The sequence below is a fragment of the Geotrypetes seraphini genome, chromosome 3 (genome assembly GCF_902459505.1).
Source record: "Geotrypetes seraphini chromosome 3, aGeoSer1.1, whole genome shotgun sequence".
NCBI classification, from domain to species: Eukaryota; Metazoa; Chordata; class Amphibia; order Gymnophiona; family Dermophiidae; genus Geotrypetes; species Geotrypetes seraphini.
Window position 1 is genome coordinate 344,666,637 of NC_047086.1, and position 816,832 is coordinate 345,483,468.

General features: G+C 42.3%; 4 protein-coding genes across 8 annotated transcripts in view; 2 read left to right on the forward strand and 2 right to left on the reverse strand.

The window, feature by feature from the left end:
• Positions 1–62,478: 62,478 nt before the first annotated feature.
• Positions 62,479–206,228, reverse strand: XDH (xanthine dehydrogenase). The gene is made up of 36 exons (XM_033939065.1): positions 205,947–206,228; positions 185,738–185,795; positions 178,333–178,429; positions 176,614–176,722; positions 171,425–171,551; positions 170,365–170,426; positions 167,280–167,351; positions 162,994–163,080; positions 161,519–161,660; positions 155,931–156,023; positions 152,136–152,287; positions 150,588–150,681; positions 149,695–149,804; positions 139,041–139,225; positions 133,151–133,319; positions 128,895–128,984; positions 126,888–127,057; positions 120,832–120,955; positions 118,402–118,521; positions 115,808–115,904; positions 112,967–113,091; positions 111,928–112,061; positions 107,445–107,532; positions 105,142–105,228; positions 91,486–91,677; positions 81,767–81,912; positions 79,893–79,974; positions 77,660–77,755; positions 74,456–74,584; positions 73,979–74,053; positions 73,034–73,086; positions 71,079–71,193; positions 68,832–68,897; positions 67,627–67,815; positions 65,267–65,434; positions 62,479–63,869 (listed from the first exon to the last, which is right to left on the reverse strand). Exons 1-36 carry the CDS (start codon positions 205,998–206,000, stop codon positions 63,819–63,821), a joined length of 4,008 nt encoding a protein of 1,335 aa, XP_033794956.1. The 5' UTR covers positions 206,001–206,228; the 3' UTR covers positions 62,479–63,818.
• Positions 206,229–236,506: 30,278 nt separating this feature from the next.
• CIAO2B (cytosolic iron-sulfur assembly component 2B) lies at positions 236,507–254,202 on the reverse strand. Of its 4 annotated transcripts, none has more exons than XM_033939682.1 (6): positions 254,184–254,202; positions 253,219–253,365; positions 248,969–249,048; positions 248,607–248,732; positions 246,212–246,257; positions 236,507–237,034 (listed from the first exon to the last, which is right to left on the reverse strand). In XM_033939682.1, the coding sequence occupies exons 2-6, from the start codon at positions 253,343–253,345 to the stop codon at positions 236,937–236,939; spliced, it is 477 nt and encodes a 158-aa protein (XP_033795573.1). In that variant the 5' UTR covers positions 253,346–253,365; positions 254,184–254,202; the 3' UTR covers positions 236,507–236,936. The 4 variants fall into 4 exon arrangements, with proteins under 4 accessions (XP_033795573.1, XP_033795571.1, XP_033795570.1 ...); XM_033939680.1 differs by lacking the exon at positions 254,184–254,202 and adding an exon at positions 253,726–253,795; XM_033939679.1 differs by lacking the exon at positions 254,184–254,202 and adding an exon at positions 253,583–253,719.
• Positions 254,203–279,031: 24,829 nt separating this feature from the next.
• CDC42BPA (CDC42 binding protein kinase alpha) lies at positions 279,032–767,897 on the forward strand. 2 transcript variants are annotated; one of them, XM_033938546.1, is made up of 37 exons: positions 279,034–279,507; positions 403,400–403,491; positions 435,067–435,150; positions 437,189–437,284; positions 456,803–456,951; positions 499,916–500,009; positions 518,021–518,221; positions 523,008–523,256; positions 535,304–535,383; positions 536,870–537,036; positions 541,740–541,862; positions 552,300–552,433; positions 558,250–558,492; positions 559,125–559,235; positions 572,967–573,214; positions 578,871–578,976; positions 584,913–585,037; positions 601,797–601,902; positions 602,547–602,695; positions 615,838–615,929; positions 627,427–627,503; positions 657,569–657,682; positions 660,095–660,175; positions 665,213–665,318; positions 668,272–668,408; positions 678,342–678,481; positions 687,128–687,209; positions 696,654–696,870; positions 697,416–697,478; positions 705,974–706,567; positions 710,117–710,214; positions 711,640–711,724; positions 717,902–718,025; positions 743,625–743,742; positions 760,069–760,186; positions 760,632–760,789; positions 762,462–767,897. In XM_033938546.1, exons 1-37 carry the CDS (start codon positions 279,330–279,332, stop codon positions 762,591–762,593), a joined length of 5,271 nt encoding a protein of 1,756 aa, XP_033794437.1. In that variant the 5' UTR covers positions 279,034–279,329; the 3' UTR covers positions 762,594–767,897. The 2 variants fall into 2 exon arrangements, with proteins under 2 accessions (XP_033794438.1, XP_033794437.1); XM_033938547.1 differs by lacking the exons at positions 743,625–743,742; positions 762,462–767,897 and having other exon boundaries at positions 279,032–279,507; positions 760,632–760,769.
• A 44,249-nt stretch (positions 767,898–812,146) lies between these two features.
• TRERF1 (transcriptional regulating factor 1) overlaps positions 812,147–816,832 on the forward strand; it is a 274,217-nt gene continuing 269,531 nt past the window's right edge. Inside the window, 2 exon segments of the mRNA XM_033937927.1 lie at positions 812,147–812,412; positions 812,776–812,902. The gene's annotated coding sequence lies outside the window, so the exon portion shown is untranslated.

Sequence of the window (816,832 nt, forward strand, 5' to 3'; positions counted from 1 at the left end):
TCTCTGCTATGACCTTGTCCTCCCTGAGTGACCCTTGTCCTCCTTGATGATCTAATGGTCCCACTGATTCCTTCACAGGTTTTCTGATTCTAATATACCTGAAAAATGTATTACTATGAGTTATTGTACCAAGTTTCTCTTCATATTCTTTTTTAGATACAAAGCAGTGAAAAGAAAGCTGTCTTGCTAGTGTAGGGAAATTCTTTTTCCCAGAGAGGGTGGTGGATGCCTGGAATGCCCTCCTGAGGGAGATGGTGGAGATGAAAAAAAGTGTAGGATGAACACAGAAGATCTCTAATTAGAAAATGAATGGTTTAAGGGGAGTGTGTGGCGCAGTGGTTAAAGCTACAGCCTCAGCACCCTGGGGTTGTGGGTTCAAACCCATGCTGCTCCTTGTGACCCTGGGCAAGTCACTTAATCCCCCCATTGCCCCAGGTACATTAGATAGATTGTGAGCCCGCCGGGACAGACAGGGAATAATGCTTGAGTACCTGAATAAATTCATGTAAACCGTTCTGAACTCTCCTGGGAGAACGGTATAGAAAAATTGAATAAATAAAAAAATAAAATAAAACAAACTAAGGCCGGTACTGGGCTGTCTTGCATGGTCTGTGTCCCGCATATGGTAATTTGGTTTAGGATGGGTTGGGTAAGACTTCGACAGAAGCTCCAGTGCTTTGGAACACAAGGGCAGTGCTGGGCAAACTTTACGGTCTGTATTCTGGAAACTATATGATGGTTGGGATAGGCTGGAGCGAGTTTCGGCGGCAACTCGGGTAGTGGGAACCTAATGACAGTACCGAGTAGACTTCTACAGTCTTATTTTCCAGAAATATTAAAGAAAGACAAATTTATTCATGAATGCATAATGTGTGTGCCTATTTGGCAAACTGGATGGACCGTTCCGGTCTTAATCTGCTGCCATTTACTATGTTACTATGATTTAGGAATCAGTATGATTAATACTTCGTTAGCCCCCAAAGGGAAAGCTCCATGCACAACAGCTTCCAAGTATTCTTCTTCTAGAAGACTGCATAAAGTTGAAGGCTTTATTTACCACTTTGGTTTGGGGCTTGTGCCAAAAGATATATGAGAAGACAGGAAGACCTGAATATTTGTACTCTAGAGGAAAGGAGAGACAAAGGAGATATGATACAGACATTTAAATACTTGAAATGCATTAATATAGAAACTAATCTTTTCCGGAGAAGGGAAAATAGTAAAACTAGAAGGCATGACGTGTAGGGTGGTAGACTTAGGAGTAATGTTAGGAAATTATTTTTCAAGAAGAGGGTTGTGGATGCCTGGAATGCCCTCCTGAAGGAGGTGGTGGAGATGAAGTGTGGCGTAATTCAAAAAAAGTGTAGGATGAACACACAGGATCTCTAATTAGAAGGAAGTGACATCAGAGGGAGAGCCGAGGTTGGAGATGCATTGGTTGAAGGTTGCATTGGTGAAGAGTTAAAGAGGTACATGGGGGAAAGGAAGGCATGGGCAGGGGGCAGAGAAGAGGGCAGGGGCGCCACCATGCTGAGCACCACCTACCCTCCTACCCCTGGTAGGCAGTAGAACACTGATACACCTATTGGAGCACTAAACAAGCTGGATTAGTACAGATCAATCCTACACAAATATTTGATGCTAACAGAATACCTGGAAGACTTTCACCACATATAAAATAAATAACCACAAACTGAAAATAGAAATATGTGGACAAAAATTAAACTGAACACTCAAGAGCCCCAACTCTGCATACACTAGAGAAATGTCACCCAGCAGTGCATAAAATTTGATATAGAAGATGTAATTGCTAAAAACTGACATATTCTGTCCCCTCCCCCCTTTTACAAAAGCATAGCGCAGTTTTAGCATCAGCCACGGTGGTAACAGCCCCGATGCTCATAGAATTCCTATGAGCATTTGAGCTGTTACCACCGTAGCCAGCGCTAAAAACCGCACTATGCTTTTGTAAAAAAAAAAAAATAAATAAAAAAAAAAAAGGGTTATATTAAAAATGAACAAAAACTGAAAATAAGGGACAAATTACATTTTTGACTTGTTTTGGGAGGCCAAATCCTCCTTCCCTAAGCCAGTGCAGATAATTATAACCACAGGATACTGTCCTGACATGAAAGTTAGTCAAAATATGTATTTAGTCCAATAAAAAGGTATCACCATTATTGTTTGTTTTTTCTTTTATTTGTATTTATTAACCTTTAAAGTAGACTAACATGGCTAAACACATTAGTTCATCCTAATTTTAAAATACAGGTATTTCTCTACCTTTATTGTCTGGCCATTTAATTGCTCTAATTGTGTTGGTCCCAGTCTGTGGTAACTGCTTTCTTATCTTCTTTTGACTCTCTCTTTAAGGCTGTCCTGTCTATTTGTCATTTTTTCTTTCTTCCTTCTTCATTTCCTCCACTGCCCCAGCTCCAGTATTGTTTTGTTCTTTTTGGCTTGCTTCCATTTATTTTTCCTGCATCTGAATTCATCCTTATTATCCGTTCTTCAATCTCTCACTTTTTACTGTGTTTACCAACAGCTTTCCATCTCTAATCCTCACCCTGGCCACCCCATTCCTCTTCTTTTTCTCCAGTTTTTCACCAACTCTTTCCTCACTCCCCTCGCAGTGCATCATGTCCTGTGTCATTCTCTTCACTGGGTCAAATTAGAAATTCACCCCAAGAAGTATGTACAAAAAGCATCAGCAGAGACATAAGAATGTAAGAACATCCATACTGGGTCAGAACAATCAGTGCTGTAGTGAGAGTAGGAGGCACCTGGGGCAATGGTGCCCCCTACCTCACTCTGTCCATGCCCCTTCCCTGCTTCCCCAACCCCCAGGCTACTTATGCCCTGCCTTCCCCGTACCTCTTTAAATCATTGCCCGCGTGCACAGCTTCTCCAGCCTGCTGCTCGCGTTGGTGTTGGCTTTCCTTCTGACATCACTTCCTGGCCCCGCAACCAGGAAGTGATTTCAGAGGGGAGCCAGGCTGGTGCGAGCAGCAGGCCAAAGAAGTTGCTCATGCTGGTTAAGATTTAAACAGGTATGGGGGAAGGGAGGGTGCGAGCGTGGTATTGGAGAGGAAAGGTATCAGCACCCCCATCAAGATGGCACCAAGGGTGGTCTGACCCCCCCCCCACCCCCCACCTCACTATGCCACTGAGACCAATGATCCATTTAGCCAAGTTTCCTGTTTCCAACAGTGGCCAGTCCAGGTCACAGTACCTGGCAGAAACTCAGGGTTTGTAAAACAAAGGGTGACAATAGTTACCACATTTTATATTTGGTTTAATAAACACAGCCTGCATCTTTTACATACTGTCTACAGTTTTCTCTTTTGTTTTTTGCTTGCTGTTCTTGAATTGCAGACACTGTTGGATTTCCTTGTTGTTTGTCAGAAACCCAAATAGTAGCAACATTCCATGCTACCGATCCAGGGCAAACAATAACATGCTATGGACTTTTCCTCTAGGAACTTGCACAAATCTCTCTACGGAAAAGCCATCTCAAAAACAAAGCTGTTGCGATTGGATTATTATCACAAGCTACTATGATTCCAAATTTTCCCGGAGTCCAGTAAGGCTACTTTTTTTTCTTCCTAATCTTCAGGAGAATAATGAAGACTGAATGCAAGGGATGTTAGAAACAAGGGCTTTGCCCTTAGGTGATTTAATTTTAGACAAGAAATGCTGAGAGGTAGAATGTAAAATCCAATAGACTTGTTTTCCATTGCCTGTATTTCTCCAGCACTTGTATTTTCACTGATTGTTCAGTTCTCTTTTTTTATGAACCACCTAGAACTGTCTGGTGTGGTGGTATATAAGAATAAAGTTATTATTATTATTATTTCTCTGAGCTACAGACTGGCAAGCATGATGGGCCAGGGAAGGGAGGTGTTCACCTGAGAGGAACTGCTGGCTTTTTGTTTCTGCGAAGCTGTCATACTGCAGATCAGAGTTATTTTTGCAGTTTCCTTTTCCTTCCCAGGAATGTCAGTTCTCCCATCCTCCTTCTCAGAGCTGTCATGGCTCTTTTAGGCTAGAGGTAATGAGGCTGACAAAAGGAAGAAAGTGAATGGAAACTAGCATGCTTTCTCCATGAACCTAAAAGCGGGAGAAATGTGCAGTAGGTATCCTCATTCTGCATTCAGAAATTTTCTTCCCATCTGCATTTTCTGGTTCTCTATAAAATTTCTTTTAAAGTTCTTGTTTTCTTTATATAGTCAAAACTATAGGCTACAGAATGAATTTGTGTTCAAATCTGGAAGCTGGTACTGTATGGAGAACCCATCACCAACCCCACAGGCATTAAGGGGGCAATTCTATAACTGGGTGTCTCTAATTAGGTGCCCGGAGGGCAATTAGTAGAAGCCACTTCTATAAAGGACTCTGTACAGCGCTGAATATGTCTGGTAGTGCTATAGAAATAAGTACAGTACTCCGTTCCAGGAACCCCCGCAAATTTTGAAAAACCGTGAATACCAGTTTTTCGCCTGTCAAAAGGCAGAAGAGGCAGGAGAGGGCAGCTGGAGCGCCAGCAAGTGAAGAAAATCACTTGTGGTATGCTACGACCGCCTCTTCCTGTTACTAAAGTAAGGCTACACCAATCAGGAGCTGCTTTGACACACAGCTCCTGATTGGTGTAGCCCGACTTTAGTACAGGAAGAGGCGGTTGGAGAATACCACGAATTAGTGAGTCCGCAAACCTAAAATTTGCGGGGGAACACTGTAGTGCTAGTATTTAATACAAGTGTAATTAGGGTTACCAGATGTCTGGATTTTCGCAGACATGTCCTCCATTTGAGGACATGTCTGGGGGTCCGGACGGCTTTTCAAAACCCGGCACTTTGGGTTTTGAAAAGCTGGGTCGGGCAGGGAGGAAATCCGTGCATGCGCGACCGTCACGCGTTGACAGTGCATGTACGTGTGCTTGCGTGTGACATCACCATGTAGTGTCCGTGCATGCACGGCCGTTACGCATTGACGTCGCACGTGACGTCATTACGTAGTGTCCGTGCATGCGCAGACTTCCTGCCTGACAAGAGCAGGTAGCGGGGGGAGGGGCTAGGACGGGCTTGGGGTGGGATTAGGGCAGGGTGGGTGTAACTAGGTGTTCCTGGGGGTGGGGCTAAGGGGTCCAGATTTTCTGAAAGGAAAATCTGTCAACCCTGATTATAATCCACTATTAATGTGCTTAAAATTTAGGTGTTCATGCTTACATCAGCCATAGTGCCAAATGCTTACTGGCGCCGAAAATCAAAAGAGGGATGGTTATGGATGGAGTTGACATTCGGTACCACTAAGCAGGGTTCTACGTTGAAGACAGGTGCCGGAAATGTAGGCCTGTAAAACCCTGGCCTACATTTAGAAACGTAGAAACATGACGGCAGATAAAGACTGTGTCAAATAAATCAAAGTGTTGGTCTTGTAGTAAAGAGATGGATACTTTGGTCCATTTACTCTTCCAATGTGATTTACTACAGTTCTATTGGCAAAAATTTAGGGATGCCATATATTCACTGATTAATGTTAAAGAGCCGTTGACCATAAATATCATCTTGCATGAGCACGTCAATTACAGATGAACAGGCCAAACGTGTACGAATCTTGCTCATCTTAGCAATTAAAATCATTCTTGCTCACTTGAAGGACTTCTCAAGAGTTGAATGTATGGAATGGTGGAATTTAGTAAGTTTAACTGCTAAGTTTGAAAGAGTGTTTGCGGGAAAAAAGGGGGATGTTTACACATTTTCAAAAAAAGTTGGAATCCTCTCACAAAATATAGTGACATATCCCTTTTAAAATGAATATCATTTTATTTTCTCTTTATGGTAATGTACACTCATGCTGTTAGTTTTTCTTGTGTTAATGTATATATGTTAAGGTTTAGTGTTATCATTTTTTGTATACTAATTTTTGTATCAAATCTGTTTTGCTAATTCATTTGTGTGAACTATTTTGTCACAATTGGTTTATATTTGAAAATGTTAATAAAATTTATTGAACTAAAAAAAAAAAAAAGCATTAAAATCCCAGTCCTGTATTTCTATTTATTAATAGCCTTAGGCATGTTTTGTTGAATTGTTCCAGGTAGGTCAAAGGTTTGCAACCCAGTCCCTGAGACACACCAAACAATTAGGTTTTCAGGATTTCCGCAATGAATATGGATAAGATTGATTTGCATACAGTAGAATCAGTATATACACATTTCTCTCATGCGTAATCATTGGAGATATTCTGAAACCATGATTGGCTGAGTGTGTCCCAAGAACTGGGTTTATAAACACAGGGTAAGGTGATCAGAAAGGGTTGGGCTAGTTACACATTGTTATGGTGAAACCTATGAACCCATCTTATACATGGTAGTGGAGAACCTCACCAGCCTACTAGAGCTGCTTTCTTGCATTTCCCATAACCAATGCTTCTGAAGGTATAAAGGGCTAGATTCATTAACCTGTCTTCCGTGGGCAATCTGTGGCCGATCCCAGCAGGCCCGACAAATTCACAAATTGAAAAAATTCAAATGAGGGCGATTGGAGGAACACCCTCATCTGCCAACACAGATTGCTAGTGTGCGATCCCGCGTATGCGCAGACCATCTGTAGATGGTCTGCGCATGCATCTAAGACTTAAAAAAAAATTTTTTTTAAACTTTTTTGTAGCCCAGCGAGCCCATGGTTTTAACCCGCTTTAAACCCGCAGGTTAAACCACAGGCTCGCAGTGCGGGGAAGGGCAGGAGAAATCTGGGGACGAGCAGGGCAGCGATTTGGGGCAGAGCGGGCAGGAGAGATCGGGGCAGAAAGCAAGGCATGCAGACAGCAGGGCTTCAATGGAGCTGGAGAGTCAGAAAGATGTTTTCAACTAGTCCCCAGCAGTCGCTTCTTGGGTTGATTGGCCAGCCCAGTCGGTTTCAAAAATTTATTTGGTGAATCGCATCCCTGTCTACTTTGTATGCGTTTCCCCTCATTTGCATGCACGGATTGGAAGTGGATCGCAGGAGAGGTTCTCCTAGGACAAGCAGGATGAATCAGCCACATATGGGTGTTGTCCCAACAGCTCCCAATGTGGCTGACTATCCTGTTGTCCACGGAGATCCTACGTTACAGGTAAGTAACTACACTTTAGTGAATCGGGCCGGAGGGAAATCTGGTTGTAAAGGGGTCGCAAACTGATCGGTTTGCTTAGTGAATCTAGCTCAAATTCTCAGTGTAATCCTTAGGCCAGGGGCATAGCTACAGTTGAGCAAGCCTGGCAAAATATCCAGGGCTGCCTGCAGCTGAACCCTCCCTCCTAGGCACTGAGGTTCAGCACCTCCCTGCCTCTTGCACTCAGCTACTTACTCACCCACATAGTTCTCCACATTACAACATCAGAGACAGCGCTATAGGCTGCCTCTCTTGCCAGCAGAACATACCCTCTTCTACATCCTGCAGCACTGATGCAACTTTCTGTGGGTGGAATGCAGCAGAGGAAAGGTCCCACTGGCCAAAGAGGCAGTGTTTAGTGCTGTCTCTGACACTGTAGCTGTGGAGAACATGGTAGGCAGCTGAGCATGGGGAGGGGGGTGCTGGACCTTGGGAGAGGGCCATTTCAGTCCTCCTGCCTAGAGACCACTGAGTTCCAGCTACAACATTGCCTTAGGCACATATTTACCCATTCATATTGAAGCCAAAAAAGCTTGAATATCAGTAGAGCATCACATGTTCTGTCCTCGGTTTGTCTTGCTGCTGGAAGCAGCACATTACTATTAAAATCTAGCCACTGCTTCATCTGCTACCATAGGGGCAGAGGACAGAGTTGATCACCTGGAAGCAATTTGAACCAATGGACCCTGATGCCTAAAACGACTTTCAGCCATTGTATTTTATTTGTTTTCAGCTTTTCCCTTGTTATCATGGTGGAAACTTAGCAGACCCTCCCCAAAGAGTACCTACATACAGCATAGAATAATGTCATTATATTATACATGATCATTATTGATTCCTACCAACTTCATTTTCTTTTAAGATTTCCCAGCCATGGAAATTATAGCATAGCCTGCATAATCTGCCAGCTCTCTTATTTATCCAATGCTTAATGGAGATGTGCATGTGTGGTTATGTCCACATTCCATAAGTTCCTTATAGGGCTGGTGCATGCTAAATTACAGACTAGCCTTTCAAATATTTGCATTAATATATGTGCTAATGCAGGAGAGGAAGAAACAGGCAGACTACAATCTGCCAGAGAAATAGTGTAAATATTGCAATCTAAAGCAGCATCTCATCTCATCTGTGATATCCTTCATAATGCTCTGATGCCGCAGTCCCCATGAAATCATCCAGGACTGCCATTTAAAGTATTTCAAAACCTTTAATGTTTAGTTCAATGTAGGATAAGTCATATCACTCATGCTGAGGATGCTGGGAAGCTGCCCAGATTTTTTGTATAGAAAATATATTGCATGGAATTTTCCACTAGAAAGATAAAATACCTTGAAATTTTGATTTGATTTGAATACTTAATATACCACTAAAAACTGAAGTGCTATAGTGGTTTACAGTTCTAAAAACAGCTCATTATAACAAGTCACAAACTTTAATAACATCTCATTGTGCAACAACAATTATTATTACCGTATATTAATTATATCATCACATCCATAGGACTTACCCTAAATATAATAATCATCTACCGTAATTCCAATTCTCATTATCAAATCCACTCATTAAAAGACCTCAATAAATAGCTGCTACCCATAGCTTTCGTATTGGATAATAACTCGGGGTTAGTCAGCAAGATAATTATTTTCAGTAGTAGAGAAATCGTCTTAATTCTCTCTCTAATGAATTTCAAATGCATTTTTATAGGAATTTCAAATCTAGTTACTCAATAGTATTTCAAACTTGCTTAAAGAAGTCTTCAATGAATATTGTAATAGATATTCAGTTAAAGGTTTAACCCCTAAAAATAAAATCTAAAATGGAAACTATTTACATTTCTCTGTCTATTCTATTACATATCCTAGGAAGAAGTGATCAGTTTTTGTATGGGTTTTTTGTAGAATAGACAGATTTTCTCATTTGTTTCCTTTGAATAAAAGAGGCAATACCATAATGTGCCAGAAAATAGGCACCAGAATGTACACAAAAGGCTAGATTCGGTAAATGGTGCTCAAATTTGGATGGTGAAAAAGTATGCTGAGGGCCAGATTCTATAAATAATGTTTATCTTAGATGTCTACTTTGAGGACACCTAGCAATGCCTAACAAAAATCTGTTCACAACTCAAATTGTGTTGATTAACTTAAATGATATAGTAATTGACCATGCCACTGAAGTTAATTGAAAACCATAGACTGCTTTAATGTCCATAGACTGCTTTAATGCAATCAATGGATTGCAATATCTTTCATTGATCATAAAAACTTTCTTTTTTATATATGATTTTTTATGCCTTAATATAAGAAAATATCTTATTTTTCATTTCAAATATACCATTTTTTTCCCCTTTGACTGAAAATAACTTCTTTTCATCATAATGGCACTTGATGAAATGAACGTCACTATAGGGAGTTTTATGCAGAAACAGCAGTCTACTGCATAGATCACTTATCTTAAAGACGCTGTTTAAATCTCTGCACTCCCAACATATCTCCTCTCACCAATGTGGAGGGAATAGGCTGGGCTCCCATGGTCCTTTTTGCATCCCTCTCTTCACTGGGGCAGCAGCAGTGATTTACACACATCTGTCGCTAACCCCGAAGCCTCCCCTCTGCCACAACTTCCTGTTTCTCTTCCTGGGTGGGACACAGCAGAGGGGAGGCTTCTAGATTAGTGGCAAGCAGCGTTTGGAAATCACTGCCACTGACCCATGAAAAGAGGAACGCAGCCAGGACAACAGGAGCCCATGCCAGCTCTGGGTTAAGGTTCATCACTGCTGGGTGGGCACAGTTCTGCCCAGGCTCACCCAAGGCTAAGCCCCTGCTACAGATGTGTCACATTGATTAGCACTGTTTAATATGGTGTCGATGTAAATTGAACCTAGTTTTAAGAATTTGGCCTGTCTCTCCAACACAGCATCCTTCTTCACATTTTTTTGTATTGAATAATATACACTACATTTGAAGATGCTGAATGTTTTTCCCAGGTGAGTGACTGTGAGGTCCTGTGATAAAAGCTACCTAAATTTAGGAATACAGTGAAAATTGATCTCTCTGTTACTGTCTACAGACAAAGGAGAAAGGAGGAAGTAAGACAGGGAAGGGGTGCTGAAGCAGGAAGGTCAATGAACACAAAGCACACTCATCCATTCTTGCTCTGAACAGGGAATAAAAAACAAGAAAACATGCAAGGGCAGACAATGCTTGTTATCAAGTGGAGTGGATACTGGCTTTCCTCATGGATGCTTCTCCCATCTCATTCCACCCAGGTCTGACGCCCGTCTTAAATCATAAATTACAAAACAAGTCATTCCCAAAAGGAATGGCAATCTGTTCTACCACTTCCAGCAAGCAATTGGACTTCCTGCCCAGCTGATAAGAGATTCCTGTTATTTTTTTATGCTATCTTTTCATAATTGTTCAGCACTATTCTATCTCAACCTCCCTACTCAAAACAAAGGCATTATTCATTTTATTTTGGGTTTTTACTCCTCCCCCATTTGCTAATTCTGACTATCGAGTTTTAGGCATGCAGCAGAAATCTAAACATAGGATGAGAGCGTTTCATGGGAGAGTGGTGGCAAACCAAGTGAAACGTCAGATTGGATGAGTTTAAACATCTTGGAATGTCATCTTTGTACTTACTGACCTAATGACTCCCTGGGCATGTTCTTTGTATATAGAAGTGCTTGACATTTCCTTCATAGCAAGCAAGAATATCCTATAATAAAATAATGGAATAATCTAGCTCCCAGCAAGCCTTGATTTCTAAAACCTAGTAGGTGTATGGTTGCTCTGACTGGAATGCTCAGTATTTCTTTGTAAGCCTACTCATAGTTGTCTCCACTTGGGGGTGGTGGGGTGGGAGAGGTTCCAGTGTGATGTGGGTCAAGGGCCAGTTAGGGTAGAATGCTTCCCAAATTACTAGGAGGCCTTACACAGAGTATTCCTATCTAGATTCTTCACAATATTAATTTATTATTATGGTAAGAAAAGGTCAAGTACCCTGTGATGCTATGATTTGGCAGGTATCCTCTATGGAAGTTGACTCATGCTACAATCTATTCTAAGCAAATATTAACAACCATGAGATCCAAGTTTCTTGTCTATCTTACATTGAAAGTGACATTGTAAGACTCTTCAAGAAACTGACCTATTAAGGTTCCACTCAAAGTGACCTATTAAAATCCCAGACCTGAAGTCATTTGGGGAGTTATAATGTAGCTATCAAACTATCTTCAATCCTTTCCCTTTTTATTTGCTCCTTTCCCTCTTTCCCTGTCCATAATTATTCCTCGCTCTTATCTGATTATATTATTAATGTTTTGTGTTCAACTTGTATGATGTAGCAGCCTATGGGATGTATAACTTTAAAATGTATATGTTTTCATGCCATGCAAATATACTTTTCCGTTGACAAGCAGGATTGAGTCAGGCACACAAATGGATGACTTCCTCCAAAAGCATCGGGAAAGAACTGCTCTTCCCTCCCCCCAAGTCTAGCATACGGTCTCCCTCCCCCTGTCCAGCATCCCTCCCCTCTATCCCAGGTCCACTATCTCTCCCTCCCATCCTGGGTCCAGCAGCAATTCTTTCCCCCTGCCCCCTGCCCCCCAGGTCCAGCTTCTCTTCTCTCTCTTCCTCTTGGGTCAGAATCTCTTTTATGCCCTCCCTTCAGCATGTTCCTTTTCTCTTCTATTTTCTCCCCCTCCCTCCTGTGTAGAATCACCTTTCTTTCTCCCTGCCTCCATACAGCATCAACCCACAATTGGTGTAGAATTGACAAGTTCCCAGGATGGAGATGTGGCAGGTCAGACAAAGGATGACCAATTGACCCCTAATGCGATATGTCAGTTTGGTCTAGTTGTTGTAACAGCACTCAGAGGCTGTGGTTCTGTTTTCCCAAGTAAAATAAGAAGAATTGCAGATGCCATTGGGTGGGTATTCAAGCAGCCCTGATGTAAGTCTCTCCCTCCTCACCCCTCCAAACTTCATCTCTTTCCTCTCTCTCCCTCCCTTCCCCAGTCCAGTATTTCCCTTCAAACCTCTCTCTGTCCTTTCTGCTGTCACTGCTGCTGCCATAATTTTGGACATTAGAGGGGGTGAGATAATTGGGCCACCATGCCACATATATCTGAATTCCTTTCCTGAGCAGATTAAGAATGAGGTAAACATATCGCTGTCTCAGATTCCACTGGAATCAACATCTCTCTTCTTTTTTTAGATCCACTTCTGCCTCGGATTACACCTGCATTGTAGTAGTGATTACACATGAACATCTGAGCAGTTGGTGTACTCTTTGCACCTTACTAGCATCCTTTCTTCAGTTCAAATGTAGTGACAATCATCATTTAAAGGTCATACGGGTAAGACATTATTGCCCCTATTTTAGAAGAATTCCCACATGTAAACAATTTGGCAGACATTTAAAAACCATTTTATATATGGTGATGCTAACCATGTTTACATTGCAATAAGGCAATGGTAAGGGTGGGCAGAGGGAGTGGCTAGAGCAGGCCTATCATATTGACAAGGATTCCCCATCTTATGAGGGAAATCCACTTAGATAGGAGTAAGGCTTGCATTTATATCTGTCCCCAGGCCTGCTTAAGTTCCTGATGTAAGATGCAATTGCCAATACCAAGGTTTGGTTCCCCCCCCCCCACACACACACACAAACACACATCTTACCCCAATCATGTCTCCCAGCTACCAATTTCCCCAAGCTCTTCAGCATTCATGTCCAATCCCCTGAGGTGCCTCTTCCAGGCCAGAAGCCACCCCTATCTGAACCCCCTCCCCCGGGCAACATTGAAACCTTTCTAAGTTCTCCTCCAGCAGAACCCGCCTCCTTCTACATCCCAATCTTATCTGTAGCCTTACTAGGGGCCCCTGATGACTAGCAAGAGCAGGAGCAAGCAAATGTGGATGTCTGTGCCTACAGTATTTAAGTGTGTACGTAAATTAGCCTGTTTTATAATCTGTGCGCTTTCTTGCAAACTGTACCTTACTCTGCCCCTGCAAACACCTACCATCAAAGTATACATCATTACGTGGTGCAGTGGTTAAAGCTAAAGCCTCAGCACCCTGAGGTTGTGGGTTCAAACTCACGCTGCTCCTTGTGACCCTGGGCAAGTCACTTAATCCTCCCCATTGCCCCAGGTACATTAGATAGATTCTTAGCCTTCCAGGACAGATAGGGAAACATGCTTGAATACATGAATGAAAACCGTTCTGAGCTCCCCTGGGGGAACAGTATAGAAAATTGAATGAATTGATAGACATGTGGCCAATAGTATGAAAATTATATTATGTACTTATTCTCCCTGTAACCAAATCAATTTTTTTTGGGGGGGAGGGGGAGTTATTACCCAACTGGTCAGTGGCACTCTAGCTGGCCAAACGGTACATAACAGGCATAGTGAATCTTATGCGGCACTGAATGTTAAATTTATTTCTCTGTTTTTCACTTGAAATAGAACAGCAGCACCCACATCAAATTTCCTGTTGAACTGATAAGAGATTCCTGTTTGATGCCTCCCTCTCTCTCTTTGGGAAGCAAGCGCTGTACTTTGATTGAAATAGCACTCAGCAACAGGATCCACAGATAAGCTGCGTTCAGTTCATTCCCTCTTGGTCTGTGGAAGCAGAAACCCAAAGGAACATGGTTCTTAACACTGATGATTGATCCCCTGCGATATATTTTTAGTCGCAGGACTTCTTTGCATTCCCCCCACCCCTTATCTTTGAGTGTTCTCTTGAGCAAAATAGAATGCGATCGTTTATATTACAATGGAAATAGAGCTGTATCCTGCCTCTCTTTCTGTTTTAGATAGTTATGTCTAGCCAACCACTTCTGCCACAGCTTCCCATAGACACCACAATTGACGTGGGATTGACAAGTTCCCAGGATGGGGATGTGGCAGGTCAGACAAAGGATGACCAATTGACTCCTAATGGGATATATCAGTTTGGTCCAGTTGTTGTAACAGCACTCAAAGGCAGTGGTTCTGTTTTCCCAAGTGAAATAAGAAGAATTGCAGATGCTATTGGGTGGGAATTCAAGCAGCCCCGCTGTTAAGTCACTTTGTAAAGCGAGACCCTCAGGTCACTTGTGCACGCAACTGTTCTGTGGCTTTCTGTTCATTTTGGCGACTAAACAATGTTTGTATATATTGTTCAGTTACTTTTCTGAGAAATAGAATGCAAGTGCAAAAATATTTTAAGCTTTATTCTTTCCTGCTGCACATGGGAATAATTACATTACTAAATAATGGCTACATTATCCTTTGAGCAACTATGCTGTTAGGCAGAACAGCTGCCTTAACAGTTACAAAAATATCTGGAAACACTCTCCATTTGCTGTACATTTTTTTGTAGTTTAGATACCTCACCATGGCTTTCCAGTAGAATACATGGAATCTCCAGGTCCTGCAATACAAGGATTACCACACACCTCAGAGGGGGAGCAAGTACCCGCCTTAAGAATTATTCCTCCAGCGCCTTTGTTCCCTTCAACCAGTTCCTATTCTTTACTCTGTTGTTAGCAGTTTATTTTCACAAAGCCATCACTGGTACCAGAACAAAGGCAGGAACCAGGAAGTAGTATCTCATCCTACTGCTGTTTGGTTCTGATGAGCAGAATGAGCCAATCGGCAGCATGAAGAAGAAATGCAGCAGCCGTGCTTTGAAGGCCCACCAGCAAGCCCCAACAAAGGTGGGTTGAAAACTGGGGAGAGGAGAATGGAAGGTGACAGAGCAAGAACCTTAAGGGAGAGAAGGAAGAGTAAGAATGAAGAGAGAAGGCAAGAAGAGAGATTAGGGGAAGATAAAGTGAGAAAGAGGTCTGAGGATAGAAGGAGAGGTCAGAGAATGTGAAGAGGGAAGTGAAGAACAGAGGAGAATGGAAATGGACCTAGAAAAGGGAGGAAGAGGAGGGAATAGAGAAAGAAAGCACTGTGAATAGGAAAGATGATCCTGGTGTGTGATGGGTGGAGAAATCCAAGAAGATAATGTGGAAAGAAGGTGATGAAGAATGGAACCAAGAGTACAGGAGAATGAGGAGAGAAAGAAGTAGAGGAAGAGAAGACAAGACAAGAACAAGAAGGTATTTGGTAGGCTAAATGAGTAGATGGAAGGGGGACTGAGTACATGGGGGTACTATAGTGTTTAAGTTTATGTTTATTAAAATCTTTATATATCGCATGTACAGCCAAAAAGGATCAAAGCAGTTTACAATATAATTAAATCAAAATTATGAAAAAACTCCATTTCAATCGAAAAGAAAAGAAGAAAAGGACTCAATGAGTGAATGAATCAATGTTGGGGCTACAAGTATGAGTAGATAGCAGTGGCGTATGGTGAGGGTCTTCAGTGGATCCCCAGCCCTGCAATCACAATATCAATTTTTTTTCTTTTAGTTTTTTCTTTTTTTTTGGAGGGGAGATACACTTTTTTAACAGCAATATCTCTTTTTCCCCTCCCTTCCTATCCTTTCCCACCCCTAGCACCCACAGGTCTAGCACTTCTTTCTCCTGTGGTCTTTCAAACCTATCTGCTTTGGTGGTACTGAAATCTTCCTCCCAATGTGCGACGGCGGCCAAGAAGATGCTAGGAATTATTAGAAAAGGAATGGTTAACAAGACTAAGAACGCTATAATACCTCTGTATCACTCAATGGTGCGACCTCACCTTGAGTATTGCGTACAGTTCTGGTCTCCTTATCTCAAAAAAGATATAGTGGCACTAGAAAAGGTTCAAAGAAGAGTGACCAAGATGATAACTGGGATGGAACTCCTCTCGTATGAGGAAAGACTAAAGAGGTTGGGGCTGAGGGGAGATATGATTGAAGTCTACAAAATCCTGAGTGGAGTAGAACGGGTACAAGTGGATCGATTTTTCACTCCATCAAAAATTACAAAGACTAGGGGGACACTCAATGATGTTACAGAGTAATACTTTTAAAACCAACAGGAGGAAATATTTTTTCACTCCGAGACTACTTAAGCTCTGGAATGCATTGCCAGAGGATGTGGTAAGAGCGGTTAATGAAGCTGGTTTTAAGAAAGGTTTGGACAAGTTCCTGGAGGAAAAGTTCATAATTTGCTGTTAAGACAGACATGGGGGAAGCAACTGCTTGCCCTGCATCAGTGGCATGGAATACTGCTATTATTTGGGGTTTGCCAGGTACTTGTGATTTGGATTGGCCTCTGTGAAGACGGGATACAGGGCTGGATGGGCCTTTGGTTTGACCCAGTAAGGCTATTCTTATGTTCTTATGATATTCATCGCTATCACTAATCACCTTAAATAAATAATAATAGTAAATATAATAAAAATTACACTTTCAAAACTGGCTTTAAAAAGTGCTTTAAAGTGAACGCTCAGACCCACAACCAAACCTCTAGTGATTTTTCTGTTGCGTTTGAGACCATCATAGCATGTTCACCGTCTCTGCCACCTGCTTGGATAGAACTACGTTCTAACTAGTTACACCTGAAAACTCTGCATTAATAAGAACATAAGAACATAAGAAGTTGCCTCCGCTGGGTCAGACCAGAGGTCCATCGTGCCCAGCAGTCCACATCCACGGTGGCCCATCAGGCCCATGACCTGTAATGTGATACTTCTCTAAGCCCTTTGATCCCTTTTATCCTTCTATCCATACTCTGCCTAAAACCTATCTCTACTTCTATCTGTATCCCTCAATCCCCCTATCGTTCAGGAATTTATCCAATCCTTCTTTTATTCGAAATCATCCCTGATTGAATTCGAAATCAACCCCGATTGAAAGTTGTTACTTATCTGTTTTGCATGGTGGCAAGGGTACAACTGTGCAACTGCTCCGGGTTAAATTCTAAACTGCTGTCATATTCTCTCCGACCCCCCAACCTAGGTTTCACAATTGGCTTCTTCAGGCGGGGACACGGGTAACAGGACTCCTCCACCCAGCTCATAGACAGCTCCGGCAACGCCATGGGAGGCAGTCTGGCAACCTGGAAATTCAGTGCTGAGGCTGTATCAGGCCACCAGCATTGAATTTTTGGTTTAGGTGCAGGCACTGTAGACATAACCAACCAAGTCAATATTCGTCAGCTGACCAGCTAAGACATAGGGCTCCTTTTACGAAGCCGCATTAGCAATTTAACGCACGCTAAACTGCCAGAGGCGCTAGCCGCTACTGCCTCCTCTTGAGCAGGTGGTAATTTTTCGGCTAGCACGTGATAAAAAGTCGCATGCGATAAAGCCGCTAACATAGCTTCGTAAAAGGAGCCCATAGTGGCCAAAAACAGACCTGCTATTTTAGACAAGTCTATCTAGCTACTAGACTTAGCAGGTCATCCAGTGACTGGGATATTCAGAAGGAAATAGACGACTATCTCCCACTGATTATTGGTGGTTAGCCAGCTTAGCGCTATTTAGCTGGCCAGGAGCTTTTCCTGGCGGCTAAATACCACTGAATGTGGGCAGATGCTGCCTCTTGCCTGCCCAGCGTCCTTCTCTCTGGCATGTCCCATGAAGGGAGAGTAAGAAGTGTTTGACCTGTAAAGGGGAGAACGTAGTGGTGCTGGGTTGGGGGGAGGGGTGAAGGAAGAGGGTACTGATTTATTAGATGCATCATTTAACTTAGGGGTAGGCAATTCCGGTCCTCGAGAGCCGGAGCCAGGTCAGGTTTTCAGGATCTCCACAATGAATATGTACGAGATGGATTTGCATGCACTGCCTCCTTGAGATGCAAATCTATCTCATGCATATTTATTGTGGATATCCTGAAAACCTGACCTGGCTCCGGCTCTCGAGGACCGGAATTGCCTACCCCTGATTTAACTGTTTTCGGTGGTTACCACAAAACTGCCAATAGTAATTTCCTTCACAAAATCTAAGAAATTGAGCCAAATGGAGCATCATGCCTGTGTTTCATCCGTAAGCCAAAATGAATGTTCATTCTGTCTTTGATGTGCCACTTAGTCCATGGATTCCACTTTGGTTGGATCTGCAATGGATTCCTGTCATGTCAAATGTTGTATCTTATGTCACATGAATGGGTACAATCCATTCAGTTTGGGCTGTTCCCTTTCATCTTCCCTTTTCAAAGTGTTTACTCTTCGATGTGTTTCTTTAAATATATCAGATCTATAATATAAATCCCAAACCTTTGTTTTTACTTCCCTGCATTTCTTTTTTTTTTAAACTTAGTATTTATATACTACTTATAGCCTAAGCCAGGGGTGTCCAATGTCGGTCCTCGAGGGCCGCAATCCAGTCGGGTTTTCAGGATTTCCCCAATGAATATGCATGAGATCTATGTGCATGCACTGCTTTCAATGCATATTCATTGGGGAAATCCTGAAAACCCGACTGGATTGCGGCCCTCGAGGACCGACATTGGACACCCCTGGCCTAAGCAGTATACATTTAGGTACTCAAGTATTTCTCCCTATCTGTCACAGTGGGCTCACAATCTGGCTAATATACCTGGGGCAATGGAGTGTTCAGTCACTTGCCCAGGGTCACAAGGAGCAGCCCTGGGCTTGAACCTGCGACCTCAGGATGCTGAGACTGCAGCCTTAACATTCTTTGGAACTTCTTCCTGATTAGCTAGCCACAACAATTCTCCTTAGAGAAAGTGTCTCTGGAGGTAAAGGGAAGGTAATGTCACCTTGTCCCCCCACCACAGGCTGGGAACAGAGCTTTTAGCCCCATAGCCCTACCTCCCTTTACTTGTCTGCTCTATGTGTCAGATGCCACAAGCCTTGTATTAGAGCCACAGCTCTACAATAAAGTACCTAAAAAAAAAACCCCTATCATCAATGAGCATGAAAATTACTGTCACATTAAAATCGCGGCAGTAGTCCACAGCTCATTGATAAATGTCACCTTTTCTGTCAGTACCTCAGCATTTCTCCCCTCCTGCCCCATCCCAATCTGACCCCTGACCAACACTTGGTGTCTAGTGGTACAGTTAAGAACATAAGAATCGCCTTACTGGATCAGACCAATGGTCCATCAAGCCCAGTAGCACGTTCTCACGGTGGCCAATCCAGGTCACTAGTACCTGGCTAAAACCCAAGGTGTAGCAATATTCCATGCTACCAATACAGGGCAAGCTGTGGCTTCCCCCATGTCTTTCTCTATAACAGACTATGGACTTTTCCTCCAGGAACTTGTCTAAACCTTTCTTAAAACCAGCTACGCTATCCGCTCTTACCACATCCTCTGGCAACACATTCCAGAGCTTAACTATTCTCTGAGTGAAAAAAATTTCCTCCTATTGGTTTTAAAAATTTTGCACACTGTTTAGCTGAGGAATGTAAATGAGCCAAGATCTCATTTGCATCTTGCAGCTAAAGTCTTCAAAAATGTGTAATATAACCCACAGGCATTTTCATGCGTTAGTGCATGAGGCTGTGGGTTTGGCTTCTCAGGCTTAATCGTGTTTTGCGCTCTCTAGCAAGCATCTCACCTATGTGCATGCTCTCTGTTTATCGACCTAAAAATTCAGGCCGCAGGAGTGAGAGCCGCGCGGCAAATACTCTGATGCCCATTCAGTCCCTATGAGCGTCGGAGCATTTGCCGCATCGGGCCCACGCTATCAGGCTTAGTAAAAGAAGGGGTTAATGCAGAAATAATGAAGCAGCTGTAAGGGCTGTTTTACAAAGCTGCAGAAAGCACTAACACCCATCAAAAAAATAAAGTACCGTGGGGCACACCGAGGTTTCCCATGGCTATTTTGCCATGCGCACGCACTACCCACGGCTAAAAAATAGTTCTTCTTTTTGGGTATGTCTAGGGGCAGGGAGTAGGTGTATTCTGTGCTAATAGGTTAGTGCAGCTACATTGCTGCAGGCTAACCAATTAGCGCAGGCTTAGCGTGTGACCATTGTTGAAAAATTCTGAAAATTGGCCTTTCTACCCCAGTGGTAAAAATGTCCATAACACACAGGAATGACCTGCGTAAGGGTACATAAAGGCCACTTTTTACTGCTGTTTGATCAAAGGAACCCTTACCCCCCCCCCTTACCCCTTTTACAAAACCACAGCTCAGTTTTTAGCGCCGGACACGGCAATAACAGCTCCGACGCCCATGAACGTCAGAGCTGTTACCGCCATGGCCGGCGCTAAAATCCATGCTACAGTTTTGTAAAATGGGTTGGGGGATTAGTGCGGTTATAGGCTCAATGTACTTCTTATGTTCCCGTATCAGAGGATTGGCGTGTTGGTTGAGTTTGCTTCCACTGACTCCCTGCACAATTTACAAGAAGAGTAATTACAAAAGCTAACTTGTTCTGCATAGTGACTTCCCTCTCCCTGCTCTTTGAATGTGAAAGAGCCGACTCAGCGTTTCAGTAGAAACTCTCAGCTGTAGTCCCACAGGAATACAGTCAGCATGCAAATAACTGGTGCTTGCCCTACCAGAAAGGTTAGGTCTAAGAAGTGAATGTGCCTGGGGGGGGAGGGGGGTTAGGGGGCTGAAAAAGTTAACTCCTGGAACACTGTGCATTTGCTGTGGTTGAGTAAATGGCTCATTGCCCTTCTCTGATGCAACCAAGCAATTACAATATCATGTTGTGTTAATATAACAGAGTTGTCATCTCAGGCTCTTAACACATCCCTAAGTTATGAGTACTAACAAAAGGAAGGGTGTGATGCCGATGGATGGCTCCGCACATGCCTTTTTCCCTGCTTTTTGCTACTGTTCGAGGTGGGCGATTTTGGGCAATTCTTATGTTTTTGTGTTCTTGCATCAGCATTCGGGGTAGTCAGCTGCATATCTCTGAACTCACTCTCATTATAAGGGTTACATCATAACAAAAACAATCACAATCTGAACCGCCTGGCTAAATGTCTCTGCCACAGCATTTCACCTTAAGAGGCATAAGTATCCGGTGGATACTTCCAGGAAGTTAAAAAAAAACAACTCCCCCAAAAACCTTCTGACTTGTTAGTGGCTCAGCACGATTCTGGATCCCTACCTTACATGCTAAAGCAGGGGTAGGGAACTCCGGTCCTCGAGAGCTGTATTCCAGTTGGGTTTTCAGGATTTCTCCAATGAATATGCATTGAAAGCAGTGCATGCAAATAGATCTCATGCATATTCATTGGGGGAAACCTGAAATCCCGACTGGAATACGGCTCTCGAGGACCGGAGTTCCCTACCCCTGTGCTAAAGTGAAGATAAGTCTTTTTTTTTTTAAACTATAAAAAACTAAAAAGTTTCTAATTTTGTATAATCTGTTAAAAAAATGTGTTGACCTAATGAAGAATTAGGTGAAATTCCTTGAGAGGTAACTTTCAAGCTATAATTCCTCAAAGGCTAAACCTGAAAACGTCATCTTAACACCAAAGTGAAATGTTTGAAAAATTGATCAATGGGTCTATTTAATTTAGATTCAGAGGTGGTGCTATTTTGTTTTACCTATTTAATTAATCTGTGCTCTGAGTGAGTCTGTGACATATTATTTTGCGCATTTAAATGCATGCGTAATGCACACGTACTATAAATGTGAGCTCCTGGTTTATAGTATTGTCCTTTATATAAACAAGAGCAACAGCAGGGTGAAGATAAGTAAATCAAAATTAAGGCCTCCACTTACGAAACTGTGATAGCAAAAGCACGGGGAGCTGCTGAATGGAACTTGCTGCTCCCAACGCTCATTGAGTTCCTATGAGCGTTGGGAGCAGTGCGGGTCATTCAGCGCAGCTTCCCGCACTAGAAACTGCTATCGCAGTTTCGTAAAAGAGGGGGTAAGTAAATAAACATTTCAGTACATATTGAGGATTTAAAATTGATAAATTAAAAGAGTTAGGAGGTATGTGAGAGTTGGAACCAGAGGCCGATTGAATTTAGGTTTTGGTTTTGGATTCGGCACCAAAGCTGACCCAAAATCTGGGTTCGGGTTTCAGCAGAAACCTTAATCTGTAGCCCTGCCTCCCCCCAACCCTCTGGTAGACAGTATGTCCTCCCTTGGCTGCCCACCATTCCTCCCTCCTTCCTTCTCAGTAGGCACTCCCTGGACCTACCTTATAAAGGCCCTGGGGGGTGTAGTGGTATCTTAGGGGCAGGAACATCTCACATTGGCTCTGCCTCCTTCCACTGGACTAAACAAATAGTAGCCATGATGTCTTGTGACAACCTCACGAGGCTGCCTTAGGAATCTGCAGCCACCATTTTGGAATTAAGAATGGCATGAGCAGCAGCAACTTGCTCCGGCTTATGCCATTCCTAATTCCAAAATGGCAGTTGGAAGGCTGCCACAGGAAGACACAGCTACCATTTATTTCAGTGCCACAGATGAGGCAGGAGCAATTCGGGATGTTCCTATCCTGAAGACACCACTACACCACCAGGGCCTTTACAAGATAGGCCTGGGGAGGACCTACCAATGGGGGGAGGGGGGGGGAGGGTATGAAGGGTAGAGTAGTGGGTGATCTGGGGGGCAGACATGTTTTCTGTCAGGGGGGTAGGGGAAGACTGGTCTGCAGTAGTGGTGGCAGCAGGGCCATAGTTTCAGTTACGGTTCCAGCCAAAACCAAGACGTAGAGTTCAGCTACGGATTTGGTTTCGGTTTCAGCCTGAATCAAAACCACTGATTTCAGTCAGGCTTATTGGGGAAACTTTATAACTAGACGCTCCCATTTAACACTGCTTGCACAGGTAAATGTACAGAATACTCACACTTTCCAGAATAAGTGGCAGCAAAGTGCTATTCTGTTAAGGGCACACACAAGTGGCAGAATGTGTAAATGTAAGGGAGTGTTCACATAGGCGGAGCATGGAAGGGGCATTTAACGGTGCTACCATTTATGTGCCAACTTACATACAGAATAGTGTAAGTTACATACAACCTTGTCACATTTAAGCACCTGTTACACCAGGTCCTATCAGTGACATAACTGCAGGCACCCTAGATTTTAGGCACTTTGATACTATTGCCCAGGCCCTGATCCTCTCTCCCACTCCTGGAATGGACCAATTCTTCCCCCACCCCCAACCCAGCCTTTCTACCGCCCCTCTCCCCCAACCTACCTTTATGAATCTCTGGTGATCCAGTGGTCAATGGGCAGCAGTGATGCCAACATCCTCCTGCCCATGTTGGAGGCCACTTCAAAATGGCTGCCATGTTCTCTAGACAAGACAACAATTGCCAAATACCTGAAGAGTGCATTAAAATAAATTAAAGAAAATCCTGCCTCCCTATTTTTAACCCAGAATGTTATTGGCATGACTGTTTGGCTCATTGCTGTAGTAAAGGCACTTTTGAGTAGTTCCACAAACATCCTGTTGCCCTCCTGCAACCTAATACTGTCCTCCCAGGATAAGAAGTGAAATAATGAGGGAGTTAATCATAGCTTCTGCCTGGAAAAAATAACAGGAAATAGCATTTCCAAACCTTATCCTCTAGTACCTGCCCATCTCCTCTCAGTAGAAAGACTCTTCCAATCTCTCTTTTCTTATGTAACCATATCTGACTCGCAAGCACTACAACGCCCGACTGCCTCAAGAATTTGGAGTTACAGAGCTTCATTTCAGAAAAGTGACTCTGCAGCCGATAAGAATAATTATTACTGGGCCTGCTCTTCAGAATGGAGTTGTATATTAACTGGCAGCCAGGAAACATATAACTCCAGATCTGTGTATTTTCAGACACTATATAGATGGAGTCCCATTTTGCACAGAAGACAGAGATCAGAATTGAGATGTCCAGGTCAGGACATGCTCAGTTATGATGGTATTTTAGAAAAGGATCTGATAACATTCAACCATTTCTAATGCACTTGCAGGTGTGCACATGTATTCGCTGGCATATGTAGGGGAAGCAGCCATTTTACAAATATACAAGTTGAAAAAATGAATGGCGTGGACCTCGCAGCTTCCAAATGAAGCTGCCTCATTTTACAAACCTCCATGTGTAGTTGCTACCAAGGGGGGAAGTAATCAACAAGGACTGCTGTTAAGAAGTATTATTTTACAGTTATTAGTGACTAGGTTTCATTGCATAAAATGGCATCTGTAAAAAAAAAATATAGCATGAGTTAGTGGCAAAATAATATGTCTTACATAGAAACATAGAAACATAGAAAGTGACGGCAGAAAAAGGCCGAGGCCCATCGAGTCTGCCCACACCACTGACCCACCCCCCTATTTAATCGCTCTCTGATGACCTTTCCCTCGTAGAGATCCGACATGAGCATCCCATCTGATCTTGAAATCCGGCACACTGCTGGCCTCGATCACCTGCACTGGGAGCTTATTCCAGCTGTCAACCACTCTCTCGGTGAAGAAGTATTTCCTGGTGTCGCCATGAAACTTCCCGCCCTTTATTTTCAGCGGGTGTCCTCTTGTGGCGGAGGGTCCCCTAAGAAGGAAAATATCATCTTCTTCCTCGATACGACCAGTGACATACTTAAACGTCTCAATCATGTCTCCTCTCTCCCTACGTTCTTCGAGAGAGTATAGCTGCAATTCTTTCAGCCTTTCTTCGTATGATAGATCTTTAAGCCCCGAGACCATCCTGGTGGCCATTCGCTGTACCGACTCGACTCTCAGCACATCTTTACGGTAATGTGGCCTCCAGAATTGTACGCAGTACTCCAGATGAGGCCTCACCATGGTTCTGTACAAGGGCATTAGGACGTCGGGCTTCCGACTAACAAAGCTTCTCCGGATACAACCCAGCATTTGCCTAGCCCTGGATGAGGCCTTCTCCACTTGATTGGCCGTTTTCATGTCTTCACTGATGATCACCCCCAAATCCCGTTCTGCTGTAGTCTTTGCTAAGGTTTCACCATTTAATGTGTACGTTCTGCACGGATTATTGTTGTCCAGGTGCATGACCTTGCATTTGTTAGCATTGAAGCTAAGCTGCCAGGTCGAGGACCAAAGCTCCAATAAAACCAGGTCTTGCGTCTTGAAGCCCCTGAGTCATGTCTCTTACGAATATGTTGAAAAGGATCGGGCCCAAGACCGAGCCCTGCGGCACCCCAATGGTCACCTCCGACGTTTTAGAGATGGTACCATTAACCACCACCCTCTGAAGTCTTCCACTCAGCCAATCGTGAATCCATGCTGTAAGTGTTTCACCTAATCCCATCGACTTCATCTTGCTTAATAGCCTGCGGTGGGGGATGCTATCAAAGGCTTTGCTGAAGTCCAAGTTCACGACGTCCAGGGATTCTCCCATATCTAGTTTCCTTGTTACCCAGTCAAAGAAACTGATGAGATTGGATTGACAGGACCTACCCTTGGTGAATCCATGTTGGTGGGGATTGCGTAGTTCCTCCTCGTCTAGTATCATGTCTAATTTGCGTTTGATGAGTGTTTCCATGAGTTTACTCACTACCAATGTGAGACTCACCGGTCTGTAATTCGCAGGCTCTGTCCTGCAACCCTTTTTGTGCAGAGGAACGACATTAGCTGTTTTCCAGTCCAATGGCACTATTCCCGTGCTAAGGGACAGATTGAAGAGTACTGATAACGGTTCCGCTAGGACGTCCCTGAGCTCACTAAGCACCCTGGGATGCAGATTGTCCAGCCCCATTGCTTTGTTCACCTTGAGTCTTGATAATTCGTCGTAGACGTCTCCGGAAGTAAACTCAAAATCCCGAAACGGGTCTTCTGAATTTTGCTTTGCCTGCAACTGTGGACCGGACCCCGGTGCCTCGCAGGTGAAAACCGAGCAAAAATATTCATTTAGTAGTTCGGCTTTGTCTGAATCTGATTCTACATACTTCCCATCTGATTTCCTAAGGCGCACTATACCATCAGTGTTTCTTTTTCTGTCACTAATATACCTGAAGAAGGATTTGTCGCCCTTCTTGATGTTCCTTGCTAGGTTTACCTTAGCTTGATGCTTGGCCTCTCTGACTGCCGCTTTCACCGCTGTAGATTTGGCCATGTATTCCAATTTAGCCTCCCTTGTCTCTGACTGTTTGTAGGAAATGAATGCTGATTTCTTTTCTTTAACGAGGTCTGAGATCTCTGCAGTGAACCATTGGGGTCTATTGTTTCTTCGCCGTTTGCTTGCTGATTTTATGTATCGGTTCATTGCTACATGTAAGGTAGATCTCAAGGTTGACCACATATCCTCCACATTATTGGCCACAGGTTGGATTTGTATTGCGTGATGGACGAAATCTCCCATGCATTTGAAGTCAGCGCCTTGAAAGTTGAGTACTCTTGTAGTCGTGCTCGATCTAGTGAAATCTTTCTTGAGGTTGAACCATACCATGTTGTGGTCATTGAAGGCTAACTTATCGCCTACCGAGACCTCCGATACGCTTTCTCCGTTGGTGAGTACCAGGTCCAATATCGCCTGTGCCCTAGTGGGCTCTGATACCAGTTGTTTGAGTTGTGCTCCTTTAATGGTGGATAATAGCCTTCTGCTGGCGCTGGTTGTCGCTGTGAGCGTGTTCCAATCTGCATCCGGCATGTTGAAGTCCCCTAGCAGTACAGTGTCCTCCCTTAAAGTGATATTCTCTATGTCATGGATTAATTCTATGTCTTTGTTTTCTAGCTGTCTTGGTGGTCTGTAAATTACACCAAGATACAGACACTTCTCTTTGCCTCTGGCTAGGTTTACCCAGAGGGATTCTCCGGAGTACTTGACCTCCGTGATTCTTGTAGTTTTAATGTCCTCCCTAGTGTATAGCGCTACCCCTCCTCCTAACTTGCCCTCTCTGTCACGACGAAGTAGGTTGTAACCCGGTATAGCCATGTCCCACCCATGAGAGTCCGTGAACCAACTTTCGGAAATCGCCACCACATCTAAGCATTTATTATCTCGGTCTCCAGTTCCAGGATTTTATTGCCTAAACTGTGTGCATTGACATACATAGCTCTCCATGCCTTGTGATTGCTAGGACCCTGTGGGGAGTTTCCCTTCCGAGTTATTTTGCCCCCTAATGAATTGTTTGCAATGTGAGCATTTATTACGGACTCAGAATTATTTGCAATGTGAGTACTTACCTCGGGCTTGGTATTGTTAGCAAAGTGACCACTTACCTCGGACTCAGAAGTGGAGCTGTGACTCTCCTCCTCAGGATAGTTACCTACTACACAGGAACCATATTGATACCTAACCCAGCTTTAGGGTGAAGCATTCAGTTTATTGTGATGTCATAATGCCTCATTCAACCAATGGAAGAGCCAACTTCATCAGTGATGTCACAATGGCTTTGATAAAATACTATACTTGGCTCACTCATATTACATAATTAATTCAATTTAATACAGAGTTTATATATCGCTAAATCGCCACGCAGGCTTTGAAGCAGTTTACAAACAATCAAATCGAGTTATAATCTAATTAGGTACTTTGAAGTCCCCTCTCTGTCCCAAATGGGCTCACAATCTATAGTACCTAAGAAAAATATGTACTTATATGACAGAGACATATAAAAAAGAAGAAAAAGAGAGGAGAACGTACTTTAGGGAGAACTTCAAAATATTAGTATCAAAGAACCTTCTTTTCCTGCCTCTTTTAAAATATGTGACAGGTCCCGTGTCTAGGAAGTGACGTCAGAGAGAGAGCCAACACGAAGTGGGCAGCAAATTCGTGATACTGCTGGGAAAATTAAAGAGATTCGGGGAAAGTGAAGGGGGGGGGGGGGTAAAGGGAAGGAGTGAGGGGGACAGAGGGAGGAGGAGGGGTCTGAGTGCTGCTAGGAAGCAAAGGGGCTCTACCCTGCAGCTTTTTCATTACCATTTCCTTTTGCTTTAGAACAACCGTGAGTTACTTTTTAAAAAAAATTTACCATGAAACATAAAAATACAGTACTCCCCCGAAATTCACGGGGGGTTCCGTTCCAGGAACCCCAATGAATTTCAAAAAACCGCGTTCCTGTCAAAAGGCAGGGGAGGCAGGAGAAGGAAGCTGGAGCGCCGGCGGGTGAAGAAAATCATTTGCGGTCTGCTCCGACCACCTCATCCTGTAGTAAAGTCGGGCTACACCAATCAGGAGCTGCTTTGACACGTAGCTCCTGATTGGTGTAGCCCGACTTTACTATAGGAAGAAGCGGTCGGGGCAGACCACGAATGAGTGAGTCCGCAATTCGCAAACCGCTAATTTGCGGGGGAACACTGTAGATCAGGGGTGTCCAACCTGTGGCTCCGTGAAGTATTTTGTGTGGCCCCGGTCGAGGACGATGCAGTGTTTTCCTCTGCAGACCCCATGTGTTTACCGTCTTGCTGGCTCCCTCCTCTGTCTTGCTGCAGTGCTTGTGCATTTGTGCGGCCCCAGAAGATTTTTTTTCAGCCAATGCGGCCCAGAGAAACCAAAAGTTTGGACACCCCTGCTGTAGATTAAAGCTGTTCTCAGTTAAGTAGCCTGGTCCCCAGGACACCCCCCATCCAGACACATGTACAAGGTATTCACAATGGGTATACATGAGATGGCTTTGCATACACTGCCTCTGTTACAAGCAGACCTATCTCACACCTATTCATTGCGGTTATTGGGAAAGCTAGACTGGCTGTGTGTGTCCCAAGGTTTGGGCTGCAACCCCCCTGCTTTAGAATAAACTCCCTCTTGTAATAAAATCTTCCCTATTTCTTCATGACCTTTTCCCCTGCTCCTCTCTTGCTACCATGTTAGGACAAACTGAAGTGGCATTAATAAAAATAGACTTTTAGTTTTCATGCACATGAACTCTGGAATTCTGTGCCCTTGGAAATATGCCAGGAACTGAACTTGCTATTGTGTAGGAAATCTATGAAGGCCTAGTTGTTCTTCCAGGCTTTTGGGTGCTATTAAGATAAAGGCGGGAAGTGTGGGGAGGTTATCTCTCTGAGACCTGTTTTGTACCATTGAAAAATGTATTGTTTCCTTGTGCTGTTTTGTTTTACATTAAGCCACTGTGCCCTTTGCTTTAGAGCTGCAATGGATAAAGTACTGTGAAATAAGTTTAGCAGTATTATTCCCACATTAAGAACATAAGAATAGCCTTACTGGGTCAGACCAATGGTCCATCAAGCTCAGTATCCTGTGTTCGTGAAGGCCAATCCAAGTCACAAATACCTGGCAAAAACCCAAATAGTAGCAGCATTCCATGCTACCTTCCCATGTCTGTCTCAACAGGAGACTATGGACTTTTCCTCCAGGAATTTGTCTAAACCTTTTCTAAAACCAGCTACATTAACCGCTCTTACCACATCCTCTGGCAAAGTATTCCAGAGGTTGACTATTCTCTGCGTGAAAAAATATTTCCTCCTATTGGTTTTAAAAGTATTATTCTGTAACTTCATCGAGTGTCCCCTAGTCTTTGTAAATCTTGATGCGATAAAAACTCGATCCACTCAGGATTTTGTAGACTTCAATCATTTCTCCACTCAGCTCTCTCTTTTCCAAGCTGAAGAGCCCTAACCTTTCTAGTCTTTCCTCATACGAGAGGAGCTCCATCCCCTTTATAATCTTGGTCGCTCTTCTTTGAACTTTTTCTAGTGCCACTATATCTTTTTTGAGATAAGGAGACCAGAACTGAACGCAATACTCAAGATGAGGTCGCACCATTGAGCGATGCAGAGGCATGATAACATTTTTAGTCTTGTTAACCATCCCTTTTCTAACAATTCCTAGCATCCTGTTTGCCTTCTTGGCCGCCGCCACACATTGGGCAGAAGGCTTTAGCGTACTGTCTAAAAAGACACCCTGATCCTTTTCTTGAGTGCTGACCCCCAAGGTTGTCCCTAGCATCCGATAACTATGATTTGGATTATTCTTCTCAATGTGCATCACTTTGCATTTGTCCACATTGAATTTCATCTGCCATTTGGACACCCGGTCTTCCAATTTCCTAAGGTCTTCCTGCATTTTCACAGTCTTCATGTGTTTTACCAGCTTTGAACAGTTTAGTGTCATCTGCAAATTTAATCACCTCGCTCATAGTTCCAATTTCCAGATCATTTATAAGTAAGTTAAATAAAAAGCAACAAGCATAAAACAAAAGGAATTGACCCCAAAATATCCACAAAGAAGAAAATCCAGAGAAAACAAAAAAAAAAACTCTGTGGAGTGACGATGTTCCTAAATGGACTTTATTTGAAAGTGTCAAAGTTCCAAAGGTACACTGAAATCATCCACATAAAATAATTCCATCCACATAAAATAATTCCATCCACATAAAAATAAATCATCCACATAAGAGCTTTAAAGACCTAGTCCGCTAGGGATACAGGACCCAACACGGTCCGCGTTTCGACAAAAAGTCTTCTTCAGGGGTCCCTGGGGGTCCTATAAAGGTGAGTACGTGGGAAACAATTGTGTGGTGAGCCGGAAGTGAGACACTGCTTGCATTTGGGTCCTGTATCCCTAGCGGACTAGGTCCTTTAAGGCTCTTATGTGGATGATTTATTTTTATGTGGATGGAATTATTTTATGTGGATGATTTCAGTGTACCTTTGGAACTTTGACACTTTCAAATAAAGTCTATTTAGGAACATTGTCACTCCATAGAGGGTTTTTTTGTTGTTGTTGTTTTCTCTAAGTAAGTTAAATAGCACCAGTCCCAGCACAGATCCGTGCAGCCCACCACTATTTACTCTCCTCCACTGAGAAGAATGGCGATTCAACCCTACCCTCTGTCTTCTGTCTGATAACCAGTTCTTAATCCTCAATTGAACATTGCTTCATATCTCATGGCTCTTTCATTTTCTCAGGAGCCTCTCATGAGGAACTTTGTCAAAACCTTCTGGAAATCTAGGTATCAACTGGCTTGCTGTTATCCACATGTTGATTCATACCTTCAAAGAAGTGAAGTCAGGCTCTCCAAAGGCCCAGAACGCTAAACTCTCCGACAGTACTCCAACGCTCATGGGGATTCTATGAGCATCAGAGCAGTGCCGGAGCATATAGTTCTCTGGGCTGCTGTAGAAACCTCTACCAGGGCTTAGTAAAAGAGGGCCATAGTATAAGGATTAGTCACTAGTCCACTAATAAATACATACAATATGTATATATAGACCCCAGACAACAAAGACATTGGGGTCTAAGATATTTGACTTGAAAGCTATAAAAACCTACTTCTTTACCTAGCCTTATCCCTTAACCTCAAACCTTCCCTATCCTCACTCCACACTTACCTCTGCGGAATACTCCACAGACCGTGACTAGAAGATGTTGATCATTTATGTATAAACGATGCCCGCACACCGGGAAACATGGTGGCCAAAGCATATGTCTCACATGCCAGGCTTGTAAATTAGACAGTCTCCTCTTGCTACTCACCTAAATTGCATCCTCCACTTGATTCTCAAGTCATACCGTAAGCAGGACAACCTGTAACCGAATGCAACGTTTGAAGATTATCCTTATGTAATTTTGTGATCTCGTAACCTTGTAATTTGGTAAAGTCATAACCCTTACTGATAAGCTATAACTTATGTAATGGGAAGAAATACGTAGAAGCTGATAAAGAAAAGGCTGAATTGCTTAACAAATATTTCTGTACTGTGTTCATGGCTGAAGAGCCGGGAGCGAGACCACTTAAGACAAACGCGAATAGGGATGGAGGAGTGGTAGGCCCTGATCGAGTTTCAGAGGGATGTGTTCATGAGGAACTAGATAAATTAAAGGTAGACAAAGCGATAGGGCCGGATGGTGTACATCCAAGGGTGCTGAAGGAACTTAGGGAAATTCTGGAGGCTCTGCTGACTGACCTTTTCAATGCTTCTCTAGAATTGGGAGTGGTACTGGAGGACTGGAGAAGGGCAAATGTGGTCCCTCTCCACAAAAGTGGAAGCAAGGAAGAAGTAGGGAATTGCAGGCTGATAAGTCTGACTTCTGTGGTAAGAAAATTAATGGAAATGCTTTTAAAATAGAGAATGATAAAGTTTCTGGAATCCTTTGTATTACAGGACATGGATTCCTAGATGGCTTCACTAGAGATAGGCAACATGGATTCACTACAGGTAGGTCTTTTGTCAAACAAATCTGATCAATTTCTTTGATTGGGTGACCAGAGAATTGAATGGAAGCACTGCACTAGATGTGGTGTATTTAGATTTTAGCAAAGCCTTTGATGGTGTTCCACACAGACATTTAATAAATTGAGTTTCCTTGGGATGGGCTCCAAAGTGACAGGCTAGGTCAGGAACTGGTTGAGTGGAAGACAACAGAGGGTAGTGGTCAATGGAAGAAATGGATGTTACCAGTGGTGTGCCTCAAGGTTCTGTTCTTGGACCTGTTTTTTTTAACATTTTTATAAATGATATTGCTGAAGGGCTATCAGGTAAGATTTGCCTCTTTGCGGATGATACCAAAATCTGCAATAGAGTAGACACCCCGGATGGTGTGTGAATAACATGAGGAAAGACCTAACGAAGCTTGAAGAAAGGTCTGAAATTTGGCAGCTAAAATTTAATGCTATGAAAGGCAAGGTTATGCATTTGGGCTGCAAAAACCTGAAGTAAAGGTACAGTTTAGGGCAGTGTTCTTCAACGACCGGTCCATGGACAGGTGCTGGTCCACAGAAATTTCCTCAGGCCCAAAACAACGTTCTTCAACCGCTGGTCCACAGTGCAATCGATGCGGCGTTATCTTCGAGCCAGCTCCCTCTTCCTCACTGATTCAGTGCACAAAGCCACGGGCAGTGGCTCCTACGTGCGTCCTGCGCCTGAACCGGAAGCCTTCTTTCTGACGTTGCAATGTCAGAGGGAAGGCTTCCAGATGAGGCGCGGGATGCACAAGGATCTGCTGTCCGCAACTTTGTGCACTGCATCAGTGAGGAAGAGGGAGCAGGCCTGAATATAACACCGGGAGCGACATAAAATAGCCAGGCGAGAGCAGGCTAGAAGGTAAGGCATAGCATGGAGGGAGGGAGACAACAAAGGTAGGGGGGAATTATTTTATTTTTGAATTTTGTGATTGAATTATGTCAATTTTGAGAATTTACATCTGCTGTCAGTGTGCTTTGTGTAGTTTAGTTTTGTGGTTAACCATTATGTGTTGTTAATAAGATTACCGTATTTTCTCGCATATAACGCGCGCGTTATACGTGGTTTTTACGTACCGCGCATACCCTTGCGTGTTATACGCGTGAGCGCGTTGTACAAAATTTTTTTACATAGTTCCCCCCCCTCGATGTCCGATTCACCCCCCCCCGCAGGACCACTCGCACCCCCACCCCGAAGACCGCTCGCACGCACCCGCACCCCCCCCCCGAAGGACCGCTCGCACGCACTCCCACCCGCACCCGCACCCCCACCCTGAAGGACCGCTCGCACCCCCACAGCCTCCCGACCCCCCCCCCCATCATGTAGAAGCTCCTACCGGTGTCCTGCTGCTTCTTCTTGGCGGTCCCGACACCCGACACGATCGGGGCAAGAGGGAGCTCAAGCCCTCTTGCCCCAGCCAACAGCAGCACCCCCGACACGATCGGGGCAAAAGGGAGCCCAAGCCCTCTTGCCCTGCCGACTCCCCAACTCCCCGACAATATCGGGCCAGGAGGGAGCCCAAGTCCTCCTGGCCCTGGCGACCCCCCCCCCCCCGCTAGTTGTTCGGGCCAGGAGGGAGCCCAAACCCTCTTGGCCACGGCGACCCCCTACCCCCACCCCGCACTACATTACAGGCAGGAGGGATCCCAGGCCCTCCTGCCCTCGATGCAAACCCCCCTCCCCCCAACGACCGCCCCCCCCAAGAACCTCCGACCGCTCCCCCAGCCGACCTGCGACCCCCCTAGCCGACCCCCATCCCCCTTCCCCGTACCTTTGTGTAGTTGGCCGGACAGACGGGAGTCAAACTCGCCTGTCCAGCAGGCAGCCAACGACAGAATGAGGCCGGATTGGCCCATCCGTCCCAAAGCTCCGCCTACTGGTGGGGCCTAAGGCGCCTGGGCCAATCAGAATAGGCCCGGGAGCCTTAGGTCCCACCTGGGGTGGTGCCTGAGGCACATGGGCCCAACCCGACCATGTGCCCAAGGCCCCGCCCCCAGGAGGGACCTAAGGCTCCCGTGCCTATTCTGATTGGCCCAGGCGCCTTAGGCCCCACCAGTAGGCAGAGCTTTGGGACGGATGGGCCAATCCGGCCTAATTCCGTCGTTGGCTGCCTGCCGGACAGGCGGGTTTGGCTCCCGTCTGTCCGGCCAACTACACAAAGGTACGGGGAAGGGGGGTAGGGGTGTCGTGGGGGTCAGCCAGGGGGGTCGCGGGTTGGCTTGGGGGGCGGTCGGAGATTCTTGGGGGGGGCGGTCATTGGGGGGAGGGGGGTTTGCGTCGAGGGCAGGAGGGCCTGGGATCCCTCCTGCCCGTAATGTAGTGCGGGGTGGGGGTAGGGGGTCGCCATGGCCAGGAGGGTTTGGGCTCCCTCCTGGCCCGAACAACTAGCGGGGGGGGGGGTTGCCAGGGCCAGGAGGACTTGGGCTCCCTCCTGGCCCGATATTGTCGGGGAGTTGGGGAGTCGGCGGGGCAAGAGGGCTTGGGCTCCCTTTTGCCCCGATCGTGTCGGGGAGTCGAGGGAGCAAGAGGGCTTGAGCTCCCTCTTGCCCCGATCGTGTCGGGGGTGCTGCTGTTGGCTGGGGCAAGAGGGCTTGAGCTCCCTCTTGCCCCGATCGTGTCGGGGAGTCGGGACTGCCAAGAGGAAGCAGCAGGACACCGGTAGGAGCTTCAACATGATGGGAGGGTCGGGAGGCTGTGGGGGTGCGAGCGGTCCTTCAGGGTGGGGGTGCGGGTGCGGGTGGGAGTGCGTGTGAGCGGTCTTTCGGGGTGGGGGTGCGGGTGCGTGCGAGCGGTCCTGCGGGGGGGTGAATCGGACGTCGGGGGGGGGCATCAGGCTTTCAGGGTGGGGACAGGACTTCAAGGGGGAGAGGAGAGTCGGGGCGGGCGAAAGGAGAGTCGGAGTGGCCAGAGGAGAGTCGGGGCGGGCGAAAGGAGAGTCGGGCAGCATGCGCGGTATAGGGGTGTGCGCGGTATATAAAAATTTCTGTACATAAATTTGTGTTTTTCGCGTGCTATACCCGTGTGCGCGTTTTACACGGGTGTGCGTTATCTACGTGAAAATACGGTATATTGTGTGTATCTATGAATAAGACGCTTGCCTGTTGCTCAGATACTTTTGCCTGTTGCTCAGATACTCGCTTAGACTAAGCTCTTTGGCAGGGACACACTGTACAAAACTGTGATTACTAGCAGTGCTAAATGTCCTCCCCCTCTGTAGAAAGGGAGTCAAGAGGTAATTAGGCAAGCTAAAAGATTTAATAATGAATGAAAAAAAAAATAGTGTTACAATTAGTACTATTATGGGGGTGGGGTCTAGGGTGGAGATTGGGTAGAGATGGGCAGGGTGTGGCCCACAACTTAGCCCGGTGTTCTTCAACCGCCGGTTTCACGGACCGATGCCGGTCCACAAAATAATTATTTTATTTCTGCCGGTCCAGAGGTGTAAAAATGTTGAAGAACACTGGTTTAGGGGGTGAAGAGCTTATGTGCACAACAGAAGAACAGGACTTGGGTGTGACTGTATGTGATGATCTTAAGGTGGCCACACAGATTGAAAAGGTGACGGTAAAAGCTAGAAGGATGCTAGGGTGCATAGGAAGAGGTATGGCCAGTAGGAAAAAGGAGGTATTAATGTCCCTATATAAGACTCTGGTGAGATTTCATTTAGAATATTGTGTACATTTCCGGAAACCACAACTTTAAAAAGATATAAAAAGGATGGAGTTGGTCCGGAGGAAGGCTACTAAAATGGTACATGGTCTTCATGTATGGGGACAGACTTAAAGATCTCAATATGTATACTGTGGAGATGAGGTTCACTCCTGTCACGGTATGTGCAAAATTTGCTCTTGCTTGATGACTGGCGCACGTTTCGAATTATATGAGGTGCATGATTAAAACTCAGGCTGAATAATGATTAAATAATATGTTCAGTACATTGATATGATACCTCATAATATATACAAGTATTGGGGACCTTTTGGTATTTTTAATACTTATGATGTGAATCGCCTTAGTTTTGATGTTGACTTTTTGACTAGTCTTACAGTGTAATTTTTTTTTGATTGTTTGATATACAAAATTAATCCATTTGGAGATGTTACTTCGAGAAAGGTCATTTACAATGCCAATCAATCAGAAGACAGGTTTAACATCACCCGGCAGCTTATCATTGTAATTATCATCTTCCTGATTTGATGGCCTCCAGATACTTTTCACTGGTGTAGTTCTGACCTGCCTTTAGGGATAAATGGAGGTCAAAGAGTTATCTCATTAGTCTGTGACAGGCATAAAAAGGAATTAATTAAAGGTAATTAGTGACTGACAAGTAAGTACAGTAAAGTAACTGCTGTTCTGCCAGGCATACTTATTTTTCTGGAAAGGGCTATCCCTCATGATAGCAGAACATGGCCCTATTTCATGAGTTTTCTCTGATGAAGAAAATTTTGATTTGGGGGGATGGGATTGGAAGAGGGGCTCCCCAAGTTTACATTCAAGGTAAAGCTATGTTGAATTGAATATAACTGTTTATTCCAGAGATGCTGTTACCCAGTTCCAGGCTAGAGATTTTGAGCAGTCCTAGATTTCTGACCATAGCATCCTGGTGCATTATGGGATTTGCAGCACCAATTGCAATGGGCAGAACCAGGCACTACAAATCCCACACTGCTTTGGGATGTAAGGTCCCAAAATCTCCAGCCCGGAACTGTATTTATGTATGCATTTATTTATACTGAATATGATTTGAACCTTTTTATTTGATATTTATTTATTATTGTTTTCTAATTTGATTTATATCATATGTTCATTTGACAGTTGTAACTACCTGATGCAGCGTATTTTTAGGTGAAACGTGGCCACATCAGGCATTACTTTAAGTTGTCTGTTGTCATTAAATTATCTTTCAACATATGGGGCTCCTTTTACAAAGGTGCGCTAGCGTTTTTAACGCACGCACTGGATTAGCGCGCGCTATAGCAGGCACTAGCCATACATATACCGCCCACTCAAAAGGAAGCGGTAGTGGCTAGCGTGCGCAGCAAGAGGTGAGAGGTGCCCGGGGCGGTGGTGCCCATCCCCTGCCCTCATCTCCGCCACCCCGATCCCGCCTGCCCCATACCTCGAGTTGAAGTTATTGCTCACAGCAGTCAACAATTTCCTAGGTATGGCACCCAGAAGGTACAGCGGGATTGCTGAAGGGGGCGCAAAGAGCATGTTGTTGACCATCGTGAACAATTTAAACTGGAGGTATGGGGGAAAGGAAGGGGGCGCATGTGTGGAGGGGAGGAATGGGATTGGGAAGAGACGGGGTCGGAGAGGAGGAAGGGTGCCGGCATCCTCACCAACATGGCATCTGGGGTGGACCTCCGCCCTCGCCCTCTCCCTTACTGCACTGCTGTTCAACATAATCGAATTTGGGAGACAAGAAAGCTAAGGGTGGCAACTTCCCTAATCCCTCCTATAGAGTAAAGAATGAAATGGTGAAAAAATTCATCACTGTTCCCGTCCCTGCAAATAACCGCAGGAAACTATCTCCATGTCATTCTAAAAAGAGGGTAAATCTGGACATCTGGTAGCCCTATACCTAATGTGACCATACGTCCCATTTTGAACGGGACTGTCCCGTTTTTAGCTCACCTGTCCCGTTGTCCCCATGCACAGCTTCGGAATGCTGAAATGCCCCGTTTTCAGAAGGAGCGGGACAGGCAAGCTAAACACGGGCCGCTACCGCAGCCTATTTCTCCAAGCCACTACACTACCGCACTACAGAACAGCTTCGTGTAGCAACTGCACAAGCCTCCCCCCACCCGATGTCAGAATTGATGTCGGGGGGGGGGGGTGAGAAAGGCTTGATGATCTGTTAGTGCGGCGGTGGCTTGGAGAAATAGGCGGCGGCTTGGGGGCCTGAGAGAGAGAAAGAAAGACAGAAAGGGGGGGATGGGAGAGAGAAAGAAAGACAGAAAGAAAGAAATATTAGATGCACAGTCAGAAGGAAGTGCAACCAGAGACTCATAAAATCACCAGACAACAAAGGTAGGAAAAATGATTTTATTTTCAATTTAGTGATCAGTTTTGAGAATTTATACTGCTGTCTATATTTTGCACTATATTTAACGGGTTCCGGGGGGGGGGGGGGAACCGGGAGAGGATCCAGGGAGGATCGGGGGGGGAGGGGTCCTGTCCCGTTTTGAGGAAAAAATAAATGGTCATATTACCTATACCAGATGCTACTATTCTAGAAACAAGTATATACTGTTATGTATTATTATTTTTTTTATATCTTTATTCATTTTAAAACATACACAAAGTGCATTAAAAAATGCAACAATTGGTACAATAAAACATCACTTATAACTAATAAATATGAATAAACATATCTTTCCCCCCTTCCCAGATGTGTTTAAAACTCTATTAAAAATGGAATAGTGTTTAATTTGGATGTTTGGGGGCTTGGAGGGGGTCTATGGCCACTGGTGGAATGTGTGTGGGGTCACTACTTAATCCCTTCAGTGGTCATCTAGTCAGTTTGGGTAACTTTTTGACATTTAGACACTAAAACATCCAAGTTCCATCCTGGATGTCTTGCAAAAGGTTTGATTATTGCTGCAAGATGTCCAAGTCTAAACCGCTCCAAAATGCACACAAAACATGCCTCTAACATGCCCCTGTATTAGTTAGATGTGGAGGGAAAACGTCCTGCAAAACATCTAACTTTTTTGTTTTGAAAATAGGCACTTGGACATTTAGCAACTGGGATAGGCACATGGGATCTCTTAGAGAGGGGAAGAGATAATGGTTACTGCCGATGGGCAAACTGGATGGACCATTTGGCCTTTAGCTGCCATCATATTTCTATGTAAAAAGTGCCGAGTTATTCAGGTTTTTGGGACATTTTTCAGTTTTGAAAATAACCCTAAAAATCTTTTCTGATTATTAATCTTCCATGTGCACTTCATAACAGACACAAACAAAAAAACAAAATTAAAATTATTCTTATTCTCAATGAAATGGGCTTCATAGAAACCAAGGAGGAAGTGTCTTCCGCTACCTTGTAGATTTAACCTTATGCTACCCTCTGGTGTCCAAATGGGAAATATGCAGTTGCTATATGCCAGATTTATGTACAGTATATGCTCAGAGGGACTTTTTCAATATGATATCTCTAAATCCAGTTTTGGACTTTTGGAGAAAAATGTCCAAAAGTCCAGTACAGAAAATGACCATTTTCAAACCAGAAAACAACTCATTTTTTGTTTTGAAAATGATCATTTGCTAGATGTTTTGGAACATTTTGCAAAAAAATAAAACCCAAAAGAAAAACACACACACAAACAAGCCATTGGGATGTAGGAGGGGCCAGCATTCTTAGTAGACTGGGCACACAGACATCCCAGCAGAGCAATGGGGCACTTCACATAAAAGGTTCCGGGTACACATCTCACCATAACCCCCTTATATTGTATGGTAAGCCTTCTAAAACTTACTGTACCCATCTGAACATCACAACAATAGCCTTTATGCCTACAGGTGTGAGTTTTGGAGGGCTCATACATCTCACCAGAAGTGTACTAGGTAGACTGGGATATGACTTGGGTATTCATCTTTATAGCCTACTGCAGGAAACACTAGATAGGGTTGCCAGATTGTACTCCAGTAAAATCTGGACCCCTAGACCTACCCCCAGTCCTGCCCAGTCCACCCATCCCTGCTCCATGCCTTAATCCCTCCAGTGGTCATCTAGCAGGTTGAGCACCTTTATGGCACTTATTCATTATTCAAACAGGTCGAAGCCTAAAATGTCCAATTTTTGCCCTGAATGTTTTCTTCGGTGTTCCGTTATTGCAGAAAAACATCCAAATCATAAGCCCTCCCTAGTCCCTCCCACACCACGCCCCCAACATGACCTCTTGAGATTTAGATGCACTGCTATCAAACTGCCTAGAAAAGTGTCTAAAATATGGGTTTCGAAAATAGCGAGTTGGACATTTTAACAAGAAAAACGTCCAAATGCCACTTTATCTCCATTTTTATGTTTCTTAATCATTTGATATCCTGCCATTGTAAAAGGTCAAAGCAGCTTAAAATTTATACATAAAAACAGAGAGAAAGGAACACCAAAATTTCTCTTTTGAAAAGGATCCCCGTAATCTGCTACACTGTCATGACATTCATATGTGGCACTGCATTAAGGCAGTGGTTCCCAACCCTGTCCTGGAGAACCACCAGCCAGTCAGGTTTTTGTGATAGGCAGCCCTAATGAATATGCATAAGAGAGATTTGCATATCATGGAGGTGGCAGGCATACAAATCAGTGCCATGCATATTCATTGGGGCTATCCTGAAAACCTGACTGGCTGGTGGTCCTCCAAGACAGGGTCGGGAACCACTGCATTAAGGAACAGGTATACAGATTGCAGACATTGAATAATATAACAAAAGAGAGGCATTTAACATTTTTGCTAGAGAAGCTTAATCCTTCTAGCAGTGGCGTAGCGAGAGCAAGTGGTGCCTGGGACGGTGGCGCCCCTCCCCCGCCCACTTCTCCACCTCCTGCTCCATCCCAACCCCTCCCTCCCGCCGTGCGCACGCTCCCCCTTACCTACCCCGTACCTTTTTCATTTTCCAGGCGCGTCATGTCAGCTATCCCTCTGACATCACATCCTAGGCACAGGGCCCGGCAGTGACATTAGAGAGAGGTGACACAGACGCACGCGGCAAATTTATAACGCTGCTCGCGCAGGGAAAATTAAAGAGGTGCGAGGGAAGGGGTGCATATACGTGGCAGGGGAGGTTGGAGAGGAGCGGGGGGTGGAGAGATGGATGGGTGCCAGCGACCCCACCAATACCACGCTCGGGGTGGACCGCCCCCTCCCCCTTTACTACGCCACTGCCTCCTAGGCCAATAGCGAGGGAGGACATGGCCTGATGTGCAGCCCTGTGCTTCCTCCTCTTCTTGCCAGGGAGGGAGAGAGAAATTAAGAAGAGCTATCAGCCAGAATTCTGCACAGCAGCTTGAGAATTCTGTGTAGATCACCCAAAGTTAGGCTCCAGGATGACCCACACTAAGCGCAAAGTCTGTGTGGAATGGCTGTTATAGAATATGAGCTCAGCGGGGATCAGCATTTATGCCTGCCATAGGCTGGGGCAAGTGTGCGCATCCACCAATGGCAATTAGGCATGGTAACGTTGGAACTCTATAACATCAAATTATTTATAGGCACCGCAGTGAATATAGTGAAACAACTAACTTAGCGCTGATAATACTCAAGCTGCCATAAACATTCATTTTAACTTTCTTTTTAGCACACCGGGGATCCTCAGAATACCACCCGATCAAGCAGATCAATAAGATCTTTTTTTTTTTTTGTAAATCTTTATTGATTTTTAAACTTTGATAGTGCAATACAAACGGTAAATCATACAAATTGCATAAAAACATACTATTAACTATATAATTATTACATTAAACAATCATTTTCTCCCCTTCTTATCTTCATTATTAAAACAATAATACATATGATATGATTTCAATATTATAATGAAATAATTTAACTCCTCAAAATATGTTTCCCTCCACCCTCCCTGGATGAGCAAGGACTCTAATGGAAAAAGAAAGAAAGAAAGAAACATAACCCTAATTATAATGCAATAAAGTTAGTTAATGGACTCCATACATCATTAAAGGACTTATTGGTCCCCAAACGTTCCGCCATCATCCTTTCATACTTATTCGTAGTACACACAGTTACCCACCAAAAAGTAAAATTAATCCTAGCATGGTTTTTCCAATTATGAGTAATCAGTTGAACCGCTATTCCTGTCAAGATCATGAAAAGGCGACTTTTATATTTATCTAAAGTAGGTTTAACATGAAGTAATGTACCACATATTATCACCTCATATGACAAGGGAATAGATGATTCAAGAATGAGATTTATTTGTCCCCAAATTGACTTCCAGAAACCAAAATATAACAGATGATCCAAAGTCTCTATATTAATATGACAATGCCAGCATCTATTAGATTTAGAATTGTCTATTTTTTGTAAACGAACTGGGGGTCCAAAAAATCCTATACAATAAAAATAACCATGCTTGTCTCATAGATGCTGACGCTGTACATTTCAACCTCCAAGTCCAAATTTGTGGCCAATGAGATACAGAAATATACTGTTTTATCTCAATGCTCCAAATATCTCTAAGACTATTTTTTGGCTTCTTATTTAAAAATTCAGAAATCAATTTGTACCACTGGGCGGCCAGATGCCCTACTAGATCTGTCTGGTAGCAGAGGATCTGCAAGCTGAAATAAATTTTAAAAGTTTTCCATTCAGGGAACCCACTGTGAATAGCCTGCTTCAACTGCAACCACCTATATTGTTGAGACTTTAAAATGCCAAATGATTGTTGCAGCTGTGAAAAATCAAGCAGTTTTCCATTAGACATAAATCATCTAATGTCCGAATACCTGCCTGCATCCAATTCTTCCAGGCGATCCCAGCACCGCCTATTTGAATCTTGGAGTTTAACCATAAGGACTGCAAAGTAGATTTCATTATAGGAATGTCTGTAAGTTCTCTATGTATCCAATAAAATTATGTTGTCCTTAGCATATCTAGGTAATCCGATACTTAGTACATGAGATAGTCGCATAGGGGACATAATTTTCCATTCAAGATATAACCAATCCGGCTCAGGGAGGATCCAATACATCCCTTGACGCATTATAAAGGCTTAATGATACCTATAAAAATTGGGAAAATTTACCCCACCCTCCGCAATTGGTTTTTGTAAAGATACTAAAGCGATTCTTGCTAAGATCAATTAGATCAGTGTGGCAGCATTCCTCACAAGTTCCCCTTTTCTTTGGTCTATATTCTTAATACCTTCTTTCGCGTTTATAAGTTAAATTTATATTTTATATATGAAAAGTGTATATTCATGTTCCATTTTTTCAATCATGTGAATATTATATACCCATATAACAAAGACTTAGCTTAGTCTTACTGTATAACATCACAGATAAATTCTGGGAACACCCCTGACCTGCCCATGCCCCACTGTGGAAATTAGGCACACATGTTATAGGGTGTGAGGCAGATCCACGAGTAACTCCATGCTATCACCAATTGAGCCAATTACTTAGCATATTAGTCTTTGATCTATGCACAAAATTGAGCACTTAACTTTGGGCAATTTATACCAGAAACCGCTCCCTCCTCTCCTACTGTGTATGTAAGGTTTCTATATGGCTCCAGAAAAAGGAGGACGGATTGAGACATCCGTGTTTTTCTTCTATTGCTTTCAGCCAGCGCTAAAAATCACTTTCGCAGTTTTGTAACAGGTGTGGGGGGGGGGGGGGTAATTTGAGAGAGCTTTAGTTCAAGAGAAAAGCTGGTTCACACACGCACTGCTTGCCACGTTGCATGATTTTGATCACAAGAATCCACTGGTTAGGAATTGAAGAGGCAGACAATACAGAAAGAGTATATAGGAGTGAGCTGCGTTTTTTCCGCAGGTCCTGCCACAAATTCACTACTCCTTCTGTAATATAGATAAAATGCCAGTGGGCATCAGTATCAGGAAGTGGGGGGAGGGGAGAGGGAGAACACACATACAAAAAAGTCCAAGTCTTTCACAGTGCAATGTCAATTTCATTTTAATTAACTACCAGAGTGATGCAAGTAATTAATTGTCAGTATGATGCAGGTTTAATCAAGTTGGATGCCCTTGGCACAAAACTGCACACATAGAAAAGCTGCTCAGAGGCCCTTCACAAAGCTTAGAAATACTTCCAAAGCAATGTATTTGAGAATAACACATGTCTGCATGTCTTTTACAACTCGGAACAGCCAGTATTTACTAATCTAAGCTGTCCAAAATTAGCGAACGGTGTACAAGGAAAATTTTCAGTGGGTCAAAACCTGTTTCTCATATTATTTCTTTCCAAAGTTCACCAGCATGTAAACATTTATTTGACAGGTTTTCTTTAACTTTGGACATTACAGAGAAAAAGCATCAGTGAGTGACTGAGTGATACCTGGGTCAGGGGCAGGTCTGACATTGGGGGGGAGGGGGCAAGTACGGCAGCTGCCCTGAGCCCCAAGGCTATGTGGTGGCCCCCTCATGGGCTGGCATGTCTTTCCTTTTCTCTCCATGCCTATCCAACATCACCCTCACCTTCCCTGTCTTGCTGACAAATCCATTTTTGTTCCCAGGGGACCGGCAGCCGAAGCAGCGTCCCCCTTCTGCTGAAGTCCACCCTAACGAAAACAGGAAGTTTTCAGCATTGCGGGTGGACCGCAACAGGAGGAAAGCAAGGAGGGGCCCCTGCCATAGGCAGCACACCAGAATTGTTGCTATGGTTGGCATTATCCTAGGAACAAAAATGGTTTTGTCAGCAAAGATGGACAGGCACAGATAGAAAGGGGAAGACATGCTGACCCAAGGAAACACTCTGGAACAACTGTTTTTTGGTTGGGTTTTTTGGGGGTTTTTTTGGTTTTTTTTTAAATAGAAAGGGAGGGGGCTCAAAGTAATGCCAGACTGGGGGTAGGGAAAGGTGAAGGGAAGATGCACCAGGGCCATCTTACAAAACCTCCAGATACCTGAATTGACATCCCACAAATATGAATGATGGCAAGAAGAACAAAAAAATCTTCCATTTTTGCCTTGGGTCCTTCTAAGATCCAAGGACCAACTTACAAGGGCCCAAAAAATAAAATATCCAGGGGGATGCATCTGTACTGCTGCAAGACACAGGTCCCAACATACCCTACCTAAGCAGAATAGGATCCTGATTTCATTACAGGGCACCTATGTGACTCATCCAAAAAGGTCTCTATTTTAATGATTTTATAAATGTAACACTAAGCAGACTCCCAGAACCAGCCCCTGTAGCACACACACTGACCTTGCGGTTAATGTGTGCATGTCATCTATGTGTGGACCCGCATATTTTACAAAATACACATGCGAATTGCACCTCCATCAAAACTAACCCAGGATTGGCTCAACCATTAGGCATGAGTAGGCAGTCGCCTAGGGCAGCAGCTTCTGGGAGCACCAAAGAGCAGCAAAGCACACGGACCTGTATACAAATGCAAAGAAACAACATGGGGAGGTGGTCAGATTTCAAATAGACCATTTATGCTCAAGGTGGTGTTGGGGATCAAGATTGTTGGGGGGGGGGGAGGTTTTGCAGTCTACATCTTAATGGGAGGGGGGGGGGGGGTTACAGAGCTGAATGTTTGCCTAAGATGCCTTATAGCTATGCATCAACTCTGACTACACCGGAATGCCTACACATTCAGCATAGAGAATGACATGGGGACAAATTTTTCCCTGTCCTTGCGGGAACTCATTTTCCTGTCCCATCCCCACAAGTTCTTTTCCTGTCCCCACCCCATTCCTGCAAGCTCTGTACTCATCTGCACAAGCCTCAAACACTTTAAAATCATAAGTGCTTGAGGCTTGTGCGGTTAAGGAAGAGCTTATAAGAATGGGACAGGGTACAGGGACAGCGACAAAACTTGTGGGGACGGGGGAAAATCTGTCCCCGTGTCATTATCTAATTCAGCACCCCCACAAACTTACATGCACCTGACCTTACCAACTTGCAAAGCACAAAAATCTGTTTGTCATTCCCTCTGTAGGCCCCTGCCCTCCACACCTAAACATACATAGATTCACCATTTGTCCTGTATGTCTGTCATAATTAGATTGTAAGCTCTTTCGTGCAGGGACTGTCTCTTGTGTGTTTAATGTACAGTGCTGCCTATGTCTGGAAGAGCTATAGAAGTAATAAATAGTAGAAGTAGTACATTTACCACAACAGAATCTTATGAAAAGTCTTTTCTGGGTGTGGGCTAGATGATGATGAAAGGGGAGAGACTTCTAAGGTTCGACCATGTCTTGATGGCAGAGATCTCTAGTGGCTCTGCTAAAGTATTGTGACCCTTTTTGCCACCCAGAGTTTTCACAACTGGTGAAAGCTCTCCTTACAAGTGAGATAATAAGAGGAGGAGATTTCATATAGGAGGAAAACCAGAATGGTATATATAGCCAACTTCTTGTTTTCAGCTGGCTAAAAGCCAGTGTGCCAAACAACATAAAAGTTAGAAGTCTTTATTTAATTCTGCCATTTAGGAGAAGGAGTCTCTGGCTATTTTAGCCATTGATCCAGACCAAGATAGGAGTTGCTTAGGACACTGCACTTCACAGTACTGTACTGTATTGTGTAGGTACACTGAGAGCATAAGAGTTCCACTAATCCTGCAAGAAAATAAGTAAGTAGATAACCTCAGAATTTGAAATAAACAGGGCAAGTGTTCTACAGAATTGAGTGCTTGCAGCTTCATCTAAGTCCAGTGACCAGAAATACGTGACATCTGACCAGAAGAGGACCCAGGAGGGTTCAGGCTTCAAGGAAGGAACGCCTGCAACCTGCCTGACACCTGCCTTCAAGGAAGAGGTAACGGGAGAGAAAATGGAGAACCATTGGCTGTCCTCAGCTTAAGAAGAAACACCAATATGAAGATTTGTTTCCTTACTCCAAGGCAGAGGAAATATGAATGGTATTTTAACTATTTTTATATTCAGTTCTCCAGTGATTGGATTATTACCCACCATAAAGATTCTCAGTACAATTTCTTGGTTCAGAACAATCCCTGGACTGGACTTTGGATTTTTAAGTGGAAGTGAGTGGCAGAGCAAATGACCCATGGAGCCAACGACCTCCCAGTCCTAGCTAGTACCATCCCAGAACCTTATAAACCCAAAGGCGGTGGGTCTTAGCTGACCAATGCTGCTGCCCTTGAACTAGGTGCCCCGAGTCTCCCCAGAGAGAAGTCAGTGCTCCTTGAGAACCCACTACACTCTCTTCTCTCACCCATTTCTCCCTCCCCCACTTATCCAAAGCATGAGGGTAGCAGCAGTGATCCTATTTGGGATCCTGGTCTAGAGTTTGGGAATTACCACTCTAGACCTGATAGATAGTGTCTCTGGGGAGAAATGAAGCTTAGCAAATCTGACCCGTTGACTCCCTTTGCCATTTTCTCTGTGTGTCACCTGGGTCAAGTGGTTCTCTCTACTAATTAAATAAATAAATATGTTAATTTTTTTTGTACATTAGGCAATTTGTTTTGCTCCCATACTCCTTATTTACCCAATTATAATGAATGAATGATAACTTCAGGCATTTAATCAGCTGGAGACCATTTTTATTACTATGAGAATGACCTAAGATATGAATAATAAATAAGATGGATGTATTTTTTCAGTTGGAAGGAAATTCTATAATAAGATGGCATGGCATTAGGCTGAAAAGAGGTAGTAATGCAAGGAAGTATTTCTTCACAGGGGCTTGCGAGACATTACATTACATTACAATTTACTTATATACCACAGGACCGTGAAGTTCTTTGCAGTTTACAAAAGAAATTGAACAATGAGATGGATTAACTTAATTATCTAAGTATTTGGTAAACAAATAAGTTTCAGATGTCTCCTAAAATCCAAGTAAGTGTTTGAAGCAGTGACGTACCTAGCTTATGGAGTCCTTCAATTGATTGGAGTCCAAGGGTTGTTTGAGGGTTTTTCCTCTGCTTTATAAAAGAAAAAGAATCATGCATTATATATAATTTTATAGTGTTCTATGCTATTTATGATAATCTAAGGATTTTTGGACCTTGAATACTCATTAAGGGTCTCCACCTATTTTACTCAGTACCTATTTTATGTGATATCCGGGGCCCATCATTTTTTGACCCCCCCCCATCTGTATGAAAAACATGATTTTTAGTAACAATCCACACATCATACAAGAGTGTATCTAGGAAAAGGCAGCATCTTACATACTGCAGTGAGCAGTACAACATGAAATTTGCCTGCCTTTGCTTCAAAACCTTAACAGGTTCATCCCCGATCTACCTGTCACACCACTTTGCATTTCCAGGCACCACTTGCACACGCAATGTCTATCTGTTTGCCTTCCTCTGCCTGAAGGGCTGTATCTACAAGTGTTTCCTTGATAGAATACTGTCATTCGAAGCGGACAAATGGAATAAATGTCTATCCACCCTCATTTCAAATACTCCCTCCTACCAATCCTTCAGGAAATCAATTAAAACCTATCTCTTTGATAAATTTCTCTGACTCCTTCTGCCTTGTCTTATCACTGAAATACTTCTTGTATCTCTGACATATTTCCGATTATACCTAACCTCTCTCGGCTTCCAATGTAATTGAAATATTTTACTAATGTACCTGACAATATTTACTGTAACATTACTGTATATGTACAGTCTCTTCCTCTGTAAACCGCTCTGAAATGCTTGTGGTATTGCGGTATACAAATAAAGTTATTATAATTGAAAAGGATTCAGGTCCCAATTCCTGCCCCATACTTTCTCTGTCTCTGTCATTTGTAAGTCAGGTACCTGGGGACACATCTTAAAGACCAGAAACCATCTTTCAAACATGTCCGTCTTTTATTATGAGTTTCACATATTTATACGAATCAGGTTTGTCAGCATGTGTCAGCATGTGACGTAAATGCAAACCATATATGGATACAGGTCACATGAAACTTTAAACACATCAGCATTTTTCCTAGCTAGAGATTGAAGTCCAAAAGGTAAGAAAAAGCCTTGACCAGCAGAGCTTCTTAACTAAAGCTGTCTGTAAATACGGCTTAACAAAACAATTGAATTCACTTCACTACAACTCTGTTTAAACATTCATGTCAAAGAAAGAAAGACAAACATAGATGTCCTTATACCATCTTCAAAGAAGGGAAAGATAAACAGGGCCTACCTTTGCATCTTTAAACAACATATGCCTAAGGACACTTACTAAAGTTCTGATACGTGTCCGTTCAATTCCCCTCTTACGTCATGTAAATGACGTCACAAATACACAGCATGAGCTGGAAGGGAGTGATACTCTAGGTATGTCTCTCAAGGAGGGGTCTTTTTAGGAGCTGTAATACGAATAACACAGTACATGAGCAGTCAAGACAAGAGTGCAAATAATAAGAGATTATGCATTCAACTAAAGTGCTGATCCCAAGAATTAGATAAATCAGAGTTACATTTGAACTCAGCAAAGAGGTCTGCTAGTTTCTGAATGTCCATAGTAGGCGTGAACCCAGAACACATCATCCCTGTAGACCCAGTTAGAAATGATCCATACAGGGAGAAAAACTAGCAGCAGCGGTGCCAGTAAGAGAATGATAAAGTTGGTAGAATGCTGCAATGAGATCATCATGTTGTTCCACTGGAGGAGGTGAAATCTGCGCAGGGAAGACTTGCTTCTGGGGTTTTAGGTTAACCCTCTTCAAGCGACTTGCGTGGATCCAAACAGGAAACTCCTCAGTGAGTGCAGCGGGCCTGGTCACAGCGATCACAGTAGTGGGAAGGCCAAAGGGGAAATCCGTCTGCTTCCGATCCTTGGAAAGCTGCTGGACAATCACCAGGCTGGAAAAAATGGGTAGGAATCTGTGGAGAGAAAGGAGAAGTGCAAGACACGTTTCTTTGAACAAGCCCTAATATTTCAATTAGCTTTTGGACGTATACCTCCTGTATCAAGGGAAAATCTACCCATGGGGCGGGGAAAGGTCATCCCGTGAGAATCTCAAAGGGAGAGCAGCCAGATGTCTGTGCATACAGAAAGAGATACTTGAAAAGAAATGCTTGAAAAGCATTCCAAATATCATTCAGCAGCTGTACTCCAATGTGATCCAAATAAGAGATAGAAAACAAGAGAAACCATGTTGCCTGTACTAAATGTGGCAACATGTAACAATACCAATTCATTCACTTAGCATAGCCATGGCAAAAGAGAGACAATACTCAGTTACTTAAGGTTCTTAATTGAACAATCCAAAAGGATATGTTTTTGTGTGCTGCATATAACTATTATGCACTTCAGAGAGACCATACTGATGTACTGAATGTATTCAGAAATGTATATTGAATGGATCATATGTAGGGAACACCACGAAATAAACGCTGTATAAAGTAAAACTTTTTCTTATAACCCCTAACTAAACTATATTCAGAATATAAAAGCTATAAGTAAAAGAACATTGCGCAGTTAGGCTAGTAAGAAGTGGAAAAAGAGCTCTAGAAATGGCCAATATTATGTATCCTGGGGTACCCACTAAACTAAGACAAGTAGACATGACACAGACAAAACATAAAGTTTTAAGCGTGGAGCTATTTCTTCATCTGTCAAGTGTGCAGGGCTGAATTTAACTCTGCAAATAAACACATTGATATAAAAAAACCAAAACAACAAATAATGTATATCATAACCATCTCATATTTGGAAAAAGGCATAAAGCTAATGTCTCTTTGGAGCGTCTCTATCTCTGCAGTGATAAAGAGGACCCGTGGAAAACACTAGAAATATCTGTGCCAAAATGGATCTGGGATGGCTATGTATAAATCCGGAAAAAACATTTTAAATTAGCAACATCCTAATTTCAGCTAAAACACTAGAAAGGAATTGTATTTTCCAATTTATTTTCAATTCACAACCGTGCCAGCTGTAATTATTGAGCTATATATCTCTGTATCAAGGAGCAAAAGGTCAAGAATGAAGATATCACTAGCAAGAAGTTAAAATGTCGAGCGAGCACTACGATAACCAATACCATGATATTGGGCAATGAATAAGGGAGAGCTAGCAGCTGGTATCCAGGGTTTCCCCTCTTTGCACCAAAGTCCGTCCAAAAGGGCGGCTTTGGGCACCTGCCAAACGCCAGGCATCAAATTCAGAGGAAGCTGTGAAAAAAGAGAGGAAGAGAATCCTGTTCACCCTTGAGACCCAGAAGCCTATTTAAAAGAAGGGCTTGGACATCGTGAAAAGTATGAAGGGTAATGAGGTGACCTAGGATCAAAGAAGTAACCATCTCTACCACCATAGCACAAGCAGCCAGGGAACTTGAACAGGAGTGACTATAAAAAAGGCAACAGAGCGTAACTTACCGCCATGTTCTCCCTTCATGGTGTTACAATAGTCCCAAACAAAGAGATAAAACATGTGGGCATAAGCAGGAAAACCCAAACTTGAGCTAGAAACCAAAGCACATCTTAAATGTCCAACATTTCATAAGTCCATCTGATAAGAGCAGTCATTTCAGAAACCAGGGTCTGTCTCAAAATCTGGTCATAGAAGGAACAAGCAGAGATCCATTGGCGGCAGTGACCAATCATAGCAAGAAAAGTAAGCATGTCTTTCTTGGTAACTGGGAGGGGCAGATCCAGAATAGCAGCAATGCAGAAAGTGCAGATTTTCCTCTGACCATGAGACAGGACAAAACCCAGGTATTTCACTTCAGATGTACACCAGTGCAGTTTATTTCATGACACCTTGTGACCACACACAGACAATCATTATAAAAGGTATAAACTATCAGCCTGACAGGTCTCCTGAATTATGGAACACAAAAAGTTGTACAAAATGAGAATAGGACCATGAAGGGCAGTGCATGACTTTGTAGAATAGCCTGAAGGGCAATTCTACACTAGGTATACTGTTGCTTAAAGGTGAAGGCAGAAAAAAGAGCTGAAAAGCTTCACCAACAGGGACTAAAATAAAACATTCTTTAGGACAATGATAGAAAAAAATCATTGGCTGCCGATGGAATGGTGGAAGAAACATAAGTGCAATGAGAATTACCAAAACTCTAACAGCCCTAATAATGCCATCAGCTTTGGCAACAAGAGCGATGGGCGTATTATAAGAAGAGATGGTGGTTTTGATAATGCCGGAGAAAAGTCAAGAGACAAGCAGTGGAATCTCACCTTACTGCTTTATAAAACCAAGAATGAGTAACTTCAAAGAAGCACTATAGGGGGTCAGTGGAAGCCCAAACAGAGAAGTCTGGGGGAAGGGACAAAAACATTCATGCACAGACCCTGATAATGAAAGCAAAGAACAGATTAGCTTTGCTCTGCACAAGAAAGAAAACCTCTAAAACGGAATTTTTTCTTTTTCTTGTTTCTTTTTTTTTTAACTACAAGGGAAAGATCTTAGACTGATTCAAACAGCGCATTCAATTCATTCCACATAACAGCATGTCCTACCTCAGTATTAAACATTGGTGACACAGAAAGATGGGAGCTGAAGGAAAAATGTCATACACACACACAGCCGTACAAGTCTCATTTGTCTAGGAGTAAGTGCCTTTATGACTCATTACAAAACCCATATAACAATGCAAAAATATTCGCTTATCTTACCTTATAAGCGAGGTACAGTAATAAGAGACAATAAAATCTTATACTCTATAAAAGTTTTAGCCTTACAAATGACAGAGTGGGCAGGGGGGTTCTATAAATAGTTTCATTCTTTCCGAAAGAATGGCAGCTGCTTATATATTCATGAGGGGCGCTTACCGAAAGTACCCCGAGATTTTTCCCAAAAAAACTCCATAATAGAACCCAAAGCTTGAACTTAAAATAAGGGGTTGGGTACAGGTCACCACTACCCAGTGAGTATTAAAGAACAGAAAAAATTCAGAAATACTCACAAAATATTGGTGATATCATCTGCCCATCGCGGACAAGCCCCCAACTGAAAAGGATTCAGGTCCCAATTCCTGCCCCATACTTTCTCTGTCTCTGTCATTTGTAAGTCAGGTACCTGGGGACACATCTTAAAGACCAGAAACCATCTTTCAAACATGTCCGTCTTTTATTATGAGTTTCACATATTTATACGAATCAGGTTTGTCAGCATGTGTCAGCATGTGACGTAAATGCAAACCATATATGGATACAGGTCACATGAAACTTTAAACACATCAGCATTTTTCCTAGCTAGAGATTGAAGTCCAAAAGGTAAGAAAAAGCCTTGACCAGCAGAGCTTCTTAACTAAAGCTGTCTGTAAATACGGCTTAACAAAACAATTGAATTCACTTCACTACAACTCTGTTTAAACATTCATGTCAAAGAAAGAAAGACAAACATAGATGTCCTTATACCATCTTCAAAGAAGGGAAAGATAAACAGGGCCTACCTTTGCATCTTTAAACAACATATGCCTAAGGACACTTACTAAAGTTCTGATACGTGTCCGTTCAATAATTATTATTATTATTGTAAAACTAAACAAACCAGTTTACAATAGTTTTACAATAATAATAATAATTATAATAACTTTATTTGTATACCGCAATACCACAAGCATTTCAGAGCGGTTTACAGAGGAATGTAATGTAATGTAATGTAATGTAATGTAAACAGAGCGGTTTACAGAGGAAGAGACTGTACATATACAGTAATGTTACAGTAAATATTGTCAGGTACATTAGTAAAATATTTCAATTACATTGGAAGCCGAGAGAGACTAGTACAGATCAATCCTACACAGTCAATCCTAACAGAAAACCATGTTTTTTCGAACACAGAAAACAACTTCGCCTAGTATGGAATATGTAATCACAAACTAACCCCTCCCCCTTTTACAAAACTGTAGTGTGGTTTTTAGCCATGGTGGTAACATCTCAGATGCTCATAGAATTCTGAGTATCAGAACTGTTACCACCACAGCTGTTAAAAAACGCTCTACAGTTTTGTAAAAGAGGAGATAAAATAGAAGTAGATAGACAAAAGTTAAACTGAAGCACCAAGAACTGGACTCTGCATACAATGCAACACCACAGAAACAGCGATGCATCTCCCCTAAAGCAAAAAGAATAAATAAATAGAATTTTTTTCTACCTTGTCGTTTATGCGTTCCTCATCTTCTTGTCACTCTCTTCCTTTCATACACTCTCTGCCCCTTCTATATGGCATCTTCTCTCCTTCTATTCCCCTTCCATCTCTCCTTTCACCCCCATTGGTCTGACATCCATCTTCTTCCCTTCCCTCCTCCAATGGTCTGACATCTCTCTTCTCTCCTCTCCTTCCCTCCCCCACATCCCCATGGTCTGGCATTTCACTCTCTCCTCTCCCATCCCCCCCACTTCCATCAGCATCTGCCCCCTTTCTTTCCCTCCAACCCAATTCCATGCAGTATCTTTCCCCCTTATTACTCTTTCCCCTTTCCCTGTACACCAATTCCATCAGGATCTGCCCCCTTTCTCTCCCTCCGCCACCCTTCCATACAATCCTGACCCCCTTTCTCCCCCTCCACACCCTTCCATACCACCCTGACCCCATTTCTCTCCTTCCACCACCCTGCTATACTCCTTTCTCTCTCCATCCAAATCAGCAAGGTCCCTCGATGACTGCTTCTGCTGCCTCTGCTCCGGAAAAGGTAAGTGATGTCGGAGAGGGGTGGGCCGGCAGATGCAGGGAGTTACGGTAATATCCTGCGATGACTGCGGCTGCCGGTCCACCCCCCTCCGATGTCACTTACCTCTTCTGGAGCAGAGGCGATAGACGCAGTCATCGCGGGACCTTCCTGCACTTCAGCTTGGCTGCCGACTCTGCTCCGGAATAAGTACGGCAGCAGCACTGAAGTGCTGTTTAGAGCAGCGTGGGAAGTTCCGGACCTGGCTGGTGTGCACTTCCTTGGAGCATGCACCCAGGGCGGACCACCCCCCCCTTGGTACGCCACTGGTTTGAAGTCATAATTAAGGTATTTAAATCTATGACCTAGGATGCTGCCTGGTAAGACAAAAGCCGATGGTGGTACTTTTTGAATTTGTATCCTCTTACAGATAGAAAGATAAAAATGGCATGTGAGCATCTAGTATGTTTATTAGTGGTGAATGAGAATGAATTTGTAAGATAATTGGGAGAAAGTCCAAACAGGATTTTGTAACAAAAGCATCCAAACTTAAACTAAATCCGAGCCTCCAGTGGCAACCATTGTAACATGATCATACTTCCTCAGTTCAAAAATCAGCCTGACCGCTGCGTTCTGCATAATGCGTATCCTCTGCAAATTGACCAGAGCTTCCATAATGTGTGGAATCCCTTCCTCACTAGAGCATCCACCTGGTTCCTCATCGTTAGATTCTGGTCCAAGATTACGCCTAAGATCTTTATAACGGGGTCAATTGAATAGATTTTGTTGTTTATAGTCAAAGACATAGCCTTGCAGGGATGGTGCTAGAGGCAGAAACAACACTGGAATTTTAAAATGTTTGGGATAGAGCACAGAGGATCATTGGCTGTGGGGAGATCAAGGAGTCTACAGAGTTTCAACAGGAAATAGGAGGTGGACAGAATAGATGGGATCTGTAATCCTTAATTGCTGTGATATTCTGTGGAGTAAATTTTCAAAGACATACCCTAGCAAAATTCCCCTAAACCAACCACATCCAAGTAATGCGTATATTTTCATATCACATAGATGTCTGAGCTCATGGGAAAAAGGTATTCTGAGGGTGCATTTCAGAGGCAAAGTGTCCCAAAAAAAAAGTGATTTTATCAAATCTCAAATAAACCTGAAACTTGAAACATTTCAATTTCAAAACTGTACTAGTGATATGAACTTTAGACCAGTGTTTCTCAACTCGGTCCTGGAGTACCCAGGTTTTCAAGATATCCACAATGAATATGCATGAAAGAAATTTGCATATAATGGAGGCAGGGTATGCAAATCACATTTATGCAAATTCAATGTGGATTTCCTGAAAACCTGACTGGCATGGGGGTACTCTAGGACCGAATTGAGAAACACTGCTCTAGATCATTGTTTAATATTATGTAAGTCTGGATGCCTGCTTCAAAAGCGCATATTCAGGTACCTGGTATTTTAAACTTGCTGGATTGGTATGGGTTGAAAAGCAGACATGTTCCTCCCCCTCCCCCACTCCTTATGTTTCCTGTCATTGTTTTCTACGTTCCTTGTATTGATGGGGGTCGACTACTTCAGGCTTTGCTTGAATTGAGTACTGCACTAAGGTCTTTTTTTCTCCACCATTTTTGGTTTTAAATAACAAGAGCATGAACCCACTCAGAAGAGAGTAGTGTTGACATTTTGTTGTTGGGGTTTTTTTTTTTAACTCCCTTTTAAAATATTTTGTAAACCGCCTATCATTACGTCTTCAACATACATGCCATCACATTGGGTGCCATTTTATTGAACAGTGTATAGCCTGAATACAGTAGGATCTCTGTTAACCGGAACTCAATGTGATGAGACTCCAAGATTAATAGCCAGGCTTTCCAAACCAGAATTGGCTGCATGTAGATTCTAAAAGATTCAGTGTAAATCGTACTGGGTGCTTGCTTGTATGACATGTAACATCCAAATGATTAGGATAATTTTTTATGTGCTATCATTCACGGATTACAGTGCATTACTGACTGGAGGCAGTGAAGTGATAAAGTTAATGACTTTGCTGGTTCTACAAGTTTTGTGAGATTTGGTCTTGACCCAGATGAAATCCAGTCCTTCCACAGTTTTGCTGTAGATGTCTGATCATAGTTGACTGCTGGGTTCTACTTAATTGCCCTGAGGTTAAAAATAGTAAGAATTCACTGCCAGTTAATGTATACAGCATGAGATTCCTAGGGGATGAGCTGGTTAATTTAAACTTTAGCAAGCTGTAACCTAACTCACCACCATTAGATTAAAGACACATTGGGGAACTGTCCAAAGAAGGGGAGCATGGATCACCCCAGTGGAGGTGCGTTTGATCCTAAATCTGTATTCTGATGTTGAAAAACCATTAGCGGTGTGTACTGAAAGATTTAGTTCAGTTTTTTTAAATTTTTTAGCCAATTTTCCAGTTTGTTTCAGAAATTATTGCACATAATTTTCAGACTCCGGAGCAGCGGGGGGGGGGGGGAGGGAGGAGGGGGGAGGGGGGGGAGGTGTTCTGCTCCAGCCCCTCTCTTCCAAGAAACCTAGAGGGTCCAGGAAAGAGGGGGAGAACCTGGATCAAGGCAAACACTTGTCTCCATAGACTATTCCCTCTTCTCCAGTTATTCCTGCCACTGGACCACCCCTTCCCCTGGCTTCACATTTCCACTTCTTTTTTGTTGTTGTCTACAAATGGGGACAAAAGCATAAATCTTGCTACCCTCTTTATAATCACTAACTCTTATTATGTTTTTCCTTCCTTATATTAAAGTGCCTGTAAACCGTGCCGAGCTCCATCTCTATGGAGAGAATGCGGTATATAAACTTAAGCTTTAGTTTTGTTTAGTTTGGATTCTAATATTCATTGTGTGGTATTGGCAGGGTGTTAATATAATGCAATGCTTGTTGCATACATGTCTGTCTTTAGAAAGATGGGTTTTTGAAAAAGAAAACAAAAAGATGTCTTAACCCCCCCCCCCCCCCCCACTGAAATGAACATTGCTGGAGGAAGTAGAGACCTGGTAATTTACAGTATGGCCAAACAAGAAAGGTAGTTTCTATCCTCTGAAAGGAGGATTAGAAAGTGCTACAATGAGCTTGCTGTATCATCTCTGCAGGGCTGGGATGTGACCTTGGAGGTTGCTTAATGTAAGTGGCATACCTGTAATGTCATGCTTTCCTTTGCATGCCTCTATCATGACTATACCTGACACTGAGCACCTATCCATGTATATAGTATGTTTAGTCTGCACGTGTGAGACCCAGGAAGTGTGCATGCTTACAGCATGTGAGGAGGTACACAGTGTTCTTTTGAACACAGACAGGGGAGAACGTAGCGTTATGCTGCAAAAACATCTTGTACATTTGCTCATAAGTGGTCATGGTTTCTTGCATATTCAAAGAAAAGAGATCTACCCAAATAGCTCTGAAGATGTGAGATAGGAGAAGATCTTAGGATGCACACACCCGACATTCCATCTCAAGACTTTGATTCTTGTTGTGTCTCTGTGGTTTTTTAGATATGTTTTGCAAGAAAAAAAAAAATCAATTTTGTCTTCCTGGTACAAAGAAAACCATGTGAAAACAAGGATGGCAAATGGGCCGTTCAGATCCGAATTTGGGTTCTTTGGACCAGGTGTAGAAAAGTGAGCTTTTGAGTGGCGCTCAGCATTTCCTCTTAGGGAAAGGGTTTTCTTCCTGTTATAGATTTCCCTTTAAGTTTGCATTTTCTGATTGAAAGTAGAATGATAGAGGTCATGTTACACTGTTGCAACAGACATGCAGAGCATCCTAATCACCTAATCCAACATGCATCCTTCTTAAAGGGAGGATTTAACTTTGTGAGATCAACTGAACACTAAAGATGCTTCAACCTCGCATCATTTCTCCTTGACATAATATGAAACAAGTCAGAGGGGGGTAATCTGCTACTAGATATATGCTACACTGTATAGATCAGGGGTCTCAAAGTCCCTCCTTGAGGGCCGCAATCCAGTCAGGTTTTCAGGATTTCCCCAATGAATATGCATTGAAAGCAGTGCATGCACATAGATCTCATGCATATTCATTGGGGAAATCCTGAAAACCCGACTGGATTGCGGCCCTCAAGGAGGGACTTTGAGACCCCTGGTATAGATGATAAAGATCAATTGATTCATCCAATCTGTCCAATTATTCCAGTCTGCACTGCTAAGGATGCTACTTGTTGAAGCTGCTTGCTGAATATTTTTTTTCATTTTTCCAAGTCAGAGTTTATCTTCCTGTCTGAGGTATGTAATCATACAAATTTCCATGTTTAATTCAAAATTAAAGCCCTCCCATCCCCATGCCTTACTTTGTGATCATCTAAACAGCTGCCAGAATTAATGAGGCTGCTGTCAGAACCTCTGGTCATTTATGTATCCATTGCTATCATTAGTCTCACTGGTTTCTGGGTAGTTGTATACCTGATGGGTCCCACCCAGACATCCCAGGTTCGTGGTGTCCCAGGTTAATGCTTCCGTATGTGTGCTTTCTTCTTGTCTTCATCATCTGTCCCCTTGCTTCTCTCAGAGAAGGATAAGAACATAATAATTGCCGCTGCTGGGTCAGATCAGTGGTCCATCGTGCCCAGTAGTCCGCTCACGCGGCGGCTCTCTGGTCAAAGACCAGCATCCTAACTGAGACTAGCCCTACCTGCGTACGTTCTGGTTCAGCAGGAACTTGTCTAACTGTGTCTTGAATCTCTGGAGGGTGTTTTCCCCTATGACAGACTCCGGAAGAGCGGATGATTTGTTTTCAATACCATAACCACCCAAGCACTGTTTTCTGTATCCATCCCAGGCATGCTTGAATTTTGCCACCCTACAGATTTACACCACCTTATTGGTAAATAACTATTCTTCTCATATTTCCTCTAAGTGTTCCTCCTAACAATTTTAGATCATATTTATCCACATTAGATATTGAGGGTGCTGGAAGTATTCAATATGAAACAAAATCCTAGTGAAATCTAACTATTATTAATCTAGCTATCGTATTGTAGAGACTGTAATCTATTGTAATGCCATCGGCTTTGCCCCATTTAGAGGTTAAAATACTGTATGTTCATTACTTTCTCATCGGTTACTGCTATTTAAACATACATAATCATATGTACTATATAAAGTTCCATGTCTGGAATGAGAAGGACCTAACACGGTCCGTGTTTCAGCAAACATAAGCAGCATTGTACATGTTGACATTCAATAGATGGTCCCTTCTCAGAAGAGCTTACAATCTAACTCGGACAGACATACATGACATATAAGGTTAAGGCTGCAGAACCCGAGGTGAGAAGATTTAGGAGTTGAAAGCAGTCTCAAAGAGGTGGGCTTTTAAATGGGCCTTGAACGCTGCCAGAGATGGAGCCCGTCGTAGGGATTCCGGCAGCTTGTTCCAAGCATATGGTGCGGCAAGGTAGAAGGGACGGAGACTGGAGTTGGCAGAGGAAGAGAAGGGCACAGACAGGAGGGACTTACCAGCAAGGGGGAGCTTGCAGGGGTGGGTGGGGAACGTAACAGGAGATAAGGGATACTCTAATTGAGATCATTTTTTTTTACACCTTTTCAGAGTTCTTGTGCAATTCTTTCTTAAATTAGTCGCCGTTATTTTCTATCCAACTCTTGTTACTCTGTTCTGTCTATATGCTCCACCTCTGTTTACATTCTATGCTGTTTAATCTAATCTAATATACAATTTATTAATCGCACTATACCAAAAAGGTTCAGGGCGATTTAGATTCAAAGAGGCCGTAAAATCTACGGGAAAATGCAAATGCAATCAATAATTAAAATATTGTCATAACATGAATATTACAAAAGTAATATAAAGAAGTTTTCACATTTGTACAAAACCTTAAGTAATTGATATCGGTCCTAATGTAAACAGGCAGATTATTCCAAATTGTAATGGCAGCGTAAGCAAAAGAGGAGCTGAGCCGTCGTTTATACCGTACTCCTCGAATCTGTGGAAAATGGAGTAATAGAGTACCACATAATCTAGTGGAAGAATAATGCACATCAGGCAGCATTATAGGGTAAAGACCTGGAACAACTGCTTATGCCTACTACTTACGGGGAATTTAGGAGAAACCTACAAACATATCTGTTCCTGAAGTATTTAGGTAACTGACCTGTACAATCTTAGTCCACAATATCTGATCTCTAGAGCTGTTTATCACTAGCTCTTAACTTTGTTAATTCTTCTCAGTCTGTAGCATCTTTTAATCATTGTAAACCGCATAGAACTTCACGGTCCTGCAGTATATAAACTGTTATTATTATTATTATTAAAAAAAGCAAAATCAGATTATCTGAAGAGTCAATCTATAATATACAATGAACTATGCAAGCTGATTTAAACTTAATTCTACATATTAAGATGCTTTCATTTGTATTGTGTTGACATGGTAAGTAGCATAGTATGCTGTAATGTGTACTGTTATCAGAATATTTTCACTGCTGTAAACGCTCCTTTGAACAGTAGACAGGTCAGGTATTAAAAAAAGGTTATTACTGGCTTAGACGTATTCGTTCAGTCAGTAAGATCTTAGACTTTGACGCCATTCATACATTAATTCATGCCTTTCTAATATCAGGGTTAGATTATTGCAATTCACTATATTGTGGCATCAAGGCAGCACTTTTAGTAGGTTACAGACATTACAAAATTCAGCAGCTAGGATTCTATTCAAGGCTACAGTATGTGATCATATCGCTCCTTTGTTGATAATTGTACACTGGCTACCTATACATTCACACATCTAAATTTAAAATTCTTTGTTTGACTTTTAAAGCTCTACATTACGCAGCTCCATCATACTTGGCTGCTGTAATCATTCCATATAGCCCAATACATACATTATGGACAGCTGACTCTCAGAGACTGGTACTTCCTTCACCCAAAATAGCTCATTATGAATCAATTTGTAATTCTGCCTTTTTCTATGGAACGACCTTCCACAAGTTATTCGAAGTGAACTTTCATTTCCAGATTTTAACCCCCTCTTCTACAAAACTGTGATAGCAGTTTCTAGCGCAGAGAGATGTGCTGAATGGCCCGCGCTGCTCCCGACACTCATAGGAAGTCCATGAGCGTCAGGAGCAGCGCGGGCCATTCAGCGCGGCTCCCCGCACTAGAAACTGTTATCGCAGTTTCGTAGAAGAGGGGGTAGGTCTATGTTGAAAACTCTTTTTTTTTTTTAATAATAATCTTTATTCATTTTAATAGGGGGTAATGGGGATCAGGAAGGGGAGGAAGCACTGAGAATTTAGGCTGCATCTCCAAAATTATATGTATGCTGGCTGATCTATTGAGTGCCAGTGTCCACATAAGTATGCAATCGAAGACATGACAACCTTTTGTGTGGTCCTATCTGAATATTGCTGGCACCCACATAACTGCTGGTTCCTCCCCAATTCTGCTCCCATGCTGCCCTGCCACGGTCCAGTTTTGAAATGGTCGATTAGTACTGATATTTAGCAGCACTGCCCAGATAAGTACCACTGAATATCAGCAGCTGGTCCACTCTGCGTGCTTTAACTGGGAAGAAGCCTCTCCTGCCCAGTTAAAACCCTTTTGAATGGCAGGCCTTCAATTTTTTGAGATAAGAACATAAGCATAGAGGGGGGTGAGGAGTGTGTGGCACAGTGGTTAGAGCTACAGCCTCAGCACCCTGAGGCTGTGGGTTCAAATCCCATGCTGCTTCCTATGACCCTGGGCAAGTCACTTAATCCCCCATTGCTCCAGGTACATTAGATAGACTGTGAACTTGCCAGGATAGATAGGAGAAAATGAATATACACCACTTAGGTTATAAGTGTTATATAAATACTAAAAAAATAAATAAATATCCTACTGGGTCAGATCCATGGTCTATCTAGCCCTGTATCTTGTCTCTTCAGTGGCCAATCCAGATCACAAGCACCTGGCAGAAACCCAAACAGTAGCAATATCCCATGCTACCCATCCCAGGGGAAGCATTAGTCTGTTGTAAAATGATATATTTATATTTGTAGGGTTTTTTTTAGTTTGTGCTACATTATTATGACCGATTTATGGTTGCACTTAATTTTGAGATATTAAAATGAAGCAAAATATCAAATGTACGCATTTCTTTAGTTTTGCTTTATTTCATTTGCTTATAAATTTTTGCTTGACCACATTATGAGATCAAAAGTGTTGAGCTTTAAACAATTAATTTAACAAATTAATATAACAATTTAACAATTAATATAACAAATAAAACATAAAAATAGAATAAACAAATTATCAGAAATGAACCCAGCCACAGAATATTCTACCGGTCTCAGTTTCTGACTCAAATGCCTCCTCACCCCTTTTAAATTTTACAAAGAAAGGGTCTTTTTGTAAGTGTTGTGGATGAACTTTCCAAAGAGAAGGTGACAGAAAAGCAAAAAGAGAATGGTTTGAAGTCTCTAAACATATCTGAGTCTGAGGTAGAATGAATAATAATGAAACGTAAGAAGAGAGGAGGCTTTGCAGGGGCTTATGGTATATGGTTGATTAGTGTGGAGTGAAAGAATCAATACAAGAATCTCAAAATCACCGGAGCCAAGTCATGTGGAGACATAATTTAATCACTAAGCTCTTTCTAACAATTTAACCAATATGATCTAAATGAGCTGCAGTGTTATCCAAGGAAGATCACTGTGCAAAATATTGCAGTAATTGATTTAAGAATTCTTCCCCTACGGTGAACATATCATTGTGATTATTATCACTAGCACATATGCATTTATGAATATTTTTAAATCAAAATGCTGTGCAGAATAAAACAACAGCTTCAGCATATTCAGTGGGAAGGACTGGGAGAGTTATCACATAGATTTCAGAGAAGCACATGCTGTATGAGTAGGCCTTCAGGTCCCACAGCCCAGGGAACCAATTCCAGGGGTGGGCTGAGCGAATACCAAAGATTTTCCTAATTACCAATACAGAGGGAAAGCAGCTGCAGAATGTGAGTGCAATGAGGCTGATATTAAACTAAAATTATCTGGGATGCTTTGAAAATTATCCCCCAAAAATCTTACCTCTAGAATTTCTTGTCTTGCAATCTGGGGCAAAAGTTATCCAGTTAAATGTGGAAAAGGAGAGAAGGTGTACCTGAGGTGCTGATTTCAGTGCTAGCCAGTTAACCTGGTCTGAAACTTAAATGCCTAAAATTATCCAGTTAACTTCAAATAGGTATATTTGGTAGTAAAGATATATTCAGATACATTTTTGAATATCTGGCTAAAATTAACAGGATGGGCCCTGGTTCAATATTAGCCCCAATGAACCTAAACGTCTTCATGAAAATCTGAACATGCTTTCTTCAGTCCTTCTACCACCAACACAACAAAGTCAATGCTGCTAGACTGTTGATTGCAGGTGGTCTCCGACATCTCCAACTATAAAGTCCAGCAATGTTGTCACTCATCTGCTTTCACTACACTCTCACATTCCATGGCTTAAAGGTCCCTGGTTCAGCAGGTGGACACTGTAAGGAAACAAAAAAGTAGGATACAGGTATCGTATTGCAACCAAACTCATAGAGCAAGATTGGATTGGTGTAGTAAGGGGGGAAGGGGAGTAGTTCGCCCCGGGCACCGTCTTAGTGGGGATGCTGGCACACGTCCTCCCCTTCCCCCTCCTTCCCATTCCTCCCCCCCCCCCCACCACGCATGCACCTTCACTTCTCCCCCCCACCGCACCTCTAGCTCCTCGCCAGTGCAACAAATCCAACCAGCTGTTCATGGCAGCGTCGGCTCTCTCTCTGATGTCACTTCTGGATCCTGTGCCTAGGAAATGATGTCAGAGGGAGATCCGACACGGGTAGCAAGTTGGTGATGCTGCTCATGCTAGGAAAGTTAAGGTACTGGGGAAGGGGTGTACATAAGGTGGGGGGGGGGGAGGGCATGGAAGGAGCAGAGCTTTTGAGCACCCCCAATCATTTTGAAAAATTGACTCCTATACCCAGCTTAAGTTAAATGCTAGTGCCAACTTTTAATGTGAATAGCTCATTGCACAGGCTGAATATCTATTCTCATAATACTTACTGTATTATATTTTTTTTCTGATCTTATGCACAACTAAATTTGCTGACTAGCTACTGAAAGGTGTTCTGAGATGGGCACCATATGAAAATCCTAATGTCATTTCTATGTCATAGCTGGAATGTTAGCAGATATATAACTTTTTTTTTATTTTCCAACATGTTATTAAATTTTTTTTAACAAAAATAATATTATATATAAAAACAATAGTACTATAATACATCATAATAAGCTGCATAATTCCCATACAGTATAATGAAAGATTAGTGCCCAATTCCTTACAAAATGCATCTAAAGGAGCCCAAGTCTTATTGAAGCTAGCTACATTATTATGTTTGAATGCTATTATTTCTTCATGCTTTCTTAATACACAGAGATGGTTCCACTATTCACAAAATTTAAGCTTAGAGTTATCCTTCCAGTTACATACTATATGATGAATAGCTAGTGCAAACATGAAATCAAAAATTGTTTTGATTGATGTAGGCAATGAGACATCTGGATTTGAGGAGCGCAGTACAATAGACTTATAAGACAGAGGTATCTTATTAGTCATATGAATTATAGAAAGGATTCTGGACCAAATGTTTGTCCAATAGATTTGTAGGTTAGAGCATGCAGATAGGAGATGCAGAGGGTCCCAGGCTGCTGGCGACAAGACCAGCACAAGTCGGAAGGCGAATGCAACACCCTTGCAATTTTAGTAGGGGTCCAATAAGCTCTATGCATTATAAAATATGCAGATATATACTTTAATATATTCTGGAAATTCAAAGGAAAAATGCATCAGGAAATTGGTGGAAGGAGAGAATCAGAACAGACAAAGAAAGAAATGACATACCAGTTTGGTGAAGTCATCAACACAAGCATTGCGTATCCTTTCTGGCGTCGCTGGGCTATCCAGTCTGAATAATCCTGTCAGGCCAGACTCAGCTCTTGCTGTAGAAATGGCATCTTTGATGGCAAAGAAGATTGAGGCAGATAGGAAGAGAGGAGGCTCTCCAACAGCCTGGGGAAAGAATATAGAGGGTTACACATCTCACCAGAACCCCAGAAGGCTGTTCAGATTGTAAAGCAGGCTTTACAGTTACAGAGGGAGGGCCAGAATATCATCAGTGGATCACCTAAGTCTTTCTTTGGTCCCTCATTTTGCCCAGCAGTTTCCTCTTTGCCCTATGAACATCCATTTCAATCAGAAATGGATCCATGTCATCCATTTCAATCAGAAATATTTATGGTGTCATGAACCTCTATTCACAATTGCCCAGTCTTTTCATCCCGTTTTTTAAACTCCACACCATCTAGTCTAGCCATCATATGGGGCCAGACTATGCCTTTTCTTGGAACCCAGAATGAATGAACCTGAACCCGATCATGAGATGGGAAGAATGATGGCCTAGACTCTATCCTCCCCCTCTCACCCACTCCACCCCAGAAGCTGCGAGTGCTCTCTCTGCAGCATCTCTAGAACCAGAGAGCAGTCATTTCTCCTTTAACAGAGGTTGTGGTAAGAGCAGTTAATATAGCTGGTTTTAAGAAAGGTTTGTACAAGTTCCTGGAGGAAAAGTCAATAGTCTGCCTTTGAGATAGACATGGGGGAAGCCACTGCTTGGACTGTTGCTACTACGGTACTTGGGTTTTTGCCAAGTACTTGTGACTTGGAATGGCAACCGTGAAGACAGGATACTGTGCTAGATATACCATTAGTCTGATCCAGTAAGGTTACTCTTAAGTAGACTCATGGAACAGTAGATATTCAAGTTATTGTGATTTAATGATTAGCTATGGGGGGTAGGAAGAAATGAAGATTCTAAGGACCTATCGGAGGCAATGATGAAAAATAAGCTAAAGATGGCAGAGGAAGATGGGTCAAACTTTTCAAGGAAAATGGAATCCAGAAAACTCAAATACCAAGTAGAATAGGGAATCAGCTTACTGAGTGCTTTACGGGCATGGTGCACTTTTACCCTTAAAATTATCATCTGGTTGCTGGTGTTATACAGTATGGGGCTCATAATTGAAAATTAAATACATCTAAAAACCCGCCCAAGTCGATCTAAAAGACAGGTTGTCCAAGTGCCGATAATTGAAACAGCTTTTTTGGATGTATCCAAGGACATTTTAGGCCTCTGAATCCTGCTTTGTGCCCAGAGCTGACAGGGGCATTTTTGGAGGAGTGCTTAGGGTGGAATGTGAGCCATCCTAGACTTAGTTTTCCTGCAGGGATAATCGAAGGTTTGACGAGACTGCCTAGGCAAAACTTGTACGTTGTGAGTTAGACGATGTAAAGACAGGTATAAGTGCCCAAAATATATCAAAGGTGGCCAGATTACCACTACAGACACAAAGTAAAGACCCACACACACTCCTCCCACTCCACACCCCATTGTACCCCCACAAGTTCAGAATAAAACCATACATACCTGCCTCCAGAACATTAGCACCTGGCATAGGAAAGCTGCAGAGAGGTGGCTTAAGTAGTCTGGGGGGTGGGCTAGTGAACCATAGAGAGGAGGACTCAGGCCCATAAGCCACTCTAACCACTACATTATGGTGGAAAATGTGATCCCACCAAAAAAAAAACCAAACCTTACTGTACTGCCATATAGGTGCCACCTGCAGCCATAAGTGCTATTGGGGTTGTAGACAGATGGGTATAGTGGGTTTTGGGGGGCTCACCATAACCTATAAGGGTGTTCTGGTGAGATGTTTATATGGCACCCTTTGAGAAGTTCACAGCAGTGCCCTGTAATGTGCTCCACTGCTCTGTTGCCATGTCTGGGTTAACAGTCCATCACAATACTGGTCCCTCCCATGTCCAAAAGGTCTTGTTCTGGGCGTTTGGGACTTGGATGAATTTTTGGTCGAGAATGTGGTATAAATATAGACGTAGTGGCGGTCTGGATGATCAAACCTAGATGTACAGATAGACTATTTTCAAAACACGGAATAGTTTAGACCTTCTTTTTCAAGAATGGACATTTTACTGGTGTCGACTTTGGGTGATTGGTGTCCTATGTCCAAATCGGACTTAGACGTTTCTTTTGATTATGGCCCTCAATGTATACACACACATGTGAGACCAGTGATCCAATGTCTGCCTACTTACTGTGTGCCAAATATACGAGGACTATTTTGGTTGCAAAAAAAAAAATGCACACAGTACTACTTGTAAACCAGAAACTCAAACGCTATTTTTACCTTCGAGGAGTAAATGGCTTTGCTGTTTGGATGGTCACGGAGGAGGGACACATTGAACTCTGTGGAAATGTCGGCAAATGCAGGGATCTTGTACATACCAGGTCCCCGCGTATACAGATTACCCTCTGGAGAATAGCGGAGCTCCTCTAAAGTAAACAGACCCAAGCCTTGCACGAATGCTCCTTCTATCTGCAGAACAAACAAAAAAAAGGACACAACTTTTACAAGACAAATCTCTTTTTCTTCTTTTTTCATCCTTCCTTAAAAGGAACTAACAGCAATGTAAACTTAAAACTAGAACGCTGGAGGCTTCTTCACGTGTATGACAAAGAACTGAACAGAAAAGGGCTTGAACAAAATGGCTGCCATTTTAAAGATAGATCTCCTCTCACTCAGATATGTTGAGGCAGCTAAAGCAATAGCAGTTCTAGGCTTTTCATGAACTGTTTGAATTAATTTGCTAAGATTAGCAAAATATCACCATATTTATCACCATAGACACACGGCCCTAATGTAGCTTTTTCCAAAGAATACAAAGTTCAAGGGCATGAGGTCAACATACAAATCTGAAAGATAGAAAAATAGGAAGGAAAATTATGTATTAACTAATGATTTTCTTTCCTGTATTTCTAATAGATCAGACCAGAACTTGTAGGTTATATCCATCGACAAACGGAGACAGAAAAAGAAAGTAGTTCTTTGTAATCTGCCCTTTATGTGTTTTGTGTAGTCATAGAACCTCTGTATTTTAATGACAATTATTTATAGAGTATTCAGCATGTAATATAATCATGCGTTACTCAAATCAAGAAGGCATCAGTGCAATGAAGAAGCATAGCTATTCTAGATAATTGAGAGAGGAACTAGCTTAGCATGCTGATATGAACTTTATACGTGAAGCAAAAGCTACTGAAATTAATATGCAGCTAAATCACAAAATCAGAAACTATTGTAGACCACTGTATTAGAGTTCTACTACCAAGAAGTAACTGACTGCAGCCAATCACAGAGCGGTGCGACCAGGCAGGAAGCGCAAAGGTCGCGCTCCTGCATTGTGCATCGCTCTTCTAAGACACAGGCAGCTGTTCAGGAGAACGCGCTGGACCACCGCCACTAAAAAAGGGACTGGGGGGGGTTACTTTCTGTAACTATGATTACATAGTGAGTAGGGGGATAAGTAATATCGCATGCTAAATCTCACTTACCTGTCCTATATCTATGGCTGGGTTCAGGCTGGTGCCAACATCCATTACAATGTCTGTACGAAGATTCTGCAGAGATTGAAAGAAGGCAGCCATGTTATGAGTGGAAAATGCAATGGATTGCTTTTTCTATTTCTCCAGATCTCATATCATATTTACATGCATTATTTTAATTACAATCTAGGTATGCATGCAAATATATGTACAAAAACAGCCGAAATTTGAAATGATTTTTGGGGGACATTATGATAGGTATATTAGAGCAGTGATTCCCAACCCTGTCTTGGAGGAACACCAGGCCAATCGGGTTTTCAGGCTAGCCCTAATGAATATGCATGAGAGAGATTTGCATATGATGGAAGTGATAGGCATGCAAATTTGCTTCATGCATATTCATTAGGGCTAGCCTGAAAACCCAATTGGCCTGGTGTTCCTCCAGGACAGGGTTGGGAATCACTGTATTAGAGCATATAAGTCTTTCTTCTCTCATCCAACCCTCCTCCCCAATATGTTCCCACAAATTTCATTTACTCCCCCCACCCCTTTTTTACAATGCCGCGTTAGGCTTTTTTATTGCCAGCTGCAGTGGTATTAGTGTAGGAATGTTACACAAAGGAAATACACACACGCAGTCATAGAGTCAAGAAGGAGGCGCTCCACATGAATGGTCTCGCCTCCTTTTTATTGAGAATCATAGCTCCATTAATTACTTAGTTAATGCTCTACAAGGTTATAATTTCATAATGCATTTACAGTGAAGATTAGACCAAGGTAACTTATTGTTTATCTATTTCATGTGCTTCTCAAAGCTACTATTTCACATGACATATGAATATATAATAACAGTACAATAAAGTGATTCCCAATGTGTACATTTCTGATATATTTCCAGTCTTACTATGGCATGTGACAGCCCAAAGGTTATAATGCATACTTCTTAAGCTTTCTTGATTAGCCTTAAGTCAAGGCCTGCTCAGGCAGTCTGATTGTTGCCCATATAAGGGATGCTTAAACAAGATAAGGAATAAGGGTAAATGTGTGTCAGGTTAATATGTAACAGGAAGGGAGGAGGAATGCCTCAGCATTCTGTCACAAGGTGCAAACCTTGTCCTTGCTTAGAATTATACGTGACAGGAGGGAGAGGGAATGAGAAACAGGGCCTCAGATCCAAATACAGACCTAGATCCGTACACAGGGCCTAGGGCAGTGTGCCGACCTGGCCTGGTTCCGAACTGCCTGTGTACTTGACCTTGCCTGTGTTCTGATGCCCTGGATCAGAACTTATCAGACCTCCATCCCTACATATTAGCTCTGACGCTCATAGAATTCCTATGATCGTCAGAGCTAATACCGCCACGGCCAGCAATAATAAAGTCTAACGCATCTTAACTCTTAGGTGTCCCCAATATACCAGGGTTTTCTATGCCTAAAGTTAGGTGCCAATACCAGAGCTTATGTTTGATGAAAGTTATTGATTAACGGGAGGGATATGGGATCTGAATTAGATTTTAATAGGATATTAAGTGTTGTATTTAAGTATAAATTGATGTTATATGTTGTTGCACTTATTGTAAGTTTTAAAAATGAATAAAGAATATTTTTAAAAAAGAACTTAATGGCACTTGATTCGCAAAGAGGCACCTAACTTGAAAACACGCCCATGATCCACTCCTAACCACGTCCACAAGTTGAAATTTTTAAATTTCAGAAATTAGCTCTTGCTACAGTGACTAAGGCATATTATATACCACCAATATGTACTTAAACAACCAATATCTGGAACTTCACTAGATTCCTTAAAACTAGTAATAGAGATTACAAGTAAAGATATGGGAACAACAAACATTTCTGGAAACTTCTATAGAGCAAAAGCTATTCCATTTTAATTGTTTCATTAACTTTGGAAATGGATCATGAATTTATACTGAGAAATTTCTTTCAGAAAGGAGATCCAGTCTATTGTGGCTTAAATATTTGGGCTTTTCCAGATTTGGCTCTGGCCACTCAAAGAAAGAGAAAACAGTTTCTTATCTTACTGTATGTTCCAAAGTACACCAAATTGGGGCTATTTTCCCCCCCTAAAATAACCATATGTAAGTGTATAGTCAAGTATAGAGATTCTAAATTTGTTTTTTTTTTTTTGGGGGGAGAAGGGTTCAATTCATCACAATTGGTATTGTTTCTTGTTAATAAAATGCCTATGTAAAAAAACATATATATATTTTTTTGTTTCTAGTGCATTGCTCAAACCTTGTGATCACCAGTCAAGCAGTCAATCTCAACCTCAGAGCAAGCCACCCCATATGAATAGTAGCTGTATGGACTGCCTTCATTCTTCTCGAAACTGTATCCAATGCCAGGTGTCCTTCATGAGAAAAAGAAACTTACTGTACAGTGCTGTGTCTGATACACAAAAACAAAGCAAAGAGGTGACTAATAACATCTGTTTAACAGCCTAAACATATTTATGACTGCATTGAGTGTTCAAAGGTGGGAGAAGGGAGATATGACAGAGGGGAGGGAAGAGGGGAGATATGATAGTCGTTTAAATACCTACATAATATAAATGTGCATGAGTTAAGTCTCTTTCATTTGAAAGGAAGCTCTGCAATGAGAGGGCATAGGATGAGGTTAAAAGGTGACAGGCTCCGGAGTAATCTGAGGAAATACTTTTTTACGGAAAGGGTGGTAGAAGCGTGGAACAGTCTCCCGGAAGAGGTGGTGGAAACAGAGACTGTGTCTGAATTCAAGAGGGCCTGGGATAGGCAGTGGGATCTCTCGGAGAGAGAAAGAGATAATGGTTACAGTGGATGGGCAGACTAGCTGGGCCATTTGGCCTTTATCTGCTGTCATGTTTCTATGTTTCTAAATAGACTAACATGGCAACCACATTAGTTTACGTTGACAAGATGCAGGCATTGTCATCTAGAAGCAGGGACATTAGATCATCTTTTATTTTATTGTCCATTCATATTAATATTTTAGAAATCAATTTGGCCTCAAATTAATAGGATGTTAGAAAATCCGGTAGCCTTGACATATGATACAATTTTGTTTGGTACTGCAATGAGAGCTCGAAGTCAAATTTCGTCAAATAACAATAAACTTTTATTTATATTGACTGGAGTAGCAGTTCAACAAATTACACATAACTGGAAAAATTGTGACAGATTAAACTATAATTTTTGGTGGAATTCAGTTTGCCATATATATAAGATGGAGCGTACATTTGCAACACAAAAAGGATATATAGATAAGTTCAAGAGGATTTGGGGACCATTAACAGATTTTTGTAATGATTGATTTAATTTTTTTTCCCATAATAAGATAATGGTTAAAGGAGGGAGGGTGGGAGGGGGTAAGGTTTTTATTCTCTTTATCATAAATTATAAATAATTTATCATAACAGATGTTATTTTTATGTGAAACTAACAAAATAAAGGGAGGGAAAAGGATTCATAATTAAATAATAATTGATAAAATCATTAAAGTTTATATGATGTGTAAAATCATAATAAAGATAATATAAGATATGTTTTATATAAAGTATATTATAAAGATATCAAGTGTATTGTTAAAGATAATTTGTATGAAAATTTATGACACTTGTTGTTATATGAAAAAATCAATAAAAACGTTAAAACGTTGACAAGGAAGTGGATTGTGATGAGAGGTTTGGTTGTGGAATATGTCTCAGTTTTCTATATAAAGGGACAAAGGAGTTAAAATAGCAATCAGAAAAATCATTGCCTCTTCTTCAGTGTTTTTTCACAGTGGACCCCTGAAGCCTCCCTTTCTTCTCCAGTTTGCTCCTCATCTCATCTTCAGCTCTGTTTCATGAGTAGGCTGGCTGTTTGTCACCACTCTCTCGTCTCTTGTTTTTCTTGCTCCCATGCCTCACATTCATTCCCCATTTCAGCTCCAGTCTTCTACCTATCTTGTTCTTGCCCCCGCTCTTTGTCTTCAGTTCCCATGCTCTCCAATTTTCTTTATGGCTTTCTGCCCCTTCTGCTTCTTCATCTTACCTTACCTCTGGGTGAGCAGGGGTAGTGGAAGGTGTGGCTCACTGGTAGAGCTGCTGTCAGTGGCATAGCGCATAAATACAAGGGAGCATATAATGGGCGAAGTTGGCCTAACTACAAGTGCATAAATGTAAGCAGAGTAAGGGAAACAAGTGTGACACTGGGTAAACAGGAGTCACTTACTTGTAAAATCCTGTAGCTGACAGACTCACTCTGTCAACATAGGCAGCAGTGACCTGGAAGAACAGAAGAAGAAGAAGAAGCCTTAGTAAACAAGATCAGAAAGGAGTACTCCATGGAACACACAAAATTTCCAAAATCTGCCAGTTTAACGTGATGAGTCACAGCCAGTCAGGTTTTCAGGATACCCAAAATGATTAGTCACATGAGACAGTTCCTTATATTGGGTCTCTAATGAATGTAAATTTATCATATGCATAGTCACTGGAGATATCCTGAAATCCCAAAAGGCTGAGGGTGCCATGGGATAGGCCTGGGAAACCTACCGCTAATACTATTACATTATCCCCCCTTTTTACAAAAGAGTAGCGTGGTTTTTAGTGCCAGCTGTGGCGGTAACAGCTCCAATGCTCATAGATGCCGACGTGAAAAGAGCCCTTAATCTTCCTAGAATGGTTTTATAAGCTCCCAAATAGACATCCCATCAGTCGTAAACATTTTTGGTTTTTGTCGACACATATTTTATATTCATAGCTGATTGACATAGTACACACATATTTAAATTTGTTAAGCTAGGGGAGAGTGCCGGCACATTGGCTCCATCAGTAATGTCACCAGGTAGTGTGGCTGCATTCTCTTGCTGTCTACAGAGAACATTCTCTACAGGTAAGCAACTTCACTTTCTTGGCAAACACCATAGGCAATACAAGATTTTTTTTTCCAATTTTGTGTCAATGGAAAAATGCTTCATACACCTGATTCCAAACAGAAGAAATCAAAGGGTAATCCTGCCCTTGCCTCCTACCAAGTCAACATACATACAGTACAGCAGGGATGGACAAACATGGGTTGACAGTCAGAAAAAGAGATACAGGAAAGTCACAGGAGACAAATACAGTTGCCAGAACTGTAGTGGGCAAACACACAGTTAAGTAAGTAGCAATTTACCCAGTCTTCCCAGGATCCTTTGGGTTTGGAAGATTTGTATGGCTCCAACCTTTGTAAAAGAGTCTGACATGCATTCTGATGAAAAAAAGAGAGAACAATATGTTACTTAAACTTTCTTTGCTTACTTTTTTCTCGAAAATTACCACATTTAACAAAATCAAGCAGATGCATGAAATCTATAGCACTTTTCACTTTTCCATTTTTGCCTTTAGCACAACATAGGAATAAAAAGACATTAATGGGATGATTTGGGTAAAGCTTTATCTATTCTGTAACAGCCATTGAACAGTCTCCAGTGAACTTCAATATGTAGATTCTAGGACCATGATTGGTCTTTATGCACTGGTGTAGCCACAGGGGAAACTTTCCAAGCATTTTAACCAGGCAGGAGCCTCTCCTGTTTGCTTAAATCTTTTGAATATTGACTGCTATGTTTTCCCTTTTCTCACAATATAGGAAGCTTCTGAAGATACGTACGTAAATGGCCATGCCGTTGAGGTCTGAGCTGACGGATGCAGCAGTAGGAGGAGTGTTAGGAACGGTGTTGGTGCTCGTCTCACTGATGTGAATTTTAGAGGTAGGGATTCCCAAGGCTCTGCTGGCAACCTGCAGAATACAAATTACTCTCTGAATAGTCGCTTACGGTTGCATATGCATATTCAGTCTGCACTGTGTGTATTAAAAATAAACCCAACGGCCTCTTGTACTAAACCGAGCTAGAAATGAATATTTTTTTGGGGGGGAGGAATAGACAAGAAATGAACATTTGGGGGGGAATAGACAAGATGAACCAAAAAAGATTCATACTCTCTGTCCTAAAGAAATTCCAGATTCCTTCTCCTGGAGCTATTATTACTGTCAGTTCCTGTTGGCAATTAAAAAAAAAATTCAAACAGATTCAAACAGAGCAAAAGAATAGGACTTACCTTAAATTGCATAGAGTGTCCTGAGCCAGAATTGTGCTCAAAGCAACACTCCCCCAGCACCCCATCCCACCCACTGCACTCAGGCAACCACTCATTGGCTCCATCAATAAAGTCACCATGTAGTGTGGATGCATTCTCTTGCTGTCCTGCTGGCTCAGCTGATCAGGGATTCCCTAGCTGCGATCAGCTGATGGCAAGCTATGAACTATTTAGATTTTTTATTTTGACATTTCTGACAGAGTAGGACAATTGGGTACAACAATTGGTAGGATGAAAATTGGTAGGAATTCCCTCCCGATCAACATAAGAGAAGAAAAATTACTTAGTAAGTTTAAAAGTCTCCTAAAAAGTTGGCTTTTTAAGGATGCTTTTAACTGATTCATTTAAATTTTATTACTTTACAGTGGACTAAGAGTACTGCTAAGTGAAAATTAAGTGGGTAACCTTCCCCAACCTCTCGTTTCATTACCTGAGAGGGGACAGGTTCAGGACGAATATCAGGAAGTTCTGTTTCACGCAGCGAGTGGTGGACACCTGGAATGCTCTCTCAGAGGAAGTAATTGCAGAATCCACCGTTCTAGGATTTAAGGGTAAACTAGATGCACATCTCCTTAAGAGTGGCATAGAGTGATATGGGTAAGGGTAAATTAGATGCACATCTCCCTTGAGAAGCATACAGTGATATGGGAACTAAAACTATACCAGGGTACACCTGGTGGGGCCTCTGCGTGTGCGGATCACTGGACTTGATGGACCCAGAGTCTGATCCGGAGATGGCAATTCTTATGTTTGTTATTTGTTTATGAATTGTATGTAATCCTTTTTTTTTTCCTCCTCCCTTTTTCAAACGTGTTATTTTATTAAAATACAGTGGTACCTTGGATTACAAGCATAATCTGTTCCAGGAGCATGCTCATAATCCAAAATGCTCGTTTATCAAAGCGAGTTTCCCCATAGGAAATAATGGAAACTCGCTTTGATACGTTCCCCCCTCCCCCCCGAGAACCGGCATTGCTCCCCTCGAAGGCCCCCCCTGCGATCAGGCACCCCCCCTGCGATCTGGCACCCCCCCTGCCTCAAACCGGCACCCCACCACCACCACCACCACGATTCAACCCCCCCGACACGATTAGGCACCCCCCCGGCACGATCCGACATCCCCCCCAACACAATTGGGCACCCCCCCCCCCCGCCTCTTCTTACCCTCATCTGGGCACTTGAAGATCGGCCTCCTCGTCTGCTGGGCCTTGAGCATCTGAGCATGCTCAAGGCCTGCGAGTTCATGTTCACGTTCAGAACGTGAACTCGCAGGCCTTGATTGTTTCCAACGGTGGACAACACAGGTCCCAAGTACCTAGCTAGATCCCAAGTAGTAAAACAGATTCTATGCTGCTTATTAGAAAATTCAGGCATTGTTCCTTGCTGTTGGTATCACAATATGCAGTCAATTTTAATGAATCTATTTTTGATATGTTGTCCTCTCCTGGCAGTCACAAATGGCCTTGTAGACCATTACTATGAAGGATTCCAAATAGAATTACAATGGAGGCTACAGAATTGCCTGGAGTATTAAAACTTGGAGAGGTACAATTTATTTTTTTTTGGGGGGGGGAGTGCAGTAATACAAATTTAGAGAGCTCTAGGGAAGAAAAATTGGAGTCTTAATGTGCTTATTCATGTTAATAGAAAAATTTCTTACCATACTGTTAAAACATCACCTGTTTTATTTGTCATGTTTATAACTCACTAAAGATATTCAAATATAATACCAACATTAACTAATTTCTCTGTCCCTCAAATTTTACATACCCCCATTTTAATGTTTAATCATATTATAAAAACCGTGCTTTTTAAATTTCACATAGCATTGCATAAACTTTACTTCCGAAGGGAGACTATTCCCATAATTCCAAATGACTGTAATTTAAGTCCTCTAGAAGCAACACAATAATCCTATTGGAAGGAATGCAATGACCTTGGTGGTTCAAACAATATTCCGTAAATTGGGCACATTCAATGGTGGTCCTGCCCATGCCCCTTCCCTGTGTGCCACACAGGCGTGCACTTAGTTGCTTTATTGCCACTTATGGTGAAAGCGTACATTTGTGCACGAGGGAGATAGTATTCTTTTTTTTTTTTTATCAAATTTTACATTTTATAAATCAAGTATCCACTTGTACAGAAAGTTGAAGAAAAGCAGGAAAATAATACTCATAGGTAAAATACATAATAATCAAATAAAATAAAAATAAATGTTTAGCTTAAATTCAGCTCAAGTCCTCTAAATTAGATCCAAGAAGGATGAGGCAGATATATTAACAAATGCTAACAAATATCAATTCAAATATTAGGAAAACAAGATCCCTTGGCTGGGGAAGGATATCATTTATTCAATTGCACCTCGCTTGATTTCCCTTCATCCAGTCGAGTTCCTGCCAGAAAGGCTGTCAACTGGAATGGTTCAAAGAATACATATTTCTTCATATGGTACTGTATTACACATTTACAAGGGTGTCGTAGGAAAAAAGTCCCTCCAACACCTGGCTTCATCAAAAGAAACTCTCGCCTTCTTCTCTGGGTTTCCCGTGCCAAATCTGGAAACATTAATATTTTATGTCCAAGAAATTCTTTCATTTTATTTCTAAAGTACAATCTAAGCAACCAGTTTTTATCTGGTGCAAGAGCCACCATAAGAAGCAATGTTGCCGGAGATGCAAGCTCTCTATCCGAAAGTTCCAAGATTTCATTTCTCTACCTGAATCATCTTGGTGTGAAGTCCCTGGCCCATTTCAGTTCCACCGTGGGTAAGAAGCACTGAACCATCCGTGTACACATGCACTAGAGCCCCCGCCTATAACAGAGAATATTAAATTCATGATAGTTAGAAAACGTGGGCTTTTGCTGAGCACATGAACTGAGCCCAACTTACCTGAATTTCTAAATATTCTACATATATTTTGATTATTTGCAATTCCCTAAAACCAGAATCGCCCCCACCTCTCTCCCGCCTCCTGGACCTTACACCTGGTGGTCTAGTGGTCTTTCGGGGCAGGAGCGATCTTCTTACACTCCTGCCCCATGCAGATCACTCATACAAAATGGCTGCCGTGAGTTCCCGTTGTAGTCTCAAAAGACTACGGGAACTCATGGCAGCCATTTTGTATGAGTGATCTGCATGGGGCAGGAGCGTAGGAAGATCGCTTCTGCCCCGAAAGAACGCTAGACCACCAGGTAAGGTCCGGGATGCCGGGGGGAAGGCGGGAGGGAGAGAGGGGGGTGGGTCAGAGCCAGCCCAAAAGTTATTCACGAATTTTCAATATTTGTGGGCTGGCTATGCTCCTAACCCCTGTGAATATTGAGGGGGAAGTGTAATTTGCCATATTTACAATAACAAGTGTTAATCCTAACTTTACATATACAGAGGTTCTAGTTTCACTGTACAATTTGTCATCCTTACATACCATGTTGCCCCAAAAATAAGCCCTACCCCAAAAATAAGCCCTAGTTCCTGGCTTCGCCAGCAGCAGTGCTTCCCCCACCCCCTCCCCCTGCTTCCTCCACGGAGCAAATCCCCGCTGACTCTCCCATCTTTCCATCTCTCCCTCCCATCCGAACCCCGCCAACCCTCTGACCGCGAGACCTACTACCTCCCTCCACAGAGCAGCATCGGCAGCACTCTAGAAGGGCTGCTTTGCAGCCTTCTTCCACCGGGGCATTCCCTCTGCCGCATCACTGATGCAACGCGGCACATGGAAGGCCCCAGCAGGAGAAGGCCACAAAGCAGCCTGTTTAGAGTACTGCTGATGCTGCTCTGTAGAGGGAGATTTGTAGGTCTCACGTTTGGCGGGATTCGGATGGAAGGGAGAGATGGAAGGATGGAATGGTCAGCGGTTGGGGGGGGGCTGCTCAAGGCCTAACTAATACTATACCCCATACTATGCCATACCATAAACCAGGGGTGTCCAACCTGCGACCTGAGGACCGCATGCGGCCCCGTGAAGTATTTTGTGCAGCCCCGGTCGAGGGCGATGCAGTGTTTTCCTCTGCTGCCCCCAGGTGTTTACCATTTTGCCGGCTCCCTCCTCTGTCTTGCTGCAGCGTTTGAGCGGCCCCAGAAACATTCTTTTCGTCCAATGCGGCCCAGGGAAGCCAAAAGGTTGGCCATAAACTGTTCCAGACAAAATACCGAACATGTGGTAGACAAAGCATGGCGTATTCAGGTGACGCGTGCCAAGTTTACAAAAATTTCCAACAGAAATTGATTTTATTTTCATTTTTATTTAAAGTTATCACAGTATGGGTCCGGATTTTATTTAACTAAAATCTGATAACCCTATCAGTAATTGTATAGGGCCCCTTTTACAAAGCTGCGTTAGTGATGCTGCTGCAGTAAACGCACCAAAGCCCTCAGGAATTGAATGGGTTTCAGTACATTTACCGCCTTCCTTTAATGCAGGGGTGTCCAATGTCGGTCCTCGAGGGCCGCAATCCAGTCGGGTTTTCAGGATTTCCCCAATGAATATGCATTGAAAGCAGTGCATGCAAATAGATCTCATGCATATTCATTGGGGAAATCCTGAAAACCCGACTGGATTGCGGCCCTCGAGAATCGACATTGGACACCCCTGCTTTAATGTATTCTCTCACTCCTTTCTTTGCCCTGTCCTGTTCAATTGCGTGGTTCTTTTACACCGCTTTGCTTTTTGCTGAAAGGTAGTATAGCAAATGCTTAATAAATTAAACTTTCATAAGCAGCAGCTTCACACCATTTCCTAAATCCTGGGGGAGGGGGGTATATCTTATGTTTTGGTATCATTCCTGATAGTAATGATGGATGGGGGAGGGAATTTTTTTCTTTTGTATAGATACTGATTGATTACAAGTGCTTGGTTGATTATCATTATTTGTATATACATTGTATTGCACTTTTTGTTGCCATTAAAAACTAAATCAAGTTAAAAAAGAAAATAGGAAACAGCTTCACAAACCTGATTCAGAAGAGTAAGTGTGAAGCTGATTCCAAATTTAGTTGGGATAATGGCTATTCCCCTCTTCTTCCAACGTTGTTGCCTAGAAAGAATACAACATGACACCTCATGTTTCCATTACACTCACAGACACGCTAATCAAGGCCCGAGACTGGATCATTAATCTTCATGCTTCATTCATACATGTACACTAAGTAAGAACTTGCCGGGGAATAGAGAACCATGCCTTTTGTGCTAGGCACAAGTCCAAGGGTTATGTGACAGAGTGCATTAAGGGAAAGCTAGCTAGACTGATGAGCCAGGAGGGTGGGGTCCAGCTAGAGCAGTGGTCTCAAACTCAAACCCTTTGCAGGGCCCCATTTTGCATTTGTAGGTACTTGGAGGGCCTCAGAAAAAATAGTTAATGTCTTATTAAAGAAATGACAATTTTGCATGAGGTAAAACTCTTCATAGTTTATAAATCTTTACTTTTGGCTAAGTCTTAATAATATTATAATTTATAGCTAAAGAGACATATGATCAAGAAACTGTTTTATTTTACTTTTGTGATTATGATAAACATAAGAGATAAAAAATAGTACCTGGCGGGCCGCCAGTTTGAGACCACTGAGCTAGAGGGAATGAAAAACCCAGAGTATGAACAAGATGAGCAAGAAGAAAAGTTTTACAGAGTGTATCCAGGAGCCAGGGACTTCAGACCAGAAAGCTGAGGTTGGAAAAGCATTTTAACACTGTGCAAAGTATAATTCTGAAGCTTTGCAGGAGCCAGGTTTCTGTCAAGTGATATTCATTTCAATCCGATCTTCATGTGCAGTAGTAACCTGGTCCAATCAGAGCCCTAAGCCTCTCCCCAGTGCATCCCAGGATGCACCAGGAAAGGAAAGGCCTGCCTTTTGAAGAGGTGGGCCTGCTGGCCGGAAGGGGTAGGCATCCCTCTGGCCGGACTTTGTAAATAAGGTAAGGGGGAACAGGGGGTCGTCAGAGGCATGGGGGATTGTCAGGGCATGATGGTGGTGGTGGGATGGAGTGGGAATCCCTCCTATTGCCGGGGGGTGTCACGGGGGTTGCTTGGTAGCGGCAAAATTTTCTGGCAGGTCTGAGCTGTCAAGCCTTACTTTCCTGTCAATGCCTGAACCAATCAATGCTCAGGCACTGATCAGAAAGTAAGGCTATGACAACTCAGACCTGCATGAAAATTTTGCTTTTAAATGTAGGTTAGGGAATCACCCAATGTTAATAGGGAATTTCCCAGAGTGCTCCTTTAAATAGTAATGACCTTGTTGTAATATATTTGCATGGTAGAGTCAGAGACTGCTAGGAAACTCGGAAAAGACCATGGTAAGCCATTTTGATAATCCGCCACTAAAATATATGAACACTAAACCGGCTGGAACCGGTTTAGCAACCACGTTAAAGTTTTGAGAATTTTCCCCTGAGTTCACTGCTTCTTGAACTCCAGATGCAGCTGAAAAAGACGAGGTTTGCTTGGGGCCAGGGGGACGGAATGGAGTGAGCCCACGGACAGAACGGGACAGGGCTAAGCGTCCTCGTTTTCCAGATGCAAAGTATGGTAACCCTAAGGTAGATCGATGAGAAAATGTAATCTACATGCATTATTGCACACACCAAGGCCTGTCTATTTTTACCTTGCTGAAAGTACACATTTTATTGACTCCGCCCTCATGTATACTTCCTGTTGAGTAGAAACTGGGAAATGTTATAATCAATTTACCCAGCTAATACCTTCTGAAAATCACCCTCAATGTTTCCATGAGGAGCATTCACATGCAAGAGCAGCTCAGTGGCTTTCTTTGAATAGTTTGCCTTCAGTATGCTTTGACTGCTTGCATTCTGAGCAAGTGCTTGGTGCCTACCTGTTGAATTCCTCTATCTCTTTCTTTCTCTGGTGAAACTTTGAACTCATCAGGCATTCTTCCCAACACCTCTGCAAAGTGAAGCCTTCAAGACGTTGGTTGAAATGTGTCAAATCCCCTTCCTCATACAGGTTCAGTTTCCGGACCTGTTCCAGCAATGAAAAATGAAAACCATGAATAATTGATCATAGGAAAAAAACACACGGGATAATTCTATATAGTGCACCATAAACTAGATGTCAGGTAGGCCTAGGATTGCCAGATTTTCCAATCGGAAATTCCAGACCCCCTAGACCCGCCCCCCAGGCCCGCCCAGTTCTGCCCATCCTCGACTTGTAACGCCCTAATCCTGCCCCCGGTCCCGTCCCCCGCTGCCTGCTCTTGTGTGGATTTCCTCCCTGCCCAACGCAATTTGAGGAGGCTTTTCAAAACTCAGACAAAGTGCATTGGAATTGCGCCTCCATAGGTGCCTGCCGGTGTCTAACACCACTCTAGGTGTGGCTAACACCAGAAGTGGCATTAGACACCATAAAGCACCTATGTAGGCGTGATTCATGTCAAAGATAGGCAACAGAAATGTAGGCCTTGAAAACCCTGGCCTATATTTCCAGCACCTACAGTATCTCTTCCGGAAGCGCAATTCTCTAAACGGCGCCGTAGCGTGAATGACACATGATCAGAGCCATTTAGCGAATCCGGCAGTTAGTGCACAAATATGCCGTTATAGAATACTAGTTTATTGCCCCAATTTTTGGTGCCTAAGGTTTAGCGTCCTTTATTGAGCTGACTGCAGTGTATTTCAAAGTTTTCTATATGAAAAATGACATTCCTTGGCACATGCCTACAGATAAGTTACTGTTTTTAAAGAGTATTATCAGTATATGACTATCTAAAACAAAACAAACAAGTTATATGAGATACTGTACAAATTCCTATCTGCAATGGAATCAAGAGGCAAGCATGGCCAACATCAAGGAAATGAAAAAGATGTGATCTTGCAAACACATCATCCTCTCCAGGGATCAATCTTTTTTGCCCTTATTTGGCAGCCTATCCCCTAGCCGTAGTCCCACAAGAAAAGGCACTAGGGGTCATGGGTGCCATTTTGGAACACCTAATAAACTTGAAACTGAAACCTGGGACCACCATGAGCAGGAATGACTAGAATCGCTGCAGCTCTCACCACGGACCCCAGTAATAGGTTCAGGTGGTGGGGAATCTGCCAAAGAGACTCTTAGGGGAATATTTTGATGTTAGAGAGGTCAGTGGGCCTGGTGGTTCATGTTGAGGGAGGGGATGGTTGTCAGGGAGAGCGTTCAGCAAGTACTTACACTTGCCTCAGGGCAGGTGTAAATGCCAATGTCTAGATATTTTTTAAACCAAGGTGGTTTCCTCTTATAAAAACAGGAATATATGTTAATATTGTAGGCCCACCCAAACCAATCCTCTATGCCCTACCTATGCCTCCTTGACATCTAGATAATAAGGAATACAAAAGCATTCTTCCTAAGATAGGTATACTGGGAAATCACATAAGATATAAATGATCACTTTTCAATGAAATTAATTTTAAATTTTGTGTGAAGGTCCTCAGTTTGCACAACTCAAAATCAGGACATAGCAACTTTCTAGAATCTTATTTATATGTGTAGGATAGTCTACACAAATAAAACAGTGTTATTTACAGATGGAAATCCTTCTAAAATAAAGGTTATAGTTAATTAACTTTAGTCAAGTTAATCATACATACAACATAATTTCTTCCCATTCCTTTGCAGAATATTATACAACAGTGCCACCTAGAGGCCATTTCTGTTATTTGTTCTCAAAACGTATTTTATAAAGAAAATACCATACCATACAAGACCCTTGTTAAACTACTATAATGGAACAGCTTCACAATTACTTGTAGTGGAGGAGTGGCCTAGTGGTTAGAGCAGCTGCCTCAGCACCCTAAGTTTGCTTCTCACTTCTTGTGACTCTGGGTAAGTCACTTAACACTTCTTTGCCTCATGTAAACTACATTGATTATGTAAACCACATAGAAAAAGCAGTATATCAAGTCCCACCCCTTTTACACAGGTCAAAACATTCATGCAATACATGATCTTCTTCACCACAGAGTTCTAACAACACCTCTATCTCCCATAACTTGCAAATAAGAAAAGTCCTTATAACTGCAGGCTCTTCTCCCTGGAAATGAAATCTGTTCAGCAGGATGTCATGTAACTCCATCAACACAGGATCATCTGCCATTTGGCAAGGTTAGAACTCCATCTTCAATTTTGGATTTTGGATTACAAGAAGTTAAGTCAAAGATGGAGCTATCTGGATTTTGATAGCAGAAATTTTTGCATTTGCAGGATTTTTCATGTGATGGAACAAGCTTTAAATCGAGCATTTTTTAATTTTGTAATGTTTTGTTGTTGTTTTTTTAATAATTCTTTAATCCTTTTCAAAATTACAATAAGTGTTATATATGTTAAATCACATTAACAATAAATACATCACTTACAAGCTATCATTGGTACATTACATAAACTCTTATCCCTTCCTCCTTCCCACCCCTCCCTACCATATATTCCAATATCTTATAGAATATGTAATAATAAAATATTCCCCCCCCCCATCACTATTAAACTGATAAATTTGGAGCCTGGGTAGATGGCAGGCTAACGGTTGATTTTGTAATGTTGAAAAAATATCTCATGGATAATAGTGCAGAATGATTGTAAAGGGAGCCGTGCAGGAATTTAAAGACACAACATCCATTTAGTGAGCACACGCTCTTTGTATACGAGGGGCCGCTGAAAAGTTCCCAGCCCAACCAAGAAAAGAATGATGAGAAATCATGAAACTTACAAGTTATTACACACTTTTTGTTTCATTTCATACCATTGAAATGAAGTGTCAGGAAAAGTGTGAAATAACTTGTAAGTTTCATGGCTCCACATCATTCTTTTCTTGGTTGGGGCTGAGAACTTTTCAGTGGCCCCTCGTATATATTATAAATTGGTTGGAATGTGAAAGTTGTAATAAATAATCTTTACTGAAGAGTTAACCAGATAGAAAAGAGCCAGTCAATATTCAGGCGGTGGCGGTTGATGGCTGGGCCAAGTGGAGATGCTTCAGGAGGGAGAGAAAAGATGCTACAAACTCTACAAATGCATTCACTCAGCTGCCCCTTCACTTCTTTCCCCCTATGTTCCCCTCACGAGCTCCGCTCAACAGGTAAGTCCCTCCTATCTGCACCCTTTTTTCCTCTGCCAACTGCAGACTCCATCCTTTCTGTATTGTTGCGTCGAATGCCTGGAACAAACAGCCTCAATCCCTACGATGGGCTCCATCTATGTCAGTGTTCAAGTCCAAGTTAAAAGCTCACCTCTTTGAGACTGCTTTCAACTCCTAATACTTCTCACCCTGGGTTCTCCATCCTCAACCCTCTCTGTCTATCCAAGTTAGATTGTAAGCTCTTCTGAGCAGGGACTGTCTATTTAATGTCAAAATGTACAGTGCTGAGTACGCCCTTCAGTGCTATAGAAGTGGGTTTTAAAAAATAAATTTTATTCATTTTCAAACTTACAATAAGTGTGACATACGTTCAAACAAATTAACAATAAATACATCAATTAATAATCATCATTGGTACAAAACATAAACTCTTATCACACCCCCTTCCCCCCTTTCCTACCATATAACCAAATATCTTCTAGAATATGTAATAGTATAATAACCCCCTTCCCCCCTCACTATTGAACTTGTAAATTTAAGGGAAACAATTTCATCTAAACAGTACAATATTTTGTTAATGGCTCCCACACATCTTGAAATTTCCTGAAACACCCCCCGCTGTATTGCACTAAATCTCTCCATTTTATAAACATGACATAAAGAATTCCACCAGAAATTATAATTTAATCTACTCCAATCTTTCCAAGTGTTAAAAAGTAGTAGTAGTGGTAGAGATGCTTCGGCCCGACTGCCAAATTATGCAGATGATGGCCAATATATGTCTGCCCTCAGAATGCTGCTCTCCGGCCCACTTCAAAAATGGCCAACCAGAGCCAATATTTAGTGGCACCGCTTGGTTAGGTGCTGCTGACTATTGGAAGACAGCCCGCTGAGTGCAATTTAAGCAGGCAGGAGCCCTGTCTGCCTGCTTAAATCTCTTTGAATATCCACCAGTTGATGTTTTGATGTGGTGGGGCATTTTCAATATGACATCTAAATCTGATTTTGGACGTTTGGGGGGAAAAAGTCCAAAAATCCAGTAGAGAAAATTGCCATTTTCAAACCAGAAAAACGTCCAACTTTTTGATTCAAAAATAGCCATTCCCTAGATGTGCTTAAAAACATAAGAATAGCCATGACGGAGAAAACTCTCCGGTATGCTAAATCTAGAGCGGCAATGTTGTCCGTGGCAGGGGTACAATTTTGGAACTCCCTCCCTGGTATCCTGAGGACCTGTTCTGACCGTTTACAGTTTAGAAAGATGTTGAAGAAGCTTTTCTCTGAAATTATGTTGGTAGGCATATTTAATAAGAATCCTGAATTGTGATTGCTACACTTTGGGCTCCTTTTACGAGCTTTATCGCATGCAACTTTTTAGCGTGCGCTAACCCCTGCGCTAGCCGAAAAACTACCGCCTGCTCAAGAGGAGGCGGAAGCAGCTAGCGCGGCCGGCAAATTAGTGCACGCTATTACGCTAATGCGGATTCGTAAAAGGAGCACTTTATTTAGTGGAGATGGTTAACGTGTAGATTTGTTGGGCTTTTGACATCATTTTAAGTGAACTAAATTACTATGTAATTGCAATGTAATTTGAATGCATTTTGTAAATGTGCTGTCCTTGAATTACTGTGAATGTTTTAATTGTTAACTGCTTAGTTATAGGCGGTCTAGAAATTTTAGAAATAAATAATAAATAAATAAAATCTAGCCCGGTTTCATGTTTCCAACAGTTGCCAATACAGGTCACAAGTACCTTGCAAAAAAACAAATAGTAGCAACATTCCATGCTACCGATCCTAAGTCAAGTAGTGGCTTCCCCTATGTCTGTCTCAATAGCAAACTATGGACTTTTCCTCCAGGAAATTGTCCAAACCTTTTTTAAACCCATCTACATCAACTGCTGTCACCATATCCTCTAGCAAACAAAACATCCAAATGCCAGTTTATGCCATTTTTAGATGGTTTTCTCTTTTGAAAATGAGCCTCATAATTTCTGAAAAATATTGTCTTTTTAAAGCTGAAAATGATCGTTACTAAGGAAGCCACAACAAAGAAACTAGTGGGAGAAGAGACTGTACACATCAGCCTTAGAAACAGTGAAGTTTATTAAATGGAATCAAGAATTAAAACCTAATACACATATCAGTACAGAGTCCATCTCTTTTGTTTTTGGACGCGACACGGTCCATGTTTCGGCTTCCAAAAAAGCCTGCCTCAGGGGTTAAAATTGTCGATCCAGTAGATGGCGCTGTCTTGCTATCTGCACTAGCACTGTCACTTACAGCCTCTTCTATTAAACAGCGCTAGCAGATTTTAGCACGGTGAGCCGTGCTGAATGGCCCATACTGCTCCCGAAGCTCATACAGTTCCTATGAGTGTCAGGAGCAATGCGGGCCATTCAGCGCGGCCCTCTGCGCTACAAACTGCTAGCGCAGTTTAATAGAAGAGGGGGTTAGTTTCCTGAGCAAGTTTTTCAAGCGTTTTCAGAGCTCCTGTGTTTGTGATCAAACCCGGAGATATCATTTTTCTTTTAGAGATTTTAATCACCACAGTTTCTTTGTTGTGGTTTGCCTGACGTGGGGTTACTTTACCTTGTTTCTGTGGATTGTGTCAACAAGGAAATACAGAGTAGGCAGAGAGTATGCCGACTGCACATTATGTCTCATTCCACACCTTCTAGTTATAGGTCATGTGCTCTCTCATACATGGCTTCCTATTGAAACTGATTTTGATTAAAACATTTTTTTTCCATATAAAGTCAGTCAATATAAAGAATACTTATATACATAAAACTTTAAAAAATACAAAATAAAAAGAAAGGCATAGTTTGATGAATGGAAACAAAAGAGACCTGACTGACATCCCAGCAGAACCATGGGGCACCTTAGGGGTACTGCAGTGAACTTCACATAAAATGCCCCAGGTATACATCTCACCATAACCCCCTTATATTGTATGGTGAGCCTTCCAAATCCCACCCAAAACTATAACAATAATCCTTATGCCTGTAGGTGTCACTTATATGTAGATACAGTAGATTTTTGGTAGGTTTTGGAGGTCTCACATGTTCCACCACAAGTGTACTACTTAGAATGAGATATGGGCCTCAGTCCCTATCTCTATTAGGTACGCCGTCAAAAGCATGCCGGATTTTGGCATGCTGACAATACCGCAATGACATTTGCACACAGGACATATGCCCACCGCCGCTTTTAAGCCTTTCCGTTAGCATACATTTACATTTACAAGTCCTCGTGCTCCTATGGGGTGGGGGTTCAGGGGGGAACCCCACCCCAAGTGCACTGAAAACTCTCGTTCTCCTTTCTGTTTTCGCATCCTCGTGCTCCTATGGGGTGGGGGTTCAGGGGGGAACCCCCCCAAGTACACTGAAAACTCTCGTTCTCCTTTCCGTTTTCGCAACGACCACTAGGCTACTCCAGGAACCTGCTTGCTGCCCTAGTAGGACTTGCCATAACATCTAAAATTGTCATACAGGCTGGCATATATAGTGTTCCCTCATGAATTCGCGGTTCGCGAATCGCAGACTCACTCATTTGCGGTCTGCTCTGACCACCTCTTCCTGTAGTAAAGTCGGGCTACACCAATCAGGAGCTGCGTGTCAAAGCATCTCCTGAATGGTGCAGCCTGACTTTATTACAGGAAGAGGCGGTCGGAGCAGACCGCGAGTGATTTTCTTCACCCGCCGGTGCTCTAGCTGCCCTCTCCTGCCTCCCCTGCCTTTTGACATGCAAAAAATCACATTTGCGGTTTTTCAAAATTTGCGGGGTTTCCTGGAACAGAACACCACGAATCTCAGGGGAGTACTATATTTCGTTTATATGTTTGCACAGTAGGAGGGGTTATTGACCACTGAAGGAATTTGGAGGGGGTCATGCCTTAATCCCTCCAATCAGTGGTGTAGTAAGTGGGCGTGTGGGGGGTGGCTGTACCCGAGCGCCATCATCGTGGGGGCCACGGCACCCCTCCTCCACTCTGCACCCCCACCTCTCCCCATGCCACATGAGCCCCCATTCCCTTCCCCCATACCTCTAGTTGTTCACCGCCACAAGTAACAACTTCAACATGCTCCTCACAACCGCGTTGGCTCCTGCTGACCTCACTTTCCGGATGCCATGCATAGGAAATTATAGAGAGCCGGCGCAGTTGCACGGAACACATTGAAGTTGCAGCACCCCTCCTCCTCTCGGCCCCCCCCCCCCCAGCCTCTTCCCACTCCTCCTGCCACAAACGCACTTCCCCTCCCCTTCCCCCGTACCTCTAGTTGTTCACCGCCGCGAGTAATGACTTCAATGTGCTCCTCACAACCGCGTCGGTTCCCGCTGATGTCACTTACGGATGCCGCGCAAAGGAAGCGAAGTCAGAGGGAGAGGATGCAGTCACAAGGAGCACGTTGAAATTGTTGGTCGCAGAGGTACGGGGGAAGGGAAGGACTCGTGCGCGCATGGCAGGGGGAGTCGGGGAAGGAGCACGGGGCGGGGAGGGATGCCACCGCCCCGGGCACCTTTCACCCTCGCTACGCCACTGCCTCCAATGCTCATCTGGTCAATTTGGACTAGAGAGTTGCAAGGGGACAGAAATCCCACACATCCCCTCCCGTCCCCGCCAGGATCCCCTCTGTCCCCACCCGTCCCCATCAGGATCCTCTTCATCCCCACCTGTCCCCGTCAGGATCCTCTCCTTCCCCATCCATCCACGCAAGGAATTACCTCCACCCCCGCCCGTCCCCATAAAAAGCAGCAATTACTTCTGACAGGATCATCAATTCCAGTTTCTTTTGTATTTGCGCTGCTGTTTTCCTTGTGGAATCTCTTTGGTGGAACCTTTTTTTTGTTTTCTGTTCAGGTAATTGACTTATAAACCCCCTCTTTTACTAAGGCTGATGTGTCCATTATATTATATGGACGAACCCTGCTTCCAAAGCCTTCCATCCCCGTGGGAGTCCCGTGGGCCAGAGGGGAATCCCCATGGGAGTCCCGTGGGTTAGGGGGGAGTCCCGCGGGACCCCCGCAAGACCCGCGGGATTCCCGCAATCCCCGTTCCCGTGCAGACCTCTAGTTTGGACACCTTTTGGCACTTATTCATTATTGAAACAGGTCTAACCACAAATGTCCACATTTTGCCTTGGAGGTTTTCTACAATGTTCCATTACTGCAGAAAAACGTGCAAATCATAAGCCTGCCCAAACCGAGCCTCTAGCACACTCCCTTGACATTTAGATGCACCGCAGACAGCCCAGAAAATCATCAATAAAACGGGTTTTGAAAACAGCAAAGTGGACATTTTGGTGAGAAAAAGGTCCCTCTGCCCTTTTATGCCACTTTTTGGAGGTTTTTCTCTTTTGAAAAGGAGCCCCACAGCCTCTCAACAATATTAGCACTAAATCTCCCCACCCCCTTTTACAAAACCGTAGCACGGTAAGAGCTCCGGCCCTCGTAGGAATTCCTAAGAACGTCGGAGCTGTTACCGCCACGGCCGGTGCTATAAACCATTCTACGCTTTTGTAAAAGGGGGAGGAGTAAATTTTATTTATTTAATGTATTTTCTATCCTGTTCTCCCCAAAGCGCTCAGAATGGGCTACAGGTTAACATACATAATTCAGTGATTATAGATTTGGGAGTACTGTACAGTGGTACCTTGGATTATGAGCATAATCCGTTCCAGGAGCATGCTCGTAATCCAAAATGCTCGTTTATCAAAACAAAGTTCCCCATAGAAAATAGTGGCAACAGCAACGATTTGTTCTAGAACCCGGGGTCTATATCTGTCAGGTGTTGGGTGCTGCAGCACCGTCTCCTCCATCTGCCTTCTCCATCGGCCATCTGAAGAAGAACCCCATTGTGCCGCTTCGGTGGGGGGGTGTCAGCCGCTGGAGAATCCGACAGTGCCACTTCGGGGGGGGAATGCCAGCCGCTGGAGAACCTCACAATACCGCTTCGGGGGGGATGCCAGCTGCCAGAGAATCCCATAGTGCTGCTTCAGGGGGGGGATGCCAGCCGCCGGAGAATCCCACAGTGCCACTTCAGAGGTATGCCTCCTCCATCCGCCGGCCAGCCCTCCACTTCGGATGCCCCCCCCCGCATGCTGGAAAGCCCCCACCCGAGCCCACGCAGCCGAGCGCCACCCCATCTGCGCGCCGCACACAACACGCACAACGCTGATGATTGACGCTGTGCACGTCACACGCAATGCACAGGCGGGACAGCACCCGGCCGCGCAGGCCCAGACAGAGGTCCTCCAACCTGCGGAAGGCACCCGTTGTAGAAGGCTGGCCGGAAGACAGAAGAGGAATCCCCCGAAGCGGCGCTTCCTGGACTGTAAGCGCTCATTGATCGGGGCAGTGCTTGGTTTGCGAGTCAAAAGTTTGCTGAGTGTTTTGCTCGTCTTGCAAAACACTCGCAAACCGGGTTACTCGCAAACCGAGGTACCACTGTATTTTCTTTGGCTGGGTTTTTTGTGTGATATTTACCTCTTCTGCTGGCAGCCCACACGTGACAGCAATGTCACTCATCCAGGACTCCGCAATCAGCATGGCTTGTGGGCTGCCAAATCCACGGAATGCTGTGTTGGAAGGCAGGTTAGTCTTACAGACATAGCCCTCCACTCTGATGTTGGGAATCTTGTACGCATTATCTGCATGGAACAAGGATCTGTCCATAACCTGAGGAACACCAAGCAAAATTAATTTTGTAAAAATATTATTTTATACATCAACACTTGGGGGCTGGATATTCAAAAGGAATTAGTCATATAGCAGCCATCGCTTTAAAGATACGTTCTTTATTTCTGAATTTTTTTAGAGGACTTATACAGACAGTGCAACTGAAAGTTACCTCTGACTGCTCCAACCCTACCATGATAGAGATGGGGCAGTGTTAGGGTTTACCAGACGTCTGGATTTTCCTGAACTATGTCCTCCTTTGTCTGGATTTTGAAAAGCTTCCATAAATCACCGTTAGGCAGGAGGGCATTCGCCTCCTTCCCGACGAGAGCAGGTAGCAGGGGTAGGGCTAGGGCAGGGCTAGGGTGGGATTGGGGCAGGACTGGGGCATAATGGGGCAGGGATGGGTGGAACTGGGCGGGCCTGGGGGACAGATCTAGGGGTCCAGATTTTCCATTTGAAAAATCTGGTAACCCTAGTCAGTGTGAGTGTTCTGCCCTCATATTCACAACAGCACATTCCTGAAAATATGTAAACAATATGCATTGCTGTGAGCTTAGTAAGATGGAGCCCCTCGGGTCCCAGTGTGCTTTGCTGCTGCTGCCCCCCCCCTCCCCTCCCCTCCCTTGGCTGGCACATGCTGTGGAGAAAGTTTAGAGAAGGCATTGTTTCCCAATCTGTTTTTACACGTGGATTTGCTAGCCTCCTAATTTTGCATTTTGCCAATCTTTTATATTTTTTTATTTTTTTTTAATATCTTTATTCATTTTTAAATTAAAATCAGTGCATACAGATATTCATACAATTTACATGAAAAACACTATCATCTTTCAATAATATTCATGAAAAACATTGTTACCCCCTCCCCCCAATCTCAATGTAATAAGTAAACCATACAGTATTTTGTCCATATATATATAATTCAAAAAAACCAATCCCAATATACAAACCCCCTCCCCTCCCTGGATGTGCAACTGATAACCAGAAATAATTAACTATTCAAGTAGAATCAATGAAATTAGTCAATGGGCCTCATGTCAGATTGAACCACTTGCCTTTTTGATCAGAAAATGTCTTCTCCTTTTGGAAACATAAGCATAACGAATTCCACTAGAAGGAGAAATTCAGTCCATGATGTTTTCCAATTTTTTTGTAATCATTTGGATGGCTACCCCAATTTTGCCAATCTTTTAATTGCGAGTCTGTTAGTTGAGTTCAGCTTTAGTGGGAGAGGCTGCAAGACATCTGTGAAAATCCATTCCCAGCATCCCCTGATCTCAGGAAAGCTGGCTGAGTGTCACTTCTGAGACAGAGAGAAATCCTTGAGATCATCTAACTTTAAGTTTGTTATATTTTCTTTAAGTTTATTAAAGAAATAAATCTGTGTAAGAAATCACAGAGACCAGAACTTAGGCTACAAGTTCAGTTTAAGCTGATTGACAATCACTCAGAGTCAGTGAGAGGTCTTTAGTAGTGAGTGCCTTTTGATGATATTGACAGGAGTTGCCATCCAACAAATAACATATAATTGGAAGGATTGTAAAAGGCTGAATTATTGTTTCTGGTGGAATTCAGTTTGTCGCGTGTATAAAATGGAAAGAGCGTTGGCAGTTCAAAAAGGTTATTATAATAAATTTAAGGATGTGTGGGGACCATTATTAAATTATTATAATGAATAATTTTCACTTTTCCCAATTTTAATACACATGTGGATTTGGGGTGGGGGGGATTCTTGGTTTTCCAATATTAATATATATATGAATGACATAAGATATTATTTTCATGTGGTATATTTTAGTTGTATATGAATTTGGGAAGGGGCTGGGGGTTAAATCTTCTTGTTGTAGGATATTGTAGATTTTCAAGTGATGTTGTACTATAATTGTTTAATATTTACTGGACACTTGATGTAAGTTATAAAATGAATAAAGAAATAAAAAAATATATATATATATAGTGAGTGCATTTTGCCCGGCTGTATTTTTTGTGATTGGACTAGATGTCCGGATTTCCGAGGACATGTCCTTCTTTTTGAGGACATGTCTGGGGGCTTTTCAAAACCTGGGACTTTGTCCGGATTTTGAAAAGCTTCCAGCTATCAGCGATGTCGGGACGGCATCTAAGCATGAGCGGATACAATGTGGTGACATCATGGATATGCGCGCATGCGTGTGACATCATCGCATCACTCCAGCACATGCGCAGATGCCCTCCCAACAAGCAAACAGGTTGAGGGGGCGGGGCAGAACTGGGAAGGCCTGGGGGTGGGGCCATGGGTCCAATTTTTCATTCTGGAAAATCTGGTAACCCTGGATTGGACCAAAATGATAGAACTCATTATCAACTGAGATGAGATCATCACGCAATTACCGTATTTTTCGCTCCATAAGACACACTTTTTCTCCCCCCCAAAAAAGTGGGTAGAAAAAAGAGTGCATCCTATGGAGTGAATACCCAAATCCCCCACCCCCATTACATTATTTAGACCACTGCCGCTGCTCACCCTTCGCCTGCCGCCGCTACTGCTGGTTGCTCACTGCCGCTGAAAATAGAGGAAGGGAAAGGCCAGGTGGGTGCAGCCAATTCTGACGTCGGGAGTAAGGCTTCTGGGCCAGCGGCGTGCAATCGCTGCACCCGCCTAGCCCTTCCTAGCATCTCTTTCATTCTGGGTGCCGCACTGCTGAGCCAGGAGTCATCCCCCCCAACTCACTACTGCTGCTGCTGCTTTGTCAACGTGTCCTCACAGCAGCTGGAGGTAATTAAATCTAGCGGGCGGGCGAACAGGCTTGGGAGGGCGGCGGAAGAGGACAGAGCCTGGAAGGTAGTGAGGAGGAAAAGGAGGGAGAGAGGAAGGGACAATTGTTGGGCCTGAGTTGGAGGGGGAGAGGGAAGAGGACCAAGGCTAGAAGGCATTGAGGGGGACATAAGATGGAGGGAGGAAGGGACAATTGTTGGGCCTGAGGAAGGAAAGAAAGAAAGAAATCACCAGACAATAAAGGTAGGAAAAATGATTTTATTTTCAATTCAGTGATCAAAATGTGTCTGCTTTGAGAATTTATATCTGCTGTCTATATTTTGCACTATATTTGTCTATTTTTCTATAGTTGTTATTGAGGTGACATTGCATATTTTAAAAAGTCATCTGCCTTGACATCTGTGCCCTGTCCCTGCCTGCCCTATGCCCTGCCCCTGCCCACCACTAGACCACCAGAGGGGGGACAGGGTACAGAGCCTGGCAGGGAAGGGGTGCAGAGCCTGGCGAGTGCGGGGTTGGGTTCAGAGTCTGGCAGAATGTTTTTTTCTTGTTTTCCTCTTCTAAATCTAGGGTTCATCTTATGGTCAGGTGTGTCTTAAGGAGCAAAAAAGTACGGTATTTAACTTTTAGAAAATCATTGAAGGCCTTTCTTTTTTGGAAGGCACTCCATAATATTCTTTAATTGTTAGGGGGGTATTTTGTTTTCAAATCTGTTTATATTGAAAGACTTATTATGATAACTATAATTTTGGATGTATTGTTTTGTTTATATTTTTGCTTATATGTTACTGAAATATTTAGGATCCCTTTTACAAAGCTACGGTAACGATGCTGCTACACTACATGTACCGAAGCCCCTTTCAGTCCTTATAAGCTTCGGTGTATTTACAGTGGCAGCATCGCTACCACGGCTTTGTAAAAGAGGCTGCCAAACCTGGTCTTGGAGGCACTCCAACCAGTCAGGGTTTTTTTAAGGATATCTACAATGAATTGTCCCGAGGGATGTGCATGCAGTGGAGGCAGTACATGCAAATCTCTCTCATGAACAGTCATTGTGGACATCTTAAAAACCACTGGCTAGGATGCCTCCAGGACCAGCTTCGGAAACCACTGGCCTAGAATTTTAAGATAGTGAGGGCTATAAAAATAAATAGATTCAATTGCTCTCCATATAGCTAAGCAGTTTAAGTTAAGAAAGAGAAATTGCATATGACGTGGTGTATATTCAGCACCAAACAAACAACGAAGGTGACTAATCAATGTTCAATTTCCTTTATTGTTTGAAATGACTCGACACGATCGTGTTTCGGCCCAAAGGGGCCTGCCTAAGGAGTCTGGGTATTGTTGATGAGTCAGTGAAATGAATGTTGAAGATCTTCTAATTCGGATGTTCTAGTAAATTCTGAAACAACCCATTCTGAAGTGAAAGCTGTGCGCCGCTGTCTCTGGTTTCGCGCCACAGACACAGTGGCGCACTGCTTTCACTTCAGAACGGGGTGTTTCAGAATTTACTAGAACATCCGAATTAGAAGATTTTCAACATTCATTTCAGTGACTCATCAACAATACCAAGACTCCTGAGGCAGGCCCCTTTGGGCCGAAACACGATCGTGTCGAGTCATTTCAAACAATAAAGGAAATTGAACATTGATTAGTCACCTTCGTTGTTTGTTTTCTGCTTTCACGTTTGTGAAGGTAGCATCTCCTGTTTCTTGCGGGGTATATTCAGCACCACCACCTATCTGAATAGCAATGTTGAATATAAATGGATTATTTAAATGCCACAGCTATGATAGAATTCTAACTATAAGAACATACACAAAGGGAAAAAACGCATCATATAATCAGCCTTGGCTTAACTATCTACATCACAAAAAATGAATGCATATAGAAACATAATTATCTAAACCTCCCCTTTTTTTTTTTTTTCAAAGATATGGTAGCAGCTACTGTATGGCAAACACTCCGATGCCCATTGAATCCTTATGGGCCTCGGAGCGATTACCATGGACCACCACAATAATTGCCTATGTAAAAGGAGACCTAAGATCTTCCATTGCTGTGCAGATTTTTGTCAAATTTTCTATCTGTCTACCAGCCTCAGCCTTAGAAACATAGAAACATGACGGCAGATAAAGGCCAAGTTGCCCATCCAATCTGCTCATCTGCAGCAACCACTATTCTTGATAAAAATAAAAACAGATTCCACCCCATATATTCCTCTAAAACTGAATTATCATACCAGTTGTTTACAATGAGCTTCAGAGTGATTGTGAATAGAAAATCAAATACATAAACACCATTTACAGTTAACTGTGACTGAAGTGCTACAAACTTCCGTATTACAGTACAAGATAAAGGCTCAGTAATCTGCAGAATTGCAGAAAATCTATGCCCACCCCCATTTTTTTGAATGCTGCTAGAGTTTAAAAAAAAAATGCTTGCCAACGCGTTTGAGTACTATGTTCCCTTCTGAAGGCCATATCTCTGTAAGGATACTGAAGGGCTGGATTGTAGACTTTGTAGGCCCTGGGCACTTTCTGAATCCTCTAAGACAGCTCTTTAGATCTCTTTTTTTGTATCACAATAAATTTTATAAGTGTCTGAATACCACTTACATTGCAGAGAAACAGAGTTAGGCTAAGGCTACCAGATTTGGGCATCCTTGGACTTTGGATGCTAAATAAAGATATGAAATTCAATTTATTACCCTGAGGTTCTGAGTTCAAACTCCACGCTGCTCCCTGTGATCCTGAGGAAGTCACTTAATCCCTGGTACATTAGACAGATTGTGAACCCACTGGGACAGATAGGGAAAATGCTTGAAGTACTTGTATGTGGTTTGAGTGTGGTTGTATAACTACAAAAAGGCGGAATACAAGGCTCAGTCCCTATTTACACGTATGTTATTTGATGACTAATGATTTATCAATGACTAATGATTTATCAAATAAACATGGAAGTGTATATACGCTTTAATATTTGCAGATGTGCTATTATGATAAAAAGGTTTTGTAAAGTTATTCTACTCTATTCATACAGCTTCTAGACTCTGTATATTTGCATTACACTATAACTATCCTTAATTCCAACTCATCCTACAGTAAGTTCTTGGCTGTTCAGATATTGTCTTAATAAAGGTTTTGCAAGATAAGAAAGACACTGGGCCTTTTTAGGAACTGGAATTCTCTGTTTAGTTATCTGCCTAATTACACAGAATGCATTTAATTGAAGCAAATGAGCAAGTTTGATTTAGTAGTAATTTTTCCCATCTTTTGAGTCATCTAAGAATTTGGAGGGGAAGCTAAACCTTTTGCTTTTGGGAGCTTCATAATGAAGCCCTAGGTGGTTGTGAATGAAGGCTCGTCGGAGGTAATTTCATATGGAATCGCCTAGATTCAAGTGGCAAGAACTTGCGGAAACGTGCATATGTATTGCATAATCTGGCTAAGTGTTATTCTATCAGTATACACCAATATTTCATGGCATATATTTTTTTAAAGGCTGTCGCTAAAAAAAAAATACCATCAATGTCTTTTTTCTTATCAGGTGGCTCTTTTGGATAGGGAATTGAAACCTCCGCTATTAAGCTCTGTGTCCTTTTGTCACTTTCGGAAGCCACTGAAGACACATCTGTTTATTAATTAATCAAATGTTGTTTAATTTCTATTATAAGTTTTTTAATTATAAGTTGTTTAATTTCTATTACAAGTTTTTAATACTTGTAAACCGCATTGAACTTATCGGCTATGTAGGTGGGTGGTCACATGGGCAGAATTTAGGCGGAGTGTGAGCAGGTGCACATTGACATACAGTGATTATGAAAGTCTATGGGCTCCTTTTTACTAAGCTGCAGTAGCGTTTTTAGCGCGCGCTAACCCCCGCGCTATGCGGAAAAACTAACGCGAGCTCAATGGAGGCATTAGCGTCTAGCGTGCGCTAAAACCGCTAGCGCAGCTTAGTAAAAGGAGCCCTATAATCTACGCATGTAAACAGTCTAGGTGTTAGCATTTACACCACTACTGTTGGATTAGATTGGATGCACAACTCAATCCTCAAACACCTCAATTCCAGTCACACTATTTCATTTCACAGCGATATTTTATTTTCTTATTCCTTTTTCTTTGATGCAATATCAGTGGGAGGCACTCAATATAACTACTTTCCTTAAAACAGATTTTATATTTCTCATTGCATTCTGGTTTTTCCTGTTGTTTTTTTAATTATTATTTGGATCTTTAGATGGCTGACATGGTGCATGACTCCTGTTCTTCCAGCCTTTATCCTCATTCATCCATTTATCTTATTTTCTTATCATCTGCTAACATTTACTTTCGTTTTCACCATTGATTAGTTTGCTTAATGAAGTGACTTATCTTTAAAACACTGCATTAAAGATTAGTCACTTCAATAAGCATTTACACCAGATATGTATTTGACCTCTTATGCCAGTAGTCTATAAAGAAAAGTAAGCGCTTACATCTCTTCTCCCCCCCCCCCCCCCACCATCCCAGCATCTTAACACCTCCATCATCCCCCTACTGTCCCAGTATCTTTTAATCTCCTCCTCCCTCCTCCCCACCACTATCCTGGAATCTCTTCCACTCCATCCCTGCCCTGCCTCTAAAATCCCAGAATCTATTTCTCTCTTCCTCTTCCCCCACCAGCATCTCTTTCATTCCTCGAGTGAGTATAGCCGCAGTTTATCCTCAAGGATCTCCCGTACGAGGAACGGCTGGATAAACTGCGGCTATACTCACTCGAGGAACGCAGAGAGAGGGGAGACATGATCGAGACGTTCAAATATCTCACAGGCTACGGCCTATCGAGGTAGAAGAAGATATCTTCTTTCTCAAAGGTCCAACGGCAACAAGAAGACATCCATGGAAAATCAGGGGTGGGAAATTGCACGGTGACACCAGGAAATACTTTTTCACCAAGAGAGTGGTTGCATGCAGTGGAATAATCTTCCACTGCAGGTGATCGAGGCAAGCAGCGTGCCTGATTTTAAGAAGAAATGGGATCGTCACGTGGGATCTCTTCACAGAGTTAAGTAGGGGAGGGTCATTGGGGTGGGCAGACTAGTTGGGCCGTGGCCCTTATCTGCCGTCTATTTCTATGTTTCTAAGTGGATCTTTTACCCAAGAACAGAACTTACCATACAATTTACCAGAACAGAAATAAGTCATCGGCCAAGATCTACCTCAGGTAAGGATCCCTGGTTTAAGAAGATCCTCTCCCCAAAATAAGCAGTGTGCAGTTTGGGCCTGATTCTATAAAAGATGCCTACAGTTAGGCACTTAGATCGGCACACCTAGCCGATCTAGGCGCCTAACTTAATTTTTTAATTGGTTCAATTGGCGCTCTTAATTGATCAGCACTATTAAAAGCAACTTTGAAAAAAATGTATTTTCAAGTAGGCACCTAACTAAGCGGCATGTAGACATCTACACTGATGAGCCAACCTGTGCCTACCCGAAAAGTAGGCATAGTTAGAGGTGGAGTTTGGGCATGAAATGAGTTAGGCGCCAGTAGGCGTCTATCTTAGGCACTAGTATTTTAGTCCAAGAAATCCCTGGCCTAATATACCAGTGCTTAAGTTACAGACGCCTACCGATGCCTAATTTGAGTTAGGCGCCGCTAGGCAAGATTCTATAAACAGCACCAAACTTTGAATGATACCCGGTAGGTGCCATTTCCTAGGTGCCTACCAAGTTAGGCGCCATTTAGAGAATCAGGCTCTTTGGGACTAGCTTTAAATATAAAGAAACAGAGACATGTTTAAGTGTCTGGCCAGTTAAAAGGCCAGTTAAAAAAAATGTATGTGATGAGGTGAGAAGAGGTAGCAGAAGTAGGTTGTGACCTTTTTGGTGCTGTTTCTGTGTTCAAAAAGCTGGAAAAAAAAATATCTGTCACCTGTTTAAAGTGAAACTAAGCCCTAAAATTGGGATTTTTATATAATTCATATAAGAACCTCCTTGTTAACACGCTGACCGGCATTATAAGTTACAACAATGAAGGTTATAAGGTTATTTATATATAAAAATTGTGGTTTTATAATTATTTGAGCTCTGCAATACAGTGAGCCTGAAATCTGCAGCTTCAGGAGAGCAGGTATCTGATTGGCTGTACAGGTCATGTGCGGATCTGTTTCCTGGGGAAGGTTCTGGGGATCAAGGCGAAAAAGGGTGAGCTGAAGTGAGTAAGACTGGATGTTTATATGGTGAGTCTCTGTAAAGAATGAGAATTTAAAAAATTATTTTCCATCCCCCCCCCTTTTACTAAGCCGCAGTAGAGGTTTCTACCTCAGCTCGGAGCGCTAAATGTTCTGATGCTGCTCTAACGCTCATAGAATTCCTACGAGCGTCGGAGCATTTAGCACTCTAGTTCATGGTACAAAACTCTACCGCGGCGTAGTGCAAAGGGGGGTATATTTGGTTAAGACTTGAGAGAAATATTAAGTTCAGGAGGGGTAATACTAGAATTTTGTAAAGAATATTTTGTATGCTGAGGTTAATGTAGAAACTGAAATTTGAGTCAGGACTTGTAAATGTTCTGATAGAAAGGGAAATTTTAGTATTATTTAACATTTAGGTCCTTTTGTACTAAGCCACGGAAGAGGTTTCTACTGTAGCCTGGGGCACTAAACATTCCGATGCTCATAGGAGCATTGGAGCAGCGTCGGAGCATTTAGCACTCAGAGCTGTGGTAGAAACCATGGCTTAGTAAAAAGGGGGGGGGGGTAATTTAGGGTTACCAGATTTTCTGTCTGGAAAATCCGGACCCTTAGTCCCACCCCCAAGTCCACCTGGGTCCCACCCATCCCCGCCCTGTCACGCCCCTGATCACGTTCCCCAGCTCCCCCCCACCCCCCCGCTGCCTTCTCTTGTCAGGCAGGACATCCACGCATGCTGCACTTCTTCAAGGGAGTAAACAAGCAGATAGACAAGGACGACCCGGTCGACATTGTATATCTGGACTTTCAGAAGGCGTTCGACAAGGTTCTGCATGAACGACTACTTCGGAAAATTGCGAGCCATGGAATCAAGGAAGAAATGCTCACGTGGATTAAAAACTGGCTAGAGCATAGGAAACAGAGATTGGGGGTAAATGGGCAATACACGGACTGGAAGAGCGTCACCAGTGGGGTGCTGCAGGGCTCGGTGCTTGGACCTGTACTCTTCAACATCTTTATAAACGATCTGGACATAGGTACGACGAGCGAGGTGATTAAATTTGCAGACGACATGAAGTTATTCAGAGTTGTAAAGTCGCAGGGGGATTGCGAAGATCTACAACGTGACATAATCAGGCTCGAGGATTGGGCATCGACATGACAGATGAGGTTCAACGTGAATAAGTGTAAAGTGATGCATGTCGGTATCAAAAATCTCAAGCATGAGTACAGGATGTCCGAGGCGATACTTGGAGAGACCTCCCAGGAAAGGGACTTGGGAGTTCTGATCAACAAGTCGATGAAGCCATCTATACAATGTGCGGCGGCAGCGAAAAGGGTGAACAGAATGCTAGGAATGATAAAGAAGGGGATCACGAACAGATCGGAGAAGGTTATCATGCCGCTGTACCGGGCCATAGTGCACCCTCAACTGGAGTACTGCGTCCAGCACTGGTCGCCGTACATGAAGAAGGACACAGTACTGCTTAAAAGGGTCCAGAGAAGAGCGATTAAGATGGTTAGGGGTTTGGAGGAACTGCCGTACAGCGAAAGATTAGAGAAACTGTGCCTCTTCTCCCTCGAACAGAGGAGATTGAGAGGGGACATGATCGAAACATTCAAGGTACTGAAGGGGATAGACTTAGTGGATAAGGGCAGGTTGTTCAGCCTCTCCAAGGTATGGAGAACGAGAGGGCACTCTCTAAAATTGAAAGGGGATAGATTCCGTACAAACATAAGGAAGTTCTTCTTCACCCAGAGAGTGGTGGAAAAATGGAACGCCCTCCCGGAGGCTGTCATAGGGGAAAACACGCTCCAGGGATTCAAGACAAAGTTAGACAAGTTCCTAGGATGTACGCTGGTAGGGCTAGTCTCAGTTAGGGCGCTGGTCTTTGACCAAAAGGGCCGCTGCTTGAGCGGACTGCTGGGCATGATGGACCACTGGTCTGACCCAGCAGCGGCATCTCTTATGTTCATATGCGCAGATGATCTCCTGCACGAAGGAAAGCTTTTCCAAACCCAGACAAAGTGGCAGGTTTTGAAAAGCCGTCTGGACCCCAAGATATGTCCTCAAAAGGAGGACATGTCTGGGGAAATCCAGACGTCTGGTAAAAGTGATCTTTCAGAGAATTCAACTGAGTGAAGCTGTGTAAATTTTGGGACAATTCCTGAATTCTGATTCTTATATTTGAAAGTGACTTAAGAGATGTAGGGCTCCTTTTACAAAGCCATGGTGGCAAGTCCTGGTGTCTCCGCAGTGCTAAAGTCATTAACAGGCATCTTGAATTTTATACCCGTGGCAGAATTGTTGACATCTTATCCTCACGACTCCTCTGTTGTGCCGCAGCAAATGTGATGCAGCCCATTCAATTCCTAGGGGCTGAGTGGCATTTGTCACACTGGGATTCTTTACCACAGCATTGTAAATGGGGCCCTTAGATATTGTGGCCTACTTTATCTGCTTCTGTAACTTAATCCCTTTTTATGTAGCACATTGAGCACCACCTAAGGTTTCTACGTTCTAGCTTATGTTGGACATGTGGGTTGGAAGTGGGCACCTTTGGAGGTAGAAGAGGATATCTTTTTTCTTAAAGGACCTACGGTGACAAGAGGACATCCGTTGAAACTCTATTGCCCATTTATTATGAATTTCTGGAAATCAATTTGGGACCAAATTAATTGTTTATTAGATAACCCAGTGGCATTATCATATGATAGATACTGTGCTATTTGGTATGGCAATGAGAGAAAAAAGTCAGATTTCTACAAATAATAACAAATTATTACTTATAATGACTGGGGTTGCCATTCAACAAATTACGTATAATTGGAAAAATTGGAGTAGATTAAATTATAATTTCTGGTGGAATTCTTTATGTCATGTTTATAAAATGGAGAGATTTATTGCAATACAGCGGGGATGTTTCAGGAAATTTCAAGATGTGTGGGAGCCATTAACAAAATATTGTAATGTTTAGATGAAATTGTTTCCCTTAAATTTACAAGTTCAATAGTGAGGGGGGAAGGGGGTTATTATACTATTACATATTCTATAAGATATTTGATTATATGGTAGGAAAGGGTGGGAAGGGGGGGTGATAAGAGTTTATGTTTTGTACCAATGATGATTATTAAGTGATGTATTTATTGTTAATTTGTTTGAACGTATGTCACACTTATTGTAAGTTTGAAAATGAATAAAGAATAAAAAAAAAAAAAAAAAGAAACTCAAGGGTGGGAGATTTCATGGTGACACCAGGAAGTACTTCTTCACCGAGAGGGTGGTTGATCATTGGAATAGTCTTCCACTGCAGGTAATTCAGGCCAGTAGCACGCTGGACTTCAAGAGAAAATGGGAAAAGCATGTGGGATCACTTCAGGGGAGAATTTAGGGGCTGGGTCATTAGAGTGGGCAGACTTGTTGGGCCGTGGCCCTTTTCTGCCGTCATCTTCTATGTTTCTCTGTTTCTTTTAAATTACTAAGGGCTCCTTTTACGAAGCCGCGTTAGCGGTTTAACGTGCGTAATAGCGCGCAGTAATTTGCCGGCCACGCTAGCCGCTACCGCCTCCTTTTGAGCAGGCAGTAGTTTTTCGGCTAGCGCAAGGGTTAGCGCGCACTAAAAAGGTACGTGCAATAAAGCCGCTAACGCGGCTTCGTAAAAGGAGCCCTAAAAGTTTAAGAAGGATCTGTTTGTGAAGCCTAATCATTAATTCTGAAAGGAATTGAGCATAATTGTTAAACCAATCTGCCAACTCCTCTACTTTTGTCACACAGACTGAGTTTAAGTTTCTGCATTTTGACTTCTCAGGTAGTTTTTTTGGTTTTTTTTAACATGAAATTATTTATTTATTTAATGTAACACAGTGCAGAACAAACAAACATAAGATACATTTTGTCGATGTTTTTAAAAAAATGGATTCATAGCCATAAATAGAAAAGAAAATTGGAAAATTGGTCATTTTACCCCAGAAGTCATAAGTGGCCTTAGCGCACGGGAACGATCTGTGCAAGGATGCACTATGGCCATGTTTTACCGCTGTTCTGGTAAAAGGATCTCTTAATTTTTTTTTTGTAAATATTTTATTAATTTTCCAAAAAAACTTAACAATGCAATATACATATAACAATCAGAGAATAAAACACAAAACGCAGTTTCATCTTATAAATATATATACAGTCAAACCTCAGTTTACGAGTAACCCGGTTTGCGAGCGTTTTGCAAGACGAACAAAACACTCAGCAAACTTTTGACTCGTAAACCGAGCATTGACTCGATTTGCGAGCCCCCACTCAACCCGACCCGACCGCGGGAACCAACAGTATTGCTCCCCCCATGGCCACTGGCGCTTCTATCGCCTCTTCCCCCCCTCCCCGACTGGCCCTGTCCTTACCCCTGCACCGCCAGTGATAAAAGTGCCTGCCGCCGGTCTGCTGCTGAGCCTTGAGCATCTGCGCAATAATAATAAATCTGCATACATTTTCTCATTCATGTATGCTAACCAGTGCGCATCCCTAACACAGAGGTTGACTTACAGCATGGGAAAGGTCTTGAGAGCAACCGGCATTGCTGTAATGGGTGACATCTAAAGCTACAACTCTCCCGTTCTTCATGAATCCAACCTAGCAAAACATAAAAAGATTGTTTACACGTGTGTTCTCATCCATCAGCAGTTATACTGCACACATTCCTCTACCCCTTCTGCCACCTCATCTCAACATCCACCCCATCATCATGATTCTATTTTTGCTGAAAATGCAACACCAAGCCCTCCCCCTTTGGTGAACAAACATTCTAACCAGGCATTCACAAGTTTATGCTTCTGATGTGGTTAGTATAAATACTATAAGAAACTAAAAGCGAAATTGTTATCTATTAATTAAATATATATATCTCAAAAACCATTAAAGAAGTCAAAATGAGCTGTAGAACATTTTTTTTACTTAAAGAAACAGGGACATCAGATTATGGAGTGAATTTTCCCATTTTGGGATTTCTTCCAAGAGAAAGAAGATTTCTGTTCTCTTACTCCTGTTAACATCACCGGCTTGAACCCATCCTCCCTACCATAGTTAACATTAATTAATTACTTATTTAATATTGATTTTATTAATTAAGTATTTATTCTTTCAATTCATAAATTTCACTATCTAATTTTATTTCATTCTTATTTCATTCTCCAATTAAATAATCTAATATAAAAACTCAATGAATAGGGAATAGGGATTCTTCATTTATCATTTGAAACACTACAATTCATTTCAACACTTGAAACCAACAGACAAACTATGCTATAGATTTAAAGTGCACTGATGCTTTAAAGTGCTTCATAGAAAGTGCTTATATGCTATAAACACTTCAATTCATTCAATTCAGTACTTTTCCATACTTAAAGTAAGAGTTAAGAGAGGTTATTTTAGAATCCTTTTTGTCAATATTCAGCCAGCAGTAATCAGTCTGTGTGTGTGGGGGGGGGAGGGTTAAACGCTGACCATGGCCAGTTAAACTATCCCCAGATATTCAGTGTGCCAGGCCATGTGTGCAGTAGCATAGCGAGGAAGGGTGGCGGCCAGGGAGATGATGCTCAGTGTTGCTGTGCCTTATGCCCCCTCTCCACTCTTCACCACCTTACTGGGCGCCCCACCAGTCGTCCCTGCCCAACCATGCACCCCCCACTTTTCCCCGCTGCATGGTGTGCCCCCCTCCCCTGCTCTCCACCTATCTCTTGAAATGTTTGCCCTCACAAGCAGCACTCTCCACTTGCTGCTCGCACCAACCTCGGCACCCTTTTGATGGCACATTTAAGTGTAATATTGTTAGCAAATGAAAAACAGCAACATAAAATATTTCCTTTTCCTTGGATTATCTGAAAGACAACAGACGGGAAGCAATATGATGCAATTTTCAAAGGCATTTGCCCAGTGCCTAAAAGTATTCTATAGGTTTCACATCACTTTTGCATATGCCATATATACTTGAACATAAACTGAGATTTTTGGGCAAAAAAAATGGCCCCAAAACAGGGTTTTCGTTTTATATTTGAGCCACTTTTAGATGATAGTGCTTTTTTTCCTCCCCTCCCCACCCAATGACCAACAATGCTATTTCCCACCCCTCCAGATGCCTGGCATTGCTATCCTCCACCTCCTTCCCATGACCGGCACTGCTATTCTCCCCCCCCCGATGACCACTACTGCTATCCCCACTGATGACCATTGCTATCATCCTCACTCCCCCCCCCAATGACTGGCACTCCTATCACTGACCTCCTATCCTCCACTACCCGCTCCCCCCCTGCCCCAGCCTGACATTGCACTTACAGTCCTGATGCTCCGAAAGTGGACATCAACGCTCTGTGCTGGGCTGAATGGCCTTGAATGTCTGCGCATTCTCAAGGCCTGCTGGCTCCTGCCTTCTCCAGGATTCTCAAAGGGTGTCCAGCAAGCCTTGAGCATGCGTGGATGCTCAAGGCCCTTCACCAGCCCAGCACAGAGCGTTGGCTTCCGGAGCATCGGGACTGTAAGTGCGCTATCAGTCTGGGGCAGAGAGGAGCGGGCAGTGGAGGATATGAGTACCTAAGATGATGTCCTCCTCTGTATTTTTGCTGCAGTCTACCCCCCTCTGAAGCAACTTCCTGTTTCTGCTTGGGTGGACTGCAGAAAAGGAACAGTACAGAGGAGGCCATAGGCAGCAAGATGAAAGAGATGGTGGCACATGGATGGCGGAAAGGGGAAGAGATGGGACACATGGATAGAGGGAAATGGAGAAGGAGGGAAGAATATGTTAGAGTTGTGTAGGCCTTTGCTTATCTAAAAGCCACTGTCAAAAAGTATTTTACCTTGTAGCGCCCCAGAAAAGGATGTCTACCCCCAGTTATCAACATGTCTTCATCTCTATCTAGCATGCATCTCACAGGGCGGCGAGTCCTGTAACAGAAATCTATAGTAGTTACAAGGCATTATCTCAACCCCAGGCATAAAATGATGAACAGTGGCTCAGTCACCCAAAACAGTTCTGGTGGCCAAACCTACTGGAACTCAAGGCAACAAAATATCAGTGAAACCAACAATCACCCCCAGCACCCAGAATGTAAACTGCCAATATTTTATCTCAGCTGTTGATTTCTTAACATATTTGTTCCACTTGCTGAACCTTATTCTTTTTTATCATTATTATTATTAATTATTATTTTTAAAATTAAATGCAATATACAATTTGGTGCAACAAATACAGTCTAGTCAACAGCACAGAAGAAAGAGAGAGCATAAGATTAAAAAAAATAAACAGTGGCATAGTAAAAGTGTGGGGGGGGTCTACCCGGGTACCATCTTGGTGGGGGCACCAGCACCTCTACAACCCTTTGCTACGGTGCGCCTTTTCTTTCCTCTGACACCCCAGACACCAGGGCCCCGCTTTCCAATCTCCCCAACCCCTCCCACAAAATCCTGGCAGTCTAGTAGGCTGGGGTGGAGGGGTTCGGATCAGACCCCCCCCCAGCTCGAGAACCCTCCACCCCAGACACCACCCCCTTGTACTTTTGTCAAAAATCAGGCAGGAGGGATGCCCATTCCCTCCTGCCTTGAAGGGCCGCCTCTTCATAATGGCGGCCCTTCCCCCTACCAATGCATCCTGGATGTACTGTAAGGGGCCTAATGTCCTGATTGGCTCAGGTGCCTAAGGGCTGCACCACAGAAGCTTGCTGCTCTTTTATTTTTCCCACCAGCCCAACAGATGGCATCAGTGGACCAGGAATGTCGTTGAAGACCTCCTTTTCTCTCTCTCAGGGCACCTCTGGGCTGACCATGACCAGGGATTATCCCTTCCATCCTAGAAGAGTATTTAAACAGGCTCTTCTCGGCTATGCATTTCCACTCTTAGGGACAGATTCTCAAAAGTCGCCAGTAAAATCCGACGAGTCAATGAAGTGGCCATAGTGGGAGCAATTTGACTTTTAAGGGCGATTCTCAGCATAATAGCATGCAATTATATGCACGCTATTTGTATAGAGCATCGCCGATAAAGGGAGGGGGCTGTGCCTGCTACTTGCTCAGAAGAGTAATCACTAGGTATGGGGGGGAGGTGGGGGTTGTCGAGGGACCTCATCGGCCTACCAGAAGGAGGGAGTGGGCATCCCTCCTTCCATTCTTCAACATTATGGTATGGGGGGAACTCAGTGGCAGGAGGGAGTGAGCATCCCTCCTGCCGGCCCTTGGGGGGAGCATCGAATGGCCCTGGGGGGAGATCGGTGGAAGGGAGGAATCAGGGGGTCTTTTTTTTATTGGGGATTTTTTGTTGTGGGGTCTGAGCTGTTAAGCCTTATTTTCTTGTCAGTGCCTGAGCCAATCAGCGCTCAGGTACTGACCAAAAAGTAAGGCTATGAAAGCTCAGACTCTGCCAGAAATTTATGCATGCAAATGTAGTGTAACGAGGTTAGAGAATCACCTGGACAGTTTAGAGAATCGTCCGGAGTGCTTGTTTAATATTAATGACTTCATTGTACTACCATTTTAATATTAATGATCTCGTGCTACATTTGCATAATACAATCGGAGGCTGCTAGGAAGCATGGAAAGGAGCATGGTGAGCCGTTCTGAGAATCAGCTGGTAAAATACTTGGACGCTAAACTGTCTAGGACTAGTTTAACATCTATCATTAAATGCATGGTGAGTTTTGAGAATTTGGCTCTTAGAACTTTTGCTGGGGAGACGGAAAAACCTATGTAGCTTCATCCAAGAGCAGTCACAGAACTCCCAGTTTCTATAGAAATATTCCTTTCCTCTACTGTGGAAAATTCTCAATCCACACTTTTTGCTCTTCAAAGGATGACTCGCTAAACCATAGGCAGCGGAACACTTATTTGTTTGGGGGGGGCCAAAAGCTCTGCCCCCAGACCCCGCCTAAGCTCCACCCCAGACGGCACCCATATAATAATAGTACTAATTGTAATGTCATTGTTTCCATTCATTTTTCATATATACACACGCAATATAATCTTATTAACAACCACAAAATTAAACAACACAAAGCACACTGTATGCTTCTCAACATTCATTCCTACCAGAACACCTGGCCTTGGTCACACAAGCAGAACACAGATAACCCCTATGCAAACACAGGACCACAAATTAACCCCCCTTTTATAAAACCGTAGTGCGGATTTTAGCACCAGCCGTGGCTGTAACAGCTATGAGCATGGGAGCTGTTACCTCCACAGCCGGCACTAAAAACTGCACTATTGTTTTGTAAAAGGGGAGGTAAAAGAACTAATATACACAAATGAAACCCTAAGATACGAAACTCTACATGCATTATAACACCAGAGAAATAGAAAGCAATTAAATTCTTCCTGAACAGTGCAAGATATAGACAGCACATATAAATTCTCAAGACTGACACATTTCAGTCACTAAATTGAAAATAAAATCATATTGCCTACCTTTGTTTTTCTGGTGATTCTATTTTTCTATTATCTTTTCCCAGTCTCTGGTTGCACTTCCTTCTGTATGTGCTCTGTGTTTCCAGGGCCTTCTTATCCATTTGCTGTTTTTCTCAACTTCACTTTCTTCCCTACATCCACCTTTGGCATTAACTTTTAACATTAAACTTTCTTCCATTTTTCTACTTTATTCCATTTTTCTGCTTTCTTCTCAAAATCTACTTTTCCATGTCTTCCCTTTCCATCTATCCATATGTATCATCTTCTCTCTCTTTCTTCACCCCTATTCTCATCTATCCATATGAAAGCATTTCTTCTCTCCCCTTCCCCTCCATCTCTGTGCACCATATCCTCCCTCTCATGATCTGACATCTCTGTCTTGCCCCTTCCCCCCTACTATGGTCTGGCATCTCTCTCCTCTCCCATGGTCTGGCATCTGTCTCTTCTTCTCTCCCTCTTCCCATAGTATAACATCTCTCTCCTTCTCTTCCCTCCTTTCCACAGTCTGGCATATCTCTATCCTCTCCTTCCTGCAGTCTGGCATCTCTCTTTCCCCTCCTTCCCTTCCCTGGCCTGGCATCTCTCTCTCCTTCCCCTTCCAGTGGTCTGACAACTCTCTCTCTCTTTCATCCTTCTCCAGAATCCCACATCTCTCCCTTCTTTGAATCATCTATCTTCCCTCCCAGTGTAATATTTCTCCTTCCCTCCTCTCCACTATCAGGTCCAACAATTCTCCCTCTTTCTTCCTTTCCCCATGTATACCATCTCTCTTTCCCTCCCACTCCTTGCACCTATCTCTTCCCTCCCACACTGGCAGCATCTCACTTTCCTTCCCTTCCCTACACCCCATCCATGCATCTATCCTTTCCAAACCCTCAGTCTGTGCAGCATCTGTAATTCCCAACCCCTTCGCAGTCTGTGCGGCATCTGTCCTTCCCAACCCCCTCTTAGTCCATGCACAATCTGTCCTCCCTGTCTTCCAAACCCCCTATATGCCCGTGGCATATAGTGTAACTGTATACTCTTCCCCCTCCCCAATGGGACCCTGCGGCACAATATCTCTTTTCAGCTCCTGACTCCTCCCCATCTCCTCCCTAGTCACTATTATTTTAAATCTTCAGGCAGCCACAGCATCAACGAGTTCAGCCTTCAGCCTGCCCCAGAACCCTTCATTCAGCAGCAGCCCGCCTAGGTGGGAACAGGAAGTTGCTGCTGAATAAAGACTTTGGGGGCAGGCTGACGGCAGAAGGTTGATCTCGTTGACGATGCAGCTGCCCGAAGATTTTAAATAACAATGACCGGGGAGGAGGTGTGGAAATCTTCAGGCAGCCGAAGCATCAATGAGTTCAGCCTTCTGCCGTCGGCCTGCCCCAGAAGTATTCATTCAGCAGCAACTTCCTGTTCCCGCCTAGGTGGACTGCTGCTGAATGAAGGATTCCAGAGCAGGCTGAAGGCTGAACTCATTGACACTGCGGCTGCCCTAAGATTTAAAAGAACAGAGACCAGGGAGGAGGTGTAGAAAGATGTCATGCCGCAGGGTCCATCTGGGAGGGGGAAGGAGAGGAAGGAAAGAATAACTCATCACACACCGAAAATTTAAAAGTATAGTGGCTAAAAGAGGAGGTAGATAGGGGAGCAGAGCCACTGCCAATTTGGGGGAAGGCCATGGCCCCTGTGCCCTTCCCCTTTCTGACGCCTATGCTCTAAACCATCTCCAACACTTGCAGAGCTGGTGGACACTTCAGAAGACAAAACTGTACTATGGGGATGGGAAGGGATATTCTGGAGTGAGTGGAGTAGAAGGGGAGGGTCTGCAGCAAGTAAGGCTGCAACTGATGTCAGCGATGTGTAAAGAGCAAACCTTTTGTTCCTCGTGAAACTTACTTGTGAGCAGCCAGCGCTACTATAGTTGAAAAAACATTGCATCTAGACTCCTTCCCTCCAAAGCCTCCTCCCATTCTCTTTACTCGAACCACGATTCGGTTGAACGGGACCCCTAAGGTGGCAGCCACAAATGCCTTAAATTAAAAAAAAAAAAGATTCTGAAGATAGCCAATATTATTAAAAACCCAAAAGCATCAGTCAAAGATAATCAGTAACTCTCTTCTTTGTGATTCAGTTTTGGTTTGTGCGATAGCAGCTGCCATGGTGAACAAAATCATGAGACCACAGCCCATGCTCACAGATGTTTCCTGTGGAAGGTGAGAACATGTAATGGGATACCTAATTCAATTATCTGATTATTTGTGTTGCCAACACATTTTCTAGGGGAGCAGTTTCCACCCCAAAATCCTGATTTTCTGTATATCCACAATGAATATTCATGAAGTACATGCTCTACTCTTTCCAGAACAAGCTAATCCATTTCTGGTTCTGCTCAGCGTGGACTTGTGATCTCATTTTTATTCGGCTAATCAGAAATGCACGGGGAAATAATTTTATAACAGAGTAACTAGGTTTTAACAGGGCAGGAAGGTATCTACTTTATAAAGACACACAGGTGCCTATATTTCTTTATAAAATAGTAGCAGAAATCCTGCAGAATTCATGCCTCATTGAAGCCGCAGACATTGCATAAATTGTGACTCTGTCCATACCCCACTTGAACTCCTACCTGAGCATGCCTGAACATGCTGATTTGCATCACACAAATCTTTAGACTTCACCTAATTTTTATAAATCTCATTTATGCATCTAAACAGGCATAAAAAATGTTTCGTAAAGTTGCCTTCATGATGTGCTAGAACCAGGAATGAATGAGTTTATTCTGAAAACCTGAAGCTAATAGGTAACGGTCCTAAACTTCCTTTTACAGGTGCCATCTACTAGACCGTGGAAGGATGGAGCTCCAGAGCCTTTCTCAGTTTGAGTTTCTATTTGGCAAGCAAAGAAATGAGTGGGCCCAGATCATAAAGTGCAGTACCTGTGCCTCTGTTGGGTTCTGTGTGGATACAAAGAGTTCCATCTCTCCATCTTCCCCCTTTGGCACTGCGATGGCACAGTTGGCTTCTAAATAAAAGTGTTCTTGCCCACCAACATGGATTTCTCCTAAAGAACCAAGCGAAGGGTTTTCAGCAGCCTGACCAAACATGAATTTGTCCGATTTGTATCAGAAAGCGGCAACTAAATACTGCTAGCAAAGAATATTGGGGGTCGATATTCAAAGCAATTTCACCAGAAATGGTAAATCTCCTGTTCGGGACTAACTGCTCATTTTCAGCAGCACTTGACGGGTTAGTGGCACTGAAAATGCCCAGTTAATGCCAATCTCAACAGCGGCTATTTGGGAGGCATTCCGAGGTTGAGTCAGCACATGGGCAGTTAAGAACTGATATTCACATAACCAGCCAAGGTAACTGCATAAATAAATTATTTTGGCTCCAATCCTCGCCACCTCTTTGCCACACTAAACACCTTACTCATGGTCCGTCCCCCCTTCACACCCCTCCATCACTCTCCCCACAGACTATGGCTACGTACTTCTACTATAAGGCTCACAAAATTAACTTTGAGTTCTCAACTGAGCCACCTCCCCCAGTCAGCTCTACCAACCCATCCTTGATCCCTGCCACCTTATCTTCCTTTCCTGGAATCACTGAGATGGAAACTGCACATTTTCTTTCCTCCTCCAAACTTACCACCTGTTCCTCTATTCCCATACTCATCCATTATCTCTCCTTCTGTGGTCCCCTTTATCTGCCATATCCTCAGCCTATCACTCTCCACTGCAACTGTGCCCGATGCCTTCAAACATGCCGTTGTTATGCCCAGAGCCAGTTTTAAACATGCTGGGGCCCAGGTCAGAAATTAAGGAGGGGACCCTGATCCCTCAGTACTACCTCATATAACCCACCCCCATATCCCCACCTCCCATTACTACCTCACACAAAACAGCTTTAAATGTCTTTACACATAAAACACAGACCTTTACCAAAGGATCACAAATGGAAATTGAACTGGGAACCCCCAAGAAATTAAACTCAGCAAGTATTACAGCACTGGAGAAATAAAGACAAATATGCACTTCTTTCTGTACGGAACACACAGGAATCCCAGGCCCAGGTCCACCAAAAATTAGCCATTTCCTTTGCTGTGGCTGGCGGGGATCCCAAAACCCTGCCAGTTAAAGACCACCTTCTCCAGTCTGGCAGCCAGTAATCTCCAAGCTCTGCAGAGAGTGGCGGTGTCTTTGAGCTGCCACCAGCTGCAGAGCTTGAAGAGTTCTGGCCGCCGAACTACAGGAAGAGATATTCCTTTGGGAAGTCCACTAACTTCACTGATTCTGCTTATTTTGATAGCTGAGTTTTTATTATTATATATGTTTTATTGTGAGCCGCATAGGCTTTTTAAGTGGATTATCAAGTAATTAATCAATAAAATAATTGCATGCAGTGGATGCAAACAGATCTCATACACATTCACACTGTGGAAATCCTGAAAACCTGGCTGGGCTGTGGATTTCAAGGACTAGATTTGAGGACTCCTGCTGTAAACTAAGCATGTAAATATCAGTCCCAGCATGCCTAACTGTGCCCATCCCTTATGAAAATCCCCCTTTCATTTAAGTACTAGAGGCTGGATTCAGTAAATGGCGCCAAAACCTAGGTGCTGAAAATAATTCTGGGTTGATGAAGACTGTCAACTGAAGACCTCCTCCTCCATTCTGGCAAACCAGAAATCTCCAAGTTTTGCAGCTAGCAGCAGCATACCTGTTCTACCACTGCTGCCCTCCAACCATACATGTTTGGTTTTCATGCATGCCATGGGGCAGAAGCTCTCTGAAATACTGCTGCCAGCTGCAGAACTTAGAAAGATCTGGTCACTAGACCTGAGGAGGAGAAGGAGGTGGTCATTGGCTGTTGAGGCTTGGGGATCCCCAACAGCTACAATATGGGAGATGTTCATTTGAGGGAGCCTAAGCTCAAAGTTAAGTCTGAGCCCTCCTCATGGTCATGCCACTGATAGTGTTCAGTACAAAATGAAGTACTTGCTGAGTTTAATCTATAGAGGGTCCCAATTCAGTTTTGATATTCATATTTCTATTTCTAATTTGTGATCCATTATTCTGTATTTTGTGAAGGTCTGTCTATGTTTTGTATGTGAAGAAGTAATTTAAAGATGTTTTATATGTGGTAGTAATGGTGGGTGGGGAAATTGAGGGAGGGGCCCTGTGCTCCAGCATGTTTGTACCAGTGCTGATTAGGGGTGCTATACACAGTAGAAAATTACTCCTCCCTGGACATAGTAAAAGAGCACCCACTGGCACCCATGGAACTGGCTCCTGTGGAGAGCCCACTGCTCTGTTGATGAGGTAACCAGGTGCAACTTCAAAATCACAGCTGACACTTCCTCCTTGTTAGACTTAGGTTACAAGCCACAGGGAGTGTCAACCATGAGATTTAAAGTCGCTAATTCAAGCGCTTTCTGTCTACAGGAGCTGAGCCTGTCCTACAGTACTCTCCATTCATTTTATGCCACAACTGTGATAAAACGTTGGATCTTGCAGGGCATTTCCTGCTTCTGATCCTGTAAGATCTACATAAGACTGTCAGCCCAAGACATCCAAAGCTCATCCCAAAGAAGAAATGCATGCATAGGTTATACACATCAGTCCCTGACTTCTCTGCTCTGTCTCCCAAATCTCCTGTGCTGGGCAGGCATTTCTTCCTCTTGGATCAGCGAGAGATGACCCCCCTGAAACTGGAGACTCCCACCCAATGCAAGGGACTTGACAGATCAAAAGAGACAAAGACTCCATCCTCACCTTCCATGATGTGGTCAGCTTCTTTAAACCCCTGCTGAACATCCCCTCGCTCGATCTTCTTGGGAGAACTGTAAAAGGACTTCTTCTCTATGGCTTCCTGGGAAAATCAGGTAAGGTATACTCATATTTTAGAAGAAGGCAGGATATCTTGAAGCGATGCATTTTTCTATCCTACTAATTCACTAAACTATACAGATTAGAGAATGACACGGGGACAAATTTTTTCCCATTCCCACAGGAACTCAACTTCCCCGTCCTGCCCTTGTGAGTTTTGTCACTGTCCCTGTCCCATTAACTGCACAAGCTTCAAACACTTATGATTTTAAAGTGTTCAAGGCTTGGGCTGATGAGGACAGAGCTTGCAGGAATGGGGCAAGGACAGAGCCTGCAGGGACCGGATGGGGATAAAGAGATCCCACATGGACAGGGAAATTTTGTTCCTGTGTTATATTTTTTTTTAAATTTAGGAGCTTAAAAGTTATGCTCATATATTTAGGCTTGCCAAGGCTGACATTTAGAAAGACTGAGCTGGCCACTGACCAGTGGGAGGGGACCTAAGGCCCTGATTAGCTCAAAATGGCGTTACAGGGCAGGAATCCCTGAAACCAGCTCAGCTGATGGGTATTTCTCTGCCACGATCAGCTGATGGCAAGTCCTCAATGTGCTATTTATTCCCCCCCCCCCATCTCTGGGTGGTGGGAGGGGGACATGACCACAGGAAAAGTAAGGGGGAGGTCATGCCTTAAACCCTCCAGTGGTCATCTTCTCAGTTTGGTCATCTATGGGGCACTTAGACCTGTTTTATTTTGGTCTACGTCCCGGTGTGTAAGTGCCGCCTAGGATGTCCTGGGAAGGCTTTGATTATTGCTTCAGGATGTCCAGGTGGAAGCCCGCCTGATTCCCGCCCATAACACACCTCCCAACATGCCCCTATGAGCTCTGGACGTACAGCAGCTTAGAAGTACTGCTGGACATCCAGAAAGTTTGTTTTGATTATCGGCACTTGAATGTTCCTGCTATTAGGACGTCCAAGTGCCGACTTAGGCTAGTTTGGGGGCATTTTAAAGTTATTATTATGCCCCTCTACATGTTATATTTTGTACATATTTTATGAACCACGTAGGTTAAAAGCTTTTTAAAAAAAATAAAATAGTATATGTATAATTGTGTAAACCGCTTTGATAGTAACTACAGAAAGCCAGTATATCAAATCCCATTACCTTTCCCTATTCTATTACAGAATCTGGGAGCTTAGATGCTGTTATAGAACCAGCAGTTAAGCACCTCTTCCTGACACTTAATTTGTGGTGCACTTTATAGACCCACATCATAATTGTACTGGTTTTTCCTATTTGTCTTAGAAATATCTCCACAAGTTAGCTTCAATAAAATATACATAAATAGAAAAATATATTATAAAAACTATATCGCTAGTACTTTAAAGTGCTTAAAAAGTGCTTTGAAGTGCTTGTAAAGTGCTCAGTCACAACCAAAAAGTGCAGTAGTACCATCAAAAGTACCAGCGCTGGTTGTAATGAGGGACCATCATTGCACTTAAACGTCCCTCGTTCTGCCCTCGTTCTCCACAGCGCTGCATTACTACATTAATCTACCTCTTCATCCATTTATCAGATAAGTAACGCATGAACTTTATACTATACATTACATTACTTTATCTGTTTGCTTTATGAAATGGAGGGCAGAACAAGGGACGTTTAAGTGCAATGATGGTCCCCCATTACAACCAGCGCTGGTACTTTTGATGGTACTACTGCACTTTTTGGTTGGTGACTGAGCACTTTACAAGCACTTCAAAGCACTTTAAGGCACTTTTTAAGCACTTTAAAGTACTAGCATATAGTTTTTATAATATATTTGTGTATTTATGTATATTTTATTGAAGCTAACTTGTGGAGATATTTCTAAGATTATTGATTAAACACAAGTAATTCCAATATTTACTCCTTAGTTTCTTTAGTATTTTCCTATTTTGTTTCAAGTTCCAACAAAAGGTTTTCATTTTGACATGGGAATAGTGCAGACAATCTCGGAAGCCTCAGGCCCTGAAAGACTCTGGGCTCCTTTTACGAAGCCGCGTTAGTGGCTTTATCGCATGCAACTTTTTAGCACGCGCTAACCCAGGCGCTAGACAAAAAACTACTGCCTGCTCAAGAGGAGGTGGTAGTGGCTAGCCCGGCCGGCAAATTAGCGCGCACTATTATGCACATTAAACCGCTAACGCGGCTTCGTAAAAGGAGCCCTCTATCTCTCCATGCACAAAGGACCCCTGGAAGCCTGGAGAATCACCTATCCCAGGGGTGTCCAACCTGCGGCCCGAGGGCCACATGCGGCCCCGTGAAGTATTTTGTGCGGCCCCGGTCGAGGGCGATGCAGTGTTTTCCTCTACTGCCCCCGGGTGTTTACCATCTTGCTGGCTCCCTCCTCTGTCTTGCTGCAGCTTTTGCACATTTGTGAGGCCCCAGAAAAATTTTTTCGGCCAATGCAGCCCAGGGAAGCCAAAAGATTGGACACCCCTGACCTATCCCAAATCTGCCCCTTAATTCTGCTAGCCCAGAGATAAAAGGGCCACATACCTGTATTGTAATGATGGGAGTCAGCTCTTCATATGTGATCTTCACCACTTTAGCAGCTCTCTGGGCGTGTTCTTTCGTGTCTGCCACAATGCCACCCACAATGTGTCCAACACATACAACCTATTATAGGCATGAAGAGATTCAGTGAGAAATACTGAGATACAATGAAAAAGCAGAGAGGGAAGACAAGAAAAGCAGCTGCAGATGTGATTTGTAGCATGGGGTGGGGGGAGGGCTGGACTCTATCTACTAGTCACAGTTATGATCTTGCTCTTTGATTCAGGAACCGTAAGAGTATTAGTGAGGGCTACATGGGTCGCCTACATGGCCTGGATAGGCCAGGACACTGGAATACAGAATTTATCATATGTTAGCACTCTGGTTTATGAAATCTCTTTATTTATATTTATCTGTATTTACCTGTATTCTCAAAGATCCAAATCTAAACCCCCCTGTGCGAACAGGATTATTCACAAGCAAATAGACCGGGCTTGGTGTTAGCAAAATAGAATATTTATTTATATTCCAAGTGGCAAATAATAGTGCAAATTAGGAATGAGACTTTAGTGCATAGGATGCATAAGGAATACAATTACCCACTATTGTACTGATTACTTGGGAAGCAAAAACACGTTCCTCCAATAGGCTAAGAACTGGCCTCCTGACTAGTTCCCACTATTACACAGAAAAGTTGATATGACCTGCAGGAGAAGTCTTTCTCAGGCAATGTGTGGCCTCTGGCATGATGCAGGAACACTACCCAACATGGTCTGTGTGGGAGAGAGGTTTCTTGGGCAGCAGGAACTCTGCAGGTATTCTGGAGGAGGGTCGAACCCTGTAACAATAGCAGTCTGGGGCCCAGATTAGGGTTACTAGATGTCCAGATTTCCCCGGACATGTCCTCTTTATAAGGACTCTGTGAGAGGTCTGGACAGATTTTCAAACTGGAGAAAATATTTCTTCACACGTGTATTTAAACTCTGGAATTCATTGCCAGAGAATGTGGTGAAATCGGTTAGTTTAGCAGGGTTTAAAAAAGGTTTGAATAATTTCCTAAAAGAGAAGTGATAGGCCATTATTGAAATGGCTTGGGGAAATTCATTGCTTATTCCTAGGATAAGCAGCATAGGATCTGTTTTGCTACTTGGGAACTAGCTAGGTGCTTGGGACCTGGGTTGGCCACTCTTGGAAACAGGATACTGGGCTTGATGGACCTTCGGTCTGTCCTAGTATGGCAATTCTTATGTTCTTATTCTCTTAACATTTAGGGTGTAAGCCCTCCAGAGACAGAAAATACCTTTGAACTAATGAGAAAGAAGTGAACTAAATCTCTCCACCATGTAAGCAAATAGCTTCCAGGTCAGTATTCAAGGCCATTTAACTGGCCACTAGATGATTTTAACATTATAATGGAACTGAGGGACTTGGTCTTTTCTATTTGATAACTTTCATTGATTTTATGTTGTTCATAAGCATTTGAATTTATTGTAATTCCCCATATTAATGCATTGGATTCTTTTATTTTAAATCACCTTGAACTTTACTGGTATTAATACGATAAATAAATTGTAGATTCGATTAGAAATGGCTCCTACCCAGTTAAATTTCCTGTCCAGGAATTAACACCTAAAATTCACATTAATTGGAGTTAATTGAATGTTAGGCCTAACTTGGTAGGCACCTACCAAAAGATGATAGGCACCTAGTCCAAAGCGTCTACCTAAAAGTGGGCATGATTAGGGAGCAGAACGTAGGCATGTTTTGCAGTTAGGGATGTGTGAAGGGTGAGATCAGAAAGCAGAACATGTACAGGATATTGGATTGTTAAATCTATTTGAGCTATTTCCCAGAAAACCTCTGTCCACAATAACACAAATAACGCAATTTTTAAAGGGAAAGCTTGCATGTAACTTCCTTTTGAAAATCTGATACAAGGTACTTGCAGACTTTGTATTTAATGTGGGTTTTGGGGTTTTTTTTTCATTCACAGTAAGTGTCATGCTTCCTGGTAGCTTGATTCATTTGGACCTAAGAGGCTACTGATGCAGGTGGTTTAGCCGAAACACGGTCCGTGTCGAGTCCATGATTTGCCAGACGCTTTTATGATTGACAAGACTGTTTTATGCATGTTTTTCCACAATTGGTTGCTATTAAAGAGGGTTTTGAAAACCAGGCTTGCTCTGCTCTGTTCCATTGGATTCTGTTGGAATTTGTGCAGAGTTGGTTGTCTCCAGACTTTGTATTTAGCCAGCCATTTTCAAAATGTGTCATCCCTCCCCCCACGTTGTATCAATATTCTAGCAGTGGTTGGAACTGGAAGGACCTTGAGTACAGCTATGAAATTCAAACTCATCTCAGAGGATATGCTCACGTCCCACTGTCAAGCTCCTCACCCTCTACCTGTGCAAACACACACAAAGAATGTCTTACCACATCCTCAGCAAACACTGTCTCATCATGTAAAAGACCCGTCACATTCTTCCCAGGAATGTCTTCAGCACAGATGAAACATACAAAGCCCGGCATACGCTGGGCCTCTGAGGTATCAATGGAGCTATGGAGAAAAGGAACAAGGAGCAATGAAAACCAGGGCCATGTGGTTGCAATGAGTTCATAAACAATTTAGCATGGAATGGGGCACTTTTGAGATGAATTGACTTAACAATATATAAAGTGTTATGAAAATAGAAAAAATTCCGTGACAGACAGATACTGCATTAATGCTGTTGGAGGGAGATCACTGTTCTCTCCTGTAGTTACTATGGGCTTGGTTCTATAAATGGCACCCTAGCAACGCCTAACTAAAATCCGCACGAAGCCTAAATCAATTAGCTTAAATGGTGTGGTAATTGACTGCATCATTGAAGTTTGAATAATTAATGCAAAAAATTTAAAATTATAAAAATTAGGCGCGTAATTCAGTGCAGTACCTAGTGATGCCTAAGTGGAGGCGCTTTCTGACACCTAAAAATGCCTACCTGAAAAGTAGACAGAGAAAAGGTGTGATTGATTTAGGTATCGTTAGACATCTGAGTTAGATGCCAGTAAATTAGTCCTGGTTTTATTATCTATTTTATTGAAACACTTTTATCCCGCATATCACAAAATCTATGCGGGTTACAAAATACACATACGTAAATTAATGAACAAACAATTTAAAGACTCATTAATCTTCAAATGAAATAAATTTGTTAAAATAAGCTACTATATATACAAATTTAAAACAAAACCAGAATTATAAAACACATAACACAGAATTTTTTCATCATATATTTCCTAAAGCCTCTCTAAAGAAGTAAGCCTTTAATGACTTACGAAAAGATTAAAACAATGAAATTTGCTAGATATTGCATTCCACATTTGTGGACCTTCTACACTAAAAACCCTTGCACAAATTATAGATTTGGCAATGAACCTCAGAGAGGGAACTCCCAACAAACATTGCGACTCAGAGCGCAATGTACAAGAAGGTATACAGTATATAGTACTATTAAATCAGAAATTGTCTTTGGCAATGACTGCTGAACAGCCTTAAACACCAGCAGCAGGATCTTGAACTGAATCCTCCAGGAAACTGGAAGCCAGTGTAACTTGGTCAACAATAGAGTTACATGTTCTCTGCGAGAGATACCTCCAATTACTCACACCACCACATTTGGGCAGCCCACAGAATAAAGCATTACATTAGCTCAAATGGGGCAACACAAAACATTGCATGACCTGTCGAAAATTCTCAGGGGAAAGCAACCTCCACAACCTTAGCACTAAACAAATCTTTAAAAAAGATTGTTTGTCCCACCAAGGTAATGTGCCCTCGAAAAGACAGAGATGAATCCAACAGTAGTACCCCATAACTTTTGATCTCTTGTTGTATTGGAATCAAAATTCAATCATACACAAAAGCAACAGGGGCTCCTGGAAACCCACAAAATTTTAGGGCTCCTTTTATCAAGCTGCGCTAGAGGGGGTAATGCGCCAGACATTTCATCATGCGCTAACCCCCGCGGCCGGCTAAAAAGCTAACGCCTGCTCAATGCAGGCGTTAGCGGCTAGCACGGCAGGTGGTTTAACGTGCGGTATTACGTGCGTTAAACCCCTACCGCACCTTGATAAAAGGACCCCTTAGTTTTAGAGATATTCAATCGGAATTTGTTCTAGCTCATCCAATCCACAATAGTATCTAAGAGAGAAGACAGTAATAATAATAATAATAGTTTATTTTTATATACTGCCAAGCCATCAGTTCTTGGCGGTTTACACAATAGAAATTACAAGTAATTAAAATACAGATCCAAATAACAGTGTCTTATAAAAGAAACTAGCACAATTCAATGATACTAACTAACAAAATGCAACCCTAACTTATTCAAAGTAAAATATACACAATACATACTATTTATACTAAAATAAGTAAAAAACTATAAACATTATTCCGTAAAAATAATAAAAAATCCGCTTAACATGATAATTTTGAAATCGATTGAATTTTGTATTGTTTAAATAAATAAGTTTTAAGATCTTTCCGAAATTGATAATAAGTAAGGGCTGGAGAAATAAGAGCATTCAAACATGAATTCATTGCTCCTGCTTGAAACGCCAGAGTCCTATCTAAGAATTTCTTAAAGCGGGACCTTGAAAAGAAATTGCAAATCGTCTGCATATAAGTGGTACTAAATTCCCAAACTCATAAATGACTTTCCAATTGGAGCCATAAACAAATTAAACAACATTGCTGATAGCGAGGAACCCTGTGGAACTCCACCGGTCAAATCATAAAAGCCCGTTTACATACATCCTTCAGCAACACAAAAACTTCTCTTGTTTAAAAAAGAATGAGATCATTTCAGCACTGTTCCAGCTAATCCAAATGTGCACAAATGATCCCAAAGTACCATATGATTAACCATATCAAATGCAGCAGCAACGTCAAGCAACACTAATAAATAAAGTTTCCCTTTGTCAAAACCTTTCCTAATCTCATCACAAAGTGATGAGAAGCAATTCAATATTATTGGCTTTACAAAATCCAAATTGGAAATCATCCAAACAACCATGAGTAGTCACACAGTCTTTTAACTGTTGTAGAACCACCTTTTCTAACACTTTGGACATAAACATCAAATTTGTAATAGGTCGAAAATGTTCAACTTTTGAGACATCTCAAGAAGAAATTTTAAGAAGAGGGCGAACAACTGCTCGCTTCAACATATCTGGGACCTGACTGGTTGTTAACGATTGTGAAATGATGACCTGGAGAGATGGCACAATCTCCACTTTCATAGCCTTCAATACACTAATTGAGCATGGGTTTAACAAACAATTAGATGTATTCACTGATTCAATTGCTTGAACCACATCTGACACTTTTGACGGAGCAAGTTCAACCCATGTACCCATACCACCATTGTTAATACCTTCCACCTGTGATAGCAGAACACTCCCCAATGACAGAGCCTTAGATGGAAAATAGTCTACAAATTGATCACAGGTAGGAAACCCAATCTTATTAATTATTGGGGACACCAAAGAGATCACAATTGAAAATACCTCCTTAGATCCTGACAGTCATAACAATGCCTACCTGAAAAGTAGGCAGAGAAAAGGCCTATGACTGGTGTCTATCTCTAGGACGCCTAGTGACACCTAAGCATGCCCAGCAACGCTGGGTGGAATTCTATAAATGGTGCCTAGTGGTTGATTGGCAATTTCACTGAGTGGTACCTTTTATAGACTCAGGCCCTATGACTTGTAAAACAGCTGTCTATATGAAGACATTCATCAGCAGGGCTAAAGAAGAGAATATTTCCCCATGGAAATAATGGTGGATGCATGAAACAACCTCCCAGTAGAGGTAGTGGAAACAAAAGTAGGAGCAAAATTCAGGCAGTACAAGGTGAGCGCAAAGGTTCATTAACCCTTTATTTGGCATTGTTACTCAGAATCAACATGTGTTTTCTATGGCTTTGATGGGAGATCTGCATCTCCAAATGCCTGTTACTTGGCATTTGTGTGTTGCTCTCATTCAAAGTCAAGTTGCATAAAGCAGCCTTTTACCATCTGCCAATTGTCCTGTGTGTCTGTGATAATTAGATTGTAAGCTCTTCTGAGAAGGGACCGTCTCTTACATGTACAATGTTCAGCACTGCATGTGCCTGGTAACACTATAGAAATAATAAATTGTTGTTGTTGTTATCCAATTACATTACATGTCCAGAGGTGTTACAGAGTAGAGCGGGTTGCTTCAGAGGATTGAAATACGGTGTTAGTTAGTCTTCATGGATTTCTTGAATAGCGGGGTTTTTATTTATTTTCTGAAAGTTTTGTAGTCTGGGGTCACGATTAGTAGATTGGAGAGTTGGTGGTCTAGTTTTGCTGCCTGTGTGGCTAGAAGGCCATCGTACAGTTTTTTCCGTTTGATATCTCTGATTGGCAGGTATGTGAATGGTGTCTGGGTTCTCCTGTGTCTGGTTATGGTAGTTTGGATTAGGCGATTATTCAAGTAGGCTGGGCTGTCACCATTTATGGATTTAAATAATAGACAGTAGAATTTAAATAGTATTCTTGCTTGAATTGGGAGCCAGTGTGAGTCATGGTATGCCTTGGTGATGTGGTCGTGTTTTCTTAGTAAATGGATTAGTCTCAGGGCTGTTTGTAGTTGTTTTATCATTGTTGCGGGGCAGGGGAGATATAGGATGTTGCAGTAGTCAAGGAGACCTAGGACTAGGGGCTGGACCATGAGCTGGAATTGTTTTCTGTCGAAGAATTTGTGAACTTGCCTTAGGTTTCGCATGACCGCATATGATTTCTGTATTGTTTTGTTGATTTGTGGTTGCATGGTGCAGCATCTGTCTATTGTCATTCCCAGAAGTTTTAAAGTGGGTTGAATGGGGTATGGGATTGAGTTTATTACTAGGTTTGTTATGGTTGGGGTTTTATTTTTTTCGAGAAGTATGAATTTTGTTTTGTCTGAGTTCAGTTTTAGTTTGTGATCTTTCATCCATGTTGCCACTGTTTCTAGAGTTCTGTGTAGTGTATCTGTCATGGTAGGCGTTGGCTGATCAAAAGGAAGGAGAATGGTGATGCCATCTGCATAGCTATAGGAGGCTAAGCCTATTTTGTCTAGGCAGGTGCCGAGGGATGCAATGTAGAGATTGAAGAGTGTTGAGGATAATGGCGATCCTTGGGGTACACCACAAGGGTTGGACCATGGTTCTGATTTTTCTTTGTTTGTCTTTACTCTGTAGGTCCTGGATTGTAGGAATCCTTGAAACCATGTGTGTACTTTGCCTGTGATTCCTATTGTATCTAGTATTTGTAGCAGGATGTCGTGGTCTACCAGGTCAAAAGCTGCAGTGAGATCTAGTTGAATAATCAGCATTTTTTTGCCTGTGCTGAGGTGTTGTCTAGTTGTGTCCAGAAGGGATCTTAGTAGTGTCTCAATGCTGAAGTTGGTTCTGAATCCAGACTGTGTAGGGTAGAGCAAATTGTGGTTTTCTAGGTAGCTGGTGAGGAGTTTAGCTACGAGGCCTTCCATTAGCTTGACATATAGTGGAATTGAGGCTATGGGTCTGTAGTTGGATAGTTGATCTGTTGCTCCTTTTGGGTCTTTTAAGATAGGGGTGACGTTGATTTCGGAGAAGTCTTGTCGGAAAAGGCCATCTGTGAGCATGGTTTGTATCCATTGCATGAGGAGAGTGTGGAATTTTAGGCTGGAGGTTTTTAATAGGTATGGAGGGCATTGGTTGAGGTCGCAAGCTGCGTGGCTGTATTTTTTTATAGAGTTTATTAAGATCGGACCATTGTATTATGGAGAACTGGGACCAGGTTCTATCTGCTGCAGCTGATTCTTTTTCTGGGGGGGGCATTATGATCTCTTCTAGGTGGGTTGGGGTTCCTGTGAAGTTTGTCCTGGCAGTTGTAATTTTGTTTTTAAAGTATTCAGCTAAAAGGGTGGCTGAAGGGGGAGGGTTGTCGTTTTTGGCTAGGTAGGGTTTGGTGTCTGTGAGTTTTTAGTAATTGGAATAGTTTTTTTATGGCTTGGGCTTCTATGCCTATTTGGTTTGTCTTTCTTTTTTCTTTTAGTTTGTATTGTTGGTTTAGTTTTTTCCATGCTGCTCTTGTGTGTTCTTGATGCATGCAAGCATGCTTCTTGGAGTGGATTCATTTTTCATTTATTGAGGATCTGGTTCATCTACCCACATGATATCAAGGATTTATCTCTAGCTATCTAAATGTCTCAGAAGGTCTGTGCAAGGAGCAGAGGCTGGTTTCCATGTCACTCAATAAACAGAGAGAGGCTGTTGCTGTAATGAGTTTAGCTATTCTTCCTTGATTCAGAGTAAAAGCATTCCTGCTTTCTGGGTGATGCTGAAAAAACACTTAGGCTGACTGCATGGGGAGAGCAACATAAATACTCACTATCTGACCTTATTCTGTAAAGGGGTTTCTGTGGTAGTGAGGATGTTTAGTCATGTAACCACACTTACACTAGTTTGGCATGGGCCTTGGCGCTTGTCACCAGTGCCAGGCAGAGTTCATTCTCAAAGTACGGCATATCATCACAGTAAACAGCCTCGCCACACACTTGCTTTGCAGCAGACACATGCATCAATGGCCGTCCCACCGTGTCCTCTGGAGACTGTCCCACAGGAACTTCCTGTAACAAAACAAGATGAAAGTGTATAGGAGAAAATATATCCTTTCCACAAGACATCCCAAGAAGTTACATGCCCAAAAGTGTTCAAAGTGGTTTACAAACGATTAACCAGCAAAAGTCTGGGAATTACAATCAACTGCACAAATGACCAGAAGCAACAATTGTTAAAATGATGAGGTAGCAATTTTGCAAAGTAAAACATAAAAACCAAAACAGTGTTCAGATGTTTCTGTAATAAAAAGTAAGAACGCTGTGGGCCCAGGGCAGCAATTTGTGAAGAGACCCCAAACTGTATCTTCTTCAGATTTGGGCAGTCTTGGGATCCCCCGTAGCCTGGGGACCCAGAACTGTTGCCTTGCTTAAACCCTCTCAACACCAGTCAATCTGGGGCTTGTGAAAATCACCTCTGCTGCACCCCAACTCTAACTGGTCTGGAGACCAAAGACCAGGCCTTCCACATAGCAGTGCAGAGCAAGGTTTCTCAACAAAGGGAGCAGGGTAAGCATGAAGAGTTGGGCATTTTCATTGCACAGCACAGGGTTTTTTTTCACCTGTGGCTATGGGAAACTGGAAGTCAGCTACTTTATAAGCTGTATATAGGAGGGAGAAGGTATGCGCAGGGAGAAGGTTTCACACCTCCTTTAAGTCCTTCACCATGTGCCTCATACCTATGCCTTGCCTGCTGTTCAACTCAGGTTCAAAGAAGAGAAAGGAAGAAGCAGGAGACCCAACTCCCTAGCTCCGGACTGAGGAATAGAGGCCAAAGAAGGGCAATAAGGTATGCATGCACCAGTGGCATAGCGAGGGTGTGAGGCGCCTGAGGCGGAGGTGCCCCTCTCTCTCATCTCTTTGCCCCCCCACTACTTCCCCGATCTCCCATTGCCGTGTGCACGCCCTCCTTCCCTTCCCCTGTACCTATAGTTGCTCACTGTCGTGAGTAACAAATTCAACATGCTCCTTGCCAACCCGGTGGCTCTCACTCTGACGCCACTTCCTTTGTGCAGCTCCCAGAAGTGATGTCAGCAGAACTGAGGCGGCAGCAAGGAACACCTTGAAGCTGTTGCTCAAAGCGGCGAACAACTAGAGGTATGGGGGAAGGAGGCGCACACATGGTGAAGGAAGCAGTGGGAAGAGGCAGAGGGGACAGAGAGGAGGAGGGGTGCTGGCACCCCACGGTGCCTGGGGTGGACCGCACCCCCCCCCCCCCTTACTACCAGGGAATAGCAAGACAGGGAGGGGAAATGTTTACCTCAGGACTGAAGTGCAAAGGTCAAGGAGGGGTTGTAGTGTAGAGGTCAGCAGAGGCACATAGTGTATTTCAGCAGGAAGCTACAGCTGCTGGAGAGGGGGTAATATACTTCAATATTGAGGTAAAGGGGCTAGAGGAGGAGGGGTAATATACATTAAAGATGAGATGCAGAGATAAAACATGGCATGTGTAAAAATTATAGTATAACATTAGTTCATAGATTATTAAAATTTGATTAAATGCTAAACATAAAATTTAAAACGTTGTACATTAAAATAATACGTGACAATAAAAAAAGGGGAATTAACATCAAAAAATAAACATGACTTACCATAGACCCACTAACTTAACATAGGGTAGGATAGTAAAAAAGAGGAGAGGAGGAAGAACTACATTTTTGAAGAAAAAGAACAAAAAAGGAAAAAAACATCAGAAAAGGGAAGGGGTAAGGTAAAAACGGTAAAATATCAAGAATGGTAAATTACTCATGTTGAAAATTATAGTATAACATTAGTCACTGTTGTGGTGCTAAAATGTCTGGGTATTTTATTAATATTTTTGGATGCAGGTTTTGTCCTTCCTTCTTACCTGAAAGAGTTGGATGCTGGATGGCGAATCCTTATGGAACAGCTCAGTTGCACTTCTATGATTCATGGGAATGTGGTCACTAAGATATTTCTAAATGAAATGGACAATTAAATAAACCTCTTTTCTGCACATTTTCCTTCTATCAGCTTTCTCCCAGACCAAAAGCTATCATTTATTTTCTTCTTCTTGCTTAAATTCACATGTTCCTATGCATATTTTATTGTAAAATAATATTATAATGAGAACACTATTTTAAACTTTATTTATTTATAATTTTAACAATTGACAATAATTACAAGTCAATAAAAGAAACCATACAATGTAAACTGAAATTAAATTAACATTCCAAATTGCTTAAAGGATATCAACTTATACAATGTATAGTTAGTTCACAATTTTTGAGACGAAGCTAAAGAAAAACCTGAAATAAGACAACCAAGAAACTAAGGGGCTCATAATAATAAAAAAAAAAAAGCCTGATCGTCCAAGTACCGATAACCAAAGCTGGTTTTAGACGTATCCAAAACCAGCTTAGGCCTTTCCCCTGCCTCTAAACGCATAGAGCGAAAAGAGACGTTTTTAGAGGAGGGGAAAGGGCGGGCGATGCGCGGGAGGTGGACCGACCTACACCTAGGCGTACAGCAGGTATAACCAAAACATTTGACAGGTTGCCTAGTCGGCACTTATAAGTTTTGACTTAGACCAAGTCAAAACAGGTATAAGTGCCAAAAAAGGGGCCGCTGAGCTGATGGCGGCTGGTGCGATCAGCTCAGTGGCCCGGCAACCTACCCACCCCCCACCGCAACCATCACGGCAGGAGAGATGGCTCATCTCCCCTGCTGTGATGCGATCACCCCTCTACCCAAACTGCCGCGATCCGTGGCAGGAGAGATGCCCAATCTCTCCTGCCGCGGGTTGTGGCAGTTCGGGTAGAGGAATGATATAGCTAGGGCAGTTATAGGTTGGACTTTCAGAAAATTAATATTCCGGAGATTACATCTCCTAACAGAGTTTTCCAACATTTTCTGTTTAAAGTGCAAACTAGCACTGTCCTTGACTCAAATCAGAGCTTGTACTTCTTCTTGCTTAAATTCACATGTTCCTATGCATATTTTATTGTAAAATAATATTATAATGAGAACACTATTTAAAAAAAATACATTGACAAGTTAACTAGCTTGCGTCCAAATCTGTGTCCCCTGTCTCCACTCATGTACAACTTAGGTAATACTGTCAGTTTATGTCTTCTTTAAGGTATGTGCCACAAACGGTGCATTCTATAGGTACCTTTAACTCTGTTTAGTAAATATTCATGGCACGGAGAATATAAAGTGAAGCACAGTTGGCCCAATTTTCAAAGACAGTTGTGCATTCACCATAAAAGCACAACTGGCTTTTCTGTGTATTTACAAATCCTGCACAGTCAATGTCAGGCTGAAAATTTGACTAAATGGCACCTCTCAAGTTATCCAGTTAGTAGGTAATAGTCAGCAGATAACTTTTAAGTTTAGTTTAGGCTGAATAACAAACCTAAATTAAATCTAGATATTTAGGGCCAAATAAACGGCGTCCCGATTGTAGGCGGCCAACTGCTGCCTAACCAGCCAATTGGGACGCACGTGTGTTTTTTTTAAACTTCCCGATGCAGGCCGCCTACATTGGAGGTGCCTCTGGGAGCCTAGGGAGGCGCACAAGCCAACCTAAGGCTAGGCGTGGGCATGGCTTAGCCCGGAAGTAGCCTTAGGCGGCTGTATGCACCCCCCTAGGCCCACAGTAGATGCGTACAAAGTAGGCCATCAAAATGCTGGCCTATATTATAAGCAGACATGGCCGCTGAGTTTATCGTGGCAAGGGATCTCCCTGCACAGATAAGTTTAGTGGCCGCAGCCGCCCGTCTCCCTGTACATCGCCGGCAGGAGTACAAGAGTACAATAGCAAACATGGGTTAAAAAGATTCTCTTTTCAAAATCCGACTAACAAATCAGAAAAATGGAGTAACAAACAGCTGAGTTTTCAACTGCTTCTTAAATTGAAACCAATTTACACGCAGTCGCAATTGGCCCATCAGGGCATTTCACATTTTGACACCAGCAATACAAAAAGTTATCGCTCTAGCTTTTGAGCACTTCTACACGCACCAACATTAGATGTCGGCAGTGCCTGGATAACTTCAAGGTCTACCCAGGATCCACCCCTGGAGCACCCTGGCAATCAGATAGAGCCATGGCAGTCTGCCCTGATATTCTACAGCATTATCTGGATAAGGGCTATTAAAAACCTGGGTATGACATGATGAGCGGCTCTTATCCGGGAAGGAGTTTCTTCTACCTAAATATCAATCCCATGGAAAACTGGGCTACCTGCTCCCTTCTCCAACCTCCAGGTACGATCTACCATATCCAAACCATTTCAGATGGATACTTGTCTAATCTTCTATCAAATCCTCCCTCCCTGCTCCAGTGTAGGATGTTCTAGGACCATATTTTTGTTAGAATACCAGTGAACATTCCCAGTAAATGTCTGATTAAGCTACAAGATATTGAATATTGTTTTTGGGATCCTATACAACTACAACAATTTTTAATTGCAAGAGAAAAGAAATAGAAATGAGATTTGTTTCACCTTGCTGAGAAACATGAGGAGAATTAATATAAATAGTATCCCAGTTTAAGGAATGATTCAGGGTCCATTAAATATGAACCAAGAATTATTATCCTTTGTATTTCTTGAACTTTATTTTATTAGAAATTGTAAGATATACTCCCCATTAATGTGGGCTTGAAAGGAGCTTTGTATGTATGATTTGATTATGTATAGTTTTAATGTGATTTCCTTTTTCTTTTGAATTATTGGATATTGTAATGTATTCAAAATTATAAATTAAAAAAAAAAAATAAAAAAGAATACCAGTGAACAATTCTACTGATGAAGTTCATAGCAGTGGCTTAGTATAGTTAGAGCTGCTGCCTCAGCACCTTGAAGTTATGGGTTTGATCCCAGTGCTACGCCTTGTGACCCTGGCCACGTCACTTGCCCCAAGTACCATAGTTAGATTGTGAGCCCACGAGGATAGATAGGGAGAATACTTAGGGCACCTTTTATGAAGCCGCGCTAGCGGTTTTAGCACACGCAATGGATTAGTGCGCGCTAGCTGAAAATCTACCGCCTGCTCAAAAGGAGGCGGTGGTGGGCTAGCGCACGCGGTAATTTATCGCACGTTAAGGCCCTAGCATGGCTTTGTAAAAGGAGCCCTTAGAATACCTGAATGCTAGTCAATGTAAAACACGTGGAGTGGCATAATCGAAAGGGATGTCTAAGTCCTTTTACGTCCATCTCGCAAGTCGTCCAAAGTTAAAAAGAGCCTAAGACACATTTTCGAAATATACGTCCAAGCCACTAAATCGTCCATCTTTATACCACATTTCTGTCCAACTTTCCGTCCAAGTCCAAAACGCCTAGAACAAGCCTTGTTGGACGTGGGAAGGGTCTGCAAAGTGATGGACTGAACACCCAGACATGCCACCTAAATAGTGGGGTACCTTACAGGGCACTGCTGTGAACTTCACAAAAAGGGTGCCATGTCTTCTCCTCACTACAGCTCCCTTATAGGTGACGGTGAGCCCCCCAAAAACACCTCCAGAATCCCCTAGACCACCCCAATAGCCCTTATGGCTGCAGGAGCCACTTATATGCCAGTACAAAAGGGTTTTGGGGTGTATAGGGTAGTGCACATGTTTAAGTATCAATGCAGTGATTACAGGGGCTTATGGGCATGGGTCCTCCTCTTTATGGGTCCCTAACCCACCCCCAAGACGACTTCAGCTGCCTCTGGTCTGGACGACTAGGCTTTCCTATGCCAGGCAGCCAGGTGATGATGGTCTGGAGGCTGAAATTTAAAGTTGTGAATAAAATTTTTATGGGGGTGGGGGGGTTGGTGATCACTGGGGTAGTGTGTGGCGGTCTGTGTTATGTGTTTTCAGTGCTTATCTGGTGAGTTTAGGTGGGTGTTTGTGACTTAGACCATGTTTTACATGGTCTAAGTCACAACATCCAAGTTCCGTCTAGGCTCTGTTGTTAAACTTTCAGTTATACATACTGTACGACTAAGTTGTAATAATGTGTGTATAGTAATTATTATTATTGTATTGTACGTATTGTTATTAAGAAAATTTAAAAATAATTTAAAATATATTTATACAGTATAATAAAAGTTCTTGAAGCCCCAGAGGATCTGCTGCCAACCACGCACCACTTACTTTGAGATCCAAGGACAATTTCTGCAACACAGTCAGGTAAAACTTGAAGAAGAAACTGAGTGTGAGGGTGTGTCTAAACTCCACCATACCACCAGGGGCCTCAGGGCACAATGACATTTCTTCAGCCAACAGGAGGCAGGCTTTCTGAAGCAACTGTTCATTCCACTCTCTGCATAAAAAAAAAAAAAACCCAAAATGATGGCTAGAAACATACTGTTCTGATTGCACAAACTACACACATACAAATAAGCTGAATGCATGGGAGCACACACAAAGAAATGGTGGATTATGCCACAGGTTCAAAGCTTTTATGCAACAAGATCAATAGGCAAGTCTTTAGTCTTCGTTGCTGCAACACTATGGGCTCCTTTTATGAAAGTGCGTTAGGGCCTTAACGCGCGGAATAGCGTGCTCTAAAATGCCACGCGCACTAGCCGCTACCGCCTCCTCTTGAGCAGGCGGTAGTTTTTTTTGGCTAGCGCGCGCTAATCTGGTACGTGTGCTAAAAAAGCTAGCGCACCTTCGTAAAAGGAGCCCTATATCATTACTCAGCTTAGTTTATAAAAAGGAGAGAACAAAAAACCCAAAAGAGAGACATACAAGAAAGTACAATTCTCCTTGGACGTGAAGGCGTCACGAATGGGAAAAGCAACAACTGCGTGTGTAATGTTATTGGTATATACATCCAGATGACCCCGTCACAAACAACTGGGTCATTTCACTCTCAAGTGGATGTAATTACCTTGAACTCTGATTGTGGAAACTTTGGGCTTTTGTTGTTTCTCCTCACTAAGTTAAAAAAAAAAAAGGTCACTCAATGTAGTTAGGTTTAGGTCTCAGAACAGCAAGTTTGTCTGATTCCTAGAAGGACCACTATTGCACTTATATAGACCTCTGGCAACCAACCTACTCAATTGCAAAATCCATTTCTTTGCTTTACAATAATCTGCAGAAAATGACCCATTATAACAGTCAAAATTTGCTTTTGCTCACACCTTTTATGCCTTGATCACAACTTACTCTGTCATTTGATTTGCACGCACATCTTTTGCTATTATCAGTCACATAAATATTGAAGAACCACTAATGTCAAGTTTCAAGTTTATTTAAATCTTACTATACCGCTTTTATAGTCAAAGCGGTTTCCAATTAATACAAAGTTTTAAAAAGATTTTTAAAAAATAAAATAAAGGGAACAAATTCACAATTACCATACAAACACAACATGATACAGATGGGTAAATGGGGAGGATACATTGCATAAAAGAAAAGAAAGGGAAGATAAAAAACAAAAGAATCATTAATGTAAGGCCTGATGTCTGAGATTTTGAATTAAAAAATTAAGTATAAATCTCAAAAGCATCTCTGAAAAGAAATGTTTTAAGATTAGATTTAAAATTATTGAGATTCTTTTCTTGTCTCAAGGTCAGAGGTAATGTATTCCACAGTGTGGGAACGGTCACAGAGAAGATTGTTTTCCGCGTTGTATCATAAAACAGTTGGCGTACTGAAGGGACCACTAAAAGGTTTTGTTGGGAAGAACGTATGGGATCATATGGGAAGAACATATATGGATCATATGGGATTAACAGCCTATCTATAAAAGTTGGAATGTGATTAGATTGAACTTTAAAAGTAAGAAGTTGTATTTTGAAAGTAATCCTATGTGAAATGGGTAGCCAGTGAGCTTTTCTGAGGAGTGGTGTTACATGGTCTAGTTTTTTTAAAAATGATTTTTATAGCAGTGTTCTGGATGACCTGTAGTCTCCTGATCTCTTTTTGAGTGATGCTCTGATAAAGAGAATTACAATAATCTAAAATTGAAATTACTAAAGAAAGGATAAGAATATTAATTGAATTTGGGCTAAGTAGTGATTTGAGAGATCCAATCATTTTTAGTTTGAAGAAACATTTTTGTACCACAGAGCTGATCTGAGATTTGAAAGCTAGCGAGTTGTCCAGGATCACTCCTAGAATTTTGATATTCGGTACAAATTTGATTGGGATTGAAGAAATGCATATTGGGGAGACAAGAGTTTTATATTGTTCATGAGAAAAAAGAGCATATATTTGGTTTTTGATATATTAAGAGAGAGAAGATTCTGACAAATCCAGTCAGACACAAGATTTAATTTTTGATTAATATTCCGGATTTTGGCACAAGGCACAAGGCTTCATAGCACATTTAAGCTATCTCTAATATTAGGACTCTTGTCCTTTAGATAAGATTATCGCTGAAAAATAGCTGGAAAGCGATGACCACAAATGCTCGCAGTCTAAGCAACAAAGTTCATGATCTGCAAGCCCTAATATTAGAGGCAGATCTAGATATTGTTGCTATCACAGAGACATGGTTCAGTGAATCACATGGATGGGATGCAAACATACCGGGATATAATCTTTTTAGGAAGGACAGAGATGGTCATAAAGGTGGAGGAGTAGCTCTCTATGTAAAGATCAATATCCAAGCGACCGAAATGCAAGGGACCTGGGGAAAGGAAGAAGCGATATGGATTGCTCTGAAAAGAGAAGATGGAACTTCTATCTACGTGGGTGTAGTCTACAGACCTCCGACTCAATCGCAGCAAATTGATAAGGATCTGATTGTGGATATCCAAAAGTTTGGAAGGAAAGAGGAGGTTCTGCTGTTGGGAGATTTCAACCTGCCGGATGCGGACTGGAATGTTCCGACTGCGGAATCGGAAAGAAGTAGGGAGATTGTGGATGCCTTTCAAGAGGCTCTGCTCAGACAAATGGTGACGGAACCCACAAGGGAAAAAGCGATATTGGATCTGGTCCTCACAAATGGAGAGAGTATATCTAATGTTCGAGTGGGTGCTCACCTGGGTAGTAGCGATCATCAAACGGTTTGGTTTGATATAACGGCTAAAGTGGAGAGCGGCCGCACGATACTTAAAGTCCTAGATTTCAAACGTACGGACTTTAATGCAATGGGAAAGTACCTGAAGAAAGAGCTGTTAGGATGGGAGGACATAAGAGAAGTGGAAAGACAGTGGTCTAAGCTGAAAGGAGCGATAAAAATGGCTACGGACCTTTATGTGAAGAAAATCAATAAAAACAAGAGAAAAAGGAAGCCGATATGGTTCTCCAACCTAGTGGCTGAGAAAATAAAGGCGAAAGAGTTGGCGTTCATGAAATATAAAAAAACCCAAGAAGAGGAGAGCAGAAAGGACTACAGGGTGAAACTGAAAGAAGCCAAGAGAGAGATACGTTTAGCGAAGGCACAGGCGGAAGAACAAATGGCTAAAAATGTAAAAAAGGGAGATAAAAATTTTTTCAGATATATTAGTGAAAGGAGGAAGATAAAAAATGGAATTGCTAGGCTAAAAGATGCTGGGAACAAATATGTGGAGAGTGATGAGGAGAAAGCAAATGTGCTAAACAAATACTTCTGTTCTGTGTTCACAGAAGAAAATCCTGGAGAAGGACCGAGATTGTCCGGCAAAGTTACACGAGAAAATGGAGTAGATTCTGCGCCGTTCACGGAGGAGGGTGTTTATGAGCAACTTGAAAAACTGAAGGTGGACAAAGCGATGGGACCAGACGGGATCCATCCCAGGATACTAAGGGAACTCAGAGAGGTTCTGGCGAGTCCTATTAAAGACTTGTTCAACAAATCTCTGGAGACGGGAGTGATTCCTGGGGATTGGAGGAGAGCGGATGTGGTCCCTATTCATAAAAGTGGTCACAGGGATGAAGCAGGAAACTACAGGCCGGTGAGCCTCACTTCAGTTGTTGGAAAAATAATGGAAGTGTTGCTGAAAGAAAGGATAGTGTATTTCCTTGAATCTAATGGGTTACAGGATCCGAGGCAACATGGCTTTACAAAAGGTAAATCGTGCCAAACGAACCTGATTGAATTTTTTGATTGGGTGACCAGAGAGCTGGATCAAGGACATATGCTAGATGTAATTTACTTGGATTTCAGCAAAGCCTTTGATACAGTTCCTCATAGGAGGCTGTTGAACAAACTTGAAGGGCTGAAGTTAGGACCCAAAGTGGTGAACTGGGTCAGAAACTGGCTATCGGACAGACGCCAGAGGGTGGTGGTTAATGGAAGTCGCTCGAAGGAAGGAAAGGTGACTAGTGGAGTCCCTCAGGGTTCGGTGCTGGGGCCAATCCTGTTCAATATGTATGTAAGTGACATTGCTGAAGGGCTAGAAGGAAAAGTGTGCCTTTTTGCAGATGATACCAAGATTTGTAACAGAGTAGACACCGAAGAGGGAGTGGAAAATATGAAAAAGGATCTGCAAAAGTTAGAGGAATGGTCTAATGCCTGGCAACTAAAATTCAATGCAAAGAAATGCAGAGTAATGCATTTGGGGATTAATAATAGGAAGGAACCGTATATGCTGGGAGGAGAGAAGCTGATATGCACGGACGGAGAGAGGGACCTTGGGGTGATAGTGTCCGAAGATCTAAAGGCGAAAAAACAGTGTGATAAGGCAGTGGCTGCTGCCAGAAGGATTCTGGGCTGTATAAAGAGAGGCGTAGTCAGTAGAAGGAAGAAGGTGTTGATGCCCCTGTACAGGTCATTGGTGAGGCCCCACTTGGAGTATTGTGTTCAGTTTTGGAGACCGTATCTGGCGAAAGACGTAAGAAGACTTGAGGCGGTCCAGAGGAGGGCGACGAAAATGATAGGAGGCTTGCGCCAGAAGACGTATGAGGAGAGACTGGAAGACCTGAATATGTATACCCTAGAGGAAAGGAGAGACAGGGGAGATATGATTCAGACGTTCAAATACTTAAAGGGTATTAACGTAGAACAAAATCTTTTCCAGAGAAAGGAAAATGGTAAAACCAGAGGACATAATTTGAGGTTGAGGGGTGGTAGATTCAGGGGCAATGTTAGGAAATTCTACTTTACGGAGAGGGTGGTGGATGCCTGGAATGCGCTCCCGAGAGAGGTGGTGGAGAGTAAAACTGTGACTGAGTTCAAAGAAGCGTGGGATGAACACAGAGGATTTAGAATCAGAAAATAATATTAAATATTGAACTAGGCCAGTAACTGGGCAGACTTGCACGGTCTGTGTCTGTGTATGGCCGTTTGGTGGAGGATGGGCTGGGGAGGGCTTCAATGGCTGGGAGGGTGTAGATGGGCTGGAGTGGGTCTTGACGGAGATTTTGGCAGTTGGAACTCAGGCACAGTACCGGGTAGAGCTTTGGATTCTCGCCCAGAAATAGCTAAGAAGGAAAAAAAAAAAAAATTTAAATTGAATCAGGTTGGGCAGACTGGATGGACCATTCGGGTCTTTATCTGCCGTCATCTACTATGTTACTATGTAATTAAGGGATCCTTTTACAATGTTGGGGTAAGCGGCTGCTGCTGCTGCGATAATCGCTCCGATGTCCATAGGGATTTAATAGACGTTGGAGCATATGCTTTGTAAAAGGGGAGTACATGAATTGACATCTTGGACCGATTGTCTGTTAGATGAAATTTAGCATTGGACTAGTTTCCATTAGACCAATTGTCCCCTACACCAGTGTTTCCCAACCCTGGCCTAGAGGACCACCAGCCAGTCGGGTTTTGGGGATAACCATAATGAATATGCATGAGAGAGATCTGCATATAATGGATGTGACAGGCATGCAAATCTATTCCATGCATTTTCATTAGGTCTATCCTGAAAACCTAACTGGCTGGTGGTCCTCCAGGACAGGGTTGGGAACCACTGCCCTAGACGAATTCTGATTAGACAAATTGCACCAAATTTGGGAAATGTAAGGGACATCTGGTTAATTTTAACCATGACTTTGTCCATGTAAATCAAGATACCTTTACCCAGATCTCCCAAGGCTGACTATTGACCTCTGTGGCATTAACTGTGGTCTGAGATCAGGCTCCACAACTGATGGATTCTCTTACCTCCCAATGAGCTCCTTGCATGTTCTTTTAGCCAGGACGGTTGTAGGAGCCATCCCTCCATAACTCAGGTGCATGTCTTCCACCTGGTGACTGCCATCCTTAAACTTTACCCTCATCCCACAGGTTACTATGGCAATGTCATCCTCACGACGGGAAGCCTGCTTGAAGGCCGAGAAGAACTCCAGCTAGAAAAGAAAGAGAAATAATACCCAGGATCTTGCTGGTGTTCTCATGAAAGATTTTCTCAGTAGATGTTTTTCAGTGGAGTCAGCAATTGTGGGAAGTAAAAATAGCTGAGGTTAAATTACTGTGCTAGAATCCAGAATTAAAATTCCACTTATCCCATCAACAATCCTTGTGACCTTGAGCAAGCTGGGTTTTTTTTTTTTAATTACTTACAATTATTAGATCCTTTACTAGCAAAATACCCAGAGCTGATTACAAAAGTGAATATACAGATTACAAGCAACCAAAAAGGAGATGATCACCTCTGCACAACTAAACACAAGGTCCAATAGAAGAGAGCAGAGCGTGCCAGGTCTTCAAAACCCACTTTATTAGCAACCGAACATAAAATCTTGTCAATCATACAAACATCTAACAGATCATGTAATAGATCATGGACTCCACACGGACCGTGTTTCGGCTACATAGCCTGCATCAGGAGTCCTGCCATGCTAAGTAAAAGGAGAATTAAAAAAAAAAAGAAAGCCAGCAAAATAAGACTGAAATTGAGCTCGGTTGCTAATAAAGTGGGATTTGAAGACTAGGCTCACTTTGCTCTCTTCTACTGGACCTTGTAAACAGATTACAAGACAAGAATATTAATATCAGCCTAAAACCAACATAAATGTATACATATTACTCCTTAACATAGAAAAAAATTAAAATCCAAAATATAAAAAAATTGTAAGATATAAGATGTATTGTTTTAAATAATTTTGTATGTTGACTGTAAACTGCTTAGATTTGTAAGCGGTATATAAAATTTTTAAATAAATAATAATAAAGGACATATAAAGCAACTTATACAACGTCATATGCTTCAATAAAATAACAGTGAATGTGACACCGCCCATGCCCTGTCCCTCTAATGCTTCGCCTATGTAAATGCCACCTTGCATTTATGTGCAATGCCACTTACATGCATATTTAGAGGGGCATAATCGAAAGGAACATCTAAGTCTGTTTTCGTCTAAGTCGCAAGTCATCCAAAGTAAAAAATAGCTTAGGACACATTTTCGATAAATACGTCCACATTTTTTTTTGTTTCGAAAATCGTCTAAGTATACGTCCTGTTGATCTGATCGTCCAAGTCGCTAAATCGTCCATCTTTATACCACATTTTCGTCCAACTTTTCATCCAAGTCAAAAACGCCTAGAACAAGCCCTGTTGGACATGGGAGGGGTCTGCAAAGTGATGGACTGAACACCCACACATGGCACCTAAATAGTAGGGTACCTTACAGGGCACTGCTGTGAACTTCACAAAAAGGGTGCCATGTCTTCTCCTCACTACAGCTCCCTTATAGGTGACGGTGAGCCCCCCAAACCACCTCCAGAATCCCCCTAGACCCACTTATCTACCACCCCGATCTGATCATCCAAGCCACTAAATCGTCCATCTTTATACCACATTTCTGTCCAACTTTCCGTCCAAGTCCAAAACGCCTAGAACAAGCCTTGTTGGACGTGGGAGGGGTCTGCAAAGTGATGGACTGAACACCCAGACATGCCACCTAAATAGTGGGGTACCTTACAGGGTACTGCTGTGAACTTCACAAAAAGGGTGCCATGTCTTCTCCTCACTACAGCTCCCTTATAGGTGACGGTGAGCCCCCCAAAACACCTCCAGAATCCCCTAGACCACCCCAATAGCCCTTATGGCTGCAGGAGCCACTTACATGCCAGTATAAAAGGGTTTTGGGGTATATAGGGGAGTGCATATGTTTCAATATCAATGCAGTGATTACAGGGGCTTATGGGCATGGGTCCTCCTTTCCATGGGTCCCTAACCCACCCCCAAGATAGTTTAAGACGCCTCTGTGCAGCACGACTAGGATTTCCTATGCCAGGCTGCCAGGTGATGATGCTCTGGAGGCATAATTCAGGTTGTGATTAATATTTTTTTGGGGGGTGGGAGGGTGTCGGTGATCACTGGGGTAGTGTGTGGGGGTCTGTATTATGTGTTTGCAGTGCTTATCTGGTCACTTTAGGTGGGTTTTTGTGACTTAGATCATGTTTTAAATAATCTAAGTCACAACGTCCAAGTTCCGTCGATCATGTGCTGTATAACTTTTGGTTATACATGCAGTACGACTAAGTCTAAGCCTGCCCATGTCCTGCCCAAATCCTCCCTCGACACTCCTCCTGAAACGCCCCATTTAACTATAGTCGTTCAGCGGCACTATGAAGGCCTAAGTTGTTTAGAAATATGTCCAAAACTCGTTTTTATTATCGGCACTTGGACGTATTTTGACAATGTTCATCCAAGTGCCGACTTAGGCCGGTTTTTGGACATTTTTCTCTTTCGATTATGAGCCCCTTACTGAATAGCACTAACTTATTTTGCTTGATTCAGTTTATTAATATACCGTTTAACACAGAATGTACTAAAACAATTTACATCTTTATTCCTTTTTATTTCTTTCAACAAGTGTACAATATTATTACAAGTAATTCACATCACTCACTTGACATTCTTAAACAATATTATTATACATGTTTTAATTCCCTCCACCCACCTCCCATCCCCTGCCATATCAACAATATATTTTATCCAAACATATACATACTTAGACTCCCTCCCCCCCCCCCATTTTTACAAATTATCCCCTAAGGAAAAAGAATAAACCTTAATCATTATAATATTCAATTAATGGCCTCCACACCTCCTTAAACCTTTTAAAATATCCCCTCTGTACTGCAAGAAATCTTTCCATCTTATACAAATGACAAACTGAGTTCCACCAAAAACTACAATTCAGTCTAGAACAGTCTTTCCAATTAGTCGTTATTTGTTGAATTCCCACTCCAGTAAGAATCATCAATAATTTGTTGTTTGCTGCAGATATCTGACTTTTGGCCCTCATACACATTCCAAAAACCACTGTGTCGTAGGATAATGCTACATGATTTTCCATCAATATATTAACTTGATCCCAAATTGATATCCAAAATGCCTGAATACATGGACAATAAAATAAAAAATGATCTAAAGTTCCAATTTCAATTTTACAATGCCATCATCTATTAGACTTAGAGCAATCTAATTTTTGTAATCTAGTAGGGGTCCAGAATGCTCTATGCAACAAAAAGAACCATGTTTGCCTAATAGATGCCGACATCGTACCTTTAATTCTCCAAGACCAAATACGTGGCCATTGAGATGCATTAATTTGATGCTTAATCTCAATGCTCCAAATATCTCTTAATCCATTTTTTGGTTTCTTATTCAAATAATTAGATATAATTTTATACCACTTTGCGGCCTGGTGTCCCAGAAAATCTGCCTGGAAACATAAGAATTCTAAGCTGTAATGATCATTTAAAGATTTCCATTCAGGGAACCCCACCTGAATAGCCTGCTTCAATTGCAACTACTTATAACTTTGTTTTTTATTCAGACCATATTTATGTTGCAATTGTGAAAAATCAAGCAGCTTACCATTATCAATTATTTCCGTTAAGGATCTTATACCTGCTTTAATCCAATCCTTCCAGACAACCTTAAACCCGCCTATTTGTATCTTGGAGTTTACCCAAATAGTCTGTTGCTTCGATTTTAAAATAGCATCAGTAGTTAATTTGTCTACAAATCGTAATGTTTTCCAAGTATCCATTAATACTTTATTATCTTTACGTATTCTAGGCACTTTTATACCAAGCAGAAGATCAAGCCTAAGTGGAAAAATAAGTGATCTCTCCACCCATAACCACTCTGGTAGTTGTTCCAAAAGCTCTGGGAGGACCCAATATATACCCTGGCGCATGATATAGACCTGATGATACCTATAAAAATTGGGAAAATTTACCCCACCCTCCTCAATTGGTCTTTGCAAAGACACTAGAGCCATTCTTGCAATTTTTCCCAGCCAAATAAATTTAACCAGAATACTATTTAATTTTTTATAGAAAGACCCCTGAAAAAACACTGGTATCATTCCCAATTGATAGCAAACTACAGGCAAAATCATCATTTTAACAGTTTGAACTCTTCCCCACCATGACAAATGTAAAGGATTCCATTGCTCACACAACTCTGTTACTTTTTGTAATAAAAATTTTTCGTTTATTCTCATTGTCTCTTCGAGTGTTTTATTCAACCAAATACCTAAGTACTTTATACCATCCTCTTTCCAAATAAAAGGGAAAGAATCAAGTATACCTTTTGTACAATGCACATTTAAAGGTAAAATTTCTGATTTAGTCCAATTTATTTTGTATCCTGAGAATTTTCCAAATGTATCTATTACCTCCAGTAGACATGGAATTGTTGTTTCCGGATTCCTCAAATGAAGCAATATATCATCTGCATAAGCAGATACTTTATATTCCACTCCAGCACATGGAATACCCTCTATGTCCTTTGCCTGTTGAATAGCTAACAACAAGGGTTCAAGAACTATATCAAAGAGCAAAGGAGATAATGGACAACCCTGTCTAACTCCCCTCTGCAATTTTAAAAGCATCTGAAAAATTATTATTTATGTATAAACAAGCAGTTGGGGAGCTATACAGTGCTTGAATCATTTGTATAAATCCGGATCCAATACCAAACCACTCCATAGCTTGATACATGAAATTCCATTCTACACGATCAAAAGCCTTCTCAGCATCTAGTGATATTGAAAAAGCCGGATCATTAATTTGTTTTGTTAAATAATACATCTGAAATGCCAGTCTAGTATTATTAGAAGAGTGTCTTTGAGCAACAAATCCAGTTTGATTTATTCCTATTATATGCGGAAGAGCTTTAGCCAATCTTAACGCTAAAATCTTAGCTAATAATTTACCATCTACATTTATTAAAGATATAGGCCTGTAATTTGACACCAATGTTGGATCTTTATTTGGCTTTGGCAAAACAATATTAGAGATTCTGCCATAGTGCCTGATATACAACCTTTATTCAGTTGATCCTGATATAGTTTTAATAAATATGGTAAAAGGGAAATTTGAAATTCTTTATAAAACTCTACTGTAAATCCATCTCCACCTGGAGCGGTCCCAACTCTAAGGGATTTCAATGCCATTTGTAACTCTTTTAATGATATAGGTTTATCTAAACTTCCTTTTATATGATCAGGAACCTTAGGACCTTCAACTAAACTCAAAAAATCCAACCCATCTTTCTCTTTATCTAAATAAGACTCAGAAGAATACAGTGACTTATAATATTTTAAAAATTGTTTTAATATATTTCCAATTTGAGAATGAGAATTTCCTAACTCATCCTTAATTATGCCTATTTTCTCCTTTCTTTTCTTTGCTTTTAAATAATTTGCCAATAATCTTCCAGCCTTATTTGCACTACCATAATACACCGTTTGCTGAGCAAAAATATCTTTCCTTACTAACCCAGAGGAAATTTCATTATATTCACATTTTTTTTTAACAATATTTGAAATGTCTCCTGTTCCCATTTATTAACCAATTTTAATTCCAAATTTTTAATTTCTTTTTCCAAATTTGCAAATTGCTTTCTTATCTGTTTCTTTTTATACGCAGAATATGATATCTAAAACAATTTACAATAAACAATATATACTGTAAAAAAAAAAGTTTACAAATTTTTTTAAAATTTACACAATAAAAAAATCATTAACCCCCCCCCCTCTTTTACTAAACCACAGTAGAGGTATCTACCAGGGCCTGGCGTGCTAAATGCTTCAATGTTGCTCCGACGCTCATAGAATGCTCGAAAAGGAACGCTCACCTTTTTACGAGGCAAAATTTTCCAGCAGATCTGGTAGCTGTTTCTGCATGTGTTGTGTGAGCGTATGTCCTATGCCTATGGTCAGAACGCAGCTGTTGTTAGGTGCAGGACTCACACTCATACAAAACACACACAACAGCTGCATTCATATTGCAGCTGTTTTTTTTAAAAAAACACACACAAAAAAAATAAACTTACTTGCAGCTCTGGCAGATCAGGAACTATACTGGGCCTATGCAGAAGAGCTGTGACTACCACTTAGCTCTTGTGTGCAGGCCCAGGCACAGTTCCTCTCCCCTTTCTCTGGGATAGTCAGCATAAATAGCGCGCATATGGTTTGCATGATATTTGTGCTGAGCATGCCCTAGAAAATTAAAATTGTTCCCAACCTGGCATTTTTTTTACCAGGCTGCAGGAGCATTGTGCATCCTACCCTCAGTGACATTACACTGATTCCGATCATTGCTTTCTTTAGAGGCAAGCAGTTTTGTGCAGTCAGGGCTTTCAGGGGATTTGCCCCACCCCCTAAAAGCCCTGAGGGCACTGCTCTGAATTTGATTGGTTGAGCAGGCAACAGGCAGATGTTACTCAGCCAATCAAATTCAGATCAGTACTGTCAGGGCCTTCATGGAGCCTGCTTTTATTTCATGGAGCCCTGCTTTTATTTTTTTGGAGGGGAGGGGGGCTACTTTTTGTTTAATGCAGTTTGACTGGTTGAGCAGGATGCCTACTTAACAAATGAAACTGCATCAAGCAAAAAGTACACAAAATAAAATGAAATGAAAAAGCAGGGCTGTGGAGCTGGGGATTCACTGAATCCCCTGAAAGCCATTACCGCAAACCACTGGTGGCAAGTTTGCCATTTGAAAAAACAGGTGGTCCCACCAGCAATTAGAAATCTAGATCTCTGTCTCTTTCCTGCTTTTCTGCAGATAAAGCTGAGATTTCAAATTAACCCCCTCTTTTACTAAGGGATCCTTTTACGAAGCTGCGGTAGCGGCTTTAACGTGCGCAACTTTTAATCATGCGCTAACCCCCACGCTAGCTGAAAAACTACAGCCTGCTCAAGAGGAGGCGGTAGTGGCTAGCACATCCAGGGGTTTAGTGCGCACTATCACATGTGTTAAACCGCTACCGCGGCTTCGTAAAAGGAGCCCTAAGGCGCGTTAGCCGTTTTAGCGCGCACTAAACACTAATGCGTCCATAGAATATAATGGACGTGTTAGCATTTAGCGCGCACTAAAACGGTTAGTGCACCTTAATATAAGGACCCCTAAATTAAATTACAAAATATCTCTTCCCCCTTCCCTGTCTCCTCTTTTCCTTGCAGTTAGTACGGTTGCTGTAAAACCTGAACGTGTACTTCATACTTTTAGCCACTTGGTGGAGCGATATCTTCAGCCCAGAGAATTTGCTCAGATTACTCCTAGATTGCTACCTAGGCAAATTCATTTGAAAATTATCCCCATATTGCAGTGGTCTCAAATTCAAACCCTTTGCAGGGCCACATTTTGGATCTGTAGGTACTTGGAGGGCCTCAGAAAAAAATAGATAATGCCTTGTTAATGAAATGAAAATTTTGCATGAGGTAAAACTCTTTATCTATATATATAAAATCGGAGGTATGTATGTGTGTGTGTATGTATGTGTGTGTGTATGTGCCGCGATCACGCAAAAACGGCTTGACCGATTTGAACGAAACTTGGTATGCAGATCCCTCACTACCTGGGATGATATGTTCTGGGGGTCTCGCGGCCCACCTGCACACGTGGGCGGAGCTACAAACATAAAATCAGATTTCACCCATTCATGTCAATGGAAAAAATGTAAAAAGCTGCCATTCTCACAGTAATTCAAAAACGGCTTGACCGATTTGAACGAAACTTGGTATGCAGATCCCTCACTACCTGGGGTGATATGTTCTGGGGGTCTCGCAGCCCACCTGCACACGTGGGCGGAGCTACAAACAGAAAATCAGATTTCACCCATTCATGTCAATAGAAAAAATGTAAAAAGCTGCCATTCTCACAGTAATTCAAAAACGGCTTGACCAATTTGAACGAAACTTGGTATGCAGATCCCTCACTACCTGGGGTGATATGTTCTGGGGGTCTCGCGGCCCACCTGCACACGTGGGCGGAGCTACAAACAGTAAATCAGATTTCACCCATTCATGTCAATGGAAAAAATGTAAAAAGCTGCCATTCTCACTGTAATTCAAAAACGGCTTGACTGATTTGAACAAAACTTGGTATGCAGATCCCTCACTACCTGGGGTGATATGTTCTGGGGGTCTCGCGGCCCACCTGCACACGTGGGCGGAGCTACAAACAGAAAATCAGATTTCACCCATTCATGTCAATGGTAAAAATGTAAAAAGCTGCCATTCTCACAGTAATTCAAAAACGGCTCGACCGATTTGAACGAAACTTGGTATGCAGATCCCTCACTACCTGGGGTGATATGTTCTGGGGGTCTCGCGGCCCACCTGCACACATGGGCGGAGCTACAAACAGAAAATCAGATTTCACCCATTCATGTCAATAGAAAAAATGTAAAAAGCTGCCTTTCTCACTGTAATTCAAAAACGGCTTGACCGATGCGGAGCTACAAACAGAAATTCAGATTTCACCCATTCATGTCAATGGAAAAAATGTAAAAAGCCGCCATTCTCACAGTAATTCAAAAACGGCTTGACCGATTTGAACGAAACTTGGTATGCAGATCCCTCACTACCTGGGGTGATATGTTCTGGGGGTCTCGCGGCCCACAACTCTATGTTGCTTGCTCAAGGGTGGGTTCACCCAAGAATTTATATGTTCTTGCTTCAGGAGGTGAAACTAAAAATGTTGTTTATAATCACGTTTTGCGTTAGTTGTATTGTATTCATTTTGTCAAATATTTCACATTATAATTTGAATATTGTACTTTTTATTAAGCTGTAAAAAAATAATTTCATTCACCACTATAAAGTATCTTTATTTGAATCCATTTTCAGTGTTATTGCTATAATTAAATACCCGTGCAACGCCGGGGCATCAGCTAGTAGTTTATAAATCTTTCCTTTTGGCTAAGTCTTAATAATAATATTGTAATTTATAGCTAAAGAGACATGATCAAGAAACAGTTTTATTTTACTTTTGTGATTATGATAAACATACCGAGGGCCTCAAAATAGTACCTGGTGGGCCGCATGTGGCCGCGGGTTTGAGACCACTGCCATATTGCCTCCAGTCCATTCTGCCTGTATAATTTCAGAAGCACCAAAGAAAGCTCTGAGACTTCTCACTATTTATTTATTATCAAGTTTAAGTTCAATTTATTTATTGTACTGCAAATATAAAACCAAAGGTAAATCTAAGCGGTTTACAATAAAAGTTTAAAATAAATAAATATAAAAATTAAATAGGGTAGGGAATAAAAAACAAAAAACAAAATATAAAATACAGTTAGACAGTCGAACCAACAAAGAAATGTGAGGAAAGGAGGGCGTTGGAAAGTTTCAGGGAAAAGCTAGCATTTTTTCCAAACTTTGTCACTGTGACAGTTGTTAATAAAGTTTGAAACTGCTTTCCTATCCCTGTGGTTTGGCATTTTCTTGGATATTTACCCTCTTGACATAACAAGGCAAATCAGAGTAACCATTACTAATGTTTAAACAAAAGCAAAAATCAAACATTACAAAGCTTTCAAATAAGACAGCAGTGCTATGGAAGTATGCTTAAGGTAACATATGCAGAAAGAATCCTGGGTAAGACTAGTCCAATTACCTGCATGACATCCCTTTATTTTTGAAGTTGGGTTTTAAATCTTTCAACATGTCCTATTTTGAAAAGGTGCAAGTGACTTTGCTTTTCATTTTTTTCCTCTGCCTTATGAATCTGAGCTTAAGGCATTAGATCTGCAAATTGCCCAGAATATCAAATACAGTAAAACCTTAGATTGCAAGTAACTTGGTTTGCAAGTGTTTTGCAAGACAAGCAAAACATTTTATTAAATTTTAACTTGATATGCAAGCAATGTCTTGCAATACAAGTTCATACAATATACACACATCACAACTGAGCCGATGGTTTATCTCTCTCTGACGCTGCAGGAGTGTAGTGACTGTTCTAAATGAGCGAGTTCTTGCAATACAAGTACATATAGTATTATGTATTAAAGGTTGTGGAACAAATCATCAGAATTTCCATTACTTCCAGATTGCTAATAAATATGCTAATACTGGTTCCAATACACATCCCTAAGGCACTCCACTATTTACCCCTTTCTTTGCGGAAAACTGACCATTTAGCCCTATTCTTTGCTTCCAATCTTTAAATCAGACATCACCTCCAATCCCAAGACTTTTGATTTCTGAAGGTATGTCTCAGGAGGGACCTTATCAAATGCCTTCTGAAAATCAAGACGGAGCAGCCATGTTCTGAACCGTGTCACAGATCATATGCAGCAGTGTTTTGCTGTGAATACAATGTCAGATATGACATAACATTCAACGTGGACAATTCAGATCAAGTGTATCAAAACCAGTATCTGCCGTAGTTATGAACATTGTTGCCTCCAGGACTTCAAGCAGGCAGCTTTGAAGAACGTCAAGGTAAAATTACACAACAGATTTGAGGTATGTTTTACGTCTTGAAATATGGTAGAGTTTGTGCATGTGGCATTCAGTTTTCTTTCAAATGCACTGAGTCCCATTTCCAAGCTACACCTCACCTTTCTTGTGTATGGGATCTCGATGGACAGTAGGATTTCCTGAGGCTTTACTAGGGTCTTTCTATATCCCGTAAAGAATGTGTCGTCCATCTGTATAGTCCTTTTGCCTTCTGGAATATAAGAAGAGAGAAGTGGACTTTAAACACCACAGGGATGTTTAAAAATAACATGTATTACAAATTATCCATCAATCTGATTGGCTTACAAGACCATGAGACTACCATGACATTAGGCCCTAACACAACACTTATGATATTATACTTAACCAGTACACTGGTTTGATTTGGGGAGAATAAGGTATTGAGAGAGGAACTAGGGCAGGGGTGGGCAGAATTCAGTCGGGTTTTCAGAATTTCCCCAATGAATATGCATTGAAAGCACTGCATACAAATAGATCTCATGCATAGTAATTGGGGAAATCCTGAAAACCCGACTGGTTTCCGGCCCTCGAGAACTGGAGTTGCCCACCCCTGAACTAGGGCAACTTTAACTGCCTCATTTGTGTTTGAATTAAACCTTAATGCTGTCATGAAGTTTTATTTTTGCAACTCTTAGACCCTGTTTTTAGGTCAAAGAGTTTGGATTTGCCCAGACGTCACTAAAGCAACTCGAGACCGCAGGAAAGCTTTTCGTGCTTTAAAACAGGATACTTTGAGTATTGAGTTATCTTTTTTATTAGCTTTTCTGTGTAAATGTAGAGTCTGCTAAGGGGATACTGAATATTTTTTTTTTTCATCAGAGCAGTTAAAAACCTTTATTGAAATGAAGAGTTATCTGATAGACTGGAATTGTAAATATATATCACAGTACTGGTCAGCATTTATAAAGACACTATCACTACCTCTGTATTGACCCATAACATCTTGTGGTGGAAAGGACAGACCAGGACTCACCATTAGAAATGAAAGTTAGTCGGCTCCCACTTGCAAGAAGCACTGGATTTAGGTCCGAAATTGGACTGGCTGTCATTATATTCCCCCCAATGGCCTGGAAACAATAATTGCAGGTGGGTTATAAGAATAATCGAGAAACGAACAATGTGTGTCAATAGTTGAGTTACGCAATGTCACAGGCAGAGCCGGATTTTCCTATAGGCTAACTAGGCATCAGCCTAGAGGGTCTCAAGATCAAGAGGGGCCTACATTCAAATTGTTAGCAAAATTAAAATTACACTATTCTAAAAACAGTGAACACTAAAATACTGAACCGAAAATAAGGAGAAATTCTACGCATATGACTAATAAACAAACATAAAAATGTATTGGTTAAGATCAACGCGTTCGGCTCATTGGGTCTGTTCGTTTGTATATACTAGATTGCACCAAAGTATAGTTCATACGTTCACTGATTGCTATGGCAAATATTGACGTGCCTTATGCTACTAAGCTCTGGTTTGTTCTTGCATAAATAAAGTGCAGATTGGTGTAGATTGGAACAGACAAACGAACAGACCTATTGATATCCCGACGTTTGGTTATATTCGTGTTACTTCGATAATATGAAACACGTGTTAATGTTATTAGAAAAGATTCTTATTTTAGGATTGCATACACGATCATTTGATTCTCACCTTTTGAGTTCAGTAGGTTCAATACTTTAGTGAAGTGTTTATAGACTATTGAAAATTTTTTTTGTGACAATATCTTCATTTTGCGGAATTCTAAGTAAGTTCTTAACATATGTTTTAATTTGCATATTTTAAAATGTATATTACGTGCTTTATTTTATATTTTCATGATTATATCATAAATAATAAAATCCTAGAGCGCGCACGCGCTGTTGAAATATCGTGAGTTCTGGTGGCGTGAGGTGTGCTTCTGTGTCACTCCTCACGGCACCTGCGCCAGCGACTCATCAAAATTCAGCCGGGGGTGGGGTCCGAATTGCACATGTACTCTAGCTCCGGATTGGATCCCGCTGCTCCAAATAAGTATTCTCGACTTTTTTTTATTTATTATCCATGTCGCATTTTTTATAAAGGTTAGTACCAATAACAACATGTTTCATTTAACATATTGATATATATCACAGTAATGATGTATTTTATTATCTCTCATGTAATTTACAAACTTAAAAATGGGAGGTGAAAGGGCCTCATAAGTGGAATAGCCTAGGGCCTCTTTTCATCTAAATCCGGCCCTGGTCACAGGCTTACAAAATACACTTGTATCAAACTCATAAGCACAGGTTGGCTGAAGGCACGAATACTTTTATCAGTTTATTTATTAACTTCCAGCACTCATGTGCCCAATCCTGCTGAACAAATGAAGCAAGAATTAGACACCCAGTACGAGCTTATTTTGATGCCCTGCCAGCTGAAATCCAGGAAATATTCCAAACATATTTGCAAAACTTAGTTTTGCCACCGGCACAGAAAGGAAGGAGTCTTTTATGGACATGTGGTCCAAAGGCATTTTATGAGAATGGGCAGGAGGGCTTACCGCAACATTTCGGATTTGCTGTCCTGCAAACCAGCGCAGCTGCTCCAGAACAGCTTGAAAGACTTGGGTTTGGTAGGAAGGAAGCTCTGTCACTACTTTTCTCAGCACTTCCCCTACACGGGTCAGGGAGCAGGCAGCGCCAAAGCTAATACCTGGAAGGGAAAGGGAAACAAAATTATCTGATACAGCAGTACCCTCCTTATTTTGCCAGATAAGCTTTAGGCAGGTTGCTTTATTAAAATAAATACTGTTTGGGTCAGAGCCAGGAACAGGAACAATATTTAGTGGGAGGTTAATAGAAATCCATATATTCACCATATTGCATTATATTACATTAACCCCCTCTTCTATTAAACTGCGCTGAATGGCCCGTGCTGCTCCCAATGCTCATAGGAACTCTATGAGCGTCGGGAGCAGCAGCACGGGCCATTCAGTGTGGCACCCCACACTAGAAATAGAGTAGAACAAACTATGGGCCCCTTTTACAAAGCCGCGGTAGAGAGTCCTGGTGCAGCAAATGCGACATAGCCCATAGCAACTGAATGGACTACCTCAGCTTTGCCACACAGGTATCGCTACCCCAGCTTTGCAACAGGGGTAGAGAATGACACGTTGGTTGTTACCTGCGGCTAGCCGCAGGTAACCCACCAAAACAGTAACCAAAAAAAGGGCACCGCGAGATCGGGGACAAGGCCATTCACCGCCCTGTGGAGTGGTGAATGGTTAGCACGCGCAGTGAACGAGCGTTAGATCCGGCAGCCCCCTCTCTCCCGCCGGCTGACCAGCCATTCATCTCCCTCCATCCCTCCTTTTCCCTTACCTTCTTTTGTTGAAACTGGCACCCTTCACACGGTCCAGCAGCTCCCTCCTGCCAGCCAGCCGTGCATTTCCCTCCCTCCCTCCCTCCCTCCCTCCCTTTCCCTTACCTTCTCTTGTTGAAACTGGCAATTTCTATAAGGCTATGTGCTGTATTACAGCCAGAGCCTTGAATTTGCGTCGTGTTGCCTGCTGGAAAAGTCTCCTCCGATGCAACTTCCTGTTTCTGGTTGCTTCGGAGGATACTTTTCTAGTAGGCAACTCGACGCGACTTCAAGGCTTCGGCTGTAATACAGCGTATAGCCTTATAGAAATCGCCAGTTTCAACAAGAGAAGGTAAGGGAAAAGGAGGGAGGGAGGGAAATGCACGGCTGGACGGCAGGAGGGAGCTGCTGGACCGTGTGAAGGGTGCTGGGGGTGGGGGGATGGAGAGGAGAAGACGCTGAAGATGGGGACGGGGCGGTGAAAGGGACAGCGGGGATGGTGACGTGGTGGTGAAGGGGATGGCAGAGACGGGGATGGGGCAGTGAAGGGGACAGCGGGGACGGGGTGGTGAAGAGGATGGTGGTCCGGGGACGGGGCAGTGATGGGGACAGAATTTTTCTCCATGTCATTCTCTAAACAGGGGTCCTTTATTAACAGACTAGACAAAGGCCTTGTCTCTGCTCTATGCCTGCATCAGGGGTCTTTTTCAGCTGCAATAAATGTTCCAGGTCTTTGAACAAAAACAATGAGGGGCATTTTCGAAAGGATGTTTAAATCTGACTTTGGCACGAGCTTGAGTAGCATCTTCTATTTGCTGCTCACACCAACTTCAACTCCCTTCTGACATCACGTCCTGGTCACAGGACTAGGGGATGTTCCTGGGACTCCAATGATACTGTGTTATTTTCAATAATTCCTAAAGGCCTCCTTTTATCAAGCTGCGGTAGAGCTTTTTAGCGCGGGCTGGCGAGGTAAATGCTCCAATGCTCATTCAGTTCCTATGAGCATCGGAGCATTTACTTTCCCCCCTCCCCCCCTTTTTTTTATTTATCCCTTTGGAATATTTTGTAGGAAATGGGTTAATATGTTTTTAGATATGACTTTTATTGTATTATATATTATGTTGATATTGAAAAATAAATAAAATTTCATAGAAAAAATGAATTGTATGAAGCAATAAATTTATTGGGATAAAAATGTTAACAATAGTCGCATTCATTGTGGTTGTGGTACTTTTACTTTTTACTCAAAAAGTATGAAGGCGTCATTTCAAACCCCTGTCATTTCAAACTCCCAAGCAGGGAAGATACATTCTTAGAGGAAGTGTTGACACTGCCCAATAGATGGCATGGTGTGCTTAATCAGTAGGACTTCATATACAAAATGGTGGTGCCCTTAGCTATTTGCACAGTAGAAGAACAGTGAGCAGTCATCAGATTTTTGTGGTTGGAGAGTGTGAAACCTCGTGAAATTCACAGAAGAATGCTGCAACAGTATGGAGATGCCTGTATTGGCGAGAGAAGAGTGTTTAAAAATGGGCGAACATCAATCCTTGATGAGGAAAGCTCCGGTCATCCCAGCACTGCCATCTCTGATGAAAAGGTGGGCTGTGCAGATGCCATTATTTGTGAAAACTTTGTCCAGGTTTTGAAAAGCTTCTTCAAATGGCAGATTTCCTCTCTACCCGACAAGAGCAGGCAGCGAGGGGCGGGGCTAGGGCAGGACTGGGGGCAGGGCTAGGGCATTACAGGGCGGGGATGGTTGGAACTAGGAGGGCCTGGAGGCAGGTCTAGGGGGACCATTGGAAAATCTGGCAACCCTAATTATAGCAGTGCATAGTGAAGTAAAGTTCCTGGAGGGCTCACCATACAATATAAGGGGGTTATGGTAAGAGCTGTGCCTTTTACCTAAAGCATCAGATCCTATTGTCTGACTGGAATTTACTTTAATTTTATACATTTTATTTGTTTTTTAATCCTAATTTAATTTATTCACTCAATACTTGTTGGGATGTTCATATCTTGTCTCTATCTCTGTTTTTATCTTTTCTATCTTTACCATTTTAATAATTGTTTTCTCAGGTAATTTAGCTAGATTGTGAGCCTTCGGGACAGTTAGAGAACTTCCAAGTACCTATCTTTATTTATTTTTATTTTATTGTATCTTTAATGCATCTTTACTATAAACCGCTTTGAACCTCACGGTAAATCGGTATATAAGAAATAAAATTAAATTAAATTACTGTAGTACTCCCTAGATTGGCCAATTGCTCTGCTGAGATGTCTGTATGGCCAGTCAATCAAGAATGTTGGCCCCAGGCATCCCAATGGGTTGTTTTCGTGTGTTTTAACCCAGGATGTTTTATTTTTTCAAGAATGATACTTAAAGAAAGACACTGAGCACAGCATGTCTAGAAAATGGTAATTTTTGAAACAAAAAGAGAGATTTTTTTCTGGCTAAAAAATCGCCATGTTTACCACTCGATTTGTGGACACTTTTCACAACACAACTCAAACTGAAATTAGATTTCATTTTGAAAATGCCCCTCTATATATATGCTTGTTAAATTTTTATAAAACTGCAGAGCGAGAGAGAGAGAATCTGAAGAACCATCGGTGATACCAAGATGGTGAATTATTCCCTAAGATTTAAGGTGAGCATGAACCATCTATGTATAATGGCCAACGACTGGTTATTCTGACCTTGGCCAGCTTCTCATCACCTTTTCCTTTCCCATCCCCTCTCTATGAGATAACACTGAGTTATTATCAGTTTATCTTTTAGTATCACCCTCATGCATACAACAAGTTCTAATCTGTCTGATCTACCCAGGCAATTAAATCATTTGTATAGGGTCACTGATGTTCTCTCAAGCTATGTGAAGTGTTAGGGTGGGAAGGTGAAGGATTTTGTGGAAGGGGAATTTAGCTCATGCCTTTTCTGCAGGTATACAAAGCAAGTTACATTAGGGTACAGTAAGGATCACCTTCTTACCCTCTTCAGTATGCCAAACAGAAGTCAGTTCAGGAATCTTTGCCGGTGCAATAATCACTGGATAAAGCATGTTTTTCTGCTTCATTTCAATACCTTAAAGGTCAACAGAACAGAAATAACATGCAGTGCATACTAAAAGCAGCAATAAAACACAACAAAAGTAGACTTCAGAAACTCCTTATGAATTGTAACAACAATTATATTTATAACAAAAAACAGCAGTGGTCCGATTCCATTAAACCTACAAAGAGAAAACATTAGGGGAGCCTTCCTGGAGCAGCAATTATAGCCCTAAAAGGCAATCGTTCCTCTTTGACAGCAATGCAAAGACATGGGAGTTGGGCTTAATTAGGGGATTTGTTTTTATTTATACATTTTTGTACAAAAAAAAAATGTTCAAGGAAATCTTGAATACAGAAAAGATAATATTACTGAATAATAGAGGAAAAACACAATTCAGTAACAAGGACAATTATCACAACATTACCTCCTCAGTAAATAAAAGAGAGAGGGGGAGAAGTTCTTAGGAAAAATCCTCAGGAGCTGGAGCCCTCAAAGGGAATTAAAAATAAAACAAAAAGATAGAATGAAATGGAACCAATCAGGAGGTTATACCAAATAATGCACATTCAATTAGCATGGAGCAGCAGTAACCACAAAGTCAGAAGATGTGGCCCTACTATCAATAAAACTCTTCAATCACTTAGGCCCGTGGAGGGGAATAATAAATAAAAATGTCTAAATCCCCTTTTGGCCTAAGGCCCTAAACGCAGAAAGTAGCAGCAGAAAAAATGTCCATTCTCAAAAAAAACATCCAAACTGAGAGGGGTTTTTTTGGTTTTTTTTTAGAATGTCCTACCTCTACGTTTAGCGGTTTAATCGCCCAAACCACCACTAAGCAGTGGCGTACCTAGCATGTGTGACACCCGGGGCCCATTATTTTTTTACACCCACCCCCCCATCTGTATGAAAAACATGATTTTTAGTAACAAGCCACACGTCACACATGAGTACCTAGGAAAAGGCAGCATCTTACATATGCAGTGAGCAGTACAACATCAATACACCCATTGTAAAACTAAACAAGCCAGACTAGTACAGATCAATCCTACACCGTCAATCCTAACAGAAAACCATGTCTTTCGAACACACAGAACACAGAAAACACCTTCGCCTAGTATGGAATATGTCATCACAAACTAACCCCTCCCCCTTTTATAAAACTGTAGTGTGGATTTTAGCCACGGTGGTAACAGCTCTGACGCTCATAGATTTCTGAGCATCAGAGTTGCTATCACCACGGCTGGCGCTAAAAAACACTCCACAGTTTTGTAAAAGGGGAGATAAAATAGAAATACATAGACAAAGGTTAAATTGAACCAGCAAGAAGCTGGACTCTGCATGCAATGCAACACCACAGAAACAGTGACACATGTCTCCTAAAGCAATAAATAAATATAAATTTTTTTTTCTACCTTTGTCTTTTGTGGTTTCTGCTTTCCTCATCTTCTTGTTACTCTCTTCCTTCCATCCACTGTCTGCCATCTCTCTGCCCCTTTATGTCATCTTCTCTCCTTCTGTGCCTCTTCCAGAAACTGTATGCTTCCTCCTTCCATCTCTCCTTTCACCCCCATTAGTCTGGCATCTCTCTCCTCTCCTTCCCTTTCCCACACCTCTCCTCTGCAATCCCTTTCCCTTTTTCCCCCTCATTTTCCTTTTAAATTTATTTTCTGCATCCGTCTAGATTACGTTCTTACTACCCTCTCATCAATTTCCTTTTTTACTGTCTACCTACAGCTCGCCACCTCTTTCCCTCACCCCCTCCAGTATTTCCCTAACTCAATCCTTTTCCCCCATCATGTGCCCTCCTTTTATTTATCCCCTCCTTCTATCATGTGCCCTCTTTCTCTACCCCTTCCATCTAGTACCTTCTCCTCTCTGTCCACTTCCATCCAGCGTTTGCTCCCCTCTTTCTCTCCTCCCATTTCCTTCCTGCATTTGCTCCCTTATCTCTCCCATCCAGCATAGGCTCCCCCTCTACCCTCCCCACTACTATCCAATGTCTGCCCTTTCTCTTTCCATCCACCTCTCTTCAATCAGCATCTGCCCCCTTTCTTTCCCTCCAATCCAATTCCATCCAGTATCCTTCCCCCTTATGTCTCTCTCCCCTTTCCCTGTACATCAGTTCCATCAGCACAACCCTTCCATACCACCCTGCCCCCTTTCTCTCCCACCACCACTCTTCCATTCCAGCAGCCTTGCTTCTTTCCCGTTCACTATATACATTTTTAAACCTCGTACACTAGTAAGTTAGCCTCTATACTGCTCCTCCATAATCACATCATCACTTTCATGGCCTCTCCACATGACCATCACCTTCATCCTCCTCTGTACCCTCAACTAGGTTTCCTACAGCTGGCAGGAGTCAGTCAGCAATTTTTCCAACTTGCTCCCTCCTCCTCCTTCTCTTAAGCACTGGAGCTTGGTCAAGATGTTGCCTGCATTTTCAACAAATGTTGAGTCTCGCTCTGCCATACAGCAGGAGTTGGAATAGGGGGGTGGGGTCATAGGATTGCATGGTTCCTGTGGCAAATGTATAAACTGTGATATCATGATCATCTGGAGTGAATTTGTCAACCCAGGATATGGGCAGCACTATTCCTTGAAATTCCATACTTTGTGTGAATCTGATCATGTTGTGTACTGCATTGTCTGTCCCTGCTGATTGATTTATGTAGGGCAAACTTCACATGCACTCAAATTGCGCTTAAATGAACACAGAAGCGCACTGAAGAGGGGGGGTTGTTTCTGCCCCTATGGTGCAGCATTGTGGCACACATGGTCATGATTTTTTTTTCAATTGCAGTGTGTGGTGTTGGACCACATTCCCAGCCATCCACGGGGTGGTAATAGAAGACTCCAGCTCCAGAGAAGAGAACAACGCTGGATTTGTAAGCTACGAGCTGTGCAACCCCACGGATTAAACAGCAACATTGATTGGTTCTATTTTTACTAATTTTCTCAGTTTTGTCTTTTGTTTTTATTCTCTGAGATGCTTTCATGTACGATCAGTTTTTCTACAGTTGTGAATTCTTTGTATTTGACAGTTCTGTGATTGCTGTTATGTCTCCCCCTGCCTTGATTGGCTAGTTTTTTTTCATCCGTGTGACTGGTCACGTGCCATATCACCTGACTGGCCGTGATGTCTTTTAAGTACACTTCCCCTCCGTATTCGTGAATTCCATATCTATGGATTTGCTTATTCGCGGTTTTAAACCCAAAAATTCATTTTCATTTTTCAGGCTATTTTAAGCCCTGTAAGCCCCCCCCCTTAAGCCTTACCTGGTGGTCTAGCGGGTTTTCGGGGCAGGAACGATCTTCCCACGCTCCTGCCCCTTGTAGATCGCTCACAGGAAATGGCTGCCTTGAGCTCCCATAGTCTCTCGAGCCATTTCCTGTGAGTGATCTGCACGGGGCACGAGCGTGGGAAGATCGCTTCTGCCTGAAAACCCGCTAGACCACCAGGTAAGGCTTAAGGGGGGGGGGCTAACAGGGCTTCAAATAGCCAGGGAAGCGGGGGTTAGGGGCAGAACTGGCCCGAATATTATTCGCGGGCCGGCTCTACCCGTAACCCCCGTGAATACGGAGGGGGAAGTGTACTACACTGGTGCCTTTGAAAGTGTGCTAGCAAGCAGGAGTTTTACTCTGTGAATCGTGAGTAAAGGAAAACAGTTTCTGTCCCTTTCGTCTGCAGCAGGTTATCTGAGCATGTTTTGATTATAGTTTTGTATTACTACAGGATAGTCTGGAGCGTTAGTATCACGGCCCTGAAGCAGTGGCTTAAAAGCCACGAAACGATCGTCGGCCTGGCTCTTTTCTAACTAGCCTGTTTTTTACTAGTTAGTTCTGACTATTTTCAGGCTCCCACCTGCCAGTAATAAGTTATATGCAAACATTTTTGCCAGTGATGCTTGAGTGGAAGAGAGTGGGGACGCCTCTCCATGTCTGAGGCTTTTCTGTCGCCTTAAAATACTTTTTCTGGTGTTGGTGTGTACTGACCTAATGGAGTGATTTTTTTTCTAGTATATTGTATATTTTCCCTCCATTCCTCTTTTTTTCTTATTTGTGTTCCGCAGTGGTTAGAGCTACAGCCTCAGCACCCTGAGGTTTTGGATTCAAACCCCATGTTGCTCCTTGTGACTCTGGGCAAGTCACTTAATTTTCCACTGCCGCCAGGACAGATAGAGAAAATGCTTGAAATACCTGTGTGTAAACCACTTTGTAAAACTACAAAAAGGCAGTATACAAGCCCCAATCCCTTTCCCCATACAGTTGAAAAAGTATATGCTCAGTGACCTGAAGACCAGTTGGGGGAACACCCCCACGTGTTTGGTCTCACCATCCAATCATTGCATATTACTTTTAGAATCTTATTTATATTGCAAATATCGATTGCTTTTCAAAGAAGATATGCACAGTTCATGAAAGTATAAAGCTGTTTAGAACTAGCACTTATATTGAAAAGGAGCAACGTAATAGAAGTTTTGCCTATAAAATTTAAGAGACCAATGGTTTCATAATATTTTTAATATCACAGTCAGGTTCCCTGAAGCAGCCCACGAAACATGGTCCATGTTGGGACCCAGGAAGACTTATGAGATAAGTGCTAGTTCTAAACAGCTTTATACTTTCATGAACTGTGCATTTTTTCTTTGAAAAGTGATCAATATTTGCAATATTTGTTTCTATTACTAGATCTCCTGGAAAGGATCCCCCATTTTGGATAGACCTTGATCTCCTGCCCAAATTACAAATCTTAAACCTTCCCCATCCCCAAAGAGCTCAAGGTCTGCCTTGGTGTCTCTCTCTCTCTATCTTAGCTGGGCCATAGGGAAACGCCCAGCCCCCCCTTCCACATGGAGCTTAATAGATCCCCAGGCTCCAACCAGTCTGCCACACAATACCCATAATAACCTGTTCTCATGGCAACCTCTGCCTATCCAGGTGCATGTGGTATAACCCAAACTGCCAAAAAAAGTATCAGTCCTAAAGCCTGGGACTGAGCACAACCGTGATGGTTTTTAAATTGCAGGCAGCCTCAATGCCTGAGGACTGCAACTAGGGTTACCAGATTTCTTCTCCACAATGGCCTGTCCCATTCTTCCCCAGCCCCGCCCTGTTCCACCACCAGCCCTGCCCCATTCTGCTTCTAGCCCCGCCCCCTCATCTCCTTTCCCAAGCTCAGGGCCGTATCTGGAGAGCCACATGTCACTGTGTCACATCTGCACATGCTCAGAGCCCTCCAGACGCGACCCTGAGGATATGCGTGGGTTTTCCCAGACTTCTAATTGCAGCACTCCAATTCCGGTCACCCTCACTTCTCCAACACCAGTTCCAGCAGTCATGGTGAACTCATGCAGTATTTGCACCTTCGACCAGTGAATGAAATTCACACACGGCTACACATTTGTAATTCATGTGATGCAAAATGGTGTGTTAGGCCGAAACTGTGGCAGGGGAGGGCCAATAAGCTATAAAATCCTTCAGAGATGTTCATGTGACTACTCATCTGTTTTTAAATCTCTTACCAACTTCTGTGTTCCCTACTACAAGTTTCGCTTCTAGGTACTGAGCCTTAAGAGCCAATAATTCATTGAGGTCCGAGGGCTGAATCCAAGTGACACGCTCCCCTTTGAAACACAGCCGCTTCAGTGGTATATTCTTTGAGTTCTAGGGAAAGATCAATACAATATACATTACTGGTTCTTTTGCAGGAAACTTATTTCTAACCTACCGCACTAACTATTCATATTTTGGGTTTTCAGTTGTAATGCATCTGGTAAAGATTTGGTTAGCAAGACAGGAAGGCACTTCATCTCTACCCCTTTTCAGTCCTCTCCCCCTAGGAATTCTCTCTGCCTCTACATTCCCAGCCCCTCCCCCTTGTCTATCCTGATCCAGTACTTTTCCCTTGATCATTCTTCCAGCTTTTGAAGGTGTGGCCTATCTCTGGCCCATATTTGACCTCTGTCATGTCTCTGGAACCACCTTTTTCACTTGCATGACAGCATAGCCGCATCTTCTTGCAGCTCATGGTGAGCATGAGCTGTCCTTCAGCTGCTCAGGATTCTAGAACAGTGTCCGCAAACTTTTCGGCACTGGGGCACACTGAACCTGGTGCCGCAGCCGGAAGGCACCCAGAAGTATGCAGATGTTGACGCGATGACATCACGTGCATGCGTGATGTCATCATGTCAACTTCTACGCATGCACTGAGACCCTTAACCCGACCCTTTCCGGTGGGGGAGAAGAGGAGAGGCATCGACGAGGAGGAGAGTTGTCAGCGCCTAAAGGATATGACTCCCTCCTTGCCAGCATCTCCTGGCACATTGCCGCTGCACACAGTTTGCGATACACTGTTCTAGAACATCTGTGCCTGCACTGCAACTTCTGCACTTGCTTGTGGCGCTGGTACAGCTGCTGCAGAGTGGTGATCATTGTTGGGTAGGGTTACTAGACGTCCGGATTTACCCAGACATGTCCTCTTTTTAGAGGACTATCTGGGTGTCCGGACGTATTTTTGAAATCTAGCAGTTCGTCCGGGTTTTCAAGTTTGGAGCTGCATCTGGAAAGCCTTCAAGCATGTGCTAGTGTGGCGTGATGATGTCATTGCATCACATCTGCGCATTCCCGGAGGCCCTGCAGACACGGCTCCAAGCTCGAGGAAAAGAGATTGGAGGGGGGCGGGGCTGGGGCAGAACTGGGCGTGACTTGGATTGAATGTGGCAGGGCCACATGTCCGGGTTTTAGCGTAACAAAATCTGCTAACCCTAGTGTTGGGAAATTTTCTAACCACTCCTGAGCCAAGTGGGGGAGAAGGGGTGAGAGTGAGCATCAAGATATCATGAGCTTACGCACCTCCTGCACTGCTATTCTTACCATGGATAATAACTGCCTGTGAAGGACCAGAGAGCCCTTCCAACAGTAGCGCCTGTGTTACATTTCTGCAAATTAACAAAATTGGGGGGGGGGGAAAGGGTGATGTTAAGATAAATGTACCTACCAATAATTCTGGGGGGAAGATGGGCTCCTGTGTTGGGTCCAGGGGTTGGAATTCAGCTGGATTAAACAAAACAGATGAGACTGGGGACTGTGAAGGAAACAAAAAGTTTTGAGGGTTTTTTTTTCCCTCTCTCTGAAGTATTTACTACCACAATTTCAGTAGAAAAGGACGGCTTTTATGGACTTTGTTTGCTGCGACCTGGCTGTCTTTTTCTGTTATTAATTAACTCATCTTGGTTTGTTGTCCTGCCATCCATTCCACTGTCTTGTTTCAAATTGTGTGGATAATAAACATGAGTAAGGTTCCTAGTGCATTGCCGTGAGTTCCAAAATGTGTCACTTCAGTATGCAATTTTCACCCAAGCAGTCCAACAGCAACTGCTCTTTACCAACAGTGACTTAACATGTCAGTACGATCACAACTTAGTTTCAACTAACTTAAACTGGTGATAGAAATATATTTTAAAAATCCAAATAAGCAGTGACGTAGTAAGGCGAGGGAGGGGCGGTTTTCCCTGAGCGCCATGATGGTGGGGGTGTCGGCACCCCTCCTCCTCTCTGCCCCCTCCGCCTCTTCCCACTCCTCCCCGCTCCTTCCCCCGTACCTCTAGTTGCTCACCGCCACGAGCAACAACTTCAACGTGTTCTTCGCGACCGCGTCAGCTCTCCCGCTGATGTCACTTCTGGTTGCTGCACGTAGGAAGTGGCATCGGAGGGAGATCCGCCGAGATTGTGCGGAGCACGGTGTTACGCACGGCGGTGGACAACTAGAAGTATAGGGGAAGAGGAGGCGTGCCAAAGGCGGGAGGGGGAGGAGTAGGGGGTGGAGACAGGGGAGGGGCGCTTTCGCCCTGGGCACCTCTCACCCTCGCTATGCCACTTCAAACAAGCATAACCCTTCTTTTACATGTAGCAGGAATGGGCACCACAATGTGACTTCCTATGCACACTGGAAGTCAGGAGGAACAATCTGGGTCCTGCTGCAGAAAAGTAAAGTCTGCCAAACTAATATAATGTAAGGGTGACATATTCTGGGGAGATATCCCAATAGCATTATATCCTCAAGAACGGGAAGGAAGTATAAAAACAGAAGTGTTGGGTGAGGTCAAGGCTCTTCCTCATCTAGAGGGAGCCCAATAAAAAACCAAAAATGTACTGGGTGACAGTAGCATCATAAGGGTGAGCAGCGCTCCTCCCCCTTCCCTTCCCTCCCCTTCCCTTCCCCCCCTTCCCTTTTTAACTTCTCTGGCGTGAGCAGCATGCCCACATCGGTGTCGGCTTGTCCTTTGACATCACTTCCTAGACGCGGGTCCCAGAAGTGACATCAGAGAGGGCGCCGATGCCGACGCGGGCAGCAACCTCGTGCTGGGGAAGTAAAACAAAAGTACGGGGAAGGCAAGGGGCGTGCGCACACCAAGGAGAGGAGTCTTGCCCTTAGGAAGACTTGGACCACCCACCTCCATCCCCACCCCCTTCCTACGTCACTGTGTGAAACTAATGTAATGTAAGGCTGATAAGGCGGTATATAAGAATAAAATTATTATTATTATTATTATTATATATTCTAGGAAGATATCCCAATAGCAATATATCCTCAAGAATGGGAAGGAAGTATAAAACCAGAAGTTTAAGGAGAGGTAAAGGCTCTTTCTCATCTAGAGGGAGTCCAATGTACTGGGTGACAGTGGCGTGGTAAGAGTGAGCGGCGCTCCTTCCTTCCCTCTTCTCCACCGCACGCGAGCCTCCTTCCCTTTCCCCGTACCTTTTTAACTTCTCCGGCATAAGCAGCATGCCCACGTCGGTGTCGGCTTGACCTTCGACATCCCAGAAATGACATCAGAGAGAACGCGGGTCCCGGAAATGACATCAGAGAGAGCGCCGATGCTGAGGGGGCAGCAACCTCATGCCAGGGAAGTAAAAAAAGGTACAGGGAAAGGCAAGGGGTGCGCACACTGTGTCAAACTACTGTAATGTAAGGATGAGCAGCGCCCGGAGCAGTGGTGCCCCTTCCTGCCATCTCCCCCGCCACACGCGCGCGCCCTACCCTTTCTCCATACCTTTTTAACTTCTCCGGTGTGAGCAGCATGCCTACGTCAGTGTTGACTCGCCCTTCGATGTTACTTCCTAGGCGTGGGTCCCGGAAGTGACATCAGAGAAAGCACCGATGCCAGCAGCAACCTCACGCTGGGGAAGTAAAAAAGGTACGGGGGAAAGCAAAGGATGTGCGCACGTGGAAAGGAGAGGAGCGGGGGGGGGAGTGGAGGGGTGCCACACCCTTAGGAAGACCGTGCCCAGGTGGACCGCACCCCCTTTACTACGCCACTGCTGAGAGATATTCAGCCTATGGCAGGCAGTGATTTTAAAGCCACTGACAGCCATAGGCGGAATTAGACCTCAGTATTAAATGCCATGCCATCGCTGGTAGACTCAGAAGCACTTGCTTCTTTTTGCCACTGCGGGGCCGTATGATTAGTGCATGCGAACTGAATAGGAAGCAGTAAGTGCGCCCATGTTTTGGGGGTTTTTTTTGCAGGCACCGCACTTTAATGGGAACATTAGTGCATGACCTGCAAATCAAAAAATGACAGAAAAAAAAGCCCTACAAAAGTGCTGCATTAAATCCGGTTTAGAATGCTTGAAAGTCCCAGTTACAAGCCCACCTCTTCGAGACTGCTTTCAACTCCTAACTCCTCTCACCTGGGGTTCTGCATCCCTAACCTTATATGTCATGTCTGTCTGTCCAAGTTAGATTGTAAGCTCTTCTGAGCAGGGACCGTCTATTAAATGTCAAAATGCCTTTCAGCACTATATAAATGATAAATAGTAGTAGTAGTAAAGTCCTATCTTAAACCACATTAAAGCCCAGATTAATAAAAGGGGGGAATTTTAAGTGCCATTTACTGAATTCTCTCCAATATGTGCACCTGCCCCTGTGGTGACCCTTAGCCCCAGCACATCAGGGAACTGCCTACACACATTTGCATCATGTATGGCTAGCACCGATACTGTAAAGTCATGAAGCACGGGATCTCACAGAAAGCAATATAGCCAGGAGACCGAAAATCTGATATTCTGTGTACCTCAGCTAGACCAACTGCATTTCATAGAGACACCTTATCCCCAATGTTCTGGACCAGTGGTTTTCAACCCAGTCCTTGGGGGATCACCTGGCCAGTCAGATTTTCAGGCTAACCAAAATAAATACCTATGAAAGACATTTACATGCAATGGAGGAAGTGCTTGCTAATACATCTCATCCATATTCATGTGGATATCCTGAAAAACCCTACTGGCCAGGTGGTCCATGAGGACTGGGTTGAAAACCACTCTATTAGACAATATACTGTAGTTTCATTGCAAAATCTTGGGCGCAATGCTAGACTGGTTCTGTAAGGCAGGAAATTTTTTTTTCCTAATGGTTGGAGTCAGCTTAATAATTGGCCTACACAATAAACGTCGGCCAGTCAGCCTGTTTCATTTTTGAAAATCCCACATTAAGAACAGTAAGTAAGTTAACTGGGCATTGTGATGGCATCTTAGTATAATTGAGGCATTGTGATGGCATCTTACTATAATCAAAGGAACCCTGCCCTCAAAGAGCCACCTAGTCTAGTTAGATCAGGTTTCATTATCCAGTTTAATCCATAAAGAGGGAGTTATACTGTTTCATGGTGGTACCAATACAAATCAATGTTATAACCAGATTTACAGGTAGAGTAAATGTGAAAGACCAACCTCAGGGAATATTCCTCTTCTGGGATGCCAGAATATTTCCGGCGGGCTTCATAGTGTAGGAGCCATATGGAATCCCTCCTCCAATGCTCTGCTTCCCTCTACCACAGCACTATCACTGGCAGCAGGAAGATAGCATATTTGGGGAGAGATTGGGAACGTGTATTTCTAGTCTCATATCTGCTTCCCTACTTCCTGGGAAACAAACAACTGGGATGGGGTGGAGTGAGTTGCCAGGCCAGGACTGTACATTACTGCCTGCCTGGCCTCTTGCTGTAGTGTGGAGTGAATGACATGAAAGAAAACAGAAGGGAAGAAGAAATAGGAAAAGGAGGGGAAATGCTTGGCACGGCAAGAAGAGAGAAATATAGGAGAAGGGGCAAGGAAGAGAGGGAGAACCCTACTGCGGCCACATTTCCTGGATTCCAGGCACACTCAGCCTTTCTGTCATAGGTGCAGATGTTAAGGTGGCTGGCGTAGCGCCCTATCGGGATAATTTTCTGACCTGCATTTTATTTGGTCTATTCTGGAAGAAGAGGGCACTCTGTCACTCACCGACTGTTCCTTGGTGCTATTCATGCAGCAGCTTTGGTCCTTAGCTTTTTTGCCACAACATCCACTTCCATCCTAGCAAGGAAATAAAAACCCTGTAAATGGACACGTCTGTGCTTCTTCACTGCTTCTCCCACCACTTGTCCTCCAGCATTTCAAAATATTCCCAGATATTCAACACTGGTCACTATCTGGATACTGGTGCTTAATATCCAGATATGCTGTCAATCCAATCTGGAGTTTATCCAGATAACGGTGAGATTCAGCACTGCTTTCCAGACAACTGAATAACTTAAGACTGCGGTTTTGCTATCTTAAGTTATCAAGGTAGTTATCCATAGCTGAACTGACTATCACCACTGTCCGGATAATTTTCTGCTCTGCCCCGTACCGTTCCAGCCGTATCCAGATTGCACCGGGTTGCTGTAATGATTTTCTATGGAATTATCCAGTTAATGCCGCTGAAAAATAATGCACCCAAAATAAGTCACTTGCTGTTTATTCAAACAATTGTTCAATTCTGAATCTTTTTTGGATCTTTTCTACAGTGATCTCCTTAACCTATCATGGATCACCATACAATCTTGTGTATAATTATTTGTGTGGACCTTCTGACTGCAACCGGGCACCACGCCGCCTCAGTTGCTAAATTCTTCGTCAGTCCAAACTTTATTAATTTTTATTCATTATTTTTTTATCTTTTTACTTATATATATAAAATCTTCATTGCTTTTTAATCATCATATTGTATTAATCTTATTAGTCCTATTGACAAGAGGAACCTCACTTATCTTAATAGTGATCAGTTCATCTTTAACCTCCAAGGTTAATAGTGATCAGTTCATCTTTAACCTCCAAGGTTAAAGATGAACTGATCACTATTAAGATAAGTGAGGTTCCTCTTGTCAATAGGACTAATAAGATTAATACAATATGATGATTAAAAAGCAATGAAGATTTTATATATATAAGTAAAAAGATAAAAAAATAATGAATAAAAATTAATAAAGTTTGGACTGACGAAGAATTTAGCAACTGAGGCGGCATGGTGCCCGGTTGCAGTCAGAAGGTCCACACAAATAATTATACACAAGATTGTATGGTGATCCATGATAGGTTAAGGAGATCACTGTAGAAAAGATCCAAAAAAGGCTGAAAAATAATCCATCTCCAGTCAGCAATACTTCAGTATCGAGACATTAGTGTTTTCATCTCTGAACTCCAAAACACAAGAACCACAATAACTACTTGCAGTCATAAGGTAGATTGCATTGGAACACCATACATGATCAAACATAATCTATATATTCAGGTAAATGGCTTTTGACATTACCTGTATGAGGGGCCGCAGAAAGGTTCTCAGCCCAACCAAGAAGAGAATGATGTGGAGCCACTCTTCTTGACACTTTTCATTTCATTTCATATCACTGAAACAAAAAGTGTCAAGAAAATTGTGGGATAAATTTTAAGTTTCGTGGCTCCACATCATTCTCTTCTTGGTTGGGCTGAGAACTTTTCATCGGCCCCTCGTACTACTGCACTATTACACAGCAAGCTAAAACAGCTCAGCATCCTTAAGAGAAGGCACACTTTCTTAATGTCCAACTGGAAATAGTATTACTGTAAATAGCTGAAACCAAAAGCTTCACTGATTTTGTTTTACTGCAAACATATTGAGTCTTTCTGTATCCACTTCTGTTCAACAAATGCCAGATGGATGGATTGTTGAATTAAAAGAAGAAACGAGTGTTGAATTAGCTGACTGAAAGATGGATGTTGATTAACTGACAGATAAAAAGATGAAGCAATTTCCAAGGATGAAAAGTAGGGTAGAGGCTGCTTCCTGAGCCCAAGATGGAGATTTGTGCCTAGGGGAGAGGGGTGTAATAGATTATGTAGCAAAGGAGAATCTCTGGGGATGATCAATAGAATTACGGGTATAACTTGGGCTGACACATGCAGGGGTCAAACGCAGGGCAGACATCCATTAGGCGCAATAGGCACAGTGCCTAGGGCATGAAAATGGTTTGATCGTTTTAAAATCAGAGAGAATAAAAATGAAGTAGAAGTTATTTATTGTCATGCCTTGCCTTTTGGCCTTGAGGTGAGCATGGGGGGGTCGGGGGGGAGGGAGGAGAGTGTGGCACCGTGGTCAGAGCTACAGCCTCAGCACCCTGAGGTCATGGGGTCAAACTCGCACTGCTCCCTGTGACCCTGGGCAAGCCACCCAATCCTCCACTGCCCCAGGTACATTAGTCAGATTGTGAGTCCACCAGGACAGATAGGGAAAATGCTCAAGTAGCTGAATGTAAACCACGTAGGCTATTAGTGGTATATAAATAAAATAAATATACTGTATATATAACAGAATTCAAGTATATAAAATATACATACAATTCAAATTGCATGCATATTTTATAGTCAGGTTATGCTAAACAGCAGCATTAATAACATCTGATATTCCACATTAACTGAGGAATTGTTGAGACTGGAACAGGATCTCGCCGAATGAAGCCAAGCAATGGAAGGCCTCAGCTGACTCCATTTACTGAAGAGAGCCTAAGACCCTTTTGCCACCAGTGTATCTAATTTATTTAAGAAAACTAAAAGAAAACTATTTTGAGATTTATACTGTTTATTTTTAGAAATTAATTCCATGTCGATAGGGGTTGGAGCAGAAGACTAAAGTGCATCTCTGAGAGGGGCATAGGCTGAGCTGTGAGACAGCATGTGATAGAGGTAGGAACAAGAGTGGTACATCTTCTGTCTGTAGTACTGATGTAGCTGTACAGAGTTGATTTCTATTTGTCTGAATAAACTGAAATCATATTGCATGCAGGCTGGCAACGTGGCTCCCTGTGTTGTCTCACCCTGAGTATTAATCTCTCACCTCAGAACTTGGATTGCTCTTCCAGTTTATATTTAGGAATATTTTCTTAACTGCAGTGCTCTACTACCGATAGGATAAAAATTACTATCGGTCCACAGGCATTTTCTGCTTAAATTGAAAGTGAAAGTGGAGACTGTTTATCTTTCCTACATAGAGCCTATACTTCCCAACAGTACCATATGGCGAAAGGCTACTTACTTTTGCAAATGTCCTGTAACCCTCTAGAATGGGTCTGTATCCAGTACAGCGACACAGGTTTCCTGTGTTGTAAATGCAAAATTTTAAAAAGCCTTCAAAATAAGAGGCAAAGCTTTAACTTTCAATTAAAAGCAAACATGAGGTAACTGCAAAAAATCCAAAGCCAGAGAGACATGATCAAGAGCTTAAGAATCATAAGAATTTTAGCCAACAGATTTTTTGCACATACTGTGGTCTTGCTAGTTGCTTCGTGTCCAACCCCTATATATAGAATGTTACAATTCAAGATGACTGACCACCAAGCATGAATCACTGTTACATAGAAATATGGGGCCTTAAATTACACAACAGTCTTACTTGAGAAAAAAAAAGCAGAACTCGTTTTACACATGCTGATATCCAGAGAAAAAATTAAAAAGGAGACCCCAAAGCTCACCAGCATATTGTCTTGCTTCAGCTTTGGACGGTCTTGGAGGCACCCAATAGCAGGGAGGCCCTCCCTGATTGTAACTCCGTAAAACTAACCTTGGAAGAAAAACCGATCTAACAGCATTATCAATCTGAGGCTACAAGGTCAGCTTAGCATCCAAAATTGCTCTTAGGACTCTCAGTTCAGAAAGAATGGGAATTCTTGTCCCAGAAAATTGCATAGCTAAATCCAACAGGCCCACTTTAATTTGGTTAGGATAGGAAGCCTCTGGCTTGCTGCTGTTTCACATCAATTTATTATCAGTCATCTAAATCACGAGCATCTCTAAATACTCAGCTCCCCAGCTCCAAGATTGCATCTTGATTTGGGCCAGCCTCAATGAAAATTGGTCTGATGCAGTTCATTGCATGCATCTTTTTGAATATCAACACTTGTGTCTTTGTGAGATACTTTTGAAGCTGAGGAGCTCAGATTCCCCAACATGATATTTATGAATCAGGAAATGAAGAACACTCACAAAAATCTTATCAGCGGATACAATTTTTTTGTTCCTGTCCCCTCTATAAATAAGAATAGGAGGTATAACGATGGGAAGTGGCGTGTGGTCATGAAATGATCTGCTATGCTTACCTTGGAAAGCATTTTCTATCTCTTCCATAGCAGGCTCAGGATTATTGCGCAATAATGTGTACATGGACATGACAATACCAGGAGTGCAGAAGCCACACTGAGAGCCATGACTCTTTGCTAGTCTCTCCTAAGAGAAAAATGAAATCTCTTAGATCATGCATGGCAGGAAAAACTTTCACTGTTGCACTTAAAATGTTGCTTGCAAGATTTTAAAAAGTGCTGCAAAGTGTCTTCTGCTATATTTGGAACAGATTATGTAATAGTGTTACTCCCTTCCATACGACAAAGTGGACTCTTAGGGTTGAGAATGTATGCCTCAATAAATCCATTTGCCCTGAAGGTGCCACCAGCCTCTGCGCTGCGGTTCTTCTTTCTATGTGACAATAGGTATAGTCTATATGAGGACCATATAGTCTGTCCAGTTTTGGTTTTGGGTTTTTAAAAAAAAATTTATAACAATTTTTATTGAAAGAATCAAGTAAGAAATACAATGAGATAATACAGAAATATATTTATTACAATAAGAATCACAATAATAATATTTCATACATATTTATATCATTCCTCCAAATTAAATTTCCATATGAACTAAACCATTATTTTATATACCCCCTTAATTCCATCCCTTAACCCCCTACCTTCCCTCCAAATGAAATCCCCCACCCTGGATGAAAGCTAACAAAAATAAAGAAATAAAATAAATATCTGGAATGTAATTAGATAACCTAAACTTCATTTTAAATCATTAATAACCAAACTTCTTATTCTTGGTGAAAGATTCTGAATATAAGGATCCCAAACCTCCATAAAAAGACGAGTTTTTCTAGGCAAACGTCGAACTTCCAAACTCTCAAATACAAATAAACGATGTAATTGATTCCTCCAATGCCAGAAACTTGGAGGTTCTTTATGCAGCCAAAATTGCATAATACATTTATGCCCAATCATACATGCTTTTTGAAATAAGTTTAAATGGAAATTTTGAAGGAGTTTTTACAAGTTTATTTAAAATTTGATACATCGCCTATACCAGGGGTAGGCAATTCCGGTCCTCAAGAGCCAGAGCCAGTTCAGGTTTTCAGGATATCCACAATGAATATGTATAAGATGGATCTGCATGCACTGCCTCCTTGAGATGCAAATCTATCTCATGCATATTTATTGTGGATATCCTGAAAACCTGACCTGGCTCCAGCTCTCGAGGACCGGAATTGCCTACCCCTGGCATATATGTATACAGTTTCTAGGCAGTTTACAGCTTAAAATTAGGGGTAACTTTGCAATAACTAATACATTTAAGTACAGTAGACATGACAATAAACTTAGTTGAACAATAGGATAAGAGGGTAGAACTACAATGTTGAATAGAAAAGAAACAATTAGGGCAACAACAAAAGGTATGGTTGAATAAAAGAAAAGCGTTGTCTTAAAAAAAGATCTCCAAAAAAAGGAATAAAAAAAAGTTGCTGATTTCGCCCTAACAAGGATGTTTAGATATTATAAGCATCTTTGAATAAAAATGCTTTTAATTTTGATTTGAACTGTGTCAGTGACTTTTCTTCTCTTATCCCCCAACCCTGAGATATCCTGTCTGTCTGGCCAAATTAGATTGTAAGCTCTTCTGAGCAGGGACCATCTATTGAATGTTAAATGCACAGCACTGTGTACACCTTTCAGCGCTATAGAAATGATAAATAATAGTAGTAGTAATATAGGTAACTAGCAACTTTCTCTCTTCCACTGCCTCCCTCTCTCTCACTCACTCACTCACACACATACATACACATTCTTTCTCTCTCAAATCCCCATCACTTTCCTGTATCCCGAAGTTTGACTTCAACACTGTCCCCTTCCCTAAGACCTGTAGCCAGGCACCAGAGTTATATCCCCATTCAAAAGAGCTGGTGGTGGACTATGTCTGTTTTAGATATGAAACCAAAAAAAACTCTGTGGAATGACGATGTTCCTAAATGGACTTTATTTGAAAATGTCAAAGTTCCAAAGATACACTAATATCATCCACATGAAATAAAATCATCCACATAAAAGTAAAATGAACCACATAAAAACCTTAAAGGACCTAGTCCGCTAGGGATGCAGGACCCAACACGGTCCGCGTTTCGACAAAAAGTCTTCTTCAGGGGTCCCTGGGGGTCCTATAATGATGAATATGTGGGAAAGCTAATATTTATTTATTTATTTGATTTTTTTTTTTTTTAGCCCGTCCTCCCAAAAGAGCCCAGAACGGGTTACAATGAATATATTGGTGCATTAATATTATAAGTAAGAGAGGTACTTAGAAATTCCCTTACTGTCCTGAAGGCTCACAATCTAACTAAAGTACCAGGAAAAATGACAATTAGAAGAGTAATAAAGAAAGAAAAATAGAGATAGAGGAGAAAAATAAGAAAATAAACATTCTAATAAGATTACAATGATCTAAAAGAAAATTTGAAAGGTTAAAAAGAGGGGAGATAGGAATAGATGCAGAGGGAGAACCATCGGTTCTCCCCTGCTGAGCACACACCTGTAGGTCAGCACCAGCCTGCTGTCCTAAGCCCAGACATCAGGAAGTACTGGTGAATAATTGCATTACTGGATATATATATTTTTTTTCTTCTGAATTTGTAAGTCCAGAAACAGGGAATTAGTCTCCTCTCTGCCAGTCTGAGAGAGACAAGATTGCATTGTCTAGAGCAGCGGTGGGAAAACTATAGCATACAAGCCATAGGTAGCCCAGAAATCCATAATCTGTGGTCTGCTCCACACCGGTTTTCAATTGACTCCAGCCCACAGACATATATATAATAAATATTGCTTTGCCAGCATCATTACTCAGAGTTCAGAATATCCATGTTTAATGACACATGAATATTACCAAGCCATTTTTTTAATATTTATATTTTGCAATCATTGTATCATGAATTTCTTGACAAAGGGCAAAACATTCCTCATATACTTACACAGCAAAGAAACCTCTCCTGTCACCAGGAAAGGAAAAAAAAAAAAAAGAGAAAGAAAAAACGCAATTTATGAAGAAGGAGGAAAGGAGAAAATGATGAAGAAAGAACTAGTTAAGCAGGAATTTAATAACTAGTCCTTATAAAAGGAAATTTGTCACCAATCACTTCTGGACTCAATTTTTTTTTAATTTTTTTTTACTGGTATGTATTTTTAAAATATAAAACAAATCAAATAATCTTGAATACAGATTAGAAAATACAAAGTAATATTCATAATCTCCAGCAAGAAAACTAAACATTATTTAGCCCACAATATGAGACCAAAGAAAACAGTAATTTCCTAACGAAAAATTAAAGAATACATGAGAAGCAGCAGAGGAGACTAAACCAACAGCTAGTTCGCTTTATCCTGTGGTAAAGGCCTCAGTTCTAACTATGATCCCATCACCTTCCTTAGCTGCAGTTGTTTGGATTCAAAGAAAATAACAATTTTACCACCAACTGAAACACAGCATTTAGCAGGAAATGTTAATATATGAAGGGGTGCTGAAAAGTTCTCAGCCCAACCAAGAATAATAATAATTATAATAACTTTATTTTTGTATACCGCAATACCACAAAACAGTTCAGAGCAGTTTACAGGAGAAGAGAACTGTACATATGCAATGAAGGTACAGAGAATTAGTTATCAAGTGTATGGTATAAACCAGTGGCAATTACAAAATGATCCAATAACTGTTGCGAGGGGGGTGCAGAAAGGGGAAAGGAAAAATAACCGGGGAAGAGGGGGGGAAGGGTAGGGAGAGAGGCGAGGTTGAGATTAGTAGTTTGGTTGGGAGGGTGGGAGTTAGAGGGTGGTCAAGCAGTCATTCCATTTGCCAGCTTGGAAAGAGAGGGTTTTGTCGAAGAATCTTTAGTAGATGACAATGAGGTGGAGCCATGAAACTTACAAGGCCAAAACATAGAATTTCATTTCTGCAAATTGGCACTTAAGAAAAATAACACTCTTTTCAGCTACAGTGGCAAAACAATGCTCAGAATTTAGGAACTTGGTTGCTTGGACTGAGAACTTTTCATCACCCTCTTGTAAAGATTATTCACAATTCATCAACGCGGCACGCTAAGGGCTCCTTTTACAAAGGGGCGCTAGCGGTTCAACGGGTGTAATAGCACGCACTACACCGCCGGATGCGCTAGCCGCTATCGCCTCCTCTTGAGCAGCTTTGTAGTTTTTGGCCAGCGTGGGGGTTAGCGCGGGATGAAAAGTCACGCACGTTAACCCTGCTAGCGCGCCTTTGTAAAAGGAGCCCTAAATGACACATTCTGGTGGGAATCCCTTTATTATATTTTTTAAAATGGAGCGGTTTATGGCCATTCAGCAGGGAAATTACAAGAAATTTATGGATGTTTGGGGAGCGTTAACTAAATGCTGTAAGGATTGATCACTTTAGATGTCCCTTTAAACATCAGCAATGCGGCAGAGGAACGCCCGGGCGTGAGAAAGCCGCGATGGGGCCTGTGCTGCCAACAATGCGGTTTGTTATAAGGTACTATATTTCAGTCTCGCATTTGAGATTCGGATGGATGGGAGAGATGAAAGGGTCAGCAGGCAGAGGGGGTGCACGGAGGCGGGGGGAGATGGGAAGGATTAAAAATGCTCCGGGGGGGGGGGGATGGGAGGAAGGGAGGGATATTACCTGCAAGGGTTCTGTTGCACAAGGAATGGGAAGGAGGGAGGGATAGAAGCTGCAAGGGTTCTGCTGCACATGTGAGAGGGGTGAGAGGGGAGGAAAGATACTGCACATGTGGGGGAGAGAAAGGAAATAGGAAGAATTGGGGTGGAGGAGAGGAAGGGAGGGAGAGATAATCATTGTACATGGAAAAAAATAAGACCTCCCTGAAAATAAGACCTAGTGCCTTTTTTTGGACCCAAAATTAATATGCCAGTGTCTTATTGTCGGGCAAACACGGTAGTATTCTTACCATAAAATCATTCATGCTGTGCTGATGTGGCACAGAGCTGTCCTACAGATGTGTCATCCTGGTTAGCGCTGTGGTGTTTAATATGTGTGCCGATGCAAATTGACCTAGTCTTAAGCATTTGGCCTGTCTCTTCATCACAGCATCCTTCTTCACATTTTTTAGCACCGATAAATATACATTACATTACACCATCCCTTCCTCCCACATTATACTATGAATTCACAGACATCTTAACTAGCTCACCTGAACAGGATGCAGCCTTGTCTTCGTGCTCCCTATCCCTTCAACAGTTGTCACTGCCATATGATGCAGGGAGCAGATGGAGGCCAAGCAAGCATTGACAGAATAGTGACTGCAGCTACAAGTTAGGGTCCTTAGATCACATTAAACAAGGAGAAAAAAATGGAGGCTACTACAGCAACACATTAATCATAGCATAAGTGGTAGGGTCATTGTAGAAAAGCATGACTCAACACAGTCATAAATCATAGTTCTACTACACAAGACATTAATTAGTCTCTTATATTCAATTGTAACTACAGTGATATGATAAATCATATTTTGTGATCCGAAGCAATGTATCATGCATGAATTTTCAAATTAACTTGTATGAGTGCTAAATTTTATAAAAATATATTAAAACAGGTTCTCTCTGCTCTCTGGACCCAACGTATTTCACAATGAGTAATTCTGTTCACCAGTGAAGTACCTTCTTAGCACTGCTTTACTTCAAACCATGAGTCTTATTTGCAGTAATGTGCTCAGTTGACAGCTGACTGAGGAGCATTTGCTGTTTGAGAATTAATGATTATGATGAACAAAATAGTCTAATACAATAAAACCCCAAAAACATAGAAACTCATGATCAAAAAATAAAAACGTTTAAAACCCATCAGCACTTGGATGTCCTAATTGCCAGGACATCCAAGTGCCGATTTTCAAAGCTGTTTTTCTGGACATCTACTAAGGCATTTTCCCAGCAGTGCATCTCGAGTTCCAGGGGCTGTGTTCTGAGACAGGTATTGGGTGGGATTTGGGCATGATTAACTTGGATATCTTGTAGCAATAATCAAACTTTTTCCAAGATGTCCTGGATGGAAATTAGATGTTTGGAGCTAGACCTGTTTTTGAAGTGTCTAAATGCCAAAAAGATACCCACTGGATACGTGAAGGTATGACACCCTCACACTCCCCCAATGCCATTGACTCCCCTCCCACTCCCAAAAAATCTGAATGAAAGAGTAAATATCTGTCTCTGGATCAGCAGCACCTGCTGTGGGAAAGCCTAGTTGAGCAGCACACAGGTGTCTAAAGTAAGCTGGTGGATGGGCTAGTAAACCATAGAGAGCAGGACCTAGGCTCATAAGCTACTCTAACCACTATATTTATGGTGGAAAATGTGAGCCCACCAAAACCCTACTATACAGCTTTATTGGGGCCACCTGCAATCATAAGGGCTATTGGAGTGGTAGACAGGTGGGTATAGTAGGTTTTAGGGGCTCACTATAAATTATAAGGGGGTTATGATGAGATGTACTTCTGGCACCCTTTATGTGAAGTTCACAGAAGTGCCCTCTAAGGTGTCCCACTGCTCTGTTGTGTGGCCACTCCATCACAGTGATAGCTATACCCATGTCCAAATGGTCTTGGATTTGGATGTTTTCAACTTGCAAGTTTCTGTGGTCAAAAATGGAGAGTAAAGTTAGCCGTCCTAAGGACTGGACATTCTGTTGGCCTAGACGTCCAAGTAGGCGATTTTCAAAAAATATATTTTTGGACCATCTAGTGGTTTGGCTTTCGAAAATGGATATTCTGTACTTTCAACTTTGAAGATTTAGCAGAAAACATCCAAGTCGGGCTTAGATGTCCTTTTCGAAAATGGACCCCCGCGAATTTAACCTTTGGAAGGAAATATTCATAATTGTAGCCAAGAGCAAACCTTTTTCGCGTTGCAAAGGATACAGGATTTTCTTCTCAAAATCATCAAATCTGGATATCATTACAGTGCAGGCCCCACAGCCACCTTCTCCACAGCCCAGCTTTGTTCCTGGCAACCCCACTGGAAGAATAGCAGTTAAGGAAGAAGTTGCAGCAGAGGACCCCACTGTGAGGTCCAAAATTACAGCAGTTGGCAAATGCTAGGAGACAGGTCCATGGAAAGAAGCCATCTACAAATCTACCATCCTATGCAGTTACACCATGGTAGGTCTCATACTATAAGTACATGTCACTCTCTATCTATTTCATGGCATTGTAGCACACACTATTTGGAAAATTCTGATTTTTTATTTTTTTTTTGCTTGATAGAAGGAAAGTTAAGAGAGAGGGAATGAAGCACCTCACTGAAAATTGGGTACAGATGATGTGGTTTATCTTTCATTTTCCAGTGTTAAAAAAGGGAAATTCTGATAATTTTGATATATACTTAAATGGCTCCAGATATGTTTATGTTTATTAAAAACTTGATATACTGCTCATCATAGCCTAATGTGGATACATATCTTAAATGTTAGGATCTAGTAGGGCATCCATTCTAACATGAGCCACATGTTCCATAGAAGTGCTATGCCAAAGAAGTTTATATTAAGACTGAAAACTGCAATCATCAAATCTTAATATTTAGGCAGGAACTCCAAGGGGCTCATAATCGAAAGAGAAAAACGTCCAAAAACCAGCCTAAGTCGGCACTTGGATGAACATTTCCCAAATACGTCCAAGTGCCAATAATAAAACCAGGTTTTGGACGTATTTCTAAACGACCTAGGCCTACATAGTGCCGCTGAACGACCAAAGCTAAAAGGGGCATTTCAGGAGGAGTGTCAAGGGCGGGAGTTGGGCGGGATGTGGGCCAGCTTAGACTTAGTTATACAGCCCACGATCGACGGAACTTGAACGTTGTGACTTAGACCATGTAAAACATGGTCTAAGTCACAAAATTCCACCTAAAGATAAGCACTGCAAACACCAACAGATAAGCACTGCAAACACATAAAACAGACCCATGCACACTACCCCAGTGATCACCAACCCCCCCTAAAAATATTAATCACACCTTTAAAATTCAGCCTCCAGACCATCATCACCCGGCAGCCTGGCATAGGAAAGCCTAGTCGTCCAGCACAGAGGTGGCTTAAGTCATCTTGGGGGTGGTTAGGGACTCATGGAGAGGAGAACCCATGCCTATAAGCCCCTGTAATCACTGCATTGATACTTAAACATGTGCACTCTCCTATACACCCCCCAAACCCTTTTGTACTGGCATATAAGTGGCTCCTGCAGCCATAAGGGCTATTGGGGTGGTAGATAAGTGGGTCTAGGGGATTCTGGAGGTGGTTGGGGGGCTTACCATGACCTATAGGGAGCTGTAGAGAGGAGAAGACAGGGCACCCTTTTTGTGAAGTTCACAGCAGTGCCCTGTAAGGTACCCCACTATTTAGGTGGGTGTTCAGTCCCATCACTTTGCAGACCCCTCCCACATCCAACAGGGTTTGTTCTAGGCATTTTTACTTGGATGAAAAGTTAAACGAAAATGTGGTATAAAGATGGACCCTTTAGCGACTTGGACGATCAGACCAGCAGGATGTATAGCTAGACAATTTTTGAAAGAAAATAAATTTTGGACGTATTTTTCAAAAATGTGTCCTAGGCTGTTGTTTACTTTGGATGACTTGCGACTTAGACGAAAACGGACTTAGACGTCCCTTTCGATTCTACCTATCCAAGTGTCTCACGGTGGCTCTTGGTGAGCAGCACAGTCCTAACATTTAGAGATAGGAATCCATATATACTTACAGCCATATAAATACTTGCCTTTTGAACAGGTTTAGGATATGCTCCTTGGTTGGGTGAATTATCTCCTGAAACTGATTCCCTTACTCAGCTGTCCATCCCGTCCCCAAATGGAATTCACAGTTGTCAGCAGCTTCAATATTTGTTCTTCTCTGATTAAGATTTAGGATCCAGTTTCCTCATGATCAAGCCTTCTGCTTTAAACTTCTGTGCCTCAGAGGGAAGCTATGAATCAGACTGACCTGTTTGGTCAGTTCACTGAAGGTGGGAAACACTTGTCTGCTCCTTAAAACCCCAGGGGAGAGCTGATGAATAGACTGCCTGATCATTTCTCCATTAGTCCCTTGAGTAGGGAGCTAAGGCTCTGGCAAATCCCAGAATGTGGTTCTCTGCTTACTGCTCCTCTACATCCCTTCTTAGCTGGAATCTTTCTAGGAAAAGAAGGACATGGCTCCTCCTTTGTTCTTAGGTTTTATACTTCCTTCCAAAAGCTCAACATAAAATCCTAGTTAATCAGATTCTCTGCCTCCAACTATTACACCGTGATTGGCATCTGTTTGTTGGAACAGGGGTCAGAATGTTCTATCTGCAACTGTAATAAGAAAGCATTTTTGGAAGCCTGCTACACATATTATTGAGTTCCAGCCTACCTTGTTCAGCACTTATTCACCTTTGTAGATTTAACCACCCTCCCCCCCCCCCCTTTTTTTTTTTTTTTTTTTTTTTTTTTAATTAAGCCACGGTAGAGGTTTCTACTGTGGCCTAGGGTACTAAATGCTATGACACTCATAGGAATTCTATGAACATTGGAGCAACTTTGGAGCACTTAGCACTCTGGGCTGTGGTAGAAATCTCTACTGTGGCTTAGTATAAAGGGGGTTATTGAGTTGTCCACGTTTGGTCTCCTGTTTTTTGCACTTTTGCTTAAAGGCCAGTCAGTCAAATGCAGATGTAGTCATGGTGGATCAACCATTTTCCTCCACTTCCTTTGGAGGAGGGGTCAGTATCTCCAAATTGTGTTAGTTTGCATATAGCAGGAGGATAATGAACTTCACTCCTAATCCAGGATATGCTGAGTATGATCTCATTCTTTCAAATGTACTGCTAAAGCTCACCTTAGGGTTGCTTTGCACCAAAGACAGCTTCCTTGTGAAGTTCATGGGAAGTTAGGGTTTTCCAGAAAAACCTTGAAAAACTGTGCAATTTTTTAAAGCCCATCCTGGGGTTGCTCAAAGCCACTGATTATATAAGGCTCCACTTTTCTTAAAATGTGCTATTATTTTTGCTTCATGGAACAATTTGCTTGGTATTATAGCTATAACTTTTATGTTTTCACAATCAGCAATGATACATTGATAAAAAGACATTTTATGCAAAAATTCTAGCAGTATTTTATTACATGAACCTTCAATATCTACACTTTACTGTGGAAAATAACAGAAATGTAACATACTTCTCTAAAAAGAAGGGGTGCTGAAAAGTTCTCAGCCCAACCAAGAAGAGAATGATGTGGACATGATCCAATCAATGATCTGAAACAATGTCAAAACTTAGAATTTTGTTTCTGCTAATTGGTACTTAATAAAGTAAGATAACACTCTTTTCAGCTACAGTGGCAAAATAACGCTCAGAATTTAGAAAATTGGTTGGTTGGGCTAAGAACTTTTCAGTACCCCCTCATATGAACTATACATGTACACTTTGGTATAGTCATCTACCAATGGTGCTCCAAACACTCAAGCATTCAATGTCTTCTTGAGATAGTCAGGATAAAGCCTGCGATGTTGTTCAACTCCTTGCGAGAAGACATTGAATGCTTGAGTGTTTGGAAAGCCATTGATAGATGACTACACCAAAGTATACATGTTTAGCTATTAATTTCTCCCTCCGTATTTGCTGTGATAGGGAATTAACAGAACCGCAAACACTGAAAAACCGCAAATAACTTTTTTATATGTTATTTGCTGTTTTCTATTAAAAAACATCATTTAATATGGCCAGGCTTCTGAAGCGAGTTTGGGACATATGTTTTGGACTTGCCCTGCTATTCAAGTTTTTTGGAATGCTGTTTTTGTCTTTGTGGAGCGCATTTGGAAAATAACCATTCGTCTTTCTCCTTTGCTATTATTTGGGACTGTTCCTCATTTTTTTTCCTCGACTGAGGGGTGCTACTGCTTTTCTGAAATGGACTGTCTTGGTGGCCCTGAAATGTATTTTGATTCATTGGCTTGAAGATACAGCTCCTGATTATTCTTTTTGGCAATGTCGGATGATTACCCTTTTGATGTGGGAAAGGAGAGATGTGTTGGATTTTTCTTCTCTCCCAGGCCGGATTTTTCAACGGACTTGGGAACCCTTCTGGACAACAATGACTCCACTGGCTCGAAGCCGTTTGCTAAACTGTTGAATTTCTTTATTTTGTTTTCCTTTATTTTATGTGGTTACCTGGTTAAATTTTTCTGGGTTGAAGTGTACTTGGAAGGAGGACCCTGGGAGGGAGGGGGGTTATTTATTTTGGGGAGTGGGTTGTGTTGGGTTATTCATAGGTATAGATTTTGCTATTTAAAATACTGAGCTTGCTTGTTTTGCTTGTTACTTACTATTGTTGAGCTCAATAAATATATTTGAATATATGGTGAATCCACGAATAACTGAAACCACGAATATGGAGGGAGAAGTGTATGCTAAATTTCTATTATTTTCCACAATAAAGTGCAAACAATGAAGGTTCATTTAATAAAATATTGATAGATTTTTGCATACAATATATTTTTATCAATATATCATTGCTGGGTATGAAAACATAAAAGTTATAGCTATAAAACTGAGAAATTTGCTCCATTAAACAAAAATAATAGCATATTTTAAGAAAAATTGAGTTTTATGCAATCGGAGACTTTAAGCGACCCCAGGATGGGCAAAATCTGGTAACTCTATCAAAGCATATGGCATTGATAGGATTATTCAGTGTCTTCTGTTGCAGGGTCATCTAGAAGTAGGAAGATCCTTGATTCTCTACAGCAGGGGTGTCAAAGTCCCTCCTCGAGGGCCGCAATCCAGTCAGGTTTTCAGGATTTCCCCAATGAATATGCATGACATCTATTAGCATACAATGAAAGCAGTGCATGCAAATAGATCTCATACATATTCATTGGGGAAATCCTGAAAACCCAACTGGATTACAGCCCTTGAGGAGGAAGAGCTGACACATTCAGGACTGGTTGTGAACTGTTCTAGTAGTATTTTAGAATAGCATTTGCAGCCTTAGGGTCGGATTCTGTAACTGGTGCTGATATCAGCAGCTGCCTTATAAGTTCCTTTTTTTGTACTCTCTTCTTTTCTATACTTCATTGTAGTTCACGTCCAGTCCTTTTGTACCATATTAGTCGGTTTTGTCTTTGTCATTATGTAATTTTGTTGGTATGTAGCCCTTGATTTTATAATATTTTGTATAATCACTTAATATCACGATAGACAATAAATCAAATTATCATTAAACCTGAAACTTTCAGAATCAAGCCTATGTGAAAGATAGGTGTTGGAAATGTAAGCCATGGTTTTCCGGGCCTACATTTCTGGCACCTGTCTTTGCATGAATCACATCTACATAGGTGCTTTAGGCCACCTAATGCCAGTTCTGGCATTGGCCATGCCTACTTTGGCATTTGGTAGCCTAAAGTACCTATATAGGTATGATTCCAGTGCCTTTTATCTAGGTGCTGGTAGGCACTTCTACCTCACCAATTTTTTCCCATTATAAATGGCATTCTTCAATTAACTTAGGTGGTGGTTTTAAAATTTCTCCGTCAGACCCTGTTCTAAATCGCAAGCAGGAAGGCACGTGCATGTGGCAGTACATGTGGAAAGTGCATCGATTTTACAACTCTAAACTTAGAAAATATCAATGGGAAATAAACACTCTTGTACACATGTAAATGCCAACAGTGTACTGTACATGTAAATTGCAAAGTAGTAATTTACACATGTAAGTAGTATCTGCACATATGTGTTTGTCAGCCATTTTGCAAAACTACATGTTTAAATGCTGCTAATGTAGCCCAGAGGCTGCAATGTTTTTTAAATTCTGAGATACGTGGGTCCAATAAACCATGGAGCATTACAGAGGGTACCCTCCTTAATCCCTCTTGAAAAGAGCTGGCTGATATGTATACTTTTGAAATACATATAAGTGTGTGCAGGTGGAAATCCAAATGTTTACATATTATTCCCTTTGTGAAATACATAACACATGCCCCACCCAAGCCCTGGCCACATCATGCCCAAACCACGCTCCATTGCAATTTAAACATACGTATTGAAGATAAAAGCGTGTAAATACTGGCTTTCTAGACTTGGATTTACATGTGTATGCAATATACACGTAAATGCCAGTATTACGAATAAAGCCACACGTAAATGCCAGTATCTATCATAATAAAACCCTAAGCATTCATGTGCACTTACAACTTCGTGATCCCTGCCTCCGTGATATGTAGCTCCATGGCAGTGTTCAACGCGTTCAGCTGGAGCCTGCGGCGGTTTGTGTGCAGTGGACCCTTTTCCCTTTGCTTTAGTTGAGGCAGGTGGCAGCGATTGCAGGCTGGGGGGAGGATGTTTGAAGTGGCGGTAGGCCAGACGGTAGGTAGCAGCAGCAGGGGCCGGTACCGGGGGGGGGGGGCATGCTTTGGCTTCGGTGCTGGAGGGAGGCAGGCAGGCAGGCTCTGGGGCACTAAGGACTTTGGAAGGGGCACTAAGGCCATGAGAAGATGGCACTGAGGGCACTAAGGACATGGGAAGGGGCACTAAGGACATGGTAAGGAAGCACTGAGGGCACTAAGAACATAAGAAGGGGCACTAAGGACATAGAAAGGAGGCATTGGGGGCACTGAGGACATAGGAAGGAAGGAGGGAGGGAATAGAAAGGGAAAAGTGTTGGGCCTGAGTGTATAAAGGGGCCAAGGAGAGAGACAGAAAGAAAGACAGACAGACAGCGGAAAAGGAGAAAGAGAGAGAAAGAAAGAAAGACAGACAAACACATCTACTCTAGCACCCATTAATGTAACGGGCTTAAACACTTGTTACAAATAAAACTCCTATAAGAAAGGCTATTGTGCGTAAGTTGAATCATTGCCCAGATTTCATTATAGAATACTAGCATAACCAAGACATACAGTAGTAATTCAGACTTTTGTGCGGGTAGAATTTTGCAAAGAAAGTACAGGCAAAGATTTGAAAATGTCATGTAAATGGGTACTTTTCCTCTCCTGTCATCTCCTTTCGATGTCACTACAGGCTTGAATTTTCAGACAGCCAATTCATGCAAGTAAAATTACCTTTGCCTGTTTCAATTCCTTTGAAAATTGCCCTCATTCTTTCATTTTAATTTTCTTGCCAAAATCTCAAACTTATTCAGGAGAGTCAACCTGTCACAAACATTAGGTCGTCATTATGTGCCACCTGACTGCTGTTCTCTGCTCAGCATGCTTGGATCTGCTTGGCAAACAGCCCAGTCCAAATTTTGGACATGAAGAGTTGTAAACAGCTAAGAGTTAAGCCTGACGCACACACAGTAAGATACATTTTCTCCTCAGGTATGTCAGCAAAGTCATCTCAGGGTCGGCATTTGTCTCAACCACCTGCAAATAAATAAATAAATCACCTTTGAATCCCTTTTCTTTTTATTTATCGAATTACCCCATCATTCTGCAAATTTACAGCATATGACTGATGTGATCAGGGTAAATTTTCCATAATACTGAATTTCAAGTACAAACAAGACCCGCCCTTTTCCCAAACAGAAGACACATGAACAAATTGTCTTGAAAGATCAATCAGAACAAGAAGACGGAAGAGGCATAGACCCTGTATAGCAGCCATTGGACTGGCCTGGTGGTTAGCAGCTTTGCTATGCACTGTCACATGGAAGGCACAAATTTGATTTATAGGCCTGACTTTCACGCTCCAGAGTGGCCATGGCCAGGGACACTGCAGAGGAGGGGACAGAAAACCAGTGGTGTAATGAAGGTGAGAGGCGCCTGGGGTGGAAGTATCCCTCCCCTGTCCTCTTGTCTGTCCCCCCCACTCCCCCTCACCGTGCGTGTGCCCCGCTTCCCTTCCCCTGTACCCCTGTTCACCACCACAAGTAGCAACTTCAACGTGCTCCTCACAACCCTGGCAGCTCGCCCTCTGACGTCACTTCCTTTGTGCAGCACCCGGAAATGATGTCAGCGGGAGAGCTGACGCGGTCACGAAGGACATGTTGAAATTGTTGCTCACAGCAGTGAACAACTAGAGATATGGGGGAAGGGGGTTGCTCACGTGGCAAGGGGAGGAGTGGGAAGGGGCGGAGGGGGTAGAGAGGAGGAGGGGTGCCGGTGCTCCCCACCAACATGGCGCTTGGTACGTACCGCCTCCTTGCCCCCCCTGACTACGCCACTGCAGAAAAGAGAGTTGGAGCCATTGCTCAAAGATGACACCTACCTGCCTTCTTTTGACCATTCATAATAAACTTTATTCTTGTATACTGCCATACCATTTAGTTCTAAGTGGTTCACATTCTTTTGTGTTTTGGGCTTTTTTAAAAAATTCTTTATTGATTTTCCACATAGTAACAGTACAAAATACAAATATAACAACATATAATATATCAAGAAAAGCACATCCATCTTACAAATTCAAGAGAGACTGAACAGTCCAGTGACAATATATTCTTAGAGAATACAGAGTATAATTGACGTTTAATTTACACATTTTTCAAAAAGATACATTTGCAAAGATTTTCGAACGGTGTAATAAGACTGAGTCTGGGAAATTATTGTACTTAACCAATCGTTCAAGTTACCTGCCCAAAATGGAAACGTTTTATCATGAAATCTTTTATAACGGCAATGTTTTAGTGTAGGATAGGCAAAGAAATTGATTCTTCGAGGTTGAAGCTGTCTAAATATCACAAGAGGCTAGAAATCTTAACAATTCCAGATGAGACACTGACAAATGTATGTCATCACTCCTCTTTACAAGCAATCTGCTCTATATTATGAAGCAAGAAAGCACTCTCCAGTTAGGACTGAAAATTAGGTGGCCACTTTCCCTTGGATTCTATAAATGACACTCAAATTTCCATGCACAGAATTTCATATTATCTTGAGAAGAATTCACCACCAAATTGACCAGTGAGCTAATTAGCACCAGTAATTGGATAATAGCAATCAATTATTTGCATTAATTGGCAACAATTTGGATTTCCACATGCATCGTGCTAAGTGCTATTCTATAAAGATCCGCATGCAAATTTTATACAGCAGAACTCAAAAAGGGATATGGCTATGGGAGATGCATGGGTGGGTCGGGGTGTTCACTAAATTTAAATCTGTGACCCATTTGACTTTTCAGCACTCTGTGATATCAATACAGGACGCTTCTATGTGGAACGCATTGCCTGCTGAGGTCGAGGGATCTTCAAATGTGTTGCTGTTTAGGAAATACTTGAAGAGAGTTTTGTTTCCTTGAAAGTTATTTCTTGATTTTATGTTTGACTCTGTTGCTTTTGTGATTTGTGTTTTGATTTTATTGTGTATGTTTTATTCGATTGTGGGATACTGCAGGTAATAAATTTTTAAATAAATAAAAACATGCACAGTATTACTCCATACCATGGATTTGTGCCTAAATTACATGCCATGGCTTCAGTTGGTATAAATCTTTCTGCCCAAAGTGCTATTCTATAAATGATGCCCAATTTGGAGTATCATTTATAGAAAAGTGCTCTGTGCAAATATTTTTTGGCATCATTTTTCAGCACCATTTACTGAATCTAGTCCTATGTGTAGATCTTACTCTCTGCAGCAGCTTTCTGTTCCCGCGTAGGCAAGACTTGGGGCAGGCCAGAAATAGCAGGCTTACCCCATTGCTGCTTCTGGCTACTCAATGATTCAGTTACAGTAGCCGGACCCATAGAGAAGGTAGGTGGGGGGATTGGGAGCTAGAGAGGTCATGAGGTGAGGCAGTGTTGGAAGAGGGATGGGGGAATGGAGAAACAGCATGGAGGGAGGAGGGCTTGAAAAACAGCATGGAGGGAGGAAGGGCTGAAGAAACAGCATGAAGGTAGGGAGCGAGGGCAGGAGAAACCACAAGGAGGGAGGGAGGGATTGAGAAGCATTATAGAAAGGAGTACTGGAGAAAACATAACATAAGAACATAAGCAGTGCCTCTGCCGGGTCAGACCAGAGGTCCATCCCGCCCAGCAGTCCGCCCCCGCGGCGGCCCAACAGGTCATGACCTGTCTTAATCACCAGAATGGGCCCCCTTGCCCCCTAGGTTTCTCATCGAAGTCCTATCTTCCCATCAATGTCCTAACCCTCCGGCCTTGCACCTGCACGACCTGGTGAGCTGTCTATACTTATGCAACACCCCAGCACCTCCCTCAGTACCCCACGATCCCCTTTTCCCTCAGGAATCTGTCCAATCCCTGTTTGAATCCCTGTACTGTACTCTGCCGGATCACTTCCTCCGGGAGCGCATTCCATTTGTCCACGACCCTTTGGGTGAAGAAAAACTTCCTTGCATTTGATTTGAACCTATCTCCCTTCAGTTTCTCTGAGTGCCCCCTCGTACCTGTCGTCCCTTTTAGTCTGAAGAACCTGTCCCTGTCCACCCTCTCTATGCCCCTAAGTATTTTGAAGGTCTCTATCATATCCCCCCTGAGCCTCCTCTTTTCCAGAGAGAAGAGCCCCAGTTTATCCAGCCTCTCAGCATATGGGCAGTTTTCCAGCCCTCTTACCAGTTTCGTTGCCCTCCTTTGGACTCTCTCAAGAACTGCCATGTCCTTCTTGAGGTGCGGCGACCAATATTGAACGCAGTATTCCAGATGTGGGCGCACCATCGCTCGATACAGCAGCATGATGACTTCCCGCGTCCTGGTTGATATGCCCCTCTTGATGATGCCCAGCATCCTGTTGGCTTTCTTCGAGGCTGCTGCACACTGTGCGGATGGTTTCATGGATGGATCCACTAGCACACCCAAGTCTCTCTCAAGTCTGGTGTCTTCCAGAAATCTCCCCCCCCCATTTTATACTCGAACAACGGGTTCTTTTTCCCTATGTGCATGACCTTGCATTTATCTACGTTAAAGCGCATTTGCCATTTGTTTGCCCAGTCCTCCAGCTTATCGAGGTCCCTTTGCAGTTCCTCACACTCCTCCCTGGTCCTAACTCTGGCGCAGAGCTTGGTATCGTCTGCAAATTTTATAACCTCACACTTTGCCTCCGTTTCCAGGTCATTGATAAATATGTTGAAGAGTAGCGGCCCCAGCACCGATCCCTGCGGCACACCGCTCGTGACTCCCCGCCAGTCAGAATATTGGCCCTTTACTCCGACCCTCTGTAGTCTACCTGACAGCCAGTGCTTGATCCATCTGTGTACATCCCCGCCCACCCCGTGGTTCCACAGCTTCCTAAGCAGCCTTTCATGTGGCACCTTGTCAAAGGCCTTTTGAAAATCGAGGTAAATGATGTCTATGGGTTCCCCTTTGTCCACCTGACTGCTTATTCCCTCAAAGAAGTACAGAAGGTTTGTCAGGCACGACCTTCCCTTACAGAATCCGTGCTGGCTTGTCCGCAGTAGGCCATTTTTCTCGATGTGCTCGCAAATGCTGTCCTTGATCATTGCTTCCACCATCTTCCCTCTAACTGAAGTCAGGCTCACCGGCCTGTAGTTCCCGGAGTCACCTCTCGATCCCTTCTTAAAGATAGGTGTGACATTCGCCAGTTTCCAGTCCTCTGGTACCTCTCCAGTTTTCAAGGATAGGTTGCAAACATGCTGGATTGCGCCCGCTATTTCCTGACTTAGTTCCTTTAGAACCCTTGGGTGGATCCCGTCCGGTCCCGGTGATTTGCCGCTTTTCAGTCTGTCAATCTGCTTGAGGACATCCCCCCGACTTACCTCTATATGCCCCAATCTTTTGGCCTGCTCCCCACTCATGAGCTCCTCTGAGTCCGGTATATTGGATGTGTCCTCGCTCGTGAAGACCGACGAGAAGAACGTGTTCAACCTCTCAGCTACCTCTTTATTCTCCTTAATCACTCCCTTCCTATCCCCATCGTCCAATGGCCCCACCTCCTCTCTCACTGGTTGCTTCCCCTTTACGTAACTGAAGAATGCCTTGAAGTTTTTCGCCTCCCTGGCCAGCCCCTCCTCGTATTTCCCTTTTGCTTTTCTAATCTCTCGGTGGTATTCCTTTTGGCATTTCCTGTGCTCCTGGTGATTTTCCTCCGTTGGATCCCTTTTCCATTTCCGGAAGGACACTTTCTTGTCACTGATTACCTTCTTTACTTCATGTGTCATCCAAACCGGGTCTTTTGACCGCTTGTTCTTGCGGCCTTTCCTGAAACTGGGGATGTACAGTTTTTGCGCTTCCTGCAGTGTGTCCCTGAGAAGGGTCCAGGCGCTCCCTACAGTCTCCATCCTAAAGCCGTTCCTGAGCTTCCTCCCCACCATTTTCCTCATAGCAAAGAGCACTAAATAGGGTAGTACTGGTTGGGAGGGGAGAGACAGAAACAGCAAGAGAGGAAGTTGGAAGGCGAGAGAGGGGCATCCGCAGGGAGGTTGAAGAAGAGAGAAAGAGATATGCACCCACCGGGGAGGAGGATTGGAGGAAGGGAGGAAGAGAGAGAGAGAAGCATTAAAAAAGTACAAAGGATGGGGAGGGGGGACCAAGGAAATAGGTGGCATATGGGTGGGGCTTTGGGTGGTGCGTGGGTGGAAATATGGGTAGATTATGGGCAGAACTATGGGTGGAGTGTGAGCACGGTCATGTGTCCCCTTTTTTTCTTCACAAATATGGTAACCCTAATAAAAATGGAGAGAAAATATATATTTTTCTAGGAAATGCAAGCTGAAAACAGTAATAGCATCATAATTTATCACTGAAAGAGAGGTACTGATGGGGACAGGGGGTGATCGGTTACATTTTGAAAAGTATTACTGATAGTTACAGTTTTAGTGATAGAGTTAGGTATGTTTGGGATTTTGTAGATAAGACAGAAAATGTAGCTGTCTCTATATAAGAGAAACCATCTCATGCATTTTTACTGTGAAGACACTATGATTTTACGATAGACCATAAATTCCATTATCTGGGTTTTCAGGCTGCTTTGAGAAATCAGAAACGAAACCTAACAAAGTTTCATTTACTGGAAAACATGTGATGTTCCTTATTTCGGGAATCTTTCCTATCTCTGTACAGGACACTAATAATGCGCATGTACTATTGATAAGAACTTTGTGGAACGAATAACAAGGACTGCAACACTGCTGACTCCCAATCTAGCTGTGGCGAGTTCTGTGCTACATCTGGATTATCTTCGCGACTTCGTATAGCCATCGGACTGATTTTATAACTCTGTGTTTATGTGTGTTGTTGCTTTCTCGCTTCACCCACTGAATGGAGACAGCCAGGAGTAATTATGTTTTGGAGGGTGATTTATTTCCCCCGGGACTCTGGTGAGCCCCGTCAATCATAAATATAGCCCCCTACTTAGACTTCCATGGAGAGCTTGACAACTGCAAAAAAAGCCGACAAATGTAAAGATATGGAGGAAAAGACAAATTCAGATGACTTGTTCTTTATATGCATGGAGCGGGTTTGCATGCCTGGCACCTCCAGTATATGCAGATCTCTCTCATGCATATTCATTAGGGCTATCCTGAAAACCTGACTGGCCTGGGGGTCCTCCAGGACAGGGTTGGGAACCACTACTTTAGAACACATTTGCAGGGAATCTTTGAAAAAAAAGAGGATCCAAATTGTAAAATACCAGGCCACATCAAACTGCTTCCATTGTCTGTATTTCACATGAAATATCATGAAATGTTCCCTTCAAAACATCTTTTTTTCTCTATTGTGAAAGTACAACTGTAGAATCTTAATTCTATTGGTAAAATGAAAAAAAAAAAGAGAGCAGCAAAGCCATTTGTTTAGTCCCTTCTATTTTTGCTTGTTCCAGTGAGTTCAAAGTCATTCCAGTTTCCACTTTTCCAGCCAAAATTTCTTATCCGGAAGCTAATAGATTTTATATCTGATAGATCACTTAAAGAAATCTGTAGTGTTTCCACCGTATATTAGGCAAAAAGCATTTAGACTGACAGATTCTTAAACTTGGGGGATTTCAATATTCTAAGATTAGAACTTCTAAGATTATTTTCAAAACTTTTCATTATTCCTCACATAGCGGATAAATCAGTTAAAATAGTAGCAATTATTCTTCAAATCACGTTGGTCTCAGGCTTTGGTTTTAGGTTCCTTCTGTCTTCATCGTGGCATGGCTGGCTCCTGAAGGTAAAATAGGTGCAAGAGGAGCTGGGGATGAGATGTCAAGTCTGACACGGGTGCAATTTTTTTTTACAACAGGAGCAAGACTTTTCACCGCTCCCACGGGGCGGTAAAAGGTCTTGTCCCCATTCCTGCGGTAAACCAGTTGCAAATATCTCCATTCCTGCAGATTTACTGCAGTGACCATGGTTTACTGCGGTAAATGAACCCTATGTCATTCTCTAATCCAGATGTTAGACAGATGCCTACACTATATCCGTGCCAGTATCCACATACCTAACAAGACAGAGATGAGTTTTAATTTTTGCATTCATATCTGCTCGATTAGGTATGCAAGCATTGGTGCTGCATATTGCAAGTGCACACACAAATCTGCATCTGCCCCACCTCTGTCCCCAGACTGCCCTGGCACTGCGTATATTGTGCCAGGGTGGTCAAAGCTGATAATCAAAAATGCTACTGAATATCGGTGGCCAGCCCACTCCACATGATTTAACTGAGCAAGAGCCTCTCCTGCCTAGTTACATCATTTTGAATATTGGGCACATTGCATCTGCCTATGGTGGCAGATGGAAAAGAAATGACGCCACCCCCAAACAGCTGCAGCATGCTGTACAAGCAGTGATTCACAGTAACTAACTTAGCAATTTCAGAATTGCACCTTTGAAACACTCCTCTCTCATTTCTCTTCTTAACCACAGACACAAAGAATCTACACAATACTGTACATACACACCTATAGTGCTGTATAGTAACCAAGTAAACGTAGCTAATTACTTGTAAAGAAGAACAGGATAACATTTGTCACTTTTACTGAAGTGCTTGCCAATTTTTTTACTACTTTTACCTAGTTACATTTGATGCTTGCAGTTAAAAGTAAAAGTGGAAGGGAGAAATACCTCAGTAAACCAAATGAAAACTGGGTATGGAATTTTGCAAATCTCATCATGCAAAGTGTTGTTTCATCTTTAATTTTGCTGTTCAGTGAATATAGCCTATAAGAACAGTGGAGTTGCCTGTGTTTGAACTGGTTAGATAAGCAGAGATGAAGCTGAAGCTGGTAGCAATTTTTGATGAACAGACATTGTAGTTGCGATACTTTCACTTTTTAATCTAATCTAATCAGAATTTCTGAATTGCACTTATCTAGTACAGGTTCAAGGCAATTTATAAGATAAGAGGCCCATGCAGTGACATGGGGTAATAATTACATGACATTGTAGAGGAAGGTTACATTGTTCCAAGACGCTTTCCAGAAAAGGTAGGACAGATTTGCTGTTTTGGGGGCTGGACAGGCCAAGGAACAAGGAGATACAATATCATAGAGGAAGATTATACACAGTTGCTGAGAGGAGATAGTTACAGGTTCATCTTTGGATTAAGGGGCATGCAAATGGGAAAAAAGGCCAGGCTAGTTGCCAGTTCCAGGTTTGGAGAATAGGCAGAGTTACTGAATTGAATCAAACAAATATATTTTAAGTCTTTTCCTGAAGGTGAGGTAGTTCAGTTCTGTTCTTATGGGTGTTGGAAGGACATTCCAGGTTCTAGTGGCAGAATACGTAAAAAGGGTGTTGAATATTCATTTATATTTCACTCCCTCGGATGAGGGGATGATCAGCTGGTGGGTGGTGTTAATCATGGTTGAGGTGAAGAACAGATGGATTATCTGTTCTGGTGAGTTGGTGTTTAGTGTATAGTGCACGATGCAGGAAGTTTAAACAAGATTTGAGCATTTATGGGTAGCCAGTGAAGCATGTGGCAGTAAGTAGAGACTGGATTGTATTTTTTTAAGCCGAAGATCAGCCGAAGATTGCAGTGTTCTGAAACAATTGTAACTTGTATGTTTGAGAGAAGGTTATGCCCGCGTAGAGTGAATTGCCGTAGTCTAGTTGTGTTAAGACTACTATTTTGACTAGAGTAATTGTTGTGGAATTAAGGTTTGATCAGTCTCAGTTGTTTAAACTGTAGAAAGTTTTTTACATAGGTTGGAGATTTGAGGTTCATATGAAAGTGTGGAGTCTAGCAGGATTCAAAGCATCTTGGAAGTCTTTTCATCATTTATTGACACACCAAAGGTTAAGGACAGGCTCATGGGAATGGACTGCATGGCACTGTGGAACCATGGTAGTTTGATTTTGGTAGTGTGTAATTTTAGTTTAGTTTGTTGAAGAATGCCCAGGAGTAGACTTTTTTCAATGCATTTGAAAGATTTTGGGGAGGATTCCCTAACATCACTATAGAGTGGAATCAAGAGAAAGATGTCATCTGCATAGGACAGCAGGGTGGCAGGTCAAAACCACGGAAGACAAAGGCGCACGCCGACAACTGAGTGCAGCGCGGAGGCGCACGCCGAAGAAAATAACTGTTTTTAGGGGCTCCAACGGGGGGTGTGTGGGGGGAACCCCCCACTTTACTTTATACAGATCGCGCCGCGTTGTAGGGGTTTGGGGGGGTTGTAGCCCCCCACATTTTACTGAAAACTTCACTTTTTCCCTAAAAACAAGTTCCTGGAGAAAAAGTTCCTGGAGAAAAAGTCCATAGTTTGTTTTTGAGAAAGACATGGGGAAGCCACTGTTTGCCCTGTATCGGTAGCATGGAATATTGCTACACCTTGGGTTTTGACCAGGTACTGGTGACCTGGATTGGCCACCGTGATAACGGGCTACTGGGCTTGATGGACCATTGGTCTGACCCAGTGAAGCTATTCTTATGTTCTTAACAATTGAAACAAGTCATTAAACATCATAAACCTGAAAAAAACTGTGCTATAAGGAAACACAGCCTGCATTAACAGAGGGAGGCGCCTGAGCTAGGGATTCCCAAGACAAAGTGCATAACATATTCAGATGGAACTCTTAGAAAGGCTGGTCAAGAAATCATAAATCCAGCTTACTAGTACTTATTAAGGTAGACAATCGGCGAATCAGCAACTCACAGGTCAGGTTCCAGAAATAAGAGCATAAGAATAGTCCCGCTGGGTCAGACCAACGGTCCATCAAGCCCAGTAGCCCGTTCTCACAGTGGCCAATCCAGGTCACCAGTACCTGGCTAAAACCCAAGGAGCTGCAACATTCCATGCTACCGATCCAGGGCAAGCAGTGGCTTCCCCCATGTCTCTCTCAAAAACAGACTATGGACTTTTCCTCCAGGAACTTGTCCAAACCTTTCTTAAAACTAGCTGCACTATCCGTTCTTACCACATCCTCTGGCAACACATTCCAGAGCTTAACTATTTTCTGAGTGAAAAAAATTTCCTCCTATAGGTTTTAAAAGTATTTCCCTGTAATTTTATTAAGTGTCCCCCAGTCTTTGCAAATTTTTGACAGAGTGAAAAATCGATCCACTTGTACCCGTTCTACTCCACTCAGGATTTTATAGACTTCAATCATATCTCCCCTCAGCCGTATCTTTTCCAAGCTGAAGAGCCCTAACCATTTTAGTCTTTCCTCATATGAGACGAGTTCCATCTCCTTTACCATCTTGGTCTCTCTTCTTTGAACCTTTTCTAGCGCCACTATATCTTTCTTGAGATAAGGAGACCAGAATTGAATGCAATACTCCAGATGAGGTCGCACTATGGAGCAATATAGGGGCATTATGACATACTTAGTCTTGTTAATCATCCCTTTTTTAATAATTCCTAGCATCCTGTTTGCTTTTTTGGCTGCTGCCGCACATTGGAAATAAGGTTTCATCGTATTGTCTACGATGATACCCAGATCCTTTTCTTGGGTGCTAATCCCCAAGGTGAACCCTAGCATCCAGTAACTGTGATTCAGGTTATTCTTCCCAATGTGCATCACTTTGCATTTGTCCACATTAAATTTTATCTGCCATTTTTACACACAGTCTTCCAATTTCCTACGGTCTGCCTGCAATTTTTCACAATCTGCATGCGTTTTAACAACTTTGAACAGTTTAGTGTCATCTGCAAATTTAATAATAATAATTTATTCTTGTAAACCGCCAAAGCCATAATAGTTCGAGGCAGTTTACAATGGGAAGTACTGGACAATCAGTGAAAAAAATACAATACAAATCATCAGAAATACATACTGATAAAAAAGATAAAAAATTAAAACAGTGAATCATTAGGTTATAAATCGATCAAACAACTGTGTTTTTACTAATTTTCTAAAAATAAAATAAGATGGAGCACGCATAATAATATTACCCAACCAGTCATTAATTTTACCTGCCCGAAATGCAAGAGTTCTATCCAGAAATCTTTTAAAGCGACAAGCATTTACTGTTGGGAAAGCAAACATATGGATTCTTCATGTAGGCCTGTTAAAATGGTCTAGAAAAAAAGTGGGAGACCATACCAAATATTGATTTAAAACAGACACAGGAAAATTTAAACAAAACTCTTGCTTCCATCGGTAACCAATATAATTTTTGATAACAGGTAGTAATATGTTTCCATTTTTTCAAACCAAAAATCAGTCAAACTGCTGAATTTTGAATAACTCGAAGTCTTTTCAGTGTTTTCTTATATGTGCCCAAGTAAATAATATTGCAATAGTCAAGCATACTTAACAAAATGATGCTACATCAAAATATTTTTTTAGTTTGGAGTTTCCATAAGACCGAGAAACATTTTCTGACTAGCAAATCTGTATGTTCTTCTAAAGTGAGATACTGGTCCAATGTCATTCCCAAAATTTTTATGGACTCACCTCACTCGTCGTTCCAATTTCCAGATCATTTATAAATAAGTTAAATAGCACCGGTTCCAGTACAGACCCCTAAGGCACTCCACTGTTTACTCTCCTCCATTAAGAAAAATGACTATTTAACCCTACCCTCTGTTTTCTATCCGATAACCAATTCCTAATCCACAACTGAACTTATGCTACCTATCCCATGACACTTTAATTTTCTCAGGAGCCTCTCGTGAGGAACTTTATCAAAAGCTTTCTGAAAATCTAGATACACTATATCAACTGGCTCACCTTTATCCACATGTTTATTCACACCTTCAAAGAAGTCAAGCAAATTGGTGAGGCAAGATCTCCCTCGGCTGAACCCATGCTGACTCTGTCTCATTAAATCATGTTTGTCTACATGTTCTACAATTTTATTTTTTATAATTGTTTCTACCATTATGCTTTACCAGTCTGTAATTTTTCGGATCTTCCCTGGAGCCCTTTTAAAAATTGGCGTAATGTTGGCCACTCTCCAATCTTCAAGTACTACAGACGATTTTAGTGACAAGTTATGGATCACTAACAGCAGGTTAGCAATTTCATGTTTAAGTTCTTTTAGAACCCTGAGATGTATACCATCTGGTCCTGGCAATTTATCACTTTTTAACTTGTCAATTTGGCTCAGTACATTTTCCAGATTCACCGAGATTTACAAGAAAGAAGATTAGCAAACGGTAACAACCGTATCTTTCTTTCTTGTATAATCCCACTCTATTCCTGGACAAGTGGGATGTAACAAAGCAGTCCCATAGTGTCAGGGTGGGACTGATATGCCTGCTGCCAAAACGAAGGAACCAAAAGCAGCATTCTGCTTGGCTGCCACATCGATCCTATATAACTTTGTAAAAGTATGCAAGGAGGACCAGGTAGCACCTCTGAAAATCTCAAGAGAAATCACTGATGACTCTGCCCACGAGGAGGAAACACCTCTAATAGAATGAGCCCTCACAGAAAAAAGGGGCTTCTTTCTGGCAGTAAAATAGGCAGATGAAATAGCCATATGGATCCATCTCAAAATGGTGGCTTTTGAATATGGCCTGCCCTTATGGGCAGGACCCACCAGTTTAAACAGGTGGTTAGATACCTGAAACTCGTTCATGACCTCCAAGTACTGCAACAAAAGTCTGCGCACATCCAGCAACCTCAGAACCTCATGGTTGATTTGAAAACTTGAGACCACCTTCAGGAGAAAGGAGGGAACAGTGCGCAGAATCATGCAGGAATCCATAATCCAAAGATAAAGCCTAAAGCCTGAAGCTAGGAAACCCTGTGGGCTGAAGTTATAGCCACAAGGAAAACTGTCTTAACAGTGAGATTTATTAAGGATGCCTGCTCCAGAGGATCATAGGGCAGACAAGCCAGCAACCGGAGAACTAAATTGAGATTCCAAGGTAGACAGGGTATCCGCAAGGGGGAATGAAGCCATAATGCGCCCCTAAGAAACCTGACAACATCTGGAGGAGTGGCCAAAAAGCCTCTCAGAGGCTTAGGACCAAAACAAGAAAGACTGGCAATCTGAATTCTCAGAGAGCCAACAGCCAGACCCTTTTCCAGCCCGTCTTGAAGGAACACGAGAATCAGAGGTACCAACAGCAAGGTCCTCGTACTTCTAGACACACCAAGATTGATATCATTCTAAGTCTTCGTATAGTAACCAGGGTTAAAAGTTTAAAAGTTACCTGAGTGAGAAAAACAGGGTTTAAAGAAGATTTTAATAGGTTTTTAAAGCAAAGAAAATCTGGAATGTAAGACCTGTGGATTTTTTTCCTATTTTGAGAAGTTTGGTTTGTGTATTTTTTTTGTACTGGTGCAGTTTTGGTATTCTGTTGCTGATCTCCTGCACAGGTTTGCTGTCCTAGTGCAGAGATCAGCATCAGCTGCTTAAACATTCTAACTGTCAGATTTGACAGTTGGGAGGGTGACTTGGATCTGTGTGCAGGTAGTTTGGTTTCTGTGCCTTGTGAGAAGGTAATTATAGCCGGTTTTATTGAATTTTGAATAGGAATTGGAGGTTTTGGTTGAAGTTGAGGTTTGATATATAGATTCTGGTATTTATCCAAGGGTGAAAACATTTATTTCTGGCTGATGTGAAGAATTGTTTTATCTGTGAAACTATTTGATGCTAGAAATAGTCTGTGAGAATCTTCTGGGAAGTGTTTTGAGAGATTCTCTGAGTGACAAATCTGTGGTGCTGATTTTTGGAAAAGATTTTATGAGAGGTCCTGTGACAGATTTCTGTGGAATGTTGTGAGGGAATACTGGTGAAGCAAGGTTGTGAACTGCATTTGAAACCTGATTTCTGGAGAAATTTTCAGTCTCTGTGGAATAAGTCTGTGGTGCTGATTTCTGGAGAAGTTAATGAGATGTCCTGTAACAGATTTCTGTGTAATGTTGTGAGAGACTTAGTGAAGCAAAGTTGTAAAACTGCCTTGGAAATCTTTTTCTGGGAATAATTTCTGTAAAGTATTTGGGAAAAGATTTATATGCATGAAATGTTTAGAGGAAGGATGAGTTTTGTGATTATATATAGGATATTTTGAGGAGGGAAATAGTATAGGGAACATCAATTATCTGGGTTTATTTTCCTAGCATAGAAAGTATTTTAGGCAACTGTGGGGTTATTAGATTTAGGATAGGGTTTTTCTTATTGATTTGGTTTTAGTTAGAGTAGTAGGTTGGTTTCAGGAAGAGAGAGTCTGCTAGCAACAGTGTGCCAACGTGGTACCCCTACACAGAAAGGACAGAAAGCCTCAAATACCCTAACCTGAAAAAAAACAAAGAACTATACATAGGGGAAGTAGAATTTCATTGTCTAGATTTGATATACAGCATTTATTTATTAAATTTTATTTCTATTTTAAATTTTGAATCCTTAGTGCTTCTTTATATCTATTTTGTTTATGGTTTAATTAACATTTTTATTTACAGGTTACATTACATTTTATTATTATACTAGTGTTTAAGCCCGTTACATTAACGGGTGCTAGAATAGATGTGTAGACTTTTAGGACAATGGGTCGCTGAGGCATTTCTTTCTTACTTACTTTATGTTTTTTATCTCTCTTCCTGCCCCCCTTTCTTTCTGTCTCTGTCCCCCTGTGTGTCTCTGTCTCTTCCCTGGCCCCCTGTCTTACTGTCTCTCTCCCTGGCTGTCTATCAGTCTTTCTTTGTTTCTGTATCTTCTCCCTTCGCGAGTGTGGGGCAGTTGTAGGCACACATGGGCACTCCTTCCGGCCACGGACATACGGAACACGCAGGTAGGAGTGCGCATGCGCCGCTTAGGGTTTTATTATCTAGTCATTAAGCCCGTTACATTAACGGGTGCTAGAATATATGTGTGTCTGTCTCCCTCCCACTGACTCTCTCTCTCTCCTTGGCCCCCTTTCTCTGTCTGTCTTTCTGTCCCTCTCCCTGACCCTGTGTCTTTCTTTCTTTTTGTCTCCTTCCCTCCCGCTGTCTGTCTGTCATTTTTTCCCATTTCCCTGTGCAGCAGCATTTCCTTCCCACTTCCCTATGCAGCAGCAACAGCATTTCCCTCCTATCCCCCCCTTTCCTGTGCAGAAGCAGCAGCAGTATTTACCTTCCCCTCCAGGTCCCTGTGTAGCAGTAGCAGCATTTTCCCCCACCCCCATTTCCCTTCTCTTACCGCGATCTGGCCTGCTCCGTTAGGCCCCTCCCCTTCTTTTACTGCGTTGTCCTGCTCGATCTGGCCTGCTCCTAACCCTCCCATCCGACAATCCCACCGCCAACAAACCTCCTGGCTCCAGCCGCGTAGGCAGCACTTTAAACACGCTGCTTCGCAGTCTTCTACTGCCGATTTCCTCTCCCGCATCTGTCTCCAATGATGTCATCAGAGATGCGGCAGAGGAAATTGGCAGTAGAAGGGCGCAAAGCAGCGTGTTTAAAGTGCTGCCTACGCTGCTGGAGCTGTGAGGTTTGTGGAGGGTCAACGGGCGGAGCGGGGCTGCTCTCCACTACTCAGTTGCTGCCACTGGAATGCAAACAGGGCCGCGAGTGTGGGGCAGTTGTAGGTGCGCATGCACACTCCTTCCGGCCATGGACATACAGAACACACAAGTGGGAGTGCGCATGCGCCGCTTATGGTTTTATTATAGAGATAATACACTTCTTCCTTCGTATTCGCTGTGATAGGGGATTAACAGAACTGCAAATACAGAAAAAACACGAATAACTTTTTCATATGTTATTTGCTGTTTTCTAGTAAAAACCATCGTGAATATGGTGAAACCACGAATAACATGGTGGGAGACCTGGCCTGTTCCTTAAGGAGAGGCAAAACACGGTGAAGAAAGTGCTGGAATCAGCGATTTTCTCTGTAAACACTTAGAATCGAGGATTTCTCTATGCAAGCTGATGTAATTTGGTGGGAGGGGCCAGCAAGCTAAAAACTGTGAATAATCAAAACCACAATTGCTGAAACCACGAATACAGAGGGAGAAGTGTATTTTTATGTAATTTACTCCTTCTCATGGGGAAAGGTATCAAATTAACCCTCGGTGTTCACGTCTACAAAATAAATCTTGTTTCAAGAGGGATACCTTTTACCTCAGTCTGAGAAGGAGGGGGTTACAATAGGTTTTCACTGTTGACTTATTTTTCCTGCGCAAGAGAGTAGCTATCATGCCCAAAGAATAACCTCAGCAGACTAAGTCCATGCACTAAAGAGCCAGGCCTTAAGACCAAAGTGGTCCAGATCCTGAAGCACAATCAGGACGGGTCTTAAGCAACCTGGGCCAATCAGAGCATTAGTCTCCTCCCTAGAACATCCCAGATGCACCGGGAAAGGAAGGTCCGCCATTTTGAAGAGGTGAGCCTGCTGACCGGAGGTAGGAGGCATCCTTTCGGTTGGCCTTTGTAAACAAAGTAAGGGGTGGAAGGGGGGTGCTGAGGTACAATGGTGGCAGGGGAGGGAGTGGGCATCTCCCCACTGCTGGGGGGGATGTCAGGGGGGTTGCTGGTGGTAGACATGTGGGTCTAGTAGGTTTTGGGGGGTGTTGGGGTGTTTTGGGGGGCTCACCTTGACCTATAAGGGAGTTATGGTAATATGTTTATGTGGCACCCTTTTTGTAAAGTTTGCAGCAGTGCCCTGTCTGGGGGACCAGTCCATCACTTTGCTGGCCTCTCCCACATCCAAAAGGTCTTGTTCTAGGTGTTTTGAATTTGGACGAATTTTTGGATGAGAATGAGGTATAAAAATAGATGACTTAGCAATCTAGATGATCAAACAGCTGGACATACAGGTAGATGGTTCTCGAAAAAAAAAAATTGGGGGATGTATTTTTTGAGAATGGACTTTAGACACTACTGACTACTGGCTTAGGCCCAAAACGGACTTAGACATATTTTTTTATTATGCCCCTCCACAACCTAGGAGGCAGAGATGTGCTAGTTCTGGGCTGTTGGCCTCTTTGAGCCATATTTCGGTAAAGAAGGCAAAGCCTACGTCTTTAGAGTAGATCAATTCATTGAGCAGCATGAGTTTGTTACAAATCTAGCATTGATGTCTATGCATGGAACTGGAGTAGAGGATCTTTCATGGGTGTAAAGGTTAGTGATTGGGACTTGCAGAAGGTCAGTGCATTTGGTGAGGTTTGTGTTTCTTTTTGTTGGTGGGGCAGTTCCCACAGATGGTTGGTATTTGATAAGGAGTGTGACACATGTGGTCAGTGGAATTATGGGTAGGTGGTTAGATATTTTTATGTGGTTTGGAATTCTTGTGAGCTGACCAATGAGTATGAATGGGATAAAATGGTGCAGGGAGATCATCTCCTAGGTTTTAGACGCCTAGTAGTAAAGTGATTTCATGGACACTAACCTGCACATCTGGTTTTGAGCTGTGGTTTCTTCAGAGGTGGTGCTAGCCCTCTGTTAGGCAGATAGCTTCATGCACTGCTGCAGCTTTGGGGGGGAATTTAGGCAGAGCTTTTGGCTTGGTCCTTCTTGGTCTGCATGAAGATCCACACAAAGAGCCCCTTTGGCAGGGCCCACTGGTGGGAGAGACCCGCCTGTCTGGTGGCCCTTTGACGGGTTGAAGAAGGCCTAATCCTGAAGGGGTGGAGTTTGTTGCCAGCAGGAGCTGGGGCAGTCAGTCTGGTGGGGTAAGAGGGAAGATGGTGGCTCCCTGCCTGCTACCCAGCTGATCGGGAGTGGAGTATTATTTTAGGCCCTTAATTTTTTACTTTTACTTGAGTAAATTTTTAATTTGTTTATAATAAAATTTTTTACTTTTACTTATGTATCAAAATATGCATTTACCTTTACTTTTACTTAAGTATTTTAACCAACACTGCACATATACGAACATGCCCACTCATGCACACACATACAAACATGTGCAGACATATAAACATACAGGCACTGACAAACATACATATATACCAACATGCAGAGTCATACTAACCCATAAAGACACATACAAACACAGAACAGAAATACAGTCAAACCGCAGTTTGTGAGTGTTTTGCAAGACGAGCAAAACAGTCCCGCAATTTGTAACTCATAAAACGAGTGTTGTCTCGATACATGAGCGCGTACGTGTGCAAGCACGTCACACACGCACGTCGATGATCGTGATCCTGGCCAGATCCTGACTTGGCTCAGCAGATTTCCCACCCCAAGCCCCCCAAAATCTGTTTGGGAGAGGGAAAGAAGGATGAAAGCTAATGCAGAAGCACCAGTGCACAGCCTATGTGCACATCTTACACACACAACTTCTCCCTCACACCAGCCAATTTTGGGGATGTGGAACGAATCGTTCGAGTTCCTATTACTTCCTATGGGGAAATCCGCTTTGATATACGAGCGCATTGGATTACGAGCATGCTTCTGGAACGAATTATGCTCGCAAACCAAAGTACCACTGTACACACAAATAAAACAGAAAGAGATAACATTACATAACTTTATTCTTCTATACCGCCACAATCAGACTATTTCTAGGTGGTTTACACTGATGAGAGCTGGACAATCAGCGAAATACAAAATACAAATAGCAAAAGTACAACATATTTCTTAAGAATAGTCAGAGTAAAATTATTGTAATTAATATAATTTCTCTTAGGAAATGAATCTATCAAACAATATAGTCACTCACAAGGATCGGAAAGAATTCTCTAAAAGCTATGCTTTCCCCACCAGTTCTGAACAATGGAAGTTAGAAAGAATTATGCATAACAGATTAAGAAATGTCTGCTTGTCCATTTTTCTGGGGGCAAAATAACTCTCCAAAAATTAAAAAGGGAATAGGTTGAAATTTGGCTTGGGGAAACCCCAGTAAAAAGACATTGAGTTTGGAAAATGGGCCAGATCAAGCTGGGGGTTCCAGACAAATAAGCCTCTTCCTCCAAACCCCCCCCCCCCCCCAGATTCCTCAATGCATTTCTATGGGAGAAGCCGTTCCAGCTCTGCAGCATAGAAACTTTCATGCAGTGAAACACAGTAGAGGTTTCCTCCTTTCGAGCTGCATCTCCCACATTCTCAACTCACCCCAGCTCTCAAATTGCATCCACTCCCAAAACTGCCCTAAACTCATATGGTTTAATTATGAAGCATTGCTGCCTTAAAACATAAAATACTAACAGAGTTTGTGTGGCAAACCCTTCTCTTAATAGTACAAACTACTTTCTTGGGGGCTTACCTTTGCCTCAACAGCACTGCTGCCCTGCAGGAGCAGACGGGTTTTGTTCCGAAGCCTAACATCAACTTCTGAGGCTGGCTGGGGTTTTCACAGCCTCCCAACTGTACCCCCCCCCCCCCCCCCCAGCCTTGTTTGGGGATGCATCCATACCAGGTTTGCCATCTGTGACTTATTGCTCTGATGATAATGGGGGCACTAGATTAATAAGGTGGAAGGAAAAGCTTGGGCTCCTTGTAATGACCAATTCCACATGAGTTAGAATCTGGCTGGCTGGGGTGGAGAGAAGTGTTTGAATTTTTAAAAAAATTAGGTTCAATTATGAGGGGGGAGGGGAGGTAATTTTATTATTACATATTGTACAAGGTATTTGATTATATAATAGGAAGGAGTGGGAAGGGTGGGAGATAAGACAATATCATTTGCACTATTGATGATTATTAAGTGATATACTTATTGTTAATCTGTTTTAACATATTGACACACTTATTGTAAGTTTGAAAATGAATATAGATTAAAAAAAAATTTTTTTTAGAGAAATTGTGGTCGAGTTGGTTAAAGAAGAAATTGATCAATGGGACCAAAAGTCCACCAGCAGCTGCCGCCACTGGAAACCTGCCAAATATGGATGTGCACAAAAAAAAAAAAACCCATCCCCAAAATCACAGCCAATGCAAACCCAACCAAGAGGACTGTTCCCTTTCTGAAATGAACTTACTAATTATTTTTTTTGCCATAGAATAGCCTTGAGGTTTAACAAAACTGTACTTTTACGCTTCACACTGATTCACTGATTGATTTTGGTTTTGGATATTTTTCTTATAAACTGTGCAAAACGCCTGAAGACTGCTGAATTCACTGCTCTCTGCTTTCCACATCAAAACTGTCCCCGTAAAGCCTACGAAAATGTTTTTGCTAATGGGCACAGTTTGAAAGAGGAAACTGAATGCTTTAACTCTTTTGTACAGTCCTGTCACTGTTCTTAGATGTTAACGCTGATCAGGAGAGAGTCAGAGAGCAGAAAAACGGACAAGAAAATGAAATATCTGCAAGTAATACAAAACTGAGCAAAAACACAGCAGCGACATCCATTTACCTTTTTGCCATTCACAAAGAAAACCAGCTCATCGGTGGTCATTTCTGGCACCATCGGTCTAGCAATCCTTCTGCAGTTACCAGAACAGTAGCTCCAAAAATCCTATCCTAGGTGCGTTTGACTTATCAGCCGATTAATAAGGACACCGAGAACAGCTGCTTGGTTGTGTGTGAGATCAGTAATTTATCACATACCTAATAATCTAGAAAATAATCATGATCGTGTAGGTTTGAAGCACCAGTCTCTGATTTCCACCTATAAGAGAATGGGAGCTGTGATCCACCCCTGTTCAGTGTCTGAGCAAAGGGCAGTAAACAGCAGATACTTCAATGGCACTGAAGCATTATGCTCTTCTTTTCTAGAAATCTCATCCTTTCCTGGAATCTTTTAGCCTCTCTTTAAGAATGTTTCTGTTCCCCACAGTCTTCAAAGAATTTTGAGCAAATTTTGCTGAGGGGCAGAGAATAAGGTGTTCTCTTTTACTCTCTCTCATTTCCTTCAGAATCTACAATAACTTTAATACAGTAAAACCTTGGTTTGCCAGCATAATTCGTTCCAGAAGCATGCTTGTAATCCATAACACTCTTATATCAAAGTGAATTTCCCCATAAGAAATAATGGAAACTCAGACGATTCGTTCCACAACCCAAAAACTTTAATGCAAAATACTGTACGTACTTATATTGCAAGACCTCTCTCTTTTAGAACAGTCACTACACTCCTGCAGTGTCAGAGAGAGAACCATTGGCTCAGTTGTGATGATGTAACACTTGTATACTGTATGTACTCGTATCGCAAGACTTTGCTTGTTTAGAACAGACACTACACTCTTGCAGCGTCAGAGAGAGAAGAACCATCGGCTCAGTTGTGACATGTGTATACTGTATGTACTTGTATTGCAAGACATTGCTTGTATATCAAGTTAAAATTTTTAATAAAATGTTTTGCTTGTCTTGCAAAACGCTTGCAAACCAAGTTACTTGCAATCCAAGATTTTACTGTAACCGCTTTCAGGGGATGACATAATCATATACAAACTGGCAATAAAGGTTTATGATTTTTAATATATTGACTTTCTGTGGTACAACCAAAAACAACTTACATATTAAGATATGAGGGGCCATAAGAACATAAGAATAGACTTACTGGGTCAGACCAATGGTCCATCAAGCCCGGTAGCCTGTTCTCACGGAGGCCAATCCAGGTCACTAGTACCTGGCCAAAATCCAAAGGGTAGCAACATTCATGCTACCAATCCAAGGCAGAAACAACAAAATCTCCCAAACCCCTAGAGAAGAAACTGAGATGAGAGGGAGAGACCGCTGGTAGAGAGGATCCACTCAAAAGAGAAATTAATTCAATTAAATATTACTAAAATATATAAGAGAGCCCTCAGTCACACATCCTTCCTCCAGTCTCCCGGAGATAACGGCTGTCACTGGTTTGCACCCAGAAAGGTGTCAACTGTGAAACATCCCCGGGCTCTCTTGTGAATTTTGGTGATAAATAACACAAAAGTGCAAAGGAGTGCATACAAAATCAAAAACACCCTCTCTACTAGTGGTCTCTGCCCCTGATCCAGGGGGGCCAAATGAGGAAAGTTCAAGTGTCCAAATTCAATAATAAAGCCAATGGAAGATACTTAGCTTCTCAAGAAAAAACAGCCAGCGGGTAACCAAGTGTCCTACGGGACTCCGTTTCGGGGGTAGACCCCCTTCTTCAGGAACGGCTGGCTCAAGGCAAGAGCCCCAAAGTCAGCGGGCTGTAGCAGATTGGCAGTGAAAGAAAATGGCCAATCTTTCACTGCCAATCTGCTACAGCCCGCTGACTTTGGGGCTCTTGCCTTGAGCCAGCCGTTCCTGAAGAAGGGGGTCTACCCCCGAAACGGAGTCCCGTAGGACACTTGGTTACCCTCTGGCTGTTTTTTCTTGAGAAGCTAAGTATCTTCCATTGACTTTATTATTGAATTTGGACACTTGAACTTTCCTCATTTGGCCCCCCTGGATCAGGGGCAGAGACCACTAGTAGAGAGGGTGTTTTTGATTTTGTATGCACTCCTTTGCACTTTTGTGTTATTTATCACCAAAATTCACAAGAGAGCTCGGGGATGTTTCACAGTTGACACCTTTCTGGGTGCAAACCAGTGACAGCCGTTATCTCCGGGAGACTGGAGGAAGGCTGTGTGACTGAGGGCTCTTTTATATATTTTAGTAATATTTAATTGAATTAATTTCCCTTTTGAGTGGATCCTCTCTACCAGCGGTCTCTCCCTCTCATCTCAGTTTCTTCTCTAGGGGTTTGGGAGATTTTGTTGTTTCAGTCATATTTTCCTCTCCCATTTTTCGGGTTCATTCAGAACCAATCCAAGGCAAGCAGTAGCTTCACCCATGTCTGCCTTAATAGTAGACTATGGAGAGGTTGTGTTAAAACCAGTTAACGCAGCTGGTTTTAAGACGGGTTCTTGATAGAAAAATCCAGTATACTATTAAGGTAGACATTGGTGAAGCTACTGCTTGCCCTGGATCAGTAGCATGAATGTTGCTACTCTTTGGGTTTTGGCCAGGTACTAATGACCTGGATTGGCCACCATGAGAACGGGCTACTGGGCTTGATGGACTATTGGTCTGACCCAGTAAGGTTATTCTTATGTTCTTATTTTTCCATCAGGAACTTGTCCAAACCCATCTTAAAAACAGCTGCGTTAACTGGTTTTACCACAACCTCTGGCAATGCTTTCCAGAGCTTAACTATTCTCTGAGTGAAAAAAAAAAATTTCCTCCTATTGGTTTTAAAAGTATTTCCCAGTAACTTCATTAAGTGTCCCCTAGTCTTTGTTATGTTTGACAGAGTGAAAAATCGATCCATTTGTACCCGTCTCGTACTCCACTCAGGATTTTGTAGACTTCAATCATATCTCTCCTCAGCCATCTCTTTTCCAAGCTGAAGAGCCCAACCAAGAAAAGAATGATATGGAACCATGCAACTTACTAATTATTCCACACTTTTCTTGATACTTTTCATTTCATAACATTGAAATGAAGTGTCAAGAAAAGTGTAGAATAATTTGTAAATTTTATGGCTCCACATCATTCTCTTCTTGGTTGGGCTGAGAACTTTTCAGTTGCCCCTCGCATTGAGATGTCATAGTGCTTCATTCCACCAATGCCTAAGAGCCAATCTCATTGGTGATGTCACAGTGGCTAGGTTTCCCTATACTTCTGCCCATTTACTAGATCCATTTGCCTCATTGAAATGGAAAATGTCAAGAAAAGTGTGGAATAATTTGTAAATTTCACAGCTCCACATCATTCTCTTCTTGGTTGGGTTCAGAACCTTTCAGCGGCCCCTCGTACTGCAGTTTGATAAAATGGGGTCTTTATTAAATCCTCAGCAAGCAAAGTGTACAGCCTGTTTCAAATGACAGGCAGCCATGTAGAATAGTGGATTATTTCAGAAGTCACTGCAATAGCAAGTTGCTAGAATAGTTCATGGAAAAGACATGTTCAGTATTGCTTAATCTAATCAAATCTACAATTTGTGAGTTGCTCTATGTCTAATTAGGTTCAAGGCGATGTACAATTCAAGTGATAGGTAAAAAAGATTTAAGGAGCAAGGAGGAAAGGGAAAACCAAGGAAGTAAATAGGTTAAATATTAGTTATATGTTAAAACAGAACTATTTGTTATATTTCTGGAGATTTTATTTAGTAAGCCTATAAAAGGAACACACTAGATTTCACATATCATGTAAACATACTTTTGAAATTTTAAGATATAAAATAGAAAGCTGTAAACCCTAATAACAGGCAAGAAAGCAAGCAGGACTAAAACCAGGAATCTGAACTGCTGGTTAGATCTCACATAAAAGAAGCTAGCTGCTTTTTTTGATTCACAGGACGCCTAAGGAAAAGGCAGGTCTTTTTCTCTTTTCCTTCAACAGATACAAAAGCTCTTACAACTGAGATGTCACCAAAGTTGTTGCCCCCTCCCCCACTCCATCAGCCTGTGTCCAGATTGAAAGGTAAGGGACTGGTCCCGTGTGCAAGATGTCTGAAAACTGAATCGTTCACGAACGAAGTGGAAGGCTTGAGACAAGAGGTGGCAAGGCTGAGAGGCATCCGTGGCAATGAGAAGCACGAAGGTGGTTTGAAAGGTGTGGTAAAAAAGCAAATTAAACAATGTAGTCTCCGTTGAGGGTTATACACGTAGCCCAGCGCGTTTCCAGTTTTTTTCCTATCATAGGAAAAAAAACAGCTTCTGAAAAAACTGGAAACGCGCCGGCAACAAGAGGGCATCCGTTGAAAATTAGGGGTGGGAAATTTCAAGGCGACACCAGAAAATATTTCACCACCGAAAGGGTGGTTGATCGCTGGAATGATCTTCCACAACAGGTAATTGAGGCCAGCAGCGTGCCAGATTTTAAGAAAAGATGGGATTGGCATGTGGGATCTCTTCATGGAGGTAGTTAGGGGGTGGACCGTTAGTGTGGGCAGACTAGATGGGCCGTGGCCCTTTTCTGCCATCATGTTCTATGTTTCTATGACTAAGGGCTGCTTTTACTAAGGTGCGCTAGTGTTTTTAGCGCTCGCTAAACCCATGCTATGCGGCTAGAACTAACGCTAGCTCAATGCTGCTGGCATTAGCATCTAGCGCACATAGCAATTTAGCGTGCGCTATTCCACACGTTAATGCCTTAACGTGGCTTAGTAAAAGGAGCCCTAACTGTATAGCCCTCAATGGAGGCTGCATTGTTTAACTTGCTTTTTTTACCAAACGTTTCAAACCACTCTCGTACGTTGATTAAATGCTTCTTCAGGCATCTCCAGTACAGGAGGAAAAGAAACACTGTTGAAAGAGGACTGCTGAAAAAAGGTCACCGGAGCCTGTAGAACCAACACCCTGACTCCACCTTCCCTCATACTGAGGAACCAGTATGCAGCCCTGAAAGGAGGGGAGGCCAGAACATCCCAGCAACAGTAGAAACTGGGCTCAAAATCCTCAAAGTCGCTGAATCAGTGTTGAGCTTTTATTGCCACAGCCGGCAATAAAAAAAACCCCTAATGCTGCTTCATAAGGTGGGGAGGGGTAAATCATTTCAGTGCAACAATATTATTTTTAAAAAAACAAACCAGAAGCAAAATATAAACAGTTATGTTCCATATACTTGAAAAAATGTGACTGCTATACAAGTCATTTATGACCAGAAAGATGAGGTTCTACCTCCAAAAATTTTACAGAAAACTGGATGCATGGAGAGAGGGAGAGTAAGCTGAGAAACACAGAGAAAATGTATAACCTTTTGGAAGACAAAAAGAGGCAAGGTCTGCTTCGGAGGCTAAATCTGAACTTCTAATCTACCGCCCACATTCCCATCTGAGTGAGAGAGGCCTAGAGGAATCCGAAGAGATGCAAAACGATGCAGTCAGCCAGACTTGAGCCATTAAGGTGCTTAGCTTGAGTTTCATTGCCACCCAAACTGTTTCAGTTTGTGATCCAGCCTAAAATGACTTCTCACTGCCTAGTTCATCTTTCCAAAGGGCCAACAACTGACCCCAGCCCCATGTAGTTAGGCCTCTATCAGTAGAGCACTAAAGAAAACAGTTGCTTCAGTTGAAGCACCAACTAGACTGGATAATCAGGGTTGGCCCAATCATTAAGCAACTGTGTTTATCACACATGGGCCTGCTTTGTGGCCCCCATATTTCTACTTCTACTGTCTTATGCAAATAAGGCCTCACAATGCGTCTCTGTAAAGGGCCCCACATCCCTCTGCATCTTCCACAGGCAGCCCCTGGGACAAGCCTACCTTAATTTGTTAGTTAAATTTTATTTTGGGCTTAAAGCTTTCAACTAGAGACTAATTAACTGTTGCTGACGTTAAAAACAAGCCAGAGGTGATCACATGCCCTTATGGACTTTGTTTAAAAAAGTTGTTCTGCCTTGTGCTCAAGTTCATTTCCTGCTGTCAAATTATCTTTTCTGCTAACGTCTAACCTAGACACACATGGTGCAGAGACCTCAAAACTAAGAACATTTTGGAGTTCCTGCTTCCAAGCTGAACAATATAAGGTAATGGAGGCTGGATTTCCCTGCAACTCATCAGTCAGGAGAAGCCCCCTCACATAATTAGAGGACATTCAGCCACTATCCTGATAGCTGTGCAGCTTAAGTTAGAACTGCTTCTTTTCTGGCCTAACTTTATCCTCATAGCCATCCAGATAGTAGTTGAATATTACTGGCTATCCATAGAGTTAGGTGGGACACCCACACTCTGTGTTCGCTCTGCCCCAGCACTGCCCAGAAAGTGCCAAGATGGTCTGTATGAATATTCGGCCACACTATCTACTAGGTTCCATTATAAAATAGGCTCTTACCCCTAAATTCTATAAAGTACATCTATTTATTTAATTTTCTATATCGTTCTTCCAGGAGAGCTCAGAACGGTTTACATGGGTTTATTCAGGTACTCAAGCAGTTTTCCCTATCTGTCCCAGTGGGCTCACAATCTATCTAATGTACCTGGGGCCATGAGGGGATTAAGTGACTTGCCCAGGATCACAAGGAGCAGCACGGGTTTGAACCCACAACCCCAGGGTGCTGAGGCTGTAGCTTTAACCACTGCACCACACTCTCCCCTAAAGTTAGGCAACTACATTGGCATGTCTAGCCAATGTAGTTGCCTAACTTAATTAATAGGCTTAGTCATTGCTGATAATGGGCAATTAACAACTTATATTTGGCATTAATTGGACTTAATTGAAGGTTAGATGCTCAACTTATTTATTCCATTTTTTAGCCCACCCTCTAAAAAGAGCACAGAATGGGTTACAAGTTCACATACACAATATAAGTCAGCAATACAATAGTTATGGTATGGATTACAAATAAGGATAAGACATAAAATACAATATAGGTACAGTATAGACAGCCCCCGAGTTACACATGCCCAACTTAAGTATAACTCTTACTTATGAACGCGGTCACTTCTTCATTTGATTTCATTGAGCAATATTTCCAGTGACCTAGACTCCTCCATTTCTCCTGCAGCAGATTCAGGAATGGTCACATTAAGAACAGTTTGTGGTTGTGCATACTGTTACCTTAAAGGGAACACTGGTAGGGACAGTTCACCCTTCTGTCAACTAGGAGCAGAGGTAAGCAGCAAGAATCTTATAATCTACAAGTTCCGAGTTACATACAAATCCGACTTAAGAACAATTTTTAAAAACATAACTCATTCTTAACCCGGGGTCTGCCTGTGTGAGTTAGCGATATGACAGGTGGAGTGAGGACTTCAATTAAAGATAGGTCAGTTTAACAGTAGAGGCACATACTTTATTATGGTAGCAGAACAGTTTCTATATTCAGTGTGGGAGATCTAACTTTTGAGTTGGATCTTATTTCAGTAGCTTGGTAGGCACCTAGCCCAAAGTGCCTATCTAAAAGTGGGCACAGTTAGACGCAGATCCTGGGTATGTTTTCAGGTTATGTGCCTGTATTTTTTATGTACCAACACTAGATGAAGGCTAATATGTTAAATCTTGGAACTGAAACCACAATCTTCTACACCATCTCCAAGATTGCACCTCTATATGTATTTTCTCTGTTGGTTCCTATTTCACTTCAGGTATTCATAAATATCCTTCATGGACCTCAGAACCACCCTCCTCCAACCATTATCAGTACATCTTCTAAACGGGGAGCTTCTTGGGTGTATATCTCCTCACTGGTCCTGACTTCTAATATACTTTTTTTTAAATACATTTTTTAACTTTTTATAGCTTTGTTGTATTACTTAAGTATGTATTTATCTCAATGAGTAATACAGCGGTAGGACCCGACATGTTTCGCATCCGCTTCGTCAGGGATCCATGCAAAACCGCTAACAGATTAAATTCAGAGCGGGGTGGATGTTAGCGGTTTTGCATGGATCCCTGACGAAGTGGATGCGAAACATGTCGGGTCCTACCGCTGTATTACTCATTGAGATAAATACATACTTAAGTAATACAACAAAGCTATAAAAAGTTAAAAAATTTATTTAAAAAAAAGTATATTAGAAGTCAGGACCAGTGAGGAAATATACACCCAAGAAGTCCCCGTTTAGAAGATGTACTGATAACGGTTGGAGGAGGGTGGTTCTGAGGTCCATGAAGGATATTTATGAATACCTGAAGTGAAATAGGAACCAACAGAGAAAATACATATAGAGGTGCAATCTTGGAGATGGTGTAGAAGATTGTATTTTTTATGTAGGCATCATTGTGCACAGAACATAGGCACACACATTTAGGCCAAGAAAACCCTGGCATAAATAGGGTGCAGCAATAGTTGATTCTATACAGTACATCTAACTTTTATAGAATCGTGCATAGCGCTGCACTAGTCGACACCAATTTTTTAGGTAACATATATAGAATCGGACCCTTACTGCCCACGCAGAATAGTTTGTCTGTAGTCCCACACAAACACAGATTCTATTCCAAATAACAAACAATGGAAATGATTCTCATGAAAACAGCTCTCCAGTAATTTCTTCCCATTGCACTTGTGCCATACTGACATTCTCATTGTGATCTGTGACAAAGAAGCCTTATGAATCTTATCTGCTTTATAATATGACTTGATAATACACTGGGTAGGATAACTTCTCTCCTTTTAGAAACCTACTGATTCTGCATTATCAAAGTCTTCATGTCAGAACTTTTAAAAAACCCAATTTACCTGTAAGCCTGTCTTTTATACTTAAAAGATTAAATTCAACTCAAACAGAATATGAGAAGCAGTCATATGATATGAAGACGAGATTTTTAAAGAAAGGTTATCCCACCCAATTATCCCACAAAGACACATACACACACACACAAACAGAACAGAACAGAAATACACACAAATAAAACAAATACACACACAATGATCGGAAAGAATTCTCTAAGCTGTGCTTTCCCCACCATTTCTGTCCAATGGAAGTTAGAAAGAATTATACATAACAGATTAAGAAATGTCTGTTTGTCTATTTTTCTGGGGGCAAAATAACTCTCTGAAAATTAAAAATAGAATTGGTTGAAATTTGGCATAGGAGAAACCCCAGTATAAAGACATATTGAGTTTGAAAATGGGCCAGATCAAGCTGGGGGTTCCAGAAAAATAAGCCGCCACCTCCAAAAAAGGAAACAAGGTTCCTCATTGCATTTCTATGAGAGAATTGTTATCAATGCTTATTATAAAGAAGATAAGATGTCTAGGGCTTTTTTGATAGAAACCAAAATGCAGAAACAATAAACTACGAGGGCTCTTCAAAAAGTTTCTCCACTGTCATATTTTTGTGAGAAATGGTTGGGGAGGGAGAAGTGGTAAGAGGGCGTGTTAGTAAGACACTGGGAAAAATGTGTGGCAAAACAGAGCAATGATGTGGAAAAGTGATGTAATTTGCATTTGAGATATTTAATAAATAGTGTTTACAAAAATTAAAGTGCGGAAACTTTTTTGAAGATCCCTCATAGTTTGTAGTTTGTGCTTTCCCTGTTTGACAACAGACATTGAGAAGATTCTCAGAAAATGTTGGCATATTGTACAAGGGTTGGATTGTTTGAATGGGAAAGATCTTCTGACTGTACATATCGTCAGTACCACCATCATCATACGATACCACACTTGTAGCTGGCCATTATAAATGTGAACGATATTCTTATTGCTGTTAAATGGAGATACAGTTGTTAAGGATTCCTAATTCTGAATGTTAATAGAAATTATATACCCCCACCCTCTTTTACAAAACCATGCAAGAGGTATTTAACACAGGCTGGCACGCTAAATGCTCTGCGCTGCTCCGACGGTCATATCAGGGTATTATTTACAGTGTTTTAAAAATATTTTTTATGATTTATTTCTCTTGGAGAAACTTCTTCTCAATTACAATTATTATCAAGTTTTGTATTGTTTATAATTTCCTGAAGGACACAGGGGTTGAGGGATACAGATAGAGGTAGAGATAAGGCTAAGGGGATTAAAAGGACTTAGACGCCAGTCACCTTACAGGTCATGGACCTGATGGGCCACCACGGGAGCGGACTGCTGGGTGCGATGGACCTCTGGTCTGACCCAGTGAAGGCAACTTCTTATGTTCTTATATATTTATTTCAATTTTATTATTCTCATTACGGTATTTGTTTATGGTTATACTCTATTAAGAATACGCTAGTTTGATGGTCTCCTCGTGTATGTCTTAATTTATTTCTTCATTTTTATGCATTTGTAAACATGTACCTGAATGTTATTTATGAATCATATGGTTGTTTTACATTGGAATTTAACCCCCCCCCCCTTCTTTTTTATTTTTTTTTTTAAACTAAGCTGTGATAGAGGTTTTTACTGTGACCTGGAGTGCTAAATGCTTCAGTGTTGCTCCAACGCGCACACAATTCCTATGAGCATCGGAGCAGTGTCAAAGCATTTAGCACCCTGGGCGGTGGTGAAAACCTTTATCGCAGCTTAGTAAAAGAGGGCCTTAATTACACTGCACAACAATTTTTTGGTTAAGTCTTGATTCCTGAAAAGTTTTTGGTGATTATGACAGGTACCAACTTGGTATGCTCAAATATGGTTTTGGTTTTACTGCATCACGTAAGAACTATGAGAAATAGACATTTTTATGTTTACTGACAATAAAATATATAGTCAAGTTTACGTTTCGCACAAGCGACTAAATGAAACAGAATTAAAAGTGTTTTGCTCCCGAGTTTCTTTTATATTCAGTGTCTGGTGCATCACGTTGTAGCATCCAACAATAGTCGGCAAGCATTGACGGATTCCAATTGCCCTGGTATCGTTTCTCCATCGTAGCTATGTCTTGATGAAACCTTTCACCGTGCTCGTCACTCACAGCACCGAGATTTGCGGGGAAGAAGTCCAAGTGTGAATGGAGGAAATGAATCTTGAGTGACATATTGCACTTCATTCTCTTGTATGCTTTGAGAAGTTTGTCTACCAGCTGAATGTAGTTTGGGGCTCTGTAATTGCCCAGAAAATTGTCAACAACGTCTTTCAAGGCTTTCCAGCCAATTTTTTCCGGCCCAACTAACAGATCTTCAAATCGCTTGTCACTCATAACATGTCTGATCTGGGGGCCAACAAAAATACCCTCTTTGATCTTGGCATCAGTTATTCTTGGGAACATCTGTCTTAAATAACGAAAACCTTCCCCTTCCTTGTTCATTGCTTTCACAAAATTCTTCATGAGTCCCAGTTTAATGTGAAGAGGAGGCAAAAATATCTTTGTCGGGTCAACAAGCGATTCATGTGCTACATTTTTCTGTCCTGGAACTAACTTTTTACGGAGTGGCCAGTTCTTTCTAGAATAGTGCGACTCTCTGTCTCGGCTGTCCCATTCGCAGATGAAACAGCAGTACTTTGTATAGCCAAGCTGCAGTCCTAGTAACAGAGCAACGACTTTGAGGTCTCCACAGATATTCCAGTTATACCTGGTATACTGGACATACTTTAGTAACATTTCCATATTCTCATATGTTTCTTTCATATGTGCTGCATAGCCAACAGGTACTGAAGGATAAACGTTGCCATTGTGCAACAGAACAGCTTTCAGGCTTAACATTGACGAATCAATGAAAAGACGCCACTCTTCCGGGTTGTGATCACAACCAAAGACCGAGAACAATCCTTCAATGTCACAACAGAAACAGAGACTGTCGACTTGTGCAAAAAATTTGGTTATATCATGATGCCGGTCTCGAAACACAGAAATTTTCGTACCTGGTGATAGCAAACACCATTCCTGCAGTCTCGAACCTAGCAGCTCAGCTTTTGCTTTTGACAGACCCAAATCTCTGACCAAATCGTTCAATTCGGACTGTGTTATCAGATGTGGATCGCCTGATGAGGATGGTTCAAAATCCGGGTCAATGTCACTGTTAGAACCCTGCACTGCAGTTTCTTCATCTGGTTCGTCTAAGGTCCAATCCTCTGGTGGTTTCGGAACTGGAAGACTGTCATCATGTGGCATGGGTCTCATTGCTGAAGGCAGATTAGGATATTCAATTGACTTCTTGTTTTTGGCAGAGAAACCAGACACATTAGTCAAACAGAAATAACAGTCCGTCACATGGTCTTTCTGTTCTCGCCATATCATCGGAACAGCAAATGGCATCGTCTTTCGAGTACCTCTGAGCCAGGCTCTCAGACTAACAGCACATGTCGCACAGCAAATGTGAGGCGCCCATTGCTTGTCTTGATCACCTATTTTGCAGCCAAAATACAGATGATAGGCTTTCTTTACAAGGGCAGTCATCGAACGTCTCTGAGGCGTAAGTGTATATTCCCCACAGATATAGCAGAATGTGTCGCGGCTGTTACGACACCGACGAGACATATTGCCCGACACCAAAACGTCTATAGCATCAAGCTTACTTACTGTTATATTGCTACAGCTACTATACTACTATACTTTACTATACTGATACTATATACACACACGGACTATCTATATTAACCAAATGAGCAGGATCGGTGTATGGAAGCCACCATTATAGCATGGTGAGACAGCGCAAGCTCGTTCAGACCTGCCCAGACATGCCCAGGATGTCATCTTCCATAAAACAGCTTCCAACCTGGCTAGATTTTATGCATGGACATACCCAGGCGGCACAAACCGTTGTTGATAAGACACTTATGGGAGAAAAAATTGTTTGCATCCAAATATAAGAAAAAATCACGACAAAATTGAAGATTTCTCTGAAATGGTACGTGATGGGTAATTTTTGATGTAATATTCATGATCAGCACCCAAAATTCTATAAGAAACACCCAGCAGTGTTCAGGAAGCAAAAACTTTGTTGTGCAGTGTTATTATTTTGAAAAGCTTTGAGCATCCCTTTTCCTTTTTCCTTTTATTTCTTCACATTTTTTTCCTTTTTCCCTCTTTTGATTTTTGTTTTATTTCTTTTAGAAAAAAAATGTCTTAACCCCCCCCCCCCCCACACACACACTTTTTTTTTATTGATCTATTTACTATAGGGGATACTCTATAAATGGCACCAAAACTTAGGGCTTCTTTTACGAAAGTGCGCTAGGGCCTTAACGCGCAGAATAGCAAGCGCTAAATTGCCCCGCACACTAGCTGCTACCACCTCCTTTTGAGCAGGTGGTATATTTTCGGCTAGCGCACATTGTAGCACACGCTAATCCGATGCGTGCAATAAAACTGCTAGTGCACCTTCGTAAAAGGAGCCCTTAGGTGCTGGTAGACACCCTACCAGCACCTTTTAATTGAGAAACACCATTTAAAATGTTCAAAATGGTAAAAATAAAGCACCTACCAGCACCCAAATAAAGGGCACCAGAATTGTGCCTACTAAAGCACTTTACAGTGCTTAATGCCACTATGGGCATAGCTAACACCAGAAGAGAAGTGGCGTAAGCATGATTTATGGCATAGATAGGCATCAGAAATGTAGGCCTGGAAAACCATGGCCTATATTTCCGACACCTATCTTTCACGGAGGCGCAATCCTCTATAGGGCACCATCACATGATTGACATGCGCTCGGCGGCTGCTTTTTAGGTGGCCACTGATATCGGTGCCCTATAGAGAATCCGGGCCTGTATGTAAGAAATGGTATGCATCTATCAAAGAAGGGAAGAAGTGTCTTTGCTGGCAGGCTGGCTAATCTACTGAAGAGGGCTTTAAACTAGAAGTGATGGGGCAGAGTGACCAAAGCTCCCGGGTGAGTATAAGCCCTCAAGTAAGTAAATCACTGAATACCTCTACACAGATGGGAAAAGGGAGAAATGTCTGGAAAGCAGTATACTAACGCTTGAAGAATGGGAAACAAGATTCTTGATCTAGAAGCTGTGATGGAAGAAGAGGGGTTGGATATAGTGGCGATCACGGAGACGTGGTTCACGGAGAACCATGACTGGGATGTAGTTATACCGAGCTATAATCTGTTCAGGAAAGACAGGGAAGGAAGAAAAGGAGGGGGAGTACCGTTATGTGTTAAAGATCATATTAAAGCCACACAATTGCAGGATCTGCAGGGCAAGAGGCACTGTGGATCAATTTGGAAAGAGGGAATGGTGAATATATTTACATTGGTATGATATGCAGGCCTTCTTCACAGACGGAAGAAGTAGATAGAGATTTAATAGTAACATTCAGAATATATCTAAAAAAGGGGAAGTCTTGCTACTAGGTGATTTTAACATGCCGGATGTTGATTGGGGTATCCCTATTGCGGGGCCTTCTAGTAGAAGTAGGGAGATTCTGGATTCTCTACAAGGAGAACTGTTCCAGCAGCGGGATGGGGTCATACTGGACTTAGTACTTATAAATGGGGAAAGTGTTTCTGATGTTACAGTGAGTGATCATCTGGCATCCAGTGATCACTGCATGGTATGGTTTAATATTAAGATGGGTATAGATAGGGCTCATTCAAAAGCAAAGGTGCTAGACTTTTAAAAAATGAACCTTGTTTGGATGGGGGTTTACATCAAGGAATTGTGTGGGTGGAAACATCTGGAAGGAGTGGAAATGCAGTGGGCAAAACTGAAAGGAGCGATTGTAAGGACGACAAACCTTTTTGTGAGGCAAGTAAGTAAAAGTAAGAGGAAAAGAAGGCCACTTTGGTTCTCAAAAGTAGTAGCTGAGAAGGTAAGGAATAAGAAGTTAGCTTTCATAAACTACAAAAGTTCACAAAAATTACAGTGTCCTCAGGTCAAAATGATGCTGTTTTGCAGTAAAAGCAGGATCCCAGGTCTGAAAAAAATTGTCTCAGATGTGAAACTTCCCTCTGTGCTACATCGGGAAATGAAAAGAGAAGCCACTCACTTCTTAGTGCTAATGCAGTGACATCATTGGGGAGAGTCTGTTGGATATGTCAAAAGGTTGGATTATAACAAGATGGCGGCCAGTTAGGTTATCAACTGTGCTGTCTCAGACCTTTCCCCAGTTTTTATTTTTGTTTTCTGTTTCTTTGCTTATATTTTATTTAGTTTTCTTGTTTGATCTTCTGTTTTATTGGGCTTATTTTGATTTATTATTTTGGTTTGGGGCCTCCTCTCGTGTTCTTTTACATCGTGGAATTTGGACTACTGGCTTTCTGATTTGGTTTTGGTCCAACGGTCAAAAGGCCTCCTTCCTACCTGATGTTCCTTGCACCACCAGCGGGTCTGTGCTGTGCCTGGCGGCCGCACCATAATTGGGGAAGCTGGCAGTGGACAGCCGAGAGGGAAGCGGTGCTTGACGTCGGGGAAGGTGGCTGAGACATCAGGAAGAGGTGGCGATTGGGATCTGGAGGCACCATATTTGAGGTACTCAATGTGCACACCAATATCGGCAAGGATGCAGTTCCGGATACTCTACTGGCAAAACAGCATTGGCAGGATGGGAGGTCCACAGAGCAATCTCGCCATGTCTGAAGTCTCACCACCATGGGAGAGGTTGTTGTGCGGGGCTGCATTGGCAAGAGCGAGGACTGGCAGAGAGGTGCAGGGTCCAGACCAGGGAGCGGAGGAATGGAGTCGGTAGGAGATGTGAGGAAGCGGAGCTGATCAGCACAATGGCTGGTGATCTGGCGACTGAAGAATGTCTCTCTATGCCTCGGGGGAGGTGAACTGTGGCTGGTGCGCAGAGGATGCTGGTGGCGGTTGCCCAGCTGAGGCGGCTAAAGCACCAAGGATGATGGGGGCCCAGCTGATGCGGAGTTGAGACCCTCCTGCCTCTTCTACCATTATGTCCTGTTGTTGCCTTGCATATGACTGAGCCTTTATTTAATTGGACCTTTATTTTACTTCAGTTTAATTTTCTCTATTTTTAAAATTTCTAATTTGCTTAAATTTACTTTATTTTTAGTTTTAAAGTAATTTTTGTTTTTGTGGTGAATACTTGTTAGGATTTGTATATATATATCTTGTATCTTTCTTTATCTCCACCTTTCCTATTTGATTATGTTCTATGGAGTTTCTTTCTGTTTTTAATTGTTACATTGTAAACCACTTAGGCCATGAAAATTCAGGAGCGGTATATCAAATTTCTTATAAATATAAACATTATCAAGATGTAGACAAGAATTAAACATGAAACTAATAATCTACATCCTGCTTACAATGCTAACAGCTAATAGTGTAGTAAGGGGGGACCGGGGGGGGGGGGAGAAGTCCACCCAGGCACTGTCTTGGTGAGGGCTCAGGCACCTGTCCTCCTCTCCACCCTCCTGCTCTTTCCCCACTGCCACGATTCCCTTCCCCTGCACCTCTGTAACGTCCCTGGCATGAGCAGCAACCCCCAACTACTGTCGTGCCAGCGTCAGCTCTTCCTCTGACATCACTTCCTGGACCCGCACCTAGGAAGTGACATCATAGGAAGAGCAGGCACTGGTGCGACAGCAGGTTGGGGGTTACTGCTCGTGCCAGAAATGTTATAGAGGTACAGGGGAAGGGAAGCATCATGTGTGCGGCAGGAGGGGGGTGGGGAAGGAGTGTTTGGAGGTGGGGGTGGAGAAGAGGGCGGGGAGGGGTGCCACATAAGAGTTGCCATACGGGGACAGACAAAAAATTCATCAAGCCCAGTATCCTGTTTCCAACAGTGGCCAACCCAGGTCACAAGTACCTGGCAAGATTTCAAAGAGTAAAAAAGGCAAAAGATTTATTCGATTTGAAGAGAAACCAGAGATTAGATCTCAAAGAGTAAAATATATGCTGCTTATCCTTGGAATAAGCAATGGATTTCCCGAAGTTCATCTTACTAATGGCTTATGGACCTTTGTTTTAGGAAATTATCCAAACCTTTTTTTAAATCCTGCTAAGTTAACTGCTTTCACCACATTCTCCAGCAACAAATTCCAGAAGGAAACTTATTTCAAATCCCACTACTGCTTCTTGTGATTCTGGCCAAGTTACTTAATCCTCCTTTCTTCCAGAGATAGGAAAATACTTAGTGCCTAAATATAATTCATCTTGAACTACAACTGAAAAAAAGGTGTGAGCAAAAAACCCTTCCCTTCTGACATTCACACCCTTGTACACTGCAGGGAAACTACTGTGCTTTTCTCAGTGGAGGAAGAAGGCTTGTCATCTTGTGTTTAAGTAAAGAGCTTGTGACGTCTTTAAAAAGTATCCTATTATGAGTCTGAAAGTGAGAGGGAAAGACAGCTGCTGATAAGTTCTCCTCCTGCTGAACTGAACTTTCATAATTGTATTTTTTTATTTCTGTTGGGGAGAGCACCAAACCAAAGTGTTTGTTTTTTGTCACATCATCATTATTTCAAAAAAATACCTCAGTAAATATTTTTGCGTTTCAAACTCCAAAAATTGTGTGGTTTGTGTTCTTAGAGGGAATGGCACAACTCCAGAACCATAAAGGCTTCTAGAAGCTTATCTCGCCCCCTGCTGGAAAAACCTGGGAACCTCAGAGAACAAGATGGCTGTTCAGCAACCAATGTGTTCTGGATTTAGACTACTTGATGCTAATGCCTCATAGTTTGGTGTTATCCTCTCTAATACAGAATGATGTTGGTATCACCCTCTACAGAGTGGCTGAGACCTTACCAGTGGCAGGAAATAACATCACATAACTAGAGTGGAAGAAATTAAAGAATGTCAACAATATTTAAACTTATCCTTCACATCTTGGTGATCACTTTACAGATAACAGCATCTAGGCTGGAATAGAAGAAACCAGAGAGCAGCTGAAAGCTGAACCTTTAGCAAACATTAATTTATTTGTATTAACATGTAATCATGTCCCAAGCTGGGGCTGAACCTTTAGCAAACATTAAATTATTTGTATTAACATGTGAACATGTCCCAAGCTGGTGCTGATGCATAAATAATCTGCCCAGGCATTGTTTGGTCTTGTGTCTGCATTTTCATACCATCGAATACCCTGCAAAATTTTCCAGAATTGAGCAGAGACTGAACACCAGTCTAGAAACATGAGCAATACCAGTGACACCCCATTCCTTTTTTCATCTGTATCTTAAAGCTTGAAATTTTGATGAACATATACATAAATTATCCAAAAAGGGAAATATAATGGCCCCTTTCAAAAGCCACGTTAGGCTTTTTTATCGTCGGCCGTGGTGATATTAACTCCGACGCTCATAGGAATTTTATGAGCGTCAAATTTTTTACTGCCGCGGCCAGTGATAAAAAGCCTAATGTGTCTTCATAAAAGGGGGGGGGGGGGGGAATTAGCTAAAAACATGTTCAGTTTTTCACCAGCACTCTCCAAGACCAATACAGATCTAGTACAGAATGCACACTTGGAAAGCAATCGTAGTTGCCCTAAACCAAATGCAATTTTGCTATTAAATCATTTGGCTGGGGTAACATAGTAACATAGTAGATGACGGCAGATAAAGACCCGAATGGTCCATCCAGTCTGCCCAACCTGATTCAATTTAATTTTTTTTTTTTTTCTTCTTAGCTATTTGTGGTCAAGAATCCAAAGCTTTACCCGATACTGTGCTTGGGTTCCAACTGCCAAAATCTCTGTTAAGACTTACTCCAGCCCATCTACACCCTCCCTGCCATTGAAGCCCTTCCCAGCCCATCCTCCACCAAACGGCCATACACAGACACAGACCGTGCAAGTCTGCCCAGTAACTGGCCTAGTTCAATATTTAATATTATTTTCTGATTCTAAATCTTCTGTGCTCATCCCACGCTTCTTTGAACTCAGTCACAGTTTTACTCTCCACCACCTCTCTCGGGAGAGCATTCCAGGCATCCACTACCCTCTCCGTAAAGTAGAATTTCCTAACATTGCCCCTAAATCTACCACCCCTCAACCTCAAATTATGTCCTCTGGTTTTACCATTTTCCTTTCTCTGGAAAAGATTTTGTTCTACGTTAATACCCTTCAAGTATTTGAACGTCTGAATCATATATCCCAGTGGTCTCAAACTCAAACCCTTTGCAGGGCCACATTTTGGATTTGTAGGTACTTAGAAGGCCTCAGGAAAAAAATAGTTAATGTCTTATTAAAGAAATGACAATTTTGTATGAGGTAAACTCTTTATAGTTTATAAATCTTTCCTTTTGGCTAAGTCTTAATAATAATATTGTCATTTATAGCTAAAGAGACATATGATCAAGAAACTGTTTTATTTTACTTTTGTGATTATGATAGACATACTGAGGGCCTCAAAATAGTACCTGGTGGGCCGCGTGTTTGATACCACTGCCCTAAGTGATTAAAGTAGCAGAGAGAACCAGGGAAGCCTGGTTCAAATTTTACTGGTGCTCCCTTGTGCTGCTATCCCCACATTGTTTCATCTACAAACTTAGGGACCATTTTTCTTAAAGCTTAGCTCATGTTAACAGATACAAAATAAGATGTGCAGCTATAGTAAAAGGGCCCCTTAGATTGTAAGTCATCTGGGGATAGGGAAATTTCTTAGGGGCCAGCTGTGGTAAGCATTAATGCGTGCTTACTGCAGCCAAAAAATTGCTTACTGTGTCCTTCAGTAATTTGGGGAAGTGAATGCGCTACCCATGTGCTAAAGAATTGGAGCAGTATCTCCCATAAATTAAGTAGTTGATGGAAAGCTAAACCAAAAAGATAGGTCTTCAAAAGTGACCTGAATTTTGGATAAATAAGTTCACATCGTAACTCATTTGGGAGAGAATTCCAAAGATGGAACAGAAATAAAAGAAAGCAGACTTATGGGTTGAGGTACAGACAATTGAGTAGATGCTGAATGCAGATAAGGTGTTGGCCTATATGGAGCCAATAATCTCGACAAATAACCTGTTTGATCTGATTGTAACACTTTAAAAGTTAAAGTTAGAATCTTATGCATCAAATGATACAGGAAGCCAATGAAACTTTCAAAAATGGAGAAATGTGATTGTATCTACAAGCATTAACAAGACGTATAATAGCAGTATTTTGTATAGTCTGTAATTTTGTAATAGATATTAATGGTAATCCAGTGTATATAATGTTATAATAAATCAACTAGCAGAGGTGTCCAACCTGCGGCCCAGTGAAGTATTTTGTGCAGCCCCGGTCGAGGGCGTTTACCGTCTTGTCGGCTCCCTCCTCTGTCTTGCTGAGGTGTTTGCATGTTTGTGCAGCCCCAGAAACATTTTTTTCAATCAATGCGGCCCCAGGCCAAAAGGTTGGACACCCCTGATTACTAATGCATAAGATGTGTCTATATAAGGATGAATTGAATGAATCCTACATAAAAATAAAAAACATGATCTTGCTACTGAAGAAAGTTGTGTATGGAATGTAAATGCAGAATCCAGATGTCCACCGAGATACTTCATTGTATTTGAAAGTTGAATAGGTTGAGATCTTAAAAGGGTTGTTATTGATGGTAAATTAAAAGTACCTATAATCCACATCCCAACAGTCTTTTGTGGGTTCAAAACTAGTTTATTCTCGGAAACCCAGTCATCAATCATGTCAAGACATGATTGTAAAGGAGCTAAATTAGAACCATCACGAGTTTAGAGAAAAATGGTCTTAGCACATGGGAATGACCTATGTAAGAGTGTACTAAGACCACTTTTTACTGCTGTTTGGTAAAAGGGCCCATTAGTGGGAAACTGGACATCTAGTAAACTTACAGCAGCTCAACCTTTCTGGAGTCCTCCCCCCCTCCCGCGCACCTATCTGGAGTCCTCCTTCTCCCTCCCTCCTCCACCCCCCTCCCCTGCAGGATCCTGTGCTTGCTCACCTGGCACTTTTATAACACTTCAGCTGTCGCCAGTATCGGTGAACTAAACATGCTGTGTGCAGAGAAAAAGCTTCCAGGTCGTTGAAGGTAGCGTGTTTAATTCACTGAGGCTGATAATGGCCAAAGTGTTACAACAATGGGGGTGAGTAAGCACGGGGGGGGGGGGGGAAGAAAGATGCTGGATTGCGGGGATGGGGAAGAAAGGGAAGGAAACATGCCCTAGAACTCCAGGAGAAGAAAGGGAAGGGGCAGATAAAAATTCCAGACCATGGGAGGAGGGGAAGGAGAAAGATGTCAGACCACAAAGGAAGGAGGAGGGAGGGAAAGATAGAGAGATGCCAGACCACAAAGGGGGAAGAAGGGAAAGGAAGGAGGGGAGAGAGATGCCAGACTATGGGAAATAGAGGATAAAGATCCCAGACCATAAGAGGGGGAAGGGGGAAGACAGATGTCAGACCATAGGAGAGGGAAAGAGAGGGAGGAGATGGTACATAGGGATGGAGGGGAAGGGGAGAGAGAGGGAGGACATGGTGCATAGGGAAGGGAGGAGTGGGGAATGGAAAAAAATGGAAGAAATGCTGTTTATAGATAGTTGGGAAATTTCAAGTTTCAAGTTTATTAGGATTTTATATACCGCCTATCAAGGTTATCTAAGTGGTTTTTACAATCAGGTATAGGGGAGAAGATGGTACACATGGATAGATGGGAAGGGAAGACATGGAAAAGTAGAATGTAGATAGATTTGAGGAGGAAGCAAAAAAATGGAAGAAAGTTGAATGTTAAAAGTTAATGCCAAAGATGGATATAGGACAGAAAATGAAGGAGAGAAAAATAGCATTTGGATAAGAAGACCATGGAAACAGTTAAGAGCACAGACAGAAGGAAGTGAAACCAGAGACTGGGAAAAGATGAGTAGAAAAATCAAATCACCAGACAACAAAGGTAGGAAAAGTGATTTTATTTTCAATTTAGTGATTGAAATGTGTCAGTTTTCAGAATTTACATCTGTTGTCTATATTTTGCACTATTCAGGAAGAAATGTATTTCTTTCTATTTCTCTGAATATGTATTGCATGCTTAGCCTGGCATCTTAGGGTTTCATTTGTGCATATTAGGACTTTTAGTTTGTGGTCCTGTATTTGCAAAGGATTTATCTGTGTTCTGCATGTGTGACCAAGGCCAGGTTTTCTGGTAGGAATGAATGTCATGAAGTGTTATTGGTGTCATTGGCCCAAGTAAGAAGATACGTGCTGGCAGTTTGTCTAGGTTTTGGAAAGCCCCAAGCTCAGGGCCATGTTTGGAGGGCCTCTGCACATGTCGACATGATGACATTGCATGCATGCGCGCATGAGCGTGATGTCATCACATCAACGTCCACACATGCGCGGAGGCCCTCTAGACACGGCCCAGAGCTTGGGGAAGGAAGCACAAATTTCATATGGGGGCAGGGCTCGGGGTAGAATGAGCTGGGGGTGGAATAGGGCAGGGCCATTTGTCCTCTTTTTTTTTTTTTTTTTTTTTTAAAGAGGACATCTGGTAACCCTACTTTAGTGTACCTGAATGTCACACACTTTGATCTGCTAGTGGAAAAGGTATGAGTTTAATCCACATAAATGAAAGCAATCTTTGAGATTCTAGCCAACATGACACCAGAAATATTAGTGTGTGATTAAAACTACGTGGCAGATGGGCCTAATGGCTTAGTGCTGGTAGAGGAAGTGAGTTTGCTTCACAATGCAGGATGGAGCGGAGTTCTGGCTGTTGTATACTAGTGACACCTAATGGCTTGATTTAGGACCCATGCTTGCAGAGTTCCAGCAGGAGCCTCGGGATAAGAACTATTGTAATAACTTGGCTACTTGAGGTAGGAGGTGATATAAAACTAAGGGCTCCTTTTATCAAGCCGCGCTAGCGGGGTTAGCGCACGCGACTTTTAATCACGCGCTAACCCCCGCGCTGGTCAAAAAACTACCGCCTGCTCAAGGCAGGCGTTAGCGGCTAGCGCGGCTGGTGGTTTAACGCGTGCTATTATGCGCATTAAACCGCTAGCGTGGTTTGATAAAAGGAGTCCTAAATGAAAAGTCTCCAGGAACTTGTGAGTGAATATTAATGGCATTGTGCCACAACAAATGTTGCTTCCAATTCAGCTAGAAACTGAATAAACGAAAGAAAACTGCTGGGTCAAAAATAGTAACAGTTGTGTCATTGTCCTGTTATCTTTCTAAATAGCAAATACATGTGTGACGTTTATTTCAGACAGTCTGTGCCTTCTTCAACTGATCCACCTTGATGTCCTATTTGCTTTTTCAAATTCCTTTATGTTAGCACGCCAAAATAGTTCAGCACAATGTGGATCAATGGAACCTCAGAATATTCTTGTTGGAATGTTTGCACGCTTTATCAACACAATATCTATCCTCCATTATATTGCTCAATTTTTAAAGAAAACACATCCAGCAAACCGGAACATCCCATTTCAGTAATATATTAATTGCTGTGTTGTAATGTTTGGAACATTGTGTCCCGTGTGTTTTCATGAAAGTCCTGAGAGCAGGCATCATCTGTTAAGTGGAAAAGTGGAATAAGGTAGAGCCATAGCCTGTGAATCATGGAATCCAGGATTCTAATCCCACGGATGTTCCTTGTGTTTTTGATGTAAGCTCTTCTGAGCAGGTACCATCAATTGAATATATATTAAATGTACAGTACAGTGCTGTGTATGCCTTTCAGCGCTATAGAAATTATAAATAGTAGTAGTGTCTGGAGTGGATGAGTAGCTTAATGGTTAGTGCAGTGGGCTAAGATCCTGAGAAACTGGGTTTAGTTCCCACTGCAGCTTTTTGTGACCCTGTATTACAGAGGATAATGCCCCAGGTATAAGACTTAGATTGTGAGCCCCCTAGGGATAGAAAAGTACCTGCATATGATGTATGCAGTGCTATGTACATCTGGCAGTGCTATAGAAATGATCAATAGTTGTGGCTCTAAAGCTGCAGAATCCCCTCCTTAAACTTCATTCTTCATTGTCTCAGCTACAAACTTGCAACCGACATATCTTCCAGGGCAACTCGTGCACAAAACACACGAAGGTAGGCAGGTACTAGCCTTCTCCGTTCTCTCCCTCCATCGTCATTTTCTCTTCCATGGGTAAGGGCAGCAAGAAGAAAGTGGAGCCGACGACCGCCATCCATTTTGTACAGAGAATGGGCAAAGTTATCGCAGCTAACAGACACAGTTAACAATGCTGGTATCATGCGCAGTTATATACAGTATAGCAATCCTATGATGCTCTATGGCTTCTTGGGCCATGAAGCAGACAATGCAACCACATGATGTCATATACACACGACAAGTGAGCCCAAAAGAAAGGGGGAGGGGTGGGTGCAGCTTACTATTGCTGGCCCTACTAGTTGGAAATTTTTAAAAATGAATGATTTGTGAGCAACGCAGTGCCTTATATTTTTGTGCAGGCAGATTATGGACATGTATCGAACAGAACTTCAACCCACTTTAAACCCGTGTTTTTAACACATATCCTCGCAATGTGCATTCTACAAAATATAACACATGAACGAGTTCTTCTGCATATGTAAAGTTATTTTATAATTTTACTGTTAATTTTAATGGTTGTTTTATGTGGGGTTGTAACCTTGATACTGATATTTCAGTGCAGAAGAGTCAGCAAGGATAGTGAGAAACTGGTCCTAAGCAGTCACTCTTTTTCAGATTGGCAAACCCAGTCAGGATCTCTTCTTCTGCTTTGTGAATCAATCATGGCCTCCTTTTGCATGGAATTTTCCCTCATTAGCATGCTCGGATCGGAGATTGGGTGAAGATTGGAGCACATCGGACAGCAGTTTTGTGAATCAAGTCAGGGAACAAAAATGATCGCAAAACCAGTCACACAGATGTCTAATAATTAAACTGAGTGCCCTCAGGATAGGTCCCAAAGTGACGGGCTGGGTTAAGAACTGGTTGAGTGGAAGGAGACAGAGGATAGTGATCAAAGGAGATTGCTCAGAGGAAAGGGATGTTACCAGTGGCATGCCTCAAGGTTCTGTTCTTGGGCCTATTCTTTTTAACATTTTTATAAAGGATATTGCTGCAGGGCTGTTGGGTAAGATTTGCCTCTTTGCAGATGAAACCAAAATCTGCAATAGAGTAGACACCCAGGATGGTGTGAATAACATGAAGAAATACCTGGCGAAGCTTGAAGAATGGTCTGAAATTTGGCAGCTAAAATTTAATGCTAAGAAATGCAATGTCATGCATTTAGGCTGCAAAAACCCGAGGGAGCGGTTCAGTTTAGGGGGTGAAGAATTTAAGTGCACGATAGAAGAGCGGGACTTGGGTTGATTGTATGTGATGATATTAAGGTGGCCAAACAGGTTGAAAAGGTGATGATGACAGCTAGAAGGATGGTAGGTTGCATAGGGAGAGGTTTGGCCAGTTGGAAAAAGGAGGTATTGATGCCCCTGTATAAGACTTTGGTGAGACCTCATTTAGAATATTGTGTACAATTCTGGAGGCCGCACCTTCAAAAAGATATATAAAGGATAGAGTCAGTCCAGAGGAAGGCTACTAAAATGGTATGTGGTCTTCCTGATAAGGGGAATGGGGATAGACTTAATGATCTCAGACTTAAAGATCTCAAAGTAGGCAGTCAGCAAGCTTCCAGTGCAGGTCATCGAGGCAGACAGCGTGCCAGACTTTAAGAATAAATGGGATACCCATGTGGGATCCCTACGAGGGTCAAGATAAGGAAATTGGGTCATTAGGGCATAGACAGGGGGTGGGTAAGCAGAGTAGTCAGACTTGATGGGCTGTAGCCCTTTTCTGCCATCATCTTCTATGTTTCTATGTTTCTATGAGTGCCCCTCCTCCTCCCCAGTGTGTCACGGCACATAGTTTGTGATATACTGTTTTATCTGCTGAGTTAACTAGGGACTGGTCTGAATATCGGCCAGTGCGTGGTTAACTTCAGGTTACCACACTAACCTGGATAGTCAATACCAGAAGAAAATCCTGGAGAAGGACTGAGATTGTCTGGCAAAGTTACACGAGAAAATGGAGTTGATTCTGCGCCGTTCACGGAGGAGGGTGTTTATGAGCAACTTGAAAAACTGAAGATGGACAAAGCGATGGGACCAGACGGGATCCATCCCAGGATACTAAGGGATCTCAGAGAGATTCTGGCGAGTCCTATTAAAGACTTGTTCAACAAATCTCTGGAGACGGGAGTGATTCCTGGGGATTGGAGGAGAGCGGATGTGGTCCCTATTCATAAAAGTGGTCACAGGGATGAAGCAGGAAACTACAGGCCGGTGAGCCTCACTTCAGTTGTTGGAAAAATAATGGAAGTGTTGCTGAAAGAAAGGATAGTGTACTTCCTTGAATCTAATGGGTTACAGGATCCGAGGCAACATGGCTTTACAAAAGGTAAATCATGCCAAACAAACCTGATTGAATTTTTCGATTGGGTGACCAGAGAGCTGAATCGAGGACATATGCTAGATGTAATTTACTTGGATTTCAGCAAAGCCTTTGATACAGTTCCTCATAGGAGGCTGTTGAACAAACTTGAAGGGCTGAAGTTAGGACCTAAAGTGGTGAACTGGGTCAGAAACTGGCTGTCAGACAGACGCCAGAGGGTGGTGGTTAATGGAAGTCGCTCAAAGGAAGGAAAGTTTCCAAGTTTATCATAAGATTTGATTAATCGCCTATTCCAAATTCTAAGCGATGTACAGCTAAAAATTACAAAGTTAGGGGAAACATACATGACTAACAAAATTATTACTAAACATATTAAAATATCATAAAATACATAACATAATATAACATGACTAAACATAACTAACAAGACTATTTTTACATACAAGATCAAGTAATGGGAAAGTTACGGGAAGAAATACAATTGAATATAAAAGAAACAATTAAGGTTAATAACACATTGGGAAAAGGGGAAGAAATTTATTGTAATTTAAGGAGAGATTAGAAACATAAAGGAATTCAGTTAATCACTGAAAGCGTCTTTAAAAAGGAAGCCCTTAAGTTTGCTCTTAAATTTGTCTAGAACTCTTTCTTCTCTTAGGTAAATTGGCAGGGCATTCCAAGCTTGGGGAGCCATAACCGAGAAAATAGAATGACGTTGTGTACTAATAACTTTTAAAGAAGGAACAATCAATAGATATTGTTCTGTTGACCGTAATACTCTTGAAGTAGTATAAGGAATTAAAACTTTATGAATAAATGATGGGGTTTTGAATAGTATGGATTTGAGAGTGAGCAAACATAATTTATACATTATTCGATAAGCAACTGGTAACCAATGTGCTTTCTCAAGTAAAGGAGTAACATGATCAAATTTCTTAGCTTTCTCAATAAGCTTGATTGAGGCATTTTGAATAATTTGTAAACGTTTGATTTCTTTTTGAGCTACTCCTTTAAATAAGGCATTACAGTAGTCGATCTTGGAAATAACCAAAGAGTGAACCAATATATTCAAGGATTTTGGGCATAAAAATTTTGCCATTGAACGAATTTGACTGAGCCTGTAAAAAGTAGATTTTACAACATAACTAACATGATCGTGGTAGGTTAGTTTTTCATCAAAAATAATTCAGAGAATCCTAATCTTATGAATCAATTTCAAAGAAATGCCATTAATGGTGATTGGGAAAGAAAGAGTACAACTGTCTTTCCAAGGAAAGAGCATAACGTTTGTTTTATCGATGTTTAGGGCCAATCTATTTAATTCAAGCCAGTGATGAATCTGTTCAAGTTTTGTATTAATAGCAGATATTTCAAGGGAACTGTTGGGATCCAAGAAATGTAGAAGCTGTATGTCATCCGCATAAGCGAATACGGTACAACCAATAGATTGACAGAGGGTCATGAGGGGTGCAAGAAAAAATATTAAATAAAAGAGGAGAGAGAATCGATCCCTGCGGAATTCCATATGGAGCTGAAAAACTTTCAGAAGTAGTATTATTGAAGACAACAGTGGAAGAGCGATTGTCAAAAAAGGAATGAAACCAAGAAAGTACTTGATCTGAGGGGATATCAACAGAAGGAAGAATTCTAGTCGCCTGTAGAGGATACAGACAAAAGGGAGGGGTATGGGGAAACTCCCAACAAATAAGTCTAATCTGCTCATAACATGAAATTCCAGAACAAACCTGAAAGAACTGTGCTATAAGGGGATGCAGCCTGTACTAACAGAGGGGGGACATCACAACTAAGGACCCCTAAGGCAAAGTGCGGATGGTACTCTCAGAAAGGCTGGTCAAGAAACCATAAGTCCAGCTTACCAGTACTTATCAAGGCAGCCATTCAGCAACTCCCAGGGTGAGTTCCAGGAACAGAGTGCAGATTTACAAGAAAGAAGATTAGCAAAGGTAAGAATCTAATATTTCATTCTTGTACAATCCCACTCTAATCCTGGTCAAGTGGGAAATAACAGAGCAGTCCTGTAAAGATAGGGTGAAACTGATGAGCCAGCTGCCAGTACGGAAAACCCAAAAACAGAATACTGCTTGGCTGCCACATCAATCACATAAGACTTCATAAAAGTATGTAAGTAGGACCGAGTAGCAGAGGAATGTCTAACTTCTGGAGGGATTCCAAAATAAACCCTATTGGAGTTGATAGCTTGAACAGTCCACGCACAGTGGGGTCCTCCATACGATCCAGAGTGTCATCCAGATCTGGGTCCTGCAACCCTGTGGCTACAGCATCATCACCCACTGTAGAAGTTCCTGTTAGGGAAAGTAAAGGCATAGAAATGGAATCCTGATCATCCGAGTCGTCCACAAGTGGACTGTCCCCCCGACTACACGTTGAACTATTGCTGGGAGCTTGCACTCTTGGAGAGGAAAGCCCCGGTGCTAGTAGGGCTGCCATACCAGATGGATTCATGGGGCCCTTGTTAATCAGATAGGCCTGAAACATCATATTAACAAATTCAGAGGGGACCCCGGCGGACTTTTGCAACTTCCTTCAGGTAGACTGGGACCCAGAACCCCCCAAAGAAATGGGGAGGGGGGGCTAAAGTAGAGGCCTCCTGCCTCCCCTCACATGCTGTGTGGCATGTGGAACATGGATGCTCCTCAGGTCGTCATCTGCTGCAAATTTGGTATGAATCCGAAATATCCTGCCCTGAGGAGTCAATCCCACCTGTTTTTGAACACAAACAAGGTTTTTTAATAATAATAATAATAACTTTATTCTTATATACCGCCATACCCAGCGAGTTCTAGGCGGTTTACATCAATTAGCAAATTTACAACAGTTTGCAATGAAGGGTAGATTTACAACAATTTATCAGAAATGGCAGCTTTGATCGAACTAGACAAGGGAAGTAGAGAGTAGGAAAAAAGGGAAAGAAGGTAAGGTCTAGTGAAGAAGGAGGGGAGCAGGGGTGGGCAGGTGTTATGTGGGGTGAGGGGATAATTAAGGGTCGTGTTTGCTGAATAGGTAAGTTTTGAGTAGTTTTCTGAAGGCAAGGTAAGTGGGGGCCTCGAGTATCATTTGGGCTAGCCATGGGTTCAACTTGGCTGCTTTAAGGCAGAAATAAGCTTTTTATTTTAAATCAGGAATTCCAAGATGGCTACCATGGCAGCAATTTTAGAACCAAAAACAGCCCAAGGAAGCCACAACGAAAAATAAAAAACAGCAATTTTAGAAATCATGTTGGGGGGACCTAGGACTAACCATGAAACCTCCCCCCCCAAAAAAAAACCGTCTTTCAGGCTGTTTGCCTGTTACTCACTGTGCCATGCTGTGTGCTGGGAGCCAAAAGCTGAAACAGCTTATATGGAGATCCTCTGCCTCAACAAACCTGGAAATTGGACTGCCCGTTTCTTCAGACTGCCTCTCAGGTCAATCCCAGCCGGAGACCTTGACCCCCCTCTGGTGCCTGCAGGCAAAAACGGGGGTGGGGGTGGGGGGTGTTGGTGGTGGAACGCAGTCGGCCCCAACTCTCAATAAACCGCCATGGAGCTATGCAGCCTGCACTCAAAACCACTAGCGGACGAACCTGGGGCGAGCTATGCTCCCAAGGGAACTGTCCCTGAGCTCCCAATCTGTGACAGCAGGCTAAGGGGTGCACTGCAAAGCAGCCAACCTCCTTAGAAGCAGACCCTCTACCTCAGAGTGTGTGGTCTCCTGCAGCCAGAGTTGTCCCCCAAGGGGGTCCTCTGCAGCATGAAAATAATCCACGCAAAATTAGCAGCAATTTAAAGCAAAAGAAACATGAGCAGATAAGACAAACTCCTACTGTCTCGCTTGCAGGAAGACAACTGAGGGCAGGTAAGAGAGGAGGAGCAAAAGTATGCAAATGAAGCTTCCTACAAGAGTTTTCACAAGAAGGGATTGACTACCTGAGAGTTCAGGAATAGAATGGGGTTGTACAAGAAATCACTACCTCTAAAAGGATCCAATTTTTCCTACCTACGGCTACACACCATCCATCCTGAGCATGTTCTCCGCTATCAGAGTTAGTCTTGGTTGGTACCTAGATGGGAAAATTCATTTTTTCCAGACCAAACATATGCAGTAGAACCTGCAACATTTAAACTAGGCATTCAGGAAATTCTTTGTGGCATTCTGTATGCAGCGAAATGACACACTTTGTAACATCTGATGGCAACATAGATATAAATCCTGAGTTTTGTATTCCATTGCCATACTGCAGGATCTGAATATGTGGTATACAACTGAATCTTCTATTACACTGTGCACTGAATGTAAATTGCACCTCTGTTAGTGAGCCTGTAGAGTAGATAATGAAATTATTATTTGGGAGGGTCAATCAAATACAAAAAGCCAAATAGATGTGGTTTGTGGAGTCACATATATGTTTTCCAACAATTTTTTATTTTATATGAGGCATAGCTATATATTGTTTAACTTGTTTGCATGTTATTTATGTGCTTGTACACCGTCTTGAGCAGATTTTTCAGTAAAGCTAATCAAGAAATTAATAAATAAAATACAGTTCTTGCACAAAACTATATGGCAAGCACAAATATATAAAATACAGATCAGAAAGTCAGATTCAGATCACATTATTTAAATTACAGAAATTTTATTTCAGACGCACTTTGATGCTGTCTGTCTTGCAGGTTGTCTTCTACAAATGTCGTAATATTAACAATAAGCACATCAGATTTTTAAATGCAGATTTTAAAAATGCATAATCGCAAGTACATAATATTAACTGTCATCACTTACAAAGAGAAACAAAAATCCATCCCTTAAAGAAAAGACCAACACCCATCCACTTCATTAGGATCGAGCAGACAAACACTGGTTGACAACTTCTAATAGGTGAGAGTTCTCTAAAGCAGCTGCAACTCGTTCCTTGTCTGCGAGCTGTTTATTTACTGAAAGGGAAAGTTTAAAAAAACACTAATTAAATTAAATTAACTTAAATCTAAAATAGCGATATGCATTTCAGTACCATGAAGGGGTAGACATTGTGGCCCTGATTCTGTATAGGACCCCCGGGAGAGGTGTCCTATACAGAATCGGGCCTACACTAACCCCGATTCTGTAACCGGCGTCCATGTTACAGATGCCTGTTAGAGAATCAGGTTAATGAGTAGACGCGGCCGCTACACTTATCGCAGCAAGGGATAAGTATAGCGGCCGCCTGTCCAAACGCCAGCAGGAGGGTGCTCAACTCCTCCTGCCGAAACACCCCCCCAAACTCGTAATCGCCAGCAGGAGGGTGCACAACTCCTCCTGCCGGAAAGCCGGACCCCCTCTGGACCCCCCATGCTAACGACCTCCCCCCCAACTAACCTCCCTCCCCAACTAACCTTTAAATGTTGGTCGGCTGGACGGGTCTTGCTACCGTCCAGCCGATAGGCTCACCTCGTTGAAATGAGACGGGCCCGCCCCTTCCCGGCCCATCCCCGCTAAGTCTAAGGTCTGATTGGCCCAGGCTCTAGAAGCCTGGACCAATCAGGCTTTAGGCATAGCGGGTCCGCCCATCCCCACTAACCCTAAGGTGTGATTGGCCCAGGCTCGTAGGCACCGTAGGACAGCAGGCTCATAGGACAGTGCCGGTGATCAGACAGGCGGCCGCGGGCGTTATACTTATTGCGGCAAGGAGATCCCTTGCTGCGATAAGTATAGCGGCCATGTCTACTTACAATGTAAACCAGCATTTTGCTGGCCTACATTTTAAGCGTCTCTTCCTCTACTAGGGAGAAGCGTAGGGCCGCCTAGGTTCGCCTAAGGCCCTTAGGCGAGCTTAGGCGTCTTGCGGGCCTCCCTAGGCTCCCGGAGGCGCCTTCAATATAGGCGGCCTGCCTGGGGAGCATTTTTTTTTTAAACGTGCATCCCGATTGGTTGATTAGACAGTTGTAGAACGTCTACAGCTGCCTAAAATTGGGACGGCACTTTGCAAAATCAGGGCCTGTCTGTTCAAGTCAAATCACTAGAGGTGAGTGACCAGCGACATAGGACACAAGGAGGTTCTTCAGAAATTATTCAAGTAATTTTAAAAATAAGGTATTTATGTATCTTTACTTATCCCACCTTTTACAAAAGCATAGTGCAGTTTTTAGTGCTGGCAGTGGCGGTAACAGTTCCGATGCTCACAGAATTTCTATGAGTGTCTGAGCTGTTACCGTTGTGGCTGGCACTAAAAACCACGCTACGCATTCTAGGCAGATCACAATTCAACATATTTCAGTACACAAACTCACAGGACTCATCACACATATACGAAAATCATAACCTATGAGACTGTCAGTATTGAAACTTTTGCTATCGTCCATGCTCATAACAAATGATATGCCTAATGAAACAATAGAGTTTTTAGTGCAAGCTTAAAAACTCTTTCATATCGTGCAGTGCTCAGACCAAAGTATTGGACCCACTACATAAAAAATTGAAGCCCTATGTTCTTCAAGGTGGATCAATTTATGAGATGATACATCCAACAAAGTGGCTGTCGAAGAACATAATGGGCAGGCAAAATGATGTAGATGGAAAGAAGCTACGCCTAAAGGGGACATCATATTTTGTTATTAAACAGTGATGTTATCATCTAACAAATTCTAAATTCAATAGGAAGCCAATGCAACATTTGCAACGCCAGTGTGATGTGGTCATACCCGAGCTATCACATTCTGCATAATCTGTAAGGACTTCATATAATATTTCGGTATACCTATTAATAATCCATTGCAGTAATCAAAGAGAGGTATGATGGTACTCTGCATATCTCTACAAAAATGATCTCCTGTCAACATTGCCTTCATTCTCCTTACAAATGTTAATTTTTGAAAGATTGTTTTGATTACTTGGATTCAGCACTTACCATGCGTGATCAGGTGAATAAAGTATCACTCCTAACATTTTAATCTTAAATACAAACTGAATCTTTTCCCCATCAATCTCCTAGAACTCAGGAAAGATAATGGATGACTTGACAGAATCATAATTTGTGTCTTGCTCATATTAAGTTTCAGTCGATTAGCTTTCATCCATTGATTTACCATTTTAAAGACATGCTTAGTAAATTTAAAGTCTTGGCATACAGCTGTTCAGTTTTGAAGAAAACCCAGATATAGAAACATAGAAGATGACGGCAGAAAAGGGCTACAGCATAAAATACTATAGGATAGTCCCAAGATACCCAACAAAACATATAAATGGCTTTAGAAAGATATTTAACAGGGAAGCTGACAAAGAAGACCCTTGTGACAATCTAGTTTGAGCTTCCAAAACTGATGTATGATCCTGACCTTTCATCACACAAAAAACTGTTACCAGAGATAGTGATCAGAGATTACATCCTCTCCCATATCACAACCCTGGGGGAATGAAACCTTTTGACTCAAACACCAACATAAAACTTCTGAATAGATGTCATGCCAATAAGGTACAGATGTGTCATGGGGGCGATACATGGGATAAGCACAGAGGCTGGTGTACTGCAATGAGCAAAGGAAATAGACAAAATGGTACAACAGCCTACCATTACTGTTAAATTGTGTTGTTGTTTTTTTAATTCATTCTGTTAAGATGGAAAAAAGGCTTTTCCTGCCAGGTTTGTTAACCCTTTAACTGGCAGATGGTGAAACGGCTGCTTTATGTAACTTGATGTTGAACGAGAGCAACACTGCCAAGTAACAGACATTTGGAGATGCAGATCTCCCATAAGAACCATAGAAACATTATGTTGCTTCTGAGCAACAATGTCAATTAAAGGATTAAACTTGGTAGCTAAGAATGAAACTAATGGCGTTCACTCTTGAAGGGCTCCATTCTATCAGCTAAAAATCCCTGAGGTGGTGAGGTGAAAGGGAGAAAAAAAAAAAAGAGTAGATCACTGCCTAAGGTGGTCAATCCCATCCCACCTGCTTTAAACAAACAAAACAAAAAAAGAATTCAGTCCACTGAATTCTTTAGACCTACCCTCACAAGAACTTGAAGATGGATGTTGTAAAACTGGGCATCCAGAAGATAGTTAAAATTTAATGTGGACAAGTGCAAAAGTAATGCAACCCAAATTATAGCTAAAGGATGCAAGGTTTTATATTAGGAGTCATTATCTAGAAAAAGGATCTAGATGTCATGGTGGATAGTACATTGAAATCCTTTGGTCAGTATACAGCAATAACCAAGAAAGCAGAGAATTTTAGGAATTAATGAAGGCATAGAGAATAAAACAGAGAATATTATAACGCCTTTATAATGCTCCAAGTTGTGACTGCACCTTGAGTACTGTGTGCAATTCTGGTCACCATATCTTAAAGCAGTAGTCTCAAACTCGCGGCCCAGGTGTCACATGCAGCCTGCCAGGTACTATTTTGAGGCCTTCGGTATGTTTATCATAATTACAAAAGTAAAATAAAACAGTTTCTTGATCATATGTCTCTTTAGCTATAAATTACAATATTATTATTAAGACTTAGCCAAAAGGAAGTACAGTGATACCTTGGATTACAAGCATAATCTGTTCCAGGAGCATGCTCATAATCCAAAATGCTCGTTTATCAAGCGAGTTTCCCCATAGGAAATAATGGAAACTTGTTTGATAGGTTCCCACCCTCCACCTCCCCCCCCCCGAGACCAGCAGTGCTGCTTCCACCCCACGAGAACCGGCATTGCTCCCCCTGAAAGCCCCCCCCGCGAACCGACACCCTCTCCCCCTCCGCGATCCGGCACCCCCCGCCACCATCGGGCATCCCCCCCGCCGCGACCTGAGGTCCCCCAACCCACCCGAACCCTCTTCTTACTTCAGTGTAGCCTCCGCACCAGCACCGGCACTAGCACCAGCAAGTCCTGCCGGTGCCCGAAGATCTGCCTCCTATGCTGGGTCTTGAGCATGTGCGCATGCTCAAGGCCTGAGAGTTCTGAGCATGCGCACATGCTCAAGACCCAGCACAGAAGGCAGATCTTCGGGCACCGGCAGGGCTTGCTGGTGCCAGTGCCGGTGCGGAGGCTACACTGAAGTAAGAAGAGGGTTCGGGTGGGTTGGGGGACCTCAGGTCGCGGCGGGGGGGGGGGGTGCCCGATGGCCGGGGGGGTGCCGGTTAGCAGGGGGGGGCGCTCGCAAATCGAGGCTCGCTCGGTTTCCGAGGTGCCAATTTTGCGAATGTTTTGCTCATCTTGCAAAACACTCGCAAACCGGTACACTCGTAAACCGAGGTACCACTGTATTTATAAACTATAAAGAGTTTTACCTCATGCAAAATTATCACTTCTTTAATAAGACATTAACTATTTTTTTTGAGGCCTTCCAAGTACCTACAAATTCTAAATGTGGCCCTGCAAAGGGTTTGAGTTTGAGACTACTGTCTTAAAGATAGAATTAGAAGACGTAGTGAGAATGGAAACTAAAATAAGGAGATGGAAAAAACAAATAAGAGGCTAAAGAGGTTAGGACCCTTCATCTTAAGAAAAAGATGGAGAGGAGGGATAAGATACAAGTCTAAACATTAATGGGAGGAGTGGAACAGGTATATGCAAATTGGTCATTTACTCTTAAAAGTACAAGGCTTAGGAGGCAAGCAAAGAAGCTACTAAGTAATTTCTGGGTTATACGTAGCTCCTTAGTATAAGTCATAGGGACTAAAAATGGTGAAATATTGATAAAGTTGACACACAAGTAGCTCCTTTGTATAAGGCGTGGCAAAATATATGGTGCTGGCGGTTCAAATCTCATTCTGTAATATCTGACTAGTAATTGCTACTTGAGGCTGCCGGTACTTTATTCACACTTAGGCCTTCAAAAGGGGGTATAGGGCCACTGTCACTATCACCCCCCATGCTCCCCGGCTGTGTCATAAAAGAGCCAACCTTGTCCCTCCCCAAACCTGCAGTTTGAGCCCAAGAGTTTACTGCAGGAGAAGGGATTGCCTGACTCAGAGCCCACTATGAGCTCATGAGGAGGAGAAGGAAGAGGAAGGAGCCATGCACATCCCACTCCACACTAGTTTACCTTCTTTCTTCAAGGGTATGGGTGTTTGATTCTCCTCCTCCTTACTGGGCAGTCCTTCTCTTCTGATAATATACACATTTGGGTTTTGTAGGACTGGAGAATTATGGAACATGAAACTGATGACAACAACGTACGTCAGGAAAGAAGAAAAAACTAGAGAATAGTTATCCTCCGGCAATGTGTTTCAGAGCTTGTGGTAAGAGCAGTTATTGTAGCTGGTTTTTAAAAAAGGTTTGGACAAGTTCATGGAGGAAAAGCCCATAGTCTGCTTTGGAGACAGACATGGGGAAAGCCACAGCTTGTCTTGGATCAATAGCATGGAATGTTGCTACTATATGGGTTTTGCCAGGTACTTGTGACCTGGATTGGCCACCATCAGGACGGGCTAAATGGACCATTTGTCTGACTAGAGAATTACATAAGAACGGAGAACAGCGATAAACTGCGGTAAAGAATAAAATTATGGAAAACGTTCTTTAATGGCACAAAATCAGCATGGGTTCAGCCAAGAGAGATCTTGCCTCACCAATCTGCTGCATTTCTTTGAATGTGTGAATAAACATGTGGATAAAGGAGAGCCAGTTGACATAGTATATCTAAACTTTCAGAAAGCTTTTGAAAAAGTTCTTCATGAGAGACTCCTGAGAAAAGGATAGGAGCCTTGTGAATTAGGAACTGGTTATTGGACAGATAACAGAGGGTAGGGTTATATGGCCATTTTTTTTCGATTGAGGAGGGTGAATAGTGGAGTGCCAAGGGAACTGTACTGGAAATTGGAACAAGTGAGGTGATTAAATTTGCAGATGACACTAAACTTCAAAGTTGTTAAAATGCATGCAGATTGTGAAAAAATGCAGGAAGACTGGGCATCCAAAGGACAGATGAACATAAGAACAGCCTTACTGGGTCAGACCAATGGTCCATCAAGCCCATTAGCCCGTTCTCACGGTGGCCAATCCAGGTCACAAATACCTGGCCAAACCCAAGGAGTAGCAATATTCCATGCTTCCTCCATGTCTCTCTCAATAACAGACTATGGACTTTTCCTCCAGGAACTTGTCCAAACCTTTCTTAAAACCAGCTATGCTATCCGCTCTTACCACAACCTCTGGCAATGCGTTCCAGAGCTTACCTATTCTCGGAGGTGACCAGTGGAGTGCCGCAGGGCTCGGTCCTGGGTCCACTCCTTTTCAACATATTCATAGGGGATCTGACTCAAGGGCTTCAAGGTAAAATAACACTATTCGCCGATGACGCCAAACTATGTAATATAGTAAGTGAATGCAATTTACAGAATTATATGGCGCAGGACCTGCTTACATTGGAAAGTTGGTCCTCAACCTGGCAGCTAGGCTTCAATGCTAAGAAATGTAAGGTCATGCACCTCGGAAGCGGAAATCCATGCAGGATGTACTTCTTGAACGGAGAAACTTTAACTAGGACTTCAGCAGAACGAGATTTAGGAGTAATCATCAGTGCAGACATGAAAACTGCCAATCAAGTGGAGAAGGCTTCATCTAAGGCAAGGCAGATATTGGGTTGTATCAATAGAAGTTTCGTCAGCCGAAAGCCTGAAGTCATAATGCCGTTGTACAGGGCCATGGTGAGACTTCATCTGGAGTACTGTGTGCAATTCTGGAGGCCACATTACAGTAAAGATGTGCGCAGAATTGAATCGGTTCAACGGACAGCCACCAGGATGATCTCGGGGCTCAAGGGTCTCTCGTACGAAGAGAGACTGAACAAATTGCAGCTCTACACTCTTGAGGAACGTAGGAAGAGGGGAGACATGATCGAAACATTTAAGTACCTCACGGGACGTGTCGAAGTGGAAGATGATATTTTCTTTCTCAAGGGACCCTCGGCCACAAAAGGGCACCCGCTCAAACTCAGGGGCGGAAAATTTCATGGCGACACCAGAAAGTATTTCTTCACAGAGAGAGTGGTTGATCATTGGAACAAGCTTCCAGTGCAGGTGATCGAGGCAGACAGCGTGCCAGACTTTAAGAATAAATGGGATACCCATGTGGGATCCCTACGAGGGTCAAGATAAGGAAATTGGGTCATTAGGGCATAGACAGGGGGTGGGTAAGCAGAGTGGGCAGACTTGATGGGCTGTAGCCCTTTTCTGCTGTCATCTTCTATGTTTCTATGTTTCTGAGTGAAAAAAAATTTCCTCCTATTAGTTTTAAAAGTATTTCTTTGTAACTTCATCGAGCGTCCCCTAGTCTTTGTAATTTTTGACGGAATGAAAAATCGATCCACTTGTACCCGTTCTACTCCACTCAGGATTTTGTAGACTTCAATCATATCTCCCCTCAGCCGTCTCTTTTCCAAGCTGAAGAGCCCTAACCATTTTAGTCTTTACTCATACGAGAGGAGTTCCATTCCCTTTACCATCTTGGTTGCTCTTCTTTGAACCTTTTCTAGCGCCGCTATATCTTTCTTGAGATAAGGAGACCAAAATTAAACGCAATACTCTAGATGAGATCACACCATGAAGTGATAAAGGGGCATTATTACATTACATTAATGTCTTCTATTCCGCCACTACCTTTCAGTTCAAGGCATGACATTCTTAGTCTTGTTAACCACCCCTTTTCTAATACAGTGGTGCCTCACACAACGAACTTAATTGGTTCCAGGAGCAAGTTTGTTATGTGAAACGTTCGTTATGTGAAACGCGTTTTCCCATAGGAATACATGTAAAAAAAAATAATTCGTTCTGCAGCATAAAATATGCTAAGATGACATAAAAAAGATAAATTTTTTGTTATTATTTTTATTTAGATACATCTAAAAACATACATCTCCCTGTCCTTTTACTTCCACTATCTTCCTATCCCATCTCTATTCCCTTTTGTCCCTCTCCCCATGATCAATCATCTCACCACCTCTCTCTGCCCTCACCCTCAGGGTTCAAGATTGCTTCCACTCTTTTTCCTGTTGTTCTCTCTGCCTGTCACCCTATGATTTAGCATCCCTTCTGCCCTTGTCCAATATTTCCCCTTCTCTCCCTCCCTCTCATCCCCTGCTCCAACATGTGCTTTCAGCGGCCTTCTCCCCCCTTAAGCGTCTTTTCTTCTCCACTCCACCTTTCCTCCCTCCCTGCCTCCACCTTTGTGGCGCTTTTGCACCCGACCGACAACAGAACAGGCCCGGTCGGACAAATCTCCCTGTCCTGTAGCCGCGAATCTAAATTACCTTCTTACAGCAGCTGGAGTATTGAAGCTGCTGTAAGAGGTAATTTAGATTCGCGGCTACAGGGCAGGGAGGTTTGTCGGCCGGGCCTGTTGTCGGTCGATCGGGGGACCTGACCAGCTGTGCACATTCTTCGGGGCGGACCGCCCCCTCCCCCGTCTTTCGTTCGCCATTGCCTTCTTCCTACCTGCCCTGCCGCAGCCGCACACAGCCGAACGGAAGTCTTCCTGATGTCAGCGCTGACGTCGGAGGAAGGGAGGGCTTTGCTTAAGCCCTCCCTCCGACGTCAGCGCTGACATCGGGAAGATTTCCGTTCGGCTGTGTGCTGCGACAGGGCAGGTAAGGAGAAGGAGACTACCCTCGCGGCTCGACCAACCCCGCTGCGATCCAACCCCGCAGGAACCCCGGACTTCGTTGTGTGAAACGAAGTCCGTTGTACGAATCAAGACATAAAGTTCGTTGTGCGCAGCGTTCGCTGTGCGAGGCGTTCGCTGTGCGAGGCACCACTGTAATTCCTAGCATCCTGTTTGCTTTTTTGGCCACCGCCACACATTGAGCAGAAGGTTTCATTGTATCGTCCTGCATCGGCCTTAGCTCCCAACTACTCTTGTCCAACATAATACATCAACAGACATGTTTTGTTTCCATCCTCCTGCTAGGATCTCCTAAAAAAAAAAGTCCCTTTGACGAGTACCCTTCAACACACAAATGTAAGTGCATCCTTCAACTCACCAAATCAGAACTGTGATGGGATTACTCAATTTTATTCTGACAATATTTTCACTATGCTCACTATAATTCAATTAGTTGCCTATATTGTACTACACACCAGACTTGACCACTCTGACCGAGTCAAAACTGCTATTGGTCCATGTACTGGTGTCCTTGATATGCTTACCTGCATGTTCTGAAGCATGTGTCCCTGGTGTTATATGAACATCCACCTGAAATCAAGACTACAGTTAATCTCTGCAGAAAAAAGTAACTTTCACATTTTCTTTGTGGCCATAACCAAGTCACCTAAATATTAGCTAATCTGAAGGGATTGCAAACAAAAACTGCTACAGGACTGAAGGACTTTTTTTATTCTATTACAAATCAATAAGTTTATATTCATTCATTTGCTTTACTATACATCAATAATAGTTTGCCTTCATCAAACACAATGCTGTGGTACCAAAGATTGAAGGTTCATCCAAGGCCATCAAACAAAAAGAAAAAAAAAAAAAAAATGGAACCTTGCCTAGGCCCGATTAATCATAAGGGTATTCCTATCTCCTAGGCCTGTGCACTAAACTAAACTAAACTAAACTAAACTAAATCTTAGGTTTGTATACCGCGCCATCTCCGCAAGTGCAGAGCTCGGCACGGTTTACAGAAGTTAAGAGGAAAGGAACTACAATGAAGGGATAAAGGAGAGGGACTAAGAAGATAGAGAGGGACCGGATGCTAGAGAACGGGAGGTAATTAGATTTTTGAAAAGAGCCAAGTTTTCAAGTGTTTGCGGAAGGATTGGAAGGAGCTTGAATTTCTGAGCGGGGGTGAGAGGTTGTTCCAGAGTTCTGTGGTTCTAAAGGGGAGGGATGTTCCAAGTTTTCCTGCGCGGGATATACCTTTTATAGAGGGGAAAGACAGTTTCAGTTTTTGTGAGGGTCTAGTGGGGTGTGGGTTTGAGGAGTTCCAAAAGAGTGGGATAACGGGAGGAAGGACGCCATGTAGGATCTTGAAGGCTAAGCAGGCACATTTATAGAGGACTCTGGAGTATACTGGGAGCCAGTGAAGCTTGGAGAGGAGTGGGGAGACGTGATCGAACTTGCCTTTTGCGAAAATAAGCTTGGCCGCGGCGTTCTGAATTAGCTGAAGTCTATGGAGGTTTTTCTTAGTTAGGCTTATGTAGATGGAGTTACAGTAGTCCAGTCTAGAAAGGATGATAGACTGTACGAGGACGGCGAAGTGAGAATGATGAAAGCAGGATCTCACTCTCCTCAGCATATGAAGGCTAAAGAAGCATTTTTTTACCAGGGAGTTGAGGTGATCATTGAAGGAGAGAGAGGAGTCTATGACGATGCCTAGGACTTTGCTTGAAAACTCAAGCTGAAGAGTGGGGCCGGATGGTAGTGGGATGGAGGTGGGTAAATGATCTAAAATTGGGCCGAGCCAAAGTAGTTTTGTTTTGGACTCATTCAGTTTCATTTGTACAGATTGGGCCCAGGATTGGAGATTCGTTATACATGTGGATATGTTATCAGCAAGGTTTGAGAGGTTCGAGTCGGTCTCGAGGAGGATGAGGATGTCATCAGCGTAGGAGTAGAGAGTTTCTAGGGGGGATAGATGGAGGAGTTTCAGAGAGGACATGTAGATGTTGAAAAGGATAGGGGAGAGGGGTGAGCCTTGCGGGACTCCACATTTCGGATTCCAGGGGGGGGAAGAGGTACCGTTTGTGTTAACGGTGTAGGAGCGGAAGCGTAGGAATTTCGAGAACCAATCTAGGACTGTGGAGCTTATGCCTATTTCGGAGAGTTGGAAGATTAGGATGTCGTGGTGGACGACGTCGAAGGCTGCGGAGAGGTCGAATTGTAGGAGAACAGCAAATTTGTTGCGAGAATGGAGATTTTGCATCTTAGAGATTAGTGAGGCCAAGAGGGATTCGGTGCTAAAGTTAGGTCTGAAGCCGAATTGGTGGGGTAGGAGAATAGAGAATCTTTCTAGGTAGGATGAGAGTTGGGTGGATATGATGGATTCTAATAACTTGGTTAGGAGAGGGATATTTGCTATAGGGCGGTAGTTTGATGGCATGGAGGGGTCAAGTTCGGCCTTTTTCAGTAGAGGAGTCAATGAAATGTGTCCCATGTTGGGGGAGAAAAGGCCCGATGTTAGGGCAGAGTTTATGAGTTCGGTGAGGGAAGCGATGGCCTGTGTAGGGATATTCTCGAATAGATAGGAGGGGAAAGGATCCAGAGTGCACTTGCAGGTTTTTAGTTTGAGGCAGAGTTTGGAGACTTGCGATTCGGAAACAGGCTCGAAGACGGTCCAAGATCTGTCGGCGGGAATGGGGGTGGATGTAGGTAAGGTAGGGTTGAGGTCAGTAGAGGTCAGGGAATTGTAGGAGACTGTGGGTGGGAAGGAGGATCTTAGGGTGGTAACCTTTTCATTAAAGAAATTTGCGAGGGCATCGGCTGATAGAGACGGTGGGAGCAAGGATGTTGCATCCTGCATATACAAAATATATGCAGGATGCAACAGAATGACTGACATTATAAAAAGGCAGATTCTGCTGTTTAGAACCCTCTCACCTTAAATCTTTCCGGCAGAGATCGTAGCAGTTTCACTTTTATAGAGAGGCCAATTAGTGTAGCCATACTGCAGTGAGGAATCGTGGGAGTGAACTCCACTGCCACTGTACTTTCATCATCATTCACCTGCCAAATTGCACAAGAAAGACACGTCCTTTTATCCTCAGCGAAACAGAAAACGACTAACAGGGGAGCATTCAATTACATCAACTACCTTCTAATTTCTCACTTTACTATTGTTGAATACCACAATCTTTTGGTGCCCCAAGTATATTATACTACATACCACATAAACTTACATCCATTAGGGAATTGAGGTCTTTAGAAACTGAAGTTAAGAAAGTAAAACACACACAACTTACTTTTACTCTAACTTGTTCAACAACATTTAATTCTTCCAAACTAAGAGGATGCTCTGGATCGTTGATTGAACGAATGAGATGTGGAATGTAAAGGAAAATCAATAACAGCAATTGGCAAAATGGAGAATGAGCAGCATTATTAAGTACTACAATGTCTCTTACAGCATGCATAGGATTTGTATTTGTTATCAGATATGCCTCCTTTACCCCTGGATAACAAAGCAATTTATAATTAAAATAAAAAGTAATTCTGCAATATCAAAGATGCAACTCTCGGGATTAGGAAACTGACATTCAAAAGAAAAGTTAAGAAAGTTTAAAATGTAATCCTCAGACAAAATCAGAAGATTCTAGTGGGGAACTTTTCTATTGCTGCTTCCATGGACATCTCTGAAATCCTAAAACTCCACACAGGAAGGAGCAAAACACAAAATCTTGGTTGAGTCAATAGTCAATAATGACAGTGATTGCATTAAAAAAAAAAAAATACTAACTGCTGCCTAAAAAAAAAAAAATCTATATATTGACTGTAAAGATAGGAAATTGTGCTGAATATATGTATAGTTAGATTGTGAGCCTTCGGGACAGTAAGGGAATTTTTCAAGTACCTTTCTTATTTCTAATCTTAATGTATATTCTCTGTAAACCGCTTAGAACCTAACGGATGTAGCGGTATATAAGAAATAAATTACATTACATTACATATATGTATACAGCAGACATTACCACCAGCTTTATGGTGATATTTGCTATTCCCCCAATTGGACCAGCTTGATATACTACCACTGACATAGGTATTAGGTAGTGTACAAAACAATCTCTAATCAAATCATAAAATGACAACAGCATCATCAAGTAATATAACCTAAACTTGACCACAATTTTTACAATAATAATAAAATGTTCTAAACATTCACATAATACAGTAGTCTCGACTAACCAGGACTCTTATACAGCCGGCAAAAAAATCACCTATGTAAAAAAAAAAGTCCCTTGAAGTACCAGCGGCAGTGTCCTGAGCCAAAAATTCTCCCTCCCTCCAGCCCCGAAGTGGCAGAAGCAGGCGGTGATTCAGAGCTGCAAGCTCCCTTGCTCCTTCCCTCCTTCTCTCCCTTCCTTACCCAAGTGTAGCCAGTCAGTAGGAAGCAGCCTCAAAACAGGTTGCTCGCAGCAACTGGCGAGGCCTTTCCTCAAGGATACTGGATAACTAAGATTCTACTGTATTGCTGAAAGATAATTCTTTTTACCAATTTCTGAAAAGCATAATAAGAAAGATCAAGAGAAAAATTGTCCAGCTAAAGATTCCAAAGTGCTGAGCTTGCATAAGAAAACGTTCTCTTTTTCTAATAGATAACAGTCTAACTTCCTGTAGACCAGGTAACTGAGGCAGATTTCTTTGAAAAGAGTGCTACAACCTTAAAAAAAACATACTTAATAAGATTTGTGACAAATATTCAGGTTGATTCAAATTCAAAATTTTAAAAACCAAACATAAAACTTAAAGTCAATACAATTGGAAATTGGTAACCAATGCAGGTGGTAAAGAACTGGAATAATATGCTATTGGCTCCAGTAATATTCTGCATCAGCTGCAAATGCTAGTTTTACTAGATCCTGACAAAAAAAGAATTATAATAATCCAATCTACTAACAATTAAAGTGTGAAAAAGTTTTATGAGATTTTCTTCAAGTCAAAATGGGCTTTAACTGACACAGCATTCGTAAATGATAGAAACAAACTATGACAACATGACTGATCTGTTTAAAACTTAAATTGCTGTCACAATGCACTCCTAGTGTAGTGATTATTTGAGAAAGAGATAAAGGGCCCCTTTTACAAAGCCGTCATAGCGATGCTGTTGAGGTAAGTGCACCGAAGCCTATTCAATTCCTATGGACTTCAGTGCATTTACAATGGCAGCATTGCTTCCGCAGCTTTGTAAAAGGGGCCCAAAATTTGACTGCCAATTCTAAGCAAGAATGCAAGATAGAGAATGACACAGGGACTAATTTTTCCTGTCCTGTCCCAGCAACTTCTTTTCCTGTCCCTGCTCCATTCCTGAAAGCTCTGTTCTCATCTGCACAAGCCTCAAACACTTTAAAATCATAAGTGTTCGAGTTTTGTGCGGTTAAGGCAGAGCTTACAAGAATGGGGCAGGACAGGGACAGAGACAGCAACAAAACTTGTGGGAAGGGACGGGGAAATATTTGTCCCCATGTCAGTTGCAGACAGAAGTCTGTGAATTCTTAAGCAAGCAGAGCTTCAGATTTGCTCCAAGCACTAAGAAATACCCGAAAAGGGGACAAATTATATCAAATTAAAAAATAAAATGGGAAGAGCAGAACAAACACTCCTCCAGGCACGCATGCAGAAGGAAAGAACTGAAGGTGGAGCTAGAGAGCCCAGTGAAGTATAACAGAGGCAGAGTGAAAAATCCGGAGTGGATTCCTTCTGCAGCAGCACGTGGCTACAGGCAGTCCCTGAGTTAAGAATGAGTTACATTTTTAAAGCTGTTAAGGTGGATTTGTACGCAACTTAGAACCTGTAGATTTTAAGATTCTTGCTGCTTATCTCTGTTCCCAGCTGATAAAAGGGCCAACTGTCCCCAGTCCAGTGTTCCCTCTAAGGCAGGGGTGTCAAATGTCTGTCCTCGAGGGCCGCAATCCAGCTGGGTTTTCAGGATTTCCCCACTGTATATGCATGAGATCTATTTGCATGCACTGCTTTCATTGTATGCTAATAGATCTCATGCATATTCACTGGGGAAATCCTGAAAACCCAACTAGATTGCAGCCCTCGAGGACTGACATTTGACACTCCTGCACTAAGGTACAGCATGCACAACCACACACTGTTCTTAATGTGTCCTTGCATCATTCCTAAATCTGCTACCGAAGAAATGTAGGAATCTATGCCACTGGAAATACTGCTCTGTGAAATCAAATGAAGCCGCAATCTCATTCTTAGGTACGAGTCGTACTTAAAATCGATTGTCTGTAACTCGGGGACTCCCTGTATAGCAGTGGTTCCCAAACCTGTCCTGGGGGACCCCCAGCCAGTCAGGTTTTCAAGATATCCCTAATGAATATGCATGAGAGAGATTTGCATATAATGGAAGTGACAGGTATGCAAATCTCTCTCATGCATATTCATTAGGGATATCTTGAAAACCTGACTGGCTAGGAGTCCCCCAGGACAGGTTTGGGAACCACTGCTGTATAGGGAAATTAGCCCTACTGTCTAGGGAGGTGGGAGGGCCCTTTTCTGAGGCTTTTTCCTTCTATTTAACTTGTTGTATGGTCTGTGTTGTTCTGACATTACACAATTTGACATCATGCATTAATCTACGTGAAAGTGTTACTATCTATCATCATTGATTTTTCACAGTATCTGAGTCATTTCACCTATTGAACTGGAACATTCTCTTCTCTTCAAGTGTTATATCAGCAGTTTATCCAAGCATCCTCCAGATATCACTGTAGCTTTTATAGTGATCAGGAGCACAAAGAAAAGGAAGTCAAATCTTCTGGATCTAATATTTTCCACTTTAAAAACCACAAAGGAATCCAGAGGACACTTCAGTATACTGCTAGCAGAGAAAAAGGAGCTGGATCCTCTAGAGCAGTGGTTCCCAACCCTGTCCTGGAGAACCACCAGGCCAATTGGGTTTTCAGGATAGCCCTAATGAATATGCATGGAGCAGATTTGCATGCCTCTCACTTCCATTATATGCAAATCTCTCTCATGCATATTCATTAGGGCTAGCCTGAAAACCCAATTGGCCTGGTGGTCCTCCAGGACAGGGTTGGGAACCACTGCTCTAGATCCCATTCAGAAGATCTGATGCAGCTCTGGCAGCTTGATCAAGAAACAGAGGATGCCTGGGTAAACTTTATTAATATTCTGTAACAGTGACAACAATGTCTAGAACACAAAGTCATAATTTCTGATCTGGAGAAAAGCCTCCATTGACTATTATAGCAAAACTAAAAGCCACATATTGAAGATCTGCCAGTGCTTGGACACAATTTAAGGTGGAATGTGTACACTATGGAAAATACAGCCTTTATCCATTCCCCCCAGAAAGAGAAAGGAAGGGGGAAAAACCCTGATGTGAAATCAGATTAATATAACAGCCAAACAGAAACTGGGCTGAATATCAATTCATAAAATATAACATTTCATGCCTTTTTGTGAAAATACCTCCTGGTTCTCACACAGGCTTTAGGGCTGCACAGGACAAGGATATCAAATATTTCCCGGTCATCTATTTTATCTGGGATGTCTTCATCTTCATCCTGAGCTGTCACCTGCCGGTCCCCAGAGCGCTGGTAAATCAGGGGATTGGCATTCTCCAGCTGGTTGCCTCCCACCATGTTCTCCTGCCAGACCCCTCCTAGAAGAATAAAGCACAGAACAAGGAAAAGGACGGATCCCACGTTTCCTAATGTTAATACCCCTTCCGGTCTTATGCGGATCTTTCAAAAGCCCCTGCAAAGATGCTTTCTATTATCTGCAAGCTTCCAGCTTGCGTTCCCCCTCCCCCTTTTTAAACACAAGACACCTACACAACTCCCACCAAGTCACACGCATTCGCCTGCCCTCAGACTCACAAGCCAAGCACCCTTCTTCAAGCACATTCGGAAACCAGAGGTCTATCACCCTTCCCCTTCCTCGCAGTCCGCGATCCAGTGCCTCTTCCTAAAAATACCCTCCCCCTCCTACCGTCAAAATAAAGCCTAAAATCGCCCACTACCAATCCCGCTGCTCTCCTTGTTCGGTAACCTCCCCCAGACACAACCTCCTTCTCTTGGGATTTGTCCCGCCTTACCGGAAACAGGAAGTTACGTCAGAGAAGGGCGGACCGCTGGAGAATGGGGGGGGGAAAAAAGTTTTGTAACGGAGGAAGGCAAGACAGTGAAGGAAAAAACCTCGGAGCTTGTTGCGGGCGATATCATAAATAAGCTGGAAATAGAGAGCTGCGGGAATGGAAGTATTTCCTGCAGGGTTCACGACGTGCGAGTGTAGGAGCCTCTCCGATATCAACCACGTACCCAGAATCCTTCACAATAGTGTAGCCAGAGAGACAATTTTGGGCAGCATCTCTCTCGTTCCCTTCTTCCCCTTCCTCCCCCCCCCCCCCCTTCCAAGGCTGTGCAGCATTTCTGTTCTCTTTAGGTCGCTGGCAGCGTGTAGGAAATAGAAGTTGCTTACCTGTAATGATAGTTCTTCGTGGTCAGCTACACATGGTTGACATCACGGCATGACGTCACCGACCGGTAGTGACAAGCGCAGAAGAGTCTAAAAAACAAAACAAAACTTGTGTGCGTGTGTCTCTCCTTTCCCGCCTACTATACTTATAGTTACAGTATGAGTTTACCCTGTCCTCTCTCAGTTCTGTGTATAGCTGACAACCGGGAGGGAGGGTGGATTTGTGTGACTGAAGGATTCTATGGAGAACTACCCTTACAGGTAAACAATTCCTGTTACTCCATGAACAGGGAGTCCTATCAGACCTCACAAATGGTAACTCACCAGGTGCAAGGTAACAGATACTGTAAAAATCATGGTAAATTAATGAGTTGTATTCACAGAATAAATTGTTACCTAGAGAGGAAGAGGACATTTTCAGCATTATAGCTATGTGTTGAGGACCGCTCTTCTAGAATTGGAGTCAACGTAAGAAGCTTCATCCAAATAGCTATGTGATGCTGGGTTCTGTTAGGAATCACTGCCCAGGAAAAGGATCTAGGTGACATTGTTGAGGATACATTGAAACCCTCAGTTAAACCTGCGGCGGTGGCTAAGAAAGCAAATAGAATATTAGGAACTAATGTTTAAGCCCTTTACATTAACGGGTGCTAGAGTAGATCCCATCCTATGTCCTTAGTGCCCTCAGTGCCTCCTATGTCCTTAGTGTTCTCAGTGCCTCCGTCCTATGTCCTTAGTGCCCCTTTCTATGTCCTTAGTGCCCTCAGTGCCCCTTCCTATGTCCTTAGTGCCTCTTTCCCATGTCCTTAGTACCCCTTCTTATGTCCTTAGTGCCCCCAGTGCCTCTGTCCTGCCCATAGTGCCCCCAGTGCCTCCTTCCCATGTCCTTATTGCCCCCAGTGCCTGTGTCCTTAGTGCCCCATTGTCTCCATCCTGTGTCCTTAGTGCCCCCAGTGCCTCCTTCCCATGTCCTTATTGCCCCAGTGCCTCTGTCCTGTGTCCTTAGTGCCCTCAGTACTCCTTCCTATGTCCTTAGTGCCCCCAGTGCCTCCTTCCTATGTCCTCCTCACTGCCTTCCAGACACGCACTCCTGATTGGTTAAGGCCCAACTTAGTGCAGGAAGAGGCGGTCGGAGCATACAGCGAGTGATTTCCTGCACTTGCCGGAGCTCCGGCTGCTCTCTCCTGTCTCCCCCATGAAAAACTGTATTCGTGGTTTTTCAAGATTTGAGGGGGTTCCTGGAACGGAACCCCCATGAATATCGGGGGAGTACTGTAGTGGCACTAGAAAAAGTTCAAAGAAGAGCGATCAAGATGATATAGGGGATGGACCTCATCTCATATGAGGACAGACTAAAAAGGTTAGAGCTCTTCAGCTTGGAAAAGAGACAGCTGAGGGGAGATATGATTGAAGTCTACAAAATCCTGAGTGGAGTAGAATGGATACAAGTGGATTGATTTTTCACTCTGTCAAAAATTACAAAGACGAGGACACTCAATGAGGTTAGAGGGAAATACTTTTAAAATCAATATGAGGAAACATTTTTTTCACTCAGAGAATAGTTAAGCTCTGGAACGGTTGCCAGAGGATGTGGTAAGTGCAGCTAATGTAGCTGGTTTTTAAAAAGGTTTGGACAAGTTCCTGGAGGAAAAGTCCATAGTCTGCTGTTGAGACAGATATGGAACGATAGTATGGAATGCTGCTACTATTTGGGTTTTGCAAGGTACTTGTGACTTGAATTGGCCTCCATGAAGACGGAATACAAAGCTAGATGGACCATTGGTCTGCTGAGAGTGTCCTTGAAGGAGGCAGCATGTATATGAGAACAGAATAGTAAAATAAGGCTGAAAATTAAAGAGGTTATGAGAAATTCCATCCAGCACAGAGTACATCTAAAATGACAGTCTTCTGCAATTTGTTTTAACAATAAAGAGCTATCAAACAGTAAGCAGCAAGAAACTTTCAGACCAGAATCAAATTAATGCCTTGGGGATTTGTGTGACCTGACAAGTTTGTGCGGAAGTTAACTTTGAAATAGTGAAAGAGCTCAGAACAAAACAAGAAAAGCAGTGGTTTTTTGACTTAAATGAGAATATTTCAGTGCAACTACGAAAAAAGCAAGTTTTGTGAAGATTTAAATCCAACAGTCTGAGATACTGAGAACAAAAAAGCATTTCCTCTGCCACATTCCAGAGAGCAATTACAGTCTATGATCCACCTTTTGTTCTGTTAATCACCCTTCCTCGGTGACTCAGAGGAAGCAGAGAGGATAGAAATAATAAAAGTATTTTTAATCTTCCAAGCACAGTGAATAAAGGCCCAGATTCACTAAAGATAGCGACTGAATCACTGTTGGCTGATTCTCTGGCCGATTTTCAAACAGCGATTGATTCGCTATCAAGTTTGCATGCAAATGATTTGCATGCAAACTCACCGACTCAATCGCTCAGTGAGTGATTGAGACATGCACATAGCCCTGACAGGAGAAGCAGCATCCTGTCAGGGCTTATGCCAGATTTTTTTTTTAATGGCGTGTATTACACATGCAAAATATCTGCGCAATAAAAAAAAATATGAAAAAGCCTCCCCCTCCAATAAAGCGCCCCTCCCTTCCTGAACTAAAAAAAATGGCAGGAGGAATGCCCACTCCCTCCTGCCACCAGACCCTCCCCCACCAGCGCAAATATGGCAGGAGGAATGCCCACTTCCTCCTGCCATTGCCCCCCCCCCCCGCGCTGAACTGATATGGCAGGAGGGATGCCCATTTCCTCCTACCATTGCCCTCCCCATGCCGAACTGATATGACAGGAGGGATTCCCCTCCTGTGCCAAACTGATATAGCAGGTGGGATGCCCACTCCCTCCTACTATCGGCCCCCCCCCCACACCAAACTGATATGGCAGGAGGGATGGCCACTCCCTTCTACAATCGGGTCCCCTCCGTACCTTTAAGTAGGCAGGAGGGGTGCTCAGTCCTTCATGCTCCGCCGGCTTCTGTCTGCGCAATGCGGGCCTTAGGCCTCTCCCCGGTGTATCATGTGATGCACGGGGAGGGGCCTAAGACCCTGATTGGCTCCTCCCTTGGGAGGGGCCTGAGGCACCTGAACCAATCAGGGACTTCCTTAGGAAGGAGATAAAACATGTTTTTACACTGGCTGGGCAAGGAGTCAACTAAGCGTGTGGAGTGATTAAAGCATTCACATCTGAACAACCCCACAGGATTACAGGAAATGTGTAAAAAACTTGAACAATACTATGGCAGCCTAGATGCTGTAGAAGATTCGCTGTTCAATAAGCTGGATAAGTCCCCAGAGATAACTTCAAGAGCTGGAAGAGCTCCTTATGAGTTAGAGGCAGCGAAGGCTGAGCAGTTCTTCCCAGGTCTCAATCAGATGGATACTGCCAGGGGCATGAAACCCGTCAAAGTCCAAGTTGTCATACGACAGGGAGAAGTGGTCAGAGCATGGTACAAGATATGAAGAAGAAAATCTAGGAAAACATCCTCCCTTTTATGCCTTTGTGGAGTTCATAAGAGGTGTAGCTAAAAGGAAAAACAATTTCTGCTACATGGGTAATTCATCCGAAGCAGCCAAATCAAGACAGCTCCCGTAAAGGGAACCAATCGAGCATTATGAATATGGCAGAAAACCAGTATCAGCATATAACATGGAGGTGTCTCCCTCAGCTTCTCCATTGTACAACCCTTCTCCCACCACAGAGAGAACTGAGGACCCTAACCGACAGTGCCCCATACACATGAAACCTTATCCCCTCAATAAATGTCAAGGGTTCAGAGAAAAAATGAAGGAGTGCAGCGAATTGCTCAGGAGGTGCAGAATCTGTTACAAATGTTGTGCTTCCTCAAGCTACCTTGCCAAAGACTGTAAAACACCAATCAAATGCACAGAGTGTGGCAGTGACCAATATGGCCGGGCCCTATACCCAGATGTTGCAAATCCAAACCCTACCCATGAGTCAAGTCATGGCAGAGAGACAGAGGAAGGGAAAACTGCAACACCCGAAGTCACTCCTAAATGCACAATGGTATGAAGAAGATCAAGAAGGAAGATTCTACACTAAGATATGCCTGTCCTAGATGTACCCCAAAGGGTACATCTAGAAAGATCCAAGGGCCAAGAATCAGTAAAGCAATAATCCAGAGAGAGAAAGAGAAAAGCCAAGGTGGAAGAGGGGGGTTGAACAATGCTCCAGAGAGGGTTGATTTTAACCTACATTATAAGAACATAAGAACTGCCATCTCCGGATCAGACCCAAGGTCCATCGAGTCCAGTGATCCGCACACGCAGAGGCCCAGTCAGGTATACACCTGATGTAGTTTTAGTCACCCATATCCCTCTATGCCTCATAAGGAGATGTGCATCTAATTTGCTTTTGAATCCTAGAACGGTGGATTCCGTAATAACCTCCTCTGGGAGAGCATTCCAGGTGTCCACCACTCGCTGCATGAAGCAGAACTTCCTGACATTTGTCCTGGACTTGTCCCCCCTTAGCTTCAGTCCATGTCCTCTTGTACATGTCACGTAGGACAATGTAAATAATTTTTTTTTTTTGCTCTATTTTGTCGATGCCTTTCAGTATTTTGAAAGTCTCAATCATATTCCCTTGCAGCCTCCTCTTCTCAAGGGAGAACAAGTTCTCCATACCATTTATTAGCTTCGTTGTTTGTCTCTGCACCCTCTCCAGCATTTTTATGTCCTTCTTTAGGTTGGGAGACCAATGTTGGACGCTGTATTCCAAGTGTGGTCTGATCAATACCCTATAAAGCAGCATTATGACTTTCTCCGATCTACTCGTGATTGCTTTCTTTATCATGCCTAACATTCTATTGGCTTTCTTTGCCTCTGTCACGCATTGTGCCGACGGTTTCAGGGTCCTATCTATCAGTACACCCAGGTCCTTTTCTTGTTCGCTCTTACCCAGAGTTGCACCTGACATTCTGTACTCGTATTCCTTGTTCTTACTGCCTAAATGCATTACTTTGCACTTTTCCACATTAAATTTCATCTGCCATTTCTCTGCCCATTTCTCTAACTGACACAAGTCACTCTGGAGTACTTCGCTGTCCTTCTGCGATCTGATTGCCCGGCATAACTTTGTGTCGTCGGCAAACTTGATGTTCCTTTTTCTAGGTCATTTATGAAAATATTAAATAAGATGGGCCCAAGTACCGAGCCCTGGGGCACACCGCTAGTCACTTTTTCCCAGTCCGAAAACTTCCCATTTATGCCCACACTCTGCTTTCTGTTCTCCAGCCATTTGCGTATCCATCTTAGTATATCTCCCTCTATTCCATGGCTTTGTAGTTTCCTGAGAAGTCTTTCATGCAGAACTTTGTCGAACGCTTTTTGGAAGTCCAAGTATATTATCAATATGTTTGTTCACGGTCTCAAAAAATTGAAGTAAATTCGTCAAACATGATTTCCCTTCCCTGAAGCCATGTTGACTGGCTCCCATCAGGTCGTGTGTGTCCAAGTGCCGGACTATGCTATCTTTAATCAGTGTTTCAACTATCTTTCCAGGGACAGACGTAAGACTCACAGGTCTGTAGTTGACCGGTTCTCCCCTTGATCCTTTTTTGAAAATTAGCGTGACGTTCGCTATCTTCCAATCGTCTGGTATCTGACCGGTTCTAATTGACAGGTTGGCAAGTTTATGCAATAGCTCTCCGATTTCAACTTTCAGTTCTTTTAAGACTCTCAGGTGAATTCCATCAGGTCCAGGGGATTTATCTCCCTTAAGTTTGTCAATCTGGTAGTATATCTGGTCCAAGTCCACCTCTACTGTGGTGAGGCTGTCCTCTATTACTCCTTTGAACACTTTCACTACTTCTGGTATGGTTGCGGTGTCCTCCTTCGTAAAGACAGACGCAAAGAAGGAATTTAGTTTGTCAGCAACTTGTTTGTCTTCCTTGATGTACCCTTTTCTTCCCTGGTCATCCAACGGTCCCACCGCCTCTTTTGCGGGTTTTTTTCCTTTTATGTATCTAAAGAAAGGCTTGAAGTTCTTGGCCTCTTGCGCTATTTTCTCCTCGTAATCCTTTATGGCATCTCTCACCGCCTTGTGACATTTCTTCTGCTCCTCCTTGTATTTGTTCTGAGCTTCGGTTGTTTTCGTGCGTTTCCATTCTTTAAAGGAGTCCTTCTTTCCTTTTATGGCTTCCCTCACCTCTCTAGTAAACCATGCCGGTTCTCTTTTGCCTTTATTTTCCCGTCCTTTGGTTATCTGTGGGATGTAGAGGTTTTGTGCTTCCGTGATAGTATTTTTTAGTAGGGACCATGCCTGATCAACCGATCTGATTTTATCCATCCTTTTCTTGAGCCGCTTTTTTACCATGGTTCTCATGCTATCATATCTTTCTTTTTTAAAGTTGAAAGTCGTGGTTAAGGTTTTGGTACGTTTCCCTTTCTCGACGTCTAGTTTAAAGTTGATCACGTTATGATCGCTCATCCCAAGCGGGACCATGACTTCTACTTCTTTTGTCAGACCAGTAATGCCATTTAGGACCAAGTCCAAGGTGGCGTCTCCTCTTGTCGGCTCTCCCACCATTTGTTCTAGGAAGCAGTCCCCCTCTCATTTCCAGGAACTTCGTCTCCTTACCACAGTTTGAGGTTCCCAGGCTCCAATCGATCCCCGGGAAGGTGTAGTCTCCCATGATCATTACATTTCCTGTCTTGCATTATTGTATGATTTCCTCTATCATATCTGAGTCTGTCTCCTCCATCTGTCCTGGGGGGCGATAGTAAAGGCCAATTTTTGTGTCTGCACCATTGCGTCTGGGAATCTTGATCCAGAGGGACTCCAGCTTCTCTTTCCCCTCTGTCTTTAGCTCTCTAACAGATTCTATTCCTTCCTGAACAAATAGGGCAATACCTCCCCTTTCTGCCCTGTTCTATCCCTTCTGTATAGCTTGTATCCCTGAAGTACTGTATCCCATTCATTTTCATCATTCCACCATGTTTCTGTTATGCCAATGATTTCTAAATCGTCACGTCTTGCTATTATCTCCAGTTCTCCCATTTTGTTTCTCAAGCTTCTAGCATTCGTATACATACATTTAAGTTCCCTTTGTGGTCCCTTCATGGACTTTCTAAGTTTCGCAGCCCCTACTGTGTCTTTCGCAGTATCTGTATGTGCTCCTACGTTGTCTCCCTCATTTACTTTGTGGTCTTCACCCCCTATGTCTGGGTAGTTGTCTGTGGATCCTTCTTCGGGGCATTCTGTCACCCAGGCCATCGACTGGAGGTCGACTGTTGGCTTTCCCCTGACCTTTAGTTTAAAGCCTTGTCGATGGCCCTCCTCATGTTGCCTGCCAATACTCTTGCTCCTTCTTTGGTGAGGTGCAATCCAAATTTCCTATAATACCTATTTCTTCCCCAGAATGCTGTCCAGTTGCGCATGAAGTCAAAGCCTTCTTCTTCACACCATCTTCTCATCCAGGCGTTGATCACTCGCAGTTCCTCTTGCCTCTTCTCATCCGCTCTCGGTACCGGGAGAATCTCGAAGACCACCTTCACCTCCCTGACTTTTAGGTTTCTTCCGAGCAAGCGGAACTGGCCCTTCAGTTCTTCCCTGTCATACTTCCATCCGCTCACATCTTTTGTTCCCACGTGGATAAGCACAGCTGTGTCCTCTCCTTCTGTGTAGTCTATGATCCTGGTGATCCTGTTGGCCACATCCTTCACTCTTGCTCCAGGCAGGCAGGTGACAAGTCTATCCTCTCTTCTTCCTGAGGTGTGGCTGTCCACATGTCGTATAATGGAGTCCCCTATGATGATCCCCATCTTCTCTGTTTGGGGATTCCTCGGGGGTCGTAAATCCACATCCATGGTGTAGGGCTGATCTTCTCTCTCCTGAGGTGCCTACCCATGCAGTCTCCCTCTTCCTCTTGGTGAGTGGTCGCCCTCTACCTCCGCTTCAGTCACATTATAAGATTTGTTCTAAAATAGCACCTATTGTTGTTACAATGGTAAGGGAAGGTGTTGTGTGAGGTATGAAAGACTGAAGGAGAAAAGAGAGAGAAACTGTCCCTCACAGATTTGAGTTTCTGTTATTTTCCAGCATCTCTGTGACACCTGGCTTCTGTCTGAAGGAATGGCTCTTGAAGGACACTATGGGGCAAATTCTGTAAAGGACTTCTCAAAGTTAGGCATCGTTTAGATGTCCAGCAGCAGAACACTCAGCATGATTCTATTAAGCATAGATGCACAATAGAGAATTGTGCTCAGCGAATGTAAGCACATCCATATTTACCTTCTGTCCTGGTGGGCTCAAGGGGATTAAGTGACATGCCCAGGGTCACAAAGAGCAGTGAAGGGTTTGAACCCACAACCACAGGGTACTGAGGCTATAGCTCTAACCACTACCACACACTCTCAGATAGTAAACCACGTCAGTTCAAAAGCCAATTATATCCTGCCATGTGAGATGATACCTTAGAACAGTGGTTCCCAACCCTGTCCTGGAGGACCACCAGGCCAATTGGGTTTTCAGGCTAGCCCTAATGAATATGCATGAGAGAGATTTGCATATAATGGAAGTGATAGGCATGCAAATCTGCTCCATGCATATTCATTAGGGCTAGCCTGAAAACCCGATTGGCCTGGTGGTCCTCCAGGACATGGTTGGGAACCACTGCCTTAGGAGATCATAGCCATCTCAGGGTAAAAATAAGTTTCCCTCTGGACCCTGGAAAGGGCAGAATGTAAATGGCAAAGTCCACAACCCATACTCTTTTATGAGACCAAAAAGAAGCTGTCAAGGTATTGGAGGGGGATGTGTGAATTTGAACCCATGACCTGTGGAAGATGGAAGAAGTGCCTTTAATCACTGAGCTACAGGAGGTTCCTATTATTTTTTAGTGACATTCTGCCATCTAAGTGCATATTGATGATGTCACAATGATGTAAAGATTGTGCATCAGACATGTCTACTTGCTCTGAGCCACAGCCATTGTGAGCAGGGACCGGTGGATGATCAAGGAGCAAAAGAGACACTCAGGGAGAATAAGGCTATAGCAGAGAGACTGAATTAATTCTTTGCTTCGGTCTTTATGGAAGATGTATGCAACCTACCTCAACCAGAAATGGTTTTCAAGGGTGATGATGCAGAGAAACCAAAAGAAATCTTGTTTCAATAAAAGCTTTCATTGAAAAAAAAAGAAATCTTGGTGAACCTGGAAGATGTACTAAGCCAAATCGACAAGTTAAAAAGTAACAAATCACTTGTACCGAATGGCATACATCCCAGGATACTAACAGAACTCAAACATGATATTGCTGACCTGCTGTTAGTGATTTGTAACCTGTCGCAAAACTTGTCTATAGATCCTGAAGATTGGAGGGTAGCCAATGTTATTTATGCTGATTTTTAAAAAGGGTTCCAGGGGAGATCCAGGAATTTACAGAACGGTATGCCTGACTTCAGTGCTGGGCAAAATGGTGGAAACAATTATAAAAATTAAAATTGTGGAATACATAGACAAACATGATTTAATGAGATGGAGTCAGCATGGGTTCAGCCGAGGGAGATCTTGCCTCACCAATTTGCTTGACTTCTTTGAAGGTGTGAATAGACATGTGGATAATGGTGAGCCGGTTGATATAGTGCAGGGGTGCCCACACTTTTTGGGCTTGCGAGCTACTTTTAAAATGACCAAGTCAAAATGATCTACCAACAATAAAATTTTAAAAAAACACAACGCACACTGTACGCATAGAAAATGTTAATTATCATTCCTATTCCAGGGTTTTTCAAAGAGGTCAAAGCAGATGACTCTATGCACTATCACCTCAGTAACAACCATACAAAAATAGACAAATATACCCCCCTCCCTTTTTACTAAACCACGATAGCAGTTTTTAGAGCGCAGGGAGCTGCTCTCGACGCTCATAGGCTCCCTGCGCTAAAAAACTCTATTGCGGTTTAGTAAAAGGGGACCTTAGTGTAAAATATAGACAGCAGATATAAATTCAGACACATTTTGATTACTAAATTTAAAATAAAATCATTTTTCCTACCTTGTCTGGTGATTTCATGAGTCTCTGGTTGCACTTTCTTCTTCTGACTGTGCATCCAATCTTTCTTCCTTTCTTTTAGCCTGTTTGCTTCCTCTCCTCCAGACCTCGTTCCCTCCCCCAACTTTTCCTTCCTCTCTCCCTGCCCTTTCTTTCTCTCTGCCTCCCTTTCTTTTTTATCTGTTTCTCTTCTTTCCTTCTGTCTCCCTGCCTGGCCTTTTTCTTTCTTTCTCCCTGCCACTGCCAAGCCACTGCCACTGCCATTGGGGACCAGGACCCAAACCGCCACCAATAACAGGCCCGAAAGCCGACGCCACCCCAAGCTCTCCCTGCTTCGGCTGACCAGCATTCCTCTCCCCGACGTCAATTCTGCCGTCGGGGAGAGGAAGGCTGATTGGCCCAAGATCGCGATCGACCTAATGGGGGAAATGCTGCCAGGTCCTGCCTTCGCGGAAACAGAAAGTAGGCAGGACCCGGCAGCAAGAAGAGCAAATGCTTCACTAACCTGTCTCCTGCCTTAGCCCGTAGCGAACGCTTGCTTCAGGGCTCTCAACATGTGCGTGCCGGCTTCCCTTCTCTCCCCCACCCAGACATAACTTCCGGTTTCGGAGGGAAGAGAAGGGAAGCCGGCACGCACACGTTAGAGCCACGGAGCATAAGTTCGCTATGGGCTGAAATCTCCAAGCCGTTTTTTTTTATGTTCAGCAGCGGCGGCAGCAGCAGATGACAGCTGGGCGGACCGCCCAGCTAAAAGGCCCTAGAGAGAACACTGGAGAGGAAGGCTGATTGGCCCGGTAGATCAGGACGGCAACACGAGTCTATCACGGAGCCCGGGATGGGCTCCGCGATCGACTCGCATTGCCTTCCTGAGCTACTGGTCGATCGCGATCGACGTGTTGGGCACCCCTGATATAGTGTATCTAGATTTTCAGAAAGCTTTTGATAAAGTTCCAAATGAGAGGCTCCTGAGAAAATTAAAGTGTCATGGGATAGGTGGCAAAGTTCAGTTGTGGATTAGGAATTGGTTATCAGATAGAAAACAGGGTAGGGTTAAATGGTAATATATCTGAATGAAAGAGAATAAACAGTGGAGTACTGCAGGGATCTGTACTGGGACCGGTGCTATTTAACTTATTTATAGATTCAAACAGTTTTTTTATTGATGCAAACATCAACGAATACAACATCAAAGCACATCAATAATGCATCAACTATTATAATATAATATACATAATAAAAGACAAATTCCAATTTCAATAAACCCCCACTTTATCTATATGTGTTTGAACCTTTACTATCCCTCTCCACACCCACCCCTCCCCACCCAATAGTACTCTCTACCCAATGATACTCTTAATTTAACTAAATAAAAGCCCACTTAAGAGATCCAACTTAAAATCGCACTACGGCCCTTAGGATGCAAATCTTGCAAATATGAATCCCAAATTTGTATAAATAACATCTTTCGCTTTCTTATAATTCCAGCATTTCTTGCTTCCCAAATGGCCAACTGATGTAATTGGTTCCGCCAATGCCAAAACCTCGGAGGATCAGGGATTGTCCAATATTGTAGTATACATTTTCTAGCCAAGAGACTCATTTTCCTACACAACACCCTATTTCCTTTAGAGCTTCTGACAAATCCAAAATAAAGAAAGAAGGAGAAAAGCGCAATGATCTTCCAATTATTTTTTACATATAATTTATTATTCGCTTCCAAAAGTGCTGAATTATGTGGCAAAACCAAAATGCATGACCTAATTTATGACTCTCCCTCCCACATTTATGACATAAAGGAGTAGGAAGACCACCACTATAAAACAATTGTGTTCGTATATAATAGGCACGTAATGTAACCCTATAATACGTGTTTCTTAATCATGGACATGATGTCACCCCAGGTGTCGCTCTTATAGTACGGGCAACATCCCAATGTCTCAAATTAAGCTGTAATTCTTTCTCCCATTTATCCCGAATTTTCTGATAGTCCTTAACTTATTTATAAATGATCTGGAAATTGGAACGATGAGTGAGGTGATTAAATTTGCAGATTACACTAAACTGTTCAAAGTTGTTAAAACGCATGCGGATTGTGAAAAATTGCAGGCAGACCTTAGGAAACTAGAAGACTGTATGTCCAAGTGGCAGATGAAATTTAATGTGGACAAATGCAAAGTGATGCACATTGGGAAGAATAATCCAAATCACAGTTACCGGATGCTAGGGTCCACCTTGGGGGGTTAGCGCCCAAGAATAAGGATCTTGGTACCATTGTTGACAATATGATGAAATCTACTGCCCAATGTGCAGCGGCAGCCAAAAAAGCAAACAAGATGCTAGGAATTATTTAAAAAAGGATGGTTAACAAGACTAAGAATGTTATAATGCCTCTCTATCACTCTATGGTGTGACCTCATATGGAGTATTGCATTCAATTCTGGTCTCCTTATCTTAAGAAAGATATAGTGGCACTAGAAAAAGTTCAAAGAGCGACCAAGATGATAAAGGGGGGATGGAACCCCTCTCGTAAGAGGAAAGAGGTTAGGGCTCTTCAGCTTGGAAAAGAGACGGCTGAGGGGAGATATGATTGAAGTCTACAAAATCCTGAGTGTGGTAGAATGGGTATAAGTGGATCAATTTTTCATTCCGTCAAAAATTACAAAGACTAGGGGACACTCGATGAAGTTACAGGGAAATACTTTTAAAACTAATAGGAGGAAATTTTTTTTCATTCAGAGAATAGTTAAGCTCTGGAATGCATTGCCAGAGGTTGTGGTAAGAGCAGATGGCTTAGCTGGTTTTAAGAAGGGTTTGGACAATTTCCTGGAGGAAAAGTTCATAGTCTGTTATTGAGAAAGACATGGGGCAAGCCACTGCTTGCCCTGGATCGGTAGCATGGAATGTTGCTACTCTTTGGGTTTTGGCCACGTACTACTGTCCTGGATTTGCCACTGTGAGAACGGGCTACTGGTCTTGATGGACCTTTGGTCTAACCCAGTAAAGCTATTCTTATGTTCTTTGGGAATGAGGTTTAGTATGCAATACATTTTATCATGTGTTTTATGCTTGAGTAAAGCATTATTAAACTTCATTTTCCATTATTAGCAAAACATAGCAACATAATGGCAGATAAAGGCCAAATGGCCCATCTAGTCTGCCCATCCGCAGTAACCATTATCTCTTTCTCTCTCCAAGAGATCCCATGTGCCTATCACAGGCCCTTTTGAATTCAGACACAGTCTCTGTCTCCACCACCTCTTCTGGGAGACTGTTCCATGCATCTACCACCCTTTCTGTAAAAAAGATCCTGAAGGGCATAGAAAAAATAGACAGGGGCAGATTTTTCAAATTAAGGGGCGCCACAAGTACAAGGGGGCACTCGGAGAAATTGAAAGGGGACAGGTTTAGAACAAACGCTAGGAAGTTCTTTTTCACTCAGAGGGTGGTGGATACATGGAACGCGCTTCCAGAGGCTGTTGTAGACAAGAAAACATTAAATGGTTTCAAAGAAGGTTTGGATAGATTCCTAGAAGAAAAAGGGATTGGGGGGTATAGATAGGTATAGACCATTGCTCAGGCAATGGGCCTGATGGGCCGCCGCGGGTGCGGACCGCTGAGCAGGATGGACCTATGGTCTGCCTCAGCGGAGGCAACTTCTTATGTTCTTATGTTCTTATGTTCTTATTACTCCAATGCCCTCTCATTGCAGAGTTTCCTTTCAAATTAAAGACACTCGACTCACGCACATTTACATCACGTAGGTATTTAAACGTCTCCCGCCTTTCCTCCAAAGTATACAATTGAGATCTTTAAGTCTGTCCCCATATGCCTTATGATGAAGACCACAAATCATTTTAGTAGCCTTCCTCTGGATCGACTCCATCCTTTTTATGTTTTTAAAGGTGTAGTCTCCAGAATTGTACACAATATTCTAAATGAGGTCTCACAATATTCTAAATGAGGTCTCACCAAAGTCTTATACAGGGGCATCAATACCTCATTTTTCCTACTAGCCATACCTCTCCCTATGCAACCTAGCATCCTTGTAGATTTCGCCGTCACCTTTTCAACCTGTTTGGCCACCTTAAGATCATCACATACAATCATACCCAAGTCCCGCTCTTCTGTCGTGCACATAAGCTCTTCACTCAGGTTTTTGCAGCCCAAATGCATGACCTTGCATTTCTTAGCATTAAATTTTAGTTGCCAAATTTCAGACCATTCTTCAAGCTTCGCCAGGTCTTTCTTCATGTTATTTACACCATCCAGGGTGTCTACTCTAGTGCAGATTTTGGTATCATCTGCAAAGAGGCAAATCTTATCCGACAACCCTTCAGCAATATCGTTTATAAAAATGTTAAAAAGAACAGTCCCAAGAACAGAACCTTGAGGCACACCACTGGTAACATCTCTTTCCTCAGAGTAATCTACATTGATCACTACCCTCTGTCACCTTCCACTCAACCAGTTCTTGACCCAGCCCGTCACTTTGGGACTCATCCCGAGTGCACTCAGTTTATTTATTAGATGTCTGTGTAGAACACTGTCAAAGGCTTTGATAAAATCTAAATACACCACATCTAGTACACATTCTCTGGTCACCCAGTCAAAGAAATTGATCAGATTTGTCTGTCAAGACCTACTTCAATAGAAGGTTTAGTATGCAATATATAAATATATATTTTCATGTGCTTTGCTTAAATAATGCATTATTAAACATCTTTTTCCATTATTATTACAGAGTCCTCCTCTATACTCCCCCCCCCCCCCAAAATAGAAGCCCCATTCATCTATATGTGGATGCCTCCGGCAAGCCTAAGTGATGCCTAAGTTGCATCCATCTAACTCGCACCCAACTAACGCCCAAAAGTAGACCTGGTTTTGCAATGCCTACATTTTAGGCAAGAATATAGACGCGTTAGGATGCTGAGAAGCATGCAATTCTGTAAATGGATGTCCATATGAAAGCCACACCCACACTAACCCGTTAGGCGCAGCTTTTTCCAAAGGACATCTATGATATTGTGGATGCCTATTTTATGAATTGTGCACAGCCTTTGGATGTCTAACTTTCAATTATTGCTTGTTAAAGTTGTTAATTAGGCTTATTATCCAATTTATTTGGATGCCTAAGTTGCTGGCATCCTTTACAGAATTTTCCCCTGTCTGTCTTAGAACTTGCAGCTGGGGCCATTCTCTACCTTAAGCATTGGACCTTAGAACAGCCTTCTATCGGGGTTCTTTGTTAACCTTAAGCACTGATAATTTTCTAATGTCTTTTCTGAGACTCAATGTCCAGGAGTCCTAAGGTTTATCTGCACTGACATTACCAGGGTCAGATCTGTTTAATATCAATTTCCCATAGGCCTTTGCTGGTTAGGCCAATGGAAAATGCTGATAGCTAGCCTTGTAAGGCTGACAGACTGGATGACAGTGAGCAATGTCTGCCTCGACAGAACCAGAAAGCCAGGCACTAACACATTCTCTACCAGCATTTTGGGCAGTGGATACATCTCCCTATTCAAACCATGTCCCAACCACCTCACCATCAAGAGACTCATGGTTCACATGAGCGGAGCTCTGACTTACCACTTTGCAAAATGATCCCCCCATGGGGGGGACATGGTAGAATGCTTAGGGAACTCAGTGTTTCAGACCACCAAAGATGATGATAAACATAAGAACATAAGAATTGCTGCTGCTGGGTCAGACCAGTGGTCCAGCGTGCCTAGACAACCGCTCCCGCGGTGGCCCTTAGGTCAAAGACCAGTGCCCTAACTGAGTCTAGCCTTACCTGTGTAGGTTCTGCTTCAGCAGGAACTTGTCTAACTTTGTCTTGAATTCCTGGAGGGTGTTTTCCCCTATAACAGCCTCCGGAAGAGTGTTCTAGATTTCTACCACTCTCTGGGTGAAGAAGAACTTCCTTATGTTTGTACGGAATCTATCCCCTTTTAACTTTAGAGAGTGCCCTCTCATTCTCTCCACCTTGGAGAGGGTAAACAACCTGTCTTTATCTACTGAGTCTATTCCCTTCATTATCTTGAATGTTTCGATCATGTCCGCTCTCAGTCTCCTCTTTTCAAGGGAGAAGAGGTCCAGTTTCTCTAATATCTCACTGTACGGCAACTCCTCCAGCCCCTTAACCATTTTAGTCACTCTTCTCTGGACCCTTTTGAGTAGTACTATGTCCTTCTTTTAAGTGAGACCAGCTCCTTATATACCTTATTCAATTGCACATATCATCTGATTTTCATTTTATATACCCATTTAATTATCCCAATGCCACTGATTATCCATCTTGTGTGTCTATATATCTAAACTGCATTTGCCCAACTATGGCTGCCTACTAATGTTTCATTATATTGTACTAACATTGTATCTTAGTTATATATTATGACTGTCTTAATATATTGCCTTTTTAAGATGTTTTTACTTGTGTTGTAGTGACATCATGACTACCACATCTGTTAGCATAAATGTTCTTCCAAGTTGCCTATTATGGTTATAATTTTTATTCTGCTGACAATTTATCATATTTCTCTTATATAACTTAATGTACTGTTGTTTTAATATATATTTCTGATACTTTACTATCTCATTGTTTTTATTAGAATTTAATTTGCCTATCTCCAGTTTTCTTATTGATTGTCTTTTATGTTTATATTTGATCATTTTATTATTGTTATTTTCAGCCAATATAAGTTGTCTGTAGCAAGCTATAACTGTTGTACACTGCCTTGGATGAATCTCTTCATAGAGGTAGTTAATAAATCCCAATAAATAAATAAAAGCAAGAGAGAGGCGCACGTGCTAACTCTATTTTTTAATCTCTGTGTTTTGGAATTTCCAATGCATATCTAATTTTGTAAACGTTCAAATTTCGATTCAGTCTAAATAATAGGTCTCTCTTTTCTTAGAAAATCAATTATTTGAACATTATTTGAACAATATCCGAATTCCTTAACCAACATCCTAAATCAGATAGAGCCCTGGATGATGACCTTTAAACTGAAACTCAATACAGAAAAAACCAAATTCTTCCTGGCATCCCCCAACGAAAAGATAAAAGAAAATACAATTCACTTACAGAGTCGAGAATACAAAATTGACCAAACCATAAAGATACTGGGGGTGACCCTTGACTAGCACCTAACCCTGGAAAATCACACAAACCTATTGTTTAAAAAAAGTATATCAGTGCTATGGAAACTTCGTACTATTAAAAAATTCTTCGACGAAAAGTCCTTCCACTTACTAGTACAATCATCCATCTTAAGCACTCTAGATTACTGTAATATCATATACCTAGGAGCTTATAAAAAAAACCTCAACAAGCTGAGACTAATTCAGAACACCGCGATCCGACTAATCTACGGTTTAAAAAAATAGGAACACATAACCCCTTACTATCAGAAACTCCACTGGTTACCCGTAGAATCCAGAGCCTCTTCAAGTTTGCTTGTATTTGTTACAAAGCTCTCTTTGGGATTCTTCCAGCTTACCTAGTCTCCCAGTTCTCTCTCAATGGTTCCAACAAGAGCACTCGCAGAACAAACCTATTCAATTACCCCTCCCTGAAATCTTACCAATACAAAAAGTTTCTAGATAGAATGTTATCATTCCAGGCAGCTAGACTGAACACATGGCTTGGAAAACCAATACTTAAGGCCACTACATATGCTGACTTTAGAAAATCCCTGAAAACCCGATTGTTTAACAAATTCTAAATTCCCAACCCACCTCATCCTCCCTACGGCCCTCTTCTCTACCTGGCCACCATCCCAATTCAAGATTTGAGACCAACTTATACTCTCTCCACCTTGTATCCCATGTACTGACTAAATGTATCTTTATTGTAAACCGCTTGTATCCTATGTACTGACAAAATGTATCTTTATTGTAAACCGCTTTGAACTTCACGGTATAGCAGTGTATAAGAAATAAATAATAATAATAATAATTTCTTTGGAGCCTTTATACAAAGCTGTGGTAAGCACTAATGTGTGCTTACTGCAGCAAAAAATTACATTCTGAAGCATCCTGTGATAATTTTAGGATGTGGAAATGCTACCTAAGGGCTACAAAAATACTTTTTTGGGGCATTGGAGTCATATTGGGGGTAGAGAGTAGGTGTGTTCTGTACTAAGCAGCGCAACTATATTGCCACACATTAATTGATTAGTGCTTGCTTAGTACGTGAACCCTTACCACCTACATAATGGGCAGTGGTAAGGGCTCATCCGCTAATGGAAAAATTAGCGCATGACCATTAATACAAAAAAAAAATAAAAAATAGGAAACTTTTCCATTTTAACTCAGCAGTAAAAATGGCCTTAGGGCACAGGAAAGACCCACGAAAGGGTCCTCTGAACACTGTACAAGAATTGATGTATTTGTAGATTTGTAAATACATTTATTATTAACCACCTTTTCATGAAGAGAATCACTCAGTGGTTTCACACTACTACTATTTATTATTCCTAAAGCGCTACCAGACACATACAACACTGTACAACAAACATGCAAGAGATGGTCCCTGCTCAAAGAGCTTACAATCTAAATTTGACAGACATACAGGACAAAAGTGATTTAAACATGCAACTCAGGTGGGAAAACACAGAGAGGTAGGGGAGTAACAAGAGAATGACAACAGATATGGGTGCTTTTACAAGCTGGTAGGGTCAGATGTAAATGCAGTTTATGAATTTGAACACCGCAAGCTCACCCAGAGATTTTGGATCAGCGTTTACCTTCAATCTATACAGGCTATTGTTCTTTTTCTGTTTGCAGTTTAATTTGATACCGTGCCAACCTAGGACCCCTGATGAAGGCATGTTAACCGAAACATGGATCGTGTCGGGTCCCTAGGTTTGTTTAAAGGTGGTAACATTAACAACAATCATTAATTGATATAATAAACATAGCCTGCATCTTGTACGTTTGTCTGCAGTTCTTCTTTGTTTTTCCGCATGATGCACAGAGTCAGACAGGATGTTGCAGGCATACAGTGCAGTGAATAATCAGGTATTATTATTATTTTAGATTTATTAACCACCTTTTCATGAAGAGATTCATTCAAAGTAGTTTACAATTCTTTGATTAGTAATCAGGTACTCTTAGGTATTTTCCCTATCTGATCCAGCAGGCTCACAATTTAACCATGGTACCTGGGGCAATAGATTGTTAAGTGACTTTCCCAGAGTCACAAGAGCAGTCTCAGGGTGTTGAGGCAGCAGCTCTAACCACTAAGCCACCTCCCCCACTCCATACTATTTTTTTCCTCTTTGGGTCTTATCAAGTTTTGAATGTTCTATATAAACCATTAAAGACACGGTTTCAAAGAATGCTGGTACAACCCATTCTTTTATACACTTACATTCTTCAAGTTAGAAAAAAAAATCTGTTTAAGTCAACCAAAACCCTAGTTATGACATTACTGAACAAAATCTGCCAAGAAGCACATCTGCCAGATATTTCTCATCTTGAGGAAGAATCCCTGACAGTCTCATATTTCATGACATTTCTGTGTATTATTACTCAAAAAAGTTGGAATTAACTTATTATAACCATATTTTTGACAGCTGCAAGGAAAAGAAGGCTGCCTTAGGATATAAAGTTTTGTTATACAGTATACCAAAATTCTTTGCTAAACAATGTAAGTCATCTTTACTGATATTTTTACTTATTAGATGCATAATTTAAGATCAGCTGAGTAACAGTTTATGTCCACTTAAAATAGATATAAACAGTGAACAGAGACAAAAATTAAACTGAGAAGGGAACCTTTTACTAATATTTTAGTACATGCCAGTGGCATTGCCATGGGTAGGCCTTGCTCCCATCCAAAATTGTGGCACCCTTGTTAATGCTGGCAGGGATCACTAAGCCCCACCAGATGAAATCCTACTCCAGTAGCCTGCAGCACTGTCTATAGGCTATTGTTGCATCAGCTTACCCCTCTCCTGCACATGGAGGAAAGCTGGTTTAGTGGTAGTGGCCCACAGAGAATGCTGCTGGCTGCAGCAAGTTACTACAGGAGTGTACTGGGCTGCTAGAGCAGGATCTCTTTAGCTAGTGGGGCTTGGGGATTCCCTCCAGCTCAGGTATTGATTTGAATTTGGGGTCAAAGGGGAATGGGGGACAAAATAGTGTGTCCCTACTCATATTGGCATGTCTGGCTGTGCCCCTGGTGTGTGCTAACACAGTGTTTTTCAACCTTTTTACACCTATGGACCGGCAGAAATAAAAGAATTATTCTGTGGCCCGCCATCAGTCCGTGGACTGGCGGTTGAAGAACATTGGGCTAAGTCGTGGGCCATACCCTGCCCATCTCTACCCAATCTCCACTCCAGACCCCGCCCCCATAATAGTACTAATTGTAACACTATTTTTTCCATTCATTTTTTACAGATATACAATATAATCTTTTTAACAACACATAATGGTTAACCACAAAATTAAACTACACAAAGCACACTGACAGCAGATGTAAATTCTCAAAATTGAAATAATTAAATCATTAAAAAATAAAATCATTCCCCCCTACCTTTGTTGTCTACCTCCCTCCTTACCTTCTGGCCTGCTCCCACCTGGCCATTTTATACCGCCCCTCCCCCCCCCCCGGTGTTATCTTCAGGCCGGCTCCCTCTTCCTCACTAATGCAGTGCACAAAGCTGCGGGCAGCGGCTCCTTGCGTGTCCTATGCATCATCTGGAAGCCTTCCCTCTGACGTTGTAATGTCAGAGAGAAGGCTTCCAGTTCAGGCGCAGGACGCGCGTAGGAGCAACTGCCTGTGGCTTTGTGCACCGAATCAGTGAGGAAGAGGGAGCTAGCTTGAAGATAACGCCGCATTGATCGCACCATGGACCAGCGGTTGAAGAACACTGTTTTGGGCCTGATGCATGTGCTCCAGCAGGAAATTTCTGTGGACCGGCACTGTCACGGACCGGTGGTTGAAGAACATTGTGCTAACAGACATTCACTTGTACTAGGTACCACATGGCTCATAGGTATAGAATAGGACATGCAGCATTTAGCGTGTGCTAATATACATTAGTAAAAGGGCTTTTATATTGGTTTCCTGGTTCTCATTTGCCGTTATACTCTATAAATGTTTAATTTTTTTTGGGGGGGTTACTTAGGGTCAAAGTTCAAAAAAGCTGAGCCCCTAAATTAGACTCCTAAATTTATGGCCCTTTTACTAATCTGCACTAAAAAATGGCTAGCACTATTTCCATCATGGTGGTAAAATGGCCACATACTAATTTTTCCACATGCTAATGGGAACATTACTGGACAACCTATGAACAACAAAAAGAAAAAGCCCACACAAGGTGCTGCATTCATTCTGGGTTTTGCACACAGTAAAGTCCTGTTTTATAACAAAATGAGCATAGATTATATCGCTCTATGGTAAAAAGGCCCCTTAGTGACAAGACTACTTTTTTAAAAAAGGCCAAGTTAGGAGCATAAATCCCTTTGAATATCAGACCCTTAATTGTTATTGACAAATCATATGGAATGAAAAACAGCGGAGAAAAAATGAACACTTCACAAACATCCTCCATTATCTTCTTAATCCCCCTAACACATATGATTTACGTCTTGGAGAAAAATTAAGATTAAAAACATTAGAAATTGTTTGGCTTTCAGATCACATTCACAATTTTAAACAACTTTCCCATGTGTTGTTTTGGCCCAGCAGTTATTTCCTGATGATATTGGGTTTCCAAGTCAGCTGGATTCACTATATTTTGGGCTATTATTTGCCACGAGCCTTCATTCCCACCTACCTTGTTTTTTTTCCTGTGCATTCCTCTCCTCTAAGCCCAGTGATATTCCCTGGCTAAAGGGCCACTAACTGTGACTCATGCTGGAGCTCTGCTAATGTGGACTATATGGCCACTAGGTCTAATCACTGAGTGATGGTCAAGACTCTTTCTCCAGGAGCTGTGAATGTCACCTCTGTAGCATCCATAGCTGGAGTTATTTATGACATTAAATTTGATCTACTGCCTTACAACCGAAATAGAGTGTAAACTGCTTTGATATACTGTAAGGGCTCCTTTTATCAAACCGCGGTAGAGCTTTTTACCGCAGGTCAGTAAGGTAAATGCTCCAATGCTCATAGGAATTAAATGAGCATCAGAGTATTTACCTCGACAGCCTTAGGTAAAAAGCTTAACCATGGTTTGATAAAAAGGGACCTTAAGGGCCAAATTCTATAAATTGCATCCTGACAGTAGGTGGCGGTAGGTGTCCTACCACTGTCTAACCAGCTAATCAAGATGCACTTTAAAGAACACAAACCATCCTGAGGTAGGTCACTTACACTGTAGGTATTTTTGTGAGCCTAGGGAGATGTGTAGTTGTGTTGCATCAATAAGGGGCGTTCCTTCCAGGATGCTACAGTCCCTACTTTATCTGTATTGTGACTTCACATGGAAGATTGAATTTGATGAAATCTGTTCATAAAGAGTGGAGGTTTTTTTTAAACCTATGAAGCCAAACTGAGTTTTTTTTCTCCACTTCTTTGTAAATGTTTTTGTTCCAATGTGGGTGTATATGTGTGAGCGTTGTACTCAGTAGGGCTGCTTAAGCTGAGTGCTGATAGAATTGAAAAATGAACTTGCACAGCTATTAGCAATTTTTCTTTGAAATTCAGCATAGAACCAGAAGACTGGAGAGTGGCCAACGTGAAGCTGATTTTTAAAAAGGATTCCAGAGATTATCAGGGAAATTATAGACTAGTGAGCCTGATTTTGGTGTCAGGCAAAATGGTAGAGACGATTATAAAGAACAAAATGACAGAGCATATACAAGGGTGTTTCAACCAAAAACTTTTTTTCCCCAATTGAGTAAAGAAGTTGGTGCAATTATATATCTCAAAATATTCAATTTGCTGTTACTTTTTGAAATGCCCTCGTATATAAGCATAGATTAACGAGAGAGAAAGTCAACATTGATTTAGTCAAGGGAAATTTTACCTTCAATCTACTGCATTTCTTTGAAGGGATGAATGAATATTTGGATAAAGGTGAGCCGGTTGATTATTGTGTATTTGGATTTTCAAAAGGCATTTGACAAAGTACCTCATGAAAAACTTCTAAGGAAATCAGAAAGTCATGGGTTAGGAGGTAATGTCCTATTATGGATTAAGAACTGGTTGAAAGAGTAGGTTTTAAATGGTCAATATTCTCAATGGAGAAGAGTAAATAGTGGAGTTTCCCAGGGGTCTGTACTGGGACTGCTGCTTTTTAACATATTTATCAATGATCTAGAGATGGGAATAACTTATGTGTTAATTAAATTTGCTGATGACAAAGTTGTTAAATTCAACCAAGATTGTGAAAAATTGCAAGAGGACCTTGTGAGACTGAGCATCAAAATGGCAGATGACATTTAGGGCTCCTTTTACTAAGCTGTGCTAGCAGTTTTAGCGCACGCTACAATGCTGCGCGCACTAGACGCTAACGCTTCCATAGAGCTGGTGTTAGTTTTTCCGCATAGCGCGGAGGTTAGCACGCGTTAATCTTCAGCTTGCGCTAAAAATGCTACCGCAGCTTAGTAAAAGGAGCCCTTAATGTGAGCAAGTGCAAAGTGATGCATGTGGGAAAGAAAAACTCTAATTATAGCTATTTGATGCAGGGCTCCACATTAGGAGTCATTGCCTAAGAAAAGGATCTAGGTGTCATCATTGAGGTTATGTTGAAACCCTTAGCTTAATGTGCAGCGGCGGCAGCTAAGAAAGCAAATAAAGTGTTAGGAATTATCAGGAAAGGAATGGAAAATAAAGATTATAATGCCCCTTGTATCGCCCCCATGGTATGGCCGCACCTTGAATATTGTGTGCAATTCTGGTCACTGTATCTCAAAAAAGATATAGCAGAATTAGAAAAGGTACAGAGAAGGGTGATGAAAATGATAAAAGGGATGAGATGACTCCCCTATGAGGAAAGGCTAAAGCGGCTAGGGCTCTTGGGTTTTCTGGGCCTAGATTTCAGCTGCCTATCTTAGCTGAATCAGGCGCGATTCTGTAACCAGCGCTGTTGGGTGTTTGACATATGAGAAAACTGGATGGTCACTATAGTTCTTTAGCATTAGATTGGCTTGTCTCCTTTGCATGCCAACCGCTTAGAGAAAAGCTTAAATGGGAGTCTGGTATATTTATGTTTATTTTTTTTTTCCAATGCAGAAAACAATAGCATACATAAGTTTAAAACTCACAATACTGTTAACACAATAACAGTTCAGGCAATGTACACATAAAGACAGGCCATAGGCTCGATCAAGCAGAAAACGCTTTTCATGTTTAAAAACAAGACATTCTTTTGCAATCTCAATCCCCAAAATAGTTTCATTCATGGGGACCGCTAATTAAAGTGCCAGATCCTGTTTAAGTACTATGAGGATAGGCTGAACAGTGAGTGTGGAGCTTGCCCAGGGAGCAGAGCAGAGAAAGCACCTCGCCTCTTTCTTATTCCCCATGAATCACAAGCCATTTTACATATCAATCGCCCTCTCTATACAACTATCCTGTTCCACTTGCAGGACACGCTTGCCCCTCTATCTGCTATGAAGCTTCCTCTCTCCATTCCCAGAACAACAACAACTAAAAAAAATGCTTTCCGCCCTTAGTGACCGCAGCAACGCAGTCTCAGCGCGCGTCCAATCGCTAACGAGATGGGCGGAACTACGGCGGCGCAGAACACCTCCCAGCCCGAAGGGAAAGGGAGCGGAGCGAAGAGACGTTGTATGACGTCAGCCTGCCGGGGACGTGCCAGCGTGCGGCTGCGTTCCCACGTTGAGTTCGCCCTGGACCGGTGCATCGCAGTAGAGGAGGGGTTGCGGCGTAGCCATTACCTTAGCTGCTGCGGCTCTTTGAGTGTCTGCAGTGGCCGTTGCTAGTGGGGCGGCGTGGAGGAGGAGGAAGAAGAGGGGGAGGAGGAGGAAACGGCGGCGAGGGCCGCGGTGGAATGCAACGACTTAGTGATTGGGGTGGTAAAGGGGGGCAACCGAATTTTTGGGGGGGCACTCGCCCCCCGTTGCCCCCCGTAGCGACGCCCCTGCTGTTGAGATTAGTTTTAAATAAATAGTTGTTGAAAGGGTGACCGAAAATGTCTGGGGAGGTTCGTCTGAAACAGCTGGAGCAATTTATTTTGGATGGGCCGGCTAACACAAATGGACAGTGCTTCAGTGTGGAGACCTTGCTGGATATTCTCATCTGTCTTTATGATGAATGCAATAATTCCCCACTGAGACGGGAGAAAAATATCGTGGAGTATGTGGAATGGGGTAAGTCAATTAACCCTGCTGTTATTACTGTCATGATCTTATGTTGCCGTTATTGCATACTCATCATGCCTGCATTTGATTTTGCTAGCGTTTCTTGAGGCGGGCAGGAAGGAGCATTGTTGTATGTAGAGTCTGGCGTTTTCATCCCCAAAAGACGAGTCCAGACCACCAATTGCCAAAAGGAGGTTGGTCAGTGTTATTGGACACTTTCTCGTCTTCTCCAGATTCTTGTTCGTTAGGCCCGGTGTATATGGTTTTCCATTTTCAGTTCCTTGCACGCAGGAGGCAGTGGATGCTGATGGTCAGGAAAGGGATAATGCACGATTTTTATATGAGCAAGTGTACCTGTTGGAATCGAAAAAGATCGTTTAGGAAAACAAGCAACCCTATCCCCCCCCATAATTCGTAAGTGTAAAAATGGCTATTGCAATGCGAAACAGTGCATTTTGATATCCGAGGTCGCCTTGAGTTTATGGGAAACTGTTTAAGAGGCTCCTTCCAGGGACGTCTTCTCTAATGTTTGAGAGAGGTAGTTAAAGCTTATTTCTTTTTCATAGGCTACCAATTAGTATATGATTACGTAAGGAGGTGCAAAGTAAATTGAATGCGGACAATAGTGCAGTGATCTTATTCTGTTCAATTGAACCATAGCTGAGGAGATAAATCAATAGCCCTCGAACACAACTAAGGAACGGTGTGACCTTCAGTCTTAAAAGCCAGAGTTTGAACGATCTAATGCTTTGGGTTTTAATTTAAATATTCAGGAATGGTCATTCATCCCCTGCCGAAGTACTACGTACTACATTCGGAAAGGACATCTAAATAAACTTGCATATTCATCGTCTTAATTTGCTGGACAAAAATAACATTGTTTGGAGAGAGTAGTTCAGTTAAGAGGTTGTATAATTGTGTGGAAAGAGGAATCATCTTCCCATACTGTATTGTGGTCATATTGTTGAATAAACAGCAACATCGTTAACGTCTAATATGCAGTATTTGGCTTCTTAACATTTTTTCTTGGTGGCTAATTCTCTTAAACTATAGTGTTCACTTTTGTATGGAACGTGGCTATGGGTGGGTGGGGTGGCTGTATCTCAGGAATGACACTCCACCATAAATCATAAGTAGTAAGTTTTTAAGGATCATTCTTATGTATGTATGATCGTTGTTTAAGGTGGACACAAGATGACTTTAGAACATTGTCTTTGGAAGTCCTTTGCCATAGCTTTCAGCATTACTCCCAAATGTATTAAAGTAGTCCGATTTAAAAAAAAAAAAAAAGTATCCGCTTTATTTTATTTATCTTTATGTCTGTATATTCGAGTGGACTAATACATCAACTCACGGTATTTTGTTCTTCCGGGCTAGATGCACAAAGCATTAAGACCGTGTGGGTTGCTGTTGGCCGATTTCCAAACAGCGATCCATGCTCAAATGGCTTCCCATGCAAATGAATTGTGTTGGATGTCTGCCCTAATCCCGCCCCACCAGTTGTTGGAAAACCAACTCAACACATGTGCAGAGTATCCTGAACAGCTGAGATCTAGGGGAAGCCCCAAAGCAGCCTCCTGCCGCTCAGCTATTTGGGGCAGGAAGCCTTTAAAAGCAATTGTTTTTAATGGGCACAGATGTGTGTGTGCTACACATGCACATCTGTCCCCATAAAAAAGTGCAAGCCATACCCCCCTGTAATGACCCCAGTACCAAAAAATCGGCAGGAGGGATGCCCACTCCCTGTTGTCACCAGATGCCCCCCCCCCCAAATCTCCCTGTGGCTGTTGATGCAGTAGACAGCAGGAGAGATGCCCAATCCCCTCCTGCTTGCAGGCCTGCCACTCCAAAATGGCAGGCCTTCCCCTCCCTGGTGCATCCTGGGATGTATGGGAAGGGGCCTTAGGCATCTGAGCCAATCGGGGCTTTAGGCCCCTCCCCATGTATCTCAGGATGTACCAGGGAGGGGAAGGCCCATCATTTTGGAGTGGCAGGTCTGCGAGTAGGAGAGACTGGGCATTTCTCCTGCTGTCTACTGCATCAACAGGTATGGGGGAGTTTCAGGGGATGGGGGGCATCCGGTGGAAGGAGGGAATGGGCATCCCCCTTGCCGTGGTTTTGGGTTTTTTTTTAGTAAGGGGAGTGGGGAAGGGGGGGGGAGTCCTGTCAGTTCGATGGGGATGTAAGTTTGGCGGGGGTATATGTCAGTTTGTGATGTTACCAAATGAACACAGTAAAATAACAGCTTTGCTGTGAATCCTAGTCTTCTGTTGTTTGTTACTGGCAGTCAGTGTGGCATGTTACATAGGGCCAGGGCTCACCTAGGTAAATCCCAGAGCTTTTTTTTTTTCCAGTGACTGGAAAATGTTATGTTTTTGAAGTCTGAAAATAGATGTTGAGATTAAAAATTCAATTTTGTTTAATTTTAATATAAAGGCTTATAAATTATAACCCACATTTTAGGCCAAAGGCAGTTTTATGTTGGATAAATTAACAAAAACTGTGCTTATGTGATTTTTCTCTTTTTAAATGTGTTGTCCAAGTGGTCCTTATACTAAGATGCAATAATTAAATTTCCTCCCCTTTTACTAAACCACAATAGTAGTTATTAGCGCAGGGAGCCACGCTGAATGCTCTGTGTTGCTTCCGACGCTCATAGGAACACTGTGAATGTCGGGAGCCACGCGGAGCATTCAGCGCTAATAACTCTATTGCAGTTTGTGTGCTAAATGCTAAGACACCCATAGGAATATAAGGGGTATCTTAGTATTTAGCATGTGCTGATTGTTAGTGTGCACTAAATTGATTAGCACATCTTAGTAAAACCACCTCCTAGAGAAGTTCTCCTATTTTTTTTTTTTTTAACTTGGCCTATGGCAGGGGTGTCCAACCTTTTGGCCACAAAAAATGTTTCTGGGGCCGCGCAAACGCTGTAGCAAGACAGAGGAGGGAGCCAGCAAGACGGTAAACACCCAGGGGCAGCAGCGGAAAACACTGCATCGCCCTTGACTGGGGCCGCACAAAATACTTCACGGGGCCGCAGGTTGGACACCCCTGGCCTATGGTTTAAAATTTTACTGTTTTGTGGAATTTTCATTTGAAGAACTTAAACTGGAATTTCAGGACCCATGACACAATTTTTGCGTTTTTGTGGTGTCAGTTCATTGATATATTATGTGAAAGTAACACTTCTTTTACTAAGCTGCGATATAGCGGTTTTAGCATGTGCTGAATTGCCGCGCGCGCTAGACCTTAACGCCAGCATTGAGCTGGCGTTAGTTCTAGGCTCGTAGCACGCGCTAAAATCCTGAGTGTGCTAAAAACGCTATCACAGCTTAGTAAAAGGAGCCCTATGTAGGGTTTTTGGTTTTTTTGTAAAGCATCATTATTGAAAAAACAAACAACCCACAAACTTTTGGGATAATTTGATAGGCAGGAAAGTGAACAAAATCTCCTCTTTAGTTCTGATATTATTGTGTTTTGTAATTTTTAAGTATAGTTCTTCCTATTTATTTCCTATTGTTTATTATTAAATTAGACTTTTCATATTTGTGCAGTCTTTTTTTTTAACCCCGCTACAAGTTCCTAAAAGAAAAGTTTTTATTATTAAGGTGCACTTGGCAAAATTCACTGCATATTTCTGAGATGAGCCTTATAATTATTTGTGGTTTTTTTTCTCTTTGGGGATCTTGCCAGACATTTGTGATGTAGATTGGCTACTGTTGGAAACAGGGATTCTGTGCTTGATTGATCTTATTACTACTACTACTATTATCACTATTTATTATTTCTATAGTGCTACGAGATTCACGCAGTGCTGTATATTAAACATGCAAGAGACAGCACCTGCTCAAAAGAGCGTAAAATGTAATTATGACAGACATGCAGGACACAGGGTAGATCAGTATATGCTGCTCATGATGAGGGATGCAAAGAGATGAAGAGGTAAAGAGGATAGGGGCTACAGAGGGAATGAGAAAAAGGTATAATGTATTGCAAGTTGGAAGTATTAGGATCTAAACACAGCTTCAAAAAAGTGGGCTTTGCGCATGGATTTGAATACCGCCAGAGATGGAGCCTGGTGTACCAATTCAGGCAGGTTGTTCCAGGCATGTGGCACAGCAAGACAGCAAATCTGCTTTGGGAGTACCTCGTTCAGTAGTGAGGGCTCTTGTGTGTGCTGATCGGCGATTAACTTATAGCGTATTGGCAGAGGAATGCAACATTTCCATTGGTTCATGCCACAGCATTCTAACAGAGAAGTTGGGGATGTTTTGCATTGTGGCAAAAGTTTGTTCCATGGTTGATGACCGACCAGAAGAACAACCACAAAAAACGTGATGACAGTTCTTCCCCAGCCATCTTACTCTCCTGACTTGGCCCCTGCTGACTTCTTGTTTCCTAAACTTAAATCCATGCTGAAAGGAAAACGATTCGATGCCATTTAAGACATAAAGCAAAATTAGACGCAGCAACCTTTGACGATTCCTGAAGATATGTTTTAAGGACTGTTTCCAGAAATGGAAACATTGTTGGGAAAAGTGTATATGTAGGGAATGGTAGTATTTTGAAGGGGACCCAATGGAATAAATTGTAAGATTTTTTAATAAATTTGTTTAAAATCAAACCTGGAACTTTTTGAACAGACTATGGGCTCCTTTGTACAAAGCCGCGCTAGGGCCTTAATGCGCAGAATAGAATGCACTAACTGCTACCGCCTCCTTTTGAGTAGGCGGTAGATTTTCGGCTAGCGTGCACTATAGCGTGCGTTAATCTGGTGCATGCATTAAAAACGCTAGCACACCTTTGTAAAAGGAGCCCTATATATATATATAGCATTTTGGTAGCTCTGTTCTGGGTTATCACATAATTTAACAATTGCCTTTATCGTTTGATTTGCTCTCCTGTATGTAATAAAAAAAAATAAAATTAAATAAAAAAAAAAAAAATAAATAATATATACATACACACTTCAGAACAGACTTAAGCTAGTGCATCTCTTATTAGAGACTTGGGCCAGATAAGCTTTCTCAAACTAAGTACCTTTTTGGATATGGATTATTTGATAGATCTTTTAAAAAATGTGTTTCATGAGTATTAAACTAAACAATATTTGAAGCCTATAAAGAGTTAGGTGAATCACAGGCAGAGTGGCTTGTGTGCAGCTAGTCACCACTTAGGCTTCTGAAGATTATATCCTGCATGAAGATTGTAACTGTGCTGTTTGTAAAGGTGTAGCTGTGCTGTTCATAATTACACATTGAGCGTTGAGCATATGAATAAAGAATTTTGAAGCAGAGTGTATGATTTGGCCATATTCACACATACAATTAGATACAGAACACAGGGTCTGAAGTCTTACATCAGTGGAGTTTCCTTAGTCTTGTTTTCTTTTTCAGACAGTGAGGTATACGTTACATATCTTTATGTTCATTTAAAAAAAAAAAAGATGTTTTATCTTTTATTTGTCTGATTATCTTAGTGGAACACATTTCCAGGTGCTGCCAGAGAGCCTCTTATCAGCTTTCAGTTTTGTGTCTATTTGTGCTTTTGGCTGGTATTGCAGATGTAATTGCATTTGAATGACCTGACTACTTACCACGACTACTATTATTTCTATCAGATGCATGCAGTGCTGTACATTAAGGGCTCCTTTTACAAAGGTGCGCTAGCGGTTTTATTGCACACACTGGATTAGCACGCGCTAGCCAAAATTCTACCGCCTGCTCAAAAGGAGGCGGTAGCGGCTAGCGCGCGCTATTCCACACGTTAAGCCCCCAGCGCACCTTCGAAAAAGGATCCCTAAACACAGAAGAGACAGTCCTTGCTCAAGGAACTTACAATCTAATTTTGACAGATACACAGGACAGAAAGGGTGAATCTATACACGCTGCTCAGGTAGGGAATTAGAAGAGGACTGATGAGGCAGATAGGGTAGAGGTTTATAGAGGGAATGAGGAGCAGATATGGGTGCATTACAAATTGGTTTGGTTAGGACTTAAATGCAGCTTTAAAAAAGTGGGCTTTCAGCATGGATTGAATACTGCCAGAGACTGAGCCTGATGTACCGAGTCAGGCAGGTTGTTCAGGCATATGGTGCAGCAAGGTAGAAGGGGTGAGTCTGGAGTTGGCAGTAGAAGAGAAGAAGGGTACCAACTAGAACAGGGATCTCAAAGTCCTTCCTTGAGGGCCACAATCCAGTCGGGTTTTCAGGATTTCCCCAATGAATATGCATGAGATCTATGTGCATGCACTGCTTTCAATGCATATTCATTGGGGAAATCCTGAAAACCCGACTGGATTGCGGCCCTCAAGGAGGGACTTTGAGATCCCTGAACTAGAAAGACTTACCTGATGAATGGAGTTCCTGGGTTGGAGATAAGAGGAGTGATACTGAGGAGCTGCAGAGTGAATACACTTGTAGGACAATAAGAGGCGTTTGAACTGTGTGCAGAGCGAGGCAGGGAACCAGTGAAGTGACTTGAGGAGAGGGGTAACTTGAGCATAATAACATTGGCAGAATTCTGAACAGACTGAAGTGGCGAGAGACGGCTTAGTGGAAGACCTGTGAGAAGCATGTAGCAGTAGTCCAGGTGAGAGGTGACATTTTTTGACGCACCTTCTTGTCCAGTTTGTCTGTCTTGATTAGATTATAAGCTGTTTTGAGCAGGGGCTCTTCTGTGTTTTGATGTAGTGCTGCGTATGTCGCACTATAGAATTGATTAATAGTAGTAGTAGTAATGTTTGCAACATTAACTTGATGACTTCATGCCTGGTTTAGAGTTGAAATATGGAAATCACATGTAAATTGCAATTTTAGTAATTAGCAGTTTAAATCTTTGTGTTGTATGACATGTAATTCAAGTAACTGCACAAAAATGTGGTCCTGATATGCAAACTTTCAACACTGCCTTGGGTGAATCTCTTCATAAAGGCAGTTAATAAATCCCAATAAATAAAAGTTATAGATAAGTATCGGACTCTTCATAATTTGCCAACATACTAACAATTAAAAGTTGGGGAGGAGTGTAATCTAACCTTAAAAAGCTTTGTAACTGTTATTTTATACTTTCTACTCCCTTTCAGGGGTCAATGCAGAAAGTTACTGTGGGTGAATGCATGTGGTTAGTGATAGGTTTATGAGCAAGTAAAGTAAACCTCTGACCAATGCAAAAACACAGGTGACACGGCAGAGGAGAGGCCCTGCTGGGGGCTGGCCACAAACAACATATTTACAGCACTGCCTCTGTTGACTGGCTGCCACTGCTACTTCGGGAAGATGAAGGAGGAAGGGGGGGCTGGCGGGTCAGGACCACAACCGCTACTGCTTTGAGGCTGGAGGGAGGGGGGGGGGTTGGAGGGTCAGCACCACCACCACCACCACCACAACTGTCACTTAGTGTAAGTAAGGGAGGAAGGGGGAGGGGTTGTCCGGTCAGAACTGCTGCCGCTTTGGGGGCTGGAGGGAGGATGATTTTTTTTTTTTTTTTGAAGGTTGGGCAAGTGTGCCAGTTACTCAAGTCCCGGATAATCAGGATTCTATTGTATTTAGAATTTACTATTATATTTTCTACTAAGTCCAATTTTTTGGACCATTATTACTTGTGCAAAATTAGTCTGTACTTTATACTATTATCAACATTATTCCTTTCCTTCTCTGGCCCCATTTCTTGGTCTAGGAGGCAAAATGAGGTTAAAGCATAATCCCAGGGTCCAAATGTTTAGGAGGAATGCTCTTAGATGTGTTAAGGTAGATTTCTGGCCTCATTAAGTCAACTGCTGGCAGAAAGGTGGGGATCAGAGGAACCACATTGTCTGCAAAGGTCTGTCTAGTCTCCTCACAATCTATATATGGGCTATCTTCCAGTCAACAGGAGCCAATGATTACCAAACCAGCTAGTCAGGATTTTCATATCCACAATGAATATCCATCATAGAGATGCATGCACTACTTCCACTATATACAAATCTCTCTCATGAATGTTTTTTTTCTTTAGTCAGTAACATCATTCTACACAAGGGTGTTATTCCTTCCTACCAGCAGGTGGAAGTGGAGTAAACTGAATTCTGCCAGCAAAAATCACCAGCATAAGCAGAGATGCTCCCTGGGACAATTCTGTATTTTTCTCTACTTTCAGCACATGGTATTCATTGCAAACATATCAGTTTCAAAAACTCCAAAGCTATTAAAGCAGGGTTGCCCAAATGGTTGATTGCGATAGACCAGTAGATTGCAAAGGCAACGCAAGTCGATCGCGTTGCCTTTGCGATCTTTTTCTCCCTGCTGCTTCCCCAAACCAGGCCTGGCGCGTACAAGCGCCGGACTTACAAAACTTCAGCTCCGACATCGATTCTGACATCGGAGAGGAAGTGCTGGGCCAGCCATTCGCTGCCTGGCTGGCCTGGAACTTCCTCCTCGACATTAGAATTGACGTCGGAAGTGAAGTTTTGTGGGCCCGGCACTTGTACGCGCCAGGCCTGGCTCAGGGAAGCAGCAGGGAGAAATCAGTGTGGTGGCTTGGGGGTGGGTGCAAGGAAAGAATTGGGGAAGTGGAGAAATCGGCCCGATGGCTTGGGGGGGGCAGTGGGAGAGAGAAAGAAAGGCAGAAAGAAAGAGGGGGGGCAGAGTGAGAGAGAAAGAAAGGCAGAAAGAAATATTGGCTTTACAGAAGAAGGAAGTGCAACCAGAGACTCATGAAATCACCAGACAAAAAGGTAGGAGAAATGATTTTTTTCATTTTAGTGATCAAAATGTGTCCGTTTTGAGAATTTATATCTGCTGTCTATATTTTACACTGTGGCCCCCTTCTACTAAACCGCAATAGCGGTTTTTAGCGCAGGGAGCCTATGAGCATCGAGAGCAGCGCAGGGCTTTCAGCGCAGCTTCCTGCGCTAAAAACCGCTATCGCGGTTTAGTAAAAGGGGAGGGGGTATATTTGTCAATTTTTGTATAGTTGTTACTGAGGTGACATTGCATATTTTAAAGTCACATGCCTTGACCTCTGATAAAAACCACAAATACAAATGATAATTAACATTTTCTCTGTGTACAATGTGCTTTGTGTTTTTTCATATTTTATTGTTGGTAGATCATTTATGACTTGGTCATTTTAAAAGTAGCTCACAAGCCAAAAAAGTGTGGGCACCCCTGTATTAAAGCTTATAGGACCCAAACTAAATGCAAGAGCTGTGGGGGGTTTTGAAATTTCAGCTTTATTGTTGGTTTGAATTTATAGTAAAAAGATTATTTGGCTTCTCAGCATCAATATATTACCAAGTGCTTTTTCTGTAGATCCTGAAATCCCTCCTATTCAATTTTCAGCTACTTTCCCTTTTAAACACATCCATTAATATGGTGGTACATTCCATTACCCTCAAATGGTAAGACACAAAAGGAGGCTCAGGGAATTCCCTTATAAAATTAGGATATCAAGAATTAAATGCTAATGAAAGCATCACAGTATTAAAGTACGTTAATAAACCATAACTCAAATTTGTCTTTGTATGTATACTGCTGCGTTTTTCTTTCATGGACAATGAAAACAATGCAATCAGAATTAACATGCTAACCTACAAAACCGGCCTTGTCCAAGCTACTCTACTTCCTTCATTTATGGTTCACTTTGTAAGATAAACATTAACAATCTACAGTAAGTGAAATGCAAACTTTCTGGCCATGGCAGTCACAGGACCTCAACCAACTAAGATTTTTTTCCACAGTCCTTTTATGAACGAGGCTCATTGTGTAAAACAGGACTTTCTGGTTGCCTGCATATGTACGGTAGTTGCTTTTTGACTTCTTGCAGACAGCTTTGAAGTGTATTAGTGAAATCATGGTTCTTTTACACATCCAGTTACTGCACATCCGCTATAATAAAACTCTTACCGCACATGCGCAGTTCACACTTCGTGATCCCTGTGTTTGTGATCCGTAGCTCCGTGGCAGACATGCGCAGTGCAGTGCGTGTGCCGGTGCAGCCTGTGGCAGTTTGTAGTGTGTGCAGTGCTTTCCTCAACTTCCTCCAGCTGGAGCTTGCGGCGGTTGTACTATCTATAGAACAAGCCTGCGTCGGACACTTTTCCCTAACTATACAACATTATAAACAAAAAGGTTGGTGGGAGAAGGGGCACGAGAAACAGACAGGCATGGGGCAGAGAGATAGATAGACAGACACACAGAAAGACAGGGGGCCAGGGAGAGAGATAGAAACAACAGAGAGAGAGAGAGAAAAAAAAAAAGACAGTCAGACAAATAGCGGCCAAGGAGAGAGACAGACAGCGGCCAAGGAGAGAGAGTAAGAGAGAGAGAGAGACAGAAAAAAAGACAGACAGATAGTGGCCAAGGAGAGAGACAAAAATAAAGAAAAACAGACAGCGGCCAAGGAGAGAGAGAGACAGAAATAAAGACAGACAGTGGCCAAGGAGAGAGAGAGAGAGAGAAAAAAAAAAGACAAACAGACAGATAGTGGCCAAGGAGAGAGACAAAAATAAAGGAAAACAGACAGCGGAGAGAGACAGAAAGAAAGACATACAGAAAGAAATTAAGAAATGTCTAAGTCTACACATCTATTCTTGCATCCGTGGCGGTTCCTCCACCTGACTAAGGAGCCTGCGATGGCAGTGTGTGTGCGGCGGTTTACCTATCGCTACAAGGAGCCTGCGTCAGACCCTGCCAGAGCTGCTTCAGAAAACTGATTGTATGAGTGGTACAGGGGTCTGCTGGAAAAAAGGGAAAGCAAACAATTTTTGAGACCCGCAGCGCCAACAACAACAACATAAGAAAAAACCCCCAACAACTTAACATTCAGAAAACTGTTTAATGCCTGGAAATCAACCGTACAAAGGATATTAACGCTCACACGATATGTTTTCAGTAGCTTTTGTGATCTATTAAGTCTACACATCTATTCTAGCACCCGTTAATGTAATGGGCTTAAACACTAGTACAAATATTTAAAAAACTGAGCAAGTGCAGCTGCCTTCCTCAGGCTACAAGTCACTAATGTCGATGCACGATCCTATAGCATTAGTGACACATCCTCAGCTTGAATTGTTGGCTTCCAACCCCGCCCCCCTCCCCCCAACACACTTTTAAATCTTTTACTTGGTTCAATTTTGTTTCCTTTCATAAAAGGCAAGGAATTCAAAAGGTCACATGATGCCACGAGCAGGAGCAGAGGCTGATCTGCTCCTCTATTTATCCTTCTCTACTGCCCATTTTGTACATTGCAGAGCATTCGTGGCTTTTGGGTTTGCTTCCTTGAGTTATCCTGGTGTCTGTCTCTTCTCTATGGCAGCTAAATCAGTGAGGAATGACAAGAACAAACCCTGTGGTGGAGAGCCAATGATGGCGGACCATGTGTCTCCTCTGAGTCCTTTCATCAGCTCAGCATGGACCACAAAGATTTTGGCTGAGGTTTGTATGGCAGTTGAAGAGACACTGGAGAAAAAACTCCAGCAACTGCAAGATAAAATTGATACTACCCACGAGTGTTTAGACTCGATGGGCTTAGAAATGGATGCCTATTCACAATCTTCTGTTGAATCTACGTTGCAAGACTACAAACGTTTACAGAAGCAGGTCTCTTTCCTGGATTAGAAGTTGAATGACCTGGAAAACAGGTCCAGGCACAACAACTTGCAGTTGATTGGAATTCCGGAGTCTGTAAAGGAGACTGAGCTTTTGGGACTTTTGGAGGATTTGTTTGATCAACTGTTGCAGCCAGACTCCACTTTGGTTCTGTGAAACTTGAACGTGCGCATAAGACTGGGCCCCTGAAAAGAAGGCTGTGCTTGGCCCTGATTTGCAATTGTCTATGTGTTTAACTTTTTGCACAAACAGGCAATTTTGCAAGCACTGCGACGAGGCAGAGTGTTGGAGCATCAGAATATCAAGATTCTTTGTTTTCAGGACTTCTCTGCATTGGTGGCATCTCATTTTGCACCACTTTGCTCTGAGCTTCACACTCGGAAAATCTCCTGTGCCTTGTACCTGACCCATCAGTGTATTTGCTCAGAGGGGCAAAATCACTGTTTGAAGTCCCTCTGCATGCTACTTCCTCACTATCTCCTCATTAGCTTCTTCCTAAATTTTGTTCTTTTTAAGGAAGAGGTGGTATCTTTGGAAAGCCGAAGTTGTGTTGGATGGTGTAATGCATGATCTGGTATTTTGTCTTTTCTGGTTATACCTCATTTTGGTTGGCAGGGCATATCTTTTATTAGCTTTGTTCAATGCTGTTTATGGTTCTTCGTATTTTATATTTCTTTTTTTTGTCTTTTCCTTCCCTTTATTATTTTCCAGAGTATAGTAGTTATGTGTAATTCCTAGATTTCTGGGATACTTCCCTTATTGGGTTGAGGGGAATGTGGTTTGGGATGTTCTGGTGTTTCAGAATTGGGAAGGGAGGTGCTGGGGGTCAGGGTGGGGAAACACGGGATGGGAGGGATAGGGTGGGAATAGAGAGAGAGTGTGCTTGGTTTTTTTTTTTTTTTTGCGGATGTGTTGAAATGGTTGCGGCAGTATACAGTATATGGTGTGGGTTGGCTAAACTGTGGGTTGAAATCCAAGGGGGGTGTCATAGGCTGGGGTGGCCCCTTTTGTTTTTGGATATCTTATATTTCTCTTGGTGTTTTTGGATCCTGGAAGCCATTGGATAATGGGTCGGTTGGTGTCTTGGAATGTAGGAGGAATTTCTTCCCCCATTTACAGATCCAAAATTCCTCAAGCTCTGCAGAACCATCAAGCCTCTATAGCATTTCTCCAAGAGACCCACCTTGATTCTTTGGAACATGCAAAACTAAAGCGCTGGTGGGTGGGTCTTGTACTGGAAGAGGCTGATGTGCATAAGAAAGCTGGTGTAGGGATCCTAAGTCATAAAAATTTGAATTTTCAATGTCATAAAATTGGTTAAGGATCCTCTGGGCCAGTTTCTGGTGGTCGCTGTCTCTGTTAATAAATGCCCCATGGTGTTCTGTAATGTTTATGATAAAGATTTTTATAAATCTCTGTTATCTCACCTTCTCCTGAGTCACCTTCTTATAGTGACAGCGGGTAATTTTAACATGGTCTGGGACCCTGAGATGGGTCATGTCCCAGGGATCTTGTTCAGGGGTACCTAGGGATGGCTAGGAGTTGCCCCATCTAGCTCACACTTTGGACCTTTTGGACATATGGAGGGTCTTTGCATCCTCAGGAGAGGGACTACACACATCACTCTAGGGCCCATTCCACTCAGACTCGCATTGACTATATTCTACTTTCTAGGGAATTGATGACACTTATGCATGATAGAGTCATAAGCCCATATGAAATTTCAGATCGTGCGACGCTCCGGGTGAACTGGGCTCTTAGCAGTGAGCTTCCTGGGTAGCGTGCTTGGAGGTTTCCTGCAGCTCTGTATACTGACTAAGTTTCAATCTTATTTGATCACCCAATGGAGGGATTATGCTGTTAATAATGAGGGATAAAGGGTGGACCCTGGTTATTTAGGGAGGCAACAAAGGTAGTGCTTTGTGGTAGTATTATCAGTTGTCTGGTATCTACCAATCTCCATGGGTGCCAGATAACTGAGAGTTTACTGTAGGAGGTTGAGGAGGCTGCTGGAGTACCAGATACCAGGTAGTAGCAGTCATTAGTAGAATGGTATTACTAAGAAAAAAAGATGTTCATTTACATCTTGCCTTTCATACAGAATCCCAGCATTTTTTAAAAATAAAATACTTCAGTCACTTAACACGACCATTTATCTGATGAGTAGTTTGACGGCACATTGAATCACCTGGACTTTGTGAAAGGAACAAAGTTAGCAACCGGCTTAAGTTCATTAAGCATTAAGCCAAAACAGCTTAGAAACATAGAAACATAGAAAGATGACGGCAGAAAAGGGCTACAGCCCATCAAGTCTGCCCACTCTACTGACCCACCCCATTAAGTCTGAGTGCATATGACTTAGTTCCTTAGCTCGACCTTCGTAGGGATCCCACGTGGATGTCCCATTTATTCTTAAAGTCGAGCACGCTGGTGGCCTTGATCACCTGCACCGGAAGTCTGTTCCATTGATCCACCACCCTTTCTGTGAAGAAGTACTTCCTGGTGTCACTACTAAATTTCCCTCCTCTAAGTTTAAGCGGGTGCCCCCTTGTGACCGAGGGTCCCTTGGGAACGAATATGTCGTCTTCCAGCTCTACATGACCTGTGACGTATTTAAATGTCTCAATCATGTCACCCCTTTCCCTGCGTTCCTCTAGAGTATAGAGCTGTAATTTGCCCAGTCTTTCTTCGTATGAGAGACCCTTGAGTCCGGAGACCATTCTAGTGGCCATCCGCTGGACCGACTCGGCTCGAAGCACATCTTTACGGTAATGTGGCCTCCAGAATTGCACACAGTATTCCAGATGAGGTCTCACCATGGCTCTATACAGTGGCATTATGACTTCAGGTTTGCGGCTGACGAAGCTTCTCTTGATACATCCCATCATTTGCTTTGCCTTGGACGAGGCCTTCTCTACTTGTTTGGCAGCTTTCATGTCTGCACTGATGATTACTCCCAAGTCCCGTTCTTCTGAAGTCCTAGCTAGTGCTTCTCCATTCAAGGTGTATGTTCTGCATGGATTTCTGCTGCCGAGATGCATGACCTTACACTTCTTAGCGTTGAATCCCAGCTGCCATGTCGAGGACCAGTTTTCCAGCGTGATCAGATCCTGCGTCATATTATCCTTGAGATTGCTTTCACTTACTATGTTACACAGTTTGGCGTCGTCGGCGAACAGTGCTACTTTTCCCTGAAGCCCCCGGGTCAAGTCCCTTATGAATATGTTGAAAAGGGACGGTCCCAGTACTGATCCCTGCGGCACTCCGCTAGTCACCTTCGATGTCTCAGAGAGGGTGCCATTGACCACCACCCTCTGAAGTCTTCCACTCAGCCAATCATTGACCCATGCAGTTAGTTTCTCACCCAACCCCATTGATTTCATCTTGTTTAATAGTCTACGGTGCGGGACACTGTCAAAAGCTTTACTGAAATCCAAGTACACTATGTCCAGAGACTCTCCCGAGTCTAGTTTTCCTGTCACCCAGTCAAAGAAGCTGATGAGATTGGATTGGCATGACCTGCCCCTAGTGAATCCATGTTGACAGGGATCCCTCAGATTTCCCTCATCCAATATCGTGTCTAATTTGTCTTTAAGTAGAATTTCCATGAGTTTACACACTATTGATGTGAGACTTACTGGTCTGTAATTCGCAGCTTGTCTTGATTCACATAATAGATGACGGAAGAAAAACTCATGTTAATTTGTCTTACAGTTCAGTGTGGAAATTAGCTGATTTAATATTTGCTGGCAGGGAAGATACCATAAGGCCAATCTAGTCTGTCCAATAAGTTTGCTTATGATTTGTTACACCACCTATTCTGACAAGCAGGTCACTATTGCTGCTTACTTGAGTTTGCAAGGTAAAGGAAGAGCCCCCATTTCTGTGGATCAGAGGAGAAGATGGTAAGATGTCAGCTCTGTATATTCAAAAAACCACTCTAGATGATACTTATGAATATACTGTATCAATAATGTGTGAAGTGTTAGTAAACTATATGCTCAGAATCATGGAGGAGATAAACGGGGAAAGAACCCCCGACATAACCACCTCACCGCCCAATCATCGCATGAAAAAATATCAACGAAAGACTTATATTTTATCTTTATGTGTTCAAGTACCACAAGGGCTAACAAATCTTTTTTTTTTTTTTTTTGTTTAAATTTTTTTTTTATTCAACAAAATGAAGAACAGTACACAGGCAGAATGCCAACAGCAAACCAACAGTCCCCAACAAAAACACCCCCTCCCCCAACCGAGTGATATAGCATAAAACAAAAACAAAAGAGGAACAGAAAGATCAGGTAAAAAGCAAAACATATCCAAGATTCAAAAAAGCCCCCTCCAGGAGCCATAGCTATGCCAAATACGATGAAAAGAACCACAGGTGTCATTGTTCAAAGCAGTCAGTTTGGACATCAAATAAATTTGATCTACCCTAAGCAAAAGATCAGAACGAGTGGGCAAATAAAGGGCTAACAATTCTTGAACTGTGTACGTCGTTTCTACCAAAAAGAACTCAGCAAACTTATCTTTTAGCTTTCAGGTTCCTTGTGGTACTTGAACACATAAAGATAAAATATAAGTCTTTCGTTGATATTTTTTCATGCGATGATTGGGCGGTGAGGTGGTTATGTCGGGGGTTCTTTCCCCGTTTACCTCCTCCATGATTCTGAGCATATAGTTTACTAACACTTCACACATTATTGATACAGTATATTTATAAGTATCATCTAGAGTGGTTTTTTTGTTTGTACTTGCTTATCTTTACCACTCTTTTTTTTTTTGACAATTCCAAGTTAACCCCCTTTTTTGTATATTTGACGTAGCTCTGTATATTCAGCAAGTGATCACACACATTATATTGTACAGTACTTGGAAATATTTTCCTACTATAAACAGGCTGATATTCAACTTCTGTGGTTATAGCAAAGCTGCCATTCTATGGTTTCAGAGGAGCCAAAGTAATGAGAGAGGAGAACAAAAAAAAAGAAAAGAAAAGGTATTTCAATACTTCACAGATGTTTATAGTTAAGTTTTACATGGTCATCGCAAGTTCACTGTAGCTTTGAGAGATTAATATTGTTTGTCTTAGGTTGCAAGATGTGGTATTTGTGCTTCTATTGATGGGTCTCTAATTTGGTAACAGTACATGCTTGATGGAAGTTGGTTCTGCTTCAAGCTGACAAAGTATAGTGTAGTGTTAGAAAAATACAAGTAAATATGGAGATTCTTGTCTGCCATTCACTGTGATCTTTAGCAAGCTACTTTACTTCTGCTCATGTGGTAGGAGAATTATAACGTTGATGCCTATGCAGTACATTGCAAATTTATTTCATAGATGGACTTACCCACGAGATCCCATAGTGCCCCAAAGTGTTCAAAAGTATCAACATTTTGAGGTTCTATGCCTATTTTTGCCTGAAGCCCTGCTTGTGAAATGGATCTGCAAGTTTTGCACTTTTACACATGAAATTTTACTTTCCTTGGCCTGGATGCACTAAACTCTCCAGTTATCTAATGATTCACTAAAATAATTTGATGGTTTAGCAACGACTTAATTTGCCAACCCGATGTATTCAGTGGTCCACCACATGCTTTTCTGCGCGTTCATACATTCTCTAACGCTGCCATGCAAACTACCTCATTAGTATTATAGCGAGGTCATTTAATATTAAAACTAGCCCACTGATTGATGCTCTTAACATCATTTCACCATTTAGCGATTACCTCAAATGACAGGAGGGGCCTTAGGTATAAGGGCTTTAGGCCCCTTCCCAATACATCCCAGAATGCACCGGGAAGGGGAAGACCCATCATTTTGAAGAGGTGGACCTGCTGGTAGGAGGGAGTGGGCATCTCTCATACCAGATTTTTATGGTGAGGTACATGGGGTGGTTGGGGGGTGCTTGAGCTGGGGGGTCCTGAGCTGACTCTTATCAGAGCCTTCTTTTGGGTACTTGGTGGGGTGATGGGAGAGGGCCTTTATGTTAGTGGGAGGGGTATGTAGGGAGGCCTAGATGCACTACAAAAGACCGGGTTGGCAAGGCAGAAGGGAGGTGGACATCCCTCCTGGCACTCTTATTTTTCGGGTGCTGTTGTTGGGGGAGGCATCCATCATCGACGGGGTGGGGGAGTGGGAGGAAGCACAACTTTTTTTTTTTTAAATGGGGACAGGTATTTGTATGTGTGTGTGTTTGTCCAAGGTGGATCACAAGAGATTCATACATAATAAAACAATCATTATACATACAAACTTCACTAGTAAAACAAAATCTGCTATCAATTGAAACCCAATATTACTGAGTACCATATTTTATATTACAAAATGATGATTTTTTTAAACATTTGCTTAAATTCTTTCAAGTTTGTCAGATTCTGTAAATACACAGGCAGCTTGTCCACTCCAGTGGTTCTGTGTGTGAGAATTTGAATCGGAGAATTGGGCAGCACTACTCTCTGAGCCCCAAGAGCAACCCCTTCTGGCCCACTCGGATCTCTGCCAGCAAGCCTCACTGAGTGAAAGCCTGTGAGCTAAGGCTCAGGGTTGCAGTGGCACAGACATTACATTACATTAGTGATTTCAATTCCGCCATTACCTTGCGGTTCAAGGCGGATTACATAATAAGTTATCTGAACATTTCGGATTACATATGAAGTTATCTGGACATTTTGGATTACATAAGAAGATATCTGGACATTTCCAGAGGTATTAGAGTGGAGCAGGTTGCTACTGGGAAATTAGATGATTCTTTCGGTGTTAGTTTATCTTTTACAATTTCTTGAATAGCTGTGTATTGAATAGCAGGGTTTTTATATCTTTTCTGAAAGTTTTGTAGTCTGGGGTCGTGATCAGTAAACTGGAGAGTTGGTAGTCTAGTTTTACTGTTTGTGTGGCTAGAATCCATTGTACAGTTGGGTTCAGTAAGGGTTAGAATCATGGCCTAAACCCCAGATGTAATAACATAGAAACATAGAATATGACGGCAGAAAAGGGCCGACGGCCCAACAAGTCTGCCCACTTGAGAACCCTCCCTCCAACTAGTCTGCCCACTCAAAGATCCTTCCTTCCTGGAGTATCTATCGATTGAGCATAACTCTGTAGTACTCCCACCTGTTTGTCCCATCGTCCCTTGAAGTCGAGCACGCTACTGGCCTTGACAACCTGGCGGAGAAGATCATTCCATCGATCAATCACCCGTTCGGTGAAGAAGTATTTCCTGGTGTCACCATGAAATCTAACCCCCTTAAGTTTTAGTGAATGCCATCTTGTCGCTGTGGGACCTTTTAGAAAAAAGATTTCCTCCTCCACTTTGATGTGGCCCATGATGTATTTAAATGTTTCTATCATGTCCCCCCTATCTCTGCGCTCTTTGAGAGAATATAAGCGCAGTTTGATCAGGCGTTCTTCATATGGGATGTCTTTAAGTCCTAAGACCATCCTAGTGGCCATTCTCTGTATCGACTCCATTCTCTTCACATCCTTTTGATAATGTGGCCTCCAAAACTGGACACAGTACTCCAGGTGAGGTCTCACCATGGATCTGTATAACAGTAGTATGACTTCCGGCTTTTGGCTGATAAAGCTCCTTCTGATGCAACCCAGCATTTGTCTGGCCTTCGCTGAAGCTTTCTCCACCTGATTAGCAGCTTTCATATCTTCCCGGATGAGAACTCCCAAGTCCCTTTCTGCAGTAAATTTTCACCATTCAAAGTGTATGTTTTGCATGGATTTCCATTCCCAAGGTGCATTACTTTACATTTCTTGGCATTAAAATTTAGTTGCCAAGTACTGGACCATTTTTCCAACACAAGCAGGTCTTGCTCCATAGTGTTGGGCCTGGTTGCATTGTCAGGTTTTGAGGCCCTGCCCACAACGCTGCATAGTTTAGCTGCATAGTCAAGGAACACAACCTGAGGATACAGACTGTGGATGGCACCCCAGGGAGTCCAGCTTGTTTCGAGGAAAACAGTTGCATCAGTCCAACCTACTACATCTGCTGGAAATAGAGAAATATTGATGGGTTCTAGGAAACACCAAGCCCTTCTGCCTCTAATATCACTGGAAGAGTTCAGTATCTCTACCTTTATCTACATATATAGGGATGCAATCCATTGGTCTGGACTGGCCTCACAGGATAAAAAGGAATCCAAGTTCAAAGTGATATGGCAGGGGACATTGTCTTATTGAAAATGACCTCTTCCTTCAAAATTTCACCATGCTAAGCTTCTATTTGGTCCTGCCACATGGTCCCCTCAACAATGGCTTAGGCCATGCATGCTAATTACTCTTCACATCATCACAGGAAGTGGACGGTTGACTGAACTAAACAGTCTTTGTGAACTCTTCTCCAGTATCTACACACCAGTTGAGCACTATCATCAAGGATTTGCATTATGCTCTTATCCAAAAAGATAACCTGTTGAAATACAATAATGACACAACACGATTTCACTATTACTTGAACAGGTGAAATGCATATTAAAAGATTTTAAATTAAGTGTTTTTTTCAAAATGAAGAAATTCTGAAGCTGTGAAACGATTTTAAACACTAATTTCATAAAATTACCTTGGCCCAGTCTTCTGCAGTCCAGGATGAATTATTGGCCCAGGATAATCTTTTATTCTTCATGGCCTCTGTAAGCAACAGCTTTCTACAGGGATGACCTTCATGTTCTCTCCAATCCTGCCACAAGCCCTGAGAACATGTTTTCTTGTTCTGCAGATATATGCTAACCAATATTTGTTCATCCGTGGTACCTGGACAAGGGTTTGCGACCATAGGCAAATATTCTTCATGGCAATAAAATTTCACCTCTCGAAAACTTTTTTTTTTTTAAACACTTGCAAACAGCGATGAGACGTTCAACTTCTGAGCAATTTCATTCTGCATTAAGGTTGTTTCCCCCCAAAAGACCATGAATATCTGACCTTTCTTCTTTAGCCTGATGTTACAATTGTTACCCATTACTAGGAGTCCCACGTTCAAGAATTATTATACAATACAACATTCATTAAAATGACTAGAAAAGGTGTGTAAAATAATACCTTGTACTTAATTAATACAGAGAACACCCAAAAAATGAGGTGTTTCCCTCTATAATATTATTATCCTACAGTATATAATAATTTGCTGCAGTTGTAATTGAACTGGCCTGGACAACCAATGAAAAGATGCAGTAGTCTTCCATCTCAAGTATGCGTGTGTGTACCAAAATATCTTGTGAGACTGCAAAGAGTACTCCTGGCAAATTCTATAAACAATATTTTAAAATTCTGCAATGTGTATTATACTGTTTTTTGTAGAATTCCAATCAAGAAAAGTAAACAGTCTTGAAAAAAAAAAAAAAAAAAAGTTATTATTTGGACTTCTTCAGGTGCCTTACCTCCGTTTTTTTTTTTTTTTTTTGGAAGACCATTTATCTGGCCCTACTTTTCTTCACTCGTTTACCACTGTGAGGTCTGTTGCTTTCCGAGTCGAGAGAGAGAAACCTGTAGAAGGAATAGCGGAACTCCCCTAGACAGCCATACTGGAACAAAAGGCAAGAAAAACCTGCGAGTGGGACATAGCTACTATCCAGAAGGGGCAGAGCCCACTGAATGAAACGTAGAACTGCATTATACAGCAAAAGGTAGGCCTAATATAAAGAAAAAGCTGAAGTAAATGCCATCAGTGTGTCTCCTTACATCACCCTTGAGCCCCTCCGAAGCTGCAGATGTGCACAAGAAGACTGGAGCCAATTAGGAGCAACATAATGACAACAGCCTTGGTGTCCATTTTAACTGGGGCCTGGCCATGCTTTGGTAAGAATAATTCAAAACTCAATAATTCGAGTTCTGTTTGGAATTGGGAAATACGATCATGTATCTGAATTCTATGTTAAGCTATATTGGTTAAAAATAGAGTTTAGGAAACGGTACAAATTGTTGTTGTTAATGTGTATATATATATATATATATATGTGTACGTGGGATGGTACTGAAATACTTGATTGATCATATTTTCTTATATACACTGTCTCGAAGTTTACGTTCAGTCGATGCTGGGGATTTGAATATCCCTACCTTAAAGCAAGTGAGATTGCATATGACTAGAGTTAGTACGTTTTCTTGTGTTGGTCCTGATACTTGGAACAACATCCCGCTTTACATTAAACAGGGAGATTTGAATACTATTGAAACAATATCTTTTTTGTAAAATGAACTATGAGTGATTTGGCTAGAGGCAGTAGGAATTTTTGCGGAAATAAAGCCCTGAACCTCAAATAGCAAGGGTAGCTATCCTAACCAGAACAGCCTCCCTTTTTAGCACAGTTGCTTATATGGAACGAGGGGAGGTCATAATACCAGCTCTAGACTCCAGGGAATAGAAAATCAAGTACTTGGATTACAAGGAAATAAGGTGGCACAAGCATAGGAACTGCCACCCCAATGCAAAATGTACAATGCTGTGTACATCTAGTAGCGCTATAAGAAAAGCAAGGACTCAGGAACACAGAGGCCCAGAGAAAGAAGCACTACTTAAATCCCAGGGAAGAGAAGAACAGTTCCTGGGAGGAGGGAGCACAGTGCATAACCTGAGCAGCAAAGCCCTCCAGAAGAGGGCGTCAAGATGTCTTTAAGGGATGTAGGACAGATTAGGGATAAAATTGCCCCCTACACTATCGTAAGCTAAGGTGCATGCTGGGGACAACATAACCAAAGGTAGAAATGCCTAGAAATGAGCATAAAGGAGGCAAAAGAGAATAAAAAACCCAAATGCCAGAGAAGCCGCCCCGCTGGCCCCCAGAGACGGAAACAGGCCTTACTGCACAACATCCTCTCAGCCGGATGGCCTGTCTGCTCCAAGGAGACCCACATGCCGCCCAAATGAAGGCCAAAAGCGGTGGTCAAAGAATGCCTCCCCATTTTCTCTCTCCTGGCCAAGATAGCTGAGGCTGTAGGGCAAAACACTGAAATGCGTATTCACAACTGAAACCATGGTTTAGCACAGGTCTGTTGAAGTTGCTGTGTGAACTGCATGTTTGAGAGCGTGAATGGTAAAAAAAAAATAAAAAAATAAACCCCATAGATACTGTCATGAAAGATTCATATTTGATAAAACTGGATTAGTATTGAGTAATGATTAGTCAAGCAAGAAGTGATTAAGAAGCTAAATACTTAATTGGATATACCAAAAGATTTAATTGAATATACTAAAAGATTTAATATACCAAACTACTTAATTAAATATACCAGATTTGTTTGTGACTCAAGAATCGAATAAAAAGGTTTATGTTAAGTTATTTCACGGCTGAAGAGTTTAGTGTGTTTTTTTATGCCAAGATGCAGAATATCTTGGCAGCTCTTCCACCTGCTCAGCAAACGAATGATTTTACGGTTGACAACATATTGCCTTGGGAAGAATTTGTGGAAGCTAATCAGAAGCAAATTTCTACTGTTTTATCATCATGTTGGCCCTCAATTTCCTGTGGATAGCTGTTCGCCTGTGAGTTTTAGAGAGTTGAAATCAAGAATTATACCTGTTCTCACAATGATAGTAAATTCAATGTTGAAAGAAGGGATGCTACTCCAGTTGTTGAAAGTAGCAACTGTGCAACCAGTGATTAAGGATTCATAACTGGAGGTTAATTAGATCACAAATTTTAGATCTGTCTCAGTTTTACCTACTCTGGCTAAGACTCTTGAAGAAATTGGATGAACATCAATATGGTTTCTGCAGGGCTCACAGCACAGAGTCTTTATTAATAACGGTGTTAAATTAAATCAGATGCGGCTTTGATAAGGGAACCAGATATTTGATGGTGTTCCTGGATATCTAAGCTGCTTTTCATACTTTAACTCAAATTTACCGTCTTGAACTGAAAAGGTATGACAGGATATAAATAAAGCTATTATTATTATTTTATTGAAAAGACTCGACTGTGGCTTAAGGGGAAAAGTATTGCATTGGTTTGAGTCATTTCTGAAAGATAGAAGGCAAGAAGTGTATGTAAAGGGAAATTTTTTTCAAAATACGTAGGATAATGGTTATAGGGGTGCCGCTGGGTTTGGCGTTATCCAAGATTTTGTTTAATCTGTATTTGCTTCTGCTTTTCAAACTGATTGGATATATGCAGACGATATTCCTTTTTTTTTTAGATAGAGAATTCTATATTGCGGAAGTCAGATTAAATTAAATTTTGGTGTCAATTACTAATTGTATGACTGACAATAATAGGCAGATGATGAAATGTTGCTAAAACCAAAATCTTGCTGATGTCAAAAATGCAGGTTAATGTCTGAATCAACGTGTTCAATACTCAGATGAATATTGTTGAAAGTGCAACCTATTTAGGTATCCTGTTGGATTCTTAGCTGTTTTTGTTCACATGTACAGAATGTAATTAAAAAGACATTTCGAATTGTGAATGTTAAGCAAGCTTTGAGCATGATTTTGAGTATGATTTTAAGAAAGTTGTTCGGACTGTAGTGATTGCAGGGTTGGATCATTGTTAATATTGCATTTTTGGGAATAACAGCAACATGTATGCATGCTTTACAGGTAGCCCAGAATTCCATAATACGATTGTTGTGTCGACTGATAAATTTGAACATATTACTAGACATTTTATAGCAATGTACTGGTTCACTATGGCGTTTTGGGTGAAGTATAAATTATTGCTGATGTTTCATTTGAGCCTGCTGATTGCTGAAGCTTCATTAATCACATGACACCTAAGTACTTAAGGGATTGTTTGATACGCCATGTATCTACAAGACTCGAGATCCTTTACACAGGCAAGCCTGGTTGTCCCTTCTCAGAAAAGTCTGCACTATGAGTCTATAAGGAAATTCATTCGTTTTCAGAAAAAATTAGACTCGCCGATTCATTGATTCATGTTTGTGGCCTGCCCTGCCAGGACCTTTCCTCTGCCGCATCACTGATGATGTCACTGATGACATGGCAGAGGGAAGCCCTAGCAAGGCAGGCCACGATCAACCTGTTCACAGCACTGCCTCTGATGGCTGGTTACTACTACTACTGCTGCTATGGGATGCCTGAAGGTATATCAGATCTCACAGTGAGGGTGGTGGTGGTGGTGGTTGGGATGTGCTGCACAGGGGGATAGGAAGAATCGTTGGACATGGGGTGGAGGAGAAGGGAGAGATGCAACAAAGAGGTAGAAAGGAGTGAGAGGGAGAAATCCTGCATATGGTAGAGGGGAGGGAGGCATGCATGGAGAAGAGAGAGGGAGAGATGTTGGACATAGGGTTGAGGACAGGTGCATGAGGAGAGAGAAAGAAATGTTGAGCTTCATGGAGGGGAATAGAGAGGTTTGACCCAAGGCCAGTGGGAAAGAAACAGAAATGTTGGATATGATAGTGGAAGGGAAGATACAGAGATAGAAGATGAATGATGAGCATGGAGAAAGAAGAAAACATCAAATGGGCAGGAGACTCTGGTGAGTGAGTTAACAGAAGACAAACAGAATCCAGAGCCTGGGACCAACATGATTTGAATAATAAGATGACCAGACAACAAAAGGTAGAAACCATAATTTTATTTTCTATTTTGTGATTACAATATGTCAGATTTGAAATGTGTATCCTGCCAGAGCTGGTGTTAGCGAGCATGAGCTAGGACCTAATGGAGGCAAAGTCTTACATAAGAACATAAGAACATAAGCAGTGCCTCTGCCGGGTCAGACCACAGGTCCATCCCGCCCAGCAGTCCGCCCCCGCGGCGGCCCAACAGGTCATGACCTGCCTGAATCACCAGAAGGGGCCCCCTTGCCCCCTAGGTATCTCATCGAAGTCCTATCTTCCCATCAAAGTCCTAACCCTCCGGCCATTCACCTACAAGACCTGGTGAGCTGTCTATACTTATGCAACACCCCAGCACCTCCCTCAGTATCCCGCGATCCCTTTATCCCTCAGGAATCCGTCCAATCCCTGTTTGAATCCCTGTACCGTACTCTGCCTGATCACTTCCTCCGGTAGCGCATTCCAAGTGTCCACGACCCTTTGGGTGAAAAAAAACTTCCTTGCATTTGTTTTGAACCTATCTCCCTTCAATTTCTCCGAATGCCCCCTCGTATTCGCTGTCCCTTTCAGTTTGAAGAATCTGTCCCTATCCACCCTCTCTATGCCCCTCATGATCTTGAAGGTCTCTATCATATCTCCCCTGAGCCTCCTCTTCTCCAGAGAGAAGAGTCCCAGCCTATCCAACCTCTCGGCGTATGGGCAGTTTTCCAGCCCTCTTACCAGTTTCGTTGCCCTCCTTTGGACTTTCTCAAGAACTGCCATGTCCTTCTTGAGGTGCGGCGACCAATATTGAACGCAGTATTCCAGATGTGGGCGCACCATCGCTCGATACAGCGGCATGATGACTTCCCGCGTCCTGGATGTTATGCCCCTCTTGATGATGCCCAGCATCCTGTTGGCTTTCTTCGAGGCTGCTGCACACTGTGCGGATGGTTTCATGGATGGATCCACTAGCACACCCAAGTCTCTCTCAAGTCCAGTGTCTCCCAGCCGTCCCCCTCCCATTTTGTACTCGAACAACGGGTTCTTTTTCCCTATGTGCATGACCTTGCATTTGTCTACGTTAAAGCGCATTTGCCATTTGTTTGCCCAGTCCTCCAGCTTATCAAGGTCCCTTTGCAAATCCTCACACTCTTCCCTGGTCCTAACTCTGGCGCAGAGTTTGGTATCGTCTGCAAATTTTATAACCTCACACTTTGCCTCCGTTTCCAGGTCATTGATAAATATGTTGAAGAGTAGCGGTCCCAGCACCGATCCCTGTGGCACACCGCTCGTGACTCCCCTCCAGTCAGAATATTGGCCCTTTACTCCGACCCTCTGTAGTCTACCTGACAACCAGTGCTTGATCCATCTGTGTACATCCCCGCCCACCCCGTGGTTCCACAGCTTCCTAAGCAGCCTTTCATGTGGCACCTTGTCAAAGGCCTTTTGAAAGTCGAGGTAAATGATGTCTATGGGTTCCCCTTTGTCCATCTGACTGCTTATTCCCTCAAAGAAGTACAGAAGGTTTGTCAGGCACGACCTTCCCTTGCAGAATCCGTGCTGGCTTGTCCGCAGTAGGCCATTTTTCTCAATGTGCTCGCAAATGCTGTCCTTGATCATTGTTTCCACCATCTTCCCTATAACTGAAGTCAGGCTCACCGGCCTGTAGTTCCCGGGGTCACCTCTCGATCCCTTCTTAAAGATAGGTGTGACATTCGCCAATTTCCAGTCCTCTGGTACCTCTCCAGTTGTCAAGGATAGGTTGCAAACATGCTGGATTGCGCCCGCTATTTCCTGTCTTAGTTCCTTTAGAACCCTTGGGTGGATCCCGTCCGGTCCCGGTGATTTGCCGCTTTTTAACCTGTCAATCTGTTTGAGGACATCCTCCCGACTTACCTCTATATGCCCCAATTTTTCGGCCTGCTCCCCACTCATGAGCTCCTCTGAGTCCGGTATATTGGACGTGTCCTCGCTCGTGAAGACCGACGAGAAGAACGTGTTCAACCTCTCAGCTACCTCTTTATCCTCCTTAATCACTCCCTTCCTATCCCCATCGTCCAATGGCCCCACCGCCTCTCTCACTGGTTGCTTCCCCTTTACGTAACTGAAGAATGCCTTGAAGTTTTTCGCCTCCCTGGCCAGCCCTTCCTCGTATTTCCCTTTTGCTTTTCTAACCTCTCGGTGGCATTCCTTTTGGCATTTCCTGTGCTCCTGGTGGTTTTCCTCCGTTTGATCCCTCTTCCATTTCCGGAAGGACACTTTCTTGTCACTGATTGCCCTCTTTACTTCAGATGTCATCCAAACCGGGTCTTTTGACTGCTTGTTCTTGCGTCCTTTCCTGAAACTGGGAATGTACAATGTTTGCGCTTCCTGCAGGGTGTCCCTGAGAAGGGTCCAAGCGCTTCCTACAGTCTCCATCTTAAAGCCGTTCCTGAGCTTCCTCCCCACCATTTTCCTCATAGCAACATAGTTCCCTTTCCTGATTTTTGTTTTGTTTACATCACAGCACCAGTGTGGGGTTGGAGAGGGCAAAGAGGTGTTGGGGGGGGGGGAGGGGGAGAGGTTGGTGAAAAGACTACAAAAATAAACCTGCAAGGCCGTTAAAAAAATTGCCTGATTGGACAGGAAAAGCAAATCAAATTGAAAAATCAATTCAATAGACCAAATTGAATCAAATCAAATTGAAAATATTTCCCTTAATCAGGCAGCACTACTCCCCAGGTGTCATTTCCAACTGATATCACTTGCAGTGCCCACTCAGACAGAATTATAGCAATTAATCACATCTACAGACTATAGGGAACCAACCTCTGAGCATGAGCCAACTCAGATACAATTACACTGTCTAATCAAACTTACCTGCTATAGGGAACTAATTTATGAAAGTGAGTTCACTCAAATACATCTACAAAACCCATCCAATCTATCTTCTACAGTGAACTAACCAAAATAAGTTGGTATCTCATAATAATTTTCTGCCTATTGTTCAGCACCAGACAAACCAAAGCCTACTCCACCCCTCTCAACAGTAGATCAGATAATCCCTCAGAACACACAGTCCCATCATGGAATCACCCTATGATAAACTGCGCCAACCACATGCAGTGGGTAATCTCAATGCTGGTTGGACCACAGAGACACCGAAAACCACTCCATAATCGCATCACTACACCAAACTCGGACATCCTAATCACAAGTAATCTTTTCACATCAAAATCATGAAATCTGTAACTTTTACCTCACTAGAACTACTAATGGTAGAAATAAACAAGGACTCTTCCCAACATCCATCTGCTGCATATTATTCTACATCCCTCCTGGAAAGTGGCTAGAAATTGAACCATAGTTCTCGGACATGGTATAATATGACTCCACTTTCGTTATAGGAAACCTCAACTTCCACTTAGACTCGACCTCAAACCCTGAAATTCCTCAACCTCTTAAATGAGCTAGACCTCAACCCCTTGTTTCAACAACCCACACACGAAAAGGGCCATCAGTTAGATCTACTCGCCTCTTCCATTTCAGCAAAAAGCACAAACTACCTAAAATTCCCTATTCAAAGTATCTTATTCAGACCATCTACTCCTAAAATTCACCATAGTCTGGAAAGAGATATCATTAACCAAACCAACCTCCCCAAGTAGCCTCTTATTATAGAAACAAAGTAGCCCCTGAAACATAGTGGAATGCAATAGATCACTGTTCTTCAACCGCCAGTCTGCGGACTGGTGCCGGTCCGCAGAAAATTTCTGCCGGTCTGCGCAGGGCCGGCGAGATCGAGTAGGCGGTTAAATTTCCTGCTGACTGCTGGCAGCAGGCTTCTGATTGGCTTAACCACCTCCTCCTTAGGGAGTAGCACCTGGACAGGGTGTCTCCGCAGAGCCCTCACAGACCGCTTTACAGTCACGACTCGGGTTTCTCTTCCGAAGAGCCCAGCTGCAGGAAAGCACAACCACGGCACCGCCATGCTCTCTCGGCAATGAGCTCTGACATCAGGAGCCGATCCCATGCGGTCACGGACGATGACGTCAGTCGACGAGACTAGCTACCATGTGTGTGGCGCCAGAAAATGATTACATTACACACAGGGAATCCTAGAAAATGTGAAATACAATTGCTGTTAATGAAGGTCACGCGAGACTAGCAGCTAAACCGGGCTTTGACCTTTGAGCCCGTCGCTGGCCTGCTGGCGGCAGGCTTCTGATTGGCTACTTTTGTGTTCCCTCCCTTCCTTAATCCTGTTGAGCAAGGATTTTGTGGCTGCTGCTGGGTTTCAGGTAAGTTTGTGGCAGAACAGAAATGTTAGTCCCCCCTTCCTATTTTTCTGTTTTAGTGCTTGCTGTTCGATTAATTTGGTACTAACTGAAGGGGGCTCTATAGCACTGTTCTTCAACTGCCGGTCCACAAAATAATTATTTTATTTCTGCCGGTCCATGGGTGTAAAAAGGTTGAAAAACACTGTAATAGACAACTCATTACTATCCCTCCCCATCCCTGACCAAGACTTCCTGGACCAATGGAAATGATCAGTGAACAAATCCTAAACAAACTAGCCTCACTTAAATGTAGCAAAAGAATCCAAAGATCATCAGAGAAGTGGTTTGACTTGGCACTTACAGTATGTCCCTAAAAAGAGCTTACTGTCAAGTCAAGCGCTATTGGCTTAAACACCTGTCCCCAGAAAACCAGACTAAGTGGCTCCAAAAAATCCTATAATATAAATCACTACTGACACAAAAGAAAGAGTACTACTATAAACAGATCAGCATAGAAGATGATCTTTAATTCAACAAACTGTTCTCAGTATTAGATAACCTAACCAACACAAACAAGATCAGAAATTGCGACAACCCCTCTATTCCAACTAGCTAACTATTTTAAAACAGATTAAATCCACACATGACCAGCTACCCCCCACCAATTCAGCTAGACCAGTGGTCTCAAACTCATGCCCGGGGGCCACATGCGGACCGCCAGGTACTATTTTGAGGCCCTCGGTCTGTTTATCATAATCACAAAAGTAAAATAAAACAGTGTCATGATCATCAGGGCTGTGGAGTCGGTAGATAAATGTTCCGACTCCACTCCTCAGTTTTTTGTACTTCAGACTCCGACTCCAGGTACCCGAAATTTCCTCCGACTCCGACTCCACAGCCCTGGTGATCATATGTCTCTTTAGTTATAAATTACAGGAAAGATTTATAAACTATAAAGAGTTTTACTCATGCAAAATTGTCATTTCTTTAATAAGACATTAACTATTTTTTCTGAGGCCTTCCAAGTACCTACAAATCCAAAATGTGACCCTGCAAAGGGTTTGAGTTTGAGACCACTGAGCTAGACCCACTGCAACAAAACCACCTATGGAAATACCAGCATACAGATCTTTGAATGATTTTGAAGAGATTAAATTCAAAGACACAAAATGGCTCCTCCTAAAATATTCCAAAGCATACTGCAGCCTGGACACCTGCCTGCCTTACCTGATCAAAGCAACCACCCCAACAACTATGGGAAAAAGAACCCAATGGCCTTTTCCCTAAATCAGGAGGAGGAATTATCTTAATGCCCATTCCCAAGAACCCAAAGCTCAGTCCCTCTGATGTGACTAGTTATCAGCTAGTAGCTTCCATCCGCCCACTACATACGGGGAATTCAGGAAACGCCTAAAAACATACCTGTTCCAGAAATACCTAAACAATTGACCCGCTCTCCCTCTCCCTCCCCCCTCCCTATTCCACCTGAACTTATAGCACTGTTATAAATATAATCTGTTATCTTCATCTTATCGTAACTTTACGTTGCTATTTATCCCCAACAGGTCCTGTCGGACATTACCTACTAAAATGTACATATTACATTTTCGCTCAGCAAATTGTATTTCTATACTATTGCCTCCTGAGGTCTCTGATCTCTGTATTTCCTCTGAATATCTACTTATTGTATTTCACTGAATGTCCAGCACTCTTGATTGTAAACCGCCTAGAAGTCGCGAGATTGTGGCGGTATAGAAGAATAAAGTTATTATTATTATTATTATTTATCTATCAAAATGATGGAAGGATATGTCGCAGAACAACTTGAATGCTACTTACAATGCTTCAATATCTTCCAGCTTTCACAATTGTGATTCTGGAAAAATCACAGTACTGAGACTGGTTGCAGCACTAGTAACAAACATACAGCAAAGAACTACTAAGCAAGGGTCACAGCGCAATCATAATCCAATTTAACCTAAGCAGCGCATTTGACCTAGTAGACTTCAATCAATCAATCAGTGATTTTGGATTTACTGGCCAGTCCTCTCCTGGTTCCAAGGCCTCCTAACTACTCGGCACTATGCTGTATGTAAGGATGGTGTAAGGATCCCCACTTTCACTATCAGTGTTCAACCTTCTAATGCAATCTCTGGGAGTCAACCTAACTCTCACACAAATAAAACATTTCACCTATGCAGATGACATAATGATCATGCTACCTGTAATAGCTGCATTAGTCAATACCCTCACCACTGTCAAAAAATGTGTCTACATCATAGAAAACTGGACCTTAACCCACCGCCTCAAACTAAATAAGAACTAGGACCCTCAACTGACCCACGCTATGCTCCAAGAATTACATTAGATGACACAGACTTTCCATTAGAACTAGAATCCCAAATCAGAAGTAGAAATTGATAACCACCTATCCATGTACCATCAATAATAAAACAATCTTTCCTTGTAATGAGAAAGCTAAGATCCATCAGAAAATACTTCGAAACAAGAGATTTTCTGAATTTTAGTGCAATCCCTAATCCTATCTTGAGTAGACTACTGTAATGTAACAATAGTTCTTTTCTCTAAAACATTTCTATCTCATCTACAACTAGCTCAAAATGCAGCAGTAAGCTTCGTATATGGACTATGGAAATCGGAACACCTATAGCCCTACTATATGAAACTATATTGGCTGCCCATAACCGCAAGGACCAAGTTTAAATTAGGCATCCCTGCCTTTAAGATCCTGAAAGGGAATGCCCCCGGACTACCTAACAGAGATGGCCAAACTACTCCAGGGGTACCTCTAATAGATATTCCACTAGAAATCTTTTCCACTTAAAATTCCTAGCATGCAACAATATAAAGTCTACCAGGCAAATTACCTTATCCTTCTAATATAAGTTATCAAAATGCTGGAACCAACTACTGCTTATACTACGATCTTGTGACCACTATTTCAGGTTCAGAAAACTTTTAAAAGTGAATAATCTACTGGAAAATCCAGTGGCATTATCATATGACACTGTGTTATTTGGTATTTCTATGACAGCCAAGAGTCAAATCTCTTCTAATAATAATAATAAACTTTTGCTTATCATGACAGAGGTTGCCATACAGCAAATTATGAAAAATTGGAAAAATTGATATCAGCTGAATTATAATTTTTGGTGGAATTTGTTATGCCAAATCTTTAAAATGGAACTGGTAATAGCTATACAGCAGGGGCATTTTAAGAAATTTAGGAATGTTTGGGAGCCATTAATAAAATATTGTACAGAATGAATATTATTTTCTCCCTTTGTTCATACGCGTCCAGGGTGGGGAGGGAATATTTTATGATTTCTTATGCTTAAGAACAATTGGGTTTAAGGGAGGGTGATATTTGATGTGAGTTAGAATTTGATGGTATATTAAGTGATGTTAAAGTATAAAATGATTGTATCTTATGTTACACTTGTTGAAAGTTTTAAAAATGAATAAAGATTTATATATATATATATATATATATATATATATATATATATATATATATATATATATATATAAAAAAAGAAAACCAAGATAGGGAGCCAACCCTGAAGTAACTGAAATGGTAATTGTAAAAGGCCATTTCTAAACTGTTTATTGGAACTCCTAGGACATAACGATGAGCCAACGATGACCTACTTGAAGTTGTAACTATGTATTTGTAACTATGACCAAACTCTATTCATTCATTCATTTTTTCCCCATCTTCCCAAAGGAGCTCAGAACAGGTTACAACAGGTACATTTAGATAGATTGCTTAGGGTCACAAGGATTAGCGTGGGGTTTGAATGCACAAACCTCAGGGTGCTGAGGCTTTAGCTCTAACCACTACGCCACACTCTCCTACCTGTACTAGCATCTCTATTGAATGTCCATGTTAAACTGTCCATTGTAACTTCCTGGGTAACTGACCCAGTCTCTTGTGATGTAATCCGACCTTGAACTGAATAGGTAAAGATGAAATAGAAAATCTGATTAACTCATAACATTTCTAAATTTGTGAAGGTTTTGGAGGGTGGGTGGATGGAGGTGAGCGTGGGAGGATGGCCACTCTTGGGGGAGGGGTGGTGGTGGTAGTTGCAGCCCTTGGAGATTTCTTATTGACACTTTGTGGCCCTTGAAGTGAAAAAGGTTGGAGACCTTGCCTCAGTGCCTAGAAGTTATTGTAATTAATACATACCTCATTAACCCAGTCACAAGATTTTACCAATTATGAATGGCCCCAAACATGTTGTGTCTTAAGTCAGGATTAGAGGCTTGATTAGTTGACACACTGTAACCTCATGTTAACATTAAAAAGAAGCTCACAAATAGCTCCATTAGTTCAAATATAGCTAAATAGTCACTTATGCCACCTTTTACAAAGCCAAGCTAGCGATTCCCATGCAACAAAGCCCATTCACTTTTTATGAGCTTTATCACATTTGCCATGCATGAATTGCTAGTGTAGCTTTGTAAAAGGAGCCTAAGGTAATCGCCCTAAAGAAGCATTATTACTTTCGTGTAAGTTGTTCTTCTATAAACATTTCTTTTAAAACTTTAAAAACTCCATAGAAACATAGAAATAGACGGCAGATAAGGGCCCACGGCCCATCTAGTCTGCCCACCTTAATGTCCCTCTCCTACCTTTGCCCTGTGAATAGATCCCATGTGCCGATCCCATTTGGCCTTAAAATCAGGCACGCTGCTGGCCTCAATCACCTGTAGTGGAAGACTATTCCAGCGATCAACTACTCTTTCAGTGAAAAAGAATTTCCTGGTGTCACCTCGTAGTTTCCCGCCCCTGATTTTCAACAGATGCCCTCTTGTTGTCGTGGGACCCTTGAAAAAGAAGATATCTTCCTCCGCCTCGATGCGGCCCGTAAGATACTTGAACGTCTCGATCATGTCCCCCCTCTCTCTGCGCTCCTCGAGCGAGTATAGCTGTAATTTGTCAAGCCGTTTTTCGTATGGTAGATCCTTGAGTCCCGAGACCATCCGGGTGGCCATTCTTTGCACCGACTCCAGTCTCAGCACATCCTTGCGATAATGCGGCCTCCAGAATTGCACACAGTATTCCAGGTGGGGCCTCACCATGGATCTATACAATGGCATAATGACTTCCGCCTTACGACTGACGAAACCCCTTCGTTTGCAGCCCATGATTTGTCTTGCCTTGGACGAAGCCTGCTCCACTTGATTGGCAGACTTCATGTCCTCACTGACGATTACCCCCAAGTCTCGTTCTGCTACCGTTTTTGCTAGGATCTCGCCATTAAGGGTATAAGACTTGCATTTTTTGGCATTGAAGTTGAGTTGCCATGTCCTAGACCATCGCTCCAGTAGGAGTAGGTCGTGCATCATGTTGTCGGGCACTGAATCTTCGTCTGTTGTGCATTTGCCCACTACATTACTCAGATCTATAAAAATAAAATCTTGGATCCTGCCTGCAGATAAGGTAAAGTATTATATATATTTTTCTTTGTATTATTTATACTTCCTCCTCCACTGGGTTAATAACAGTAGTCCTAATAATGTGGACTAGAAATATAAGTTTGTGTATGGTATTATTGTTTCCTGGAATTGATTTGTAATTGCTTATTGTTTTTATTTGTTGTAATAAATGAATAATCTTATAAATAAAAAAAAAAAAAAAAAATAATAAAATCTTGGGTATCATAGCCATTCAAAATTTTCAAACCGCCAAAATACATTGAGTACATTGCTATGTATTTTATGGTGATGGGACAATCGCGCACCAGACACCATAGCGCCGACAATCGAGCGCTGGCAATTCAGCGCAAGACACAAGCGCACCGCAGGAAAACTTAGTTTTAAAGAGCTCCAACGGGGGGTGTGGGGGGAATCCCCCCACTTTACTGCATACTGTTCACACTGCTGTTGGGGGGGGGCATGGGTGTGCAAAAAAATCAGAAAAAGTTATGTTTTCTCTATAATAGAGGGTTCCAACCCCCCACCCCCACCCAACAGCAGCGCGAGCACTATGCAGTAAAGTGGTGGTGGGGGGGATTCCCCACTCACACCCCACTTCGGAGCTCTTTAAAACTAAGTTTTCCCGCGGCACGCTGGTGTCTTGCGCTGAATTGCCTGCCCTCCATTGTTGGCGCGCTGGTGTCTCGCGCGCGATTGACTATGAACCGTACTTTATATACATCTTATTGTAACCCACCTAGAACAGTGGATTTTATTGTAAATATTAAATAAAAAAAATTAAATATGTTGTACATAAATCTCTGATTACTGTCCTTTACTGCTTACAGCTTATAAGCTTATAACAGAAGCAATAATATATCTGCACCACAGAAAAATTGTTTTGGGCAGTATTTGGTGGTACTTGTAAGACTGTATCAGAAAAATGGCTTGAATAACCACCTGTTTTTTTCATAGGTTCCCTAGAGAACAGTACTAGAATGCCACTGAATCCCTAGGGAAAATATTTCTTCTTGTAGAAATAATAAACTTAACCAAATGGAAAGAATTCAGATTTCACAGTATCAAGAGTCAGGACTCTTGATGCCATAATGATGGTATATTTGGATGAAATGTTGCCAAAAAAAAGTGATTCTGATAAATTCTGCAATAAAAATTTACTCTCTTTTTTGTTCTAGTTAACTTTATATATCAAGTAAGTTTATCACTGGTTTTGAAGGATAAAATTTTTATGTTCGGTGAGTTTCACTTGATTTATTCAAATAAGATTTTAAATCTTGAGGCTGCAATACCGAGTAGTCTTCCAGATTTGAGCTTGCCTATTTCCTGATCTTGTGTTTATGGTGAATTTTTTTTTTGTAGCCTTTATCATCTCCCTGTTTAATTTTGTTTTTATGCAGTTTTAAATATTTGGTGTGCACTTAGGTTTTATAGATCTCTTTTCCTATAATGATTATAAATGTGGCATGTGGTTATAATAAAGTTCAGTACAACAGCTTCCTGATCTACTTGGATTTTTAATAGTGGAGGTGGTGAAGTAGAAGATACTTTAATGAATGATTCATGAACAAGATTAAAGTACACTTCTTTATGCAGGTTTTTCTTTTTTTTTTTTTTGGGGGGGGGGTAAATTGTATAAGAATTTGTCAATCAATTTGCTGAATGTTCTTTTTGGTATTATTTGTGAATGTACAAGCAACTATGCATTGCTTCATTTAAGATGTTAAAGAACCAGTGAGAGCCCTGAAAGAAGATCCGAGCTGTAGGTGGGGGGGAGGCCAAGCCTCACCACCCTAAAGAAGAGCAGGGCAAGTGGAGGAATGAAGTACAGTAGAATGCTGATTATCTAGACTACTCTTGGCAGAGAGCAGTCTGGATAATCAAAAATCCAGATGATTGGACATTAATTATTTTTCTCTTGTTTTTAGTAATAATTGTAAAAAAAAAACCCCAAATACTGTCTGTGACCCCCCCCAAATGGCAGCATTCTCCCTCCCTCCCTGAACAGACATCACCAACCCCCTCCTGGACCCAGAGGAAAGACTCCAGCCCTACCTTATTTCCCTGGTGGTCTGGTGGCTCGTTGGGACTACTGCAGACTCTCCTACCTGCACTGCTCTGCCCCGATCTCTCCTGCTTGCTCGCCCCGACTCTCCTGCTCTCTGCTGCCGTTCCCCGCAGTGCAGGCCTGCTTTAAAACCACGGGCTTGCACTGTAGGGAAGGGCGGCAGAGAGCAGGAGAGTCGGGGGGAGCAGCCAGGAGAGATCAGGGCAGAGCAGGGCAGGCAGGAGAGATAAGGGCAGAGCCCTGACAGCAGTAACAGGAGGTTGCTGCTCCTGTTATTACTGTCAGGGTCTGCGCATGAGCGAGGATCGCACATTTGCAATCCCTGCTCGCAAATGGGGGTGTTCTTCCGATTGCCCCAATTTGAATATTCTTCCTTAGTGAATCCCTTGGACCTGCCTGAATCGGAAACGGATTGGTCTGATTCGGGCAGGTTAATGAATCTAGCCCTTTGTGGATTGTCTGTTTCCAGGGGGTTGGCTGCCTCGCAGTGCACTTCCTGGACAGCCTGCATTTGAAATTGGGGCTCAAGGACTGTTCCTTGGGAGCTGGCTCACCCCAGGTTCATCTTCTAGTGGGTTTGAGTGTAGGCTGCGTGGCTCCATGTAGGTGTGCCTGGGATCGACCCTTATTATTTACATCTCTTTCTTATGTACATCTCGGAAACAAATGAAAACTTATCTTTTTTTCCAAATATTTGGTTGATTAGATTCTCATGGTTTTCTTCCTTTGTTATTATTTAACCTTTTGTAAACCGCATTGAACTTCAAGGTTATGCGGTCTAGAAATCCGATTTTATGCTATGTTCCTCTGACGATTTTATGCTATGTTCCTCTGCCACCCATGGCAGAGGTGCTTTTCCATGGGTGGCAGAGGTCACTGGCTATTGAAGTCGGGTCAGGGGGGCAGTCAGAAGACCAGCAGTACAGTTTACAAGGCTTGATGAGGCAGAGGATTTCCCTGTAAGCTAATCTTTCCCAGACTCCGTCCCTTCTACTTTATTGCACTGTATGGCTGGACCAAACTGCCTGACTTGGTACGTCAAGCTCCGTCGTTGGCAGTATTCAAATCCAGAGTCAAAACCCACTTTTTTGAAGCTGCTTTCAATTCCAAATGTCAACCCACTTGCTAATCACCCATACTAGCCTTATCATTCCCTCAGTAATTCCCCCACCTAAGCACTGCGTATAGATGCATCTCTTTGTCTGGTTTGTCTGTGTTAACTAGGTTGTAAACTCTTTTGTTTTGGTGTACAGTGCTGCTTATGCTATAGAAATATTAAGTAGTAGTGTCTTATATTGGAACTTAGCAAGTAAAATGTAATAATGTACTGGATTGTTGGTTCAACATTGCTTCGATAATGAATGTGACTGTTGGGCAGACTGGATGGACCATGCAGGTCTTTTATCTGCTGTCATTTACTGTGTTAGCTGAACATTTTGGTTTATATGATGCTCATATTCCCCCCAGGAAAGAGATCTGATAGAATAAATATTGACAGACTACAATTTAACCAGCTGCTTAACTTTGGTATGAGAAGAGGCGGTATATAAGACAAAAGATTAGACTAGATTTTATGTCAGCTTTCCTGACATTTAGTGCTGAGCCACGGATTACTGCAGCGATTTTAATGCAACATTAATTTGCATGCTCATTATTTTGATCATGCAATGGTAATGTTTTTGTTTTAGTTTCATGGTAGAGTGATGATTCTATTGAGAACCCCTGGTTTTGTGCCATTGAATACCTATCGTAGGTTTGCAACTTTGCATTTACTTGTATACTTATATACTAAATGACTATGAGAAGCTGAACTGTCTTGTGTGAAATGTAAATTTCAGGCCGTCACTTATTCTGCCTGAACATGGTTCCTATTGTTGTTTCAAATGGTTCACTCTTTTTATTCCGGATGTGGCTTGGGAAGTTAATTTTTTTTAATTGATTGTGAGACTGGTAACCGGCAGCCTCAGGAAATCCTGTGGTTCATAGTTGGTTTGCATGATTACTATCTGGTTAACTTTTCTGATTGAAGAAACAATACCATTCACATTTATACATTGTTTTGCGTGCACATTTTTAGCCAGTGCTGCTGGATATTGTCCCATGTAAAACTTTTAGCTCAGAAAAGTTTTAATTTAGTTATTCAAGGATGTTTGAGATCAGCATTTCAGTGTGTTATCTTTGTCCTGCCTAGTGACTGGATGACTATACTGGCTGTCATATAGCAGATTTGAGAATGTTCTTGGCTATGTGGCTTAGCAGGTTGAAGGAGTTAAGGGGTGTATTTAAGGAGGCATTTGATCACCCTGGGAGAGCGGGATTACGGTTACATACCTTTATACTTTTCAGCTACTTGCTGATCCTTATTTTCTTTTCAGCTCATGTTTAGAAGTGACCCTTTTTTCCGTGACCCTAAATTAACTTGTTCTGGCTGTGTTGGCTTCCTGTTTTCAGCAGTTACTAGTATTTAAAATGATCTTTGACAAAAAATAGATGTAATATTTCAACAGTCAGCACCTTATATTTTCTCCTTGGATTGTCTGTTAAAATTTATGAGCACAGAAGGTACACTGGATTTAATTTGGAAATAGCAGTTAAACAGTTTCTATTGATTAGATATGGTTAGAACTCTGAGGTGCAAGTACTGAGGTGCAAAAAGATGCAATTGAACATACAAAGGGATGAAGAGGTAGAGAGGGTAGGGGCTACAGAGGGAGTAAAAAAGATATAGTGTATTACAAGTTGGTAGCATTAAGATTTAAATGCTGCTTCAAAAAAATGGGTTTTGGGCCTGGATTTGAATACCGCCAGAGATGGAGCCTGGCGTATTGATTCAGGCAGGTTGTTCCAGGTGTATGGCGCAGAAATGCAGAAGGGGCAGAGTTTGGCAGTTGGCAGTAGAGGAGAAGGGTACAGATGAGAAACTTTCCCAAATAATGGAGTTCGTGGGGTGGGGTGGGGTGTAGGGAGAGATAAGAGAGGAGACATATTGAGGAGCCGCAGTAAAATGAGTTTGAACTGTATGCCGAAATGGACAGGGAGCCAGTGAAGCAACTTAAGGAGAAGGATAACATGAGCATAACGACCTTGGTGGAATACAAAGTGTGCAGCAGAATTCTGAACAGATTGAAGGAGCGAGAGATGAGTCAGCGGGAGACCCGCAAGAAGCACGTTGCAGTAATTCAGGCATGTATAATAGTCTTGGCAGCATGCTCAGAAAGGAAACTCCATTTTTTAGTAAGGTTGTATAGATAGAAGCTACAAGGTTTTTGATGGTTTGTTGGATATGCAAAGAGGACAGAGAAGTCAAAGAGGTTGTGAGTTGACAAGACAGGGAGGATGAAAGCATTGTCCACTGAAATAAAGAATGTAGGGAGAGTAGGGAGAGAAGAGGCAGGTTTGGGAGGAAAGATAAGGAGTGCCGTCTTGAGCCATGTTTAACTTTATATGACGGTGAGACAACCACGTAGCAATGTCAGACAGGCAGGCTGGCACTTGGGCCTGGATTGCCATAGAAATTTTGGGCGTAGGGATGTAGATTTATGAGTCATCAGCATAGGGATGGTGGCAGAAGCCTTGGAAGGAGGTTAGAGCTCTAAGGGAAAAACTGTAGGTGGAGAAAAGAGGTCCCAGGATAGAGCCTTAATGTACATCAACCGATAGAGGAATGGCAGTGGAGGAGCCAGAGCACATGTTAAAAGTGTGACGGAAGAGGCAAGAAGAAAAGCATGATAACAGAGCCCTGAAATCCAAGTGAAGACAGCGTGTCAGTGAGTAGGCGGTGATCTGCATTGTCAAACGCCGCAGATAGATCGAGGATGAGGACAGAGTAGTGGCCTTTGGATTTGGCCAGGAGCAGGTCATTGAAGACTCTAGCAAGGGCAGTTTCCTTAGAATGGAGAGCAAAAGCCCGATTGAAAGGGGGGGGGGGGGTCATCAAGAATAGCTTGAGATGAAAGAAAGTCAAGGTCTTAATTAATGAAACCCTAGAATTTATTGAACCTACAGCTCATTAGTGTTGAAGACTTTGTGAATGTGTCAAAATTGAAGTAGAACACTTTGAACATATTGTCAATTAACCAAGACGGGGAGAGGGACCTTGGGGTGATAGTGTCCGAAGATCTAAAGGTGAAAAAACAGTGTGACAAGGCAGTGGCTGCTGCCAGAAGGATGCTGGGCTGTATAAAGAGAGGCGTAGTCAGTAGAAGGAAGAAGGTGTTAATGCCCCTGTACAGGTCATTGGTAAGGCCCCACTTGGAATATTGTGTTCAATTTTTAAGACCGTATCTGGCGAAGGACGTAAGAAGACTTGAGGCGGTCCAGAGGAGGGCGACGAAAATGATAGGAGGCTTGCGCCAGAAGACGTATGAGGAGAGACTGGAAGCCCTGAATATGTATACCCTAGAGGAAAGGAGATATGATTCAGACGTTCAAATACTTGAAGGGTATTAACGTAGAACAAAATCTTTTTCAGAGAAAGGAAAATGGTAAAACCAGAGGACATAATTTGAGGTTGAGGGGTGGTAGATTCAAAGGCAATGTTAGGAAGTTCTATTTTACGGAGAGGGTGGTGGATGCCTGGAATGCGCTCCCGAGAGAGGTTGTGGAGAGTAAAACTGTGACTGAGTTCAAAGAAGCGTTGGATGAATACAAAGGATCTAGAATCAGAAAATAAGATTAAATATTGAACTAAGGCCAGTACTGGGCAGACTTGCACGGTCTGTGTCTGTATATGTCTGTTTGGTGGAGGATGGGCTGGGGAGGGCTTCAATGGCTGGGAGGGTGTAGATGGGCTAGAGTAAGTCTTAACAAAGATTTCGGCAGTTGGAACCCAAGCACATTACAGGGTAAAGCTTTGGATTCTTGCCCAGAAATAGCTAAGAAGAAAAAATTAAAAAATTTAAATTGAATCAGGTTGGGCAGACTGGATGGACTATTCAGATCTTTATCTGCCGTCATCTACTATGTTACTATGTAAGACCCCCCCCCCCCCCATTATATTAATGCAATTTTAATGTCATACTAAATGTTTAAACAATTTCAAAGTATTTTCAAACTATGTAAGGGGTTCCATTTTTCCCTCGGACATTGTGTGTGTGAGCAAGAGAGAGTGAAAATGGAATTTGTAGGTGTATGTATAAGGACAGTTGCCTTAGCTCAGAGATCTACAGCTCTGATGAGGAAACTGCCAGACTTCCAGTGATAGTTGAGGGGCTGGTAGTTTGGTAGTGGTTCAGGGGCTGGTAGTGGTTGTTGGTTTAGGAATAGTAATAGGAGCTGTCCCAGTGGAGGCTTTGGAAGAGGTGGCATGTTGGATTTCAGATATATTGGGAGAGAGCATCGGGGGTTGTAGACTGGGCTACTTCAGGTCGGTGGTGAAACCTTTTTAACCAATGAAGAATGAGAGCAGCTGCCACTGAGGCTCAGATGCTGTCAGGCCCATGGTATGGTAGGCTGCTAGGGCAGCTAGAATTAGATCTCTCAGCAGGTTCATGCGGGGAAAATGCACACTATTCATGGCTGCTTTGTTCCTGTGTGTTACAGCGGTGGCCATATTCTTCAGAGTATTTGGCTCAGCACAGTAGTAGGTAACCGAAGCTCCTTTTGAGAATGGTTGGTTTTCTTCTTCCCTAGGATGTGTATGAGAAGTATATGTGTGTGTGTGTTTGGGGGGGGGGGAAGGGGACGGACCCTAATGATAAAGTAGTCTAATTGTTAAAGCAGGGATTTAAGGATCAGAGAAGCCAATCTCACTAATGCTCCTTGTGCTGTTATGGACACTTAACCTTCGATGGCACCAGGTACAAGTTTAGTTTTATGGCTATTTGAAGACAGAAAGGAAAATGCCTATATATATCAACTGGTGATATTTTCCTCTTTCCTTCTCTGCTGCCCAGTTAATTAATGAATCAGACATCTGAATAATTGTTTGATATGTGCAATTTTAAAAAAATTGAATAGCATGCCTTTTGTTAAGTTTCAACTTTATCTTATGATCTACTAACCAGTTTGCAGTTTTGAATAAAAGATTGGATATCGGGATGCTGCTGAGCAAAATAAAAGGGGGGACTCGTTCTTGAAAAAGCCTCCGGGTGAAACTGGTTGAACCCAAAGGTCCCACCCGATGTTCAAATTCAGAATGAATATAAAACTGAAAGTTAAGTAACAAAATAAGTGTTTTAACTTTTTAAGAAAAAGCTATTTTGAAAAGTGAAAAATGAACAAATGAATTCATGAAGCCACATATGAAATGCATGAAGCACAAAGCACTTTAAATAAAAGTTTATCAAGGTCTAATGATGAATAAAAGTCAAAGAAGAAAATAAGCCTATGAATAATTGGGCTGGTGGTTGGCAAACTCTGAAGACCATAACTCTATATAAGTAAATGAATAATAAATAGGAGATTATAGTATAGAGTGTGTTAATGATTTAATGCTGCTGTGGATTTATAATAAATAATAAACCCAAACCTAGATATGACAATACAAACTCAGCGCAACGTAAAAAAAATGCATATAGCTAACTCTACTGGGTCAGAGGACTTAAACCTTGTCTCACCCACCAAGCAAAGTCCAACGTAATAATAATCATGGTACTTTCAATCTTTCACTACTGTATCCTGCTGAGCATTTCAAAGTACATGATTAAGCAGATTCAAATGGTACAAAACGCATCAGCGAGATTTCTGCTGGGAAAATTGAGGCTGATAAGTGCCACTCCGCTAGTGAAAGAATTACACTGGCTCCTGATTGAAAGCAGGCTGAAATGCAAGATTTTGTTGCTGACGCACAAAATTGTTCATATCTCAGAATCACAATACCTAGTGGACAGACTACATCACCACACACCAGCATGCATACTACTCTCGAGCCAAAACCTCCTGCTGGAAATAACCTCTTTCAGAGACATCAAATCAAAAGCGTTGGGAAAAGAATGTTCTCAGTGATGACTCTAAGGTGGTGGAATGCCCTTCCTAAGGAACTAAAACTAGAAAAGAACAACGGAAAGTTCAAGAAAGGGATGAAGACCTTCTTCTTCATAGAATACTATAGCCAATAATGGAACAAAGAGGAGATAGTTGGCTAGTCCCCACTAGGAACATCTATAGGATGAAGACAATAGGAACAGGGGATAAGACACTGGTCAACAAGCATTTTGCTATTGGAGTTCTGTCACCTATACCTTAACAGAGGTCACATGCAGACTCTAAATTTGAAAACAGTTTTCGTCTATCACACCCTGTTTTTAAGTTATATGTCAGTTTCTAGGTCCACTCAACAGAGGAGAGAGGCTTTTATGGCTTTAAAACCTCTGGTATTGGACCTCAAAGGGTCTTTTTTCCTTCAATTTCCATGTAAATGTGTTGTTAAAATGGAAGAGAAAACTTTTGCATTCTTTGACCCTTTACACCTAAAAATTTTTTGGAATCAAGGAAACCTCTAGTTCCAATAGCAGTTTCCATACCCTCCAATGTGAACGAAGCGAAAACATAGAGAGTTAATGTACTAACCTGCCAATTATACAACAAGCTTTTTCGTTATTAATTTACTTTATTTCCCTGTTTTTTTCTACATCATGCTTCCCCTCTTTGGTTTTCTTATATTGATGAGGTGTAATTAGAATTGCATTAAATTTACTCTGATGTTTTTCCTAGTTGGATAAGAAATTTACTTTATTGCATTGTGATTCTATTTTCATGTCAAGATTTATGCTTGTAAAATTTGAAGAAATAAATAAAAAATTAAAATTTTTTTAAAAAAAGTTATACATCAGTTTGTGTTTATATCATTTTCGTCATTAACACTAGCATGATGCGTTGGTATTTAACTGTTTCTGTAACACAGTTTAGCATTTTAGGATAGCTCATAAATCACATATACCAGTAATTTGAAAGTTTATACTAAAAAGTGATTGTGCTGCTTTTTCTTCTTGTGAATTTTTATTTATCCCAGGACAAGCAGGCATGATATTCTCACATGTGGGTGACGTCATCTACGGAGCCCCGGCGCGGACAGCTTTTCAAGCAAACTTGATTGAAGTTTCAAGTTTGCACACTGCACCACGCATGTGCATGCCTTCTCGCCCACTAGAGGGCGCATCCCACCTCGTGGTCCTCAGTTCAAATTTTTCCGCGGAGCAAGAAAGCCCTGTGGATCTGAGCTCCAGTGTTTTTGCCTTCTAGCTGCCGCGTTTAGTTTGTTTTCCCTTCGAATTAGTTCGCGGTGCTGTTTTTCTTTTCGGTTCTTTTCAAAAAAAAAAAAAAAAAGTCTTTCGTTTTTTCTCGGGCTCCGGGGGCTCCCGGAATCCGTGGCCGCGGGACGTCGGTACGTTCCCGGCCTTCTTCTTTTTCTTCGTGGATGTCCCGTCCTGTTACGGGATTCAAAAAGTGCAACCGGTGTGAGAGGTTGCTTTCCATCACTGACCCTCACCGGTGGTGCATTGTCTGTCTTGGGCCCGAACATCCGACAGACTCGTGTGATCGCTGTGCTACCTTCCAAAACAGGGCCCTCTGTCGCCGTAAGGCAAGAATGACCGAATTGTTCGCCGTCGACGCGCCGCCTAAGGCCTCGACGTCGGCCTCGGCTTCGGCCCCGGCCTTGACCTCGGCCTCGGCGTCCTCGGGGGCCTCGGCCTCGCCTCGGCCCTCTTCCTCGAAGGCGTCGTCAGTGAAGCAAGCTTCGGGTAAGTCCTCTGTTCCATCCCCTTCAGCAAAGAAGCCATCCTCGAGTCAGGCCAAGGCGGGTGGGTCGACCCCGGCCCCGCATCGGACCTCGACTCCGCACACCCCGAGGGAATACTCGAGACCGAGGTCGCCCTCCAGGGAGTGTGCCCCGGACTCGGAACTCCCCACCTTCGTGGGGATTCCGGCCTTCCAGGATCTCCTCCGAGCTCTGATCTCATCGGAGCTGTCGGGAGCCCTGGAAGTGTTGCAGCGTGCTGCGGTTCCGGCGGCCTCGACCTCGGCCGGGGCGCCTTCGGTCTCGGAGGCCCCGGCCTCGGCTCCCTCGGTCTCGGGTACGGTGGCCCCGTTCACCCCGGTCTCGGCCCCGCCCCGGACCTCGACCTCGGGGGAACCCCCTGAGCGGAGTGTAAGGCCCAAAGAAAAGTTGCGCAGAGTGCGCCGTCTTTCCTCCTCTTCCTCCGGGTCTTCCAGACACGCCTCGCCCTCGACGCGACCTCGGACGGGGCGTCGATCGAGGAAGTCTAAGCGGCCCCGAGGCTCGCCTCGGCGCGACCGTTCCTCGTCGTTCGGGGGCGAGGCGCTGCAGGTGTCGGAGTTGCGCCTCGACAACCCGAGGCTCCTCCGCTCACCTCGTGGGAAGTCTTCCCGGGCCGCCTCGCCGAGGAAACGGGAGAGTGTCCCACGAACCCCTGGGTCCTCACCCAAGGGTTCTGCGAGGAGGATAACTTCCCCTTCCCCCTCGAGGGCCCTCGAGAGGGGATCCTGGGATTCGGGATCGGTTAGGGACCCTCATTATTCCCATGAGGCCTCCCCCCTCTCCTCGGTGGGGCGGTCGAGAACCCCGTCTCCCCAGGCTAGGCCGTCCTCATTTTCATCCTTCGTTCAGGACATGGCCCAAGCCCTGGGGATTGACCTGATGGTAGGCTCTCGGTATACCAAAGAATTTTTGGAGGAACAGGACCTCCCCACTCTTCCTAGGGAGGTGCCTAGACTACCTCTCAACAGTGTCCTTCTGCAAACCTGGCTGAAGAACTTGTCAAACCCTCTTACAGTCACGTCTGTGCCTTCAAAAATGGAATCTAAGTATAGGACGATTCCCCCTAAAGGGTTCGATAAGGCGCAACTCTCACACCAGTCTCTTCTGGTGGAGTCTGCTCTAAAAAAATCACAGCCCTCACGGGTTTCTGCGGCGGTTCCACCAGGCAGGGAGGGGCGGACCCTGGACAAGTTTGGCCGTCGCCTCTATTCAAATTCCCTGATGGCCACCAGGGTTCTAAATTACGCCTTCACCTTTTCCTCCTATTTGCGTGGTATGGTGAAGGACCTTCCTCAATATCGAAACTCGTTACCGGACTCCCAAAGAGCAGGATTCGATAAGTTTATGTCCAACCTGTCTCAATTGCGGTTGTACCTATTCCATGCAGTGTACGACGCCTTTGAGCTGGTTTCGAGGGTGTCGGCCCTCGCGGTGGCCATGCGCCGCTTGGCCTGGCTTCGCACCCTCGACATGGACCCAAACCTGCAGGAACGCCTGGCAGACTTGCCTTGTGTGGGGTCCGAGTTATTCGACGAGTCATTGGATGCGGCGACCAAGCGCTTGTCGGAACAGGAGCGCTCTCTAGCATCCCTGGTCCGCCCCAAACCTAGGCCCCCGCCGCAGAAACCCTTTCGGCCTCCGCCGCGCCGATACCCTCAGAAGTCGACCCGGGCTTTCTCGAGACCGCCTCCGAGACGTCCGTCTCAGCGAGGCAGAGGGGGACAAACCCAAGCCCCGGCGCAGGGCCCTTCTAAGCCCGCGCCTTCCTTTTGACGGGCTGAGCGGACGGGGCGGGTTCCCCTCCGCACTTTCACAGGAACCCCTTCCTATCGGGGGCCGTCTCCGGTCCTTCCGGGAGGCATGGACCGGGATTACCTCAGACGCTTGGGTGCTCCGGATCGTCTCCGAGGGCTACTCGCTCAACTTTGTGTCCTCGCCGCCGGACAGTCCCCCAAGTTTAGTCCCCTGCAACCGTTCGCAGCTACCGACCCTTATAACCGAAGCCAAAGCCCTCTTGAAGCTTCGGGCGGTCGAGCCGGTCCCCAAGGACCAGTGGGGTACGGGGTTTTACTCCCGCTACTTTTTGGTCCCAAAAAAGACCGGGGACCTGCGCCCCATACTGGACCTCAGGAAGCTCAACAAATTCCTGGCCCGGGAGAAGTTTCGAATGCTATCTCTCCCGGTTTTGTATCCCCTCTTGGAGGAAGGGGACTGGATGTGCTCCCTCGACCTGAAGGAAGCATACACCCATGTTCCGGTGCACCCCGCCTGTCGAAGATTCTTACGATTCCAGGTGGGGGACCTCCACCTCCAGTACAGGGTACTGCCCTTCGGCCTGGCCGCGTCCCCACGAGTATTCACGAAGTGCATGGTGGTGGTTGCGGCAGCCCTCAGGTCACGTGGACTCCATGTGTTCCCTTACCTGGACGATTGGCTCATCAAAGCCCCGACCAGGGAGGGGGTTATCTCAGCGACCCGACAGTCTATTGCCTTCCTGCAAACTCTCGGGTTCGAGATAAACTTTCCAAAGTCTCAGTTGAGGCCGTCGCAGTCTCTTCAATTCATAGGTGCGGTGCTGGACACGGTGCGCCTACGCTCCTACCTGCCGACCCAGCGGTTGGAAGCCTTGGTACGGATGAGCCGCCAGATCTCTCAACTATCGAGGGTGTCGGCCAAGCGCATGATGATGCTGCTGGGCCATATGGCCTCGACGGTACATGTCACGCCGGTTGCGAGGCTACATCTGAGGATCCCTCAGTGGACCCTCGCGTCCCAGTGGCGTCAGGAGTGCGACCCGGTGTCTCGCCTCATTTCGGTGACTCCGCCCTTGCGGAAATCGCTGCGTTGGTGGACAGACTCTTCAAATCTGTCCATGGGGCTATTGTTCCGCACTCCGCCTTTTCGCAAGGTCCTGACCACGGACTCCTCGGAATACGCGTGGGGAGCCCATCTCGACGGTCTTCGCACGCAGGGCCTGTGGTCGGCAGAAGACCGTCAGTGTCATATCAACGTGCTAGAGCTGCGGGCCATCTTCCTAGCACTTCGAGCCTTCGTTCACATATTGCAGGACCAGGTGGTCCTCGTCCGCACGGACAATCAGGTGGCAATGTATTATGTGAACAAGCAGGGAGGAACGGGGTCATGGCCCCTCTGCTCCGAAGCTCTTCGCCTCTGGGAGTGGGTGGCCTCCCGGAACATCTTCCTCCGGGCGGTCTACATCCAAGGAGAACGGAATTGCCTGGCGGACAAACTCAGTCGACTTCTGCAACCGCACGAGTGGACTCTACACTCAGCAGTTCTACGCGAGGTTTTCGCTCGCTGGGGAACGCCACAGGTGGATCTGTTTGCCTCTCCGGAGACACACAAACTACCACTATATTGTTCTCGGATGTACTCGCAGGACCGTCTGGAAGCGGATGCCTTCCTACTCGACTGGGAAGGGAGGTTCCTGTATGCATTCCCTCCGTTCCCTCTGATCATGCGAACGTTGGTACACCTAAAATCGTCCACGGCCACGATGATTCTCATAGCACCTCGGTGGCCGCGTCAGCACTGGTTCTCCCTGCTGCTCCAGCTCAGTGCCAGGGAGCCTCTTCCCCTGCCTGTCTCTCCTTCTCTGCTGTCTCAGAGTCAAGGATCCATGTTACATCCCAATCTGCAGTCATTGCACCTGACAGCCTGGTTTCTTGTTCCCTGACTCCTCCGGACCTGTCTCAATCGGTGAAGGAGGTGTTGGAAGCCTCCCGCAAGATCTCGACGAGGCTTTGCTATGCGCAGAAATGGACCAGGTTTTCCACCTGGTGTTCGTCTTTTCACCTGGATCCGGTATCAGTTCCGGTATCCTCGGTTTTAGAATATTTATTTCATTTGTCGCGCTCCGGCTTGAAAACCACTTCGGTGCGGGTTCATCTCAGTGCGATTTCTGCTTTCCACCAACCTCTGGAGGGACGCCCTCTGTCACTCCATCCCTTGGTGACACGCTTCATGAAAGGGTTACTCAGGGTTTGCCCCCCTCTTAAGCCTCCGTCTGTCGTGTGGAATTTGAATGTAGTTCTGGCTCAACTGATGAAACCCCCTTTTGAGCCACTCAACAAGTCCCTCTTGAAATTTCTGACTTGGAAGGCGGTGTTTCTGATTGCCCTCACCTCCGCCAGGCGGATTGGGGAGTTGCAAGCCTTGGTTGCGGACCCTCCTTTCACTGTCTTTCATCACGACAAGGTGGTTCTCCGCACCCATCCTAAGTTTTTACCTAAAGTTGTTTCTGACTTCCACCTCAATCAGTCCATTGTCCTTCCTGTGTTCTTCCCGAAGCCCCACTCCCATCCTGGCGAGACGGCGCTTCACACGCTTGACTGTAAGAGGGCGTTGGCATATTATCTTCAACGCACCAGGTCTCATCGGAAGGTCCCTCAATTGTTTTTGTCCTTCGATCCCAATCGATTAGGGCATCCAGTTTCCAAGCGCACTCTGTCTAACTGGTTGGCCGCTTGCATTTCCTTTTGCTACGCTCAGGCTGGCCTTCCTCCCCCGGGTCGGGTCACGGGTCACAAGGTCCGAGCAATGGCAGCTTCGATAGCTTTTCTCCGATCCACTCCGATGGAGGACATATGTAAGGCTGCCACTTGGTCTTCGGTTCATACATTCACCTCTCATTACTGTCTGGACACTCTATCCAGGAGTGACGGCCGGTTTGGCCAGTCAGTATTGCAAAATCTGTTTTCCTAAATTGCCATCCTCCCACCTGCCCTGTTTTGGTTAGCTTGGAGGTCACCCACATGTGAGAATATCATGCCTGCTTGTCCTGGGATAAAGCACAGTTACTTACCGTAACAGGTGTTATCCAGGGACAGCAGGCATATATTCTCACAACCCGCCCGCCTCCCCGGGGATGGCTTCCTTGCTAGTTATGGAACTGAGGACCACGAGGTGGGATGCGCCCTCTAGTGGGCGAGAAGGCATGCACATGCGTGGTGCAGTGTGCAAACTTGAAACTTCAATCAAGTTTGCTTGAAAAGCTGTCCGCGCCGGGGCTCCGTAGATGACGTCACCCACATGTGAGAATATATGCCTGCTGTCCCTGGATAACACCTGTTACGGTAAGTAACTGTGCTATTTGGTTTGTTTTTGTCTAAGATATTATAATTATTATGAACAGACGAGATTGTGTTGACCATCCTAATGATTTCTGTTATGTCTGTGGACAATTTACTCCACAAGATCAGCAAAAGAATGTGTCCAACAGACTTCAAAGTGCATACAAACATTATTTTGGCTGTAAAGTTGGCGACCAAGATAAAGCATGGGCACCTCATATGTGTTGCACTGTCTGCTATTCCGGATTAACACAGTGGCTGAATGGGAAACTGAAGAAGATGCCTTTTGCTGTACCCATGGTGTGGTGTGAACCAACAAATCATCACTCAGACTGTTATTTTTGCATGACAAAAATTGTTGTACTCACAAAGAGGAATAAATCAAAAATTGTGCATCCTGATTGCTCATCAGCATTTAAACTTGTTCCTCATGACTCAGAGAATCCAGTTCCAATTCCTCCTTCCACATCTGCAGCACAATGTGCCTAAAGTTCAGATGAAGAATGTGCCTCTGCTGCTGTGGAGGAGTTGTATGAACCTGAAGTGGATGAAAAACAAACTCACCTGCTAACTCAAGAAGATCTTAATGATCTGGTTAGAGACTTGTCACTGTCAAAGGAGAAAGCAGAATTGTTGGATTCAAGGCTGAAGCAATGGAATCTTTTAAGGCATGACACCAAAATATATTTTTTTCTGTGATCATCACACCATCCTGGCTTCCTTTTACCAAATGGAAGGAAACATCTGTTACTGTACTGATATTACGGTCTCAATGCGTGAACTGGGATATGAACATGTTTCTGATGAATGGAGACTATTTATTGATTCAAGCAAAGCAAACCTTAAAGTGGTACTTTTACACAATGGAAACCAGAAGCCATCTGTTCCTCATGCAGTTGGGTTGAAGGAAACATACAAGTCGATGGTGACACTTTTTAAACTCTCACGCTATGCAGATCACCTGTGGTGATCTCAAAGCTGTCTCACACCTTCTGGGTCTGCAACTGGGGTGCACCAAATACATGTACTTCTTGTGTCTTTGGAACAGTCATGATGCCCACCAGTACAGTCAGAAACAATGGCCAAACCGAGATGAATCCGTACTTGGCAGATACAATGTAAAACACCTGCTGTTAGTACATTGTGAGAAAATCTATCTTCCAGCACTTCACATAAAACTGGGTCTGCTGAAAGAGAAATGGTGATGTGTTTCAGCACCTAAGATGTTTTGAGAAAAGTGAAGGCAAAATCAAAAAAAGGTGTTTTTGTTGAACCCGAAATCCATGAACTGATCCTTGATGATGCGTTCAAACAGAAGCTGAACCCAGCTGAATCAATATCATGGGAAGCATTTGTGCTGGTTGTTCAGAATTTTCTTGGTAATCACAGATCAGAGAATTATGCTGAGCTTTTGGAGAACATGCTGACAGCATATCAACTAATGGGTGCCAGAATGTCACTTAAAATGCACTTCTTACATTCTCACCTCGACTTCTTCCCACCCAATCTTGGTGATGTCAGCGATGAGCATGGGGAAAGATTTCATCAAGATATCAAGGTGATGGAAAGCAGATATCAGGGAAAGTTCAATCCCAGTATGATGGGAGACTATTGTTGGTTCTTGCAAAGAGCAACAGAACCAAAAGAAGGGAGGTCCAACCTTGTCTGCAGTAAAAAAAACCAGCCAGGAACAAACAAACCAAAACTGCAGATATGTACAACGATGTAGGCGAATTTTATTGTGACAAGCAAACTATATATTAAAACCTTTTTACCAAACGGGGGACCCAACACGGTCCGTGTTTCGGACAACCTTCATCAGGGGTCCTATTAGGTACAGATATAACATAAAACACAATATTAAAAATACAATTATATAAACAGTTGTAATAATAATAAAAATGAAAAGATAACAAATATTAAGAATAAGACAACAAGATGATCAATTTGACCATAGACTATAATATTAAGAAATTTAAAAGCACGAGGACAAATATATGTTTTAAAAGGTGATAAGTATGCATGCCATGTCAATAGAAATGTGTGCAGAAAAGACAGAATTGATAATAAATGACTGCTAGTGTTAAGTATGAACGAACTGTGACGGAACATAAGCCAATAAGGTAGTGCAAAGAAAAAGAAAAAAAAGGAGAACCAGTGTTATGATAAAACATAAATAATAGCATCAAATTTAAATAATGAAGGAAAATATGAGCAACGAAATGGAGAAAGAGAAAAAAGAAAAACAAATGAATGTAAAAATACATACCATGGTAGATAAAGGAAAAAACATATGTCACAACAAATATTGAAAAAGATAATATAAAACCAAACTATCATAAAGCAGAGGAAGAGAGAAATATAAGAAGGGAAAAAAGAAGAAACCAATTAGTGTATAGAGTTAAAATCAGTCACAGCATGCACTAATTTTTAAAAAAATATAGTTAACATATTGAATCATCACATAAATAGCCATCACATATAAAACCCTTACAATAAAACCACATTGAGGTACTATATTACCCACTGTTATATGCGCACAAGCAAATATATGTTAAGTCATCATATTTAAAAGACATATCATCAATACATACATATGGAAGTCTCTTATGTTTCTCATATGCATATAAAACAATCATATTCCAACAACGTATATAAAGAATATATATATATATATATATATATATATATATATATATATATATAGAGTCACATAAGAAATCTATAATGAGATATCAAGAATTAACCCCATAGCAATATGACCCAGTTTAAAATATAATAAAAACATATTTAATAACCACCCTTAAAAATGTAAGCATATAAAATCACCACAATTAAAACAACATAATTAAAAAAATTTTGCTATATCATTCATTAGAAAGAAATTAAACTAATGGGTGCCAGAATGTCACTTAAAATGCACTTCTTACATTCTCACCTCGACTTCTTCCCACCCAATCTTGGTGATATCAGCGATGAGCATGGGGAAAGATTTCATCAAGATATCAAGGTGATGGAAAGCAGATATCAGGGAAAGTTCAATCCCAGTATGATGGGAGACTATTGTTGGTTCTTGCAAAGAGACAAATGTACAGTACAAGCATAAAAGCAAGTGTCTCAAACATTTGTGAGCATGCTGACATCACTTTTGTGTGAGTTAAGAGAGGCGTAAATATATGCTGTAACATGTCTCCTTATTGTCTTTGTGTTTGTTTTCAGAGTAAACTCCTTAACACAAGTTTGGTAGGACACAGTTCATACTTGCAATATTGTGGCGATATGGCAAACTGTCTAAAAAATCAGTAACGTGTATCTCAGAAACCTGACGTGCTAACTGAATTTCAATTACAGATCTGAAATCAGTGTCATTAAATTAACTAAGAATACTTCTTAAGTTCTTAGTAGTAAAGAAAAACATTTTGTTGACCATAGCACAGATAACTAGATTTATCAGGAAGTTAGTACTTCCAAGATGAACAAAGATCACAATACAGACACTAAGTGTAAATTGAAATAGTATGAACACAGTGCATAATACTAAATATGGATGTATATACTGTATGTATAAATTTATATGTGTATAAGAAGGTATAATATGAATAAATGATATGATATATTTTATATAAGTATGTACAAGCAGGTATGTGTAAGCAGGTAGATTGATTATATTATAGGCAGAAATAAGAAAGAGGATTGATTTATGGTTTAAGAGGACTATATTGAGAACCAGCTCAGAAAATGCTAACTCTGTATTGTACACCTTTACAAAAGCACAGGGATTGATTATAGTTTAATAATGTATTGATTATGGTTTAATAAAGTCTAAATTGAAACCATCCCAGGAAATGCAAGCTCGTGTATTGTAACACCTTTACAGAAGCTCATATAAACCGCTCTGAATTGACTCTCTCAGCAATTAGCAGCGATAAACAATATTGCCGGCATGGAAAAATTTATTTGGCTAATAACTCAGGGCTGTGGAGTTAGTAGATAAATCCTCTGACTCCTCAGTTTCTGGTATCCACGACTCTGACTCAGTCTCCATCTCCAGTACCCAAAATTGGGATTTATCTACCAACTCCACAGCCCTGGTTTACACAAAATTGTCTCCGACTCCACAGCCCTGTAATAAACATAAATTATGGAAATATGAGTTATTGGGGTCCTCTCAGATTAGTAAAATGTCTTAATACTCCCTTTAAATTCTCAGTTTCAATACTTAAATGTTTTTTTTTTCTCTCACACTGCATCTCAGGAGAATTGGTTTTCTAAGGTTTATATGATCTTTTCATGGCCCACTTATTGGTTCTTTGAGCTTGTTGCTCGATTGCTTCTACTGTTTTAGTGTTTCTTCACTTACAAATTGTATTGCTTGTATATTTCTACCAACATAATTTTCTCAACCTGAATATTTGAGATATGTATTACAAATGACAATTTTGCATGTAATGCTTTATATTTCTCAAACTGCAATAAAAAAATTTATTTGAAATTAAAAAAAAATTAAAATCATTGCTCTCAGATTAGCAAACTGCTGCCTTTCATCACTGAATGGTTACAAATTTCCTTTGTTCACAGATATACTAGCAAAACCTGCCAAAGTTTCTACCCAAGGAGCATGAATCCTCTGACTCAGTTCCTTTAGGTGACTGACTTGTCTTTCTTGCTAACTGGGCTTGCCGTTTCTCATTGCAGTATAATCTGGCAATGTACACTTGGCTTTATCCGTCGACATAGGAATGTGGTGAGGAACTGTTCTGTTGGATTCCAGACAGCATAGTTTGACAGCAAGAAGATGCAAAATGGCCTCTTCCTCTTTCATATCACATTTCAGAAGAATACAAAGGCTTCACAATGAAATCACAATGAAATGAAGTTTGTAGTTTGTAAACGTATATCAAAGCTCAAAAAATGCTCAGTAGAGCAAAAGGAGTAGGGTGTTCATACACAGGTCAGCTACACTACGCCTGCTTTCAGGCATCAAATTTATGTTTGGCAGTGCTATCACTAATTTTAAAAAACATCAGATTGTAGTGATTGAATAAAATAATTTAAATGAATATGAATAGATGGATGGATGCATGAGATACCAAGAGATTTACCCTCACCCCTTTATAAAACCGTGGCATGGTTTTTAGCGCCAACTGCAGTAGTAATAGCTTCGATGCTCATAGGAATTATTTGTGTGTCGCAGCTGTTACCCCTGAGGCAGGCACTAAAAACTGTGCTATGGCTTTATAAAAGGAGGGGTTAAAGAAATGTTTAATGCTGTCGCAATATTTGCTGCTGATAAATCTTATATTGACTATATGGATTTCATTGGGAGCCTTTTATCCCACTAAACACTTCACCTAGGGACCAGGGCCTGTTAAATCCAATTTCTCACTCAAATCAATACCCTATATGGAATCAGATACCTATTCTGCAACACTAAAATGCCTTAATCAGACACATCAGTCATTCACACAGCACAACATAGGAAAGCAAGAAGAAGAAAAAGAAAAAAGAAGTGGAGAATAGAGAGTTGCGTGGGGACAGAAATCCCACCTGTCCCCGTAAGGAATCCCATCCGTCCCTGCGAGGAATCCCCTCTGTCCCCGCCCGTCCCTATAAACTTCAGAAATAGTTATTTCATTTAATTATGCTACTGAATTAAAGGCTCTGGTAGAGACCCATTTACAAATAAGCAAAGAGACTTTATTAATTTGGAAATATTAATTGGGAAGAATACATACTTTGTAAATGGGTTTCTACCGGAGCCTCTAATGTAAATATAAAATATAAATACTCAGCTGATGAGAACCCCCAAGCTGTCAGCTGAGGATTTCCTTTGCAGTTGGCCGGGGGTCCCTTTTGCCAAGCTTGGCAGGCAGTAGTAGCGTCCCTGAATCACAGATGCTGGCACCTCAGTGGCTCATGGATGTTGCCAGCTGGGTTCGCTGGGTGAAACTCCTAGAGTTGCTTTGGTATCTTTACAAAGGCCAATTTCAGAGGGAGGGGTAAATTTTCCCAATTTTTATAGGTATCATCAATCCTATATTTTGCACCAGGGTATGTATTGGGTCCTCCCAGAGCTCATGGAAAAACTCCCAGATTGGATGTGGTTAGAATGGCAACTCATGTCTCCAATGCGCCTTTGTCATATGCTCAGTATCAAAATGCCTAGGTACAGTAAAGATAATAGAATATTAGCTGATACATGGAAAACATTGCATTATGTAAGTAATTTAACAACTATTCCAATTTATAAATCTACAAATCAATCTTTATGACTAAACTCCAAGATTCAAATAGGCGGAGAAAAGGTTGCCTGGAAGCATTGGATGAAAGCAGGAATACGTTTATTGGATGATGTTATCTCTAATGGTAAACTGCTTGAGTTTTCACAGTTACAACATCAATATGGCCTCAATAAATCAGAAAGTTTTAGATGGTTGCAATTGAAGCAGGCCATTCAGGCGGGGTTCCCTGAATGGAAAAACCTTAATGATCAATATAGTATGGAGCTCTTATGCTTTCAGGCGGACTTCCTGGGTCACCAGGCTGCCCAGTGGTATAAATTGTTAACTGGACTTATTAAAAAGAAACCAAACACTGTTCTGAGAGACATTTGGAGCATAGAGATCAAACATCAAATTTCTGTGTCTAAATGGACACAAATTTGGACTTGGAGGATGAGATGTACAATGTCAGCATCTATGAGACAAACATGTTTTTTTCTGTTAGAGCATTATTGACCCCTGTTCGGTTACAAAAATTGGATAGCTCTAAGTCTAATAAATGTTGGCACTGTCATCTTGAAGCAGGGACTTTAATTTGTTATTCTATTGTCCATATGTTACAGCTTTTTGGAAATCAATTTGGGACCAAATTAATTGTTTATTAGATAATCCAGTGGCATTGTCATATGATACTGTGCTGTTTGGTTTGGCAATGAGAGCAAAAAGTCAGATTTCTTCAAATAATAACAAATTATTACTTATAATGACTGGGGTTGCCATTCAACAAATTACTTATAACTGGAAGAACTGAAGTAGACTAAATTATAATTTTTGGTGGAATTCTCTATGTCATATATATAAAATGGAAAGATTTATTGCAATATAGAAAGGGTGTTTTAAGAAATTTCAAGATGTGTGGGAACCATTATCAAAATATTGTACTGATTAGAGGATATTTTTTCCCTTAAATTTACAAGTTCAATTGTGAGGGAGGGAGGGTAATTTATTATTACAAATTGTACAAGATATTTGATTATATGATAAGAAAGGGTGGGAGATAAGAGCATATCATTTGTACCATTGATGATTATTAAGTGATATTTATTAATTTGTTTGAATATATTGTCACACTTATTGTAAGTTTGAAAATGAATAAAGATTTTTTTTTAAAAAAACAAAACCCCAAAAATCGGATGGCGCTCACTTACACTTCTTCACTCATCAGCGGCCTGCCAGCGACTGACAGCTTCTGTAGGCGTGAAAAAATTCAAGCATGCGCATTAGGGTTGCCTACATATGTGCACCAAACCACGCCTCCCTAGATTTGTTTATGCAAGAAAAATTAAGGTCTGATACTTTAAACAGCCCTCGAAGATGGCATGACAGCAGAAGGCACTAACTTATTGCTTAAAAAGAGATTGGTGCTGTCTTTCAGAAGATTTTGAAACTAAAGTAGAAAAGCTTCACTCTTTAACTAATGTCAGACAGGTTGCCTGGAGACAATGTTTCTGTGTCTAACAGTTCTCACTATCAATTTTTGCTCATTTTGAATTAAGGGGGAGGGGAGATAAAGAGACAGAACATTTCTTACCATGCAGTCCTGAAACACATTGGCCAGGATTCACTAACCTGTCCGGACTTGATGAGTTTTTTTTCCTTCTTCTATTTTTTTTTTACACTGAGCACAGCAGGGAACCTGAAAAGTGCTGGATCTCAGGGCCGGCATAAATATTTTTTAATAGGCGATAGAGGAACTTTTGGGAGCCCGTGGTTTTAACCCGCTTAAGCCCATGGGTTAAAACCACAGGCTTGCAGTGCGGGGAAGGGTGGGAGAGTTGTGGCAGGCAGACAGGGTGTTTGGGTTCAGGGTTGAAAGGCAGGCGTATTCGGGGCAGGCAGGCAGGCACATTCGGGGCTGCAGGAGGCATTCGGGGCAGCAGGAGATCGGGGCTGACAGGGCAGAGCTGCAGAAGACAGGGCAGTCGCAAAGGGCTTCAGCGACTGGTCCTCAAAAGTCGCTTTTTTTTGATCGGCCAGCCTAGTCGGTGTTGCAGGGTTTTGTTTAGAGAATTGCGTCCCTGCCTACTTTGTATGCCGTTGCCCTCATTTGCATGCGCGGATCAGAGGATGGTCGGAAGACAGGTAAGTGAGTCAGGCCAGGGTCGCTAAGGGGTCGCAAACCAATCAGTATACGATTGGTTTGCTTTGTGAATCTAGCCCTTTGCTCTTTATTTTTCACCACCTTATCTTTCTTACCAGAGCTTTGCAACACATTCACTTTCTTATTAATCTCCAGGGGTGTGATGACTGAGTTGAAGCTGTCTGTAATTTGATAGCCCTCTTTTTTCCCTCAGTTCAGGGTGGAGGCAGAGTTAACAACTGAGGCAATGGAGGAGCGGTCTCTATTATGTCAAGCCACTAGCTCCATTTGTTCTTATTTCTCCTGATACAAGAGAAACACCCGGTTTGGAAAAAGTTTTCATGTTCTTTTTAAAACTCTCAGCTGAGGTTGTGGGAAGTGCTCCCAGGTCAGAGATAATTGTTTACTCTGTTCCCGTGGATACTGCTATCAGCTCCAAAGGGGCGGGAGATTTCAGCAATGACATTTTCTCACAGAAAGTGGAAAAAGAGCTAAATTATGCATTTGCAATCATGGTGAAAAAGAATGAAGAGAGTAGAATCTTCATTAGCACGAGAACATCCGTGCATGCTCAGAGACCTTTTAATTAAATGGCTGTCTGCGCTAAAAGAGAGCACCACACACAGGATCCATGTAGGACAGGGGTCTCAAAGTCCCTCCTTGAGGACCACAATCCAGTCGGGTTTTTGGGATTTCCCCAATGAATATGCATGAGATCTATGTGCATGCACTGCTTTCAATGCATATTCATTGGGGGAAACCCGACTGGATTGTGGCCCTAAAGGAGGGACTTTGAGATCCCTGATCTAGGAGGACATCACCAATATGTGTGCCTGAATTTTCCTTGCTTGTCGACAAAGAAACAAGAACCTGAATATAGGCACCGATGCTCTAAAATCACTGCTAAAATCCTGTGAGCCATTATAATGGCGGTAAATTTTCCGATTTCTAAACGATGAGCACTGCTCAAACAAATCTGCATGCAAACAAGGTCTGCAGAAATACCATCAGATCATTTGTTGGAGAATTCGACTGATGTGCACAAAATAGTTCATAGAGACAGACATAATCTGTGCATGTGCCACAAAGATACTTTGTAAGCACAAAAATCATAGGCGTGCCTTATTGTAGTGCATCATAAGTGCACGTCAATAGAGTCATGCAAATTTTTTCTTTGAACTTACACCATACAAATCGGCAGCCCCAGTCCTGCCAGTATATGGTTTTAACAAACACGCCAGTAGTGATTTGTGAAGTGGAATGAGAGCCTGAGAAGTGTGGTGGGTCTGGAAAGTTTGCATGTGAAGCAGTGGAACTGATACCCCTGACGCAGCAAGACGAAGCGAAATGGAGAGTTCCCCGTTGGGTTAATTGGCTGCAAGGCCCAGGAGGTAGAGTTTGGACTGAGAAGTTCCAAATATACACATTACCCAGCTGGGTAAATTTTATAAGAATGCTATTTAATTTTTTATAAAAGGATCCTTGGAAAATAAACTGGCAACAGATCTATCTGATAACAAACCACAGGCAAAATCATCATTTTAATAGTTTGGACTCTCCCCCACCACGAAAGATGTAAAGGATTCCATTGCTCACACATTTCTGTTACCTTCTGTAATAAAGATTTTTCATTTATTTTCTTTGTTTCTTCTAGCATATTTTTAATCCAAATGCCTAAATATTTTATTCCATCTTCTTTCCAAAGAAAGGGAAATGAATCAAATAAACCTTTTGTACAGTGGACATTAAGTGGAAGAATTTCTGATTTACTCCAATTTATCTTATAACCTGAAAATTTTCCAATCAGTTCAAATAAGCAAGGAATGGTTGTCTCAGGATGTTTAAAATAGAGCAAAATATCATCCGCATAAGCAGAGACCTTATATTCACGATCTCTAGAAGGAATACCCTGTATCTCCTTCTCTTGCTGAATCGCTAATAACAAGGGTTCCAATACAATATAAAAAAGCAAAGAGATAAGGGACCGCCTTGTCTAACCCCCCCTCTGCAATCTAAGACCTTCTGAAAAATTATTATTAAATGTACAGTTTAGAATATCTTATGGAAAACCTTAAAATTCCTCAAGAACTGATACCACCCATAAATAAGATTTATTATCTTCCTAGAAGACCAGAAAATAACAATGATAAACAGTCGGATAAACCACAGGAATTGGTCTTAAAAGATATTACTGGGATCTTAGAAACTTCACAGGAAGAGATTCAATACCGTGGTACTCTCTTAGTTTCACTGGTCTTTGAACAAGACTTAAATATGATTATGAAAACTTTTTTTCGTATATGGATCTTTCCTGATGTTACAAAATCTACTCAGGAACGTAGGAAATTATTTTTAAATATGAGAGAGGAAACAATAAAATTGGGAGCTACTTTCTTATTAAGTTATCCCTGTAAGTGTTTGGTCCGATATGCTGGTACTAAATATGTTCATTTCATGCCGGAGCAGCTTCGTAGCTTTCTGGACACCAAACGTTTACCTAAATGTGATGGCTGTAATTTTATTAGACTAGTTTGAATCATGTTAAGCCTTTTTCTTGTTAATCAATTACATTGGTTGAGAACTCCTTTTCTCTTCACATCTTGTTCCTCTAAGGAGTTTATTGTGGTCTAAGAAAGGACAAATTACGCACAACACTGAAATTATTCTTATCTTTCTTTACTTTCTGTTATTAAGAATTACTAGATCATGTTGTGTAACAAATTGATAATTTTCCTGTATGTATTTTCTCAGATTTTCTGTAACAAGAGGATTCTTGTGTTAAATTTTGAAACTTATAAAAAAAAAAAAAATGTACAGTTTAGCAACAGGGGAGCTATACAATGTTTGAACTCTTTGTATAAATCCTGAATCAATATCAAACCATTCCAACGCTTGATACATGAAGGTCCATTCAACTCGATCAAAGGCCTTTTCTGCATCCAAGGATACAGAAAAAGCGGGATCATCTAAAGCTTTTGATAAATTCAACATTTGCACGGTCAGCCTAGTGTTGTTAGAAGAATGTCTTTGAGCAACAAATCCTGATTGGTGCATTCCAATAATAAAAGGGAGAGTTTTAGCCAAACGTATCGCCAGTGTTTTAGCTAAAAGTTTTCCATCAATATTAATTAAAGAAATAGGCCTGTAGTTTGAAACCAGTATGGGATCTTTATTTGGCTTTGGTAAAACTATAGTTAATGATTCCACCATGGTACCTGTAATATAACCTGTAGATAGTTGAGTCTGATATAAATGTAACAAATATGGTAATAGGGTAATTTGGAATGATTTGTAGAACTCTACTGTAAAACCATCCCCACCAGGAGCGGATCCAACTCTAAGGGACTTCAATGCTGCTTGCAATTCTTTTACTGATATTGGCTTTTCTAAGCTTTCTTTTATATGCTCAGAAATCTTCGGCCCCTTGATTAATTTTAAAAATTCCAATCCATCCTTTTCTTTATCTAAATAAGGCTCAGAAGAATACAGATCTTTATAAAATTTTAAAAATTGTTTCAAAATAGGACCAATTTGTGAAATAGCATTTCCTTTTTCATCTTTTATCATCACTACTTTTGTTTTCTGTTTTTTTGCTTTTAAATAATTTGACAGTAATCTTCCTGCCTTATTTGAATTTGCATAATACAATGCCTGTTGAGAAAATAAATCTTTCCTTATCATTTTAGAAGAGATTTCATTATATTTCTCTTTAGCTTTCAATAGATTTTGTAATGTCAATCAATTTTTTGTCAATCAATTTTGACTCTAATATCTTTATATCTTGCTCCAAATTTTTTTTAATTTGTTTTTTAAAGTATGCCGAAAAAGAAATAATTTGACCTCTCATGGTTGCCTTAAAAGCATCCCATAACGTTTCTATTGAGATATTTTCCACATTATTAATTTGAAAATAATCATTTATTTTCAATTGTATTTCCTCTATAAAACTTGGTTCTGCCAGCAATGTATTATCAAATCTCCATACAGGTGTACTATCATCTTGGTCCATTATTTTAATTTTATTCCACACTCTACCATGATCAGATAAAATAATTGGATCAATGGAGGCTTGTGTTACTTGCTGAATTAATGCATTTGAAGCAAATATGTAGTCTATTCTTGAAAATGATTTGTGAACATGGGAGCAAAATGAAAATTCCCGATCAATAAAATGAAATATTCGCCATATATCTTTCAAATCACAATTTTGTACCAAATTATCTAATCCTATTGATTTCATAATTCTGTTAGGTTTTTTGTCCATTAAAGGATCCATAACAGCATTAAAATCCCCTGCCACAACTAATTTAGAAGCAGCCAGTGGTAACAATTGTTGTAGAGATTTAAAAAAATTCAATCTGGTTCGAATTAGGTGCATATATATTGAATAGCCCAAGTCAAAGGGTGAAGCAAACCTTAGTCACCCCTTAGTGCCCTGGAATACTCATGAATTTTATCCCGATCCTTAGCGACACCACTTGGAGCTCAAAACAATCTCATTGCTCCAAGCTTTACGTGTCAAATCGTCACTGGATCGTTTATATTGTAATATTTATATTTTTTGAATTTTTCTTAACTTTTGTATATTCTATATGTGTAAAACTTCAATATTCACATTTTGAAATAATTAAGCATAAATAAATAAGCATATCACTTAGCTTAGTCATGTGGTCTTTGGCAGGGGATTAACACCGACATGTTTCGCTATACAAGCTTTATCAAGGATAACCCCTCAACATGCATTACCGCCAAACTCTGACCACTAAGCTAAGTGATATGCTTAAAATTATTTCAAAATGTGAATATTGAAGTTTTACACATATAGAATATACAAAAGTTAAGAAAAATTCAAAAAATATAAATATTACAATATAAACGATCCAGTGACGATTTGACACGTAAAGCTTGGAGCAATGAGATTGTTTTGAGCTCCAAGTGGTGTCGCTGAGGATCGGGATAAAATTCATGAGTATTCCAGGGCACTAAGGGGTGACTAAGGTTTGCTTCACCCTTTGACTTGGTCTATATTGACTGTATACCCTTGGTGAAAAGTTAAGCTAGTGCTACTATAAAATTCAATATATATTGAATAGCGCCACGGTAGTATTTCCCATGCTCATGTCTACATGTAACCATCTTCCTGCAGGATCAGCGGCAATCAACTTAAATGTAGCATTTGTTACTCACCAATATTGCTACACCTGCTTTTTTCTTAACAGCAGGGGCAAAAAAGCAATGTTTTACCCAGCCTCCTTCTAGCTTTTTGGACTCTATGTCTGATAGATGATTCTCCTGGATATAGTATATATCTATATTTTGTTGTTTTAAAAACAAGAGTTATCCCAGGACAAGCAGGCATGATATTCTCACATGTGGGTGACGTCATCCACGGAGCCCCGATACGGAAGCATTTTCAAGCAAACTTGATTGAAGATTTTAAGTTTGCTCTGCTGCTCCACGCATGCGTGCCTTCCTGCTCCACTAGGGGGTGCATCCCCTCGTGGTCTCCAGTTCAAAATTTTCCGCGAGCCTAGAAGCCGTGTTTCTCAGGCTCTGCCCCAACTGCCTTCTAGCACCGCGATTTTTTCTTGTTTTTTCTCGATTAAGTCGCTGTTCGCGAATTCTTTACTTCTCTACTTGATTCCTGCTTCGTTTTCGACGACCCGGAGGCTTCCGGGTCCCCGTGGCCGCGTGGCTAATCGAGCCGCGGCTACTTTCGATTTAATGTCCCGGCCTTTGACCGGCTTTAAAAAGTGCACCCGGTGCGAGCGGCTCCTTTCTCTCACAGATCCGCATCGCCGGTGCATCCTCTGTCTGGGGGCGGCTCATCCAACCGACTCCTGCCCCCAATGCGCTAATTTCCAAAACCGGGCCCTCCGCCGAAGAAGAGCCCGCATGGCGGACCTCTTCACTCCGGACCAACCCTCGGCCTCGGCCTCGAGGTCGGCCCCGGCCTTGACCTCGGCCCCTGATACCTCGGCATCGCCTCGAGACTCGACCCCGAAGTCCTCGGGACAACAGAAAGCCTCGGCCCCGGGTAAGTCCCCTCTTCCCTCTTCAGGTTCTACAACAGCGAAGAAGCCAGCCTCGGGGACAACGTCGACACATGGCGGAAGCCCCATGCCGACAGCCCCGACTAAGCCCTCCAAGCCTTCGGGCCGTGCCTCCACCACACGGGAATACTCTAATACGAGGTCGCCCCAGGTGGAGTGCACCGAGGCAGTGGACATGCCTTCGATGCTGTCAGTGCCCGTCTTCCAGGACCTACTCCGAGCGATGATCACGTCGGAGCTGTCCACCGCAATGGCCCAGTTTCAATCGGCCTCGACCTCGAATGTGCCAGACCAAACTGAGCCTCGCACCGAACAACCTCGAGGAAAGGTGCGCAATCCTTGCCGCATCCCATCCTCGGACTCCTCGCCGAGGCGCCCGAGACGTTCCCCCTCCACAGACCGCCGAGGGGCAAAACGTCGGGCTAGAATGACAGAAACCTCGAACCGCCGTACCTCCAAGAAGGCCCGAGGTTCACCAACTCTACGAGGCCGTTCTCCCACACCTCGTACAGGACCACTAAGGGTGGCTGAGTTATCACTCTCCAACCCGCGCATCCTCCGAACTCCCCCTCGGACGTACTCTCCGAGGGAGTCTGGATCGAGGTCACCGATCCGACATCGATCGGTACCCCTAACTCCGGCATCGTCTCCGAGGGGCCCCTCGAGACGCCGAAGATCGACAACCCCGGAACACTCTTACAGTGCTTCCCCAGTCTCGGAGCATGGATTAGAGCATGAACCTCGATACTCGAGGGAAGCCTCCCTATCCTTCTCCACCCGATGAAGGTCTCGTTCCCCGACCCCGCACGGGGCCCCGGGGACATCTCGCCCATCCTTCACTCGCTTTGTCCAAGACATGGGCCACGCATTGGACTTAGACCTCCAGTCCGACTCCAGATACTCTAAGGAGTACCTGGCGGAGCTGGATATGCCATCACTGCCCAGAGAGTCCCTTCGCTTACCACCTAACCCGGTACTGCAACAGGCCTTCTTCAGGAACCTGGAGACACCCTACATGGTCACGGCCGTACCCTCCAAAATGGAGGCCAAGTACCGCACAGTACCTTACCCGGGATTCGAGCAACCACAGCTCTCCCACCAATCGCTGCTAGTAGAATCCTCCTTGAAAAAGGCTCACCCGTCCCGGGTCTCAGCAGCGGTTCCCCCAGGCCGAGAAGGCCGAACCTTGGACAAGTTCGGCAGGAGACTATACCAAAACGCAATGATGGCCTCCAGGGTGCAAAGCTACACTTTCACCTTCACATCCTACCTCAAACACCTCATTGGACTATTGAGAGCCTTTGAGACTGACCTACCGGCCTCCCGGCAAGGAACCTTCGGCCTGCTTTTAGAGTCCCTCTCCAACCTGCGCCTTCATCTATTCCACGCGGCCTACGATGGCTTCGAACTCTCCTCCAGAGAAGCAGCCTTCGCTATCGCCATGCGCCGACTAGCTTGGCTGCGCCTGGTCGACATGGACCCCAACTTACAGGACCGGTTGGCTAACCTCCCCTGCGTGGGAAAGGAATTGTTCGATGACACTATCGAGGCGGCTACAAAACGCCTCTCCGAACATGAACGCTCGTTTGCCTCCCTTGTCTGGCAAAAGCCCAAACCGCCAGCGGCCAGGCCGTATAGGGCCCCTCCGCGCCGCTACCCACAAAAGTCCACCCCTGCTTTCTCGCGGCCCCCACCCAGGCGTCCGCAAACCCACCACAGGGGCATGCCCAAGTCCCAACCGCCTGCGACCACCAAACCATCCCCGTCCTTTTGACGGGGCATGCGGAAGGGGGCGGGCCCCCTCCGCCATAGTCCCAGGCCTCCTTCCCATCGGGGGTTGACTCAAAGCCTTTTACCCTCGCTGGGAACAAGTCACATCAGACGCATGGGTCCTTGGCGTGATCTCATCAGGGTACTCTCTCAACTTTCGGGCCATTCCCCCGGACAACCCCCCAAGAAATTGCCCTCCCAACCGGACTCATCTATCCCTACTCCTCTCCGAAGCTCGAGACCTGCTTCGCCTGAGAGCAGTGGAGAAGGTTCCCCCCGACCAACGGGGGAAGGGCTTCTACTCCCGTTACTTCCTGGTACCGAAAAAAACGGGAGACCTACGCCCAATACTAGACTTGAGACGCCTCAACAAATTCCTGGTACGGGAAAAGTTTCGGATGCTCTCACTACCGACACTTTACCCCCTGATCGACGAGGGCGACTGGCTCTGCTCCCTCGATCTCAAGGAGGCGTACACACACGTCCCAGTGCACCCCGCTCACCGCAAGTTCTTGCGCTTCCAGGTAGGGGACTGGCACCTACAATACCGAGTCCTCCCCTTCGGACTAGCATCATCACCCCGGGTCTTCACCAAGTGCCTCGTGGTGGTAGCAGCAACCTTACGTTCCCAGGGCCTCCAGGTATTCCCCTACCTAGACGACTGGCTAATCAAAGCCCCGTCCAGGGAAGGGGTTATCTCAGCGACCCAACAGACTATTACCTACCTACAAAGTCTGGGGTTCGAAATAAACTTCCCAAAATCTCAACTACGCCCCTCACAGTCCCTACAGTTCATCGGGGCCACGTTGGACACGGTTCGCCTCCGTTCCTTCCTCCCCCCTCCGCGCCTGGAGGCGTTAGTAAGTCTGAGCCGAAGGACCTCCCTGCTGACCTCGGTATCAGCTCGACAGATGATGACCCTCCTGGGCCACATGGCCTCCACCGTCCATGTCACACCCTTCGCCCGCCTCCATCTGAGAATCCCTCAATGGACCCTGGCGTCTCAATGGCGTCAAGACCGGGACCCGATCGACCGCCCCGTGACAGTGACTCCTTCATTGCAACGATCGCTCCGCTGGTGGGGCGACTCTTCAAATCTTTCCAAAGGTTTGCTCTTCCTCACCCCACCCCACAGCAAGGTACTCACCACGGACTCGTCGGAGTACGCTTGGGGAGCCCATCTGGACGGCCTACGCACCCAAGGAATGTGGTCGGCACAAGACCGTCGCTGCCACATCAACGTGCTAGAACTCCGGGCCATCTACCTCGCAGCTGTAGCCTTCCAACATCTGCTCCACGACCGAGTGGTTCTCATCCGAACCGACAACCAGGTAGCGATGTACTACATAAACAAACAAGGGAGGACAGGGTCTTGGTCCCTTTGTCGGGAAGCCCTGCGCCTCTGGAAGTGGGCAATCTCCAACAACACCTTCCTTCGAGCGGTGTACATACAAGGAGAACAAAACTGCCTGGCGGACAGACTCAGCCGCCTCCTCCAGCCACACGAGTGGTCACTACACTCCCAGACCCTACGAGGGGTGTTCGAACGGTGGGGGACACCTCAAATAGACCTGTTCGCGTCCCCTCACAATCACAAGCTGCCTCTCTTCTGCTCCCGGATATACTCCCCGGACCGGCTCGAGGCCGACGCCTTCCTCCTCGACTGGAAGGGAAGGTTCCTGTACGCGTTCCCGCCGTTTCCTCTGATACTGCGGACGCTTGTCCACCTCAAAACAGTACAAGCCACCCTGATCCTGATTGCCCCTCGCTGGCCACGCCAGCCGTGGTTTTCCCTACTACTTCAACTCAGTGTCAGAGATCCACTGCCTCTGCCTCTGTTTCCCTCTCTACTGTCACAGGGTCAGGGTTCATTGTTACATCCCAATCTTCAGTCTCTTCATCTGAACGCTTGGTTTCTCTCCCCCTGACTGCTCTCCCAGTGTCTCAATCAGTCCGGGAGATATTGGAGGCCTCTAGAAAAACCTCGACGAGAACCTGCTACTCTCAAAAGTGGACCAGATTCTCAACCTGGTGCTCCGCCCACAGCCAGGACCCGGTGTCGATCCCCGTCCCCCTGGTCCTTGACTATCTACTTCAACTATCTCATTCCGGCCTAAAGACCAACTCCATTCGAGTACACCTCAGTGCGATTGCGGCCTTTCATCAGCCCCTGGAAGGGAAAGCCCTTTCGCTCCATCCCTTAGTCACTCGCTTCATGAAGGGTCTGCTGAACGTCCACCCCCCTCTCAAACCTCCCCCGGTGGTTTGGGACCTTAACGTGGTTCTGGCTCAACTAATGAAACCTCCATTTGAGCCACTAGACAAATGCCATCCAAAATTCCTCACTTGGAAGGTAATTTTCTTACTCGCGCTCACGTCCGCACGGCGGGTTAGTGAGCTACAAGCGCTGGTAGCGGACCCACCCTTCACGGTATTCCATCACGACAAGGTGGTACTCCGCACCCATCCAAAGTTCCTACCTAAAGTAGTGTCTGATTTCCATCTCAATCAGTCCATCGTCCTACCCGTGTTTTTTCCCAAGCCCCACTCTCACCCCGGAGAAGTGGCGCTCCACACTCTTGACTGCAAAAGAGCGTTGGCCTTTTACCTCCAACGCACTCAGCCACACCGGAAAGTCCAACAACTGTTTCTGTCCTTCGACCCAAACCGGTTAGGCCACCCAGTTTCCAAACGCACCTTGTCCAACTGGTTGGCCGACTGCATCTCCTTTTGCTACGCTCAGGCTGGTCTCGCGCTGCATGGTCGAGTAACGGGACACAAAGTCCGAGCGATGGCAGCCTCCGTAGCGTTCCTCAAGTCCACACCTATTGAGGAAATCTGCAAGGCTGCCACGTGGTCTTCGGTTCATACCTTCACCTCCCACTACTGTCTGGACTCCCTGTCCAGAAGCGATGGCCGGTTCGGCCAATCGGTATTGCGAAATCTATTTGCTTAAATTGCCAACTTCCCTCCATCCCTCTTCAGTAAGCTTGGAGGTCACCCACATGTGAGAATATCATGCCTGCTTGTCCTGGGATAAAGCACAGTTACTTACCGTAACAGGTGTTATCCAGGGACAGCAGGCATATATTCTCACAACCCGCCCACCTCCCCGAGGTTGGCTTCTTGGTTAGTTAAGTGAACTGGAGACCACGAGGGGATGCACCCCCTAGTGGAGCAGGAAGGCACGCATGCGTGGAGCAGCAGAGCAAACTTAAAATCTTCAATCAAGTTTGCTTGAAAATGCTTCCGCATCGGGGCTCCGTGGATGACGTCACCCACATGTGAGAATATATGCCTGCTGTCCCTGGATAACACCTGTTACGGTAAGTAACTGTGCTTTTTCTTCCTTTTTATTGGATGGTTGAAGCCATTAACATTTAATGAAAATAATTTAAGCTCCATTAAACTTCAACAAATACTTTATCTTTTTATAACTTTTTTGTGTAAAACATTTTTCCCTTAATTTACAATATATACAACATCCTTACCCTTAATATTTTAAATTTTATATTTATAAGACTACAAAATCCCTTCCCCTCTCCCTCCCCTAACTCTCCCCCCTTATATTACGATAACATGAAGACATAAGGTCAGACCAGCCATCCACCCCTCTCCCTAGCATTCTACTTCACTATTAATTTCCATCATGCACTTCAATCAATCTGTATATTAAAACCCCCCTACATTATTCATTTAATTATATCCCAAACCCATTACATAAAATTATATGAATTCATTCTAATAAAGAAATGTATAATAGACAAAATGACAGAAAAAAGTTGAACAACGCTACTGCATTAAATTTTGTGTAAAGCTTGGTGATTCCCAAATGGAAATGATCCACAAGATTCAACAGGCCTTCGGGGATGAAGCAATGGGCACCACACAGATAAAGGATTGGTACAACCGCTTCAGAAATGGCTGCACATCTGTGGAGAGTGAAGCATGTTCTAGTAGGCCCTCAACATCCAGAAATGAGATCGTCATTGACCAAGTGAAGAACCTGGTGATGCAGGATCGTCGAATCATGATCAGAGAACTTGCAGATGAGGCAAGCATCAACGTTGGATCTGTTCATTCCATTTTGACTGAGGATTTGGACTTCAGGAGAATTTCAGGAAAGTTCGTGCCAAAGCTATTAACTATTGAGCTGAAGCAATTCTGTTTGGAGATCGCACAGGACATGCTGGAACAGGGATCCCAACTTCCTCAGCACAGTGATCACTGGCAATGAGTCCTGGGTTTATGGGTACGACCAAGAAACCAAGTTGATGTCATCACAGTGGAAGCATTCAACATCCCCAAGGCCAAAAAAGCAAGGCAGGTCTGCAGCAATGTCTAAGTCATGCTGACCGTCTTCTTTGACTTCAGTGGCATGGTTCATCATGAGTACGCACCACACAACACAACCATCGCCAAGGGGTATTACCAAGAGGTTCTGCATCGCCTTCGTAATGCTGTGATATACAAACAGCCGGACCTGTGGAAAGCGGGCAATTGGCAGCTCCATCACGACATTTGATACGGAGTTTCTTGGCCAAACACAACACACCTGTGATTCCTCAGGCTCCCTACTCTCCCGACTTCTGGCTTTTCCCCAAGCTGAAAATGCCCCTGAAAGGGACCAGATTTTAATCAAGAGAAGACATCATGCAGAATGCGACAGACCAGTTGCGAGCAATTTCAAAAGAGGCGTTCCAGCGCTGCTTCCGACAGTGGCAGAACCATTGGAAGAAGTGTGTGGCAGCTGAAGGGGACTACTATGAAGGAGTTTAGTATAAGATTGTTGTATCTGAATACGAGTATTTTTATGAATAAAGGTCTGATACTTTTTGAACGGCCCTCGTATGTTGCAGTATCTGCCCATAAATTCTAATGAGTTAGAGGCTCTCACCTGATAATTAGAAGTCTGATAATGAGTGCCACTCCTAGTGACTGACCTTATCAGACACCATTGATGAGCTCAGTACTTGTAGTATACCTTCTGGTTGTCCTGATGCTATTATTCCTCAACAGAGCAGTAGTAGTACAGCAGCGCATTATTGAAGACTCCTCTAAGTAAGGGAAGAGAGAGAACTATTCTAATTTTTTATCAATAGAAGCTCTCTCTTTAGGTGTCTCTATTATGCCTTATCATTTCTTCATTTAAGGCACCTAAAGAGTCTTTAGCGATCCCAGTACTTGAAAATTACTAGACTTGCAATTGAAAACTTGGAGATCACCTATCTCCATTCTATTTCCAAAAAAGCTAGACATGAAATATAATGTTGCTTCTTCTCCAGGGCATAACCATTTGCAGCTCTCTTATCTCTTTATCCTTAGACAAGCAGGCAGCATGTTCTCACAAATGGGTGACATCATCCACGGAGCCCAAGTATAGATAGTGATAAGTGTAGTATCATTTTAAGCTTTTAGCAAGCTTTTTAGACTTCCCGCACTGCGCATGCACGAGTGGCTTCCCGTCCGACGCCAGTTCGCAAGGTCGTCAGTTTTTTGTTTTCTGCAGAGTGGAGATGACGTATTTCTTGTTTCTCCATCAAGTTGCCTTCCCGCTTTTATATTTTTTATAAACTTTTTCAAGTTCTTCTCTATATACTTTTCTCTTCTTTTAAAAATAAGTAAAGTAGAAACATAAAAAGAAAAAGTAACTGAACTTTCTTCAAACTTTTTTCGAAGCTCAAGATGCCGTAGAATCTTCGTCATTACTATTTGCAAAATGTGCACAATTTCATCTTCCTTCTATTGAAGAACTTGAATCTCTGATCAAAACGATTAATACAAAGGGTATACAGACTGAGTCAATCCCCCCTTTTATTCTTAAACGGTACTTTGATATTTTTGGACCCTCAATACGTTTTCTGATCAATGAAAGCTTACAGCACAGCATTATGCCCAGGGATTGGAAAACTTCCATTATTTACCCTGTTGTTAAAGATCACAAAATAAGTATCGAAGATAAATCAAATTACAGGCCAATTTCAAATATTCAATTTTTGGCAAAACTTACAAAGAAAATAGTATTCAACCAAATATCAAATTTTATAGAACAAACAAATATTTTACACCCAAATCAAACAGGTTTTCGGCAACACCACTCTACTGAACATTCTCTGATTGGTATGACATCATCTATACTCTACCACTTGGATCATCATTCTTCTGTTCTCTTGATTTCGATTGACCTTTCGGCAGCTTTTGATACGATTGATCACAATCTCTTATTGAACAGACTACAATCCATCGGCATTACGGAGCAAGTCCTACTTTGGTTTAGATCATATTTGGACAATCGTTCTTCAATAGTTTCCTTTAATGATTCTACCTCTGCTAGTTTCTCAGTTACATATGGTATTCCACAAGGCTCTATCCTGTCCCCACTTTTGTTTAATATATTTCTTGCTCCTCTTATGACTCTTTGCCAATCTATTGGCTTCTCCGTATTTGCCTATGCAGATGATATACAACTTTTGCATCCTCTGGACCCTAATAGTTCATCCTAAATTTCAGCTATCGATGAGAAATTAAATCAGATTCATTTATGGCTTGATAATAATAGATTATCCCTAAATATCAATAAAACAAATATCTTGCTCTTCCCTTGGAAAGACAATCATAAGCTCGCTGTTGCAATTTCCATCCAAGGGGTTACTCTTAAGCAGATAAATAAGATTCTAATTTTAGGTGTGATATTAGATGAAAATCTAACTTATCATGACCACGTTAGTTATGTAGTTAAAGCTACCTTTTATAGACTTCGCCAAATACGGGCCATTTTGAAATTTTTATGTCCTAAATCATTGAATATATTAATTCACTCAATGATTATCTCAAAAATTGATTATTGTAATGCATTATTCAAGGGGATGGCTCAAAAAGAAATTAGAAGATTACAGATAATCTAGAATGCCTCTATCAAATTAATTATGGGAGCAAAGAAGTTTGACCATGTAACTCCTTTACTTCAAAATGCACATTGGCTTCCGGTCTCCCATCGTATTCTATACAAATTATCTTTACTTACATTTAAATCTCTATTATATAAAACTCCAGCTTTTATTTATAAAGCATTGATACCTTATAATTCTCCCAAATTTCTGAGATCAAACGTCCAACTCTTGTTGGTTGTCCCCTCTCTTAAAATTATCAATACTCGTAGGCAATTTATTTTTACTGTTACGGCGCCTCAGACTTGGAATTCACTCCCGCTATATTTAAGAGAGAGGAAGAATTTGGAAAAATTTAAGAGCCAACTTAAGAGCTTTCTTTTTAAAGATGCGTTCAATACTTAATTGAAATGTTAATTTGCTCTTTTGTTAATTGCTCTTTTGTTTACTTTTATCTTACCTATTTATTTGTCTTTCCATTCCTGTTGTGTTTAACCTTTAATTGTTGAGTCTTTCCTTTCCAAGATTGTATTTCTATCCTACCTTCCCTATTGTATTCATGTCTTAACTTAATTAGTTTTTTTTTTTGTAACTTATCCCCTTGTTAATTATGTAGGTCTATTTTATGTATATTTTAGATAATGTATTTTACCAATTTGTACATCGCTTAGAATTTGGAATAGGCGATTAATCAAATAATAAATAAACTTGAAACTTGAAATAAACTTCACAATTCCATCCTTACTTCTTGCGATGATGATCAATGGATTTTCGGCCTTGTTTCTACTCTAACCCAGCATGCCCTCTTTGACTGTATCTGACTCCGGGGCAATACATTGCTGGAACATAAACACTATTGATTAATGTCAAGTTTTTCTTCCTTTTTTTATTTTTTTTTACATATAGATCTGAAGTCGCATTTCCAGTGACTTGGACTTGCTGGTACCGGTAGACATTGATACCTCCATCTGCTTGCATCGGTGACATATTATAATCTGTACCAATGTTTTTTCCATACCCTCATCGGTGGCATATAGCATCGAGTCTATTTGATGCATACCTTTCAGTACTGATATTTTAACCAGGTTGACGCAGATGCATCACAGTGGATACTGCCCTGTCAATTAAGCATCAAGTCCATTTGATGCATGGCTTTCTGGGCAATACTTGTTATTTCTAAAGCATATCGCCTTTTCAGGCACTCATGCTTCGCCGCATGTGGCACCTTTGATAACACTTGATGTTACATGGTCATGGTGCCTCCTCTTCATTAATGAACATCAGTGCAGGTTATTGATTGAAGTACAGAGCCTTCTCTTTATACATCTATCTGCATCAGTACCGATCCATGCTAAGCTTAGCATATTCAACAATGGTACTTTCTCCAGGTTCTGCTTACATTGTAGCATCAATATTATCGAACCTATATGTGGTATTGCCTTACATGTAGCAGTTTTTTTTCAATACTATGGTGTCTACATCGGTGGTACCTCTCCGGGATACATAGTTGAGGATCGCTACCAATGTCTCTTCTTTGGCGTACATCCTCGTTTAGGTCTTCTACCCCTCGACACCCTGCGGCACAATTGCTACCAGCTCGGTCTCGGGTATCGTGCAGGATAGCCCTATGGCACCTGCTCTGGTATCTGTGCGGGACATAGATTCCAGTGTCGATGACTTTATGCACTGGACAGAGCATTCATCGGAGAGGTACTGAAGATATCGGTTCCATTTCATTGGAGCATCATTAGAGTATCATCATTTGTCTGCGCTTCAGAAATGTTCAGGTTCACAATAAATCTTTGACTGCGCATCCTCTTGTTTTCCTGTTTAAGAAAGGACTTTTCAATATCAACCTCTCCAACTGCCTCCAATGGTTTGGGATATTAATGTTCTCATCAGTGTTGAAAGCTCCATTTGAGCCAGTGTTTTGTACTCATCTTAACTATCTTACTTAGAAAGTGGTATTTTTAATTTCCATCACTTCTGCACCTTGTGTGAGTGATCTTAACTTTCTTAATTTCCAGCAGTTTTGTACTTATCTTCCTAAGGACTCTGCTTCACAAACTCGCATGAAAATTCATGTTAATCACATGCTGTTATCTTGGAGCATCTGAATAGGTCCAAAAGTGACTTTGTGGCTCTGGGAGAGAAGATGAAGTAGTCAGGTGCACAGGTGGTATTCTTTTCCATCCTCCCTGTTGAGGGTAAAGACCAGGGCAGAAAAAGCTCGCATCTTGGAGATGAATACGTGGCTACGTGGACGGTGTTATCGAGAGCGTTTTGGCTTCCTGGACCATGGGATGATCTCCCAAGGGCTGCTGAGCAGGGATGGTGTGCAACTATCAAAGAAGAGAAGAAGTGTCTTCGCCAGCAGGCTGGCTAATCTACTGAAGAGGGCTTTAAACGAGAAGTGATGAGGCAGGGTGATCAAAGCTCCCGGGTGAGTATAAGCCCTCAGGTAAGTAAATCACTGAATACTTCTACACGATGGGAAAAGGGGGCAATGTCTGGTAAGCAGTATATACTAATGCTCAAAATATGGAAAACAAGATTCTGGATCTAGAAGCTTTGATGGAAGAAGGTAACTTGTCGTAGCTCTTTGCCTGGATTGCTCTTGCACTACCCAGATAGTGCTGGGGTAATCAGATAAGATATTGAGCAGCATTATCCAGATGATGTCTGTGTCTGGTGAGCACTAGTTATTTGGGCAGCAGGTGCTTCTGCTCAGATATCTAGCTTTAAGTATTAATCCCAGTTTATATAGTCAACAGTTCAGAGTGCATGCTGTCATTTCTCTCTTCTTTTGTATGTAGTCTTTATCAGGCCTCATGAAACAGGAGAAGAGGGGAAAATGTTTATTCTTAAAGCATGCTCAGTGTGATTGCAAAGCTTTTTAAAGTACGGTAATGCATTGTGGTTGCTATGTGGCTTGTTTGTTGACTCTCATTCCTATATAGCTCTCTTTAGAAATTTTGCTTTTTTTAGTTTTCTTACACTCATCCTTAAATCTCTTGAGGTCTTGAGATATTCAAGGGCATCACACAGCTTTGCAGCAGAACAGCTGTCCGTCTAGATCTTAGGCTTCAAGTAGCCTTTTCCTAACAACACATCACACAGCTGTTGTTGGTCTGTCGTTTACCTCTTGCTATCTGGTCTGAAAGGGTAGACAGCAGTTCATTAAATATTTCTATTTGCTGCTAAGCCCATCTTGTATTTCTTAAGAATGTGCTTGTATATAGAGTATCTTCCCAACATAGCCCCCAAATGATTTAACATGATAGCCATCTGAACTCCATCAACAACTGCTAAACATAATGAGTGGAAATATTAAAGCATCCTAAAGTAAAATAATTTAGCTTACATACATACACTATTACTACATTTTCTCATGGCCAGTGCTTTCATGGCTTTCTGCTGTTAAAACTACTTTGACTTTCAGGAGATAGATGGAAAATTTATGTCTTACCTGTTAATTTTCTTTCCCTTAGTCAAAGCAGATGAATCCAGACGCTTGGGTTATGTCCATCAACCAGCAGGCGGAGATAGAGAACACCAGAGCTGTGATCCATTACCTGGATGGCATGCTCCTTCAGATTCCAGTATCATTCTATCCAAGCAGACAAGGAGCCTTTAAGTCAAGACTTCCTCCTCACCCGGGTCTGAAGATCAAGTAGCTTTGGCAACCCTGCTCAGCAAAATCCTAAGAAACAGCAGGAGAACAGAGCAAGAAATCAACTCTCCACTCTCAGGGTGGGTCTCTGGATTTGTCTGCTATGACTAAGGGAAAGAAAATTAATGGGCAAGTCATAATTTTTCCTTCATCAACAGCAGACGAATCCAAATGCATGGGATGTAGCAAAACTGTCCTCAGATAGGGTGGGATGATGCTGCGGTGAGGACAGATGCTCCAAAGGATGACTCAGCCCTTGCTGCGACATCCACTCCATAATGTCTCACAAAGATATGAATTGATAAGGAATAAGCCTGAGATTCAGCCCAGGATGTGGCGAGCGCCCTAATAGAATGGGCTCACAGAGATAGTGCTGACTGCTTATCCATAAAAATGTAGGTAGAGGAAACGGCCCATGAATCCAGCGCACCATCATGGCCTTAGATGCCATGGCACCTGTGGTAGGTCCTCCAAACAAAATGAACAAATGGTCAGAGTGGCGAAACTCATTCGTGGCCTGCAAATGACATTGGAAATCTCTTTAAATCCAGGAGGGCAGCTGAGAAAAGTCCTCTGGATAGTCAGCTTCTTGAAAAGACAGAAGGAACAGCGGCTGGTTCACATGAAACATGGACACCACTTTGGGTAAAAAGGACGGAACCGTCCTAACCTAGACACCAGCTTCTGAGAAACACAAAAATGGGTCCCAACAAGAGAGGGCCTGCAACTCGGAGACTTTCCTCGCTAATGAGATGGCAACCAGAAAGGACATCAGAGTGAGATCCTTAAGGATAGCTCACTGAAGTGACTCAAAGGGAGCTTTCTGCAAGGTATGAAACATGAGATTTAGCTTCTACTCCGGGCATGGCCTCTGTAGTGGGGGCCATAGGTAACTCACTCCCTTGAGGAAGTGCATAACATCGGGATAAGCTGTCAATGAGGAACTTTGGATGGTGCCTTGAAAGCATGCCAAAACTGCAACCTGAACCTGCAAAAAATTGGCAGACAACCCTTTCTGACAGCCATCCTGCAGGAAAGACAAGATCTGCGGCATTGAAGCCTGAAATAGAGAGATCGCGGACTGAGCACACCAGGACTCAAGCAAGTGCTGCACTTTGGCATATGCTACAGATGTGGAATGCTTGCGAGCCTGAAGCAAAATGGAAATGACTGAATTAGAAAATCCCTTCTTCCTCAGTTTTGCCTGCTCAAGAACCAGGCCGTAAGACCAAAGTGGAACACATTTTCCACGAGAACAGGTCCCTGACCTTACCTTACTATCTTCATACTGAAAGATCATTTTTGACATTTAAAGGCATATTATTTCTCTCTGGCATTCTGCTCATGACCCTCCGGTATTTCATTTTACTATCTTTGTGCCGAATGGTCATTCTTGGACACTTAGATACAATTACAGGCATTTATCATTTTCTGGAATTTTGCTTATAATTTAGTAGGTGTGGGCAGAAATAAAGTGTGCTTAATTTTTACTCCAACCTTGTACATTTTTTATCCCTTCCTTTTCCCCATTCCTGTTTTTATTGTAACCAACCAATTCTTCTCTTTTCCTTATGTTTCTAAATTTGTTGTTTAGTCATAAATTGTTTGTTTGTCCCCCTCCCTTTTAAATTTTTTTTATAAGTACTTTTATTGTAAACCGCTTTGATTTTAACCTGTTTTATATATGCTGTATATCAAATAAATTGAACTTGAACTAGGTCCATGGCCACCAGAAGCTGCAAAGGCTTGTCCACCAGAAAACAGGTAAGGTCCACATACCTTGGCCAGTGTTGCCAGTCCAGGGAAACAAGAATTACCCAACTCCAATGCTTCCCGATTCTGTGGAGAACATGGCCGATCTGTGGCCATGGTAGGAACCCTACTGAAAAAGCAAGGGACTTTCACATTGTGGCTGGATGCCTTAAGATCCAGCTATGGAAGGCCCCACTTCCTGGATATGAGCTGAAATGCTGCTGGTGACAATTCACACTCTGATCCAGAGTGTTCTGGCTGAGGAAGTCCACTGCAAAGTTGGAGGTCCCTACAATGTGGGCCGCTGAGGAACATTCTGCAACAACTGAAGAGCAGCTGAGCTTCTTCCGACATGCGTTCACTTTTGGTCTCCTCTTGCCTGTTGATGTAGGCCATGGTGGTCACATTGTGTGACAGCCCATGGCTCTCCCTTGAGGGCCTCGCCGAAGGATATTAGAGCTAGTTGAATGGCTCATAGCTTGAAGCAGTTGATGGGCCAGGATGCCTCTAATACAGTCCACTGTCCCTGGGCCACCAAGAGACAGTAATGTGCTCCCCAGCCTTAGTGGCTGGTGTCCGTTGTCGCCGCCTCCCAGGATGTGGATGTCAGCGTAGCCTCTTGCATTGCCTCGACATGGAAAATATCCAGTAATGCTGAGTTTGGCTACTGGGCTCCAACAGAGGCGCACAACGTAATCCTGAGAGACCTGGGAACCAACGGGAGAGAAGAGAATACTGCAGGGGCCTCATGTAGGTTCTTGTCCACAGGACAACTTTGAGGGTCGCCACCAAGGAGCTGAGAACCTTATAATCCCTGGAATGGGTGTGGGTCCGCCAGGAAGTTCCAGATCTGAGCTGTCAGTTTGAGTCGCCTGGCCTCTGGCAGGAAAACCATCCCCCGGACTATGTTGAACACCGCTCCCAGATACTCCACACGCTGAGTTGGTTCCAAATGACTCTAGGTGGAATTGACTACCCAGCCCAGAGTCTGAAAGACCAACACCACTCGAGAAGTCGCCCACTTGACTTCCAGAATGAGTCCGCTCAAATCAACCAATCGTCGAGATACAGATGTACCAGGATTCCCTCCTTGTGGAGGAATGCTGCTACCACCACCATGATCTTAGAGAGCGTCCTGGGGGCTGTGGACAGCCCAAAGGACATGGCTGCAAACTGAAAGTGCTGCCCAGGACCGCAAACCTCAAAAAACGTAAATGAGGCCAGATGGTAATATGTAAATAGTCCTCCGTCAGGTCCAGGGAGGTGAGGAATTCTAATAACAAAAAATAAATCTCCCACTGTGTTCCTTTTCAATTTTTTAAATACAGGATTTCCACAAAGTCTTTACAATTTCAAAAAATTACTAAAAAGGCAATTGATGAGATATATTAATCAAATTTGTCCTATGTACTTAGTCGTTATCAAAGTTTGGAATTGCATTGTATTTGGGTATTTCCAGGTACCCTGTTAATGAAAGAGAGGCTGTTGAATAAACCCCTAAAAAAATGGCTACTCAAGAAAAGGCACAATGTGTATTGTGGTTTATTGAAACAAAATCGGATATGCAGACTCAGCAAAACTACAGGACTAAGAATGGAAAATATCCACCGTCACGTCTGTCAATTCGTGCATGGCACAAGAAATTTATGGAGATAGAGACAGTATTGGATAAAGAAAGGAGTGGACGACAAAGAATATCGGAAGAAAACATTGATCATGTAAGACAATCCTTTGCTTGTTCTCCTTCAAAATCCATTCTTATAAAAGTGTATTAAATGAGGCAACACCCACCTTCAATATTTACTCATTTTGTAATAATTTCCACAGATTTGTCTATTCATTTGTTTTTTTTAAATAAAATCTTGAAATTATAAAGAGACTTTGCGGACACCCTGTATATTTTTTTTTATATGTCCTTCTCGTGCTGTAAAGGGACAACTTTCTTCATCAATTTAAACTCCAATAATCTAAATTTCTTCTAAAGGAGGAAAAAAGCCTCAGATCCCCATAAGCTGCCAGAGTAACACTTGCAGGCATTACTGGAAAGGGAAACCATCTCATTGACTCAAAAAAACCTCCTTACTTGAATGTTACCATGCATACCCACAGTCATAAATTCTTCTTAATTATAATGCATTGGTGTTCTTGCAAACATCACATTCTTAATCACTAAAACTAGATATGCATCAGAACAAAATCATATATTCCTTCAAAATATCTTCTGCTCGATCTTAGCCTGGTCACTGGTCCAATGCCGATGAAGGCAAGCCCGCATTTTGCTGTGTGCTGCATCAGGGCAAGAGACCCAAATTCATCCTTAAAGAAAGAGCCAGCAAATAATGTGGATGAAGATCATAAATTCTCTTTACAACTTGAGAGCACTTGCTATCGGCATCCAAACTTCGTGTTCACTACCAGCGGCAAAGTTGGCCGTGGGTCAGAATGACCTCATTTTGAGCCAGCGTCTGACGCCATGAATGGCGTATACAGGTATCCACATTTTATAAGAACATAAGAACATAAGAACATAAGAACTGCCATCTCCGGATCAGACCTTCGGTCCATCAAGTCCGGCGATCCGCACACGCGGAGGCCCCGCCAGGTGTACACCTGGCGTAATTTATAGTCCAAATATATGTGGGAATTCAATCGTGTAAGTCAGACTAAATGTAAAGACGCATTGAAAATACTGCTATGATAGCCTAGGACCATTCATACCACGTCAACACGAAACATTCATTAACATCACACCATCAATATGCGAAATTATAAAACAACGGAGAAAAATAAACCTCAAGTGTGAGAGGCCGGGACTACACAAGTACCCGAGTCTATTCACATCATCACTGGTTTATAAAAAAACTCCGTGTACATTTAAATCAATACTTCTTCATTCACACTCAATAATTTTTTAAGAGTTTTCAAAGAATATTTTCAAAAGTGTTTCAGGGTGATATATATAAACCTATTCATGGCATGAACCAAATCCCAAACTAATCATTAGCAGCACGAGGGCTACAGCTCAGCTAAACAGGTGTATACAATTTGTTGAGGCATGAAAGATTGGAGCACAAGAATGAGAACACATAACCACTCATCTGAAAAAACCGGAGTGTCCCAAACGATTCTCAGTCCTTTGTCCCGTCCCGACAGAAAAGTCCTTCTGTTTCGCCTGAAAGGCTACATCAGGGGAAAGATCCAATGTCCAAAAGAAACTCCTGCTTCCTTCAACGCCAAACAACCTTGCAGCTGGCTTCTCTCAAAATAGTGTTGGGACTGCGAGACGCGCCCGGTTCGAATAAAACAACTTACGAACCGGGCGTATTGACGTCATCACACAAACGTGATGCGTGATAGGCTAAGCCCCAGCCATTCACACACCAAACAAACTCTCTGTGTTACAGATAGATTTAAGATTAGCGATCTTAAAGTTCTGAAGACAATCTAACGTTCAGAAGAAAGGTTGCCATTCATGACAAGTGTTCAAACCCTTAGGCTCCAAAGTTTGCAAACGATCTATCCATAACTGCTCCTTCTGCCAGAGCGCTCTCCTGATGTCTCCTCTCCTTAAAGATATGGGCAACTTCTCAATCACACAACATTTTAAGTTCTCAAACCTGTGATCTTGTTGAACACAATGTGCTACAATCGGGGCCGTTAATTTGCGAGTATTTAAACAACTCTTATGTTCTGTCATTCTTACTGTTAGAGTGCGTGAAGTTTGGCCTACATAAAGCAAGGCACAAGGACAAACTAGAACATATATAATGTTCGTGGATTGACAAGTGGAAGTATGACGTAAGATGTAATTCTTACCATCACTTGGATTACTAAAGCTCAAGGTTGTCATCATGATGTTACAATTGGAGCAATGGCCACACGGGCCATGTCCCATTATATTATCTATGTTATCCATATTCTCTAAATTAAAATTTTCTTTAGATGTGTGACATAACCAATCACTCAAATTCTTGTTTCTAGATTGAGAGAAAATAAATTTCTTGTTTGAAAAGCAGGGAAGTGTTTTGAGTAATGGAAGATGTCTTTTATATCTATTAATGATGGACTGTGACATGCGAGTTTGTTTTATTACGCATGGAATCAAATCCTCTTCTTCTAGTGTCCTTCTATATTCCAATAAATTTTCTCTCGGATTATGTAAGGCACGTTTCTTTGCTTTTTTAACTACTGCATATGGATAATCCCTAGATAATAACCTCTGTTCTAAAATTTTAGATTCTTGAATGAATCTGTCTGTAGTGTTACATATTCGCCGATATCTTAGGAACTGCGCAAATGGGATGCTCGTTTTTAAATGAACAGGATGCATACTGTCAAATTTCAACAAAGTATTTCTATCAGTAACTTTGCGAAAAATAGATGTTTCAAAGCCATCTTTATTCTTCAGAACTAAAACGTCTAGAAAACTGATCTTCTCCATACTATATGACATTGTAAATTTGATGGTTCGATGACATTGATTTATCAATATTTCAAACTCCTGCAACTGTTGCAAAGTACCCGACCATATCACAAAGATATCGTCGATAAAACGCCACCATTTAATTACATGTTGAAACTCAGATAATGTATAGATAAATGATTCTTCGAACCATGACATATAAAGGTTAGCAATTGTGGGTGCAAAAGATGCACCCATTGCTATCCCCGAGAGTTGTTGATAGAATTCCCCATTAAAGATGAAATAGTTGTTTTTCAGGGCTATAGAACATAGTTCTTTTAAGAAATATGTATAATCACTGTCTATATCTGGTTGAGAATTCCATAAAGACTCTAATACTGAAAGAGCTTCCTCCTGTGGAATGCTTGTATATAATGCACAGACATCAAATGTCACTAGTATGTAATCTTTAAGAGAACCACATTCAAGATCATTTAGCAGTTTCAAAAACTGAGTAGTGTCTTGTATATAAGATCTAATATCTTTCAAAAAACATTGTAACTTTTTATCAATGTATTTGCTGGTTTTTTCTAGCAATGAATCTCGAGCAGATACAATAGGTCGACCCGGGGGCCGTTGGATGTTCTTATGCACCTTCGGGAGCAAATAAAATATGGGAATTTTAAAATGTTGCGGGGTCAAAAAGTTAAACTCTTTTTTTGTTATATACTTTTGTTGCATTGCTTTAGAGCTAATTTCTGCAATTAAAGAAAAAATTCTTAAAGATGGATCATTTTGTAATTTCAAATATGTTTCTTCATTTAACAATTGAGCATTAGCTTCTGCAATATATAAATCTATACCCCAAACCACCACGGCACACCCTTTGTCCGCTCTTCTGATAACAATAGTGGGATCTCTACTAAGCTGTTGTAAGGCAGTCCATTCTGTTGACGACAAGTTATGTGATTTTCTCTGAGTCTTATTATTTTCCTCAATATGTTGAAGTTCTTGAGTCATTAAATTTTTAAAGGCTTGTATTATAGGGTTTATTGGCCCCGGAGGATTCCATCTAGATTTCGGTTGAACACAAGATGTATCTCGTTCAGAACTAGGATGTTCATAAAAGAAGGCACTTAGGTTCAGTCTCCTTAGAAATTTTTCCAAATCTATTTGAGCTTGAAAGGAATTATGAGCTACCATAGGAACAAAGGTCAAACCTTTGGAAAGTAAAGATATCTCTTCAGTAGTCAATATTTTATCGGAAATGTTAATGACAATCAATTCCGTCTCTTCTGTGACCTGCCTCGTGTTCGTCCTCTGTGAGTACCTCTGTTTCGAATGTTTCTTCCTCCTCTCATTGGACCTGTAATTTGTTTGTTTTGGCCTGAATCCCCATCCGGGTCTTCTGATGTGGACATGCCGTCACTAACAGAATTTTCCGAGGAATCTCCTGAGGTATTAAATCTATGTTATCCATATTCTCTAAATTAAAATTTTCTTTAGATGTGTGACATAACCAATCACTCAAATTCTTGTTTCTAGATTGAGAGAAAATAAATTTCTTGTTTGAAAAGCAGGGAAGTGTTTTGAGTAATGGAAGATGTCTTTTATATCTATTAATGATGGACTGTGACATGCGAGTTTGTTTTATTACGCATGGAATCAAATCCTCTTCTTCTAGTGTCCTTCTATATTCCAATAAATTTTCTCTCGGATTATGTAAGGCACGTTTCTTTGCTTTTTTAACTACTGCATATGGATAATCCCTAGATAATAACCTCTGTTCTAAAATTTTAGATTCTTGAATGAATCTGTCTGTAGTGTTACATATTCGCCGATATCTTAGGAACTGCGCAAATGGGATGCTCGTTTTTAAATGCTGTTCTCAAGAAACGTGTGTGCAATTCTCAAAACATCCAAACATAAGGGGAACCACGTATTTCTCTCTTCCAACTGATCCCATCACGTTCGGCATATAGTGTTCAGTCTAAAACTAAACTTATATATTTTTAGAAAAAGCTTCTTAAAAAGGGACCTTGTAAGGAATTCCCCCAGTTGTACTGCTGCAATCAGAGCGCAAGGTCTCCATCTGGAAGTGCTGCACACGCTTGAACTGGTAGACTTGCTTAGGTCAAGCATGGGCTGATAGGAACCCTCTTCCTTTGGCACGATAAAATAGATGGAGTACCTGTCTGTTCTGAGCTTGGATTACAACACCGAAGACACTGCTACTATTTCCACCAAAGTGGTGAGCTGGCTGACACAGCCTCCCTTTTGATCCGAGAGTGGCAGAGGGTCTCCACAAAGGAATCTGCAACTGGGAAGGCAAACTCTAGCTTGTATCCGTCACGTATGATATCTAGGATCCACTGATCTATGGTCACTTTGACCCACTCCTCATAAAAGAGAGACACCCATCCCCTTATGCGAAGAGACTCCGGGGAGCAGGTCAGCTGCTCATCATTGGGAGGGTCAATCTCATGGACTGACCTCCAGGCTTCCTGTCCAAGTGAAAGGAATGTCTGGGCTGGAACTTTGTCCTATGGTAGGGGCAGAAACTGACAGGGACAGAACTTTCTCAAGTCCCGGAACTTAGTCTTCAAGGAAGTCTGGCTGTTACTGACTCTAGTGGTGGTCCTCTGGCAGATGCTGAGGGTGGACCTTGCAAAGGTCCTTAACAAACTTTTCCAGGTCTTCTCCAAAGAGGAACCTCCTTGTAAAGGCCTCCTGGAGAGTGTACTGGAGTCTGAAGGAGCATGCCATCCAAGGTAATGGATCACAGCTCTGGTGTTCTCTATCTCCACCTGCTGGTGAATGGACTTAACCCATGCGTCTGGATTAGAGAATGACATGGGGACAAATTTTTCCCCGTCCCTGTGGGAACTCATTTTCCTGTGCCATCCCAGCAAGTTCTTTTCCTGTCCCTGGCCCATCCCTGCAAGCTCTATTCTCATCTGCACAAGCCTCAAACACTTTAAAATCATAAGTGTTCGAGGCTTGTGCAGTTAAGGCAGAGCTTACAGGAATGGGGCAGGGACAGCGACAAAATTCATGGGGACGGGAAATTGAGTTCTTGTGGGGCCGGGGACAAATTTGTGATGTTTTGGTACACTTGGAACTCTTATGATATAGGGAGATTGTTTATCATTTATTAAATTTTATATACCACCCTTGTTGCATCACAAGTCTGAGCAGTTTACGATAAATACATGAGAGAGGGAGCAAGAGGGGAGAGGCTAGTTGAAGGACACTGAAGGGATTCCTACAAATTGTCAACCTTGGAAACAAAACATTGCAAATTGATAGGAGAAGGCATACAATCTACAGTGTTGGCATGAGAATAGGTGGCAGTGGTCAGTTGCTTGCAGACTGTAAACAGCTACAGTATTTGTTAAATTAGAGGAGGATAGAATGAGATTAGAATACTGTAAACTCGAATATAAACCAATGTAACCTTTTTTTCTCCTTTTCAGGGTAAAAAAAAATGTTGACTTGAATATAAACCGGGGGTGGGGGGGGGATGTTGTGTTTAATATTTGAGGGTAATGCCTTGCCTTATCCTGCCAGGCTCTGTACCCTGTTCCCTCGCTGCACTGCCAGGCTCTCATCTAGCTCCCCCACTTCCTCCTGCTTCAATTCACTGCTGGAACACCAGGGATACTTAAGGTACACACGGGGGAGGGAGATAAAATAATTAGAGGTGGGAAGGATCCCTCCTGTACTGGCCACCGCTTAAGGTATGCGGGTGAGGCGGGAGGGAGATAAAAATAATCAGAATCGGGCTGGGACAGGAGGTGGGAGGGACCTGGACCTGGACCACCAGGTCTCATGGCAGGCCCAGTAGAGGCTTGCAAACAGGTTCATGAGGGGGGCAGGTCAGTGCTGACCTGAATACAAACAGACCCCCTTTTTTGGGCCATTTTTTTGGCTCAAAAAGCTGTTTATATTCAAGTATATACAGCAGTAGGTTTTCTTAGCTTTCTTAATCTAGTCATTGTAAAATCTTTGCTGCCTCCTGCAGATTTGAAGGGTCTCAGGGGTGTGAGATTTTCTCCAAATTATTTCTGCTCTGTGGACAACAGACACATTTTGTGATACCAGGGTTGATGAGGCTGTGAAGAGAAAGGAGTAAAACAGAGGAGGAGCAAGATTATCCATGAAATTAGCTGAGTCCAAGCATTGACCCTGCTCTTTTTAATGGAAAGGAAGAATAATCCTGAGGAAAAGAGGAGGGGAATAGGGGAAGACCATCAAGAATTGTTCCAAATGTCTGGTTATTGGACTAATTGTGGAGAAAATGTCAAAAAGGGACAGGAAGGGAAAGACTAAATGAAGCAAAAAGATGATCAGACCAGAATAAAGAGATATTAGATAGGTTGTGTGTTTGGGGGGGGGAGTTTCAGAAGTTCAGGTAAGATAAATCAAGGGTGTGACTTGCTGATTGGGTTGGGAAGATCACAAGCCCTAAATAAGATAAGAGTGAGAGATTCTCAGTTTCAGCGAGTCATCAGTGTGCATATTAAAGTCCCCCAGATTAAGATGCTGCTACTTTTTTCTTAGTCACTGTGGCCCAGGTTCTATGAACTTTAAACACAGTCGCAAATTGTTTACTGAAAGTTAAGCTTGCATTCATTTTAGCAGCGTATTATCAAAACAGATTACCGGTATCTGTCTTTAGCGAGCTTTCTAGTAGTCTCTGACAATGACATGCAAATGAGCTCTTCAACATTGAGATGAGCCCCTCCGAAGGATTCTTAAAAAATGCTGAGCCATTTTCTAAAAGGCGCAGGTAACCTACACACACTGTACTTGAACACACAAAAATTTATTGATAAGAGTTACAGTAGTTTGAACCTAAGCACAGTACCGGGCAGAGCTTTGGTTTCTTGCCCAGAAATAGCTAAGAAGAAAAAAAAAATTGAATTGAATCAGGTTGGGCAGACTGGATGGATCATCTGAGTCTTTATTTGCCGTCATCTACTATGTTATTATGTTAACATCAACTATCAACATGTTGTTCTATATAATGTATCACATTATGAATGTGCCAAATGTGTCATTGCGTGAAGAAACACAAGAATCTCCACTCTTCCAAAGTTTCCAACCGCCTTAGCAACACGATCTTTCAGCATCTGGTATTTCTTTGTTGATGGATGTATTAATCCACTTGCTCCTTGAAGCAGAAGTGCATTCTGACAGCTCATATCTTGCTTGATTCCTTGAAGAAAAGCCCAGATGGTAGGGTGATGACAGTGAAAGAGAGACTGCAATCTGTGATGCCAACCTTCCACTGCTTTAGTTGTTTGCACAATTCCATCTGCAGCTGCCTTGTTCTGATTCCATAGTTCTGGTATGAACATTGCAGGCACGTATACTGCAGAATGGCCACACAATCGACACCCTTTGATATAAGTGTGCTCAAAGAAACTTACAAGTTCATCCATATAGTCGTACTGCGGCATGTTGTCCATTAGCATCTCAAATGCCTCAGTAACTTTGGTGACAGGAACAATAGCTAAGGCAGACAAGCAACGGACGCTTTCACGAATGTTGTCGTTATTTTGATACTCTGCTTTCATGCCAATTTCATTCACTTTCCTCTGAACAGTCTGCGTTAAGCGAAAATTAACATCCGGTCAATGTTGCTCCAGGATAAGATTCGTGGACCGCCACCATAGCTGCCTTTTAAAAGTCCACCAAAATCATCTTCAGGCAAGCACCCAAACCTTTAATTGTCTTCAGCATCTTGTGATATGACTCGGCGCTTTTGTTCATTCTGAGAACATATAAAACAGCCGGATTAAGTCCTTCAGCGTAATGAAAATGTATTGAATACAGCTGAAAGATTATAGTAGGTACTACTGAAAAAGAGCAGTCTGCCAGCCACACATCAGCACGAGCCAAAGCGTCTAACATCACATCGCAACTAAGAATGATGATATGATTATTGCCTTATCCTGAGTCGAATAATACGAAGTCAACAAACATCACTGGCATATTGAAATTGTGGTCTTTAGGAATTTCTGGCAAATCAATTCCACCATGTGTCAAACTCAGGCCCGCGGGCCAAATGTGGCCCGCAGTGTAATTAGATTCGGCCTGCGAGAAAATACCCTTTCTGTTCCTTCATTGTCCACCATCTCTCTCCCGGCTTCACGGTCTCACCTTCGAAGCAGCCTGCAGAAGATCGCCAGTCAGCTGTAGTGATCCTAGCAGGCTGCCGTTGGTCTTCGCAGCCCGTTCCCTCTGCCGCAGTCCTGTAGATCAGAGGAGGTGCAGGACTGCTTCAGAGGGAACGTGCTGCGGAGGCCAACAGCAGCCTGTTAGGATCACTACAACCGACCAGCGATCCTCTGTAGGCTGCTTTGAAAGTGAGACCAGGAAGCCGAAGGATGCTAGAAAGAAAGGGGGGGGAAACATGCAGGCCTTCGGGTGGGTGGTCCTGGTGTAGAAGTACACAGAGGGAGGGAAGGAGGGGTCCAAAAAGACATGCATATGCCAGACTGAGGGGGGGAAATAATGGGTCTAAAAACAGAGGAGAGGGAGAGAGATGGTGACAATGGGATGGAGGGAGGGAAGGAACAGAAAGGGAGAGAAGTTAGACACAAGGGATGGTGTGGAGGGGGGATAGAGATACTGGATAGGAGGGTAGTTGGGAAGAGAAAGTGAGAGATGGTGAACCCTGGGATGGTGGGGAAGGAGGGAAAGATGCTGTATGAAAGGGTAGTTGAGAAAAGGAGAGATGGTGGATCTGGGAATGGTGGGGTCCATCGCTGCAGCTGCAGGGATGGAGACAAAAATAAGGGAAGATGCCAGACCTCTGGGGGAGGGAAGGGAAATAGAAGGGGAGGACAGAGATGGAAGATGGATGGTTAGCACCTAGAAAGAAGAAAACGACAAATGGGCAGGAAACCCTGGCAAGCGAGTTATCAGAAGACAAACAGAAACCAGAGCCTGGGACCAACATGATTTGAATAATGACCAGACAACAAAAGGTATAAAAAATAATTTTATTTTTTATTTTGTTATTACAATATGTCAGATTTGAAATGTGTACCCTGTCAGAGCTGGTGTTAGATAGCAAGTGTGAACTAGGACCTAAAAAAGAGGAAAAGTATTTTTTTATTTATTTTGTTTATACCACATAGCCGGCATGGGGTTGGAGAGATTGTAACCCTATATTTCTACTAAGACTAACCCCCTCTTTTACTGTGGTGCGCTAACTGATTAGCACACGCTAATCGCTAACACGTCCATAGACTAACATGCACGCATTAGCGTTTAGCACACGCTAAATCGATTAGCGCACCTTAGTAAAAGAGGCCTAAGTATCTTAATAAAAAATTTGGCCTGTGACTTAGCCTGTGTTTTAGATTTTGGCCCCTTATGTGATTGTTTGACACCCCTGGTGTAAGGCAACCAATAACTTCTTTCTAAGAAGACTTGTATTAATGGCTGATCATTTTGGAAGTGCCATTAAAACTGTATCGCTGAGTGTTTGCACTGCTGCAGCTCTTGTTGAACTTGGTGTTACACTAATTTCTGCCATTTTATCTTTCATTTCTGCCACAGCAGTCTTTGCTTGAGACGTCGCTATGTTTCCCTCATATGTTGCGGATTCAACACTTTCAAAATTCTGTCTTCCATTGTAGTCACCCGTACTTTGCAATGATATTTTACCCATTTAGTGCATCACCAAGATTCAGTACTGTTAACATTTTCTCGATGTTGCCAATACTCATGGACATCGTGCTTTTCCCAAACATCACAGACATTATAATGCAACTGATATTTGTAACAGAAGGAACAAATGAATGCTTTATGTAAAATGCAACACCCAATGTACATCCTCCTAGCATCCCGTTTTATATTTGTTATCCTCCAGCATCCGGGCCATGTTGACTGACTGGTGCCAATGGCCTAGTCCCAGACACTTCTGACACACGGTTATGCGACACTCTTAACACTCTCCTTAAATTAACAAAGACTTTCTTAATTAAGTGACAAGAGTTGAAGTGTCTGTGATTAACACGGGATTAATTGTCTGAATTAGAGAGTTGCGCGGGGACAGAAATCCCACCCGTCCCCACCCGTCCCCGCCAAAGTCCCACCCGTCCCCACCCGTCCCCGTGAGGACTCCCACCCGTTCCCACCCGTCCCCGCGAGGAATCCCTCCGTCCCCACCCGTCCCCGCGAGGAATCCCTCCATCCCCGCCCGTCCCCGCGAGGAATCCCCTACGTCCCCGCGAGGAATCCCCTACGTCCCCGCCTGTCCCTATAAACTACAGAAATAGTTATTTCATTTAATTATGCTACTGAATTAAAGGCTCTGGTAGAAACCCATTTAAAAATAAGCAAAAAGACTTTATTAATTTGGAAATATTAATTGGGAAGAATACATACTTTGTAAACGGGTTTCTACCAGAGCCTCTAATGTTTATAAATTTTTATCAACACAACTAATATACTACTTTATCCTTAAGCAAAAAAAAAAAAAAGAATTTTTTTCCTACCTTTGTTGCCTGGTTTCTGCTTTCTTCATATTCTCATTCAATTCCTTCCATCCACTGCCTCTCTTCTCTCTGTGTCTTCCATTTGCTCTGTTACTGTGCCTCTCCCTTTCTCCCCCATCCCAAATTGGTCTGGCACCCATCTTTTTCCTTCCACTCCCCCCATAGTCTGGCACCTCTGTCTTCTTCCCTGCCAGGGTCTTCTCCCCATTTCCTTCCAGTGTCCTTCTCCCCCACCATCTTCCCCATGTCCTGTCAGGCAGCATCCTTCTCCCCCCTCTGCCTTTCCCATGTCCTTTCAGCGTCCTTCTCCCCCCTCTGTCTTCCCCATGTCCTTTCAGCGGCCTTCTCCCCCCTCTGTCTTCCCCATATCCTTTCAGCAGCCTTCTCCCCCCCTGTTTTCCCCATTTCCTTTCAGTGGCCTTCTCCACCCCTGTTTTCCCCATGTCCTTTCAGTGGCATTCTCCACCCCTTTGTCTTCCCCAGTGCTTTCAGGGTCCTTCACCCCCCTCTGTCTTCCACATGTGCTTTCAGCATCCTTCCCCCCCCTCCTCCCGTTTACCCCATGTCCTTTCAGCGTCCTTCTCCACCCCTTTGTCTTCCCCAGTGCTTTCAGCGGTCTTCTCCCCCCTTAAGCGTCTTTTCTTCTCCATTCCACCTTTCCTCCCTCCCTGCCTCCACCTTTGTGGCGCTTTTGCACCCGACTGACAACAGAACAGGCCCGGTCGGACAAATCTCCCTGTCCTGTAGCCGCGAATCTAAATTACCTTCTTACAGCAGCTGGAGTATTGAAGCTGCTGTAAGAGGTAATTTAGATTCGCGGCTACAGGGCAGGGAGGTTTGTCGGCCGGGCCTGTTGTCGGTCGATCGGGGGACCTGACCAGCTGTGCACATTCTTCGGGGCGGACCGCCCCCTCCCCCCTCTTTCGTTCGCCATTGCCTTCTTCCTACCTGCCCTGCCGCACACAGCCGACCGGAAGTCTTCCTGATGTCAGCGCTGACGTCGGAGGAAGGGAGGGCTTTGCTTAAGCCCTCCCTCCGACGTCAGCGCTGACATCGGGAAGACTTCCGTTCGGCTGTGTGCTGCGACAGTGCAGGTAAGGAGGAGAAGACTACCCTCGCGGCTCGAATGCAGTGCACTGCGATCCAACCCCGCAGGAACCCCGCGACCCTCGGAGGCGTCCCCACGGGATCCCCGCGACCCTAGGGGGCATCCCCATGGGATCCCCGCGACCCTAGGGGGCGTCCCCACGGGATCCCCGTGACCCAAAGGGGGAACCCGCGGGATCCCCGCGGGTCCCGCTGGATTCCCGTCATCCCCGTTCCCGTGCAGCTCTCTAGTCTGAATACCAGGATTAATTGTCTTAATGATGCAAGATGAACTGTCGCAGGATTAAGTGTCTATGGGATTAAGTGACAAGGGTCAAAGTGTCTGTGATTAACTGTCGCAGGCCTAAGGCTCACCAGATTCACTAAAGATAGCGACTCAATCGCTGTTGGCTGATTCTCTGGCTGATTTGTAAACAATGATTGATTCACTATCAAGTTTGCATGCAAAAAGAGAATATGTGGAGAGGCTGGCGGGGGAAGCAAGAAACTTCAAACCATTCTTCAGGTATGTGAAGGGGAAACAACCAGCCAGGGAGGAAGTGGGACCGTTAGACGATGGAGACAGGAAGGGAGTAGTAAAGGAAGAAAAAGAGATAGCTGACAGGTTAAACAAGTTCTTCTCGTCAGTCTTCACGAGAGAGGACACATCCAACATCCCAGAACCTGAGGAGCAGATAAACGGAAACCCTGATGAGAAGCTAGTCCAACTAGAGGTAAACAAAGAGGATGTTCTCAGAAAGATAGACAGACTAAAGAGCGACAAATCACCAGGTCCGGACGGCATCCACCCAAGGGTATTAAAAGAACTGAGAAACGAAATAGCAGATACACTAAGCCAAATATGTAACCTATCCTTAAAAACTGGGGAGATCCCAGAAGACTGGAAAATAGCCAATGTCACGCCCATCTTTAAGAAGGGATCAAGGGGTGACCCGGGAAACTACAGGCCGGTGAGCTTGACTTCGGTTCCGGGAAAGATGATGGAAGCACTAATCAAGGACGCAATCTGCGAATACATAGAAGGCAATGGACAACTGAAGGCGAGCCAGCACGGCTTCTGCAAGGGAAGATCGTGCCTCACGAACTTACTGTATTTCTTTGAGGGAATAAACAACCAGGTGGATAAAGGGGAATCTATAGACATCATTTACCTTGACTTCCAAAAAGCCTTCGATAAGGTACCTCACGAAAGACTACTTAAGAAGCTGTGGAGCCACGGGGTGCAGGGGGATATCCACCGATGGATCAAACACTGGCTGGCAGGGAGGAAGCAGAGGGTTGGAGTAAAGGGCCATTACTCAGACTGGCAATGGGTCATGAGTGGAGTTCCACAGGGGTCGGTGCTGGGACCAATCCTGTTCAATATATTCATCAACGACCTGGAGACGGGGCGACATGTGAGGTTATCAAATTTGCTGATGACACTAGAGAATGACACGGGGAGCGATCCCCGCAGCGAACCGCTGCGTGGCTGTGGTTTGGCTGCGGGTTATGGTGACCTCATTAGCAAATCGCCGCAGACGCGGGGACAAATCCTTTCACCGCCCGCAAAAACGGTGAATAGATTTGTCCCCGCAGGCCAATGTCCCCCCTTCTAGGAACCGCTATTTACCTGTGTTTCACCGTGCTCCTCATTTGTCAGATCAACCCTTCCTGCCAATAGAACCCGCCCCCCCCCCCCCGATGATCGCCCTCAGCCCTTCATGCCGACAGAACCAGCCCTCCCCAACGATCGCGGCAGGAGGCTACCCATCCCCTCCTGCCTACCCCAACAGCCCCCCCGACGATCGCAGCAGGAGGATATCCAACCCCTCCTGCCAGCTCCCCAACAGCCCCCCTATGATCACTGGTAGGAGGGTGCCCAACCCCTCCTGCCGGCACCCCCAACGGCCCCCTATATCGCCAATAGGAGGGTGCCCAACCCCTCCTGCCGGACCCTCCCCCAACAAACCCCGCCATCCCGAAACACCACCCTTAGTCTTACTTTCCAAGTTGGACCGGACAGCTCCTCGCTCGTCTGGCCAGCAGGCCTGCCTCCGTCCAAATGAGGCGGGCCCGCCCCTCCCCTCCCCTGCCTAACCCACAGGATCCTAGGGCCTGATTGGCCCAAGCACCTAAGGCCCCTCCTATAGCGGGAGTGGCTTTAGGTGCCTAGACCAATCAGGCCCTAGGATCCTGTGGGTTGGGCAGGGTAGGGGCGGGCCCGCCTCATTTGGACGGAGGCAAGCCTGCTGGCCATACGTGTGAGGAGCCGTCCGGTCCAACTTGGAAAGTAAGACTAAGGGGGTTCCGGGGTGGGAGGGTTCGTTGGGGGGGGGTCCAGCAGGAGGGGTTGGGTACCCTCCTGCCGGCGATCTTAGGGGAGGCCATTGGGAGGACCGGCAGGAGGGGTTGGGTACCCTTCTGCTGCGATTGTCGGGAGGGCCGTTGGGGGGGTCTACAGGAGGGGTTGGGTGCCCTCCTGCCGTGATCGCTGGGGGGAGGGGAGACTTGCAGCTGTAGCCGCGGTCACTATGCTAATCACAGCAGGGAGATCTTTGCCGCGATTAGGTACAGCGGCCGCGTCTACTTACCATGTAGGCTAACATTGTAAGCATTTAAAGTACATGTCGTGTTTGTTTTTGCATTGCTAGCCCCAGGGGTGGTGGAAGATTAGTGATTGAAAAACTGTATGAAAAATAACTATTTTAAATTTAGTGATCAAAATGTGTCAGTTTTGAGAATTTATATTAATTAATTTTTTCTCTGCGTGTTTTGTTTTTGTATAGTTATTAACTAATATTTAACTAAGTTTTAAAGTTTTAAAGAATGTTTCCTTTATACGTAAATAAAGAAAAGTATATAAAAACGTACCCGTTTGAGGCTTTTATGTATGCAGCGGTGACGGTGACGGGGCGGTGAATGGGGTTGCAGTGGCGGTGACGGGGCGGTGAATGGGGTGGCAGTGGCGGTGACGGGGCGGTGAAGGGAATGGCGGTGACGGGGCGGTGCAGAGGATGGTGAGACGGGGACGGGGCGGTGACGGGGACCAATTTTTTCACCGTGTCATTCTCTAGATGACACCAAGCTTTGCAGCAGGGTTAGAAACGCGGAAGACTGTGAGGTCCTGCAAAGAGACCTAACAAGACTGGAAGAGTGGGCAAAAAAATGGCAAATGAGTTTTAATATAGAGAAATGTAAGGTCATGCATGTAGGGAAGAAGAACCCGATGTTCAGCTACAAAATGGGGGGATCACTGCTAGGGGTAAGCAACCTTGAAAGAGACCTGGGGGTGATGGTGGACACAACATTGAAAGCATCAACTCAGTGCGCAACGGCCCCAAAAAAAGCGAACAGAATGTTGGGTATCATTAAAAAGGGTATCTCGACCAGGACGAAGGAAGTCATCATGCCGCTGTATCGTGCAATGGTGCGCCCACATCTGGAGTACTGTGTCCAATACTGGTCGCCGTACCTCAAGAAGGACATGGCAGTACTCGAGGTGGTCCAGAGGAGAGCAACTAAATTGATAAAAGGTATGGAAAACTATTCGTATGCTGACAGGTTGAAGATGCTGGGGCTCTTCTCCCTGGAAAAGCGGAGACTTAGAGGAGACATGATAGAAACCTTCAAAATCCTGAGGGGCATAGAGAAAGTGGACAGGGACAGATTTTTCAGACTGTGGGGAACCACTAACACAAGGGGTCAACTCAGTGCGCAACGGCCCCAAAGAAAGCGAACAGAATGTTGGGTATCATTAAAAAGGGTATCTCGACCAGGACGAAGGAAGTCATCATGCCGCTGTATCGTGCAATGGTGCGCCCACATCTGGAGTACTGTGTCCAATACTGGTCGCCGTACCTCAAGAAGGACATGGCAGTACTCGAGGTGGTCCAGAGGAGATCAACTAAATTGATAAAAGGTATGGAAAACTATTCGTATGCTGACAGGTTGAAGATGCTGGGGCTCTTCTCCCTGGAAAAGCGGAGACTTAGAGGAGACATGATAGAAACCTTCAAAATCCTGAGGGGCATAGAGAAAGTGGACAGGGACAGATTTTTCAGACTGTGGGGAACCACTAACACAAGGGGTCACTCGGAAAAATTGAGAGGGGACAGGTTTAGAACAAATGCTAGGAGGTTCTTTTTTACCCAGAGGGTGGTAGACACATGGAACGCGCTTCCGGAGGTTGTGATAGCCCAGAGCACATTGCAGGGTTTCAAGGAAGGTTTAGACAAGTTCCTAAAAGAAAAGGGGATCGAGGGTTACAGATAAAAAAGAAGAGTAGGTTACAGAAACGGACAGGAACCACATTACAGGACATGGACCTGACGGGCCGCCGCGAGAGTGGACCGCTGGGTGCGATGGACCAATGGTCTGACCCAGTGGTGGCAACTTCTTATGTTCTTATATTCTTAAATGATTTGCACAGAGGTGCAAATCATTTGCATGCAAACTCACCAACTCCTTAGCATTTTTTTGCTATTTCAGTTTGTCTGCGGTGTTCTTTGCTCACAAGTTTAAAGACAATAGACTGTTTCCAGTCCAATTCTTTTATGTGAGTTTGCAAACCATTGGACCCCTGAGGAAGGCGTGTTCGCCGAAACACGGACCATGTAGGGTCTGGTTGGATTTTTATCACTGTATTTTTTATCATTGTACTTTTTTAATTGAATTTTCATAGTTTTATATGTCAGTGTTTAATAAATTATCTCCAGAACATCTGTATCCACAGTTTTTGTTTTCATTGGTGGATTGTTTTCACTGTGGATCATTGGGTCTCCCCATTTTTCTTTGTTGTGCTAGAAACACGATGGCAGATAAAGGCCAAATGGCCCATCTAGTCTGCCCATCCGCAGTAATGATTATCTCTCTCCCAGAGATCCCATGTTCCTTCAGTGAATCAGGTCCTAAGTGTCGTGGGATTAACTGTCTGAATACCGTTTTCCAGTTGTAGGCTGCTCAGGTTTGCGAGGAGGCAGTTGCTGGGTTGTTGTTTGGTTCTGCTTTGATTATCCCGATCGCTACTTGTATATCCCGGTCGCCTTATGATGGCTTGGGCTGTTGATCCAGCTGCTTTTAGGCAGCAAAACTTAGGTGCTCGAGTATCTGAGATGTTCTTTTTCTTCTCATTGCGGGGAGATTAATCTGTTTGGCTATTCAGTCACTGGCTTTCAGAAGACTGCACAGGGGACTGCACAGCCCACTTAAAGGTTGCAATGAATCTCAGTAGTTCTCAGTCTCCATCTGCTGGTAGTAGTTTGTATTTCCCATCTGTGCCGGTCTAGAGAGACTAAAGGAAAACAAATTAGCAGGTAAGATCTAATTTCCTCTTTGCTTGCAATGGTAATGTAATACTTATCACCCCTGGGGTATATTGCTTGGTGTTTCTTAGCCACTGTACTAAAATATTTCTAGTTTTAGCTCTAATCTCATATCCTGTAGTCAAGAATTTTGTGGGATAGGGTATAGCCAGGTTTGGCTGGATGATCTCCAGTTGACCCAGCTAAGAATGCATTTCTTTTTCTTCATACGTGAGCCAGAATATTGTCTGTCTATATCATTATATTTACAGGAAATAACAAGTGTATTGCATTGTCGTCTGACGTGGAAAACTTTTCTGTCGGATTTACTAATGTTGGAAGTTATTGCTTGTCAGGAGGAATATGATAAAAACAGTTTCAAAAGAACGAAAATAGAATTTTGACTCTTTGATTAGCCAACGTTTTTGAAGTTAAGTCTTGTTGATAACTTAGTACAGCTTACTTTTATGTCATCCACTGCATTTGCCATTTAAGATTAAGTCCTATTTGCAGAACATTTTTCTTAAAAAGAATCAAAATATTGGGATAATATGAAATAATATATTTATTTTTGATATACTTAAGAACATGAAAGTCAATTATAGGAATGTACAAGGAGATAGATATGTAAAACATTATTTCTGAAATGCGAAATGGAAAAAATCATTTTAGTATATCTGGCTACAAATCTAAATTAGGGTTCACATTCTTGCATTATCTTCTTTGCCAAAATGAAATAGCTTTGTTATTGAAACTTATGATGGTACTTTACCTGTGGAAATGAAATTATAAAATTTTCTGCCTTGTTAATGAGTAAAAGTATGCACTTAGTTCCATGTAGCACATAATTGTGTGTGTGTGTGGTGGTGGTGTGTTGGCATTTCTGGGGTTGTTTGAATTTTGAAAAAAAAAACAAACTATGTGATCATTAAACTAGGATTGGTTCTAGAAACATTGCCAAGTTTGTGGAAGGAAATATTTAATTGTGTTTGTTTTAAAATGTAAAAATCATGATTCACTAATATTTAGATGGTCTTATGGACAAGTGGGCTAACCCATTTTTTTTCACACCTAAGGTGGTTGGCCCAGTTGTCCATGTGACCAATGGAGATAGCCTTTCATTGGCTTTTAACTTAGTCCTCTTGTCCATAGGTAAATATTGATGTCTTGATGTATAGGATCCAAAAAGCTGCAAATTGAAAAATTGAGAGCTAGTCTACGTCTATAAGATCATCCACTTATAAACTTGGCTTCTTATAGTGCAATGGTTTATTTCTTGATATATTGCATTTCCTACCATTTGGCTTATACGTTATTCTAAAACATATGATAGCAAATACCAAAATCATGTGAGTAGCATCAAAAATCCATGAATATTAAAATTTTTTCTTTAGCAACTCAGTTGACAACTTTGAGATGGTCTCGGACAGTCTTCACAGGACAATTGATCTCTAGGAAGCCTCTTTTGCTATCCTCAGGAACTAACTAGCCTTCCAGCTCTTCTTTTTCTGTTTTCAATATCTTTATGGCTCCTTAACTTTCTGCCTAAACCCCCTCCCCCTATTTTCTATTTCTGTGAACAACACTCTCCTCTTCCCTGTCTCATCAGCTTGCAATCTCGGAGTCATCTTTAATTCTTCTCTCTCCTTCTCTGCTCAGATCCAACAAACTGCTAGCTTGTCGCTTCTTCCTCTATAATATTATCAAAATCTGACATCTCCTTTCTGACCTCTCCTTTCCGAGCACACTATCAAAACCCTTATTCACACTCCCATCACCTCTCGCTTAGAATACTGCAACTTGCTTCTCTCAGGTCTTCTGCTCAGACATCTCTCTCCCCTTCAATCCATGCAAAATTCTGCTTCATGACTTACCTTATATATTCAAATATAAACTGAGGTAACCTTCCCCCCCCCTCAAAAGGAGGAAAAAAGGTTGATGTGAATATAAACCAAGGTTAGAAATTTGGAAATGTGAGTGTCATTTGTCATCCCCACCAGAACACTTAGCCTTAGTCACACATGCAGAAAACAGGGGGGGGGGAACCCCCCTTTTCAAATACAAACTAAAAGTTCTATTGTACACAAACGAAACCCTAATATGCCAAACTCTGCACACAGTACACCACAAGAGAAATAGAAAGAAATGTATTTCTTCCTGAACAGTCCAAAATATAAAAACTAAAAAACTTTCTACAAGTTAATTATTCCTTCAATATATATACAAAAAATATTACAATAATGGATAAAGTGCAACAAGTGCTAATAAAGTGCTCAGTCACCAACCGAAAGTGCAAAAGTACTAATAAAAGTACAAGCGCCGGTTGTCTCGAGGGACCATCATGGCACTATTAGCGTTCCTCAGGCAGCCTTCAATATCAGTAATGACTTACATAAAGGTGTTCATAAGAGTGTAATCAATGAACTACTTATCTGGTATATGAAGTAAGAAGGCAATAAAGTACGAATTCCTGCGGTATAAGTTGATTGTATGTTTATTTTTTATTCTTTCACAGTGCCCCCTTCTTGATGATGCTATTGCGAAACTCAAGTTGAAGGGAAGCTTTTATGGTGGTTATAAGAACACAGAGTAATAGTTTTAAAACCAATAGGAGGAAATATTTTTTCATTCAGAAAATAGTTAAGCTCTGGAATGCATTGCCATAGGATGTGGTGAGAGCTGTTAATGTAGCTGGTCTTAAAAAAAAAAGGTTTGAACAAGTTCCTGGAGGAAAAGACTATATAGTCTGTTGAGACAGACATAGGAGAAGCCACTGCTTGCCCTGGATTGGTGGCATGAAATGCTGCTGCTATTTGGGTTTTTGCCAGGTACTTGTGACTTGGATTGGCCTCTGTGAAGATGGAATACTGGGCTAGATGGACCATTGGTCTGACCCAGTAAGGATATTCTTCTGTCTGTTTATGGACATCCTTTTTTTATTTCTAGTAGGCAACTAAGGTGCTTTGTGATTTCAGTGTTATGGTTTTTCCTAATGGAAGGTATAATTGAATGTCATCAGCAATTTGATGCTTTGTGGCTATGTCAATGACAGATCAGATATATAAGTTGAATAGTAATAGGGAGAGCAGGGTTCCTTGTGGAACACTATAGTTGAGTGGTTGGGGTTTTGATAAGGTTGAGTTCCATTGTATTTGTTGGGATCTTTGGTTTAGAAAGGAAGAGAACCATTTAAGCGCCAGGTTGTTGATTCCAATTTCAATCTGTTTAGAAGGAAAGGTTGGTCGATGGTATCAAATGTAGCGCTTAGGTCTAATAGGATGAAGAAGGCATCTTCACCTTTGACTAGGAGATTTCAACAGTCATCGATTATGTCAGATAGACTGTTTTGGTGCTGTGGAACTTTCTGAAGCCTGTTTGTTGCCTGTAGAGGACGGTATATGCTTGTGAATTATTCCTATTGGATCAGGATCACTTTCTCCAGGATTTTGAATATGGAAGGTAAGTTTGAGACAGGTCTGTAGTTGTTTGGTTGATCAGCGTGTGAAGAAGGTTTTTTTTAAAGGGTTGGTTTGACTATGGTAGTCTTCCAATTTGCGGGTACAATCCCAGCTGTGAGAGACTCAATCAGTGATAGTATAGATCAGTGTGTCTCAAACAATTTTAGCTCTGGCTCACTAAACAGAGCAAATGCTTTTCGCGGCATATTATAATTGAAATGATAAAATTGCAAAACCAGAAAAAATATAAATTTGAATTATTTATTTAAAGTTCTTTAAGCTATGTATGGGTAATTGTAACAATGGTGAACCTGAAGTAGAATAGAATTGCTAATTATTGTGATGGGTGTGCCTGTTTTGAGTGTAAATTAACTCAAAATGCAACTTGATAGTCAACAAGCAAACATGCATTTGATCATCTACCATCTGCAGTCATTTTTTTATTATTTAATTTGTTAGAGCTGAAAATCCAAGTTCGCAAAGATAAGATTTAAACAGTAGCAAAGCCTTGATTGTTTTGTTGTTCAAGTTAGGATAACTACTGCATAAAAAATAAAACTAAAATTACTTGCCATTAGTATTCTTTTTTAAAAATTATTTATCAATTTTGTGACAAACTAAACAAGCATAATTAACATACTTGAATATAGATTCACAAAAGGAATAGGTAACTTATACAAAGTGGGAGAATTCCCCCCATTAATAGGAAACTTAACAATTTATTTAGTCCACAAAAAATAGAGGCCAAGGTAAAGAAAATATGAAGAGGAAATCAAAATAGATATTATCCAATGGGGACGGAAGGAGAGGAAACACCCAGCAGGCAGTTTGCATTACTCTATTGGAGGAGCTATAGAACCAATTGTGACCCTCACCACCTTCTTTAGTCACAATAAATTCCAATAATTATTTGGGCTAAAAAACAATAAATATTTTACCACCATAACATAGAGGCATAGAAACATGATGGCAGATAAAAGCCAATTGGCCATCCAATCTGCCCATCCGCAGTATCCATTATCTCTTCCTCTCTCTAAGAGATCCCTCATGCCTATCCCAAGCTTTCTTGAAATCAGATAGTCTCTATCTCCACCACCTCTAAGCAACACAACATTTTGCTGGAAATTTCAGAATAAATGTTGCACCTAGAGTCAGGACTCTAGGCCTATAAACCAAAAATTCCCTTCTCCTTTGTGCCATTTGTGCGATATCAGGAAAAATAGGTATTGTTGAACCCATAAATTGAGCATTTATATGTCTGAAATAGGTTCTAAGAATTAAGTCTCTTTCAAACGCCAGAGCAAAAGTTACCACAAGTGTTGTCCTTTCAACAATCACTTCCAGAGAATTTACCAAAAAATTTGTCAAGCCCATTTCACCTCCAGCAATCTCAGTTTTGCCAGTTTGTGTAAAATTAGTTAGTTTAGATTTAATGGTCAGATATTGCGCTCTTAATATTGGTGGTAAATTTTCAGTAGAAATCAGTAAAACTTCACACAAATATCTAAGAATCATCTCAATAGCTGAGATTACTGGAGACCTAGGAGAATTTAACTTTCTTAAATTATTTTTCCTTTGAAAATTTTTCATATACTCCCAAACTATTTTTGAATAACAGATCTTTCCTTAATATCTAATTGCAGATTCTTAACTTCATTAATCTGTTCCTCATGTTTTTGAATATTCTCTCCATGTTCTTTCAGGATTTCACCTTGGAGATTCACCTTAGAGCTGATATTACCACAATCATTCCTCAGCACAGTCGCAGCTTTTTTTCAGGTTGGAGTCAATTGTTTCTATTGCCTTCCAAAAAGCTTCCATACTAATGATGGCAGGTTTCACCAACTCTCCATATTGTATGGTCTTCTCTCTGGATTCTCTTCTTTCTTCAGTCTCCAAGCTGGAGATCGTTGTTAGATTTCTGGGGTTTCTACAGAACGGGGTCCCCAGATGCTCCTCCAGGGCTTAGCGTTTCCGTTTCCGGAGACCTGAGCACCACCTGCAACATTAGGACTCACTAATCCAGGCTGGAGGGGAGCCTGTCATTGGTCAGAGCTTAACGAAGCCCTATCAATGCTAAGGTCCTTCGCCTGTGCTGGCATTGTTCCTGTAGCCAGATATGCCTCCTGTGCAACATGGTTAGTTAATTCTTGAGTCGTCTGACCAAGCTGCTGGAGGAATAGCCCATGACAATCCGAGAGTGACTCCCTTATTGTATTTTAGCCATGTTTCTGTTATTAGTAGAAGGTTCACCATCTATTGTCGGTTAGGGTAGGGGTAGGCAATTCCGGTCCTCGAGAGCCACAACCCAGTCGGGTTTTCAAGATTTCCACGACGAATATGCATGAGATTGATTTGCACACAATGGAAGCAGTCCATGCAAATTAATCTTGTGCATATTCATTGTGGAAATCTTGAAAACCCGACTGGGTTGTGGCTCTCGAGGACCGGAATTGCCAACCTCTGGGTTAGGGCATCAGTTAGGATGGCTTCATTGGTGTTTACTGATCTTGTATTTATTAAGGCAATGACAAGTTTACATTGGTGGGAGTGTGATTGGGGAGATTGGGATGTCTTATGCCTCAAAGAAATCCTGTATTTTGTAACTATTTATTTATCATCCAGGGTGTACTGCTGAAGAGAGTCACATATGAAACATAAATGCAAAATACAAAATAAACAAGGACTTTCCTGAAACAATGATACAACAATAATGCAAAACAGCCCTTGTTACAAAAGAAAGAAACCCAAACATCCCCCCAACACCCTCCCCCTCTCTTTCACCCAGGAAACAAATATATCCATATGGTGTCGCCCAAAATGCCCCCTCCTACAAAATACAATAATTGACATTAAGCCAAATAATCTAAATAACCTAGATAATGCTAGACACAGAAAAAAAACTACAGAAGCAATACAGCTTATATCAAGCGAGTAGTTTTATACAGAGGGAGTACCCAAAATACTTTCCACTTCCAAATATGTGCGCCATATAGAGACAAGCTGCTGCCATTTATGAGCCGAAAGAGCAGAAAGTTGAAAGCGGGCACATACCCAACCCAATTGCTCTCTCATTGGTAAAAGAGTCAGAGGAGATGACTTTCTCCAGTGTTGGGCCACAGCCATTCTAGCAGTTACAAAAACCAGCATGAGTAACTTTTAAAAATTTTTTTTTTAATTATTAAATTTTTCAATTGTTACAGGCCATCAAAGGACACAATCAAAGAAAATGGATGTCACCAAAAAAAACAAAAAGGTAATTCCCTCGTCAAGGGAGAAGTTGTTAACAAGTAAAGGAAATAATGAAAAAGAAATTTAAGGATATTAATCCTATTTAAATAGCGTTGCACATTAACTCAATATTTCCTATAAACTCTGCTTCTTCTCTGCATCTTTCAAAAACTATTCTAAATGAAGTGGATCCCAAAAAATGTAATCATGATCTTGGAAATTTACTAAACATTTACATGGAAATTTAAGGGAAAAAAGTAGCCTTTAAAGCCAACACTCTGGACTTTAAAGCCATCTACCTCATTTGTGTTCCTCTAGCTCAGGGGTGGGCAATTCCGGTCCTCGAGGGCCGGAGTACAGTCGGGTTTTCAGGATTTCCCCAATAAATATGCATGTGATCTATTTGTTTTCACTGCTTTCAATTCATATTCATTGGGGACATCCTGAAAACCCGACTGGATTCCGGCCCTCGAGGACCGGAGTTGCCCACCCCTGCTCTAACTACATCCAGGAAATAACAATATTTTAGCTCCACAGAAATCCTCATCTTTCTTTTTGAAGTATAATTTCATTATCAAGGACTTATCTCCTTCATTGAGGCAGGTTACCAATAGAGTAGACTTAGTTGTTGTTATATCTTGGGAATCCTCCAGAAAAGCAGTTAAATCTAACTGGATAGCAAATGGTCTACTCCTTGGTCATCTGGGAGCTTTTTCCTTGAGGAAATCTCTTTGAGGTACTTCCTCAACAGGATCTTAGGTGATAATAAATAAATAGTAGGAAAATTTACAAATCTCAGGTTTCTTGCTCTGTCGGCATTTTCAAGCATTTCTAACTTAAAATGTATATTACAGGAATCTTTAATTGCGGAAGTTGAAACTACATGTAGAGCTGAAACCTGAGATTCTACTGCTACACAATGTTTATCTAGAAGAGAAACGTTAGAATCTACATTGGTTAATTTATCAACCACTTCTTGAACAAAAATCCTATTTTGAGAGATAAAAGGATTTAACATTCATTCCATCCTCTGATTAATGTCCCATAAATCTTTTAAAGTAACATCGTGTATCTACAATCACAGGATCTAACAATTGGGAGTCACTCAAATTAGTAATTTGAGGCATCTTAACAAAGATCAATTTTGAACCATTTCGAGAACCCTTTTGAGTTCCTGATGGAGAACCTTCTGCCAAGGTGTTCTTATCATGATGACCTGGAGGAGGAGGGGTAATATGGTTTAAGGGATACAAAGATGCCTTTAATGGTGAATTGTCTTGATCAAGACTAAGACTTAGGCGGTTTGGATGAATTACACGATGATCCATTGGCCCTGTGATCTCAGGAGTAGAAATCTTAGTTTTTGCTTTTCTTTTTCCCAGTTCTGGTAATACACTTCTCCCTCATCATTCGCGGGAGATACTGGCAGAGCCAGATTGCGAATGCCGAAAAACCGCGATTATCTGGCTCTGACACCCCCCCCACCTCCCTGCCGCCTTCCTGGCCTTATCTGGTGGTCTAGAGGGCTTTCGGGGCAGGAGCAATCTTCCTACACTCCTGCCCCGTGCAGATCGCCATGAGGAAATGGCTGTAGGGAGTTCCCGAAGTAGTCTCGAGAGACTACGGGAACTCACAGCAGCCATTTCCTCATGGTGATCTGCACGGGGCAGGAGCATAGGAAGATCGCTCCTGCCCCGAAAGCCTGCTAGACCACCAGGTAAGGCCGGGAAAGCGGCAGGGAGGTCAAAAATATGGGTATTTTAATTTTCCCCCTCCCCAGAAAAAAATCGCGATTATGTGAAATCGCGAGTGCAGGAACCGCGAATGGGGAGGGGGAAGTGTAAAACTAAAACGTTCCTTGACCTTAGTTCCATCACTCCACAGAGCTCCAAGGGGCTTCCAAGGGGCTCTCAAGGGGCAGACATGCCCCTCCGGCCGCGCACCACAGAAGCATGGGTCTTTAGTAGGGAGCAGCAAGGCCCCCTTTGACATCACAGAAGCGCCCACTTCCTTGCCTGATGGTATCGGCAGACATAGACAATCTGCCGCTGCTATCTGGAAAGCTGGAACAGGTAGGATAGTTCAAGTTCCCAAACTGCAAAATATTCTCAGAAACAACTGCTCCCATGAGTAACCTATCTTGATCTTCATTTAACACCTCCACCTTTTCACCCAATAGGGCTATCATAGCGCTATTAAGTAAAGAGGAATCTCCTCCCACATCAGAGGGAAGGCTTCTGGCTTAGCTGCAGCACCTGCATAGGAGCCACTACCCGCGGCTTTGTGCAAAGAAATGACTGTGGCTGAAAGGAGAAGGGAGCTGGTCAGAAGGCAAATATCCAAGGGAGGGAGGCACATACTTGGGCACAGAATGGAGAGAGGGAGAGGGGCATGTGTTGGGACTCGGGATGGAGAGAGAGGGGCGGGTTGGGACACTGAAGATAGAGCAGGACCCTGTTCATAAGTACAAGTTTGATGTAAATTGGATACTTGTAAAACGGGGACTGCCTGTATATCATTTGTGCCATAGTAATAACATTTTATTTGCATTGCCATTTATATTCTCATTTACTAGCTGTCCCATATTTAACAAATCTGTCTCTAATAATTGCTTTAAATTTATCCTATTTACCACTCCTGTCATTCTCTCCATTCTGTTCTTATCAGAATATTTTACATCTAATTCTGTGATCTGTTCAATCTTTTCATATTCTAATAACTCATCAGTTTTGTGGTAAATAAACTTTTAAATAAAATATTTGCTTGCCTTTGTGCCTAAACACTTCAGTTTTTCACACTGGGATCTCATGGCAGTTTCTAAGCCATTTTCTCTGGACTCATCTGTTAGGCTCAGCTGAGAGAGGTAAACACAGATCACCATTATGTTTCCTGTCAGGCTTTGTCTCTGTGTAACATTTTCCTGTCAGCCTGCAGCTGTTAATCCCAGTTGAAATGATCACTTTATAATGCTGTTTTTTTAGTCATAACAGTCTTTCCTATCTCTGTCAGTTCTTAATAGGAAAAAACCCTAATAGTTCCTCATCATGATGCCTACAATTTGTGCTGTTTTGGGGATTAACCCCTTCAGTTTCTAGTAACTATTGAAACATAAAATTGATAAGGGAAAGAGACTTTCACAGGAGAAAATAAAACGAATGAGCAAAGTGTGATAAAGGCAATAAGACACATGACTGGCATATATAAAGATAAGAGGTTCACTTATCTGCTTGTTTTTATGTAAGTTACTCAGTGGCCTTATCCTTTTGGTAAGACAGCTGAATAAAGAGCCCTAAAAATAATTATCTTTCCTAACATAAATGGATAAGTTATTTGTGCTGTTCCTAAATAGGTAAAAGTTATATAGATAGCAGCCAAATATTGTTGTCTAGATAACTTTGGCCATGTCCCCAGAACAGCATTGATAAATTTTGATTGGCAAAGATTTCAGGCCAGAATTTGTGTTGGCCACTATGGAATGTTTGAGCTGTGTTGTCCACTGAGACTGCATATTGCATCATACCAGACTTGCTATCCTGACATAAATATTGTAGACAGGCTGCTTCGTGGCCTTTTCCTGCCCGGGCGTTCCTCTGCTGTATAACTGATGATGTTATCAGCAACGCGGCACACGTGACTGGATAGGAGAAGGCCTTAGCTGATACCTTGAATGTTTACAGATGTTTGTTGTCGAGGTGTACATTTACCTAAATGTCAAGGTGTGATTTCTCTGTATCTTCTTATGTTTTTATTTGTATTTGTATTGCAAAATCCAATAAAAAGTTTGAACTAAAAAAAAAAAAGAAGGCCGCGATGCAGCCTGTCTGCATTGCTGCGACACTGCCTTTTGTTACAAGGTATAATATTTCGGTCTTGCGGTCGGCGGGAGAGATGGAAAGCTCGGTGGGGGGGGGGGGTCAATGGGGGGGTACACAGCAGTGTCAGGGGGCAGGAGGAGGGAGGGATATAAGCTTCAAGGGTTCTGCTGCACAAGAGAGGGAGGGATACAAGCTGCAAAGGTTCTTCTGCACAGGGGGATGGGAGGAAAGGATTGAAAGACAAGGGGATGGGTGAGAGGGGAGGAAAGATGTTGCACATGTGGGGGAGAGAAAGGAAATAGGATGAATTGGGATGGAGGAGAGGAAGGGAGAGATGATCATTGTACAGTACATGAAAAAAAGACGACCTACCCTGAAAATAAGACCTAGTGCCTTTTTTGAGCTCAGAAATAATATAAAACAGTGTCTAATTTTTGGGGAAACACGGTATGTGAATCACATGGAGAAAGAGAAAAATATCCTTAAGTACCAAGAAAATGTGACAGAAAGATACAGAAATATTTTCTGTTGTTTTAGGTAATAGTGGCCTGGTTGAAAAGAATTTCCAAGCATGACTGGATATGTTTTCCCTACATTTGACATCTTATGAACTCCAGAAGGAAGTTCTTATTGACACAATACAAGTACTACAGCAAGTGTTAGTAAATTTGAAAGATGAGATCACACTCTACATACCTTAGCATAGGAATGAGGTCTATTTCTGTCACAGTAGGCACAAATTTAGACCATTTGGAGATATTGTCCCTGAGAGAAATCAGTACAACTTATTATTACTGAGCTCCCCTTCTTTAAAATACCATTCTGCCAAAGAGGGTTCCTTTTTTCCAGATTTTTGGTTTTTTGTTAACCAGTACTAGTTTATTTGGTTAGAACAGTTGTGATATAAACTGTGAATAGTTGCCAGATAGCCAGCATCTGTAAGGTAGCTCAGAATAAAAAAAAATAAGATCGAGTGGGTGCTGAAGATTTAAGGTTTTTGCTATTTGTAGGTGAGTCAGTCTAAAAGGATCATGCCTGGGGGCAGTACCACCACATGCAGTTTTACAGGGGTAAGGTATAGGCTACACAGAATTGAGAATCTCCGTCTAAATTGATGTTTTTTTGTTTAAACAAAAAAGAAAAAAGAGAAAAGGAGAGAGTTGGCTTCAATTGAGAGCTCTATATTCTGGGTTAGGGGCCCCTCCTTCACAGGCTATTGAGTATGATAAATGAAGGAGGAGGCTGAAGCATGCAAGCTAGACAGTTGGTGAGGGGGAACCTTGTTTGCAGAGAACTGCAGGTGAGAAAGATTACTGTTTAACCATTCTTTTTTCCATAGTTCCTCTTTCTCTTCAGACATTGTATGCAGTAGCTCCATGTTAGACTGTTTCTCTGTGGGGTTTGCCAAAGCCATGATATCTTTCCTTTGGATAGCAGTAGGTGGAGGGCAATGTTGCTGGGGGGAAAGGGTGGGGGTGGGGGGCCATGCCAGATTAGATGAATGGCTGGGAAGTCAAGTGCGGTGGAGGTAGGTATTCCTTCTTTTGTTCCTGCTTGAGGATTTGGCTAGGCTTCTAGAGTTTTTTTCCTTGAAGTTCCACATATGGTACTCTCACAGTTAGGAGATGGTTCGATACTCTCAGTAATTATCATCAAAAGGGGGGCAGAAATGGCTGTCTTTGAAAGTTTCTGCAGTTGATGCACCAGAGTCAAAGACAAATCAGGGTTGGTTTGGAGGCCTTGAGTAGTAGTATTCTGGCTTCTGTTACTGAATGATAGGGTCCCTGAAAAATAGTCACAGAAGAGTGCACAGATCTGGTTGGGCTTTAGAGACTTCATGAGTCTCTCTCTGACCTAGTCACTGGCACCATGCTCATGATGGGTCGTGCGTGAGGGCCCAGTACCCCAAGTTCTTATGTTTCAGTGGTTTGGATTGCATTTTGCCTAGCACTAAGTTCAAAGTCCTAGGTTCAGGTCTCTAATAGTTTGGGTCTTTCAGTTTGCCATAGACTCTAGCCTACAGTGGAGATTCCTCTTAGGAAACAGGACTTTTCAGTAGACTGGCTCAAGAGTTTAACCAGATTCAGAGCCCACTTCTATGAAGATGCTTTCAATTCCAAACTCCAACTCATCTTCTAGCACCAATATCTGTCTTTATTTTTCCCTCTGTAATTCTCCCACCTGAACACTGTTGTATTAATGTACCTTCTTGTCCAGGTTGTCTGTCTTGACTAGATTGTAAGCTCTTTTGAGCAGGGACTGTCTTCTATGTTTTGATGTAGAGCGGTGCATACGTCTAGTAGTGCTATAGAAAGAATTACTAGTAGTAGATGTGTTGCTGCTGAAGTTATGACAAGATTTTGAGTTTTTTTCTTTGTTAGATGGTTAGCCACCCTCCATAGTTTCTCTTTTGTTATATTTCTACACTGCAATTACTGGCCAGGTACTATTGAGGCATGTAGGATATCTCTAAGCATGATGGTGGTTGTAACTAACGGCCTTCTAAGGTTATTCTTTACATAAGAGCAATCATACTGGGTCAGAACAATGGTCCATCTAGCACAGTATCCTGTTTCCATCAGTGGCTAATCCAAGTCAGAAACCCAAGTAGTAGCAACAGTTTAATTAAGACTGCTATACTGTTAATTACTGACATGCAGTATACAACGGTGTACAATTATTGAAAACAAAGGAGGAAAAGAACTCTAATAAAATTAGGACAGAGGTCAATCATGCCACAGAAGTTGGGAAGAGAGTGGTCCATGCATGCTCGGAACTTTCCACTGGTTCTGAGCTCTGGGAGAGGAGTTTTATCCTAGAACCATATGACATTGCCACTTGGGTGTCTGATTAATCCTGCTGACTACAGAGAACAGCTGTCACAGGTAAGCAGTTTGATTAGTTTGGCTGTCCAGGCTTTTTCCAGTGTATGTTTTGGAAGAAGAGCTTTATGGGTTCTGGTGGAATAAATTTTATTACAGCAAAAAGACAGTTATTCACACAGATGAGTCACATAAATTGTTTGTGTACATCAAATGGAAGACTAACAAGAGCTTTTTAGGAGAGCTTTGAGCATGTGGGACTTTAGAGATTGCTCTGTTTAGCTTCAGCGGTCCAGAATGATAAATGAAGAACTGGATAGGGGACTTTTTTGTTTGTGGCTCGTTCTTCTATGAATCTTCATATTAGAATATTGTAATCTTGTCCAACCAGTGTATATTTAAAAAGGTGAATAACATTATTGCTGCTTTTTTATTATTATTTATTTATAATTTCAAATAATTACATACACAATTGTACAAGAAATACTGAATACATCTTTTTCAATTCATCATAAAACAAATGAATATGAAACCAAAGATAAGGAAGAAAATCTCTTAATATAGTCCACCTGTTGAGGGAAAAAAAAAGCTTTAAGAAACCTCCTTGTGGGAATCAAGGATTTAAACCAGTGGTTCCCAAACCTGTCCTGAAGGACCCCCAGGCCAGTCGGATTTTCAAGATAGCCCTAATGAAAATGCATGGAGCAGATCTGCATTCCTGGCATCTCCATTATATGCAAATCTCTGTCATGCATATTCATTAGGGCTATCTTGAAAACCCGACTGGCCTGGGGGTCCTCCAGAACAGGTTTGGGAACATTGATTTAAACTAAATATAATAATAAAGAGGAACAATAACTCGAGCATACATCATTCCTAACATTCCATGACCACATTATACTTTTCAGTCTGGACTACGGTAGGAAGCCCTTTACCTTCCAAAAAAAATCCCAATTGGGCCGGTTCAAAAAAAATATACTTATTCCCTTGATAGGAAACAAAACACTTACAAGGAAATCTTAATTGAAAGCTTGCCCCTAAAGAAGTCACTCTTGTACGGTATGTAAGAAATTATTTCCTGCGAGATTGAGTCCATTTAGATACATCTGGAAATATACTCACCTTTTCGCCTAAATAGGAAACCTGTTTCATTTTAAAGTATAACTTCAGTAACATTTCTTTATCTTGTAGAAACACAAGCGTAATTACCAATATAGCACGACATTGCACCTTTATCTCGGATGTTTCCAAAAGTACAGAGACATCTAACTCAGTCTTTTCCCCTTGAGTGTCCTCTGTAATCTTTTTTAAGTAGTAAATTTTTTGTACATGGGGTAAGTTAGATTCTGGAACTTTCAACAGCGTTACCAAAAATTTTTTAAACAGTTCTAGAGGAGTCAAATATTTAGCAATAGGAAAATTTAAAAGTCTTAAGTTTAAATTTCTTTGTTTTTCCAAATTTTCAATTTTCCTCATTAATAGTATTTTGTCAGTAGATTGTTTAACAAGCATAGTCTTCGTTTCCTTTGTTGTTTTCTCCAATTTAGATAACTCTTCCTTCTGAAGTTGAGCCGAGGTTTCCAAATGGGTTATCTTAGCAGATAAATTTAAAGTGTTTTTAACAAAGTTAGTACATACTGCATGTAGGTTTTCTATCGTGGTCCAAATTGAATCCAGCGTCACCGCTGACGGCTTCACGAGTAGCTTGAGGGGGGAAAGATCAGCCTGTTGGAGTATGGCTCCTTCCGTACGGCTCAGCCCACGGGTTCCCTCACTCTCACCACCACTCGTTCTCAGCGGGGAAAAACTCCCAATCTGCATCGGCTCCAAGACGTGAGTCGATGACAACGTGCTGACATCCATGTTAGCTGGACGTTTGAAACTCTCCTCACCAGTCTGTGAGTCCTCCAAACTCGTCTGTCCCGTTTTAGTATCTCCGGGCATAGGGGGAGTATGTGGCCCACGCGGGCTCAGCGAAAGATCGCTGCCTAAGCTATGCACTTCCCCTGGCATAGCAGCAGGAGCACCCGCAGAGGTTTGATGGACTGTGAACACTGTAATCACAGTCTGTCGCAGCGTTGAGGTTTCCGGAGCAGTTGGAGGATTGCCCCTCGGCCTTCCCTGTCTTTTGGGCATTCCGCAGGTAATTAAAACCTATAAGGTAGCAAATTCCATAAATGAGAAACCTGAGTAATACACTTAACAGTTTGCAGTTACTATGAGGGTAAATCCAAAAAGTACAGGCAAAATACATTTAATGGCTTTAATTGAAGTAACTGAGCAATTGAACATATCACTTTTGCACATAAAAGAACTGCATTGTCTTGTATGGGGACTATCATTCAACTAACTTCTACATTCCTGCAGGGAAGTTTTTCGGCTGCTTCCGAAGCCAGGTGAGCACCGCTTCCTGTATTTCATCATGCTTTGATTTTTGCTTGCCGGGTTGCAGTGATGCGTTCATGATTCCCAGTTGACATTTGCAGAGTATAAGAAACAATACGGTATGGTATGTCTCATTGCCGGTGACAGTTCTCTCCAGAATACTCGAATCTTCTTCATACCGTCTCAGGAACTGGGTTGCAGCCTCCACACACTGTTGCTTGTGCAGTAAGCTGTTTGGGAACCCATCGTGCCCAGACTTTCCTGTATTCCATGTTATCATGCATTATAGCAAATTCAGATCCATAGCTGATATCCAATTTCACAGCCAATTGAGACACCGTTATCTTCCCCTCCCCTCCTTTGGTTCTCTCTCTCTCCCTCTTACCTTCCAATCCAACCTTTGTCGTTGCTCGTAACTCTGATAAAATTCTGATAAAATGTGCCAACATATCCTTCCTCGTTGCTTGTAAGTCCGACAAAAAGTTGTAAATCTGTGTTTAGATCGGATCTTAATTAATTGATGTGAACCGCTAGAACTCCTTGGGTATGGCGGTATACAAGAACATAATAATAATAATAATAATCTGTCGGTCTTCTCTAATCAAGGCATCCGCCCTGTCAATGTTCTCTCGTATGTACAGTGTTGATGGGCGACCAGAATGATCTTCATTGGTTACATCTGTTCTTTCCGCTTTAAATCTTTGTATCCACTCATAAACCTTTCGTTGATTCATGGTGCTATGTCCATACTGAATCAATATCCGACGGTGAATTTCCACAGGTTTCACTCCCTCTGCTCAAAGAAAGCACATTCTTCAATGGCGCAATCATGCAATGGAGCATCCATGCTTGAGTCATTGCTGCCTCATGACTAAAAGCCGAGCACTGCACTGTGCAAGGATGAACTATCCAACAGGCAATGTATGAGCACATATGTTACATTTTGCTAGTTCTGATCCAGTTATCGTATAATTTAACAATTACTTTTAATTTTTAATTCACCCTTGTATTTCAAGTGGGCAGATTTGAAGAGCATTTTAACCAACTGTTTGAGGGCCACAACAGATTACTTCAGGGGCCTTGCACTATAGTATTGATACTGCTACTTATGGCTACTGATTTCTGTTCGTATATTGTCTTGAATGGCATATAGTTTCATTATAACTGATTATGTCCTGATAATGAGTTTATCTAATAGGTCTGAATTGCTTGAGGAAGTATCCTTGATTTTGCCACAATTTTATTTGGAAATTTTGTTGTGATTAGATCATAGGCTCTTTGAGTCAGAGCTCCTGTCATACCAACCAAAGTGTGAAATTTTCGATTTCTTAGGGGGCAGTGCTTTAAGGGAGGGGTTGTCTGATTCTCAGCTTTTACTACTGATTGCTATTTGCTTCCTTTTGAGTATGATTTCTGCAGACAGTTAAATCATAGCATAGCCTTTATAGTGGAGTTCAAATACTTCACTCTTTTGAAGCAGTGATCTTTGTGAACTAGCCGCTCAATAATGCTTGTAAGAGTTTACTCACTTTTTTCCTTTTCTCAGAATGCTGAATTTCATATCTTTTGATGCTGTTAAACTTTGTATGATATGGTATTCTCGGGGAGTACCCCAAGCTTAGCTCGTTCATAGTAAGTTGACAGGTCAACTCCCAGTTCTACTGTAAAGGCAATCCAATTTTTGTGACTAATGTCTCTACTATATATTGCCCAGACTGTGTGGTGATGTAGGGCCAGAATTACTCATTTCCTATTATATATTATTAAAATCTGGTTTCTGCATACCAAGGATATGACAATATAGATATTTTTAGTTTGAAGCCACATTGGTCTGAGTTTCTGAATGTTCTTTATAGTTATTTTCCTACTTTCTCTATGATTTTTTAAATTGTACATTCTGTACTACTAAAACCTATTTGTATTCTGCGATTAGAAGTAGCAAGGATTAAAAATGTATAAAGTTTTTATTAAGCCGGAAGAGAGAAACTGTGTTTGTATGTACAAGTATACATATACAGTATATACTGCGTACATAACATAAGAATAGCCTTACTGGATTAAACCAACGGTCCATGTAGCCCAGTAGCCCATTTGTTCTCAATCTGATTGTCTGTTTTGTATGCTTTTTTAAATCCAAGTTTGGCTTTCTTCTCACTCTATTGATCTCTCCAATTATTATTCACAATATAATACAAAGTTTATTATTGTGAGATGATATTTGGCTTTTAGCTCTCATCATAGTACCAAATAGCACAGTGTCGTATGTTAGTGCCACTGGATTTTCCATTATTTTGTTTACCTGATCCCAAATGGATCTCCAAAATTGAAGTATCAAGGGACAATAAAATAATAAATTATCTAATGTCCCAGGTTCAAGATGACAATGCCAGCATCTATTAGACTTGGAACTATCTAATTTCTGTAATCTAACCAGAGTCCAACATGCTCTATGTAACGAGAAAAACCATGATTGTCTCATAGCTGCAGACACAGTACATCTCATCCTCCAAGTCCAGATTCGTGGCCATTGAGACGCAGTAATTTGATGCTCAATATCTCAATGCTCCAAATGTCACAAAGACCAGTTTTTGGTTTCTTATTCAAAAATCCAGATATTAATTTATACCACTGAGTGACCTGGTGACCCAGGAAATCCGCCTGAAAGCACAGGAATAGCAAATTATACTGATTTTTAAGATTTTTCCAGTCAGGGAACCCCTTTTGCAGTTCATTTTAATCTCACTTTGTAACATGCCTTTATGTGTGTTATCTCCAGCGTGCCATAGAGTACTCTATGCCAGGTACTTTAGTTTCTTTCCTTTTTCTTGCTGGCTTGTTTTCTGAATACTTTCTCACTATAGTTTTATTACTTACTAGTCTTTAAGCCCGTTACATTAACAGGTGCTAGAATAGATGTGTCTGTCTGTCTGTGTTTCTTTATCTCTCTCTCCTTGGCCGCTGTCTGTATCCTTCTGTCTTCCCCCCCAGAGCAAAGCTGTCTGTCCCCAGCACACCTCCCCCCAAAGCAGCCCCCTTTCCCTCTCCCTATCTCTCCATGGCCCCTTCTGTCTCCCCCCCAGCACACCCCTTTCCCTCTCCCTGTCTCTCCATGGCCCCTTCTGTCTTCCCCCCCCAGAGCAAAGCTGTTTGCCCCAAGCACACCCTTCCCCCCAAAGCAGCCACCTTTCCCTCTTCCTGTCTCTCCATGGCCCCTTCTGTCTTCCCCCCCCCAGAGCAAAGCTGTCTGTCCCCAGCACACCTCCCCCCCAAAGCAGCCTTCTTTCCCTCTCCCGCTGACTCTTTCTCTCCCTGGCCCCCTTTCTCTGCCTGTCTTTCTGTCCCTCTCCCTGCCCCTGTATCTTTCTTTCTTTCTTTCTTTCTGTCTCCCTCCCTCCCGCTGTCTGTCTGTCATTTTTCCCCATTTCCCTGTGCAGCAGCATTTCCATCCCACTTCCCTATGCAGCAGCAACAGCATTTCCCTCCTATCTCCCCCTTTCCTGTGCAGAAGCAGTAGCGGTATTTCCCTTCCTCTCCGAGTCCCTGTCTTTCTGTCCCTCTCCCTGCCCCTGTATCTTTTTTCTTTCTGTCTCCCTCCCTTCCTCCCTCCCGCTGTCTGTCTGTCATTTTTCCCCATTTCCCTGTGTAGCAGCATTTTCCCCCACCCTCCTTTCCCTTCTCTTCCCTTACCCTTCCCCATTCGGCCCCTCCCCCTTCTTTTACTGTCTTTGTCCTGCTCGATCTGGCATGCTCCTGACCCTCCCACCGCCGACAAACCTCCGGGCTACAGCCGCGTAGGCAGCACTTTAAACACGGTGCTTCGCGGCCTTCTACTGCCGATTTCCTCTGCCGCGTCTGTCTCCGATGATGTCGTCAGAGATGCGGCAGAGGAAATCGGCAGTAGAAGGGCGTGAAGCAGCGTGTTTAAAGTGCTGCCTACGCCGCTGGAGCCGGGAGGTTTGTGGAGGGTCAACGGCCGGAGCGGGGCTGCTGTCCACCACTCAGTTGCTGCCACTAGTGCTGCCTACGCCGCTGGAGCTGGGAGGTTTGGAGAGAGCACAGTCGCGCACCTTCAGCCACCGCACGCGCCTCCAGCCCCTGCAAGCGCCGTAAGGTGTCAAATAGAATACTGCCACAGAAGCACACCTCACGGCGCCAGGAATCACGAATTTTCAAGAGCGCACGCGCGCTCTAGGGTTTTATTATTAGTGATGCTGAATATTCACTATTTCGCCGTTTCTGTATCGCATTACAATATATCCTGCTCATATGTTTTTTAAGTGGCACCGCTTTTGATATGCGGTTTGGTCAATCTGGCTTCATTTATCACTACATTTTAATCTATTCAGTATCCGTTTTAATGCACACATATCTTTTGGGCTGTTATCTTTTTTCATGGCTTTCTTTCTTTTATCTATATCCCACTATTATTCCATTACCTTATCCAAGATATGCACTTCTGTTTTAAGAAATATGGTTTTAAATATATGATGCTCTGTTCATTTAAATATATCATTGTTTCTGCTTATAATATTTATGTATGACATTTAACTGTTTTTTTTAAATTGATATCCTGTATTTTCTGTTCATGAAATTAAAAATAACATTTTTTTCTACCTTTGTTGTCTGGTCATTTTATTCATGTTTATCCCTGTTTCTGCTTTCTTCTGTCTTTTCTTAATTTTCTTTCCAGGGTCTGCAGTCTATCTGCCTCTTCTCTCATTCCTGTCTTCACTTTCTCATTAGATCACACAGAGTTTTGAAGTTTAATTTGCTCCATTCATTTTCCAAACGTATTACTCAGTGGTGGTTCACATACGATCACACATTTTTTGATTTCGTCACATACTTTTGGTCCTCCATCTACATCTATTTTTGCTTAATTTACATTTTCCCTTTCTGCTTTCCATTTTCTAGTTTCTTAGATTAATTATATCCTTGAGTGTATTACTTTTATCTATTTATTATGACTTGTCTCTCATTTGATTGTAAATGTTAACAATATATTTTGCTATTTTTGTTTTACAATTTCCATGTAATGTTCCATTTGCTTTTACCACTTGATTTTATTATTACTTCTCGCTTGATGTGATTTTATTAGTTTATATTATGTGTGTTATATTAACATGACTATTATTTTCATTGTTTCAAATATGTTATGGCTCAATAGACTCTTGAGAAAGTATTGATTCCGAAACACTGTCAGTGTCTAGTCTTTGAGTCTTAACCAATAATGCGTACTTTGATCTGTATACCCGTGGATTAGTTATTGACATCTTATCCTCATGACTCCTCTGTTGTGCTTCACTTCCTCTCCTACATCCATCTCTGACTTTAACCTTTTCCTTTCAGTTTTCCTTCATGTATTTTTCTGCATCTCTATCTGCTTCTATTTCTCCAGTTTTTTTTGCTCTCTTCCCTCTTTTCTCCCTTCCAACATCTTCTCTTACTCTCTCTTCCCCCTTTATTTTCACTCATCTAACCAGTATGTACTGTCTTGCCCCCTCTATCCAGCAAACCCTCTCCCCTCTTTCCTCCAATACCTCATCTCTCTCTCTCTCACTTTCCCTCCACCTACATACAAGATCTCTCCCCATCATCTTTTACCCTTTGTTTCTCCCAACAGAGTCGCGGGTCAGGGGCAGGCAGCTGATTCCTCCTGACGGTGGCTGCAGCAATCCTCCATGCTGATTGCCAGCTGCCAGGAGGAGGGGTAAGTGAGGAGTCTGCAGTGCATCTGGATTGTGAGCAACCCTGTCTTTGGTCCTGTCCCAGTCCCGCTAAACCGGCCGGCAATAACGAAGCTAGATGCTACAGGGCCTTCACTCTTGCTAAATTGCTATAGGCTCTGCCTGTCTCCATCCTGCCTCTCAAAATCAGTAAGTAACTTTAGAGGGGGCAGGATTGAGACCAGCAGAGCCTTTAGCGATTTGGCAAGAGGGAAGGCCCTTGTGGCATCTGGCTTCATTATTGCCAGCTGATTTAGCAGGACCGGGACAGGACTGAAGGCAGGGCTGCTCACAATCTGAATGTGCCACTGACTCCTCACTCCCCCCTCCTCACAGCAGCCGGAAAACAGCATGGAGGACTGCCACAGCCAGCAGTGGGAGGAATCGGCTGCCTTCCTCACATGTCGGGCCTGCCCCTGACCCGCAACTCCATTCCCCACAGCCCGGTAGGCTTAAATTTAGATATTTTTTAAAACTATGGTAGTAGACTCAAATAGAAACCATGTAATAATGCTATGCTAACCACCGTGCTGTACCTTTCCAGGGCCTTCAGAAGGGCCAGGTGGCCTCAAAGGCCTCTGTTGGGAGGAAAATTAAAGCAGCTATTGAATCTGATTACTTCCACAAGAATCGTCCAGTGCCTCGGGGGTGCTAAGCCCACTCTACTAGGGCTCAGGCTGCTTCATGGGCACTCAAGTGGTTTCCCCTGAGGAGATCTGCAAGACACGGGCTTTGTTGCTATCATTAAGGAGACCTTGCTTTCCCCCACCTAATAGATCTGCTTTGGTACATTCCTTTGGTTCAGAACATTGGAGTTGACACTAAGAAAGAAGAAATTGTCTCTTACCTGATCATTTTTTTTTCCTTTAGTCAGTGACACTTTTCTGAAGTGTCACCCTTGGAAGAGCTTGTCTCAGGATTCTGGGTGTGTTCTCTGCTTTCTTTTCAGTGCTTCCCCCCCCCTCCCCGAAAAAGAAATTCATTTTGTGATTGGCAGCCACACAGATTCCTGTGATATGGCTATACTGTACCCTGATGTATGCAGGGTAGCAAATGCCACTCTATGGTGTTACTTGATTTTCACTGCAGCTGCAGTAGTTGATGTGGCATAAGTGAGTTACAAAGAGAACTGCTGCTGCTTATGCAGATGTACTGTATATTGGATTGTTCCATGGAGCAGTGTAGTTTATGCTGGTGGTATTACTGGCAGAATTCAGTTTTCTCTACTTCCACTTGCTGGCAAGAAAGGGATAACATCCAATGGTTCAGAGCAGTGTTGCTGACCAAAGAAAAGAACATTATCAATTAAGACACAATGTCTCCTTTTTTGGGCCACTTTTGGACCTTTTCCCTTTAGTTTGTGTCACACATTTCCACTAAAAATTTTACATGATTTTACAACTATTTAACAGAAATTTCATTTTCTTATTGACCCTCTTACTAAAATATGCTAAGAAGTGGGTTTAGCATGTCTTACATAGGACTTTCCCATACACTAAACCCAATTCGAGAATATCTATAAAATAACCCCTTTTTCAATCAAGTGTTGTTTTTTTTCATGTGATGCATTGATGTATTAGTAAGCAGCAACTGAAAATAAATTAATGTGGGAGCTTTTACCACCTCCTATTTAGAAGGCATTAAGGGCTCTGGTGTTAACATGCTAGCTGATTGATTCACCCACACCTATTCTTTGTCCATGATGCACTCCCTTTAAAAAATATGTTAAAAAAAATAACACGTGCTTAGCACATGCATACAGAAAAATTATTACAAGATGCTTTAGCACAGTGGTCTCAAACTCGCGGCCCGGGGGCCACATGCGGCCCGCCAGGTACTATTTTGAGGCCCTCGGTATGTTTATCATAATCACAAAAGTAAAATAAAACAGTTTTCTTGATCATATGTCTCTTTAGCTATAAATGACAATATTATTATTAAGACTTAGCCAAAAGGAAAGATTTATAAACTATAAAGAGTTTTACCTCATGCAAAATTGTCATTTCTTTAATAAGACATTAACTATTTTTTTCTGCAGCCCTTCAAGTACCTACAAATCCAAAATGTGGCCCTGCAAAGGGTTTGAGTTCGAGACCTCTGCTTTAGCATGTCCTGTTGTAAGCCTAATGCCTAAAATGTAATTGGTTAATGCCTTTTTTCCTTTGGTGAAATGTTTGAACTTACTATATACTGGAAAAATCAATATAATGGACATCAGTATGGGTACAACTCACTTAATGAGAGTGAAATTTGGGCCAGGGCAGTAACTCATAGATGACCAGCACCAGACAATAAGTCTAAATAAGAACTGCCCCATACATCATATAGTCCAATCTTGTGAAATTAATTAGCCCTAAACACTATATATAAATCTTGAACAAACATTCTAACCAAATGAAAAAAAAGGAGTAAAGACTTAATAAACTCCCCAAAACAAAAATCTACATCAAAACCGTGAAAGTTCAATGTGCTCACATAGAAAAAATTCATTGAAAAGCTTTCTCCATCAATAAAGTGTACTTAACTGAGTCCTGTTAAAACAATTTGTATGGGGCAGTTCTTATTTAGACTTATTGTCTGGTGCTGGTTACTGCCCAGGCCCAAATTTCACTCTCATTAAGTGAGTTGTACCCATACTGATGTCCATTATATTGATTTTTTTCCAGTATATAGTAAAGTTCAAACATTTTCACCAAAGGAAAAAAGGCGTTAGCCAATTACGTTTTAATAATAATAATAATAATAATAATTTTATAATAATAATAATAATTTTATTTCTTATATACTTCCAAAGCCGTATTAGTTCGAGGCGGTTTACAACAAAGAAGGGCTGGACAGTCGGCATTGGATTTAATTATATTGACAACAGATTGTCTTTAGGGTTTTATAGCTTCCTGTTGTAAGCCTAACATGAAAGGGTCCCTTAATGTGCTGATGTGATTTAACAAGCACAACAGTTTTCTAGGCATGCTAATGAAGGCACATCCTAATTCACTCACAGTTAGACCTGTAGGTTTGTGATGTAAATAAGAATATGCATTGCAGCACTCGGCTTTTTAACATTTTGTTCCCTGATTCTGTAAAAAGCGCCTGCTGCAATGCACCTAGATCGGTGCACCTAGCTGATCTAGGCACCTAACTTCATTTTTAATTGGTTCAATCAGCTCTGTTAATTGAACCAATTTGGGGTAGGCACTGAACTCTGTAGTAGCCATGTAGACATCTACACCAAAGCGCCTACCCAAAAAGTAGGCATGGTTAGGGCCAGAGTTTGGGCATGGATTGTTAGGCACAGGTATTTTAGGTCAAGAAAGCCCTGGCCTAATATGCCAGCTTCTAAGTTTTTGATGCCTATCTTTGTGATTCTATAAATGGTATTTAACTTTGAATGACATACAGTAAGTTCTGTTTTCCTAGGCGCCTATTGATTTAGGTGCAGTTTATAGAATCAGGCTCTTTGTGTTCTCAAGATAATCAGTAAGTTTTTGATGGAATTGCAGAGAATAGGCAGTACAGATCCAACCTCATGCAGCTACCTTTTCCATGTTCTTGAGCTCATTAGCATGATATAGCTTTGTAGCTTGGTGTTTCTGAAGCTGGCAAAACAGTGATCCCAAATACTAGAGACACGATGGCTAGAAAATGGAAAACAACTGCTCTGGCAGTTTGCAGATACAGTATATTTAACTATAGACTTGCTTGCCGTATACACACCTCCTCATTTTTTTGTTAAATATATGGTTAACACAACCTAAATTCAGAAAAATGAACCTGAAATCAAATAGACTTGGCAGGTAAATGTACATATATTAAATGGCAAAGCTTTTCTTTTGAAAATTAAATTTAATGATGACATTGCTCATAATTTAAAGGTTCTTAATTTGTTCTATATTTCTGATTTCAGGTACTATTTTATGAAATGTATTCATAAACATGATTGGTATTTTCCTTTATTTCAGCCAAACCATTTACTTTCAAAGTGAAGCAGATGCGATTACATAAAGAAGATTTTGAAATCCTGAAGGTGATAGGTCGAGGAGCTTTTGGAGAGGTAAGAAATCTTCAGTTTAGCTAATACCTTTTCATCAGTAGCTCAGAGAGAGTTGCATTTGGGTACAGGAGGCATTTTCCTGTCCTCAGAGGGCTTAGTTTAGATAGTGCCTGGGCAATCCACAATTAAGAGACCTTCCCACTTTCCCAAGATCCACTAGGGATATGAAACCTGGCTTCACTAGTTCTCACCACACTATAATCTATGTTATGTGTCTCAAAAGTTAAGTCTTATACTGGATAGAATAATGGTGGATCTGCTCTGTTATCAACATTGACCTCAAAATCCAAAGGATAATGCTCGATCATAAGCAATTAAGCTTTAGATAGAGTCTGCTTATTATCATAGGCCTATACGGAAAAAAAGCATGAAGTAAAAAAATTCCTAAGAAATCTACAATGGGAGAAAAAACTATCATTCCAAAAAACCGTATGATAACCAGTCAAAACTTATCTATACAGCATAAGACTAGAACTGATAGAGGGTTGAAGATATTTGCAAAAAATATATAGTATCAAATTCAATACTATTTATACTACTTAGCTGGCCAACCAAGATCCATAGATTTGGATTCAGTCTGTTCTTGAAAGCATCAAATCTTCAGATCACCGACGGTTGTAATCCATCATAGAAAAAAGAGCCCAAAACCAGATTCAGCCAAGAAGTTTGAAAAAAGCCATCCAAAAGTAATCTCAACAAGAGATCCTGCAGGGCCTTGTTTCATGAGGTCGCTGCGTCAGGAGACAACCCCCTTCAAACTCGCTCATCTAGACTACTTCAACACAGACAATAAGGACATTCAAGAACAAGGGCTATCCACACCTCACCTTCACCAGAACACAAAAGCTGCCTGGAGTGGAGAAGCTGTTTATTAAGGTTTTGGTCAGCCTTGAGGTGATTTTAAGCTGTTTTTTAGCAAAAAAATTCTCCAGCAGCAGCCATCTTGAATTTTCCTAATTTATTTATTTTTTCTAAGTTCTCAAACTTCTCCAAAATACCTCGTTTTGCTTCCAAAGTGCTAAGGATGAAGTCCTCTTACTCTAATACCCCTATATCATGCCTTCTTTGTGAAGGATGGGTGACAGAAAAGCATCTTTGTGCCACATTGAACAAAGTGGGGAGGCGAGAATTTCTAGTTTAGCTCCCATGCAGCCTCTGGTGCATGGCACATGGCTTTGGAGCCTGTTAGGGGAGAAGAAATTTCCCCAGGAGCGCTGGAACAGTGGCACAGTGTGGCAAACTGGCACAGAGGCTCCGCAACCAAAGAAGAGGCATCTCCTTCCTTCTAAAGGGGAAGGAGGGTTGCCTAATAAGTTTTTTTACACAGAGTTCATTAATCTGCTCTGGCAGGTGTATGTGCATGGCCAAAATATGCTATTTAGGTCTGCTGAAGAGCAACCCTTGGTGCACGCCTCTAAGAATCCTCAGAGTGCCGCTTCTATGGGAGCAGAGCTCCTTCTTGACTCTGATCATCAGTTGGATAGGGATTCAAGGGAAAAAGTTCAGTCTTCATCCCCTTACTGTCTCAAACTGAGGTGTCCCTGATGGGAGATTCGGATCCAGGAGAGAATCCCTCCATATGGCGGCTATATGAGTTTTTGGCCATGCCAGACACTAGAAATGAGTCTCTTCATGAGTCCCAGCACCAGTGTTCTCTTTTGAGCAGGGTCAGATCTCAGCCCATGTCCTTTCTGTGGCATTTAGACATAAAACTCCTGGTTACAGAGCCCTGGGAAGTCCCAGAAGACTCTTTTAGAGGGGTGATACCCATGACTAGGCTTTATCGTCTGGATCAAGAGTTCCAGCAAATGTTTGCTATGCCTCCCTGGTGGCACAGGCAATTAAATACATATCCTTGCCCAGTGAGGGAGAAGATGTGCTGAAGAATACACAGGAACGTAGAGTGGATATGGTCCTCAGGAGGCAGTTTGAGGCCCCTGGCAGTTAAGGCATCGTCGTCAGCTGCTGCTTTCGCAACAAGCGCCTGAAATTCATTGCTGCAAACCCTGTACATGCCAGCTCTTGTGCTGGCAGGAGTGTAGACTAGGTGGCTGACACACTTTATGATGTAATTAAAGTCATGGCAAGAGTCTCTGCATACTCCATTTCCACTTGACGTATGCTGTGGATCACATGGGTGGGCAAGTCAACCTCCAATGCTATGCTTAGCAGACTCCCTTTCAACGGACAGAAGCTTTTTGGCAAAGGCCTGGATGATCTTATAGCCAGTGTGCAAGATTGTCGTCCCAAGTCCTTACCGGCTTAAGCAGCTAGAAGCCAGAACCCTCATGAAAATAAATTGTACGATGTGATACCCGCCAGTGAGTTTTCTCAGGTGCAGCCCCCACACTCTGGAATTTATTTCCAGAGGGGCTACATCTAACTCCACACTACTTCTACTTCACGAAGTAGGTGAAAGCCTGGCTTTTCACCCAAGCCTCTAATACATAGGGTGATTGACTATACACTTCTCCCTCCGTATCCATGGGTGTTAGATGCAGATCCGGTCCAGCGAAGTGTGAAAACCCCCAAATAACTTTTTGGCTGGCTCTGACCCACCCCTGCCTCATTCTGGACCTTCCCGCCTCCCTCCTAGCATCCCAGACCTTACCTGGTAGTGTAGTAGGCTTTCGGGGCAGGAACAATCTTCCTATGCTCCTGCCCCATGCAGATCACTCATAGAAAATGTCTGCCATGAGTTCCCGTCGTAGTCTCAAGAGACTACGGGAACTCATGGCAGCCATTTGCTATGAGTGATCTGCACTGGGCAGGAGCATAGGAAGATCGCTCCTGCCCCAAAAGCCCGCTAGACTACCAGGTAAGGTCTGGGATGCCAGGAGGGAGGCAGGGAAAGTCCAGAATTAGCTTCTTTTTTTTTTTTTTTTTTTTTTTAAACAAAAAAAATTGTGAATAACTGAATCCGCGAATACTGAAACCGCAGATTCAGAGGAAGAAGTGTATACTTATTTTGCACCAGGACTAGCTTGCTACACATACTATAACTATATCAGTTCCTTATATGCTTAACTGTATAATCAGTTTGCCTGAGTTTATCCCCCTATCCGTTTATCCCAACAGACTCTGTATTACCTGTCCCCATCTAACTGCTCTTGGCCTCTTGGCTATAGGATAAAAAGTATATTGTAGAAAAGTATTAGCATCATATCTGTTATTTGAATGTTCTGATTGTAAACTTATTAGTTGTTTCATAAATATTATGCTGACAAGGTATTGCATCTCTCATTTGAATTTCGGTGCTGATATAAGTATATTTTTAAATTGTTTTAAGGTAGTCTTATTATTAAGTTTAAATTTGCTGATTTTGAGTTTACCTCACTCATTGCATTTGGTCTTTTTACTACTGTTATGCTATTAACAAAAATGTAAGTTTTATGTTAAATTGTACTTGATGTACTCTGCCTTGGGTGAATCTCTTCATAAAGGTGGTTAGTAAATCCAAATAAATAAATATTGGTCCTCTAAAGCATCTTTCCCTTGAAACATCACTAGCTAGATCGAAAGCAGGACTTAAAAATGTTCTTCCACAGAGCTTTAGGGGATGTTTGAATCAGCTTCTATTTTACTACCGTATTTTCGCGGATATAACGCGCACCCGTGTAAAACGCGCACACGGGTATAGCGCGCAGAAATCACGATGGTATGTACAAAAACTTTTGTATACCGCGCTCACGGGTATACCGCGCATGATGCCCGACGCTCCTTTCGCCCGCCTTGACTTTCCGTGCGCTGTCCCGACTCTCCGTTCACCCCCCCTGACTTCCGTGCACTGCCCTGACTTTCCGTGCGCTGTCCCGACTCTCCGTTCACCCCCCCTGACTTTCTGTGCACTGTCCCCCCTTGAAGTCCTGTCCCCCCTTGAAGGTCTGTCCCCATCCTGAAAGCCTGATGCCCCCCCCCCCCCGACGTCCGATACATCCCCCCCCCGGCAGGACCACTCGCACCCCCACCCCGAAGGACCGCCGACTCCCCAACAATATCGGGCCAGGAGGGAGCCCAAACCCTCCTGGCCACGGCGACCCCCTAACCCCACCCCGCACTACATTACGGGCAGGAGGGATCCCAGGCCCTCCTGCCCTCGACGCCAACCCCCCCCCCCCAACGACCGCCCCCCCCAAGAACCTCTGCCCGTCCCCCAGCCGACCCGCGACCCCCCCTGGCCGACCCCCACGACACCCCCACCCGCCTTCCCCGTACCTTTGTGTAGTTGGGCCAGAAGGGAGCCCAAACCCTCCTGGCCACGGCGACCCCCTAACCCCACCCCGCACTACATTACGGGCAGGAGGGATCCCAGGTCCTCCTGCCCTCGACGCAAACCCCCCTCCCCCCCCCAACGACCGCCCCCCCCAAGAACCTCCGACCGCCCCCCCAGCCGACCCGTGACCCCCACGACCCCCCCACCCCCCTTCCCTGTACCTTTGGTAGTTGGCCGGACAGACGGGAGCCAAACCCGCCTGTCCGGCAGGCAGCCAACGAAGGAATGAGGCCGGATTGGCCCATCCGTCCTAAAGCTCCGCCTACTGGTGGGGCCTAAGGCGCGTGGGCCAATCAGAATAGGCCCTGGAGCCTTAGGTCCCACCTGGGGGCGCGGCCTGAGGCACATGGTCGGGTTGGGCCCATGTGCCTCAGGCCGCGCCCCCAGGTGGGACCTAAGGCTCCAGGGCCTATTCTGATTGGCCCACGCGCCTTAGGCCCCACCAGTAGGCGGAGCTTTAGGACGGATGGGCCAATCCGGCCTCATTCCTTCGTTGGCTGCCTGCCGGACAGGCGGGTTTGGCTCCCGTCTGTCCGGCCAACTACCAAAGGTACGGGGAAGGGGGGTGGGGGGGGTCGTGGGGGTCGGCCAGGGGGGTCGCGGGTCGGCTGGGGGGGCGGTCGGAGGTTCTTGGGGGGGGGGCGGTCGTTGGGGGGGGGGGGGGGGGTTTGCGTCGAGGGCAGGAGGGCCTGGGATCCCTCCTGCCCGTAATGTAGTGCGGGGTGGGGTTAGGGGGTTGCCGTGGCCAGGAGGGTTTGGGCTCCCTTCTGGCCCGATATTGTCGGGAAGTCGGCGGTCCTTCGGGGTGGGGGTGCGAGTGGTCCTGCCGGGGGGGGGGATGTATCGGACGTCGGGGAGTCGGCCGGGCAAGAGGGCTTGGGCTCCCTCTTGCTCCGATCGTGGATGCGGGTGCGGGTGGGAGCGCGTGCGAGCGGTCGTTCGGGGTGGGGGTGCGAGCGGTCCTGCTGGGGGGGGGTGAATCGGGCGTCGGGCGGGGTGGGAACTATGTTTAAAAACTTTTGTATACCGCGCTCAGGCATATAACGCGCGAGGGGTATGCGCGGTAGGTAAAAACGAGTATAACGCGCGCGTTATATCCGCGAAAATACGGTACTTTCTTCCTTCCTCCGGCTTTAGTCCTTTTTATATATCTTTTTTGTTATTTAATTGTAAACTGTTTTGATGGAGGACGTATATCAAGACTGGCAATAAAATCAAAAACATAAAATTTGGGTTTTAGAATCCTTGCAAACTGTTTGGTCTTGAGGGCTGCTAGAATTATTATCCAGCCGTTGAGGTGATTATCTAATTCTTTAGCAATCCTAAAGAACTTCTGTGAACTGCTGTTTTTCTCCAAGAGAGGTTTTCCTGAATTCCTTTATAGTTTCTCAAACCTGATTGGATTACAGTGCTTTCTTATCAGACAAGATTTAATATCCACATGTAGTGATTCTAATTGACCCTCATTCCTTTTTAAAATCTGCATATCATTATTACATAACCAGACATTTTTCTTAGTTTAGAATTTTCCTTTTTTTTAAAGGTCAAGTTTATTTTACTTGATTTACTGCATATCAGTATCATCTACATGGTTTACAATAAGAATAATCTTAAAATAAGTTTAAAAAGAAAAGGAATGCCATATATCAAGGTACGAAAGAACAGTACAAAGAATAAAGTCCACTATTATTTGAATGCTCAGTTAGTTAAAAAAAAAAAATCAATTCTGCCTTAAATTTTGGAAAGGGTCCATTTCTTTTAATTCAGTGATTACCTTATTTAAAGAATACAGTACGTTTTAACTATTCGCACAACCAATATTCACAATTTTGCTTATCCATGGGTGCATGAATTGTGACCGCTATTTGCCATTTGCACCACTATGTTTGCATATTTGCAGACCTTCACATTTAAAAATTGGCCGCCTTTGCTTTGACTTTCACCTTTGCTTTTGAAAATGGCTACCAAGCATCCAGGGAGTGAGTTGCAAGCAACTACACCAAAAATAAAGAAACGTGTCATGTGTCTTAGTGACAAAATATGTGTGGTAGACTTCATTCATACTTTGTCTGAAAGTTCTCTATAGATTTTGTTGAATGCTATTCCATGCAGGAACCTAACCCTATTTTTACTAGAGAATCATTTTCTGCGGTTTTGAAGAACCACATGTAGGACTGGAACCTAACATTTATTTTTCCATAGATGCTTTGTTTTGTAATTCATGGTTCGAGAAGATTTTCGGAAACCATACTGCCGCGAATAGCAAGAATGCACTGTAAACTAAAAACTTGACAGAATATGGAGGATTAGTTTAACCATTAGGTAGATTAGATGGTTGCCTAAAGCAGCTGTTTCTGTAGATTCTCCTGGGGGAATTCTATGCTGCTGTGCAATGCAGAATTTGCAGCAGAATTCCCTACTTCCATAGATGCGAGTTCTGCACTTTCAATGCAGAATACAGTATGGATGCTATGGGTATGGAGAGGGATTGTGTGTGCGCATATGCTATGAAGAGGGGGTGAAGGAGACAGGTGGGGGCTTGCTGGGAGTTAGGGAGAGAGAAGGGGGGGGGGAGAACTGTAGAATGCAGAGAGCTGCAGAAGGTAAAGAACTTGTAAAGTGACTGTGGGAGGTAGGAGAAGAAAAATTGGAGATAGAGAAGAGCCAAGAAAGCTAGAGCTGAATTTACCAAGGGAGGAGAAGATTTTTAAGCACTGGAGAAAATGGAACCTGAGGGGGAGGATTTCATGCCTGCAGGTGTGTCAGCCCTACAATGGAGGAGTTTTGCACAAGAAAAATTACATTCTGCAGAATTCTCCCAGGGGGATGGGGGGAGGGACAGCAAAGAGCAGCTGCAGTCAAACTAAAACAGTAGATCTTGACAGTCGTATCATTTCAAAGAACCATCAGCAGCAACTTTTACCTTCAGAGAGAATGATAGTTTTTCAAGTAGGCATTTACAGAGAAATTCTATACAGGACGTGCTGCAATTAGGTGGCAGTAGGCCCTCTACTGCTGCCTAACTAACCAATTGGGGGCACATTAAAAAAAAAATAAAAAATTGAAGGTGCCGTTCTAAGGTGCCAGACTCGCTTCGGTGGAGGTACATAGGGACGCCTAAGGCTGGCAGGAGTGTGGTTTGCACTGGAAGAGGCCTTAAATGCAGGCCTATAAAATGCTAGCCTATATTTAAGGCGCCTGTGATGACCCCCCATAAAACAAACAAACAAACCACAAAACATTCCAAAACAGCTGTGATTCTACAAACGGTGTCAGTGCGTGATTGACATGCAATCGACAGCTGTTTCTTAGGCAATGCCAATACTGGTACTGTTTATTGAATCCAGCAGTAATTGGTGTAAATTGTCCCCATTATGTATGATATCCAATTATACCTTTTATATGATTGTTTTAGAGAGCTGGTGTTGGAATAGTCAAGAAGTTTGAGTTAAATTATCACAATCTCCAGTGAAGGCAGGTTGTCTAGTGATCTTAAAAGCAATTGAGGGGAAAGTAAGGCCTAATATCCCCAGCAGCACCCCAGAGAATCACCTAATTTAACACACTTAGAAATATAGAAATGCCTTAATTTAACTTCTTGTATATCCAGCTTACTCTCTAATTGAAACACCACATTTCTCAGCACAAATTTTACTTATTGATAGAAAAAAATCTGTGAAAAGTATCTCCTACCTTTTTCAATTGCAGTTTTTCATTCAAAAGAATGTTCTGACTAACAGAGCAGTATTCCTCATAAAAACTTAATTATATCTTACGAATGGAAATTTTGCTAGCCAAAAGTGAAAACCTATGTGTGTCCTATCACATGGGTGAGGCCACTGCTTAAAAAAAATGATTTATCCTTAAGTGGTGAATAGCAACCCAAACAGACTAGAGGTAGGTAAGTGAAGATATGGAAGAGAACAAAACAATATGTGGTGATGAGTAATGAAATTCCAGAGCTTTCTAGGTAAGACTAGAATTTTAGTTCACATTAACAGGACTTTGCATGCCACAGTGGTACTGAAGCCTCCCTTACTTTAGTTATTTCTGCCAGCTCAATTGGATATGTTTCAGAAGTCTCTATGGTTTTAATTCAGCATTCAAGCTTTTCTTTCTGGCCTTGGCTAGAAAATCTTATTATAACATCATGTCAGATTCTGACCTTTTGTTGTTTTTTTGTGATCTCCATAAATTAACTGACCTACCCCAATCAATTTTTCAGCTGGAAATAGAGATCAGGCAGATCTACAATCATTTATTTTTAAAACATCTATTCTCTGAATTTTTATTTTAATGTTGCATTTTTGTTTTTCTTACCATGTCAGAGAAGCAAACCATTAGTGTCGGATACCGTCTTAGCTGTGCATGGAATATACAAATGTGAAGGAGATCCAAGATGGCGGAAGGGACGGTTAGCTGAGCATCCTGGCATAGACGTTCGAGCGAGCACCGGCTTATTTGTTTCTGAGAAGAATTTTTCTTACTTTACAATGCTGAAAAGAAGAGGCTGAAGCGCCGCTGCAGCCTCGTGGTGCCCCGGCCCAGCAAGATTCGGCAACATCGACGAACTTCTTCGCCGGATGCAGGAAGTGTCTGTGGCAGCATCAGTATCCCCGTTGGAAACACTTGGTAGTGAGTCAGAGGTGGTTTCCTCGGGACTGGAGATCTTGCTGAGCCCTGATGCTAGAGCACCTCCCCCTCTTCCTCAGACTGCCAGCATCCTGCGGGTGGAGGAGCAATCGGAAGGCGGTGAGCTCTTCTCCCGGGAGGCTTTGGACATCAGAGAGGGCAGTTTGGAGCTGGATTCCTGTTTGGAGAGTCCCGTGGAACCTGAGGTATCCAACAATAAGAGGGAGTACTGCGAACAGGAGAGTCGCCAACAGGAGGAGAGGTCAGTTGAACTGAGTGTAAAAACTGAGTCTGAAAAACTTTCTATAATAGAGAAGCCCTGAGAAGTAACCCTAGATGCTATTTGGGATCTAGTGGCAGATCTGGCTAAATCTATTAAGCCACAATAGTGTCAAGTGGAACAAAAATTAAATACTCATGAAACATATATTAAAAATCTTCAAATTGATGTGCAAGACCTTAAAAATTCAAATGTTGCCTCTAAACAGATTATAGAAACATTAATGAGAGATAATATAAATCTGAGAAGGAAATTAGAAGCATTGGACAATATTTCTCGTAACAATAATTTCAGATTAATTAATTTTCCTAGAGTTGCAACAATACCTCCGAGAGATATGTTAAAACGTTATATGATGGAAATATTGGAAATTTCAGAAGAATTGTTGCCACCGTTTACCCAGGTTTATTATCTATCTATATGAAAAGAAGAAGGACAACACCAAAAACCACAAAAATTACAAGATGACCAACAGCCACTAAACATTTTGATGATGTTGGAACGTTCAGATAGGGAAATGGCAACACCAGCAACATTACTTCTTACAGTTGCCTTAGCACCAGATAAAAACTGGCTGCTGAGACTTTTCATTAAAAATAAATTAAAAAAATTCTTGGGATATAGAATACAAATGTTTCCAGATCTGGCACGAGATACTCAAAAATGTCGTCGTGAATTTTTGATCTTAAAGCCGGGAGTTATTGCTCTTGGAGCAACTTTTTTTTCTGCGTCACCCATGTAAATGTGTGATATTGTATCAAAGGCAAAAATATGTTTTCTTTGATCCTACTCAACTGACAACCTTTTTGTCAGCTGCACACCTGAAAGCAGGGACAACATGAGTGCTTAATGTTTAATTTGGACGCTTTCTTCAGTTGATTGAATTCCCTGTTTTCCTTTCCTTTTATTTCTATGATTTATTTTAGCATGCTCGCTGATCACACTTCTTGGATCTATGATTTGAGGACTTGAGCTGGAGTTAAGCTTTATTTTTCTTGTTTGTGGTTATATATATATATATATATATATATATATATATATATATATATATATACACACACACACCGTATTTTCACGCATATAACGCGCGCGTTATACGTGTTTTTACCTACCGCGCATACCCCTCGCGCGTTATACGCATGAGCGCAGTATACAAAATTTTTTTTACATAGTTCCCACCCCGCCCGACGCCCGATTCACCCCCCCCCAGCAGGACCGCTCGCACCCCCACCCCGAACGACCGCTCGCACGCGCTCCCACCCGCACCCGCATCCACGATCGGAGCAAGAGGGAGCCCAAGCCCTCTTGCCCGTCCGACTCCCCAACTCCCCGACAATATCGGGCCAGGAGGGAGCCCAAACCCTCCTGGCCACGGCGACCCCCTACCCCCACCCCGCACTACATTACGGGCAGGAGGGATCCCAGGCCCTCCTGCCCTCGACGCAAACCCCCCTCCCTCCAACGACCGCCCCCCCCCCGCCGACCCGCGACCCCCCTGGCCGACCCCCACGACACCCCCACCCCCCTTCCCCGTACCTTTGGTAGTTGGCCGGACAGACGGGAGCCAAACCCGCCTGTCCGGCAGGTAGCCAACGACGGAATGAGGCCGGATTGGCCCATCCGTCCCAAAGCTCCGCCTACTGGTGGGGCCTAAGGCGCGTGGGCCAATCAGAATAGGCCCTGGAGCCTTAGGTTCCACCTGGGGGCGCGGCCTGAGGCACATGGGCCCAACCCGACCAGTGCATGGAAAGTCAGGGAGGGTGAACGGAGAGTCGGGACATAGAAACATAGAAACATAGAAAGGTGACGGCAGAAAAGGGCTACAGCCCATCAAGTCTGCCCACTCTACTGACCCACCCCATTAAGTCTGAGTGCTGCTCGACCCACGTAGGGATCCCACGTGGATGTCCCATTTATTCTTAAAGTCGAGCACGCTTGTGGCCTTGATTACCTGCGTCGGAAGTTTGTTCCAGTGATCCACCACTCTTTCTGTGAAGAAATACTTCCTGATGTCACCTCTAAATTTCCCTCCCCTGAGTTTGAGCGGGTGCCCCCTTGTGACCGAGGGTCCCTTGGGAAGGAATATATCGTTTTCTACCTCGACACGACCTGTGACGTACTTAAAAGTCTCAATCATGTCACCCCTTTCCCTGCGCTCTTCTAGAGAGTACAGCTGCAATTTGCCCAGTCTTTCCTCGTATGAGAGACCCTTGAGTCCAGAGACCTTCCTAGTGGCCATTCGCTGGACCGACTCAGCTCGAAGCACATCTTTACGGTAATGTGGCCTCCAGAATTGCACACAGTACTCCAGATGAGGTCTCACCATGGTTCTATACAGTGGCATTATGACTTCAGGTTTGCGGCTGACGAAGCTTCTATTGATACATCCCATCATTTGCCTCGCCTTGGATGAGGCCTTCTCCACCTGTTTGGCAGCCTTCATGTCTGCACTGATGATCACTCCCAAGTCCCGTTCCTCTGAAGTCTTAGCTAGTGTTTCTCCATTCAAGGTGTATGTTCTGCATGGATTTCTGCTGCCGAGATGCATGACCTTACACTTTTTAGCGTTGAAGCCCAGCTGCCATGTTGTGGACCATTTTTCCAACTTGATCAGATCCTGCGTCATACCATCCGTGGGATTGCTTCCACCCACTATATTACACAGTTTGGCGTCGTCGGCGAACAGCGCTACTTTACCCTGAAGCCCTCGGGTCAAGTCCCTTATGAATATGTTAAAAAGGGATGGTCCCAGGACTGACAGTGCAAGGAGAGTCGGGGCAGTGCACGGAAAGTCAGGGAGGGTGAACGGAGAGTCGGGACAGCGCACGGAGAGGCGGGGCAGTGCACGGAAAGTCAGGGAGGGTGAACGGAGAGTCGGGACAGCGCACAGAGAGGCGGGGCAGTGCACGGAAAGTCAGGGAGGGTGAACGGATAGTCGGGACAGCGCACGGAGAGCCGGGGAGGGCGAAAGGAGAGTCGGGGTGGCCAGAGGAGAGTCGGGGCGGGCGAAAGGACAGTCGGGCTGCATGCGCGGTATACCCGTGAGCGCGGTATACAAAAGTTTTTGTACATAAAATCGTGGCTTCTGCGCGCTATACCCGTGTGCGCGTTTTACACGGGTACGCGTTATCTGCGTGAAAATACGGTATATAACTGGAAATGCTTTATTCTTTAATTAGCTTCATCTTTCTGTACAAGTGGATACTTGATATGTTTATGGAAAATATGATAAATAAATAATAAAAAAGGAATATACAAATGTTTTTCCTTGTATACCTTACTCATAAAATAAATTGATGAATCTTCAAAATGTTTCCACACTTTTATTTTTTTAAACACTGTTTATTAAATGTCTCAAAAGCAAATTACATCACTTTTTCACATCACCCTGTTTTGCGATGCATTTTTTCCAGTGTCTTACTAACTTCTTAAGGCCATCAGAAAAGAATGTTTTTGGTTGAACACATAGCCACTGATGCACCACATCAGAAGGGAGCCAAGGCTTGTGCGAGCAGCAGGTAGAAAATGTTGCTTGCGCCAGTGAACATTTACAAAGGTACGCCTGGGGCAGAGAAGAGGAGAGGCGCTGGTGGTGACAGACTCGCATCCATAACACACATACATGTCATCTATTCTAGTGTATATTTATTTTTTGAATTGTTTCTTATGAAGACAATTTTAAAAATAAATTATGGAATCTCTCATGGCACAGTTTTTGAGATACTGCACTAGTCTCTGGATTCATCTGCTATGTCTAAAGGAAAGAAAATTATCAGGTAAGACAATTTTTCTGTGGAGGCCAGCCTGCTAAAATCTACTGCAAAGGTGCATCAACAGCTCATCAGGGAGGTCACAGAAACATCCCAGAAGAATATCCAATGAAATGCAGGCTTCTATTTCCTCAGCTAAGGTTAGTGTTCACGACACCACAATAAGAAAGTGACTGGACAAAAATAGAATTGATGGTAGAGTAGAAAGGTGGAAGCCACTACTGTTCAAGAGCAACATCAGTGCTTGTCTTACATTTGCAAAAACATACTTGGATGATCCCCAAGCTTTTGGGACAGTGTTCTGTGGAACTCTTTAGACAACAAGAGTCTCCCATTATGTCTTGCAAAAGCGAATACGTAATTCCATGGTAAGAACAGTGGTAGTGTGATGGTGTTGGGATGCTTTGCTACCTCAGGACCTTGAAAACTTGCCATTAATAAAGGAACCATAAATTCTGCACTGTACCAGAAAATCTTTGGGAAAATCCAGTCATATGCTTGTGAGTTGGAGCTGAAGCATAATTGGGTTATGTAGCAAGACAATGATCCAGAACAAAAAAGTATATGGCTTATTTTAATTTTGCTATACCGCTTAGCTTTAACAAAAGAACTCATAAGGGTTCAATATACAGTAAGATCCAGGAGGCACTGCATAACCATCTGGCAAGGAATGCTGCATGAGCACAACTGACATCCACATTGATATCTCTGCTGATGGAAGTTTAGTCATTCCTGGTATCCATATCGATGCCTGCAAGAATTGTAATGATTGGCATTAAAGGGTATTGGCACTGATATAGGCCTCTCTGATCATTTCCAGTGCATTGGAGGAAGTAAAATTTGTGAAGACATCTGTCTTCATTGTAATCTGGATCACAGCAGACAAGAGCAGCCCTTATAAAAAGCCTTTTCTGCTTGGTAGTTGTATATTCAGACCAGGGGTGTAGCCTGCAGTCCATTTTTGGGGAGGCCCAGGGTGGACTGTAAGGGCTATTCATTTTTTCCCCCATCTTAAAAATAATACCTTTACTGGGGATGCCAAAGCCCCACCAGCCTAAGAGATGTGCTGCCCAAAGCAGCACATCCCACACATGCTCATTATATGTGCAAAATACACATGCTTGGGGAGTGAGAGGGACAGTGTCAGTGGCTGGAAATGCGCTATAAACTTCCTTGTTCCTAATGCAACACAAGGGGGGGTGGCATGGCTTGAGCAGAGGATTTACTCAGCTGGCAGGGCTTCAGCATCTTTACCAGCTGTTTAACAGGTGCTGCAGTTTTGTTTTTGTTTTTTTTGGGGGGTGAGCCCAAAGTTGATAGCCCAGACCCCCTCCCTCCCATGGCTATGCCACTGATTATACGTCTTTTACAGATTGCATAAGAATGTAGGAGATATGCCTCTACGAACAAAAATACAGAAGGCTCTCAGATTTGGGAAACAGCACCTACCATATCACTCAATGGTGGCTGAATCTGCTCTCAAGAAAGTCAAGTATGACTATCTACTCTTTGGTGATCCCTGACAGGAATGCTGATACCCTACATCATCTTGAGAGGAAGGATTTCAGAATGTTGTGCTCAAATCCTGCAGTCCACAGTCACAGCGCATTTGGTCGAACTGTGTTGGCCAGTCTGTGACATCTTGCAGCGTATGCTATATTTTAACTGGCTGTTCCTAAACAATGGATAGTGTATAAATATATAAGCAGCCCTGAACTTAGGAAATACCCATTTGTGTGCCTAAGTCAATTTGGCTTGCCAGCTGAAAAAGGCATTCTTACACACCTACAAAAGGTGTTTTCCTGGCTAACAAGATTTTCAAATTTCAGTTCCTCCCAAATCCCCATGAGCTGCATTAATTCTTGAGAGTTGGAATTAACTAAGAAGCTGAGGAGACTGCAGTGTATGTGAAAAAACATTCATGCTCAGAACTCAGAGCTGTTTTGTGTCTGCCACATCATCCACTTGTGTGACTGATCCAGTCCTGTTGTTTATAAACAGCTTTGCTTTCCTTTGGTAGTTTTACAGTTTTCATAAGTAACAAATCTGTGTTAATGTTACTCAAGCCCTTCTTGTTCTATGTTTATTTTTCTTGTTTGTGCTGACAGTCAGTGAACTTGACTGAAAATATTGGGCTAGGAAGCAGAAAAAGGGGAATGTACGGTAAACTTGAACAAAAGAATAAAATGGAATACATTCTTTTAGAAAATAAATAATACTATTGTGATATCAACATTGAATTTTTAGTTTTGCTCCCTCATGGTTGGCAGAGTAAGTGTAAAAGAAAACGGTTTCCTCTGTTGTGGAAAGTGCTAAAAATTTATATAATTTTGATAGTTTTAATCAGCTCTAAAGTGGTTCTAGACCCTTAGAGAATAAACTAATCTAGTAGTATGTTTAATGCATATAAAATAGCACATGCAAAATATGCTAAAAAATACTTCCTGAACTTAGTTGGCTCTAGGACTTTCAAAGTTGTTTCCTCCAGCCCTCAAAAGGATTTCAAAACCTTATTTGACTTAGAACATGAAATTGAAATGTTGGCAAAGCAAATAGCTATACTATTAAACTGACCTGATGAAGAAAGCTTAGTTTCCATAAAGCCAGTCACAGATGTATTGAGTTAGTCCATAAAAAGGTATTCAGCTACACATTAGAATATAAGAACATGAGAATTGCCATACTGGGTCAAGTAACTAGCTAGCCAAACCAGGTCCCAAGTACCTAGCTAGATCCCAAGTAGTAAAACAGATTTTATGCTACTTATCCTAGGAATAAGTAGTGGATTTCCCAAAGCCATCTCAATAATGGCCTATGAAATTCTCTTATAGGAAATTATCCAAACTTTTTTTAAACCCTGCTAAGCTAACTGATTTCACCACATTCTCTGGCAACAAATTCCAGAGTTTAATTGCACATTTCTTTTAATACATCTATGTATGTATGTATGTATGTATCTATATCTATAAAGCTCCCAAGCTCTGGAATGAAGTTTATACAGCTGTACATCAGAGTAGAGGCAGAGTCATTATTACCATTCATTCCTCTGTTGAGAAAATGATCATTAAGGGAATGATTGTATTTAAGGTCATAAATATTCTAAAGTTAAAAGGGTACGTTAATATGGAATAAACTGCATAAGTAGATCTAAAACTTTGTTTCCTTAGATTGTTTTCTAGATTTGATATACTACAAATATATGTAACCCCCCCAAAAAAAAAACAAAAAACTAAAATGCAAATTGTAACATCAAAATATACAGCAATGGCATAATTGCAATACATAAAACTGAAATAAATAAATAATTATAATGAAGTAATGACAGAAAAAAACATTTCATACTCTGATACAACCCTCAATCATTGCTGCAGAAGACAGTCTTGATGTTAAAGTATGCTGTAAGTTGGTCCAAGAATTAAATCAAGCTTAGCCAACAAGATAATTGACTTGGGCTAATCTGAAATAGAATCTGTTACAATTCCTTAAATAATTATTTTGAGGAAGAAATGCTGGGTGGAGGGAGGCACAGGAGAGAGATTAGTAATGTTGTACCAGAGTGGTGGTGGCAGAAAAAGAGAGAAAGGGGGTAATATTGGATGCGAAGGGAGGAAACAGAGAAGTGGCAATTCTATACTTGGAAGATAGGGAAGAGAAGAAGCTGCAGTTGTGGATTTGGGGGATGGGAGGAAAAGAGCACTGCTGGACTGGGAGGTGGGTTTGATGCTGGATGAGAGGGAGGGAATTAGGAGCAGTGCTGGATTGGATGGGCAAGTGGGGGATATAGTTACTATGAGGGTGGCACAGAAGATGGCATACAATCCCTTTACCCCTAGTTTCAGCCATTGGATTAAGCCTGTGCCTTGTTGCCCTGGATAGTTTTGTCCATCTCTTTGTTGCTTAGCCTTCCTATTTCCTCAGCCTGATCCATCTTCCTACTGTGCAGCCTCCTTTCCTCTTCAACAATAAAAGAAGCACTTACCATATACGAGTATACTCAAATATGAACCAAAATTTTGGGGCCAAACAAATGGCCCAGAAATGGGGGTTTCAGCTTATATTTGAGTCGGTGCCCACTCACCCCCTCCCGGGCCTGCTGTAAGATCTGGTGCTCCTGTCCAAGTCAACTCTTAACAACTTTCACCTTCCTCCCATGTACCTTTCAAATATCTGGTGGTCCAGCAGTGAACCGGGGCAGGAGCGATCTTTATATTCTCCTGCCCCAAGCAGAGCTGCTAGCTAAATGTCTGCCGCAAGTTATTTTATTTTCTATTGATCACACATCACCAGTTTTTTTTTCTGGCACAGCTCCTATTGTCTTTGATGCTGGCAGGGTTTTGGCCCCTGTCTCAGAACATGTTATATTGCAATGGAAGTTAATTTATCCTCTTCTACTACAGAGTTGTGTTCTGGCACATTCTTTGTTTGTCATGCCCTGGCTCAATTTTAGATGGTAAGGCTTTGCCATCTTATGGCTCACTCACTGTTCTCTCATTTCTGTTAACTTTCTGTTCATTTTTTTGTGCATGCACAGAAGCAAAGGGGTAGATGGTAGTGCTGTCTGATTCACGATTCAAATTGGTTCACCGATTCACTTCGGGTGAATCGATTCAAATCGATTCAAAACGAACAAAAAAAAAATCGGTTCCCTATTTGGCTGACCCTCGCCCCTCTAAAGCAGGAGTGGCAGCGTTGCTCTTGCTGGCCGGCCGCTGCCACACCTGCTTTAGAGTGCGAGGGGGGAGGGTCAGTCGGGAAGTGCTGCTGTCCGACTTCCCCCCATGGCGTCCGTTTCTCCCCTCTGGTGTTCGGCTTCACCCCCCCTGGCGTTCGGCTCCCCCCCCCCGGTCTCCCCGCACCGTGTACCTTTGAGGAGTAGCCTGCAGAGAAGATCGCGGTGCTAGCGATCTTTGCACTGCTTCAGAGCTGTTTCCTCCACCGCGATCCTGCCTCTGATGTCAGAGGAGGGGCGGGACCGTGGCAGAGGAAACAGCTCAGAAGCAGTGCAAAGATCGCTAGCACCTCGATCTTCTCTGCAGGCTGCTCCTCAAAGGTACACGGTGCGGGGAGGCCTGGGGAAACACGCAGGCTTTCCGGGGGGGGGGGGGTGTGAGCAGTCCTTCGGGCTGCAAATTGTGACATGGGACAGGCCTTCAGGGGGACAGGCAGGCAGGCCTTCAGGGGTGGGATGCAGGCCTTTAAGGGGGGGGTGACAAGCCTTCAAGGGGGGAAACAGGCCTTCAAGGGGGACAGGCAGGCCTTTAGGGGTGGGATGCAGGCCTTTAAGGGGGGAGACAGGCCTTTAAGGGGAGGAGACAGGCCTTCAGGGATGCAGGCCTTCAGGGGGGGACAGATCTTCAGGGGAGGTGGGCCCTGGTGTAGAAGTACACGGAGGGAGGGAGGGAAGGGGGGGTTCAAAGTGACGTGCATATGCCGGACTTTGAGGGGAAGAAATAATGGGTCTGAAAATAGAGGAGAGGAAGAGAGATGATGGACAATGGGATTTAGGGAGGGAAGGAACAGAAAGGGAGAGAAGTTGAACACAAGGGATGGTGTGGAGGGGGGTTATAGAGATACTGGATAGGAGGGTAGTTAGGAAAAGAAAGGTAGAGATGGTGGACCCTGGGATGGTGGGGAAGGAGGGAGAGATACTGGATGAAAGGGTAGTTAAGAAAAGGTGGATCTGTGGAGGGAGAATTAGAAAAGGAAAGATGCCTGATCTCCGGGGGAGGGAAGGGAAACAGAAGGGGAGGACAGAGATGGCAGATGGATGGTTAGCATGGAGAAAGAAGAAAGAAGGAGACCCTGGCAAGCAAGTTATCAGAAGACAACTAGAGTCTGGGACCAACAAAATTTGAATAATGACCAGACAACAAAAGGTAGAAAAACTAATTTTATTTTCTGTTTTGTGATTACAATATGTCAGATTTGAAATGTGTATCCTGCCAGAGCTAGTTTAGATCACAAACGTGAGCTAGGATTTAACAGAGAGGAAAAGTCTTTTTTGTTTGTTTATTTTGTTAACACCACAGTGCCAGTGTGGTTAGGAGAAGGCAAAGGGGGTTAAGAGGCTATATATATATATATAAACCCACCAGGATGTTTGAAAAAGAAACACTCAATTGGGCAGGAAAATCAAATCGAAAAACCAATTCAATAAGCTGAATCGAATCAAATCAAAATTTTTCCCCCTGAATTTGGCAGCACTAGTAGATGGCCACCACAAAAGTGTTACTCAGCAACACACACTTGCTCTTTTATTGAGAAATGTGCCTAAAAAGTCATAAACAGGATTTGATAAGCCTTAGAAAGTTAACACATAAGATTAACTTTCTCCATGGTCAGTGGCAGGTGATTTTCTGATTCTTATGTTAAAGAGCTTTTAATTGGGTATTTATCCCAAATCCCTTCTCTAATATAGGACCAAATCTTTTCCAGCGAAGGAAAAATGTTAAAACTAGAAGGCATAAATTGAGGTTGCGGGTAAGTAGACTTTGGAATAATGTTAGGAAATTCTTTTCATGGAGAGTGGTGGATGCCTGTAATATCCTCCCGAGGGAGGTGCTTGAAAGGAAAATGATGATGGAATTCAAAAAACTGGGATAAACACAGACAATCTCTAATTTGAAAATTAATGATGTATATTGAAGAGCTAAGGCCTTCACTAGGTGGACTTGCACAGTCTGTGTCCCACATTATGGGGGGATACATATATGGGCTAGGGACAGGAAAGCATTGATGGGAACTCCAGTAACTTGGAACATGAGGACGTTGCTGGGCAGATTTTATGGTATATATCCACAAATGATGAGATGGTTGGATGGATTGGACTTAGCTTGGATGGCAGCTCCTGTAATTGGAACCTAAGGACAGTACTGGGTGGACTTTGTGATCTATGGCCCAGAAATATCAAAGAAAAAAAGATAATTTAATTGAATCATGAATTTAAAATGCATGTAACTAGTGGGCAGACTGGATGAACTGTTCAGATCTTTAACTGCTGTCATATACTATATTATGTTACTCCACCTCCTTCCCACATTTGCACAGAAAGACAAGTTCTTAAACTAAATGAAACTAAACCTTAGGTTTGTATACCGCGCCATCTCCGCAAGTGTGGAGCTCGGCACGGTTTACAGAGTTAGGAGGAAAGGAACTACAATGAAGGGTTATAGGAGAGGAACAAGAAGATAGAGAGGGACAAGGGTACCAGAGAGCGGGAGGTGATTAGATTTTTGAAAAGAGCCAAGTTTTCAAGTGTTTGCGGAAGGATTGGAAGGAGCTTGAATTTCTGAGCGGGGATGAGAGGTTGTTCCAGAGTTCTGTGGTTCTAAAGGGGGAGGGATGTTCCAAGTTTTCCTGTGCGGGTAGAGGGGAATGATAATTTCAGTTTTTGGGAGGGTCTGGTGGAGTGGGGGTTTGAGGAATTCCAAAAGAGTGGGATAACGGGAGGAAGGATGCCATGTAGGATCTTGAAGGCTAAGCAGGCACATTTAAAGAGGACTCTGGAGTGTACTGGAAGCCAGTGAAGTTTGGAGAGGAGTGGGGAGACGTGATCGAACTTGCCTTTTGCGAAAATAAGCTTAGTCGCGGCATTCTGAATTAGCTGAAGTCTATGTAGGTTTTTCTTAGTTAGGCTTATATAGATGGAGTTGCAGTAATCCAGTCTAGAGAGGATGGTGGATTGAACAAGGATGACGAAGTGAGAATGATGAAAGCAGGATCTCACTTTCCTCAGCATATGAAGGCTAAAGAAGCATTTTTTTTACCAAGGAGTTGAGGTGGTCATTGAAGGAGAGGGAGGAGTCTATGACGATGCCTAGGACTTTGCTTGAAAACTCAAGCTGAAGAGTGGGGCCGGAAGATAGTGGGATGGAGGTGGGTAAATGATCTAATGATGGGCCGAGCCAAAGTAATTTTGTTTTGGACTCATTCAGTTTCATTTGTACAGATTGGGCCCAGGATTGGAGGTTCATTATACATGCGGATATGTTCTCAGCGAGGTTAATGAGGTTTGAGTCGGTCTCAAGGAGGATGAGGATGTCGTCAGCATAGGTGTAGAGAGTTTCTAGGGGGGATAGATGAAGGAATTTCAGAGAGGACATGTAGATGTTGAACAGGATAGAAGAGAGGGGTGAGCCTTGCGGGACTCCACATATCGGCTTCCAGGGGGGGATGAGGTACCGTTTATGTTAACGGTGTAGGAGCGGAAGCGTAGGAATTTCGAGAACCAATCTAGGACTGTGGAGCTTATGCCTATTTCGGAGAGTTGGAAGATTAGGATATCGTGATGGACGATGTCGAAAGCTGCCAAGAGGTCGAATTGTAGAAGAACAGCGAATTTGTTGCGAGAATGGAGTTGTTGCACCTTAAAGATTAGTGAGGCCAAAAGGGATTCGGTGCTGAAGTTGGGTCTGAAGCCGAATTGGTGGGGTAGGAGAATAGAGAATCTTTCTAGGTAGGATGAGAGTTGAGTGGATATGATGGATTCTAACAACTTCTTCCCAGCCTCCTTCTCCTTCCCTCACCCCATAGCTCTGTCTCATCTCCAGCCCCCACTCAGATATCATATGTAAATGCTCCCTTTCATGCTTTCTTTATCTGATCCGGCCAGGACACTCTTCCTTATCTATGTCTCTAGACTGATAGGAATGTTCCCCAGTCAAATCTGTACGGGAAATGGAGTCTTGGCTTAGCTAGCACCACTTTAAATGTGGCACTGGAAGAACAGAAGTGACTGAAGATTGCTCCTGCCCAATATGGAATCAAAAGGGAGAGGGGGGGAGAAGGTTTTGAGAGAGAGTGCTTCTGTTATGGTTGTGGGGAAGGAAGTAATCGGGATTACCTGCTCCAAATTAGATGGCTATAGGATGAAGAGACTAATTTCTCTTTTTTAACGGTCACAGCTTGAGAAGAGTGGGAAGTGCATGTTCCTGCAGCCAGTAGTATGCCTGTGCTACTGGCGGGAGAAAAACAATTGTTAGGAAGTCAATTCATAGAATGACAGTTGGTAGGATGACAACAACAACTGGTGGGATGACAATTTGGTAGGATGCAGGAAGTTTCTACCAATTGTTGTTCTACGAATTGACTTCCTGGCTGCAGACAATTCCTGGCATCTCTCCTTCCATTCCTTCCTCCTCTTCATTCCACGACCCCCCCCCCCCTCGAGTCTAACTTAAAAGTTGCCAGGCGGCAACAGCGATTCACACATGCTGCCCTTTTGCCAACGGCCCCAAATCCTCTCTCTACTGCGGCCCGCCCTCTCTGACCAAGCTTCTGACCAGCAGCAGAAGTGAGTGAATCGCTGCTGCTACCTGGCAACTTTTGAAACAAAGGTAGATTTGTGGATCCATCTATTACAGTGTCTCTCAAACTGTGTGCTATGGCACAGTTGTGTGCCCTGAAGAGATTCCAGGTGTGCCATGAGAGATTCCATAATTTTACTTTATTTTTAAAACTTCCCTTTATAAGTATACACTAGAATATATGATATGCATGTCACGTATGCAAGAGTCTGTCAATGTTATGAGCATGTGTGCGTAAGGATACACTTACCCAGACAAGCATCATTCTTTGACATGATTGGTCCTTGAAAACTTAACGGCAAGAAATTTCTGTTTTTTTGTGCAGTAGTTATCCTAACTTGAGCAACAAAGCAATCAAGGCTTTGCTACCGTTTGGATCTTTTTATCTTTGTGAACTTGGATTTTCAGCTCTGATAGAAATTAAATCGAAAAAAAAAAAAAAAGAATGACTGCAGATGGTGGATGATAAAATGTGTTTTTTCTTGTCAACTATCGAGCTGTGTTTTGAGTTTATTTGCACTCAAAAACAAGCACATCCATCGCATTGATTAGCAATTCTATTGTATCTACTCTAGTTTCACCATTGTTACAATTACCCATTCATAGCTTAAAGAACTTTAAATAAATAATTCTCAAATTTAATTTTTTTGTTGGTTCTGCAATTTTATAATTTCAATTATAATGTGCCACGAAAAACATTTGCTCTGTTTAGTATGCTGGAATTTAAAAAAAGTTTGAGACACACTGTCTAAGGCGGGGGTCGGCAACCCGCGGCTCCAGAGCCACATGCGGCTCTTTTTCACCTTTGCCGCGGCTCCAGTAGTGTGTCACGCGGGCCGGACCAATCAGCAAGCAAGGCTTTCATCTGTGTACGTGCTGAGCTCACTGCTCAGCATGGCTATTTCCCGCCACGACGCCGGACTTGTAAGCTGCATGCCTGCATCGCCAGAATTTAGGTAGGCTGTTTTCATCCCTGTGGGAGTCTCTCTCGTGCGCTATGGCTCTAAGTCAGGGGTGCCCAACTCAGCAGCAGCGATCGACACAAGCTTCTGACGTCGGGGCCTACCCTCTGCGAGTCCCGCTTGTTTCAACTTCTTTTTCCACAAAGGTGAGACTCGTAGAGGGAAGGCAGCTTGTCTTGATCACCGCTGCTGATGAGTTGCTGAAGAGAGCTGCGGAGCAGGGGGGTGTTGCCAGGTGCAGGTAGAAGGGAGAGGGCCAGATGCAGAACTCGTGGGTGAGGGAGGAGAAGAGAGAGAGAAAGAGAGAGGGGAGGGAAACAAAAGGAAATATTTCATACTGGGCTGAGCCGGAGTGGAGGGAGGGTGGAAAGATTCTAGCTACAGGATGCAGTAACAAAGGAAAAGGGGGGGAAAGCTGAAAATGGAGATAGTGACACAAAGAAGAGAAAGGGTAAGCAGGACCTACTGAATAAGGATAGAGATACAGAGGGGACATGAAGAGGAGGTGAAATAGAGACATAGAAGTAATGCTGAAAAAGTGGGGGGGGGGAATAAAGACATTGAAAGGGCAAATGGTGAACATGGGGTAAAGACAAGGACAGAGACAAATGAAGATTCTGAAAAAGTGGTGAGATAGGGATATAGTGAGATGGACACAAAGAAGGGTGATGCTGGAAAATAGGTAGAATGGTAATTCTGACAAACACAGAAGGGAAATGCTGGATCAAGGAGAGATGGGTCTCAGGCTGGATGGAATGAGGAGAAATGCCTTGTTGGCCTGGAACTTCCTCTCCTTCGTCAGAATTGACGTCAGGGAGCGGAATGCTGGTCAGCGCGACGCTTCTGCAGGGAAAGCTTGGGACGGCGGTGGCTATTCCCCGATGGCGGTGGCAGCAAACTGAGTGGCTTGGGGGAGGGCATGGAGAAAGAAAGAAAGGGGGCAGACAGAGACAGAAAGAAGGGGGAACAGGGAGACAGAAAGAAAAAGTTGGGGGAGAGAATGAGGTCTGGAGGAGAGGAAACATACAGGAGGCTGAAAGAAAGGAAGAAAGATTGGATGCACAGTCAGAAGAAGAAAGTGCAACCAGAGACTCATGAAATCACCAAACAGCAAAGGTAGGAAAAATGATTTTATTTTCAATTTAGTGATCCTGTATATAGCATTAAGATAAGAAACAATATATGCAGTGTTAGATTGGTTTTATAATGGTTTTGCGGCTCCAAGTTTTTTTTTCTTTTCGAAAACGGGTCCAAGTGGCTCTTTATGTCTTAAAGGTTGCAGACCCCTGGTCTAAGGCAATAGTCTGCTGTACGATGGTCCTGTGTGATGCTGAAGTGATAATGTGAGTAAGATATGCTTTCATGCATTTGGACAAAGGATGGAAGGAAGGAGGGAGAGGGCATGAACTTGGAACACAGATGGAAAGGAGCTCGAGACACAGAAGGGGGGAGGCAGGGAGAGGGCACGCAATTGCGACATAGGATGGAGGGAGAGGAAGAGATGCTGATGTAGGGAAGATAATAGAAAGGGACAATTGTTAGGCATAGTTGTATGAGTGAGAAAGAGAGAAATGGTGCACATGAGGAAAGGAAGAAAGGGGAGAACAGGCCTCTGTCACACTCTCTCCCCCCAAAAAAAATTGCTGTGGGAACAAGTCCTCCAATGGGAGTCCTACAAAATCCGCTACACTTCTTCACAAAGCTGTGGGCTTTGCATCCCTTTCCATCTGTCCCACTGTTCCCTCTCCACCACCACATCTAACATTTCTCCCACTCATCTCTCTCTGGAGGGGGAGATGTGGCATGGTCCTGGAGAGAGGTAATAGAAGGAGAAATGTTGGGTGGACACTGGTGGGCAGGAAGTCACAATTGGTAGGATGCCACAATTGGTCTTCCTACCAATTGTCTTTCTACAAATTGTTGTAGATCCCTCCCTTTCTATTTCTTCCCCCACCTCGGCATCTTTCCCTCCTTCCTATGTCCCTCCCTCCTCTCTTTTGGTGTCCCAAGTTTGTGCCCCCTCCTTCCTTCCTTCCATCCTTTGTCCAATATATGTCCAAATTCGTATATGAAAGCATATCTGACTCACGTTATCACTCCAGCATCACACAGGACCATTATATAGCAGACTGTTGCCATAAATGGATCTACAAGTCTACCTTTAATTGTTTCAAAAGTTGCTGGGCGGCAGCAGTGATTCAGAAACGCTGCCCTTCGGCCACCGGCCTGATGTCTTCTCTCTACTGTGGCCCACCCCAGCAGAAACAGGAAGTTTTGTTAGAGAGGACGGGCCGCAGTAGAGAGTGTGAATCACTGCTGTTGGGCATGGGGCTGGTGGGCAGGATGCTACAATTGGTAGGATATTGCAATTGGTAGGATGCCACAATTGATCTTCCTACCAGTTATCGTAGATCCACTACTGGCTATGGAAAATGCTTGTTCTTCAAAATACTGGATTCACCAAAGCAGTGACTTTCATCCCATTTCTTAAGACACATCCAGCTAGTCATATCCATAATGAATATGCATGAGAGAGAGTTGCATGCACTGCCTCCTTGTTATGCAAATCTATTATATGCATATTCCTGGGTTGAGAAGGACTGCACTAAAGGTTTAAATTCTGCATTCATGGCTGTGTGTGGTGGGGTACTAACAATTTAATTTGCTTCGCTAGTCTTTTGCTTCACTTTATAGGCTACTATGTAACCACTATCAGAGCTTTATTTTTTCATAACAATAACATTTATTGCAAAACGTTTTCACTCTTAAAAAGCTTTGTTGAAACCCTGCTGCCTAGAAAAACATGGCTACTTGATGTCTTGGTCATAAATGAAAAGCTTAGATTTTTGAGGAACAGAAATATTTTGGCTGTTGATCAAGATACATTGCTGTTTGTGGGAAGATTAGGGAAAAAAAATACAGATATAACTTCAGCCAAAATGTTTCTCAGCAAATAGCAACTGTTTCTAGTGGGTTTTTTTAGGTGAGGTTTTTTGTTTTGTTTTTACAAAATATAAACAAATTTGATAAATATTTTTTTCTGATGTATTTTATTTAGTAAGTTTCAAACCCTGGCCCTTTTCTATATAAATAGCTGGGAATGCTAATCAGCGCTGCTTTGCCCTTATATTTTATTTATTTTTATTTAAAAATTTATTGTCCTAGGACAGCGATGGCGAACCTATGGCACGCGAAGGCCTTGCAGCTGGCACGCGGGAAGGTCCGCAATTAAGATATGTGGCGTGGCGGGAGGCGAGTGTGCCGGTGTCTGCTTTGCAGCTCACCTGGCAACAGGGCCGGACTGGCCATTGGGAGGACCGGGCATTGTCCCGGTGGGCCACGGCCCATCCTCCTGTGCTGGCTGCAGTCCTGTGAGTGGATGTTTAGCCTGCCTGTCTTCCCCTTAGTATCCTATGAGCCAGGCAGTGTGTGAGGGGGAAGTGGGGGAAGGAAGAGAAGCTTCACACTGAGTCTGTCACAGGAAATCAGTGAGGCTGTAGTGTGACTCCACATGTGACATCTGTAATCAGGAACAGTTCCTAGTGCTCCCATGCTAGAGAGGTGAGGATATGGGGGGATGTTAATGTGTCTAATAATGTGCTCCTCTGTAAAAACCTCTGTATCTTCCATGGGGGACATGCTAAATTTGAGGAAATAAAAAAGCTGCTTATGATGATTGCATAGAGAAGTTCAGTAAGCTGAGAGGAGGGCTGGGCTCTCTGTGAACAACCAACACACTAATCCTCTGCGCTGTACCTTATGGAAAACTCAATATAGCAAAAAACAGTAAAGTGTATATGTGGCCCTTCACAGTGCTTTTGTAAACATCATAATAAAATAACAAAGGCTCCAATAATGAAAAATAAAAGTCCTTTTCCCATACACTCAGGTCACCTCTTAATTAGTTGTTATTGTGATGAATCCAATGTTGTATAGTCATTAATGCGATTAATCCAGTTTGCAGGTCATTTTATTTAGGGAATCGCAGTCACTTCTTATTAGTGGCTGGCCGTGCCTCTCAAGTGTGCTTCTGCATTTTAGCCCTGCCCCTGGACTTCAATGGGTGGGGCCTGCGTGAGGTCATGTGATTGGGCTGCTCAACCTAAAATGCCCGGGCCTATTTTTTGTCCCAGTCCGGCCCTGCCTGGCAATGTGTTCCTCGCGGCTGCCTGAACCGCCGCGGGGCTGTGAGACAGTATATTTTTTGACCAAAACGGATGTCTACAATTAGTAAAATTCCCCAATCACATATTTTTTTATGGGGACGGATTTGTATACAGCACTTCATTAGATTTTTTTTATTATACAAATTTTATCTTTTTGTAGACTTGAAGTCTTGAACAAAGAAAATGAGTACAGCAAAAAAAGTAAAAACAGATAGTGGAAGACCATTCCAAGAGGCCTGGACAGAGACATATGGAGTGACTGAAAGCATTGTGTATTATGTGTAATGAAAGTGTTGTGTCTCGCACATCAAGTGTCAAACGTCACTTTGAGACCAATCATAACAGTGTTGCTGAACTTGGTTTAGCTCAAAGAAAAGAGTTCCTTGTAGGAAAATTAAAGAAATATTACTCCCAGTCTCTTAGTTTTAGCAACTATCTTTTAAAAACTAATCATCTTACAGTTGCCAGCTTTCAAATTTCACTGTGCATGGCAAAACATGGTAAGCCCCTCTCTGATGGAGATTTTATCAAAACGGCAATTTTGGCTGGGAGTAATTCACTCTTCCATGATTTCCAAAACAAGGATAAAATTGTGCAGCGCATCTCTGAGATGCCGCTAAGCAGAAATACTGCAAAAGATAGGGTTCTGCGAATGGCTGCTGATGTTAGTCAACAGCTTACTTGCGACTTACAAAAAGCACCCTTCTACTCCATGTGCTTGGATGAAAGTACAGATATTACTAACCATGCAAGACTAGCGCTCATTTTGCGTTATGCTACTGGTGACATCATGAGAGAAGAGCTGGTAAAACTGCGGTCTTTGCCTGGAAGAACATAAGGAATAGATATCCACAATGCTGTGATGGAGGCTTTTTCATCATTAGACATAAGTCCAGAAAAAGTGGTTTCAGTTACTAGCGATGGAGCACCTAGCATGGTGGGGACAACATCAGGATTCATTCATTTCTTTGCTAAGGAAGCAAAACATCCACTGATTCAATTTCACTGCATAATACATCAAGAGGCTCTCTGCGCCAAAGAAAGCAGCAAAAAACTTGATGATGTCCTCAAAGATGTAACAAAAATGGTGAACTTCATCATGGCGCGTGCTCTTAATTTTCGACAATTTCAAGCCCTTCTTGATGAGGTTCAGGCACAATATAACACTTTACTGATGTACAATAATGTCCGGTGGCTGAGCAGAGGACGAGTGTTAGAGAGATTTGTGGCCTGCTTGGAAGAAGTTAGGCTATTTATGAACGAAAAGGGGGAAGACTATCCTCAACTCACCAACATGGCCTGGCTTACCAACCTCATGTTCTTTACAGATGTTACTAACCACTTTAATGTACTAAACAAAAAATTACAAGGCATGGAAAAACAGCAGAAAGCATGTTTAGTGACATCAAAGCTTTTGAGAGAAAATTGCATGTTTTTGAAAAAGACCTTGAGAGTGGACAGCTAAAATATTTTCCCAACCTAAAAATACATTTGGATAATTCTACAACATTTGTGGACAGTCATAAAAAACACCAGGAAATCCACAAAGCATATTCCACCATTGTAGCCGAAGCAAAGGAGAACTTTAGTAAAAGATTTTCTCAGTTCCGTAAGATGGAGACAACCCTTTCATTTATAACTTCCCCAGAAAAGTCCACATTTGAAGATCTTGATCTTTCCTGCTTACAGTGGTTGGATATTCAAAATTTGGAAATGGAGCTACTGGAATTTCAAGAAAGCTCTATCTGGAAAAGTAAATTCAATGACCTGCGTGCGGCTCTTGAACGTATTGAGTGTGAAAGGGTGACAAATGAAATCACTGCTAGCAGTTCTGAAAATGAAATCCTAAAAGCGTGGAATTCTCTGCCAGACAATTTTAAGTCCATGAAAGCACTTGGGATTGCTCTTCTTACTTTGTTTGGGTCATCCTATGCTTGTGAGCAGCTGTTTTCGGCTTTGAATCATATAAAATCTGATGCTAGAAATAGATTAACGGATGACATGAGTGCTGCATGTGTTGCTCTGAAATTAACGCACTATGAGCCAAGGATTGACAAGTTATCAGCATGCATGCAACAACAAAAATCACATTAATTTTTTTCAGAGCATGCCCAATGCATATGTTTACATGAAGCAGTGTTTTCAGTTTGCAGTTAAGACACTTTCTAAGTTATTTAAATATTATTTAAAGATGTTATTTAAAAAAGGGACTTTACATGGCCCTGTTGTATTCCAATCTGGAATTTCCAATAAAAACGGTTGGTTTAATTGAAAGCTCTTGTTTTCTTTACATCATATTATTAGAAATGTAATGATTTAACTATTTTCTAATTTGATTGTAAATTTTACAAAAAAACATGTATAGACTCTTTGGGAATACACTCCGAGTCTTGACACAGTTAACAGTTTTAAGAAGTTTATCTTTTTTTTTTACTCAGGATACATTTGACATGTTATGTGAATAATACATTTAAAATATATTGTGTAACTGAATCAAATTCTTCCTAAATTCATTAAATTGAATGAAATCATTAAAACATTATAAATTGCCAATAAATTGAAATGAAAACCAAAGGATTGTGAATCAAATTGATTCTCTGACAATACAAAGATTCCAACCTTTAAAAATGATGTTACATAGTTCAGGCAACTTTATAAAGAGTTTTTAGATACTAAAATCTTGTTATTAAGGTTTAATTGACGTGCTGGCACTTTGAGGACATTCTTTGGTTTTGTGCGGCAGTTTGGGCACTCGGGCTCAAAAAGGTTAGCCATCACTGTCCTAGGACATATGGGGTGACGTCATCCACGGAGCCCAGTACAGACAGCATGAAAAGTGAACTGTCACTTTAAGTTTTAAGAAACTTCATGACTGCCTGCACTGCGCATGCGCAAGTGTCTTCCCAACCAATGCCAGCTTGGGGTACCTTAGTTCTTACCTTTTCATAAAAGCCACTAAGCCAAATGGAAGGCATCTTGCTACTTCTACCTGCAGCCACAGCCAATCTGAAAAATAGAAACATAGAAAAATGACGGCAGATAAGGGCCATAGTCCATCAAGTCTGCCCACTTCACAGACCCACCCCCCTGAGTCTGCTCTCCTGGAGATCCCTCTCCTAATGACCCATCATTAACTCCACCCTCTTAAGGATCCCACATGGGCATCCCATTTACCCTTAAAATCTGGCACGCTGTTGGCCTCGATCACCTGTATTGGAAGCTTGTTCCAATGATCAACTACTCTTTCGGTGAAGAAATACTTTCTGGTGTCCCCTTGAAATTTCCCGCCCCTGAGTTTAAGCGGATGCCCTCTTGTGGCTGATGGTCCCTGGAGAAGGAAAATATCTTCTTCCACCTCGATACGTCCGGAGATGTATTTAAATGTCTCAATCATGTCTCCCCTCTCCCTACGTTCCTCGAGAGAGTAGAGCCGCAGCTTGTTCAGCCTCTCTTCGTATGAGAGATCCTTGAGCCCCGAGACCATCCTGGGAAATCTATCCAGAAACTGAACCCATGTCTTTTTTATGGCAGTCTTGAACATAGCTCTTAGCACTCTTTGCGACCCGTCTCTTTTCTCTACATACACAAAGACAGTAGTCACTTTATAGTAAGGCTGAACTGTGTATTGCATCATTTAGTGAACCTCTAAAAGAATTTGTCATGTGTTAGGAAAGTGCAACTCTGCCTATGGATAAGAGTTGCTTTTATCAATTTTTTTATTCTCAAAACTTTATTGTAATCTATTTTAGAACTGTGTCTACAGATGGGCTATTAAATTTGGTAAATAAGCATTTTAAAACAACTTCTTGATTGTATTTTCAAATGTTTTTCCAGTGTGTGGGCTGGGAGACCTGTTTATCCCATAACTCTGCACTTGTCAGAGTATCTTGGACCATGAAACAACTTGATTCTGTTTACATGCGGATTGCATTAATATTTTGGTATTGGGATACTGTCATAGCAGTGGATTAGACTTGACAAGGTAGATAAATACTGTACTTAGATTATAAGAATTTCTAGAAAATATATAACCCTACGGAGAATTGGGCAGCACCTTAGATGGCCTGAAAGGTGGTACATTAGAGGTCTCTTAACTTTATTGGTAGTCCTTGTTAATTTTCTCATATGCTCTACTGTGTTGAGGATATTTTGCACAAGTATTCATCTTTAACTATGATCTTTTTCAGGTTGCAGTGGTGAAACTGAAAAATGCTGATAAGGTTTTTGCCATGAAAATATTGAACAAGTGGGAAATGCTGAAAAGAGCAGAGGTAAGAATAATAAAAGTTGCATAGATCCCAATTGCTAGTGGCATAAATTGAATTTTACTAAGACCGCATTTTGAATTGAGAAGAAACATAAAAAAACCACACCTCCCCCCCCCCCCGGCGTGACTCCCACTTCCCTCCACATCACTCAGATTACCAAGTGCACTGCTCTCCCTAGTGAAGGGGGACTGATGCTTAAAGATTCCCAGGACTGCAGTGTGGATATGGTCCTGAAGAAGCTCTTTGAAGTAGCTTCTTTGGGCATTAAGCGGTGGCAGCTGCCTCGTTTGCAGCATGTGCTTGCCATACGAGATTGTATCAGGATCCTTCAGCAGAAGAGGACGCCTGCCCCCAAGCTAGTGCTCGAGGTGGGGATTAGGTGGCAGATAACTTTTATGACCTTATAAGGGTTCTGGACAAAGTCTCAGCTTATGCAGTATTAGCTTGCAGAACGCTTTGGATCTGCTACTGGGCTGGAGATTCGGCCTCTAAGACGATCCTAAGCAAACTCACTTTTAAGGAACAAATGCTTTTTGGCAAGAGGCTCTAGAAACAGGTCACGGATCCCTTAGTGCTTCCGAACCCCACTGCTTAGCATTACCTTCAAGTATTGGAGTCCATGGCGGACTCCTTGAAGGTTGTGCCCTGGGCCAGGATGTACATGCGGCCTCTGCAAGATTCTCCTATCTCGGTGGTCCCCTCAGCATTATCCCCTTCAGACGTCCCTTCCCTGGACAGAACCAGCATGGAGCAGCCTATGCTGGTGGATTCGGGGAAAAGCTCTGATACTGGGCATGCCTCTTCAGATCACGGAGTGGATTACTCTCATGACCAATGCCAGTTTTTCAGGCTGGGGTGCTCATTGGACCTGGGAGAGTGGTTTCTCTCATAGAGAGTGTTTCGTCTCATTGTGCATTGTTGGGGCAGGCCAATGATAGACTTGATGGCTTCAGCCACAAACTTGAAAGTCAAGTGCTTCTGCAACTCGGGGGTCATGTAACAGCACATAAGGTCCGAGCTATGGCAGCTTCAGTTGTATTATTGCGTTTCACTCCCATTGATGAAATCTGCAAAGCAGCTACTTGGTCCTCAGTTCATCTCTCATTACTGTCTAGAATCCTATTCCAGATAGGATGGCAAAAAAGTGTTACAAAATTTATTCTCTTAATGGCCAACTCTCCCTCAATCCCATTGTAGTAAGCTATGAAGTCCCATATGTGAGAATATGCTGCCTGCTTGTCCTAGGATAAAGCACAGTTACTTACCGTAACAGATGTTATCCAAGGACAGCAGGCAGATATTCTCACATCCCACCCTCCTCCCCTGGTTGGCTTCTTAGCTTGCTTACGGAACTGAAGTACCTCGAGCCTCTACGGGCAGGAAGGCAGTCACGCTTGCACGGTGCGGATAGTCGCAAGCACTTTAAAAAAATTTAAAGTGACAGTTCACTGTCCAAACCAGGCTCTGTGGGTGACATCACCCATATGTGAGAATATCTGCCTGCTGTCCCTGGATAACACCTGTTAACAGTAAGTAACTGTGCTATATCAGCCATGTTAGGAAGCCTGTTATAAAGTTATATCTTGTGTATATAATAGTGCTTTTTATTAATTACTGTTTAAACTTATTGTTGTATTGTGTTATACTGACTGTTGTTCAGAACTTTACAATTAGAATAGTAGAATAGTAGTACAGTATATGAATAAAATGACATATAGTCCAATACAGGGTACTTATTGTCTGCATCTTACCAATGGTTTAGAACAGTGGTTCCCAACCCTGTCCTGGAGGACCACCAGCCAGTCAGGTTTTTGGGATACCCTAATGAATATGCATGAGAGAGATTTGCATATAATGGAGTTGATAGGTATGCAAATCTTCTCCATGCATATTCATTAAGGCTATCCTGAAAACCTGACTGGCTGGTGGTCCTCCAGGACAGGGTTGGGAACCTCTGGTTTAGAGCATTTTCTAAAGTTTTGGGTAAATTTATTCCATTATTATATGTTTTCTAACGGCAGTACTGATTTGTTCTCTACAGACAGCCTGCTTCCGAGAAGAAAGGGATGTTCTAGTGAATGGAGATAATCAGTGGATTACAGCATTGCACTATGCTTTCCAGGATGAGCACTATTTAGTAAGGATCATTATTTTGTTATGTTGCAGATTTATAATTTTGGTTTTGTTGATTGATTTCTGTAAAGTATATGTATGCATGATAGCTCTGTCTTCTACTGGGCAAACTCACTGGTGACCTATATTTGCCACTGTCTGAAACAGGATGCTGGCTTGATGACCCTTTGGTTTGTTCCAAATTGGCACATTTTATATTCTTAAATCAACATTTCAAGAATCATCTTCACAGAGGGCACTCTAGAAAATAAATGTAAGTTTAATGCAGTTAATCGTGGGTATCCGTTATTTACCTCATATATTCCATACATATATCTTTTTGACATATGCATTTTTCTACAAGTGCCCTTAGTATATATGTGCTAGTGGAAAGGCGGGAAAAATGATATATGATGGGGATATTATCAATTACATCTAAGGAATAAATGTATAGGTGGTGGTGGTGGGGGGGGATACCACAACAGTAGAAAAGAAACACTGTTATAGGGAGGAGGAGAAGCTTGGAATGACCTAGCAGGCGCGAGAGTGCTGGGAACAGTTTTTTTCCATCAACTTGTCCTGGGTATCCCCTCACTCCCCTGTGGTTGTGTAACATCATTTTAGGGCACCACATTTGGCAGCTTACTAGAAGAGGAGGAGGAGGAGCTAGTAGTGATCTACCAGGTGCCAAAGTGCTGGGGCTATTTTTTTCCATCAGCCTGTTCTGGATCGAGTGTGCCTCCCACCCCTGTGGCAGGGTCTGATGTCATTTTAGGGTGTCGAAAGATCTACATAAAAAGAGGCCTTGCTTGCGTTGTGAAGCTAAAGGGCATGCCCTAAGAGGCACACCAGAACCCTTGGAAGCCTCTTGGGGCATCGAGGAGGAACGAGGATGACACTGATTACTCTAGGCTGGTAGGACTCCTTCATTTTGTTTATTGTATTAAGGTCCTATTTTATCAAGTCTTGGTAGTGAATGCCGCGTGGCAAATACAGTAAAGCCCATTCAATCCCTAATGGCTTTGGTGCATTCACTACAATAGCCCTTGCTATTTGGCTTGAAAGAGGCCCTATATGCGAAGATATAATAATGGAAAAGAAAAGAAAAGTTGTGAGCACACTATACCTGTTAAGAATGTAAGAGTTGGAGGAAGTGACGTCACCCCGGTAGATGGCCGCTTAATTTCGGAGCTCTGATGGGGCTCGCGGTTTCAGAACTATAAACTGCTTCCCGGGACGCGGAGCGCGACACCCGCTGAGAACCAGCAGCGCGGATTATATGGCGAGTCGGAGGAGATTGGAGAAATTTCAATTTACGAGCGCCAAGACGGTAAAAACCCGATCGCAAGCTCCCAGCTCCCCGAAGGCGTCGCCCAAGATGGCGGAACCGAAAGTAACTTTACTGTCTGAAAGTCCCCACAATAATGCCTCGGACACGGAACATCATATAGAGGGGAAAATTGAATCATGGTTCAGAGATTTGAAGGCAGAAATGGTGGGGCTGCGGACGGATGTCAAAGCGGCGCTGGGGGAGCTACGGGCAGAGGTGAGCGAACTAAACAACAGACTTCTTGTGGCGGAGGGAACGCTAGGCCATGTGGAGACGTCGATGGAGGAAAATACAACAGCAGTAGATTCAGCGGTAGCGCAATTAGAGGACTTAAAGAAACAGGTGGAAGACCTGGAAAATCGTTCCAGGAGGAATAATCTGCGCTTCAAGGGGGTTCCAGACTTGGAGAGATATAAAGATGCACGGGAAGTGGTGATTGACTACTGCAAAATGCTACTTGCAGACGAGGGATCCAAGGAAACACCCATGATTGAACTGCAGAGAGTGCATAGAAGTCTGGGACAATTGAAGGGACCAGGCAATCGAGATATAATAGCTTGTTTCAGTGATTTTCAACTGAAAGAGAAAATCTTACAAGCAGCACGACGCCGCCCTGACTTTGTATGGCAGGGGTTGAAAATAGGGGTGTATCAAGACCTGGCCCTTGCAACGCTACAGAAGCGCAGAGCCTTTCGAGAAATCACTCAACTATTGCGAGCTGAAGGATACAGATATCGGTGGCTCTTCCCCTTTGGATTACAATTCACCATAAATGGGACACACAGGAAGGTGGACACAGTACCGGATGCATGGATAGCACTGAAAGAATTTGGATGCAGGCGACCGTCTGACTTTTCGGAAGGAAATCGAAAGGACTTGCTGCTGGGAACGGGGGAAGGGGACTCTCTGAGCATTGCTGAAGAAGTCCGACCATCGACATCAGCTACCTGAGGCGGAGTTTGGACCGCTACATAGACATTTACACTTGGTATTCAATGGACTGGGGGAGAGGGGGGCATCTTTGTTAAGAGTTGCCTCTGTGCTCCTTACTGTCCTACTCTGTGCTCATTGCTGTCCCATTGGATGAGCACTGATGGGAGAGTAATGGTGGACAAAGTTGATCCACTGATGTGGGCAGTGGTACCATGTTGATAATTGTGTTTATCTATATATCTGGATGTGACTGAGGTACTTAACGAGCGTATGGTTTTTCTGCGGATGAATGTGAGTATGACAATGTGCGTGATGGGGTTAAGCAGAGAATGAGGGGTATTAATGGGCCTTATTGGTGTGACTCACTTCTCAATATGGCTGATTCGAAAATAGGTGAATCAGCTAACTGGAGGGGGGGTGGGGGGAGGGGTAAAGATGGGGGTATGGATTCTGACGGACGGGGAAATATGAAGGCTGGGAGGTCTCTGGGGAAGGACCCGGGGTTGGTCATAGGATCATGGAATGTAAATGGGCTTAATAGCCCGGGTAAAAGAAGCATAGTGTTCCGGGAACTCTATAGGATGAAATGGGATATTTGTCTTCTCCAAGAGACGCACTTGAGACCACGGGATGTGTCTTTGATTCAGAGGCCGAAGTTTGATATGCTCTGGACCCATCAGGGCGAGGGAGGATCAAAAAGGGCGGGGGGCTTGGCAATTATGGTGAGAAAGGGCCTAGGCCTACAGGTGGAAAAGGAATATCGGGATGAAGAGGGCAGGTGTTTGGCAATTCAAGGGGTTCTACAGGGCCGACCTTTGACCATTATCAATGTTTATGGGCCTAATGCGGGCCAAGAGACCTATTATCACAAATTGAGAGGAAAACTGGGAAGGTTTGTAAAGGGAGCGATATACCTGGGGGGAGACTTTAACGTCCCACCAGAACCGGGGGTAGACCATTCTGGGGGAGGGCGTAGATCACATCAAAAGCCAGCTGCAGCACTTCGGGCGTTAATGGGATCTCTTGGCCTCGTAGATGGATGGCGATTGTTGCATGGGACCCAGAGATCCTATACGTTTTATTCTCATGCACAGAATGTCTACACGAGATTGGATGGGGTATGGATACATAGGAACCAGGCAGGGGGACTGCGGACAGCGGAGATAGAACCGATGCATGTATCCGACCATGCGCCAGTGTGGTTAAAATGTGAAGATATGGTAGATACGGGTGGAGGTAGATATTGGAAACTTAATGAATCCCTGTTGAGTTCCCCTCTGGTGATATCAGCTGTGGAATCGGTGATTGATGAATACTTAATACTGAATGACACTGGGGCGGTATCAGATGCTGTGCTATGGGATGCGCTAAAAGCGGTAGTTAGGGGAGAATTTATTAAATGGGGGGCTAGGTTTAAAAAGCAGAGAGCCCGAGCCTTCCTAGATTTAAGGACCCAGTTAACAAAATTGGAATTGCAACATCAGAGTAAGGGGGAACCCCACATACTGGCCAAATTGCAAAGGATCAGGGACGCCTTGTATCAACTTCAAGTAGAAGAGACAGAACGAGCGCGCGAAAGATTTCAATTAAATATCTATGAACATAGTAACAAAGCTAGCGCGCAACTGGCTAGGTATATACAGATTAAACAAAATCGGAGCACCATAACGAGAATTAAGAAAGGAGTAAGTGGGGCGGTGAGGGTGACGGACTCAGAGATACAAAAAGAATTCCTAGCTTTCTATACAGGGCTATATGGACAACCGGAGAATTGGGACAAGGGAAAACAGACTGCCTTTCTGGACTCACTACAGCTACCCGAATTATCAGATGAGGATAAGAGTTATTTAAGGGAACCGATTCAACTTACTGAGATCACAGGGGTGATAAACGGGTTGAAGAATGGAAAATCACCGGGACTAGACGGGTACACTAGTCTATATTATAAACAATTCTCGGAACAACTGGGACCCCTTTTGGTAAGAGTGGCTAATGGGCTATCTGAGGGAGGTGGGTTACCGTCTACAATGGGAGAGGCAGGGGTGGTTGTGTTACCCAAGCCAGGGCGAGATCCTTTGCTATGTGGATCATATAGACCCATATCACTATTGAACCAAGATGCAAAGATCCTGGCTAAGGTTCTAGCACAAAGATTGGGAAAGGTACTACCAAAACTGATACATCAAGATCAGGCGGGATTTATCCAGAGGAGACAGGTGAGCGATAATATTAGAAGAACTTTAAACATATTATGGGAAGCAGGCAGGGGCCAAGATAAAGCAGTTTTGATATCAGTGGATGCTGAGAAAGCATTTGATAGGGTTATTTGGGGGTTTCTTTGGGATGTGATGGATAGGATGGGACTGGGAGGCATGTTTGGAAAGTGGGTTCGGGCCCTTTATGCTGCACCTAGGGCCTGTTTACGGATAAATCAATCGTACACGGACTTTTTTCCTATCCTTAGGGGAACTCGACAGGGATGTCCGCTCTCCCCACTACTGTTTGCAGTGTCGCTTGAGCCCTTGGCGTTGGCCATAAGAAGTCACACATCTCTGGTAGGGATTGTTATTGGGGAAGTAGAACACAGAATAGCGATGTTTGCAGATGATATCCTCTTGTATGTGGGAAAACCTGAGATATCCATACCCCATCTCTTACAGACATTCGAGAATTATGGGAAGATTTCAGGATTCAAAGTAAATCTGGAGAAAACTGAAATTTTGAACCTGACTCTGACACAGAGCGAGGTAAACGCGATACGAGATGAATTCCCCTTTAAATGGGCTGAGAAAGGAATCAGGTACCTGGGGATCTATATCCCGTCGAATCTTCAACAACTTTATGAAAAGAATTACTTGCCAATCTATCGCAAAATTAGAACTGATTTACAAAGGTGGCACAGTCTTTGGGTGTCCTGGTGGGGCAGGATAGCGATCATTAAAATGAATGTGTTACCCAGGCTGTTATTTCTATTCCAGACTTTGCCTTTGGCGGTCCCTCTGGGAGAGTTAAAGAGACTGGGAAAGGAAATACGCAATTTTGTTTGGCAACGTAAATCTCCACGACTCTCACAATCCTTGTTGTGGGCACCCAGGGAGGTAGGTGGGAGGGGATTACCCAATTTGTTGTGGTATTATCAAGCGGCACAGTTGAAATTAGTGCTAGACTGGGAAATAGGGGAATATAAAAGTGGGATACAATTGGAACAGTTATATAGCACTGAGGAACCTCTGAAAAACAGGCAGTGGTCCTCCGGGTCGCAGAGTAGATGGGTCCAGAGCATATCAAACCCCTTTGTGCAGCATTTGGCGCGCTTATGGATCCAAATGCGTAAACAGATGGGTGGAGGGGCCAGGGTCTCTTCTATGGCAAATATAAGCACTGAATCATTATTTCCAGCAGGCCGAGACAACCGAGCCTTTTATCGGTGGTCTCAAAAAGGGATCAAAAAATTTAGAGATCTACTGGGGGAGGATGGGATCATGTCATTTACCACTATCCAGCAAAAATACGACATTACAGAGGATGACTATTATGCATATTTGCAAATAAGACACTTTATGGTGGCGCAGGGTTGGGGATCTAGATTTTACTTAGATAAAGAACCGATAGAAAATCTATGGTTATTACTTCAGAAAGTTCCAAAACCATTATCCGTGATTTATCAGTACAGGAGGGGCTGCTCACAAACCACTTTCCTGTACCGAAAACAATGGGAGAGAGACTTGGATATACGTATGTCTGTTAAAGATTGGGAAACGATTTGTAGGGAAACCTATAAAGCCTCTTCCTGTGCACTACTACAGGAGAATGCTTATAAAGTTTTAACAAGATGGTACTACACTCCAGATCGACTACATAAAATGTTCCCTGGCACATCCGCACTCTGTTGGAGATGTGGTCTGCATGAGGGGACCTTTATGCATACTTGGTGGGAATGTAGGATCATTCAACCATTTTGGTTATCGGTGACTAACACACTATCTGGATGTTTGGGTGAATGTGTGGAGATATCCCCTCAGAGCTGTCTCTTGGGGCTACATAATAACAGAGAAAAACCATGGCAAACAAAAATTTTGAGATGGGGTCTGGCAGCAGCGAAATGTCTTATTGCCAACCATTGGAAGAACGCTGCAGCTCCATCACAGACTGCATGGGTAAATCGATTGTTATCAATTGGTAAGATGGAAATAGCATTGGCAAAGAGGAGACATATATACATACCGTATTTATGTACATGGAATAGATTGGAAGGAATATTGCGGGCACTCTAGGAGATCTCTCGAACTTGCGTGTTTTGTTGTCTGCCAGACATATGGGGACTGGGAGGGGGGGGATACGGGGGAAACTGTGGAAGGGGAAATGGAGTTAAGGGGAAACACTTGGGTTTGCATGAGAATAATGGAATGTGTCTTGAGATTATTGCAGGGGGCAGGATTATGTTGTTGTTATAAAAAACAAAAAACAAAATGAGGGGTTCAAATGTTTGTATTTTTGCACCTATCCAGTTGATGGGGCGCAATTGATAATGAATGCTGTGTATTGACTGTCATTTGTAACATACAAAGTATTTTCAATAAATATCTAAATATTAAAAAAAAAAGAATGTAAGAGTTGCCATACTGGGACAGACAAGAAGGTCCATCAGGCCTAGTATCATTTTTCCAGTAGCGCCCAACACAGGTCACAAGTACCTGGCAAGATCCCAAGGAGTAGTGTGGATTCGTGTTAAAGGAAGTACAGCCTTGAAAAAAACGTTTGGTGAAACATGTCGGCCAAGCTATCCCTGAAGGATGACCACATAAGATAAGTCACTAGTCACTTTAATATTACCCAGAGCCGAACTATTTATTTATTTATCTATTTATTAAAGCATAGAATGAGCAAGCACTGCTTAGGTAGTATGCCCCGATGAGGAGACAGCACTTAAAACCTAAGACAATGAATGATATGAGTCTCAGGTGGTGTTTCTGAGGGTCATTAAAAGCAGTGCTAATATGATATAAAGTAAATGAATGAGAATGGAAAGTGGAACAAGGAAGAGTTGTTCCACTATCTAATTAATATATTGAATGCTCTCATTATCAAAAGAGACTGATGTTAATAGGTGCTATACAGAAGCTTATTTCCCCAAGCCATAATGACTTATGGACTTTAATTTTAGGAAATTTATCAAAATCTTTTTTAAACCCTTCTAAGCTAACTGTTTTCACCACATTCTATGGCAATAAGTTCGAGGGTTTAATTACACATTGATTAAAGAAATATTTTCTTCAGTTTGTTTTAAATCTACTATTTAGTAGTTTGTTGCAGGTTTCTGAGGCTCGCTTTGACTGTACTTAGTAGCTTTATTACATACTCCCTAGTCCTAGTATTTTTGGAAAGAGTAAACAAACAATTCACATCTACCCTTTCCACTCCATTCAGCAGTTTATAGACCTCTATCATATCACCCCGAGCCGTCTCTTCTCCAAGTTGAAGAGCCCTAGCTGCGTTAGCCTTTCCGCATAAGAAAGTCATTCCATCCCTTCATTCATTTTTGTTGCCCTTCTCTGAACCTTTTTTAATTCCTCTATTTCTTTTTTTGAGAAATGGCAACAGTGATTGCACCTGTATTCCTGGTGTGGCAGTACCATAGTGTGATACAAAGGCATTATAACATTTTCATTTTTGTTTTCTATTCCTTTCCTGTATTTGCTTTCTTAGCCGCCACACATTGAATTAAGGGTTTCAACATATACTCAATGATGACACCCAGATCCTTTTCTTCGGCGGTGACTTCTAACATGGAACCCTGCATCATAAAGCTATAGTTAGGGTTCTTCTTTCCTACATGTATCACTTTGCATTTGCTCATATTAAATGTCATCTGCCTTTTTTGATGCCCAGTCTCATAAAGTCCTCTTACAATTTTTCATAGTCCTCTTGTGATTTGTCAACTTTGCACAAACTTTGTGTCATTAACAAATTTAATTATCTTGCTAGTTATTCCCATCTCTACATCATTGATACATATGTTAAAAAGCAGTGGTCCCAGCACAGACCCCTGGGGAATCCCACTATTTGCTCTTCTCCATTGAGAATATTGACCATTTAAAACTGTTCTCTGTTTTCTATCTTTCAGTCAGTTCTTAATCCTCTAATAGGACTTTACCTCCTATCCCATGACTATAATTTCCTCAAAAGTCCTTCATGAGGTACTTTGTCAAATGCCTTTTGAAAATCCAAGTATACAGTATCAACCAGCTCACCTTTATCCACATGTTCATTCAGCCCTTCAAACAAATGTAATAGATTGGTGAGGCAAGATTTCCCTTGACTAAATCCATGTTGGCTTTGTCTCATTAATCCATGCTTCTGTCATTTTGATCTTTATAATAGTCTAGTCCGGGCTTCCAGGATGGTATTTTTGAATAAGCTCCATGCTTGATGTAAATTTTAGACTTTTGAAGTTGCTCCTCTAAGTTTCTTTTTACCATTCTCCTCATGATATCATAGTCGTCTTTTTTAAAGTTAAATGCTATTGTTATGGATTTCCTGTGTGAACTTACTCCAGGGATTATATAAAATCTGATCATGTTATGATCACTGTTACCAAGCGACCCCGGCACCATAACTTTCAGGACCAATTCATGCGCTACACTGAGAACTAGATCTAGAATTGCTTCGCCTCTTGTCGGTTCCTGAACCAGCTGCTCCAGAAAGTAGACCTTTATTTTATCAAGGAATTTTATCTCCCTAACAAGCCCTGATGTTATGAGTCAATATCAGGGTAGTTGAAATTATCTATTTCTGTGTTACCCTGTTTGTTAGCCTCCCTAATTTCTGATAACATTTCAACATCTATCTGTTCATCCTGGTCAGGGCAATATGCTCCTATCACCATCCTTTTCTCTTTAAGACATGGAATTTCTACTATAGGGTTTATAAGGTGTATGTTTTGGTTCCTGTAGAATTTTTAGTCCATTTGATTCAAAGCCCTCCTTAACATATAACACTACACCTCCACCAATTCGATCCACCCAATCATTGCGATATAGTTTGTACCCCAGTTTGACAGTGTCTCATTGGTTATCTTCCTTCCACCAGGTCTCGGAGATGCCTATTATCATCTATCTTTTCATTTAGTGCAATATATTCTAATTCTCCCATCTTTTTTTTCTTAGGCTAATGACATTTGCATACAGACATTTCAAAAAATGGATAGACATATTCTAGTGCAATGTGTCTAGTGGTCCTGTACGCTAGGGTTTTGCATCTGAATCCGCATATTGCTTGCAGAATGCTGTCAATCATCTTTTGAACTCCATCTCCTTCCCAGGGAGCTGCTTTTGCCCCTCAGTTTTTTTTCTGAAAGCAAGTTACTCGGAAGTGTTTCTGCTGCTCTGAAGCCTGTAAGTTTCTGGCCACCGGTAGTGTTAATGATCTGATCACACTGCCGTCGGTGGCCCCGGAAGCTTTCCCTTTGCTGCAACAACCTGCCTCTGAAGCAGAGAGAAAGCTTCCAGGTCCACCAGAGGCAGCACGATTAGCTCTTTAACGCTACTGGTGGTCTGAATCTTACAAGCAGCAGAGAGAGAGAGGTATGAGAAATGTCGCATACAGTTGAAGGGAGGGGATGGAGAAATCCACCAGATTGGAAGAAAGGACTACCAGGGAAGGGGAGATGAGAGAGAAATGCCAGGCCATGGAGAAGAGAGGGAAGCAGCGAAGATGAAAAAGATGGAAGGGAAGGAGACAGATGCCAGATCATTTGGCAGGAGCTGGAAAAGAAAAGGGAAGAATGAGGAGAAAAAGATGCCAGACCATTGGGGGGGTGGGTGGAGGAAAGGGAAGCAGAGGAGAGAGATGCCAGAGCATGGAGAAGAGAGGGAGAGATGGAAGGAGACAGGGATGCCAGATCATGGGGTAGGGGCAGGGAAGAAAAGAAGAAGAGAAGAGAGATGCCAGACCACAGGAGAGGGGAGGGATGAAGAGAGAGATGCCAGTGTATGGGGGTGGGAGGATATATGGAGGGGAAGAAGACAGATGCAACAATTGGGGAAGGGGAGGGAAAGAGAGAGGCAAGACCATAAGATGGGGTAGGAGAGATGGAAGAGAAGATAGAGATACCAGACCTAGAGGGAGGAAAGAGGAGAAGGATTGGATGGGGAGGAGGAAGAGAAGGAGACAGATGCCACACCAAGGGATGGGGGAAGGAAGGAAGGAAGATTAGGAGACATATGCCAGAGTATGGGAGGAGGCGAGAGAAGGAGAAAGAAAAATGAACAGAGGGGTGAAGCTGGAATGAATCATGTAAAAATGAGAGAGAGGGCACAGGCTGGATGGAAGGGGAGAGAGTAGACAGTTTATGGAAGGGATAAAGAGAGCAGATACCATATGGAAGGGGAAGTGATAGAGAGCAGATGCTGGATGGAAGGAAGAGAGTGAAGAGAACGAGGAAAGTAAAAACTAGAGACAACAAGAGTAAACATGTATAAATTGAAAATGGAAATAAGGAGATCTTTTTATTAGACTAATTTTAATATATTTTTGACTAACTTTCAGAGCCCCAAATCCCCTTCCTCAGGTCAGGACGGAATACCATAACCGCAGTATACTGTACTGACCTGAAGAAGGTGGTTTTGGTATCTGAAAGCTAACTGAAAAATGTACTAGTCCAATGGCATTATTTTCCATCTTTTGTTTTATTTCTGTCTGTTAATTTGTAAAGTGGTGATTGATTGTGAGCCCACCGGGACATAAAGGGAAATTCTAATTGGTACCTGTATGTAAACTGCTTTGAGTGTGGTTGTATAACTACAAAAAGGAGGTATACAAGTCTTAATTCCTTTCCCTTATTTGCCATTTATTTTCCTTCAAATTTACATCTGCTATCTTTATATTTTCACAGTATTAGGGGGCATGCATCACTGTTTGTGTGGTGTTGCACTGTATGTAGAGTCTGGCTTCTTGGCGATTCAGTTTAACTTTTGTCTACATATTTCTAATTTTAGTTTGTGATTACTTATTCCATTCTGGACGAGGGTGAATGAAAAAGACCTGGTTTTCTGTTGGCATTGACTGTACAGGATCAATCTGTACTAATCTGACTTGTTTAGTTTTACAGTTGATGTATTGATGTTCTAGTGCTCACTGCAGTGTTTTAAGATGCTGTATTTTCCTAGTTACACCCTTGCTGTGTGACTCATGGATTATTACTAAAAATATTTTTTTTCATATAAAAGGGGTGTGTGTGTTAAAAATGATTGACCCCCCCCAGGCATCAAATATATTAGGTATGCTACTGATAGTCTTATTGAATTTGAAAGAAATGTATAATCAATGTTCAGATAAAAAGAATAGATACAAAGCCATTTTGATTTTGTTCTGGAGTGTAAGTAGAATTTGTAACCTTTGAGAATGTGAATCTCTTCTCATATTTTACACAGTACAGAGGAAATGCATTTTGTTTTCTATTTTTCCTGTATTCTACTGCATAGAAGGTTTGTCTTCCTGGGATTCAGATTTTGTCTGCATATTTATATTTTTAATTTTTAGTTACTTATTCTGTATTTGTTGAGAATCTGTTTTGGTAGCAGTGCAACTTATGCTGTTTTCCCCTTAGGAGGTGATGATGTATTGGTATTCTAGATCTCAGTGTGATAATTATTGAATTGCTGTTTCTTCATAGACAGGGTTGTTGTTTGATCGCTTTCAGTTCTGTAATAGCTTGACAAGCTTGATTTATAGGTTCTAAGTGTGTTTTTGCTGGATATTGTAGCTGTTAGCATAAGAGTTTGCTGCTTCTCAATGCACTGGACTTTTGTACACTGAGAAACTGCAAACTCCCAATTTTAGGTGAGCTCTTCGCACCTTCAAGTTCTTTCTCTCTTCTCTCTCCCCTTCCAACCTCCAACCTGGTGCCCCCCTCTCTCCTTCCAACTTTCCTACTGTTTCTGTCTCCCCCCTCCCATCCAACACTACCCTACTCCATGCTCTTTTCTCCTTTCTATAATGCTTCTTCCTCCTTCCCTCTATGCTGTTTCTCCAGCCTTCTTCCCTCCCTTTGTGCTGTTGCTCCAGCCCTCTTTCTTCCCTTCATGCTGTTTTTCTATCCTCTCTCCTTCCCTTCCTTCATGCTGTTTCTCCAGCCCTCTCCCTTCCTTCATGCTGTTTCTCTAGCCCCCTCCCTACCTTCATGCTGTTTCTCCAGCCCCCTCCCTCCCTTCCTTCCTCCATGCCGTTTCTCTAGCTCCCAACCCCTCCACCTACCTCTTACTCGGGTTGGCTGCTGTAACTGAATCTTTGGGCAGCTGGCAGTAGCAACAAAGAGAGCCTGCTGCTGCCGGCCTGCCCCGGAAGCTGCCTCTCTGCAGCAACTTCCTGTTCCCATGTAGGTGGAACTTGCAGAGACGCAGCTTCCAGGGCAGGCCAGTGGCGGCAGACTCTCTTCGTTGCTACTGCCGGCTTCCCGAAGATTCAATTACAGTAGCCCACCTGAGGAAGAGGTGGGGGAGTCGGAAGAGCTGTCTAAACCTGGACAGACTCCACCATTTTTTTAAAAAACATCCGGGCACCCGGACAGTCTGAAAAAGAGGATATGTCTGGGTTTTCTTTGACGTCTGATAACCCTTATTTACAACTGCATTTAGGAGGCTGAGAACAGCAGCAAAAAGAGATAAGTTATAGGGAAAGACAGAGAGAGACGTTGGATAGGAGAAGGAAGCCATAGAGAAAGATGTGCCTGCGTACATATGAAAAAATTTGGGATGGAGAGTCCGGATTCTCAGATGGTCTGGATTTCCAGCATCCAGAGTTTTGGATTTGCGCTATATTTATCATGCAGGCTTGCAAACTGTATGCAGTATAAACTGTATGGCAAGCACTGGATTTTGTTAAAAGGAGTGCTTCAATATGAAGTACAATATTCCCTGGCTGTTTTCCCACATACTGATTTATCCTGCATTGATTTTCTTCACAGGGCCAAAAAAGTTATTTTAAGCATGTCCGTCAGCAGTCAAAATATTATTTCAGAAAATGGCAGAATTATAGACCTTTTTTGTTGGCAACTGGTTTTCAGGTGTTTCCTGACAGAACTGGTCAGGATAGCTTAATAAATGAAAACTGCCGATTCTTCATTTTCGGATTTCTGTCTGTACATTGTCCTGTTTTTATTATGCTTGATATATGAGTTTGAAGAAGGCATGCCTTATTGTTTTTCTATTTTTGGCCTCCTGTTACAAATATGCTCTCCTTCCTTGGTTAATTATGTGCTTTAAGTCTCAGAAGGCTGGAATGGAAGGTACGTACTTTTTAAGGGTGAATTATTCAGGATGACTTGTGAGCTAGCAGAGGTCATATTGCCACACAACATATGCTCATTCTCCTTCCCACAGGACCTGAGTGCATCACGGCACAGTATATGAAGCTTCATGAGAGAGGCAAAGTTAAATCACCAAATCTCATCGGTCATCTTATGTCCCATTCTCCTTCACTTTTCCAACTTCATTGTTTGGTGTGCTATACATTTTTCATTGATCATTTGGTATAATCACATGCTGTTTTTTGCTGTTGTTTGCTGGTAACTAATGGGAAACACACAAAACACTTTAGTTTAACTTCTGAATGAACTTAATTCTACTAATTTTACTTAAATTGTTAGAAAAAGATTGTAAATTGAAAGGCAAAAGGAAAATACAAGAGCAAATGGATTTAAAAATAGTTTGGAATTATCTAGTGGATAAAATCAATTTTGAATAGATTCAAGTTTAGTCAAGGATATCAAGGTACCTCTTAAAATTTAATTGGCTTTTTGAAGACATTCTAAGTACATTTATAGATTTATTTGTTTTTAAATTATTGAGAATTATACCACAATAGCATAGTAAATGAGGGATTAAAATGGTCTGTCTAGTTGTTTTAGGATTTGTCAACCTTGAGTTCTTGCATATATAAGTTCTCTTATGCAATCTGACACCAATGCTTCTTATCCTTTCTGTATGACATTCTGCTGCTTCATTTACTATATTCAGTGGGCCCAATTTTATATATGTCACCAGGGCTGTGGAGTCAGTAAATAAATCCTTCGACTCCAACTCAGTTTCTGGTACCCACGACTCCTCTGTATTTAATACGCTAATGTATTTTACACATTGATTGAAGGAAGGCAACATACCCGCCATTTATGTTTAAATGATTTTTATTATTCCAGCAGTAAGAAGCAAATACAAACAGTAGTACCATTCAGGAAATAACATTTTCAACAATATAATCAGTTCCCCTCCCCTCCCCAAGAATCCATGGCCGGTCCAACAGCTGAGTGTGGGAATAAAATCTTAAAGATTCAAAAGTCTACTGCGAGCACGCGGTGTGAGGTCCTGCCAGAAGTGCTCCCACACCTGACAAAATTTGCGACCCGGGCCAAGAGTCAAGTCTCCCACCATGCGTCTCTCCAGTGTTGCGTGCACTATCATTAGGGATCTCCATTGTGCATATGATGTGGGATCATGGGAGAGCCAGTTGGTGAGGATGGCTTTTTTCCCCATCAAAAGGGCTCTGGAGATAAATGCTGACATTCCCCTGGGTTTGGGTGAGGCTATATTATAAAATCCAAATAACGCCCTCGGTTGCGGAAGCCATCGCCTTCCCCAAAGCGATGTGGTATATAGGCCAAGATGTCTCCAAAACTGTTGGATTGCGGGGCAGGCCCAAAACATGTGACTCAAAGATGTGTGAGCCTGATTGCATTTCGGGCAAGAATGCGACGCAGTAATCCCCATCCGGGCTGCACGTTCTGGTGGAATGTAAAGTCTAAGAACAATTTTCAATTGCATTTCCCAGTGAGTAATATTGGGTGACACCTTCTGAATGTTCTTCAGGACCCGTTGTAACTGTTGAGCAGTCAACTGGCAATGCAAGTCCTCAGCCCACGCTGTCGCTAATATATCAAGATTCGTACTTGGTTGGCAATCCCAGATCCCCACAATATGAAATCGTAGAGGAATCCTCTGTTGGGCTGAAAGGCTGAAGAGTTCCGAAAGTGCCTCCCTGCTGACTTCAGTAAGGGCAGCCACTGGGAGGGTCCGAACATAGTGACGGATCTGGTAATAGGCGAAGAGATCATTAGCCTGTAGGTCAAAAGTCCGTTGCAGCTCGGCAAATGTGACCAGGCTCCCTTCCTCCGAAAACAGGTGAAAAAGATATTGTAGACCTTGTGCTTGCCACTTAAGAAAGGTGGCATTTTGCATGCCCAGCTGGAAAGCTCCATTGCCCAGTATAGGCAAATATAAAGACACCCTAGAAGACAATTTGGCTGTTTTACAGACCCATCTCCATGTCCTTCTGGCCGGCGTAAAAATGGGGTAGTGAGACACCAAAGGATGCATCCTCAGATCCGCCACATGTAGAAAATAGCTCACATGGAACGGAGCCAGCAAAGATAACTCCAGTGGTGTAGTAGAAAAATCAGATGTGCCTCTAAACCAATCATTAATATGTCTCATCTGACAAGCCATAGCATACCAACGTACATTTAATAAACCATAGCCCCCCCTATCCCTGGGCAGACACATCCGTAGCAAGGGCATACGTGGTCGCTTACCACCCCATAGAAAACGCTGTAGCTCTTTCGTTAAGCGAATGTTATGGGCATGGGGCAACAGCAGAGGTAAAACCTGAAAATGATATAACCATTTGGGAAAGAGCACCAAATTAAAAAGGGCTACCCGGCCCGCCACCGATAAGGGAAAAGTGGACCAATTCTGTAGATGTTGTGAGGTGTCTTGAAGCAATGGGGTGATATTGCTGGTGTACAGGGTCGTAAGGTCTCGGGGGATCTGTACCCCCAAATAGCGAATTGAAGTCTGAGCCCACGTAAATGGGAAGTGACCGCTCCAGGTCTGTTGTAGTGTCAGGGGGCTAGCTAGGGCCATAGATTTCTGGTAGTTCAACGTAAATCCCGAATAAAAGTTGAATTCATCAAGCGCTTGCAATAAATATCGAACAGAGTGAGCGGGGTCAGTTAGCAAAAATAATAGGTCATCTGCAAAGGCCAACACTTTGAGTGAATGAGTCCTGAAGTCCACACCCACTATGTCGGGGTCCTGAGACACTGTGCGAAGAAAGGGTTCGATGTACAATAGAAATAAGAGGGGTGACAGGGGACAGCCCTGTTGAGTTCCCCTCTCAATAGGTATTGGGTCAGTAATAATGTCACTGACAAGTAGTCTTGCTGTTGGAGTGGAATATAAAGTGTGTAATGCCGAGGCGAACCAGCCAGATATCCCCATACAATTTAACACTTCAAAGAGGTACATCCAATTGACCTGCTCGAACGCCTGTGCCGCATCCAAACTGAGTAGAAGCATAGGAGTGTGATGGAATTGCGTGTGCGCTAAGGCTATCAATGCTTTACGTACGTTGTGTACTGCTTGTCTACCCTGTACAAAGCCGACTTGGGTGGATGCAATCACATCGGGGAGAAGGGTCGCTAATCTATCAGCTAAGATTTTGGACAGAATTTTGATGTCTAGATTCAGCAAAGAACATACATACCATTTAACCACAGAACTACTGGCTAGGAAACTGATGCTCTACTGTATTGGCCAGTTTAAACAAAAGACAAAAAAATGAAAACAAGGTTTTGTTTTATTGTTTTTATCAAGTGGCTATAAAGTAGTAGCATAGCATGCATAAAATTCAGGAACAGGAACTTTACCAGTTTAAAAATATAAACCACATTCTTTGGTAGTTTTAAAACAAAACTTAACTACATGAACAAAAACATAAGCTGGAAAACCTAAAACAGTTTATATATTAAACTTGGAATATAGTTGTAGAGTAGACTAGCTGTTAAAGGCAATCCAAAATTAACTCAATGTAGTGTTTTTCTAAGAAACAGAATTGCTTCTGCCATATCCTCTTTCAAAGAAGCTTTTAAATCTGACTTGATTATTTTTAGAGCTGAAAATAGTCTTTCAACACTGACTTGGGTGGGTGGCATTGCTGTTATGGTTCTAGCCACATCACTAATAATCTCGGGATAAACAAGGATGGTTTCTTCTAGTCAGTTTCGATGAGCAATCATACTTTTCTGCTTCTTTTCAAAAAAATTCCTGCTGGAATCTCTTTATTTAGACATTTTTGGGTTGTTTATATTTCACGCATATGCGACGTCGCTTTACTGTTGAAAGTTCCATTTTGCTCAAATAGGAATCAAAGTCTAATTCTTCATTTGAAGAGGATGATCCTGAATTACCAGTGCTTATAGCTTCATCCTGTGGTAGTGTTTCAGGTAGTAATCCCTTCAGTCTGGTCATCGCTCAACATTTGGCTCATTCAGCTAACAAGATTTGATTATCCAGTAAGAGATTCTCTCTTTTCTTAATTGAAGATACAATGACATCAGCTATTAACTTTTGTTAATATATCACTTTTGTTCAGGCAATATATCAAGCTCTTCCATTTCAAGAAGAATTTACCAGGTATTAAATCTTCAGATTGCAAACTCTTGGTGACAGTAAAGGGGTTAGAAAGTAGATTTTCCAGTGCTTTTACTTATGCTTGCTGGCTTTAGGTTAATAAAATATTTTCATTGTCCAGTTCTTCAGGGAAGTCTTAATTCAAGCAAACGCTTTACCATCAAATAAGTGCTTCCCCAGTGTGTTGTTTGATCCAAAATAGCTCCTTTTCTTGCACGTCTTTTCAAAATGGTATCTATTTTAGGGGCTCTGGCTTCAACAGTTACTTGCCTCAATTTGCCAATTAGAGTAGTTGCATGACGATCTTTCAATCCATCTCTTATTGCAAGTTGCAGAGTATGAACAGCACAACGCATATTTTGAATAGTAGTACGCTTAGATGCTTCTTCAACAATATTGTCCAAAATGTCACTATTCTTTTCGCTTTCACTGTCTCCAATACTTGCAGAACTGTCTTCCTCTAATATCTGTGTGTCAATTTCTTAATCTACTTTCTTCATTTTCTCAATTGTGCTCAACATATTAGAAGCATAGAAGCATTATCTATCACAATACATAGAATCTGTTCCTTTTTAATTTCAAAATCTAGATCATCCTCCACTAACTTCTGAAGATAGTCACTGGTATGATGTGCCTGGGTATCCTTTACTCCCAAGGTTTGCGATATTATTTTATTTTCATCAAAAAATCTAACATTAAGCAAAATAACTGACTCTGTGATGTGTGCATTCATCCATTTTTATGAAGGCACAATGTCCCACCAACAGAGGCAATCAAACAGCATACCATACACCCCAGTCCGCATAGCAAGCACCCAACACTCACCCAACTTCCGTGTCAACAGGCAAACCATTCACACCGCCCCTACCGTACCCAACCCCTCCTCCCCCCGCCCATCCCTGGACCATGACTATGTTCCATATTTTTGTGTTGGTTTTGAACTGTGTGATATTTACAGAAGGATTGACTGGGTATGTTTGTGATTCATTTTTCTTTATTTTTTTAAATAGAAAAATATTTGAGAGAAACAATACAAGGAAAAAGCACAAGGATTATTTAAAAAAAAAAAAAAAATTATAAGCATTAATATAGAAAAAGTGGCCAATAAGCCAGGATATAAAAACCAATAGGATGAACTGAATAAGATAGTTGCAGTCAAATAAAAATCTGAATTCCAGAGACAAGAATTAAATGCTACCTTTGTGTGCATGCGTATTCATTTATGATCCTTACATATGTGGATCGGGGAAAAACACACTTGTCAGTCCTCAAATTTCTGATATCTCCAGAAAATTTGAAGAGAATAGAATACCGAACACAAAATTTACTAGGTGACAGAAATATACGTGTGTACACACACCGCATACATACATAAAGGTAATATATTGAAAAATAGTGCTTAATCAGCAGTACCTTTTTCAGTTAAGCGGACTAAATTTGAAGAAATGAGTGCAGTCGATGTTAATTAGTGCTTAATCAGCAGTACCTTTTTCAGTTAAGCGGACTAAATTTGAAGAAATGAGTGCAGTCGATGTTAATGTTTCAAGTTCTTTATAGCTAAGAGTCACCAGATCCTTGCATGCTAGAAGAAATAACACACTTCATTTGGAGACAGTCATAAAGTTACCAGTGCCTAAAATAATAGAAGTAGTACTTGACATAGCTACAGATTTATGATGCATTTTCTATGCCTTGTTCTAATAACTTAATGTGTGGGATATACACTGGTGGAAATAAAATATCCTTCTGCTGTGACCTACAGAAGATCCTTGAATTTTTTTAAGCATTTTCTATGAACAGATCCTTTCTTTTCTCCTAGTACCTGGTTATGGATTACTATGTTGGTGGAGACCTACTGACACTGCTCAGTAAGTTTGAGGACAGGTTACCTGAAGATATGGCTCGATTTTATTTGACTGAAATGGTGTTGGCAATTGATTCTGTACATCAGTTACATTATGTACACAGGTAAGGGAAATAAACTTTCCACTGAGCAAAAATGCTTTACACTTTTGGAAACGTCATGAGCATGCTTTGACTGTTGCAATTGCTCTAGAAAGTGATCAGCTATCAGTTTCTTTCAAATAACAATATGCTGTGTTTTTCAATTACCGTATTTTTTGCTCCATAAGATGCACTTTTATCCACCCAAAAGTGAGTGGAAATCTTGGTGCCTCTTATGAAGCGAAGATACAAAATTTGTATCCCCCCCGTATAGTTGCACAAATCCCTCCCCCACGCAGCCGCACTACCTTTCTGAACACTGCCCGCCCGCTGTTGCAGGACCACCTTTTTAAAGCAAACACCCCACCTGCTGCCGACACCGCCTTCCTTTTTCAAGTAGCCTGGTGGCCCTGTACTTTCTTAATCATACCCCTCCTGTACCTTTTTTTTTTTTTTTTAAACACCTGTGTACCTTTTCAAATTTGTCCTTCCCTCCCTTGATGACTCCATACTATTTCCAGGCAGCAGGCACACGAGTCAGGAGCAAGGAGGTCAGGACCAAGCTTTCTGCACTCTCGCGAGAACTGCCAGCAGCCATTCAGAAAACAGCACAGGGCCAGGAGGGAACGCGGAAAGCTCGCACCTGACCTCCGTGCACCTGACTTGTGCGACTGCTGCCTGGAAATAGTATGGAGCCGTTGAGGGAGGGAAGGAAGAATTTTAAAAGGTACGGGTTTAAAAAATAAATAAATAAAGGTTCCTGGGGGGTATGATTTAAAAGGTACGGGGGGGGGTATTTAAAAGGGTATGGAGTAAGGGGGATGATTTAAGGTACTGTGGTACTGTGGAGTTACATGGGGGTATGGGGATGATTTAAGGTACTGGGGGTACATGGGGGGTATGGGACCTGCCTGCCTGTCACTAGGCCTGCCTGCCCTGTGCCCTGTCCCTGCCTACCACTAGATCACCAGAGGGGGGACAAGGTACAGAGCCTGGCAGGGAGGGGGCACAGGGTGCAGAGCCTGGCAGGGGGAATTTGGTTCAGAATGGTTTTTTTCTTGTATTCCTCCTCTAAATCTATGGTGCGTCTTATGGTCAGGTGCATCTTATGGAATTAAAAAATACGGTATTTTCATCTCTGTTACAATGAACAGAAAGTGTGTTGCCTGCTAATAAATTTGTTTAGATGTTAGATCAAATGAGGTATGTGATTTTCTTTTCATAACAGTCCTGTACATGGGCTTTTTAAGTGGTAAGTTTTATAAAGAACGCATGGATGGTTGGTTCTGGTTATGGCTTTTGAAATCCTTGCTTTCTTTTCATCCTACTGCACCAGTCCAGACTGATGTGTTGTGTTGTGTTGCCCTAACAGCAGATGTAGTTGGAGCAAATGGATACTTCCAGTTTTATTATGATGGTTTAAATGGAGACATATGTTGAGATTTTTTTTGTGTGTGTGTGATTGAATAGCTCTTTCCTGTATTTTATGGAGTTCCTTTCCTTTTCATGTATTTATTTTAGCTGTTAGCCGCTGAGAACTGTCGTAAGCTTCAGTGGGATATCAAATTTTAATAAACATTGTACAATCTGCAGCCTTTCATCGTTTTTCTACCTCCAGCAGATGGTACAGGCTGAAATGGTGGAGTAGTTTTCCTTTTGCTTAGGCCTCCTGGGGCACAATCTACAGCCTGTATCCATTTTGGTAAAATTTCTTGGTGTTGCTTCTGGAGTTTGTACCATAGTCCTTATCCCAGTTGAGCCTGGAAGAGTCCAACATACTGCACCCCTGAGCCTTAGCCTAAGGACTTTCACTCAGCAAGGCTTGCTGGTGGAGGTCTTTGTGGGACCTTGCCAGTGGAGAAAGGGGATGAGGCCCATATCCCCACCTTGGTGTGCCCAAACAGTAGTACATATTTTAAAAATATGACATAGGATTTATTACTCTGGCTGTTGGGAATAAAAATAATTGGAAAAAAAAGACTAGGAAGAATAAACTGAAGCAGACAGACACAAACTGGTATGTATGCAGAGAATGTGTCTTGGGCCATTTTGCAGGCATTAACCTATCAGGGCAGCAGGCTTGGAATCTCTTCCTCAGCGAGTTGTCAGAGGGTGCATGCCCAGGATTTGGGGGGGGGGGACCAGAGCTAGTTCTTCCTGCATCAGCAAAGTAGGGATGCTGGGTAGGAAAAGATTTAGGGCCTCTGGGAGCCAGCGACTAAATTGTATCACCAGCTTCTACTGCGCTTTATGCAATGGGCAGTACCATGCTTGTCCCACAGGTGATCCCAGAATGCTTCCAGAAGGGGGATCATGGTAGTGGTGTGGTTCCTCACACTGAACTCCAACTCCCAGCCCAGTGGTGCAGCCTGAGGAACATACTGTATAGTCTGTGACATGGAGGGATGGGTATATTCCTACCTTAAGGAGGCAGCAATGATGAGGAAAGGAGCAGGAGGTGTCCAAGGGCCATGGTTAATCTAGGTCATTTCTAACTGTGTTTGTCAGGCTCTGGCAGGAGGTCAATTCCTTAGTGTAGAGTGTACTATCCTGGCCATGTAGGGGCCTCTGGTGTCCTGGTCCATGAACCTAAGAGATCTAGGTAGCAGAGTATGGGATCAAACCTGCAACTGATTGTATTACTGTTTTTAGAGGAGAGGTGGGAACTAGAGGAAGAGGATCTCAAGGGCTTGCTTCAGGAGGTAGACCAGAGGAGGAAGTGGATCCCCAGTGATCCACTATTTAGGCTGGAAGAGCTCAGTCACCTGATTTGGTGACCTTGGCCTTGGGAGAGCAAAGAGTGAAAAACACAGAGGACTTTAATAGATGGCTCAAAGCCTGGTGTCATCAAGAAGGCTTCAGGTACATAGGAGGATGGGGAAATACAGTGGTGCCTCACACAACGAACTTAATTGGTTCCAGGAGCAAGTTTGTTATGCGAAAAGTTTGTTATGTGAAACGCGTTTTCCCATAACAATACATGTTAAAAAAAATAATTCGTTCTGTAGCATAAAATATGCTAAGATGACATAAAAAAAGATAAATTTTTGGTTATTATTTTTATTTAGATACATCTAACAACATAATTGTTTTTTAAAACAACACACATTTTTTAAATTTAAAGACAGACTAAGTAGAGTCTACCGAATCTTGCACATCTTCATCCATTTTCTGCTTTTTGGCCAATGGTTTCATGAAAAACCTGTCCAAAGTCGTTTGTTTTTCTCTTTTCTCCAACATCTGCCGGAAATAACGGACAAGAGTATCGGAGTAAAGATCGTTGATCCTGTTTGCTTCAGCTGAATCAGGATAGTGGGCATTGGTAAACTCCTGAACTGCTTTCCATTTGACCAGGATGTTCTTGATGTCAGCACTTGGGATTGGTTGATTGTTTGATTGTTGCTCCTCGTCATCAGATGACGCTTCCCTTTGAGCATTGTCCTGTTGCTGGACCAGAAGTGCTTGGAGCTCTTCAGTTGTCAGCTCTTCTTCGTGTTCCTCAATAAGCTCCTCTACATCCTCTTCCTCTACCTCTAATTCCAACCTTTGGGCCACTGTGATGATGTCCTTCACCACTTCTGTGTCATCAACTACTGCTTCTTCCTGGGTCCACGAAGGCACAAGCATCTTCCAAGCAGACATTAGGGTCCTTTGTGACACTTCTTCCCAGGCCTTCTGTATAAGTCGTATTGCCATAAGGACATCAAATTTCTCCTTCCAAAACTTTCGGACAGTCATATTGTCTCCACCAAACTCGCATTCTTCAAACACCTTATTAAAGAGGGCTCTAGTGTAGAGTTTTTTAAAGTTCGCAATAACTTGCTGATCCATTGGCTGAATAATGGATGTGGTGTTTGGTGGCAAATACTGCACCTTGATAAAAGGATAATTTTCCTGCAATATTTCCTCTAGGTCTTTTGGGTGAGCAGGGGCATTGTCAAGTATCAGAAGGGCTTTGAGCGGCAGTTCTTTTTCCAGCAAGAATTTCTTCACGGCAGGAGCAAAGATTTCCAGAATCCATTCGTTGAAGATAACTTGGGTCACCCAGGCTTTTTGATTGGACTTCCAATGGACGGGCAGTTTGGACTTAATAACGTTATTTTTCTTGAAAATTCTTGGATTTTCAGAGTGATAAACCAATAGAGGTTTGATCTTGAGGTCTCCGCTGGCATTAGACGAAAACATAAGGGTAAGTCTGTCCTTCATGGCTTTGTGTCCTGGCAATTTCTTCTCCTCTTTTGTAATGAAGGTTCTGCTCGGCATTCTTTTCCAGAAAAGACCCGTTTCATCGGCATTGAACACTTGTTGTGGGCAGTATCCTTCATCCTTAATACATTTTTGAAAGTTAATAGAGAACTTTTCCGCTTCTTTCTTGTCAGCACTGCCAGCCTCACCATGCATAGTAACGCTGTGGATTCCACACCTTTTCTTAAATCTAAAAAACCACCCCCTGCTGGCTTTGAATTCTTCTTCATTAGCTTGACTGCTGCTACTTCCAGGGACGTTTTTCTTTAGATCGTCATAAATTCTCTTGGCTTTGTGACAGATAATATCTTGGGTTGTTACATCACCTTTCACCTGCCTGTCCTTAATCCAAATTGCTAATAGCCTCTCCATTTCCTCGTGGATTGAAGACCTATGTTTTTCATGAAATAGTTTTGATACTCCTTTGGCTACGTTGGCTGATTTGATTGCATCCTTATTTGTCAAAATGGTGAAAATGGTGGATTTGCTGAGGCCAAACTCTTTGACGAGGTCACACTGTTTTACCCCACATTCACTCCTTCTAATTATTTCCCGTTTAATTTCAACAGAAATCACCTTCCTGCTTTTTTTAGAAGCCATGATATATAAAAAATATTGAGTTTATCTTAAAAGGACGACTGTATACAGTGAGAGAGGGCAGAGTCTCAGCGGCAAAAACTGGGAATTAACTGTTTATTTTTTTTTTTTTTGTATGAATGGGAGGGAAGGGAGAATATTTTATTATGAAATCAAATTATGAGCTCAGAAATCAAGGACAACTTTGCTGTTTCTCTCTCCCTTGTCCAAGAAGCTCAAATTCTCAGGTTGTAAAGGGGTCTGGATGTTCAGTTTCCTGCCTTTACTGTCTTTGTCCACAATTTCCAGTCGCAGTGTTGGGGCTTTCTTTGATTCTAGCCCCAGAGGCTCATAGGCTGTCTTTGGTCCCCAGGCTGCAGCTAACTGGTTCACAACCCGGCGTTCAACCTCATGTTTTTTGGATCGGGCTCCATTGTAGCCATCTGCTAACATGCATCACTTCCCGATCCCACACATTTTTTTTTTTCTAGCATCGGGGAAGCGGCGAGAGTAGCTCCGCCCCCCCCAACGCATCAGCAGTAGGCGCCGGGCCCCTGCGAGCCGACGGTCTGCCACTGCACAGGGAGCCAGGCGGAGAGAGGGCAGTTAAGCGCAGTGCCTGCGCGGAAGGATGCAGCCTCGGGCGACTTCGTTGTGTGAAACGAAGTACGTTATACGGATCAAGACATAAAGTTCGTTGTGCGCAGCGTCCGCTGTGCGAGGCGGCCGTTATGCGAGGCACCACTGTACATGGAAGGACAAGAAGCTATATTGCACTGATGGGCTACATATTACTATAGCAGGAAAAAGAAACCTTGCAGAGAAATTTAGACAATATTTTTCTAGGCATTTAAACTAGAAGGTGGGGGTGGTGTATGTACGAAGGACAATTATAGAGACCACCCCCGGCAAAAGAAAAGATGTGATAGTAGTAAAGACTGCAACATAAGCAATATCAGCAACTCATTTCTTAGTATTGCAACGTAAAGTGAAACGAAACAAAAATTCATACGAGAAAGGAGATTATCGCTGAAAAATAGCTGGAAAGCGATGACCACAAATGCTCGCAGTCTAAGCAACAAAGTTCATGATCTGCAAGTCCTGATGTTAGAGGCAGATCTAGATATTGTCGCTGTCACAGAGACATGGTTCAGTGAATCACATGGATGGGATGCAAACATACCGGGATATAATCTTTTTAGGAAGGACAGAGATGGTCAAAAAGGTGGAGGAGTAGCTCTCTATGTAAAGATCAATATCCAAGTGACCGAAATGCAAGGGACCTGGGGAGAGGAAGAAGCGATATGGATTGCTCTGAAAAGAGAAGATGGAACTTCTATCTATGTGGGTGTAGTCTACAGTCATATGTGTGCGGACGATGTCAGGAAATGGAGAGCTTGAAGAGAGAAGTTAGTCAACTGAAGCTCAGGATCCAGGAACTGGAGGGACTCTACATCTCCGAAGCCCCCTTCCAGACAGCCGAAGACCCCATGCGAGAGAGGTACATCGAGGAACAGGTCAGGGAGCTCGAGAGGTTCATCGAGGATGCCTACAGGAGAGTGGAAGAACAGGAGCACGGAAATGAGGAAGACACACAGAGCAGAGGACAATAAACATCTGACACCAAGGTAGAGGATACCCACGGAGGAACCTTGCTGGAAGAAACGAAGAACACCAAGGACACAGACCTGCGACCGACACGGAGGCTGAAAGAAGGGAAATCTGCAATCCTGGTGGGAGACTCAATCCTGAGGCACGTTGACAGTCACATAGCAGGAGGGAGAGAGGATCGGCTAGTGACCTGTCTCCCAGGAGCGAGAACAAAGGACATCGTTGACAAGATTGAGAGAATCCTGGAAGGAGCAGAGACGGAAGAGATAGCAGTGATAGTCCACGTCGGGACGAACGATGTCACCAGGAGGGACTACAGCAAGAATGCACTGACTGAACAATTCAAGATCTTAGGAAGGAAACTGAAGATGAGGACCCAGAGGATAGCCTTCTCAGAGATCCTGCCAGTACCGAGGGCAGAAACGAAGAGGCAGACGGAGCTACAATCAATTAACGCATGGATGAGAAGATGGTGTGAGGAAGAGGGATTTCTCTTCGTGAGGAACTGGACAACGTTCTGGGGAAAGAACAAGCTTTTCAAGAAGGATGGTCTACACCTGAGCAAGGCGGGAACTAGACAACTAGCAAATAATGTCAGAAGAACGATAGAGCAAGCTTTAAACTAAGGAGAAGGGGAAAGCCGACAGTCGACCTGGTATCGACGGTTCGGGAAACAGTATCCAGTGAGGGTACTGAGGGGAAAGATTACGGGGAAGACACAAGTGGCAAGCAACAGACTATGAACAAACAAGGGAGTCAGATGAAGCGAGAGGGGAAAGGATGAGCATGCTGAAAGGGGAAGTCAAAATGGGACTGGATGATGAGAAGGAACAGGAGGAGGACAATAGGGACACGCCACAAGGGGAAGGCAATAGGAATCTACCACAAAGAGAGGACAAAAGAGACAATACTCAGGAGTTGGCAGGGCAGGAAGGGGACAGAATGAAGAATGGAATGCAAGGGAAAATAGAAAGGAAGGGAAAATGCCAGGAGTTGAACTGCATGTATACTAATGCAAGGAGCCTAAAGAACAAAATTGGGGAACTAGAAGTCATGGCCAATAATGAGAGACTAGACATCATAGGGATCACGGAAACATGGTGGAACGAGGAAAACAAATGGGACATAGTACTGCCAGGATACAAACTCTACCGAAAAGACAGGACTTACCAGAAAGGGGGAGGAATAGCACTATACATAAGGGATACCATTCACTCAACCAATGTGGACACAGCAGCGACAAATGCCCAACTGGAGTCATTGTGGATCAAAGTACCAGGAAGCAACGGATCCGAGATAAAGATGGGACTGTTCTACCGTCCACCTGGGCAAACTGAAGCTGAGGATACAGAAATGGTAGCCGAGCTGAGAAGGGAATGCAAGAACCCAAACACCATAGTTATGGGAGATTTCAACTATCCTGGTATAGACTGGTGTCTTGGAATTTCAAAATGTGCAAGGGAAACGGAGTTCCTGGAGGCAGTCCAGGACTGCTTCATGGAACAACTTGTCGAGGCACCAACGAGAGGATCAGCGATTCTGGATCTGATCCTCAATGGGCTGAAAGGACCCGCAAAGGATGTGGAGGTCATGGGACCACTAGGAACCAGTGACCACAACATGATTCAGTTCAAAGTGCAAGTAGGACTACCTATGGGAAAGAGAACCAAGGCAACAACATTTAACTTCAAGAAAGGGAACTATGATGCCATGAGACAAATGGTGAGAAAGAAGCTCAGAAACAGCTCCAAGGAAACTCGGACTGTGGAGCAAGCCTGGTCCCTATTCAAGGACACAGTAAACAAGGCGCAAAACCTATATATACCAAGATTTAGGAAAGGTTCCAAGAAGAATCAGACGAGGGACCCTGCATGGATAACCAGTGAAGTAAAGAAGGTGATAGGAGACAAGAAAATATCATTTCGGAAGTGGAAAAAAGATAAAACTGAAGGAAATTGGAGAGAGCACAGGAAGAATCAAAAAGAATGTCACCGAGTAGTCAGGAAAGCCAAGAAAGAGTATGAGGAGAGACTGGCCAAGAAAGCAAGAAATTTCAAACCATTTTTCCGATATGTGAAAGGGAAACAGCCAGCGAGGGAGGAGGTGGGGCCCCTGGATGAGGGTGACCGGAAGGGAGTGGTGAAAGAGGAAAAAGAAGTGGCTGGTAGGCTAAACAAGTTCTTCTCGTCGGTCTTTACAATAGAGGACACATCCAGTGTGCCAGAACTGGAAAAAATCTTCAGGGGAGATCAAGAGGGGAAATTATCATGCATGGAGGTAAGCCTCGAAGACGTTCTCAGGCAGATAGATAGATTAAGAACGGACAAAGCTCCGGGCCCAGACGGGATCCACCCGAGAATACTGAAAGAGCTCAGAGATGAAACAGCAGAGCTACTGCAGCATATTTGCAACCTGTCCTTGAGAACAGGGGTAATCCCGGAGGACTGGAAGATAGCGAATGTTACACCGATCTTCAAAAAAGGATCGAGAGGCGACCCGGGAAACTACAGACCAGTGAGCTTAACCTCTGTTCCGGGGAAGATGGCCGAATCACTGATCAGGGAAGGTATCAATGAGCATATAGAAAAAAATAATCTGATGAGATCGAGCCAGCATGGTTTCTGTAAAGGCCGATCATGCCAGACAAATCTACTGCATTTCTTTGAGGGGATAAGTAAGCAATTGGACCAAGGTGACCCAGTAGACATTATATATCTAGATTTCCAAAAAGCCTTCGACAAGGTGCCCCATGAGCGCTTACTGAAGAAACTGTGGAGTCACGGGGTGGAAGGGGACGTGCACAGATGGATCAAAAATTGGCTGGCGGACAGGAAACAAAGGGTAGGAGTAAAGGGGCACTACTCTGACTGGATAGGGGTCACAAGTGGTGTTCCGCAAGGGTCAGTGCTGGGACCACTGCTGTTCAATATATTTATTAATGATCTAGAAACGGGGACAAAGTGCGAAGTTATCAAGTTCGCGGATGACACAAAACTCTCCAGCAGGGTCAGAACTGTTGAGGAATGCAAAGAACTGCAGAGCGACCTGAACAAACTGAGTGAGTGGGCAAAAAAATGGCAGATAAGCTTCAATGTGGAGAAATGTAAGGTCTTGCACATAGGGAAGGGGAACTCCATGTACAGCTACGCGATGGGAGGGAGGGTACTCGGGGAAGGCAGCCAAGAAAAAGATCTGGGGGTATTGGTGGATAACACAATGAAGCCGGCGGCGCAATGTGCAGCGGCCTCAAAAAAAGCGAACAGAATGTTGGGCATTATCAAGAAAGGTATCACTACCAGAACGAAGGAAGTTATCCTACCACTGTATCGAGCAATGGTGCGCCCACATCTGGAATACTGCATCCAATACTGGTCGCCATACCTCAAGAAGGACATGGCAATACTCGAGAGGGTCCAGAGGAGGGCAATGAGGATGATAAAAGGTATGGAGAACCTTTCATATGCCGAACGGTTAGACAGGCTGGGGCTCTTTACCCTGGAGAAGCGGAGACTGAGAGGGGACATGATAAAGACTTATAAAATCATGAAAGGCATAGAGAAGGTGGAGAGGGACAGATTCTTTAGACTAGCAGGGACAACTAAAACAAGAGGTCATTCAGAAAAACTGAGAGGAGACAGATTCATAACGAATGCAAGGAAGTTCTTCTTCACTCAGAGGGTGGTGGACATCTGGAATGCGCTTCCCGGAGAGGTGATAAGACAGAGTACAATTCTGGGGTTCAAAAAGGGACTGGATGACTTCCTGGAAGCGAAGGGGATTACAGGGTACAGATAGAGGTTTACCTTACAGGACATTGAGCGAATAGGGTATGGATATTTTAGGTTAAGTAGGGAACACTTTCAGGTCATGGACCTGGGGGGCCGCCGCGGGAGCGGACTGCCGGGCACGATGGACCCCTGGTCTGACCCGGCAGAGGCAATGCTTATGTTCTTATGTTCTTATGTTAGACCTCCGACTCAATCGCAGCAAATTAATAAGGATCTGATTGTGGATATCCAAAAGTTTGGAAGGAAAGAGGAGGTTCTGCTGTTGGGAGATTTCAACCTCCCGGATGCGGACTGGAATGTTCCGTTTGCAGAATCAGAAAGAAGTAGGGAGATTGTGGATGCCTTTCAAGAGACTCTGCTCAGACAAATGGTGACGGAACCCACAAGGGAAAAAGCGATATTGGATCTGGTCCTCACAAATGGAGAGAGTATCTCTAATGTTCGAGTGGGTGCTCACCTGGGAAGTAGCGATCATCAAATGGTTTGGTTTGATATAACGGCTAAAGTGGAGAGCAGCTGCACGATACTTAAAGTCCTAGATTTCAAACATACGGACTTTAATGCAATGGGAGAGTACCCGAAGAAAGAGCTGTTAGGATGGGAGGCCATAAGAGAAGTGGAAAGACAGTGGTCTAAGCTGAAAGGAGCGATAAAAATGGCTACGGACATTTATGTGAAGAAAATCAATAAAAACAAGAGAAAAAGGAAGCCGATGTGGTTCTCCAACCTAGTGGCTAAGAAAATAAAGGCGAAAGAGTTGGCGTTCGTAAAATATAAAAAAAACCAAGAAGAGGAGAGCAGAAAGGACTACAGGGTGAAACTGAAAGAAGCCAAGAGAGAGATATGTCTGGCGAAAGCACAGGCGGAAGAACAAATGGCTAAAAATGTAAAAAAGGGAAACAAAAATTTTTTCAGATATATTAGTGAAAGGAGGAAGATGAAAAATGGAATTGCTAGGCTAAAAGATGCTGGGAACCAATATGCGGAAAGTGATGAGGAGAAAGCAAATGTGCTAAACAAATACTTCTGTTCTGTGTTCACAGAAGAAAATCCTGGAGAAGGACCAAGATTGTCTGGCAAAGTTACACGAGAAAATGGAGTAGATTATGCGCCGTTCACGGAGGAGGGTGTTTATGAGCAACTTGAAAAACTGAAGGTGGACAAAGCGATGGGACCAGACGGGATCCATCCCAGGATACTAAGGGAGCTCAGAGAGTTTCTGGCGAGTCCTATTAAAGACTTGTTCAACAAATCTCTGGAGACGGGAGTGATTCCTGGGGATTGGAGGAGAGCGGATGTGGTCCCTATTCATAAAAGTCACAGGGATGAAGCAGGAAACTACAGGCCGGTGAGCCTCACTTCAGTTGTTGGTAAAATAATGGAAGTTTTGCTGAAAGAAAGGATAGTGTACTTCCTTGAATCTAATGGGTTACAGGATCCGAGGCAACATGGCTTTACAAAAGGTAAATCGTGCCGAACGAACCTGATTTAATTTTTTGATTGGGTGACCAGAGAGCTGGATCGAGGACATATGCTAGATGTAATTTACTTGGATTTCAGCAAAGCCTTTGATACAGTTCCTCATAGGAGGCTGTTGAACAAACTTGAAGGGCTGAAGTTAGGACCCAAAGTGGTGAACTGGGTCAGAAACTGGCTGTTGGACAGATGCCAGAGGGTGGTGATTAATGGAAGTCGCTCAAAGGAAGGAAAGGTGAGTAGTGGAGTCCCTCAGGGATCAGTGCTGGGGCCAATCCTGTTCAATATGTTTGTGAGTGACATTGCTGAAGGGTTAGAAGGAAAAGTGTGCCTTTTTGCAGATGATACCAAGATTTGTAACAGAGTAGACACCGAAGAGGGAGTGGAAAATATGAAAAAGGATCTGCAAAAGTTAGAGGAATGGTCTAATGCCTGGCAACTAAAATTCAATGCAAAGAAATGCAGAGTAATGCATTTGGGGATTAATAATAGGAAGGAACCGTATATGCTGGGAGGAGAGAAGCTGATATGCACGGACGGGGAGAGGGACCTTGGGGTGATAGTGTCCGAAGATCTAAAGGTGAAAAAACAGTGTGACAAAGCAGTGGCTGCTGCCAGAAGGATGCTGGGCTGTATAAAGAGAGGCGTAGTCAGTAGAAGGAAGAAGGTGTTGATGTCCATGTACAGGTCATTGGTAAGGCCCCACTTGGAGTATTGTGTTCAATTTTGGAGACCGTATCTGGCGAAAGACGTAAGAAGACTTGAGGAGGGCGACGAAAATGATAGGAGGCTTGCGCCAGAAGACATATGAGGAGAGACTGGAAGCCCTGAATATGTATACCCTAGAGGAAAGGAGAGATATGATTCAGATGTTCAAATATTTGAAGGGTATTAACGTAGAACATAATCTATTCCAGAGAAAGGAAAATGGTAAAACCAGAGGACATAATTTGAGGTTGAAGAGTGGTAGATTCAGGGGCAATGTTAGGAAGTTCTACTTTACGAAGAGGGTGGTGGATGCCTGGAATGCGCTACTGAGAGAGGTGGTGGAGAGTAAAACTGTGGCTGAGTTCAAAGAAGCATGGGATGAACACAGAGGATTTAGAATCAGAAAATAATATTAAATATTGAACTAAGGCCAGTACTGGGCAGACTTGCACGGTCTGTATCTGTATATGGCCGTTTGGTGGAGGTTGGGCTGGGGAGGGCTTCAATGGCTGGGAGGGAGTAGATGGGCTGGAGTAAGTCTTAACAGAGATTTCGGCAGTTGGAACCCAAGCACAGTACCGGGTAAAGCTTTGGATTCTTGCCCAGAAATAGCTAAGAAGAAAAAATTAAAAAATTTAAATTGAATCAGGTTGGGCAGACTGGATGGACCATTCGGGTCTTTATCTGCCGTCATCTACTATGTTACTATGTAAATGGAATTGGAAGCAGTCTCTTTAAAGATAACTGTGGAGGTTCTGTCGAAAAGTAGAAAGTGAACTAATCCAATATTTAATCTCTAATTCCTATGTCATACAGGTGCTGAAGAAGTAGTTTGTGGTCTGGTCGCTATGGGTGTTAGCTTTTTGGACAGTCGCCCAAAACCCATGGTGGTTCCTTTAGAATTGTTGGTTTTTTTTAATCCAATTGATTGAACTAGCTCTTTTCAGTAACTATTTTCAATGTGAAAATATCAACAGATTTCTGGAATTGTTTGCTCATTAATTAGCAAATCTGTTGATGGAGAAATTTGAATGAAATTGGGTTTATACCTCTGGCTGGTTTCATTAAGTGCCATTATGGATTAGTTTTATAGATGATAGTTTTTGCTTCTGGTCAGGTATGGAGATGCAACTTGGATTTTTTTTTGGGGGGGTGTTTTTTTGGGTTTTTGGTTTGTTTGTTTTTTTAGCAAGTCACCCTAATATCAAATGGGATTTACAATATGATTGACATCAAATTATTTTTTTGGATGTTGTGGTTCTTTATACTGGTGATGATTCTTTCAGTATTACAGTTTTTCAAAACCAACAGATCATAATATCTTTTTCCCTTACAGTCTTCCTTTTTTACAATTTATACGTTATTGGAGAATTTGTTTAATGTGGCGAGAATATAAGAAAAAGGTAAAGGATTTGAGTGAGAAGCTGATATAATATGGAAATCCAGCCCCTGTTGTTAAGATGGCTTTCATGCATGCTCTTTACAATGACAGAAATATGCTGTTACAGCAAACTAAAGATTCAGTTGATAAGGATATGGTAACATGCATCCTGCAGTATAATCAATGTTCTGGCTGTATAGCTTGTATTATATAGAGACACTGAAGAATCATACAATTACTTCCTTGTTCCAATAGACTGAAGTAATGATTGTGTATAGTTGATATTACATTTCAGCCATTGTTATATTTCTTTTATGTGAATTAAAATAAGAGATTACCAGCAAATCCTGGAAAATTACAATCAACATTAATACAAGAGGATTTATATCTTTCTTCCAATATTAATATCAAAGGATAGCAAAATATAGTAAATGAAGACTAAAAATATAATCTGAGAACAATCTACAAAATCAGGAATTTCAAAGGCAACTGACAATGTTGATAGATTCATGATACAAATCACTACTTAATAAATAGCCAAATAGGTTTTGTTTAGTATCATTTGATGTTTCATTAGTCTTTGATACTGCTGATGTAGGGATTTTGTTAGTAAGGTTGGGTGAAGATGGTGTGATTGGGAAAGTGTTAGATTGGTTTTGCTCATTGTTAGTGGGGCATAAGTTTGTGCTTAGAAGTGGGGGAGCAAGCTCTCCAGTGATGAAGGGAGTTCCTCAGGGGCTGCAGTATTAGCCCTGCTATTTATATTTGGCATCTTTAGGGCAGTCCTTGGATAGGTTGGGTATATGTTACCTTATTTATGTGGATGATGTGCAGTTTTTTCCCCAGTGGAAGCAGGATCTGAGTGGGTTTCTGGAAAGTTAGCTGTGTGTATTAAAGAGATTGGCAGAGGATGGATCAGAAACAAGTTAGTTTTGAACTTGGAGAAGACAGATATCATGTTTATTGGGAACAATCAACTGTGGGTGCAGTTACAGACAGTTAAAGTGGGTGATATTACTTTACCTATTTTGTGAAATATGAGACTGTTAAGGGTCTATGTGGATTCCCGTTTAACAATGCAGCCCCATATTTTATTGATGGTGAGATCATTGTTTTTCCAACTGCGAGTGCTGTTTACACTAAACCTCTTATCTTTGTGTTATTTCAAAACACAGAGTAATACAGAGTTTGGTAAATCTGTAAATTGGATTTTTGCAATGCTTTATTGTTGGGGGTGACGAAGTTTAAAATACATGCTCTCCATGGTACTGTATCACTGGAGCTATCATCATTTTCACAGTGTGAACCCTACCCCAACAAGATAGATGCAAAGGGCATCATTTCTCACACAACTCTTGTATTTTAGAAAGAAGACATTTTTCATCAGTTGACATAGTGTCACCCACAGTTTGCAAGAGCATTACTCCTAAATATTTAATGCCCTTAGGTTTCCAGATAAATGGATATGGATCTAATAGAGATTTCACACAATGAACATTAAAAGGTAATACCTCAGATTTACTCCAGTTGATCTTATATCCCCAAAAGGTTCCAAAGGCATCAATCAACTGTAGTAAAGCTGGTACAGAAATTTCTGGTTCCGTAAGATATAATAAAAGATCATCGGCATAAGCCAAGATCTTATACATACTATTTCCGTAAGATATTCCCTTAATACTATTTGATTGCTGAATGGCCAAAAGAAGAGTAGTGGGGAGAGCAGGCATCCCTGTCTGACACCTCGATAGAGATAAAACTTTTCAGTAAGAGCATTATTAATACTTATTTTAGTACTGGGATGGCTTTATAATGTAATAATCATATGTATGAAACCTGAACCCATACCAAACCATTGCATCACTTTATACATAAAGGATCATTCTACCCTGTCAAATGCTTTCTCTGGATCCAAGGACACAGAGAAGGCTACTTTTTCCATTGTCTTAGCCAAGGACATAAGTTGTAGTGCTAGACGGGTATTGTGAGAAGAATGCCTACCAGACACAAAGCCCATTTGATGCATACCTATTATATTAGGTAATACCTTAGCCAGATGGAGGGTCAGAACTTTGGCCAAAAATTTACCATCTACTGTTTCCCCGAAAATAAGACACTGTCTTATATTAAATTTGGGCCCAAAAAAGGCACTAGGTCTTATTTTCGGGGAGGTCTTATTTTTTTCATGTACAATGATTATCTCTCCCTTTCTCTCCCCCACCCCAAATTCTTCCTATTTCCTTTCTCTCTCCTACATGTGCAGCATCTTTCTTCCCCTCTCAGCCATCCCCTTGTGCAGTATCTTTCTATCCATCCCCCTTCCCTCCCATCCCCATGTGCAGCAGAACCCTTGCAGCTTCTATCCCTCCCTTCCCCCCTGTGGAGCATTTTTTAATCCCCCCCCCTCCCCGCTGCTTTGCACCCCTCTCTCCCTGCTGACCCTTTCATCTTTTCCACCATCCGAACCCTGAGGCAGAAATACAATACCTTATAACAAACCACATCGTCAGCAACACAGGCCCATCGCGGCTTTCTCACGCCTGGGCGTTCCTCTGCCACGTAAGAAAGTAAGCATTTTCTTACATTTAATACGATGGTTGAGGTCATTGACATTTAAGGAAAATATTTTAAATGGCATAAGATTTTAAAATAATAGAAAACTTCATCCCAACTTTCATCCCCATACATTTAAACCCCTGTCAGACACACGCACCCCAGAGAACCCCAGTCACACTAGAACTGTCATTACTTACTTTCCTCCCCCATAAATATCCCCAATCAACTTCCCTACCCCTCTGTCTCCAATAGTGAACATTGATCTCAAGCCGTAGGAACACAAGTATCAGTTCCCCTCTCTGCTAATGGATAATAAATGCTTATTTTGTTAAATGGAACCCAATTTCACAACAAAAACTGAAATTGGCATTAAAGTCATAAGGTAAGTATGAGCCAAAACAGTCTGATTCAGTTCAAGTAGCAATAATCAGTTCACAGTCATAGTGCCTAAATGGTTATTAAAAAAATCCTGCAGCGTTTTAGGATCTATAAAATTAGTTGTTCTGTTTTGAAAAGTAACACGCATTACAGCTGGATAAAATAACCCATACTGAGCTCCTAGCTGTTTAAGCTGATGACGATTAGACAAAAATTGCTTCCTCACCCAAGGCGTTTGTTTTGCAAAGTCTGGAACCACAGAGATCTTGGCCCCTTGCCATTTAAAATTTCTTTGATTTTTTTGGTGCTGAAAGAATTTCCAGGCCCTGTTGGAATCATAGGACTTTGACAGTAACAGATTCACCACCCGATTCGGTATTTTATGAGCCCTTTCAATTTCAAAAGGAAATTTAAATTGTAGATTTAATAAACAGGGTATAAACTCCTCTTGAAATGTTATGGCATTAGAAAACTCTGCTCTCAGGGAGGCCCAAGATCCGCACATCATTACACCGATTTCTTTTATTAGCTTCTTCTAAATCTTTCTTTATTTGCGTGAGTATTTTACGGTCTCCTGGCAGCACTGATATCCATCCTCAATGGCAGAAACGCGCTGCTCAAGATGTTCTGTTTTTTTATTACAAATTACCATCTGCTGTGATAAGTTTGCAACCTCCGCCTGCAATGCAGAGATTTTAGACTTACTTTCTTGAATTAAAGTTTTAATAACTTGACGTTCTGACATGACAGGATCAAGAAGTTCAGAAATATCCTGTCCCTATGATGTTTTTAATGGTGTGTGCAGATCAGGTTTAGGCCTTTTAGCACCTCCTGCTGTGAAAGCCGCCTCTAATTTACTCTGTTTTCCTGACACCATTTACACTAAACTCTTATATTATACTCTTAAGATATTCATTTTATAAATACACCTGAAATGCTCATTTTATATATACGCAAATCCTGTCAATTAGCAAAAAAGTAATAATAAGGGAGAGAGCCGTTAAATCATGCGTCCATTCTGCTTCAGCGCCAAGCCATGCCCTCAGAGCAGTGATATTTTTTAAGCTGCATAGGGTTGAACCAGAGGGTTTGTAAAATTATTTTTCTCTAGCAACAGCAGCAGATGAATCCAGAGACCAATGGGGATAGCACACATCTACCAGCAGACGGAGATAGAGAAACTGATTAACAGGTGGTCCCATTGGCTGGCACTCCTCCTGTATTTCCAGTATTCTCTATCTCCCAGCAGGAAATGGTCGCTATTCAACTAGCTCCTGAATTCTGGCTGTGACTAGAACTTTATTTTCTCCTGTTGAGGTTTCTCTTCAGTGAGCTGGCAATGCTATTTCTCCTGTTGAGATTTTCTCTTCAGTGAGACAGGGGTGTCCGGCTGAATGGTGACGGCTTTATGGGTTACACCTGGGCCCCCCCCAGGTCCCTGCCTCACCCTCCCTCCATTGCTAGAGGGTCTGACTGGGTCTCAATTTTTTTTCTTCTTTCCCTTCTCTGTAAAAAAAAAAAAAAAAAAAGACCACAGTTGCTACATTCTGCTCTGTTACTGCTGCTCAACTAGCTTTAACTGGCTTCAACCGGCCCTAACAACAAGCTTGTGAGTATGTCTCTGTTTTTTACTGTTGGTTGAACTTCAGGTTCTGTTTGGGAGTCTTAGTAATGTGGGTTCGGTCAACGTATGTTTAAGGAATGGATATTTTATTGAGGCTAAGTTTTATGACTAGAAATCCGTGGAGGGAGCCGAGACTTCCCACCCTTTGCATGCACGCGCTTGGTTTCCGCATAGTTTTTATGTGGTATATAAATTTTTTAATAAATAAATAAAAATAACAAGGAACAAGGAGTGATTTGAAAAAATGTTTAGATCTGCAACTTCAACATTCATCTTTAAATATCCATGCTTATTACTAATGCTATAACTTTAAACTCTCCAACCCATCAACTTTTAATGTTGTAAAAATAGGAACTGATATATGGAGGAAGTGTTAGAGAATGTTGAGCTGCCATTTTTGAGCAGTTGATTAAGTTTCTCTTGAAAGGCTTTTGTCCTCTGAAGCAGCCCAGAAGGGCAAAACAAGATTTCCTTGTTGGAAGATTGTATTAAATAACAGCAGAAGATGGCAGATTGTTGAACAGGCTGTGTAAGACTTTCAGCTAACATGATTGACCCTACATTTCAATATTGCAACACTGAACGTAACTAATTAAATGTGACAGCTTTCTTAGCAGATAAGTAAAAAAACAATTTCAGATCAGTTTCAGAAAGTTTAAGTATATAGCGCCTTAAATGTTGGATTTATTATCCTATTTCTTTGTATTTGTTTACTGAAATATTAGTTAGTTTCAGGCTCTTATGCTTGGACTTGATGGAATGACGGTTTAAAAATTTTGTCTGTAATCTATGAGATTTATTTTTTGTTTTCCCAGATGTTTTCATGTATTGTAACACCATTACTGAAGCTCATGCAAACCGCTCAGAATTGACTCCCCAGTCATTAGTAGCGGTATAGAAGCTTCCAATAAACAATGCCAGGCAGAATTCTATGAGGGGGATGTGGGAAACACTCTGATTCCAAGTTCCAACACAAGGATAACTTAGTGCCATCTGTTCTCCCCCAATGTTTCAACATATACCCACTCAGGACAGTTTTGGGGGGGTCATAAAAAATGTCGGTCCTGTAGTTAGTGCAAACATTCTTTAGAGATTAGGACACCCCCAGACTGGAAAATTGTTTAAGTTAGAGCACACATCTAATTGCAATACTCTCTTTGTGGTTTATATTATGATTTGTCCATGTTCTTTATTGTATGTTGGTAGGACTAAACATCTTAAAAACAGAATCATTGTAGCTGTACCACTGGAGATGTGAGATCTGCAGTACCAGTGAAACACTGGAATAAGCTGGGACATTCAATTAGCAATCTACATGGTTTGTGTTTTCAAATCCTTCAAACCTCAATGGAGAGGTGGTGATCTATTATTCCTTCAAGAAGAACAAAGAGCATATTTTCACTAAACACTAGTTTGTGCATTTTTATAATTGCTGTTTTGCAGTAATTTGTTTTTTTGGGGTTTTTTTTTGCTGTTTTTCTTCCCTTCCATTTTTATTGTTGCCTCTTCAAGCTATTCTTATAATCAAACATTTTTTATATAAGTTTTTAAAATTATTTTTATTTGTTGTTTGATCTCGATTGATGTACTTTGCAATTGGCAAGATTTTGTTTTTTCCTATTCAATTATAGAGATACACATACATATTTGGAGGGAATTATTGATAGTTATGCTTGCTTTTTATAGGCTGTTATTTCACTAACTCTGTTGTGCTTTACATTATAGCTGTTTTTAGTGCTATTTTTTCAGGTTGCCTGTTTCAATGGTGTCAGAATGAGCTTTGACTTTTTGGTGTCAAGATAAGGCTTGGTTTTGGTAGCATTACTGCCAGAATGAGGCTTGGTTTTAGGAACATCATTTTTGTCACTTTTGATTGGCTCAATTTTCTCTGTGAGAGGATGCGTTATCTGCCAATTATAGCTTGGTTCTGCTCTTGTTATGGTTTAATTGATAACAAGTGTGAATGTTGGGCAAACTGGATGGACTGTTCAGGTCTTTATCTTCTATCAACTACTATGCTAATTTTGTACTTATGGATGAGATTGAAAAGTAGAACCTTCTAAAAAAAAATCTCTTGAAATAATACTAAAGCAATTCCAATGTGCATTTGCCTCATTACAATAGAGCTGCTAAAATATCAGCAGAGAATGAAAGCTTGCAGAGGAATGGAACAAAGATGAATGTAGGGGAAAGCATGTTTTTCCATCATTTAGAAAAATACGTTGGAGACAGATCTAGAGAACAAAGAGAAAGAATCAGAATAGTATCTATATGTAAATAATAACACTTCTAATGAAGGATGTGTGATACAACACAGATGAATGTGAAAGTGATGATTGTGAAAACATCAATGATTTGTGCTTTGGATGAACTTGGATTTATTACATTGTTTTCCATCTGGATTTGTTTTAGCTTATATGGACATTAAACATTGTCATCAAGAACATATCTGTTTCACAGTTTTTTGTGTACTTTTGGTATAAGAAAGAAACAAGCAACTGTGCCTCAGTCTACTTCTCCTCTGCTGGCCTGGGCCCACTGTTTGTATTTAACCATGCATGACTTTGTAAAGCAGTTAAGCCTAGGCCAGTAGAGGAAGAAGATTTAAATATGATGACAAAAATTGAACTGGGAACCCCACGAAGTTAAGCTCTGCATGTATTGCCTTCCTGGAGAAACAAAAATAAATGCAATTCCTTTTGTATTGAACATAATACATAAACATCTGTAATGAATAATTCATAAAGCTAACTTATTCCAGTTAATTAATTCAAAATAAAACATTTTGGGGCCTATTCTATAAATGGCACTTTAAGCTAGGCGGTGGTAGGTGGCGTACCCCCACCTAACATAAGTGACCCACATACTTAAAACCTACCTAAAAGCCTATTAAAAACCAAAAATGTAGCCCCCTACCTGTGCTTCTGAAGCGGCGCCGTAATCTTGGTTATAGAGGCACCTACCGGTGCTGACAGCTGAATAGGCATGGCTACGCATGACCAATGCCGGAAATGCCATTAGACGCTGTAGACACAGTTCACGTGAAAGGTTGGCACTGAAAATGTAGGTCCTCTGGCCTACATTTCCAGTACCTACCTAGCTTTCACACAAGTTATGATTCTGCAAATGGCGTTGTCACATGATTGGCGGCACTTTTGTAGGTGGTCACTGATAGTGGCGCTGTTTGAAGAATCTGCCCCTTTTTGTCTACTTTTGTGTGTGTGGGTATTTTATTTATCCATCACGTTGGTCCCAGTTTCTTTTTTCTGCTTTTCTATCTTCTAATTCTTTTTCCAGCAGTCGCTGACCATTTATTTCTTCTCTCTCCTCTTGTCTTGTTAAATTACAACACTACACCTGTCTGACATACTGATCTTTCTCTGAAAGTTTTCTTCTCCATTTTTGTCTTTTCTGCTTGTCCACTCAAATTTCACCCTCTTGCTCTGTTCCTTTTCACTTTTTATTTACTTATCAACATTCTATCTTCTCCTCTTATTTTCTAACTCTCACATTTTCCTTCCTCTTATTCTCTTTTACCTGCTTCCCATTACTACATTTATATCCTCTATACTCACTATCCTCCTCTTACTAATCTTCTTGACAATCCTTCCATTGATTTCCTCCTCATTGATCTACCATTCCTAGCATCTCCCTTCCTTGTCCCTTGTTCCATCTTTATAACCAGCATTTTCATCCTCTCTTTCCCCCTCTCTCCTACAAGTCCAACCTCTCTCCTTCTTGCCCTTCTTGCCCTTCCACCCCCTCCAGGGGCATAGCCAGATATTCCATTATGGGTGGTCCTCAGTCTAAAGTGGGTGGGCACATACTATTTTGCCCCACTTCCATAAGCCCAAATTCAGTTTTAATACCTGAGCTGGCAGGGATCCCCAAGCCCCACTAGCTAAAGAGGTCCTGCTCTGGTGGCTCAGAACACTCCCATATACTCACTGCAGCAGGTGGTACTCTCTATGGGTCACTGCCAAAACACCCTTCTTCATGTGCACAAAAACTGGGTCACCACTAAACCAGCCTTCCTCCCTACTTTCCATGCAAAAAACTGAGCATATATAAGAGATGAGTAAAAGCCAGGGCAACAACAGCCCATAGAGAGTTCTACCAACTGCAGCAAGCATGGGATCATTCTGGGCTGCCAGAGGAGGAATTTTTCAGCTGGTGTGGCTTGGGGATTCCTGCCAGCCTAAACACGGATGCTACAATTGGCTTCCAAGTCTGACATCTCTCTTTCTCCCTCCCCCTTTCCTGCCCCAAGTCCATCTTCCATCTGCCTTTTCCTGTCCATCTCTCTTTCATCGCATCTGCTCTTCTTCGTCCCCTTCTAGCATCTCCCACATCTCTCCCTGTTCTCCTTCTACCCTTCCCCAAGTTCATCTCTTCCTTCCCTGCCTCCTCCAAAAATCGGAGGTCTCTCCCTCTTTCTCTTCAAATCTAACATCTCTCCTTTATAAGGTCTGACATGTCTCTCCATCTTCTTTCTAGGGCCTCCCTTCTGCCTCCTGATCTCTTCATTTAAACTTTCTCCCACCTACCAGGCTGTGATCTGGCATCTCCTCCTTCCTTAATCCCCACTTCACTCTACCTCAAGTCTACCTTTAATTGTCCAAAGGATGGTGGGTGGCGACAGCAGTTCACACATGCTACCCTTCTGCTGCTGACCTGACATCTTCTCTGTGCCGCTGGCCCACCCTAGCTGAAACGGGAATTTATGTCAGAGTAGGCAGGCTGCAGTGGAGAGAAGACGGGCCGGCGGCAGAAGGGCAATGTGTGCCGCCACCCAACAGCCTTTGGAGCAATTAAAGGTAGACTCAAGGGGGAACGAGTTGAGGAAGGAAGGGGAGATGCTGAGTTGGGAGGGAGGAGGTGGGGAGAGTGAATGGAAGGAAAGATGCCTGCTTGGGGGGGGGGGGGGGAGTTGAATGTGGTAGAGAGAAGTGATGAGCAGGTAGGCTGGCTGACAACAAGATGTCACTCCAGAAAAGTGCCGCCTGATTATAGAGTCACCCCTGTGCAGTCTTATTCAATGTTATTCAACTACTGTACTAGTACCACTGCTGTCTAATTAAGTAGTATTGTTTACTCTTTCTAATATTGTTCTTATTACATTCTCAAAGGAATTTTTTTTTTTTTTTTTACAAGATACTTTCTAAAACCTGTTTAATATTGGAAGTTATATATAGTGCATAGTTATTCATCTTAAAGTGCTTTTATGGTAAACTGTAAATAAAGGTGTGAATTTCCTTGTATTTAACTTAAATATTTTGACCTTTCCAAATGCATGCTCTTGGCAAGTACAATAAAATAGCTCAATTGAAGTACAATTAAGTATCTGATATGGCAGTGAGATTGGAATAGATTCTTTGTACCTGTTTAACCCTTTCAGGACCATAAGGATCGTAGGCCAATTTTTGTGGTTTTGACGACATTTTTATGGTAAAAAGGGCTTGCAGATGCCAAAAAATTGATTTTTTTTGTGAAATATCATTATTTTTTTTAAAAAAAATCAAACTTCTGGCTTATGGACAGTGTGGCAAGTGAATCTTCTCGTCAATCTGGCAACGACGCTAATGAATGAATGTCGGAACCAGTTTGTTTACATAAAGGCAGTATCATATGGAATCCGTACATATCAAATTTAGAACTGTAGACTATCCCAATCAAAATTTATAGGATTTTAAAGTTATGGGACAAATATGTCCCTTGGTCCTGAAAGGGTTAAGTGGCATTTGTAAGAACCTATGTCAGAAGTGGGGCATCATTCTGAACTGGATGACAAAAGAGCTTATGAAAGAGTGGCAACATGTTTGCAAACTGTTAACTTGCATCACACCATGCTTAGAGACTGTGGTTAAGACAAGTTATTTTCTCCCTTGTAAAACTCAAGACATATTTAGGAAAGCTACACTTTCCTTTGCTGTTCATCACTCAGGAATTTAACTCGTTCTTCACTGTCTTATTTTTTTTTTAAACTTCCTGTTTCGAGCAGTTAATGCACAGCAAACAGCATTTTGCAGTAATTACAACTTTGCGGTATATTGTAATGGAACTTGTAGTAAACATTTATTTCCCAGGCAAATTAAACATCAGTAAATTACTACCTGTACATTTGATGAGGAAAGCTAAGAAAATAAGCATCCTGCTAACAGACTTGTCTGAAAGAGTATATGGTCTGCTGGTAATCACACTTTGCCTGCATCCTTAGAATTCTGGTCACCTGCTGAGCACAGTTGAGTCTAGAAAGTGACCATAGGCTAGATTCACAAAGCAAACCGATCGGTTTGCGACCCCTTAGCGACCAAATTTCTCTCTGGCCTGATTCACTTACCTTTCTGCCGACCATCCTCCGATCCGTGCATGCAAATGAGGTGAAACGCATGCAAAGTAGGCAGGGACGCAATTCACAACACAGAATTTCACATCCGACTGGGCTGGCCGATCAACTGAAGAAGCAACTGCTGAGGACCAGTCGAAAACATCTCTCCGACCCTACTCTGCAATATCTCCTACTTGCTCGCCCCGAATGCTTCCCTGCTCTGGTCTGGGGGGGAAGGTCTCTCACCTGTGACTGCAAAATTAAAGGGTGAAAATGCATTATTTTTCATTAAAAAGTGACCGAATGTCACACTGCAAGCTCATAGTTTTAACCCGCAGGCTTTAAGCGGGTTAAAACCACGGGCTCAATTAAAAAAATAAAAAAATGGCAAAGCGAGCCGAGGCTTACGAGAACATGGGGAGCATGGAGCGGCAGGTCTGTGCAGTCTGGTGACCGACTTGTTAGTGGGGGGGAGAGGGGGGAGAGTCACCGATGGGGAGTCCGGAAAAAAAACCAAACGGACACAAAACGTATGCGCAGACCATCTGCAGGGAAAGCAGATGGTCTACACATGCGCGGGGATCGCACACCAGCGATCCGGGCAGGCAGATGGGTGCGTTCCTCCGATCACCCCCATCTGCATATTTAACTGTACAGAATTAGTTGGACCTGCCCGGATTGGGTTCGATCGGGCAGTTAGTGAATATGGGCCCATGTTGAAAAAAAACATACAATAGTTTGAGTTTACACTAGAGCAGGGTAGGCAATTCCAGTTCTTGAGAGCCGGAGCCAGGTCAGGTTTTCAGGATATCCACAATGAATATGTATGAGATGGATTTGCATGCACTGCCTCCTTGAGATTCAAATCTATCTCATGCATATTTATTGTGGATATCCTGAAAACCTGACCTGGCTTCGGCTCTCGAGGACTGGAATTGCCTACCACTGTTTAACCAGCACATTAAAAAAAATTAACACCCCGAGGTTAGCTGCCTACATTGTAGGCGTCTTCGCGAGCCTAGGGAGGCGCATAGGGCCACCTAAGCTTGCCCAAGGCTAGGTGTGGTTTCATCCGGAAGTGGCCTTAGGTGAGCTTAGGTGTCCCTAGATGTCTCCCTAAGGCTGCGATAGGTGCCTGTTACATTTCAAATAGACGTGGCCGCTGAAGTGATCCCGGCAAGGGAATCTCCCTGCTGCGATCAGTTTAACGGCCACAGCAGGGAGCAACCTCCCCCCCACCCGGCAAGAAGACTGCCAGCAGGAGAGATGCCAAGTCCCTCCTGCCTGAACCCCTGAAGTCGCCCCCCTCCCTTGAGTGTCCACGGCAGGAGGAGGGGGTCCAATCTCTCCTGCCGCCACCCCCGCCGAGACATCCACCAGCAGGAGGGATGCCCAGTCCCTCCTGCCAGAACACCCCCCCCTAAGATCATCGGCAGGAGGGATACCCAGTCCCTTCTGCCGAAATCCTCCCACCCCACCCCCGAGACATCCTCTGGTCCCCACCAATACCTTCTTTAGTTGGCCGGCTGGAGGGAAGCTTACTCCCTGCAGCCAGCAGGCCTGCCTCCACTGAATGACAGGCCTTCCCGGTGCATCATGGGATGCAAAGGGGAGGGGGCCTAAGGCCCTGATTGGCCCAGGCGCTTAAGCCCCCTCCCATAGGAGGGCAGATGCGATTCTCAAAAGCCGCTTAGGCGACTTCTGAGACCGGGTGTCATATACAGAATCTGACCCTTTGTGTTCACTATAGACAAAGCAACAAGGCCAGGCCAGTCCACACGTTATTTTGTAGTACAAAATGGTATTTCATAGATACAGTCTGGGGGAAACCACTGCTTGCCCTGGATTGGTGACATGGAATGCTGCTACTATTTTGTGTTTTTGCCAGGTACTTGTGAATTGGATTGGGCTCTGTGAAGATGGGATACCGGGCTAGATGGACCGTTGGTCTGACCCAATAAGGCTATTCTTATGAAGACAATCTTTGCATCTTACAGTGCACCCCATTTGTTCAACAGCCTAAGAAGAGTCATGGAACAAACTGTTCGGTAAACCAGAAGGTTTTATCATCAAACATAAAAAGCAAAGACTAAAAAAGAAATGACATTCTATCCCAGACCACTGCCAGATGTGTCATTATTCATTTTGTCTTTTAAGTGCAACTTTTGACTGTCTAACCACTGAAGAACACACTTTGGAGTTAGGGTATTGAACATATTAGGCCTTTAAGTTTTATTATTTTACCAATTCTTGCTTCAAAACTGACTCCAAAAGTATGAAATCTTATGAAGAAATTAATCCAAGGGACATTTTTTTGTTTGTGTGTTTTTAATGCCACTCTCAGTAAGCAATATCAAACGCCACAGTCTCATATCATGAAAAATGTTAAACTTTGTCTCAATTATATATTATATTGCACTTATCTCCATCTAACTATGACCTCAGCAGCTACACTCGAACATCATATTTCATGTAAAGTTTGAGCTTCCAGTAGCCAGCCTCCTCATCAGTCACTTCTATATGTGCTCATAAATAGTCTTATACATAATGCAGCCTAAAGCCAATAAATAACTTATCTTAGTTGACAAACTGAGTGGAGCTCTGACGTGAATTCATGTTTCGAAAGGAGCTGGCTCAAGGAGCATCCCCTAAAATGTTAAACACACTATCAGTATTGCTTAAAGCACCATTAGTGTCTATAGTAATAAACATATCCAAAGAGAATTTTCAGAACATAACTTTTCACCATTTAGAGCATAACACCACTATCTCCGTGCAATTCTAATATGGCGGCGGAGTCTCAATCCACCCTTTAAAAATCAAACTCTCAATTCATTCAACCAATCACAGAGCTCCCATACAGACACTCCTACTTTCATAATAACATCATCCATTCTAATTCGGCGTTCAGTCCAAAAGGATTGACGGCATTTAATTCAAAAATCTGTCTCTGCTCACCGTAGTTAAGAAATCTATGCAGTTCGCCACCCTCCCACCCAACATTAATCTGATCTATAACATACCATGTCAAATTAGTCACACTGTGGGGTTTTTATAACCAATGAACTACAGTAGGAGCTTGTAAACTATCCTAGATTTGTGCTCATTCAAACGGAGTTTAATTTAATTGTTGCTTTGTCTATAGTGAACACAAAGGGCTGGATTCTATATAGGACACCCAGACTCAGAAGCCACGTAAGTAGCTTTTTTAGAATCGCGTCTGTCCTCACGGACAGACACCTAAGCCTGCCTAACACCACAATTCTCTAACCAAGAACTCTTAAAGCCTTATCCCTGTATTCTACTTGTCTCAAACTTGCGGCCCGGGGGCCACATGCGGCCCGCCAGGTACTATTTTGAGGCCCTCAGTATGTTTATCATAATCACAAAAGCAAAATAAAAGATTCTTGATCCTATGTCTCTAGCTATAAATTACAATATTATTATTAGGACTTAGCCAAAAGGAAAGATTTATAAACTATAAACCTTGTAACCCATTCTGAGTTACTGGGAGGATGGGATAGAAATTGAATTAAATAAAATAAAGAGTTTTATCTCATGCAAAATTGTCATTTCTTTAATAAGACATTAACTATTTTTTTTTCTGAGGCCCTCCAAGTACCTACAAATCCAAAATGTGGCCCTGCAAATGGTTTGAGTTTGAGACCACTGACTTATATGTACTTGATGTTCCTACATTGTAACTTTTTTACTCTGTCTATCTCCCTCCCTACAAATATTCATGTATTCAAAGACTTCATTGTTATTTTTTCGCTGACTGACCAGCTCTTCTTATTGTAAACCGCCTCGAACTACTATGGCTTTGGCGGTATATAAAAATAAAATAATAATTATTATTAACTGGCGTCCATATCACAGGCCCCGATTAGAGAATCGGGTTTCTGCTGAGCTTAGGCACCTGGGCCAACCAGAATCTTAGGCCTCTCTCCCAGTGCATTTTAGGATGCATTGGGAGTGCTGATAATATTTGTATGCTTCAGGAAGTTCAGGATGCGTCTTGAGTGAATGTGAAAAAACCCCGAAACAAAACCCATATCTCCTTTTGTCATCCCAGTGGTCCAGCGTGCTTTCCGCGCTCCTGCCTGGATTCTTCTGATGTCTTCTGGCAACATCAGCAGCACAGCGGTGCAGGAGGCAGGCACTTGCTTTTGCGTGCCTGCTTGGTCCCTCCCTATACTCTGAATGGCTGCCTGTCAGTTCTCATCCTGCGAGAACTGAAAGGCAGCCATTCGGAGTGCAGGGAGGGACCAAGCAGGCACACAAAAAGCAAGTGCCTACCTCCTGTTGATGCTGCCGGAAAAGAGCAGCGGAACCCAGGCAGGAGTGCGGAAAGCACGCTGAACCGCCGGGATGACAAAAAAAAGGTACCTGGGGGGTACCTGCATGCCTGCCTTTGCATTTGGGTGGGCTGGCTTGGGACTGGTTGGCTGGTTTGACTGGTGCTGGCAGGCTGGCTTGGGGTGGGTTGGCTGGTTGCCTTTGGGCTGGCTGGCTGGCTGACTTTGGACTGGTTGGCTGGCCTGGGGTGGGTGGCTGGTTGCCTTTGGGTTGCCTGGCTGGCTTGGAACTGGCTGGCTAGCCGGGTTGACTGGAGGCTGGTTGGCTGGCTTGGAATTGGCTGGCTGGCTCGGGATGGGTTGGCTGTTCACCTTAGGGCTGGCTGACTGGCTTGTGACTGGCTAGCTGGCCAGGTTGATTGGGGATGGGTTGGCTGTTTACCTTAGGGCTGGGCTGACTGGCTTGTGACTGGCTAGCTGGCCAGGTTGATTGGGGCTAGCTTGAGGTTGGCTGGGGGCTGGCTGGTTTGGGGGTAGATTGGCTGGTTGGGGCTGGCTGGCTGGCTGGCTGACTTGGCACTGGCTGGGGGTTTGGGAGCTGGCTGGCTGGCTGCCACTAGATGTGCCTACCATTAGATGTGCCTTATACCCTGTCCCAGCCTACTACTAGACCACCAGATGGGGGACAGGGTACAGGGCACACCATTTGGTTCTGAATTTTTTTTCTTGGGTTTTCCTCCTCTAGAGGTAGGTGTGTCTTATGGTCAGGTGCATCTTATGGAGCGAAAAATACGGTAATCTAATGAAGAGTTGATTTTTTAAAAACTGAGACAGTTAAGATCTGTTTGTTCTTTCTTTTATCACAAACATTTTGTTCTTCTAGTTCAATCTGATTTTATTACAGCTTGATTATTGTATCTCCTTTTATAGGAGTGTGGCCGAGGGAACTTTGAGGACTTTGCTGATGGTCCAGAATACGGATGCACGTTTGATTTTTTCATAGGACTAAATTTGACTGTGTTGCTCTCCTTTTTAGGAAGCTTAATTGGCTCCCTTTGAGGCCAAGGATAAATTTTAAGACAGCTTACTTTGTTTTTAAGATTAAGGATTAATTCTAGAGGAATTTCTCTCTAGTGAGCTTTCCCTTCCCAAGGGATTTGCAGTTTATCGACAGACACAAAATCATATGTTAATTTTTTTTCTTCTTTTAAAGCAGTTCATACTAAGAAAATGTTAGAAAATGTTTTTATAGAGCTGCCCACATCTGGAATATATTACCTGTGTCTATCAAGAACTTCATTTATCTATTGTTCTGAAAAAATTTGAAGACACATTTATTTCAGAAAGTTTATTGACATTTAATTCAAATTTATTATTATAATCTTATGTAAACTACTTCCTATGCTTAGGGGAAAAGGCAGTATAGAAATACCATGATTAGATTAGCTCAGTGGTTCCCAACCCTTCCTGGAGAACCACTAGTCAGTTGGGTTTTTGGGATAGCCCTAATGAATGTGCATGAGAGAGATTTCCATATAATGGAGATGACAGGCATGCAAATCTGCCCTATACATATTCATTAAGGCTATCTTAAAAACCTGACTTGGCTGGTGGTCCTCCAGGATTAGATTAATTGACTGTCACATTACTTTCTTCATATTGTCTATAAGGGTCATTGAGTGATATAAAATCATTCCTTTCCATTCCCATCCTGTGATGTCACTTCCCTCTATAAATGAGCATTTTTCTCAGCCTTGTTGCTGTTGGAATGTTCTGGGCCTCTTCGCTGTGCATGAACAGACTCTGCTCCAGCAACTCCAGCAGCAACATACAGCAAGCTCCAACCATTTAGTTAGCTCCTGAAGTGCATAGCAGACCCAACTCCAGTAAACCCCATTTTTGATTGGCCATATCTGATTATATACCACATCCAGCTAGTTTCAACTACCCACTAAAATTATGATTGTATATCTAATGTCATTCCAACATTCATTTTTAATGTAACTTATATAGAATACAGTTGTTTATATAAAATATTCCTAGGCCAACCAATAAAACTCCCCTTACATTTGGTGCCAAATGTAGTAGGATGTTTCACTTTACAACACAACATAAAACAATAATGTTTGAATTCTGGCATCTCATTCTACTGAAAAATTGGTAAAACTCTTCCTTTAAACAAAGATGACAGCTGCACTGAAATTATCAAAATTAAATAAAGGGGTTTCAGTACGGGCTCAATTATCCCTACGAATGACTAAAAGCCCCAGGCAGGAATTCATAGGTGTCTAGCACCAGACCCTGCCCAGTACATTATGATTGCCCTTATTTAAAACATTTAATTAATAATATTATTAATTAAATGTTTTAAATAAAGTGCAAACATGCATCCAATCAGGAAATAAAAGGAGGAAAAGAAGTATTTGAAAAACCCCACAAAAATCCATATCAAGAAATCATCAAAGGTCAGTGAAGTAATTTCATAAATTTATAAAATAGTAGCTTCAGAAGTTCATAATAGTAGCAGCAGCAGATGTAAATTTTCAAAACTGACATATTTCAATCACTTATCCATGTCTTCCCCTTCTCTCCATCCATGTGCACCATCTCTTCCCTTTCTCTGCCCTTCCTCTCCATCCATGTGGGTTTTCCCTCTCTCTCTCTGCCCTTCCTCTCCTCTCTATCAATGTGCATCATCTCCTCCCTCCCTCTCTGCCCTTCCCCTCATCTCATTTTTATTTTTAATTTAATGTGGTATCTTATATATTGCTAAATCTCCCAAAGAATTCAAGGCAGTTTACAAAATTTACTTAAGTAATGGCCAAAAATCTAATCAGATACTTTGAATTTTCCTCTCTGTCCCAACGGGTTCACAATCTAACTATAGTACCTATGAAAGAAATAATTACGTACATCCATGTGCTCCTCCTCTCTTCTTCCCTTCCCATTTTCCCATGATCTGGTTTTTCTTCCCTCCTTCTCTTTCCTCTTCCCCCAACTGTGATCTGGCATCCTCTCTTTCTCCCCTTCCTTCCCTACCTCCCTTCTTTCTCCCTCCTTCTCTTCACCACTTCCTAGGGTCTGCTGTCTCTCTCCTCTCCTTCCCTTCCATCCCTGCTCTGCTTCTCTCCTTCCCTTCCCCATTCTGTGATCTGGCATCACTGTCCTTATCTTCTTTCTTCCTATAGCGGTCTGGCATCTTACCTTTTCCTCCCCATTTCCACATTCTAGCATCTCTGTATTATCTCCTTCCCCAGTCAAATCATGCGCTTTTTTACCCTTTTTGTTTCAAGCATTGCACTCTTTGGGCAGAGTGAGTGAACATGCTGCCTTTAGCGGCCCCAGAGGCTTTCCCTTTGCTACGGCTTCCTACCATGGGGACAGGAAGCTGTGTAGTAAAGGGAAGGCTTCCGGGGCTGCTGAAGGTAGTGTGTGTACTTCACTCCTGCTGTCCATGGCCCAAAGAGTGCAGCACTGGAAACAAAAAGAGTAAAAAAATGCTGGATCCCGACAATGGGTATTGGGGGGGGGGGGATATGATATTCTGGAAAGGCTCTGTGGGCCATCAAACACAGGTCTTGGAGGTCCGCCATTGGCTCACGGGCCTAGCAATGAAGACAATTGATTCCTGAACCACTGTCAAGACGTTGCTCACATATAATGTGGATTACATAGGACTTTCTACAGTATGTGCTTTATTTTTTCCCAACACCTTTCGCCACCTTCACTCACCAGTCTCTTACAGAAATAGTTACAACATACTCAGGCACTTTTATATGCTTTGTACTAGTGCTGCCCGATTCACGATTCGAATCGGTTCACTGATTCACTTCGGGTGAATCAATTCAAATTTATTTAAATTTTTAAAAAATCAGCTTCCCGATTTGGACCCTCTCCCCTCGCCCCCTAAAGCAGGAGCGGCAGCGCTGCCACACCTGTTTAAGAGGGTGAGGAGGGAAGGTCAGTCGGGAAGTGCTGCTGTCTGGCTTCCCTCCTGGCCTCCCCGAATGACTGCCCCCCCCCCCCCGAAAGAAACATAGAAACATAGAAAATGACGGCAGAAAAGGGCCACGGCCCATCTAGTCTGCCCACACTAATGGCCCACCCCCTAACTACCTTCATAAAGAGATCCCACATGCCAATCCCATCTTTTCATAAAATCTGGCACGCTGCTGGTCTCAATTACTGTTGTGGAAGATTATTCCAGCGGTCAACCACCTTTTCGGTGAAGAAATATTTTCTGATGTCGCCATGAAATTTCCCACCCTTGATTTTCAACGGATGCCCTCTTGTTGCCGGGGGTCCTTTAAGGAAAAAGAGATCCTCTTCCACCCCGATACGGCCCGTGACATATTTGAACGTCTCAATCATGTCTTCCCTCTCTCTGCGTTCCTCGAGTGAGTACAGCTGCAACTTACCCAGTCGTTCCTCATACGGGAGATCCTTGAGTCCTGAGACCATCCTGGTGGCCATTCGCTGAACCGACTCAACTCTCTGCACATCTTTTTGATAATGCGGCCTCCAGAATTGTACACAGTATTCCAGATGGGGTCTCGCCATGGATCTGTACAACGGCATTATGACCTCGGGCTTATGGCTGCCGAAACTTCTACGGATACAGCCCATGATTTGTCTAGCCCTGAATGAAGCTTTCTCCACTTGATTGGCAGTCTTCATGTCTTCGCTAATAATCACCCCCAAGTCACGTTCTGCTACAGTCCTTGCTAGGATCTCACCATTTAGGGTGTAAGTCCTGCATGGATTTTTGCCGCCAAGGTGCATGACCTTGCATTTTTTGGCATTGAAACTTAGTTGCCAAGTCTTTGACCAATGTTCCAGCAGGAGTAGGTCCTGCGTCATACTGTCGGGCATTCAGCTTTTGTCGGGCACTGTGCTTTCATCTGTTGTGCGGTTGCCTACTATGTTGCATAGTTTGGCATCATCGGCGAATAATGTAATTTTACCTTGAAGCCGCTCAGCCAAGTCTCTTACGAAGATGTTAAATAGGATCGGGCCCAAGACCGAGCCCTGCGGCACTCCGTTGATCACCTCCGTCGTATCGGAGAGGGTACCTTTTACCACTACCTTCTGAAGTCTACCTTTAAGCCAGTCCCTAACCATGCGGATAATGTTTCACCCAGTCCCATCGAACCCATCTTGCTCAATAACCTACGGTGTGGGACGCTATCAAACGCTTTGCTGAAGTCCAAGTACAAGACGTCCAGGGAGTCCCCTAAATCCAACTTTCTTGTTACCCAGTCAAAGAAGCTGATCAGATTTGATTGGCAGGACCTTCCCTTCGTAAAACCATGTTGATGGGGATCTCATAGATTCTCCTCGTTCAGGATCGTATCTAATTGGCGTTTAATTAATGTTTCCATAAGTTTACTCACTATCGATGTGAGACTCACCGGTCTATAATTCTCAGCCTCCGTCATGCATCCCTTTTTGTGGAGTGGAATGACGTTAGCCATTTTCCAATCCAACGGGACTCTTCTTGTACTTAGGGAAAGATTGAAGAGCGCGGATAACGGTTCCGCCAGGACGTCACTCAACTCCCTGAGCACCCTGGGGTGTAGTTTGTCCGGTCCCATAGCTTTGTTCACCTTGAGTCTTGATAGCTCCTCATAGACACTGCTGGGCGTAAACTCGAAATTTTGAAACGGGTCTTCCGAGTTTTCCCTCATCAGCAGCTGAGGGCCGGATCCCGGCGCCTCGCAAGTGAAGACCGAGCAGAAGTATTCATTTAAAAGTTTGGCTTTGTCGGAGTCCGATTCTACATAGTTCCCATCGGGTTTCTTAAGGCGTACTATCCCATCTGTGTTTCTTTTTCTGTCACTAATATACCGGAAGAAGGATTTATCGGCCTTCTTGATGTTCTTCGAAAGGTTCTCCTCCATTCAGAGTTTGGCCTCCCTGACTGCCATTTTGACCGCTTTTGACTTGGCCAGATAGTCTTCCTTGGATTCTCGCTTCCCTGATAGTTTGTAGAGGATGAACGCTCTTTTCTTCTTTTTTATGAGGTCTGAGATCTCAGAGAACCACTGCGGTCTATTGTTTCTACGCCGTTTACTTACTGATTTGACATAGCGGTTGGTTGCTTCGTGTAAGGTTGATTTCATTACCTCTACATTATCTGTTTCGGCATGGTTTTGCAGTGCCCGATGGACGAAATCTCCCATGCTTTCGAAGTTTGTGCCCTTAAAGTTGAGGACCTTGGTTGATGTGCTTGACTTAGTGAAGCATTTCCTGAGGTTGAACCATATCATGTTGTGGTCACTGGAGGCCAACGTATTGCCTACCAAGACCTCTATGACACTTTCTCCATTGGTGAGTATTAGGTCTAGTATCGCCCGATCCCTAATGGGCTCTAATACCATTTGTCTGAGTCTCGCTCCCTTTATAGAGGTTAATAGCTTCCTGCTGCCGCTGGTCGTAGCGGAAAGTGTGTTCCAATCCACATCAGGCATATTGAAGTCTCCTAACAAAACTGTGTCTCCACGCAAAGTGATATTCTCAATGTCTTTGACTAATTCTATATCCATGTCCTCCTGTTGTCTTGGAGGTCTGTATACTACACCAAGATACAGGTATTTGTCCTTCCCCCTAGCCAAATTCACCCAGAGGGATTCCCTGTTGTACTTGACATCTGCGATTTTGGTAACTTTGATGTCCTCTTTAGTGTATAGTGCTACCCCTCCTCCCATTTTGCCCTCTCTGTCCTGCCGAAGTAAGTTGTATCCTGGTATAGCCATATCCCACCCATGGAAGTCCGTGAACCAAGTCTCGGATATCTCAACCACATCTAGGTCGGCGTTCCTCATTTCCGTCTCTAATTCCAGAATCTTATTGCCCAAACTGTGGGCATTAATGTACATAGCCCTCTATACCTTATGTTTGCTATGTCTCTGTGTAGATATTCCTGCTTGAGCTAATTGGTCTCCTATAATACTGTTTGCAATTTGTGTACTTACCTCTGACTCAGAAATGCTGTGTGTACTTACCTCGGACTCAGAAATGGATTGGCAACTTACCTCGCCAAGTTGGTTACTTGCGCCAGCACGTGAGTGGGTACCCTCCTCCAACTTACCTAGTTTAAAGCCCTAAGAAGTAGGCGGGCTAGTCGGTGTCCAAAGACGTTCTTTCCCCTTCTGGTCAGATGAAGTCCATCAGGACCCTGTAGTCCTTGCAGCGCCTCTCCATGGTTCAGGAATCCGAAGTTCATCTCCCTGCACCATCTGTGCAGCCAGTTGTTTGTCCTCTGGATACGATCCTCCCTGGCTCTCCCCTTGCCTCTCACTGGGAGGATCGAGGAGAAGACCACCTGTGCTTCCATCCTCTTCAGCTTCTCACCCAGGGCTCCAAAGTCTACAGATATGTTCTCCATGGTGTTCCTGGCACTGTCGTTCATTCCAACGTGGATGGGAAGCATGGGGAAGTGGTCATGGGGCTTGATAAGTCTGTCCAGGCAGGCGGTTACATCTTGGATCCTGGCTCCTGGCAGACAGCAAAGCTCTATTGATTGCATATCCGGTCTGCAAATTGGTCCCTCGGTGCCCCTCAGACTGCGCACCCCCCCTTCCTCCTGGGAAGGCCTTCATGTTCCCCCTGGCCTCCCCCAACCATTTACCTTATAGCTTCAGCCTGCAGCCGAAGATCGTGGTTACAGCCTCTGCACAGTGCTTTGAGCTGTTTCCTCTGCTGTGGTCCCACCCCTCCTCTGACGTCAGAGGCAGGATCGCAGCGGAGGAAACAGCTTAAAGCACTTTGCAAAGACACTGTAACCACGATCTTCGCTGCAGGCTGAAGCGATAAGGTAAACGGTTAGGGGAGGCCAGGAGGAACAAGGATGCCTTCCCGGGGGGGGGGGGGGGCATGCAGTCTTTTGGGGGGCAGTCCTTCAGGGGGTGGGACAGGCCTTCAAGGGGGGTGTAGGCCTTTAAGGGGGGGGACAAGCCTTTAAGGGGGGACAGGCCTTTAAGGGGGGGACAGGTCTTCAAAGGCGGGACAGGCCAGGGATGGTGGCATAGGCCTTCAGGGGGACAGGCAGGCCTTCAAGGGGGGAAGGGCCTTTAGGGATGGGGATACAGGCCTTCAGGGGGCAGGTGCAGGCCTTTAGGGGGGGGGACAAACCTTCAGGGGAAGGGACCCTGGTGTAGAAGTACACGGAGGGAGGGAAAGGGTTCAGAGAGACGTGCATATGCTGGACTTTGGGGGAGAAGAAATAATGGGTCTAAAAATAGAGGAGAGGGAGAGAGATGATGGACAATGAGATTTAGGGAGGGAAGGAACAGAAAGGGAGAGAAGTTGGACACAAGGGATGGTGTGGAGGGGGGATAGGAGGGTAGTTGGGAAAAGAAAGGGAGAGATGGTGGACCCTGGGGTGGTGGGGAAGGAGGGAGAGATGCTGTATGAAAGGGTAGTTAAGAAAAGGTGGATCTGTGGATAGAGATGAAAAAAAAGAAAGATGCCAGACCTCTGGGGGAGGGAAGGGAAACGGAAGGGGAGGACAGAGATGGCAGATGGATGGTTAACACAGAGAAAGAAGAAAGGAGACCCTGGCAAGCAAGTTATTAGAAGACAACCAGAGCCTGGGACCAACAAGATTTGAATAATGACCAGACAACAAAAGGTTAAAAAAACTAATTTTATTTTCCATTTTGTGATTACAATGTGTCAGATTTGAAATTTGTGTCCTGCCAGAGCTGGTGTTAGACCGTAAACGTGAGCTGGGATTTAACAGAGAGGAAAAGTCTTTCTTTTTTGTTTATTTTGTTTACACCACAGCGCCAATGTGGTTAGGAGAAGGCAAAAGGGGTGAAGAGGCTATAAAATAAACCCACCAGGATGTTTGAAAAAAAAAAAAAAAAACCACCCAATTGGGCAGGAAAATCAAATCGAATTGAATTGAAAAATCAATTCAGTAGGATGAATCGAATGGAATTGAAATTTTTTTTTTCCTGAATCGGGCAGCACTACTTTATACAGTACTAATTTTCAAGGAGAAAGGGTTAAGGTAGTTTTTCTTTTAAAATGAGCTGCAAGTTCACATAATATAAACCCACCACATACTGAAACTATGAAGGCTATCGGAGAAATGACTTGTATGTATAATAGCGAACATATTTGTGGTGGTCTTTCTTATTTGGTATACTTCACCTTGGACAGTTTCTGTAAGATGAGTCATAAATTTTTAATTGTACATATGATCTTAATTTTTCATTTGTTCAGACCACACATCTGGGAATCCTTTACTAAATGATAGCTGATTAGTACATACAGTAAAACCTTGGTTTGCGAGCATAATTTGTTCCGAAAACATGCTTGCAATCCAAAACATTCATATAGCAAAGCAAATTTCTCCATAAAAAATAATGGAAACTCCACAACACAAAAACTTTAATACAAAATACTGTATGTAATTGTATTGAAGATCTTGCTTGTTTAAAACAGTCACTACACTCCTGCAGTGTCAGAGAGAGAGAACCATCGGCTCAGTTATGATGGTGTGATGTGTGTATACGGTATATAATTGTATTGCAAGACCTTGCTTGTATATCAAGTTAAAATTTAATAAAATGTTTTGCTTCTCTTTCAAAATACTTGCATACCAAGTTACTTGCAATCCAAGGTTTTACTGTATTTGTTATCACTATTCATTTTCTATGAGTCTTAAAAAGATGAAAGACAAGTTGACCACTTTAGATTTGAACTCAAATGTTAAGAGAACAGTCCAAAATGGTTGTAATGTGCTAATCTGTCACAGCACATAGTGTTGCAGCTTTTGACCATCCCTGCTTCCTCCTGGTTCTGAAAAGAACTCTTGTCAGAAAAAGCTGCAAGGTAGGGTAGACCTTGGCAAGTTCTGCTTACCCATGCTGTTGTTAATGAAACCCTGTCATTGAATTGCAACATATAGCCTAGTATTCAGCAAATTATAAATAAAAGAAAACTAGCATGCATTGAGATCTAAGGCGCCGTACTTTTGTCTGGGGGGGGGGGAATGATTAGTACATATGGCATATTGTAAATTACTAGTTTCACCTGGCTGCTCAATAATAACTTATCAGAGCCTGCAAGAACACTTTTTTTCTCTCAAAAGGGGCATTTTTAGTATGTTTTGGTTGACACAGATACTTCCAGGGGATTAAATTACTGCCTACAGTGCAGGCTTAGTTGTATGTGTATGGAACAGTCCTAAAAATGCAGAGATAGTAGTGTGGCTAATAACCTCTTTAGGCCTGAAAATGAAATAGCGCTCTAGACTTCAGACTTAGAACCGGATTCTATAAATGGCCGATCATGTGTCAATCACGCAATGGCACCATTTACAGAATTGTGGCTTTCGGTAAGGTTTTTGAGGCCTACATTTTCAGCGCCTACCTTTGACAAGAATCGTGCCTAAGGTCGTTTCTGGCATTAACCACACCTACTTCGACCTTAGGCTTCTAAGGTGCCTCTGTAGACACAATGAAGGTGCTGTTTTTCTAGGTGCCTACATTTTTTAAAAACGATTTTTAAATCTCTTTTAAATGACTTTACCAATTAAATTAGGAACCATTTATAGAATACAGGCTTTAGTGCTTATGCGCATAATATTCTGCTATAATGCTGTTGGGCTGTCAAGTTAATTCAGTTTACTTATTTGGATGTATCTCTTGCCTTTTCATTGGCAGCTCAAGGAGAAGTTATATTTGGGTACAATAAGTATTTCTCTGTAGGGGAATTATAAAATATAAGCCCTGTTAAAGATTTTTATCTATCTATTTTGATATTTTGTTTGTCTTTATAAAAGTGCTCAGGGTGGGTTACAAAAGATATACACAATCCAAAGTATTGTATAATAGAAGTTTTCTCCAATTGTATATCTTTGGAGGAATTCCTTACCTTATACACCAGAATATAAACAGATCTTTTTGGACAAAAAAATGGCATAAAAAATTGCATCTCAGTTTATATTCAGGCTTAACCCTACCTATCCCTGGTGTCTGGCATTCCTCATTCCTTCCCTCCTCTGAGATCTTCCTCCTCTACCACAGCTCCCCCCTTCTCCCGAACCAAAAGAGCTTCCATTTCCTTTCTCTTTCCCACCAAGCAGATAAAGCCTCCCTTCCTGGACCTCCCAGGCCCCCAGTGATCTAGTGGCGAGCTGAGGTGGAACAATCCTCACATGCTGCAGTGTATGATAAAAGTTTTGCAAGATTTCTGCTGGAAATAGTGGCAACCATTTTTGCTTCAGAGATGGCATAGGTAGGTGCATGTAGGAATCACTTCTGCCACAGGATAGTACAGTAGACCCGGAAGGGGGGCTTTGTTTGTACAGGAAGAGAAGGAAGGAGTGGTATAAGTGGAAGATGGAGCTCTTCTGGTTTAGGGAGGGATGAGTGGTAGCAGTGAAGGAAGTACACCATGAGGGAGGGAAGAATTGAGAGGAATTCAGAACACCAAAGGCAAGGAGGAGGAAAACTTGAATATACAGTACAGTCATGAAAAATTAGGACACCCCATAAAATATTCAGTTTTTTCTTAAGAAATGTTCACAAATCGATGTCAGGTGGTAAAGTCCATCCTTCAGCAACTAACAGTAAGAATGTCTGTCCTTACCTTACCTAACTCATGGGTCAGCTGACTATGTTGATCATGTGCATCTTGAAATTAGATCAGCCCACCTTACATGCAAGTTTTGAAAGTCTTTGTTGTGCCAGTGGGAACTAATATTCTTTGACCAAAACAGCCTCTGGTTGAATAGTGCTATCAAATCTGCGCATATACTTGGTTTGTTATCACTTGTTCAGATACTTTCCGAATCCAACTTATAGCATTAGAATCTTCTTCCCACATTGACCTGATTTAAGAGAATTTCCAAGTGCATCTTAATGTGTTGCCACTACATATTACTGTACATCTTGTGAACTCCAGAGGGAAACTATTTTTAGCACTTACAACAATTCTGATGGGAACACTAGCAGTAGATGTTACCATCTCTGTGAAAATGTAACTAAAATCACAAATCCTAAATGTTGAGAATGGGTGATTTCATGTCATGAGCCCATAAGCAGTCTGAAAAAGTTACGTTTGAATTTCTGTAGTTTTTTGGGTTTTTTACAACTTAGAATGATGGAATTTGGTGAGTTGTATTAAAAAATTGTTTGCTCTGATAGAATTTATTAAAAGTTCATATTTGTTTCTGATGACTTTAGTCATATTTTCCCAAAGATCGTCACAAATTTGACAAGTTGGAACCATAGTTTGGAACTTAGTTTAGGAATGAAGTTCATTTTTTTTGTGATATTTGCAAAAATAACTAATCAAAGCAAGATAAGAACTTACAGCTGATGGCATGGCAAGAAGTATTGCCAGAGCTGCCAACACATCCTTATAAGCTAGGTAATGTATTTTATGAGCTCTCGTCGTAGTCTTGAGAGACTACAGGAACTCACGGCAGTCATTTCCTATTGGCGATCTACACAGGGCAGGAGCGTAGGAAGATTGCTCCTGCCCCAAAAGCCTGCTAGACCACTAGGTAAGGCTGGATGCTGGAAGGGGGGGGGGGGGGGTCAGAGCCGGACGAGAAGATATTCACGGTTTTTCTCAATTCGTGGTCCGGCTCTGCTCCTATCCCCCGCGAATACCGAGGGAGAAGTGTAAACTGTTTTGATCCCACTGAAAGGTGGTATATCGTTGTTTACCAGTAGTAGTGGTTCTCTGTGGACAGCACAGTAATTGGCCATGTACCCACCACCTTTGTATTTTGAATTCCTTTAAGCTTTTGTATAGAACTGAGTGTGCCCTATTGTGGCCACTAGGTAGGAGGTCCCACTTATGCCTTTAAAAGTCTTCTAGGAAATGCCTTATATTGGTGCTTTCAAATAACAGTCAGATGTGTGATTGATTATTCTGCTGTCCATGGGGAATACTTATTGCAGATAAGCAATTTAGGGGGGGAATTAATGAAAGAGCATTAAGCGCTTTAGTGCACACCACTAAAGACACACCCATTATATTCCTATGAGTATCTTTAGGGGTTATCATGTGCTAATGCGCTTAACACTCTTTCATGAATTTCCCCCTAAGTGCTCTTCCAAGTTAGCATGACAGTATATGAACTAGCATTTGAAAGAGGATTTAGGGCAGATAAGTTAGTGTATTCAAAGCCAAGCAAAGAAGATATTTACTAGTGACAAAACTTGGATAAAGCTTGGGACTCAGGGTCCAAGTTTATTATCCAAGTTCATTAAAATTTGATATACCACCTTAACAATTGTCAAAGTGGTGTATATTACATTAAAAATATAAAATTGGGAAAATATTATTAATACTTTGGATAGATACATGACAGACCGAGACATAAAGGAAGAAAGGTTGAACTAAAATCATATATAGGAGAGGAGAAAAGGATAGCACAATAGGGGAGGGAAACTATGCTCTTCCTTAATTATTATTTTTTGGCAGTAGTCAGTGATCTGGGTAGGACGGGAAGTCATATGTTATATGCGTCCTTGAACATGAAGGTTTTTAAATTCGACGATATTTTCATCCTCTCTTAAGTAAGTGTGCTTACAGAGAAAATACTTTTGCGGGTTGTATCGTAGAAAAGGTGTCTTAAAGAAGGGATGTGTAAAAGGTGTTGACTCCTGGATCTTAGAGTTATAAGGGAGATTGACAGACTTGGAGAGCCTGGACGTTCTCTGTTTCTAAGTAAGTCTAACATAATCTTCGTCTGTTAGGCTAGAATTGATTATGAAGTGACATTTGAAAATATGAGCCAATGTAACAGGAATTCTTAATAGTGCTTTGGACTTAAACATTAGACTTGGTATAAAGCTAAAGACAGGCAGTTGTGTGTGTATGTGTGTGTTTTTTCCCTCCCAAGAAAACATATATTCATAAAATTTCTGATATAGAGCACTGTTAATTTGCAGGTCTTGATTCTTCGGTAAACAATTAACTATTGGTTGAGTAATTGTATTTTATGATACGGCAATTATAATTATTTAACTATAATATTTATTTCTTTTGCAGGGACATCAAACCAGACAATATCTTAATGGACATGAATGGACACATTCGGTTGGCAGATTTTGGTTCTTGTCTGAAACTGATGGAAGATGGAACTGTAAGTAAGAAAACATGTAGTCAGTTTATTATCAACAGCAAAATTATTAATGTATATATTTAAAATGAATATTAATGTAAAAATGTAAAATCCTGTCTTCAAATAGGCAATTACAACAGGAACTGCAATAAACATAAATATAAGTGTCGGTCAATTTAGAGTCATGGCCCCTTGAAGCAACCTATTTCTGCATTTGTGACATCCTGCAAGATTATTTCCGTTTTATAAATGTAATAGAGAAGAATCTTGCATAAACCCTTTCTATCCGTATCCTATTATAGTATCCATTATTATTACTGACTATTCTCCCATGCTTTTCCTAAGATGGAAGGAACACCTCAGTTATGAAGAAAGAACTGATTAGGACTCTGTCTTGGAAAAGAGATGACTGAGAGGAGTATGATAGTTTATAAAATCATCAGTGATGTGGAGCAGTTAAATTGGGAATAGTTTTGGGATTTTGTTTTGTTAGTGACATAAGTTAGAAGTTATTCTAAATCATAGAAAGTTTTTTTTTTGTACAGTGAGGTATGGAATTTGCTTTCTAGGTAATCAACATAGTTGGTTCAAAAGAGATTTGGACAGATTCCTGGAGAAAAAGGCAATACACATTATTAGCCAGGTGGACTTGGAAAAGACATCTTTTAGCCCTTCCACAAGTTGATACCGAAGTACATGACATCAAAGCTACAAATTTACGTCCCAATCAGATCACTGAGATCTCAAGCAGAAAGATGGCTCACATTACCACCTGGCTGCTCACTCATAACTGAAACAGCCCGCAATCGCTCTTATTCACAGTTTATACCCAGATTTTGCCACTTCATCCCCACATCCATTAAATCGCTTGACAGCCTGTGGAACTTTAGGAAGGCCGTGAAAACCTTCCTCTTCACTAATCCAGCTCCTTAATGGCCGACGCTACTCATGGGAACTTAACTGCTGATCACCAATCATGTATTCACTCACAACACTAAAGATTTAGTACCTTTATGTTCTGTTCTGTTAGCTATGTCATGTAATATCTTCTATGAATGCTGCAAATTCTTCTAAGCTATGTCTGCCAAATATGTCTTTCACTTAATTTTGTCCTTTCTATACTATTAATATACCTTTGTAACCCGTTCTGGGCTCCTTTGGGAGGACGGGCTAAATAAACGAACAAATAAATAAAAAATAGTTAGAGGTCTTTCAGGTGATGTGGACTGGCCACTGTAGGGACAGTATGCATGGACAATGAACCTTGGTCTGACTCATTATGACTTTTTCCTCTGCCCTTTAAACTGAACGATTTTAACTCATTTCACATTCTCCCTGTTTGTCTTAGTAACTGTCTTGATGTATATGTCCTCTTCCTATGCATCCTTTTGTATGTCTTCCTTTCCTTTTGCCACCATTTCCTTTGTACTCCTCTGTGACTTTTGTTCCTCTATGGCAGGGGTAGGGAACTCTGGTCCTCGAGAGCCGTATTCCAGTCAGGTTTTCAGGATTTCCCTAATGAATATGCATTGAAAGCAGTCCATGCACATAGATCTTATGCATATTCATTGGGGAAATCTTGAAAACCCGACTGGAATACAGCTCTCAAGGACCGGAGTTCCCTACCCCTGCTCTATGGTCTCTGTTGTACCTATTCCTCTGGTACTAGTTTTATCTATATTGTGTGTCGCAGAATCCTTGGTGTCCATTTTTATGCTATTTGTGATATCAAATTTACTGTCATGTTGAATTTCCTGATTTGTGTGCATTTGTGTTAAACTCTCACCAAGATATATACCAAGCTCAGTATATATCTCAAATTCCTCACCTCCAATATATAATCCCCAGCTCCTCAGAAGTACCACCTGGGCTCAAAAGTTTTCACTGCCCTAGACTTTATGTACTACCTCCTCACTGGAGCCGCTATCAATTTTTACTAACAAACTTTACTTTAAAATGTAAAATTTTAATTTAACAACCCTTCTAGCATATTTCAAGGATACTTAGCATTTAATTGTGGTCTTCTTTTCCACAATTAAAAGCTTAGTACCCTTGAAATATGCTAGAATGGTGTTAAATAAAAATTTAAAAGTAACATTTGTTAGTAAAAATTAAAAGCGGCTCCAGTGAGGAGGTAGTACATAAAGCCTAGGGCATTGAAAACTTTTGAGCCCAGGCCATTTGGATAAAATCATTTGTGTTAAAGGCATAAAATTATGGTAGTGTACCTTTGGAAGCTGGCAATGACTTTGTTTTATAATTTTACCTTGTGCATTTGCCATTAATATGATATTCTGATAACTATAAAAATAAATCTCTGTCAGTGTATCGGAAACTGTGTTCTACAGCACACTAATGTGCCTCCTGAGATTTCAGGTGTGCCATGAGACGCTGGAGAGGAGGAGAGGCGCCGGCTGACTACCCTGTTTCCCCCAAAATAAGATCTAGCATGATTTTTAAAGATGCTCCTAATATAAGCCCTACCCCAAAAATAAGCCCTAGTTAAGATCGACCCCGGCAGTTCCTCCCTCCCCCGAATGTCCCTGACCCTCCCTGACTCCATCCTTGACACTAGTGCTGTTTGATTTGCTGAAAAAATCAGACTTCGTCAATTCATCAACCCCCACCCCTGCTGCTTTAGGATGCCTCGGAGCAGAGGTATGTCAATCTCACGGTGGGAGGGTTGGTGGGGTTCTGCTGCACGGGGGGATGGGAGTGAGGGATAGAAAGGTGCTGCACAAAGGGATGGGTGAGAGGTGAGGAAAGATGCTGCACTTAGGGGGGGGAGAAAGGAAAGAGGAATAATTGAGGTGGAGGAGAGGAAGGGAGAGATGATTGTTGTATATGAAAAAAATAAGACATCCCTTAAAGTAAGCCCTGGTGCATTTTTTGGACCCCAAATTAACATAAGACACTGTCTTATTTTCGGGGAAACATGGTACCTATAGGACATGCCTCTCACGGCGAGAGCAACCTATAGGCAATCAGCCAGCGCCTCTCCTTCTTTCCGCGCGTCTTCCCTTCTGGCACCCCACACTGGTGGCTCAGGGCCCGTCTGGAAGGCCTTCACGCATGTGCGGACGCCAACATGATAACATCATGCATGAATGTGATGTCATTGCATCAACGTCCGCACACTTCCGAATGCCCTGAGCCGCGGCCACTACATTTAGTGTGCTGTAGGTCGACAAAGTTTGCAACACACTTCTCTATGTGAACTCATATTTGCTGCCGTGGCTCTAAAAATAAATGGTCTCAGATTTTTCTTGACCATTCAGGTTATTTACAGGTGATTTTTATTGACTTTAATGATTGCTTTAATACTTATGAACCTTAGATAGTTTTCAAAGAGAAACACCTCAAGCGTCAGTTTGCCTTTCAATGCTGCCTACAAGGTATATAAGCTAAAAGTTTCTGTGTACTTTGGACTTGCTTTATCTGTAAGTAGTGAAATGGAAGCAAACATAAAGTTGAAAATTGAAATATATACTGTATATGCTGTTGAACTCCATTATCTATACACACTCTGAGAATATTTTCTTTTAAAGGCCAGCATGGTCCATATAGTCTGGTAAGTAAGGTAGTTAGAGTTGTGATGGGCTCTGGATATCACTTACCCCTCTCCTCAATCGAGGGCAAATTAAGAATGTAAAAATTGCTACACTGTGTCAGACTGAAGGTCCATCAAACCCAGTTTCCTGTTTCCAACAGTGGCCAATCCAGGTCACAAGTACAAATACCTGGCAAGATGCCAAGAAGGAAAACAGATTTTATGCTTCTTATCCTAAGAATAAGAAGTGGATTTCCCCAAGCCATCTTAATAATGGTGTATGGCCTTCTCTTTTAGGAAAGTATCCATGATCTTAAGAAGCCAAACCAGTTGAAAAGGTGACGGCGAAAGCTAGAAGGATGCTAGGGTGCATAGGGAAAGGTATGGCCAGTAGGAAAAAGGAGGTATTTATGCTCCTGTATAAGACTCTGGTGAGACCTCATTTAGAATATTGTGTATAATTCAGGAGACCACACCTTTAAAAAGATATAAAAAGGATGGAGTCGGTCCAGAGGAAGGCTACTAAAATGGTGTGTGATCTTTGTTATAAGGCATATGGGAACAGACTTAAAGATCTTAATCTGTATACTTTGGAGGAAAGGCGGGAGAGGGGAGATATGATAGAGATGTTTAAATACCTATGTGACATAAATACGCATGAGTCGAGTCTCCTTCATTTGAATGGAAGCTCTGGAATGAGAGGGCATAGGATGAAATTAAGATGTGATAGGCTCAGGAGTAATCTAAGGCAGTGTTTTTCAACCGCTGTTCCGCGGCACACTAGTGTGCCGCGAGATGTTGCCTGGTGTGCCGCAGGGCCGCCGGGCCCGGAGCTGATAGGGGGCCCGAGGCAGGGGCGCCAGTAGCTCGCCAAGGCAAAGTGAGTCGATCACCCAGGACTCACTTTGTCTTGGCGATCTAATCTATCGAGCCGATAAGTCTTCTTCTCCCCGACGTCAATTCTGCAGGCAGAGAGGAAGTTCGGGCCAGCCAATCGCTGCCTGGCTGGGCGGAACTTCCTCTCCGATTGCAGAATTGACGTCAGGGAGAGCATGCGTCGGAGTCGGCTTTGGGGCCTGTTATCCATTGGTGGGTCCTGTTCCCCGATGGCAGCGGCAGTGGCAGTGGCTTGGGGAACGGCAGGGAGAAAGAAAGAAAGGGGGCAGGCAGGGAAACAGAAGGAAAGAAGAGAAACAGAAAAAAAGAAAGAAAGGTCAGGGAGAGAGGAAGAAAAAGTTGGGGGAGGGAATGAGGTATGGAGGAGAGAAAGCATACAGGCTGATAGAAGGAAAGAAAGATTGGATGCACAGTCAGAAGAAGAAAGTGCAACCAGAAATCACCAGACAAGGTAGGAAAAATGATTTTATTTTAAATTTAGCAAAGTGGAGGCAGTATTACCACAGTTTTCAAAGGAATTTGCCCAAATAACTTAATAGTTAACTGGGTAAATTCCCAGAGATGAAAACTTCCCTTCACTTACTATGCACAGTTCTGAATTTATATCTGCTGTCTATATTTTACAATATGGTCACCTTTTACTAAACCGCAATAGTGGTTTTTAGCGCAGGGAGCCTATGAGCATCAAGAGCAGCGCTGGGCATTCAGCGCAGCTCCCTGCGCTAAAAACTGCTATTGTGGTTTAATAAAAAGGATGGAGGAGGGTATATTTGTCTATTTTTGTATGCTATAAAAACCAAATACAGAGAGAGACTGAGAGCTGTTGACGAAGAGCTACGTGTGTGTCTTTCTTCGATTCCAGCCAGAATATCAGCTTTGTGTTCAGCCAAACAGGCTCAGGTTTCGCACTGAATAAAGTATTTTATAATTTTTCACTATTCTGTTTACTTAATATTTCATAATAAAGTAATTATAAAATACTTTCTTTGTGTTTATTTGATTCCTATTCAAGAGAATTACTTTATATATAATCAATATAGGCAGAGAGTTAAATTTTTTAACATTTTCTAATGGTGGTGTGCCTCGTGATTTTTTTCATGAAACAAGTGTGCCTTTGCCCAAAAAAGGTTGAAAAACACTGATCTAAGGAAATATATTTTACAGAAAGGGTGGTAGATGCGTGGAACAGTCTCCCAGAAGAGGTGGTGGAGACAGAGACTGTGTCTGAATTCAAGTAGGTGTGGGATAGGCACGTGGGATCTCTTAGAGAGAGGAAGAGATAACGGTTACTGCGGATGGGCAGAATGGATGGGCCATTTGACCTTTATCTGACATCATGTTTCTATATTGATGTTAATTATTGGATAAGAGTGGAAATTAGACATCCGCCATGTTGTCACAGGGTACTCTACTCTTACATTTACAACTCAGTTTTTCTTGGGTCACCCCTCTAGATGCAAGACTCCTGGACTCAGACTGCCTTCTAGAACCTGTGTGCTTAATTCTCCTCAACATACCACAGTATGTCACCTGGAAGGCTATTTTCATTCAGTATTCCAAGAACATTGGACCCTTTGTTTATCACTGAGTTGATGGACTCAAGATTGTTTCTGAATACTGTGCTGTAGGACCTAGTGTACAGTGGTTAAATAACGTGAACACATAATTTTCTGTAGGCAAGTAAAATAACATAAGCATGAGAGGCCCTTACTTTTGTGTCTACTCAGGGAGTGGGGCTTGAGATCCATACAGAAATACTGTCATAGGCAGAAATTCAAATACCAGCAGAATAATGAACTCTTCCCCTTAAGACCCACTTACACATTTCTATGCTTTTGTTCACTTTTTTCTTTTTTCAAATAAGGATTGTCTGTGCTAAATGCATGCCCATCCCAAACCTTGGGATATGTATAGAGAAAGCTTAGTTTGGAAAAAGTAGAGATATCGGAAGTATTAATAGCTGTTCTTTTCATCTGTTCCAGAACAGTCCAAAGTCATTTGCTCTCCTGTCAGCAGACAGAACAAATCTGATCAATTTCCCTATATGCTGGAAGCCGATCAATATTGCTCTGTCTTTAGCAGGTGGAAGATGTGTTGATGCAACAAGATTTGAGAGGTTCTGGTGAGCAAACTGATTTGTGTGCCTGCTCTGTAATTCCCAAGTACTTGGTCCTGGGGTTTTATTTGGATTTTCTAAACAGCCAATGGTGGTCTGTATTCCTCCCTCCACTCCAAGTCACCCATTGAGGGATCTTTTGAGGCCAGGCAGCATTGCCTTAGGGCTTCATGCTTGGGATTGATAGTTATTGAAAAAAATAAAATTGAGAGAATGTAACAGACACTTTTCAGTACTATCGTAAGCCCCAGAGAATCCAGAAGCCAGAGCCTCCTTTAGGGTTGCTAAAGCAAATAGAGGGTCAGATTGAGCTAGACTAGTCAGTGCAGAACACTCTAGTTGTTTCTATGGACCATAAGTGGGGAGAAGCATGTGTGCATGTCAGAAGCAACACAGTGGAGTCTGGGCGACTGCCGTCTAGCTGACCTGTTTAGTGCAGCCCCTGTGATCAGAGGCAGATGACAGTCTGTACTTTTTGAATGGTGTGCAGAATTTTTTGGATTCTGCATGGAGTACTGGAGAAAGACCTCTTCCTCAGATCCCTTAAATATGCAATGCTGTTGTATAGATAATGATAACATAGGTGATGGACCAATATGATATCTTGAGTTTTTTTGAGAGGGATAATATTGCATGGTTTGGCATCAGTGCATAGGAGCCTTGGAACCCACTAAGGAGGTTTCACTCTTCCTTGTTGTTTAATCCATTGGGTTGCCAAATTTTTGCAGCAGACTGCTGAATTAGAGGACATGTCCATTTTATGATTATTTAAGGGGGGGGGGAATAATTGTGCATTAATGTCTATAAGTTTAATGTGCATTTCGTGTAATATTATGTATATTGAAATTGTTTGCACAATGGTAGTTTGGAAATTTAATAAAAATTAAAAAAAACCCTGGTCCTCGAGGGCCGCAATCCAGTCGGGTTTTCAGGAATTTCCTAATGAATTTGCATGAGATTATTTTATTTAAAACTGATGCTGTATGACCTTTAAATAGCAAAGTTGTCGCAAAAGCATATATAGTGGGGATATGATCTTGAAGATTTTTAACCAAAGAATTGTAATGAAAACAATGTAATTGTAACTATTTATAAAAATTCTGATTAGATGGTGAGTACTTGGATTGAAGCTCTAAAAATGACGTTAAATTTCTATGTGAGTTAAGAAGATCCGTGAATGTAAGACAGCCGATGTCAATCCATTTCTTCCATGGGAAAGGTTTTTTGTTAATAAGGATATTGGGGTTATACCGTGGGGAGAAATGTAATGAGTCTATGATTCTATATTCAAGTGTCTTATTAAGATCTATGAGACAATTAGAAGTTGTGAAAATAATGCAGTCATGAGAGTAATGTTTGGAGTTAGTTTCTTCTTTGCCTTTGAAATACATTTTTTTTCTACCTGTTCTATCATGTACCAAACTGGTGTATAACTATGATCAGAGAACCAATGTAAACCTTCTTGTGTTATAAAAGCCTTATGATATGAAATAAAATCAGGAAACAGTGCACCTCCTTTTTTTTTTTTCAGCTTCAATTTTTTCAATGCTATTCTAGGTTGGTTGTTTTTCCACAAAAAGGTAATTAATATTTTATCTAATATTCTTTAGAAAGTAGCTGAAAATAGCATGGGAATCATGAGTAGAATATAATTTATTTGGGGGGGCAAGCATCATTTTAATGGTTTCAAATCTGCCCCACCATGTTAGATTTAGAGGATGCCGAGAGTAGGAGTGTTTTAACTAAGGAGATTATTTTTTCACTATTTATAGTTCTGGTCTCTTTTATGGATTTAGGGCTCCTTTTACGAAGCCGCGTTAGCAGCTTTATTGCACGTGACTTTTTATCACGCGCTAACCCCTGCGCTAGCCAAAAAACTACCACCTGCTCAAGAGGAGGCGGTAGCGGCTAGCAGTTTAGCACACACTATTACGCGTGTTAAACCGCTAACGCGGCTTCGTAAAAGGAGCCTTAGTCAATTCAGTGCCTAGATATTTAATTTTGTGAGTAACCCAAATTAAATTAAAGGATTTCACTAAACCTGAATGTGAGTAATTATTTAAAGGAAGAGTTTCAGTTAATTTTGTAACCAGAAAAGAAAATAGTTTAATCACATGACGAGTTTCAGAAATGGATAACTCTGGATTAGAGATATATAGTAATACATCATCAGCGTACGCTGACAATTTGATCTCAATAGACTTATATATGATACCAGAAATGTTGAGATTAGATCTGAGCAATCAATAAAGGTTCTAAAGCCAAATTGAACAGAAATGGAGACAAAGGACAACCTTGTCTTGTTCCTCTATATAATTTAAAGGCAGAAGGTAGAGAGTTGCTAGCTATAATTCTGGCAGAGGGATTGGAGTATAATACTTTTAACCTTCTGAAGCACATCAAACCAATTCAATACAGAGAATAAATCATTCCATTTGACCCTGGCTAATACTTTCTCTGCATCTAAAGATAAAGCTATTAAAGATGCCAGAGGGTGGTGGTTAATGGAAGTCGCTCGGAGGAAGGAAAGGTGAGTAGTGGAGTCTCTCAGGGTTCGGTGCTGGGGCCAATCCTGTTCAATATGTATGTAAGTGACATTGCTGAAGGGTTAGAAGGAAAAGTGTGCCTTTTTGCAGATGATACCAAGATTTGTAACAAAGTAGACACCGAAAAGGGAGTGGAAAATATGAAAAAGGAGCTGCAAAAGTTAAGAGGAATGGTCTAATACCTGGCAACTAAAATTCAATGCAAAGAAATACAGAGTAATGCATTTGGGGATTAATAATCGGAAGGAACCGTATATGCTGGGAGGAGAGAAGCTGATATACACGGATGGGGAGAGGGACCTTGGGGTGATAGTGTCCGAAGATCTAAAGGTGAAAAAACAGTGTGGCAAGGCAGTGGCTGCTGCTTTATAAAGAGAGGCATAGCCAGTAGAAGGAAGAAGGTATTGATGTCCCTGTACAGGTCATTGGTAAGGCCCCACTTGGAGTATTGTGTTCAGTTTTGGAGACTGTATCTGGCGAAGGACGTAAGAAGACTTGAAGCGGTCCAGAGGAGGGCGACGAAAATGATAGGAGGCTTGTGCCAGAAGACATATGAGGAGAGACTGGAAGCCCTGAATATGTATACCCTAGAGGAAAGGAGAGACAGAAGAGATATGATTCAGACGTTCAAATACTTGAAGTGTATTAACGTAGAACAAAATCTTTTCCAGAGGAAGGAAAATGGTAAAACCGGAGGACATAATTTGAAGTTGAGGGGTGGTAGATTCAAGAGCAATGTTAGGAAATTCTACTTTACGGAGAGAGAGGTGGATGCCTGGAGTGTGCTCCCGAGAGAGGTGGTGGAGAGTAAAAGTGTGACTGAGTTCAAAGAAGCGTGGGATGAACACAGAGGATCTAGAATCAGAAAATAATATTAAAAATTGAACTAAGGCCAGTACTGGGCAGACTTGCATGGTCTGGGTTTGTATATGGCCGTTTGGTGGAGGATGGGCAGGGGAGGGCTTCAATGGCTGGGAGGGTATAGATGGGCTTGAGTAGGTTTTAATGGAGATTTCGGCAGTAGGTCCAAGCTCAGTACTGGGTAGAGCTTTGGATTCTTGTCCAGAAATAACTAAGAAGAAAAAATTTAAATTGAATCAGGTTGGGCAGACTGGATGGACCATTCAGGTCTTTATCTGCCGTCATCTACTATGTTACTATGCTGTAATTCTGCCAATTGTATTAAATGAAAAAATAAATGAGAATTATCTGAGTTTAATTGACCTGGCATAAAACCAGCTTGATTTGGATATATTACTTTATCAATAACACTCTTTAATCTATTTACAAAATTTTTGGCATGTATTTTATAATTGACATTAAGCAGGGATATTGGTTGATAATTTTGTACAAGGAGTGGATCTTTATTTGGCTTGGGAAGAACTGTAATAATTGCTTCTGAAAATTGACTATTAATGACATTATATAATTGGAGAAGCCAGTCTGACAAATCAGTTTTGAAAATTTTGTGAAAATTCCACTGGGATTTTGTCTGGTCTAGGAGATTTTCCTATTTGTAGTTGCTTCAGTGCAATTACGAGTTTATCGTTGTTTATATGTTTGTTCATGATTAAGTTATCAGAATCTGACCATTTAGGACCTGGTAAATCTTTTAAGAATTCAGCAATTAAGGGAGTATCCGAAGGAGATTTAGATTGATATAAGAAGGAATAAAATGTGCTAAAAGCATGAAGAATATCTTTTAAGAATGTGACTAATTTATTATCTTGAAGTTGTATGGCAGAGATCTGTACTTTTTCTGTCGTTTCATTTATTGTTTTCTGCATAGTATTTTGAGTCAGAAATGAAAATTTCATGCATAACTTGTGATGAGATTAAATTATTATATTTATAGTTAAGATGACATAATCTGTCATATATAGTGGGATCATTAGTTTGAATATATGGTTTCTTCTAGCTGGATTTGAGATTCAAAGTCAATTTTTAAGGCTTTTTCCTTTTTATTCTTATGAGCCAATATTGATATGAATTTGCCTCTGAGGGTGACTTTAAATTATTACCAGATTGTTAATAGATTAATATCTGAAGAAGGGGAGTTATTGAAAAATTCAGGTATAAAATTTTTAATATGTAAAATAATATCATCCGTGAGAAGTGAGTTTGTAACCTCCACAAAGGAGATTTGGGGGGAGATGTGGTGTTCCAATTTTAGGAGAGTGAGATGATAGCATGATTAGATATAAGAATGGCTGATATGTGTATAGTAAAAACAAAATTGAGTTAAGAGTTAGATATGAATATATAGTCCGCTCTAGAGAAACTATGATGAGGTATAGAGTGAAATGTGTATGTTTTCTCTTTTGGGTGTTGTATCCTCCATGGATCTGTCAGGAATAACTGTGTAATAAGGGAGTGAAATGCTGTTGTAGCCTTTTGCAGGGATATCTTGTGTTTTGATTGTTTATCTAATATATGATCATAAGGCAAGTTGAAATCACCTGTCAATATGATTGGAAGAGATTCTAAAACTTGTATTTTTAAAAGGAGCTCCTTGAAAATCTCCGGAGAGTTTAAATTTGGGGCATATACATTAACAACAATTTAGAAGTATATATTGTTAATTCTACTATAATCCGTTTTCCACCAGGATCAATATATTGATTAAAGATTTGAATTTGTAATGAAGAATGAGAGTATTAAAGCCTCCTCTTCTATCAATAGATGGTGCATTTACATGTTTTGGTGAGAAGAGAAGTATTAGACATTTGTGTTTCTTGAAGCATAATAACACTAGGAGATATGCTTAGAGGGGCATAATCAAAAGAAACGGCTAAGTCCGTTTTGGGCCTTAGTCGTTAGTCGCTCAAAGTTGGCAGTGTCTAAAGTCCATTCGCGAAAAATATGTCCAAAATATTTTTCTTTTTCAAAAATCGTCTAAGTATACGTCCAGCCATTTGGTTGGCCAGACCGCTAAATCCAAGTCAAAAACGCATAGAACAAGACCTTTTGGACATGGGAGGGGCCAGCAAAGTGATGGATTGGACACCCAGACAGCAACACAGTAGTGGGGCACCTTACAGGGCACTGCTGTGAACTTCACAAAAAGGGTGCCATATACATATCTCAGCACAACTCCCTTATAGGTCATGGTGAGCCCCCCCAAACCTACTAGACTCCCCTGTCTACAACCTCAATAGCCCCAGACTACTTAAGCCACCTCTGTGCTGCTCTACTAGGCTTTCCTAAGCCAGGTGCTGATGTTCTGGAGGTAGATATGTAGTTTTTTAATGATTTTTATGGAGGTGGGGGGAAAAGGGGGGCCCGAGATCACTGGGGGAGTGTGTGGGGTCTGTACTTTGTGTTTGCAGTGGTTATCTGGTCACTTTGGATACCTTCTGGGCATTTAGACCTGGTTTTCAATCGCCTAATTGCTACGTATAAGTTCTGTCTGGGCAGCCTTGTTAAACTTTTGGTTATACTTGCAGTATGACTGTCTAGGTCAATGTTCTTCAACCATCGGTCCACAGAAAATTTCTGGGGCCATCAGCAGCTAGGCTGCAATGGCGATGATCGGCATTGGCATTGGGCCCTCCCGCGACGCAATTCAAGATCAGCAACAGGCCTCCCCCCTCCCGCGATGACACTCAACAACTCTCCCCCCGGCATCAACAGCACTTCAGATTGGCAATGCGGTGCTCAGCCCAAAGCTTCCCCTCTGACGCAGCCTCCTGTTTCCGCCCAGACAGTTTGAGTCGGAGGGAAGCTTTTGACTGAGCACCGCGTTGCCGATCTGAAGTGCTGTTGATGCTGGTGGGAGGAGGCCCGTTGCCGATCTTGAGTGTCATCGGGGGGGGGGGGGGGGCATTGCTGATTCTGTTGCCAAAATCGGAAAGAAAGGTGAGAGGAAGGGAGAGAGATGGGCCTGTGGTGGATGGAGAGATTGAGAGAAGGGGGTAGTTGATGGAAGTGGGGGAAAAGAGAGAGAAGGGGCATATGATGGAAGTGGGGGGAAGGGGAGAGAGAAGAGGGCATATGATGGAAGTGGGGAGAAGGGGGAGATGATGGAAGTAGGGAGAAGGGAGTGCAAATGCTGAATGGAAGTGGAGAAAGAGAACACATACTGGGTGAAAGCAGGGATAAAGGAAAAGGACATATGTTGGATGGGGGAAGAAGATAGAGTTAGTGAGATAGTGGAGGGATGAAGGAAAAGGGTGGCATGCTGTGGGTAGACACAGTGAAAAGAGGGAAACTGAGGACTGCATAGTAAGAAAGAATTTAATTTAGATGGAGGCAGAAAATAAAGAAGGAAGACCAGAGAAGAAAAGGAAAGGGAATAGAGAGAGGAGAGAGAGATGCCAGAGAACAGGGAAGGAGACAGAGATATCAGATCTGAGCGGAGGAAATGAGAGAGATGCTAAAAACCACAGGGGGGAGGGAAAGAGAGATGAAAGGAGAAAGATGCCAGACCATGAGGGAACAGAGGGAAGATAATGGATGCCAGACCAAAGAGGGGGGGTCTAGAGGAGAGATGGGTATAGCTTTGGAGATGGAAGGTGGTTTGAAAGGAGGAATTCCCTAACTGCTTTGTTTTACTATATGTAAGCTGCAGAACTTGGAACAGTTTTTCCTATAGAAATGTATTAGGCCATTTTTTTTAGGGGGCTTTTTTTTCTCTGGAATTCCCAGTCTGATCTGGCCCATTTAGAAACTGATGTGACTTTTCATCAATTCTCCCATATGCTAAGTTTCATCCCATTCTGTTAAATTTTCAGAGAGTTAATTTGACCCCAGACAGACTTTCCTGACCCCTTATATAAATTTTTTCAACTTCCATGTTATTGGAAAGAACTGAAAGAAAATGGAAAAGCTTAGATCAGGGGTCTCCAAAGTCTCTCCTTGAAGGCCGAATCCAGTCAGGTTTTCGGGATTTTCCCAATGAATATGCACTGAAAGCAGTACATCCACATAGATCTCATGCATATTGGGGAAATCCCGAAAACCTGACTGGATTCGGCCCTCGAGGAGGGACTTTGGAGACCCCTGGCTTAGATGGTCTAATGGGCATCCTCTTTGTACTTCTGTAGCAATTCTGATTATATTAAGCTCTAGTGTAATGAATCATCTTAAAAAGCACACACCAAATTAATCAGTCTAACTTGTTAAACTCTATTGATTCACATGATACTGTTCACCATACAATCCTGTTTAATAGATTGAAATCTCTGGGCTTTTTCCTGGACAAGTAAGGGGATTAGTTTTATGTGTAATCATTAACTCTATAAGAGCTCATGCTAGGAAAGGTAAGAGCAGAGTGCTTTAAGGATCGGTACTCTCTGCAGCATTGTTTAACATCATCTTAGTTCCACTCTGCAAGTTGTGGAGTCTTCATGTTTTATTTTGGATATATACCGACAATATCCAATTTCTGATCAGAATCATACATAATTGAGGAATTGTGATGGTGTTTGATGATCATTGTCCAATGGCTTCAAGGTAATCATCTGAAACTTAGGGCCCCTTTTACAAACCCATGGTAGCAATGCTGCTACAGTAAATGCACTGAAGTCCATTCAATTCCTATGAGCTTAGGTACATTTACTGCAGCAGCTTCACTACCATAGCTTTGTAAAAGGGGCCCTTAATGTAGGGAAGACCAAAGTTCTTATACTATACTTCTTCAGATATACCAAAATTAATCATGGTTGATAATGTATCTTTACCTGTCTCGAATAAAATGTGTAATCTTGGGGTCATGCTTAATACCACATTACCAATGAAATGTCAAGTTCAGAAAATTATTTCTTTGTGTTTTTCTAGTTTGTGAATGATTAGATGTCTTTGTGATCTTTAGATGTTTTCAGATTTTTGCTTTGTTGTCCATACATTGATATTTCCATGCTTTGATTATTGCAATGTTTTATTGCTGGATTTATCTAGAAATTTGTTGTGATTAGAGAATGACACGGTGACAAAATTCATTACTATTCCTGTCTCCGTGGATAACCATAGGAAACAATCCCGTGTCATTCTTTAGTGACTATCTCAATCTCAGTCCTTCTACATCAGCATTCTTCAATGCAAGGTTTGAGGGTCTGCTTTTGTACATCCCATCCATCCAGAATGATATACCTATTGCACAAAAAAAAGAGATTAGGATCTTACCTTGCTAATATCTTTTATAGTAGATAGGTGTGATATTCTGGAGCCCCACTCTGTCAGTTATCTCCTGTGTCTGACTACTGTCTCAATCAGAATGTATGAGTCCAAACTGAAATTTGGATGTCAGTCAGTCCTTAAGGGTAGAAAGAATAATCTATTGCTATAACACATTGGGGTATTATTTGAGCTCCATGTTTGTTTGGCATGATTGTTTCTCTGTTTTGATTGTTCAATGGCAATATTTAACATACTTGTTATAATTTCAGTTACCGCTTATTCAATATTAATATAAATGTCTCAGAGTAACTGATCAAACTTAATATCTTCAATTATATTAATGTAAGTCATAATCTTTTAATATTATATGATAGATCCTCAGATGGTTGCCCTGAGGTCATCGTAGGTCCATATTTTTTGTTTTAAATTACATATAACAATGCTTTTCTTTATATTTCTTAATATTTCATTTCCATAAATATGAACTTAATCCACTTATCTTCCCTTTACAACGTTATTCCAAGTTGCCTTTCCCGACATGACCATGTTTCAAAATTCTTCCTCAAGGTTGAGGTGCCTCACATTATTGTTCTGAAAAATAACAATTATCTTAAATCCTTCAAGGATCCTGTTTCTCCATTTAGTTAACATATCATTAAAAACTACCAAGAGTTATGACCACCCTTTCTTTAAACAGTCTTCCTATCAGCAAAAATTCTCTTAGCTAGATACTCACTAAATTACTGTTTGTGTGTCTGTATTGGGTGTTTGCTCTATTTCTCTAATGCTAAAATATTGAAAACAACTTCAGATTTCAGCTATACATTTAGACCCTCCGAAGCAAACATGTCTTATGTTACCATCCTGTCAAGAATTTAAGTGTCACATTCACAAGTTTTCGTTATAGAATCCTCCTTGCATTATAGTTTTGCAGGTGCTCATTGTTTTACTATCCACATCTGATGCCATTTTATCAGCTGATTTACCTGTCTACATGATGTGGCACTAGGGCAGACATGGGCAACTGCAGTCCTCGAGGGCCAGAATCCAATCGGGTATTCAGGATTTCCCCAATGAATATGCATGAGATCTATTTGCATGCACTGCTTTCAATGGATGCAAATGCACTGCTTTCAATGCATATTCATTGGGGAAATCCTGACAACCCGATTGGATTCCGTCCCGTAAATCCATAATCCGCTGCCACAGCGTATCCTCCAGGTGCAAAATCGACCTGAGCTCAGCCTCCATGCAGCTATCTGCTTTGCATCGGTCTGTAGCCCCACCCGCCCACCCCCCTCCCCCGGGAACCCTTTTTAAAATTCCAGTGGCAGTGGTCCAGCGTGATCTCGGCAGGCGCTTTCTGTACTCCTGCCCCTCCCTCACTGGACGGCTGCTTCTCTTTCTGCAGAGCGGTGCATAAAGCAGGAGCACAAGCTTTTTGAGCTCGTTCCTGGTCCAGCACCACTCACTGAATGGCTGCTGTCAGTTCTTGCGATTTGACGGCAGCCATTCAGTGAGCGGCATGGGACCAGGCACGAGCGCGAAAAACTCGTTCTCCTGCTTTATGTCCCGCTCTGCAGAAAGAGAAGCAGCCGTCAGCGAGGGAGGGGCAGGAGCGCGGAAAGCTACTGCCGAGACCGCGCTAGACCATTGCCACCAGAATTTTAAAAAAAGTACACCCAGGGGGAGGGGGGGGGGGAAATGTGTCTTATGGAGCGAAAAATACAGTATTTTATTTGTACAGACATCTGCACAAACTTGTGTTCAGATCTGCAAAAATTGATACACAGGATGAATGATGATTCAAATCTATTTTTGTTTTATTTTGTGTTATTAATTATGTATGCCATTTTAATTATGAATGTATCATTTGTAACCTGCTATGAACATTGGATTATGCGGGATATAAATTTGATAAATAAATGATCGAATTCAGCAGTTCTGTTGGTTTGCTCTGTAAGCAAGGACCCAGCCATAAGTATCCAGAAACTAGCAAAAGAACTAACTCTATCACAGAGGTACAGATTGGGGAATAGATCTAAAAGAACTATTAAATTCTTGAATATTTATCCCTCAAGTGTACCGTATATTAAAATTGATTACTAAGAATTGAAAAGTTTATATTACCATCAAAACTCTGCCTAGACCAGGCCATCCCTTTAGATCAGGAGTTCTCAGCTCAGTCCTCAGGATATACCTAACTAGGATTCCCACAATGAATATACATGAAATAGATTTGTATAGAATTAAGGGTAGCATATTCACTCTGGAAGTAGAAGCCTGAACCAGGAATCAAATGCAGCTCTTCGGTGTGTTAGTGTAGTTGCTCTAGCTCAGTGGTCTCAAACTTGCGGCCCGCCAGGTACTATTTTGAGACCCTCGGTCTGTTTATCATAAACACAAAAGTAAAGTAAAACAGTTTCTGGCGGGCCTAGAGACCACAGATCTAACTGATTAATAATTAAATTAGCTGGATAGATCACCAAGGGTAGAAACTTGTATTGGTCAAAATATGTGTATGCTTTCACAAGAGTATATTTGACTACATTAAAAAGAGATGTTCCCAGGGATGTTTTTACATGTCTCAAATTCTATTTTTAAATAAACATGCATAGTTTCACCCATATTTCTCCGCCTGAACAAATAGGCACAATTCTGAGAGAGAAACTACCCATGTGCTTTCTCTCTGCAAAATCAATGCAGAAGTTTCTGCATACTTTGTACCTAATTAGCTTACTGGAAATTGCTACCAAATCAAAATATGATGGTTATTTTTTGATCCTTTGCATTTTGTGTTGTGCAGGTTCAGTCATCAGTTGCAGTTGGAACGCCTGATTATATCTCTCCAGAAATCCTGCAGGCTATGGAGGATGGGAAGGGGAAGTATGGCCCAGAGTGTGACTGGTGGTCCCTAGGCGTCTGCATGTACGAGATGCTTTATGGAGAAACCCCTTTCTATGCCGAGTCCTTAATAGAGACGTACGGGAAGATAATGAATCATAAAGTTAGTATTTTCTCCTCTTCCTTTCTTGAAACTGTTGTTTGTAGTTCTTTGTAAATTGTGACTATATTTTTGGATCTATGCAAGACTGATAGCATTATAATTTTAAGTTCAGTAGTACCAAATGGCAATAAAAAACATTGATGTTTTTACATCTGTAGAACATCTATTTTATCCTACATCTTGTTTATTTTGTACCATCTTTTAAAATTTAGGGCTCCTTTTACGAAGGCGCACTAGGGTTTTTAGTGCACGCACAAAATTACCGCGCGCTATAGCGTGCGGTAGCCGAAAATCTACCGCCTCCTAAAAAGGAGGCGGTAGTGGCTAGTGCACTCGGGAATTTAACGCGTGCTATTGCGCGCGTGAAGGCCCTAGCGCACCTTTGTAAAAGAAGCACTTAGTTGCTATGATGTGCTGTTGAAAGGTTGGTCAGTGGGAATTTGTTCTGCACAAATGGAAGCTTAGGTCACATTTTCTATCAGTATATAGTAGTTAAGCTCTGGAACGCGTTGCCAGATGATGCGGTAAGAGCAGTTAATGTAGCTGGTTTTAAAAAAACGGTTTGGACAAGTTCCATAGTATGCAGTTGAGACAGACATAGGATGGTAGCATGGAATGCTGCTACTATTTGGGTTTTTGCCAAGTACTTATGACTTGGATTGGCCTCCACGAAGACAAGATACTGGGCTAGATGGACCGTTGCTCTTCTTATGTTCTTAAGAGCTAACTATGTGACTTAGCTGAAGCATAGGAGACTTGTTTGAATTAGCTACCTGTTGTCATTAAAGAGGAGCATCTTTGTAATAGAAACTTATTTTTAAGTGTTAATGGAGGGGATATTCTAAGTTTATAGATTGAAATATCTTTTGTTCTGTGCCTTTTCTCACATTGGTTCAAGGTGGCTTACATATTAAGAAACCAGTATAGATTACTGGGAAATTACAGCAATAAATCGTATAACTAACATGCTAAAGTAAATTGCTGTATAGTCAAAATAAAGAAATTAACCCACATTTTGTCCTGTTTTTAAAAAAAATTGCAGTTTTCAGGTGCCTGTGAAAAGAACAAATCCCCCTTTTACGAAGCCGCGTTAGTATTTTTTTTTTTTAATTGCCAGCTGCGGCGGTATTAACTCTTACGCTCATAGAATTTCTATGAGCATCGGAGTTAATACCGCTGCGGTCAGCGATTAAAACAAAAAACCTAATGTGGCTTCGTAAAAGGGGGGAAAAATTAAGATAGCAATCTAATTTGCAGTGATAAACCATTCAAATACTGGTTGCTTGGAAAGAAAATGAACTATTCCAAACATGTTTATAATGAATACCCTTCACTAAAGAGAACTAAGCAAACATGAATTCCAGTAGCAGGAAGAGCCCCTAAAAGCTGGGAGAACTACTAAATGATAAAGATTTTCCAGGGCAGAACCTTGCAACATTTTAAGAAAACATACAAGCGTTGTTCTTCAAATATGATTCAGGCTCGAATTTTTAGTGAAGCTGAATTAACAAGGGGAGTATATTTAGCAGTAGTGCTTTGCAAAAGCTGAAATTTTTTTTTTAATAACTGAAACTCCAGAGTGTAAAAAATTATAGTAGTCAAGTTTCAAGTATTAAAAATGACAAGAATTCGGAAATGATATTCGTTAAAGTAAGACCTAATATACCTTAATAGTCTAAGCTTAAAAAATAAACTCTTGATCTATACATCAAGGCAAAAGAGGATAGTTATCCATTCATTCAGCCCATCCTCCCAAAAGAGCCCAGAACAGGTTACAGGAATACATACACAGAATGGTCAAGATAATACGAACAAGATGTAATAGGAAAAGAGTAGTACAAGTCGAAGTACAGTAGGTATAAACATCCAAGATACAGTAATTTGCAATGCATACTTTGGTGCGGGACTTAGATAATGGTCTAAATGGTGAGACTATTAGGGTTCTTTAAAACTTGGTCTTTTCATGGAGCTAGGTTTGTGATGAAATAGGAAGGTTTTCGAGGCCTTCCTAAAGCTCCATAGGTCGTCTAGTTCTCTAATAGTTTGGGGGACCCAGTTCCATAGTTTGGGCATGAAATGTGAGTAGGCGTGTCTTCAGGCTGATTCTGTTTTGAGCACATGTCCAGGGGGTAGGGACAGTTGTCTTTCTTTTTGGGATCTAAATGTGCGTCTTGGGTTTTGGATTGTTAGCTTGGGAATCATATAGCCTGGTACCACTTTCTGAAATGGTGTGAATGCCAGGACTAGTGCTTTGAAGATGCAATGTTTCTTGATAGGTAGCCAATGGACCGTTGCTAGCGCAGGTGTGACTTGGTCACAGATGCTCACGTTTTTTAATAAGCGGACTGCAGCATTTTGCACACATTTGAGGCAGGATAGGTTTTTGGCAGATAGACCTACTAGTAATGTATTACAATAGTCCATGCGAGACAACAGAAAAGCATACAGTAGTTGGGCAAATTTTGGTTCTGAGAAGTATGCACGGATGTTCTGGAGCTGGCAGAGATAGTAGATTGATACTATTTGGGAGAAGTGGTCTGTGAGTGATAGACTTGAGTCCAGTAATACTCCTAGGCTGCGGACGCTATCTTTGGCTGCGAGGGTGTTATTTCCCCAAGAGAGGCATAGACGCACACTTTTCTTTGTGTACTCAAAGGAGTTCTGTTTTTGATGTGTTTAGCTGTAGTTTGTTTATGGTCATCCAATCTTTTATTTCAGATAAACAGCTCTGGAGTTTTTTTTATTTGTTCATTTCGATGTAGAGTTGGATGTCATCTGCAAATGAGTGGATTCAAATTTGATGTTTTTGTGTGATGTTAATCACTGATCTGACATATATGTTGAAAAATAGTGGAGATAGTAGGTCACCCTGTGGTACTCTATAGTTAAGTGGTTTTGGTTTAGATATGGTTTGTCCTAGCAGTACTCTCTGAGATCTCCCATTTAAGAAGGAGAAACACTTCAGTGCAATATCACAGATTCTAATGTACTTCAGTCTGGACAAGAAAAGAGAGTAGTCTATAGTGTCAAAGGGGACACTTAGTTCTAAAAGGATCAGTAATACGTCTTCCCCTTTGTCCAGAAATTTCCAGCAGTCATCTATGATGTCTAATATGACTTTTTTTGTGCTGTGATGTTTCCTAAAACCTGATTGGTAGGAAGAGAGGGAATCTGTTTTTTCTATGAAATCTTGTAATTGTATAAGTACTGCCTTTTCCAGGATTTGAGACAGGTCTAAAGTTACTCGGGTTGTCTGGATCTAATGTAGGTTTCTTTAGCAGTGATCTGATTACTGTGGATTTCCAACTCTGTGGAATCACTCCTGACAGAAAGGACTCATTTATCAGTGGTAAGATGGATTCTAGAAGACATCTTTGACTGATAGAAGAGTGGAAAAGGGTCATGGATCAAGGATAGAGTTTGTGGGGTTTAGAGCGTCTACTATGGTTTTTAGGTCTTCGTAGGTCACTAATGGGCCTTTTTAGACTTACCTGGTTGTAAAACCACTTAGATAACCTTGATAGGCGGTATAAATAAACTTGAAAACGTGTGCTAGTTTGTTGTCTTCTAGGAGCTTTTTCAAGGTAGATTTGTCCTCCGTGCTTTGCATTCAGCATCATGTTTTGTCTGCATTTCTGACTTTCCTGTTTTTTGTTCTCAAGGCTTCTGTGAACCAGGGAGATGATAATGATCGTGGGTTTGGTTTTGTTTCCTTTACTTTTGCTAAGCTTTCGTAGAGGGATTTGATGCTTTTTTGCCATGCTGTGATTTTTTCCTCTAGGGCTCCAAGTAAACTTTATAAAGCAGTTGGGTAGCCTTTACCGTGCGAATGGATGTTTTCAGATGTTGGCAGCGATATATTTGATAAGAATTTATAAATATATTTGGGAGGAAGGAGTTAAAAAGACATGCGTGTTAGAAACATCGGTCTGCCTGGGTCTTCTGCAGGACTGGATTAAAAATTTTGCTCCCCATAGGCAGCTCCCCTTCATTGAAAAATTATTTATGGATTTGTATAGTGAATGGCAAGAAGAAATCCCATCCTCCAAAATTATTGGCCACAGGAGCTCCCACCCAACTCTTCTGTCCATATGCCCCCCTCCACCAACACTAACTTCAGGCTTTGCTGCTGATGTCTGCTTACCCTGCTGGTTACAGGAGTATTCAATGTGGGGCCTCAGAGCAGAAGTGAAGTCACAGGCCCTGTGATGCAATGCAGTTCCTTGCCATGCCCTTTGTATGGTGGTGGGCCCAGATGGCTGCATGTCAGCAGAGACAGTGCTCTGACGCTTGTAAGAATTCTACACTAGAGGCAGTTGCCTATGCTTAAATCCAAGCCTGGTCTTGTAGCCTAGCAAACAACTTGTATTGTAAATGCTCAGCTATACTACACTGTTATTTGTAGAATATAAAATAATTGTGAAACTCGGGTTCTCGCAAAACATGTATAGATTCTCATCTCCAGTTTTTATAAAATCTGTTTTTGTTCTTCCTCCCTCATCCCCCCATAGCAGATCTTAATGTTTCTGAAGTGTGCTAAGAAAGCAAATGCGTCTGTGTAATTATTATTTTCTTATTTCAGCCAGTCTGCTGAATTTTCCATCCACAACATTTTTCACATTCCAATATTTATTTGATTGAAAGCAGCGTACTGTAGTCACTAAACCAGGTTGTAGTCCCTACCCCATCCAGCAAGTCATTCAATATTCAGTAATAACACTTATAAATTGTAAATTTATCAAGGTGTAAATATGTTGTAAATAGGATTGCTTTCTTTGTTATAAAGGAAAGGTTCCAGTTTCCTGTTCAGTTGGCAGATGTCTCTGACAATGCAAAGGACCTTATGCGTCGGCTCATTTGCAGCCGGGAGCACCGGCTTGGACAGAATGGGATAGACGACTTCAAAAAGCACCCATTCTTTGCTGGCATTGATTGGGAGAATATTCGGAACTGTGAAGCACCTTATATCCCGGAAGTCAGCAGCCCCACAGATACGTCGAACTTTGACGTAGATGACGACTGTCTTAAAAGTTCAGTAAGTATCCATCTGTTGTCTCAGCTTTTTCTTCTCAACATATTTTCTTCTCGTTATAGACCTAATTAATGATACAGTTGCATTTGGAGTATCTTTTTGTTCCATAATGTGTTGTGAAGGCACCCTCCAAAAAAATGTTATGGGCTTACTTTATGAAAGGTTTTTTATTCTTAGGAGAGAATTCCTTTTAACATATATTAAGCATTCCATGTTTCATTTTTTTTTCTATAGAACAGACCAATAACTAGTTAAGGTAGTTTCTCTTTGCATATAGAACCAATGAGCAAAGTAATAATTGAGTTTTAACAATTCAAATTTAAAGAAAAGAAATAGACCAAAAGAATAGTAAAATTAACCGAGTTGTTCCTCGTAAAGAGTAAGAAACTTTAGTACTAGGTAAAGGGAAGTCTGTCCAACTCTTGGCTGGATTGGAATGATTCTTTGATACAAAGCAGTACATGAAATATAGATTAGCAGCTTCTGGTCAAAGATATTTTTATTAGCCTAAATTTCCATTGTATATTGCATGCATAATGCTTCTGAACTGGCTGAGCTTTTTTATTGGCACAGCATTGTTTTTCCAGGTGGAACCCATAAAGCTACAGACATACAGGGTTTGTGGAGTGCTTCCTCTGGTTGGTAGGAATGTTGGACTTCGGTACATGTTTAATGGAAAATCTATAAACACTATTTTTGATGTCATATAATATTTGAATTTAGAGTGCTTGGTATGAATTTTTGGAATCTCATTATTTGATCCTGTATAGTAGGATGCTTTCTGTACTTAATAGTGTAGTCATTTGCTAATCCCAGATTTGAAAAATATTAGATGTAAAAATATGATTTAGAAGAGAAGTGCATCAGGAGATTTATATAGCTCACATAGAAACATGAGGAGGAGATAATGGATGCTGCGGATGGGGCAGACTGTTAGTACAATCCTCCATTCTCAGCATCCTTGACTACTGCAATATCATATACCTGGGCGCCTTTAAGAAAACCATCAGGAAACTGAAACTGATTCAGAATACCGCCATCCGCCTCATCTTTAGCTTGAATAAATGGGAACACATCACCCCTTTCTACCATAAACTACACTGGTTACCATTCGAATCCAGAGTCCTGTTCAAGTTCTCATGCATCTGCTACAAAACAGTATTGGGAATGTCACCGAGTTATCTTAACCCACACTTCAATTTGAATTACAACAATAAGAGCTCCCGCAGAATTCCTGTTTGCCTTTCCCTCACTAAAACTATCATTTCAAAAGGTTAAACTCAATCCATGGCTCCCCCAAATTGTACTTGATGCCCCCTCCTATCTTGACTTCAAAAAGCAGCTCAAAACGCACCTATTCCATAGACTGAACTCTTAATGCATTTTACTATTACTATCTATTACTACCTTCCCTCTTCACTACTACCTTATGACTGCTTTCCCCTCCCCTTATGGCCTGCAACCCTTCCTTCCCCTTTCTTATATTGTTCCCTTCTAACTGTTAACTTCAATGATTTTAATGTATGTATTTTTGTTTAACTGCTGTGAACCGCCTAGAACTCCCTGGGTATGGCGGTATACAAAATAAATTATTATGATGATGATGATGATGACAGATAAAGGTCAAATGGTCCATCCTCCCCTTCCCTAAGACTAAGCTACTTAACTCGCCTCCCCTGCCCATTACCTCCTTTCCTCATGGGCCAACTTCTGATGAAACTACAGATCGTGCAGTGGCCAACTCTCACCCTCTACCTATAACACCCCAAAAAATCTTTCCCATTCTTGCTGCAACCATCTCTACTTGTTATTGCCCAGCTCATCATTGTTTCCCACAATCAACTATCTCAAGCATACATTTCTCCCTCCATTTTCATTATATAGCCAGTACTACAAGTTCCAGAAATGGCAAATATAACTAGTTTTCAAGTTACCCTCTCTGTCCTATGCCATCTGCAATTTATAGAATGCATCTCGGCAATACTGGCCTGCTACCTGCTTTTCTTCTTCTTTATGTCCCAGGTGGTAACAATCTCTTGCCCTTGGCAGCAGTTCTCTGCCAGTTTGTAGCCTCTCTTGTCAGACATTTGTTCCCATCTGGCTTTTTCACTTTCTTCAGCCCCTCTAAGACCCCCTGGCAAATGTCCCAAGCTGCTGATTTGCTGGTCGCACTTGTGTCTGATCCATTTACCATAAATAAAATGGCAAAAGGGTAAAGCCACCTGTAGCATATGGCTCTGTTACAGAAACTGCATCAAATCTTTCATGTCCATTTTTCTTTGAATTGTAGTTGGTGCCAAATTCTGAAAGACCTCCAATTCACAGCCCTTCCATTTCTCTAGTGCTAACAGGCTTACGCAGCACTGTACACCAAAATAAGCTTACAACTTAGTTAAGACAGACAAACTGGACAAAGAGGTGCATCTTTACACAGTGCTCAGGTGGGAAAACTACCGAGGGAATGTTAAGACAGGTATGAGTGCTTAGCAAGTGGGTTGGAGTTTAGAATTGAAAGCAGCTTATAGTCTTGAGTCTTTTGCTTCCTTATCTGAGCCACTACAACTTGCTATGTTTCAAAGGAGGTCAAGCAAGCTACTACATCTCTGGCTCTGTTGCTCTAGGTACTCCCAGGCTACAGTGCACCCTCTCTACACCTACTGGAGTTGAATCCAGTAAGTCAGCACCAATGTTTTGAACCACCTTTTTCATATCTGCATATTGTTGTAGTTCTGGGAGACCACATATTCTGGTGTTACACCTGGAGTGATTCTCCCGGTCCCCTAACTTGATGCATGTTTGGTCCTGTTTTCATTGACAACTCTCCCACTGGTAGGACATGTCAATTTTATGGGTAGATTTTTATTTTTTCAAACTTTTACAAACTACTAGTGACCAAATTATTCAGTTTTGCATGCTGAATCTAAATCTATCTTCAGAAATTGCTTAAAGTAAGTTTTACTAAACTAAACTAAACCTTAGGTTTGTATACCGCATCATCTCAACATTTGCAGAGCTCGACACGGTTAACAAGAATTAGGGTGGAAAGGAACTCCAGTGGAGGGAAAGATGAAGAGGAAATTTAGAGGACTAGAATAAACAGAGAGGGAGGAAGAGTTATATTTTTGAGAATAACCAGGTTTTCAGATGTTTATGGAAGAGTTGGAGGGAGCTCATATTCCTAAGTGAGGAGGTAAGATTGTTCCAGAGCTCAGTGATTCTAAAAGGGAGGGAGGAACCTAATTTTCCTACAAGGGAGACGCCTTTTAGAGAGGGAAAGGAAAGTTTCAGTTTTTGGGTGGATCTGGTGGAATTAGTGTGAGAGGAGTTCCAAGAAAGAGGAATAAAGGGGGGGGGGGGGGAGGATGCCGTTTAGGATCTTGAAAGTAAGGCAGGCACATTTGAAGTGGACTCTGGAGATTATCGGAACCAAGTGAAGCTTGGACAAAAGCGGTGAGACGTGGTCGAATTTGCTTTTTTGCGAAGATAAGCTTAGCAGCAACATTCTGAATCTGCTGGAGTCTTTGAAGGTTTTTCTTTGTTAGGCTTAGGTAGATAGAGTTGCAATAGTCCAGTCTGGAAAGGATGGTGGATTGGACAAGAACAGCAAAGTGTTTTTGATGGAAACAGGTTCTCACTTTCCTCAGCATGTGAAGGCTGAAGAAACATCAAATAGCAGTTGAAATTTGTAGAAATTAAGTAATATTTATTTGAATGTATAAATATTCTGATCTACATCTAAAGCCACATAATTGTCTTTAAAATGTCACTTATGCAGTTAATTTAATGTTTAACAAAATCCAGAAAAGAGGCCGTTTGCTTCTGTTTCGGCTCATGAATTCTCTCCTGACCATCTGACCCCTAATATAATGTTCCCTCCTCTCCTGATTGTACATATGATCAGCAGCCTCAGTTGTCATTTTTTTACACACCTTTCTATGGAATGGGTGTGTCGTGGGCAGTCTGGAACCGCTATGGGCTTACCTTAGAAATGCTTTGATCTCTGCTGTTGTCATGGTACAAATAAGAGGAGGCTCAGAGACTCTAGAGCTCCAGTCAAGTATTTGGGTGAATGTAGTTGCCTCAGTGATGATGGATGCTGTTTTCTTGGGTCTTTCATCCTGCTGTCTCTAAGCTGTGTCTTCTCATCTCCTTCATCTCTGATCTTTAATACCGTCTCCACTTCATCTCGTTCTTTCCTGTTCCTCTTCACTGCACAACATAGCTTGTAACCATACCAAGCTGACCTTCTCCATGAAGGCATGACTATCTTCCTAACCTCTTCACACTGTTCTTTCAACAGTTGCAGCTGGAAGAGATGCCTAGGACCTTTTGTGCTTTAAAAAAAAATGTAAATCCCAATACAGAATGCTACTATTATTCTTAAGTTTTTCAGATTTTTTTTTCTTTCAGATTCTATTAGTGAAAATTGCCTACCATATTTTTCGCTCCATAAGACTCACTTTTTCCACCCACTTTTTCCACACGAGTGGAAATCTCGGTGCGTCTTATGGAGCGAAGGTACAAATTTTACCCCCTCCCCACACTCTGTACCGTTTTAAAACACCCACTCGCCGTCACCGCACTTTTTAAAACACCTGACCGCCTGCCGTCTCCTCCTCTGTCGTTGTCGCAGTAACTGGTTGTCCAACATGTATCCCTCCCTCACTAGCGGCGCACAAGTCAGGAGCAAGCTTTCCGTGTTCCCACTTGGGCCCGCGCTGTTTTCTAAATGGCTGCCATCAGTTCTCGCGAGACCTGACACCAGCCATTCAGAAAGCGGCGCAGGCTCAAGCAGGAGCATGGAAAGCTTGCTTCTGACCTGTGCACTGCTAATGAGGGAGGGATACATGCTGGACCACCAGGTACGGGGGGATGATCTAAAAGTGCTGGGGGTGGATGATTTAAAAGTACTGAGAGGGATGATTTAAAAAGGTACAGGGGGACGACTGACACTACACGTGCCCACCACTAGACGTGCCCTGTACCGGCCTACCACTAGACCACCAAAGGGGGGACAAGGTACAGGGCACACCATTTGGTTCAGAATTTTTTTTTTGTTTTGTTTTTCCTCCTCTACAAGTGGGTGCGTCTTATGGTCAGGTGCGTCTTATGGAGCGTAAAATACGGTATTGTACCTATCCTTCCCCATACCCTTTTCTTTTTTAATTCTATTGTAACTTTACCTCCCTCCTGGACTCGTCAGTCAAGACGGTCTTTCAACCCTCCTCAATGTTTTAGATTACATTTTTAATCTTTTACTGTATTAACTATTTTGTAGATACTTGGGATAGAAGGTATAACAAGAAATTAATAAACTTGGAAAAACAATTTTTATTGATGACTATGTAAAACAGGACAATAAGCATATTGGAGTAAAACAACTGTAGGCAGCTACATATGGCAAGAGTTCCACAATCCCTTCCTCAAATTCTTGTGAAAGAATAACAATATTGTGGGTGACAGTATACAAAGTACTATGTATACAACCAAATTAGTGCAGTCATCAATAGGCATAGAAAGAAAAACAACCCCCCACCCCAACCTACCCACCCAAAAGATAACCATCCCCAATATGACATAAAAGAACAGATCCAACAGCACTCATAACAAAAAAGCCCCTGAAGGGATCAGGCCTCCCCCAACATTGTTAGTTTGGACAATTTCCTAGAGGAAAAGTCTATAGTCTGTTATTCAGAAAGACATGGAAGCCACTGTTTGCCCTGGATTTGTAGCATGGAATGTTGCTACTCTTTGGCTTTTAGCCAGGTACTAGTGACCCAATGGCTACCGTGAGAACGGGCTATTGGGCTTGATGAACCGTTGGTCTGACCCAGTAATGCTATTCTTATGTTTTTAAGTATGACAGCCTATAGAGCTCCCATCATGGCATCCTCCCCACCATATCATAACAACCCATATCCCCCAATCAACTATTACATAACATTCAACAAAAGACTTCGCCCTCTCTGATGCAGACATTGGATATATGTGTCCCACACTTTCATAAAATGTAATTTGCCTTTTCGGGAATCCCTTGCTTCCCAGCATGCCAACTGATGGAGATCAGCACACAAGTGCCAGTAAGCAGGGGCCTCACCAGAAGGCCAACATTTGCTAGTAATATCTGGTTCTCTCTGTTTCAAGTTGGTTTATCTCAAACTTGCTCAGATTGATCAATAGCTTATTAAACAAACTTTTCCTGAATCCAGAAAAATGTGAAATACTTTGGTCTTCTAGTACATGAGTATTTATAGTCCCCAGATTCAATGTTAACCTATGTCTGTTAGGTGCCCACCCCCACCGGCGTAGATAAAAGATAAGTTATTTGCTGATAAGTTAAAAATTGTTCTAAAAGTTAAAAAATATAAAAAATGATATAAAGGCCTATGACGACCATGGGTGCCATTATTGACCTGTATGTGTTCTAAAGAAAAATAGACATACAGTAAGGCACTTCTGAGGTCTGCTAGCCTGAATTGTTTATAAAAATTTCTTGAGACCTTTTACTGTTGGTACTTTAATGTTTGATATCTAAGAAGGTCTAAAATATTCGAGTCTGGTACAGTGAGTTTGTATGTCCACATTTAAGACATAACGTACTAGAGACACCCCCACAATGAAACAACTGCTTTTGTGAAAAGTAGGCCTGATACAACACCCTATAATAACATTCCTGAAGGGAAGCATCGGGCATTAAGGCAGGGATGCTTTTTAGCTGAGCAAGCAAATCCCAGGTTCTTAATAACTGCAAATCCCATTTCCATCCCCTACAGTAAGTGCTCAGCTCTTTACCAGGTCCAACATTCGCTAATCCCTTGTAGAGAAGGGATACGGTGATCTCATCCCCTCCTTTCCACCCCAAAGAAGTCCTATAGGTGGGCTCCCATATGAATGTTCAAGGGAACAGAATCTAAAGTGGCCCAGTAATGTTTTAACTGACTGTAAGCAAAGATATTCCCCCATTTCACCCCCATTCTCATCTGTAAATGAGCAAAATGAACCAAATCCCCAGCATAGAGGGCCTCTATATCAGAGTGGACATCCACTAGCTCCTCTGCAAACTCGTCAACTCAAGCCTCCACTTCCTCCTGTTGCCAAGTGACCTCCTGCAACTCCTGTTTAATGTCCAAGACCGTCTGTTGAATGTTTAAGCGAATTGTAAGTATGTCTGTTCTCAGACCGGCAAGTAAGTCAGCAAAGCCATTAGCATCAGGCTACCCTTCAGCTCCATCTTTCTTTCCAACAACAGCCGGAGTCGATGCCATGCGGTTCTCCAAATTCGCTACCTTCACCATCTTAGAAGTGCTTGGGGAGCTGCTGTGCTTCCCTGCAACAGCTCCTGAACAGGTGTTTCCAAACTGGTACGCTTCTAACTTGTATCATGTGGTCATAGTATCTTCACCGCACGGGAGGGTAGTAAAGTGAGGGAAAAATCATACTGCTTGCAGGTAGTATTAGCAAATTTCGGTGTGGCCCCGGCGGAGCTTCATCCCTTCACACCTTGCCACCATGGTGACATCTGCTTGGAAATCTATTAATATGCAATGGAAACACACAAAATCTATTATCAGAGTACTTAAACATATTTCAGTAATTTGTGGATTTTTGCATAATTTTCTAGAAATTCCAGGTAGGTAAATAACATATTACACAAAATTTAAAGTTAGCTGTTGATTTCCACATGAAATTGTAACTTTTTCACTAGTGCTTTTTAAAACTGACATCTACAAAATTGCATGTGACTCCATATATATTTATTATTTATTTCATAAATTTAATATACTGCCTTTCACATAGAAATTATATATCAAGGCAGTTTACAATAAGAAGTGCAAAAACAGCTATGAAAATGGTACGGGATTTGCGCCAAAAGAAATACGAGAAAAAGCTAAAAGACCTCAACGTATATGGAGGAGAGGAGGGACAGGGGTAATTTGATTCAGACATTTAAATATTTGAAAGATATTAATATAGGATCAAATCTTTTCCAGAGAAGGGAAATTGGTAAAACAGATACAAATTGAGGTTGAGAGGTGGTAGACTTAGGAGTAATGTTAGGAAATTCATTTTCACAGAGAGGGCGGTGGATGCCTGGAACGCCCTCCTGAAGGAGATGGTGGAGAGGAAAACAGTGGCAGAATTCAAAAAAGCATGGGATGAACACAGAGGATCTCTAATCAGAATATGAATTAGCAAACTTTCACAGTCTGAATCCCACAAAGGAGATGGTTTGGATAGACTGGAGGGAACTTAAGGACAGTATCAGGTGGATTTCTAAGGTCTATGACCCAGAAATAACAAAGAAAAAAAGACATTTTTAATTTAATCATAAAATTGTAATCCATGTGATTATGGGGCAGAATGGATGGACCATTCAGTTCTTTATCTGCTGTCATTTACTATGTTACTATATCCCCAAATTTAAAACATAGCAAATGTCACAAAAGGAAGGAGCTGCAAAATGGCACAATTTTCAACCAAATAACAATGTAAAAAATAATAAGAAAAAAAACACACTAGGAGAAAATAAAACATATACCCTCCTTCAAAGCATGGTCCTCCCTCCCCATGACCCAAAAAAATTCATTAACAATCAAAATATTGCCTAGACGGCCATGATTTCATCATTTTTTAAATCTCTAAACTGAATTCTCCAGCCTCAAATCCAGTAACAAAAATTCCAGAGAAAAGTCACTACTACTGCATTACTGGAAGCTGCGTTACTGGAAGAACGATGCCAATTACATTACATTAGTGATTTCTATTCCGCCATTACCTTGCGGTTCAAGGCGGATTACACAAGAGTTGTCAGGAGGTTACTAGAGTTGTAGCATTACATAAGAATTGTCGAGAACTTAAGGAGCAACATGTTGGGTACTTTGAAACATTTTAGATTAGATATGGGTGGAGTGTGTGGTAGTTGGAGTTAGGGAAGGAACTGGTCGTGTTAAACAGGTTTTATGTGTTTTTTTAAGAGTAGGGTTTTAGTTTCTTAGATTAGAGGGGTCAACTAAGAAATTCCGTTTACAGTGAGAAAGATATATAATGGTCTACCTGAAATTATAGTCTGAAGGGCCAGCAGCAAAACTTTATACTTGATATGAGGCACAATGCACAACCAATTCTGTTCTCTGAGCAATGGGTGTCACATGATCTCTCACCTTGATATTATATAAAAGCCTTTATTGCTGTATTTTCTACCAGCTACAATTGATTAAATTGAGACTACAGAAACCTCAACTATAAGTAACTAAAATAATCTATCCCTGTTATAACTAGCGCATGCAAAATTACATTTTTTGCCCTCCTGTCCACAAAATGCCTCAAAGATCTAATTTTCCTTTCAAAAAAAAGAAACAAGTCTTAACTATCTTCAAAATAAATGGCACAATGAGAGCTTAAATCATCCCATAAGGAAGTTATAACTTCTTTAACAGACATAGGTTAACATTGAATCTGGGGACTATAAATACTCATGTACTAGAAGACCAAAGTATTTCACATTTTTCTGGATTCAGGAAAAGTTTGTTTAATAAGCTATTGATCAATCTGAGCAAGTTTGAGATAAACCAACTTGAAACAGAGAGAACCAGATATTACTAGCAAATACTAGCAACCACTCATTGGATATCACCTGCATAAAAGCAAGTGCTCAAACCTAAATTCTGAATCAGTGACACCAGAGGAGACAGAAAAGCATTAAACAAAATAGGGGTCATAAACAAAATGATAATTCTTTGAGGTCTGATGATTTAATTATGATCTTTAAAAGTTTGTTTTGAAAAATATGGCCTAAACCAGTTCAAGTCTACCCCTGAAAGACCTGTCTCCTCCAAATCTATTCAGTAATAGTGTATGATCTTCTGCCTCGCCCTGTTCAGATACTTCCTCACACATAGCTCTGTAAATTGCCTCTATCTACTTTTTTTTGCTTATAAAGTTCTTGCTTGAGCTCTCTGAACCATCTTTTCATGTCTTTTATACTGCCTCCAAGGGTTCGTTCCTTACTCTAAATCTTCCACCAACTCTCCTTTCAGGATTGTTGCCATATTTGCTTACTCTGACCTCACAAAGTGACTTGAATTGCACTAAATGCTTCCAAACAGACATACTCCCAACCCACAATATTATCTGTTCCCTGCCACTGCTACTTAAAATGCACTTTTCAGGATTTCTCTTAACCTGGGCTACACAGGAGTTTTTACTGTGTGTATTCATGCTTTGCGGATCACGTCATTCCCTTGGCTCCATTTATTTCTGTTATTTTACAGTTTTCTTTCTGACCAGCAAACACATTAACTGGTCATTTGTAGCATGTTTAGTCCTTTAATTTTGTAATCAGATAATAAACAATGATATTTCTGAAATAAATTGTAAAGTGATATTTCAGAGAGGCTAGTGCCAGTATAAGGGTACTGTTGATTTCAGGAGTCTAACAAACACAGCTGTGCTACTCTTGGCTTCCTGCCTCCATTCATGTCTTCTGCTTTCCTCAGGACTGGTTCACACTTCCATTCTTGTTCTGGTTCCCAGTGAGGAGGATTTAGTGAGTTAATGGTTTGTCTCCTCATACCTTAATCTTTGTCTTGTAGTTGGATGGCCACCGTAAAGCAGTGTTTATCAAACTTTATTGCTGTGACACCATGATTATGGCTAAATAAAATTGTTTGACCCTCATTCCTCCCCCCCTGAGGTTCTATCACTACCCCATATGGGATCCCAACCTGTAATTTGGAAAGCTCTGTTGTAAAATACAATATTTGACATGACAGTTGCATGAGATAGAGGAATCATCAAGGAATGAGGAGATAGAAATACAGAAAATGGTAGCAGTGAATGACCATATTGCCTATCCAGTCTGCCCATCCATACCAACTACAGTGGTGCCTCGCATAACGAACGCCTCGCACAGCGAACGCTGCACACAACGAACTTCATGTCTTGATTCATACAACGAACTTTGTTTCACACAACGAAGTCGCCCGAGCTTCCACGATCGCTGCCGATGTATTGCATCCTTCCGCACAGGCACTGCAGGCAGTCGTTAGTCACTGCTCTTAACGCGTTTCACATAACGAACTTTTCGCATAACAAACTTGCTCCTGGAACGAATTAAGTTCGTTGTGTGAGGCACCACTGTACTAAGTTCCATAATCTATTCCTCTCCCTCAATGATTCTATGTGCTTATCTTCCATGCTGTAGGAATACAGAAATATGATTTTGCCAGAGGATCTTTGTTAGGACACTATCGGAGACGAGAATGCTCTCTACCTGTTTCATAAAAGTAGTGGCTTTAGGAGCAGCACATTAAGGTGCAGAATTTGTCTCTGTAGAGACACTGCCGTTTTCTATGTACTTCACAAGTCTTTATTTTCAACATGCCTCACCCTGATCCAAGATTTAGGGCTCCTTTTACACCGGATTAGCGCACGCTAGCTGAAAAACTACCGCCTGCTCAAGAGGAGGTGGTAGCGGCTAGTGCGCGGGGCATTTTAGCGCACGCTATTCCGCGCGTTAAGGCCCTAATGCACCTTTGTAAAAGGAGCCCTTAATGTTCATAAGTAGAGAATTGAGAAAGACAGAACTATGATGAGACTGAAAGGTTGATATTGCAAAGTAGCTTGCAGGCTACTAAAATTTTAGTAGCAAGGTTGGCTATGTCAGCCATTCAGCGAGCCACATTGAAAACAATGGTAGGCATAACTTTGGAGTTTGCCAAATAGGATGGTAACCTATTCACTTTTCCATTACTGCTACTATTAAATACTTCTGTAGCACTGAAGGCTGTATGCAGCGCTGTACTTTTTGATATTAAGTAGACATTAGTGATTTGCCTGTTGAATGTCTTAGAAATGCAGGTGCTCTCAAGCTAGATAGTGTTGCTAAGCTGTTTGCTTTTAAGTTCAAAGTAGCAAGTAGCAAAAAAAAAAAAAGAAAAAAGGAGCAATTCCTTACCTGATTTATACTCAAGCTAGGCTAATAAATATCTGGTTCAGGAAAATATGCTTCAGATTGCCATGGTTTAAACAAGAATCCCTTTGTATTGCAGGAGACAATGCCTCCTCCCTCGCACACAGCATTTTCTGGTCATCACCTGCCATTTGTTGGTTTTACATATACAAGTAACTGGTAAGTAAATTTAGTTTTCATTATGGTAGCACAATATTGTAAAATACTGTATTATATTAGGAACTGATATGACTACTAGAGATCTGACTAATAAAAGAAGGTCAAGGCTCCAACTCCTCCATCCTGAGCAAATATTTTAATGATGTCCCATTTTATTAGCTTTCATTTCTTTTATTTTAAGATTTTATTGATATTGTACCCCGCTTTGACCTGATTTTTCAAGTATAGAAAGTCTGAATAAACAGAAAAGTAGCCCAATGTGCACAGTAAAATAACATTAAAAACAAAGCTTTGCCTACTGACAAACTGTAATTATCCATCTCATCATTTTATTATAGCGAAGCATTCTTTCTCCACATACATCACACTGCCTGACTCATCATTTGGAAACTGCCATTTTTTACTTTTTGTATAGGCCAGATAATTGGATTCCTGCCTCTTAATCTAAAGGAAGGGATGCTACACCCCTGGGCCTACCACTGAGAAAGTTCTCTCACAAATAACAGTCTTTCTAGTGCAATATGTCTAGTAGTCCTGAACGCTAGAGTTATGCATCTGAATCTGCAAGTCACTTGCAGAATGCTATCTATCATCTTTGAACTCCGCCTCCTTCCCAGGAAGCTGCTCCTGCCCTCTCAGATTTTTTTTCTCTGCAAGCATGTTGCTCAGAAGTGTTCCTGCCCTGCAGTTTCCCTTCTTCCAGTTATGTCATTACAGTGCTTCTTGATTGCTTTTGTACAACCTGAGGGAGCAGGAGCAGCTTCCTCAGAAGGAGGCGGAGTTCAAAGATGACTGACGGCATTCTGCGAGTGACTTGCTGGTTCAGATACATAACCCTAACATTCAGGACTACTAGACACATCTACAAGAAAGATTATTGAGGTAAGAACCTAATTTTTCTTAAATGCTGCAATGACCACAGTGTACTGTTCCCATGTGGACAGCAAATAGCCAGGGCCCACACCTCTTATAGCTTGGTCACCAACGTAAGCATATTGAAAACAGTCCTAGATTGAACTGCTAACCAATGGAGAACTAATAGCAAGGATGCTGCTGTGGTCCCATATTGATGGTTATGGTATTACGATATCATCATGGAAATAGATATCTTCAATAAATAAAATGTTATTACTGATGACTCTTGGTAATGTGAATTTTTAATTTATTTACAACATTTATAACTTGCTAATCCAAATAGCATTTGATGCAAGTGGTTTGCAAGCAAACATATATAAAATAACAGCATACTCGTAGATAACATATATACTAGAAAAGTAAGTTGAAAAAAAATACCTTCTCTTTCTGGATGAATAGAGATTTCCTTATATTTTGAGAGAGAGAGTTCCATAAATGAGGGCCAGTCACAGGTCTCACACAATTTCTTGCCACAGGCAATTGAGGAGACAGATGAAATGGGTTATTTTTCTTCCATATAAATAATCAGTGATTTATTTTATTTATTTATTTTTGCTTCATGCTTTTCTAGCATCCTTTCAGACCGAAGTTGTCTAAGGGATACCTCAGGACCAACCTCCATGGACCTTGATGCCAATGTTCAGAGAACTTTGGAGGACAGCTTAGCAACAGAAGCTTATGAGAGGAGAATAAGGCGCTTAGAGCAGGAGAAACTTGAATTAAGCAGAAAGCTGCAAGGTAAAAATTTTGAAAGTGTTGTTTTTCCAGTAGATTTTATTCTTCAGTCAGCAGGCAAGTTGTAAGTAGTTAATTTATACCATGAGAGAAATGGTGTGTCAGCTGTGTTAGTCCACTCTTAAAGATATGTAGAAATGAAGAGAAATAAAATGAACAAAAAAAAACCCTGTGTGTGTGTGGCTGCTTCTTGTGACCCTGGGCCCTGAGACAGTCTTTGTCTTCACCACTTGTACCAGGAGACTCTTCCACGCATCTTATCACTCTTTATGTAAAAAAGTATTTCCTTAGATTACTCCTGAGCCTATCACCTCTTATCTTCATCCTATGCACTCTCATTCTGGAGCTTCCTTTCAATTGAAAGAGACTTGCCTCATATGCGTTTATGCTACATAGGTATTTAAACATCTCTTATCATATCTCCCCTATCCCGCTGTTCCTCCAAAGTATACATATTGAGATTTTTAAGTCTGTCCCCATATGCCTTATGACAGAGACCACTGACCATTTTAGTAGCCTTCCTCTAGACTGGCTCCATCCTGTTTATATCTTTTTGAAGGTTTGTTCTCCAGAATTGTACACAATATTCTAAATGAGGTCTCACCAGAAACTTATACAGGGGCATCATCACTTCTTTTCTTCTACTGACCAAACCTCTCCCTATGCACCCTAGCATCCTTCAAGCCTTTGCCATTGCATTTTCATCCTATTTGGCCAACTTAAGATCATCACATGCTATCATACCTAAGTCCCACTTCTCTTTTGTGCACAAATGTTTTTCACTCCCTAAACTGTGCCATTCCCTCGGGTTTTTTACAGCCCAAATATATAATCTCACACTTCTTAGCATTAACTCTTAGCTGTCAAATTTCAGATGCTTCATGTCCTTCCTTGTGTTGTTCATACCATACTTTGTTGCAAATTTTTGCTGCAAAGAGGCAAATCTTACCTTATAGCCCTTCAACAATATCGCTTACAAAAATGTTAAAAAGAACAGGCTCAAGAACCAAATCTTGAGGCACACCATTTTTGGAACATCTCTTTCCTGAGAGCGATTTCCATTGACCACCGGCCTCTGTCGCCTTCCACTCAACCAGTTCCTGACCCAATCCATCACTTTGAGGCCCTTACAGGGCACTCTATTTATTAGACGCCTGTGTGGAACACTGTCAAAGGCTTTGCTAAAATCTAAATATACCACATCTATCACACTCCTATCCAATTCTCTGGTCACCCAGTCAAAGAAATTGATCAGATTTGTCTGACAAGACCTGTCTCTAGTGAATCCATTTTGCCTCAGGTCCTTTAAGCCACTGGATTCCAGGAACTGCACTATTTTCTGTTTTGAAAGCATTTCCATTCATTTATTTACTACAGAAGCCAGACTTATCGGCCTGTTCCCTACATTTTCCTCATTTCCACGTTTGTAGAGAGGGACCACATCTGCCTTCTCCAGTCCTCCGATACCACTCCCAACTCTAGAGAAGCATTGAAAAAATCAGCCAACGGAGCCACCAGAACTTTCCTGAGTTCCTTCAGTATCCTCGGATATACACCATCTGGCCCCCTCGCTTTGTCCATCTTTAGTTTAGCTAGCTCCTCACAAACACAATCCTCTGACAATTGATCCGGCTCTACTACACTTTCATCCCTATTTGCATTTGTCTTCTGTGGTCCCATTCCCAGTGTTTCAGCTTTGAACATGGAACAGAAATATTTGTTAAGAAGTTCCAGTCTTGTTCCATCAGCTTCTACATATTTCTCCCCTTCACTTTTGAGTCTCACAATGTCACTTTTGCACTTCTCCCTATCACTAATATATCTAAAAAAAGTCTTGTGCCCCCATTTTACTGTGCCGGCTATTTTTTTCTTCCATTTGCATTTTTGCTTTTATTACCACTTGACCAGCCTCTCAAGTTTCCCAGATATTTTTGTCTGTCTTCCTCTTTGTGTGATCTTTTGCAGTTTATGAAAGCTAACCTCTTTTTGCTTACCTTCTCAACTGCTACTTTTCCTCTTACTTTTACTTATTTTCCTTATAATATGGTTTGTTGCCCTTAACAATAGCTCCTTTAAGTTTTGTCCACTGCTTTCTTTCATTCAGATGTTCCCATACAGACTATTCCTTGGCATAATTCCCATCTGAACAGCGTTAGTATTTTTTAAGTGTAGAACCTTTACTTTTGTCTGAGCCTTCTCTACTTTTGTCTTAATATTAAACCACACCATGTGGTGATCATTGGATGCCAAATGATCATCCACTGTAACATCAGAAACACTGCAGACCCCAACATCTAACCCAGGGCTGCCCGAGTCCGGTCCTCGAAATCTACTGGCTGGCCAGGTTTTCAGGATATCCACAATGAATATGCATGAGAGAGATTTGCCTGCACTGCCTTCTTGGTATGCAGATCTCTCTCTCATGCATATTCATTGTGGATATCCTGAAAACATGGCCTGCCAGTAGATCTCGAGGACTGAACTTTGGCAGCCCTGATCTAACCCTTCTCCCAGGCAGAGCTCTCCCAGAACAGGTTAATACCCAAAAATAACAAATCTGGGGCAGAGCAGAGGAAAAGACACCTTCTCAACTCACTTATAGAAGTTAAGACTGAAGAGAGAAAGAGGACGCTGTCCAGGAAGAAAAGGAGGCAGAGTTGAGAAAAATGATTGATGCTTTCTACAATCCAACTTGTGAATTGGGGTAGACAACCCATCTGTAAGGAATTGTATGTTTGCACAGGAATGGCTCTATTAAGGGACCATTCAAAGGTATCAATATTGGCCTGAGTGGATCAATGTAGACTGACCTTGGCACAAAATTCCAAGTTAACCTCCAGATGCACTTGAATCAGCTTGTGTGGTACTACCAATTTGCTGTTTGTAAGCACCAAGTCCACTATGGCTGAAACCCGTATGGGTTCCATTACCAACTGCTAGAACAATTCTCCTTGTAGAAAATCCAGGATCTCCCTATTTCTAGAAGACCCCCGCAATAGGGATACCCCAATCAACATCTGCCATGTTAACATCACACCTATTCCTGTGCAAACAACATATGATTCCTTACAGATAGGTAGTGTAACCCAACTCAAGAGCTGGATTGTAGAAGGCATCAATTATTTTTATCAGCTCTGCCTCCTTGTCTCCCTGGGCAGTGACCTCTATCTTCAGTCTTAACTTCTACAAGTGAGTTGAGAAGGTGTCTTTTCCTCTGCTCTTCACTAGATTATTTTCAGGTATTAATCTGATCTTTTTTGAGGCCTTCCCTGTGATAGGAGGTTCACAGTAGTCCTGGGACAAGGGTCAGAAATTGGGGTCTTTAGCCAGGAGGGCCACACTTTTAAAAGAGGACCTGCCTGATGGAACCCCATGTGAATGCCACCCAAACGTGTACAGCTTCTAGAAGCTTATAGCAGCCCTGATGAGTTCCTTGACTGATCAATCAAGGTATTGTAATAAGTTATTTTAGCTTCAGCTATTGCCAGTTTGTATTGTTTTATTTGTTTTCTTCAATTGGCATAGTGTTCCTCTTTTGACGAGTTTTCTCCAGGCCCTCTCTAGTCTTCTTACTCTTGTCCATAGGGCTAATAGCAGATCCTCCTTATACAAAATTTCATCAGAATAGATTATTTTTTTTACACACATCCTAGGTTTCTAAATGAGGTAGTATCAGACTTCTACCTTAATCAGTCAGTACTCCTTCCAGCATTTTTCCTGAAAGCTCATGCCCATTCTATTGTGAGTGCACTGCACATCTTGGACTACAAGCGAGCCTTAGCCTTCTAACTAGAGTGGACCAAAAACCACAATCCATCCAGCTTTTGGTTTCATTTGATCCAAACAAGATGGGGAGCAACCAACAACAAATGCAGTTTATCTACTTGGCTAGTAAACTGCATCTCCTTTGCTTATGCCAAGGCTAGGCTGACTTTGGAGTGCTGTCATGGCTCATAATGTCGGAGTCAGTTGTATACTTGAGGTCAGACTCCATTGAGGAGATTTGCAGAGCTGTGATGTGGTCTTCAGTCCACACATTCATATCGCACTAGTGTCTTGAGCAGAATATCTGATGCAATAGCAGATTTGGCCAGACATTGCTGCAGAATTTGGAGTCTAGAATCCAACTCTACCCTCCTAGGCCCATTCTTTTCTAGTTCAGGCTGCACCTTCACAACAGAAAAGTTTGTTATTGGTGTTATTGGTTCATGTTGGCCTTGTCTATTGCAGTCAGCCTGGTAGCTAGGGATTCCCAGATATGAAATCAAACTTTCCTGCTTGTCCTCGGAGAAAGCAAAGTTACCTCACCTGTAGGTGTTCTTTGCAGACAGCAAGACGTATGTTCTCACATTCCCTATCATCTCCCGTATGAGTTGCATTCTTTATGCTTTTTTTTTTAATCTAACTGCGAGTCGTGCATGAGTTGGGCAGGCAGGAAAGCATCTATGCGTGCGCAGTCAAGCCTGTCAAAAGCTTCCGGAAAGTAGAAGGTTTAAAGCAACTCTGGGCAGCATCTGCATCGAGGCTCTGTTGATGATATATCATCCAGATGTGAGAGCATATGTTCTGCTGTCCTCTGAGAAAATCAGCTACAGGCGAATAACTTTGTTTTATCAGATATTATCTGTAGCTTAGGCCAGTATTCTGATGATCGTATGAAGATAGCACCTTGCATTAAACCTTTTCTCTATCTTTTCTTTTTCTAGAATCTACACAGACGGTCCAAGCTCTCCAGTACTCAACTGTAGATGGCCCTCTCACAGCTAGCAAAGATACAGAAATAAAAAGTTTGAAGGAAGATATTGACAAGTTAAGAAAGCAAATAACAGGTAAGAGGGTGCAATTTCGGGCTTTATGTTTTAGAGCAAGGGTAGTCAATGTTTATATGTCAATGTTCGTACTATCCCTAGCAGGTCTCAATACTATTGTTACATTGAGTGATTACAGTTACTTTTACATTGATTGCTGCTATTAAAGTTCATGTTACATTATTGTTCTAACCTGCCTCAAAATTCACTTTGGAGGATTTTGCGGGATATAAGACCACAACTAACATAACATAATGTCAGAGTTCAATAGACCACCTATGATAAATAAGTAAAAAGTTAACTAAAAACGATGGAAACAAATGCTAAGAGTGGCTTCTCTGAAATACAGTATTTAAAATCATTAAACTTTGGTTAGTTACATTTCTACGTATATTTTGCATGGTATTTGAGGCCACCTATAATTCAGTGATGGGTCACAGGATTCCATATTTTAGCGGGAAAGTCTTCAAATGGGATATGCATACCATGATAATAATGAAAATCACTCCTGTGCCAGGGAATGAAAAGCACAATCTCAGTCTCCCAAATTGCTGCAAATGTTTTAGCACTTGAATTGTGCCATTGAGAGCTTCCTTCTGAGAAGATGTAGTGTTGCTTTTTGCAGTATTTTATATTATTTATTTTTTAAAAAATTATACTGCCAAAAATCTCAGAGGTTTCCAAGGTGCATACATAAAGACATAAAAATATTGTGCTCAGTCATGAGTTTTTCCCCTTCCTTTCCTTCCATTAAATACTGTAAATTTTAGCTGCTATAGTTCATCTACTGTTTCTTTTTAGATAATGCTTTTTAGGGTTCTGATCAGAATAAAAAAGTTACTGCAGTTATATAAGTAGCTTGGAATATAGGCTATCAGTAAGAATCCATCTCTTTTATAGGGCAAGTCTACTTACATTTTGCCAAAAGACAGTGGAGTAATATGTCACAGTAAAAATAATTTTAAACTGACATTTACGGTCCCTTTTATCAAGCTGCGCTAGAGGTTTTTAGTGCGGTCCAGCGCGATAAATGCTCCAACACTCATAGAATTCCTATGAGCATCAGAACATGCATCTTGCTGACCCACCTTAAAAAACCTCTAGTGCTGAGGGGGTTAACTTGATTAGGTATGTGCATTTTTTTTTTCTTTTGTGAAGGCAGGAGGATACCAAAGCTACTAGAAATAAATTGTGCAGAAATGACCCTTAAAGAATTCAAAGTATTATTGCCCCGAGACTAAAGTTTTTGTAACTTGCTGTGACTGTAGTAACCATTATTTTATATGCATGTATTTTATCTGTCCTTGTGAATAATCATGCAAATATGCAGATAATTCTATAAAGTGGGTGCTAAGTTTTACGTTCCGATATTACAGTACTCCCCCAATATTCGCGGGAGTTCCATTCCAGGAACTCCCACGAATCTTGAAAAACCGCGAATATGGTTTTCAACAGGGGAGACAGGAGAGGGTGGCAGGAGAGAGCAGCCGGAGCGCCGGCAATCACTTGCGGTATGCTCCGACCGCCTCTTCCTGCACTAAAGTTGGGCCTCACCAATCAGGAGCTGCTTTGACACGTAGCTCCCAATTGGTGAGGCCTGACTTTAGTGCAGGAAGAGGCGGTCAGAGTATACCGCGAGTGATTTTCTTCACTCGCCAGCGCTCCAGCTGCTCTCTCCTGCCTCTCTGATTGCCCTCTCCTGCCCAGTCATTCACGGTCGGAAAATACCACGAATGACTGGGACCGCGAATGACCAGGGGAGCACTGTACATGTATAATTAGAATTGTGATATATGTTCATAAGTGCTAAAGTTCTGCCTAAGTGCTATTCTGTAAATATGTGCACATCTTTAGCATAGTACAGTGATTTGACAGATGGTCCTACACATAGGTTGAGTGTGGATGGGACTTACCATATACGTAACTAATAAATTTGTGTTTTGTTTCTTTTTCTTTTCTGTTCTTATAATATCGGCATTCCTTTCTCACTATGTTTTTGCAAACCGCACTGATCTTAAAGCGAAGTGCGGTATATAAATAATAATAAACATAAAACACATTTCTTTAATATGACAATTCATGTCAGGGGTAGAAGGAGAAGGAAGGTATATTAGTGTACCTGAGGATACACATTTTTACTTCCTTTTTTTTTTTTCTTTTATCTCTGTAGAATGATTGAGTGATTGATTTAGGTATGTCCTGTACAATATTTTGGAGTTCTTTTCCTCTAACTCATTTTGCTGTATTTTAATGTAAACTGCCATAATCCATGTTGATTTGGTGGTATGTCAAGTTTTAATAAACTGTAAACTGCAGTATAAATCCTTTAACAGGCAAATTTTTCAAGGTGTAGTACTAGGTTAAATTTTCCAAATATTGTACAATAGGGACAGTTTTGCTCTAGTCTGACAAACAAGGGATTACCTTGTTTGTCAGACTGACACCTAGCAGTGCTCCACTAGGTGTCAGATGCTGCAATTTCCCAAATGGTAGCTGAGGGTTCAGTGGCTTGAAAAGTGGTTGAAGGCCTTCTGCTTACTAGCCAGAAGTGCCCTGAAGTAGATAGCATTGGGGTGAAGGTAGCAGTAGCTACTATAAGCCCACTTGAGCCATGAGTCTTCTGAGGTGAAGTACCTGCTCAACCTCAGATAATCGTACTGCTTCTGTGTAGGATCTTTGCTTCATCCCAGAGTGAAGCACATTTCCTGCCCTAAGGGGAAGCAGAAAACCATGCCAAAATTAATTATGATTTTTTTTTTTTTTGGGGGGGGGGTTAATATTGGGTGGAATTCCCAATTTAAGTTTTTTATTTTAAAAAATTTATATTCCACGCATTCAATTCATAAATCCAAACTCTAGTAAAGAAATAATAATCCAATTGGTATTCCAATTCCTATCGCATTCAATATCGGAAGAAAAGGCCTCAGAAGTTGTAGGAAGCAAGCACTAACCTTTGGGTAACCATTGAGAGCTGCATGTCATTCTAGCTCCTCTATTAACTTCTATCATTGGCTCTTAAAAAAAACCTTCCGATGTTATCATTCAATAACAGTTGGTATATATCCTGTGCTTAGTCTGGTAACCCAAGCAAAAATTATGAAATAATGCTTATCTGTATAATATCCCGCTCAGTCAGGTAAGGTCAGTTTTCTTTGGTTAGTGTGACTTAAACAGAACTGTGCTTTTCTCTGCTGTCGGTGGCCATCGTTTCACGGTCAAGCGACCGTTTCATCAGGGCACTTTAGTTTGAGAGATTCAATTTTATATAAGTCTAAAGGTTGTAAGCTTCATAATTTTGACACAGTAACCTGAAACATGGATGAATGCAGGCCAAGCAAGCTAACTGCGCAAAATCTGAGACATTGAGTTAGTTAGTTTATTTGATATACTGCATCATTTAATTTTTGACTTGTACAGCCTCAACATGAAGAATAAAACAGAAGGAACTTCATTATTGATGGCTTTAAAAACTAAACTCAGTACCTTAAACTGGATCTTCATATCACTTGGTAACAAGTGAAGATATCTCATTACAGGAGATGTATGATCAAATTTTGAAGTACATACTATTAAACATGCTTCAGAATTTTGAACAATCTCCAATGATTGCACAATATAGGAAGGCATACTGATGAATAACAAAGTATTCAAAACCCTATGCAATCATGCAGAAATTGTCTGAAAATAGTAAATATAGAATCATGCTGTGTAACCATAGTTTAAAGAAAACTAATCAAATGACTTCTCAGTAACAATGAGGAAGCATCTTGACACCTAACTAATGAAGTCACAGTAGAATCAGTATGGAGCAATGATCCAGTAAGAGCCTAGGTGGGCAACAGTTAAACTTAAATTAGACAAAAAACAAGACTTGAGTTTTTCCTACATTAAGGGCTCCTTTTACGAAGGTGCGCTAGTGTTTTTAGCGCACGCACCGGATTAGCGCACGCTATAGTGCACGTTAGCTGAAAAACTACCACCTGCTCAAGAAGCTAGCGCACACGGCACTATTCCACGCGTTAAGGCCCTCACGCACCTTAGTAAAAGGAGCCCCTATTTGCAATCATCCATTGCTGAATTAATTTGATGGAATATACTAAACGTTTCAACATATATTCAATGGTAGTATCCACAGAAAAGAAGAACTGAAAGTCATCTGTATAAATTTTATATTGTAATACCAAACAAGATGATAGTTTATGGATTGGTGTAATGTATGAATTAAAAAGTAAGGCTCATAAAGCTGATCCCTGCGCAACTCCTTTCTCCTTAAAAGTTTTCAGTTTGGAAGCAATAGTACTCTGTAACAGTGTACCCCAGATTTCAGACACCTGAAGTTTTTGGACCTCAGCTCAAATTATTTGAGCAGCCCTAGTAAAGAGCATGTTGTGTAAATGAGTAAAACAAACTCCTACATTAATGAATTGTGAATTTTACTTGCCTGTAGGTTTTCTGTATAAGAAAATAATTTTGTTATATAACATCCATGCCCCTTAAATTTATACTTGGCATATCTTTGTAGAAATAAGACTATGTCAAATTTTTAGCCTGAATACAATTGAGCTCTGGTTAGAGGGGGCTTAAGTGTTTTGTTTTTTTTGCCAGATCCTGTTGTAGTTAGGAAAAAAGTCATGTAGAGAGTCTAGATTTATTTTGAGTAAGGGTGCTGTATTTTTTTTGTAAAAATCTGAATGTCTGACCCAGGGAGTATGTATAAATTAGTCAACAGGAATTTTACTTTGCTTGCTAATCCTCTTGGAACTGGCTCCTGATTAAATTACTTTTGAATATCAAGGAATATGCTTCAAAGAATCTCAAAATTGCAGATGTCAGTATCAAATATATCAGATCATATACTAATACTTCTCTCTTTAGGGACTCCCTTTTGCATCAAGTTTTAAACCTGGATTTCCACAGAGGCTTACTAGGTCTATGCCAGGGAATAGATGTAAAGATGTGTCAGATTTGGTCCTCTCTTTGCAGGGACTTTTATCTCTCTCTTTTTTTTTTTTTTTTTTCTCTTTTTTGCATCATCTTCAACTCTCTAGCAAATGACAACCTCAGCATGTGTTCCAGTTCATGAGAGCCAGAGTTATTTTTTTCTTCTTGAAGTTACTAGAGAAAACTTTGAGGAATTCTAAATGCTGCCAAATATGTAGAGGAGAGCAAAGGCTAAAAATGGCTCCATGGGACAAAGTTGTTCACTCATGGATAGAAGATTTATTTTGGCTCCATGTGACTGCATATAAACCTTCTTTTACTGTGAGCGTTGGAGTAGTATACATGAGACAGGCAGTTCATAGCATCTGGTCTTCGGCTCTAGTCTGCAGTTTGCATTCCATAGTTTTTAAAACAAAATGTCTGAGAAATAAGTTAATAGCTGTTCATTCTGAAAGGAATGTTGTTTGAATACGAGCATACATGTAGGGTGACATGTCTTAGCGAAAAGAGAAGAAATTTAAGCTGGCAAATGCTTAAATACCTTGGGCAGTGATATTTTCAAGATATTTTTAAAATGAATGTCCCAGGCTTTGGGCTTGTATGATACTTTTTTTGCTCGTAAAACATAGGCTTTTGATGCTTTAATTTTCACTCCCCCATCTCGCTTTTTAGGTGTGTTTTTCAAAAAAAGAGAATGTGCCTGTTCTTGAGGCTGAGTCCATCTGTATGCATTTGTTTGTACTTACGCAAATAAACTGATAGGTACAAATATAAAAAGGTCAGAAAAGGAAAGAGATCATTGGGTCACAAGGACTCCCTTATAACAAGGGTAAGGGTAATGGGATTGGGAATCCATAGTACTATAGAACAAGAAGACAAAGGTGTAAAAGAATGCAGTCGGCGATGTACTCATAGGGATCTATAACCTGCTAAACAGAATTTCCTGTTGTGGTGAAATGAGTAGGAGCTGGTGATGGTCTTCAGTCTTTCCTGGGAAATAAATAGGGGCTCCTGTGGCACAACGCAGTATAGCACAGAGGTGGTATATGGTGGATGGCTCTAGTCCCAGCACCTGAAGAGGAACCAACATGACCCTACACTACTTATCATTTCTTTAGCACTATTAAACATACACAAGCACATAAGATATGTGTTATGAAGCCACAAACAGGACAATTGGTTCATAGACAACGGCGCGAAAGACAAAAGCACGAGCCTGACAATTGAGCACAGCATGCGCCGCCGCTCCGCTCTAAATTACAGTTTTTAGGGGCTCCGACAGGGGGTTTTGTTGGGGAACCCCCCCAATTTACTTAATAGACATCGCGCCGGCGTTATGGGGGGTTTGGGGGGTTGTAACCCTCCACATTTTACTGTAAACTGAACTTTTTCCCTAAAAAAAAGTGAAGTTTTCAGTAAAATGTGGGGGGTTACAACCCCCCAAACCCCCCCACAACGTCCCCACAAAACGGCGCGATGTCTATTAAGTAAAGTGGGGGGTTCCCCCACACACACCCCCGTCGGAGCACTAAAAACAGTAATTTAGAGTGGTGCGGCGGCGCGCGCTGCGTTCAATTGTCTGGGCGCGCCTTTGTCCCGGCGCACTTTTGACCTGACACCGGACAATTAGTAAAGGAAAGGGAGTGGAACTTATATGCTGCCTTTTTGTAGTTATACAAAACTCCGTTATCAGGGTGTTATTCCGGCTCCCAAAAAATGAACATGTAACAGATTATTATATCAAGCTTTATTGGCAGAAAATCGAGTTCAGAATTAAGTATATAAACTACTACTAATGGTTTATCTGAATATACAAGGGTGTACCCCGCAATATCTGATGGACAGAGTATTTCCTTACATTGGTTTGCAAAAGCTGCGCTCAGCAACACAACATGACTTGGCGATTCCATCATGAAAAGAGCTGAGCCTGCAGGCTGTGAGAGTGAAGGCATTTTCATGTTGTGGTCCAGAAGAGTGGAATAGGCTCCCGTTTTACTTTAAACATCAAACAAATTTGGATACCTTTAAGAAATTGTTGAAAAGACATCTGTTTTGTTGTATGAAATACACAGTATGAGATGTTTGGTGTTGAAAACCCAAGTTGTATTAGATTGCTTGAGATTGATTTTTGGTATAGGAGAAGTGATCGGTGTTGCTATTTTTGTCAGGCTGGTATTTTATTTAGATTTTTTTTGTAAGATGTCTGAACTGTTTGTGAAGTATTATTATGTGTGTGTTGTTGTTCTTCGCTTTGTAAAAGGTGGATCATAAATAAACAAACCATAAACCACTCTCGAACTGGTTTACAAAGGGTATTTCAAGGATTTTCTCTATCTGTCCCAATAGGCTCATAATCTATCTAATTTACCTGGGGCAGTAGAGGATTAAGTGAAAGGGTCACAGGGAGCAGTGTGGGGTTTGAATCCACAACTTCAGGCTGCTGAGGCTGTAGTTCTAAACACTACACCATATAGCTATGAACAGGAAAAAGAGTTTAATATTTAAAAGAAAAATGGTGAACTTTTAGGTTCAATTTGAATAAGGCCAGAGAGGGAACATAACACTGATTCAGGAAGTTTGTTCCAGGTGTATAACAGCAGCAAGGTGGAACAAATGGAGTCTGGAGTTGGTAATGGAGGAGAGGGGTACATATAAGAATAACTGAATTGATGAGCAGAATTTCTGAGGAGTAGTGTAGGGAAAGAAAAGGAGTTGCGGAATTCATTTGAAAGTGAGTAAGAGAATTTTCAACTGTATGCAGAAAAAGAGATCCAGTGAATTGTCTTGAGAAAGAGGGGTTATATGAGTGTAGTGACACTGATGAAATATAAGTAGTGCAGGTGAGATTTTGTTAGATTAAAGGAGAGAGAGTTGGTTCAGTGAGAAACCTGTGAGGAGCAAGCTACAGTAATCTAAATAGGAGGTGATGAGAGTATAAATAAGGGTTTTGGTAGTGTTTAAAAAGAAAAAAAAAAGGTTTGAATTTTTGTTATTATATAAAGAAGGAAATAACAGTACTTAGCAGTACTGATTATGTACAGAGAGAAGTCAAAAATGGGCCTGAGAGTTATGAGATGAAGGGTCTGGGAAGAAGACAGTTATATATAGACTAGTTTTTTAGCCCGTTACATTAACGGGTGCTAGAATAGATGTGTAGACTTAGGCATTTATTTCTCTCTTTCTGTATGTGTGTCTTTCTTTCTTTCTCCCAAAGAGGAAGGTAGGAATTTAGTTTGTGGCAAAGATAAAATGCCCTAGCTTAGCCATGTCAAAGTTTCAGATAGTAGTAGGACATCCAGGTATAACGTTAAATAAGCAGGCTGAGATTAAGCCCTGGACTCCTGGTAAAAATTTCTGGTGCAGGGAAGTAGATCAGGGGGTTATCAGCACAAAGATGGTTTAGAAAGCTATGGCACGACATAAGAGCACTAAAGGGGGAAAGGATTCAGGAATTCCACAGTACTGAAACTATCCTTCTCAACATCATCGATGACCGCTGGAAACTCATGGACAAGGGAAATGATCAACACTATTGACTATGCTCTCCTCATTGAGCGGTTCTCTGAAACTGGAATCCAAGACATTGCGCTACGATGGTTCTTCTCTTTCCTGAATAACAGATCCCATAGTGTTTTGCTCAATGATGTGCAATCAAAACTGAAACCAATCAAGTATGGTGTTCTGTAGAGGGCTCTGCTATCCCTGCTATTATTCAATTTCTATGTTAGACCTGTCTTAGACATAGCCCTCAAATATCAAATACAGATTCACTCCTTCGCGGTTGACATACAACTGTACTTACCACTAGGAGAAGCCTGTGACACCCAGATTGCAAAACTCTTAAACTGCCTCTTGGAAATAAAAAACTGGATGTCCATCAACAAATTACAACTGAACACCTCCAAGACAGAACTCCTTTGGATACGCAAAGAACGCTGCAACCTTGCCCGTCCCTCGCTGCACTGGGACTTGACTACTATAATTGCGAAAGACCAAGTGCTCAGCCTAGGAATTCTTGATTGCAACCTTTTGCTTTTCGACCATATTTCTCAAGTGGTATCTTCCTTGTTTTACTACCTGCGACAACTCTGAAAAATAAGGAACTACTTTTCAGAGTCTGACTTTGCTCAACTACGCTATTCCTTGGTACTCTCCCGCATGGATTACTGCAATGCTTTATTCAACGGTCTCACAGCAAAGAATGTGTGACATCTCCAGTGTGGTCAAAATGCGGTGATCAGGCTTTTAAAAAATTTCAGTGCCCGTGACCCTGTCTTCCAGCCTTTAGCGTCAGCTCACTGGCTACACATAGCCAAATGTGTCTTCAAGGGCCTGATGCTAGCGTTCAAATCCTTGCATAACATGGCGCTGGGCTATATGAAGGCTAAGCTTCCTCCATATGTGCTGAACCGGTCCCTCTGCTCCCAGGACGAAACATGCCTCAAAACGCCCCCTGGTCTTGACTTTCAACTGCAAACTGCCAACCGATGGTCCTTCTCCCACTTTATATCGAGCCACTGGAATTGACTACCCCTGGAGATCGGATACTTTGAAGGACAGCTCAGCTTTAGAAAAGCAATAAAAACATACTTCTTAACCTGAACCCCTGCCCTTGACCAATGGACTACAAAGAAATGTATATTGGTACCAGAACCAGTATGTGTCGCGTAAGGAAAATCTGTATTGTAAAATCTTGCACTGTAACTATGGCAAATCTAACATGTAAACTATTTGTGTGTCAGATCAGGATAAAACTTGTAATGAAAGCCTTGCACTGTAAAATATGCTATTTGGTACAGCTCTAGATTTTCTACACATGTAAGTGCAAGCATTAATGATTATAAATCATCAACACTAGATTTTATTATTTCCCACCTGTCTACTAGGCAGGTTACATTAAAAACATAAATAATGCAGAAGCATAAAACATTATCCCCAGCTTTTACTAAGCCTGATAGCATGGGCCAATGCATGAAATGCTGCAACTCCCATAGGGATTGAATGAGCATAGGATCATTTGCCGCATGGTACTCACTCCCACAACTTAGTACAAGGGGACCTATATCAGTTTACATAAAAAGATGGGCCAGATTTGTATAAAATTTGCTGAGTCAAACATTAGACAAGTAACCCTGTCAAAACAAATATGTTTAACTGTTTCTTAAATCTTGGATGTTTTGCTATAGTGTAATTTCCTATACAAATAAATTAAGACTTTGTAGTGTCGGTTTACATTACTTATATATAAAAAAAAATTAAATACCTTAGCTGGTGAGGATCCCTAAGCCCCACCAGCTGAAAACATCTGCAGCCCACCAACCCCAGACAGAAAACCATGGTAGTCAGCAGCAGCGTCCTGGCTTGCTCCGTTCTCATGCATGAACTGAGCATGTCTATGGTGCCAGCACTGGTTCTGAATGTTTTAGATGTAGTGGAGAAAGGTAATGAGGGGTTAGCATCATTGTATATCTTTTACCGTGTTTTCTTATTTGTATGTAATATACTTTCATTTTCTAGAATCTGGGCAGCTAGAACAACAACTTGGAGAGGCCAGCTCTACAAAGCGAGAAGTTGAGGAAGTTTCCAGGCAGATCAAATCTTTGGAAAAACAGGTCAAAATGCTTAAACAGGAAAAGGAGGATCTTAACAAGGTAAAACTATTTTGTACTGGTGACTGGTTGAATAGGTTCTAGATAAAATCCTTGAATGCAGCAATTAGTTGCTTTGACCCTTCTTTTCTATAGTACAAAGTGTTACTGTCCACTTCTGCTTAGACACTGATGTTTGGCCTGTTTTATATTTGTACACATGTACAGTATTATCAGAAGTATACTTCAAATATTAAATGAGTGCTAGCAAGCCATGAGATTGCTACATTTTCCTATCTGATTTATTTTATTTAAAAATTTATATACCACATAAAAACTATGCAGTTTTCAAAATTACATGCATACATATTTAGGAAATGCTAAACATGTTTCAACAAGGCAAACACAAAAGACATTAACTAACGGTATCATTATTAAAATCTTCATTTAAATTCATCCTACAAGATGGAAACATAAAATCCCATAAAATCATTTACAGGACAGGAAAGCATTAACAGAGAATAGCATTAGCACAGCAAGGCATTGACAAATAATTGCATTTTCAACATTTTTTTTAAGTTCAGTCTCCCATCTTAGAATCGCAGAATACCAGGCAGCGCATTCCGGAACTTGGCGCCAGCCATAGGCAGCATTGTTGCCTCAATCGTAACATAAGAGACTAATATCTTACCCTCCAAATCAGTTTCATACTATTTTCAGATCTCAAACATTTTCTGGGGTTATAAATTTCAAAAAAGCCCTTTAGTACCATTGGAGAAACGTGATATAAAATTTGCTGTATGATTGAAAGAATCTTAAACTGTACTCTGCTGCATAGGTAACCAATGCAATTGTTTCAATACTGGGGTTATATGAGTCATTCTTGAAACCCCGGTAATCAATCTTGCAGCGTAGTTAATTAACATCTGCAATGCCCTTATAAGCTTTAGAGTAAATTTAGTGATCTGATTTATTATTATTTTTTTTTTTAATAAAACAAATTGAGATGAGGAAGCAAAAAATATGTAAGTGGAATGATGCAAGACCAAAGTGCAAAACACGATAAAGGAAGTGATGTGTTCTTTCCTGGAAGTATCAGGTTGTGCATATACTATCACACCCAGGACACTGTGCCAGAAGGCAGGGTCACCAGGACAACATCAGGGAAGCTGCTGAACACAATTCCCCCACAAAACACAGAGCAGGCTTTCTCAGGCAGATTAAATCAGCAATAACAGTTTAATTCTTCCACATTTTAGGTGCAGCAGAGGACATCTGACAAGGTTACAGTTCAGACCTTAAACAGGGCTTTAACATAATGCATACCCTGTCTTTCCTCTTTCTTCCCTTTCACATGCTTTTTGGATCACCCTTTTCTTTCTGTTTTCCTTCATCCCTATGTTCTGCATCTCTTCCCTCCCTCCCCCTTTCTCCACATCACTGCCATATTTTCACAGCATCTTGGCAGCAATTAAAAAAAAAAAAAAAAAATCAGCACTCAAGGCTATGTTTTGCTCCCTCCAATGCAGACTTTCTTTTTTAGAGATGGTGGCATATGACAGGTCTTGAGCATGGGCAATAACTCAAAGCCCTAATGCAGATTTTTATTTTGGCTTCCTCTTTGCCACATTCAGAATGGGAGCTCCTCAAGCATATGTAATACCCTCCCCCCCCCAAAAAAAAAAATGGCATTATGCTTATCGGAAAGAGAGTAGCCTTACCCAGTGCAAGCAGAGAGAAGTAGCCACTGCAGGGACATTTTTCAGGCACTGACTGCCACCTCCAAAAATTTGCTGACTTATAATAGAGCCACCTCTGATCAGATCAGACAATAAAACTATAATGAATGGAGAAGAGACCTATGTGTGCTGTATATAGGACTGGTTGAGAGCTCAGGCATGATTTTCTAAATGGTTTTCTGAGAACTGCTGATATTTTAATGAGCATTATCTTACTCTGTTCTTCCTCAGGATTTGTTTTGTTTTAATTAGAAAGAAAGCAATTTAATGGGACTGAATTTATAAGGTAATTCAGCATTATACCCACAGCAAAGGGCATGTATAAAATTGCCTGGTGTTTAGATGTATAAACTGATGTACCCTGTATATGCATAAGTAAATGTTTGGAGGTGTTCCTGGTATCAAAGTTTGATCTTATGAGTGCATTTTGTAATGTAAAATAATTGTGTATAAAATAAAATGGCAAAGTTATTAGCATGCCTAAAAGCAGGTATAGCTTTGTCCAGGAGATTCCTCTAGGTGGGAGTTTTTATAAAGGCAGACATATATATATATATATATCAGTTACCCTTATAAAATAGACATATCTCTTGCACATGTCTACCACACGTTAGCTGGTGTTTTATAAAATTACCTTCAATATATATAACATATGTGGTGTTATATGACAATGACTGATTGATGAGGAGAAAAGGCAAACGGAGACAAAAGAGAAATTGTCCACTTCCAAGCTCCTGAGTAAGAGGATTGGCTTCAGAGAAGAAGTTGCTAATGTGGTGGATATATAGCATAACTTTGGAGTTAAGTGTTCAGATGAATATATACTATCAGGAAGAACGTTGTGTGCCTGTAGGATAAAGAGTTTGCTGGTTTGTGGTGATCATGGTAGAGGTGTCTATTAAGAATTTCCTATTTGTTAGTTACAGACGTGGAGGGGCATAATCAAAAGAAACTTCTAAGTCCATTTTGGCCTAACTCACAAGTCGTCCAAAGTTGGACATGGGAAAAGGTCCCTTTTCAAAAAATATGTCCAGCATATTTTTTTTTTTTCCGAAAATCGCCCAACTGTATGTCCAGCCGTTTGATCGTCCAGACCGCTAAGTCTTCCATCTTTATACTCCATTTTCGACCAAAAATTTGTCCCAACTCAAAAACGCTTAGAAAAAGACCTTTTGGGCATGGGAGGGGCCAGAAAAGTAAGGGACTGGAACCAGACATGGCAACAGAGTAGTGGGGCATCTTACAGGGCACTGCTGTGAACTTCACAAAAAGGGTGCCACATAAACATCTCACAACAGCTCCCTTATAAGTCATGGTGAGTCCCCCCAAAAACCCCCAGAATCTACTAGACCCACATATCTAATCTAATCTTCTATTTGTGCGTTGCTCATTCCTATACAGCAGTGTTTTTCAACCGCTGTTCCGCGGCACACTAGTGTGCCGCGAGATGTTGCCTGATGTGCCGTACGGTGCAGACACTGATTAGGCCTCAGGCCGGGTCCCGCACGCGCTCCCATGAGACTCCCCCGGTCCCCGCTGCTGTTCAGTTTCGATCTTCTGCTCTGACGCAACCGGAAACAGGAAGTTGCAGCAGAGCAGAAGATTGAACACTGAGCAGCCGCGCGTGCGCGGCTCTTTGGGAAAGCGTGCATGTCGCCGAAAAACAAAACCTACAAACTAAGGTGAGGCGAAGGGAGAGAGCTGGCTAAACAGTAGGATCGATTGGGCAGGCGAGTGGTGGCTGTGGGGACCATGTGATCGCTCGTGTTCCCAGCTCAAATTGGAAGGAAGGAGTGAAAGGGAAAAGGATTCTGGGCCAAGGGGATGAAGACGGAAAGAAAAACCCACAGCAGGAAAGAAAGGGAAGGACAGGCAGGTGAGCCAGATGCTATAAGCAGGGGGGGGGGGAAGAAAGAGGGAAAAAAGCTAGATGGGGTTGAAAAGAAGAGACACACTGGTATGGAAGAGGAAGATAGGGGAAATCTGGACACAGGAAGGTAACAGAAAGAGGGGAAATTATGTGCATGGGGCATAGGGACAGAGACATAAAGGGGACATGCCATGGGGATGGTATATGGACACAGGGGGGGGGGCAATGACAGATACATAGGGGAGATATTAGAAATGGAGAAAATAGGAGCACAGAAGCGAGATGGTTTGTGGGGATGGGACAGGGACCGAGCTCGCAGGCTCCAGTGGCTTGCACAAATTACATTGTAACGTGCCATGAAAATAAGAGGGAGGAAGGTAGATAGATAAGCCACGTGAGAGGAGCTGAAGGGTAGTAGAAAGGAACAGATGGTAAAGGAGGGAGGGAAGGGTGGTGGTGGAAAGGAATAGGACAGACATTGAAGGAGGGTGGAGAGGAACAGACCCCAAAGGGAAATGTGGAAGACAGAGTGGGAAGAAGACAGATGCCAGACTATGGGGGAGCGGAGGGAAGAAGATGGGTGCTAGACCAATTGGGGGGGGGGGGTGAAGGGAGAGGCACAGTAACAGCAAATGGAAGACATAGAGAGAAGACACACAGTGGATGGAAGGAATTGAATGAGAAGATGTGGAAAGCAGAAACCAGACAACAAAGGTAGAAAAAAAAATTATATTTATTTATTTATTTTTTGCTTTAGGATAAAATAGTATATTAGTTGTGTTGATAAAAATTTATAAACAAAGCCCTGCCAGCTGAACATCTCTTTCTCTAGTTCAGCAGCAGGAACTTTGATTTATAAGAAAGGAATAAGCTAAATATTACAGTACTAAGGCTTATATGGATGCAGCGGGGATGGTGACGGGGCGGTGAATGGGATGGCAGTGGCGGTGACGGGGCGGTGAAGGGAACGGCTGTTGACGAAGAGCTACGTGTGTGTCTTTCTTCGATTCCAGCCAGAATATCAGCTTTGTGTTCAGCCAAACAGGCCCAGGTTTCGCACTGAATAAAGTATTTTATAATTTTTCACTATTCTGTTTACTTAATATTTCATAATAAAGTAATTATAAAATACTTTCTTTGTGTTTATTTGATTCCTATTCAAGAGAATTACTTTATATATAGTCAATATAGGCACAGAGTTAAATTTTTTAACATTTTCTAATGGTGGTATGCCTCGTGATTTTTTTCATGAAACAAGTGTGCCTTTGCCCAAAAAAGGTTGAAAAACACTGCTATACAGGCTCACCCCAATAGTCCTTATGGCTGCAGGAGCCAATTATATGGAAGTACAAAAGGGTTTGGGTTTTTTTTTTGGGGGTGCACATGTTTCTCCATGAATACAGTGATTAGAGTGGCTTATGGGCCTGGGTCCTCCTCTCCATGGTTCACTAACCCACCCCCAAGACCACTTAAGCCACCTCTGTACAGCTCTTTTAGGCTTTCCTATGCCAGGCTGCCAGGTGCTGATGTTCTGGAGGCAGATAGGTAAAGTTGTTATTACGTTTTTTATGGGGGGGCAGTGATCACTAGGGCTGTGCATGGGGGTATGTACTTTGAGTCTGCAGTGCTTATCAGGTCACTTTGGATACCTTTTGTGGACTTAGACCTGGTTTTAGATGGCCTAAGTTACAACGTCCAAGTTCCGTCTAGGCAGTGTTGTAAAACCTTCGGTTATACATGCAGTACAACTTAAGTCTAGGACGGCCCACGTCCCGCCCAAATCCCGCCATCACCACTCCTCTTAAAATGCCCCTTTTAGCTCTGGTCGTTCAGCAGCACTGTGAAGGACTAAGACGTTTTTAAATACGTCTAACACCCTGTTCAATTATCGGCATTTGGACGACTTTTGTTACTGATCGTCCAAGTGCCGATTTAGGCCGGTTTTTAGACGTTTTTCTGTTTCGATTATGAGCCCCATAGTTTCTTGTCCTGAGTGTCATTATTTGATTATGTTTTTACTTTACAGTATCTGTAGTTTTCTTACTGTCTTCCACATGTTAAATATTGTCTGCAGTAAACAAGAGCATTTCTGTCACCTACTTAGGACAGTTACGATGTTAAGTCTATTTTCTTACATTTATAGTTTTAATGTGTCTAATGTATTGCCTTCCTTAACTTGTTTTGGAAGGATCTTATTTGCCAAACAAAATGGAAACTTTTCTTCAGCATGTAAGTTTCTTGTCATCTATATGGTATGTTGTTTATTCCAGGAAATAATGGATTCTAATGAGAAACTGAAGTCCCAAACCAAAGAGCTAAAGGAGGCACACAGTCAGAGGAAGCTAGCCATGCAGGAGTTTTCTGAGATGAATGAACGCTTGACAGATCTGCGATCCCAGAAACAAAAGTTTGTTCGCCAGCTCCGAGATAAAGAGGAAGAGATGGATGGGATGAATCAGAAGATCGAGAGCTTCCGACAAGATTTACGTAGAACAGAAAGAACCAAAAAGGAGGTGAGCTCTCATTCCATGACCTTCAGTTGGAAGCTATTCTTCTGTGGTTCTGGATTCAGCATAGGTGAGGATTACTTTTCTGCTTTATTAGAGACATTGTCTCTTGCTTTCTTTGCTGAAACTGGTGGCTGCCAGGCAATATAAGTGAAATTCAGGCATTTTTACCCTAAAGGTGCACAAATCTGTTTAATTAATAAATTACAACAGTTATTTCAATTTTATTAAATCTGATTTCAGATACATGTTTCCTTTGCTTTTGAGGCTGAGAGGCCATTATGCGCAGCCTCTAGGTACTCCCTTTATTTGCAACTTACCACTGTGCTATAAGGCACACATCAGGGCAGCTTCCTTGAAAATATTTCCTTGTTGCACTGCTCTGCTTTGTGAACTTGCTGCTAGGTGGAACCATTTGTACAGCATTGGTACTCCCCTTCAGGAGGTGTGAAAACTACATCAAGTAGCAGAAACTAATTTTGATATCATCAGACTTGGAATGATGTCTCCTTTGTAGTTGTAAGATTCATTTTGAAGATTAATTTTGCATCTGAAGCATACTTATTCCTTATTATTTTTCTACTAAGGGAAAAACCTAGCAGTAACCCCTATCTACTATACCTTTCCTTCCCTTTTAGCTTGAAGGACAGTCAGAGGCTGCAGCAGCAGAAGCTTCCAAGGAAAGGAAACTGCGAGAGAGGAGCGAACAGTACTCAAAGCAGCTGGAGAGTGAACTGGAAGGACTTAAGGTCAGTTGCTTGACTCCTAACATCTGCATTCTCACTATACAGCAAGGCAAATGAGTACTTGATAATTGCTCTTCATTTTCACTAATTTAGAGTGCTTATGAATAATAGGGATACCCTATCCCCTAGATTTTTTTCCTTCTGCACATGAGCCGGAAGGAGTGTTTCTGTTCTGCTCTGTTTTCTTCAGTTTTCGGTGGTTAGCCTGTAGAAGCATTTTTTTAGAGCTTGGGGCTGTCCCTTTATAACTTGCTCACCTACTGTTTGCAGGGATTTGAGCACAGGCTGTTAGGCATCCATAGGAGGGTGCTGATTGTATTTCACCTCCCCTATTGGCTTTTGGAATGTTTGCAGGGGTGGAGGCTCAGTGAGACATCGGTCAGGCTGGCAGCCTGAAGATTCAGCGCTGAGGAACATTTTCTTTGGGGCAGTGATTTTCTTCTCCCAAATCTGGCTACATTTTAAGCTGAGACAGGCTGCGGCACAGTACCAGGACAGGTCACAGTGAATAAGGCTGTTAAACAGCCTATGAGGAGAATTGGAGGAGGTTTGTAAATGTTAAATTCAAAGGTTTCTGCATGTTCCTTTGTTCTTCAGTCAAAGGTCCAATGGTCCAGCCATGGCCACATGGTATATTGTTATACATGTTTCCATAGCAAAGCAGCAGATGAATCCAGACTAGTGGGTATAGCTCACATCGACCAGCAGGTGGAGATAGAGAACTGATTAACAGTTGGCCTTAAAGCCTGGTGTTCTTTCTGTTGATTCAGTTTTGCTCTATCTCCCAGCAGGGACTGAGCTAGCCCACTAGCTCTTGGATTCTAGCTGCTATCGGAGATTTTGGTGTTCGATTGGACTGCCTCTGTTGAGACTCAGTCTCTTCAGTAGGACAGGGGTGCCTGGCTGATTGGTGCCGGCTTTAGGAGTTACACCTGGGCCCTCCCAGGTCCCTGCTCCACCCTCCCCTCCGGGTGATTGAGGGGTTGATTGGTCCTGCAGGGGTCGTAGGTCTTCATTCCAGTAAAAAAAAAAAAAAAAAAAAAACCTAGTCGACTTCCTGTGTAGTGCTGAGCTTTTGCAATCTTTGCATTTTTTGCCTTCAGTACACTTACCAGCCGTGTCCTGGCGTCTAAGATCGTGGGAGCGAAGTGGTGAGTGTTTCCCTGCCTCGTTGCTTGGGTTTCGCGTGCCGGCGTGTAGGAGTGGTTGGGGGGCGGAGTCGGCAGTCGGCGGCGTTCGCCGAGTGTAAAAAAAAAAAAAAACGCCGTGCTGGAACGCAGGATGTCTAAGGAGGCAGGTCGCCGGTGTTCGCGCTGTGGGGCGCGCAGAACACGGTCAGGCCTGTGCTCGGCCGAGTGTGAGGCTCCACCGGCAGAAGATGCCTTTATGCAGGCTTGCGAGCTTGCTATTGCCCGGGTTGGTGAGGCAAGGGAGATGTCCCCGGAGCACGAGGGTGAGTCGGAGCTGCGGGGCGCTTCCGTGGCAGTGGGGAGTCCAGCGGCGGCGGGGGAGTCGGGAGCACCAGCGGCAGTCGCGGCCCCGCTCCCCGGTGCGGCTCAGGGCGAGTCAGCGGCGCTTCCGTTTGGTTCATTTTCTCCAGAATTTGTTATGCTGCTACACCGGGCATTTTTGTTGCAGGGTGCGCAGCCCGTCCCGCCGGGGCCGGGGGTCGATGTGTCCCTTCCAGTGCCCTCGACGTCGGCGGTGGTGCCTGGTGGGACAGGCAGGCCGGCTGAGGGCACGGTGGGCTCGCCGGGGCGGTCGCTGCTACCAAAGAAGCGCAGGATTGCGACCGCGGAAGCAGAGGAGATTCTGCCTAGATCCCCTTTTTCTCTTCCGGAATCCTTGGAGGAGGGGGAGGTCCTGGACTGGGATACAGGGGATCCCCCGGGTCAAGATGTGGATGACCCGTCCGCTCTACGTTTGTTTCATAGAGAAGAACTTTCTTCCTTGATTTCGAAAGCTTTACAGGGGCTGAATATTTCTCAGGCAGATACTGCGGTATCAGGTAATCCCCTGATGGCCGGTACACGGAGACCCCCCAAGTCTTTTCCGGTGCATGAAGCCATGCATGAGCTGATCTCGGCGCAATGGGATACGCCAGAGGCCAGGTTACGAGTAACAAAAGCCATGCGGCTCTTGTATCCGGTTGACCCGACTGAACTAGATAAGTTTAGATTACCCAGGGTGGATGCTTTGGTGGCAGCCGTAACTAAAAAGACTACCTTACCGGTGGAAGGGGGTGTGACATTGAAGGATGCGCAGGATAGGAAGATTGAATCTTCCTTAAAAATGTCCTTTGAAGTAGCGGCAGTTACCTTGCAGGCCGCAATCTGCAGCTCTTATGCGGCGCGAGCATGTCTGCAGTGGTCGCAGGTCATGTCAGATACGTTAATGGAGTCTGGGGGTTCTGTTCCCTCGGAGCTGGCAGATTTGGAGTCGGGCTTGGCTTATTTAGCCGACTCCTTGTATGATATTATTAGGGCATCTGCTAAGCAGATGTCTCTGTCAGTGGTATCTCGCAGATCCTTATGGCTACGGCATTGGGCGGCCGATGCAGCTTCTAAGCTTCGGCTGGTGAGACTCCCTTTTAAAGGGGGTTTATTGTTTGGAGAAGATTTAAATAAGCTGGTGAAGGATTTTGGGGATACCAAAACTCAACGTTTACCGGAGGATAGGGCTAGGCCCCCGGTGAGGCCCTCATCGTCTAGACCACGCTTCAGGGATGTTCGGAGATCCAGGGCGGGTAAGCCTTTCTTCAGAGCAGCATCTGGGGCGTCCTCTGCTTCGAGACCAAGGTTTCAGCAGAGGGGGTCCTTTCGTACGACGAGACCCTCTTCGGGACAGTCAACACGTACCCCAGCCACTCGCACTCCACAATGACGGGGGCTTGGCTCCCTCCGCCTTGCCCTTAGGGGGCCGGCTTTCGGAGTTCCGGGCGGAGTGGGCCACGATCACGTCAGATCAGTGGGTGTTGGACATTATACAAGAAGGGTACAAGTTAGAGTTTGCCTCTCCCGTCGTAGATTCTTTCTTGGTGTCCCCGTGCAATGGGGCGGCCAAGGGAGACGCGGTCAGATTGACTCTTCAGGGGCTGCTCGAGCTAGGGGCAGTGATACCGGTGCCCCAGGAAGAGGTGGGCACCGGTATATATTCCCTTCATTGTGCCAAAGAAGGGGGGGTCCTTCAGGCCGGTGCTGGATCTCAAAAGAGTCAACAGATTTCTCAGTGTTCGCCATTTCCGGATGGAGACAGTGCGCTCGGTTATTGCGGCTGTGCGACCGGGAGAGTTCCTCACGTCCCTCGACCTCAAGGAGGCATACCTCCACATTCCAATCTGGCCTCCGCATCAGCGGTATCTGCGGTTTGCGATTCTGGGCCAGCATTATCAGTTTCGGGCAATGCCCTTTGGCTTGGCAACGGCACCCCGCACCTTTTCCAAGGTCATGGTGGTGGTAGCCGCCTTCCTCCGCAGGGAAGGGATTCGGGTACACCCTTACCTAGACGACTGGTTAATCCGCGCCTCGTCCAGACAGGAGAGTGCGGCGGTTACTCAGCGAGTGATTTCTCTCCTACAGTCGTTGGGGTGGATTGTCAACTTTCCCAAAAGTTTTCTGTCCCCATCGCAGTCGTTGGTGCATCTGGGGGTGCAGTTCGACACGGCTCTGGGGAAGGTGTTTCTACCCCGAGACCGGGGGGAGAAATTACAGGCTCAAATTCGCCTACTTCTCGGGACGGCCAGACCGCGAGCGTGGGATTATGTACAGGTGCTGGGTTCCATGGTGGCGACTCTGGAGGTGGTCCCCTGGGCGCGGCACCACATGAGGCCCTTGCAACAGTCTCTGCTCTCCCGCTGGTCTCCAGCTTCTCTGAACTACAATGTGCGTCTCCCATGGAGTCGTCGAGCAGCTCACAGCATGCAGTGGTGGCTCCACGAGTTGCATCTGTGGAAGGGCATGCCGTTGGCCACGCCGGACTGGATAGTGGTCACCACGGATGCCAGTCTGCAGGGTTGGGGGGCCCAATGCCTGCAGGCGTCAGTGCAGGGGAGGTGGTCCGTCCAGGAGGCCCAGTGGCCCATCAATTTGTTGGAGTTAAAGGCGGTCAGGCTGGCGCTGCTAGCTTTTCAGTCACTACTTCAGGACAAGCCGACCAGAGTCTTTTCGGACAGTGTCACGGCGGTCGCCTATTTCAATCGCCAAGGGGGCACCCGGAGTCCGCAGTTAGCAGAAGAGGCAAGAGAGTTGTTTCGTTGGGCGGAGAGGCATGTGCCGCTTCTGTCGGCGGCTTACATTGCAGGTCGCGAAAACGTGCAAGCGGACTTTCTCAGCAGAAATCTTCTGGATCCGGGAGAGTGGGAGTTGTCTCCTCGAGCGTTCAGCCAGCTAGTCCGTCGGTGGGGCTTGCCGGAGATGGATCTCATGGCCTCGTCCCGCAATGCGAAGGTGCCTCGGTTCTTCAGCAGACGCAAGACAGAGGGTTCGGAAGGGGTAGACGCGTTAGCTCTCCCATGGCCTCCGAATTCCCTTCTGTATGTATTCCCGCCGTGGCCCATGATAGGGCGAGTGTTACAACGCATCTCTCGCTTCCGCGGCAGAGTCATCCTGGTGGCTCCGGATTGGCCACGTCGGCCGTGGTACGCAGATCTGATTCAGCTTGCGGTAGGCGAGCGGGTGACGTTCCAGGTAACGCCGGACTTACTGTCTCAGGGGCCCATATGGATAGAAGATCCGGCCCGCTTTGGTCTTACGGCCTGGCTATTGAGCGGTCGAGGCTAAAAAAGAAGGGCTATTCAGAGAGGGTGATCGCCACTCTGCTTAAAGCCAAGAAACTTTCGACGTCAGCCTCCTATGCGAGAGTCTGGAAGGTTTTTGAGGCATGGTGCGGTCACCAGGGAGTGGCGCCCTTTAAGGCTTCTCTGCCGGCTATTCTTGCTTTCCTGCAGGAAGGCGTGGAGAAAGGGTTAGCCTACAACTCTTTAAAGGTTCAGGTGGCGGCCATTGCCTGTTACAGGGGCCGGGTGGATCGCTCGGCTCTCGCGTCGCAGCCGGACGTGGTCCGTTTCCTCAAGGGGGTGAACCATATCCGCCCGCCGGTAAAGCGTATTTGTCCAGCGTGGGATCTGAAACTTGTCCTTGGGAAGTTGCAGGGGGCACCTTTTGAGCCCCTATCAGCGGCCACGTTGAAAGATGTCACACTGAAAACAGTTTTTTTGGTGGCAATGGCTTCAGCAAGGCGAGTCTCGGAGTTGCAAGCGCTTTCGTGCAGGGAACCCTTTTTGCGTTTCTCGGAGACTGGGGTGACGGTGCGTACGGTGCCGTCCTTCCTGCCTAAGGTTATTTCGTCCTTTCATGTGAACCAGAGTCTGTTTCTGCCATCCTTCAGGAAGGAGGATTGGGGGAAGCGTTTTTTGTCGGTACGGCTTCTGGATGTCCGCCGTATGCTTCTCCATTATTTGGAGGTGACGAATGCTTTTCGCCGGTCGGACCATCTCTTTGTCGCGTTCGCGGGTAAAAACAAAGGGATGGCGGCATCTAAAGCGTCCATGGCGCGTTGGGTCAAGGAAGCTATTGCTTCGGCTTATGTGTTATCAGGGAAGAAGGTACCGGAGCACCTGCAGGCTCATTCCACTCGGGCTTTAGCTACATCTTGGGCGGAGTCCGGGGGGATGTCATTAGAGGAGATTTGCCGGGCGGCCACTTGGTCGTCAGGGAATACTTTTTCAAAGCATTATCGGTTAGATGTAGCAGCCCGTTCAGAGGCGAGTTTTGGCGCGGCAGTGCTGGCAGAGGCGGCATTGGCGTCCCACCCAGTTTGAGTTTGCTTTGCTACATCCCACTAGTCTGGATTCATCTGCTGCTTTGCTATGGAAGGTAAAATTATGGTCATACCTGTTAATTTTCTTTCCTTTAGAAGCAGCAGATGAATCCAGAGCCCCTCCCCATGGGCACGGACTGTGTGTAGGGAATTTAGGGCGTTAGGTTAGCCGGGGCTATGGTTGGTAAGTGTATGATTTCATGACTGAAAAAAAAAAAAAAATAAAAAATAAAAAACGCAAGATGCGAAAATCGAGAAAATATCAATGGGATTCAAATGAGAAGGGCACGTTTGTTACTGGAATGGAGTTTGTGGCTGCTCATTCTCCTTCGGGATGCTTGGGCAAAGTGCATAACTGAATCAACAGAAAGAACACCAGGCTTTAAGGCCAACTGTTAATCAGTTCTCTATCTCCACCTGCTGGTCGATGTGAGCTATACCCACTAGTCTGGATTCATCTGCTGCTTCTAAAGGAAAGAAAATTAACAGGTATGACCATAATTTTACCTTCCTTCATGGCCCATGATAGGACAAATCCTCCAGTGAATTGCAGGCCATTGGGAGAGGTCATTCTGGTGGCTCAAGACTGGTTGCACAGACTGTGGTATGCAGATCTGATGTGTCTTCGGTCGGGCCCCAGTCTCAGGCTTTAGGTCCTTCTTTCGCAAGATCCAATGGTCATAGAAGATTCAGATCACTTTGCTCGTACAGCATGGCTATTGAACACAAAGCGTTTGCGTGCAAGGGGTATTAAGAAGTGGTCATTGCCACCCTCTGTAAATCTAAGATGCCAACAACAGTTTCAGTATATGCTAAAGACTGGGAGACTTTCCAACATTGTTGCACCCAGGAAAAAGTAGAATCGTTTTTGGCCCCATTCTCTATCGTATTGGCTTTCCTCCAATCCAGTCTTGACAAAGGGACTTACGGTGGCTTCCCTTAGAGTCCAGGTAGCTGGGCTATCTTGTTTCAGGGTTCAAGGCTGCAATGTTACACTGGTGTCTTTTCTGGACATAGCCAAATTTTTGAAGGGAGCTCTATGTATCAGACCTCTGGGTGAAACCTCCTTTCCTGGCATGGGATCTTAACGTGGTTTTGTGAGGCCTCAGTCAGTTTCCTTTTGAACCTCTGAATGAAGCGTCTCTGATGGATCTGACACTCAAAACATTATTTTTTTTGTGGTGGTGACCTCAACGAGACACGTTTCAGAGCTCCAGGCTCTTTCTTGCACAGAATCCTTCCTTAATTTCATAGTCTGGATTCTTTTTGCACACTATTCTGTCTTTCCTGCCAAAGGTGGTTTCAGTGTTCCATGTCAATAAGGAAGTCCGATTGCTGGCATTTCAGTCCATGGGTTCCAACAAACAGGACCAGATTCTGAAGAAATTGGATATGAGAAGAACACTTCTCCGATATCTAGGTCACCAATGAGTTTTGACTCTCTGATCATTTTAAAGCTTTTCATGGTCAAAATTCTGAGGGAGTCATTGAACTGCTAGCTATTCCTTCTTATAGACAGAATTCTTCTTTTTGGCGAACTTTTCAAATAGGTTACCCTTCTTCTAAGAATGTTCAGTTAAAATCCTTTTGTGATCGATTGTTTTCATTCCAAGGCACAAAAATTTGGAACACTCCGTCTTATGAGTTAAGACAAATCCCATCTTATGTACTTTTTAGAACAGCTTTGAAAACCTATCTTTTTGAAGATTTAATGAAAATTTGTTTGCTTTTTATTTTTTGTAGTTTGTTTTATATGTTACTGTAACTTATTTGTAGACAGCTACAAATCCTTTTAGGAATGTGGTTGGTATATAAAACATGGATAGCACAGAATAGAATTATTCCTATGACATAAGAATAACCATACTGGGTCAGACCAATGGTCCATTAGTCCAATATCCTGTTTCCAGTGACCAATCCAGTTCACAAATACCTGGCAAAAACCCAAATAGTAGCAACATTCCTTGCTACCATTCCCAAGGCATCCATTGACTTCCCCCATGTCTGTCTCAATAGCAGACTATGGATTTTTCTACCAGGAACTTATCCAAACCTTTTTAAAATCCATCTACATTAACCGTTGTCACCACATCCTCTGGCAACGTATTCCAGAGCATAACTATTCTCCAAGTGAAAATATATTTTCTCCTATTGGTTTTAAAAGCATTTCCATGTAACTTTAAGTATCCCCTAGGCTTTGAAATATTTGATGGAGTAAAAAATGGATTCACTCGTACCTGTTCTATACTGCTCAGGATTTTGTAGACTTCAATCATATCTCCTTTCTGCTGTCTTTTTTTCCAAGCTGAAGAGCCCTCATTGGGAGGACATTTGGAAATTTTTTTATGCTGTTGCAGAATGAATTGATGAGGCATTCAGTGGAGGTGTGAACACTACCACTCATCTATAGTTTTTGGCATCTTTAAAGTTTTCGGGTTGAGCTAAGAAGAAACAGATGTTTGATTTTGTATCTCCTGCTCACTGTTTGAATTTTTCTTATGTGTTTGAATTTTATATGATATATGATAGAGGTGAATTCTATATGATATTTATTGCTAACTATAAATTTGAAGGAAGGAGCAGATTGATGTGAATTTGGGGTGATGAGCTCACAATTTGTCATTTTTAAGAAGGTGCTAGGATGCACCACATTCACTCATATCCTCCTTCCAAAAAATATATATTTTAATATAGTTGGAGTTGGATATCATTGGAATTCCCCTTTACTGTCTTTTTTAATAATTATTTTGTTGTTTGCATTTTATTCCTCTCCTGTATTTCAGATTGTGGTGTGGATTATATTTTTTGACACACAATTGGCACTTTAGAGAATAGCATTTCCCAGAATAGGTTATAGGGCATTGGTATGGGAACCTTAAATAAAAAAGGTAGCTCCTAGCAATGCCTTACATTTTAGCTGAAGAAAGGCCTTTTGCTTCAATTGAACAGAATATTTCATACCTAGGAACAGCATAATCTTTTGTCTACAAAACAAAGCCTTTTTAAAGTAAGACAAACTTATTTTGCTCAGATACAAAGACGACTAGAAGAGTTGCCCTCTGGTTATTATCTTAAGAATTCCTCTCAAAGTGGAAATATCAACATTATCCAATTTCTTCAATACATTAAGCCATCCCTTTATCTTACTTTCAACAGAAAAATTGGCAAAAGATAATATAATGTGGAAATACCAATTCCCTCAAAATTGGAGAGCATATGTGTCCCCAGAAAATATTTCCACCAAAGCATCTCTTGGGTTAGCAAATGCTTTGCAGGAAAAATTAAGAACTTAACATTCCTCAACCGAACTACCTTTTCCAGCAATTTTCATTTATGATATTAACTTGAATGCTCTTTAATTTCAGATATCATGTTTGCATTCAAATACCCTATCCGAGGCTTTATAATGGTGCATAATTTCTCCACCTTACATGTTCTTTTCTTGAGCTCATCCAGTTTTCCTACTACACCCTTGGTAGAAATGCGTACCTGATAAACAGTTCTTCTTAGAAGACCCTCAATCCTCAATGGAACATTTACTGAGAAGTGCTAACTTAAGATAGTGAACTTTCTATATGGGCAGAATAGTTCACCAAAAGAAATGTTTTAAAGATACTGATATTTGCTGCTGAAACTATATCATCATTAAAGCATACATTAAAAGTCAACAAAATGTTGAATAGACTGAAAGATTTAACAGTATATTCTTTGGGACTTTCTGATGCAACTGCTACAGATAATGAATCATTACCATTTTGTGGAATGTCACCAAACATTGTCTGGAAAATTTCAGGAAGAAAGTCATGCCCAAGGATAAAACCCTAGGTCTTAGTTTAAGAAGCTCTCTACAGATCACCTGATTTCACTAAGAAAAGTCTTGAAAACCATGAAAGGGGAACCATGAAAGTGAGATAACCTTTTCCTGAAGTAATTAATCAAAACTTTATCTTCACTACAGGAAGAAGTAACCATCAAGGTACTTCATAATGTAGTCTCTAGATTAGATGTTTCTAGCATAGTAGTTAGATCCACCTCTAGTACAGTGGAATCTTGGTTTACGACATAATTTGTTCCAGAAGCATGCTCGTAAACCAAATTACTTGTATATCAAAGCGAGTTTCCCCATAGAAAGTAAGGGAAACTCGCTTGATTCATTCCCACCCCCCCCCCCCTGAGGCCAGTGGCACTGCTCTACCTCCCCCCCCCCCCGAGAACCGGCATTGCTTCCCCCGCTCATGAAGGCCCCCCCCACGTGATCCATCATCCCCCTCTGCAATCCGGAATCCCCCCTGCTCGCGTCGACCCCCTCCGCGATCCGACATCCCCCCCACACCCATCCACCCACCTAAACACATCGCTTACCCCCCATCTGGCACCTGGCACCAGCACCAATGCACAGGACATGCCGGTGCCCAAAGATCTGTCGTCCTTTTTGCTGGGCCTTGAGCATCTGCGCATGCTCAAGGCCTTCGAGTTCCCACTCTCTCCGAGATTCTCAAGATCTCGAGAATCTCAGAAAAAAGGACAACAGACCTTCAGGCACCGGCATGTCCTGTGCGTTGGCATCGGTGCCGGGTGCCAGATGGGGGGGTAAGTGATGTGTTCGGATGGGTATGGGGAGGATGTCAAATCGCGGCGGGGGGGGCGATGCGAGCAGGGGGTGCTGGATCACGCGGGGGAGGCGCTCATACATCGAGGCAAGCTTGGTTTCCGAGGCACCGATTTTGCGAATGTTTTACTCGTCTTGCAAAACACTCGCAAACCGGTGCACTCGTAAACCGAGGTACCACTGTATTTCTTCCACCCCCCTCCTCCTGAAATATTTTTCAGAGAAGAAGAAACATAATACAGTGTGTTTTAGAAATCTGTGGGAGTGATGTAGATCCTAATTACATCTCTTTAGGGGAAATTGAATTATTACAAGGAAAATTTAAAAAAACCCAAAGATTATTAGTTCTCAACTGGTTCTCAGCTCTCTCTAATCTATTCTCAAGTATCATATTTCCTTTAACTAAAAAAGCATTTGTGGCTTCTAATGATTCAATTTTCTCTTAATATTCATTTAGTTTCTTACTATTCAAAATCAAATCAGTCTCTAATGAAGTTACTTTGACTGCTGCTTCCCCTATAAAGGAGCACAACTAGACAAGCAGTTAAAGTCCCTTCCATCTTAATCATTAACTTCCAAATTTCTACATTAGAGTCTTCCTTAGGAACTAATGTCACTTCAAAATCTTGTCTCATACAGCCTCCAAATGTAACTGTTTAAGGGAAAGTCAAGTAGTTGTCATATCATTAGAAGGCATCTCAGTAGCTGACATTATCTCAGATATCACTGCAGCAATTGGTTGAAAAGTTCCAACAAGGTCTGATTGGTGACCCAGTTCTCCAGTCCTATCAACACCTAATAAACTTCTAGTTACTAGAGTAGAGCTTGCTTCTACAGTAGGTAGAGTGGTGGTGAGTCAGGACTCAAAATAGGATCCTCAAACCTACTTTCACTCTTAGATGCAAAATTAGACTTACTACTACTGTTTATCATTTCTGTAGCGCTTAAAAGTGTATGCAGTGCTGTACATTCAATAAGCAAGAAATGGTCCCTTCTCAGAAGAGCTTACAGTCATAGAGAAAGGCATAGAGAGAGTAGAGAGGGACAGATTCTTCAAACTTTCGAATAATAAAAGAACAAGAGGGCACTCGGAAAAGTTGAAAGGGGACAGATTCAGAACGAATGCTAGGAAGTTCTTCTTTACCCAACGTGTGGTGGACACTTGGAATGCGCTTCCAGAGGACGTAATAGGGCAGAGTACGGTACTGGGGTTCAAGAAAGGATTGGACAGTTTTCTGCTGGAAAGGGGGATAGAGGGGTATAGATATAAATAGAGGATTAATGCACTGGTCCTGGACCTGTTGGGCCACCGCGTGTGCGGACTGCTGGGCACGAGGGACCTCTGGTCTGACCCAGCGGTGGCACTGCTTATGTTCTTATGTTCAGTCTAATTTGGACTTCAATAGTAGTCGAAGAAGCATCTTTAATTACAGCAAAAGAATCCTTAGGACCTTGCACCTTCTTTTTTGGTCCTTTAACTATTTTTTCCTTTCCTTGTCCCCAAATCAAAAAATGAATAGGAAAAACCCCACAAAGTACCTTGAAAGAATTAGCAGCAGTCCAACAATGAAATAAATCAAATTCTCAGTAACTCCTCCATGGGTCCTCAATTGGTTCCAAAGGGACATTTCCCTTTAGTTGGTCACATCCCTTTGGGCATGAAACCACAGGACACATACTGTGGCTATGAGCTATTTAAATTTGCCACATCTTGGCATCTGCATATGATATCGGATGAAAAGAACAATTCTCTCCTCGGGGGCTCTGCTTCCTTCCACCAAAGCACTCTGTTCAGGTACAGATGATTCCTCTCCTGCCAGCTCTGTCAATTTCCAACATCGATTGCTCAGTGTTGGGGGTGGGGGGGGAAACCATAAGAATTGAGCAGTCTCTAGTCTCCACTGTTCGGTTGTCACAACCTATTTGGGACATACTTATAGTTGTCTGGAGCCTTAATACTGTGGTCGTTAGGTACCATCAACTCATGATCGAGTTCTAGCAACTTGATGAATTGTGGATCTAAAAAGAAGTTGGTTTTGTGCTAGTCCGGAAAGGTCCTCCAGCGTCATACCCATTGTTGTTTTCAACGTGTCCAGCCATCTGATTGCAGGTCAATCTCTTCTCCTGGTTCCTTTGATCTTCCCAAACATGATATCTTTCTCCAGTGATCTTTCTCTTCTGATGGTGTGACCAAAATAAGACAGTCATAACTTCATCATTTGGGTTTCGAATGACAGAGCTGATTTGATCTCTTCTAGAATCAATTTATTAGTTCTTCTGGCGGTCCATGGCACACCTAAAATCTTTCTCCAGCACCAATTAAATCTGCTAGAAAGCTCAGTCGATCTTTTGTTTTCAGGTTTGTAGAGATCTGGAATGAATTTCCTGACTCCATTAGGCTTTTAGGCCAGCTGCAATTATTTCATAAATTCCTGAAAACTTTGTTCTCGCAATTTTTAAATGGTTTAACTACAGTCTCAATGAAATGATACTATTATCCCGCGAGAACTTGCAGCAGCCTATCAAGGAACGGTGCAGGGCCAGCCATGAGCATGAAAAGCTCGCTCCTGCATGCCGGCCCGCTACTTACCTTTACAATCTTCTGGAGGATTTCAGCGCGGGATACATGCTGGACCAGGGAACAAACAGATACAAGAGGGAGGGTAGTAATTGTTAGTGTCGACCAGGGCAGGAGACGGGAGGAATCCCTCCTGTCCCGGCCTAAGGCAGGCCTGCAGGAAGTCCGGGAGGGTTTCGAATATAAACCGGGACCCCCATTTTTGGGCCAATTTTTTGGCCCCCAAATCCCGGTTTATATTCGAATATATACGGTAACTCAATCACTTGAAAACTCAAATTTAAGCTTGTGTTGTTAGCATGTAGTAAAATAGTGCTAGATTTCAGGGGTTATTCTTAGCTCCCGCTAGATCCCAAGATTACCCTAGTAAAGTTTCAGGGGAATGGGCTTTATGGGGAACGGGGGAAAATTCTTCATTAATGCTTTTAAACAGTAGATGTATTTATTTTTATAAAGATTTATTAACATCTTTATGAGGAGATGCACTCAAAGTGGTGTGAAATATCTATTGACTCCCCTCATACATTTTAAATATTAAAGATTGTGTAAATATGTGAGTTTTGTATCATAGGGGCTTGCACAAAATATATTTCCTTCACAACAGATCATAGTCTCTTCTTTGTTTAATATGTGTGCAGAAAATGTGTTTGGCCTGTGAGTCTGCTTCTTTAATTGAGCTTTAATTGCTGTGATCAGGGGAAATTAATTTTTGAATTTTATTTTCCTATAGCAAAAACAGATTGGTCGCTCACCGGGGGTTAGCAGCACAGAACATCAACAAGAAATCACCAAGTTAAAGGCTGACCTGGAGAAGAAAAGTGTTTTTTACGAGGAAGAATTGTCCAAAAGAGAGGCACTGCATGCTAATGAAATCAAGAATCTGAAGAAGGAACTGCGGGATGCAGAAAGTCAGCAGCTCACACTTAAGAAAGAGATTATGATCCTGAAAGACAAACTAGAAAAAACAAGAAGGGAGAGGTAAGTACAGACTTCTCTGAACCAGATTAACCCTTTATTTGGCATTGTTGCTCAGAAGCAACATGTGTTTTCTATGGCTCTTATGGGAGATCTGCATCTCCAAATGCCTGTTACTTGGCACTGTTGCTCTTGTTCAACATCAAGTTATGTAAAGCAGCCGTTTTCACCATCTGCCAATTAAAGGGTTAAAGGTCTGTTTACTAAGCCTTATTATAGCAGTAGTGTGCAATAAACAGTAATTAAATGCATGTTAAAACCAAGGTGGTGATATATTTTCTCCCCAGGAGCAATCTAAAGGGAAGCAGGCCAGTGGTGCAGAGCCTGTGGCCTGGCGCTGGCCCTTGGCCTGTAACCAGTGGGGTTGTCCCGGTCTTGGTTTATCAATATACAATTAAAATCATGTGGAGGAGTAGCCTAATGATTAGAGCAATGGATCAAAAACCAGGAGAAGCCACTTCAAATCTCTCCTTTTGAGTTTAGCCAAGTCACTTAACTCTCTGTTGCCTCAGATATAAACTCAGATTGTGGGCCTTCCAAGGACAGAAAAATACCTACTGTACTTGAATGTACACAACACCAAAACCAGCCTGTAATCCTTTTTCCTATCTGGTTTTGGCTGAAAGATTAATGATCAGCCATGTTTTTAGTTTTGGCCAAAAATGACTATGTATTTTAGCAGAAGCTGAAAATAATGCTTTACCACATTTATCTTCCTCCTTCCTCTTTCACTCTAAAGAGGCATTGCCCCCCCCACCCCCCTCCCCGGTAGTCCTCCTTGGATTTATCTTAAAATCAGGGGTGTAGTTAGGCGCAAGAATGACCCCCAGATACTCCTGCATATTCTGGCTCTGCTCTCAAAATGGTTGCCGTGTTAAGATCACACTCCTGCTCTGACTAGACCATTAGGGATCTATTTAAAACATTAATATTTTGCTCAAACTCAAAGTCTCAGTACATGACAGTTATTACATGCAGAATTGTTAAACAAACATATCAACAAACATACATTTAAGATAAAAAGCATATATTAAAAAATTCCAAAAGATACGAGGACAAATCAAAAATTAAAAGCATTTGGGGTTTTAAAAAAAATTATTCTTTATTGATTTTCCATACTTCAAAAGTGCAATCCATGAATATATAACACATAAAACATCAATTTAAGCCAGGGGTCTCAAAGTCCCTCCTTGAGGGCCGCAATCCAGTCGGGTTTTCAGGATTTCCTCAATGAATATGCATGAGATCTATGTGCATGCACTGCTTTCAATGCATATTCATTGGGGAAATCCTGAAAACCCGACTGGATTGCGGTCCTCAAGGAGGGATTTTGAGATCACTGATTTAAGCACATCCACTTACAAATTATATATATAACCACTCATTTTCTCCCACCCACCCCCACTCAATGATTATACAATAAAACATAGCGACATTTATTTGCCCAGTAACCTTACCTTCTTCATATTAATAATATCTTCCCACCCTTCCTCCCACCCCAAATGTAACTACTCTAGGGTCAAATTAGGACAGAAATATCCCCCCACCCTATTTTGGATGTGTATGAAAGTAAACAAAACCTGACTTATAATCACAGACCTGCTATACAGAAGTAACATACGATGCTAACGGACCCCAAACCAATTTAAAAAGAATATTGTGCCCCAGACTTTCTACATTCATTTTCTCATATCCATAGCTGGAGCACAGATTAGCCCACCAGAAAGGGAAATTCAAATGATCATAGTTTTTCCAGTTTCAGGTTATCAACTGCATGGCTATCCCAGTCTATAAGGAAAAGCATTTGTTAAATTACGCAATAAATGGAACAGCTAGCGAAATGCAACATATGTACTTGTACATTGCCTGTTGGATAGTTTGTCCTTGCACAATGCAGCAGTCGGCCTTTAAGTCATGTAGCATCTACGAGGTCAGAAACATGGATACTCTATTGCAGTAGTGTGCTTTCTTTGGGCAGATGGAGTGAAACTTGTGGAAATTCACCATCAATTCAGTGTGGACATAGCACCATGAATCAATGAAAGGTTTATGAGTGGGTAAAAAGGTTTTAAGCGGGAAGAACAGATGTAACCGATGAAGGTCATTCTGGATGCCCATCAACACTGTGCACACAAGAACACATTGACAGAAGCTAGTTGAACGATACAACAAATGTGTCGTCTTGCATGGGGACTATGTGGAAAAGTGATATGTTAAATTGCTCACAGTTACTTCTGTTAAAGCCGTTAAATGTATTTTGCGTGTTCGTTTTGATTTACCCTCATAAATAAATATTTCTGCCATTTATTCTCTGCTGATTCTCATAGTACCTTACTAGACCCCGCTGAATGCCTGCCAAAATAGAAAAGTTTTCAATTCTTTTTTAAACAATTCCAAACTCTGAATCTCTTTCAGGCTAGTTGGCAAGGAGTTCCATAGTTTCAGACCTATTTTATTAAAAACAGAATGATGATACTAATCCAGTCTAACAACGTGAAAAGGAACTTCCAAGAAATCTTTATTTCCAGACCTCAAAGTTTTAGAGGGCTGATACAATTGTAAGACAGCAGCAATAATTGCAGAAACATTATTTATCAAAATTGTAATGTAGTCCTATGGGGGTAGTTATAATCTTTTAATACAAAATTTTAGTGGGAATTTGTAGTGTGGGATGATAAGCTCCTTAAGAATTAGCCTCTCTCTGGAGTTATGACATCAACTGTCACTTGGAGTGTGGCATAAAGTCAGCCACTGTAAAAGCACCGTGGCTTATAGTTTTGTTTTGTTTTGTTTTTTAACTGTGGTCCATGTTTGGAGGCTATTTTGATTGTAGGTAAAATATGATCTTTAATTATTTAAATTATATTCTGGCCTGGATATTGTAGGTTTAGAAGAAGGATGCAGACGGTAAGCTCTTAGAAACGCCAGTCACCTTCACATTCACACAACCAAACATGGTTTTGACTTTGTCTGAAACCAAGTGATGAGTTTCAGCTGCAGTTTTTTTTTTGGCTGAAAGCATTCAGACATTTTCAGTGGCGGTTTTGGTTTCAGCTAAAACTGAAAAATGCTGTTTCAGTTGTCATCTACCATGGGGATGGGGACAGCTGTTTATAAACACACTTTGTCCAGTTAGCAGATTGCATCTCTTTGCCAGACTGACTTTGGAAGGTGATGTCACTGTTCAGAATGTCAGAGATATATATGCTGCATCAGTAGGCCATTAAGTCAGCCTCCATAGAGGAAATTTTCAGACTGCAATTTGGTCATCAATGTATACACATTGACATCTCATTACTGCTTAGAGCAAAAATTCTGCCAAAATAGATTCTGAAGGACAGACTGACCAAACTTTTGGGGATTTAGAATCCAAGTCCACCCTCCTAGGCCCATTTGTTTTTGTTCCAGGCTGATCAAAAAAAATTAAAAAGTTCTAGGCCCAGCCTGTTGTTGACCTCATTATCAAATAGTCTAATAGCAAGGGATTCCCATCTGCTTGCCCTTGTCCTCATGGAAAGTGAGGTTACTCACCTGTAACAGATGTTCAAGGTTAGCAGGACACACATTTCTCTCTCACCCCGTCCACCATCCCTAGGAGTTTTATTTTGTTAGCTTCTAAAAGACTGGCTGGTACTATGTGGCCACAGTGGCTGAGAAGGTGCATATGCGTGTATAGTGTGGCCTTCTTAAAGCTTTTAAAAAGTGGCTGAGAAGTTCTCCGCACCATTCATGATGTTGCTCGTCTTTGAGAGTCCTTGTAGAATAGCTACAATTGGTGAGCAACTTAGATAATGTGAGCCTGCCAGGATAGATAGGGAAAAATGTTTGAGTACCTCAATGTAGAGAATGACACAAGGAAAAAATTTGTCCCCATCCCCACAAACCATCTGATCCCATCCGCACAAGCCTCAAATACTTTATACTGAACTTATTTTATTAAAGTATAAAAAGAAACAATATTTTGTACAATTGTCATTTTATAAATCAAAGTTCTAGTTGCCGAAAGCAAAAGAAAGAAAAGAAATAGAAATTCTACCTTTTCTTGTATGATTTTTTTTCTACCTTTGTTGTATGATTTCTGCTATTCTCATCTTCTTGTCATTCTCTTCCTTTCATCCACTGTCTGCCTTCTCTCTGCCTCTTCCATATGGTATCTGCTCTGTTACTGTGCCTCTCCCTTCCATCTCTCACTCCACCCCACTTCCCCACACCATTGGTCTGGCACTCTTCTTCTTCCCTCTGGCCCCCTATAGTCTGACATCTCTATCTTCTTCCCTACCATCTTTCCTTCCCTCCCCCAGGTGGTTTTTAGCATCTCTCTCCTCAGATCTGTTTCCCCAATCCAGCATGTGCCCTTTTTTCTTTACTCCTTTCATCCAGTATGTGCTCTCCTCTCTTTCCTCCCCACTTTTCTTCAGTGTCTTCACCCCTCTCTCTTCTACCCACTTTCCTTAAGCGTCTTCTCCCCTCTCTTTCCTATCCACTTTCCTTCAGCGTTTTCTCCCCTCTCTCCCCTCCCCACTCTCCTCTTCCCACTTTCCTTCAGCGTCTTCTCTCCTCTCTCCCCTCTCCCCTCCCCACTTTCCGTCAGCGTCTTCTGCCCTCTCTCTCCTACCTACTAACATGCATCTGCTTCTCCCTCCCCACCCCCTTTCCACCTCCTTTCCAGCATGTTCCTCTCTCCCCCTCCCCCTCTCCCTCTCTCTCCACTTCCCTTTACGCAATATAGCAGCCCCCCTCCCTCCTGATCGCCATGGTCTGGGTATCTCCCTCCTCCCTTCCCCTCACCTTCGCTAATGATTTTAAATTTTTTTGTCTCCAAGATGACCGAGCCTTTCATCAAGTCACGTGTAGCTACCTGAAACTTCTCCTCTGATGCAACTTCCTGTTTCCAGTTGCGTCAGAGGAGAAGTTTTAAACAGCTTGTTTAAAGGCTCATGCCGCTCAGAGAATCGCCAGCGAAGGTGAGGGGAAGGGAAGGAGATGCCCGAATGACGGTGATTGGTAAGAAGGAGGGAGGGGGCTGCTGGACCGCGTAATCAGTGACTTTGCACGTTCCCTCACTTAACTGCGGAGACAAGGCCATTCATGCTCCATAGGGCAATGAATGGCCTTGTTCCCATACCCGCAGCGACCACTTATTTTTTCTCCCCGTTTCAGCAAGTTACCCGTGGCTACCAGCCACCATGTCATTCTCATTCTGAATGTACACCACTTAGGTTATAAGTGGTATATAAATGCTATAAATAAATAAGCTTCATTTTATTGCTACAAGAGAAAAAAGCAAAGCCCATTAAGGACTTCATTAGCAGCCACTGGAAGGTGGGTAAGTAGGTTAGCATAGATGGCATTTGTGCATGAGCAGAAAAGCAGATAGTACCTGCCCCACTAGATAAACTCCTTTAGCAGTTGTGACTTGTCTTATTTGTACTGTTTCCCTCTATTCCATATGTATGTGCTTACACTACTAGAAATTCATATTTTCAAAATATACAGTATATTCATAATTAGTGCCTGAAACTAGCATTTTCCACCATGCAAAGTTGCATGTGATTCTTTAAGTATGTTGCAACTTTAGCCAATCTCTGAATTTCTCTTTGTGCCTTGTATCCCTTCCATAACTTATATGCTCTTAAACTCTGGATTTTCTTTGTTTCAGTCAATGTGAGCGAGAGGAGTTTGAAACTGAGTTCAAGCAAAAATATGAAAGGGAGAAGAACCTATTGATGGAGGAGAACAAAAAACTATCAAATGAGCTTGACAAGGTGAGTAAATCAGGACTGCTGCAGAAATACTGATATCCTAGTTACCCTACTGAAGATGATCTGAGGTTAACGTCCTACTGTTGGTTTGCAGAGGAAAAACAGATCAGTAAATTAAACTGGCTCAAAATACTGACCATATATCTCCAGTGTTGGATTTTAAACATTGGCTTTGTATTAATTTTAGGGTAAGATTTAAGGCCTAACATTTCATTAAGAAGGCTCTGTGTTTGAAGGAAATTCTGGTCTTCTTATGAATCTAAAAAATCTTGAAGATCGCATCAATCTTTTGCTTAAATCTCTGTTTGGGAGGTTAAATTTGTTGAAAGGTGAAGAAGAGCCTTTTTCTGCTTTGTTTCTGAAGTTTGGCTTTTTATGAAAGATGATAGTGGATTTTTTAGCTTGATCTTGTTTATAGTTTAATTGCAGTTTTGCCTTGTTTGTCGTTGTGTTGTATTAAATCATTTACTTTTGTAAACAACCTTTTTGATCAGAATGAAATTCCAGAATTGGTGTCAAGGGGACAATATCCTCCATTAAGATCTCACACACTAGATACTATTCATTTACTTGCCCCACAAAACCCAGAAGTATAATATTAAAGTAATACAGTAATTTCAAGGTAATTTATATTAACACTTGTTTGGTAATGCACGTTGTGGCTGGGTCAAGACCTGCCAGCAAGACGAAGCCTGAATCGCCACAACGTGTACTGTCCAGCTCTCCAAGGAGTGCCAATGGGGTTATGCAGAATTTTAAAACATGAATTGTCTCTGAGCCTTTCTAGTTCCAAAAACCAAAAAAATGTTTATTTTCCATCACATTATCTTCACAACAGAGAAAAAAAAAACCCACTGACACAAAATATAACTCTTCACCATTCATATGGCTAATCCCTTTACTCAAACCAGGGCACAAACTTATTAGTCCAAAAGTTCAGGATTATACTTCTCAGAAAATCAAAAATGTGCTAAACAGTTCTGCACCATAGTCTTCTGTTTTGGCTCAGTTCTTGCAGCCCTCCAAACAGGAACCTTGCCAGTAAGCAGGGCTAAGCTCTCACGTTTCTTTTCCAGTTCTTTGCAGCAATAGTAGAGCACTGATCAAACACTTATTCACCATAATTTGGCTTGGACCTCTGAACAAACTTCACAATAATGCCCTGACTTTAGGGCCAGTATGTGGGGAACTCTAACCTCCCTTATACAGATCCTGTACCTGCCCATAGTTCCCAAATGTTCAGCCACTCGGGACAAGGACAAGCTTTGGGCTCTAAAGCAGCTGTACTTCTATCCCAGCCTTTAAATACGGCACCAGACTTATGCTGTGCTGGAATACTCATTCATTCTTTCCCAAAGCATTACACCCTCTTGTCCAAACATTCATTCAAACCCAATTTCAAGTTCTTAATTAACAGGATCATTTTATCCAACCCACAGACATTTAGGTTTCTTGTTTAATCAATTCAATCAAACATGCATTCATCAGGCACACCTTGCTCTGGTTTTAAACTGCATTCCATGGTAAATTCTTGGGCATTTACATCATAGTCCTGTACATCTCCGTGTATCCTCTTCCTTCGTCTCCTGGCCTCCCCACCACCTGTGGGTACAACTGTTTCTCATAGTCTATAAATTCTCCCTCTAAACATTCCCCTCTCCAAGACCACCTTTCCCTGGGAGCTTGATACCTGGCTTTCTTGTTTGCCTCTAGCTGAGCCTTCTTGCGGGGTAGAGGGACTGGAGCACAAATTCTCTGAGTTTGTCAGCATGCCTGGGAAGTTTTCCTGCTTCTGAGCTCTGGACTGCTGCTCTTCCCTCTAACTCTCACTTGTAGATTTGTTCTTCCTGGGCTCCTGCACTTCCTGGTACAGGTCAGCTCTGCTGGTTCCTCCCATCACTTTAACCCTTTGTTTGTCAGCACTGCTTGAGGATTAAAGTAAGATTTTCCCTCTGCAGATTTGTACAAGGAATAATAGGGTAATAAAGTGGAGCTTTGGGCTGCTGCTGCACTATCCCCTATCACCTGCACTTCTGGGGTATTTGTAGCCTGTTTGCTAGATCTTAAAGTCCTATTTCTTTCCCTAGGAATGAGTACTGTTTTGGCATAGGCTGGGCTGGCTGCATGGGTTTTGAGCGTGACAGGAGCTTGCCAGTCACAATGTGTAGTAGTGGAGTGGGGCCTTCATAAAACACGGTCAAACAAGGATAAGGAGTGAAACAAATCTTCTTCATTAATCAAATGCTGAAGCCCGTTACCTGACAGACACAGTGAAGCCCATTTTATTTATTTAAAAAATTTCTTACCTGCCTAACACCTAGATAGGTTACAATAAAAACATACATAATTAATTCTCAAACAAACAGACTTACAAACATAAAACAATAAAAGTAGTATTTGCTGTTGCGGTAAATGCACCAAAGCCCATTCAGTACCTGTGGGCTTCAGTGCACTGCCACAGCTTTATAAAAGAGGCCCTAAATGAAGAATATGTAAGGTCTTTTTAAGTTCATAGGTAATATTTGCTCAGGCCTGTAGCTGACAAATTCAAACCCATAGTACATATAGCTAAGCTACATCAAACAGTTAACACAGATTTTTCTATGTGGTAGACATTAGTGCAACACTCTGTAATTACAGTGCTAAAAAAACAAACATACAGCACAGTAAAACAAGCAAAAGCAACCACCCTGCATTAGCTGCCTAACATAGGAGTAGATGGGAGCTAGATATGACATGGGTAGGCAGAGCTCCGAGAGCACACAGGTTGGTACCATGTGCTAGCTGTCACAAAAAAACTATGATATGGCTGAACTTAGTCACCTCAAAGCAGATTTGGGAAATTACAGACTGGTAAGCCTCAAGGCAGATCCGGGAAATTACATACCTGGTAAGCCTCACTTCAGTGCCGGGCAAAATGGTAGAACCAATTATAAAAAATAAAATTGTGGAACACGTAGACAAACATGATTTAATGAGTCAGCATGGGTTCAGCCGAAGGAGATCTTGTCTCACCAATTTGCTTGACTTCTTTGAAGGTGTGAATAAACATGTGGATAAAGGTGAGCCAGTTGATATAGTGTATCTAGATTTTCAGAAAGCTTTTAATAAAGTTCCTCATGAGAGCTCTTGAGAAAATTAAAGTGTCATGGGATAGGTGCAAAATTCAGTTGTGGATTAGGAATTGGTTATCAGCTACCAAGATGGTAAAGGGGATGGAACTCCTCTCATATGAGGAAAGACTAAAACGGTTAGGGCTCTTCAGCTTAGAAAAGAGACAGCTGAGGGGAGATATGATTGAAGTCTACAAAATCCTGAGTGGAGTAGAACGGGTACAAGTGGATCAATTTTTCACTCCATCAAAAATAACAAAGACTAGGGGTCACTCAATGAAGTTACAGGGAAATACTTTTAAAACCAATAGGAGGAAATTTTTTTTCACTCAGAGAATAGTTAAGCTCTGGAACGCGTTGCCAGAGGATGTGGTAAGAACGGATAGCATAGCTGGTTTTAAGAAAGGTTTGAACAAGTTCCTGGAGGAAAAGTCCATAGTCTGTTATTGAGAAAGACACAGGGGGAAGCCACTGCTTGCCCTGTATGGGTATCATGGAATATTGCTACACCTGGGATTTTGGCCAGATACTAGTGACCTGGAGTGGCCACTGTGAGACCGGGCTACTGGGCTTGATGGACCATTGGTCTGACCCAGTAAGGCTATTCTTATGTTCTATGTCAATGAGATTAGAAGTCTACTTTTCCTATTATTCCTTTGGAAGAAACTAGTTTGAAAGTAGGGTTAGTAGCATACTCCTTATAGTGAGCTACTAGTTGAAAGAAAAAATTAGTGTTTCATAGTGAGCTACTAGTTTATGGGAAACATGCCTGTATGGCATGCCTCTAAGCACGCTCATTCTACCACTGTGGCATGGCCAAGCAAGGGAAGCCAATAGATGGGGTGCAATTTTGACACATTGGCTGCCCATAACTCACTGTGGCCCTGCGTCTCTTGTGTGATAGAAATTTATCAGTGAATTTGCAGCATGCTTTTCATACTGTGCTACTAGTTTATTTGTTATGAGACAACTTTTAACTCTTAACCTCATATTTACCACTTTATTCACCTGTTCATCATTGTTGTTGTTGTAATCACTAGTTTCAGTGGGGTTAGTTGCATTCTCTTCATAGTGTGAATGTAGCTTATCAGTGGGGTAGGAAACTTGCTTTTGATTGCATGCTCTCACTTCTGTAGTGAAGCAGTCAGTGTACTTTAATTTAGCAGTGATGATTATTAGCTTGCCAGTAGTGAAGACTACATGTTCTTAATATTTTAAATATTTGTAGCATGACTTTGGTGTGACTGTAAAGTGTGCAAGATCAGAATAGAAAATGTGCCATGATTACTCTTTGAATGTAAATGTCTTTGTTAAGAATGCGTTTGTATAATAAAATCCTACATTTGACTAAGACATCTGCTTATTATCTCTTAGAAACTTCACTGTGGAGGAATTATTTCCTGTGGCACTTTATATAAGTAAATCTACAAATATAAAAATTCATTGATTCAATAAAAGTTTCAATAACCGGATGTATGGCAGATTATGCGCTTGGCTCATTTCCTTTGCATTTCATACCCTTTTAATAATTTAAAAAGGGACGATACAGCAATCAGCCCATATTAACTTACAATGATTGCATGTTGCTGGTGTAAATAATGTTTATAGCACCCTTTATGCTAAATAGTGCCAGTGTGTTCCCTCAGAAGCACACAAACATATTATTTTCACTTAGGGGATATGTTCCACCAGTACCGTATTTTCACGTAGATAACGCGCACCCGTGTAAAACGCGCACATGGGTATAGCGCGCGGGAAACACAAATTTATGTTAAAAAAATTGAATATAGCGCGCATACGCGTATACCGCGCATGCTAAAACTTCCGCCTACTCCGAACCGGCATCCTCCCCCCCCCCCCCACTCGCTTACCCGCGTTTTACAACTTTTTTTTTTTCAATCCGATCCGGCATCCCCCCTGCGAACCGGCATCCTCCCCCCCGCTCGCGTCACCCCCCCTCCCCCGCGATCCTACATTCCCCCAGCACCAAACATCTCTTACCCAATTGGGCACTGGCACCAGCACCAATGCACAGGACGTGCCAGTGCCCGAAGATCCTCCCTCGTTGGTTTGGGCTGGGCTGGGCGGTGCGGTGCGGGAGAGATCCTCCTTCTTCCTGCGCCGGGCTGGATTAGGCTTTGAGCATTTGCGCATGCTCAAAGCCTTCTAGTCTCGCTCTCTCCGAGATAGAGAGCGAGACCAGAAGGCTTTGAGCACGCGCAAATGCTCAAAACCTAGTCCAGCCCGGCGCAGGAAGAAGGAGGATCTCTCCTGCACCGCTCCGCCCAGCCCAGCCCAAACCAACGAAGGAGGATCTTCGGGCACTGGCACTGGCATGTCCTGTGCATTGGTGCTGGTGCCAGTGCCCAATCGGGTAAGAGATGTTTGGTGCTGGGGGGATGTAGGATCACGGGGGAGGGGGGGGATGACGCGAGCGGGGGGGGGGAATATGCCGGTTCGCAGGGGGGATGCCGATTGGATTGAAAAAAAAAGTTGTAAAACGCGCTCACGCGTATAACGCGCAAGGTTATGCACGGTTTGTAAAATCGTGTATAACGCGCGTGTTATATGCGTGAAAATACGGTAAATATAATTTCAGAGCAGAATAACTTCATTTCACAGATCTGTTGCTGAAGATCTGCAGTAAGAGCCTTGAAATGAGTCTGTATTATATAAAGTTGCATGGTCTAGAGGTGTATTAAGACTGACCTGTCCATGGGACATGCAGAGTTTTTTTTCTGAGGTAATATCAAAGTTTCATTGGCATTTTATTGTTTTGTTTTGCTTTGCTTTATTTGTAAACACATTTATAAAATTCTCTTTCAGCTGACGACAATGTTTGAGAGACTAAGTATGACCAACCGCCAGCTAGAAGAGGAGATGAGGGGCCTTGCAGACAAGAAGGAATCTGTGGCTCATTGGGAGGCCCAGATCACAGAAATTATTCAGTGGTATGTGCTTGAATTGTTTATTTTCTGTGCTTTTCTGGTAGTGCATACTAAAAGATTTTCATCCCAGACTTATATCTCTTGTAGATCAATAACAACTTCCATTATGAGAAAGTTAACATTTAAGTTAGGAGGTTGATATTTATTATCTTCCAAATTTCCAGTTATTTTATACAGCATGCATTTGTTATAAGCTTCTCCATTAACTTCTGTACTTCATATATGTATATAGTACTATGGTCATTTCCATATGTTAGTGATCAGTCCATACTAGCAAACCACTTCCAGAAGAGTGTCAATCATATCTTTCAGCTCTTTCTTCACCAGTGGAGTGTAGCACCCTCTCCAGTTTTTCCTTCTGCAAGCAAACCAAGAAGAGGTGTTCTGATCTGCACTGTTCGGTTTTTATTATTTTGGGGTCTTTTTACCCCATTTTAGGGAGGCTTTGGTGCCAGAGGACCCCGTATTTGGATCTATTCTGCTTGGGAGTTGAAGCAGATTCTGCAAGCGCAGACGGCAGCTCACAGAGCAACCCCCAGGTGTACCTGATAAATCAGCCTGCTTTGTGTTACTTCAAGGCTTGGGGTATATTCCCCTGTGAACCTGTTTGCCTTCTGATTTATTAGAGGCTTGAGCTCAGGCTGTGGGACCCTTGTGTGAATCCCTTTGTGTTTCATGAAGCCAGCTGCATTTTATTCTCCCCCCATCATCCTATCAGAATTTGTGAAGATTAATCCTTCAGTTGCTTCCGGTCCAACTGGCAGCCTGAAGATTTCCAGGTCTGAACTGTTCCACAAGGATCCAAAGCAGAATATTCTCTCCACTTTAGTCAGTCTGAAGCAAAGCTGACAGTCAGGCACCAGCAGCAGTAACACTGAGTACAGCCAATTATTTCCTATGGGGAAAATCAGGGGGTTTGAAAAATTTTAGTTTAAGGATTTCTTGGGACAGAGTTTCCCCCACCTCTAAAACCCCTTTCCCTGAGAAGCCCCTATGCGCCATTTTTTATGTGATTTTTCTGGTGGCAACCATCTTGGATTTTAAGCATTCTTTTTTCTAAAGCTACCATCTGCCTCAAAACCCCTCAATTTGGCTCAAAATTGACTGGGATGGACTTCTCAGGCTGTTCTGCTCCTATATCATGTCAGTTTTGTGCTGGATGGTTGGCCGAGGAGCATCTATCTACTGCGTGCACGGCGTATGCTAGGGAGGGGCGAAAGCCTTGGGCTTAGCCTCCTCTGAGCCTTCTAGAGCCAGGGAATCGCATGGGGGGCTGTTTGGTAGGGAGAAAAGTGGATTCCAATGTGGTTCATGTAACTAAGCATACCTCCTTCCCTAGTGAAGGAGGAGTGATGTTAAAGGATGTACAAGATCGCAAGGTGGACATGGTTTTTAAGAAGCAAATAGAAGTGTTAGCTTTGGGGATCAAAGCTAAAATGGAAGTCTCACTTGTGGCACATACCTGCCACATCAGGTTATAGTGAAATCCGCCGAAGAGGTCTGTCCCAGCTAGTGCTGGAAGGGGTGGATTATGTGGCAGACATCATTAGAGTCATGAGCAAGGTGTGGCATATGCTGTTGCTGCCTGCCGCATGCTGTGGATCAGACAGTGGGCAGGTGATTCAGCTTCCAAGGCTACTTTAAGCAGACTGCCCTTCAAAGGGCAGATGCCATTTGGTAAAGGCCTTGCTGACCTTTTGGCCAGTGTGGCAGATCACCGCCACAAATCTCAGCCCGACAGCAGACCTTGCTGACCCGCTGGAGAAAGCAGAGATAATTTTCATCTCCCTCAGCATTTCCACCAATTTTACACAGGTTCCTCCACTCAGAGATCTTATCAGGGGTCCAGACAGTGGTTTGGCAATTCTAGATGTCAGCAATTCTCAGGTTCTCATGTCAGCACAATCTCCAAGAAATCACAGTGATGTCAGGTCAGCTGCCATGCTTCCACATATTGATGGGAGACTTGTCGGCATTCTGGAGGGAATGGGAACAAATTTCCTTGGACCTCTGGGTTCTAGATCTTATTCGAGTGGGTCACAAGATAAGAATTCTATCACCCTCATTCAGATCTATTTATTGACTCTCCAACTGAACAGCTGGGAAAAGAGGCCAGGGTGCAAGTGACAGTGCAAAGGCTATTGGATGTTCAAGCCATAGAACTGGTTCCTGAAGAAGAATTGGACTCTGGAATATACACCATATACTTCATAGCGCTCAAGAAAGGCACCGAAGACTGGAGACCGATCCTGGACCTAAAGTCCATAAATGTGACACTGAGATTGCTGCGCTTCCACTTGGAAACGGTTTGGTCTGTCATTGCGGCAATGGCTGTAGGGGAATTCCTAGCCTCCCTAGATCTGATGGAAGTATACCTTCATTATTCCCATTTTCAGTTTGCAACTGTACTCGTTTGTCTGGCAATGGTCCCACACACCTTCACCAATTTGATGGTTGTGGTTTCAGCTCACCAGCACAGGATAGAAATACAGTGCACCCATGCCCGGATGATTGGCTGATCAGAGCACCATCAAGGCCAGAGGGCGAGCAGGCAGTATTATACTACAGAATTTGGGCTGGATTGTCAGCTTCAAGAAGAGTCATCTAGAGATGACCCAATGCTTGCAGTATTTGGGGGTATGTTTTGACATGATGAAAGGCTATGTCTTTCTTCCCAAGTCATGCAAATAAGCTCAGGAATCAGATTTTGGATCTCTTAGCAATGCCAAATCTCACACCTTTACCTTCAGGTGCTGGGCTCGATGGCGGCCACCCTGAAGGTAGTTCCCTGGGTGAGAGTGCATATGCACACTCTCCATGATGCTGTGCTCTCCAGGTGGTCCCCACTGATGCATTCTCTACAGCAGCAACCTCCCTGGACAGGGAGGGTGAGGAATAAGCTTGTGCTGGTGACACCTTATCAAAAGGCATACCCTCCAAATCTCCTTATGGGTGACCCTAATGACTGATGCCAGCCTGTTCAACTGGGGAGCTCTTTGCAGCGATCATCCAGTACAGGGCCAATGGTCTCTTCCGCAGAGAAAGTGGTCTATAAATTCCCTAGAACTCCAAGCCATTCACCTAGCGCTTAGTGCATTGGAACAGTACCTGGAAGGAAAGACAGTCTGGGTGTTTTCAGACAGTACCACCATGGTAGCTTAGATGAACGGGGGGCACCAAGGGTACTCCATTATGCCTGAAGACTCAGATGTTGTTCCAGGGGGTAGAAGCCCATCTTCAGGCATTCTCAGCAACCTATGTATTGGGAGTAGACAACATGCAGGCTGACTTCCTCAGCCGGCAGGCTCTAAACCCAGGGGAATGGTCCCTCTCACAAATAATGTTCAGCCTCATTTTGCAACACAGGAGAAGGTCAGAGATGGACCTGATGACATTGGCCAAGAACGCAAAGGCAAAATGTTTTTACATCCATAGAGGCGAACTGGGAAGTGCAGGGTTAGACGCGTTAGTTCAACCCTAGCCACAGAATCGCGTCTCACCCATTACTTGTGATCTTGGTATTTGGACTTGCTGGCCTTGGTATGTGAATCTGGTACTTATCCAAAGAGACGAGTGCCTCAAGCTACTGGTTCATGCAGACTTCTCAGTCAGGGTCCAGTTCCCATAGAGACCCCAAATCGCTTTAATCTTATGGCATGGCTATTGAGCACATGGGTTTTTCGGAAGTAGTCATTGCTACTTTTCTTTGAGCTAAGAAACCATCAATATTTACGGTCTATCCTGAGGCTTGGAAGGCTTTCCAGCTCTGGTGCACCAAAGAACAGGTTGAGCCTCTCATGCTGGCAATACCTGTGATTCCGGCATTCCTTCAAACCGGATTAGAAAAGGGCCTAACAGTGGTGTCTCTCAAGTTCTGGAAGGCAGGCCTCTCATTCTTCTAAGCTTGAGGGGAAAACAATTTCTGCTATCTCACTCTGATATGACTTGGTTCTTCAAGGGAGCACTCGGGTTGCGGCCTCCCATACATAGGCATTTTTCATCCAAGCCTCCGTATGAGCTTCTCCAAGAGGCATCTCTTCTGGACTTCATGATGAAGATGGTATTCTTGGTGGCAATAGTCTCCATGAGACAGATCTCGGAACTGCAGAGAGCCCTTCCTAAGGATCTCAGAGGCTGGGATTTCTTTGTGCATGGTACCTTCTTTCCTGTTGAAGGTTCTGTCTGCTTTTCGTGTCAACCAAGAGATTTGTTTACCCACTTTTTATCCTATGCATTCGACGAGGAAGATGTGATGTTGTAGAGGCTCGATGTGTGAAGCATTTTACTTCCCTACTTGGGAAGGACAAATGAATTTCTCCTTTCTGACCATCTTTTTGTTCTAACTAGTCAGTCCAGATGAGGCTGACCAACTTCCAAAGCTTCTATCACCAAATGGATTTGCAAGGCAATTTCGTCGGTGTACATTGGCTGTGGCTGATAGCCACCTATTTCTGTCAAAGTTCATTCGACCAGAAGTGTGGCATCTTCATCAGCAGCGAAGATATCTGTAGAGCATCTACTTGGTCCACTTTCCATACTTTTACTAGGTTCTACAGAGTGGATGTGGTGGCTCGAGAGGACGTCACTTTTGGATAAGCAGGCAGGCAGGCCTCCTTAAACATCTTGCACTGCTATGGTACATCACCTAATGTACGAACTCCTGTGTATTTGTAACAGAATGAAATATTAGGTTCTTATCTGGATAATCTTGCTTCTATTAATAAACATAGGAGTCAATACAGCTCACCTTATGCACTCTGCATTTTGTTGCTATCTGTGTTGAAGACCAGTTTGTTAGAGGCTAGCCAGCTTGATAACATTGATAAGACTGCAATGGACCTAAATCAATATGAAGAGGAGATGCTGGAAAAATAAAGAGCAGGATATCATCTGCATACTTGAACATTTTAATATTGAATTTCTGAATGAGAGTTGCAGGGGGACTAAGGATAATATTAAAGAGAAGTGGGTTTAGAATTAATCCCTGAGGGGCTCTGCAACCTAGATATACCTGATTCAGTAGTGACCGAGAAAGAAAGAGACTGAAAAAAAAAAGAATGGAACCAGAAGTTCCAATATCTAATAAACGTGAAAAGAGAAGGTTATGATTGATAAAATCAAATGCAGAATAAAGGTGCAATGTTACCTTTGTCAAGGATTGAATGAAGATCACTTATAGTTAGATTGTGAGCCTTCGGGACAGTAAGGGAATTTTTAAGTACCTTCTTACTTCTCATTTATAATCTTAATGTATAATTTCTTCAAACCGCTTAGAACCTAACGGATGTAGCGGTATATAAGAAATAAATTACATTACATTACATTACATTATAAGGGATGCAATTATTGTAGCGTACAGAAGCCCTACTGATGTGAGTGCAGTAATTTAGGCTGTAAGACAAAAGAGAGTAACTACCTATAGACTATTTTTTCTTTGAGCTTTGATTAAAAAAAAAAAAGAAGAAGAGGAAATTAGAAATCTCTAACTAGGACACACAGGATCAAGAGACAGGTCACCTAGATGAAAAGAAGAGTAAAAATGGATTTTTCATCATAATTCTGTTGACCCTTTTGGTCTTAATGTGGCACTAGAACAGAAAGTGTTTATGTAAACTGATCCCTTTAATTGGGGGCATGTTTGACAGTACTTTGACAGCATTTCCTGAGCTCAGTAGTCATTTTGAAAATTGTGGGAAGTGAAGTGAAGTGATGGCTCTTTTAGCAACTGCTCTGCTTACACCTGTGTGAGTACTGACCATACACTGAGATGCCAGCTTAGCAGCACAATGTACCAACTAATACTTGAGGTCAAAAGAGGCATCTTTTCTGTTATATAGTTGCTAACTGTAGCAGGTATACATTGGAGGCATCTCATAAGCGCTATCCATGTGCCTGATATTTATGGAATACTTCTTGTATGCTTGATTGCTGCTCCCATGTGTGTATGTACATACTCATTTATCATTTAGAAGTGGGAGATCTTGGACACTCTTAAGATAGATTGCAATGTAGGCTGGAATTATATGATATTTTAGTTGGGGTGGGTACTTGGATGAAAGGGTAACTTTAGTGTAATGGTAATTGTTACTGTACAATGAGATGTTCTTAGAATTGTACATTTTTTATAATATGTGTGATGAAATATATTTAGAATTGTAAACCGCTATAACACTATGGTTTTTAGTGGTATATAAAGTATTAAAATAAAATAAAATCATAGTGGTCTTAGGGAAAATGGTAGTCAAACCTGGAATGAAGGAAGTGATGGTGGTCCTGGTACTTATATATGGAGATAATACAGTGTACAGTAGAGACTTTTGCGCTGAGCGTTTGGCTTCCTCGGGCATCTTTTCTGCCATTGGTAAATGGTCGTCTCTGCTGTTTGTTTTTGCGTTTTTTTGCTTTTTGCAGAGATACTTGTTTTTGTTTTGTGACTTTCTTTAAAATGTTAACTCTGTATTGTAACACTTTTACAGAAGCTCATATATTATAACACCATTATAAGAAGCTCCTGTAAATTGCTCTGAATTGACTCCCCAGTCATTAGTAGCGGTATAGAAGCTTTCAATAAAGATAGACATAATGTTTCTCATATTTAGGTAGATGATTACCTGAGCTCAAGTGATCTTCAGGGACATATAAAAGCAGAGTAATAAACTTCGAGTTAAAGCTTTGCTAAAATGGGCAACTGTCTTCATAAGGAACTGGCAAGGAGAAAAAAGATTGATGGACAAAAACTGGACAAAATTAAAAAGAACTATAGTAACAGCAACAAATCTTTGCTGGGAAAATAAATAAAAGGAAAGGGCAGCCAGTTTGGGTTACTAAGGCGTCAACTTTGAGAACAAGGGAAAACAGATTAGAGTTTCAAAACTAGAAAACAGCAAACAAAAGAGAAGACAGGGAGGAATACCTGGTAAAGCTGAGAGAACCAGATCAGGTGATGAAGGAGGCAAAGGTTAAGATAGAAGAAAGGATAGCTATGGCGGTAAGACAAGGTATCAAAAAGGTCAGAAACTGAAGAGAGACAAGGGAGATGAGTATGGAGGGAGTCAGAGAGAACATAGAAGTACTGAAGAAGAAATTAGATAAGAACACCAATGATATTAGTGCAAATAGCTGCATAATCTTACTCTTCACTTAATCTCACTCCTGTTTGTGCATGAGATTGCGTATTAGGTTTCTTTTGTAGTTATTTAATGCAAAATTCTAAACAAACTAGTGAATTGATCTGTTTTGTGAAAGGATGGATGCCATTTGAGAATGTGGCTAGTATCTCTGTATAAGAATTTTTTTCCCTTCTCTAGTACTATTTATTTCCCAAATCCACATTGCAATGCACAAATTCTTTGACTGTGCGCTGCTTTCCCAGCTCTGCATCATACATTTTGTAGCTTGCAGCAACTTTGCCACTTCTACTGAACTGCTAAACATTGTCTTTTTAGGGAATCCTCAGCTTGACATCAGATCAACTCTATTGTCTATAAATGGTCAAAGTGTTTTATTTGTATGCAGCCACTTAGTGTGTCAGACAAAGATTCTGCAGTAGACTTTGGCTAGGGTCCATGGCAAATGGTTTGTTTCAGAAGCACAGTCAAAGCCCCCCAGCTTCCCTTTCCAGACAACATTTAACAGCAGCACAGGTACTGTTACTTACTGTGCTAGGAAGTTTATAGATTCATGCATGTATTACAGCTTTCCCAACTAAATAAAGTATTTTCTAAGTTCATGTAGAACTCTTTGAATTGGCTGAGTAGCAACACTTAGGGCTGTCATGGGAAAATCATCTCTTGAATTTCCAAATTGGCTCCACCACATCATGGGTCAGCTAGAGATGTGTAGGGGTATGGAATGGGAGATATGGTAGTATCAAAGAACAGGACTTCAGTTTAGTTTTATCATTTTTAAGTATTGTTGAATTTTGTTTTAACAACTTCAGTTTATATTCTATGAGAAGTGGGATAGTACGTGTGACAAAATAAACAATTACAGCCCTTGAGGGATACAGAGTCAGGATCATCATCAAGAATGACACTTTGTGGCAAGATTTAGAGCCCATGATACATGGTTTATATTTGTTTATTGCTTTCTTGATATTCCACCTTTCACAGTACTATAAATCAAAGTAGTTTGCAAACAATTACCAAAGATCAAAGAAAGAACAGAACTCCATAAAATGAAGGAAAAGCCTAACAAGATGGAAAGGTAGTATAGAGGGTAGCAGATGAAGGTAACTGAAGAGAGAAAATCAGTCAGAAAAGGAGGGGAGGAAGAGGTGCTGTCCAAGGGAGCAACTAGCATACCAAAGAACCCAGAAATACCGCGTTGAAAAAGTAAGCTTTAATTGGGACAAATTTCATATAGGATTGCTCAGATCAGAGGGAAACAGGGAATGAGTTCTATAAATGAGGGGCAGTATAGATAAATGGAGGTTGTCTGGTTCATTCAAACTGAGAACAGATTGTAGGAATAGTAGGAATAGTAAAACAGTGTCCTATAGAAGAATATGGGACGAAGTGTAAGGAAATAGTAAAGAGGTCAAATATTCTGGGAATTCTGTACGAAGAACTTATGGATTAGAGTCAGAATCTTATGTTGTAATGTATATTAAATGGCCAACTAGTGATGGCATATATAGGTAGGGTATTAAAAGCGTGGAGGACAACGATGATCCAACATTTGAGCACAGGAGAAGAGGGTGCTGCCGCCGTTTTGAGGCATTCTGTTTTATGCTCTGAGGGGGGGTGTAGGTGGAAACCCCCTGACTACACTTAGAAGTCCTTGCGCTCCCATTGGGGGGAAACCCCCCCCCCCCAGTACACTGAAAACTCCTGTTGTTCTTCCCATTTTCGCTTTTTGGAAATTTTAAGTGTAGTGGGGGGGGGTTTCCACCCCCCCTTAGAGCACAAATGGGAAGGCATCAAAGCGGTGGCATGGTTTTCTTCTGTGCTCAAATATCGGCGCGGGATTGTCGGCACACTGTTGTCCTCCGCGATTTTGACACATCACCATAGGAGTAGAGGTAACATGGTCATGAGCAAGTGCATGCGTAATGAGTCTAATGGACATATTCTGGATTGATTATAGTCTTTTAACAACAGAGGAAGGTAGTCCAAATGTAATGTTGCAATAATCCAACTTGAAAGCTACTAAGGAATAGATTATGGTGGCACAGGCAGAATCAAGGTAGCTACAGACAGAATGTATGTAATGTAGGGAAGAGAAAACTAGATCAGATTACAGAAATAATGTGAACAGAAAGACAGTTGGATGTCAGTAGTTAAATGAGTCCACTAGGGTGACAGAAAGAAATGTATCAGTACATCAATATATTAGATTTATATCCCTGAAACATTTGAAGGATTTTACTGTCACAATGGTCATTATATTCCCCTTTCAGGCAAAAAGTTGGTTTATACATTTTTTTTAATATATAGTTCAGTGTTCTCCCCAGAAATTTTTTCCAGCCGGGTGGCATGAAAAAGTAGCCGGGTGGGCAGGGTGGGGAAATTTGGTAGTGGGGAAAATTAAATGTATACTATTTTTATATTATATTATATAATATATTATATAATATATTTTATAATATATTAACTATTAGTTAATTATTATTATTTTCCAATGCTCGATATGACTTCCTTTTTTAAGGTTTGACACTTTACTAAATTTAAGAAGTATCCAATTCTAGAAGTGAATAATTAGATATATTCATCCTCTTTCAAATAGTATAGAGGTTTAAAAAAGGGAAATGCGTTAATGAAGTCATTAGGTTCAATCTAACCATTTATTTCTGCATGAATTTAAACAACTAAAAAAAAAAAAGATAAATATAGCTCATCCAGTCATACAAGAAATGGCTGTACAACACCTCTAATAATGTTTTGATCACTAGGTTCCTTCCTGAGGTCTCACTGAGGATATGAAATAGATGCTATCCCTACTTCCAGACCTCTTCCACATAATTTATGCAGAGGTATTACTGAGCCTTGAAGGGTACCTGTGTGATTGATCTTTATCTGCTTCTTTTTTATTTTGCTATACTGCAAAGTAAGAGCTAGGGCAAAACAGTATAGGTAAAGATGCAGGTAATAATTAGCAATGTATAAAAAATATTTTATTTTTATTTGCTTATAATGTCATTTGAAAGCTGCTTGATGATAATACAACTTTAATTTAATTCTTTATAATGGGTGTGTCTGTGTGTTGGGGGGACAACACCTATGCCAACAGTAAAGTTAGAATAGGGTCATTAAATCCAGTGGTGTACCTAGTATATATGACAGCCAGTGCTAATCATTTTTTTAACAAACACTCCTCTATATAAAAAAAGATATTTTCAGTAATAATCCATGAGTCACACAATAAGGGTGCATCTAGGAAAAGGCAGCATCTTAAACACTGCAGTGAGCACGATAGCACCAACACACGCATTGTAAAACTAAACAAACCAGATCCTACACAGTCAATTGATCCCGTAGTCGATGATAACAGAAAACCATGTCCTTTTCATACACACAGAACACAGATACACCCTCGCCCAATATGGAATAATCACAAACTAAAAATAGAAATATGTAAACAAAAGTTAAACTGAACAAAGAAACCAGACTCTGCATACAATGCAACACCATAGAAACAGTGACACATGTCCCCTAATACTGTGCAAAATATAAAGACAGTAGATGTAAATTTGAAAAAAACTTCTACATAAGTCACCACTTTACAAATTAACAAATAGAAATAAAATAATGAGAAATATGAAAATACCATTTTATTGGACTAATCAATTTTTCAATTAGCTTTCAGAGGCCAAATCTTTCTTCAAGACAGTACAGTATACAGCTGTTATGGTATCCTGTCCTGACCTGAGGAAAGGGGTTTATTCCCCCCCAAAATTGCCTTATTTCCATTTCCTATTGATAAATTTTAATCAATACAGTTACAATACTACTTGATTCTACGTAAAGCAACAAAAATATTTTTTTCTACCTTTTGTCGTTTCTGCTTTAGTCATCTTCTCTTCACTCTCTTCTTTCTATTTAGCATTTGTCCTCGCTCCCTTCCATGCAACATCTGTCCTCTCTCTTTGCCTCTTCCACCCTGCCTCTGCCCTCTCTCTCTCTACCCCTTCCATCTACTGTCCACCCTATCTCTGCCCCTTGCATCCACTGTCCACCCTTTCTGCCTTTTCCATCCAGTGTCTGCCCTCTCTCTGTTCCATATGGTATCTTCCCTCTTTCTATGTCCCTTCAATAAACTCTATATCCTGTGCCCTTTCTCTCCTTTGTACATGATTTATTTCAGCTTCAACCCCTCTCCATTTTTTGTCTCCACCCTTCCCCTATGCTCTGGCATCTCTCTTCTCCTTTCCTTCCTTCCTTCCTTCCCACTCCACCCCATGGTCTGACATCTCTATCTCCTTCCCTTCTCTCCCCCCTCTCCAGTATCTGCCTCCTGTATTTCCCCTTTGGTCCAGGCTTCTCTCTTTCTCTCCGTCTTTCTTCTGTGAGGAGATCATATTGATCTTGAACACTGAATAATTCTTCCACATTCTCCATATCACTGTACTGTAGTCTGGTCCAGCAGACTGCTTTGGCACTATTACATGGGTAATAGTAAATTCATTATGCATCAGCTTTACACACAGAATGCCACAAGTCTCTATTTCTTGTGCTGTGTTTACATCTGCCAGCAGCAGAAACTTGTGAGACAGATCCCTTGGCAATACTGCACTTCGGAGCCCTTTGACCATCTGGTTCTGTATGGCTGCAGGCTTTAAAGCTCTGTTTACTGGAGGAGACTATCCAGCATACATAGTTGCATCGCTCTTAAGGATCTGATCAGAGATTACATTAGACAAGGTAGTATTTTTAGGCATGGAAAAACAGGACATGTTCTCCTTAATCTGCTCAGATGCCCTTTAATGTTCATCTGATCTCGGGCTAAATCTTGCCTCCTGAGCTGATCTTCAAAGGAGAGCGGAGTGAGAGCCATATCGGCAGTGAGATCCGTTTTGGGCCGCATGTTGTGCAGGGCTGGACTAAGGCAAGTTGTGAGCTTCCTTCTATCGCTGACCTAACTTCCATAAGTCAGCAACGGAGGGAAGCTTACAACTCGCTGCTCTCGCTTGCTTCGGGCCTTCCTCATTGCCGGGTCCTGCCTTCACGGAAACAGAAAGTAGGCAGGACCAATGTTCCCTCTAAGGATTGATGAGGTGTGTGCAAAAAAAAATATGCATGAGCGACAAGTTACATATTCCACAAATTTATGAGCAGGCACGGAGGATGCATTTTTAAACAAATGTAGTTTATCCTTGTACTCCTTATGTATTTTTAATCATCTATGGATATGTTTGTATGTTTATTGTTCAAATGGTTTTATTTATTTCCCAAAATTTATTTTTGTTATACACATTGAAAATATTTGATATTGCGTTTAAATCAAAATCTCAATAAACTTGAAAATTGAAACGAGTGCCCATGAGATTGTGGGAGGGTTAAATACTCAAAACTTAGAAGAATAACAATTTACTTAAAGTTTTTGCTTCACCAGCTTTCTGGTATCTTTACATAATGCAGTGGTGTACCTAGCATATGTAACACCCGGGGCCCATCATTTTTTGGCACCCCCCCCCCCCATCTGTACGAAAAACGTGATTTTTAGTAACAAGCCACACGTCACACATGAGTACCTAGGAAAAGGCAGCATCTTACATATTGTAGTGAACAGTACATCAATACACCCATTGTAAAACTAAACAAGCCAGACCAGCACAGATCAATCCTACACCGTCAATCCTAACAGAAAACTATGTCTTTCGAACACACAGAACACACCTTCGCCTAGTATGGAATATGTAATCACAAACTAACCCCTCCCTCTTTTACAAAACTGTAGTGTGGATTTTAGCTACGGAGGTAACAGCTCTGATGCTCATAAAATTCTGAGCATCAGAGCTGCTACCACCAAGGCTGGTGCTAAAAAACGCTTCACAGTTTTGTAAAAAGGGGGATAAAATAAAAATACATAGACAAAGGTTAAATTGAACCAGCAAGAAGCTGGACTCTGCATACAATGCTTCACAGAAACAGTGACACATGTCTCCTAAAGCAATAAATAAATATAAATTTTTTTCTACCTTTGTCTTCTGTGGTTTCTGCTTTCCTCATCTTCTTGTAACTCTCTTCCTTCCATCCACTGTCTGCCGTCTCTCTTCCCCTATATGGCATCTTCTCTCCTTCTATGCCCCTTCCAGAAACTGTATGCCTCCCCCTTCCATCTCTCCTTTCATTCCCATTGGTCTGGCATCTCTCTCCTCGCCTTCCCTCTCCCACACCTCTCCTCTGCAATCCCTTTCCCTTTTTTCCCTCATTTCCCTTTTCAATTTATTTTCTGCATCTGTCTAGATTATGTTCTTACTACCCTCTCATCAATGTCCTTTTTTACTGTCTACCTAAAGCTTGCCACCTCTTTCCCTCACCCCTCCAATGTTTCCCTAACTCAATCCTTTTCTCCCCATCATGTGTCCTCCTTTTATTTATCCCCTCCTTCCATCATGTACCCTCTTTCTCCAACCCTTCCATCTAGTACCTTCTCCTCTCTCTGTCCACTTATCATCCAGCATCTGCTCCCCTCTTTCTCTCCTCCCATTTCCTTCTGGCATTTGCTCCCTTATCTCTCCCATCTGCACTTCCATCCAGCATAGGCTCCCCACTACCATCCAATGTCTGCTCTTTCTCCCTCCATCCACCCCTCTTCAATCAGCATCTTCCCCCTTTCTTTCCCTCCAATATCCTTCCCCCTTATGTCTCTCCCCTTTCTCTGTAGATCAATTCCATCAGCACCACCCTTCCATACCACCCTGCCCCCTTTCTTTCCCTCCACCACTCTTCCATTCCAGCAGTCCTGCTCCTTTATCTCCCTTCATGCAGCAAGGTCCCGCGATGATTGTAGCTGCCTGCTGCCAATCCACCCCACTCTGATATACTTGCTCTAGAGCGGACTCAGCAGCCGCATGCTGGAAGGGCCCGCGATGACTCGTCTGCTGGCTCTGCTCTGGAAGAAGTAAGTTACGTTGGAGGGGGTGGACCCGGCAGACGCAGGGAGTTGCGGTAAAGTCCTGCAATGACTGCGTCTGCCGGGTCCACCCCCTCCGACGTAACTTACTACTTCCAGAGCAGAGCCAGCAGACGAGTCATCGTGGGACCTTCCTGCACCTTAGCGCGGTTGCTGACTCTGCTGAAGAGAAAGTAAGTCAGTGGTAACGTGACCATTTATTTTTTCATCAAAAGGGGACATCTATTAATTGACTGTGTATCCTTTCTTTCTTTCTGCACTCAGGCCCAACAATTGTCCCTTTCTATTCCCTCCCTCCTTCCTTCCCATGTCCTTAGTGCCCCCAGTGCCTCCTTCCCGTGTCCATAGTGCCCCCAGTGCCTCCTTCCCATGTCCTTTGTGCCCCCAGTGCCTCCTTCTTAAGTCCCCCCACTGCCTTCCAGATTTTGCCCACCCCCAAAGCCAGTCAGCTCTGCCACCTCTCCATTTTTTTCTCTCTGTCACCACCGCATCCCCTATGCTCTGGCATCTCTCTCTTCTCCTTTCTTTCCTTTGCACCCCATAGTCTGGTATCTCCCCTTCCCTGATTCTCTGGCATCTCTCTCCTTTCCTTTTCTTCCATCTTTCGCTCCCCCTCCATGCTCTCACATCTCCCCCTTCCTTTTCCCTTAGACTGGCATACCTTCCTCCTACCCTCCAAGCCCTGGCATCTGCTTTCATTCCCTCCCTCATCTTCCTTCTCCCTCCAGCTGGGTACCGCAACACTCTTCCCTGCAGCTGTGGACTTCCCCACAATTGCCATGCTTCGGTTTCTCTTCTTCCTTCCTTCCTTCCTCCCCCCCCCCCCCCTGGCGGGACCCTGCGGCACCATCAACTCTTACTCCCTCTAATGTCGGCCCTGCAGCTCCGGACTTCCCCGCACCTTCTCCCCCCCCCCTTCGGATCGCTATTATTTTAAATGTTATAGCCGCGGAGCTGTATCCATCAGTGGAGACGTCTAACCTCGGCCTGCCCCGGAACTCTTACTGCAGCAGCCGCCCGTCTAGGCAGGAACAGGAAGTCACTGTTGCAGTAAGAGTTCCGGGGCAGGCCGAGGTTAGACGTCTCCACTGATGGATACAGCGCCGCCGCTATAACATTTAAAATAATAGCGATCCGAAGGGGGGGGCAGGTGTGGGGAAGTCCGGAGCTGCAGGGCCGGCGTTACACCAATGAGACCAAGGGGCGGACCGCCCCCCATTTAATACGCCACTGATTGCAGGGATCATGAAAGGAGTCGCCGCTGCTGCATCTTAGGCGAGCAGGGCAGACCGCCACCGCCGCCGCTTCCTCTCACCTCCGCTCTAGTGAGCGACACCAGAAGAAGCATGAGCGACGCCATTGAAAATAGTGAGCAATCGCTCATGCGCTCACCTTAGAGTGAACACTGGGCAGGACCCGGCAGTGAGGAAAGCCCAAAGCAATCAAGAGCAAGTTGTAAGCTGACCTGTCTCCTATAGAGAACCCATGCTCCGGGGCGTGTGCATGCCGACTTCCCTTCTCTTCCCCCCTCGGGACGTGACTTCCGGTTTCGGAGAGAAGCGGCATTCACATGTTAGAGCCCCGGAGCATGGGTTCAAGTCGCTTGCTGGCGTTAAAAACTAAAAGAAAAAAAGTCAGGCTCCTGCGATTCAAGCTGTGCCGAGTCAGACCGGTAAATCTCCAAACCGGTGAGAAGGTTTTTGTTGTTTTTTTTTAATGTTGAGCAGAAGGCAGCAGCAGCAGCAGGATTGCCATCGAGATTACAGCCGGGCGCTCATCTAAATTAGCTGGGCGGAGCGCCCGGCTGAAAGGCCCTGGGGAGAACACTGTAGTTCTTAAGCTTTATACCCCACCCCCACCTTATAGAGAAGAGCAAGAGAACATTACATAAGTAAAAACTGTATAGTTCAATCTTATCAAAGATGAAGCTATACTCCTTCCTCTAGGAGTCCTGTGGTGCTCTGTAGGCTTTGTTGTATATTTATTTCCAAGGGATTATTAAGCAGGAATGTGAATTCTAAGGGCTTAGTATGTCTTTCGGACAGCTTAATAGGCTAGAGGCAAGAACTGAGGTTCCTAGGGTTACCCTGATCTCCTATTGATGATTGCATTGCTGGAGAAAATCATGTTTTGGTGTCTGCTGCCACCATCTGGCTATAACAAGTACTGTAAAATGCCACTTTAGGGATTGTAGATATAATTTTCTGTTTTGAAGCATTTCTGTTTTAAATCGATTCTTTTTTCTTTTTTTTTTAATATCTTTATTCATTTTTAATCTTTCAACAAGTGTATAAATTAAAACCATACAAATTCTTGTAATCATCACTTATAAATCTATCAATAAATACAACAGTTGTATATATAAAATTAACAATTCTTTTTTTCAAGCAAGATCCATTAAGGATATTTTTTTCATTTTGTGCTGGTGCAAAAATTCCTTTCATGAATCAGGTGTGTTTTGTTTTTCCATAAAATTTTCTTTTCTTTTTCTATCCCTTCTAGGACCCTAGCACACTATTTGCAGGGAAACCCCTGCAACTTGCCTCCATATTAAGGGATTCAGTAGCTACAGTGACAAAATTTATTGTAATATAATAGGAATTATATGAATAAAAACACAAGATGAAGCAAAAGGAACAAGAAAGCTAAAAGTTTGCATGTATAAGCCAATCTCATTGTTTTCTAGGGTGAGTGATGAAAAGGATGCACGAGGGTATCTCCAGGCCCTAGCCTCCAAAATGACAGAAGAATTGGAGTCATTAAGGAATTCCAGCTTAGGTGCAAGAGCAACAGTAAGTATCCTACCCTACTCCATGTTATCCCACAAACACTAACAGGAACATGTAACGCTTGTTGGGCTGTCCTTTTTTGATGATCAGTGAAGTTAACATTATACTGCTATGTTGCATGAAATGAATATATGCTTCTTCATATTGGCTTTGAGTTTAATTACATTATGTTAAATGGTTCATTTGAGTAAGTGATCTCTTATAGCATAGTAGAAGTACCATAATTTCATAGATGGATTCTGATGACATTACAGCCTGAGTGCAGGCTGTTAAGTGCCCTTAGGAGGCTTAGTGGTGTCTCACAAGGTGCCAGCTGCGTCATCATGCCTTTGCCCATTCCGGTGCGCATCTGTTGGTCCGCAAGGGTGGAGGTATAGTCAGACATTCATGAAGTATTCTGAGGTTAGAGCAGCAGACTGAGAAGCAGGGAAGCCAGGGTTCAAATCTCAAGATATTCCTTGTGACCCTGGGCAAGTCTCTTCAAAGTCCATTGTTTCATATATAAACATAGATTATTATTCCTCTGGAGACAAGGAAATGCCTACTATATCTGAATGTGAGCTACTGTGGAAAAGGCATGAGATAAATCCAAAATAATAGTAATATGAATGGGCTGTATGAGAGTGGTGTCTTGCTTTCTTTTCTAGGACATGCCGTGGAAGATGCGACGTTTTGCAAAGCTGGACATGTCAGCCAGGCTGGAATTACAATCAGCTCTTGATGCAGAAATTCGAGCCAAACAAGCCATCCAGGAAGAACTGAATAGAGTAAAGGCAGCCAGCATCTCTACAGAATGGTATGTCCAAGTCATATACAAACAGAATGATACACCACCTAATCTTTGTGTCAGGATGAGAGTGTAAGCAGATATTGCATTGCATGTGTACCGTATAGTGCAAGTAACCTGACACAAGGAGTAGAGAGACAGCTTTTGGATGGTAGAGTTAGCAAAGGGAAGAGACTAGGGGTTGACATAATCTCAGTTTATAATTAAGAACACGGTAACATAATAGATAACTGCAGACAAAGGTAAAAGTGGCTTATCTAGACTGATTTATAAGGTGGTTAAGGCTGCGACTAACACTCAGGGCAGATTACCAACATATCATCTTCAAACCAAAAGCTCTTTTTACTGCTGTTTTGAGCTAAAGATCTCAATATCTGTTTTTTTTTTCCTATTATCATTTAAAAGATCCTCTGTGTATATCCCACTCCTTTTTGAGTTCCTTTACTACTGTTTGTTTCACTACCTCTGGGAGGGCACTGAAAGCACCTGCCACCCATCCCTAAAAACAAAAGGAATTGACCCCAAAATATCCACAAAGAAGAAAATCCAGAGAAAACCAAAAAAAACTCTGTGGAGTGACGATGTTCTTAAATGGACTTTATTTGAAAGTATCAAAGTTCCAAAGGTACGCTAAAATCATCCACATAAAATAATTTCATCCACATAAAAGTAAATCATCCACATAAGAGCCTTAAAGGACCTAGTCCACTAGGGATACAGGACCCAACACAGTCCGCGTTTCGACAAAAAGTCTTCTTCAGGGGTCCCTGGGGGTCCTATAAAGGTGTGTACGTGGGAAACAATTGTGTGGTGAACCGGAAGTGAGACACTGCTTGCATTTGCAATGGAAAGCAAATGCAAGCAGTGTCTCACTTCCGGTTCACCACACAATTGTTTCCCACGTACACACCTTTATAGGACCCCCAGGGACCCCTGAAGAAGACTTTTTGTTGAAACGCGGACCGTGTTGGGTCCTGTATCCCTAGCGGACTAGGTCCTTTAAGGCTCTTATGTGGATGATTTACTTTTATGTGGATGAAATTATTTTATGTGGATGATTTTAGCGTACCTTTGGAACTTTGATACTTTCAAATAAAGTCCATTTAGGAACATCGTCACTCCACAGAGTTTTTTTGGTTTACCCATCCATAAAAAAAATATTTTCTGACATTGCTCTTGAGTCTGCCTCATTGCAGCTTCATGTCATGTCAGCAGCTTGCTTTCTTTTGGGAGGGGTTCATTTGTACATTAAAACCTTTCAAATATTCAAAAGTCTTCATTAAATTTGTGTTCCTACTCTAGGGATATATATTTAGGTCCTCATCTTGTATGTCTTTTATATTTTTTTCCAGTGATGGCATCATTTTGGTTGTTTTCCTCTGGATTACTTCTAGCCCCTCTATATCGTTACTAAAATATAGCCTCTGAAACAACATAGTATATTAAATGAAGCCTGTGACCTATATAGAAGTGCTATCACTTTCTTTCTGCTGGCTTTGCCTCTTTATTCATAGCAGGGGAACATAATGAATCCCAAAAAATCCCAACTCTGTTAAATATCTCCTAATATTGCCACACTCTTCTTGCACTCAATGGTAATTTTAGAAGATAACTTTGATGACCAGACAGACCACTCTTTTAGGCAGCTCTATCTTTGTCCATTAACATAGCCGGCCAGCTGCTGAACATTGGCCTAGCCAAAGATAGACTGGAAATTCAATGCCAGTTGCCAGATATGGTGCCAACGTTGAATTTCCGGTATTGCCACGGACCATGGGAGATCACTGTCTTTGCCAGCACCCCTGTGGGAATTTGGAAAACTATGAAGGGCTAGAGAGATGTCACTTCCACGGGAGTGGCAGAGGAAGGAGAGTTATGCCGGACTTGCTATGGGGTGGGGTGGGGTGGGGAGGGGTAGATAGAAGAGAGGGTTCAACTGCGTGTGGTCCTTAGTACATTATGGCTCTGTTTTTTTGATGGACTCGCTCAATGTTAGCTATGCCCTTGAGGTTATACATTGCTTCTTCCAACACTGAAGTAAGGCTTACCAGCCTGTAGTCACTCATCATGCCTTTTCTGTAAACACTTTTGTAAAGAGATATTCCAGTGCAAAAGTAACACGAGCCTTGACCAGTGAATCATCCATCTTTTCCAGCAAAATTTGCAGAAGGAATCATTCACAACTTTTCAGTTCTGCCTCCTTGTGTCAGTGGGCAGTGCCCCATCTCCTTGGGTTTTCCTTCCGCAAACAAAGTGAAGCATCTTTTCTTCTGCTCTGCAATTGGTTTATTATTTTCTTGTTTTGAATCTGAAGTTCAACGCTTCATAGTGCTCCAGAGGTTCCCAAGATTTCAGGGACAGATCTGCCTGGGAGAAGATAGTCTATGGTTCAGAGGACTGTAGCTGGGGAGGCAAACTTTCTCAGGGCATCTATCCAGCCGGCTTGCACTAACATTTAGAACAGCTTGGGGTGCATTCCCCTGGAAGCTTGACTTTCACCTGATTTTATCAGGTGCTAGAGCGCAGACCGAGTGGCCTTGCATTGGTCCAGAGGGCTGTAGCGGGCGTCATTTTCATCCCCCTTCTGAAGACGCATCATAAGCTAGTGGGATTGAGGGTTTCAGGCTTTCAGAGCCTGTCTAAAAGGCAGCCTGAAGAGCCAAGCAGTTGAATTATCAATTTCTGAGAGGCATCTGGAACTGACACATTCCCTGGAGTACTTGGAAATTGGAACAATAAGTAAGGTGATTAATTTTGCAGATGACACTATAGGGAATGCCCTTGACTACTTAACAGAGTTGGCCATCCTACTCTAGGGTGCCTTTAAACAGATATTCCACTAGAAATCTTTTCCACTTAAAATTTCTAGCATGCAGCAATATAAAGTCTACTAAGCAAATGACCTTATCCGTCCAATATCAATTAGCAAAATGCTGGAACCAACTACTGCTTACATTACGATCTTGTGACCACTAGCTCAGGTTTAGAAAACTTTTTTTTTAATTTGTGCACGGGTGGAGGGGAGGAGGCAGAAAACGTAAATTGCAATTTTTACTCATTTAGGACCCCTATTTGCAATCGCTATCCCCCAGAGCCCATAGTTTACTTTTGAACATCTTAGATTATTAGATATGCCCGTCCTGTCCAGGGCCTGGATGATGGGTAAGTGTGAGACCCCCCCAGCATTGGAAGGGAGAGGGGCTCTGGGTGGAGGAAGGGTGGTAGGGGTTTGGGGAATTCACATGTTTGCATTATACTTTAATGTTTACCTACATCACAACATTGTGGGGTGGGGGGAATGCTTGTGCTTGTAATTATGTACACACATTGATGGCTTGGCTCTTGTCAACTGAGAAGGACTTTACCCATATGTCTAGAATGCACTTGCTGCAGTCCCATATTGGTTTACTTTTGGTATCTAAAGACCTTTATTCTAGCATTATGCAGGTGGAAATAGGGCTGTATGAGATATCTGACCATCTAATCTAATCTAAATCTTGGATTTATATACTGTGTCATCTCCCTAAAAGGAGCTCGACTCGGTTCACATAAAAAGCAATAATCGAAGTGAAAGTAGTAAGATTAGAGAAAAAATAACTTATTAATGAAGATCCTCATCCAACATCTTGGAAGATAACTAAATTTCCTTAGAACAATTTTCTAAGAACTATTGAAATAAGTATTTTCATAGATTTATGGAAAATCTGGAAGGAGAGAAGAGTTCTAACATGAGAGTGAATCCCATTCCAAATCATTGTAAAAGAATTTGAGAAAGATCGAGTAATATTGCCAATAGATTTTATTCCTTTTAAAGAAATAAAAGACAGTTTACATTTCTGAGAGTTTCTTGAATCAGAAAATATCTAATTATTCAAAGATAGAGGAATCAAGGACGTAAATAGCCCATATATGGTTTTCAAAACCATAGAAGTGCATTTAAACTGTACTCTAAGGGAGAGAGAGGAGGCACTTTTGCCTGTTGGAAGAAGTTACCTGGCGGCTTTGTTAGCTGTTCCCGAGCCTCGTGCTCACAACAGAGGGAGGAGCGAACCGGAGATAAAAACTTGCCGCTGCCTGTGGCATTGGAGAGAGAGGAGGCACTTTTGCCTGGTGGAAGGAGTTACTGGTGGCTTTGTCAGCTGTTCCTGAGCCCCGTGCTGACAACAGTGGGAGGGGTGAACTGTAGATAAAAACTTCCACAGGGCGCAGCCAAAGGGGCATGCCCCTTATGAGCCCCTTTGGAGTTCCGGTGGATCCCTGGTGGAGTAGAGAACACAGTTTGAGACTTAATTTTTATGTGATCCTATTGTGAACATGGGGAAGTGTAAGGTAAAGCCTAAATTGTTACCATCTAGTATTCCGACTCACCCAGGCCCTATTGAAAGACATCTGGTATTAGCTCCTAAGCCTATCTCTCCCTCTCCTATTACAGGTATCAGGGGCTTCATTAAGTTCTGGAGAAAGAATTCCACAGGTCCATCCGTCTCTTGTTCCTCTCCAGGGGAGACTTGTCCAAATGGTAGTCTTTCCATTGGAGAGAACATAGCTTTAGACCAGGGGTCTCAAAGTCTCTCCTTGAGGGCCGCAATCCAGTCGGGTTTTCAGGATTTCCCCAATGAATATGCATGAGATCTATGTGCATGCACTGCTTTCAATGCATATTCATTGGGGAAATCCTGAAAACCCGACTGGATTGCGGCTCTCAAGGAGGGACTTTGAGATCCCTGCTTTAGACCAAATGTTACAACAAACACAATTGAAATCCTCATTAGAAGTTAATAAAATTCAAACAGTTGAGTTTCCTAGTGGAAATTTGTCTAATGGTTAAGAGGTCTGAAGCTTTACTACAGGGTCCAGTACAAAAGCTTTGTGCTTTTTCAGATCAAGTAGTGTCCAAAATGAAAACTATGGATGAAAAAAATTAATCAGTTAGAAGAAGCAGTTAAAAAATCAGACTCTCAGAATGGATTGCTACAACAAACTCTGCAATTAAAGATAGTGTTTGGTTGTATAAGCAATGTGAAATTATGGAAAATCATGAGAGCTTCAAATCTGATAATATTGAATTTCCTAAATGCTCACTGCTCTCGCCAGAGATACTACTGAGAAAATATTTTAAAGAGGTTCTAGGATTGAGCAATGCTGAAACTATTGTGTTGAATAGATGTTTCTATCTCCCAAATAGAGAGTTAGTTAAACCAAGAGGGAGGAATTTCTGGTGTATCTGATCAGAAAAAGGATCCACTGGAAAATTTAACTCTATTCCTTGAAACAACTCGGGATGAAATTTCTGAACGAGCCACCCTCTTGGAAACTTTTGCATCGGAGAATTGTAAAAGTACTGTTTTGAAAAATTATTTCTTGAAAAAAGATTTCCTGTTTTGTAGGCAAAAATTACAAATGTTTCCAGATGTATGTAGAGCTACCCAATATAGGTGGAAACAATTTCTATAATATAAATCTCGAGTATTATAATAGGGAGCAACTTTTTTCCTAAAATTTCCTTCTAAATGTATGGTTACCTATTTACATACTTCATATGCTTTTTTTTTAACCTGACCAGTTGGAAAGATTCCTGATAGATAAAGAGACGATGTTCAAATAAAAACTTAAAGTAAGTTATTTACAAGCAGTATATATATTTTTTCCTTTGGTGGTTAAAGTGTTTAAGGATCATTCCTCTCTTTTCCTTGATGTTGGACTCATATTGCTTTAGGATACTGTATGTATTATAAGCTTATAGTTAATAAATAAATAAATAAACATGTACTCTAAGATAGGCAGGGAGCTAGTGAAGATTTCTCAAAAGACACATGATCAAATTTTCTCTTACCAAATATTAGCTTTGCTACCATATTTTGGATTTGTTGTAATTTTGGATTCCCCTTACTCAGGCCTACATAGATTGAATTATAGTAATCTCAATCTGTATACTTTGGAGGAAAGGCGGGAGAGGGGAGATATGATAGAGACATTTAAATACCTACATAATGTAAATGCATATGAGTCAAGTCTCATTTGAAAGGAGACTGCAATGAGAGGGCATAGGATGAAGTTAAGAGGTGATAGGCTCTGGAGTAGTCTAAGGAAATACTATTTTACAGAAAGGGTGGTAGATGCGTGGAACAGTCTCCCAGAAGAGGTGATGGAGACAGAGACTGTGTCTGAATTCAGGAGGGCCTGGGATAGACATGTGGGATCTCTCAGAGAAAGAAAGAGATAATGGTTACTGCGGATGGGCAGACTAGATGGGCCATTTGGCCTTTATGTGCCATCATGTTTCTATGTTAATTGTGCTAGGTTAATAGCTTGCACCAATACTGCAAAATGTTGCTAATGAAACATGTCTAATCTTCCTTAACATTCATAAGCTGAAAAAACATTTCTTTGAAAGGCGATTAACCTGACATTGAAATGATAAAGAGTGAGTATGGCTAGATTTGAAAGAACAGAATGGAGCTCATCATAGAGTTCAATGGGCATACCCCATGTGATTAGGTAAAGATCCTAAATTCTATGACTTTATGGTGAAATGTTGGAAAGATTATCATTGCTTTAATCAGAGACATGAGGAGGACCCTGTTTTGTATTGGGGAAAAGCAAAAGTAGTGCTTCAAGGAGAAATCATAGGATATGTTAGTCACACTAAGAACACAAGTCTGGGAGATCTTATGCTTATCTTGACAGCTTGTTGAGATAAGACATTATGGAACTCATCCCTCATTTGCCAAGGAAAGTTAGACATCTGTTTCACTGCAGGCAACTCTAAATGAAAATCTCCACCAAAGAACAACTAACACTTTGGTATATTATAAATATCAACTTTATGTTCATGGCTATAAGAATGGTAGACTACTAGCATGCCTGATTTCTCAAAAAGACAGTCACAGGAAAATATTGAATATGTGCCCAAGAGGGAAAGGAAGGGTTACGAAAGAAAAAGAGATTTTTGTGGTGTTTTACAGTTTTTATGCGTGTTTATATGTTCCCCTAACAGAGATGGGGTTACCTGGAAAATTATACTTAAGATAGGCTTATGACTGTACACTTTGAAATACTGAATGCACCTATTCAGGAAGGAGAAATAGAGTTAGCCATCACACAGATCTCTAATTTGAAAGTTCCAGGCCTGGATGGTTATTAGGCTGAATTTTACGGTTATGAAAACAGAAATAGTGCAGTCAGTTGCTAAAATGTTTAATGTGATGATTAATGCTGAAGCAATGCTGGAACACCTTAATGTGGCTCAGATCATAGTTCTTCTGAAACCAGGGCGAGACCCTACCATGCCGGAATCCTAACGGCCTATTTTTTTGCTCAACTTTGATGTTAAACTTTTAGCTAAAGTAATGGCAACTACAGTATTTGGCAAAATACTCACAAAAATTGTCCATGAATCCCATGTCAGATTTGTTCGGGGCTGCTCAGTTGCCAAAACTTAAGGAAAATTTTGACATCGCTAGAATATTACACTGAAGAAAGACTGCCTTTGTTGCTTCTAAGTTTTAACACTGAGAAGGCATTCAATAAAGTTTGTTGATATTATCTGTTTGCTACTCTGATGCACTATGGGTTTGCGGGACGATTTGTCTCGGTATTAGGGCACTATATGTGTCACCTAAGGCAGTTCTTTTGGTCAATGACTGTAGATCCTATTTGAGATCCATAGAGGAGCCAGACTGGGGTATCCCTTGTCACTATAGTTGTTTATTTTGTCTCTGGACCCCCTTATTTGAGTTAGGCATGCAAATCCAGATATTAAGGGAGTGCATATAGGGGACTAATGCTTCAATCTGACCGCCTTTGCAGATGACATTTTAGTTCACATCGCGGAGCCCCAGCGATCTCTAGAGGCTTTATTGGAGAATACCACAGAGTATAGTGACTTTGTGGGATTTCATAGGAATCTCAGTAAGTCAGAGGCTCTGCCTTCAGCCATAGAATTGAACAGATTGTAGGGTTCCTCTTTTCCACTATTGAAGGGCAACTAACTCTTTTCAGTATCTTTGTGTACAACTCAACGGCTTCCATGAACATGCTGTACTCTGTTAATGTTACTAAACTTTTACTGAATATGAAAACTCAATTGGAGAATTGCCAAGATTTGCCCCTGATACTCCTGGGTAGAATAGCCTTGATTAGAATGGTGGTATTCTCGTAGTGGTTGTATGTTGTGCAAATGGTTCCTTTAAAATTATTGAAGAAAGATCTCCAGTGCTTAGATCGGTTGCTATCTCATTTCTGTTGGAATTGGCATAAACCTAAACTTCGATAAACTATCTGGTGGGGGTTGGAATCAAGGAGGCTTAGGTCTCTCCAATTTTGATCTATATAACCCGGCCTGCTTGCTAAGACATTTAAAGGACTCGATGTTGGGGAACACCAATGCACACCAATATCATTAGAGTCTGCCTTTTATATCCCCCACTATTTGCGGACCTTACAGCATCTGCCGAGTGGTGCTCTTCTTTCGGGTTTGTGAAAGTGTTTTATTAAAACTCATATGAGATATGTGGGGAAATTTAATACAGAAATTGGGAGGAGACCCTAGGATCTCTAACCAATTATCCTTATGTGGGAACCCAGCTTTTCCACTGGGGATGGACAACCCTGTCTTCTCGGACTGGAAACAGAAAGGCCTTTATTTAGTGGAATATCTTATGATTGAAGAGGGTCATTTGAAACTTTAAGTTGTGATTAGAAACCAGCTGGTTAATTGTTGGGGGCGATACTTTAGCATACTGTATTGCCAAACATTACCTCTTAACACTCCCGAAGGAACAGCTATGCTGGCCCATAGGGAAATGCCTTTGAGAATTTTTTTGCAGGGGTGGAAGCTTTTAATAGCTCAGTGTCTGTATTGCATAATGCTCTATACCAGGGGTGTCAAAGTCCCTCCTCGAGGCCCGCAATCCAGTCGGGTTTTCAGGATTTCTCCAATGAATATGCATGAGATCTGTTTGCACGTACTGCTTTCATTGTATTCTAATAGATCTCATGCATATTCATTGGGGAAATCCTGAAAACCCGACTGGATTGCGGGCCTCGAGGAGGGACTTTGACACCCCTGCTCTATACCAATCAGAGTGCAGTAAGGATACCCAACAAATAAAATTAGGCTGGGAAGGGGAGCTTAACACTGTATTGGACAATGAGACATTTGTGAAACATTAAGGGATACCTAAACTAGTTACTGGAGTGGTACTACACTCACGGAAGATCAATTCCCACCAGAACTAGGTGATATTATAATCACCCCACTATTGAAAGATCTCAAAGGCCCAATAGACAACCCCTCCAACTATAGACCCATCGCCTCAATCCCATTATACATTAAACTAATAGAAGGTCTAGTTGCAAAATATCTCACCAACTACCTTGAAGACCTTAACATACTCCACCCCTTTCAATCAAGATTCAGAACCAACCATAGCACAGAGACACAGCCCGACAGCATCTTAGTAAAGGAAGAAGGATGTTGATAATCCAACTCGATCTCTCTGCTGCATTCGACCTAGTAGATCACACCATACTACTTCAGATACTAGATGCCATAGGGATCTCAGGCGGGTATACAACTGGTTCCAAGGATTCCTTAAAACAAGATCATTCAGAGTAAAATCAAACGATCTTAAATCAGACTCCTGTGGAGTACCACAAGGCTCACCATTGTCGCCCATGCTCTTCAACCTCTTCATATCTTCCCTCGGTGCCACTCTAGATACTCTAAATGTAACATCATTCAGCTACGCAGATGACAAAACCATACTCCTCCCCTTCGACACCCAAGACCCCACCTCAACAGGCAACCTGAAAACAACACTGGAAGCAGTGAAAAAATGGATGTTAGACCACAAACTAAAGCTAAACATGGACAAAACAAAATTTCTACTACTTGAAAAGGACAAAACCCCATCCATTACAGAATTAGAAATAAATGTCACCAAATACCCCATACAGTCTTCTTTAAAAATCCTTGGAGTATCAATAGATAGATGCTGCACAATGCAGGTCCAAATCAACAAAACTACTCAAAAAGCATTTTTCACCACGTGCAACCTACGGAAAATAAGAAAATTCTTCGACAAAGAGCAATACAGGATCATAGTCCAATCCCTGTCCTAGGACTATTGGACTTCTGCAATATCCTCTACCTACCATGCCCCACAAACTTGATAAAACAACTACAGACCATTCAAAATACAGCCCTCAGACTTTTCTACTGACTTGGAAAATTTGACCATATCACCAATGCCTACCTAGACTCACACTGGCTACCGATACGAGCTCGAATTCAATTTAAATTTTACTGTCTATTATTCAAAGCAATAAACGGAATTGCACCTACCTAACTACACAACCGCCTAAATCGAAACCTCCTAAATCGAAACCGCCTAAATCAAATACCAGACTAAGGAGAACCCAGACCCCATTCTCCTACCCACCACTCAAGGGTACTCAGCGCAAGAAGATATATGACGGCCTCCTAGCGACGCAAGCAGCGAAATTGGACCCATCTATTTCCAACCTGCTGCAGCAACAAGTAACTTTAAATCATTTTGAAAAGAACTCAAAACTCTGCTATTCAAAAAATCTATAGAGTTCTCTTAACACTCTTAATCTATAGAGTTCTCCTCCCCTTCCCTGCAAGCTCCCCATTGTCTTCCTACCACTCTTGTAATTTCTCCTCAGTAACTCAATCATGTAACCAGCCCCTAAACTGCAACTTCCCTAAATTCAATCCTCTTATTTCTATCTATCCTCAATTGTTCCTCAAAACCTCAAAAACTATGTAACTAACCCTAAATTGTAACTTCCTGGAAATGTCCAGCTATCTTCTAATGTAATCCGCTTAGAACTGCAAGGTACAGGCGGAATAGAAGTCACTAATGTAATGTAATGTACTGTGGGAGTGCTATGCTTGAGTGCTCTGTAGAACATACTATACCCAAGTGCAATTACACAAAATAGGAGGTATTGAATCCCCTCTGTCTTAAATGTGGTACAGAACCTAATACTCTCTCCCATTCTTTTTTTGGAAATGCTGGCATACTCAAAAGCTTTGGGCATCCATAGTGCAATATCTGCAAAAACTGTTGGGGTGTATGATTATGGGTACTGTAGAACAATTGGTACTGGATATTCCCAGAACTTTGCGGGAAGTGCCCAAGAGAGGGATTTTGTTGTGTTGTGAGGTGTGTCTCCTAGCTCGCAAATGCTTATTGCAGTCTTGGATTTCTTCAGACCCTCCATCCTTCTGGAAGTGGCGGAAACAGGTTCACACCCTAGTTATTTGGGAGGCAAGAGAGGTGGAGGGTCATACTAAAAGGCACAAATGATTCTTACTTACCTGGGATACTTATTTGGCTTCTTTAACTGCAAGAAGGTGTAGTTTACTCTTAAATACTTTTTTCATAATGAGATTTCTTTGAAGAAGCATACTGCTGAAATTCTTTTTGATAAGGGAGGGGGATAGATGCATCTCCTGGGGGCTATAAGAGTCCAGGCTCTTGGACAAGTTATGCCTTTGTGGCTTTCACTGAGATATTCCCCCCACTTCCCCTGACAAGAGTTTAAGAGCTGGGAATATGGGAGGGCATTGGGTGGGGTTAGGGAAGGAAGGTTATGTAACTAAAACGTTTAATGACTCTATGTTCATTACCATGGAAAACTGTTTGTTTCGCATGATACTATTCTCTGAATATTGTGTACATATCTTGGGACATGTACCTGTTAAATGTAATCAATAATAATTGTTTGCAATCTAAATTACACTTGTGGAATCTGTTTTCTTTCTTCTTTTGTTGTAATATTAGGCTTGTTTCTTTATCTGTTATGATTGCAATAATTTTGAAATTCAATAAATTAAAAAAAAAAAAGAGAGAACTGGATAAGTACAAGTCAGTTACAGAAAGAAGTTTTCTGTGTTAAAGTTCAACATAAACATGGTCTTTTCTTCTTCTTCTCAGGGCTTGGGTTTCACACACTTGCTCATAAGTTAAAGGCATGGGCCATCCATTAAGGGTAAACTTAAGTCGATTCTTCATTCCCTTTCACAAGTTCTCCTCTCCTTTGTACTAAACAAACATTAACAGAATTCTTAAATCAGCTTTTCTCCTGGTGATCCTTCTGCTTTATCTTATAGTGCCAAATTCATAAAATTGTGCAAATCTTTTCTTAACTTAACTTCACAAAGAATCCTCAATTGGTATTTATAGAGCCATCAGAAGCTGCACCCCAAATACACAAAGTATTGATTCCAGGGGCTATATTACCGCTAATGCTTCCTCATAGGCTCCTATACCAATTCATCATTGTATTTTGTATTTTATAGTCGCTAAATCTCTATTTTGTGTTTATAATTTATAAATATCAAATTATGATACTTGAATAAATAATATTGAAAATTTCATAGAACTTATCTTTTAAAGTCCCAGTTCAGAGTTAGCCGATACCAGGAACAATTAGCCGCCAACGCCAACATGCATGTTTCGTGCAATAATATTTCTTCAGGGCGTGGCAAAATTATTCTTAGTTGAACACTCTTTTAAACATAGCGGGCATCAACACTGATCCAACGTTGATGCCCGCCATGTTTAAAAGAGTGTTCAACTAAAAATAATTTTGCCACACCCTGAGGAAGTATTATTGCAGGAAACATGCATGTCGGCGTTAGCGGCTAACTCTGAACCGGGACTTTAAAAGATAAATTCTATGAAATTTTCAATATTATTTATTCAAGCATCATAATTTGATATTTATAAATTATAAACACAAAAATAGAGATTTAGTGACTATAAAATACAAAATACAATGATGAATTGGTATAGGAACCTATGAGGAAGCATTAGTATTGGCAATATAGCCCCTTGAATCAATACTTTGTGTATTTGGGGTGCAGCTTCTGATGGCTCTATAAATACCAATTGAGGATTCTTTGGGAAGTTAAGAAAAGATTTGCACAATTTGATGAATTTGATGCTAATTGCAAATCTAAAAAGAACTTTCAGCTGGTTTAATTGATTTATCTTATAGTGCAACATGACTAGCTCAGTTTTAACCAAAGCAATTATCAGTGGGTAAAACTGTGCAGACAGGAGGCAGTTTGGTATTAGCATGACACCATCTAATGTACTTGTACTCTTCTACAGCAAACTACAGGAATCTGATAAGAAGAAGTTAGAGTTGTTGGCAGAAATTGAAAAGCTGAAAAAGGAGAAGGAAGAGCTGAAGTCTCAAAAGGGTATGATATCTGACAGTGGTAATGTATATTATCTGTGGTTTTAATATGTGCTTTCCTTGCATGCATAGAAAAAGTCGTTGCTAGTGCTTCTTTTGCATGTCTGCAGTCTTCCAAGGTACCTAGTAATTGCTGACTGTTTCATATCGCCATGGTTTGCATTCCTTGTCTCATATTCCATTTCTCTTTCATGTTGTACCCTGATAGGGCATGATGCTGCAACAAAGCTTTAGAGAGGCACCCACATCATGGCAAGATATGTTACCCACCTTTCCCACAGCAAGTCCCCAAGCTTTAAAATTGCCAAAGTGATCACAGCTATCAGAGGATGCACATGTTACATGGATTGCTGCTTTTCTATAGGAAGGTGAAACTTGATTATAGAGCAGGGGTGTCAAACTCAATCACATTAAGGGGCCGAATTCCAAAGCACAGGCTAAGTCGTGGGCCAGACCCCGCACAATCTCAGCCCCAGCCCCTCCCCCATAATAATTTTAATTATAACATCATTTTTTCCATTCATTTTTAATATATACACACACAATATAATCCTATTAATACATAATGGTAATGGGTTAACCACAAAATTAAACTACACAAAGCACACTGTATTCTTCTCAACATTCATTCCTACCAGAACACAGATAACCCCTATGCAAATACAAGACCAAAATCTAAAAGTACTAATATATTTAAAAAACACCCTAAGATTCAAGATTCTGCATGCTGTACAACTCCCAGAGAAAAAGAAACAAATGTATTTCTTCCTGAGCCGTGCAAAAGATAGATAGACAGATTAAAATGCTCAAAATTGACACAATTCAAACACTAACTTGAAAATAAAATCATTCCCCCTACCTTTGTTGTCTCCATTCCTCCCTCCAGCGGGTGTCTATCCTTCAGGCCGGCTCCAACCTGGTTGTTTTATGCGGCCCATGGTCCAATGCCCCCTGGTGTTATCTTGTGGCCAGCTCCCTCCTCCTCATAGCCGCAGTGTGCACGAAGCCGCATCCAGTGTGTACATGAACTGGATGCCTTCTCTCTGACGTTGCCGTGGACCTTGAGTTTGACACCTGTGTTAGAGGATTGAGGGTGAAGTAATATCTCCCAGTTCCCACCATGACACCAAGCCTCTAGCTACTTTGGAAAGCCCCAGTTGGTCTGTCCAGAAAAGGACCCATTTCAAAGGTCAAAACAGAGCCATAGCATTTTTTATGATGATTTAAAGCACTGCAGTCAAGTTAACAGGATTGACCTCGGGGTCGGTCCTGGGGCCGATCTTGTTCAGTATGTTTGTGAGTGACATTGCTGAAGGGTTGGAATGAAAGGTGTGTCTTTTTGTAGATGATACCAAGATTTGTAACAGGGTAGACACCGAGGAGGGAGCGGAAAACATGAAAAAGGATCTGCAAAAGTTAGAGGAATGGTCTAATATCTGGCAACGAAAATTCAATGCAAAGAAATGCAGAGGAATGCATTTGGGGATTAGTATCGGAAGGAGCCATATATGCTGGGAGGTGAGAGGCTCATATGCATGGATGGGAGAAACACCTTGGGGTGATTGTGTTGAAAGATCTAAAGGTTAAGAAACAATGTGACAAGGCGGTGACTGTTGCCAGAAGGATGCTGGGCTGTATAAAGAGAGGTGTAACCAGTAGAAGAAAGAAGATGTTGATGCCCCTGTACAGGTCGTTGGTGAGGCCCCACTTGGAGTATTGTGTTCAGTTTTGGAGACCATATCTGGCGAAGGACATAAGAAAACTTGAAGTAGTCCAGAGGAAGGCGATGAAAATGGTAGGAGGCTTGCGCCAAAAGACGTTTGAGGACAGACTTGAAGCCCTGAATATATATACCATAGAGCAGGGATCTCAAAGTCCCTCCTTGAGGGTTTTCAGGATTTTCCAATGAATATGCATTGAAAGCAGTGCATGCACATAGATCTCATGCATATTCATTGGGGAAATCCTGAAAACCTGACTGAATTGTGGCCCTGAAGGAGGGACTTTGAGACCCCTGCCCTAGAGGAAAGGAGGGACAGGGAAGACATGATTCAGACATTCAAATACTTAAAAGGTATTAACGTAGAATAAAATCTTTTCCAGGGAAAGGAAAATGGTAAAACCAGAGGACATAATTTGAGGTTAAGGGGTAGTAGACTCAAGAGGTAGGAAATTCTTCTTTACGGAGAGGATGGTGGATGCCTGAAATACACTCCCGAGGGAGGTGGTGGAGAGGAAAATGGTGACAAAAAAAGCATGGGATAAACACAGAGGATCTCGAATCAGAAAATAATAGTAAATATTAAAGAACTAAGGCCAGTACTGTCCATATATGGCCTTTTGGTTGAGGATGGGCTGGGGAAGGCTTCGATGGCTGGGATGGTTTAGATGGGCTGGACTGAGCTTGTCACGGAAACTTCAGTATATGGAACCTAAGCACACTATTGGGCATAGCTTTGGGTTCTGGCCCAGAAATAGCTAAGAAGAAGGAAAATTTAAATTAAATCAGTAATTTAAAGAGTGGGTAAGGTTGGGCAGACTGGATGGACCATTCGTGTCTTTATCTGCCATCATTTACTATGTTACTATGACCTAGAATGGGAGCTTTAGTGTACATGAAGTATTTTAGAACGTGTTTATAACAAGTGATGTTTACACCCCTCACACACATGGAACTGTAGTTGCTCATACCTCAACACATTTCTTGACTCTGTGTTTTACTGCATTAATGGCTCTTGTTTGGATGATATTAAGAAATATTGCACCTACTGGTAGCTCCTATAAAGGAAGGAAGGTATTGAGAGTCCTGGAACATGTGTGGGTATTAACTGCCTGTCCTGGTGAGCAATAAGTTAAATAAACTAGATATTGTATCACTTGCAGTTTGCCTATTATTAGTGTGCAATGGAAGGAAATAGTTTAGTGTCCTGGTTATGACTCTGGATTCTGCTATCACATGGCAGTTCAGGCTGCTTGGTATTTTGTAGCCCTGCTCTTAGATGTGATGTTCGATTGCTAGCTACTCTTTGTTTGAAACTGTGTTTCCAGGTGGGATTTTTTTTTTTTTTTTTTTTTGGGGGGGGGTGTTTGGTGTGATGTTCTGTACCAGTGCAATATCAAGTTGTCATAATAGTAAATTCAGTATAATTCTTGTACTGTATCAGGAAGTCCTTTCCTTTTAGCTAAGGAGCTCAGTTGTTGCTTATGTACAATGTATAGGATTCCTGTTCTCATTATTATTAATTTTCTAGGGTCTTCCTTTTTACCATTACCGTTTTCCTACTGCATGTGACTCTTCCCAGCTTCTGTAAAGTTCTTTGATCAGAAAGTGGTTTTAGAGATACGGAATAGACCCTGCTGTAGGAATGTTGCATGGCTGCATGTGAAATTTTCTGTATCTCAATATGGCAAATAATTTTGCTCTGGTGGGGTTGCTAGTTTACTGCATGTTACATAAGACAGCTTAAATACCTTCTTCACATCTCCGAACTTGCAGACCTGTTTTTCCTTGAGAAATGGTTTTGCAGTTGCATTGAAATAGGAGTGCCTGTTCCATTTTGACATGGCTGGTTAACAATTCTGTGCTCCATTATCACTATATCAGGACGCTGTGATGGCACTCACTGAGCTTAACCTATATGGTAAAATCTGCTGCCAAATATCTTTTTTCCTTTTATTTCAGCATTCTGAATTTTATAGATATTTAGAGCACTACTTCACTGGAGTTTGAAATTCAGTGATGAAATATGCATTGAAAAATTTGGTGCCTACTACAGTATATTGGCCATACCGATCACTGCTATGGCCCCTTGCAGTTTGCCTTGTTAGCACATGCTCTTACAGTTTCTCTGGTACTTAGGTACTTGGTGCTAGAGGAGAATTTTGAACAACAAACCAGGCAGTTCATGGGGAGACGAGGATGCTTGAGTTAAATATGTGTGTTCCTTATTCTACTGCTGCTAGTACTTGTCTCATGAATGTAATTTCAGGATTAATAGCTTGATATTTCAGTAGAAAGTTATGCAGATAGAAGATATCTGTAATAGTAATTAAACTGAATACAAAAAGCCTACTGTACATTACTTTTCTAAATATGTATAAGTGATCTGAGACTTTTTCTGGTTTATTACATTCTTTTATATTTGTAATAAGAAAAGCTTCTTTCCAGAGCTGTGGTACAATGCCTACTTTTAAAGAAGTTAGTCATGTTATGAATAAATGACAGAAATAACACTGCAAAAGATTAGATGGAATAGGATCATGAGCAGCAGTGGTAAGATGGATTGTACTAAATAACTTCTGAAATTGAGTTAAAGGGGGAAACTGAAATGGAAACAGAGAAAAATGGCAGTACATAAAGGCCACATGGCCCATCCAGTCTGCCCATCTGCAGCATCCACTATCCTCTCCTCTCCCTAAGAGATCCCACTTGCCTGTCCCACACTCTCTTGAATTCAGACACAGTTTTTGTCTCTGCCACCTCTATAGGGAGACTGTTCCCTTTCTGTAAAAAAGTGTTTCATTAGATTATTCCTGAGCCTATCATCTCTTAACTTCATCCTATGCCCTCTCATTCTGAAGTTTTCCTTCATTTGAAAAAGTGTCACCACCTGCACATTAAAACCATGGAGATATTTAAATGTCTCGATCATATCCCCTCTCTCTTGCCTTTCTTCTATATATATTGAGGTCTCTAAGTCTGTCCCTATATGCTTTATGACAAAGACCATTAACCAAGTTTATATCAGCCCTCTGGACCAATTCCATCCTATTTAAGTCTTATCCTAGGACAAGTAAGAACATAAGCATCGCCTCTGCTGAGTCGGACCATAGGTTCATCGTGCCCAGCAGCCCGCTCCCGCGGCGGCCCTCCAGGTTAAAGACCTGTTAGTGATCTTTTACATACAACATTTGCCTTGTATAGTATCCCTCTAACCATATCCCTCAATTCCCCTTTCCTTCAGGAATTCATCCAATCCCTTTTTGAACCCCAAAATCGTACTCTGCTCTACCACCTCCTCTGGAAGCGCGTTCCAGGTGTCCACCACCCTCTGAGTGAAGAAGAACTTCCTAGCATTTGTTCTGAATCTGTCTCCCTTCAATTTCCTCGAGTGCCCTCTTGTTATTGTTACCCCCGCAAGTCTGAAGAATCTGTCTCTCTCTACCTTGTCTATACCCTTCATGATCTTGTAAGTTTCTATCATGTCCCCTCTAAGTCTCCACTTTTCCAAGGAAAAAAGCCCCAGCCTCTCCGCATATGAAAGGTTTTCCATGCCTTTTATCATTTTTGTTGCTCTTCTTTGAACCCTCTCGAGTATCGCCATATTCTTCTTGAGGTATGGCGACCAGTATTGAGCGCAGTACTCCAGGTGCGGACGCATCATCGCCCGATACAGCGGCAGGATAACTTCTTTGGTTCTTGTAGTGATACCTTTTTTGATATGCCCAACATTCTGTTCGCCTTCTTGGAGGCCACTGCGCATTGTGCCACCGGCTTCATTGTTTTATCCATCAAGACCCCCAAGTCCTTTTCGAGGTTGCCTTCTTCCAATACCCATCGTGTAGTTGTACATCAGGTTTCCTTTCCCTACGTGCAAGATCTTACATTTCTCTACATTGAAGCTCATCTGCCATCTATTTGCCCAATTACTCAGCTTGTTCAGATCCCTTTGCAGTTCTTTACATTCCTCAACAGTTCTAACCCTACTGGATAGTTTCGTGTCATCCGCAAATTTTATAACTTCGCACTTCGTCCCTGTTTCCAGCTCATTAATAAATATATTGAACAGCAGCGGTCCCAGCACTGACCCCTGCGGGACGCCACTCGTGACCCCTTTCCAGTCAGAGTAGTGTCCCTTTACTCCTACCCTCTGCTTCCTGTCCGCCAGCCAAGTAGGCAGCATATTCTCACATATAGGTGATGTCATCCACGGTGCCCGGTACGGTCAGTCTGAAAGTGAATTGTCACTTTAAATTTTTTAAAGTGCTCATGAATATCCGCACTACACATGCACAACTGCCTTTCTGCCTGAAGAGGCTCAAGGTACCTCATTTCTTTGTTTTCCGAGGAGCAAATAAATCTGTTTTTGACTGAACTCTATTCAGTTGGCGTTGCCTTCCTCCTTCGCATAATTTTCTTCCTTTTTCATTTGGTTTTCTTTCCTTTCATTATATCCAAGTAAGTAGAGAAAACTTTATTTTCTTTTTTCCTGTTTACTAGGGGGGGCCTTGGTGGGTTTAGGTGCTTCAGAATTCAGTTTATCTCGCCAAGTTAATTTTTTCCATCCATGTCGCAGCCTTTAATAGGTTTTGAGAACGGAGATGTGTGCTAGCAGTCTATTTCTGTAGCCGACCCTCATAACTGGTGTCTTCAGAGTTTAGACCTTGAACTCCACATCGGAGCTTGTACTCGGTGTTCCTCTTCAAATCGCGCTCTATTAAGGCCCGTCGAGCTTAGCAGGAGCAGTTCGGTGCAACCATGGACCTCTCCAGATCTCAGCCGTTGACATCGAAAGCTTCTGCATCGACATCAATATTAATATCAGGGGAGCCAGCTCAGAAGCATCCACTTCCTAACAAGCATCATAGGTCTCTACAGCATCGAGTCTCTTGATGCAGACCAATCGATGATGCCAACGCTCCCCAGCTTCGCAGGTTGTCTCTCCCTCATGGCATGCATCCTCATCGAGGTCATCCATTTCGGGACAACCTGCTGCACCAATGGTACCAGCTGTTGAGCCATCAGTACCGGTGCATACTTCCTAGCGTCACAGATCTCAACGGCATCGAATCCTTTGATGCAGCCCGAACAGTGATGTCATCGTTCTTCATCTTTACAGATTGTTTCTTCTTCACGCTGAGCACTCATTGAGGCACCCTCTCTGAGACAACCTGTTGAACCATCAGTACCGCTGCATGTTTCTGTAAGTCACTCCATGATTTCTTCTGGAGGGAGCTTGGTAGTAAGCTTAATTTCCACAAAATACTGCTGCTAGCATTGACTCCCTCGGTACCGCCCACTTAAGCATAGTGCTATGAGGCTTCAAGGTTACCAGTGTCAGCTATCCATTGGATCATCATGCTACTCCACATGGATCTTCTCCGAGATTGACGCTCTCCATCGAAAACACAATCCACTGCTTCGAAGCACAGATGCTCTTCTTCAACAAGGCATTCCAAGCCGAGGTATCATCCTTTCTCATCATGTTGATCTTGTGTATCTGACCGAACAAAAGGATCGGTACCAAGGATATTGTCTAATTTCCAATTGGACTCAGACGGTGCACTTACTTTATATAAGCCCGAGTCTTACGGCATCCCTTTTCAAGTTTATTTAAAATTTGATTAATCGCCTAATCATGTATTCAAGGCAATGCACAATTCTAAAAACTATTTATGACATTATACAGTTGGGGGGAAAACAATTCATACAGGGCAGACAGGACCAGTACGGGATAAGGGATGGAAGTACAATAATTGAAAGCAGAATAAACATTCAGGGAAAACTACAAGAGGAGGGTTTTGGTTTTTTCCTTAATAGAAAAGATAGTTTGATCGTTAGTGGAATATTTAGCAGGGTTTTACAATGTCTAGCAGTCAAAAGCATCTTTAAAAAGAAAGCATTTCAACTGACTTTTAAATCTATCGATATTTCTTTCCTCTCTCAAATAGATTGGCAGGGAATTCTACAGTTGGGGGGCAAACGACCGAAAAAATGTATTGTCTTCGCATATTAATAATTTTAAGTGAAGGAATGGTTAGCAGGTGTTGGTCATTGGACCGGAGTATTCTAGTAGAGGCGTATGGAATTAAAATCCTATCGATAATGATGCCAGGGAAAAGAGGTGGACTGTGCTCTCACTCTGCTCAGGATAGACCACTGAGTGAAAGGGGCCTGCTGGGAGTCTTAACTGTAACTCCTACAAGGAGTCAGTAATGAGCTCTAATAGCGCTGAAGACTTGAACAGCTGGCATACTTTGGGATCCACCCCTTGGTCAAGGGCCATCACTGCTTCCTGCATACTTGCTTTTGTTTGAGACCCCATATCGCCCAGCAGGGAAGACTTGCTGTGTGACAGCAAGGGTATACAGACTGATCCCTTGCCCTCCAAGTATCTGTCAGAAAGGTCCACAGGATCCTAGTCAGCCTTTGCCAATGACCCTAATGCACCCTGAGAGTCCAAGCCCCCTTGAGTGACTCCTGACTCACTGCCAGACCACATATGAGGATCTTGGCTATCCAAATAAGCTCTTCACCTTAAATTAACAAATTCAGGAGAAAAGACTTTATTAGACAATACTAAGTCCCCTTTAGGAAACTCCGCCCTACGTCTTGGGCTCCATGACTTCCATGCTCTTACACTTAGGTATGCTGCTGCTCTGGGAGGGATTTTCTCCCAGTACACAGGCCCCTCTGAAGGATCCTCAACCCTAGAGAGGCTAGGGGAGGCTAGCTAAGCCTGACACTTCCATCCCCCTTCACATGCAAGGGCATTCTTACAGCATTCAACCAGCACAAATCTGGCATGAATTAGGGTTAAAAGAGCTTTAGGATTCCATCCCTGCCAGTTTTGAAGCAAAACAAGGTGATTTGAAGGATCTGGAGAACTCTGAAAAAAGAAATTGGGAAATCCAAGATGGCCCACAGCAGCATTTTGCTGCCATAAAATGGCTCAAAAACAACTTTACATTAAAAAAAGTCCCCTCTTCCCCCCTGCTGGCTGCAGAATTAAGTCTGCTGCTTTTCTATTCAGGCAGAACTTCCCCCTGCACTGGGAAACTCTTGTGCTCCATTAGCCGCAAAAACTATAAAAAAAAAGCTGAAAATAATAAAGAAATATACAGAGCAGATCAGAAAGACACCTATCGGCATGTGTGCAGAAGGAAAAACTGAAGGGGGCAGCAGAGCCCTCTGGAAAAAGAGGAGGAGTTGAAAACCTGAAAAGGATTTTTTTCTGTAAAGCTCGCCAGCATGGGGAGAGTACCCTACTGTGCAGATTGACACACCTATTGCACTAGAACACATATTGTACATATGGTGTTCTTGTGCAAAGATGAGAAAATTTTAGGGACGGGAAGTAGAGGCAACATATTAAAGTACTGGGACAACATATACATTTTACACCAAAACTCTGCTTGTTGAGTTAGTGGGTAGTGGAGAACATAAAGGTAATCTTTCATTTAAAGCAGTACTATAGCATGCAGTGTCAAAATATGGTCCAGATACTGGGCCCAAGTGTTGAAGACACAGAAACTGAAAAAAGTCAAATCTGGTGTATAATACTAGGATAGTAAGATTGTTATTAAAAGTACATAGAATTGTTATACAGTAGAATCCCAATTATCCCAATACTCAAGCAACCAGCACCCTCGCCCAACCGTAAAAAAAAAAAAAAAAGTGCCAGCAGAAATAATCCTCCCTCCAGCCACCAAAGCAGCAGTGGTCCTGACCCGCCAAACCCCTTCCTCCCTTCCTCTCTCCAGGCTGAAACAGCAGTGGCAGTGATCCTGACCTACCAACTCCTCCTCCATCCTTCACTTACCCAAAGCAGCAGAGGCAACTATAAGCAGGCTGCTTGCGGCCAGCCCCAACAGGGCCTTTCCTCTGCCACGTCACCTCTGATGCAGCAGAGGAAAGGCCCTGCCAGACCTGGCCACAAACAGCCTGTTTCTAGTGCTGCCTCTGCTGACCGGCTGCAGCTACTGCTTTGGATAAGGTAGGGAGAGGGGTTAGCAGGTCAGGACTGCTTTGGGTAAGTGAGGGGGGGTCTATGAGACCAAATCTACATGGAGGAAGGAAGGTCAGACCCGGTGGGAGGTACACCAGAAGTGTGTGGGGAGGGGGGAAGTGTCCAGCAGGGTGAAGGGCAAGGGAGAAGAATGGGTGTTGGACTCATAAGTTGGGGGGGAGGAGAGAGAAAGTGACCCAGACCAGAAAGGAGAGTAGGAAGGGGAAAAGATGTTGGACCCACAGGTAGGGGTGGGGGGATGATAGAGAGAGGAAGAGTGTGAGGTGGGAAGGGAGACAAAACTATTTTTAGAGTAGTTTCAAGTTTATTAGGTGTTTATATACCGCGTATCAAGGTTATCTAAGCTGTTTTACAATCAGGTACTCAGACATTTTCCCTATCTGTCCCGTTGGGCTCACAATCTATCTAACTATAGTTTCTGGTTGCTTGAGAGTTATCTGGCATCTACCAATCCTCATGGGTGCCGGATAACTGAGAGTTTACTGCTTTGGTCTGTTAATTTAAGAAATATTACTACTACTACTACTACTATTAATTATTTCTATAGCGCTACCAGACACACACAGTGTTGTACAGAGTCACAAAGAAGGAGAAAACAAGTCCCTGCTCAAAAGAGCTTACAATCTAAACAGACAGACAAGACAAACAGGATGTCATGAATACAGTTAAGGGGAATGCTTAATCAGTTGGCTGGGTTGGTGGGCAGAGGAATAAGGTTAAGGATTGAAGGCTATATCAAAAAGGTGGGTTTTCAGTCTGCTTTTAAACAAGGGAAGGGGCTTGGCAGACAAACTCATTAGCAAAACAGTGTGATAAGGTGATTTACCAAAGCCAGGAAATGGCATAACCAGCAGTAAACCTCTCATGAACAACTTTTAGAAAGATAGGGCACGCTAAATTGCCGCACACGTTAGCCGCTACCGCCTCCTTTTGAGTAAGCGGTAGATTTCCGGCTAGCGCACACTAATCCGGTGCGTGCGTTAAAACCGCTAGCGCGGCTTGGTAAAAGGAGCCCTTAGTGATTTAAGTATGAGTAGCCTAGAGAGAAAAGGATGGAAACACTCAAATACCTCATTGGTGTAATACAGAAAATCCTATTTCAGAGAAAAAAAAGATGTTCTGGTACAAGAGGCTATATTATAAAGGTTCAAAGTAGTAGACTCAGGAGCAATATCAAGAAGTATTTCTTCTTAGAAAGGGTTTGAATCAAAGTCTGTGCTAGGTACTGAAGACCACTAATTGTGAAGAAGTGAGGGAAGAGCTAGAGATCAATTTGGAATAGTAGCAGGAATAAAATTGTGTGGTCTAGTATCTTATGGTCCTTACAACCATCATATGTTAACCATTGGACTTTTACATTATCTTTACCTATAAGTACCTTTACCTATAATTAATGTCAAATAATGCAGGTGCATATAAGGATTTGATTTTGTAACTCCTCAATACGGCATAAGAGAACATAATGATATAAGAGACTTTTGCATGGCATTAAGAGAGCTTGAAATAATGTAAAAATCTTAATGAAGTTCATCTCTCTTCTAGTTACCTCTAAAACATTTAGGGGCTATTTTACTTTTATATCTATGGACTTCTTAGCATTTAGCAAGTGCTAAGCTTTAGTAAAAGAACATCTCAGAGTTTACTGTGTGATGCACTATAATTGTGAATCAGATTTTGGCAGGAAATAGGCCTTCCATAATATACATGGAGGCATTTACTTTGGCTTAAAGTATAATTGCTGCTGTTTTCTAGGTGTAAAGCACCAAGACTCACAGAATTCTTTCTTGGCATTTTTGAATGCACCTACCTCTGCACTGGATCAATTTGAAGTAAGTATATAGCTAATTTTTGTTTTGTGAGCTATGTATGTTTAAATGCATTAGAAAATGACCATTTAAGGTGATAAATGGCTGATACTCTTTCTTTAAGGATAATTGCCACCTTTCTAAGGTGCAGCAGAAATATGGCAAAGCAGTGAGTGATATAAGGCAGTATTTCTCAACTCGGTCCTGGAGTACCCCCTTGCCAGTCAGATTTTCAGGATATCCACTTTGAATTTGCATAAACTTGATTTGCATACACTGCCTCCATTATATGCAAATGTCTTTCATGCATATTCATTGTGGATATCTTGAAAACCTGATTGGCAAGGGGGTCCTCCAGAATCGAGTTGAGAAAAACTGATAATAAGAGGTTTAGTTTCCACAGACTGGTTACATCCCTGCAGTAGAGAGGGATAACTGGACAGAATTGATAGGCCAATTAATGTGTCACTATACTTTACCATTGGCTGATGGGCATTTTAAAGGAAATTTGGGTATCATATCTGCCAACTCTGTGGATTCTATGGGTGATTGAGCACCCCCAATATTTTTCCCATACTGCAGGCATCTCTCCTTCTCCCTCCTTGCCTTGATTGTACGACACCGGAGTGATTACACTAATATTTTTATGCAATCTGTGTGTATTTATATACCATTTATAGCCTAAGTGGTTTACATTCAGGTACTCAAGTATTTTCCCTATCTGTCCTGGTGGGCTCATACTCTATCTAATATACCTGGGGCAATGGGGGATTGAGTGACTTGCCCAGGGTCACAAGGAGTAGCCTGAGATTTGAACCCATAACCTCAGGGTGCTGAGGCTGTGACTCTAACCACTTCGCCACACACTCCCCAGCACTGAGTCAGGGCCTTGTTCTTTCCTGGGATGTGCCCTGCCCTCTTCTGATGTAGCTTCCTGTTTCCACAAGGGTGGAACATGTCCCAGGGAAGACCAAGGCCTGAAGTCAGTATTGGTATAATCGCTCCGGCATCCTGCAATCACATACCTCATGCAACCCACCCTAAGTCTTCTGGGAGTGATGATAGACAGATGCTGTACCATGCAACCACAAAACAATACAGAAATCATTTGCGGTCATGCGAAACTTAAGGCAAGTCCGAAAATTCTTTGACAGAAAACAATTCCAGCTCATGGTCCAATCCCTAGTCCTTGGACTTCTAGACCAGTGTTCTTCAACCTTTTTACACCTATGGACCGGCGGAAATAAAATAATTATTTCGTGGACCGGCAAACTACTAAGACTGAAATTTAAAAAAAAAAAACATCGCCGCCCCGTCCCCGCGAGCTCGGTCCCACAAACCACCTGATCCCATCCGCACAAGCCTCAAATAGTTATAATTTTATATTGAACATATTTTATTAAAGTATAAAAAGAAACAATATTCTATACAATTGTCATTTTATAAATACAAATAATACAGGGCAAAGATCAACAAAACCCCTGTCTCCCCTCCCCTTCACATATATCCCCTCTACTATCAAGAAAACTGAATAAGCCAAATTATTACAGAATGCTACACAAATATCATGTAACAGAATACCACAGTCACACATAACAGGAATAGTGTTAGGGGAGTGGAACTAGGGCAACTGCCCCCTGGTCAGAGAGAGCCCTAAGCCAGCTGGAAGCTAAAGAAGCACTGCCTGGGCTTTGCACTCCCCAATTATGTCTAGAAAGATACATATTTCAAATCTGATATATTTGAATCACAAGATAGAAATAAAATTATTTTTTTCTACCTTTTGTCGTCTCTGGTTTCTGCTTTCATTGCCTTTTCACTCTCTTCCAGCCAGTGTCTGCCCTAAGAACATAAGAATTGCCACTGCTGGGTCAGACCAGAGGTCCATCATGACCAGCAGTCCTCTCACACGGCAGCCCTCTGGTCTAAGACCAGCACCCTAACGGAGACTAACCCTACCAGCTCACGTTCTTGTTCAGCAGGAACTTGTCTAACTTTGTCTTGAATCCTTGGAGGGTGTTTTCCCCTATAAAAGCCTCTGGAAGAGCGTTCCAGCTTTCTACCACAGAACTTCCTTACGTTTGTACGGAATCTATCCCCTTTCAACTTTAGAGAGTGCCCTCTTGTTCTCCCTGCCTTGCAGAGGGTGAACAACCTGTCCTTAGCTACTAAGTCTATTCCCTTCAGTACCTTGAATGTTTCTATCATGTCCCCTCTCAATCTCCTCTGCTCAAGGGAGAAGAGGCCCAGTTTCTCTAATCTTTCGCTGTACGGCAACTCCTCCAGCCCCTTAACCATTTTAGTCGCTCTTCTCTGGACCCTTTTGAATAGTACCGTGTCCTTCTTCATGTACGGTGACCAGTGCTGGACGCAGTACTCCACGTGAGGGCGTACCATGGCCTGGTACAGCAGCATGATAACCTTCTCTGTCTCTTCAGTCCAGCATCTGCCCCTTCCATTCACTGTCTGTCTTTCCCTGCCATCTCTCCTCCTGCCCCCCCCCCCTCCCAATTTGGTCTGGCATCCATCATCTTCCTTCTGTTCCCCTCATGGTCTGGCATCTCTATCCTTCCCTCCCCCCTGTGGTTTTTAGCATATCTCTCTTCTCATTTCCTCCACTCAGATCTGATATCATTCTCTGCTCTCTCTTCCCTTTTCTTCTCTGGTCTTCCTTCTCTATTTTCTGCCTCCATCTAAATTAAATTCTTTCTTACTATTTAGTCCCGTTTCCCTCTTTTCACTGTGTCTACGCACAGCTTGTCACCCCTTTCCCTCACCCTTCCATTATCTTACTATTTTCTTCCCCCTTTATTTATCTCCTCCTTCCATCCAGTATGTGTTCTTTCCCCACTTCCATTCAGCATCTGCTCTCCCCTCTCAACTGACATCCATCTGCCTTCTGCTCTCTCTCCCTTCTTCTCACTTCCATCATCTGTCCCCTTCTCTCTCTCTCATCTCCTCCATTCCATCATCTGCCCCTTCTCTCTCTCTCTCTCTCTCCCCCCCCAACTTCAATCATCTGCCCCCTTCCCCTCATCTTTGTGGGTCACTTTCTTTCCCCTGAGGGTGGCTCATGTCAGAGGGGAAGCTTTGGCCGAGCAGAACCGCTTGCAAGGAACAGTGGAACTTACTTGATTGATGTCGATGCTGGGGCCCGTTGCCGTTTGAAGGAAAAAAAAAAGGTGGAAAAAAAGGGACCTGCAAAGGCGAGAGGAAGGGAAACCTCCAGGACAGCTGCTCTTTGCCCTCCTTCAGCGGCCCAAGAGTTCAGACCAACAGCGGCAGCTCTGTGAACTTCTAACTTCGGCACAGAGCTGCCCCTAATCAATAGTTTAGCGCGGTTTCATGAGGCAGCCTCGGGGCCTTTGATAGCCAGCCCACTTCGATGATGCGATGTGGGCCGGCCTAGCAAAGGCCCCGAGGCTGCCTTATGAAACCGCGCTAAACTATTGATTAGGGGCAGCTCTGTGCCGAAGTTAAAAGCATACAGAGTTGCCGCTGCTGGTCTGGAGGTGCGGAGACAAGGCAGGAGGCAAACGCGGTGGAAGGCAGGAGTCCCGGCACAGCGACTGCAACAGGAAGTTGCAAGTCAGCTGACGCCGGCCTTTCGTTGCGGCGGGGACCGAAACTTTCGCAGACTGGCAAGATTTTGTTTGCGGACCGGCACCGGTCCATGGACCGGCGGTTGAAGAACTGTGTTCTAGACTACTGCAACCCTATCTCCCCTGCCCTGCAGTCATGATAAAACAACTACAAACAGTACAAAATACAGCTCTGAGACTGATCTATTCACTGAAGAAATACGACCACATCACCGCCACATAGCTCGACTCACACTGGCTCCCAATACAAGCAAGAATACTATTCAAATTTTACTGTCTACTATTTAAAGCCATGAATGGAGACAGCCCAGCTTACTTGAACAACCGCCTTATCCGAACTACCACAACCAGGCAAAGGAGAACCCAAACACCGTTCACACCCCCCCCCAATCAGAGGTGTCAAACGCAAAAAAATGTACAATGGCCTACTGGCCACACAAGCAGTGAAACCAGACCACCAACTCTCCAATCTACTGATCATGATACCAGACTACAAAACTTTCAGAAAATAAATAAAAACCCTGCTATTTAAGAAATCTATCAAGTACAGGAAGGATAGGAATGCAGAGAGAAGATTGATGATGGACATGGAGTGAGGAGAAATGTCAAATAGATAGGAGACCCTGCAAAAGACAAGGAAAAAAAAAAATAGAAAAGACACTGGGACCAAAGTGAATAGAACAATAAAATGCTCATACAACAAAGGTAGAAAAAAAATTACTTTATTCTGAACTTAATAGTTATGCATTTCAAAAAGCTGAAATATTCTAACTCTGATATTTTGGATTTCAGTTTCTATTTCTCTAATATTGGTGTACATGTAGAATCTGACATTTTAAGGTTTCCTGTTCAGTTTTTTGCCTTCGTGTTACTATAACTGAACTGAGGTCCCTTGGTCACACACTCAACATTCAACAAATATGTAACAAGATGCAATATTCTGTGAATGTATAGTGTCTGTATAAGGATCTTGTTGTGAATGTAGTGTAGATGGGCTTGGAGAATGATGTTAAACTCTGATGATGAGTTGGAGTTGGGGTTGGGGAGGAAGCAAAACTGGTAGGACTTGTAGTGCTATCCGTAACATTTGTTTTACCCACAAGCCCTACCTATATGTGCACTACCTGCTATGCTTTTCATTTAAAGATAGCCTGACTAGTTATATTCACAGCTCATAGTGCTTTATTCTGGTGCAACACACATTCTTGAACCTGTGGGTAGTCAACCTATTCCCACGAAAATTCCTGTAGAGAGCCTCATTAGCATTTTTTTGCTCTACTTCCCATATCTCTGGGCTGTCCTCCAATTCCTCAATTGTCTCTCTTCAAATGAGATGGTAGCCTGTTTTTTCTTGTAAATCTAGTCTGTCTGCAAAGGGACCAAGGTCTCAGTTTTCCTTGTCATCCAATACTGCTCTCACAGGGCCCAATTGCCCTGGCAGATCCAGAACACTTTGATCTTACAGCATGGTTCTTGAGTATGTGTTGCTAGTATGCAAAGGCTATTGGGACGGAGTGGTGTCCACCCTTCTAAGATGTAGGAAGAAAGCAACTCTAACTGCATATATGAAAGCCTAGAAGTGTTTCCCAAGCTTGGTACACTCAGAGGAGTGAAGACCTGAGCTCAGCTCTGATACCTGCGGTGTTTGCCTTCCTGCAATAAGGTCTGGAAAAAGACCTAGCAGCTGGTCCCTGAAATTTCAGATTGTGTGGCTTTCGTGATTTGGGCCTAAGGTTAATAAGAGCACCAAAGTCGTACATCCAGATGTAGCCAGGTTTTTGAAAGATGCTTTGCACCTCTGTCCTCTGGTATGACAGCCTTTTCCATTGTGGAGTCTTAATCAGGTCTTACAGGTGCTAGCTAGAGCAAACTTTTCAGATGGATTTTATAGTCAAAACAGTACTTTTGGTGGCGATTTCTTCAGCTCAACAGGTGTCAGAATTGCAGGCATTATCACGCAGAGATTCTTTCCTCAGAATTTCGGATTCAGGCGTTGTATTGCACACAGTACCATCTTTCTTACCGAAAGTAGACTCCAGTTTTCATATCAATCAAAATGTGCAATTGCCATAGGATTGAGGAAGAGTGATAAATTGCTGAAATTGTTGGATATGCGCAGAGTGTTACCGCAGTTTCTGGAGGTTATGAATGAATTTCGACTGTTGGATCATCTCTTTATACTGGTAGGTGCTGCCCATAAAAGCCGACCAGCTTCGAAACCGACCATTTCAAGTTGGATCCATATGGCAAGCTTTTCAGCCTATATCAGAATTGGAAAGCAACCGCCTATATCAATAAAGGCACATTCCACTAGAAGCATGGCTTTTTCCTGGGCAGAATCTTTGTGGTGTCTTTGGAAGAAATCTGTAAAGCGGCCACGTAGTCCTCTCTCCATACATTCACAAAGTTATACAGAGTGGACATAACAGCCCAAAAGGACTCCACATTCGGATCATCCATGCTGTCTCCCACACTTGTAGTGCAGGTTGCACTCTGGTAGGTGACTTGTTTGTTTTCACCTTGCTATGGTATAGCAAATGGTTAAGTTTTGCTTCATCTGTTATGTGTTAATGATATGAGCAGAACAGACAGGTTTCTTGGGGAAAGTCCCTGTACCCCTCCTTATTCTGTTTCCTCTCTAGGGCTGACCATCTGCTTTGATATGAACTGAGGAATTGGAGGATGGCCCAGAGACATGAGAGGTAGAGCAAACGAATGCTAATAAGGCTCTCTTCAAGAATTTTCGTAGGAATAATTGACTACCCACAGGTTTAGGAATAATGTGTCTGTCTACTAGAAAGAAGATTACTAAGGTAAGAACCTAATCTTTCCATTTTTTTTATATTGTAATTTGTGCAGATTTGAGTACCCCCCAATCATTTTGAAAAGTTGGCTTCTTTTGATATTGTTACACTGGTTTGAAAATTATGAAATAGTTAACAATATATAATTTGTCATCTCTTTAATAAAACCATGGGAAACATGTAGTAAATCAAGAGTTTTATCATTTTTTATTCTATTCCTTTATCAGCTTGGGGCAGTACAAAGTTCCTTTCCTTCCTCATTACCTTTGCTTGAATTTTCAGAGTGTAAGTTCGTTGACATCACTGAATATATATATGGAGAGTTTTTGAGAAATGTACAGATAAAGCAGTCAGTGTAATAACTCCACAGATTTAGTTCATATGTGCAAACATCAAAAGTACTAATGGATTGTCTCCAAAATTCTGAATGCTGCCTTTTTAGACTCGGTTTTAATCTTGTGGCTAAATTTATTTATTTATTTTAAATTTTATATACTTCTTTAAACCAAAGCAGTATACAAACAACATACAAAGTGAGTAAAAACATTTTACACATCGAACATTAATTTCAGACAAAATTCAAGGCATAAAATCTCTCTGTGTCAGCAGTCTCATGATCAAGCAAAGTTTGAGGCATAAAACCTCTCTCATAAAAGCACATAAATGCTAACGCCTATAAGTATGTTTTCAGAAGTGTACAAGTGTCTCCCAATCAAGCTGAAATCTAAGTATGGGACCTCTCATAGATTCACATTAATGCTGACACACATAAGTATGTTTTCAAAAGTATTTTTACAAACTTGAAAGGTTTGGGTTTTAACTTAGGGCTCCTTTTACTAAGGTGCGCTAGCGTTTTTAGTGCATGCAGGATATTACCGCGCGCTAACACCAGCGTCTAGCACACGTGGCAATGTAGTGCGCGTTAATGCCCTAACGCAGCTTCGTAAAAGGAGCCCTTAATCTTTTGAATGTTAATCTGCTGGTTTAACTCTTCATCCAGAAAATAGTAAATAGAACTCCTAAACATTAAAAGGATGAAAACCAAACATAGATCACTTCTGCTCAAAGCAATAGTTAAATAACTTTTTTGCGTTTTGAAAAAATAATGAGGAAAAGAGGGTAACCTGCATAAAGTGGCAGAAACAACCCTAGTTGAAGGCATTATATTTAACTTAATCCTTATATTCTGTGCCACACTCCCTATAGGCCAGGGGTCCTCAGATCTAGTCCTTGAGGTTCACAACTCAAACTGGTTTACAAGATTTCCAAAAATAATATGTATGATATCTAATTGCATGCGCAAATAAGTGTATTTGTGTATATATATTTTTAAAAGACAAATTGTACGTTCACCAGCCCACCAATGAACATATATAACTTGATTTGAATATTGGCCAATATGTTGTTAGGAGCAACAGGAACAAAAGAAAAAGGACCTATGTTCCAAAAATGCTGGTGAATCCAAAAACAAAAAAGATGGAACAGAAAGTCTCTGGATGTCACAGGAGTTGTAAAACAATAGAAATTTATTGACATAAAAATTGAAATATAAACATCAAAACATGAAATGTGTCAGAAATCCACATAATACCAATTACTCATGCAGGTAGTAACATATGACATACAGATAGAAGCTTGTATCAGACCCAACACGGTCCATGTTTCGGCTATCTTTGCCTTTGTCAGGGGTCCTAATGTAGCATAATCATACTGAAAAGTATGGCATGTTGCACTGACATTGAGCAATATTGCTCCATATGTTAGAACAGTTCTCCAGATCATCTAACTTGGTAATTTTGCATAAAACTAATTGATGTCTTCCAATCTATACATCAACGGAAGAAATGGTTAAAAAAATAGTCTCATCCAAACCATAAAGATATTACTAAAGCTCTCTGTTTATTTCTGTAATATTTCTAACCAATCCATCATTTTTGACAAATACAAGAGCAAAACATAACAAATATTGGCCAACAAACAAAATAAATATAACAAATTTTTCTATTTTTTTTTGCATATGCAACATACTTAGTTTTCTGTCTCTATTAGACTTTGCAGAGCCATTTGTCTGTAGCATAGATAGCAGCATACCACTCATCCTGACATATGTGAACGTTAATAGAAAGAAGATAAGTTACAAAAGAAAAATTGTTGTCATCTTAACAAGTTAGCAAAACTCTATTATGCTCCCTGTATAATGTTCAGTACTGTGTGTGGCATATACGAGATACTGTCTAATAGCAGGATTGGTTTTCTTTTACTTTAATAACTTTTGAAAATATTACAAATCAAATTCTAAACTAAACTAAACCTTAGGTTTATATACTGCATCATCTCCACAATCGTAGAGCTTGGCACGGTTTACAGGAGTTGAGAGAGAAAGGAACTCCAATGAAGGTTAAAGGGTATAGAGAAAGGATGTTTGGGGGGCTTACGATGCCAAAGATGGGGTAAGTATTACATTTTTGAAAACAGCCAGGTTTTCAGATGTTTGCGGAAGAGTTGGAGAGAGCTCAGGGTCCGGAGGGGGGAGGTAAGGTTGTTCCAGAGCTCAGTGAGTCTGAAGGGGAGGGAGGTCCCTAGTTTTCCTGTGCGGGAAATGCCTTTTAATGAAGGAAAGGATAGTTTAAGTTTGTGAGTGGGTCTGGTGGTATTAAGATTTAAGGAGTTCCAGGAGAGTGGGATGAAGGGAGGGAGGATGCCGTGGAGGATTTTGGAAGTTAGACAGGCACATTTAAAGTGGACCCTGGCAATAATCGGAAGCCAGTGGAGCTTGGCCAGGAGCGGTGAGACATGGTCGAATTTACTTTTTGCGAAGATGAGCTTGGCCGCGGCATTCTGGATCCGCTGAAGTCTATGAAGGTTTTTCTTGGTAACGCTTAGGTAGATTGAGTTGCAGTAGTCCAATCTGAACAGGATAATAGATTGGACGAGAACGGTAAAGTGATTTTGATGGAAATAGGATCTTACTTTCCTCAGCATGTGAAGGCTGAAATAGCATTTTTTTGCCAGGGAATTGAGGTGGTCGTTGAAAGACAAAGTAGAGTCGATGATGATGCCCAGAACATTGCTTGAGGACTCCAGCTGCAGAGTGGAGCCAGATGACAGGGGGATGGAGGTGGGGAGTTGGTCTAGTTTAGGGCCGAGCCAAAGTAGTTTAGTTTTGGACTCGTTCAGTTTCATTTTGACAGTATGGGCCCAGGACTGGAGGTTCGTTATACAGGAGGATATGTTCTCCGAGAGGTTGGTAAGGTTTGGGTCGGTCTCGAGGAGGACTAGGACATCGTCAGCATAAGTGTAAATTGTTTCTAGGGGGGATAGGTGAAGGAGTTTAAGGGAGGACATATAGATGTTAAACAGGATAGGAGAAAGAGGTGAGCCTTGCGGGACTCCACACATTGGTTGCCAGGGGGCGGATGAGGTGCCATTCATGTTGACGGTGTAAGAACAAGAGCGTAAGAATTTTGAGAACCAGTCTAAGACTGTGGATGCCTATCTCGGAGAGTTGGTAGACTAGGATGTCATGGTGAACAACATCAAAAGCAGCGGAAAGGTCGAATTGAAGGAGGACGGCAAACTTATTTCGAGAGTGGAGTAATTGGACCTTAGAGATTAAGGAGGTCAGTAGTGATTCGGTGCTGAAATTGGGATGAAATCCATATTGGTAAGGTAGAAGGATAGAGAATCTCTCTAAATAAGATGTGAGTTGGGTGGCTATGATGGACTCGAGCAACTTGGTTGATAGAGGGATATTTGCTATTGGGCGATAGCTGGATGGTGTGGAGGGGTCTAGGTCAGATTTTTTCAGTAGAGGGGTCAGGGCAATATGGCCCATTTCTGGGGAAAAAGGCCCGAGTGTAAGGCGGAATTGATGAGTTCGGTAATAGAAGAGATGGCCTGCGTGGGAATTTTCTTATATAGGTAGGAGGGGAATGGGTCTAAGGAGCAGTTGCAGGATTTCAGTTTGAGGCAAAGTTTGAGGACCGTGGATTCGGATACGAGCTCAAAGGTGGGATGGGGTATGAGGTCGTTGGGGTAGAAATGGAGTCGGTGGGCACCAGGGAGTTGTAGGGGACTGTGGGTGGGAAGGAGGATCTCAAGGTGGTGATCTTATTGTTGAAGAATTTCGCCAGAACACCAGCTGAGGGGGAAGAGGGGACTGAGGTGGAGCCTTTTTTGGAAGTTAAGGAACACCAGATATTGAATAAAGTACTGCTCTGGTTGTTGGATCTGGTGATTTTATCTCCGTAGAAGTTCTGTCTTGCTTTTTTCAGAACTGTATTGTAGAACTTGAAGTTGGCCCTCCAGGACTGTCTGTCGATAGGGGATTTAGATTTTCTCCATTTGCGCTCCAGAGCTCGACATTTCTGCTTTAGTTCTCTGTGATAGGGGAGAAACCAAGGGGCCTTACGGGAGTAGGAGATGGTTTTAGTGGAAAGAGGGGCGAGGGAGTGGTAAGTGGACTGGGAAAGTGTGACCCAATTATGCCAGTTGGATTCTGGGTCTGCAGGCTGAGGAGTGGAGGAGAATAGGTTGAGAAATTTGGTCCAGAACAGGTCGTTCGTAATTTTTTTGCGAAAGGTAATGGAATGGGAGTGCGGGGCGGGGCTCCAAAAGGCGACATGAAGATGGGGATACAGAAGGTCCCTAAGAGGTGGTCAGACCAGGGTACATGATCCCAGTGAGTATCGCCGGCTAAAGTTTTGTGGGCGCGGTAAGATCGAGGAAGCTAATGAGGTCAAGTGTGTGCCCCTTTTCATGGGGCAGGGGGGGGGGGAAGCCAAGGGAGGTGAGGAAGCTAATAAATTTGGTTGTGTCCTTGCTGGTGAGGTCGTTTAGGTGGAGATTGATGTCCCCTATAATCAGTAGTCTTTGGAATTTGAGGAAGGCATTTGTTATTGTCTCGAGGACAAGTTCAGAGGATTTGTTCCAAGGGGTGGGTGGGCGATATAGAAGCAGGATACCCAGTGCATGGGGGTGGAGTTCATCGTTTACAGAGGCTAGCATGTATTCTAGTGAGGTGTGACTGCCTTTTTCGAGGAGCTGAACATCGAAGAATGATTTGTAGAGTAATGCCAGGCCACCTCCTTTACGGTTGGTTCTGGGAGAGAAGAGGCCATGGTAGCCATGGGAGCAGAGTTCATTTTGAGTAAATTGGTCATCTTTTGTGATCCATGATTCCGTGATGCATAGGAATCCGGGGTCAGAGTCTTCGAGTAGATCCTTCACATTATACATTAATTTTAAAAACACATTACAACTACAAAAGGAAAATAAACACTTTATCACATCACAGGAGCAAAATGATATTCAGTTAATGATACAGAGCATATTTAAACCCTCTCCCTTTTCAACTCATCCAGAACAAATGAACCAAAAGGCAGTAACTGGGGCACTAGGCTATTCATCAGAAGTACTGATGAATCCATCCAGCTGAGATGAATCGTATAAATATACTTAACTTCTTGATAGGTATTTAAACATCTACAAAGAAAATGCAAAAAAATGCTGTAGCTCTAAGAACCAAGACTTTTGGTTTAAACTAAAGAAATTGCCGCCTTCTCTGCTGGGATAGCTTTTGAGACATCAGAAAATATAATGATCTTCTGACCACAATAAACCAAATCTCTTTTTAGGAAAATATGTTGTTTAAACACAGATAATGTGTCCATTTCTGTCATAAAAGTAACAAGAGTTGCCCTAGTAGAAATAACATCTTGAGAGGCTTCAAGAAACTCAGTCAAATTAGCAATTGTTGGATCTATAACAGAAGGCAGAAGGAATAGAGGCTTATGTTTTTTTTCTGTTAAGTTAACTATTGTAAACTGATTCGAGCTTTCTTAGAATGATGACTCGGTATATAAAGCCAAGCCTTAGATTAGATTAGACTTTTACCTTTTCATGTCACCATATTTAATAGTTGAAATTAACAAAGTCCTAGGCATCCAAAGAGGCACAACCCCTTTTGGCTTCAAACTCCTTAGGTCGCACTTCTGTGGTTGTAGCACAGGGATATTGAATTTATAGATGATAGCTGATAATGCCACATCTAGGAGGTGTGGCTTACTGGCACACAGATAGTGTCCCAAGAGCTCTTCTCTTGTTTCCTGCAAGCTCAATTTCCTACCACTACTCGACTCATTCCAACTCACCCAGGTCAGCTTTCCTGTGTGATACAGTGCTGCTGTATGTTTGTGTTCATGTTATTGCAGATTAACCTCATGTTATATTACAAAGGGAATCTTTTACTAAGGTGCGCTAGCCGATTTAGCGCGCTCTAAATCACCTAGCACCCCTTAGTAAAAGACCTCCCAAAGTTATCTAAGTAGTAATTGAAATTCAAAATAGAGGGACTATGGATTGAAAATCAATCTTTTTTTTTGTTCAATTATATTACAAATGAACAAAATATTATCCAATGTAACAGCAAAACAGTACAAGGAATGGCAAGTCAAATGCAAGGCGCTGATAAGGAAAGCAGAGAGAGACCTTGAAAAGAAGATTGCACAGGAAGCAAATAAACATAGTAAAACCTTTTTTAGGTATATTAAAAGCAAGAAGCCGGAAAGAGAATCAGTTGGACTGCTAGACGATCGAGGGTTGAAAGGGGCTCTCAGGAAGACAAGGCCATCGTGGAGAGATTAAATGAATTCTTTACTTCAGTCTTCACTGAGGAAGATGTAGGGGAGTTACCATTGCCAGAAATGGTATTTATTTCTGATGAACCAGAGAAACTCAAGCAAATCTCTGTAACACTGAAAGATGTAATGGGTTAATTTGACAAATTGAACAGTAGCAAATCATCTGGACCGGATAGTATACATCTCAGAGAGCTGATAGAATTGAAAAATGAATTTACAGAGCTACTGTTAGTAATTTGTAATTTTTCTTTAAAATCTAGCATAGTACCAGAAGACCAGAGAGTGGCCTACATGCCACCGATTTTAAAAAGGGTTCCAGAGGTGATCGAGAAATTATAGACCGGTGAGTCTCATGACAGTGCCAGGCAAAATGGAAGAGACTATTATAAAGAACAAAATGAGAGAATATGGATTAATGAGAGAAAGCCACCATACATTTAGTGAAGGGAAATCTTGCCTCACCAATCTACTGCATATCTTTGAAGGGGTGAATGATCATGTAGATAAAGGTGAACTGGTTGATATTGTGTATTTGGATTTACAAAAGATATTTGACAAAGTACATCACAAAGAGGAGCATGACTTGGGAGTAATAGTATATGATCTTACGGTGGCCAAACTGGTCGAAAAGGTGATAGCAAAAGCTAGAAGGATTCTAGGGTGCATGAGAAGAGGTACGGCCAGTAGGAAAGAAGAGGTATTGATGCCCCTTATTTAGACTCTGGTAAGACTTCATTTGTATTGTATTCTAGAGACCACACCTTCACAAAGATTTGGAGTCAGTCCCGAGGAAGTCTACTAAAATGGTCAGTGGTCTTCGTCATAAGGCGTATGGGGACAGACTTAAAGATCTCAATATGTGCTGTATACTTTGGACAAAATGCGGGAGAGGGGAGATATGTTAAAGACATTTAAATCCAAACGATTCCAAAAAATGTCACTCACCAGCAGTGGGCTACCTCTCTAAGATCCAACATTGAAATTCAAAAACAGGTGGAGGAAAAGCCTCAAAAACGTTTTAAATATGCAGCAATCATTGATGATTCACAGCTGGCATTCTTTTCTTATCATAGGCAAAAAACTCACACCCGCAGCACAATGTAAAAAAATCTGAAAGGGAAAACCCCACTACTGTGCATAGTATATAATTTAAAAAACTTTTTAGACTTTTTATGAATAAATAAATATATGAAATATAAAGTTCTAAATGCAACATTGCTGAACAAGGAAGCAAAATACTTAGCTCTGGCATAAGAGGACAGAATTGAAGGAACTCCACCAGTATGAATTGCTACTTCTTCAATTTCAATGTTGGATCTTAGAGAGGTAGCCCACTGCTTGTAAGTGACATTTTTTGGAATCGTTTGGGTTTTCTGTCACTACTCTTTTTGATCTTGAAAGATATTTAAATACTTACATGGCATAAATGCGCATGAGACGAGTCTCTTTAATTTAAAAGGAAGCTCTGGAATGAGAGGGCATAGGATGAAGTTAACAGGTAATAGGCCCTATCAAATCCTCACACATTACCATGCAGAAAATTCTTTAAATGGATTCATTTAACAATTTACAACATTTTAATAGACTTTTTAATAAAAGAATATAGCTCCAATATAAATTACTTGTTGGTGCCATTGGGGAAAACCCAAATCTTGACACTGAAATAATGAGTAATGCAAACTAAAGTACTAATACATTATCAAGTTTCTATCAGACATACTGACAAAGTAATCTACCAATTGTGGCTTTATCAGAAGGAGAGATTAAAGCTTCCATTTTGCCAGCCCTTGGATTAATTTAGCAATTAGAATTAGATATATATAATATACCCTAGAGATGTTACTCTAATAATTTGGATCACATTCTATATATATTCCTCCATAAGTCTATATGGAGTATAGACTTGCTTCTAACCAAAACTTGATTAGAGGCTTCCAGTTCCCCACTCTTATTATGATCAGCAGCTAATGAGCAGCACTCTTATTTATTTATTTATTTATTTTGTTTTCTATCCCATCTTCGCCAAAGAGCTCAGAACGGGTTACAGTTAATAGGTTACAATTTGGCATTGTTATAGTATAAGTTTTTATCCTTATTTGACATATATTAGGAATCTAATATCAATATGCATAATATACAGTTTACAGGTTGCAATTTGCTGTAATTGCACTGCAAGGATTTTTAATAGAAATTGTCCTAACTCGACACAAACTAGAGATCTAAAACCAATATACATAATATATAGTTCATAGGTTAAATTTGTCACAGTTACAGGGCAAGACTTTTCAATGCAAGTTTTTACCCTAACATGATACATACTGATGATCTTGTATCAATATACATTTTTTTGTAATCTGACGTGGGCTGGGGAATTAGGTGAAGAAGTATGTTTTTATTGCTTTCCTAAAGTTAAGAAGTCCTTCAAGGGATCTAATCTGTGGTATGAAGTGGGACTAGGAACGTTGTTTGGCAGTTTAGGGCACAACTAGGGGGCGTTTTTAGGTGTATTTCATCCTGGGAGCAGAGGGACCTGTTAGGCACATACGGGGAGGAAGCTTTGTTGTGTGATTTGAAGACACAACGTTTGGCTATGGGTAGCCAGTGAGCTGATGATTGAGCATGGGAGACAGGGCCACAAACACAGAGGTTTTTTAGGAGTCTGATCGCTTTGTTTTGTACATACTGAAGACGTATGTTCTTCGCCGTGAGACCGTTGAATAGTGCATTGCAGTAGTTCATGCAGGAGAGGACTAAGGCAACACTCCTAATTAGAAAAATTTGATAGTTTCACCTGAAAATGTACACTGCTGTGAGAGACAATTTGACAAGACAAAGTACATCTGGGTTATTGTCTTCCAGATCTCAGTGGGAAGGGAGGGAGAGAGACGGTTGTGCCCCTAACATTATTCCAGAATGAACAGCTGGTTATACAGGATTCCTCCTGATAGCACATTTTAGATGATTAAGCAGTCTGGTTAACTACTCACTCTCAGCCCCCATTGTCCCAGCACTCATTCCTCCCTCTTGACGAATCTTACCTGTTATCAACCCTTGCTCATTTGCCTCAGAAAAAAAAAAACAAGATGACAAAATTAGGGATGTGGGAGCTAGACAAGAATCTCCTCTTGGTAAAAGTGGAGTAGATCTAGTCACGGGACAAAGAAACTTCTAAAGAAGGCTCAAACTGATCTGTACAACTGATCTGTCACCTTCTATCTCTGGGCCTACAATTGCACAACCATTTTTCAGATCTTGGAGTATAGCTGGAAAGTGGGCAGGATTATGGGATGATAGAGAAGGGGTGATGGAGGGATTGGGTGCTGAGCTTGGGCTGATCCTGCATGGAATGTTTCTGATCTGGGCTTCAAAGATGGTATTTTTAAGAAAAATCCACACCTCATAGAAACATAGAAGATGACGGTAGAAAAGGGCCATAGCCCATCAAGTCTGCCCACTCTATTAACCCTCCCCAAGCTACTCCCCAAGGGGTCACTCACAAGTGGCATCACCTCTACACTGCCCTCGTAGAGATCCGACGTGGGCATCCCATTTTTTCTTAAAATCTTGTATGCTGCTGGCCGTGATCACTTTCTCCGGGAGTTTTTTCCAATGGTCCACCACTCTTTCTGTGAAGAAGTACTTCCTGATATCCCCATGAAATTTCCTGCCCCTGATTCTTAGCGGATGTCCTCTTGAGGTCGAGGGACCCTTGAGAAAGAAAATGTTGTCTTCCACCTCTATGCGGCCAGTGATGTACTTAAATGTCTCAATCATATCTCCCCTCTCCCTATGCTCTTCGAGAGAGTATAGCCGCAATCTGTGCAGCCTGTCCTCGTATGAGAAATCCTTAAGCCCCAAGATCATCCTAGTGGCCATGCGCTGAACCGACTCAACTCTCAGTACGTCATTACGCTAGTGTGGCCTCCAGAACTGCACACAGTACTCCAGATGAGGTCTCACCATGGTTCTGTACAATGGCATTATGACCTCTGGCTTCCGGCTAACAAAGCTTCTACGGATACAACCCAGCATTTGTCTAGCCTTGGATGTAGCCTTTTCCACTTGGATGGCTGTTTTCATGTCTCTACTAATGATCACCCCTAAATCCCGCTCTGCTGCCGTCTTAGCCAAGGTCTCGCCGTTCAGTGTGTATGTTCTGCACAGATTATTGTTGCCAAGGTGCATGATCTTGCATTTTTTCGCGTTGAAGTCCAGCTGCCAGGTTATGGACCAATGTTCCAGTAAAAGTAGGTCTTGCTTCATGCTGTCGGACAAATCATTTTTACATACAGTGTTACATAATTTGGCGTCGTCGGTGAACAATGCTATCTTACCTTGAAGCCCCTGCGTCAGGTCTCCTATGAATATATTGAAAAGGATCAGTCCCAGGACCGAGCCCTGCGGCACCTCATGTACATTTTTGACCTCTGCAGCTGCTCTTCTAATTTTTTTCCTCATTTTATTATAGTCTCCTTTTTTAAAGTTAAATGTTAATGTTCTGGATATCCTATGTGTACTTATAACAGATCACAAAGATGAGAAGATTTATGAAATATCAAGATAGTTTTATTGTTGCACTCTAATGAGGATTTTAAAACTATAAAGCCTGATGTGGCCATGTTTCACCTAAATATAGACTGCATCAGGGCCAACTGTCAAACAATACTGAAAGATATAAGAACCATAGGTACAGATTTCATAACATATAAAATAAAAATAAAATCTTATCAAAATTTTAAGAGGAACTAAATTAACAAAAATTGTAAATATAGTATCAAACAATTATGATGAGATCAAACACAGAACAAATTTACAAAATGATATTAAAATCATATCAAAATCATTAGTAAAATTGAATAAGATGTGAATAAGAACAGATAAATTTACAAAAATGATAACCATTTGGTATAAAATAGACCAGGGGTAGGGAACTCCGGTCCTCAAGAGCCGTATTCCAGTCGGGTTTTCAGGATTTCCCCAATGAGTATGCATGAGATCTATTTCCATGCACTGCTTTCAATGCATATTCATTGGGGAAATCCTGACTGGAATACGACTCTCGAGGACCGGAGTTCCCTACCCCTGAAATAGACTAATAGAAATGGCCGATACACAGGACCTCATTGACACCTAACCAAAATGAAACATGATGGCAGATAAAGGCCAAATGGCCCATCCAGTCTGCCCATCTGAAGTAACCATTATCTCTTCCTCCCTCTAAGTGATCCCATGTGCCTGTCCCACACTTTCTTGAATTCAGACATGGTCTCTGCCTCCACCACCCCTTCTGGGAGACTGTTCCACGCATCTATCACCCTTTCTGTAAAAAAAGTATTTCCTTAGATTACTCCTGAGCCTATCACCTCTTAATTTCATCCTATGCCCTCTCATTCCAGAGCTTCTTTTCAAATGAAAGAGACTCAACTCATGCGCATTTGCACCATGTAGGTATTTAAACTTCTCTATCATATCTCTTCTCTCCCGCCTTTCCTCTAAAGTATACAGATTGCGATCTTTAAGTCTGTCCCCATATGCCTTATGATGAAGACCACGCACCATTTTAGTAGCCTTCTTCAGGACCGACTCCATCCTTTTAATATTTTTTTTGAAGGTGAGGTCTCCAGAATTGTATACTATTCTAAATGAGGTCTCACCGGAGTCTTATGCAGGGGCATCAATACCTCCTTTTTTCCTACTGGCCATACCTCTTCCTATGCACCCTAACATCCTTCTAACCTCTGGTCCTGTAATCCACCAGATTCCAGAAACTTCGCCATTCTATTTTAAAAGTGTAAAGGATAACTTCCTTCACTCAGAGCCTCCCTGCCCCCAGGCTTACTTTCAAAGTTATCCGGTTATTAGTGGAGTCAAGCAGAAGTGATCCTCTCTCATTTTAGCCCTTACTAGAGCTGGGTTCAAAATGGCACCAGCCACAGCTAGCATTTTGAACTTGGTATCTGCAAAAGCAGGAACGGCTAGGGAGCTTTAAAGATAGGACTGGGAAGAGGTTACTCAGATATGGGGGGAAACTTCCAGGTTGTTGGGGGGTTGTGATGTGGTTGGGTAGGGTAGACTTGTAGGGTCTGGTGCTGTTATTCCCAAGGGGAAGAGGGCAGCTTGGTTTAATGCTCCTAGGTCAGTAGAATATTACTGCTTGCAAGGTTGCTTACAAGCAGTGTTATTCAGATACCATGGAAATCAGTAGCCAGTGGTGGTACTAACTTACTTCTAGTCGGTGAGTCTTGGTAAATTCCTTAGTGAAAAGGGATAGATTCAGAAGTAACCTCAGAGAATACTTTTCATGGAAAGGATGGTCAATGCTTTAAATGGTCTCCCGGTGGAGACAAAAAGTGTATCTGAATGCAAGAAAGCTTGGGACAAGTACATTAAATGTCTAAGAGAGAAGAGGGGATAGCAGATAAAGTGGTTAGGCAGACTAGATAGGTCATATGGTCTTTAATTTATCTGCCTTCAATGTTTTTTCCTACAGTATGATATACATGGTTGCAATAGATTCATAGTCCCCTGGCTATTGATATCTTGTAAAACACTTCACCAAAAAACATTCATAGAACAAACAAAATACTTCCATTTTGTGAAGCAGACACTGGCTTCCTTTGACAAAAGCCATATTTCACCTGGATGGGTTCCTAGAACAAAAAGTGAAAATTTTCCAGTGATGAGGAGAGAGTCAGATATCCTAATGTTTTTTGATCATCTTTAGATATTTGAATTGTAATATAGAAAAAAGTGAAAACCTCCGTTCTCATTATTCCTTCTTCACACTCTTACTGTTTTATATCATTTTGTTAGATTTTAAGTATATATGATATTAAATAGTTATTGATTTCATGTGTTTGTCATTTTTGAAAGAGTAATGTCATGCAAATATGCACACTGCCTAAGTATTTCTTCTTCGTTCTGCACAGTAGGGTATTCTCTGCATGCTCGCGAACTGTGCAAAAGGAATCCATTCCAGGTTTTCAACTCCTCCTCCAGAGGGCTGTGCTGCCCCCTTCAGTTTTTCCTTGTGCACACAAGACAGAAGGCGTCTTTCTGATCGGCTCTGTAATTTCTTTGTTTTTTGGGGTTTTTTTTGGGGGGGGGGGTTGTTTGTTTTTTTTCGCAGTTTTTGCGGATTTCGCTGCACCAGAGCTCCCCTGTGTGGGAGTAAGCTCTGCCTGTGTGGAGAAGAAGCAGATTCTGTTTTGCAGCCAGCAGGACAATCCTTTGGGAACTTGTTAGGCCAGCCTGCAGAAAACTTCATGGAGCTCAGGGTCTGTACCCTTAGAAGCTTGGCTCGCCTATTGAATTACAGGGGGCTCATTAGAGCTCTTCAGGATGCCAGCTGCGATTTCGCCTTCTCCCCTTCATGTGCACAGATCCATGGAGATTGCGTATTAGTCTAACTGGCAGCCCAAAGATCTCAGTGTTTGGAGGACTGACTAATTGAGGCAGTGATTCGTCGCCCAGATTCAGCTACTTCTTAGAGCTGATGCAGGCTAGAGCACTTTCAGAGTATGTCACAGTGAGTGAAGCTATTACAGCCTACATACAAAATCGGAGAGGGTGGAGTGTCTAAAAAAGCTGTTTTTAAAGGTTTTTGCCCCACCTCTAAGATCCTGTTTTCAGAGTTTTTTTTTAAGTTTAGTTAAGGCATTTTTTAGTCTTTTTTGGTAGCAAAATACTGTCATAGTGGCCATCTTAAATTTCCCAATTTTTTTCAAAGTTCTCCAGACCCTTCAAAACTCCTCGTTATGCCTCAAAACTGGCAGGGATGAAGTCCTTAGGCTCTTTTACCCCTATTCCATGCCAAATTTGCACTGGATGAACGCTGGAAGGGCACTCTTGCGCCACATGCCATGCAGCATGTGAAGTGTGCAGGAGCTTCATACTTAGCCTCCCCTTAGGTCTCTAGGGCTAAGGAGACATTGAGGGGCGTGGAAGCCATGGACCCCAAGAGATGTAAGGTGGAATTACCTAAAGGAGACTCACAACTGCCTAATAAAGCCTTTTCTTCTGAATTTGATGTGGAAAGCTTATTTGGAAAGCCATGTTTCTCATTCGAGGTCTGGCAGCAAGCCAGGGGATATGCATAGGGGCGTGGGCTCCCAGGGCGCATCTGTCCCAATTATAGAGGCTGGCTAGCATCCCACAGACCTTTCTGACAGGGACTCTGAAGATGATGTGTTATACTATACTAGTCTTTAAGCCCGTTACATTAACGGGTGCTAGAATAGATGTGTCTGTCTGTCTTTCTCCTTGGCCGCTGTCTTTATGTCTCTCTCTCTCTCTCTCCTTGGCTGCTGTCTGTGTGTCTTTCTGTCTCTTTCTCTCTCGTTGGCTGCTGTTTGTGTGTCTTTCTCTCTCTCCCCTTTGCTGCTGTCTGTGTGTCTTTCTGACTCTTTCTCTCTCTCACTCCTTGGCCGCTGTCTGTATGTCTTTCTGTCTCTCTCTCTCTCTTTCATTGGCCACTGTCTGTGTGTCTTTCTCTCTCTCCCCTTTGCCGCTGTCTGTGTGTCTTTCTGTCTCTTTCCCTCCCTCCCCCCTGCAGCAGTGCCACCAGTCTCCAGCGCAAATAAACAAATGCTCATCCTCGACCTGCCCAATGAACAAATTCAGAGGTAAGGGGTGTTGGTTTGCCGCCGGGCAAGCAGAGAGCACGGCTCCTGCGAGCTGCAACGATGCTCTGACCTAGGGGGAGAATGGAAGCAGAGGAGAAGGCCATGTGACCAGGGAGCGGCAGTAGTTGTGGCCTTCCCTCCCCTAGCTCCGTAGCTCGGTCACCGCCGCCTCCTTTTCTCCCCGATGTCAGCCCTGAATGTGCACGCGCCGCATCCTTTAACATTCTGCCGGCCACGGAGCTACAGATGCACGGAGCCACAAAAATTGAAGTGCGCATGCGCGCTAAGGGAATTATTATAGCAGATGCCCTTGCTGTCACAGAGCGAATCTTCCCTGCTGGGAGATTCCGGATTGCAAATTGGGGCAAGTATGCAAGAAACGGTGGTAACCCTTGACCAAGGTGATCCCACAGTACGCCAGCTGTTTAAGCCTGCAGGGTTGTCAGAGCTCATTACTGACTTTTTGCGAGAATTGCAATTAGACCCCATGTTTGGATTGTTCAGTTATGATGTTCCGACATATTTGTTATACTTCTTTCAGAGCAGAATAGAAATGTATGTTGGAGAGTCTCCCTATACCCCTCCTTCGTATGTGTTTCTATATAGGACTATCGCCTACTTTGGTACAAACTGAAGGGGACAGCAGAATCCTCTTGAGAAGGAGTTGAAAACCTGGAGTGGATGAATTCCTTTCTGTATGGCTCACAAGCATGGGAAGACTACCATGCTGTCCAGAATGACACACCTATCTGAACTTGAAAAAATACCTAAATCTCTTTTTCTGACCCACCCATCATGTCCATTTTTTCCTAACAAAAACTATGTGCAAATTGTTCAGCTCTAGTATTTTCATATTTAACAATTCTGTCAAGGTAGAGTTTATGTGTTTTGTTGTTTGTAATGTCTTTTCCTCCTCTCTTTGTTGAAGCACACTCCATCCTGTATTCCAGCTAACAAAGGCAGACGTGTAAGAGGCTGGCTTACTCTGTGTGTGCCCCAAGCCCCCTTCTGCCTGTGATGCATTTGCTTTCTGTTTGTTGACTATTCTAAGCCACCTGTGCCAGCTTATCTAAACCTTGCTGCATGTTGTGATCTCCTGCTGCTGCTCTTTTAATGATATGCTTTGAAGACTATAGAAATGTCTCCTTGATTTTTATATGTCCAGATTGATACTTCTGCTTTACTTTAAATTATATTCACTTTAGTAAAGCATGCTGGTTCAATTGGAACACTAACACAATTCAGCACTTTAGGGAGTTTCTTGTTTTAGTTAAGAATGTATCTAACCGCTTCTTAAATATGGTATTTGCTTATTTTATCTTGAAAAGTTTTAAAGTCAAACAAATCCAGAACTTGGTGCCCTTATAGTGAAAACAGCTTCCTTTGTTCCAAAGTGCATTGAATCTTAATTAATTTGTGCTCTGTTGTCGAATGGCATAAAACAGTTCTCAGCTAAATGATTAGGGTTATTGAATGGGTAAATTTAACATTAGGGCATGCTAGGGTGATAAAATTCCTTAATGAAATCAAGGACTGCTTTATGGAGCAGTTGATTCAGGAACCGACAAGAGGCAAAGCATTTCTAGACCTAGTCCGTAGTAGAGTACATTAGTTGGTGCAGGAGGTAATGTACTGGCAGCCACTTGATCAGATAACATAATCAGATTTGATATAATCTCTGGAGTAAGTACACATAGGAAATCCAATACAATAGTATTTAACTTCAGGAGACTATGATAACATGAGAATAGAAAAAAAATATATATATATATATTTTTTTTTTTCTATTCTCATGTTATCATAGTCTCCTGAAGTTAAATACTATTGTATTGGATTTCCTATGTGTACTTACTCCAGAGATTATATCATATATATATAGTAAAGGAGCAGCTGCAAAGGTCAAAAATTTATATCGGGCATAGATGTTATTCAAAAATACCATCCTGAAAACCCAGACCAGATAGATTTCATGTATTAACAAAGGAGGTTAACAAGAGAGGTGAAGGAATAAGTGGCATGGTTAACAAATGAAATGAAGGAAGCTCTTAGAGCTAAAAGAAAATCCTTCAGAAAGTGGAAGAAGTATCCAACTGAAATAATAGGAAATAGAATAAGGAAAGGCAAGTCAAACGCAAGGTACTGATAAGGAAGACAAAGAGAGACCTTGAAAAGAAGATTATGTTGCAAGCAAAAACACATAGTAAAACTTTTTTTGTTATATTAGAAGCAAGAAGCCAGGAAAAGACAGTTGGACTGCTAGATGGCCAATGGGCGCTCAGAGAAGACAAGAGAGGTTAAATGAATTTGTTGCTTCGGTCTTTACCTAGGAAAAAGTGAGGGAGATAACCAGTTCCAGAAATAGTATTCAGTGCTGATGAGTCAGAGAAATTGAAACAAACCTCTTACACTGGAAAATATAATGGGTCAATTTGACAAATTGAAGAGTAGCACATCACCTGGATCAGATAGTATACATCCCAGAGTACTGATAGAATTGAGAAATGAACTTGCAGAGCTATTTTCAACTGATTCCTGCCTCTGTGCTGCCATATTTAAAATTGACAGTGCAGAGGCTAGAGTGTGTGGACATCTCTCCTGCTTCCCAACTTTAAAGGTGCATGGGACAGAGGAGCAGTTGGGCTCACTCTCTATTTTTGATGGAGAAAGATGCAAGGGGCCATGGGCCACTGGGGAAATATTTGAAGCTGTAGTAGGGTGTCTTGGGGCCAAAAGCTACCAGGGAAATATTTAAGGTGGAGGTTGGGGAGCCATGGACTAATGGCCATTTGTGGGGTTGGATGGATAATTAAGCGGGGGGGGGGGGGGTGTTGTCAGGTCCCAGGCTCACTGAGCAACCAGTGATTTGGAGTGAAGTAACCACACTTAACCTAAAATGATCCCTTAGTTCCCATGTTATATCAAAGCATGTAGCATAAGAATAGCTATACTGAGTCAGACTGATGGTTCCTCTAACCCAGTATCCTGCTTCCAACAGATCTTGTTCACAAGTAAATGGCAAAATCTCGGAGATTAATAGTGATTTTCCCCATGTTTATTTTAATAGCAAATTACGGATTTTTTCTCCAGGAATGCGTCAACATTTTTTAAACTCAGATACGCAATGTGCTCCAAAGTTTACTACATTGGCCCCTCTGTGTATGTCTTTAAATTAGAGGAGAGAGGGAAGGGGGTAACTTTGTTCATGGTGAGTTAAGAGAGGAGTTCATTTTGGGGATGGAGGAACTAGGTGTGGATATGAAGTTATGGAGCCTATTGGCTGATGAGAAGAAAGCATTTTGAGCCCAACTAAGTTGCCTCATTACTGCCCCCCCTCCCCTGATGCAGTAATTATAAATACATAATAGTGATAAGTTTTAGTGAAACATTCACAGAGAAATGTAAGCATGTATTTTGCATCTGCTATTTCTATAGCTCGAGTTACACACTGTGAAATGTGTATATATGTGAATATTTAATGTGCTTGTGCATTCACGTTCCCCAATTGCTCAGTCTTGCTATGTTACAACGGTTCATAGACAACGGCGCGAAAGACAAAGGCGCGCCCGGACAATTGAGCGCAGCGCGGATGCGCACGCCGCTCAAAATTACTGTTTTTAGGGGCTCCGATGGGGGGTTTTGTTGGGGAACCCCCCCCCCCCACTTTACTTAATAGACATCGCACCGGCGTTGTGGGGGGTTTGGGGGGTTGTAACCCTCCACATTTTACTGTAAACTTAACTTTTTCCTTAAAAACAGGGAAAAAGTGAAGTTTTCAGTAAAATGTGGGGGGTTACAACCCCCCAAACCCCCCACAACGCGGCGCGATGTCTATTAAGTAAAGTGGGGGGGTTCCCCACACACACACCCCCGTCGGAGCCCTAAAAACAGTAATTTTGAGCGGCGCACGCCTCCGCGCTGCGCTCAATTGTCTGGGCGCGCCTTTGTCCCGGCGCGCTTTTGACCTGACACCGTTACAACAGCACCTGTTTTTAGCTCCAGAAGTTAGCAGCTGTAGCCTGACTAAGATTTTAAAAATGAAATTATCCTTGCCTTTTTTTCATCAATTTATAGTGATGAGACTAGCTGAGAAATTTTCAAAGCCCATAGAAGCTAAATAAAATTAAAATATCTTAGTGGTTTTGTTTTAACTGTAGATAAGCATATTTATCTTATCTGCATAAATACCACTTCCAATTTGGACATTCTCTTGAGGATGAAGTTCATAGATCAGGATTGATAACTCTTCTTAACTTATACATTGACTCAGTGGTGAGGGTCATTCATTTGCAACTGGATACTTAATTCCTCCTCAGATCTGGCATTCTTTTTTTTTAGATTTTATTTATAATTTATATTCTGCATATCCTACAACTCTATGCGGATTACAAATTATTCAGGTACTCAAGCATATTTCCCTAACCATCCCGATGGGCTCCCACTCTATCTCTCGTGCACAAAGCTTATTTAACTTGCAGCAGTAGAACCCTACATCTAGTCTGGACATATCCCCATGGGCAAGGTTCATTATATGGTAATTATGGAAAACATGATAAATCTAGAAAAACAATCTGTTAATTAATCAAGGATGCAGGTTATGAGTTTGTAAATGTTACAGATATTATATTCCATTAAAAAAATTTTTAGTTCCAAGCGTAAAACAAAAAGTGCTAGATCAACTATTTAGGAATTTACATAGTAATTACTGTATTATATTTATTCTGTACACCAAAAAGCCAATAAATCCAAAAGAAATAAAGTGTTACCCAACAGTTGAGGTTTAATGGCCTTTTTATAGAGATCAGAGCTGGATAAACATCTAATTTTTCCAGGAAGCACTGACCAAAAACTAGCTGCTTGATAGAGGAATGATGATTAAATTAGTTTTCAATATCAATTAAAATATTGTGCAAGATGAATTCTTAAAAGTACAGACCTGCAAATAAACTCCAACATGTATGAAGGAACTAAACCATATAGGGCCCCTTTTATCAAACTGCGGTAGAGCTTTTTACCATGGGCCGGCAAAGTAAATACTCTAATGCTCATTCAGTTCCTATGAGCATTGGAGCATCTACCTCCGCAACCCACGGTTAAAAACTCTATCACGGTTTGATAAAAGGGGGCCATAATATCTTAAATACTAGGCTTCCACATTTGAACATAATACAAGCTTCTATCAGAATTCAGCATAGAACACATAATAAGGAGTAATATGAGCCAAAATATTTAAAAAGAAAATTAGTTGAGTAGCCATATTTTGATTTGTTTGCATCTGATTCTGTAGTTTTGGGGGTTGGGGTTTTTTTTACACACCCAAATAAACTAAGATACAGTAGTCCAATTTACTTAAAATAAGTGATTACTAAATTGATCTTCATGAAGATATTTCTGAATCCTTCTTAATTTCCTCATAATCCAGAAACAACTTTTAGTCCAATTATTTTGTTTCTCCATGGTTAACTTGAAGTCAATATTACACCAAAGATTTTAATTAGACTTTCCAGAGTACAGTATATGCTATAGGGCTTATAATCAAAACTTTAAAACATCTAAAAACCCGCCTAAGTGCCGATAACCAAACTGACTTTCTGGACATGTAGTGGAATTTCTTATGCCTCTGAATGCCGCTGTGCACTCAGAGCTGTAAGGGGCATATCTGGAGGAGTGGTCAGGGCGGTATTTGGGCAGGATATGGGCCAACTTAGATTTAGATGTCCTGAAGGGATAATCGAATGTTTTACTAGACATCCTGGACAAAACTTAGACGTGAGTTAGACGATGTGAAAACAGGTATAAGTGCCAAAAAGGTATCCAAAGTGACCAGATAACCACTGCAGAGACAAAGTAAAGACCCTCACACACTCCCCAGTGTTCACTGACCCCCTCACACCCCCCAAAAAGATCAGAATAAAGAATAAGTACATACCTGTCTCCAGAACATCAGCACCTGGTATAGGAAAGCCTAGTACAGCTGCGCACAGGTGTCTTAAATAGCCTGGGGGGTGGGCTACTGAACCATAGAGAGGAGTAGCAAGTCCCATAAGCCACCCTAACTACTACATTCATGGTGGAAAATGTGAGCCCACCCAAAAAAAAAAAAAAAACCTACTCTACTTCCATATACAGTCATGTGAAAAAATTAGGACACCCCATGAAATAATCAGTTCTTTCATAAGAAATGTTCACATATTGATGTCAAATCTCTTTTTTTATTTATCTCTGAAAAAGAAAGTGATGTAATTGCAGGTAAACAACAAAATTTTCCTTTATTTACTCATGAAACAAAAGATATCCACAAAAATGTTCATTCTAACTGAGCAATAAATTAGAACACCCTACACCCTAATAGCTAGTGTTATCCCCTTTGGCTGAAATAACTGCAGTGAGATGCTTCTTGTAATCATCTACCAGTCTCTGACATCAGTCTGAGTAAAGTTTGGCCCTCTCCTCAATGCAGAATTTCTTTCAGCTGTGAGATGTTTGAGGGATTTCTTGCATGTACAGCCAATTTCAAATCACCCCACAGCATCGCAATGGGATTAAGATCAGGACTTTGACTCAGCGACTCCAGGACTCTCCATTTCTTAGTTTTCATCCAGTCCTTGGTGGATTTACTGGTATGTTTTGGGTCATTGTTGTGTTGCAGAGTCCAGTTCCGCTTCAGCTTTCATTTTTTTACAGATGGTCTCACATGTTCCTCAAGAACCCTTTGATACACGATAGAATTCTTGGTGGATTCTATGATGTTGAGCTGGCCAGGTCCTCCTGCAGCAAAGCATTCCCAAACTATGACACTTCCACCTCCATGTTTCACAGTTGGTATGAGGTTCTTTTCCTGGAATGCTGTATTTGGTGTACATCAAACATGTCCTCTTTTCTGTTGTCCAAATAATTTAATTTTAGACTCATCTGTCCAAAGAACACTATTCCAGAAGCCTGGTGTTTGTCTATGTACTCTCTGATAAATTTCAGTCTGGCCTTGATGTTTCTCTTGGAGAGCAAAGGTTTCCTCCTTGCACACCTCCCATGCAAGTTAAATTTGTGCAGTCTCTTTCTGATTGTAGTGGCATGCACTTTCACACTTCATGTGATTTGTATTGTTTTGTATGTAAAATGTTTGCCCTGGATAAGGGCGGGAGATAAATAAACAGTAGCACGAGCCTGCTGTAGGTCCCGTGATGACATTTTAGGGTTTTTGGAAACTTATTTTAGCATCTTGCGGTCTGCTCTGGGGGTCAAGTTTCTTGGACGGCCATACCTGGGCATGTTGGCAGTTGTTTGGAAAGTCCTCCACTTGTACACTATTTTCCAGACCATGGAATGGCTAATGTTAAATTCTTTTGAGATATTTTTAAATACCCTTACCAGACTTATAAGCTGCTACAGTCTTCTTTCTGAAGGCCTCAGACAGCTCTTTTGATCTCACCATGGTGTTCACTCTCACTGCAGCAGTCATGAGCACACCAAACTCAATGTCTGAGGTTTAAATAGGGTAAACCTCCTTCAAAATGCTGAGTAATGATGTTCTAATCATGTGCACCTGATATGATACACCTGTATGTGATTTGAGCCACTTTAAGTGGGGGTGTCCAAATTTATTCCTAAGTTAGAATACACATTTTTATGGATATATTTTATTTTATGAGTAAATCAAAGAAATTTTTGTTGTTTACCTGCAATTACATCACTTCCTTTTCCAGAGATAAATAAAAGATTTGACATTAATATGTGAACATTTCTTAAGAAAGAATTGAATATTTCATGGTGTATCCTAATTTTTTCACATGACTGTAGGTGTCACCTGCAGCCATAAGGGCTATTGGAGTTGTAGACAGGTGGGTTTTGGGGAGCTCACCATAACCTATAAGAGAGTTCTGGTAAGATGTTTCTCTGGCACCCTTTATGTAAGGTGCCCCACTGCTCTTTTGCCATGTCTGGGTGGCCAGTCCATTACAGGACTGGCCCCTTCTATGTCCAGATGGCCTTGTTCTGGGCGTTTGGAACTTAGACAGAATTTTGGCCGAAAATGTGGTATAATGATAGATGTCCTGGCAGTCTGGACAACCCGATGCCTGGACATCCAGTTAGCCAATTTTCAAAAACACTTTAGACATATTTTTCAAAAATGGGCATTTTTCCTACTGCTGACTTTGAGCATCTAGCGCCATATGTCCAAATTGGAATTAGACGTATGTTTTGATTATGCCCCTCCACATTTCCTATTGAAAATGTGAAGTTACTGTTAAATTTAGCATTATTACCAATCTTCATAAATCTTGCATGCTTGGTTGTATAAAGCCATTGGTGAGATTTAATGCCAGTATATGGTGCTGTAAAATGTAAATGCTTTCTGATTTCTTAGAGCACACCATAGCAAAACATGTCATCCAGTTTTTTTACACTTGCTTGTTTTCCTAGATTGATTCAGTGGATAACTTTACGCTGTCTAACACTCCCTCCCGGGATGAAGAGATCAGGTCCCACCTGAGGTCCCAATCACCTTCAACAGCTAGTGACATGGAGCCAGTCGAGGTATTTAATTTAGTATTGCTGTTTGTAACAGTTGTTTGCTTTGGAGACATATCGAAAAGTGTATTAAGTGACTTTGCTTATTTCTGCAAGTTTTATTACATTACTTGCATTACATTAGAATGACCTCATAACCCGCAGTTGCCATTCAGATTCAAAGTGACTAACATCAAGAGCAACTAGACATGCATCAAGTTTCAATTACGAGATGTAGATTGATGATGCAAGATTTCCATTGACTAAATCCATGGTGGCGTTCTCTCATTAATCCATGCTTATGTATATGTTCTGTCATTTTGTTCTTTATAATAGTCTTTATCATTTTACCCTACACTGACATCAGACTCACCATTCTATAATTTCATGGATCACCTCTCACCTCTGGAACTCTTTTTAAAAATCGGTGGCACATTGGCCAACCTTCAGTCATCCAGTACTATACTGGATTTTAAAGAAAAATTACTAACAAGAGCTCTGCATGTTCATTTTTCAATTCTATTAACATTCTGGGATGTATTTAATCTGATCCAGGCAATTTGCTACTGTTTAGTTTGTCAAATTAGCCCATTACATCTTCCAGTGTTACAGAGATTTGTTTTGAGTTTTCTCTGATTCATCAGAATTGAATTCCATTTATGGCATTGGTAACTCCCCACATCTTCTTCAGTGAAGACCAAAGCAAAGAATTCATTTGATCTCTCCGCTATGGTTTTGTTTTCCCTGAGAACCCCTTTTAACCGTCGGTCATCTAGCAGTCCAACTGAGTCTGTTCCCAGCTTCTTGCTTTTATACACCTAAAAAGATTTTTCTTGTGTGTGTTTGCTTCCAATGCAATCTTCTTTTCAAGGTCTCTCTTTGCCTTCCTTACTAGCGCCTTGTATTTGACTTACTATTCCTTGTTCTGTTTACAATTATTTTCAGTCAGATCCTTCTTCAACTTTCTGAACGATTCTTTTTTTTTTTTTTAAGCTCTAATAACTTCCTTCACCTCACCATTCATGCTAGCTACTGTTTGGACTTCCTTCCTCTGGTTTTAATACATAGACTATATCTAATCTGGGCTTCCAGGATGGTATTTTTGAATAACATCCACGCCTGATGTAAATTTTTGACCTTTGCAACTGCTCCTCTAAGTTTCTTTTACCATTCTCCTCATGTTATCAGTCTCCTTTTTTAAAGTTCAGTTATGTTGTATTAAATTTCCTGTGTAAACCTATTCCAGGGATTATGTCAAATACTGCCATATCAAAATATTGGTTAATCAGGCTTGGATTATGATATGCTATATGTGTCATCTTCTTTTCCCTCTTTTCACTGCTTTTATCTACTACTACTTCTTGTCTATCTTTTTCTAGTGACATTCAGTATGGACTACCAATTTATTGTTACTCATGGCTCTTTGCTATGTTTTTTTCTAGAGCATATGACGGTTGAGGAACCTTGTTTCACTTTTTGTACGATTTCTTTCCCTTTTCCCTTTTTCTGTTCTTGATCTTTGAATGTACTTATGTTATAATATGTATAATCATTACATTTGTAATATGCATTCCTTGATCTTGTTGTATGCCTTTTTGCTTTATCACAAAACCAATAAAAAATTTTTGAACTGAAAAAAATCTGATCATGTTATGATCACTGTTATCAAGTGGCTTCAGCACCATTATCTCACATACCAATTAATGCGCTCTGCTAAGAATTAGGTCTAGAATTGCTTCATCTTTTGTCTGTTCTTGAATCAGCTGCTCCATAAAGCGGTCCTTGATTTCATCAAGGAATTTTATCTCCCTAGCATGCTCTGATGTTATACTTACCCAGTCAATATATTGGAGTAATTGAAATCACACTAACTCTCAGCATACACTCCAATCAATACAGAACCATTCACTATCACAGCACACCCCTGGTGGAGAAAAAGTCTTATGTTTAAGAGCCCTATAGAACTCCCAAAGGAGAACATATAATAAGGTAGCTCATCTTCAATCATCAGCTGAAATAACTCCACCCACCACTTGAGTGTATGACATTCCTGGTCAATATCAAATGCGCAGCTTAAATTAGATATGCACAGAAGCAATTTTATATGAACACACTGCAAAAATTGCAACCCCAAACCCAGGAGAGTAATCAGTTCTTAGAACACAGTCAATAGTGTACAGTTCCAGTAGTTTGGTTCTTTACATCTCAAAAAGTTAATGAAAGCAAAGGGTTCAAAGTTAAACAAAGGCTAAAAATCACCCTGAAGCCATCACTACAAGTGATTCATATCTATATTTCCACTCCACTCAGTATGCAACCTAAGTACAACTGCCAATAGGGTTCAATTTTCATAATGTTGTTTAACACATGCTTTATCAGTAGAATGCATTAGTTGTTATGGTTACTTTTGGTGTTTTTACTTTTTCTACAATGATTCAGGTTATGGATAATCCTCCACGTTCAGTTCAGACATCAGCCATGAGAACAGCATATATTGGGTCAGGCCTGTCTACACCAAAGGTAAGATCATTGCAGATCTACTGGCATCAAAGAACTAAAGAACTATGGTAATGGCTCTCTCAGTATTTCCTTTTTTTTTAAATATGGTTGATTGACAGTGGTTAGAAATGTACAAAGTTAATGCTTTAAAAAAACAAACAAAACACCAACAAACCACTTCTCCTTCCGTATTCGTGGTTTCCGTATCTGCGGTTTCGGTTATTCACGATTTTTCAGCCGCTGACTCCGCCCCCCAAAAACATCATCATTAAACTTTTTTCCACGTAAAGATTTTATTTTAACTTGAACTGCCAAAATGTTAAAATATCATCCTGTGATGGCAAATCCAGGTTGGAAAGTCTCCGGCAAAAAAAAAAGGGGGGGGGGATCTGAAACTGCTTGTGTACTGAGAAAAGAAACAGCAAAATGTGCTATTTTTAGCTATCATGAATGTTCCTTCCATCTGTGCAAACTTCCCTTTCATTGCTGACCTGCGATTGCACTTCCCACTTGTGGAAGGAGCTTTTTGCAGCTTTGAAGGGAGCTGCATTTCAGCTATCGTCTTTGTCAGTCATCCACTTCAGGTTGATAACAAGGTAAGAATCAGCTCTGCAGCTACAGTGAAGGCAAACAGGGATATTGTTCTGTAAAGGTGAAGAATTACCAGACAGAAAAAAAAACATTCTTTTTGACTCTTAAATTCTGGCTTCATCCATGTCCCCTTCTCAAATGCATTGACTTGGTGCAGAACTTAGGACTCCCTCCGCTCCTGCATCCAATGCCTTCTCCTCTTCCTCAAAAACAGTGAATAACAGTTGATACATTATTCACAGTTTCAATGGAAAAAATTATATCACTTTCCCCAAAACCGCAAATAACATATTAAATAGTTACTTGTGTTTTTTCCATATTCACGCCTATAGCCGGAACGTATCCACCGCGAATACGGAGGGAGAAGTGTAGCATGAAAATATACAGCAATCCAAACTATTGGTTACAGAATTCTCTCAATAAAGATGTCAAGTTGGATGTTTTAGAATATACTGTTTGTTTTTTTATTGAGAGTATTTCTTAGATTATCAGGCTGTTTTAAATGTACTAAAGTTGGACCTCACCAATCAGGAGCTGCAGAAGATGTCAATCACAGCTTCTAAACTCCTCCTCTTTCACAATCTCTGCTGCCCCCTTCAGTTCATACCAAAGCTGGCGACAGCCCTACAGAAGACAGGAAAAGGAGGAGTATGGGGAACTCCCTGAAACCAGATGTGTGATCTGTTCAGATGAATTTAAAACAATCATTGAATGAACAGTAATGTAGTTAAAATATTAACCAGCCTCTGAGAGGAACAATGAATGTAAGAAAAATACAAGTTAAACAAGAAACATAAACAGCTTAAACATTTATGGAGCTCAACCATTCCTCCCTCGTAATAATATACACAGACAATTCAAAATGCAATAGTCGGACAATAAAACCTTAGCTATAGAGCTGTCTCAAGGCACCTTGCAAGAACCTGACTATGTCCGGGTGGGCCGCTAGTGAAGCTCTCTTCTCTCAGCTCCAGAAGCATGAGATCCCTGCCACGTGAACTCTAAGGGACACCGCTGCCAATCCTTTGTCAAGTCCCTCTTGGAGAAACGCCAATATCAAAGAGATGGGGGCATTGCCCAGGTCTAACTTTTTTTCTAGTGCACCAGTTCTAAAACATCTCCAATGCCTTAGCATATGCTGAAACCATCATTGGCTTTTTGGCTTTAAGAAGAGTAGCAATAACCGCATTGGAGTATCCTTTTTGGATTAGTGCTATGTACTCAAGAGTCGTGCCGTAAGACCAAAGCAACCCAACTCTTCTAGGGCAGTTGGTTCCTGAGAGAAAGTCTGGATGCACCTGAAGTCCGAGACTTTGCTTCTGTTGTTGTATGACATACACGTATACCACAAGCACCTGGGCCAATTTGGTGCTACAAGGACTACTATTCCCTTGTGATGTGTTATCCCAGCCTATTATGGGCCTGGAGGAAATACATATAGGAGCCCTAATCCCTGGCCATGGTTGAACCAGGGCCCTGCACTTCCGGGTTCATATCTTCGGCTGAAGAAATGATTTACCATTTTGCAGTTACCATGAGGTCGAACGTCGGCCGACCCCCATCTTACAGTGGCCTGGAATGCTGTCGGAGACAACATCCATTCTTCTGGGTCTAATGTCTGTCTGATGAGATAATCTGCTTGAACATTGTCCACTCTGGCCAAGTGTGTTGCAGAGATCACCTGCAGGTGATTTTTCGTCCAAGAGAACAATGCTTTCACCTCCTGTGAAAGTGGGACGCTCCTGTCCCAAGTTACTTATGAGATAAGTGACTTGTTTATTCTATCTAGCATGACTGGTTTATAGTTGTATAAGTTTAAAAGCAACAGCAAAGTTGAAAGAGAAAAAACAACAATAAAAATCAAAAGTTACCATATGCAATGACTGGATGGTAAGCTCTGCGATGGGGTATAATCCCTACAGAGCTTCCTATCTCTGAGCATATAAGAAGAATATGTGAGTTATAACATCTACGGATAAAATATAGCTGCATTCAATGTATGAGTGAGATTGTCATCTTCTTTTTCTCCTCTTATTTTTTGAATTATTTAATACCCTATCACACTTAGTTAACTAGTTGTGCATAAGCCTGGCAGAGGAGATGAGTGAACTCAGGGATAAAGGCCTGAGAGGGCAAGTCTCCTTGCCCCTTAGAGTGAAGTAAACATATTTTCTTGATCTACGAAGCCTCTATGCCCTTAAGGTGTGTAGTACTGCTGCCCCAGATCTCCAGAATGTGTTTTATCTCCACTGACAGGACCTTTATCCAACCTTTCTCCAACCCTAGAGGCCTGTGGAGAGGCTAAGCCCAAAGTTCCCACCCATCTATCTTGTGCCACAAGGAACGTGGTACAAGGGCGCTCTTCAGCCACCCACCCAGTGCAAATAAAGTGTGAAATAGAGGTATTAGGGTCTGAGGACTCCATCCTTATCACTTTTGAAGCAAAACAAGGAATTTTGAAGATGTTTGAGAACTTAGAAAAAAAATCAAGAAAGCCAAGATGGCCACTGCGGCTGCGTTTTAGCGCTTAAAAGCGACACGTTTCAGGGCTGACCAAAAATTTCAAAAAATAGGATTTTGGAGGAGGGGGGCCAAGGACCTAACAGCAGAAACAATCAAAACACAGTTTTTAAGACCACCACAACTGATTTACCCATTGGCTGTCACAGCCTGTACTCACAGACCATGGGCTGGGAAAATCGTGCTGTAGCTGTATCTGGAAGGGTTCTCTGCCTCAAGCTGCTGGTTAAATGCCATGCTGAGATCTTCAGGCTGTCAGTTGGACCATAATTGTACTGATGCTCAACCCCACCAGATTGTAACCACCACAGTAAAAAGGGGGAGACAAAGCTTCAACTGGCACAGTGAGTGCCTCAAAGACGCTATTGATGCCTAAACGTCTGCGCTTAAACTCTTGACCAAGTCAAGGAAGCGAATAAGTATTGAGGACCTCAATCCCTGAGCTCCACAAATCTTCAATAGGCTAGCTGTACAGGTCCCCGAAGGATACACCTGCTAGCTGCAGACTAAATGTCTGCTCCTCTCCAAGCAGTCACAGCAGTCCCTGAAATTGCATAAGAAGCACAAATAAAGCGAAAAACTGAAAAAGGAATTGCAAAACAATTAAGAAATAACTGGAGCAGGTCAGCAAGACATCTTCATGTTTGCATGCATAAGGAAGAACTGAAGGAGGCAGCAGAGACCATGGAGAAGGAGGAGCTGAAAAGCTGTGATCGGCATCTTAATGCAGTATGATCACGAGCATAGCTAGACAACCCTACGGTTCAGCATTCAACCTTATTACACTAGAAATGAAGTATATTGTAAAATAAGACAGTTTCAGTTTACAGTTGTATAAAAAAATCATATTTACATTTCCCAAGTCATAAAAGTTATTAACTGCTCATCAACTGGTACTTTAAACTATAGTGATGCATTCATCTTAATTTTAACTAAGCCAATAGAAAATGTACTTTTGCTACTGCCTACACACATGTCTCCTTCATCCTGCTAACCATTAGTGGTAGTGAATGTATATACCAGTAGTTCTTAAAGCTGTCCTGGGGGACCCTCAGCCAGTCAGGTTTTCAAGATAGTCCTAATGAATATGCATGAAAGAAATTTGCATGCCCACTACCTACTTTATAGGCAAATCTCACTCATGCATATTCATTAGAGATATCTTGAACCCCCCCCCCCCCCCAGGACAGCTTTAAGAACTATTGGTGTATACATTTGAGCTGGATTAATAATAGTATTAATAAAGTATGCACTCTTGTAAATTGAATTATATCTTGGTCCTTGCATCAATCTCACAGTTTCTTAATAAGAGATGGGAGCAGAGTGCCTGCAAGCAGTTGCTTAAAAAATATTTATGTGTATAATTTTTGAAAATTCCCAGTCCCATGTGATAAAGAGTCGCAGTGTTAAAGTAACCATGTGGCACTGTGTAAGGTGTTTGTTCATTTCTCCTTGCTAAGCCATGAGTATACCCAGCAGAAATACATAGGGCCTGTTTCATTAAGGCTTTATTTCTTTGTCAGTTGAGCAGAATAAAAAGCTTAGTAATCTAGGCTTTCCTTAATTTTGGTGATGTCTTGTAGAGGAGAAACAAAAATAAAACCCAAAGGAAGGAGAAAACCCTTATATGCCCTTCCACATATGTTAACCTGTCCTGAGCTCTTTGGGGAGGAATGGATAGAAAACAAATTAAGTAATTTACAGTCCAGGAAAGCTTGATCTGCAGAGCTAGGGACATACAGATGCTATAGAGGCAGGGATCTAACCCCTACAGTCTTATATCATCCAGGTATGTACTATATGGACATGTGCTAATTCTTGTCATAGTTTGATGTCCCACACCTTACCAAGTCCAAGGAAGCATGAATCTGGAGATCTCTTATATGATAAAACATTTTAAGGGTGAAGTAGATTAAGTGTGATGTTTATGTTCCTTCTTTTTCCTAGCCTAAAGCTCACCAGTTCATAGTAAAATCCTTCACTACACCAACTAAATGCAATCAGTGCACCTCTCTGATGGTTGGCTTGATTCGACAGGGATGCACATGTGAAGGTAAGAACAATTAAAGGCCTAATTTTACAAAGCATGGTTTGTGTGTAAAACCTGTTTTAGGTGTAGAAAATAGTTATTTTGAAATAGTAAGTAGTTTTGCATAATCTGTGCTTTGATTTTCAAAAATAAGTACCTGAGTGTAAGCGCAGAGAAGCGGTATATCAAATCCCATTCCTCCTTTCCTTTCCCCCCCAGGGGCATTTAGGGTACAGTTCAAACTTATTTTATCCAATCCGTGCATACATATGTAAGAATGATAATTAGGCCTATGCTGCCTTTTATAGAATAGCAGTTCAAATCAACATAGTATCATATTCTTTAAGTATAGCAAGGACCTCAGAAGTGCCAGTATCAGCCAAGTGTTTTCAATGGCTATGGTACTTTCGGCACTAGCCTCCTCATTGGACCTGCTGTAAACTCTTTTGGTAATTTTTAAAGTGCTTTTCTATAAAGTGCTTTATGCCACAAAGTGCTTATTTTATTAGTGTGCTGTAGTCAATAATTTATTCAAAATGTTGAGCAATTTTTAGTCTTAATAAGCTACAAACTTATCTTTTTTGTTTCATTATTCATACTGAGAAAGGACCTGTCATTCAACATGTTTCGCCAATAGGCTGTATCAAGAACTGTCCCCCTTCTCTCATGAATGTTCACCATCCCGATCATTTAGTTAAGATGCAAACTTCCTCACATCCTAGCACAGACTAATTAATTATTAGGCACATTCCACTTGGTTCATCAGATGATCTCTCTGGACCAATCCAGAAACAGAACTTAGATGAATAGCCTTTCTGTATAGAGTCTCGCACAGGCCGTGAAACAGAGGCGCCTTCGTTAGATAAGAACAGCACAGGAGCAATGCCTCCCCCAAGATTCACACAGGCTGAGCATGTAGGTATAGCTGGATGTCCTTGACTAGAATACAGTTCTGGTACATACCCAGAATGCTTCAGGCATCATAAACAGCAAAGATGTTTCTTCTTTCTCTTCTTGCATGGTTCAAGCTGGAATGATTTCTTGCAGACAATGGTTCAGGCTTTATGACATCAGGAAGGCCTAACCTTTAGGTGTGAATAAGGAAACACCCCTACAGAAAGTACCTTAGCCATTGAAAACACTTGGCTGATACTGGCACTTCTGAGGTTCTTGCTATACTTAAAGAATATGATACTATGTTGATTTGAACTACTGTGTACATTATAGTATCTGCGCCTTTATAAAATAGACATAAGTAAGCATTTTCTGATATTTCATTTAGGCACCTTGTTAATTTATGCCACATATGAAGGTAACATAGAAATACTAGGATTTATCTCACACTTTTCAATAGTATTTCACTCTGTGTGCATTTCCCTTTCCCAGCATATAGCTTTTTATGGTACATGCAGACTGCCAAACACATTTTTGGTAACTGGAGTCATGAATCAAAATTTTCAAAGTGTATGTTACCAGTGTTTTTTCAGGGGTCCTTTTACAAAAAATTAAATAATATTCTTACAAAATTTATTTGGCTGGGGAAAGCAGCAAGAATTGCCTTAGTTTCTTTACAAAAGCCAATTGTGGAGGGTCGGGTAAATTTTCCCAATTTTTATAGGTACCATAAATCCTATATTATGCGTCAGGGTATGTATTGGATCCTACCAGAGCTCATGGAAAATCTCCCAGACTGGGTATGGCTGGAATGGCAACTCATGTCTCCTCTGAGATTATATCAAGCTACCTAGGTTGTATAAGGACAATAGAATTCTAGTAGATACCTGGCAGACACTAAAATGTGTAAATAATTTAACACCTATTCCAGTTCATAAATCAACCTGTCAGTTCCTATGGCTGAACTTAAAGATTCAAATTGGTGGGTTTAAGGTCATCTGGAAACATTGGATGAAGGCGGGTATACGCACTTTAGATGATGTTATTTCTGCTGCTTGACTTTTCACGATTACAACACAAATTTGGTCTTAATAAATCACAATATTACTGCGTCTCAATGGCCACGAATTTGGGCTTGGAGGATGAGATGTACAATGTCGACATCTATGAGACAAATTTGTTTTTTCTTGTCACATAGAGCATTTTGGACCCCAGTTCATTTACAGAAATTAGACAGCTCTAAGTCTAATAGATGCTGGCACTGTCATCTTGAAGCTGGGACATTAGATCATTTATTATTCTATTGTCCATTGATTTTTATTTATTGGAAAATCCGGTGGCATTATCGTATGATACTGTGTTATTTGGTACTTCAATGAAAGCTAAGAGCCAAATATCTTCTAATAATAATAAACTTTTGCTTATTATGACAGGGGTTGCCTTACAGCATATTATGAAAAACTGGAAAAATTGGGACCGGCTGAATTATAATTTTTGGTGGAATTCTTTATGTCACATCTTTAAAATGGAGAGGGTAATAGCCATACAGCAAGGGAATTTTAAGAAATTTCAGGATGTTTGGGAGCCATTAACAAAATATTGTAAAGAATGAATATTGGGTTTTCTTTTTGAACATACACGTCCAAGTTGGGGGGGATAATTTATGTTTTCTTATGTTTAAGGATAGTTGTTGGGTATGTGGGAGGGAAGGATATTTGATCTGAATTAGACTTTGATAGACTATTAAGTGATGTTAAAGTGTAAAATGATTTTATCTTATATTGCACTTATTGTAAGTTTTAAAAATGAATAAAGAGGTTTTTTTAAAAAAAAATTTCAAAGCGAAATTTAAATAATCTTATAATAAGTATTCTGCTGTCATGGTTCATTTACTGAACTGAAAACATCAGGCAAATGCCTGCAGTAAAAAAAAAAAAAAGAGGTGTTAAAACTTTCTTGATGCTCTCCCTCGATACTCTTCCTTTCTAATCTCAACCTATGTCATATGTTTACAATCTCTCACAGTGAAACATAATATATCATGTTGAACTCTGAGATTTCTTGCCTTGTTTTTGGCCAATAGTGTGTGGATTCTCCTGCCATGTGACCTGTGCAGACAAAGCTCCAGCAGTGTGCCCTATTCCTCCTGAACAGACCAAGGGACCTCTGGGGATTGATCCACAGAAAGGAATAGGAACAGCATATGAAGGTCATGTCAGAGTAAGTACTGTTGGCAGGAGACAGAAATGGAGAATCTGGAGTTAAGCCTTCCTTTTAAATTAGGACTCAGGAGCCCATGCAGAAAGGCTCACAGTAGAGGTCAGTGTACCGGCTCTACTGTGGAATTAAAGTGAAAAAGATCTACCAGCATTCTATATGTAATGAGTATGTAAATTGCTGCATTAAAAGTGTGACAGTAATCAGCAGCTCACTGCAAAATATCATTCTTTCTGTCAGTGTGACAAAATGGCCCCATCCAGTGCATCGCCACTATTTTGCAGATGACAATGCTGGAGACTGAAGTGAGTGGGCATTGCTTCTGCCTTGTTCAGATATAGGGGATATGAGGAGGGCTTTGAAAAAGGGTTAAGGGGCGCCTCAATATTTCTCAAGGGGCAGTGTATAAACACTAAATAAACACAGATACCATGGAGGTGGGGGTGTTTTAAATCAAGGACAGTGAATTCATGTGGGTGAAAGGAGGGGAGACAATAGACTACTAGGGATTTTTGTGTGTGTGTTTTGGTGGGGGTTCCATTAGACTACCAGTTGTTTTAATGTTGGGGGTAGGGAGGAAGGGGGGTCGCTATACTACTATGGATAGGAGCTGTTGCAGAAAGCAATTTGGGGCAGGGTGGTTGGATTGGAGTGGATTGGGTGCTGCTAGACACCCACTTCTTTCGACCAACCTTTTACGTTGTCCTGATCTGACAAAAAGTTTCTCATGCGCAGCGTGCAGGAAAAACTTTTTCTTTTTTATTGCATGGCTATGGAATCTATAATGACCACATTACCATGCATTTAGATAGTCTGTGATGAGGGTTTCTGTTCGAGTTAACACCTGCACTGAAGATCAGCCTGTAAAACCCACAATTTAACATTAAACTTGCAATAATTTCTGCATCAGCCCCACAGTTGGATAAATGTAGTTGTGTTTATTCATTTGAACACACAGAAATGAAGGTTAATAAATAAAAATAAAACAATAAGGAGAGATATTTTTATTGGACTAACTAAATATGAATTTTTTTTTTTTAAATCATCTTTTGGGAACTGTCAATTCCTCCTTTAGGCCTGAACAGAATAACCAAAAGATAACAATACCAAAAAACATAAATCATAAAAAGTCATTCCAATGAATGATCAGGTTACAAGTAGAATGTTATGTCTCGTAATGTATTAGAAAGACAAGCTCACTTACTGCTTTCTTGTTAGTTTCAAGTTTAATTTAGTTTCAAAGTATCTGATCATTTTGAATTCTTGTGATACTGGATTTTGTTAGTTTCCTTCAAGTATCCAGAAAAGGGTCACTTTGATCTGCTCTCTGGCATCATATCTGAAAAGTTTTCAGCCCAATCAACTTGCTAAATTCGGAGTGATATTTTTCCATTGTAGCTGAAGAGTTTTATTTTATTTTACAATGTGCCAATTTGCAGAATCGTAACGCAATGTTTTGACATTGTTTCAGATCACCGATTGGCCAACGTAAGAACGGTCTATTGGGCTTGATGGACCATTGGTCTGACCCAGTAAGGCTATTCTTATGTTCTTACTGTGAAGTTCACTAAGCAATGCCTGTTACTATTGTTTCAGTACTATGTCCTATTCTGAAACCAGATTGTCTAGAATGAAGACTCAACCTGATTTTGTAACTGGTCAAAAAACACTTTTTCCAATAATTTTGCAATAAAAGGTAAATTAGAAACTGGACAATAATTATTAGGAATTAAGAGATCAGCTTTTAATTTCTTCAGATGTGGTCTAACTATGGCTTCTTTTAATTTTGATGGAACAAGTTGAGTTATCCCAGGACAAGCAGGCAGGTATTCTCACTAGTGGGTGATGTCATCCGACAGAGCCCCGATACGGACGTCTCACAAGCATGTCTTGCTTGAAGAAACTTAGAAGTTTCGAGATGCCAGCACCGCGCATGCGCCAGTGCCTTCCCGCCCAATGGTCCGGGCGTGTCTCCTCAGTTCTTTTTCTTCCGCGGAGCTGAGAAGTCTGTCTTCAATTTTGCGCCCATTGAATCTCTTTTTGCCTTCTGTTTTTGCCGCGGGTTGAGTTCTTTTGGCTCTCCTGTGCATTTGTTTCTTTCTTTGATTTGTTTTTTTTTTTAATTTTTTCTTCAGACACCGGGTCGGCTGCGTGGCTGGGGCCCCGCGCCTTCGACCTTGCGGCGGAGCTTTTCCGGCCTATGTCCCGGCCGATCACCGGTTTTAAAAAGTGTAGCAAGTGCCAGCGTGCGATTTCGCTCACGGACCCTCATCGACGCTGCTTATAGTGTCTGGGACCGGATCACTTTCCGAAATCGTGCCGGCCTTGCTCCACATTAACAGCGAGAGCGTTTAAGCGCCGCTGTCTGCTGTGGGAGTCCATGTTCAAGATGGAAGCTTCGTTGGATCCGTCAGCTTCGACATCGACTGGTGCTTCGACTTCATCGGCGAAGCCCTCTGCCTCCCCGGCTGCTTCGAGCCTTCTGAAGCCGGCATCGTTCACGCCGGTTTCGGCCTCGACTTCGGCGCCGGTGCCTTCCTTCATCTCCTCGGAGCAGGTATCGGCCCCTACAGTTCCTCCGGTGGTGCTTAAAGTGCCGAAGGCTGGCAAGCAGAAGCACGCGGCACCGAAAGAGCGCGGAGACCGTGCGGAAGGGCCCCCTTTTGGTGCGGATCCCTCCATATCGGCTTCGTTGCGGTCCATACTGGAGGCTCAGTTTGTGGAACTCATGACCACCATGGGACCCCGGCTGATTGCCTCGATCCAGGGTGACCTCCCCGTTCCGGTTCCGAGGGGCGGACCGCCCCCTCCTCCTCCGCCGCGCCGCACAACCTCGTTGCTCGGCGAGGAGGAGCGGCGAGCGGTGTCCGGGTCCTCGAGGCGGTCCTCGGTTAGTGCTATGCCTCCTTTGGAACCGATCCCCTCGAGGAAGGCCTCCCTTAGTGATATGCCTCCCTTGGAGCCTATCCCCTCGAGGAAAGCTTTGTTTAGTGATTTGCCTCCATTGGAACCTGTGACCCCGCCCCATGACACTGTGTGGCGTCCACCTTCGAGGCCTCCCTGTCCGGGGCATAGCAGAAAGCAGGACGAGTTCTTCCGGACCCCCTATCAAGCATGGGTGGCGTCAGGGGAGGCACCAGCTCTTCCGCCTCTTCGTTCGACGGCCTCGAGTCTGATCTGCTCCTTGGAGGCTTCTGATCAGGTTTCTCACAGACGGGCTCGATCCCCTTCCAGGCATCGTGAGGGGCATCGATCCAGACACTCCTCGAGGCATTCTTCTCGACACTCGACCGTCTCGCCTCAGAAGAAATTGCCTCGGTTGGGATATGCTGCTTCGGCTGGGTCTCCTCCTCCGGGCCCGGAGTTTGAGGACCCCGAGGTTTTCTACTCACCCTGTTGCTCAGAGGCCTCTATGGAGCCCGAAGCCTCGTCTTCTTCTAGCCCTTCTCGTAAACCGGCGACGGCGGACCAACTGTCTTTTTCCTCATTTCTTAGACAGATGGCGGATGACATGGACATTACTCTCGATGCTGGGTCTCGTTACTCCAAGGAGTACCTCGACACCATGCACTTGCCTCGTCCTCCAGCCGAGTCCTTGCGCCTCCCTCTGCACAAGCTCCTTGACCAGACCTTCATGAGGTGCTTTGAGTCTCCTTACTCTATCCCTGCGGTCCCTGGGAAATTGGATGCTCGGTACCGCACAGTGCATCATAAGGGCTTCGAGGGTCCTCAGCTTTCTCACCAGTCCCTCCTGATCGAATCCTCGCTCAAGCGGTCTCATCCTGGCCAGGTCTATGCTTCAGTGCCTCCGGGATGCGAGGGCAGAACCATGGATAAATTTGGTCGACGCATCTATCAGAATTCGATGATGACGTCCCGAGTCCTGAATTACAATTTCCACTTCGCCGCCTACTTGGAATTTTTTCTGCCTGTGCTTCGGAAATTCACACCATACATCGAGTCCCAGGCTCGGTTTGAGTTTGAGGAAGTGGTTGCTTCGCTGTTCCAGCTTCGTCTTCAGTTGATGCAATCTGCCTATGATGCTTTCGAGCTCTCGGCCCGAGCAGCGGCCTGTGGCGATGCGCCGGTTGGCCTGGTTGCGGACCATTGATATGGACCCGAACCTTCAGGACCGCCTGGCGAACGTCCCGTGTGCTGGGGTGGATCTTTTTGACAAATCCATCGAGACAGTCACGAAGAAATTGTCCGATCATGAAAAGTCCTTTCAGTCCATTCTTAGGCCAAAGCCTAAGCCTTAACAGTCTCGACCCTCTCGTCCACCGTTGATTTATCAGCGGCGTTATCAACCGAGGCAAACTCCACCTGCGAGGCAACCGGCGAAGCGGCAGCCTCCTCAGAAGGGTCAGCCAAAGTCTCAGTCGCCTGCTGTCCCTAAGGCCACTCAGCCTTTTTGACTGTTTCGTCGAGGGCATAACCAACCTCGTTCTGCCTCCCCCTGTTTTTCCCATCGGAGGGCGCCTCCATCATTTTTATCATCGCTGGGAGGCCATAACCTCCGACCTCTGGGTCCTTACTATCGTCAGGGAGGGATATTCTCTTCATTTCCATCGGGTCCCTCCAGACCACCCTCCAAGAGAGTATCCTTCCAACTTGACACAGGCCGCCCTTCTTCTTCAGGAAGCTCAGGCTTTGCTCCGGCTTCGTGCCGTAGAACCAGTCCCGTCGAACCAACTGAACCAGGGGTTTTACTCCCGATACTTCCTTGTTCCGAAGAAGACGGGCGACCTGTGACCCATTTTGGACCTCAGGGTCCTCAACAAATTCCTAGTCAAAGAGAGGTTTCGCATGCTGACCCTTGCTTCTCTCTACCCCCTCCTCGAGCAGAACGACTGGTTATGCTCTCTGGATCTCAAGGAGGCCTACACTCACATTCCCATTCATCCGACCTCTCGCAAGTTCCTCAGATTTCGGGTGGGACATCTGCATCTGCAGTATCGAGTGCTTCCTTTCGGCCTGTCCTCGTCTCCCAGAGTATTTACGAAGTGTCTGGTAGTGGTGGCCGCTGCACTCCGGAACCAGGGTCTTCAGGTATTTCCCTACCTCGACGACTGGCTGATCAAGGCTCCCTCGGCCTCAGGGGTCATCTCGGCGACCCTGTCCACGATTCTGTTCCTGCAGAGTTTGGGATTCGAGATCAACTTCCCCAAATCTCATCTACAGCCTACACAGTCGCTCCCCTTCATCGGGGCGGTTCTGAATACCATTCGCCTCAGAGCATTCCTTCCCCCTCAGCGCTTGGATGCTCTTTTTCATCTCTGCCAGTCTGTGTCTTCTCGCCAATCCATCTCAGCGAGACACATGATGGTCCTCCTGGGCCACATGGCCTCTACAGTTCATGTGACACCGTTCGCCAGACTCCATCTCAGAATTCCTCAGTGGACCCTGGCATCTCAATGGACTCAGGTGTCAGATCCATTGTCTCGACACATCCTCGTCACTCCTGCTCTTCGGCAGTCTCTATTTTGGTGGATGACCTCTTTGAATCTATCCAGAGGTTTGCTGTTTCACACTCCACCCCACCAGAAGGTTCTCACGACCGATTCCTCGACCTATGCCTGGGGGGCACATCTGGATGGTCTTCGCACTCAGGGATTCTGGACCAGTGCGGACCGACTCCATCAAATCAATCTTCTGGAACTCAGAGCCATCTTCAATGCTCTTCAAGCGTTTCAACATCTGCTTCACGACATGGTGGTCCTCATTCGCACAGACAATCAGGTCGCCATGTATTATGTCAACAAGCAGGGGGGCACGGGCTCTGCCAGGAAGCTCTCAAAGTCATGGGAGATGACTTTAATAGTACGATCAATCAGACACTAGATAATACAACAAAAGAAGCAGCATCACTTTGAGAGGGTGTTGAGTAAATCTAAAAAATCTAATTTGGACTTCTGGTTCACCAAGCATAGAGGGAGGATGCTGCTGAATGAGCTCTGCTGACCCCATTTGCCTCCAACTGTGGTTCAGAACTTTTCTCTTGCATTTTTAAAATTTTATTATTGTAATTTTAGCATAGTAAATGCAACATTAAATTAAATAAATATAACAAAAGGAATTATACAGTCCAGATAATACATACATATTAAACACAGATTGCCGATTGAACAAAGGATCCATTTTAAAGTACTATTTCTAGTGCATCAAACTTTAAATCGGAATGTACCTTGTTGGTTTCAAGGTCTTTGAGAGAGATATAAACCTGGTAAAGATTTACGATCTGCTGGTAGTATGAAATTAGTATGTCTGTCCCCTATAAGTGCAAATTACGTATTAACAGAAAAGAGCATGTTTACAATTGCAGGGATGTCCCTGTGGAATAACCTATCTGGACAAATAAGGTTATGTGTTGAGCATTTGACTTTTAACTACTTAAAACAAAGTTATTAGTTGACACCTATTTCTGGCATGGTTTAATAGTTATTAATCTGAAACTGCTTTATTGGCTATTGCCATAGAGTTTTACTGATAGTATCGCCATGGGTGACATTTGATGTTATAGTTATATGTATGTTATCATCGAGTTTTTGTTCACTGTATTTGTGTTTTATATTTTATGTATGTCAATTTTGTAAACCACTGAGTTTCTGGTGGTATAAAAATTTTTTAAATAAAATAAGATTCAGAGAGGGCTAACAAGCATCAATGTAATCTAATTTAATATAAATATGAAGCTATATAAAACATTTTTACTCAGAACTTTTCAAAACATTTAGAGGGATGACCAGTTCATTCACTGAATGTTCTAATGCTGAAGTAAGTTAAGGCTAAAATAACTTCATCCATAAAAAGACATGTGGCAAAGGCCGAGAATCCACTACCTTCGGGGCTATATCAACCTACGGACCAGGTGAGGCTCTGGACCAGGGTGCTGGTGCTAAAGGGCACCAAATGCCCATATCTGCGATTTCACTGGCCCAAAGATTAAGCTTACCTAGGACTGACTTTCTCTCCTCCCTTCTCCCCCTCCCTAATGGAACCAACACTGTTCTCTCATCTTTTCTCAACTCTCCCCCCCTCCACCCCCACACACATTCAACTGCTTTCTCTTCTCCTTCCCCTCGGTCTGTCAAACCTCCTTTGTGGCATGTGCTTGTCATACGAGATTGCACAGGGTGCCCTCTGCGGAAGTGGATGTCTGTCCCCAGCTAGTGAGGGACAGTGTGGATTATGTAGCGGATGCCCTTTCTGATCTCATTTGAGTTCTTACCGCTTTTGCAGTGTCTGCATGCCAGCCACTTTGGTTCCGTCCTTGGGCTGGGGATGCTGCCTCCACTTTAAGCACACTTTCTTTCAAGGGTCAGCTTCTTTTTGGGACTGGTCTGGATTACTTCATGGCCAGTGTTGCTGATTGCCGCCCTAAGTCTCTCCCTGTGAATAGGTCTCGCCGGACTTTGGGAGGGGGGCGGTAGTAATTTTTGTCCCTCCCTCCATTTTTATCAGAGATCCTCGGGCTCTTCCTCCCAGAAATAGTCCCAGGGATACAGTCCCCGTGACACTTCCAATTCCAGCCGTCCTCAGACATCTGAATCTCAGGCAGCTACTGCTCCTAAATAGCCTTCCAGAGGCTGTCTTGTTCAGTTTTTCCAGTAGTGGAGTTGCATGATTTCTAATGCTAAGGGACCAATTCTATAACTCTGTTTAGCCACAGCATGTGTGCATCAGAATAATATTATGAAATATGTATTTTAAAGAATAAATATTTTGTTTGAAAGGACATCTCTCTTGCCTTTTCTTTTGGTCTGGATCTAGACATGACCATTTATGCCAGGTCAGTGGCAGGCATAAATAGAGGGTGCCTAAGTTTACAATGAAAAGCGTGCAACTTATACTGTATACTAGTCTTTAAGCCCGTTACATTAACGGGTGCTAGAACATATGTGTGTGTGTCTGTCTTTTTTTCTCTCTCTCTCCTTAGCCGCTTTCTTTCTTTCTGCCTTTCTTTTTCCTTGGCTGTCCATCACCACCCCTTGCCTGCTCCCCCTGTCCATTTTCCCTTCCTTTTACCTCCCCTGTGTCCACCACCACCCCTTCACTGCTCTCCTTATGCAGCAGCAGCCCTTCTCCCTTTGTTTTACCTCCCCCCTGTCCAGCAGCACCTCTTTCCTTCTCCCCCTGTCCAACATTAGTCCTCCGTTCTTTTTTCTTCACCTCCCCTGTCCATCAGCATCTCTTTCCTTCTCCCCCTGTCCAGCAGTAGGCATCCCTTCCTTTTTTATCCTCCCTCCTCCTTCTTATCCCTATGATACTCTTACCTTGCTCTGCCCCTGATCAGAGGTTCCCGACAGCTGCCCAGTTGCACCCATTGGAAAAGTTCCCACTGCCGCATCCCGCACCCCTCCTGACGCGGCTCCCGCTGTCCTTTCTGTCTGTCTCTGTCCCTGGCCCCCTTTGCCTGTCTGTCTTTCTGTGTATCTCCCTGACCCTGTGTCTTTCTTCTTTCCTTTCTGTCTCCCTTCCTCCAAGTTTCAAGTTTCAAGTTTATTTTTGGGTTTGATTAATCGCTTTATCTTAATTCAAAGCGATGTACATAATAAAATTACAGAATAAAAAATTAATACATTAAAGAAAGTCTGTCCAAAGCAGCATTCCATCCCCCACACCAGTTCCCTGAGCACCTGCCCCTGTGTCTTTCTTATTTTCTTTGTGTTTCCCTTCCTCTCTCTGCCTATCCAAAGCAGCATTCCATCCCCCTCCATTTCCCTCCCCCCACACCATTTCCCTGTGCAGCAGCATTAGCGTTTCCTCTACCCCCCCCTGTCCCTTCCCCTTCCCGCGGGCCGGACTACAAAGGTGGTGATTCCAGCAGCGCTTTTATCAGTCTCCACACGCTGCTTCGGGCCCTTCTGCCCTGATTTACTCTGGCACGTCCCTGATGACATCATCAGAGACGCGGCAGAGCAAATCAGGGCAGTAGAAGGGCCCGAAGCAGCGTGTGGAGACTGATGTACACGCTGCTGGAATCGCCATTCGGGCCCGCGGGAAGAGAAGGGGGTGGGCGGCAAAGGAGAAACAGAGATCGGCGGCGGCGACAGGAGAAACGGAGAACATCGTCTGGCTGCGGTCCGGCTTGTGGAGGCGATCGGGTGGTGACGTATTCGCGCGCATGCGCACTCCTTCGGCCACAGACCTACAGCGCACGGAACACGCAAATAGGACTGCACATGCGCGAGTTAGCCTTTTATTATATAGGATTAGAGCCTATAGTCTGACCATGCTCAACCCACATATACACCCACCACTTGCAATTATGCACTATGGCACTTAGGCATGTACAAATGGAATAGTGCACTTACATGTGAGGCTGCTAGTTTTGGTGCCTCTGAAACATATACATAGTGTGTAAGTGTTGGTATTAAGTTACAAAATTACCTTTTAAGCATCTGACCAAGGTTCTCTTTCATTTTATATGTGATAAAATATTTAAAACCACAGAAATGTAAGAGTTTAATGTGTTTGATCATGTCATATGTGTACTGCAGGGCTATCCAAGTCCGGTCCTCGAGATCTACTGGCAGGCCAGGTTTTCAGGATATCCACAATGAATATGCATGAGAGAGATTTTCCTGCACTGCCTTCTTAGTATGTAAATCTCTCTTATGCATGTTCATTGCGGATATCCAGAAAACCTGGCCTGCCAGTAGATCTCGAGGACCGGACTTGGGCAGCCCTGGTGTACTGCATCATATTTGTTTAGGATTTATTTTTTTATTCTGATCAATATTATTCAGGAAAACATCACAAATAAATACTATTTTGTAGCATATGGTTTTGAATCTTATAATGAATTTTTTTTAAGTACTTGGCTAATCAAATTAAGCCATCAGTAACTGCACTGAGAGACGTTGTTTTCAGAACTTTTACAGCAATTCATGATGGATCCTTTGCTAAGTAAATCTGGGATTTTTTTTCTTACAGGTTCCTAAACCAGCAGGAGTAAAGAAAGGGTGGCAGAGAACTCTGGCTGTCGTCTGTGATTTCAAACTCTTTCTCTATGATATCGCAGAAGGCAAAGCTTCCCAACCCAGCGTTGTAGTGAGTCAAGTGATTGACATGAGGTGAGAAACTTCCCTGGTGAGAGAGGCATTGTCAATAGGCTGAAACTAATCTGATCTGCAGGATCATACATTTAATCTGAATTAGTTGAATTTGTATTTTACTTCTCTTTTCATATACCATCAACTGCAAATTTGGATTGTGTGGATTTTAGCATTATTTCTTAGGGAGAAAGGAATAGGTAAAGTTTAAAAAATAGGGAGGAAGTGATGTTGTGCCAAGATGGCTATACTTCACTGGAGCTTCAAGACATTGAGAGATACTGCATCTGGTGCAGAAACAAGTACTGCAGCAAAGACCAAAGTGCATGGAGTCTGGGGTGGCAGATGATCTTAAAGGAGCTTGCTTTCATGGAAGCTGGAGCTGCCCTTACTGTGGGTACAGCAGCTGAGGGTATGAAAAATGTGAACCTTAAAGGTGTGCCTGAGGCGGTCATAGAGACATCTGTCCTGCTTTGCACCCCAAAGTAGCAATATGTGCAGAGGAATGGGAAAGAGCAGCAAAGAAATATTGATGATACAACTGAGACCAAAGGAAGTTTGAGTGGAAGGAAGGCTGTATGAGAGGAGTAATGAATGTGAGAAGGATATGTCTAGCAAGGATAAAGGAGAGGAAATGATTAGGTTGCAAGCTATTATTACCACCTTAAATTTGAAGGTGTCAAATCTCCCTTTAAAACAACTGCTGTTGAGAGAGATCAAGAATCTTAAATTCTTTAGCATCCCTACCAGACCAGACCAGAACCTAAGGGTTATGTCCATCAACTAGTGAATGGAAAAAGAGAAACAACATAGTTCTGTGATATGCACCCCTTAAGGACATCATGCAGCCTTAGATTGCTCAGTATTTCTCTGTCTCCAGCAATTAGTGATGGTATCCCGTGCAGGTCCTTGGTTGATAAGGCCAGAGGAGTTCTTGAACCAGTAGGAACTGGTTTAAAATAGAGCTCTATATCCTCTCAACTTAAAAAAAGGAGAGGAACAATTTAGCAAATACTTCCCTTTTACCTCTCTCTTTTCCAACTTGTGGGGTTGTCTTGGGGTAGAAGTGCCTTTCAACAACAAAAAATAACCTGTCTAACTTCTCAGCAACTGTGACAGAGAAGTTTGAAGCACAAATGACGTTGCTCTTGCTAACATGGAGGTGCCAACACAGATGTTTTATGTTTCTTCAACTCCTGAGGCCCAAAAAAAGGCAGGCATGGAGGTTCTATCACTGAAGCTAGTTTTTATAGCTTACTTCATATCCACACCTGAAACAGAAAAGGAAGGCATGTAGGTTCAATCTCAGATGCTATTTTTTTTTTTTATATCTTGACTTTGACTCACAGCTTAGGTTTAGAAGGGACAGACTCAGAGGTGCCATTTTGAGTGCTGTGTTTTTTTTTCAGCATGTCAAGCAACGCAGTGCTCACATGGGAGCTCAGTCACACAGTTCACACTCAAGGGGGTAGTGGGTTGGTTTCTTTTTGTTGCTCTGCTACTTGTCTCTGAGGCCTGTTTGTGGAGCAACTGAAGCAAACTCTGGAATTGGCAACTACTTGGATCATGAGCAATGTAAGGTGACTTTCTGGGGCTCCCAATTAAAATTTCTACTGAAAGAAAAGCTGATCCTTCTCGCAAATTGAATAGCCTTGGTTCCATCCTCCCTTCTTGGAGCTCCTTTGCCTGGTGCACCGATGGCATCATTTTTAGTGCCTGTCATGACTTCTTTCTGGACCATTAACCTTTCATTTCAGTGAATGCACACCAAGCACAGTTTATGCTGCACCACTCGCTTATATCTTGGGAGTGTTGAGTCTCTTCACAGCATAAAGCAATTTAGCCCTTAATCTCTTTTTTTCTTCCGGTAGGAAGACCTTTCAGTCTGTTCCTTTGTCCTATCTATTACTTATTAAAAAAAAAGGATGGGGAAATGGCAGCCATTTTGTGGTCTCCTCTGTGGCAGGCTCTCACTGAGATGCAGGCTCAAATCTGGTCATTAAGATTTCTTTTTCGTGAGGTCCCTTATTTGCGCTTATTCACCACAAAGAAATGTGTTATCAGGAGGAGCATTTTCTGGAGAGGTTTCATAATCTTGACTCATAATGGATTTTCTCAGGAAATACTAAATAAAACTATTAGAAGTCCTGGTCTCTAGTTCTTCCATTCTGTGCTTGCCCTGGGAGTAGGGCTTTTCTACCTTTTTTCTTCTCAAACCCTCTTCAAGAGTTCTCTGAAACATGCCAGTTCTGTTATTTCATCTAGCTGTCTTCTTTCAACCCTCCTAGCCCTAGAGTTCCTTGACAACAAATCAATTCTCCACAGATTTCATCACAGCTATGGCATGCCATTGGGGTCTATTTACATAATATGCAGTAGTGTGCATTGACATTTATGGCAAGGGATTCAGTACATGAGCTAAACCAGGGGTGAACAACCATGGTCCACGCCAAGTCGGGTTTTCAGTATTTCCACAATGAATATGCATAAGATCTAATTGCATACAATGAGAGGCAGTGTATGCAAATTCATTGGAGAAATCCTGAAAATCCGTGTAGATTGAAGCTTTCAAAGACTGAGGCTGAACACTCCTGTACTAAATATTAGTGCAATAAGTATCCTTAACCAAGGTTAATGTGCTCATTGTTTGTGCTCAATAATGTGACATCTTGGTCTATTTCAGAGAGTCACTAATAATATTTGCTTCTTCTCCTTTTGACTTCTGTATCACTACCGCCTTTCTAAAATCTATCCTTCAGAGTTATATACAGACTGGCATTATGTAGTGTAGAACTCCAGATTATCTCCGTAACTGGAGAGAAGCACTGCCTAGCAAGCTTGTCCAGATGTGGAGTGAATGGAGAACCAGCCACCATATGGCTGAAATCAGCATAATAAACCAATGCTTTGGCCTGCTTCTTTCTTGGTCAGAAACAGTGCTGGGATTCTGTGTCATGACCATTCATCCACAGCTACTCTTTCTCTAAGAGTCTCAGGACAATATAAAAATAAGTGCTATATTAGCCTCATTCTCTAAAGAGGGTGACAAAATTCACATTTTGAAAGCTTATTCTAATTTCAAGAATGTACTTTTTGTTTTAAATTATGGAGGAACCTATAATAAATTTGCTCCTTTTGATCTAGTGGCTACTTCTTGAAGCCAGTTATACTTTTTGTATTTGTTTTGCATTCATTTCTGCACCAAATCAGGCCATAATATCTGGTGTGGCTATTTCAGAGCGCACAATAAAGAGATACTTGAACAAAAATGCATGGTAGAGTTGCCAGAAATAAGTCATTGCTGCACCAATGACACAGCCTGCTCCGTTTACAAGACACTAAACAGCACCTAAAGAAGCCTCAAATCTTCTGGAACAAAATAATTTGGAGTGATGAGACCAAAATTGAACTTTATGGTCAGTCATAAATGCTTTGTTTGGAGTGGAGTCAACAAGGCCTATGAGAGAAGCAGGAAAGTGGATCTCTGCTGTTTTGGAGGGGATGGTGAGCTACAGCAGCACAGGGAATTTATTCAAAAATGATGGCAGGATGAATTCAGCATTTTATCGGAAAATACTGGAGGGAAATTTGCATTCATCAGCCAGGAAGCGGCACACGAGGCGTTCTTGGACTTTCCAACGTGACAATGTTCTGAAACATAAGGTCAAGTCAACCCTTCAGTGGCTGCAGCAGACAAAAGTAAAGGTCCTAGAGTGGCAACCACAGTCTCCTGATCGCAACATCGTTGACCCATTTTGGGGAGAGCTCAAACATGCAGTTCATGCTAAACATCCAAGGAATTTACAGGATCTGGAGGCTTTTTGCCAAGAATAGGCAGCTTTACCACATGACAAAATAAGGTGCCTCATTTGCAACTATCAGGAAAGACTGCAAGTAATCATTAATGTATTACCGTATTTTCACGTAGATAACGCGCACCCGTGTAAAACGCGCACACGGGTATAGCACGCGAAAAACACAAATTTATGTACAGAAATTTTTATATACCGCGCACACCCGTATACCGCGCATACTGCCCGACTCTCCTTTCGCCCGCCCCGACTCTCCTCTGGCCACCCCAACTCTCCTTTCGCCCGCCCCGACTCTCCTCTCCCCCTTGAAGTCCTGTCCCCACCCTGAAAGCCTGATGCCCCCCCGACGTCCGATTCACTCCCCCCCCCGCAGGACCGCTCGCACCCCCACCCCGAAGGACCGCTCGCACGCACCCGCACCCCCACCCCGAAGGACCGCTCGCACGCATTCCCACCCGCACCCCCACCCTGAAGGACCGCTCGCACCCCCACAGCCTCCCGACACCCCCATCACGTAGAAGCTCCTACCGGTGTCCTGTTGCTTCCTCTTGGCGGTCCCGACTCCCCGACACGATCGGGGCAAGAGGGAGCTCAAGCCCTCTTACCCCAGCCAACCGCGGCACCCTCGACACGATTGGGGCAAGAGCGAGCTCAAGCCCTCTTGCCCCGCCGACTCCCCAACTCCCCGACAATATCGGGCCAGGAGGGAGCCCAAGTCCTCCTGGCCCTGGCGATCCCCCCCGCTAGTTGTTCGGGCCAGGAGGGAGCCCAAACCCTCCTGGCCACGGCAACCCCTACCCCCACCCCACACTACATTACGGGCAGGAGGGATCCCAGGCCCTCCTGCCCTCGACGCAAACCCCCCTCCCCACAACGACTGCCCCCCCCCAAGAACCTCCGACCGCCCCCCCAGCCGACCCGCGACCCCCCTGGCCGACCCCCACGACACCTCCACCCCCTTCCCCGTACCTTAGTGTAGTTGGCCGGACAGACGGGAGCCAAACTCGCCTGTCCGGCAGGCAGCCAACGACGGAATGAGGCCGGATTGGCCCATCCGTCCCAAAGCTCCGCCTACTGGTGGGGCCTAAGGCGCCTGGGCCAATCAGAATAGGACCGGGAGCCTTAGGTCCCTCCTGGGGGCAGGGCCTTGGGCACATGGTCGGGTTGGGCCCATGTGCCTCAGGCCCCGCCCCCAGGAGGGACCTAAGGCTCCCGGTCCTATTCTGATTGGCCCAGGCGCCTTAGGCCCCACCAGTAGGCGGAGCTTTGGGACAGATGGGCCAATCCGGCCTCATTCCGTCGTTTGCTGCCTGCCGGACAGGCGAGTTTGGCTCCCGTCTGTCCGGCCAACTACACTAAGGTACGGGGAAGGGGGGTGGGGGTGTCGTAGGGGTCGGCCAGGGGGGTCGCGGGTCGGCTGGGGGGCGGTCGGAGGTTCTTGGGGGGGGGCGGTCGTTGGGGGGAGGGGGGTTTGCGTCGAGGGCAGGAGGGCCTGGGATCCCTCCTGCCCGTAATGTAGTGCGGGGTGGGGGTAGGGGGTCGCCGTGGCCAGGAGGGTTTGGGCTCCCTCCTGGCCCGAACAACTAGCGGGGGGGATGGGGGTCGCCAGGGCCAGGAGGACTTGGGCTCCCTCCTGGCACGATATTGTTGGGGAGTCGGCGGGGCAAGAGGGCTTCAGCTCCCTTTTGCCCCGATCGTGTTGGGGAGTCGGGGGGGCAAGAGGGCTTGAGCTCCCTCTTGCCCCGATCGTGTCCGGTGTCGGGACCGCCAAGAGGAAGCAGCAGGACACCGGTAGGAGCTTCTACATGATGGGGGGGGGGGGGGTCGGGAGGCTATCGGGGTGGGGGTGCAGGTGCGTGCAAGTGGTCCTTCGGGGTGGGGGTGCGAGCGGTCCTGTGGGGGGGGGGTGAATCGGACGTCGGGGGGGGAACTATGTAAAAAAAATTTTGTACAGCGCGCTCACGTGTATAACGTGCAAGGGTATGCACGGTACGTAAAAACCACGTATAACGCGCGCGTTATATGCGAGAAAATACGGTACATGATATTGAAAACTAAGGATATGCAAACTTTTGCAAAAGACCGTTTAATTATTTCCTTAATTGCTATGGTTTGTTTAATGGCTATGCTGTTCTGTGATGCATAATGGGACACATTAAAAATAAATGTGTTTTGTTTTATCACTTATTTTCCACAAATGGTACACATCTTAAACAAATTCTGCCAGGGTTATGTGAACTTATGACCACAACTGTAACATAGTCCTCCCTTTCCCATCTCTACTCCCAACAATTCTGTACTCATGCACTTCCCTAGCTCTACCCTAACCGCAACCAATAAAGCCATAACTAAAATCAACCACCGCATGCACAAATCTTTAAAAAGTCCAAGCTACAATTTTAAAGCTAAACCAATTATTATACAAATTTGCTGCATGATGAGGCGCACTATCATATTTTGTTATAAATTATGTATGTAAATTATGTAAACCGTTTAGTTTTAAACAGTATAGAAATTTATAAAATAAAATAAAGGGTAAGACAGACACCTCAGGCTTGCCCTTTCAGTTGCTCACCTTAAGGTCAGCATATTTAAAGGGATAAGCACCTGATGATGATACTGCTAGGGGCAGAGCCTTTCTCCCCATACAGCTAGCCCTATGTCTGCCCAATCTAGTAAACCAGTACAGATAGGTGAAAGTATGTCCAGATGTCTTTCAAAATTCCTCTACTAACTGACAGTATATTTATCTTGGCTTCACAGAGTAGGAGGGGGAGGGGCAGGGGCTCAGATTGTGATAAATTCCTACATTCACCACACTTTGTATCACTGTAAAGCATTTGGAAATAGCTGTATCCTGTAAGCTTTCATATGAGGTTTCTGTATTGAACATTGTAAAAGGTTGACAGTTTATTAATTGAATTTAAAAAAAATAAATAGTAGTCAGGGTTTGTTTAGCATCAATCAGTGCTCTGCCTTCATTGCACTGTGCCCCGGACTCGTATATCCACAATAGGCTTCCAGTTTGAGGGAAGTTTGTATACTGTCTGCATTTTTCTAAAGTCAGTCAATAGTTCCACCTAAGATTTTGCAGCAGTTTTCAAACTGAAACTACATTTCCTTTGAAAATTGCCTAACGAGTAGGTACGCTTGTACGTGATTTTTCTGACTAAAATCATGCACATATGAGGATGGTGAAAAGTTCTCAGCCCAACCAACTTCCTAAATTCTGAGTGTTATTTTGCCACTGTAGCTGAAGAGAGTGTTGTTTTATTTTGCAAAGTGCCAATTTGCAGAATCGTAATGCTATGCTTTGATATTGTTTCAGATCATTGATTGAACGAAGTTAGCGAAAAGTGTGGAATTTTCAAGTGTGGAACTTGAGCCATCTTGAAGCTCCTATTCCTGCAGAAGAAAACTCCAAAGGAAATCCATGAATGTATAATGCAAGCATTGAGTAACAAATGCCCATCATACTCCACAGTAAAGAAGTGGTGTGCAAATTTTCAGAGTGGAGATTTTGAGACCAAAGATGCAGCAAGGCAGTGTCAACTCCTGAAATTGTTGATCATGTCCATGTCCTGATTTTAGCAGATCAGCGAATATCAACTAAAATAATTGCTGAGATACTGCAGATATCTATGGAATATGTTGGGGGTATAATCCACGAACAGGGTATGCAGAAGCTGTCAACCAAGTGCGTACCCAAATGTGTGAATGCTGATGAGAAATGACGTCGAGTGGACACTTCCAAGTTGATTTTACGGCTATTTGGTGCCAACATTTTAGAATGACTAGTTACTGTTGATGAAACATGGTTACAGCACTATGATCCTGAGACAAAACAACAGTCCATGCAATGGTGGCACTCAGGTTCTCAAAGGCTGAGGAAATGCAAGACCCAAAAGTCAGCAGAAAGGTCATGTCCACAGTGTTTTAGGATCAAGAAGGTGTTGTAATGACTTCTAAAACCTTCAGGAAGGTTTTGTACTGACTTCTAGAATACTATTCTAACTTGCTGTGCCGAATGCCGATTAAAGGAGACATTGAAAGAAAAAAGGAGAGAGAAGCTGCGGAATGGAGTTCTCTTTTTGCAAGACAATGCACCTGCTCACAAGGCTGGCAAAATGATGGATGTTTTGATGCAGTTGGGATTTCGGTGCATAGACTATCCCCTCCCTTATCACCAGATCTTGCTCCATCTGACTATTTTCTTTTCCCAAACCTTAAAAAGGGCAACAATTTTCAAGTGATTTGGAGGTGATTGTAGCAGCAGAGCAGTATTTCAGTGACCAGAGTATTTTTTGGAAAGTTTACAGAAACTTCAAACACAATGTGCCAAGTCTGTTGAACTTAGGGGTGAATATATGAAATGACTTGTAAGTTTAATGGCTCAATGTCATTCCCCTTCTTGGTTGGACTGAGAACTTTTCAGCACCCCCTCATAGTTCTGGAAATAGAAATCTGTGTTTTACTCCAAACCGTGCCCCCTAGAATGCCTCTGCACAATGCAGCTGAGTGTAGCTTTACTCATAGGTAGGCAGAACAATCTTCAAATCATCTGTTTCCACTGGTAAAACACTTTTTTAATCTTGGAAATAGGGCTTTGAAAATATTTCTGCTCTTCCTTCACAAAAGGGAAGAAGGCCAGAAAATATCACTGTATTTTTGGTACATAATGTGAAAAAATATCATTTTGATTCTTGTTTCCTCTCTTCATTCTTCAGTAAGGAAATACTGGTACAGCAATTCAGATCTCACAGTAGAGATTGGGAATGTATGGAATCAGCTCACTAATTCATGCATAAGTGAAATGTCAGGATTTTACTGATGTAGTGTTATCTCTCTCTTGAAGGGATGAAGAGTTTTCTGTAAGTTCTGTCCTGGCATCTGATGTCATCCATGCAAACCGAAAAGATGTTCCCTGCATCTTTAGAGTAAGTGGATATGTGTGGATCAGGGTCCTTTTTGAAATTTTAAAGAGTCTAGAATCTAAGCAGATAATTTTATATTCTAATGAAACGGATACATAATTCCTAAACCTGTGGCTAGTCAATCTATTCCTCTGAGAATTTGTATAGAGAACCTTATTAGAATTTTTTTGCTCTGCCTCCCATCTTTCTGGGCTATGCTTCAATTCCTGTTTGTCTCTCTACATGCGATATGGTAGAAGCCTTTTCTGTTCTGTTCATGTTTAGTTTTCTTTTAATTTGAGTTTTTTAAATCCAATTGTGAGGCTTTTCAATTCTGCAGAGGCTCCAAGCTATGGGTCATCTCTGGCTGTGGGGGAAGCTCAGACTCTTGAGGTCAGAAGTCTGTAGCCAAGGGGTAGATTGCTTTACAGTGCACCCACTTGGTCGGCCTGCATTAATAGCTTGGGAGCTCAGGGGCCATTCCCTTGGGAGCAAGACTCATCCTTGGTTCTATCCATAGAGGGCTTGTGCGCAGGCTGAGTGGCTCCATAGCAGTTTTCTCCAGGATGGGGGTCTACTTTGTTTCCTCCCCCTGACTCTTTGCATGAGGTCCAGTGGGAACTGAGGTCTCGAACCGGTCATAGGTTTTAGAGACAGTATGAAGAAATGGGCAGCTTCAGCACAGGCAGCTCCCAAAACCTGCATGGCACAGTGAGTACAAGGTTTGACAGCCTTAGAACTGACCCTGACAGCTTACAAGATATAACAATAATAAATGAGAAATTGGATCAAATTCACCATTGGTTAGATGTCAATAAGCTATCTTTAAATATTCTTAAAACCAAGGTTATGCTTTTTCCTTGGAAAGACTGTAGTAAACCAATTATCCCGATTTCTATTAATCATACTCCTCTGCTGATTCACCAAAATATTAAGATCCTAGGTATAACATTCGACACGAAATTATCATACCACGATCATATAAGCAATGTGGTCAAATCTACCTTTTTTAGATTACGCCAAATTCGATCTGTTGCAAAATTCTTATGCGAAAAATCTTTAAATATCCTAATACATTCCCTTATCATTTCCAAATTAGATTATTGCAATGCTTTGTTCATGGGCATATCCCAAAAAGAAATTAGACGCCTTCAAATCATACAGAACGCTTCCATAAAAATAATTTATAAAGCTAAGAAATTCGACCACGTCACTCCTTTACTTAAAGAGTCCCACTGGCTTCCCGTGGTACATCGTATTCAATATAAAATTTGTTTGCTTACGTTCAAATCAATAATGTCCCAAACCCCAGCTTTTATTTTTAGAGTCCTAATTCCCTATACAACTTCAAGAACTCTTAGATCTCAGGACCAACATCTATTGGCTATTCCATCATTGAAAGTTATAAACACTAGACGGCTTACTATATTTTCAGTGACCGCACCACAATCCTGGAATAATCTTCCTATTTATATTAGAGAAGAAAAGAACTTAGTTAATTTTAAGACTAAGCTTAAAAGTTTCTTATTCAATGATGCTTTTAATTAATACTCAATGATGTTTTTAATTAATATACAACTTTATAATCTTTCTTATCTTTTACATTTTTATTTATGTTTTTATTCCCTCCCTATTGTTGTAATCCTGAAATATAAAATTTGATACATAATGTAACCCTTTAAATATCGTTTCCCTAATGTTTCATGATTGTAAGTTTTTGTAATTATGTAATTTTATTTGTCTATGTAATAACTACCCCAAGTTTTTATTTATTCATTATTGATTGTATATCGCCTAGAATGTAGAATAGGCGATTAATCAAATTGCATAATAAACTTGATAAACTTGAAACTTGATAACTGAAATCGAGGGGGTGGAGGTGGGAGGGAGTTCTGGGGTAAGAGCCAGGGACCCCACCCTTAAAATGGTTAAAATTTGACCCTTATTGTAACTCCCACATACCATTTTGGGCGCTGGATTTCTTGATTTGGAAATAAAAGCCTCTACCTGCCTCAAAACACCTTGATATAGCTCAAAATCAGGTGAGATTGGCTCCTCAGGTCAAGATGATTCAGATTCATGCCAGATTTGCAATGGGATGGCAGCCCGAGGATTGTCATGTTCCACGTGCTGCACGACGCTTGAGGGGAGGGCGGGAGCCACTGGCTTAGCCTCCTCAAGTCCGCCTGGGGTTATTGGTTCCCAGATGGCTTGAGTTTTAGGTCAAAAAGCCAGTTTAGAGCAGGGAAAAATCAAAAGTGAAGAGCAGCCACGCACTTGCTGCAAAACCCCAGAAAAGACTCGGGAGTGATCACAGGGGCCCTCTGGGTGTCCTAGATAGGGTTTTCCTCCAGAATTCATTAATATGATGTATGAAGCTTTGATTAATAGTGGCCATATAGACACCAACTGCTCGCAGCAGACTGTTGAACTTATAATTCCCTGCCGTTTTGATTTTCTTCAAACTAAATGCCTGTCGTTGCTGATTCTTGAAGGGAAGGGAGGGGTGGTGGATGGGTGGGTGGGGGGAATATATAAAATGGATTGTCCTGCAGACTATTCTATATTGTTGCTATGGCATTGAACTCTAGTTGATTCCATATGTTTGTCTTTTTATTCTTTAATAAAATACGTTACCAAAAAAATAGAAATAGTGGCCATATAGAACTCGTGGGAGTCGCAGCAATGCTGGTGCTGGGGGACTCTACCCCTAAAAGCACAAGTATACCCCAGCAGAGCCATGCACAAGAGATGGGGGTCTAGTCTGATGAGGGCTGGGTTGAGGAAGATTCAATAAATATGCCTTTACTCTCCCAGTCTGGGTACTCTATAGCAGGTGATTCTGCATCACTGCTGGATAGACCGTATCCTGATCAGGTGGAGGCCTTTGATCTCAGAGAGGATTGAATGCTTTTGGAGATAATTACGCAGTCTCTTCAAGAATTAAAGATAGAGACTCCGCAAACCTCAGTTATCCAGTACCCGCTCATGAGCAGCACTAAGGCACAGACCACATGCTTTCTCTCTCATCAGGACATTACTAAAATGTTAACAGACCACTGAGAAGTCCCGGAAGGCTCCCTTTGGGTGACCAAGGCCATGGTAAAACTTTATCTAATGAATGCAGCCTTTAACCAATTATTTACTCCACCAAAAGAGGATTCCATGGTGGCACAGGTTATTAAGCATGCCTCTCTCCCCAGTGAAAGCAGAGGAGTATTGAAAGATTTCCAGGACTGCAGGCTGGATTTTATTCTCAAGAGACAATTTTGTGTAAGACAATTTAAAGCCATGGCCTTGGGGTTAAAGGTAGTGGCAGCGGCTTCATATTTCGCACATGCTTGCCACTCCAAGTTTTGTCATATCCGGAGGCAGCTGCTGGACAGGATCACCAATTTCTAATGTCTGGTGTGGGCTATGTAGCAGATGCTCTTTATTATCTGTTCAGAGTATTGAGCGAGGTTTCTGCATACACTGTTTCCACCTGCAGGATGCTATGGATCAGACAGTGGGTGGGAGACTCAGTCTCCAAGGCAACTTTGAGCAAACTGTCATTTATTGCAAAACTGTTTATTGGTCAAAAGCACAAACGAAAACCACCAGAAATGATAATACAGCACAGACCAAATTTTCAAAATCTGAAAAATCTCCCCTTCTCCCCCCCAAAAGAAATAAATTTTAAAAAAAAAATAAATAAAAAAAATAAAATAAAAGGCATGGAGCAGCAGAAGAGCAAATGTCATAGATAATACAAGAAAATAACTACACAGTCAAACATTCAATACATAGTTACAAGCATACCCGGTTAAAGAGGCCCAAAAAGGCTCCCAAGTAAGTTGTAATTAATGGCCCTTAACGGAGTCCATCTTAGGAATGTCACAACGTTCCATCTTCAATTGATAAATCATCAAGGATCGCCATTGTGACAAGGTGGGAGAATGCGCATCTAGCCAGTGTACTAGAATAGATGTCTTTCCAAACAAGGCACGCTTCAAAAAAGTACGTAGACCTCTCGGAACAGGATGAGCCAAGGCTGAAGTAGTGAAGAGCATCTTTGGATGAGGCAAACAACGAGTTTTCCAAAGCTGAGCAATGTGATGAAGAATCTTCCAAAATACAAACTGCCAAGGGCAACTGCTTTTTAGGAAAGGTCTAGATCAATGGTCTCAAAGTCCCTCCTTGAGGGCCACAATCCAATCGGGTTTTCAGGATTTCCCCAATGAATATGCATGAGATCTGTTTGCATGCACTGCTTTCAATGCATATTAATTGGGGAAATCCTGAAAACCTGACTGGATTGCGGCCCTCAAGGAGGCACTATGAGATTCCTGGTCTAGATGATCTCATGGCCAACGTGCAGGATCGTAAACCAAAGTCTTTGCTCAACAGCAGGCCGAGAACACCCAGGGAGTCAGGTTGAGGTAATTTTCATAGCCCTGGGCATTTTCATCAGTACTCAGAAGGACCTTCGGTCCAGAGAAAATTTCAAGGCTCTAGACAGAGATTTGGAGGGGCCAAGTACCCTCAATTTTCAGGTTCCCACCTCGCAACTGCTCCCAAGAAGCAGTTATGATGCCAAGACAAGCCAGACCTCCAAGAAGTGGTTAACGGCTTATTGGGAGGCATGGGCAGGATTTATTCCCAGACTCTGGGTACTGGAGATTATTCAGAAAGGGTATAAGCTCGAGTTCTTTTGTCCCCTTCCGGATCTTTTTGTAGATTCTTCAGCAGGAAGACCAGAGAAAGTGGTCAGAGCGACTGTACAGAAGTTACTGGATCTAGCGGCCATAGAAGCCATACCAGACGAAGAATTGGCAGGCTTCATATACTCCATAATGCCCAATAGAGGCTCAGAAGACTGAAGGCCAATTCTGGACCTCAAGGCATTCACTACAGCCCTCAAGATAGCCCATTTTCGCATGGAGATGGTGCGGTTGGTCATTGCTTCCAAGGCGCTGAGATAATTTCTTGCTTTGTTGGAATTAACAGAGGCCTATCTGCGTATTCCTATACTTCCGGAGCACAAGAACCTCTTGCATTTGCATTTCCTGTTCTACAGCAGCACTTCCAGTTCATGGCCTTGCTGTTTGGGCTGGCCACAGCATCTTGCACCTTCACCAAGGTGATGATGGTTGTATTAGCGCACCTCTGTAAGGCAGAAATTCAGGTTTATCCATATCTGGACAATTGGCTGATAAGAGCCCTGTCCAAGGGCAGGACAGCTGTGCGAAGGGTGATTCAGCTCCAGCAGAGCTTAGGCTGGGTGGTCAACTTTTGGAAAATCCACCTAGAGGTGACACAGTGTCTGGAGTATTTTGGCAACCTGTTCAACACAAAGGAGAACATGGTCTATCCAACCGAGGCCCACAAGATGAAACTCACGCATCAGTCTAGCCCCCACAGTTTGACATTATTTGCAGGTGCTGGGGTCAACGGTTGTAACTATAGATGTGATTCCCTGTGCAAGGGCACATCTACGTCTTCTCCAGGAGGCGATCCTATTCTGATGGTGCCTGCAACAGGATGCGCTGTAGATGCTGCTGCCTTGAATAGCTGAGGTGCGCCACAGTCTGACTTGGTAGCTGCATTTCTTCAACCTATATCAGAAGTGGGAAATGTCTGCTGGTATCCATGAAGGTTCATTCCACTAGAGGCATAGCTTCCACATGGGCAGAGTCAAGAGCGGTATCTCCTGAAGAAATTTGCAGAGCGGCTACACGATGCTCCCTTCATACTGTCACAAAATTTTACAAGGTAGACATAGCAGTTGTATTGGATTCCTCATTTGGATCATCCATAATTACAGCAGGCTCATCTGTCCTGCCCTAGATTCTGGAGACTGTGTTGATATGTCCTGAAGGTTCAGGAATTATGTGCCTGTTGTACTACAAGGGAAGACTAGGTACTTACCTAATCTAATCTAATCTAAACCTTAGGTTTGTATACCGCATCATCTCTACATTCGTAAAGCTTGACAAGGTTAACAAGAGTTAGGGTAGAAAGGAACTCCAGTGGAGGGAAGAGGCAAAATGAAGAGAAAATTTAGAGGACTAGAATAACCAGAGAGGTAGACAGGTACATCATTCCTGAAGCCCGCCTTGTCTGATGTTCATTAGCCTGATTTTTGCCTCAGAAATACTGGGACAACCACATAGCCAGTAAGGACATGAATGGAGAATGCCACTGCTATTGCAATGAATCCAGGGAGTACTCCTTTTACTCCAAAACGGTTAGTGCAGATTGCACTATAATAGGCGACTCATTTATTTTCACCTGGCTATGTGTTATAATGGGTTCATGTCTTTCATTTTCAATTATATGTTTTTGTGATATATATTTTTGTGAAATGAACATAACATAAGAATAGACTTACTGGGTCAGACCAGTGGTCCATCAAGCCCAGTAGCCTGTCCTCACAGTGACCAATCCAGGTCACTGGTGCCTGGCAAAAACCCAAAAAGTACCGTATTTTCGCGGATATAACGCGCACCATTGTAAAACGCGCACAGGGGTATAGCGCGCAGAAATCACGATGATATGTACAAAAACTTTTCTATACCGCGCTCAGGCATATAACGCGCATGCTGCCCGACTCTCCTCTGGCCACCCCGACTCTCCTTTCGCTCTCCCCGACTCTCCTCTGGCCACCCCGATTCTCCTTTCGCCCTCCCCGACTCTCATCTGGTTGCCCCGACTCACCCTGACTTTCGGTGCACTGCCCCGACTCTCCTTTGGTTGCCCCGACTCACCCCGACTTTCGGTGCACTGCCCCGACTCTCCTCTGGTTGCCCCGACTCACCGTTCACCCGCCCTGACTTTCGGTGCACTGCCCCGCCTCTCCGTGCCTGTCCCCCTTGAAGTCCTGTCCCCCCTTGAAGGTCTGCCTGTCCCCCCTTGAAGGTCTGCCTGTCCCCCCTTGAAGTCCTGTCCCCATCCTGAAAGCCTGATGCCCCCCCTCGACGTCCGATTCTTCTCCCCCCTCGGCAGGACCACTCGCACCCCCACCCCGAAGGACCGCCGACTCCCCGACAATATTGGGCCAGGAGGGAGCCCAAATCCTCCTGGCCACGGCGACCCCCTAACCCCACCCCGCACTACATTACGGGCAGGAGGGATCCCAGGCCCTCCTGCCCTCGACGCAAACCCCCTCCCCCCAACGACCGCCCCCCCCCAAGAACCTCCGCCCGTCCCCCAGCCGACCCGCGACCCCCCTGGCCGACCCCCACGACACCCCCACCCGCCTTCCCCGTACTTTGTGTAGTTGGGCCAGAAGGGAGCCCAAACCCTCCTGGCCACGGCGACCCCCTAACCCCACCCCGCACTACATTACGGGCAGGAGGGATCCCAGGCCCTCCTGCCCTCGACGCAAACCCCCCTCCCTCCAACGACCGCCCCCCCCAAGAACCTCCGACCGACCCGCGACCCCCCTGGCCGACCCCCCCACCCCCCTTCCCCGTACCTTTGGAAGTTGGCCGGACAGACGGGAGCCAAACCCGCCTGTCCGGCAGGCAGCCAACGAAGGAATGAGGCCGGATTGGCCCATCCGTCCTAAAGCTCCGCCTACTGGTGGGGCCTAAGGCGCGTGGGCCAATCAGAATAGGCCCTGGAGCCTTAGGTCCCACCTGGGGGCGCGGCCTGAGACACATGGTCGGGTTTGGCCCATGTGCCTCAGGCCGCGCCCCCAGGTGGGACCTAAGGCTCCAGGGCCTATTCTGATTGGCCCACGCGCCTTAGGCCCCACCAGTAGGCGGAGCTTTAGGACGGATGGGCCAATCTGGCCTCATTCCTTCGTTGGCTGCCTGCCGGACAGGCGGGTTTGGCTCCCGTCTGTCCGGCCAACTTCCAAAGGTACGGGGAAGGGGGGTGGGGGGGTCGGCCAGGGGGGTCGCGGGTCGGTCGGAGGTTCTTGGGGGGGGGCGGTCGTTGGAGGGAGGGGGGTTTGCGTCGAGGGCAGGAGGGCCTGGGATCCCTCCTGCCCGTAATGTAGTGCGGGGTGGGGTTAGGGGGTCGCCGTGGCCAGGAGGGTTTGGGCTCCCTTCTGGCCCAACTACACAAAGTACGGGGAAGGCGGGTGGGGGTGTCGTGGGGGTCGGCCAGGGGGGTCGCGGGTCGGCTGGGGGACGGGCGGAGGTTCTTGGGGGGGGGCGGTCGTTGGGGGGAGGGGGTTTGCGTCGAGGGCAGGAGGGCCTGGGATCCCTCCTGCCCGTAATGTAGTGCGGGGTGGGGTTAGGGGGTCGCCGTGGCCAGGAGGATTTGGGCTCCCTCCTGGCCCGATATTGTTGGGGAGTCGGCGGTCCTTCGGGGTGAGGGTGCGAGTGGTCCTGCCGGGGGGGGGGATGTATCGGACGTCGGGGAGTCGGCCGGGCAAGAGGGCTTGGGCTCCCTCTTGCTCCGATCGTGGATGCGGGTGCGGGTGGGAGCGCGTGCGAGCGGTCGTTCGGGGTGGGGGTGCGAGCGGTTCTGCTGGGGGGGTGAATTGGGCGTCGGGCGGGGTGGGAACTATGTTTAAAAACTTTTGTATACCACGCTCAGGCATATAACGCACGAGGGGTATGCGCGGTACGTAAAATCACGTATAACGCGCGCGTTATATCCGCGAAAATACGGTAGTAATATTCCGTGCTACCAACCCAGGGCAAGCTTCCTCCATGTCTTTCTCAATAGCAGACTATGGACTTTTCCTGTTTTTATGTAATTGATGTATTAAATTTATATCATTGATGTTTTTTCATTTGATTCTTATGTCAATTTTGGTATGTTATCTAGAATGCATTTTTTATTTAAAGCTACTCTAGTTATATTTTTAATGTTGTAGATCACCTTAAATTCCCAGTATTGCTTCTTGTGACCCTGGGCATATCACTTAATCCTCCACTGCCCCAGGTACAAAATAAGTAGCTGTATATATGAAACCACTTTGAATGTATAACCACAAAAAAGCAGTATATATCCCCTTTCTCTACAAGTCCCATCCCCCTTAGCTTTTGCTATAAATGTGGTGCATAAGTTAAATGAATGTGGAAAATGGAGATGCTGTCCAATCCCTGTAGCTGATGTTGAGCTTCCCAAATGGTGTCACAAAACTCACATTTAGGGTCACAACTTGAGCAGACCTCCATAGAACAGCATTGTCCTGTACTACCCAGGGATCATATATTTTCTGCAGCCTTGGGAATTGGGATTGTTTCTGCGGAAAGATTGGTGTGCACTGCTCTACTTTGAGATCCAGCCTGTCAGGACTAGCAGAGCTCAAGTGTTTTTGGAAAATAATGGGCCTGGGCTTCAGGAGAGATAAAAGACAATTTGAGAGACCCTATCTGGATTTTTAGAAGAGGATAATCTAAAATGTTTCTTTTGTTATTCATTGCATATATAAAACATCATTTACAGTACACCATCTTGACTGGGATTCCTCAAGATGAGGGTATATAACAATTTTTAAATAAATATACTATTTCTTTCTTTTAGATTACAGCATCCCAGCTCTCAACCTCAAGTAACAAGTGTTCAATCCTGATTCTAGCGGACAGTGAGAACGAGAAGACCAAGTGGGTGGGGGTCCTGAATGAACTTCACAGGATCCTGAAGAAGAACAAACTGAAAGATCGTTCAGTTTACATTCCCAAAGAAGCTTATGACAGCACACTACCCCTCATTAAAACTACACAGTCTGCAGCCATCTTAGGTGGGCATTCTGCCCTAGCTCTTCTTGTTAGATCATGCAAGTCTAAGTGGTAGACAAGACTTACAGTAACAATTAACATTATGGCTTTGGTTTCTACAAGTACATAATGCTTTAGAAGCAAATTGAACCTGTAAAAATTCAGTGATGCCTCTACAGATAATACATTTTCATTTTCTGATTAAGATATTTATTTTACTTAAAATATTTATAACCCACAAATCAAAATTTCTGCTCTTCTAACCACAAATATAAGACGATACTGTAAACCAGATTTTGTTTATAAACAGGTTAAAGGAAGAAGAATTTGGATATATTCGAAAATGTTCATAAAAAAAGAAAATGGCTGCCGCTGTGTTTTTCCAGCATGGCAGAGAAAGAACAGGGATTTAAAGAGAGAATGTGGGTTAACTGTGTCAAAAGCAACTAATATCTCCATGGTTGCCAAAAGATATTGAGACGCACAATCAAAACCATGTTGTTTTATATTCCTATTTTACCATCTATGACAAAGTGATGAATCTTAACTTTTTCTCTTCCTGGTTTAGATCACGAACGGATAGCTCTAGGGAATGAAGAAGGGCTCTTTGTTGTACATGTCACCAAAGATGGTAAGAAAAAGTAATATGCGTTTCAAAAGCCTGTTTCGCCAGAAGCACCCAGTGTTCAACATATTATTTTTACATTATGTTTACTGTGAAGGAAGTAGTGTATCTGGCTATATATAGTGAAGTGGGTTTTTTACAAGGACCAGGTATCTATAGTACAACCCAGGTGATACCGTTAGTTCACCCTTAATGCCTTGTGTCAAAAAAGAGAGCTTTTCAATGCATTTTTTGCCCTCAGAGATGCCACCAGAAGATCACAATATCATATCTTTTTCATAAATTGAATACTTAGCTGACTGGTGGTTGGTGGTTAGCAAGGGATTAATGAGCCAACATGTTTCTAAGGGTGAAACATGTTGGCTCATTAATCCCTTGCTAACCACCAACCACCAGTCAGCTAAGTATTCAATTTATGAAAAACTCCTTTAAAATATTTATTGTCTTAAAATTAAAATAATTGAAAAATAATAAGAAAGTTATACACACACTATATATTGACCCAATGACGATTGGGTGCATAAAACCAGAAGATATGATATTGTGATCTTCTGGTGGCATCTCTGAGGGCAAAAAATGCATTGAAAAGCTCTCTTTTTTGACACAAGGCATTAAGGGTGAACTAACGGTATCACCTGGGTTGTACTGTGAAGGAAGGGCATAGATTGCCCTAAATTTTAACCCTTTTCCGTAACTTGGAGCATACAGTTCTAAATATCTAACAACTTCCAAAATTTATATGGATAACACAGTTGAAGCAGATAGATGAAAGATATAATCGTGGTCAATAAAGGAAACATGGTGTACTTCAAGTTTGAGAGGTGTGGACTAAGTATGAGACTTCTAAGGATGTATAGTTCGGACTCCTATCACTAACCATCATTTCTTGTACAATCCCTCTGGAAGCTGAACACTCCTAGCCTTGGCTGCAGGGCTCACAAACAAATTTTGTCCCCTCCCACTGAGTATACCTCCCTGGATATTTCTCATGATGCTCAGTTTGTTCCTGCAGCCTTGCTGCTGGATTCTTTCGTGATTTATTTTTCAATTTCTAGTCTTTTAATTTGTTCTTAACGTGAATATTGCGCAAGTGCTGTGGATTCACTCTGTGGGAGTGTTCCGTCGGTGGGAGATAGCAGACTTTTACTTAAATATTGTCTGCTTCTGGGGGGTGCCCTGATAGCTGAAACTGCAGTAAGCCCCCTAGACAGCCTGCACATCGGATTGGGTCTCCAGTTTGGGAGCCATCTCACCCCGGGTTCGTCCGCTAAGGGGTAGAGCGCAGGCTGCTGCGGTTCCGTGGAGGTACGCCGGGATCAGAACCGGACTGCGTATCTTCCCTAATTTCCCTGAGGGGTCCTGGTGGTCATTATCTGCGGTGACAGGGAAGGTGAAGCAGTCAGAAGACCTGAAAATCCAGTTTTATCAGCTTCTGAGGTACTGATCTCATTGCTTGCACTGTGTATTGCTGGCTGCCATTGAATTGCATTGCAGCACATGTCTCAGTTGTGTCTGTGTGCCCCAGAGTTTGGCAATTTTGGGGGGTGCTAAAATCGGGATTTTCGGTGGTTTCCCTGCATGCCCTGGTCCCCTCACCTGTAAAATCGCCAGGTTCTTCAAAACTAACCACCTGCCCAACCTTATTTCTGGGTCACGGTGATCACGGACCCTGGATTCAGACCACACAGTTTAGGCAAAATGTCCAGTCATAAGTTCTAAGCACCGCTTTCTACCTTCTTGCCGGACAATGCGGTTTTGGTGGAAGTGCTGTTAGAGGTCTGGGAGTTCCCGGATGGTCCTCTTAAATGCACTAGGATCATGGAAAAGTTGTATCCCATGGCATTGGAATTCATCTAGCACCTGGTCCTGCAAAAGGTGAATTTGGCTGTGGCTCAGGTCTCTAAGCATACCTCTTTACCCTCGAATGGAGGGGTTGTCCTGAAGGATGTTCAGGACAGAATAGTGGATTTTGTTCTCAAGTGTCTTTTTATTTCTGCTACGGCGATAATGCGAGCTGTGGCGGCCACTTCCTTTGTGCCCCGGGCATATCACACCAAGCTCCGTCTAGATCCCGAGGAGGTTGTCCTTCGTGACCTCAAATTCCTGGTCTCTGGGGTGAATTATTTGGCAGACACACACTATGACATCTTGAAAGTTTTTAACTAAGCTGGGAGCTTATTCAGTTTCCGCTCAGCAAATGCTGTGGATTTGCCAGTGGTCGGGTGCTTCTTCGTCTAAAGCTACACTGAGCAGGTTACCTTTTAAAGGTTCGCTCTTGTTTGGCCAGGGTTTGGATGACCTGATGGCCAGTGTTCAGGACCATAAGCCTGAGGTGCTCCCTGGCTCTAAACCTCGTCCACCCAGGGATGTGGGATGGGCAAATATTCATCCCTACCGACGCACTGTGATCCCGGTGACAGGACAGCATTTCGGAGCTCCCTCCAGAGCTTGCTTTGGAGGTACAGCACACCAACATTCTTCCAACTACCGTCCTTCTGTTCCTCCTATGAGAAAATTATAACGCCAGGTATCTGGCGCCCCCCCCTCCCGGATGGGGGTGCGGATTTCAGCTTTCCTTCCAGAATGGCAGAAAATAACTTCAAACCCATGGGTCCACGAGGTGCTCAGGGAGGGCCTTTGCCTGCAGTTTTTCCGACCTCCAACGGGCTTCTTCCTGTCTTCTATGGGAAATCTGGACAGAACCAGCAAGGTACGAGCCACAGTGCGCTACTTACTGGATCTGGTGGCCATAGAGCCTGTTCCAAAAGGAGACTTGGGCTCCAGGAGATACTTCATCGTGCCGAAGAAAGACTCTGAAGATTGCAGACCTATTCTGGACCTGAAGGCAATGAATGCCTTCCTGCAAGTTCCGCATTTCCGGATGGAAACAGTGCATTCCGTTGTGGCCGCAGTGGCGCCCGGGGAGTTTGTGGCTTCCATGGATCTCATGGAAGCGTACCTCCACATCCCGATTTTCCAGATCACAGGAGGTTCCTGAGATTTCACATACTCGGGAGACATTTCCAGTTCGCAGCACTGCCCTTCAGGCTGGCATCGGCACCCAGATCCTTCACCAAAGTCATGGTGGTGGTGGATGCCCATCTGCGCTTGCTGGGTGTGCTAGTACATCCATACCTCAACGACTGACTGATCAGAGCCCCCTCGCTGGAGGAAGGCTGAATGGCAGTTCTCCAGGTGGTGCATTTGCTGGAGAGTCTCATGAAGAGCCATCTCAAGCCGACGCAGGACTTGGAGTACCTGGGAGTCCGGTTCCACGTGGGCTGGAATCAGGTGTTCCTGCCGGAATCCACGAGGCTCAAGCTTCGGAATGCCATTAGTGTCATGATAGCAGTTCCAGTCCCAACGACCTGGCAGTTTCTGCAGGTTTTGGGTCTCGTGGTGGAGACCATGGCTGTGTTTCCATGGGCACGAGCTCACCTCTGTCCTATTCAGTTGTCCCTTCTGAATCAGTGGAATCCTCAGCTGGATGCACTGGGGTGCAGTTGCCTTGGTTGGCGATGGCAAGCTGTGGCATGCTATGGTGGTTGACCCCTGTTACTCTGAACAGAGGCCTTCCTCTGTGAGTCTTGGTCTGGGTGCCCTGACAATGAACACGAGTCTCTCCAGTTGGGGAGCAGTTTGCAGATCTGTGCCAGTCTAGGGCCAGTGGAGTGCATTGGAGAGCAGATGGTTGATCAATCGACTGGAGCTGCGAGCGATCCGTCTGACTTTGCTGAGATTTCGACGGTGTCTCCTTCGGAAGGCCATCTGTGTGTTCTTTGACATTGTGATGGCTGTTGCCTATGTCAATTATCAGGGAAGCATTAGGAGTCCCCTGCTTAGCTTGGAGATTCAAATGCTCTTTTCCTGGGTAGAAAGGCATCTGGTGGCCTTGTCCAAGGCTCATGTGGCCAGAGTACACAACGTTCAGGCAGACTTCCTGAGTCTTCAGATTCTGGACTGAGGGACTGTCCGTGTCCAGGCTAGCATTCGAGTCTACTGTTAACTGGTGGGGCCGTCCCGTCTTCGATCTGATGGTGTCCTCGGGGAGCCGGAGGGCAGATAGGTTCTTCAGCCGCCGATGGGAGGTTGGCAGCGAAGAGCTTGACATTCTGGTTCAACAGTGGCCAGTGGAGGGGGAGAACTTATGTATGTATTTCCCCCATGGCCTATGATAGGGTGCGTTCTGTACCGGGTGGTCTCTCATCGAAGATTCAGTACTCCTAGTGGCCCCAGTCTGGCCTAGAAGGCCTTGGTAGGCAGACCTCGTTTGCGTCTTACCACGGAGCTTGTTCATGAAGGGCCCGCTAGTGCTTCAAGATACAGAGTGCTTTGGTCTTCCAGCCTGGCGCTTGACCGCGTGGCCTTGACAACTAGGGGCTACTCATCTGCAGTCTTCACTTTGCTCTTTCAGAGCATGAGGTAATTCATGGTGTCGGCTTCCACGAAAGCCAGGAGGGGCTTTCCGGTTTAGTGTGCGGGGGTACAAGTGGATCCCTTGGCACAGTTGGTGGTACATGCTCTGGACTTCCTGCAGGCTGGCCTCAGGAAGCGTCTGGCTGTTTCTTCTCTCTGGGTCCAGATTGCGGGACTTTTGTGTTTGGGTCCCTCTTCTCTCAGAGGTTTGCTGGCGTCTTACCTGGACATTATCCGCTTCTTGCGGGGGGGTGGGGGGCAGAGAGGCTGAGGTCTCCATTGCGACTGCCTTATCCTATTTAGAATCTAACTCTCTCCGCTCTCTGGCTCATCTGCCATTTGAATCCCTGGATGGGATTTCTCTGATGGATTTTTCCATCCAGACAATTTTCTTTGTTGCAGTTGCCTCTGCACAGAGAGTGTCGGAGCTTCAGGCCTTGTCGTGCAGAGATCCTTTCCTCTGCTTAATGGAGTCTGTGGTTATTTAGAGGGACAGTGCCTTCCTTTCTCCCAAAAGTGGTTTCCTCTGTCAATGTTAACCAGGAAGTGCGGCTGTCAGCCTTTGTTCCATCTGGCTCCACATCTAAGGACCGTCCTTTACGGTCTCTGGATGGGCAGTGTCTCCTTTTGAGATGCCTGGTGGCCACGATTGCTTTCGGACCATCTCTTTCTCTTGATGAGCTCTGCAAGCTGGGGTTGGCCTGCGTCCAAGGCTCCGATCTCTAGATGGACCCATGTGGACGTTTCCACTGCCTCTGTGTCAGTGGGAGGGAGAGACGCCTCCCCTTGGGGCGAAGGCTCACTCTAACGGAGATCTGGCTTCCTCTTGGGCTGGATCTCTTGCGGTTTCGCCTGATGGGATTGATAGGGCGGACACTTGGGCCTCTCTTTCTTCCTTTCCCAAGTTTTGCCGACTTGATGTGATGGCTATGCATGATATAGCTTTTGGGGCTTCTATTCTGACTGCGGGTTCATCGGGCCCCCACCCCCAAAGGTGGGACTGCCTTGATACATCCCTAGTGTTCAACCTCCAGAGGGATTGTACAAGAATGAAAGATTAGGTTTCTTACCTCTGCTAATCTTCCTTGTAAATCTCCTCTGGAGGCTGAACACCCACCCTTCTATTCTGTCCGATTCGCAGGTCGCCTATTCAGTAATTGGTAAGCTGGATTTTTGTCTTTGACCTCTAAGCATCATGGGAGTGTCCTTTGATATAAGGTTAAGGGGTTAGAAATGTCCCTGAGTGGTGCCCCTTCTGATCCTCAGGCTGTAGCTCCTTTAGTGCACAGTTATGCTGTTTTGCAGTTTATAAATGTTTCCATTTCTTGTTCAATAAATTTTGGCCTTGATGGTATTTGTTAGTTATGTATTTGTTTATCATGAGCAGAATTGACTTGTAGCAGGGAGTCCCCGTACCCCTCTCTCTCTTTTCTTGTGTTTCCTGTTTGTGCTAGATCTACCTGGCTTTGCTACCAACTGAGCATCATGGGAAGTATCCAGGGAGTTATACTCAGAGGGAGGGAACAAAATTTGTTTGTGAGCCCTGCAGCCAAGGCTGGAGAGGATGCAAGAACCCTAGTTTTCAGCCTTCAGAGGAGATTTACAAGAAGGAAGATTAGCAAAGGTAAGAAACCTAATCTTTCATTCTGTAGTAGAGAATGACACGGTGACAAAATTCATCACCGTTCCTGTCCCCACGGATAACCGCAGGAAACCATCTTCATGTCATTCTTTAAGGAAAGAGGGAAGAATCAGAGTATGAATGGCCACAACCACTGACCCGCAAGCTTTGCTTTGAAGAATGCTGGTGTAGAAGGACTGAGGTTGAAATAGACACTAGAAAATGACATGGGATTATTTCCCGCGGTTATCCGCGGGGACAGGAACGGTGATGAATTTTGTCACCATGTCATTCTCTATTCTGTAGTACTGCCACGTATAAAAAGCATTGTATAAGTGCACATGTAGCAGTTTACAATCTAGTCAAGTTAAACCTATATGGGGGTTTGGATGTTGGCTTAAGTGTTGGTCTTGTAAGAAGCAATGTTGAAGATAAGGCCTAAAATGGTAGTACTCTAGGATCATAGCATGCAGGCCTTCAACCTTCCCACATTTACATCCTTTGCAATTATGAGCTATAGTTTCTCTGTACTTAGTTTCTAGAATTGTGACTAAGTCCATCCACTCTGCACAACAGTCTCACTCATTATCAATTCATGATTGAACCAACAATGAATGTGATTACTTGATCATTGTATTTCTTTGGCATTTTTAGAACATAGACTATAGTAATCTACCCCAGCATTGTCTTTGGGTTCCAACTACTAAAGTTGCTGTCAAAGCTCATTCCAGCTTATCCAAACCAACTTGTCGTTTGCAGACCTAAAATTGTAAAAATCTGCTTAGCACTGTCCTCATGTTCAGATTACTGGAGTTTCTGTCGAAGTCCTCTCCAGGCCATTCTAAACCAGATTCCTGTATATGGGACACAGACTTTACAAGTCTGCCTGTTACCAGCCTTAGTTCTTCACAGCCAGAGTTGCCATCTAAATACCACTTGACACATCAAACACACGTGCAATAATTTAAGTTTTGTGCGAAACTGGAAATTAGTGCCAGTTAACACTAGTGATTGGTGATTTTCGGTTTAGTACCAATTAGCAACTAATTTGCCAATTAATTTACACATGTAACTGGCACTATTTATAATTGCATGCAGAGATTGGGGATCAGGAGGTCTCGTGGTGAGGTATAACACAGGAAGTATTGTATGTAATGTCTAGGGTGGGAGTGAATCATAAGGAGTACTGGGTGTTAGTATTTGTTGGTTTAGAGGTTTCATAGTGGGGAGTATTTATTCATTATTTCTTTTATTGTACAGATACTGAATAAATATAATGCACTACTGAACAATGATCAAGTACAGTAAAAACGAAATGATATAACTGATAACAAAATCGTCACATAAATGTTATTCGTGTCACCTGTAAACTAAAAAGAAATAATGAATAAATACTGTATACAAACTTTTGGTTGACCCTGTATAACAAAGTACCAAATATTAATATCTGGAATTTGAGTTTATTTTCCGTAAAGGACCAAAAAGAAAAATGGTTCTATATTTTGGGAACCTGGGAGTTTTCTTCTGCTCTTTTGGATTCCCAGCTCAAGTACATAAGCACCAAAGGGCCATCAATTCCAGCTTCTTATTTACAACAGTGGCCAGTTGAGGTCATAATTGAAGCTTATGCCTCATTTTTAACCTCTCTTACTCTGAACTAATCGTAGGCAAAATTGTGCCCTGTAGGGAGGAGTGGGGATCACCCTAGAAAGACAGACTCTCTTGGCTTTTTCTCTGCTACAATTAAAGGGCTGCCCTCTTTCTTATGCAGTGCTTAGTGTAATTCTTTTTCAGGTTATGAAGAAGATTTCTTAGTCATGCAGTCAGCTAAATGACAGTATCCCATTAGATAAAGGACTGTCCAGTCAAGGCAGTCGCCCATAGTGCATGCTAGTGCCACTTGACCACAGTGGTGCCTGTGTAGGGGCAAAGATTGCCCACCTCTAGTGCAAGTTGTTTCAACCCCAACCAGGGGTGACAAACCATAGTGTTTGGGGGAGGATATTTGGAACATGGTACATATACACCATTAGAAGTCATTGTTACACAGTTGTCTGGGTTTCTCCCATGAAGATCAAGAAATTAAACCTTGAATTCCCACACTGACAATAGGCTGGCTCCAGTTTTCTTCCAAGTTTACTCTTTCTTGTAACACTTTGTTTACATCTTGCCAAGTGTATGTAGTGCGTAATTCTTTTCTTTTTTTTCTACAATGACAATTTGCTTTTATTCCTTGGCCCTTCCAGCTCATTCTGAATCAGAGGGATCCTGATGCCAAGAGCCTTCAAATAACCAGGAGATTTTTTTTTTTTTTTTTGCTCCTTTTATAACAGCTCCCAAACTTAGACCCAACATATCTTGCTGGTCCCTCTTGAGCTCTAACTTAACAAATTATGTCTGCATAAGTTTCTGTTCTAAATCCAACCCTCATAAGCATCTTTAATTGGTTTATCCTGTTTTGTAGAGATTATCCGGGTTGGTGACAATAAAAAGGTTCACCAAGTTGAGCTCATCCCCAGTGCACACCTGATTGCTGTGATTTCAGGCCGGAACCGGCATGTGCGGCTTTTCCCAATGGCAGCCCTTGATGGGCGAGAGACTGAATTTTTCAAACTGGTGGAAACTAAAGGTTGTCAGACTATCACATCGGGGCAAGTGCGCCATGGAACACTGAGCTGCCTGTGTGTAGCCATGAAAAGACAAGTTCTCTGTTATGAACTTAATCAGAGCAAGACACGGCACAAAAAGATCAAGGAGATCCAAGTCCCAGGCAATGTACAATGGATGGCCATCTTTAACGAACGGCTCTGTGTGGGGTTTCAGTCAGGTTTCATGAAGTACCCCTTGCATACAGAGGGAAACCCCTACAGCCTGCTGCACCCAGATGACCATACACTTTCATTCATCACGCAACAGCCCACGGATGCCATCTGTGCAGTCGAAATCTCAAATAAAGAGTACCTGCTGTGTTTTAGCAGCGTGGGGGTTTATATTGACTGCCAGGGTCGAAGGTCAAGACAACAGGAACTGATGTGGCCTGCATCTCCATCTTCATGCTGTAAGTCCTTTCTTTCCCCCTCCATCAGAAGAAACATGAATTTATTTAACAGTTAGTGTAGGAAATAACATGTCATTCAGATTATATATATACCATTCTGCTAAATTCAGTTGCATGTCATATCATGATGTAGCACAGATATTACTAAAGAAGGTTTTGTTGAACTTTTAATCATTGTTATAGTGTAAGAAAACTGTGTATAGAATAGTTTTTGGTTTAATTGAAATCTGAAGTTTACCTAAATAATATACATCAATATTTTTCACAATGAGGCTACCTCATATTAGTTCAAAAGTGTTGCATACTGTTTTCACTAGTTCCCTGCTAAAAATTATTTGTCAGTGGGGATAATAAGGGTCAGAATACTCTCCGTATAAAGGAGGAGATTCTGTGCATTGTGGCATCATGCATGTAATTTTACCTGCTGTAGGGCTAAACATTCCAAGTGGCAATACGGGTGCAAGTTTGGAAATATTTCTGTACTTCTGAATTTTCAAAAGCAAGCACATTACTGAACTCAGAAAAAGTTTCCACATTAAAATGTATGTGCAGTAAGTGTGCAGATATGTTTGCCCTAGGTTATTTTCAAAATGAAAGTTTGCACGTGCTTTTACTTTGAAAATTGATGGGAAGAAATTACCTGTGAGCATTGCAAATATGTGAAAAATTTGAAAATTTCCCTTAAAATGAAATTTTATATCTAACATTAAATTGAGAGCAAGGAGTTAAAAAAAAACACCCTAATTTTTCCTTTGGGATATTGGGTGTCTGTGTCACAAACCATAGTCTATCAGAGTATACTGTAATTCATCTATTCTTGGTCTCTTATTCTTAGTGGGAGTGGAAATAAATTGGATGATGTATAATCCAGGTAGCATATTTAATTTCATCTACCTCCTATTTGTTTCAACTTCTTTTTCATTGCAGACTTGGAAACTGATGAGCAAGCTGTAAGCCTCCGTATGATCTACATTAGGACTAGGGCATAATAGTTATCCTGAAGAAAAGTCACTTTGATAGTATAGCTGTAGAATGATGAATATCAAAATTATTTACTACATTATGATTTATTACATTTGATATACCACCTTTCCTATAGGAAGAACAAGGTAGTATACAATTGAAGAATATTGGTTAGGTGTACTGAGATTTTAATGCAAAGATCTTTGTGACCAATTAATCTCGAGTATAAAGGCTGAAAAAGGAGAACCCACCCCCACACATACACACTAATTTTCTTGTAGGCTGCCCTAGAGGTCGACCAGATTTCAGTTTTTGTTTTAGATTTGGCACCAAAACAACACGAAATCTGGGTTTGAGTTTGCATTTTGGTGAAAACCTAAAACGTCAGGCCTGCCCCCTACCATCCTCACCACATCCCCCCTGACAGACAGCACATCTCCTCCATGCCGTCCACCATTTTGCCCTCCTCCCCTCGCCCCTGGGTAGTAAGCCTACCCTGGGCCTACTTTGTAAAGGCCCTGGTAGTGTAATGGTGTCTTTGGGGCAGGAGCATCCCAAATTGCACCTACCTCCTTCCTTCTTGCTGAGAAAAAGGCAGCCACGACGTCCCATGGCAGCTTTGTGGGGTCGTTTTGGAACTGGGAATGACCTGAGCAGGAACTGCTGCTCAGACCATTCTCGATTACAAAATAGCAGCTGCAACCTCCTGCAGCAGTCTCAGGCCCAGATTCTCAAAACAATGTGCCCTTTAACGTGGTCGCTGAACCAGTTCCAGCAGGTTTAGCATGCATGTATTTTAGCAGCAGATTATCAAAAAATGGCTTACCGTGGTCTTTTCCAAGCTTCCTAGCACTTTCTGCCAAGAATACACTTCTCCCTCCGTATCCATGAGGGTTAGGGGCAAAGCTGGCCTGCGACTATTGAAAAACCACAAATAATATTTGGGCTGGTTCTGCCCCTAACCCCTGCTTCCCTCGGCTATTTTAAGCCCTGTAAGCCCCCCCTTAAGCCTTACCTGGTAGTCTAGCGGGTTTTCAGGGCAGGAGCAATCTTCCCACTCTCCTGCCCCAATCGCTCCTGCAGATCGCTCATAGGAAATGGCTGCCTTGAGCTCCCGTCGTACTCTCGAGAGACTACAGGAGCTCAAGGTAGCCTTATCCTGTGAGCGATCTGCGCGGGGCAGGAGCATGGGAAGATCGCTCCTGCCTCAAAAACCCGCTAGACCACCAGGTAAGGCTTAAGGGGGGGCTTACAGGGCTTAAAATTGCCCCAAAAATGAAAATGGTTGTTTTGGTTTAAAATCACGAATAACCGAATCTGCGGATGCTGAAACCGCGGATTCAGAGGGGGAAGTATATGGGCTTATTAATATTTAAACGAGCACGCCGGGTGATTCTTCATTATCAAGTAAAGCTCCAAGCATGGCATCAGCTTTCGGTGACCAAAAATCAGCAACTGGTCCGACTATGCTGGCACTGTAAAAAGTGCATCTCAGGTGTCAGTGCCTGAGAGCTGATTGGTTCAGGCACTGACAGAAAAAGTAAGGAGGTTTGACAGCTCAGACCCCTCTCCCCCCCTTCCACACACAAATTTAAAAAAAAAAAAAAAGAGACCCCCAAATTGAAGATTGGTAGCAGGGATGCCAATTCCCTCCCGCCGCCCACCCCCAGACAACCAAACACCCTCCCCCCCACCCCCGCCAGCAGAAAAGATCCCCGCTCCCTCCATGCCGCTGTTGCCCAACCTCTTGGCAACCCCGCCTCCCCTGTACCTTTGGCATGAAGGCCGGCCAGAGGAATGCCTATTCAATCCAGCCTTAGTCAGAAAATATCTCAGGGTACAAGAATAATATCACAAGATATATAATAGATTGTGAAAGTCTTCAAGATATATAATAGGTTGTGAAAGTCTTCAATATATATAACCAAAAACACAACCCTCAAAAACAGAAAAGTGTATCAATACCAGCTTTACGTATGATAGGATAGCTCAGAGACATGGAGGGGCAAAAAAGGAGAGAAAACCCTCCAACTACCTCACCACCCAATCATTGCTTAATCCTTCATACTTTTAAGCTGATTTTTAAACATTTTTCAAAGAGTTTTAATGGTGAATTTCTCCAGTTTGTTAGCAAATAATAGTTGAGAAATAATAAAGAGAGACAATCTTAAAGAAAAAGAAACCCCCCAAAAGCAGAACAGAAAAGTTCAAAGAAAGTAAGTCTAAGACAGCAAGTAGAAAGATAGCAGGCAATTGTTGTTTGTTGGGGGGGGAGGGTTAAGCAAACCAAACTAGTAGCAGTCCTTGCTGAGAGATAACTGCACTAATCTCAGGCTACATACTTCTGGGTATCCATTTTGCTATTTCTGACATACAATTTAGAGCAGAGGCAGGTAACTGCTTGTTTTGTCCTCTTCCTTTACAGTGTATCTGTAAATCTCAGCCTTAGAGCCTTGGAGCACATTGCTAAAATATTTGGCTAATAAGGCTCCCTATAAAACTTTCAGGTAGTTTAAGCACAGATAAAAGCATTTTATAGTGATTTGTGCCAGTGATGAATGTGGGTGTCTTTTTATACTTCCCCAGGTTACGGTGCACCATATCTGTCTATGTACAGTGAAAATGCAGTTGATGTCTTTGATGTGAACTCAATGGAATGGATTCAGACAATTCCTCTCAAGAAGGTAACTGGCATATTGACCTTCATGTCATGCGTTTGGCACAGCTTTTGAATAAACCATAAGTTGTTGGCAATGCCTAGATCAGTGTTTCTCAACCTTTCCAAGACAAGTGCCCCCTAAGCCTAACAAATACCAACCGAGTATCCCTGCCCAAGCTCTACCCCAAACTCTGCCCCTTACTCCACCCCCATAATAATAGTACTAATAGTAATGCAATTTCTTCCATCCATTTTTCATATCCACACAATATAATCTTATTAATACATAATGGTAACCACAAAATTTAAAAACACAAAGCACACAGAGAAAATGTTAATTATCATTTATATTTATATTTGGGTTTTATTCAAAGAGGTCAAGGCAGCTGACTTTAAAATATGCAATGCACCTCAGTAACAACTATAGAAAAATAGACAAATATTGTGCAAAATATAGACAGCAGATATAAATTCTCAAAACTGATGCATTTTGATCACTAAATTGAAAATAATATCATTTTTCCTACCTTTGTTGTCTGGTGATTTCAAGAGTCTCTGGTTGCACTTCTTCTGACTGCATCTAATATTTCTTTCTTTCCTTCTTTCTTTCTTCCTCTCCTCCAGACCTCATTCTATTCCCCAACCAACATCTCTCTCTGCCCCTCTGAGTCCCAACTTTTCTTCCTCTCTCATACCCCAGATCATGTGCTACATTTTTCATCACTGCCCACCAGCCCCATGCCCATTTCTCTTTCTATCACCCCTCTCCAACACCACGCCACATTTCTCCCTTCATCACTATGTCCAACATTCCTCCCCCTTGCATCCCCTTCAATCTGTCCCTCTGGTCCCTCTCCACCACCATATCCAACATTTCTCCCTCTCATCCTTCTATTCCCTATGTATCTCTACCTCACTCCTCTTTCTCCATGCCCAATTCCTTTCCCCATGTGCACCATCTCTTTCCCTCTCACTCACACACTCATGCCCAACAATTCTCCTTTTCTGTTCCCTCCCCACCTATGTCCCAAGTTAGTGCCCCCTTCCTCTCTCCATTCTGTGTCCAATGTTTATGCCCCCACAATACTCACCTATTTGATCCATTTGTTCAAGGGATGTTTTGTTGGTACATAACACTGGTAAACTAACCCTACCCTTGGCTCCTGCTGCTGATATTATCTGCAGCAGTTCAAAGCCATAAATAAGAGCTTCTCAAGGGCTGTGATGTTTTATGAATTAATATTGTTACAGGTGAATATTTTTCTCAAACATTCTTTTTCATTTTCTTTGTTTCAGTTTGTTGGTGCCTCTATCATGTAGTTCTTAGACTCCCTATCTCTGTCACTGTCTACTATGCATAGTGACATAATCATGTACAGAAATGAGCCAGCAAAGACTACTTAATTAAAAGGAAATAATATCCTCTTGTATTATGTGCTTTCTCATTCAGGTGCGGGCACTGAATAATGAAGGTTCATTAAACCTTTTAGGATTGGAGACTGTTAGGTTAATATATTTCAAAAATAAGATGGCAGGTAAGTGGGGGGGAAGAATCTCTAAATAATATCTTTATATTTTGTCAAGGTCAGTAGCAGAACAAGAACAGCTTAAGCATGAGTCATTCCTGTAAATCACAAATAAAAAACACAAGTAGCAACTATATGGTGATATTTTGTTTCCTTAGTATCCTCACCAACCCAGCCCAGAACTTGTCAGTTATGTCTATCAACCAGCAGATGGAGACAAAGAAGTTAAAAAAAAGTCCTGCATATTTTGTAAGGATACAGCATGATATCAACAGTATTTCCCAGCCTCTAGCAGAAGATAATGGGATAATTGTATAGCTTCTGAGACAATTGGAAAACTGAGCTCCATTTGAACTGGATGTGTAAAGTTAGAGCTCCATATAAAAATTTAAAAATTATGGAAGAAATAGTTTGGATTAGAGTTGGAGTGTAACTCAGAGGAGTCTAAGACCCCCCTTCCCCCCCCAATCTACTCTCCCCAATGGCTAAGGCTTTTTCTTCCTAGTTGGAGCTTAAGAGTAATAAGGATACCTGACTTTCAGTGGTTTATAGCATTATTTAGATCTTTTCAGTGCATATTCTCCACTGTTAAACCAGTATATTTAATCATTCTACAGATGATGGAAGAACCTTTCTTATTGATGACTTTCCTTAGGGAGCTCAGGTTTCATCTGACCTTTGTTGCCAGCAGTGAATTCTCTTTTTCTTTTTTAATTCTTCTGGAGCCATTTGGGGCACAACACCAGGCTATATATGTATATTACAAGCTTGACGCCCCCCCCCCCCCCCCCCCCGAGGGAAACTCAGGGCATTCTGGTTGAAGTTTCTGTATCTTTGCTCATTGCTTCAGCAGCTTACAGAAGAAGCTTGTATGCTTCCAGTTTTAGCACTTTGGTTGTTGATGGATGTTTGGCTCATGTAGAGGACTGATGGATTTCAGCATGGGTTTCCTCTTTGAGCACATGGCCTCTTCTGCAAAGCGGTTCCATATAGTACCAGTGAAAATGGACGAAAATGATCCTGGTATTTGTTATGCTGTGATGCTATTTCTCTGGAGGCGGCTAATTTTGGAGGTTAATTCTTCTCTGCTTCACAATCCCTTCGATTTCTCAACTCCTGAGAGAGATTATAAATATTTGATTTAATTAATAGGTAATCACCGGGTCTCTTTTAGTTTACTGTTGAAAATGAAAAATGACATTTAGATAGTCTCTATTTATAAGTACAGGAGAAAAGGAAGATCTCCATGAAAGTTGCTATTAGTGACCATCTTTTCTCTGGGAAATTAAAACATGAAATCTGATTGTTCACTATGAGCAAGTTCTCTCACACACATTCCACCTGCCCTCAGTCACAGCCTGTCTCTCTCAGAGAGGTTGTTGATTTTGCTGGGAGTTACAAGATCAACAGGCTCTTCTTTCACCTCAACACATATCGGTTACTGCAAAATATCTAAAGCCCTGTCTAATGTTATAACAAACTTGTGCAAAAAAAAAGAAATGGATCCTTATTATATCATAACAGCTCTAACTTCCTGGACTCAAAGAGCAACAACCTTATTTGTGAAAGAATGCACCTAATATAATAAAACCCTAAGCCGCGCACTCCCACCTGCATGCTCCCGTTTTCCGTGCGCTGTAGGGTACCATAGGTAGGAGTGCGCATGCACGCGAATCTCTCTCTCTTTCTCTCTCCCCCAAGGCGGATGTCAGCCACGGCGGCTGTCGGCGGCTGCAGGCCGCGGCAGCTGAAGGTCACGGTGATTGTCGGCGGCTGCAGGCCGTGGCGTCTGCCGGCTGCCGATGACTGCAGGCCGCCATGGCTGTCGGAGGCTGCAGGCCGCAGCGGGCAAGCATGGAGCACGGAGCCACCAGCAGTGGGTGGCGGTCTGCCCGAGAAACCCCTGACCTACAGGCCAGGCAATTTTTGGGGAGGACGTGCCCTCCCCCGTTCCAAGTTGAACCTGTGGTTTCCTGGAACTTCTACAAGAAAAAGTATTCCACAGAACCTGACGTGTATGCGAAAACCTTTGTTACAAGAAAAAAGCAAAACTAAGCATTTGGAAGTTAAAGGTTTCAGGCAGAGGCTTTAGTCCTATTTTGGGGGCATAAGCTTTATTGGAGTTGGGGTCTGGTTGGTGAGGAGAAGAAAAACATGGGATAGCCACTAGAGAGAGAGGCTTTGGGTGGGTGAGAGAAGCAGGCATTTGGAGGGTAGGTAGGAGAGAGAGAATACATGGATGGGGTGGGCCACCAGCACCTCGGCAAGCGAGTAATAAAGGAGCCCTCCTCCCCCCTGCCCCGGAGAAAGTGAAAGCGAAGAGGAGTGCAGAAGTGCGTGCTGGGGCTCGGTTTGGCTCGCCATGGCCCAGCAGTTCACGAGCTTCCTGCGGAGCAGCATCAGGCGGTGATCCAGCACCAAGGGTGAGCAAACGGGGTCCAAAAGGGAGACGGGACGCATTTGCTCATTCTGTAGCTAGGCAGGTGTGTGCGGGCAACTGGCCACAGCTGGATTGAGGAAAGGGCAAGGGATCCCTTAGCTTGCACAGCTGGAAGGCGGCTTCAGTGAGGATCTGGGCAGGGAGAGAGATAGAAAAAAAGATAGAAAGGAAATAAAGAAAGATAGAACATAAGAACATAAGCAGTGCCTCCGCCGGGTCAGACCATAGGTCCATCCTGCCCGGCAGTCCGCTCCCGCGGCGGCCCAAACAGGTCACGACCTGTCTGCATCACCAGAAGGGGCTCCCTTGCCATCTTGGTTTCTCATTTAAGTCCTATCTTCCCATCGTAGTCCTAACCCTCCGGTCTTGCACATGTACGACCTGTTGGGTTTCTATACTTATTACCTGGTTAGCTTTCTATACCTGTGTTACATCCCAGCATCTCTCTCAGTATCCCACGATCCCTTTATCCCTCAGGAATCCGTCCAATCCCTGTTTGAATCCCTGTACCGTACTCTGCCTGATCACTTCCTCCGGTAGCGCATTCCATGTGTCCACGACCCTTTGGGTGAAAAAAAACTTCCTTGCATTTGTGTTGAACCTATCTCCCTTCAGTGGGAGAGAAAGAAAGAAAGAAAGATAGACAGCGGGAGGGAAAGAGACAGGAAGAAAGAGACAGGGAACAGGAAGAGAGACAGAAAGAAAGGAAGAAAGAGACAGGAGGCATACAAAGAGACAGAAAGAAAGAAAGACAGACATTTATTCTAGCACCCGTTAATGTAACGGGCCTAAACACTAGTCATAAATATTACACCAGGTCCTGAAACACTAATACAAAACCTAATGAGAAAACAGAAGAATGGAACTGCTTCAAGATTTCTATACAGACACACTCCAATTAATAAATTCAGAATAAAATACTTTTTCTATCTTTGTTGTCTGAGTACTTTATTTTTCCATTACTTTGGTCATAGTGTGTCTTTGTTTTTCCCTATTTTTTTTCTGTCTTTGCAAGATGTCTTGTCCATTTGACATATCTTCTCTCTCCATATCCACCTTCTCTCTACATTCTTATCTATTCTGTCCAGCATCTATTCTATATGTCCTTGTCCCTCTGTACCCTTGTAATCAGTGTTGCCCTTCTGTGTCCCATCCACTCTCCATCCAACATTCTCCCTGTGTGTCTCTGTCCATATCCTCCTTCCATTTCTGTGCATCACCTCTATATTCTTTTCTGCTCACACCTCCTATCCTTTGGATTGCTTGTCTCCCTCTCAGTTCCTTGTTCTCTCCTGCAATCTGCATGTTTACCTCCCTAAGTCCAGTATACACCTCTCTTCTCCCAAGCGGGGCTCTCTTTCTTTCTCTCCTTCTCCACTGTGCTCTTCCACTCTAGGTCTAGCAGCACCTCTCCTCTCTCCTCTGCTCCCTGTCAAGCAGCACTTCTCCCCCTCCATCACCCAGGTTCAGCAGCACCTCTCCTCCCTCCTCTATTTCCAGTCCAGCAGCACTTCTCCCTTCCACCCCCCATGTCCAACAGTATTTCCTTTCTCTATCTCCCATCCAGGTCCAGCAGCACCTCTTCTCTCCCTCTCCTTTTCCTCCAGGTCCAGCAGCACCTCTATTTATCCCTTTCCCTTCTCCAGTCCAGGAGCACCTTTCCCTTCCCTTCCCCATGTCCAGCAGCTCACCGAGTGCTTTTACTTTCCCCACGAAGCTGCCAGTAGTCAGTGTAGCGATTTCATCAGACTGCCTCGGGGCCTTTGCTAGGCCAGGCCCATCTCCGATGATGCAACCATCTTTCCTCGGAGGCCCCAAGGCTGACTGACAGAATCGGTACACTAACACTACTGGTATCTGTGTGTGGGAAGTTAAAGCACATGGTGAGCTGACGCTGCTAGTCCAGGGGTAGAGGAGAGAAGACGATGATAACAGTGGTGGCTGCAATGGCAGCAGAGCAAGAGACTTACAGCGCTGCATACCTCATAACAACGGTATGTATATTATGTGTTAGGAACCTCTGCTGTATGAGACTGGTGAGACCTCATATAGAATATTGTGTACAGTTCTGGAGACCACATCATCAAAAAGATAGGATGGAATAGGTCCAGAGGAAGGCTATTAAAATGGTCATTAGTCTTCATCATAAAGCGCATGGGGACAGACTTAAAAATTTCAATATGTATGTCTTGGAGGAAAGGCAGGAGAGGGGAGATGTTTAAATACCGATGTGGCATAAATTTGAAAGGAAGCTCCAGAATGAGAGGACAGAAAGGGTAATAGATGCATGAGATAGCCTTCTGGTGGAGACAAAGACAGGCACATGGGATCTCTTGAGGAGAAAGTGGATACTGCAGATGGGCAGACTGGATGGGCCATATGGCCTTTATCTGCCATCATGTTTCTATGTACTTGTGCTGTTTTCTATGTATGATGTTTGTGACCACTCTCTTAAGCACTTGGCAAAAGTAATAGTAAACTCATCCTCTAGTAGTTCTTCGTGATACCTCTTTATAATCTAAGGAATCTTGTTTCCATTTAGGAGCCCTCTGGAGTTTTTTTTCTCTATTCAAAACATCTCTTTCCAAACGGATTAGTGCTAAATTTGTTTCCTATATCATTAGTACTGCTTCTTCTGAAGTTTGCTGACTCATTCCCAACCATGTTTTTTTGTCACAGTTACAATTCACAGCAGAGCTTCCAATGTGTCTGTACAGTCTCATATTGATATTTCCTTTTGCATTTACATGGTTTTTTGCAGGTATAGGTTCCAGCATATGCATATTTTGCACTTGAGCAGATTTTGAGATCCTATCTAGGCACTGTTTTGCTGCATCCTACAGATTCTGGATTGGTCTGGTGAAGACACTAAGGAAGAAGAAATTTGGTCTTACCTGCTAATTTTCATTCCTTTAGTTCCATCAGACCAGTCCAAAATCCCTCCCTAGTATTTCAGAAGCTGCAACTTTCAGGTTCTGTACTGAATAAGCTAATTGAGCCATTAACTCAGGGTGTACTAGTTAGGGTTAACCTTCCTGTCAGAATAAATGAAGATATCTGCAAGTGAGAACATGTAGAGGAATAATTGGAATAGTCTAAGTCCTTTCCCTCTTACTCTCCTTGTTTTACCCTTATGGAGACTTTCTCAGGGCTGAAGATATATGCTATTGGTACAACATTTACTTAAAAGAAGAAATCATTTGTTCCATTGCTTTAGCATTCAAAATACTGATGACATCATGCTGCATGATATCCCCTATAGAGCAACAGACATAACCCACAATTTCAGGACTGGTTTGATGGGACTAAAAGAAAGAAAATTAGCAGGTAAGACCTAATTTCTCCTTATTGAAAATAAAATCAGTCACTGGATATAAGAATCACCTTACTTGGCCAAGTTTCGGCATACACCATCATGGGTATGAATTCACATTGATGAAACAATTATAAATATAGATATTTTTTACACATACAAAAATAATATGAACAGATCTTATCATACTGCACATAAAACACATATAAAGACAATTATTTTAAAACAAATATATGATTGATAAGGAAAACAATTGTTAACTAAAAATCAATTCTTGTTTCTGACAATGGATATAAGTTTCAGATAATCTCATATGCAAAACATTAATTAATTTTGGACAGAACACATTCTTGGCTCTTACTAGTTTTCTATTGATAACCTCACAAAGATTGCAGAATACTGGCAGCTGCTTCTAACTCTCTTTGTTTCCCAGAGGGAGATGAGCTGGTAGTTCCTGAGACTTCAGACAATAGCCGGAAACAGATGGTGAGAAACATGAACAATAAACGCCGCTACTCATTCCGAATACCAGAGGAAGAGAGAATGCAGCAGAGGAGGTGAGCAGTGCCCTCTCTTCCTAGAGATATGATTCCTTCTACAGTAGACCACCAACATGCAAGGTTTTGGATTTTTTTTTTTTTTAATAATTTTATTTTCATTCTCTTACAGTATCATAGAACAAACCATATTAATACAAGAACCACATTATATTTAATGAGAAATCATCCTCTCCATTCTCCACCATCCCTCAGATACTTCTCATAATGTTCTGGTCCTTGCACATTTGGATGGTTCAAATATCCACAGGGTAATGTAAGATCCACAGCAAAGAATCCCACTTCTCTCCCCTCCCTCCCAGCACATTCCATCTGCCATACTACATTTCTACATACATTCAACAAAAGCAGTATTCTCTCTTCAAAGCGCTCATTCTTCTCATTCTAAATGGTTGTAAGTTTTTTTTTCAACAGCACTAATTAATGCCCATCATGCACTCATGACATGGAGGCCTGTCCACCTGGTGCCAGTGAGCTGCTAAGTCATACCAGACCACCATAAAGCAGAAAGAAATCAATTTCCATGCTTGCTGGGCCATCCAATCTTCTTCATAGAGCCCCAAGTGTGATACAGCCCATTCAGTTCCTATAGGCTGCATTGCATTTGCTGCGCCAGTACTCACTACTGCAGCTTTGTAAAAAGGACCCATAATTAATTATTCCACAAACAAAATTAGTTTCCCTCCTAGTGTACTCTCCCTTCTGAATGATGTTTCCAAAATTTTTTTTTTAACTTTTCCACCATATCTGGAGGAATGATCCCTTCTTAGGGAACCCCCTCCAACATATAATAAGAACATAAGAATAGCCTTACTGGATCAGACCAATGGTCCATCTAGCCCAATATCTTTTCTTCACGGAGGCCAATCCAAGTCACCTGGCAAAAACCCAAATAGCAGCATTCCATGCCACCAATCCAGGGCAAGCAGTGGCTTCTCCCATGTATATCTCATCAACAGTTTATGGACTTTTCCTCCAGGAACTTGTCCAAAACTTTTTTTTTTTTTTTTTTTTAAACCACATCCTCTGGCAATGCATTGCAGAGCTTAACTATTCTCTAGTGAATTCAATCCACTTCTACCCATTCTACATCATTCAGGATTTTGTACTTCAATCATATCTCCCCCTCAACTGTCTCTTTTCCAAGCTGAAGAGCCCTAACCTCTTTAGTCTTACGTCATACAAGAGGAGTTCCAACCCTTTTATCAATCTGGTCGCTCTTCTTTGAACCTTTTCTAGTGCTGCTATATCTTTTTTGAGATAAGGAGACCAGAACTGAACACAATACTCAAAGTGAGGTTGCACCATTGAGTGATACAGAAGCATTATAACATTCTTAGTCTTGTTTACCATCCATTTTCTGATAATTCCTAGCATCTTGCTTGCTGTCTTGGCTGCTGCCACACATTGGGTGGAAAGTTTCAGCATATTGTCCACGATGACACCCAGATCTTTTTCTTGATCTCTGACCCCCCCCCCCCCCCAAGGTGGACCCTAGCATCCAGTAACTATGATTTTGATTATTCTTTCCAATATTCATCTCTTTGCATTTATCCACGTTAAATTTCATGTGCCATTAGGAGGGTGGCGCAGTGGTTAAAGCTACAGCCACAGCACCCTGGGGGTTGTGGGTTCAAATCCATGCTGCTCCTTGTGACCCTGGGCAAGTCACCTAATTAGATAGATTGTGAGCCCGCCGGGACAGACAGGAAAAAATGCTTAAGTACCTGAATAAATTCATGTAAACCGTTCTGAGCTCTCCTGGGAGAACGGTATAGAAAAATAAATAAATAAATAAAGGACTTCCTGCAGTTTTTCAGTCTGCATGCGTTTTAATAACTTTGTGAACAGTTTAGTGTCATCTGCAAACTTAATCATCTTGCTCGTAGTTCCAATTTCCAGATCATTTATAAATAAGTTAAATAGCACTGGTCCCAGCACAGATTCCTGTGGTACACTATTTACCCTCCTCCATTGAGAAAAAAGGGCATTTAATCCTATATTTTGTTTTCTGTCCGCTAACCACTTCTTAATCCACAATTGAACATTGCCTCCTATCCCATAACTCTCTAATTTTATCAGGAGCCTCTCATGAGGAACTTTATCATGAGCTTTCTGGAAAATCTAGATACACTACATCAGGAATCTTAAAGTCCCTCCTTGAGGGCTGCAATCCAGTTGGGTTTTCAGGATTTCCCCAATGAATATACATTGAAAACAGTGCATGCACATAGATCTTATGCATATTCATTGGGGAAATTTTGAAAACCTGACTGGATTGTGGCCCTCAAGGAGGGACTTTGAGACCCCTGCGCTACATCAACCGACTCGCCTTTATCCACATGTTTATTCACATTTTCAAAGAAGTCAAGCAAATTGGTGAGGCAAGACCTCTTCAGCTGAACCCATGCTGACTATCTAATTAAATCATGTTTCTCTATATGTTCTACAATTTTATTTTTTATAATTGTTTCAACTATTTTGCCTGGCACTGAGGTCAGGCTTACCGGTCTGTAATTCCCCAGATCTCCCATGGAATCCTTTTTAAAAATCGGCATAACATTGGCCACCTTCCAATCTTCAGGTACTACAGACGATTTTAGCAACAGGTTACAGATCACTAACAACAGCTCAGCAATTTCATGTTTAAGTTCTTTCAGTATGCAGTGGGATATATACCATCCAGTCCAGGTGATTTATCAGACCTATTGGGAAACATGGCTTGAAGCTGGCTCAGAGTCATTAATATAGTACTTTATAGCATTTTTTTTAAATAAAGTCAAAATTAAGGCCTTACCAGCTTGCTCAAACATCACCAGCCTCTATGTTTCCCACCAGCTCCTTGCAACATATTGCTCCCATTCCTACATATATGTCTTAAAACCAACTTAAGAACATAAGAAATGCCTCTGCTGGGTCAGACCCGAGGTCCATCGTGCCCAGCAGTCCGCTCATGCGGCGGCCCAACAGGTCCAGGACCTGTGCAGTAATCTTCAATCTATACCCCTCTATCCCCATTTCCAGTAGGAATTTGTCCAATCCTTTCTTGAACCCCAGTACCGTACTCTGCCTTATAACGTCCTCTGGAAGCGCATTCCAGGTGTCCACCACACGTTGGGTAAAGAAGAACTTCCTAGCATTTGTTTTGAATCTGTCCCCTTTCAACTTTTCCGAATGCCCTCTTGTTCTCTTATTTTTCGAAAGTTCGAAGAATCTGTCCCTCTCTACTCTCTCTATGCCCTTCATGATCTTGTAAGTCTCTATCATATCCCCTCTAAGTCTCCTTTTCTCCAGGGAAAAGAGACCCAGCTTCTCCAATCTCTCAGAATATGACAGGTTTTCCATACCTATTATCAGACGTGTTGCTCTCCTTTGAACCCTCTCGACTAACGCCATATCCTTCTTAAGATACGGCGACCAATATTGGACGCAGTACTCCAAATGCGGGCGCACCATCGCCCGATACAACGGTAGGATAACTTCCTTCGTTCTGGCTGTAATACCCTTTTTGATTCTATTCGCTCTCTTAGCGGCCGCTGCACACTGTGCCGACGGCTTCATTGTCATGTCCACCATTACCCCCAAGTCCCTTTCCTGGGTACTCTTATTCAATAACATCCCTCCCATTGTATAGTTGTACCTCGAGTTTCTGCTCCCCACATGTAATACTTTACATTTTTCAATGTTGAACTTCATCTGCCATTTCGCCGCCCATTCTTCTAATTTGTTCAAGTCCCTTTGCAACTTTTCGCAGTCCTCTGTAGTCCGAGCTCCATTAAATAGTTTGGTGTCGTCCGCAAATTTTATTATCTCGCACTTCGTTCCTGTTTCTAGATCATTTATGAAGATATTAAATAGCAGCGGCCCGAGCACCGAGCCCTGCTGGACACCACTCGTGACCCTCCTCCAGTCGGAGTAGTGACCCTTCACTCCTACCCTTTGTTTTCTACCCTCCAACCAGTTTCTGATCCATCTATGTACGTCTCCTTCCACCCCATGGTTCTTCAGTTTCCGGAGTAGACGTTCATGGGGCACCTTGTCAAAGGCTTTTTGGAAATCTAGATATATGATGTCTATGGGGTCTCCTTTGTCCATCCATTTGTTGATCCCTTCGAAGAAGTTAGGCACGATCTTCCCTTGCAGAAACCATGCTGGCTGGTTATCAGAAGTTCATGTTTTTCAAAATGTTGATCGATGTTTTCTTTTATCAGTGCTTCTGCCATTTTCCCCGGAACCGAAGTCAGGCTTACCGGCCTGTAGTTTCCCGGGTCACCTCTTGATCCCTTTTTAAAGATGGGCGTAACGTTGGCTATCTTCCAATCTTCCGGGATCTCGCCTGTTTTCAGGGGATAAGTTAGCAAATTTGCTGCAGTAGTTCCGCTATCTCCTCCTTTAATTCCTTCAGAACCCTTGGATGTATGCCATCCGGACCCGGGGATTTGTCAGTTTTTAGTTTTTCTATCTGCCTACGAATGTCCTCAAGGCTCACTTCTATAGATGTTAATTTTTCTGCCTGACTTCCGTTGAAGAATTGCTCAGGTTCCGGTATGTTGGACGTGTTTTCGTTTGTAAATACAGACGAGAAGAACATGTTAAGCCTTTCTGCCACTACCTTCTCCTCCTTCACCACTCCCTTCCTGTCTCTGTCGTCCAGCGGTCCCACTTCCTCTCTAGCCGGCTGCTTCCCTTTAACATATCTGAAGAATGGTTTGAAATTTCTTGCTTCCCTGGCTAGCCTCTCTTCATACTCTCTTTTGGCTTTCCGAACCTCACGGTGACATTCTTTTTGATGCTTCTTGTGCTCTTTCCAGTTCCCCTCAGTTTTGTCCTTTTTCCATTTCTTGAATGATTCCTTAACAAAGGTATAATTCCTTAACAAAGGTATAATACCTTGTTATGATCCCACATGATTTCCTCTGAAACACATCTATTCTTAAACAATATATTTGCCCATCTCAAATTGCAGTGCTCTTTTTTTATGCAAATACTGCACTTGCAAAACAGAGAAAGAAATCTCAGCCTATAATCCATATTTCTTCCACAAATCCCTAAAGGTTGTGAACTTTTCTTTGATGATAAACTGATTAAAAGTGACTGCAAAATAAATGAATGCTTTCCATAAGTTCTCCAGCATTTGGGAACCCCTGTTTAAATATTGCAAAAATGCCCTCTCCAACACAAATAGATGATTTACCTTTTCTTTATGTACTGTTGCATAGATAGGCCTAATGTCCCTGCTGGTTAGGTTTTGGATGTCTGATTATTATCTCCATTGGTCTATTACGATAGTCTGTTGTTAGATACTGTTAACCCTTATCCAAAACTTGCGCTGTTGTAGCCTAATCCTTCATCTTTGTATATTATTACTGACACATGGTTCAGTTGTCAATCAGGTATGATTTCCTGTACAATTCTTAATGCACTAGTTAATGGTATCTGTTTTTTATGATAAAAGTTCTTATGTCTTTCTGTTTACTGAAAACTAATAAAAATATTCAACTGAAAAAAAAAGTGATCAACTCCTAAGTGCTCCCAACTACAAAAGACGCCCTGTTTCTCCCAGAGAGAAATCTGAGTTGCAACATAGCGGGGCCAACAATGACAACCGCCTCCCTATACCTTTTTACTGTGGGCTTCCCTCTATATCCTTGCAAATGCCATGTCAAAGGATTAACAAAATCCCAACTTTTCTGTCTCTGGCACAACTGCCATGGAATGTGCTGCAATGGGCACTGGCCTACATAGAATTGCTCAATAATAATATATGGTTTATCCTTCCCAATAGATGTTTTAGTTTCGTTGGCAAGTAATATTTATCATAATCTGGTAGTGCCAGTCTCACTTGGTTTTTACTCTTGGCCCACTTTCAGTCCCCTATAAAAAAAACCCCAAAATCTCCCTTTGCGTCTGAGGCACCCGCATTAATAGGTCTTTGAACATTAAATAATATCTTTGGCAGACTCATCACCTTGATAACAACAGTGCTCCTAAACCAAGAGTCCCTTCCTACCATCTCCTTAAGCAGTGGCTAGCTCCTGGAATAAGGGCAAGTAATTCGGTTTGTAGAACTTAGTTCATTATTTAGAGATCATCAAAAAGTAAAACTTACTTTCAGAAATGCTACTATTAGCTCAGGCGGATAAATTTTGCTTAGATGGAGATTCATAGCATTAATCTTAAATCTAGCTACATTCCCAAAATCTTGATGTTCTTTCAGCACCACAGGCAATGTTAGCTATGAACTGGTGAGATTCAGCATTATGTCATCTACAAAAGGATAGTTTTGTGGGAATCATCACCCTTCTTTATTCCTTTAATATCCAGATTCCTCTTCACCCTTTCCACAAGTGGCTTATTCCAGGAGTAAATAGCAAGGGAGAAAGAGGGCATCCATAATGCATGCCTCTACTCGATTGGAAGGCCTTCAAATAGGAGCCATTAACTTTGACACATGCTTCTAACCAAGTACAAACTAGTTACCCACATGAAGAACTTTGGTCCTAGTCCCACCTTCACAAATGCTTGCACTAAAAAGTCCCAATCCACCCTATCAGAAACCTTCAACATCAATAGCCAGAAGTATTTTGGGCCATCTGTGTCAAATTAACAATCCTTATTTTTCTCTTACATATATATATATATATATATATATTAGGTGACCAGTCCATGCTCATGAACCACTTGCAGAAGGGTGTTAATCGCATCTTTCAGCTCCTCTTCCTTCACCAATGGCGTATAGTTCCCTCTTCAGTTTTTCCTTCTGCAAGTGAACCAAGAAGAAGTGTTCTGATCTGCTCTGTTCAGTTTTTATTATTTTGGGGTCTTTTTACTCAGTTTTCATGAGGCTTTGGTGCCAGCTCACAGGACAACCCCCCCCCCCCCCCCCGGTATAACTGATGACCAGCCTGCTTTGTATTACTTCAAGGCTCAGGTTCTGTTCCCCCGGGAGCCTACTTGCCTTCTGATTTATTAGAGGTGTGAGCACAGGCTGTGGGGCTCCTGTGTGAATCCCTTTGGGTTTCAGGGAGCCAGCTGCATTTTATTCTCCCCTCATCGCACCATGAGGATTTGTGGAGGTTTAACCTTTAGTTGGTTTTGGTCCAACTGGCAGCTGAAGATTTCCAGGTCCAGATTGTTCCACAAGTATTCAAAGCAGAAAGTTCTCCTCTTCGTTCAGGCTGAAGCAAAGCACTGTGACTACAACCGAGTATTTATTCCCTATGGGGAAAGTCATGGGGAGGGGGATGTATCTGAAAAAAGTTAAATTTAAGGGTTTCTGGGGCCATAGATAGGGTCCCCCCACCTCCAAAACCCCTTTTCCTGAGGTTTTTTTAAACTTTTAGGGAAGCTCCCATCAGCCATTTTTGACGTGATTTTTCTGGTGGAGGCCATCTTGGATTTTAAACAATCTTTTTTCTAAAGTCTCCATCTGCCTCAAAACCCCTCAATTTGGCTCAAAATCAACTGGAATGGACTCCTGAGGCTGTTCTACTCCATATTATGCCAGGATTGAGCTGGATGGTTGGCCGAGAAGCGTCTGACCCCGCATGCAGTGGTGCACATGAGGGAGGGGTGGAGGCCTTGGGCTTAACCTGCTCTAAGCCCTCTAGGGCTGGGGACCCACAGGTGAGCCAAGTGGTAGGGAAAAATTCCCTTCCAGAGTACTCAAATAGCGAAGGTGTGAAATGCAAGTGCACAGAAACTGCGGAGCCCAAGAGGAGCTAGAATGAGGTCCTGCAGGGATCCTTGGAGCCTTCTGTCCAAGGATTTACTCCAGAATTTGGTTTTAAGAAAGGTTTAGACATTTTCCTGGAGGAAAAGTCCATAGGCTGTTATTGAGAAAGACATGGGGGAAGCCACTGCTTGCCCTGGATCGATAGCATGGAATATTGCTACTCCTTGGGTTTGGCCAGGTACTAGTGACCTGGATTGGCCACCATGAGAACGGGCTACTGGGCTTGATGGACCATTGGACTGATCCAGTAAGGCTATTCTTATGTTCTTAATCTTCTCTGGGAAGCTTATTTGATGGGCCCAGGGGGCATGCTGGTATCGGTCCGGAGAGAAATGCCTCTTCAGGAAGTGTCTCTGCTGTGCAGGAAGCTGGCTCCCATCCTGTGTGACCAACAGACCAGGACTGGGAGGATTGGAGATCAGTCTCTATACCTGTTTGTCCCAAGGCTCAGCTTCCTTCCTAGAGGATTCCGGTTCCCTGTCAGGGACCAAAAGTCAAGAGGCAATAGTTGCTCTCAATCAGGGAGACAAACTATCGGTGCAGCAACTGTTCAAGTCAGCTACCGTCCCACATGTTATTATGGATGTGCTCAGGGAGTTAAATTTGGAGCCTTAGCAGTCATCTACTTCACCATGCACAGTAATGAGCGGCACAAAAGCTCTGTCCACCTTTTTTCCTTTGCATCCGGAGATCACCTTGCTGGTCACTAAGCAATGGGATACTCCGGAATGCTCCCTAAAGGTGGCTAAAACTATGTTCAAATGTTAACCCTCCAGAATTTGTTTAGTCAGCCAAAGGTGGATTCCACGGTGGCTTAAGTAACTAAATGTACCTCCCTTCGCTCTTGTTAAAGGATGTGCATGATTGTGGGATGGATGTGGTTCTTAAGAGGCAATTTGGAGCACTAGCTTTGGGGATCAAAGCGACAATGTCAGCCTCGTTTGTGGCATGTGCTTGCCACACCAGTTTACAGCAAAGTTCAGCCGAGGAGGAAGACATCTGCCCCCAGCTGGTTTTGCAGGGGGTGGATTATGTGACAGACGCGCTCTATATTACATCATTAGAGTCATGAGAAAGGTGTCAGTATATGCAGTTTCTGCCCGCTGCATGCTCGAAGTCTGGATCAGACGATGGGCGGGCAATTCAGCCTCAAAAGCCACCTTAAGCAGACTGCCCTTCGGAGGGCAGATGCTAATTAGCAAGGGTCTCGATGACCTTAAGGCCAGCATGGCAGATCGCCGCCCCAAATCTCTGTCCTCTTTTTTTAAAGAGGATATCTGGTAATCCTAGCTTGGAGTATTTAGAAATCTGCTTTGACTTGGCCAAAGGCCGCATCTTTCTTCCAGAGCCATGCAAACAGAAACTCAGGAAGCATATTTCTGAGCTCTTAGCAATGTCAAGTCCCACAACCTGGCATTACCTCCATGTGCTAGGCTCGATGGTGTCCTCCTTGGAAGTAGTTCCCTGAACGAGGCACATATGCGCCCGCTCCAGGAATCCCTGCTCTCCAGGTGGTTCCTACTGCAACATCTCTCCAGCTGTAGCTTCCTTGGACAGGGGAAGTGAGGAACAGCTTACAATGGTGGCTTCAGGGGGACTGCTTATCAAAGGGCACGCCCCTCTGAATCTCCTCATGGGTGACATGAGTGATGCCAGCCTGTTTGGATGGGGAGGGGGAATTGTGATGGTTATTCAGTACAGGGTCAATGGATCCTCCTGCAGAGAAAGTGGTCCATAAATCGTCTGGAGCTTTGAGCCATTCATCTAGCCTTGACAGCATTGGAGAAGCACCTGAAAGAAAAGGCAGTCAGAGTGTTTTTGGTCAATGCCATAGCGGTAGCTTATGTAAAAAGACAGGCATAGAAAAACAAAAAAAAAGCTGAAGATACAAAGGCTCATACCATTCTTTAACTAGAAAATCAAGTGGTCTCAGGTAGGTATATTCAGACTTCAGAAAAAGATTTATTAAACCACCCAACATGTTTTGGCGCCTCAGTACCTGCATCAGAGGCATCAGTTACAAATTATAACTCGAGTGGAAGAATGTAGATAATAGCAAATATACATCCACCTATAAGAACAACAAACACATAATTAAAATATACCTTAAAATAAAAACACAAGTGAAACCATAATAAAAGTGAGTAGAAATAATAAATGAAAATTAACACCAAAACTGAAGAAAAATGAAAAAGAACCAAAAAAATGTTGATAAAATAATCTCTCAAATTGCATGACTTTACATAATGATAGAGCCTTCCAAAGCTCTAAAAAAAAAAAAACTAACGAAAATATTTATCAAAGCCCAATCAGCTTACCCAAATTCAAATGTTAAAATAATTCTGATTTTTTTTTTTTTAAGTAACTGCACAATTCAAAAGATAATGAAGCTTCATAAAACTGCTTCTAAATGTAAAATACAACTATGAATCTTTAAAACTTGTAGGTATGAACATCTTGCAAGCACACTATACATTACCAATACAGGTGAAAGTTAAAAATGACCCCTAATCTAATTTACATACAATACAGGTGAAAGTAAAAACAACAGCTGATTTTTAAACCTCAAAAAGTCATATTTAAAAGTATCTGAAAACCAGTGATTTGGGTTTGAAACAGAATCCCTCGGTATTAATTCTCTAAAGACAGATTCAAAGTACTTAAGAATGCATTTTCCAATTGATGATATCATCACCATTTAAAATACTTAAAATGGATTTTAAAAGTATTTTAAAAAGAAAAGGTGGGATACAATTTCAGAAATATTAACCAACTGAAAAACTAAATAAAACAACAACTAAGAAAATAAATCAGAAAAAGAAGTAATATGAAAAGAATGTAAAAGATGACAAAAAGAAATAGAAAAACCTTTCATAAATACATGTCTCGAACAATGCTACCACAGTACCTTATGTGAACAGACAGGGAAGCACCAGAAGTGTTCCATTATGTTTGGAGGCCCAGCTGTTGTTCATGTGGGCAGAAGCTCATCTTCAGGTGCTCTCCACAGCCCACTTAGCAGGAGTAGAAAATATACATGTCAACTTTCTCAGCCAGCAGTCTCTAGACCCAGGGTAATGGCCCCGATCCCAAAGAGCTTTCAACCTCATTGTCCAGTGTTGGGACAATGAACTTGATGGCTAGAATGCAAAGGCGAATCACTTCTACAGTCGAAGAGATGAACCAGGAAGTGCATTGGTCCAGCACTGGCCATCAGAGAGGCTTCTATATGTGTTTCTACCTTGGCCCATGGTGGGTGGATAATCCGCAGAATCATGAATCACCCAGGACTTGTGATTCTAGTAGCTCCAGATTGGCCCCACTGGCATTGGTATGCGGTTCTAGTGCGTTTTCAATGAGACAGATGCATCAAACTACTAGTATACACAGGACTCCTCATTCAGGGCCCAATTCCTATGGAGAACCCTGAGCGCTTTGGTCTTATGGCATGGCTCTTGAGCGCATGCTCTTAACTGTAAGGGTTATTCAGAGGTAGCCATTTTGACTGTTCTTCGAGCAAAAAAAAAGCCATCGATGTTTGCAGCTTATACTAAGGCCTGGAAGGCTTTCCAGCTATGGTTTACCAAAGATTAGGTAGAACCTTTCGAGGCGCCAATTCCTGTGATCCTAGTATTTCTGCAGGCCAGACTACAAAAAGGCTTAGTGGCAGGCCTCTCGTGCTTCCGAGCTCGAAGGGGAAAGCTATAGCTAGCATCTCATTCAGATGTGACACGGTTTTTGTAAGGGACAAGCAGATTATGGCCTCAATTAGGCCAGCCTTTTCCATCCTGGAATCTTAATATGTTCTTGAAGGGCATTTCTAAGCCTCCATATGAGCCTCTCCTGGAGGCATCCTTTCTGGATCTCATTGTGAAGGCAGTATTTATGGTGGCAGTAGTCTTAAAGTGACAAATCTCTGAATTGCAGGCTCATTCCTGCAGAGAGACTTTCCTCAGAATCACAGTGGCTTGGTTTTCACTGTGAATGTTACCTTTGTTCTTACCGAAGGTTGTGTCAGCCTTCCACCTGAAATAAGAGGTTTGTTTGCCTACTTTTCAGCTTACGGGTTCGACTAAGCAAGATAAGATATTTCAGAGACCGGATGTGTGAAGAGTTTTACTCCACTACCTGGAAAGGACCAATGAGTCTTGGCTTTCTGACCACTTTTTTTGTTCTAACCAGTCAATCCAGAACAAGCAGACCAGCATCCAAGGCTTCTATCGTCAGATGGATTAACATGGCAATTTTGTCAATGTACATTGGCTGTGGCAAATAGCCACCTCTTTCTCTCAAAGCTCATTCGACTATATTCATTTATTCATTCAACTTTCTATACCGTTCTCTCCAGGGAGCTCAGAACGGTTTACTTGAATTTATTCAGATACTTGAGCATTTTTCTCTGTCTATCCCGGTGGGCTCACAATCTAATCTACCTGGGGCAATGGGGGGGTTAAGTGTCTTGCCCAGGGTTACAAGGAGCAGCGTGGGTTTGAACCGCAAAAATGCGAGCAAGTAAACTATACTCTAGATACCTCAAGAAATACTTAGCTTGATGAAAATGCAAAGAATCATATAATTAAAACATAATGACAAATGTTTTTGAAGGAAAAAGGATCTCAGACATCCAAATCACAGACTGCCATATTGACTATCTTTCCTAGTACAATCATCTCAAGAGGTAATTTTCAAAAACGTTTTCATGAGTAAAACAGTGCTCTACCTGCTAAAATGGGCTTTTATAAAATGCCAGCCACCAAATGCCAGTCAGAAAATAAAAAATCAGAATTAAACACAAATTGAACATACTTCTCTGAAAATTGTGAAAAAAATGTTAAATATAAATATTTTTTAAAAGGCTGGAAGAAAAAGCCTCAAAATTTAAAAGCTCATCTTTAACGTTTGTACTTCAGCAAAATGCAATCACAGAAATGAAAAACCTGTATTGTCATTTAATCAAACAATGTCTAATTAGCCACCTACTTGCTTTTTTCAATCAGGCACTCTGTCATAAAATTACGTTTATTGTGCGTGTAGTGATCTATAGCAGTTCAGTTTAGAGGGTAGGGAACAAGAATGGGGTAAAGAGGAGAAGACAGGTTTAGGGATTTTGTATGAAATATTTGCAAAACAAATTATGGTAAAGAATGGGATATTTTAGGACAATATAAAGAAAAAGAGGAAAACAAGGAGAAATCCCTAGAGGTTTTTGGTCCGATTCATAAGGGAAGGGTGGTTTGTAAACAGATAGACCTCAGGGTGCATAGAGAGAGTTTCTGGAAGTTGTTGTCAACTGGAAGAGATGGAGGAATCCTGTCCAGCATTAAAATAAATGCCTACCCAGTTTGGACCTCGCAGCATAGTAGGGATCACAAGGGTTGACATGTAAAATGGGTCTCGTCATGTAAGGCAGCAATCAGAAGGCTAGTGGTGGCAGGATGTCAGAGATGACATCATGCTAAGTAGATAACTGCAGATGATTAAGCCAAACAGCCAATGGTCTTTTAGAAATTTTCACAGTGATATTAGAAAGAATGGTTTAGAAAAGACTAATATTTGGATGTTGAAATAATCCACTGTTAAAGAGCATTCTTGTTTTATTTTGAATTTTGTTTGAAAGAATTTGAGGATCCATGGGTTAAGAAAGACATTTATTCTGCCCAGTCAGTCATAATCAATGGACTTTTTAATCTGCATTTCCTAAACAGTTCTCTCTGGATTTGCTATAACATGATAATCCCACTTACTAATTCAAGAAGGGTGGTCAAGCGGCTTCAAGCTAATTAATCTGAACAGCCTATCTATATATGCGTCAGATTGGTGTGCACTTTCGGCTATGCAGGTTCCTCTGACATCAATTCCTGTTCTGGTGTAAAGGAACCAGCACAGTCGAAAGCGCGCCAGAGCACAACGGTCCGATACATATATAAGTGAGTAAACATGAGCGAGCATTTTTAAATTTGTGAGTGACACTCACAAAAACTGAGTGATCACTCACGCTCTCACATTAGAGGGATCATAGGTACAGACTCACACTCTCACATTAGAGGGATCAAAGGTACAGACTCCTGTGCTTATGTAACAGAATGAAAGATTAGGTTCTTACCTGGATAATCTTCTTTCTGTTAATACACATAGGAGTCTTTACGGCCCGCCCTATGCGTTTTGCAATTTGCCTGCTTTTTGCCTTGGACAACTCTGTTAGTGCTAGTTGCACAAAGCAGGTTCGTTCATGGATACATCTATGTTGCAAGTTCATGCTAGTTATTGTTCCTTTTCATGAGTTACAGAGCAGAACAGAAATGTACGATATCTCCAGGGAAGTTCCCTATGCCCCTCTCTTCTCTTCTTCTATTACAGTGGAAATCAATTGCTTTGGTACAAACTGAAGAGAGTACTATACTTCACTGGTGAAGGAGCAGGAGCTGAAAGATGTGATTGATACCCTTCTGCAAGCAGTTCGCAAGCACGGATTGATCACCTAATGTACAGGTTCCTGTGTTTATTAACAGAAAGAAGATTATCCAAGCGAGAACCTAACCTTTCACTCTGGAGAAATAAGTATATTCCTTCTCCCTCATATGGTATATCCTTCATACATCTAGCAAGTCCAATGTGGACATCAGATTTTTTAGTGCGCTCCGTTTATGATCTCATCTTGAGTAAAGCTCCCCAATTCTAAAGCTAGCTTGTTATAAAATAAAATGTTCCCTTATTCAGAGCCTATGCGCATACTAAGGTGAACTCTCTCCCCTGAATACCTAGAAACTTCCCAGTTTCATCACTGCAAGTACTCTCATGATACATCATGCATCATTAAAATTACCCCCTTCCCCACAGCTTGACAATATATTTGTATATATATTCAATCTCTCAAAAGATGTTCATATTTTGCCTGGAGGTAGGTATGTTGCAGTATTATAATATCCTAATTCAGTTTTAATTAATTGAGTCCATTTTCTGCTTCAGTTCAACATTCAGATCCCTGACATTCTAGGACCAAATTTTTTAATTTAATCCCACCAATTATCCACATTTATTCACTGTTCTTGTTCATATAATCACATTTGCTCTGCACAAGATCCCATTCTTTTCCCTTCCCCCATCCACCTTGAATCTCAGGAGCTGATCCTTGCAGCCAATAGACAATGAAGAAGTAATTTACCCAAAAAGCATCTTTCTCTTTGCAGAGCCCCCCTGATGGATATCACTAGTTTCTCCCTTCCTCTCCCACCCCCAAGCAATGCTGCATTCCACCCCTTCCGATAAACTTCATAAACAACACACAAATAAGCAAACAACTTTTAATAATCCTATATCCTCACTCCTCTCCACCCCCTTCTTCCCTACAACCCTCTCGCCAGTCCACATATCACTCCTTCCATTCCTGTTTAGCATTTGCCTTTTCAGTTATACCATTCTTAAAGCCAGATTCATCTACATCCCCATTACAAGTCTGGCACTTCAGAACCCAATGGGGGTGCTTTTACAGAGCACTAAGAATAGCAAATTACTATATTTTTCATACCATAATATGCACTTTTTTCACCCCAAAAAGGGGGTGCGTCTTATGGACCGAATACACTGCGCCCCCCCCCCCCCCTTTTTTAGTGGTGGTCCATCGCGGTCTCCGGGATGGCTGCCTATGTCTTTAGTAGAGTGACGCACAACACAGAAGCGTGACCTTTGTGCTTCCTGCCTGGTCGCACCGCTCTGTGATTGGCTGCAGTCAGTTACTGACTACAGCCAATCACAGAGAGGCGCGGGACCAGGCAGAAAGAACAAAGGTCACGATCCTGCGTCACTCTTCTAAAGACACAGGCAGCTGTCTCGGATACCGAGCTGGACCACCTCTAAAAAAAGGTACCGGGGGGGGGGGGTTGTGGGTGGCTTTGGACTTCTGCAGGTTGCGGACAGCTTCGGGCTGTGGGCGGCTTTGGACTTCTGGCGTCTGCAGGCAGCTGCGGGCGGCTTTGGGCTTCTGGCGGCTGCAGGCGGCTTTTGGGCTTCTGGCGGCTGCAGACGGCTTCGGGCTTTGGGCTTCCCAGTACCAGATGCACCAGACTACCAGAGACACCTACATGTAGAGGAGGAAAAACCAAGAAGAAAAAAAATTCTGAAACAAATTTTGGTGCATCTTATGGTCTGAAAAATACGGTAGGTGTCATTTTCCTCTCAAATTTTCCACCACTTACAGTAGTTCCGTTGTTCTTTTCCTGCTGATGCTGTCATAGCAGTCTTATTTGTGGCGGTCCTCATATCCCAGGTTCACCAAAATAACCTAGGCTTACTTTTCAGTTTTGGCTCTCTTATCCACTCCTTGAACTGTTAACTGGATGCCAAAAGAGTAGAGCCATTGATGTTTCAGAAAATACATCTCTGTTCTCACCTGAACAAACAAGGCCTATCCTCTTATAGCTATGCTGATGACATCACCATCCTCATTCCTTTTGACCAACCAATGCTCTTAATGTCAGACACACTACACAGAACTCTAGCTACAGTTACGACTTGGATGGAAGACCACAAACTGAAACTCAACCTAGACAAAACTAAATTCATCCTCCTAGAAAATAACAAAATCCCAACCATAACCAACTTAGAAATCAACTCTATCAACTACCCTTTGCAAACCACCCTAAAACTTCTAGGTATGACTATTGACACAGGCTGCACCATGCAACCACAAATTAACAAAACAATACTGAAATCTTTCGCAGTTATGAGAAACCATAGACAAGTCTGAAAATTCTTCGAAAAAACACAATTTCAGCTCTCTAATCCTAAGTATCCTAGACTATTGCAACATCCTCTACCTCCCCTGCCCTGCAATAATGATTAAACAACTACAGACAATTCAGAATACAGCTCTGAGACTCGTCTATTCATTGAAAAAACATGATCACATTACTGGGGCATTCATCAATTCTCATTGGCTTCCAATCCAGGAAAGAATACAATTTAAATTCTACTGTATACTATTTAAAACTATAAAAGGAGACAGCCCAACCTACCTAAACGACCGCCTCATCCAAACCACCTTTACCAGGCATAGAAAAACACACAACCCATTCACTTACCCCCCAATCAAAGAAGTAAAACGGAAAAAACTATACAACGGACTACTGGCCACTCAGGCAGCGAAGATAGACAACCAAGTCTCCAGCCTATTGACAACAACCCCAGACTACAAGATGTTCAGAAAGGAAATAAAAACTATACTCTTCAAGAAATCCCTTAATAAAGCTTAATACCATGATAAAGCTTAACCCCCCTCTTACCATCCCCTCCCTAACCCCAGATCCTACTTTTCCCTCTCTTGGAAACCTTCTCTGATCTAACGTTGTAACCCTTCTTCCATAACTCTTTTTTTGTAATCCGCTTTGAACCGAAAGGTAATGGCGGAATAGAAATATGTAATGTAATTAAGTCAGAGCAGCATGTCATTATGGAACTCAGTCTTACAGTTCTACCATTTGTGCTGGAACATTGAGGTGCTTTGGCCCCAAACTTTTATGGGCCCTTTGATTGTTGTTATCTTGTGCCCTTTTCTCCATCAGGCCCTGAAATCATTTGGCAAATGGCTTGCACAGCATTTATTTTATTTTATTTAAAAAACGTGTAGCCCGATTAAAATCTAAGTGGGATCCAAGTTTACATTCATAATGTATAAATTAAACACATCACATATAATATTTTCCACTGAACAATAAAATCAATTAAAACACACATTTAATATTCAGTATCACATAGTGATAAACAATTAGACACTGAGACAAATATTGTTACAGTGGGGCCCATTTTTCAAATCATCCACTTTGCCATTGAGCTTCTTTAAAGTCAGAGATAGACTCCATCTATGCAAATCTGCCAGTTTTTCCTTCTGTATTTCACTCCTGCCTAGTTCAGCCGCATCTCGGTGCAACATCCTCTTTTTTTTTATGTCTGTCTTGATGAGGCAGTGCCACATTTCAATTCTGCCAGCCACTCTGTCTTGCTCCTGTTGAAGACCTCAGCTCTCAATTTCTGAGTCCAAACCTGAAGCCTCTGACTGTGCCATTGCTGTGCTGACTTGTGAACCTTAGAAGTGTCCCAGTCTCTCACCACGAAGGATGATTTAAAACTGGCTAATCTCTTTTATACAGAGCTATCTAAATCAGCCACCCACTCAGCCACTGGCTTTTTTCCCAGAACCATGCAACACTGACTGGGGAAGAGTGGGGGAGGTATCACTTCTCCCTTTGAACTGTTACCTCAAGATGCCATTCCCTAAGCTGGCGTCACTTACTCCCCAGCGTTTCAGATTTTTGGATTTTAGATTTAATAATTTACCTTTTCTAAATCCAAGCTCATGGTGAGTTACAGTAAAGTACATAAGTTAAGTTATTTCCTTGTTTTGTGTTTTTTTTTTGTTTGATGACTTGTTCTACCTTTATTCACTTTGTGCTAACACACTATTTGTGTTGACCCTTTAAATTGCTTTAGATATTTTACTATGATTTGTGATAGATTAAAATAAATTGAACTTGATTGTACCCATGGAAACGTGTAAGCATTTGTCTCCTCCTATCACATTAGAAATGTATACAGCAAGCTACACTGCTTGGATTGCTTTTAACATCTTTTGTATTAATACTAATAATGTAGAAGTAAATAGAATCCAAGCACTCTTTGTCATTAATTGGCAGTCTATATGCCATCAACTTAAGAGATAAATGACCAGTGGTAAGATGAAATACACAGAATTAGGAGAAGAATGACACAGAAATTCTGCAAAAGTTAAAGGAACTTCAGACTGTGCTGAGAATCAGTGGCAAATATACAGTTGTCTCTTAATTTATCTAATCTAGGGGTGTCCAGTGTGTAACCTGTAGGCCAGATGCTGCACGCCTTACCTTGGGATGTGGCCCTGTTCAGAATTTTAACAAATAGGATTTACAGTACTTCTAATTATCACACATGATATTGAAGCATGCAGAGATTTAGTGGATATGGAGCAATTTCAGAAGAGATTCAAAGATTTTGATGAGTACAAATCAAGTTGTAGCAGGTTAAAAAAATTAATCTGGCCTTCTATACATATGGATTTCATGCAGCTCACTATTTCAAAAGCTTGGATGCCCCTGTTCTAATCTTTTCCTGCTTAGAATATCTCTTGATCTGGTTTGTGTAATTGCACAGGAGTGTTTGCTGATTCTTCGCCACAGTCAACCTTGAAAATAGACGTAGATCAGACACTTGCACTCTCCCTCGGGTGTGGGTACTACAGAGTGAATGAGAAGTACCAAATGTTTGGTGTAAAACAAAAATGAAATATAACCTCATCAGTTGTGAAACTGTTGGGATATGTCAGGAAAATGGCCGCAGTGAAATCAAATAGTGTCCATGTGATAAGAACAATTTAGGTGTCTAAGGCAAATAATCAGGAAATGAATCTAAGCACTTGTATAAAGAGTCTCCAGACATCTGAGGGGCACTTAAAGGATAACATTAATGTGGAACAGAGTTTTCCTTGTCATCAGCCAGATGAATCCAGAGACAGATGGGTTATAACCGTCTACCAGCAGGTGGAGATAGAGGGCAATACTAAACTCATATAAGACGGCTAGTAGCCCAACTATTCAGTATTTCCCTCTATCTCAGCAAGTGGCAGACAATCTCACCACAGCTCCTGGATCTGGGCTCCTGTTCCAGTTGCCATGTTTAGTTGAGCCAGAGAGGTTTTGGCTATGTTGGTCTCTATCTGGATGTACATCTGGTAGTGCCGGATCCCTCCTCCTCCCTCCGCAGCTCTCTCCTTCCTCACTGTTAAAAAAAAAAAAAAAAATCTACATGGTTTCTCTTCCCTTCTGGGTGAGAAGTTGCTGGGATCCAGGCATATTTACCTTAGCCCATTTCTATAGAGCTTGGTTCCCTTTGAAGGGGTTGAGACTTTTGACAAATCCAGCAATTGTACCGCACAGACTTCTGTTTAGGCATATGGAAGGCACATCATAGCAGGGGTGAGTATACCTTTAAATTTTTTTATTGCTGCCAGGACTTACTGTGGTTATACTTTCACTTTTGTTTGCAGCCAGTTTAATCCTGCTGCCTTTGTTTAGTTTTGGGCCAGGATTGCAGGTTATGTCTCTGTGAGGGATGATTCTTTTTGCTTGTTGCAGTGGCACTACAGAAGCATGGCAGGCCCAGGTGATTACCACACAGAACTTGGCATGCTTCAAATGGCCTCTCTTCAGTTGGCCTCTCCTGAGTCTGCTGGTGAGTGCTTCAGTGGTCATTTTGAACTCCCATAGGTCTGATCCGATATCAGATTCGAGTCTGGTCACAAATCCTGTGTCAAGGTTGTCCATGGCTGCTGAGATTACTCAAGGTCTCCCCTTTTCCCCTGAATTTGTCCTGTTTCTGCATCAGGCCTTTTTGGTGCAGCATGCTCATGATGCAGAAGACAATACTCAAGGGGTTTATGGGTTCTGTTAAGCAGTGGTGCTTGGAATCGCTGGCCGGTTTGCCCCTTCCCTCTCCCCCTTTTCTGGTGCCATCAGAGGGAGCTTTTTCAGCAGCATCCCTACATTCCAGTCTGCCTAAGGGGTTGAATGACGGAGAGCTCCCTGTGGATGAAGCAGATGGCTGCATGTTTCACAGGGAGGAATTGTCTGAGTTTATTATGCAGGCATTGAAGGATCAGACCCTTTATGATGGCTAGTACTAAAAAGTCGTCTTGGTCCTTGGCTAGTCATGAATTGATTTCAGTACAGTGGAATAATCCAGATTTTAGCCTGTGGATGTTCAGAGCTATGGCTCAGGAGGAATGGCCTGAGGTTGTGCATTCAATCCCTCTGTCACTTCCTGTGACCCTGGGCAAGTCACTTAATCCTCTGTTGCCCCCTGGTACTGTAAGTAGATTGTGAGCCTGCCATGACAGGTAGGGAAAATGCTTAAGTACTTAAACATAAAAACCGCCTTGATGGTACTGTGAAGGGTGGCATATAAATACCTTAATTAACACAAACATATCCTATTGCTCCTGAGGAACTGGAAAAGCTCCAGCTTCCTAAGGTGGATGTATTGGTCGTGTCTATGACCAAGTGGACAGGGTGCACAGGATCGCAAATTGGAGTATACTCTGAAGTTGACATTTGAGGTGTTTGGTTTGGCCTTACAGGCCTCATTATGTAGCTCTTATGCCTCCAGGGCTACCTTGTTGTGGCTGCAGAAGGTGGCAGATTCCTGCCCTGCTTCCAACTTGTTGATTTTGGGATCCTTCCTGTCCATGAAAACAGGTTTGGCCTATCTGGCCAATGCTTTGTACAATTTAGTCAGAGCATCAGCTAAACAGATGGCACTAGCTGTCTCTGCCAGACCGTTGTCATGGTTCCATCACTGATAAGTAGATGCTGCTTCCAAATAGAGGCTTACTAAGCTTCCCTTTCAGGTGAAATGTCTCTTTGGGGCGGATCTGGAGAAGTTGATTATAGATCTAGGTGACTCCAAGATACACAGGCTGCCTGAGGATACGCTTAGAGGGTCTTTTCATGGTTGTTCCTCATGCCCATGCTTCAGAGTGTCCAAGAACTATAAGCCTGGATGGACATCATTCTTCCAAAAGCCGAATTATCAACAAGAGGCAGTTCTTTCGGATGAACAAACAGGCCTTGGCTCAGCCTTCCAGATCCTATCCCGCTTCCAGAGTGGCACAATGACGCCTTGCAGGTTCCCCTCATGGATTGGGAGCCATCTTTCAGTCTTTTTAGAGAATGGACCAAGTTTACATCAGACCAGTGAGTTCTGGATATTATCAAAGTTAGCGTTCTCCTCTCCTACTAAAGATTTTTTCTTGAACTCCCCATGCAGGTCCTCTGTAAAGTGACAGGCGTTTTAGGACACTCTTGCTTCTTTGCAAAACATGGGAGCAGTGGTACCTATCCTGGAGACCAAGAGGGGAAGTGATTATTACTCCATCTACTTTGTAGTTCCCAAGAAGGGAGGTGTCTTCAGACCAGTTCTTGACCTTGAAGGAGTGAGCAAGTTTTTAAGGGCCAAATATTTTCAAATGGAGACCGTGCGATCAATGATAGCATCCTTCAGGGTGGGCGAGTTCCTCACTTTACTGGATCTAAAGGAGGTTTATTTCTATATTCTTATTTGGCCTCTACACCAGCGCATTTCTGAGTTACAAGTCTTATCTCACAGAGATCTGTTCCTTTTGTTCACAAAAACAGAAGTTATTATTAAGACTATTATAGCCTTTCATCTCAGCTGCTTGTCCTTCCATCTCTCATGAAGGAAGAATATCCAACAGATTGTGTCCTTCTTGGCATCTGAATCTTATGGTTTTGGGCATGTATTTCCAATTTCAGGCCTTACTCTTCAGTCTTTCTACGATGCCTCTCACATTTTTAAAGGTCATGGTTATGGTGGTAGCCTTCCTCAGATAGGAAGGGATCAAGGTACACCCCTACCTGTACAATTAGTTGATCTGGGCGAATTCATATCGAGAGAATATCAGTCACTGCTCGGGTGATGGCTTTTCTGCAGTCTCTTGGCTGGGTGATCAAGTCTGCCAAGAGTCAGTTGACTTGTTCCCAGTCTCTGGGAGGTATTAGTGAAGTTCAGTGTTTGTCAACTGCCTAGAAAAGTTTTAACAGGCAGGCATAAATACAAATGAAAGGTACTGGGGGGATTTAAAAAGGTAAGGGTGTGTGTAAAAGTTGTTAGTCGGCTGGGACTAACCAGATGGGACAGGGTACAGAGCCTGGCAGGGAGGGGGGTCAGGGTGCAGAGCCTGGCAGGGAGAATTTGGTTCAGAATTTTTTTTTTCTTGTTTTTCTCCTCTAAATCTAGGGTGCGTCTTATGGTCAGGTGTGTCTTATGGAGTGAAAAATACGGTACTCTGCCCTGAAGTGTATTAAAATGAACCCCCCAGATATTCCAGAGACTGGGAACGAGTCAACTGACTCTTGGCAGACTTGAACTCAGTGGCAGCCACTTTGGAAGTGGTGCTTGGGCGCATATACATCCTCTTCAGCAGTCGCTGCTGTCTTGGTCTCCGGTGTTGCATGACTATTTTTGTCACCACAGGCAAAATCCAGTATGCAGAGATGGCTCCAGTCCTGCCACCTGCTTCAGGTGCAGCTGCTTGCCCCTGCTCGGTGGTTGGTAGTGGTGACAGATGTGAGTATCAAGGGCTTGGGATGCTCACCTTCAGCATTATTATGCTCAGGGGCTTCGGTCTCTGTAGGAGGTCCAGTGGCTGATCAATCATTTGGAACTCAGACAAGCACTGGTGGCCTTTAAATCCCATCAGTTCAGGTGCTCTCAGAAAATATGATGGCAGTGGCGTATATCAACAAACAAGGGGGGACACGGAGTGCACAGTTGGCCATGGAAGGATGTCTTCTGTTTCAGTGGGTGGAACAATGTGTTCTGGTACTCTCAGCATGCACATTGCAAGGGCCCTAAACATTAAGGCAGATTTTCTCAGCAGAAATAAACTAGATCCAGGAGAGTAGGCCCTGTCATTTGAAGCATTTTGCCTGATCACAGACCAGTGGGCATCCTAGTTTTGGATCTCATGACTTCATGCAACAATACAAAGGTTTCTCAGTTCTTCAGTCAGAGGGAGTTAGGTTCAGAGGGAATCGATGCCCTTTTCCAGACCTAGCCTGAGTCAGACTTACTCTATGTGTTTCCTCCATGGCTCATGATTGGAAGAGTGCTTCACAGGATCTGACTGCATTATGGGTCGGGTGATTCTGGTGGTTCTGGACTGGTCAAGACAGCCATGGTTTGTGGATCTGGTTTGCTTGCAAGTGGCCAAGCCGCTTTGTTTGCCTCTTCTCCTGAATGTTCTCTTCCAGGTCTGGATGGAGGATCCCTCCTTGTTTGGTCTTAAAGCTTTGCTCTTGAAAGGTTGCAGCTGAAGAAAGGCTATTCAGAAGAAGTGATTTCCATGCTGCTGCAGGCTAGGAAACCCTCTATCTCTGCGGCTAATGTATGAGTATAAAGGCTGTTTGAGTCCTGGTGTGGGGAGTGAGCCATCTCTCTTTTGCAGGTGTCACTTTTTCGTGTTCTGGCCTTTCTTATGGATGGTCTCAGGAAGGATCTTGCCTGCAGCTCCTTACAGGTCCAAGTAGTCACTTTGTTCTGCTATGTAAGTCATGTCTCATACCGCTTTGGCAGCATATCTGGATATTATCTGGTTTCTGAAAGGAGTGAATCACCTCAAGCCCCCTTTCTGCATTTCCTGTCCTTCTTGGCATCTGAATCTTGTTCTTCGGGCAGTGCAGAGACTGCCCTTTGAACTTCTGAGGAAAACGATAATTAAGGACCTTACCTTTTAAGACGTTTCTTTGGGCTGTCTCATCAGCCAGGCACATTTCTGAGTTGCAGACCTTGTCTTACAGAAATCTTTTCCTGTTCATAGAAGCAAGAGTGACTATTCGGGCTATTGCTTCATTTTTCCCCAAAATCGTGTCAGCCTTTCATCTCGGCAGCTCTTCCTTCCATCTTTCACGAAGGAGGACTACTCAGCAGATTTTGCTTCTCTGTGTCTCCTGGATATACATAGAGTTCTAGTGAGGTATCTGGAAGTGTCCAATGCTTTTCGGCACTCAGATTATCTTTTTGTTCTTTTCAGGGGCCTCAGGAAGGATGAGGCGGCCTCAAAGTCTTTTATTGCATGCTAGATTAAGAAAGCTGTGGTGGTTGCATATGTAAACCACCTCTGAAGGCATTATATGTTCATTCCACTTGGGTGGCATTGTCCTTCTGGGCAGAGTCTCGGTGTTTGTCAGTAGAGGACATCTATTGGTTGGCTACGTGATGTTCTCTGCATACTTTTTCCAGTCATTATCACCTAGATGTTGCTGCCAGGGCAGAGTCATCTTTCAGAGCTATGGTCCTTTCGGCCAGATTGTTTGAAACCCACCCTATTTAAGGACTCCTTTGCTCCATCCCATCTGTCTCTGGATTCATCTGCTTAATGTCAAGGAAGGAAACATTATATTCTTACCTGATAATTTTATTTCCTTGAATCACAGCAGATTAATCCAGAGGCTCACCCTCTGAGAGTGGCTGTTTCTCTGTTAGATTCATTGTAGTTTGTTCCTGTTTATTTTTCTGATCTGAAATTACTGAGAGGAAGGAGAGTTCAAAAGTTCAGTTTTCTACTCCTGCTTTGATACCCAAAATACTGAATATGTGGGCTGCTAACCAAGAGTTCAGTATCTCCACCTTCTGGTAGACAGTCATAACCCACCTGTCTCTGGATTCATCTGCTGTGATTCAAACAAAACATTATCAGGTAAGAACAAAATTTTTCTATACAAGGTATTCAATCTTATTTACCTATGTACCATTCCTCAGTCTGGAAATCCTGATTGTTAAATACTTAATGAGACTAGTGATAGAAGAGGCAAAGTTCAGTTTTCTCCTGAAAATTGGATATTTTTATCAAAAGGGATCAGTTTAACATTTTATAAGATCTGTAAAGATTGTAAAAGAAAAATAATATATTCTTATTGCTAGCTGATATGATGAGAGATCTTGTTCACCCACAAGCTTCCTACTTCAGAATCCAGCAATCTATGAAAGCTTCAATAGTGATGGAATCTTACAGACCAAGCAACCCCCAAATTCTCTTCAAGTTATAAAGCCCTGTGCTGCAGTTTCAAAATCCAGTTTAATCTATTGAAGTAAACAAAGCAAAACTAGGATATCCAAACTTATTTTCTGTTTCTTTATATTCTTCTTTTCAGTAAATATTGGGCTTTTTCCCCTTTTAACTATGGTTAGATTTTTAAGAAAACACATTTTACCCTAACAAGGCTTTGCTTTCTTAGGAAAAACAGGTGTGCCTTGTTTTGCAGGGAGATGCTGCGAGATCCAGAAATGAGAAATAAGTTAATTTCTAATCCAACTAACTTCAACCATATAGCACACATGGGTCCAGGAGATGGTATTCAAATCCTAAAAGACCTGCCTAAGGTAAGAGCCAGCAAAAGGAAAGATGAGAATGTCACTTAAATCTCATAGTTAGAGAGAAAATCTGTGAGATGGATTGTCAAAAACAAACTTTGTCTTCAAGGCCTCCTACAAAAATCTACTTGAATCAGTAGTAATTGATCTTTTTATGACCGAGGCAAGCCAGCATGAGCTGCCTCTACCTGTGTGCTGCACCTCGAAATAAACACAGTGTCTGTTTTCATTGTTGTCATTTTGACACCTTTGACACTGTATTCAAAGAAAAGTGAGAGATGGAGAGTGAAGGAGGAGGGAACCCTAGTACAGAAGCATTTTGAAAAGCTGTTGATGGTCCTCGCAGTACAATAGCATCTGAGACTGAGTTCTATTCCTACCCCATGCTTAGCATTACTCTAACACAAGGGTTCACAACCCAGTCCTCAGTTCATGTCTAGCCAGTCAGGTTTTCAGGGCACCCACAATGAATATGCATGAGATAGATTTGCATACAGTAGATGTAGAGCATGCAAACATCTAATGCATATTCATTGGGGCTATCCTGAAAACCTGACTGCCTGGGAGTGTCCTGAGGTCTGGATTCAGAACCCCTTCTCTAGAAGAGAAAAAAGTGATGAAAATCAAAAAGGGGTAGATATATGCAGAGGATCCCTAAATAGTAAAAGAATGGAAACCAAAAACTTCAGGTCAAAACAGCAGAGAAATGACTTTTGCACTTTTAAAGAAGACCTGAGAGAACATCAGTTACAATCCTAATTACCTGGCTGGGCAGACTAGTTTGGGTCACTGTGGTCTTTATCAGACATCAGTTACTATGTTTCTCTAAGGACAAGCCGGATGATTGTATTCTTACATGTAGGTGATGTCTTTCCAGCAGAGCTTGAGCAGGAATACTGCCCAACCTATTTTTTCAAAGCTTTTTGGAAGAATTGCTCTGCACATGTGTGCATTTTCCCATCTGCCTCCGTTATATGGGATCGTGTCAATCTTTGTTTTCCCTCTAAGTTCAAGGAGCATTCTTCAAAGCCCTCCTGTCAGTATGCATCACATTTTGCTCTCTGAATAGTTTTTCTCACGTGAGTTTGTAACTTCTGCCACTGTTGCGTGGGGCCTCTTTCTCAAATATTTTTCCCTTTGGTTTTCAGTACTTATTAAGCTTATTTCCCATGGCCTATTGGCCCTCTTAGTCTTTGAGCAGCCAGCCGAATGATTGTTTTCAAAATCAATTCATTTGATTTCACTGTGGCTGTTTTTCCGATATGTCACAGCAGAAAGCTATCAGTGGTTTTCAAGAAGTGTACCCAGAGCAATAGAACTATGTCTCACCCCGATTCTTCTTCTTTCCTTTCTCTCCCCAACATGTGCAGCATTTTTCATCATTTCTCACCCATCCCCTTGTGCCTTCCCTGTACAGCATCTTTCTACCCCTCCATCCCTCCCATCCCCTTGTGCAGCAGAACCCTTGCCCAGCTTCCATCCTTCCCTCCATACATTCACATCTTACTACTGTTTGAAATAGGACTCCTAATATGACAGTCACTTTGGTCAGACAATCCTTCAGAACACATTTGGGGTCTAGAAGCCAACTATAACCCTCTTAGGTCCATTTCTTTTCCAGGCTGCCTAACAAGAAAAATAGAGAAATAGTAGTAAAAGAGATGGTTATCTACCTCCTGTTCAGAACCCATAAACCCTACCTATTGCAGGCCCTGTTGTTTCCCATTTCATAAACATCCATATTAAACCAGTCCAGAACTTGTGAGTTTCTGGACTGGTTTCTGGAGACAGAAAAACAAAGTAGTTCTATGTGATTCGCTCCTTAAGGGCAGCTTTACAGCCTTATTATTTCTCTTTCTTCAGACAAATCATGCAGCTTCTGCTCTATTTCCTGAGACAACTCTAATCCTAATAGGCAGCTAGGTTTCACTGAGCACCTTGTCTAAAATGTTTGAGCACCTCTGAATTAGTGCAACTCGGAGGGCTCTGAGTCCTCACTCCCCACCACCCCCTTCTTTCCCTTTCGCCATGAAGGAAAAAGGCTGGTGCATGAATTGAAAACTTTGGTGATTTATTTATTACACCCTATCCCCTGGCAAGGATTTTACTGGGATTGAGATGCAGCTGAAATCCAGACAGGATGTCTTTTCTTCAATGCTGAAAACCAAGCAAGCATGGAGGAGCCAGCTTGGACTCTGTTTTGGGGGTCTACTCAGAGCCCACTGAGTCTTTACCACTCATAAGAACATAAGAAGTGCCTCTGCTGGGTCTGACCAGAGGTCCATCGTGCCCAGCAATCTGCTCGTGCGGCGGCCCAACAGGTCCAGGAACTGTGTAGTAGTCCTCTATCTGTACCCTTCTATCCCCTTTTCCTTCAGAAAATTGTCCAATCCCTTCTTGAACCCTAATACCGTACTCTGTCCTATCACGCCCTCTGGAAGCGCATTCCAGGTGTCCACCACCCGTTGTGTGAAGAAAAACTTCCTAGCATTGGTTTTGAATCTGTCCCCTTTCAACTTTTCCGAATGCCCTCTCGTTCTTGTAGTTTGAAGAACCTGTCCCTCTCTACTTTCTCTATGCCCTTCATGATCTTGTAAGTTTCTATCATATCCCCTCTAATTCTCCTCTTCTCCAGGGAAAAGAGCCTCAGTTTCTCCAGTCTCTCAGTGTATGAAAGGTTTTCCATACCCTTTATCAAACGTGTTGCTCTCCTCTGAACCCTCTCGAGTATCGCCATATCCTTCTTAAGGTACTGCGACCAATATTGGACGCAGTACTCCAGATGCGGATGCACCATCGCCCGATACAACGACAGGATAACTTCTTTCTTTCTGGTTGTAATACCCTTCTTGATTATACCTAGCATTCAATTCGCTCTCTTAGCGGTCGCTGCGCACTGTGCCGACGGCTTCATTGTCTTATCCACTATTACCCCCAAGTCCCTTTCCTGGGTACTCTCACTCAATAACATCCCTCCCATTGTATAGCTGTACCTCAGGTTTTTTCTTCCTACATGCAATACTTTACATTTCTCTACATTAAACTTCATCTGCCATATCGTCACCCACTCCCCTAGCTTGTTCAGGTCCCTTTGTAATTCTTCGCAGTCCTCTTTAGTCCGAGCACCACTAAATAGTTTGATGTCGTCTTCAAATTTTATTATTTCGCACTTCATCCCTGTTTCTATGTCATTTATAAATATATTGAATAGCAGCAGTCCGAGCACCGACCCCTGCGGAACACCACTCATGACCTTCCTCCAGTCCGAGTAGTGGCCCTTCACTCCTACCCTCTGTTTTCTACCAGCCAACCAATTCCTGATCCATCTATGTACGTCTCCTTCCACCCCATGGTTCTTCAGTTTCCGAAGTAGGCGTTCATGGGGTACCTTGTCAAAGGCTTTTTGGAAATCTAAATATACGATGTCTATGGGGTCCCCTTTGTCCATCCATTTGTTAATTCCTTCGAAGAAGTGTAGTAAGTTCATTAAGCACGATCTCCCCTTGCAGAAGCCATGTTGGCTTGTGATTAGAAGTTTATTTCTTTCAAAATGCTCATCGATGCTGTCTTTTATCAGCGCTTCCGCCATTTTCCCCGGAACCGAGGTCAGACTCACTGGTCTGTAATTCCCCGGGTCACCTCTTGATCCCTTTTTAAAGATGGGCGTAACATTGGCTATCTTCCAATCCTCCGGGATCACTCCTGTTTTCAGGGATAGATTGCAAACTTGCTGTAGTAGCGGATGGCCACCAGGATGGTCTCGGGGCTAAAGGGTCTCCCGTACGAGGAAAGACTGAGCAAATTGCAGCTCTACACTCTTGAAGAGCGTAGGGAGAGGGGAGACATGATTGAGACATTTAAGTACATCACGGGACGGGTCGAGGTGGAAGACGATATCTTTCTTCTCAGGGGACCCTCGACCACAAGAGGACATCCGCTCAAACTCAGGGGAGGGAAGTTTCGTGGAGACGCCAGGAAGTACTTCTTCACGGAGAGAGTGATCGAGCATTGGAATAAGCTTCCAGTGCAGGTGGTCGAGGCACGCAGCATCCCAGACTTCAAGAACAAATGGGATACCCATGTGGGATCCCTACGAGGTCATGCCAAGGGATAGGGTCACTAGGACTTGAACGAGCGGGTCAGTAGAATGACAGTATAATTACAATTATACTTAAGGGGTCAGAAGACTTAAGAGGGTGGGTAAATAGTGTGGGCAGACTTGATGGGCTATATAGCCCTTATCTGCCGTCATCTTTCTATGTTTCTAGTTGCTATTTCCTCCTTTAGTTCTTTCAGTACCCTAGGGTGGATTCCGTCCGGGCCCGGCGATTTGTCTGTCTATAATTTTTCTAACTGCCTACGTACGTCTTCAAGGCTTACTTCCATGGATGTTAATTTATTTGTTTGGTCTCCTTTGAAGATTTGCTCAGGTTCCGGTATGTTGGATGTGTCCTCTTTTGTAAATACAGACGAAAAGAACATGTTTAGTCTTTCCGCCACTTCTCTCTCCTTCTTCATCACTCCCTTCCTGTCTCCGTCATCCAGCGGTCCCACCTCCTCCCTAGCCAGCTGCTTCCCTTTAACATATCTGAAGAACGGTTTGAAATTTCGTGCTTCCTTGTTTAGCCTTTCTTCATATTCCTTTTTGCCTTTTCTGACCACACGGTGACATTCTTTTTGATAATTCCTGTGCTCTTTCCAGTTGTCCTCAGTTTTGCCTTTTTTCCATTTCCTTCTCATTTGGCTGTGATAAGATCTGTTTTATCCCTCTTTTGTACAGCTTTACTTGTTTGGGGGAAAAAAATCTGTAGGTTATTCCAACTGCACAGTGCAACATTACTATAAACTAAAGGAAAAAATACAGCAAAAGTTCTTGGATTTAAATTTGGCAATATCAAGGAAGCTGTAGTCTATTGATAGTGACCATACAGGTTCAGCAATCAATTTCACTAGGTTTTTAATAAGAGCCTGAGATAAGGAGGTCAAGCAAGACTAGGAATTCTCACCTAGAAGACTATAAAAAGTAGTTAGTGTTTAAAAAATGAGTATCTATTCATTTCCCCAAGGTGCACAGGTTCCCTCTACAAGAGTAACTCTATTAATTTGGTCCCATAAGGGACCAAAGACTTATGTTATCTGGCATTGAACTTCCCTGGCTTGGAAATGCCTGGGTTTAGTTTGCATTGGCTAATTACATTATCATCACTTGTATTTATTCTTGAACCCTTTGTAGTTCAGAAGTTCTGCAAAGTGCATACCCTAAGTCTCTAAAACAGGCTCATCAGGTATTTTTTTTTCTCTTTCCCCATCCACATTGAGGACTGCTTTACTACATCCCACTGGTTCTGGACTGGTAAGGTATGGACATTAAGGAAGGAGAAATTATGTTTACCTGATAATTTTCTTTCCTTGAATCCTATCAGGCCAGTCTAGAAACCATCCTTACTTAAATATTAACAAACATGCTTCTATTCTGAATTAATCTCCTGTTTTCTTATCATTTCTCATTTCAAAGTACTTCTATTATACAGTGCCTCTAACTTATCTCAGTGGAATTCAACGGCTTATTTCCAACGTCCTCTAAGTCCAATGCAACTAATATGGATTTTAGTGGTTTTTGGAAATAAGCCCTTCAATTTCAGACACTTCCTGATGCAGTTGGAGAGCTGTGTGTCAGGTCAAATACAGCAGTACTTTCTTGATGAAGATAATGGATGAATATGACATTTGATCCAGAAGTATGATCATGAGCACTATTGCTTGGTCATTTAAAATGCTGAGCATTCTTTGTTTCTTTTTCTCCATCTGCTGATCGAGGGACATTACCTACAAGTTCTGGGCTGGGCTGGTAGGGCTAAAGAAAAAAAAATGATCAGGTAAGGCATGATTTCTCCTTTTTGTTTAAAGCAATCTGCTAGCTAGGGATTCCTAGTTGTAAGAATCTTCTATCTTGCTTGTCTTTGGAGAAAACACAGTTACTCGCCTATAGCAGGTGTTCTCCAAGAACAGCAAATTGGATATTCTTACATATCTGCTTATCTCTCTTGGGAGTTGAAGGTCCTATATGGCAGCAGCAAGCATCGTGCTACACTTCCAAAAGCTTCGAGAAAACAGGCTGTGCAGTCTCTCTCAGGATGACATTACCCACATGTAAGAATATTCATCTTGCTGTCCTCAGAGAACACCTGCTATAGGTGAGTAATCTTGTTTTATGTGAAAACAGGGAGGCCCAGTAGCAGTTTCAGTACTGTGGATCCTAAACAGCAGAAACCCAATATATCGCATAAGAGTCTAACGTTAAAATGATGCCATTTCTTATTGGTTCTTTTCCTTTCCTACAGACGTTTATGTAATCTCATTCATTCATAACCTCATCTTTTCTCCCTTTCCTTGTTTATGTTGTCTTTAATAGCCAGGTTCCCCCTACCCATCTTATCTTCACTCCAGTCTGATCTCCACTCCCAGCAACTTTGAGCACATCTATCACATGACTGTTAATTCTGCTGAAAAATTCCTCTGTCATGATTCCAAACTCCCTACCTATTCTCCTTCTCTGCATTCTGGCCCTGGTCCTCACAGGGTAGGCACAGCTCATCCCGGATTTTGCTATACTAATGCAGTGTGATTTTACTGCTTTCTGCTCTAATATGCTTGGAATTAAGCAGCTTTGCCCTGCCAATGTCATCTTGTTCATCGGGTGATTCACAAGCACACTGCATCGCTTCTATGCAGTTTTAGTCTGATGCGAGATTGTCCAACAAAATAATGCAAATAATTTTGTTTACAAGGGAAGTGCAAAACATTATTGAAAGTAAACCATTCTCAGACTACAGGTTTAATAGTAGTCTATAAAAATGTTTAAAATATCACTTTCTAACGGACACCTACATGTTCCACACTCAGAGCCAATCGTGGAAAATTCTTTGTTCTCAAACAGAAATAAGAAGGAAAGTTTCATTTCAAAAATAGCTTATTTTTTATTTTCTAGAGAAAAAAAGAATCATCTATGCAATTTGCTCAAAAAATAACTAAAGAAAGATACTACTGACTTGTCACTATTGCATTGCAATACTGCCTGTGTAGCAATTACACTTTTCAGTGGTTTGGTTAGATGTTAACCTGGCAGTGGTTCATGCAGACTCAAGGGTATTTTGTACTCATGTGCCTGCAAACCAGATTAAAAAAAAAGACATTTATCTTGGAGATTCCCTGTAAAAATCCACTGGCAACTGGTACAAGGGAATTACTTCATGCATTCTTTCCTGTCCATGCCCTGGATGCTGCTAAATTTCAGTACTAACAATATGCACACTGTCATCCAGCACGCATATGTTTAGCTTTATTCATGGGGTCAGAGGCAATGAAGACCTAGTAATAGACATGACTTTCGTTTCCCAGTATTTCTTTTCATATTTTAGGCCACATATAGTGAGGCATTTCTTGCATTGTCTGTCCATGTAAAAAAAAAAAAAAAAAACCTCTCAATATGTCTCACCATTTTGTGCTAACCCAGCTGACAGAAAGTTGTATTAACTTGTGTTGTCACCCATTGTATTTATTTGCTGTGTTTAAAGCAGTAGTTTGTATTTATTTTGTGCTTTGGTCATGACATTTGACTGCCTTGAGTTTTCAAGTGAAGTGGAGCAAGATGAGTAGGGATACAAGCCAGCTCCTACAGCTCACACCAAAGCCAAGCATAACAGCGCTATCTGGCAAACTTGATCTTGTTCAAATGTACACACACGCCCCTTTTACTAAGCCGCGGTAGAGGTTTCTACTGTGACCCAGAGCGCTAAATGCTCCGACGCTCATAGAATTTCTATGAGCGTTGGAACTTTTAATGCCTCAGGCCACAGTAGAAAACTCTACCATGGCTTAGTAAAAGAAGGATAATTTAGATTACAAAATAAAGCATTCGTAAGTTGACACTACAATGTTCTCGGCTTAATAAAAATTCTTCCTTTCTGTTTGGAGAAAATATTCTGCAGGTTTCCAGGCTGACTGCAGTTTCACTGAAATAGCTATTGTAGGTGGAGAGGGGAAGAATAAAAAGGAAAATCCCTTTCTTTTCATTATTGCAATAATGGGGGGGGGGTTCTGTAGTAACCATTTTTATTAAAAGTTTTGATTTGAAATGAATAGTTAATAGGCTGACAGCCCCTGTAATCACTGTATTTTATAAAATAGTTGTCCAGCTTTTTAGGGTTCTTTTTGTAGATAGGGAGATAGAGCAGCTTTTAAACTAGCTCATGGGAGGGAAAGGCAGCAATTACTCAGGAGCTAATATTTTTGGACTGAAATATTTTTTAATACTAAAATATTCTGAAAGAGAGGTTGTGATAAATGCATAAGTAACCAAGGAGCACTTAAATAAAGAACAGGCAGATAAATGATGCTAGTTTATCCCCATCAACTACTGGGATGGTTTTGAATATAGTTAAAAACATACTGAGTGTGAATGGCAGAAGTCTAAAAAAACAAATGATTGGTGAGTTAGAATATATGGCATTAAATGAATATATAGACATAATAGGCATCTTAGTACAGTGACATAACCAGGTGGGCACAAAATTTTCTCTGTCAACTTCTACTTCTGCCTTTGATCTGGCATATCTCTCCCAGTCTTTCAAACTGCGCCCCCTCCCCCCACTTCTATACACACTCTTTCAGGTCTACCTTTTAAAAACTTAAACTTCTGGAGGCTGCAAGCAGCAATTTACACATACTGGTCACAATGGCCCTCTGATGCAACTTCCTGTTCAGCATAGGTTGGACAGTGTCAGAGGGAAGGCTCTGGAGCCAGTGAAAAGAGCACATATGTGTCACTGCTCACTGCCAACTACATACAGAAGTGAACAGAAATTTTTGATAGGTGTACCGATGTGGGTGGGGCAGGTTTGAAAGGTTGGGAGAGATGCTGGGAGTCTTCAGCTGGCAGGTCTTGGGAATCCATGCCACACACAGAAAAAGTGTGCCACAGCTAGGCCTCTGTTGCAGAGGCCTGGAGGAAGGAGGATTACTAATGGGACACTCGTATCCAGGAATGGATGATGTCAAAATGATAGAGAAGTCCTAACCAGTCCAGCAACTGTGCTGCTGTGGATGGAGACAGGTCACCGAAAAGGAGAATATCACCTTGGTGTAGCAGGAAGTAGTCCTGTAGCCTGGACCTGCTCTCCCAAGGATACAATATCCTCTCAAAGAGGATGTATCTCTAGAAGCTTCTGCCTGGGAGTGAATGGTTTGCACAGCTATTTTAGGTAGAGATTTGATTATTAGACATATAAACTGGGTAGCTGGTGGATGTGAGAATCACTTGGTTACTTGCATACCTGATGCAAAGGTGGTGAACCTCACATATCACCTAGATAAGATTTTAGACAGTGCTAGAAAGGAGCAGGCTGTCTTTGATAACATATAAGTACCAATAGCGCAGGAAAATGTGGGAGGGAGGTTCTGGAAGCTAAATTTAGGCTCTTAAGTTGAAAGTTGAAATCCATATCCTCAGGGACAGTAATTTCAGAAGTATTTTACATGCAGGGCCTAAGAGGCAGGCAGATCTCCGGGGTCTTAATGTGTAAATGAGACAGTGATGCAAGGATGAAAGATTTAGATTTGTTAGGAACTGGATAACATTCTGGGAAAGTGAAAGCCTATTCCAAAAGATAAAATCCACTTGAACCAAGATGGAACCAGAATACTGATGCTAACATTTAAAAAGGAGATAGACCAACTTTTAAACTAGAACCTAGGAGAAAGCAGACAGTTTAAGTGTGCATGGTTCAGAGTGAGGAATCTTTGAAGGATGCAATCAAAATAGGGAATTAGGGCGTCACAATAGAAGGGTTACACTAAATGAAGAGCTAGGTATAATAGGCATCTCAGAGACTTGATGAAAAGAGGATAAACAATGGGACATTATGTTACTAGTGTAAAAATTTTATTGCAATGATAGAGTGGATTAAATTGGAGGGGTGGCACTATGGGCTCCTTTTACTAAAGTGCGCTAGCATTTTTAGTGTACATGAAATTACCGAGCGGTATGCTTCTAGAATAATGCCAGCTCAATGCTGGCGTTAAGGTCTAGCACACGCGGCAATTTAGCATGCGCTATTCCGCATGTTAAGGCCCTAACGCACCTTAGTAAAAGGAGCCCTATATGTTATGGAGGAAATTGAGTGTAACAGAATAAAAAATAAAGCAGGAAAAAGCAACATGGAATCTTTATGGATAGAAATTCCATGCACAAAGTCAAAGAGAATATTGGTAGGGTTATACTTCTCTCTGACAGGCCTAATCAAACAGACAGATGAAATGTTAACAGAAATTAGGGAAGCTAGCAAATTTGGCAACACTATAATAATGGGTGATTTTAATTACCAACTAACAAAATTGAGAATGAACAGAAAAATATATTGGAACATTCAATGAATGTTCAATACTATATTAGGTGGTCTCCTCTCTCCTTTACCACCCTACATCTTACCACAAAAGTATAAAATTACAGTGGAGAATAAAGACCTCAGAGAACCACTCTCAGCCTTCTCATAAATTGTTTTAGGCTAATATTCTACAATTATTGGTCTTAAAATAACTGATTTATCACAAGTTCTAAAAATGTTTTCATAGATTTGATATTACACACTAAAATAACTTGCAACAAGTCCCCCATTCTATGTTCATCATGCTGTATTATCAGAGTTCACTGAAGGATTTGAACATCCTACACCCTCTCTCCCAGCCAACACTCTTTCCAGTCCTCTTATTCACACTTAGACTCCCTCTGAGCCTTTCATCAACCACCCTTCCATTGTCTCACCCACCATATTCCCAACAATCCTCTTATTCATAGCTGCATCTTTGATTGCCTCACTGACATAGAGGTCTTAAACAAAATATTTCTTCACTCCCACCCACTCTTTCCTAGTCCCATTATATGAGAGTGAATCAAAAATTAAGGGTAATTGTTAAATTACACAATAACTGCAGCATAGCTAGCGAAATGCAACATATGTACTCGTACATTGCCTGTTGGATAGTTAGTCCACGCACAGTGCAGTGCTCGGCCTTTAGTTGTGCAGCAGCCACGAGGTCAGAAACATAGATGTTCCATTGCAAGATTGCACCATCGAAGGACAATGTGCAGTAGTAAACTTTCTTTGAGCAGAGGAAGTGAAAGCTGTGGAAATTCACCGTTGGATATTGACTCAGTATGGACATAGCACCATGAATCAATGAAAGGTTTATGAGTTAGTGAAAAGGTTTAAAGCGGGAAAAGAGGTATAACCGAGGAAGGCCATTCTAGTCGCCCATCGACATTTCGCACACAAGAGCACATTGACAGGGCAGATGCCTTGATTACAGAAGATCAAAGGATAACGGCGTCTCAATTGGCTGCAAATTTGGATATCATCTATGGATTTGCATTTGTCGTAATGCATGATGACTTGGGATACAGGGAAGTATGTGCACAATGGATTCTAAAAACAGCTTACTGATCTGCACAAGCAACAGTGTTTGGAAGTTGTGACCCAGTTCCTGGTATGAAGAAGATCTGAGTATTCTGGAGAGAATTGTCACTGACAATGAGACATGGGTGCATCATGGCGACCCAGGGGGCAAAAGACAAAGCATGATGAAGTAAAGAAAGTGGTGCGCTTCAGGAGCAGCTGAAAAACTTCTCTGCAAGAATGCAAAAGCTAGTTGAACGATACAACAAATGTGTCATCTTGTATGGGGACTGTGTGGAAAGCGGAATGTTCAGTTGCTCACAGTCACTTCTGTTAAAGCCATTAAATGTATTTTGCCTTTACGTTTTGATTTACCCTCTGCTTCTGCTTAGATCTTTGGTTAAGCTTTTAGCCAGTACACCTCTCCCTGTCCTTATTGGTTGCCAGTTCTGATCTGGCAATTTAAAACAGTAGCTGTGGTACCTCAGGCTGCTGCTGTTTCTCCTGCAGCTTGGTGTCAGTGACCCACAGGAACCAGGGTGAAGGAGAATTGGGATTGGCTGCTGGTGGTGGGAGTAAGAGAAGCACAGCCAATTCCCAACACTACTGCTGCTTGACCTGACCTAGTTTCCTGCAGGATTGACCTGATTTGTGTGAGGAAGGCTGGATTCTGCTGTCTTTTCCGCACTTGCAGAACTGCAGAAGACTGGAGCTAGTAATAAGGATTGGGAAGCAGGAGAGTTGAATCAGTTTCCTGTCGCAACTTTTGCTCTTCAGAGAGGCACTGATGCCAGAAAAGCTCTCAGAATTCCTGCTTCTTGGAGATGGATTGCTGCTGGATGCTGAAGTGGTGCTTCCAGCTCCTAGTAAAAGACTGAGCAGCATAGTTGTAGTCTTGGATCAGTATATAAAGAAAGTGTAGTTTTGTTTTCCAATTTGCTACCATTCTCATAGCTTCTATACTTTGTACTGCAGTATCAATGTGCACAGTGAGGCATCAATTGGACCATTCTACTTTGAGCACTTTATAAAATAAGAAAGATATTTATTTTAAAGGTAAGATTTGCCTCTTTATGAATGATACCAACATCTGCAATAGAGCAGACACCCCTGATGGTGTGAATAACATGAGGAAGGACCTCGCAAAGCTTGAAAAATGGTCTGAAATTTGGCAGCTAAGATCTAATGCTAAGAAATGCAAAGTCATGCATTTGGGCTGCAAAAACCAGAGAAAACGGTACAGTTTAGGTGGTGAAGAACTTTTGTGCACGGTTGAGGAGTAGGACTTGGGTGTGATAGTATGTGATGATATTAAGGTGGCCGAACATGTTGAAAAGGCAACGGTGAAAGCTGAAAGGATGCTAGGGTGCATAGGGAGAGGTATGACCAGTAGGAAAAAGGGGGTTTTGATGCCCCTATATAAGACTCTGGTGAGATCTCATTTAGAATATTGTGTACAATTCTGGATTGGCCACTATGAGAACGGGCTACTGGGCTTGATGGACCATTGGTTTGACCCAGTAAGGCTATTCTTATGTTCTTACTATAATGGTCAGTGGTCTTCGTCATAAGGCATATGGGATAGACTTAAAGATCTCAATATGTATACTTTGGAGGGAGAGGGGAGATATGATAGAGACATTTAAATACTGACATGGTATAAATGCACATGAGGCAAGTCTCTTTCATTTAAAAGAAAGCTCCAGAATGAGAGGACATAGGATAAAGTTAAGATGTAATAGGTTCAGGGGTAATCTAAGGGAGTAATCTAAGAAAATATTTTTTATACAGAAAGGGTGGTAGATGCATGTAATAGTCTCCTGGTTGAGGTGGTGGAGACAAAAGACTGTGTCTGAATTAAAGAAAGCATTGGACAGGCACATGGGATCTCATAGGGAAAGGAGGAGATTGTGGATGGGCAAACTGAATGGGCCATTTGGCCTTTATCTGCTGTCATGTTTCTATGGGGGGTTTTAAGCATTTGTAAATATAAAACTATAGTGATGCTATCTAATAAGACAGGAGTGTTGCCCTGGGTGTGTCTTATTGTACATGTGTCGGGATCTTCTTAATCATCTTGTAATTTAAACCTCACTTATGGTTGGAGTCTGAAAAGTCAAACATTCAAACAGCAACCACTTGCATTTTCTAGAATGGCTTGAGTTGATATAGAATTAGAAGAAATAAAACAAAAGGAATAAAGGTAATACCTTTGTTATTGGACTAACTTAGTGCATTGTTTGATTAGCTTTCAAAGGTGACCCGTCTTCTTCAGATTAGTATAATCTATACTTTCTTTTTGTTTTGTTTTACAGTACAATATTTCTTTTTATATTATCTCAAACTGTGGCTGTCACACCATTTTACTCTTAAGTTGCAAATACATAGTGAATACTGCCATAAACAAACACATTTCATAATCATTGAAGGAAACATTGGTCTTATTACTGGGATTTCTCTCAAATGTATCTTATGGCAAATAAGTTCAGTGAAATAAGATTTCATGGTCCTGAGATTCAGAGAGCTCTCAATTAAGCTTGAAAGCTCAGGAAATTAGAAAGTCTTGGAATAGGAGGTAATGTTCTTTTATGGATTAAGAACTAGCTGAAAGACAGAAAACAGAGAGTAGGTTTAAGTGGTCAATATCCTCAATGGAGAATGGTTTAAAGGTGGGGTTCCCCAGGGGTCTGTGCTGGGACCACTAATTTTTAACATATTTATCAATGATCTAGTGATGGGAATAACTAGTGAGCTAATTAAATTTGCCGATGACACTAAGTTGTTCAAAGTTGTTAAATCACAAGAGGATTGTGAAAAATTACAAGAAGACAAGGCATCAGAATGGCAGATGACGTTTAATGTGAGCAAGTGCAAAATGATGCATATGTGAAAGAGGAACCTGAACTATTGCTACGTGAGGCTGGGTTCTATGTTAGGAGTCACTGCCCAGGAAAAAGATCTAGGTGTCCTTGTTGAGGATATGTTGAAACCCTCAGTTCAATGTGCGGCTAAGAAAGCAAATAGAATGTTAGGAATTATCAGGAAAGGAATGGAAAACAAAGATGAAAATGTTATAATGCCCTTGTATCGCTCTATGGTACGGCCACAACTTGAATATTGTGTGCAGTTCTGATCGCCATATCTCAAAAAAGATATGGCAGAATTAGAAAAAGTACAGAGAAGGGCGATAAAAGGTTTGGGATGACTTCCCTATGATGTGAGGCTAAAGCGGCTAGGTCTCTTCAGCTTAGAGAAGAGACTGCTCAAGGGTGGAAAGGGTAGATGTGAATTGCTTGTTCACTCTTTCCAAAAATACTAGGAATAGGGGGCATACAATGAAGCTACTAAGTATTAGATTTATAACAAACCATAGAAAATATTTCTTCAAACAACATGTAATTAAACTCTGGAATTCGTTGTCAGAGAATGTGGTAAAATCAGTTAGCTTAACAGGGTTTAAAAAAGGCTTGGATAATTTCCTAAAAGAGAAGTCCATAGGCCATTATTGAGATGGCTTGGTGAAATCCACTGTTTATTCCTAGGATAAGCAGCATAAAATCTGTTTTACTACTTAGGATCTAGCTAGGTACTTGGGACCTAGGTTGGCCTCTGTTGGAAACAGGATACTGGGCTTGATGGACCTTCGGTCTGTCTCAGTATGGCAATTTTTACGTTCTTATGATTCAACTGGAGTCCTCTGAAAGATATTTTAATGTTGCTGGCACCCCAAGCAAGAATTGTCAAACTTCTTGAGCTCCATGGCACAAAACTGCTACCATGTGCCCATCCTCGTACCTGCCAATCTTGTGCTTCACAAGATAAGCCAATTGGTCTGCACCTTTGAAAATGATTGCTTGTGCTACTGATATTGCTTAGGTTTGAGGTCTGGTAGATGGTGACAAAGTTGTGATTGGGGACTCGAGAAGTCTGCTTGTGTTGGAATGTCCTCCTCATCCCCCAGAAACAGCATGATTTTGTCAGCAGGGAGAGGGCCTTCAAGAAATAGGAACATTTAAGCCCTAATTATCTCTATTTTAAAACTCAGCCATTTCTAATTTCCCTACAAATTGGAAATTAATCTGAGGAAACTTGCTAATACTGCCCTCTGCACACAGATCAAACAGATTAATTTTCGCCATCTGAATTTTTCTCTCAGTAGAATGCTCCAATTATGTATATTAGTCAAAAGTCCAAACCAATCAAATTCTTCTACAAATCTTAATGCTGAACAATCAACTTCTAATCAGTAAATGCTTATAGAGCCTTCAGAAGCGGCACTCCATGGAGCAAAAAGCCACCAATATTTTATGTAGTTACAAGCTGCTATCTTCCTCATCGGCTCAAGCATAAATCATTTAATATATCTTTTTAGCAATTATTAAATATGTCAGCTTTTAACTGCCTAGATTTTAAAATATTTTATCATTTATCTGAGTACTTCCGGTATGGCATGTAGCTCAATTTATACTAAATATCACAAATATACCGCCACCGACATGCGTGTTTCGTATGCAGGAACTGCTTCAGAACACGGTATTTTTAACTAATTTGATCTTTACGCATGGCGGGCATGAACGCTCCTCTCTGAGCGCCGCTTCTGAAGGCTCTATAAGCATTTACTGATTAGAAGTTGATTGATCAGCACTACTATTTGCTCTACAGAAGATTATGTAGAAGAATTTGATTGGTTTGGACTTTTGACTAATAACAGTGACTACCAGACCGCACATCTGATAAACATTTGACCAATTATGTATATATGTAATTTGTATCCTGTGTCTTCATTACAACAGGGAGGGAAAGAGATTCCACTTTCCAACACTTTTGTGTATAATGGGCAGGGTAACTCCACAGTTAGTCCCTTTGTGTATGTTTCTCTTTTCAGAACCTTCGGCCTCAGGAGAGTCGAACTATGTTCAGTGGCTCAGTCAGTATTCCGTCAATCACCAAGTCTCGCACGGAACCAGGTCGCTCCATGAGTGCTAGCAGTGGACTGGCAGCTAGTAAGTGACCCGTAGTGATTGATCAGGAAGTACAGATTCAAGGAGTACAGTGAGACCATGGAGGAATGATGCTTCCAGTAGCAGTTGTTCAGACTTGGTGTTATAGCTGTTATTAGCAAACATTTTTTTTAAATTCATCTTTGCAAACACAGAGGAGCTTAAGGTCTATTCACTTCTGCTTTAAAGATGTAACAAAAATTAATGTCCATAACTCATACACACAAAAATGAGAAGCCATGAATATGTCCATACCACATATCTTCTATAGACTGTTAGTGCAACAATCCTTCACAAAATTGTTTCTTCTCAGTCAAAATTTGTTTTATTTTTACCTAGGTGATTGTGTTTTCTACCTACACACATGATGATTTTTAGTAGTCTAAAACATTGAAAATTTACCTATAATGCATGGTACTAAATAAGTGTGCATTCTTCCAAACTATAGGGTCATCTGCCCAGAATGGCAGTGCACTGCAGAGGGAATTCTCAGGTGGAAGCTATGGGGCCAAGCGGCAGCCTATGACATCACCTTCTGATGGTTCATTGTCTTCTGGTGGAATGGATGCAGCGAGTGACACACTAGTGAGGGACTACGAGCGAGAGGTATGTGAACAGACATGGATAAGGATAGAATAGGAAACCTGTAACAGGTATTTTCTAAGAACTGCATAGTCCTCATGAATCCCTTCTACCTCCTTAGGCTTCTCCAACCTCCTCCCCCCCACCCTGCCACCACCACCATATGATAATTCCAAAAATCCTGCTGATATGTGAAGGAAAGCTTTAGCAGTTTACAAGGCATTGTTTACTTTTTCTCCAACCTGGACTCCTGTGGAGGATGACGTCCCATGAGTCGGGGCTGTTGCTGTTGTCAGAACATCTATTACAAGTGAGCAGTTTTGCGTTCACTGACAACCTCTGGCAAGATGTTACAAACACAGGCACATATAGCCCTATAGCTAGTATAAATTCCCATGCCTACATGTATAAAATATAATTTATACCTGTGCACGTGCATTCTGTCAAAACTGTGTCCATGCACATACTAACTGGCACAGTGCATACCATTCAAAGCATGGCATGTACTTTTCCTCTAGTCAGTATTCTCTAAGAGGTCATTTACTCATGTAAATGACTAGAATTCCAACAAAAGAAGAGGAGAAAATCCCTATGAATCAATATACAGACCAAAAAAAGTAGGGAAGAACCAAACTAACATAGAAACATGATGGTAGATGAAAAAGCACTTTTATTAGTCTGACTTGACACAGATCTGCATTTCAGAGTGGAGGCACCTGTCTCAGGAGTCAACAAATCAAACCAGATGGATATGGATACCAGTGCACAAAAGTTCATGCAGACATTTTACAAGATATAAAATATTGTATGCTACAGCTGAATTGCATGTTTCCAAAAAGCATAATCACAAGGAACATCTGTTGTTCAGACATCTTTTAAAAGGCCTGCATGAAATTTTGTGTACTGGTATCTATACCCATCTGATTTGATTTGCTGATTCCTGCGGCAGGCACTGCATACTGAAACACAGATCTGCCTCAAGTCCAGCTAATAAAAGTGGCTCTTACCTCAAGATACGAAAGTGTTTACACTGATCGTCGGCAACCCAGGAGTGTTTACGGACTTTAATTCAACATTGTGATAATCCATATGGTTCTCAACTAGCGAAGTATAGGACAACTTGGACCCCTGAGGAAGGAGTGTTTCTCAGAAACACGGATCGTGTTGGGTCTGGTCCCCCATGCACATGAGAGCCATCTTTTGGAAAATATTTTACTGTCTTTCTTTTTTTTTGTAAATCTTTATTCATTTTTATACATACAATAAGTGTGATAATACATAAACACATTTGCACAATGAGAATATCACTTAATATTTAGCAATAATACCAAAATATTTTACTGTCTTTCAATAAAGTTCCTGCAACTTGCACATTGTCCTCTGCAGTCTCTTTTTTTGCTTTTGACAATTTAGTGAATTATAGAGAGTGAGGGATCCCCTAGTCCTAAGGTCTCTCAGCTATTGCTAATCCCATCCCAAGAACCTGTTAGCTGATACAGCAGCCAGTGACTGTTGCTACAGCTTATGAAGGTAAACCCTTAAACTCTACTGGGAGTGTTCTCTTATTTTAAAAGGAGATTCTTTAGAGAAGGATAGGTCAGGTGAAGCTTTTGTGTGTAGGCAGGATTGTTTTATAAAGTGCTAGTGGTGAATGAGTTCTTATTGCCCACTGCCCATCTTTTGTTTTGCTTCGCAGGACTCGGATTCTCCTAGACATTCTACAGCTTCAAACAGCTCAAACCTTAGCAGTCCTCCCAGCCCGGTGTCTCCTCACAAGACCAAGAGTCTCTCGCTGGAGAGCAGTGACCAAGCAAGCTGGGACACATGAAGAGCTTCACCAGTGGGACCCAAGACCAGGATGGCTCCTCCCCACCCACTCCACTTCTCCTGCTTTCATTGCTTCTTTTCCCCCCTGCTCTGTTCAGGTGATCTGGGTGGAGGAAGAAAAAGCACCACCTTCTCCAGCACAGTGTCACAACGGGCGTTCACAAGCAGCAAGAAGCCAAGCCAAAGGGGTGGGAAAGGAGAATCACAGTAGTGTTTTGGTAACGTCGGTTTCAGTTTGAGTGGCTTACAACATTCTGAGTAATTCTCTCTCATCTGCCTAAAAGAAGGAGCTAGCATTTAAATAACAGGGTATACCCAAAGGTCTAACCTAGTGAGTAGAGGGTTAAAAGGATTACCTTAGTAGCCCACATTGCCATTAAATGTTTTGGCTGGCTTGATCTCCAGATCTCCAGTGGAAAGAGATTTAATAAGAGGTGCACAGTTGGTCAGCTGTTATTGACCAATGCCTGTTTGCTTGGTGCATTGTTCGCCAAACTACTCCAAATAATGCCTATTTTATAGGAATGTAGTATATGAAACACAGAAATCTATGAATAAAATATATGTGCATAAATAAATGAATAAGTAGACATAAGAGATGTCTATTTCAAGAGATCCTTGAACAGAAAACTCTGTTCTCCTTGCTTCATTGGTACTCCAGATCATGAGAGTTGCCAGCTGCTGTTAATGATGGAGGATGGGAGACCTGCTCCTTTTGTCTCACACTACTATGAGAAATTTCATTTTTTCTGTTTTCAATTAAAAGAATTGAAATCCTGATCCTTATTTAATCCAGCACAACCAGTTTTGTAAAATAATAATGTTGACCTGAGATAATAAGATATGACCTTTTCCATGTCCCCTAAGGTAGTTTCCTGTTCTAAGTTGCATGATAAACAAGAGCAAACCTCTCCCTGGATCTGTGATATACATCCAAGCCATTGACTGGAAAGGTGAATAATGAGAGTTGATCAGAGCTTCTGCAGCCCATTATCTCCTAAACCCTGTTACACTGCTGACCACATATTATCTTACCTTAGCTGCCGGATGCATTGCTCAGAGCGGCTTCATCTCAGTTTCACTCTAAAACATGGAGGAGCATGGAGCCGCTGAACTCAGAATTTGTAGTGGGGTTTCCTCATGTCTTCATTTCATTCTGACTCCATCAGGACAGTAACCAAATCACCTCCTCTCACCCCCCATCCCCGGCAGCTGTCGTCTTCATTTAACACTGTCCTTAAAACAGATTTATGTTTCTGACTGTTCTCCAACAGAGATTTTAAAAAATTCCAAAGTTAAATCATCTTCATCAGAGAAAAACGGGGCATGTGAGAGTAAAAAGTCGCTTTTTTTTTCCTATTAACATTTACCAGAACAAGGTGTCTTTTATCGTTCTTAGTCAGTCAGTCCAGCCTTCTCTTTTTGCAGTTGTTGACTAGTTAGTGTTCCGTGATTAGGAAGACCCAGGGAAAGGGTTGAGAGTTCTTGGAAGAGGACTCCTGCCTTGCTAGGAGTGCGAGCTGAGTTGGGACCAGTGCAGATCCTGTTTGGATGGAGAGCAACAGGAGCTCTGTCGTGTACAGGAGGTGACTGAAGCTCGTATTGCTCTTTGGTTCCTCACGTGGATATCACATATCGAACAGAAAACAAGTAGAGAGCAGTTGCAACCATTTTCAATGAAATGTCTGCCATTTCAGAATTCAATATTAATCAAACGTTTAAACATAATAAATAGTTCATTTTCCTCCACCCTGCCCTCTTATTAATAATGTGCTCCAGAGGTTTGTCTGGCCTGTGGTGAGTATTGTCCCTTCAGGAAAATATGATCTGCCTTCTTTTTGACAAGAAGCTATTGACACTCCTCATGCCGGTGTGTGTGACACAGATTGCACAGCTCAAAATGTGGTTGGGGGGGGAGGGAAGATTGACAGAGGATTTACTTTTTTACATTATGTTGTTTGTAAGTGACACTCGGTCTATTGCTTGGACCAAGAGTACACATTTTTAGCACAAACACTTTGTTGACATTTGTGAGGAGTTTAGCACCTTTTCTTAGCTGTATTTTAATGTTTTAAGGTCTCAAATGATCATAAGACTTTGGCAACTCGGGTAATGTTTAACTTGAACAAGAAAATGTGATGTGAGTTAAACGTATCTGTCAAAAAACAGTATAAAGAAACAGATAAAATGATGGCTGATTAAGGCCATGTGGCCTGTCTAGATGCTCATTCATACCATCTACTGAGCTCTAGAAATCCCTTCCTCTCCCTCAAAAATCCTCTAATAGGACCATAGAAAATGACAGCAGGTAAAGGGGTGCCGAAGATTCAAGATCACAACAAACACACTTTCTGGATACAAACATAGGATATTCTCACATAGTTCAGTCTATAAATGGTTTTACTTTTAAAGACTTTGGAAAAGAAGAAGTTCAACCATTAAATTGTCTTTCATTGAAACTACATTGCCTCTCTGTGCACCAGTTGTTAAGAGGTAAAATATTTTTAGTAAACATAAAAACACTGCAGTATATTTGTTTGGTGGGAAACAAAGATTTCAAGTTGACTGTTGAGTTATTTTCTGTTGTAATTACACTGATCTGTTCCCTCCTGGTAACAGGCTGGCCTGCCAGGATTTATTTGCTCCGAGTCTTTTCAGCTTCTAAAGCTCCTGGGACTAGCTAGAGGATTCGTCGTTCATCCCTTTTCTTCTAGTGACATGGTCCACAAATGCTGCTTTGCAAAATGCTAGAATAATGTGCAGTTATCTTACCTGTTCAGCATTCAGATCCCTGTCCTCTCAGACAACATGACTGAGCAAAACCTTGTTTCTGCAACTTCAGGGAGGTCCTTCACGTCTCAGCTTCCCAGGCAGGTTTGGCAACTTTCAGAACAGCAAAACTTTACTAGTATCTATGAGTATGTCCTCGGTATTTACTTAGCCCTGGCTGTTTTCATTGCCACCTAAAATACTTCTTATTGGTCATAATGAGGGAATCTACTTGGTCAGTAATAGCTTTCTCTTATCTGACACTTATTTCTCGGCAGAATTGTTTTGTATATAAGATAAGGTTGTGAGAAATGTTTACAAAACTAGGAATGTTCTGAAAGAGTAATAGCCATATGTTTATCTCATCATCATGATGACTGGCCATGTCATGACATAGGTCACAGAACTGTGAGTCTGGAGGCCCTGGATCAGAATATGTGTTCCATGAAATGTCGCACAACTTCCTGTGTTTAAGCTCTCTGTAAATGGGACATTTCAAAGTGTGAATTATCTTCTACAGTGCTTAATGGTGTTATAGACATTAACATTATTACCTAATACACCTTAATGAGAGAGCCTTGGAGAATCAAATGCTGGGATTGTGGCAAATTATTGTCTTGTTATGGAAACCAATCATCTTGCAAATCTGCACATTTTTAGTTGATGGCTGACTCTGCAGGTCTGGTTGGATGCTACTGGGAGCACAGAACTGGTCCTCTGTCAATGGTCATGGCTACCACAGCTAAGTAGAGCTTCAGTTTAATAGCAAGTTGTAGCTGACTTTGTGAATTTGTGTGCAATAGGGCTCCTGCAGGGTCCTTCTCTGATACAGTAGAATGCCCATGTAAAGCTTTTTTCATACCTATGAGGTAGCAAAAGATGATTCATTCTGTCCTCACTCACATTCCAACAATACGTGCTTAATACATGCTCAGAATCAGAACTAAAACCTCCACACAGTACAAGTGATTAAGCTGTAATCCTTTCTGGAGGGCAGCATTTTTTTTGCAATGGTAGAAAATTGACTGCCAAAGGTTCTGTCTCCAAGTACCCCAGCAGAATGTTATGGGTTAGGTTCAGACTTAAAAATAATTTGAGAAAAAGAATTTAGGATTACGTACAACAGTAGCCCAATCCAGAGTGCACAATCTGATGGATTAGAGCTAACCCTTGTATTTTAGACCTGAAACCTGTTAATGCCCACCAAAATCTCATACTTTATTATTCCTAGGGTCAAATACCCTGCCCAGGCAGGGTCACTGCTCTTATGAAAATTTTTTCCTTTCTTTTTTAGGGATGATATTTACAGAAGAATCCTCCCATCTTCTAAATAGGTAGTTTTCTATCTAAAGCATTGTCTTTGTGCCTGTCAGTTTCATTGCTTGGAATCAAACACATGGTACATTAGCTCTTATTTCCCAGTGGGTTGGGTCTGATCTAACATGAGGGATTTCTCTAGTACTGGACATGGAGGCAGCACCACCCGCTAACAGCTTCAAATGTCAAAAACTGTTAGGCGAGGATTTTGTGCTTTGCACATTTTCTAGTGTGCAGGACTAGAAATATTTCACTTAGGTTTTGCTAAATGTGCTATCTCCAGATTAATCATTTCATTCTAGAGTTGGAGCTGCCAGTTCCCCTCTGTATTTAGGGGAAAATGTTTTCATTTTTATTTTCCTCTTATGTTCAAACAATTTTCCTATCCATAGCATTTCAGTGGAGGTCCCTCACAACAGATTTTGTATGCTGAGAATCTCAGCGTGTTCGATTAGGTGAGAAGGAATTACGTTGTCTGCCTCATTCTGTTCTCTTGAGCTTCCCGTATTTTTCCCTATGTCGTTTTCTCAGACTTGTAGCCACCGCCAGGGATCCTATAACAGAGGATTTTGGCACTTAAGCTGCATATCACTTAGTAAGCATTTCAACCCAGCTTTTATGACTTTTGCCATGTCATTTGCATTTAAGGGATTCGTGACCATTTTCTTTCTTCCCATCCAGGGATAAAAAGCAAAGAAAAAATATTTCCTTTCAGAAATGAATTGATAAACTGGGACACAATATGGTTAAAATACGCCACAAGAAAGGAACCACTGTTGGTATTTCAATTAAATTTTACTGCATTTTTATGTACACTTTTCATATCATTTATTTTAAAAATAATATTTTTTAGGGTTTTTTTTTCATTGTAATATTATTGTACAGTTTTGCATGTCATAGGTGTAATCACTTTTTGTTCTAGAGTATAAAAGCTGCCAGGTTAAGGGGGAGGAGGTCTTGTTTAGCCTCTTAACGCTCTGTATTTTATTTTATTTTATTGTATTTTATTTGATGTTTCAGTTTCTGCCCTCCATGTTGTAGGGACTTTGTAAGAGATTCCATGCTACAGATCAATGATGTAGATTCTTTTGCACAGAAATATTTAAGGTGGCTGGTCAATAATGTAGTAAGAGACTAACCACCAATATTTTATGTTGGAAACACACTTAATAAATATTAACCCAACTTTGATGTATTGCAATAAAACAGGAAACTGATAGCAATTTTGCATTGTGCTTTTGTTCATACACTGTGGGGGGAGGGAAAGGAAGGGCAGCAAGAAGTGCAAAAACCTTGATCTAGTTGAGCGTCTTAGCATTTTTAGGATGAGTTTCCTGAGCTTCTGCCAAAGAAGCACATCTGTAATTGTAAACTGGTATAGCAATCTTTAGTTACTTACTACCCTGCCTTTCTTTGTACATGTCAAAATGATTTACAATGCAATAATAAATGCAAATTAAGGAAAGAGAGAACACAAAAAACGAAAACATGAAACAATGGCTATAAGAGTGAAAAAAAAAGTCAGACATAGATACAAGGAAAAACTTAAGACAACTTCAGCCCAAATAATAAGTCGTGAAATCAGCAAACATAACTGATTGTATATCTATCATGAGAGGTGCACAGTAGAACTAGGATGCTTCGCTTTACGTCCCAAGTTCTGGTGTCATCTCACAATTAGCAATACGAGCTGCATCCACTGCCAGACATTGTGAAGTAACAAATCCCTGCAAAAAACATTTGGAACTTTACCGTAACATAACACTACCTCCCAAGACTCAAAAAGTAGCAACTCTACCTAGAAAAAGGTAGTACTGTATTGTAAAACCACACCGAGCTCTAGATTGGGAACATTTCCTACTGGAAAAATAGGACAAGCTGAGCTGTTACAGATCCACACACAGAAACTACATGCTAGCAGAGAGCTTCACCAAATACAGAAGAAGCAGCTATAAAGAATGGAATGGAAATTCTTTCAGCCATAGAACACTGAAATCCAGAAATGCATATCACCTGTACTGAGCAATATACAAAGGCACAAGAAGTGCACATTCACAAAGCTGATAAATTCTAATCATTAAATATAGAAATAGGAATCTCTTTTGTTGTACCTTTGCTGCCTAATCTTTTATTTCTATAATGGGATACCCCATGGTTCCTTTTCCCATTTCCTCCTTGTTGATAATTTCCTAAGTCCTTTTTCCCAGGGTCTCTTTAACATTTTATGTTGCTTTCTCCTCTATCCTTTTGTTCTACTTTTGTTCTCTCTGAAAATTCTTTCATCTTGTTTTCTCAATTTCTTCAGTTTGCATTTCTGTATACCCAAAGCTAAATTTTACTCCCTATCTCCTCATCATTACCCTGCAGTCTTTAATCTCTCATTTTTCACCTCATAACTTTCTATCTCTTTCTCTGTATTCCTCCTGGTCATTCACTACTTTCCCAGTCTTTAATCCCCTTTATAAGAACATACGAATCACTTTACTGGGTCAGACCAATGGTCTATCAAGCCCAGTAGCCCATTCTCACAATGGCCAATCCAGGTCCCTAGTATCTGACCAAAACCCAAGGAGTAGCAACATTCATGCTACCGATCCAGGGCAAGCAGTGGCTTTCCCCATGGCTGTCTCGATAACAGACTATAGACTTTTCCTCCAGGAATTTGTCCAAACCTTTCTTAAAACCAGCTATTCTATCCGCTTTTACCATAACCTCTGGTAATGCATTCCAGAGCTTAACTATTCTCTGAGTGGAAAAAAATATTTCCTCCTATTGGTTTTAAAAGTATTTCCCTGTAACTTCAAGTGTCCCCTAGTCTTTGTAATTGTTGATGGAGTGAAAAATCGATCCACTTGTACTCATTCTATACCATTCAGGATTTTGTATACTTCAATCATATCTCCTTTTAGCTGCCTCTTTTTAGTCTTTCCTCATACGAGAGTTCCATCCCCTTTATCATCTTGGTTGCTCTTCTAGTGCAACTATTTCATGAGATAATGAGACCAGAATTGAATGCTATACTCCAGGTGAGGTCATATCATGGAGCGATACAGGGGCATTATAACATTCTTAGTCTTTTTTAATAATTCCTAGCATCCTATTTGCTTTTTTGGCCGCCTCTACACATTGGGCGGAAGGTTTCATCGTATTGTCTGTGATGACACCCAGATCCTTTTCTTGGGTGCTAACCCCCAAGGTGGCCCCTAGCATCCCGTAACTATGATTTGGGTTATTCTTTCCAATGTGCATCACTTTGCATTTGTCCACATTAAATTTCATCTGTCAGTTGGACGCCCAGTCTTCCTATTTCCTAAGGTCTGCCTTAAATTTTTCACAAGCCACATGCATTTTAACAACTTTAAATTTGCAGATGACACTAAACTGTTTAATCACCTCACTCATTGTTCCAATTTGATCATTTATAAATAAGTTAAATAGCATCAGTCCCAGTACAGATCCTTCCAGCCCAGTACTCCACTATTTACTCTCCTCCATTGAGAAAAATGACCATTCAACCCTACCCTCTATTTTCTCTCCGATAACCAATTCCTAATCCACAACTGAACTTTGCCTCCTATCCCATGACTCTTTAATTTTCTCAGAAGCCCATGAGGAATTTTGTCAAAATTTTTCTGAAAATCTAGAAACACTTATTCTACTCATCCTTACTCCTGACTCTTATCTACTTTTCTCTGCTTTGCATCGTCTCATCCCAACTCCTTCCATATCACTCATCCCACTGGAGCATTTGGGCCACATAATTATCCTAATTATTGGTTATAGGCTAACTCACTTGTCTAGAGAATGATTTGTACCTAAGTATCCCTCAGATTCTTTGTAACCCTGGTAATAAGGGTCAAAGAAAGATCATGTTCTGGAATTATAGATTACAATTTATTGGTATTTTTAAAATATTGCAAACTTAACAGCAAAACTTATCTCAATATCTCAACTCCCCAGATCCAAATGCTTTTTCCAACTATCAACCTTGTAATCTCCCTGGGAATGCCCAGGCTAATTCTTTTGTAATTCGCCTAGAACTGAAAGGTATTGGCGGGATAGAAGACACCAATGTAATATCTGTCAGAACAATGAGATAGCAGTTAGCAGTACAACTAATAATTATTCCTAATACATACCTAGTTTTCCCTAACAGACAAACCTATGGAGCCACAGACCAAAGGTCTTGAATTACACTTGGAACTTAGCAACACTTTCTGTCTAACCCTCTGGACTAGTGCTGCTCGATCCACGATTCAAATCGATTCACCGATTCACTTCGGGTGAATCGAATCGATTTACCAGAAGAAAAAATCGGCCTCCCGATTCATTGACTGACCCTCCCCCCTAAAGCAGGAGCGGCAGCACTGCCTCTTGCTGGCCTGCCGCTCCTGCTCTAGAGGGCGAGTGGGAAAGGTCATTCGGGAAGTGGCTTACCTGATGGCCTCCCACTGCTGTGCTGACTGGCCTCCCGGAAAGCACAGTTACTTACCGTAACAGGTGTTATCCAGGGACAGCAGGCAGCTATTCTCACATATGGGTGATGTCATCGACAGAGCCCGGATGCGGACGCCTCACAAGCAGACTTTCTTGAAGAAACTCGAAGTTTCGAGTCGCCCGCATCGTGCATGCGCGAGTGCCTTCCCGCCCAACGCAGGGTGCGTCTCAGTTCAGATAGCTAGCAGAGAAGCCAACCAGGGGAGATGGGTGGGTTGTGAGAATAGCTGCCTGCTGTCCCTGGATAACACCTGTTACGGTAAGTAACTGTGCTTTATCCCAGGACAAGCAGGCAGGTATTCTCACATATGGGTGACCTCCAAGCTAACCAGAATGGGATGGTGGGAGTGTTGGCAATTTAGGAAAATAAATTTTGTAATACTGTTTGGCCAAACTGTCCATCCCGTCTGGAGAAAGTATCCAGACAATAGTGAGAAGTGAAGGTATGAACCGAGGACCAAGTAACAGCTCAACAAATTTCCTCAATAGGTGTAGATCTGAGGAAAGCTACTGAAGCTGCCATAGCTCTGACCTTATGGGCTGTGACTTTACTGTGAAGTGATAATCCAGCCTGGGTATAGCAGAAAGAGATACAAGCCGCCATCCAGTTGGAGATAGTATGCTTAGAAATAGGATGGCCCAACTTATTCAGATCGAAGGAAACAAAAAGTTGATGAGCAGTTCTGTGCGGTTTAGTGCGTTCCAAGTAGAAGTCCAAAGCACGTTTACAGTCCAGAGTATGAAGAGCTGATTCTCCAGGGTGAGAATGAAGCTTTGGAAAAAACACTGGAAGAACAATGGATTGATTGAGATGAAATTCCGAGACCACTTTAGGAAGGAATTTCGGATGAGTACAAAGAACCACTTTGTCATGATGGAACACCCGTGAATGGTGGGTCAGCAACTAAAGCTTGCAGCTCACTAACTCTTCGGGCAGAAGTGAGGGCAATGAGAAACACCACTTTCCAAGTGAGATACTTCAGATGAGCCTTATCAATTGGTTCAAATGGAGGCTTGATTAGTTGAGTAAGGACAACATTGAGGTCCCAAACCACAGGAGGCGGTTTCAGAGGAGGCTTGACATTGAAGAGTCCTTTCATGAATTTGGAAACCACTGGATGAGCAGAGAAGGGTTTCCCTTCAATAGGCTGATGGAAAGCCGCAATTGCACTGAGATGGACTCGGATCAATGTAGACTTGAGGCCAGAATTGAATAAGTGCAAAAGGTAGTCCAAAACAGAAGATAAGGAGGAATACCGAGGCTCCTTATGATGAGAAAAACACCACGTAGAAAATCTAGTCCACTTTTGGTGATAGCATTGTCTAGTGGTAAGTTTCCTAGAAGCTTCCAAAACATCTCTTACAGATTGAGAAAACTGAAGAGGGGTTATGTTGAAAGGTACCAAGCTGTCAGATGTAGAGACTGCAGGTTGGGATGAAGCAGAGATCCCTGACTCTGTGTAAGCAGAGAAGGAAAAACTGGTAGAAGGTATGGCTCCCTGCTGCTGAGTTGAAGCAGAAGGGAGTACCAAGGTTGTCTTGGCCACCGAGGAGCAATTAGAATCATGGTGGCATGATCGTTCTTCAACTTGACCAGAGTCTTGAGAATGAGAGGGAATAGAGGAAATGCATAGAGGAAAAGATTCGACCATTCCAGAAGAAAAGCATCTGCCTCCAGACGATGAGGAGAGTATATCCTGGAGCAAAATTGAGGCAGTTTGTAGTTGTGGAGAGCTGCAAAGAGGTTTATCTGAGGCGTTCCCCATTGCGAAAAATTTGATGAAGAGGGGCAGAATGGAGTGTCCATTCGTGAGGCTGCAGTTGTCCGCCAAGCAATTCTTTATCCCTCGAATGTAGACAGCTATGAGGAAGGTGTTGTGACGGATTGCCAGGTCCCAAACCTTCAGAGCTTCTTGGCAAAGGGAGGCAGATCTCATCCCTCCCTGTTTGTTGACGTAATACATGGCGACTTGGTTGTCCGTCCAAATGAGGACCACCTGGTTGTGAAGAAGATGTTGAAAAGCATTGAGAGCCTTGAAAATCGCTCTGAGTTCCAACAGATTGATGTGACACTGACGATCTGTACTGGTCCAGTGGCCTTGTGTATGGAGACCATCGAGATGAGTGCCCCAAGCGCAGGTCGAAGAATCTGTCGTGAGGACCTTCTGATGGGGGGTGTTTGAAAAAGCAAGCCTCTGGAAAGATTGGAAGAGAGCATCCACCAAAGGAGAGACTTCTTGAATGAAGGAGTGACTGAAATGTGTCGAGAGGGAGGGTCGCAAACCTGCGTCCATTGAGATGCCAGGGTCCACTGAGGAGTTCTGAGGTGAAGTCTGGCAAAAGGAGTTACGTGTACTATAGAGGCCATGTGACCCAGAAGTACCATCATGTGTCTCGCTGAAATGGAAGAGCGGGAAGACAGTTTGACAGAGGTGAAGAAGAGCTTTCAGGCGTTGTTGTGGAAGGAATGCTCTGAGTTGTACAATGTCCAGAACAGCTCCAATGAATTGTAGAGTCTGTGAGGGTTGAAGCTGAGATTTTGGAAAGTTGATTTCGAATCCCAAACTTTGTAGGAACCAGGTAGTCTGTTGGGTTGCTACAATAACCCCTTGAGCTGTGGAATCTTTGATGAGCCAGTCGTCGAGGTAGGGAAACACCTGAAGACCATGATTCCTTAGAGCTGCTGCTACCACAACCAGGCACTTGGTGAACACTCTGGGAGATGAGGCCAGGCCGAATGGAAGTACTCTGTATTGATAATACAGATTCCCTACCCGAAATCTGAGGTACTGACGGGAGGCCATGTGAATGGGGATATGAGTGTAGACCTCCTTCAGATCCAGAGAGCATAACCAGTCGTTCTGCTCGAGAAGGGGATAAAGGGATGCCAGGGACAACATTCAAAACTTTTCTTTGACTAGAAATTTGTTGAGAGCCCTGAGATCCAGAATGGGCCGCAGATCACCCGTCTTCTTCGGAACAAGGAAGTAATTGGAGTAAAAACCATATGTGAGAATACCTGCCTGCTTGTCCTGGGATAATCAATTCTCCTAATTTCAGCAGCCTGCAATAAGATCGCTGGCACTAGCAATCTTTGCAAGCTGCCATACGGCTTTGGAGCATCTCTCTGCTGCGGTCCCGCCCCCTCCTCTGACAGAGAAGGGGCAGGACCACAGAGAGAAGAGAGCTCCTAAGCTGTATGGCAGCTTGCAAAGATCGCTAGCGCCAGTAATTTTATTGCAGGCTGCTGAAATTAGGAGAATTGATTCCAGAGGCCAGAGGGAACACGCAGGCCTTCCGAGGGAGGGGGTGTAGCCTTCAGGGGGTACAGACCTTCAGAGGAGACAGGCAGGCCTTCAGGGGTGGAGTATAGGCCTTCAGGGGTGGGTTGTAGATCTTCAGGGGGGGTACTTGCAGGCCTTCAAGGGGGGACAAGCCTTCGGGGGGGAACAGACTAGGGGGGGAGACAGGCAGGCCTTCAGGGTGGGGGTGGGACAGGCCTTCAGGGGGGACAGGCAGGCAGGCCGGCCTTTGGGGGGGATGCAGGCCTTCAATGGGGGACCAGGCCTTCAGGGGGAGGTGCAGGCCTTCAGGGTGCGGGTGGGACAGGCCTTCAGGGGGACAGGCAGGCAGGCCTTTGGGGGGATGCAGGCCTTCAAGGGAAGGACAGGCCTTCAGGGGGGACAGACCAGAGGAGGGGGGCCCTGGTGTAGAAGTACACGGAGGGAGGGAGAGAGGGAAGGGGGGTTTCAAAGATACGTGCATATGCCGGACTTTGGGGGGGGAAGAAATAATGGGTCTGAAAATAGAGGAGAGGAAGAGGGATGATGGACAATGGGATTTAGGGAGGGAAGGAACAGAAAGGGAGTTGGACACAAGGGATGGTGTAGAGGGCGGGATAGAGATACTGGATAGTTGGGAAAAGAAAGGGAGAGATGCTGGACCTGGGGTGGTGGGAGAGATGCTGGATGAAAGGGTAATTAAGAAAAGGTGGATTTGTGGATGGAGACGAAAAAAAAAAGAAAGATGCCAGACCTCCGGGGGAGGGAAAAGAAATGGAAGGGGAGGACAGAGATGGCAGATGGATGATTAGCACGGAGAAAGAAGAAAGAAGGAGACCCTGGAAAGCAAGTTATCAGAAGACAACCAGAGCCTGGGACCAACAAGATTTGACTAATGACCAGACAACAAAAGGTAGAAAAACTAATTTTATTTTCCATTTTGTGATTACAATATGTCAGATTTGAAACGTGTTTCCTGCCAGAGCTGGTGTTAGACCTCAAACGTGAGCTAGGATTTAAAAGAGAGAGGAAAAGTCTTTTTTGTTTGTTTATTTTGTTTACACCACAGTGCCAATGTGGTTAGGAGAAGGCAAAGGGGGTGAAGAGGCTATAAAATAAACCCACCAGGATGTTTAAAAAAAACACCCAATTGGGCAGGAAAATCGAGTCGAAAAACCAATTCAATAGGCTGAATCGAATCAAAAAATTTTTTCCTGAATTGGGCAGCACTACTCTGGACCATAAGCAGGAAAACACTGTCCTCATCTGAGTTATGAGATGCACATGGAAGAGTCCATGGCTCTCTCATTGTAGCAGGTCTCACCTCTCTTGGGATTCCAAGTTGATTCACAAATAGCTTCTGGATCAGCTGCAGCTGACCACACAAGGTTATATAGATGGGATGCCTCAGCTCTGTGGTGTCTCGCTGTGTAGTCTTGGTAGAAAGCTGGCTTAGCACTGAAGCTGGAATGCACATAACCCCCCTCTGGAACTAATCATAGTTGTAGCTAAGATGCTACCTGGTACTGATTCTCACTCAGTACCGTGCATTCTTGTAGTTCAGGTTCATGTATGAGCATTGAGTACTTAGGCACTAAGTGGTGCTCAGATGACTACTACAGGTTGGATGGTAAATTTACATCCATCAGACAAAGGTGTATAAGAGATTGAAAGTACTGCATCTAGAGTCTCTCTCTGGTCTTAACATCTGTTTCCTTGCTCTCTCACTCTCTTTTCTCCTAAGCTGTCAGCAAGAGTCCCTGATAATGATGGCATGTGGTCAAGGTATTCAGTGAAGGTTCTGACTGAGGCTACTAGCTCCTTACCTCTGTGAAGGCTACTTGCTCCCTGCTTCTTCTCTGTGCCCATACAATCCTGAGCATTGTGCCAACAAGGCATTCTCTCCAGACATTGAATCCCCTGACACCTGACCAATCAGAGGCCAGTACGGTCTTGCCATCCTCCAGTACAGGAGCATCAGGGATTCAGAGCCTGGACAGAATCCTCAGGAGCATTTTGGTTTTGTCTTGTTTTTTAATTTTATTGGTTGGGCTGGCAGAACTGAGCCTGCATAGCCAATCAAACTAAAAGAAAACAAGACCCCCCCCACACACACACACACACACACTCCTGGAGTTTTTGTCCATACTCTTAATCTAATGCAGGGGTGTCAAAGTCCCTCTGCGAGGGCTGCAATCCAGTTGGGTTTTCAGAATTTCCCCAATGAATATGCATGAGATCTATTTGCATGCACTGCTTTAATTGTATGCTAATAGATCTCATGCATATTCATTGGGGAAATCCTGAAGACCCAACTGGATTGCGGCCCTCGAGGAGGGACTTTAACACCCCTGCTCTAATGACACAATGAGGGTTCACAACTTTCAGATTGTATGGTTGAAGGCTTTCTCTGATCCTGGACTGTTCAGTGTTGCAGCCTGCCACTGACTTCAAGGCTGTACAGCAGCCCAGGTATATATCTTTTTATTTGGGTGCTTGCTGTCTTCCAACTGGAGGGTGAGGAAGACAACATGCAGAGCCTGGACATTATACAACCTGGGATATAGGTGAAGAGGGATCGGTGCAACTGAGAGCACGGGTAGGGGAAGCAAGGTGCCATACAGATGCTGCAAGGAGCACAGTCTGATATGCTAGGCGATGGAGGTCATGCTCCATGAGGAGTAAAATCTAGTGTACAGGTGCGGAGAGTATGGGGCTCGTGGGTGCCGTAAAGAGAACAGCCTGGGATATAGGAGGCGGTGTCAGGTATGTGCACTGCGGTCAGGTGGAATAGGTGAGCGCTGGCAGGAGTTGCATTGGGCCTTTCTTACTGTAACTCCTAACATTTTCAAATAATTTTTAATAAAATACTTGGGGGCCAGGAATGTCAGGCCATGGAGGTTTGGCAGCAGTGGGAAAAGTTTGCCAGGAGGTGTTGGTGACCAGAGAGCAGGGAGCCATGTTGGTCTATGGGAGTTCAGTGACAGCAGGAGGCTGGTGGTTGTAGGCCAACTTGCACCCTGCTTTCTGGCCACCGACACCTCCTGTCGAACTCTTCCCGCTGCTGCGCAGCCTCCACGGCCAGACAGCCCTTCCTCCACCTACAGATCTGGCAAACGGAGCATCTCTTTTTCCACTGCTCCTGATCCCTGTCTTTTCTAGTTACATTAATTAGCAACACAGGAGCCCTGCATTACAACAGTACTCCAATTAAAAATAAGCAAGAAGAATTATATCTGCATTGGCTAATCCTTGACTGTTCCATTCTTCTCCTTTCCATTATGTAGTAAACCATTTTGGGTTGAACAGATTTAATGCAATGTCTTCAAAATAAGCAGGCAACCCCCCTCCCCCCAAAATAAATCACAAAACAAGTAGTGCACAGCATACTGTAGTCTTGAAGATGTTCATGACATAAAACTGGATTATTATGTCACTTGCTAACTGACAGTTCATTTAGCATCTTGGAAGAGTCTGTTTTCACACTACTGAAATCCTCACCAGGGAATATAGTTCAGGTACGTTATTGTCTGAGACATTTTTCACCCAATTTGCTTCCAAATGATGGCTTACCTGAGTTTAAGCAATGATTAATGAGAAGTGTTTTGCCAGCCTCACCTGGGAATTGGCCCATCTGCAAAATCAGGTAATACAGAAGAGCTCCCAAGCAGGCTTTCCTTGTGACTGTCGGTTTTCCTTAGCTTGAAGCATTTCTCAGAGCAATGACAATGTCCTTCTTGTCAGTAGAGCAATGATTCAGAAAGTTATGGAAGATTAATACCATCTTGCTTCTATATAGATCTTTATTCTTCAAAATAAAATCCTAACATTTTTAGTTTTGATTTGAGAAATATCTTTTCTGGAAGAAATAGCCTCAGAGCATTGTGCATTTTCTTTTTTAGTGTAATTTTAGGCACTTCTTGTTTCACATAACTGTACTTGTAAATGTGTGTTTTAACTTTAAAAATTCTGTGAAATGTGTCCTGCTAAATTTACAGTAACTCAAAAGGAATATGATGTTGCTTTCTATTGACATAATTCTCTAGTCCATTGTTCAAAAACTAAAAAGTAAAAATTAATGGGATTTCTATATATGGCACTGAATATTAGGCGCTTCTTCCATGCTGAATTTTCAATGTGGAAAGAAGTTCTAATGAATGCAAGGTGCCAAAACAGGGCAGAACCTGCAGATCCACACACTAACATGGCAGTTTATAGAATATCACCAAAGTGTGTGTGTGTGTGTATCTGCAAAGGGGGGGGGGGGTTACCAGACGTCTGGAAAAACCCAGACATATCCTCTTTTTAGAGGACTATCTGGGTGCCCAGATGGACTTTCCAAAACCCAGCAGTTTGTCCAAGTTTTGGAAAGCTCTGGCTGCATCTGGAGGGCCTCTGAACATGTGTGGATAATGTCACATGCTTCAACAGAGGCTTGGAGGCCCTTTGGACGTGGCCCAGATATCATCTTTCTGTGGGTGGGGCTAGAGGCGGAATGAGGTATGGCTGGAGGCGGAATGGGATGTGGCCAGGATTTTTCCACACAAAATATGGTAACCCTACATGGGTAGGTCCAGGAACATTCCATAAGTGTTATAGAACAGTGTGGATCTGCACCAAACTTGCAAACCAGGATTTACACCTGGCTTCAGCTGGTGTAAATCCTCACACCCCAAACTGAGTGCTGATCCTGGTGGTACGTTATTTTTTTTTTTTTTTTTTTTTTAACCCATCCCAGAATGCCTTTATAGAATACTGTTCCATGCCAAATTTTTTAGACCCTCAATTTTGAGCCCCATTTACTGAATCCAGCCCTAAATGTATAAGGGGTTTTTTAGAAGCTATATTTTAGTAACCTTTCTCTGGATCGACTACATCCTGTTTAAATCTTTTTGAAGGTCTGGTTTCCAGAATAAGCACACAATATTCTAAATGAGGTCTCACTAGAGTCTTATATAGGGACATCAATATCTCCATTTTCCTACTGGTCATTCCTCTCCCTATATATCCAAGTCTCCTAGCTATCGCTGTCAGCTTTTCAACCTGTTTGGCCACCTTAAGATCATCACATATACACACCCCCAAGCCATGCTCCTCTTTCATGCACAAAAGTTCTTCATCCCCTAAACTATACCTTTCACTTGGGTTTTTGCAGCACAAATGCATCACCTTGCATTTCTCAGCATTAAATCTTATCTGCCAAATTCTGGACTATTCCTCATTCTTCACTAGCTCCTTCTTCATGTTATCCACACCACAAACTGAGCGCTGATCCTGGTGGTATCTATAGATTTTGGTACCATCCACAAAGAGGCAAATCTTACCAGACAGCCCTTTAGCAATATTGCTTAGAAAAATGTTAACAAGAACAGGCTCTTGAATGGAACTTTATGGCACACCGCTGGTAAAATTCCTTTCCTGAGAGCAATCTCCACTACCCTCTTCTGTCTAGTGTCAAAGACTTTAATAATATCTAAATGCACCACATCTAGCATGCTCCCTCTATCTAATTTTCTGGTCACCCAGTCAAAGAAATTTGTCAGATTTGTCCAACATGACCTGCCTCTAGTGAATCCATATTACCGTGGGTCCTGTAATCTATTGGATTCCAGAAACATCACTATTTTAAAAGCATTTCCATTAACTTATCACAGAAGTCAGACTTACAGGCCTATAATTTCCTATCCCTTACTTCCACTTTTGTGGAGAGGGATCACATCCATCCTTCTCCAGTCCTCCAGTACCACTCCAGTGGACTGCCAGAACTTCCCTAAGTTCCTTCTGTACCATCAGATGTATGTCATCCAGTCCCATCACTTTGTCCACCTTTAATTTGACTAACTAATGATATGAGTTTATTTTTTTAAGTGAAGCTCATATCACATTCAGAACATTTATATAGGCTCCCTCCAATGTAGATTCTTTCATGATATCTAAGGTAATAATTGCGAGTGAAACATTTATCACACTCAGAACATTTAAATGGTTTCTGTCCAGTATGGATTCTTTCATAATATGTCAAGACAGATTTTCTAGTTAAGATTTTATTACATTCTAACATTTATATTGTTTCTTTCCATTGTGGATTCATTCATGAAATGTAAGGCCATATTTTGTACAAAAGCTTTTATCACATTCAGAACACTTAAACTGTTTCTCTCCAATGTGGATTTTCATCATGTCAAGGCAGATTTTGTATTGAATTTTTTATCACATATGAAACATTTATATGGTTTCTCTCTAATATGGATTTCTTTCATGATATCTGAGGTAATTTTTACGAGTCAAGCTTTTATCACATTCAGAACATTTAAATGGTTTCTTACCAGTATAGAGTCTTTCACAATATATTAGGCCCTAAATTTTCTAGTGAAGGTTTTATTACATTCAGAACATCTAAATTGTTTTTCCTCCAGTGTGGATATTTTCATGATAACCTAGATCAGATTTTATAGTGTTTTCACCACATTTAAAACCTTTCTCTGTAATGTATATTTTTTTCATAATATGTTAGTCTACATTTTGTAGTGATGCTTTTATCGCATTCAGAATACTTAAACTGTTTTTCTCTAATATGGATTCATTCATGATATCGGACATAAATTTTGCAACTAAAGCTTTTATCACATCAGCACCTTGCAGGGGTCCACCAGTGGTTCCCATTTGATGTTGGTTCTCCCCACAGAAAACTCGTTCCACTGTAGTCAGTCCCGCCTTTGGATTCTTTTATGATATGTCAGGCCAGATATTTTTTTTTATTATTATTACATTCAGAACATTTAAATAGTTTTTCTCCAGAGTGGATATTTTCATAACTTAGGTTACATTTTTGACTAAAACTTTTATCACATAATGAAAATTTAAAATTGCTTCCCTCCCTTGAGGTTCATTTCTTGCTACTATTAATTAATTCATGTCTTCTCAGTTCAAATATCAGACAAGCTTTTACCAGATCTTTATGAATTTTCTGATGAATTGTGAGCTGTGATTTAAATATAAAACAGTTTCCATATTCAGGGCACTGCTTGGCTTGCTTGTGAATTTATTTATTATTATTATTTTTTTGTCCTGAAGTTTAATTTCCAACTGAATCTTTCTTTGCAAACAGTGCTCAGAAACAATTTCTCTCTTTTGAGCCTCTGGTTTTGTCCATAGTCTGAGAAGTTTTTAGAATTTCTAGCTTGTTTAGTGCATGCATTGGGGGGGAGGGGGTCTCTCCTTTTTGGGATTTTTTTTCATTCAAGCTGGGTGATGTTATGCTACTAATAATACTTTTCACACAATCAGCTGAAGGATCTGGGTTGTCTCTGGAAGGATCTTTGTGTTTCCATTCCTCTTTCAGCTGCTCATCACACATTCTTGTTCTCTTACTCTTGTTGAGTAAGCCATCATCTGTTAGTTAAAAATGAAATTATGTACATATGAATAAGATATAGGCACATAAAAATATATCTCCACAAGAATCTCTAAGACGTTTGCTTAGCTAAGGTTCCATATGACACAGAACTGGAAAAGATATTGCTTGCAGACAGGTACAGGAGATCAATGGCACATGAACTGACAGAAATACACCATTCTGATCTCATTCAATGGTTCTGGACATCTCATTCTCACCTCTAGTCTCTGCAGTGATTCCCTTCACTTACTGAACACCTGGCTGTGAACCTGGGATTTTTTTAGGACCGGATCCTTGAATCATTGTAGCTTAAGAAAACTGAATTCTACTGGAAATAAAAATGTTATTGATAATCACTGTTAACATTCACATTCTATATGAAAATGTAGACATATGCCACACATATAACAAGGATTGTATTAAAAAGGAAATCTTTGCTCACTACTTTTGGTATTGATATCCTATTCTCCTCTTTCCCTTTGGTTACTGACAGGAGTCTCTTCAATTTTGGGGATCTCTACTGTGGTATCAGCAGTGTAACTTTGGCTGCCTATATGAAGGGTAGAAAAATAGCTTCAGCTTTTAAAGAAAAGTATAAGATCCAAGAAAAGCAAAATTTGGCTAAAACTGAGATAACTGGATTTTTTTTATGCTCTGAAAATGTAGGTATCGTAGTGGAAAGAGTTAAGGACCCTGTGTAGCTCAAAATGAGACGTGACAGAGTGTTATACCATGACTTACAGAAGGTTCTAAGCAAAGTAATCACATCTCAATATTTCTAAATATATATATATATATATATATATATATAAATATAAATATATATATATATATATATATATATATATATTTATATATATTCAATGGCTACTAGGGGTAAATTTAAAACTCTGTCTTTGTTCTTCAAGATCCTTAAAGGAAATCTGAAGAGAAGAACCATAATTTATGCACTTTCAAGGTTGATAAGGTCTTTCCAAAGAATATCCTCTATGCTGACATTGAAGAGGAGTTTTTGGCTTTATGATTGCTCAGGAAGCCCCAAACAACTGCACAAAATTGTTCCAAGCTGCTTTCTCTTTCCTAGTTAGCTTCTTGGGAAATTCCTTCCACTCCAGGATCTTCTTTATCTGTGGTCCAGTGAAGACACCAGCTTTGACCTTAAAGGTACTTGAAGGCTGCTGACTACATTATTTCATTAGGCCCAGTTTGATGTGTAGTGGTGACATCAGTCTCTTTCAGGGATCCACCAGTGGTTCCCATTTGATGTTGGTTCTCCCCACAGAGCCAGCCCCACCTTTAGTAGTGCATCTTTGTGTCCCTGCTGTCCCATAGGCTGAGATAGCAGGGAAAATTGGTAAAACTGCATTGGAGACCCATTAGAAATGTCACAATTTTTAAGTTTCCAATGACCTCCTACTTCAAGATGCCTAGTAAGGTCTTGATGCTGTTGTAATCCTCCTTGAGGTGCACTGAGTTCCCGTTATAGAGCAGCACGGCTTTAATGCTCCTGGACAAGCTGTCCATGAAGAAACGCAGCTCTTTTGGGTTACCAGCGATTCCAATTGCCTCAAACAGACTGGTTACATTGTAGCAGAAGCAGAGCCCATCTTGATGGTGAAAAAAACTTGATGACACCTCCTCTGATCTGTGAATTGTTTCATTCAACAAGTTCCACTGCTTAAGTCTAGAACAGGGGTGTCAAACTCAATCACATAAGGGGCCAAAATCTAAATCATAGGCTGTCACGGATGAATTTTTTATTGATACTTAGGGGTCCTTTTATTAAGGTACGCTAACTGATTTAATGCGCACTAAATGCACACTTTAATAAAAGGACCCCTTAGTCTTAGTAGATGTATAGGGTTACAACCTCTCCAACCCCACGCCGGCTCTGTGATGTAAACAAAAATAAATAAAAAAAAGACTTTTCTGCTCTTTTTTAGGTCCTAGTTCATGCCAGTCAGCTGTAGCAATCCTAGCGGACTGCTGTTGACCTCCGCAGCATGTTCCCTCTGCCGCGGTCCTGCCCCTTTTCTGATGTACGGGACTGCAGCAGAGGGAACGTGCTGCTGCGGTTATGGCAGCCTGCTAGGAGCCCAGAAAGAGTTACAAGGATACATACACAATGTGCACCCTCTGGAAAAAGGTTTTGTTCTACATTAATACCTTTCAAGTATTTTAACGTCTGAATCATATCTCCCCTGTCCCTCCTTTCCTCTAGGACAGGGGTAGGCAATTCCGGTCCTCAAGAGCCACAGGCAGGTCAGGTTTTCAGGATATCCACAATAAATATGCATGAGATAGATTTGTATCTCAAGGAAGCTGTGCATGCAGATCCATCTCATATGTATTTATTGTGGATATCCTGAAAACCTGACCTGCTTGTGGTTCTCAAGGACTAGAAATGCCTACCCATGATTTAGAGCAGTGGTAGTTAACCCAGTCCTCGGAGACCACCTGGCCAGTCGGGTTTTCAGGATATCCACCATGTATATGGATGACAGAGACTTTGAAAACCTAACTGGCCAGGTGGTCCCCGAGGACTGGGTTGAATACCAGTGGTTTAGAGTACACATTTCATCTTATAGCGCACAGCAGTAATTTTTGCAGAACCTGCAACACAGAAGTGTGTCACTGGCTCCTGTTGGATGGCATCAGAAGCCAGGTTCTACATTTCAGATGCCCAAGGGACCTCGGTTCTGTGATTTTAACACCTCTGATTCCATAATGTATCTGTGTGTTAGATGATAGAAACATGATGGCAGATAAAGACCAAATGGCCCATCCAGTCTGCCCATCTGCAGTGACCATTATCTCTTCCTCGAGATCCCACGTGCCTATCTCAGGCTTTCTTGAATTCAGACACAGTCTCTGCCTTCACCTTCTCTTCTGGGAGACTGTTCCACGCATTTACCACCCTTTCTGTAAAAAAAAGTATTTCCTTAGATTACTCCTGATCCTCTTAACATCATTGACCCAGGTACAAAATAAGTACCGGTTTAAAAATATGTAAACCGGTTTGATTGTGTAAACCACACAGAAAAAGCGGTATACAAATCCCATCCCCTTTACCTTTTGATAAAATAACGGTAACGGAATTCCAAAAATGCATGGGATAAACATAAAGGAATCCTATATGAAAGGCTTGAAACCAAACTTAGGGCTCCTTTTATCAAGGGGTGCTACAGGGGTTAGCACGTCGGACATTTCATCACACACTAACTCCCGCCTCGTCAATGGAGGAGTTAGCGACTAGCGCGGCAGGCGGTTGAATGCGCAGTATTCCGCGTGTTAACCGCCTACCGCACCTTGATAAAAGGAGCCCTTAAGTGTTTATTAGATGGCAGCATCAAGTGTCACTAAGGTCCTCCCAGGAGTATCCTTAATCACACCCTCTCCAAAGGACATCACGTGATGTGAACCTGCCAGCGAGCCTTCTCCGGAGTAGTCCCCCACACTGGAATGCAGAGTCTATCTGTACGTCAGGTGAAAGTTTGGCTCTTCATGCAGGCACTTCATGAAAGAAGTAACTAACTTGCTAGAGAGAGAGAGATGGACACAAGGCACAAAACACCAGCTGCACATACTACAGCAGGACACGTTTATCCACTCCTACCCTAGCTGTGAATTTTCGTTAACGGTGAACCTTTTCGGTGACGGGACCAAAGCACGCCGGACAAAGGCGTGCTGACATTACAGAGCAGACAATTGAGCGCAAGACTGCAGCGCACCGCCGTAAAAGTTTATTTTAAGGAGCTCCAAGGGGGTAACCCCTCCCCCACACTTTACTTAATAGTGTTCATGTTGCCATTGGGGCAAGCACCATTCTGACCTCATTTGAAACTTCTTTCAATTAGTCCCCTTATTTTCTTGCTCTTGCTACACTTATGTATCTATATGCTCCATCTTTGCTTACACCCTATGCTGTCTATTACAATGTTTTACCATGTATTGTGTCAACATTGTAATGTCAAAATACCTCAGTTCCAGTCACACTATTTCATTTGACAGCGATATTTTATTCCTTTTTCTTTGATGCAATATCAGTGGGAGGCATTCAATATAACTACTTTCCTTAAAACAAATTTTATATTTCTCATTTCATTCTTTTTTCTGTTTTTTTTATTATTTAGATCTTTAGATGGCTGAGAGGGTGCATGACTCCTGTTCTTCCAGCCTTTATCCTCATTCATCCATTTATCTTATTTTCTTATCATCTGCTAACATTTACTTTCTTTTTAACCATTGTAATGTAGCATACTGTTATTTCAAAAAAATAACCACAAGTTCCAACAAATTATTATGCTAATTTAAATAATATTGTGACATGCTCAGACCCATAACCTATAACACCAAAGAGTTGGCAAAAGTTGCTCATGGGACCATCATAGCACCTATACAGTCCCAATGTCACCCCAAAATTTCTGTCACTAATGTACTGTATATTTCTATTAATGAATCTGTTTCAATTGACTTATCTGTTAAAATGGTGGCTAGATCTTCAAAACCTCTCTCATAGCAATCTTTTGTCATGTAAACTTAATTAAAAATAAATCCAAAATAACCCTTCCTCATGACTCCCTCTCTAATTAATATTGTGACATGCTCAGTGGCGTAGTAAAGGGGGGGTGTGGACTGCCCTGGGCACCGAGTCACGGGGGGCGCTGACTCCTCTCCACCATGCCCTGCCACACTAATGCCATCCCCCCACCTCTGTTTTATCTGATATCACCATAGTTGTTCCACTTACTTGTTTGACAGCTGAGATCAAAAATCATATATCTATTATTTTAAACCAGATTGAACTAAGGATGATTGATTTCAAACTAAAACTTAATTCTGAAAAAAACAAATTTTTCCTTGCTAGTCCCAATGACAAAATTAAAGATACGCTGATACATCTGTATGGTCATGATTATCCTATAAATTACTTCATAAAAATTTGGGGAGTGACATTAGATTGGCACCTTACTTTGGAGGAACATACAGATTTGTTAGTCAGAAAATGTTTCTCGGTCTTATGGAAACTCCGAACCATTAAGAAATATTTTGATGCAACATCGTTTCGCTTGTTAGTCCAGTAATCTATACTAAGGGCCTGTTTTACAAAGCAGCGCTAGCGGCTGCTGCGTGGTAATGGCCCCGAAGCCCATAGAGATTTATAGGACTTTGAGGCCATTGCAGCGCGGCTTCGTAAAACAGGGGGTGTAAGTATCCTTGTTTAGTGTAACATAATTTACTTGGGAACCTATAAGAAAATTGTTAAAAGGCTATGAGTGATAGAAAATTCAGCAGTATGGTTGATTTTTGGTTTGAAAAAATGGGAACCTATTAGTCCCTATTACCAAAAATTATATTGGTTGCCGATGGAGGCAAGAGTCCTGTTCAAATTTGCCTGTATTTGTTTTAAATCAATATCTGGTATGTCTCCAGTATACCTGGTTTCCCATTTTCTCCTGAATTGTTCCAACAAGTCCACACGTAGAGTTCATTTATTTGCATATCCAACAGTAAAAGCCTGTCGATTTAAGAGATTTCTTGAGAGAACTCTTGCCTTTCAGGCAGGCAAAATGAATGATTGGCTTGGTAAAATTATTCCATGCGTTTCATCTTAACACTCCTTCAGAAAATTAGTAAAGACGCAGTTATTTGATAATTTGTAACTTGTTTTCACTTTTCTAGCTTATTTGCTTATTATGTATTTCTTATGATTTGTACATGTCGCTGACCAGTTTCTCTTACTGTAAACCGTCTCGAACTATTGTGGTGTGGCGGTATCTAAAAATAAAGTTATTATCATCATCTTCGCTAGCACGAACAACTTCTGCCTCTTGCTCATGCCAGCCTTTTTTCCTTCTGAATCACTTCTGGGTCATGGGGCCAGGAAGTGATATCAGAGGGAAATCCAACTCTGGCACGAGGAGCATGCTGCCAAAGCCACTCGCACTGGTGAAGACTTAGAGATACGTGGGGGTGGGGAGGAAGAGCAGAAGGGTGGAATGGGGGCAGAAAGGAGCGGGGGCGCCTCCTACCTTTAGTACGCCACTGGACAGGCTCAGACCTATAACACACAACCTATAACACCAAAGTTATACATTAGTGATAAAATTGATTATATTTTTTTGGGGTGGCATTGGGACCATGAAGTTGCTATATTGGTCCTGTGAGCATCCTTTGCCAGCTCTTTGGTGTTATAGGTTGTGGATCTGAGCATGTCACAATATTAATTATTTAAATTAGCATAATATTATGTGAGAATCTGTGGTTATTTTTTGAAAGAGTGGTTTATTGTAGACACAGGAATTGTTTTGGATGTACTCCTAAAATTACATATGTAGCATACTGAGGTCCTTTTCTTAAGGCGTGCCAAAGATTAGCGTGTGCTAAATGCTAAGGCATCCATTAAATTCTATGGGCGCCTTAGTATTTAGTGCATGTTAATCTTTAGTGCGCCTTAATAAAAGGACCCCACTATGCCATACTTTGATTGTAATTTGACTATTTTTACTGCTGTAATTGTCTATTGCTTGTGTTAGACTTATTCTTGCTGTACACCACCTTGAGTGAATTCCTTCAAAAAGGTGGTAAATAAATCCGAATAAATAATGCTCCTTTATCAAGTCACATTAGGGTTTTATTGCTGGCTGCTGTGGTAAAAGCTCCAATGCTCATAGGAATTGTATGAGCATCGAAACTTTTACTGCAGCAGCCGGCGATAAAAAACCCTAACATGGCTTGATAAAGGGGGGCCTAAATAAAACATTAGTAATTGAGAAGCAAAGCTCATGCCGGGCAGATTTCTACAGTCTGTGCCCTGAAAACAGGAATATTTACCTAGGTTGTCTGATACTCTTGGACCAGCTGTCAATTTTAATAAACAAATTCTACGGTACGAAACTCACTCCCACCAGGAAACAGAGAACTGCAATATATTGCAAGACCAAGAGATGGCACTAAGGCTCCACAAAAGACAAAACTTTCCCTTGCAAGCACAGAGCTACAATCTGCAGAATATGTGTTCCATACAGGATCAACACTTGTGATGCATAAATGCTTTGAAGTTAAATTGAATTAAAAATTAAAATTCTCTGGAATTAATTAAAATAGACAAAAAAGCCTCAAGACAGATAACAAAAGGCTAGAATTATGATTATGGTTTATTAGGCTTAATATGCCACCTTTTACACAAAGTAGCAAAGTAGTTTACAAACAATAAAATTGAAAAGGAAAAAGAAATGAACTATAAATTATATAAAGAAAAGTAATAGCTCAAACAAAAACAGCCACGTATAGTTTAAAGGGTCCTTCATCAATTTCATTTTGTTATAAAGTTTAATAAATATTCCTAAATCAATATGACGACATCAGTGATACGGCAGAGGGAAGGCCCCATCGGGGAAGGTTGCGAAGCAGCCTGTTCAGAGTGCTGCCACCACTGCTGTTTTTGGAGGCCTCAGAGCAGAGGTACTGTATGTCAGTCTCATGGTAGGAGGGTCAGCAGGGTTCTGCTGCACAGGGGGATTGGAGGAAGGGATAGAAAGATGCTGCACAAGGGGATGGGTGAAAGGGAAGAAAAGATGCTGCATATGGGGCGGGGGGGGGGGGGGGGGAGAAAAGAAAGAGGAAGGATTGGGGTGGAGAGAGGAAGGGAGAGATGATTGTTGTACAAGAAAAAATAAGATATCCCTGAAAATAAGTCCTAGTGCATTTTTTTGAACCCAAAATTAATATGACAGTCTTACTTTCGGGGAAACACGGCAATGGCATTGGAACAATTCCTTGATATTGTAGCACCTCCCTTGCAGGTGTGGATCTCCTGACAAGCTCCAACATCATTGGAAGAAGCGACAGAATTAGCTGAGCATTTCCTGGAGGCTGAAATAGTGGGATATGAGAAACCAAGGGAGGTTCAGGGATAGAGAGAATTCTTTTCACTTAAACTCAGGAGGGGATTTCAGGAGGATAAGAAGTCTCTAGAACCTCTCCACACCAGATATCTGTACAGGAATAAAGGACCGTGTCTCAGCCTGCCTGTCTGACATGCTGCCTGGATGTCTCACTGCCACCTACAACTGAATAGGGTTAAGATTGAGCTTCTTATCTTTCACCTAAACCCCCTTCCCCCCTTCCACTGTTCTCTATTTCTATGGACAACACTCTTATCCTCCCTGTCTTATCTGCTAGCAACCTTGGGGTCATCTTTGTCTCCTCTCTCTCCTTCTCTGTTCAGATCCAACAAACCGCTAAAGCCTGTTGCATCTTCCTCTTTAATATTACCAAAATCGGACTTCTCCTCTCCAAGCACACTACCAAAACCCTTATTCACACTCTCATCACCTCTCACTTAGATTACTGCAACTTGCTTCTCTCAGGTTTTCTGCTCAACCATATCTCTCTTCTTCAATCCAACCAAAATTCTGCTTCATGACTTATAATCTCTAACTTCAAATCACTTCAGTGGCTCCCCATCCATTTCCAAATCCAGTTCAAACTTCTCTTACTGACCGACAAGTGCTTTCACTCAGCACACCTTAATAACTCCCCCTATGCTCCCTCCCATGAACTCCATTCATCGGGCAAGTCCCTCCTATCCGTCCTCCACTGCCATTTCCAAATTCTGTCCCTTCTGTCTTGCTGCATTGTATGCCTGGAACAGACTGACCCATAGACCTCAGAAGTACCGTGCTGTATGTCAAATCTCTTCAAAAAACATACAGACCAATTGCGGCACCCATGGTCGTCATAGGTCTCTATAACATTTTTTAATTTTTAAGTTTTTATCTTAGTTTTTTAGCTTATAGATATTTAGCATATCAAAAAGTACTTATCTTTCATCTATGCGGGTGGGGGTAAGCACTCCGACATAGACTATGTTTCGCCCCAAATGGGCTGTATCAAGGACTCCCCCTTATATCAAGCGACTCATGCTTCCCGCTATAGATTTTTAAATCAGGAAAAAAATCTATAGCGGGAAGCATGAGTCGCTTGATATAAGGGGGAGTCCTTGATACAGCCCATTTGGGGCGAAACATAGTCTATGTCGGAGTGCTTACCCCCACCCGCATAGATGAAAGATAAGTACTTTTTGATATGCTAAATATCTATAAGCTAAAAAACTAAGATAAAAACTTAAAAATTAAAAAATGTTATAGAGACCTATGACGACCATGGGTGCCGCAATTGGTCTGTATGTTTTTTGAAGAGATTTGACATACAGCACGGTACTTCTGAGGTCTATGGGTCTGAATACTTAGACAAACACCTTAAGGCCTTTTTTCACTTGACGATTCACTGTTTTGACTTCTAAAGAGGTCTTAAAACTTTTGAGCCTGATATAAATTTGTGGAACAGACTGAGTCATTACGTCAGGCTCCATCTCTAGTAGTATTCAAATCCAAGCGAAAAGCTCACTTTTTCGAGGCTGCTTTTAACTTCTAATTCCCGCCCACCATAAGATACTTATGTCCATCTTTACCATTCTCTCTGAGAAACTCCCCAATCTCTACATATCCTGTTTGTCTGTCTAAATTAGATTGTAAGCTCTTCTGAGCAGGGACCATCTATTACATGTTAATTTCACTATAGAAATACTAAATAGTGGTAGTCTGAGTAGTAGTAATAAAAGAATCTTTATGGGGCATGTATGCTGCTGATTTGAGCACTCAAGTAAATTCTCACTATAAAATTGTATTTGAACTAATAATTCACACTATATACAACAGGAGGGTTTTTTGCCTGTGATTATAAGCAAGCAATAGCACTAAATAAGTGCAGATTTTAGCTTCTGAGGCTTCTTCTACTGTTTTGCACACCACATTGTAGATTTTTTGGTGACACGTTTTTGGTGGTTTTTAAAAAAATATTTATGGTTAAATTGCACTAATAACTTTTAACACATTAATGCTTATTGGGTAGGAAGTATTATCTTTTCTTAGCTAAAGTGGATATATAGTACCACAGTAGGTGCACTATTGTCCGATGCTGCTCATCCATATTGGCACAAAGATACTACTAGGTACCTCTCCGAATGTATCGAAAGAGACTTCATAGTTCTGGGAGAGAATGTGAAACAGACAGATGCTCAGGTGCTATTCTCATCAATCGTCTCTACTGAGCGTCAAGGCCAAGGCAGAATATGTAGCTGCAGAGATGGTGTCATCAAGAATGTTTTGGCTTCCTGGACCATAGGATGCTTTTTCAACAGCTGCTGAGCAGAGGTGATGTCCATCTATCAAAGAAGGGAAGAAGTATCTTAAGCAACAGACTTCTGGAGAGCTACTGGAGACTACTGGAGAGCTTTAAACTAGAATCATTGGGGCTGGGTGATCAAAGTCCCCAGGTAAGTATATGCCTTCAGATAAGTGAAGCGTTGAAAATCTCTACACAAATAGGGAAAGGGGCAATGTCTGGAAAGCAATCATGCCTGTAGTATAGGAAGTACAGTTCTGGATCTAGAGACTAGTGGAAGAAGTTGACTTGGATTTAGTGGCAGTTACAGAGACATGTTTCACAGAGAACCATGACTGGGTATAGTTATACCAGGCTATAATATGTTCTGAAAATATATTATAAGAAGAAAGAGAAGGGGAGTAGCAATATGTTACAAATAATATTAAAAGGCCAAAAACAAACCAAAATATGCCAAAACTACTAAAGTACAAAGAAAGTACAATCACTACTATCGACCACCTGGTACGCCAGAGGGAGTCGGACACGACTTGGAAGCAGAATTGAGACAGGAGTGCAGGACTGGAAGTGTAACAGTGATGGGGGACTTCAACTACCCAGGGATTGACTGGAGTACGGGTCACTCCAACTGCACTAGGGAGACAGGATTTGTAGAAACTGTGAAGGACTGCTTCATGGAGCAACTAGTCAAAGAACCGACGCGAGGGGGTACTACTCTTGACCTCATCCTAAACGGATTAGGGGGGCCTGCAAGAGGGGTAGAAGTGGGAGGACCACTAGGCAACAGTGACCACAACACGATCAGAAAGAGCTTACAATCTAATTATGACAGACACACAGGACATTAGACTGCTACTCATGGATAGAAATATATGGAAGAAGTAGGAAAGCAGTGGGCAAAACTGAAAGGACTTTTGTAAGTACAACAAACATTTTTGTAAATAAAAGAGGAAAAAAGGCTGCTTTGCTTCTCAAAAGTAGTAGCTAAAAAGGTAAGGAAAAAGAGACTAGCATTCGTAACATAACTATACAATATTACAGTGAGTACTGATGTGATCTTATTAATAAAAGGAGGTCAAGGCTCCAACTCCTCCATGCTGAGCAAAAATTTTAATGGAGTTCTGTTTTATTAGCTTTCTTTTATTTTAAGATTTTTTTTAAATTCTTTATTTATATTTTCATCCGAATTTACAAGAAAAAAAAAACTTCTTGTTATAGAAATACAGTAGAATAATGTTAATATAAATCATCAAAAATTTACAAGCGGAATAATTATAAATCCTTTCTTAGACCACAATATTAATAATAAGGGGAGTACAGCCTATATAATAGGAGAGAATAAATCAGAATGCATAAAAATTAAAAAGTAAGGCTTAACACTAGTCTAACTCAAAAGTTTGCTACCATTAACTCATTGCACCTGTGTACACTTTATCAAGCTATCTTTTTCAGCTCCAAGAAGGATTTTAACTGATCTGGAGAAAAAACACATACTTAATTTGTGTGTACTTTATGATACATTTACAAGGGTAGGCCAGAAGGAAAGATGCACCCAGGGATATTACATCTTGTCTTAAAGACAAAAACTGTTTCCTTCTTTCTTGAGTAATTTTTGTCACATCTGGGTACACCCATATTCTTTTACCATAAAACAAATTTTTTGAAAATTTAAAGTATAATTTCATAAATGAATCCAAGTCCTGTTGGAAAACAAAAGATCAATAATGTTGCTCTCAATGTTGACTCAGAGACAGATTTTTCAAGCATATCAGATAAGTTCTTTAAGTCAACCTGTTGTGGTTGAGCATTTTCACCTTTCATAGTCTCCTGAGATTTTTTTAAGAGATGATGGAAGATAATATATTTTATTCAAAGGGGAAATAAATTCTGAAGAATAACCAAGTACAGTCAAACCTTGGTTTGCGAGCATAATTCGTTTCAGAAGCATGCTTGTAATCCAAAGCACTTGTATATCAAAGCAAATTTCCTCATAGGGAATAATGGAAACTCAGACGATTCGTTCCACAATCCAAAAACTTTAATGCAAAATACTATGCGTACTTGTATTGCAAGACCTCGCTCATTTAGAACAGTCATTACACTCTTGCAGTGTCAGAGAGAGAAGAACCATCGGCTCGGTTGTGACGTGTGTATACTGTATGTACTCGTATTGCAAGACTTTGCTTGTTTAGAACAGTTACTATAATCTTGCGGTGTCATAGAGAGAACCATTGGCTCAGTTGTGATGTTGTATACTGTATGTACTTGTATTGCAAGACCTTGCTTGTATATCAAGTTAAAATTTAATAAAATGTTTTGCTTGTCTTGAAAAATACTTGCAAACCAAGTTACTTGCAATCCAAGGTTTCACTGTATTTCCATCACATTTTTTAAACATATCATACGATGAAATTCCAGGAGATTTAGGAAAGTTCAAGATTCTCACGTTCAGCCAATTGTAATTTTCTATATTTTCTTTTTTGCACTCCGTTGCAAAAAAGTACTATCTTTTATTGCAGTATTTTTGTAGTCGTGTAATGATTATATCTCAGTTAGCAATTTTTTAAGTGAGCTTTTAGTTTCGGTGTTCATCTGCTCAAAGGTTTTAGTAACATTATCCAACTTGGCTCCAAGAGTCTTTACTTCCTCTGCAATCTTCATTATGGCAACATCCAATTTCTGGAGTGTCTTCACTATAGCTGATAAAGTATCCTCGTTGGAGGAGAATGAATCTCCAAGGCTGGGCTGCATCAGCAGAAGCTTATCTGCCACAGAACCGCTCTCTGAGGGAGCATCGGGTGCAACTTCAGCCTCCCTTCCTTCCACTTCCTGGGCAGCAGCGTCAGCCGGACAAGGAGGCGAGACAACTGGTGTAGGCGAGAGTGAGATCTCCTGCCCCAGCAAGAAAGAGTCCTCTCCACTCGTTCTCGCAGTGGGACTTAGCTCGCCCAATCTTGAGCAAACTGCTGGGAAGCACTGCTGAACCAAGGCAGGCGAGGGTGTTGAGGAGGTGGGCACCCTCACAGTACCTTTTCTTTTTGTATGCGGCATTGCGGTAACGAAGATTTCCTGCAGCAATGGGAGCATTCTCAACGCTTCCAGCTTAGCGCCGCCATCTTGGCCATTCCCCCCCTTATATTATTTTAAGATTTTATTAATATTGTACACTGCTTTGACTTGGGGGGGGGGGGTTTCAGAAAAGGTAGTATTGAAAGTCCGAATTAACATAAACTACAAGAGATAGCAGAAAGAGGAAAACAGACGACAATATCTGGAAAAGTTAAGCGAAGCTGATAGAGAAGTCATGAAAGCAAAGATGCAAATGAAAGAGAAAAAAAAATCATCCAATATGGTAAAATGGGGGAAGGGAAACAAGACTTTTTTTTTAAAAGATATGTTAGTGATAGGAGGCGGTGCAAAAGTGGCATTGTGAGGCTCAAAGGTGAAGGAGATGAATATTTATTTCATTTATTTATTTTAATAATTTATATTCCACATATTCTACAATTCTATGCGGATAACAAATTATTCAGGTACTCAAGCATTATTCCCTAACTGTCTCGGTGGGCTATATGAAAGCTGATAAAGATATATGAAATTGCTTCAAAAATATTTCTGTTCTGTGTTCACAGCTGAAGGCCCAGGAACAGGACTGCAGAAAACAAACACGAATAGAAATGGAGGTGGTAGTTTCTAAATGATTTTCAGGCAACTATATTCATGAGGAACTAGCTAAACTGCAGGTATACAAAGCTACGAGGCCAGATGGCATACATTCAAGGACACTAAAGTCACTTAGGGAAGTTTTGGTGGCTCCACTAGCTGACCTTTTAAATGCTTTTCTAGAGTTGGGAGTGGTCTTGGAGGACCAGAGAAGGGTAAATATGGTCCCTCTCCACAAAAAATGTAAACAAGAGGTTGGTAACTACAGGCTAGTAAGCCTGACTTTTAGGGTAAGAAAATTAATGGAATCACCTTTAAAACAGAGAATAAAGATTTTGGAAAACAATGGATTACAGGACTTAAGATAACATGGTTTCATTAGAGGCAGGTTCTGTCAGGCATATCTGATTAATTTATTTGATTGGGTGACCAGAGAGTAGAATCAAGGGAGAGTGCTAGATATGGTGTATTTAGATTTTAACAAAGCCTTTGATATGGTTGTGCATAGATGACTAATAAATTAACTGAATGCCCTCGATATGGACCCTAAAGTAAGTGATTGGGTTAGGAACTGGTTTAGTGGAAGACAGCAGAAGTTAGAGGAAAATTGAGCTAACTGAGGAAAATGATGTTACTAGTGGTTTGCTGCAAGGTTCAGTTCTTGGGCTAGTTTAAATAATATAGAGGTTTTATTAAGATCAAGAAAAAAGGGGAAGATAAATTGTATTCAACTTAATTAACACAGTGAAAAACTCCTATTTCACAAACTTCAAGGGTTCAAAATACAGTCACACCTCGGTTTGCGAGTAACATGGTTTGCGAGTGTTTTGCAAGACGAGCAAAACACTCGAGCAAACTTTAACTCGTAAACCGAGTGTTGACTCGATAAGCAAGCGTGTCACCCCACCCCGGGAACCGGCCTCTCTCCCCCTGCGACCCACCCCCAAAACCTTACTTCCAGCGGACACCGGCATGCACCAACCCACAGGACATAAGTGTACCGGTGCTGAAAGAGCCTGCCGCTGATGTTCTATGCTGGGCTTCTGCGGGGCCTTGAGCATCTGCGCATGCTCAAGGCCTTCTAGCTCCCACCCTCTCTGAGAGTCTCATGAGATTCTCAGAGAGCATCTGCGCATGCTCAAGGCCTTCTGGCTCCCACCCTCTCTGAGAGTCTCATGAGATTCTCGGAGAGCATCTGCGCATGCTCAAGGCCTTCTGGCTCCCACCCTCTCTGAGAGTCTCATGAGATTCTCGGAAAGCATCTGTGCATGCTCAAGGCCTTCTAGCTCCCACCCTCTCTGAGAGTCTCATGAGATTCTCGGAAAGCATCTGCGCATGCTCAAAGCCTTCTGGCTCCCACCCTCTCCAAGATTCTTGGATTCTCTGAGAATCTCATGAGACTCTTGGAGAGGGTGGGAGCCAGAAGGCCTTGAGCATGCGCAGATGCTCAAGGTCTTGCAGCTGCCCAGCATAGAACATCAGCGGCAGGCTCTTTCAACACCGGCCCACGTATGTCCTATGGGTTGGTGCATGCCGGTGTCCGCTGGAGGTAAGGGTTTGGGGGTGGGTCGTGGGGGGAGAGAAGGTGGTTCCCAGGGTGGTGTGATGTGGAAGTGAGCAACGCCAGTGGCCTCAGGGATGGGGAACGAATCGTCCAAGTTTTCCTCACTTCCTGTGGGGAAACTTGCTTTGATATACGAGCGCTTTGGTTTACGAGCATGCTTCTGGAACGAAAACCAAGGTACCACTGTACTCAAATATCTACCCCCTTGAAAAAATATAAGAAGTTGTTCATATCATTGTTGGCTCATAACTCATAATCAAAATAGTTCTTTGAACACCAATAGCAAAAATAATTTGAACGGATTTTCTAAAGGAGGAGGAAAAAGCCTCAGACTCGCGCCTGTTGCTGCTATTTAGCATGCAATCAGGCTTTTCAACAGAGCTACTTCATTGCCATAAAAAACCACCTCCTCCATCCCATCCTCCAAATTCAAATTCTTTTAAATATATTTATTAAATTGTAATATTATTATTAGTCTTACTTTAAAGATGCAACCGTCTGATATATTAAGAGCCAAACAACTGGTATGAACTCCAAATGTGCGGGCTATGTCAGGGTGTGACTATGGATTCGCTTCCTGCTAATGTGTTCACACTGCGAATAGATGTGTGCCAGAGAGAAAGGTTTAACCATCGATATTCTAATGTCTCTATCTCCAAAGCTCTAATACTTATTCAGTAAACTCTGGCACTCCAAAAATGCTTCAAATTCACAGTCACTCTATAGACAACATCCGACTCTGCTGCTGAAAGCAAATCTGCTCTGCTGAAGCCAACGCTGGCCAGCCAGAGTTTCACTGTGGTTGTGTCAGGGCATTCATGACTATAGTATAAAACAAAAGGGCAGAGATGCAACACAATCAATAACTGCACACAAAACACTTTTCAACTCCCTGCAGCTAGGAACAAAACAAACTACTTACTGTGGCACTTCAGCTCTGTGCTCAATGGCGTATGCAAAGATGGCTGCCTCTGGGTCAAACTTTGTAACCGAAGGCATCTGACGTCACACTACTGCCCTACTATGACCAGGATTGAGATAACACTGATCTCATTGTAGATTCTATTGGACTATCGCACACACGGCAGGCTAGGCAATTACTTATCGCTACAATGTTGCTAATTCACTTATGACAGGAATCTTAACACAAAACAGAGCCCACTAACTTTAACAGACCCTGTTGTTACATACCTTCACCCGTGTTATTATTGATATATTGTGTGTATATATATATATATATATATATATATAATCTTTGTTCCAAATTTGTCATGTTCATATATTAAAACTTTTATTATGATCTCTCTTTCTGTTATTGTGTTTTTTATTTTTGTATTTTTTTACTGTTATTGTTTTATTACACTTTTCTGATTTTATGCTTTTTATTTTGGTTTTATTTTTAATATTATCATTCTCTATTATTCAAAACCCATTGCCAACCTATTATGTGTTTGGAAGCCCAGAGAGTCACTCAGGGCTCCTTTCACTAATCTGCGATAGCGTTTTTAGCATGTACAGAATTTTAGCACACGCTAAACCCACGCTACGTAGCTAGAACTAGCGCCAGCTCAATGCTGGCATTAGCGTCTAGTGCGTGCGACAATTCTACGTGCGCTAAAAGGGTATCACAGCTTGTTAAAAGGAGCCCTCAATGCCGAATTACAGATTATAGGAACAAATGCCAGTCAATCCTAGAATTCAATCCTTGGGGTTCTTTAGACCCCAAACAGAAAAACCATTCTTAGTAACACTCTACTTCTATCATGTGCGTGCTGTGGAATGTGATCTACAATACAACACTTTAAAGAAGAAAGATTATGATTTTGCTGTTTACAGTGGTGAGCTAAAGGCTAAAGGCTCCTCCACTCCAAACTGAGTACGGAAATGACGTGTTGTTTGCCCCACGTATAACTTTGGACAGGGGCACTGGACTACCTTAGAAAGATAGAGATCATAATAAATGTTTATAGTTAGGAGGGAGGGATTAGAATAGGAAAATCTAATTATCTTTTCCTTTATAATAGATCCATAAGGGAATATTATTTTTTTGTTATATTTAGGGCCTGTTTTACAAAGCTGCACAGCAACAGCCACAAAGCCCTTTAAATCTCTATGGGATTCGGGGCGGTTATCGCGCTGCAGCCACTAGCACGGCTTTGTAAAACAGGCCCTTAGGGTTTTCCCTCATTTGAGTTTTAAAGTAGAGAATGACACGGTGACAAAATTCATCACTGTTCCCGTCCCCGCGGATAACCGCAGGAAATAATCCCATGTCATTTTTTCGTGTCTATTTCAACCTCAGTCCTTCTACACTAGCATTCTTCAAAGCAAAGCTTGAGGGTCAGTGGTTGTGCCCAATTATACTCTGATTCTTCCCTCTCTCCTTAAAGAATGACATGAAGATGGTTTTCCGCGGTTATCCATGGGGACGGGAACGGTGATGAATTTTGTCACCGTGTCATTCTCTATTTTAAAGTATAGGGAGTAGGTTGTTATGAACTTCAATCAAGCGTGCACTTAAGAAAAAAAGGTGCCCATCGAAAGAATAAATCTGAGAGTGGAAGAGACAGTTGCTGAGAATACAAAATTGAAGCAGGGCAGGATTAATTTGTCGAGGGCCCCTAGGCACACAAGTACACTGGGCCCCCTGCCCCACCCCACCCCACCATGCGCCCAGGCAGAAACAGGAAGCTGCGTCAGAGGGAAGCTTTGGGAAAGCAGCACCGCTTGCACAATTACAGTTCCCATTGCCTTTCTTACCCGCCTTGCTTGCTTGTCTTACTTTCTGTCGATGAGGGGGGGGGGCATGTTGCCGATTGGGGTGGGGCCCGCATTGCCGATCGATGCTAGAGGGGCCTATCGCCGTTTGGAATAAACAATGTTGATGCCTTCCTTCATCGGGCCCCCCTGACCATTTCGGGCCCTAGGCATGTGCCTACTTGGCCTATTGGTTAATCCTGCCCTGAATTCAAGTATGCTTCAATAAAATAGGAAGATTCTTTCCTGGAAAGATAAAAGCCAGACAAAGAATCAATTCTGCATCCAGAACAAAATTTCAGATTGTGAAATATTACATTTCTATTTTAGAGACCGATTATACTTTTCTGATATTTGATTCAGGAGGAATTTTAGCTGTCCTCATGGAGGAGACTTCCTAAAAGAAAAGATTTATTTCAGGCTGTGCAAATATTTTCTCATGGTTGAATTAATTGTACATAATGTGTTTGATGTTACTGGATTTTGATGTCTGACTTATAGAAAAGTGTAGAAAGTTTTAAATCTGTTTTAAAGTTAAAGGGCTCCTTTTACTAAGCTGCGCTAACGGTTTTAGCGTGCACTTAGCACATGCTACATTGCTGCGCGTGCTAGACGCTAATGCCTCCATACAGCTGGCGTTAGTATTTTCCACGTTGCGTGGGGTTATTGCACGTTAATCTTCAGCGCGCACTAAAAACTCTAGTGCAGCTTAGTAAAAGGAGTCCAAAATAAATGTTCCATTTATATTACTTACCTGTTTAGATTGGTTTACTTTATTAGTGAGCTATTCTGAAAGCCCAGGAGTTCTGAATAAAATCAAAATTTTTAATGTTAACCACTCCTTCTCCTGGGGAAAGGTATTATTTAACTTTCGGGTAACCTCGACTACAGAATTTTTATCCATTAAGGGATACTTTTACCCCAGAGAGGAGTGAGCGGTTATATAAATGGCGCAATCGGAAGGATAGACTATATATTTAACAAGATTTGGGGGTTCATATTCTAAAAATCTTGTATTCTTGCAAAAGAACCTGTGTGAAATACATATTGATATATTTAAAAGTTTAGGATTTTGAAATTGGGAAATTTTGAATTCCAGAATTCTGGAGAGCAGTTGTGCATATTGATATCTGTGGAGTAATGGCTGATTAGATTGTTTACAGCAGTGATTCCCAACCCTGTCTTGGAGGAACACCAGGCCAATCGGGTTTTCAGGCTAGCCCTAATGAATATGCATGAGAGAGATTTGCATATGATGGAAGTGATAGGCATGCAAATTTGCTTCATGCATATTCATTAGGGCTAGCCTGAAAACCCAATTGGCCTGGTGTTCCTCCAGGACAGGGTTGGGAACCACTGGTTTACAGGTCAAAACCCAATCTCTTTGGCAAACATGGAAGATCAATTGCAGAGACAAGTGGCTGAGTTGCAGAGACAAGTGGAGGAAATGGGCCGGTTGCTGCAACAACAAGCTCAAACCTCAAACCCAAATTCTCAGAGTTCTCAACAAGTTGTAAATAGATTGGTGATCCCCCATGGAAATAGAATTCAAGATTTTTCAGGAGTTGGAGGACCTGGAGAACCTGGAATAGAGGAATGGATCGAAAACATGAGAACAGTTCTTAGAATTTGCCATGTGCCACCAGAGGATCAATTTGATATTTTGAAATCACATATTAAAGGACATGCCAGAGAGACTATCAAATATTTTTTGCCTCAGATGGGAGGTACCTTAGAAATGTTGTTTGATACTCTACAACAAGTTTATGGAGATCAAGTATATCTAGGTCTAAGAATTAAATAATTTTTGAAAGAAGGCAGAAGATAGGAGAGTCCATCAGAGAATATGCTTACCAACTTCAGGAAAAACTATATGCCATAAGGGGAAGATATCTCGATAGAATAAATAATCCTGAGAGGACTCTGAAGGAACAATTTATATTTGGTCTATGTGATGACATCCTATGAAAAATGATGAATAATAGGATGGAGGAACATCCTCAAATGTCATTTGGAGAATCATTTCAAGTTGCCATTAAAAGGGCAGAAGAAGAAAAAGAAGCGCAGAAACAGAAGGAAATTGGAGAAGCTCAAGGTATCAAGGTGATGAGCCAGACAGAGTGGAGATGGAAAGAAGACCCATGGTATCAGACAGAACTCATGATGCAGAGGGTGATGATGCTATGAGACCTTTGTAGAAGGTTAGAGCTTATGGAGAGGAGATAAGAAACGCTCTTGAGAAGAGATGATCTCTATGACCAATCCAAGAGAAGGAGTGAAAGAGATTTTCCTACCAGTGAGAGAAGACTTCAGAGATATATTCCCAGGAATAATGGACATGAGGTGATATGCTATAATTGCCAACAACCAAGACACATTTTCCAAAATTGTTGGAGTGAGAGAAAGGAAAATCCACCAGGCCCAGACCCAAACCCAAGTACAGATGAGATACATAAAAAGGAAACTCAGAAGACAGACTAAAAGGAAATACCAGAAAATGTATTATACAAACTAGTCAGAGTGATATTTGGAAACAGAAATCTTGAGAATGAAATTGAAGCATGGAAGGAAATGGCTGTGGGCCAATCACCAAAAATCAATGAATTAACTGATGGAATAAAAACCTTGTACTGTGGATACTGGATCTGTGGTCTCCACCATCCTAGCTAGTTTCTATTTTAAAAATGTTCTGCATCCTGAGCAACTGGAAGAAGTGAATTGGATGAAGCTGGTTGCTTTATATGGGATATATTATCCATACCTAGAAGGGATAAGAGCCACTGTCCAAGGAGAAGGAAAAGAAATTCCCCTAAGATACATATTTATTGTCAAAGATTTCCAGGAGCCTGGAGAAACACAGGAAGAGTCTACCCCTGGGTTGTTAGGGATGAACATTATCAAACATATGGATGACTGTTTCCCCAAAATTTTGAAATATGTTCACCACTCAAATTAAGAAAATAATGGCAATCATCAAAGGGGTGCAAAAATATGAAATCACAGAATCTGATGAGCGTCTAGGTTATGTGAAAATTACTGGAAATGAGAAACATGTACTCCCAGCAATGTCAGAAAAAATAGTCACAGGAGTCTGTAACCAATTGAAAAATATGGCTATCTGTGCAATGATGATGACAGCCACACAAGCAGTGAATCTTCCCATGGGATTGATGGTGGCAAATTTGTTGGTAGAACCACAAGAAGGGGTTTTTCCAGTTAGGATAATCAACATCACTGAAAAAGAAATAAGTTTGCCAACCAGGACTCAAGTTGCGGAACTGTATAAACCTCATGAGATTATAGTTCCAGAATTGGAAAGCATGGTAGAAGAGATAGAAAGTAGTCATCCATATTCCATAGATGAATTATCACCTGTGACAGTTGATTGGGAAGAGTTAGATCCCGGCCAAAAACAAAAGTTGTGCATCTTGTTGAAGAAACATGAGAAAGTGTTCTCTGCAGATAACAATGACATTGGTTTCACTGATTTAGTGCAACATACTATCAATGCGGGCGTAGCAGTTCCAGTTAAGGTACTGTACAGGAGAGTATCCCCTCATTTGTACTTAGAGTTTAAAGAGCATATCCAAGAATTAGTGGCAAAAGGAATTTTAAGACAGAGCAATAGCCCATGGGCATCACCGGCGATGGTTTTAAGAAAAAAAAAGATGGTAGCCTACGATTCTGTGTCGACTATAGACAACTTAATGCAATAATCTTTAAAGATGCATATCCCTTGCCCAGGATTGATGAGGCCTTGGATGCACTGGGGTCAATTCGATAGTTTACCTCACTTGATATAACTTCGGGTACTTTCAAATGGGGAAGGCACCTGAAGATATGAAAAAGACGGCAGTTACCACCCCATTTGGATTATTTGGATGGACTTTGTTACCTTTTGGGTTGTACAATGCTCCCATGAGTTTCCAGTGGAAACAGTGTTTGATGAGTATATATATATATATGATCTTCTACTCTTATATTTAAATGATATGCTAATTTACTCAAAAACCTTTGAAGAGCATCTTTGAAGAGATAGTGTTTAAGAGACTCCGAGAGGTTGGACTCAAATTGAAGCCAACAAAATGCAAACTCCTGTGTCAGGAAGTCAAATTTTGGGGTTACATAGTCTCCAAACATGGTACTGCATGGATAGACAAATTGCTTTTGAAACTTTGAAAGAAAAGTTATCCTCTATTCCTGTATTAGCATTCTCAGATTTCACCATCCCGTTCATCCTTACCACAGATGCCAGCAAGAAAGGATTAGGAGCAATCCTGAGTCAGATTCAGAATGGTACTGAGCACGTGATTGCTTATGCCATTAGGGGTTTAAGAAGTGCTGAAAGAAATGACAAAAATTATAGCGCTTTCAAACTTGAACCCCTTGCTTTAAAATGGGCAGCTACAGAAAGAAAAATTTAGAGAGTACTTACATAAAGTTTATAGTGATAACGGACAATAACCCATTAAAATATCTCAGAACAGCCAAATTACATGCACTTAAGCAGAGACGGTTGGCACAGCTCATGGAACTAGATTTTGTAATCACTTATAAACCACAAAGATTGAATCGAACTGCTGCTATCTTGTCGCCCCAACCAGAAGGAGAATGTCTACAAGTGGAAGAATCAGAATCGGAGAAAGATTTCCTAGAATTACCTAAAAAAGTGAATAAAATTAAAGCAGTTGTGGATGATGTTTAAAAAAGATGAGGAAGTCAACCCCACCCAGGAATTTGAATATAGAATATGTAATATAACTACTTCAGAGGAACTTATAAACAAAGAGATGTGGAAATTTCAGAAATAATATGAGCCATTCAAAATAACAAAGTGCCTGAAATAAAACAACAAAATTGGGAAATTAAGAAACTATGGAGTCAGAGAAATAAATTGGTGATCTGAAATGGGATTCTATACCAGAAAATAACAGATTCCAGGGATGGACAACCCATCTTCCAAGTGGTTGCACCAAAAGATTGCTGTTCTGATATCATAAACATTTATCAAGATTTTGGAGGTCATTTTGCCACAGACATCACTATAAAAAAACATAAGAAAAAAATATTACTGGAGTAGTCTGTGGAGGGATGTTCAGAATTGGATTTCCAAATGTAAATCTTGTGGATTGGCAAAAGAGACTTGCCCAAGAGAAAGAGCCAGATTGCAGTGTTTTGATATTAGCGAATCTTTGGAATAGCTATGGACTTCACAGTACTAGAGAAAGATCATAAAGGATATCAAAATGTACTTGTAATTACAGATCTGTTCACTAGGTTTGCTGTTTCTGTTGCTACAAAAAAAAAATCAAACTGCCTGAACAGCTGTTTTGACTTTGATGAAAAAAAAAAAAAGGTTTTCTGTGTATGGCTGCCCTCGCCAAATTCACACAGACCAGGGAAAAGCATTTGAATCCGAACTAATAAAAGAAATTTGTAAGTGGTATGGGATTCAGAAAACTTGAACCACACCTTATCACCTGCAAGGAAACAGCAGATGTGAAAGATATAATAGAACACTGCACCAAATCCTCAGAACATTGAATAATTACAAAAAAAAAAAGCATTGGTCTGATTACCTGGCTGAAGTGAATCAGCTCTATAATAGTACTGTCCATAGCACAAAGGGATACACACCCGCTTACCTTCTATTAGGCAAAGAAAGACTGTTATTATATGAGGAATTATATAATTTGAGAAATGAAAGTGGAAATCAGGAATACTGCGATGAGTGGTTTACCAAACACCAGAGGAGATTAAAAGAAGTTCATAGGATTGTACTAGAAACCTCTGAAGTAGCTGGAGAAAAAAAAAAAATAAAAAGAGCATATGACAAACATGCACATGAAACCCCTCTAAAAAGACTGTTTTGACTCATAAACCAGATTTCAAAGAACGCCATAAGATTCAAAATCTGTGGAATCCGACTCTGTATCAGATAGTCCAAATTTTAGGCAATCAAGGAAATGTGTATAGACTCCGAAATCAATTGGGTTCGGAGAAAGTTTTACTTCGAAACCTTTTCAAACTTATTCTTAGGGATGTTGAACTTGAATTGCCTCTCAGTAGTGAAGCTGACAATCCTAATGTCCATTGTGAGGAAGATGTAGATACTAGAGATTTGAAACATCTTTATTCGTTTTTACATCTTACATCAAGTGTAACAATAATTAACATTGAAATTGAATACATCACTTGTACTAGAGATTTGAGTTCCAAAAGAAAAGATATCTGGTATCTAATTCGTACAGAGATTAGTAATGTAGAAGAAAGCAATGTAACTGAAGTTATAGAACCGTGTATTGAGAAACAGTCAAGTACCAGTTCTCATAATATGAGAGAAAAGAAAGACAGAACACCCAAATATTTGACTGAACATTACCATATAGTTTAAAGAAGTGGTCTCACATTCAAACCTTTTGCAGGGCCACATTTTGGATTTGGTGGTACTTGGAGGGCCTCAGAAAAAATAGTTAATGTCTTATTAAAGAAACGACAATTTTGATAGAGGTAAAACTCTTCATAGTTTATAAATCTTTCCTTGTGGCTAAGTCTTAATAATAATATTGTAATTTATAGCTAAAGAGACATATGATCAAGAAACTGTCTTATTTTACTTTTGTGATTATGATAAAACATATCGAGGGTCTCAAAATAGTAGCTGGCAAGCCGCGAGTTTAAAGTGTTCTAAATGTTATTGATAATTCAAGCATACATGCAATATTGCTGAGTATAATTGTTACGGTTGAAGGAAAGTTAATTGTTTTTAAAGTAAATGCAAGTTGTTTAAGTCTGGGTTAATAGTTAAATTGATTACAATGTTACTCTAAATGTTTCCATTCTTTGAAAATTATGTATCCTTATGTGTTCTGCTGTTTAACTTTGTATCCTTATTATAGTGAGAGAAGTTTGCTAAGGGAGGGGTAGTCTTGTAAAAATTTTCTAGTATTTGATGAAAATTTTTCTTTTTTGCAGTGGCAAGTGTAACCAAGGCTAAAAAAATGTATTTACCTGTGAGCTGGTTCCGTGCCCCGTTTGTGGTGCCGGGAGTTTTTTTGTCGGGCCGCATTGGTTTTGTGTTGGCTGCCTGAAGTTTTGGTCACTTCGGTCCAGCAGGGAAAAGTAATTGTAGACACTGGATGTTTGGGCTGTGTCAGGGCTATGGGAGAGTGTTGTTGCAGCATGCTTGTGCCGCTGCTGGTTTTAGGTCGGGCGGTTTTGATTTATTTTTCAGGGCTGGGTCCAGAGAGAGTCGCTCAGAGGCAGGAGCTCTTGCGTGAACATCATCAAACACTGGTGTGATGACGTCGAGTGGGTCGCTCATGCGCAGTGGGCCAGTTTGTGGCCTGAACAAGGGAAGGCCCAGAGCAGTGTAAAAATGCTCCGGGAGGCCTGTTTTTGTGGCCAGTTGGCCACCAGGAGTTGTTGTGCCTGCGTGGCTGTTGCCAGAAAGTTGGTAGGCAGCTGAAAAATACACGGGTGAATCATATATTAAAAGCAATTGTTAAATATCTTGATAACCAGAACAGAGCTAGTAAAATGCAACATATGTACTCGTACATTACCTTTTTGATAGTTCATCCATGCACAGTGCAATGCTTGGCCTTTAGTCGTGTGGCAGCCACAAGGTCAGAAACATGGACACTCCATTACAAGATTGCACCATTGAAAAACAATATGCAGTAGTGCATTTTCTTTGGGCAGAGGGAGTGAAACCTATGGAAATTCACTATTGGATACTGACTCAGTATGGGCATAGCACCATGAATCAAGAAAAAGATTTATGAATGGGTAAAAAGGTTTAAAGCAGGAAGAAAAGGTATAATTAACGAAGGTTGTTCTGGTTGCCCATCAACATCGCACACACAAGAGCACATTGATGAGACAGATGTCTTGATTCGAGAACACAAACAGATAATGGTGTCTCAATTGGCTGCAAATTTGGATATCAGCTATGGATTTTCATTTGCCATAATGCATTATGACTTTGGATATAGGAAAGTCTGTGCATGATGGGTTCTCAAACAGCTTACTGATCTGCACAAGCAACAGCATGTGGAGGTTGTGACCCAGCTCCTAAGACGGTATGAAGAAAATCCAAGTATTCTATAGAGAATTATCACCGGCGATGAGACATGGGTGCATTACTGCGACTTGGAAAGCAAAAGACAAAGCATGATGAAGTAAAGGAAGTGATGTTCACCTGGCTTTGAGAGCAGCCAAAAAACTTCTTCTCTGCCTGAATGCAGAAACTAGTTGAATGATACAACAAATGCATCATCATGCATGGGGACTATGTGGGAAAGTGATATGTTCAATTGCTCACAGTTACTTCTATTATATTATTATATTCTTTTATAATATATATCTATTAGCTTTGGGATATGTGTATCACAGATCTTTGTATTGTGTTCAGTGGCCTATCAGACAGCTGATGTGTGTGTGTGTGGGGGGGGGGGGGAGGGAGGGGGCAGTGGCCCTGAGCTCAAGGTGGATGGCAGCAGGCACCAAATTTTCTCCCTGCCCTCCCCCATACCCCTGCCCAAATGCAAAATGTAAATACCCAATCTGGTAGGGATCCCACAGCCATGGCAGCTGAAGACCTCTCTTTCCAGTCCAACAGCCAGAACTCTCCAAGTTCTGCAGCTGGTGGCAGCTTGTAGTCACTGCTGCTAGCTACAAAGCTTGGAGATTTCTGGCTGCCAAACTGGAGGAGATGGTCTTCAGCTGGCAGAGCTTTGGGATTCCCAAGAGCCACAGCAAGAGAGGTGACTATTTTGGGGGGAGGGGGGACTTGGGCCCAGGATTCCTGTGTGTTCAGTACAAAAAATGCATATCTGTTTTTATTTCTCCAGTGTAGAAGTAGTTGCTGAGTTTAATTTCTTGGGGTTTCTAGTTCAGTTCCTATTTGTGATCTTGCTCTGAATTTGGTAAAGTCTAGATGTGTTTTGAGTGTGAAGAAGTCATTTAAAGTTGTTTTATGTGTGGTAGTAAAGGCAAGTGTAGAGATCAGCTCCCCCCCCCTCCTTAATTTCTGCCCTGGGCCCCAGCATGTCTACAACTGGCCATGATCCTGGCAAATTGTGTTTGATTCCCACTGCAGCTCTTTGTGACCTTGAGCAAGTCACTTGCTCCCCACTGACAAAAAAAAAAAGATTGCGAGTCCACTAGGGACAAAGTACCTGTATGTACAGTGCTGTTTGTCCAGTAGCACTATAGAAATACATATTAGAAGAAATATTTGTTCTCATGTTTAAACCTGCAGAGAAGTAAGCACCTTGGTGAGAGCTTTTGGTGCTGATCTACCGTATTTTCACATAGATAACGCGCACCCGTGTAAAACGCGCACACGGGTATAGCGCGCGAAAAACACAAATTTATGTACAGAATTTTTTATATACCGTGTACACCCGTATACCGCGCATGCTGCCCGACTCCTCTTTCGCCCGCCCCGACTCTCCTCTGGAGACCGCGACTCTCTTTTCGCCCGCCCCGAAAGGACGTCAGAGAAAGGGCGGGACCGCCTGAAGAGGAAGCAGCGCAGCACAGGGCTCTGAGAAGGGGCAGGACCGCCGGCAGAGGAAGCAGCTGGGCTGGCATCCGGAAACAAGGTAGACAGCTTCTCCATGGGGGAGGGGGGGAGGCTGTGGGGGTGTGAGTGGTCCTTCGGGTGGGGGTGCGAGCGGTCCTTTGGGGTGGGAGTGCGAGCGCTCTTTCGGGGTGGGGGTGCGAGTGGTCCTTCGGGGTGGGAGTGCGAGCGCTCCTTCCGGGTGATGAATCGGGCGTCGAGGGGGGGGGGGGGAAACTATGTAAAAAAATTTTGTACAATGCGCTCACGCGTATAACGCGTAAGGGTATGTGCAGTATGTAAAAACCACGTATAACGCGCGCGTTATATGCGAGTAAATACGGTAGTTCCTCAGCTGCCTCACTGTGGCTATCCCCTGCTCCCAAAGGAAAGGTCAAGACTGTACTAAACTCTAGTTCTGCCCTGTGTGACTTGCTCACTAGCATCTCCCACCATGCATGCTTCATCACTGCCAATGAACATAAGAATAGCCATACTAGGTTAGATCAATAGTCCATCTAGCCAGTAACCTGTTTCCAACATTAGCCAATCCAGGCCACAAATACATGACAGAAACCCATATACTAGCAACATTCAATGCTACTGATCCCAGGACAAGCAGTGACTTCTCCCACTTCTATCTCAGTAGCAGACTATGAACCTTTCCTTCAGGAACTTGTTCAAACATTGTTTTTAAACCCAGTTATGCTAACCGCTGTTACATCTTCTGAACATGAGTTCCAAAGCTTAACTATTCATTTGAGTGAAAGTAAACATGTCCTCCTGTTTGTTTAAAAGTATTTCAATGTAACTCATTGAGTGTCCCCTAGTTTTTGTAATTTTTGAGAATACAAAATTGATTCACATTTATCCATTTTAAACTACTTATGAGTGCAAATAATGTGGAGAGGGGTGCAGTTGGAACCCAAGCACAGTACTGGATAGAGCTTTGGATTCTTGCCCAGAAATAGCTAAGAAGAAAAAATTAAAAAAATTTAAATTGAATCAGGTTGGGCAGACTGGATGGACCATTCGGGTCTTTATCTGCCGTCATCTACTATGTTACTATGTTATCATATGTCTTCTCATGTTTGATGAAAGTCATTGAATTCTTGCCCAGAAATAGCTAAGAAGAAAAAATTAAAAACATTTAAATTGAATCAGGTTGGGCAGACTGGATGGACCATTTGGGTCTTTATCTGCCGTCATCCTCTATGTTACTATGTTATTATATGTCTTCTTATGTTTGATGAAAGTCATTGAATATGGGGGAGGGAGGGTTATGGGATCTGAATTAAATTTTAATAGGATATTAAGTGATGTATTTAAATATAAATTGATGTTATATGCTGTTGCATTTATTGTAAGTTTTAAAAATGAATAAAGAATATTTAAAAAAAAAACCTACTCAGAATTTTGTAGACCACAATCATAACCTCCCTCAGCCATTTCTTTTCCAAGCTAAAGAACTTTAACCGCTTTAGCCTTTCCTTTTAAAAGAGGAGTTCCATCCTCTTTACCATTTTGGTCACTCATTCTTTGAATCTTTTCTAATTCCGCTATATCTTTTTTGAAATACAGCCACTAGAATTAAATGCAATATTCGAGGTGAGGTCGCACCATGCAGCAAGATGAGATGGTGGTCTGGAGGCAGCAATTTTTGTGCTTGCATTTGCACCGTGTGGCCACACTGCTCTCATAGCCCTTGGTACGGCAATAGGGAAGGTCAATGGTAAAGGGAGGGGGCAAGTAGAGGAATTATGGGGGTAGAAAGCCAGGATGTAAATTAAATGGTTTAGACTACACAGATTATTTTGTGAGTCAAAGACAGAGGTCTTACCTTTACTGAATTAGATGAATTAATTGCCATCTTCAATTAAACTGCACTTACAGGAATTTAGCCATATCTGTACAGTGCTGTGTATGCCTGATAGTGCCTGACAGTACTTACACATTAATATTTTACATCTCTAGCTATTAGTGACAAGACTTTGGGTTCCAGAGATTACCTCCACTTCAACTAAGGTGGCTGCTGTGAGGGTTGAAACTAAAGAGATTGGGAGGTGTCCTACTGATTATGGCACTGCAACCCAAAGGAGGTAGACTCCAATTAAACTGAAAAGAAGCAAGGAAGAAACTGCATATCTTGTCCCTCCAGTTCCCATATAACTTGTAATCAACCTAACCATTTCATATCTTCTTCTCTGGCTAGGGCTCTCATCTGCTTGGCTGCCATTTTCTACCACTGTCAACAAGTCCCAGTAAGATCATAAATAAGCACTCGAGACAGTCAGCCCCACGCTTTTGCAGCTTTAGGCCAGAACTGGGAACCCCCCCCCCCACCCCCCCAACGTTTCACACAACACCGTTGGGGGGAGGAAGATCTCGCTGCCCAATGCAAAAACAGCTCCTCTTTTAACTGACAACCGGAAAAGCAAACGGAGCAGGGCGAGAGCAGCGTCCAATGAAAAGAGCGTGTACAGTAGCCAATCAGGAGGGTGTCCCCCGACAGCCAATGGGAAAGTGGGTTACATCTCAACTTGAGGAACTGGCTTACATGTGAAGTTGAGGAACTGGCTCTGGTTTCGAGTTGGCTGGCAGCTCTGCAGTCCCGCACAGAGGCTCCTGACACCTCTGCGCTCGCTGCAAGCCTGCAGCTAAGGCCACCATCTCAGCGGAGGGATATCTCGGGCTCTTCTCTCTCATTTTTTTTTTTTTTTTTTTTTTTTTCCCCATGCATGGAATTAACTTGACAGCAGAGCGCTGACAGCATGACTTAGATCAGAAATGAAACGAGCTGAAGTCTGCGGGGAACGCAAGGTACCGTCTCTTCCTGTGTGCTCTCTGGGATGCGTGCGCTGTCAGAGGAAGGGTTTGTTTGTTTGTTTGTTTAATTGGTAAGGGAAGGTTATGAATCACCCTATAGTACTCCGCCAGGAAATATACGCGTTAAGTTAGCAATAATACAGGGCAGGAAATTAAAATTTCAGTCCTCCCGAGCCACATTTTTATTTGGCTTTCCTATGCACTTGTTGCAGGTCTGCAGGAGGGAGGCAGAGGGTCAGTTAATTTTAATGGCCTTGCAAAGGGCTTGGCTTTGAAAGAGTTGCGAAGTTGTGTGTGTGTATGTAGCTTTTTTTTTTTTTTTTTTTTACACCCTTGCTTTCTGTAAATACTGTACAGGCGAGCAGGCGAGGCCTCTTCTCTGCTGCAAGACTTCCCAGTAATGCCGTGGAAAGGGGCTGACATATGGAATTTATGTACTTCGCCGATGGTGTCCTGAGTTATAGATTCAAAGGGAACACTAAAGGTGAGGTTATTTTACAGCAAAATAAAGCAGAAAGCATAGGATCGACGGAGAAAATTCTCTGACTCAAATGCATTTTGCCTAGTGCGTAGGATATTCTTTATTTCTAATTATGGTGGGAACTACTTGGTGTCACATTGAGACATGGCTTAAAGAAATACTTCTAGTAAGTTGATTTGTTTATGAAGCTAGCGTTAATGTGCTTGTATGATATCCCTTATTTTTAAGATATTAAAAACTGAGGGAAAGAAAAAATTGACAGACAAGATATGCCTTTTTTATTTTTTTTTCTTATAATGGAATAGTTGGAAGGTAAAGTAGATCTATCAGTAAGGAGATGAAACTGGCCCTGGATAGTCCTACTGTTGTATGGGGGGGGGGGGGGGGCTGAGGAGGACTAACCCCCCCTAAATATGCATTTCAGGGTTTAATTTCTTTATTATTATAGATTATAGGGGGGATATAACAAATACTGCTTTCACTGTGTCATAGTAAAGTATAAACATAGTTAACCTGCTGTACTTTACCATGGAAGGATTATATTGGGCAGCCTGACCCAGAAGTTTAGGATAAACAAAACAGGGTGTGTTTCATTGACACCATGTCAGGATGTTTACACTGAGAAAAGGGATGTCTTGATCCTTGTCTAGTCTGTGCTTTTAAAAAAATAGTTTCATTTGTCCATCTATTGTATATCTTGGGAGCGGAACTTGATCATCTGTCTGTAAACAGACTCAACTATTTGGCAAGTTATCACTGGTATTGTATGATGGGGCCTTTCCATTTATGTTTTGTATGTCTTGTGGACAGCAGGGCAGTTGTGTGGTTTTGTTACTTGTGTACAAGTCAATTGTGAGAGACCTTTTATTTATTTTTTCTTGCTCATTTTGGCTTTTATGTATTTATTGGTATTTATTCACAGCTTTTATAAAGAGATTCACCCAATGTGGTGTACAGCACGTATTCCTTGACATAGATCTTAAAATTTGGGGGGATGATGTGGCAGTTAGTGTGTTTTTTTAAGCCACTGATAACTTTAGGCAGAACTAAGCTTGGGCATTCAATGCCAAGTTATGCCCAGGTCCTGGCATTGAATATATGGGTCAGCTATCAGTCTATAAGTTAGTTGAGTGCTGGCTGATATAACAGTGCTGGTACCCGCATAGCTAAGTGGGTAAAGATTTGACTGCCTTTTGCGCCTGCGTTACTGGTGACTCTGTCCTGGCACTAATTGCACAGAGCTGCGGTGGTCAGAGGGGATATTATCACTGTACGATTAAATGCTGCTGAATATCTGGGGATATCCTGCTAAGAAGGCTATTTATTTTTAGTATTGATATACCGCTTATAACTTAAGTGGTTTACATTCATCTGACTAACATAAATGGGTTTAAGTGGGCAGGAGCCTCTCCTGACTGATTAAACCCTATTTAATATCAACCCTCTTTGATAACCACATAACAATAGTAAAATAACCAAATAGAAGCAGAAATAAAATGTTAGCTGGTTATTATGTGTTTGAATTAAAATGTGACAGGAGGATGTGTAGGGTGCAAAATGTTTTTGGTTCTTGCCAGGCCAGTTTGCAGTAATGGGCTCCAAATCTTTCTTTGATTATTACGAGTATTATTTGCTTTAGATAATAACAATGTAATGTAATCTTCCTTGAAGACAACTGTGCTGCTTTTGTTGATTGTATAAAATTTCTTACTAATTTTGCAAAAAGATATTGAAGTGAGAGAGGAAACTGTATGGTGAATATTTGATTAGTATACAGAACTTACTAATGTCACATTTTCATGTTATGCTTGCAGCTTCTATTTATCTGTGGCCTAGTTGTGTATATTAGTTTAAGACTTTCCAAAGTATGGCAGAAGTAGAGTCTGCTGAACTCTAGGCCCCAGTCAGGCACGCCTTAGCAGGGCAGAAACTACACAGAGGCCTAAGGTTACTGAAGAAATGCAATGTGTACAATCCACTTCCTACAGACCAGTTAAATTCCAAGATAACACCATCTGGGAGCAGTGCATATTGTTAGCTTTGGTGCTTTCTTGCATCCAGAAGAAAAAAAATGTCTCGAGAGTGTTACCGTGCCTTTTCCTGGGCTCCCAATTTCCTTTTTGATTTATATTTCCTTGTGTTTTGTCTTGATATGTTTTATTAAATAATGTGGGGGTACCTTTTATTTCAACCACAGCCCCTTATGTTGACAGATGTCTTGGTTGTTTGATACTCAAATAAATAATAAGGTAGGCTACTGTAATTAGTATGTTCATAAAGTCCAATCTTACCAAATGCTAATTTAAACCTGTTGCATCACATATTTGGACATATTATATACTTATACTATTTCTAATAAAGTATAAGTGACATCTTGTGATGGATTATCAGAATACTGTCGGGGTCAATAGCTCTAGTCCTCATTGATCCAATTTCCATATTTATGGATTATTTTGAAAAATATAAGTGTATAGACATACTGTATATATGAAAAAAAGAGGTTGAAGCACATCAGCATAAATATGGAAATCAGATCTATGAGGACTAGTGCTGTTAGGAGCTATTGACCCTGATCACAAGATGTCACTTATACTATTTTTCTAATAAAGTATATGTCCATATAAGTGATGCAACAGGTTTGAAATAGCACTTGGTTGTTTGATAGTCACGCTTTGTTTAGCGGTGTGAGACCTTCCAGGAATTCTGGTGAAAAACGGTGATGACGGTTCAGATGTAATGGTGGCAGTGGTTAACTGGGAGGGGCATGATAAGGCGTGAAGTATTTTAGGAATTAAATATTGATCCAAATTCAAAAGAGAAATATTTTATGTGCAGAGTAGATTCTGTAAAACTTTCCCAGTTTATAGTTGCATAGTATGCGAGTGCAAGAATTGATCACATTTCCCCTAACAGTAATAGGCATTTCAGTGTGCAAAATATGATTTCTTAGATGACCATATTTAAAGATGAAAAAAAGGCAGCAGAAGTGTTCACCGAGTAAACTTCAACAGGTATTTCTTGTTCTTCAAATATAAAAATGAGTTGGATTACATGGTAACATACTAGGATGGAAGATAAAGACTAAAATGGACCATCTAACATGCCCAGTAAGGTGGTTTATAGTTGCAACTACTCCTCCCATATGCCTCATCCCTTCTGCGTTGTCTTAAAAATGGCAAAAATCATTTACTCAGTACTTGATTTCCAGCCTCCTTACTTTGGAGACATCCTCTGTGCACATTCCTCTCCTTTCTGATTTTTTTTTAAGTTCAACATTTGTATTGAATTTTAAGAATACAATAGCAGAAAGCAATACATATTACATAAACAACCCTTCAAACATAGGAGAATACAAAACTGTATATAAATGTGATCTATAACAGTGATATTCTCTAAAACCCTCCCAACAGTCAGTAAATCGAGCAATCAGGCAGTTACATAGAGTTTGATGGGTTCCCAAATTTTACCAAAGTGAGAATGATATCTAGTAAACCCCCGCGAATTCGCGTTTCATGGACTCAGTAATTTACGGTATTTTCTAACCACCACTTCCTGGTACTAAAGTCATGGTTACACCAATCAGGAATCAGGAGCTGCTTTGACACGCCAGATAGCGTATCAAAGCAGCTCCTGATTGGTGTAGCCTGACTTTAGTATCAGGAAGAGGTGGTTGGAAAATACTGCAAATGATTTTCAGAACTCGCCTGCACCCGAGCTGCCCTCTCCTTCCTTCGATCAGCCCCTTAAACTGCATTCATGGCTTTTCAAAATTTGCAGGTGTTCCTGGAACGGAACCCCCGTGAATTTCAGGGAAGTGCTCTATGTACTTTGAGTTAATATTGGCTTCATATTTATAAATGGTACAAACTGATTGCCACCAAAATTGAAAGTTTTTCTAGTTACGTAATATGTCTTGTAAGTGCAATAGCAGTT

What these genes read in the sequence shown, in the direction of transcription:
- XDH (XM_033939065.1), bottom strand. Translation starts at nt 206,000, where the DNA reads ATGGTGCCAGAAATGACCACCGATGAGCTGGTTTTCTTTGTGAATGGC. An exon ending in AGTAGGGAACACAGAAGTTG is followed by an intron (nt 156,024 to 161,518) that starts GTAAGAGATTTA and finishes TTGACCTTTAAG; the next exon opens with GTATTGAAATGAAGCAGAAA. An exon ending in GTAGCGCTGGCTGCTCACAA is followed by an intron (nt 107,533 to 111,927) that starts GTAAGTTTCACG and finishes TTTCTGTTACAG; the next exon opens with GACTCGCCGCCCTGTGAGAT.
- CIAO2B (XM_033939682.1), bottom strand. Translation starts at nt 253,345, where the DNA reads ATGGTGGGAGGCAACCAGCTGGAGAATGCCAATCCCCTGATTTACCAG. An exon ending in CTCTGCCGGAAAGATTTAAG is followed by an intron (nt 246,258 to 248,606) that starts GTGAGAGGGTTC and finishes TCTTGATTTCAG; the next exon opens with GTGGATGTTCATATAACACC. An exon ending in ACATGCTTCAGAACATGCAG is followed by an intron (nt 237,035 to 246,211) that starts GTAAGCATATCA and finishes TTTCCCTTTCAG; the next exon opens with TAAATAAACAGCTCGCAGAC.
- CDC42BPA (XM_033938546.1), top strand. Translation starts at nt 279,330, where the DNA reads ATGTCTGGGGAGGTTCGTCTGAAACAGCTGGAGCAATTTATTTTGGAT. An exon ending in TTTACATATACAAGTAACTG is followed by an intron (nt 535,384 to 536,869) that starts GTAAGTAAATTT and finishes ATGCTTTTCTAG; the next exon opens with CATCCTTTCAGACCGAAGTT. An exon ending in GCTTAGGTGCAAGAGCAACA is followed by an intron (nt 601,903 to 602,546) that starts GTAAGTATCCTA and finishes TTTCTTTTCTAG; the next exon opens with GACATGCCGTGGAAGATGCG.